General features: G+C 44.1%; 18 protein-coding genes, 3 long non-coding RNA genes, 7 other non-coding genes and 6 pseudogenes across 62 annotated transcripts; 18 read left to right on the top strand and 16 right to left on the bottom strand.

The window, feature by feature from the left end:
- Positions 1-22,808: 22,808 nt before the first annotated feature.
- On the bottom strand, positions 22,809-24,911 carry LOC147830616 (tumor protein D52 pseudogene; annotated as a pseudogene).
- An 18,137-nt stretch (positions 24,912-43,048) lies between these two features.
- Positions 43,049-61,975, top strand: Znf23 (zinc finger protein 23). Its single transcript, XM_013071503.3, is given in 6 exon segments — positions 43,049-43,392; positions 54,194-54,258; positions 56,490-56,616; positions 57,304-57,417; positions 60,228-61,741; positions 61,744-61,975. Coding segments are annotated over 5 exon segments (1,830 nt in total). The 5' UTR covers positions 43,049-43,392; positions 54,194-54,225; the 3' UTR covers positions 61,786-61,975.
- An 11,981-nt stretch (positions 61,976-73,956) lies between these two features.
- On the top strand, positions 73,957-84,698 carry Tle7 (TLE family member 7). Of its 7 annotated transcripts, none has more exons than XM_087204749.1 (11): positions 73,979-74,048; positions 81,279-81,331; positions 81,447-81,676; positions 81,795-81,817; positions 81,951-82,012; positions 82,347-82,559; positions 82,649-82,890; positions 83,045-83,186; positions 83,307-83,460; positions 83,819-83,892; positions 84,339-84,698. In XM_087204749.1, exons 3-11 carry the CDS (start codon positions 81,573-81,575, stop codon positions 84,441-84,443), a joined length of 1,119 nt encoding a protein of 372 aa, XP_087060875.1. In that variant the 5' UTR covers positions 73,979-74,048; positions 81,279-81,331; positions 81,447-81,572; the 3' UTR covers positions 84,444-84,698. The 7 variants fall into 7 exon arrangements, with proteins under 7 accessions (XP_021112138.1, XP_087060875.1, XP_021112137.1 ...); XM_087204742.1 differs by lacking the exon at positions 73,979-74,048 and adding an exon at positions 78,684-78,780; XM_021256482.2 differs by lacking the exon at positions 73,979-74,048 and adding an exon at positions 78,684-78,780 and having other exon boundaries at positions 81,279-81,347.
- A 9,244-nt stretch (positions 84,699-93,942) lies between these two features.
- Positions 93,943-94,705, top strand: LOC101721211 (small COPII coat GTPase SAR1B pseudogene; annotated as a pseudogene).
- A 1,841-nt stretch (positions 94,706-96,546) lies between these two features.
- LOC110348770 (uncharacterized) lies at positions 96,547-103,870 on the top strand. The gene is made up of 3 exons (XR_002394303.2): positions 96,547-96,763; positions 97,371-97,490; positions 102,443-103,870. It is a non-coding gene; the product is annotated as an uncharacterized LOC110348770 (long non-coding RNA).
- Positions 103,871-118,013: 14,143 nt separating this feature from the next.
- Calb2 (calbindin 2) lies at positions 118,014-146,876 on the bottom strand. The gene is made up of 11 exons (XM_004842895.3): positions 146,417-146,876; positions 134,267-134,343; positions 131,377-131,466; positions 130,166-130,246; positions 124,807-124,863; positions 124,214-124,291; positions 123,625-123,680; positions 123,263-123,302; positions 123,026-123,079; positions 122,101-122,172; positions 118,014-118,701 (listed from the first exon to the last, which is right to left on the bottom strand). Exons 1-11 carry the CDS (start codon positions 146,508-146,510, stop codon positions 118,585-118,587), a joined length of 816 nt encoding a protein of 271 aa, XP_004842952.1. The 5' UTR covers positions 146,511-146,876; the 3' UTR covers positions 118,014-118,584.
- Positions 119,681-119,753, bottom strand: LOC147830615 (U4 spliceosomal RNA; annotated as a pseudogene).
- Positions 146,877-186,601: 39,725 nt separating the features above from the next.
- Positions 186,602-195,747, top strand: LOC110348710 (uncharacterized). Its single transcript, XR_002394191.2, has 3 exons — positions 186,602-186,857; positions 194,722-194,843; positions 195,048-195,747. It is a non-coding gene; the product is annotated as an uncharacterized LOC110348710 (long non-coding RNA).
- A 16,489-nt stretch (positions 195,748-212,236) lies between these two features.
- Positions 212,237-217,034, top strand: LOC101720860 (annexin A7 pseudogene; annotated as a pseudogene). Its single transcript, XR_015448754.1, has one exon. The product of XR_015448754.1 is annotated as an annexin A7 pseudogene (transcript).
- Positions 217,035-217,062: 28 nt separating this feature from the next.
- Positions 217,063-323,284, top strand: Cmtr2 (cap methyltransferase 2). Of its 2 annotated transcripts, XR_015448753.1 has the most exons (2): positions 217,063-225,043; positions 323,202-323,284. XR_015448753.1 is itself a non-coding variant. In XM_087204693.1 (1 exon), exon 1 carries the CDS (start codon positions 217,063-217,065, stop codon positions 219,361-219,363), a length of 2,301 nt encoding a protein of 766 aa, XP_087060819.1. In that variant the 3' UTR covers positions 219,364-242,537. The 2 variants fall into 2 exon arrangements, 1 of the variants encoding a protein (XP_087060819.1); XM_087204693.1 differs by lacking the exon at positions 323,202-323,284 and having other exon boundaries at positions 217,063-242,537.
- Positions 268,559-679,453, top strand: Hydin (HYDIN axonemal central pair apparatus protein). Of its 8 annotated transcripts, none has more exons than XM_087204679.1 (87): positions 268,718-268,772; positions 323,202-323,281; positions 324,626-324,783; positions 326,755-326,880; positions 330,514-330,633; positions 339,548-339,682; positions 351,949-352,148; positions 361,696-361,820; positions 376,399-376,600; positions 389,543-389,726; positions 402,095-402,194; positions 431,400-431,518; positions 435,628-435,851; positions 441,129-441,196; positions 451,083-451,318; positions 453,773-453,873; positions 460,389-460,524; positions 462,837-463,001; positions 464,400-464,552; positions 497,410-497,648; positions 500,386-500,659; positions 502,464-502,607; positions 507,199-507,342; positions 515,337-515,650; positions 540,184-540,333; positions 540,992-541,070; positions 543,255-543,362; positions 543,585-543,794; positions 545,990-546,190; positions 551,250-551,427; positions 553,357-553,484; positions 560,102-560,235; positions 560,653-560,789; positions 561,013-561,140; positions 561,289-561,480; positions 561,771-561,920; positions 564,408-564,647; positions 566,418-566,586; positions 568,841-569,014; positions 570,661-570,840; positions 575,008-575,181; positions 577,368-577,582; positions 581,076-581,210; positions 582,012-582,195; positions 585,027-585,168; positions 586,928-587,090; positions 592,760-593,377; positions 595,731-595,943; positions 598,032-598,240; positions 598,419-598,601; positions 599,556-599,675; positions 600,262-600,421; positions 600,525-600,697; positions 606,208-606,406; positions 611,053-611,152; positions 612,357-612,456; positions 614,032-614,200; positions 615,067-615,305; positions 618,957-619,065; positions 620,928-621,132; positions 621,861-622,096; positions 624,022-624,173; positions 625,029-625,218; positions 629,100-629,202; positions 629,398-629,685; positions 631,248-631,390; positions 634,350-634,568; positions 637,256-637,416; positions 640,404-640,501; positions 641,325-641,523; positions 642,672-642,884; positions 643,297-643,435; positions 645,247-645,412; positions 648,402-648,549; positions 648,987-649,194; positions 649,659-649,880; positions 654,880-655,049; positions 657,477-657,675; positions 659,285-659,443; positions 661,361-661,638; positions 662,854-663,073; positions 665,485-665,697; positions 666,663-666,826; positions 667,585-667,735; positions 669,108-669,338; positions 672,260-672,484; positions 674,284-675,871. In XM_087204679.1, exons 3-87 carry the CDS (start codon positions 324,649-324,651, stop codon positions 674,764-674,766), a joined length of 15,390 nt encoding a protein of 5,129 aa, XP_087060805.1. In that variant the 5' UTR covers positions 268,718-268,772; positions 323,202-323,281; positions 324,626-324,648; the 3' UTR covers positions 674,767-675,871. The 8 variants fall into 8 exon arrangements, 6 of the variants coding, with proteins under 6 accessions (XP_087060808.1, XP_087060805.1, XP_021112382.2 ...); XR_015448741.1 differs by lacking the exon at positions 268,718-268,772 and adding an exon at positions 679,361-679,453 and having other exon boundaries at positions 323,198-323,281; positions 674,284-674,858; XM_087204682.1 differs by lacking the exon at positions 323,202-323,281 and having other exon boundaries at positions 268,559-268,772.
- On the top strand, positions 610,049-610,556 carry LOC101726474 (ubiquitin-conjugating enzyme E2 L3 pseudogene; annotated as a pseudogene).
- An 81-nt stretch (positions 679,454-679,534) lies between the features above and the next one.
- LOC101726100 (ubiquitin-conjugating enzyme E2 D1 pseudogene) lies at positions 679,535-680,836 on the top strand (annotated as a pseudogene).
- A 3,281-nt stretch (positions 680,837-684,117) lies between these two features.
- Vac14 (VAC14 component of PIKFYVE complex) lies at positions 684,118-787,487 on the top strand. 2 transcript variants are annotated; one of them, XM_004842891.3, is made up of 19 exons: positions 684,119-684,528; positions 699,934-700,084; positions 700,391-700,558; positions 703,024-703,086; positions 703,570-703,677; positions 704,173-704,282; positions 704,554-704,660; positions 705,850-705,984; positions 706,474-706,626; positions 713,177-713,240; positions 720,698-720,842; positions 721,097-721,162; positions 738,391-738,547; positions 749,097-749,229; positions 777,156-777,330; positions 778,568-778,686; positions 779,798-779,877; positions 782,941-783,091; positions 786,891-787,487. In XM_004842891.3, the coding sequence occupies exons 1-19, from the start codon at positions 684,425-684,427 to the stop codon at positions 787,051-787,053; spliced, it is 2,352 nt and encodes a 783-aa protein (XP_004842948.1). In that variant the 5' UTR covers positions 684,119-684,424; the 3' UTR covers positions 787,054-787,487. The 2 variants fall into 2 exon arrangements, with proteins under 2 accessions (XP_021112380.1, XP_004842948.1); XM_021256721.2 differs by lacking the exons at positions 778,568-778,686; positions 779,798-779,877; positions 782,941-783,091; positions 786,891-787,487 and adding an exon at positions 777,646-778,522 and having other exon boundaries at positions 684,118-684,528.
- Positions 696,355-696,425, bottom strand: Trnag-gcc (transfer RNA glycine (anticodon GCC)). Its single transcript has one exon. It is a non-coding gene; the product is annotated as a tRNA-Gly (tRNA).
- Positions 697,048-697,118, bottom strand: Trnag-gcc (transfer RNA glycine (anticodon GCC)). Its single transcript has one exon. It is a non-coding gene; the product is annotated as a tRNA-Gly (tRNA).
- Positions 707,032-707,102, top strand: Trnag-gcc (transfer RNA glycine (anticodon GCC)). Its single transcript has one exon. It is a non-coding gene; the product is annotated as a tRNA-Gly (tRNA).
- On the bottom strand, positions 753,770-783,103 carry LOC106009244 (uncharacterized). The gene is made up of 3 exons (XR_002394299.2): positions 782,982-783,103; positions 759,735-759,781; positions 753,770-755,195 (listed from the first exon to the last, which is right to left on the bottom strand). It is a non-coding gene; the product is annotated as an uncharacterized LOC106009244 (long non-coding RNA).
- A 1,203-nt stretch (positions 787,488-788,690) lies between the features above and the next one.
- On the top strand, positions 788,691-808,424 carry Mtss2 (MTSS I-BAR domain containing 2). 4 transcript variants are annotated; one of them, XM_004842885.4, is made up of 14 exons: positions 788,696-788,929; positions 793,175-793,236; positions 793,327-793,400; positions 794,065-794,149; positions 794,234-794,325; positions 794,532-794,606; positions 795,793-795,950; positions 796,229-796,336; positions 796,882-796,979; positions 798,420-798,546; positions 804,178-804,252; positions 804,587-804,763; positions 804,937-805,102; positions 805,222-808,424. In XM_004842885.4, exons 1-14 carry the CDS (start codon positions 788,861-788,863, stop codon positions 805,992-805,994), a joined length of 2,139 nt encoding a protein of 712 aa, XP_004842942.1. In that variant the 5' UTR covers positions 788,696-788,860; the 3' UTR covers positions 805,995-808,424. The 4 variants fall into 4 exon arrangements, with proteins under 4 accessions (XP_087060739.1, XP_087060733.1, XP_004842942.1 ...); XM_013071498.3 differs by having other exon boundaries at positions 788,697-788,929; positions 798,324-798,546; XM_087204613.1 differs by lacking the exon at positions 804,178-804,252 and having other exon boundaries at positions 788,691-788,929.
- A 414-nt stretch (positions 808,425-808,838) lies between these two features.
- Positions 808,839-873,311, bottom strand: Il34 (interleukin 34). 5 transcript variants are annotated; one of them, XM_004842886.4, is made up of 7 exons: positions 868,413-873,311; positions 820,007-820,412; positions 814,567-815,566; positions 813,761-813,838; positions 813,416-813,577; positions 809,810-809,945; positions 808,839-809,398 (listed from the first exon to the last, which is right to left on the bottom strand). In XM_004842886.4, the coding sequence occupies exons 3-7, from the start codon at positions 814,810-814,812 to the stop codon at positions 809,286-809,288; spliced, it is 735 nt and encodes a 244-aa protein (XP_004842943.1). In that variant the 5' UTR covers positions 814,813-815,566; positions 820,007-820,412; positions 868,413-873,311; the 3' UTR covers positions 808,839-809,285. The 5 variants fall into 5 exon arrangements, with proteins under 5 accessions (XP_004842943.1, XP_021112378.1, XP_004842945.1 ...); XM_021256719.2 differs by having other exon boundaries at positions 809,874-809,945; XM_004842888.4 differs by having other exon boundaries at positions 814,567-814,700.
- A 153-nt stretch (positions 873,312-873,464) lies between these two features.
- Positions 873,465-919,482, bottom strand: Sf3b3 (splicing factor 3b subunit 3). The gene is made up of 26 exons (XM_004842883.3): positions 919,338-919,482; positions 916,900-917,039; positions 913,439-913,765; positions 912,221-912,393; positions 911,336-911,477; positions 908,038-908,150; positions 907,035-907,172; positions 906,027-906,130; positions 902,012-902,177; positions 900,614-900,709; positions 895,164-895,236; positions 888,386-888,537; positions 887,508-887,663; positions 886,545-886,700; positions 885,477-885,620; positions 882,112-882,234; positions 881,118-881,272; positions 880,297-880,471; positions 879,282-879,487; positions 879,036-879,192; positions 877,932-878,057; positions 876,891-877,103; positions 876,363-876,461; positions 875,654-875,797; positions 874,441-874,545; positions 873,465-874,086 (listed from the first exon to the last, which is right to left on the bottom strand). The coding sequence occupies exons 2-26, from the start codon at positions 916,967-916,969 to the stop codon at positions 873,946-873,948; spliced, it is 3,654 nt and encodes a 1,217-aa protein (XP_004842940.1). The 5' UTR covers positions 916,970-917,039; positions 919,338-919,482; the 3' UTR covers positions 873,465-873,945.
- Positions 907,358-907,444, bottom strand: LOC147830614 (small nucleolar RNA SNORD111). Its single transcript, XR_015449706.1, has one exon. It is a non-coding gene; the product is annotated as a small nucleolar RNA SNORD111 (small nucleolar RNA).
- On the bottom strand, positions 912,943-913,020 carry LOC147830613 (small nucleolar RNA SNORD111). The gene has a single exon (XR_015449712.1). It is a non-coding gene; the product is annotated as a small nucleolar RNA SNORD111 (small nucleolar RNA).
- A 158-nt stretch (positions 919,483-919,640) lies between the features above and the next one.
- On the top strand, positions 919,641-951,494 carry Cog4 (component of oligomeric golgi complex 4). Of its 2 annotated transcripts, XM_004842881.4 has the most exons (19): positions 919,642-919,871; positions 921,699-921,781; positions 922,999-923,113; positions 927,057-927,231; positions 929,921-930,114; positions 932,181-932,286; positions 932,812-932,969; positions 933,803-933,858; positions 936,464-936,597; positions 938,692-938,810; positions 939,684-939,850; positions 941,099-941,264; positions 946,963-947,025; positions 948,365-948,481; positions 949,057-949,149; positions 950,068-950,151; positions 950,318-950,419; positions 950,622-950,750; positions 950,949-951,494. In XM_004842881.4, exons 1-19 carry the CDS (start codon positions 919,713-919,715, stop codon positions 951,081-951,083), a joined length of 2,355 nt encoding a protein of 784 aa, XP_004842938.1. In that variant the 5' UTR covers positions 919,642-919,712; the 3' UTR covers positions 951,084-951,494. The 2 variants fall into 2 exon arrangements, with proteins under 2 accessions (XP_004842939.1, XP_004842938.1); XM_004842882.4 differs by lacking the exon at positions 946,963-947,025 and having other exon boundaries at positions 919,641-919,871.
- On the bottom strand, positions 947,665-947,771 carry LOC147830612 (U6 spliceosomal RNA). The gene has a single exon (XR_015449651.1). It is a non-coding gene; the product is annotated as a U6 spliceosomal RNA (small nuclear RNA).
- A 263-nt stretch (positions 951,495-951,757) lies between the features above and the next one.
- On the bottom strand, positions 951,758-972,159 carry Fcsk (fucose kinase). Of its 2 annotated transcripts, XM_004842879.3 has the most exons (24): positions 971,679-972,159; positions 966,463-966,567; positions 965,813-965,964; positions 964,542-964,592; positions 963,119-963,244; positions 962,769-962,841; positions 962,270-962,367; positions 961,820-961,900; positions 961,145-961,264; positions 960,804-960,975; positions 960,323-960,435; positions 959,719-959,820; positions 959,438-959,608; positions 958,844-958,908; positions 958,106-958,476; positions 957,115-957,325; positions 956,780-956,946; positions 956,475-956,696; positions 955,940-956,083; positions 955,695-955,814; positions 953,481-953,668; positions 953,302-953,401; positions 952,606-952,829; positions 951,758-952,443 (listed from the first exon to the last, which is right to left on the bottom strand). In XM_004842879.3, exons 2-24 carry the CDS (start codon positions 966,542-966,544, stop codon positions 952,357-952,359), a joined length of 3,240 nt encoding a protein of 1,079 aa, XP_004842936.1. In that variant the 5' UTR covers positions 966,545-966,567; positions 971,679-972,159; the 3' UTR covers positions 951,758-952,356. The 2 variants fall into 2 exon arrangements, with proteins under 2 accessions (XP_004842936.1, XP_004842937.1); XM_004842880.3 differs by lacking the exon at positions 964,542-964,592.
- Positions 972,160-986,491: 14,332 nt separating this feature from the next.
- St3gal2 (ST3 beta-galactoside alpha-2,3-sialyltransferase 2) lies at positions 986,492-1,041,567 on the top strand. Of its 2 annotated transcripts, XM_087204573.1 has the most exons (8): positions 986,492-986,756; positions 999,916-1,000,080; positions 1,027,927-1,029,256; positions 1,031,714-1,031,907; positions 1,036,857-1,037,036; positions 1,037,809-1,037,854; positions 1,038,124-1,038,243; positions 1,039,546-1,041,567. In XM_087204573.1, exons 3-8 carry the CDS (start codon positions 1,028,918-1,028,920, stop codon positions 1,039,717-1,039,719), a joined length of 1,053 nt encoding a protein of 350 aa, XP_087060699.1. In that variant the 5' UTR covers positions 986,492-986,756; positions 999,916-1,000,080; positions 1,027,927-1,028,917; the 3' UTR covers positions 1,039,720-1,041,567. The 2 variants fall into 2 exon arrangements, with proteins under 2 accessions (XP_087060699.1, XP_004842935.1); XM_004842878.3 differs by lacking the exon at positions 999,916-1,000,080.
- Positions 1,041,568-1,045,774: 4,207 nt separating this feature from the next.
- Positions 1,045,775-1,070,483, bottom strand: LOC101721083 (ATP-dependent RNA helicase DDX19A). 3 transcript variants are annotated; one of them, XM_004842876.4, is made up of 12 exons: positions 1,070,300-1,070,483; positions 1,064,947-1,064,995; positions 1,062,838-1,062,888; positions 1,061,432-1,061,567; positions 1,056,454-1,056,546; positions 1,054,475-1,054,577; positions 1,054,095-1,054,209; positions 1,050,568-1,050,745; positions 1,050,051-1,050,288; positions 1,049,043-1,049,205; positions 1,048,420-1,048,611; positions 1,045,775-1,048,050 (listed from the first exon to the last, which is right to left on the bottom strand). In XM_004842876.4, exons 1-12 carry the CDS (start codon positions 1,070,354-1,070,356, stop codon positions 1,047,989-1,047,991), a joined length of 1,437 nt encoding a protein of 478 aa, XP_004842933.1. In that variant the 5' UTR covers positions 1,070,357-1,070,483; the 3' UTR covers positions 1,045,775-1,047,988. The 3 variants fall into 3 exon arrangements, with proteins under 3 accessions (XP_004842933.1, XP_087060696.1, XP_087060697.1); XM_087204570.1 differs by lacking the exons at positions 1,061,432-1,061,567; positions 1,062,838-1,062,888; positions 1,064,947-1,064,995; positions 1,070,300-1,070,483 and adding an exon at positions 1,059,911-1,059,985; XM_087204571.1 differs by lacking the exons at positions 1,061,432-1,061,567; positions 1,062,838-1,062,888; positions 1,064,947-1,064,995; positions 1,070,300-1,070,483 and adding an exon at positions 1,058,942-1,059,242.
- Positions 1,070,484-1,073,370: 2,887 nt separating this feature from the next.
- Positions 1,073,371-1,096,221, bottom strand: Ddx19b (DEAD-box helicase 19B). Of its 3 annotated transcripts, XM_021256710.2 has the most exons (13): positions 1,093,021-1,093,227; positions 1,092,542-1,092,621; positions 1,087,627-1,087,675; positions 1,085,643-1,085,696; positions 1,084,867-1,085,002; positions 1,083,572-1,083,664; positions 1,082,611-1,082,713; positions 1,081,946-1,082,060; positions 1,080,895-1,081,072; positions 1,080,378-1,080,615; positions 1,079,370-1,079,532; positions 1,078,747-1,078,938; positions 1,073,371-1,078,377 (listed from the first exon to the last, which is right to left on the bottom strand). In XM_021256710.2, exons 6-13 carry the CDS (start codon positions 1,083,631-1,083,633, stop codon positions 1,078,316-1,078,318), a joined length of 1,113 nt encoding a protein of 370 aa, XP_021112369.1. In that variant the 5' UTR covers positions 1,083,634-1,083,664; positions 1,084,867-1,085,002; positions 1,085,643-1,085,696; positions 1,087,627-1,087,675; positions 1,092,542-1,092,621; positions 1,093,021-1,093,227; the 3' UTR covers positions 1,073,371-1,078,315. The 3 variants fall into 3 exon arrangements, with proteins under 3 accessions (XP_021112369.1, XP_021112368.1, XP_004842930.1); XM_021256709.2 differs by lacking the exons at positions 1,092,542-1,092,621; positions 1,093,021-1,093,227 and adding an exon at positions 1,096,120-1,096,221; XM_004842873.3 differs by lacking the exon at positions 1,092,542-1,092,621 and having other exon boundaries at positions 1,093,021-1,093,230.
- A 2,327-nt stretch (positions 1,096,222-1,098,548) lies between these two features.
- On the top strand, positions 1,098,549-1,124,599 carry Aars1 (alanyl-tRNA synthetase 1). Of its 3 annotated transcripts, XM_004842866.4 has the most exons (22): positions 1,098,572-1,098,647; positions 1,098,982-1,099,121; positions 1,102,292-1,102,456; positions 1,104,497-1,104,685; positions 1,105,524-1,105,669; positions 1,109,169-1,109,360; positions 1,110,477-1,110,621; positions 1,110,974-1,111,119; positions 1,111,904-1,112,012; positions 1,112,138-1,112,288; positions 1,113,202-1,113,326; positions 1,113,743-1,113,887; positions 1,115,534-1,115,712; positions 1,116,357-1,116,470; positions 1,118,300-1,118,506; positions 1,118,988-1,119,172; positions 1,121,635-1,121,743; positions 1,122,366-1,122,479; positions 1,122,899-1,123,018; positions 1,123,114-1,123,200; positions 1,123,589-1,123,702; positions 1,124,064-1,124,599. In XM_004842866.4, the coding sequence occupies exons 3-22, from the start codon at positions 1,102,313-1,102,315 to the stop codon at positions 1,124,247-1,124,249; spliced, it is 2,907 nt and encodes a 968-aa protein (XP_004842923.1). In that variant the 5' UTR covers positions 1,098,572-1,098,647; positions 1,098,982-1,099,121; positions 1,102,292-1,102,312; the 3' UTR covers positions 1,124,250-1,124,599. The 3 variants fall into 3 exon arrangements, with proteins under 3 accessions (XP_012926945.1, XP_004842923.1, XP_021112367.1); XM_013071491.3 differs by lacking the exon at positions 1,098,982-1,099,121 and having other exon boundaries at positions 1,098,549-1,098,647; XM_021256708.2 differs by lacking the exon at positions 1,098,982-1,099,121 and having other exon boundaries at positions 1,098,646-1,098,950.
- A 1,203-nt stretch (positions 1,124,600-1,125,802) lies between these two features.
- Positions 1,125,803-1,127,258, top strand: Exosc6 (exosome component 6). Its single transcript, XM_004842867.3, has one exon. The coding sequence runs from the start codon at positions 1,125,980-1,125,982 to the stop codon at positions 1,126,796-1,126,798; it is 819 nt and encodes a 272-aa protein (XP_004842924.1). The 5' UTR covers positions 1,125,803-1,125,979; the 3' UTR covers positions 1,126,799-1,127,258.
- Positions 1,127,259-1,128,493: 1,235 nt separating this feature from the next.
- LOC101718980 (uncharacterized) lies at positions 1,128,494-1,139,020 on the bottom strand. Its single transcript, XM_087204555.1, has 8 exons — positions 1,138,894-1,139,020; positions 1,138,187-1,138,233; positions 1,133,706-1,133,784; positions 1,130,729-1,130,785; positions 1,130,505-1,130,650; positions 1,130,239-1,130,369; positions 1,129,680-1,129,794; positions 1,128,494-1,128,696 (listed from the first exon to the last, which is right to left on the bottom strand). The coding sequence occupies exons 3-8, from the start codon at positions 1,133,774-1,133,776 to the stop codon at positions 1,128,677-1,128,679; spliced, it is 540 nt and encodes a 179-aa protein (XP_087060681.1). The 5' UTR covers positions 1,133,777-1,133,784; positions 1,138,187-1,138,233; positions 1,138,894-1,139,020; the 3' UTR covers positions 1,128,494-1,128,676.
- Positions 1,131,980-1,132,050, top strand: Trnag-gcc (transfer RNA glycine (anticodon GCC)). Its single transcript has one exon. It is a non-coding gene; the product is annotated as a tRNA-Gly (tRNA).
- A 1,423-nt stretch (positions 1,139,021-1,140,443) lies between the features above and the next one.
- Positions 1,140,444-1,151,523, bottom strand: Clec18c (C-type lectin domain family 18 member C). Of its 3 annotated transcripts, none has more exons than XM_004842863.3 (12): positions 1,151,117-1,151,523; positions 1,150,495-1,150,586; positions 1,148,319-1,148,558; positions 1,145,404-1,145,501; positions 1,144,987-1,145,108; positions 1,144,702-1,144,809; positions 1,144,213-1,144,305; positions 1,143,377-1,143,483; positions 1,142,625-1,142,754; positions 1,142,206-1,142,302; positions 1,141,323-1,141,414; positions 1,140,444-1,140,825 (listed from the first exon to the last, which is right to left on the bottom strand). In XM_004842863.3, the coding sequence occupies exons 1-12, from the start codon at positions 1,151,256-1,151,258 to the stop codon at positions 1,140,788-1,140,790; spliced, it is 1,359 nt and encodes a 452-aa protein (XP_004842920.1). In that variant the 5' UTR covers positions 1,151,259-1,151,523; the 3' UTR covers positions 1,140,444-1,140,787. The 3 variants fall into 3 exon arrangements, with proteins under 3 accessions (XP_004842920.1, XP_004842917.1, XP_021112365.1); XM_004842860.4 differs by having other exon boundaries at positions 1,150,495-1,150,681; positions 1,151,117-1,151,516; XM_021256706.2 differs by having other exon boundaries at positions 1,140,444-1,140,671; positions 1,151,117-1,151,511.
- Between the last annotated feature and the right edge of the window lie 1,910 nt (positions 1,151,524-1,153,433).

Genomic DNA, 1,153,433 nt, shown 5'->3' with positions numbered 1-1,153,433 from the left:
TGAACAGATTTTTAAAGAATCTGTATGTACTATAAATTCAGTTGTACTATATATTACATATAGTACACATATTGGTGTATGTCATACTGTATTTTCTGTTTACTTGCTGATGTTTAATTTAATTGGTGATTTCTTCAGTTCTGCTTTTGTAGTTTTCCTAGTATTTTCCCATGTTGATGCATTTGAAGAAATGGGGTAAACGTAGGTGCTATTTCCAACCAGGTCACTTATTTGTTATGTGATCTTTGTTGCATCTTTCCCTGGGTCTTCATGACTCTTGTCTGTCACACAGGGAGAGTTGGGAGGCTAAAGACCCAGGTAGACAATTTTTTTGGAATGTTAAAAATATTATTCAAAATTGGAGTAGTATTACTATTCCTCATTCTTGATTATCAGAAGGAAACATGAAACCAGACATTGGTGCTACTTTCCAGGTCAGAACAATAAGACTAAAGATGTTCTTAGAATTGCAAAGCAAGTCTGTGGTTGAGCTGGCTGTATTGTATCTGCTTTTTCCTAAGCCAAGGAAAAATCCTCAGAGCTAGTGGTCAGTGATCTTCCAAATAAGAGCAGCAACATGGACAGTTCTAAGGGACTTCAGTTCCAGATCCTCAGTTTGATGTATCGTCTACTAAGAATGGGCCTGATTGTTGCCCATGCTGGTTATTTTTTCTTACTCACCTTAGTCACCTGGTCCTCTCTCACTTTGCAAAAGACTGAATGCTCTTAACCTGCTCCAAATTGTCTCAGCAAGTTACAACTTCTGGGGCACCAAAAAAGGACACTATGAAATATGGATTCCTGAAAAGGTTCCTTCAATAATTATTCAAAGAGGAGGGTTAAAAAAAAAAACACCTTTGCCTGCCAGTTGTCTTCCATTGTCTTGCACATTTTCCTATTTAGAGGAATTGGCCTGAAAACTAATAATCTGAATTGGGTGTTGTGGAGTTGGATAGTGAAATAGAAGTGGCTTTCCCTCTTCTGGCTCTAGTTTGTTGTGGGAAAAAACTTTGCTCCTAGCAAAAGCCTCATTCAAGCACAGAAAACTTTAAATCTAAATAATGCCTTTCCCTTACATATTTGAGGCAAAGCATTCTATCCAGTATATTCTACTCAGTATATCCCAAGACTTGTTTTTGTGAAAAGAAAAGTACCTCTGAAGGGGTCAAAGTTGATGACAATTGTTTTCAAGGAAACTTGAATGTGTTTTGACACTCAGAGATCATTGAAGATATACTGGATAAACTTGATGGTTTTGTATGATTTATTTCAGATTTTCTGTGCATTTATCAATATGATGGTTACTAAGATAGCTTTATCAGATCATATTATAAAATATTTATTCTAATGGTAATCAATCTTTATCTTATTTTTTCTTAATGAAGCAAGTGCTGGGTCAATTAGTGTGATATATACCTTTTACTTTCATAGGAAAAGTTCAATCATGATGTCTAGCAAAATTAGTACAGCTAATTAAGCATAACTCTAATGAGTACAATTAAATATTTAATTATTACTCTTTAATTACTCTCAGAACCTTAGTACTAGATTTTGATATATGTATACACATATTAAAGGAATATTATATCTTCCATCATATTTCTTGCATTGTAAGTTACTTACAATGTTGGCTACACATTAAGTTGGAATATTATAATTAAATGGTGGGAAATTGCATAGTTTTCTTAATACATTATTCTGAATGTGAACAAATTAACTGTGACCATCAATCTTGATTTGCCAAATTCATTGGATTAAGAAACACCTAGTAGATTACTAAATCATGCTCCCAGGTGTGTCTGGATGGGCCAGGGAGGCATGTGCTTGTGTACTATTTATGGTCCCTAATCTATTCCTTTCTGGCACTGTTGCCTGCTCTGCTTCCTAGCTGCAGTGAACTGAGCATCTTTGCTCCACTATGTCCTTCCATCATAATGTTCCTGCCTTGGAGTCTGTCAGCCATGGACTGAACCCCTTGAACTGTGAGCCAAATAAACTTCTCCTCTTTTAAGATGTGGGTGTTGGGTAAGGTGTACAGCAATGGGGAAACTGACTAAGAAAAAAAATTGGTATCAGAGAAATGGACTTGTTGCTGTGACTATACATGACTGTGTGGTTTAGAAGCCTTTGGAACTAGTTTGCAGGTGGAGTTTGGAAAGATTTGGGGATGCAGGCCAGAGAATCCCTGGAGTGCTATAAACTGAGCTTGACAGGTGATTCTAGTCAGATCTCAGACAACTAGAATGCTGATAGGGGTGCAGAGAGTAAAGGTTAGGCTCAGAAGATTTCAGTTGGGAATAAGCATTCCATTAGCGGTTGGACTACATGTAATGTGTGTTACTCTCTGGAAAAAATTTGTTTACATTTTGCCCTTGTCCTAAGAGTTTGCAGGAGACTGAAATTAAAAGTGGTGGGCCAATTAATCTAGAGGAAATTTCTAGACAGTTCAATTTTAAGGTTGTGGCATAGGTATTGCTGGCTGCTTTTAGCCAGATTTAAAGTGAGAATTGGGGGCAAAAGGCAGAGCAGAAAAATTTGAAAAACTTAAATTTTGGTCCAGAAGGAACCAAAAGTAAAGTTGGGCCAAAGAAAATGTGGCTGTGGAAGAGATTAATGCCACTGAAGAGAAACCAAGCACCAAGAAGAAAGATGCCCCAAACACTTCAGGAATCAGCAAGGCCCCACTCATCTTAGGCTCAAAGATACAAAAGTGTCAGCTTTTCATTTAAAACGAGAGTCCTTGGGACTCTAGTTCAAGAAGGGCTTCTTGGGGGATCCTTTCCTTGGGGTACATTTCAGTGTGCTCAGCCATCTGGACACTCGTGGACTGCTACAGTCAGCATAAAGGGACGTGGCTACTGCTTCTGTTGACAGCAGGCCTTGGCATGGTCCATGTGATGCTGACTTTACTGGCATACAGAATGCAAACATTGTGGGGTCAGGTAGGCTTCCCCTCAAATTTCAGAAGAAGGCCAGGCAAGGAGCCCCTAAGAGGACAGTGCACGAAGTTGTGGAAATGAAGCCAAAAGTATAGTGGAGAACTTAGGAAGTCAGAGATGCCAGAAATGTGAAATGTCTGCCAAGGGAATTTGCAGGTCATAAGTGAACCCAGCCCAAAAAAGATTCCTGGTGGGTTGCAACAGGCAAGGCCATAGGGATGGAGCAGACCAAGTCCTTTGAATACACATTTTACCTCCGTATGCACTGGATGCCAGATACAGAGTTATCGTATTTAATGTTTGCCCTGCTGGGGTTTGGTGTTGCTCTGATCCAGTTCCTTTCTATCCCCCTATTGCCTTTAGGAATGGGAATAGTTACCCTGTGCCATTGTACCTTGGGATTGTGGAACTTCTTTCTTTATTTTTATAATAAACACCTAAGAGTTTTTGCCTTGAGTCTCAGAAGAGGCTTGGAGTTGGACTTTCAAAAAATGCCTGAATTGTTGAGACTTTGTAGAAAGGACTATTGCATTTTTGGTTGTATTATGTTAGGCAGAACTATGAACTTACTGTTGTCTTTATTTGGAAATTAAGTATGGTTTAACGTAGTGGACCCAACCTTTCTGGGAACAAGGACCAGTTTCATGGGAGACAATTTTTCCATGGATTGGAGGATTTTGGTTTCAGGATGACTCAAGCACATTATATTTACTGTGCATTTTATTTCTATTATTATATTTTAATAATATATAATGAAATATTTATACAACTCATGAAAACGCAGAATCAGTGGGAGCTCTGAGGTAGTTCTTCTGCAACTAAATGTTCCCATTTGAGGGTGATGGGAGAAAGTGACACAAAAAGTGTGTTGCTTATGACCAAGCTACTCTATAAATCTCATTTTGGATGCTATCACTGCAGAAAACCCTGCTTCACAAAGATAGGATATTGAAAATAGAATCACACTTTTCAGTACTTTTGCAGCAATCTCAGGATATTCTGCCTTGACTTTAATCAAGATCATATGGAGATTTGAAGTTGTCTCAAGCAAACTTGTAAGGCCACTGCCATCTGTGTGTCAAGCAATTGTTTCTCTTCTAGCACAAAGTTGATTTAACCAGAATTCTTCATAAATGAGTTGTGGACTCATTCCTCCCCACAGCTTTCCCAGTGTTTTACGATTGGGAAGTAATACTCATATTGTTTTGAAAGCTGAGCTAGGTGATCATGCACCAGCTTGGAGAAAGAAGGGTCTGGCTCAGTCTGTTTCAAAGTCTCTGCTAATATTTGAAACATGTCAAAAATCCAAATGTTCAGTTGTTGCCCCCATAATTCCAGTTTGACTTTTTCAATGCATCCACTTTACCTGTTCACCCTAAGACAGTTGTTCCTCTCTCCACTGAAGAGACAGACTGAGTCACTTGAAGTAACAGATTGATTTTGTTGAGCAGGTTAAATAGGTCATATTAATAAGCAAGTTTTGCAACTCCTTCTGTCACAGAAATGAACTGCCAGTGGCAACTGTTTTTTTTTTTTTTAAAGGAATCTCTAGAATAGCTCTCATAACTAAAAAACTCTGGCGAGTGATCTAGCTTGAGAAAGCATGGTTTCTCTTATAGGAGAAACACAAAATAAAAATAAATTTTAAAAGAGCAAAGTAAAAGCTTGTAGGAAACGAGGAGATAGGGCTTTTGTGAGTGGGAAGAGGACAAAAAGATGGTGGCAGAGAGAGGGGAGGGGAAAGAAGACAGAAAAAGGATTAAGATGTGTTAGGTATATGCGTCATGCGCGATGAATGTAATTATTATGTACTGCAAACATGTAGTAAGGAAAACAAAAATTTTAAAAAGAAAGCCATATGACTCCCACATATAAGAGAAAATGTGTGTGTTCTTCTCATAGTGCTATGCAAACAAATGTGTTAAGGAAGTATACTTTAATGTGGCTATAGTTTTAATCACATCCTGCAAAATGTTAAATTCAGTTACATTTTCCAGCTAACCAGTGTTTCTCTATGAATGATACAGTGTGTAGACTCATATTCAGAAGCAACCTCTTTGACCTGAGTATGGAAACCAAAGAGCTGTCCAGTCATGACAGCCGCCTTATTTGTGCCTATACTAACAAAAAATGGCCAATTCAGTTTTCCTGTTATGTAATTGTTCAAAGACTTAGATAGTTCTGTAGCTGTGGCATTGGCTGGCAAAAAAAGTGCACATAATATATCCTCATGCTCATCCTCCTGAAAAATATATTGCACAAGAACAAGCATTGTTCCCTTATCATCAGTTGGTAGACTTGTCAGTTTGGATCACTAACAGAGTGACTCATTAATCCTTTCTAAAAATTGTGCTTTATTATCTTCTGCTATTTTATCAATTGATCTAGTTATGGTACCAACTGAAAGAGGAACATGTGCCACCTTTTGAACTGCAGTCTCTCCTAAAAGTTTACAACAAATGTTCTTAGCAGTGGGCAGGATCAACTCTTCACCAACAGTAAAGGGATTCTTAGCTTTAGCAATGTAGTTAGCCACTAAGAGTGATGCTCTCAGTGTAAACTGATTTGATGATGTGGTGGCCTGTAATGTTGCTTCTGTTTTTTATGTTCACATTTTTAAAAAAACTCCAAAAGTTTGTCTTTTAAAGCAAGGTGCTTGGTTTCCATGTAGCAAAGTAGTTTTGAAGGTTTCATGACTTCATTAGATATCTGATTGCTATGTATTATACAAAGTGTACTTGGAGAATGTGAATCACCTGTTGCAATGAACCTGTCATTCACACAGGACCCTTGGTATTTTCTTTGAAATGCAGCTTTTTGGGTTGGTATTCTTAGAGTCTTCTGCTGTCTCATCATTTTCAAAGAAGCTCTCCAGTGACGTGTGTTTATTCATTTTAGCTAGGATTAGCTTGTGGGTTTACCAAAACTGTGACTGAGACAAGTGGGTAGTGCAAGAAAGATATGCAGGTGGGAGTGGTAAATAAAATAGAAAGTGGGTGATGAGTACATTAAAATACATGTTGCATTCTGATTTAACGGCTGCTACCAAGAGTGTGCAATCTAGATCCTTCAAGTACACAGTTCATGGTTGAGTTTATTCTCCTATCAGCATCTAATGTTACTGATCTGACAGGAGGTGGAGTTCAGGCTGTAATGTGAGTGATGGGGAGCAGCTGTATATACAGATGAAGCTTATGAAGCTTTGCCTGCTGCTCCCTTCCTGCTCTGATCTCTAGTTGGGGACCCCTGGTATAAGGAGATATGTTTGGGTGTGAAGTAGACAAGTACAAATTTTGGTCACTAATCCTGACTTGTTAACTTCACTGGATTGAGAAATGCCTAGTAGGTTAGTAAAGCACCCTTCTGGGTGTGTCTGGATGGATTAGGGAGGCATGGCTTTGGGTACTAGTTATGGTCCCTAGCCCATTCCATTCTGGCACTTTCCCCTGCTCTGCTTCTTGGCTGATACAAACTCAGCATCTTTGGCTCACCATATGAAGTTTGTTTGCCATGGACTGAACACCCTGAGCCATGAGCCAAATAAACCTTCTCTTTAAATTGTGGGTACAGGGTATGTTGTGTCCAGCAATGGGAAAGCTGACTAATATATTAACTGTATGAGAACTGCATTATTTGAATCTTGCCTGCTTTTACTAATGTATCTTACAAGATGTGCTTATAATTTATTCCTTAATTTTAATAATATTCCTGAAAAATACTTATTAATACATTTATTTCAATGTAAAGTACAGACAGAAATTAACTCTGATTTACTTTAGTAGTTGGAAAATGAAAGTTAGAATTGCCAGTTAGGTTATACAGTACTTTCCATAAATGAAATGAGATAACTCTCCAAAATTTTTAACAAAAATGCATTTAAATCATGGGTTGAGATTGAAAAAATATTGAATTGGTGATGGTGTCTGGGATTAATATTTTGACTTCCATTATTTTCTAAGTATATCAGGTCGTATGTGTCTCTTAAGTAGAATAATAGCAGTTGTCTCTTGGATCCCGCTTTAAATAATAATAATGAAATAACCTCCTATATGCTTGGTCATTATTCTAGACTGCTCCATCTCCCTCCTTGTTATTTCCATTACATTTGTGCTACTCACAGGCAGGGCCATGTTTGGGGTCTTAGAATCATCTCCAATCCTCTGTGGTAAAGAATCATTTGTGACTGCTGTCTTTTTTGTGAAGCCACACCCTTATCCCAGGCATTCGGTAGGTTTATCTGGAGTTCTTCATTGCCTCTGAGGCTCCCATGTAGAGATTATAAGTCTGCTTGACAGCAAGTTGAAAGCCAGCTGGGAGAATGGATCTGGAGGTTATAGTGAAGATTGTGACATTTTGGGGCTCAGTATGTGAACTTCCACTGGGTCCTTTTTAAAATCCATTGCCTCAGTCTGGCCTTCTGTTATTCCCTCCTCCTCCCCAAGAATAAATCCTGTGTTACAGGGTTTAGGGGGAGAAGAGGTGGGGCTTTGTACACATGGAGGGTGGGATTTGTGAGTCCAGCTGTTCCTTGTGCATCTGCCCTAAGCCTCGCCTCTGCCATGTGAAATATTGACTCTTGATTCTTGAGACTTTCCCGGGGTGATCGGCTGCCCTTGTGATATTATTCCACCATTCTAGCTGCCCTCCTACCCATCCACTCCCACGCAAGGCTTTCTGGTTACCACTTCTTTATTCCTTTCCATCTTCATAAAGTGTGTTGGCATCTTTTATCTATTTTCACCTTCTTTTTCATCCTCTAGTCCTTTTGGATTTTCAACTTTTTTGCATTGTTAGTGTTGTTATGGGATGGAGGAAATGGCTATGTTCAGTCCACTTATTTAATAGTTAACTATTCTTTAATGTCATAATGTAATGTATCCTTTAAGATCTGCAGGTGTTGAATGAAAGGACATCTACGTGTCTGGACATGTGCAGTAGGCAACATAGAAAATTAAGTGAAAAAGCAACTTGCATGTTGGTGTGCACAGTATGACATTGCTTACACTTTTGTTTTTGGTACCGGGGATCGAACTTGGGACCTTGCGCTTTTGAGGCAGGCGGTGGAACCATTGAGCTAAATCCCCAGCCCCATTGCTTACATTAAAAAAATTTAAATATATATACATATACATACCATATATGTAATATAAAATATAACCTCCCCTAGAGTTCTCTGAGATAATATAAATATCATCAGAGTACATGGATAGAGCTAACTATACAATATTTGCATTTGGCAAAAATACTTAAAAGGATCTGATTTGAATCTCTAGGCTTTCTGGTGTATGTAACATTTATTTTACGCATGGTGGAGATATGGAGCACTGATCATATTGTGTCCTTTGTGAATGGTACCCCTGGAGTCGTGCAGCTACAGTGACCCTTCCTGAGAGTCCCCCACAGGAAGAAGTAATGTTTGAGAGAATCAACTGTCACTCTGCAAAGCTGCTTCTCCCATGAGTGACCTGTTCCTCAGGATGGCTTTTCTCGACTGTGGTTGATGATACTCCTGAACCATAGCAGGGAAGCCAACTCACAAAGTGGATAATAAGCAACAAAACATGTATTTGAGAAGATATCTGTTTCAGCACACGTGGAAACCTAGCCTTTCTCACAAAAGCAACTACCTCTTCTTTCTTCCAACCACCCTCAACACCCAAACCAACTCACAGTGGAAAATTTCTAGCTCAAAACTCAATGATACAGAGTTGAAAGGAACTTAACCACATCTTCTCTAGCAACAGGTCTCTAGCCATGGTTCTCAAACTTTGCTGCAAATTAGGGTCACCCAAAGAGGGTTAAAGTCCTCCATGCCCAGGCTGGACCCATACTTAGAGAGTTAAATCTTTGAAATTGAAATTTGGCACAATTCTTTGGTATGTGAGTGCTGTCTTGTGCATTGTGGGATGTTTAGTAGTAACTTTGACCTGACACCATATTTCTAGAAAGCTTCTCAGGTGATTCTAATAGAGCCACCCTGATGTAACCAGTGCTATGCTGATGCTTCCTTTGGGAAGTGTATCCTGGTGGAAAGTCCCGGGAATTTTAGAGTAGCTTTTTATAAACTGTAATTTAATACTGGTTTAGTAAGAGTGGAAATATTCTGAGCCGGATAAGCAGTTCCACTCATTCTGTCTAGTAGGTATCTATTTCTTTCTATCCAGGAGACTTTGGGAAACAGAGGCAGTGCACAACTTGAGAGGCTAACAAAACCAGCTGTAACTGTAGTTTATGGAACATCTTTCCTACAAACAGGGCCTTGAGCTAATGAAAGGTGTAAGCAACACTAGAATAGCACAATTGTTATTGGTACCAAAATAAAATCTACCATTGAATGGAGGTGTCTTGTGCTAGGCAGGGGATCTATTTACAAGTCATCAAATAAGAAGACATTTAAATTAATAAAAGTGATAAATTTAAAACAGGGCTGGCTTTAAAGGAGCATTTCAATGCTTCTGCAACATGTTTTAAAACTAACTGTTGTATATAAGCACTTATGTATTCTGGGTATGGTATGGCTCATACAACAACCTTTCCATTTTTTTGTGGTGAAAGCCACAAAGCAAAAAACTTGTCTTCCAAGTTCCTCTGATGTTGGGAGTACCCATGAAATAATTTTGACTATTAAGAATGTAAACTGGCTAGGGATATAGCTTAGTGGTAGAGCATTTGCCTAGCATAAGTGAATCCCTAGATTTGATCCCCAGCACACAAAAAAGGAAAAGAAAGAAAAAAAGTAAGCTCTACGAGGACAGTTTTTATCTATTTTATTCTCTGCTGGTGAAAACTCAAGTTGCACATGTCAATAATATAAAAAAAGAAATTATTAAGAAAATTAAAAGGTAAATTGAAAAAAATTATTCCTGGCTTCGCAGGAAGTTCAAGGGAGGATTCTGAGTAGAACAGCGGCACTAAAACCTTGTCAATTTCAGGTAAATTGCAGAGCTAGCTGAGATTAATCTAGCTGACGCTAGATGTCCCCATTGTACTGTGTAAATGCAACTGCTGCACAGGTGAGCTACGTAATCAGGATGAGATTAAACTCTTCAAGTGATTAGATTGTTAGTCCCCCCAACCCCCATCCTTTATGCCAAACTACGTACTTATTCAACACTAATAGTTATATATGTTGCACCCAGTGAGAGAGAACCAACCAGAGGCCGATATTAAATCCACACAGGAGTTTATTACCGGCCGGGACCCGAGCTGAGCATCGGACTCAAGCATCAACTGGGGAGAGACAAACATGTTTTATACACCTTTGAGGCCAACAGTTTCTAGGGCCCCCATGGGATAGAACTAGTAAAGCAAGCAAAAGGAACAGAAGCTGAACGTCCTGCTGTTAGAACATTTGTAAAACAATAGTTGATTAATTGTTATTTCTAAAGAGACTTTCTAAGGGGAGAAGGCTTTTAAGCTTCCTCCTTCTGAGTTCATCTAAAGGGCAGACAGGTGGGTCAAGCAGCAATATGGAGTCTGTCTTGCTAACTAGGGTCCTTCATTCCCCACTGGTTCTTGTAACTTAATCAAATCTTTGATTCCTGTATTTACTCTTTGAATTTTTTTTAAAACGTCTTTTAAAATCTCATAATTTTGTCTCAACACCATCAGTTTAACTGCATCAACTCTCTGTCTAACATATTTAGTCAGAGCATTTATAATGCAAGGTCTCATGAGCAAAAGCAGAAGTAAGATAACTAGGGGGCCTGTTACAGCAGAAACTAGGATAGTTAACCATTAGCATAGAAGCAACAGGTTTTTTTTTTTTTTTTTTAGGGCTACGCATAACCCTCCTTGTTTTATGAACAGGAGATCAAGTCCCCTTTGATTTTGCAGGACCATCTCAGCTAGGGAATCAACCTGGTTTTTTTAAATCTGAAGATTGAGTCTTTCAGGTGACCCAAATCTCTGGCTACTTGGTGGCTTAGGGCTTTAAAATTTGTGTCCTGAAGGATCAGGGAGGAAGTTCCAATAGCCACTGACCCAGCTATTCCTAATCCCACCAGAATGGGCACTAAAACGGGGGCAGCCCTTTTATTCCTATAGTGTTCAGTGGTTAATCCCAGATGTTCACGGCCCCCTTTTTTATTATAATACAACACTTGTGGAACAACATACACGGTGACACAAAATAAAGTGGCAGATTGGGTAGCCAAGGCTGATGTGGGAATGTATTTAGTCAAGTCCTTGGTGCAAGCAAACCAAGCATATCAGGATCAGGTCTCCTGGCTTGAAACTGTGGGGCTGGAATGTTGCAAAGGGTTTTTCTCTAGCCTGTTGTACTGTAGCCTGGATCTCACTCTGAAGAATCTGTAAGGCTTGAAGAGACTGAAGTAAAGAGACATAAGAACTCTCTGTTATCTGTTCAAGGTTTAATTTAGGGAGGAGTGGAGGTGGCCTCACATACAAGATTTTAAAAGGGGTAAACTTGTCACATATGGGGTACACCTAACTCTTAACAAGGCTAGAGGAAGCAGATCGGGCCATCTACCACCAGTATCTAGAACATAGTTAGTCAGGGTTTCTTTTAGGGTCCTATTTATCTTTTCCACTTGCCCTGAACTTTGTGGGTGATAGGCACAGTGTAACTTCCAATTGATATGTAAGTGCCTTTGCCAGAAATTTGGATATCTGTGCCGTGAAGGCAGGCCCATTGTCGGACCCCAGGTAATGAGGGATGCCAAATCGGGGAACTATCTCCTTGAGCAAAACCTTAGTTACTATGTTGGCTGATTCTCCATGAGTGGGAAAAGCTTTTATCCAACCTGAGTAGGTGTCAACCAATACCAGTAAATATTTGAACCTGTTGTTGGATTTTATTTCAGTGAAATCAAGTTCCCAGTGTTCCCCTGGCTCTCTTCCCCATAGTCGATTACCTTTGTTCCTTGGTCTTGCCTTGGAGTTTACCTGTGTACACACCTGACACCTGGAACTGATGTTCTGGACCATAAAGGTCAGTCCTGGGATTGAAAACTTAAAGCTCATTAGTCTTTTTAACTTTGATTCTCCCAGGTGAGGTAAGTGATGTAACTGATGAACAAGTTGTTAGCCCAGGGCTCGGGGGAGGCAAATTGGTTCATTTGTCCCTTTTCACCAGACTGAGTCCAGTTTTGTACCCCCTCCCTTTGGCTTTCCTCTTCCTCCTCCGGGGTACATGTGGGTCTTTCCGGCAGGTAGCCAAGGGTCGGATGGGCAGAATGTCTATCTGCCCCACTGGTTCTCTGGCCACTCCTCGGGCCGCATCAGCGGCCTCTCGGTTACCACGGGCCTCGAAGCTGTCTCTTTTTTGGTGGCTTTTGTAATGAATAATGGCCAATGCCCTGGGTTCCCAAATTGCCCCCAATAAAACCAATTTTTTTTTTTTTGATAATTTTCCCTTCTGATGCCAATAGCCCTCTCTGCCTGTAGATGTCGCCATGCACATGGGCAGTGGGAATGCACACCGGCTGTCAGTGGAGATGTTGACAGCCTTGTCTCGACCTAACCTTAGGGCTGGAGTTAAGGCTGTTAGTTCAGCCCTCTGCATTGAAGCCCCCGGCTTAATGCCTGTGCCCAGTGCACCTGTCCTCCTGGACTGACTACGGCCACCCCCGCATACCTGACTCCGTCTTCCACAAAGCTGTTTTCATCGGTGAAGAAGGTCTCATCACTCAGGCCTGGGCGGTTGGTGGTGGAAGTTGTCAGTGTCCAGATGGTCACAGAGGGGCATGTGTATGAGTCAGAGTCTGGAAGTAAGGTGGCCGGATAGAGGGTCATTTCTTGGGTGAATTTGATGTGTGGAGCATCCAGCAACAGGGCCTGGTACTGAGTCAGGCAGGCGTTGGAGAGCCATCATTCTGGGGCTCCTCTCAGCAACGTCTCCACCACATGGGGTGCGGTGATGACCAGGTCCCATCCCAGGCTGAGCTTATCTGCCTCCTGGACCAGGAGGTCGGTGGCTGCAACTGCCCTCAAACAGGTAGGCCATCCACTTGCCACAGGATCAAGTCTTTTAGACAGTAGGCCACAGTTCTGTTCCAAGGCCCTAATCCCTGAGCTAGCACTCCTTTGGCTATGCCCCCTCGTTCAGCCACAAACACCCGAAAGGGCTTGGTGACATCAGGTAGGGCCAGGGCTGGTGCTGACACTAAGGCTTTCTTTAAAGCCAAAAAGGTGCTTTCTCCTTTTCTGTCTGGAGGGACTGTCTCTTGTGCCTAGAGTGCAGCAATAGTGACTTTCCCCAGTTTTTTGGCTAGGACTTCCTCGGGGGCAACATGGTTATCATAAACTTTCTGGGCTATGTTCAGGAGTTTAGTCCTATTCTTTCCCTCAAATCCCTCCAATTTCTGTAAATTTTTTTTCTAATATCTGGGGCTGACTGGGAAACAAAAGTCAAATTTAAAGCTGCTGCATTTTTGTGAGCCTCTGGTTCAATAGGAGTGAAAACTCTATAGGCTTCCAAGAGTCTCTCTAAAAATGCAGCCAGAGACTCCGTTTTTTCTTGGCAAACCTCACTTACCTTACTCAAATTAGTGGGCTTTCTGGCAGCTGCCCAGAGTCCCCCTAATAAGTGCTGGTGGTAGGTCCACAGCCTCCTCTTACCATCATCATCATTGAGGTCCCATTTGGGGTGTTGTGACAGAACTACTGTTTCAGCCTTGGCCAAATGCCCTGGAGTTCCAAGAGTGATGCCAGGGTTTGGCCCCAGGGCCTCTTTGAGTGCCTGTTGATAAATGTGGTCCCATTCCTCAGTGGTGAACAGGATCTGTAAAAGCTGCTGGCAATCATCCCAGGTTGGCTGATGGGTATGAAAAACAGACTCAAGAAGAGATTAATGCCTGAGGTTTTTCAGAGAAGGGGGGATTTTGATGTGTCCAATTATAAAGATCACTAGTTGTAAAAGGGACATAAATCAATCCTCCCCCGGGCTCTGTCTGTTTTAAAGGAAAAAGGGAGGAGGAAGATGGGGCTGATGGACTGTAGTCCTGTCCCAATCGAGTGCCAAAGGTCGATCGGGACCTGTGGGGCCCCGACTCCCGTGACCACATTCCAAACTTTGTGAGCAATGTGCACAGAATAAATTCCCACTGGGGGGCAACTGACTCCAAAACTTGGCCATTCTGATTGACACAGAGTTTGCAATTTGCCTTTAGAAAATTTCATGCCATATTCATCTTCTCTGTCTGTGGAATAAATTTTTTTGAAGTTATTCAAAACACAATCAAGTGGAGTTCCTTCTGTGGACTGTGAGGAACCCATAAATTTAGCCTGTGAAAATGCAAAATGCACACAGAGCAAGCAGACAGACAACAATAAACAGACAAAGACAAACTATGGATTCAGACCCCACCCAGGGAGTCGCTCTTCTGAGGACTCCAACCCAGTGAGTCTGCTTGCCGTTGCGAAGAGACTCTAGGTAGGGGAACCTGTGCCACATCCGGCTTCCTCCTACCTACCTAAAGTGCACTAAGAATCATTCGACTCCTACCTCTAGAGGCTTTCCCGATAAACTCCTGCAGGTTGGTTGATCGGCGATGGGGCCCAACTGGGACTGGCCTACCTGGAGCCCCAGAATACTGTCAAGGCAGCCTAGCCCCGGAATACCATCAGGGCAGCCTCTCCTTCTGCACACCAGTGTCCAGAGGGGCCAAACACCGCCAATGTCTGATCTTGGTCTCTCCTAAAAAGAAACAATGGCTCCAAGATAATAAGCTCCAGAGCAGCTGGCTATCTCACTGGGGCCTCCAAGAATGTTACACCAAGTGAGAGAGAACCAACCAGAGATTGATATTAAATCCACACAGGAGTTTATTACCAGCCAGGACTTGAGCCGAGCATTGGACTTGAGCACCGACTGGGGGTTGACAAACATGTTTTATACACCTTTGAGGCCAACAGTTTCTAGCCCCCCCTATGGGATAGAACTAGTAAAGCAAGCAAAAGGTACAGAAGTGGAATGTCTTGCTGTTAGAACATTTGTAAAACAATAGTTGATTAATTGTCATTTCTAAAGAGACTTTCTAAGGGGAGGAGGTTTTTAAGCTTTCTCCTGAGTTCATCTAAAGGGCAGGCAGGTGGGTCAAGCAGCAATATGGAGTCTGTCTTGCTAACTAGGGTCCTTCAATATACAATAAATATACACTAATAGTTATAACACAAGTGTTCTCAAGAAGCAAGAAACAAGATAATTCTGTCCAATATGAAACTACATCAGCTCACCTAATTAAAGAATTCAAGTATATGCCAAAGAGTTTCAAGCCACATTGGAAAAGACCAGAATCCAAGATGAAATGGGACATAAGATTTAAAATCACAGCTAGTTGCAAATTTTGGATTTTAGAGAAGTTGGAGGGGAAAGACCTCAGGAATAAACAAAGAACCTCAAGTCAAAAGACAAAATTGGAAGAGGCATGGGTACAATTAACACTACTTCAACGGGCTCGGGGAATAGACTAAAAATTGAAATGCCTTATTGAAAACCTGAATCAAGTTGTTAAAAAGCTTCAACAAAGACAGAATAAGTTCATGGAGTTGAAGAGCTTTATGCAGAGTGAAAAAGGGGAAGAAAACTGCTGGACATACTGTCTTTAGCAAACATGCCACAATAACCCAAATCCAATTCATTGGAGTATGATCCAACCCTATGTACTGCCAACATCTACAAGGAGCCAATGTCTCAACTGTGGCTTGTGGTTTTTTTTCCAGCATTCAATCTGCATGAGTTGGGAATCACCCACAGGATGAGGGGAAGAAAAGGAAATGTAATACAAGATGAAAAACTTGAAAATCTGAAAGAAAAAGCTAACATACTTGAAGTTCACAAAAAAGAACTAAAAATGAAGGTGGCTCTGTGGTCTGAAACTTGAAGGACAAAAATATGTAATAAAATATCTATAAATGAATTGACCCAAAGCTTCCTTGTGTTGACAAGACTCTGGAAATGAGGAGGCAGGTGATAATCTGATCATTGCAGAATTCACTATGAGATAGGTCTTAATAGAAATTCATCATTTCACATTCCTTGAAAAACCAGAAACTGTGTAAAATTGTTTCTCCTCCTTATTTAAAACCAAACCATGAGTAGAATTTATCTTAAGGAAGCTTCAACTTTTTAGTGGAAGATGATCTTCCGAATACCCACAAGTTCTTTTTTAAAGAAAAGTATTCAACCCTACTAAATGGGTGGAGAACCTGATATTTTCATATGATGAAAAGATGCTGCTTTAAAACTGGTTTGGAATATTGAATATGAAATATTTTTATGGGCATTAGTAAATACTGGTAGTACATTTTTATTTTGTTTGAGAGCCAGTTTAGTATAGGAAAATGATGTTCTCCATGGGTAAGTGAAGTTGTGAGGATAAACAATCTAAAAGGATCAACCTGTGGTCAGAAGAAAACCATTGGTATTTTTCTGTTCTGCTACGCTTGGGTTTGTTTCCAGTGATGAAGAGACTAATTTGAGATTTTTCAACTCTTTCTTTTAGTAGTTTTAACAATATAAATAAAAGGAAGAGAATAATTCTTCTAGTAATGTCTGATTTAATTTTTTTACATTTAAGCCTCTGACTAACTTGAGAATTTATTTACCTGTTAAGTACTCTCTGACAGCTGGGAATGGTGGCACATGTCTGCAATCCCAGCACTAGAGGAGGGTGAGGCAGAAAGATTGCAAATTCAAGTCCAGCCTGGGCAACTCAGGAACTTAGCAAGATTCTGGCTAAAAAAAAAAAAAAAAATTCTTAAGATTTTAGGCTGGGGATGTAGCTCAGTTGCGGAGTAAATGTTCCTCACATGCATGAGGCCCTGGTTCAATCCCTACCACTGCCTACCCCTCCAAGCCTCTTAGTTTGAAATAAATTTCCATAATTTTATAAAATTTACAGTTATTCCTCAAAGTTAATTGGAAATTAATGTTTGCAACTCAGCATGATATTTTCCACTGAAATAACATTTTAGATGATGGTCAAATTTACTTAGTAAATAAAAATCTGTTTTTTCTATAATGAGCAATTTTGCTGTATTTGTGCAAAAACTCACCATAGTAAACAAAACAGTTAAAATATTGGTAAATGCCAAATAAAAAATCATTTCTTCCATTTCATTCTTATTATTAAGGTACCAGGGGAAGCAAGAGAACAATTAATTATAATTTAACAGAATTTGTATGAAAGTAAATAGTAGGGGCTATTGTATTCAATGCCACATCCTCAAAATAGTAGTAAGCACATAGTACACCCTCAATAAATATTTTTCAAACAAATATTCATTGAAGAATTACACATTTATTGAAGATATTAATGGAGCGAGTCTTTGGAAATTTTTTAGGCCCTTAACATTTGATGTCCTAAACTTTGGTCATTAAAAAGAAAATATCTGGGTTTCCACTCCACAGTGAAGTTTTGTTTTTATTTAGCAGCACTGAGGATGGAACCCAGTGGTCCTCTACCACTGAGCCACATCCCGAGCCCTCTAAATTTTTATTTTGAGACAAAGTCACACTGAATTGGTGAGTTTCTCAGGCTGAGCTCAAACTTGTCTTACCTTCCCGAAATGTTGGGAATGTGCCTGACCACATTCAAGTTTTTACCCCTAATTCTCCCCATAGGATTACCCATTACCAAGATCTGTTTCTTTCTAGTGCATTAAATGAAGAGTTAAGAGGCATCTGAGGTTTCTGAGGATATTGAATAAATGTTGAGAAATTGAAAAAGGAGAATGAAGTTATTAAGGAAGAATGTGTGAAGAGCCCCTGAGAAAAGTCCCCCAAATTGGACTTGAAGGAAACCAAGCTTCTAGTTCAAATTACCAGGTTATGGGGGTGTGGGAACAGGAGGAGATGTCAGATGATACCACAGGCACCCACAGAATGGGAAAGATGCTGCTGAACAGAGAGTCCAGGGCCTTGAAAAAGTAAGTGGCATTAAAAGAAAAGAGAAATTTATATAGAGTCTTATTAGACTCAAGAGACATACCAGCCAAGTTCAGTGTGAGGCTCTTACTTGAGTCAAAATAAGAATACCTGTAAACAGATATTTTTGAGATAACTGGGGAAAATTGAATACGATTTGGTTTTGTGGGATTTCAGAATTGTTGTTAATGGTAATATAATTGCGTTATGTTTGTAAAAGAGTTTATGTTTTACAGAGATGCATTGAAGTGCTGACAGGAGAAATGATCTATCTGTGATGTACTTTAAAATACTCCAGCAAAACAAACACTAAACAAAGTGAGAGAGGAAGGGAGGAGCGCAGATACAGTGTCGTCATTGTTCAAGCTGGTGATTATAAGTGGGTGCAAGGGAATTAATTTAGCACTTTCTCTACTATATGATTCTTGCAAATCTAAAAAAAAGATTTAAGTCAGAAAAATGAAAGAAAACCCCAAGCTACGGTAAAACAATAAGTTTGCACCCAGAAATGTCATCAATATGCACATTTAAATGTGTGTGCATGTATATTTCTGAGAAAGAGTCAGAAATGAGACCACAGAGCTTTCAGCTAGGAAGAGTTAGGAATACAAATGAGAGGGAGCAAAAGTGAAGGCTCATCATTATGCTTCCTAGCACTCTCCACTAGACGGTACTGTTGTAATCCTTATTTTATTATTATCATCGTTTAAAAAAAATTAAAACTGCTGCATTTGCCACAGTTGGACTCTCATTCCATAAAACTACCTCTGCATCCTCCAAGACACTTTCTCCTGATTTCCATGTACCTCTCTGATCTTGAACCTCTTTGTGAGAGGGCTTTCCTTCCTGCTTTCTCTTAAAATGTTTCCTAGGGTGCTTCCCCCACCCCTGGACCATTGGTACTGAGGAGTGAACCCAAGGTTCTAACACTGAGCTGATCGCCAGCCTTTTTTATTTTCTCATTTTGAAACCCGGTGCTGCTAAATTGCTTGGGTTGGGCTTCAGCTTGTGATCCTCCTGCCTCAGCTTCCCAGAGTGCTGGGATTTACAGGTGTACACCACCACCAGGTTACCCTTCATCCACTTCTTTCTTCAACCGCACACAAATACGGATCTGTGTCAAACCACCGAGGGACACGGGAAACATACAGGAGTGTAAGCTCTATCGTATTTAAATAAGACAGAACTCCTGAACTCCTTATTGGGTCTGTGTGATCCTGACTGGTCATAAGTGTTTTTGACTTTTGGATTTGACACACCAGCAGAAGTCTCCTTTCTAGTCAGAGCTTTCTTTTGTGGACCCAGAAAGGCATAGGCATCAACACTTTAGAGCTCCTGCTCATGGGAAAGCACATGTGCCATATTTTTGGCATTTTCTTTATGAAAGCAACCAGTTAAAGGGGAGCAAGGACGAGGCCCTAAGGGGGCCTTGAGTGTCTATTTGGATCCAGGAGTAGTGGCAAACCGCCAGAGTTACAGTGCCAAGAATCAAGACACCTAGAATCAAGAGCAAGCCATTGATCAGAGGGACAAAGGCATTCTTCAAAAGGACAGTAAGTGGCAGAGCTGGTGGAAGCTGAGTCAGTGCAGAGCGGACCAGAGTTCAGAGGCCAGTAAGAAGACTTCCAGGAAAGGATGGTGACCATCTGGGTCTATGGTCATGGAGATTTTTATATGAATTCCATCACGACACTACAGCTGCTCCTGGGCAGAGGCGTTCCATTTCTTGTCTATCCAAGTGGAGAACTATCCAGCTCGTGAGCCCCGATGAGAGAGAAAGGTATGCATGCTGCAAGGAAAGGACAAAGATGCCTCCCGAGGTAGGACAACCTAAAACACTCAGACACTGCCCAACTGCTTCCCAGAGAAGACCAGCTGTAGGTACGACGCACTTCTCACCCTGCCACGACGCGTGTGTGTGACGTACGTACTTCCGTTACGTGCCTCTGCTCGCACACGACGCACTTCCGCCATCTCTTTGTCCTGTGCGAAGAGTGGAGGAGCCCAAGCCTGGGGCGTCCCAGTTGGACCGAGCTCAGAATGAGGTTGTAGTAAGCGCGGCGTCCCCAGGCGGAGCCCTTGTGCCAGCTGCTCCTTGGGGCCAAGCACTGAGAAGGTTGTGCGGGTCCTGCTTACTGCCTTCCCCGCTTCATTTCAAAGGTTTTGTTTTATGAACTTCAGTGGTGATGGTGGTGGGGGCGGCGAGGTTTTGCTTTTCTTGTGTTTCCTTTGCAACTTGAATTGTGAACTTTGGTGTTAGTGGCTTTGGGTCAAGTTTTGTATAATCAAACAAAATTCATTGTTATCTTTTGGGTGAAACTTGGTTAGATTAGAATATTGGCAAACCCGGTCTTTGGATAAATGAGCATTCTTGTGCACTGTTGTGACTGGCGTGACGAAGAGCTTTCTAGGTGGCAGTTTGGTAGTAGTGTATGAATACCCGTTTAAATACGCTGTTCTTCAGACTTAGGAATTCCACACTGAGAAATTTATTCTCAGGTTATACAATTATATTTAGAAATGTACTTATGAGAGTCTTTTTGTAGCTTTATGTACACTTTATACTAGTGATAAATTGGATATGATCTAAATATCCACCAATAGGTGGTTAGATAAATTGTTTAAAATGCTGTGGAATACTGTAGAGCATTTAAAACAATAATAGAAATCTGATTGACATGAAAATAAAGTCCATTTCTTGTTGGTTGAAAAAGTACCTTACACGGCTATACAGAGAACGATGCCTGTTTGGGGTTAGATTCATAGAAGCATAACCTGACATGGGGATTCTTTTCCAAGTGATTGGTTGGAGTGGTCCAAAAAGAAAAGGAGTGAGTAGATAACACAGGACAGGGGGACGGAAGCTAATCAAAGATGTGATCTTATTTGGAGACTAACTTCATATTGATCTCGAGGGAGTTAGGGATCTTGAATACATCTACCATATTATTTTTAAAATGATATTGTATTTACAGTTACTTAATATCTGTATGAGTTTATATATACAGAAAGATTTCTGAAAAATTATTTATCAGGATTTAAGTGTTGTGGGGTTTCCAGTCTTTCTGACGTTTCTTACATGCTTATGTATTCTTTTCGTAAAACTTTATTTCGATATTTATTTTAATTTACACATAGTAAAATTCACCTTTTGGTTGTATAGCTCTGTGTGTGCTACCACATAGTCATGTAACTATCACCACCACAATCAAGATTCAGAAGAATTCTGTCATCTAAATAAAAACTCCTTTGTGCAGTCCCATTGTAGACACTTCTTTGATCCTAATTTTTAAAAACCAAATTAGGAGGCCTTGAGGGTGCAATGTTTTCAGCACTTTAGGTTTGCTATTAAGCAAGCCAGAATTCAACTAGAGATGAAAAGTAAAATGAAATTGGAGTTTAACTAATTAAAAGCCTCTAATGAACTAGGAAATATGTGTGTGTGTTTGTGTGTGTGTGTGTGTGTGTGTGTACTAGGGAGCACTGAGCTACATTTCAGCCCCCCTCACCTCTCTATCTATCTATCTGTCTGTCTATCTATCTATCTATCTATCTTTCTATCTAAATTTTGAGGCAAGCTCTTGCTAAGTTGTCCATGTTGGCCTCAGACTTGTGATCCTCCTGCTTCAGCCTCCTGAGTGCTGGGACTAGTTTTGTGGCACCAAACCTGGCAATGACTTTAACCAATCAAGTATTTTCTTTGTCTTGGCTCCCCACTTTCTCCCTTGGGGTAGTATTGTGAATCAGTTGTGGTCTGGTTCTGCCCAATTCATGAATCACTGAATGCACAAATAAAATTTTACAATTTTAATATGCCTAAGTTTATTAATACCCTTGACTTCTGGCAATCATTGATCTAGAAAAGAACTTTATGAAATTAATGGGGAACACTTCTGATACAATAAAAATATCATCTCCAAAGAATCCACAGAAGGAAAAAAAGAAAACCATTAAGTTGTGACCTATTATAAGCATATAGGAAGCTGTCTTATATTCTAGCACAATTTAGTTGGCTTTGTCTACTCCTTCCTTATTTATCCTAAAGGACCCTAACTGATGTCAGTGGTCCCCTGCAGCTGAGAACATTATTTGGCTCTTTTTTTTTGGTACTAGGGTTCGAACTCGGGTCCTTGTGCTTGTGCAGCAGGCGGCAAACCCATATTTGGCTCTTTTTTAAACAGGAAAAAGCTTTAATTAGGGAGTAAGGAGGCATGGTGATGCACACCTGTAATCCCAGAACTTTGGAAGCTGTTAGAATTGTGATGAGATTAAGACCAGCCTGGGCTACATAGTGACTTCAAGGCCAGTCTGAACTACACAGTGAGACACTATCTCACCCCCCCCCCCCCCCGCAAAAGAAAAGAAAGTAAGATAAAATGGTAGGAGATTTTAGCTTGAAGAGATGACAAAGATTAGCCAGGCCCTTAACAAAGGACAATAAGAAAAATAGAAAAGGACTTGAGCTTGAGCAGCTAGAGTGGGCACACTCTTGAAGGGGATCACACCGGCTCATCCACAAAGGCAGGAGACCAGCTTTTAAGGTTTGATCTGAGCCAGGAGATTAGGACATGGCCAGCTGGCTGGGCAGGAGGGGCTCTCCATGATCCAAGATACCTGTACTCACACCCCCACCCCTGGGGCCAATCAGAAAATGCTATCTTCAGCTCTTCTGCCATGAGATCGATCAAGCAGGTTTTTGATAAGACAGCCTAGATCTGATGTCAGCCAGAGGAATGGGAGATTAAAATGGCTGCTGCTGACCTCATGGTCACTGTTCTGACTTTCTTCAGTGACCTATTCTCACTCTGCACAGCATACAGTGGACCTTTGACTTATGAACATGATCAGTTCCTGAGGGCTGATGGTATCTAAGTCAGTATAGCTGAGATCTGGATGTTTACCGGGGTACACACTATAGATAACAAGAGGCAGATGAATCTTCCATTAACCTAATTAACCCAAGTTGTTTGGATGTCAGGATGGTCATGACTTGAGGGTCCACTGTACTTTTAATTGGCCCACACTTGCTCTGCAGAACACACTTCTTTTCCTACCTTTAATGAATATAAAACCTCACTACCTTTTGCATCTGTCTTATCCAATTCTTTTGGTTTTTTTTTTAATCCCTGGTACCAAAAAAAAAAAAAAAAAAAAAAGAAGCACTAGAGAGAAAGATACTCCAAATGCAAGGAGAATACTGGATGTAGTGGACAAACACGACGATCTGACATGGCATATTCATCTAAGCTTAGGACACTTGTCTCACACAACTGCTAGGCTGCAGTGATGGGTGGAACTCTCCTTACCTAAAGGAATACGAAAAGCCCTGCAATCTGTAAGAAGCCAGAGTAAGCGTTAAAAAGGACAGGAAGCTCTGATAAATTAAAAACAATTAAATAACCTACTTTTTAAAAGTCACATGTTTTACCTGGCTCCTAAAGTGATACACCATTCAGTCAGCAGGAAGAGAAGCAAAAGCACCAAACAGATGTATATGTGTAATGATTGTCAAGAGTTTAAGGAAGCTGTAGTTATTACATTACACTTAGAATGATATTCCAAATATAATAAGCAAGGAATTTAGCTATTGTGATACAAAGTTTGTAACGCTGACCAAACCTAGCCAACTAAAGTTCTGGTTGTAGAATCTACTTTCCCCATGAATGAAAAACACAAAGTCATGCAATCTGAGCTTTTTTTTTTTTTTAACCACAAATTTTGCATGGCAACAAAAGCACAGCTGATTTAAACCACACTCGTCATTTTCAGCACTATTCTAATCCACATGGGTGGAGGGAGGCACAAAAGCACTATGAAGTGGTTTTATCAAAAAGACAAGGAAAAATCTGCAAACTAATCTAAAATACAAATGGAAAATAAAAAGCAATAGCTCAAAATTAAGATTTAGGCCTAAGCATGAATGTTGGTACAGCTTATAGGTTAGTACAAATCAGTGCACAAATAAGCATGTTGTAATCACACCATGGAATAAAGATGTCAGGTACATACAGAAAGTAAAGCCAGGTCTCCATCCAAGCATGCACGTCAATGCCCTTTTACTTATCCCCAGAAAGACACCAGGCAAGGTCCACAATCACAAATTTCCCACCACCAGGGACATGCTTAGCGAATATGATCAGAAGCACTAAAAAGACACAAAAGTTTTGCAACCACAATTTTTCAACAACCTTTATGGATTCAGAAGACGACCATTTTTGATGTTAGAATGCTATGCCTAGAGAGATCTGGGCAAGAATTTCAGATCCTGGATTGAAGGAATATCCTTTAATCCAACAGGGAATCCAGTGTCCCCCTGGCCAACACCAGGAAGCAAAAGCAACCACACCAATGCTTCAATATGCCTCAGCCTCTTAGCAAGCAATGAAAATGCAGACATACTTTACTTCTTCCAGCTTTTTGGTGATGACAGAGCCAGCAGATGAAAAGGCCGCTGAAGCCTTCTGCCCGCCTGAGATAAGGTTTCAGAGGTCTTCCTGTATGCGGATGTGGCTGTCACATCCTGCCACCCTTTGGCAGTGTTCTGCTTTAGCTCCTGTAGTGAACCAATCCCAAGTTTCCGCTTGATCTCTGCTATATGCTGCTCTTTTGCTGCTAACACTTGAGACAGAGTTTGGATTTCTTCTTCCACCTTTGCCAGCTCTCTTCTCAGCTTGTTCTGCTCCTCTTCCGAGAGCGTCTTGGTGACGCTGAGCATGGCTGCAGCATCTTCTCCTTCCTCAGGTACTGGGTCTGTCCTCAGCAAACCAAGTTTCTCAGTAGGTGATCCGGGTGGAGACGAATTCCCACTAGGGGACAGGTAGAGGTAGTTTTTGTTCACTCCTGCATTGAAATCGAACAGGGACTGTTAGTCTTCATATAAGTCTGTGTCTCTGTGATCCATCATCCCAGGCAGAGGCAGAATGCATGGCTTTACGGCCGCCTGAGCTCCCGACTTATCCAATTCTTTGTTCAAGACAAGAACCTGGAGAGAATAGGAGCCCATAGCATCCCAGAACCTTGGTAATAGATCCTTAACTCAGTCCTGGTTTTGTAGCTCTGGAATCCTCATGGGTGGAGGGGTGGCTCTGTTCCCATGAAATGATTGTCTGTTTATGATGTTTCCAGTCATATAGAGCTCTGTATTTCCTGTCGACTGGGGGCAGCATTGTGAGCGCTCAGTCAGTTTGAGGGGTCCAGGTGACTCTTATGGCATGCTGGAACAGCCCCATATTGAGCACCAAAAACTCACTGGCTAGAATGGATCCTTGTTTTTAGTGGTAATGGAGATTAAAGCATGAAATTATAAGAAAAATCTTTAATATGATTTGGGACAAGAGTTTGGTGGCACAAAACTTAAAAAGTAAGAGAAAATGGTAAGCGACTTTAGCTTGAGGAGCTGACAAAGATTAGGCCTGTCTTTCACAAAGGAGAGTAGGAAAGTAGGAAAGGACTCCAGCTTGTGCAGCTGGAAGGGGCACACTCTGATGAAGGGGATCAGACTACCCCACCCCGTTTGGCTCTAGATCATCCATGAACATTAGAGATTTCCCTGCCTGTCCCTGGAAGCCAGCAGCCAGCAATCCCTCCACTGCACTCTGTCCAGCGTAAGGCCCCCAATGATAGACCTCTGGCTGTATGTAAAGCAATAAATTTGGCCAAATTCTGTCTAAAGGGGCCTTTGCATTTCTTCTACCTTGAGGAATTTGAATTGAATTATAGAACTTATAGTCCAGCTTCTTCACTCTTTTATCTATGAAGAAGTGGGAACTTGAAGGATTTTCAGAGCCCCAGGGGAAGTTAAGTCTCTCAGAGACTGAACTGAAGTAATAGGAACAGAGACAGAAGCCAGAGTCCTAGTACAAAGGCGGCCAGGAAGCATCCTATATCGGCGTGAGATCTTAGATATGTGTCACCTTTCTAGGACTCTGTTTTCTCTTTGGAATATTGGAGTGGGCTTCACGTGAAGAAGGTGTATTTCAGAATACTGGCCCAGAATAAACACTGTGGAGAGAATTCCCATGACTGTAATGTGTACAGGAAAACATTTAAGACTTCTTACAGCTGTACAGTCATGATTCTGCTCACCCTAGAGAGAAGCCTGGGCTGGACCTCGGGGTTTTTCTGGTTTGTTTTTTTTTTGCCTTGTATTTTTTACTCTCTTTTCATGGTGATCACTGTCCCACTCTTTTTGGAAACCATCCACATGGTTTAGGTGGGGCTCTGTTCCCCACTGTGAGTGGAAAATGTGACCGAATCTGGCCCATCGACACTGTTCCTTGAGCCTAGCCACGTGATGGGTTCAAGTGACCCACCTTCATCCATTCAGAATGAACTCTGATTGTGTAGCAGATAACTTTCTTTTCTGCTGATTTTGAATGTTAGCTTTGGTCCACATGATGTTTGAGAAGATAGACATCTCTGCAGATGACAAACTGAGATAGAACTAAACCTACCTCTGGATTTTTCGGTGACATGAATCAATAAATTCCAGTATTCTTTGTTTGTTTTGTGTGCTTACGTAGTTTTGAGTTGGGTTTTCTGTCACTTAGAATCCTTACTGATGTATAGCCATTTCAATGTCTCATGTTTCAAAGCATTCAGGGTCAACATAACCTGATTTGCTTCACTGAATCTAACTTACGAAGAAATTTTCATGTGTAATGGGTTGGAAAAACTATAGCTGTGATTCTGATGATTCACATAGAGGCAGACACTCAAGAACTGTGAATGTTGGAAAGCCACTAACTCAGTTAAACCAGCTAAACACTCAGGCATCCCAAGTGAATGGAAGTTATAGCAATTTAAGCACTGTAATGAAAAAATTGCAATTATCATAAAACTAAATTTTTATCAATGGATACCCTGTGGGGAAGATGAATATTAAATAGAAAACTATTAGCTGGTCATAGTGGTGCATGCCTGTAATCCCAGTATTCAGGAGGGTGAAGCAGGAAGACCATGAGTTCCAGGCCAGCCTAGGCTACATAGAGAGTTCAAGGACAGCCTGAGCTATGTACTGAGACCCTGTTTCAAAATGCCCCCCAACTCTTAGAAAGTGTTTAATAACAATAATGTACTGTACATTTTCAAAGGTAGAAGAAAGAATTTTTTGAAAGTTTTCACATAAGGAATTGAAATGTCTGAGGAGATACATTTTCCCTGATTTGACCATTACACAATAGGTATACATGTATTGAAACATCACATAGAACCCCATAAATATGAACAATTTTTATATATCAGCAAAAAATAAATTTAAAAAAACTACAATTTTAAATTAAAAATAACATTTAAAGGATAAATATTAACTATTTATTTTCTACTCAATATCTAATAGAAATGGATGCCAAATTTTATATATTATTTTAGATCTCTCAAGATGATATTTCTTTATTTACTTACTTATATTGTTTCCCTAAAGTTGAGTCATCCTTATATTCTTCTAACCTTAGTTGGATACCAGTGTTCTAAATTTCTTTAAGTCATCCTGGGTTGTATTTGTTAATATGTTTAGGATATTGGCATCTGTATTGGCAAGTGTGATTGCTCTCTAATTTGTTTTTCTTTTTTGTCAAGATTCAGGAACTAGACACCAGGGTACTGGTTCAGAGGGTGTTCTTTTTCTGTGCTCTAGAAGAGTGTAAACAGCCTACTGGTTATCTATTCTTTAGATATCTGGAAAAATTCTACCAATAAAACTGACTGAGCCAGCTATATTGCAGATGGAGGTAGTAAAGAGAACTTTAACTACTTTATTGATTTCTTCTGTGCCATTGATCAATTACAGTGTCTATTTGTTCTTGAGTCACTGTTGACTGATTTATAATGTCCCGCTAACACTTGCAAATCCATTAGTTTGGAAGTGTGCCTGTTATTTTTCCTATTTTAAAAATATTTTCAATATATGCCCTTTGTCATTCCTCATGTTTTAGGCTGATTTATTAAAAAAATTATTTTTTCCTAAATTTATTGATCTAGAAAACCTGTATCTAGTTTTTGTTATTCTTACTTCCATGTTAAAAATGTGGTATTGGGTCGGGGGTTTAGGTCAGTCGTTTCGCCGCCTGATGCGCAAGCGCAAGGTCCTGAGTTTGATCCTTGATACCAAAAATAAAACCAACAACAAAAAAATGTGGTATTGATCATAACATGTAGAATAGCAAGGCAGCCCTGACTTTTGATCTGGTTAGGGCTTTTTTGTAACTAAGGAAATCACCTTGGTTTTCAGTTCACTATTAGCATTTGGAGCCTGATAATATGTGTTTGGAGAAGGTGCTCCTGTGCATTTTAGAAATTTTAGCTGTATCCTTGGCCTGCAGTGGGATATAGCACACCTTCAAGGAATGGCCAGGGCTGCAGTTGACCCACAGCAGGTCATTCTTAGTATCAGCACAGTTAGTGGGAGGGTCAAGGGAAAACACTAGACTTGATGATGTAATCGTTGTTGGTTAGGTGTTATGGCAAGGTAGATGGTAATGGGCTGCAAACACTTATAGGGAGGCATCTCAAGTGTCCCTGGAGGGCAGTGTCTGTCTGTCGGAAGTGAACAAGCTGCCCAGCTCCTTGTGGAGGCGCCCACTGAAGAGATTGGTTGTCAGTTTGGGGCAGGCAATTTGGTGCTGATTTATAGAAATGATACCACCCATACATGCTCACAATTTTAGATTTATTTCATTGAGATTTTTAATCCACCTGGGATTTATTTTCATAATGGTGTGAGGCAAGACTCTAGTTTTATCTTCCCATTGGAATACCCAAATGTCCTAGTATAATTTTAAAAGTATTCCCTCCTTTTCTCTACTGCTTTTTTTCTGGCTTTATCATATGACTAGCATACAACAGAATCTGCTTATTGAGTTCTACAGAAGGACTTGCTAGGATTTTGATTGAGATTATTTTGAATTATAGGTCAATTCTGGAAGAATCAACATATTAAAAATACCAAAAATAGGGGAAAGGAAAGAAGGGAATGGAATTAATATGAGAAAATGAAAAAATGGAAACAAAGTCTTGTAAATAGGGAGGGATGGAGGGGTTGAAGGGAGGGCAGGGGAAGGGGGAAAAATAAGACCCAAGAGAGATTATGTAAAGGTGCAGATTTCCAATGATGAATGTCATTATGTTGTATACCTAAAATGTACCAATAAATTTTTTTTAAAATACCAAAATTTCCAATCAATGAACACAGTACATCTCTCCAGAATTAGGTCGGTCTTTCTTTCTTTCTTTCTCTTTCTTTTCTTTCTTTCTTTCTTTCTTTCTCCTTCTTTCTTTCTTCCTTCCTTCTTTCCTTCCTTCCTTCCTTCCTTCCTTTCTTTCTTCTGTCTTTCTTTTCTTTTTTTTTTGTACTGGGGATCGAACTCAGGACCTTGTGCTTGCGAGGTAGGTGTGGTACCACTGAGCTAAGTCCCTGGCCATCATTTCTTTTGTCATTCTGTAGTTTTCAACAAGCATATTATGTATATGTTTTATTATGTTTGTGTGGGTTTTATAGGGTCTGGGGGCTGCTGTTGAAATGGTATAACCCTTTCCTTCAGTTTCCAAGGAGTTGTACTAAGTTCTTGTGCTCTTCTTGGTTCTCTTTCAGTTCCCTCTTTTACTTTTAAGAACCCACCTGGATAATATAGAATAATTTCCTTAGTCATCTGAGTAGCAACCTTAATTCCACCTGCAACCTCCATTTGTCTTTGTCACATTACTCAACAGACTCACATGTTTTAAAGACCTGAAAACACATTTTTGAAGGGAGCACTATTCTGCCCACCCCAGGAAATGTGGGAAGTGACTGCTGCTGTTTCAGAGATTTCACTCTGTGTTGCTGAAAAGGTGCTAAAATTGTGGTGATACTTGCCCAAGTCTAGGAATATACCAAAAATGATTGAATTCTCTGACCTCCCTGCTCTGAAATAAGCTCCTTTTCCTGAATTCCTGATCTCAACCAATGGCAAATTCTTCTATTAGGTCATCCAAACTTTCTGGCTATCATAGATTGCTTGAGCTTTGTCATATTCAACCATTTTTATGTACACTGTTTTTACTTCCCAGATAGTTCTTTAATATGCAATTCAATCCTGGGTTTTTGTTTGTTTGTTTTATTTTGTTTTGATTTGAGACAGGGTCTCTCTGAGTGGCTAACTTGCCCAAGCCGGGTTGGAACTTTTGATCCTTCTGCCTCAGCTTCTCAGAGTGCTGGGATTAGAGGCATGGGCAACCATGCCCAGCTACTCCTGGTTTTTCTTAGTGTGCCTGGATCTTTACCTCAGAGAGAACAAGCAGCTCCTCCCTTGGCAGTCTGGTAATACCTGTGGCCTCCTTCAGAATCATTAAAATACAGTTAAATGGGCTGGGGATTAGTGGTAAAGTGCTTGCCTAGCATGTGTGAGGCCCTGGGTTCAAGCCTCTGTACCACAAATACATATAATTAAATGGTTATAAGAATTAATTTGTGATAGATAAATACAAGTGGATCTGGTACAGGTAGCACAACTGGGGGCTGGAAGACCACTGCTCTCCAACCACTTGAGTTTTGGCAAAATCCCAGGGTTAGTCCTCCTTCCACTGTTACAGGTAACTTCTTCAGTGAACCTGCATACTTGTTGAAAGCCCCTGACTATGGGTGACAGCATCCTCTCTGTTAATCATTCCTGTCAGTCTTAACTAGAAACCCAATGAGACATACTCTGGGTGGGGGCTCCTCCTTAAAAAATATTCCAAAAGCCTGATCTCCCCCTCCCTCTCTCCCCCCTCCCTCTCCCTCTCTTCCTCTCTCTTTCCCTCTCTCCCTCTCCCTCTCTCTCCCCCTCTCCCTCCCCTCCCCCACCCAGTGTTTTTACTTCCCTGTCATCCCAGCACCATTTTTCTGTTTGAGCCACAATTCTTTCAGCAGGGACCTCCCCTGAGCACTACTTTCCATGATCTTCAGTAAATGTAGCTGCTTTGGATCTAGGCTTGCAATTCTTTGTCTGTCAAGCACAAGAGCCTCAAACAGCCCATGTTTTGAGTATTAACTGTTACATGACATGAAAATCTGTGATTTCTATTGTTGACAAAGTCATGTAGGTACAGCTGATACTACTGTGGTTTGTTGCCAACATAATCAAAGGAAATGCTAAATTTCAGTTAGAGATTGGTGAAAACAATGAATAATATCTCTTCTATTCAAGATCTCAGGATTCTTTGGTAAAGACCACTGAGAGGAATGCACTGACCTCCTAGAGAGGACCTGTCTAAGGCCTCAGTGCCCTCATCCATGTAGTTATGCACTTCTGGTCATTCTGCAATTTCTGTTTGCCCTGAGGTAATTGTTAAGCTTTTGTCACCCAGGAAACCTAATGAGCCTGTCAACTCCTGGAAGCTGATGTGTAGGGGGTCAGGGTAACGTGTCCAGTCCAAGGAGCAAAAGCAGCCTGGGCCAACCCTGCTTTACCTCAGTGCATGTGTTTCCCCCACAGGCCTCTGTGAGTATGGGCGGCTGCATGGAGAGGAGATGCTCCATGTCCTGGAAGTTGCTACAGGCCTCTGCTCATGGGGCAAACAGCTAGTTACTGAGCAGCTGAGCTCCAGTTGCTGTTTTAGGCTACAGGGATGCACCATACCCCTGCCCCCCTGAGCATTTAGCTTAATGGGAAAAATCGCATATTAAAGTAGTCAGCTTACTATACCTGCTTGTAACCCTGTAGCTGTGACCTGTTGCTTGTAAGTCAAAGAACAATTGCTTGACATGCACAAGGGCCTGTGTGACTTGGTCTCACAACACCTTTAGCCTCATCTTGGGCACACTCCCAGGAGGCTGTCTGTAGTCTTCTTGACCCTTCATTTCTAGCACATGGTGTTTGTACATGTTGTTACTCTTGCAAAGATTTTCCTTTTAACCTAGTTAATTCCTACTCTGAAGTCTTCCCATCTAGGGTAGTTCCCCTGGCAATAATTACATTAAGGTTATTTGTGAGAATCTTTGATTAAAGTATGTCTTTAAACCTCTCAGTTTGCCAAGATTAGGAATGAAAGAAAATACTGTGTGGTAAACAGTTGTGCTTTTCAGACTTTTTTGATCATCAATCCCAGTGGGCTTTATACTTTGCAGCAACCCTCGTGGCACCCACATGTACTCTAAAACTAGTACCAGGAAAAACAGTCACCCTTACCATTGTGTGAGAATTTTCTATTCTGTTCTAATGTAGATTAGCATATTTCATATTGTTTGATAGAGGTGCATTATATTGATTCCATGACTAATGTCTGAGTGGTTTGAAAAACAGTATAAGAAAAAGAATTGACTTTGAAAGGTTGAACATTAAACCCAGATGGATTTGGAGATCTAAAGAAAGTGGTTGAAGATGAAGAGATGAAGCTGATAGAGCTTCAGATGATGTATCAGATGAAGTGGGAGGAGATGACATTAGAGCTGATTGGGAAGTTAAACATGAGACTTGGGAGAGAAGTCTGAGGTGGAAAGATATGGAATTGGAAGGAAAGAAATTGAGAGTACTTTACTTGGGTTGCTTGTTGTTTTTCCAGTAGGATGGAGATGCTAGGGCTTGGGGAACTAGGGAGGTGGGCTTCGACTGGGGTGGAGAACATGCTGATTGCTTGAAGGAACTGCAGGGATCCTGATGAGGGTGGGTGGCAGAGTATGGAGCAGCAAGGAAAGAGTTTTGGGGCCCTTGATTGCTCAATCCTGATTTTATGACATCAAATGGTCTAGTAGCAAGAAGGGAGGGAGTGGTATGAGAATAGAATCCAGCCTTCAAGTGCCTTCTTCATTCCTTTGCAGAGTACTGGTCCCCATGCTCACTTCAGTCTCAAATCTCTTCTCTCTCAATCCTTTCCTTCTAAGGCTCCTACTTTATTAACTTATACTTGTGAGAAGAACTTGATTAACTAGCCAAGACAGTCGCAGATAACCTGATTAATACTAAAACTAAGCTAGCCTAACATTTTATATGTAAAAAGGTTGACTTTACACAATAGCATCCAAAAAACTGAAACACCTAGGAATCAACCTAACAAAAGAAATCAAAGACCTCTTCTCTGAAAACTATAGCACTCTGGTAAGAGAGATTGAAGAGGATACCAGAAAATGGAAAGAAATCCCTTGCTCCTGGGCAGGAAGGATCAACATAGTGAAAATGGCCATACTTCCAAAACTGCTATATAGATTCAATGCAATCCCAATTGAAATCCCAGTAGCATACTTCATGGACCTTGAGAAAACAATCCAAAAATTCATTTGGAACAAGAAGAGACTCAGAATAGCAAAAGCAATTCTAGGTAACAGACATGGCAGGGGGTATCACAATCCCCAACTTGAAACTATACTGCAAAGCTACTGTGATAAAAACAGCATGGTACTGGCAAAGAAACAGACCTGAGGACCAGTGGATCAGATTAGAAGATGCAGAAACAACTGCAGACATACTCAGCCACCTCGTCTTTGACAAAGGAGCCAAACACCCTCACTGGAGGAAAGATAGCCTCTTTTTTTTAAAAAAAAATTTTATTGGTACATTTTATTGGTACACTTTAGGTATACAACTTGTTTACATTTATCATTGGGTGCTTGTACCCATATCTTGGTTCTTATTTTTTTTCCCATTACCTGTGTGACCTTCACCCCCTCTGTCCTTCCCTATTTACATAGATTTCATTTCCATTTTTTTTTCTTTTCTCATAGTTTTTCCTTTCCCTCTTTTCCTTTCCCCTTCCCCTCCCGGAAAGATAGCCTCTTTAATAAATGGTACTGGAAAAATAGGGTTTCAAACTTGTCAAAGACTAAAACTAGACCTATATCTCTCACCATGCACTTAACTAAAATCTAAATAGATTAAAGATCTAAATATTAACACAGAAACACTAAACTGTCTGGAAGAGAGTTTAGGAAGAACTCTTGAAGACATTGGTGTAGGAAAAGATTTTGTAAACAAAACCTCAGTTGCCCATGAACTAGCACAAACAATCAACAAGTAGGATCTCTTCTTACTAGAAAGCTTCTGCACAGCAAGAGAAACCACCAGCAGTGTGAAGAGACAACCCACAATGTGAGAAAAAATTTTCACCAGCTGTCCCTCAGACAAAGGTCTACTATCTAGAATCTATAAAGAACTTAAAAAAATCAGACCTCCCAAATTTAAAGACCCAATTCAAAAATGGGCATCTGAAATGAACAGACATTTCTCAGACAAAGAAGTAGAAAAAGCATATAAACATATGAAAAAATGTTCAACATCACTGGTCATTCAAGAAATGCACATGAAAACAATGCTGAGATTCCACCTCACCCCAAAAAGAATGGCTGCTATCAAGAAATCAACCAATAACAAATGCTGGTGGGGCTGTGGGGAAAGAGGAACCCTGCTCCACTGCTGGTGGGAGTGTAGACTGGTGCAAGCACTGTGGAAATCAGTATGGAGATACCTCAAAGAACTAGAACTGGAAGTCCCATTTGACCCCACTATTCTACTGCTGGGTATCTTACCCAACGAATTAAAAGAATCATACCACAGTGATATATGTGTGCCCAGGTTCATAGCAGTGCAGTTTGTAATAGCTAAAACTTGTGAACAGCCCAAATGCCCATCAACTGGAGACTGGATAAAGAAAATTTTTTTTAATAAAATGGAGTACTACTCAGCCATAAAAAACGAGAAATTCAAGACATTTATTGCTAAATGGATGCACATTGAGGCGATACTCTTAAGTGAAATAAATAGAACACACATGTAAATACCGAATAGTTTCTCTAGTGTGAGAAACTAAAAGTATAACTAGGGACTAAAAGTTAGTATAATAGATAATGTGAAATAGGAAGGAAAGGGGCAAAGGGGAAGGGGAAGTGGGAGGGGTAAGGAAAAGGAGAGAAGGGAATGGAATTAATATGAGAAAATGAAAAAATGGAAACAAAGTCTTTGTAAATAGGGAGGGATGGAGGGGTTGAAGGGAGGGCAGGGGAAGGGGGAAAATATAAGAACCAAGAAGGATTATGTAAAGGTGCAAATTTCCGATGGTGAATGTCATTATATTGTATACCTAAAATGTACCAATAAAATAAAATTTTAAAAAAGTTTGACTTTAACTGAGTTAAAATGTCACCCACTCTTTAGGAACACAGTTGACATTCTGTGGGTCATTGTCTCCTTTTTGCTAATGTGGGAAAGCATATTCCATGGTCTCAGTGTGTCTAAGTTCCCTGTGTTTTTCTTTTTACATAGGCAGAGAGTCTAGGACAGTATTTCTCTGCATATTTGAGGTTCAGACTTTGTGAGTCAGGTGAGAAGGCATAGCCATTGATACGGAAATGTTTTAGATAACTTAATAGATTGAGTATTAAGGTAGCTGTAGAAGCAAAATAAGTAATGTGTTCTTTTAAGATTTGCTTTTCCCTTAACTCGTTTAAGGTGAGGATTATCTGACTCTAACCAGTAACTTCATTAACCTAACAAAGTTACCATGCCAGGGTGAATTTACAGTGTATATGGCCTATCTTGTGTCTGTGACTTGTAAATAGGAACTGCAATTGTATTTACATATCAAAGACCACTAGGGATGAGATAATGGCTAAAAAGGATATAAAAAGGAAAATGCTGAACAAAGGGGGCGGATACTGACCAGACTGGTTTCTCGCATTCCTGCCTGCTCACGAGAAGAAATTTTATTATTTTATCCAAATTCTGTGTCTCTGTGTATTTCTTTCTGAGATTTCTGCAACACCATCAGTGCTGTAGTGTTTGCTCATCTCTGGTATTCCATCTCTGGACCTGCAGCTGGCAACCCCTGCACCAGGTTATCATGTGGCATATTGGAGAAGTTGTCCTTTCAGTACCTCTATGGTTTTCTTTCTGTCTTACCACAATCTAGTGCTTTTAATGCACAGTCTCCAATCTCTGGGGGCACCTGCAGTGTGTGAATTTTTTTTTAAAGCAACAGTTCATGTGTTTTCTTTGTTTTCTGACTCTCCTATCTTTACTTTCTGACCCTGAGAAGGGAGAAGTCATTCTAACAGGAAACTCCAAGAGTGAAAAACATTGGAGGGAAGGTCCCAAGCATCCATTATGTGAAGAAGCCCTTCAGGTGTGAAGAGTGTGGCTGTGAGGGGTGTGAGAAATGCATCAGCTACTTTTCTTACTATATTAGACACCACAGAGACTCCACATTGGGGAGAAGCCCTTTGAGTGGAATGAGAGGGGAGAAGCCTTCAATGACAGTTCTTCACTAATCTGACACCAGAGGACCCACTCTGGGCAGGAGTATGGGAGAGCCTTCAGTGTAATGTGAATGTGATCCATCACTAGAGAGCCCACCCAGGGGACAGGCCTTGTCACTGTATGGAGTGTGGAAATGGCTTCACCAACAGTTCTGAGTTGTTTCACACCAGCGAATCCACATTAGGGAGAAAGTATGAACGCAGTGAGTGTGGAAAAACTTCTGTTGAGAACTCCCCACTAATTTGCCATCAGAAAATCCACACTGGAGAGAAACCCTATGAGTGTAATGTGTGTGGCAAAAGCTTCGGAAGGACTTCCCATCTTAGCCAGCATCAGAGTATCCACACAGAGGACAGCTGTATTTGGGTAAAGTATGCGGACAGGCCTTAAAGTTTCCTACAAAACTAACCTGGCACCAGAGAATTCATGGTGAGGAGAAATCTTTTGACTGCATAGATTGTGGAAAAGCCTTCAGTCTTCAGGAACAATTAAAAAGGCATCGAAGAATTCATATTCATAAGTCTTCCTACATACTTGAAGAAATGTGGAAAAATCTCCACTAGCAAAACAAATGTATAGCATTAAAGAGTCTATACTGGAAAGAAACCCTATGATTGTAGCAAGTATGAAAACTCTTTTAGGCATACAGGAGTCAAGTCTCAGGAAATTACCTGTGTCTCTGCAGTATATGTTTTTTTTGTTGTTGTTTTTTTTTGGTTTGTTTGTTTTTTGTACCGGAGATCAAACTTGGGACCTTGTGCTTGCTAGGCAGGCACCAGAACCACTGAGCTAAATCTCCAGCCCCTTGCAGTGTATGTTTTTAGAGCCATCCAACTACTGGGGACTAGCAGGGACAACCAGGAGACTGTGGTGCTGTCCAAGGTGCTACCTTTGCCTCATCTGGGTGATACCAGCTGTGCTGTGTAAAGGATACTCAGGGCTTTTCCTAGGAGCATAGGGAAAGCAAGCCACTAGACAATATGTATGAGGAAGGAGGTACATTGGATTTGTTTGGAGACAGGCTGCTTGATTCTTGTTCATACTGTTTCCTCACTTGGCTAACTTTCAACTTTTAACCTCTTTTTAAAATCACACAGTGGATTGTGTCTGCTCTATGGTAAAAAGCTGTGGAACTTGATCACTGTTAGCAAGTTTCTTTGAAGTTAGGCAAACCAAATTCCTGAAGGAGTTTGGCATTACAGCCTCTTTCCCCTAGATATGATAATGCCATATTTGCACTTATGAATTTGTGCTTTATTGATGAATACAGAAATGTAAGCAGATCCACAAATAAGGCAGATAAGTTAACATTAGTTGAGCAACTACTGAAAACACACACACACACACACACACACACACACACACACAGGAGATCCCTGTAGTTAGGTTCCAGTACCCTACCCAGTATACAACATGGGCCTGAGAAATAAAACTAAAAGACAGAATGAGGAGAGAGAAAGCAGGGTGCCAGGATGACCAATGCCGGTGCAAGTGACAAAGGTGCTGGTCAGTCCCAGGCACGACTTTTATTGGCAATCAGTTAGGGTAAAGGCAAGCTACATGCAGTGTCTATGGAAATTAATGTAAACAAGACTCACAAAGGACAAGACAAAGCATCCTCGAATTAGGAACAGAATAGACAAAATATATGGCTGTGATTAGAACATTGTCCTTCTAGTCAGAAGGTCTTAGTTGTGAGAATGGAATTTAGGTGCCAGTTACTCTGACCTTGGCAAGTAGGCTTTGGCCCGACTCACTTCTATAAACAAGCCAATTGTGGGGTTAACTCTTTACAGCCTGCCTTAGGCATAATCAATATTACAGTCCTCTCTCTGCACATGCACACCCACACCCACACACCCCCCCCCCACACTGATGTATTTACAACTCTGCACATTACCTTATTTCCTAGACAAATGAAGAGGGTTTCAAAAGACCTAAGTGATAACCCAAAGTCTCACAGCTGACAAGTGAAGAAGCTGGGACATTTCAGTCCCATACATTTATTTCCAATTTCCTTTTCTTTGTATTTCTTTCTGGACAGCATCTATTGCCATGCCTTCAAATTAATTAGTCTTTTTTCTGCACTATCTAATCTGCTGCCAGTTGCCTCCAATTTTCTTTATTTCTTTTTCTTTTTTTCTGGAGACAGGATCCTGCTCTGTGACTCAGGCTGACCCTGAACTCATTATGTAGCCTGGCTGGCCTCCAACTCATGGTGATCTTCTGCCTCAGCCTCCTGAGTGCTGGGATTACAGGCATGTATCACCATGTCTGGCTTCTATTCAGTATATTTTCATTGAACATTAAAGCTTTTCATCTCTATACTTTGATTTAGGAATTTTTAAATATCTTCCATGCCTCTACTTAACTTTTGAATGTATTAGATGCAATTACAATGATTTTTAATGCCATCTTCCCCTAATTCTATAGTGAATATTTTAGAAATCTACCAGGAATAATTTTTAACTTAATTTTTGGATTATGAGTTACTGGTCTAAATATATAGTATTTAAACTCTGTGCTCAGTGGTATGGACTGTTATTATAAATGTCCCAGGAGACCTTTCCACTACTACTCCAAAGTTTGGGCAAGGACCACAGGCTTGTTCTCTCTTTGCTTGTGAGGTTAGTTTTTTCTAATTTATTCTTTCATGAGTCCAGGCATCTGCTTGTGTGTATGCATGTGAGGGAAGCACTGATTCCTACTCCTTGCTCCATGCAACCCTTCCAAATGTAATAATTTGGCTTCCTCAGATACCAGGACTTACAGATCTCCACTATACGCATTCATGTTGGTCACAACAGCAGCCCAGCTCCTTAGGCCAAACCAACCCCTCTTGTTTTAGTTTCTGGTCCATTTTTGGTGTGTGGCTACACTTTCCTGTGATCTGAGTGTTCAAAATGATGTTGTTTATTCTAATTTATCCTAAATTTCTAGATGATAATTTATATTACTCATACTAACTGAAACGGGACATGCCTAATAATGTTTTTTATCTTAAAGTCATTGTAACATATTGATATGGTTATGCCATCTTCCTCTAGCTTAATACATGTGTGATGTATCAATTTTTTATTCATTAATTTTCAATCCTCCTGGGCATGGTGGTGCATGCCTGTAATCCCAGCACTGGGGAGACAGGCAGGATGATTGTCATGAGTTTGAGCCCAGCCTGGGCTACATAGTGAGTTCAAGGCCAGCCTGAACTACATAGCAAGACCCTGTCTCAAAAAAGAAAAAAAAAAGAAAAATAACACCAAACAAAATAAAACCTTTCAATCCTTGTGTATTGCTAAGTGTTGGTCACACTTCATAAACATGTGACATATTATTTTCTATATGAACTTTAGAATCATTTTCTAAGTTCCAAAACAAATCCTATTTGGGATTTAGTTGACATTGGACTTATATAACTTACATTGTTATATAATAAATCAAAAACAATATCCTTTCCCTTGAAAAATTACTTATGCCTTTCCATTTATACAAGCTTTTATTCATTTAGTTCTTGAATATTTAAATTTTTTTTCATATATGTCTTAAACATTGGTTTTTAAACTTACTCCTATACTGATTATGTTGTGAATAGGACCTTGCCTTCCCTAGTATACTTCTCAAGATAATAAATTGCTCTGTTACTGTAATTCGTAATACTGATAAATTTAAAAATTTTCATGATATTGAATCATCCTTGAACTGGAATGAATTCCAACAATTTTCAAAGGAAGAAGCATGCAGAACTGTCCTTATTCTGTTTTAATAATACTAGAAACACCAAAAAAGAGCTTTTTAAAAAATTTTTTTTGAAAAAATGTATAACTTTATTATCATTCACTAAACACACATATACAAAAATTAAGATTATTCAAAGGAGAGCAATGCAAGGGAAAAAACTATAATAATATTCAATTATAATAGAACTCAACCAAAGCAAAACTGAAAAGTACTTAAACATTTTTCTATATAATTTAAAAAAAATCTCAAGCATTAACAAGGCATCAAAGGATGTGATTTGTTTTAGAAAGATTTTTCAAAACTAATATTGACTAAATAGTGGTCTGGAAAAAAAATTCTAAAGTACACTCCACATAGGCCAAATTTTTTTAAATTTAAATTGCAATACAGTCATGTGACACGTGATGGAAATACAATCTGTGAAATATATTATTAGGCAATTTCAAAAAGAGGTTGTTTTTTTTTTTTGCTACCAGGGATTGAACTCGGGTCCTTGCACTTGCATAGCAGACGGCAAGACCACTGAGCTAAATCCCCAGCCCCTCAAAAAGAGCTTTTAATGTGAGAAGATTGTCAGTTTTCTATGGAGGTCAGGGATGAAGAGTTTTCAGGGAGTCTTGGGATTGTGAGGACGGAGGGTACAGGAGAAAAAGGCGTAGAGCTGAGCAGCGGAAAATGTAACAATCGGGGCTACAGGCTGAACAGAGATGCGCTTCCACAGCACTCAGGTGTGAAAGCCAGCTTAGATTTTTAACTACAAGATTGTATGCTTTCCAATCATTCCTCATTTCTAGGCCTATTTGTTAGGATGTGGGATTGGGAATTAATTTGAAGACCTCAAATGAATGTGGTTTGAATATGATGAAAGTTTTTTTCTCTCTCATATATTATCTGCAGCCGAGAAGTATAGGGCTGATACAGCAGCTCTGTGACTCCCTCTGGGTGCTGCATCATCTCCAGGGCCACACCCACTTCTGCATGGTTCAAGACATTCACCCTTGACAGCATTTCGCCCAGCCGATGGAGGCACGTGGCCAGGAGGGCATGACTGTTGTCTGTAAGAACACAGCATCACCTTTTCTGACAGCATATTTGATAGATTATTCAGAAGGCCAAACTTTTCTTTAAAGGATGCTGGAGAATATGTTACTATTTTCCTGGATGGTCATGTGCCTTGCTAGAAATTCTTTAGTGATATAAGAAGAAAAGAATAGAGGTGGACAGACAGCAAATGATCTGCGTCTCTCCAGGCCTACCACAGAGATTTGTAACTTGATTTATATCTGTCCTAGCACTCTTAGGAGTAGGAGCCTTGTATTATTTAGAGGCCTTATTTTGTATCTATAAAATTATGCAACTGGTTTATGATCTAACTGTTTGGAGCCAATATTTATGTGATGCTGTGATTTCCTAATTCCTTCTTATTTCTTTAGACAAGCCCTCTCTCCTACCTAATGTTCTGCTTTCTGAGCTGAGCCTGGGAAGAAGTGAAAACCAGCACTTATTGCTAAGAGCAAAGTAATCCCCAGGTATCATTCTGCCCAACTGTGAGGACCGTTCCTTATCTGAATAAGAAACCATATAAGTGCCTGGTTTAGAAACAGCAAAGATCGACATCAGAGCAAGGCAGAGAAGGGTTCCTGGCAATGTTCAGTGTCATGTTCTCAGATATAAGACATATCCTACCCTCAGTGGGACAGAAATAAAAGATGGTTCTACCAGGGAGTTCGGGCTGGAGCCTTTGGATCATATCAATAACAAATGTTTATTGTACCCTTGCTTTGTGCCAGTTTTTTCTCTAGCTGATAATGGTGTTGAACATGAAAAATATAGTTCCTGCTCCATGAAGCTACCAGAGAAGACAGATATTTAAATAAACTATTACTACTAAATCAATAAAATGCCAAGTACTGAGTAATACAAAGTATTGTAATGGCAGAAAATGGGGGTCTGCTTTATTCTGAGTGATCAGAGAAGGCTTGGTTTCCATGGGAAATGGGACATGAACTGACATTTCCAGTAATAGTCAAGATGCAGGGTAAGAACAAATGCTGTGGTTAGAGAGCTGCATGTTTGGCAAGTAGAGCAGAAGTTGAGAGCAGAGAGAATGGAAGGGATGGAAGGCTGGAGAGGTGACTAGGGGCCAGCCACCTCCTTCCATTACTGCAGCTCTAGAGGAGCCAGCTGTAAGGAAGAAAGGCCTGCAACATAAGGGGTTGGGAGGGATATTTTAAGGGTTGTCTAATCAAGTGGCTTTTAGTGCTGTCTCTTCTCCAGCACTTATTTTGGAATTTAGTAGGGTTATTTTTGTTACATTTGGTGATATTGGTGTGGTTGCTACTAACATTGTGAAGGGGAGCCAGGATGCCACAAACCCTGCAATGCACAAGACAGTCTTGCCTGTTGAAAAAGTTTTCAGACTTTCAGATGTCTTGGTGGATGGTCATGTAGGTGAAAATCTTATTTATAGCTTACCTGAATCTAGAACCTAATTCTTTGCTGGATACACACAATGTATTTTTGCAGTTTTAACATATGCTGACATTACTGGAATCAGTAATGTAACTAACCTCTAATCAAGAGAACATTGTCTTGTATTTCACTGAGACCTTTATCAAAAAGTATTCACTATTTTGGATCATGTTTTTAAGATTTTTGAAGCACCGAAAGACAGCTTTGTGGCTGTAGCATTGAGACAAATTCTATGTATGATGGCAAAGATCTGACCCATGTCATTAGGTCTCCTTATTGTAGTCATGACGAAGAATTTGCATATCAAGTGGTATTATTTTATTACAAATTATATTCCTTTATTTCTTTTTTATTACATTTGGGCATAACTAGTTTAAAAATGTAAGTCACTATTAATGATTTTCTAGGCCATTATTTATGAGTTTCATGGCAGGAATAAAGTGGACATTATGAAATATTTACTTAAGAAGGGGGTACTAGGTCTGACAGTGTGAGATGCACTGGTCCAGTTCACCTGGTTGCACCTACAGTTTTACCAAGACACAAGTTCCCAGCACCACTTCCTATATTGCCCCCCCCCCAAGGTATTCATTTCCTAATTCCTTATTTCTTTAGATAAGCCCTCGGCTTCTACCTAAAGGTTAGCTTTCTGAGGCTGGGAAGAAGTGAAAATCAGCAATTATTGTCAAGAGGAATTGTGGGGATTTAAGTATTGAAGGTTGGGTTGTTTGTGGGGTTTTTTTTTGTATTCGGTATTAGGGCTTTTGCATTGAGCTACACCTCCAGACCTTTTTAAAACTGTTTGCTTTGAGACTGGGTCTTGCTAAGTCTCTAATTTGCCCAAATTGGGCTCGAATTTGCGATCTTTCTGCCTCAGCCTTCCAGAGTGCCAGAAATACAAGGTGGAGCCCCCACGCCCGGCTTGGACCCTGCCTCTTGCCCTTCCTGGACCCTCAAGGTGTAACCGTCCCCAGAAGTAACCGCCCCGAGGGAGATAGGCAAAGGGGAGAAGAGCACAAAGTGGGTCGCTAGTACTCCAGCCTCAGGAGGCGGGGCAAGAGCACCACCGAGAAGGAGAGATGCTGCTCCTAGAGAGTCCAGGCGCGCCTGGTGACGCACTTCCGGCCGCGCCGTGGAGCGGCCTGCTGCAGAGGTGAGTTGGTGCAGTGGTGCCTAGCCTCTGGGCCGGTTCAGGATGCTCTTCCACGCTGGGTAGAGCTGCTTCTCTCACAGCCAGCGCTGTCCCTGAGGCTGAGCCTACGAGAGGGAGCAGGGCGGCGCTCCGGGGTCCTCTTCTTCCCTCCTCCACTCCTGCTTTGGACCTGGTGATCAAATATGAACCATGGAAGTCGAAGTCTAGCCGACACGCCCCGAGCATCTGGCCCTTGATCTATTCGGGAAAGATGTGTCGGTACAGCCGGAGGGCGGAATGTTTGCGGGGGCGTAGTGGTCCGAGGTGATATCAAGTCTTTCGACCTGTTGCAGTCATGGGGGCTTACACGCATTCCAAGTTTGGACTGAGTGCGAACCCCTTACCTCCACTCCGCTGCTGACATAGGGTCATGAATCAGGGACGAGAGGGAGCACAGAAAAAGCAGAGCCTCCCCAAGCCATTTAGGAGCAGAATAAGCCTTTTGGAGGGCACACTCTGCTGGAGCAATGGCAGGACCCAAAGGCAACTTGACCCTACTTCTCACCGACTATGTGGTAACAGTGACCTGGGAATGACTTTGTGAAATGAAGCTTCTCTAGGAAGGCTGCGTTTGAGCTTGCAGATTGTTTGAATTTGTTTAAATTTTACTGATTAGAGTGTTGTGACCTTGTGGAGAGACTTTGTTGTAAACTAAGAAGCCTAAGTTTTATTGGGTAATTTTTGGTCCTTTGCTAACCACTTGTTACTGGTCTCTGTCTGGTTTAGGATTTTTTTTTTTTGTATGATGATTGGATACGATCTTAAAAGGTATGTTAGGCTTGATGGACATCTGGCCTGTATTAAATCATAAGGCTGGGAATGAGGCCGAACGGAGTCTTGTAGATTTCCTTGCCTTTTTGTAGTTTCCATACTTGATAACTCTGCCTTTTTTTTTTTTTTTTGGTACCAGGGATCGAACTTGGGACCTTGGGGTTACAAGGCAGGCGCCGGAATCACTGAACTAAATCCCCACCAGCCCCTCTGCCTACTTTCTTTTGGGACCATAAAAGGCTTGTGTAATCTCTTCACAGTAGGACCATGGCTTTCAGTGAATTCTCCTAGGACCATGTCCTTTGGGATTACATGTTGTTAAGCTGAGTTTATGTTCCTGGGGTGTGGTCATTGTGTTGGCCCAGAATAAATCATTTTCTTAGATTTTGTTTTTGTTTTTCTTTTCTGAGACAAGGTCTCACTGAGTAGCCCAGTCTGGCCTTGAACCTCCTCCTGCCTCAGCTTCCTGAGTGCTGGAATTACAGCTGTGTGCTGCCATGCCCAGCTTAGAATTGTTAATTGTTTTTGTGTCAGCACCTTCCACAATATAGTTATGAATTTGCTCGGTTATAGAATAACAAAATAATTACAATATTGCTAAAACAAATTTCCTACCTATAGCACAGTATTTGGATACAAGACATTTTATCTTTAGCCTTACAGTAATTAGTTAAAATACTGTTTTCCAGAATTACTTGGTTCTTGACATTCTCAGTACTTCATTATGGTTTTGTTATTCAATTGTAGTAAGGCTTATTGGTTGTTTCTATTACATTTATTACATTTTAGGTCCTCCCCTCCACCCCGTCCTAGTTGGGGTGTGAGTGTGTGTGTGTGTGTATTTAAGACTGTATAAAGCCAACACAACTGTAATCTCTGTTACTTGGGTATTTTAGGAGGGTGGGCAAAGTAGGAGCACAAATTCAAAGGCACCCTAAACACCTTAGCCAGACCTATCTCCAAAACAAAACCCAGGGCTGGGGTGTGGGGGGGTGTTGCTTATTGCCACAGCTCTTGTCTATCATATGGTAGGCCCTAGCTTCACCCCCTAGTACAGTGGTACCTTAGTACTTCTTGTTAGTTGATCGTGGGAGGCACAAGTACCAAATTTTGGCTGGAGAGGGTAGCAAGTCACAAGGCAGTTGACATAAGTTCTAGATTTTGCACCAAGTACCAAACAGATGAAGAGCACTGGGACAAAATGTGTCAAGTCCCAAATTTGAGGAGATTCAAAGCATTCAAATACTGAGGTGTGACTGTACTGCCAAAAATGAGAGAGAGAGAGAGAGACTGAGAGAGACTGAGTCAGAATGAGTATCTGTGGACACACCACTAAATTAAGAAAGAACATTTCCTATACTGCTTCATCTATGTGTTCCTCATCCAACTCCTAGCCTCCCACCCCTAGAGGTAATAAATATTTGGAATTTATTGTTAATCATAGCCTCTTTAAAAATGTATAACATATGCTTGTCACTGTAAAAAATTTGTTATTTATTTGTAGTACTGAGGCTTGAACCTAAGGCCTTGCCACTGAGTTACATCCCCAACCCTTTATTTATTTATTTTAAAATTTTGAGACAAGGTCTTGCTAAGTTGCCCAGGCTGGGCTCAAACAGTTTTTAGTTTGCTTTTGAACTTTGTAAAAGTGGCATCACAGTGTGTATCATCATCTGGTACTTGCATAATATAATATGTTCCTAAATTTACTCACCTGTAGCTGATGAGTTATAGTCCATTGTAAAAGCAGTACAGTTGGTGTATTCTTATTGGATATGTGGGTTTTCAGTAGGGTATAAGTTTTAAAATTAGGGCGGGAGATTTAGCTCAGTGGTTCCACCACCTGCCTTGCAAGCGTAAGGACATGAGTTCGATCCCCGGTACCCAAAACAAACAAAAAAAATTAGGTATTAATATTGATTTTTTTTCAAACACCTTTGGCATCTATTGAGATGGATAGTATGTTTATCTTTCTTTGGCTTTTTCCCCCCTTTGGCTTATTAATGTACAAAACAATTGGTAGAGTTGATTCATTAGATTCAAATGAGGTCATATATTCTTCTATCACAGAATAAGTTTTCTTTTTAAACATTATAGAATATGTTTTAAAATGACACTAGCCAAAAAAAAAGCCTCAAAAATCTATAACATAGAAGTTAATAGATCAGTTTATTTATTTATTTATTTTATTAAATTCTTTTATTGGTACATTGTAGGTATACAACACAATTACATTTCTCATTGGGAATTGTACTTTTACATAATGCATCTTGGTTCTTATTTTTTCCCCATTCCTAGCCCTCCCTTCACCCCCTCCACTCTTCCCTATTTACAAAGACTTTATTTCCATTTTTTCCATCTCTCAGCATTTTTTCTTTCCCTTCTTTCCTTTCCCCTGCCCCTCCCACTACCCCTACCCCTTTGGACCTGTTCTTCCTATTTTGCATTATCGATTATTCATTCTAATCATTGGTACATTTTAGGTATACAATATAATGACATTCATCATTGGAAATTTGCACCTTTACATAGTCTCTCTTGGTTCTTATTTTTCACCCTTGCCCAGCCCTCCCTTCGACCCCTCCAGTCCTCCCTATTTACAAAGATTTTGTTCCTATTTTTCCATTTTCTCATATTAATCCCATTCCCTTCTATCCTTTCCCCTAGCCCTCCCACTTCCTTCCCCTTTGCCCCTTTTCTTCCTATTTCACATTACCTATTATACATTTTAGTCCTTATTTACACTTTCAGTTTCTCACACCAGAGAAACTAATCGGTATTTATACATGTGTGTCCTATTTATTTCGCTTAAGAGTATCACCTCAATGTGCATCCACTTAGCTATAAATGTCTCTAATTTCTCATTTTTTATGGCTGAGTAGTACTCCATTTTATTTAAAAAAACACATTTTCTTTATCCAGTCTCCAGTTGATGGGCATTTGGGCTGTTTCCAAGTTTTAGCTATCACAAACTGTGCTGCTGTGAACACAGGTGCACATATATGACTGTGGTATGATTCTTTTAATTCTTTGGGGAGGATCCCCAGCAGTGGAATAGCGAGGTCAAATGGGACTTCAAGTCCTAGTTCTTTGAGGTATCTCCATATTGATTTCCACAGTGCTTGCATCAGTCTACACTTCCACCAGCAGTGGAACAGGATTCGTCTTGCCCCACAGACCCGCCAGCATTTGTTATTGGTTGATTTCATGATAGCAGCCATTCTTTCTGGAGTGAAGTGGAATCTCAGTGTTGTTTTCATTTGCATCTCTCGAATGACAGGTGATGTTGAACATGTTTTCATGTATTTATTTGCTATTTCTACTTCTTTGTCTGAGAAATGCCTGTTCATTTCAGATGCCCACTTTCGGATTGGGTCTTTAAATTTGGGAGGTCTGATCTTTTGAAGTTCTTTATAGATTCGAGATAGTAGACCTTTGTCTGAGGAAGAGCAGGTGAAGATTTTTTCCCACGTTGTGGGTTGTCTCTTCACACTGCTGGTGGTTTCTCTTGCTGTGCAGAAGCTTTTTAATAAGAAGAGATCCCACTTGTTGATTGTTTGTGGTAGTTCATGGGCAACTGAGGTTTTGTTCATAAAATCTTTTCCTACACCAGTGTCTTCAAGGGTTCTACCTAACCTCTGTTCCAATTGGTTCAGAATTTCTATTTTAATATTTAGATCTTTAATCCATTTTGATTTTAGTTTAGTGCATGGTGAGAGATATCGGTCTAGTCTTAATCTTTGGCAAGTTGAAGCCCAATTTTTCCAGCACCATTTATTAAAGAGGGTATCTTTCCTCCAGTGAGGATGTTTGGCTCCTTTATCGAAGATGAGATGGCTGAGTGTGTCTGGCATTGTTTCTGCATCTTCTAATCTGTTCCACTGGTCCTCAGGTCGGTTTCTTTGCCAGTACTATGCTGTTTTTATCACAGTAGCTTTGTAGTATAGTTGCAGGTTGGGGATTGTGATACCCCCTGCCATGTCTCTGTTACCTAGAATTGCTTTTGCTATTCTGGGTCTCTTGTTCCAAATAAATTTTTGGATTGTTTTCTCAAGGTTCATGAAATATGCTGCTGGGATCTCAAATGGAATTGCATTGAATCTATATAGCAGTTTTGGAAGTATGGCCATTTTCACTCTATTAATCCTTCCTACCCAGGAGCAGGGAATGTCTGTCCATTTTCTGATATCATCTTCAATCTCTCTTTTCAGAGTGCCATAGTTTTCAGAGAAGAGGTCTTTGATTTCTTTCATTAGCTTAATTCCTAGGTATTTCAGTTTTTTGTGAAATAAAATACTAGCTATTTTGAAAGGAATTATTTGCCCTATTTCTCTCTCAGTGAGTCTGTCATTTGTCTAGAAGAAAGCTATTGATTTTTGTGTGTGGACCTTGTAACCAGCTACTTGACTGAATTTGGTTATTAAGTCTAGAAGACTTTTGGTGGAGTTCTTGGGGTCTTCTATGTAGAGTATCATGTCATCTGCAAATAATGACAATTTGACTTCTTCATTTCCTATCTTTATTCCTTTTATTTCTTTCTCTTGTCTAATTGCCGTGGCTAATGTTTCCAGAACTATATTGAACAAGAGTGATGATAGTGGACATCCTTGTCTTGTTCCTGATTTTAGTGTGAAGGATTTCAGTTTTTGAGCATTTAGTATGATATTGGGTGTTGGATTTTCATAGATGGCTTCCATCAGTTTGAGGTAGAGACCATCTATTCCAATTTTTTGTAGGGTTTTTATCATAAATGCATGTTGGATTTTGTCAAGTGCTTTTTCTGCATCTATGGAGATAATCATATGGTTTTTGTCCTTGGCTCTATTGATATAGTGTATTACGTTGATTGATTTGTGTATGTTGAACCATCCCTGCATCCCTGGGATGAATCCCACTTGATCAGGGTGTATGATCTTCTTGATGATCTTCTGCATTCTGTCTGCCATTATCTTGTTAAGGATTTTTGCATCTGTGTTCATTAGTGAGATTGCCCTATAGTTCTCCTTTTCAGTTGGGTCTTTCTCTGCTTTGGGGATCAAAGTGATGCTTGCTTCCAGGAATGAATTTGGGAGTATTGCTTCCCTTTCAATTTCACTGAAGAGTTTAGACAGTAGTGGCAGCAGTTCCTCTCTAAATGTCTTGTAGAATTCAGCAGTGAAGCCATCAGGGCCTGGGCTTTTCTTAGTTGATAAGTTTTTAAATACATTTTCAATTTCATTCATTGATATTGGGTTGTTCAGAATTTTTAGGTCTTCTTCGTTCAACTTTGGTAATTCATATGTATCTAGGAATCTGTCCATTTCTTCTGTGTTGTCCATCTTATTGGTGTATAGGTTCTGGAAGTAGGTATTGATGATCCTCTGGATTTCTGCTGGGTCTGTTGTGATTTCACCCTTTTCATTCCTAATTGCATGGATTTGGACCTTTTCTTTCCTTTTTCTGACAAGGTTGGCTAAAGGTTTGTCAATTTTGTTGATTCTTTCAAAGAACCAACTCTTGGCTTCATTGATTTTTTGTATTGTTCTGTTAGTCTCCATTGCATTGATTTCTCCTCTGATCTTTATAATTTCCTCCCTTGTATGAGCTCTGGGGTTGTCCTGTTCTTCTTTTTCTAGAAGCTTGAGGTGCAACATCAGGGTGTTTACTTGGGCTCGTTCTGTTTTCCTAATATGCATATTCACTGCTATGAATTTCCCTTGTAAGACTGCTTTCATTGTGTCCCATAGATTCCGATATGTTGTATTGTGATTGTCATTTAATTGAAGGAACTGTCTGATTTCTTCTTTAATTTCTTCTGTGACCCATTGGTTATTGAGAAGTGTGTTGTTCAATTTCCACGTGTTTATGAAATTTTTTGAGTTTCTTTTGTTATGGATCTCCAATTTCATCACACTGTGGTCTGATAATATGCAGAGGATAACTTCAGTTCCTTTGCACTTACTTAAACATGTTGTATGTGTGAGTATGTGGTCTATTTTTGAGAATGACCCATGTGCAGCTGAGAAGAATGTGTATTCTGATTTTGTGGGGTGGAAGACTCTGTAAACATCTGTTAAGTTCATTTGTTCAAGAGTTCGATTGAGTTCTAGTATTTCATTACTTATTTTTTGTCTAGTTGATCTATCTATTTGTGACAGTGGGGTGTTGAGGTCCCCCACTACAATTGTATTAGTGCATATATGACTTTTCATGTCCATTAGTATTTGTTTTATATAGTTGTGTGCACTAGTGTTTGGTGCGTAGATATTTATGATTGTCATCTCTTCCTCTTGGATTGTTCCTTTTGCAAGAATGTAGTGTCCTTCTTCATCTCTCTTAATCAGTGTTGATTTGAAATCTACTTGATCTGCAAAGAGGATAGCTACTTCTGATTTTTTTCGGGTTCCCATCACATGGAGTATTGTTTTCCACCCTTTAACTTTCAGTCTGTGAGTTTCATTTTTAATTGTGTTTCTTGTATGCAGCATATTGTTGGATCTTGCTTCTTGACCCATTCTGCCAGTCTATTTCTTTTGATTGGTGAATTGAGACCGTTAACATTGATGGTTATAACTGAAACATATTGACTTGTCATTGTCATGACTTTTTCTTTCTGTTGGGTTCTCCCCCTTTACATTTAATTTCTTGTCAAGCCAGATGGGTTCATTCCGCTTTGCTTCCTGGAGTTGTGATCCTCAATGTCTGTTCCTAGGATATTGTGTAAAATTCTTTGGAGTGCTGGTTTGGTATTCATGAAGTTCCTAAGGTGCTCTTTGTCATGAAAGTATCTTATTTCTCCATCCATTTTGAAAGATAGTTTTTCAGGGTACATCAATCTGGGTTGGAGGCTGTTTTCTTTTAGGGCTTGGAATATGTCACTCCAAGCTCTTCTTGCCTTGATGGTTTGTGTTGAGAAGTCTGCTGTGATTCTGATGGGCTTTCCTTTGTATGTGATTTGTTTCTTTTCCCTAACTGCTTGTAGAACTTTGTTCTTCTGTTGAGTTTCTGGAATCTTAACAATTATATGCCTATGTGTAGATTTGTTTTGATCAAGGCTATTTGGAGTCCTATATGCCTCACTTATCTGTATGTCAAGCTCTTTTCCCCTGCTTGGGAAGTTTTCTGCCATTATTTCTGTGAAGAGATTTTTTTTATGTCATCTGCACTCTCTCCTGTTTCTTCATTGACTCCAATCAGTCTTATGTTATTCTTCTTTGCATCATCTAGCAGCTGGTGGATTGATTTCTCATGTTCCCTTATAATTTTGAAGCAGCTTTTCTTTTCCTGGTCACTAATTGCAATCTTATCTTCTATGTCTGAAATTCTGTCCTCACATTGGCTCATTCTGCTGTGTAGACTTTTAATGGAGTTTTTCATGTCCTGGAAATCTATTTGCATCTGTTTCATGGATTCCATTTGTTTCTTATGTTGGGATTCCATCATGTTCCTCAGCTCCTCTCTAGATTTATTAATCATGTCTTGCACTAAAGGCACAATGTCTCTTGTTACCTGAGAAATTATTTCTGATTTCATTTTTTCCAGATCCCCTTTTGTAGCCACTTCAGTGGGTCCAGGTGGTTGAGTATCAGAGTGTTCCATCTCATTTCCCTTTGAGGTTGCTGTAGGTGATCTGGAAGTCTGGTTTTGAGACTTATTTATTTGTTTTCTCATTTCTACTGGGGGGGCTGTTGGTGCCTGCACGGATTACCTTCTTTGAGCTGGGACAGGGGCCGGGAGCAGCATTAGGGATGGTAGCCCCAAAGCCCTTTCCTGTGGGCTGTGTGCAGCGGGAGGGATGGTGGCCGGGAAGCCCCTTCCTCTGGGCCAGGAGCAGCGGGACAGAAGGTGGCCCAAAAGCCCTTTCCTCTGGGCTGGGAGCAGTGGGAGGGATAGTGGCCGCAAGCCCCTTCCTCTGGACTGGGAGCAGTGGGATGGCGGCTCAGAAGCCTGTACCTCTGGGCTGGGAGCAGCAGGACTCAGTATCGTCGTCTGGTGGTCCGGTTTCCTCTGCATCTTTGTAGTGTGGAATCAGGTGGCTGTACAGAGGAGTGGGGAGGAGGGGTCCAGTGGATTGTTTCTGGGGTTCCGCGCCACATCAGTTTATTTAAATGTACAGTAAAGCCAGAACTTACAAGCAGAGAAAAAATAAGCAGTACATATTAGTTCAGAGATAAAATTGCAGAGTGGTTATAAAATAGTAATTAAAATGTGAACTCTAAAAACTTCTGGAATGTGGCTAATAGTGTATCCAGAGGAAAATTTATGGGTTATAGGCTTTAGTTGCCAAATGAGAGAGAAGGAAAATAAATGAATAAATCACAATTTCAGCAAGGTAGGAAATGTTTTAAAAGGATAAAAGAAAAAGCCTGTTGTAGTGTAGCTTCTCCTAAAGGCAGAACGTGGAACAAAGATTTATGTGTAGGAATTTATGTAGGAGTGTGGTCACAGGGACAGAGTGAAGGACATAGGGAGGAAAACTGAGAAAGGAAATCCTATTAAAAGAAAAACTTGGGGGCTGGGGATTTAGCTCAGTGGTTCCAGCGCCTGCCTATCAAGCGCAAGGATCTGAGTTCGATCCCCGGTACCAAAAAAAAAAAGAAAAACTTTCTCCGGGGATTTAGCTCAGTGGTTTTGGCACCTGCCTCACAAGCACAAGATCCCGAGTTCAATCCGTGGTACCAAACAAAAAAAAAATAAAATAAAAACTTTAAACAAATTAAATCTAACAATTCAGTTGAGTAAAGAACATTCAGTATTCGGGCAGTCCCTAGAACCAGGATAGGTTCTATAAAACTGGGGCTGCCATGTCCTGCTTGGTTGACACTTATAGACAGAAAAAGGTAAGTGCTGTACAGAAAACGGAAATGAGGTTCAGAGATAGCTCAGTTGATTATTACCTGGTGTTTGCTTTATTTGAACCTGGTTTGGCTGAAGCTCGGCCACTATTGTCAGATGAGACTCAGCTATATGTTAATTTAGGTTTTCTTTATGTACTGAGTCAGATTGCAGGTCATACATGTAAGAACTCAAATATGTTAGTAGGGTGGCTTTCTTAGGCCAAAGTCGTTTGATTTAACAAACCAGTAAAAGGATGCGTTGTCAGGCTGGGCCCTCAATAAGCTGGTCATCTTGTTGGGTTGTTGAGGAGCCTTGGAGTCTCAAGGATGTATCTCTGGGGGACTACAGGGGAAAACATTTTTCCATTCTGTCCCCTTGGTGAAGGGTAGCCCCAAAGACATTACCTACCATGCACTACAGGGTCCTGCAGGTGTCACACACAGGACACCAGGGAAAGCTAAGGAGGTGAACCAGGTATACATGGTATAGGTCCTTGAGGAGGTATTGGTAGGTTGTAGCTTTACAAACCTGGTTGGTGCCTCCATGGAAGTACACAAGGCAGTGATGTGGCACATTCCCAGTCAGAAGGGGGAACAGTATGAGGAGGCAGTTTATACCTCGCTTCCAGCTCTGTTTCCTCAAAGTAAGTGTGGGCTGTGCAGGAGGCTGACCTGCCAAACCTGCACAAAAGCATTGGGCTTCTTGAGGACGCTCAGGAGTTTGAAGGAACAGGCAAGATGTGGGGGAGTGCTGCGTGAATCGGGGAGTACTGCGTGACTCCCAGCCCAGCCAGTCTCATTTCTCTGAAGTCTGTTCGAGGATAATGCTGGTTTGCAGAAAATGAATTCAAAGATTGTGGTAATGTTCTGTTTCTTGAACTGAATTGTTGCTGCGTAAGTCTTTGTTCTTTTATTCTTTAGACTCTATTCTGTATACACTCTTTTGTGTGATTGTTCCAGGTATAAAATCCTGGAGTTCCTGGGAGCTACCAGCAGTGACTTAGCAAGGAGGAGTTCTGGGCACTGAGCTAGTGAGTGGATTGCTCTCTTCTTCCTCGGCAGCTCCTGTCACTCTCCTGACTAGATGCTGCCTGTCTGCACCTCAGATCTTCTGTGAGGGTCTGTGTTGCTCCAATAGGGATGGCTTGTCTCACATTTTCTCTGTTTCTCCTTAGCTCCAGCCCTTCTCTGAGAGGGACACTAGGTGATGGCAGCCAGGCTCCTCACAGCCTGGCCTCAGGTAAGCTCTGGATTCGTCAAATTGAGGTAAACTGTGAAGGGAGTTGATGAGCCTTGGGATGAAAGCCTGGGACTTGTGGGAGTGGTGTCAGGGCGGGGTTGTTGCAGAGGCTGGGACAGTGACCAGCAGAGGCTGCGGGAGAGTGAACCTAGAAGGCAGCGCACAGTCTTCTGCACACCAGGGACTCTGCTTCTCTCTACAGGAGAGCCCTTGGCAGAGGGCTCCAGGTGTGGAGGCTGCCCATAGGGGATGCTCTATGCATAGATGAGAATGAAGGTTTGAGATTCCCAGTGTCAGGGCTGTAGGAAAAGAGGAGGAGCAGATCAGGTCAGTGAGAAGGATGGCTGTGCCTTTAATTAAGGGGGAAGGAGAAGATGATGGAAATTGGTATTAGGAGAGGGGAAAAGCAGGAAGTCCTGTGGGGCAGAGTGTCCTCTTGTGTCCTTATAAAGCTGCTTGGGGTGCAATAGCTCAGACTTCAAATTTCTGGTAAAATCCTTCAGCCCTCTTCAAAAATAAACCAACAAACCAGATTTTGCATACACTTTCAGGAACATCATGGCTCCCCTGAGCCTTATCCATGGACCTCCATGGACTTCAGGTTGGGAATAATAGTCTTGGTAACATGGTTTGAGGTGTACCGTGCTACAGACTCCATACCATGCCCATTGGACAGGTTTTTTAATCCTGACATCCACTTCTGAGAGGTGCTGTATTGTATACTCATTCTGCCAAAAAGTTCATGGAATTATTATGTGATTGTAACTGCTCAGCTATATGATAGCTGTGAAGGGCCCGGGTTTTAGCTCAGTGGTTCCGTTGCCTGCTTTGCAAGTGCAAGGTCCCAAGTTTGATTCCTGGTACCAAAACAAAACAAAACAAAAACTAAATATATGATAGCTGTGAACCAATGATCAGATTTGTGACAGTTGTGTAGAATAATTTTCAAGGGAGATTCAAAAGCAAGAAAGTTAAGAAAGAATCTACTTACTTGTTCAAGTGATGTGGGTTTCATCAAGGAAAGTTGCTGGTGAGGAGGAGGAATCCAATGCAAATAATGCCTCAGACATAAAAATCTTTAGGACACAGAGTCAAAGATTTAGGGGATGAGTAGAGAAGCAGGAGGGTCAAGAATGCCCCCCAGGCTTCTAAATGAGGTTTCCTGTGTGGGTGGTGTGAACACCAGCTGAAGAATGAATTCAGGAGGAGGTGCTGACTTGCTGGGGAAAAGGGTGTTGGGATCATACAGGGAAGGCCATAGATTTTGTGCAGTAAAGTTACATGACTTATCTGAGGTTACACAAAGAGGACTCATAGAAACACCTAGAGGTTGGAATAGAATTGTTGATTGTCAAGAAGTAAATCTAGGCAGAGAGATGAGAGGCAGATCCACCAAGTGAGTCTACAAAGCTGTTACAGAAGGCTGAGATAGGCAGGAGTGTCAGCCAGGTGCTACAGCTACCCAGGAGGGAGCATTTGGGCCTGAAAGTGCCATGCAGCATCAGCCCTGAGGAGCAGAGCTTATGCTGACCACATAGCCTAGTGCCAAAAAAAGGAGAATCCAGAAGGGTGGCAGAGTAGTTGGCCAGCAGGAAAGCTGGTCTCTCTTCTTTCCCAGACCTTCTTGGAGAAAGAGTAAAAATTTGGGAGAAGATGTGGGAGAGGGCCAGAAATGCTGGGTGTTCAGGGAAACCCTGGCCTGGGTAGCTCTGAATTACCTTGGCTGACTGTGCTGGAGCCCTGATTGGGAGTCTGTGATGGGAATTAGGTGGCAGATGAGGTAGAAGCCCGGACTGTCCTTTGGGGTGGCTTCTAGTGTGAGAATGAGGGCAAGATATAGGGAGTCAGGCAGGGCTGAGGTTAGGCACAAGAGAGTTCAGACCTCGTAGAGCTGCCGTGGGAACTCCTGGTGAATTCGTCCTGAGCCTGTCAGTGAGGGAGCTGTCTAACAGAGCAGAGTTGTTTTAGGAGAATTTGCTTATGGAAATTCTTTTATCTTTTAGCCTAACTTATATTATCTTTTATAAGTGTAAAAAATAAGGTTTTTCTGCTGTGAGGGGAGTCAGATATTCCATAATTTACTCTCTTGGTGCTTTTTCGTACTTTTCCCTTGCTATTAATTATGTGATCTTTACAAGGTCCCTCCCCGAGCCCTTATACTGCCCTCTGCCCCTCACTTAGGGCCTGATCCATGGAATTGGCCCTAGGGCAGCAGGAACCTGTTGTTTCAGAAGTTGGTGACCTTTGAGGATGTGGCTGTGTACTTCACTCAGACGGAATGGGATGGCCTGTCCCCTGCACAGAGAGCCCTGTATAAGGATGTGATGCTGGAGAATTATGGACATGTGACTTCCCTAGGCAAGTCTTCTCTCTCCCTGGGATTTACACTCTACCACTGGGGTTTTCTGGGTCCCTTTTCCCTGACAGGATGGAGGTGGAATATCTGATAATCCTTCACTGAGTAGGAACCCCAGGATTGTTCCTGATCTCCTTGACAAATTCACTGGGCCAGTAAAACAAGGCACTGGTATATGCTTCTAATCTACCTTGTGGAAGCTGTGTTTTGTTTGTTTTTTTTGTTTGTTGGTTTTGTTTTGTTTTTTTTTTGTACCGGGGATAGAACTTGGGTCCTTCTGCTTTCGAGGCAGGCGGCAGAACCACCAAGCTAAATCCCCAGGCCAGGAAGCTGTGTTTTGGACACAGTCTGAAAAATAGTAGCTTCCTATTCCATGGTGGCATCTTCAGATCTCCACCTTATTTTGAGTCTTTTTAAGGATTTCAGTGGACTCTGAACATTTTAGATTCCACTTTAGGCAGACTGTCCCAGCTTGCCCTGCCTGAGATCTCCTGGGTTTGCAGTCTATACCTTTCCTAAGCCCTCCCTCCCATATCCCTTCCAAAGCTCTGGCCTTTCTCACTACCACCCTCAGTCTCTTCCAGAGCTCTTAGCTTCCCTCCCCATTGCTGAGGCAATTTGAGAAGAAGCTTAGGAACTCATCTGTGGGAGATTATTCATGTCTCTCCTCTTTCCTTCTCCTGAACCAGGGTTTCCACTTCTGAAACCGGCTGTGATCTCACACCTGGAGAGAGGAGGTGAGCTGGAGGGCCTATCTCCTCTGGCCATTGTGACTGGAACAGGCCCTCAGGGCCTCTGGACTGGTAAGGAAGGGACATAACTGCCCAGCAGCACACTGTATAAACATGCCACATTTATTGACCAGCCATACAGAGTAAAGTTAATACATTTTGATGATTTATAGATGGGTCTATTATGTCTGTTTTCATACACATTTCTGTAATTCCAACAACAGATCTTTTTTTCAAATACCTTATTCTAACTCTTTTCAGTTCTAACTTTGGAATCCTGCCTTTCTTACACAAAACTAATGGATTTAGTAATTTTTGGAGTCCTTGCTATTTTCTAAGCGCTGATCACTTAATTTGGAGGATATAGAACTAACAGCCTTTTCACACACAAAGGTGGGAGTAGTTAAAAGTGTAGTCTTTAGAGCAGGTTTTCCTATGTCCTGTTCCAACTAGATTACTTTCTAGTTATGTTACTTTGAGCCAGCTCAATTATTTGAGACCGCTGAGTTTCAGTGATCTCATCTTTGAAAGTGGGATAATAATAGTAATAATAATAATAATAATAATAATAAGGCAATACTGCTAGTCTTACAAGTTGAGGATTAAATGAGGTATCATGTATCAAATGCCCAGCATATGTGCTCAATTAAATATTTTTATTTTGGGGCATGGGGACAGAGCTGTACATAGCAGAAGTAAAGAGGAAGTAAAGAGGAATTCTGTGCTTCTCCAATGTTGATGTTAAAATGTCTCATTTGAGAGGATCTTAGAAATAAGCAGATTATCAGTGAGTAAGTTTTGGGAAGAGCCAAGAATCTACATTTCTAGTTGTAAAGTCCTTAATGATTGGATCTCATTCTTTTTTTTTTTTTTCAGTGCTAGAAATTGAACCTAGGGCCTTGCACGTGCTAGGCTGGTGCTCTACCACTGAGCTACCTCCAACTCCATTGCAGCAGATGGTCCTGAAATCTTTAAAGTCTCTTTGTAGGTCATTATGATTTTAGCTGAGACTAGAAACATTAATCTCATCCATGAATACAGGTTAATAGGATTGAGGGGTGAGGAATCATACAGGCTCTAGTTCAGGCAGAAGAGGAAGGACAAAGCATGAGGCCCATGACAGCGTAGTTGACTTTCTTTTTTAAAGCTTTCTCCTAAGCCCCATGTGGTGACTTGCATTTAAATCTCATTTGCTGGAACTCTGTCATTCTCACTGCAAGAAAAGATGGAAAATATAGACTTTTTTTTCTTATTCTTCTTAATACTGAGGGTTAAACCCAGGGCCTACACACAGCATTGTTTTGAGACAGGTTCTTGCTAAGTTACTAAGTTGTCCAAGCTGGGCTCAAAATTTCAGATCTCCTGCTTCAGCTTCCCAGAGTGCTGAGATTACAGATGTATACCACCACACTGGGCCAGAAATTTATGTCTTAATAGTTTTGGAGGCTGGAAGTCTGATATCCAAGCACAGGCAGATCTGTGTCTGGTGAGGGCCTGCTTCCTGGTTAATAGGCAGCTATCTTCTGTCTGTGTCTTCACATGGTGGAATGGAAGGGAACTCTCCATGATCTCTTAAAAGCACACTGATCTCATTCATGAGAGTCCTACCAAAGGGCCCACCTTCTAATATATTCACACAAGAGGTTAGGACTTCAACGTATAAATTGGGGGAGTAGGAGACAACAGATATTTACTTTATAGCAGCAGATAAGTATTCTTTTTTTAATTTGGAAAAGATCAATATTATTTTGAAAATGCTTTCTAGGGAAAGCCAGATAAGTTGGGTTTATTGAGGGCAGTTTTAATGAAATACTGAAGCAGGGGCCAATATTATGTATGGTTGAAGAAAAATGAAAGATGAAAAAATAGAGGCAATATTTTGGGGCCAACTTTTCGGTTGGGGACAAATGTAGAGAAAATTTGGGGACAAATATAGAGATCAGTACCTCTAAAGACTATTGAGATTATAAAAAGAATTTTAGGGAATGATCAGTTGTAGCATTAGAGGAAGAGATGGAAGGAAGGGCAAAGTTAATGCAACAGTATTCTAAAGGGGATAGGAAGAGATGGATGAAATTGGCTTTAAGCAGAGCTTTTCTAAAGTAGGGAAAAAAGAAGAATTTTGGAAAGCCTAATATTTAAGTTCTGAGGAACAAAACAAAATTCTTTTTTGCTTCCTGATGCTTCTGACACTTATCTCCAGTGTTGTCACATGTTATTAGGTCCTGTGCCTTTTCTTTCTTAAATATTTTCCACTTTTATTAACAAAGGACTCAATACCATGGGGACGAGAGTATAGAAGAGAATGGTATGATGGCTAAAATGCTGATCTGGTGGACAAGACCTGGAATTTTATGTACTGCTGACACTTTTAACAATCAACATAATGGTTAAGGCCCTGACTTAGGCAGAGTGTGATTGGTATCCTTCTTAATCATTAATTTAAAATTTATAATATTGATAAGTGCTCAAAACAGTACAGAAAGTGTCTTAAGTGGGAGGAGGGGGAGTCTACCATACTTCATATGCCAGTTAACTCAGTTCCTTATGTAATCTTTTAGATTAGAAGTTTTCTAAGCATATGCAAATATATATATGTATATATCTGTCCTTTTTTGAACACAAATGGCATCTTCTCTGTTTCTCAATTTATTTTTCCAGTAAACAGTGTGCCTTAGACAGCTTTTCATTTTGGTATATATAGATGTTATTTTACCAGCCACATATTACACATACTACATCCACTTTAAGGATGAACTTTAAGTTCTTCAACTTAGTCTGGTGATATTAATGAGCCCCTTGATTGTTTTGATCCTTTAGAGTATAGTTCTTTTTTCCTAGCATGTTTCTTATATGATATGTTGTGTTTTCTATTTTTATAGTAGATATTGATATACAGACAAACAATAATTTGACAAAGGAAATGTATGAAGAAAAAGATAGCACATCATTTGAACTTCCGAAGGACTTTTCCCTGGAAACAGACACTTTAGAAGCCTATATGCCACAGCAACAACAGGAAGTCCACTCAGCAGGAACGTTGACAAAGGAAAACAGCAATAGCATGGATGGAACAGTGAAAGATGAAACAAGCTCCATGGAGGAGTGTTCCTTTAATAACAGTACAAACTTGTTTCAGCATCATAGTATCTCCACTGAAGAGCAGCACCCTGGTTGTATAGGACTGATGAAAGCCTTCAGCTTTGACACAGAACTTATTAAGCATGAAATAATTAATACTGTGGAAAGTACTTTGAAATGTGAAAATTTTGTGGAAACCTTCACATTTGACTCTCAACCTAGTCAGCATCTAGAAAACTATACTGTAGAGAAGCCTTACCAGTGTGTGGAATGTGGCAAAGCCTTCAGTGTTAATGCAAAATTAATTTGGCATCAAAGACTTCATAGTGGGGAGAAACCCTTCAAATGTTTGGAGTGTGGGAAATGCTTCAATTACAGTTCCCATTATATCACACATCAGACAATCCACAGTGGGGAGAAGCCCTATCAATGTAAGATTTGTGGGAAAGCCTTTAGTGTTAATGGGAGTCTTAGTAGGCATCAGAGGACCCATACAGGAGAGAAACCCTATCAGTGCCAGGAGTGTGGAACTGGCTTTGGCTGTAGTTCTGCATATATTACACACCGGAGAGTCCACACTGGAGAGAAACCTTATGAGTGCAGTGATTGTGGGAAAGCTTTCAATGTTAATGCAAAATTAATTCAACATCAGAGAATCCACACTGGAGAGAAACCTTACGTGTGCAGTGAGTGTGGGAAAGGCTTCAGGTGCAGCTCCCAGCTTAGGCAGCATCAGAGTATCCATAGTGGAGAGAAACCCTATCCATGTAAAGAGTGTGGAAAAGCCTTCAATAATAATGCAAAACTCATTCAGCATCAAAGAATCCACACAGGTGAGAAACCTTATGGGTGCAATGAATGTGGAAAAGCCTTCAGTGTCAAAGGAAAGTTAATCCAGCATCAGAGAATCCACACTGGTGAGAAACCATATGGATGTAATGAATGTGGAAAAGCCTTTAGGTGTAACTCTCAGCTTCGACAGCATCTGAGGATCCATACTGGGGAGAAGCCCTATAAGTGTGATGAGTGTGGAAAGGCTTTCAGTGTTAATGCAAAACTAATGCAACATCAGAGAATTCACACTGGGGAGAAGCCTTTTGAATGTAATGAATGTGGGAAATGCTTTACTTCTAAAAGAAATCTACTTGATCATCACCGAATCCATACTGGAGAAAAGCCTTATCAGTGCACGGAATGTGGGAAAGCTTTCAGTATCAATGCCAAGTTAACTAGACATCAACGAATACATACTGGAGAAAAACCTTTCAAGTGTATGGAATGTGAGAAAGCATTCAGCTGTAGTTCTGACTATATTGTGCACCAGAGAATTCATACTGGAGAGAAACCCTTTCAGTGTAAGGAGTGTGGAAAAGCCTTCCATGTTAATGCCCATTTAATTCGACATCAGAGAAGCCACACTGGGGAGAAACCTTTCCGATGTGTGGAGTGTGGCAAAGGTTTCAGCTTTAGTTCTGACTGTATTATACACCAGACTGTCCACACTTGGAAGAAACCTTATGTGTGTAATATCTGTGGGAAAGCCTTCAGGTTTACCTTCCAACTCGGTCAGCATCAGAGTGTCCATAATGAAGGGAAATGTTAGTAATGAGAAGGATGAAGAAGCTCTGAAGGTTAATGCTGAAATAGATCATGCATCATCAGATTCACCCTGGAGGAATACTCTAGGAAGGAAATGAATGTGGCAAAGTCTTCACATGGAAACATATTTTCTGTTTTATTCAATTTTTAATGAGGAATGTATCACTAGTTAAAAAGTAATATCTAAAGGACCGGGGATTTAGCTCAGTGGTTCCACCGCCTGCCCCGCAAGCACAAGGACTCAAGTTCAATCCCCTGTACCAAAAAAACCCCAAAAACAAAACAAAAAAATAATATCTAAAAATAAATAACTTTGTTTTATACCAACAACCAGCGAGAAAATACTGAAGAAAATATCTCCTTCCCAGCAGTATCAAGAACAGATTTTCTAGAAACATTTGTTTTGTGGAACCTATATGGTGAAAATTATAATTCTCCACTGAGGGCTACCAGAGGAAGCTTGAATAGAGAGAGAGAAAAAAATTGTGTTCTTATATAGAAAAACCCATATTATAAAGATGTCTGCTCTACCTAAACTAATTTATTTCTGTTTAATTTTTGGCACAAGCATGTATTTTATAAAGAAGAAAAAGATTTCACTTTTATGAAATAGGAAACTTCAAAGTATCAGATGAATGCTAGAAACAAAATGTTGATAAATTGATCATTTGTATGTTTTTGTTTTAAATACTCCCAAATAAAGTTAAAAAGGTAAAGCATAAAAGTTGGAAATTTCTTTGTAAAATTTATGGAATAAAATTGTATCTAATATATACAGAAGTCTTACAGTTAAAGGGAAGATATGTTGCTTAATAAAAACCAGCAAGTGGGGCTGGGTAGCTCAGTGGTGCCGCTGCCTGCCTTGCAAGAGCAAGGTCCTGAGTTCAGTCCCTGGTACCACAAAAAAACACAGCAAGTGACACTAACAGCTTTAAAAAAATGTAAAAATGACTATTAAGGTAAAAAGAAGTGTTCGTCTCAGTAGTACTCCAAGGAATGAAGATTGGAATTTTTTTGACACATTTGTGTGTTATCTGTGCACATAGACTACTGTGCTCTCAAAAATGACATTTACTGTCTGTAAATAGATGCATCACATGTAAATATAAACACCATAATATATTAAAGCATTCCTATTTTGTAGTAAGTGCAACTCCTCTGCAAACGTAATTCTTGAAGTTCTGGGAGAAGGTATCTATCAACCTTGGGTTCCTACTCTTTTTAGTGCTTGTCAGGGTCCCTGGCTCTTGGAAATCTTAAGATACTCTTTAGATGAGAATCTTCCACTTCTTTAAAACAAATAAGTGAAGTTGCTATGAATGACAGTAAGTGATGAAGGTGGAGAATTGAAGAATGCATGCCCTTTCTAAAGAGGGCAGCCTCTGCTCAGCAGCTTCAAGAGACAGTTGGCAGGTATAGGATTAGTTTTCAAAAAGTCAGAAATTGAGTTTAAAAAAATCTGAAATATTTGTCTTTTTTCTTCCTCCCCTCCCCATATTGAGGTTAGGATTTATTGTTCCAGAACCCTTGAACAGTTAGGAGGGGAAAAGTCCATTTTTAGGTAATAAATTTCTGCCTAAGTCATATAAAAATAGGGGAACACTTGGTAGAGACAGATAAAAAAGAAAATGGGTCATCACAGATTTTTCTGCGTCATCACCTGTTAATGGACATAAAGGAAAACAACACTTCTGATGCCCAATGTGTGTTTTCACAACAAGCAATTCATTTGTGAACACTGTGCATCTTAGAATTGAAACCATTTCTAACAACCAAGAGTAAATGCAAAGCCCAGTTTTAAGGGCTCAGTGCCATAAGACTGTCCCCCGACAACAACAGTGGATCTGCAAGTCACCCACACTTCTGACTTGGCTACAAATCAAGGGTTCTGTGGCACTCAGTTTCAATAATTTCCTATAACAGACAAGACTCACAGACTATTACCAGTTATTATGGAAGACATCAAAGGGAACATATGAGCAGATGAGTTACGTAGGGCAAGGCCTGGGGGAGTGTGTGTGTGTGTGTGTGTGTGTGTGAGATGTCCCTAAGGAATTGAGGTGCACTGCCCTACCAGTGCATGAATACATTCACCACTCCAGAACCTCTCTCATCCTAATCGTTTATGATCTTTGCAGAGATCCTATTATGTACCCATGGTGGATTAAATCATTGGCTACCAGTAAATAATTCAGCCTCTCCTTCCTAGAAGTCAGTATGTGGCTGGAATTTCCAGTTGTCTAAGCATGAGGTTGGTTCCTCTGGCAGCCATCCCCCAACCTGAAGCTACATAGAGGCACAGCCGGATACCTCATTAGCAAAATCAGGTATGAAAGGGGCTTCTTATGAATAATAAAAGATCTGCTCAAACCAACTCAGGAAATTCCGTGAGTTTTAGAAGCTTTTTATACCAGAGGGTTTTTTTTTCCTTGTGGTGGAGATTGAAACTGGGACACTCTCCCACTGAGCTCCATTTGCAGCTTTTTATTTTCTCTTCTGAGACAGTCACCCTAAATTGCCCAGGCTGGCCTCAACTTCTGATTTTCCTGCTTCAGCCTAGGATTACAGATGTGTCACCACCTGGTTCCAAATAATATTTCCTATTGTCACTGGCTATCATGAATCCTTACTGTAGTAGTAATGGAAATTTAAACTGCAGCAACAATATGAGTTTACAGAAAAAAAAACTTTAATTAAAAAGTAAGAAAAATAAAGGAGAACACTGCTCTGACAAAGATCAACCTTGTCCCCTAACAAGCAAGTAAGAGGAGCTAAAAAGGCTTCATAGCAACTGATGGGGACACAGGTCTGAAGAGGTGGATCAGACTGCCCTATTCACAAAAGAACAGAATAGTTTTATAGCGTGCTGTGGTGGGCTGGGGCATAGTCACTCTCAGTCCTGAATTCATAGCTCCAGAGGAATCCTCATGACTCCAGGTCTCATGAGATGACTGTTTCTGGAAGACTCTCAGTCATGTGAGGCTCTTCTAAAATCCAGTGTAACTAGGGCCATACATTTCTGGGCATAGCTAAATGTTCCTGTAAATCTTACCCTGGTATACTCAACCTTGAAGAAATGGTAGGGTAGGTAAAGTTAGGGTTAATATACCTTATTTTGCCAGTGTTCAGACAGACTTTCATAGCTATATGCAGACCCGAGAAGGGTATGACCCAGAGTTTTACAAAATGGGGGTCAAGCTTTGTTCTACTGATACTTACCTATTGGGCATCTATCAGCCCAAGCGAAGAATCAGAGTTTTGGGCAAAATCCACTTTTAAATTCCTGACTGCCTCATAAGAAAATACAAATCATGCTTTTAATGAGTAACAGATTAAGGGCCAAGGAGTTTGCCACTATGGTGGTCTTTGATTCATCAGTATGCCTTGGTCAGAAATCCATTTACTTGGTCTTGGTTGGATTGAGTATGTTGCCCCAAAGTTTTATGCACTCAGGGAAGGATTTATGAAGGTGATTGGATCATAGGAGCACTGTACTCATAGTGGATTCACCCACCAGTGAGTTAAGTGGCTGAGTGTTATGAGGTGGGGGCTGGTCAGAAGAGGCAGATCACTGGAGGCATGACCTAAATCTTTTCCCAGTCTTCACTTCTCTCTCTTCTTCTGGGCTGCCATGCTGTAAGTAGTTTTTCCTGCACCATGCCCCTCTCCTATGCTGTTTTCTGCCTTACAGCCACCAAAGCAAATCTCTAAATTTTGGGTGGTGGGTATTGTGTCTCAGTGATGAAAAAATGACTAAGAGAGATTTTGGTACCAGAGAATGGGATTTTGCTGTGACTATGACCATATGGTTTAGAAACTTTTGGAACTTTTTCATGGGAAGAATTTGGAAAAGTTTAGAGACACTGGCTAGAGAAGCCCTAGAATGCTGTAAGCTGAGCTTAATGGGAGATTCTGGTCTGAGCTCAGAAAACCAGAATGCTTATAGAAATACAGACAAAAAGACCAGGCTCAGGAGGTTTCATTTGGGAACAAAGACTCCATTGGCCTTGAGACCATGCTGTGGCAGAATTATGCTGGGGCAGAAATTTTATCTACTTTTTTCTCATGTTCTAGACTTTGTAGGGACTGAAATTAAGGGCAGCAGACTAATTAATCTGATAGAGGTAATTTCAAGGCAGCTGAGTTCAGGCTATGGCATATGGACTGTTGGCAGCTTTTAATCCAGTGTACACTAAAAATCAGTGGCAAAACACCAAAAGTTTTCACTTTTGCCAGAATGAAAAGGCTTGCAATGTTGGAGCAGAAGAGAACTTGGTTACTAAAAAGGTCTTGATTTGGTCCAATTTGTTGCTATTGCCCTACTCCTCATTTTTAGAATGAGAATGTTTACTCTGTGCCATGGTACGTAGGCAATGTTTAACTTTCTTTTTTATTTTTACAGGGGCTCACAGCTAAGAGCTTGCTTTGAGTCTCAGTGGAAACTTTGGACTTAGACTTTCCAGGCAACTTTTAAGGATTGACTAAATGAATTTTGCTTAAAGAGATAGACATAAAAAAAAAGAAATACACATGACTCTTTTGGAAGCCAGGGGTGAAATGTTACGTTTTAGACTGAGAATGTCCCCCTAAAGCCTCATGTACGCAGAGGTGGGTTTATGGAGGTAACTGGTTCATGGGGGCACTGTTCCCATCAGCGGATTCATCCACCAGTGAATTCAGTGGCTGTAGATGCTGTTGGGAAATGGGAGCTGATTGGAAGAGGTGTGTCACTGGGGGTGTGACCTAGAAGGATGTGTCTCTCCAGTTCTCGATTCAGTCTCTGCTTCCTGGCTTCCATGACTTGAGCAGATTTTCCTCTTCTATTCCCCTCTTCCATCCTGTTTTCTGCCTTGGAGCCAGCTGACCATGGACTTACTGTGAGCCAAATTAAATCGCTTCTCTCAAGTTGTGGATGTTGGGTATTGTGTCCCACTGATGAGAAAATGACTAAGATACTTGGTTCATGTTCCCGTGTTTTTTGTTCTGCTTGTTGGCTAAGGTAAAGTCTAGTAAAATAAACACAGACATAAAGATTGAGAGGTAGAAATTGTATCATTTTTTCCTCCTACATAGACGCATCACTTTCTGAATATCTTCATTTAAAAATTATAAAGTTCGGGGCAGAGGATTTAGCTCAGTTGTTCCGCTGCTTGCCTTGCAAGCGCAAGGTCCAGAGTTTGATCCCTGGTACCAAAAAAAAAAAAAAAAAATTATAACGTACACATAAGGCAAAATTGGACACTTTGATCATTTGAAGAGTACAATTTAGTGACATTTAGTACACTTGTTACCAGAGTCCTAAGGTAGAGGGAGGCCTGACTTCAGAGAGTTTTAGTGGACTGGGTCTAGCTAATTGTCCCACAAATTACATGGAAAAGGTAATGGTAAAGTGGGAAAGGAATTTATTCATTATGGCTACATTGAGAAGGACCAGGAAGACCAAGTGTCCTCAGCCTTGTCTTTGAGGAGCTAACAAGATCTTTGGGGTTAAATTGGGGAGAAACAAAAGCAGGGTGCAAGAAGTATCTATAGCTAAGCAGTCTTGCTCAAACAGTAGTCTGGTGGATCATTTTCAGCAATAAGAAAGTTGCTGTTACCTTGTTAGGTGTGGCACCTACCTTGTTAGGTGTAGTTTCAGCTCTAGTCACAGGATATTGATTGATCGGACCTGTTTTTCCTGGAATTCATGGTGACAGCAGGAGAGAATGACTCAGACAAAGGCAATTCAGAAAGACAAAACGGAGTTAGGCCTTCAGCTTTAGGGCAGTGACTAGAACAGAATGTTATAAAAGCTAGCAATTAACAATTTGTTCATTTTGATGTCTTACAACCTCAAAAATATCTTAGTTAACCCTTATCTTGGTGCTTTCAGCCCTGAAGGGGAAGGGTTAGCAGTTTCAGATGAACACTCCTTAAATGATTAACATGAGGCAGAGTTGAACAGCAATCTTTTCCAGTTTTAGGTAGCAAAAGAGACAGATGCAAAAGGAAGGCAGAGATGCCAAGCTCTATCTTATTTCTTGTTACCCATTGGACATAGGCAGTCCATGGGTATGGCGGGGGACACCCAGACACCCAGATCCCAGAGCATGACCAGCAGGGTGGGTGTGTCCCTGAGCACTTCCTTCCTGTCACACCCACAGTCCACATATATTTATATAAATCCTCCGACTCTGTTCTCAGACACCAGCATAAACAACTGTAGATGCACACTCACTCTACAGGCACCATGCAGCTCGTGCACTGCCCCAACTTCAGGGTCTGCAGACACAGGCTGTAAGGACTGAGCAGATACCTTCGGCAGAGGTGGCCTGTTTCCTCCTGTTTCCTGCTCTCTTCTCCTTTCCTCTCCTGTTCCTTCCTAATAAGACACCCAGAGTCTGGAGAGACATGGAGGTGAGTCGGGGCAGAGTCAGGGGGCTGTAGGAGGTGATGTGACTCAGGAGAAGGACAGACCTGCAGGTATGAGTCAGATTCAAGGGAGGACCCCATTTCCCACACAGCTATAGGCCTGCTGGCCCTGTGCCTGAGGCCCGCCAAGATCTCACTAGGGAAAGACTAGGCCAGGTGCCACAGGTCACAAACCTGGCTGACAGCAGCAGGGCCCAGGTGTGGGCAGCTACCACATGGAAGGAAGTGTGGCATCTCAGGGAGAGCCTGCATGAGCAGGTGAGCCCAGGTGTGGGCCCACGGACCCTCTAGGGGCTTTCATGCAGTACTGATCTGAGGTTGCAGCTGGGCCCTCCAGGGAGGAGAGGAGAACCTTTCCCATCCACATTCTAACTGTCGTAGCACCCTATGACATAGGCATGAAAGTGTCGTCACTCTCACTTCACTGAGGAGGACACTGACTCAGAGGTGTGGACTCAAGATATAAACCCAGGTTCTGGGGAGCCAGTGAGTACTTGGGTGGCACCATGCAGGTGCTGTACCCTCTCTGTGCCTCACAGCCTCACCTGTGAGAGCAGAATACATCTGGTTCCCTATGGGGTGTCTGCAAGGGGCCCTTCTAGAAAGAAAACAAATGCTATTTCTAAAGAGCCCAGGTGATGGGAGCTGTCTCTCTCCTAGGGTCCCAGAGAGGTGCCACAGGGGCCTGATGCTGAGTCCACTCCCAGCCACGTCCCCCTTCCCCTCCCATCCCAAGGATTTGTCCTCTCCTTTCTACCCTCTCCCCACTCCCTCTTGCTCACACCTGCTGTCTCCAACTGTCTCACCCCACAGTTCTTGGGCATCTGAGCTGTTTGCAGAGCTGACTGAGAGGGCCTAGGGGCCTGGTACCACCTACTAGGCATTCATCTTCCAGGGTCTTCCAGTGAAGACCTACAGGGAAGATGAGCCATGTCTCTGGTGGCCAGTAGAGTGACCTGTATGCAGTGATGCTATGGTAGGGGTTGGGGAGGAAGCCCCACAGGGGCTCATGGAAACTGTTCAGAGCCCACTCGATCTGGACACTGACCAGGTATTTACAGTCCCGATGTCCAGGCAGGCGTGGCTCTTTACACAAGAAAGTCCTTTTTCCACCAACCCATTCTCTGTTTTGTGACCCCAGGCATTATGTCCTCCCCTTCCTGTTTCCAGAGCTGTAGAGCAGAACATTTGCGCAGGATAGACACCAAGTCCCATCAGCTTGCTTATCCATCCCCACCTACCCCAGGGCCCAAGCTTAGCGGGAGCTGCCCAGCCTCAGCAGCTCAGCCCGTAGGTTAACCCAGTTGCTTTTGCTAATAGAGGAATCAAGCAATGTCCCCTTTGCAGGAGATGTGTGTCATCATTGTCATCACCCCTTACCCCAGGCTCTGGCTATGTACTCACCTGTGTCCCCACTTGAGTGTCCATTCTTTGGGAAGCCACAACACTCCAAGAGGACTCCTGCTGAATCACTCAGGTCTCCCTCATGTTAAGGGAGGCTGGGGAGGCGGAAGGACATGGGCCTAAACAGATCACCTGTCACCAGCATGTGGGCTTTTCCTGGGCTCTGGCACTGTGACTGGCCTGCAGATGCTGCTCCTGGTCACTTGCCTCCTGGGGCCTTCTCTGCATGTGCTCATGCAGGTGAGAGCAGGAAGGGGTGGTCTGATGGGCACCTGTGAATGTGGGACAAGATCACTGGGACCGCAACACTATACAGGCGTGTTTATTCATTCCCACCCATTCCCACTACGAATTTTAATGCAAAGAAAAATAATAAAGATGCCTCCCAGCACAAGCTTGGTGAATTATAAAATGTTCACACATCTCATACTGTGATTGAGCCCTGCCTGATGATGACAAAGATGTTGACTGATTCTGGTTTCACGTTTGTAAGAGAAATGTCCTTAAATCCTTTGTTAGCATCTGATTCAGTTGGTCAAATCAAATTCATCCCCCGGGAGAGGAAGGGAACAGTTGGGGTGGCAGGAGTAGGGGGGGATGCCCAGGAAATGTATGATAAAGCCTAGGAAGAAAAAAAGCCACACTGCCATCAGTTAGCCTATTTCCAAGTTTTTGGAGATCTTTTTCTTTGCACACAAATGAGGATACTGAGGCCTATAGAAGTATCTCCTACCTCTGGTGTAATGAGAACCTACCACAGTCTTGCATGTGCACAGATGCACGGATGCAGAGAAAGCTCCCAAATCTTTCTCCCTCGGCCACAAAGATGTACACACAGCCCCTCCCATAGACCCAGACACATGCAGTGACCTCCACGTACTCAGACTCACAAGAGCCACATATGGTCCACCCCACAGCGGCCCCTCCCCCCCACGCTTCTGCTCTCTCTAGCCCGAAGTACTAGTGTTGGGTGGCAGTGTTGCCCTGAGTGCTTCAAAGGAGCCATTCCTGTCAGAAAGCTAGTGAGATGGCCACGGTGGAGGCTGGGCATGAGTGGAGGGAGACCCTCAGCCCCCAGAACACACCTCAGGGTGGGTGAGAGGAGAGAGCAGTACTTCTTCCCTAGACCAGCGCCCTGCTTGTCTGGGCAGCTTCACACCATGCCCTGGGAGACCCGGCAAGGCCCAAGCCATGAGGTCCAAGTCCTATGGAGAAACCCAGCCCCGCAGTGGGCAGGACAACCCCTGGTCTCATGAACACCTTCTGTAGTCGATGGGAAAAGGCCATCAGGGGAGGGGGACAACCCTGCTATGGAAGGGCAAGGCAGGAACTCTAAGACTGAGAATCGCTGGGGACAGAATCTGACGTCTCAGGTCTGCCTGTGTGAACTTGGGCCTCTCTGGGCCTCAGGCTCGGGGTCAGTGCAGGGTGGGGGCTGTCCCAGGGCTCTAGCGGGCCCTTCCTGGCCTGATGATGCCTGATGTTTTTCTCCCTCCCTGTAGGTTTGTTACTGTCCAGGGCAGAACCATTGGCTCAGAGCCCAAGGATGACAGAGTGAAGAAGGCAGCCGGGTACCTGCGAAGCCCCATGAAGTCACATGAGAAATCCTGGTAGCCTGTCCCCTCGGCCTTCTCTGCCCCACCCAGAACTGCCTGGCTCTGGGGACAAGGAGGAGGCTCCTCACCCGAGTTCCCTGTCCCTGCACACAAGCACTTCTCTTTAGTCTGGATCAGTGTTCTGTCCCACCCCAGCCTGTCACCCAGGCAACATCTGGGCCCACTTTGCCCATTCAGGAGGAACCAGAAGCTCAGAGGAAAACAAGGGGCTGAAGGGTACTGGGCAGGGGGGAGCCTGGCCGAGGCCCAGGGGTGGACAGGGCTGCAGTGCCATGGGCAGCTTCCTGCAGGCTGGTGGGCCTCTGCGGTGGTGGTGGTGGTGGGGGGAGCTCCCCGTCCTCTGGCCCTGAGCTCTCCACCCCCTCCAGAGCACTCCCCCACTTTTGCGTTACTCTTTGGCCTGACCCGGACCGCCGACCGTGCCCTCCCCCCTTCCATGCCAGTGTGTTCACTGCCCTTTCGAAGGCCAGCACTTCACCAAGTCCCAGAGGAGCTGCCTCAGCCTTCTCACCAGGGGGCGCCTAGGCCTAGGGGCAGGGCAGGGTTCTTGCAGCCCCTTCTAGCTCCCAGGTCCCAATCATGCTACAGACCCGAGGTCCTCAGTACCTCTAGCACCTTCCAGGGCTCCCGGGGCTCCCCTCTGGCCCGAACCGGCTGGGCCAGACCCTGCGTCCTCTGCTTGCTCTTCGCCCTCTGCGGCCTAAGCCTCCCTCCTGCCCCAGCTTGAACTCCTACTGCTTAGGTCGGTCCCCAAGTGTGGCCCCCACCCCCTACCAACCACCGAAATCCCACCCACCCTCGGTCCAAGCCCTGCCTCCTGGAAGCCTTCCCGAACTGCAGAGCACGCACAGAGCCTCTCTCCTCTCGCTGCCTCCTGCTCAGGACCTCAGCGCGGCCTGCCACGGTAAGCGGCTGCTCAGAGCCCGGCCCACGTGGTGCCCGCGGGGACTGGGGCGCGGCTGGGCCCACAGACTAACCCCCCCCCCCCCCGCCGGCCCAAGGCTGTTTCGCCGAACCTCGTGCTGGCTTCCGTCCAAGAGGAAGGTGCCCGTGTGGGGCGTCCGTGCCCTGCGCTGGGGCTGGGGCGAGAGGCCCTGAGGAGTTAGCGCCCTTCCACTGCCCCTGCTCCAACATCAATCCAGGCAGGGCGCGACCCCGGGCCACGCTGAGGCCTTTCTGCGGTCTTCCTCCGGAGGCGTAGCCTTCTGTGCTCGCTTCGGCAGCACATAAACTAAAATCGGAGGAGTAGCCTTCAACGGCAGGCCCAGACCCACGGCCCAGGCACTGAGTTCCTCATGGAAAAATGAGTCGCGGGCCTGAGGTGATGGCAGAGACACAGAGGCCCGGAGGGGCCCCCCAGACCTAGCAAAGCCCTGCAGGCCAGAGAGGAAAGGACGCTCAGTGAGTCACTGCAACCTATTCCTACACAAAGCCAGACTAACCTGGCGCCGTGGTGTGTGTCTGAAACCCAGCTACTCGAGAGGCTGAGGCAGGAGGATTGTGAGTTCAAGGCCAGCCTGGGCAACTTAGTGAGACCCTGTTTCAAAAGAAAATAAAAAGGGCTGGGGATGTATTGAGGACCTGAGTTCAGCCCTCATTACTGGAGCAGGCCGGTGAGCAAAGCCCTTCCCCCAGTGAAACCTTAACTTCCAGGAGCACATAAGGACAAGGGCTATTGAGAGGGAAGTTGCTGGAGGGCGCCTGAGAATGCTCGGGCTTTAAAGTCCCCCAGAAGCTAAGCAGTGGATCCTGGACAGAAATCTGAATGCAGAATTAGGAACCGAGAGTTACATAGTGGGCCCGGGGTGTGAGATGGGTGGGAAAAACAAGGTACCATAAAGGAGAAGGGACCGCCACCGTGCCCGCCCTGGGAAAGGGACTTGTGAGGGACCATGCGAGTTAGAGCGCCCCCTGATGGTGAGGCCCGGTGAACAGAGCGGAGGGCTCTGGCCCAGCATTGCTCCTCCGCCCAGAGGAAGCTCCCTTCCCCACACGGAGCTCAGCTCAAACACCACCTACCCCTTGTGGCCTCTCTGGTCTCACGGATCAGCCTGGGCTCCCCGATTCCGATTCCGGGACTTAAGGCTAATCCTTGCTACACTGTGCCCCGACTTGGAGCTGCTGGTGATCCAAGCCAGTTGGGTGAGACAGTCACAGTGCCTTGTTCTCAGTACCTCGTGGAGAGGGTGACGACAGTGTATATCAGTAAGGGGAGAGATGTTTTCTGCTTCTGGCTATATCGTTTATGCATTTCTAACAGCAAACAGTCAATGTCCAGGTGACTCTCCGCGGGTTCTGAGCAGAAAGAGAAATTCCAGGGGTGAAGAGAGTAACAAGAATAACCAAGTGATTGGCTAGGAGGAGCGCCATTTTACGGGTGGAAATTAGAGCTGGGCTGCTCCCCACCAGAGGGCGCACCAGCCCCAAATTAAGGTCTGGAGGCTGATTGATGTTCTGTCCCCATGATCCAAACTGGCTTCCATGTTTGCCCACCAGCTGTCCCATCCCGCTACACTCCAGTTCCACCGCAGCTGCCAAGCCTCTGGGCAGGACCAGCAGCAGCTGCCTGGCTTTCCTAGGGAGAAGAGAAAGGTAAGGGAACCACAGGTGGAGCTGCCTGGAGTTCACTGGGTGGAGGGGAGGAAAGAAAAATGCTGTTGTGACTTGCAGACCTTCTAATTCATGACCTGGCTTTCCTGAAATTTTTTCTTGAGGTAAAATACAAGACACATGAAATTTGCCATTTTAACTAGACTATATGGCTCTGTGACATTAGGTACATTCATGATGTTGATCAACTATCAGCACTATCTAGTTTCAGAACTTTTTCATCACTTCCAAAGGAATGGAGCCACATACTCATTAAACAAATAGTCACTCCCCAGCTCTGCTCTCATTTTCATTCCCTGGCAACCACTAATCTGCTTTCTGTATCTATAAATTGGCCTTTTCTGGGTATTTCTGGTAGAGTCAAATAGTTTGTGTACTTTTATGTGCCTTCTTTCATTCAACCTACTGTTTTCAAAGTTCATTTCTGTTGTAATATGTATCCGAACTCAATTCCTTTTCATGGCTGAGTAATATTCTATTATATGGATATACCACATTTTGTTTATACATTTGCCTATTTATGGATGCTTGGGTTGTTTTCATATTTTGGGTATTGTGAATGAAGCTGCTATGAACATTGATGTACAAGAATCCGGGGCCCTGTTTTCAGTTCTTGTGATATATACTTAAGAGTGGAATTACTGGGTCTAATAGCAACTCTATGATTAATTTTTTCAGGGATATCTAAACTCTCCCATAGTGGCAGCATCATTTTGCATTCTTATCACCAATGTATGAGGGTTCTAATTCCTCCACATTCTCTCCAGTATGTACTATTTTCTGGTATCTCATTGTGGTTTTGATTTGGATTTCCCTTATGACTAGTGATGTTGAGCATTGTTTCTTTTAACTGGTCTCCCAGCCTCCAGTCTTTCCCCTTTCCCCAAGCTACCCACTGAAGAGTAGGGCAAGTCCTCCTTCCAAAACACAAGTCTGATCATGTCTTTGACAGCTCAGATCCCTTGGTGTTCCCAACTGTCCCTAAAAGAACAGAGTTCCTGGCCTACAACACACAGCCTCTGTGCCCTAGGAAGTTCTCCCTTTTGCTAACAGATACTTCCCCAAATCCTTGTATCCTCAGCTCTGTCTGACCAGAGCATTCTCCATTGTTCTCCACACCTATGGACCCCACCCATGCCCCTGTCTCAGACCTCACCTACTCCCTTACCCTCTCTCTGTGTGTCCCCATGTCCCCCTCAGAGTCCCCACCCTATCGTGTCCCTTCTTATTCTGTAAAGGCCAGTGCAAAGGCCTGTTTCCCTCCAGAGGCCAAGATGCACAAAGGTCATGGCCAGGTCCATAGGCTCAGCCTTGAGAGCTTGGTGCCTGGCATAGCCCAGCTCAATACAGCCATGCTGACAACCATCTGGGTGGAAGGGTAGACTCAGGTGGTTGAGGACACACAGATGTGTGTGATATGTATCTTGGGCGGTGATTTCTCTGCCCTGAAGCAGCTGCAACCTGGTACAAACTGTTTTGGTCAAGGGGGTCCCACCAGTTGCCCTTCTGCACCTGAATTTCAACCATGGCACAGCTTGGGCTCCAGTTGGGTTCCTCTATCCACAGATACCCCAAGGGACAACAGGAGGACCCTCTCTTTCCATCCAGCTATTTTGAAACCACCCAGGTGACATTAACTTGCCTCTCAATTTGAGAGTTACCACTCTCCCTGCCTCTGGCATGCCTCAGGCTGCTCCCCTTTTTCTTGTTCTTCAAGTGTCCTGGTTGAGTTCTACCCCCTACCCACCCCATGTCTTCTCAGTCCCTGACAGTCCAAGGTGCCCAGAAACCACCCAGCTCAGGCTGCTGAGGCCAAATCATCCCTTCCTCTTGCTCCCTCCTCCCTCTCCCTGCAGCCGGTGGAGGCCAGGTGGGGCCGAGCAGGCTGACTCTCCTCCAGCTCTTCTAGCTGCGAGACTGTAAGCAAATGATTTCCGTCCTTTTAAAAATGTTTTTCTGGGTTTGTTTTATTGGTACATGTTTGCAGCACATAATGAATACATTCATCATGGGCGTTAGTCCCTGTATGTAACACATCTTAATTCTTTTTAAAATTCCCCCTTTGCCCCTAATCTCTAGGTCCCCTTCCCTTTTGCAAAAGTTCTGTTTCCTGTTATCTTTTATGTTGCTCTTTAATGTATTTATACATTGGGTTTCTTTTAGAAGGGAAACAATGCAATACTTAAGCTTGTGTGTCTGATTTATTTCACTTAACATTATGGCCTCGAAGTGCACCTGTTTTCCTACAGATGACTCCAGTTTATCCTTCTTTATGGTAGAAGACTTCAGCTCTTTGTGCTCCAGTTTCCTTCCCTGGAAACATCCCTCCCGAGGTAGCTCTGAGTGGGCTGTGTCAGTTCAGATGGTGCAGACATTACGAAGGGACTCCTAACCCCTTCTAGGAATCCTGTCCCCAGGGCTGCACTCACTGACCACAGGGTCCTCCCCAGCCTCTCTCCCTCTCCTGAGGGCCCTACGGATGGCTGACCTTTAATGAGCTTGTACTTGAAATCTGGCATCATCAAAGCCTTATGTAACTCTGGCTCTGACTTCAGCTTTAAGGAGGATGTAACATGTTGGCTCCATTTTCAGCTGAGGAAACTGAGGCACAGGCTGGCGCCCTGTCAAAGCTCATGCTGCTTGGAAGTAGAAGGCCTGGGCTCCTCACCACCATACATCCTGCCTCCTGAGACAGGCCCAGGCTTCTGACCTGGGCCCTCTCTTGCCTCTGCAATTCCTTTGGATATTGCCAAGGTCCTAGATCTTTGATTAAAAATTACTTTTATTGGTATGCTTTTGATATACGTCATGATCACATTCCTCATAGGGAATTTGTACCAGTTCATTATATATCTTGATTCTCCTTTTTTACCCATTCCCCTCCCTTCAACCCTCCTTCCCCTTCTTATTTATAAAAACTTTGCATTTTTTCCTTCTATTTTCTTTTCTTTCCTTTTCCCTTTCTTCCCTTGCCCCTTCCTTGCTCCCCTTCCATTTGAATATAAAGAACTCCTATGATTCCACCAACCTCTCCCAAACACATTTTAACAAGTCACACAGGCTTAGATTTGTATTCTAGCTCTTCTGGCCATTAGTAACTTCTTAGATAAGAACCTGTGAGGTTCTCATTCCCCCCCTCCCTCCTCCCATTACAGCTCATATTCCCAAGTTGGGAGTAAAGTCCCAGCTCTGTATGACTCACTGTTGTGTTTCCTGTGAGAATAAAAAAAAGAAAAAGAAATAGTTCTTACCAAGAACGAATCACATATGAGGATATGTATTTAGGTGCACATCAAGGTCCACTTCCTGAACTTTGGGCCTGGAGTTCCTTTCAGGTTGGAGATGCTTCAGGACTTGGGCCTGGCCTTCACCTGATGCTAGTCCCCGGATCCTTGAACAGGTCTGGTTCACGGTGCATCTGTTTGACACACAAGGGCGGCGAGGAACAGCATGGTGCGGGAGTAGGGAGAGCAAAGCCTGAGGGGGGGAATTGCTCAGTTAAATACATGGTGGGTTAGTTGTGCAGAAACAAGGAACAAGCAGGGGAAGAGGGCATGGGGATGGATCTTAAATACCACGCTAAGGAGTCAGGATTATCTCCAAGCTTTGGAGATTGTCAGTGAGGGAGGTGAAAGATTTCTGTCTAAGTAACTCAAAAGAAGGAAGCCAGTGAACCAGAGGAAGTCAGAGAAGAGAGGCTGATGAGGGGAGCAGAGCAAGAGAGGTATCTGGGGCCAAGGATTTAACTCAGTGGCACTGTGCCTGCCTTGAAAGCGCAAGGTCCTGAGTTTGATTCCCAGTATGAGAGAGAGAGAGAGAGAGAGAGAGAGAGAGAGAGAGAGAGAGAGAGAGAGAGAGAGGTGTCCAGCTCCACTGCCCCCTTCCCTTCCTATGGAAAGGGTCCTCCAGCCTGAGGCTTGTGCAGAGTTTCTCAAATGCAGTCCCCAGGCCAGCACCACCATCTCCTCCTCCACCACCACTACTGCCACCACCACCACCATCTCCTCCTCTGCCACCACCACCACTCCCATGCAATTTGTTAAAAATAAAACATCTTGAGGCAACTGTAGACTTCCTGAACCAGAATTCTGGTGGTGGGCCCAGCATTTGGTTTGAACAAGTGCTCTGGGGGATTGGGATGTGTGCTCATTTGAAGAACCACTGGATGATACAGCCATAGGGCTACAAGGCTTCCTGGACTTTCAAAGGTCCTGGTAAAAGATGCCAGGCACAGAGCCAGGCATGTTCAGGCCAGAGCAATGGGAAGAGAAGGAGAGTGCTGGCCCCTCCTCCATCACCCATTATTGGCTTCAGCCCAAGTTCAGCCTTCAGGAGCAAAGGGGATTCACCTGGAGAAGAGACTCTCAGCTTATTTTTGTCCAAACACTGGCTTTTGTAGGGCAGCAGGAGCCCAATCTCCCCAGTTTCTTGCTTCCCCTTGGCCCCTGCCATGAACTTACTTGTCCCTGACTTGTTCCCCACCTAAAGACTCGACACTGATGGAAATGTTGGCCCGATAGGAGCTCAGCAGAGTTGTGACCACGCCCTGGTGATTACCAGTCATTCGTGCCCCACTTACCTGACCCAGGTTCTGCCGTTTATAAACAGTGGCACTGGAGGCGGGAGGGTCCAGGTGGGAGAGGAAGCCCTAGGCCTGGCTGAGTCTTCGCTCTGCTGACTTCCAGTCTGTAGGATCTGACCTTCTCCCTCAGAGGTGCGTTTCCTGCCATGGGGATCTGTGGATGCTTATCTTCCTGGCCAGGCGATAGAGACGGTCTGGTAAGGGGAGGAGTCTGAACTCTCGGTTTTGGGACAAGGGAATTGATGATATTGATTCTACTTTTTCTAGAAAACCTTGTCTTATTAGGGTGAAATTCTGGTTAACATGAAGTCAGAAGTTGTGGTTAAATTGCCCTTCACTGCCTTTATACTTGCCCAATTTCTCAAAGGGAGCATGGGCAGTAGATTCATCATTTGTCTGGGGTCCTCATCGCCCTAAATTGGGAGTGCCGGTGGCCCCGTGCCTCTATCCTCCCAGTTAACAGAGGCCAGGTCCATCTTAGGAAGAGGAAGTTCAATTCATTAAACAACAAAAAATCATGAAGATTCTCATTTGGAGGAAGATGAAACATCACTTGGCCAAGAACGAGGCTTCAGGGTCAACAATTTTTAACTTAGGTTGAAATATCCACAAATGTACAAAAACTATACCAAGTTATAGTGACTAATCTCCCTCCTGTTATTCTTTCCTCTTTGCCAGTTTCAGTCCTTCAAAAGCAACTATTCTTCCCAATTCATTTTGTGTATACAGACATGGATGAAAATAAGTTCTAATTTCCATGTCTCTTTCACACGAAAGTTGTATATTTTGCACATTGTGATGAACTTTGCATTTCCCCCCACTTAATCAATATAGCTTGGGGTTTTCCATGTCTGTGTGTCTTTGGTCCTTTCAACAGCCATGTAGTATTCCCTCTGTGGATATGATGTCGCTGATCCCTCCTGTGGTGTTTTTGGGTTCTCTCTGGTCATCATCTGTCACAAACAATGCTATAATGCTCTAGTGTGTATGTACGTTATTTTGCACATATCCAGTTGCACCTATAGGATAAATTCCTTGAAGTGAAAGTCATAGATCAAAGGGTCACTGCATTGGTAACTCTGATGGATATTGGTTTCCTTCTTCTAATGAGGAGGAAGGCAAAGGAGTCAGACAGGGCAGGGTTTAAGCAGCTTCTCTGTGCTTTGTAGCTGTTTGATCCTGGGCTTGATCCTTACTGGCTCTGAGTTCGTTTGTTTGTTTAGCTCTGTGGTTGAACCCCGGGCCTTCACACTGAGCAAACCTCTCTCCCCTGCCCTTTTATTTCAAGAATGAGTCTTGCTGAGTCACTAAGTTGCCCAGGCTGGGTTGAACTGGCAATCCTCCTGCCTCAGCCTCCCAGAATAGTGGGATTACAGATGTGTCCCACCATGCCTAGCGATAGCTCCAGTTTTAAAAGTCTATAAAATGTGACCCACATAGGTTTAGTGTACAGCTTCAGTGACAGAGCACTTACCTGGCACGCCCAAGGCCCTGGGTTTGATCCCCAGCACCACAAAACAAAGAGCCAATAAAGTGTGCCCCGGAATGGTTGTGAGAATAAAATGAGATCAGCTGTGAAAACATTTAGTTCAAGGTCAAACACATAAGGAGAGCAATACAACTTCCTAAGGGTAAGCGGCCCAGGCTTTCCCTGGTGCCTGCCGGAGACTTTGGTGGGAGCCAAGGATTGAGCCTGGCCATCAAGCTGTGGCTGCTAACCAGAGTCCCTTCCCTGTGCCTGCCTGTTATACTCTGAGGTGCCACATATACTCTGTGACTAGAACCCTGGTGTTGCCAGGATCTTTCCTGGGTGACCTCACGAGCAGACCATGATGGAATCTTCCTGAAGGAAGGCACTTGGTCTGCCTTACATTCTCAGAGCTCCAAAGCCAGCAGAGCCCACAAAGAAGCACACTGTTTGCCACTGGACTCTTCCAGTGCTGCGTATTCTGCACACGTGACTCCATTCTATTAGTCACACCCAAGCCAACCTCCTGGTGCATATGTATACCCTTGTCCCACCCAATAAAATCTTGTTTGCACAGCCCTGAGCTCTTCTACGCTGTCCCTCTAGGGGGTGAGACCCCAAGGCCGTGTCCCAGAGTTTCCATTGCCTCGGGTTTTAGTTACATCTGGATGAGCTCTCACTCGAAACATGTATGTCCAGATTAAAGGGAAAGTTTGGTTTTGTATGATCAGAAATGCAACCCATGTGTGCAAAAGGAAAACATACATCGTACTCAGTCTCAAGATGCAAATCCTTCACTTTTAACTCTGTTTTTCTTTTGTGGTACTGGGGATTGAACATATGGCCTTTGCACTGAGATACATCCCCAGCCCTTGTTTGCTTGCTTGTTTATTTCAGACAGGCCTTGCTGTGTAGTCCAGGCTGGCTTTGAACTCACTATGTAGCCGAGGCTAGCCTCAAACTCTTGGCGATCCTCCTGCCTCAGCCTCACTAGTGCTGGCATTATAGGCATGAACCACCAGGCCTAGCTGCCGCTGACATTTTAGGTCAGTTGGCAGCCAATCTTTTAAGATCTCACAGCAAAGGAGGCATTCTTAGAGCGTTCTAAACGATGCCATGCAGCACATCTGCATTTCTGCCTGTGTTCCCCTTCATGCTACAGGGCATCAGGACAAACTGGGAACCGAGAGTCTGTTTCTGAAGACCTTGAAGCAGGTGGCTTGGCACTTCAGTGAGCAAGGACATGAGTGGAGAGAAGGAGGAGGACTTGTTCAGGATACTCAGGATTTACAGTGAACCAGAGCCAGAAAGCTCTGATATTTTTTCGCAGCACGAGCAACCATTGCAGCACGAGCAACCATTGCAGCACCAACTGGTCAGTCATCATAGACCATCCCAGGTGTCCCCATGTCTCCCAGAATCGCAGCTTCGCCCTGTTTATCAAGAGTTGAGCACTATGACCCAGCTGCAGCGGGATATCTGGGGCCTAGATACCTCTGAGCTCCAGGCCACATGGTTTTCAGAGGGGGAGATAGGTAAAGCAGCCCAGGCTGGCCCAAGGTAGGTCTGTCTTGAACAAGACTGGGTGGGGAAGGTCGCTGCTCTGGGGAGAGGAGATCCCAGCACAGGGCTCTCCGTTTCATGCTCTGCCTCCTTCTCGCCTCTCTATCTGACACAGCCCCCCACCAGGACCTGTGCTTGGTAAGTGCTGGCCGTGACAGTGTGGGCAGGGAGGGGTGGTGGCCTAGACTGGGGAGGGGTGTCAAGTCTCCCTGAAGACTCTTGCTGCCGACACCCTTGCTTTGAATGGGTGGGTGTTGCTGTTTCCCTGCAGACCAGCCCTGCTGTTCTTCATCCTCTGGCAGCAGCATGGTCCGCTCACTCCTCAGAGCAATTGTAAGTATCTTGCTGTTCCATTTTTTGTCAGCACTTGGGAGTCTTCCTTTCCCACCTGCCCCTAATCTAGTGTCTGCATTCATGGCCTCTCTCATAGTGTTGTTCTCGACAGGGTTGCTCTCCTCCCACTGTCCTGATAGGTAGGGCCTGCAGCTCACAGTGTCACTTCCTCAAGAGATGTGACCAAGGGAAGCCAGACCCAGGCCCTGCTGTTGGATGGATGGATGGATGGTTAGGTCCTGGCTGGAGGACAGGCACAGGCTGTGCCCATGCACAGTGATAGGTCAGGACCATGCCACCATGTTCATGGCCACCTGACCTGTCCTCTCCCTAGCCTCCTGTTCCAGATAAACTAGTGGTCAGGCAGAGGACCCCACGGGGTGCCTGGAAGGTTGGCACACTCTGCCATGGAAGGAAAGTCTCTGCTATTGCCGTCAGTGGTTCAACCCACCACGTGTACACATGTGGCACCGGCTACATCCGGGTATGGGATGAGAGTGCTCTGCAGGCCTGGGACAAGTTCCCTCAGGCCCAGCTGGACCTTCAGGTGAGGGGCATTCAAGCATGGCTTGGGAACCAAGATGGGGCCCTGTTGAGAGTGCTATCGGGTGACACAAGGGGGCGCTGTTCCCACAGCACCCATACGACTGTGTCCTCACCTGCAAGCTGTTCCCTGATGAGCGGAGCCTGATCACAGGGGGCAAGGCCCAGACCCTGACTCTCTGGGACTTGGTGCCCACGCCTCGGGTCCGAACGAACCTGGCTTCTACAGGGACCATGTGCCATTCCCTGGCCATCTCCTCAGACGCCCAGATCTGCCTGGCTTGTTTCAAAGGATTTGTGGAGATCTGGGATTTGCAGAACCAAATTTTGATCAGGTGTGACCTCTCTCCAGAGGCCCTCAGGTGACCTGCGGAAGGTTTGACCCTGAGACCTCCGCTTCCCCTCTTGGCAGTTGGGCTTTCTGAGGCACCCTCGATCTTCCAGGAGGTCCCCAGACCTGCCTGTGAATCTGAGTTGTTTTTTCTCCAGGAAACATGAAGTCCCCATCTATGGGTCCCGCTGTGTTGACATCACAGGCAATAAGTTCTGGACAGGAGGTGAAGACACCATCCTATACTCCTGGGACCTGAGGAACTACCAAAGGCTGCACCAGTACAGCTTACAGAATGAGGTGCCTGGTGCATCCCCAGTGGGGTCCAGATACAGGTGGTGGAGGGTCTGAGTTGAGGACACTGGTATGAATAATGGTATTGGCAACTTTGAATGCTGACCGCAAGCCTCTTCCAAACAGATCGTCAGCATCACTCACGACCCCAGTGAGGAATGGCTCTTGGTGGCCATGAGAAACAGTAATATCATGATCCTACACACTCATCGGATGGAGAAGTTCAAGGTCATCATCGAAAGATTCAACTTCTTCCACAACCTCAAGTTTGCGTCCTGTGGTGAGTGAGGAGCCAGGGAACTCCTGCAAGCATCCTGCTTTGAACTCACATTCCTGTCTTCTTTCTCTGCTCGTCTCTTGTTCCTTTCCCGGCTCTCTGTAAGAGGAGCTTCCTGTACAGAGTGACAGAAGCAGCACAGAGCCCCATCCCGTGGCTCTTCTGTCAGTGACACCACGGTCCTGTGTGTGGCAGGAGGGTGGGGATGGGTCAGGGATGCCTTGAGTCGTCTCTCATTTTCATAGGGGAGGAAACTGAGGCAGAGAAAGCGTTACCCTTGCCCTAGTCTGGTTGAGGACAGAGATGGAGCTAGAAGGCAGCTTGGGTCCCTTGCCTCTTCACTCATTCTTTCCTTTGGCAGGGAACTACTTTGTGACCACACTGGACGAGACAATCCGAGGCTTAGCGGCACCTTCTCTGCAAAGGCTGTTCCAGGTATGGGAAGGAGGGATGCACACGGCCAGGCACTCGGAGCTCGGGGGTCCAGATCCAGTTGTTGGATCCCAGAGAGTGCTGGAAAATACCATTTGTTTTTCCTAGTACTGGGGATTAAACCCAGGCCCTTCACACTGAACTATATCCTCAGTCCTTTCAAAAGTTTTTTATTTTGAGGGCTGGATGTGGTGGTGCACACCTGTAATCCCAGCACTTGGGAGGCTGAGGCAGGAGGATCACTGGGAGTTTGAGGCCAGCCTGTCCAGGGGATTTTATAGAGTGTGGGAATTAAGGACTTAAGGTTCCGTGACTTGTGGCTCCACCCTGGGCCCTGGGACTTGGCCTGTTTCCATGCAAAACTTGAACAATCCTAAATGAAATACCCATGTCTGGCTCAGGCATCAGGCATGCATGTCATGCCTCATTCAGTGCCTCTTTCCCTCTAGGTACAGGAGTCTTCAGAGATCTTCTGTTGTGATGTGTCTACTGATAACAAATATCTGGTCACGGGCTCTAAGAACAGTGCCACAGTTTACCAGCTCTTATACTGAAGGTCCCCTGCCATTGCCCTGCCAGTGAAGACCAGAGAAGGCCAATGTGACCTCGGGGTATTGGATAGCTTCAACTCCTGCCACCCCCTCAGCCTCAGCCCAGTGGCTGGTCACCTGTGCCAGGCACTTCCAGCTTGCCCTCTGGGTTTTTATTTTATGGCTTAGAGCTTTTGTTATTTTTCTACAACTGATTTCTAGGAAACTTTGAGATATAGCCTTCATACTTAATAAAATAGCAAAGCTGAAATCAAAACAACTTGGATATATATGTCCATTTCTTTCAAGTTACAAAGCAATTATGATGGATTACTTATGCCTCTAGCATATTCTGGTGGTCATGATTGGGCCATACTCAACATATTTAATGCCACTGAACTGTACACTTAGAATGTTTGGATGTTGAATTTTTAAATGTATTTTAAACAATTTAAAAAAGAAAAATCTTGGGAATTATAAAGATGGAATTCAAAATGATGGCAGTCTCTATGGAGCGAGAAACGGAGAAACGTTGGCTCATAAAGGGATAGAAAAGAGGGCTTTAATTCCATCTGAAATATTTATTTTTTCAAAAATAAATCAAGGTTTATGAAAATAAAAACTGCATGCTTCAAGGACATCACAGGAAAGTGAAAAGAGAACCTATAGAATAGGAAAAAAATATTTGCAAGTTATATTTCTACTAAGGGCCTTGTATTCACAATGTATAAAGGACTCTTACAACTTGGCAATAAAAAATAGAACCCAATTTTTTAAAAAAGGGATTTGAATGAAAGGACATTTTTCCAAAGATATACAAATGGTCAATAAGCACATGAAAAGATAAGATGTTCAACACCATTTGTTATTAGAGAAATGCAAATCAAATACCACTTAGTACCTGCTAGGATGCCTAGAATAAAAAAGACAGGAACAATGTGTTACTGAGGATGTGGAGGAAGTGGAATTCTCCTGCGTTGCTAGTGGCATTCTAAAACCATAGAGTCGGGCCGGGGATTTAGCTCAGTGGTTTCACTGCCTGCTACGCAAGCTCTAGGACCCGAGTTCGATCCCTGGTACCAAATAAATAAATAAATAAAACCATAGAGCCACTTTGAAAAACAGTTTAGCAGTCTTCAAAATGTTAAGCCTAGTGTTACCATGTGACCTACCATGTGACTTCCACTCCTACCTATGAGTCCAAGGGAATTGAAATTGAAAATGAAGCCTCATACCTTGGAAGGGTAATCATTTTCGAACATTTTTGTTATTGTTGTTCTTGAGATAGGGTCTCTGTGTAGTTCAGGCTGGGCTTGAACTCACTGTAGCCCGGGCTGGCCTCCAACTCAGTGTTCTCCTACCTCAGCCTCCCGAGTGCTGGGATTACAAATGTGCACCACCATACTTGACTGGAAGGGTAATAATTTTCAGTGATAGAGTCAAAGGAATTTTAAACTCTCTGTAAAGAAAGCAAAAGTCCCAATTAATAGTAGCAGGAGTCAAGGAGTAACACTGTAATCTCTAAGTTAATTACTAAAACAATATTGAAGTGTACAGCTTACAAACCAATAGAGGAAAAGTATGTATATAATAATAATAATAAATCAATACAAAAGAAGAGAAGAAAGACGATCAAAGAACAGGCAGGACAAAAAGCTTACAAAATGGAAAATATAAATCCAAATGTCAGTAATTATATTAAATGTAAAGGAATTAAATATTCTTATTCTCTACAGATTATATGACTAGATTAAAAACTAGCTATATGTGTTCAAAAGAGACATTAAAACATAAGGGTATGGAAAGTGTGACTATAGAGATAAAAATACTTCATATTTACAATAAAGAAAGCTGATGATGTATTATATTACATAACACATATTATAAAACAATATTTGAGATAAAGGTGAATACCTGATAAATTTAATTCAAATTCGATTCATTTGGAAGATACAAGAATTCTATTTGGGGCTGGGTTAGAGCACTTGCCTAGCACGCCTGAGGTGTAAATTTGATCCTCAGCCCTGAAAAAAGTATTGTTCTTATGCATTTGTTAATCTAGCCTCAAAATGCATAAAGAAAAATTAATAAGATGGACAAATTTACCACTCACAGTAACAAGTAGATAAAACAAAAAACATAAGGATAATGATTCAAATAATGTGATTTGAAAACTTAGAACAATGCACATAAGGTAATCTTTTTACTGATCAAAAGAGCTTTTTTGAATCCCAAAGCTCAGATTGTGGTCTGCGGATACTCTCCTGGGCGGAAGTTCTTATTTAGGAAAGCACAGATTGTATTTTCTCAGGAAGGCTTAAGGGGAGCAGCAGGTGGAAGGAAGAGGAAGTTCAGGTGGTCTTCCTGGTCAGAGCACTGTCTCCCTGGCAGGGGTGGTCATCTTGATCTTGGGGTGATTATAGATATCAGGGAAATGACAGGTAGACCGTGGCGTCTGGCCTTTTAGAGTGGAAGGGTTTCTTGCACCTGTCGGTGAGCCCTCTGCTGTAGCAGACAGGAGGTGTGGGCCTGCTGGAGGCCTCATGTGCTGCCAGTCGTGATGGGGAAGAGGAAGAGGGCTGGGCCGTGGTCCTGGGGGAGACTCCTCTGCTCCGGGGATCAGCTAGAGCTCTCATGGTGGAGGGCGTCTCCAGGAAGTCTCGGATGATTCCTGCTGCTCAGAGCGGCTTTGAGAGGCAATGCTTGTTGAGTTGTCTCTCCCTTGCTGTGTTTGTCTAAAATGTGCTTTGAATTGGAAATTACCAACTTCTGTGCCAGGAAGGACAGTTCCTATGTATTTTTGTTGAGAATGGGAGGACTGTGAATTCTGCAAGATCTTCCTTGTTTTTCTAAATATTTTTTCCAGGTCTTGGATTTTGATTAGTTTCTTTTTTTTCTTGTGGTACCAGGGATCGAACTCAGGACCTTGGGCTTTGATTATTTTCTTTTGGAGAAAAGATTTTGCTACTTTACTTCCTGTTAGTTGTCTTGCCAAATAACTCTGAGGACACCATGTGTGCTGAAAGCCCTCATTAAGACTGTACAGGTTTTTGATATCATTATGGTTTAGATCTAGAATGTCCCCTAAAAGGCTCATGTGTTCAGAGATTGGGTTTTTGAAAGGTGGTTGGATCATGGGGGTGCTATACTCATCAGTGGATTATTCCACTGAAGAGGCCATAGCTAAACGTGCTGTAGGAGGTGGGGTCTGGTGGGAAGAGTCGGTCGCCATGGGACATGGCTTAGAATGAATGATATATTTCCTTCCTTGACTCCTCCCTTCTCTCTCTGCTTCCTGGCCACCATGATATGAGCAGCTTTCATCCACTAGACCCTTCCACCATGCCCTTCCTGTCTTCGAGCCAGCCAGCTCTGAACTGCTGAATCCTTAAAAAGCCATGAGCCAAAATAAATCTCTCCCCATTTAAGTTGTGGGCATCCCATTTTTGTCCCACCAATGAGAAAGTGACTAAGAGTGGTGGCGAACCTATGGCATGGGTGCCGCAGCCAGCTGTTTGTTACTGAAAGCTCTAAAAGGTTCACCATCGCTGGACTAAGATAAACGTTGATTTTTCAGAAAACCATAGACCCTATGAAGTAAATAGTAATCTTTCAATATGCAGTTTTTCTTTTAGCCAGTGCTTCACTGGCACTTTCTCTCAGTGTCATTTGGAAGATTGCATCTTGCTAAGATAGAAAAATGAGGTTCAATCCTTCCCTTTTCCCTTTGACAGTCAAAAAGGGCATGATCTCACTGACAGCCTTTTTGTCCCTCCTTGCAGCCCCAAGAGTGGCCTGGGAGAAATAGCTTCAGTGTCTTCCTGCTGCAGCACCTAGGTTGCTAGGAGCCATGGCTTAGTAGCTTGGTTCAAAACCAGGATATCCCTCCTCCACACTGGGCCTCTCAGGCGCTACCTCTGTCTGAGAAGCAGCTGGAGAAACATTCCCAACAGGACACAGATCTGGGACAGGGAGCCTGCTGCTGTTATCCCCCAAATCTCCAAACCCAACAAGCCATGATCAACAGGACTGTGGATTATGGGGACATTGTGCCCCTTGGCTATGCCTATGTGTGGCATTCTGCATTTCTTTTGTGGGTAGCCAGGAAGATATGGGAATGCTGACTTCCAGGGTTGGTCCTCTGGACCTTGTGAGTTATACCCATAGCCCAAAACAGTTTGGGTGGCCACTGACTGGGAGCTGCCAGGACTGGGGCTACTGGGACCAGGGTCCCTGGGGAAGAAAGGAGGGGATAGCACAGGGGTAGGTGTGGGGTCCCATGCTAGGTGAGGTGGGGGCCACTGATGACTGGGTACAAGATCCCACTGAACCCTTCTCTGGCCTAAGGGAATTGGAGAGAACAGACTAAAGAGAGCAAAGGGCGCCAAGGCACCATCTTCCTAGGAGAGCTCTCCAGGTATGCTCTGGCTGTACCACCTGACCTTGGATCAGACCTTTCAAGCCACCCATTGGCAGGCTGTGCCCCATGCATTTCATGGTGGGTCAGTTGTGCTGCTTTGTGCTGCCTGTAGACCCTCCTGGGTGTAGAGGAGCCCACCCCATGATGGGCAGCCTGCTTCTCTCGGCCTGTCTCTTATAAGACTCCCTCTTTACCCTCACGTCCTTCCTCTGCCTTTCTCACCCAATCCCCAGCCCATCTGAACCCCACAACTCAGCTTACTTCAGAGAGATGCCCATGCTGACCTAGAAAAGTTACTTTTCTGCAGAATGGATGCCTGGAAGATTTGCTTTTGTCTATAGATGTGCTGTAGTTTGCAGTGTATTTTTTTCCCGTTTCCATTCCCTGAGTCTCAAAAGTATTGGTTGTGTTTTTGTATGATCAAAAGCATTGCTTTGGTGCCTTTATTTTTGAGGGTTGACTTGACTGGATATAAAATCCAAGGGTCAGGGTGATTTTTCTTGAGGGGCCTCCTAGTGTTAAATGCTGCTATGGCAAAGTTTGAGCACAGCCTGGTCCTCATTACCTCATTAGGGACTCCACACAGGCTGCTTGGTTTATTCTGTCTCTGTTTCAAAGTGCAGTGTCTATTTTTGGATGTATCTTGGTGTGGAGGCAGTGTAGGTTCTAAAGCCAGGTGGGCTGGGCTTAAAACCTTCTGAATCCATCCCTTATTAAATGTGTGGGATTGAGAATTTGATATCTCTGTGGCTTTACCTTTTCTTCATCCACAAAATGAGAATAATAATAGCAACTGAGCCTATAGGATTCAATAGGATGGGACCTGGGACATAGTAAGTGCTCAGTAACTAATAGATAAGCATTATTATCACCACCATAAAAGCAAATCTCACACAAATAACTTATCAAAAATTATTACATAATCCCAATAGCAAGGGTATCAGCCAAGGAAAAAATCAGGTTTCTTTTAGTCTTGCTAGTAATGACTTGTATGGGAAGAAGAAATCTGGGATAAAGTTGTTTTAGGCCACAATCATCAGTTTTACAGCTGTACAGAGGTGTGGCTTCTTTGTCAGGTACTTGAACGGTGAAACCTGTGTCATAACGACTTGGAGTTAATGTGTAGCAATGCTAGATCTCAGTGATAAACCTAAATGTGCAGGCACAAAGTTCTACATTTTTTCATTTGAGGCATTTTTCTTTTTCACTAATTCATATTCCACGTTAATTCTTCCCAGTGTATACTCTTTTTTTAAAAAGAGGCATAATGGGCCAGGGATTTAGCTCAGTGGTTCTGGTGCCTGCCTCACAAATGCAAGGTCCCGAGTTCGATCCCCGGTACCAAAAATAAATAAATAAATAAAATAAAAAGGGGCATATTGAGACATGTGACAGTTAATTTTGATTGTCGAGTTGACTGGATTGAGACATGTCTCAGAAATTAGTAAGACACTTCTTTTTTTTTTTGGTACCAGGGGATCGGACTTGGGTCCTTGTGCTTCTGAGGCAAGTGGCGGAACCACTGAGCTAAATCCCCAGCTCCAGTAAAAACACTTCTGAGTGTGTCAGCGAAGGTGTTTCTGAGATTGCTAGCATGTAGGCCAGCCAGCAAACCATGAAGAGCCATCCTGATTATGACGGCCGGCCACCATCCAATAGGTTTCCAACCCAGATGGAACAAAAAAGGGAAGAAGGAGGAAGTTGGCCTGCACTCACAAGCTCTGCTTGAGCTGGTGCATTTTTCTGCTGCCCCTGTCTCTGGATATCCACCAGACTCCAGCTTCTTTGGCCTTTTAACACAGATTCACATCAGCAACTCTCTAGACCTTCGGCCTCAGCCTGGCACTGCATCCATAGATCCCCCTGTTCTAAGGCTTCCAGCTTCTTGGGCTGAGCAGCTACTGGGTCCTCTGGCTCTTTCCCATGCAGGCAGCCATTGAGGACTATTCAGCCTCTTCTCCTGTGCTCTGCTTCTACTGTGTCATGAGCTGAGCAGCTTTCCTACACCACACCCTTCTTCCACAATGTCTGCCTTGGAGAAAAGTGACTACAAACTAAAACCTCCTAAACCACAAGTCAAAATAAATCTTTTCTCATTTGAGTTGTGTGCCAGGTATTTTGTTCCAGCAATGGAAATCTGACCAACATAAGACAAATCGAGTACAGTTCAGTAGTTTTAGTATATTCATAGTGTAATGCAATGTCACTGAGACAGAGAAGTGCCTGGCTCTCTCATTTTTCCTTGCCAGCTGGAGGGGGATGCAGCTTAGCCAGTGGCTGTCTGCCCCCCCTCTTGGTCCCTTTTCTCCCCCTTGCACCCCTATGGACTGGAATAGTTTGCTTTAATGTCCTCCTTGGCTATCAAACTACCATTCTCCACTCCAACATGAGTGCAGCTAGGCAGTGTGGTGCCTCTCCTCGGCCTCGGGACACTTTAGCCAATACTGCCGCAGTTTTGAGAACACAGAGGGCACCCTGGAAGATTAGGAAGGAAGACATCTGGGCCCCTTAGTTGCTTACCTAACATTTACAGCAAGCCTTCCAGAAGACTGAATCGGGCCTGCAAGCTGCACTTCCTAGGCACTTGTGGGGTTTTAGTCTAGGAAGGCTCCTCCCTTGTAGTGCAGCACTGGCCCTATTAAAGATTTGCTTTGGTGTTCCTGTGAACTTGCCTGTGATCATTTATTTCTAGGCTAGTGTGGGCTCCGAAAGTCCTATAAATCTACTTAGGATTTTTATCCTGAGCAGTGTGGAGAGAATGAATAAACACTCAGAACTGTTAACGTCAAAGAGCTCCACAGACCAGCAGCCAACAGAGCCAGGGGCAGAGACACAGAGCCAGGGGCAGAGACACAGCACCCAGTAGAGTTGACCTATGGTATACACCACAAGCTGGCACTGGGTGGTGACAGCCAAAGTTGGCAGTGATCAATAGGTGGCTGTGTCAGCTGTTGGCATCCAGCATTATCTGGTGTTATCTGGTGACATCAGGACTGTGAGAAGAGCTGCACTTTGCTGAATTACCACTTCCATTTCCATCTGAGTTGAGCAAAAGAACCCTAGGCTGATTGGCAACATCACCACGATCAATTTTTAAACATTTCGTCATCCCCAGAAGAAATCTCATAGGAATTAGCAGTCACTTCTCATTACAATCCCTCTACTCCTTGGCAACCACAAATGCATAAATCCTGTCTCTATAGGTTTGGCCATTCTAGACATTTAATATAAACTAAATCATACAATATGCAGTCTTCTGTAACTGGCTTCTTTCACTCTACATGATGCTTTCAAGATTTATTCAGATAGTGGTATGTATCATACTTCATTATTTTTAGAGACAAATAATATTCTATGGTATTGTTATACTACTATGAAGTCATTTAAAAATAATCAGATACTAAAATAAAATATTAAAAATTAGAATAAATAAAACAAAACAAAGCCATCAAGAGGCAAGAGATGAGAAAGTATAGACAAAACAAGCCTGGTAATAGTAATAGATTGGTAACAGTTGAAGCTAAGTGACAGGTAATAGAGATTTATTATTCTACCCTTTCTTTGGCATAGGCTCGAAATGTTTTATAATAAACTTTTAAAAAAATTATTTAAAAATTAAAGCACTATCTTTCTTCCTTTTTGTTCTTTGTCGGTTTATGATACTTGTGTAGTTATTACAGAGCATGTGTTCAGGTGAATATAAAAACAAGCCCATTCTATTTTCCTGTGCCCTTGAGTCTGTAGATGTAATGTCATTAAAATTATTATCTTTTTAAAGTATTTACTAAAGTCTTGTGTAATTTAAAAAAATTAAGTTTTGTAAGTACCTGTTTATAGCACATAATGATTACATTTGGAATATGTACATAACATACCTTAATTTTTTTTACTTCCCCTTTCCCTCCTCCTCCCTTCCTTCACTCCATCTTTAGCTCTCTTCCCCATCTGTAAAAGATTTATCTCCCTGCTTCTTATTATCTATCTTATTATTTATTTTTCAACCTTGACATTTTCATAGGAGATTTCTATCAAAACTTCATGGAACAGATAGCTCCAATGATCTATTTATTACTTGTTCTAGATGATTGAAAATAATAAAGATGGAAAAAAAAAATAATAAACTTCCTAACTTTAATGAGGCAAGAATAACATTGTTACCTAAACCTGACAACAATAGTACAACAGGAAAACTAAAAGTCAATGTAAATTATGAGTATCAATGCAAAATACCAATAAAATATTATTAATCCAACACCATATTAAGAAAATAATATACCAGGACTAAGTGGAATATTCCAGGGATGTAATATTGGATCAATGTTAGGAAATATTTTAATAAGGAACTCCATATTTAAAATCAAATTTTCAATAAAATTTAATACCTATTCCTGATTTTTAAAAATTAAAGAAAATTAGAATTGGTCAATACCTTCTTATTGACAGATTATCTATCTATCTATCTATCAATCATCTCTTAAAGATCTCTTCCCTTACTTTATAGGAAAATACTACAGACATAAGAAATTTCCAGTAAGATCAGGAACAAGCAAGCATGTCCATTAAATCCGCTAATATTTATCATTGTACTAGCCATGTTAGCCAATGCAATTAGACTAGAGAAATAAGAATCTTAAGAACTGGTAAAGAAGAAGTAAAACTCTTTCCACTAGCAAATAGCAAATAAATGTAGTTGTATAACTAGAACTCTAGAGATTCAAATGTACTGATACACTAGCAGGGTATAAAATTCACATACAGAAGCCAATATCCTTTATATACACAAAAAATATTTAGAGGACATAAGGAAGAAAACCCTACACATAATAGCAAAAATTTTAAATATTTAGGAATAAACAATAAGAAATGTGCAAAATCTGCTGAATTTGGTGATGCATACTTGTAATCTCAGATGCCGGGAAGGGTGAACTAGGAAGATTGCAAGTTGGATACCAACCTGGGTAACTTAGTGAGACTCTGTCTTAAAAAAAAAAAAAAGAAAAAGGATGCATCCATAACACTTTTCAGTTTGGTCTCAGAGGGTGGGTTTAGGGCTGAATTATGTTTGCTCTAGTTGTAGACCCTATAAGATTTGGATATTCCTTCATGTTTGATTGGATTTACAGTGGCTGTGGCAGTGTGCAACAGTTTTTAGGATTATACAAGAAAACTGGTAAATTGGTATTTTTTGGATTGGATAATGCAGGAAAAATAACATTGCTAAAAGATGACAGACTTGGACAACATGTCCCAACATTACATCCCACTTCAGAATTGACTATTGCATACTTTTTACAACTTTTGATCTGGGTGGATATGTTCAAGCCCGAAGAGTATGGGAAAAACTATCTTTCTGATAGTAATGGCTTTGTATTTCTGGTGGATTATGCAGACTATGAAAGGGTATTAGGATCAATGTGCCTATCCTCATTTGCTCATGTGCCTATACTGGTTTTGGGAATGTGGTGGACAGACCTGAGGTTGACAGATGATTGGTTCATATGGTCAGATGTCAGGAAAGGGCCACCTGTCACTGACAGCCTTAGGTACCTGGGCATTAGAAGTTTTCATGTGCAGTCTGCTCAAAAGACAAGGTTATATCCGGCATGGTGGTACATGTCTATAATCCCAACCCTCTGGGAGGCTGAGGGGAGGATTACAAGTTCAAACCCAGTTTGGGCAACTTAGTGAGTTAGCAAGACCCTAAAGGGGAGGGGAATGCAAAAAAAAAAAAAAAAGAAAGAAAGAAAAGAAAAGAAAAAAAAGATGAGGTTATGGACAGGGCTTCTGCTGGATAGTGTGCAGTACATTAATAACACCAACCTGGGTTGGTTCCAGGTCTCAGCATTCAGGCTTTCTCAGAGGTTGATCATTCTGCAAGCATAGTTTGAATTTAGTAGCCTTTTGTTGGTCTTAAGTAGATTTTTTTTTTTTTTGGTACTGGGGATTGAACTTGGGTCAGTGCGCTTGTGAGGCAGGCAGCAGAACCATTGAGCTAAATCCCCAGCCCCGAAAGTACATAGTTTTAAAGTATTAATGGGATATCAACTTAATTTGAGAATTGAAACTGAATAAATCACAATGTTAGCTTTCTAATTCGATATATTTTTACAGTTTACAATCTGACATTTCCCCCAGCACCATTTATGAAGAACAACTTTCCAGAAGTACATTTGAAACACATTTTAACAACATCAAAGTCCAAATATAAATCATATTTAAGTGCTCATTATGTTAAATTTTCCTGTACTTTTTTTGGAACCAGTTTTCAAATTTTAGATTACATGCCCAGTTATCTTATGTGGGCAATTAATAATTAGATTATCAGTGATTGCATGATGCCTTACAGTTTACAACAATAATTTTCCTTATGCAAATGTCACACAATAAAACAAATTCTAATATTTGTCCAAAAAACTAAAAAAGCACTGAGGATATAGCTCAGTTGTGAAGTGCTTGCCTAGCATTTGTGATGCCTCAGGTTCAATCCCCAGAACTACCCCAAACAAAAAAAACCAACACAACACAAAGCAACAAACAACAACAAAAACCAAATACAATAGAAATGTGCAAAATCTATAAAAGGAAAGTTTATAACACTTCCAGGAGACAGAAAATAGGCAAAGAGGGAAAATATTCCGTGTGGTATCACAGTTCAACATCATGCAGATGGCAATTCTCCCCAACTTAAATTATAAATTTAATACACTATAAAAATACAAACAGCTTTGTTTCAATGGAGATGATCAATGGATATGGGAAATAAACATGGTAAATAGCCAGGGAAAAGCTACAACAAAAGGTGGGGAACCCTAACCCTGCCAGACAAGGTATAAATTTCAACAAGCTATAAATCCAAGTGAGACCCTGGAACATGCAAAGACATTGATGAGCAACTGGATAAATGTGAATAAAGTCTGTAGATTACTGTATCACTGTAAAATTTCTGGTTTTGATCACTGCGTTAATGGTTTTGATCATAGCGTTGGGGAAGTTGGGTGAGAGTATATGGTAACTTTATTATTTTCACAACTATTATGTAAATCTGAAAATTACTTTGAAAGGAAAAATAAAAATTAAATACAAATGAATAAAAATAGAAGCTCTCTGCCCTTTTTCCAGAGATTCTCTTTTGGTAAACCTTGGAAATGGGCTGCAGGACAGTGCTTTTCATAATCTTTCTAGATGTTTCTAGTATTGGAGTTTGAATTTCCCTGACCTTCAACAGCTCTGTCATTCATTTATGCAAGTCAACACATGTTGGTGGACACAAAATTAATAAAAGCATGCCACTGTAATGTGGGATGGGGGCTAGGTTGTGATTGAGCAATTTTATAGTTTCTTTGTCAGGCTGGGTGTGGTGATGCATGCCTGTAATTCAAGTTTGAGCAGTGTGAACAACTTAGTGAATTAATGAGACCATGTCTCAAAAGAATAAAAAAGCTCAGTGCACAGGCCTTGGGTTCAATCCCCAATACTGGAAAAAAAGGTTTCTATGTCATTAAAATGTTTTTAAAAAGCAAATGCTCCCTATGAATCAGACACTGTTTAACTAAATCCCCAAATGTATGAAGTCAGATTTTTTGTGTGTGTGCTAGTTACAGTGGTCAGGGTTGTGGGGATGAAAAGTAAGGACACAGTTCCTGCCCCCAAGGAGTTTATGCTTCACTGGGAAAGATATACACTGGAAACTAACTGTAGGGAGGGACAGAGCACAGTTAAAATTCAAAGGGGGGTTTGACCTGAGCTTACTGGTGGAGGAGGTAAGTGGTTGGTTTTGGAATGTTGGGGAGTGAACAATCTAAGGCAGTTGGGAGTTGGTTGAGCAGAAAGGACTGTGGGGGAAGTGAGGAGACAGTTGGAGAGAGAAGGGTTAGGGATGAGAAAGCATAGTGGAGCTCGGAGGGGGCACTGGCTTCAGAAGGATGTAAGTGCTGTGTCTATAGTGTTTGGGCCTTTGAGGGGCACTGCGGATGGATCTTTGTTCTCCAGGATCCCACAGGCCAGGGTGTGAGCCACAGGGCCACTATGAATTGAACTAGATGTCTGGACAGGATGAATTTAGTCCCCTAATGGAGAGACTAGGGAGGAGCTGCCTGAGGCTCAGGCTGTACTTAAGGGCCAGAAGTTGGGTGTGGTTGAGTTTCAGGGAAAGATAGACATCCATGGGATGTAGCCCACTGGTGTTTGGAAACATGGGTTTGCTGGTCAAAGGAGAAGACGCAAAAGAAAAAATTGAGATTTCCCCCAGAAATGTCTGAGGATGACTTTGGAGGGAGAAAGTGTAGCTGGAGGGTCATGAAATTGCCAGGCAGAGTCCTGGGCAGTGTCGTATTGGAGGTCACCGAAGCAGAGGGGTGCTGGAGCCAGTCATCTGATTCAAATTCCTGTTGTGCTCAAGTGTGAGTTCTATCCTTGTGTTTTCTCTCCTTAAATTGGAGGACAAATAAAACATGTCAAACCATTATTGTAGGATTAGGTGGGGTCGTAATATATGAAAAATAATATGTAATAGCAATACTGTTATTAATTAGGATCAATACGAGATCAAAGGAGCAACTCAAGGGGCTACCAAGAATACCACAGTGGTGCAAAGTCATTGAAACCCTGGCTGACTTGAAAGAGAAGTCACAGTGACATTGAAAACCAGCCAGGTAAGTCACGTGTATCATTGTAGACAATTCTCATTGTAACCTTAGGAGGGAATTTCTATTATCATGTAACAAGATCAAGGTCAAAAAAGTATGACTTGTGTTTTCTGTTCTGATCTGGATCTTGGGTCTAAATGGCCCTTGTTTTAAAGTCTTGTCTTGCTTAGAGATGGTTGTTAGCAGAGCGCTTTCCAAGGGCTAAAGCTCTGCCAATCTGGGCAAAGCTCTGGTGAGTTAAAGATGAACGAGCCCTGAGCCATATCCTCAGCGAGCTCCTGGAGTCGGGGCTCTTGCAGGCTCTTCCTCTGTCGTGCCTTGTCTAATACAGCACAACCTCTGAAGGTCTTTCCGAGGCCCAGATTCCTCTCTAGCTTAAAGACTTTCTGTGAATCCCTGTGGCCTCCAGCCCAGTTATGAATCAGCTCCACCTGGATAAAAGTTCTCTGCCTGATTTTGGAGCCTTGTACGTGCTCTGAACCTCCATCCATCCCAGCTTCCAGCTTTATCTCCCACTGGTGCCCAAGCCTTACAGGGTGACTTGGTCAGGCAGATCCCTTACCTGCTCTATAAATGCCCTTCATTCATCTTGTTCTTTTGGTCCAAAATGTGGCCCCTTCCTCCACCAGCCAGGAAGCTCTACCCCACCCTCTTCCTATACTAGCCCTGCCCACAGGAAGTCTTCCTAGGCTACATATCCATGCTGATCCTCTTCTTCCTCCTGTCTCTATTTTTCAGGATTTAGAGGTGATCCCCAGCATGGCCCCGGGTGAGAAGCTGTGCTAGCTAGTCCCACGTGGGCCTGTCCTGAATTATTCATGGACACAGAAGCTCCTTGAGCTCGGCACAATAGCGCCACCACCCCTCGGAAGTCCCAAGACCCTGCTAAGCTCCTGCTGGCATCCTGTGCCCAGGCCCGGCTCTTGAGTTGGAAGAGCAATGTGCTTCGGGGAAGGAGCGTTGGAGTCAGGGTCTCGAGGTCTATGCTAACCCACTGATGGGACACATGGGGCAATGCCCCTGAGCAATGGATTCTTCTCTCTGGGCTCCCACGTGTCTATAAACTGTAGAAATGCCATTGGGCCAGATTTTCCCAAGTGCCCTTTTGGTACCTAGGACCAAAAGATGTTCAGACCTTAATGGGCACATGAATTCCCTGCAGCTTCTGGTAAATATGGGTTCTGATTTAGAAGGTTTGGGGGTGCTGTTCCTGAGACCTCCCAACTGACTTCCCACGGGTGTCCCTGAACCAGGCATGGCATTACACAGAATCTAGTCTGATGTTTCTGGGCCGAATACTACAAAGGTCTGAGAAGTGCTTCCCTCCTCCAGTTTCTTCTCAGGCCCCTTAAATCCCATCTTATGGGCTCATAATTTAAAACGAATTCGTGGTTTCAGGTGAGGTGGTTGTCTCCACTGCCCCCTTGTGGCCATTTTGTGCTCTCTCCATGGGATTTCAAACAAATTTCTTGCTAGAGACTGCAGAATTAGAACAATAAAGGAAATAATACTGCTGCCTACAGTAAACAGGGCTTCTCAGGGACCCCAGGACCCACCCTTCCATAAGACAGCCCCCCCGGCACTGGTGCTGGGTACAATCCTTTAAACAAAGGTCTCTGTTCCAGGGTCCTAGGGGTAGCCCAAATGAATGGAAAAGCTTTAGGTCTGCCAAGTGCAGGGGCAATCCAGGAAGAGGGACATCGAAGGAGCAGCTGAGACTGCCAAGCCAACCCATTGGTCAGAGCTGGACGGGTGCTCAGAGGGGCCATATATAGGGCTGGACATATCTGTGTTTGGATTTTGAATGACCCCTCATACCAACTCCACAGGAAAGTGGATGGGTTCCTGTTCACTGGCTGGGCTGGGGTGGCTGTTGGAAGCCCTGGACACTAAGTGCTTTTTTGCAGGTGAGTGGGAGATTCAGGGTGGCAGCTCACCCCCTGGGAACCTCCTCATTCTCCATTTCAACTCCTGTTTCCCTGAAGCTGAGAGTGCGTTCATCCTCAGGAAGACCACCCTTGGGAAGCTCCCTGGGGCCTGTTGTTAGCTGGGCACTGCTTGCTCACTCCTCAGGGAGGAGGACTTCCGCTCAGAAGGGGAGAGGCCAGACCTGAGGGCTGGGGAGGCAGCCCGGAGAGCAGGGGTCCTCAGCTCCCAGCAGCCATGGCGGCAGCGCTTCCTATCCCCCAACCTGGTTGACTGCAGACACCACAGTGGGACAGAGACAACTTTTGCCTTGGAAGTCTTCTATAAACACGCATTTTTTTGTTTGTTTGTTTGTTTTTTGAGGCAGGGTCTCCCTTTGTAGTTCAGGCCGGCCCTGAACTCACTATGTAGCCCAGGCTGGCCTCGAACTTGCAGCAATCCTCCTGCCTCAGCCTCCCGAATGCTGGGATTACAGGCGTGTGCCACCACACCCGGCTTAAAAACACACTTTTAATTGTGTCCCCAGCCTGCTCCAACCTCGACCTCATCATGGTCAGAATGTCCAACCTCCCCATCCTGATCATTCCTTCTGTGCACAGTTCCAACTACAGTCCTGAGACACCTGCTCCAAGCATGTGTTCTTTAGTCCTCTTTCCCAACCACTCAAGCAAATCCAAAGCCATTGCCTATGGGGCTCGTCCCTCCACCTCCTCTTGCAGCAATGGCACAGGGTGACATGCTCCTGCCCCTGAACCCACTGTGCATCTTCTCCAGGCACAATCCCTTTGCACTTTTTCTTTTCCCCAAGGACAATTGCTCTGTCCTAGGGGCAAAGGGTGGTTTAGACTTTGCTGAGTCTCCCACAGCTGGTTTGTAAGAGGCATTTTTTTCATGTGTTGAGTTCTCAAGTGTCCCACTGTGGGCAGGCTTGAACATAGAAACCAAATGTTCACCGGCAGGGTCAAGGTGTGAGTGCTGGAGGCACCATAGGAATCTCACCCACCAGATGAGGACATGGCCAGAGGGGGTGGTCTTGTGGGGGGAGATGGGCAAATTCCTGAGGTGAAGAGGGCCTGTGACTCATGTGAGTTAACATGAGGAAGGGAGGAAGAGGACATAGTTGAGTCGGGGGGAAATAAGGAGGCTGCCTTATTGCTTTTTTCTTATTTTCACTGGCTGCCTTTCTTCCCCCCAGAAATGGCTTTTCCCCTCTGCCACATCTGCCTGTTTTCTCTTCACAGTTTGGCTCAAATCTCTTCTCCACTCTTAGGGCCCCTCTGATAGATTTCCTTGGTCTTCGGTCCTGTGTCCCCAGCCCAGCCTGCTGCCCTCATCTTGGTAAAATCTTTGGACCCCCCCAGTTCTTTGGTCATCTGCCTCCCTCAGGAAACCCCACAGGGGCCTGAAAAGTGTCTGGTCATTTCTGGTTCCCAAACTCAGGTCCCAGTGGCCAGCACGCAGACAGCCACGGAGAGCTGAGGCCGAGTGCTCTGTGTACTTCCAGGCTGCAGTAAGAAGGAAAAGTGCTTTGCAAATGGCAGGCATGATTTCTCCATCAGTCGGGATCCTGGGGATTCCCAAGGAGTGGTAGAGAGTGAAGGAGAAACTGCCAAGGAGGCAGCCCCAACCCCAACCCCAAGCAAGCCCTTTAGACACCAACTAGGATTTGTGTTACTCAGGAATTAGCCAGCAGGGGGCACTCTGGCCCCACCTGGCATTCTTGTGTTGGTTTCCAAGTCTCCATTTTGCCCAGAGCCGGGGGCCCTGGTGGTGGACCCCTCCCCTGCCGAATTACAGGGGTGTGGAGACCCCCACTCTCATAACCCATTGTCTGTGGGATGGAGTAGGAAAGTTCTAAAGATTCAAAGTGGCCTGGGCCATGGGCACAGGTCTAGTTCCCGTCTTGCTCCCAACCAGCTGAGTGATCTTTTTGTTTTTGCCAGCACTGGGGATTGAACCCCAAGCCTTCACACTGAGCTACATTCCCAGCCTTTTTTACATTTTTCATTTTGAGACAGAGTCTCACTGAGTTGCTAAGTTGCCCAGGCTGGGCTTAAACTTTCCTCCTGCCTCAGCCTCCCAGTGCGCTGGGGTTACAGGCATGCAGCACCATGCCTGGCCCAGCTGTGTGACATTAATACATTTACCTCCCCCTCTATCCCTTCTTCTCCCTCTCAAATGGTGGAGTTTGGCCCTTGCAGTGTGTTCTGGGATATACAGACCCCAATCACTGTGGTGCTGCTGTCCAGATGACGGGCAGTTGGGCCCATGCTCTGGGGGCTCACATGGCCCTCAGGCCCTAGTCCTAAGCTGGGCACTTCCCATCCCCTTCCAAAAGCCACTGGCACACAATGGGAGGGAAGAGGTATCCAGGCCAGGAAGGATGCCGACCCTCCTAAGGAACACCCAAAGAGGGCCCAGGAATGGGCAGATGATGTCTTTTCTTCTAGTTGCCAAAATGCCCCAGACAGCATGCCCGGTTGGTTCTGGTGACATAACTGTCCCCTAACAGTAAGAAATCCCTAGAGAAAGAATGCACATCAGACACCAGGAGAGGACTTGTCCGGGGAAGGAGGCGATGAGAGGAATAGCAAAGGTGTGCTGGGGGAAGAAGCTTGGCTTTAGAACAAAGTTTTACTCATTGAAATAATTGGCCTGGCAAACGGGTGACACCTATCAAATCCCATTGGCTGTTGTTTTCAGACACAAAAATTGCTACATTTGCACATGTGTATCTGCAAACTGTAAGAAAAATGCACCTCTGAACACAGCAGTTTGGTTGAATGTGGTTCGTTAATTGTCACAGGCCTCCGCAGATGTGATGGTGTCATGCCAGGCTATTTTCCCAAGGCCAGAGGAGGATCAAGTGCTGGCTCCTGCATGGCATGGCTGCTGGCCGGCCTGGCCCACGAGCAGTCACTTGTCATGAAACAAAAGCACAGAGAGGCCAAGGGGAACAAGAAGAGCTCTGAAGGAGGGAAATCACAGAAACCTCGGGGCTTCGCTGTTACTCTTACTTCTTTCATTTTCAGATGATGGCAGACAGCTGTCTTCTCAGGGACACAGAGAGGAGCCTGGCAGGCCCTGAGTGAGCAGGTTGACATGTGATGGTAAACGCACAGGGCGTGGGTCTTGGAGCAGTTCTGCTGGCGCCATGAATCAAGCTTCTGTGTGCTGCTTCCGCTCCTTGGTGTGCATGGCTGGAGAGGACCAGGAGGAGACAGAGGATGAGGTCTCCCACCAGGAGCTGTGAGCCTCCAGGGCTGGGCCTGGGGACACCTGTTCCTGAGAGAGATTGGGGGCAGTGACTGGCTTCTGGGAAGTGCCTGGGATCTGCAGGACACCACCTTGGCCCTGGCCTGGAGGCGTCCACATCCTTGTGCACATCCACATCCGGGTCTGCCTCCAGGGGCAGCAGTGGGGAGCGCTGGCTGGGGTCTCCAGGGACGTCTTTTGGCTCAGCCTCTGTGCTTCCTGTGTGAGCCACGTGGAAAACCACTGGGTCAGAGCATTCCTGGGGTGGCCAGGGTCCCACTGCAGGTTCCTGGAATGGTCTCTGAACCCAGAGAGCCAGGGTGTTCCTGTGGCCTCGACACATGCTAGCTGTGTCACATAGGAAGAGTTGTCTAATCCACCCTGTGGCCCAGTCTGAGATCACAACAGTCCCAACTTGATTGGATGGCTGTGCGATTTAAATGGCGTGATGTGTGTGAACAGTTCTTTTGAACAGGGTTCCTTTTATTTATAAAAATATGGAAAAGCAGTTGGGCTAATCCCTAAAGAGGACACGACCTCAATATCCCTGAGTGTCTTCAGATTGAGAGGTGTTGATGAGTGGACATGAGGGATTCATGAACTCTCTCAAACCCGAAGTCTCCATATTTACAACCATAGTAAATGCATTGCTCCCCCTGCCCCCCGGGATGGGACCTGTAACTTAGCTAGGATGCTAAGAGGGCTGATAACTCCAAGTGGATACCCAGGGATCTCAAATGTCTGTATTCTAGACCACAGTTGCTTAGTCTTGGCAATGTTGAAATTTGGGGCCAAATGATATTTTGTCATGTGTGTGGGGCTTTCCTGTGTCTCGTTGGGTGAGCGGCAGCATCCCTGGGTCTACTCCCTAGATGCCAGCAGCACTTCCCCACCCTACCCCTGCCCTGTGTTTAACAATGAGAATTGTCTCCAGACCTTACTAAATGTCCCCAGAGAGGGAGAGTGGGACAAAAATCATCCCAGACGGAGAACTGCTGGCTCGCCATGTTCCCTGTGGGGTGGGCCTTCTGGAAGTGGTTGTAGCCTGCTGTGGCAAAATGTAACAACCTCTCTTTTTCTGAGCCCTGCTAATCTCTGCCTACTTCTGTCCACTGATCGGAGGACCCAGAGAGAGTCCTGGGAAAGCACTACAGACTTTCCAAACTCCAGCCCTGTTTGAAATAAAGCAGTGGTTTTCACACCTGGCTGGGGAGCCAAGTCACACGGAACAGTTCTTATTACTCAAACTTCAAGTTGTTTTTTTCCCCCACAGCATTAAATGCAACATAGATTTTATACACCTTAAACTGTCAGGTAAAAGATGAGCTGCAGTGAAAATGGAACAAGGAATTCCAATGAAACAAGATCTTGAGGTGACTGTCTTTGTTTCGAGATAGACCCAAGAGTTAGTGAATCCTTGCTCAGGAAGACACCAGAGAAGGCTCCTATGGACAGCGCTTGGCAGGAAACAAAGTGGGGAGAAGAGGTGGAAGCACTTGAGGTGCTCCCTATTTAAGTGGTGGTTTGAGTGCACTCTGAGAAAAGGGCCGGCCAAACTCCTTTTGGGGCCCTTATATTGGTTTTTGATGCTTTTTATTATGTTGAATTATCCTCCCTAGACGAGTCAGGGTCTGCTCTTCTCTTGTGTGGCTTCTTATACATCAGTGCTGTCATCTCCCCAGTAATCCCATCTCTGGGATGTGCTGGTGTTCAGGATCAAAGCGTGCTCCTCCATTCCTGGAAGCTTTTTGCCTAATCTCCTTGGGGAGCTTACTTTAGTGCAGGCCTGCAGTGGTGGGTTTACAGCACAGTAGCTTCTCCCTGCCTCTGATACATGGGGCAGAGCAATGGAATAAAGCCTTGGAAATGTGGTTGGTGCAACAAAAGCTCCTCTGGGTCTTAGCATAAGGGAACCAGGTATGAGCTTTTGCCTTGAGTCGGTCAAAGACCACAGGTGTAAACTAAGAGCATGCAATTGAGTTCTCAGGGGTGTATTTCACTACTGAGTATGGTCATGCGGGCCTCCTTTTTGATTTTGTGGATGTGGGCCATCATTTACACAACTGACCCTGTGATTGACACTGAGGATTCTACCCAGTGTCTTGCAATAGTGTGACCATGTCACAACGAATGTAGCACACATAGATGTATTGGGGTGGGTAAGGCGCATGTACTCCAGCAGTGCTGCTGGCTGCTCTATATGTTGAAGGGGCTGTCTGCAGAGCAAGCGCGGCTGTCACCGTGGAACTCTTTGTACGATGATCACATGCATACTGCAGGTCATCACAGATGTGTGGTATCGGAGTCTGACTTTCTATTTGAATGTGATAATCCGCAGAGCTGAGGTATCGGGCTTGGAAGTCACTGTACATGGCTCTTCTGGGAAAACATTTCTTAAAACTGGGCATACTGCACAGAGCATTGCTGTGGTACAAACCTTCAGTAACAGTGTGCAGCCCTCTCGCACTGTGCTTGAGAACATCCTTCTCTCTTCTGGTGCAGCCCCAAGCCCATGATTCTCTCTTAGAAGAGCCAAGGATGGATGCTGAGGACCAGAGGAAGCTGATGTTTGGACTGACCTGAGATTTTGCCCCCTTCAGGAGCTGCACTGCTTCCTCTTTGACACTCTGGCATAGTGGTTTTTATGCACTTTATCTGCAGAAGCAAAGAGTTTCAGCAAAGCACAGGGAAGAGGTCACGAGAGGCCTCAGGTGAGCCCCAGACAAGGTGTGGCGCTTCCTCAGCAGTGCTGTCCTCTGTCCATGCTCAGCACTCCAGTGAGGGGGACTCATTGCTGTGGTCAGAAGAAACAGCTTGGGCGGGGGGTAGTCTGTATGCTGGTCAAAACACTTTGTTTTTTTAATAACAAACCTCAGGCCATGGTTCGCATGTATCATCTTGGGTAAACAGATGTTCTTATTTAGGAAAGCACAGATTGTGTCTTCTCAGGACAGTTTGAAGGGAGCAGTGGGTGGAAGCAAGGGAGGTGCAGGAAGTCCTCCTGTCGGGGTGATGGTCTTTCTGGTGAGGACAGCCATATGGGTCTTGATCACAAGACTTGCGGAAATGTAGATGGGTAGCCTGTGGCATCTAGCTTTTCGGAGGAGAAGAGTTTCTTGTACCTGTTGGTGGGCTCCCTGCTTGTGGCAGATAGGAAGTGTGTGGGGCTTCCGGTCTTGAAGAGAGAGACTGCAGATTGGTTGGGTGGTGGTCCTGGGGAGACGCCCCACTCTGGGGCTTGGCCAGAACTCTGAGGGGGTGGAGGACACCTTCAGGAAGTCTATAATGACTGCTGGTGCTCAGAGCTGCTCTGGGGCACAATTGTTGAATGGTCCTTTTTGTGTTCTAAGTTGGAAGTTCCCATCTTCCGTGTGGCAAGAGCTCTTCGACCCTCCTGTGCCAGGAAGCAGAGTTCCTGGGTGCTCCCGTCAAGACCGGACCAGTGAATTCTATCAGACCTTTCTTGTTTTCCTAACTTATTCTCCGGGTCTTGGGTCTGATCTTTGTTCATTCTCACTCCCACAAGCAGCTTCTTCTCTTTCTTTTTCCTGGCCAGCTGTCTGCTGCCAACGCCACTTGCTCCCAGTGGCCTCCCCAGGGGTTGGCACAGTTTTGCCTGCACTTTCCAAATGAAAATCGCCACTGCAGAAAAAGCACCAGGCCTCCTTTCTTCCTTTGCTCGATCCTCCAGGTCTTGCTGAGTTGACTGAGCTTCTCATTCTGGGCTGGAAGGCTGAATCTTTTTTGTGGCTGCTTTGTCTCTTTCTGACCTTGTTTTGTGTTGCAGAAGCTTGACTTGCTGCTCATACCCCCTCACAACCTGCCCCGAATGGTATTTTATTTAACAGAGAGCAAGGACTTCGTACATATCCATTATCAGTGCCTTGGAAACAAAACAACTTTAGAAGTTAGCAGCAGTTTCTGCAAATATAAAAATACACATTTATTATATCACATGTGGCAATAAAATTTATCCAGCTCCCGCTTCATCCATACAGCTTGCTGTCCACATCTTAAAGTGATTGTTAATTTGATTTTGACTAATAAGCAGGTCATTGAATAAGGAAAGATGCTACTTCTGCCTTTTTGAGTTCTACCTGACCGTCAGTCAGAGTCTTCCTGTAGCACACAAATGATGACTGAAATGTACAGAGTCCATGCTAGCATAAGGACTTTCTCAAGTGCTCGGCTGTTTTTGGAGGGTATTATCCAAGATAAGAGACAGAGCACACCTCCTTTCTGGTAGTGTTTTCATTTTCTTCTTGTTGCCCGGGCCTCCTGTCAGTGAGGAGGAGTGGGTGCTATCCCCTTAGAATCTCCTGCTGAGGGGACATTACTTCCATGCAGAAAATCTTCAAGTAAGTCCAAGCTCAGGAGGAGGCTACATGGTCACATCCCCTGGAGGGACGAAGACGAGGTAGTTGAGGCATGGCTGCCATGTCAGGAGGGCGACCCGCCTCCCATCAGGGCCCTGCGCTCTGGGCTGGAGGTGAGTGCAGTGCGACTGCCAGTCCTGGATGGACTTCTAAAGGCTTGTGTGAGGTTTCTCTTGGCTATGCTCCTGTCCTGCGGTTCCTGCAATGGCACAGTGATACCTCATCTCTCTGTTGGGAGGGGAACAGGGTGCCTGTTTGGAAAGACAGTGGACAATGTTCGCTTGGGATCATGATCTGACTTGTCAGGTTTCGTATTTTGTCACCCTGAAATTCAACTGTTTTCTGACCATGTTGAATGCCAAGGGAATGTGCATGTACAGAGTGGTGTGAGCAACAACTGGTGGGACTAGAAGGTGGAGGTGTTTAACACTCACTCCAATCTCTTGTTGGTTGGGGGATATCCTGGGGGTGTGTGGGGGGGACGGTGCTGCAGATCTCTGGCTGCTGGCCTGTTTGACCATTTCTCTCTCCGCCTTCATTCTTGCCTTTGGCTCTTTACCTCCTTAACAACAAACCAGGCTGTGGTTCTCACTGCTCTGTCTTCGATGAAACCTCCCATCTTCTTAAGAGTCCTGACTTCAGTGATATTTGTGGCACTCAGTACTGAGAAAAATCATATAGGAGAGGAAGTCTGGAGGAGTCCCTTCCTCAGGCCTTCCAGAGGATCACAAGGTGAGATGGGGAGTCCCTTCCCTAGGCTGCCTCTCTGGGAACAGCTTGTACCCCCTTGGCTTATCCTTTCTGCCTATTGCAGGAAGCCCAGGGTAATGCCCCCCATGTCCCACAGTCACCATGTCAGAAGCAAGATGGGGTTCTCAAGCGTCCCCAGTTGCAGTGAACTCCAGGGGTTTTTCTGATTTAGAGAATGGGTTAGTGACTAGGAAGGACTCTTAACAACTTTCCTTTGGTTTTTAAAATTAGCATTCAGAAACCTTGATTATATTTTCCTCTCTGACAAATCGTAGCAATTGCCTCTGAGGGGAGTTGGTGAGAATTTTAGGTGGCTTTGTAGCATTTACTAAGACAGATCTGTCTGTCCCCTGTTCACATCAGAGGTGTTAGGGCTGTCGGGCTGGCTATCGGGGGCTCATTTCTCTGTCTGCATTCAAGAGGGGCAGGCTGGCCTCAGGAATCTGCACCCTGAAATTGGTGCGGTCACGTACGTCACGGGCTTGGTTTAATTCTCTGCTGTTCCTGACTTGAAATTCTTTTTTTTTGGTACCGGGGATTGAACTCAGGTCCTTGCACTTGCGCAGCAGGCAGTGAAACCACTGAGCTAAATCCCCGGCCCATGACTTGAAATTCTTAATTTCTGAATGGGGTCCCACCTCTTCCTTTAGCGCAGGACCCTACAAATCACTCCCTTGGCTCTGAAGGGGCTGGCTCAGAGCAGAAGTGGGTCCATGCTGGATTACTGAGGGAAGCTGTGAGGAAGGCAGCCCTCAGGAATGGAGGGAGAAGGAGCTGTCAGGGTGAGTTGAGAACAGAGAGGAAGTGGTGGACAATGAGACTAAGGGGCTGTCAGAACAGGATGGGCAGGACGGACGAGAGGCCGCATGGGATTCCAGAAGGCAAGGATTTTGGTGCTGTGATCTGCTGATCAACAGGCGGGGCTCTGTGGGGCCGGATCACTCTGACCCTCAGCGTGTGCGTGCAATGCATGGCCTGTAGCAATGCTCAAAAAAAAAAAGTTCTTAGTGAACAGCTTCATGTCTGAGGTGAATGTGTTTCTCTGACAAGCAGCAAGTGGTACTGACCTTGTGGATGACTTAGTCTTTGGAGGAGTTTTCTTCTCTTGGCTTCTGCTATACCCTCTCTCCCACTCTGCATTCTTTGGGTCCCTTCCAAGTCCAATTTTCGTCCATCCCCGTCACCTTGGGTTTTGTGGCTTTCTCACTCACGTACCTTAAAATGTCCACTGAAAGCACGACACTGTTGTGCTGACCACTTCCGTCACTTCCAGCCTATTTCTGCATTATTTGTGGCGCTCCCCACCCAGCCAACACTCCCACTCTATCTGCACAATGGAACAGATCCTTTGGTCAAGGTAAGTGGTCTATAAATAGCCCATCGGCTTTCATCACCACTCCTACCAGAATATCCTATCCAGCCCAAACCGGCTCCCCTGTCCTGGGTGCTGCTCCTCGGAGCCAACTCTCCTGGCTCTTACTTCCTGCGGGTTTGCTGGGAAAAAAAAAAAAAATCCCAGGATGAGACCTGGGCAGGAAGGCAAGATGCTGGGAGCCCAGGGGAGGGGCTCTGTGGAGTGTCGGCATCAACTTTGTCCTGGGCACTTGGGGCTCGTGGAGCCAGCAGGGTTGGGGAGCTAACAGGATTCTTTTTAGGGGGAAGGCATGGAACTCCAGCGCAGAGGGTTGAATTAAGCACACAGTTCATGCCAGATTGTGATCCATGGTTGGTTTCTCATTCCTGTACCTATCTTGCCATCCACTGTAGGAAACTGATCTGTTATCTCACTGTATATCTTTCTTTACTGCTGTAACAAAGAGCGCTATTTGTGTACGGACACCTTTAATTCACATAGATAGTGTTGTTCTACCACTTCTGATTCTCTTTTCTTTCTCACTCGGCTATGTTTTAAGATAGGCCCTTCCCCTGTATAGGCTTAAAACTTCCTGAAATTACCCAAAGAGCTTTTGTTTATGTGGGTTAAGCCTATTGATATTTGCTGCATTAGAAATTAAAAGGGAGACATTTAAAATATTTATTTGCTGATCCATTTGAAAGTAGCAATGTGGAACACATTGCATGTTAACATAAATAAGGTTTTAGCTAGATTATAAAAATAGTCTTGCCCTTGGAGAATCCCTGTCCTAATTTTCAGTGTGTTCCACAATATAAAAGAGCACCATGAAGGACAAAACCTAGGAAGTAAATTTTATTTTTGTTGCTTTATAATACCTATGTTAAGAAACTGAAATGGGTTAAATTTTAGTCAACTCTGCTCAAGTTTGTGGGCCTTGCCCTCTTAGCTACTGATTGGTACCATTGCCTGTAATAGGAAAGACTGTCTGGATAGCAGAAATTCTATCTTACTAGAATACTTTTTGGTGTTTTATGTTGAATTTGTCATGTCCTAGAATAGATTATTTTAAAACACAAAGAACAAAAATTTTTCGTGTAAGAGGAAACTATATGTATAGTTCTATTTATTTCACTTATTTTGCAAGCCATGCTTATGTAGGCAGCTTTTATTTAAAGGCTGAGATACTGCAGTTTTTGAAGAGTGCAGGTCCATGGTTTTCAGTATATTATTGGGCTATGCAAACATTATCACTTTCTAATTCTAATTGTAAAATATTTTCCAAAATGAAATTTCATATTTTCTTCCTACCCTCAGCCTGTGGCAACCCCAATCTACTTTCTGTCTCTATGCTTTTGCCTATTCTGGACATGTTATACAAATGGGATTATATAATGAAAAGCTTTTATATCTGGTTCCTCTTAATTGGTGTAATGTTTTCAAGGTTCATTCATGACATTGCATGGATCAGTACTTCATTCCATTGATAGCTGAGTAATATTCCACTGTATGGATATACCTCAGTGTATTTCTCCATCACTGGATGGGCACTGGATTGTTTTTATTTTTTGGCCATTATGAATAATGCTAAGAATGTATACAAGTTTTTATATGGATGTGTTTTTGATACTCTTGGATATGTTTATTTTTAAATGTTTCCTTATCAGTTAAATGGATAACCGAGGCTTGTGTCTTCGACACCCATGACCATGTGTTAACCTGGTGTCCAATTCTCCTGACAACTGTTCAGGTCTTGCCTTCCCAAGACAGATATAAAGAAATGAAGGAAATTGCAGGATATTCTCGTACCTATAATGAATGACCTTTGAGATTTCCCAGCAAAGCCCTGGAAAATCACAAAGATTTGTTCTTTCACAAAGAGATATTAGAAGTAATTGTTTGATTTGTCTGTACTATAAGATCTACATGAAGGGGCTGGGGACTTAGTCAGTGGTTCTGCTGTCTGCCTCGCAAGTGCAAGGTCCTGAGTTCAATCCCCGGTACAAAAAAAAAAAAAACAACTCTACGTGAGAAGAGTTGTCAGATCAGAACAGATGTTCAGCCTTGCTCAGGTTAAACTTATGCAGGCCAAATGGTATTAATAAATGATTAAATATTTTAGAAATTGGGCCGGGGGGATGTAGCTCAGTGGTTCTGCCACCTGCCTCGCAAGCACAAGGTCCAGAGTTTGATCCCCATTACCAAAAAAAAAAATTTTAGAAATTGTATGTTCTATGGGAAGTCAAATCCCTCACTGCCCATATTTTTACTCTCAGGAGACACACTGATAGAGAAATTTATTCTCATATTATTAGTCATAGTAATAAATTAACCATGGTCATGAAGTCTCTGTTTACAGGTAGTGCTTTGATTGTTTTCATGTTTACCTGAAGGCTTTTTTCTGAGCTACAGGCTGCAGCTGTGTCTTCAATGGAAAAGGACACAAAGGCTCTTGGTAAATGACTGTGGCAGGGAGCTCAAACTGTCCCCATGTTAAAGAACAGACTCATGTGTATTGGCTTCTGAGCTGACATCACTTAAGCAACTCTCAGATTATCCCCACAGATTGAGTCAGGATTTCCAGAATATTTCCTAATCCAGAAGCAGACTACTTTCCTGAGAGCAGACTGCTAATCCAAGATCCAGTAGAGCTAGAAGTCATTCCACAGAACAGCATGAAGTGATGCAGGAATGTCATTTTGGTTGTTTATTTAAACTGTTGTTAATGTTGCTTTAAAGTGTTCTATTTTGGGGCAGAGGGGGCCTCTTCTCTTTTTAGATCCCTGTAACCCACAACAATTTTGTGGACCATGCTTTTATAAATGAAAATAAAACTTTTGAAAATGAGACTTGATTTTCACTGGTGGATAATGCCAGGGTATGTTGTTATGGTTTTAATTTAGTTTTCCTTCATGGCTAGGTGGCATTTGCCATTCTTGAACCCTCTGCCATGAGGTGTCAGCAGGTAAGGATTTGAAGGGCGCTCACATATCCATCCCTAGCTTCCATTTCTACGGAGGGGAACTTGAGACCCCAAACGGAATGTGTGGTCAAGTCCTGACTGCAGACTGTGGTCTCTGAATGGAAACAAAGGGCAGATGTCATGGGGACACTGGACCAGGCCCTGGGCCTTCAGCTTCTCTCCTGCCCCTGCCGAAACATAGGTGTGTGCAGGTCTACTCCCCGGGCATGACAGGATGTCTGCTGGTTTCAGAGCACTCACATGCCCTGAACAGGGATGCAATGGCTTGGAAACAGTTTGAGTCTGTCCCCCAAAGGTTTGTGGGCAAGAAGCTTGGTCCTCAGTGTGGCGATGTTGAAGTAGTGAGGGCTTTAAGAGGTGGGCCCTACAGTAGGTAACTAGGTCCTGGGGCACTGCTCGCAGAGAGGATTCATGCTGGTCTTCGGAGTCAGCTCATTCTCATGAGAGTGGGTCATTACAAAGCAAGGCCACACCACAAGCTCGGCTCCATTTTCATGCTGCCATCCATTTTTGGCTATGTGGTGACCCAGCAGGGGCATCTTACTGGGATGCTGGCACCAGGTTGAATGGACCCTTGAGCCACCAGAATCATAGGCCAAGTGGACCTCTTTATTTTATACTCACCTCAGGTATTTTGTTATAACACAAAACACAGATTAACATGGAGCCCTGCCTATATGTGTGGCTCCCGAACAAATCCCCTTCAAAAGGTAGCAGCCATTCACTCTCAGAGCTGTTTTCCCCAGTAGGCCTGGTCAGTGCAGTGCCCAGGCCCCAGGCTACTTTAGGAACCTGCCAAAATATTCACATTCCTTTTAAAATTAAAAGAAGTTGAGGTACATAAGTACCTTAACCCAGTGGGCACCTTATCTGAGGGCCAGCAGGGGTGAGTAGGACCTCTGACCTGGTAGGCGACTGGGTCCCTGTGAGTCCTGAGGGAGCCACCGAACACACACCTGGAAGTGGAGGAAGTATCTTCTGACCTGGAAGGCAGAGGTCCGAAAAGGTCTCGCTGGACGGATACCAGGGCATTAGCAGGGTTGTGTTCCCTGCCTTTTCCAGCTTCTAGAGGCCACCCCTTCTGTCTTCACAGTCAGCAATGGCCGGTGAAGTCTTCCTCACACTGGGTTGCTCTGATTCCGGTCCTGACCCTCCTGCCACTCTCTCATGTCAGAACTTTAGATTTAAATTCTCCCCTTTCCATGTGTGTGCTCCTGAGGGCCATAAGAAGAATCCAAGTGACTCCAAAATCCGATTAGCAACCTTCCTTCCCCCTCCAAGCTCAATTCTCCTTTGCCATGTGAGATGACATATCTACTACGTTTGGTGATTAGGGGCACACACCTTTGGGAGGTCATTATTCTGCCCTCCCCAGCCTGCCTGGCACCTAAGACTCAGTTATTCTCGGGAGGGGAAGGGGACCTGGTAAGGGGGATTGCTGGAAGGAACAGGCACACCCAGGTGAGGGACATGATGAGTAGTGTTAGCCGGTGTCCTTGAGCGTTTATGTCTAACTGGGAGAAGAGCTGAAACATACCTTAGAATTACATGGTATTCCATGGAGAAAAATGGCACCAGGTAAGGGCGTGGAGTGGAAGATTCAGTGGCCTCCATCTGATTAGGGTGGGCCTCACTGAGGTGACATTTGAACCAAGATCGGAAGGACAGAGGGAGCCACACTGTGGTTTGTGAAAAGTGGGTAGGTTGAATCCAGTGCTTCAGTGGCCTGCACCCTCACAGAGCTGGCCCTGCCCATGTCTTGAGCGAGGGCTTTCATCCTCCCCATCCTGCTGCCTTAGTTTATGCTAATTTTCTCCTGCCTGAGTTGGCTTTTCTTCTCTCCAGCCCCTCTCCCAGCCAAACTCTACCTCTCTTCCAGGTTTCAGCTGCTCCGTTGCCTCATCCAGGAATTCTCAGCAGCCCCGAGTCTATGTGAGGGGTCTCTTCCTGTGCTTTTCTTAGACCCACCACTACCACCATACCACACTGAGTTGCCAGTTTCCTCATCTCAATGGTAAAGCTCCCAGAAGCCAGGGACTGTCACACTGGCTACTGCTGTGCCCCTCGGATCTAGCAAGAGGCCTGCCTCACAGTAGGTGTTCAGTAAATATCTGTGAGCTGAACACAGGCAGCCTACTTATTATCTTTTCAGCCACTATACTGAAAAGCACAGGTATTGCGTACCCAGGTGGTGGGGTCAAACCACATCTACTTGAATTCTGACTCAGTTTGCTGTGTGGACTTGCTGTGTGACCCTAGGTAAGCTACTTTGCTGTTCTGTCCCATGGTTTCTAGGAAGAGGAGCCAATAGAAATACTTTCCTATAGTGTTGGTGTGGGGATCAAGCTAGCCAGTCCCATAAATATGCTTAGGAGAGAACAGACCCAGGCCATGTGTTTCCCAAACCTGTTAGAATGGTATCTCCTTGGGTTGTTCTTTTAATAACTTGTGTGTGTGCTTTTTACCACACAACTTTCTAATGGGCTTTTAGCCTTCAATCATTCTGAAACAAAAAACAAAACTGGGCATGGAGTCGATGTTCGACAAACTGTCATCACCAAGAGACGAGCTCTCTTGAGGGACTCTGCCATGCCCTGTCCTGGGCCATTTGCTATTTCCTGTGCAGTTTTCCCCATCAGCCACTCAGAGAGACCCTTTAACTCCATACATTCTTCCTGGTTTGGGTTAGAACAACACCTAGGCATCACCTCTTCAGAATGCCAGGAGCCCCACCTACATGGGTGACACCTGCGAGAATCCCCTAGAAAGGTGCAGCTGTCTTCCAGTAGGTCTGGTCAGCACAGTGCCCAGGACCCAGGCCACTTTAGAGACCTGCCAAAATGTTTTCCTTTTCTTTTTAAGTCTAAAGAAAAAAATGACCTTTTAGTTCATAATATTAGTATATATGTCTTTATACCAGTGCAGTATAAAGGTATACTGGGGATTTGGGGGGGGGTGACTACCGTACTTCCCCCCTTTGGGAATGGAATCATCCATCCTTTCTTCAGAATTTCCCTCCCCACCCCACATGTTTAATTCTAATGAAGGTTTTGCCACCTGGTGGCCATGGTTGATTGGTTAGAGGTCATATGACCCAAGAGTCCCTTCTCCTTGGCATTTTGAAATGGAACTAAGGGAAGAGGGGCAGCTCCACTTTCCCTTCTGGAGCCAATTCACTCATTCATAATTGTTTATTGACATATGCTATGTGTTGGTGTACCCAATCCCTGGGGACATAGCCAGGAGTGGACACGTTCTCTGTCTTGTGGAGGACAAAGGTCTGAGAAAATAAAGCCATCACAGAGTAAAGCTGAAATGAGAGACAGGAAGAGTGGCAATATTTCAGTTCAGGTCAGGTTGTCTTGGGGAACCTTCCAGATGCAGGAGATAGCTTAGCTCTGTCCACTGATTCTCCTTTTTGCCTGAGCTAGTTAGAACTGAACTTTCACTTTCTACCCAAAGACCTGAGAGGCTAACATCTCAGGGTTCTTGGAGCTGTTGTTATTATAACCTGAAAGGTTTACAACTTTTAAATTCGGACTAACACCCACCCAGGCCCAGTGGTGGGACTCCTCATTTCCTCTTGCAGCCGTGCCCTGCCTCACCCCACCACATCCACCTCAGGAGCTCCCATTATCCTCTGAAGGCCCTGGACAAGGAAATAGTGGTCCTTACACACTCAGCCCTTGGACATCTCAGCAGTGCCTGATACCTTGGATCACATCTTTCATCTGGAGACATATTTCTCCCCTGGCCTTCCAGAAACCACTCCTTTCTCCTTTCTCTCCCCTTCCCTGGCCATGCCCTGTTCCTTTCCTCTGATACAGCCATGCGCACGCTCATGGATCCTTTCTCAGATCTCCCTTCTGTCACTTCCTGGGTGATTTCACCTCCATGACTCTGTCTTTCCCAAAAGTTTTACAAATTCATATCTCCAGCCCCAACCTCTTCCAGAACTCTGGATTCATACATTCAGTACTATCGACATCTTTGTCTGAGCTGGATGTCTTCCATTGCCTTTTCCCTTACTCGCCACTCTTCCCCGTGACTTGCTTTCTGTCCTGGAGGCTGTCCCATATGGACTACACCAATAAGCTCCTGGTCTCCTGGCTTTAGGTTGGCTCCGGACAACGTGGAACCCTGAAAGGAGATGGGAGGCAAGTAGGGAGGAGGGAGGGCCTGCAGTATTTACTCCATGAGAGTTACCCTGGTGCTGGCTGTGCGCTTGAACCAAACGTGTGACATTTCCTGTATGACTCTTCCCTTCTGGATCCTGACTGCCTCTTCTTTTTCTCATTCCTTTGGGCTTGAGAGGGTGACAGCAACTCCACTGTTTTTAGTCTCTAGTTATTCACTGTCCCTCATGAGTCCCTTGCATTTTTTACTCACATGTTTGTAAAAAGACCTTTGAGAACAAACCCTTCTTGAATGATATAATTTGAAGGTGCCATCTGCTTTTTACTGGGACCTGGACTGAATTAGTGCATAATTGGCACTGGAGTGGGCCCCAGGAAACAGAGCCTGGATTTTCTGGGGTTGGGTTGATCCATTATTCAAGATGGGCAGAGGAAAAATGGAACACAGTTCTCCATAACAGGTGGTGACATAAATCCTTAGAGAACTATCAGTGGTAGTGACAGTGATGATAGGAAAGTAGAGGGTAAAACACTGAGGTCTAAAATGGCCGTGGTATTTAGTTTCTATGGCAACAAAGTGGAATTTAGAGTTGGGAATCACCTGGATTCTTAACGCCCAAGAGAGAACACATAGAGAAAAGGAGAATTTAAAAGCTACAAATATACAATTAAGAGCATATGATGAACAAGAAGAACTCCAGAATGGTCTTGAAGGACACTCTCATCTCAAGTGGGCAGAGATGGATGTGGACCAAGGCCAGGTGAAGTGACAGGGCTGGAAGTTTGCAGTTGAGGACTACATCTGCCTCAAGTGGGCCAGGATCCTTGGTGATCTATTGCTCCAGAGGGGCTTCTGAATATATCAAGTCAAGGCACATTTCTGCATATGACTTTGGAGTCAGACCATCCCATATTTGAGTTCTGGCTCTGATACTTAGGAGATACAGCATCTTGAATGGGTTATTTACTGTCTTTGAGTCTTAGTTTCATCTGAAAACTGGTATCCTTCTCATAGAATTGTTGTGGGATTAAATGAGGTAGTGTCATCAGCATGCATCTCGTGGACAAGAAATGAGTGTTTAAAAATTTTCAGTTATGTCTGTATTCTAGGATCACAAACAGCTCTGTGGATCCAATGGCCAAAGTGGCCCTATATCAACGGACATCTGATTGGGTGTTTCTGGGTAGTTTGGACTCCCAGAAAGGAAAAGTTTTAAGCTAATGGTGGTCTGAAACTCCTAGCTGGGGGGTGTGTCTCTCCTGCTTGGTGGCCACACCCCCTTGGTACCCCTACTACAAAAAGAAGAAGCAGTGGTTCAGAGTGTGAATCCCATCTGCTGGATCCATACCCTGACTCTGTCCCCAACTGGCCATGAGGTGTGGGCCTCAATACTCAGCCCCTGTACAAAATCTTCAGTTTCCTCAACTGTATGGTGGAGACAATCAAAGCGGCCCTCTTCAAGGAGTAAGGGAGCCACAGGTGGGCTGTTCTGCACAATACTGACTTAGTAAGCCTTCACTGAATGGGGCCTGCTTTTATAATCTGTGATGTAGAAACAAAATGGAACAAAGTGACTCCGGTTGGTGAAGAGACAGGTAAGGAATGGTGAGGGAAATCCATAGAGTCTTGGGGTCCTACATTCCATTTAGGTGATCCTGGAGACCACCCTGCACCAGCCCAAGGCCCTCCCTTGGACAAGGAGAGTTAACTGCAGAGGGTGACCACTGAACAAGAACTGGGGGAGCATCCACAGCAGAATGTTTCCACTTTATTGTCTGTAAACTCTTCTTTGGTAAACAAGAAGACAGGAACCCCAGAGAGAAAAGGAGCACACTGAGTACAGAAGGCAAGGAGAGGGCAGATGCCCTGCACAACAGAACTCTGAGAAGACAGCTACACTATTAGTGAGGTGGTGGGTGGGAGCTGGAAGATGGGGTGGGTGGTGGCAGGGGGCGGAGGCAGGGGACAGAGAGAGGGAAGAGTCTACACTGTTGGACATCGAAGCCTAAATTGTACAGCGGATGAGCTCATGCATCGCAGCAAAGAGAACGGGGAAGCTCCGCCCACGCCCCCACCCACCTCCCATGCAGTTGGTGACCCACGGCGGGCAGAGCTGTGTGCCTGGTCAGGGCTGCTCAGAGGCGGGCTAGAAGCAGGCCCCTCAGCCGCCCACCCTCCATCTCTTCTTTCCAGCTCTGCAGGCTGGTGAGCAGGTTGCAGGGGTGGCGGGAGGGGCACCCATGGTCTCTGGATCTGGGGAGAAGTGGCAGGGCTGCGGGGGCAGGGTTTGGGAGAGGTGGAGGAGACCTTGTGCCCCCTTTACATGGGGGGCTCGCTGCACAGCACAATCTCCAGGTCCTTTCGGTAGAGCTTGCCTGCTTCGGCCAAGGACATGACGCTCTTTCTGTAGTTGGTGAGCTGCTGGATGTTCATTTCCTAGGTGACAGAGGGAGAGAGAGCGGGAGAGAGCAGGCTCAGTGGAAGCCCTCACCCAAAGGAGGCATCCTACACAGTCACACCTGACGAGACTTTCTCCCATCTCATCTGAGGGCGGGCGACTCAGAGGGACACAAAGCATGGGCTTTGGAGTCCGACGGAGCTGGGTCCAAATCCTCTTTATTTCACTTATTGGCTGCATTGATTTGGGGAAGGTGGTCTTTCTGAGGCTCAGCTGCCTCACCTGTAGAATGGGTTCACTAAGAGTACAGTACTTAGCTCCCTGAGGTGTTACAATGATTAGGCGAGGGAACTAATGGAAACAACACTTAGCAAAGCACCTGTGCTGAGCACACCAGAAGAGGCCAGCCACTGGGATGCCAGCTGTTATTCTGCACCAGGTCCATTGACTCAGAGCCACTAATGGAGACAGGCCCAGGAAAGCTCCTTGGTCTGGTTTCCAGGCCTCCTGGGCCACACTTTCTTAAGCAGGTCCAACTTAAAGAATTCAGTTTCCTTCCACAAAAAAGCTCACCAGCCTACTATTTATTCACTGGCTTCTTGTTGTCTTCAGAAACCACTAAGATAGGCGGTCCATGAAGATATGCCCAGAGTCTTGTGCAGAATGGAGGCCAAAATTAAACTGAATACCCATATGCCTTATATAATTGCTTTGGATGAAAATAACAATGGTTTGAAATACAGCAAGGTCATTCCTTCATCAATACTGGAACATCACTTAAATGACCGCCTTTTTCTTTCCAGCTTTTCTTCTCTCCTTCCTCCTCCTCCTCCTATTTTTTCTCCTTCTTCTCATTCTTTTGTATTGAAAACACTGGCAGATACTTTTAAAAAAAATCTCCATTCTGCTAGTGAGAAAACTGAGGTATACATACTAAGATATTCACTGAAGGTTGGACGAACTCATAAATATCCTTAGTCCTGTAGCCCTGGAGTCTAATTCTTTACCTGGCTCACCTGTTCTTTTCAATGAGCAATAATCGCACCTTGGATAAACTTCACTGGCTACGATACTGCCACTGTGCAAAGCTTGGCTCACCTGTTCTTAGTTGCCTCTTTTCGGTGCTCCAAGCGGAGTCTTTTTCTTGATATTTAGGGATCTCCCTTATGTGACTGACCTGGTTTGGTGCCAAGGCACTTTCTAAGCATTTCTATCTTGGGGGCATCTTCCCCGAAGCTGTGAAGTCTCTGGAAATGTTGCCTAATTCCTAACACTGGGGTGCACCCGAGCTTTCTGTTACTCAAGTAGGGACCAAGGAAGAGACTCCTACACAGCAGCCCGGAGCTTGAGAAAACTCATGGTGAAGTGTGGCTGCAAGCGATTCAATGTCTTGAGAATTGGGCTGCTTACTTTGTTTCCAAGTTTTCCTTGAGACTCGGAAAGGCTTTTCTGAGTTGCCATGATCTTAGGACTGCTGAGAAATATTCAAGTTCAGTTACATCAGCCAGGCTCTTCCGGAGCTTCCAATATTAATTTGCCCAGGAGCCTTGTCACAGGCCATGCAGGCACTGTCAAAATGGAACTTCATCGTCTGTGTAGGCTCCTCCAAAATGGCCATTCCCTTCCCATCTCAGCTGCTGTTATTAGTCATGCAGCTCCTGCTCTCTGATTCATTTTCCCAATCCCCAGGTGCCAAATTTGGGGCCTGGTCCAGGTGGAAGGCTCTCAGGTAAACAGCTTTATTAATAGTCTGTTCTCTACCCTTCAGGCTTGCTTCCAAATCCCAACACCTGAATCTTTACCTTTGTTTCCACATCTGGAGTGAACCTGTGCAGCTCTACGCATTGCCCTTCTTACTCAAGAAAGAGCCTAGTGAGTTAATGACCAGGAAATGCAGATCACTCTGAGATTCAATAGGTACCTTGAGGGTTCATCAACCTCATGTGTTAGGCAGGGCCTCCCGAAGACTAATCACACCTCATTAATCCAACCGTAGTTAAAGATATAGTCCATTAAGATCCCCGACATTCCTGGATGCATAAATAATTTTCACCTACCTTAGGTGCCAAGAAAAAGTTAGCTGAATTCAGATACCTGGTAAGGATTCTCTTCTCCCTAGGAAGTATTTGAGTCCTTATCATTTATTTTCTACCTCTTTGAAAGAGCAGTTGCAGGTAACATAAAAAGATGTAAGATGAAATATATGAGGGATGATTTCAGGATGAAGATAAAGAGATCAGAAAGCACTTGGAAAGAGAGAAAGAAAGGCTTAGAGGCTGCAGTGAATTTTTTTTCCTAAAATTGAGCATTAAATTTAGCTCTTGTTTGGCAGCCAAAACAGACAACTCAAGGAATTATAGAGATTTCATCATCTAATTAAAGAAAGCATCAAAATCATTTGGTCCGTGAAAGACATTTTTGGGGCTGTGAAGGAAGACAGCCGCAAAGGCCTGGCCTCCTGGTGCTGTGTCACTGGGTCTCTTCTCACCAGGAGACCACACTGACCTCCCTGGGGGTCCCTGCAAGATGCCCGAGAGCCAACCCCAGGCAAAAGCATGGGAGTCACCACTCTCTCTTTTCTTTGAGAGGAACAAACACTTTGGTGGTGCCTTTTGACTCCTTCCCAGCTCCTGAGTCTGCACTTCATCAAATTCAGAATAACCTCCCTCTCCTCCTACCCCTGCCCTCCAAAATCTCGCTTTGTGTTGAAAGCCTTTTTTTTTTTTCTTGTACCCGGGATTGAACTCAGGACCTTGCACTTGAGAGGCAGGCACGGTGAACGAGAGTCTTTTCTCTTGGCAGATCGGCTGACACGTCCATGAGCCCGGGCTGTGTCAAACCTGCCACTGCCTCATCACAGTGTCATTCATCACAGCCCACAGGTGGGAGCAAACCACGTGTCCTCGGACGAAATGCAGTTTATACACTGAAGGCAACATAGCTCAGCTTTGGAAAGGAAGGGAATTCTGACAGTGCTACCAAAGAGCCTTGGGGATATTATGTGGAGTGAAATAAGCCAGTCATGAAGAGATGGTTTGATTCTCCTTCAAGGAGGGTCCTACAGTAGCTCAGTAGTTAAATTTATGAAGGCAGAAAGTAAAATGGTTGCCAGCAGATGGGCGGTGGGGAGTGGAAAGTTATTGTTTAGTGGGTTATTGCGCTTTAGTTTTGCAAAATGGAAAAAGTTCTGGAGATGGGTGGTGGTCACGTGTATATAGCATTATAAATACATGTAATACCACTGAACTGTACACTTAAAATGGTTAAGGTGGTAAACCATGTTATATGTATCTTACACAGTGAAGTACAAAAAATGAGTCGACCAGAAAAAAACCAAAACCTGCCATTGGCCGGTGGTGGCAGATCAGAGGGCAGTGGGATGAAGCCATGGCATTTCTCTACCCCATGCTCTGGGACCTCTGGGCTCACTTGCTCACCTTCTTGTTCTTCTCATAGAGATCCTTCAAAAGGGCATCCAGTTCATTCTCATCTATGTAGCCACTTCCATCCTAGGGGTGCATCAGAGAGTCAGCTTACGGCCCTGAGACCTCAGCCCAAGCCACCCTGACTTTGTGTCTCGTTTCCTCCTACCCATTTCAAGGAGCTCCCTGGGCTTAACCTTCCCACTACACTGTACAGATGGAGGAGTGCAGATCATGTAATGACAAAATAACCGGTTACTTCTGTCTTTACCAGTCAGTGCAGGCACAGGGCAGTTCAGTGCACTCTCGTTAGCCTCATATAAACGAGGTTCCAGGAGCACAGTTAATTCCTGGAGTCTGGGGGCTATTTAAAGACCACCTCCACACTCTCAGAAGCTGAAGCAGGGGGGTCATAAGTTCAAGCCCAGCCTGGGGAACCTAAAAACTTAGTGAGACCTTGTCTCAAAATTAAAGAAAAGAAAAGAATGGGGCTGTAACTTAGTGCAAAGGCCCTAGGTTCAATCCCCAGTACTGGAAAAGAAAAGTCTACCCCCAACACTGGCTATAGAGAAGACCACTGGACTCACACAGACAGGAACAGCTAAGGGAGGGGTAGAGGAGGGCCAAGAGGTCCGCTCACTCCCACCGCCCTGGGAAAATGAATGGCCCCAGTGTACCATTGTGACCCAGAACCATCAAGATCACACCCCAGCTCTGAGCACAACCCTCTTCCGATAACTCTTCTCCACTGGGCTTTCAAGAAACCTCATTCTTGGGCTCTATAGGCCATGGATCGAGAGCAACAGTTTTTCTTCTCACATAACAGAAGATGCTACAAGAAGAAAGCCACATGGCTCAGGGTCCCCTCTGGAAAGCTGGTTTCTTAGCACAGATGGAGTTGAGCCAGGGCTCCCCGGTACCCCACACTGTTCCTTCTCACCTTGTCATAAAATGTGAAGATGGCATTGAACTCTTCTGAGGTCAACTTCATGCCCTGTAAGAACCAAGGCATTAAATGAAAAAGCAAAAGCCCCAGAGTGTGGTGTGTGCCTGTGTGTGTGTGTGCACGTGCGCGTGTGTGTACTCCATTTTAGGGCACATTTTGAGGGTGGAAGGCCAAAGCTTAGAGCGATGAAGGGAAAAGAGGAGGCAAAGGGAAGTAAAGTGGCTCTTTTACCTGAAATTTAAGCAGGAAGTTTTCCTGTACAGGCAAGAGTCTGGAAAGAAAATGTTAGAGCAGAGGTTAGGAGACAGGGACCAGGCAAGAACCAGCAGACAGGTGGTCCAGAGGCAGCGTGTCTAGTTACGCAAACCATTTCTGATTTCTGAGCACTTCCTAGTCGGTAATTGGTAGAAAGTTCAAAAAAGAGGGAGAGGGACAAAGGGAGGTGTTGACATTCCCAATTCCACCCGGCTTAGTCTTGGGCTTCCTGACTCCTGGACCTGCCACTTTTCCTACCAACTGATCTCAGCAATGGAGATGGCAGCACAGGAGTGCAAGTGTCCCAACTGACACCAGGAGTGAGAGCAGGTACTTACCGAGACATCTCTGAGAGGCCCAATTTGCCATCCCCATTTAAGTCAAACATCCGTAGCTGTTGGGAACAGAAAGAGGTTCTGGTTAATTGCTGTGAGCTTGTCTCGCATGTGGCCTTGACCTGCCATCCCTTCCCACTGGAAAGGAGAGGAAGGAGGCAGGTGGAGGGTGCTTGTGCCTCCTCTTAGGTCACCTGGAAGCTGGGGGCCAAAATGTTTTGGGAGAGACAGCAAGGACTTGACTCCTGCTCCTCTTTCCCTTCCTCTTAGAGGGGGTGGCCGAGGCACAGCAGGCCGAAGTACAGCACCAAAAGCCCACTCTGTCCAGGTTTACCCACTCTCAGAGCTACAGAGGTTGCCATGGAAACAAATGCTCTCCTCCCCTCTCAGTCTCACACTGGCCCAAGAGTCAGCTCAGAGGGGACCTCAAATGGTATGTGGGGCCATGAACTCACCTCCCTAATGCCAATAATGAGTCACTTCATGTGGGCCTAAAGAACCATTCAAGAAAAGACTCTGCAAGAAAGAACCCCCCAGTGGCTTGAGGGCCAAGCCCTGCTCCCTGAGGGGAGGGATACTTCTGTCTACTCACTATGGTTTGGGTGTATTCCTGGAGCTTGGGCTCATCATATGGCCGGTTGGCCTTCTTCAGCAGGTCAGACAGGAATCCCTGTAACACAAAAGACCTCTTCAGATCTAGACTCATGTGATCTGTCATTCAGGTGTTCATTCGTTTATTCAACATTGTTTGCTGAGGTCTACCAGTTATATTCACCCCTTAACACTCGTAGAGTGAACTTGGAAGTCTTGGGTGGCTCCTAGGAGGAACCTGCTTCCACAAAATAAGTAGTAGAGGCTGGAGCTGTCTTCTCAGAGCCCAGTATGGAGGACTCAGAAGTGCCCAGGGGAATTTGGAAGCGGACAAGCTAGAAGTCTCCTGGAATGGCCTTGAGGATGCCTGTCCTGGGTGTGCTTTGAACCCCGTGACCCCACAAATTCCATGTTATTAATTTCACAGTAACAAGTCCAGCAATTCAGTGCCAGGCTTCAGTCCTCTTAAGGAGTCAACAAATCCATGCTCCTCACCCAACACCTCCTCCCTCCATGAGTTCCTTACATCCACTGTCATTCTGGCCTCAGTCTTGTTCTCCATGTCCTCCATACCTTTCCCAAGTCCCATCCTACCTTGAGCTCATTGGCTTCAATGTAGCCACTTCTGTCTGTGTCATACTTCCGCCAAGCCTGCAAGGGGAATGTCGATTGATTCACAAAGATATATCAAAATCTACATGTCTCCCATCCATTTCTCTCTGCTGGACCAGTCAGGGTCTTGGTATTCAAGAATATTAGAGTGGGCTGGGGACATGGAGGTGTTCTAGCCCAGTCCCTTCACTGTCACAGAGGAGAAAATGGGGAGGTATCTTGGTCAAGGTTATACAGACAAGGAGGAAAACTGCTTGGACAAGGTCTCCATACTTTGACTTAATCCAGCTGTGGATCCTTTCTTACATCATCTTGTAACGAGGCAGCTTCTACCAAGGGGTAGAACAAGAGCTAGAATAAGATCTGGTGGATCTTATTTTAGCTATGGTATTGCGGGTATCCTATTACTGCTCTGAAAGCTTCTCATATTAGGTGGGGGCTAGGGTCAAGGGGAAGAATCTTCTGGAAAGGGCGGAAACAAACTTTGGTTAGTTTTATTATACTTCCTCCTCTATCTTGATGGATTTGAAAGCCACATCTGATGGTGAAGAATTGGTATTGTAATCAGCTTTTTAAAAATTACTAAAGCCACTCCCCTACCTTTTGATAAAAAGCATCCCCTCCTTTCTAAATAGGAAACCATCCATCCGCCACTCTCAAACCAAGAGAGTCAACCAAGAGAGGTTGACTCCTTCCCAGAGGTAGGCATGTGAACTACTCTTGGCCAATCAGATGCCTTCCACCCTGGTTTTGGGTTCTAATTTGAGTCCCAGTTGTTTGGTTCATGTATCAGATCCCCATGAGGGTCTAGGTCACAGCTTGGTGACCACAGAAAATGCCATTTTCATCTCTTTGATCAAGAAAGGCAGTTTCAGTAGGTACCATAGGTCTGACCACCTCTTTCCTCTCTGCTGTGGCTGTCAGAGCAGGAGCCATCATTACACAAGAGAAGCAAGAAAACATAGTTGTCATGATTTTGAGATGATCACCAATTCTTCCTTTCCCTTCCTTGAATGTGGACTATACTCGGGAACTCACTTCTCATCAACAGAAGATGGCAGATAGGACAGTGTGTGACTTCTGAGACCAGGACATAAAAGGTAGGTATGGTGTCTTCCTTCTTGGTCTCTTCCGGATCTCTCACTCTTGAGAAAGCCAGCTGCCATGTCAGAAGGATCCTCACACAGTACTATCAAGTGATCTCCATGTGAGAAGTAACTGAGCTTTCCCCAGCCAACAATCAGAAAGGAACTGAGGCCTCCTGCCAACAGTCATGTGAATGAGCACTGTGGAGTTGTCCTCTCTCAAATTAGGCCTTCAGAGAACTGAAGCCCTGCTGACATCCTGACCATGAGTTCATGACAGACTCTAGACCAGAGCCCCATCTAAGCTGTCTCCAAATTCCCAACCCAACTATGAGATAATAAGTGCTTGTTGCTTTAGGCTGCTAAACTTGAGGGCTAATTTGTTACACAGCAATAGATAACTAGTACAATGTACTAAGAAGATACAGTCCTGTATATAAGTTCTCTGAAACCCCAGTCCTTTAGCCAAGCCATCTGGTGGAGACAAGGGAATGGCATAGTGGGGGTTGGGGGATAGGAAGGGGCAGGGGGTGGGTCTGTGGCAAAGAGGCCCAGAGAACTGTTTCCCTTGATATGGGGACAATTTTGGTGCCTCACATTGCTTAGATTTTCTTTCAACTTTTGTTTCCTTACTTTGCCCTGTCCCCAGCTCCAAACTGTCCACCTGAACACCAGTTACACTTGGTTATCTGAGAATCAGCAGCACCAATCCTTTCCCTAAACTTCATCTCCAACTTTCCCCACTTCTCCACACAGGCCACAGGAGTGTCAGAGCTTATCGCTCATGTAGGGTCTTCCTTTTACATCAGCAAACAAAGCAGTGATATTCATGGTATATTAGTGCTAGGGCTTAGGACATTTGGTCCTTATTTTTTAAAGTTATGAAACACAAGCAAATCCCAGAAAAAGAGCAGACATTCCTGGAACAGCTTGGGTAGACGCTATCTGATTAGGTGAGTGTCTTTTCTTCTGGAAAAAAAAAATACTCTGGGTTCCATAAAAATTTTTTTGTGTGTGTGTATCTAGGAAAACCACCTTTGAAAAGGTACTAAGAGATATACGCAGGCTTCCAAATATGACTCCACCAACCACCAGCTGTTATTTCCTGCGTCAGAATTTATGTTCTCAGAGTGCAGTCTTGACTGAGAAATGAGGCACGCTCTCCAGTTGCCTGAAAGGGGCATAGCCAGAAGGGACCCCAGTCCCCAAAGAGCAGAGTCCAGAGACTGCCTTTCCGAGTAGTCTGACTTGCAGGTCTGACCTCCTTTCCTCCTACCCTAGATCCACTCCCGCCTGACACTAGCTCAGGACTCTGAGGCTCAACTTCTCTTTCCCTCCAGCACTTTGAGCCTATTGATCAGGGTGTCCTTATTCTCTTCTCATTCAAGAAAAAGAGTTCAAGAGACCTGGGCTTTGTGAAATCTCAAAGAAGTCCTGAGGTGTCCCTAAAATTAGAAGTTAAAATGTTGTGCTGAGCGGTGGGGTGAGAGCTCTCTGAGAGTACAAGGCTTTCAGGGCTCTTGAGGGGCCATTTCATGTTTCTGGTTGATAAAAACAGGATAATGGATAACCCCAGGAAGGGCTGGTACTGCCGGGATGTGGGGTCTCAGAGAAATGAAGTGGTGGTGGGGGCTGCTTGCTCTGAAGTTATGCTGGGGCTTGGAAAGATAAAGGCATATAACAATAAGGAATCATGTCAAATGCAGAAAGAAGCCACTAATGAGATAGAGAGAGGGAGAGAGAGAGAAAGAGGGAGAGAGAGAAACTTTTTGCCCCTCTTGAAGCATTTCTGCCTCATTAAGGCTGCCTTCATCCCCATTCCCAGACCAGAGATGGAGTAGAGACCAATCTTTGGCCACCTCCCTATTGGGAAAGGAGGGGTCTCATGCAGTACCCTCTTTTCTTCAGACAGAAAATGGACACTTGCAAAAGTGGCACCCCGACCAACTGTAAGAATATGTTGGCCAGACAAGCAAGAGAACAACTAAGAACAGAATCCAAAATGTCAATTACCAGCTTACAGAATCTTGCTATCTTGGAAAAGCTGGAGAAAATTCTTTAAAGCATGGCAACATTAAACCCATATTTGAATGCTTAGAAAAAGTACGCTTTGTCACCGCCCCCACCCGACCCCAGTTCTTCTTAACTGACTCTATCCTTGCTTCCTGTCCCACTGCCTTGTGGGAATCTGGGCTGGCTGGGCAGTGGCCCTAGGCAGTGGATCACAGAGAGGGGATTACCAGGGATGGATATGGATTTAACCTGGTGGATGGCAGCTCTGAAAGTCATACTGGAAGCCAATCACTATGTTTCACACCAGGTGGTTGGTGTGATGGGTACAGGTTTAATTTCACTCTGAGGGATGCACGCACTGGCCCAGGTGAGAGTCCCAGAAAAATAGCAAGAAATAATGGTACTTTGTTGGACATCAGGATTAGTAATATAATTGGTTGAGCCATATGGAATTTCCAATTTTTTGCATATAAAAATAGTTCAATATCAGCAATTTTATGTGGTTCAATCCACCAGTTGAATATTACTCAAAAGATATTTGAGTTTAGACGTCAAAGCTGTACATAGCCGGATATGGTGGCATATACTTGCGATGCCAGCACTCTGGGAGGCCGGGACAGGATGATTGCAGATTTGAGACCACTCTGGGGAATTCAGCAAGAGCCTTTTTCAAAATAAAAAAAGGAATGGGGATATAGTTCAGTGTGAAGGCCTGGATTCAACCCTCAATACCCCCCCCCCAAAAGTTAGATGTGATGATATTAAAGTGTTTCTATTGCAAATGCAGCAATCCCCATTTTGGAGGGGAGCAATGAAGCCCAGACCACACTCAAAGTTCTAACCCAGAGGACAATGGGAACTAAAGTTGTCATTGGGTCTTACAGCTTTAGAATGGCACACAAGTCCTTCCATCCTTCCCCAAACTGCCCCTTGGAACTCTGGCTTCAAGGGACAAGAATGTTACTCCTCTGACAGAGAACTAATATATTGAAATTACAAAGAATTTTAAAAAATCACCCCCCCCCAAATCAAAGACCCAAGCAAAAAATGGGCTACTGAAATGAATAGATGCCTCTCAGAAGTACAAATGGCCAATAAATACAAGAAAAAAAGCTCACCATCTCTGCCTATCAGAGAAATTCAACTTAAAACAATATTGAGATTCCATCTTATTCCAGAAAGAATGGCTATCATCATCAAACAAACACAAATGCTGGTGAGGCTGCAGGGGGAAAAGGAACCCTTCTGCACTGTTGGTAGAAATGTAAACTGGTAAATTATAAATGACTATAAAAATCAGAACCAATGAGAAGATTCCTCAAAAAGACAAAAATAGAAATTCCGTTTGACTCACCTATTCCCCTTCTAGCTATCTTCCTGAAATAGTTAAAGGCATCATATTACAGTGATGCATGCCCATATTTATAGCAGCATGACTCATAATAACTAAATCTTGGAAGCAGCCTATATATCTATCAACAGGTGAATAAAGAAAAAGAAGAATTTACCCATAATGGAATACTACTTGGCCATAAAGAGTCATTTGTAGGAAAATGGATATACTTTGAGACCATAATGTTAAGTGAAGTAAGTCAGAAACACAAGCTTAAATATTGCATGCTTTCTCTTATACAAGAAACTCAAAATATAAATAAATTAAAGAGAAAAATAAAAGACAATAGAAAATAGGGAGATCATTTGCAAATGGGAATGGGATCTAAAGATGGATGAAAGTGAGGGGAAGGAATAAAAAGAATTAAGATATGTTAAATATATATACCTACTTCCTACAATGAATGTAAATATCATGTACTGCAAACATAATAAAAAATATAAACAAAAGAATGTTACCAATGTGGTGGGACATCCCGGAGCCAAGTGGTTCCAGGGTTCTTCTCTGCAGGGTTTCCCGCATCACAAGCAAATGTCCACCACAAATCCCCAAAGCCCCTCCCCTCCCCCCCATGTATGTACATGGCATCTCCCAATTGCCCTGACTCAAATTTACTTTTCATCTTGATCCCTACACTTTAATTCACATACACTACCTGAGCTAAAGTGTTGTTAAGGTGTGGGTTCACTGGAGCAGTGAGTTTGACAAGTACCCAGATGATACCACACTGCTGGGCCATGGACCACATTTTGAGTGGCAGAGCTTTCACTGGCTTAGTACCTCCCTGGAACCATCCCCAGGCATCAAGGTGGGCCCAGCACCAAAAGAGAAGGCAATGCCTTGGCCTTACCTCCATGAACTCTGCACTGGAGCCCACATGCTGCCTGAAGCACAGAAGGAAGTTCTCTTCAGTTGGTAGGATCTGCGCCAGCTGGGGGGACACGGAGAAGACACAACATTAAGGAAGGACACAGGGAGCAGAGTGAACTTTCCTGTAGAGAGGATGAAAAGGGCCAGTGGAGCGGTAGTGTGGAAGTCACATTTTGCCATCTTCCTGGAGAACAGAGGCTGGTAGTTGTTTAATGTGGAAAAAAGCTGTTCAGTGTAGTGTTTCTGGGTTCTCCCAATCCATACGGTAAGGGCAGCTGGATGGGCAGGAAGTGATGCTCCTTTAAAACGCAAGCACCCAGATTCAATAGAACACTCAGTAGATGATTCCATGTATCTAAAACTCTAGAATATGCAAACTAATCTAGGTGGATTGGTGGATGCTGGGGTGAGATGGCCTACCTCAGGCAGGAAGAACATTTTGGGGATGACAGTACGGCTGTATCTTGATTGGGACAGTGATTTCATGGTCCAAAGTCTAAGTGCACAGAATTTTGCACTGAAAATGGATACAGTTTATTATATGCAAATTTATACCTCAGCAGTTTGATTCTAAAGAAATGCAAGTACCCTCATGTAGCAAACACTGCTAGCTGCCCACTCAACTGCCAGAGTATTTGGCACATATGTGTAAGCATGGCTACATGTGTAGGCATAGATAGGTGTATATATAACTACGTATAAATTATATGTAATAGATAAATCATGTTTATACTTGTCAATTTCCTATGTCAATTATATATGTAATTTTTATACATTTTCACCTTTGAGACCCAGTCTTGCTATACGGCCTAGGATGGCCTTGAACTCAAGATCTCTGGCTCCTTAGTGCTGGGATTACAAGTATATGCCACCATGCTGGATGTGTAATTTCGTCTTTGGAATCTTTCAGGTGGGGAATGAATTCTCCCGATTCCCTCTCTCTCCTGCCCTAAGCTGGGTTCATCACTTGTGTATAATATGTGTTGGACCTTGGGAGCAGTCTCCACCCCTCTGGCTTCCTCTTTCCTTGGGTGACACAGGGAAAAAGCCCTATGTGTTCTCTTTGGTCGGCCCGAGGTGGGGGGGAATCTTTCAGGCTGCCCCTCCCTGAGGTCCCTGGGAAGACCTGTGTGCCCAGGAGAGGCACGGGGGACAGAGAGCCCTTCCACTTGGCGAGCACCAAGTGCTCACCTCCGCCATCTCAATCTTCCCGTCCGAGTTCTTGTCGTACTTCTGCATGAACTCCTTCATCTTCTCCCCAAGGTTGTCACTCTTCGACAGCTGTAGGAAGAGAAAAGGGGCTGATGGTCCCACCACATCCCACAGACATTACGGGCCTTAGTGCAGCAGTGTCAGAAATAATTTTGTGTCCTCGACATGCGTGTGGCACAGACCCAGGTGGAGCCCATGCTCTGGGGGACCGGAACTGTGTCATTTTTCTCATCAGGACCGCTCCCAGTTGAGTCCTCTCTTCTTCGTGGCTTTTTCTTGTGAGTTTCAAAGGGAGACAGGACACATGAGCATGCTTGGTACTGTGTAATTAAACATGCTTGGCACATGTAATTAAACAAGGCTTCGCTGCCTTCGAGATGGTTTCAACCACAGCTCCATCCAAAGGATTTGCACTTATTCCCATCACATAGGTGTGAGAACTGAGTCCCCAGCATTTTACTGAGACAGCTTGTAACTGAACCCAGCTTACTCCAGTGCCCTCAAACAGGCTCTAAGTACTCCTCCACAGCTATGTGAATTGCTTTGAGATATTAAGATTAACTAGCAATTCCACAATATTTCTTTTTTTTTTTTTAGTTTTTATTTTTTGGTACTGGGGATTGAACTTGGGACCTTGAGCTTGCGAGGCAGGTGGCAGAACCACTGAGCTAATTCCCCAGCCCTTCCACAATATTTCTGACTCTGATTTTTTTGTTTTTGTGGGTCTCACAAGTATACAAGCTATATACTTGTAGCTCAGGCTGGCCTTGAACTTGACATCCTCCTGCCTCAACATCCTGAGTGGTGGGATGACAGACATGTGCTACCACAGCAGGCATTCTTACTCTGTGCCAGAAGGAATGTGAGGATAAAGTCATCACATAGCTGAGAGTTATGAGTTAAAGAGTTCACTCAATTATTCTGACTATAGGAAAACAAAGAATTTAAAATTTCCGTTAACCCATTATTTCCACTCTTAAATGTAAGACTCTCCTGAAGTTCTCAAACTGTCCCTTGGATTGGGGTGCTGCTGACTCATTAGTTGCATTAGGGAGTGTTTCCTCATCCCTAATCAATGATGAATCCACTGTGGGCATCTGATGGGGTTTTATGGGTCCTAGGACTGGGCCAATGAAACTTCTGAGTCCTTTCTGAATCCTTTCTATCACTTTTTCACCTTGGGAACTGGTTTCAATTAGCCAGTCTTCATTTGTAGATCAATATTTATTTATCTTCTCAAATGTGTATAGTATGATGCTAGGTATTTATCACAAATAGGGTCAACCTAGTTGAGTTTTACTATGGCCCCTGTGAGATTAAGGGCCTCCCCATCTTGCAGAGTGCAAAATAAAGTGACTTTTCAGGTCACTCAGTTAAGTGGGGCCTGGATTTAAACTCATAGCTCCTGCTTTCAAGGCCAATATCTTTTTACCCCATAGCAGCTGCTCTAAGACCCAGTCCTGGATGATAGCAGTTGGGATTGTTGTTGACAAACTTCAAAATCACCCTGAAGCCATTTTGAGGAAGTGAATGACCAAGAGAAGAACTTTTCATTTAAAGCACTTCCTCTGCCTAGCCCATGATCCCACACTTAAGTTTGGAAGCCCTGATTTCTGAAATATGGGCTTCATTATCCTAGTAATGAGAGTTGGCGAGGGTACTGTTGATGCACAAAGGCATGAATCACCTTCAGCCCTCCTAAGCCCATGGCTTTGGCCTCTTTCTCACTGGAGCGCTCTGCCAAGAGCTTTGAACCAGGAGCTCACGGTGGACTCGTGACTCATCTCTCAAACTGCCTCCAGAAGAGCCGCTAATAAGCCATGGATCGGCCTGCACACAGCATGCACACATGGATTGGCCTGCAGACACACAGCAGGGCAGAGGGCACGCAGAGCCCCTGAGGGAGCTGCTGTGAGGGAGTAGGCTCCATATATTTCAGAGCCAGTCACGGGAATTACAACAGACCAGTTCCAATTGCCTTAGCTTTTCAATAGTTTACACATCTCCCCCAGAAGGCTTTAGCAAAGTCAGTGGGGCCAGGTTGGCACCAAAGGAAACAGCACTCCCACCACTAAGGGACCAGGATGTGATCTGGAGTCACTCTGGGCTGGCTCAGAAGTGTGAGAATCTCCATGCATGAGGCCTGCCAGGACCATCTCGGGAGCAGATACTGCTCAGCAAAATCCTCACCTTTCTTCCAGTCCTTGCTGGGGATTCCAGCCTTTGTCAGTCTAGAACAGTGACTCTCTACTTAGGACGATTCTGCCTCCATCTCCCACCCAGGGGACATTTGGTAATAGTTAGAGACATTTTCGATTGTCACAACCTGAAGGAGAGTGTGGCTGGTATCTCATGGGTAGATGCAAGGATGCTACTAAACATTCTGCAATGCAAGGATAGCCCCTTACAACAAAAATTTATTTGGCCTCAAACATCAATAGCGTAGAGCCGAGAAACTCTGGTCTAGAATACAGGTTCTTGAGGTCCCCTGTGCATCTGCTCCTGAGTCATAAACCCTCTGAAGCATCTTAGGGAGGCTGTGGACTCTGTCCCTAGGAAAAAATAATTTTTATACTGCACCTGCATACACAGAAATACAGATGTGCAGTTTTTAGGGGGGGTATTAACCCCTGGTGTCTAGGATGGTCATTCTTCAATCCCAGACATCCAGGTATATTGTTAACATGCTCTTGGGGAGTATTCTAAGTTTTATTTTAATCCTTATAGATAAAAGAAAAACTTTAAGTGTCAAGACCCGAGACCTCAGGCCTGTTGGCTGGATGCACAATGGAACAAACCATGCTGACCTATACAACTATTGGTCAGGGTGACAGAAAACCCCACACTATGATAGAGGGGCTGGGCTTACCATGCCAGAGCCTTTTCTTGCCTTCTCCAGTTCTTGGAAAAAATTTTCTAGCTCTTTACCTTCTATATACCCATTTCCTGTGAAAAAAAAAAAAAAAAAAAAAAAAGTTAACCTCAGAGCCAAATAGAAAGACCAGTGGAGGAGAGGGGAGGGAGCTTCATGGAGAATGTCTCTTTGCTGGTCCCTAAGCAGGTGTCTTGGCTGGCAGTGTTAGGGAAATGAGTTGTGCCCTCAAGACTCGAACATGTAGCGATCCAACATGAATGACACCAGCAGCCAGAGGACAGTGGAGGAACAAGCTAGCAGAGCTTGGGAGATCTGGGTGCTGTGGTCTTTGTCCATCACCTTCTGGACCAGCCCTTTTTGCCGGAAGTCTGGCAGGAGACAGTCACTGGTATCAGGGTTTGTCAGCAGGTGGCAGGCTATGGCTAGGGGCAGAAGCTAGGTCCTTGGGATTGGGAAGCTGTAAGACAGGAAATGTGGTCTCCCAGAATCCGTGTGTGCCTGGAATCTCAGAATGTGACCTTATTTGGAAGTAGGGTCTTTGCAGATGTCCTTAGTTACAATGGGGCATTAGGGTGGGGCCTAAATCCAGTGACTGGTATCCTTACAAGAAAGCTATGTGAAGACACACAGACATGAGGAAGAGGGCCATGTGAAGACAGGCAGAGACAGGAGTGAGGCCAACGAGTGGTGTGGATTGCTAGCAACCTCTAGAAACTGGAGAGAGAGATGAATAAAATCTCCCTCAGAGTCACTAGCAGGAGCCAATCCTGCAGACACACACCTTGATTTTAGACTTTGAGCCCCTAGAACTGTGAGAGAACATTTCTGGAGTGTTAAGACATCCAGTTTGGGGTACATTGTAATGATGATCCTAGGAAATCAACACAGAAGAGCACAGTAAAGGAAAATGATTTAATCCACCTCATCCACAGAATGGGGTACTGTAATCAACTGGGATTTTGCATGGAAATCACACAGTCCTTTCTGAGAGCACCATAGATAATGGTATTTCTTAAATTCATTCACCAGAACCTGTGTATAAGATGGGAATGAACTTGAGGAAGAAGAGCAATTATTAGAGCCAGCTTCCAAGGTCAAAGCCTAACTTGCTAGAAGATCACAGGAGTAGTGAGAGGTCCTTTGGGCTCTTGCACCTTGAGCCCAGGTGGCCCAAACACCAGGGCTGAGCTGAATCTACACACTGCACTGTGCTGTGATGGGCAGGGGACTTGGGGGAGGGAAATCTGACTTGCCTAAGGCAGTGCTCCCCAGGCTTAGCGCCTATAGAATCTCCTGGGGAATCTTTAAAAACTATGGACGTCTGGCTCCCACCTCCAGACATTCTGCTGTAATTGGCTTGGAGTGTGAACTAAGGATCATGATTTTTTTTTTTATAGCATCCAAGTGATTTTCATATACAGCAAAGTTAGAAAACCACTGGCCTCAAGTCAAGTTCCCTATCTGATCTAAAGCAAGAGAGCAAGGCTCCCATCAAGGAGGTTCACTGTGAACAGAAAAGGGGTGGATACTTTCTTCAAGGGCAAATGGAATTATAGATTTAATTAAAAAAAAAAACCCAACCAAACAAAGATTGGTTTGGCCTTGGGGTTGGATGGGGTGGGAGGTTCTTCCCCTGAGAATTTAAATTCCAAATAAATAACCTAGGAGGGCCCCTCTAGTGGAGAAGATGCCACAAGAGAATCACATGGCATAAATGGTCCCTTTCTGTCTGCAGGGAAGAGAGGTAATGCTGTAATGCGGGGAGGGAGAGACTGGAGTTCTCTTGTTTCCTAGGATGGCATGGTGGTCACTGCAAAGCTTCTTGGGAGAGTTGGAATTTAACATGGTTCCATAGACTGAGGCCTGCTTGGCGGCATGGAGGAGAGAGGGCCAGGACAGACAGAGGCCAAGAGGCAGTCATCCAGCTGCTGGCTCGCTGTGTCAGGGTGGTTTTCCTCTCTCTCTGGTCACTCCCTGGAGTGACCTGGCTGTTCTCCCGGTGCTGAGGTGCAGTTTCCTCTTGATTGTGAAGGCAAAGTCATGTCCTTCTCCTGGAGGCTTTGTAGAGTCAGACCGGGAGGTGGAAAGCTGAGCTCAGCTCCAGGTCCTTCTGCAGCTTTCAGGAGCCCGAAGCTGGGGAGGAGCTGTGTGCGGGGCTCGGAGCTGGTGCCTTGAACATGTGCCGGGGGTGGACAAGGGAGGCAGAAGCCACAGGGCCTGGGCCCCCAGCCAGGCTGGGCAGACGCGAGTGAGTGTGTGTGCATCTGTTTCCTGAGTGTAATAGGAGATGGGTGAAAGAAAGTGGAAGGACAGCGCCATACAGCAGCAAGGCAGCTTCCAAAGAGCAGACACCACTCAGCTCTGAATAGCGCCCCCTGACTGTTCCTCTGTTGGGCCCTGGCTTTGCCCTACCGCTGGGTGCCTTGATATTTCTTCTCTAGTAGCTTTGCCACTTTAAAGGGCTCAGCAAAATTACTGGCCCTATTTGTCAAGGCACCAAAGCCTGATTCTTTTCCTACCTCCGGAGTACGGGCGTCAATTCTCTGAACCTCAGCTTCTTCACCTATAAAATGGGGACAATGATAGTCTTTCTCCTTTGGCTGCTGTGAAGATTCAATGAGATGATAATAATGTATCTGAAATACTGGCTTGTAGTGGCCTCAAAAATGCCAATGGGCCAGGCATGGTGGCATGTATAATCTCAGCTACTTCAGAGGCTGAGACAGGATGATCACAAGTTGGAGGCCAGCCTAGGCAACTTATTGAGATTCCTTCTCAAAATGAAATTTTAAAAGGGCTGGAGTGCATCTTAGTGATAGAGCACCCCTAGGTTTAATCCCCAGTACCACAGTGAAAAAACAAGAAAGCAAAAAGAAAGAGACAGGAAAAGAAAAGAAAAAAAACAAGCCAAGGTCATAACCATCTCTCCCTGCTGCCAAGTGCAGGGCCACCTTGGCCTTGGGCTGCTTACTTCAGGCTGGGAAGGTTGGTGGAGGGAGGAAAAGGAGAACACAGCAGGTACAGTCAGCACTGAGCCATGCTCCACTGAACAATTTGAACCAAAGAAGAAAAGTAAAAAAATCACAGACCTACACAAGCCACCTTTTCTGGAACTTACAAGGAATAAGTTTTATTTTTACTCTGTCTTGTGTGAAGGTTTGAAGGTGGGTTAGCAACCTCAAGAACTCAAACAGCCAGGACCTCACTGCAGCCCATGGCATTAGGAAACTTCTGAACATCAGTAGCCCCTATGGTTGGAACATCTTTCATTTTTAAATGCACTTTTGATCTCTTTCTTTGCTTAGGCAGATAATTTTTAATTTTATTTTGAGAAAGGATTTCACTAAGTTGCTAAGTTGCCCAGCCTAGGCTCAGACTTTCAGTCCTCCTGCCTCAGCTCCCCAGAGTTCTGGGATTACAGGTGTGCCCAACTAGCAGATAATTTGAGGCCTTACTATGTGTCAGGCGTGTGTGAGTTGCCATGGGGATGACGATGATGGACGAAGTGTAGCCCTGCCTTCTGAGTGGCCACAATCCTTTCCCACCCACAGGATCACCACATGGCAGGGTAGGATCCTTTTCTGGTGACAGAAGAAACTGAGGTTCAGAGAAGGTGAGCAACAGTGAGGCAGGACAGAAGTGGAGGGTCTTAATTCCTGACACAGGCTTCCCTCACTCACTCACACACACGTGTAAATATCGAGCATTCTGTGTGTGCTGCCTTCTAGGCACTAGGGGCACAGAGCAAGCCACACAGAGTCCGGTGACGTCATATCTCCTGACTGGGTGGATTTGGGGGCGGATAACCAGCAAGGAAATGCATTTACACACGGTACTGCCAGTGTCAAGGGAGGAACCATAACGTGATAAGAAGAGAGGTGAGTTCCAGGCTTCCAAGGCTGTCCAGGCAGGGCAGCCCCAGGCACAGGGAAGAGGGAAAGGAAAGGGAGGAGTAGAATTAGAGGCAGGGGGAGAAGGGGTGGAGTTGGGATGGTGGCACTGCAGAAAGAAGCCCTCTCGGAGTGTGGCAGGCAGCAGGAGGTTCCAAGCCATGCTAGGAACCACCCCTCCCTGCCCCCCATCCCCGTGTGCCCCAACGAAAAGAGGGAAATGAGGCCCAGGGCAACAAGCCTTTTTTTTTTTTTTTTTTTTTTGGTACCGGGGATCAAACTTGGGTCTTTCCGCTTGCGAGGCAGGCGGTGGAACCACTGAGCTAGATCCCCGGCCCAAAGCCTTTTTGTTTTTAACTGAGCAACAGACCTCTTGGTGCTGGTGCTCAGGGAGCTAGGACCCAGATTAGCTGAGGGCCTGCCCCTCCAGAGCTTGGGTGGGCTGCTGGGTGGGGCAGCCAGACAAGCAGTGGAAGTCAGGGGGTGAGAAGCAGGGAGGACCGGCGGGGGGCCCATGGTGCATCCCCTCTACTGGGGGCACAAAGTCTGCCCTGCTTTGGCTTCCCTCGGGGCAGCTCTCCTTGATTGCCCAGAAAGCCCTATTATAGGAGGCCGGGGTATGGGAGGGGTTGGCCCACATCCTTCTAGAAAGGGCTTCAGGCCTGAGCCAGGGATTTACTTCTTCTGGGACCCTCTTACAGGGGGGTAGGGTGACTGGCCACCAAGGAAATCACATGCGGATGGGCATCCATAAGGAAGTGGTTACCGTGGTAACCGTCACTCCTACCTCCTTCTCCAGCCACATCCAGTGAGCATGAGGGAGAGGGGGGCTGGATGGGAGCCACAGACCCTGCATCCCTCCTGAGCCTACTCTTCCTTCCATTCAACGCCACATCCTCAGTTCCCCCGAATTTAAAGGGAGACACTTCTTTTAAGATTGAGCAGTCGCTTGGAACGCCTCAACTGAAAGATGCTCTACACAAAGGTCTGTTTGTCTTTCCCAGATGTTTGTATGGATAGATTTCCTAAGAGTTGAGCAGACCTGGGTAGGAGGAGGTGTAATTCTACCAGCACCTCTACCACTGTCCGTGAGCTGTTGAGCAAGTCAATTCCTCCAAGCCTTAGTTTCTTCATCTCTAAAGTGGACAAATCCACTCATGCCCTCTCTACTTCATAGAGATATTGTGAGAGTCATACAAGGTCATGCTGTGAAAGGATTCTGGAAAATGCAAAATCTCACATAAAAGGAAGGTGTCATTTTTATATTCTCTCCTCTTACAGTCCTCTGAATCAATCCATGGCTGAAAGCCCTTTGGCCCTTAGGGTGCCAGCATTACTGCTCTCTCTAGAGCCCCGCTTCTCACCCAGAGTCACTCGGGAGCTTTTACACCACCATTGCCTGCTCCCACCCTTGCTGCTTTTCCTGGCGAGGGGAGTTTGCTGTCCAAGCTCGCCAGGTGACTCTCATATGCACTCAAGGTGATGCACTGCGGTGGAGCAGCAGGACTCAAACTTTAAGGTGTGTAAAAATTACCTGGGAAGCTTGTTAAAATGAGGATTCTAATTTAGTAACTTTAGAGCTTGCTTTTCAAATGTGGTCTGTGGGCTAGTCACATCAGAATTATAGGGAGCTTGTTAGAAAAGCAGAACCCCAGCCCTCTCCCCAGCCTCCCGAATCGGCCTCTGGTGCAGTACCCTGGAATCTGTTTTATTACACAGCCCAGGTGATTCTCCAACCTGCAAATGTCTGAGATCCACTGACTTCGTGGTTTTCATATTGTGGTTGGGAGCCAGCCTCTGGATGCCACTTGGGTGCTTGTTAGAAATGCAAATTCTTAGGCCCTGCCTTGGAACTACTGAATCCCTCTGGGGGTGTGGCCCAGAGACCTGCGTTTTAATAAGCTCTCCAGCAGGCTCTGGTCTGAGAAGCAGTGGCCAGTCCCCTGCAGCTCACCAGTCTTCGAGTCCCCCACAGCTCACCATGATACGTAGGATAGGGTAGAGAGGTGGAAAGAGGAATTCACTAGGTTTCCTTGTTAAACTGCAACAGAAAACACCTGCAAGGCCAGGCCACTTAGCTCTGTCTGGAGCTCACATTTACTGAAAGGCAAAGAGTCCTCTAACCTGTGGCCTGAACACTGTCTGGGACAGTCCGATCCCCAGGCTCTGCCACAATATTAGTACTACTTTTGCATAGGAGATACACTTGCAAAGATCTTTCCTCTTCCCACCTCACCTGATCTGCATGACTGCCAGGTAAACAGACAGGTGTTAGCCCCACTTTAAGGAGACTTGGAGGGGGTAGGAAACTCAGTTACATGGCTAACAGAGGTTCCAGACTAGCCTAGTTTCCTTCTGTTCATCCCAGGGACATTGCCTGGGATTTTTTTCTCTGTCAATCATACGCGTGGACACACACACACACACACACATGCACACACCTCCCAGTAGCTCCTGGAGAAAACAGAATAAGCCCCAGAATAACAGCTACTGGATGAAAGTTTGGGCACTGTAATTGCAATCTGGGCTGTGCTGCTTCGGGAACGTGGCTCTGGCGCCCGGCTGGGTCCTCTCAACCTGTGGACAGCTGGCAGCTGAACGCTGGGCTGAGTCCCAGGAGTGGAGGAGGCCAGAAGGATGGGGCAGATTGGGCCAGAGGGGAGACAGCAGAGAGCCAAAGAAGAGGGGGATGAGGCCAGAGCTGGAGGCCTCAGATGGGGCTGGCTCAGCAGAGGAAGGCATGATGCAATCGGCCCGAGAGATGACAGCCAGGCTACACTGGAGAGCACAGTTCTTGAAGAGCCTGAGCCTTGTGTCTGCTCTATTAATTCTGGCCCCCTAGGGACAGGGAAAAATTTCCCTGAGGGGTCTCCTGAGCCCTGGCAACCTCCCTGGGGAGCTAGTAAAAGTGCTCAAGTGTGGAGGGGGATAAACAAGACAGGCAGGCAGGACACCAGAGCAGGACACCTTGTTTGTGAAAACTGTGCCCTTGGCTGCACCCCTGGGGAGCCCCAGCTCTTCACAGCCCCAGGGCCTCCCTCTGGCTGGTGTAATAATAATCCAAGAGGCCGCCCAGGGCCGAGCAGGCACACTGGTCACAGTAGGAGAAGTGATCAAAATATACGGTGAATACGTACATTTTTGTTGTTGTTGTTGTTGTTGTTTTTTTAAATCGATTACAGTGAAAGACACATTGCCATTAATCCCTCACAGAATACTCCCTCTTACTTCAAACACTCTTAACTCATCGTTTTTGCCCCTTTCCAAAGCAGGCCTGGAAGTCCCCTTTTGGGTCTTTAGCAGGTGTGATCAAAAATATAGTGAATGCTACTGTGTCAAGTGCCATCCAGCAGGAAGGCAGGCTTGTAAAAACATGACAGCGTGTCCTCATCCACCTCACTCACCTGATCTGGCACCGTGCAACTTCAGGCTCTTCCCCAAAGTCAAAATGACCATGAAAGTAAACGTTTTGAATTGATTCATGACACTCACCCAAGAAGACTCCAGAACCACTTCAAAAAGTGGCAGGAAAAAGTGTGTTTGAAGTGAGAGGGATTAATAGCAATCTGTATTTTACTGTAATAAATTTTTAAAAATTTAACAATTCACTGTAGTTTTCATCATACCTCACACACCAAAGGACACTGTCAGTGAAACAACTGCAGAGGGGAAAGGGGGAGAGAGGTTAAGGGAATGTATTTCCAGGGCCCATGGAGGCAGGAGGCAGGCGGCTTTCTCAGAGAGCCTCCAATCCTGGCATCAGGTCCACAGGAGATGTCTACAGATCCCCAGAGATTCATTAGCAGGCTTAGCAGAAAGCTGCGCTCAGGTGGCTTTAACCTTGGTTCCCAGCCCTAGACCCTGCCAACTTCAATAGACTAAGACCCAGGCATTTTTATAAATCCCACAACTACCTTCTGAACAGCATTGTTATATTGCCTTGTAAATGTTGTAGTACTTACGTCAATTCTTGTGTGTGTGTGTGTGTGTGTGTGTCAATTCTTAATATCGCCCACGTATCTTGTAACACTGTTTTGACGAGTCTCCTCTGCTAATAGGTTAATATTCCATGCATCTTGGTCTTTGGTATTCCAACACCAGTTACCCAGGCCTCTCCCCACCTCTGAGAGGTTCCAGCTTTCCTCCCCCAGCCCCAGCAGGGACAAAAAGTTAGCAGTGATCAGCATTCTGGGAGACCCAGCCTGGACACCCACTTCTAGATGGTGTCCCTTGGTGGAGCGTGGGTTTGGGGGACACTTCTTCTGTTAGACCACTGGGTTTAGGAGGAAAAGGAGGGAGAACTGAGCAGAGCTCTCGCCAGTCCTGTGTGGTTCTTCTTGTTACTGACTTTCAGTCTCCGAGTGCAGGGGGCCTCAGAGGCCCACACAGATAGGAGGAACAAGGCTCGGTCCCTGGGGGGGACTTTTAACCCCCTTTGTCTCACCAGGGCCATCTGGAGGTGGGCAAAGCCTGGAAGTGTATGGGCAAATCCCTGCTCCTGGAGATATGTGTGTTTCTTTTGGGGGAGAGGGAAATGCCCATTAAATTATTTTCTTAGGTTTTGACACAAGAAAACATGCTCTTGTAAAATTTTCAAGCACTACAGAAACTAACTTAGAGAATAAGAGGGTTTATTTTTAATTTTACCTCGACTACTCTTCAGAGAGAACCACTATTATTTGGTAGTATTTTTCCAAATGCTCTCCAATGTCCAAATGTCATTAATTATAAAAATGGGCTTATGATAGTGTTCTGCTATAGTTTTAAAAAGTTACACATCTTGAACATTTTTCTATGTCAGCACAAAAGCTCTGCTTAACTCTTATTGGTTGTTTAATACTCCACGGTAGAGGTTATCATAGTTTCTTTTTTGGCTCCCTGATGAAACACATTCCCCCTTCCCCCAATTTTCAGTATGTCAAAGAACCTTTTAATAGGCTCCCTCAGGCATGTACCTTTTTGCATGTATAGAACAGATATTTTAACCATGGAGAATAGATGCTTGGGTGGATTCCCTACTTGGTCCCATGGGTGTCTGCTTGCCTCTGGAAGAGGAATCATTTTCTCCCCATACTGTTATTGCTTCCAGAGGGGTAGCAAAAGATTGAGGCATTTCTTTTGTGAGCCACAACCTGGCTCCTCTCAGGTCATCAGTGGAATTGGAACATGGTGGCATCTGTCAGAACAACCCAGGAAACCACGTAAACTCTGACCCCAACGTCGCTCAGCTGCCTGAGTCTTCTAGAGTAAGAAATCTTGACAAAGGAGTGACCAGGAAGCAGTAGAACAATGGTCTCAAACATGTAACGGTCACTCAGAACATGGGGTGACATATGGAAGAACTCCAGACCCCACGTGAGTCACAAGGTGACTTGGCTGCCATCTTCCTGACGCCTGCTGTTGCCTTTGAGAGGTATCTGACCTGCCCAGTACCTGGCCTTAGTGACCACAGAAGAGGAGTCTGGGGTGATAGAGGGGGGCTAGGAGACCAGAACTCTGGGCCCTCCTGCTTTGCTGTGTGATCTTGTGAAAAGAAATTGCCTCTTTGTGACCCAATCCCCCTCTCTCCAAATACTTTCTGTTTCCTTTCTCCTCTCCAAGGCTAAAGATAATTTTGAAAACAATCTCTCTGGACAAGGGCCCTAGGACGCCACCTCTTTTCCCTATTTGGAATGGGCTGAGCAAGGGTCAGCACCTCCTACCACCATCCTCTCTCTCCCCGGGACCCAGCTTTTTGGTATGGTCTCCCTGTGTCTGTTTAGTATCAGAGTGGGGAGGAGGTGAGCAGGCAGCTCCTTCTCCCCAGTGACTGTGATTAACTTGGCTCTGGGAGCTCACTCCAGGGACCTGGTGAGCTGTGAGGGAGAGTTCTCCCAGGGCTCTTTAAGGTGGCGAGCACCAAGAGTCTTCAGGGAAGAAACCCTAAGTTGCAAACAAAAGCCAGGGTTGGTCAGAGGGAGGCCCAGGCAGGGCTGGGAACACCTCAGGTGGTGGGGTGCTGCAGGGGACGGCAGGGCACAGAGCATGTGAGAACAAAGGTACACAGCGAGGAGGCCCCGAACCTTCTTCTGGATCCTTCAGTGGAATTGCAGTTGGCTGTATGTACATTCCGGGTCATCAGGCTTTCATCTCCAGCCTGGACTCCTCTTTGGCTTCCCTCTCCAATAAGTCCAGGGTCTCACCCTGGGACTTCCCTGAGGCTGTGACCCAAGAGGGCAATGAGAAGTCTAGTGTCGAGGAAGCAAGCATAGCCTGAGCTCCTCCTTCACATAGGAGCAGGGGAGCTAAGGCACATGGGCTCTGGGAGGTCCTTCAAAACTCTTGGGTCTCAAGGACCCCTTGCTGGGATAAAAAGAAATGTTCACTGGCCCCAAGGCTGGGTCTCAGGCTCTTCCGTGGACAAATGAGAGGGAGACTTGTACCTGTCATTACAAAAAAATCCCCTCTTCCAAGCCCAGCAAGTGTTCTGAAATCCGAGTGGGGAAATAAGCACTGGCCAGTAATCAATGCCACCACTAACCAGATAACAACCTCGGACAAGTCATTCCTTGCATATGTTTCCTCATCCGCACAAGGGGAATCTGTCCAGGAGCCTCGCAGCACAGGACGAGAAGGTGTGACTGTTTTGCAAAGTACATCTCAGATTGTAAGGATGTACACAATTATCCAGAGGGTACTGGATGGATACCCTCTTGCCAAAGGGGAAAGCAGAATTGTGGAGTCCTGTTTCTAGCTGACTCATCTTGCAGGAGGCCAGTGGAATAACCTTGGCTGCTTGGTAACTTTCCTTGAATCCTGCAAGTCTCTGGTGCAGATAAACTGGCAGGAACATCCTTAGGGAATGGGCATGTCATGTGGAATACTAAGAGGCTACAATCCTACTAGATCCCATTTCACCAAGGGAGTTTTTCATCAAGTGCTGGGGATTGGAAACAACCTCCTTTTAGTCCCATTTTTCATATTGCACAACCTACCCACCTCCTTCAGTAATTCAGAGGCAGAAGCGTGGTCCTAACCCAGGTAACCAGATGTCCAGTCCTCTGCCCTCCAGCTTTCTCAGATGCCTCCAAGGAAACAAAACTTCACCTGTGAGCATCCCTAGACATTAACCCCCTCTTGTCCACAGCACTCTGAGCAGAGCACCTATTTAGCCACCTCCACACCCTGACAAGTGAGGCTGAGAGGAAGGAGGAACCCAGGAAATCGCCACCCAGCAGCCTCTGCTCCCCATCGCACTTGCTCTCAGTGCCAGGATAAACACCCCGATCCACCATCCTGCCGACGCGTCTGAGATGCCAGGACATTTTGGATGCCCACCTTAGCCAGGACCTTGGAGAGAGAAATTAGATTGTTCTTTTTTTTTTTTTTTTTTTTTTTTTTTAAATGATGGAGCAAAAGTCTGCAGTGATATAAGAAGGCTCTATAGGGGGGCTCCCTTTATTCCCAGGTGCTGGGTGCCACCTCCAAGGGCCATTCAGTCTGGCCGTCATCTTTTGGCTTGGTCAGTATCAAGACCACGCTGAACAAAGTATTGGTCACTGCAGCATTTAAGATTCCATCTCCCCTCTATCCAGAGATAGAGTCGCCCAAAGCACTCAGGATTATCACGGGGAGGGAGCAGGGCCGCGCTGGCGCCCCACCACACCCACTGCGACCATGGTAGAAAACCCACTGCCCATGGGGTCGGGGGATGGACAAAGCAAGCCCAAGGGGTGTCAGCCCCAAATGCCATTCTCCACACCTGCTCCCAGCCAGCCAGCCAGGGGCTTCTCCCTCAGGAGGCCAGGGGTTTCCCCCTCAGGCTGCCCAGCTTGCCCCAAGCTCCAGAATGGTCTTCAAGAAAGAGGACACCAGGGTTGATGCGAGTGGGCTTCTGAGACCTGTGACTGCAGCAGCAGCAGGAGGCTGGAAGTTACCTGAAGGGCAAGGTGGAGACGACGGCAGGGGAGCCGCGAGGACACTTGTCCTGCCCAGGCCTCCTCTCTGGGGACGCTCCCTACTTGCTCAGAATGATAATGCAAATGCTGGTGGGTTCTGTGCGCCCCGGGGCAGGAGAGAAAAGTTACTGACACTTGTCACCAGAGCCGCTGGATGTCTCCCAAACTCGAGATCGCGACCCCAGCAGGATCTGAGACCAGCACGCTCCTCGGGGGCCAATGCACCCCTACCTGCCTGCCTTGAGCCGTCCCCTCTGTCCCTCCAACCCCAGGTCCCCTGGGGGCCCCCGGGCGCAGAAGTTGGGAGCTTTACTGACCGTCTGCATCAAAGTGCTTCCAGATTTCCAGGAACTGGGACGCCGTCAGCTCGGCCAGGTGCAGGTAAGGGGGCTGCTGCTGCGAGCCAGCCATGGCGAGCCTCTTGGAGACCTTAGCCAGCAGAGCGCTGTCTCTCCGCGCCGCTCAGCTGTGGCACTCGCGCTGGGGCCGCGCGCCACGCCGCCCTTATATGCTGTCCCGGGGCTGCGCCGCGCCCGGCTGCCGGCAGAGGGCGCGCGCGCTCAGGGAATCGCGCAGGGGCGCGGCACGTCTGGATCGAAAGCCGGGGCGGGGGGGGGGGGGGGCTCGGGCAAGGGTCCCGGGGTCAGCACGTAAGCGCTGAGGCTCTTCTGCACCCACCAGGGACACCCGCGGGTCTTTCGATGGAAACGAGGAGAGGTTGTCCTTCCTCCCCTTCCCTCTGTCGTTGACCATCTTGAGGACAACCGATCACTGTGTAACAGTGATCACAGTAGTAATGACAGCACGAATGGTAACGCTGATATAAACTGGAGAGGCATTTCAACCCTCAGGCTTCGGAGTTCACTAGGTCTCGCTCATGGCGCCTCTCACTTGCCCTTTCCATGCCAGGGACCATTTTTCTAACGCAGGACTCAAGACTTAAAATGTTTAAATGACTTGCCCACCAGCAAATAAGTGGCAGAGCTGGAATTTGAACCTAGCATCCTTTTCGTGCTCTCGTGGCTCCTTAAGGCAGCGTAGGCTTCCAGAGAAGCCGAGGGGCACAAGGCTTTGCTGGGGGCAGCTGGAGTTAGTGAGGCCCAGAGAGGATTCAGATGCGGTTTGCACTTCCCGCTCTCGGAGTACCCCCCTCCACCCTCTGGTATCTGTCTCAGCCCTGACATTTATCCAGGGGGTGGCACAGCTGGATTTAACCTCGCCCACCTAGGGACACGGTGGAAATTTGCCTACCCCAGGGGGCAGAAAATGTCCAGCTGTGACCTAGGGATCTGCTGAGCCACTCTCAGAAAAATAGAAGCAGGTACAGCCAGCACATCCTAAGGACTGGCAGAGGCTGGGGGTGGGCTGGCTCCTTTCTGTTCTCTGGTGCTCAGAGCCCTGGCAGCCTGTGCTGGCCCGAGGATGCCCCCACCCCAGTGACAGACTGCACTGTCCCTCCTCTCGCCCCTCTCCCCCACCAAGTGACTGCGCTGCCATGCATGCTCATTAACAAGTGCTGATGAGTGTTAGCTGCAGTGCTCTCCCAGGGACAGCGAAAGGGAAGGAGGTAAGTGAGAATCAAAAGCAGGTTGTTAGGTGAGAGGGGTCCAAGGCAGAGGCGGAGGGGGAAGGTTGAGTAAGCCAGAGTGCAGCTTCCAAAGCCACTTGTGTTTTGCTCAGGGCAAATGTGTTCAGAATTATTACTTGCAGGAAGGGACTAGGAGAGAGGAGTCAGAAGAAGCTGGCTTTGGAGGCCTCTGTGCACCCCCCCCCCCCGGCTGCCAAGGGAGGTCCTAGCCTGAGAAACTCACCAAAGCCAACAGAGTCCCTGGCCTGGCTCTCAGGAGGCAGGGTGGCTCAGTGGTCACTCTAGAATGAGGCTGTTTCATCTGAATCGCAGAATAAGCTGTGTGATCTCTGGTGAATTACACAGCTGTCTGTGCCTCGGGCTTTCTCTTCTGCAAAATGAGAGTGTGCATGTCTAGCTCTTAGAATTGTCCTGATGATTAAATGAGTCCATGCTCCTTCGTGGCACTGGTGATCAGTGGTGAAATCCCTGGGTAGCTACTGGCTCCAGGAAAGGCTGAGACAGATACTGTCTCTGAACCCAGGGTCCTGACCACTGTGGGGCACAGCCCCCAAAGGGCCAGGCTCTGACACCTATCTGTCTGGCTCCTCTGTCTCGCCTCCTGTCCCTCCTCTGTACAAGTCTGTGGGTGAGGCTGCTGATCCCTCCAGTACCACCAAAACCCAGTGTCCCACTTCCTGCTTCCCAGACCTTCCCAGACCAGAGAAGATGGTCCTGGGTATGACCACAGGATGCACTGTGACCTGCACACTGCATCATTCATTTTGAATGCATCTCTGGAGTCTGTTTCTGGGGACCCATCCCTGCCTCCCAGGCAGGCCCAAGGAGTGACTGAAGGGCTCACACAAACCCTTGTCCCCATCCCCAAGCTGAGTGCTGTAGAAGCAGTCACTTTGAGGAGTTACAAGTCTCTGCTCTGGAGTCAGACAGTGGTAGCTTTTACCTGGTCGTGAGGCTTGCCAGCTGTAGAACCTCTGTGAACCTCAGTGAAATGGGGACTAAAAATGATGCAGTTAAGGGGCACCTAGCAAGAATCCTGGCTGCCCTTTGTGGTTAATAAAAAGGTGGGACACAGGCCGATGGGAGGAATTTTCCTTGTTGCTCAGAAGGAGTGACACTTGGGCCAAGAGTGGCAACTCCCGAATCAGTCACCTGCTGCCTAGCAGGCTGACTCTGTCCATTGTCCATCTCCACTGAGCCCACGGGCTCTAAAAACAGAAGCCTGAGCACCAAAGCACTTCCTGCCAGGGCCTTGGAAACCAGAGAATGTCTGCAGGGTTTGGGAGTGCTGCAGGAAGGGGGCACTGCAGACCACCTGGTCCCAGGTCATCTGGGAAAAGCAGAAGTCTGGAGTTTAGGTTCATGTGAAGGTGGACTAGTGCTTGTTGCTGGCTGAGAGCTGTCTGAAGGTCTGCAGAAGCTGCCCAGACTGTCCTGTCTTATGTCTGGAAGGAAGCTGGGGTAACTGCATTGTCTGCAGCCCTTAGGGGTGTGGTGGCTCCTGGGAAAGATGTGTGGAGTGCAGATAAGGTCTGGAGATGGCATGCGTGGGTGGTGTTGAGCAGTGAGCTCGCAACTGGTCCATGCAGACCTTTACTCCACTCCGCAGAGGCCCTCTAGTTCCGACTAGGTCCACTTTCTGGTGCTACAACAAAATTCTTAGGTGATTCATAAGGAGTAGAGGTTATTTAGCTTGTGGTTCTGGAGGCCAGGAAGTCCCAGAGCATGGCACTGGCATCTGGTGGGGGCTTCTTGAGGTATCATATCATGGGCAAGGACATCACATGGCCAGATAGGGCATTCATGCTAGCCAGACAGACTTCTGTTTAGGGGTTTTTGGTTTTTTTCCTTAAATTCTTTTATTGGTACATTTTAGGTATACAATACATTTACATTTATCATTGAGTGCTTGTACCTGTACATGATGTATCTTGGTTCTTATTTTTTCCCATTACCTGTGCTCCCTTCACCTCCTCCACACTTCCCTATTTACAAAGACTTTGTTTCCATTGTTTTCCTTTTCTCATAGCTTTCCTTTTTGCTTCTTTCCTTTCCCCTTGTTTTATTTTGTTTGGCAGAATCTTGCTATGTAGCTCAAGGGAATCTTGAATTTGAAATCCTCCTGCCTCAGCTTCTTAAGTGCTGGGATTACAGGTATGCACCACCACATTGGCTTCTTCTTCTTCTTCTTCATAAGCTAACTCCATCCCTGGGTCCCCATCCTCATATGACATCATCTAACCTTAATTACCCCCAAAGGCCCACCCCCAAATGCCATCAACGTGTGAATTCTAATCAGATCTCCCACCCACTAAACTCTCACAGTGGCAATCAAATTTCAGCACACAAATTTGGGGACAGATGCATCCACACCGTAGCACCTCCCTCCTCCCCCCAGACCAGCAGCAGTAGCCAGAACCAATTGTGGTAGAGGTGGGGATCTTGAAGATGCTTTCTATGCCTTTGCAGAGTACTCTTGCAGTTCCTGCTTTGCTTAGTCCTCGTCATAGCCTATCAAGGGTGCAGTGCAAGAATCGGGCCCTTTTTAAAGCTAAGGAAATCCAGGCTCAAGGAGAGTAACATTCAACCAAGACCTGGCAGGGGCGGCATATGGAGATCACTTTGGCTGCTTCAGTTTCCAGAGCAGATGGGCTCCCTGTGAACAGGTGCCAAGCGCCTGGGCAATAGCTATAAAGTTCTTCTCAGACCTTGGCCATTAACACCGCTAAAGCCTCTCAGGTACTTATAAAGATAATCTGCATTTTAACAATGAGGAAATCAAAGCTCAGAGAGGGTGGATGACTTGTTCAGAGTCACACAGCCAACATGGGGCAGGAGTGATGTCATGTCCACTGTTTCCATGATGTCCACTGGTTCTCTGACAGCTGGTTCCTCCCCTCTCTAGAAGGGGTAGATGGGACCACCATCTCCTTGGCGTCTCAGCCCACCGGCTGCTTCCTGGATGCTGCCACCCAACACCAGGGCTTGGTAAGATGACCTGCCCAACTGGCCCTCTTCCCTGGACCCCCAGAATAATTTCCCAGGAAGATAGGAAGGCCTGGGGATGGACTGTGAGATGGCAAGAAACCAAAAAATGGAAGACAAACAACTTTGCAGCCAGTTTCCACAGGGCTGCGGTAATTGGCAGAGCACCTGGTGTTATTTTGGAGCACATCAAAGGAAAAAATCAGAACCCCAACCTGGTTCCTCCTTCTTCCTGCAAATATTTCTTTCAGATATTGCTGCTTTGGTCTTTATAATGGTCAGGCCTGGCTACCGGGGTGCCAGGGAGCTGGCCTTGCTTCCCAGAAAGGAGGATAAAAGGGATGCAGGAGCCCAGCAGTTTCCATGGAAACAGATCGAGAGTCCAGAGGAGCCCAGAGGTAGGAGCAGGACTTTGAGTTACTCAGTCTGAAGCTTGGAATTTGTGGACAAAATACCTCCCTATGGGCAAAAGATTTGGGTCACCAGGATAGCAACAGGAGGTAGAATGGCACCAGTGAGGGGCTACTGAGTGACCTCTCACTCAACAGGCAGGGACATAGGAGCTGAGAGCTCAGGCTGCAGAATCTCACAGGTCCTTTTCAACTCCTAGACCTGCTGCTTCCCAGCAGTTCTTCCACATGTTGGCTGTGTGACTCTGGGCAAGGCTTCCATTCTCTCTGAGCTTTGATTTCTTCATTGCAGATAATGTAGATTATCTCCATAAATACCTCAGAGGCTTCTGTGAGCATTAAAAGAGGTGATGCATAGGAAGTATGTTTCAGGGACCTGGAGCATAAGAAGCAGATATTCTTACAGTTGGGAAAGCTACAAGGAAGTGATAGGGAGTCTGATCTAACCGGTGTGGCCCGTCCCCACCCGCCAAAGCAACTGGTTCAGGGATACAATGAAAGATCATTTCCCAGACTGTGAAGGAGCTGCTAGGTTCCCTCTGTATTTGCAGAGAGTCTAGCATGCAGCTGTGAAGTCTGGAATTGCTGCAGCCATCTTGACACCATGACTGAAGAATCTTGAGTGGGTAGAGATGGGAGAGGGCACAGAGTGGAGACTGAGGATGAAGCCTGTTATGGCTCACGTCTAGATGTCCCCCACAAACCCTCATGTGCTCATAGGTGGAGTTTTTCAGAGGTGGCTGGATCCAGGGTGTATAATTGTGGACTAAGGCTGTGTGAATATGGATTAAGGATGTGATAACTAAATTAACCTACTGATTGGTTTAGCATGATTCTGGGTGTGGATAATAGAAAAGTTCACCCTGAGTGTGGGTGGCTACAAACCTAAAAGGTTTAGCCTGGATAGGATAAAAGGGAAAGGGAGGTTTGCTACTGCTGCTTTCTGCCGGCTCTGCCATGGACTGTTTCTCTTCTGCAATCCCCCTCTGCCATGCCACCCTGCCTTGGATCCAGCCGACTATGGACTGAAGCCTCTACAAACTGTGAGCTGACTATGGACCGAAACCACTACAAACTCTCCTCCTTTAACTTGTGGGTGTTGGGTATTTTGTCTCAGCAATAAGAAAAGTAACTAAGACAAATCCACAAAGGCATGACAGACAGATTGTAAGTCTTGGAGTCAGAAGTGATATCTGATCTGCTCTATCAAGCTGGGCCTGAAGTACTCTAGGACTTTACTGTTATGAATCAGGTAGCTTCCGAGAAGTTAACCTTACCTTGATTCCAACAGCAGACAGACACCACTGAAAAAGAAAACTACAGGCCAATCTCTTTCAAAAATTTTCAACAATATCCAGGCAAACAGAATGCAACAAATCATCAAAAAGATCATACATCAAGACCAACTAGACTTCATCCCAGGGATGCAAGGATGGTTCAACATACACAAGTCAATAAATGTAATACATCACATACAAAGAAGCAAGGACAAAAATCACACAGTCATCTCAATAGATGCATAAAAACCTTTTGGCAAAATTCAACATCCATTTGTGATAAAATCCCTGAAGAATATAGGTATAGGAGGAACTTATCTCAATCTGATCAAGGCCATTCATGACAGACTAATGGCCAATATTATATTAAATTGGGAAAAACTGAAAGCTTTCTCTCTAAAATCAGGAACAGGAAAAAGATGCCCGCTATCACCACTCCTGTTCACTATAGTGCTGGAAACATTACCCAGTGCAATCAGGCAAGAGAAATAAATAAAAGGGATGTGTACAGGAAAAGAAGAACTCAAACTGCTGTTATTTGCAGATGACATGATCCTTTACATAGAAGACCCAAAAACTTCCACCAAAAGACTCCTAGAATTAGTAATAAAATTCAGTGACATAGCAGGATGCAAAAATCAACTCACAAAAATCAATAGTGTTCTTGTATGCCAATAATGAAGCCATCAAGAAAGAAATTAAGAAAACAACATCGTTCACAATAACATTAAGAAAAATACTTATGAATTAACAAAGGAAGTAAAAGACCTCTAAAATGAAAACTACAGTACTCTGACAAAGGAGATAGAAGAGAACATCACAAAAGGGAAAGACATCCCCTGTTCCTGGATAGGCAGAACAAATATTGTCAAAATGGCCACGCTACCAAAAAAGATATACAGATTTAAGTGCAATTGCAATCAAAATACCAATAGCATTCCTCACAAAACTAGAGAAAACAATACTAAAATTCATGTGCAACCAGAAAAGACCCAGAACAGCAAAAGCAATCCTGGGTAACAAGAGAAAAGCAAGAGGTGACACAATCCTGGATTTGAAGTTATATTACAAAGCTACAGTGATTAAAAACAGCACAGTACTGACACAAAAACAGATTTAAGGATAAATGGAGGGTAATGGAGGGTAATAGAAGATGCAGAAACAACTTCAGACACATTCAATATTTTGATTTTCGACAAAGTGTCCAAAAACATACCTTGGAGGAAAGATAGCCTCTTTAGCAAATGATGCTGGGAAAACTGGTTATCCACAATCAGAAGACTGAATCTAGACTCATCTCTTATCATGTACTAAATTAAAGTAAAAATGGATCAAAGATCTAAACAGTAAAACAAAAACACTTAATCTGCTGGAAACTCTTGAAACTCTTGAAGACATAGGCATAGGAAAGGGCTTTCTGAACAGAACCTCAGTTGCTCAAGAACTAGCAGCAAGAATGAACAAATGAGATTGTATCAAATTAGAAAGCTTCTGCACAGCAAAGGAAAAACCAACAGAGTGAAGACGCAACCTATGGAATAGGAAAAACATTTTTTGGCAGCTACACCTCAGAGAGGACTAATCATCTAGAATATAGGACTAATATCTAGAATAGACGAAGAACAAAAAAAAGTTAGACCTCCCCTGAATAAAAGACCCAATTAAAAAAATGGGCAACTGAAAAGAACAGACTCTTCTCAGAAGAAGTGCAAGTGCCCCTCAAAGCACATGAAGAAATGTTCAACATTACTGGCCACTAGAGAAATGCAAATTAAAACAAGAGATCCCATTTTATCCCAGAGAGAATGGGCATTATCAAGAAATCAAACAATAACAAATGACGGTGACGTTACAGGGGGAGAGGGGTGTCTGCCCCCACACTGTTGGTGGGAACATAAACTAGTGCCACCATTATGGAAATCATATTGAGATTCCTCAAAAGAACTAAAACTAGAAATTCCATTTGACCTGGCTATTCCCCTACTAGTTATCTTTCTAAGAGTTAAAGACATCATATTGCAGTGATACATACATATCCATGTTTATAGCAGCACAATACACAATAGATAAATCTTGGAAGTGCCCTATATGTCCATCAATGGAGTTTTTAGAAAATGTGGTACTTATACACAATGGAGTACTACTCTGCTATGAAGAAGGATAAGTTTGAGTCATATATAGGAAAATGGATGCACCTTGAGATCATAATGTTAATAAGTGAAGTAAATCAGACACACAAGTTTAAATATTGTACGGTTTCTCTCTTATGAGAATTCCAAAGTATAAATAAATTAAAGGGCAAAATAAAAGATGGATAATAGGAAGCAGTAAGATCGATCTTTTGCAAATGGGCAGGGGATGGAGAGATGGAGGGAGATGTGTGTGGAGAAGGGACATAAAAAGAAACAAGCTGTGTTATGCACACGTGCCAACGCCCCAGGAGTAATGTAATAATTGCATACTGTGCACATGTACTGATGAAAATAGGTTTTAAAAATATATTTACTCATTAGTGTTTCAGCTTGTTTATGGTAATTTGCTTTCATTTACAAAGAAAAAGTTCTGGCTGATAGTCCGTGAGAAGGACAGATATCCTTAGAGGAGCTGGAACTGGGAAATGTTCAGGAAACAAAGCTTCTCTCTCCTTTGTCTTAGAGCTCCAGGCTGGGCCACTGCATCACAGATCCTGTCTCTCCCCATAGCAGCTCGGTTTTCTTCTCTCCCAATTAATACGCATCCTTACACCCTGGCCTTCCACAGTCACCTGCCCTCAACCTTCCTCAAGACCCCAGAGCTTCCATTTTCCCTACCAGCTCTGGCCTCCCATTCCCTATTCCAAACTCCCAAGGCAAGGACCTGATTGGTCCAGCTCACCTTTTCGTGTCAGGCCTTTCCCCACGGCTGCTGTCCAGCTGTGGATGGCCACCGAGGGTCAGGCACTCGTCTCTTGGTGCAGCCAGCTGTGGCTGGGGGAGGGCAGTGCTGGGCAGAGCAGAGAGGGCTCCGTTCCTTTAGAGCCACTGTGGGCATGGTGGCATCAACGGCACCTTTAGTATTGGGCGCTCAGTACAGATAACTAACACGCAAGGGAATATGTTTACTCCATACTTGGGTAAAAAACACTCTGACCATCGAATCCAAATATAAAGGGAGAATCTGAAACAGGGATTGGCAAAATTTTGTGTAAATGGCCAGAGAGTAGAAAGAAAAAAATATTTTTTTTGGTTTTATAGCCCATATATTCTCTGCCAGTATAACACAAAAGCAGCCACGGACAATAAAAAAGTGAAAGAACGTGGGTCTGTTTTAATAAAGCTTCTCTTGCAAAGTCATGCAGTGGGCTGGGTTTGGCCTTTGGGACATATTTTGCTAATCCCTAATCTAGTAAAGAAATTCTAGGTTCTCTCTGACTTCTCCTAGCTTTCCTTCCTTCTTCCATGAAGTGGAGACACTAACAGAACTTGCGTAGAAGGCGAATGCTACGATGCTTCTGGGATGGGAGGCGTGTAGACTGTTAGCACCATGGCTGTCATGCAGCAGAGAGAGGCCAGCTGCCTCTGTGCTCTTTATTCTTGGAGGGGGATATCTCAGGAAACTAGATTCGAGAAGAGTCCTTCAGTCTTCTCTGAGCTGGGCAGAGAGCTAATAATCTCCCTCCAGAAGGCAGATGGGGTCAGTAAAGGAAGTGGGGATCGTGGTGGGGATGCAGCTCAGTGGTAGAGTGCTTGACTAGCATATATGAAGCCTTAGGCTTCATCTCAAGCACCACTCACGGGAAGGGAGGGAGGGAGGAAAATAGGAAGAAAGGAAAGAAGGAAAAAGAGAAAGGGAGGGAGGGAGGAAGGAAGAAAGGAAGGAAGGAAGTAGAGAAAGACATGGCCCATGGAAGGAGAAAAAAGGAGATATAGCCACAAAGGAATTCTGGTTTGAGGCTGGCTTGGCTCTGCTTAGGAACCTGGCAGGGAGCCTTAGGCCTGATTTGCAAACAAATTTGTTCCACTTCCTGCCAGAACAGTACTTCCTGGTGACCAGGAATTTGGATCCTTATACTCAGGATAGAAAAAGGGTCCCTAGTGAGGCAATGTCCTGCTTCCAGGATTGTCCAGGAGGCAGCAGTAATAGTGGAATGAGACTCTCAAAGATAAGAGCTACATCTCATCAATTTATGAGTTCATTTAAAACTTTATTCATTCTATCCAAAAAATATTTATTCACCATCGACCTTGTTCCAGGCACTGTACTTGGCCCTTGGGATTCAATCGTTAAACAGCAAAAAACAAAACCCAGAAATAATCTCTTCCTTCAGGAGCTTAAAGTCCAGTGAGGGAGACCGACATGGGTCCAATCAGATGATTGAGCACATAAGTGAGAACAGAGTGTATAGCAGGTAACTGACCTTAGGTAGCATTTTGAGTCCACCTTGAGAGTGAATAACCAGAGGGAGGTGGTGAGCACACTGGGGATTTGAACCCACACACAGAGGCTGCATGGATGAGGAACTGTAGGAAAGCCAGAGGGACTGGAAGGCAGAGGGGATGACCCTGGACACATGGCCCAGTTCCTAGGGAATTGGGAGTTGTCGAAGGCTTTTCTGTTGGGAACAAATGTGACCAGAATTGCTTTTCACAGGCTCTCTGGGTGGAGTCGAGAGAAACCTAAGCAGACAGGGGAGATGCATGGAGTGGCGTCCGGAGCTGTCCAAGAGGGATGGGCGTGCTTTGAACTCAGGAAGGGGCAGTAGTTGTGAACAGAAGTGGGCAGAAACTATTCAGGCAGCAAAGAGGGTTTGGTGAAGATTTGAGTGTGGAAAGGGAGGGAGAAGGAGATGAACTTATTGTGTAGATGCCTAGGAAGTGGGTTGCTGGTGAAGGAGCCCATTTGGGAGACAAAACCCCTACTTTTGTTGGATGTGTTGACTTTGAGGTCACTTTGAATCAATCTGATATGGACTACATGTTTGTGTCCTGGCAAAAATTCATAGGTTGAAGCCTAATCCCTAATGTGATGGTATTTGGAGGTGGAGATTTGGGGAGGTAACTAGGTCATGAGGCTGGAGCCTCCGAGAAGGGGACTGGTGTTCTTATTTGCCACATGATGATACAAGGAGATACAAACCAGGAAGAGGATCCTCATCAGGCTTTGGACCTGTTCATACCTTGATCTCAGACTTCCTGGGCTCCAGAATTGGGAGAAATACATTGCTGTTGTTTAAGCTACCCAAATACAACAATGGCACATTTGTTATAGACTAAGATGGAGGGAATATGTGGACCAGGAAGGTATTTTTTAGGCCCAGAGCTGGTGGGAGAGGCAAGTTGGGGAATCCTTGGGTGTTGAGGCCATGGCTCTGCACTGGGGGCCCTCATACCCCTACTGCTCCATGCCTGGCCATTAGGGGAGGGGATCACTCCAAGGTTGAAGGCCTTGACTTCAAGTTGTGCCTCTCTCACCCACCAAAAGAGAGAGGAACTCTCCCTGAGGTGGACAGGTTACCAAGTACCATCATGGGCAAGTTTACAGTGTTTCTCCACCCTCACCTTCCCTGCCCAGCAGCACGTGGGCACTGGACAAAGCTCAGACCAATTATGAGAAAATGAAGGAGCTGTGTTTTCCTTGCACAACTATCTGAGTGATCTGTGACCCTGCTCTGACCAGTTCTTGCTTGTGTACTGCACCTGGCAGAAAGCACGGATCTTGTCTCTTTTGCTTATTACTTTTCCCCAGTTCTCAGCACAGTTTGGGCTGGCTGCCCTCGGGGAATAATTGTGGGATGCATGATAGAATGAATGAAGAAGGAGTAGAAGGGGTGGTTTCAGCATATAGAAAGTCAAGACCCCTCTGGATGCTCTAGAAATGACCCCTGGTGTGGAGCAGGCCAGCTCAGCTCCTGGCAGTCAAATGCCGGGCAGAGAGCCCACGTGGGCTGCCTGCAGGAGCGCAGCTGTTGGCCCTGCTGGAGGCCACAGGCCTGCTGGTGAGGAGGAGCAGCCTGGCTCTGTCCCTGTCCCCATTCATTATCCCCTAGGCTGGCTCAGGGCTGCTGCCCTGCACTGCCTTCCTGGTCACGTCCCTGGGAATCCCCTCACAGGAGGGCTGCAGGAGGGGGCTGGGGGTGAGCTGCCTGGCCAGGAAGAGTCTTCAAATCTGGCTGTGATTGCTGATGGTCAGACACAGGAGCCAGAAACCTGGGCCCTGCTTGGTCCTGCCAGGGCAAGCAGGTGACAAAGAGGAAGGTTCTGAAGGAAGAGAGGAAAAAGGGAGAAGGGAAGGAAAGGGAAGGGTCTGTGATTTTCCAGGACCATCAGAGCCAATTCTTGATATCCTGGCCTGCGGGGTCCCCTGTTCCTAGCAGATGCCAATGGCACCCTGCCCACATCCCCCCGAATACTGTGCACCATTCCCCAGCTCTGGGTCAGGTACTGGGGCTCACAGCTGCCCCATTCTCTAGAGAATTGTCACCTAGCCCAGAGAGGCGCTTCCCACCCCCGCTGTGGGGACGCCCCACAGCCGCTGACTGGCGGACGGAGAAGGCCAGGCCTGGCCCCCACCTCGTGCTGTGGCACATCCCTGGGGATAAGGCCAGGCACCCTTGCTTGGCTTCCCCTAGCTCCCCCCACCCAGGTCCCCTCCATGAAGTCAGCTGTTCAGGAGTCCCTGTCTCGGGCTCTGCTTTCAGAGTGGACCTGACATTCTCTTAGAGTCAGATTCATCTCTCACAACTTGTCGGTGGCCAGCTGTTCAGTGTTGGACCTGGGTTTCAGAAGCATCCAGAACCATGTGCATGTTCACAGGCGGGCAGGAGCTTCCAGCCTCTCTGCCTGTCAGTGGTATGCCAGCGAAGTGTCGCAGCACTGCCATTTATCTGCTGCATGAACACAGGCCAAGACCTTGACTTCTTAGAGTGTCTACTTGTGCACATGAAGAGTTGGGGTCCTAATACAGCCTCTCGGGGTGGCTGTGAGACAGGGAGGGACAGGACAACCCAGCTTTGGAGCCAGACAGACCTGCCCACTCTGGGACCTTGAGTGCTGTTAACTTCTGCAGCCTCTGATTTCCTGTCCCTAAGTTGAAGATGACAAGAGCGCTGCAGATGGCTGGCAGGCTCTTCCCACAGAGCCTGGCCCACTGCGCAAAGGGAGAGTTTCCATAGTGCCTGATGCAGACTAAGAGCTCAGTAAGAACGAAGTATGTGATAAGACTTGAGTGCTGTTTTCATTCCCGGGAATGATTCCTCCAAAGTTAGATGGTACTAATAGCGATGCCATTGGTAATTTGGGAGAGGTACCCAAAGAGTGTCCCAGCATGTGGCACAGGGCCTCATCCACCAGATGTGGGCTGGGGAGGGACAGGCAGAGGGACCCACCAGGTGCCTTCCTTTCTCAGTCAACCAGCATGAACCCATAGGCCAGGGCTCTGCAGCAGCCTGCCGCTGGTGGCTTGCCTGCGTGCCAGCCCATTTGTCACCCTGTCATCGCCTCCACACTTGAAAGCAGATCCCCAGGGATGACGGACAAAGCACACAGAACAAGGAATAGCTTTTTTCCCCTCCACGCCTGGAGAAGGAGGCAGGGATGACACACAGTGAAGAAAGACCAAGGGCTTGGAGAGGGCGTTAGGACAGATTGCAGCTGTCAGCAAAGCCTGACACCCTGTGTTTGTGTGGCCTGCTCATCGAGAATGGTTTTTACATTTGTAAATGGTTGGGGAAAAAAGGAAAAAGAAATATTCTCTCACAATTTAGCTTTTTGGTATGAAATTCAAATTTTATTATGCCTAGGTCAAGTTTTATTAGAACACAGCCACCCTTAGTGTCTGTGGCTGCTTCTATGGTACAGTGGCCGAGTGGAAAGGTGGAAACGTGACTTGATGGCCCCACAAAGCTGGAAAGCTTCACTCTATGGCCCTTTCCGGGTGAAGTCTGCTGACCCGGACTGAGAGCATCAATCAGGTCGGGCAAGATTGGCTTCTCCTCCGCTTCTACCGCCATCCCACTGTCCTGTCTCTTTTCAACAACTTTCCCTTTAAATGCGTGGTATTTTGTTAACGCCTGGCGAAGGCAGGGGGAAGAATCTGATTAGTAAATTCACACTAAGGTGCTGGTGACTTAATGCATTGCACCCTCCTTCTCCCAGGAGGTCGGACTAAAGGAATGAAGCTTTGAATGGTGGAACTTGAGGGACTGTGGAATGTGTGTGTGTGTGTGAGAGAGAGAGAGAGAGAGAGAGAGAGAGAGACCTTGGACACCTCAGGCCCCAGAACATAGAGACAGGATTCTAACAGCCTAACGAAGGTGCTGCTCTTCCTGCCATGGACTCTAGATCCCCATGTACCAGGCGCCTCTGATGAACTGGATGGCACGGGGAGGCCAGGGACTCTCGGAACAAGTCAGAACGATGAGGACACTGCTATCCCCACCAAAACCGTCCTGAGGAGGCCAACCTCCCTTGGTTTGGCCCAGAGGACAGAGGACAGCTGGCTTGGGCATTTGCTGGTCTTGGTGCCTGCTCTACAGGCTGTGGTTCTCTGGGTCCCAGCCACTTGCCTCTGTCTAGCAGTCTTGCTTTTGTCCTCCTCTTTTCTCTGCAGCCTGAGGCTGAGGGTCAGTCACAGTGGACTGCATCGCTGCTCAGCACCTCACACTGCAGCATCAGCCCCCACACCTGGGGCCTGACTGGGTTGGACAGCTGCAGTAGGCTTCTCTCACCTGCCAATCTCTAGTCTCCGTTCTCTGAGTGTTGCTCTGTCCCAAACTAGGGAGAGCTCCCCAAAATGATGGCCCAGCCTGCTGGACCCCTACTGGTCATCTTCAGCAGATCTACTTCATCTGGGCCTATTCTTTACGTGGCTTCCTTCCTCCAGGCTCATCTCCCTCCCATCCTCCCAGCCGTCACTCCACATGGTGGCTGGCTCCCCCCGCAGCTGGGCCACCCTGGGGCTCTGGGGCTCCTCCCGGGACTCCTCCCCCATCTCCTCTGGCCTCTGACAGGAGCACACACTGAGGTGCTGCGGGCCCTGAGGTCAGTGCTGAGCACCTTGTCAGGATGACCTCATTGATCTGGGCTGCAAAGCAGGTATCCTGGACCTCCTACCTCTAGGGGGCAGCAAGGAGGACAGAGACGCTGTAAAGCCCTCAACTCTTGTCTGTAAGGCTTGTAAATAGCAGTGTCTGTGAACAGCCAGGGCAAACTCTGCAGATCCCTGCCCAGATGTTCTTCCAACTTCTGTGGGTTCGGCTCCTGACAGCTCACACCTGCCACTCCTTCAGGAACAGCCTGAGCCGCTTCACCTGCAAGGGACTGGGAAGTAGCCCATGGGACAGCCTGGGGACTTTGCTGCAACCTTGCCCTTGGTTGGCCTCTTTGCCTTCACTGTCCTGCTCCCCCTATTTCCTTGCTGCTCTCTCTTGCCAGCATTTCCTAAATATGTTCTGTGCACCCAAATCCTCATCTCAAGCTCTGCTTCTAGGAGAATCTGACCTAAGGGGAATGTGCGAACTTTCTATGAGAGGCCGATAATCAATGTTTCAGGCTTTATGGCCAGGCTGTGTAGTCCCTCAACTCCTCAGTCCTGCCATCTAGCACAAAAGCAGTCACGGTGACATGCAAAGGAATGTGCATGGCTGTGTTCCAATAAAACTTTGTTGACAAAAACAGGAAGTCAGTTGGATTTAGCCTGAGGACCATAGTTTGCTGACCTTTACTGAAGACAAGAGCCTTCCCTGGAAGCCTGGTGCGCTCATACATCCCAGCATTTACACACGAGGAAGCAGGTACCAAAAGGTAGTATGCTGCTGAGTGGCAGGGCTAGCAGGTTGGGTCTGATGTCACCAGGCTGAATGCTGGGAGCTTAGGCAGCTTTGGCTGTTGAGTGTCTAGGTGTCTCCTAGGGTAAAAGAAAAATGGGGAGAAGGTGTGATAGTTTTGGTTAGCTCAGTCCCACTCCCATCTCCACAAGGAAGCATAGCAAATGTATGGGAGGGGGATGCATTGTCCTCTAAAGTTCTGGGAGATTTCCACTAAATTATTAATTGGTTAATTTGCCAACCTAGCATACTGGGTGGACTGTAAAAGACTCCTGGAATCCTCCATGAGGCCGATGTGTTGGAAAGATTTAAAAAATAGCACCAGGCCCTTTGACGAGTTTAGCATTAATTACCCTGATGCTCTGGCACCTTGGCCGATGTGTGGCGTCGGCTTCATGTCCCCACCACCCCCAGATTGGTACAGTGAAGTGTTTGTTGAGAAGGGAGTATGCCCGCATTTCCCAGCCGGGGGTGGGAGGGCTGGGTCTCTAACCTGAACGTGACTTAGATGTGATTTTAAAAGCAAAACCCCACCCTCTGCACATGTTGGGGAGTGGAGTGGGATGAGAGGAACCAGGGCCCCCATGGCCAGTGGCTGGCAAACCCACTGGATATGTGTGCGAATGATCACACACTTGTAAGCATTTTCTCTGCAAAAACCCTTTACACACACACACACACACGTGCGTGCGCGCACACACACACATATATATACATTCATTGTAGTAAATACTTGAACAAAAAGAAGAAAAACCACCCACAGTCCCAACCTTTGAGTTAGCTGTTGTAAATAATTGGTTTATTTTCTTCTAGTCTTTTGCATATGTATGCATTTACTTATTATGTGTTGATGGCAAAAATGGAATCCTACTGTGCATATTGCTTCATTTCACTGGCATATTTGACCGTCTTTCCATATGGTTGCATATTCTTCTACAGTATCTTTTAAAGAGCCAAACATGGCCAGTGTATTCTAACTTATTTGCCAATTCCCTACCCTTAGGGAGGAGCTATTGTTTCTATTCATTTTTTTTTCTATTCATTTTCTTTTGTAAACAAAGCAGCTAATTCTTTGCTCAGGTCCTTGATGATTCTCTTCCATTTTTCAGTGTGGAATCAGTGGGGCTTGGGGTAAACTTTGAGAAGAGTGGAGATTGTTTTGATTTATTCTATATTATCTACAGTTCCTTGACAAGAGATGCCAGTTAGGCACGTGTTCTAAAGATTCAGGAGTTAGGTTTGAATCCCAGATTAGTCTAGAAAAGGTTTGGGACACTAGTTAACTACTCTGTAATGTGGGAACAATGGTAACCCCCATCATAACAATAGTATGATAATACTCTGACTCCCTGTCACCTCCATGAATTGGTGCCCTCCTTATCTATCTTGTCCTTCTTCCTGCTCCCCAAATGCAGTGGTGGAACACACTCAGAGGCATATTCACCGCAGGACCTTTGCACTTGCTGTTCCCTTGGTAGTATGATGCCTTTACCCTCCAGATTTCCACATGGCTCATTTTTTTCTCTTCCCTCAGGTCTCAGCTCAGACAGTCCCTCCTTGCTAACCATCCCCTCATTTCCATCATTCTCTGTCCGCTTTTTTTTCTCTTTGTACTGAGTATTCAGCCCAGGGCCTTGCACATGCTAGCTAAGTGCTCTACTATTGAACTACATCTCCAGCCTTTTTATTTTTATTTTGAGACAGGGTCTCATTAAGTTTCCCAGGCTGGCCTTGAACTTGCAATCTTTTTGCCTCAGCCTCCTGAGTAGCTGGGATTACAGGTGTGCATCACCAAGCCCCAATATTGGGTTTTATTTTTTTTGGACCACTTATGACCTCCTGCAACATGACAAGACTATCCATCCCCAAGAATATAAGTTCTTTGAGAACAAGGAGATTGTTATTTTGTTCAAGGCCACACCCCCAGTATCTGAATTAAGTTGCTGGTCACATCAAAGGGGTTCAAACACAGTTTTGGAAATGGATGGATTTTGCATGTGGAGTATGGGGTGCAGTGCTCAGCCTTGGCAGGTGTGCACTAAGTTGCTATTTGCCCTCTCCAAGGACTGGGTGGGGTGACAGGGAGGAGCAGGTGCGCACTCCTGTGGGTCTAAGCAGGAGAGATGCTCTGAGGAGATGGCGGGAGGTGGAGATGCCCAATCCAGCTGCTTCTCCAGCTCGCCCTCCAACAGGCCTTGAGGGGTGATCATCACACACCCCTTCTTCACCCTTTCAGCCCCTTCTCCTTGGACACTGACCCTCCTCCCAGTACACAGAACTTCCTGTCAACTCAGATTCTCAGTTCACAGCTAATCTTTTTTTTTTTTGGTACCAGGGTTTGAACTCGGGACCTTGTGCTTGTGAGGCCGGCAGCAGAACCACTGAGCTAAATCCCCGGCCCTCAGCTAATCTTTTGCTAGGCTGCTTCATTTCAAAGAGGAGCCAGGCAGTCGGGACCCCACTGAGAACCAGGGCACTTCTTTCCCTGCACTTGACTCTTGAGATATATGTCTGCTCTCACCCCTTTCCCCACACTGCAGCCAGGGCTCTCAGGCCCCTCAATGTTCTCCCCACTTCTGGGCATTTTCATGTGCCTGCCTGGCTCCTTCCTATCCTTCCTTGCCCACCCTAGAGAACTCCTGCTCATCTGTCAAGATAACTTAGATCTCACCTGGAAAATATCCATGTTCCTCCTCTCCCACTCATGTTTCTCCACAGCCCTCATAGGCCTGCTCTCATCCTGTTATTATATTGCCTTATAATTCTCTGTTTTCTTATCCGTTTCCCTGACTAAATGACTCGGTGGCCATAGGGACTTGGCACTGCTATTTATCCTTAGCACCTTGTTGACACAGAAAGAAAGCGCTTGATATTGCTGGGTGGAGAGTTGATAATGATGAATTAGGCCCTGTAAGTGTCAGTGGAAATGTCTTCCAGTGGGACACCTGCCCAAGGTCACATGGTACCTTGGTGCCAAAGCTTGGCTCTGTCACTCAGGCCAGGTGCTGTCCGTGGTTTCCAGACAGAGCATCCTTTGTGTATGAAGAAATGACATCCTTCCCTTGGCGAGCAGGCCCTATCAGATTCAACTGCATTCAGCCAGTTTCTGTAAATGAGAATATTTCAATTGGGCAGCAGCTGCCATGGTAACTGGCTGAATTCTAGGACTTGGGGATTGAGGACAGGCCAGAGACAAGGTAACTTTTCCAGAGCTCTTTGCAACTTGTACTGGTGTTCGAAGCTCCCTGAGAGCTGAGAGCTGAGAGCTGACTGCCCAAGAGCCCCCTGATGCTATCACTCAGTGCTTCCCTCTCTGGGAAGGGATCTTTAGAGATTTTATGGCTTGAATTTGGGGTATTTCTAGCTTTTCCCCTTGGGCCCAGGTGATTTGGGGCTCAGATGACCAGAGGATTTCTTTTGGCTTACCAAGGTGATGAGATCGGAGAAGGGAAGGTGAAGCAGGCAGTGGAAAGTCATTCTCATTTCAAATATTCTTTTCCAGTCAAACTTGCAAGTCAAACTTGCATCCAGGTTCACCCGCTGGAGCTCTGTTAAATGTAGGACAACGTTTCTGAAGCACTAGCTAATGCTGTTTTCCTCGTGGAGCCCCTCAGTCCTTTAGACTGCAGCTGTTCAGACGGTGCACTGCCTAAGTCCACCCAGGCCACACACACAGTGCTCACTGGGGCTGTGCAGTACGATAGCCATGGTGAGGGATGTAACAGGGAAAGAGTTATGTGTCCAGGAGTTTGCATTCAAAACACTTGGTCTTAGGGAAACAAAGGGAACTTGCAGTGTGGATAAAAGGAGGAGGGAAGGTTGGATAACTAAGAACAAGGATTCTTCAGCCCAGTCTACATAGACTCCTTGGGCTGTTGGAGGGAGAAGCATCTGGTGCATAGAAGTTAGTGGCTCATTGAGAAGCGGACCCTATACTCTGCTCCCTGGGCCAAGTCTGGGCAAAACTCCTTAGGTTTGCAGAATCTAAGAGTCACAGTGACTCACAGGGCAGTGGGATGGTTTCAGTGGTGTGGATCTGGCGTCAGAGCCAGCCAGGGAATGGCTGAGGCTGAGCAACCCTGTGGCCAGGATAAGCCAGGTCTAAGCACCCTCCCGAGAGAACCAGCGATGAAGGCGGCAGGGTGATAGCTGATCCCAGGGGCCCTGAGGGACAAGGGACAGCAAGAATCAGATCTCCCGCGAGCCTCACCCCTGGACACTCCTGAACTCATCTGCATGTGTGTGAGGAAACAGAATCGGTGTCCTCATTTTGGCCAAGATTTAGCATCTGCTCTCTGATGCTAGGCAGGATCAGAATAGAGATTAAGTTGTATTAAAGAAAAATAAGGTCATGTTTCTTGCAGTCCTGAGTCTTGGGTGCATGATTTATTTCCACAACAACAAATTGCTTTGAGATTCTCAAAAAGAAGTCTAATTGGATGTCACTGGCTTAACCCTACCTGCTGCCCAGCCATAACTGAGAGCTTTGCAAAAACATGTGTGCTCGTGCTCCACTTCAGACTCTGGGGCTCAGAGTTCTCAGCATCAGGCTGGCCTGGGCCTCCTGCTGCATGGGCTGGGCCTGCAGAGCACTGCATGGGAACCTGAGCTGTATTTGCTGTGTATTCCAGGGGCAATAATTTCTTCTTCTTTGCCTATTTCTTCACGCATTAAAGGGTAAATTCCTTTTCTTCTTCTTTAAAAAAATTTTTTTCCAATATAGGATTGAACTGAACCCAGGGATGCTCTATGACTGAACTACATCCTCAGACCTCATCATTTTATTTTGAGTAAAGGTCTTGCTAAATTGCCCAGGCTGGCAACTTTCAATCAGCCTCCCTAGTGACTTGGTTTAAAGGCATGCATCACATACCTGGCCCCTCTCTTCTTATAAATGACTCCGAACAGAGGAAATCTTAAAAGAAACATAGAGCAATGCTGTTTATTTAAAAGCACACATACCATGATTATTGTTTTTAAAAGGGTAGTCTTTTTTTAACTACTTATAAATGAACTTTCAAATTTATATTTATGTTTTACTTATATCCATTATATTTTATTTATATGTATATTTATTAACAAATAAAATGATAATAACAACAATAATAATTTTTTAAAAGCTACGTATCTCTAGGGGGCAGGAAGGAACAGCTGGAGGGGTCAGGGACAGAAGCTGGTTTCTTCAGAATGTCTCGATTCTGTATATTTGACTACAGAGTTGTGTAGGCGCCCTACATGATTATAAAGCATAGTTCCCTCAAAAATGAGCGTCTCTGGGGCTGGGGCTTTAGCTCAGTGGTGCCGCTGCCTGCTTCGCAAGCACAATGGTCAGAGTTCAATCCCAGTACCAAAAAAAAAGAGTATCACAATCAATCCCTGAAACCTAAAAGATGTGAAATAAGTGAACCCAACTGTATATCAAGTTGGAGGCACTCAAAGAGAAATTATTTCAAATGACTTTTAGAAAACAGTTATTTTGTGATGTAGATGTAATGAGATCCTGAGGTCAGAAGGGAAAAATATCATTAGAAATAATATTAGTGTTTATATTAGTCTGTTTTCTGCTGTGATAATAAAATAGCTGAACCTGGGTATCATCACCCTTCCACACTGGGGGCCCAGATTCCAGAAAAGGAATCTGTGAAGGACAAACCACTCCCAGACCATACCATTCCACAGTTATCGCACACACACACACACACACACACACACACACACACACACGGTAAAATAAATCACACAGGTATTGATGTCATTAAAAACCAAGATTTTCAGCATAAGAGAAAAGAGACGCAAGCATAAAATTAAAGAGTTCAAGTAAAGGTTCTGTAATTTAAATTGTGAATTGGAAATAGCTGTTTAAACTTAGGATATGTCTTCTCTTCACACACAGAGAGTTTGTATTTCCTTTATTTGTCAAGTCAAAAGGCCTAGAGGTAACGACCACCTCCATGGCAACAAGGAGCCCAGAATTTAATTTATAGTCTCCAGATACCGCTCTCCACCATGGGATGGGTATTTCGGCAAAATGCAGCACACGGAACTCATTCTCATCCTGATTCGAACAGAACAACTGAGAAGGAACATTTATGAAATGAGGGAAAAATGTGAATACCAATTTGATGTTAGGTGAAGTTAAGGAATTAGGATACTTATATTTTGGCTATGTTTTTTGAAAGCTGTCTTATATTTTAAAGATATATATACTGAAATGTCCACTGGGGATAAATCTTGGATTGCTTCAAAATAATCCTCTAGGAACGGGGATAAATTGTGTGGGAGGGCAGAAGAAAAAAGATGGTCATGTGTTGGCCATTGTTGAAGTTAAACGGTGGTGAGTGTTCATAACACCATTCTCTATATTTTAGCATATGTTTGAAAACATGTCAGAAATTTTAAACTGGGGGAGTAGAAGGAGGAGGAAAAGGAGAGAGAGGAGAGGCATCCTTTATATCTTCCAAGATGAAGAAATCTTGGGATCTTCTACAAAGAAGCCCAGGCGTCTCCAAAGAGCACAACCACTTCCCACTCCCCCAAAGGCCACAGCACCACCAGGCAGAGCAACACCTGACTGGTGACCCAGGCAGTGACTCAGAAAACCGTGGTAGCGAACTGGATAATCCACTTAGAGGCAGCTGGCTGAGCTGGCTTGGTGAAAGAGCAGCTGTGAGTCTGGCATGGGTGGGAAGGACAGGGGCAGGGGATCTGCCGTGGGCTCTGACCTCTCTTCTCTGGCCATGGTGTACTTAAAGGGACACAGCCTCCTTTTGGGAAGTGGGTCAGTGGTATTTAGAAGATATCATCCAAGTCAGGCTCTGCAGAGATCTTTCAGATTATTAAAATAACATATTCTTAAACATCCAACTGGGCTGGGGATTTAGCTCAGTAGTGCCAATACCTGCCTCGAAAGCACAAGGTCCCAAGTTTGATCCCTGGTACCAAAAACAAAACAAAACAAAACGAAAATCAACAATGGGTGAAAAGAGTCTGACCCAACAGAAGACAGAATATATATTAGCAAAATATCAGATATATATGATCAGGTGGTGATTTAAAGAAGACAAGGCCGTGACAATGTGACAGTAAGGAAAATTATTATTTTAAGTGGGAAGGAAGGAGGGCGAAACAGTTGAAAGTAGTAGGACTTCTTCCCATCATATAAAAGCTGAACAAAATTGCAGATTTATGTATATATAGGGGATTATCCTCTCAGGCAGAAAGAGTCAAGAAGTTGTTGGAATAGGCCTGGTAATGGAGGCTCCACAGTGACATCAGGTTTGTTACCTCTACTGCATAGCCATTCTTAAACCCCCTCACTGTCTAAAATGGCACAGCGATTAGACCCATTTCAGGCTATAGGCCAGGTCATCGAGCGGCAAAAGGCAGGCATGCTTTTGTTTTTTAAAAGTCCACACAACACTTCCATTTGCTCTTATTGGCCATCCCTCATCACTTGGCCTTACTGACATTCAAGGAAGTCTGAAAAATATTGCTTCCACAATACAGCTGGCATCCTATTATAAGGGAGGAAGGTTATACCTGTTATAAGGGAGGAAGGTTATACCTGTTATAAGGAAGAACTGTTGATGGCTTAAGCAACATGGAGTCCTCGCATAGCCAGAAGGATTTATCAACAGGCAGAGTCACGTGCATGGGTGTCACCTGTAGGGGGAGCTGAGATAGAACAGGCATTTTTGGGGGTGATAGCAGGATGAGATGGGAAAGGTCAGTGTCACAGACACATAAGAAACACCCCAGCACCCTGGGAAGCTACCTGTCCTGCACTGCAGCTGTGTCCTTGGGCCTTCTGCATCTTGACCTTGAGTATTCTTCTCTGTACCCTTCTTGAAGGTGACTTTTCAGGACTCCAGCTCCAAATGCAGCAGTCTGACTTCAAGTAACCCTTAGAATTTTTTCAGTCCTTTGTACTTTGCAAATCACTTTACACACAGGGTTCTGCTGTATTCTGTTTTAAAGCCCCCTTTAGGAGCAATAAGTCATAGCTATTGATGTTGCTACAAGCCATATAGATGCTCAACACTTTGATTTGCATCAACTTGCTTTATTTTCACAATGACCTTGAGAAGCCAGAATTGCTGGAGGCCCATTTTTCAGATGAAATGGATGGTCAGAGTGGTGAAGTGCCTTGCCTAAGGCCACACAAGATGCGACTGGTGTTTGAACCCAGTTCTGATTCATTCTGAAGCCCCTGCTCCTTAGACATAGGGCACAGTGACTTTTTCACCCACTGGATAATTTAGAAAATTCTATTAAGAGAATTTAAGTAGCCTGCAAAAGACTTTAAGCCATCTGGGTGGCGATGCCAACATTAGGACTCAGGCCCAAGCCCCTCTCACCACTGAGCTGCATGGTCCTGTGGCCCAGGAGCTCCGAGCACGTCCTGCTAAGTGTTGTGGCCCAGATAACCCTTGGGTCATCTGCCCACTCCACAGGGTTTCTATCTTAGGGGCATCCAAGCTAAACAAGACCAAAGGAAGATTTGTGGGGTGTCTGGGAGAGGCTGCAGACTTAGTGGGAGGGAAAGAGAAGCATCTTTTGATTTGTGAGCTCAACCTCTTTGATCTAAAAATCAATAGGAGTAAATTGGTTAGACCCAGGGAAGTCTTTCCCTGCCATACCCTGCTGCAGTAGCTCTTGAACTTGCCGCTGTCCTCAGGCACTGACTCCCTCTAGGATGCCCCTGCAGGGACTCCTGTGGAAAAGCAGGCATCAAATGGAGTTATCAGCCTGCCAATGTCAAATAGGCAATTTCCTTTTTCTGGTTCTAGCCCTTAGTGTGATTTCACTATTTCTTCCCTACTGTTTGGCAGAGGCAGCTGTCCTGGAGTTTCAGCTGTAGGGGAAAGGTCTTTAGGAAAATAAGATCTTTATAGCAAATGTCAACTGGACCCTGTTGACGTTGCCTGGAGATCTCTCAGGGAACACCATGGGGCTGTGTCAACACTCCTGAGAACTCATCAAGGACTGAAGGAGGACTGATTGTGGCCACCTAGGCATTTGGGATGCAGGCTCTGGAGCTTCCTGTCTCTCTTTCCTGTCTCTTCTTGTCTCTCTTGCCAAACACTCTGAGCAGAAATTACAAAGGGGGTAGCAGGAAAAATGTTCACTAGCCTCCTGAACAGTGCCAGGAGCATCCAACCCAAAGCTGGAAGGAAACATCACTGTCATCTTGTCCACTCTTGGATCTCCAGGTTGAATCAATGCAAACCAGATTGGCTGGGAATATTTTCCAGTTGTAAATAATTCAGTAGAGGGCTTTGTATTCTGGCATGTCCTAGGCACTCCATGATCAAGCACCAATTGAATGAACACATTGCCTTGGTGACTAATGGCATAAAAAGTTCTGCAGGAAACTCTAAGAACTCATAGTCACCAGCTGCACAGGAGTTGAGACAAGGATTAGCTCAAGAAACTAAGCACTCAGGTGTTCCCAGAACTCTCCTCCTAAGCACTGATCCGGGAGCTTAGCCCCTGCCCCATTGAGGGCAGATTTCCTGGACTTTAGCGACTGCAACCTGATGGCTGAGACTATGAACTTCAGCATCTGGGTTCAGATCCATGCTCTGCCACCTGTTTGATCTCAAGTAAATCATGTTTTTGAGACTCACTTTTCTCCTCAACAGAATGAGGCAATAATTTTATCTAACCCTTGGGTATTTATAGGTCACCTGGGACTATGCATGTGAAATGTGCCTGGCACTTTATTGGACCTGTAACAAGTTACCATAAACTTATGAATTTAAAACAACAACAATTATTATCATACAGTTCTGGAGACTGAAAAACAAATTCACAAATTAGTAAGGAGGTCAATAAATACTAATGGTTACCATGTCATCACCCTCACAGTTCATTTTGGGGTCATTCTTTCCTGTCTACCTTCTCCTTCTAAATCCAAACAAGTTCTCTTGGCCACCGTATAGACTCTACCCTTTCTCATTTTTGAGGACCAGGATATTTCTAGTGGCATTTCAGTATGAAAAGAAGGGTTGAAGAACCCTGGGAATGACTCAACATAAAAAATTAAGAAAATAAATGTTTGTCCACCAAAAGTTGGTTTAGCCGGCTCAACTTACCTGATAAAGAGTTCTAGAATACTCCCCTTTCATCATATTTATCTGAGGACTCTTAACAATACCAATTCATTATTTGTAGATTGATTTATTATTTACTCCTTACATGTCTGTGATCATTCAGGCCTGGGGAATGCAGTGCTGGATTTGACAGACAATAAACTGACAATTAAAGAATATTTGTTTGCGACATCAAATAGTTGTCCATGCCCTACCACCCAAGACTCCCAGGAGTACACCTAGAGTTGAATTAGTTGGATTTATTGGCTAATGGTAGTGAGAGAGAGTATATATTGGGGAATCTCAAGTAGGTAGATGGAACCAGGTATAGGGTTTGGGGTTGTGTTGGGTAATTTGGGGGAGAATTCAAGGAAGTGGAACTTTATTCTAGATTCGATGCTTCCAGGAAACAGGTGTCGTTCTGTACCTCGGTCTCTGTATTAGTTTCTTATTGAGGCTGTAACAAATTATTGTAACCCTAGTGGTTTAAAACAAAAAAAGTTGTAGTTCTTGGGGAAGACATCCAAAATCAGTTTCACTTGGTTAATAGGGTGTCAGGAGGGTTAGTGCCTCTGGAGGGTTAGTGCCTCTGGAGGCTCCAGGAGGAAAATCTGATATTCCTTGGTTTGTGGTCTCTCCCTCAATCTTCAAAGCCAGCTGCATAGTGTTATCCTATCCCCTTCACTGACTGTCTCTTATAAGTTGATGGTATTTATATAGGGCTCACTTGGATAATTCAGAATAATCTCTCCATCCAAGTCTCCAACTTAATTACACCTACAGATTCCCTTCTACCATAAAAGTGACAAAGACACAGGTTCTTAAGATCAGGATGTCGACATCTTTCAGGGGGCATTATTCAGTCTACCACAGTAACTCAGCAATTCTTATCTGAAGGCAAGAAGAACAGAGCGATCTCCAACTTGTAATTTGTAGAACAACAACAATCATTCATGTTAGCCAGAATATGGGGGGTGTTTGACTATTGCTGTGTTTTGGACATTGTTCTTATACTTCTCTGTGTTTAATATGATTATGGAGGTGTCTTGTTTTGTCCTAAACCATCATGGACACAGACTGGTGTCTGATGTTATGTTTTCTGTGAAATTGTTTATGTTCAAGAGGAAAACACGGCAGCCAAGCTGAGGATGACGTGCCAGCTCCTGGCTGTCAGGGGCTCCTTTTTTTTTCTCATGATGATGAATTCTTTGAAATAACTATAAGACAGTTTGAGGGGGTAGGGAAGATTGTTGTGCAGTGTGTTTTACAGATATAGTCAAAGAGGGCATCACTGATGAAGCTGACATGTGAGCAGAGGCTCAAATGGTCTGAAAGCAGAGGCTCTGTGTGTGAGGGGGTAGAGAATTCCAGGCAGAGGGATAATCAGGAAGTGGCCCTGAGATGGGCGTGTGCTCAGATGCTGGATTATGTGTATGAAAAAGAGAACAGAGTCAGTGATGTCTCCAAAAGTTTTTGACTGAGCAACTGGAAGGATGGAGTCTCTGTTTATTGAGATGAGAAAGACTGCATTTCATTGCGAGCAGAGTATAATTTTTAAAATAAGCTTAATTTTAGGCTAGTTTAAGATTTATAAAAATATGAAAATGTTTCCATATATCTCACTCAGTCTCTTCCAGTCGATATGCATTAGTATATATTTGTCACAATAAATGAATGCATCTTGGTGTATTATTATTAATAAAGCCCACACATTATTCATGTTTCCTGAGTTTTTATCTAATGTCCCTTTCCTGCTCTAGGATCTATTCAGGATACCATTTTATATTAGTTATCATGTCTCCTTAGGCGCCTCTTGACCATGACAGCTTCTCAAACTTTCCTTGTTCTTGATGTCCTTGACAGTTTTGAAAAATGCTGATCAAATATTTCAAGAACGATCCTTCAGTTTAGGGTTTGTCCGATGTTTTCCTCGTGATTAGACTGGGGTTATAGGTTTTGGAGAAAGATAAAGTACCTTCTCATCACATCATATCAAGGGTACAAGCTACCAACATGACTTGCCATGCCGGTGTTAACCTTGAGCATTCAGATAAAGTAGTGTTTTTCAGATTTTTTTTTTTTTTTTACTGTAAAGTTATACGTTTTATCCCATTTCCATGTTATACTCTTTGGGAGGAAGTTATTATGGGCAGTGTACAATTAAGGAATGTGCTCCTATATCTCCCTGAATAAAATTATTTGGAATTAGTCTGCATTTATCTAGTACCCTTCATTTACTTATTTATTTGGTTATTTATATCAGTATGGACTCCTGGGTTCTTATTTTATACTTTTTTTTCTTTCTGTACCGGGGATCGAACTCAGGACCTTGTGCTTGTGAGGCAGGCAGCAGAACCACTGAGCTAAATCCCTGGCCCTCTTATTTTATTCTTTGATTATACTTCATTCCTACTTCATTTTATTTTATTTACCAAGTGTTCCAGCCTTGAACAGTGGAAACTCTTTCATTTGGCTCCACTGGCTTTTTGACACACCACCACCATTAGGATTGCTTTTAAGAATTAAAGTTAAACATTGAAAAATTGACATCTACTTCTCTAAAAGTGTGTTTATGCATATATCCTCTAGGCACCACTATGATCAGCATGTGTGCCTGCCTGTGTTATATGCCTAAACATACTTTTAGTGAAGTAGATGTTAATTATTCAATGTTTAACTTTAACTCTCTTCTTCACCTTGTTTATGAAAAAGTATCAGAAAAAAAATGTACTATAGGAAAACTCTGAAGTCTTCTAGAGTCCACTGTGATAGAAATAGTAGGAGCAGAAGGAGAGGACGCACAACTCAGAAACGTGGAACTGGGACACAGACAGTCTCATGTCTAGGTTACTGAATTGAATCCAGCCCAAGGCAAAACTGTCTAGAATGTGTAAGCATCAACAGCTGCTCGGTGGACCATGTGCGATGGGCTTGGGATCTGGTTGCTGTCAGAGTAATGGTTCCTATATGGCTCTGCAGCTGGGCTCTGGTGCCGTCCTTCAAAACCATTCTGTAAATACTACCAGCACTATCGTCCCTTGGCTACTGGATGTAGAAACATAGGTAGAAGGAAAAGAGGGTACTATGGTTAGATGGTCTAAGAAGAAGCCAAGATTCAAGTTTTTGTCTCGAGTTCAGGTTCTTTGCTAACCATGTCTAATACATTGTTTCCTAAATGTTAGGTGTTCCTGTGTTGCTATAAAGATTCTTACTGTATCTTTGTAGCAACTATACTCTTATTTACATACTGTTAAGAAACTGATCCACATTTTTACCAAAATAATAAGGAAAATTTATCTCATTACCATTAATCAAAAGCCAATATTGCTTGCCATAAGTAGAAGGTAACCATATGGTATAAGTTACATGTGTATTATAGTTTTTAATCAATATTTATCCACATATGAATTATACTTGTCATGCATATAATTAGTGGAATATATGAGTCCTATGTCCTTCTGGGAGGAAAAAAAGATTATTTCTAACTGTTTATCCATTGGTGACAGGTCAGATTCACCATTCTATGTATTTTTCTGGGAAGCTGTTAGGTCATTAATTCGTTCATTGACTCCAAATTGATTAAGTCTCTGTTGTGACCCCAGCAAAGGTCTCCATCCCTGTGATTCTTTCTCTTTTGTTCCATTAATTTTTATTTATGATTTTAGTTACACAATATGTTGACATTCATTATTGAGAGTTTGTACCTTTACATAATATATCTTGGTTCTTTTTTTCCCCATTCCCCGGCTCTCCCTTCAACCCCTCCTGTGATTCTTCTAATATTAGCTCAGCGGGTAATGAATGCTGGCATGTTTTGGCCTGTGTTTTTGTTGTGTCTCTTTTGCTGCCAGCTGGCCTGATGCTTAGACAGGATACAACAGAACAGTCATACCAGCTCTGTGGCTGGCACCTGTTCTGATTGCTCAGTGGATTTGATTCAGGTGTGTTGGGTGTTGAATATTTGAATATCACCCTTAGTGGCAGGTAATGGAAAAAGATTCAAATTAATTTGTACAAAGGTGAATGTAATGGAAGGAAATGAGGACTAATGGAGACTGAAGAATTAGACTGGGAATGAGGTACAACCAAGGGCAGCCTGGCATGCAATGACTTAGGAGTCACCAAACATGGTTAGGACCTGGACACTGGTCAGGGCTGGACCCACCAGGGCCAGGTTCTTGGCCCTTCTTCTCATGAATAAAATTCTAGGGAAGTAATACTTGACGGCTATCAGCTTTGGTGACAGGGACATACTTTCAGTGGCAAAGGGAAAGACCTAGATAATTATCCAAAGAGATTAGTTCCCAAAAGGAAGTGGGTGATTTTAGAAGATTGAAGAGAATTCTAGTGGTCAAAAATACTTAGTATTTTTGATCTTTTGGAGTGCTCGATTAAACTTCCCAGAGGTGCAGCTTGCTGGGCCATTGGAGCCTCTTTATTCATTGTGGCTAGGTCAGGAGAAATGGCATATAGAACTTCAACCAGAGGGAGACACCAGAAGTCAGTGAAGCCAGAAATAGTTTGAGAATGAAATTTTCTAGAGAAAAAAATGATCAAATGGGTCAGTGGTTTTCCAACTTTAGCCATTTGAAATATAGCGATATGACAGACACCTCACTACACACACACACACACATGCACACAGAGCAACAAAACAGAACAAAGCATAAAAGTTCATGAAACTATACTTATCCTACTTACAAAAACACTCTGCATTTTTATTCCATTTTTCTCTCTTTTGTTTTATTTTAAAAATGCTGGTCATACTTTCTAGTATTGATCTGTATAGATGAACAGTTTAATTTACTTTTTATGGGTGTATGTTTGCAATACATGAAATTTATACTTGTTTGGGGAGATTAGTACATATGTAATATATCTTTATTAATTAAACAATTTTTTATATATTATTAACATTTTATTGAGAAGCCATTTCAGATCTGGACACATGCAAAATTTTTAATAACAGTAGAAAACTAGAAATTTTGCAGGTTTTCAGCTTGAAAAATATAAGTTGGAATGATGTATTTGATTAAATGGAAGGAAAACTTGAGGATATGTTTTGTCCAAGACTGATGATTACAATATAGTACAATTTATTTCAAAATTAAAATATTGATTGCTTATCTCCATAGGAACCAAATTTATGTATTTTATAAAGAGTAGGGAAATAAATTTATACTTCAGATATTAAGAAATACTTAGTGGGCTGGGGTATGGATCAGTGGTGGAATGATTCTCTGGCATATATGAGGTTGTGGGTTTGATTCCCAGCATCACACACACACACACACACACACACACACACACGTAATAATTAGTAACATTAAAAAAAGTAGTTTTATATTCTTATTAGGTAAAAATTCTTTTAGTTTCTTTTTTTCTTGGAGAGTTTTTAAAAAACATATTTTAATAGGTTCACATGTCACAGTGTGAAAAGGATGGTATTTGGATAGAATTTATAGATATCTTCAGAATCTAGAATTTGGCGGAAATGCCATTCTAAAATTTAAATTATAGTTATCTATTTTTTATTAGTACATCTTTGCTGTACATAATGTTTACATTTTTATGTGGAATTAGTGCATGTACATAACACATCTTAATTCCTTTTTCATCTCCTTTACCTCCCGTCCCTACCCCCTCCATCTCCTGATTCTGCTCCTATTTGAGAAAGATATATCTCCATACTTACTATTATTTATCTTGTATTTTACTCTTTATTTATACTTTGGGTTTGTCATATGAGAGAAACCATGTGATATTTAAGCTTATATGTCTGATTTATTTTACTTAACATTATAGTATCAAGGTACATCTATATTCTTATAATGACTTACAGTAGGATAGTACTCCATTGTGGGTAAATACCACATTTTACTTATCCATTCATCTGTTGATGGACATATAGGATGCTTCCATGATTTAGCCATTGTCAATTGTGCTGCTATAAACATGAATATGCATGTATCACTATAATATGATGTCTTTAACTTTTTCAGGAAAATACCTAAAAGAACAGCTGGGTCAAATGGAATTTCTAGTTTTAATTTTTTGTGGAATCTCCATTCTGATTTCCATATTGGTTGTACTAGTTTTACATTCACACTAACAGTGTAGAAGAGTTTCTTTTTCCCTGCAGCCTCACCAGCATTTGTTGTTATGTATTTGATTTCTTGATACTGGCCATTCTTTCTGGGATATAAAGGAATCTCAGTGTTGTTTTAATTTGCATTTCTCTAATGGCCAGTGATGTTGAGCATTTCTTTATGTATTTATTGGCCATTTTTACTTCTGTGAAGTATCTATTTCTGTTGCCCATTTTTTTTGATTGTGTCTTTTATTTTGAGGGATCTAATTTTTTTTTGAGGTTTTCATTTATTCTAGATGTTAGTCATCTGTCTGAGGAATAACTTGCAAATGTTTCCCCATTCTGTAGGTTTTCTATTCAGTCTACTGGTTGTTTCTTTTTCTGTACAGAAGCTTTTAGGCTTGTACTCCGGTGATCGAACTCAGGACCTTGAGCTTGGGAGGCAGGCACTGGAACCACTGAGCTAAATCCCTGGCTCAACAGAAGCTTTTAAATTTGATATGATCCCATTTATTGATTCTAAGTGCTATTTCCTGTGCAACCAGGATTCTGTTCAGAAAGTCCTTGTTTACGCCTATGACTTCAAGAGTTTTACCTGTATTATCTTCTAGCAGGTTAAGTGTTTCTGTTTTAACATTTAGTTCTTCTTGCTAATGCCTTATTGACTTGTTTTGTTGTTTCCTCTGATATCATTTTGAATAATTTGGGTATGTGGCTTTTTTTTTCTCCATCGATGCCCCATGATCAGCTTTGGGGGAGTTGGGAGTTTTGGATGTGTTTTGTTGGCTTGTTTTCTCATGTTTCTATTTTAGTTTTTCTGTTGAATCTGTGGATTGATTGTAATGAAAAGCTTTGTTTTTGTTATGGAGACTTCTTTAGTTAATGTCTACTTTTCAGTGTTGTCCTTTGGGCATGGCTATTGTCCCTTTGCCTCTGTCCCAAGATCCAACCACCTCCATTTACTTGGAATGGGAGGTTCCAATGTATTTGTCCTAGTAGCCAGTTCTCCAGGAATGGGCCACATTATTAATGATCCCTAAGGAAATCCTGATATTGGCACCCCAAGAAAACCAATAAAAGCAATAGCTATGTCACCGTGGCTATAGTAATAAAATCAGCATCAATTATAGTATCAAATATAAACTGAATATTGACAACCCCTAAGAACCAGTAATGTACCCTTAATTCTAGAAAAGAGATCTATAATTATAATATGAACACTAAGATAAGCCAAATATTGACCTACTATTGACCTATAATAAATATCTACTAAATAGAACAATGTAACCTCTACTAACAGAACAGTATTCAACAGCAATAGTGTAAACTAGCTATCTAGAGATACGTAAAGCTTAGAAGTTTACTAGTAAAGGTAGAGGGGGTGGGGAACTGGAGAATGAGTAAAAGCAAAATTTGAGAAATTAATCAATGGTCTATGAGAAGGAGGAGAAAATTGAGATAGGAGGTCCTATTGAGGAGTAAAAGTAAACCAATAGTGTTAGAGAACCGTAGCCAGAAAGACTTTTAAAAAAGGATTAGAAAAAGAAGGAAAAAGTTTAAAAAAGAATAAAGATAAATGGAGAGCAAATACAGGAAATAAAAGAAAGATAAGAAGGAAGCGGGGAAAATTAAAAAGGTAAAAGAGAAATGGAGAGCAAATAAACTAAAAGAATGGGTAAAAAGGAGAAAAGATTCCAAGTACCCAAATAACCCAAGGAAGAAAATATAAAAATAATAAAAAATAGAAAAATAAGAAAATATTGAGTCAAATAAAAAATTCCTGTATCTTTGAATGAGTGGTTTTTTTTCCTCAGGATCTACAGACTTGGGACCCAGCCAGTTAAGATTTTCTCCACCTGGCTTTAGGGCCTCTGGCTTTTGAGGTACTCTCCCCAAAACAGAGGCCCCTCTGTGCATTCACCCCAGATTGTGGTTACAGTCCAAGCCAGTGTCCTTGTTCCCTTTGGTAGATGGGAAATACAGTTAGCCTCCGGTCTCTGCTGGAGGTAGGCCACGTGGCAGAGGTTCAAGTGGACTGTTGGACTTAATGTTGATGGTCACAGGGCCTGGTTGCTCCTTTCTCTTCCTGGGCATTGTCCTCATTCAGGATAAGGTTGGTTGGTTAGTCCTCACATCTGCTGCCCCATGCCAAAGGAAAGCAAAATATAGAGCTGGCTTGGAGTTGGTGGATGGTCTCACCCTTGGGTTGGGGAGCACCATGTGTCCTGTGTGGGTCTGGTTGATTGTACTGGGGGGAGGGTCACCACTCATTCAGCATTCTCTTATAGTTCCTGAATGGAATATGATCAGGCTTGAAATGTCCAGAGATGATGGGGAGCTTGGGGACCCAAGAAAGTTCTCCACTGCAGGGCAAATCTGTTCTGGAAACACCTTCAGAGTAGACCTTCCTGGTGGCCCTCAGTGCTCCTCACTTCCTTGCTCAGGGATTTAGTGCTGGTTTTCCAGAGACCCTGGGTAGGTGCAAAACTCAAGACAGAGGAACTATACACCCAAAGCACAATACACAGGCTTACAGGAGAAAACTGGCTATCTTAATAATTTTTGGTCCCCTTCTCCTCTTTGCTCCATCCCTTCCCATGATCCCCTCCCCCTTTTTTGAAAGTCTGCCTTTATTTTACTTTTTAATTTATTTATAATTGGGTATCTCATATGAAAGAAACGATGTACGATTTGACGTTCTGTGTCCGACATTTCATTTAACACCATAGTCTCAAGACCCATTTTCCAACAAATGACTCGAATTCATCCTTCTTTACCACCGAACAAAATTCCTTTGTGTACATATGTCACATTTTCTTTATCCATTCATTTACGGATAGACCTACAGTTTTAAAACACCGAAATAGATCATCCAAATTCAAAGCCAGCTCCTTCTGCTATGGTTGCTACCTCTGGGGCTGTCCCCCATGCTGATCTCTGCCCTCAAAATTGACCAGGTATACAAGACAAAGCATCTTGAGGCCTCTTGAGTTTTCTCCCAGAAGATGGACTCTCGTGATGTTTCCCCCTTTTCCCACCTGAAAAAAATATTCCCTGATTGTAATTGCTGGATGTGTTAATGCAGGATTGTGTGCGACTGTGCACTAGTCATTAGCTACTGCCCTGAGCAGTTGGCATAAATTACCTTTTTTAATCCTTATCATAACACTTCATAAGAAATAGCCTACATGCTCATCCCCACTTTCTATATAAATACTTTTCTACATAAATAATAAGGAGATTGTATAACTTATTCATGGTTGCATAGTCATGTAGAGATGGAGTTGAGATTTAAATCCAGACTTCTTCTGACTTCAAATTTTTTAAAATAAAATTTTCTCCTTAAGCTGTGTCAGTCTGGAGGCTGAATAATTTAGGTCAATTCCAGAGCAAAGTATTTACTTTCTCATAGAAATTCTTAGCTTTCTTCCAAATAACAGTACTCGCCCTGGACCCAGAGCTTCTGGTGGATTGTCACAGTGCACAACTGCACGTGAGGCTTGGTGTGGGTGACTGGCCAACACTGATGACTAAGCCTTGCCGACAGCCAAAACCACATTCCTCTGAACTCCAAAGGCCCTGCCATCTGGAGAAATGCTTCTCTTATACTTTGAGGGACTGCTAAACCCAGTGGACCCTCCATAACAGCAAACATACCTTCTGCATGCCTGCCGGTTGGCTTAGAAGAAATTAAGCCAACTCAAGAGAGCAGGAAGAGAACACACATGTTCAAAGAGCATCTATATTTGCAGTCCCCACAAATATCCTTTGTGACTTAAACCAGTGTTTCCTCTCTCTACACATATGGTTGATATTGTACTAGGGTAAGTATCCCCAAGGTGATCTGGACATTGCAATATTTTACAATCCAGACAACTGACAGAAACCAAATTCCCCTCCTCTTCTTTCATAATAACTGTTTACTTCTTCTCACCCTCCACCTGACATTTATGGAGTACCTGGTTATATGAGCAAAGAAAAATAAGCCAAGGCTCATCTGCTATTGAAGCTGATGCAATCTCCTCCCTTCCAGAACTGCCTAGTATAGGGCTTTGTGTCTTGCCTAAGGCTTCACCTTCCTCTTCTGTTCTTCTATTCTCTTTCTGCAAACTCCTCCTTGCTCTCTCCAGGGATAAAGACAAATTAATTTGTGTATTGGAGACCAGCACATGGTGACACCAGGATTTTAAGGAAGTCAGTTTGCTCTATGTAGAAATGATAGGCTTAGCTCCCCGTTGTTCCTCGACTTCTAATCAAACATGCTAATTAGAACCCCACAAACAAGCAAAGGCTCCCAGGAGGGTGGTTTCAAGCAGGATAAGTACAGAACACTATTCTGGACTCCATTTATGTTGTTGCTTGACATTTCTTACCCTCTGCTTCTCATCGATAACTATTGTTGTGCTCTCTCAATCTGCATTCTCTTCCCTGTTAGACAGGATAATAATCTATCCTTTTCCTGAGAATATTTTGCCATCATCTGTATTTCGATTAACAAGTAATGCATCACTTTTGTGTTTGATCCATTTATACTCTATAAGAGTTGGTATCGATCTCTCTTTTGATCATTTTTGACTGCTCATGGTAGGGGCTAAACACATGTTTATGGTATTAATTTTAAAAATGATGCAGGCAAGTACGGAAGTGATAGTTTTAGTGCCACAATGTTGAACAAAGCCCAGGTCCATTTAGAAACCTTTCTGTGTTCCTGGACAGTATCAGATGGATTATTTTCAAAGGTACTTATGAGACCTAGTGTCTCCCTGCCCCTTCCTTCTTTTTTTTCTTCCTTTCCACCACTAGGGATTGAACCCAGGTCCTCGGCACTGAATTACAATCCCCCCCTTTTAAATTTTTTATTTTGAGACAGGGTCTTGCTAAGACACTAAGTTACTCAGGCTGGGATGAAACTTGTAATCCTCCTGCCTCAGCCTCCTGAGTTCCTGGGATTATAGGCATATACCACTGTGCCCAGCCCATTTATTCATCAATCCAATACTTATGTATTGAAGATCTACTAGAAGCCAGGAAGCAAACTCATGGTACTACAAGACCATGACTAGAAGTCCTCCTAACTACTCTTCGGTCTTACGTCATTTGCATTGGTGGGAAGGAAGTCAGTCAATAGAGAAATGACTGAGATAGTTTGAGACAGTGGTAGATACTATGAAAGTGACTGGCAGAGGGGATGGACCCAAGAATAAGGGACCTCTATAAAGAATAATATTTGAGTTGGGCTCTGCCAAAAAGAATCCAGCCTTGTAAAGCTCAAAGTGAAAATGTTTCTGGCTGCTTCTCTCACAAATATCACAAGGTGGGAATAAGTTGTTAAACTCAGGAATGAAAAGAAGGCCAGTGTTATTGGAGCATAATGCAGGAGAGTAAGAGAAAGATTTAAGATGAGAAAACTGGGCAGTGTCATATCAAGTAAGGTTTGTAAGTCATAGCGAGTATTTTAGATTTTATTTTTTGTGCAGTGGGGAGCCATTATGGTTTAAGCGGGAAAATAAAACGATATATTTATTTTTAAAGGACTACTCTGTCTTTAGTTATCTAAGGAAAATTACCCACTGGAGGGTGGCAAACGAGAAGCATGCAGTATAGGTAAGAAAGCGGTTATGAAATGATCCAAAAGAGGCTAACTCTTCAATCATGGAGTGAGACAGTAGAAGAGCCAGGAGCAAAAAATACTGACAGCTAAGGGATTCAGTACAGCTGAAAAAATATAAACAGATTTATCATTTACTAAGTGCTTAGTGTTTGCCAGGATCCTGTGCTATATAGTTTATAGGCATCATTTTATTTCATCACAATTATCTGGGGTGGGTTCTATTATTCTCCTTATTTTACAGATGAGGAAATTGAAGCTCCAGGATTTTAAGTATTTTTGCCCATGTTTACACAGATAGCAAGTGACAGAGTGGCAAAGTGGGGATTAAAACTCAACCAGTCCAATTCCCAGAGCCCATAAACCACAAAATATTGCTTGCAGTGAGGGAGAGTATAGCTCAGTGGTTTTGCAGGTGGGTGTCGAAGCCAGGAAACCTGCATTCAAATCCTTGATTTCTTGCTTATGAAATCTGTGACCTTGGGCAAGTAATTTCATTAACTTCTCACTGCCTCCATTTCCTGATGTATAAATTGAGAATAATACTAATAATAGATTCTAGTTCATGGGGTTTCTGATTTAACATATGCACAGAATTTAGAACAGTGCTTGGCACATAGTAAGCATTCAGTAAATACCATCATTCTTATTAGTCAGAGCAGGTGAATGGAGCCATGTTTGGGCACTACTGCAAAGAGGACAGATTTTTCTCATCTTCTGTACAATGCTTAGCCCAGATTAGTGCTCAAGACAGGTTTACTGGAAGTGACTATTTACTTGAACCCCTATGAGCTTCTTACTGATTCTCATTCCAAGTGAGCTGGAGGAAGTACACAAGTATCTGCCTCAGCCAGAGTTCCCAAAGGCATGGGTGAGTCTCCCAAGGAAGCTCAGGCAAATTAGCATCTGCCCAAGTTTCACCAGAGCAGGTCCTGGGGAAAGGAGCCACCAGGAATGAGTGAGTCCTGGTAAAATGAACTACAAATCCAGTGGTGGCTGGAGGAGTCATTTGAAGAGGTCCCTCCCTCCTCAGGAATAAAACATTAAAGAGGGGAAAACATTAAAGGACATTCATCTTCAGGTAACATTTCAGGGAGAGCCAGATACTATAGACCAAGAACTAAGGACTTGGTGAGATTCTAGAACTTTGTGAAATGGCTGCAATTTTTGTCATATTACAAGCTTCCTCCTTCCCCTATTCTTTATGGTCTTTTTTTTTTAGTACCGGGGATTGAACTGGGGACCTTGTGCTTGCAAGGCAGACAGGGGAACCACTGGGCTAAATCCCTGGTCCTATGGTCATTATTAATAAACATACAGAAATAAGAGCCTTGGGCTTTGTCTTTACAAAGAATAGAGAAGTGGGGAAGCACACATGACATATTACAGCCACAACTTACAGGATAGTAGTAGTGCCTGAGAGAGGAAAAGATGCCAATTCTGTGGATCCCTGGAGAAAACAAAGAAAAAGTGGAGATGGTTGTATTGCCAAACTAGCCCTAATAATTAGTCTTGGGGCTGGGGGTTATCAGAAAGTCCTTATAGGGTCTGTGGAATCCAAGTTCTTTTTGCTAGCTCTTCAGCATTTGTGCTCTTCCACACGATGACCAGCAGGGGGCAGTGTAGCCAACACATTACTTGTGAGTGAGGGGCTGACTGCTTTTCACAGGAGGGTCTGGGGAAGTTTATGCTCCCGAAACTGCTTCTGTCTGCGCGGGTTCTGAGCAGCATACTCCACCTTTTCACTTTTCTCTGGAGGCCAGGTCTCTTTCTGTGCGTCTCCTGTTCTGGTTCCTTGCACCCCTCTGCTCCTCCTCATATCCCCATATCTCGCCTTTTGTCTTTGTAAAGTACATTCACACCCATCGCCCTCTCCATCTTCCCAAATATTCTCTGAGAGAGATGGGATCAGGTTAACTATTGATCATGTTGCAGATGAAGAAATAGAGGTCTGGCGAAGTACTTGGTCTCCCAGCCCATGTTCTTTTCCAATCTACTTACAGGACGTGCAGGCTGACTGTGAGGCTTATATTGTTTATTGCTGTGGAGAAAGCTGCTATTCCATCATGGCCCTGCATACCCTTTGGAATTGCAGCAAAAGCTGCCAAAGCAATAAGCTGAGAAGGGGTTAGTTTGGAGGCATGGACTCTGGGGACCTATCAATTTCATTAAGCCCTCCACTGAAAGGATGGTAAGTCAAAGGGCTAAATCCTTTGAATACCCACTTGGGACCAGTTGGAAATAGATCTTTCTTTATGCTTTGTAAGAAAAGAAGCCACCAACAGGGATCAGGGCTCATTTGGCTGGACTGAGCCATCAAAAACTAAGACTACAACCTTTATTCAAAAGTGTGGAATTGTAAGCCAGTTTCTTTACCTCTTTAAACCTCAGTTTCCTTTCATGCAAGGGATGACTGTGATAGTGTCTCTAACACAGGAGTGAGAGAGTCTGCCACATAATCTCCATCAACCAAAATTGGTATTGGTATCCAAATAGGAGAATTGCTATTTTCATAGCTACACTGTATGAAAGACTGATTTCACTACTGGCCCAAATTAATGACACCTTATGGCCACAGCCTTTGTGATGAGAAGTTCTAATCCCTTTCCATTCTGAATGTAGGCTGGCCTTGGATCTTGCTTTGCCCAATAAAATGTTGCGCAAAGTGGCTCTTTGTTAATTTCAAACCTGGTCTCCAGGCCTTTGAACTCTTTTGCTCGGCCACCACCCTTTGGAATATCCAGGCTAGCCGGCTGGAGGATGAGAATCATGTGGTGCACACACAGCTCGATTTCCTGAGGCCACCAGACCAGGATCAGCCATTGACTCGCAATCACATGGGTGAGCCTGGCCTACAATCAGCAGACAGCCTGCCTGACCCACATCTGACCTCAGGTCCATGAGTAAGTCCATCTGAGTCCAAAAGAGCTATGGAGCTGACTCTTAAAGACCCATGAGCAATTGGAAGTACTTATTGTTTAGGGCTTCGTTTGGGTGGAGTTTATTATGATCAATAGCTAACTGTTACACTAAAAGTTTTACATAGGCTAATCGAAGGAGGGTGGACAAGTTAGGTAGGACTATTTGGAAGTTTACTAACTATATTGCCAAATACTGAAAGCAGTAATGATGTTTTTATAGCCTTAAATTTAGTAATTGGTGTGTGGTAGGTCAGAGGAAACAGTGGAATAAAACACATATGGTTCCACATTCCTGCTTTACCTTTGACCAAATTTCTAAACCTTTCTCTGCTTCCATTTTCTTTGTAAAATAGAGATAATAATAGTTGATGGGAATGTTGTGAGGATAAAATAGGACATACAGAGTCTTTAGTACGGACCTGGAACATAACACTCAATAAATATTACGTTTCCTTCTCAATAGTGATGAATTAAATCTCTAAGGAACATCTCTCCACACCACCCTGAGGTTGCGGCAGGTCCTGTCCAGGACAGGACTTTTGCAAGCAGTTCATCTAAAACTTTGAAAACATAATTATAGTTATATGCATATTTTCTCTTCTTTTTTGAAAAAATTAAAAGTAACATATTTTGCTTTGTAACTCTAAATTTCTCCTAGGATAAAACTCCTGATTCAAAAAAAAACTGGATTGTGAGTAACAACTTAAAATTACAAGTTTTGTACTCTACTGCATTGAGGTTGCCCATTTTCTTACAAAGCAAATATGCACACTGTGCACTATGGTAAGAGAGGAGCGTAAATCTTTTTTGTTGTGAGTTGCAACAATTTACTTTGTATTTTGTTGAACTAGGAAGCAGAGAAATTGTCCAAAATATCTAAAGTGAGAAAACAATTGCCTATGTAGTTTCATGCAAAGGTTGAGCTCGACAGAAGACCTCAAAAGGAAACCAGAATCTGGTTTAATGTTCAGGAAGAGACTTCAGGGATCAGTTCCTTGCTGGTTTTCCACACTCACTGTTGTGTGTTCCTGGTGCAGAAAGAAAACTGGAGGAGGTGGGGAGTCAAGTGAGACTTCTTCCCCATTTAAAGAAGGCTGTGTCAACTTCTTGTTTCCCAGCAGAATTAAGCTATGTGAGCATTCATTCATTTTGTTGACTCTCAGTTGATTTAATTTAAAAAATAATAAAAATAGACTGGACCCTTTCCCCCAGACACTGGCCCTTGGGCTTTTGTTTAATCATGGCCATATTCTTGGAGTATGTGCTACCAGCCATATAGCTGTAAATGCCCATGAAACTCTGCACGTACTATCAAGGGAGTCAGACCCAGAAGACTATCAAGGAGCTCTGTGGGCCCAGATCACAGGTTCTGTTTTAGAGGAAGTAGTAAGTTTCTCAAGTCCCATTACTCACACAGATCAGATGTCAGCTTTTCATTCTTGTCTAGGACACTTATGTGTATTCATCCAGGAATCTCAATAAATGATCCAGAAAAGCACTGGATATTGTCACAAAATCCTCACCAGTGAGTTGTCTGCTTGAGGTGGCGACTCCTAGTGGGCTACAGAGAAACTGCGATCACACAGGTGTCTGGGCTGGGCTGCCTCCCTAATCCATTCAGCGCCCCTGGAGGTTCCTAAGCCCCACCATCCCCAGCCTAACTCCCTGACGACAGCAGTGTGGTCAAGGGCGAGCAGCTGGTGAACACCCCATCCAACAGTGAGTTCCCTCTGGGTTGGCTGATGTTTGGACTTTTCTGGTTGTTAAATAACATGAATTTCACCCCTGGCTGGAAGTGACAGAATACTAACGCTTTTATTGCACCTCTCCAACCCAGAGGAGGATCCACATTGGTCTGTCTCTCTGTCTCTCTCTTGCTCATATCTGGCCATCTCTACTTATCAGAGAACAGCAGAGATAGCTTTCTTTCTTTCTTTCTTTCTTTTTTTGGTACTGGGGATCGAACTCGGGACCTTCCGCTTTCAAGGCAGGTGGTGAAACTACTGAGCTAAATCCCCGGCCAGGATAGCTTTCAATCAATGTCATTTTATTTCAGGCCTATAGTGGAAACCAACCAGTGTCTCTGAACTGCAATTCAGAATTCCCAAGGGAGAGAATTTAGTTGGTCTACAATGGATCAGTGTCCATCTCTGGTTGCATCAGCTGTGGCTAGTGGGTCAGTCACATAATACAAGCATACCACTTAGCTGCCCCTGTGAGTAGGGCCAGGCTCTTGTCTGAGAAGGGCACTGTGGCAGGTGGCTTCTGAAATGGTCCCCAGAGCCCCCTGCTTTCTTGTGTTCACACCTCTGTGTAGTCCCCTCCCCTTCATTAAGCCTAGTGGACCTAGTGACTTGCTTCTAGTGACCAGATGATGGCCAAAGTGGTAAGATCCCACTTCCAAAATTAGGCTACAAGACTGTGACATCCCCCTTACTTAAACTCTTTCTAGTTCTTCTTCTGTGCTCTGATAAAGCAAGCTGCCATATGTGTCCTACGGTGAGGTCCATGTGGCAAAGGGCTGAGGGAGGCCTCAGCTCAAGGGCTGGCAAGGAACTAAATCCTGCGAAGCCCATGGGAGAGAGGATGGAAGTGGACCCCTCCCCAGTGGAGCCTCGAGATGACTTCAGCCTTGGCTGGCACCTTGGCTACAGCCTCATAAATGACTTGGAGGTGGAAGCCCCCTGCTAAGTTGTGCTTGAATTCCTAACCCAAGATAGAAACCGTGGGACAACAAATGTTTCAAGCCACTTTTACTCCATCTTTCCAGAATCCCATTCCCAAGCGACTGAATTTTGGACAGTTAGCAGCAGCTCTGGATAACTAACAGGCAACTCACGATTAGAGAGGCTCGAAGGCAGAGCCTGTGTCTTGTCCTTACTTTGTCATGTGCTAGCTGCGAGGTTTAGTGCAAGCTACATTCTCTTCTGCAAAATAGAAATAACAATAATAATGCAATTGGTGTGAGGACTAAATGAGAGCATACAAGCCCAGGACCTGCACTTAGTTTAGCTATATAAAATTAATAAATGCACCAATTAACCAATATTAATTACGACTAATTAATATTAACAATATCAGTAAAGTTTAGCTATTGTGACTGAGCCTTCATATCTCTGCTAACCCTGTCTACAAGGGTCAGTGGTGCCTCAGTTTCTTCTTCAAAGAAGTCTGGAGAGTTCCATGGCCATTACAGCAATGATATAGAAAGGGACATAAAATATTGAAACATCTCCTTGAAGTAAATGGCTACTTACAAAATGCAGAAAACGTTTCATTTTACTCATTGTGATCATATAGTAAAGAACATTTTCATATCCTGGAGAAGGCCAATAAAAACAGAACCAGTGCTCTCATAAATTCAAATATCAAAAAATATTTGAGTTTATGGAATGGAATTTGTTTTTGAAGTTTCCTTCCACAGAAAGGCATCCGGCAACCTTCTGTAGCCAATTATTTTGTGTATGGAAATGCCAGGGCACGATGCAGGTGGCCATCTATCATGGAGACAGAGCCTGGAGATGCAGCACACAGGAATAATCATTGACACTTAAAAGGTTTCTGCCTTCCAAGGCCAAAGCCCGTGATGTCAAGGGTTTGATGGGTTTTGTGTATTAATTCCAAGCACAACGCTCAGTGACTGTTTTTATTCCTCCTCGGATGCTGTTTTCTCCCACTGGAAGCTGTGGATCTGAGTGGCAGTGGGAGATGTTAGAGATGCAGATCTTCTACCCCACCCTACCTCCATCTTTCCCCCTCTCATCCCAAGGCTACTGCTCAGGCCTGGATTTCCTACCTACCATTGCTGTGCCCTGATTACAGGCCCCAGGGCCTCAGCCTACCTGCCCACTGAGCTGCTTCCTTCCAGTGCCTGGCTGCTGAGTGGGGAACAGCTTCCAGGCTGCCCATGTTTACTCTCCTAAAGGCATGCACAACCAAAGCCCTTTCTGTGTCCAGGGTGATGCTACCCCTTGCTGAGAAAACAAAGGGCAGCAGAAAGAGTAAACGAGAACTATGGTGGCCAGATATGTTTTCCATGAAATCCCAGGCTCACTGAGCAGGGTCACTGTGAAGCTGAGGTCATCTGGAGTCTGCTGAGGTCACCACACTTCATCTTCTCCCTTACCCTGATCTGGTCTTGTCAAAAGCCATCCTACATAAATTTTGGGGGAATAATCATTTCATAATTAAAATATGACTATAGCTGTTTAAGGCACAATGTCACCTTGCCCAAGAGCCAGCCATGGCATGCAGAAACATAACTCTGTTTTCCCTCTGGTCACAAGTTGAAGCCTCAATGGTCCCATGATACTGTGATGCTCAAGAGCAACAGAACATCAGCTGAAGACATCCTGGTTCTTTGAGAACCAAGTAGTAATAAAAAAAGAGAAAGATTTCATCTGGAGGGAGGACAACTTCTTTATTAGCTTGCTATCTGGTTCCACCTACTATTGTAAGAACACTGTCCTTACCACCTTCATCAATATAAGACCCTCATCAACAAAAGGATTATCGCTGCCCCCTAAGTCACTTGATACTCCCTCCAATTATTGTGTGTATCTAATAAATAATGGCAAGCTTGGAGTATCTTTCTCTCTGCCCACTCTGAGGCACTGTTCTCCTGGTCCCCTGTATGCTTTGAAATTACACAAGTCTCCATGTCTTTCTTTCTTTAAGCCTCACTGTGCCTGTTCTAGGCAGTCAGAAGATTGATTGCCCTCACCCTCTGATAGGTCTGAGGAGGCTGGGGAAAAATTGCTAGTTTCCCAGGTTCCTTTCTCTTTTTGTCTGTCTGTCTCTTTTTCTCTCCATATATACATATATATATATATATATTAATATATAAATGTATATGATATATATATTCACATGTCATTTAACAATGATGACATTCTGAGGAATGTCTAGTTAGGCAATTTCATCATTGTGTGAACATTATAGAATGTACTTACACAAAGTAGGCCGGCTATGACATTACCAGGTAATATAATCTACATGACCACCATCAGGTATGCAATCCAGTGTTAACTGAAAGTACTTCATATATTCGCTTCCAGAACTGCCCTCCCCAATCTTCAGTGAAATAAATGAGATGACGAACTTACTGATAACCAAACAAAGAAAGAAGTTGTCCTCATTCTATAAACTGAAAGGTATTCAAGAGGAAAAGCAGAAGATTTTAGTGTGACTTACTGAAGCTCCTTTATCACCTCTTTCCCCAAAAGTGATAGAAGGGAAGGAAATGAGTCACAAAACCCTGAGAATTCTTACAAATGAATACTCCTTGATTTGGATAGAAGAGGACAAAATTGAGAATACAGAATTTAGTGAAAAATCAGGGAAATCTCTCCAAGAACGTGTATGATTTCAATATCACTGTTGAGCCAGGAAAATCTGCCATGTGTCACCATTTATCAGGATCTCATGCTGATTCTTGGGACTGATTTAAAGCCTGAAGAACTCCCCTCCCCACCCACCCATCCATCCCAGAAAAAAGAACATTAGCAAACCCTTAGAAGACAGAGGCTTCAGGGAGTTTGCTAAGATTGGTTCAAGTTTATAGTCTTCAGACAATTAAAAAAAGGGGGGGGGCAAGTTGTAACTCCCAGGCCTCAAAATGTATCTGGAATGGAATAAAAATCCTCAATAAGGTTGGAAAGGTGTCAGTAAGAATTCACCTTCTTTCTGCCACAGCAAAAGGAAGAACTGGGTAGAGCTGTCCAGTTGAAGCATGAGCATGATGAAAAGAAGCAACATGGTAACTAAGCAAGCATCTGCAGGAGAATAAAAAAACGAGAAGATTTAAGCGAACATAGAGGTATAAAAGAAATGAAAGAACACAAGAAAAAAATAACCCAAGGAACCTAGGAAGAGTTCCTCTCAATTGCTTCAAGCTACAGAGGAAATTCACAAGGACATGAATTCAGTGAGTTAGGGACCAAAAGCAAAACAAAACAAAAACAAAATACTTCCATAATGAAATTCAACACACTAAAAGATGAATAAAGAGGTCAAGGAAAGAAGGACTAAAGCAACAATCCTTCCAAGGTGATCATAGAACAACTTCTACAAAATTATGAGGGAAAGACAGCATAAACGTCCTTTGAGAATAAGGAAAATATGTTGCATTTAAAATTTTTTCTATTGATATACATTAATTGTACATGTTAATGAGCCCATATTCTTTGTATCACATGCCCCCACTTGCCCATCTGCTTTCTGCTATGAGCTAAAGGAGTACAAAGCCCTCAACAGAAGCCAAGCCAGTGCCAGTGCCATGTTCTTGGATTTCCCAGCCTCCAGAATCATACTTTAAATTAAACCTCTATTCTTTATAAATTATCTAGTCTCAAGTATTCTGCTCTAGCAGTGCTGAATGTACCAAGACAGCAACCTAGTGAAGATATTGAGTAGGCAGTTGGATATAAGAGACTAGAAGTTAGGTATACATTGGGGGGTCAGAGTTGTATAGATGACATCCAGCTTTCATTCTGGATGGGATCACTCATGGAGTGAGTGTAGAGGACACAGCCAAGGAATGAGCCCTGGTTTACCTTGAGAGTAATAAATCAGGAAGAAAAGAAAAAATGAGGGAAGAAGACTCAGGTAAAAAGTCAGCGAGGAAGGAGGAAAACCAGGAGAAGGTAGTATCTGCGAATCCAGTGAAGGGCTGGTATCTGGAAGGAGTAAAAGATCAGCTGTGTCAAAATGAGATGAATCCTTATGATCTTCCCTACCATTAGCAATAAAGAAGCCATGAGTAACTTTGCCAAGTCCTCTTTCAGTGGAGTCATAGAGTTAAAAGCCTGATTGGAGGGAGTTTATGAGAGACAATTGGAAAGGAATCACAACAGCAAGTGTAGAGAAAATTTCCAGGAAGTTTTATTGCAAGCAGGCGATGAAGTGGGGTGGTAGCTGGCTAGAGTCAAGATAATTTCTCTTTAAAGATTGGACTGCCTATGGTGAGTAAAGGAGAAGAGAGTTAATTTATATCGGCAATTGGCCAGCTGGCTCTAGCTCAGTAGTGAATTCTGGGCTGGAAAAGTAAATTTGGGAATCTAGACTGCCACGAGATTAGATGAACTATCCCAGGAGAGTAGACTAGTAGAGCAGATAGCTTGGCAGAGAACTTGGAGGACACCGATACTTTAATAAATAGGCTGAGGTATTGGAGCCTAAGGAAGAATGACCCCATAGGAGGAAAACCAGATCTCACTGTCACCAAAGCTGCAGGAAGAGAATGTTTCAAGGAGAATGATCAGAGGGTTGAACAGAACCAGAAATTCGGTAAAGAGCAAAGACTTCTAAATCGTATGTAGTAACAGGAGGTTATTCAAAGTCTTCAATGAGACAGTTTCAGGGATACAATGGAAAAGAAACAAGTTTGTCATAAGTTGAGGAATTACTGGGAAATGATGAAGGGGGGATATAAGAACATAACCCTTTCAAGAGCTTTGGCTACAAAAGAGGTAAGGGAAGATAAGTTAACAATTAAAAGGACATCCAGGTTCAACAGAATAGTTTCTAGGATGGTAGAGGCATGCATGTCTGTGAAAAGTTTACAGGAGAGAATGAAGTGGGCAGAAGGAGGGGAAGGAGGAGAAGGAAGAAGAGGAGGAGGAAGGGAGAGAGAGAGAGAGAGAGAGAGTATACAACAATGAGTGATAGTTGATAAATCAGGTTTCCTGCAAAGAGAGAAAAAGCTAGGACCCAGAAAGAACTAGAATCTTTGACCTACTCCATTATGACAGAAAGAATAAGAAAATGAACAGAGATGTAGATAGGTTTGTGGTATGTGGCAGAATTCAGAATTCTCTTGATGGCTTCTGTTTCCTTTTGGAAGTAGGAGGTGAGGTCATCTCCTGACAAGTGAAAGGACGATGGGGCAGGAATATGAGAAGAGTGGAAGAAGTTTGAAATGTTCCCTGTGAAGGAAAAAAGAGTAGTCTTTTGGAGATACAGAAGGAGGTAAGGGGAATGGCAAGGAGATATTTATTCTACTTTCTTCTCTATCCATCACACCGAGGAAATGGACCTGTTTTTTTCTTCTTCATGTTACGAGTGTTCAAAATGAGTGATCAAAGAGGGTGTGGATAAATTGGACTTTGATTTCTCTATGTCTTTTAAGATCTATTGTCAATAAATTTCTTATTCCTTCTCATCTCATTGCAGAAGCCAGTTCTTTTTGAGCCTTCCTAATTTCCTTGGTTTGGTACTATGAAGAGAGGTTTGGTACTTTGAAGAGATTATGGATTTAACTCCAACAGACACTTGTGGAAAGAATGGAATTAGAACCCTGAGATTTGGCTTGAGGCAGAAAGGTTGCTCAATGAAGAAACTGGACATGTAGGGGTGTCTGTTTACCATCTTCTACACCAAAAGCCCACAAACTGCTGCCTAATTTTGTAGTCAAGTTTTACTGTAATATATTTATGTCCTTTTGTTTTCATATCATCTATACCTTCTTTCCAGTAACATCAGAGTTGACTGGCCTGCAAAACTGAAAATGTTTACTATCTGACCTATGTTTGTCTTCTATTATGATGATAATAAAATGCCTAAGTGGGGTACATATAAAGAAAAATGTGTTTAGATCACAGTTTTGGAGGCTGACAATCTAAACAGCACAGCCCTGGTTTTGGCCAGGGGCTCCCCTGGCTGCAGAGTGTCACAGGGAAAGAGCATGTGAGAGGGATCGATCACCTGCAAAGCAGGAAACCGAAGTCAGGGTCCCATGGGAACTATCTAATCCCTTCCCCAGTGGCCTAACAACCTCCTCCTAGCCATCATCTCTTTCAGGTCCCCACCACTTCTAATACCACCACACTGGGGACCAAGATTCCCACATGAACTCTGGGGGGAGGGGGGCAAACCACAGCCAAACTATACTTTGTCCTTTAGAGAAAATATTTTTCAATTTCTGTTCTAGAGGAAAGATAGGAAAGCTCTGGAGAATGGATACCTTTGTGAGAAATCCCAACTTCTGAGTATGTTTCTTTTTCTGCAAAGTAAGGACACCATTCATTAAATCATTCTTTCATTTAGCAAACATTTATTGATTGCTTACTATATGCCAGAATCAGGGTATGCAGTGATCAATAAGATCTAACCTTGTCCTTTCAGAGCTCACAGTCTAATAGCAGAGACAGATGGGTAAACAATAGTTGGAATGCTTAGAGATGAATGTTATGTGTGTGCAGGTGGCATGAAGGGGAGGGGTGGCACTTAGCTGAATGCGTCTGGGAAGGGATCATCAGCAGGGCTGGGGATGAAATCAGTCAGTGACTGTTGTGGCATGAGTACAGACCAAAAGCTAGTGAAGCGGGGGTGGTTCTGGAAAGCATCAAGATAGAAGGGATAAGTGAAGGGTGATGAAAAAGGAGCACTGAGAGAGGCAAAAGGCAAATCAGGGTATCACTCCACAACCCTACCCTTGACACCCCTCTCTAGCCTATTATTACCCTCCCATTGAGTCCAGATGTGGATTCACAATCTGTCTCAACAGAGCTCGGTGGGCAGCCACCATCCATCAGTTGCAATTGGCCCTGAGATGAAACCTATTGGTTATCCTCTATCTTAATATATGTACAGTACCAGCAATTTGTTAACTATAAAGCATCTTCCAAATGTATCATGGCATTAATATCAATCATTGCTAAGATAAGATGAAATTAAAACCTAGTGGGCAGTGAAGCTCAGCCGGTCCCAGCACCTAGAATGAAGCTCCCCCGCCTCCATCCCAGGCTCCTAGGGCAGTGAAGCTGAGCCGGTCCCAGCACCCAGAAGGAAGCTCCCCGCCTCCATCCCAGGCTCCTAGGGCAGAGAAGCTCAGCTGGTCCCAGCACCTGGAAGGAAGCTCCCCGGCTCCATCCCAGGCTCCTAGGGCAGTGGAGCTCAGCTGGTCCCAGCACCTGGAAGGAAGCTCCCCAGCTCCATCCCAAGCTCCTAGGGCTGAGAAGCTGGGCTGCATGGGTGCCAGAAGCACCCCCCGCCCCGTGTAAATGAGAAGACACATAAACAAGCCTCAAAAACAGACTTCCAGATCACCTACAGCAACCCCAAAGGGAAATGAGATGGAACAATCTGATACTCAACCACCTGGACTCTCTGAACTGGCAACAAAAGAGGATCTGGGAAAAATGAAATCAGAAATAATTACTCAGATAACAGCAAAGATTTTGCTCATGGTGCAAGACATGATTAACAAATCTAGAGAGGACACAGATAAAAAAATAGAGGATCTAAGGAACATGATGGAATCTCAACATAGGAAACAAATGGAATCCATAAAACAGATACAAACAGATTTCCAAGAGATTAAAAACTCCATCGAAAGTCTGCACAGCAGAATGAACCAATGTGAGGATAGAATTTCACATATAGAAGATAAGATTGCAATTAGTGACTAGGAAAAGAAAAATTGCTTTAAAATTGTAAGGGAACATGAGAAAACAATCCAGCAGCTGCCAGACGATGCAAAGAAGAATAACATAAGACTGACTGGAGTCAATGAAGAAACAGGAGAGAGTGCAGATGACATAAAAAAAAAGGTTCACAAAAGTGATGGCAGAAAACTTCCCAAGCAGGGGAAAAGAACTTGACATACAGATAAGTGAGGCATATAGGACTCCAGCTAGCCTTGATCAAAAAAAATCTACATATAGGCATATAATAGTTAGGATTCCAGAAATCCAACAGAAGAACAAAATTCTACAAGCAGTGAGAGAAAAGAAAGAAATCACATACAAAGGAAAGCCCATCAGAATCACAGCAGACTTCTCAATGCAAACCCTCAAGACAAGAAGAGCTTGGAGTGATGTATTTCAAACCCTAAAGGAAAGCAGCCTCCAACCCAGATTGATGTACCCTGCAAAACTATCTTTCAAAATTGATGGAGAAATAAGATACTTTCATGACAAAGAGCACCTCAGGAACTTCATGAATACCAAACCGGCACTCCAAAAAATTTTAGACAATACCCTAGGAAAAGACAATGAGGATCACAACCCCAGGAAACCCAGCAGAATGAATCCATTGTCATGACAAATTAAATGCAAAGGGGAAGGATTCAACAAAAAGAAAAAGACATGACAAGGCTTTTAAAACTTTTGACTTCATCTCCCTAATGAGTGTATAATTCAATCTTATTATTGTACTGATTAGTATTTTTCTGATTCTAGAATTGCACACCATTCCTTGTGCTATACTGGCTATTTATCATCTTCTTATGTCTACATTTTAATTGGGTTATCTATTAATGAGTTCTAAGAATTCTTTATATATTCTGGTCATAGGTTATATGCATTGTAAATATGGTCTGTTTAAGGACTACTTTCCCTTTTAACGAAGTCATTTAAAGTTCTAAATTTTGATGGAATCTCATTTATCATTTTTTTTCTTTTATACATCATGTTTTTTGTATCCTAGGTAGTTCTTGCCTACCCTGAATTCATAAATATTTTCCCTTATAATTTCTTCTTAAAGTTTTATACTTTTAGACTTTCTTATTTAGGTTCATAGATCCCTTCAAGTTATTTTCATGTATGGAAAACAAGGGTTGAGGTTAATTTTTTATATTTGGATACCAGGTGTTCTAGTGCCATTTGCTGAAGACACTATCTCTTCCTCGGCTCTTGAATCGAGTTTATATTCTATAAAATACTGATGTTGGATAGTCTTTCAAAACTCAGTGGACCATGTGTGTGTGGTTCTATTTCTAGATTCTCTGTTTTATTTCAATGATCTATATGTCTTTCCTTACACCAACACTGCCTTGATTACTGTAGCTTTAGAAGAAGTCTTAAAATTGGGTGCTAAACGTCTTCCTACACTGTTTTTGGCTTTTCTGGGTCCTTTGTACTCCTGCATGACTTTTAAGTTTCAATGTCCAGTTCTTCATTTATAGCAAGTGTGCACAAACCTGAATTTTTGTATGTGCCTTGTGTTTTCTGGTCCTGCTGGATTCAGGTACAGGTTCTGGGGCCTCCTAGAGATTTCTTGGTGTTTTCTCTGTAGATGACCGTTTCATCTACATGTAAAGATTTTGCTTCTGCCGTGCCAATCCTATCCTAGTTGTGTCATTTTATTGCCAGACTATTTTGGTTTGGACCTATGTTTCAGGGTCTAATGGACAGATAAAGAGTGGACATATATGCCTTTGTTCCCCACTTTAGGGAGAAAGCAGTGTATTGTCTCCATTCACAGAAGGAGTTTTTGTTGGAAGTATGGAGTACATGTCTTTGATCTGTTGAGAGGGTTCTGTTCTACTTCTGGTCTCCTGGTGGCTTTTGCCATGAACAGCTGTAGAATTTAGTCCAGTACTCTTTCTCCAGTTGGTGACAGGATCATGTGGCTTTCTCCTTTCCTCTGTTGAAATGATTACTTTTGGGGGTGGATCTTCCAATGCTGAGCCAACACTGCCATCCCTATAGTGAAACCACTTTCTACATACTGCCAGATCTGACTTCTAAGACTTTGTTTTGTTAAACAAATTTCTATCTATGTTCGTACTTTTTTCTTCTATTATCTTTATCCAGTTTTAGGATTAGCACAATGTTGATTTCCTAAAATGAGGGGAGAAGTGTTCCTTCTTTTTTCTGCTTTAAATATTTGATATAATTTATCAGTTAAAATGTTTATGAGCCTGCTGTTGTCATATAGGTAGGTTTTCAAGCTAGGAATATACTTTCTTTAATAAGTGCTATTCAAATTTTATATTTCCTCCAGAGTTAGTTTCATTAATTTGTCTTCTAAGTTACTTCTTAGAAGTCAAATTTATTTGAAAAAAGATTTTTGTAATATGCTTTGTATATCCTTTTAAATTCTGTAAAATCTGTGGTGATGTCTCCTAGATCTTAATATTGTAATTTAAAAAATGTATAACTGATACTGTGTAACAGGAAGAAAAGGTCTAAAAGAGCAGGGGAATTGGGAGGGGTAGGGGAAGGGAAAAAGGGAAAGAAAAAATATGAGAAGAGGAAAAAAATGGAAACAAGGTCTTTGCAAATAGGGAAGGGTGGAGGGGGTGAAGGGAGGGCAAGGGAAGGGAAAAAAATAAGAACCAAGATACTCATGTAATGGTACAAGATCCCAATGATGAATGTAACTGTATTTTATACCTCAAATGTACCAATAAAGTTAATGGGGAAAAAAAAGAAATTAAAACCTAGTAATTCAGCCCAGATGTTCCAGAATTTGAAATATATTTTGGTAATGTAAATATAACACAAATATAAAAACTGTTTTTAGTAGATTTATGATACTCTTTTCAGATTGAGTCTGAGATGCATGCTCATTCTGAAAAATCACTGTGTGTATGATTTAGCCGAGCAAATAAAGAATTTCTAAAACGTATGAGAGTTTGGATGGATTTAGGAAAGGGATAGATAGTCCTTTATGTATGTTTAAAAAACTGGGAAATATTTCAAGCATTCAGTAGAGAGGAAAATGTAACATCCATGTAGCTACTACCTAGATTTAAAAAGTACTAACATTGTGCCATTGCTTCAGGTTGATACAAAGACTAGAAACACTGGTGTCCCTTTGTACCTCTTTCCCATCCCTAACTCCCTTGACCTTACCAGAAGATACTCACCGACCACTGTAGAGGTTGGTGTGTGTCTTCCTCACCTATGTTTTCATATTTTTTCTATGTTGTATCAATACATGCTAAACAGAATTGTGTCGTGTGTTTTTAAACCTTACATAAATGGTGAGGAAATATAAAACTGTCCAGCAACTTGCTTTTATCTTTTCACTCTGTTTTTGAAACGCAGCCATGTAGATGTGTGTGTTCATTCATCTTGCAGCCTGTGTGTTTCTACTCTTTGAAACCAGCCCAAATTGTTGAAGACAGTGAGCAGGTACTCAGCAGCAGGTTCTCAGCAGCAGATATGAAATCATTTGGCCTCAATTGTCTTCTCTTTTTTCCCTGTCTTCTCTTTTGTCCCCTTTCTCTTTCCTTTCTTGCTCTTTTTAGGATTTTGAATATAAAAAGAAAGAGCACTCTGTTTTTTTAAAAAAACCTAGACATTTTTTTCAGAAGCAGCCGAAGTTTATCAGATATGTGCTAGGTGCAGGAACCTGGGTTAAGCACTTCGCATTCATTCAGTAATGCTCATTGAGACCCTCTAGGTCTTCCTTGCCTAAGGTCACATAGCTAGGAGTGGAGAGCTTAGTCCAGGCACTCAGATACTGGAGCTGGTGTGCTTTGCCATTCAAACAAAGAAGCGATGTTGATCCCAATGGGGCTTAGTATTAAGTGAGCTCTTAACAGTTAAGAGTTCCCAGGGCTAGTGCTTTAACAAATTGAGTATTGACTTCACTTAGAAATTACGTATCATAATGATTGCTCATAATAAATAATAATAAAATATTTAACCTGAAAATTCACAAAGGTTGAGAGTTATTTCTTTTTTTAAGCCGGAATTTCAGCTACCACCACCAATTTCTTAGTCCCTTCTGGATACTTCCCTTCAACTATTTCATTACTGTCCCTCACTCTATAAGAACTAAACTTAATTATTTCTTTCTCCCTTGGCCATTTCCTATTGCAGTAGATCCAGTGCTGAAGTCTGACTTCTATGGTTCTCTATGCTCTGGCTCCTTACTACCTGATAAGCATTACATTTTCTCTCCCCTACTCCCAAATCCATACGCTGAAACCTTAACTCACCATGCCATAGTATTTATAAATAGGTCTTTGGAAAGTAGGCTTAGATGTGTTCAGGATGGTGGGGTCCTCATGATGGGATCAGTGCCCTTATAAGAAGAGACCAGAGAGCTTGCTTTCTCTCTCTGCTAAGTGAGGACACAGCAAGATGATTATCTGTAAGCCAGAAAGAGACCCCAGATCTCAGACTTCCTAGTCTTTGGGACTGTGAGAAAATAAGTTTCTGTTGTGCAAGCCACATTCTCTGGTATTTTGTTATAGCACCTTAGCTAAGATATTTAGCATTTTGATCTTGTTAACTTTTCATCCCTTTTGTGCGATCTATATTACCTTTCCTCTTGATTTTTCACTCAAGTTATTTTCCTGAGCTAGTACGCTGCTTCCTCTCCAGGTAAGATTAATCTTTAAGACAAAAAATAACATCATTTTTTATCCCTAGTTTAACCCTGTTAGTTAACCCAGATAGTTTTAAAACTATTCCAGGGATAGTTTTAATTAAACTAGCCTTAGTTTAATTAGTAGTTTTGCTACTAATTTAATCTCCTTTGGACCCCTACAACAATGTGTAGCACAAACTATAGCACTTAGTTGTATAATATTATTACTTTTTAAACATCTTATGCATATAATGATATGATTAACTCTTCAAAAATAATTCCAAAATATGTATTTAAGAGTTGATACTAAGTGTATTCACCTAACTTCAAGTCTTGTACTCTGTTCCATGTGCTAGTGTTTCCCAAAATTAAAAAACAAAAACACAAAAAACCCCTCAAAATTCCCAAGCCCATCTCACAATAATATACATTCCCTCTTAAACTCTTAAAATTTTTAAAAGTCATTTCTATGTGGAAGAAAATAAAGAAGTGTGTTTTAGTCTGCTTAGGCTGCAACGTACCACAGCCTGGGTGGCTTAAATAACAGAACTAAATTTTCTCACAGTTCTGCAGGCTGGAAGTGCAAGATCACAGCGCTGGCAGGGTTGGTTTCTGGTGAGGCCCATCTTCATGGCTTGTGGATGGCTACCTTCTCACTGTTCCTCATATGGCCTGTCCTCCGTGTGTGCAGAGAGATTTTGATGTCTTTTCATCTTTTTATAACAGCACCTGTTCTATCAGACTAGAGTTCCAATCTTATCACCTCATTTAACCATAATCACTTCCACAAAGGCCCTGTCTCCAAATAATGTCATATTGAGAGGGCTTCGCCATACAGATTTAGGGGGCCACAAGGCAACCTATAACAGTTATTTTAGATAAAATGTATTTTAGGTGAACATACTACTAATAATTATATGATAAATCTTATTTTAAGGTTAATTTAAGATATAATTTTAATGATATTTATAACATATAAAACACACTTTGACTTTTCCCCAAGTAGTGACTCATATTAGTTAAGTTTGTGAGAAAAAAACCATGAAATACTGAGAAATAAATTTTAAGAAAGATTACTTATATTTCTCTCTCTTCCTTTTATTCCATTCAGGCTGCAAGCCTACTGGATGGTGCCACTCCCATTCACACCTATTATCTACACCCGGAACTATGCTAAACCAATCAGCGGGCTAGTTTAACCCACACCCTTAATCCCAGTATCACACACCCCTGATCCAGCCACCTCCCAAAAGGCCCATCTATAAGAGCATGAGGCTTTGGGGGACATCTAGATGCAAGCCATAACAGTATCTATTGAGGATGTAAGTAAAGTCTCAGAAAGTTAATTAATAATTACCACAGAAGCAGTTTAGTTTCTCTTGCTTTGACAGAGAAATAGAATTAAAATAAAAGCTGGGAGTCTAGTTGCTTTAATTATTGTATACTACTTACATTCTCATTGTCATGCCAACTGAGCATAAGGAACTATAGCTGGCATTGTATATGTATTTTGTTAAAATATATCTATTTAAATATTTATTTAAGAGTTGATGCAAAATGATTTTACCAAACTACTTTTTATCCAAATTTGCAAATCTATTAGCATAAGGCTGAGTTATTTTCTTTTGACTTTTAAAAGTGTTAGATACTAATTTCATGGATACATAACATTTCATCCTCACCCAAAATTTTGGAACAATATACCCTCTTGCTTCAATGACAAATTAAAATTCACCTCTTTTAAAAATTATCAGCCTGATTCCACCAGTCCCAGGCCAGGGGAGGTGAGCCAATCCCAACGCCCAGGAGGAGGCTCCCCTGCCACCATTCCACAGCTCCCAGGGCAGAGAAGGTGAGCCAATCCCAGCGCCAAGGAGGAGGCTCCCTGGCTGCCATTGTACCATTCCCAGGGCAGAGGAGGTGAGCCAATCTTGACGCCCAGGAGGAGGCTCCCTGGCTGCTATTCCACCCCTCCCAGGGCAGAGGAGGTGAGCTGTTCGGGCACCAGCAGCAGCCCCCCCCCCACCATGGAAATGAGAACACATGTAAACAAGCCTCAAAAAACGGACTTCCAGATCACCTACAGCAACCCCAATGGGAAATGAGATGGAACACTCTGATACTCAACCACCTGGACTCCCTGAACTGGCAACAAAAGAGGATCTGGGAAAAATGAAATCAGAAATAATTTCTCACATAACAGCAGAGATTGTGCCCATAGTGCAAGACATGATGAATAAATCTAGAGAGGACACAGATAAAAAAATAGAGGAGCTGAGGAACATGATGGAATCTCAACATAGGAAACAAATGGAATCCATAAAACAGATACAAACAGATTTCCAAGAGATTAAAAACTCCATTGAAAGTCTATGCAGCAGAATGAACCAATGTGAGGACAGACTTTCAGATATAGAAGATAAGATTGCAATTAGTGACCAGGAAAAGAAAAATTGCTTTAAAATTGTAAGGGACCATGAGAAATCAATCCAGCAGCTGCTAGACGATGCAAAGAAGAATAACATAAGACTCATTGGAGTCAATGAAGAAACAGGAGAGAGTGCAGATGACATAAAAAAAAAGGTTCACAGAAGTGATGGCAGAAAACTTCCCAAGCAGGGGAAAAGAACTTGACATACAGATAAGTGAGGCATATAAGACTCCAGGTAGCCTTGATCAAAAAAAATCTACATATAGGCATATAATAGTTAGGATTCCAGAAACCCAACAGAAGAACAAAATTCTACAAGCAGTTAGAGAAAAGAAAGAAATCACATACAAAGGAAAGCCCATCAGAATCACAGCAGACTTCTCAATGCAAACCCTCAAGGCAAGAAGAGCTTGGAGTGATGTATTTCAACCCTAAAGGAAAACAGCCTCCAACCCAGATTGATGTACCCTGCAAAACTATCTTTCAGAATCGATGGAGAAATAAGATACTTTCATGATAAAGAGCACCTTAGGAACTTCATGAATACCAAACCAGCACTCCAAAACATTTTAGACAAAATCCCAGGAAAAGACAATGAGGATCACAACCCCAGGAAGCCCAGCAGAATGAATCTGTTGGGCGTGACCAATTAAATGCAAAGGGAGAGAATCCAACAAAAAGAAAAAGTCATGACAAGGCTTTTAAAACTTTTAACTTCATCTCCCTAACGAGTGTATAATTCAATCTTGTTATTGAACTGATTAGTATTTTTCTGATTCTAGTGTTGCACACCTTTCCTTGTGCTGTACTGGCTATTTGTCATCTTCTTGTGTCTACTTTTTAACTGGGTTGTCTATTAATGAGCTGTAAGAGTTCTTTATATATTCTGGTCATAGGTTATATGCATTGTAAATATGGTCTGTTTAAGGACTACTTTTCCTTTTACGAAGTCATTTAAAGTTCTAAATTTTGATGGAATCTCATTTATCAATTTTTTTCTTTTATACATCATGTTTTTTTGTATCCTAGGAAGTTCTTGCCTACCCTAAATTCATAAACATTTTCCCTTATAATTTCTTCTTATAGTTTTATAGTTTTAGTCTTTCATATTTAGGTTCATAGATCCTTTCAAGTTATTTTTATGTATGGAAATAAAGTGTTGAGGTTAATTTCTTATATATGGATACAAGGTGTTCTAGTGCCATTTGCTGAAAACACTATCTTTTCCTCTGCTCTTGAATTGAGTATATATATATATATATATATATAGAGAGAGAGAGAGAGAGAGAGAGAGAGAGAGAGAGAGAGACTATATATGTGTGGTTCTATTTGTACCTTCTCTGTTTTATTCCAATGATCTATATGTCTTTCCTTACACCAACACTGCCTTGATTACCGTAGCTTTAGAGGAAGTCTTAAAATTAGGTACTAAACGTCTTCCAACACTGTTTCTTTTTCTTTTTACTTTTCTAGGTCCTTTGTATTCCTACATAACTTTTAAATTTCAATATCCAATTCTTCATTTATAGCAAGTATACATAGACCTGAATTTTTATATATATCTTGTGTTTTCTCATCCTGCTAAATTCAAATACAAGTTCTAGGGGCTCCTAGAGATTTCTTAGTATTTTCTCTGTAGATGATCATTTCATCTGCATATAAAGATTTTACTTCTACCTTGCCAATCCTATCCTAATTGTGTCATTTTGTTGCCAGACTATTTTGGTTTAGGCCTATGTTTCAAAGTTTAATGGACAGATGAAGAGTAGGTATATCTGCCCTTCTTTGCCACCTTAGGGAGAAAGCATTGTATCGTCTCCATTCATATAAGGCATTTTTGCTGGAAGTATGGAGTACATGTCTTTGATCTGTTGAGAAGGTTCTGTTCTACTTCTAGTCTCCTGGTAGCTTTTACTATGAACAGCTGTAGAATTTAGTCCAATACTTTTTCTCCAACTAGTGACAGGATCATGTGGCTTTTTCCTTTCCTCTGTTAAACTGATGATGTTTGGGGGTGAATCTTCCAATGCTGAACCAACACTGCCATCCATATAATAAAACCACTTTCTACATCCTGCCAGCTCTGACTTCTAATTGTTTTGTTAAACAAATTTCTATCTATGTTTATACTTTTTTTTCCTATTATCTTTATCCAGTTTTAGGATTACCACAATGTTGATTTCCTAAAATGAGAGGAGAAGTGTTCCTTCTTTTTTCTGCTTTAAATATTTGATATAATTTATCAGTTAAAATATATATGAGCCTGTTTTTGTCATATAGGTAGGTTTTCAAGCTAGGAATATACTTTCTTTAATAGGTGTTATTCAAATTTTATATTTCCTCCAGAGTTAGTTTCATTAATTTGTCTTTCAAGGTACTTCTTAGAAGTTGTCAAATTTATTTCAAAACAGATTTTTGTAATATGCTTTCTATATTCTTTTAAATTCTGTAAAATCTGTGGTAATGTCCCCTAGATCTTGATATTGTAATTTTAAAAATGTATAATTGATATTGTGTAATAGGAAGAACAGGTCTAAAGGAGCAGGGGAAGTGGGAGGGGTAGGGAAAAGGAAAGAAGGGAAAAGAAAAAATATGAGAAAAGTAAAAAATTGAAACAAAGTCTTTGCAAATACGTATAGGGGATGAAGGGAGGGCAGGGGAAGGGGAAAAAAATAAGAACCAAGATACTCATGTAATGGTACAAGATCCCAATGATGAATGTAACTGTATTTTATACCTAAAACGTACCAATAAACTTAATGAGGAAAAAATAAATAAAACTTACCGGCCTACTAAACATATTTGTGGCCATGAATATGACCAATAAAGGTATCTTTAAATTATTTGGAAGCAATTTATAGGACTTCTCCAGATAATTGATTTGTGTTCCAGTTAGGGAGATCTAAATCCAAATCCTGACTCTCCTACCTGTTGGCTATAGGACCTTCAGAAAATTGCTTAATCAATTTGATCCCTATTTTTTGTGTTTATATAATGGGGATAATAAATGTACCTACTTCATGGAATTGAGTGGATTAAAAAGTTAAGAAAATATCACATTTCTTAGCATATACTTTATACTCAATAAATTTTAGTTAATGTTTTAATTTTTGTCAGGGTTGGCTTGGTAAAAGCTTTGCTGTTTGGTTCCTAAAAATATTTAGAAACCCCTGGGAACACAGTGATTTTGTTTAAGAAATTACATACTATTCATCTACTTCTTAGTTCCACAAAGAGCAACACTCATATATTCACATTTTTATTAAGAATAACATTTAAAAAGTAATTTATTCCTTCTAGTGGCCAAAATGAAAAAGACTTACAATGTAAGAAGTTGAAAACAATGTGAAACAACTAGAATTCTAATGAACTGTAGATAGTAGGACTGCAAAATGATGCATCAGCTTTGTTTTTTCTTTTATTTCTTATTTAATTGGTATATATTTGCTCTATACAATTATATTCATTTTGGGAAATTGGTACATATATACCATATTTTGATAATTTTTGTTACCTTTTCTTCCTCCTCCCCGCCTTCCCTTTTCCCCCTTCCTTATGTCCACGAAATCTATCTCCATGATTTCTACCTTCTCTTCTTTTTTTATTCTTTAATTTAGCTTTGTTTTGGGTTTCTCATACAAGAGAAACCATGCAATAACCTTATATGTCTGAGTTATTTCAGTTAACATTATGTTCTTAAGTTCCATCCCTTTTCCTACAAATGACATGAATTTATGCTTCTATATAGTCAAATAATATTCAATTGTGTAAATATACTACATTGTCTTTATCCATTCATCTGTTGTTGGACATCTAGGCTGCTTCTGTAGTTTGGCAATTGTGAATTATGCTGATATAAACATGAGTGTACATGTATTTCTACAGTATGATGTCTTTAGCTTTTTCAGGACTTTCTATTTTTAGAAAGAATCTCCGTACTGTTTTCCATAGTGATTGTACTTATTTGCATTTCCACCAACAATGTAGAAAGGTCTCTTTTCCCCACAGCCTCACCAGCATTTGTTGTTCCTTGTGTTCTCCATGAACCATTCTGACTGGTATAAAATGGAACCTCAGTGTTGTTTTTGATTTGGATTTTCCTATTGGCTAAAGATGTTGAACATTTTTTCATGTACTTATTGGCCATTTGTGCTTCTTCTTCTGAGAAGTATCTATTCATCTCATTTGCCCATTTTTTTCGATTGGGTCATTTGTTTTTGTAGGATCTAATTTTTGTAACTATTCTAGATTTTGGACTTTTATCAAAGAGTAGATGACATTTTTTCTGTTATGAAGGTTGTCTCTTCCTTCTGTTGTTTTTTTTAGATCTCAAAAAAAATCCTATATAATTTAATATAATCTCATTTGTTGATTCTTCATTTTATTTCTTGTGCTATTAGAGTTCAGAAAGTCCTTGTCTATACCCATGTCTTCAAGTGTTTTTCCTCTTTTATCTTACAGCAGTCTAAGTGTTTCTGTTTTCATATCTAGGTCTTTGACCCATTTTGATTTTACTTTAGTACAGGGTGAGAGATATGGATTGAGTGTGATGCTTTAGCATGCAGCTAGCCAATTTTCCCAGTACCATCATGCAGACACTTTAGATTTTGTAAAGTTACACATCCAGTCAGGTTGGTGGCACATGTTTGTAAGCCTAGCCCTTGGTATCTTGAGTTTGAGTCCAGCCTGGAGTACCTAGGGAATTTGAGGCCAGCCTGAGCTACATATCAAGACTCTGTCTCAAAACATTAAAAAAAAGAAATTACATATCCATCTGCCTCAGTGATTCTCAAAGTGTGGATAGCAATGAGATTGAGAAACTCTGTTCTATGCAACAATCCAGCCCCTACACACCTAGGTCATTTACCCAAGAGTAACAAGAACATAGGTTTACAAAAATGTCTCATGCTAGCTAGCATGCTCACAGTAGGTTTATTGATAATATTCCTGAATGGAAACAATTCAGATATCCATCAACAGGACAGTGGTAAACAATGTCCACCCGTATAATGGCATACCACTTAGCAATAAAAAGGAACAAACTTTATGTACATAAAACAACATGGATTAATATATTTTAAAAATTACACTGAATGGGAAGGGGCTGGAAACAAAAATATATCCACTGTAATTATTGAATTTATATGAAATTCTAGGATAGGCAGAACTAAATTAGGGTGATAGAAAATAGATCAGTGGTTACTTCTTGAAGGTGGGAGACTGATTGGAAAGCTTGGGGAAATGTCCTAGAATATTCAATAGTCATTTGTTAAGTGATTGAATAGCACACTTACAATCCTAGCATTTTACTGGAAGGACAGGAGGGATGGAGGAAGGAAGGAAAGAAGAAAGGAAGAAAGGGAGGGAGGGAGAGGAAGAGAGGGAAGGCACACAGGCAATCAACTGGTCAGTTTATAAGGTCATTTTCTTTCTAATAGCTATCCATTGATTCATGCTCTCCAATATTTATGTTTTCAATCTTTTCCATTTTAGCCATTCTAGTGGGTGGGTAATGTAATTTTTTGTGGTTTCAGTTTGCATTTCCTCCAAGATTAATGAAGTTGAGCATATTATCATATGTTTTTTGGCCCCTTGGATTTTATCTTTTTGAACTGTCTTTTTTTGTTGGGATATCTCATTTAATTGTGGGAGCTACATATTCTGAAATGCAGAATTGGGAATGCACAATTAACAGATTTGAGAATTACTGCAATTCTCCTTTGTGTTAAATTGGACAGGCAACAACTATTGGTGAGATCTTGTGGGTATATGTATATACAGTATACATATATATATATATATATATATATATATATATGTAAAACATTTCTCCTATTCCTTTTTCACTCTCGGTGTGTTTTGATGAGGACTCTTAATTTTAATATAGTCCAATTACACACTTTTCATTTATGGTTAGTGCTTTCTGTGTCCAGTTACTTAATTTTGGCCTACTCCAAGGTTACAAAGATGTTTTCTTATGGTTATTGAGTTTTTAAACTATAGATTGGCAATCCAAATGAAGTGTATTTTTGTTAATGATGTGAAGAAAGAGTCCAAATAAGGTTTTGATCCATATTAACATTCAAATGACCTAGCACCATTTTTTGAAAGATAATCTTTTCTCCATTGAAGCATGTCCTGAAAAATTTGAAAAAATGCATTTATACTTAAAATATATTGACATAAGTGGTTCAAACTCTACACACAGTTCTATATTCTAGAAACTGTTGGCAAATAAGCCTATTAGTGGCTTCATATATGTTGATAGTTATAGTATTAATAGCTTCAAAAAACTCCATATTATCCACCATAAATTAATGTCCTTAAGTAGAAAGTGTATTTCCCTCTTTTACTGTGGTTGCTATTAAAGTGCTGAAATAAGCCTTCTGTCTAAAGTGAGCAACAGTTATTTATTTCTTAAGGGTAAAATGCCAAGTTTGGAAATTGCTGGGCTAACGTGCATTCCTATTTTAAATTTTGCCTTCTGTAGATTTACACTAATTTTTACTATTTTAGTTCCGTTCCTTGTTTCTGGGACAAAATACCTGACACCCACAATTAAAATGAGGAGAGGTTTATTTTGGTTCATAGTTTTTAGAGGTTTCAGTCCAAGGTCAGCTGGCTCCAAGGCAGGGCAGCATAGCAGAAGGGCATCGCAGAGATGAAACAACTCATGGCATGGCAGACTGGAAGGAAAGAGAGGGAGAGAGGAGAGGAAGAAGTAGAGAGAGGAAAGGAAGGAAGGAGGGAGAGACAGTGAGAGCGATCTCAAGGGAGGAGGGAGGAAGACAGACCCTTCCAGGCCAAACACCCAGGGACCCACCTCCTCCAACCAGGCTTCACTTCCCAAATCATATTTAGCTATAAATTCATCGGTGGACTAATCCACTGATGAGCATCACGCCCCCATGATCTAATCGCTACCCTCAAACCCCACCTATGAGCAAATGAGTCTTTGGGAGAGACATCCAGATACCCTATAAACCATAACACTCCCATTCACAGATACGAACCTGTTTCCCCATAGTCTCAGCAACAGTGGGCATTTTCAATCTTTTTAACCTAAGCAAAATGAAATATTCCCAATTCTCTTTTTAACAATAGATTAAATAACCCTGTATATAACCTTTATTGGCTATATATCTCAGTTTTTTGGACTGTCTAGTCAAATCATCCATTTTTCTTCTGTGGTTAGTCTTCCTCATATGCCCCTATTTATAATAACAATGTAACAATATTATCTCTCAGTTCCCCTAGTTTGGCTTTTAACCGTACGTGTTTTGAGCTCCAGTTTCAAGCCAGTCTCCGCTAGGAACTAACATTCACTCAAGAAGGCTGGAAAGAAAATCTTCGGCTTGTGGCCAGGGGGCGGAGTCAGCACCTTCTGAGCAAATCAGCTCCGCCCCATTCCACTCCCCCACCGCTTAGCCAACGACGCGTGCGCAGCCTCCGTTGCCATAGCACCCGGGCTGCGAGAGGACGGCGTTTCTCAGTCGGAGTAGCTCCCGGAGAAACAAAATCCGCGGAACGAAAGGCTCAATGCCGCGAGAGTCGCCGGCGTGCGTGACGTTAGCGTACGTGACGCACGCCCAGCCAGGGCGCGTGCGCAGTGAGACTGTCGCGGCCGCCGTAGGCAGGCGTTCAGCGGGGGCGAGTCGTGGAGGAGGACTTTGAGTGCAGGTGCCAAGAGGGCGGGTCGGGGCCGTCTTCCTGCCTCCAGCCGCGGTACCTTTCTCCCCTGTGGCTGGGGGTGCTGCATACCAAAGGAACGACCTGCTCAGAAAGCAGACCTTGAAGGGAAGTGGAGAATGGCTCCCTCGAGTGAGGAGAGCGAGTGAAGCACAGTCTCCCCAGCCCGTGGGGCCCAGGTGGGCGTGAGCGAAGGTAATCCAGGCCTGGTTGCGAGTTTGGGTCTGGACTTTCTGATGGGTGAGGCAAGGGCTGGGGCGACTGAGTTTCCTTCAGGTCAGAGGTCGGGTCTCTAGATGGGACTCTCTTTCACTAAGATGAAGTGAGATCTTGGCCCAAAGTAAGCGCTGGATAGAACTTCTCGGTTCCTCGGAGGAGGTGTCAGAAACTCTTGTCTCCTTCGTGTTACTTGGAGAGACACGAACTGTTGCGATCTTGTAGGTTTTTTGTTTGGTTCCTGAATCCCACAAGTATGCCCTTGTGGCTTTAGGCAGGAAGCTGTATAACTTCATATTCAAGTTTACAATATAAGAATGGTAATACTGACCCATCTAGCAGAGTTATGATGCCACAAAGCTCTGTAGAGTGCTTAATGAAAGCGACCAAAGATTACATACTGGAAAAAATTTCCATGCAGTCTAGAAGTTTTTGTTTTGCCTCTTTTTGTCATGCACTGAAGTGCTAGAGTGAAATTTAAATGCATTATTGTGACTCATTCAGTAAATGATCAGAAAAGTACCTTTTGTGCAATGTATTATATCTATTCAGTAAATACAAATTGAGTCCTCTACTTTGTACTAAGTAGGCACTGTTGTAACTTCTTACCATGGTATATAAGTAAGCAAAACAAAGATTCTAGCCCTATTTAGCTAACATTGTAGTTTGTGGATTGCAATGAATTGTAAACATAAATAAGGTTAAAGGAAATGAGTGCTGTGGAAAAAAAGCAAAGTAAGGGGCATTGGGAAAGCAAGATACAGTTTAAGTATGTCAGGGCCTATAGATGTCACAGAGAAAATCACATTTAAGCAAATACTGGAAGAAGGTGAGAAAATTAGCGCTGCAGATACCTGAGGAATTGCATCCCAGGTAGAGGGAAGAGCCAGTGCAAAGATTCTGGGCTGGGAATGTGTGTGGTATCTTCAGTGGAAGATTTGTGTGGCTGGAGTGGAACGAGTAAGGGAGGTTGTAATAAAAATTACCTGGTAGCATAGATGAAGAAGTATAGTTAGGAAGAACAGTAGAGTATTTGAATCTCTTTAGTTGTTCTCTTGTAAAGGTAATTACCTATTTAATTTAGGTAAGATTTTACAGCTTAACTGCAGCCATTAGTTTGTGAAATTAATGACTGAAATCAGACTTGAAAATAGAATATATTTGAGACCTAAACATAGCTGTAGTTTTTAGTGAGCACAGTGTGAATTAAGATAGAAGAGCTTGTTGTAATAAACTTTTACTTACCCTTATTTAGGACTTCAATGAATGCAGCCATTTTTGCCTTCAAATTTGGCTATAGTTTCTAACTTAAAAAAAAAAGGATCTAAGGTAAGAAAAGAATGTCAGTGAATACTTGTGACTGTTAGCTTGTATTTACATATAATTTGTAAATACACTCTGGCAAACAAAAATGACTAAAAAGAAACCTTTTACATCAGAAGCTTATTAGAAAGTCGAACTTGTAAGTCAAACATAAAAAGGTTGAAAAAAGTATTCTAGAAGAACAATACAAAGTAAACACTAATAGAATAAAGTCATCTGGGTATGATTGTACTTCTTGTGGCAATAGCTCACCTATTTCCCATTTCATTTGAACATCTGCTTTTTATGGGATGATGATTTAGTTGTCAATTTTTTTACATCTAACAAATGTAGGTTTTTACAAAATAGTTCTAGAATGCATTGAATATGCTAAATTAAGTATAGACTTCATGAGTGAAAGTATCTATTAGGGCGGCTTCCAGGTCAGAATGTCATACCCAGGCTATCCCCCTACAGGCTACCCGCCTTTTCCTGGATATCCTGCCAAGGATTTGGAGCCCCATCAGGTGGATCAGGTTTTTCTGGCTACCCCCAGCCACCTGCACAGACTTATGGTGGTAGTGGACCAGCTCAGGGCCCAATACCTGGTGGCTTTCCTGGAGGTCAGATGCCCTCTCAGTATCCTGGGGGACAGACTCCTTACCCCAGCCAGGGCACTCAGGGGACAATCCGGCCCGCTGCCAACTTTGATGCTATGAGAGATGCAGAAATCCTCCACAAAGCCATGAAGGGATTTGGGACAGATGAACAGGCAATTGTGGATGTTGTGGCCAACCGTTCCAATGATCAGAGGCAAAAGATTAAAGCAGCTTTTAAGACCATGTATTTAATCAAGGATTTAATCAAAGATCTCAAGTCAGAGTTGAGTGGAAATATGGAAGAACTTATCCTTGCCCTTTTCATGCCTCCTACATATTATGATGCCTGGAGTTTACGGAATGCAGTGCAGGGAGCAGGAACTCAGGAACATGTATTGATTGAGATTTTGTGCACAAGAACAAATCAAGAAATCCGAGAAATTGTCAGATGTTATCAGTCAGAATTTGGACGAGACCTAGAAAAGGACATTTGGTCAGATACATCAGGGCATTTTGAACATTTACTTGTATCCATGTGCCAGGGAAATCATGATGAGAATCAGAGTGTGAACCACCAGATGGCTCAGGAAGATGCCCAGAGCCTCTATCAGGCTGGTGAGGGAAGACTCGGGACAGATGAGTCTTGTTTTAATATGATCCTCTCCACAAGAAGCTTTCCTCAGCTGAAAGCGACCATAGAGGCTTATTCCAGGATGGCTAATTGAGATTTGTTAAGCAGCATCAGTCGTGAGTTTTCCAGCTATATTGAAAGTGGTTTGAAGACCATCGTGCAGTGTGCCCTGAACCATCCTGCCTTCTTTGCTGAGCGGCTCTACCATTCCATGAAAGGTGCCAGCACAGATGACTCCGCCCTGGTCAGAATTGTGGTTTCTCGAAGTGAGATCAACCTTGTACAAATAAAACAGTTATTTACTCACATGTATCAGAAGACCCTGGGCACAATGATTGCAAGTGACACAAGTGGAGATTATCGAAGACTTCTCACTATTGTGGGCCAGTAGGAGGGAATTTTTTTAAATGGATGAAGTCCTTCAAAGCAGACTGACCTGCATGCAGCATCAGCCATCACCGAACCAAAACAACTTAAGGACTGTCAAGGTTAATGTGCTTGGTTTGCACATGTTGTTATTGCCTTAACTCTTTTTTTCTTTTTTTTTTTTGGTACCAGGGATCGAACTCGGGTCCTTGCACTTTGGAGGCAGGCAGCAGAACCACTGAGCTAAATCCCCGGCCTTTTATTGCCTTAATTCTAATGTTATTTTTTCCTATATGTGCAATCAATGTAAAGCCATATCACAATGATGTAGTAATTTTGCAATATTTGTAACGCTTCATTCTCACTGCTTTGGTTCTAATCAGGTTTTCAAATTGAATAAAAATTAGTGATCTAATTCTGTATGAAAAAAAAAAAGAAAGAAAGTATCTATTAAACTACACTAACGGGTGCCTTGTAATACTCATTGCTCTGTTGGAATTTAGAACTTTCCCAACACTGTGCCATTAAGGAATTCATTTTTTCTCTTCTGTCTTTTTTTCTTTCCAGGAGAGATATGTTTTTGATTTCTTGGCCAATGTTAAAACACAAAATACAGTAGAGTAGGTATGTTTGTAATTATATTTGGTAAGGCTTTATTTTTTCATTTTAAAATTCTATCAAAGAGTTTTAAGTTTTAGTGGCAAGCAGAAATAATGAGATGTTATAGTGTAAACATGGAACTGTATGACCAATCATATTAGAGGCAGGAATCTGTAAGTTAGAGACATACCAGGGGGAACTCTGGTCAGTTTCAGCAGCAAGGAGGAGGAGGTTAACCAATGAGGTACAACACAGTTTACAAGGATCATGATGAATTTATTAGCCGGCTTTCCATCATTGTCACAAAATAGCTGAGATAAACAATTTATAAGGAGCAAAGGATTATTTTGGCTCACAGTTTCAGAAGTTTCAGTTCATGGTCATTTGACCAGGCATCATGGTGGCGGGTGAGTGGAGGAGGAGGGCTGTTTACCCAATGGTGATCAGAAAGCAGAGAGAGACAGCTAGAAGGGGCTAAGTCCCAGTATCTTTTTTTGAGGGCATCCCTCATTTTCTTCTACAAGGCCCCACCCTTAAAGCTTCTATCACTTCCCAATAGCACAGGCTGAGGACCAAGGCCTTTTAACACATAGGCCTTTGGGGGAGCATTATAGATCCAAACTGTACCAATGAATGTGAGTTGGTGGCCTGTGTAGATGATTGATACCACCAAAGTGCATGACTTAGTGAAATTTGGACAGAGGATGTGTTTAGCAAGCCTAGTAGGTGGTTAAGTGAGTAATGGCAGAGGGGCTTTATGGTAGGATCAAGTACCAGGTTCAGGTGCAGGATGTCCCCTCTGGAAAGAGGGTGAGGTATGAAGGGAGTTTTTAAAAATGCTAAAGTTGCTTGTTAGTACTGGACAGGGATGAATCCCTAAATGTTTGGTTGTTTGTGGCCATGTAGGTGGTATCACAGCTGTGGACTAGACATGTTACTATGATAAAAGCTACCATTCGCTGATGAATATTCTTTAGTGTATGTTCTTATGTGCCAGTGTGTTTTATCCTTTTTTTTAAAAAAAAAATGACATGCAGTTTTTTTGTTAAACTGAATCTCAAGATGCAATTTTTCCCAAGCCCCTTATTAAGCTGTAAGTAGGAAAACTGGAACCCAGGTCTATTGGATTTTGAAGCCTTTATTCTTTTTTATTTTATATTGCCTTGTTTTTATATCAGACTGTGCTGACTTTAGCTTTCTTATTTTATGGGGTTTGTTATGAATGTTATCGGATTTATTGCCAATGATATTTACTAATAAATTTGATTAATGTTTTTGTCTTCTAGATTTTAATTTGATTTAAAAATGAGCAAGTGCAGAAAGTCACCAGTTCAGCAGTTAGCAAGTCTTGAGACATTCACCCCAAATGTTCTTGATGACATTTTTGAACTCTTTGCCAAGAACTTTTCTTATTGCAAGCCACTTAATAATGAGTGGCAGTTACCAGATCCCAGTGAGATTTTCATCTGTGATCACACAGAACTTAATGCATTTCTTGACTTGAAGAACTCCCTAAATGAAGTAAAAAATCTCCTAAGTGATAAGAAACTGGATGAGTGGCATGAGCACACCGCTTTTACTAATAAAGCAGGAAAAATCATTTCTCATGTGAAAAAATCTGTGAATGCTGAACTTTGTACTCAAGCGTGGTGTAAATTCCATGAGATTTTGTGTAGCTTTCCACTTATTCCACAGGAGGCTTTTCAGAATGGAAAACTGAATTCTCTTCACCTTTGTGAAGCTCCTGGAGCTTTTATAGCTAGTCTCAATCACTACTTAAAATCTCATCAGTTCCCTTGTGAGTGGAGTTGGGTAGCTAATACTCTAAATCCGTACAATGAAGCAAATGATAATCTTATGATGATCATGGATGACCGGCTCATTGCAAATACCTTGCATTGGTGGTACTTCGGTCCAGATAACACTGGTGATATCATGACCCTGGAATATCTGACTGGACTTGAGAATTTCCTAAGTGACATGGCTACCATTCACTTGATCACTGCAGATGGGAGTTTTGATTGCCAAGGAAACCCAGGTGAACAAGAAGCTTTAGTCTCTTCTTTGCATTACTGTGAAGTTGTCACTGCTCTGACTACTCTTGGAAAAGGTGGCTCTTTTGTTCTAAAGATGTTTACTTTGTTTGAACATTGTTCCATAAACCTGATGTACTTGTTAAACTGTTCCTTTGACCAAGTCCATGTTTTCAAACCTGCAACTAGCAAGGCAGGAAACTCAGAAGTCTATGTGGTATGTCTTCGGTATAAGGGAAGAGAAGCCATCCATCCTGTGTTGTCTAAGATGGTGCTGAATTTTGGGACTGAAATGACCAGAAAAGCTCTCTTTCCCCATCATGTGATTCCTGAATCTTTTCTTAAAAGACATGAAGAATGTTGTGCTTTTTTTCATAAGTATCAGTTAGAGACTATTTCTGAGAACATTCGTCTGTTTGAATGCATGGAAAAAGAGGAACAAACAAAGTTGAATAATTTAAGGGATTGTGCAGTACAATATTTTATGCAAAAATTTCAACTGAAGCCTCTTTCCAGAAATAACTGGCTAGTAAAAAAATATAACATTGGTTGTAGTACCAATACAAAGTGGTTTGGACAGAGAAACAGATATTTTAAAACCTATAATGAAAGGAAGATTCTGGAAACCTTATCATGGAAAGATAAAGTAGCTAAAGGGTACTTTAATAGTTGGGCTGAAGAACATTCTGTGCATCATCCTGGACAAAATTCTCTTTTAGAAGGGGCAGCTTCCAATCTTGAATGTGACTTCTGGCGTATTATAGAAGGAAAGAAACTGCCAAAGGTAAAGTGCTCTCCTTTCTGCGATGGTGAAATTTTAAAGGCTCTTAATGAAGCAATTGAGAAGTCCTTAGGAGAAACTTTGAATTTGGATTCCAAGTTTAGGCCACAACAGCAGTATTATTGTTCTTGTCACATTTTTTCAGAAGAACTGTTACTTTCTGAGTTGTTTAGTCTTACCCAGTGCCTTCAGGACAAGCAGATTGTAGAACCCAGCAACCAGATAAAGTGCCTATTTGTGGGTTTACCCACTCTCCATGATGTTAAAGTGCATATGCCATTGGAAGTTCAAATCCTGGAATCTGCTGAACTCATGACTTTTAGCTGTTCATTGCTTCATGATGGAGACCCAAATTACCAGCATTTGTTTTTGGACTGCTTTCTACATTCATTACAGCAGCTTCATACAGGAGATGTTATGATTTTGCCTGTACTTTCTTGTTTAACAAGATTTATGGCTGGCTTGATCTTTATACTCCACAGTTGTTTTAGATTCATCACATTTTCTTGTCCCATGTCTTCTGAGCCCCTGAGGACCTGTGCAGTCCTGCTATGTGTTGGTTATCAGAATCTTCCAAATCCAGTTTTCCAGTATCTGCAGAATATGAATGAATTATTGAGCACTTTGCTTAACTCTGATACACCCCAGCAGGTTTTACAGTTTGTGCCAATGGAGTTGCTCCTTAAAGGGGCACTACTTGATTTTTTGTGGGATTTGAATGCTGCCATTGCTAAAAGGCATTTGCATTTGATTATTCAAGGAGAGAGAGAAGAAATAAGCAACCTAAATTGAACCTGTCCTTTCTGAGATTCAGTATTTGTAACTGATAGTTTTCAATCTTAGTCCATATTTGCTCTTTTAACTTAATACATTTCATTTTGACAAAAGGCTGATTTTTGAATCATTCAAAGTTTTGTTGATTCTGGAAAACTCACCTAGTTTTGATCTCTAAGATACGTACAGCTATGGGCATAGAGGTCATCTATGCAGTAATGGTATTGAGCTGTGTGTGTGTGTGTGTGTGTGTGTGTGTGTGTGTGTGTGTGTGCTTGGAGTACATATACCCATGCTTGCATAAATAGTTTAGTTATCTTATTTATCTGTTTAAGATTTGCATGTATGTGCCTTTATTCAGTTTCTCCAGCTAGTTTCCTCTCAATGGCTAATGCTGTTAATGAATTGATAGGAGGGTTACTCATGAAAGGAAGTGAGTCTGTCCTTAATACATTTTCCTATAGCACTTGATACAGATTTCAGGGGACTCATCATCCCTGAACTCTTGATATATGCCATTCACTGCCTTTAAACCATCGACCCAGTGTTCTCTTATGGTTCAAGTTAAATGTGTGCTATTTTATGAATATTTTACTAACTATAACCATCCAGTTAGAAAAGAGGGCAGCTTCAAACCAAAGATCATTCTTAAAGCAATGAACAGTTGTGTCTAGTACACTCCTGTGTCATGAAAAGCTTCATTTAGTAATGCTGTAGTCATTTTTAACTTCCAGGAAATAATCAGTGAATAAAAAGATTTTATTAACTTTTAAAGTATCACTTATGGGCTCATATTGGGAACATATGAATATGATGAACATAGTGAATATTGAAGAAAAATTTTAATGCATTCAGGATGATGGTTCAACATGCAAAATTTTTAGCCTTTACTAACTTTTCAGTATGAAAATAGCACTTTACCAAAAGATTAGCCATGAAATGGTTATTTTATCAGTTATATTTGATTTCTTTTGAATTGTATGTATTTAATAGTATAATAAACATTTCTAGCAAACTGTATTAAGCAATTCTTTACCTTTATTTCACAAAATAGAGAATATTTATATTCTCAAATGTACATTTTTAGGCATTTTTGTTATATAAAAAATAGAAGTATTCTCTGATATATTTAGTTGGTAAATATTAATCTGAAAATTTTTCATGTTCTTTGCTATTTTGAATTCTATTATAGATTCACAAATAAAGTCTTTAGCAGAAAAATTTTGTTTATCTTTTTTAAAGAGAATCATGGAGGAAGTTAAAAATATGACTTGGAAACAACTTCTTAAAAGGAGATCTGAATGGAAGTTAATATTCCTTCATTTCCTTTGATTTGTATTCATTAAAATTTGTTCTTTAATATTGTAATATTTATGTAAAACTGGAATATTTATGGGAGCTATACTTCACAAGGGAAATTAAGTATTTAATGGGCTGGAAAAGTGAGTGTGTAGGCCTCGAGGTAGATTTTTGAAAAAAAATCTCGTTTTCGGTTAGTGACTATGGAAGTAGTTCTAGTTGTATGAGGGTGGAAGGGTGATAGAAATGGTTACCAAGGAAAAAAACACTCTTAGAAAATAAATTTGCACATGGCAGTCCTCATACCTTGCTAATAATAATGTTTACTTATTTTAACCATTCAGTAAGAATAAAGTTGAAAGCCTGGGTCCAAGTGCTGATAATTAAAACTTTGTTTATGCTCCTTAAATAAATATTGAATGCTTAGGGGTTTTTTTTTAAATTAGCAATCTTCGTTGGAATATGTAACACTGGAATGCATTAGAATATACTTTGGTTTTAAGTACGGCTTTTGAAATCAGTTATTATTCATGGGATGTTTTGGATTCAAATTGCCTTAGAAGTGAGATAAATGATTTGAAGGTTCAGATTAAATGGTTGTGGATGACAGGTACCAATATTTAAAAACATGGGAAGTTTGTATTGCTTATCAAGTTATTCTTTTTAGAAATTTTTTCCATAGGCCTTGAGATTTTTAAGTGTGATGTGATGCAGTTTGAAAATATTTTTAGCAGAAAATTTAAACTTCACAAATGTGTTTCCTAGAAACTTTAATTTCTTCAGTATTATTATTTTTTTCTTTTTTTGGTATGGGGGATGGAACTCAGGACCTTGCACTTGTGAGGCAGGCAGTGGTACCACTGAGGTAAATCCCCGGCCCCCTTCACTATTAATTTTTGTTTCCATTAAGAAAAAAGTTTTGTATGTTGGGCTTTTACTGTAATGTCATTTAAATATTTAGATGCAGTGAAAGTAGCTTTTCTGAAAGAAAATTAAAATAGAAATTTGTGGATTTAACTCATCTTTAAAAAAATTTTTGCTGTTTTTAAAGAGATGTTAAATTTTTTTCTATGCCAACAATCTTGAATGAAATGAAAGAAGCAAAGTTATAATAGTAGAAGAGATGAAAAAAATGTTTATTCATGCTTTTTTTTTTTTTTTGGTACTGGGGATCGAACTCAGGACCTTGCGTTTGCAAGGCAGGTGTCCGGCCCCACTGAGCTAATGCTGTTTTTATTTTACTTATCTTTGGTGAGAATACCAGGTCTTTAAAAATGAAACTATGTGTCACATAAGGATAGAGATACATTTTGATAAATGTGTTGTTAGGCAATTTTGTCATTGTGTGAACATCACAGCAGTATTTGCACAAACATAGATGGTATATGCACACCTAAGTTATATGGTACAGCCACTGTCATACATGTGGCCTCTTGTTGACTGAAACATAGTACATAACTTTTTAAACCTCATCTTTCATGTCCAGATGAAATCATTAGTTGCATAATTTTTTAATGAGTTACAATGCACTGGTATGTTTGAGTATATAAAATCAGCTAATCCCTTAAATTTTTGGAAGTACGTATATTGATTGAAAAGTCCAAACAAAATCTTTTTAAATATCATGTTCATTGACATTAAATACTATGTTCATTGTATCATTTTATCTAGTGTTCATTTTTTAGTTTTTAAGATAAAAGTAAGCTAGGCATAGTTGTGCACAACTATAATCCCAGCTACTCAGGAAGCTGAAGGAGGATTTCAAATTCAAGGACAACCTCCACGCAGACCTGCTCTAAAAAAATTTGCTGGGTATGTAGCTCAGTGGGAAGGCTCTACCAAAATAAATAGTAAAGAACAGTACATTTAAGGAATAAGTAGTATCATTTTTGTGAAAACTACATGGTTATAAAGATTTAAGCAAAACATAAAAATTTTTTTTTTAGTTTTTTGAGACAAGGTTTCGCTCTGTAGTCCAGGCTGATCTTGAACTCACTAGTCCAGGCCAGATTGAAAAATCAGTTTGTATATTAGATTAGCTTAGAAAATCTAAAACAAGCATAAATAATTTCTAGTAGATTTCTTTCTTTTATTAAGGTAAACATCCTTGCAACTAGTAGTATTAACTAATTATATTAACTAGTAATATTAAACTCTTCCTTGAGTTATTGCACTTACTGTTCAAATTATTCACTTGAGCAATACTTAAATGACCTTACACTGTTCTTTTTCTCATTCTAAGATAAACTCATTGAGTGCATGAAAAGTATTTTTTGTGCTTTACCATCTGTATAAATATCTAGAATGCTATTTTATTTTTCTTTTTATTCATAGAAAATTTTTAAATAAAAATTTAAAAATATATAGCAAGCACCCACATATCTTCATGTAGGTTCTGTTAGCCATCAGCATTTTACTGAACTTGTTTTATCTTCCTACACCTTTTTCCATTGGAGTATTTTAAATTCATGAAATATATACCCATGTATCTGTAACAAAAAGCACTTCATCACACCTACCAATTACTCAATATCACCCAATACCCAGTCCTTGTTCAAATTTTCCATGCTGTTTAAAAAATACCCTTCAGAATTGGTCTGTTCAAATAAGGATCCAAATGAATTTTACATATTATGTTTACTTAATATGCCTCAGAATTAAGAGTTCCTCTCACCCCCTCACCCCAACATTTTCTGTGAGATTTTAAGTGCTAAAGAGCTAGTTATTTGTCCTGTGGCCTTTTCCACATTCTGAATGTGGCTGGTTATTTGCCTGTGATTACTTTTTAATTATTCTATGCCATACTTTTCTATAACTTGGTAGATCTTGAGGATTGACTGCATTGGGCAGTAATACTTCCTAAATGATGTATAGTTTTATCAGTTTGTTAAGTGCAAAATGACCAGTTGCCTAGTTTCAGTGACATTAAGGTTGGTCAGAGTTCAAACATCAACCCAATCCATCAATTGTTTTCTTTCACTTTATAAGTTTAGTATTCATTGTGTATTAGCGTTCACTAGAGGAACTGAACCAATATAAAATATAAATAATGATACAAGGTTTATTAAGTAGCTTTACAGGATCAGAAGGGGTAGAGTCCCAAGGCCATCTACGGGAATCAGGCAGATTCCAAAATGGCAGTCTGTTCACCAGAAACCAGATAATCCAGTAGCAGTTGACGGTCAGAGACCTAAGAACTTATTGGAAAGTCGCTGATACGAGTCAATGTCAGAAGACCAAAGAGTGTGTTGTAAGGCTGGAGAGTTGCTGGAAGCTTGAAGGAACTGGAGACCAACAGTTGAAGGCAATGGTGAAGACCAGAGCTCCTCTGAAGAAGAGGGCAGACTTCCGTTTTAATTCTATCCAGGCTACAAGCCTGTTGGTTGATTTGCAGCCTACATGTCAATCATCCACAGAAAAAAACAGAATTTCACTAATGTGGTAGATTGTTCTTACTCAAGTTGTCAAAATTACAATTAATGATCAGATGTTGAATATTGATAACTAGCTCCATTTATTAGCATTTGCAGAGCAGTGTTTTTGCTAACTACATTTTTTCCTATATTTGGTGGACTTTTACAGAGATGTGCTTGAAGTTATCAGCTATTCTGAAACAGTTTGTTCGAGGAAAGTTTTGAGTTAATTTTTTAAAACACTTTTATTGGTTTTCAGAAAAATAACTTGGTGTCTTAGCAACTTCAAAAAGATGACCAATGAGAATTTTTGTTGGGGCTGTTTGTGGGTTATAAATTATCTAGGAAGTTATGAGTTGTTATATATTTTGTGTATTTTGATCATTTACACTACTGTTCTTACTTGATGCTGAAATTACCCAGTTTTGGCTCATGTAAGTAGGGGAAGGGCTTCTTCATGTTGGTGCCTGTGTCATTTTTTAAATGTAGTTTCACAGTCTTTGATAGCTTCCATACATTCTGGCACATTACACATTCTGGCACATTTTATATTACATGGCACATTTTATATTGTATATTTTCTGTACAATTAACATCATTCTAACTTCAGTGGACATGTCAGTAGTGCAGTGTATCTCAAAATTTTTGGTTTTAGGGTAACTTTACTCACAAAATTTATTGATGAACCCAAAGAACTTTTATTTATGAAAGTTATATCTATTGGTATTTTCCGTATTAAAAGTTGAGAACAATGTTAAATTTTATTAATTTAAAGATAATAATAAACCACTCGATGTTATAAATAACATTTTTAGGAAAATAACTTTCAGAATAAATTTAGTGAGAAGTATGGCATTGTTTACATCTTTGCAATCTTTTTTATGTCCTTATAATAGGAAACAGCTGGACTCTCATCTGATTTCACATTCAGTCTGTTGCAGTACTTTGTTTTGGTTGAAGTACTTAAGAAAATCTGTCCTCATATGGTATGTAGTTGAAAAGGGGAGGAGTAACTTTAATTATCTTTTTCGATAATTATGGATATTCTTTGATGCTGCATCAAAACCTGACAGATGGTAGCCTCTTAAAAGTTGGTTGTAATGAGGAATCTTAAGCTATATAAGTGAACTTTTTCTACTGTGCTACATCAAAATCCATTTGTCTGTCTTGCACTTTGGATGGATCATTTACCCATGTCTTTTTTAACACCATGAATTCATCATTTTGCAAATATTGTTTCACTGAGTAATGCAGATCTTGCAAATGTTGATATGTTTGATTATACAATATAAAGAAAATCACCTTTTTAAATATCACCACTGATATCAGAAAAATCTAAGCATTGCCCAGGGTGGTAAATGCAAGTTTTCTAAAATTCTTATTTTTATTTGAATGCTCAAATTTTATCATGGCAACAAATGCTGACAGTTGTTTTCTTTGAAACAACAGTTCACTTTATTCATTTTAAATAAATGTCTGCCAAATGCTCAGGTCTGAATAAATACAGATTGTCTGCCAGTTGTTCTTTTTAGTGGAAATGGTGTTCCATGGAAGTGTACACCTTGAGTTTGCGACCCAGTTGCACAAATGTTTTTTTCTGGAGACAGCTGTTCTTCGGCAGAAGCTTTATGTACTTTGCATTTCCTTACCAAGAATATAAAATACATATCCTTCAAGGTCAAGACTTAATAAAATTGGGCTGGGAATGTACCCCAGTGTAGAGCCCTTGTTTGACATGCCCGAGGCCCTAGATTTGATCTCCAATAGTGGAAATAGACAATAAAATTAATACTTTTTTTTCTTACAGTTTTGTCAAGGACATTTTTAAGTAAAAAGGCTCTTTCCTCCCATTATAAGCATATGTGATAGACACAATGCCTGTTAGGTCAGCACTACTGTTGTGATCTGTGTTAAGGTGTCAGTGTTTTGTCCACTACTGCTTTTGCATCTTCAGTGCACCTATTAACATTATAAAAGGAAAAAATAAGATCTTGATTTTATCTTTAACTTATATAGACCCTTCCAAGAGTCCATGGGCCACACTAAGAGCTGCTGCTCTAGTGTGTCCCCTTTATGTGAGCTACAGGTTTGTTTTTTAGTTTGCTACTGTTACTATATTAAAGAGATATAAATTCTGAATTTTTAGGTTTTAAAAATATATGAGTTTTTAAGTTTTCCCTTTTTAAATCTATAGAGTTGAACTTTTTCTCTTTAGTTCTGTTAATATGATTAATTGATGTCTTGATAGTGAAGTACTCTCATTTCCAGAGTAAATACTACTTGATTATGATGAGTTGTTGGATTCTGTTTGCTAATATTTTGTTTAAAATGTTTGCATCAATATTTGTGAGATCTATAGTTTTGTGTATGTGTTATGTAACCTTTTGTTTTAGAACCAGTGTTAAATTGATCTAATAAAAATAATTGGACTTTTTTCTCCTTTTCTCTGAGATAGTTTAATATTTGCATCATCTGATCCTTAAAGGTTTGGTAGAGTTCTTTGTGAAAACAGCTAAGCCTAGTGTCTTTTTGGTAGGAGATCACTTTTATGACTTCCTATATTTCTTTTTTAAAAATTCATCTGTTTAGAGCTGTTTCTTTTTTAGCATCAGTTTTGGCATATATTCCTAGAATGTTATTTAATCTAGATTTTGTTTTGCTTTTTTCATAGAAAATTTTTTTGTTCTGAGATTTTTAATGTATTTGTGATTTCTTCCATCTTTTAAAAATTAAATATTTGTTCATTTTCAAAGGACCAGCCTTTTGGTTTACTTATAAGTTTTTCTGTTTTCTTTTTAAAATTAATTAATTTTATTGGTACGTTTTAGATATACATCATCATCACATTCATCATGGGGAATTTGTACCTGTACATGATATATCTTGATTCTTCTTTTATTTCCATTCCCCTTCCCTCCCTTGAACCCCTCTTTCCCTCCTTATTTACAAAAATTTTGTTTCTACTTTTTCCTTTTTGCTCTTTCCTTCCTCCCCCTCTCCATAGCTCCCCTTCCCATTTGAACATTTTGTTCCTATTTCACAATACCTATTGTACATTTTGGACCCTATTTACACACACACAGACACACACATATACAATAAGCATTGAAAGGAACATTTTGTAATGTTAGAGACTACAATTCATATTGAAGATGTAACATTACTAGCACCTGTGTATCCAATATCATAACTTTCAAAAGCAAAACTTTAAGGGGAAACAGACCTAAACACATGTAAATGTGAGACTTTAACACATGTCTTTCAGGCCAACATAATCAAGACCTGCCAAGGTGAATCTTACTTAGAAACACCCTGCTTAGAAATATCTAGCTTTAAAGCTTGGAAACAGCCCAAGTGCCCATCAACTGGAAACTGGATAAAGAAGATGTGGTTTTTTAATAAAGTGGAGTACTACTCAGCCATGAAGAATGAGAAACTGGAGACATTTATAGCTAAATGGATGCACATTGAGGCCATACTCTTAAGTAAAATAAGTAGGACACACGTGTAAATACTGAATAGTTTCTCTAGTATGAGAAACTGAAAGTGTAAATAAGGATTAAAATGATTGAAATGAATAATTGATAATGTGAAATAGGAAAAGGTCCAAAGGTGTAGAGGTGGTGGGAGGGGAAGGGGAAAGGGAAGAAGGGAAAGGAAAAATTATGAGAAAAGAAAATTGGGAATGAAATCTATGTAAATAGGGAAGGATGGAGGGGGTGAAGGGTGCACAGGTAATGGGGAAAAAAATAAGAACTAAGATACATCATATACAGGTACAAGCACCTGATGATAAATGTAAATGTATTGTATACATAAAATGTACCAATAAAAGAATGTTTTAAAAAAGAAATATCCAACTTTGAATATTAGCTGAATATTAGAATATTTGAATTTTAGCTTTGAATATTATCCAGCTTTAAATATTGAATAAGCAGCTTTGAATATTAAGAAAGAAGCAACTTTGCCTGCAGATGATCATGGGTGCAGACCCTGAGTGTGAGGATTATTGGGTGTGTGACCTGTGGCAGAGTACCTAACTTCTCCGAATCTACTTCATCTGCAAAATGGGCCAAGTATTGACCTCATAGAGTGGTGCTGAGATTTCCATTAACATGATATTTGATCTATGTTGGGCTGAAAGACATGTGTTAAAGTCTCATATTTACATGTGTTTAAGTCTGTTTCTCCTTAAAGTTTTGCTTTTGAAAGTTACAATATTGGATACACAGATGCTAGTAATGTTACATCTTCAACATGAATTGTAGTCTCTAATATTACAGAATGTTCCTCTTTCAGTGCTTCGTGTGTGTGTGTGTGTGTGTGTGTGTGTGTGTGTGTGTCTGTGCGTGCACATGTGTATATGCATGTGCATCAAGACTTTTGGTGGGGTTCTTTTGCATTTATTTGATATGCCTTTGTCTATTTAAAAATTTTTAGCCTCTATTTTTAAGTACCTTATACATATAACAGAGTTGGATTTTACTTAGAAGTCAGTTTGACAATATATTTTAAATGAATGAAGTCTATTACACTTATTATGTTGTTCTTAATTTTGTCATGATATTCTCTTATGCTACATACTGTTTTTAGTTTGTTTTGTTTTTCTTTTGTTTTTCTGTTTTTTGATTGTTTTTCTTTTTTTACTTCCATTTTCTCCTCATTGCCATTTTCTCATTTATTTCAGTACTTAGAACAAATGTGCAAATTATCCTAACAGTTTACCTTTGTACTAATATCTTTATTTAATACACTTAGACTAAGTGTTTGGATACTGTCTATTACGGAGGCAAGTTTGTCCACTGTGAAGGCTTTTCTCAATGCCCAACCTATCCTTGATTTTATACTTGCCTTTTTGCACTAACTCAGACTTCTCTGCGTGCTCTTGCTTCCATCTGTCCCCTCTCAGTGGCAGTCTCCTGTTGTCATGTGATGCTTCTTACCCTGGTGGTGACAGATAGAGGAGATATTCTATATTGTTCTGACTATGCCTTGAGTGTTTAGCAGGCCAGTGTCTCTGGCTCTCAGGAATGTGATCTTTTTAGTGCTCCTATCCTTCCCCAGTGATAGTTCTGGGCCCATTATGTATCCTGCCCCTTCCTGAGATGTGAATGCTTTGTAGTATTTTCTTCCCAAAGCTGCAGTGGTAGTTCAGCAGTGCCTAGGGATGAGTATGTGTTGCCCTTACTTCCTGAAGCCGAGTTTTATTTTTTTAAAATAGGGGAAATGGGGAGAAGTATCTAAGCAGACAAGGCTCCATGCCCTTTATGCTGCAGCTGCCACTCCCCTCCCGAGGGATTTATCTTAGGACTTCTGCCATGTGGTCTGTGAGAACTCACTAGGGGCTATAGAGAGAAACTCGTGCATAGTATGAACTGCCTGTCCCTCTGCAACCATGTTCTGTCACCAGCCAATACTCAGCCTGTTAGCAGTCCCACGTGAGTCCTTATTGGTATTCCCCTTTCCCAGGAAAACAAGTGCTTACATTCTGTGTCTCCCTGCAGGCACTTGTTTCTCCTCTAATTTTGAGGATAGTTAGTGTTTCCTCAACTTCAACTCTTTGATGGGTCCACCAAAATCATTAACTTACAAGTCAACATTTAAAAAAATCTGTAAGGGTAAGAAGGGCATTCTTTCTAGCTCTCTTCTACCTCTCCAGTTCCCAAGTGGAGTCTAGAAACCTGATCTTTCTTTTTATCCCTGCTATCTTTTGCTGAATGGGTGAGTATTGTCTTGGTTCACACCAGTGTAATTATTAACAATACCTCCTTTCACTCAAGTTTCTCTGTTTTAATGATAAATTGTGTGATCACCCTGTCCATTGGTCATTTGTGTTTAAAAATATTATACAATGAAACTTAGCCTGGAGTAAATGTCAGGTTTTGTCCTGGATAAAAATCAAATATTGAAGAATGTTTCTGTGATATTCAAAAGGACATAGGGAGAAAGGTATACTTGACAGCTATATCAACAAATCTAATGTATAGACTTTGTTTGGATCTTTTTTCAATCCAAAAATATATTTTGTAGAACATCAAGGACATCTGAACATGACCTAGGGATTAGAAGGTATTAAAGAATTATTGTTATTTTGTTAGATATTGCAGTGGTATTATAGTTATAGTATTTGTTTTTAAATTTTTATTTTTTAAAGATAGTACATTCTGGGGCCGGGGATTTAGCTCAGTGGTTCTGCTGCCTGCCTCACAAGTGCAAGGACCTGAGTTTGATCCCCGGTACCAAAAGAAAAAAAAAAAATAGTACATTCTGATGAAGTGATATGATGGCAGGGATTTACTTTAAAATACTTAAAAAGAGAGACAAAGATATTATCAAAGACATCTTTTAGGATGATTATCTTACGTCTTGAGTGGGTAATGTCATATATTCTTGTGGCAGATCAGAAGCCAGGCAGCGATGCACACAAAATTTATTTGAAAACTTCCTGCTTCTGTGATTATTTAATAAACTAGATCATCTGTAAAATGATCAATACAAGGGGGAAGTGAGGTGAAATGCTGTGGTTTCAGTGCAGTTCAGTGCAGTTCAGTCCTTCAGATCCACACTGGGTCAGAATGGGGAAAGGACCTGGAAGATGTCTCATTAAGCCTGTCTCCAGTTAATGTCTATTTCATGCAAACTTATCTGAGAAGGGAGGACTGCGCTTTTTCCTTCATTTGCCCAGCTTCTCATTGTCTCTTTATTTTCCCTCGTCTATAATAAGGAGGGGGGAGACAAATACCTAAAGAAGGGAAGTAACAAGGCTGTAAACCCTATGAGAGCATGAACTGTTCATATTTTGGCCTAGTACCATTACTGGCTCATAGCAGACATTAAGTAAATACTGTATGAAGCAATGAATGAATGTTGCACATTTTCTGCTTGTCAGAGGAACCTAATATTGTCTTTTTTTTTTTTAGTTCTTGTATTGATACATTTTAGGTATACAATTCGTTCACATTTATCACTGGGTGATTGTACCTGTACATGATATATCTTGGTTCTTATTTTTTTCCCCATTACCTGTGCGCCTTTCACCCCCTCCGCCCTTCCCTATTTACATAGATTTCATTTCCATTTTTTTTCTTTTCTCACAGTTTTTCCTTTCCCCTTCCCCTCCCTTCACTCCTTTGTCTTTGGACCTTTTTTCCTATTTCAAATTATTAATTATTCATTTTAATCATTTTAACCCTTGTTTACACTATCAGTTTCTCACACTAGAGAAACTATTCAGTATTTACACATGTGTGTCCTATTTATTTCACTTAAGAGTATGGCCTCAATATGCATCCATTTAGGTATAAATGACTCTAGTTTTTCATTCTTTATGGCTGAGTAGTACTCCATTTTATAAAAAAAACCCCACGTCTTCTTTATCCAGTTTCCAGTTGATGGGCACTTGGGCTGCTTCCAAGCTTTAGCTATTACAAACTGTGCCGCTATGAACATGGGTGCACATATATCTCTGTGGTATGATTCTTTTAGTTCTTTTGGGAAGATACCCAGCAGGGGAATAGCTGGGTCAAATGGAACCTCTAGTCCTAGTTCTTTGAGGCATCTCCATACTGACTTCCACAGTGGCTGCACCAGTCTGCATTCCCACCAGCAATGGAGAAGGGTTCCTTTCTCCCCACAACCCCGCCAGCATTTGTTATTGGTTGATTTCTCAATAGCAGCCATTCTTTCTGGGGTGAGGTGGAATCTTAGGGTTGTTTTCATCTGCATCTCTCGCATGACGAGTGATGTTGAACATTTTTTCATATATTTGTTTGCTGCTTTTACCTCTTTGTCTGGGAAATGTCATTTCAGATGTGCATTTTTGAATTGGGTCTTTGAATTTGGGGGGTGGGATCTGATTTTTTTTAGTTCTTTATATATTCTAGATAGTAGTCCTTTGTCCGAGGTACAGCTGCTAAAATTTTTTTCCCATATTGTAGGTTGTCTGTTAGCTCTGTTGGTGGTTTCTCTTGCAGTGCAGCTTTTTAATAAGATGAGATGCCAGTTGTTGATTCTTTCTGCTAGTTCCTGTGCTGCTGAGGTTTTGTTCATAAAGTCTTTTCCTATGCCATTGTCTTCAAGAGTTCTACCTAACTTATCTTCCAGCAAGTTTAGTGTTTCTGTCTTAATATTTATGTCTTTAATCCACTTCGATCTTAGTTTAGTGCATGGTGATAGTTATGGGTGTAGTTTTAATCTTTGGCAGGTTGAAATCCAGTTTTTCCAACCTCATTTATTAAATAGGCTATCTTTCTTCCAATGAGGGTGGTTGGCTCCTTTGTCAAAGATGAGGTGGCTGAGAATGTCTAGAGTTGTTTCTCCATCTTCTAATCTATTCCACTGATCCTCAGGTCTGTTCCTTTGCCAGTACCATGCTGATTTTATCACAGTATCTTTGTAGTATAGTTTCAAGTTGGGGATTGCCATACCCCCAGCCATGTCTCTGTTGCTTAGAATTGCTTTAGCTATTCTAGGTCTCTTCTGGTTTCCAATGAATTTTTGGATTGTTTACTCTAGTTCTGTGAAGTATATTGTTGGAATTTCAATCGGCATTGCATTGAATCTATATAGTAGTTTTGGAAGTATGGCATTTTCACTGTATTGGTTCTTCCTACCCAGGAGCAAGGGATGTCTTTCCATTTTCTTATATCCTCTTCAATCTCTTTTTTCAGAGTGCTGTAGTTTTCAGTGTAGAGGTCTTTTGCTTCCTTTGTTAGATTGATTCCTAGATATTTCATTTTTTTGGATGCTATTATAAAAGGAATTGTTTCCCTAATTTCTCTCTCAGTGAGTCTGTTATTTGTGTACAAGAAGGCTATTTTTTTTTTTGAGTGTTGACCTTGTATCCAGCTACTCTACTGAATCTGTCAATTAAGTCTAGAAGTCTTCTGGCAGAGTTTTTTGAGTCTTCTATGTAAAGTATCATATTGTCAGCAAATAATGACAGTTTAACTTCTTCCTTTCCTATCTTTATTCCTTTTATTTCTTTCTCTTTTCTAATTGCTGCTAATATTGTCTTTGTTGAATTGAATTGTAACAAAATTGAGAAGATAATTTTACATATTGTGTCCTTGTAATGTTGGACCTCTTCAGTCTTTGGAAGACATCCAAATGAACAGAATCAGCCAACATGATGTCCGTGACCAGGCAAGTGAAGCCAAAATGAAGTGTGACTTTATCTAAAACTAGTGGAACAGTATAGACATATGTGTGCCACCTTTCTCTCAAATATAGCCATAGAAATGATTAATCCTCCAGAAGTCCTCATCCTACACATCTGCAAAGAAATCAGGAGACTGTAATATCTTGTCCACAAAATGTTTGAATGACAAGTACCCTTAGATAAATGGGAGTAATTAATCATTGTGCTACTTGTTTTGATGAACATGAAAGAATGACAAGTTAATAATAAATCTCCAGCTTGTATCAGGAAGGTGGCTAAGGAAGTGCCATAGTTTAATTTACATCTTTGGAAGGCACCGAAGATTTAATAATCTCCCTGCCTCATACATCAAACTAACACCCCTGAGGCTGAAAAGCAAAGCACTTTAAACTGTTAATCTGAGAAGCAATAAAATCCTGTCTCAGGCCACAAATAAATTGAGTTTCTGGTGGTCTCAATAGACCCCTAGTACCTGTGATTTATTCAGATTCTAAAGCTACTCAGGATCACTGGAGCCTTGGCTGCCAAACTGGGCATGCTGGGAATGCCGTGGAAATTGCTAATATAATCAGAAGGTCTAGACCAAGGGCACGGCTGATCTTAGACCCACGCAATAATTTATTTTACCTTCTTGGTCAACTACAAATAATTATGGATCACAAACTTGAATTTGAGATTGAGTTCTAAATGGTTGTTTTGAGATGGGTTTTAGCCATCTTTCTGCTTGTGTTGTACTTGTTTTTAAGAGATCACATACTGTTTTGAAATTTCATAATGTAGATTTTTTAACTGGCTGGAGAAACTGGAATACTGAAAGAAGGTACTTTCAGGGGGCTGGGGATTTAGATCAGTGATTCCACTGCCTGCCTTGCAAGTGCAACGTCCCGAGTTTGATGGCCAGTACCAAAAAAAAAAAAAAAAAATGAAATAACCTTTCAGGGCATAATAAGCCATTTGTGAAACCTAAATCATTTTCAAATTTCCAATTCTTTATTTCTAAAGCGTCTAAACTATGGAGTATATGAACTTTATTAATTTGGAAAACATTCCCTTTATTGATACTGATAAGGAACATATCATCTTCCTTTTTAAAAGGTTTCAGAGAAAAGAGAAGGTACAGTTATATGCATTTGCAGTATGCTTATTTGTTGTTCCAATTTGTCATGACATAGTTTTATAAAGCAATTGGATCATAAAATATGACATCTACTCATGTTTTTACTATAATTTCAGTGAATAATTTGTGATACATAATGCACTGCTGTACAGAATGGACAAAAGATCCTAAGTGGTGGTAAGCCTATGGCATGCATGTTACTGTGTTTTCCTTTTAAGACAAAAGACATTATGAGTTATTTTTTCTAAACTAAAACCTCAGTATTCAGGTTTAATTGTAGTGTTTGTTGGCACTTTGTAATAAATAAATGGGCTCTAGGTTCCAGTTTGGGCTCTCGGTCTCTATAAGGTTGCCATCACTGTTCTAAGTTGTTGATATAAAAATAAGCCAGTTCTTCCCCTCCCTCCCTCCATTCCTCATGACTCAAAATCACAGCTGTAAGTTAGGGTTGCATTTTGTCATACCTTCTAGGGGTGCACTGACTGGCCTAGAATAAGTATCAGACTATAACTAGCTCACCCATCCAATTTAGCAGTATCTCACCCAAGATATTCTTGTGCTGCTCAGGCCTGCTTGTCTTTGAAGTAGGTTAGGTTTTCTTGGTTAAGAGTTCAGGTGGGAAAAGACTTATGGGAGAATCTCGTTCTTCAGTAACTTACTTAGCAAACATCTACCGAGTGCTAAGTGTGTCAGACACTGCCTTAGGTCTAGAGATGTAAAGACCATGGAAAGACAGAGGCAAAGAGCACTGCCTCAGTTTCCTACTGCTGCTGCAATCAATTTCCACAGACTCCATGGCTTATGACAACACAAACTCATTATTGTTATCTTCTGAAGGCCAGAAGTTTAAGATCTAGTGGTTTCCAGAGCTGCCTGTATTTCTTTCTGAAGAATCTGCTTCCTTATCCTTTTCAGGTTTTGTAAACCATCTGTATTTTTTGGCTCATGGTCCTTTCACCATCATTTTAACTCTTCTTTTGTCACATCTTCTATTCAGTCTGATCTCTTGCCTCCCTCTTATGGGGATTCTTATGTCCACTTGGATAATCCAGGATAATCTTCCCACCCAAAACCCTTAATTAATCTGCAGAGACCCACCATCCAGATAAGGTAGCATCCACCACTCCAGGAATGGGGATGTGGGCCTTTTGGGGCAACTATTACTCAGCACAGATTTGGGTGATGGACTGCTCTGTAACTCTCTAACTTAATGTGAGTGTTAAGTAAATGAATTAACTTTCTGAATCTCAATCTCCTCATCTGAAAAATGGAATAAACAATACTTATCTTGTAGGCTTGCATAAAGATAAAGTGCCCAGGGCTGGGGATTTAGTTCAGTGGTTTTGCCGCCTGCTGCCCAAGCGCAAGGACCCGAGTTCGATCCCTGGCACCAAAAAAAAAAAAAAAAGATAAAGTGCCCAAAAGCAATTAGCACTATGTCTGACACTATGACAAGTTTAATGAATGGGAAACTCATGAGTTATTGTTATTATAATTCAGTGATAAAAAGGCACAATCTCATCTCTTTGAGGACTGCTAAATCTAATGGAGAAGATGAACAGGTAAACAAAAAACAGTCAGTGGGAGGCAGTGTGACAAGGGCTCTTTTTGTCTCAGACCGCAGGAATCCTCCTCATATGACTTCAGTCTGTTTTTTATAGAAGATTGCCTAACACTTAAGTGTTAAGTAAAGGAAGGCAAAACACGAAAGCTTGTCTGAAGCTATGGCTGGCATGAAATGCTAGGTATTGGAAGGTTGCATACTGTAATTTTGATGCGGTCATGTCTTCTCCTCTCAAACTATTTCCTGGCTGTCTTTCCTCATTGATGAGACAAAATACCCAACACTCAAAGTTAAAGGAGGGGTTTATTTCAGCTCACAGTTTGTAGAGGTTTCAGTCCATAGGTGGATGGCTCCAAGGCAGGGTGGAATGGCAGAGGGGTATCACAGAGGAGAAAACTGTCCTGGCAAACAGGTAGGAGACAGCAAAACAGCAAGTAGATGCAGCAGCAGGCCCCTTCTTTCTGACTCTTTATATTCCATTCAGTCTACAAACCTATTGATTAGTGCCACCCCCACCCAAGGTGGAGTACCCTTGATCCCAGCATCACACCCTTAATCCACATTCACACACCTTTATCCAGCCACCTTCGAAACTCCCCACCTATGACCATATGAGGTTTTGGGGAGACATCTAGATACAAGCCATAACACTGGTCTTGTATTATGTTAACTCTCTTGGGATTAGGGTATATGACCTCTAATAAATCAGAGCCTTAGAGGGCTAAGATTATTGGGTGGTAAAAGGAAAGACAACAATTTGTGTCTGAAAGAGAGTTGAAAGTTTATCTTGTTTCTCTTTCCTTATCCTTCCTCCCTCTTCCCAACTTTCAGGCCCTCCCTTCTCCAAGGGGAAAGAAGGCCAACTTGATTGAAAACATTCCAGGATGCTAATTGGGTCAAGTTTTCTAGTGACTAGAGTCCTTGTGGGTGAAGAAGTCAGTATTTTATGTGGATAGTATTTAGTGTGTTTCCTAGATCTATGGCTTGAGTGGTGAGGGCTAGGGTCTACTGTCTTCCTTCTGTGAGGCAGTTGGCCTGAAAACAGCTTTCTGTGTTCTGTCTGTCTTGATTCTTAATTTGATCCTCACCCTACTTGACCTTGTAGCAACATGTGACACAGATTCTTCACTTGATGTCTAGAACCCCATTTTCTCCTGCTTTTCTCCTATCACAAGTCTGTTGCTTCTCAGTCATCTCAGCTAGGTCTTCTTTATTTCCCTGACTTAATATTGAAATATCCCAAGGCTCGGTCCCAAGACCTCTTCTCTCTTGAATCATTGCATTTTATGGCTTTAAATATCTTATATATTGATATACCAGCATTCATACTGTGTTGCTGCTGTAACAAGTTATCGTAAGTTCAGTGACTTAAGACAACACTAATTTATGATCTTACAGTTCTGTAGGTTAGAAGTCTGACACAGGTCTCACTGGGCTAAAACCAACTTGTCAGCAGGGCTGCCTTCCTTTTTGTATGCCCTAGGGGAGAATTATTTTCCTTGCTTTTTCCAGCTTCTAGAAGCTGCCCGCATCCCTTAGCTTATAGCCCCTTTCTCTTTTTAATGCCAGAAAAGTCTTATTCCTCTTATCTTATTTGATCACAGCTGAGAAAATTTCTCTACTTTTAAGAAGCCATCTGATCAGGTTAGGTCCATCCAGATAATCGAGGATAATTAAAGTCTATCATTTTGATTTATCCCACTACTGATTAAGGGTACTGATATACCCTTAATCATGTCTGCAAAGTCCTTTTTGCTGTATAAGGTAATTATATTCCCAGGTGCTGAGGATTTGAGCATGGATATCTTTGGAGGAACACTAATCTGCCTGCCACAATGCCTAAATACAGTGTATATCTCCAGCCTATACCATTTTCCTTTTCATTTAAATATTGGCATCTCCATTTGGATGATTAATGGACATCTCCAGCTCTCTTTGTCTAAGGCTGGCTTTCTGAGAAACTTCCCCAAAACCTGCTTTTTTCACATTCTTCACCATGTCAGTTGATGGAACCTCTGCCCTTTAAGTGGCTCAGGCCAAAACTCTAAGTATTACCCTTGACTCCTTTCTTTTATTTCCATCTATATCTAGAGATAACTGTCTCTCTTTTGCACCTTCATTAAATCCTGTTGTCACTACTTTTAAAAGACATCCATAATGTCATGACTTTTCACCTTCTTCATTGCTATCACCCTTAGTGACCCTCTTCTTGCATCTATATTATTACAATAGCTTCTTAACTGGTCTCTGTGTCTGTATTTGCTCTCTTTCATTCTATTTCATTCTATTTTCATTCTATTTCATTTTATTCAACGTGGTAGCCAGAGAAATCCTGTTAAAATGTAAGTTGGATAAAGTGCATTTATCTGTTTGAAAACCAGAGATGATTTCCCATGTCATCCCAGAGTAAAAGCCCACATCCATAACATGACCTGCAAGGTCCTGGATGCTCTATCTCCCAGACTCACATTATGTCTTTGATCTTCTCGCCTCTCTTCATCTTGCTCACTTCACTCTGTCACAGTAGCCACCTTATAGTTTCACAAATACTAAAAGCACATTCATGTCTGTTTGCACTCTGAGGATCCAAAGGATGCAGTCAAAGGCCTGGAGCTCAGTGTAGTGTCCCATGCAAGGAGAAAGGATCTGTGGAGGGGGCTCCCCAGCTGCCATTCCACTGCTCCCAGGGCAGAGGAGGTGAGCCAATCCCAATGCCCAGGAGGAGGCTCCCTGGGCAGCATTCCACCACTCCCAGGGCAGAGGAGGTGAGCTGTGCACGCGCCAGCAGCACCCCCGCCCCCCAACCCACCATGGAAATGAGAAGACATGTAAACAAGCCTGAAAAACAGATTTCCAGATCACCTACAGCATCCCCAAGGGGAAATGAGATGGAACAATCTGATACTCAACCACCTGGACTCCCTGAACTGGCAACAAAAGAGGACCTGGGAAAAATGAAATCAGAAATAATTACTCAGATAACAGCAGAGATTGTGGCCATAGTGCAAGACATGATGAATAAATTTGGAGAGGACATAGATTAAAAAAATAGAGGATCTGAGGAACATGATGGAATCCCAACATAGGAAACAAATGGAATCCATAAAACAGATACAAACAGATTTCCAAGAGATTAAAAACTCCATCGAAAGTTTGTGCAGCAGAATGAACCAATGTGAGGACAGACTTTCAGATATAGAAGTTAAGATTGCAATTAGTGACCAGGAAAAGAAAAATTGCTTTAAAATTGTAAGGGACCATGAGAAATCAATCCAGCAGCTGCTAGACGATACAAAGAAGAATAACATAAGACCAATTGGAGTCAATGAAGAAACAGGAGAGAGTGCAGATGACATAAAAAAAACTGTTCACAGAAGTGATGGCAGAAAACTTCCCAAGCAGGAGAAAAGAACTTGACATACAGATAAGTGAGGCATATAGGACTCCAACTAGCCTTGATCAAAAAAAAATCTACACATAGGCATATAATAGTTAGGATTCCAGAAACCCAACAGAAGAACAGAAGAACAAAATTCTATAAGCAGTGAGAGAAAAGAAAGACATCACATACAAAGGAAAGCCCATCAGAATCACAGCAGACTTCTCAATGCAAACCCTCAAGGCAAGAAGAGCTTGGAGTGATGTATTTCAACCCTAAAGGAAAACAGCCTCCAACCCAGATTGATGTACCCTGCAAAACTATCTTTCAGAATCGATGGAGAAATAAGATACTTTCATGATAAAGAGCACCTTAGGAACTTCATGAATACCAAACCAGCACTCCAAAACATTTTAGACAAAATCCCAGGAAAAGACAATGAGGATCACAACCCCAGGAAGCCCAGCAGAATGAATCTGTTGGGCGTGACCAATTAAATGCAAAGGGAGAGAATCCAACAAAAAGAAAAAGACATGACAAGGCTTTTAAAACTTTTAACTTCATCTCCCTAACGAGTGTATAATTCAATCTTGTTATTGAACTGATTAGTATTTTTCTGATTCTAGTGTTGCACATTTTTCCTTGTGCTGTACTGGCTATTTATCATCTTCTAGTGTCTACTTTTTAATTGGGTTGTCTATTAATGAGCTGTAAGAGTTCTTTGTATATTCTGGTCATAGGTTATATGCATTGTAAATATGGTCTGTTTAAGGACTACTTTTCCTTTTACAAAGTCATTTAATGTTCTAAATTTTGATGGAATCTCATTTATCAATTTTTTTCTTTTATACATCATGTTTTTTGTATCCTAGGAAGTTCTTGCCTACCCTAAATTCATAAACGTTTTCCCTTATAATTTCTTCTTACAGTTTTATAGTTTTAGTCTTTCATATTTAGGTTCATAGATCCTTTCAAGTTATTTTTATGTATTTAAATAAAGGGTTGAGGTTAATTTTTTATATACGGATACCAGTTGTACTAGTGCCATTTGCTGAAAACACTATCTTTTCCTCTGCTCTTGAATTGAGTTTATATGTATGTGTGTATATATATATATATATGGACTATATATGTGTTGTTCTATGTGTGCCTTCTCTGTTTTATTCCAATGATCTATATGTCTTTCCTTACACCAGCACTGCCTTGATTACTGTAGCTTTAGAGGAAGTCTTAAAATTAGATACTAAACATCTTCCAACACTGGTTTTTTTTCTTTTTCTTTTTACTTTTCTAGGTCTTTTTGTACTCCTACATAACTTTTAAATTTCAAAATCCAGTTCTTCATTTATAGCAAGTATACATAGACCTGAATTGTAATATATGCCTGCTAAATTCAAATACAAGTTCTAGGGGCTCCTAGAGATTTCATAGTATTTTCTCTGTAGATGATCATTTTATCTACGTATAAAGATTTTGCTTCTACCTTGCCAATCCTATCCTAATTGTGTCATTTTATTGCCAGACTATTTTGGTTTAAGCCTATGTTTCAAAGTTTAATGGACAGATGAAAAGTAGGTGTATCTGCCCTTCTTTGCCACCTTAGGGAGAAAGCATTGTATCGTCTCCATTCATATAAGGCATTTTTGCTGGAAGTATGGAGTACATGTCTTTGATCTGTTGAGAAGCTTCTGGTCTACTTCTAGTCTCCTGATAGCTTTTACCATGAACAGCTGTAGAATTTAGTCCAATACTTTTTCTCCAACTAGTGACAGGATCATATGGCTTTTTCCTTTTCTTTGTTAAAATGATGACTTTTGGGGATGGATCTTCCAATGCTGAACCAGCACTGCCATCCATATAATAAAACCACTTTCTACATCCTGCCAGATCTGACTTCTAATAGTTTGTTTTGTTAAACAAATTTCTATCTATGTTCATACTTTTTTCTTCTGTTATCTTTATCCAGTTTTAGGATTAGCACAATGTTGATTTCCTAAAATTTGGGGAGAAGTGTTCCTTCTTTTTTCTGCTTTAAATATTTGATATAATTCATCAGTTAAAATGTATATGAGCCTGTTGTTGTCATATAGGTAGGTTTTCAAGCTAGGAATATACTTTCTTTAATAGGTGCTATTCAAATTTGATATTTCCTCCAGAGTTAGTTTCATTAATTTGTCTTCCAAGGTACTTCTTAGAAGTTGTCAAATTTATTTCAAAACAGATTTTTGTAATATGCTTTCTGTATCCTTTTAAATTCTTTAAAATCTGTGGTTATGTCTCCTAGGTCTTGATATTGTAATTTTAAAAATGTATAATTGATATTGTGTAATAGGAGGAAAGGGTCTAAAAGTGTAAGGGAAGTGGGAGGGATAGGGAAAAGGAAAGAAGGGAAAAGAAAACATATGAGAAAAAGAAAAAAATGGAAACAAAGTCTTTGCAAATAGGGAAGGGTGGAGGGGGTGAAGGGAGGGCATGGGAAGGGGAAAAAAATAAGAACCAAGATACTCATGTAATGGTACAAGATCCCAATGATGAATGTAAATGTATTTTACACCTAAAATGTACCAATAAACTTAATTGGGGCGGGGAGAATGGGTCTGGGATGGAAGGCTGAAGGGTTGATGCTGGAGGCTGAACGATCTGCACTGGAAGCCAGGAGACTATGTCCAAGGTGAAAGTGAAGACTGGAGCTCCTCTGAATAAAACGGAAGCAATCTTCCCTTATTCGTTTCCCTTTTACACCATTCTGGTCATGATCCTCCCTCGTTTAGGTCTTCCACACCTAGAACTATGCTGAGCCAGTTTTGTTGTATGTTACTCACATTGACACAATCAATCAACCATGACGGGGGCCCACCCTGAAACCCTATTTAAAGTTTTTCTCCGTCTGCATTGCTCTTTCCTGCTTTATTTTTCTTTTATTTTATAATTAACTTATTTATCTGCTATGGTCAATTCCCATATGGTTAATCTTGTGTTTACTGCTGTATCTTCTGTACCAAGAATAGAATTTGACCCACAGGAGGAAAAAAAAATGAGAACATAAATGAATGCATGAGTTTTCCCTAGCATCCCCGAGTGTTCATCAAATTAGTCCTCCTTACTCAAAAGAATTAAGATCAAACTTGAATGTTGGGAGGCTGGAATGAACAATAAATACGCCATTGGCCAACTTTAGTTTTAAAATCAGAGGACTCTGGAAACTCACTTGTTCACCACTGTAACTGTTTCTACTGAAGAAATAAACAAGTTCACTTGCACACCTGTCTCTTGTTGCCTAGAATGAGAAACGTTGAAATAACATTTAATCATTGCCCATCATTTCTAACTCAAAGGTGTTAATAAAAGGACTAGACATGCCTCCTTAATCACCTTGTCTGCATACTAAGAAGCAGATAGTTGTAATGCCAACAGTATGGCTTAGGGTATGCTGTTTTGGTTTTGCAATTCTTCTTAGGAGTCCATCACTTGGGGATTGGGAAAAAGGACAAAGTTTAACAAAGGAGTTGAGAAAACAAAGCATTCTATGGGCTGGGGATTTAGCTAAGTGGTTCTGCCACCTGCCTCGCAAGCGCAAGGTCCTGAGTTCAATCCCCATACCAAAAAAAAAAAGCATTCTGAATTTTGTTCTCCCTGTTTTTAAAAGTAATAAGTGAGCTTGGAAGGGAGATACTTCTCTGAGTTTTTCAAGGTCCAAAAAGCTGATTCCAGGTTTGGAGCAGGAAATGTAAACAATGAATATGGAAACCTTTGTTGTGGAAAGCAAGAAGGAAGGAAAAAAGGAAGGGACTGTTGACTACCAGCTTTGTGGATATAGATGAACGTAGAAATAGTTTGGAAATTTTTCTTTTTCGGCTAATAAATAATTGATTCAAGTATATAAAATATAAAAATATCTGAGTTCGTACTGATACTTAAAAAATTGTCACTGGAAATTGCTGTAGCACCAACTCATTACTTTGAAAATTAATAAAGTTTCAGAATCAAGCAGTTATTCTCTTTCTTATATGAACTATATGAAGTATGATTTGAATATTTAAATTTTTAAAATTCCAATAAAAAACACATTGCTATTAATTGCCTTTAAAATAATCCCCCTTTCATCAAACACATCCCATCTTTCTTGGCACTTTCAGAAGCAATTCTGGAAGTCCTTTTTGTGAATGTCTCTAGTTGGGCTGTTATGGCTGCCTGGATGTCCTGAATCAATTTAAAACATTCACCTTTCATGGACATTTTGCCTGTGAAGAATCAGAAGCACGTGGTGCCAGATCTGCTGAATAAGGTGGATGGGAACACACTGTAATGTGGCCCTTGGCAGCAGCAGTCACTATTTTTTTTTTTTTTTTTTTGGTACTGGGCATTGAACTTGGGACCTTGTGCTTGTGCAGCAGGTGGCGAAACCACTGAGCTAAATCCCTAGCCCAGCAGTCACTATTTTTTAAGCACACCTCGTAAAGACACTCCTGAAAGGATTTTCAGAAGTGCTTCAAAAAGTGGCAAGAACGATGGATAACTGTGTTTGAAGTGAAAGGGAGTATTCTGAGGGGGATTAATGCCAATGTGTCTTTTACTGTAATAAATTTTAAAAATGTAGACATTGAGCACATATTCTGATCACCCATTGTATTTAGAGAAAAACAGCTGATGAAGACAGTTATTCTTTTTTTAAAGTTATCCTCTTTTATTATGTCCTTTTTCTAGAAACAAACTTACTGACAATGTCAGGTATAGTGCCTGAAACTCCATTTTCCAACCTTGAGCCAGTGAATCTCTGAATCCTTCAGTTTGAATTTCCTACAAATAAGGACAGTCTGTTAGATGACAATAACAGTCATCAAAACTAGGAAATGAATATAGACAAACCAGTTGTACAAATAACATCCTTTATATAAAAGGATCCCATTTAGAATCACATGTTGCATTTAGTTGTTAAGTTTCTCTTAGTCTCTTTCAGTCTTAAATAGTTCCACAACCTTGACTTTCATGACCTTGAAATTTCTGATCATTACAGGTCAGTTATTATGGAGACTGTCCTTCGGTTTGGATTTGTTTGATGTTTCCTTGTGATTAAAATGTTACAGAGTTGAACTGAGTTCTCCTTTCTGCACCTTATTGTCTAGTATATCATTTTGATGTGTCCCATTACTGATGATGTGCACTTTGATCATCTGATGAAGGTGGTGGCATCTGCCAGGCTTCTTCATTGTGAAGTTACTCTCTTCTCTTTGTGATTAATAAGTATTTTATCAGGAGGAGCTTTGAAAATATTTAAATATCTTGTTCTTCATCAAACTTCACTTTATTTATTTATATCAGTCAGACCCATGGGTTCTCTTATTCAATAAATTATATATAATCAATTGCTATCATTATTTATTTTGATGCTCACATTTCTCAGATTAGAAACTTGGGCACCCCATCAATCTGGTGTCTGTTTGGCATACCTGTTTTTCTTTGAGCCCCTCCCAGTTTTCTGGATCAATGTGTTCAAACACGTCTGGTGCTTTTCTTTGTTCCAATCCTTGAATCAGTCATTTTCTCAATGATTTATGGCACCTTTTAGTGGAGAATAGAATTTAGAAACCAAGGTCAGTTGTTATTGCCATTGAGGTATCGCTGCACTCAGAGCCTTTCCACTCTTGTTGTTGTTGTTTTGTTTGAGATAGGATCTTCCTATGTAGCCCAAGCTGGTCTTGAACTTACTATGTGCCCAGTCTGGCCTCAAATATTCATGGTGATCCTCCTGCTCCAGCTGGGATTACAGGCAAGCACCACCCTGCCACCTTTCCACTCTCAGTGGATGAAGAAAATATGTATGTGTCATGCAATATGTGGACTTCATTGATATTCTGGTTCAAATGAACCAGTTGTTAAAAAAAAAAGACACTTTGAGATAATTGGAGAAATTTGATATAAACTGAGAATTAGATGATATCAAGGACTTATTAATTTTGTTATGTGTGACAAAGACATTGTAGTTATGTTTTTAAACAACTTTCTGAGAGAGGAAATTACATGCTTATCAACACATTCAACACATTCAAGGGGTTTAAATGAGATATAACCTAGTTAGAGAGGACTCATTTACTATTCCATAATTATATATCATATATATATTTTATCAATCTGAGATTAAATTCAAGCTTCGTATAAAATATCTGCAATGTCAGTAGTCTTCATCCAAGGTTTAGAGCTCATTTAATGTAAATCTCCACGTTAAAGTAGATTTGTATTCCAACCCCAACTTTATAAGACCCAGAAAGGTTTTGACCATGTCTAGAAAAGACTAGTCTCCTAATCTTCATTTTGATACCTGGTATATATTTTATCCCAAAGATAGAACAGATAAAATATTCTTGGCTTTGGCTCAGTTTATGCAACACTAAAAAGTTACTTATAGAATCAAATGCAAAACCTATCCTCCATACTTCTGTCCACGAACTGTTGCGGGTATCACTGGAGGGATCAATACAGATGTGAGTATGCTGTCCTCCACTGCAGATGGGAGCTGGCCTGCAGCCTCTACAGATGTTCAAGCAGCCATAGTTTCTGAGGTGCTCATTAACATCCTAAGGAGCTGTAACAGTAAGCAATTCAGTGCAAAGCAATCTATAAGTTAATCTCTTTGTTATCAGACATTTCAGATGTTTATTCCTTGGTTAAAGCTAGGAAGGGATTGGGAAATGGCATGACTCTTGATTCTTACAAGCACGCCTTAACATTATGGTTGTCCTGCCTACCCCTGCCAGTGACCCTTGGGAAGCACCAGAGCCCAGAGAAGAGTGACCGTGTTGGGAAGTGGTGAGACAATTATTCTGCTGGTTGTACAGGACTCTTTAAACACTACCTATGACTTAGTCTCCATTCCAGGAAGTATATCCAAATGCTAGTGAGCGAGAAGGCTAACCTCAGGTCTTCTTTAACTATAGTTAACAAAAGCAAAATTATTTGAAAACTTCAGTTTGGTACATTGCTAACAAACTAGTGTCTGGATATCATGATTCAGAGCTGTTGCTCAAGTGGAATACTTTTAATAAAGAAAAGAAATGAAAAACAATGTCTGTGATCTTCCACAGAATTGTCCAGAGGCTTGACTCTTGCCAAAGCTGAAAAATCCCTCAGAAATCTTCAGCTTTGCACTTAATTACCACCTCCTTTGGCTGTTTCTTTTTTGCTGCTTTTCTGTCTTTCCCCTGTGATTCCCTTCTTGTTGCCAAACACACGTTCTCTTCCAGACACCATCTGCTTTCAGAACACATTTACATTTTCTTTTTCTTCCCCAAATGGAAACCTCTGTTGAGGCCTCTTTGGGGCCTCTGTTTTCCCCTCATTGGCCTCCTGCTACTGCGCAGTCCCGTAGATTGGTGGGAAGGCCAGTTTGTGGTGGCTTGCAGAAGAGAAATAGAGTTGGGAGCTCAACATGGACTTTTTCCTGAACTTGAAAGTATTCTTTATGTTCTGGCACACCTATCTCCTTAAGAATCTCAGGGACTAGGGATTGGTATGTGATCCCTCTTTAAAATATTGTTCATTATAAAACCTCAAAGAATTCCAAAGTGTATAAAGGAGAAAGTGAATCTCATTCTCTCTAACAGCAGTCACATTCCCCAGAGGTAAGTGAACACTGCAGTCACACACAGTAGCCCTAGTAACAACTCTCACCCACACTGTCTTCTAGTAGCCTTCTAATAACTTTCTAATCTTTTTGTTATGTGATGACTAAAATATGTAATAGGAACATTTAAAATAGAAGTTGGATCATTCTCTGTATATTGTCTGCAACCTGCTTATTATTTTAAATAAATATCCTGGGCAATAGGATGTCAGTACATATCAATTTTCTCATTACATTTAATAATTGATATCCTATGGTGTGAATGTACCATGATTCATTTACCTAATACCTTATGGATATATATTGTTTTGTATTTCTTTTTATCATTACCAATGCTTAATACATTTATCTTTGAACTTGTGCAACTATATCTGAAGGACAGTTAGAACTGCTATATCAAAGGATATGCCGTGTCATTTTAAGTATTGATAGATATTTATATCTGTATATCTATATCCACCTTATACCCAATTACTAACAGAAGCACCATATTTTCTACTTACAGTTATCAGAGATTATAATGAGATAAATGATAACAACATGTAAGAAGGATTTTACAGTATTTTTACCCAATTTACGTAACAATCATAGATATTCTATAAAGGAGTATTATGGACTTAATGTTTGTAATCCCCACAAATTCCTATATCGCGGTCTTCAGTTTCCCGGGTACTGGTATTAAGAAGTAAGGCTTTGGGGAGGTGATTAGGTTATGAGGGTAAGCTCTCATAAATATGATTAATGCCCTTATAAAAGGGGTTCCAAGCTGAGAATGTTGAGAATGATTACAGAGTCTAGGAGGTTGAGGCAGGAGCATCCCAAGTTCAACCCCAGTCTGGGTAATTTAACAACTCAGTGAAACCCTGTCACAACATTTAAAAAGCTGAGAATAAGGGGCCGGGGATTTAGCCCAGTGGTTCCAGTGCCTGCTGTGCAAGTGCAAGGACCCGAGTTTGATCCCTGGTACAAAAAAAAAAAAATGTAGCTCAATCCAAAGGTCCTGGGTTTAATTCCCAGTACTGGAAAAAAGGAGGACCCCAGAGAGTTCCCTCACCCCTTCAGCTGTGCAAGAACACAGTGAGAAAATAGACAGCTGTGAACCAGAATGTGAGTCTCCACCATACACCGAATGTGCTGGAAGCTTGACCTTGGACTTTCCAACTTCTAGACTATGGGAAATAGACTTTTGCACCCAGCTCATAGTATTTTTATTATAGCAGCTCAATGAACTCAGACAGGTGGGTAATATCATCTCCACTTTACAGATGGAGATACTGAAGCCAACTGAGATTAAGTGATTAGCCCGAAGTAACACAACTCAGAAGTGGCAGAGCCGAACCCCAGCCCCTCTTCTATCTCCAAGCCTGAAATTTTTTGTTTCACACCTGTTGTCTCCTTGCAGGATTGATTGAATATAGGTGAATATTGGAGGAGGGAATATTAGCCAGCCAGCCTCAGCTTAGTAGCAAACCCATGGCCATACAGACATTTCTTTCTCTGCCATCACTCTCTGTTCATCTTATCTGGTCATGGCTTTACATATTGTCCAAAGGTCAGTGACCCCACACTTATATCTCCAGTTGAGAACTCTCTTATTCATATACCCTGTACTGGATTCTTGATTTTTCTCCCTAAACCTGTTCTACCCACAGCACCCATCCCTCCATTCACACAGAGTATACCCAAGGCCATACTGCCAGTTTATTCCAAGTGTGGAATTAAAATCCAAGCATGTCTTACCCTAAAACATAGCTAGATTATACTACCTTAATCAAATCCCATTAACCTGAAAACATAATTCTGACTCTACTCTTGGAATGTATGTAATTTGGAATGTATGCTAATTTGAGTCCATGAACAGAGTGACTGTTTAGAGATGAGATCACATTCTGAATAACTTATTCCTACTGATTTCTAATGCTACAAAAACTTAAGGTCTGAGTTAAATGTATTGAAAATATAATTTAATCTTTTTTGATATCAGTAGATCTAAAGTTATTTTTTTTTGGCAGTTCTAGGGATTTAAGCTTGGGCCTTCACACCGAGCTACATCTCCAGCCCCCTTTTAAGTTCTTTAGTTTTGAAAGAGGGTCTTACTAAGTCACTAAATTCCCCAGGCTTTTCTTGAATTTACAATCCTCCTGCTTCAGCCTCTCAGAGATCTGGAATTAAGTGTGTGCACCATCACAACTTGTAGATCCAGACTCTTAATATACATCTTCCCCAGATTAATGCTCCCACATTACAGGCACAGGGGAGGGGAATGGAGGGATCCCAGAAGGAGTGCTTGATTTGCTGCTTACTGTCTCCCTCTCAAAGATCTGAGATGAGAACACGTCTTCCAATGGAAAGGCTGCTGAATTTGAAGATTTAAGCAGAATCTGGCTAACACCAAAAAAGTCCTTGAAAAATCATGACAAGTTGGTTATCTTGAGCCTGGATTCCAAACAGCTTAATTTTTTTCCCATCCCTTCTTTTGGTGTTCCTTTAGTCAGATTTTCTTAATTCTATCCAAGCCAGACCTGCATGCCAAGCTTAGTTCCTTCAAGGATTTCTGCAAAACATGACCTTGTATTTGCACTGTGCATTTAATGAAGTAAGCAGCTGTCTTGAAGACTTAGGGGGTCACATATTCCAGTGAACAGCCCTTAACCATCTATTCAGCTTTTGCAGCCCTCCTGTTTCTTTCTCCTCCCTTCAATCTCTGTTGCAATCAGCACGTTTGTTCTCTTGTCGTTTTCCAGAGCATTTCTGCTCCTCAAGGGCCCTGGTAACAGAGGTCTCACATTTTAATCCATGTGAATATACCAAGAAATTTTCCCAAAATAGGTAGGCCTCATCTAAGAGAAATTCTTAACCCAGCTACTTAGGGAATGCAATTGTATCTATTACATTCCATAATGAAGGGTATTTTATATAAACAGATAAAAATGCTTGACCTGGTTTGAGACTTAAGTTGCCTTCTTTTTCTCTCTTTCTGAAGAACCTAAAAGATGCAGCTCCACCCCAATTACACAATGCCATTTTTTTCTTTCCTCCTGAAGCTCACTAGTAGGAGCTACACTGGGGTGGGGGTGGGGGGTAGAGCTTAACTGTCTTCTTGTTTTGGGGACATCATGGAATTTTCCTAAGAGGTCTGTGGCATGATGCATTAACAAACCCCTCAGATACTGGCTTTGCAAGGGGAATTGTGTGTGCATCTTAAAACCAAGTAATGCATCTTTCCTAATGGAAGGCATTAAAGATTCAAGTCAGATTTGGACCAGAGGCTGTAATAATGAGAAACTTGTCAAAGCCATTCACCAGGAAGAAGCCAGAGGGAGGTGGGGTCAAATGGATGAGAATCAGGGTAATGTAGAATCTTAGGGTCTAGTGTCCCTCGGAAGTGACACATCTCACCTGGGAAGCAACATCTCTCAGAAATGAGCCAGGGTGGCAACCTGTTTGAGTGAGGAGGTCAGAAGTCTCCCCTGGCTTTCAGTTCCTATTTTTTGGCACGTCTGGACTGTGGGAGAGGGAGGAGCATTATCTATAGGAAATCTGTGGAGATGTGGGCAGGGGGAAAGGCACACTTGGAGGATAAAAAGTGGCCCAAGAGAGGTTAAAAATCTCAAAAGCTTCCAGAAGTCTCTGCCTGTGTCCCTACTTAAAAATTTATATTTCAGTGACCAGAGAACAATAATAGTGGTAATTGCTAACATTTACTGAATGCTTACTACATACCAGACACTGTGTTTAGCACACACATGGAAAGGTGTTCAACTTTACTAACCATGAGGGATGTGGAAATGGAAGAAGCCAAGATGTGATAGCAATACAGATTCACTAAAATGGCTATAATAAAACTTTAGAAAATACCAAGTGCTGGTAAGGATGTAGAGCAAGTGAATTCTCATACACTATTAGCATGGATTCAAATTGAAAACCACCTTGGAAACCTGGTTGGCAGTATCTACTAAAGTTGACACTCTTTGATCCAGAAATTCCACTCGATCCAGAAATTATATACACATAGTCATCAAAAGTTGTAAGACATTCATAGCAGCACTCTGTAATAGTCCCAAGCTGGGAAAAAACCCAAATCTTCAAAAATAGTAGATTAGATGAATAAATCATGGTATATTTGTAACATGGACTATTACACAGGCACACGAATGAACTCCACCTACATGTAACATTATGGATGAATCTCATTTATTCCTTGCAGTAACCCTAGGAGATAGTTTCCATTATTGCTTCCATTTTACAGATGAGGAAATTGAATCCAAAGAGGATGTAACTTGCCTAGATAATTAGAAAACTCTGTAGCTGGGATTCATAACCTGGCAATTGAATTCTAACCCCCACTAGGTGCCCTGTCCTCAGCCTCTAGCCATATGAGTAGCAGGCATTTGGGGTACGTGCTGCTGAGGTGTAACACTCCCAGAGGCGTAGGGCAGAGCTGGTGCAGGATGGCCCTGCAAGAGAGGCCTATAGGTAACTTTGATCACCATGTGCCAGGCGGTGTCATTAACATGACCTAGAGGGTAATAATCCTCACATCAGCTCTTTGCAATAAGTACTGTCCTTATGCCTATTTTTGTAAAGGAGGAAATGGAAATGAAGGCATAGAGTAACTTGGCTAAGGTCATACAACTAGTATGTATGGAGCAAGGATTCAAAGTCAAGTCTGGGTGCTCCAGAGTCTGTGCCCTTCACCTATCTCTTCTTAATGCCAACCAGAGCAGCAAAGTCACAGAAGGAATGTTCCTGGTCACAGACCTTGTGTTCCTCGAGCTGTATGCCTTGTCAAAAACAATTGTGAGACCAAACCCCTGAGGTTTCATGTGGCCACTTGGCTCCTGAGCATACTACGTGCATTAGTTGTCCTTGCCATTGTCAAAGGAGGAGAAATCCTGCATGTCTGTGGCCTTGCCCGTGTCTTCCTGGAAATAAAATGATTGTTAATCAATAGTTTCTGCAGCTTCTCAACTTCAATGTTAGAAGCTATGAGAGGCTGCTTCCAGGCAGACTGTGAACATGGGCCCCTTCTAACAGCTGGAGCTGAGAGAACTTGCACTGAGGAAGGGAGGAAGCTGGGGGCACTAGCGGATGGTGGTTGTGCAAGTGGGATTCCTCAGTGAACTCTGAAATGGGCATGGGCAGGGACCTCAGATCTTTAATAAGAAGGAAATCTGGACGCTGCCACCCTCTGGCTTGTGTTGCTTCCTGCATTGCCCAGGGCAGAGGATTGGGGAATTAAGTGTGTTTAGCTTGAATGTGTTGGTGGAGGAATGGGAAGGCAGGAGAGCTGGGGCATTATTGACTATTCCCTCTTGCCGGCAGAGTCTCATCATCTCCAGCCTGGGCCCCTACCAACTCTAGCTCTTCCTCCCTAATGGACCATTGTCACCACTCCCAGGGAATGAGTCCTTTCCTGATGTTCCAGCGGTCACTTCCCTGACAGCTGCTGAATGTCACTATGTCTTTGCAAATGCTGTCATCTGTCTAGAGAACTTCTTTCTCCCTTAACACAGCAAGAGCCTACTTGTTGTTGCTAGCCCAGTTCAAGAGTGTTCTCCTTGGAATCACCCTATAGTTCATTGTTCCCTGTCTGGCACTCCTGAAACACTTCTATTCATGTTTACACACAATATCTCTGCTCTCACGATGTCCCGTAGTTATTTGCTGTCCTGTCTCCAGAGTAGACTGCGAGCTTCTTATGGTCAGACGCCTAGACATGTTCATCCTCATATTCCTAGGGCCTAACAGTAGCTGGCTTGTGAGGTATTGAGTAAGTGTTTGTGGGATGAAGCCCGAAAGCAGAGGTTCAAGGCATGAGCTTATGGTACAGCTATTGAGAAGCCATGCTCCCCTCATCCATCTTTCTCCTCTGTCATCCCCTTACTGACTCACTCACGTATGCCTTTTCTTGTCATCACCATCAAGACCAGACACTGTAGCTTTTTTTTCTTTTTTGTACCAGGAATTGAACTCAGGGTCTGGAGCTTGCCAGCCAGGTGCTGCATCTCTGAGATACAACCCTGGCCCAGACACTGTATGTAGCTTTTAAGGGTGGGCAACAAGGTGCTTTCCTCCATCTCAGCTTTCTTCTCCAGATAGGTGGCAAAAGATGATAGAGTTATCATATATATCATTGGGGATAATTGAATATATAGTGGAATAATTGTGGGAAGAGAGCAAGAGCTTATTTATCCTTGATGTCTCCCAACTCCCATGATCGGTTTTGGGGAATATCAACAGCTTTAATAAAACAAACTCTTAAAAGTGTCTTTGGTTTTCAGAACTATTTTAGGTTTATAGGGAAATTGAGCAGATAGTATAGACAGTTTCCTCCTCCCGTGACCTCATCCCTCGTTTCTCCTATTATTAACACCCTACTATGGTACATTTATTATAACTAATGAGCCAATATTGATACATTACTATTTATGTATGCTATTTACTACCTATTTAGATTTTCATATTTTTACCTAATGTATGTCCTTCCTTGTAACAGGCCCCCACATGACATTAGTGGTCATATCCCCTTAGGCTCCTCTCTGAGGTGACAGTTTCTCAGACTTTCCTTGTTGGCTTTGACAGTTGTGAGGAGTAAGTTCTAGTCAAATATATCATGGGATGCCCTTATTGGAATTTGTCTGATTTTTTTTCGTGAATCGACCAGAGTTATGGGTTTGTGAAAGGAAGATCTAGAGGTCAAGTGGCATTTTCATCATGTAATACCAAAGCATAGTGAGACTTAACCTCCAAGCCCTAGTCAAGGTAACTCCATGTTGTGGCATCACCACCATCTCCACTGCCAGGTACTGAGGCTGTCTGCACCACAACAGGGCCATTTGTCATTTTGACTGGACAGTGTTTACTGAGACCAGTGGTGTTTCCTGACAAGGATGGGCTGGAAGTGGAGCACACACAACTTTCTCCAAGGATCCTTCTTGCTCTTGATCCTGCTTTTATTGTTTTAATCAGTGCCTTATAAAACCACTAGCCTTGCCCAGAGGGGTTGGTGAGTTTGGTGTTGCTGCTGCCCCTGCAAGTCATCTGCTGCTCTGTTAGGAAGCCCTGAAGAACTCAGTATTCTCCAAGCAGGACTTGTCTGGGTTGTTCTTTGGACTGTCACCCTCCTCCCCTTGTGGTTTAGAGGCAGATGTTTCTTTTCCATCTCTCTGGGAAGTTTACGGTACACAAAAGGATAAGAAAAATTTTAAGATGTGAGCATATGATCACCTTTTCCAATTCCTCAAACCATATTTTATTCTGTATTCCCTAAGATATTTTTGGGTTTTTTTTTTTTTTTTTGGTTTTGTTTATATGCGTTGGGATTGAATTCAAAGCCTTTGGACTGAGCTACATCCCCAGCTCTTAAAAAAATTATTTGAGCCAGGGTTAGGTTGGGCTAAGAGTTATGATCCTCCTGCCCCAGCCTTCCAGAGTGCTGGGATTATAGGCATGTGCCCCCTTTCCTGGTCACTACCACAATTAATGACTAGAAGTTGCATGCACTGTCTTCTCCATTGTCCATTCAACTAGTTACCAATTTCTAAGATGCCACTGCCCCAGGAGCTCTGTTATTTTCCCCCTCACTCCTCTGTACTGCCTGTGGCTAACCTTGTATTAGCCCCCCACATACATGATTTTCATAATCTCCTAACTGGAATCTTTAATTCTACTTCTCTATTTCACCTTTTGATTCTTCCTAGTGCTATCAGTTAACTATTGCTTTAACATCAACTCCATCTTCAGAAATCTCAGAATAGGTCCCAGTCCCCCAGAAAATGTTCAGATTTTTTAGGGCAAAATTCAAGGCTCTTCAGGTGCTAGCTCCAAATGCTTTCATGTACTATGGTCAATATTAGCACTCTCATTCTATATGTAATGACTAATGAGATTTTATTTACCTCAAAAAGTAATTGGCATTTCCTACAAAACTTTTCTCCAAAAAGTCAGTGAAGCTGCATGTGTGTGGGGTGTGCAGACCTCATTGGGGATGCATATCTCTCTGTAGGTCATGGCTTTGGGTGAGAAAAAAAGCTATCCATGACCTAGAACCTGGTGGCCAGACCCTGTCCACATGCCGCATAGATTGTATGGTTAGAAAAGTTGAGAGAAAGAAAGAAGGTAAGGAGAAAATGTACTTGCCCAGAAGTACGTGTGAGTCTTCAACAAAATCTCTATTCAGTTTTCTCTTTTTAGTGGTTTAAAACAAGAGCATCTTTGATCTTGCTGTTTGTGTGGGTCAGAACACCTGCTGCAGCTTACCTGGCTCTTCTGGCTGAAGGTTTCCCACAAGGCTCCTCCACATCAAGGTGTTGAGTTCTCCATTAATTTTTCCACTTTGATCACAAACGCTTTCAAAACTTCTCCAGCCAAACCTCATCTTCTTTAAACTTTTATAACACAGACAGCCCCTGCTCTACTCCTAGGATGGCAATTTAAATGTAAAATTGAATTCTTTCTTGCATGAGATAGCCCATTTTCTTTTTCATTAGATGTGAAAAGTGTTCCTTGGGTTTGATTGTGTAACATGGCTGTCCTAAGTTTTAATGAACAAAATAAATTGGCTTTCAAATTCCATCTGCCACTTGTTCACATAAGTCTGCAGTCTTCATTATTAAAGCTTAAAAGTGCATGATAAATTTGTGAGATCCTCATAGACAGCTGTTAAGGAATTCAAGAACAGTCTAGACCAGTACCCCTTTTATTTATTATCTGCCCCTCAAAGCTAGACAGAAAGAAGGGCTAACAGGTAGGGAAATGAGAAGAGAGAACAGAAGCTGTGGGTCTAAGAGTGCTCACAGGCAAGGGTTTGGATAATTATCACTGGATTAATCAGTCAAGAAGATTAATGCTATCTTTGCATATTTATGAATATTGAACCATTAGCAGCTCAATGTAGCTGTGCTAGCTGTGGGAAAAAGCAGAGACTATGCAGAAATAGTCACCACTGATGTGGAAATTGTTTTATTTCATGGAATCCTAAATAATGAAACTATTTTCTGAGCAGGGAAGAGGAACTGTTATTCCAAGTTGGGAAATATTCACAGATCATCATGTGATAAAAGCAGCAGCTGCGACCAAACCACTGGTGTTTCCACACTCTGGGAATCCCAGTTATTCATGGTAGAGAACATTTTAGTCTTAACCTGACTCTTGATAACTCTAGTGGTTGGGGTTGCCAGCAGCAGAAGTAAAGACTGTTTCTGGAGGGGTTAGCAGCAAGGTCGGACCTTGACAAAGTAAGACAGGAGGTCAGAAATAGGCAGAACACAAGGGCTAAACACATATGCAATTCTACTTTATTCACATGTGCTTAGTTGTGCCCTCTTCTTCATCCTGGCTTCTGAGAAATACACATACACAAATGTGTGCACACTTTATCTGTACATGCATGTATCAGCCACTATGTCTCTCCACTAAGGCTCCTGATTGCCCTCATTAATGGAAAAGCTACAAATTCTTTGAAATGCTCCTCTTTCTTGTCCTCTCCGTGCCATGACAGCCTATATTACTGCAGTAGGCATTATTTGACCTAATAAATAGCAATATTGGTACTACTCTATTTTAATTTTTATTTCTCTCCTTTCCCAACTCCTATAAAGAGGAGTTATTTTTCTTAACTCCTGACATAATTTTAGATTTTACTTTGAGTTCACGTCCCACCAGAAGTCACCCCTTCAGGTTTCAAAGTCATAACCATCTCCAGAGGGTCAGCTGCTAGGGCCTAATCACATCAGGGTCATCACTGGCTGCCATTAACCTCTGTCATTCGCCCATCTGTTTGTCTAATGAAGTCAGGGGCCTGAGAACTCCCCAAAGCCTCAGGCTTGGTCTGATGGTGAGATGAAGGTGATGGGGTGCTTTAAAGTTTAACTTTCTGGTTTCTTCACCCCCTTAGCTTATGGGAGGCCACCAGTACAGTGTCTGTCTCAGTTTCTTGCCCCTTTCCTCTTAAAAACTTGGGTCCCATACAGGTGTCACATATCTGCATAATGAACCTGTGGACAGTCAATGCCCTGGTCAGAGCCAGCATGGGGCAAGAGTGTCAGGCAGGAGCTCTGTAGTTTACAGAGGACATTCATACCACAACCTCCCTTGAACTCATGAACATTTTAGAATAGGAAAGGTAGGTACCATAGTATTAGACCAATTTTATAGACTTCAGAACTCATGGTCAGAGAGGTCAGATCACTTGTCTGGGATGATTGGCTAGTAAGTAGCACAGTGGGGCCTATATCTCATTAGTCTGTGTATACTGCCTGGAGTTCAGAAATGCTCAAAAAGCTGAGTGTGGTGCTGCATACGTTTAAGCCCTGCACTCTGAAAGGCTGAAGCAGGAGGATTACAAACTCCAAGCTCAGCCTGAGCAACTTAGCAAGACTGTCTCAAAATAAAGGGCGGGGGGATGCTGGGGATGTAGCTCAGGGTGAAGGCCTGAGTTCAGTCCCCAGTACTGAGGGAAAAAAAGCTCATCATATTGGTTAAATGAGGGAATGAATGATACCTCTGATAACTCAGGGCTTCCCCATTGTAGTGCCTGCCAAGATCTTAAACTTACCAAAAGTACTTTTGTAAATGGTGAAGCACCTGGAAAGGTAATTATTATGGTTTTCTTGCTTTTGCTCTAGGCTGAAGGGAGACTAGGCCCATGATGTGTCTGTACCAGCAGGCACCTTCACCATTGTTTTACCCCATCAGTGCAGTTTGGGGCCCTTTCATTCAGCTGTGATGACTCAGGCACGAGCCTTTCTCTTGAATGCTTTGTTCATCTTTTCATCTCAGCTTTTTAAAAATAAATTTAAATTTAGAGATAAGATCTCACTAAGTCACGGAATTGCCTAGGCTGGGCTCAAACTTGCAATCCTCCTCCCTCAGTCTCCTATAGCAGTAGTGGCAAACCTATGGCATGGGAGTTATTTGTTTTTCTTCTAAGACAAAAGAGGTTAATGTGTGAGTTGTTTTTTTCTAAACTACAACCTTAGTATTCAGGTGTAATTGCAGTGCTGGCACTTTGGGATAAGTAAATGCATTTGGGGTTACAGTTTGGGCACTCATCTCTAAAAGGTTTGCCATCACTGTCCTATTGTGTTGGGATTACAGATGGGCATCACCATGTCCAGCTCATCATCTCAATTCTTCATGACTCTCTCCCTAACTTCTTTTTTCTACTACAAAGGAAAAACCATAATTCTTGGAACTTCCATTAGGGTCCACTTATAGGGGTGACCTGAAGCCCAATAGCATATGGGACAAAGCTGTGTTTAATAAGTTATAAGCAGCTCCATTTATCAGGCTGTTAGGGTCCTCTTGTGGCCTCCAGGCATTGCTGGACATGAAGTATTATTTAAAGATAACAGAATGTGCAGGAGGCTGACCTCCTGACTGCAGACAGCAAATCCCATTCTGAGCTCCCCTACTAAATAACGCTGGGATTTGGTCAAGTTTTTGATCTCAGTTTCTCCACCTTTAAACTGGAACTAACCTCACTTGCCCTACATTACTTCTCAAGTGTGTTGTAAGGATGACCAACTTTATGATGACAGCTATAAAAGGGATGGAAATAAAGATGAACTTCTTACTAACTGTGGCCATGCCACAGTTACAGGGACATTTACTTTCCTTGGAAAATACACAACTGTGGATCTTCCCCTCTGTCTCTTGTGTCTGACACAGTTGACATAGTCTTGAATGCCTCAGTATCTGAGAGGTGTGTACTCATATGAATGAATGGATGAATTGTTATATATTTTTTCCATCTCTGTAACAGGATATTGTAATTATCAACTTATTGGACTCAAATCAACTATTTCCTTCCCTTTTAGGTTATCTGGTGTGGGCATTTCACACATCTTTTTGTTGTACCTCCTTCCCTCTAAACTCAAAGTTGTAGCTTATCTCCATTTTCTCCTTTATGTAGTTCTTAATTTTGTCACTCTCAGGCCTTTTATTCCCAAGGATCTAAAATTAAATTTTATCTCAGAAATCATCATCTTCATCATGAGTAAACCCAGATGAGCTGTTTTCGGCAATGTCGTGCCCCAAGCCAGAACCCTACCTCTCCTTTTCCTCTGCTCTCTGGACCTCCAGCTTGTTCACAGATGCACAGCCAGAGCCTGCAAGGAGTAAGTACTCACTGAACAGCTGTTAAATATGCTAAATAAATGAAAGAAGGGAACTGAGGGCTTTCAGTTGTCCCACAGTGGCTGGCATAATCTTCTTCTCATGGTTTACACTGAGATATTTCTCAAGAGCCTCATGGCTCATAGGCTGGGCTTTTGGAAGATGACTGGATTATGGGGGTTTATAACTGACTTTTTGTTAGGCAGTGGGGGCTGGTTAGAAGAGGTGAGTCACTGAGACCACGCGTGGAAAGGTTTGTCTCCATCCCTGGCTCCTCTCTTTGCTCTCTGCTTCCTATCTGCCTGTGGCGAGCAGCTCTCTGCTGCTGCCCTGCCTCTCTGCCATTCCATCCCGCCTTGGAGCCAGCCAACTATGAACTGAAACCTCTACAAATTCTGAGCCAAAATAAACCTCTCCTCCTGCTGTATTGTGTCTCAGCAACGCAGAGCAAACATTGAATACAATGTTTAATGAGTCAGTCGGGAGTTTTACTGCTCCTTCAATGACCACTTCAAGTACAACCTCCTCTGAAGCATTCTGGACAACTCCATCTGGCCATGGTCTTTCCCATCTTAACAACCCTTGTATTTATTGAATGTTTTTTAAGTTATCACAGTGTTATTTGTCCTGTGGTGTGTCATGCATCAATATTTGCATGTCTATGTGCCTCACTTTTCTCAATTCTAAGCTCTATCCAGGGACAATTCAGATATCATGGTGTGTGTGTATGTGTGTGTGTGTGTGTTGCATCTATAATTGTATAATTTACATTATAAAGTACTTTCTTAACAAAAGACAACTACTTTACCTGGCTACTGACAAGAATAAAATCCTCTGCCTACAACTGTACATACTTAATGGTTGATCAGCAGGATTTTTCACTGACCTCTGACCCCTTTTAAACCTGAGGCCTTTTCTACTACATTTCCAGTTCTGGAGCTGTCTAGCACCTTCTTATTGTGAATCAGTCCCTGACCCTGGGTATTTATGTCTACCTCATGTGCTCACCAAGTGCCTGGTGTCTCCATTTGACAAGTGTTTCTCTCTGGTGCTTCTCTTGACAGTTCATCACTGGCAGTGTAGTCCTGTTGGCAGTCGCTGGATTTGTGTTTTTTAAGAATCCCGAACCAGAATAAAGTCTGCTTTTAAATTCTCTTCCAACCTAGACATATGTTAAGACATATTGATTGACCCTTGGAACATAAAGGAAGATATATTTTCCTGCTACAAGCAGGACAATGAGTAACTAAACAAGGTGACCACAGCTTTTGTTCCTAGTCTCTGTGAAAGCATTATAATTGAAAGCATTAAAAATCTTCCCATTGTTGAACTGGAGTCTAATGTCCTGCTGAAGTCTGGTTCTACAGACTGAATGAATAGAAATCATTGATAGAGAGGCAGGTGTACAAGATGGAGTGCTGTGCGCACTAGACAATGTTGGCAGGGTGGGAGGGACAAGGGGTTGTGTTATTTTAGTTGGGACCTTAGATGCAGGTCATACAGACTCAAATCCTGCTACTTGCAAATGTGTGATTTGGGGCACATCACTTACACTTTCTGGCCTCTGTTCCTCATTCATGAAAGGAAAAGAGCAGCTCTGCGATGATTCATGTGCGTAAAGCTCTTAGCACAGAAGCATCTAGTAAGCACTTCAGAAATGGTGGGCAACCTGCCTTCCTTCCCTTCCTCCCTCCTTTCTCCCCTTCCTTTCTTTCTCCCTATGCTTCCTTGCATTACTGGGATTGAACCCAGGCCACAGCACTGAGCTATATCCCCAGCCCTTTTTTCTTTTTTAATTTTGAGTCAAGGTCTTGCTGTGTTGCCCAGACTGTGCTTGGAACTTGCTATCTTCTTGCCTCAGCCTCTCAAAGTGCTGGGCTGACCGGTGTGCACTGCCAGGCCTGGCATACATATCGTTTCTTCACTTTTAATGTTTCTCTCTTCTAGGTCTATCTATATATCTAGATATCTGATATCTTTGGTTTTATTTACCTTTTCTCAGAATTCACCATCTTCAGTTGTTTTCCAAAGGTAAAAATTTTTGATACCTGGAGCCAGGGCTTAATTGGCTTCTGCTCCCAGTGCCTAAAAGAAGCATTTTATGCATAATAATCCCACCCAATTATTTAGCAGTCTGCTATTTATAAAGTGTTTTTCTATGCTATTTATTCTTCAAAATGACTCTGACTGCAGCATAACCTTGTGTTTCCTGGGCTCTACTTTTTTGTTTTCTCTCTTAAACTCTTGGCCAACAAATGGCTTCCACTGGTGGCTCCATTGCCAGTGAGGATCCTCCTCCCAGAAGCAGCAGCTGGCCCTGGCTTGTCACTCAGACTTCATCATCGTGACCACTTTGGAGAATCCATGAGTTCATCCTCTTGGCTTTTCTCCATAGTTATGCCCATTTTACTATTTCATGGCATTTTTACTATCTGATATTTTACTTTGTCATGCAGAGTCTCATCCTAGATTATAAGCTTTGTGAGGGCAGAGTGCTGTCCACACTTTTCTTGGGACATGCATTCACAACGAGGGCGATCATACCCCTAAAGTGGTAAAACTTAGTTCTTGAGGATGCAGAGGAAATCTGATTCTTTTTATGTGTAAAGTGCAGATATGCACAAAGTACATGAACAAGGTTAGAGAATATGAATAGTATTAAATAAAACATGGGGAGCATAATGAGAATAAGAATGCCTAAATAAGCTCCTTAGGGGCCTGCTGATGAAAAACACAGAAGTATGAGAACACTGCATCACAGTAAAGAACAGTGCTGAGCACATAGTAGGCTCATAAATAACACATTTTAGAGAATGCAGTGTACCTTTTAATAGCTGTAGAAGCTGAAGTTCAGGGAGGTGAAGCAGCTGGCTGCAGGACATAAAGTTAATAGACAGTAGACCCAAGTCTCCAACCTGTTCTTGGGTCTTGTGTTTTTTATTCTAAGCCACCTATTAAATGCTCAATACATGCTTTTTGAATTGACTTGGACAGATTAGACATTCCCACCAGAGCAAGCAAATTTTTCTATGAGAAACAGCAAATGATCTCAGAAAGTCATTCTGTTTAAAGTAGACCAGCCAATCTTCTTCCCCAGGGCTCATCTTAAAAATGGAAGTCAGTTCCATCCCCTACTTCCAGTGAAATTAGAATGAAAAGGTGAACAACAGTTTTAGTGTCTTAGTAATTGTTTCACACCATCGGAGGGCCAAAAGAAATAACTAACAATTTCACTTATTAAGTAATCAGGTCCAAATGGCTTAATAAGCATTTATGTGCAAACAATTCAGTGAATGTTGGCTGCTGTATCCCTTCTCAAGCCTTGGAATTTTATTATTAGACCCACCATCCTTATTTTTTTCTTCCATATTGATTTTCTGTGGATATTTGCCTTTCATCACAGCAATTGGTAAAAACTCAGCTTTCAACAGAGTTGATATCGTTGGGAAAAGTATAATAACCTAATGTTGAAACTGAACTACCTCATGCTAATGGCTTGCACAGTATCCAACAGATATTACTGTGATTTTCTCAAAAATTTGAAAGATCCCAAGACACTCCTGTGAATTCTTTCTGGTACCCTGGGGTGTCTCATTATACAGTTTGAGAACAGTGGCAGTAGACCAAGGCAAGACAGGATGCTGACTTGAGGTGGAGCTGTGGCAGGGGAGTTGGAAAGAAGTGGTAAATTTTGAAAAAAAATATAGAAGTGAAAAACTGGAGGCAGAGAAAACTGGTCCAAAAGTGTTAAAGAACAGGATATGGAGATGGAGGAAAGAGGCCTTGAAAATGAAGTTTGGATCCTGGATGACTAGAGAACTCCTCTGTAGTCGGTGGCTTTTGGGGTTCCTGTGCAGCACACCTCTACTTTCCAAGTATTCCCCACATAGGAATGTGCCCTGTTAGCACGTTCATCTCAAGTGACTCATCTTTCTGGCGAAGATAAGATTGGGTGAACCAGGGGACATGTTGCACCCGAGTCACCCTAAACCAACCCGGTTCTTTCTCAACTATCGAGGGTTAAGACTTGTATTAGTTTCTATAGCTGCTGAAACAATTGACCACAAACTAGGTGGCTTAAAGCAACAGAGATTTATTCTGTCATGGCTCTGAGCCGGAAATTCAAAATCACAGTGTCAGCAGGGCTGCATTCCCTTTGGAGGCTCTAGGGGAAAGCACTTCCTTGCCTCTTGCAGGTTTGGTGGCTGTTGATGTTCCCTGGCTTCTTTGGCTGTGTCTCTCCAGCTCCTCTTCTTTGTGTATCTGTGACCTCACTCTTGTTCTGTCTCTTACAAGGTCATTGGTTTTAGGGCCTATCTATGGTTAATTCAGGATGAACTTATCTCAAGACCATTAATCTAATTATGCCTGCAAAGGCTCTTTTTCCAAATAAAGTAACATGCACAGAGTCAGGGTATTAAGATAGAGGCATCCTTTTTTTTAAGGGTCACTACTCAATACTCTGTACTCAGAGACAGAGGTGCAAAGTAGGGGGTGGAGATGCAGGGAGCTGGGTTGACTTTCGAACATTTGGATACGGAAGTAGAAAAAGACTGGTCTAAAGTGAAGGTGAAAAGTGAAGTTGACACAGAGGGAGAAGGCATAAATGAAAGGAGTGTGAGCCCCAAGAGAGACAGAGAGATGAGCTCTGCTTTGGTTCTATTTGACTTTCTGGTGCGAATTTTTCAGCAGATTCTCTCATTTGCTAGTTTGAATGGATTTCTCTACTTTACAACAAAGAGCCTTGATTAGGCAAAATAGAACAGTGACTGGGTAAGCAAGTTAGCCTTGATTTTGGCAAACCCCAGCTTTCTTCGACAGTCCTCCATGAGAGTTGTCCCTGTGTTACAGAAGAGGGAACCGCAGGTCAGAGAGGTGAAGTAGCAAACTCTGGACAGCTGGTAAGCGGCAGAGCTTCTCATCCTTAATCATCAGAAAAATCGGTGCTTATGGTCTGAGCATCTACTATATTCTAAGACTTCTACCTGGCTTGATCTCTGAGATGCTTTACAATGACTGGTTTGTGCCTAAGGGTAAATGACCTCCTTAACCATTCTGAGGTTTGAAAGTGGCTCAGTCTTCACACTCATTGCTGCTCTCTGGCTCAATCACCTGCTAACACCTTTGGAAGAATGAGGCCCTGTCCTCAGTCTCTCTCTCTCTTTTTTTTTTTTTTCGGTACCAGGGATCAAACTCGGGTCCTTGTGCTTGCACAGCAGGCAGCAAAACCACTGAGCTAAATCCCCAGCCCTGTCCTCAGTCTCTTATCCAATCTAAGTATGATATTTCTTGGAGTCAGGCCATTCTTGCTAAGAGTGGAGAAGTCTTCATCCTTTTTGGTTAGTCTCTTTAGGGGAAATGTTCAGTTAACACAAATGATTCTCAAAGTTGATCTACTTTTTTTTTTGGTACCAGGGATTGAACTTGGGACCTTGCACTTGCAAGACAGTTGGCAGAACCACTGAGCTATATCCCCAGCCCTGATCTACTTTTTTTTTTTGGTACCAGGGATCGAACTCCGGTCCTTGCGCTTGCACAGCAGACAGCGAAACCACTGAGCTAAATCGCTGGCCCCTCTGATCTACTTTTTAATACTGCAGTTAGCTTTCAGGGAGATGTCCAGTTTTAGTGGAATGGCTTTTTGTTGTGTTTGTTTTAACCTGGGAAGACTTACTTCCCTGCCTGCCTCCAGCCCATCTATCTGGTGCTAAGAACGTCAGTGAATTCAGGCTCCCATCATCGTGTGGTTGCTGATGGACCGTGAGGAGCAGTGGCAACTGTCACCGACTGCTGCTCTCAGCAATCGCAGCAAGGCTTCTGGTGATGGGGATTTTAGGTCTGAGGCCGAGGGGCTGCGAGACTTTAGATAAACCACTTCTCTCCCTACAGTAATGTGCACCTTGATCTTTAACTAATATACCTCTCCTATTCTGTACATTTCAAGATTAAAATATTTCTGTCCATATTTACAGCCTATTTCCTATTTCTTATGTAACACTTAAGTCAAACAAGCATGAGTTGTGGATGGCATTCAGAAAGCAACTTGATTTTTGTCTTCTAGTCTGTCTTTAAATTTTCCCTATGGGGAAATTATTTCTGTTCTCATGGGTAAACTCAGTCAGATGGCAAGACTTCTGAACCCTCCTAGCTATCAAAACAGAGTCTCAATACAGTTACTCAAATGTTCTGTCCACGGTGATGGTCAAGACTTTTCACTTAATTCAAAGTCACAGCTTCTCTCCTCTCTTAGCTTGGGTCTGCTGCAGGGAGGAAACCTACAGGTGAGGAATGGAAGCATAGTCACTTTCTTCTCTCCTTCCTGTTGTCTTTATTTGGATTTGCTGATGTCTCTACATATGTGCCCAAAGCTAGAGGACTGTTTTCTGCCCCTTCTGTAATTGGGGCATAGGAAGCAGCAGACGAAAAGACAGTTAGAAAGTTCTTCCCTGTTTGATCCTTACTTTCATCACTAGGAATCTATACCTCCATTAAGACATGGAGTCAAGTGTGCCTCTCTTTTGGTTTGCTCTTTGCTTTTCCTTGACTCCCAGGTACCTAAGAATATGTTCGATATTGTCTGTGCTGCTAATTAGTCTAATTAGACTAATCAGTTAATTAGCATAATCAGTCTGTACTGCCATAACAAAATATCTGAGACTGAGTCATTTATGAAAGACAGAAATTTATTTCTTAAAATTCTGGAGGCTGCAAAGTCCAACATCAAGGTGCTGCAGGTTCATTGTCTAGTGAGGGCCAGGTCTCTGCTTCCAAGATGGCTCCTCCAGAGGGGAGGAATGCTGCATCCTTAGGGGGTAGAAGGTGAAAACGGTGAGAAGGGCTAATTCCCTTCCTCATTAGCCGTTAAAAAGGGTGCCTAATCACTTGGCGAAGAAAGAGGCCTCTAACCTAATCACATCTTTTTTTTTTTTTTTTTTTTTTTTTTTGGTACCAGGGATCGAACACGGGTCCTTGCGCTTGCACAGCAGGCGGCGAAACCACTGAGCTAAATCCCCCCTGGCCCACCTAATCACATCTTAAAGGGCCCCCATTGGCTCTAAGGTCTCAACACATGAATTGTGGAGTGAACACGTCAAACCACAGCACCCGGCTTCCCTTTACTAAGGTCTCTGTGTCCCCCAGATTTCTCTCTCGAAAAGCACCTAGAACTGACCTGTACAATCTGTCTTGAGTGGCCCACATCTGTGCTCCATAAAACACTCATACATTTTTCACCTGGTAAATCCTGGGAGAGAAAGGGTGGGTTGTTCCTAACCAAGCAGTTCTGCCCTGTAGTTCTTTTCTTGCCTTTTAGCTTTTCCAGGTGGGATTCAGACAAGACTGCACTGCACCTCCTGAACTGTAGGTGCCACATTTAAAACTCACCCGGTGGCCTCCACAAAGCCTCTTTCTTTTGTTTGGAGATTTGGAGGAAGGAGTCACAGCTCTCCTTTAAGAAATCCTTCCTGGGCCAGGGATTTAGCTCAGTGGTTCTGCCGCCTGCCTCAAAAGCACAAGGGCCTGAGTTTGATCCCTGGTACCAAAAAAAGAAAGAAAGAAAAAAAAGAAATCCTCCCTAATCACCTACTATGGACCCTTTCATATGTTCAGTGTGGGGAAGGTGTAAGTTGACTAATTTGTTTCCTTGAAATTCCTGGCATACTTCCTATATTTGAAATTTGCTATTTCAACCAAAATAACTAATTTAACATCTGTAGCAAGATTTCAGTTGTTTATTCAACTAGCATTAAGCTCCCAATAGACCATCACTGTCTAGTAGAAATACAAGGCAAGCCACACGTGTAATTTAACATTTTTTCGAAGCCACATTAAAAAGAAGAAAACAGGTGAAATTATTCTTACTAATTGATCTTATTTAATCTAATAATCTGAAACATTATAATTTCCATATGAGATACAATACTGAGCAATTAGTGATGAGAGTTTTTTCATTCTTGTTTTGCTCTAAGTCTTAAAAATGTAGTTTATGCTTACTCCACATTCCACTTAGGACCAACCACATTATCAAGAACTCAATGGTCACCAGTAAGTGGTAATGTAATGGCAACTGAGTAGACAATCCAACAGTAGTCTGTAATTTCTATGGGCAAAGTTGGTGTCTGTCTTGTTGATTGCTATATACCAAAGTGCTTGGCATATAGTAGGCATTAAATATTTAATTGAACTGAAATACAATTGAAATAATAAAGAAATTATCAAGGGAATCATTGAATGGCTTCCCACAGCACTTCTAGTCTAAATGATTCAATTCTGCACACAATTAGTTTGCCCACATTGTTTGTAATTCATTGATTCCTCAAGCATTTAAGCTTCCTGAAGGAGGTGAAGTCTTCGTCTTGTTCACCACTATATTCTTAAAAGCTTACACAGTTCTTGGTATTGTGATGTGGAGATTCATGCTGCCAACAAATATTTAGTGTCCACCCAGACTCAGTTACTTTTGTAGGTAGTAGGATACAAATACATTGTTTCTGCTCGTGGAGATCACAGATAATAAAAAGTAAAGAGGGCTATGGCAAAAATAAAGAGGCTGACATGATGGGTACGATGGGGGAGTATGGAGGAGAAGGAGCCAGTTCTGTAAAGAGCCAGGGGAAGGACCTGATTGTGTCTTTTTTTTTTTAAACAGGGTGTTGATATGTAATTCAGGCTGACCTACAACTCACAATGTAGCCCAGGCTGGCCTTGAACTCATGGTGATCCTCCTACCTTAGCCTCCCAAGTGCTGGCATTATAGGGATGTCCCACCACACTTGGCTGATTGTGTTTTAACCACAGTTCTGTCTCACAGTTCTCTATTGCAGTCACATTAATCTTTCATTTTCTCAAACAACGCAAACCTGTTTCTGCCTTTACCTTTGTTTCCTTTGCCTATTCTGTCTGTCTCCCTCTCACCTGGTGTCTTCTCATGTTGCAGCTTGTATCCTATCTCTTCAAGAAGGCCATTCCTGACCGCTGTCTCCAGGACTCATCACTCTCAACACTCCATCATATGAGCACTTTTTATTATTACAGTCTGTGAACTTGTGTGTACATCTGTTGTCTCGCACACCAAAAGTAAAGCTCAAAGTCATGAGAAACTGTCTCTGAAAGTTGCAATCTTTCAGTGCCTAGAACAGTGACTCTGTAACATATATACGACTCATAATTGTGGTCAACAGTTTTTTATTAAATGGGTGAATGAATGAAGGTCAAGAGTTTAAAGTCTTTGGAAAATATCTTAAGATATGATTTGGCTTTCTGAGAAGGAAGATTGGGTTAATGTGTATGGCAGTTATTCGCTTGGACTGTCTTAGGCACCTGGTAACCTGTTTTATTTCCAATTCCTTTGAGAATCTTACCGGGTAAATGGACACAAACTTTTGCATATAACTTGGTGGGAGGTGATTCATGGACCTCCAGAAGAAATGAAAGTGCCCAGGTTGAAAATTCCTGTGGAAACGGGGATTCCCCGCACCAAACGAAGAGGCAAGTGTTTGATGAGATAATGCACGAAGCGCCTTTAAAGAACTGGAATAAGTGCCTGTGGCTTTGGGGAGAGAAGTTATCCCATGAATCCCTGGAAAGCAAATTTCTTCCCTGTGTGAGGGCCTTGCTTGGCGGTTGCTAAGGACGCTCGCATTGTCCAATCGTTGCTCGTTTTACTAGGCTGTGCGGCACTCCGTGGTTGCTGTGGCAACGGACAGCAACAGCTCCAGACTCAGGCGGGGTAGAGAGAAAGCTGGCTGCTTGGAGCAGGGTAGGAAGCCCCTTGGCAATGGTGTCTATGAGTCAGACGCGGGGTCCTCGGCAGGGAACTCGGTGTGGAATTGACGTGGGATTCGGGGTGCACCGGGGTCAGAGGTCTTCGCAGTGACCCTGGGGTCCGAGTCCGGGAGTCAAAAGGAGTGCCTGAGTTTCAGTTCGCCTTCCCCAACCCTTCCCTCGGCCCCTTCTCCTCACCCCTGTTAAAGTTACTGGTCCTCCCATTGATTTCCGTTCTTGGGATACCCCAGCCAGGCAGGTAGCAAGGGACAGGGGTCCTGCCAGGACAGCAAGCCTGGGAATTGTCTCTTTTCTCACTTCGAATTACCCCTGAGGGCTCCGGCGAAGTCGCTTTTCGTCTTTCCTTACCAGGAGATGATGGTGAGGAGACCAGCACAGCCTCAGATGTGCTTCATCTGTGTGGTTTCCTTACTGGGCTCTGAAGTGACTTTAATGATGACCAGCCGCCTTTCTAGTTGCTCAGTTTGGGCTCAGAAAAATGTCCCATGGTCGGGGCCAGGGAGTGGTCTTCTGTAGGACGCTACAGGAGGGTCCTGTCCTCCAGATGGGCTCACCTGTTTATCTGAGGTTTCTTGCTCCCCATTTCTCTTGAGGCTTGTCCTTTTCATTTTGGAGCACTACAGCCAGTGTGTATTTCATCTGAAAGTGTGTATTTTCATCTTTCCCATTCTCCCTTACTTCTTAAAACAATTGCAAGATGAGACCCATCTCTTTGATGAATTTATACCGTGATTAATCTTGACTCTGTGATAGATTTAGAAATAACAGCTTAATTAAGGTCGAAGTTGAAGACAGTAAAAAAATATCCAGGAGGATAAACCAACAACAATTCAATTCAGAAACTGAGCAACTGGAAAGCTTTAATTGTGAGAATACTTAAGAAAATTTCATACATTCTAATTTATAGACTTTTCTCATTTGTCTCCATAAGTTAGTAGAAAGATGTATTCATCAGTTCCATTATGTCTTTGTTCTCCTAAATTTTCCTGTGATCCTTATTCATATTTCACTTTCTTCCTTGGGAATGTTGAGATTGTCACCATTTGTGTAGCTACCTGGACACTATACTCTATTTAGCATCATTTATGCCTTCCTCTTGTGGTTTTCTCCAGTTTGCACAGTTGTTACAGCATTGAACTCACCAATATATTCAGGATCACCTCACCTCATTCTAGAACAAAGCCTCCTGACTGGAACAGCAAAAATAATCACCCAACGACTTAAAAGGTTGTTTTTCTGTCTTCTGACTTAGCTAAGTATGAATGGGGTTAAAATTTCACCCTCCCCATTTGTGCAACTCTTTTGGGTCTATTGTAGAGATTGTAATTGCCCAGGAAACTAATCAATGCTTGATAAATTTTTTTATTGGTACATTGTAGGTATACAACACAATTACATTTCTCATTGGGAATTGTACCTTTACATAATGGATCTTGGTTCTTACTTTTCCCCATTCCTAGCCCTCCCTTCATGCCCTCCACCCTTCCCTATTGACAAGACTTTATTTCCATTTTTTCAATTTCTCAGCATTTTTCCTTTCCCTTCTTTCCTTTCCCCTGCCCCTCCCACTACCCCTACCCCTTTGGACCTTTTCTTCCTATTTTGCATTATCGATTATTCATTCTAATCAATGGTACATTTTAGGTATACAATATAATGACATTCATCATTGGAAATTTGCACCTTTACATAATCTCTCTTGGTTCTTATTTTTCACCCTTGCCCAGCCCTCCCTTCAACCTCTCCATTCCTCCCTATTTACAAAGATTTTGTTCCTATTTTTTCATTTTCTCATATTATTCCCATTCCCTTCTATCCTTTCCCCTACCCCTCCCACTTCCTTCCCCTTTGCCCCTTTTCTTCCTATTTCACATTACCTATTATACATTTTAGTCCTTATTTACACTTTCAGTTTCTCACACCAGAGAAACTATTCACTATTTATACATGTGTGTCTTATTTATTTCACTTAAGAGTATCACCTCAATGTGCATCCACTTAGCTATAAATGTCTCTAATTTCTCATTTTTTATGGCTGAGTAGTACTCCATATTATTAAAAAAAAAAACCCACATTTTCTTTATCCAGTCTCCAGTTGATGGACATTTGGGCTGTTTCCAAGTTTTACTTATCACAAACTGTGCTGCTATGAACATGGGCGCACATATATCACTGTGGTATGATTCTTTTAATTCTTTGGGGAAGATCCCCGGCAGGGGATTAACTGAGTCAAATGGGACTTCCAGTCCTAGTTCTTTGAGGCATCTCCATACTGATTTCCACAGTGCTTGCACCAGTCAACACTCCCACCAGCAGTGGAGCAGGGTTCCTCTTTCCCCACAGCCCCACCAGCATTTGTCATTGGTTGATTTCATGATAGCAGCTATTCTTTCTGGAGTGAGGTGGAATCTCAGTGTTGTTTTCATTTGCATCTCTCGAATGACCAGTGATGTTGAACATTTTTTCATGTATTTATTTGCTATTTCTATTTCTTTGTCTGAGAAATGCCTGTTCATTTCAGATGCCCACTTTCGGATTGGGTCTTTAAATTTGGGAGGTCTGATCTTTGTAAGTTCTTGATAGATTCAAGATAGTAGACCTTTGTTTGAGGAAAAGCAGATGAAGATTTTTTTCCCACATTGTGGGTTGTCTCTTCACACTGCTGGTGGTTTCTCTTGCTGTGCAGAAGCTTTCTAGTAAGAAGAGATCCCACTTGTTGATTGTTTGTGCTAGTTCACGGGCAACTGAGGTTTTGTTCATAAAATCTTTTCCTACACCAATGTCTTCAAGGGTTCTACCTAACCTCTGTTCCAACTGGTTCAGAGTTTCTATTTTAATATTTAGATCTTTAATCCATTTCAATTTTAGTTTAGTGCATGGTGAGAGATATAGGTCTAGTTTTAATGTTTGGCAAGTTGAAACCCCATTTTTCCAGCACTATTTATTAAAGAGGCTATCTTTCCTCCAGTGAGGGTGTTTGGCTCCTTTATCGAAGATGAGATGGCTGAGTGTGTCTGGCGTTGTCTCTGCATCTTCTAATCTGTTCCACTGGTCCTCAGGTCTGTTTCTTTGCCAATACCATGCTGTTTTTATCACCATAGCTTTGTAGTGTAGTTGCAGGTTGGGGATTGTGATACCCCCTGCCATGTCTTTGTTACCTAGAATTGCTTTTGCTATTCTGGGTCTCTTCTTGTTCCAAATGAATTTTTGGATTGTTTTCTCAAGGTCTGTGAAGTGTGCTGCTGGGATCTCAATTGGAAATGCATTGAATCTACACAGCAGTTTTGGAAGTATAGCCATTTTCAGTATATTAATCCCTCCTACCCAGGAGCAGGGGCTGTCTGTCCATTTTCTGATATCATCTTCAATCTCTCTTTTCAGACTGCTGTAGTTTTCAGAGAAGAAATCTTTGATTTCTTTTGTTAGGATGATTCCTAGGTATTTCAGTTTTTTGGATGGTATTGTGAAAGGAATTATTTGCCCTATTTCTCTCTCAGTGAGTCTGTCATTCATGTAGAGGGAAGCTATTGATTTTTGTGTGTTGACCTTGTCACCAGCTACTTTACTGAATTTGGTTATTACGTCTAGAAGACTTTTGGTGGTGTTCTTGGGGTCTTCTATATAGAGTATCATGTCATCTGCAAATAATGACAATTTGACTTCTTCATTATCTATCTTTATTCCTTTTATTTCTTTCTCTTGTCTTATTGCCATGGCTAATGTTTCCAGAACTATACTGAACAAGAGTGGTGATAGTGGACATCCTTGTCTTGTTCCTGATTTTAGTGTGAAGCATTTCAGTTTTTGACCATTTAGTATGATATTGGCTGTTGGTTTTTCATATATGGCTTTTATCAGTTTGAGGTAGCTACCATCTATTCCATTTTTTTATAGGATTTTTATCATAAATACATGTTGGATTTTGTCAAATGCTTTTTCTGTGTCTATGGAGATAATCATATGGTTTTTGTCCTTGGCTCTATTGATATAGTGTATTACATTGATTGATTTTCATATATTGAACCATCCCTGCATCCCTGGGATGAATCCCACTTGATCAGGTTGTATGATCTTCTTAATGATCTTCTGCATTCTATTTGCCAGTATCTTATTAAGGATTTTTGCATTTATGTTCATTAGTGAGATTGGCCTATAGTTCTCCTTTTCAGTTGGGTCTTTCTCTGCTTTGGGGATCAAGGTGATGCTTGATTCCAGGAATGAATTTGGGAGTATTGCTTCCTTTTCAATTTCATTGAAGAGTTTAAACAGTAGTGGCAGTAGTTCCTCTCTAAATGTCTTGTAGAATTCAGCAGTGAAGCCATCAGGGCCTGGGGTTTTCTTAGTTGATAAGTTTTTAATTACATTTTCAATTTCATTGGTTGATATTGGGTTGTTTAGAATTTTTAGGTCTTCTTCGTTCAACTTTGGTAATTCATATGCATCTAGGAATCTGTCCATTTCTTCTGTTTTCCATCTTATTGGCTTATAGGTTCTGGAAGTAGGTATTAATGATCCTCTGGATTTCTGCTGGGTCTATTGTAATTTCACCCTTTTCATTCCTAATTGCATGGATTTGGGCCTTTTCTTTCCTTTTTCTGATAAGATTGGCTAAGGGTTTGTCAATTTTGTTGATTCTTTCAAAGAACCAACTCTTGGCTTCACTGATTTTTTGTATCATTCTCTTAGTCTCCATTGCATTGATTTCTCCTTTGATCTTTGTAATTTTCTCCCTGTATGAGCTTTGGGTTTGTCCTGCTCTTCTTTTTCTAGAAGCTTGAGGTTCAGCATCAGGTTGTTTAATTGGGCTTGCTCTGTTTTCCTAATATGCTTATTCACGGCTATGAATTTCCCTCATAAGACTTCTTTCATTGTGTCCCATAGATTCCAATATATTCTATTGTCATTGTCATTTAATTGAAAGAACTGTCTGATTTCTTGTTTAATTTCCTCTGTGACCCATTGGTTATTCAGAAGTGTGTTGTTCAATTTCCATGTGTTTATGAATTTTTTTGAGTTTCTTTTGCTATGGATCTCCAATTTCATCACACTATGGTCTGATAATATACAGGGGATAACTTTAGTTCCTTTGCAATTACTTAAACATGTTCTCTGTGTGAGTATGTGGTCTATTTTGGAGAATGACCCATGTGCAGCTGAGAAGAATGTGTATTCTGATTTTGTGGGGTGGAAGAGTCTGTAAACATCTGTTAAGTTCATTTGTTCAAGAGTTCGATTGAGTTCTAGTATTTCATTACTTATTTTTTGTCTAGTTGATCTATGTATTTGTGACAGTGTGGTGTTGAGGTTCCCCACTACAATTGTATTAGTGCATATATGACTTTTCATGTCCATTAGTATTTGTTTTATATAGTTGGGCGCACTAGTGTTTGGTGCATAGATATTTGTGATTGTCATCTCTTCCTCTTGGATTCTTCCCTTTACAAGGATATAGTGTCCTTCTTCATCTCTCTTAATCAGTGTTGGTTTGAAATCTACTTGATCTGCAAAGAAGATAGCTACTCCTGCTTTTTTTCAAGTTCCCGTCACATGGAGTATTGTTTTCCACCCTTTAACTTTCAGTCTATGAGTTTCCTTTTCAATTGTGTTTCTTGTATGCAGCATATTGTTGGATCTTGCTTCTTGACCCATTCAGCCAGTCTATTTCTTTTGATTGGTGAATTGAGACCATTAACGTTGATGGTTATAACTGAAACGTATTGACTTGTCATTGTCATGACTTTTTCTTTTTGTTGGGTTCTCCCCCTTTACATTTAATTTCTTGTCATGCCAGATGGGTTCATTTTGCTTTGCTTCCTGGGGTTGTGATCCTCAATGTCTGTTCCTAGGATATTGTGTAAAATTCTTTGGAGTGCTGGTTTGGTATTCACGAAGTTCCTAAGGTGCTCTTTGTCATGAAAGTATCTTATTTCTCCATCAATTTTGAAAGATAGTTTTTCAGGGTACATCAATCTGGGTTGGAGACTGTTTTCTTTTAGGGCTTGGAATATGTCACTCCAAGCTCTTCTTGCCTTGATGGTTTGTGTTGAGAAGTCTGCTGTGATTCTGATGGGCTTTCCTTTGTATGTGATTTCTTTCTTTTCTCTAACTGGTTGTAGAACTTTGTTCTTCTGTTGAGTTTCTGGAATCTTAACAATTTTATGCCTATGTGTAGATTTTTTTTGATCAAGGCTATTTGGAGTCCTATATGCCTCACTAATCTGTATGTCAAGTTCTTTTCTCCTGCTTGGGAAGTTTTCTGCCATCATTTCTGTGAACAGGTTTTTTATGTCATCTCCACTCTCTCCTGTTTCCTCATTGAGCCCAATCAGTCTTATGTTATTCTTCTTTGCATCGTCTAGCAGCTTCTGGGTTGATTTCTCATGTTCCCTTATAATTTTGAAGCAATTTTTCTTTTCCTGGCCGTTAATTGCAATCTTATCTTCTATATCTGAAATTCTGACCTCACATTGGCTCATTCTGCTATGTAGACTTTCAATGGAGTTTTTCACCTCCTGGAAATCTATTTGCATCTGTTTTATGGATTCCATTTGTTTCCTATGTTGGGATTCCATCATGTTCCTCAGCACCTCTCTTGATTTATTAATCATGTCTTGCACTAGGAGCACAATTTCTCCTGTTATCTGAGAAATTATTTCTGATTTCATTTTTTCCAGATCCCCTTTTGTTGCCAGTTCAGTGGGTCCAGGTGGTTGAGTATCAGAGTGTTCCATCTCATTTCCCTTTGGGGTTGCTGTAAGTGATCTGGAAGTCGGGTTTTGAGATTTATATATTTTCTCATTTTGACTGTGGGGTGGGGGGTGATGCTGGCACCCACACAGATCACTTCCTCTGATCTGGGAGAGGTGGGACAGGGGCTGGGAGTGGTGGTAGGGATGGTGGCCCAAAAGCCCTTTCCTGTGGGCTGGGAGCAGCGGGAGGGATGGTTGCCCGGAAGCCTCTTCCTCTGGACCAGGTGTGGCAGGACAGAAGGTGGCCCAAAAGTCCTTTGCTCTGGGCTGGGAGCAGCGGGAGGAATGGTGGCCAGGAAGCCCCTTCCTCTGGACCAGGAGCAGTGGGACAGCAGCTCAGAAGCCCCTACCTCTGGGCCGGGAATGGCAGGAGGGATGGTGGCCCAGAAGCCCCTTCCTCTGGACTAGGATCAGTGGGATGGCAGCTCCGAAGCCCCTACCTCTGGGTTGGGAGTGGCAGGACAGATGGCAGCCCCGAAGCCCCTTCCTCTGGGCCGGGAGCGGCAGGAGGGATGGTGACCGGGAAGCCCCTTCCTCTGGACCCTTATCAACACTTGATACTCTCACTTTTAAAAATGTTTTTCTGATGGGAAAATAATGGTTATCAATTTGATACGATTTATATTTCCCTGACTATGAGTTAGATTAAGCAGTTTATGATTGTTGTCTTAGTTACTTTTCTTGTTGCTGGAATAAAATACTCAACACCCACAAGTTAAAGAAGGAAAGATTTATTTCAGCTCACAGTGTGTAGACCTCCACTGTCAACTGGCTCCAAGGCAAGGTGGCATGGCAGTGGGGCATCACAAAAAAGAACAGTTCATGATGTGGCAGACAGGAAGACAGTGAAGCAGCAAGTAGCACCAGCAGGCTGACCTTCTTTCTCTCCCTTTATATTCCAACCAAGCTATAAGCCTATTGATCACACCTAGGGTGGGGCTTCCATTATCCACACCCTCAATCCCAGTATCAGGCCTTTAATCCACATTCACACACCCTAATACAACCACCTTCAAAACTCCCCATGTGTGACCACATGAGGTTTTGGGGGGACATCTAGATACAAGCCATAACAATTGTTGACTATTGATAATTACTGTTGCGTGAATAACCCTTATCTTTACCCAATTTTAAACTTGGCTGCCTTTTTTGTAGGGATACTGTATATATGCAGAGTATTGATACTTTGTATATTATGTTGAGGTATAATTAATGTTAATATTTTCTCTGTGTGTATTCTTAGCTAATTTTTATTTTTTATTTTTTGGTACCAGGGATCAAACCTGGGTCCTTGCACTTGTGCAGCAGGCATCAAAACCACTGAGCTAAATCCCTGGCCCTTCTTAGCTAATTTTTCTTCTTTTTTTATGTTTTTTTGTTTTTTAGTACTGGGGATTGAACTTGGGTCCTTGTGCTTATGCAGCAGGAGGCGAAACCGCTGAGCTAAATCCCTGGCCCTTTTAGCTAATTTTTAAAGGCAGGTTTACTGACATGATTTACATGCATTAAAATTCACCAGTTTTAGTTATATTGTTCCATGTGTTGGTTTTGAAAATATACAGTCGGGTAACCACCTCTATAGAATGATTTCACTAGCTTTAAAAGTCCTCTTGTACCTGGTTGTTGTCAGTCCTCTTTCTCTACCTCCAGCCCATGGCAACAAATGATCTGACTTCTGATTCTATGCTTTCTAGAATTTCATATAAATGGAATCATAAAACACATAAAACTTTTTGTCTGGCATGTTTTACTTAACAAATTCCTTCTGAGATTTATCCTTCTGGCTATATGTAACAATAGTCCATTCCTTTTTTGTTGCCGAATACTATTCCATTGAATGGATGTACCACTAGATGATGGACAATTGGGTTGCTTCAAGTGATGAATTTAGTGGTGATAAATAAATAAATCTGCTACATTCATGTACAGGCCTTTTGTGTTTTATTAATTTTTTGATAAATAACTGTGAGTAGGATTGCTAAATTACTTGGTAAATGTATGTTTAATTTTATAAGAAACTGCCAGACTGATTTCCAAAGTGATCGTACCTTTTGTAGTTTCCACAAGCATAGTATGAAAGTTTCACTTGCTCTACAACCTTGCCAGTGGTTGATAATTTTGTTAATTTTAGCTGTTATTCTAGATGTACAGTGATACCACATTAAAACGCACATTTTAATTTGCATTTCCCCAGTGATTAATGACATTAAACAACATATTCTTGTTTGTTAGTATATCTTTGGTGAATAAGCTTATTGAATTTCTCTTGTGAAGTTTTTGTTCATATCTTTTGCCTATATTTTATTTGCTTATTCAGCTGTGTTCATATTGAGTTGTAAGACTATCACTCTCTCTATATATATCTGCTAATTACATATAATTAGAATATTTGCCTAGAATATATATGTGTCTAGAAATATATATATATTATGTAAATATGTACATATATTTACAGTGAGTTTTGAATTCAGGTAGTTTGAGTCCTACTTTGTTCCTGTTTTTCAAAATTGATTTATCTATTCTGATTCTTTTACCTTTTCATATAAATTTTAGAGTTAAATTGTTGATGCCTATAAAAAGTCTTGCTGGCACTTTCACTGTATTTCATTGATCAGTAGGTTGAGGAGAATTGAAATCTTAGCAATATTGACTCTTCTTACACAGTATATTCCCTTTTATTTATGGCTCTTTAATTTCTCTCAACAATGTCTTATAGTTTATGGCATACTACTTTTGGATATATTTTATTAGCTTATATCTAATTCATGTTTGTTAGTGCTATTGCTTATGGTGGTGTTTTTAAATTTTCAGTTTCTAGTTGTTCATTGCTAGTATATAGAAATGCAGTTGATTTTTGTATATCAACCTTGTGCATTGAAACCTTGTTAATGCATTTTATTTGTTTTAATAGCTTTTGGGGGTAGGTTCTTAAACTTTTAATTTTAATATATGGTAGAGAGTAGTGAGGAAATCTCAATTATTTACATTGGGCACTGAACTGTTCAGCACTTTTTTATTGCAATGTCCATACTTTCTCCAATGCCTTAGGGTTATTACTATCATAAATAAGATGTCCCCAAATTGATGTCCATATTTCATGAATTATAATTTTAATTTTTATAAGTTAAAGTAAGATGATATTCATTGCTTAATCCAGTCAATGTTGGTTTTGGCCTACTCTTATATCTACTGTTTTCTGTGCTCTTCATTCTTTTTTGTATCTCAGTCTTTCCATCTGGAATCATGTTTCTTCTACCTGAAATGCATCTTGGAATTAGTGAAAGTATGCTAATTGCAGTCTCTCTCTCTGAAAATTATTTTTACTTCTTTCCAGGACAATATATTTACTAGTTTAATATTGAGATTACCAGCACACTAACAATTTCTTTTTCTTTCTACTTTATCTTTAGAAAGTCAGTCAACTAAATCTTGCTACTTTGAAAATATTGTCTTCTGGACACACCCAGCTTTCTCTTCTTTTAGGTTTTTTCTTGATCTGTGATGTTCTACAGGCTTACTATGATATATTTGGATGGATATTTATTTTTATATAATTTATGTATTGTCCTCCACCAAATATGGAAAATATGAAGCTATTATCTCTTTATATAAACATTTTAATGCTTTCCCTCTAAGCACTGCTTTAGGTGTATCCTACACATTTAAATATATTGTATTTTTATATTCCTTCAATACAGTATATTTTCTAATTTCTCCTGTAACTTCTTCCTTTCCCAGTGAATTATTTAGTAGTGTGCTTTTAAATTCCAAATGTTGGGGGTTTCCAAGACATCTTTTGTTCTTGATGTCTAGTTTAATTCCATCATGGTCAGCAAAGATACCTTATATGATTTCAGTTCTTTTAAGTTTTGTATTTGATTTATGGTTCAGAATATGGTCATTTTTTAAAGCTTAATGGTCTCCTTCCATATGTCTTGATGTGTGAGTCTGCTGGCAACAGATTCTTTCATCTTTTCTTTATTTGAGAAACACTTTATTTTGTCTTCATTTTTGAAGGATATTTTTACTAGTTAGAGAAATTTAGATGTTTAGATGTTTTCCCCTTTCAGAATTTTAAGGCTTTCATAGTTTATATTGCAAGTCAGCCATCAATCTTATGGAAAGAAATGTTTTTTTCCTGTGGCTGATTTTAGGATTTTATCTTTTCCTTTGCTTTTCAGCAGCTTTACTAGGATTTGACCAAATGTACCCTGATTGGAATTCTTGCAGCTTCTTGGATCTCAAATTATTCTATGAATTTATTTATTTATATTTATTTTGTGTAATTCTTTTAGCTGTTATCCTAACCTTAGTGTAATGTCCCTCATGAGTTTTGGAGAACTCAGTCATTAATTTTCAAATACTACTTCTGTCCCCTTATTTCTGCCTTTCCCTTCTGGAATTACATGTGGGTTAGACCATTTCACCGTGTCTTACATGTCTGCTAAGCATCGTCGCCCTTCGAGAGTGTCGGATCGGGGTGGGGCTGCAAGTCGCCCCTGCGAGCTCACCGTGGCGTCTATTAGTGCCTATTGCTTTTACAAAATAATGGGTTTCAGTATCTATGCTTTGATTATATCCATCTTCCCTGCTACCCTTCATAGTCTTCGTTATAGTTCAACATCCCACTGCTTGCCGCTTCAAAAACCGGCAAATACCTTGAGTTCCAGACTTGTTCTCTCCGTCTAGCTGGACTCTTGTTTCCAAAGTGTGCAAGATCAATGGCGATTTCACCTACTTTCCCAGCCCAGATTCTTCTTTGGGCCTGGCTATTCCAAGGCTTTGGATTGTGAGCTTTCTTTCTCTGTCTCATCAGCATGGAAAGTTTTGCCTCTGAAGATTTTCAGCTTAGGTCTTCCCTTCGCCCATTCAGATGTTGAACCTTTTTCTAAGGTGTACGGAGAGGAGAACTGTGTTTGCTATAGGCCTCTCCCTCTACGGGAACCTTCAGTTCTAAGGACCAGGAGACCAGATTTCACTTTGCTTTTCTTATTCAGCTCCGGAGCCCTCACACTGCCCCACATCTCAGAAAACCGCCCATAGGGAAACCTGGCCGTAGTTCTCTGTATACCTGTGTCATGCCAGTTTCACAACCATTAAGTATTTTGTTGGTTTCCTTCTTACTTTAAGAATCCCTCTGCCTGTACCAAGCTAGATCCTCTATCTGTGCCTAGAGTTAGCAAATATTGTATCCGCGGTGATCTCAACTCACCAAGGATGGGCCATTTCCCTTTCAGAATTGTAGTTCTTTCAGTGCATGCTTGTTCTATGGCACTCTAATGTCTTTAAAAATAGGACCTATGAATTTACCCTTTTTTTTCACAGTTGTTGAAGAAGTGAGTGTAAGGACCTGATACCATCAATATATTCTTCTTAGGAGTAGAAGTTCTACTTACAATATTCAGTTTTAATTTTCATTTCTTGAATTTCCTTTTTTATAATTTTTTTTCAAGGTGCTTTTTCCACTCTCTTAGTTTGACTGTGGGCTGCTTATATTCTTACTTGGAAAATTATTTATGGGGAGTTCTTTGATAACTAAGATGAAGGAGCAGCCCTCCAAAGAGGACTTACATCTGCTAGGTACATGGGGGAACTACCTGTCCAGGGTTCTCTTAAAGCAGAACCACACCTTGAGGCTTTGGAGATCACAGGTGATATGAATTTGGGCCACAAATCTATTAGTTGGTTTGTGATTCCAACTTCTCAAGTACTTTTTTTTTTTAACCTCCCTTCTCTGTTCAATGCCAAGGAAAATTTCCTTGCATTCAGCTGCAGATGATGGAAAGGTTTATCCAATCTTCCCATCTTGGATAGGCCCTGGGCTTTGATACCTTCCTCCCAAGACCTGTAAGGCAGCCACAAGCAGAGGTCAAAATAACTTTGTCTAGTGAATGATCTATTTCAGTTGCCTACCCACCTGTCTTGGTGTCTATTTTCAGCCCGGTGTTGGGCAAGTAGTTCCTTATGGTCTTCTCATTCTTTGATGCTTTTGAGAGGATTAAATAATATTTGAACTAGTATTTCTAGTTGTTTTCAGCAGGAGGGTTTCAATAAACAAGACCTTCCTATATTAGAAAACAATGTGTTACCTAAGTCACTAAATTGCCAAGGCTGGGCTCAAACTTGCATTCCTCCTTTCTCAGCTTCCCAGAGTGCTGGGATTACAGGTATGCACTACCATATGTATCTAACAATGTATTATTTTTTAGTAATTGATTTTTAGCCCAGTAACTTCAGTACTACTTGTAAAAAATACCTTAGAAACTTAAATGTGAAAGGTTCTTTCTTACTCTCCTTGCCTCTCAACCCCATTTCCCCAAAGAAACCACTTGATTTCTGTATTTCATAATTTATTGACAGGATCAGAGTAAATCTTTTATGAAATTTGAATGCATTGATTATTCACTGTGTGACAAAGATGGAAAAATCCAGATTTAGCAAATACCAACTGGAGACTGTATACATTTAGACTAGGGAAATATTTTCTTTTTTGGTAATATGAGTATAATAATTTCCTTCTATATTACACTTAGAGATGTGAAAATAAATGCATGTCTGAAAAGCTCTAAAGGAAATGGTACTTTAGGGTTATTATTTTATTTAACATCTTGTATATGAGGCTAAGTTAGTGTTATTTTGTGGAAGACACAACAATACCTACCTTGGGCTTGTGTGTGAGAATGATTTATGCAGTTCTCATGAGGGGATTCACAGAGGGACATTATTACCTGTTATCAGTTAGTGATATGGTTTCACAGCCTTTAGGAATAGTTTTGAGAATATTTGTCCACTTTAGCAGCAAAAACACTTCTAACATGGAAACTCTACTCAAGTTTAAAAGAAACCACACAGCCTGTTAGTGTGGAAGGATGTTTTGATTAGTACCCCCCTGGGATGGATGTAAAGATTCTTAACCTTGGGTGTGCAACCTTAAAATTTTACCTTTACAAGTACAGTGTCCTTGGCTTTCTTCATTAGATTCCCAGTGAGAGTCAAACCACAGAGGCTAAAGATTACTGGTTTGAAATAAGCACATTTCAGAGCGCAGTTCAGAGTGTGGTGGACCATAATAAGCCCCATCACACTTAACATCATTAAAAGTGAAGAAATGGCAGCCCTTTCCTAAGGGCAAACTTTTCCTCTCAAAAGACTCCTTCCAAGATCTATTTCCTCATTAACACTGCAGAGACACTTAGCATTGTTCTCATACAAGATGTCTTTCAAGGGGGAGGGGACTTGAAATAAGGCAAAAGTAATTGTGGGATCATGGCTGGAAGGATTTCAGCCTGGGCAGAGAAGAATAAGTGAGGAACTGATATGTTGCAGGATGACTCTCATGCAATTTAATTTGAAAAACTGTTCAGTCAGTCCTTTGATTTCTTTGAGAATTTAAAGTGCTTTAGTTCTCTGATTTTTTTAAAGGGTCACATTTATCCCTTGAGGTGGTAGGAAGGAAATGTGGGCATTAAAAAATATGCTTGATGGAAAAGCTTGTTGAAAAGGGTATGGTATTGTTAAAGTGGTGATCATCATCTTAAATTGAATACCAAAAAGCCAACTTGGTTGACTTTATAAAGAAAAATCAGCATGAAATGACTAAAGAAAGCCCTTGTAATTTCACTAGCAGCTTATAAATCCCCTGTATTTTATTTTAGAACATCTCCTTGCTTTAACAAGCAAGGTTTCTCTAACAAGCATCATGATCTGTCTGCATCTCTGTCTCTTTTTATTTGCTTAAATATCTGTATGGTAGCCCAAATTAAATAACTTTGCCTGTTCCATGTTCTGCACAACTATGTTGATACTTATTTTTATTATAAACAATCCACCCAAATTTGCAACAGTGGCTCCAAAAAATCCCTAATTAAAATAAATTTCAAGGTTAAGCTATTTTTATTCATGCCTGAAAACACCAATACTTGTAGCTTTTTAATTAATAACAGTGTAGTAAGCATATTTCAAAACCAGGAAGGCAAAATTTTGTGTTTATGAAAGCCAAAAATTAGTCTTGCAATGCTTTGGAATGTGGCTGGCAATTAATTATAGGTGATGTGTATTATACGAAACCTCAAAGATTTTGGTGGGAGGTGGAACGAAAGGTCCCTTATGCATTTCATTTCTGATATAATCCCTTTCACTCTCAGAGGTACTTGAGGTTTAATGAAAAGGAAAAACAGGAAGATGAAATCTAAGAATACTAATTAATAATTTTAACTCTACCAGGATGAGATTCTATAATAAATGGTAGGTTGTCAATTTCTAAATTGTGAAATATTGCGGAGAAGGAAAAGACAACATACTCTTTCACAATATGGCTCGTTGTGTTAAAACTGTTAGTGGTAGGGGATTCTGTACTTGTTACTCATTTGTGTTTTTACATTGCTGTTTGTAATTACAATTAAACAGATGGTTTTGCAAAAGATAGTGTGTCCTTAGCAATTAAAACCATGGCAAGCAGCTTTTCCTGCTCCTCAACATACAATTAAACTGAATAGAATCGCACAACCCAGGGGGTTCTTCAGAAGAAAGGGTCTGTATAGATTCCAATAGATTAGTATTCTGTTTCCCCAGCCCTATCATCTTGACCCCTTGCCAAACTCCCAGCTTTGCAGCTGGCACAGAGCTTCCAAACAAATGTGTGTTTTATGAAGTAGTTATCTTTTCTCTGCTTTCTCCCCACATCTTATTTTTGCCATGTAGGGATTAATAGAATATGTTTTGAAATGGTGTTTTTGGAAGCATCGTTCACAAGCATTGAGGGTGCTGTATGTAATATAGCTAGCTAAATTTTGGGAGTTCAGCTAGTGTGTGAAATTCCTCAAGGATATATGAAAATTTCTCTTTTTTTTTCTCAGAAAATTGTTGTTGACATGTTTGCTTGAGAAAAAAAATTCTTTCATTTCAGGGTATATTAGTCAAATTTCTATTACTCTAACAAATACCTGAGATAAATCACCTTAAAAAGAGGAAAGATTTATTTCGGCTCACAGTTCTCGAGGTTTCAGTCCATGACTGATTTGGTCCCATTGCTTTTGGCCCATGGTGGCACAGGACATCTTGGTGGGAGCCCATGGTGGAAGAGAGCCAGTTCGCCTCATGGGAGGATGTGAAAGAGGGAAAGGAAAGGAATCAGTGTTTTATATTCCCCTTCAAGCGCCTTCCCCCAATGACCTAAAACCTCACACTAGACTCCACCTCCTAAAAGCTCCACCTCCTCCCAGTCGTGTCATAGGCTGAGGGCTGAGGCTTAACACATAGGCCTTTGGGGGACATTCAAGATCCAAAGTATAGAACAGGGGTTTTATTAAAAGAATATAGAATTTATGTTGGGTTCTAGGGAAATCAATTTCTCACTATTTACTAATTCTTATTACAACAAATTAACTTTAGGGGATTCTTAATAAAGATTCAGCACCCCACAAAGTATCTCACTATTTGAAATGGGATTTTGTGACCAGTGGTTTCTCCCTTGAACAAGACCTTAGGAGTGTGAGTGACTCTCCCCCTGTGTGGGGGCATTGGAGCCTGCTAAGATCTATTCACAGATGAAACCTTGGAAATGTGTTTTGTTTGCATGACCATAAATAGGCTCAAGTATACTTTCAATGATTTTAGGTACAGGCTTTTGTGCCCACAAGCAAGCAGTTACTTGCTCATGCAATTAACCATCTGCACCTTATTATGGGGGTGCAGCTGGCTAATTATGCTCAGTGCCATAGGGCAGGTTCAACTGCTCATCTGCATTGGAAATATATTTGCAGCAAAGGACACTGACCTTTAAAAATGAGTTCTTAAATTTAACCAGTTTACTGTGAGGTCACCACTCACAGGTTTTTGTTTTGTTTTGTTCAGAAGTGAAATTCATATATATGGGTAGTGGTATTTCTATTTGGGTAAAGTAGTTAATACAGGAATGTTGGACAGATATTACCAGTCAGGAACAAATGAGATCCCTACTTAGCTCAAATTATTTTGGTTCCTCATTTTGGAGAGCAATACATCAATATGCATGTACGTGTGTGCATGAACTTGTCTGAAAGAACTTGGAGCATCATTGAGACTTAAAATGAAATAAATGTATTAACAAGTTCAAAATCACTTTCAGCAATTGTGTGTTTCTCTTATTTTTTATTAGCTTGAGAGACTTTTGTTAGATTGAGAGACTAACAGAATGCTAGAGAGGGTAACCTTAAATTGTAGTGTGGGTCAAATTAGTGGTCAATGCTAATTCATTGCATATTAAGCAACATTTAACTGGACTTACAAGAACTTGTCCAACAGGTAGCTACTTGTACCATTTGTATGGCTGCATCTGTAAGCCTGATGACTATAAAAATGTGTAGGACAAAAGAATTGAGACAAAAAGCAAGGGATCCTCAGTGCTAATTGCCGTAGTGGAGAGAACCTTGGGCTGGAGGTTGTAGAAACAATGAGCCAGTTCTGGTCCTACCAAGCACACTCCCATGTCAAAAGCCTTAACTTCCCATGGAGAGTGAATCCAAAGGGCTTTGCAAATCAGTGCGCCTATTTAGAAGTAGTATTGCCTGGGATCTACACTGAACCTACTGAATCAGTACCTCTGAGGTAGTATTGGGCAGCCATGAGGTGAGGCTACTTTAGGAAAAACTAGATTGTATATTTTTAGTATTTTCTGAGTTTTAAGAAATGTTTAATTTTTAAATAAACTCAGAATATTACTTGTGAAATATAGCATACATATATATGTATGGAATATATATGTGCCATCTTACAAAGAATTATAAAAGAAACAGAGGTATAATGTTTGCCCAGGTCAAGATTAGAATGGGAATATCCTGGAAACCTTTTCCCTCCCTCTCTTAGGTCAGAGGTAATTGTTATCTTGTCTTTTGTGGTAGTCATTCTTGGTTTCTAATGTAGCTTTACTAGTTTAAATGCATTTCTAAAAATACAGTCCAGTTTTTCTGTTTGAATTTTATATAAACTGAGTCGCATTTATATATTCGTGTTTGGGGCTATTTCTCTTTCAAATTAATGCAAAATTCATCCGTTGTTGGTCTGCATGTCATCTTAATTGATTTGTGATATTCTATTATAGGGATACAATTTATATATGTTGATGAAAACGGATTGTTCCAGTATTTCACTATTATGAATAACACCACTATGAGCAGATTTGCTCATGTGACTGTAGCACAAATATGCACAGATTTCATTGGACTGTATGCAAGGGCAAAAGATAGGGCATACATATCTTTAAGTTTACTACATAATAAAAAAATTCTTTTTTGAAGTGGTTTTACCCACATGCATCCCATCAGCAAGTGTATAGACTTTCTTATTACAACAAAATTATCAGATTCAAATTTTGCCCATTTGGTAGATGTGTAGTTGTATCTTGTGAATTAATTGTATTGTCCTGGTTTGTGATGAGGTTGATCATGTTTCACATATTTATTTGTTGTTTGGATATTCTCTAGTAAAGTGCCTGTTCTTTTTGTTCTATTGGGTTGTCTCCCTTTTTCATACAATACAGGAATTCTTCAAATATTCTGCTGCTGGATGTTTGTTGGCTCTGTGTTGCAGGTATCTTCTCCCATTTTGAAGCTTGACTTTTGATGTTTTATATAGTGTCTTTTGAGAAAACATAACTATATGTTTTATAAGCTTATGTAAACTTATAAGTGTTATATATGTTTATAACCATAGAGCTTAATGAACACTAATTCCTAATTGAATGTAGTCAGAGCTATCTTTTTCTTTGTGGTTAATACTTCTGTGTTTAAGAGTTCCTCTCTTCTCCTAAATCACCTTCTAAATAGTTTCTGTTTTGCTTTTCACATTTAGATTTTAATTCAACCTGAAATTTTGTGTGTGATGTAACATAGGAGCAAGACTCCCCTTTTCTTATATGGATACTTAGTTGTTCCAGCATCATTTACTGAAAAGGATATTATTTTCTAACTGTTCTGGTTCACCTGAGTCATAAAACAAGTATTAAACAATTTTAGCAGTCATTCTGTTCATGCCTTACATAAACATGTACACACATACATACCTGTAATTAGGAAATTTATATTAACAAAAAAGGAGAAAAATTATATTCCCAAGCACTCTTTATGTGTCTTCAACAATATTGCTCTTGAGATTTCATCTAATCTTGTCTTCATCTTCCACCCCTTTTGAAATTTTGCTAAGGAATTTTATGGAAAGTTCCAGATTGCCTATCTTTTCACAGACAAGGATTTTTTAATAATAAAAATTAGTACCCCTACAAAATTAAAGATAATTTCTTTTTTTTTAGCTTTTAAAATTTCATGTTTATTCATATTTTTCAAAATATATGTACATAAAAAAGGAAGATTTACAACAGGAAAGATTGCCTTACATGCAACACAAATTTCAGTGAGTGCATGATGGGATCACACACGATTATGATCTAATTCAACCCAATCTTCTCAAGTCCATTTCCCAACCACACTCAAGCTGCAGATGGGATCCCAGTTGACGATGCAAGTGGAATGAATATAAAACAAACACTAAAGGTAATTTCTTAAATCATCTAATACAATCATGTTCTATTTTTCCGATCACCTCTGAAATTTTTGTTTTTAAAAAATGTTCCTGGTTTGATCAAATCAGTATCCAAAAAGGTCTAAAAATTTCATTTGGTTTGTATTCCCTAAATTTATCTTTCTCTTTCTTTAGCTTATTTTTTATTAATTTTATTGGTATATTTTAGGTATACAATAAATGACATTCATCATTGGAAATTTGCTTACTGAGTTGGAGTGGTATAATATGTTTCTATCATACAACTTCAATGGTTAAGACAGTAAGGAGCATTTTAAAACAACTACAAGACCATTATCATAACTTGAACAGTAATTCCCTGATACTATAAGATGTCTAGTAACTGTTTACATTTCTCAAATCTTATCTCATAATGTTTTTAAACTATTGGTTCTATACAAAACATGATCTAAGGTAAGGTTCATGTGTTGCAATGAATTTGTGGATCTCTTAGTTTGTAAGTTTCTAATCTCATCGTTTTCATCTTCTTGTAGGTTTTTTTTCCACTTGTAGAAAAAATTAGGTCATTTATCCTGTAGATTTTCCACATTCTGATTATTGTGATTTTGTGGAATTATGGTATAATTTGTAATTTAATATTCCTCTGTATTTCTTATAAGATGGAATTAGATCTAAAACTTTGATGAAATTTGAAATCTGACATTTTCTCAAAAGAATAATTCATGGTGATGCATACCTCCTAGTCTATCACATTTGGAGAGATATAATATCTAGTTGTTTTTCTTTTTCTTTTTTGCTTAAATTCTTTTATTGGTACATTTTAGGTATACAATACTTTTACATTTATCATTAGGATCTTGTACCTGAACATGATGCATCTTGGTTCTTATTTTTTTCCCATTACCTGTGTGCTCTCCACCCCCTCCACCCTTCCTCATTTACAAAGACTTTCTTTCCATTTTTACCTTTTCTCATAATTTTTCCTTTCCCTTCTTTCCCTTCCCCTTCCCCTCCCACTTCCCCTACCCCTTTGGGCCTTTTCTTCCTATTTCAAATGATCAATTATTCATTTTAATCATTTTAATCCTTATTTACACTATCAGTTTCTTACACTAGAGAAACTATTCAGTATTTACACATGTATGTCCTATTTATTTCACTTAAGAGCATGCCCTCAATATGCATCCATTTAGCAATAGATGTCTCTAGTTTCTTGTTCTTTATGGCTGAGTGGTACTCTATCTTATAAAAAAAGCACATCTTCTTTATCCAGTTTCCAATTGACGGGCACTTGGGCTGTTTCCAAGCTTTAGCTATTACAAACTGTGCCGCTATAAACATGGGTTCACATATATTGCTGTGGTATGATTCTTTTTATTTTTTTCTTTTAATGATACTAAGATTGATTATAGAATGGAAAAAAGTCTTTGTAAATAGGGAAGGGTGGAGGGAGTGAAGGGAGGTCAGGGGAATGGGGAAAAAATAAGAACCAAGATACATCATATAAAGGTACAAGATCCCAATGATGAATGTAACTGTATTGTATACCTAAAATGTACCAATAAACTCAATAAAAAAAGATTGAGTATAGAGTTCAGGTGTTGCCAGCCTAATCAATTGATTATAATATCCTCCTTTAAGATTTTACCCAGTAGTTTTGGCATAAAGGCTTAAATCTTTCCTAAGGGTAGCAGTGTGATGAGTTTCCAAATACTGTCATTTCTTGTGTATTCATCAGTTAGAATTTTTCCCTATAGATCAACTTTTCTCTCATTTACTATTTTGCTACCATGAAATACATCTATATATGTTAGGAATGATGGTTTCTTAGCTCTTCCATCTGTGTATCTATCTTCCTTCAGAATAATAAATTGGTGCTCCAGTGCAACCTTCAAAGTAGACTGAGTTTAATTTCATCCTGAATTAATATATACTTCATGGATTCCATCTTTGGCCAATGGAGGAGCCCTTCAGTTTGGCCTTATGCCATTTTTTTTTTTTTTGCATAACCTTTGGTAGATTTCTTACTTTCAGGAATGACTGTGTGTTTCACACTCATTGTTTCATTCAGCTATTTATTTGTCTCTTCTTTGATCACTTCAGTGATTTTCACTCTGTTTTTTGAGTTGTCTGGAAATTCATCCACTTTTTTTGGAGGCATCTTGTTGCCTTGTTGTTATGGTTTAGATCTAAACTGTCTCCCCAAAGTCTCATGTGTTTGGAACATGATCGGACCATGGGGGTGCTGTACTCATCAGTGATGAATTCATAGCTGCCTTGCTCTTAGGAGGTAGGGCCTGGTTAGAGGCAGGTCACTGGGATGTGACCTGGAAGGGTATGTTCTTGTCTCCAGCTTTTCCCTTCTGTCTCTGCTTCCTGGATGCTGTGAGGTGAGCAGCTGTCCTCCGCCATGACCTTCCTCCATGCCATTTCTTCCTTGGAGCCAGCTAGCCATGGACTGAACTCACTAAAAACTGTGAGCCAAATAAACTTCGGCTCCTTTAAGTTGCAACTGTTGGGTATTGTGTTCTGCAATAAGAAAGCTGACTGATACATAATTGTTTTCTCATGATTATTATATTTTTGTGTGGAAGGTTGTAGATATGATGGGATAGAAAGCTCTGCCACCATAGTAGAGATGTCTTTAGTAAGTAGATTTCTTCCTCTGTTACGTCCTTGGCTTTAGGAAGGATTCAATGTGTGGACACCTACTGGGCCTATTCAGAGTACTAGAATCTGTCCCCAGCACTCCATTTTGCTGAGTTCACTTGAAATGTTCCATGATGTGGTAGGCACTAACTCAGCAGTGGCTGGCAACTCTGTTTCTTAGGTAGAATCACCCTGGTTATCTCCACCCCAATTTGCTGAGACTTGAGAGGATGTTACAGCATACAGGTAGCATGGACCGTTTTTTGTTTGTTTTGTTTCACTTTTCACCCAGGTGTTGTGGCACAGGGCCAGATATTTGCCTTGTGTTCTTGTGTTTGCTTACTTCTGACTATATGTTATTCATTGTCCTTGAAATATTATTTGGAGGATTTCTTATTCTTTGAGGTCTGGGATAATGATGCCTTCTTCCATACAAGATTTATGTTTGCTTCTTCCCATCCTCTCTGGATATGTTAATCTAGGACCACCCTAAACCTACCTCATGGTTTGAAGTTCTCTGGGTAATTTAAGTGTCACCAACCTATACTGCAAATTTGAGTCAGAAGTAATTCCAACTGTTGGGCATTTTCCCCCTTGGTTTTCTTTTTACTTTGTCTTTCTGCTCAGCACCATGACAGGTTTTACTGTGGCTTTCTGGGGATGGTGATAGAGTGGCCAACTTAAACTTTCACTCTTAGCCTAAGGTAGAGAAGTTCTCCTATTATGCTTTCTATTTGAGTAGGCATGTAGTAATCAATGACTTCTATCTCATTGCCCAGCAAAGCCACCAAAACTGAAGCCCCATATTTTCTGGATCAGCAGTTGCCTTAAGGGTACAAGTGGCTATGGTGTTACAGTGCTTTGCTTTCTTCTCTGGTGCTTGATTTCCTTTAGGGTTTGGTCTGGTAATTGCTTCCTATCTTGGCAACTCTTTAATACTTTTAAGGAGATTAGATTTTTTTCCACGTAGGGCTTTCAGTTGTTTTTACATGGATGGTTGGTTTAACTGTTATTTGCCATTATTAGGAATAGAAGTCCTCTTTAATTTTCAAAACTTATTATTGTCCTTATTTGAGATATAGTCTAGATACACATATTCTTCATGCTTTTAATCGGAATCAATCTGTCCAAACCCTGTGAAAGCAGAAGGCTAAGAATTTTCTAGTCAGTATTTACCACCTGGTAACTGAACGGAGAAAAATGACTCTGTTATGTGCCAGACAGCTCAAGTACAGTGTCATAGTATGTAACCAATCTCTGTCACGGGTTTTCATTATTGAATTCTGTTGTGACAAGCCATCCGATATGAATTAAAAGAATTGCATTTGACATTTTAATAAAAGGTAGGCATGCAGTATTTAACAAGTAGCTACTAGTGAGGATATACAAGCTAGTGATCAGTGTTGAAAGCACTCAATTGAGAAGGTCAAATGAGCTTGCTGTTCACTTGCTTCTGGGAATTGCCACATCTCTAATGGCTGGCAGAGATTGATGAAAGCACTGGTGCCTTTCTTTACTGATGTCAGTGAGAGCTGTGGCAGGGTCAGTGAGTAAATCTAAATTTGTTCCTGTTTGAATAGCTGTCTCTGTTAAAAGGATTCTAGACATTTTCTGTGAAGGGAAATCTGAATCCCAGCTATTATTTTATGGTTATCAAATAAGATCAGTTTTTACTAATGTTTGAAAATTAAGTTGTTAGTACTTTCAGGAAGTGTATGAAAAACATATCAATTTTCTGATCTTTAGAGTCTGAAAGTGAATTATTCCCTTCTAGACTCACACATTCAATGAGTTTGGACTCACACATCTGGAGCCCAAGAATCTTATCTGCAAAATTTTTCAGAGACTTTCCTATGTGCTAGTTACATTCAAATGTGTGCTTCATAATGATAGAATGATTGGTATATTTCATTATTTTCCTGGGTTACCTAATCCAGATGTGTAGGGATTTTTCATAATTTCCAGATTTCTAGGCATTATGAAATATGCTTGCCATCCTTGACACAAATTAATCAGTCTGTACATTATATATAGGTACAAAAAGTCTAAGCTTATTCTCTACTGAACATCTTGCTTGGAAATAGCAACTCATACCATTGCATAATAAATTTTAGGTAAATGTATAATGCCTATAAATATGGAAATTATCATAGAAGGTGCTAGATTTCAAGTGACAGAAACTTACTTCAATAAAGCTTGATCAAAATAGATTAGTCTATTTAGTTAGGATACTACAATGGCTCATAGTATTAAAAGATGAGACATAGAGACCTACTATGATTCACTTGTAATTATCTTATCTCCTCTCCTCCCATCCACCCATGCATCCATCCATCCTTCTCTCTGCTTTTGCCTGTATAGTTTTGCTCTACAGAAGAACTTCTCCATGTGGTTGGAAAGATGACTGGAAGTAGATTTAAATTCTTTTTTAGCCCAGGAAGTCCAAAGAAAGAATTTCTCTTTCCTGGTGTTTATTGGTCATTCAAAGGAAGGATTCTAACTGCCATTATTAGGGTCACATATTCATTCCCATGATCAATTAGAGGAAAATAGAATACTCTGACTGGTCACGTCTGCCTACTCTTCTGGACAGGGAAGTGGAATCTTACCAGGAGAAGAATGAAGTGGAAGAAATTACACTGGATAGCCGAAAGAAATCCTTCAGAAATATATATTGTTGGAAGGGATTAAAGCTGTTATATAGTATTTCTAACTGAGAACAAAATCCTGAATCCAAATAAATAGAGTTAAATAGAATTGAGAAAATGATCTACTAAACTCATTCTAGGCATAAAAAAAAGATATTTTTCTCATGTTAGAAAATTTCATAGATTAGAAAAACTGTTGCAGCAGCTGGATAAAAAGATAATTCAATGTAGACTTGTTGCAAGTGTTAGGAAAAGAAATGAATATACCCAAGGTTTCCTTTGTTTAGTTTCTTTCACAAGTCACTAAGAAGCGGTAGAGTACAGCTTGTTTATTTATTTATTGCACACTGCAGAAGTTAGTCACTATATCTATTGATTATAGTAAAATATGAATAAACTTTCATTGACTGATGGTTGGATTGAAAGTAAGAAATTTTAGTTAGCAATGAATGGTAATTTCAGAATTTCTTCTTCCTTGTGGATTTCATTTTCAATAAAAATGGTATGAATTGCTCACCATTCATGAAAAGCTTATAAAATAGATTACCTTGCCTGGTGTGTGTGTGTGTGTGTGTGTGTGTGCGTGCACACGCATGTGTGTATGTTTGTACATGTGTATGTGTCGAAGCAAATAAACATTCATAATGCATTGTAGTTGTAGAAACCAAAGCATTCTCACTGTGTTTCTGAAAGCCTACCAGCTTTGCAGAATTTGCTAGTGACAGAATCGATGGCATATAAAATAGAAGTTATTATATTTTTGTAAGGCAAACATGACTTTCAAATAGCTTGTCTGCCCTGTTTAAATGAGCATATTTAACAATTTGAACACGAAGATCAAAAACTGCTTTTGCCAGTTACGGCCTGGATGCCTATTCCAGTTACTCATGCTGTGGTAATACATTGCAAATAATAGATGGATTGCAATTATTTATAAAGAATTCACTTTATCAAGAGACTGTGATCACACACACATCTCAGGTGATACTATGGCAAAGGATGTTAATTGGCACAGCTAACTCAAAAGTTCCTGGCTGGATCTAAGGATTCAAATGGTGCCATCAGAACTCAGTCTGTTGGCACTGCTTTCATTTGTGTGCTTCATACCATTTTCAGACTTTGGTTTAGGGGGAAGATCAGTAGCCTAGGCTTAAACTAGGGAAAGTTCAGAGAGTCTTTATTTTAGTATTCATTTTCAGATTTTTGTTGTTATTTTTGTTTCTTTAGGTGAGAAGAGGCTTGGAGAAATGCCTTTCCTTGCTTGGTAGACAAATAAAATAATGTTTACTTTTGGCGATAGAAGTTTTGCAAGTAGATATTCAGTGTTAATACATGAAGTATCCATCTCAAGGAGTATATCTCAACTTGATAACTAAAATGAAGCAGTTCAAGTGCTCTACTGGTCTTGGATTAGATGTCAGGAATGGATTACCCCGGTTAATTTAGAATATCTGAGTAGTATTTATTTCATTGTATGTACAAATCACATTTTCTTCATTCATCTGTTGATGGACATATAGGCCACTTCCAAGATTTAGCCATTATGAATTGTGCTGCTGTAAACATGGGTATACATGGATCACTATTTCTAGTTTCAGTTTTTTGAGGAATCTCAATACTGATTTCCAAAGTGGTTGTACTACTTTACAGTCCCATCAGCAGAGTAGAAGGATTCCTTTTTTCCCCACATCCTTGCCAGTATTTGTTATTATTTGATTTTTTGATGATGGGCATTCTTTATAAGGTAAAGTGGAATTTCTCTGCACCTTGAGATCATAATGTTAACTGAAATGAATCAGACACACAAGCTTATATCAGAAGCCCAAAATATAAATAAAGAGCAAAATAAAAGATAGAGTGGTACCTTGGTTCATGAAAGCTTTAGTTTGCAAACAATTTGGTTTGCAAACAGAAGCATTTGATAAAATTTTGTTTTGTTTGCAAACTGCATCGGGTGACAGACACGATTGCAGTCATCTCTCCTGCACAAACATAAATATGGCCAAATTGTCCAAAATCATGGAACAAATTAAGTTTGTAAACTGAGGTACCACTGTAGGTGATAGGAAGTTGGGAAGTAAATCTTTCTAAAAGAGGAAAGAGATCAAGAGATGGAGAGGGGGCGAGGGAGAGGAGAAAAACCAGATGAAAAGGGCCAGGGATTTAGCTCAGTGGTTCCGGCGCCTGCCTCGCAAGCGCAAGGTCCTGAGTTCGATCCCCGGTACCAAAACAAAACAAAACAAGACAAAAAAAACCAGATGAAAAAAGGAATTAAGTTGTATTTTGTACATGTACCAACTCCACACAAGGAATGTAAACATTGTGTACTGCAAATGTGTCATTTAAAAAAATCTGAGTAGTTCTTTGAGTGGACTTCTATTAGTCCTGGGCATTATTTGTGTTGTGCTTCATTTTATCTTCAAATTAAAAAACAAAAGGTTCCTTTTCTGTTCTGGGTCATCCTTTAGACATAGATTAGGATTCCTCCTCTCATACCAACTTCACTTCATAAATGGGGGATTTTTGTATCGCACAATAGTGCACTAAGTAATTAGGCCTGTCTTTTACCTGAGGACAATTAGAAAGACTGGACAAATTATAAACAAAATGTACTTCAAAGGGCTAGAAGACTAACAGGATGGTGATTAGTTACCAGAACAAATCTAGGGGAGGACAGAGCCCCAGGGAGGTGAGCCCTAATCTTGGAACCACTTCTTTCCCTGAGAACAAATAGATTCCAGGGCAGGGCTGACATACTAAGGGGACGGGCAGCCTTTGTGGGCTAAGACAAGGATAGATGATCAGGGCCTGCCTGCCAAGGACAGAGGGAGCCCAATGAATCCCTTTTTTGGGGGGTGTGAACTTCAAAGGTATGTTGCAAAGGAGTAGGTCTACAAAGCCATGTGCAGTGCAACAATAAGACATGCACTGAGCAAACATTTTTGCAAAAGCATATAACTAACAGAGTTTCCATCCAGAATACATAAAGGGCTTCCACAAATTAATAAGAAAAAGACAGCTTGATAGTAAAAAGTCAAGAGACTTGAACATTTCATAAAAAAGGAAATCCAAATAGAAATATGAAAAGATATTTAGTCTCAGGACTAATCAGAGAAATGCTATTAAAAACATAATAAGCTAGCAAGAAAATATCTCCCAGATAATTAAAATTAGATTGCTAATGCAGTAGCAAGTGTTTGCAAGATTTGGAAGCAACCAGATCTCTCAAATACTGCTGGTATGAGTATAAATACATACAACCACTTTGGAAAACTGTTAAACATCTTCCACCATAGTTTAAGGTATGCGTACTGTGAAGTAGGTTCACTGTGTCCAGTTACTAACTTAGCAACTTACATGAAATAGTTTTATTGCCTACAGATAGTCATCATGGGACCATGGAACCCTAGGATTCATTCCAAGCCAGTCTCCCAAGGCTCAGGAAAGCTTCCCAGGGCAAATTGAATCTAATTTTGCACTACAGCTGAGGGACCCTGCAAATGAGCCCATCCTTGGTTTTATACACCAGAATCATGTGATTTGCTGGGCTGGAGCATTCCAGTGGAGTATTACTGCAGATCCCAGGCTGTCCCAGCCACCTCCTCCTTATCTCAGGATGTTGCATTTCCAGCACATTCCACAGTAATTCTTCAGAACTACATGTGATAAAGGAGTGAGAACTGAGTCAGTCCAAGGCCACCCAAGGATCTGTCCTGGACGTATATTACAATCTAGCAATTTCCCTCTGCTTGCATTTGTGCATGGAGAGATGTTTACAAAAATGTTTGTGGCATTATTATTCATTGTAGCTTCAAATTGGAAACAACCCAAATGTTAATCAATGGTAGAATGGATAAATAAATTGCAGTATATTCAAACAGTGGCTTATTATACATAACTTAAAATGAATGGACTTCGGCTATACTCAACAAAGTAGACCCATTAATTAGAGTAAAAGAAGCTAGACACAGTAGAGTACATACTGTGAAATTCCATCCTTCTAAGTGTTAAACACCAGATAAAATTATAATATTCAGAGATGCATGTTGAATTATAAAAGAATGAAAGAAATGCTTTTTACAAAAGTAAGGATAGTGATTGTTTTTAGTGGTGACATGTCTTAGTGATGAGGAGGAGGAGTGTGGGGGTCTTTCTGGGGTGCTGGCAGTGTTTGTTTTTTTAACCTGTGTCTTAGTTACTTTTCTCATTGCTGAGACAAAATACCCAACAGTCAAACTTAAAGGAGGAAAGATTTAGTTTGGCTCACAGTTTGTAGAGGTTCAGTTCATAGCTGGCAGGCTCCAAGGCAGGGTGGCATGCATCACAGAAGAGAAACAGTTCATGGTGGGAAGAGGTCAACAAAGCAGAAGGCAGCAAGCAGCAAAGTAGCAACAAGCAAGTAACGTGCAACACCCTTTTTCTTTTCCTTATATCCAGGCTACATGCCCTTAGGGTGGGTAGCACTCACACCTAAGGTGGGCCTTTCCATTACCACCCCCAGAACTATGCCAAATTAATCAGTGGAGTAATTTAGTAATCACATACCCTCTATCCCAGCATCACACACACTAGATCCACCTACCTTTGAAAAGCCCTACCTATGACCCCATGAAGCTTTGGGGGAAAATCTAGACATAAGCCATAACAACCTGGGTGATTTTTTTTTTTTTAGTTTATTTTTTTGAGACAAGGTCTTGCTATGAATTCCATGCTGTCCTTGAATTTACTATATAGCCCAGGCTGGTCTCAAATTTGTGATAATCCTGCCTCAGCCTCCCTAATGCTGGGATTATAGGTGTGCCCCACCACACCTGGCTTTTAACCTGGATGATTATCTCACAGGTGTGCACATTGTCATAATTCATTAAACTATACATTTGTAAGATAGTTTTCTGTATGTGTATTATATTTCCCAAGAAAATCATTTAAAAATGATATCACTTTATATTTTACCTACCTCATTTGAAACTAAAGTCAGAATTTATTACTTAATCAAATTGCACCAATGCTTTTCATTTAGAGGCATGAACCAAACTTGAATGTGGGCAGATATGCAGTCAAGGTCAAAATCCAGTTAGACTTCTGGATGTTTATTACTATATGTTACCATATGCCAATAGTCATATCATTAAGTTTCATCTTCATTTCTCAAAAGCAGTATGATTTATTTATGTATATATTGTTTAACTAATACAGTGCTTTGCATATAGTGGATGTTCTATATGGGCCAAGATTGTCTAAGAAGATGGAAATAATAGCATATCTATCTCTATATTTATAGCTGTATCTAGGATGAGATTTTCTATGAAATATTGACTTTAGGGGATTATAGAAGGTGAGAAGTCCTACAATCTGACATTTGCAAGCTAAAGACCCAGAAAAGTTGGTGGTGTCATTTGAAGGCCTGAGCACTTGAGAGCCAGTGGTGTAGATTCCAGTTGACATCTGAAAGCTAGAAAACTAGAAACACCAAGGGCAGGAAAAGACTGATGTCCTAGTTTGAGTCAGGCAGAGTAAGGGTGAATTCTGTCTTCCTCCACCTTTCTATTCTATTCATGCCCTCAGTGAATTGGATGCTGCCCACTGACATTGGAGAGGGCAGTGCACTTTGTACAGTTCACCATTCAAATGCTAATCTCTTCCAGAAACATCCTCTTAGACACACTTAAAATCCTGTGATCCAGTCAAATTAACATATAAAAATAACTGTCATACCTACGATTTCAAATTAAATTGAAAGATAAGAGCATTGAATTCCCATGTGAGAAAAATAATCTATTTTAGAACTATAATACTTGTGGATTCTTGGTATTAGTCATGAAAATGGTATGAATTGGGGCTCACAAATCACAATAAGCACCTTTTGCATCTAATAGCTCTCTATGTTCCTGTTGTTACCTTCTTTCTTTATGGCTCTTAGTTAACTACTTGGCTTTTCCTCTCCTTGTGTCAGGCTTGCAAGCTTCTACAATTTGAACAAATTTCTAGCACTTTATATTTTCCTACAGGAAAATAGTTCTTTATGTAATTTGAGACCCTGGAAAAGTTACTTTCCCCATCTGAATTTTCCTTTTCTCCAACATGGGTCAAATAAGAGCATTCTTTCTGAAATTTGTCCCTCTTTGGTCTACCTCAGATATAAGAAGTCAGATCGTACAGAGACACATTGTTTTTGAGAAGTATTTCAATGGGAAGAGAGCAGAGGCCAATGTGAAACCTATGAAATCTGAAATAATACAATTTAAAAGAGATCAAACAAATAGAAAACAAAGGAACATAACAGCTTTAGAGATGGTAGAAAATGAGAAAATGAAGCAGGATTATAAAATGAAAATTAATCTTTTTTTTTCTTTCATTATACAGCTTTATTAGCCCTGCTAAAAGCAGGGAAAATTAATCTTTTTATTCAGCTAGTTCCTAGAGAACCCCCTACTGACAACCAAGACATGCTAATTTGACTTGAGTATTTTCCTTTTTAAGAATTTGATGTGTCCCCACTAAAGTGGTTTTCAGTATCCCACAGTACAATAACCCTTGCCCTCTCTATAGTAGTAGCAGACGTTGAAGATGAGTGTACAGGTCTTACACTTACATTTACTTCCAACAAGAAAGGTTAATTGAGTGGAATTTCTTTGTCTTCAGTTTTTATTGCTGTGTTTTGCTTTAACCAATAGAAGTACCAAACATAATTATATTCCATGCACTGTGCAAAGTAAATTTCCTTAATCTTCATAATAAAGGTATGAAGCGACTGTGATAAATGGCTTCCAAGAAGGCTCCTATCTATTCTCACTGCTAGCGCTTCCCACATTGAGTTGGGATAATCTGTGTGACCAGTAGATGTGAGACAGTTATGTGGCTTCTGGGTCACAAAGGACATTGTAGTTTCTCCTATGTTCTCCTGCGTTGCCTATTGTGGCAGTAGCTAGTCTTCATGTTTGGAGGACACTCAGGCAACCCTGTTGAGAGGTTTGTGTGGAAGAATGGAGGCCTCCTACCAACAGCCAGGTCTAACTTGCTAGCCTTGTGAGTGAGCCATTTTGAAAATGGATTTTCTAACCCTTGTCCAGCCTTTAGATGACTACAGCCCTGCCTACCATCTTTGATTACACCCTCATGAGAAATTCCAAGCCAGAATCACCCAGCCAAGCTTCTTCCAAATATTTGAATCATAGAAATGGAAAAATAAGCAATACTCAACATTGTTCATTACAGTTTTAACATTGTTGTTTTCAGCCATTAATTTTGGGGGTAATTTGTCATGTGGAAGTTGGTAATTATTAGAATAGTTTTTCCTATTGTTATTTTCAGCCACTATTTAGATGAGGAAACTGAGCTCTAGGAAGATTATAACCCAGGACTGATGACTCCAAAACTTTTGGTTCTGATAGAAACAAGATATTTTGTTCAGGAGTTTGGCTTATTATTGCTGATAGTTATTTTCTGAAAGGAAATCAATTTTTTTAACATGCGGGAAAACATTTTTATCAGTCAAAGCTCATATTTATTTAAATGTGCTTAAAGTATATGGGCCAGTGAAACGCATGTGTAAATATGAAACCCAGTGTTTGGAGTTAGTTCTTTGAGATTTATTTACATCCTAAAATCTTGTTCACTGGTTGAAAAGGATTTTCACTTTTCTGAGATGTAACTGGGAGCAAATAGGCCATTTTGGCTTGGCTTTTCTGCAAAAAGGGAGGGGATTTGGAATGGAAGATGGTTGAAGAAAAACATAAGGAAGTAAGTTTTTGAGACCTTTAGGATGAAGAGAAAGCATAGAGATGGAGAAGAGGGAATGCTTATGGAGATCAGGATAATTGCTGGGACATGTGTACATCACTGTAGCGGCTGGGGACATTCACTGATTCAATAGCGTACATCTTGCAACTCTGCTCTACCAGGCAGGCATCAATATACTCTAAATTTGAACTTGGTTTAGACTTGGCTCCCTTGTGAGTTCCCAGAGTTGAACAGAACCCAACTTCCTACAGAGAATGAATTTTGCAGTTGAGTACCCACTCCCAAACATTTAAAAAAAGTCCAGGGCAGCAAATCTGCAAAGGCAGAGGTTTAACGGCACATTCCATCCTACCTGTGTCTCCTTCCTAAGAGTTCATTGAGAGTACATTTTCCTCTTTTCAGTATCCTCTGAAAGAAGGTATTAGGTCATAGATAGTGAACACTTAATTAACCTGGACTCTGTTAAATAGAAACACCAGAAGAATTTAAAGGTTGACATTTAAATTAAGAAAAACAACAAAGAGTGAAATAGTTCCTCTGAGAAATGTTTTGGCCTAGAACAAATACTCTTTAAGGAGTGCAATTTAATTAAACAATTAAACAGTTCAATTAAACAATTAATTCAATTAAATTCAATTAAACAATTATTTACCGAGCCCCTTCTATAAGTCAATGACACATGGCCCCTACAGTCAAGAACTTTACATTCTGGAGGTGGAGTTAGGCTCATAAGCACTTACTCTCAGTGCAGTGCACTTGGTACATTCAGTAATAGAGGTATAGGCAAAGGGCTGAGGTACTGGCACTCCTTAGTGCACCAGAGAAAGCCTTGCTTCTGGGGACTCTTGAAATGGGTTTAATAAGATGAATAGAAGTTTTCTAGGCAGATGGGGCCAGATATAGTAAGAGAGGGTGAGCCTATATAAAGATAAAGAGATGTAAAACAGCCTGGCATATTTGGGGACCTTGTAAAGGCATTTTATGGGTTGATTGACTAATTAATTAATAAAGCATATGGAATATGATAAAAAATGCAGTGAATATTTAAATTTTTAAAAAATTCATTACAGTAAAAGACAAATTGCCATTAATCTCCCTCAAAATGCTCCCTCTAGCTTCCTATCATTCTTATCACTTTCTGAAGCAGTTCTGGAAGTCCTCCTTTGGGAGTGTCTTCAGTTTTTGATGTCCTGGAATCACTTCAAGCAGTTTGATGTCATACTGTTTTTGATATTTTGAATCTACTCATAACAGATATCTTTCACAGTCATTTTAACTTTAAGAGCCAGAAGTCAAATGGTATCAGATCCAGTGAATAAGGTGGATGAAGATACACTGTAATGTTTTCATGAGCCCCACTTTCTTTTTGGATGGCTTTCAGCAGCAGCATTTGTCATATATTTTTTAATCACATTTCCTAAAGATATGAAAGACTTCCAGAGCTGTTTCAGAAAGTGGCAAGAATGATGGGTTAAATGTATTTGAAGTGAGGGAGAGTATTCTGAGGGTAATGAGGTAATGTGACTTTTAGTGTAATGAATTTTTAAAATGTAAACATTTGCTGTACTTTTTTTTTTTTTTTGGTACCAGGGATCGAACTTGGGACCTTGTGCTTGCAAGGCAGGCAGTGGAACCATTGAGCTAAATCCCCAGCCCCATTTGCTGTACTTTTGATCACACCTTGTATGTATGAGGTTCTGTAGCAGGTACTAGGAATAGTCATGAAAAAGCAAAGGTTCCTGTCTAGTAGGGGAGGGAGATGAATTAAAAAAAACTGCTAGGGCTGGGCACAAGGGCATGTGATGTCATATAAGGAGCACCCTTGGGGAGTCAGGCTTTCTAAAAGAAGTGGTTTCTGAGTCCAGAAGGGTTATAGCTGATTCCAGAAGAACGAATGGGAGTTAGCTGTGGTGGGCAGAAAGGGGAGGTGTGTGAGCTCACAATACATTCTAATTTCCAAGTGGAGCATAAAGTTCAGGAAGGACAGGGTTCTGGGATGAATATCTTGTTAAGGAGCATGAAGAGTATTTTGGAATACAGGATATTAGGCAAGGAAATGGCATGCCCAAAGTTGTCCTTTAGAAAGGTCACAGTGGCTGCAGTGTTGGGAATGGGGAGGGGATGGGGACGGGGTGGGAGTAGAGGCTATTTCAGTGTCAGGGTGGTCAGTTAAATTGTCACAGTCATCCAGGTAAGATGTAGTAGTGACGTTAAAAAAGACAGGCACGGAAGTAGTGTCACAAGGTAGGGGCAGAATAATGTGATTAAGACTATAGACACTGAGACCAGAGTGACTGGTTCTACAAGTCACTTCCCCTTCCTTTTCCTACTAAGTGAACTGGGGTATATTACTTACCTTCTCTGGGTCTCAGTCCCCTTATCTGTAAAAAGGGGAAGTAACAGTACTTTCATATACATATATATACAGATAGATAGATAGATAGATAGATAGATAGATAGACAGACAGACAGACTGATCACTTGGAACACTGATGGAAACAAAGGAAGTTAACAAATATTAACAAATTATTAACAAATATTTAGTTGATATGATGAGTTGGAGGAGATAGATGGCACTGAACATGCAGTACAGGCAGCTGTACGAATGATGATCCCATTTCCAGAGGGAACACAGAAGAGAGCACCTTTGTGGGGAGCCCTGGGCTTGAGGTGCCTATAGACACTTAGGTGGAGACATCTGGTAGAAAGTTGAGTCAATGGAGCTCAGAAGGGATTTCGGTGGAATGAATCCTTTAGAACTGAAAGAAGAGAAATAAAGGGGAGACCTGAAATAACTGCTGGGAAGAGAGCTGACAAAGGAAAGAGACTGTGGCACAGGGCCCAGTGGAGGCCGGAGACTGAATTTACAATGCGTTGAGTCTTGGCTGTTGTATGGTTCCCTCCAGCAGTTCCGCAAGCCTGGGTAGTGGGAGAGAAGAATTGGAACAGTTGTGCTGACCCAGCACTGGAGTTTTTCAACTCTTATGGCAAGACTGGGAATCAGGACCTTGAAAATATTATTGCAAAGACACTAGGTGACAAAGTTAACTATGTGATCTAGGCTGGGAGGCAGGAGAATGAAGACGTGAGAATGTTGAGAAAGGCAAGAAGGGCATGAGATGAATGGGGAGGAGGAGGAGGAGGCTGAAGCCAGGAGAAATCAGAGTTCCTGAGAGACAGGGTGCTGGAAGGCAGAACCTTGTGATCATGTGGAGAGAGGGGTTATCTTCTTTAGCCCTCACCACAGTGTTTTATTTTAGTGTTTTTAAATTTTAAAAGTAGCACATGCTTTTAGTAAAAGCTCCAAACACTTGGGAAAAATTAAATCCACTTAGGAAGCAGAAGCTCCTTATAATTCTAATAGTTTCCTATAATTTTGGATATTATTTTAAGTGCACTGTTAGTTTGATATATATTCTTAAATATTTTTCTGTGCATTATTTCTTAGTACTTTTTAGAAACGGAATCATATCATGCATTTTGCTCTTCAGCTAGCTTTTCTTCTAATATATCTTGGCTATAATAATTCTTCTAATATATCTTGTTGTTACCTGTAAGCCTTTGAGAGCAGGATATTTGAACTAAAGGTTTTATTTATATCTTGATCAGCATCTGGTGTTGCTGAGTCCTAGTGGGGATCGATGGGTATTCAGACTGAGTATTTTGAATGGGGTTTCAGCCGTGTGGACACTGCAGTCATCCAAGGTAGCCTCAGGAGCTGAGAAGAAAGGAGCACTGTGAGCCAGGTGGCAGTACCACCAGTGAGTGAATGTGAGAACGGGAATAGACAGAATAGTGGAGGTCAGAGAGGCGTGGCAAAGGGGAAGGGTGGGAGCCACCACGGGGCGGCGTGGATGAAGCTGCATCGTAGACAGGAAGGGGATAGAGAGGGCCTGCCATGTCACATTAAGAAGTGTGGACTTCATCCTATAGGGAATGGGGGTTGGGAGGTAAAATAGGAAACTTATGCCTTAAAGATTTTTCTGCTAAGAATGTGAACAAATGGAAGCAGGCAGCCCAGGTGGAGAGTATTGTACTAGTTTGGGGATGTGGATAAGAGAGGTGTTCAAGAGGGTAACTGGACAGCACCTAATGATTGGTGGGATGGGGTGAGGGAGAAGGAGAGATTGATTCTTGGACTACTAGCTTGAGAAAAGATAGTGAGCAAAGCAAGATGATGAGAAACAGAGGAAAAGCAAGGAATACTGTGCATTTGAGTATGCACAAGGAGAAAGCATCAGCAAGGAATCTAATGGCTACTTAATGAAAATATAACTCTAGGAGTTTGTGATGTTAACTTTAAAAACTAAAATATTTATCCTGGAAGGATTTGGAGATATATCTTGCTGGTATAGTAAATGCTCCACGAAAAGTAGGAGCTCTATTACCCAGACCTCTTCAGTTAAAAAATTCTTTGGTTTGTGGCCCATTTTGCCTTGTTTTGTCCCAAACAGAGTCTTTAAAAGCAGTGTGTCAAACTGACTCATGGATTACACGACCAACCAAAGGCCTTCCAGTGACACTAATGCATGCAATCCCCATACATTGTTTCAGTTCTTCATTGAGATGTTTGCACTAGATGATTGTCGCTTGTAAATGACTCCTTCCCTGCTCCTGAATAGTGACTCTAGTTTACTAAGTCTACTGGTAGATAGTTTATTAGAATTCACAAGTAGGGGCCAGGGATTAAACCCAGTGGTTTCACTACCTGCTGCACAAGCGCAGGACTGGAGTTCAATCCCCGGTACCAAAAAAAAAAAAGAATTCACAAGTAGCCATTACATAAAGCCATTATGTATTGCAGTCTACCTTGAGGTGTTTATAATCTATTGAAATTAGAATAAGCTTACACATAACTGCCACATAGAATGTTTTAGGTGCCATAAAAAGGGGAAAAAAGTAAGGTAGTAGAAGGTCAAAGAAGCTGAACAATCACTTCCAGCTGATAGGATCAGAAATTGCTTAGATAAGGAGATGACACTAGAAGCAAGGAAGGATCCAGGCAGAAGTAGAGGAAGGACAGTGGAGTCAGAGCGAGTAATGTGACCAAAATTTTAGGGGAAAATACCATAGTTATTATAGACATAGAGCTACAAAAGCATGATCCTATACTACAGACTATAAAACATATTGTTAGTATTAGGAAAATGGTCAAATATTTTAAAATACTTAATCAGTTATACAGATAAAATGAGTTTTGATTTAAAAAATAGACCTGAAACTTCAAATTTTAATAAGATAACTGTACTTTGGGGGTTTGATAAAAGAAAGATATTCTTTTGAACTAGAACAGTCAGTTTAAATTGCAGCATAGCTTGTGAATTCATCTTTACATACTTGAGATAAATTCTAGCAAATGATATTTATGCATTAAAGGATATGGAGTCTTTTTAAATTCCACATTAAAGCTACTGATTTATATTCTACCTCTTAATGTATGAGAGTGCTCACCTTTACAACATCCTCATCAATAATGAGTTTTGCCAATCTTTCTTTCTTGAAAAATTGAAAACAATTATTTTGAAGCAGCCATACACAGAACGTTGCAAAGAGAGTACACAGAGGTTCCTCATATCCTTGGCTTCACATTTCCTCCAACAATTACATCAAAATCAGAAAACTATCACTGGTACAATATGTGGGTATGGGTCCAAGCCAATTTATCTTGGTGTAGATATGATTGTATAGCCACCACCATAATCACAGTACAGAAAATTCTTGTATCAGGTTAGGTGATATTACCAGCCATGAACTCATAGCTTATAACAAGTGAAAAACTTACTATTAGCAAATTTTTAAAATTTAATTCAACACTGTAAGCCTCAAGATTTTGCCCACCCTTTTAGTCTTTTTTTATGTGTCTATTTCACCACCATAAACATCTCCTTAGTGTTACTCCTTTATAATCAGCCTTCTCCTCCTGCACATCATCATCCCAAAAGCCTGGCAACCATAATTTTGTCATTTTGAAAATATTATATAAATGGAATCACATTTTGTGACTTTTTTTTATTAAATTCTTTTATTGGTACATTTTAGGTATACAACACAATTACATTTCTCATTGGGAACTGTACCTTTACATAATGCATCTTGGTTCTTACTTCTTCCCCATTCCTAGCCCTCCCTTCACCCCTCCACCCTTCCCTATTTACAAAGACTTTATTTCCATTTTTTCAATTTCTCATCATTTTTCCTTTCCCTTCTTTCCTTTCCCCTGCCCCTCCCACTACCCCTACCCCTTTGGACCTTTTCTTCCTATTTTACATTATTGATTATTCATTCTAATCATTGTTACATTTTAGGTATACCATATAATGACATTCATCATTGGAAATTTGCACCTTTACATAGTCTCTCTTGGTTCTTATTTTTCACCCTTGCCCAGCCCTCCTTTCAACCCCTCCAGTCCTCCCTATTTACAAAAATTTTGTTCCTATTTCTCCATTTTCTCATATTAATCCCATTCTCTTCTATCCTTTCCCCTAGCCCTCCCACTTCCTTCCGCTTTGCCCCTTTTCTTCCTATTTCACATTACCTATTATACATTTAGTCCTTATTTACACTTTCAGTTTCTCACACCAGAGAAACTATTCGGTATTTATTCATGTGTGTCCTATTTATTTCACTTAAGAGTATCACCTCAATGTGCATCCACTTAGCTATAAATGTCTCTAATTTCTCATTTTTTATGGCTGAGTAGTACTCCATTTTATTAAAAAACCACATTTTCTTTATCCAGCCTCCAGTTGATGAGCATTTGGGCTCTTTCCAAGTTTTAGCTATTACAAATTGTGCTGCTATGAACATGGGTAAACATATATCACTGTGGTATGATTCTTTTAATTCTTTGGGGAAGATCCCCAGCAGTGGAATAGCTGGGTCAAATGGGACTTCCAGTCCTGGATCTTTGAGGTATCTCCATACTGATTTCCACAGTGCTTGCACCAGTCTACACTCCCACCAGCAGTGGAGCAGGGTTCCTCTTTCCCCACAGACCCACCAGCATTTGTCATTGGTTGATTTCATGATAGCAGCCATTCTTTCTGGAGTGAGGTGAAATCTCAGCATTGTTTTCCTTTGCATCTCTCGAATGACCAGTGAAGTTGAACATGTTTTCATGTATTTATTTGCTATTTCTACTTCTTTGTCTGAGAAATGCCTGTTCATTTCAGATGCCCACTTTCGGATTGGATCTTTAAATTTGGGAGGTCTGGTCTTTTTAAGTTCTTTATAGATTCGAGATAGTAGAGCTTTGTCTGAGGAAAAGCAGGTGAAGATTTTTTTTCCCACATTGTGAGTTGTCTGCTCACACTGCTGGTGGTTTCTCTTGCTGTGCAGAAGCCTTTTAATAAGAAGAGATCCCACTTGTTGATTGTTTGTGCTAGTTCACGGGCAACTGAGGTTTTGTTCATAAAATCTTTTCCTACACCGATGTCTTCAAGAGTTCTACCTAAACTCTGTTCCAACTGGTTCAGAGTTTCTATTTTAATATTTAGATCTTTAATCCATTTTGATTTTAGTTTAGTGCATGGTGAGAGATACAGGTCTAGTTTTAATGTTTGGCAAGTTGAAGCCCAATTTTTCCAGCACCATTTATTAAAGAGGCTATCTTTCCTCCAGTGAGGGTGTTTGGCTCCTTTATTGAAGATGAGATGGCTGTGTGTGTCTGGCGTTGTTTCTGCCTCTTCTAATCTGTTCCACTGGTCCTCAAGTCTGTTTCTTTGCCAGTACCATGCTGTTTTTATCACATTAGCTTTGTAGTATAGTTGCAGGTTGGGGATTGTGATACCCCCTGCCATGTCTCTGTTACCTAGAATTGCTTTTGCTATTCTGGGTCTCTTCTTGTTCCAAATGAATTTTTGGATTGTTTTCTCGAGGTCTATGAAGTATGCTGCTGGGATCTCAATTGGAATTGCATTAAATCTATATAGCAGTTTTGGAAGTATGGCCATTTTCACTATATTAATCCTTCCTACCCAGGAGCAGGGGATGTCTGTCCATTTTCTGATATCATCTTCAATCTCTCTTTTCAGAGTACCATAGTTTTCAGAATTTTGTGACTTTTTGAGGTTGGCCTTTTCACCCTTCCCCCAAATCCATCCAAGTTGTTATGCATATCAATAGGTCTTTGATTTTTGCTTTTATTGCTGACTTATAATCCTTGCTAGAGATGGACCACAGTTTATTTTATCATTCACTTATTGAGAGACCTTTTTATTTTTTTTAGTTTTGCATGATTATAAATGAAAGTGCTATGAATAATCATGCACAGGTTTTTTTGTGGACATAAGTTTTCTGTATGGTAAATGCCCAAGAATGTGACTATTGGGTGATATCTTAAATGTATATTGTTTTCTGAGAAACTGTCCAGCTATTTTCCAGAGTGATTATTCGTTCCACTTCACATTCCCATCAGCAGTGAGAGAACCGGTTTATCTGCATCCTTGTTTGCACTTAATTTTGTCCTTATTTTTATTTTAGCTCTTCCGATAGGTATGTGCTGTTATCACACTGTGGTATTAATTTGTGTTTCCTTGATGGCTAATAATGTTGAACATCTTTTCATATGCATTTTACTTTCTAAAATGGTGAAACATCTTTTCATATCTTTCACCCATTTTTTCAGTGAATTGTGTGTTAGGCAGAACAATATCCTCTCGTGAATATGTCCATATTCAGGTTATGATTGTTTTTCTTTAGATTTATCCTATTTGGGGTTCATTCAGCTTCTTGAATTCATAGGTTCTAGTCCTTTGTCATACTTGGAACATTTCCAGCCATTATTTCTTCAAATAATTCTTTAGCCTCATGCTCTTCCTCCTCTTTATCTGGAACTCTGGTGACATGCTTGCTAGATCTCTTGTTACAGTCCCACAGGTTCTTATATTTACATTTGCTCTCTTCATAGCCTCTATTTTTTGCTGAGACTTTCTATTTCCATTTTATCTTTTATTTCAAATGCATTCATAATTATATGTTGCAGCATTTTGAGGATAACTTCTTTAGAATCCTTGTCAGATGATTCTAAAGTTTATGTCATCTGTGTTGGTATCTATTGTCTTTACTCACTAAAGTTGACATTTTCCTGGTTATTGAAATAATGAGTGATATTCTATTGAATCTTGGTCATTTGGGGTATTAGGTATGAGGCTGTATCTTTCCTGAATCATGTTTTAATGGCAGCTCTTCTCTGACATTGCTCCCAGGGGAAGGATGGTGCTGACTCATCATTGCCAGATGGAGATGGAAGTCTTGTTTCTTCCATTTGACCTCTATTGACACAAGGGTAGAGGGGCTTTTTGTTACTGCTGGATGGGTTTGAGAGCTTGGGCTCCCCACTAGGCTTTTGCTGACTGAGAGGTGTTTGTGCCTCATTAACTGCTTCCCATGTGGCTTCCACTGACACTGCAGGTGGGCTGGTGCTGTGGCTACTTCTCAGTGATGGTGAATATCTGATTCCCAATTAAGGTTCCTACACTGCGTGGGGCAGGGAAGGGTACCCTTATTACCACTGGGTGGAGTAGTGGCTGTCCACTGTTCTCACATGGTCCCCACATGACACCATGGGGGAGGGTGAAGGGATCATGCTCATCAGCCTTTTCAGACACTATGTTGGCAGAATGGCTGATGTACCTGGTTATAGCTGGAGAGGGTGAAAGCCTGTCTCTTTTGCTTTTGTTGCTGGGGCTGGAGATGGACCTGCAGTTTTCCTCTGGTATGTGCCTAAAGAGCAGTTTGTGTCTAAAAATGTTTTTTGCTGGACTGCTCCTTTCCTGTTTTGTCTGATTGGCTAGAGGAAGCATCCTTTTCTGGGATTTTGTTGTGTCACACACGTTAACCTTTTCAGAGTGTTGGCTTGTCCAACACTTGGTCCACAGTACAGGAGGCAAAAGAGCTGAGAGGACTCACCACTCCATGGTTCCCTGGGTCTGAGGTCCCTGCTGGTCTGCTTTCTCCTCTCAACCTTTCGGCCTCCTTTGGTTTATTATACATACAATGTCTAGGATTTTTAGCTCTGTTAGTGGAAGGAATAGGGAAATGTGTATCTACTATATTTCATATGTAATGGAAATCCCTTTCCATTAAAAAATAGATTTAGTATATTATATTTTTAGTTGTGGAAATTTCTTATCATGCAAAAATTAGAAAGTATTTTATAATGTAGCTTGAAGAGCAGTTCTCAATATTCTCCCATTATTGTCTTGTTTCTCCTACACACACACACACACACACACACACACACACACACAATTTTTCCTGGAGGTCTTTGTTTTTGTTTTTTGTTTTATTTTGTTTTTGCAGTCCTAGGGATTGAACCTAGGCCCTTTGCCCTGAGCTACAACCCCAACCCCTAATCTCACTGTCACTAAATTACCCAGATGGGCCTCAAACTGATCTTTCTGCCATACCCATCTCCTGAAGTATTTTAAAGTAAATCTCAGACATGATTTTTTTACCTGTAAATACTACCTTACATGTCTCTAATAGATGAAGAACTTTCTTTAAACAAAACATACTCACCCATTATCCTACACAACAAAATGAACAATTGTTTTAAAAAGTATTTTAAGTTTATTGGCATATCTAGCAAATAACAACAGCACTTCTAACCTTTTGGAACAAATATAGTTTGATGGGAATAGTACTTAATGAATTATAAATAAAAATATTTAGTCCAGTGAACACTAATTATTTTTTATCATTTAGTATTCATTTTTTCAAGTCATAATCCAAACAAGGTCCAACCTTGTTTTTGGTTGGTTAACAAGTCTTTCGATTCACAAATATTCTCTGTCAGGCTACTTACTTGTTTTTTGGTTTTTTTTTGGTACCGGGGATCAAACTCGGGTCCTTGTGCTTGTGCAGCAGGCAGCAAAACCACTGAGCTAAATCCCCGGCCCCGTCAGGCTACTTATTAATTGAATAAACTAGGTTGTTTTCCTGCAACATTCCCATATTCTGATCTAGCTTAGTTGTATTCTTACAGGATATTTGTTCCTCTGTTCCCTCTATCTGCTACAGCACGGCTTAGATTTAGCCCTAGTGTTGGTTAATGGTACCTCATAGGTGGTGTTGTTTAGTGAATCACATCAGGAAGCACATTACACCTGGTATTTGCCTTTTTGAGGGGAGGGATTGTTTCCTGTTTTGTGATACTGGAGATGGAACCCATGGCCTTCAGACTAAGCTACATCAACAGTCCCCCTTTCTTTTAATTTTGAGACAGAGTTTTTTACTCTTTTAATATTGAGATGGATTTAGAAGGCTCAGGTGTTATCAGCCTGATTGAGCCATTATAAAGTTCTTTGGCAACATCTGACCTAATTGTTTTAGCATTGATGAGTCTTCATTTCATTAGGGGCTGCAAAATGATGGTTATTTTTCTGCCATTTTTTTCTGCATTTATTAGTTGGAATTCTTTGATGAAGAGTAATATTCTTTCATCAACTGTTGGGTTAACCTACAATGCAATTTTCACAAAAAATAATAAATAGAATAAATAGCTTATTCTTCTTTTTATTGTTTCCAAAATAATTAGTTTGGTGCCTTAGAAATTCCCAGAGATGACCGATGATATTCTTTAGTATCATTCAAGCTCAAATTTTTACAAACTAATCCATTGCATTTTTTTTAATGTACAAATTGCCATCTTTGGTAAGTGAGGACTCTTTCAAGTTGTTCTAGGTCCTTTACACAAACTGGTAACATTTGATAACTTCTCTATTTTATAGTATAATAGAATGTTCCAAGTTCATATTGTACATTTTATGCCCTTGACTTCATATTACCCATTTTTCCAAGGGCTGAAGTTCCTTTGAACAGAAAATAGCATTCAGACCACAGTCTAAGTCACTGGATTATAATTTCTACTCAGCCGTCATTGCTTCTGGGCTTTTTTGTAGGAAGTTTATTTATAAAGAAAAAAATTATCATGTACTTGTACTCATATATTAGATTTAAATTTAAGATGAGGACTTCCAGGGCAATGGTACTATACCTCAGTAGTAGGGCATGCGGTTAGCATGCCCAACCCCTCAGACTGATCCTCAGCACCCCACAAAAAATTACAAGGTTCTTAATATAAGAAATTCCTTGGTTCTAATTTTTTTTAAATCCTGAAATGCTTGGTTCCTAACCATAATGATAAAACTAGTTATTTTTTAAAAATGTTATTACTAATATTATGACCAATAGTAACATTATTGAATAAATGATAAGATTTCTCTGCTATTGTCTATAGACCACCAAGGATATACGGTCAAAATGCTGTGCTTAGATCAGTTGGAGTAACTGTTTTCTCTTTGTGGTTATAATATCAACTTGATATACAGAAATGTCCATTTGTTTCAGTTTGCTTTCAATTTTTAAGAATTGATTTTTCCTGTCTTGGTTCTTTAGGGTTTTGCTTTGTAAAACATTTTTATGGTTCAAAAGTCAGCACTAGAATGAGGTACTTTCAAATGTTTCTGTCACTCCTACCTCCGCTACCTTGTTTGTTTATTCCCCCTTTAAGTAACCAAGATTATTTGTTTATGTGTCATTTAGTGTTTTAGCCAGTATACCATTTGGATAAATTCCTAGAGTGGGGATTCTGAGCTGAGTATACATGCATATGTAATTTTGCTAGACAGTTTATACCACCATGATTTTAGCTCTTTGTAACAATAATCATATAAAATGAAATTATAATTTAGTTTCTTCATGTTTTAATTCATATTGTTCATTAACAGACGGTTTAAAATTTTTCAAGTGACTAGGCCTTTTCTGGTTCTATGTTGTTTTTAATTTCTATTTTTATTATACTATTATTAAAATATTATTTCTAATGTTTCTATTACAGAACCAACCAATATTTTTTATTCTTTAATATATGACCAAACTTTTGTGACTGTTTCATTTGCTCCTGAAGAGGTATATTTTCTATTAGTATATATTATTTTACATATGTCTTTAAACATACTTAATGCATTATATTGTGGCACAAACCTGTAATCCCACCACTAAGGGAGGTTGAAGCAAGAGGATTACAAGTTCAAGTCCCATATGAGCAACTCAGCAAGACCCTGTCCCAAAATAAAAAATAAAAAGAGCTGGGGATGTAGTTCAGTGGTTGAGTGTGCCCTGGGTTCTATCTCCAGTACTGCAAAGAAAATACATAAATAAAATAAAATAAAATTTCCATTTTTTCTTTTACTCTTTTTTATTGGTCACACAGATTAATGGGTTTCATTTGGTAGATTTGTACCTACATATAATATATTTTGATCATTTTCACTCCCTATTATCCCATTTGTCTCACCCTCCCCCCTAAAATGTATCAGTTTTTTGGGGGGTGGTCAATGAGTATAATATAGGAAGGGTAGTGGGAGTACAGAAATGATTTTAAAAATTCCATTTTTAAGTCAACATCACAAACATTTTTTTTTTATTTTTCTCTGTTGTTAACATTCAAAGATAGAATGAGTTCCCTGACCAAAATTTGGTATGGATGTCAAGACCAGTGATGCCACTCATGCACCTGGAGGACATAAGATAGTTGTTATGTACTGGGCCTTTCTTGAAGAGCAAGACAGGTCCCCAAGTAAGTTCAAAAGTAGCTTGTGAGAGTAGGAAGTGTCTTAGTTACTTTTCTTGATATTGGGACAAAATACCCAGCACCTACAAGTTAAAAGAGGAATGATTTATTTCAGCTCACAATTTATAGAGGTTTCAGTCCATAGTCCACAGGTTCCAAGGCAGGGTGGCATGGCAGAGAGGAATCATAGAAGAGAGACAGTCAATGGCAGGGCAGGCAGAAGTCAGGAGGCAGTGCTGAAGCAGCAGCAGCACCAGCAAGCCTCCCTTTCTCTTTTATCCCATCCAGGCTACAAGCCTTTTGGGTGATCCCACCCACACTCAGGATTGGCCTTTCCATCATACACATCCAGAGTTATGCTAAATCCATCAGTGGACTAATTTAGTATCATACACCCTTAGTCCCAGTATCATGCACCCTATATCCAGCAAGCTCCAAAAAGCCCCACCTAAAAAAACACATGAAGCTTTAGGGGGATATCTAGATAAAAGCCATAAGAGAAAGGATACTGATTTCTCTTTTATCATGGCAAACAGGGCTACAATTAGGGATCTGTGCAATCTGACCCTTGTGTTTTTGAGCTTCCTACTTGCCACCTAGGCCTTCTTACCAACTTGCTCAGATGTAGGGTAGAAGGGGAAGAGTAATGAGGAGGCTTGGAAGCTCTAAATAGTCAAACATCAAAAATGGAATCAGACTCTTGCCTTTTGGATCACTGTATTTTAGGTGTTTCTATTGTATACATCATAAAGATGGTTTCTTCTTCATAACTTCATTTGAAATATTTGTCTTGTAATAGATAAGGTAGGCACATTTGCTTTTCTTGGTATGCCTGGCAAATTTGGTTTCAAATCAGTTGTACAATTTTATATTGTAATCATTTAATCTGTTGTTTTTCCCCATTTGGTGTCTTTCCTTTTTCTAAAATTAAGTTTTGAATTCAGGAATACTCATCTTTATGTTTCAAGAGTTTCCTTTGAAAATATACTATTTATGGTACCTATGTTTACCTATTGCTGTGTAATGATGTTCCAGAAATCTCGGAAAGAAATATATGGAGACACAGAATTTGGGTAAAATAATAAAAGTTCTACTTGCAGCTAGTGGGTGGAACCACCAGAAACCGGTCTGGTTAGTATCCACTCCCCCTTTGTTCAGCGTTTCCCTTTTTATATCCTTTTTAGTCATTATCTCATCCCTAGTGGTCTTTTTTTTTTTCCTTAAATTCTTTTATTGGTGCATTTTAGGTATACAATACATTTACATTTATCATTGGGAACTTGTACCTTTACATGATGTATCCTGGTTTTATTTTTTTTCCCATTCTCTGCCCTCCCTTCCCTATTTATAAAGACTTCGTTGCCTTTTTTACCATTTCTCATAATTTTTCCTTTCCCCTACCCCTCTCACTTCCCCTTCCCCTTTGGACCTTTTCTTCCTATTTTGCATTATCAATTATTCATTTTAATCATTGGTACATTTTAGGTATACAATATAATGACATTCATCATTGGAAATTTGCACCTTTACTTAATCTTTCTTGGTTCTTATTTTTTCCCCTTCCCCTGCCCTCCCTTCAACCCCTCCATCCCACCCTATTTATAAAGACTTTGTTTCCATTTTTCCATTTTCTCATATTAATTCCATTCCCTTCTTTCCTTTCTCCTACCCCTCACACTTCCCCTTCCCTAGTGGTCTTTGAAGTATAAATACAATTCCAGTTCCTATTTACAAGTCACAGACACAAGACAGGCACATATACATTGTAAATTCACCCAGCCACTGCAACTTTGTTAGGTTAATGAAGTTACTGGTTAAAGAGTCAGATTACAGTCACCTTAAACAACTGAGAATTATGGGAAAAGCAAATCTTAAAGGAACATATTACTTATTTTGCTTCTACAAGTACCTTAATATTCAATCTATTAAGTTATCTAAAACTTTTCCCTACCATTCCTCCCTCTGTTTACTTTGGGGTAATAATTCTATCCATTATAAGTTCTATCGAGTTTATCTACATTTCTTAACACTAGCATTTGGTAGTGTTGAGCTGCAGCAATGTGCTGCTGTATAAATTTTGAAATCCATTGGATGACACAAGGACCAAACATTAATATTAATATTATAACAAGAAGGGGACTCAGAAGAGGTCCTATCCAAGTTTTTCCATCCTGCCCAAGTAAAATTAATCCCGTAGGATGGCTCTCCTATACCAAATTCCTCATCAAGAGCCTTGATCCGATCTTTCAGTTCGTCTAGTGGTTCTTGTACTACACCAGATTTATTAGCATAATAACAACACTCTTCACCAAGAAATAAGCAAGTCCCTCCTTTCTGGGCTGTGAGCAAATCGAGAGCACACCTATTCTGTAATATGACATTGGCCAGTGAATCTAGTTGGGCTTCTGAAGCCTGAAGTGTGTCTCAAATTTCCTCAAGATCTTTTCTAATTTCTTATCCTAATGAAATGTATTACTCCTTGTAGCCAAATAGGATCCCATGGGGCTGGCATATACATAGATATAGGATTACATTGGCTTTGTTTACAACTGTTACAATTACCAGTGGCTCGTCCAACAAGGGAGCCATTGATCCAAATTTGTGTTTGCTCTTTGCAATATAATTTCTCATTAGAATAGCCCCCACAGTCAGAAGTTACCCTAGGTCCCCCATAATGTTCTTTTGGGCAGGCATCAAAGAATATTGTAAACAGATAAACTTCCAGTTCCCATTTTACCATTTTAAAAGTCACATATTGTTCATCAAACTTTTCATTACTAGGCCTAAACACCCACAGTTCAAAAACAAAGAAACTTAAAGCAGTGGTGATCTGGCACAATGCAATAATCCATGTTGTCCTTGTTGATGCTTCCATCCTTCAGCTGTGCGTTGACTCACCGGCCTCTGGAGTGGTGAGAGCAGGGCTTTGAGTGTGTTGTCTTTCTTGGCTTTCAGGGTCAGCTTTATCATTACCTTGTGTAACGAAGTCTTTTCCTCTCTGATGTCCTGAACAATGTATTGCTGTGACTTTGCTAGGTTAGCAACTGCATAGTTTCCTATTTATTTATTTATTTATTTAGGTACCCAGGATCAAACTTGGGTCCTTGCGCTTGCACAGCAGGTGGCGAAACCACTGAGCTAAATCCCTGGCCCTACCTGTTTATTTTTAATTAGCTTCCCTTCTGCCATGAGAAGACCTCACTCAGTAAATCATGCCGTGGATGTGCAGTGTAGCAAATGCATAGCGAAAGTCCATATATATATTTATCTTTTTACCCTTTGCCCATCGGAGTGCCTGTATGAGTGCCCAGAGCTCAGAACGCTGTGCCAACTAGGAAGGGGCCCCAGCTAGGATCACCTCATCCTTCGTGGTTACCGCATATCCAGCATGATGAACCCCATCTTCCATGAAGCTGCTCCCATCCATGAACAGAACAAGGTCAGCATCAGACAAGGGTGTCATTTATAGGTCAGGGCAGCTGGAAAAGAGCTCATTGGTGACACTCAAGCAGTCATGATCTGAGGGCCTGTCTCCATGGGCAAGAAGGTAGCAGGATTTAAAGCTTTTACAGGAATAAACCATAAGCGGGGTTTCTCACAGAGAAGGGCTTGGTACTGAGAGCCATTGATGCCCCCTTATGTTCAACAGTTTCAAGACTGCGTGTGGAACTTGCACGGTCAGTTCCTCACCTAAAGTCAGCTTCTCTGACTGAGGCACCAAGGCCCGAAGGCAAGGAAGCCACCCTTTCACTACTGAATCTAAATTCTTAGACAAGTATGCCACTCGTTGGTTCCATGGGCCTACTTCTTGGGTTAATACTCTAAGGGCCACATGGTTCTTTTCAGTCACATATAGAACAAAAGGGTGCTTTACATCCTGTATGCCTAAGCAGGGATGGCTGCTAAGGTCAGTTTTAGTTTTCTTAAAGCTTTTTTTTTCTATAGCCCAAAGTAAATGATTTTTTTCTTTTCCCTTTAGGGCTTCATAAAGAGGTTTAGTGATCTCTGCAAAACCAGGAATCCAAATTCTACAGAAGCCTTTTGCCCTAAGAAACTCCCTCAGCTGTTTCTTATCTCGTTCATCTTCCCTTTTGTTCCTTCTCTCTGGCTGACTCTCGATTCACATACACTTTCGTAGCCAATTGTAGCAACTGTGTTATATTCATACCCTCCCAAGTTTCTTGCTTTTGAATTTTCCTTCTAATATCTTGAGCTGACTGGATCACAAAGTCGTATTGATTAACTGATGGTGATCAGGAACAGCAGGATCAAAAGGTATATACACTCTGTAAACTTTACAGAGCTACTCATAAAATCTCTCAGGGCTCTCATCGGGCTCTGCCATGTTTCTAGCACTTTAATCATATTTGTAGGCCTTTTACTCGCAGCTCAAATCCCTGCCAGAAGGGCCATCTGATAATTGCTTAAGCTGTCCTGGCCTCCTGGGGTGTTGGTGTTCCAATTGGGCCATTCATTCACTGGAAATTGCTGTTCATGTCAAGCATCTGGATTTTGTGTGCCTGCCAGCATTCTAGGAGCATTGATCTTTTTAATTTCTCCTAAAACTCTCTGCATTTCTTTAGAGGTTAACAAAGTTCTACAAAGTTCTTTACAGTCCTCCCAATTAGGATAATGGGTAGCAAAGATGGAATCAAATAATTGAAGCATTTTGGAGGGGTCTTGGCAGAGAATAAATGACTTCCTTTTTCTCTGGACCTAGCCTTCTTTGTCTTTTTTTTTTTAAGTCAAATCTCAAATACCGCACCTTGGTCTGACATATTTGTGCCTTTTCCCAACAGTCTTTTTTCTAACTCACTATTAAAAGAGGAGGTCATATTGTAACCTGTTGGCTCTTAAACCCTTTGAAGATGACCAATGAACACATATTATAGTAACATATTTAGAATTTAACCCTTTGATGACAACCAATGTAAATATATTTAAACTTTTCATAACACACTTGAAACCAACAAACAAACATACATATTTTTTGATAAATCATTTTCGCACATCTTTTGACATACCTAGGCCTTCTGGTCTTGTATTTTTTTAAAAACCTTTCTAACAAGACAAACATACAAAATTTTTCATACCAAAATTTTATCTCTTTTACTTATAGCTTTTTAATATAATTTTTATCTCACTATAGACCTTTTATCACAAACTTGTCTTTAGCTGTTAAAATTTTAAAGTGTCCCTTTTTTGTTCTCAGATTGTTACACTTTAAATTTGGTTGGCTGCCAATAGAACAGTAGCAACCTTGAGGGTTTTTTATCAACAAAGTACAGAAAAGAGCAAGTTAACCCTAAAATTACAACTGAAGAATTTGCAATGTACAAGAAATACTTTAAGCACACCAATTAAACATCAGCTCAAACTGAAACACAGATACATTTATCAATTAGCTAAAATTTGTAACTTGTCAAACAAACACAGATACATTTATCAATTAGCTAAAATTTGTAGCCCTTGTAAAATTTCTTACTTTCTCTGGCTTTGTTTTATGCCCTTTAGAGCTTTTTTAAGCTGTTTTCAATTCATTACTTATTTTCTCTTTTTAATTTTTTTAATTTGAGTGTAAGCCCTATTTGATCCTCTCTGAGTCTGACCACAGCATGGTGCTCTGAAGCCAAGCAGTTCTCATGCTTTTGTCCCCACTTCCTCTGAACCTGTGACTTTAGCAACTCAAAAGGAGGGGGAAAGTCTAAATTCTCTTGGTCTGGATCTGAAAGGACCAGTTTCTTTTTAAACATCATCCCCTTTCTGACGGAGGACCAGGATATTGCTTTTTGCTTCCGGGGCACACATATGAAGCCAAGGAGGCATTCTGTGGCACAATTTGAGCCAAAATCAATATAGGGAAATTGATCTGGATATTCCTGTCCAGGGGTGGTGACTGTTAACTAGACGGATCAGATGAGACCCTCATCTAGGGATCTCTCAGTTGGCCAAGCTAGGCAAAACTTGGGCCATTCTAACTCACAAAAGGCTCTAAGTTTTGGGGTTTCATCTTAATAACATAATTTCCAGCAAAACCTTTCTTAAAATTCTTAAACATGCTTTCCAAAACAGTAGGATGAGATGTTTCTGTCCCCACGATCGGCCGATCAGAGTGTTGGTGTGTGTGTGGGTACCCTTGTATGGAGACACAAGGCAAACAAAGGTGGGAGATCACTTTCTCGCCTGCCTGGCTGCAGGCTTCTCAGCCATTTTAAGGTCCATTCAGGCTAAGGTGGGTTGTCGCCTAAGCTCATCATTGTGCCTTTGTTAAACACGACCACACACAAATTCTGCAACTCAGGGAGGACTCTTTAAGCACAAGTGCTTTGTCCCTCTGTCTTGTTCTGCAGCTCTTTCCACACACTCTCCTATCCAGAACTCTTTCACTCACACATTTATTCAGAAGTTATCACATTCCCTCCCAGTGACCCCCTCACCATAACCAAAACAAATGAAAGAAGCAACCTCCCTAAATGGCAAAGCACAAGGGGTGATCAGGCCCATGTGCTGTATGTGCCCAAAGTTTCAAAATACAGATTCACAAAGCAAAACCAAAAGTTAACGACTAAGGGATTTCCCAGGGTTTCTCACCCAGCAAAGGAAAGAGACAGATGAGACACCAAGAGCAGCAGCCCTCCTTCTGTCATCTTCCATCTCAGGTTCAGGCAATCCTCAGCTGGTGAGCAGGTCTCCGTGTCCTGTTGGGGAGCCTAGGAAATTAGTCCCAGGGGCACGCCTTTCAAGGAGATGGAGAGCCACTCCCTCCAGTGGGGTTTGGGCCAATGCCCAAAAGGGCTATTTCATTCCTGATTCCCGGTCAGGGAACCAAATGTTCCAGAAATCTCAGAAAGAAATGCATGGAGACACAGAATTCAGGTAAAATAATAAAAGTTCTACTTGCTGCAAGCAGCCAGGACCACGAGAAACCAGTCTGGTTAATATCTGTGTGCCTCTTTGTTCAGTGTTTCCCTTTTTATATCCTTTTTAGCCATTATCTCATCCCTAGTGGCCTTTGATGTGTAAATACAATTCCAGTTCCTATTTACAAGTCACAGACACAAGATAGGCACATATACATTGTAAATTCACCCAGGCATTACAACTTTGTTAGGTTAATGAAGTTACTGGTTAAAGAGTCAGATTACAGTCACCTTAAACAACTGAGAGTTACAGGAAAAGCAAATCTTAAAGGAACACATTACTTATTTTGCTTCTACAATTACCTTAATATTCAATCTACTAAGTTATCTAAAACTTTTCTCTATCAATGAAGTACCAAAAACTTAGTAGCCTAAAGGATTAAGGATTAAGAATTTGGATATAATGTACAGTCTCTCATGAAGCTCCAGTCATGCTGTTGGCCAGGTCTGGCATCATCTCAAAGCTTAAATGGGCTGGTAAATCTGCCTACCAGCTCACCCACGTGGCCACTGGCAGCTTCAGAAGCTTAATTTGAAAGCTCACTCACATTTTTGCTGGTGAGCCTTGGTTTGTCACTACATGGTTTCCTGTGTAAACTTATAATGTGGCAGCTGGTGAAACAAGAGAGGAAGAGATGGAAAACAAGAGAGAGGAGAGAGGAAGGCACAGAGAGAGAGAGAGAGAGAGAGAGGAGAAAGAGAGGCTAGAGAATGCCCAAGAAGGAAACCTAGCTTTTTTACAATGTTTTTTAAACCTAATCTCAGAATAATAACTCATTACCTGTTATATTTATTAGAAATGAATATTAAGTATACATAAATACATGAATGCCAGGAAACAGGTATCATTGGCTGCCATTTTAGAGGCTGTCTTCATTAATCCCCTTAATCCTCTCTTATAGTATCTGATCCATTTGACTTCTATTATATATGCAATAATCAGTGATTTTTTTCTACTTTCTGCTTTCTTTCTTTGTTTTTATTCATTTTTAAATTGTATTCTTTTTACTTTCTCAGAAAATGTAATGTTTGAATATTATTCTTATGTCCTTAACTTCATTTTAATCTTAACTGTCCAACTGAACACAAGAAATGTTCATTGTCAGTCCTTTTGCTGAAGTTTTCCAGCCATCTTTTGATGGGATTAAACTAATATTCTAGGAGATTCCCTGGGAAGGGAACATGCTTACAGTATTCCCTGAGGGTTTTTTTGTTTTGTTTTGTTTTTTCATGCTCTGCTTTTTTCTGTAGCCATGACAACTGCAGAAACACTTGTTACAAAAATCCTTGACTTATGCTTCCTGAAATTCTGGAACATGCTGCGCCGCTATTGTCCCACTTAAAAGGTTGCCTTTTCAAACTCCAGTAACATCTAATTCTCTTGTCTTTATAGGCTGTTTTACCTTTTTTGCATGAAAGATATGAGAAATTTAAAATTTAAAGTCTAATAGTTCTGGTGAGATACGACTCAAAATTAATTACTCTGGATCCGTTTTCCTTGGTACTTACTGGACCCTTTTAATTTTCTTTTATTTCTGGAAATTTTTCATGTATTATACATTTAAATATTAATTTCATTCCATTGCTTACTTTTCTTCTTCATAGGCTCCAATTATAGCACGTTGGACCTTCTTTGACTACCATCTCCACCCATGCGTTACTTAACAATGCAGATAAATTTTGAGGTATGCATTAGGCAGTTATGTCAGTATGCAAATGTCATACAATGTATTTACACAAATTAAGATGATTATGATATCACTAGGCATTATAATTTTGTGACACCACCTTTATAAATGTGGCCCATTATTACCGAAACATCATTTATACCACATATATCTATGATGGCATCGGCTGTCTACCATAGTGACCCTTTTTTCTTTTTGAAGGTTTTATATTCATTTTCTTAGATATTTTATTGCTTTAATTTAGTGTGCCTTATTGTATTTTTATTCAAATCCATTTTCCTATATGCATCTCATTCCCCTATGATTTGGTCTCAAAATGCCTTACTGTTTTGTGATCTTTTCAATGGTTTTAATTGATTTTATTTTTATTTTTGTTTGTGTGTTTGTTTTTATAGTATCAGGGACTAAACCCAGGGCCTTTGCTTTGAGCTACAGCTATAGCCCTTTTTATTTTATTAATGTATTTTTATTTTGAGTCAAGGCCTTGCTAAATTTCCCAACCTGGGCTTGAAATTGTAATCCTCCTGCATCATTCTCCCAAAGTGCCTGAATTACAGGCATGTGCCATCATCTGGCTAGTTTTAGGGTTTTTTATTTGACATGTCATCCAGAAGTTTTAGTTTTGCTTTCTTTTAGTATAAAGGTTGAATAATAAACTTTCTATTAATAAATAGTTTTGCTAATAACTCATTAAAACTAGAAACTTGCTAATAATAAATAATTTGCTATTAATAAAAATAGAAATTGTCACTTAGTCATAAATAGACCCCTAAAGTTACAAGTGTCCTGCCAGAGAAGTGTGAGAGGATATAAAAGAGGAAAATGTCACATTTACTTAATTTGGAGAAATTGAGTGACTGCTTTAATGGCTTATTTATGACTATAAATTTCAAAACTTTAAACTTCCTCTTCCCCATCACTCCTCATGCTGCATTTTTGGAAACTCTGTCTGATTGTGAAGGAGGAAGCCTTGTGTTTTTTCTGGTTGAAGGGTTGATGGTCAAGAGAGAGAACTTTTAAGTACATAGATAAAATAGCAAACTATTTAGTTTATTTATCTGGCATGTTTGTTTGTCTCTTTCGGAAGCTAAAAGTGAGAAAATGTGGAGTAGCTTCCTGAGCTCAGTCTAGAGTCCCTTAGTTGGCCTAAAATGGATTTAGATTTTTGGATAAGGATACATCTAGACTAGTTGCATGGAATAAAATCCCTTGGTTAATATATTTGATATATTTCTGCAGATTAATATTTTCTAAACCTTCCTGTATTTGGAAAAGCTTTTAAAAATTGTGACTGATATTCAGAAATTAACTGTACTTTTCTTAAATTTTTTTCACTCTTAGGTAAACAAACAAAATAATTAAAAATGACAAGTAGAAGACTTGAGGAGTCTATGGGGGCTGTTCAGATGGGTTTAATCAAAATGCTCAAAGGATTCCAAAGCAAAGTTTCACCACCCCTGAGTCCAAAGATGGTCACAGAAGAGGAGGTAAACCAAATGGTAATGTGTCAGGAATTTCTATGTAAAATACTTGATGTAGCCTCTTCAGGACAATGTCCATTGCTTATTGGCATTTTAAGAATATTAATCAAAATTACTGACTAATTAAAATCAAGTTAGTTAGAATACTAGTTTACTGCACATCATAAGTATCTTTCAGAGCCTGAAATGTTTTAAAATTGCATATACATTTCAAAGTAAAGGCTTGACTTGCTTAAATTAATTTGTTGGAGTAAGACTGTATGTCTTAGTCCTATAACTAGCCAGCTTGTAAAGAAAAGAGGTTTATTTTAGCTCATGGTTCTGGAGCCTGGGAAATCTAAAGTTGGGTGGCTAAAGTGGTGGGGCCTCATACTACCTCTTTTCTGGCACTCTGAAACCATAGCTCTGTATAAAAAAAAAATTAAGATTTTTCTAAACAGTAGTTAGAACCATGTGAAACTATCCTTCATGTAGTTCAGAAACAGTGAAATGCCAGAATTTCAAAAGATTCAACCTAATTTATTACCTGTACATTAACAATTTATTTTATTTTATACGTTTGTAGAACACAGAGAATTAAAGTAATGGCTAAATAGAACCTAGGAAAAATACATAAGTTTTCTGTGTTTAAAAAATATTTATAGCTTTAATGATTTATAATGATTTGAGAACTGAATTAACTCCATGGTATAGGAAATATTAATAAAAATTATAGTGCTGGGCACAATATTCGCTACATTTTAAAAACTAATTTCATGTTGCATTCCAATTAGGAAAATAAAATCAATCATTCTCTTTTGTGGTGGCTGTTGGTACATTATTTATAGAAACTCCTAACTGTTTGCTTTTAGGACTTCATTATCTTAATTTAAATCACAGTAGAGCTGATACCTCTTAATACTCTATTATTTTAATCTGTGTTCCAATCAAAAAGAATTTAAAAACAAAGTTAAAAGCTATATTAGAAATATGTCTTCATTTAAATGGATTCAATCACAGAAATCAAATTTGTAGAAAAACAAGCATTCTTAAAGAGCATTGACTTTAACCAAAGGCAAAATAAATCAGCTAAATTATATACTTGAACATTTTTAAAAGTCTTGGCATTGCTTAAGCCTTATGTTGCTGCCAGGGATCATATCTCCTTGCATATAAAGTAGGAACACTATGAACATTCTAAAACAACAGCAACTAAATAATAATGATTCTGGCTAATGAATGCCTTGATAGGTTAGTTTCATTTAAATAATAGATTACATTTTCCCCTGTAACATTAGAAATTGTTAAAGCATTTTGTGCTCTTATTTGGGTGTGTGAATGTGCCTGGCTGCTAAAGCTGATGATTAGTTTAAAGCTTTTTCTAAACAATGTCTAAATGTGCTCTTGCAATTTCTAAAACTTCAAACTCATTTCTAAGTAGAAGAATCACATCATACTTCCAAAATCCTTTACATTTTACAAGATTTTCCTTTACCATGATTTAATATGATAGTTAAATACCAAAATAGTTAAATATCATACTTAAATACCAAAATAGTTATATACCATAGTTAAATACCAAAAGCTTTGCTTGCATGTTGCATCTTCAGTTAAGAAACAAAAGTTTTACAAAGAAGTTTTAACTCTCAAGCCCACAAGTGATTTTGAGTCTTATGCTCAGATACTTCTGAGCATAAATGCTAAGCTTTGGATGTGTACCTATGCACTTTCTTGACTTTTTCTCTAGGGTTCCTTTGTGTGTTTCCTTCAAAATTACAAGGGAAGGACAACCACATGCCATTTTAAATTACTGGGCAAAGATCACAAAAGTGCACAAGGACTTCTCTTGTATAATTTAGTTATTTTAAATATTTTATAAAGGAACTTAGTGGCATTCCAGAATTATCCTGAAGGCTGGGATCACAAATTATTCATTACCGGCACTTTTGAATTCATTTTTTTCAGTGTAACCATTTATGAATCTTTGGCTTTTGTTGTTTTGAATTCTAGCTGACACCCTCAGAGTTCCTGAAAGAAATGTCCCTCACTACACAGCAGAGATTAGCAAATACGCATTTCACATGCCGACCACAGATCATCGAACTCTTAGATATGGGGGAAACAACACATCAAAAGGTAAGTAAAGGCCCGGGGATTTAGCTCAGTGGTTCCGGTGCCTGCCTCGCAAGCCCAGGGTCCCAAGTTCAATCCCCGGCACACACACAAAAAAAAGGTAAGTAAAGCCCAGAACACATAACTATTCCAAAATGATAACTAATAATAGGCATTGTTACTTAATCCTTCACTGGGTTTGCTTTACATCCTCCTTTTCTAGCTCTTATCTTGATAGCTATGTTTTGGTGTGGTAAAAATTACACTTAATAAGTGAAAACTATTTGAAACCACTTTTGACACAGTCACACTTTTTTTTTTAACTACTTCTGGATGTGATTTGACACTGTTGCTTATGGGTTAGGGCTAATTCCAAGAATTGTATTAGCCAAGTCCAATTAAGTTATCCTCTTGGCATAATAAGCAATCCTTACTCACCTGACTTGTCCACTAGGAAGGAAGGAAGCAGAGTTGTTTATTGAAGTAGGCATTCGTTGTCTATTTTGGCTCACTTTCAAGAACAAATGTATTCCTTCAGCCTAAGAAAACCAGCTATTTAACATGTTTCTGTATTCAAGTATAAACCATATGTTCTAGGCTTTAGAAGAATATGATTGTAATAGAAAGTCTTGTTTCCTACTCTTTAAATTAATCTCTTAAATTATATGCTTCATTTTCATGCACAAATTATGACATGAATCACCTCCATCAGTTGGACTGCTAGAGATGAGTCCCTTTCCAAAGGGTTCCCCAGCTGTTCCTGAGAGTCTTTTGAGTTGTAGCACAGGAGGCAAATGAGGCCACGAAGTCCCTGTGCTCTCCCTGCTACACCATTGTCTCCCCCTGCCTAGGATCTGCCAAGGATTCTTGGTCCTAAGCATTGCTAGTTTTAATTATTAATTAAACCTTAGCCATCCTGCACATCTAAGGAGGAAGGAGCATAGGCTTTCTTATTGTATAACTGCATAGCAAGTACTGTAAATTCTGCCTCCCCAAATGCATCTTTGATCACACCGCTTCTCACCACTTCCTCCACCACCATGTCAGTTCAAGTCACCATCATGTAGACCACTGGAGAGCCTTCCTGTTTCTATTGCATCCCTCCATTGTCAGTTCTCCACAAAGCACCAAGAGCAATTATAAAAATACAAATTGGTAAAAAAAAAATACAATCGGAACATGTTTCTTCCATGTTTAAAGCTGCCCAATGACTTCCTATTACTCTCATAAGAATTCTAAATTCAGTGCCCTAGATACTGAGGTCCTGTGTCATCTGGTCTTGTCTCCCTCGTGGCTCTTTTCCTTTCTTTAACTGCACTTCACTCTTGCTGCAGTTCCTAAACCATGTGGCCAGATACCCTAAGCTTCACACATGAATTCACAAGGCTTCACGGGATATTTTCAATTTTCAGGGGAAACAGTAGTGCCCCAAACCTATTGGGTACAACACAAACTATTAGCTTGAGGTAATTCATAGTATTGACATTAGATTGTGGTGAATTCCATTGAAGGTATAGTACTTTACAAAGTTGCCTTCCCAGTGGTTGCTGTGCTAAAAAGCAAGCATGGTACTTTATAAAAATCAAAGTAGAACAGGAAATGAAAGAGCTCTGTCCCTCTGCTTCCGTTGTACAGTGCCCAATTGGTGCACACATCCCATTAATAAGTTATTATTATTGTTCTTGTTGCTGCTCCTGTTGTTGTTTTGTATGTAAAAATTCATTTAGGTTAACCACATACATGTTTACCCTTTTATTGCTTTTCTTTTCTTTCTCTGTGAACTCCCAAGATAAATCCCCCTGTCCATAAATGGCACCCTTGGTATTTCCTTTAGAATTTATTGACAATAGCTGGGGATTTAGCTCAGTGGTTCCACTGCCTGCCCTGCAAGCCCAAGGGCCCCAGGTTGAATCCCAGTACAAAAAAAAAAAAAAAGAAAGAAAGAATTTATTGACAATAGTTTGCAAGTTTATCTTTCTGAAACTGTCTCAATTTGGACTTCATTCTTGAAGGGAATTTTCCAGGTAGACAACATAGTGTCTAGAGAGTTTTATTTTTTTCTTTTCTGGATTTAAAAGGTAGTGTTATTCTGCTTCTGTCTTATATTAATTATGCTGAGTAGTCAACAAACTTTTTTTGTCCTTGGAAGTTAAATATTCTCTTTTTTCCTCTTTAGCTTCTTTTGCATATTTTTTTGACCTTTGTTTTCAGTGGTTTTATAATTAGATATCTATGTATGGATCTTTTTTAAAATCCTACTTGAGTTTTTAAGGCTTCCTGTAACTTTGTTCTTGGGACTTCATCAGTTACAGAAAATTCTCTGTTATTATTTTATCAATATAGCTTTTACCTTACTCTCTCTTTCTGGGACTCTAATTACCTAATTTTGGGCTTTTTGCTATATTACCTACATACTTACCTTCTCTTCTGTATTTTCTATCATTTTAATCAGTCTTCCTAGTTCTGAATATTCTTCTAATCTTTATCCCAGTTCAGTAATTCTTGCTTCAGTTGTGGTTAATCTGCTATATAAGCCATGTATGTTGAATTAATTTCAGTTGTATAATTTTGAGATGTAGGATTTACATTCTTTTTATTGTGTCTATTGCTCTGCCAAAATTCTCAATCTTGTTTTTTATTTTCCTGTGTAGAGTAAGCATGAATCATATTGCTGTTACTACTGTCTTGTTTCGCTGGTTTTCATATATGACATCCTATTTCCTTATATTTCTGATCATTTTGTAATTTGCATTTTTTGTGGCTGAGATACATTTTTGAAGGTTGTAAAATGTAATAATTGGAAGACTGTAGAAATGATTTGAATGCTGTAGTCATGTTCTCTTCTTCAGGAGAGGACAAATTGCTTTTGCCAGACCTCTGTGAGACCAGTAATCCGGAATCACCTCCTTCATTCATGTTCAAGGCCTGAGATACCACCCTTACTCTGTATCTTACCCCTTCGTGAGTCAAAGGGGAGAAAGTTTACCGGGGTCTCTAACTTAAGAAGCCTTGAAATTTCAATCTCTGTCTCCCCATCTCTGCTGCATGCTCAAAAGTACTGTAGAGATCTCAGCTGCCCACTGTAATGTATGAAAGAAAAAAAAGCCCAATTTTCACTTTTTCTATTCACTTCACTTTCTACCTCTATTTATCTGTTTTCTCCTGGAGCACGACCGTTAATTTTTTACCATTTTGTTAGCTCGCCAGTGCTGCTAAGGAGGTATTTGTGGGGAGTTTTGATTGTCTGGTTGGCTGGCTTTTGTTTTTGCCTTGCTGGGAATCAAACTTAGGGCCTTGTGCATTTTAGGCAAGTGCCCTACCCTGGAGCCACACCTCTAGGCCCAGATATTGGTTGATAAACTTTCCTGATTATTCTCACAGGGGAGTAGATTCAAATGACTTTCTTCATCAGTAATAGAAGTGGAAGTCTAGGTTTGGTGTTCATATTTGCTTATTTTCCTTTTAACTGAGGACCAAACTTTTTATTTTCTTTGGTATTAAATAAGTTGATCACAATAACCTCACTAATTATAATTACCAATACTTATAGTAGGTACCCCTTTATGAATGTTTCCCATGTTCTAGTACTAATACTCACAGGTATATCTTCCCCAGCCACTGTGTTATTATATGAATAATTTACTCTTTCAATTGCAGTTTTCAGGAGTGGACTTGGATCATGCATTATTCCAGCCCTTTCCATCAGAAATCATATTCCAGAACTATACTCCCTGTGAAGTCTATGAAGTTCCACTGGTTTTGAGGAACAATGACAAAGTAAGTATGTTATCTGGGGGTAGATAAATTTTTCCAGGACATGTGAGAAGAGGTTAAATAAACAGAGGATACTGTAGAATCCTGATAAGTTCTTTAATTTGATAGATTTAGTATGAAAACATGCCCTTTGACTGTAAGCTTTATGAAGACAAGGTTGTTTTTCTGTTATTACTGTATGTTCAGGCCCATTTCAGTGCTTAGCAAATATTGAGCTCCTAACATGTGCACTAACATCTTGTTGATAAGGGATTAATTAGATGAATGGTATAGAGTTTTCATGTCTGACTAGTTGAGCTATGTTGATTCTGTGTTACAGATACCATTTTCCCAACTTGATATAATAAACTCTGCTCACATGAATTGCAAACATTAAGCATTTATATCTGCATCTTGCAATACATTTATGTGCTGTGAATTATACTTCTAAAAATTTTCTTTCTCATCTAAAAAATGAAAATCTCTTCCCTCTTTTCTGTCACGTCCCTCCTTTTAAAAAAATTTTATTTTATTGGTACATTTTAGGTATATAATATGATGACATTCATCATTGGAAATTTGCACCTTTACATAATCCCTCTTGGTTCTTATTTCTTCCCCCTTCCCCTGCCCTCCCTTCAACCCCTCCATCCCTGCCTATTTAAAAAGACTTTGTTTCCATTTTTTCATTTTCTCATATTAATTCCATTCCCTTCTTTCCTTTCCCCTAACCCTCCCACTTCCCCTTCCCCTTTGCTCTTTTCTTCCTATTTCATATTATGTATTATACCTTTTAGTCCTTATTTAAACTTTCAGTTTCTCACACTAGAGAAACTATTCAGTATTTACACTTGTGTCCTATTTATTTCACTTAAGAGTATCACCTCAATGTGCATCCAGTCAGCAATAAATGTCTCTAATTTCTCATTTTTTATGGCTGAGTAGTACTCCATTTTATTTTAAAAACCCACATTTTCTTTATCCAGTCTCCATGATGGGCATTTGGGCTGCTTCCAAGCTTTAGGTATTACAAACTATGCTGCCATGAACATGGCTGCACATATATCACTATGGTATGAATCTTTTTAATTTTTTTTTTTTTTTGGTACCGGGGATTGAACTTGGGTCCTTCTGCTTGCGAGGCAGGTGGCAGAACCACTGAGCTAAATCCTCGGCCTGTGTGGTATGAATCTTTTAATTCTTTTGGGAAGATACCCAGCAGGGGTATAGCTGGGTCAAATGAGACTTCCAGTCCTAGTTCTTTGAGGTATCTCCATACTGATTTCCACAGTGGTTGCACCAGTCTACACTCCCATCAGCAGTGGAGCAGGGTTCCTCTTTCCTCTCAGCTCTGTCTGCATTTGTTATTGGTTAATTTCTTGATAGCATCCATTCTTTCTGGGGTGAGGTGGAATCTCAGCATTGTTTTCATTTGCATCTCTCAAATGACCAGTGAAGTTGAACATTTTTTCATATGTTGATTTGCTATTTCTACTTCTTTGAGAAATGTCTGTTCATTTCAGATGCCCATTTTTGGATTGGGTCTTTAAATTTTGGAGGTCTGATTTTTTTAAGTTCTTTATAGATTCGAGACAGTAGAGCTTTTTCTGAGGAACAGCAGGTGAAAATGTTTTCCCACATTGTGGGTTGTCTCTTCACACTGCTAGTGGTTTCTCTCCCACTTGTTGATTGTTTGTGCTAGTTCATGGGCATCTGAGGTTTTGTTCATAAAATCTTTTCCTACACCAATGTCTTCAAGAGTTCTACCTAATCTATGTTCCAGCCAGTTCAGTGTTTCTGTTTTAATATTTAGATTTTTAATCCATTTTGATTTCAGTTTAGTGCATGGTAAGAGATATAGGTCTAGACTTAATCTTTGGCAATTTTTCCAGCACCATTTATTAAAGAGGCTATCTTTCCTCCAGTGAGGGTGTTTGGCTCCTTTCTCAAAGATGAGGTGGCTGGATCTTCTAATCCGTTCCTCTGGTCCTCAGGTCTATTTCTTTGCCAGTACCATGCTGTTTTTATCACAGTAGCTTTGTAGTATAGATTCAAGTTGGGAGTTGTAATACCTGCTGCCATGTCTCTGTTACCTAGAGTTGCTTTTGCTATTCTGGGTCTCTTCTTGGTCCAAATGAATTTTTGGATTGTTTTCTCAAGGTCCATGACACATGCTGCTGGGATTTCAATTGGGATTGCATTGAATCTATATAGCAGTTTTGGAAGTATGGCCATTTTCACTACGTTGATCCTTCCTACCCAGGAGCAAGGGATGTCTTTCCATTTTCTGATATCCTCTTCAATCTCTCTTTTCAGAGTGCTATAGTTTTCAGAGAAGAGGTCTTTGATTTCTTTTGTTAGGTTGATTCCTAGGTATTTCAGGTTTTGGATGCTATTGTGAAAGGAATTATTTGCCCTATTTCTCTCTCAGTGAGTCTGTTGTTCATGTAAAGAAAAGCTATTGATTTTTGTGTGTTGACCTTGTATCCAGCTACTCTACTGAATTTGGTTATTAAGTCTAGAAGACTTTTGGTGGTGTTCTTGGGGTCTTGTATATAGAGTATCATGTCATCTGCAAGTAATGACAATTTGACTTCTTCATTTCCTATCTTTATTCCTTTTATTTCTTTCTCTTGCCTAATTGCAATGGCTAATGTTTCCAAAACTATATTGAACAGGAGTTGTGATAGTGGGCATCTTTGTCTTGTTCCTGATTTTAGTGTGAAGGATTTCAGTTTTTGACCATTTAGTATGACACTGGCTGTTGGTTTTTCATAGATGGCTTTTATCAGATTGAGTTAGAGACCACCAATTCCAATTTTTTTGTAGGATTTTTATCATAAATGTGTGTAGGATTTTTTTTCAAATGCTTTTTCTGCATCTATTGAGGTGATTATATGGTTTTTGTCCTTGGTTCTATTGATATAGTGCATTACATTGATTGATTTGCATATGTTGAACCATCCCTGGATCTCTGGGATGAATCCCACTTGGTCAGGGTGTATGATCTTCTTGATGATCTTCTGCATTGTTTGCCAGTATCTTAGTAAGGATTTTTGCATCTATGTTCATTAGTGAGACTGGGCTATAGTTCTCTTTTTCAGGTGGGTCTTTCTATGGTTTGGGGATCAAGGTGATGCTTGCTTCCAGGAATGAATTCGGGAATATTTCTTCCCTTTCAATTTCATTGAAGTTTAAACAGCACTGGCAGTAGTTCCTCTCTAAATGTCTTGTAGAATTCAGCAGTGAAGCCATCATAACCTGGGCTTTTCTTAGTTGGGAAGTTTTTAATTACATTTTCAATTTCATTGATTGATAATTAGATTGTTTAGAATTTCTAGGTCTTCTTTGTTCAACTTTGGTCATTCATATGTATCTAGGAATCTGTCCATTTCTTCTGTGTTGTCCATCTTATTGGTGTATAGGTTCTCAAAGTAAGTATTGATGATCCTCTGGATTTCTGCTGGGTCTGTTGTAATTTCACCCTTTTCATTCCTAATTGCATGGATTTGGGCCTTTTCTTTCCTTTTTCTGATAAGGTTGGCTAAGGATTTGTCAATTTTGTTTATTCTTTTGAAGAACCAACTCAGCTTCATTGATTTTTTTGTATCATTCTCTTAGTCTCCATTGCATTAATTTCTGCTCTGATCTTTATAGTTTCCTCCCTTGTATGAGCTTTGGGTTTGTCCTGCTCTCCTTTTTCTAGAAGCTTGAGGTTCAGCATCAGATTGTTTAATTGGGCTCACTCTGTTTTCCTAATATAAGTATTCACTGCTATGAATTTCCCTCGTAAGACTGCTTTCATTGTGTCCCATAGATTCTGATATGTTGTATTGTCATTGTCATTCAATTGAAGGAACTGTCTGATTTCTTCTTTAATTTCCTCTGTGACCCATTGGTTATTCAGAAGTGTGTTGTTCACTTTCCATGTGTCCATGTAATTTTTGCAGTTTCTTTTGCTATTGATCTCCAATTTCATCGCACTATGGTCTTATAATATATGGGGGAAAACTTCAATTCTTTTGCACTTATTTAAACACGTTGTATGAGTGAGTATGTGGTCTGTTTTGGAGAACAACCCATGTGCAGCTGAAAGGAATGTGTATTCTGATTTTGTGGAGTGGAACACTCTGTAAACATCTCTTAAAATCATTTGTTCAAGGGTCTGATTGAGTTCTAGTATTTCATTGCTTGTTTTTTATCTCATTGATCTATTTGTGACAGTGGTGTATTGAGGTCTCCCACTACTATTGTATTAGTGCTTGTATGATTTGTCATGTCCGTTAGTATTTGTTTTTTATAATTGGGTACACTACTGTTTGTTACATAGATATTTATGATTGTCATCTCTTCCTCTTGGATTCTTCCCTTTACAAGGATATAGTGTCCTTCTTTGTCTTTCTTAATCAGTGTTGGTATGAAATCCACTTGATCTGCAAAGAGAATAGCTACTCCTGCTTTTTTTGGCATTCCTGATGCAAGGAGTATTGTTTTCCACCCTTTAACTTTCAGTCTATCAGTTTCTTTTTGAATAAAGTGTGTTTCTTGTATGCAACATATTGTTAAATCTTGCTTCTTGACCCATTCTCCCAGTCTATTTCTTTTGATTGCTGAGTTGAGACCATTAACATTGATGGTTATAACTGATATGTATTAACTTATCATTGTCATGACTTTTTCTTTTTGTTGGATTCTCCCACTTTGGTTTTAATTTCTTGTCATGCCTGGTGAATTCATCCTGCTGTGCTTCCTGGGGCTGTGATCCTCATTGTCTTTTCCTAGGATTTTGTCTAAAATTTTTTGGAGTCCTGTTTTGGTATTCATGAAGTTCCTAAGGTGCTCTTTGTCAGGAAAGTATCTTATTTCATCATCAATTTTGAAAGATAGTTTTGCAGAGTACATCAATCTGGGTTGGAGGTTTTTTTCCTTTAGGGCTTGAAATGCGTCACTCCAACCTCTTCTTGTCTTGAGGGTTTGCATTGAGAAGTCTGCTATGATTCTGATGGGCTTTCCTTTGTATGTGTTTTGTTTCTTTTCTCTAACTGCTTGTAGAACTTTGTTCTTCTGTTTGGTTTCTAGAATCTTAAGAATTATATGCCTTTGTCTAGATTTTTTTTTATCAAAGCTAGTTGGAATTCTATATGCCTCATTTATCTATATGTCAAGTTTTTTTCCCCTGTTTGGGAAGTTTTCTGCCATTACTTCTGTGAACAGTTTTTTTTATGTCATCTGCACTCTCTTGTTTCTTCATCGACTCCAGTCTTATGTTATTCTTCTTTGCATCATTTAGCAGCTGCTGGATTGATTTCTCATGGTCTCTTACTATTTTGAAGAAATTTGTCTTTACCTGGTCACTAATTCCAATCTTATCTTCTATATCTGAACTTCTGTCCTCACATTGGCTCACTCTGCTGTGTAGACTTCCAGCGGAGTTTTTAATATCCTGGAAATCTGTTTGAATCTGTTTTATGGATTCCATTTGTGTCCTATGTTGGGATTCCATCATGTTCCTCAGCTCCTCTATTTTTTTTATCTTTGTCCTCCCTAGATTTATTAATCATGTCTTTCACTATGGGCACAATCTCTGCTGTTATGTGAGAAATTATTTCTGGTTTCATTTTTTCCAGATCATCTTTCATTGCTAGTTCAGGGAGTCCAGGTGGTTGAGTAACAGAGTCTTCCATCTCCTTTCCCTTTGGGGTTGCTGTAGGTGATCTGGAAATCTAGTTTTGAGGCTTGTTTATGTGTCTTCTCATTTCTATGGTGGGGGGGGGATACTGCTGGCGCTTGTGTGGCTCACCTCCTCTGTGCTAGGAGCTGTGGTAGGTTGGCCCAGAAGCCTCCTACTCTGCCTGTCTCCTCCCTTCTATATCAAATAGCTTTCAGATTTTATCTGCAAATAGTTTTGAAAAGTTTCTCTCACTATCTATACTTCCTTTTCTCTGTGATTGCAACTGAGGATTTCTCCTCTGGCCTTATGCCTTTTTCTTCAGAGATAAATTAGAGTTTATTGAAGTAAATTTATTAAAAACCTAGAATTTCCTTGATATCTGACAATAATGAAAGAAGGAATAATGTAGAATTTCAGTGTAAAGCTCTGTTAATGTGAGAAGTAATCAGATGTGGAGGAAGGCACTGGAGAGACACAAAACATTGGGTTTAAAGACAAGTAGGAATACTTATAAGAGTCTAAGAATGTGGAGACCATGCAATTAGAGCTGGTGGAAAAAAGAGAAAATAAATCAAGTCAATGCAGGAATCCAAAGCACGTGGGAAGACTCACAGTTATATTCAGCACAGTAGCTCATTAAAGAAATCAGTGATGCCTTTCAGAGATCAATAGGGTGATTTAGTGACAGCACAGTCAGACTCTGAAGAAAATGATATATTTAGTTCTTTGCTGCAATATTGTTAGCAAGAGAAGCTCAGGGGACAGAGACTAAAAGGGTAGGGAAAGAGATAAAAAAGAATCCATGGTACTCAGGGTTATGTCCCTAGACCTCAAGAAGAGGTCTTCTATTTAGTCATTAAGCCTTTTCATATAGGGCTGGCTGCCAACCAATTCAGTTTCTCACTTCAAATTCTCTTTTCCCTTTTTACTCTTTTATTCTTTCACTGATATTCTTAGGTTATTAAAGACAGAGTAGAGCTAGTTTAAAGGGTCCTTTGGCCAATCCTCCCTGTCCCTTAACAAGAAATGATTATCAGTGAGGGCATATGAGTGAGTTAAGGGTAAGAGCATGTGCAAGTCTTGTCTGACAAAGGGCATTCCAGTCTCATTGATAAACCAACACCACTTGGTAAGATGCAACCAGAGGGAGAGGCTCATGGAAAGAAAGAGGGGCCCCACCCAGGGAATGTCTAGCTACCAAAAAGCAGACAGCTTTCTCCAGGCTAAGCAGGCTTGGTTTCAAGTGAGTTACACCATCATCCTTGTAACAAGTGGCTGTTGGAAACCTGCTTCTCTGTGCCTTAGTTCACAGGCTCACAGGAAGTTTGGAAGGGGGTTGGAGAACAGAGAAAAGTATGCCATTCACCCTTTATGTGCTTCCTCACTGACATGGAATACAAAACAAAACCTGTTTGAACATTATTTCTTTGTCTCATATGCACACACACCAAGTGAGAGTAAGCCATGAACACTCTAAACCACAGTGTGATTCTACCCTGGATACAATTATAAGCTCTCAGACTCTAGAGTCACTTGCTGGAGACCTTGAGCAAGTCATCTCACTTATCTAAGCCTTAGAGACTGTCTTGGTTTTCTCGTTGCTGAGGCAAAATACCTGGCACCCAAAGTTAAAGGAGGAAAGATTTATTTAGCTCACAGATCATATAAGTTTCAGTCCATAATTGGCTGGCTCCAAGGCAGGATGGCATGGCAGAGGGGCATCACAGAGAAACAGTTCATGACAGGCAGAAGGCAGCAAGCAGCAAGCAACAAGGAATAATCAATGAGGGACAGATTCTTTCTGTCCTTTTGTATTGCATCCAGAATACCTGCCCTTAGCCCTCACACCCAAAGTGGTGCACCCTTAATCCTACCCAGAACTATGCCAAACAAATCAATGGACTAATTTAGTAATCACATACCCTTAATCCCAGAGTCATCTCTGAAAAGCCCCACCTATGACCACATGAGGCTTTGGGGAGGCATCTAGACACAAGCCATAACATGGACAATAATAGCACCTATTTCAATGGTGTTTTGAATATTAAATGAGATATTAAATATGTTCAGCTGAGTGCTTGTCACGTAGTAAACAATATACCAATATGATTGTTATTACTGTTGATGTTGCTGTTGATTCCCTTTCTGGTTTATCAGTGGCAATTATGCCCTTACTAAATACCCTCCCAGAAAGCTTACCTTGTAGCATATGGCAAAACATAAATGATACTGCACAACCCCTTACCAGAGAAGCCAGTTCTGGTCCTGTCACATCTGCAGAAATCTCTTCCTTCTCTCCCTACTGCCTGGTCTTAAGCTCTGTCTAAGTTCTTTCTACATTTCTTCTTCTCTTTCTCCCACCTGGATTATAGCTTTGAGAGGTTGTAGGATTCCTTTTCTCATTTTTCACTTGAGCCTTTAGGTCATCTTTTAACTAGTTAACTTAGTCATAGTTAACTTTCTTCTGCCCTTTTGAGTCTTTATTTTTAAAATCCTACCCCATTTTTGTATTTGTGGAACCTTCAGCCCTGACCACCCCTATTCTCCTTATGATTACATTTCTTCTATTGTTCAGGCTGAAATAGGCAGTGATACACAGCCTGGGCAAGGCAGAGGAAAAGAGGATAAGACTTGAAATGAAACTGAAGCTGCCTGAGACTGGGCTAGGGGACACTGTTTTGTGTATATTCTTTCTTCCTTGTGGTGTGTACTTGGGCGGGGCTGGTCCCATAGGGAGCCAGGTAGAGTCAGATGGGGACTTACCTCTCAGCTGTCCTGCTTTCCATGGGAGTCAGAATGAAGCTCCAAGGTTATTGTAAGGGTGGAGTGGCCCACATGTCCCGTGTATGGTCTAGAAGGAGCACAGGAAGCATGATCTCTTCTCCTAGAGCAGTTCTTAAATGTTTGGAAATCCAGCTTAACTCCACTATGTGGGTAAAGTTTCAACTGATTAAGGAGCTAATTTATAGACAGTCACATTTAAATAATAAAATGAGCAAAAGTTTGCAATAATAATAAAATCCACAATATAATAATATTAATAAAAATTAAAGTTAAATATATGGAGGGGTTATTTCATGTGAGGCACTGGGATAAAGGTAGGCACTGTCATCCCTTTACAGTTGAGGAAACTGAAGTTCAGACCTGACCAGGGTCATATGTCTAGGAAGTAGTTAATGAAGGTTTTAGTCTCTATGTTTAACTCTAAAACTTGTGTGTTTTCTTCTGCTTTTTCACATGTCCATCATTCTGTATTTTTTCCTACAGATTCCAAGAATGGTGAAAATTGTTGAGGAAAGTTCACCTTACTTTAAGGTAATCAGCCCCAAAGACATTGGCCACAAAGTAGCTCCAGGAGTGCCATCCATTTTCCGAATCCTCTTCACTCCAGAGGAGAACAAGGTAATAGCAGCCCTGGCAAGAAATTGATTAAATACATGTCACTGGCAGTTCGCAATTTTAAACACTTATTCAGCTGTCAGTGGTGGCATTAGTGCTGGTATTACTGGTGTTATTGGTAGTAGTGGTGTTGTATTGGTTTATATTGGCAGTAATAGTGTTTGGTGTTGGCGGATGATGATGCTGGTGGTGATATTGTTGTTACTGATAGTTATATTCGTATGTTTTTGCTACTGTAATGAAATACCCAAGGGTGGGTAGTTATAAATAAAAGAGGTTTATTTAGCTCACAGTTTTGGAGACTGAAACATCAAACAGCATAGCTTCAACTCCTGCAGCCCTTCTTCCCTCTTAGCTGAGTTACCTCATGGTGGATGGCATTATGGTGAGAGCACATGGGAAAGCTAGAGATGAAATAGTGAGATGGAAATCAGAGCTTGGGAAGGGACCAGGAACAGCCTCTGAAAGGTCCACCACCTCTCAACATCACTATATTTAACACCAAGCTCCAGGACATAAACTCTAGAGGGACAAAAGCATCCCCAAACCATGGCACAAGGATTGGTGTTGGTGGTGTGCATGGTGTCACCGTTGATGGTGGCAATAGTGGGAGGAGGGATAAGGGTGGATGAGAGGAGGTGGTAGACCACTAGGAATGAGAAAAGAATTAATAACAGTGGAGGGCATATATGAGCTGAGAGTAGTTAAGGTGTAAGGAAAGCTAAATGTGCTGGACACATCCCCTGCACCATTGCCTTACCCATCATATTTGTATTTGAGTATATAACTCACAGGACACCAAAAAGGAAAAAGTATAGTCCAGATGCAATGAGCTGAGACAAATGATAAAGATTATGGCTTCTTAGAAGTTTGGGACTCTAGTTGGTTATAGCTTTCCTCCTCAGAATCTCACTTGTTTGGAAAGAGACCCAAAACCCAAATTTTGATCACGGTGTCAGCCTTATTCATTACAAAGATTGTGGCCAGGACCTGGGGCCCAGATAGGGTCTTCTGCTCCCCAGTGTCTGGTGGATAAGTCCTTAATAAGGGGTAACCTACCCTATGGTCTCACCCAACATGACTGGAGAATCTAGAGCTGAGAGCAGAGACCTGCCTGGTTTGCTTACCCCTGTCTGCACACGGGCAGGCTAGAAAGAACCTGCATTCTACAGGAGGAAGCCATTTTCCCTTAGCATCACCCACACCTTCAGGAAGTTGAGCCCATTTTCAGACTTTCCCAGTCATAGAAACTGTACTTTCTCTCAGGAGAGAAGAAGCAAGTAAGCTGGACCTAGGGTGGAGGCTTCCTCCCCAGCCCTTCAAGAGGGCAGAAGAGTTGGCTAAGTCTTTTCTTTGAGCTTAAGTGGGGACTCATGGGGAGGAGAAAAAGGGTTTTATCAGCATGATTGAGTGAACAAGTTGGAAAATAAGACTTAAATAGGGGGAACAAAGTGTCAGGCTATATATAATGTTAACAGCAAGCAAGTTTATCTGTTTGACACCATCTTGGCCAGAATCATTGGAGAACCAGCTCTGAGCCCCAACTTCTCCACCTCCGATACTCACTAGCTCCTGTTAACATCATCACCAACTCCTGTTACTAATAGGATTGTTACTACTTTTCTGGAGAGCAAGGGTAGAACATTTCATGTGGTCTGCCAAGCATGTGCTCACTGTAGTGAGCAGTTAAAAATGCTATTATAATCATCCTGCTGTTATTTTGCCACTTTGTATTGTTACTGTTTATTTCTTGGGTTACATTTATGGACCTGTAATTTTGTTTGGGGTACTGATGAAACAAATGCAGAGATTGATAACTCCAGATGTGGAGTTTTTTGTTATATATTGCTGAATTCCTCCTATTTTTCCTGGAGGCTCCTGTCTGTAAGCTATCTGTGAAAAGAACAGTGCCTTGGTTTCGTTTGGGTGTCAGCTTCCCACCGTCATTTCCTTGTGTGGCTGCTTGAAAGACAAATCATGCTGGATTTGGGGAGTTGGTGTTCCCTAATTTTTTTTCCTGTGCTGGAAAAAATATGTCTTCTTTTGGATAAGCACTGTTCTACCTGCAAGTAGCCTGGCTGGGACTTTCTGAGGAGATGGAGTGTTCTGTGTCGTGATAGGCAAGTGGGTTACATGATGGTTTCATTTGTGCTTCCCAATATAGCTACAACATGTATCTTAAAAGCTGTATAATAATAGAAAAGGGAATGGGTAGAAACCAAAATCGGTGTAACCAAAATAACAGATGTTAATAATTGTTGAATTGGGTGATAGGTACACTGGGGTTTGTTACACTATTTTGTTTTTTTTTAATGTATGTTTTAAAATTTCCATAATCAAAAGCTGAAAAAAGAGAGATTTTTTACTGTTTATAATGCTTATCTATACTCAAATCCTAGTTGGAATGTACTGAAAGTATATTGGCATTTACCATGAAATGCTAATGTTCCCATTGAAGATTAATATACTTGACTATAGTTTGTGGTTGCTGATAGTATTCCTAGCTCTCAAGTTCCCTCTTACCATTCTCCTTATACAACATCACATGTCTATTGGGAAATCCCTAATTTAAAAAATAAAATAAAATAAGTTAAATGTCATTATACTCATTTCTTTTAAATATTTGAAAGTTACCAAAAGTCACATGTGTGCATAAGGAGACACTGTGAGCTTAATAGTTACCTATGAGAAATTTTACTATCCAATTTTGGCTACCTTTAGAGTTTATACAGGACTTGGACTCTACAGTATAATGAACTTTACCAAATTCATCTTTGTAAAGGCGGAGTTGTTTTCTTCTTGTGCTGGCCAGCTCAGGCTGACAGTGTGTGTTCAGTGTCTCCATTTGCCCTTGCCCTTGGAAGCAGCTGGAAGGCTGATAGGGCTGTGCACAGAATGTCCGGCTAGGGTTAGGCGTGCTGTCTTCTGTGCTGTTCCCAGAATGCAGCCGAGGAGGAACCAGAGCCAGATTTATTTTAGGAAAAAGTCAATCATTTTACCAAGTGTCACCGTTTCTTCAGTTGGCCAGACTGAGAGCCGAAGTGTGTGCATGTGTATTTTCCCCTCCTTATCCCCTGCTGATCTGAGCCCTCTCCATTTTCATTTACCCTCCTCACATCTGGAGGGTGAGATATGTAAATTGCAGCATGCCACAGTTAATAAGCCAGGCCCCTTTCAATAGGATTTTCAGCACCCATGTATATTAGCACTTCCAAGATGATAATGCAATTTACATTTTTTCCTCTGTCATCTATTAATCTGGCTTCCTGGGGATGGACATGCTAAGAATGCCAAATATCCAGATAACAGATGCAGCAAATTCACTTTGGCTTTTCTTATCTCTCCTCACCCAGAATTTTTTTAAACCATAGGATATGTTATTAATCTAATAATCCTTGTGTATATATCATGCACTATTGAAATATAATAGTCAGTGTTATCATAAAATAACACTATAAGGTTCTGAACCTGGAATTTTTCTTCACCTCTTAAATTTGAATCTTTAGTATTAAAATGAGCCTAAAAATACTAAGCCTTTGCCAGAAAGCAAAACTGAGTATTTCCTTGCACTTAAAAGAAAGCTTCTGTTTATAGTGGGTTTGTATGGATACAGCAGCAATGCTGGAAGAAAATACTGTATGCAAATTTCTTACTCAGCTGTCTTTTGAGAAAATATCTAATTTGTTGTCAAAATGGTTTTCCTGATCTGTTACTAAGAAATTTTAAAACCATGTTAATATAGTTGATGTTTTCTAGGTGTACAATAATTATAAATTATATTGCCAGCATTTTGAATCAAAGGGTAGATATCACAAAAATTTCTTCTTTTTTTTGGTATTGGGGATCGAACTCGGGACCTTACGCTTGCGAGGCAGACGCTGGAACCACTGAGCTAAATCCCCAGCCCATAAAAATTTCTACAATCAATAATTTTGTTTTGTTTTGTTGAGACAGGATCTAACTATGTAGTTTAGGCTGTCCTTGAACTCACTATGTCCCCCAGGCTGGCCTCAAACTCATGGCGATTTTCCCACCTTGGCCTTCTAAGTGCTGGGATTACAGGTGCGCACCACCACACCTGGCTCACAATCAATAATTTTTATTTGCAAACATAATGATAGGGATTTTACTTTCTTCCTGCCTGGAATGAGCCCTCCCTATTCTGTCTGGTACCCCCTATAATGCTAGGGCCTGGTGCAGTACCTGACACATAGGAAGTGTGCAATAAATATTTGTTGAGTGAGATAAGTAAGCAAAAGTTAATCTCAAAATTTAAAGAACTTCTGTGAACTTTAGGATGGCCTACAGATGATAAAAGCAAAAGCATCTAAAAAGGACTCAAATATCTTTTTGTAGTCTTGAATATATTAGACGTCAACTTGCTTTCTTGTCATTTCAACTAGGAGAAAGATACCTAGGAAGTCTTCACTAAGAAGAATGTTTCTCTCCATTTTTTTCATATTTTCATTGAATCACATCACTATATTTTTAGATTCCTAGACATGATGAATATATATAATAGGCTAATGAGGACCTTAGGAATTCTCTTTATGAAGAACTCTTGATAGCTTATTACCAAATAATGATGTTAAAAGTGAAAAATAGTCTTTGACTCACACTGGGCATTCTGTGAGCCAGGATTCAATTCTTTCAGGCCCAATTCTGTGAGCCAGTATCCAATGGAGAACATAATAAGGTTTGGCCTTCTTGGAACTTATGTTCCAAAATGAATACACAAACAAATATAATTTAATGTCAGGTATCAACATGAATGAGGCTAGACAATCATTAAGACTCTTTCTTCAATAGGTGAGAGAAGACTTTCTGTTTAGGTGACATTTGGGCAGAAAACTAACTTAAGCCATGTGAACATCTGAAAGAAATGCTCTCTGGGAGAGGGTACAACAGTGCAAAGGCCCTGTGGCAGAAACATGCTTGACAGTAGTCTGAGGGAAGTACAAGATGGCACTGGGGCTGGAGCAGAGGAAGCTGCTAGGAAGATGGCAGGAGATGAGGTGGAGATCATGAAAGACCTTAGAAGTCATGCAAAGTGGAGTAGGAAATGTCCATCAAGTATTTAAAATATCTTTATTATGGAAACTTTCACACATACGTAAAAGTTGATTATAATCACCCAGCTTTTCTAATTATTATTGCCTGATCCATCTGGCTCCATCTATCCTGCTCCTTGCCCCAGTGGAGTTTAAATACATGCATCATACTATTTCAACTGTCAATGCTTCGTTATTTGTCTCTCAAGGATAAGGACCTTTTCAAAGGTTAACATAACCACAATACCATTAGCACATCAAGAAATTACCTAAGTTGCCAGGGATTTAGCTCAGTGATTCCACCCCTGCCTCACAAGTGCAAGATCCCAAGTTTGATTCCCGGTACCAAAAAAAAAAAAGAAAGAAATTACCTAAGTTCCTTAATATCACCCAATACCCAGTCACCATTTAGGTTTCACCAGTTGAATCACAGCTCTTTTTTTTTAAGTTGGTTTGCTTAAACTGGGATGCAAGCAAGAGTTGCTGGGTGATCCCCATCGGACTGTTCCAAATGTCTTCATCTACTGTGGCCTGTAACAGGATGGGGAGATCTTGAGCCCAGATTAGATTCATGTTTCCTTTTTTTTTGAGGGGGTGGAATCCTTCCTAGGTGGTGTGGTGCTTCTGATTGCATCACATCAGAAGTTTTGGTTTTTGTAAGGATTCAATGAAAATCATTACCTGGATCACTGGGATTTAAGTTCTTCTACAGTTCTATAGTTGATTTGCAACTACTGGTTCAAAGCCTTCTAAAAACAACAAAACTTTTCCACACCAACTTTTTAGTGAGGTACATTTCATGCAGTACAGATAGTTAAATGCTTGGTCCTTTCCCTTTATCTACCCTGGTGGGTTTAATTAGCAACGGCACAATCTGCCGTACATTTTAGGATCATTCTGGCTGTGGAGTAGAGATTAGACTGATGGACGTGCAAGGCCTAACAACTATTTGCCTACCCTTGACATCTGTTTTTTCTTTCCTCATTGCCAAGACAATCAGAATTCTTAAATTATTTTTAACTGACAAAACTATGTATTTATGGCATATACTATTTTGATATAGGTACAGACATGGAATGACTAAATCAAGCCACTATGTTTATTTTATTTTTGGTGAGGACATTTGAAATCTACATTTTTAGTGATTTCCAAGTACTACATTAGTCAATTTTTTTTGTTGCCAATATCATAAAACCCTAGACCAGGTAAGTTCTGAAGAAAAGAGGTTTATTTTGGCTCACAGTTCCAGTCCAAGGGTGAAGAGTGGGCCTCTTTGCTGGTGAAATCCCCGGGCAGTGCAAGGCATCACACAGCTAGAGACTGGGCATGTATGTGTGTACGTGCATGCACATGGTATCTTCTGGTCTCTCCTTACAAAACACTAGCAATGCAATCCTGGGGCTCTACTCTCATGACCTTATCTATTCCTGGCCATTTCCCCAAGGCTTCACTTCTAAACCCCATAGTAGGATTAAATTTCAACCCTCTTAATACCTCACAATAGGGATTAAATTCCAATACATGAGCCCCTGGAAGAGACACACTCAAACCATATGGAAACCATAGAAAGTACTATACAATACATAGCTATTAACTGTAATCTCCGGCTTGTACAATAGGTCTCCTGAACTTGCGCCTCCTGTCTGAAATTTGACCAACATCTCCCGATCCTACCAACCCCAGCCTCTGATAACCCCATTTTACTCTGCTTCTATGTTTGATTGTTTTTATGTTCCACATATCAGTGAGATCATATGGTATCTGGCTTTCTGGGCTTGGTTTATTTACTTAACATAATTTCCTCCAGATTCATCCATGTTGTCACAAACAGAATCGTCTTCTTTTTAAAGGCTGCATAGTATTCCATTGTGTATCTATCCCATACTGTCTTTAATCATGTATCCATTGTTGTATACTTAGGCTGATTCTATATCTTGGCTATTGTGAATAGTGCTTCAGTGAATGTGGGAGTGCAGATTTCTTAGCAATATATGTTTCATTGCTTGTGCATTTAGACCCAGATGTGGAATCATTGAATCTTATGGTACCTCTGTTTTTAATTTTCAGAGGAACCTCTACACTGTTGTCCATACTGGCTATACTAGTTTAAATTTCTACCAACAGTGTATATGGGAGAACCGCAAATTTTGATTGAGCTCACTGTTACCTAAAATAAGAGATTATTATACTTCTATACCAGCCTTGCAGCTGTGTGTGTCTTACTGTTTGCTGATGAAATGTAAACAGAAGGACTTCCGGGCTTCTACTTAAAGAGAGTTGGCCTGGCAGGAAATGCTCTGCTAACCTCCTCTGGCCTCCAGCATGGCTGTGAGAGAGTGGCATCCTTGGGGTCACCTGCCCCATGAGGTGACGTTGAGGATGCTAGAATGGGAGAGCAGGAAGTTAGGAATTTGGGTCTCTGATGACACTTTTGAGCCAAGCTGGCTTTCCTAAATCTGGACTTTCTTATGTGAAGGAAATAAACGTTTATCTATTCTAAGCTACTCTTATTTTGCTCTTTTTCCTGTTGCATGTAGCTGAACTGCACCCTGCCAAATATAGGGAGAAAAGGCTTGCAACAGCTCAGGAAGAGACAAGGAGGGTGGGACTAGGGTGGTGGCAGCAAAGGAAGAGCTAGGAGCTCTTACTATAGGGCTATCAGAACTGGTGGATGAAGTCTAGATTGACTCCTAAGATTTTGTCCAGCAGCAGGAAAAGCTAGGTAGGGAATTAGAAATAAGATGGGAATGTGGAATTAACCCCTGGATTTGGCAGAGCCATTTAGTGACCTTGGTGTGCAGTGTTTCTATGGAATTCTGAGCACAGAACTCTGATTGGGTGAGTTAAAGAGAAAATGGAAAAATGAAGAAGTGGCAAAATTGAGTATAAATAACATCTGTGAGGAGTTTTGCTATAAAAGGTAGAAAAAAAATGGGAAGAAGCTGAAGGTGGATGTTGAGGTCAAGGTTAGGGTTTTTTTTTAATAATTAAGATGAGATTATTCAGGCATGCTTATTAGCTGATATGTGAATTTTTGGTAAAGAGGGAAAATCAGTGATTCAGGCTTTAATATCTAGCACATTTGAGAGGGGTTAGTCTTAGAAATAGGAGTGAAGGCAGGATTGGTAGATTTAAGGGTACCTTGACAAGCAAAAAAAAAAAAAAAAAAACTGAAGAGGAAATTGCCCTAAGTGGTTGATTTATACATGAAGTAAACATTGTACACATAAATTTGGAAATCCCAGGTCTCTTTTCAAGCCAAAGATCAGAAGTGATTCTCTTTTACCAGATAAAAAAATGTAGCTACCTCTAGGAGGACCCAAGCTAAATCACATGAAGAGCCATAGTGGTAGGGAAAACCCCCAAATACTGGCTCAGTCTTGTTTTAAAACTGGCTGGGATTTCAGAACTTAAAATTCTGATTGAGGAGATACTATATAATAAATGCTTTCAACTGTCTAGGGAATTTAGAACATTTTCCAGGGATACTGAGTATGAAATTCCTAATCAGAATTTCTAGTCCTAATCAGATCTGGTTTTACTTTGTTGCCATTTCTCCATCAACTTTAGGAGTGGAGAAAAAGCAGATAGAAGATGTAAGGGTTTAGCCACACTGGCCTTGGCCTTGATCACACAGAAAGTCATTTACTGCGGTAGAAGACATCGTTTCCCTCTGCTGAGATTTTAAAGGAAAGAATTATTGCCATGTTTGCATTCTACCACAGGACTAATACAAAATCAAGATTCATTCTTTTCACTTCTCAGCAAGTCACGCCTGCCATTTGCACTGTCTGTTGCTGGCTCGCTCTTTCTTTCTTTCTTTCTTTCTTTCTTTCTCTCTTTTTCTTTCTTTCAGCTTGGAGGATGGGCATGTCACAAGGAAGACAAAAAAAACAAAAATAGTTTAAAAGCTTCATCTGGAAAGCATTGTTATGTAGGATCACATTTTAAGAGACAGAGTTGATTCATGGCTAAGACTGTAGTAGTAGAGGGGAAGGATATGGCTTTGAATGGTGACCTGATTGCTCTGGTTCTCGGTGCAGTGAAAGGGATTCCGTCAACTAAAGTAACTGCTTAGCTTGCAGGCAGACAGACCCTCCCAAACCATCACATCTGAATTAATTCTAAGCCAGCAGAGCAATATATAATGGTATATCACATGATCTAAAATAGTCCTATTAAATATATAACTTCAGAGATTGGAATACGTTCTCAAGGAATTGTTTAAAGGACTTTCTTCATATTATTTTATAGATATATAAAATGACCATGAAAACATACATAATTCTGATCAAATTTCAAACTGTTCGCATTTAGGAACTTGAAAAGATTTGAAAATATCCCTCTTAATGTTTCAATCCTCCTCTTAAACCATTTCTAGCTGTCCTAAATTCCTTATAGAACAAAGCAGAGGATATGTGAAGATAGAATAAAATAAGACAAAACACTCTGGGATCTTCTCTAATCCTGGATTCAGCAGCATCGTTTGTTTTTTCCTCTCTCAAAGCCTCAATTAATATTAAGTTTCCACATGTGCCAGCTGCTTTCCCAACAAAACCTTTGCTGGCTAAGTTTGATCACCTAAGAAAAAATGGAAAGAGTTCTTATCACTTTAGGATTTGGTTGTAATCAGATAGACTGATGCATTATTGAATTCTATGGGGTTTGCTAAGATCAAATATCTTAGTGTAATTTATACTTCCTTATGTCTGGGTAAAATAATTTCTGAGCCTGGCATCACCATCTGGAAACCAGAATCAATTGCAAAGTGAAGAGTCTAACACCCCAGTTCTAATAAATTCCATGAGTACCATTCATTAATTTTTATTACTTGCTCCTACCTTAGGATTTTTATGGCAATTCCCCTTACCAGGAACAGCATGTTCATGGAGCTCTCCCAGCTCCTGCTGGCTCCGGGTCTCCATCTAAAGGTCACTCAGGGAAGCCACCTTGGTTGTCCTAACCTAAAGCAGCCCCTTCCCACGTTATCACTTGACCGTGTCTTATTTTTTTCAAACCCCTTTTTCACTTTCTGAACTTATCTTGCCCTATTATTATAATCATTTTTGTATTATTATCCTAACAACAAGAATGAGCACACATTGAGTTTTTCCTATGTGCTGCACACAAAGCACTGTATTTGATACAAAACTTTAAGTATGACAGCTAACATTTACTGAGTATTTGCTACTCTCCAAACCCTAAGAAAAGCACTTCACCACACCTGTCCTGGTCAGTGTTATCTCTTGCCTGGACCCTGCAGTGGCTTTCTAACTGGTCTTCCCCCTTTGGGGTACTAGGAAAAGGGTCTCCCGTTGGGCTTATACAGTTGGGACCAGCAGAGTTGGCTAGATTTCATCCCCCATTCCTACCCCTGGGCACAATTGCAGGCAGTGCCATTAATCAGGAGCTTTGGTTTGAGACATGATATATTTACATTTTATGAGGTGTCATCTGGGTAGCTGGCTATGGGTGTAGTGTTTGGGGGTTGCAGAGAGAACTGCAGATGTAAAGGCCATGTTTCAGAGCCATGCTGGCTATTTCATCTTTACATTTATTTATTTATATATTACATTATATGTCTCTTGTTCATTGTCTTGTCCATTCTCATGTAAGGGGAAGAGGGTTGTGACATGTCTGTTTCCTAATCACTTGTATTCCGGGGCACTGAAAAAACATGGTCGGAAGAATAAACTAATTGGGGATACCACTGCTTCCTACCTGTTCTATGGTTTCCTAAGCTGAGTGCATGGTAGGTCTGTATGTCAAATCTATATGTCAGATGATCCCATTCCTACCCTGTGATCAAAGCCAAAAGAGTTTTAAAAAGAAAACAAAATCTTCTAGGCTAGAAATATAACTTGTCTACACATACCACGTAGGAGGCCCTGGGTTGTGGACTTTATGGTACCAAAACCTGGTACTCAAAACAAAAACAAAACAGAAACCCCTCCACCACTTAATACCATTTACAACATAATTACTGAAAGGAGATTTAAGTTCAAAATGACATTCCATTTACCAAGAATGCCTTGGAGCTAAAACACACCAACACAAAGAGAAAATGGAAAATGAAGAATAATAAACTGGGGTTAGATAATACCTTCCTTTCATGGTGATTTCTGAGCTTTTGGCCATTTCTTGAGGGGACTGTTAGCATTTTCCTCTTACATTAGTCTTGGTCATTGCTGAAGATTCACTTTTGACTTTTGCTTTGCTATGTTACTAGTGAGGACTCTATTTCTATCTCCAATGAGAGGACATAAAGAGTGACTTTATTCAACATTTCTCTTGCATTTAGACTCAAGAATGGGAAAGATAGATGCCAAGGGCCTCAGCATTTTTATTTGGAATGGTCAGTAATGCTTTGCACAAGAGAAGAATTTCAAATAAGACCATGTATCGGTTACCTATTGCTGTATAACAATAAAACACTCCAAAACTTAGTAGCCTAAATAATAAGCTTTTATTATCACTCACGAGGCTATAGTTCAATTGGGTAGTTCTTCTGGTCTTGGCGAGGCCTGCTCCCGTATTAAGGCAATGACTCTGCTTGCTCATTTTGGTTGGGCTCCCTCCCATACCTGGACATCAGCTGGCTGAGGCTAGATTGACATGGCCCTGGCTGGAACATCTGAGCTCTCATCCCACAGTGGGCCACCCACTCATCTTCACATGGCAGTGGCAGTGTTCCAAGAGCAAGGCTGGCAATGCCAAAGCTTCTTGAGGCCTCAGCTTGAAACTGGCATGACATAACTTCAAAGGAAGGGATGGGGACATAGACTCCACTCCTGATGGAGGAACTGCAGAGTCACATTGCAGAGTGTGAGCACAAAGAGACCATTAGAATCATCCATGCAACACATGGGCTGGAAGGGTAAATAGGGATTAGAAGGTTGCCATGAAGGAACTGGTGTGAATCTCCTTTGATCTAAAGCAAAATATCTTTTGCCTGTCACCATTTCCCTTCCCACCTCTCAGGTATATGGGAAACATGTGAAGCCTGAGATTCTCTCCTGGCTTGTAGGTTTTAACACTTGAGCTGTACTCCTTCTCTCAGAAGAGACTCTCATTAAAAGTACATGGACTTGAGAAGTTTCACAGAAATACACTAAATTGTTATGCAAAAATGCCTGGCATAACCACTGTTTTTCTTGCATAATTAATTTGATTCTGTTGGTTTTTTTCACAACTAATGATTGTATCCTTCCCTCGTAGGATTACGCCCATGTGTTGACCTGTGTTACTGAAAGAGAAAAGTTTATTGTACCCATCAAAGCTAGAGGTCCACGAGCCATCCTGGATTTTCCCGACGAGCTGAATTTTTCCACTTGCCCTGTCAAATACAGCACTCAAAAGATTCTGTTGATACAAAACATTGGCAACAAAGACGCTGTGTTTCACATCAAAACTCATAGGTATGCATGCCTTGGCTCTTGTTTTTGATTGTTTACAGCTAAAGCTGGTCAGCATAAGTACTTTGCTAGAATAGCATTCAGGGTGGAATTGTTTGTTACGGTCCTCAGCTGTAAAGCCAGGAGACTTCACTGACATTAGATTAGACTTCCTCTTCATCCTAAGAGGAAGCTAAAAATCAAAGTTTAATATCTTATACCCACTTTTTACCAAAGCTTCCTGTTTGTTTGGTTTTTAAAAGTGTTTAATAAATGTCCTTCTTTTAATATATCATGGGAATTTATAAATAAAAATATTTGTTTTGACTGACAGTTTTTATAACTAGCTGTATTAGTTTGCTCTTGCTGTTATACCAAATTACCACAAGTTTAGTGGCTTAACACAAGATTATTATCTTACATTTCAGGAGTTCAAAAGTCTCACTGGGCTAAAATGCATTATCCACATTTCAGCAGGTCAGAGGTGTCAACTGGGCTGTGATCCTTTGGGAAGCTTGTGGGGAGAATGGATTGTTTTGCCTTTCCCAGCTTCTGGGGCCATCCGTATCCCTTGGCTCATGACTCTCAGTTTCTCATCTGAAAGTGGGGGAAAGTATTGTAGCCACATTATAGAATTGTTATGAGGAAAAGATAAATCAATAAATATAAATTTCTGATGTATAGTAAGTGCTATATAGTAAGTTTTGGCTCGTGTGTGTGTGTGTGTGTGTGTGTGTGTGTGTGTGTGTGTATGTGTGTTTTCAAATGAGCCAATTCCACAGTGGTTGGCAGAATAATAGTTCCCCAAATATGTCCATGCCCTCATCCCCAGAACCTCCAAATAGATAATGTTACATGGCAAAAGAGATCAAAGTTACAGGTGTAAGCAAGGCTGCTAATTAACTAACCTTAAAATGGGAAGATTATCCTGGATCTCCTGGATTGGCCCAATGTAATCACAAGGTTCCTAAATGTAGAACAAGGAAGTAGAAGGAAATTTCAGGATGATGAGATGTGAGAGGGACTCGGCCTACTGTTGCCTGCTTTGATGATGAGAAAACTGTAGGATAAGGAGGTTGTAGCAAGAGCACAGGGATAGAAGGCAGTGGAGTTGGATTTTAACCTGAGTATTTATGGAGTAGCTGTAGTGTAAACACCATGGGACAATATGAGAGATGATGAGACAGTCCCTGCTCTTGAGGAACTCTTACAGGATGGGAAAGAACAACTTGTTATGGGACATGAGAACAGAGGCTGCTTGGTGGGGCCTTAACAACATTGATTAGCTTGAGAAGACAGGCAGAAGGGATCAAGTTCTTTTTTATGACTTTTTCAAAAGTAGTATGTATATGGTTCTGGACTGTGAGCTCAATTTCAGAAGGGCTTTTTCTGTGGAATGTTTTTCTAGTTAAGGACATTTCTCTCCAAAAAAGGATTAGCTTTTGCTTCCACCCTGGTTCTCAAAGGTTAGACTACTATAAAATGATCGGTTGATGATTTCTTGGCTGAGGCATTCTTGGATTGGTGAAATATAATCCAACCCAAATCTGCATAAAATACAAAACCCAAAGCTATGACTTTCCTAGGGATACCTAGTTTCCCTTGCACAGAGACAAGATAGACATTTTCCTTTTTGGTGGTGAAAGAATGTTGTGGTAGTTCTTCAAGTTTCCCAGGTTTATGTTGGGATTTATTACCAGCCTCCTGATCCAAACATCTGAAAGCCTTGTCTCTTATTCTAGTAGAGTATTAGGAACCCAGGCTTCTGATTATTGGGAACTCAGGATAAGACCTAGTATTAGTTCAGTGGCTTACTGCTCTGGCTCCTCTTTCTGCTTTGCTTTGGAATCCAGTGAGTTTTCCTTATTTTGTCCTATACATTTAATAAGTTTTACTTTATCCAGTTCTTCTGGCTATTTTCTGGTAAAAGAATTTTAGGTTATGCAGTCTACTATATTATAGTTAGCAGGGTTGCCATATTTCAGGTTGAAGGCACATCCTCCAAGTATTTCAAGAGTATCACTATCTCTAAACCACTTCATGTAAAGCCACATTTCTGTTTGGTAACATATTTCTCTTGGCTGAAAATTTTGTTTTTAGTATTTCTTGTAGCACAAGTCTACTATAAATTTTCTCCATTTTTGTGTATTTGGAAAAAAGTCTACTTTTCCTTTATTGGTGAAAGATATTTTCTCTTCAGTATAGAATTCTAGGTCCACAATTATGTATATATATTTTCCAATATTTTAAAGATATTACTCAATTGTCCTTTGGCTTACATTTTCCTAATAACAAATTTGCTGTAATTCTTATCTTTGTTCTTCCACATGTACTGTAGTTATATCTTTTGGGGGGGCTATTTTCATAATTTTATTCTTATATTTGGTTTTTAGCAGTTTGAATATGATGTGTCTAGGTATGGGTTTTGTTTTTGTTTTTGTCTGGCATTTTGTTTTAATCTTACTGAGGTTCTCTGAACTTCCTGGATATTTCATTGATTTTGGAAAATCTCAGCTATTATCTCTTCAAATATTTCTCCTCCAAACTTTTCTTCTGCTTGTGGGGAAGTTCCATCTGCCACAAGTGAAAGCCACTGGTGACATGTGTCCCATCTCAGAAGAAAGGGAATTGACTGTCTTTAGATTTCAGGTTGTTTGTCTGTATTTTGTTTGCTTTGTTTTTTAATTGTTACGGTAAGAGAACTTTACAGTTTTCTGCATCCTAGAGGGAAGAAGTAAGACTTTCTTAACAACTTTCAATAAATTGACCATCACAGGCAAAAGCAACATTCTTTTGGTAATCAGAGTCTCCTGACATTGTTCATAAGTGCTTGTACTCCCTCTGTCATCTCATAGTAAGGCTCATATATTTTGACTGAAAAAAGTGAGTTGTTCAGGTTGGCTCCCCGTGGTTTAAAAGAATCCATGTTTTCAATTAAAAAATTGTCTCCCAAAACCACTATCCATAATATACAGTAAAAACTTCCCATTGTATAGATATATTTATATGAAAAAGAAAATCCACCTAATATGAAAAAATGAACACAGGTAGCATATCTTCTTGGACTGTTTGGCTGAATTTTTTAAATTACACATAATACAGAAAGTCCCTGACTGACAAACATTCAAATTGCAAACTTTCACAGATACAAACAAACAGACCTCATATTAAGAACATTCATAGATCCAAACAAATTGTAGAAGTAGCTCACATGTCTGCCAGACATTGTCACAGTTGTGCTGCTGTGCGCTTACTGTACAGTGTGATAGTGTACAGCGGTACAGCACTCAATCAGAGTCCAGGATGTCCAGAAGCAAGAGGAAAAACATAGTGATGTAGGGCCGGGGATTTAGCTCAGTGGTTTTGCTGCCTGCTGCACAAGCACAAGGACCGGAGTTGGATCCCCGGTACCAAAAAAAAAAACAAAAACAAACAAAAAAACCATAGTGATGTGGAGGGTACTGCTAGGAAGCACAAAGCAGTATACAAATTGTATCTTTGTGTCAAAGTTGCATAAGATTGACTTTGTCAGACTTATGAACTAATGCAACTCATGACCATTCTCCCAGAACAGAACTTGTTTGTAAGTCGGGGGCTTACTGTGTAGAAAGGACTAGCCAGGAATCATAAAGACATTAGAGACTCTAATCCAACCATCCCTATTTTACACATGAAGGAAGTAAAGCGTGAAATGGGAAATGGCTTATTCAAGTTTCCCCAATATCAAAACTTGGATTAGAACAAACAAGAGCCAGTTCTGGGCTTGTTTACCCTCAGATCTGTTTCTCACCTTCCTCTGCTTGGCTGGTATTACTGTAGAGACTATTAACTTTCCTAGACTCCTGGATCAGCTAGAGTCCAGCTGAGTTTGAAAGGGATTGGGGGACATGGAGAAGGAAGAAGCCAGAATGTTTATCCTCCTGCCTCTCAGTCTTTAGCAGAGCCCTCAGCAGCAACTGCATCTCCTCTAGGTTCTAGCTGCTTTCAGAATGGCCTGCCATGATTCCACCTTTTGCCAGGTTACCCTAGTCCCCCAGGTCTAATAACACTTTCTCCCTTCCTTTTGCCTCCAGCCCAAGAGTGGAAATGGCTTACTGCTGTTAACAGTTCCAGAGCTATTTCACTATCTTAGATTAGGTTTCGCATCTCTCTCATATTTTATGTAACTAAGACTCTCAATTAAATTCTCTGCTTTCAAATATTTTTGTTTTCCTGTTTAAACCCTTCATGAAGTGATAGTTTTATACTCTTTACACAAAATGCATGTTTTCCAGCCATGTTGTCAATTCTGTAAGCTGCCTCAAATCCTTCCAATTAATTCCTTTCCCGAATTAGCCAGTTAGCTTCTGTTGTTTGCTAGCTGAGAACCCCAATGGCTACAGTGAGAGAGGATGTGGTTGAATTTGTGGTGGTATCATATTGAATCAGGTTCTCTGAGGACATTCCATAGTAAGTAGTATTCTTTCCAAAAACTGCACTGGTGATTCTGCTTCCCAGAAGGGTTCTTAGTACATATGTTGTTAGTCTGCGTGGTAAAGTAGTGGATATAGTTTGAGAATTTAGAGTCAAAAGCCCAGTATCCATTCTTGGTTCATCCACTTTTAGGGTCATTACACAGCTAGATACAACAGCACACAGGAGATTCTTTTAAAAACAGAATATATTTTTCTCATTGAAATAATTACTTAATTGCTACTTTATAAAATGGTTAGATTTATATAAATTACAAACATAAAACTGTATGCAGCAGTTGTCCCCATTTAAATGTGAGCTTCTCAAATAAAAGAATTGTCTCTCTATTCATTTGTATGTCCCCAGCATTTAGTAAGCATCTAGCATAAAGAAAAGCTCAATAAATGTTTATAGGATTCCTAGCCAACAATATATTATAAAAGCAAAGCTACAACTATAAACCTCTACAATAATTTAAAATAAAAAAGCATGCTCCAAGTACTATAAAATGGGCATAATGTTTTTACACTAATAAAGGAGCTGCAATGTGCTATAAAATGTACAGAGAACATAAATCATTACCATTCAGCTTTATTACAATTCTAGCCTAAAACCCTAGAAGCTCCCAGAATGACTTTGACTGTTAAAGTAGGATTAATATTGAAAGGTGAAAGAGAAGGATTAAGAAGCAATTTCAAGTTGGGAATTAAATAAGAAAGATGATCTGAAGAAAAAACACTAACATTATATTAATATTTAATATAATAAGATGAGTATTTAGGCTTCTGAAAAAATAATGAACCATTTGGACAAAATAGTTTTAGTTCTTAAGAGCTCATGAGAGAACAAAAACTCAATCTTTCCCATGATTCATGATTTTTCACAAAACCAAGCTCCTTCCATAATTAAATGTTTGGTATTAATGAGAATATGATATCAAAATCAAACATTCTGATATCCAGAACAAGCTTTATGCCCCTGAGGAATAATACTTTTAACTTCCTTATAACAGCATTTTCTGATACTTGATATTTTCTAGCCTGTTCAGGCTGTCTGCCTTTAGTAAAATGAAATACAAAAATCAAATAATAGACCATGTTTAAGCACTAGAACTTAACACACTCTACCCATTATTGAAACATAGGCAATTCTATATGACAATGGTGATCCCAGGTGATTTTCTGTCTTCTGAAGAAATTAGTGTAATTTGAACCTAAATTAGCACAAAGGGAAAGTATCTGTTACCACCCGATAGAATTTGGATTCCTTCAGGTCCTAGAGACTATACCAGTGTCATCTCTGTAGAAAATTAGCTTAGCTCTTACGATGTAATAATATCCAGTTCATTTTAAATCTGTTCCTTTGCTACTGAGAAATATTTGAAAAGAAAATGAAAGCACAGTGCAGGAAGAAAAATAGTAGGAAGCGGAGAGGCAAAGATAGAAGATATTGCCATGTTGTTATTCTCAAAGCCAGAAAACTGGGCCTCCTTTCCAAGTCTTCAGATTCTCACTGAGGCCAGAAGAACAGAAAGAACTCAGCCTGGAAGACTCATCATCTCCCATGAACAGAGATTCTTGAACTGAAAGTGTACTTCTCTGTTTGACCAAGACATTGATGTTGTAAAAATTAATGGATAATTGCCTATACCTTTTTTTCCTTAAGATTTTATTCTAATTCAGTTCGCCATCCTCTTCTGAGAGGTTTCTGAAGTAAAGAACTATGTGTGGGGTGATGGGAGGCACAGACTGAACCTAACCTATAGCTTCCGCATCCAGGGGAGCACCAGGGTGGGCAGAAGGAACAGGAGCTTGAAGGCTGGCATCCTCCAGCTCTCCCACTACCTAGCTGGGAAACATTAGGCAAGTTGCCTGCCCTTGAGGGAATCTGTTTTTTTCATGTTTGTAATACAAATAACAATACCTACTTTCTCAAGATATTTTGGAGGATTAGATAGACATATGTAAAGTGTAGTACCTCCTAGAATAAAACATCTGCGCATGATGAATCGTGTCTTCTTCCCCTCAGAGACTATGTATGTTTCTTTTCTTTCTTCTTTCTTTTTTGTTTTTATTTTTGATGGTACTGGAGATTGAACCCAGGACCTTTGCACTGAACTACATCTCCAGCCTTTTTTTACTTTTTATTTTGAGACAGGATCTTGTTAAGTTGCTATGTAATTCAGGCTGGATTTGAACTTGTGGTCCTCTTTCCTCGGTCACCCAAATTATTACAGGTGTGCACTATCACAACCGGCTTGCATTTGTTTTTGTTTTTCTCTGTAGTTTTCCTTATACTAGAGATAGCTTTTGCGCATGCCTCTCAATAGTTAGAAACTCCTGAGAGGAAAGAAGAAAAAGGCAAATTTCATGAGCATGTACTCTATTGTCTATACTACACCAGGTGCTTTATATATGCAAGATTCTTTTTCAGAGGTGACTTTGAGTCTGGGCTGTGACTTTGGAAGAAATATGGCATGTGGGAAGTAGTGGGTGTTCTGGTAACGACCCTAGCAGTTCTGGATTGTTGATGTGGAGCGCACAATCTGGTTGGGAGGCACAGCAGGTGCCATGCTGAGAGAGCTTGTGGGTGAACAGACCAAAGTGTCCTACTCATCCCATCCCAGTTGACTGGACATGTGACAGGTGTGTGTGCTTTTTGAACAGATGTATGTGTGTAGTCAGAATGCAAAACCTGGATGGAAACAGATTGTGTGGGACCTTGAATGCTTACAAGTTCAATCCTATTGTGTAGATTATGAGGACTACTGAAGGTGTTTGAGCAGGAGACTGATGTGGTGTGTGTGTGTGTGTGTGTGTGTGTGTGTGTGTGTGTGTGTTTGACAGACACTCTCTAGAGCTAAGTATAGGATGGAGGGGAGAATGACAAAGCTCGAACTTATCTAAACATCCAAACTCATCCTTAGGTCCATCTTTCAGCATCTTGGGGCTGTAGTGAAGGAGATGAAAATAACAATAACAAAAATGGTATAAACACTTGTATACACCTCCCATGTACCAGGCATTATTCTTCACACTCTACCTCTATCAATCCCTTTAGTCTGCACTATAACCCTATGACACAAATGCTGTCATTACCCTCATTTAGGGTTGGGGAGGCTGAATTTTAAGTGATTTGTTCACAGTCATAGCACAGCTGGGTTCTGAACTCTCAGTTGGCTCCACAGCCTGGGGTAATAACCACCACTTCAGGGAGCTTCTATAGCAATGTGTGGGGCTCTCCAGAGGACTGGCACCATGGGTATAGGGAAAGGATTGAAAAAAGGGAAGACCAAGAAGTAGATGGAGGAGTGATCAAAGTAGAGCGCATCTGAGAAGACAGAGAAGTGCCTGGGGGGGGCGGGGGTTCAGAGACTCCAAGGTCCTGCAGTAAGACCTCAGGTACCGCTAATGCTACCCTTGCTATAAGTCTATACCCTCACAGAGGAAAGCTTAGGTTTTCTAAAATTAACTTCATTATCTAAGGGAAGATTTAAGGAATGACGATTCTAAAAACTGTTTTGATATAAGTAAATAATCAGAAACAGCCTAGCCTGCCAGATACAATGTACAACACATTACTTTGAAAAACTAGCAATTTAAAGGAGTGAAATGGACTGTGAAAATAATTAAATGGGCTGAGTTTCCTATTTGGAAGGAAGAGCCCCATGAGTTATTTAAGGTGCTTCTTGAACAGATCCAACTTCTTTCTTTGCAATAGCAAGATTCCTTTCCAGGACAATTCAGTGAAACTATTTTCTGTTCCCCAATCCACCCTCACTCCCACAATGTCTACATTCCAAATTCTATCTTCAAGACACAGAACTTGTCCTGTTTGCCTTTCCAAATGCACCCTGCCTGTCTCCAGTCTGCTTTTTCCCAGGGAGCTGACTTCGGTGGCCCAGGTCAATACGCCCTGTGCCTTCAGGCTTCTGCTCAGGTTCAGCCAATGGGAGTCCCAGGAAGTAACTGGGTAGAAGAAGATATGAGGTCAGAATATTTTTTACCTCATTATCTTCTCTGTGAGGCCACCTGTGCTGGCCATCTCCTTGGACTAAAGCTCCTTCCTCCTATAAGGCAGGCTTCTTTTAGGACTCTTGTTAGTTTCAAAACCCCTTCTCCCTGACGTTCCATGGGCCTAGAGATGGTAGCAGCCCTACTGGTACTAACCCTGGCTGTTGTATCATCTCTATAGTTCTCTACACTCCTCCTGTCCTCTTCAAGTAGGTCTTTGTTAAATTGTCCTGGAATTTCCTAATATCAATGTACCATCCCTTTGCTTTTGAAACTCTCATATCTTTTTCTAGTATGATGCCTTCTCTCTTCTGATCTCTCATAAAACTTGATTTTTACCCTTTGGAAGCCACTGTTCTTTTGCAAGTGACAGTATTTGCATACACATTTTAAGTCTGTCTCTTACTGGCATCTCAGTTTCTTGAGAACAAGGGCTGGATTGTATTCACTTGTGATCACCCTAACCCGAGCTTGAACCCAGCAAGAACACTCAATGAATGGTAGGAAAAAAAGGTTACAAACAAGAATATTATTACATCATTTAAGTCTCTTTTAAACGTGCTAATATATTGCTGTTATTTTAATATTAAAACTAAAGTTCTTATTATAAAACTAAACTCTGAAGGTGTCTACAGAGTTGGCTTCTTTTTAAATTTTTCTCTTTAAATCAGTACTCTAACAAGGATTAGAAAAGACAAAACTGTTCAGTGTTTCTGACAAAGTAGATGAACATGTAATATTTTACCTTATTTTGCTCAATTCAGTTGTTCAGAAGATCAAAGTGGTAAAGACAATGTAAAATTTAACATTTTAATACTTAGGTTGTACACTGTTTTACTTAACACTTCGGGGGCGTAGCTGCCTCTGACATCAACTCAAGACACTTGTTGCTCATGTAATCAGTTTTTGTAATGGCAGTCAGCAAATAAAGGGACCCTTATTATTCAAACTTGAAAAAAAAAACTAAAGTTCTTTCACATTAGGGAGAAAAGTATACTTCACTTCTGAGCCCGCTATCTGCAGAACTGGAGCTCAAGTATCCTCTCCTCCTCGTCTCCCACTAGTTAGAAATGTTCTCGGATGATGTGTGTCCATGTGTGTTGCAGGCCTTTCTCTGTGGAGCCAACTGATGGAACTCTTAATGCGGGAGAATCCATGCAACTGGAAGTGAATTTTGAGCCACAGAGTGTGGGTGATCACAGTGAAAGACTTATAGTGTGTTATGACACAGGTATGAATTACTCTTTGCTTAAAATTCTACATATTAAGAAGTCAAGGAAGGAATATGATGGAGCCAAATAGGAAATGATATTTTGGCTACAGCAGATTAAACGAAGGTCTGCAAGGTAAGGAACCAAAGAATGAATCCCTCCACTGGAAATAGTGTGCCAGATATAAGTCCCATCTACCTGATTAAGAATTCAGGGCTCAGGAAGGAACCAATACCCAGAAGTCACATTGGTGAATTGAGGTTATTTATATGTAAATGAAAACTTGAAGGTAATGAATATCCAATGGGTTTTCCATTTGACTTACTGCTGTATTTGGCTAGTGTTTTAAACATGTAAATCCTAGCTCAGAATGTTCTTATATATACCCACTAGTCTATGTGATAGCTAGAAACTTTAATCCTTAGAACATGCAAATATCTTTCATGAATGTAGGACTGCATCTATCGCCACTGGCATTTTCTTCAGGATCACAGCATATGTAATCATGAAAATTACACATTGCTTTGGCAAATATTTAACTTACAGTCGTGTAGACTGCATGTGCATTATGCCTTTTCCCAAAGCTGGTTTTCAAATTACTATTTTATCATTTCCCTAAGGCCTCACAGGGTAAACATCCCCACAGGGCATCCCAGCCTTGGCTTGGGCAGGTCAGCCCGCATGGAGAAGTTCCCTGGCAGGTGATAAGGGGAGGTTAAGGCCTTGGCCTTGTCCCTATAACAACTTTAGCCTTCCAAGCCCAGGTTGCCAGAGGTTGATGCCTGGAACTAAGGGACTACCCTACCTAAGAGCTAGTGTTTACCTGGAAGGTCCCGATCTGGTTTCAGTTGATAGTTCTCACCTACTGTTCCCCAACACTGAATCCCTCTCAGCCTTGGTGTTCTCTTCTGCAAAAAGACATATAACAGCAATAACCTACTTCACTGGGTTGTTATGAGGATTAGCGAGGCACTGCATATAAACAATTTAGCATAGCACCAGCCTCACAGAAAAGATCCCTTCAAATGTGAGCCATTACTCCACCAAGACTCAAGAAAGATAAGTACCATGTCAAAGATCACGAGGTTAGATAATTGGAGGAGTAGGGATATAAATCCCAGTATAGCATCAGGCCCTATCCCATGCCACAATCACAAAAGAGACCACACCCTGGATGTGATGCCATGGTCCCACTGACACCATAGGTTCTGAGTCTCCCATGCTCTTGAATTCGCCTGTGAACTGGCACTTCCCCTTACAGTTTGCTAACATCAACCCTGTGGCTTAGCAGAGCAGGAATCATGACTTTCTTCCTCCCCCACTTCTTGGACAAGCAAAGTGAACCTTAAGGCACTGTACATCAGGGTGGCTTCCCCCTTTCCCTACTTCTTGGAGGAAAGTAGGGGGCTCTGTCTTCCTCAGGACAGAAGGAACCAGAAGTTAAAGAACTGTGTGTAGTGAGACACAACGCTGAATCTGGGAGGCCAGGAGAAAGGGCCCTGCCACGACTGGGTGCTTTCAGGCAGTTCCAGCCCCTTCTGGGTTTCTGTTCTTCCACAGTTCCCAGAGGTAACAGGATCTCCCAAGGTAGCCCCAGGATTTTTCACTTCTGAGGAAGGTGGTGCGCCTGAAACCCACACCCGCCCACATGGCCACTATCAGAACCTGACTGGAGCCCCAGCCCTGGGAGTATCAGGAAACCCCAAAGGAAGACAGATTGTGGGAGGGACCCAAAGCAGTAGCATCCAATGTCCAGTTTTCACTGAAAGCTCACAGCCTGAGTGGGGAGGCAGTCAGTTCAAGATCAAGCAGCTGCACCCTGCCCTGCACCAAGTCGGAGTCCAACTTGGTCCCTGGAGTGAGGGCTAGGCCCTCGGAGAGGTACTGAGCAGTATATAAGCTGTACCCCAACTGCCTCTGCCTTTGATCTCATGACCAGGGCAGCCTGGAGTACCCATGGCCTGAGTCTGATACTGGCTGCAGCGTGGGCTTTGGCTGAGCTGAGAGCATGGCAGGTGAATGTGGAGTTCCTCCGCTGGAATCAGTGGCTGGACCACCCATTTCCATTAATTATTTCATGATTTTTCTTCATGTCTTTCTCATTTTAACCATTCTTGTGGATAGATGGACCCAGACTGTCCGTGGAAGTGCACTGTAGGGAGAAAACAGAAGTACACAGCCAAGAAAAACACTACAAGGAAATGATATCTAAGTCACAGTCCCAAGTTGCTGGCTTTGTGGATGGATGCACATCTGATCAGGACAATTCAAGCCCCTGCCTATGACCTATAGCTGAGTGGCCCTGGCTCCACACTGCCCCGCATAGCAACACATAAGCAGCCAGTGGCCCAGTCTTACCATTAGTGTTACTTACAATTCACTGCTGAGACAAATCTAATTTGAACTAGCTTCAACAAAAAATGAAACTCATGACACATATAAGTAAATAAAAGTACAACTCATAACACATCTGGAATGTTACTTTCCCAAGGAACTTGTGTTATTTAACACTTTCACCAACAAACTGTGAGAGTTCCAGTTGCTTCAAATTCTTGCTAGTGTACCATGTTGTTCTGTTAATTTTAGATATACTAGGAGGGTAAGGTGATCTCACCGTGGTGTGCCAGTAAATCTTCACTGTCAATTTGACTGGATTAAGAGACCCCTGGAGAAGGGCTAGGATTTAGCACAGTGACGCTGTGTGTGGCTCACAAGTGCCAGGTCCTGAGTTTGATCCTCAGTACTGGAAAAGAAAAAAAAGAAGAGAGTGACTCCTGGAGAGATGATTTGGATCATGGGAGCACTGTACTTATTAGTGGGTTAACCCACTGATGTTCAAGGCTGAGTGTACTGTTAGGAGGTGGGGCCGGGTGGGGATGGATAACTGAGGGCCTGCCTTTGAAGCGTAGATCTCTAGCATTCTTCCCCTAGGCTCTGATTCCCTGCCTCCATCAACTAAACAGCTTTGCTCCAACATCCTTCCCAGTGATGCTCCTGCCTTCCCGCCAGCCATCTATGGACTAAATCCTTTGAAACTGCAGGCCAAATAAGGCTCTCCTCCTTGAAGTTTCAGTGTCAAGGAATTTTGTTCAGCAATGGGAATGCTAATACAAGTGATTTTCATTCTTATTTCTCTAATGATTAATGATGTCAAAAACCTTTTCATGTGCTTACTGGCCATTCCTTATATCTTAACTGTCTAAGCTTTTTGCTTGTTATTTTCTCCTTTTATTATTAATTTGTAAGTGCTCTTTACAACTGGATATTCTAAGTACTAGTTGTCTGATATATATTACTAATATATTACATTAGGTTATTATTAATCTTTTCTCCCAGCCTATAACTTATTTTTGTATTTACTTAATATTTCTTGAGGGTAATTTTTAATTTTGATGAAATCCATGTTATCAATTATTTTTCTTTCAAATTAATGCCTTTTGCCTCCTTTGCCTTTGTATATTCTCCTGCGTTTACCTCTACAAGGGTCATAATTTTATCTTTTATATTTAGGTTAATAGCTCATCTTTGATTTAATTTTGGATAAGTGTGAGGTAGGGCTGTTTATCTCACCCACCATGGGGAGTCATTGGCTCGTCCTCATTCTCAGTATATTTTTTCTGGAACATTGATTAAAGTTAATTCAGCTTGACATTTATAAGAGATATTCAGTGGATACTCTATCAGATTAAGAAAATCCCTTTCATTCCCTAGGTTTTTAAGACATTTAAACTTGGAAATCTTGGGATAGGTGTTTAATTTTATCAAATACTTCTTTATATTTGTGGAAATTATCATACATTATTTCACCTTTATTCTTCTAATGCAGTGATTAATTTTAAAATGCTAAATTCCCACTATATTCTGGGATAAATTCAAGTTTTAAATATTACCATTTTAATAAATCATTAGATTATATTTGCTAACGTTTTGCTTGGGAATTTACAACTCATATTCATGAGAAAATGTGGCTTGTAAATTTCATGTGATGGCCTTGTCAGATTTTGGTTTTTTATTTGTTTTGGTACGGGGGATTGAACTTGGGACCTTGAGCTTGCAAGGTAGGCGACAGAACCACTGAGCTAAATTCCCGGCGCTATTGGGGTTTTGATTTTAAAAAAACAAACTGGTGTTATAAAACAAATTGAAAATTATTCTCTTCTTTTATTCTCTGTTAAGCTTTTTTAAAAAAAGATTAGTGTTACTACTTCCTTAAATGATTAAAAACCTTACTGTTCAAACTATCTTTTAAAATAAGAGGTGCAAATTTTTAATTATTGATTCATTTTCTTAAACTGTTTTTCAAGAAATTTTATATGTGATCTAAAATCTTAAATTAGTCAGCATAACATTATTTGAGATAGCCATTCATATATGTTTGTCATGTTGGTAGGATCTTTTGTGATCTCTCTTCTGTCATTATTGATATCTGGCAATTTTTTCTTCACTCCTATTTGAATTTTCTTGATCTGTATCATTAGGACCTTATCAGCTTTATTAGTTTATTCAGAGAACTAACTTCTAGTTGGTTTTCTTTATCATTCATTTCTTACCAATTTTATTGCTTTCTGCTCTTTATTATTTCATCCCTTCTACTTTCCTTAGGCTTTGTTTCTAGTACTTTTTCTAAATCTTAGGAGAGATGATTTGAGCATTAACATGTTTTCTATTATAATCTACATATTTAAAATAAAAATTTCCCTCTAAAGACGATTTTATATTCAACTAATACACTTTTACATGTTTTGTTTTCCTTAACATTTAATTAAAAGTATTTTAGAATTGCTATGTTTATATTTTCTTTGACCTATCGGCTACTTAGGAATATGTTTAATATTCAAACACTTAGAAATGTTGTAGTTATCTTTTTGTTACTGGTATCTAGTTTAATTCCACTAGTGACAATGAACAAATTCAGTAGGACTTCCATTCCATAAATGTTCTTGTGCACTGAAAAAGATACAGGTTCCATAGCTATAAATTAGGTCATGTTTGCTTAAAAAATCATGTCATTCAATGTATATCTCTATGAATTTTTTTGTCTCTTTGGTTTGTCAGTTGGAAAATGTTATTAAAATCTACAACTATGATTATAGATTTTGCATTTCTCTTTTTCGTGGCATCAATTTTCATTTTATGTATTTTGAGACTATGTACTTAATATGAAACGTTTAGGATTAATATAATTTCATCTTGAATTAACTTTTATTTTCCTGAGATATCTCTTAATGTTTAGCAAGATTTCTGACATTAAAGTCTACTTGATCTGACATTTACAGAGGCTAGAAGCTTTCTTTTGATTAGTGTGGACAGAGTATATTCTGTTCATCTTTTTACTTTCAACTTTTCTATGTCTTCATATTTAAAATTTGACATTTGGAAGTATCACCAGGTGGTTTTTAGAAAAATCCAGTCTGAAAATCTCTATCTTTTAATTGTGCTATTCAGTCCTTTTATGTCGAATGAACTTTCTGATAATGTGGGTTTGAAGTTTCTGACTATTAATTGTTACCTCTATGAAAAAGTTATTAGTTGACTTTCAACCAGAACCTTTGTGTTATTGGTATTGATAATAGATGAAAGTGAAAGATGATATGAGTATTAATAAATTCAGTTAGCATTACATTTTTTCTTCTGATATTCACAGCTTTGTGAGGTATCATTTTTGTTTATGTGAGTCCCTGAAACTGAGTACTAGTGGGAAAATGTGACCTTAGAATTACTTTTGGTTCACTATATCACAAGGTTTTACACCAGGAATTTGAAAAAAGAATAATCATTCCTTTTACTCTTACTAAAATACTTAATTGTTGTTAAATACATTAAGTAAATTACCTTTAAAATATTGTTTATCTCTCTCATCCTCCTTTAATATTTTCAGTGTATTTTTAGTACATTCAACATGAACACTCTAGTATATAAGTGCCCTGTATAGATAAATATGTTTTCATATGATCAAGGTATAAGTTCTTAGAAATTTTTGTTTGGTTAGGTTTTGAGACCAAATAGCTCAGAGTACTGATAGAGCAGTAGAATTAAAACTTGAGCGAAGACTTTAGCGATAAACAAATCCAGTCCTTAAATTTTACAAATGAAATGCTGAAGCCTTAAGAGCCCTAAAAAACAAGGGACTTGCCTATGGTCACATATCTAATCCAAAGCCCACTTAGAACTCAGACTCAACTCCTGAGCATTGTCCTTGGCACCATCTTAGGTGTCTCCCTAAACACTCTTATTACTACTTACACATTTTTACTTCCTTAATCTGTTGACTTTGAAATGCAACTGTATTTTTTGAGAGGTCCTGGATCTCAATTTTACTCTAATATAAGAATTTGGAATGAAACCTACACTTACATTTATAGTTTCATGCTAAAGGAAAGGCAGGTTGAACCACAATGAATATTTGTGTACCCCAAATTTAATTCCTCCTTGGAAAAGTTGGTTTCTACACCCTGAGGTTCTTGTGCTAATTTAAAATAATGAAGAAAGTCATTTTCTGAAGATCACAGAGAGAAGTCAGATGTCTTGTAGCATTTTTCCTTGCATGAAGTGAACATCTGATAAAAAATAAAAAATGCTTTCATCTTTATTGTGGGTTTTCAATGACCAGAACATATAACCTTCCATTAGTGAAAAACAGTAATGACTGTCTAAACACAATTAATCATGGAGATTTTCAAAACAGCCATGATCATTAGCTTTCCATTTTACTAAATAAGCATCTGATTGAACTTTCTGCAGCTGTTTGAAGTATGAATTAGTTTGAGGGGGAAATTTGATATGAGCTATTGCTGAATGTCTTTTCCTCATACTTCCCCAAAGAATGTTCTAGAAGGAAGAGCACTGGTGCTCCACAGGGTGAAGTGCTCAGTCAGACTTCCACCCTTGATCTTAGCCAAAAAGCCAAGAAGAAATTCAATGAGATTTCCAACATTTCTGTTCGTTCCATCAGTCTCTGCTTCTCCACTGGCTATATTCTTAATAAAATGCTGCTAGGAGATTACTTTTTCAGCAAGAGTTTGAACCAGTGGCCTAGAAATTAAAGAAGCCACGTATAATGTGTTGTCAATACCTATTTTATGCATTAATATTTTCCTGAACCACAATTCTCTCCTTCCCTTCTCCCTCTTCCACTCTGTCAGGCCCATGTGTACAGAAGTCAAATTTGTTTAAGAAAATGATTTTATCCCAGAAATTATTTAGTTACCTTTTAATTATATATCAAAACTCAGAACTAAGGTAACCTGATACCATTTACAAATTCAGAAGAGGTTAAGGCAAAACAAAATAACAACAACAACAACAACAAAAAACTCAGAACAACTAGTACACTAGTTCTATTCTTTTATTAAAACTGAGACATGGAAACATTATCTGACTGAGAAAAACAATGGTTAATTTCTTAAGTTTTGCAATTTTCAACTGGGTATTAAGTATATACAATCTCAGGGTTCATGGAGATATTAGTATTCAGAATGGGCTTTTTAAAAAACAATATCTTTACTGAATATTTGTACTGCCCGCCTATATCCTAACAGTCTTCTAAGTAGCTAAGAGGGGGGGACCCTTAAAGTCATCTTCATGTAAGTGGGTTTAATTTGGTTACTGAATTAGTAGTAGAAATAGGATTACAACAGTTTTTCTTCAGTGCCTGGTGAGGTTACTATCACCTTAGAGGTCGCATTAACCATTGGCATAATCAGGAAATAAAGCTGATACACTTATTCAGCACTTTTTGAAGTACACTGTATTATGTCTCTTTCTGAAGAGGAGTTATTTCAGGTTAAGAGTCTGGAGTTGGCAAGTAGGCTTTTTTCCCCAAAGGTGTGATGATGTATTTTTATTAAATATACACACAATTATAATATTTGTACCTCACACAGCTTTACAGTCATTTATGTATCTTATTTTAGTGTGCTTTCTAAAACCATAAAGAATTTACTTTTTCTTCATAATGGCCAATAAAAGTAATGCCAATATATAATATAATAATTGAGTATGATATACTTTGCAAGTTGTAACTGCTAAATAATATCTATCTAAGTATGTCTGTGCAAACTTACCTGCATGAACTTTGTTTCAACTGTGTGGTTATTACAGTTAACTATGAATATGTAATATTATGACTAGAAAACACCAAAACCTAGTTGTAAAAGAAGCAAACATTTTAACATGGCATGAAAATGGAAACCTTCCTTGGCCTAGTTTTTTTTCTTCATTCCTTATTCCATAGTTTAGGACAGGGAATAGCAGATGTTAGGACTATTCCTGACTGGAAGGGATTGTGTAGGGAGGTGGGATGGGGTTTCTGTAAATTACCTGGCAAGAAAAGACTCCAATCCTTGATGTTAGTATCTAAAAGGACATTAGAGAACATTTCTTTAACTCCCTTTGTTTCAGAGATGAGCACACTGAGGCCCGGAGACGTTTAATAACTTTATACCTAAGTAAAGCTTGGACTTAACTCCAAGTCTTTGGGATCGTGCAAAGTTAATATGCTTTCTACAGACCTACACTGCCTTCAGTGCAGACTAAGAATACTGACTTGGGCCTTATCACTGATGTGCTGGGCAAGCTCAATCAAGTTCCTTAATTTCAGTTTCCTGAACAAAGGAAGAGAACTTCCAAAGAACTTTGTTTCAGCAATATCCTAGAGTGATGGATTTGATCCTGCTGTAGCCAAGCAGTAAGAAAGCATCTTTCTATCAACTTGTTCCCTGGAGAATCTATGGCTCCACTCATATATTTTATTTAGTGTCCTCTGTTGTCTCTAAGTCTTGAAACCACAGTAGAAAATGTATTGTGATAGAGATAGCTTCACATTTGTTTTCGTAAAATTAGTTTTGTTCATATTTGTTTTGCTTGATTGATAGTGGCAAAACTGGCAAGAGGTAATGAGACCTTCCACAAAATACATCTTTATGGGGGCATAATAAATGATTGCAGCTAACCTCATTTACAGTGATTGCAGCTTTCAAACCCAGAAACAGAATCAGAGCACTTTAAGGGAACAAAAACACTAATGGGGAGACATAGGAGCCTTGTGCATTCCCACAGGATGCCCCCCTCAATCCTAACAGTCTTCCAAGCAGCTAAGAGTGGGAGACCCTTAAGGTTGTTCTCAGGCAAGTGGGTATAAAAAGTAAGCACTTCAGCAGCTTTGAGGACGAAAGAAGAGTTATTCCTCTCTTCTCTTTCTGGATCTGATGATTTTTGAAAAGAGCAGTAAAAAAAAATTAGATGGTTCTCAAAAAGTATAGTAGCACTTGCCATATTTCTGGGAAGGAACATTTTTCAGTGAGCAGTTCAAGTGGATAACCGTAGCCTCTCTGACCCTTAGGTTTGTAGGGAATAAACCTTTACATCTTTTTTTCCTTGATTAATTTTCTTTAAACAATGAAGCATTTTAAATAACCACAAAATCACAGAGAATAATAAAACCAACATCTGTTTTATTTAACTCTCTCAACATTTTGCCATATACGTTAATTTCAGGGGTTTTATTTTCTGTATCTGATTATACATTGGAAGCCACTTTCCTACCCTTTCCTTACCTAACTCCCATATCCTGGGAAGAGCAATATTGGGTGCATCTTATGTTGTTCCTACAAATTTACTTACCCATAAACAATATATAGTTTTATCTTAAGCAGTTTTAAACTTCACATAGATGGCAGTGTGCTGCATGTACCATTCTCCAACTTCCTCTCTTCATTCAACATTAAGTTTTAAAGACTTGAACATATAGATACAGATCTCTCTGATTTATTTTACCTAATGTGCCAAATCCCAGGATGTGAAAATATTATAATTTATCTATTCTATCAAATATTAAAGCTGTTCCTAAGTCTTATGCTCTCAGAGACAATGCAGCATTGAGCATCTTTGTATATTGTCCTTCTGCAGCTGTGTGAGTTTCCTTTTGGATAAATACCTACAATTTAATTTAAATTTACAATTAAATTTAATGCTGATATTAATTGAATATTAAGTTGGTTTGTCGAATGTACTAACTTGTACTTTCATCAGATGGCTATGTGATGGTATATCTTTTTATAATCCTTTCATTATTAGTGCTGTCTAGCAATTTTATGTTTATTGGTGGCCCTCTTTTACATTAAAGTTTTTGGATAGATGATGTATTCATATGTTAAATAATTAAAGCAATATTTAAAAATATATATTGAAAAGCCTTGCTTTTACACTGCCCCATTTACCTGATCCCATCCATATTTTGATAGGGAAAAGTTTTAGATAACTTAATAGATTGAATATTAAGGTAGTTGTAGAAGCAAAATAAGTAATGTGTTCTTTTAAGATTTTCTTTTTCCATAACTCTCCTTGTTTAAGGCGAAGGTAATCTAACTCTTTAACCAGTAACTTTATTAACCTAACAAAGTTGCTATGCCAGGGTGAATTTACAATGTATATGTGCTTGCTATCTCGTGTCTGTAACTTGTAAATAGGAACTGGAATTGTATTTACACATCAAAGACCACTAGGGATGAGATAATGGCTAAAAAGGATATAAAAAGGGAAACACTGAACAAAGGAGTACAGATACTAACCAGACCAGTTTCTGATGTTCCCACCTGCTCATGAGTAGAAATTTTATTATTTTACCCGAATTCTGTGTCTCCGTGTATTTCTGTCCGAGATTTCCTGAACAATTTGATTAGTTTCTTGGATATCCCTTCAGTAATTTTATGACAGAAGATGCAAGCATGAATAAATAGTCTTACTTTCCTTCTTTGTATAATATACTATACAGAATGCTCCTCTCCTTGCCTTTTCTACTTTATCATGAATCCTTCAATCTTTCCTTCACATTGCTTCACTTTCCTTCACATTTCCTACACATTGCTTTTTTATACCTGCATAGTATTCTACTTGGAGATGTAGCACAAATTATTTAACCAGCTTTCTCTTATGGATACTTTACCTTTTTCAACTCCATCATTATTAAGAATAATATTATAGTAAATACCCATGTGTAATACTCAAGTATAATAAATACTTGCTCTGGATCCTCTCTTGGATAAATTCCTAGAAATGGGCCAGAGGGTAAATAGTTTTGTGATTTCGATAGTTATTTTGATCTGTGCTGCCAAATTCACTCCATGGGGTGGAGAAAAGTGGTACCATTTTGCAGTCCCACAGCAATGTATAAGAGTGCTTTTTCCCACACTTTGCTGACAGTCAATTATTTTCTCAAACATTTATCAATCTGATATGGGGGTTTATAAACACAACATTATTTGCATTACTCTCAATTATGGATAAGGTTGAGCATCCTTTCAAACATATAAGGGTTTTCTATATTTCCTTTTTTGCAACCCTATCCCATTCTTCTACTGAGCTGTCTTACTGATTTCTAAGATTCATTTATATATCTGGGGATTTGATCCCTTTGCAGCAAATATTTTCCCCAGGTTTTTTCTTTTGTTCTTGCTTATAGAGTTTTGTATCATTCTGAATTTCTTTTTTCATTTTCAGGTAATCAAACTTCTTAATCTTTTTAGAGGAATCTTCATTTTGAATCATAATTAGAAACCTTTCTCTGGTCTGAAGTTACAAAGAAATTGTTTTGTGTATTAGTCTACTTTTATGGCTTCATATTGAACATTTATTTTGATTCACTTGACATTTATTCTAATATAAGATATGAAATTTATTCCTCCTATGTCTATAAAGTTGTTCCAAAGATATTTTTCATAATGTTCATGTTTATACCAATGATATGAGATTCTGCCTTTATAATGTACTAAATTCCAATATGTGTTTGGCTCAGTTGTGATGTTTTATTCTATTCCATTGACTATCCATTCATCCACAGGTGCGATGGTGTCCTAATTACTGAGATTTTAGGTTTTAATTTAATTTAATTTTTTTCTAATAAAGGATTTTTTTTGGTACCAGGGATCGAACTCAGGACCTTGCACTTGTGAGGCAGGTGGTGAAACCACTGAGCTAAATCCCCAGCCCAGGTTTTAATTTTATAAGTTCCTAGTTTACAAACTTTTAAAATGCCTTTTTAAATTTTGTCAAATTCTTTTGCAGCATCAATGAAGATATCATTTTTCTCCTTATATTTATTGCTACATTAATAGATTTTCTAATAGTGAGTCATCATTGCATTCCTCAAGTAAATTCCACTAAATATCATTCTTTTATTGTAGTGACAGATTGTCATTGCTAATTTTTTATTTAGGATTTTTACACTCATGTTTAGAAGTGCAGTTGTTCTGTAGATTAGCCTATTTGTTTTAATCTCCTCAGATTTTATTAACAAAGTTATACTGAAAAACACAATGTTGTAAATTAACAATTATATATTTAACAGAAGAAGAGATACAACAGAAGACAGGATTAATGAACCTGAAAACTCTGCTATATAAAATACCCAAACTAAAGCACAGAGAGAAATGAAAATAAATGAACAAAAAGCAAAGTCCACATGAGACATAATCAAAAAGTAAACATAGGTGTAACTGGAATCTCAGACATAGAAGAGTGAATGGGTGGAATAAAACAATATTTTAAGAGATATGGACTAAGAATTTTACCCCCAAAATGAGATTATCTTTATGTTCACAAAGCTCAGCAAACCTATGGTCATGCAAATACAAGGAAAACCAACCATAGGCGCATTGTTAAAATGCTGAAAAATAAAGAAAAGAAAACATCGTAAAAGTACTCAGAGAAAAAAGGCACATTACCTTAAAAGTAATGCTAACAATACTGATAGTGAATTTTTCAGGTGAAATTCTAAGAGATAGAAGAGAGTAAAAGGGCATTATTAAAGTGGTCAAAGAGAGCCAGGCACGGGAGTGCACGCCCATAATTCAAGCACTCTGGGAGGCTGAGGCAGGACAACTGTTAAGTTCAAGCCCAGCCTGGGCAATTTAACAAGACCCTGTTCCAAAAACTAAAAAATAAAAAAGGGTTGGGGTTGTAGTTCAGTGTTGTAGTTCATAGTTCAATCCCCAGTGCGAAAAAGACATGCTCAAAGGAAACAATGCTAATTTAGGATCTTTCACTTTTGAAAGTATCCTTAAAAAATGAAGACAAAACAGACATTCTTAGGTTCAAAAATCTGAAAAACTTCCATAGGATTCTTGTTTGGCATTGTTTTCGCCATCGTAGTGAAAATGACATTCAATTATTTTTTCAATTTCCATTGAAAAGTCAAATGTCAATCCAACTGTGAATCCTTTGAAGATAATTTCTTTCTTTCTTTCTTTTGTTTCCTCACTGCTTTCTGGACTTTATCTTTGGTTTCTGTAGTTTCATTATAATATATTTAGGCATGAATTTCTTTTAATTTGTCCTATTTGACTTTCATCAGGCCTTTTGAATTATGAGCTGATATATATTTATTAATTCTAGAAGACTCTTATCCATCATTTCTTGAAATATCATCTTTGCTTCATTATCTTTCTTCCTGAGTTTCCGATTAAACAGTTTTCAACCTTCTCATGCCACCTACCTTGCCTCTTACCCAATCATGTGTATTTTCTATGTATTTTATTTCTTTTATTTCTTCATGTTGCCTTCCATTTCATCATTTTTTCATAAAATTCTCTTATTCAATTTATTCCTTGGGAGATTTTTTCTTTGAAGTTTTTCTTTATTTAATATAAGCGATTTTTTCCTCTAAATCCTACAGTGCTGCTCTTTTCTAATTTTTTGGATCTTTTTTCAGTTTCCTGTTCTCTTGGTATAGCTTTAAGCTCATCTATTTGTTACTATAAGCACTCTAAGTGTAATTGGTATGTGGCCTGTGTCTTAGTCACCAAGGACCCAATCCCTGAGAATCTTCAACTTAACACATGGAGTTTTATTTCTTTGTGTACCTCATTATGTTGAGCTGTGTGCTTTTTAAAAAAAAGTGTTTAAAAGCTTAAAACTTTTCATGCAGGCCCATTCCTCTGGAGAGAAAGGAGTTGCTTTTTCTGGGTATTCCAGGACATGGTCAATTGCCACCAAACTCAGAGCTTGAAGTTCTCTGTAGTATATAGAAAATTCCAGCATGGTCTTCTACTCTGAACTAGGGCTAATCTATTTCCAGATCACCTTCATCTTGGAGCCATAGTCCTTTTTTGGGGACTATGTGTGGACCTCTATTGTGGGGAAGGTCTTCATTTTAGCTTAAGACAATTAACTTTTGGAAAAGTTGACCACTTTCTTGATTGGATTTAAATCCTCTCATACTGAGCAGCTCTTCTCAGATATATCTGGTAAAATCACATTAGAACCAGAAAGCCAGCTCATGCATGAGCTAAAGACGAGGCATTTGGTTATATTCTAGAACTCAGTTGCCCTCCTGTCAGACTGTAAGATTGAAAACTACTTATGAAGAAAGAATTGTCTTGGAACACCCACCACATTCATATTTTATGTATTTCTTACAATGACCCAGAAAGGTAGCACATTAGTTAAATTTTCCAATTCTGTCTTATCTCTGGATTAATGGAATGGGGAGAATGAGATATCGAACATTTCTGCTATATTCCCTAACTACAGCTGAAAATGAAATAGACTACAAGTAACATTCTAGAATAAACTGAAAGTTGTTTGTACCTTGTTAATTCCTAGGTGAAAAAATTTGTGTATCTCTGTGTGGAGCTGCCACAGACATGAATATCAGACTGGACAAGAATTCCTTGATCATCGAGAAGACCTACATTTCTCTGGCCAGTCAGCGGACGATAGCCATTCACAACCGCAGTAACATTATTGCCCATTTCCAGTGGAAAATATTCGCCACCCAAGAAGAGGAGGACAGAGAAAAGTATAGGTTTGTAATAAAAATCACCTATTTGCGGCAATGAGGGGCTGTAAAACTCAGTTTGCTATGGCTTTGGTCCTAAGTTTCTAACCAACTCAATGTGACAGTTTTATAAATTGATTCCAGTGTCTGAAACCTCATTTAAAGAATCTGAGCTGAGCAATGTGGAAGAGCATGTTGCCCATTCTCAGTCTCAACCTGGTTATAATGTAGCAGTAACAGAACTAGATTTTAAAGACCAAATGTATCATTCTACACTATTCTTTCAAAACCACCCTGAGTGTATATTCCTTTTCATAAATCCCCCGAGGGCCACCCACTTTCATAGTTTCTAGAGATAATCTATTTTTGGTTGGCATCAATGTAAATTTCTTCCAGTGAAAAGATATCTCCAGAAAATAGAATGAGGAAAAAGAAGGGCTTAAATATAACAATGTTTATATTCTTGGCCTTAGTAACATTGCTCTATCCCTGCAAACCATATAATTTAATAATGATCGTTGGTGTGTTTAATGTTCTACTTGTAAAAAATAATACCTCAGCCAGTAGAGAAAATTAATAAAATGTAAAACCAAACTGTTTTAACTAATCTCATCACTGTTCAATTTTTAACCTCTTTCCTTACTAAATCCATCTTTGCCTCTTTTAAACTGTATTTTCATTTTTATCTCCTTCCCTGAGTTAATGCTTTTGCTGCTTTTGCATTGGAATTTATTTCTGCCTTTTTTATTTGCCGCTCCATTTTCATTAAAGAGTAGCCCTGGGAAACTTCAAAGCTTTGTCTAACGCCAAGTTGGTGTGGGATAAAAATAAAAGTCTTAGGGCCATGGGAGCCAGGTAGAAATCCTCCATCGCGCTGTCCCTAATTGAATCAGAATAAGCTATGACAATGGCAGGACACAGTGGTCCAGCAGCTTTTTCATTCAGACAATGAACTTTAATCACAGGATCACCACCGTGCTATCTTTGAAACATGAGAAAAGCAAAACCTTTCCTGCTTACAAACTTCATTTGCCCTCATGGTATACAAATGTCAGTGGTAGAAAACTCCAAAGGAAACTGCTCATGCCCTGATTCCTCAGTTGGCAGGTACTAACTGGCAATCAGAATGGCCCAACCTATTTAAAGATAAAGTGAGAGAGTGGGTACAAATCAAGAAGGTGAAAGAACAGTAGAAGTAATTTTTCAATATCATGAATGTCCTCTGGGGAGAGTGAGTGAACATTACATATGTAGGAGGGAAAGCTGGTTTCATCTCAACCATGTCAGTGTTTGACTGTATTTGTAGTATGTGACTGAGGCCATGGCAGTGTCCAAGAAGTATTTAAGGAAGTTCATTTCAACAGTTAAAATAAAAAGGAAGGAAGGAAGAAAAGAAGAAAGGAGAAAAGGAAAGAATGAAAAAGAAAAGAAGAAAGAAAGAAAAGAAAACCAAGTATTATCAGAGACCCTAGAGAATAAGTCAACCACATGTGAATGGCTCCCCGACCCTGCTTCACCTCCCCTGACACTCACACCCCTCTCTTTACTATCATCTTTTACTCTTTTTTTGGTATGGGGGATCGAACTCGGGTCCTTGCACTTGCGAGGCAGGTGACGGAACCACTGGGCTAAATCCCCAGCCCTCATCTTTTACTCTTATTTGGCTTTTCTCTTATATTGTCTTTCCTTTACTATCTCTCTTGCCCTTACTAGCATTTCTTCTGGCACTTTTTGTAACAAGGGGACAGGATAGTACAACATTTTCATAACCATAATTGGAAGCCTAATTTTATCATCTAGATCATGCCCTGCTCTTATACAATGAACTTGAAAAGTGGTTTTAGATACCCAAGTAAGAACATCTTCACTTTCACTGTGGATAATGTATAGCAACATAACCCATGTTTTCCAAAACCAGATTGGCTTATCTAGTTGACTGTGTTGGCTTCTTTTTCTCCTGCCTGCTCCTGAGTGCCAGATGCCTAGGGCAAAGGAGAAACAGAGGCCATCTATATCTGGTTTCTTATTGGACCAAGAGTGGGCTCTTCTCTCTCTTCTTTCTCTTGTTTGAAACATCCCCAAGTATGCCTCAACTTTCATATTGCTTGCCATGGATTCTTGTCTTTGAAGTAAATGCCATGAAATTCCCATCACTTTAAAAAACAAGGAAGCATGGGGCTGTTTGTTCCTACTGGACACTGAGCTCCTGTCTCAGTACAGCTGCCCCCTCCAGCTGGGGTGCTCTTGGGATGAATGCGGGCTTCTTCCTCTTGCTCCATGACACACAGTCTCAGCTTATGCCCCAAGCCACGCATAAGCAGTTGACAAAGTAGAATGTTCTTTGACAGCTTGCTGATGGGTAGAGGTCTGTTCTTCCCCACAGGAAGATCTTTAGCCAATGGGAAGAATGCTTTCTTGGGCTCACAGCAAGGCCCATACAGGTACCCCTGGAATGATCCTATGTATGTGTTTCTCTCGCTCACCATGGGAACAGCTTCTTCACTTTCTCCCCTTACTTCAGCAGCCTCTGTAGCTAAAATGTAGAGAGAAAAGTGGACTTTGGTCCCGAGCTTGGAACAGAGAGAACCCATATTTCCAGAGACTAAAATTTTCCTTTTCAGTACCCCAAGGACCTAAAGAGTTAACTTTAGTGTTATAACTAAACACTGAAGTTATAACTGAACTCCAGTTATAACATGGCAGAGGCCAAAAGGTTCTCGAAGGTCACTTTGAAAATACTAATAGCTTTTTTTTTTAATTAAATTCTTTCATTGGTACATTGTAGGTATACAACACAATTACATTTCTCATTGGGAATTGTACCTTTACATAATGCATCTTGGTTCTTATTTTTTTCCCATTCCTAGCCCTCCCTTCACCCCCTCCACCCTTCCCTATTTACAAAGACTTTATTTCCATTTTTTCCATTTCTCAGCATTTTTCCTTTCCCTTCTTTCCTTTCCCCTAGCCCTCCCACTTCCTTCCCCTTTGCCCTTTTTCTTCCTATTTCACATTACCTATTATACATTTAGTCCTTATTTACACTTTCAGTTTCTCACACCAGAGAAACTAGTCAGTATTTACACATGTGTGTCCTATTTATTTCACTTAAGAGTATCACCTCAATGTGCATCCACTTAGCTATAAATGTCTCTAATTTCTCATTTTTTATGGTTGAGTAGTACTCCATTTTATAAAAAAACCCACATTTTCTTTATCCAGTCTCCAGTTGATGAGCATTTGGGCTGCTTCCAAGTTTTAGCTATTACAAACTGTGTTGCTATGAACATGGGTGCACATATATCACTGTGGTATGATTCTTTTAATTCTTTGGGGGAAATCCCCAGCAGTGGAATAGCGGGGTCAAATGGGACTTCCAGTCCTGGATCTTTGAGGTATCTCCATACTGATTTCCACAGTGCTTGCACCAGTCCACACTCCCACCAGCAGTGGAGCAGGGTTCCTCTTTCCCCACAGCCCCGCCAGCATTTGATATTGGTTGATTTCATGATAGCAGCCATTCTTTCTGGAGTGAAGTGGAATCTCACTGTTATTTTCATTTGCATCTCTTGAATGACCAGTGATGTTGAACATTTTCTCATGTATTTATTTGCTATTTCTACTTCTTTGTCTGAGAAATGTCTGTTCATTTCAGATGCCCATTTTTGGATTGGGTCTTTAAATTTGGGAGGTCTGATCTTCTTAAGTTCTTTATAGATTCGAGATAGTAGACCTTTGTCTGAGGAAGAGCAGGTGAAGATTTTTTCCCACATTGTGGGTTGTCTCTTCACACTGCTGGTGGTTTCTCTTGCTGTGCATAAGCCTTTTAATAAGAAGAGATCCCACTTATTGATTGTTTGTGCTAGTTCATGGGCAACTGAGGTTTTGTTCATAAAATCTTTTCCTACACCTTTGTCTTCAAAGGTTCTACCTAACCTCTGTTCCAACTGGTTCAGAGTTTCTATTTTAATATTTAGATCTTTAATCCATTTTGATTTTAGTTTAGTGTATGGTGAGAGATACAGGTCTAGTTTTAATCTTTGGCAAGTTGAAGCCCAATTTTTCCAGCACCATTTATTAAAGAGGCTATCTTTCCTCCAGTGAGGGTGTTTGGCTCCTTTGTCAAAGATGAGATGGCTGAGTGTGTCTGGCGTTGTTTCTGCATCTTCTAATCTCTTCCACTGGTCCTCAAGTCTGTTTCTTTGCCAGTACCATGCTGTTTTTATCACATTAGCTTTGTAGTATAGTTGCAGGTTGGGGATTGTGATACCCCCTGCCATGTCTCTGTTACCTAAAATTGCTTTTGCTATTCTGGGTCTCTTCTTGTTCCAAATGAATTTTTGGATTTTTTTCTCAAGGTCCATGAAGTATGTTGCTGGGATCTCAATTGGAATTGCATTAAATCTATATAGAAGTTTTGGAAGTATGGCCATTTTCACTATAGTAATCCTTCCTACCCAGGAGCAGGGGATGTCTGTCCATTTTCTGATATCATCTTCAATCTCTCCTTTCAGAGTGCCATAGTTTTCAGAGAAGAGGTCTTTGATTTCTTTTGTTAGGATGATTCCTAGGTATTTCGGTTTTTGGGATGCTATTATGAAAGGAATTATTTGCCCTGTTTCTCTCTCAGTGAGTCTGTCATTGGTGTAGAGGAAAGCTATTGATTTTTGTGTGTTGACCTTGTAACCAGCTACTTGACTGAATTTGGTTATTAAGTCTAGAAGACTTTGGATGGAGTTCTTGGGGTCTTCTATATAGAGTATCATATCATCTGCAAATAATGACAATTTGACTTCTTCATTATCTATCTTTATTCCTTTTATTTCTTTCTCTTGTCTAATTGCCATGGCTAATGTTTCCAGAACTATATTGAACAAGAGTGGTGATAGTGGACATCCTTGTCTTGTTCCTGATTTTAGTGTGAAGGATTTCAGTTTTTGACCATTTTGTATGATACTGGCTGTTGGTTTTTCATAGATGGTTTTTATCAGATTGAGGTAGAGACCATCTATTCCAATTTTTTGTAGGGTTTTTATCATAAATGCATGTTGGATTTTGTAGAGTGCTTTTTCTGCATCTATGGATATAATCATATGGGTTTTGTCCTTGGCTCTATTGATATAGTGTATTACATTGATTGATTTTCATATATTAAACCATCCCTGCATCCCTGGGATGAATCCCACTTGATCAGGGTGTATGATCTTCTTGATGACCTTCTGCATTCTGTTTGCCGGTACCTTATTAAGGATTTTTGCATCTATGTTCATTAGTGAGATTGGCCTATAGTTCTCCTTTTCAGTTGGATCTTTCTCTGCTTTGGGGATCAAGGTGATGCTTGCTTCCAGGAATGAATTTGGGAGTATTGCTTCCCTTTCAATTTCACTGAAGAGTTTAAACAGTAGTGGCAGCAGTTCCTCTCTAAATGTCTTGTAGAATTCAGCAGTGACGCCATCAGGGCCTGGGCTTTTCTTAGTTGATAAGTTTTTAAATACATTTTCAATTTCATTGGTTGATATTGGGTTGTTCAGAATTTTTAGGTCTTCTTCGTTCAACTTTGGTAATTCATATGTATCTAGGAATCTGTCCATTTCTTCTGTGTTTTCCATCTTATTGGCGTATAGGTTCTGGAAGTAGGTATTAATGATCCTCTGGATTTCTGCTGGGTCTGTTGTAATTTCACCCTTTTCATTCCTAATTGCATGGATTTGGGCCTTTTCTTTCCTTTTTCTGACAAGGTTGGCTAAAAGTTTGTCAATTTTGTTGATTCTTTCAAAGAACCAACTCTTGGCTTCACTGATTTTTTTTGTATCGTTCTCTTAGTCTCCATTGCATTGATTTCTCCTCTGATCTTTATAATTTCCTCCCTTGTATGAGCTTTGGGGTTGTCCTGCTCTTCTTTTTTCTAGAAGCTTGAGGTTCAGCATCAGGTCGTTTAATTGGGCTCCTTCTGTTTTCCTAATATGCGTATTCACTGCTATGAATTTCCCTCATAAGACTGCTTTCATTGTGTCCCATACATTCCGATATGTTATGTTGTCATTGTCATTTAATTGAAGGAACTGTCTGATTTCTTGTTTAATTTCCTCTGTGACCCATTGGTTATTCAGAAGTGTGTTGTTCAATTTCCATGTGTTTATGAAATTTTTTGAGTTTCTTTTGCTATGGATCTCCAATTTCATCACATTATGGTCTGATAATGTACAGGGGATAACTTCAATTCCCTTACAATTACTTAAACATGTTCTCTGTGTGAGTATGTGGTCTATTTTGGAGAATGACCCATGTGCAGCTGAGAAGAATGTGTATTCTGATTTTGTGGGGTGGAAGACTCTGTAAACATCTGTGAAGTTCATTTGTTCAAGAGTTCAATTTAGTTCTAGTATTTCATTACTTATTTTTAGTCTAGTTGATCTATCTATTTGTGACAGTGGGGTGTTGAGGTCCCCCACTACAATTGTATTAGTGCATATATGACTTTTCATGTCCGTTAGTATTTGTTTTATATAGTTGGGTGCACTAGTGTTTGGTGCATAGATATTTATAATTGTCATCTCTTCCTCTTGGATTCTTCCCTTTACAAGGATGTAGTGTCCTTCTTCTTCTCTCTTAATCAGTGTTGGTTTGAAATCTACTTGAGCTGCCAAGAGGATAGCTACTCCTGCTTTTTTTGGGGTTCCTGTCACATGGAGTATTGTTTTCCACCCTTTAACTTTCAGTCTATGAGTTTCCTTTTGAATTAAGTGTGTTTCTTGTATGCAACATATTGTTAGATTTTTCTTCTTGACCCATTCTGCCAGTCTATTTCTTTTGATTGGTGAACTGAGACCATTAACATTGATGGTTATAACTGAAACGTATTGACTTGTCATTGTCATGACTTTTTCTTTTTGTTGGGTTCTCCCCCTTTACATTTAATTTCTTGTCATGCCAGATGGGTTCATTTTGCTTTGCTTCCTGGGGTTGTGATCCTCAATGTCTGTTCCTAGGATATTGTGTAAAATTCTTTGGAGTGCTGGTTTGGTATTCACAAAGTTCCTAAGGTGCTCTTTGTCATGAAAGTATCTTATTTCTCCATCCATTTTGAAAAATAGTTTTGCAGGGTACATCAATCTGGGTTGGAGGCTGTTTTCTTTTAGGGCTTGGAATATGTCACTCCAAGCTCTTCTTGCCTTGATGGTTTGTGTTGAGAAGTCTGCTGTGATTCTGATGGGCTTTCCTTTGTATGTGATTTGTTTCTTTTCTCTGACTGCTTGGAGAACTTTGTTCTTCTGTTGTGTTTCTGGAATCTTAACAATTATATGCCTATGTGTAGATTTTTTTTTTGATCAAGGCTATTTGGAGTCCTATATGCCTCACTTATCTGTATGTGAAGCTCTTTTCCCCTGCTTGGGAAGTTTTCTGCCATTATTTCTGTGAAGAGATTTTTTATGTCATCTGCACTCTCTCCTGTTTCCTCATTGAGCCCAATCAGTCTTATGTTATTCTTCTTTGGATCATCTAGCAGCTTCTGGGTTGATTTCTCATGTTCCCTTATAATTTTGAAGCAATTTTTCTTTTCCTGGTCACTAATTGCAATCTTATCTTCTCTATCTGAAATTCTGTCCTCACACTGGCTCATTCTGCTGTGTAGAGTTTCAATGGAGTTTTTCATGTCCTGGAAATCTATTTGCATCTGTTTTATGGATTCCATTTGTTTCTTATGTTGGGATTCCATCATGTTCCTGAGCTCCTCTCTAGATTTATTAATCATGTCTTGCACTAGGGGCACAATTTCTCCTGTTATCTGAGAAATTATTTCTGATTTCATTTTTTCCAGATCCCCTTTTGTTGCCAGTTCAGTGGGTCCAGGTGGTTGAGTATCAGAGTGTTCCATCTCATTTCCCTTTGGGGTTGCTGTAGGTGATCTGGAAGTCTGGTTTTGAGACTTATTTACGTGTTTTCTCATTTCGACTGGGGCGGGGGGCTGTTAGTGCCTGCACGGATTACCTCCTCTGATCTGGGAGAGGTGGGACAGGGGCTGGGAGCAGCAGTAGGGATGGTTACCCAAAAGCCCTTTCCTATGGGCTGGGAGCAGCCGGAGGGATGGTGGCCGGGAAGCCCCTTCCTCTGGACCAGGAGCAGTGGGATGGCAGCTCAGAAACCCCTCCCTCTGGGCCGGGAGCAGTGGGAGGGATGGTGGCCCGGAAGTCCCTTCCTCTGGGCCAGGAGCAGCTGGACAGAAGGTGGCCCAAAAGCCCTTTTCTCTGGGCTGGGAGCAGCGGGAGGGATGGTGACCGGGAAGCCCCTTCCTCTGGACCAGGAGCAGTGGGACTGCGGCTCAGAAGCCCCTACCTCTGGGCCGGGAGCACCGGGACTCAGTACCTTGGTCTGGTGGTCTGGTGTCCTCTGCGCCTTTGTAGTGTGGAATCAGGTGGCTGCCTGTCTGCAGCGGGGTGATTCAGGGTTTTCCCTGAGACTCAGGACCTTGGTAGGGCATGCATAGACTTGCTTGTCTGCAGCGGGCTGATTTGGCATGTTCCATGTGACTGGGGACCTCTGTAGTGAGTGGGCAGACCTGCCTGTCTGCAGCTGGGTGATTTGGCGTCTTCCGCGTGACTCAGGACCTCGGTAGGGTGTGGGCAGACTTGCCTGTCAGCAGCAGGCTGGTAGTCTAAAACTTAAGTCCTGGATGTTGAGCCTTTTGAAATCACCAAGTATAATCAGTTGCCCAATTGATAGTTTGTAGAGGTTTCAGCCCATAATCCGCTGGCTCCCAGGCAGGGCGGTATGGCAGAGAGGCAACTGTTCATGGTGGACTGAAGATGAAAATACTAATAGCTTTAACAGATGCTCTTGACTCCTGTTCTAGCCATCATGGTTTCTCGTTCACCAGCATAATGATGAATAAAGACTTGGACTTATCTTCTCCTAGTGTATGAATTTGAGCCCTCGGAAGCCCTATTCTTTTCTGGCAGTTTATTATTTCATTCCACTCTAGGAGGAACAACCTTCCTCTTCACCATTATCATTGTTTTGGTACAAACTGCAGGACACATGTCCAGATGTGGGCACATGGGACCATTCCCAGGTTCAACTCTGACAATGAAGATATCTCTTCTCTGGGAAGAAGTTATAGGCCTTAAAATTGTTTATTTGTTTGTTTTCTTTTTCTTTTTTGGTACCAGGGATCAAACTCGGGACCTTGCACTTTCGAGGCAGGCGGTGAAACCACTGAGCTAAATCCCCAGCCCCAGTTGTTTTTATTCTTTAAAAAAAAGTTGACATCAAAAGTAGGGACCTTTAAAAAATTGCCTTTTTGTTCTCTTTCTTCTTGTTTTCCTGGAAGTGACAAAGAAATTAATCTCTTCCATAATGGAGTCTGCATTCATCCTTCTCCTTTCTTTCTTACCTTGTCCCAAGGGATTTTTAAAACACGCTGCAAAAATCCTTCATACTCATTCTCATCACGTTTCCTGTATTCTGAGACTCAGCATGAGCTTTTACAGATTTCAGCTACTCTGTTTCTCCAACAAGGTCACAGCCATTATCTGAAGAGCAGGCGGCTCTGATTCTAGATTTGCTCTCTCTCAGATCTCCAGGCACCCTCAATGGAGCCCCACAAAGTGCTCAGCCTGAGTTTATTCCACAACATTCAGCTGCAGGAAATAGCACATTTCTCTAGGTAAATCAGCTTTAATTGGGCTTTGGGTCTCCTCCCTGAGTCCGAATAAATTTAATCTCAGATGGATTTGGAGGCTCCTTCCCTTCCCTGGGGTCATACAAAAATCTAAGGATTTAAGGGGTACCTGTAAAACAGGGAAGGGACCTCTAGACCTCATTTTATAGTAGCCATCCCAGAGTTGCTTATTGCGCAAGGTCACATGGTCCAGTAGAAGGTAGATGGCTCCATTTGTTCCATACCAAGTGTGGACAGGAGAGTATTTCTCCCAGATCTGAAGGCCACAGATTCTAATCTTCTCACCATTCAGCTAGCATCTCTTGTGGGTGCTGCAAGGGAGGTGAGGAAACATTACTCATTCAACCCCATGTCACCCAAAGCACAAGTCTTGGTAAAATTCAAGGCTTGACTAAAATCCACAGGCTGGCCTGTATATGATGGTGAAAGGTGATGGGTGTTGAAGCCCATCAGACCATTTGGAAAATGTGTGAAGTTTATGGTTTTACTGAAAGACAAGGACTGGACTTTTTAATGCTCTCTGATGACAGATCTCCTCATCTGAAAAGGAGACTCACTCTGAGGCAAGAACACGTTTCTCTCGGCAAGATGAGGTGGTGAAGCCACATACAAGTAGGTGGCCACCCTTGTTGGAGTGTAGCCAGCTAGAGGCTGTTGTTACACATCCCCTCCTTAGACTCTCAGCCCTGGCTCCAGTTCTTCAGCAGAGGACAAAGAGGAAGACCTTTGGCATCCCCTATCCTGCCCTCTACCATATATTGGCTGTTACTGATTCAGAGTCCTAACAGCATAGGAGAAGAGAAGCATTTGGGAATTTTTGCTTTGTGTTCTTTTGTTTTCTAGTGTGAGGGTTGAACTAATCATACTCCTCTATTCACAGAGCACTGCCATTCTTGGTCTACATAAATCAATCCATTTATTCTCTTACATCCCACACCCCATTCCCATTAATTTTTCCAAAGATACCATTCTAATTTGGAAGATAGGTGGATGAATGGATAAATGGATGGATGTCATACTTTGCATTCAGTTTCCTCCTTTCTCACCCGGATCCACATGCTCAGGTCCATTCCTGTTGCTGTGCGTGTATCTAACACACTCCTCTGGCTCAGAAGACCACTCCCTATTGCACCACCCCACACTTCACCTGTGCCTCTTCTGGTCATGGCACCATGGGCCCAGGCCAACATTTATCTTAGGCAACCATGGAAATATCTGTAGAGCTTTAGTCAAAATATGGGTTGGGGCTTAAATTTTTAAATTATTTTTATTTTCTATTTTAAAAAGAAATACATTGTGAACTAATAAAATTTAGAAAATATAAGGTAAGCAGAAAGATAAAGTAAAAATCAGTTCTAATATTACAACCCAGAGAGAACCACTGTGAATATTTTGTTATCTCTAAATTTGTTCTTTTTCACAATGTGATTTTCTTTTTCTTTTTCTTTTGATTACAAAACTGGGATTACTCTAGATACATTATTTTGAACCCTGCTTTTTCATTTTAAAAATGTTTCCAACTTTTGCAAATGCTGTTAAAGTCTTTAATGCCATTTTAACAGCTGCATATTATCCCACTGATACACATGCCTCATAGGAGGTGGTATGAAGTATTGGCTAACACTACAAAAGCCATGCTACAAAAGGCCTAGAGTTTGAATTTCAGGCTCCATTTTTCAGCTGTGTGACCTGGGACAAGGTTCTTAACCTATCAGAGTCCCCAGTTCATCCTCTATAAAATGAAAATGACGATTGTTATAGTAATTACCTCAGATAGTGGTTACAAGCATTAAATTTCCTGATGTCTGTGAAGGGTTCAGCCATTACCCAGTGACTGAATGTTTATGAATCCCATTGTTTGTTTAACCAGCCTTCAATATCTTACTTCAAGTTTTTCTACTTTATTTGGTATCATTCAGCACTTTCATAAGCAACTTTACAGAGCATCTTTATTTACATCCATGATTGTTTCTTTAAGAATTATTACTGCAAGTAGAATTTATTGTTTCAAAGGGTATAGAACTTATGAGTCTTTCAGACAGATACTAAATACCAAGGTGAAAAGAAACGACTGCCTCACTTCTGAGCTCTCTTTAATTGGCACTTTCCTGCCCAGCAGTACAGAAGGACCGCCACTGGTTACCTTGGATGGTGCTTCCTGCCTAGCAATCCGAAGGAAGCACAGGATGCTTTCTTCCTTGAAAGCAGAGCACACTGAATCCATTTCTTTGACTTCTTTATACTATGGGACCAAAGAACTCTGAATGCTGAAGTTAAAAAGAGCTGACCATACTGTGCCTGTGGTTTACATGAAGTCATTTAGAAAATGAGTTGGGGCTGGGGCAGGATTTCAGGGACCTAAGTCTCCCATTCAGCACTCATTTGCTTAGTACTTGTCTCTTACCACTGGCAATAGCAGTGCAGTGCTGGGAATGTGCTCCTATGTCCTGGGAGGTGACAAAATCCAGCCTGCAAATTCAAGTGAAAGGTGAACACAGCTCTGGAGCGCAGTTGGCGAAGGGTGCTTTTCTGATTGATAATGATGGATGGTAAGAGCTAGGAAGAGAAAAGGAGGCCTCTTTAGGTAGCTTGAGCAGTTTATAAGCTTAGCCTTTAGAAATTGCTTACCATTGACACATGGAAAATACCAGTATTGATGGAGCACCTGCTTTGTTCCAAAAACCAAACCAGGTCCTGGATCACATTTAACCTTCATCTCTTTGATAGATGAGCTCTGCTCCTATTACCCCTATTTTATAGGGGCAAGTACTGAGGCTTAAAGAAATTGGGTAACTCTTGAAGTCACAGAGCTAGTAAATAGATCATAAAATCAGCATCCAAACTTAGTCCTTGCTAGCTCCAGACTCTATTCCCTAGGTTACTAACAGAGAAGAAAGAATTAAAGCTAAGCAAGTTTAACAGGAACAAATTCATTCCTGCAACATGGAAGACAGTGTAGATACTAAATATTTTAAAGGCAGCCTGGAAAACATAGTTATCTAAAAAGAAAATATTTGTCCAGATACTTAAGGACCCAGGAGTAAACAAATGGGTATTGGGTAGGAAAGAAATGGAGGAGACTTCATGCAGGATGTGTCTAAAGTGAATAAATGGAGCCTCTGAAAAGTCTGAAGACTCAGCGCAAGATCACCTAGAGTCTGGGCAAGGAGAGGCCAGCCCTGGGTGATGGATAAGGACATTTCCAGGATGTAGGTCTGTAGGGGAGCCCCTATATACAGTTGTTTATAGCAGTACTAAAATAAAGCTTGCATTTCCTACGTTTTCTTTAGGATCTGTGAAGATTTGACTAAGGAAGAAAAGCATGAGACCGATGAGTTTCTTGAAGAGTGCATTATTGATCCTTCACTCCGAGAACATCTTTCCATTCTCTCCCGCACCTTTGAGAATCAGAGGAAGCTGGTGCAGGGAGACAGCATGCTCTTCTTGGGTAGCGTTTTCACCATTGAGCCCCTGGTGAGCACATAAGTAAAATCCAACTACACAGTAAACACAAGTATCATGCAGGGCCCGCTTCAGTGAGAGCACTCACTCTGGGGCTCACACGGTGAATTTTGAGAGAGTGAAGACTTTATCATAAGGGCCTCATCATCATTGTGAGACACTGGGTGCAGGTCAATGGAAGAGTGCTCCTAGGTCACTTTCTATGCACCAGTCACTGTGTTAAAATCTTCATATAGATTACCTAGATCATCTTGCTTGTATACAAGAACTCTGCGGATGTAATTAGAGCCCCAATCTATAGACAAGGAAATTAAGACTTAGAGAAGTTCCATAGCTTGTGTAAGGCTAAGCAGCTAATGTCAGCAGTGAGAAATTCATCCCTGATTAGCCTGATTATAGAACAGGATTTCTCAACATGGCACTATTGACATTTGAGGCTGGATACTTTGTCCTGTACATTGTAGGATGTCTGATAGTATCCCTTACTTTTAGCCACTAAATGTTAATGTGACAACCAAAATTTTCACTAAACCCAAGTCCTCTGATAGGCAAATCACCAGAGTTGAGAACTGCTCTGTCCTTAATTCCTTGTGCGTGTGTGTGTGTGTGTGTGTGTGTGTGCGCGCGCGTGCCAGGTATTAATGAGTAAAACATAGTCCTTGACAGTACATCTTATCCAGTGAGAGCTATACCAGAGTTCAAATGGGTGCTGTCTGATTGACAGACTAAACTTTTAATCTCTCTGTCATACTACATCATGACAGAAATAACTAGCAGTTTGCATATGTGTTGTGTGCTAGGCACCGTGCTGCAAGCTTTCTTGTATTACCTTGCCTTTAGCATAGTGAGGATAACATCAGTAGGAGCTGAGAAAGCCCATAGCTGGTTCAAGCTCCTGAACTGTTATTTTAGTTAGTTGGAAAAAGATAAGGACTCCAGAATACTTTAGAATACAAAGTCACTTGTGGAAAATTCAGATTTTTTCCTTGCTTCTGTACTTACAAATAGTTATTAAAAGACATAACATGGAAAAGAGTGTCCATAGCTAAATAAGTTTGAGAAACACTAGGCTCAATATTATTTGAAAGATTTCTTTGCTGTAAAACTTCAGAAAGTCTTAGATATAATATATGCACTAAATCTCCAAGAGGGAGCTCTTCCGTCGGAGACAACCTCTAGGACTAATGTTTTGTGAGACCCATGATGAGGACTACTGAGAAGACAGTAAGAATAGTATGCTAGTTCAGAGGCTAAGGTCATGATCATAGGTTAAGAAGGCTTCTTGAGAAAAGAACCTTGCACTGAGTCTTGCAAAATAGGACTTTTGGAGAACAAAATTGTGGATGTTCATGGAATGCTTCATCCAGATTTCCAAGAGCAGACCAGTTTGCTCAGAGCAACGGGTGCAGTTCGGGGGGAAAAGGCTGGAGATGTTGATGGAGGCCAAATCTATCATGTCAAACAACTCTAGGGCTCAGCCAAGCAAAGTGGTCTCCAGATTTAATGGGTTGAAGCAGCAAGAGGTTAAATCTAGATGAGGAGAGAAAGAGAAAACAGATTAAATGCAGAGACAGGGAAAGGTCCCAGAATTACTGGATCAAGCAAGCAAGTAGCTGAGCTGCACTAACCCAGAGGAGAGCGACCAGTCACGATCATCTCAAATATACCAAGGTCCACACAATCCAAGATTCTTCTCACCTAGTTAGTGGAGAGGCAGGCTATAATCACTCATCCCGCTTCTTGTTGCTTTCTGGGAGTGGATGGCACTGGAATCACAAATGCTGTGGTCAGAGTGACCAGGGTGGGAGCCCCACAGGTGAAGTTCTGACCATTTCCAAGTTAAAAAGACTAAAATTACCTCAGATTTTCTTCTCATGCTTCTTCCCCAAAGCGTCACAGTAGGTTGAAACATGGCCTTCAATAGGCTTTTGAGTGCTCGCTTCGGCAGCACATATACTAAAATTGGAACAATAGGCTTTTGAATTTCAGGTAGAAACTGAATTAGGCATTCTTATTACAGGGCTTCTTTTTCCAATTAGGGAGAAAAAACATTTTATTTAAATAGTAATCCAGAGCAATGGAAATTTTCAAATAAATGGGATTAGTTTGTTTACATTCTGTAGAAAAAAATTCCCAGAAATAGGAAGAGGGTAGAATTCACTTATAATACAAAGTCTTTATGGAATGTATAATGATTTTATCTTTTCCAAACACTGTTCAGTTTTTCTTCTCATAATAGCATTCATTATCTTGTCCTTGAGAATTTTTGCAAAATGAAAATGAAGATATGAAACTTCTAATTGTCTTCCTTTAGTTGTTCTGGTCAAAACAGCAGATTTCTGTGCAGATAGAGTAACTTATTTATTGGTGTTAAATCTGCTTTCTTCCTCTCACTTAAAGATCCTGATCATTTTATGTAAATACAGTTCTTATTTGTGAGTAATATAATCTTACCTGGTAAATTATTCTCTGTGTGGAAATTCTGTCACTTCTCTGCCTTCTCATACAATGTATTTTTTACTGTTCAGATTTAGTTTTCTGATACAGATAAGTAAGTGCGGCAGAGTCTCAAATGAGAGATTGGGAAAGGATTTATAGGCAAGAGGAGGTTCAGCTGAGTACTGGATGAAGGGAAGGACTTAATTAAGTGGAAAGGGAACAGAATGTTTCCAGTTGGGGAAATTATAAATACAAAGAAAAAAAGCAACTATTAGGTTCATGCCAGGCCAAATAACAAAGAGCAGAACATCGTTTGTTGTTGTTGATGTTGATGTTGTTGATGTTGTTGTTGTTGTTGTTGTTGTTGTTAAGGAAATTAGAGGAAACGTGGCTACCAGACCTACCTTACAGCCTGTTGTCTCCCACCGCAGTTTTCTGGAGACACTGGATCTTAGAGGTGGTAATGTGTGTTCTTTCAAAAACGGAGGTTTTGTAGCCAAATAAAATTTGGAAAAACTGGTTCAAGAGAAAGTGATTCTCCAAGTAGCAGCTTTCTCTATGCCCAAGGACCCCTGCCCCAGAGCACACACTGAAGTTGGGTTTCTGTGGATTCCAGTTTGGTCAGTGGTGTTGAGGGTGTCTGAGACTCACTATAGGGTATAGAGCAAGAACGTGATGTTCAGGGGAGGTTGGAAAGTTGGCCCTGGAACTCATGAGTGGGTTGAATTGGAGGGGGACAGACCAGGCATGAGATGAGCAGTATAGGTCAGGCTGGGTCAGGAAGAGTGAGGAAGAACAAGCATCTCTGAAGCCAAGATGAAGCTGATGCTGATCGGCAATGGTCTGAGATGGTCAAAGAGGAAGGGACATGACAGGTGTAAAGGATGTTTAAAAAAAAAAAAAGACACCAAGTGCTTTTTGATTGACTGGCTGTTGAGGGTGAGGCATCATGAGGGATCAGACATTTCCTCTGATCTAAACTGGAGTGACTGGAAGAATTACAATGCATTTGATAGAAATCAGGAATCCTGGGCTTATTCCCTAGCTTTGCCCAATGCAAATGTGACTTTCCAATAGCCCTTCAAGCTCCCTCACCTTCAGCTGCCTTAATACAAACTCAGAATATTGAGAGATCACTCATCTTTTGTGACTCATAAATTATGCTTCTTTAATTTGAGGTCATATTCTGAGCTTTTTAAAACCAAAGAGTGCTTTATCCTCATCTGTGGTCAGTATGTAGCCCAGTGTTAATAGCTGAATAAATGAATGAATGAATGAATGACCAAATGTCAGTGGATGCTAATAAGTTTGGCTCAGAACATTTTCAATTTGAGATTACTACAGATGTCCGAAATGCTTTGGAAATGCAAGACTAAAATTTGAGGGAGGGGATTCAGGACCAGAGGCAAAATTCTAAAGCCCTGAAAAGCAGATGGAAATTCTGAGTAGAGTGGAAAAGGAAAAGTGCAGAGTGTGGAAGATGGCTTCCAGGCACTTGCTTTAGAGGCCCTGCACAGAGAGGAGATGCTGAGACTTCACAGAGCGAGCCTGGGAGTGCGCACTCCCTGAGGGCTGTGAGGCTTTGCATCTCTCTCTGGCTGTTATGCCTGCTCTGCCCCACTTTCTACTGAAGGTTTCTTCGGAGTGTTGCTCATGTATCAGGTCGTGTATCCCAAATGGACACTACTTAATTTCGGACATTTGAGCCCTCATCAGCGATTAGTTTTTCATAGGATTTGATTCTTTTTAATCAGCTTCTTGCTGTAAGTCAAGTACACAGTAGAAGCAGAGAAGATTGGAAGCATGCAATGTCACCAAATGATTTGATAGTCAATCGCTAATGATAAACTACTCAAAAAAATGGATGCAGAGGTTCAGAGAACATCTTGCTTTCTAAGGGCTCTAGCCTGTGTCTATGAGGAAGGACAATGTCTTCAAATGAGGTAAACTTAAAAATAGAAGCCAAAGTACTTCAGTGCCTGAAAAGAAACTATACATCTATATAGTTTCATTCTTCAAATACACCAGCTAGAACAGAAAGTTAGTTTAACCCCTGTTGTATCCTCTGCATATTGAGTATTTCATGGGAACATTGTTCTTATTTTAGAGGCTCTTTCAATTTAAAGCAAAGAGATTCAAAATCAAGAGATCAATCCCGTTCTTAAATTGCCTGGAGATGGTGATGGGTTTGCATTTCAATCCCATTTTATTGATATTATCATGTGAGAAATAGGTTGGCTCAATGCTATAGGAACAACAGACCCAAAAGTCTAGAAATACAAATTCTTATTCTGTTCTACCACCCATTCATCACTTGGGTGCAGGTTACTTCCACTGGCTTAGCAAACTCTGCCCATCACATTCATGCTTATCATGGAATATGGCCATTCATGGGGCCAATGGATCTGTTGCTCCAATCATAAGGAGTTAGACTTAGGCATCTTGAGTACTGATGTGGCCACAGAGTTCCAGGCCTGCTTGTTTCCTTCACTTTCTTGTGATTTGAACAGAGGGAAGCTGGCAGCTGCTGTACAGACACTGAGGTGGGAGTTCATCTTTTGAGAGCCCCCAGAAGTGTTCATTGGTGAAGAACAGAAGGAGGCAAGAAATCTCAGTGACCATAGGATAGAAGGCTGGAAGGAAATTCTTTTTAGCTTTACTTGGTAATTTATTGGTATTCTAAAAGTAACCAGAATTGTTAATCATTAGCAATCATGAGCATGCGGTGTGTTACTGCTATTTACATCATTTCTCAAATGCCAATACTTTTCATATCTTAGAGTATTATTGTCATTAGCCTAAATTTTTCCATTTATTCCTTACCTAGGAAAAGCACTGAGTTTTGTAGAATACTGATCATTTGTCAAGCCACCTGCTTCCATACACATCTTTTTTCCTCTTTGGAAAGGAATTGCACAATTAAGTCTATTATGCATGTTTTGTGCCTTCCAGAAAAGCAAGTGCAATTGACTACTTTCAGAAATATAATATTGTATTGTACTAGATGGACCCTGGCTGTACAGAATTTTGACAGTCTCATTCTGTTATTTCCTCTGCTCAGATCTCTTGGGTACTCTGAAAGAGAGAGATTCAAAGACAAAAACACAGGTCTGAAAATTGAGAGGCAAAAGAATATCATGGGGCAAAAAGAGAGAATTAAGCTTTTGCCTTCCATGAGCATCTAGGAGTCCTCTGAGAAATCGTAGCACAGATGTGCTGGCCTTGTCTCTGAACTCGTGCTGCTGGCTCGGATCACACTTTGAAGATGCAACAATTTTCCCAATATTGAATACTTGATATTTTCTCAAAAAGAAAGTTCTGAAAATGTAAAGGTATTTGCCCAAATTGGCCCCTAGCTGATTGGCTAACATCAGTGAGCAGGGAAAATATTTCAGCTTCTCTTAGCAAGTGTCTCCTCCATCAAAGACAACTTCATCCAGTTTCCCTAGGAAAGCTGAAGCTTCATTTAGCTATGGATTAAATAGGGAGAGAAATTTGATAATTTCTTTATTACCTTGTAAGTAATAGTAAACCATACTTTGTTGTCATTTAAGACTGCAGGAAACATGCTGGTCTAGCATTTCAGACATTGAAAGCACAGCTCAAATTTAGTTTACTTGATTTTCCCCCGAATTGGCATAGCATATGAGCTCAGCAGAAGCAGGTTGGGTGGAAGCTTAGATAGCTACCATAGAAGAAAGACCAAGCTTTTTACTGCAAAGCCCTTCCCCGAATCGTACCACTAGCCATGGGTCATATTGCAGACATGTGGGCGCTGACTCCTTGGAAATGGACACCAGGTAAGAGAAAGGAGGACAAGGATCTGCCGAGACCAAGCTGTCCTTGACAAGTCGTAGCTTCTCAGTCGGAGCAGTTTTCCCAGCCTTCCGCCTCTGTTCATTAGGATTGTCCTTTCATGTCTTTGTGCTCAGCCACATTTCTGCAGTTATGCTGGAATAGTTACCATTGCATTGGAAGTAGTGTAGGTGAGTGAGGCCTAGAGAAGGCTTAGAAACAGCAAAGCTCCTCAGGGCTCATTAAACAAGTAACACCCTTCCTCACTGGAAAAATACAGTTCTCTTTCCCAGGGCAAAGGGAGAACATCACATGTCTGCCTCTACTCTCTAGAGTCTCACTGGAGCTTTCGCTGAATTTAGGTTGGAGGCAAAATCAAGATAGAATATGCCTTTTGGGAAACCTCCTCTGGCAGATGGCCAAATCTTAAAGCCCTCTCTTAGAAACATTTATGGTCATTATTTTGAGAATCATATCTTTACTTGATCACATTTTCTTGTCCCAACACAAACAATGGAGTAGAAAAATCTCTCTGTGTATCATGTATCAATATGATCTTTCCTCTTATATTTTTAGGCTTTCATTTATTTTCCTATTTCCCTATTAGACAACTGGTATTTGCCCCAAGTGACAGTATATAGAGGCATGGTTTCTCTTACTGATCTGGAGCTATTGTGGACCTGATTATAGCATATCAGTGGTTCTTCTTGTCATTGTCATTCATTGATAAAAATATGACTTTGAGAACATGCTTTTACTTCCCAAGAAAAACTCTATGTGGATATTTCTCCAGTACTTTAAGGGAAATGAGATAACCAAAACTTTGGTTTCTGTAGTCAAGAACATTTCCATTTGGGTGAAACATGGTGGAATTTATCACATAGTAGAGCTATTCTGGACACCATTGTTTCCCTACCCTGTTCTGACTGCTTGGATCCTGACCTTCACCCAACTAGGACAGCTTGATAAAGACCCACTAATGTTTTCTCAGGAGCTATGATATATTTGTGTCAACTGTGTTGTCCAAAAGAAGCTCTTGTGAGAGTCACCTTCCAGAGGTACCAGAACACGAGTACCCAGGGTATCCCACTGTATTCTCTAGCCAGGAATGTCAGGTCGTCCTATTTCATTTAAGCCTGAATATCAGTTGTAGTGATTCTAAATTTCTTCTGGCCTTTTTTTATGAGGTTGTGGAAAAAGAAAGGCCTGATCTATTGTTATAAGTGTAGTGAGGGTAGGGAAAGTTAGCTGGAAAATTATGATAGAATCTTCGTTCTGCCACTAACTATTCATTTGGTTTTGGTAAAAGATTTAACTTTTTGCCTCAATTTTCTCATCTTTAAAATGGAGATACTACTACTTCACAAAGGCTGTGAAGATTGAATTTGATAATGTAAATAAGCACTTACCACCATGATAAGAACATGAGCTCTCAGTAAATGCTTGCAAAATTATGATTTGAAGTCAAACACACTAGTCTCTTGGTAGAGTATGGTTGGAAAGTATAACATTGGGGTGTGAAAAATATTTGGATCACTCTTACAAATGTAGGTTGGAAATTAAAATGAAACTATTTTATCTGATAAATGTAGGAAGTGAGTCATAAACTTTGAGTCATATTGATTTCCAAATAAACCAAGTCAATTAAACAAATATGTAACTCTGTTCTTGCACTTTGGGTTTGGCAAACTTTTTGAGAAAGAATTCTTCAAGGAAGAAAAGAGGAGAGGGGAGGGAGAGAAGAAGGGAGGAAGAGAAGGAAATGAAGGAATTGGGTAAGACAGAGGGGAAAGAAAGGTGATTTTTAAAAAGAATTTCTCTTTTTATTTAAGAAGTTTTGAGGGATTTTTTTAAAGCTCCTGTGACCATTGCCAGTATAGTTTTTTTAAAAGGTAATCACTTTTAAGGGTTACTTTTTCTCATGATTGTATTTTTCATTTATCATAAGCCAATGGATGTATGTTTATAGATGGCTTTCAGAAAGTCTACTGTGGCCATCAAGTTCTTGTTCAGAAGGAAACATGAAGTTCCCAGTGAAGAGATATTTAATATTTGGACAAAAACGTAATATATAGGAACTGGCTTTAAGTCTAAACTTTCAAAGTTGATTGCTTCTAGCAGGTCATTTGATTGATACATGAAATACAATTCCTTTCCTCATTATGGGTCTGAAAGAGAAACAAAACATTAAGGCCAAGAAGGAAGATAATTACACTATAACTGAAGGCCAGTCTGACAATTATTTTTGACATCCAGGTGATAGTGACAGACAAAATCGTATGTCCTCAGGCTCTCGTGTGGAGCAGGAAAATGGCAGCCATGGGAGAGGAGTCCTGTGGGGAAGGAAAGGAGAACATGGGGATTCTGAGAGATTCTGAGAGATGAGGCAGGCTTCACAGGGCGAGGAAGAAGAGATATTGATGTGGAGCCGGTAGGGTAAATGTTGAATGTTCTGATTTTCTGAAACTTTAGAACTGAGTAATAAAAAAGAAAATTTTTCAGAGACATAAATGACATTTCAGCAGGGTTAGAGAAGTAATGTGAAATGTTCCAAAGACATATGAGTGAAAGTGGGGTCATTTTAGGCTTCTTGTCTGTTTCTAACCTTTCCTCTCTCATTTGTCAGAAAATGGTATTTTTTTTTAGTTTTTGATATAAAGAAGTTCTTTAACTTTTATTTGAATCCCAACTGAAAAGCACAAGTATCCTACATGTTCCTGACTCCTTCAAATGACCTAACATTGACATTCTCCTCTCCCCTGAGAGGAGAAACAGTGACCACGCTTCTGTTTTTACAGATACACACAGCCCTCCTGATTCGCTTTACTTGCTCCAAGCCACCGGAGGGCTTTAGAATAACATTTGTCCTTGAATTACCTCCTGTGATCAGAAAATGCTGCAAGTTACTAGTGGATGTCACTGGTACAATGAAACAGCTGCAGCCCTGGATAAGAAAGTACTGACCTGGGTTACACTCATTCAGCCTGAGGCCTGTGGGTTCCAGTTTCGTGGCACTGGCCTTACCATACGAAGTAAGAGGACTTCTTGATTCCCAGGCAGCTCCTGCATCCCATGATCCTTGCAGATCCCAAGTGAACCCCAAAGCTCCTCCTCTAGGGAGAGTCTGGTTTCCTCTCTGGAATAGGTCTTGTTTCCCAACCTCCCAGTTCTTCTGAGCAGACTGCTTTAGTGATGCTGTGTTCGCGAGTGCTTCTCAGATAGAACTGAAGCAAGTGCATAGTCCCTGGATTCCCTTGCTCGGATAATGCATTGAAAGACATCTGGCCCGCCCCAAATCTTAAAACTCTTGACTTGCTTGAACATACTGAGCTTACCTGATTTCTACTGTATCCTTTTGGAGGATGCTTCCTGCTACTCTGATGAGACCTTACTAGCATGGGCTCTCTCAGGATTCAAGATGGCCTTGGTCCTTTGGTCAGTTGCTTTGGGTAGAAGCAGGTTAGCTACATCCACTCTATACCTACAGCGAGCAGTTTAGACTCACCAGGCTTTTCTTTGTCTTGCTGACTACAAAGAAGCCCAGCTCTTCAATGGTTTGGAGATGGAATACCCACTCACATGCCTTGGTTGGCTAAAGATGTGATTGGATGAGCCACCTCATCTTCCTGGCCCCTCTGCCTCTTTTAGCCATAAGTGCTCCTAACACTTCATATCATTAAAACCTCGACAGTCAAAAGGGTCAAGTAGTAGCTATTTATCACAAGGGAGCAGAAATTTGTTCCCAAGTTTGAAAAAGGGCTACATGAAATCCTAAGTACATGAGAGTGCTTAGGACTCCTCTATCCTTACATGATCTCAGAGGTCTCTTTTGGCTGTAAAACTTTATGACTTTGAGGGTTCCAGATGAAAATAAAATGGCAGAACTAGGTTGCAAAGATGAATAGGTATTTAATAATAGCTACATGGTGTATGAAATGAGTAGATACAGCCAACTCAACAAATATTAAAGGGGCACCCACTGAGCACCACCTCGGGTATAAGTGCTAGAGATACAGCAGCACCTACGCTCATGGAGCCTTCATTCTTGGAGACCGATCTTGGGATGTGAGAGCCCACAGGATCTGCATGACCTTCGTAGGCCTTGCTGCTACTTTTGAACCCTCTGTGTCCTCCCTCAATCTGAAGTCAAGAAGGATGCTATCTGAGAAGTACACTGATCAGACTGGTTTTATCATAGATAAACCCAAATTACCTCTAATTTTGTGTTTCCTCCTCTTGTCTGATGTCTGCCTTTAAACCATTCCAGACTGCATAGAGTATGCATTAGAGTCTGTCTAAAACTGAACCTAATTATTTAGCAACTTGTCTTGGTTTTCTTTTGAGTTGTTTGGACTGTTTATGGATTTTTGGATGTGTTTATTGTTTATGCTCTTATGGCCATATTTACAAAACCATAGAAAACACACACACACCCCTTAAATACTGAGTCCTTCTAAGTGACATAAAAACAACATAGATCATAGCAAACAGTTATGTAGGGAGCTTTTACATTGCACCAAACATGAGGCAAAGCATTTGGCTAGATGACTTTATCAGCCCTTGGGAAACCCTTAGAAGTAGGTACCATTAGCGTCTCCTTCTGCAGCTCTGAGAAGTTAATGAAGAGGCCCCAGGTTATGTGGTTAGTACAGAAGTTTTTATCAAACTCTACCTAACAGGAAAATTCTGGTATGTGATCTGTCATGTTACAGTATCAAAACTTGCCTTCTTTATCACTTTTGAGTGGTTTAAATTGAAGTGAAAAATATCACACTGGGTCAGAAGCAGGGTTTGATCTGGCTATTATTCTGCCTTGGCCCATTGCTGCTTTCCATGAATAAGAATGTTTCTTTCCTTTTGCTGTCACCTCAGAAGTTAGAAAGGCAGTACCTCCACCAAGGAAGTGAGATACTTCTCTCCCTGTGGTCCCTGTGGACTTTATTGGCACAGCACCTGTCAGATATATTATAAAATATTTACATTCATATTTATCATCATGGTAATGTATGAGCTCCCTGTAATCTCGGCCCACCTGCTTTTCTTTCTCTGAATTCCTGGGGCTCGGCACATATATAGCAAATGTTTGCTGAATACATTTTTAAAATGCCTTGTTCATCCTAGTTTCCTTTAGTAGCTCATTAAATATTCATAAATTCACTGAAATTATCTTTGAAGCTTATACCAAACTTGTACTACTTTATAAGTTAGCAAGCAGTATAAGTTTACTATCTGCTTGGTAAAATAGTGCTTTTTTGTATTTGTTATAAATATTTTTCCCTCAGATTTCTTGGAATTGAACCCTTGTATGCTGTTGATAGGAATGTAAATTGGTACATCCATTATGAAAAATAGTATAGAGGTTCCTCAAAATATTAAAAACAGAGCTACTCTCTGATCCAGCAATCCGTCTTTTGGGTATATACCCAAAGGAAATAAAATCAGCATTTCAAAGAGATATATTCACTTTCACGTTCATTGTAGTATTATTTAAATAATTAAGCTATGGAACCAGCCTAAATGTCCATGAACAGATGAATGGATGAAGAAATTGTGATATGTACATACAATGGAATATTATTCAGCATTAAAAAAGAAAATGTATGACATTTGTCATAAATTAATAAATGTCATTTGTGACGTTTAATGACATTTACAACAACATGGATGAACCTAAAGGACATTACATAAAACAAGATGCAGACAAATAGCATATTGCATAATCTCACTCATCTATGGAATCCAGAAAACAGAACTGATCAAAACAGGAGTAGAATGGTGGCTAGCAGAAGTCAGGGGATGGGAAGAATGGGAAGATATTGGACATGGGTACAAATCTGGAGTTTTAAGGTTCTACACACCTAATTATTAGCAGTGGGAATTTGGCAAGCAAGTAGACTTGAGTGTTCACCATACACACAGAAAGGTAACTGCGAGGAGATGGATATGTTCATTCGACTATAGTAATCATTTCACTACCCATATGTATATCAAAACATCATGTATGTACTCCTTAAATATAAACAATTTTCAGGAAGATGTTCATGGAATATAGCAATATCATTGAACAACATCATTTTATAACAGCATCATTTAAAAGCAGTGGGTTCCTTTCATCATATTGTTTTTTAATGATTCATGTTTTTCAGGAAGGTGATGTTTGGCCCAACTCATCAGCTGAAATCACTGTGTACTTTAACCCTGTAGAGGCCAGGATCTACCATCAGACCATTTACTGTGACATTTCAGGTACAGACTTCTGTGTGATAAACTCAGGCTGTCAGGCCCAAGAGCATAAAGTGGTGTGTGTGTGTGTGTGTGTGTGTGTGTGTGTGTGTGTGTGTGTGTGTGTGTGTGTTCAATACGTGGCATTGTACAGTCTCAAGAAAGGGATGTAGGATTCAAGCTATGAATATCTCACTTCCTTCTAGACAGATCAAACTTTAAAATACCTTAAAATTGTGGTGGTAGAAGAGGAGAATAGGGAAACTATGGATCTGGATTTCCCCTTGGTGCTTAGAGCAGTAAGATGATTACTGTGACCAAACTCACAATGGTATTTTTTGTTTGTTTCATAGTACCTGGCTACTAATTTTTTTTTAAGATTTTATCAAAATAATGCATGTTAAGTGGGTTGGGAAAGCAGTCTGTCTGATAGAGATTAAAAGTCATAAGGAAGGTATACAAATAGGGTAGCAGTCTAATGGAATCAGAAAATTGGACACATTCAGAAGAATTAAGCAGAAAAGTAAATATATTGAGGATGGTGGAAGATGATATTTTCCACTCCTGAAGGAGGAAGAAACAAATATGGAAAGGAGGATGGCTGAGAATAAAGCTTTAATACTGAGATGGAATTAGAATTATCAATATAAACTCATAGTTGTTAATATGTTTACATAGATACAGAAAAATATATGTGTAAATGCATTCATATGTACATACATAAATTCATTTCTTTGCTATGTCCACCAAAAGGGCTGAAAGATTTGAGACCCTAACATCAAGGAGCAAACCAGCCAGCCAAAGCTTGGTTTCAAACTACTACTCTTCATTAAAAGGAACTGGATGATTCTAGGACTGAGGCAGGGAAAGAACTATGAGTCTTCCTTTTATCCCAGAAAGTAAGGAAGTACTTAAAGAGAAATGGGGACATGTTAAAATGACACAGAAGCCAGCTGAGGGACTCCCACTGACTAAATTCAGAACAAGTTGAGAACCAAAATAAGTTATGCTACTAATAAATTATACTCCATAGGATAAATAGGAATCCATGAACCCACTTAATTAGCATGTATCACTTGACAATCATCACAGTAATAACCAATTCAGGTAAAAAGCATTAGTGGATCATAAAGTAATGAATGAAAGTGGGGTGTGGGAAAGGATATTGTGTTGTCTTAAAATATCTTCCCTCAAAATATTTATCACTTATAAAGTGGAGAAGTCTCACTTTGAAATGAAGAAGCCTAGTGCCTGTTATCTTAGTAAGCAACAGGCCAAATCAACCTCTTGAACCACCTCAGTAGGATACAGTGAGAATACAGCACACTGTCAATCATATTAGGGCCAAACTACCAAACTGGGACTAATCAAAAGGAAACATCAGGCAAACCAAATTAAAGATCAAAATGAAAGGACAGGCCTATAATCGTCACAAATACTGAGATCATGAAAGTCAAAAATGGATGGAAGAACTGTTCCAGACTGAAGGAGGCTCAAGAGAGTAGGAACTGAGTGATCCTGGATTGGATCCTTTTCTACAAAAGACATTTTGGGCAAAACATATAAGGAAGTTCCTTGTCCTTCCTGGAAAATCTTGTGTGTTTTTAAAATGTTCCAGAATTTGGAAAATATTGCTGCCAATTGATAAATAAAATACATAGATAGTAAAATTATAAAGCTAAATAGTAGTCTGTTTCTCCAGTACTACTTCCAAGATGAAACTTTTAGCTATTTAGTAATTTCCCTTGATATCTGTATGCTTATCTTGCTACTCATTGATTTATTAACTTCTCACATTTCCTTTTAACCCCCAATATGAAAGCTGAGGATTTAGTGTGCCTTCTGTCTTCTCTTCCCCTTCCTGGGCTTATTGAGTGATGATTTACATGCAGTGAAATTTGCCCTTTCTTGGGGTACAGTTCTGGTAATTTTGACAAACTTGAATAGTCATGTAACCACCAGCAAAATTAAGATGGATAAAAAAAATCTCCATCACCCCCTAAAGTTCCCTCATGCCTCTGTGCAGGCAACTCTATTCCCCCCATGTTGGCCCATAGTAATTGAATTATTTTATTATATTATTTATGAGTTTTATTTATTGGCTGAAATATTATTTATAGAATGAAACCTAAAATTTTTGTTCCCTCAACGTTACCATGTCTCTTGACTTGTAAGGCTGTTGGCATCCCTAACCTACCCAGCACCAATCCACTACCCTTCTCCTTCAGAGTTCTGTAATTTGTCCCACTTTTGCAATATCTTTATTGATAACCATAGTTAAGTCTTCTATGTATTCTACATAGCTTTCATTCACTAAAGGCCCAAATGTTCTGGGATTACATGTTATCCTCTATTGGTCCATTGTGTTGACCCTTACTCACTCAAAGAATATCTCTAAGGTCCATGTCAAGTGAGTTCTTTCTTTACAACCCATGAGTCACTTTATAATTATGGCTCATGTTATTTGACTCGAGAAACTTCACTAATGGGTGCAACTTTTGGGTTTCTTCCTCTGTGGTTTCTAATTCCTTATTTTTCCTCTCCAACCTAATTTAGAGTTTACTCGCTTCTTCTCTTTGAAGACATTTTTCTTAGATCCTACCAGCTTCTTATTCTAATTCAGATCCATCACCTCCCAAATACTTCTCATTTGAGAATTTTTAAATACATATTTGTGTGTGTATTCCTTCACATCTTTCACTGTCACGCTCCTCAAAAAGCTTCCTCAGAAAGGGTGTGTGGAGGTGGGAACTTTGATCTGGGAATGCCTGAAATGTCTTCATCTGCCCTCATACTTGCTTGGTAGTTCAGCTAAACTATAGGACCCTAGGTACAAAATCATTTCTCCTGAAAACATTGAAGACATGCCCAACATATTATAAGAATTCCAGGGTATGAATATCATCTAATTGTCATTATTTTATAGATGCCCTGCCATTTCTCTCTAGAATGTTATAGTATTTTTGTTGTTGTTGTTGTTTAGGTGCTTGGGTCTGAAATATGATGGAGCTTTGTTCAGGAATGGGCTTTTCTTATTCATTCTCCTCGGTTTCCTATGGGCCATTTGAGTCTGATGAGTCATGTGTCCTTGCAGCTCTGAGAAATTCTATTTTATTACTTCTTTGATGGTCTTTACTCCATTTATTTTTCATTTTATTACTTTGAAAAACTTCTAATTCAGTGTAAAATCTGAAAGATCTAACATCAAAAAAGCAAGATCCTGATCCCAAATGCTACTACTAGCAAATGACGGTAAGTATAATTCAAAATTATTAAATCAGAGAACTACTCCTGGTTAATGGTCAGGATATCCCCCGAGGGCAGAGTGCTCTGTCCAGGCACAACGCTCCTCAGCTTCCAGCAGACTTGTAGCCAGCTCTTGGGAGGAATCCTTGCAGAAGTACAAGGCCACCTCCTAAAGTTTAAATCCATTTGGTACATTACTCCTATTTGCTTACTCATACTGCAAGTTTTTCCTTTTATATAGGCAGCAACAGCTTCTAATTACTCTGCAACCTAATATTTTTCCCTTTGAAGTTGAGAGGCCTGTCTTGCACAGGTTCAAGAAAGTATTTTGCCACAATGGTTTCAGGGCATCTTGCATTTTGGTGGTTTCTTGCAAAGGTACGAGCATTACTCAAAAACAGAGTACTTTTGGTTTATCTTTTTCTCTATTTTGCAATTAGATGAAGTAGGGTGAAATGCTAAACATTAGAATTTGCCTATTGCTTTACAAGAAACTGGGCTCAATTCTTGTTCTGACAATTTTCTAAGACATCCTTTATTTCGGCCATCATACTTTGTTTTCTGTCCCCTTATATAGCTAATTATTCTTTTATAGGTACGATTTCTTTTCATTGATCTGAAGATAATAATTTGCACTCTCCTCTATTTAAAAGAATATCTTAGTAAATTACCTGCAGTATCGGTTATGTTCATCCTCCACGCATTCATGAAGTGCCTTCCAATGTCTTCCAATACATGGTTGTTCATTCAAATGTAAGAATGAGAACGTGTGGAGATTTTTTATCTTTTATTTATTTTTTAAAATTTTTATTTTATTGGTAAATTTTAGGTATACAATATAATGACATTCATCATTGGAAATTTACACCTTTACATAATCTCTCTTGGGTCTTATTTTTCCCCCTTCCCCTGCCCTCCCTTCAACCCCTCCATCCCTCCCTATTTACAAAGACTTTGTTTCCATTTTTTCATTTTCTCATATTAATTCCATTCCCTTCTTTCCTTTCCCCTAAACCCTTCGACTTCCACTTCCTCTTTGACCCTTTTCTTCCTATTTCACATTATCTGTTATACTTTTAGTCCTTATTTACACTTTCAGTTTCTCACACTAGAGAAACTATTCAGTATTTATACATATGTGTCCGGTTTACTTCACTTAAGAGTATCACCTCAATGTGCATCCACTTAGCTATAAATGTCTCTAATTTCTCAATTTTTATGGTGGAGTAGTACTCCATTTTACGAAAAAGCCCACATTTTCTTGATCCAGTCTCCAGTTGATGGGCATTTGGGCTGCTTCCAAGTTTTAGCTAGTACAAATTGTGCTGCTATGAACATAGGTGCACATATATCACTGTGGTATGATTCTTTTAATTCTTTGGGGAAGATCCCCAGCAGGGGAATAGCTGGGTCAAATGGGACTTCCAGTCCTAGTTCTTTGAGGTATCTCCATACTGATTTCCACAGTGCTTGCACCAGTCAACACTCCCACCAGCAGTGGAGCAGGGTTCCTCTTTCCCCACAGCCCCGCCAGCATTTGTTATTGGTTGATTTCATGATAGCAGCCATTCTTTCTGGAGTGAGGTGGAATCTCAGCGTTGTTTTCCTTTGCATCTCTCAAATGACCAGTGATGTTGAACATTTTTTCATATGTTTATTTGCTATTTCTACTTCTTTGACTGAGGAATGTCTGTTCATTTCAGATACCCATTTTTGGATTGGGTCTTTAAATTTGGGAGGTCTGATCTTTTTGAGTTCTTTATAGATTTGAGATAGTAGGCCTTTGTCTGAGGAACAGCAGGTGAAGATTTTCTTCCCACATTGTGGGTTGTCTCTTCACACTGCTGGTGGTTTCACTTGCTGTGCAGAAGCTTTTAAATAAGAAGAGATCCCACTTGTTGATTGTTTGTGCTAGTTCACGGGCAACTGAGATTTTGTTCAAAAAATCTTTTCCTATACCGATGTCTTCAAGAGTTCTACGTCACCCCTGTACCAGCCGATTCAGTGTTTCTATTTTAATATTTAGATCTTTAATCCATTTTGATTTTAGTTTACCACATGGTGAGAGATATAGGTCTAGGTTTAATCTTCGACAAGTTGAAACCCAATTTTTAGAGCACCATTTTTAAAGAGGCTATCTTTCCTCCAGTGAGGGTGTTTGGCTCCTTATCAAAGATGAGATGACTGTGTCTGGAATTGTTTCTGCATCTTCTAATCTGTTCCATTGGTCCTCAGATCTGTTTCTTTGCCAGTACCATGCTGTTTTATCACATTAGCTTTGTAGTATAGTTGCAAGTTGGGGATTGTGATACCCCCTGCCATGTCTCTGTTACCTAGAATTGCTTTTGCTATTCTGGGTCTCTTCTTGTTCCAAATGAATTTTTGGATTGTTTTCCCAAGGACCATGAAGTATGCTGCTGGGATTTCAATTGGGATTGCATTAAATCTATATAGCAGTTTTGGAAGCATGGCCATTTTCCCTACATTGATCCTTCCTACCCAGGAGCAGGGCATGTCTGTCCATTTTCTGATATCATCAATCTCTCTTTTCAGACTGCTATAGTTTTCAGAGAAGAGGTCTTTGATTTCTTTTGTTAGGTTGATTCCTAGGAATTTCAGTATTTTGGATGCTATTGTGAAAGGAATTGTTTGCCCTATTTCTGTCTCAGTCAGTCTGTTGTTCATGTAGAGGGAAGCTGTTGATTTTCGTGTGTTGACCTTGTATCCAGCTGCTCTACTGAATTTGGTTATTAAGTCTAGAAGACTTTTGGTGGTGTTCTTGGGGTCTGCTATATAGAGTATTATGACATCTGCAAGTAATGACAATTTGACTTCTTCATTTTCTATCTTTATTCCTTTTATTTCTTTCTCTTGTCTAATTGTCATGGCTAATGTTTCCAAAACTATATGGAACAGGAGTGGTGATAGTGGACATCCTTGTCTTGTTCCTGATTTTAGTGTGAAGGATTTCAGTTTTTGACCATTTTGTATGATACTGGCTGTTGGTTTTTCATAGATGGCTTTTATCAGATTGAGGTAGAGACCATCTATTCCAATTTTTTGTAGGGTTTTTATCATAAATGCATGTTGGATTTTGTCAAATGCTTTTTCTGCATCCATGGAGATAATCATATGGTTTTTGTCCTTGGCTCTATTGACATAGTGTATTACTTTGATTGATTTGCATATGTTGAACCATCCCTGCATCTCTGGGATGAATCCCACTTGGTCAGGGTGTATGATCTTCTTGGTGATCTTTTGCATTCTATTTGCCAGTATCTTATTAAGGATCTTTGCATCTATGTTCATTAGTGAGATTGGCCTATACTTCTCTTTTTCAGTTGGATCTTTCTCTGCTTTGGGGATCAAGGTGATTCTTTCTTCCAGGAATGAATTCCGGAGTATTTCTTCCCTTTCAATTTCATTGAAGAGTTTAAACAGTAGTGGCAGTAGTTCCTCTCTAAATGTCTTGTAGAATTTAGCAGTGAAGCCATCAGGACCTGGGCTTTTCTTACTTGGTAAGTTTTTAATTACCTTTTCAATTTCATTGGTTGATACTGGGTTGTTTAGAATTTTTAGGTCTTCTTCGTTCAACTTTGGTAATTTGTACCTATCTAGGAATCTGTCCATTTCTCTGTGTTTTCCATCTTATTAGCATATATGTTCTGGACATAGGTATTGATGACCCTCTGGATTTCTTCTGGGTCTGTTGTAATTTCACCCTTTTCATTCCTACACTTGATCTTAGTCAAAAGGCCGAGAAGCGCTCACCCTTTTCATTCCTAATTGCATGGATTTGGGCCTTTTCTTTCCTTTCTCTGATAAGGTTGGCTAAGGGTTTTTCAATTTTGTTTTTTCTTTCAAAAAACCAACTCTTGGCTTCATTAATTTTTTGTATCATTCGCCTCATCTCCATTGCATTGATTTCTGCTCTGATCTTTATAATTTCCTCCCTTGTATGAGCTTTGGGTTTGTCCTGCTCTTCTTTTACTAGAAGCTTGAGGTTCAGCATCAGGTTGTTTAATTGGAGTCTCTCTGTTTTGCCAATATGAATATTCAGTGCTATGAATTTCCCTCATAAGACTGCTTTCATTGTGTCCCATAGATTCTGATATGTTGTATTGTCATTGTCATTTAATTGAAGGAACTGTCTGATTTCTTGTTTAATTTCCTCTGTGACCCATTGGTTATTCAGATATGTGTTGTTCAATTTCCATGTGTTCATATAATTTTTGCAGTTTCTTTGGCTATGGATCACCAATTTCATTACACTATGGCCTGAAAATATACAGGGAATAATTTCAATTCCTTTGCACTTACTTAAACACGTTCTATGAGCGAGTATGTGGTCTATTTTGGAGAACGAACCGTGTGAAGCTGAAAAGAATGTGTATTCTGATTTTGTGGGGTGGAACACTCTATAAACATTTGTTAAGATCATTTCTTCAAGAGTCTGATTGAGTTCTAGTATTTTGTTGCTTATTTTTTGTCTAATTGATCTATTTGTGACAGTGGGGTATTGAGGTCCCCCACTGCTATTGTATTAGTGCTTATATGATTTTTCATATCCATTAATTAGTACTTGTTTTATATAGTTGGGTGCACTAGTGTTTGGTCCATAGATATTTATGATTGTAATCTCCTCTTGGTTTACACTATCAGTTTCTCACACTAGTGAAACTATTCGGTATTTACACATGTGTGTCCTATTTATTTCACTTAAGAGTATAGCCTCAATGTGCATCCATTTAGCTATAAATGATTCTAGTTTTTCGTTCTTTATGGGTGAGTAATACTCCATTTTATTTTTTTAAAAAACACATTTTCTTCATCCAGTTTCCAGTTTTCAGCACTTGGGCTGCTTCCAAGTTTTAGCTATTACAAACTGTGCTGCTATGAACATGGGTGCACATATATCACTGTGGTATGATTCTTTTAATTCTTTTGGGAAGATCCCCAGCAGGGGAATAGCTGGGTCAAATGGGACCCCTAGTCCTAGTTCTTTGAGGTATCTCCATACTGACTTCCACTGTGGTTGCACCAGTCTGCATTCCCACCAACAATGGAAAATGGTTCCTTTCTCCCCACAACACCGCCAACATTTGTTATTTGTTGATTTCTTGATAGCAGCCATTCTTTCTGGGGTGAGGTGGAATCTCAGTGTTGTTTTCATCTGCATCTCTCGAATGACCAGTGATGTTGAACATTCTTTCATATATTTGTTTGCTGCTTTTATTTCTTTGTCTGAGATATGTCTGTTCATTTCAGATGGCCATTTTTGAATTGGGTCTTTGAATTTGGGGGGTCTGATTTTTTTCATTTCTTTATATATTCTAGATAGTAGTCCTTTGTCTGAGGTACAGCTGCTAAAATTTTTTTTCCCACATTGTAGGTTGTCTGTTAGCTCTGTTGGTGGTTTCTCTTGCAGTGCAGAAGCTTTTTAATAAGATGAGATCCCAGTTGTTGATTCTTTCTGCTAGTTCCCATGCTGCTGAGGTTTTGTTCATGAAGTCTTTTCCCATGCCAATGTCAAGAGTTCTACCTAACTTATCTTCCAGCAAGTTTAGTGTTTCTGTCTTAATATTTATATCTTTAATCCACTTCGGTCTTAGTTTAGTGCATGGTGATAGGTATGGGTCTAGTTTTAATCTTTGGCAGGTTGAAATCCAGTTTTTCCAACCCCATTTATTAAATAGGCTATCTTTCCTCCAATGATAGTGGTTGGCTCCTTTGTCAAAGATGAGGTGGCTGAGTATGTCTGCAGTTGTTTCTGCATCTTGTAATCTATTCCACTGATCCTCAGGTCTGTTCCTTTGCCAGTACCATGCTGATTTTATCACAGTAGCTTTGTCGTATAGTTTCAAGTTGGGGATTGTGATACCCCCAGCCATGTCTCTGTTGCTTAGAATTGCTTTAGCTACTCTAGGTCTCTTATGGTTCCCAATGAATTTTTGGATTGTTTTCTCTAGTTCTGTGAAGTATATTGTTGGAATTTCAATTGGCATTGCATTGAATCTATATAGTAGTTTTGGAAGTATGGCATTTTCACTATATTGGTTCTTCCTACCCAGGAGCAAGGGATGTCTTTCCATTTTCTTGTATCCTCTTCAATCTCTTTTTTCAGAGTGCTGTAGTTTTCAGTGTAGAGGTCTTTTGCTTCCTTTGTTAGATTGATTCCTAGATATTTCATTTTGGGGGATGCTACTGTAAAAGGAATTGTTTCCCTAATTTCTCTCTCAGTGAGTCTATTATTTGTGTACAAGAAGGCTATTTTTTTTTGAGTGTTGACCTTGTATCCAGCTACTCTACTGAATCTGTCAATTAAGTCTAGAAGTCTTTTGGTGGAGTTTTTTGGGCCTTCTATGTAAAGTATCATATTGTTAGCAAATAATGACAGTTTTACTTCTTCTTTTCCTACCTTTATTCCTTTTATTTCTTTCTCTTTTCTAATTGCTGTGGCTAATGTTTCCAGAGCTCTACTGAACAGGAGTGGTGATAGTGGGTATCCTCGTCTTGTTCCTGATTTTAGCGTGAAAGTTTTCAGTCTTTGACCATTTTGTATGATGTTAGCTGTTGGTTTTTCATAGATACCCTTAATCAGGTTAAGATAAAGAGCTTCCATTCCAATTTTCTGTAGGGTTTTTATCATGAATGGGTGCTGGATTTTGTCGAATGCTTTTTCTGCATCTATTGAGATGATCATATGGTTTTTGTCCTTGACTCTGTTACTATTGTGTATTACATTTATTGATTTACAAATGTTGAACCATCCTTGCATCCCTGGGATAAATCCAACTTGGTCAGGGTGTATGATATTCTTGATGACCCTCTATATTCTGTTTGCCAGTATCTTCTTGAGGATTTTTGCATCTGTGTTCATTAGGGGATTGGCCTGTAGTTCTCTTTTTGGGTTGGGTCTTTCCCTGCTTTTGGAATCAAAGTAACACTTGCTTCCAGGAATGAATTTGGAAATATTGCTTCCCTTTCAATTTCCTTGATCAGTTTAAAGAGTAATGGCATTAGTTCTTCTTTAAATGTCTTGTAAAATTCAGCAGAGAAGCCATCAGGACCTGGGCTTTTCTTTGTTGTTAAATATTTTATGACATTTTCAATTTCTCTCATTGTAATTGGGGTGTTTAGAATTTCTATATCTTCTTCATTTAACTTTGGCAATTCTTACGTATCTAGGAATCTGCCCATTTCTTCTGTGTTTTCCATTTTATTGGAGTAAGGTTCTCGAAGCAGGTATTGATAATCCTCTGGATTTCTGTTGGATCTCTTGTGACTTCACCTTTTTCATTTTTAATTGCATGGATTTGTGCCTTTTCTTTCCTTTTTTTGATAAGGTTGTCTAAAGGTTTATCGATTTTATTTATTCTTTCAAAAAACCAACTCTTTGAGTCATTGATTTTTTTGTATTGTTCTCTTAGTCTCCATTGCATTGATTTCTGCCCTGATCTTTATAATTTTCTCTCTTGTACAAGCTTTGGACTCATTATGCTCTTCTTTTTCTAGGAACTTGAGATTCTGCATTAGGTTATTTATCTGAGTTTCCTCTGTTTTCCTAATATGGGCATTCACTGCTATGAATTTCCCGCATAGAACTGCTTTCATTGTGTCCCATAGATTCCTGTATGTTGTACTGGCATTTTCATTTACTTGTAGAAACTGTTTAATTTCTTCTTTAATTACTTCTGTGGCCCATTGGTTGTTCAAGAGGGTGTTATTCAGTTTCCATGTGTTTGTTGGGGTTTTGTGGTTTCTTATGTTATTGATCTCCAACTTTATTGCACTATGGTCTAATAATATACAGGGGGGTAACTTCAGTTCTTTTACATTTACTTAGACATGTCCTATGAGCTAGCATGTGGTCTATTCTGGAGAATGACCCATGTGCAGCTGAAAAGAATGTGTATTCCGATTTTGTGGGGTGGAACACTCTGTAAACATCTATTAAGTCCATTTGTTCAATAGCTTGGTTCAGTTATAGAATGTCCTTGTTAACTTTTTGTCTAGATGATCTGTCTATTTGTGATAGTGGGGTATTGAGGTCCCCCACTACAATTGTGTTAGTGTTTATTTGGTTTTTCATGTCTATTAATATTTGTTTTGTATAGTTGGGGGCATTCATATTTGGTGCATATATATTTAGGATTGTCATCTCTTCCTCTTGGATTGTTCCCTTCACAAGGATGTACTGACCATCTTTGTCTCTCTTAATTAGTTTTGGTTTGAAATCTACTTTGTCTTCAAATAAGATTGCTACCCCTCCTTTCTTCTGGGTTCCTATGGCGTGGAGAACTGTTTTCCATCCTTTTACTTTCAGTCTATGAGTTTCTTTTTGAGTTAGGTGTGTTTCTTGTAACAGCATATTGTTGCATTTTCCTTTTTAATCCATTTGCCAGTCTATTTCTTTTGATTGGTGAATTGAGGGCATTAACATTGATGGTTATAATTGTAGATATTGATTTATCCTTGTCATGATGTTTTACTTTTGTTGGCTCTTTTATTTCTTATTTTTTCCCCCTTTCCCTTTAGTGTCTTACCTTGCCTTGTGGCTTCCCTCTCTTGGGCCTCATGGAGTTATGACCTTCATTGCTTTTTTCTAGGATATTGTTTAGAATTGCTTGTAGTGCTGGTTTTGTGTTCGTGAAATTTCTCAGGTGTTCTTTGTTGTGGAAGTATCTAATTTCTCCATCAATTTTGAAAGATAATTTTGCCGGATACAACAGTCTAGGTTGGAAGTTTTTTTCTTTTAGGGCTTGAAAATCTTCACTCCAGGCTCTCCTTGATATGAGGGTTTGTGTTGAGAAATCTGCCATGATTCTGATGGGGTTTCCTTTGAAGGTGATTTGTTTCTTTTCTCTAACTGAGGATTTTGTTTTTCTGTTGGGTTTCTGGGATCTTGACTATTATATATCTAGATGTAGATTTTTTTTGATCATGGCTAGTTGGAGTTCTATATGCCTCACTTATCTGTATGTCCAATTCTCTACCTCTGTCTGGGAAGTTTTCCACTATTACTTCTGTGAAGAGTTTTTTTTTATGTCAGTTGTGCTTTCTCCTGTTTTTTCATGTACTCCTATCAGTCTTATGTTATTCTTCTTCTTTGCATTGTCGCAGTTGTTGGATTGATTTCTCGTGGTCCCTTACTGTTTTTAAGAAATTTCTATTTTCATGGTCTCTAACTGCGATCCTATCTTCTATATCTGATATTCTATCTTCAGATTCCCTTAATCTGCTGTGGATACTTTCAGTGGAGTTTTTGATCTCCTGAATATCTGTTTGAATCTGTTTCATGGATTCCACTTCTTTCTTATGTTGGGTGATCATGGTTTCCATTTCTTTCTTATGCTGGGTATTCATGGCTTCCAGCATGTTTCTGTGCTCATCTATTTTTTTATCTGTTTCTGTTCTAGATCCTCTAATCACATCTTTCACTCTGCTTACCATCTCTGTAGATATCTGGGAGATTATTTCTGCTTTGAATTTTTATAGAGCCTCATTCATCTGTTTTGTTACTTCCTATGCCATCAGTTCAGGGTATCCAGGTGGTTGGTTATGGGACTTTTCCATCTCATTTCACCCAGGATTTACCCTTGGTGGGATGGAAGTCTGAGTTTGTGCCTTGCTTAAATGTCTTCTCAGTTTTGTTTTTGGTACTGTCCTTGCTTTAACTCCTGGGTTGATACTTCGAAGTTGCTTATTGTAGGTATCTTTGTTGCTTGTAATTAGAACCCTTATGGAATGATTGCTTCTCAGAGGTGTCTTCCAGATATAGCTGGTCTTTAAGTTTTGAGTCTCTAATGACTCTAAGGCTATCTCATTTTCCTTATACTAGGAAGGTTCATTGACTAGATCAATAACAACAACTTAGCCCAAGTGATACAATCAGCAACACCACTGCATCAAGTACATCTCTGAAATTTACATTTTGTGGTAGTTATTAATCTATCACCTTTAGCTATGTGAATTAAATCAAGATTGAGGACCAACCCAACATATAGTGAATAAACTCTTCAATATAACAACTTTACCCTTTGGGATGGGGAGTTAGAAGGGGTTGGGGAGGGAGGGATATATGGGAAGAAGGATAGGGGAAGGTTAGCAGTGTGGCCAGAGGACACAGGTGAGAAGGAAAAAGAGAATAATAGGAAAATAAAGAAGAACTCTGAATGAGGACCAAAACATGGACAAAAAAGGAAGATGAACAATGTGGGAGAGCAAGAGAGTGAGTGTAAGAGAGGGAGAAAGGAAAGAGAAAAGAAAAGAAAAAAAGGAGAGAAAAACAAATATTTGCAAAGAGTAGGAAAAAAATTAAAGATGAGAGGAGCAAAAGAAAAGAAAAGAGAAAAAAACAAACTAATAATACTAATTTTGGGAATCAAAAATAACAATGAACCCCTCCATTCCTATTTACAAAGATTTTGTTCCTATTTTTCCATTTTCTCATATTAATCCCATTCCCTTCTATCCTTTCCCCTAGCCCTCCCACTTCCTTCCGCTTTGCCCCTTTTCTTCCTATTTCACATTACCTATTATACAGGGAGGGCTGGGCAAGAGTGAAAAATAAGAACCAAGAGAGACTATGTAAAGGTGCGAATTTTCAATGATGAATGTCATTATATTGTATACCTAAAATGTACCAATGATTAGAATGAATAATCGATAATGTTAAATAGGAAGAAAAGGTCCAAAGGGGTAGGGGTAGTGGGAGGGGCAGGGGAAAGGAAAGAAGGGAAAGGAAAAATGATGAGAAATTGAAAAAATGGAAATAAAGTCTTTGTCAATAGGGAAGGGTGGAGGGCGTGAAGGGAGGGCTAGGAATGGGGAAAAAATAAGAACCAAGATGCATTATGTAAAGGTACAATTCCCAATGAGAAATGTAATTGTGTTGTATACCTACAACGTACCAATAAAATAATTTAAAAAAAAAAAGAAATCTCTAACATAAAAATAACAATGAAGATGAAGGGCCTCTTTCAGGGTATGTCTCTGCTGTCACAATAGACAACATGGGTAGCAGTGTGCAGATATAAGTCAGTGAGTCTCAGCAAGCTAGTCATAGACCCGTGAGATTCAGGCAGATTTCTGGCTTCAAGTCCCAAGTTAAGCTCCCTGTCCTCCTGTGGGGTTGAACTCTGCAGAGTTGTATTGCAGGTTCCAGCTGCCCTTCCCCTGAAGATAGTCCCAGTCCTGATGGGAGGTGAAGATGACTCTAACTTACCCAGTACAGTGGTCTGGTGGCCCGGTGTCCTCTGCATCTTTGTAGTCTGGAACCAGGTGGCTGTACAGAGAAGAGGCTGGAGGAGCGGGGGTGGGGGTGGGGTGGTGTCCAGTAGATTGCTGCTGGGGCACGGACTGATTCGGTGTGTTCCACGCTACTCATGACCCTGGTATAGTGTCTGCAGACCTGCCTGTCTGCAGCTGGCTGATTTGGCATGTTCTGCATGACTCGAAACCCTGGTACAGCATCTGTAGACCTGCCTGTCTCAATCTCCGCCTCTTGGATTGTTCCCTCTAAAAGGATGTAGTGTCCTTCTTTGTCTCTCTTAATCAGTGTTGGTTTGAAATCCACTTGATCTACAAAGAGGATAGCTACTCCTGCTGTTTTTCAGGTTCCTATCACATGGAGTATTGTTTTCCGCCCTTCAACTTTCAGTCTATGAGTTTCTTTTTGAATTAACTGTGTTTCTTGTATGCAGCATATTGTTTGATCTTGCTTCTTGACCCATTCTGCCAGTCTATTTCTTTCGATTGGTGAATTGAGACCATTAACAGTGATGGTTATAACTGATACATATTGACTTATCATTGTCATGACTTTTTCTTTTCGTTGGATTCTCCCCCTTTGTGTTTAATTTCTTGTCCAGCCCAATGGGTTCATTCTGCTGTGCTTCCTGGGGCTGCGATCCTCATTGTCTGTTCCTAGGATATTATCTAAAATTTTTTTGGAGTGTTGGTTTGGTATTCATGAAGTTCCTAAGGTACTCTTTGTCATGAAAGTATCTTATTTCTCCATCAATTTTGAAAGATAGTTTTGTAGGCTACATCAATCTGGGTTGGAGGCTGTTTTCCTTTAGGGCTTGGAATATGTCACTCCAAGCTCCTCTTGCATTGAGGTTTTGTGTTGAGAAGTCTGCTGTGATTCTAATGGGATTTCCTTTGCATGGGATTTGTTTCTTTTCTCTAACTGCTTGTAGAACTTTGTTTTTCTGTTGGGTGTCTGGAATCTTACAATTATGTGCCTATGTGTAGATTTTTTTGATCAAGGCTATTTGGAGTCCTATATGGTTCACTTATCTGTATGTCAAGTTCTTTTCCCATGCTTAGGACATTTTCTGCCATTACTTCTGTGAACAGCTTTTTTTATGTCATCTGCACTCTCTCCTGTCTCTTCATTGACTCCAGTCAGTCTTATGTTATTCTTCTTTGCATTGTCTAGCAGCTGCTGGATTGATTTCTCATGGTCCCTTACAATTTTGAAGCAATTTTTCTTTTCCTGGTCACTAATTGCAATCTTATCTTCTATATCTGAAATTCTGTTCTCACATTGGCTCATTCTGCTGTGTAGACTTTCAGTGGAGTTTTTAATCTCCTGGAAATCTGTTTGTATCAGTTTTATGGATTCCATTTGTTTCCTATGTTGAGATTCCATCATGTTGCTCAGCTCCTCTGTTTTTTTATCTGTGTCCTCTCTAAATTTATTAATCATGTCTTGCACTATGGGCACAATCTCTGCTGTTATCTGAGAAATTATTTCTGATTTCATTTTTTCCAGATCCTCTTTTATTGCCAATTCAGGGAGTGCAGGTGGCTGAGTATCAGAGTGTTCCATCTCCTTTCTCTTTGAGGTTTCTGTAAGTGATCTGGAAGTCTGGTTTTGAGACTTGTTTATGTGTCTTCTCACTTCAATGTGGGGAGTGCTTTTTGTGCCCACACAGCTCACCTCCTCTGTGCTGGGAGTGGTGGAATGGCAGCCCAGAAACCCCTTTCCCTGGGCTGGGAGTGGTGGAATGGTGGCTCAGAAGCTCCTTCCTCTGGGCTGGGAGCAGTGTAATGGTGGCCCGGAAGCCCCTCCCTCTGGGTTGGGAGAGACTGAAGTGAGAACTTGTGTTTAATTTTGAAAGTAGCCTGTGCTACTTGGCTCTTTGGTATTCATCGGTTCCCAAATATGGCTGCTTTGATTACTTTAAACCTAGAGAATGAGTAATAAGAGGGCACAATCACTGAAGTCCTTTCAATTGCAAAACTTCCACTCTCCCACATCCCCTACCCGGTTTTCAGTCCATATCTGTGCAATTGCCTTCATCTATAGAAAGAATCAGGCAGCCTAAGAATGTGCAGAAAAAAGGACTGCCTGACCCATACTGTGTGCCCCCGCCCACTTCCCCAGGTGTATGTCCATTCTGACAATGTTTCTCTCACCTTCCCTGGATATAACCATAACCTTGACTTTCATGAACCCCATTTTCTTACTGTCATATATAATTTTACTACATATGTAGTCATTACTAAGCAAAATAGTATAATTTTGCTTATTTTTGAAATTCTTAATGTTGGAAATCATAATCTGTGTCTTCTGTTGCTAGCATGAAGAAAATGAAGCTATACAATAAATATTGATTAAAATGAGATAACTAAAAAATGAACAAATGGGTGAATGAATCCTAGTTTGTTCTGATCTCTTCCTTGAGCATGAATGTGTGGTTCTCCAGATAACCCAGGAAGAATGCAAAATGGACTAGGAGATTCTGGACTAACATAAATTTATACCCACACTTCAGAACAGCATCTTCTACACCAGACTTCTTAGTGAATGTGAAAGAAATGTTGCTCCATCAGCATTTAGACAGAGGCTGGAAATGCACCAGCAGCTCTCATGCCATAGGTGGTGGGACCTCCCTCCCAACTACAGCTCCCTGGGGACATCATTTGTACTTGGCCATACTCCAAGGGGTTGGCTGCTCTCCAGGAGGTTCCCAAACATTGCAACAACTGGTTGTATTCAGCTATTGTTTTGTTTGCAATTCTGAATGCTGCCACAAAATTCACATCCTGGTTCAACTGAATAGTATAATTTTCCATCTGCATGACATTTTTCTTTATTTTGTTAGTGGTTTATTAAAAGATAGGATTACCAAGGAAAGGGCTTTGTTTACATAGTAATTCCATATTATCTTTTCCGTAAATTCCATGCAATTCTGTGTGTCTTTTCAAGAGCTGGTGATGATTCCTTACTATTATCTTCAGTGAGCTGGTAAAACTTACTGGTCTTAGGTCACTAAGAAATACTTCTTAGGCAGAAAGAAATGTTCTTTCCTTTCTTTTAGTTTGTTTTGTTTCATATATATGTATATATATATATATATATATATATATATATATGGCATAAGAAGTGAAGCAAATATATGTAGGCATACTTCTCCCTCACAGCTTTTTACATTTAAATAATAGAATACTTCACATAATTGTAATATCACTTTTTAAGTATTACTTGGAGCCTGAATCATTATGAAGTAGCACATAAATTCATACATGTACATAATATATATTATGGTTGGCTGGATGTGTAGCACATGCCTGTAATCCCAGCACTTGGGAGGCTGAGGCAGGAGGATCACTGCAAGTTCAAGGCAAGCCTGAGCTACATAGTAAGTTCAAGGGCAGTCTGAACTACAGAGTGAAACCTTGTCTCAACGAAACCATATATATATATAGTGGTGAGACCTCTTAAAGATGTCCAGGGGGTATCACAATCTGCAATGTGAAACTATACTACAAAGCTACTGTGATAAAATTAGCATGGTACTGGCAAAGAAATAGACCTGAGGATCAATGGAACAGATGAGAAGACACAAAACAACTCCAGACATACTCAGCCAGCTCATCTTTGACAAAGGAGCCAACCACCGTCATTGGAGGAAAGATAGCCTGTTTAATAAATGGTGTTGGAAAAACTGGATTTCAATCTGCCAAAGATTAAAACTAGACCCATATATTCAAATAGATGAAAATCAATTGTATTTCTATATTCTAAAATAAACAATGGGAAATTGAAATTTTAAAAAACAGTATCACAACAGCCTTAAGCAATATGAAGTACTTACAGATAATCTGACAAAAGGTGTGCAGAACCTGCATACTGAAAACTATGAAACATTGATGAGAGACATTGAAAACTCAAACAAATGGAAAACTATATGTTGGCATAAGTTGGTAAATTCAATATTGTTAAAATGTCATTTTCCCCTTATTCATCTACAGATTTAATGCAATCAAAATTAAAATCTCAGCTGCTTTTTAAAAATAGAAATTGACAAGCTGCTTCTAAAATTCCTATGGAATTTTTTGGCAGAGAATCCAGATTAGCTAAAACAAGTTTGGAAAAGAAACATAAACTTAGAGAATTACTACCATCTGATTTCAAGACAATGTTTAAACTATAGTAATCAAGACAATCTAGGATAATCTCCCCACCTAAAACTTCCTACCTTAATCACATTTTTTGATATGGTTCACCTTTTGTCATATACAGTAATGTTTATAGATCTAGGAATTAGGGTATGGATACCTTCAGAGGCCGTTATTCAGCCTATCACATCTCTCACACGGATTCCCAGTTGTGTTAATGCTTTATACTCATAGTTCATCTTCCCTGACTGATATTCAACATAATGCTCTGTCATAAATCAAATTTACATAGTAATTTTATGTACATATATATGAAAACAAAGACTTTCACATATTAATCTCATTTGAGCCTCTTGGTAACTAGGTAAGGTAGGCTGGATACTGTATTTATTTTTTAAATGAGGAAGCTTAAGCCTTGAAAATTTAGTTGAGTTGCCTGCAGTGATGCTGCATCCAAGATTTGAGTTCCCTGTTGGGACACATCCTGTCCCCTGTCCTGAACCATCCCTCCCCATAAAGACAAGGTTTCTGTGAAATGGCATAACCTGTATTCCATTATTATAACTGGGAGAAACAGTCATCACGTTCCAGCCCATCCAAAAACTCTACCCCCATTTTCCTAAGACATTTAGAAACATTTATATAAGAACTCATCAAATATTTCTGCAGAAGGCAAAACATTTTAAACACATACATCATGTGTAAGTTTACTAATAGACTAATTTGTAGTAAGTTCAAATGCTAGACAATATTGGATACAAATTACATTTTCTTTCTACACTGCTGTGAATATAATTAATATAAATAAAATACTACTCTAAAAATGCTATTTAAATTGGTCCTTAGTTGGTGGTTGTCCTAGGTACCTGATAGAAGCAAAGTCTGAGACCCATGAAGGACTAAGCTGTCAGGGAAAATGAATTGACAGTGCACACCAGGTTTTAAACAAGGAAAGCAGGAGACAAATCCATCTTCTCAAACAGCCAAAATTGGACTGTAGAACACACTACGTTTTATCATTAAAACTCAAGGAAACATATTTTTGCTCGCTTATATGTACATATGTATTATGAGATTGTTTTCACTTAGACAATGAATTTAGGTCAAACAATTTATGTCATGTTAATATTAAATCTGAAAATTTTGTTAGTGGCAAATGGAGTTCCAAGAAATACGTATTAAACAATTTTGTGCAACACAAACACACAATGAAGTGCTTTAGTTAACATCTGAGCAAATTTTTGTTTCTTAATTTATATTGAAATGACACAAAATAATACAGATATTCCTTGTTTAAAGACCTTCCTGTTTAATGACTATCCGAACTTATGACTCCCTGCTTGGACTTACAACCCATCTTTTCTTTTTTGTACAGATCTGTGCATCTCATTGATAGAGCCTCAATGTCTTTTTTTGTATAGTACATCTTGTTTATACAGTACCATAGTTTTGCTGGCTGTATAATGCAGTACTATAGTTTTATGTTCTGTTACACATTACAGTACTGCATGTAAGAGTTATGAAAATAAAAGCAAAGTCCCCAAATTGGAGTTTCCTTTGACCATTTCTTCGTTCTAAATGTTGTAATGTACATACTGTATACAATTCCTCATTTAGCAATCAATTCATTTAACAACCTAGTAGCAAGAACAGAACTCATCGTTAAAGAGGAATATCTGTATTTATAATGTAGCGTTAGCTAGCTTTTCTTCACTGTGGCAAAATACCTGAGAAAACCAATTTAAAGAAAAAAGTTTTGATTTGACTCTTGATTTCAGAGGTGTCTGTCAGTCCAAGGTAGGCAGGCTCCATTGTTTCTGGGCTTGTGGTAAGTCAGACCATTATGGTGACCTAACATGACACAGGGAAGCTGCTCACCTGAGGGCAGTCAGGAAGCAGAGAGAGCAAGAAGAGAACCAGAGAGGAAGGGGTCAAGGACAAGATATACCCTTCCAAGGCACACCTGTGTGACCTACTTCCTCCAGTTGGGCCCCACCTTCCAGTATCCCATTCAGCTACAAACTCATCAGTGAATAATCCATGACAAGGTTAGCAACCTCATGATCCAGCCACCTTTCTAGGCCCCACCTCTGAACATTGCTGCATTGGGGAATCAAGCCCTCAACCCTACATTAGCCTGTGGGGGTTTACTTCATATTTAAATTATAAATATATAGATAAGATGTAAAGAATAACAGAAATATATGCAAACATAAGCCCACCACCCACCATAAGAAATAGGAATTCCCGGCATTTTTTTTTTTTTTTTTTTTTTTGGTACTGGGGATCAAACTTGGGTCCTTGGGCTTGCAGGGCAGGCAGAGGAACCACTGAGCTAAATCCCCAGCCCTCCCAGCATTTTTAAAGGTTCATCTGTATTCTTCTTTCCTCTGTTTAGAGATGAAAATCCATTTTAAATTTTGTCAGTGAATCGTTTTCTTTATTTTCTTTATATTGTCTTTATAGCCACATGTGTATATGCATCATAACTATAACTTTTATTTTTGCATGTTTAAAACTTTATATAAATATTACACTCATCTTTCTGAGATTTGCTTGTGGCATGTGTGTGGCTATGGTTTTTTTTTTTAAATATTCTATTGCTACAATGTACAAAATTCCACTCCTGATGGAATCGTGCTGCTTCTAGTTTAATGCTGTTATGCTATTAAAAATAATGCTCTTGGGCCGGGGATTTAGCTCAGTGGTTCCACCGCCTGCCTCACAAGTGCAAGGACCCGAGTTCAATCCCTGGTACCAAAAAAAATAATAATAATAATGCTGTTGGGGAGGGGATTTACCTCAGTAGTGCTACCGCCTGCCCCTCAAGTACAAGGTCCCGAGTTTGATCCCCGGTACCAAAATAATAATAATAATAATAATAATAATGCTCTTGTGAACATTCTTGAACACATGTCCTGGTACATAATGCCAAGCTTTTCTAGGATATATCCCTGGGAGAGGCATCTCTAGAACACACAGGATGCACATACTCAGGTTTACTGGACAATCAGACTTCTCCAAAGGGCTTGTACCAATTTGCTTTCCCACCTGCAGGATGTAAGTGTGCATATCTTTATTCAGTAACCTTAACTGCTCTTAGTATTGATCAGTTTTTAAGTTTTTCCCCTCTGGTAGGTGTGAAATGAAATCTCACTGTGGTTTTGATTAGTATTTCTGCAATTATGAATTTCATTATGTTATAGAAAATAGCATCCTATATTGAATGGCCATGTGTGTTTTATTTCCTATGAAATTTCTGTTTGCCCTTTGCCCATTTTTCTATTATGTTGTGTTTGTCTCATTGATTTATAATAGTTTTGATATATTCTAACACTAACTCTTTGCTTTTATATGTATAGCAAATATCTTCTCCCAGTTTGTGTTTTATTTTTTCACTCCTGTTACAGTGATTTTGGTGAACAAAGGTCCTTACTTTAATTGAAATTCAATTTCATACTTACAGTTTGCACACTTTGTATTATTTAAAATCCCTTTCTCTGCACCAAGCTAAAAAAGACTTCTTCTATATTGTCTTCTAAAAAGTCTTTATAGTTAACCATCACATTTAAGAAATCAAGTTGATTTTTTATGGAGCAGCATTCATTTCCTGTGGCGGCACTAACAAGTTACCACAAATTGGTGGCTTAAAACACACATTTACTTTGGACAGTTCTGGGAGTGAAGAGTCTGAAATCAGTTTGACTGAGTTAAAGCAAAGTATCAACAGGGCTGGTTTCTTCTGGAGATTCCTGGGTAAAAATCCATTCTGTGTTTATTGTAGCTATTAAAACTGGCAATATTTCTTGGCCTGTGTCTCCATTACTCCTATCTGCTTGCATCATTACATTGTTTTTCATCTTCTGTATCAAATGTCCCTCAGCCTTCCACTTAAGGACACTCATTATTACATTTAGAGCCTACTAGCAATCTAGGATAATCTTCCCATCCAAAAAGTCTCACCTTAATTACCTGAATCTTTTGACATATAAGGTTATATTTACAGATTCATAAATTAGGCTGTGGATGTCTTTGGGATCATTATTCAGGATATCACAGATACCATGTGGATGTCCAGTTGTTTCAGCTCCTTATACTACATAGTCTGTCTTTCCTCACTCATATTCACTACTAGCTCTGTCATAAATCAGATTCACACACATGTGTGTGTCTGCTTTGACATCTCAGTTTTGTTCCCTCTGTGATTTTGCACCTTCTGCCACACCACCTTATCTTAATTCCAATAGCTTTATAATAAAGGTACAAATCCCCAAAGAATATTTCTCTTAAAATGTCTTTATTATTGTACCTTTGATTCCACATTTATATTTGAGAAGCAACCCATCAAATTATTCTGGGATTTTTATTTAGCAGAGCATTGAATTTACAAATATAGATCAATTGGGGAAAATTGGCATCTTTGTAATATTGAATCTTTCTTTTCAAGAATACTGTGTATCTCCATTTATTTAGGTTTTTGTTAATGTCGTTCTATGAAATTTTATAATTTTCTCCTTTCAGGTCAACAAAATATAGAGTCCACCATAAAAAAATATACACACTTCAGGAAAAGGAAAACTTTTAAAAATATTTTAATACTAAATTTATTGAGACATCATGAGATTAGTACAAGTTACCTTTGGCCTCTACAATTAGAAGAAGTGCTCAAAGTGGTGGCCACTTAGCTTCCAGACATTTATTAGTATAGCAAACTGCTGCTTGGGCAACCTTGGTCACTGAGATTGCTGCACATGCATTTTCAGTTTCTTCTGTAAGGGCCAGCAGTGTAGTGGGTTTCTGCGATATATGACATCCACAAGAGTAACACCATCTGTTGAAAAACTATCATACTATTTTTCTTTTCCTGAAGTGGGTATACATTTTCTGGTGGACTATATTTTGTTGATTCATTTCTAGGTACTTTATATTCTTGTTGCTGTTACAAATAGTATCCTGAGAATTAAATTTTTTTATTCTTTCTGAGTATAGAAAGGCAGTTGACTTTTTGGAATTGATTTGGTAATCCCCAGCGTTACTCCGTCTTACTAATTTTAAAAAACATATTTATAGATTCTTTTGGATTTTCCAGGTAGAGTCCTAAGATATGCAATAATGGCAGCTTGTCTACCTATTTGTACTTTCCCCTTCTTTTTCTTGTCTTGCTGCACAGGAATAAGTATAATATTAAACACCTAAGGTATCTTGGCTGGTATCTTAGTCTGTTTGCATTACTATAACAAAATACCATAGACCAGGTGGTCTATAAGAAACGGAAAATTATCCAACACAGTTCTGGAAGCTAGAAAGCACAATATCCAAGTGCCAGCAGATTTAAGGCCTGTGAAGACCTAATCCTCATAGTTCCAGCTGTAGTTTGGATCTTAAATGTTTCCCAAAGGCCCATGTGTCAAAGGGTTGGTCACCAGCCTGTGGTGTTTGTTGAAGGCCGTGGAACATTTAGGAGCTAGGGTCTAGTTGAAGGACATCAGGTCACTAGGGGCATGCTCTTAAAGGGGATATTGGGCCCCTGACCCTCTTACTTCCTGGCCACCGTGAGGTAAACAATCCTCCTCCCCCACATGCACGTGCTGTGATGTACTGTTCTGCCACAGGCCCAAAGCAACCAGGGACTAAAACTTCTGGAACTGTGAGCCAAAATAAACTCTTCCTTCCTTAAAGGTGATTTAACTAAGGCATTTTTTTTCCAGTTAATATAAAGCCAACTAACAGTGCCTTTTAAGATCTTACCCAGTAGAAGAGGCAGACAAGCTCCTTCAGGCTTCCTTTGTAAGGACACTAATCCCATTACTGAGGCTCCACCCTCAATATCTCATCACCTCCCAAAGGCTCCACTTCTTAAAGCCATCACCTTGGAGATTAGGATTTCAGCATATGAATTTGAGGGCATTGGGGACACATTTAGACCATAACAGATGGCAAGTTTTCAAAAACCCATAGTTTGCATTTTCTGGTATTTAATGCAATGAATCTATAGCAATCAGGGATTTCAGGCTCATTAATGGGGCTCTGTAGTGTATCTCTATTCTTGAATATGAAACCAGTACATTATAATCATAGATGAGAAGTTACTTTATTTAAAAAAATACTTTACTATTTTGCGCCTTTAATAAGGAATCTGTCCTTGAATCTAAGAAATTCCTTTATGCTTGTCCATCTAGCTGCCTTTTGCCAAGATAAGAAAAAATATCTGCTTAGAAAATCTTGTGGAGAAATAACATTTGTAATGTGACCCTAAAATTTAGATCAACTCTGAGAATGCAAGACTAGTTATTACTTGTACTCCCATTCTGTCCTGGCTGGGGGAGGTGACTAGCTATAAATAAGATGCTCTTTTGAAGTAATTAATAATTCCCAAAGAAACATTGGCATGCTGCTTTATTGTAACACATCTCCATTTTTTTATAGGAAGGCAGTCAAGGTAACAGATGGAGAAAGTTTTAGGCCTGACAGTTATAAATAGTACTGCAATTTATTTCATGATATATTTGCAATTCTCTTTTTTTGCCATTCTGAAAGTTGAATCTCAATCAAAATATGTTTTTCTTGACCAATGAGTAAAAAGTTATTGCAATGGATTAAAACTCTAAAATAATGAAATAGAGTGACAATGTTTGGTCCTTCTGGAAGTTTTACTTATGTTCTAGAGTATTTTTGCCCTAACACCTGATCTTAAAAGAACTTCTTTTCTAGGGATCAGATGGAGTAGGGGAATCTTAAATAAATCAGCTATCCCAAGTATGACTATAATTTTTCTTGTTTCTAGTGATCTAAGTAATACTTGCCTGATGACCACTATGTAGCCAAGCACTAAATGGGACAAAAGCACAATATTCTTGTCTTTAAACAGACACTTGTCAGGAGAAAGCATTAAAGATACAGGAGCTAAATAGCAATACAGCACAGTGGAACATGAAATATCACTGGCCTAATGTTTATGATAAATTATAATTATCATTTTATTGTTCCATATTTGCTGTAATACTAATCTAACAGAGCATCAAAAGTATATTGAATGTTCAAAATGTTGCATACAGAACAAATATATTCTTTTTTCCTTAAAGAAATTTAAATTTAAATGATAGAAATATAAGGAAAACCATCAAACTAGCAAGTATTTTCAAGAGTGGTAATATCCCCACTGCTGAGGAAGCTACAGAGAAACAGGAGCCCTTAAATATTATTGATGTTTTTGTGTAATTAACAAAGCCATTTGGGAAGGTGATATGGCTATAGCTATCAAAATGTCAAATGTGCATTTCTTTGTTGTGGAAATTCTACTTCCAATAATGGTGAGCTAGGTTATTTGGATTCTCTGACTCTCCCTTTCCCTTCTATCTCCCCTCCCTCTTTCCCTCTCCTTCTTCTTTTCCACTCTCTTTCTCTCTCTAAGAACAACTAGAAAAGAAAAGCAAAATATTTGTAAAGAAATGTTTTGAAGGCAAAAGAGAAGTACTAGGACGGTGAAGAATTACAGAGCCAAGATCCAGAAGAGGTAAATCAAGACCATCAGACTTTAGGGGCCACTTTATTCTTAAAGACACCACTTTTTTTTTAGTACAACTGCAGAGTTTCAAAATTTGGTAGGGTTAGGGTAAAAAGCATAAGCATTCATTCATGAGCTATCCAAGGAGTAAGTTCCCTGGCAGTCTCCCAAGTTTCAGAGTGGGGCCCAGTGAAGCCCAAAGCTCAGCTTTGAATAATTTTTTTACTTATTGATTTTTTAAAGGCAGTTCTTCTCCACTGGGTTCCAAAAGATAGTTAATCCCTAATCTCCTAAGGTATCTATTATTTATTAAGAATTAGTTCTTGCCTGCTGCGCAAGTGCAAGGGCCCAAGTTCGATCCCCGGTAACCCCCCAAAAAAAGAATTAGTTCCTTTTTAAATCTAAGATAGTACTAAGTACATATCCTTCTTGGCAGAATAAAAAATAGTCATATAGATGAGATATGCTGCTAGCCTTAATTCTCTAGCAAAATCGTAATTGAAAACAGTGAAATTGGATTTTCTGGGGTTGTAAATGCTGCCAAGTTACCAGCCAGAAGCTAGAACTTCAAATCACCTCTATAATTTTTATATACACTGATTAGCATTCAATCAATAAATAACCAAGCGTATAAGGAGGTATCAATCTGATAGAAAACCAAGCACACAGTAGAAACAAACCCATTAAAACAGAGAATAGAATTATTATAAATTTTTAAAATGATTTTTATCAGATCAGACAAAATTAAGCAGACACCTGGAAACTATTTTAAAAATTAATTAATTTGTTATTATAACTGAAAAGTTATAATAACAAATTAAGAACTCAGTGGATGAATTTAACAATCTGTTAGGTATAGCCAGAGGTAGATTTTATAAACTGGAAATTAGATAAATAAAAATAAAATGTGTGAAAATACTGAAGCACCTGGAGACAAAATACAGAAATAGCATAAGAATCTAATGGAATGCAGCAAAAAGTTTGCATATGTGTGTGTGTGAAAGAGAGAGAGAGAGAGAGAGAGAGAGAGAGAGAGAGAGAGAGAAATAGAGAAACACAGAAGCGATATTTGAAGAGATAATACCTGAAAAGTTTTAAAAACTGACAGCAGACACAGATTTACCTACTCAATAAGTGCTACAAATCCCAAAAGGGATAAATACAACCATACCTGAGAACATCATGGTAAAACTTTTGAAAACCAAAGACAAAAAGCAGTGTGAAGACAAGAGCATCACCTCAAATGAGCAATAAGACCATGAGTTGACTTCTTAATAGAAATAGTACAATAATATGGTATCTTCAAAGTACTTGAAGAAAATATAGGAAAATTATTCATGGATAGTAGTTACTCTAAATAGTTGTAGTGAAAAGTTGGAAGCCACTTAAATGTCCAATAGGTAATGTTAAATATATTTTAAGTGGAAAAGCAGGATATAAAATAAAATGTAGCATATACTCATTTACATTAACATTATTTTGATATAATTAAGCATAGAAGAATAGGCACCAAAATGTTAACAGAAGCTATATTTGGATAAAATTATAAGAGAATTTTCATGTACTGTATAACTTAAATAATGGTTATGTATTATATAATGAAGATCTTTCCATCTGAGAATGCAAACCATAAAACTAATTGGTTATGTGCTCTGGGTTTAACCTGAGTCCATTGTGCACATATTGTAGCAGATACTGTTAAGTGCATTCCAACACCTCCATATGGAAGAAACCTGCAAAGTAAAAGTCCAGGTAAGACCCCTAGACTCAGATCACTAATACTTTAGATTGACCTAAATCTAGAGAAGTTCAGTGTGAACTGCATCTTATGGAGCCCCATGGTGGCTCTCATTTTATGAGAACCATTAAGCAATGGTCACCCTTCTCTGATCTAGAGAAATCACCTTCCTCTATAAGAAACTTAAGAGCAGTGTTATAAATTGGGTTAATGTTTTAGTATCTGATTTTTAACTTACATACAATAACTGTATGTATATATTGGATACAGTGTTATATTTTGATGCATGTATAATGTAATGATCGTATCAAGGTAGTATATTAATTACTTCAAATATTTATAATTCTTTTGGTTGGGAACATTCAAAAGCCTCCCTTCTAGCTATTTTGAAATTTGGTGAATTATTGCCAACTCTAGTTTTCCTACTGTGCTATGAAACACTACAATTTAATCCTCTTCTCTAACTGTATTTTTGTACCTATTAACCAACTTTCTTCTTTCACGCTTCACCCTGACCCTTCTCAGCCTCTGATAATCACTGTTTGTCTTAGTTACTTTTCTCATTGCTGGGACAAAGTACCCAACATCCAAAGTTAAAGGAGAAAAGCTTTATTGTAGCTCACAGTTTGTAGAAGTTTCAGTTCATAGTTGGCTGGCTCTAAGCCAGGGTGGCATGGAAGAGGGGTATTGCAGAGGAGAAACAGTTCATGGCAGGTAGAAGGTAGCAAAACAGTGAAGTAGCGAGTAGCAAGCACCAAGCAACAACAGCAGCCCTCTTTCTATCCCTTATATTCTATCCAGGCTACCCACCCTTAGAGCAGGTAGTACTCACACACAGGGTGAGGCACCCTTAGTCCTAGCATCACATCATGAATCAATCTCAGCATCATACCCTCTAGATCCAGCCACCTCTGAAAAGCCTCACCCATGTTCACATAAGGCTTTGGGGGAACATCTAATCACAAGCAATAACACTATTGTACTCTCTACTTCTACGAAATCAACTTTTTAAGCTTCCACATATGAGTTAGAACATAAGGTATTTGCCTTCCTGTACCTGGAGGTTAAACTTTTTAATTGTCTTTTTTCTGCTAAAATGTTAGCCTAAATTGCAATATAGGTTGTTCCCTAAAGGTAAGAAATTAGCTGGGTTTTTTGTTTCCTAAAGATAAAATATATCTTCAATATCAGTTAAATTGCAGTTCCCATTGTGCAGTGCAGGCAGTTGTGTAAGAATCTTGATTGTTTGCCTGGATAACAACTTGTGGTTAATTTGAGGTAATAAAGTGCACCATTTGGGGTAATAAAGTCTGAATTATTTTTAAAGGCCGAGAAATCCGTCTGCCCCTCCGACTCAAAGGGGAAGGAATAGGACCTAAGATTCACTTCAACTTTGAATTGCTGGATATCGGGAAGGTTTTCACTGGATCTGTACATTGTTACGAGGTGAGTGCTAGAATTGTTCATTGAAGCTTCCAGCAGTACTTGGCTTTTAAACTTTTATTTTATGTGTTTTTACTTGGTAGAAAAGTAGTATAATCACAGCCATATGCCATTATTCATTCTTATTCAAACCCCAAAATGCTGATTCCTCTCTCCTCACCTTGCTGAGAGGAACAACTCTCCCATCCTTATCAGGCCCCTTTAACTTGGCTAAAAGCTAAAAAAGCATCAAAGCCATAATCTAATTGGTTTTATTCTCTTCATTTTGTAGGTTTCAAAGGGGGAAACCATAAATACATCTCCCCATCTGTTTAGCACTTGTTCTATAACAACATAAATCTTACAGATCTGAAGAGAGAGAACTCTTTATATTTTCTAGAATATCCTAATGAGGATAGCTGTTTTCACACTTCCAAATTTTCTCCAAATGCTCTCATCTCCAATTCAAGTTTCAAAACCCAGCCATCGTGATTTCTAGAGGAGACCTCCCTGCTTTGACCTCCCAATTAAATAGAAAATGGAATTTTACATGCTGGATTCTTCAGGGTCAAAGTCACTCCAGTGTCATCTCATCAGTATCTATTGGGGCACAGTTTTGCACTATATCAATAATATATTATTGAGCTAGTAGCTTCAGCTACTAGTTGCGCCTTTGCTTGAGGATGTTCCCAAATTGTGTAGGCTTGTTATTTTTATAGACAAAATAAAAACAATTATTTAGTTAATGACAAGTAGCTGTCAGGTTGTATGTAGGTGCATGTCCATGTCTGAGTGTGTGTGTGTAGTTGTTAACCCATACAAAACGATGAAAAATAGGCTTTATTATACCTATTTTAAATGTAATATGTGAGGGCTGTAGATTGAATACCTTCAACAACATTGCCCTTCATGTGTGCTGAGAGAGTGCAACTTCTTTGACATGCATTCATTCATGTAGTCCTCATAAAATCCCTACAAAGTAACTACAATTACTGTTCCGTTTCATAGCTGAGTAAGCTGAGGCTTAGAGAAGTTTACTAGTTACTAGGAATGGTAGATAAATCCAGAGCAAAGGTGCTCTCCTCCAGCAGAGAATCTGAAAGCCAGACCCCTTCCATCTTCTACTCCACCACTCCTTCCAGGTTCCCTGAAGACTGCAGTCTCATCTACAATGATGCTGGCAGAAGAGGAAAGAACATTCAGGAATGTGCATGAGATTTTTTACAGGAGGTGGTGCACTGCACTTTCATTCAAATTGGATTGTCTGTATGTGGCTGCAAAGGAGCCTGGGAATGTAGACTAGCATCATCAGCACAGAAAAGGAGGAAGTGGGTTCAGGCAACAGCAAACCTGACTGCTGGAGGCCTTAAGTAATTTGACCAATCACACAGCTTACAAATGTTGTGAGCCCTGGGTCACTAGCGCCCTCTATCCAGTTCAGGGAGTAGAAGGCCCTTCGCTGGGCTTTGGATCCTTCAGGCTCTTGGTGGCCCACTCTTCCATCCTGGGAACATCTGGCCAACTCAGCTCTCATCCCAGTCCAATCTGGCTGGGAACAATGTCCTTCATCCTCACACTCACTAGGGTTAATTATGGCCTAAAAGGGGTGATGCAAAAGGTAAACAGATGTTAATGTCCCAAGGAGATGGAATACATTTAGGAACAGACTATGAATGAAGAAACTAGTCTCACGACTGTCAAAAAATGAAAAGCGGCACAGGATGCACTGTACTGTTGTTCTATGTTGCATTTGAAAAAAGAGTCCCTGAGGTAGATTTTCTATTTAGAATGCAATACTTATTATTAGTTGGTATTCTTTCTGTAATTTAGCTCATGTGGATTTTCATTACATCTTAGATGATACTTTATGGATACCACATAAAAAAAGGACCCTTCCTTCTGATACAAAATGGATAGGGTTTCCCTGAGTGTAATAATAATTTCTTACAAACCTAACAGACATGAACTTTAAGCCTCGACTTCCAAACCTCCCCGGTTTTAACAGTATCAAACTACAGCCAGCTGCAGTGTTCAGGGAGGTGATGCATCAGACTGGACAGTTTGGAGAGCCGAGCAGCGACAGGGAAGGACATAGTAAGGTGCCTCTTATGGGAATATTTTGCACTCTCTGCGTATTTAACACTGATGCCTCATTGCTTCTCTCTTTCAATTTATTATATTACCTACTTGAAACAAATGTGAATAACTAGCTATTGCCCTTAGTCATTGCTGAGCTTAGCAGATACCTAAAGAATAAACCATAACCCCAAGAGTATATGCATTCCCCAGTGTAATTAAGAAGGAAAACAAATGGAGGTGAAGTTCTACTATCACTGTCCTCCCCTCCAGAAGTTAGACCACCAGAGTAAGAATATTACCAGCAATCAGAAAGCCTCAGAATCATGTCCCAAACATTTGCTGGATTCTGTACTCATAAGTAGGTACTTCTTTGGCAGGGGTAGGAGAATGGCATGCATATTCTTGAAAATGGAGGAACCAACACTCTACAGAAAATCTGGGTAAAATAGTCTTGTTAACCAGCCTCCAAACAGCAAACAAACACAAAGGCAATTTGAAGAACAAGGGTCTTCCAGTTACCACTAATGCCCTTAAGTTGTGTATGAGTCACCACTAGCATTTGTCAGTTGCTTCTTAAGCACAGGTAAATTCCGCTTGGCACTAAGGATATAAGTAATGATCGTCATCATTTATAACCATTATTTACCTAGCACAACTGTAATGTACTGTTAGCACATTTAATCTTGAACCAGTATGAGAAGTTCATGGTACAAATGGGGAAATGGGGACAGAGAAATTAAAGGGGTTGTCCAACGTCCCATAGCTAATAGGTGAATAGCTAGCAAGTCAGCTGGGGTTTGAACCCAGGCAGTTTTGCTCCAGAGTCCCCAGCCATAATCATTTTTCCATGTGGTCTATTTAAAAGAGATGAAGGTAAAGCACAATCCAGACTGCCAGGGAAAACTCTGAGAGAAATGGGAAATAAACATAAAAAGATGCATCAAATAGCAAGCAGCCTTTATTTATGTGCCTGTGCTGATGCACTAGCCATCTTTTCTTGGCGGACACAGCAGTCTTCCTCTGCAGAGGCCTCTGACTCTAGTTTCTCTCCTACCTGTGCTCTCCTTGTGAGGCGGCCTGAGCGCTGAGCTCAGTCTCCTCAGCGTCACCCAGACACCATCCCCTTGGCTGCCTTGCCCTCTTCTCCGCTGACAAGGAGCATCGCTTGGTGGGTGCTTCCTCTAGGTGGGGCCCTGAGCGCACCTCATTGCCTTCAATACAAATGCACTCAGTCTCCTCTAGAGCACCTCCCCACTGCTTTGCAACTCCAACCCTCAAAACAAGAATTTACTCAACCACTATTTTCTCTGCACCCACTCACTCCCTAAACGTTTGTCCTCTGCACCCTGCAGTCATACCCCTTTTCAGTAAGGTCAGGGATGACCTCTAAATGTAAAAGAAAACCCATTACCTTTTCTCAGGGCCTATTCTGCTAACCTCTGTCCACATTGGACCTCTTCTGGGAATTCTCCTCCCTCAGCTTCCACCTTCTGGACATGGTGTGCACCTTCCTGTTAACCCTCTGCATGTCTCCACTGCGTGGGTGAAGGCTGAAGCGAGTCCGTATAAAACAAGAGACCATGCTTTACACCCTTCTAGGTGTGAGGACAGCATTGGCAAGGAGTGGAGATGGTATCTTTGGGAGCCAGGAACAAAACAGTTAACCTGGGTGCACATTCGTGCATATGAATAGTGGAGGTGGGGACAGATGAAGACTAAATGTGGAGGTCCTGAGTGTTAGGCAGGAGCTGCTTATACACGCACACACACACGCGCGCACACACACACACAACTGGTTGTGTAACCAAATATGAACAATATTATGGAACCAGAAAATTAGCAGACTAACTTCATTTTAAAGAGGGCACTAAAAACAGACTTACTTTTTGGCTTGGGAGTCCTAACTTCAAACATTCAAGACATCAGAGTTTTCATTTCCCTCAGAGAATTCTCTTTGGGTTCTAATGATAGTGCTAAGTAATGTAGCCACTTATTTACATGCAGGTTGATCACAGGTACTCTGACCTTTCCCTCCTTGCCTTTTATTGATACAGGCTGTACTGTCCAACAAGAGCAGCATCGACGCCCTCTTCAATGTGATCCCTCCAACTTCGCCTTTGGGGGCCTGCTTTGTTTTCAGCCCCAAAGAAGGCATCATTGAACCAAGTGGAGTCCAAGCTGTCCAGATCACATTCAGTTCTGGCATCCTGGGGCACTTTGAAGAAGAGTTCCTGATCAATGTTAACGGGTCCCCCGAGCATGTGAAATTGACCATTAGGTAAGCTATAGTTACAGCAAATGTGGAAACTGAACTTTTTACCTACAGCTTTCTTGATCATGTCTTAGATGTCTGTAACTATCTTTGTTGATATGAATACTTCAGAATAATGGAGTATGTTAAATTTCTACAGTGCTTCCCTCATGAATACATGTTATTATAGATAGGTAGGTAGGTAGATAGGTAGATAGATAGATAGATAGATAGATAGATAGATAGATAGATAGATAGATAGATAGATAGATACTATTTGAAGGTCTGGTTTCTCTAGGTTTTAATCTCATAAACCAGTCATGGGGAGCCTTTTAGAGGTGAGTGCCCAAACTGCAACCCAAAACCCACTTATTTATCCCAAAGTGCCAACACTACAATTAAACCTGAATACTGAGGTTTTAGTTTAGGAAAAAAACTCAAACATTAACATCTTTTGTCTTAAAAGAAAAACAAATACCATGCATTCCACAGGTTCACCACTACTGTTATAAACTAAAAATTTAAACATGAGTTTCTAGTTATTCTCTGTATTTTAGGATGTTGGAAGAAATAAGCTATTAAAGTAATACCTAATTAAAATCATCTTCTTGTCTAAGCTTTGGCTGTTAGAATTTTTATAAACATTTTTCTTTTGTTATTATTTTAGGGAAATTCTTTAAATTATCTTAGTTGCCTATTTTTTTTTACAAAAAGAGTCCCCTTAGAGTCTTTGTCAACCAAGGTTGGACACTTGCAGCTTTTGTGTCAGAAGTCTTTTCATGGCTTTCCCAGTTGCTTCTGATAAATGAAGGTCATTAATAGCAGAGTTTATCCTTAGATTTTCAAAATAAGTTATCTGTAGCCAACTTGTTGGGCAGATATACAATTTTGATTCCTAGTGCTTAAAAAAAAACCTATATCTTCAGAACAGAAAGATTGTATCTTCAGAACTCATTGCTCTGATGCTGTTGGACTCTACAGCAACTGATTGTTAATTACTATGGCAGTCCTTTTATTTTGTTTATGCAACTAAAGCCCCTTACATCTATAAGCTGAGGTATCTCTTGGGGCTTTGGGTAACATAAAAAAGGATAGACACATATGGTCTGAAAGATCCTAGGAAAATGTACTGATCTTATATCTCCTAGAAATATAGAATCTCATGCTCAACTTAAAAGTGATTGTTACTTATTCTCAAATTCTGTCTAAGTACCCCTGTTAGGGACTGATCGTGTCCCCCTCAAAATTCAAATGTTGAAACCCTAACACCCAGGACCTCAGAATGTGACTGTTGTAAGAGAGCCTTTAAATGGCTAATTAAGTTAAAATTAAGCCATGTATGTGGAATTTAATCCAACATGATTGGTGTCCTTTCAAGAAAAGATTAGGACTCAGACACACACATAGAAAAAGCCTAGGTGAAGACATAAGGAAAAGATGGCCATCTACAAGCTGAGGAGGCGGACTCTCAGGAAAAACAGACAACTCTATCAGCACCCATTCTTCCAACAATGGGCGAAGTAAATTTCTATTGTTAAGCTGCCAAGTCTATGGTACTGTTATGGCAGCCCTAGTAAACTAATAAAACTCCCAACAACTAAGGAGAGTGAAAGGATGTGCCTCAAAGGTTCTGTGGCATGGCTAGGGCAGCCTGTCACAAGCATAATCCTTTTCTCAGGTCTCAAGACTTATCAGAGATACTTACAAGCCATTGACAGTCTCTTCAATAATATATCTGTGTTTGTTATTTTTAAAACTGAGTAGTGTTCCAAATATTTGAATAACTTTGACTCCTCAAAAAGGTGCACCATACTTATCCCAGCCCATGATTGACATCCTTCAGGCATGTATACAGCACAAGAAGGATGGAAGAACACCTTCACATTCCATAAACATCAGCTCACTTACCATAATAATTCACATGTCATGACAAGCAGTTCATCTGATCCCTTGAGCTCTGTATCCATGAGCTCTAAAAGACCAACTCTTAAAACTTTTGAATCAAGCTTCTTGTCTTCTTGGCATCAGGAAATGTTACTCAGAATCATGAGTACCTCCACAATGTCTAGCACATAAACAAGACTCCATACGAAAATGGGGAAGATAAAACTGTAGTTCTGCTCATATGAACATGTAAGATAATTAATGAATAAACTTTATGAATATGGATACAAAAAGTCCTTGACAAAATACTAGCAAACCAAATCTAGCAATATATAAAAAGGATTATATACCATGACCAAATGGAATTTATCCTAAGAATGCAAGGTTTGTTCAACATACAAAAATTAATCAGTGTAATCACCATTAATGTCATATACTATTGATAAAAGAAAACCCCTACATGATTATCTTAGTGAACACAAGAAAAGGCATTCACCAAAATTCAACATTCTTTCATGATTTAAAGAGAAACAAATTCAACAAAGTAAGAAGAGAATTTCCTCAGCATGCATCAAAGACCCACATGTGAAAACTAAAACTATAAAGCAGTTAGAAGAAAATACAGGCACAGATGTGCATAACTGCGGATTAGGCAGAGATTCTCAAATATGACATTTAAGCACAAGCAACCAAAGAAAAATAAGTAAATTAGACTTTACCAAAATGTAAAATGCTTCAAAGGATACTATCAAGAAAGTAAAAAGATTACCTACAGAATAGGAGAAAATATTTGAACCCGTATATCTAATAAGGGACTTACATCTAATTTATATAAAGAATAGTCACAACTCAACAATAAAAAGACAAATAATTCAATTTAAACATTAGACAAAGCTTCTAAGGGGACATTTCTCCAAAACAAATACCCAATGACATGAAAACTCGCAACATCATTACTCATCAAAAATATGAAAATCAAAACCACAATGAGATATCACTTTACACCCACCTGGGTGGCTATAATAAAATGGAAAATAAGGATTGGTGAAAATGTGAAAGAATCATAGCAGTCATACATTGATGATGAAAGTGTAAGGTATTGAAGCCACCTTTGAAAACAATCTGACAACACCTCAAACAGGTAAACAAAAGTTGCCATATAATACAGAAATTTTACTCCCAGACATATATTCAAGACAAATGAGAACATATCCACACAAAATCCTGTACTTTCATGTTTATAGCAGCATTAATCATAGTAGCCAAAGATAAACAAAATGTGGTATAGTCATATAATGGAATTTTATCTGACCATAAAAATGAATAAAAAAGAATGAAGCATGGATACATACTACAACCTAGTACATTGGATGAACATTAAAAATATCTCAGCAAATGAAAGAAGCCAATCACAAGAATCACACATTACCCAATTTTGTTTATGTGAAATGTTCAGAATAGGCAAATCCATGTAAATCAGTAAAGTAGTGGCTGATTAGGTCTGGGGGTGAAGGATACAGTTTGACAGCTAAAGGACATGAAGTTTCTTTTTGAGGTGATGAAAATGTTCAAAAATTATAGTGATGGTCGCACATATCTGTGGCAATACAAAAACCACTGATTTGTACACTTTAAATGAGTGAATTTTATCATGTGTGAATTTTATCTCCGTGAAGCGGTCATTTAAAATTTTCCCAGGAGCCTGTAAGATTGAATAATAATTCTGTCATTTCCTGGATGAATTTTTTAAAATCTCTATTCTCTTCTCTTAAAGATCCCAAAGTAGTAGTGCAGCATTGTCAGATTAGGGTGAGATGTACTCGGGTCTTCCACCATGGTTAATAGGATTTATCAGTCTCTCAGGTGAACTTAGACTAATGAGCACCCCAGTGGCTCTGCGAAGGTTAAGACTCTGATTCCATCTTCTCGATATTAACATTGTCCAAATTCCTATGACACTGTCTTTTTTTAATTTTCATTTCTGTTCTCTTTCAGTGGGAAGGAAAACCAGACTCTGGAAAAAATGTGTATGGGGTTTTATCCCCAAACTAATCACCAATTTCTAAGAGAAATTGACCTGAATTTCCTTGTCCACTTCACTTACTTTAAAGCTCAGTGTTTCAAGTGTCCAAAATAGTCTAAAACTATCAAACTATGAACAGTAATTTGAAAACCTGGTGTATATCATGAGTAAATGTATAATTTTAAAGACTGAAATTCACATATAATATATCACCTGTTCCCGGCCCTCCACATTAACACTGACTTCACTTATTACTTTGTCAGAAAAACTGTCTTGGGCCCAAGAAATGTCTATGAAGTTAATATTGTGGATTCCAGAATTTTGTTTCTTACTCTTTTATTGTCGGGTATTTAAACCTAATAGCACATAATTTTTGCTACTCTGCCTTGAGACATCAGAACAAATGTTATACTTTTGCTATTTCTATTTGCTCCTACAATTACATGGCATAATATTTTAAGTGGTTAGATGAACCACTCTGTAAAATTAATATAATTTTTAGAATTTTTCATGAGCAGTTTTATTCCCTCCTATTTTGGCATATGTAATTTTATAAAGTTTTAACTGTAGCATGGATACATTTTGCATTAACTTGTTTCCTTTAACACATCATAATAATTGGATCAATCTCTTGCTTTGTCATTAAAATTATAATTATAAAACATCCCTGCATTGATCCATGGCAAAATCTTGGCAGAAACTCTCCTAATGCTCAGAAAATATCCCTGTTAGAGTTGTTGTGACCACATCTAAGTCCAGATGGTACCATAATTCAGCCACAGTTTTCTGTTATAAGTACCTTTGAACAAATGTGATTTCTCTCTGCCTCTTTCAACTTCTGCACTGATTAAATGCCTCATTTGTGCAATTTTCTGAACTCCTTTCTTACTTTTCCTTTCTTTTACACTGGAGGAAGAGAAACTGAGGCTAACAGAGGTAAAGCCACTGGCCAAGATCACTTGAGGTGGTGGTAGGAATGGAATTAAAACAGTTTTATGAAAGCATGGGACATCACTGATAGTCTTTGATGTTTATATGATTAGGCCTATAATTTTTATTTCTTGATGAATTAATAACTTTACATGATATATGACTCATCCAAACTACCCATATTTCTGCACCATTGGTTTAGTGATAGTTCTCTTTGGCCTCTGCCCTATTCACTGGGAGAAATGAGATTATAGGTTAATCACAGCATCATTTGCTAATACCCATGGTTTGAGACAAAAAAAATTTTATGAGCTATTGTGATAGACACCTCATAGTTTCCTAGATTCTGTAGTTGATTTGATGCCAAGTTAAGGTTTTTAGTACTGACCCTCTCCCCAGTTGCTGATCATTACCTTGAATTCACTGAATTCTCCCCCTGCTCTCCCAATTTGTATTCCTGCTTTCAGAGGCTGTGTCATTGGACCTACTTTTCATTTTAATGTTCCTGCTCTGCACTTTGGTGATGTTTCCTATGGTGAGTAATTTTCCATTTTAAATTTAGAAATTGGATAGAATTTTTTTGTCTCTACATTGGGAGAAAGAAGGTTTACAAAACATCTCTTAGCATTTCTTTAATAGGTAAAAGTCAGAAGGGTTGAGAATTGTTCCTTTCTTTCTCTATGGCAGGGTATTTGGGTGTTGCTTCCTAGCTCGTATGTGAAAGTAGTAGCTTTGTCCCAGGCACTAAGTGCTGTCAGGCCATGGCTGTCTCCCCTAGTCCAGCAGCAAGACATACATAGCACTTCATGCTTTGCTCTGCTGTCTAAACACTCTACACTGTATTTAAACACAGATTCTAATTTGCCAGTCTGGCTGCACAATGGTTTCTTCATAGAGATGCTCTCAAGTTTAAGGTAAATTGAGTGTGGTTAGATTTAGGTGTTCCATCACTCCAAGTTGAGGACTATTCAATATTTTTTAGTTGTCTTCTCACTCAGTTGCTTCCCTGAGCCATTTCTTTCTGTCTGAGCTTCCCTACTAATAAAAATGATAGCAACATTAGCAGAAGTATTAACAAAAGCTTCACTTACTGGTTTTCTTAGCCACTGCTAAGTGGATTACATGCTGTACTTCATTTAAACCTTTTAGTAATCCTATGTGGAGGTTCTACTTAATATCTTCAATTTAGAGGAAGAAGCCCTGAGCCCTGAGACAGTTAAACAACTTTCTAAGCCCACACAGCAGGAGCAGAATTAGTATTTCATTTGACATCTGTCGAAATTCATGCACAGCAAAAGGGATGATGTTACTCCCAAAGAGACAAAAATTTGTTCTTGGGTAATGAAAAGCACCGTAAGTGTAACAGTGGTTTAGAGTCCTCCACCAAAGTTCAATATTACCCAACAGAATCTTATTCTTTAGTGTTTGTTGGGGAGAATTTAAATCTTACTTATATCACATTTGATTAATTTGTTTCAATTTGAAAGTAATTTACCTTTCTTTTTACAATGCAATAATGAAAAAAAGGTTGAGAAATTCCAGCTTTGATTCCTATTTCATAATCCTTTCTATTTTGTTTTATTGCCTCACGTTTGTCTTCCTTCATGTTGAGTAGGCCCATCTACTTTGGGGAAAAATAGTTCTTTGGGAAATGCTTATTCCTAATGTCTTTGCCAGTTCTATAACATTTGGGAGTTAAGATAGTTTTATTTATTCAGAACACATTAATCTATACAGTGGCCCTCCCTGAATACATTATATGGCAGAAAGTAGATACTGTAGAAAAATCAATATAAACAGAGTAGAATGCCTATTCCTTTAGTATAAGAAAATGGTTGGAAGGGTTTGTGCAAGGTAGTATGATATATTTGAGTGATAGGCTCTTCTGAAGGAAAATAAAAGTGATCTTGGTCATCCAGTGGCCAATTAAGAGAGGCACCCTCTTCTAATTGAAGCTGACTAGTGCACAGTGTGATGCGTATTTGTACCCCAAGACCTCTCCAGTTATCCTCCAAGTAATGGACACCGAGTCCAAGGGGCTGTCTGGACAGCTAATGCATGGCAGCAGCATGCTTTTCCCAGAATTGTGCTACAGAGCCCAGCACCAGAACATTCAGACCATGTGCCCTGTGTCATGCTGCCCCAGAAGTAGGAAACAGAGTTTAAAGACGCGTCCCAAGGCAGTTACTCCAGGAAACCTCATGCTAACTCTTTGTCCGTAATCTACTATACAATTCCTCTCTGAAGTGTTCATATAAGTGCTGTATAGCAATGGTAAACCGATTATTGAGCCCAAAGAATATCCAAAACTCTCTTATATAGAATTTAGACATTTAAATACATCAAGATCCCTAATATAGTGCATCTCAGTGGAGGGTGGCAAAGAGCAAGCAAAGGCCACTGAGTCCTCAAAATGTTGCATTTGTTTTTAAGTATTTGTAGTATCCAGTAAGTATCAATGACCATAATACATCAGCAAAAACAAGGCCTTCAAAGCACAGGTATTAATTTTTAAAAGGACTGTTTCTAACATAAATAGTTAGAATTCATGTTAGTGTGCTCCAAGTTGAGCCCAGGTCACTAGTGATTTCCAGGTACAATTTTAACAGTGGTGGGAGCAGAAGGCAGACTGTCAGGGACAAAGATTCTCAAAGCAAATCTGTGTCTGGCAGGGCAAGCATTCTCTTAAATATACCTATGAAACAGATTTTGTTTATACAAAATTACCATCACCAGCCAAAAGGCTGCTGTGGTGGTTATTTAATTTAAAAATAAATACATTTATTCAAGATATTTAATATGTTCCTTTTGTATGAGTCCTAGGTGCAGTACGACTAGGAGATTCTAGATGTAGCAATTAAAGCCCCTCCAATCACTACCCCCATCCCACACAGTTTGGAAACCAGCACGAGACTAGAAATTCATGTGTGAACTAGATGAACCAAAGGGTCTGTGAGTTGATGTAGCTGAGATTGGAGTATTGTATAGATACAAAGGAATTAAGTTCCACTCAAAACACTGGATTATAAGACTCCTCCATCTTCTTTTCTCTCCACTGAGCTCCCAAAACTCTGGCAGTCAGGCATAAAACTTATCTATTAATAATTCACTAGTATTGAGAAATCCATGCAGAACACAGCACAACAAGAAAAAGAGTTAAATGTATGAAAATGAAATAGGGAGAAATTAAAAAAATAGATTCATTTAAAAGTTCCAATGTTAACCTAATAGAGTAGTGTTAGGAGGAGACAGTGGAAATAGCTAAAAAGTGTTATTTGGAAAGATGGTAGCTGAGAATTTTTTAACTAAAGCAAAATCTTTTTTTAAATTTTTATTTTATTGATACATTTTAGGTATACAATATAGTGACATTCATCATTGGAAATCTGCACCTTTACATAATCTCTCTTGGTTCTTATTTTTCCCCCCTCCCCTGCCCTCCCTTCAACCCATCCATCCCTCCCTATTTACAAAGACTTTGTTTTCCATTTTTTCATTTTCTCATATTAATTCCATTCCCTTCTTTCCTTTCCCTTACCCCTCCCACTCCCCCTTCCCCTTTGCCCCTTTTCTTCCTATTTCACATTATCTATTGTACCTTTTAGTCCTTATTTATACTTTCAGTTAACTAAAGCAAAATCTTTGGCCTTACGGCATATAGGCAAAGTAAATCCAAACATCATAATGAATCTCAAGAACCTTGAAGATAAAAAGAAGACCTTGAAAGCTACTAGAGAGAAAAATTATATACAAAATAACAATTGAATAGCAGATATCTATGGTAGCAATAGTACCAGAAGATAGTGTAATGCACTTTTCAAATTAATTGTGAGAAAATAATTGCTAGCCTAGAATTCTATGCTAAGAATTGAGCTTCTATGAGCTTCTTTTTACTCATAGGTCCACCTCAAAATTTAACTGCAGGGTCAGCTGTTAGAAAGCTCTAAAGACTTTTATTGATGTATTTTTTATAGTAGTCTTTCTTCAGCCTGAAAGAGGGGGGAGATTCTGAGAGTGGGTTTTTAGAGAAGCCTTCTTGAACTTAAAGATGAGTTCGTTTTTGACAATATTTAATTATGTCTGATGAAGCAAGGTTGACTCAGATTGATGAAAGGTTTGTAACCACATGGATCTTTTAGTTATTATTTCATAAAGCAAATAGTCTGAGTTCCAGAGGGAGTTAACCCAATCCAATGGCCATCAGAACTGTAAGCAAAACTACCAAAGAACTCCAACAGCCTCAGAGTTCATGGATAATTTTAAATCCATAATACTACTTTCATGCTCTGCATTACCCAGAGATTGTGGATGGTGAAATTCTTGATCAAAGGATTAACATACTCTGAGATTCTTTGTCTCTTCTAGTTCAAGGTGATATCCCCAAGTAGGAAATTTACAGTCTGTAACTTCCTGGTCAGAGTTGTGGCAGTGATCTTTGTGTACAGGAAGGTTCAAGCCCATCTGAGGAATTTTCAGATAATTATGAGCACATATTCTGAACTATGGGATTTGATCACCATCTATCTACATTCTGGAAACCCATATACCACATGCACAGTTTTCCTAGAATATGATGGCAAGATATGAGGTAGGAGCCAGTCTCTGCGCAGCTACAAAGGAGAAGATTTCCTACTGATTCTTCTTCGGAGATCATCTTATCCCTTCTTTGCTGGCATCTGTGGTATAATATTTTGTCAAATGTCATCTTAGATTTGGGGGCATAATTGAGATGCCTGAGCCCATGGAACTGGACAGAAGATCCCCATTACAGGCAGTGTTTGTTTTCTAAATACCAGTCTGAATTTTATGTCTAAAATGGATTGTATATACTGCATGTGTTTACTCATCACGCATATTCTGAATTATTTTCATAAATAACTACCAAAGAGCCACCTGCTTTGCATAATGATCTGCCAACACAGTTCCCTTTGCTTTATGGAGATTTTCATTTTACTAGAAAAATTAGGAATCCATTATCTAAACTATCCAATGGATTACCCAACAGTGTCTCCATTTTAACTTAATTTAGGGTCTTACATGGTCACTGAATTGACTTAATACTCTCTTTAGATAGGGATTGTTCTTCAATAGAGAGGTCATATTCCAAATGATGTGCCATCTTTTTAGAGAATTATAAATATCTTTGCTTGTAGCCTTAGAATCTTCAGCTGCTAGTCTTCAAGAAGTCTTAGGAGCTTTTTAATCAGGCAAAAATATGCATATTGAAAGAACATTGACTCTTCTGAGAATGTTGTTCATTATGTAAGTACTGGGAGAAGTATGAGTTACCTCTGTGAATCCTTGAACATTTTGCCGAGTCATGTTGTTAATTATTCCAAGAAAAGGCAAGTAAATACAGACCTTTCATCTAATAGATACTAAGTGAAGGGTGCATAGAGATCTGTAACCTAAAACACTTACATTCACGACAGAGCAGTACAACCAGGAATAACATTCACATTAATTGCCATTCAATCTTTAACTAATGTCCCCTTCTTTCAGGCTCTGGACAAGCAAAATGGAGTATACAGATAGTAATATGAGGAACTGTTCTAACTAGATTATAATTGGTTTTGTTCTAATGAAAAAGTTGTGGCTTCAGGGAAGTAGTCTGAGCAATGGTTCTGGACATCTGTCTGACTCTGTGGGATCCACTTTTTTGTAATATACTCTATTTTAGTAGAAAATTTAACCCACAAGTAATCAGGTAAAATAGGGTAAGTCATCTATAGTTTCAAGAGCCATTATCGGGCAAGTTCAGAAGAGTGAAATAGACCAATTACATGATTGAGAAACTAACTTTCTAGCAGTTCTTCTGGAATATCTGAGAATAACCCTTACAGAAAAGGTACTTCAAGAGATCAAGTGTATGTTATCACAGCAGGGTTCAAGATAGAAGAGAGGACTTGCATCCAGCAGAAATAAGCACTTATATTATGGTTATAGATAGTTTTTGTTCTGAAAGTGGCTGCAGATACAGTGGCCACCTAGGAAATTCAAAATCAGCACTCAGTAATATTTCTCTGTTTTTCCCCCATTAAGTTTATTGGTACATTATAGGTATAAAATACATTTACATCCATCATTGGGATCTTGTACCATTGCATGAGTATCTTGGCTCTTATTTTTGGTATAGTTACACTTTTTTTTTTTTTTTTTTGGTACCGGGGATCAAACTCGGGTCCTTACACTTGTGCAGCAGGTGGTGAAACCACTGAGCTAAATCCCCGGCCCCTGGCTCTTATTTTTTTTCCCCTTCCCCTGCCCTCCCTTCACCCCCTCCACCCTTCCCTATTTGCAAAGATTGTGTTTCCATTTTTTTCCTTTTCTCATTTTTTCCCCTTCTTTCCTTTCCCCTACCCCTCCCACTTCCCCTGCTCCTTTAGACTTTTACTTCCTATTACACAATATCAATTATACATTTTTTAAATTAAAATATCAAGACCTAGGAGATATTACCACAGATTTTAAAGAATTTAAAAGGATATAGAAAGCATATTACAAAAATCTGTTTTGAAATAAATTTGACAACTTCTAAGAAGTAACTTGGAAGACAAATTAATGAAACTAACTCTGGAGGAAATATCAAATTTGAATAGAACCAATTAAAGAAAGTATATTCCTAGCTTGAAAACCTACCTATATGACAACAACAGGCTCATATACATTTTACCTGATGAATTATATCAAACATTTAAAGTAGAAAAAAGAAGGAACACTTCTCCCCTCATTTTAGGAAATCAACATTGTGGTAATCCTAAAACTGGATAAAGATAATAGAAGAAAAAAGTATGAACATAGGTAAAAATTTATTTAACAAAGCAAACTATTAGAAGTCAGATCTGGCAGGATGTAGAAAGTGGTTTTATTATAGGCATGGCAGTGTTGGTTCAGCATTGGACGATCCACCCCCAAAAGTCATCATTTTAACAGAGGAAAGGAAAAAGCCATGTGATCCTGTCACTAGTTGGAGAAAGAGTATTGGACTAAATTCTACAGCTGTTCATGGTAAAAGCTATCAGAAGACTAGAAGTAGAACAGAACCTTCTCAACAGATTAAAGACATGTACTCCATACTTCCAATGAGAACGCCTTATATGAATGGAGAAGATACAATGCTTTCTCCTTAAGGTGGGGAACAAGGGCAGATATGCTTACTCTTCATCTGTCCATTAAACTTTGAAACCTAGGCCCAAACCAAAATAGTCTGGCAATAAAATGACATAATTAGGATAGGATTGGCAAGGTAGAAGCAAAATCTTTATATGTAGATGAAATGAACATCTACAGAGAAAATACTAAGAAATCTCTAGGACCCCGTAGAACTTGTATTTGAATTTAGCAGGATTAGAAACAGAAGGTATATATAAAATTCAGGTCTATGTATACTTGCTATAAATGAAGAACTAGATATTAAAATTTCAAAGTTATGTAGAAGTACAAAGGAACTAGAAAAGTTCAAAGAAAATAAAACAGTGTTGGAAGATGTTTAGTACCTAATTTTAAGAATTCTTCTAAAGCTACAGTAATCAAGGCAGTGTTGGTGTAAGGAAAGACATATAGATCATTTGAATAAAACAGAGAATCTAGAAATAGAACCACACATATATGGTCCACTGAGTTTTGAAAGATTATTTAACATTAATATTTTATAGAATATAAACTCGATTCAAGAGCCGAGGAAAAGATAGTGTTTTCAGCAAACGGCACTAGAACACCTGGTATCCGTATATAAAAAATTAACCTCAACCCTTTATTTCCATACATAAAAATAGCTTGAAGGGATCTATGAACCTAAATATGAAAGACTAAAACTATAAAACTTTAAGAAGAAATTGTAAGGGAAAATGTTTATGAATGTAGAGTAGGCAAGAACTACCTAGGATACAAAAAACATGATGTATAAAAGAAAAAATTTGATAAATGAAATTCCATAATAATTTAGAACTTTAAATGACATCATTAAAATGAAAAGTAGTCCTTAAACAGACCATATTTACAATGCATATAACCTATGACCAGAATATATAAAGAACTCTTGCAGCTCATTAATAGATAACCCAATTGAAAAGTAGACACTAGAAGATGATAAATAGCCAGTACAGCACAAGGAGAGGTGTGCAACTCTAGAATCAGAAAAATACTAATCAGTACAATAACAAGATTGAATTATACACTCATTAGGAGATGAAGTTAAAAGTTTTAAAAGCCTTGTCATGACTTTTTCTTTTTGTTGGATTCTCCCCCTTTGCATTTAATTTGTCACGCCCAATGGATTCATTCTGCTGGGCTTCCTGGGATTGTGATCCTCATTGTCTTTTCCTAGGATATTGTCTAAAATTTTTTGGAGTGCTGGTTTGGTATTCATGAAGTTCCTGAGGTGCTCTTTATCATGAAAGTATCTTATTTCTCCATCAACTTTGAAAGATAGTTTTGCAGGGTACATCAATCTGGGTTGGAGGCTGTTTTCCTTTAGGGCTTGAAATACATCACTCCAAGCTCTTCTTGTCTGAGGGTTTGGATTGAGAAGTCTGCTGTGATTCTGATGGGCTTTCCTTTGTATGTGATTTGTTTCTTTTCTCTCACGGCTTGTAGAATTTTGTTCTTCTGTTGGGTTTCTGGAATCTTAACTATTATATGCCTATGTGTAGATTTTTTTTTGATTACGGCTAGCTGGAGTCCTATATGCCTCACTTATCTGTATGTCAAGTTCTTTTCCCCTTCTTGAGAAGTTTTCTGACATCACTTCTGTGAAGAGTTTTTTTATGTCATCTGCACTCTCTCCTCTTTCTTCATTGTCTCCAATCAGTCTTATGTTATTCTTCTTTGCATCGTCTAGCAGCTGCTGGATTGATTTCTCATGTTCCCTTACAATTTTAAAGCAATTTTTCTTTTCCTAGTCACTAATTGCAATCTTATCTTCTATATCTGAAATTCTATCTTCACATTGGTTCATTCTGCTGCACAGACTTTCAATGGAGTTTTTAATCTCCTGGAAATCTGTTTGCATCTGCTTTATGGATTCCATTTGTTTCCTATGTTGGTATTCCAGCATGTTCCTCAGCCCCTCTATTTTTTTATCTGTGTCCTCTCTAGATTTATTAATCATGTCTTGCACTATAAGCACAATCTTTGCTGTTACCTGAGTAATTATTTCTGATTTCATTTTTCCCAGATCCTCTTTTGTTGCCAGTTCAGAGAGTCCAGTATCAGATTGTTCCATCTCGCTTCCCTTTGGGGTTGCTGTAGGTGATCTGGAAGTCTGTTTTTGAGGCTTGCTTATGTGTCTTCTCATTTCCACAGGGTGGGGAGCAGTGCTTCTGGTGCCCACGTGGCTCACCTTCTCTGCCCTAGGAACGTGGAATGGCGGCAGGGGAGCCTCCTTCTGGGTGCTGGGACTGGCTCAGCTTCTCTGCCCTAGGAACATGGAAATGGCAGTGGGGAGCCTCCCTCTGGGTGCTGGGACTGGCTTACCCTCTCTGCCCCAGGAGTGTGGAATCACTCAGTATATTTCTTGCCTGGCAAGAAAGATTCATATCTCTTAAGAAAGGAACACAAGTCTCACCAAACTGAACACAAAAAGGCTGAGTATATTGTGACCAAGCAGCTTTGTCTGAGAGAGGTAGAAGGTTGGTATTGGTATTTGGCCAACTCTAAATCAGTTCACTGAGTTTCTCTTGAGAGAGGCTATTCCTCCATATTGTGTCATCAACCCTGAGCCCTTGCATCTCAGGTCCAGAACTAACTTTATCATGTCTTGGCATTCTCTGGGTCACAGCAGGCAAAACCATACTCTCCTTTCCTACACTGGCAAAAAAAAAAACAAAGAGAGCAGCATGAGATGGGCAGCATGGCACATACCTGTAATTCCAGCACTCTGAGGGGCTGAGGCAGGAGAATTGCAAGACTGAACACAGCTTGGGCAACTTAATGACTTAGTGAGACCCTGTCTCAAAATAAAAAGATAAAAAAGGGCTGGGGACGTAGCTCAGTACAAAGGCCCTCTGGAGTCAATTTCCAGCACTGAAAAAAGGAACAAACGTGGTTCTGTGTTAAAAAAAAAAATCTGTATTTTATTTATTTAAATATATGCAAAATATACTTAAGACAATTTAATAAACCAATAATAAAGACTGCTTTTTTGGAAGGGCCTAGATAACAATCAAGGGGATTGTTTTATATCTACTGTTTATCCTGGTACATGGGAAATGCATTTGAAATAGTCATTGAATGAATGCATGAAATGCACTTATTGTTTGTGCTCTTGAAAACAATATTTAAGACAATTTGGAGTTCAGTAGTGATGAGCTGTATAAAACATTCATTAACAAGGTTTGACAGTTGTTAGGGAAGTTGATGGCCAAGGGAGCCTATGGGGGGCGGGGGGGCTTTGATTTCTCACGTCATATTTTGTTTTCCAGGATTTCCTCATACCCTGATGTGTTCCCTCAATAATACATCTTTGGTCCCTATGACCTTCAAACTGCACATCCCTGGGGATGGCCTTGGCCCAGAAAGCATCCCAAGTGGTGAGCAGGCTTCAACCAACAGAAGACTGTCTGGGACCAGTGAAGAAACACCCACAGTGAAACCTAAAGAATTCACCATAATTCCCAGCTGGGGCACCATTCGCTCGCAGGGATTTGCAGCTATCAAGGTAACACACAGTACACAGCCCAGCAGCCAAACCTCAAGCAGCCATCAGGTCTCACCTGGGGTTCTCTCTCTGCCCAGAGGCAGTCGAAGGGATGCTTGTCAAGTCACACGAGGAAGTAGGTTTCCATTAATCCAGATGCATGGCCTTTGCTAGAACAAAGTGGCCTTTCTGTCATGTCTCACGAAACCACTGCTCTGTACAGGCAGTACACACATCAGCACCAACAGCAGACAGTGGAAGAACTCACTGATAATTAGATTCTCCTTTCCTTCAGACTTGGATCCTTTATAACAAATAAATATCCAGATTTATGCCAAAGGTGACACTCATCTTTTTCAGATTTGCAATACAAATCTGGGCTTGTCAGTGGATGTGGATGCAGTGTTTCTATCTGTGCTCTGTATTTAGATCCAGAGGAACAGCTGTGAGGAGGCTGCTGGTCCACCCCCACCCCCCCACCCCAGTGCTTGGTCTGAAATCAGGACAGTGCAGTGCCTTGGTTAAGGCCTCACAGTGCCACCAGCAGAACTATTTCACAGTTAACTGAAAGGGATTTTAGCTATCTTCCCTCCCTTTGCTTCTCCACACGGTGAGGTCTAGCAGTAGTGAAGGCTATTAAATTGAAATGATATTATGTTTTCTGGGAAAGAGAAAAAGGAAGACTTCACAGCTAAGCTTGGTAACTTCCTCTTTAGTCACTGCCATCAAATATTTAGTCTAGCTATCATGTTATTCCCCAAATTTGCTTTAAATGTTTCTTAATATCTCACCTCAAATCCACTCATCTTGCGTCTTTTCTGAGCATTTTCAGCTCCTCCATGGGTTCTCTACAAGTCCAATGAAGTTTGATGATATCACGAATCATTACATCTCAGGATTGCTAACTGTGATTTTCCTGATGGAAAATGCTGCTGCAATAGAATGTGTTTTTTTTTTTACTTAATAATGCTCAGCCATCATGTGACCTATCTTTCCTTTTGCTTTTCCCAGATAATGCAGGAAGATTTTGAAAGACTTATTACAGAATCTCTCCATCAGCCTTCTGCCAAAACTGCTTACTCTTTTCCTTCTAACCACAGCTCAGCCACATAAACAAAGAGTCATAATCCTGCTAGGGTTCTCTGCTTTTTGCCAAATCCAACAAGTTTTCTTTCCAAGTCACTGACTTCACCTTCATTGTCTTTTTCCTTTATATTTGAAAAAGCTTTTTCCAAGCTTCAGTTTTCCCTCCTGATCTGCACTTCAGCCAGGTCTGTATGGACTCAAATTTGCATCCAGTGATTCCCTCTGTGACCAAAAAAATTTTAATTAGTACTTGATACATAATTTATAGATAGAAAAGGCTTAACCCATGCCAGAAGTTGTTTTCTACTTCCAAGTATCTCTTCCAGTGCAAATCATTTTAAAGCAATTAAAAGTTTTGTAACAAGGCTCTCAAAGCCTAAATATAAAGTTTCCAAGCAGAAAATAAAAACAATGGGTAAAATATTTTGGTCAAATATTGTCCTCAGATGGACCTTTCTTTGGAGCATCCTGTTTTCTACTCTAATAATGGGGGCCAAGATTTTGGTTAAAAGGATTGATTTCTTAAACCATTTTCTGAAACTCACAGGATTATTTTCATTTATTTTGATGTAAGAGAAATATTATTGTAGTGTTTCTCAGTACATTGAATTTTCATAATTTAGATAGTCCAGAAGTATAAGGAACAATTTCAACTGCTATAATTAAAGATTTTTTTAAATCTATTGTTCATCCTTCATTGTCATCCTCACCACCACCACTACTGCCTTGGGTGGTATGTTAGTTACTTTTCTCTCTTTGCTGAGACAAAATACCGAACATCCAAAGTTAAAAGGGACTGGGGTTATTTGACTTACAGTTCGTAGAAGTTTCAGTCCATAATCAGCCACCTCTAAGGCAGGGATGACAAACAGACATGGCAGAGCAGGAACAACATGGCATGCACAAGGCAGCAAAGTAACAATGGAGGGTTACCAGAATCTTCCTGCCCCTTTTATCTTATTCAGCCTACTTAGGCCAGTAGCACTCACACCCTTAATCCTAGTGCCCTTGAGCGTAGCATTGCATCATGAATCAATTCCAGCTTTACACACTCTAGATCAAGCCACATGAGGCTTTGGGGGGACATCTAGACCCAAATCATAACAGGTGGGTATGTAGCTTCTTTAATAAAACCACCTCAGAAATGAGGAAACCTATTGTACAAAAAAGCCACTCAGTTTCTAACCTGGCCTTTGAAACTACTCAGCATGCCCTGACCCCACAGTGTAACTTGTTCAACTCAAGAATGTAAAATGTCATCCATCCACATAGAGAACTTGGAAACCACACTGGTGGGCATGGCACAGTCCTCCTCCTGGCTACTCTCTCCCCTGTGTAGAGAGAGGGATGGCCTTTTAGAACAGCAACTTCTCACCTTTTTCTTTTCAGGTGACTTTATGCTCCAACACTGTGCAGAAATACGAGTTGGCACTGGTTGTGGATGTGGAGGGCGTGGGAGAAGAGGTGCTGGCTCTCTTAGTCACAGCAAGGTATCACTCACCTGCTTCCTCTCTTCCAGGGTTCCCCTGACCCCAGGACTAGGCTGTGGACCAGTGCACACTGGATTCATTCTGCCTTCCTGGGAAGGGAAACAGGGTCTGATAGTCTAAGGACAAAGCTTTAGAACAACAGGAGTTTTCAAAGCACCTTTGGTGGAGATACAAAGGGTTGTGTGTTTTGCAGCAAAAAACAGTGCTCTCTAATGGGTCTGATGTTCAAAATCTGAATCAGAAAAGATGTTAGCAGGAAGAAGGGATGAGTTGCTGTTTTTTTATTTTCATCTTTCAATATAGAACTGCAGAGCCACACAGTAGGAAGGCACTACTCTGTCCTACCATGGAAGATCTATGTAGCCAGCATGTCCCTGCTCCGGGACACACTTACTATGACTTAAACTGTGGGCTCTGAGTGGCCTCCTAAATGAGGCTTATCTCCTACAATATAAACTTCTCAGAATCATCACCAACTTCTCTATTTTAGAGATGCAGCAAGGGGCTCTGGAGTCAGAATAAAATCCTGCCTCTGCCATTGGCTGACTATGTCTCCCTGACCCACTTACCACCTTCCTGGGGGTAGTAGCAGTGAGGGAGGTGATGTCACCTAGTCATGATGACTTGACCCTAAATAAAATCATGGGGCCACTCTCTTCCCAAAGCAAATAGTGTCAAGAACTAGGACTTGAAAGTGTGGGAATGAAAATGCTGGGTAAAGGAAAAAGATAAAATGTTGTAGGAAAATCAATCATGCTAACCCGTCAGTCTCTAGAATTTAAATCTCTCATGAATCTCAGGAAGATAAAAAAGGTGCAGATGGGATGGTCAGTGGGGAGAAGATAACTGGCACCATTTCATATGTCATGTGTGTAACTGACAACAAATAACAACCCTAAAGAACTCACTGTGATGCCTCAATCTACTCAGTATTCCTTCAAAACCTAAATTACTTCTGTTGATTAAAATCATCAAAAATTCTGATCGTGGACTTTCTATATCCAAGTTTGCCTTATAGACTAGTCTTCCAAATCTTTCCTATGAAGCTTTATTCTGATATTTTCCAATCCCTTGGCCCTGCAGCTATCAACAAGAAATAATGAATTAAAAAGTCATGACAATGATAACTCAATACGTATCAGTTATAACCATCAATGTTAATGGTCTCAATTCACCAATCAAAAGAAATAGACTGGCAGAATGGGTCAAGAAGCAAAATCCAACAATATGCTACATACAAGAAACACACTTAATTCAAAAGAAACTCATAGACTGAAAGTTAAAGGGTGGAAAACAATACTCCATGCGATGGGAACCAAAAAAAAAGCAGAAGTAGCTATCCTTTTTGCAGATCAAGTAGATTTCAGACCAACACTGATTAAGAGAGACAAGGACACTATATTCTTGTAGAGGGAACAATCCAACAGGAAGAGATGACAATCATAAATATCTATGCACCAAACACTGGTGCACCCAACTATATAAAACAAATACTAGTGGACATGAAAAGTCATATATGCATTAATACAATAGTAGTGGGGGACCTCAATACCCCACTGTCACAAATAGATAGATCAACTAGACAAAAGTAAGTAATAAAATACTAGAACTCAGACAAACTCTTGAACAAATAAACTTAACAGATGTTTACAGAGTGTTCTACCCCACCAAAATCAGAATATGCATTCTTTTCATCTGAACACAGTTCATTCTCAAAAATAGACCATATACTCATTAATAGAATGTGTTTAAGTAATTGCAAAGGAATTAAAATTATTCCCTGTATATTATCAGACCATAGTCCAATGAAATTCGAGATCAATAGCAAAAAAAACGCAAAAATTTCATAAACACATGGAAAGTGAACAACACACTTCTGAATAACCAATGGGTCACAGAGGAAATTAAAGAAGAAATCAAAGAAGAAATCAGACAGTTCCTTCAATTAAATGATAATGACAGTACAACATATCAGAATCTATGGGACACAATAAAAGCTGTCTTATGAGGGAAATGCATAGCAGTGAATACTCGTATTAGGAAAACAGAGCGAGCCCAATTAAACAACCTGATGCTGAACCTCAGCAAGAAAAAGAAGAGCAGGACAAATCCAAAGCTTATACAAGGGAGGAAATTATAAAGATCAGAGCAGAAATCAATTCAATGGAGACTAAGAGAATGATACAAAAAATCAATGAAGTAAAGATTTGGTTCTTTGAAAGAATAAACAAAATTGACAAACACTTAGCTAAACTTATCAGAGAAAGAAAAGAAAAGGCCCAAATCCAAGCAATTAGGACTGAAAAGGATGAAATTACAATAGACCCAGCAGAAATCCAGAGGATCATCAATACCTACTTCCAGAACCTATATGAGAATAAGATGGAAAACACAGAAGAAATGGACAGATTCCTAGATACCTATGAATTACCAAAGTTGAATGAAGAAGACCTAAAAATTCTAAACAACCCAGTATCAACCAATGAAATTGAAAAGGTAATTAAAAACTTGCCAACTAAGAAAAGCCCACGTTCTGATGGCTTCGCTGCTGAATTCTACAAGACATTTAGAGAGGAATTACTGCCACTACTGTTTAAACTCTTCAATGAAATTGAAAGAGAAGCAATACTCCTGAATTCATTGCTGGAAGCAAGCATCACCTTGATCCCAAAGCAGAGAAAGACCCAACTGAAAAAGAGAGTTATAGCCCAGTCTCACTAATGAACATAGATGCAAAAATTCTTAATAAGATACTGGCAAATAGAATGCAAAAGATCATCAAGAAGATCATACACCCTAACCAAGTGGGATTCATCTCAGGGATGCAGGGATGGTTCAATATATGCAAATCAATCAATGTAATGCACTATATCAATAGAGCCAAGGACAAAAACCATATGATTATCTCAATAGATGCAGAAAAAGCATTTGACAAAATCCTACATGCATTTATAATTTTTAAAAACCCTATAAAAAATTGGAATAGTCTCTACCTCAATCTGATAGAAGCCATCTATGAAAAACCAACAGCCAATATCATACTAAATGGTCAAAAACTGAAATCCTTCACACTAAAATCAGGAACAAGACAAGGATGTCCATTATCACTACTCCTGTTCAATATAGTTTTGGAAACATTAGCCATGACAATTAGACAAGAGAAAGAAATAAAAGGAAGAAAGATAGGAAATGAAGAAGTCAAATTGTCTTTATTTGCAGATGACATGATGCTCTACATAGAAGACCCCAAGAACTCCACCAAAAGTCTTCTAGACTTAACAACCAAATTCAGTAGTGTAACTGGATACAAGGTCAACACACAAAAATCAATAACTTTCCTCTACGCAAACAACAGACTGACTGAGACAGAAATAGGGCAAATAATTCCTTTCACAATAGCATCCAAAATACTGAAATACCTAGGAATCAACCTAACAAAAGAAATCAAAGACCTCTTCTCTGAAAACTATAGCAGCCTGAAAAGAGAGATTGGAGATGATATCAGAAAAGGGAAAGACATCCCCTGCTCCTGGGTAGGAAGGATCAACATAGTGAAAATGGCCATACTTCCAAAACTGTTATATAGATTCAATGCAATCCCAATTGAAATCCCAACAGCATATTTCACAAACCTTTAGAAAACAATCCAAAAATTCGTTTGGAACAAGAAGAGATCCAGAATAGCAAAAGCAATTCTAGGTAACAGAGACATGGCAGAGGGTATCACAATCCCCAACTTAAAACTATACTACAAAACTACTGTGATAAAAACAGCATGGTGCTGGCAAAGAAACAGACCTGAGGACCAGTGGAACAGATTAGAAGATGCAGAAACAACACCAGACACACTCAGCCATCTCATCTTCGACAAAGGAGCCAAACACCCTCATTGGAAGAAAGATAGCCTCTTTAATAAATGGTGCTGGAAAAATGGGGTTTCAACTTGCCAAAGATTAAAACTAGACCTATATCTCTCACCCTACACTAAACTAAAATCAAAATGGATTAAAGATCTAAATGTTAAAATAGAAACACTGAATCAGCTGGAACAGAGGTTAGGTAGAGCTCTTGAAGACATTGGTGTAGGAACAGATTTTATGAACAAAAACTCAATTGAATATGAACTAGCACAAACAATCAACAAGTGGGATCTCTTCTTATTTAAAAAGCTTCTGCACAGCAAGAGAAACCACCAGCAATGTGAAGACACAACCCACAATGTGGGAAAACATTTTCACCTGCTGTTCCTCAGAAAAAGCCCTACTATCTCAAATCTATAAATAACTTTAAAAAATCAGACCTGCCAAATTTAAAGACCCAATCCAAAAATGGGCATCTGAAGTGAACAGGCATTTCTCAGACAAAGAAGTAGAAATAGCAAATAAATACATGAAAAAATGTTCAACATCACTGGTCATTCAAGAGATGCAAATGAAAACAATGCTGAGATTCCACCTCACTCCAGAAAGAATGGCTGCTATCAAGAAATCAACCAATAACAATTGCTGGCGGGGCTGTGGGGAAAGAGGAACCCTGCTCCACTGCTGGTGGGAGTGTTGACTCGTGCAACCACTGTGGAAATCAGTATGGACATACCTCAAAGAACTAGGACTGGAAGTCCCATTTGACCCAAATATTCCCCTGCTGAGTATCTTCCCCAAAGAATTAAAAGAATCATACCACAGTGATATATGTGTACACATGTTCATAGCAGCACAATTTGTAATAGCTAAAACTTGGAAGCAGCCCAATTGCCCATCAACTGTAAACTGGATAAAGAAAATGTGGGTTTTTTTATAAAATGGAGTACTACTCAGCTAGAAAAAATGAGAAATTAGAGACATTTGTAGCTTAAATGGATGCACATGGAGGCAATGCTCTTAAGTGAAATAAATAGGACACACGTGTAAATACTGAATAGTTTCTCTAGTGTGAGAAACTGAAAGTGTAAATAAGGACTAAAAGGTATAATAGATAATGTGAAATAGGAAGAAAAGGGGCAAAGGGAAGGGGAAGTGGAAGGGGTAGGAGAAAGGAAAGAAGAGAGTGGAATTAATATGGGAAAATGAAAAAATGGAAACAAGGTCTTTGTAAATAGGGAGGGATGGAGGGCTTGAAGGGAGGGCAGGGGAAGGGGGAAAAATAAGACCCAAGGGAGATTATGTAAAGGTGCAGATTTCCATTGATGAATGTCATTATATTGTACACCTAAAATGTACCAATAAAATAATTTTTTTAAAAAGAAATACTGAATTTAAAAACTAATATCTAGAGAAGCTATGAGTTTCCTACTAATGAAAGCAAAATAATATAAACCCTTTCAGCTACAGCGTTTTAGGCAGCAAAGGATTAAAAGTCATTGGGTCAACTGACAACTTCCATTCTAGCTAAAAATCAATGCTCATCTCATGCTCGATCACACGCTTTGGGCTTAAAGAAAGGCCCGTTCATGTCCTTCCTTTCAGTGTAATCTGCAGGAGCTACTCCCTGACTCTCAACTGAAGTGTTGCTTTTGCAACTTGCACCCTAAAGGGACTCGGTCAGGAAGCCAGCAGTGACAGCTTGCCACACCACAGGTCACCTCCTCTCACCGAGCACTTACACCTCACATGGCACCAGGCTGTGCCCTCCATTCACATTTATTTCCTCGATTCCCCATGACACCCTAAGAAGCATTGCAATGACAATATCAATCCCTACACCAACCTTCGTTTTACCTGTGAGAGAAGTGGGATGCTGGGAGAGAAAGCAGCTGGCTCAAAGTAACACAGGTGACATTTCATAAGGTCAGGATTGAACTTGGCTCTGTCTAATTCAAAAGCCAGTACTCACTGCCATTACACTGTACGTTGCAATAGTGACATAGGGCAGGTTAGACACTGGGAGCTACAGACACAAAATAAAACCCAGGTCACCTAATAACAGACCATCTGCAAACATGGGACTTCAGCTCCTTGCACACAACCCTCCCCTCCTCTCCCCAGCCCCTCCATATCAGAACCTCTGTCACCATGCCAGTTCTGGGCTGAGCAGCTGCCCAGAGCCCCTCATTCAAGACAGCTGTTCTGCATAGGAATTAGAATTATTACCATTATTTAGATGATGTGAGCTGTTACTAGTCCCGGGGGACTTTCTGCCTTGGCCAAAGTGTCACAGCTAGTAAGGACCCCATGCTGGTGGCATTAGCCCTGTTTGGCATGAAAACAGTCCCACTGCCCTAAGGAACTTGCAGCATGGGGCCCTTTGTCAAAAGAAGGCCCAGCTGAAAAACAATGGAAATGTTAGTCATTACCCACAAAAGACAGCTGTTTAAAGAGTTCTGCTTCTAGTCCTTTTTTTGATTAAAAAATAGTTGACAGGGAGAGGGATGACAGCAGAGAAGATCTGAAAATGATTAATGTAGTTATTAGAAAAAAACTGCTACAAGACAGTGACAAATGTATTAAACTTAAGACTGTGTGTTCTCTATATGTAAACAATCTCTCTATTTTGATTTAATGGACTCCTTTGAGCAGATGTATTGTACCTACCATTCAACTAGTTAAGACAGAGGTGGACTTTGGGCTCTGCTTCCTGAAATACCCATATGAGAAAACTGTCCAGCTTGTCAATCACGCTGACCTCCCAGGATGCTATGAGGTTCTGCCTCCGGTGAGTTACTTTATCCTCCAGTGCTGATTTTTCTTCTGTTAGAGGTCCTTGATGAGCAGGAGACATCCTTCTGAAGAGCCATATTCCTAAACACATGGTCTTATGTAATTCTGATTTTTAACCCTCAAATAAGCCAGGGATAGGATTACAAAGCCCCAGCTGGATCGCCATCTGCATGAGTGAGCAGCTGCAGGTATAAACAGTTGTTCATTTCCCAGGGAAATTGCCCTTGATAAAAAAGAGAAAGTGTCAATTAAGCCAACATACAGCCATGCACCTGCAAATAATTGCCTGGGAATTAACCAAGCCTGGGAAATAAACTATGAGTTTTAATTTTGCCCATGGCTGTGATTTGATCAGCATCACCAATATATAGTAATGCAATATTTATAAATGGACTTGTTGGTCCAGAAGGTGAGAAGTAATACAGGAAGAGAAAGGAAGGATTATGTCTTAATGAAATGTGTCTCTCCCCATGCTACTACATCTGGCTAGGTGGGAGACTAAGTAGTCTACGTATAGATAAAAGATCCCAAGATCTACACACTAGAGTAATGGAAGGTTGCTAATGAAGGTTACTAAGATGCATTTGAGTTTAAATCTCAGTTGTGTAAGTACAGTACTCCAATATAAACTCATATGAAAAGTCAAGTGGGGGTTATTTGGCTTCACAGACAATATCAGTTAAAAGAGCAGCAAGGAGGCCACAAAACGAACGCAGGCTTAGGCTGTATCAGAGAATTAGAGCTCAAGGAAGGAATAGGCAGACGTGGGTAAAAACACAGCTAGAGTTTTATCTTCAGATCCTGTCACTGTACTTTTTAATGGGAACTTGAAAATGCATTGCATTGCGAGTAACAAAAGTGTGATTTGTGTCATCTGCCAATCTAAGTCACAAGAGGAGCCAAATTGGTGTGTAACCTGGAGCAGAGACTTAGGGTAGAAGAACTGCCTCTCTTAGGGTAGAAGAGTCAAAGCACTCTTCTAAAAGAGGAAATTAGAGTCAGATGAAGCAATTTCTGCACATCAGGGCTGAGAACAGGGTAGAACACTTGTTTTGGGAAGAAAACTTAAGGGGGAACCAAACACTCAATTATCAAGATGTAATATTTTCATGTCATATTGTAAGAAATTACAATTAATTTAACAACTTATAATGGGGTAAAACATCAACACTTGGATGAAGATATGATCAGTATTGCTAGTTTTCTTTTGCCTCACTCTCCAGTGGGGCTCTGCACGGCACTCTGCACAGCGAGATGGAGGAGTGTGACTAGGACATGCTAGGCCTGACCAGGTGCAGAAAGAGTGCGGCCGGCTCTAGAAGGGCGACACCTGCACACTCCATCTCCTGAGGAACAAAAGTCCTTAGAAGTATTTTTCAGGAGACTAAAACTTGGCTGGGTGTAGTGGTACATGCCTATAATCCCAGCACCAAGATACTGAGGCAGGAGAACCTCTGTGAGTTCAAGGCCAGCCTGGGATACATAGTGAGCTCAAGATCAGCCTGAACTACATAACAAGATCTACCACCCTAAAAAATGTTACCGAAACTTACTTGACCATAAGATTTTTTGTGTGTGACTGTTGCATAAAAGCTAGTAATGTGGGACAGAACAGGATTGTGAGAATTGCACACGGATGAACACTGGATGACATTCATTCGTTCATGTATTCATTCATTACTCATGTAAAAAACACATATGAAGTACATACTTTAGGCCAGAAAGTGGGTGTGTAGAGAGGAGGGCCTGGGTCATGCCCTAAAAGTTTGCGGCCCATGAAGAAGATGGACATGCAGATGGTTACAGGGCTGCCTGGAGCATGGTGGAGAAAAGGACTTCGCAGGTCCCCAAGCTTTCGGGGGATCTCAGAAAAATGTGCCAGGCAGGTCACAGGGAACAACACTCTAAGAGTTGGAGGTGGAACAGCATCATGTGCTCAGGAAGTGCTGGTGGCCTGGCCTCTCCTAACGGGGTGTTGAGGGGCACGTTGATGGGGCACAAACCCTGAAGGTAAAGAGAGCCAGGCTAGGAGCTTGGCAGTGGAGGGCTGTTGTCCTGAACTCATCTGTGTGTGTCACCCCCGAGTCTTGCAGTGCTGGGAAATATGGAGGAGGAGCCTTATACATACTTCACTTAACCAAACCTCCTTTTTGGCTGAATTGAGGTGCTCATCCCCACTGACTTGCCTGAACAAGGCAACATTTCTAGAGAAGCCCAATGGACTCAGGACAACACTTGTTTCAAAATAATGGGCTCTTTGTCCCACCCACGTGGGGCTGCTCACCCCCCTGGCTTTTCTCTCTCCAGGTGTGTGAGGACCCCCTGGCTGTGCTGCTTTCTGCCCCCTCCCCCTGCGGGCTCATCCCCCCCAACAGCACTGTGCACGTACCACTGGCCCTGGAGACCCAGCTCACCGGAGAGCACAGGGCCACGCTTTACATCTCCGTCTTTGGAAGCCAGGACCCTCCTTTGGTGAGACCTAGTTTTCAGAACCACAACTGAAATTGCTGCGCTCCTTATCAAGCCTTTTGAGCTTCTTCCTTTAATGCACACACCAAATTTACATGCCCTCCAGTTGTCTGTAGTTGCAGAGTTTTACATTTTTACTCTGCAATGGTAAAATACAAATGTGGTGTTACCTACAAAAACTATTTGTGGAAACATCAAAAAGTAGCCTGAGGCTGAGGATTTAGCTCAGTGGTTTCACCTGCTGTGCAAGCGCAAGGACCCAAGTTCGATCCCCGGTACCAAAAAAAAAAAAAAAAAAAAAAAAGTAGCCTCGTTTTATACCAGTTGTTCTTTTTTTTTTATCAGTTGTTCTTAAGCCTAACTTGAGCATCAGAAGTTTCACATGCACACAAACATGCACATGCGCACATACACACACAGATACACCTCTATATGACCCCTCTCCAGGGGCCAACACACCTGTACATTTACCAAGCTTCTCAGTTGTTCCTAGTGCAAAGCTGGGTTTATCACATGTATTGATCACATGTAGGCTATGAGATCAGTTTCATTCACAGCCCCCCTGATCTTTTCTGGAACATTGACCATAGTAACCATAGCCCAGACCAACCTACTGAAGCTGTTCTTCAGTAGAAATATAGTTTCTCTGCAGGTTAGTGAGAGAGACACGGAAAGCTCTCTGCTGCTCAAGCTGAATTGAAAGGTAAATCTTGAATCTTAAAGGAAGTTGCCCAACAGGCTGTGTGTCCCTAGATGTTTGGTTTACTTGGGAAATGGGTGATATCAACTGACATTTGTTTGAAATAACTGATTGCTTAGAGAGTGTAATAAGCTAGGGTTTTACTCTTATCTCTTCTGTATAATACACTATAGAACCTGTCTTACAAAGCAGTATCACAAACCAAAACAACCCAAAAACATGCCACCAGTCCAGATGCTCTGCTGGTAACACCCTCACCCCTGCACAGAAGCAACCTGGAAGAGAGTAACCAGGGTTACAGGAAAGAAAGGGGCCCACCTTCTTAGGCAGACAGAGCACAAAGAGGATCTCAGGTGCCAACCTGCACAGCTTTGTGCAGTGGCCCTGCCTTGTCATGCCACTACTAAAGTGACAAAACTGAGGCTCAAACCCAGACACATCTAACTCTGAAGCAACCTGCCCTTAAGTGCTCTTGAGACTGAAGTACTACATGGGACACAGGGACCCAGGACTGATTTTCCCTCAGTGCACAGCTCTGGCTTGTGTCTCTGACCACAGAGCACAGTGGGAGGGGCTTTCAGTTCCCACAAACACCCTTTGATGCCCCTTTCTTTTAAAGGGGTGGCTAGCAGTTCTGTTTCCACTGATTGTAAAGACTAGCTCTTTTCAGCAGGCCCTGTTCTTTTTCTTGCACAACACAGGTCTGTCGCCTAAAGATCATTGGACAAGGCCCAGTTATCCAAATGCATCCCACTCAAGTTGATTTTGGCAACATCTACGTCCTACAGGACTCTTCCAGGATTCTCAACCTGGCTAACCAGTCTTGCATTCCTGCATTTTTTCGTGCACACATGGTGAGTAAGTTATGGACCATCATCATGTGATGAAAATAAGATTTGCATAGTTAAACTATTAAACCACATCAACCTCACCCCCAGTTCCTCTTTATTATAATTTTTTGTTGATTAAGAAATAAAATATGTGTGTGGTTTGGTAAACAAACACATCTCATATAATCCCAGGGCAGGAAGATGCTTCAAGGGAGACCAACACTCTGGAAAACACTTTTTATGTCTGTCTCTAACTGGAAGCACTTCCTTTAACTTGAATCTGTTAGGCTACAAATTCATTAGTATGTTTATTCTATTTTTATTCTCATTTCCTTCTGAGAGTATTTTAAGGTAAATAAGATAGTATTTGCTAAATTTGGAAATTAAAACAGCAAGGCAAAGATAAACAAGGATAGATACAGTGTTTTAATGAGCCATTTAATGTCTGTGTGTTTCATAAAGACATTTAGACCTGCTGGTCTCCTATAAGCTAATTTTTATTTTATTTTTAAATTTTATTTATTTATTTTTGCAGAAGAACAGAGATAGTAGAATGGGGTGGGTGTTTTTTCTTGTAGAATTTAGGAATTTCTAACCTAGTAATTGGAAGTATCGTTAGTCTTAGAAATAGTTCTTTAAATTTAAATATAAATTGTTTGACTCCCATAGTCCTCCTATTCTCAAATTATTGGCATTTGAATTCATGAGAGCTAACATTTAGTTTTAGCATTTTTCAAATATGTCTGAAGCCTCTACTATTGCTAATTTCGTAAAAGTTAGTGTCAGAAGGAATAGAATTATCATTTTATGCTGACTTGTGACAGCACAGGAGGCACTGATCCCAATTAGCAACTATTTATTGTTATCATCAGTTATTTTATTATCATTTCTCCTTATTGCTTATACAGGAAGCTATTCCTGCATACAATCACTGCTCTTCTCAACAGGAATCTCTGGTACAACCCTTGTATTGCTCTATCCAGCATGTTGTGGATCTTGTGTAAAGAATATCGCTTAATAATGCTTAGAGAAAAGTCTCATAGAGAAGACACTTCCACTAGTCTTCACCCAGTTAGTCAACAGATGCACGTGGTAGAAATCATGAGGTGTTGCTTTGGATCTGTTGCTTCCTGGCCTGGTGCAGAGTTGACAGCAGAAGCGGAAAAGGGTTAGTGCCCTTCCAGACCCATTAGGTGAGCACCACAGACTATGCAGATGGGTACCCCAAGACAGCTTCTGTACACACACAGCACTCCTTCCCTGTCATTGTCAAGTATCTCCAGATCTCACTTTTTATTAGAAACTTTTGGTGCATTTCAAAAAGCATATCAAAGATCTCTCTCTCTCTCTCTCTCTCTCTCTCTCTCTCTCTCTCTCTCTCTCTCTGTCTCTCTCTCTCTCTGTCTCTCTCTCTCTCTCTCTCTCTCTCTCTCTCTCTCTCTCTCTCTCTCTCTGCCAATAATGTATATATTGAATGACCCAGTTGGGTTGTTAAAATGGGACCTTTTCTTTTCCACAAAGATTTCATGATTCCATCTTTCAGTTCCTTAATGTTTCCTTAAATCAGCAAGCTCCAGTTCCAAAGAGCCAAATGCGATATAAATGATCTACTGTAGGATGTGTTTTTCCCTCCATCTGCTCTTGGAAAACAAGTTCTAGCATAAAAAGTAGTTTCAACTGTAGTTCTTGTAGGTGAAAATTAAACTCCTTTCATATTTCAGCTGGGATTTTTGTTATATTTCCTAGCAAATATGTATTAACATTATAGAAATTGAACTGTGCTAACTTAGAAGCAAACTACAGTGGAAAGAAACTGAAATGTCATTTATAAAATTTCAACTCGATGTGCAGTATTACACCCTCATATTAATTCTTATAGAAGTTATCAAACGTTAGGAAAGCATTTCAAGTGGTAGCTGCTTGTTCCCTAACTAAGCCTACTGTGACTTCAGGTGCTACATCTTCTTTTCTTTTCTTGCTGGCTGCCCTGACAGGAGGGGTCAGTCATTCTCCGTCCTCTTTGGCTGTCAGTGAATGTCACTGATGTGGATGTGGCCCCCACTGTCAACCCGTCTGGTGCACTCGGCCCCACGCATGGCCACACATCATGGCCACCGCTGTGATTAAATTCTCCCTTAGCAAGGAACATCTGTTTGATACCAGCTGGGCAGTCAGGAGATGGGAAGCTGGAAACCTTCACAGTGACGTTGGGAGGCTCTGAAACAGCCATTTTGAATTTCTCAGAAATAAATGTTATACCCTCTAAAAAATTTTTTAAACTGAAACCTTTTCTTATAGTGTAAGTTAAGAAACAATGAAGAATATGTAGGAGATAGATGGTTAGATTTCATTAAAGCTTAGCTTATTCTGAGTGTGAAAGAAAACAATGATTAGCACAAGGAAGAACATCGTGGAACAGCAGGTTCTCCCTTGCTTTGGAGCATCTGGAATACCAGCCTGCCTTAAAGGTTCCCAGGGAGCTGACTTATGTGGAGCAACCAAGTAAGTCCCCTCTGGTTTGGAGGAGTAAAAACTATCTGAACCTGAGAACACAGCATGCAAAGCCTCTTTGGGTAGAGAGTGTGGGCTTTGCTTGTAAGAAGGCTCCATCAGGAAGAGGGATTTAATTTCCCTGGATCTGGTGAGCTGCAGAAATGAGAGTGAGGACATAGCAGCATCATGGGGCCTTGAGGACCTCAGTGCTGGGCTGGAGGACAGATGCCGTCTCTTCATGGGACTCCTTGGCTGGGCTGAGCAAGTGAACTTGTTTGAAGCCATCTGGAATCTTTTTACTTTTACCCTTGGCTCTAGATCAGCCTTGGCCACAGTTAGCTTGAAGCCCTGTGTTCAGATGCCAGTGACACCTTGGGAATCAACTGGCACGGAGACATCTTTGCAGTGGCAGGGAGAGGCCACTCTATTTGATATTAGAATTCCTGGACCATGGACACAGGAATTCTTTTTTTTTTTAATTCTTTTATTGGTGCATTTTAGGTATACAATACATTTACATTTATCCTTGGGTGCTTGTACTTGTACGTGATGTATCTTGGTTCTTATTTTTTCCCCATTCCCTGTGCTCCCTTCACCCCCTCCACCCTTCCCTATTTATATAGATTTCATTTCCACTTTTTTTCTTTTCTCATAATTTTTTCTTTCCCTTCTTTCCTTTCCCCTTCCCCTCCCACCGCCCCTACACCTTTGGACCTTTTAATATTTCAAATTATCAATTATTTGTTTCACTCATTTAATCCTTATTTACACTTTCAGTTTCTCACACTAGAGAAACTATTCGGTATTTACACATGTGTGTCCTATTTATTTCACTTAAGAGTATGGCCTCAATATGCATCCATTTAGCTATAAATGTCTCTAGTTTCTGGTTCTTTATGGCTGAGTAGTACTCCATTTTATAAAAAAAAAAAAAAAACACATCTTCTGTATCCAGTTTCCAGTTGATGGACACTTGGCCTATTTCCAAGCTTTAGCTATTACAAACTGGGACACAGGAATTCTGATGTGTCATTCAAGCATGGGTCTTTCAAAACATTTATTTTTGCCCTAACTCACCGTAGCCACTCACAGTGATGTGATGGCAAGGAGAGTACCAGGCTTTCACATTGCCTTCAGACCTTCAGCCCCTGGGTAATTTCCTCACTTGATTAGGGACTCCCTTTGTATACTTATTTGTTTATGTATCTTCTTTGACATGACAACAGTTTCTGCACTGAATTCCCAGCACCCTAGCAGCAAGCTTAACACTTATAATGATGACAGCATAATATTAAATTGTGACTAACATTTATTCAGTTCTATTTGCTGCTTTGTATAGAGTATTGCATTGGTACAATTCTGTGAGAAAAATACTGTTACAATCTATGTTTTAAGAAGGTGGAATCACGTTAAGCAATTTTCGATAACCAGTCATTGGCAGACCTGGTTCTGGTCCCAGGGCTCTGGGCTCCAACCCATGACCCCTCCCTTGCGCTTCTCTGCTCCCTGGCTTCATCATAAAATCATTTAATCACAGGATCATAGTGTGTTTATTGATGATGGGAGATGTACAGAAATTAATAAGAAAATCTTAAATATTGATTCATTTTCTATAATGATTATTCAGATTTAAATTTTTCTAAAATTTTTAAATTTTATCTGAGTTTGTAAATGTGTTGAAATAAAATTATCTCAAATATGTTCTTATGGTTTAAAAATGCTGAAAGACAGATAAAATTTAAATACACATTACTAAGTGAAAGAAAGAAAGCTGAAAAGGTACATATGGCATAATTTCAACTATATTACATCTGGAAAAGGCAAAACGGTCAGTGAAAAAGGTCAGTGGTTCCTAGGGGCATGGGGGAGGAAGGAGTGAATTACATAGAACTCAGAGGATTTTTAAGATAGTGAAATTATTCTGCACAATACTGCCATGATGAATACATGTCATTTTACTTTTATCAAAACCCATAGAACTGTGTAAGACAAAGGCTGAACCCTAATGTAAAATACAGACTTTGCTGTTAATGATGTGTCGATCAATGTAGGTTCATTGACTGTAACAAGAGTATCACTTGTGGTGTAGGATGCCAGCAGTGGGGCAGGTTGAGCTCGTGTGGGAATAGAGTATTATATCAGAAGTCTCTGGACTCTTTCTTCAATTTTCCTGTGAATCTAAAACTACTGTAAAAAAGAAGTGAATTGTTTCAAAAGTTCATATACGAATTTTTACTCTTCATCTTTTTTTTCTTTCTTTACAATTATTTCATTCTTTTTCAGGCACCATCATTTGAACTAACATATATTTTCAATTTTAGCCAAGTAGTACATTCAAAGTTTATAAATATTTCTATATATAAAACACACACATTACGCAATGCAACATCACACATTTTTATTTGTGATATTATCTTTATTGTTGTTATAAATATGAAATCTGTTATAATTTTTCTCTTTAATATATGAATTAAATATTGATATATATTTTAATTCTTAACATTTTCTCTTCTATAGGTTTTAACTACATGACAGTTAGAGCACGTCGTTTGTAAGACATATACTCTGAATTTGGTTTGGGGGAGACATCAAGCATGACTGGTTTTTATAAATATTCTACATGACCCTAAAAAATAGATTCTCTAGTTACTGAATGCAACGTAGTATCCATCTGTATATTTATATTAAATCAAGTTATTAACTATATTTTTCAAATCATCTACAGTCATACTGATCTTTGTCTGATAGATTCTGATAGAATTTTATCAAAATCTCCCACTTTTCCATTTGTTCTTTTAATTATGTTTAGTTTTACTCCATATCTCTCAAAGCTATATTGATGAGTGCATATAAATTCAAGGCTTTTATTACTTCTTGTTATGTTATTTCTCTTTTCATAATATATTGTTCTTTTTTATGAGAGAGAGAGAAAGAGAGGTTCTCGCTTATGTAGTTCAGACTGGCCTTAATCTCATTCTGTAGCCCAGACTGGCCTCAAACTCACAGCAATCCTGCTGCCTCAGCCTTCCAAGTTCTGGGATTACAGGCATGTGCCACCACACCCAGCAATATGTTGTTTATTTTAATCCCTGTTTATGCTTCCTGATAGTAGTGTTGCTACACCAGCTTTCTTTTAGTTGCTATCTCCTTGGTGATCTTTTCATTCTTTTTTTTTCTTCAAATATTTGGACTCTTAAAAGCTAATACTGTAATAAAATCTCCTTTGGCAAGTGTATTAGTTTTTATTGCTGCTGTAGTAATTGTGTTGACTTAACAATTATAGAGGTCAGGAGGCCATAAGGCTGCATGTCTTTTTGAGACTGTGGTGGGATATCTATTTCCTTAGCTTTTCCAGCCTCTGGATGCCACCTTTCTCATAACCCCATCTCTGTCTTCAAATCCAGCAGCATCTAGGGGCCAGAGATGTAGCTCAGCAGCACAGTGCCTCCCTGCAAAGTCCTGGGGAAAAAAATCCAGCAGCATCTTCTCTGCTCTGTGACCTCTACTTTGATCCTTACATATTTTCTCTCTGATTCTGATCCTCCTGCCTCTCTTTTATTAGGACCTTTGTGATTACTTTGGTCCCAGATCAATAACCCAGGATAATGTCTTCATCTTAAGATCGTTAGTCACACCTCCCTTTTGATATGTGAGGCATTGTATTCACAGGTATCAGGGATTAAGAGGACTCCTTGGGAGGGCCATTATTCAACCTACTACATCAAAACTAACCTTTCACTACAATCACTATGGAAATCAGCATAGCGGTTCTTTAAAAAAATAAAAAGAGAAATTCCATTCAATCCAGATATTCCCCTTCTAGGTATCTTCCCGAAAGAGCTGAAGACATCATATTACAATGATACATACATACCCATGGTTATAGCAGCACAACTCATAATAGCTAAATCTTGGAAGCAGCCTATATATCCATCAAAAGATGAATGGATAAAGAAAATGTGGTATTTACACACAGTGGAGTACTACTCTGCCATAAAGAAGGGTAAACCTGAGTCATTTATAGGAAAATGGATCCATCTTTGAGACTATGATGTTAAGTAAAATCAGACACACAAGCTTAAATACCACATGGTTTCTGTTATATGAGAAAATTTAAATGTAAACAAATTAAATATAAACAAATTAAAGAGCAAACTAAAAGATAATAGGGAACAGGGAGATGGATATTTTTGCAAATGCAAAGGGTATCAAGAGATGCAGGGAGATGGGGAGGAGAGGGGAAGGGAACATGAAAAGAAAGGTGCAGATTTCCAATGATGATTGTCGTCATATTGTATACCTTAAAGGTACCAATGCAATTAATTAATACAGAAAAAAGATGAGTTATGTACATATACCAACTTCCCATGATGAATAGACTCATTATCTACTGCAAACATGAACTAATAAAAATAAAATAATGTAACTGAAAACAACTAATCTTTCAAGGCATATTGTGATTATAGTACACTAGACTTACATATAACTTGGCATTTTTATGCTGTTCTATTTTCTACACTGTACTGTTTCCTTCATTTTTCTCCTTTTCTGTTTATGTCGCATTAAGAAGTTTTATCTAAGTACCCCCCCCAACAACCACTATCATTTTACATACAGTTCTCCTATACTTGTTTGGAAGCTATAGATTTTATTTTTTAAGTAACCATCTTCACATCATTAACTAATCGTATATCTTTTTCTAACAATAATGAAAGAATGTACTACATTGGTCTTCTTCTAGAATAATCAAAAAAGCACCCTATCACACGTTTATTCTGTCTTGACCTTTCCTCATCCCACCATTTTTCAAACATTATGTAGAATTTGAATCTTTTCTTTACCAAAAACAATGATCAGTCAGTAATCAATCACTCATTAGTGACTAAAATAGCTTGCTGGTTTTTTCTTCTTTTATTTCTTATATCTCTGTACTTTCTTCTTAGTGTTGGTTGTTGTTTTGAGATGGGATCTCTGTTGTCCAGGTTGGTGTCCAATTCACAGACTCAAGTGAGCCTCCTGCCTGTGCAGCTGGGACTACAGGTACATGTTACCATACCCTCCTAGGTTTATTTTTTTTATTGGTACCGGGTATCAAACTCAGGACCTTCCACTTGCGGGGCAGGCAGTGGAACCACTGAGCTAAAACCCTGCCCTCCCCCACCTCGGTTTATATTTCTTATTGCTAAATTTTATTCCTCTAAATTCTTTGATAGAGTTCTCATAGTTCATGACATGCCACTGTTGCATGATGGTTTAGCTAAGTATAAATTCTGTTTGACACGTTCTCTTTTCCCTTCACTTCTTTTTTTTTTTTTTTTTTTGGTACTGGGGATCAAACTCGGGTCCTTGCGCTTGCACAGCAGGCGGTGAAACCACTGAGCTAAATTCCGGGCTTCCCTTCACTTCTTTAAAGACTAATCTCTCGCATTAATTATTGTTGATAAAAATTCCATTGTTAGTCTGATTATTGTTTCTTTTCTTTTTTTTTTTTTTTACACATAAGTAAAAACTTTATTTGTCCATACCAGGATTAAATTACTTAACAGAAACACAAAGGTAGTGGGAGGCTGATAAACACAACCACTGCATTCACATCACGGCCTTCAGGAAACAGTATCAATCCTACAATTGCATCAGTGTTCCCAGCATACCGTTTTCTCTTCCTCCTGAACACCTGATAGTCATCATGGTACTCTTAACACATGGAGTCTTTGCCCACTCCTATTACATTCAGTGCCTGCACTTCAGTGTCTAACAATGCTTTGCATTCATCTGCTCGTGGGTCCTCACAACACCCCGGAGAGGTAGGTGGGACAATGACTTGGTCCCATGTAGAAGTAACCTGAGCCAGGCACTGGTGAAAAGTCTTGTGTGAGGCTGTCCAGGTAGCAGGGCTGGACTTGGAGCTTAGGTGGGACTCTCTGCTTACTTCCCAGTACATGGTCCCCTCTTACTGCAGTCTTTCTCCCCTTGATATTCTTAGCATATTTTTCTGTTTACTTCATTAGGACCCTTTCTCTTCAAGTTTTATTCCCATACTGTAGCACTTCATCCATTAGATTTTCACAACAGTACCTCCAAACTTTTAACCCCACTTCTGCTCTTCAGCACTTTTCATATTTTAAATAAATCCTTGCCTATGTACTTTCCTACCATTAGATTTACACTGTACAGCTAACTTACCTGTTTTCCCAGAAAATCTATTCAATCTGTATTAGTGATTTCTAGTTATAACTGACCCAAATCCTTCCATATAATGGCCTAAAACAATGTGATTATTGTTTCTTTATGGATAATTTTTATTTTCTCACTAGTTACTTCTTTTTTCCTTAAATTCTTTTATTGGTACATTTTAGGTGTACAGTACATTTACATTTATCATTGGGTGTTTGTACCTGTACATGATGTATCTTGGTTCTTATTTTTTCCCCATTCCCTGTGCACCCTTCACCCCCTCCACCCTTCCCTATTTACATAGACTTTGTTTCCATTGTTTTCTTTTCTCATAATTTTCCTTTCCCTTTAAGACCATGTTTTTATCCTTTTCTTAAATTTCTCTTTAATGTATCAGAGGAGGATTTAAGCTTTAAATTCTAGGAAGTATTTTAGTTTTTCCTTGAAGTGTTTCTTCTCTGCCATTCTTCCCACTTTCCTACTTTTAGGGGGAAAATACACACGTATGTATTTTTTTCTTCTTTATTTCCTTGTCCTACATGTCTATTTTTATTTTATTTCCGAAACACATATTTTTCACCTCTTCGTCTCTCTATTTTGCATCCTCAATGGTCATATTCCAATTTACAAATTCGGTCTTAGATTTTGGCAGTTCTAAAATGTATCGCATCTATTCATATTTTTAGTTTAATTTCTGTGACTATGTCTTTTCATTTGCAAGACTTATAATTGGTTATCTATAGCGTCTTATTCTTTTTTTTTTTTTTGGTACCAGGAATTGAACTCAGGACCTTGCTCTTCCAAGGCAGGCAGCCACATCACTAAGCCAAATCCCCAGCTCCATAGCACCTTATTCTTGATTCAAATCTCACTGTCATTGTTTCACACTCTTTGTTTTATGTATATTATTCTAGTCTGCCTCTCTTTGAGACTCTCAGGTGCACTTTCTAACAAATTTCAGACTGGTCTATTGATTGCTCAAGAATGAATTCATTACCTGATTGTTCTTGCAGCTGTGCTTTCATGTGTTTAGGATTTTAAACGATAAAGCAGTCTGGCACGGAGTATGCTTTCCTCTCATTCTCAGTGCTCACAGCTCCTTTGTTAGCATATTTACGTTTGCCTTCACTAGTCCAGGATCAAGTCTTCAGCCTTCTTTCCCATAGGAATATTGGAAAAGTCAGACTCTGCCATTGTCCACCCCGGGGCTTGACCACCACGTCCATTCCCACTGGCACAGACGTGTGTGCCAGCTCTAGTATCAGGCACATCACAGCTTTGTTCAGTCTTCTTTCCCATGCAGGGAAGCTTCCTTGGCTAGGGACATTGGCCCTCATCACTTTCTACCTGTAGGATCTTCTTAGCTTCCATTTGTCTTCCTGAAGCTACCTCTACTGATTTCAAAACCAATAGGTCTGTGACTTTAGGCCTCTCTTGTCATTTCTGTTCTACTTGTGGTCTGTATGATGTTTATCTTGCTTTTTAATACAGCTATACCTAATTCTTGATTTTTTTTCAATATTTTTGTCTCATTTTTCTGTGTTAGTATGAAAGATGTCAAAAAGCTCAAATTCATTGCTATAGCCAGTCTTTTTAATTCCTTTTTATAGTCCTTTATGTATTAACAAATGAGCACTAATGAAATGTGTCTGCAGTTAGCATAAGAGAGCAGAGTTCTTTTAATTTTGCCTAAACTATGAAAAAATTGTTAAAGAAACTCATTGAAATAGGGGAATGGGAAGACAATACAATTCTGTATCATGATGAGCATCTTTTCTCTTGCCACATAAAATTCGAGACTAATCTGAATGGATTGAGCTTGTCCTGAGCCATCCCAAGTGACCCATTTAGGGATAAGAGGATGCCAATGGCAATAACATCAAGAGACTTCCAGAAACAAAGGTTTGTGCTTGACAGGGTACTATGAGCCTATCACCCCACACCACCCGAGACCTCTGTCACGTTGGCAAAATTAAATGTGCAACCTAGAAGATAGATTCCAGCCAGCCATATTGATTATAAACCACACCGAGAGGAGAACTATTGATTGGATGTTCATTAACATGATGGCTCAGTACCCTCCATGAATTTAAAATGACAGAGTACTGGTTGAACATGATTAGTTTGAGTATAAGCTAAAGCCAAAATAAAAGGAAGAGGTTTGGTTTCCTTGTCACTAGGAAAGTGTAAGAAAAGTATCTTAGCTTCTTGCATGCTTTGCAAGCCTGTCTGTCCCAGCTCTTAATTAGTTTTAGAAATGTGTTTTCTCTAATTAATTATTATTCAAGTATACAGTTAGTGCCTATCATCACAGAAGTAAATAAGGTAAAACTCCCTTCTTATGGGTTATTTTTTTAACCTTCAAATCCCACCTTTCCTCCTCTATGAAAACCTATAACTTCTTTCACATCATCCCAGTTCATGTCATTTTTAAGAGATAGCTATCATTGTCACTGTCAGCTGAAGCATTTACTCTGTTTTGTACACCAACACTAGATAGCTATAATTCAACATTAAACCAGTACAAAATGAAATACAGTTTTACATAATGAACATCAACAAGAAGTATATGAAGTAACTTGGTGTGCAGGTTTACTAACAGTATAAAATCCTGAACAAACATCCATCGAGATCATGTAATGTTCACCAGGGAGAAAATCATATTCCCTCCCATTTCCTCTTCTCTGTCACAGGTAGAAGGACAAAGCCTAGAGAGACATACATGACATGGCAGAACTTTCCATAGGATGGCACTTGGAGTATGTTTTTATTAAAATGTCAAATGCAATTAAATTGTTATATACAATATTGTTTCATTTTTTAGAAGAAAAAATATCTCTCTGGGATGTTGGGACATTAAATTGGGATGCAGCTAGGAGAGAAGGGAGATATTATCTGAGAAAAACATGGTCAAATGCCAAGCACTGCTGCCTTATGTATGACAGTCACTCAACAAAGAGTTGAGGGTAGGAGTGCTGAGGTGGAGACTGTACCATGAAGGATAAGGGTGTAACACTCAGATCTGGAATCCAGTCCTAATTCTGTGTATACTGACTCTGGGCAAGTAGTTTAAATTTTTGAATCTTCAGGTCCCTCTCTTTAAATATAACTAATGGCATCTAGAAAATTAAACATAATATGTGTAGAAAGTGCCATTGAAAAAAATAAGCACTCAGTAAGTGTTAGTTTTGATTATTAATGTTGACCCAAAAAAACAGGTGAAGTAGTTTGTGGGAAGATAAATTTTTAGCACTATATCTGAAGCTTTTTTATTTATCTTTCTTAGATAAGGAAGGAAAGGAAATGAGGTACATTGAGAGAATCCATATGATTTTGAATTAAGTGATCCATGTAGTACAGAGCTCTATAAAACAGAAGCCCTATTGTTTTTTCTCACTCTTCTCTTGTTTCTCTAAATTTTTTACAGAGAAGACATCTTATAGAATATTAAAAAATCTGTGTTGATGCACACATGTGTCCTTTTCTATCAAAGAATATAGGTTTGTTAGTAAACAAATTACTGTTTATAAACTTTACTTTCCCTAGTTTTCTGATTATCTTCTTGGAGCATGCTTATGTATTTTTGTACAGCTACTCCATGGCATTGTGTAAATCATGCCTACATGCTCAGGAGCTGTCCTGTTTCCTTTTATTTCACTATCATTGTGCTTGTATTTAATCTGATACCTTTCACTGGGTCTTGAGAAGGAAATGACTTTCAGAAAGAACATTGCATTCTTTGTTCCAGGGCACTAACCTACTAACCTAAAAAGTTTATTGGTACATGGTACTTGAGAGCAATGTGGATTATGTAGACCTCCTTTCCTAGCAGAATCAAAGTCATCTGGCCTTATAGTTCTTACAGACATTTTCCCCACAAATAGGGAAATTGAGAGGTAGATCAATTGTTTGACCAGCAAGGACTCTCAGCACATCAGTGTTTATACCCTTTCTATTCAGCCCATTATTCCAAACTGTTTTCCTCTACAAATAAGGAAAAAGGCTGGGCAATAAAAGAAAGTCATGAGTCTGAAGGAATCAGGGAACAATCTATTCTGTGACAACCCAAAAGAAAAAGGAAGCTGGGAGATACATAGTCAGCATTGGGGACTACTTTTCCTACATGAGCCTAGAGGTTAAAAAGTTGAAAGTAGCTTTCAAAAGATTTAAAGAGATAAAAATTTGAGTGAGAATGGGCCAAAGGGATAAAAACTAGAAGATGGGTTCTGATCAAACCCTCAGACTTTGACTTTAGACTTGATAAAGCTGCACACCAGGAACAAGGGTAATTGTCAAATCGAGTCAAATCATCTCAATCTCTGCCTGTTTGAAAGAGATCCAGGATTACTAGTTCCCTCACAACTTTCCCAGAAGCAAACATGTAGGATCATCAAAGGAAGAAACCATTATTCTAGGCCTCAAAATACCTCTACGATTTGTATGTACAATGTCCGGCAGTTAATTTTGAAATAGCCAAGTATACAAGACAATTAGTAGAAAACTAAAATATGCTTAATGTGTTCAAGGAAATAGAGGCAAGATTTTAAAATTCAATAGAGATCTAGGGCCAGGGATTTAGCTCAGTGGCACCATGCCTGCCTGGCAAGCTCAAGGTCCTGAGTTTGATCCCTGATACCACCAAAAAAAAAAAATCAATAGAGATCTGAAAAACAAAAATAACAAATGGGAATTGTCAATCCAAAAAACACAACTGAAATTAATGTCTTAATGGAATGGTTTAACTGCATTGTACACACAGACTAATAGAGAACTATGGAAGTCAAAAGCTAGATTAGAAGAAATTATCCAAAATGAAACATGCAAGTTATAAAAGGATGAAAAATACAGAAGAGATGGTTGAAAACAAAACATAGGGGGTATCCTTATTGGAATACCAGAAAAAGAAGAAAGAATGGAGAATAAATAATGGCTGAGACATTTAGCCACATATTCAAAAAGCATTATGAAAACCAAGCAAAATAAATACAAAAAAGCTCACGTAGGCAACTTACAATAAAGCTGCTTAAGACCAAAAGGTGAATATTTAATCATCCAGAGGAAGAAAACAGTTTACCTTAGAAGGAATAATATTGATCTGAAAGCCAACTTTGCAGGCACTACTGAAGGCAGGATACAATTGTGAAAACAAGTGGAACATGAGAAAACCTTCATCCTGGAAGATAAAACTCTAGCCTCCTTCTCCCTCAGTTCCCAAAACATAGACAGAACTTTGGATGATTCTTCTGTGGGCAATTTGGCCAGCTACAAGAACAGGCAAACATTTTTTAAAAGAAAAAAAAACCCTAATAAGTGGACATCTAAATATCTAGCAGTCCTTGGCTGTCTGCTATCCAGACACACAGAGGTTTTAGTGCTTTCCCTTTAAATGCAAATACTTCAACAAGCTCTAGCCAGAATATCTGTAATGCAGAAAAAAGGAACCAAAGAACATAAAAATGAGAACTTGGAAAGAACAAAGAAAATGCAGGAAGAAGAAAGTATAAAATAAAACCAAATGATAATTAATAATCTCAGGAAAATAAAAGATTATTTTGTATCCATAATATTTTTGAAAAAGAACAACAATAAAAATGTGCTCAATGGCCAGGGATTTAGCTCAGTGGTGCCGCACCTGACTCACAAGTGCAAGGTCATGATTTCAATCCCAGATACTGAAAAAATGAAGTACTCAAATAAATTAAAAATGTGACCACAGAAATTTAAAATCTGATGCAATAGTTGGAAAATAAAACTGAAGACTTATCAGAATATAGAAAAACAAGACCAAAAGCTAGAAACTGGGAAAGATGAAAAGTAGATGATTTGTTCAGGGTTTTAAAGATCCTAGTAAGTATTCTAGAAAGAGCAAATTTTAAAGTGGAGTAGAAATTATCCAGAAAAGGACTGAAGGAATGTGTTCAGAACTGAAGACAAGAATTTATGAAGATGACTGTTCAAATATGTTGCATAATAGATGAAAAATCAGCTCATGTCAAAGGACACCATCATTAAATTCTAGAATGCTAAACAAAATAACAACAACAACAATAATAATAATACTGCAGAAACCTCCATATTAAAAGAAAATTTTAATGATCAAAACCAAAGACATAAAGAACCAGAGTAGCATCAGGCTTCTTAACAGAAACACTGGGCAGGGAGCATTCTGCAGGAAAGTAAATCCTACTCTTGAATTCATCATCTAGCAAAAAACCAAGCAAATTGAAAGAATAAAATAAAGGCATTTCAGACATGCACAATTTCAAAAAGTCTACATTACATGTCGCCTTTCTTTGGAAGCAGCTGAAGGAAATATCATCACAGTGAAAAGACATGGGGGCCAGGGATTTAGCTCAGTGTTCTGCCTCCTGCCTTGCAAGTGGAAAGACCCAAGTTGGATCCAAGTTTGATCCCCAGTACCAAAAAAAGAAAGGAAAAGACATGGAATTCACGAAACAGGATCGAGCACAGGATGGACTCAAGGGGTATGTACCATGGGGCATTCCTAGGATACCAGCCTATCACAGGCAGCCTATGTAGATGGGAGTTGGAGAACAGATGGATGCTGGAGAGATCTGCCTCCAAGAAAAAGAACCAATAGAAAATGTAGTGTTCCTGGAGGAGGTGAACCTTCCAGGCTGCCGTATCACTGCCCCCAGTGCAGAGAAGCAGAGCTGCCCCCAGCGCAGAGGAGGTGAGCTGTGCAGGCACCGGCAGCACACATCCCTCCACCACTACCACCCCCATTGAAATGAGAAGACACACGTAAACAAGTCTCAAAACCAGACTTCCAGATCACCTAAAGCAACCACAAAGAGAAAAGAGATGGAACAATATGATACTCAACCACCTGGACTCCGTGAACTGGCAACAAAAGAGGATCTGGAAAAAATGAAATCAGAAATAATTTCTCAGATATCAGCAGAGATTGTGCCCATAGTGCAAGACATAATTAATAAATCTAGAGAGGACAGAGAATTAAAAAGATAGAAGAGTTGAGGAACATGATGGAATCCCAACATAGGAAACAAATCGTATCCATAAAGCAGATGCAAACAGATTGCCAGGAGATTAAAAACTCCACTGAAAGTCTGTGCAGCAGAATGAACCAATGTGAGGATAGAATTTCAGATATAGAAGATAAGATTGCAATTAGTGACCAGGAAAAGAAAAATGTCTTTAAAATACAAAGGGAACATGAGAAACCAGTCCAGCAGCTGCTAGACGATGCAAAGAAGAATAACATAAGACTGATAGGAGTCAATGAAGAAACAGGATAGAGTGCAGATGACATAAAAAACTGTTCACAGAAATGATGGCAGAAAACTTCCCAAGCAGGGAAAAAGAACTTGACAGACAGATAAGTGAGGCATATAGGACTCCAAATAGCCTTGATCAAAAAAAATCTACACATAGGCATATAATAGTTAAGATTCCAGAAACCCAACAGGAGAACAAAATTCTACATGCAGTTAGAGAAAAGAAACAAATCACATACAAAGGAAAGCCCATCACAATCACAGCGGACTTCTCAGTGCAAACCCTCCAGGCAAGAAGATCTTGGAGTGTTGTATTTCAAGCCCTAAAGGAAAACAGCCTCCAACCCAGATTGATGTACCCTGCAAAACTGTCTTTCAAAATTGATGGATAAATAAAGTGCTTTCATGACAAAGAGCACCTTAGGAACTTCATGAATATCACACCAGCACTCCAAAGAATTTTAGATAATATCCTAGGAACAGACAATGAGGATCACAACCCCAGGAAGCACAGCAGAATGAATCCATCAGGTGTGACAAGAAATTAAATGCAAAGGGGGAGAATCCAACGAAAAGAAAAAGTCATGACAATGATAAGTCAATACGAATCAGTTATAACCATCAATGTTAATGGTCTCAATTCACCAATCAAAAGAAATAGACTGGCAGAATGGGTCAAGAAGCAAGATCCAACAATATGCTGCATACAAGAAAAACACTTAATTCAGAAAGAAACTCATAGACTGAAAGTTAAAGGGTGGAAAACAATACTCCATGTAACAGGAACCCCCAAAAAAAGCAAGAGTAGGTATCCTCTTTGCAGATCAAGTGGATTTTAAACCAACACTGATTAAGAGAGACAAAGAAGGACACTACATCCTTGTAAAGGGAACAATCCAAGAGGAAGATATGACAATCATAAATATATATACACCAAAAGCTAGTGCACCCAACTATATAAAACAAATACTAGTGGACATGAAAAATCATATATGCACTAATACGATAGTAGTGGGTGACTTCAATACCTCACTGTCACAAATAGATCAACTAGATAAAAAATAAGCAACAAAATAATAGAACTCAATCAAACTGTTGAACAAATGAGCTTAACAGATGTTTACAGAGTGTTCCACCACACAAAATCAAAATACACATTATTTTCAGGAGCACAAAGCTCATTCTCCAACATAGACCACATACTTACTCATAGAATGTGTTTAAGTAAGTGCAAAGGAATTGAAGTTATCCCCTGTATATAATCAGACCATAATGTGATGAAATTGGAGATCAATAGCAAAAGAAATTGCAAAAATTTCATAAACACATGGAAAGTGAACAACACACTTCTGAATAACCAATGGGTCACAGAGAAAATTAAAGAATAAATCAGTCAGTTCCTTCAATTAAATGACAATAACAGTACAACATATTGGAATCTATGGGACACAATGAAAGCTGTCTTGTGAGGGAAATGCATAACAGTGAATACTCATATTGGGAAAACAGAGCGAGCCCAATTAAGCAATCTGATGCTGAACCTCAAGCTTCTAGAAAAAGAAAAACAGGACAACCCCAAAGCTCATACAAGGAGGAAATTGTAAAGATCAGAGCAGAAATCAATTCAATGGAGACTAAGAGAATGATACAAAAAATCAATGAAGGAAAGATTTGGTTCTTTGAAGGAATAAACAAAATAGACAAACACTTAGCCAACCTTATCAGAAAAAGGAAAGAAAAGTCCCAAATCCATGCAATTAGAAATGAAAATGGTGAAATTACTACAGACCCAGCAGAAATACAGAGGATCATCAATACCTACTTCCAGAACCTATACGCCAATAAGATGGAAAACACAGAAGAAATGGACAGATTCCTAGATACATATGAATTACCAAAGTTGAACGAAGAAGACCTAAAAATTCTGAACAACCTAATATCAATCAATGAAATTGAAAAGGTAATTAAAAACTCACCAACTAAGAAAAGCCCACGTTCTGATGGCTTCACTGCTGAATTCTACAAGACATTTAGAGAGGAATTACTGCCACCATTGTTTAAACTCTTCAATGAAATTGAAATGGAAACAATACTCCCAAAATCATTCCTGGAAGCAAGCATCACCTTGATCCCCGAAGCAGAGAAAGACCCAACCGAAAAGGAGAACTATAGGCCAATCTCACTAATGAACGCAGATGCAAAAATCCTTCATAAGACACTGGCAAATAGAATGCAAAACATCATCAAAAAGATCATATACTCTGACCAAGTGGAATTCATCCCAGGGATGCAGGGATGATTCAACATACACAAATCAATCAATGTAATGCACTATATCAATACAGCCAAGGACAAAAACCACATGATCATCTCAATAGATGCAGAAAAAGCATTTGACAAAATCCAACACGCATTTATGATAAAAACCCTACAAAAAATTGGAATACACAGTCTCTACCTCAATCTGATAAAAACCATCTATGCAAAACCAACAGCCAATATCATACTAAATGATCAAAAACTGAAATCCTTCACACAAAAATCGGGAAGAAGACAAGGATGTCCACTATCACCACTCCTGTTCAATATAGTTTTGGAAACACTAGCCAAGGCAATTAGACAAGAGAAAGAAATAAAAGGAAGAAAGATAGGAAATGAAGAAGTCAAATTGTCTTTATTTGCAGATGACATGATACTCTATACAGAAGACCCCAAGAACTCCACCAAAAGTCCAATAACCAAATTCAGTAGAGTAGCTAGATACAAGGTCAACACACAAAAATCAATAGCTTCCCTCTACCCGAACAATAGACTCACTGAGACAGAAATTGGGCAAACAATTCCTTTCACAATAGCATCCAAAAAACTGAAATACCTAGGAATCAACCTAACAAAAGAAATCAAAGACCTCTTCTCTGAAAACTATAGCACTCTGAAAAGAGAGATTGAAGATGATATCAGAAAATGGACAGACATCCCCTGCTCCTGGGTAGGAAGAATCAACATAGTGACAATGGTCGCACTTCCAAAACTGCTGTACAGATTCAATGCAATCCAAATCGAAATCCCAGCAGCATACTTCATGGAACTTAAGAAAACAATCCAAAAATTAGAAGAGACCCAGAATAGCAAAATCAATTCTAGGTAACAGAGACATGGAAGGGGGTTTCACAACCCCAAACTTGAAACTATATTAAAAAGCTACTGTGATTTTTTAAAAAAAAACAGCATGGTACTGGCAAAGAAACAGACCTTAGGACTAGTAGAACAGATTAGAAGATGCAGAAACAACTCGAGACACACTCAGCCTACTCATCTTTGACAAAGGAGCCAAACACCCTCACTGGAGGAAAGATAGTCTCTTTAATAAATGAGCTGGAAAAATGGGGTTTCAACTTGCCAAAGATTAAAACTAGACCTAAATCTCTCACCATGCACTAAACTAAAATCAAAATGGATTAAAGATCTAAATATTAAAACAGAAACACTGAACCAGCTGGAACAGAGGTTAAGTAGAACTCTTGAAGACATTGGTGTAAGAAAAGATTTTATGAACAAAACCTCAGTTGCCCATGAACTAGCACAACCAACAAGTGGGATCTCTTCTTATTAAAAAACTTCTGCACAGCAAGAGAAACCACCAGCAGTGTGAAGAGTCAACCCACAATGTGGGAAAACATTTTCACCTGCTGTTCCTCAGAAAAAGCTCTACTATCTAGAATCTATAAAAATCTTTTAAAAAATCAGACCTCCCGAATTTAAAGACCCAATCCAAAAATGGGCATCTGAAATGAACAGACATTTCTCAAAGAAGTAGAAATAGCAAATAAATACATGAAAAAATGTTCAACATCGATGCTCATTTGAGAGATGCAAATGAAAACAATGCTGAGATTCCACCTCACTCCAGAAAGAATGGCTGCTATCATGAAATCAACCAATAACAAATGCTGGCGGGGCTGTGGGGAAAGAGGAACCCTGCTTCACTGTTGGTAGGAGTGTAGACTGTGTAAACACTGTGGAAATCAGTATGGAGATACCTCAAAGAACTAGGACTAGAAGTCTCATTTGACCCTGCTATTCCCCTGCTGAGTATCTTCCCCAAAGAATTCAAAGAATCATAACACAGTGATATATGTACACCCGTGTTCATAGCAGCACAATTTTTACTAGCTAAAATTTGGAAGCAGCCCAATTGCCCATCAACTGGAGACTGGATAAAGAAAATGTGGTTTTTTAATAAAATGGAGTACTACTCAGCCATAAAAAATGAGAAATTAGAGACATTTATAGCTAAATGGATGCACACTGAGGCGATACTGAAGTGAAATAAATAGGACATACATGTGTAAATACAAAATAGTTTCTCTAGTGTGAGAAACTGAAAGTGTAAATAAGGGCTAAAAGATATAATGGATAATGTGAAATAGGAAGAAAAGGGGCAAAGGGGAAGGGGAAGTGGGAGGTGTAGGGGAAAGGAAAGAAGGGAATGAAATTAATATGAGAAAATGAAAAAATGGAAACAAAGTGTTTGTAAATAGGGAGGCGTGGAGGGGTTGAAGGGAAGGCAGGGCAAGGGTGAAAAATAAGACCCAAGAGAGATTATGTAAAGGTGCAGATTTCCAATGATGAATGTCATTACATTGTATGCCTAAAACGTTCCAATAAAATTAATTTTTTAAAAAAGAAAATATACTGTTCCTGAAAGTATTGAGAGGCAGTTTCCCCAGCCCTTTCACAAATTTTTATTTTGCAACAGGGTCTTACTAAGTTGCCCCAGCTGACCTCAGACTTGAGGTGCTCTTGCCTCACCTCCCATTAGTAGCTGAGATTCCAAATGTACCCCATAACACTCAGCCCATTTGACTTTTAAAATGGTGTGTATGTATGCATTTGATAAGAGTAAAACAAAAAAAATGATACAGAACAGTCTGTATAGTATGCTACCACATATGTAAGGAAAAAACATATATGCACACATGCTTTTTTCTTTTAGCCATAAAATATATCTGGAAGGATACAGAAAATAGTGCTAGCAATGGTTATCTTTAGGGGTAATAACTAGTGACCATTTGCAGACATGAATGATAGACCTCAACTTTTGAATCCATTTGAATTTTGTACTGTTTACATATATTCTTCTTTTCAAGCTTTTAAAAAAGACAGAACGTGAGAATAAGACTGAGATAAGACAGCAGAGTTAAAAAGAGAGTGAGGGCCAGGAATTTAGCTCAATGGTTTCTTTGCCTGCTGCACAAGCGCAAGGACCCAAGTTCGATCCCCAGTACCAAAAAAAAAGAGAGAGAGTGAGTAACTCTAGTAGGAGTTACTTATTCAATTAATCTAAGTATGTATTTCTTTTTATTAGGCAAATAACATTATCCTTCTAGAACAAACAGGCAAAGATAAGGGGGGAAAAATCACTCAGACTTCCACCATGCCGGTGACCTTTGTTAAATTTCTTGTGTATTGGGTGATCCCCAGCAGTTATCAAGGGATGCCCAATCGCCTGAATGAGAGTATAGCAGAGGATGAAAGAATGATATACAAAGAACATGGAATAATGAAATAAGAACAAACAGTAGTTTATTACTTGGGGGACCAGAATCTCATCTTAGCTGTCTCCTGGCTAAGACCATGATCTCTGAATTTTTCAGTATTTATGATTATACAACACAGCAGGGAGCATAAAGGCAGATGTAGAGAATAGCGGGACTTGAAGCACTAATGAGCCAGTCTTGAAAAGGGGAGGAAGGATGCTTTCTTGTGGAGGACAGGTCATAGCTAACAAGCCGCCTGCACGATCTCTAGCTAGCATTTGATCCTAGAGAATGGCTGCACGGAGTCATACTTCTTCAGCTGTAGTGTTTGCTTGCTATTAGAGACGTCACAGTCTCAGTGATCATTGAAGCCTCAGTTGTGACTGTTGGCATGGGGAAGTCTGTCTCCGTACACCAGCTGCAGGCTCATCTAGCAAGTCACACATGGGCCTTGGATTGACTCATAGTTTTCATCAATAGCTGAATTATAAGCCAATTCAATAATATTTAAAGCCTGCTCAATGCAGTTTCAAGCTGGTCTCCGGCACTTGTGTGCATCTTCTGAATGTTTTCTTCTGTATAAGGTTTGCCAGTGAATTTCTACCCTTCTCATGGGATAATACTATTTTTGTTACCAGCTGTTTTAACACAAGATATAGTGTCATCACTTTTAATGTTATTATTAATTATTAGGGAATATTCCTCTCCAGACAGGGGCTCACTATGTAGTTCAGTCTGGTCTTGAACTCACTGTGTAGTCCAGGTTGATCTCAAACTCATGGCGATCCTCCTGCCTCAGCCTCCCCAGGGACTCCAAATGTGCTCCACCACACCTGGCCCACATCATTCTTAACAAATAATTTTATTCCACCATTTTACTCCACCACAGCTGATTTAACTAACCCTACCAATAGATTGTTTTTCACTGCTGTAAACAATGTATGTGTTTTAATTACAGGTCACATTCTTAACTGTTTCCTTTGACTAAATTCCTACAATTGTTGTGTTAAATGGCATGAATGTGACTAAAAGTCTTAATACATCTTGTGAATTCTCTCCCAGAAATGTTGTACCAATGTATGTGCTGAATTCCCAGCAGTGTTGAAGAATGTCACTCTCTCCCAGACCCTTCCCAATACTTGTTTTTGCCTAGAAGATTTCTAAATTTTTAATTACTATTTAAATTTGTGATTCTTTGGCTTTCTGGTGAGACTGAACTGTTTGCATACATATTTGCCAACAAGTATCATTTTTGAGCCCAATCCCATCCCCAGTATACTACCAATGGGAGGGAGAGTTAAAAGGTAAACTGATTTTTTTTCTTCAGAATCCACACTCTCACAAAATAAATGAGTACACAAGTAATACAGCTAGGTGATAATATATAAGCAAAGAGGAATAAATGATAGAATCTTCTGTCAAATGAAAGTGTGTAATGGATGAGAACATTTGAGGGAGACTTAAAGGCTAAGGAGAAGAAAGACAGAGAAATGGGGATACATTCCCGAGAGCAGTATATTTAGATGCTGTGATGATAGTACATTTGGGAAGGGTGAGTCACCTACTGTCCTCAGAAGTAAGTTTGGAAAAGATATTGGAGCCCTCTTCTGCAAAACTGGGCCTAGATCCTCCAGACTAGAGGTGAGTATATTGTATACCAGTTCTGATTTTGAGCTGCCATGTTTGAAGAGGGCCTGAGTGACTTCTCAAAAGGAAGTAAGATCCTGTCTTTACCAAGATTCATACAAAATAATGGTTCCTCAAACATAAAAACTGAGCTTGTATATTAATCAAAAAGAAAATAACAAACATCCACCACATTTGGGGGTCAGTGAACTCTGGAACTTGTATATAAAGTTATGGGTGAGTGTTCATGAGTGTATTGTGCATGCATTTTTCTAAGGAGGGGTTCCTTGGCTTTCTTGAAGGAAATAAAAGTTACAGCATTACTGATACAGACATTGGAGAGCCATCAAAACTTTTCAGCAGGTGAGTACCAGGGTCAGATCTGTGAAAGATAGCCCTGTCACCACCCTTCCCTATTTACAAACACTTTGTTTCCATTTTTTCCATTTCTCATTTTTCCTTTCCCTTCTTTCCTTCCCCCTGCCCTTCCCACTACCCCTACCCCTTTGGACCTTTTCTTCCTATTTCACATTATCTATTATACCTTTTAGTCCTTATTTATACTCTCAGTTTCTCACGCTAGAGAAACTATTCAGTATTTACACATGTGTCCTATTTATTTCACTTAAGAGCATTGCCTCCATGTGCATCCATTTAAGCTATAAATGTCTCTAATTTCTCATTTTTTCTAGCTGAGTAGTACTCCATTTTATTAAAAAACCCACATTTTCTTTATCCAGTTTACAGTTGATGGGCAATTGGGCTGCTTCCAAGTTTTAGCTATTACAAATTGTGCTGCTATGAACATGTGTACACATATATCACTGTGGTATGATTCTTTTAATTCTTTGGGGAAGATACTCAGCAGGGGAATATTTGGGTCAAATGGGACTTCCAATCCTAGTTCTTTGAGGTATGTCCATACTGATTTCCACAGTGGTTGCACGAGTCAACACTCCCACCAGCAGTGGAGCAGGGTTCCTCTTTCCCCACAGCCCCGCCAGCAATTGTTATTGGTTGATTTCTTGATAGCAGCCATTCTTTCTGGAGTGAGGTGGAATCTCAGCATTGTTTTCATTTGCATCTCTTGAATGACCAGTGATGTTGAACATTTTTTTATATATTTATTTGCTATTTCTACTTCTTTGTCTGAGAAATGCCTGTTCACTTCAGATGCCCATTTTTGGATTGGGTCTTTAAATTTGGCAGGTCTGATTTTTTAAAGTTATTTATAGATTTGAGATAGTAGGGCTTTTTCTGAGGAACAGCAGGTGAAAATGTTTTCCCACATTGTGGGTTGTGTCTTCACATTGCTGGTGGTTTCTCTTGCTGTGCAGAAGCTTTCTAAATAAGAAGAGATCCCACTTGTTGATTGTTTGTGCTAGTTCATATTCAATTGAGTTTTTGTTCATAAAATCTGTTCCTATACCAATGTCTTCAAGAGTTCTACCTAACCTCTGTTCCAGCTGATTCAGTGTTTCTATTTTAACATTTAGATCTTTAATCCATTTTGATTTTAGTTTAGTGTATGGTGAGAGATATAGGTCTAGTTTTAATCTTTGGCAAGTTGAAACCCCATTTTTCCAGCACCATTTATTAAAGAGGCTATCTTTCTTCCAATGAGGGTGTTTGGCTCCTTTGTCGAAGATGAGATGGCTGAGTGTGTCTGGTGTTGTTTCTGCATCTTCTAATCTGTTCCACTGGTCCTCAGGTCTGTTTCTTTGCCAGTACCATGCTGTTTTTATCACAGTAGTTTTGTAGTATAGTTTTAAGTTGGGGATTGTGATACCCTCTGCCATGTCTCTGTTACCTAGAATTGCTTTTGCTATTCTGGATCTCTTCTTGTTCCAAATGAATTTTTGGATTGTTTTCTAAAGTTTCGTGAAATATGCTGTTGGGATTTCAATTGGGATTGCACTGAATCTATATAACAGTTTTGGAAGTATGGCCATTTTCACTATGTTGATCCTTCCTACCCAGGAGCAGGGGATGTCTGTCCATTTTCTGATATCATCTTCAATCTCTCTTTTCAGAGTGCTATAGTTTTCAGAGAAGAGGTCTTTGATTTCTTTCATTAGGTTGATTCCTAGGTATTTCAGTTTTTTGGATGCTATTGTGAAAGGAATTATTTGCCCTATTTTCTCTCAATGAGTCTGTTATTCATGTAGAGGAAAGATATTGATTTTTGTGTGTTTTCCTTGTATTCAGCTACTTGACTGAATTTGGTTATTAAATCTAGAAGACTTTTGGTGGAGTTCTTGGGGTCTTGTATATAGAGTATCATGTCATCTGCAAATAATGACAATTTGACTTCTTCATTTCCTATCTTTATTCCTTTTATTTCTCTTAGTGATACTATTTAGATGATGAAAAGCAGACAGGCCTTGGTGATTCTTCATTGTTCCTGTTTCACAAAGAATTGATCATCTGCTGAGACAATGATATAAACCCAAAGAAATCCTTCACTCTGGATGGTGATTCTTGTAGTTACTTGCTTTCCTTTCTTCCATGGAAAAAAGTTCTTACAGATTTCAAATCGCAAATGAGTTATTTCTTGTAAAAAAAAAAAATAACCACGAAGTGCCATTTTTCTACAAGCTTCATAGTTATTACCACTACACAAAAGAAGTACTTTCTGAGCATATTCACACTTTCAGTTATTGTTGATGTGACATGTGCAAACAATAGCATTTGGTTCTACCTTTTGGGGCAAATATTAAATGCACAATAAAGAAACTTATAAAAAGCTCTGAATGATTCACCCTGGGAGCAGAGTGCTGCATAAGAAGTGCTCTGCTGCCCTATTGTCAAATAAAAAGCAAATGTTACCTTTATGTATGCGAAACCTCAGAGAGAAGAGCTTAATGCTAATCACCGGTGGGCATGGAACTCTACACTGCAGAAGATCACACATTTTCCATCTTTCACAGCCATATGCACCTGTACATGTTCTTTATGGGCCACTGAAATGATTCTTGACTTTCCAGCCCTGATTCACAGAAAAAGTAGGGGCAGTTATTGCTAAAGTTTTATGGAAAGCTTGTTTTTGATGAAATAAATATATGAAACTTTGTATTAGTCCTCTATTTCTGGGTAACAAGTTAACAAAAATTTGGGGACTTAAAACAATACTAATTTACTATGCATTTCCATGGGTTGGGGTCCAGGGATGGCCTGGTTGGAATCTCTCCTTGGGATCACAGAAGTTGGAAAGGTGTATTACTTGAGCCGTATTTCTTACAGAAGACACAGGTACAGAAAGGCCACCTCTAGACTCCCTGGGTTCCTGGCAGAATTTCTTTCCTTCTGGCTGAATGGCAGAGGCCCCCTTTCCTTGCTGGCTATCAGCAGGGACTGCTCCTAGCTGCCCCTGAGCCATCTACAACTCCCTGATGTGCAGCGCCTTCCACGGGTTCTCTCTTGTTTGACATCACCTCACTAGGAAGAGCCCACCCAGCCTGATTACTCATCTCAAAGCCAGCTGATTTGGGACCTTAACTGTACCTACAAAATCCCTCTAGAGCAGCATCTACATTAGCATTTGACTAACTGGGAAAGGTCACCCTACCCCAGGAGATGGATATCCTGGATCCATCTTAAAATTCTGCCCACCACAAACCCGAAGGCCTCAGATACAGCAGACAAGCAGCGTCAGGAGACCCACAAGAGACTCCTGGCAGCCAAGCGGGCAGCTTCTGTGCAGCAGAACTTGGCCACAGAAAGTGCAGACACATGCTTCTCTTCTGCCAAGTTTTGTAATCTATTTTTTAGCAAACACTACTAAACCCATACTTAAATGTCATGTGGGACATTTCAGATCCTACAGTAGCTATCATTTATGAAGACTTATTATATGCCAGGTGCTATTCTGAGTTTTAATGTGCGTGACCTCATTTAACCATCACCACACCTCTCTGCAGAAGATATAATCAGTATCCTGAGCTACAGAGGAGAAAACTGAAATGGGACACAAGTAAGTGATATCCCCACAGTCCAGTCTGGAAAGCAGCAGACCAGGAATCAAATCCACATCTCTTTTCCTTCAGAGCTCTCCTTCCTAAACATTTCCATCCATTGCTATCTTGCCATATTTCGGTTTCAAGAAGTTTACAAAATGCCCTCCAATTCAAGGCTGATTATCATTCATGCATTTCTCCTGTGGTCTAATTTGCCTTCATTACTAATAACAGGAAATGTCACACAGACTCCATCCTTCCCTAAAGCAAAGGACACTCCTAAAATTCAAATTCCAAAGAGATACCGGATGTTATTTCGCTAAGGATGGCCCAGGACTTCAGGATCTGGCATTTTAATGTGCGTTGTTCTTGGACTTTTATGATGTATTTTGCTGTCTGATTTTATGCCACATATTGATGATAAGCTTCATCAAAAAGAAAACTCACCACGTCAGCCCTGGAAAGCAAATTCAGGTCTTCTTTCCAGAGCACCTAACCTATGTCAGCAGGAATCAGAATAGAAATGGTACACATCCATGGAAAACTAATGTCCCCTGACTTGAAATAGCACTTGTGCTGACAACACCCTCACTTTATTGTGAATAGAAGAATGACCTGTGCTCCTGGCCAGAGGAAGAAAACAAAAGGCTGGAATTGGGGAAATGACATTGACAGTACCTGCTCAGAAAGACACCTTGCTTTTTGGTAAAAGGACAAAAATGACATTGATGTATGTTTAATTGTCAGCTGAGTCTCATAAATCAGCAAAACTATGTAGAATGTTCTCTAAGGCCACAAATGTAAGAAGAAAGGACAACAGAGTAAGATATTCTTGCCTAGAACTTTCCTATTTTCTCTCCTAGCTGCCTCTCTATTTGTCCTGATAGCAGGTAGATATGAACTTTGGGCCCAAAATTCCTATAGCATTTCAAATGCCAAGTTATTGTCCTGCAAGAGCCTTCCCACCTTTCAAAGCCTGAGATTTGGCAGAGTTGGAACTGGGAGAAGGGCTGATGATATGCAGTGGTCTCCACCAACACAGTAGTTTTGGCAGAGAGCAGGAAACGGCTCTCCATACCTGTCTCCCTTTGTTCTGGACCCAAAGCTGAACTACACTTTGCAGCATCCTTTGGGGGTAGGTGCAGCTGCCTGGCTGAGTTCTGTCCAAAGAAAGTGAACAGAAGGGGTGTGCATACATAGGCACCACGCTTCCAGGCTTGGTGCATAAATCCTAGCACTTGACCCTCCATTCTGTGTTCTGAGAAGCCACAAGTTAAATATGCCAGAGGCTGTTTAACTGAGGTCTTTGAATGAGAGAAATAGAAGCCCCTCCTCAGCCCTGTCACCAATTGGAATTCATGTGATCCAGAAATAAGCTTCTATTAAACTAAGCCATTGAACATTAGGGCTCTTTCTGTTACAGCAGCTACCATTACTTTATTTAAAATAGGTGCCTAAATCCTAAAAACTGCAAGTAAGAAAGACAAGTATTTCTAAGAAAAGAGAAGGGCTGCTTGTTCAAGCAGGAAAATCTGTTTCCATGCATTGCTTTGATTGTGTAGGTCAGACTGAAAATGGTATAAGTCAAGGACTCCTATCTACTGTAATAAAAACTGTAGATGAAACAAAGCTACCCCAATCTATTTTAAAATATCTATTGAAAATTGAATTTGCATTTATAGCTCTTTTAGAACTCATTCTTGTGTCATCTTCTATGATTAATGTGTTAGAGGATTTTAGTGTTTTCTCTTTGGAACGGGGAAAAAATGTTTTGCTACATTAAGAAAAAATTCATTCCTTTGAAGCTAAATATGAACAGAATATTGTGGCATTTGATACTTGCTGTTTCTTCTTACAATAACAATTTATCTACACTTCTACAAATTAAACTTATGGGGATTATTTTATTTTGCTAATACATTATTAAATTACTAAATATATTTTAAATATGTATTAATGTTATGGAAAAAGAGATTTTGCTTACTGTTTTCTTAGTATGTTAATGCTCTACTAGGGCTAAGTTACTATGAGAAGGAAAATTACAGAGAAAATTTTGAAATACAGATTGAGTCGTGCAAGATCAGGAATTTTTTCCACAAGTGTCCATCAAATACAATTACATTACAAATATCTCCATCCAGATCCTAATTTATCTAGTATAGTATTTAAGGCTTAATTGTTTGCCTCTATTTCTATGTCGCTAAAGATGTTCCACCTTCAAAGATCATGAGTAATACTGAGACTCTTGACTTAAAGTTAAGGCCATAATTTCCATTAATATCAACATTAAAATAAAATTTCCTCATCATCGTTCATCTACATCTCCATTATATATAATTTATAACCTTTAAAATGTTGTTCTTTGCTTTATTTAATTCATTTACATTTTAAAATACAATTTGTTTATTTCCCATGTAGACTTTCAAACTAGGAGGAAATATGGCAAGCTCTCTGGTCTTTCTAACAGGATTTGTCCTCGGTTGCAAATTGGGAAATTGGCATTTTGATTTAAATATTAGATTCTCCTTGTATAAGTACCTATGAACCAGTTCCTAAGAGAAGAACTGTATTGGGCCCCATTGACCAATTGAGTTTCTAAATCTGCTTTGGAGCCAGACCTGGATTTTGGTAAGATTCTGCCTGGTTGTAGTCTCTAACTCTTGCCTATAATCTGCAATGTATAGTACATTCTCCTCATTTTCAAAAATCATCAGTGCCATTCTACCTGGAAGTTTCTTATTCACAGCCTCCACTGAGCCCCCATAGAACTACACTTGCTTTTTTTTTTCTTTTATTAGTACAGTCCATGTTGTCAGTCCATGATCTTTACATTCATCTTAGAGGGTAGGCACATGTACTTTACATATCTTGATTCTTTTTCTTCTCATTCCCCTCCCTACCCATCTTCCTCCCTCCATCTCTAGATCCCTTTTCCCCATTTCCATTATTATTGTTATTGTTTTACTTTAGATTGGTGACATGTAGTATAACGATGACACTCATTGTGGGTAGTTGGCATAGGTATATGATGCTTCTTAAATCTTTTTACTTCCCGTTCCCCCTTCACCTACTCTTGGTCTCTTGGTCCATCCCCATTTCCAAACAGTCTATCTCTCTGTTTCCTTTTATCAGTCTTTTATTTTGCTCTTTATTGGTACTTTGGATTACTCAAATGAGAGAAACCATATGATATTTAAGCTTCTGTTTCTGATTTATTTTCCTTAACATTATGCTACACGTGTTTTTGATATTTCTCCTTTTTTTCCTTTTGCTATAAATATACCACAGAAGTTAATTTAGACTGGAATAGCCTCCAAAGTCCAGTTCAGGGAGTAAATGTTACAGTTGTTTCTAAATACATTGTTTTCTTCCATATGGTTTACTTTGGAGGGCTTCTTCTGATCCATTATACTTGGAAGGGTATGAGGAGCTAAGGAAGATTCCCCAGGGAATCACTGAGCCTTTTTCCACGAACTAGAGTTTGGCTTTTCCTCTCAGTCATTATCCTTGAAGTTTCTAGACGATTTCCACAACTCTTCTTTTTTAGCCCTTTCCCAAAAGGCTAATGTTTAATGATTATCAGTAATTGATTTAAAGTAAATAGCAATCAAAAAGGGGGACAGGATGCTTTTTATTAATTTTGAGATAATTTTTATTTATACAATTAATGTAAAATAAGTTTAAATTTTTAAATCAATAGTGTAATATAATCAGAAAACACCACTTGATAATTATGTCTAATTTCACATTTGGAGGGAAGAGAAAATGTGTGAGTGCATTTGTCACAGCTAAAGGGTTTTAACATCCTCTGCTCCACAAAGCATCTTGTTCTTTAGATTCCCTGGGGCACTTTCACCCCAGCCTCCTTCTGACTTGCATTTTTGTCCTTTGAGTGTTGTTCTCCCTGAATGTCATTACTGTCAGCTCCTTAGGGGAAGAGAATGTGCTTTGAGCATTTTTTGTATTTTCCACAACATCTGGACCTCAGGACCATTGAATAAATGTTTGCTATATTTACTTAAAGATCCTAAAAAACAATTTGCTCATCAAATTTTCAGATGAACAAGGAGGAGCAGCTAATAATTTAAAGGTAAAAGCTTAAGAATTATAAAAGCTCCCAGAAGTCTGAAAACCTTGTAAAAAATAAAATACCAAGACCTGAAAGATAAATGCAATAATAATAATAATAATAATGATGATGATGATGATGATGATAATAAAGCTTAGAACAAAATGTATGTATTTAACAGTATATTAGATACAGCTGAAGACAGAATTAGCGAACTGGAAAATAACTCAGAAGAATCCATCCAAAAGGAAGAACAGGGAGCAAAAGAAAAGAAAAGCACATTAGAGGCCAAGAGACACAGAGGGTGCACCAGGAACTCAGACACACATACAACTGGTGTCCTGCCATGATGGGAAAGAGAAAGTGAGGCAAAAACAATATTTAAACAGAATGGTGGGTAATTTTTCAGAAATAAAAGATATCAAACCAAAGACTCTAGAAATATAGCAGATTCCAAAAAGACTGTGAAAATAAATGCAGACCTGGATATAGTGAACTTGCACTATTGGCATTAAAAGACAAGGACAAACTCTTAAATGCAGCCTGAGGAAATAGATTGCCATCAAAGTAGCAGAAATATTTCAAATTGAATCAAATGTTTATAGCATGAGTCATTTTTTTTATTTTAACCTCACTTTGAAGGCTGATTGTAACATGTGAGGTTTGCTTCTGAGGCTGGGGTGCAGGATATGAAAGATTAAGTAAAAAGGGTAGATTTGATATATCCTATCTCATTCCCCAGAAGTGGACCAAAAGCCAATGTGTAGAAGGTTCAAAGAAAGCATATTTCTGCCTAATACAAGAAGAAATGTCTAATGATTTGAGTTGTTAGAACCTGGGTTACCTTATAGAAGACATAAGTTATCTACCATCAAGGAGTTTAATTAAAAGGAAAGAGTTCAATTAAAAGGTTGATACATTCATTTGTCAAATATTTATTAGGCCCCTACAATTATACCACAGATAACTATAGATGCTCACAGTGTTTAAACAAGTGTAAACAAACAAAGAAAAGACAAAAGTCCCTAGAGCTTACACTATAGTTCAAAGAGACTGGCAATAAGCATGATAAATAAGTAAATTATGAAGGTAAAGGTGAACAGGAATGCCAGAGGGAGGTTTGCAATATAAGACGTTATTCTGCCAAAGACTTGAGAAAGAAAATGAGTGTGCTGTGAAGAGCTAAGCAGTTAAAAGGAATAGATCGGTGGGAGTCATTTCCAACTCTGTAATTTCATCTTACCATGGATTTCAAGGTGACTTTGGAATTTTAGCTAATTAAATATTATTAATTGCTATGAAATAATAGAATTCAGGGTGACTTCCTATATTGTGTTTATTAATAAAAGCTGTTCATCTTCACTATAAAATGCTAGCAGCTTTGCATTTGAAAAGCATTTCTTTTAAAATTCCATATTCCATAAAGAATGTTGTACTTTTTGTTGGTATCTCAGAATTTGGAGATTGGAGCAGATAATTAGTATAAGTGACTTAGAAAACTGGGTTGTCATCATGGGAAAGAGATGTAAAGAATCTTCACAGAGCATTCAAAAGTGGAATCGGAGTCTTGCTCTTCAGAATCAGATTGCTTTTTGAAAAAAAGCAAAGCCAACAAACATTCAGCTGCTTTGATTCTAAAAAATAATGTTTGTCTCTGATGTTGACCTCCGTGGTGCCAACCAGGTGATGTACAGAGGACTTTAACATGTACAGAATGAAAAGCCAAGAATATCTTCCTTCTTAACTTGTAGTCTTGTGTTGCAGGCAAACAAAAAATCCCTTTGGACGATTGAACCCATTGAAGGCATGGTTCCTGGAGAAGCTAATGTTCCCCTGACACTCACTGCCAACCTGAATGACGTTCTGACGTTCAAGGACACGGTCATTTTGGACATTGAAAATAGCAACACCTATCAGATTCCTGTCCAGGCTTCAGGAATTGGTTCTACCATTGTTTCAGATAAGCCCTTTGCTCCAGAACTCAATTTGGGAGCACATTTTAGGTAAGAAAATATCATGGACCAGTTTTTATTGATATTACATATATGTTGCACTTTCACCTATGTTAGAAACTTGTTTTTAAGTAAATAGTTAACAGCCAATTCAGCCCTTCTCCTGTCCCATCGTCACTTTCCCCCTTCTCAGTGGGGACATCAGTCACAAGAAGATATTTCCTAGTTACAGCTTGGCTACATTCTCCAATCTATGTCTGTCGACCCTAGAGAAGGGGATGATTTTAGGAAGTGCACTCTTCTCCCAAACTTGCAGTGACTTCTCTGTGATGAATTTAAGTCTCAACTATGATTTCTTCTCTTTCCAATATACTGCTAATATCACTCTAGGAATATAAAACCTAAGCAGAGTATACCTAGGAAGGCAAAAATTTATCGCAAATATCTTATCAGGTATTACAAAGTCAGTAGCTTTTTTGGTATTGTTTTTTCCTACTTGCCTCCTACCACACCACAATTGAGATGGCTGCAGTTGGCGTCCCCTGATTATCCAGGAAAAAAGAAGGTCTAAATATTTAAATACTAGGAGGCACAGTATAGGTATCACAATATAATATGGATATTAAAAGTATGAGGTTTGAATGGCGAGGGTAGAATATACATGTGGGGATTTATTTCTGATTCCTCAAGACAGTTACTGACCATTGGTGACTGGCTGGATTTGTGCCTGCCTGTAGGAGTATTGTGATCACATCTCACAGGTTGCTCCTCCCACCTTCTGTTCTAACAGCCCCCAAAACCAAGTCATATGGCCTGTGTTCAGAGAAGATATCCTAGGGGTAATCAGGAGCCCTCCCCACAATCCCATCTTTGCTTCCTTTCCTCTGCTCCACCTACGAAATGTGGCACTTGGTTGAAAATACCATAAACCAATAGCAAATTAAGTCACGTGCAAGTCAGAGAGTTGAATTGCATATATTTCTAAAGAGGCATCCAGTTACAAACATCCTACTCTCTGCCTGTCTATTGGCACAAGCTAGAGCATTTTGTCATTTCATAGCAGTGCTTCCATTTTTAAATTCCTTTAAATGTACTCAAATCTAATTATAAAAAATAAGGTACTACAAACTTGATCCAACTGCATATTCTTAATCTTATTCTTAATAGTGTCAGATAGCCCCAAAGGATATTCCAACCCTAGCCTGGAATTGGAAGGTTAACTAACAGTTTTCTTTGAATATATAAACATCTGTAGTTGTTAGCTGCTAATTTCCCCTCTGCGTAAACCCTGTTATTATTCTTTTTGGCATAAACTTGTGTTGCCAGCAGTAGCCAGAAGAATCGTCAAAAGCAGGGATAGGTAAACTACAGCTCACTGCCTGTTTATGTAAATAAAGTTTTATTGGCACACAGCCAATATATCCCTGGCTGCTTTCACGCTACAACAAAGAGGTGAGTAGTTAGGACAGAGACCACATAGCCCAAAAAGCCTAAAATACTATTATTATTATTATTATTATTATTATTATCATCATCATCACTCTCCCCTTTACAGAAAATGTTGATCAATCCCTGGTCTACAGAAATACACCCCACACCTATTGCATGGTGTGGGGCAATGCCCTTAGATTTTCAGAGCTTCTGTTACTTTATAAAATGGGAATTAATAGACTTATGATGACTGTGTTTCAGTGATTTAAAGATACACTGTGAATAAGTAGAAGATGCCCTACCTGGTTTATAAAATAGTACATATTACTTACCTATGTCCCCATTAGCCATAAAGTTAGACTGCCAGGTAAATTTGCTCCATTGAGCATGCCCCGTGGACACATATTTAGAGAGAAATTGTCTTACCTGAGAGTTGGAAAATATTTCTTCTGATTCCTTGATGCTTTAACTTATTTATTAGATATGTCATTTCCTAAGGAAGAGGAGAAAGGATGAAATCTCAGTCTAATAAAATATAAAAATGAAAAGGTCCTAAGATGAGTTTTTCCTTGAGAAAAAAACAAGACAACAAAAAACAAAATAAACTAAGCCTATAAATCAGTTTTCTAGATCCCAAACAAAACACACCTGAACCACCTTTAAAATCTTAGAAATTCCAGTTTATTCACAAAAAGACAGGCAATCAGGAGGTCCTTGGTAAGAATTTATAGAATAGATAATGAATGAACGAATTGCAACATCTATCTGATAAAGTACATTATCCAAGAAAAGTGCCCAGTCTGGATGGTATTCAGGCCTGCTTTGGTCCAGTTCACTGGCCTCAATTAAGACTTAAAGGATATGTGCTGCTTCTTTTCAGAACATCCTTCAAATTGAGCCTATCAAAAGACATTTCACTCAGTCCATAGAAATGTGCTCAACACAACTTCAGATATGCTTTTTCTCCTGTTGGTATTTTGCCTTCCTTTCCCATCTCAGAACCATCTCTCATTAATTAGAGTGCTTTGCACTCAAACTGTATCCCTGTGCCCTGGGCTGTGCTTGGCCTACTGAGTGGGGCTGCCTTCCCATAGCCTCTCCCCTACTGATGGCAACTCTGGGACCAAACTCAGGTCCGTGACCCTGAATTTGGGGGCTCTCAAGTAGAAACTATTTCACCATCACTGTGGTAGTTCCTAGTAGCTTCGTATCTTAGACTTTATACATTTTTTAAAAAAACGAATGTCTTATCTTGTTATTCTTTTTAAGTATTTCCATAAAAGTAAATCCCAAGGGTATGCAGTTGAACAGAACATCCATGAGCTGAGTCCTCTCAGTATCTGCCTTTTCTTTCCAGCCTGGATACCTATTATTACCACTTCAAGCTGACCAACATGGGACGTCGGATCCAACAGTTGTTCTGGATGAATGATAGTTTCTGTCCCCAGAACAAGTTGAGCATGAAGGGTCAGGTTAAAAGGGGACTTGCTTGTGGCCCTTCCCAGCCCCAGAGCTCCCAGGAGCCCAGGGATCCAGAAGGTCCAGTGTTTCAGATTCATCCCATCAGGATGGAGCTCTACCCAGGCCAGACGATCGATGTGATTCTGGAAGGCTATTCTGCAACTCCCAGGGTAAGAGGAAAGCACATTTAAGGCTATTTTTCTCCTAAATAAATCTTTGCTATACTGTATCTATTTCTTAGCAGAGTCCTTTGACATTTATCTGAGAAAGGATGTGGTTTCTCAAGGATTTTGTGCAGCACTGAGTTACCATGGCAGCATCCATTGCTTTCAAGGTTCAGCTCTGCTCCAATTTGTTTGTTTCTATAGCTACAATGAGGCCAACCTTAAAGGACTATTTCAAGCAGATTCTCACTCTCAGGGTTTATTGTAACCAGCCAGCAAGTCTCAGGAGGGGAACATCCAGTTTTTAGTCAAAGCAGATATTCCTGTTAACACGTATCAATATTAATTTAATATTTATTCCAAAAGGTATTTTTATAGATGCTCAGGGTTACCTTGTCTATTCAGATAAGGCAACATATACCTTGTTTATGCCCTCCCCACTGATTACAATAGCATCATGTTTAAAAACATCATCTTTGAATGTGTCAATGAAATAGTCATGTTTATCTGCAGCAACTTTGATTTTCTTCTGTTATTTACATCACTGCACATTCTGCTTAAATCATTTAATTAGATCCAAACTATGTGTCTGTTTATTACATTTCCCTCATGGAGTTTGGAAGCCACAAAAAAAAAAAAAAACTTTAAAAAGACTTTTGAAGTCACTTAAAAGTCTCTCCCATCCCAAAAATGCAGACTTTATGAATGAAAAATGATGCCTACTTAAGCTTCTGCCTATATTACCATGGTAGGAGGTGTGAGTGAATTTTCTCCTCATGAAGCAGGAAGCAATAAGAAATTTATCTCTCAAAGATAAGATGGGAAAGCTGGTCCATTTCTTCACTTCTTTAAGGTCACAGACTTTACTTTCTTTCATTTACATTATTTTTTCACAGAGAATTTTCAGTTAGAATATATCCCCAGTGCAAAAAATAATCTTATCTCTCATTATAGAGTCTGTAATGTGTTCCTTCTCTCTGCTATTCAGGGGATCGGCCAACTCTTTTGACTGTGTACCATGTGACAAACATTGTGCTGGGCACTGAGGATACAGAGATGAATAGAACATAACCCCTTATCTCAAAACACTCACAGCCTGTAGGAGAAGCACATTTATGAAGTGGTTATCAAGAGTTGAGCGTATTTTTAAAAAGCGTTAAATCCAAGCTACTGGGGCACTAAATTCAGTTTAGGCTTTACTAAAAGCTTCCCTGAATGTGCTTCCAAATTGTGCCATGCAGTTGAATTCATTAACATTCCAAACCTGAGCGCTCTTCAGTCCAAGCGACTCATGATATAAATTCACTTTTGATCCTTTCTGCTTTATAAAAAAAATCTGCCCTTCTTGAATGCAAAAAAAAAAAAATAGTTTTCTAATGCATGATTTTTAAATATGTAAGTCACTAATTTCATAAGAAATTATGATGTAATTGCCACTGAACTATAAGCCTCATGAAGGATTTTATCCACCTTGTTCATCACTGCTTTGTACACCCAGCCCCTAACATAGCTACTGTTGCATAATAAATTGCATATGTATATATATACATGTGTGTGTATATATAGCAAGATATGAATGTAAATTGATTGTATCCTCAGAGGAAGTCAGAAATAAACACAGAATTCATCCAAGTCATATTTAACCAACCAGACCATAACTGTACAACAGAGAGCAATCCCTGAAATTCAGGGAAATGTAGTCTTCCTTCACGTCCTCAGACCGATAGTTTGGAATTAGTTTGCTCTTGGTAGGTCATTAAGTTTTCTGAGTTATGGTTATTCCAAAAGTGTTGTCACATGTTCTGTGCAGGTAGTCAAAGAAAAGTTGGTGTGTCACGCTACGGTTGGTACCAAGAGGGGGAAGAGCTTGCTGATGACCGTGAACATCATCTGTGAGTTCGTAGCACCGCTTATCCAGCTGTCCACCAGACAACTCGTATACCGACTGGAGAAGGTGAGTGAGGCTGTGCTCAGGAGGCTAGATGCCCTGATTGGGTCAATACGGTCAGGGTTTATTGGTTTGTTTGTTTGTTTGTTTGTTGTTGTTGTTTGGCAATTTGGGTGACACTGGGGATTGGAACCAGGGCCTTTGCACTGAGCTGCATTCCCGGCCCATTTTTATTTATTATCTTTCATTTTTAGGAAAGGTCTTGCTAAGTTGCTCAGGCTGAGCTTGAATTTGCAATCTTTCTGCCTCAGTCTCCCAGAGTGCTGAGATATCAGGCATCTTCCACCATACCCAGCTATGCTCACCTTTCAATTTTGTAAGCAAAATTAATTGGAATTCTGTTACAACCATTCCCTGCCAATTTTTTTTAATCTTCAGAGAACAGTACACATTCGACTAAAAATTCTGGATCTAAACCTACAATTGTTTGAGATAGAAATTCTGTTTCCATCCTTCCTAATGTATAGAACCAAAAAAGAAGGAATATTCACCAAAAAATGTATTTGAATCAACCATTTTGCTTTAGGTAAAATAAACATCATAGTGCAGGGCTGGAATAGAATTAGCAATGAAAAAAAAAGAATTATCAATGATTTTCATAATCAATAAGAATTGCTACCACTTATTGATTAGTATCACTAGATGTGAGCCATGTCCATTACATACATTTTCCCCACTGTCTCTCACAAAAACCCTACACAGTAGGTTCTGGTATCATTCTCATTATATACATAAGTAAGCTGAGATATAAAATAAGCTGTGTAGATCACTGAGCACTGCTGAATAATACATAGTCAACAACAACTGTCTGATCTACGTTTTTTAAGATGTCCCAGCCTTTGTATGGCTGTTAAGGCCAGGCAATAAATGGGACAATGGGCCGAGGATTTAGCTCAGTGGTTTCACCGCCCGCTGTGCAAGCGCAAGCACCCGAGTTTGATCCCCAGTACCAAAAAAATAAATTTAAAAATGGGAGAATCAAGGGTCAGAGGAAAGATGGAATGGCTCCTGCCCAGGGCAGGGGCTGGGATAGTAAAGAGGTAAGAGAGATATCACAGTAGGATTTGACCTACTCCTAAGCAGTCTTCCAGTCAAAAATTGTTTACCATTCAAAAGCAACATGTATGGAACATCTGCTCTGATTCAGAGAGTGTGCTGGTGCCCGAAGTCTGGAAAACCAGACATAATGAATAAGAGACTGATAGAGGTTATAGACTGTAATAAATAATTCAAATTTTATTTTTTCAATCCCAGTGTAAGCACTGCTTTGAAGAACTGTAAACTGGTATGAAAGCATAGATCAGGAGATGCAGCCTTAGCTATACATGTGGTCATGCGCATCTTCCTTGAGCAGGTGACTCAAGTTAAGATTGAAGTAAAAAATAGAAGTTAGTCTAGTGACAAGGGAGAGGAAAAGAATTGTAGGCAGAAGGAAGCTTGTGCCAAGGGCCTGCATTGGGAAAGGGCCTGGCGAGCCTGAGAAAAGCCTACCTTGGACAGAGAATGTACCATGAATGGCTGGAGATCTCCCTGGAGAAGGGGTAGGGGCCAGATGTGAGTGGATGCATACATACATACAACATGCATACATGTTCAGGACTTGGATTCTGTTCTTGTAACTATTGGAGTGCTTCAACAGGGAATGACATGGTCAGAATTAGTCATCAAGACGGCCATGCCAGCTGCTGAGTGAAATATTTATTCACACTTCTCATGTCCCGGACACTGTGCCAGGTTCTAGGGTTGCAGCAGTGAGAATAGGCCCTCCCTGATGAAGTTCGCAGCCTACAGGGAAGACTAAGCATAAAGAAAGCCATTGTCCCATCATGTGATCTATGTTGTGATATAAAAATGCTAGGTGTGGTAGTGCCTAGCTAGCCATGTGGAGATCAACTGAATTTTCTTTCATTACCTTGAGGTTTACAGGAAAATGTTCAAGACCATTTATTCTAGTAGTGAATTTCATCATATATCATTCATCAAAACAATGAAAAATCTATTGAGCACCACCATGTGTAAGGTGGATGAATAAAAATGAATAAAGCAGTTATGGTCCAGTAGAGGAGGTGAGATATACAAGTTTAATTCAAATCAACAAACCATGTTTAAGCACCTATAGTGTACTGGACAATGTATAGAGCAGAAAAGACATAGTAAAGAACAGACTTGGGGGAAAGTGGGCACTGAAGAAGTAGAATAAAGGTTTCAGTGACAGAAAAGCTAAACATGAAGCTAACAAGCTCCATAAGACATGTAAAAAGGAAACACTATGAGTTTGTATTCGGCTGGGAATGTAGCTCCATGATAGGGCACTGCCTAGCATATATGAGGCCCTGCATGAAGAAAAAAATAGTATTAACCACAGTTAAAAACTTTCATTACTCTGCTTTAAATTCTTTCTTTTTAAGTAATCAGGAAAGGTATTTATTGGCCATAGCTGCACTGAATTAAGTGGCATCATATTTTCTCTAAACACCGCTATTCAGAGAAAATTCAGTGAATATTTATTGTTCTGTGCAAGACATTATAATATATGTTAAATATGCAGCTTCATTTTATTTGATTTTTCTAAGCCCAGAAACACTCATAAAAAGATGTGAATAGTGCTCTTTTTCTTCTCTTTATAGCCTCATGCCTTTTAGGGGGCATAGCATATTTTTGCTTAAATGCCTGTTGTTTGTGTTCATGGCCAGATTAAAATATGCAAATATTCTGAATATGGCAATAACTTCTTGTTGAATTAAAAAGTGAATACAGTGACAACTCCCCACTGTTTGTTTTCATCCTTTTCTCCTTCCTCCACATATTATAAGTTTGAAATCTTTCCTGCTACTCTATTTTTCATTGTTCATTTCCTGCCCACATTTACTCCATACCAGGGATGATGAATAAATGCAGCTTATTACAGCATGTGGAACAGACCCGTTAGGTCTTGGTATTCAGATTTAATTGTCTCACACCCAATTATCCATTCTGCTTCCTTGTTGTCAGCTCAAGGCAGCGTGTCCTATTTGGTCTGTTAGAATATAATGATACGAACCCTGTCTACGGAAAAGGTTCTTCTATAACTATTTCCACAGATTTGATCTACTTTATAATGATTGTACCATTCATAAGCCATGGAAATGAAACTACATCTCTGTGGGATTGAAAAGGTCAATTGAAACTCTCAGCCTGTTTGTTTCATGAAGTTCCAGCAGCAAATTCTGTCTGCTGATATTTGGGGAGACAAACAACTCAGAGCGAAGGGGTCATTTTAAAATAGATCAGCTTCTCTAGGCTTCGACTCCTTCTCATCACTACACTCTGAATGGCCTCTTGCCAAAATCAACCGAGTGTGGCTTCTTCACCTCAAAGCCATCTGCAGTGACACAGCAGCCTCCGGGGAAGGTCAATGGCTGGACAGTTCTCGGTTCAGCCTGCTACTCAGTAGGCCTAAATGTGCTGCTTCATCCCTCCCTAACCTGGGGTACACAACCTGCAGATGCAAGAGGAGTCAGTGTCTGTGCTACATTAGAGGGAGGAAATCAAAGACCAGCATTGCATGGCCGGCACCAGACCCTGAAATGGCCTTGGAGTGCACAAGGAGCTAGCACAGAGCCTGGAGGCTGCAGCCAAGGGACAGTGGCCACCCAAGCTCCCCCAGGGCCAGGGGCCCAGGCACCACGTGGAAGGAAGACTATGCAGGACAAAAACTGAGAGACAGAATCAGTTCTGAATGGGAAGCCAGGAGGACTCAATGGAAATTGAAACCAGAAGAAGGGCCAAACCCAAACACGGAGGCCTGGAAAAAAACAGGCTGGCTGCCTGCCTCACAAGTGCAAGGTCCTGATTTCGATCCCCGGCCCCCCTCCCCCAAAAAAGAAAAAAACAGGCTGTAGTTTTAGAAGAGCCCAGGAATGACTGGAGGGAGAGAGATTAAGGCTTCTGGTCACTTTCTGATGATACTAAAAGACCCCCTTTCCAGAGCACACAAGAAAGAACATGGCCCCAACATCAGAATGAGAAAAACCCAATCCTACCAGAAACTTCCAGTTCACTCTCCATTTCAGATGCTTTCTCTTATTAAAAATTTAAGTACGATTTATCTAACAGAGCGAGGAGATTCTTCTAAATCAACTCTCCTACTGATAACAGGAAAAATCTACAGAAAATGGTTATGAGTATTTGTTTATTTAACAAGATAAGCATGCTGGCAATTTGGGTATTTTAAGCATAGAAAAAGCATTACATAAGAGCAAATATTTATCTCATATAGTGAGGCCTAGATTCTTTCACAAGATATTGCTAATTTATTAGACTCTGTCCTATGGTATTGTAGAAACTCCGGTAGTAATAGTTTTACCGGAAGCATGGCTTCTGGAGGTTTTTATCAACTAGGCAACAAGAGTCAGAAATTTAATCTCTTTCCTTGGTTCTATAGGTTTGCTTTTCAGTAGTCTGCCACACATCATTCCACATGATTTATATAAACCTCTACCAGAGGCCATATATACCTAAAAGGCACTATAGGAGGCACTAAATTCATAGTTCACCATGGATATGAAACTTTTGTTAACCATAGCTTGGTTTGTTTCTTCTTTTTCCTATTTCACAGAAACCTAACACTAAACTGGAACCTGATTACCAGCCCTTGGTCATAAAGAACATCTCCAACCTGCCTGTGAACATGTTGCTCTCAACAACTGAACCCTTCTGTATATGTGAGACTGATAAATCCCTACTGCCTGCAATCCCTGAGGTAACGTGAGGGTGGGCTGTGTGTGTGTGTGAAAAAGATGAGGATAATAATAATATACCACCTGGCTTCAGAAAAATAGAGGAAACCAACAGGAAAGACTACAGAAAATCTAAAATGAGTAATAAATAAACTCCAATATCGATCAGTAGGAGCACTATTTTTAATGGTGTGGGATCTTCCAGCTCACTATGATAACCCCTTTGCTCCTGCACGTTATAATGCAGCCAATACATAGAAACCAGTGGCTTCCTACTAGCTTTTAATTCTCCTCCATCAAAGCCAACCAAAACTCCATACTCAAGGAAAGGAGAGACTAGCCAAGACCAGTCTCCAAACCGGCGAGCCCATTTCCAAGCTCTAGAAGAACTGAACTAGGCTGGGGAGAGACTCTGAGCTCACCCCTGCCACCAGGCTGGGGAAGAATGGAGCAGTTTCTGAACAGCCCTACAAGAGGGGCCCTGACATCCTCTGCTGGGCATGAGGGCACCAGTGAGAATGGCTGACCATGGCCAAGTGACGCTGCAGAACTGTGGGAAAGGATGTTTGAAAGGAATCCAGGCCCCTACACATACATGCGCGTGCATGTGCGTGCACGCACACACACACACATGCACACTGATCCCTGGCTGAGTGGATCTCCTTGAAGCACAAGGAGGGAAAAAGTCAGCTAAGATCTCTGAACAGAGAACGAGAAGGAAGAAATGATCATCAGCAGAAGCAGATGAAAACACACTGCTGCAAGAGGACTTAGCCAAGGAGAAGGACCAAAAGTACAGACAGGTAGTTATCTACAGCCTCGGAGAAAGTACAGATAATATAACTTGTCTTTGAAAAGTACTCAAGAATGAGACACAAGTACTCAAAGAGGAGATGAAATGTAAACTCAGAGCACAGGAAAACAAGTGGGTGAGAGAACAGGATGATTCACACATGAACACTGTTCTCAATCTGGATGAAGCTGACGCTTGTTCCTCCTGAGACCCTGATAGGATGAAAGTAGAAATTTCCAAAAGAGAAGAGCCCAGAGCAAGAAAATAAAGGGAGAGGCAGATAGGCAAAATCAAATAATGAGAGATATAAGAAGATAGAATGATTAGAGTGAGTTGAAAAAAAGCCACAAAAATCTGCATCCAAAAAAATGTTGCAGCAAAGTTGTGAAAAGTAAACTTGTTCCACCCACTGAGCTCTGAATTATCTCTGAGCTCAGAGCAACAAGTTTGAGGAGAGGACTGGAAATGAGAGAGCCTCTGCTCTAGGCCCCACCCAGAAAGTATGGACAGCTGGCTTTGATCCCAAGACAAAAAAACTGTGCTCTTCCCAAAGAAATTACTTTAAATGTTTGGGGAGATTTCATGCTTCTAGTGTTGTCAGTGTTGGTACTGCAGAGTGAGCCCCCCTCCCTCATTCTGGTAGCTGGGGCGCACCCAGGGCTTGATTGCCACTCTCTGCCCAAGGAGACTGTTCAGTGGGCCGACTTGATGGCCAGCATTCAGAAATGGTGGCCTCTCGGTTGTCGGGATGTCAGGTTGGGTCAGGAACTACAGGTTCTTGTAATAACTCTGGTAGGATAGTCTTCACCTTTTATGTATTTGCCCACGTGCACATAGTTTTAAAAATAGTTTCTGTAATCAGCAGGAAAAATAACAACAACCCAACAGAAAAATAGGCAAAAGAAATGAACAGAGGTCACAGGAAAACAAAATGATTTCTCTGTCCCTCTACATGTTTCTCTCTCTCTCTCTCTCTCTCTCTCTCTCTCTCTCTCTCTCCGCCCCCCCCCACCTTCTCTGCAGCCCAGGCTGGCCTCAAACTCATTATTCTCCTGTCTCACCCTCCCAAGTGCTGGGATTACAGGTACACACCATCACAATCTGCTAAAATGACTCTTTTCATATGAAAATATGCTCAACTTTGTTCACATTAGAAGAAATCCAAATTAAAATGACCAGGAAATACATTTTTAACCTATACAATTGGCAAAGAGCAAAAATTAGAGTGTCCAGTGTTGAGGAGGACATGTGGATGCAGATGTTCTCTGGCACTATTGGGCAGGACACACTGGAAGGAAGTGTGGCAATGGCTATCAAGACTTTAAATGTCCATACCCTTGGACCTTACAATCCCACACCTAGGAATTTATTCTACAGATATAGATATAGTATACAAGTTGAGATATATAGATATAGATATCTTGATTAAAACAACAAAAGCTCGAGAACCAATACCCTTCAACAGGGTAAATGAAAGCAGAATTATGCAATGGAATAAGATTCCACTTTTTAAAAGGATGAAGGAAGAGCACACCTGTGGTCTCAGCACTCTGGGAGGCTAAAGCAGGAAGATTGCAAGTTTGAGCCAAGCCTGGGCAGCTTACGGAGACCCTGTCTTAAAATAAAAATTTTTGAAAGGGCTGGGATGTAGCTCAGTGTGAAGGCCCTCAGTTCAATCACCAATACCAGGAGAAAGAAAAAAAAAAAAAAGAATGAGGCTCTTCCATATGCAGTAATACCAAATGATTTCCCAGTGAGAAGAGTGAGATACAGAACATTGTGCACAGCATGCTATCTTGTACATAAAAAATAAAACCAACAGATGTGATTTATAGCCATTGAATGGATCTACAAAGATAGACAAGACACCAGTGACCTTGGTTACCTCACAGGAAGGAAATCAATTGGTTTGGTCAAGAGCTAGGAAGATGGGCACAAGATGATTTGATTTTCATTATCTATTCAAAATACAAACTGAATATTTTTAAAATATTTTTTAAAATAAGGCCACACTCGGTCCAGAACAAAATAATGTAGACTATTCAAAACTGAGATATATCATAGTGAAGTCATTGGACTTACTGATAACCAAGGAACTCTGTGGCATCTAAGAAGAGGTCCATCAGAGATAGATTTCATAGTAACATCAGCTTTCTCTGCAATAACTTCATACCAGATGACAACAAAGCACTCTGAGATAAAGCGTGACCCAAGAATTTTATAACCTGCCAAAGCATCCTTTGAGAATAAAGGTAACAGATAGGGACTCTTAGGAGCAACGACTCATTGAATGAGCATTCATATGCCCTTGTCCAAAAGCAAGCTCAGTTTGCCAATAAAATACAGCTGTCCAGAAGCATCAGATGAAGCACTCAAGGATGAAAACACTGTGAAGACAATGACTAGGGAGCCCTCCACCTATATAGCTGAGATTACACAATTCTGGGGGCTGGGATTTCAGAGCAGAATGTTTTAAACTGCTACTTTTTAAAATTCACTACAGCCAATATTTTGGAGGTAGGCAGAGCATAGAAGTGCTGATTTCATCCCTTTTATAATTGAGTATCCACAAAAACTGCTTAATCTGTAATCATCTTTTTATTTATTGGGAAGGGATAATAGTAACAATTAACATTTATATACCACATACTATCCTGAAACACTATATATATACATATATATGTGTATATATATATATGTGTGTGTGTATATATATATATATATATATATATTCGTTCCATCCACTTAAGAAGAGATGGTACTATTATTAGAGATGGAAAAACTGAAGTCCAATACTTTGTCCAAGGTCATACAAGGAGTGCTCAAAATATATGATAAATGTTTAAATTTTTTAAAAATTATTATAGTAAAAGACATATTGCCACTACTCTTCTTCAAAATAGTCCCTTTTGCTTCAAACACATCCCACTTTCTGAAACAGTTCTGGAAGTCCTCTTTCAGGAGTGTCCTTAAGAGATATGATCAAAAATACAGTGAATTCTGCTGTCAAGTCCCATCTGATGGAAAAGCAGGCTTGAAGGAACATTATAGTATGTTCTTATCCGTCTTACTCACCAGATCTGACACCATGCAGCTTCTGGCTCTTCTCCAAAGTCAAAATGATTATGAAAGTTAAAAGTTTTTAATCAATTCAGGACATTGATTGAGCCATAACAGTTCAACTAAAGAAACTAAAGAGGATTTCCAGAGCTGCTTCAGAAAGTTACAAGAACCATGGGTTAAGTGTGTTTAAATAGAAGGGGAGTATGGGGGAGGAAATTAATGGCACTGTGTCTTTTATTGTAATAAAATTTTAAATTTAGATATTCACCATATTTTTTATCACACCTGATACAACTAGTAACGAGGAGAACCACAATTGAGGTGGAAGCAGACTGGACCCAGAGTTTGTAAACTTGAGATGTAATATCTCTTGATATCAGAAAATGAACAGACATCCCCTGCTCCTAGGTAGGAAGGATTAATAGAGTGAAAATGGCCATACTTCCAAAACTGCTATATAGATTTAATGCAATTCCAATTGAGATCCCAGCACCATACTTCATGGACCTTGAGAAAACAATCAAAAAATTCATTTGGAGGAAGAAGAGACCCAGAATAGCAAAAGCAATTCTAGGTAACAGAGACATGGCAGGGAGTATCACAATCCCCAACCTGCAACTATACTACAAAGCTACTGTGATAAAAACAGCATGGTACTGGCAAAGAAACAGACCTTAGGACTAGTAGAACAGATTAGAAGATGCAGAAACAACTCGAGACACACTCAGCCTACTCATCTTTGACAAAGGAGCCAAACACCCTCACTGGAGGAAAGATAGCCTCTTTAATAAATGGAGCTGGAAAAATGGGGTTTCAACTTGCCAAAGATTAAAACTAGACCTAAATCTCTCACCATGCACTAAACTAAAATCAAAATGGATTAAAGATCTAAATATTAAAACAGAAACGCTGAACCAGCTGGAACAGAGGTTAAGTAGAACTCTTGAAGACATTGGTGTAAGAAAAGATTTTATGAACAAAACCTGAGTTGCCCATGAACTAGCACAACCAACAAGTGGGATCTCTTCTTATTTAAAAGCTTCTGCACAGCAAGAGAAACCACCAGCAGTGTGAAGAAACAACCCACAATGTGGGAAAAAATCTTCACCTGCTGTTCCTCAGAAAAAGGTCTACTATCTTGAATCTATAAAGAACTTAAAAAGATCAGACCCCCCAAATTTAAAGACCCAATCCGAAAATGGGCATCTGAAATAAACAGACATTTCTCAGACAAAGAAGTAGAAATAGCAAATAAATACATGAAAAAATGTTCAACATCACTGGTCATTCAAGAGATGCAAATGAAAACAATGCTGAGATTCCACCTCACTCCAGAAAGAATGGTTGCTATCATGAAATCAACCAATAACAAATGCTGGCGGGGCTGTGGGGAAAGAGGAACCCTGCTCCACTGCTGGTGGGAGTGTAGACTGGTGCAAGCACTGTGGAAATCAGTATGGAGATACCTCAAAGAACTAGGACTGGAAGTCCCATTTGACCCTGCTATTCCCCTGCTGAGGATCTTCCCCAAAGAATTAAAAGAATCATACCACAGTGATATATGTGTGTCCATGTTCATAGTAGCACAGGTTGTGATAGCTAAAACTTGGAAACAGCCCAAATGCCCATCAACTGGAGACTGGATAAAGAAAATGTGGTTTTTTAATAAAATGGAGTACTACTCAGCCATAAAAAATGAGAAATTAGAGACATTTATAGCTAAGTGGATGCACATTGAGGTGATACTCTTAAGTGAAATAACTAGGACACACATGTATAAATACCAAATAGTTTCTCTAGTGTGAGAAACTGAAAGTGTAAATAAGGACTAAAATGTATAATTGGTAATGTGAAATAGGAAGAAAAGGGGCAAAGGGGAAAGAAGTGGGAGGGCTAGGGGAAAGGATAGAAGGGAATGGGATTAATATGAGAAAATGGAAAAATAGGAACAAAATTTTTGTAAATAGGGAGGAATGGAGGGGTTGAAAGGAGGGCTGAGCAAGGGTGAAAAATAAGAACCAAGAGAAACTATGTAAAGGTGCAAATTTCCAATGATGAATGTCATTATATTGTATACCTAAAATGTACCAATGATTAGAATGAATAATCTATAATGCAAAATAGGAAGAAAAGGTCCAAAGGGGTAGGGGTAGTGGGAGGGGCAGTGGAAAGGAAAGAAGGGAAAGGAAAAATGCTGAGAAATTGAAAAAATGGAAATAAAGTCTTTGTAAATAGGGAAGGGTGGAGGGCATGAAGGGAGGGCTAGGAATGGGGAAAAAGTAAGAACCAAGATGCATTATGTAAAGGTACAATTCCCAATGAGAAATGTAATTGTGTTTTATACCTACAATGTACCAATAAAAGAATTTAACAAGAAAAAAGAAGTAATATCTCTTGCACACAAAAAATTTCTTCAGTTTTTTTGAAACTCAAAACCTGTATTTAATAAAATAGTATAGTCTAGTTCCATTTTTATAAATTCTATTATTCCTTCATCATGTCTGGACTAACAGTTACCAAATATCTGAGAAATAATATGTAGGGAAATTTTGGGTAGACGTCTAAATTAATTTTGTATATATATATATATATATATATACATTTTGCAGATGTGTATCATTTCTACCAAACAACAAAGTCATTCCACCAGAGAAAAAAATATTGTAGGCCAATCTTCAAAGATACTTAAACACCAAATATTACAATACCAAGCACATAGATATCACAGTCTACAAGGATGGGGTCCAAATTGTGTTTATCCATGTGAGCCAGTGGTAAGATCAACATACAGGTTGTCAGCATGACTTTCAGATGAGACAAGGTAGACTGAACCCCCCACTGTTAAGTCAGGTGATTGGCTTTATCACCTGAAGCCATCTAATCATGTCACTGAAGTGCACAGGTGACTACCTGAACTGTTTCCGCCCAACGGAGAGGTGGGGCCTCTATAAACACTGATTCCTACATGCATTCTTCCTCATGCTTCTGAGTACTGGCTGCAAAACCAGGAGGTGCCTTTTGTTGCCAGTCAAATGTGGGAACTGAGCAATGCCTAAAAAAGCCAATGCAGGGCCAGCTTTTCTATGGGAAGGTATTATTGCAGGCAGAGACATCAAGGAACATGTAGGGATTTGAATCAAAGAAAAGAGCAAATAAAATCTACAGAAGGAACTCTGCTTCTCTGGAATGTCATTTCAAATCGAATAGAAAACTGTGGAAAATGAACAATGCTGTGCTTAACAGTCAGGATTGCAAACATTGGAAAGAAATTAAATTACCTAATTTGTCCCTTTCTGGGTCACTCTGGACAGTGTCCTCCCCTCCCCCAGTGCTATAGCTTTTTAAATTTTTCTTAAGCAAAGAACATTCCCTCTTGTCTAGCAGGAACATTTCACAACCTAATTTCTTTTCTGTTCGGAATATTTAACACTAGCTATTCATTGTAGGTAGACTTGGCCTCTTACAATTCCCTCAATTCTTATAACCCTACAACTGTTACCAAAATCTTTTCTTTCAAATAATTCCCTCCAGATTTTCCTTGCTTTCATTTTCGACTAACAAAATATATACCTTCATCTATATATGACTATCTACATTCACATGTGCTTGTGGTCTTGGCCTGTTGTCTGTCACTCTAATACCTGAGATTGAGTAATATATAAAGAGAAGAAGTTTATTTGGCTTCACAGTTCTAGAGGCTGGGAAATCTAAGATCATAACACCATAGCAACCTCATACTGCTTCAACTCACAGTGGAAAGCAGGTGGGCAAGTGGGCATGTGTGGGAAAGACAGGACAGGGGCAACCTTGCTTTGTAACAACCACTCTCGTGGTAACTAATCTAGTCCCATGGGAGCAAGAACTCACTCCTCTGAGAAAAGCACTAATCTATTCTCAGGGTTCCATCCCCATGAACTGAACACCTCCCACGAGGCCCCACCTCCCAACACCTCTATGATGACAATCAAATTTCAACTTGAGTTTTGGAGGGGGCAGTCATACCACTAGCTATTTAAGTATGCACAAGCACATGTGTGTGAATATATATGCATTTGTGCATATATGTACATAGATACAAGTAACTTTGGTTGTCTGGTTTCATGTACCAGGTTGAAAATTCATAGTACAAAAATTGGTAATTCCTCACTGTCTTATTTGTAGCCTATTAAACTGGAGATTAATGAAGCAAAAAATCTGCTAGTCAAGTTTGACCCTTCCTACAAAAATGATTTGAACAACTGGGTGGCAGAAGAAGACCTAGAGATTAAGTATGTGGAACACCCGCAAGTGGACAGCCTGAACCTGCACGGGGAAGTATATTACCCCAACCTCAGCTTTGAGACAATGGAGGTGGATTTTGGCTGCATCTTGAATGATACCGAGGTCGTCCGCTACCTTATGATCACCAACTCCAGCCCCCTGCTTGTGAAGTTCCACTGGTTCTTCCTTGTGGATCACGAGGAAATTCAGAGAAGGTACAGAAATCCCATAGACCTCTGCTGTTCATTCATTTTCTCTTTCAGGCTTTGTGCTGCGTTTCCTGTGTTCTTCATATGGTCTTTCATTCATTTTCTTATTTCTGACAACTAAATAATGACAGAAGTAATAAGCATCCTAAGATCCCAAGCTGAAAAAGTAAATATATCTTTGAAGGCCCCAGTCACCTCCAGATTAACAGAGCCATATCCATGGGCCTGCTTTCATTTTGAATCTAGCAGTCAAACAATCACTAGAAATTTTTTACTAAAAGTCTTGTAGAGCTTTTAACTTATTATTTTATTGTGGTAACATAAGATCTACCCTCTTATTAAACTTTAAATGTATAATCCAGTTCCTATCCATTATAGGTACAATGTCATACAGTAAGTCTATAGAACTTATTTTACTTAACTGAAACTTTATGCCCATTTTCGGTACCCATTTTCCTCCACCCCCAGTGACTATGACCATCATTCCAACCTTTGATCTATGAATTTGACTATTTTAGTACTTTAGATAATATTTAGTATTACAGATAACTCGTATGAGTAGAACCAGACAGTACCTGCCTTTAAGTAACTGTCTTATTTCTCTGGGCATAACATCCTCATATTTTACCCATGTTGTCACATATTGCAGAATTTCCTTCTGTTTAAGGCTGAATAATATTCTATCCTGTTGTGTGTAAATGCCACATTTTATTTATCCATTCATATGTTGATGAAAAATTAGGTTGTTTCATGTTCTTGGCCATTGTGGATATTGCTATAATGAACATGGCATTACTAATGTCTCTTTGACATCTTGATTTTAATTCTTTTGGATAAATACCCAGAAGTGGAATTTCAGGATCATACAATAGCTCCGTTTTTAATTTTCGAGGAACCTTTATACTGTTTTCTATAGTGACCGCGCCATTTCACCTTCCCAGCAGCAGTTTTCCCACACCCTCACCAACACTGACTGTCTTATTTTTTATAACAGCCATCCTAACAAGTATGAGATGATACCTCATTGTGGTTTTGATTTGCATTTCCCTGATGATATTGACAATCAACATTTTTAATATACCTGTTAGCTATTTGCGTGTATTCTTTAGAGAAATGTCTATTAGGTCTTTAGCCCTTTTTTGGGGGGGAGGGTACCGGGGATCAAACTCGGGACCTTGCGCTTGTGAGGCAGGTGGTGGAACCATTGAGCTAAATCCCCAGCCCCTTTAGCCCATTTTTAATTGGGTAATGAGTTTCTGACTTTGGGGGAGGCTGCTATTGAGTTGTAGGAGTTCCTTACATATTTTGGAGATAACCCCTTATCAGACACATGGTTTGCAAATTTTTTTTCCCATTCCCATAGGTCACCTTTTCATTCTGCTGATCATTTTCTTTGCTATGCAGAATCTTTTTAGTTTAATGTAATTCCACTTATTTAGTTTTGTTTTTGTTGCCTGTAGAGTTTTCTTAGTAAGCATTTCAAACCCTGATTATGGATTGAGTAGGACTATACATTGAGCGTGTGCCCTACATTGAATATTTATGCTCTGATCTATATTTGTCATATGTATAGCCATACACAGTTACAGAATAGTGGCAGGCAGTAAGCACCACATTGTTTTTTCTCAATTGGCAACCAGGACTGGTAGGATTCTGTATATTTCCTTCGTGGATGTTTTGACAGCTCAGTTTTTAGCATGGGCATGTTGAACGGCCATTCTTAACTGAGGAGACCTCATATTGTTTCCTCAGTGGCTTGTCAGTGCTTCCTGTACAGAATCCTCATCTTGTTTGTGACAGCCACCCTTTTCTTTCTTGTGCTTGTTACCACGGTAACAATGACTTGTTCTGGATGTCATCCGTAGACATCTAATGATGACCCAGCGTAGCATTGAAACTGGCAGCCAGTCCTGGGCCTGAGCATCGGAGCCTGCTCATTAAGTGCCATGGACTGCTTGGGTTTGTAATGAAATTCTGTAGATAGTGAACATTTAAAATAATTATGGAAAAAATTGGCCAACCTGACCTAATGCTCTTTGAATACCAGATTTTGTGAAATTATTCTGTTGTAACATAGCTAAATGAGTTTATTTCGTCTTGGAGCAAGGACATCCTTTTTTATTTCTGAGAGGACATTTCCATAATTAAAATAATGACATTATGAAAATGTACTTGGCCAATGGTGAAGATGATGCGCTCGATTTTTTATTGATTTAAGCATTTATTTGACCATTTTTCTTTTCATCATTATCTTCCTATCATTTGATATTGAGTCTCTGCTTCTAAGTCATTTGTCCATTCATTCAATCAATCAGAGTCATTCAGAAAATATTTGATAAGTGGCTTTTGTGGACCAGATATCATGTGAGAAACAAGGGATGTAGAAGTGAATGGTACGTGATCCCTGTCCTTAGGCCCGTGCGGGAAGCAGATGTGGAAACCAGGGTGGCTATGTTATAATGCCAGGTCCTCAGGAAGGAGATGACTGCCCACAGGAGGAGTCATGGCTACATGTTCCAGATGAGGGGCAGGGAAGCATTCTACATAATGGGAACAGCATGTACATGTTAGATTTCATGAATTTATATTCTTGCAAGTTACAGGAAACCTAAACCTATGCAAAAATTAAAAGGAAAGGAAAGTCATTGGTTCCCACAGCTCAAAAGCCCGGATTCATTCTGGCTTCTGCCCTGGATTAAAGCAGATTCAAACAGTAGTGTCATCAGAACCGGGCTCTCTGTCTTTTGGTTCTTCTTGCCTTTGTGTGTTGACCTTATTCTCAGGCCAGCTTTTTCTAGTCACTGAATAGCCACCAACTCTCCTGGGGCCATGTCCTTCCACACTTTGAACCATTGGGACAGAACATCAGCTCTACATTCCCAAATTTCCAGGAGATTCACTCTTATAGGGCCAATTTACATTTCCTGTCCATACCCCTAGTCAGGAGAGTGATACACTAGTCATTGTTGCCCTGGCCTCATACTAACAGATGGACCTCTGGACCACTGAGACAGAAGGAGGTGGGAGTGGGGTAAATCTCCAAAGAGAAATCTGACATAGGAGAGAAAAATGATGTGTATGTACCCCAGTGTCAGCAGAGAGAACTGGGACTTCCCTAGGCTGGAAGATATTCAGGAGATGAGTCTGGAGAGGTGTGTTGGCAGGAGTGTGAGGGAGCCCTGGTGTCCCACAAGGAACTTAGGCTCTTTGTTGCAGGGAGTGGTGAGACTTGTGATCAAGAGAATGGCAGTGTCAGGGTTCTTCCAGAAGATAACTCTTAGCAGCACTCAGCACGGATGACCATCACATTCCTTTCTTGATTTGGAGGGCACTGCATTCTCCTGCTTTTTCTACTATTCCCCAACTACACTTTCTCTCTGCCAGGAAGAACTGAACTGGAGTATTGGGCTTCACCCCAATACTTCAGCCTTCACCTCAGGCCCTCTTCTCTTTCTAACAATTGACTCCCCATGTTTCAGTCAGCCTCTGTGGCTGAGGCCACCAAATGCACATCTCAACCTAGATCCCACTCTAAGAGTTTGAGACCGTGGAATTCTTGACATCTTCTTTTAGATGTCTTTGGGTGACCCATGTCCAACGTGCCCCACATAAACTCTAGTTCTCCTCCTGCTACTTCCTGCCCATCCCTGCCTCTCCTCCAGGGCACCCTGCCCCAGTAAATAACATTACTATTCTCCTGAGAGGTATCAGACTTCTCCCTTCCCTCACACCACTCACCCCACCAAGTCCATCACCCAGGTCTACCTATTAGAAACCCCATTCCCATTTCCATTGCTCTTACCTTGTTTCAAGCCACCATCATTGTTACCTGGATGATTATGACAGCCCTAACTGGGCTCTCTGCTTCCACACATGCACCCTGATCCCTTCTTCACTCAGGAGCCAAGTGCTGAGCATGTGGCCACCTTTGAATAATTATCCATACTTCTCAGAATCCAGTACAAAATATCACAATATTCTATAAGGTTTAGCATTTGCTGGTGCCCGAATTCCTCTCCAGTTTCTTCCTATTGATTCTCCCCAACCATACACCCAGTGGCCTTCTTTATGTTTATCTAACATGCTGGCTTCTCCCTGTACTCCCCGGTCCAACTGCCCCTCTCTCCTGGAAACTCTTCCCCACTCCTACCCAGCTCCCTCCTGCTCCCCCCTCTAATAGCTCAGCTTCAACATCCTTCCCCCAGAAGCCTTTTCTGAGACCTTGCTCAAGCCAGAGTCTGGCCACAGACATTGGTGTCCCCACCTCCTTGGCGACGCACATGATACCTGTACTTATGTCTCAGTGTCCATTTTCCAAGCAGGCTCTAACTCCTATGAGGCCAGTGGGCAGTCTGCCCTGTCAGCTTTAGAGCCCCCAGGCCTAAAACGATCCTTAGCATAGACAAGAACTTCAAAGGGTGATTTTTAGTTAATCAAATGCTCTCTCCTGGGTGTTTGTAGAGAGATCGAGATGGTTTCATAATTGGTTGAAGATTCTTTCCTGTCAGCTTGCAGGCGCCTGCCAAATGGAAAGGTTCAAGGCATAAATGTCACCTACAATAGACCAAAAAAAATGCCACCTGCCCTCCAAACAGACTGTCTGTGCAGACCATCAGAAAAACATTAAAAACACTGGCTAAATGTCATTTTTATCAGATATATCAACACTAACCTTTCTTTTTCAATTAGAATTCTTAAGTCTCATGGTTAGTACAAGAAACAAAAGCATAAGAGAGAGTTTTATTTTTCTTTTATTAGGCAAGAATGAGGATGCACAGATACTCTCAATATTTCTGCCACAACACCCATTCACCTGCTGGGGTGCGTGCATGCATGCGTATGTGCATGTGTGCATCCGTGCACGTGTGTGCAGGCATGTGTGTGCGATTTTGTAAGCTATTCTCTCTCATTCGATAATACATTTTTTCCAAGTTGGCGCTTATGTCACATATAAAAATAAGGACGTAAAATGGCAAGCATGCTAAATAAGTACTCAAAAGGGGGAAAGCCAGCCATTGCCTTAAGGATAGACTGATCCACTTGGGTTACATCCACCGCAGGACTCTTGATATACGATGGTAGACGACGGTCTGACCTCCGTCACTCATACACGTAATGAGGACACTGGTGTGAAGCATAAGGCTGAATGTGGCTGCTGATGTAGCTGTCACTGCAGAGACTGAGCCTTCCATTTGAGAGGCACTGAGTCATGCCTGCACTCAAACCAGCCCTTAGTGTGAAGAGGCCAGAAGAGAGAAGCAGCCCGGGGAGCCAAGTGGCCCTGGCTGGGCTGCTGTCTCTACCCTAACCCACCTGCAAAACTGAGACAGTGCTAGAGCTCAGAGTGGGCAGCCAAGTGTTCTCCACAGGCCACCTTGGTTTTTCATTTCCAAATGAGTTTATAAAGAACCAAATACAAGGACCTCAGGGATCAAGGGACCATGATGTCCTCATATTAGTTTTCTGTGACAAGCACCAGCCATACAGGGTTGACTGGAAAGGATGAGAAGGGACTGTAAGAGCCAGCAGGAAGCCTCACTGCTGGATGCTTCAGCCTGTGTCTTCATCTTCGCTCCTGTTGCTTCACAAGTTGCAGTTTACTAAGATATAATCTATTTGTGGTGGGTAAGGTCCTGAGCTGTGAAGTCACACATGGCTGATTGGAGTCCAAGCTCTGTCCTCCTGGTCATGTGACCATGAATGCTGATTTTACTCACCTATAAAATGGAGAAACTGTAGGGGCCTTTAAGAATTACTAGGATTAAACCAAGTATGTCTATAAAGAGCACATGCCCCCAAGATACGCCAAGCACTGCCAAATCGGTGTCTGTTTTTTGGTTTTCCGAGGGTCCCTTGATTCTCCCCCAAGTTCTGGCACTGTAGGGCTCATTAACGATACCCTCAAGCTCCCTTTCTTTCCGATAAAGTGTAGCAAATGCTTTTCTTATACTATGCTGTGTTCATCAAAGCCAAAACCAGGCCTTAGCTAATCACAGGCAGGATGTGGCACATGGGCGTCTCGGGAGGGCCAGGGCCAGGGGTCCCTCCACTCCCTCTGCTCCCTCCAGAAGCTCTAGGGAAAATCTCTTTCCTTGCCTTTTCCAACTCCTAGAGCTGCATTCCTTTGCTCGTGAGCCCTTCTCCATCTTCAAAGCCCATGAATAGTGTTCTCCAATCAGCCTCTCCCTACCCACCTTGAGGTCAGCCAGCCCCTCCTCCATTCTCTCTAGTGTTATCCTCTGCTTCTCTCTGATAAGGAAAGCTGTCATTGTATCAGTTGGCTCGAGAAGATGATCCAGGATACATTTCCTTCTGTAGAGGCTTCATTTACTCTCACCTGAAAAGTTCCCTTTGCCATGGAAGGTAATATTCCAGGATCCAGGGATTCAAATGTGGAAATCTTGAGGATGTCCATAATCAACCCCACCCCTAGACTCCTGGCTCCACCAGCACTGAGTTAATTTACCCTCTTTATTCTCTTCCAGTCCGTGACAGCTTTGACACTTGATCTACTATTAATAAAAGTAAAAGCAAAAGGCAGCCTCACTCTAACTAAAATTCGGAATTTGTTGGCTCAGGTAACTGAAAACAATCTAGAAGTAGGCTTCAGGCACAGCTGGCTCCAGGGCTGAGACAATGTCACCTGTCCCTGGTGTCTCCCCTTCCATCTCTTGGCTCTGCTCTCTGCCATGCAGCTCTATTCTCATCCAGGTTCTCCACACATGGCTCAGGATAACTCAGCAGCTCCAGCTCTGTATATGCCAGGCTCAAGTCTAGGAAAGAGATAGAGGCTTTTTCCCTGAAGAAAGTCCTGGAAAATGTTTTGCTCTAACTCACTGGCTCTGGTTGATTCCTGTGTCACTCAACTGTGAGCTGGAGAACTCAATGCCATCCTTGAGTCAGGATGAAAATTAGAGACAGGCTGGTTCCTAAGGGGATCTGGGAGGCACCTGAGCACAGAAAGGGAGGAGGGAGTCCAGGCAGCAAGGAACAAAGATGCCCACCCTAAGGACTGCTGAAGCCCATGGTATTTCCCTTGCTAGTCCTAAGCCAGAGAGATGGGACATCTAGTTATGGAATTAGGTCTTTGAGGGGCAAGATCACCTTAACAGTATCCCAGAGAAATGATAAGCTGCTATCCCCCTCAGACACTGGAAAAGCAGCTCACAATGAGACTTCACTCCCAGCATAGCTCTGTCACCATGGAGCCCAGAGCACCAGCTGTATAGACACCTTCATGTTTTCTGGTTCTGCAGCTTTTGATCCTTTGTATGAAAGATAACACACTTGCTTTCAAGGCCTTAGGGCAAGACCACCAATATAGTGTGAAGAATTCACATCTTTATTATGAGAAAAAGCTCTTTTAACAGCTTTCCAGAGGAGCACAAAGGAAATGTCTCAGGTAGGAAATATTTCCTGTAGACAGCTGTATGAAGTCAAGTCCTCAGCATGGAGATGGTGGGAGCAATGAGAAGGCTCCACAGTTTTGACCAAGAGCAATAACTATAATCAAGTAGTTATCATGTGCCAGGCACCATTCTACCTCCATTACATGTCCCCTGGCAACCTGGAGAGCAATGGTGAAGATTCCCCACCTTGAAACAGAGGCTGGGCACCTGAGCTCACACAGCCAGCCCAAGTCTCCATTTCTGCATTGACCCCAAAGCCCCTCCCTTAACCACTGTCTTCTACCCGCATATTGTATCACACCACATTGTCCTATATATTTTATTACTGTTTGTGCATTTTTCATTTAAATGAATCTTCCATGACTACACTATCCAGACACTGCACCTCGTGCTGTGGGATTTTAAAGATAAATAAGCCCCATCCCAGTCTACGGGAATTGATGAGCCAGCAGGTGCCTGCTCACTTGTGGGGCACAAGGAGATGGATCAGCACTTACTGTGTACCAGGAGTTTCCAAAAATGGCTTTGCTCTGCCTCCCCCGTAGCCTTGTTCCCACAGCACTTATTTAGAAAATTACTGTTGTTATTGTGATTTTACAAAAGGGGGAGGGAGACACAGAGAAGTACCCAGAAAAAGCATGGAAGGAAGGAAGGAAGGAAAAAGAGAAAGGAAAGCGGAAGGGAAAGGAAGGGAAAGAGGGAGAGAGTGAGGGAGGAAAGAAGGGAAAGAGGGGCAGAAGAGTGGGAGAGAAAGAGTAAGAGAGTAGGGGAGAAGGAAAGAGAGAAATTAAGTAGGAAGCAGTGTTTACCCAGCGTGAGTTTATAAACTAGATGAGACAAGAGGCTCATAAAACCCACAGCTAGTTTGTTCCGCCATTTGCAGGCAGCACGTTGCCCTCTACTTCTCCACATTGCAAATATCACACAGTGAAGGAACTGGTGGGACTTTCACAGGGTGTCCTGGGTTGGGACAGGTGGTCAGGTGGCCCAAAGAGTGAGAAGAGTCCCACTGGCCCTGAGGGCTGGGAGAGGAGCTTCTGAGTAGTGGCTCCCAGTCCTGACCATGAGTCCACGGTCCTGCAGCTGTGCTTCCTGGTGGGGACCTCCCATCCTGAGGCTGGGCCTTAAAGGACCTTCTAGCCATAACCATATCCCAGCTACTGTGATGGCCACTGGTTCCTGCTTTGGGCAAGAACTGAGGATTTGCCTTGACCTGGGCTGATGGCACATGCAGTCAGAATCCTCAGATGTCCCTGAGTGTGTGTACCAAGTAGGGCCCACCAGAAGGCACAGTGGCAGCAGAACCTACTTCCTGCTCCTCTTTGCTCACTGACCCTCTCTTTGGGGGCCACAAGTCCATCGCCAGAGAGCCAAAAGTCCTGTAGTTGCAACCATGGACTGAGTACAATGTCACGGTGGAATTGTCACCATGCCTTAGGGTTCCATTCACATGTTTACATCAATCAGCTGCTAACAGATCATCCTTGAAAGAGGGCCAGGAAGAGCCCTGGGAAAAGGCATCCTGCCTCCACTCAGGAAGGCTTGACTGACACCATCCTGCTGGCTGTTGGCAGGTTTGGAAATTCAAGGTTCCCTCCCACCTCCATCTCATAGGAGCTGGATTGTTATTCCTTCAGGGTATCACGGCTGCGGCTTGATTCACTGCTACCAAGAGAACAGCAATTCTTGATGGAAAACAAGATGAGATCCAAGGGGTTATTTTGCTTCTTGAGAAAGAATACCACTTATTTAAGTAGGTTTGAAATATATGTAGAATATAATTGTAATTAAATGTAATATGTTTCCTGTGATATATTGTATAAATTAAGATTTACTACATAGCAAATGTTTTTTAAATAAATGTAATTTAAACGCTCGTGCATATCATTTAACTCGGCATGTTCAGACCATAGCAGAGGCCTTCTTTATGTAAATCACCTCAGCACAGAGATGCTGGGTGAAGGAGGGGGCAGAGGAGTCTTCCTTCCTTCTCTCTCTCTCAGCATTTCCTGGGTTTCTTCCAGGAATCATTGGAGCTGGGGCTCAGTCAATTCCAAATTACTGTTTAAGCTTTACATTAAGTCAAATCACAAAGCAGTGTTGAAATTCCCATTCTTACTTAGGAACTCATTTAGGTATACTGGATGAGTCATTGGGCTGCCATCATAGACTGTATGGCTTAAACAACAGGCATTTATTTTCTCCATTCTGAAAGTAGGAAGGAGAGACCCAGATACCAGCATGGCCAGGTTCTGGTGAAGGCTCCCTTCCCGCCTCATAGACAGCCACCTTGTGCTCACCTGGCAGGAGAGAGAGAGAGCACTCTGGTGTCTTTTTTAGGAGCACTAATCTCATGAGGACCCCACCCTTATTACCTTATCTCAACCTAATCATCTCCAAAGGCTCCATCTCCAAATATATCACACTGAGGATTAGGGTTTCAACATATGAATTAGAAGACCCGGCACAAGTCAGCTCATAGCAACACATTAAATTCTAAAAGAAATCAGTTACCTTGTATCTAACTCTTTCAACTCCCAGGAAAAATCTTGTGTTGTTTCTTCCACCATGCTTCTGGGCACTGACCAGCCCTGGGCTGTTGCAGGCAATGTACTGGACACATAATAAACTCTCAATGCATGTTAGCTGTTCCTTTATTTGTTTTCTGTCATAGAAAATTACCAAAAGTTTAGTAACTTAAAACAACACAAATTGATCACCTTACAGTTGTCAAGGTCAGAAGTCTACCATGAGCCTCCCTGGCCAAGAGTAGGGTATTGGCAGGGTTGCCTTCTTTCGAAGACTGAGAGGATCCATTTCCTTGCTGGCATCTTGGGGCTGTCAGCATTCCTTGACTCGAAACTCCTCCCAGTCATCAAAGGCAGCAACACAGTGTCTCTCTGACCCTGCTTCTGTCGTCATCATCATACCTTTCTCTGATGCTTCCTCTGCTGCCTTTTCCACTTTTAAGGACTCTGTGCATTGGACCCACTTGGGTAATGCAGGACAATCCCCCCCTCTGAATTCTCTTAACTTAATCAGATCTACCAAACCTTTTGCCATGGAAGTTAGCATAGTCACATGTTCCAGGGATTGGGGCATGGGCGTCTTTGGGAACGCCGCCATTCTGCCTACCACAGTTACTGATGCTGGCTGTTGGGGTTGTTGGAAACATAGTGCACCAGCATGTTTGTGCTCTGAATAGAGTTGTAAAAAGTTAATGCCCGTCACATAGTAAATAGTTGAAAATGGTAACGTTTGTGGTAGTGTGGTGGTGGTGGCCTTAGTGTTTCCCCAGTTGCTCTGAAAGAGTGCATATGTGCAAAAAAATAAAAATTAAAAAAATTTGAAAAAAAAAAAAAGAGTGCATATGTGCAAAACACATCCTGGGTGCTGAGGAACAAAGGGGTAGCCTGTGCAGCCCTGATACTTTCCTGCACTTGGAAAGCAAGGGCTTCATGTGCAGTTGGCCCTTCCTTCCAGAATTTCATGTGGGAAACCACAGCACCAGCCAGAGACCACATTTTTAAGCCTTTTGTTTTGAATTTTTAAACATTGGGAGAAAACCATGTTGGCCTCTTTTAAAAATCAAGTAGGCCTAAGTAAAGAACAACAAGTTGAGGAAGTCCTTGGGTTCACTTCAGGAGGACTTGGAAAGAGAAATTGACAAGTAAGGTCCTAAATGTACACAGCTAGATGCGCAAGGCTCTGGACCACCAAGGACCTTTGTAACTTAAGGAAACTGCCTTCTGGGAGGTATTGCAGAGGAAGATGGATGGGACTTCCCAAGGGCCTGGGTGGGTTAGGAAAGGGCACACTAAGGCTGCCACCTGGGTTTTTGGTTGAAGCAACTAGATACAGTAGTTGAAAAGGAGTGGTGGAAGGAGAATGAAGGTCTGTGACTGGAAAAGATCATGATAAGGCTCCATGACTAGCTAACACCCCACCTCCCCATGGTGTAAGAATTAATGTAGAAAATAGAAACTTGAGTTCCTTCAGCATGAGGCATGGTGAGTAGGAAGGTGCTTTGTGGCACCAGATTGACAATAGGAATGGTCCCCGGTAAACAGGACTCCAGGGGTGCGTATGATGATATTTTCACACAAATTCATAAATCTCTGTCATACAGCTTAGCTCCTCATGACACAGTATAGCCATGTGCCCCTATCCCCATCTGTTTGGTTAAGAATTTCTGAAAGAAACCGGAAGGAGGGTGGAAACCTGAGTCCTGCTCGGCCCCATGTGACACGTGAGAAGTTTGGTGGCTCAGTGGTCTTGTCTCCTCAGTCTTGGCCCTTTTCACTTTTCAGAAGAGGAGCTAGGGATGTCAGGAGAATGTGTTTTTGGTGTTAACATTCGGTGGTTCTAAGAAGATCAAGAATGGAGCTTCTATTTAAAGGGTAGGTAAAATTAGAGGGCTCAGCAAGGAGACCAAGAAAAAACATGGTAAGAGAGTCAGAAGAAAGCAGCACATAAACCAAGAAGAAGAAATTTCTTTAAAGGGGAGAGAGAAACCATTCCCAATTCCAATAATGTGGTGAGTCAAAATGCCAATTTAAATATGTATTTTCTTCTTTTGTTTTGTTTTATTTTTAAAGCAGAGACGAGCTGACAAGATTTCTCAAAGAAAATGTTCCTAGGAATCTGAGTGTGAAAGCTTTAAACAACAGAAATTTGTTTTCTCACAGATCTGGAGGCTAGAAGCCTGAGATCAAAGTGTGGGAACAGCTGATTCCTTCTGAGGGCCATGAGGGAAGGACCTGTTCCAGGCCATTCTCTTGACTTGTAAATGGCCATCTTCTGACTGGGTGTTCACGTCATCTCCCTCCATACACTCTCTGACCACATTCCTCCTCTTAGAAGAACACCAGTCATATCGGGTTAGGGTCTACCCAGATGGCCTCTTCTTAACTTAATTACCTCTGAAAAGACTATCTGCAAACACATGCGCTGAGAAACTGAGGGTAAAGGCTTCAACACAGGAATTGTGGAAGACCAATTTAGCCCACAGCAGTGTTTAATTTAAAATTTTTTTAATCATATATTGGAAAAAACACTTGAAAAATAAAAAGGCCATGGTGGCAGAAGCCAATCAGTCAGGGAGAATGGGAACAATGTGGCTGGAAAGTTCTGTGATGCAGCCCAAGTAGGGCACTGTAAGCCATACTGAGGAGCTGGATGTTTTCCAAAATGTGATGCAAAGCCCTGGGAGGGTTTTAAGTAAGAGAGTGATGTGAGCTGCCAGGAACTGCTCAGCAGAAACAAACATCCTTAGACCACACAATTGCTGGAGGTAGTTCTCAACAGACCCTCAGCAAAGGTGACTCCACTGGCTACACTGGAGGAAGAAGGGAAATTATCCCAGATGGAAAGTCTGAGAGGAAACAGAGATTTATGAACCAAGAAAATGGTATGCTTATGCATAAACTTCAGCTACCACAAACTAATAAAATAATAATCCACAAATTTTGAGATTAATGTCAATATAGAATGAAAATGTTATTGAGGGCAGAAGGGGAGGAATTAAAGGTTATATGGAATTACTCAAGAAGAGGAAAAAGATAAATTTTACATAGTAAGTTTAGTTAAAGAAATGAAATAAAAATACATGAAAGAGGAAAGATAAAATGGAGAAAGACCCAAAAGAAATCAACAAGTTGGGGAGAAAGGTGACATGGAAAAGATACATGGAAAGAGTAAAACACATAAAAGTACAAAATAAGATGATATAAACTTAAATGTATTAGCAGTTGAACTCAACATAAATGAAAATGAGTTATGAAAAGACTGTATTTCTGGGCTTTACTCACAATATTCTATTTTTTAAAGACCTCACCTGAAAAATAAAGACAGAATGAAATCTGAAAGTAGAAAATGGAAAGGATATAGCAGGAAGATGCAAAGGGAAATACTAGATAAAATGAAAGAAGAGTTCCATTTCTATTCAGTGATTTATTAAAGATCCTATCTAGCGGAGAAAGATACAAAAATAAATAAAAGGAACTAGATTTGGAAAGGAAGAAATAAAATGATCATTTTATAATTATCTGCATAGAAAACATAAAATAATCTACAGACAAGTTATTAGAACTAGTAGACAATTTAATGAAGATGGATTGATATAAAATTATAATCAGTTGCATATCTGTGTAGCACAAATAGAAAATAGAACACAACAAAAAACTTCTTCATAATGCATCTTCCAAAAAATTCAAAATATGTCTATATAAAATAATTTTACTAAAAGTCACTAAAGGAAACCTTAATAAAGGGTGATACACATTTTTTCATTGATTTAAAAGACTCAATTTAGTAAAGATATCATTTCTTCCCACAATGATCTATAGCTATCATGAAGTTCCAATCAAAATCCTGACAGGTTGATCCTAAAATTTATATGAAAGTGGACGGAGTGAGAGTAGCCAAGCCACTCCAAAATGTAAAAATATAATAATGTTAAAACACATCTGTGTACAGAGAGGCAAACAGAATGAAGGAACAGCACAGAGAGTCCAGAAAACAGACCCACAAATGTATGGGAACATCACAAAATTGAAACTGTTGAATGAAAGAAAAGGATGACCTACCCCGTAAATGACGCAGGAACGATGTTATCTGTATAAAAAATTAAAAATAATCTCTCAACCTCCATTATATAAGAAATTAATTCCATATGGGTTAAAGATGTAAACGTGAAAGTCAAAATTTTTCAAATTGGAAGAAAATATTGGATGAGCCAGGGATTCGGCTCATTGGTTGCCTGCCTGCCTGGCAAGCGCAAGGTCCTAAATTCAATCCCCAGTACCAAAAGAAAAAAAAAAGAAGAAGAAGAAGAAAATATCAGGTAATGTCTTGATGATCTCTGAGTAAGGAAGAATTTCTTAAACAAGATACAAAAAGCACAAAACCATAATGAAACTATTCATATTTTCCGAATTAAACTTGAGAGCTTCTATTCATCAAAAGATACCAGAAAAAGATTGAAAAGACACATCACAAACTGAGAGAAATTTTTAGCCTATAAAGTATCTCCAAATGATTAGTGTACACAATATATAAATAATGACTTTGCAGGAAAAGACATAATTGGATTTTAAAATGAGAGAACATGATGAGCAGCTATTTCACAGAAAAAGAAATATGAGTGACCAATAAAGAAGAAAAAGATGTTCTACTTCATTAGTAATCTTGAAAATGGAAATTAAAACAACAACTAGGCACTATTATGTACCCACCAGATTGGATAAAATTAAATAGGACCATACCAAGTGTTGCTGGAGATGTTAGTTTAGACTGACGCCAGCGTCACTCTGGAAAACAACCAGTGAAGTTGATTGGGAACACGCCCAAGGCCCTGCCCATCCCCCTGGCCTGTCTGGTTTTGCTTCATCTTTCTTCAGCCCTGCCTGTCCCTTCTCGGTACCCTCTCTGTACCTCAGGTTTTGTTCAGCAGGGCTTCCTAGATTGACCCTTCCTCCCAGCTCTCTCCACCCCGCCCTCATCCCACCCAAATTGTCCCTCCAGGATCCTCCCAGCACTGGGCCCGGTGGCTTTCTGCCCTCTGCTCTCCCTTGGCTGCAGCCCATCAGGGATGGCTTTTCTTCAGGCCCAGCTTTCATCAGCTTATTTCCTTCCTTCTGATTCAAGAAGAAGAGGAGCCCTCCACATTTTGTAAAATTTATGAGTGTTTTCAAATATATAGAAAGCAGCCTCTGCTGCTTTTCAAGGCCGAACTTCCTGCCTGCTCCTCTCTATCAATAATTTTCTCTCGCCCTGATCTCATGGAGCTTCCTGTCCCTTTCTCAGCACTGTGTCCCTCTGGGGAGCTTCAGTGTAGATTCTGGTCCTGTCCTCCACTACTCACACACACTGCAGCAAAACCCTTTCTGGGAAACCACTTCCAAGGGCAAGGTCCAGAGTGTCCTGTTTTTCTTATCAAGGCAACAACCAGGATGGGTCCCTCCTCTTCCAACCTTCCTGAGCCTTTCTGTTCCTGTGCCCCACTTTGCTCTCCCAACACCGTGTCTTAGAAAGCCTTTCTCTAAATCTTCTATGTGAATCACCAACTTTGTAACAGGCAACCCCTGCTCTGCCCCCAACTCAATTCAAACTGCCTTTGGGGCCCCTCGCTTAACTGAACCTGCCTCTCCACAAGGTCAGTACTGATCCCATTAGCCAGGGGAGCCCCTTTCTTACTCCATATGTTCCTTGACACCACTCTGGTTTGTGTGTGAAATTACATGATATGTGCAAAAATGTAGATAACATGTCTGCATAATAAATAATAAATATGAGCGTCCACATCTCATTGTCCTGTTACAAATATGCAATTATTAGTAAACTGAAGTCCCCTATGACAGAAAACATAGGCTGCCTTATCCTCCCTTCCCTGATGTCCCAGAGCCCTCTCATGGTCCTTCAGGCTTCCTGTAGCCACGCCACCAAGAATCTCCACTCCTGCTGTGACAGATCAACTACTTCATCTCACCAGGGGGTTAGATTAACCTCAGAAGCTGAGAGGGCTGTAAAGCATCTGTCACATCTGAGTTTCCAAAGAAGTACCCTGCCTTTGGCCTCAAACCTGCACCTCAAACCTTTGACCTCAAACCTGCAAGTGACTCAAGGCCAATCACAGGGAGACCTACAGAGCAGGTAGGCCATTAGCTCCTTTATATTGAACTTAAAACTTATCCCCATGTCAAGCCCCATATCATCTGCTTCTATTTGCAATTCAGTTTAGACCAATTTCCTGAGATATCACATCTGTTGGGCTATAGATAAATTAGTGGGGATGTTTCTCACTTCAGTTTTGAGTGTTATAAAAATTCTGTCCTGCTTTTATGTTACTATAGAGGAAATCTAGTCACCTTATTATAGATTCTTTCTTTTTAAGACATTTTCCCGCTGTCTCTAATATCAGTGGAAAGCATCTGCCTTTTAGAGATTCAGTGCAGACTAAGATGGCTTCTAAAAAAAATCTGAAAATTATCAATGCAGATCTGAACTGAGTCAGGGTTATGTCTGCTCGGTTCATTTAGTGATATGATTCATAAAGAGTTAGTTTGATTTATCTATGCACTGGTATTAATTAAAATTCCCCCAAAGCAAGCTCCATCTATGAGAGGCCAGACAGTCAAGAAATTGACTTTAAAAAACATCCTATTATGAAGGTATTTCTCGAGAGCTTTGAAGCTGATCAGATTGTGAGGGAGATTTCACAGCTTACCTGTTTGGTGGCCTTTCCAAGATCATGTAGCAGTGGGGACACCTTCTGGAGCTTGATAGAAGTGGCCATTTCACACAGAAATCCCTCCAGAGGACTTCAGGGTAGATTCTAATCAAAATCCTCTAGTTCTTGCCTTGCAGCAAAATCTCTCCTGGGAAATCACTTGAAGGGCAAGGTCCATGATGTCTTGTTGGTTTTGTGTCTTTTTTTTCCAGACAACAATCAGGATGGCGTCTTCTTCCAAGAAAAGGTTCTAGATGATATATTGTATGTTCCTTGCGTTGTGGGTTCCGGTCACATTTGACATAAAAAGGCCTACTTTAGATTTGCTGCCATGGGCATGACATGGCATGAAGTAACCCAGGAAAGCCCTCCCCTGTTGATCAGGTAGATTCTCTGGCAAAGTTGTTAAGGGCTTGAGCTTTGACATCAGACTAACTTAGCTCAGCCACTACTTGCTCTCTGAGCCTGGGCTGTCATCTGAAGACTGAGGATAATTATAATATCCCATTGTGAAGGTAAATTAGCAGCGCTTATCAAGTGCCCAGTACATAGTAGAGAATAAGTGGTAAATATGGTTGGCTGCTCTTGCTTCCTTGGGCTTCTACCTGACACTCTTCCTTTAGTGCCTTTTTTTTGGTGGCCTTCTCAGCACCATCTTCCAGTCAGGAGCCCTCAGCCTTCAGTGCACATTAGAATCATGTCGGGAGCTTTGAAGTAGACTGATGCCCAGTAAATCAGAATCTCTGTGGTTGGGCCTCAGGCATCCATCTTCCGCAAGATTCCACAGGTGATCCCAAAGGACAAACAGCAGCAAGAGCCACTATTCTAGAAAATCCAATCGCAGCTCCTTCTGAATATCTTCAATATCCCCTAGGGTCTGATTATTCAAGTTTCAGCTCCTCAATTATCTCTCATCAACTTCACCTTAGCACAAGCAGCCAGTTGGAGCACAGTGATGTCAGAGAGTAGGGGCAGGCTGCTTTCCATAATGGGCTGATGTGTGTCATGTGGCACAGCTAGAATGGAAGGGGAAGGCCTGACCATCCCCCTCTGTTTCCACATGTCATTTGCTTCCCAGTGTGAGGAGGTCAGCAAGTGCAAGATCACAAACCTGAACAATAAGTGTGGAAACATGGGGGGGATTTTGTGTTTGTGCCCAGGGAGCTCAGGAATTTGCTCACGTGTAGTACAGTTTAAAGCAGTGCTTATAGTCTGCTCCATTTATAAACAGGAATTGGGGCCTCCCTATCTGGAGCAGGTTTGTAATCTGCGGATTCAGAAGGAAGAAATGGCTGGTTGGTTTACAAAATGAGAGAATCTGAGAGGAAGAAGAGGAAAGTGCAAAACCACCTAATGGCACCAGATTAAAAAGTTGATGTTTGCATCACATTTTCTAATGCCTCACTGGCTGAAGAAGTCAAGTCAAGCCCAGATTCAGGGTCTGAAGAAAATACTCTACCTGCTGATGGGAGGAAAGGCAAAGTTGCAATGCAAAGGGTCATGATCACAGGAATTGGAAGGTTATTGACACCATCTTAAGATCACATGATATAACCTGTGGACAAAGTAAGATCTTTATAACACTTTTTAATACAGAACATTAACTACAGGAGTTTTGACTAGAATTATTCATTCATTCAACAAATATTGAGCATCAGTTTGAAGCTTGGTATGGTAACAAGTGGTGAGGGGGCATCCATGGCTCCTGCCTCTACTGATGAGCAAATTATAACCTAAGATCGCCCTTCACACAGGTCTGGGGATCAGAGAAAATGTCTCATTGAAGGTAACAACTAAAGCCTGGGCTTAATGTTTAAGTAGATGTTAACTGGACAAAAAGGATGGAGAGGGTATTTTAGACCAAGGGAGGCTGTATTCCAAGGCCTGTGGATGAGAAACAACCTTCTTGGGGTTTCGAGAAGTTTGGTCTAGACTCAGGCAGACAAGGAGCAAGAGTTGAGAACAGAAAGGCTCAGGGACAGTGGGGAAAGAGTGGGAGGTTTGACTATAAAGGACCTTATAAACCTCAGTAAGGAGTTTGGACTCTGTTCTCGGGAAAATATGACAATCTTCCAGAAAGTTGGAAATGGAGGAGTGAAATGATCAGAAATTTCACTTGAGCTGCAGAATGGAGCCTAGTTTAAAAGATGATAACCCTAAAACAACCAGAACTCTGAAGTATGCTATAAACAGTGGTGGAAAACAAGACTCAGTAGGATGTTTTCTATTTCTGCATCGTTGATATAAAAATGAAAATCAGGAAAACCACATAGAAAACTGTGTTAGAAATCCAAGCAAAGGTAGTAGCAGCGTTGGTCAAAGAACGGAAGGCAAATGTGGACAAGAATGGGGAGATCTAAAGGCAGTGGAGCCTGAGAATGGGGAATGGCAGGGCCAGGACACTGGGCTAAGGACCCCACCTGCTACTGCCCAGCCTAAGATGTTTTTCCTACCACTACTCCCACATCCTGTCCATGAACAAGGCTGAGTGGTTTGCTAGAAAGAAAGGACAGAAATAAAAGGATAGAGGAGGCAACAGTGGGAGCCACCATGGTCAGAAACCCTCGGTCACCGATGTTCCTCTGTATTTGCTGTTTGTGCTTCACAACCACATTTTCCAATGCCCAGGAGGGAGGTGTGCAAGAGCATTGAAACTAAACTAGCTGAAAGAGAAACAATCCCTCCTCTGTCTTCGTGGCTATAGCTTCCCCCTTCCTGCCACACCTGCCTCCACTGGCTCCAACTCACAGCTTCTAAGTTCTTCACCATTGCCATCATCTTCTTCTTCTTCTTCTTCTTCTTCTTCTCCTCCTCCTCCTCCTCCTCCTCCTCCTCCTCCTCCTCCTCCTCCTCCTCCTCCTCCTTCTTCTTCTTTCGATTTGGCACCACACGCCCCCTGTTCCTTCAACCAATTCAGTCATCTCTAGGAAAGCCAAGCTCTTTTTGTCCTTTTTCCTTTACAGATACATTTCCCTGAGTTTATACATCTTTTCCACTCTTCCCCCCAAAAGCATTGTTCTTCATTTTAAATACAGTTAGATTCTATCCTCCATCCTGAACTTCTTCATGCATCCAGAAAGAGTCATTCTGGGCCTTGTTTCAGTCCAGACATGGCTGTAATCCCCACCAAGCCCAGCACTAGAACAGCTCCCGTTCATTGAACATGACATGATTGAGACACAGGGCCAAGTTTTTTACATGAACTAAGTTTCACAACAAGCAGATGAGGAGGGTCTGCCACTATCACAGTACCCAGGTCACATAGTGCATAAGTGGGGCAGTCAAAATTCCAATGCGTTAACCATCAACCAACGACCTTTCTCCAACCTACTATGCACTCTGTACATCTCCGTTGGAGCACCTGTACCCTGAATCATGCCCTCTCTTGTGTGTCTGACTGACCCACTGGCCTCTGAGATCCTCAAAGCAAGGGTCTCTCATCTTTGGAACCATACAATGCAGAGCCTAGATGGTGGCTCTTAATCTTCTTTGTTGAGGGAGAGCTCTTAGGAGAAACTGTGAAAGCTAAGGGAAGCTAGAGTGGGCAGGGGGGAAACAGGAAGATGTGATTTCAGAAGAAGTCTGACCTCGGCCTGATCCCAAGGGGAACTCTGGGCAGTGGAGCGCATCGCAGAGTTTGTTCTATCCAGAGCAAAGGAAGCTGGGCCCATTACAGCACCACCCCATCCATCAGGCCTTTCCCTACAAGTTGAGCCCTAGGGGAGGGAAGATGTGATCTCCTGGGCAGCTGAGGGCTGGTGAGGCAGCTCCCACCAGGCAGGGCAATGCTCCAGAGAAGAGTGCAGCGAACATCCACAGTGCCCAGGTGATGAGCCCGTCTCCTAAGGGGATCTAGACCGTGCACAACAGCATCTGTCACAGTCATTAATTTGAAAACAGCATATGCAGCCCCTCTTTATCCAGATAAACAAAGCACATCTGCAGCCCTTTTTATACAGCCAGAGCCAGGGGCTCCTTTTACCTGTGGCAGTGGGCACTCTGAGAATCCAAGTCTAATGAATCAGTGCAGTAGAAGTCACTGTGTCTACTGCAAGGCTGCCTACCCTGCCACCTTTTCTCCCCCAAGACCTGGGCTGTAGGGCACAGACCTCAGCGGGTGTCTCATGTACACTTTTTCGTCTGCAAACATGTGAACTCCACTACAGAATATTAACTGAAATACACGCTTGTTCTCTGGGGTTTTATTTTGGCACAATCTTGCTTCCAGTGAAGGGAGAACAGAAAATGAGCATGGTGGATTTTTTTTTTTTATGCTTTGCAGCATAAAAGAGTGTATTGATCCTTACCCAAGAGTTCAAAATAAAACATGAAGAGGGAAACTGCTGATCCCAAGCCAGTGCTGCTTATCAGCAAGTGTTTGACATTCACATAATTCTGTCCTAGCCAAAGGGGGGGTCCCTTTCCTGGCTTCTCTAGCAATTTGGATATGGGCAGCTCTGGAATTGGAGAAATATTGATTTTCCTTGTTTGCTATGCACTCTTTTCTGAAAATAAGTGAATCTAATCCTGTTTCGGTCAGCAAAGCAGGAAAGTAATCATCTATACCTGAGGATAAAGTGAGGTCTGATCAAAAACAAAACCAAAACTACCAATGTTCTGTTTCCATTTTTTGGAGCAGGTTTTCCTATTTAAATAAGTTAAAGGCTTGATTCTGTCTCCTGGGGTGCAGGCTACCAGCAAGAAGGGCTGCATTCCCATCTCCTCTCTTCGTTTCCAAAGAGACCTCTCACTTCCTAGTTATCCAGGTATCATTGTCAACTGAGGTGTTGTTTCCCCTCAGGTAGGCAGAGGCTCTGTAGCTTTGTATTTTTCCTTTACAGATATTCCCACATACTCTCTATTCATTCAGTACACCATCCCGAGGGGTGCAAATGTTGTATATAAGAGTGCTATTCGTGTATGCAACAATCCGGCAGAGGGTCCCCTCAGGCATCTCTGTTGACCTCGGTGATTTAATAAGTACTCAGAATTGTCCTTTGCTGACATTCACTGCTCTTAACTGGTAAGGCTTCCATACTAACCCCATGTTAATTATCAGCTCTGTCCTGAGCTGTCATGTTTCCATTCCCACCCATGGTGACTCCTCAGTCTGGCTGTCTATTAGAAGCACCTGAGAAGACTAAAAAATCTAACACCTGGGCCCTACTTGAGACCTGCTGAATCAGAATCTTCCCAAGGGATGGGGTTCAAAAATCTTTATTTTTAAAAAGTTTCCCAGGAGATTTTTCTTGCATCCAGCCCAACGTGGATCCTCTGGCCAGAATGATGTGGCTTCAGTCAAAGGTAAAGTCAGCTAGAGACATCTGGTCTGGAACGAGCCAAATGGAAGCTTATGAAAGATGAAAAGAGCTTTTCCCTCACTTCTCCAAGGCCATCTGAGATGGGGCTGTGGATGCAGAATAGCCATATTACCCTGTGCGCTGTTCAATTTGTTCTCATTTAGCCATTCACCCTCCCACCCATCTATCCATCAGCTTCCCATCCATCTGCCTCTCCATTCAATCAAACATCTATTGAGCTCTTGCTCTGTGTATTAGACCCTGTGTTCTGGAGCCATAAAGAGGAAACACCTCGGGTCCTTCACTCCAAAAGCTCACAGTTCTGTAGAACTATAACCCCAGCCATAGATGGTTCTAGCCCTATATGTCAGTGAACTGATAGTCCTTCTTAAATAGACCAAACAAAGTTCAGCTTAGAGCCCTCACCAGTCAAGAAAATAATACTGATTTTTTTCAATTGATTTTTCAATGGTAGATAATATTGGGTTTTCATTTATAATAATGATATAAACTTTTCCTTTAAAATAAGCCTATTGATAAACACAGTGTATTGTCACTATTCAATCATCAAATGGGTAAAATTTAAAAGATTGAATACCACACATAGGTGAAGATGTGACCAACCAGAACTCTCACACACTACAGGTGGTCCTGTAAAATGTTTCATCCATTGTGGAAAATTCTTTAGCAGTTTGCTATATTGCTAAATATACATATACTATATAACCCAGCAATTCCCTTCCTATGAATTTGCCCAGGAAGAATATGTTAGCTTTCCATTAGCATAACAAATATCTAATGTATTCAACTTAGAAAATTTTTTTATTCACTAGGTTTATTGGTACATTTTAGGTATGCATTATGATCACATTCATCATTGGGATTGTGTACCTGTACATGATATACCTTGATTCTTATTTTTCCCATTCCCCTTCCCTCCTTTCAACCCCTCCACTCCTCCCTGTATACATAGCTTTGTTTCCGCTTTTTCCTTTTTTTCTTTTTAATTCTTTTTCCTTTCCCTTCTTAGAAAGAGAAACATTTTATTTGTTCACAATTTTAGAATTTTCAGCCTATGACCAATTAGTTGGTCCTGTTTCTTTGGAGCCTGAGATGGGCAATACAGCATATCATGGTGGGGGCATATGGCAGAGCAAAATCACTCATTTCATCACCTTCGATCACCTCATCGCTAGGGAGCAATGCAAGGAAGAAGATGGGGCCAGAGAGCCCCACTATCCCCTTAGAGAACATTCTTCAGTGATCCTTAGACCTCCCAGTAGGACCCGTCTCCCAAGTTCTGCAACCCACCTCTCAGTTGTATCAAGCTGGAGTCCAAACATTTAACACAGGGCCCTTCACGGACATTCCAGATCCAAACTATAGCAAAGAATGAAAACATATGAACACACAAAGACTTGCACACAAATGTTTATAGCAACTTTATCAATAATATCTAAAAGCTGGCAATGCTCTAGACATCTATCAACAAGATGGATAAACATCCATGCTATAAAATACTGCTCAGTTTAAAAAAAGGCCTGCTTCTCCATGTAACATGATAAATCTCAAAAACATTACACTGAACAAAAGAAGTCAGACACAAAAAAAGTATATTCCATTTTATGAAACTGTAGCAAATCAATAGTGACATAAAGCATATGACACTATTTAGCATAATGTAAGCATTCTTTCTATTAATATAGTGGTACATGAAGGTGTTTAAAGCATCATCAAATTGGATGGTTATGAGGGCATTTTGTATGTAAATTATTCCTCAATAAAATTGTTTTATTAGGGGGCCAGGGATTTAGCTCAGTGGTTTCATCGCCTGCTGCGCAAGCACAAGGACCCGAGTTCAATCCCCAGTACCAAAAAAAGAAAAAAGAAAAAAAAATTGTTTTATTAGGTAATACTTAATATGGCAAAAATCATGAAGGTGGTAGTAGAACACCTGAAGTTTAGGAAATGAAACTCAGGAACATTGTAGGGGGTTGACAATATCCTAAAAGAAGTGCAGATGAACTTCTGTGACAGTTCAGAGAGAAATAATTTCCTGCAAAGGGAAGCTAGATAGCGGTGGGAGCTTCATATGGTAGATATTTGTGCTGGGCCTCTGAGTTCACATGAGGCCAGAATGAATATACAAGTGAAGTTGGGTTGAAACTTATATCAGGACCTTGAGATGAGTGAAGAAGAGGAAGAGAAGAGTCAAAAAAAATGAGGGTGATAGGAAGGATGGGGTGACCCAACCACTTTGGCCTTTGTGACATCCAAAGCCCTTTGTAATCAGGGAAACCTGGACAGACAGACTTCAGCACCACCAACTTGAGTGGCAGCAAGGCTCAGCAGTGGGACCAGGGCTAGGGTCCATGACACATTATAGGAGGCAGGGTCATGTGAAAAGCCTGAGCCTGCACTTTAGGAACAAATGAAACCTTAGCTAAGACTTGAAGGAGGCGAGTCCAAGGGAGGTTACAGGGTGGTCCTTCTAGTTCTGTCTGGTCTAAGATTTGGAATCTGACTTTTGAAAGTGAGAGCCCACTGGACACCAATTTACAACAGCTGATGTGCACCTGTGTCACCCCCTGTCCCCTCAAGGCTCTGTAGGTTTGTGACATGGACAAAGAAGCTCTCCACTACACCCACGACCCAGACAGAGTCTATCCCAGTAACCTCACTGCCTGCCAGCTTGCCATCATTCCCAGCTACACTCAAGTCTGCTGATACAGATTTAAGTGATTCTATTAAGTAAGTGAAAATGAAAACACAGCATGGATTTTTCTTTAATAGCATTATTTTCTTTAATCTGACTTACATCCTCAATACCTATCCTCATGTATTCATTCAACCATTGAACAGTTAACAGTCTGTGAGTGTCTTCTATGTGGCTAAGCCCTGGGTCTCCCCTCTGTGCCCTCAGGAGGATATAGAATTCTGAACCCTGGGGGATGGAGCCCTTCACATTACCCTCTGCATAGGGTCAAGGTCTACAGCTGCAGTCAAACCCATGGGAACAAGCAGATAATCTACAGAACACTGAATCCTCATTATAAAATGCTCCGGTAAATTATGAAATTTAACATAGAGGACCGAGGACCCATCCAGGTCATCTGAAGAATTGGTGGAGCTTCCTAGGACTTTTTTGACATAGCCTTGATCCTCCAGCAAAGAAGGGTGGAGCCTACAGAAAAGTGACCAGTTTAGAGCCCTAGACTTCACATTTGGGGGCAGAGGCAACCAAGCACTGCAAGCTGACCCCTTAAGAAAGGTGTTCTGTGAATGAGACCTTCCCTTCCTCTCAGGGTGTGAGCAGAGGGAAAGAGGAAGACGGGGCAGGGCGAGATAGCTGAGACTGTACAATCACAGCTGCCAAATGAGTGACACTCTATTTCATTAAACTCCTCAGGACTTCCCTGATGGTTGAAGATGCTGGGTCTGAAGAAAAAGAACTGAAAAAAATCAGAGCACCCACCTTGATCTCAGATGTATGGTTCCTTTGCCCTGGGGGAGGGCTGGTGAGGAGAGGGTCTTCCCCAAAGCAAAGGCAGATTCAGGAGCAGAGAGACAAGTGCAGTGCAGAGGCTGAGCTAGAAAGAGGCTGCATAGCTTTATTCAGACCACATCTCCACTAAACCTTCCCAGACTCAATACCCTACTGTGAGCCCAGGACATAGATCTTCTCCATAATGGAAAAGCCAATTACTGTATCTCCAAACCTGGGTCACCTTGTGTTCTTCCCACCCCCTAGATAGAGGCTACTAAAAGAGAAACATTTTTCTCAGTACTTCCATAGTAAAAATGAAATGATCAAGAGAATTTAAAAATGCATACCCTTAAATTCTCCTTCTAGAATGATGCCCTAAGGAAAGCATCACACAAAGATTTGCAAAGATGTTTGTTACAACACTTCAGCAATGACTGTGTGCCCATGATGGCACATAATACTTTAAAATAGCATTCATACCAGTTGTGCCAATGCACAGGCATGAGCAGACATTTTTATACCTGGTAAGGAAGAGCATGAATTGGCATAATTTCTATGACACACAACTTCCCGAGCATATCAAAATCTAAAGCACATAATTCCTCTTCTAGAAAAGCATTTTCCAGATAGGCCTCTGTGTTTACATACTGACATGCGACTATCCTTGTACACTACACTTTCATTTGTGACAGCAAGAAAAAGTGGAAACAACTTAATTCCACCAATAGGAAGCTAACTGAATGAACTGAATTACATCTGCATACTGCAATACGATGAAATCCTTTTTTAAAAATGATACAGTTCTCTATATACTAATTTAGGCAATCTGTGATATATTTAGTTAAAATTCTAGGTGCAAAACAGGATGCATAATGTGCTACCAAGTATATAAAAACAACTAACATTTACTGAGCACTTATGTACTTTGCTCTATTCTAAACATTTTTTACATTAACTCTTTTACTTCTCCCAACAACCCTATGAAGTGGGTACTATTATCTTTTCCCATTTTATCAATGTGAAGGCACATCTATCAACTATGGAAGTGGAATACTTGGCAGTCAGGCCAAGTATATGTATTTTATCTCTCAAATAAGTACATAGGTATATTTGCTTATGCATAGAATGTCTCTAGAAATACAAGCTTCATGAGGACAGGAATTTTACTCCACTTTGTTCACTATCATATCCCTAGTACCTAGAACTGGTACTCAGTAAATACTGGTCAAATAAAGAAAATAACTAAATAGAACATATCAGAAACTGGATGGTGGTTACCTAGAAAGGAATGCTAAAGAACTAGAGTGTAGAGACGGGAGTCTAATTTTTTCATCATATGCTTTTTGAATATTTAAAATTTATATCATATATAAACTATTTTTTAATATTTTAAATAACTCTCATGGAGAATATCCAATCACATGGGAGGGTGCCATGCATAATGTCAACTGAAAAATCAGAATACAAATATAGATGTATGTATACACAGTGTATAGACACATATACATATATTTATAGCATAACCTATTGATTGATTTCTGTTTCTTTAGAGCTTTTTTCAAGTTTTTCAAATATTTTTCAATTTTTTAGAAAAAAATGCGTGAGTATGTAAAATACTTGTTTTTTTAATATTCCCTTTTTTCTGTTTTCAAAGATGTTTGTCATAGAAAATTCAATAATACAGAGAAAATAAAACAAAAATCCTCAAAATCCATCATTCAGTAGAAAAATACTATTGAAACAATTAGCAGACAATCTCCCAGATATCTTGTATGCAAATCTCAGAATGGGTTTGTGTCCACTCACTCCTTCAGTTGCAAGAGGCCTATGTAACTTTATATAAATGGAGTTGCTTCCTTCCTCGATAACATGTGATGTGCATCAGTTACAGTCCATAGTACACACTGTGTGTGTGATGCTCCATGGATACAGGTACCACATACACTTTATTTAAAGAGACCCCCTTTTGATCAGACAGTCTGCTTCCAGACTTTGCTATTATAAATAACACCACAATAAACATCTTTATATGTACATTGGGGGCATTGTCCTATTATCTCCCTAGGGAAAAAAATGTACTATTTCATGGCCATATGCAACATACTTCTTTTTTATATGGGAAAGGTGCACATCAGTGATCTATTATAAATGCTTGCTAGCTTTTCTTCATATCTTTAACTTCTAGGGGGAAAAACATAGCTCTTCTGAAAGAGAAAGTAGCCAGAGCCAGCTGGATTTTGAAGAACCCCTGTGGATCTTTCAAGAGGAGTTGGTTTCCATGGGGATTGAAGAAGTAAGTAATACCTCCTGGGTCCTGAGATAATCAGTACAACTCTTCTAACTGAGCACCTGCCCTATGTTAGAAACTTTCATCTTGCCAGAGCACTGTGAGTGCCGTTCTCATCATATGTGTTCAGGGTGCTGGGCTTGTCTGTCAATGGGCAGGACTTTAATGCACCCTTCGCAGGCACATCCTCCTGGCAGTCGTTCTCACATGGGGTGACTCTCTCTGCAGGTGTTCGACATTTTGCCCCTCTATGGAGTCTTGCAGCCATACAGCAGCCAGCAAATATCTTTCACTTTCTATGGACACTGTGACATCATTGCACAGGCCAAAGCTCTGTGTGAAGTGGAAGGCGGGCCCACCTATGAAATAACACTGAAGGGACAGGCTTCCATGATCAACTATTCCCTCGACACCAAGGATATTAACTGCGGGCTACAGGTACGGCGGGGGGGGGGGGGGGGATTTCTGGTTTTGCCTTAAACATGAATAATAATTCTCGTCCCCAGTCAGCTCAATCTCAGCCTCACCCCTACCCTGGATCCCTAATCTGCTTTCCTGATCCTGATCATCCTCCTGCTGCCAGCCATTTGCCAGATATTTCCGCTTGCTTTTCTCACCAGCTCCTGGAATTCAACATGTTGGATGCTCCAGTTTCCATCCAGAAGCCTCTTCCACCTCTCTGGTTCTTTCATTAGCACTGCTGTTTCCTCACACCCAGTGGGAAGTGTGCAAGCCTTTGCCACTGCACGCTCCCCCACACCCACATCCTTCTAATGTCCAGTGCTTGCTGCCTCCCCTACCAGGTCCCACTCAGTCAGTTTTCTCACCTCCTGGCCCCTGTAACCACACTGCAGAGCCTCACTGAGCCATGCCTGAGACACTGCAGCAGTTCCTCCCGTGCTGTATGTGTACGAATCCATCTGTTCACGTGTAGATTCTGATTCCGTAGGTCTGGGGGGGCCTGTGAATCTGAATTTCTAACAAGCTCCTTCGGACCTACTGCAAGCAAGGGCTGCAACACATTCACAGCTTCTTCCACTAACCTGCCAAACATCATTGTCAAGTCAGTTTTCCCAAAGCTGCTCTTCATCTTGCATCCCATCAGTCCATGACCAATTAATCCCAGAAGTGTTTGGGAAAGCAACGTTGTATTGAGAAAAGAGCAATGGCTTTATATCTTGTTTTGCTTCCTACTGTGTTGCCTTAGGCACACCACCTAACTTCCCCAACCCTAGGTATCCTTCATCTAGAAGAGGAAAACAAGTAGAATACTTGTTCCTCCACCGGGAGGTTGTGGCTGCTTAAGTGTCTGGTCAATGCTGTGCCATGTAGTCCTTCAATCAGCATGAGTTCCTTTCTTTGTCACACTGTGGCGCAGGGTCAGATTCCTCCACCTGGATGAGGATATCCTAAGTCCCTCTATTAACTGGTGCCCCTTATGCAGAAATTTCATTACTAAAAATTCCTCATTATGGCCCGTTCATTTGACTGCAGTCAAGCTGGTTGACCCACTGACCTTAATTCACCCTAGTCCTTCCTGCCTCCATACTTGCTTTTATATTATCCTGCCATCCTCTTCTCTGCCCAAACCCAAACCTTTACATCCTGTAAGACCAGCTCAGCTCCTTTCCACAGTTACTTTCTCTTATTTTATATCCCCTTGGCAATTAGGAATAATCTTTGCCATAATAGAATGTGTTTTCTAATTTTTGTTTTGGGATAACTGTCAGCCCTGTCTATTCACCTTGTCTCTCCAATTAGATTTTGTGTTACATACTCAGAGACCATATGTCCTACAGAATTTAATGAGGATTCGACCTCCCTTAATAGCTACTGCATGTATAATTATTGAATTATGTATGTTTTTACGTTAAAGGTTGTACCTAAAATCCGATTCACCTAACACCGATTAAAACTGTCTCCACTGTGCAAACCAAGTAGAATTCTCTTTCCTTCCTTATCTATGGGGTCCTCTGGGTGCTTGGTTTAGGCTCATCTTTGAGTATATTCTTTGAAGCAGCTAATCATTGCCCTAGCTTATCCTAAAGACTTCTAAAGTGGTATCGGTTACTATTATTAGACCTACTATATTTGCTGGTGAATTATGTTAACAAAATCTCAAAAAAAAAAAAGAAAAGAAAAGAACTAACCTATCACACCCATGGTCTCCATATGAATGAAAAGATTCATTCCAGAACATTCTGCACTCAGATCTTGTGTTTTGGGGCCGGGGATTTAGCTCAGTGGTTCCGTCGCTTGCCTAGCAAGCGCAAGGACCGGAGTTTGATCCCTGATACCAAAAAAAAACCAAACAGATCTTGTGTTTTTCTTGTAAAACAGAATCCAGAAGGCAAGTCTTGTTAGTATTGAAAGCTTATCTTAAGATTCTCTACTACAGGTTCCTGTGGTGAAGAATCTAAGGTGCAAGAATAAGACATCCACCCCCATGGCCATTTGTAAAGTAAACCAGTGATTAGAAGCACCAAGGCAAGAGCAAGGGGTCCAGGGGCCAGTGGTCCTCCTGCCCCAGAAAGCACCTTTTTGGGATGCTGATGTGTGGGCTGGCCGGTGTCTCTCTCACAAAGAGCAGAACCTGTGTCTGTGAGGCATGTGTGTTGATCTCCCTTTGTCAGGGTGACAGCAGCATCCCAGAGGTGAGTGGCGGAAGAGTCACCTTGCCTTCCTCTCTCCTCAAGCTGTTCGACCACATCGCAGAGCGTGAGATCACACTGAAGAACACCGGGAAAGTTGGCTTCGAGTTCAAGGTTCTGACTGACCACCAGTCTTCCCCAGACAGCCTTCTCCCTGGGGTGCCACAGATTGTGCCTCTGTCGGTGAGTGGACAGTGGGAGGGGCTGATTCAAAGGCAGGCCACGCCCCACAGGTAGGTGAGCACCACTCACCACAAGGACTATGGGAGTAACTTTTTAAAAGTTATTATGAAGACAAAGAACTCAGGAGGAAGAAAAATAAATACATCCAGGCCACTTACTTATTAAACAAGAATTAATTAAGTCCTACATTAGCCAGTTTCTAAGTACCAGGGAGACAGCAGTAAACTAGACAGATGCAACCTATGGATTTTTTTTGCATGATAATAAAATTAATTTTATTTCCACTGATATTTTCATACTTCCCTTGTAAATCCCAAAGGCTTCCTCTCCACTAACTACACCCATAAAAGCAATTTTTATTAGCAGATGCGAAAAGAGCAATAGACCGCAGTGTTTGTGTTTCAAAAGCAAATGTGCAGCTGGTCCCTTGTCCCTATCACGTTGACACACCGGTGTTCAGGAACTTCGGGTGAAATTTTCTCATCATGAAAATAGCATATAATTATTACAGAGAAACTGGAAAATTAAAACAAAGAATAAATGTGTACTTATTCATACTATAATCCAAAGATAATGAATGCTGTCATCTTTGATGATAAAGTCTGTTCTTCCCCTAAATTATCACATATATTAGGTTTATTGTTAGTCTCCCTAGTCCTCTTTGACCTGCTTGGCTGGCCCGACATTAATATTATATTATTTTATTGGCTGTGGCTTTAAAATACATCTTAATAACTGTGAGGTCTGCTCCTTCTTCTTCTTTTTCCAATTTGTCTTAGCTATTCTTTTAAATCCTTTTTTTTTTCTTAAATTCTTTTATTGGTACATTTTAGGTATACAATATGCTTACATTTATCATTGGGTGCTTGTACCTCTACATGATATATCTTGGCTCTTATTTTTTTCCCCATTACCTGTGCACCCTTCACCCCTCCACCCTTCCCTATTTACATAGACTTTGATTCCATTTTCTTTTCTTTTCTCATATTTTTTTCCTTTCCCTTCTTTCCTTTCCACTTCCCCCACCACCACCCCTACCCTTTCAGACCTTTTCTTCCTATTTGCAATTATCATTTTAACTGTTATTTACACTTTCAGTTTCTCACACTAGAGAAACTATCCAGTATTTATACATGGTGTCCTATTTATTTCACTTATGAGTATTGCCTCAATACGCATCCATTTAGCTATAAATGACTCTAGTTTCTCATTCTTTATAGCTGAGTAGTACTCCATTTTACTAAAAAACCACATCTTCATTATCCAGTTTCCAGTTGATGGGCACTTGGGCTGTTTCCAAGCTTTAGCTATTACAAACTGTGCTGCTATAAACATGGGTGCACATATATCACTGTGGTATGATTCTTTTAATTCTTTTGGGAAGATACCCAGCAGAGGAATAGCTGGGTCAAATGGGACCTCTACTCCTAGTTCTTTGAGGTATCTCCATACTGATTTCCACAGTGGTTGCACCAGTCTGCACTCCCACCAACAATGGAGAAGGGTTCCTTTCTCTCCACACCCCCGCCAGCATTTGTTATTGGTTGATTTCTTGATAGCTGCCATTCTTTCTGGGTTGAGATGGAATCTCAGTGTTGTTTTCACCTGCATCTCTCGAATGACCAGTGATGTTGAACATTTTTTCATATATTTATTTGCTACTTTTACTTCTTTGTCTGAGAAATGTCTGTTCATTTCAGATGCCCATTTTTGAATTGGGTCTTTGAATTTGGGGGATCCAATTTTTTTCAGTTCTTTATATATTCTAGATAGTAGTCCTTTGTCTGAGGTACAGCTGCTAAAAATTTTTTCCCACATTGTAGGTTGTCTGTTAGCTCTGTTGGTAGTTTCTCTTGCAGTGCAGAAGCTTTTTAATAAGATGAGATCCCAGTTGTTGATTCTTTGTGCTAGTTCCCGGGCTACTGAGGTTTTGTTCATAAAGTCTTTTCCTATGCCAGTGTCTTCAAGAGTTCTACCTAACTTATCTTCCAGCAGGTTTAGTGTTTCTGTCTTAATATTTAGATCTTTAATCCACTTCAATCTTAGTTTAGTGCATGGTGATATATATGGGTCTAGTTTTAATCTTTGGCAGGTTGAAATCCAGTTTTTCCAACCCCATTTATTAAATAGGCTATCTTTCCTCCAATGAGGGTGGTTGGCTCCTTTGTCAAAGATGAGGTGGCTGAGTATGTCTGGAGTTGTTTCTGCATCTTCTAATCTATTCCACCGATCCTCTGGTCTGTTTCTTTGCCAGTACCATGCTGTTTTTATCACAGTAGCTTTGTAGCATAGTTTCAAGTTGGGGATTGCCATACCCCCAGCCATGTCTCTGTTGCTTAGAATTGCTTTTGCTATTCTAGATCTCTTCTGGTTCCCAATGAATTTTTGGATTGTTTTCTCTAGTTCTGTGAAGTACATTGTTGGAATTTCAACCTATATAAATCTAAATAGTAAATCTATATAGTGGTTTTGGAAGTATGGCCATTTTCATTATATTGGTTGCACATCCCAAAATTTCAGACACCCAGAAAGAGAGAGGATGCTCAGTGTAAATCATATTGTGTGCCCAGTTTGGGCACAGCAGGCTGGCTGACTGGTGAGTAGTGAGAACCCTCCCAGCCTCTCGGCCCCCAGGTGCCAGCTGGGCTTTCTAAGAATGGAGGCCCTGTGTCTGCTCTGCTAACCTTTGTGACTGCTTTGGAACCAGCCTTTTTAAGTCCAAATGAGATTTTCCCCCTCTGTATGTTTTTCTTTTTCTGTAAGCCAACTTTCCTGTTATGAAGTCAAAATTCTTATGAATGAAAACACATATTAACATGACTCAACAGTATACAGCATGTTTGAATGTGTAATAGAATAGAGAAAATCTCCCCTCCCCCCCAGAATTCCAAGGGGGAACTGGTTTTGCTGGGAAAATACACCACTCAGAGCCGCGGATTGCCCAAGGAGGGGCGAGGAGAAGAGAGAAGGTGCGAGTGGGTGTGAATCCCAGAGACCGCGAAACAGAGTGCATTTTGCCATTTGATTCCCCAGTGTGGCCCCATACACACCCATGTGTGCACACTCATGCACATGCACACACTCCATAGCACGTGTACAATTTCCTAAAATGTTTGGTGTGACTGATTGTCTTGTGCAATTTGGTGCCATGGGTCAGCTGTGGGCAGTGAAATAGAGATCGCAGACAACATCCCCACAACAGGGAGCAGAGACAGAGGAAAACACTCCCTCTCACAGCAAGCACAGCAATGGCATCTGGCACAGCCAGGGTAATTTTATTTACCCTCCTAGGATTGCTGGGCCCCCAGCTTGTGTGTATGTGTGTCTGCGCAGATGCATGTGGGTCTAAATGAAATGTAGGCAGGTATATACCAACATGTTATCATTACCATCATTTATGCAGAACTTCATTAATGTTTCTCTCATCTTCATTCTCTCGTTTTTCTTCAGTCTCATGCATGTTATGACATCAAAAAATATATTCAAAAATTTAAAGATTCCTATCAAAAATGACTTTTGAAACACTGTCATGTAACTGGAACTTGGTCTCGTATTATTTACCCTAGTTCAGAATTCCGGTCAGATTTGGTCATTTATAATCATGCAATTCTCCTACCTTTTTATTTTCTGATTGCTGACCTAGACCTTATTCTTCATTTTAAAAGTTTTACTGTATAATATTTTATGTACACAAAAAGTAATCTATGTAACATGTTTGACATATAAAGCACAATATCTATGAACCTACTAGCATCTTTAAATCTAGAAGATTACCAGTATATTTGCATCTACTTATGTGTTGGTATGCATATAATCCACTAAATTGAAATCTTCCTGGGCTCATTTCCTATCTCATGCCCCTGCTTCCTTGTAACCAGTAACCACTAATCTGAATTTTGTTTTTATCATTCTCTTCTTAAAATAGTTTTATTACCGACCGGAGATTTAGCTCAGTGGTTCTGCTGCCTCCCTCGCAAGTGCAAGGTCCCGAGTTCAATCCCCAGTACAAAAAAAAAAAAAAAGGTTATTATCTACGTATGTATTCTCAAAGTGATTGACTGTATTGATTATCCAAATTTTTTAAGCACCTAGTAGTTTTCTTTTTTTTTGTGCCGGGGATCGAACTCGGTACCTTGCGCTTGTGAGGCAGGCACCGGAAGCACTGAGCTAAATCCCCGGGCCGCACCTAGTAGTTTTCTCTATCATTTTTCTAGTGCTAGAAATTGGTAAACAAATTTTTAAAATGTATTTGCCCTCATAGAGACATTATTCTATAAGATTTTGCTTTATCTTGAGCTTTATTTTTTTAAAGGCATGATTAAATGTAATCTGATGCAAATTGATTTTTTTCACCCAACATTGTGTTTCTAATACTCACCCCCAGTAGCTCTATTCATCTATTTTCACTACTGAGTAATATTCCTTTGCTAACTATATTGAAAGCAAATTTCCCCTTTCTTATCAAAGCACACTTGGTCCCTCCACCCCCTCACCAACAGTTTGCTAGTAGGAACAATCCTTCTGTGAATTTCCTCCTCTGTGTCTCCTGGACCACAGGCAAAAGTTTTCCTAGGATTTCTCCTAGGAGTAGAATTGCTGGTTCATGGGCTATGTGTGTGTCCAACTTTATAAAATAATGCTAAAATGTTCTTCCCTGTGCTTATTTCAATTAATATTCCCACCAGAGTTGTATCAGAGTTTCCTGTGATGCATATTCTCACCAAAACGGAATACATTTTACCAATGTTATAGTTTTAAAAATCCTTACTATGATCTTCACTTGAGTTTCCTGATGAATTATGAAGATGAGCATATTTTCCTGTTTTTATTTGCTCCTCATGTTTCCTCCTTTATGAGATATCTGTTCATATATATTCCCTATCTTGCTATTGCTTTCTTGTCAGTTCCTTACAGTGTCGTAGGAATAGACCCTGGGGGAGGTGTGCAAGTAGAGAATAACCAGGACAATTGGCCTCTGGGGTTATCTAATCCATCACATTACCAGAAGCAGAAGTCTATTTATGAATCCCATGTTCTCTCTGATCTTTCTACCGCATAGGGTTTTATCAGTTCATATAGGAAGCAAGTGTTGAAGGTTTACTATTTACCTGGAATACCTGAGATCTTTCAAAGGCGCTTCCAAATACAGATTGCCCACCTGGACCCAGAAAATATCACTCTGAGTGGAGAGGGAATCTTTCCCCGGATCAGCCTGGATCTTCCCAGGAACCTCCAAGGTACCACTGCCCTTAGTCTTTCCCCACTGGGGTCTAAGTACATTTTGGCTTTGCTTCTTTGAAGATGTATTTATTTACCTAGCAATGCCCTCTAGTTCCCTTCTGTGTTACTGCTCAATTGCTAGAAAAGAAGGGGGGCAGGGCAAAAGTTGAATTTGACTGAGTGTAATAAGATAAGCTGTGGTAACCTATGGTAGTCCCAAACTAAGATCCCTGGCCAATTTCACCATCACTGAATTACGTATAGCAGCATTAGAAAACTTCACCTCCAAAAGCCTTTCAGTCCCATGGATGTTCCTTTCAGCCACTGTTCTCCTTGAGTCCCCTTTCCTAATGCCACACTCACAATTATCTTCTCTACTGAGGTGAGAGCTGATGTACTGCCAGGTGTCAAATTCTCAAAATATTACTGCACAAAAAGGCACCCACAAACCACTTATTTGGGGTCACATGCTTTGATGTTCAAATGAGACATTATTAGTTGTCTGCCACATACCTAGTGAAGGTTTTTCTAGTCATGTGTGGCCTCCGGAGCCAAACTTCTGTACCATGCTGATATTTCTGCCTTGACAGATCCCCAAACTCAGCTGTAGACTCTCTGGCTTTTGCTTCCTGACATGGGACACAGGACCAAGGGTCAAGAAAAACCTTTCATCATCTCCAAACACCCTTCTTGGAGCTTCTCAGAATCCACTTTCCCTACAAAGCTTTGGCTAGGCCCTCATTCGCCAGCCTTCCACCTGCCCCGTTCCTTCAAGTCACTAATGTATCTGTTCATGATCACTTGTTAAATTCTACATGTTTGCTCCCTGAAGACATAAATATATATGTTAATAAAGCCAAGATCATGTTGCACTCTGGTAACTAGAGTTATAGCCAGAGAAGGATAACTATCATCCCTCAGGATCCAAAGGGAATTGGCTCTAGGACCTCCCTTAATGCCAAAATCCATGGATGCTCGAATTCCTTATATAAAATGGCATCATATTTGCATATAACCTATGCATGTCCTCTTGTGTACTTTAAATCATATCTAGATTTTGTACAATACCTAAAACAGTGGAAGTGCTGTAGTTGTGGTGCTACTGTAGTGTATGTTATGGTACTTTATTGTTTAGGTGATAATGACAAGAAAAAAGTCTGTACATATTCACGACAGATACAATTTTTCTAAATATTTTTGAACCATGGTTGTTTAAGTCTGCAGACACCAAAGCTACAGATACAAAGAACCGACTATAATTGTCAAAAGGAAATCTTTTGCCACATACTTTGAAAACTAGGTGCTCAACTAGTCTGATTAAGGCAGTAGACATAGCTTGACCAATAAGGGCTTTAAAATAATTTAAACTCGAATGTCATTAGTTTGTCTTACTGCTACAGTCTGCCATAGTCTCAGCTGTTTTACAGTAGACATTGTAATCACTTCACCTACCTTTCCCCCAAAGCATTTGAATCTGCTCCAGCTTAATGTGAATTTGAGTATCTGAAATCTCTCCACCAATTGCCTTCCTGGCTTATTTAGATTTAGTTAAAGCAACATGACCCAAATATATTCTCTTGCTAACTGGAACTTTAAAAACTTGAAAACTGACTTAAAGAGTGACCAGGTGCCCCAATTTGACCAACATTGGGATGAGGAGATTCCCAGGGTGTAGAGGTTTCAGTGCTGAAGCTGAAAGAGTCCCAAGTGACTGTTAACTCCCTTCAAGTCTTTGAGAGTCAGCTGGTTCACTCAAGTTCAATCGCGTGAAGCTCAGTGAGGTCTCATACAAATGTCCTCTCTAAGTAGTGGTAGAAAACATGGCAGGTAAAGCATCAAAAAGTTCACTTTCCTTCTCACTTTACCCTGAGCTGAGAGTCTGCATTTGGGGCATAAGTCATAGTTCTTCAAACATCCTGATTCTCTTCTCCTTCCAACCACCACAGGCAATGAAAAATATAAAACCTTCTTGCACCAGGCCAGAAAAGATGCAGAAAAAGAGTACAACAAAAATGAAACTCACAGTCACTCCGAGATGGTAACTGAGGAAATGCCTGAGGATGAATCTTCTGAGGTAAGAGTAGCTTCCCTCTGCATGGAATGTGTGAAGGGAAGGGTGGTGTGTGCCAAAGTCAGGGGCAAGAAGGACACGAGAAGGAAAGGAGAAAGACGTAGCTAAGACAAAGAAGAGGGGATGTAAGGGAGCTCAGGTGAGCCTTAAAAGGTGAGAAGCCACTGGAGAACCTAGTAAGGCTTTCAGAGTTTTTCCAGAGGGCAACAGGAACCCACTGAATGTTACACCCAGAAGGGTGGCGTGATCACATTTGCATCTTTAAAAGATCCCTTTAGCTGCTTTATGGAGTTTTGAGGGGATGGGGCTTGAGGGAATGAGAGTCAGGTTTTTTTCAAAGCTGATGAAATAACTCTAGGAAAGAGATGGAGGTGGTAGAAATAATGGTGATGGCAGTGGGGGTAGGGACAATTGGATGGGCTCTGGAACCACTCCAGAGGTGGAATGGTCAGAGGTTAGGATATGGTGTGAGGCAGGGGTGACCTCCAGATCTCACACTCAGATGACAAGGTGAGGAGATAGGAAACGCAAAAGAAGCACGATTTTATGGAACGGGGAAGAAGGGAAATGAGTTCAAACAGTCTGTTGCTGAATGTGAGATTTCTGTGCATCAGCCAGTAGGGTGTTAGAGACATTCTTAGGGACCTGGGGAAAAGAGGTAGGGTGGAGAAAGTGATTTGAGAATCCCTGATGCTCACTGTAATCACAGGAAATGGTGAGATTTCCTAGGATGTGTATGGAGTGAACAAGGAAGAGGATAAATTTAGAACGGAGCTCTCTTAAAATAGACAAGTGAGACTGCATCAAGAATGGAGCGCTACATAAGTAAGTGCAAAGGAATTGAAGTGATCCCCTGTATATTACAGACCATAATGCCATGAAATTGAAGATCAATAGCAAAAGAAACCGCAAAAATTTCATAAACACATGGAAAGTGAACAACACACGACTGAATAATCAATGGGTCACAGAGGAAATTAAAGAAGAAACAGACAGGGCCTTCAATTAAATGACAATGACAATACAAAATATCAGAATCTATAGGACACAATGAAAGCAGTCTTATGAGGGAAATTCATAGCAGTGAACACTTATATTGGAAAAAAGGAGTGAGCCCAATTAAACAACCTGATGCTGAACCTCAAGCTTCTAGAAAAAGAAGAGCAAGACAAACCCAAAGCTCATACAAGGGAGGAAATTATAAAGATCAGAGCAGAAATCAATTCAATGGAGACTAAGAGAATGATACAAAAAATCAATGAAGCCAAGAGTTGGTTCTTCAAAAGAATAAACAAAATTGACAAACCCTTAGCCAACCTTATCAGAAAAAAGAAAGAAAAGACCCAAATCCATGCAACTAGGAATGAAAAGGATGAAATTACAACAGACCCAGCAGAAATCCAGAGGATCATCAATACCTACTTCCAGAACCTATACACCAATTCCTAGATACATATGAATTACCAAAGTTGAACCAAGAAGACCTAAAAATTCTAAACTATCCAACATCAATCGATGAAATTGAAAACATAATTCAAAACTAACCAACTAAGAAAAGCCCAGGTCCTGATGGCTTCACTGCTGAATTCTACAAGACACTTAGAGAGGAACTACTGCCACTACTGTTTAAACTCTTCAATGAAATTGAAAGAGAAGCAGTACTCCTGAATTCATTCCTGGAAGCAAGCATCACCTTGATCCCCAAAACGGAGAAAGACCCAACCAAAAAAGAGAACTATAGGCCAATCTCACTAATGAACATAGATGCAAAAATCCTTAATAAGATACTGGCAAACAGAATGCAGAAGGTCATCAAGAAGATCATACACCCTGATCAAGTGGGATTCATCCCAGGGATTCAGGGATGGTTCAACATACGCAAATCAATCAATGTACTACACTATATCAATAGAGCCAAGGACAAAAACCATATGATCATCTCAAGAGATGCAGAAAAAGCATTTGACAAAATCCAATATGCATTTATGATAACAACCCTACACAAAATTGGAATAGATGGTCTCTACCTCAATCTGATCAAAGCTTTCTATGAAAAACCAACAGCCAATATCATACTAAATGGTCAAAAACTGAAATCCTTCACACTAAAATCAGGAACAAGACAAGGATGTCCACTATCACCACTCTTGTTCAATATAGTTCTGGAAACATGAGCCTCGGCAATTAGACAAGAGAAAGAAATAAAAGGAATAAAGATAGGAAATGAAGAAGTCAAATTGTCATTATTTGCAGATGACATGATACTCTATATACAAGACCCCAAGAGCTCTACCAAAAGTCTTCCAGATTTAATAACCAAATTCAGTAGTGTAGCTGGATACAAGGTCAACACACAAAAATCAATAACTTTCCTCTACACAAATAACAGACTGACTGAGACAGAAATAGGGCAAACAATTCCTTTCAAAATAGCATCCAAAAAACTGAAATACCTAGGAATCAACCTAACAAAAGAAATCAAAGACTTCTTCTCTGAAAACTATAGCACTCTGAAAAGAGAGATTGGAGATGATATCAGAAAATGGAAAGACATTCCCTGCTCCTGGGTAGGAAGGATCAACATAGTGAAAATGGCCATACTTCCAAAACTGTTATATAGATTCAATGCAATCCCAATTGAAATCCCAGCAGCATATTTCACGAACCTTGAAAAACAATCCAAAAATTCATTTGGAACAAGAAGAGACCTAGAATAGCAAAAGCAATTCTAGGTAACAGAGACATGGCAAGGGGTATCACAATCCCTAACTTGAAACTATACTACAAAGCTACTGTGATAAAAACAGCATGGTACTGGCAAAGAAACAGACCTGAGGACCAGTGGAACAGATTAGAAGATGCAGAAACAACTCCAGACACACTCAGCCATCTCATCTTCGATAAAGGAGCCAAACACCCTCACTGGAGGAAAGATAGCCTCTTTAATAAATAGCACTGGAAAAATTGGCCAAAGATTAAAACTAGACCTATATCTCTCACCATCCACTAAACTAAAATCAAAATGGATTAAAGATCTAAATATTAAAGTGGAAACGTTTACTCGGCTGGAACAGAGGTTAGGTAGGACTCTTGAAGACAGCGGTGTAGGAAAAGATTTTATGAACAAAACCTCAGTTGCCCATGAACTAGCACAATCAAGTGGGATCTCTTCTTATTAAAAAGCTTCTGCACTTCAAGAGAAACCACCAGCAGTGTGAAGAGATAATCCACAATGTGAGAAAAAAGTCTTCACCTGCTGTTCCTAAGACAAAGGTCCACTATCTCGAATCTATAAAGAACTTTTAAAAAATCAGACCTCCCAAATTTAAAGACCCAATCCAAAAATGGGCATCTGAAATAAACAGACATTTCTCAGACAAAGAAGTAGAAATAGCAAATAAACATATGAAAAAATGTTCAATATCACTGGTCATTTGAGAGATGCAAATTAAGACAATGCTGAGATTCTACCTAGCTCCAGAAAGAATGGCTGCTATTATGAAATCAACGAATAACAAATGCTGGTGGCGCTATGGGAAAAAAGGAACCCTGCTCCACTGCTGGTGGGAGTGTAGACTGGTGCAAGCACTGTGGAAATCAGTATGGAGATACCTCAGAGAACTAGGACTGGAAGTCCCATTTGACCCAGCTATTCTCCTGCTGGATATCTTCCCCAAAGAATTAAAAGAATCATACCACAGCAATATATGTGCACCCATGTTTATAGCAGCACAATTTGTAATAGCTAAAACTCAGAAGCAGCCCAAATGCCCATCAACTGGAGACTGGATAAAGAAAATGTGTTCTTTTATAAAATGGAGTACTACTCAACCATAAAAAATGAGAAATTAGAGACATTTATAGCTAAATGGATGCACATTGAGGCGATACTCTTAAGTGAAATAACTAGGACACACATGTGTAAATACTGAATAGTTTCTCTAGTGTGAGAAACTGAAAGTGTAAATAAGAACTAAAAGATATAATAGATAATGTGAAATAAGAAGAAAAGGGGCAAAGGGGAAGGGGAAGGGGGAGGGGAAAGGAAAAAAGGGAATGGAATGAATATGAGAAAAAGAAAAAATGGAAACAAAGTCTTTGTAAATAGGGAGGGATGGAGGGGTTGAAGGGAGGACAGGGGAAGGGGGGAAAATAAAACCCAAGAGAGATTACGTAAAGTGCAGATTTCCAATGATGAATGTCATTATATTAAAATTGAAATGTACCAATAAAATTATATTTTAATAAAAAAGAATGGACCCCTCCAGTACACCAACCCCTGAGTGGGGAAGAAGGGCAGCCAAAAAACTTTGGGAAAAATTGGGATCACATAGTGCCACAGAGTGGGAGCCATGCCAAAATGTGGTCATTGGAGGGAGGACATGGAGCAGCTTGTAAATAAAGGCTGCACTATGAAGTAGCATAGGAAAGCAAAATGTTCTACATCACCATCCTCTGAAATTCTTTTGCAGCAGTCTGTTCCTCATCTGGAAGGCTGCTCACTCCCTGTGCACTGATTTTTAAATGCAAACATATGTGGGACTTATCCATGGAAGAATGATATATGTAGCTAGAGAGCCCTTAGACTGGTCAAGAGGAAGTTCTAAAATGGGGAATGTATTAGTCAGCTTTCCCATCACTGAGATACAATGCCTGACTCCTGCACCTTAAAGGAGGAGAGGTTTATTCTGGCTGTCCCTGAGGAGCAGCACTGTGTCCCCTGCTAATCACCTTCCCAGGGTGCTCCCCACTGGATCTTAAGATAGTTGCCTCTGGCAGTGGCTCTGAACTAGATTTGGATTTCTGTTAATTTGATGGCACCTGAAGAGCCAAGCTAGTCTTCCCGAGGAAGGCCCAGGTCCACCACTCCCGGCTCAGAAGCCAAGCACTGGGCTGGCTTTGCTGTTCTAGCATCTAAACAGCTCTCGCCCTTGCTCCCTGTTGTCTCATTGTGCATCATATCACATGTTACCCTTCCCTGCTGGACCATGGATTAAGGTTTGGTCCTTCTCAGAGTATTTTTCAAGCTTTTTCATTATCAAACCCGATCACGACCTTAAAACCACTTTTAGATATTTTTTTCCTAAAGTCATCCATGAAATATCTTCATTATATACAAAATAAAATACTCTTTCAATACTTTGATATTTTTAAACTTTTAAAATAATTATAAATTCACAGGTAGTTGCAAACAAATGTCTTTCCAGTGGTAATGTCTAGAACATTATCAAAACCAGGAAATTGACATTGGGACAAGACAGAAAACTTACTTAGACTTCATTAGTTATATATGCATGTATGTGTAGTCCTGAGCAATTATATCACCTGTGTAGATTTATTTAACCACCACCATAGTTAAAATACAGAACTATTTCATCACACACAGGCTCCGTGTATTTCTTGGGGAAATAGAATTAAAACCAAAATGTCCTTCCAACTTAAAAAAAAAAATCCCCCCACAAAGATAAAAGGTGAAGAAAACAATTTTATCATTTAATGAGCATTAAACCAGAATGTGATTTGTATGACAGACACCCTACTGAGAGATTGCAAAGATAGAAAGAGGGCTTAGCCTTTTCTATAGCCAGCCAGATTCAACCCATGACAAACCATGTTCTCACAGAAACAATAACTAGTCCTCAAGCAAGGGGACTTGACAGCATCATTTGTCCCACATAGTTTATCCTAAACTCACATGATAATTATGATGACCCCCTGTGTAAGCTAATTGGCTTTATCCTGAGGAAAAAAAGCTTCTTTCACCCAGATCTCATGAAAGTTATGTGCCTGTTCTCCCACAAAAACTGGGAGATAGGACCTCCATCTTCCTTGCTGATTGCATTTCAAGGAGCTGACTCCCAGGTCCTCATGAAAGTCACTGAGAAAGACATTTCAGGGCCTTTAAAAAGATTTATATACATTTCAAAGAGATAGAAATAACTTAAACTACATTTTCTAAAAATTACTTTTCTAAAGTAAATGCCCTAAGAAAAAAAAACAAGAGAAAAGACTCTTCCCTAATTTTCAACAAGAATTGTGCCTCTTAATTTGTGTTTACATTAACATGCTACATCTTTGTAGCTACCTCCACTATTGTCTCTCCACATCCTTTACCCTGGCAACCACTAATCTGTTATTCATCACTATATTTTTGTTATTTCAAAAATGTCATATAGGGGCCAGGGATTTACCTCAGTGGTTCCAGGGCCTGCCTTGAAAGCACAAAATCCGAGTTTGATCCCCAGTGCAAAAGAAAAAAATGTCATATAAATGGAATAATATAACAGGTAACCTTTTGAGCTTGGCTTTTTTTCATTCAGCATAACACTCTTGAGATGGATCCAAGTTGTTTGTACATGATAGTTCCTTCCTTTTTCTTGATGAGTAGTAAGTACTCCGTATTCCCCGTGCTCATGAACATGTTAATACCTTAAATATTCTACATATCTGTTTAGATACTGACACCTTTTGGAGGACTCCAATCCATTGTAAATAGCTAAGATTTTTTTTGTTTTTTACTCCCTACAAGAACCAATTTTGATCACTGAGTAGTAATATTTTCCCATCAGGAATTCATGTTCGAGAACAATTTGCTGAATTGCTCTCCTCTCTCTCTCCAGTTAAGTGCTTATCTCCAGATGAAAGTAGACCAACTTATCATCCAAGCCTATGCACTAGAACATCAGAAAACAGTTATCCCCGATCCCACAGAGAACACCTGTTTCAGCCACTGGAGTCGCCGCAAACTAGCCAAGTGAGCACCCTCCTGTGTTGTGTTTGTTTCAGAGTGTGGCAGAGTATCCCCTGAAATAATGACTGGTCATCTTGGAATGAAATCCACCAGCCTCATGTTATCTGCCATCCCCTAGCATCGAGCCAACCAGGCAGTTGAAGTCAGAAGACTCCAGCTGTATCTAATGGTCAGGCTCTGTTTCAGGTCCATGAGGGCCCACACTGAGTGTGTTCTGAGGTGATGGCGAAGACAGACATGTGAACTTCCAAGGAAAGTTTGTTGTTTCTAATATCTATCCTAGTGGCCTTTGGTTGTTCTGCAGTCTGGAGAACAAAATTGTGCACAGGCGATAGGAAAGAACCTCACACTCTCTCTTCGGGAAAGGTAGCCCTCCAGGCTTGAAAGTGACTACTAAGGAGATCCTGCTCACTGTTTCAGAGTCCAGCTGCCAGAATATATCCTGGACTTTGGCTACATTGTCCTTGGGGACGTGCAAACCCATATCATCAAGATCACCAACACCAGTCACTTCCCAGTGTCCTTCCATGCAGAAAAGCGTGTCCTTCGTGACACAGGTAACCAGGTTGGGGGAACTCTTTCCCGTTGTACTTTGGCATTTCCAACAAGGAAGCCACCCATCTGTCCCATCCTTCTGGAGCAGCAATCAGCTGAAGGACTTGTTTGACTGTTCAGTGAAACACTGACTGATCATCCTGCCCCAGAGCAGAGAGCTATGTAGAGCTGCTCCTGTTTGCTGCTCCCTTTCTCACAGAGAAATGTTTTTTTGCCTCACTCCAGGCTTCAGTACTGAGCTAGATCGTGTAAAGAATCTGCCGTACTATGAAACAGAAACATTTGAAATTAGATTTGACCCACAAGGGGCTAATCTTCCCGTGGGAAGCAAAGAAATCCTGCTGCCCATCAAGGTAAAGTGCACCACTGGGCCCCCCTGGCCCCCGAGGTCTGCAGCTCTCCTGGCCAATCGCCCCTGGGATGATCCTTATATTATATCAGAGCCATGATCTTCCCTCAGCCCTGTGCCACATGATAACAGCAATTTTATGTCCACTCCAGGTGGTTGGAGGGCCAACAGTTCACATCTGTCTCCGAGCTAAGGTGATTGTCCCTGCCATGACGCTGTCTTGTGGAAAAGTGGAATTTGCTGCAATTCAGTGTGGACAGTGCATGGTGGAAACGATTCAGCTCTCCAATCATCTCCAAGTACCTTGTGAATGGTTTGTCCACAGTCCTAAGCCTATTAACAAGGTAAAAGAGTTGTTACCTACCCATCCCCTTCGCAGCCATTCCTGTGATCACCTCAGTCTCCTGTTCAAAGAATTTCTGTGGTATCCATTGCCCAGGCCCTTACCCCAGCATTCAAGACTCTACCAGGCCATGCTGTTAGGTAGAATGTCTTAGTCACCTTTGTATCTCTGGTATCTACACATTCCCTGTCACCTGAAAGATGCTCAAAAAATATAGGTTCTGTGAGTGTAGAATGGGATGAGTCCATTCTCCAACGATGATGATCTAATTGCCTAAAATTTATAAACCAGCTGGAGAAACACATGCCAAAATATTTAAGACGGAAACTACATGCTGAATTAAAGCCAAAGTCTCAGATCTTTGAGATCCAGCCCACGTCTGGAATCTTGGATCCTGATGAGATGGCCAATGTGCAAGTGAAATTCATGCCAAAAGAAGAGGTAAGCTTGAAAGAAATGTGGCTTGGTGGAAATTCTCTGAATCTCTTTAAGCTTTACTCAGTCCATGCTAGCTTGAGTCTCAAGAGAACATTTCTGTGTGCTGTGCCTCACTATTCTGAATATGGCATCTCCAGTGATTCTGCTTCACATAGGCACTGGGCACCTGGTGGGTGAGAATCAGCAGATCTAACTAACACATCAAGTTTTATCAGCAGCGGTGGGTTAGTGGCCTTCTCCCTCTGTGCTTACAGGCTGTGCATCTGAGCAAATTACTTAGCCTCCCCAAGCCTCAGTTTGCTCATAGATAATATAAAAAGTAATAATATTACACATCTAAAATCCCTTATTGCAATTCTGAAATCCAATAAGCCCCTTAAGCTCGGGGGGGGGGGGAGATTTCATAAGTTTTAAATCAAAACTTACTTGGCAGAAAATCTTATCTGAACAGACAGTAGGCTATTTTGCTTTTACTTATCCCACTTAGTTTTCAGAGTCAAATACTGCAACTGCAGAACTATGAATGTGTGTGATTACAGAAGGCTTTCCTGAGACTCTGCAGGGGGCATCAGGCAACATAAAGTATATGCACAGTGTTTGCCTTTTTAAAAATCTGATTTTGGAAACATCTGGCCCCTGTAGTTTCAGACAAATTGTTGTTGACCTGCAATAGCTACCTCTGGATCATTTTGGAGATTAATAGCATTAAATAAAACACACAGCCTGCTGCTCTATGTATAGCAAGTGTCTCAGAAACTATTAATTCTTACCATCAGTAGTCATGCGGGTAAGCACTTCCTAGTGGGCTGTCTCCCTGAGCCTCATAAACATTTCTTTTATAAACACGATGAGCACAAAGCTACTCCTGACCAACAGCACAGCAAAAATTTAAAAACTCCTAGAAACAGAGAGGATCTCAAGAAGTTATATTGTAAAGAATTTTATGCAAAGCCTAGCATTTGAGAGGTGTTTTCCTCTATTCTTTTAAAAGAAAAAACAATGTGAATTTTATAGAGTACACATGATGAACACCCACTTTCCTGGTAATGTCTTTGAGGAAATGCTTCAGAATCTTCAATAAGAAAAAAGGAAAAGTGAATGACTTCTTATCTCATTCTTCAAGAAAGCCCATGTTCCCATCTTTATCAAAATCCCCCAAACCCTTTTAAAAGAAAATCAGTAATACATTTGTCATTCCTAGAGAGTCCTTGAGACTGTAAATGGGTATAATCAAAAGTTTGGATTTTCTTTTCATTACCAAATGAGGGAAATATCAGCAGATATAGACCCCCAAAATTTATTTGTTCAAATAGGTCCACAAATCTTTAAAGTGAATTGGTCAAAGTTAATAAAATACTTCTACCAATCGGGAGAACTTACTGGCTATATACAAGGAATGGGTTAGCCCTGAAACCTGTACATTCTGCACCTGTATCTTCAACATCAGCAGCACGGAGATAGCACTGATGTTCACACTAGCAACTCTTAGACGTAGGGACATGCATGCAGAATACACCAGGCTGGAAAACAAGGAGGTAAATGAAACATTCAAGAAAGATTTTCATAAATAGCAGTCAAAATATAGAAGTTTGAGTCATAAGGTTTCTGAGCCCATAGCTACATTCTCTTAGCCAATAATTCATTCTCTTATTGTCTCCAACATAGATATTTTTCTGTATGTGTAGCCATGTCCATATACATTAGATCCATCTGATTTTTCCCCTAAGCTAAGATAGTTTAGGAGCAATTCAAGTTGGGAAGCCTCTCAAGCCTCCAAACTCAGGCCATGCTATCTCAGAATGACCTGAAAATTTGGTTTAAAATGCAGAACCCCAGCCTTGCTCTGCCCCCTAGGGAGCCAGATTTTCTAGGGATGGGCCTGTGAATCTAGTGGTTTCCCTAGTAAAAGCAGATTAGGAACCACAAAATGGAAAGTAGATTTCTGCTCTGAGAAACCATGTGAGTAACTATGTATCACTATCTCCCAGCATCTGATTATATCAGCTGGACTGAATGTCCCTGCTCTGCATTCTGCCAGATTTGGGGTGGAAATATAAAAGTGCTCACTTCAGAATCATCTCTCCCAGTGAGCAAGGAAACTAAGATATTTATACAGACTCCTGTGAGTCATTGGTAGAGGACCGCTCCCAGAAGCTTTTACTTCCTCGGCACTTCAGTGCCCATCGCAGCATGGCCCATAAGATGAGAGGTACAGATAGTGACAGTCAGAAGTCTGAGCATACAAGCTCAAAGTGCCATGAGGACACACTCAGAGGACCTGCTACAAGTGATGAAGCTCTTGGTACAGTGCTGGATACCCAGCATCTAAATGCCCAGTGGTAGCAATTGCTCCCATGCTCCTTTATAAGAAAAGTTTTCAATCTCTCTCATCTAAATAGGATAAGCTTTTACCCCTTACTGGTTTTTCGGTTTTTCATGGCATGTAACAAGAATGAGTACAGATGCTTGTTCTATTTTCATGTTTTCCAGAAATTCTACAGCCAAACCCTGATGTTCCAGATTGCCCAGAGTGCTCAAAAGCTTACACTGCTGGTACATGGGCAAGGTCTGGAACCACACCTGGAATTCAGCCCTTCAGTTCTGGAACTGGGACCACTGCTGCCTCTCGCCTCTGGAGATGAGGCCGAGGTGACAGTGAAGAATCCCTGCAACTTTCCAGTGGAGTTTTACTCCTTAGAATTTGATCGGCAATATCTCTTAGAAGAGAAGGTGAGCAGAAGTCAAAAACAAGCTCCCTCTCCCACACAGGCTGAGCCCCGCTATGTATTTGTGCTCTTCCATCTGCATGGAATCATTTCCTTCTGGCCCTTTCCATCTCTTTCCCCTTGAGCCTTTCTTTGTCACTTTGCTGATCACGCTTCTGTAGCCTTTCCTGATGTACTTCTCCTTCCCAGAGCGGAATTCATTGCCTTTTTGTGGTTGCAGTATACACTTTAAACAACAAATTGAAAAACGAATGCATATTCATGGTTAAAATTCCAAAAGTAAAGAACTAGGTACCCTGACATGCCTGTATCATGTCTGAAGTGAGTTTCTTGCAGACAGCTTATAATTGGCAAACATTTTTAAAATATATTCTATCCATCTCTGTCCTTAGTTGGTGCATTTAGATCATTCCCATTTAATGTGAGCACTGGGATGTTAGGGTGAAAGTCTCCCATTTTATTGTTTTGTTGTTTGTTCGGTTTACTTTTTCCTGCCTTCCTCTTAGTTGCTTCAACATTATTTGGAATTTCATTTTTATTTACTTAGAATGTTTCTGAGTGTCTATCTTGATATAGCTTTTTAGTTATTATTGTACATATTACATTATACATATGTGTAACTTATAACCAATTAGTGTTGACACCCAGTCTAAATATATACTAGAAACCTTTCCTCCCTTTATTTCCCTTTGCCCTCTTCATTTTTAGTAGAACTGTCTTAATATTTCCTTATATCCGGTACTATAATTTGTTTCAACTGTGAAACATAAATTTCTTTCTCTCTGATATTCCAAGATTTCTTATTATTTCCTTTCTGTTTAGAGAGCCACATTTAGCTATTCTTTCAAGGGAGGTCCATTAGTGAAAATGTATTAGTTTTCTTTCATCTAAGAATGTGTTGATCCCCCACCCCTTATTCTTAAAGATTTTTTTTTTTTTTTTTTTTTTGCTAAATATAGAATTCTGAATTCTGGGGCAATTCTTCCAGCCCTTGAAAAATATGCCACTTTTCCACCTCCATGGTCTATTGAGTAATCCAATGTCATTTGAATTGTCTTTTATTTCTCTCTATAAAGCTTGATTTCTCTCTCGCTGCCTTCAAGATTTTTTCTTTGCCTTAATTTACAGAAGTTTCACTATTTTGTATTGTAGTATATATTACTTATGATTTATTCAGTTTGGGACTTGCTCAGTTTCTTAAATCCATAGAATTTTTTTCTTTTTTCCAAGTTAAAAAGATTTGGCTATTATTTATTTGAGGATTTTTTTTTAGCCCCATCCTATTTCTATTCTCCTTCTAGGACTCCTATGGTAACTTAAGGTTAGAATTTTTGTTATAATCTCACAGTGGAAGATCAGTTTGATTGTACACAGGGTCCTTGGCTCACATTTTCATTGCTTGAGTATCTTAAATGTGCTGTTCCATTGTTTTCTCTTTCCCACATGTGAAATGCCCAGGTGGACATGGAACAAAATAAAGATCTTGAATCCCCATGTGTTCAGGGTCTAGTCCTACTTTTTAGACCTCTCCAAAGACCCAGTGAAACCCAGAAGGTATTTCTAAGAATCTCACCCTCGGACCAGGTATTTAGCTCAGTAGTGCTGCCGCCTGCCTCACAAGCCCAAGGACCGGAGTTCAATCCCCGGTACCCAAAAAAAAAAAAAAAAAAAAAAAATCTCACCCTCAAGTAGGAGCAGGGATTTTACAAGAATAATAAGCAGAAAGGAAACTCCCAATGAGATCAACAGCAGTTCACATTCTCCCCTTGAACAGATCTTGCGCCAGCTGAAGGGCTATGACTCCTACAATACCCTGCTGTTACCACCTCGCACCCCAGGGGAGAATCTGCCCCCAGAATTGTATGAGTACTTTAAAGAGATCAAGAAGCCTAAAGAAGAACAAATGAAGGCAAAAAATCTGGAGAGTCTGGCGCAGGATAATGGTAAGAACTCAACGTGGAGAACCCATGGCTCCAGCCACTGCCCTGCCCCCTCTGAGTTACCCTTGCTGTTAGAACTACCAATTACTGATACCTCCAGGTACCAAGCACCTTATGTATTTTATGTCTAATCCTTACACAGTGGATTCTATCATCCTCATATTATGGATGCAGAGGCTGGAACACATTTTGCTCTCTCTACAGTCCACTGGGCATTGAGACTTAAAAACAACTAACATAGGTAGGAGACTTGCTAGATATGGTTCTGAGGGCTCTGCGCCTACAGAGAGGACAGGACCATAACTTGTTTTATTTATATATTTATTGGTACATTTTAGGTGTACGATACATTTACATTCATCTTTGGGTGCTTGTACCTGAACATGACGTATCTTAGAGGACCATAATTTTAAATGACAAATACAAGATTCCAGCCCAAGTCTTCCTGATTTGAGAATCCATAACTACAGCAACCACTATACTGTACTGCCTCCTAGGGTGTGCCTAGGTCATGCAAAGTAATGCATCATACAAGACAGAAATTGGTTGATTAGAATGAATAATCGATAATGCAAAATAGGAAGAAAAAGTCCAAAAGGGTAGGGGTAGTGGGAGGGGCAGGGGAAAGGAAAGAAGGGAAAGGAAAAATGATGAGGAATGGAAAAAATGGAACTAAAGTCTTTGTAAATAGGGAAGGGTGGAGGGGGTGAAGGGAGGGCTAGGAATGGGGAAAAAATAAGAACCAAGATGCATTATGTAAAGGTACAAATTCCCAATGAGAAATGTAAATGTGTTGTATACCTAAAATGTACCAATAAAAGAATTTAAGGGAAAAAAAAGACAGAAGTTGGTGCTGTAACAGAGGGAAGAGGTGGAAGTTCACATGAGAAAAAAGACAGCCCTTCCTTGGCCCTTAAGTCTGGTGGCAGAGCTGGTCTGCACTCTCCTAATCTTGTGCCTTCTGGACCAGCACCCCGGAGTCATCCAATCATCTGCCCAGGGCCTCTCTTGTGTACTGTTAAGTAGACTTGGCTTGTACACACAGACTTGTAGGACTGTGTCGCTGACGTTGCTGTGCCTCTTTCCTTCCTGCTTCTCTGTCCCTCTGCCTGGAAATGTCCCTATTCTAGTCTGACACACTCTCTTCCATGTAACAATCATCATGCATGTAATTATTTTCCTCATGCCTGTCCCTCCCCACTAAGCAGGAAGCCCTCCTAAAGGCAGCAATCACATATTCTTCCCTTCTAAAGCCAGTGTAGGAAACAACCTTCACCCACACCTGACAGTGCCCAACCAATGGTGCCAGGTGAGAGAATGAACCAGTGGAACCCTTTCCTCCTGCCCCTTGGCTGACTTGTGGCCTTTCAAGGAAAGAGACACTGACAGAGTATTAGTTTGCCAGAGAAGAAGGCTGCCTCCCCACCCAGTCTCCCAGTCACGTTTGTTGAGCATGGTATTAGTTTGCTAGAGCTGCCATGACAAATACCACAGTCCAGGCAGTTCAACCAAGAGAGATTCATTTTCTCATAATTCTAGAGTCTGGAAGTCCAAAATCAAGGTACCCGTGGGCTGATTTCTTCTGAAAGCTTCTTCCTGGGGACGGTTCTTTCCTCCTCTGTCTTTACATCACCCTGTTCACGAGAGGGCTTCAACCTCTCAGGCTCAAATTAAAATTCAAAACAAAGAGATGTCTCCCCTAGGTTGGGGAGTCACCATGTCCCGTCCCAGCCCATTGCCTCTCCCTTCGCCCAGATGCTATGGAAGAGGGGACAAGGAGGAAGTGCTGGGCAGACAATGGCAGGTGTGCCTAAGGGTGACTTGGCAAATGCTGATGAGAAGATAAGGGGAAAGCAGGCTGCAGACTGATGGATACACTGTAATCCTGGGTGTGGTTCTGAAAAATTTAAAAACTAAAAATCTGAGCAGTGTACCTCTCCTGTCCCTGTATAAAACTCATCTGCAATTCCTGTCACTGTTTCTTTTCTATCTCGATTTCTTTATAATTTGGGGGCTGTTCTGAATTTTCTAAATTTCTGAGCCAATATATAATTCGGTTATGTTGACAAATGTTAAAATATAGAGACACTTTCTGAACAGCCAACTGCCTGCAGTTCTTAATTGGTGGGGTCAGATAATCGAGGGTGAGGGCACCCGGCACAGCGATTCCCTTGTTTGTCTTTCCTTCCCGGCCCACTCCTCCCATATTCCCTTCCCACCTCTTCTCTGTATGTTTCCATCTTTCGCTCGCTGGCAGAATTGGAAGAGCTGACTGTGTCAGGAACCTCCGCTAGCACAAAGAGAACATCCGTCAGCCAAGGGATCTCTGTCACATCCTACTTTGAAAACCAGCACAACCTTTTGACAGAGTCCAAAGCCTACACAGATGAAGATGAGGATGAGGACAGCCTGGAAAAATTAATCTTTCAAAGTAAGTGACCACATTAATGTTTGGGAGTCAGTTCTTCTAAGTAGAAATGAAGACTGTTCAGTACCTTGTCACCATTCTCCATAAAACGTCCCCTCTCGATTCCCCAGCACTGGGTCCCTGCCCACCACATGTGCCTTCTAAAGAAGCCCTGATCCACCCTCCCACACTCCACCTTGAGCATGCAGGGCAGCTTAGCATGATATATTCTTCTTGCCACAGTAATTTGCATTTTAACTAGACTAAAGTATTCATTTGAAGGCCTGAATTGTTCATGATAAAATGCCAGCAGACTGAGAAGAATTCTGGGAGAGTAGCGAGCATTCGTCCCAAGTTCCCTCCAATGGGACCCTTGAGGGACCCTCCTCTCCACCTCCAAACCTGTGAGCCCATTTCCTGGCATTTATTTGCTCCCGAGAGATACAAGACGTCGAAACTGTATTTAGAAAATTCGATTCAGCAAAACTGGATTCATGGGGACTACGTGTTTGCCAGTCATTATAAACCATGAAAAAACATAATCCAACTTGCCATGTACCCACCTCAACGAACAGGGTCCATGGGCAAGACTAATAAGATCTTTGAAGAGTTTACTTCAATCAGCATTCTTAGACCTAGTCATATTTACTAGATGAATAAACTGAAGCAGGAGAACGCAATGGTAAAACCAAGACAAAGACAGAAGTTTCTGGCTTGGTGCCTCATGTTCAATCCAACCTAACTCTATTGGCCTGCCTCTAAGTGGCTCTGACCTCCCATGCAGCCTGTCCCCAAGCCACAAATCCTTTCTCTGTCACCTCCACTTCCACATCTGGACTCTCCCCGAGCCATGCCCAGACATCCTCTGGAGACAGAAGCAAGCGCACTACAGTGCTTTGGAGGGAACAACCTGGAAACCGTATAAATGCTTATCAGTAGGGGACTAGTTACATTATAAATCGCACAATGGTGTTTATTTGGCAGCTATTTGCAAAGACAGCAAAATCTGTCTTTAACTCAATGGAAAGATGTTCAATATGTATTATGTGAAAAAGCAAGCTGTGGAACACAATTTACAGTAGGAACCTGGTTTTGTTATCACCTATTTAGTTGCCCAGACTTAAAACAAAAAAAATTTTTAAAGGCTGGGGATATAGCTCAGTGTGAAGGCCCTGGGTTCAATCTCCAATACCAGAAGGAGAAAAAAAACTTTTATTTACAAAAACAAGGAGCAGGATAGATTTGGCCTGGGGCTGTAGTTTACCAGCCTCTGCTACCTACATCATTATTTCATTAACACAATTATACATTCTATACTATAAAATTAATATTTATTATATGTATTTGGCTCTTTCCCTTAATGTTCGAAATTCAGCTAACTATATAAACAGATCTCTTCTTCGTAGGAATGCCCTTTTTATTTTTCAGCAGGAGAGATTCCCAAAAATAGAATTCAAGTCAGAGTATTTGTATCTTTAAACTTTAATGGGTATGGAGAAATTATTAAAAGGACATTGTCATATACTACAAGCGGAGGCTGCTGAACTGTTTGCCATTTGAAAACACCAGTGTTTAAAAAGAAGGATTCATTCCCATTCTCCTCAGTATCCATGTAAATCCTGGGTGCACACGCATGCATGCACAAGTGCATGCACTCACATATTTTTAAGTTACAGCTGACAAGATTCAAAGAAGCCACAGCCATTCTGCAGAGGAAGTTGGAGAGGTGGAAAGCAACCCAGTGAGCAAGGCAATCGCTCGCCACCTAGGCATTGACATCTCTGCCGAGGGCTGCATGGCCAAGAGTCGGAAAGGCATCGCCATTATCATCCATGGGACACCCTTGTCAGGTAGGTGACAATTCTGAGCAGAGGTTAAGACCAAGAATGCCATGTGTCTCTTCCATAAACTCCTTGGCCTCCAGGGTGGTAGTGTGAGCCCCCTGTGGTTAGAGCAGTCACTAACACTTTTATTTGAGGAAGAGCAGAGTGGAGTGACAAAGAGCCTGTACCCCTGAGCCAAACAGTCCTTTGTCAGATCCTCGCACTGCCATTTATAGCTGCGCACCTCTGGGAAAGTTACTGAAGTATTCTTTGCCCAATGTGTTTGTCTGTAATGTGGTATTAACAGTATTATCTCTTTACAGGGTAGCTGTAAGAAGTGAATGGCGATATTTGTATAAAATGTTTATCTCAGTACTTGTCATGTAATAAAAAGCCAAATAGCCATATCTGGACTTTGCATCTTTGTGGACAAAACACTCCAATCACACACTAAATAGTCCCAGAAATATTTTGCCAATCATAAACCATAAACTGTCAAGGGGTGAGCCATTTTTTAACAAAGATCCTTTATTGCCCCCCAAATTACATGTGCCAGTTTCACCATAAGCCCAAAGGAGCAAAGTCACCCACATTGAACAAGATCTCAAACTTCAGTAGTGACTTCCAGTTTACACAGCTCTTTCCCATTCATTCCTTTCTGTGTTTAAACTTCACAACACCCAGAGAAGAGCGTTTGATTGTCTCTACCCTATAATCTGTTAAACTTCAGAGAAACTGTAGGATGCCTGCCCCAGGGCACCCCAATAGTAAATGGCAGAGCAGAGGGACCTTGGAAAGATGTTCTAGAACCTTCTCAGCTTCAGTTTCCTTGAAAAAAGGTGAGGAAACTGTTTCCGGCCCAATTAGTCACTCAGACATTTATGGAACATCTATGTTCTCGTCACTGAGAAGCTCCAAGAATCTTCACAAAAGTAACTGTGCCTTTCCTTGAGAAGTCATAAACCAGAACCTAAAAGTTCTAAGGCTAATACTCTTAAGTGAAATAAATAGGACATACATGTGTAAATACTGAATAATTTCTCTGTTTTGAGAAACTGAAAGGATAAACAAGGATCAAAATGTATAATAGATAACGTGAAATAGGAAGAAAAGGTCCGAAGGGGAAGGGGAAGTGGGAGGAGTAGAGGAAAGGAAAGAAGGGAAAGGAATAAATATGAGAAAAGGAAAAAACGGAAACAAAGTCTTGGTGAAGAGGGAGGGGTGGAGGGGGTGAAGGGAGGGCAGGGGAAGGGGGAAAATAAGAACCCAGATGCATCATGTACAGGTGCAAATTTCCAATGATGAATGTCATCGTATTGTATACCTAAAATGTACCAATTAACTTAATGAATACGTAAATTAAATAAAAAGTTCTAAGGCCAGATTTAGCAGCAACAGGTGCAACAGAGCAATACAGAACATGATCTAACATGTTTTGAAGATCCTCCATTGCCCAAAACACCTTATGGCCATTTCTGGAGAAATGAAAGGAGGGTTGGAGAGCTGGTTCATGGACCAGTAGAAATTTAAGACACCTGGAGAGTTAATCCTGAAAATGCACCATCCTGAAAGGAGCTACTAGCTCCCTTTTCACCTCCATTTTCACCTGGGGAAGACATGCATTATAAAGTGTAATGTCAGCTACAGCAATAACAATCCTGGCATTTTTCTGGAGCATTGGTGTTTTCAAAGAAACAGTTAACAACTAATAGTGTCAGATTGTTCATTGTTGGGGATTTTTCCCTGTTTGAGATTATGGGAAGTTGGCACTGTAATTTTTGAAGACAACAAAAGACCCTTTTGCATACAATTTATATACTGAAGGATTATCCCAAACTGTTAAATTGCTAGCCTCAGAGATATGGGGTTAAGAAGGAGAGGAAAGACACTTCATTTTGAATTGATATATCTCTAAATTATTTGAGCATCTATTCTTTTAATAATTAAAATATTAAAGAAAAACCTAAGACATTAGACTATTGTAAAAGAGAGGGAAGAATATATGCAAACCCTTTGACAATATTCCTCTGTAAAGTTTCTTAGGAAAATGATTAACAATGTGGACAGATTAACTGCATGAATGTTCACTGCAGCACTGTTTATAATAATAAAAAATTGAAACCAATTCAAGCATCCAATATGGGTAAACTGGTTAATAAGTCATAATTCATTCAAGGAGTGAATTAATTGCCATTGAAAACAGGGTTCTTGTGTTCATTGAGAGCAGCATTCTTCACAATAGCCAAAAGGCAGAAAAAGTCTAATAATCCATTGATGGATGAACAGATAAATGAGGAAAATGGGTTATTCAGCCTTAAAAAAGAATGCAGCTCTGACGCATGCTACCCCCTGGATAAATCTTGAAATCATTATGCTAAGTGAAATAAGGCAAACACAGAAAGAAAATGATATGATTCCATTTATATGAAGTACCAAGAGTGGTCATAGCCATGGGAAAGAGGGGTAGAGTGGGAGTTGCCAGGAAAAGGGAAGAGGGGAAATGGAGAGTTAGAAGTTAATTCATACAGAGTTTCAGTGTGGAAATGTGACAAAGTGCTAGAGATGGATGGTAGTGATGGTTGCGATGCACTTAAAATGGTTAAAATAGGGCTGGGGATTTAGCTCAGTGGTTTCATCACCTGCTGCACAAGCGTACGCACCCGAGTTCGATCCCCGGTACCCCCCAAAAAAATGGTTAAAATAATGTTTTATGTTATATATATTTTACCACAATTTTTTAAAGTGTCATACAGGTGTATTGAATGAAAAGAAAGATATTTATAATATAATATATCATTTCATATAAGAAAAAGCCATACATATTATTTGTAATTTTTATTAGTTTGGTATTGCTTCTGTATAAAATATCCACAAACACAGTGGCTTAAAACAAAACAGGGCCAGGGATGTAGCTCAGTGATGCTGCACCTGCATGGCAGACACAAGGTCCTGAGTTCAATTCCTGGTAGCAAAAAAAAGTAAAAACAATAGGAAGAAAAGGTTCAAAGGGAAAGAGGAACTTCGGGGCAGGGGGAGGGGAAGAAGGGAAAGAAAAAAATGAAAAAAGAAAGGAAAACAGAAACAAAGCTTCTCTAAATAGGGAGGGTGGAGGGGTGGAAGGGAGGGAAGGGGAATGGGAAAAAACAAGAACCAAGATACATCGTGTACAGGTACAAATTCCCAATGATGACTGTGATCATAATGTGTACCTAAAATGTACCAATGAACTTAATGAATAAAAAAAAAAAACAAAAAAAAAAAACCAAATTTACACTTTTACAGTGCTAGAGGTCAGAAGTCTAAAGTAGGTCAGCAGAATTGCATTCCTTCCGGAGGCTCCGGGGGACAACCCATTTCCTTGGCTGTTCTGGCTTCCCGAAATGTTGCCCCTAGTTCAGAACCCCTTCCTCCTTCTTCCGAGCCAACAGTGTATCGTACCATTGTCCCATCTCTTTCTCCTTCTGTTGCCAAATCACCTGTTCTGACTCCAACCCTCCTGCTTTCCTCTTATAAAGATGCATGTGATTAGATTGAGCCCACCAAAATAATCCAGGATAATCTATATTAAGATCTGTAAATTGATTGTATCTGCAAAGTCTGTCTTGACCATGCAAGGTAATATATTTATAAGTTCCAGGAATTAGAACACGGACATCTTTGGGGGGCTGTTATTCATAGCAGCCCATTTCTTTTATATGAAATATAAATAATTTAGTAATATATATAAATTTGGCAACCATGAGTTAACTGTGATATCTCCAGATGAGTAGATCATAGATCTATTTTATTTTCTGTGTTAATTTCTGAATTTTTTGCTTTCCTTTTAATAAAGTACTTTGTGATGAGAGTGAAAATCAACATAGGTTATCCTTTAAAGAAGTCTCCCTGTTAGAATTGGAGGCATTAGGACCTCCAAGATACTTTTGAGACTGTCTGGTAAAATCTGTCTTTGAAATTAAAGAGAAAACCCAGCAAGCAGGGGGTGGCAATGCACAAGTGGGTCAGTGATAGCATTAGGACCAGGTCCAGGGCCCTGACGCTAGACTCAGAACTGCCTTCTTTATGCTGCTGCACCTCTGGCCACTGAGGCAGAGCACTCAGATCACTTTATAGGGGCCTCCATTCTAGAGACTTCTGTGTAGGACACTGAGAAAATAAGAACTATGAAATTCAATGCCCTGGTCTTTTCTATAGGAAAGACACCCAACGCTATCAGCATAGCCAAGTACTACAATGCAGCCTGCTTGAGCATTGACTCCATTGTCCTGGAAGCCATATCTGACAGCAGCAGCATCCCTGGGATGCGGGCCCGTGAGCTCTGCATCAGGGCCACCATAGAGCAGTCCATAAAGGAAGAAGACGACTCTAGTAAGTCCCCATTCTCCTTGATTTGTTGTGGTCAAGTGGCCAGCACCTCTGCTGATAATACCCTCCTTCTCTGTGCCCCACTGAGCTTTCCTCCCACAGCTGACTGAAGGTTGCCTGGTAACATGCTGCCAACATGGCCCAGAGAAGGATTCTGTCCACCAAGCATGTACAGGTCTCCTGCCCTGTCTGATACAGGTGTGCTCTTGGCACTTTAGAGTACAGGACAATGAATGAAAGGACACTGAGTGGGCTGACACCTGGAGGGGAGTGAACATGGACTCATTCAGCGTGAAGGATAATGTTGCAGCAGAAGTTCCAACTTCTGTGAAAGAGCAAGTTTGGGATGAGTGGGTTTCAACGGGGCAGCTTGGAGCTTTTATAGAAATGGGCTTTGAAGGAGCAAGAAAATATTAATAGGCAAAAATAAGAAAGGACATTTCAGACCATGAAAGCAAGGAACTTGATAGTACTGTAAATCAGGGATTGGAAGGCAAGTTGAGCCCAATCATAATTGACCTTCATTAGGAATTTGGATATTATTGAAAAGAGGAATGGGGAAGTTTTCACACTATGGTTTCCCAACAGTCAGAAAGTCATCGTAGAAAAGGTGCTCTTGTAATCTCTTGTAAAGGAAGCAACAGTGAAGCTGCAGGTGGCAGGTCTGCACCAGCTGACCGCAGGTATACCTACATGGCAAAGAATTGAAGGAGTGGCAAGTATTCAAGATCAAAGAAAGATTTCCAGCCACAAAAACTAGGAAGAGAATGGAGTCATTTTCCAAGATAGGGAAGGCAAGGAAGAGAAAGTTTGTTGGAGAGGAGATGAGTTGAGTTTTTTGGATACCATTGTAGTGAGGCCTGCTGTGGCTGCCCCTGCAGAAGTCAAGAATCCTGGCTTTGGATTCTGCAGGGCAAGAGAGCATCTGCTCAATGGGAAAACATTGAACACAAAGCAGAGTGCCTGCTCTGAGCTGGATCCTTTTTATATAAACACCCAGAAGAGGGTGCTGTGGACAGGGAAAGGTCAGAGGCATATGAAAATCATAGAAGAGATTCCACGGCAGTGAAGGGCAGGGCTGGACAGGAGGAGCAGGGTCCACAGTGAAGTGGGCAGACACAGGCTGGGCAGGCATTCCAAGGTGAGATCACTGGTAGTAAATGCTTGTGATGGAAGCAGGCAGAGCCTGGAGGGATTTGGTGATGGTGGGGCATGGGTGAGCATGGGGCCAGCCAGGGCTATAATTACAGGCTGAGGGCTTCATCTTTAGTTTCCTACCAGGTGCAGCACCAAATCCTTGTACCTGTAATCAACTCCTGGGGGAGGGGAGGAGGGGGATGCCAGGAAAAGATAAGGCAGAGTAGGTTGTAGTGACAAGTTTCCAGAGGATTCTAAGGGTTTATTTGATGAAATGGTCAACAGAAGCAATGAGTACTCGTGAGTCTCTGTAAAAACTAGAGAAGCATTGATGCTGCCTAGCACACAGCCCCACCACACCATCTTGGAGGACCAAGAGCATCTGCTACACTCCTGTTCTCCTACTGGGCCACACTGGAGCCTCAGGGAACAGAACGAGACAGGGCCAGTGAAAGGGGTCAAGTGCTAGGGCACTCAAAGGCTGGAATGTGGAGGGGTTTATCATAAAGGCCAAAGGCTCTCCAGCAATGATTTTTCCACACAGTTTTTAAACAAATGGAATTTTGGAAAGGAGCTTCTCAGTGACTAGGGGAAGGAAAATCAGAAGAAATTAATCTTGAAGCCATGCTGCCAACAGTGCACTTATTACTTAGCTTGTTTCTTCATTTGGGTGACTCCACTGAGGGTGGAGAAGGCCCTGTCCTAAGCTGTTGGCCACACCATTGCCTAAAACCTCAAAAGTCAGGTGCTGGGTTTCCAAGGCAGGGTCATAGTGTAGCTGCAGTCTCAGAAATCACCCTCAGAGCTGGAAGAGAAAGTGGATTCAGACCAATCTGGTACCCACTGGAAGGATAAGCAGTAAAGATTCCAGGACCCCAGCCTCAGATCTCTACTGACCCATCTTCAACTCTTGGTGGGTGGAGCCTCTTCTCCACCCTAGCTCAGTGAGCTGTATATGGGAATGACACAAGGTTTCAGTGTGCCATACCCACTGTCATTTTCTTCTTACCCTAATGTAACTTTTAATGAAAACATTTGCCCTCTCCTTATAGCCCAGGAGGCTTCTGGAGGCCAGAGTGCCACAGTACCATCACAACCAAGCAGTGAGAACTTGGGCAAATTCACCTCAGAAATCACTCTAGTGACCCCAGAAATTAAACCTGGAAAGAGCATGCATGGGAGTGTGTTGTTACCCAAAAGCAAGCCAGAGAGCCACAGTTCTGGGTCACAGAAGCAGCACCACCAGCACCAATCTGAAACACCACAGGTACCAACTGGGGCTTGCCAGAAGGAAGCTGAGGTCCTTCCTCCTCCTCCTCCTCCTCTTCCTTCTCCTCTTGCTCCTCCTCAGTATCCTGAAGCCAGCCCAGAGCTCTTCATTTCTGGCAAGATGTTCTTGCCAGGCCAGCCTAATCGCTGGCCTGTTCACCCTGCTAGTGCCCAGCAAGTGCCTTTTATGTTACAGGCACTGGGTTGGGGGAAAGTGAAATGTCGATAAAGCGAACTCCCTGATCACAAGCTGAACTGATGATAAATGTGATGAGGCAGAAAATCACACTTACAAATAATTGCAATAAAATGAGATCGATGATAAGGGAGGACTGTAAAAAGAAATAGGTTGAGCCATAGGAAATGGCCAATATTCAACCACTTTAGAACTCCACAGAGCAATTTCCTACAGTTCAACCTAGTACTAAAGGAATATTAAGGATGAAATCATTAATATGGAGGGAGGGCTGCAGAAAGAGTCTTGGAAAGTCATAAAGAAGTCAGAGTTTGCTTGACATGCTGAGAGGCTTAGAGAGCAATCTCAAAAAACTGGCAGGTGCTAAAGCCAGAGACGGTAGGGTAAGATGAATAATGAGTTGTTAAGTAGAAAAGTGAAGTTAAGTAAATGCAGACTTTTAAGATGTTTGAAAGAAAGGGAACAAAAAGATAGGAGTAGTTATTAGAGGGATAAACCAAAGGTCAAGAGAATCCATTCTCAGAAAGAAAGTAGAGGCACAAGCAGTTCTGTAAAGAAAGGGACTGCTGGAGAAGCATAAAGTATGGCCCATCCAAGAGGGAATAAGATCCTAGGAGAAGGTAGGAAGGGTAGCATTAAATATAATTAAAGGAGAAGAGAATTAGTTTCCTCTGGGGTTAATAAAGGTAAAAAGAGATACAGCTAAGGATGAGAGAAGCAAGCTGGACAGTGGAGGTTGGAGATCTTGTTGAATGGCTTTATGAATGTGAGGAGGCATGATGTTTTTAGCAGGAAGCAGTAAAGAGGCTGGGGTTGCACAGCAGCATGCTGAAGGAGAACAGCAAAGCATCAGTGGTCTCACTGTGGATAGAATGGGAAACTGGTGGTGGACAAGGAAAAAATAGTTGAGGATGGTGATAACCTGACCAACACTGAAAACCATAACTTTACAATTATAAGATTTCTCTAAGTGGCCTCCAGCACAGGCAGAAAGAAAAGAAGTTGTTACTAGTTCAGAGAAGGGGGTATGGGTGTGGGGTTGAGAGTGACATCCGCATGGAGAGTCCAGCCTAGGTAGACAAGAAAATTAAGAAGAGAACATACAGTGGGGGCAGCAGGAAGCGTTCAAGGTCTAAGGCCCCTTATAGTCAAAGAATGCTGCAGCAGCGGGAGAGGGAAGTGTTTCAGAGGGTTGCTGTGGTGGACCGCGATCAGTGAAGCTCTTTGTAGGAGAGGAGATCCATGCACTTTGTGGGCCAGATGGATGGATGGAGCAGAGTCATAGGTCTCAACAGGTAGGGAGATCTGAGAATTGGATTGGGAATACGGGTGGTGTAAGGTGTTAGGTCCTAATAGGAAAGGAAGTCTGAATGTTAGATGGGGCAAATGGATGGAGCAGAGATGAAGGTCATAGAAGAAATCTGCAGGCTCAATAAAGCATCTCATGGGGCTGGATTTGTGCCAAATGTTGTCTCTGCTCTTCAGTTTTATTTTACATTCTTTGAATGCCTTCAAAAGTAAAACACCATTGACTTTATTTTTCTTTTGGACCACTATCCTTTTTTTTTTTTTTTTGCAGTGAGACAAAGTTTTTGTTTTGTTTTTTTTAACCACAATCAAGAATATTAAATTCTTTTATTGGTACATTGTAGGTATACAACACAATTACATTTCTCACTGGGAATTGTACCTTTACATAATGCATCTTGGTTCTTATTTTTTCCCCACTCCTAGCCCTCCCCTCACGCCCTCCACCCTTCCCTATTGACAAAGACTTTATTTCCATTTTTTCCATTTCTCATCATTTTTCCTTTCCCTTCTTTCCTTTCCCCTGCCCCTCCCACTACCCCTACCCCTTTGGACCTTTTATTCCTATTTTACATTGTCGATTATTCATTCTAACCATTGGTACATTTTAGGTATACAATATAATGACATTCATCATTGGAAATTTGCACCTTTACATAGTCTCTCTTGGTTCTTATTTTTCACCCTTGCCCAGCCCTCCCTTCAACCCTTCCAGTCCTCCCTATTTACAAAGATTTTGTTCCTATTTTTCCATTTTCTCATATTAATCCCATTCCCTTCTATCCTTTCCCCTAGCCCTCCCACTTCCTTCCCCTTTGCCCCTTTTCTTCCTATTTCACATTACCTATTATACATTTAGTCCTTATTTACACTTTCAGTTTCTCACACCAGAGAAACTATTCGGTATTTACACGTGTGTCGGACCACTATCCTTTTAATCTTCTTTTCCAAGATCTAAAATGATGTTCATGCATAAACTAAAATTCATATTTGCTACAAATAGGGTATTATGGTGAGTCATTTTCTTTGGTTTGTTTCTGTCCACCTTGAAGTGAACTATGTACGGCAAATATTTCAAAGGTAGCAGAATATCCCAATTATGACTACAATTCCCATTCAATAAATAGGAAACTTAACAGTCAAGTGTAGAAATCAGATCTCTCAACCCCCCACAAGTGGCTATGCTCAAGTGCGACAGGATTCAACTGGCAGGATGACAGAGTCCCCACCAGAATGGTTCACTCAGGAACAGGGCTGTTTGGTCTTCTTGAAGCTCTAACGACTGCAATTTTAGTCATGTTGCAAATGGGGAAGAGGTAAAATGTGCTATTTAATGAAGATATGGCCTGTAAGGTAAGGTCTTTCATTTTCATTTCATTTTTCCAGGAAACACATTAGAAATCTTGATCTTCTGAATAACACTTAATCCAACATTCTTGCTTCACAACATTCTTTCTCCAAGGGATTGCTGCATTGATGACCTCCCCATCCTCATGTTCCATCCATTGTCTTCCTCAGCGAATCCAATGAGGCCTTTGTCCCCACCCCCCTACCCCCGCTCCTGACACACCTTCCCCAATGCTCACCAAGTTCCAGCCACACAGGGCTCCCAAGTGCACCCCAAGTTCTGCAAGCACACTCCTGTTGAGGGAGCTTGCTGCTCCCTCCCAGAAAGGCCCTTCTCTTTGATCTTGTCTTTTTCTGCCTGACACATTACCCAGGTAACACAGTGTCAGCCCTAGTCCCTGAGGAGGCATGAGGCTTGATGGGTACTCCATAAATATCTATTGAATGAATGAACAAATGTGTGCAGGACCTCCCACAATATGCGCACTCACAGCTTCCAGCAGTTCTTGCAGTCCCCATTTTACAGATGAGGAGCCTGCAGAGACTATATGATTTTCTCAAGGGCACATAGCTCATAGGTGTAGGAGTTGTGGAGACACAAAGCTGGATTCTGATTCCTGGTTCTTCTCACACTCAACAGATTCCCTCCAGCCCGCTCCTGGGGCCCACCCAGCGCCGGCTCAGTGTCAGCGCCAGTATCGGAGGGGAGACTGGGCTGACAAGCTGCGTGTTCCCCGATGAGCTTCTGACGCAGATCTTGACTGAGCGGATACAGGTGCGTCATGTCTACCTGCACAGAACCTCACAACTCGGCATTCAAACACTGTCACTAGCTCAAGCTGAAAGTCTGGGCCATGGGCCACACACAGCAGCTCAGAACTCAGGGCCCTGGAAGAGGAAAGATGGGGTTTTGGTCTTTGATGAGACAGGGAGCTTGAACTGCTTCCTTCATCAACAAAGTCTGGCTACAAAGTAAAAACAATGCCAGGTGAACTAAAGCTTGATTTACGTTCTGACACAAGTTTCTTGTCTCATCAAAAACCTGAAGATCAGTTCCTGGCCAGTGGTGCCAGAATCTAGAGCACACTTGGAGTAATGCTGCAGTGTAGTGAAGACTGTTCTTCAGGGTTAGCGTCACCAAAATCATTACATTTCAGGGCAGTGAGACCATGAAGAAAACCTCCAACTCTCCACTCCGGCTCTCTGCTGACTGTTAGTCTGTGCATGGAAACAGCTTTTCTTTGCATCTTATTTTCATGCACCTCATGGATCTTCCTAACCCCTTACTTTAACATTTTGTCTGACCCTTTATTCTATAGAGATGGAATAAATCCTGCGGTCTACAGTTATGTGCCATAAAGACCTTATGTGGTCAATTAGATACTTTTATTCTTCTCTTTTGTTTCACAGCAGCACCTTGGATCTAGCAGGCAGAGGGTAATTTCATGATGTTTTCACCTATTGGGGTCCAGTGAATGTGCATACCCCACTGAGGCCCAGTGAAAGCCCCAGCTCTTTGGAGAGCAGCTGGCTTTGAGGCCCTGGTAACCAACTGTCTTGCTCTCTCTGGTTGCAGCTGAGCGACTGCTACCAAGGAGTGGTGTTTGATGGCCTTGACACCCTCTTCTCTTGGAGCACGACTGCTGCCCTCCGGTGCCTGCTGAAGGCCATTGGCAGCCGTGAGCACATCTATGTTCTCAACATGGCCCAGGATTTCATGGACATGAAGGCCCAGGAGAAGGCCAGAAAGGAGCAAGAAGGCAAGGCCCCCCAACCTTCCCGGGCTGTCCCTCCAGGGCTCTCACTGGTCTTTCCTTTCCTTGGGGCCTTGGGCTTTTCAACCTGACTGGATAATCCACTGGGTTTCAATGTAGTTTTTACACTTCCTGTCTGGCTCATTGGCACCGTACCTCCAGCTGAGGAGGCGGCCCCAGGGGTTTGCATGGCTGCTTTGCAATAAGGGGGCTGAGACAGAGCAGCCTATTAGAGGGTATGCAGCAAAAGCCAAACCCCGCTCCCTGGCAGCAGACACGCTCTGTCACCTGCACACCTCTCTCTAACTACAACCAGCCTGAGAACACATGGCAAGCCTTTCCTTACTCAGGCAATCCTTTATTTGTAGGTTTGGTTTAAGCCAACTGTGTATTTCCTGTAGAAGTAGAAGTGTTGGTAAATTCTACAAACAACCTCTCCATTATAGCTGTCTGGGTGCCCGGCACTCTATCAGACATGTGTATACTTTAGGTCACTTACTCTTCACAGTAACCCTGTGAAGATTACTGTGCCCATTTTACAGATGAGGACAGTGAAGGTCAGGGATGCCAGAAGCCCTCCTGGGCGTTGTGGCGAGCACCTGTAATCTCAGTTCTCTAGGAGGTTGACTTGGGAGGATCTCAAGTTTGAGTCCAACCCTGGGCAACTTAGTGAGACTCTGTCTGAAAATTAAAAATTAAAAATGGGCTGGGGATGTAGCTCAGTGTGAAGGTCCTGGGTTCAGCAGAGAAAGAGAGGGGAAGAGAGGGAAAGAGGGAGGGAGGGAGATAAAGGGAGAGGAGAAAGTTTATCAAGATCACATTGCGCATTAGTAAGAGAACCAAGTGTGTGCCACTCTGAAACCTCTGCTTTTTTGGTCACATGCCAATGGCCTGGGAGGAAAAAGAAATCAGTAACTAAAAGATTTGATTGAAAAATAGATATAAATACACAGAGTAAAGTCAGCTTAATTCCCAGTTTAGTCAGAAGACCCAGAAAGCGTGGCCCCTGAGGGAGGGGTTTGGGCACAGCTGCCAGCAGAGCTGCCCCTGGGAGGCAGAACCCTGCCTCTGAGAAGCCCAGCTCCTGTCCCACGTCCTCCTGACCTCTGGCTTATCTCTCTTTGGGCACAGTCTATACAGATCAGAAGGCTTCTTCAGGTAAGGAAATATTTACAGACACTGGGCTGTCTTAGTTCTGGAGCAGAACCGAAGTCTGCTTTCTCCTATTCTCATCAGAAAACCCAGGAGCAAACAGCAGGCGTCCCTTAGCAGTGTTTCATCCTCCAGCTTCCTAGTTCCCTGGAAAGCTACCTTCTCCATAATGATCAACTTGAAAGAGGTTGCCACTTTTCACTTTCGCAGTTACCTTGGGATTAAAGTTTCTCCTGGTTAAACTGTGGTCTCCTCTGCCCTAAATTATCTGCATTTGAAAAGGGTTCTAAGACAGCATACAATAACAGTCTTATTGTATTAAAATCTAACATTTAGTCAACATTTCTGAGTGTGCTAGACACTAGACTAGCTCACTGAATACCCACAACCTTGGGAGAGAGGAATTACTATTCTTGTCTGTTTCTACCCTTTGGTAAGTGGCAGAGGACAGAACTGAAGCAGATGTGAAATGAGACAGGTATGCTAGAGGCGAGTGACAGAGCCGTCAAGTGCCTTTTCTGTCATGCACCGTGCACCTGGACCTAGAATCCACAGGTGTGGAATGGGTGTCCCCTTAGTTTGCAAACATCTCTGTTGCCCTGAGCACTTTGGTGACATATGCTCATAATGGGTAAAGTTGATGGGTGTTGTATTAGTTTCCTGTCACTGCTGTGGCAAATCACTACTGACTTAGTCCATTCAGGCTGCTGTGACAAAATACCATAGACTGAGTAGCTTGTTTCTTATAGTTCTGGAGGCTAGGAAGTCCAAGATCAAGGTGCTGGCCGATGTCTGTGTCTGATAAAGGTCATTTTGGTCCTAGAAGGTGTCTCCTGCTGAACCCTCACCTGGAGGGAAGGGCAAACAAGCTCCCTCGGGCCTCTCTTATAAGGACATGAATCCCATTTATTGGGGCTCTACGCCGATGATCTCATCACTTCCTAAAGACCCCACCTCTTAGTACTGTCCTTTTGGGGATTAGACTTCCACATATGAATTTGAGGACACAGCAAACACAAACTTGGTGACTTAACATAAACTGACTGCCTCACAGTTCTAGGGCCAAAAGTCCTAACCATGGCAGCAGGGTTGTGGTCCTTTGGAGGCTACTGTAAGAAAGGATCTTTTCTAGCTTCTAAAAGCCATCTATGTCCCTTGGCTCATGGTCCCCTCCTTGCAGCCCTCTGCCCTTTGCTTCTGTTGTCATGTCCCCTTCTCTGACCTTGACTCTCCTGCCTCCTTCTTACAAGGACTCCTGTGATTAGATGGGGCACCACCCCCTGCCCGGGTACTCCAGGATAGTTTCCCCATCTCAAGATCCTTAATTCAACCACATCTGCAAAATCCTTTCTGACATGGATGGCAAGTTCCAAGGACTAGGGTGTGGGCATCTTTAGGGGCCACTATTCAGCCAACCACAGATGGAAACCAAATTTGGCACTGCAAGAATGGAGGAGCAGGGCCGAGGATTTAGCTCAGTGGTTCCATGGCCTGCCTCGCAAGTGCAAGGTCCCAAGTTCGATCCCTGGTACCAAAAAAAAAAAAAGAAAATGGAAGAGCACCAGCAGGGATTAGGAATGCCAGCCACCCACCTGCACCTCTCGCTGTCCCAGGCTGTGCCAGCAGAGAGCAGAGTAGCTGCTGGACTTGACCTCCCCCTCCCCGTCCCTACCCCACCCCCACAGAACACAAACACAAGGAAGCACTTGAGAAAGAGAAGAAGCGTCTCCAAAACATGGATGAGGAAGAATATGATGCCTTGACAGAGGAGGAGAAAAGCAGGTTCGACCGGGAGGTTCAGCAGGGGCTCCGGGAGAGGAAGAAGAGGTAGGCACCAAGGGTTGGCCAGACAGAGGCTGCTGTTCTGGGAGAAGCTTATGGGAGGGCAGGGTGGGCAGGGCACGTCCTCAGCTCAGGGTATCTTTGGGGAGGGTAGCAGTAGCAGAAAGCAGACAGCAGGAAGACCCAGCGGGCCATCAGGGCGTTGGTTGCTGCAACCTTTCAGAGTGTTGCTCACTTTCTTCCCCTTCCTCCTTGCTAGGAGCACTGGGAGATAGCAGGAAGTTTCTGTAAGGTCATGGCTGACCCTGGGGAGGGCCTGGTGGCCCTTGTGCTATCCCTGGCCCCCTACTGTCTCTCTTGGCAAGCGTACCCTGGGTAGAGCTTATCAGCCTCTGTGCCTAGGTATCCGCAGCTGGTGACCCAGAACCCATTCTCCTGAAATGAATGTGGGGCTGCTCCCCAGAACTCAGTCATTTCTCCCATTCCCCATGCCATGGTGTTGCCCACACCCTGAGACTAGCTGCCTTTTCCAGGTAAGCACATAGCCAGCAAGCTCAGCCACCCTCTCTGCCCCCACTGGGGATCACATGAGAGCAGCTAGATCTCTCCATACCATGTAGAGCCAAGAGACTTGGGGCTGCAGCTCAGATATCTCAGAGATGTGGGTGGGCAGCAGGACAGAGGTACTTCCTTCCTTAGATCTTCAAACATGGTGGAGCTGGCTGGTTCATCCCACTCCCTGGAACACTGGCATTGGAGGAGACAGAGCTGAAATACTCACCCACAATGTAACCTGCTTCTCTCCTCTCCTCCACTCCAGACTCCTCCCACTGGTCCCAAAGGAGTTCTGTGTTCCCCTTCCCCCTACAGCACACCTCTTCCTTTCTCCTCCATGGCCCATTGTAGAAATGTCCCGTCCTCCAGAGGCATGACAAGCCTAGCTTTGGGCCTCCAGAAGATACTTTGTCACCTAGGCTGCTGCTTCTAGATATTCACTCATTGGTGGACTTAGAATATGCAAATTTGATCCATACAGCTCAAAAATGCATCCTATCTCACACACACACACACACACACACACACACACACACACACACATACATGGAAGTTGGCCTCACTAGGCAGCTCAGAGAATCACAGCTAGGGAGAACTAAAAGTTTCTGGAGACGAAGAGATGGGTTAGATCATCCAGAAGTGCTGTCCCCTCCGTCGTTTGTATTTCATCTCCAACTTTGGTGCCATCTCTGCTATTAGCAGCGGGGGCAGACAAGGCTGAATGCACAGCAGAAAGGGAAAGGAGAAAGGAGAGGAAGGTGGCTTGCAGCCCTAGCATCATGCTTCCAAGCCAGAACAGCAAAGGACTGCTATTAAAACACCACTTCTTATTGTTCCAAGATCAAATGTGACAATGTAGGAGACTGGGCCACATCTGTGCTCATACCAGAACAATTTTCGAAAGCTGTTTATCAAAGATCAAGCTTATTTCCAGCCCTTGCCTTGCTCTCCTATGAGAGGAGATTGGAATAGAAACACGGATTAATTGAAAATTCCTCCTAGTTGTGTTCAATTAGTCCAAGATTTACTGAATGAACATTTAAAGGTAGATGTGGATTTTTCTTCTTTCTTTCTTCTCCTCCCTTCCTTCTTCACTCTGTCCTATTTACCCACCTTTCTTTTGTTCATTCTTTCTTTTCATGCCCAAAAAAGCCCCACTCGGGACACCCTCTTACTGACAATCCCAGCAGATGGGCAGGGCTCGGGCTGCAGGCCTGAACTCTTGTTCCCTCTGCCTGGTTTCATGAAGGGAGCTGGAGCGGTTGACCAGAGAGATGCAAGAAAAGAAGCTACAGCAGGAGCTTCTGCGACAGAAGGAAGAAGATGAGCTGAAACAAAAGATCAAAAAGCCCAAGCAAGGCCCAGTGAAGGGGGAGCCCCCTGTGAAGAAACCGCAAGCAGCAAACAAGCCGGTAACAACCCTCCCTTGCTCCTCTTACTAACACACCCACGAGCCCGGCACGTTTCCCCTCCAGAAAGCTGCATACCCATGTCTGGATCTTGGAGTGGGGCAGGCAGAAGATAGGAAGAGCAGAGACTGTTGAGCACAGACTGGACACCAGGGCTGTGCTTGGAGTGTACCTGACCGTGGCATTCTGGCCCCTACCCACTCTGCAAGGCCCAGAGAGATGGACCCACCCATGGCCCAGGGACGAAGTTGCAGTTGCAGGCCCTCGCCCAATTGTGTCTGCCAGAGCCCCAGCTTTCTCCTCTGCCCCCCACAGGCCCCCGGATGGTGCTAAATAGGCTAGTGTCAAAGGTTTGCCTCTGGGAAGCCACAGAGTCCATGCAGCCCTGATGCTCCTTAACAATCAAGCAAAATGCTGTAGCATAAGCCTCTCCTTGTGGATAAAGGCCACTGGTCCATCAGCCTGACACACTTAGCAGCCACATCCCTGCCCACTGTGACACAGGAAGGACTGAATAGCTAAAGGCCCCCTCAAGGTGGTGCTGTGACCAAGGGGTGTGACCAGCTGAGGTAGGCAGCAACTGCTTCAGCACCATGAGTTCTAAGGGTGAAGCTAAAGCCAGGCTTTCAGACAAGGTGAAAACCAGTGCAAGTCGAGTGACTGCAGCCAAGCAGACACAAGGGCAGCAGAATCACAGTCCCAAACAGAGAGGTATGAGAAAAAGGAGCAGGGTCTGAGTGTATGGAACTGGACACAGGCTGCAGATGCTTGGTGTTGCTGTCCCAAAGGGAGTACATGACCTCTTGGGCTGAGAGCAGAAGGGGTACCCAGGGGAGGATCACAGGGACTGACCCCTGCCTTTCACACCTGCTGTTGCTCACGAAGCCAGGAGGGAGTATTTGAGTGTCTGTGTGAGTCAGCCATCCTTGCAATTAACAAACTCCATCTCTTATTTAGAGAAGGTTCAGAATAATCTATGCAGCAGTTATTTTGCTTTTTAAAATGACAGCATTTCATTCATCATGAAGAGACTTTTGGGCCACAGCTAACCCCAAATTACGCCCCCTGACTTCATCATCTGACTCTCCAGCTGGAATCTGTTGGAACATTGAAGTGAGAGAAAACAGATTTCCCCTCCTTTACTCTCAGCTCAAGGGACCACAACTTGAGTAACCCCCCACCCCACACATCCCACTACCAGATACAGGCCAAGTACCTAAGTGTGTGTGTCGTTGACCTTGGGTCGCGGAGGAGGGGCCACATTTCTGTCACCCATTTGGGAACAAGCTAGTATATCATCCAAGCTCCACACAAAACATAATCACCTTATCCCTGGACTGACTTCTTGAGACCCTCCTGGAATTAAACCGTATCCTGCTCTGACAGCCCTATCTCAGGAAAATCTTCTAAGCCTAGCTACATTCTCCAGAAGTGAGACAAGATCCTCTGTGCCCAGGTGAAGGGAAGGACTGAAGAATTCCCTGCTTTTTCATCAGAAAGCCATCAGCACCATCTACCTCCAACTCTCTGCTTCCCTCTCTCTTCTTGTAGACCTCTTGCTTTTAAGATGTTCTTGTGTTCAAGAATCACCCACCTTTGAAAAGAAGTCTCCTTCCATTCTCATGCCCCTGTCCAGCATCCTGTTTCCCTCCTTCCTTCATAACTAAAGATTTTGAAGAATGATCCTCACTTGTAGCCTCCACCTTCACGCCTCCCATTCATCCTCCCGCCTTCTCTACCTGACTTGAGTCCCCATCACTCCCTTCCATTGAAGGCCTTGGCAGCCCCTCCATTTCCAAATCCAGCATCCACAGTTCAGCCACGCTAGGCTTCCTTCTCTGTGGGATTTATACTGTCAAATAGCATCCTTTGAATGCTTCTTTTTTAGTGATTCATACTGGATATTTTCTTCTAGAATGTTGTCTAGCTCACTCTTTCTTTAGCAACATCTAATCTGTTGTTTAAGCTTCCCTTTAGTTCTTAATTTTGCTATTGCATTAGAAAGCCATTAATTCTTTTCTTATTGCTGTAGTTCTCTTTAAAATTCTCCATCTTCTCTTATAATTCCCTCAACATATTAAGCCTTTTTAAAAAGCCTATTTTTTATTAAAGTCCTTGTCCAATAACACCAATACACAGATCCAGTGTGTTCTCTGGTCTGTCTTTTGTTCTTGGTTTATAGTTACATGGTTGTGTTTCTTTGTTTGCTAGGTTATTTTTTGTTGTTGTTGAACAGGAAAAACTATAGAAATAATTCAAGGCTGTGGATGTGGATGATGTTATCTCCCTCTAGAGAGAATTGCTGTTTGAGTCTCACAGACAGCTAGTGCAGGGATAACAGAGGTCTTAATTCAATCAGTACTGAAGTCATTTAGAACTGAGCTTCAATCCTTGGCAGACCTAGGCTGTTTCTGATTGAGCCTTACTCCTGAGATGGCACCTTTGAGACTCCTAACCCAAAGGCTAGGGGACCTACCAGGACCTCTTCTCCTTGGAAGACCTGAAGGCTAGTCTTTGAGCCCCAGCCCTATGAGTCTGTCAAAAAGCTTTGCCCAACTTCTCAGCCACACTTTCAGCTACAAATACCCTTAAAGGACAAGCAGCCTCCGCCCCGTACTGGGGCACCTCTCTCTCTTTCCTTCCTTTCCCAGACCTTAGTCCACAACTTATTACTGTCTTTATGGTTCTCCAGTACCTTCAAACAAACACATGACTTTAAAAAAATTGTGAAGATTTCTTACTTGTGGGTACTGAATTATATGACCTGATTTTTCTTCTTCAATCAAATTACATGGCAATTTAATATTACATTATTGAATAAATTTAGCTTAGGAGTAAATGTTTATTTGGGCTTTCTTTTACTAACTTTTTTTCTTCTACAGTAAAAAAAAAGAGTAAAGTTGGTTTCTCTACTCTTGGTCATTTATGGTTTTCTGAAAAAGTAGCCATCTTATATTTTCAAATTTATCAGCATAAGGTAATTCAGGGTGCTATTATCTTTTTAACTTCTTCTATATCTATACTTATGGCCTCCTTATCAAACCATATGTTATTTGTACCCTTCTCTCATATTTTTTTAATTTTATTGGTACATTTTAGGTATACAATATGATGGCATTCATCATTGGGGATTTGTACCTTTACATGATACATCTTGATTCTTATTTTTCCCCATTTCCCTCCCCTCCCTTCAACCACCTCACCCCTCCCTATTTATAAAGATTTTGTTTCCATTTTCTCATATTAATTCCATTCCCCTCTTTCCTTTTCCCTACCCCTCCTCTCATATTTTTCTTGATTACTCTCCCCAGAAGTTTGTCATTTTGTTGTCTTTCCAAAGATACAACTTTTGTCTGTCTGAATTACATATCTCCATTGTTTGTTTGTTTTCTATCTAATTCGTTTCTGTGGCTATCTTTTTATAATTTTCTTCGTTCTACTGTATTATTTTCCAGGTCTTATCCTAACTTATTGCACTAGGTGCTTTTCCTATCGTATTCCTATTTATTTTCCTATTTATTAAAAGTTTCAAAACATATAAACTTCCAAACATTACTCTAAATATATCCCTCAATTGTTAATAATGTTTTCTTTGCTGTTCAATTCTAAATACTTTTTACTATCCTTTGTGGCTGCTTCTGTAACCCATGAATTATTTCAAAGTATATTTTCTAATTTGCAAAGGAATGACTTCATTGGCTTTATTCTTTCTGATTTTAGAATATCATCTTTGGAGAGCATGTTCTATGTCATATTGATCCTTTGCATTTGTTGAGCCCTTCTCTGTGGCCTCACATGTGATTAATTTTTGTAAATACTCCACATATTGGAATAATATATGTATTTTCTTTCTCCATCCACATGCTCAAGTTCATTAATCATGTTGTCAAATTCTTCCATATTCTTAGTAACTGATTGCCACCCCCCAGCTTCTCTGTGCTGGGCTCCTACAGTCTTCCAAGTAAAAGGCTTTCCCTCCCTGGGTGCCACCTTCTATGGCCGCCCAGTGTCTGGGCAGTAGATCTCCAGACTGAGACCCATGTAGTAGGAGCCAAGTCCCTCCCTTCCACATGAGAGTTGAAGGAAGTTGTTAGAGCCCCTGCACCTTAAGACAGCCGGGCCAGCACTGTCGCACTACTGCCTCTCCAGGCTGTGCTCCAGGCAGGGAAGGTGCTGCAGGAGGGGGGCAAGGAGGTGAGGGAAAGCCAGCCCCAGACCCTCAGGACTCCAAGCCTACAGCAGGCCTGAACTTATGGGGAGAAGAGCTGCAGCTAGAAGAGAATGCTGGCTGTACTCCAGGTAGTGCTCAGCAGACTTCACTGGACTTGATGTCACCAAAGAATGACCCAGAAAACAATGGTGCCCACTTGAGAAGTTCATGCAGGGGAGGAGAAAAACCATAGCCCAACAAACAAACTGTCTGGAATAACAGTAAGAAAAATAATAAAGTTGATTTCTATATCTCCACTTCATTGAATAAATACAATTTTTTAAAACCTGGGTGCCCAGCTATTCCCTTACTGGGTATCGTCCCAAAAGAATTAAAAGAATCATACCACAGTGATAGCTCACCCATGTTCATAGCAGCACAGTTTGTAATAGGTAAAGCTTGGAAACAGCCCAAGTGCCCATCAACTGGAAACTGGATAAATAAGATGTGGGGTTTTTTTTAATAAAAGGGAGTACTACTCAGCCATAAAGAATGAGATACTAGAGACATTAATAGCTAAATGGTATATTGAGGCCATACTCTTAAGTGAAATAAGTAAAACACACATGGGTAAATACCGAATAGTTTCTCTGTTTTGAGAAACTGAAAGTATAAATAAGGATCAAAATGTATAATAGATAATAGGAAATAGGAATTTAAGGCCCAAAGGGAAAGTGGGAGGGGTAGATGAAGTGAAAGGAATAAATATGAGAAAAGGAAAAAAAATGGAAACAAAGTTTTTGTAAACTTAGGGAGAGGTAGAAGGGAAGGAAGGAGAATGGGGGAAAAAAATAAGAACCAAGATATATCATGTAAAGGTACAAGTTCCCACTGCTGAATGGCATCATACTGTATACTTAAATGTACCAATAAACTTAGTGAATTTAAAAAAAAAAGCCTGGGCTGTGGCCAGATTCTAAAGTCCCATTTGCTTCCAATGGTACCTATTATATATAAAACCAGTGTGATTTTCATAATTTCACACCAATAGAACTCCATGGCAAGCATTATCCTAAGCTTTTTATATGTATTTACACATTTAATCTTCAACAGTCCCCCAGTGACGTTATTAATAATAATGTCATACATATGGGGCTCAACCCTTGCCCTGAGTCACAGCAAGGCAACTGAGATTGACCTGCTTGACCCTGTGGCCTATTCCAGGGCACCAGAAAGCAGGTACAGGAAGCTCGAGTTTGCTGGTCTTTTCTCAGAAATAGCAGCACTTGGCCAGAAGTGCACATGAAGGTCACTATGCACAATGCCAGACCCAGCCAGATCCACAACAGAGAACAACCACAGGATGGACATGAAAGCCCCCAACATGACTCTTAGGCAAATGCTGGTGACCTGGCTCCTACGAGGCCTTCTTAGGAAACAAAATGTCCCTTTGCTGTTTCTTATGGAATTTGCTCACCCTTAATAAACTGTTTTAAGCAGGTTCTGTATTTTTACCTTCCAGGTCCCTGTATCCACCAAACCCGAGGTCAAGACAGACTTGTTAGAAAGGAAAATTTCTGTTAGGAAGCAAGCAATACCTGAGAAGGAAGAAGCAAGCAAGAAAAAAAAAACCATGGCTGATATCAACATACCTGGGTTTCCTCTTGCCCAGGAGCAAGAGGACAGTGAAGGGGAGTTTCTAAAGGACTCTGCTGACAAGCAACTGAAGTTTAAGGCCTATGAGATGACTCTGAAGGATATCCAGAACCTCCTCACATACTGGGACCGGAAGTTGGGCATTCAGCTGCCTCACCCGGGGATGGAGGAGGTGCCCCATGAGACTGATGACCAGCGCCAGGTTCCTTCTGGTGGGCGTCGGGGCCGCAAGGACCGGGAGAGGGAGCGCCTGGAGAAGGAGCGGGCAGAGAAGGAGCGCCTGGAGAGGGAAAAGGCCGACAGGGAACGCCTGGAGAAGCTGCGGGCCATGGAGGAGCCCAGCGATGCCGAGGGGGAAGCAGAAGAGGATCACAAGGGGAAGAAGGATATGGGAGTGCCCTTTATGAGCATCCAGACTCCAGACTTTGAAGGCTCAAGCTGGAAACAGGCCCTGGAGAGTGATAAGCTTCCCAAAGTAGAGCAGGTGCGTGCTCTTCTCCAGGGTGGAGAAGTAACCAGTGAGGCCACGGGTACTGTGCTAATCGTGATAAAAATGCATCTTTCTACCAAAAGTCCGCACGCCCTCCCTTTGGTTAATTTCCAGTATTTCCCTGAATATAAGACAATAATGGCTAAAGGGATCTTTTTTCACTTGGCAAAAGAAAATCCATAGAGAGTTCCACCAACCTCAATTATTCTTGCTAGGGCTGGGGATGTAACTCAGTGGTAGAGTGCTTGCCTAGGGTGCCTACAGCCCTGTGTTTGATCCCCAGCACCAGTCAATCAGTCAACAAGCTAACCTCATAGAAAGCCACCTGTACAATTGATCTTTAATACTGACACCACTGGTGCTATGGGACGGCAAGGCAGGTGAGCTTTGGGATCAAGCAAGAGGCTCATCTGCTCTGAAATCCTTTTCCCACAAGCCTCCCACAGTGACAGAAATTATCATATTAAATAACCTTTCACAGCCAGGGATTTAGCTCAGTGGTTCTGCTGCCTGCTGCGCAAGTGCAAGGACCCAAGTTTGATCCAAAAAAATAAAATAACCTTTCATGCCTATAAATAAACTAGACTGCAGGTCGTACAGTCTTTGTCAACTCAGCCTTGTACTATAGAACCAATGGGGGGCATTGACTGTGTTCCAGGAAAACTATTTATAGAGAGAAGTAGCAAGCCAGGTGGGGGGGGGGGGGCAGTTTACTGACCTCTGGTTTAGTTTATCAGAAACTAAGCACAACCTCTACAAGTAAAGAATAGAGCCTGAGAGAGGTAAATGGTAGGGAAAGGCTGGGGCCAGATAAGCACAATTCCTCAAAAGGGTGGACTTTGAAGTGATGTGGCAGCACAAGACCTCTTGCCTTAATGGGCTGAAGGGGAAGACAGTTGGCGGACACACGGCACCAGCTCCCCTCAGTTCACAGTTTTGCTTCAGGCCAGCCTTAGGTAAAAAACTGTAATTTATTTTTAAGACATATGTTTTTTAAAAAAAGAAAAGAAGGGCCGGGGATTTAGCTCAGTGGTTTCGCCCCCTGATGCACAACCACAAGGACCCGAGTTCAATCCCCAGTACCAAAAAAAAAAAAGAAAAGAACAACAGTCAAGTACAGCTACTTTTCTTATATTATGCTTTCCATGTTCCAAGTCATAGGTCAGAATGTTGCTAGAAGAACTCTTGGCTCTGATAATTTAGTAACTGGTCCCAGTGACTTATCACATTCCTCACGGACATTCTCAATCCTGGGAGGTAACTCCAGTTGCATGTTGCAGTGATCGAGTTCCCTGGCCCACAGAATGAGAAACACAGGAGCACATAAAGGTGGTGACTTGCTAGCCTAGCAGGCCACTTTTTGGTCCACAGAACGGGCACTCGGATGAGCTACAGCATTTATTGGTGTGACAACAACAGTTAATGTAGCAAAGCATGCTTATTTTGAGCATCTTTGCATTCTGGGAAGGAAGTTGCTACTAAATTTTCAATCTATCTATTCTGAAGATTGCTCATGCATTTTGTGTCAGAGTAGAATGGGAGAATGCTGCAAGAATAAATTTTATCTCTCAAGATGCTTTTTTGACTTCTTGCTTCATTCCCATTCTCTCTCCCTATTCCCAGAACCTTTGCTTTATTTTTCATTTGCCGTATTTGACCTGCTCCCGTGCTAACTTTCTTTCACCTTTGAAAGAAAAGAGCACTTAAAGAAAAATTAACATGGAATCTGAGAACCAATGGAACAACTCTGTACTATAGGTATCAGAACCTTAAAATCTGGTCTGTTTAAACAGATTTAAGTCATGCATGCCTGTAATCTCAACACTCTGGAGGTCAAGGCAAGAGGATCACAAGTTCAAGCTCAGTCTGGGCAACTTAGCACCTAGAAAGACCCAGACTCAAAATAAAAAATGAAAAGGGCTTGGGATGTAGCCCAGGTGAAGACTCTGAGTTCACTCCCCACTACTATCAAAAACCTAAAAACTAGTTTATTGAGTACAAGGCCATGTGTCAGGGCAACCTGGTTCCTGTCCTAATTGGAGCCTATGGTCCATTTGCAAAGCGAGACAACTCAATAGTCCCAGTGAAGTGTAGCACTGGCTCTGAGGATTGCAGACAGCATGCAGCCCACAGCAAGATCCTCCAGCCCATCCAGGGTGCAAGGGCCTACAAGGCCCTGCAGAGCTAGGTCAAGGGCCTTCGCTCCCTTCCCCGAAACACGTTCCTGGCAAGAGTTTCCCAAAGAACACTGAAGGAAGGAGGCATGTGAGCCACCTTTGCACACTCAGGGGCAGTGAGGGCTCACCGGATCCTCAGCACAGGAAATTAATTGAGCCTTTGCTTTTAGATCCTGGACATCTTGGGCCTGGGGTCCTCTGGCCCACCCATCCCACCTCCTGCCTTGTTCTCCATCGTCTCATATCCTGTGAAGCGGCTACCCGTGATCCCCTCCGAAGTTCTCAAACATTTTGTGTTTGTGGTCCCACCATCTGACAAGCTGGATGAGAAAAAAGAGGTGGAAACAGAATCAGATCGCTCTGCCATCACCCTGTCAGTGAAGGTAAAGCATGCAAGGCTGCTTCTCCTAGCCTTGGCAGGAGCTCAGAGGACAGGAGAAGAAGGTCCCTCCCAGCACAGCCAAACCTGAGTCAGCTGTGGGGACCTGCATGGGGCGCCACATGCTGTGCCGTCCTCACATCCAACCTTCCTCCCTCCCGAGGGGCTGCTAAACATGAGGGCTTCTCCCCTTCCAACTTTTGCCACCCCCAGGGAAGGGCCTAGGAAACTTGTCACATTGCTCTGAAGTTCCACTATAAGGAGAAAATAAGCAAAACTAGCTCTTTGAATCCTTAGTACTGCAAAAAAAAAAAAAAATGTATATAAAAATACTGTGATGCTAAATGATTCACATAGTACACAGAATAAAAGAATCAAGAGATGTGAGTTAAGGGAACACTTGCCACCAGGGAAAGGATAGATTATTAAAGAAATTAAATGGGAAAATTAGATACTTTGGGTAAAGTCACTTTTTATCTCCTTGCCTGATGATATAATAAAATAAATTCCAGTCAGATTAAAAATATAAGAAATCAAAATAAAATGATGTAAAAGTGAAAGAAAATGTATATACAGTTATAGAATAAATCACAAAGAGGTAGCTTTAGGCAATAATATGCAGATAGTACACATATTAAATTTATCCCAGGGCCTGTTATCCCCTAGGAAGAATGATGGCCATGCACACCCTCCTCCAAACCCTGCCCTTCTGCAAAGGGAACAAATACAATCACCTGTAGACCCTGCCTACCTTGTAGAGAGGTGACAGAGCTGACTCCAGCTTCAATGTACAAGTTACTGGGAAATAAGCTTCAAAGCCAGCAGCAGCCATGGATATCCTCACCCAAGCAGAGCATCCATGGTGAAATTTCAAATCAAAAAGGCAAAGAAAAAAAAAAAGTCACCATCATCAGAGGTGATTATTGTACCAACCCCTTATTCTGAAAATTGGCCATGTCAAGGAAAGAATTAAGCAACTTTTAACATCTCATTCTAGGAGGCACTCTAGTGCTGCAATTGCCAAAGGAAAGTTCTTCATTCTAGTAGAATGCCAGCTTAAATTTATAGAAATAATGGTAGAATTAGAAAATCTCTGTTTTGTTCTCCCCAGAGAAGTAACTGAGTAAGGCTCATCAGTGGGTACAAAGAGCAGAAGGTGAAGGCTGAAGCCAGGTGTGGTGGCACATGCCTATAATCCCAGCACTCAGGAGGCTGAGGCAGGAGGATCACTGTGACTTCAAGGCCAGCCTGGGCTACATAGTGAGTTCAAGGCAGCCTGAACTACATAGTGAGACCTTGTCTCAAAAAAAAGGTGAAAGCTGTTAGAGAACAAGACACTCACACCAGCCAGAGCATCGTCCCCTGGGTGACTGGCAAACTCCAAAGGGAAGAGCGTACTTTACAATGGACAGACCTGGCAGGCACCTCTCTAGCCTGAACATGCTTTGCAGATGTAACCAGGGCTCAACCCGACATCATTTGTCCCTTGTGTTGCAGTATGAAGTACGTGGCATCACTTATGAATCAAATCAACTTTAAGTCTTATTCTCAATTTATAGGAAATTCAGGGAGGAGATGAATAAGTTAACTGGCACTATGGGAAGAGTCAGTACAATTCAGACCGTGGGAAATTCTGTAAGAACGTGGATCTGGTTTCTCAAAAGAAAATCAACATGATTAAGGGGGGTGAGAAGATCTAGGTTAAGACACTAAACCCTGGATTTGAGCTTCAGTATCAGCACTATCCAAAAAGATACTATAGTGTAATGACAAGAAATGGTTCTAGAAAGACATCCCTGGGACAAATAGAAACATTTTAATGTGGACTGTGTGCTAGGATACTGCCAGGAGCTGAGACTCAGTCCGACATACTCCCAGCCAACTTTCAGCCTGCGCTAGGGCTTCAGTCAGTAGGGTGCCAAGGAAACACGGGTCTTGTCACCAGCACATGAGGCTGCATCCTGCTGGGTCCCCGCATCCAGCGCCTGCAGCTCTACCACCCCAGACTGCACGTGAGCTGTGAGCATCTCTGTCTTTGTTGGTGCAGACGTCAGAGGAGTACGTAAGACTCTGTGCTCATTTTTTCATGAAGGGCCAGGAGGAACAGGCTATCTCATCTAAGTCAAGCAGATTGAAACTGAAAGAAAAACCTGAACCACTCCAGGAGACTCAGAAGGAAAAACGTCGCTCAGCCCTTGGCAAGAAGGTCGTTTCGGGGGGATCTGCTGGACCCATTGCTCCCCTGACAGACATAGACCAGAAGAACTTTGGTGGGCAGCCCTCCCAGGAGAAATTTGTCAGGTAGGCCTCTCGGCACCCCAGGGGGGACACTGAAGCCTCCAGTTAAGCGTGCACAGAGGGAACCAGAATGCCCACCATGCCCGAGCCCAGCAGGACGGGACCTCTCCCACACAGGTGTCCTGTCTTCTCTTGTTGGAGGGAAGCGCTCTCACTTTAAAATCCTGCGTGGTCATTTCAGGCTGAATTACTTCCGGTGGATCGTGCCGGCCAATGGAGAAGTGACATTGCGAGTGCACTTCTCTTCTAGTGCTGTCGGGAACTTTGACCAGACATTTAACTTTGAGGTCCTTGGAACTCGTCGCCAATACCAGCTTTATTGCCGAGGTGTCTGCACTTATCCATATATTTGCCAAGACCCAAAGTAAGTGTATTTTATTTTAAAAGAACAGGTCAACAGGTACATTTTGGCTTTCCCCCATGGTACTTTGAACAAAGTCTCTCTTAATAATACCATGGAGCCTGGTGTGGTGACACACACCTGTAATCCCAGCACTCAAGAGGCTGATGCAGGAGGATCACAAATTCAAGACCACCCTAGGCTTCATAGCAAGACCCTGCCTCTAATAACAACAGCAATTACAATAACATGGAACTGAGACAGCAGCCCAGACATTCCTGTTGCATGAGGCTTCACTGTCTTGGACATTGACTAAGAGGTACAGGGAGGGATGACATGATAACAGAAGGTTAGTATAAAAAAGGGAGGAAAAAAGTCTTCCTCTGGCAAGTTAGTTTGCTAATTTAATTATTAAGCAGATTTAAGTCAGCTTTGTATTCACTCTAGGACTTTATCCTTTAACGTGAATATACATGTGAATCTCCATGGCTGGCCTTTTTCTGAGCTCCTGTGCAGTTCATTTCAAGCACCACATAAAGGCACCTAGCTGAGCAAGCCCTGGAGGAAGAGGCCTTTTATAGCTTGTCCACTGAGAGGAACTTTTTTGCCATTCTTACCCAAGGACCTCATTATACCAGAGAACTCAGAAACTAATGAATATCCACCACAACTCATTTCCCAGTGATTCTTGGGAATTTTTCTAGCTGGGTACACTAGAACAGAGCATCCAGCCCTGCCCTTGTTGTGGAGGACACCTCTGGGAGTCTTCTTCTCAAGTTCAGACCATAGTATCTCTTCTTAGATTTGGGGGCAGTTGGAATAAAGCCTCAACAAAGGTCCTCAAATGAAGAGCCGCTCTGTCTTCAGACACCCGGGCCCTTTGCTGAACAGGAAGTGCTGAGTTCGTGTACATACCACATGGGGGCTTGAACTTCCCATCTGTCAGCCTCCCTTTAACTCTTCTTCCTCTCTGTTCAGAGTGGTGTTTCCTCAGTGGAAGCAGGACATGAAAGTAAATGAGGTCATCTTTAAGAAGTATGTTATGAGCACGAAGAGGTTTTACTTCGGCCCACTGCTTTGTGGAAAGTCAAGAGACAAGTAAGCGTTCTGTTCATTCAAAGCAGACTTCAGACTCCTGAGCTGGGTTCATGAGTCACCTGAATAGTTTTTATGGGGACGTAGCTTTTACCGGCACTGCCTCAGCCCAAGGCTACAAACCAGGAGAATGGGTCCTTGAGTCCCAAGTTCATTGCCCAGATGAATCAGATGCCACTTTTCCAAATGGAGAGCTGAGAAAGGACCAGGTTTCAGAAGGGTAGGGAAAAGAGTTCTCTTAGAAATATACCAAGTCTGAAACGCTTGGAAGGTATCTCTAGAAGCCACATAAAGCAGAGAACAGGCTACCTAGTTTGGATTCTCCAAGGAGAGATCTGTCTTCAAGGCAACAAAAGCCATGGGTCATGAGTTGGCCTAACAAGAGTGCACAGGCTTCTTTTTAGGGAAGGACCAGGGGTGGAGCCCTGAAGAACTTCACCAAGTCCCATGCGGTATCCCTAGAGGCAAACCTGCGCAACTACAGGTCTTGTTCTCAACCACCATGCCATTGCCTCGGTGTAGCCACACTATCGCTCTGAATTGCCATTTCAGTCCTCACAACCACATCCCCATTCCCATTCACTTCCAGGTACAAGTCATCCTTATTCCCAGGCAACGTGGAGACACTGACAATCCTGAACAATTCCCCCATGACGGTGGAGGTGTGCTTCTGTTTCCAGAATGATGTCAAAGCAAGCACCTACTTTCTGGAGCCTGTCAACATGACTCTGAAGCCCAATGAGAAGCAGGTAAAATTGCCTGGGAAAGGTCTACCGGGACAAGACTTTCTTGGGAAATCTGAGGCCTTGCCATCATCAGGGTAAATGCACTTTCTGTTGATTCTCCCATCAGATGCTAAGTGTCTGGGCCTACCCTACTGCAGTTGGCATCTTTGAGGATAGCATTGTCTGCTGCACCAAGGAGAACCCGGAACCAGCTATCTTCAAACTAAGCTGCCAGGGGATCCGCCCAGAACTAGAGCTGGAACCCAGGCAACTACATTTTGATCGGCTCTTGCTGCACAGGTCAGAGTTCTAAATGATGCTAGGACTAGATGAAATTTAAAGAACATTTAGTTCCAACTCATTCTGATTTGCTCTCAACAGATGGAGAGTGCTGGAATTCTGCATCTTGGGAAATTCCTTGTTTGAGTACAAACCCTGATGATTAGTGACCCTATTATGTTCACCAGTTGTTGACTTGGGTTCAGGGCATGGACTTTAATAGACTCCCAGTGAGGTGAAATAAACCCCCTAAGATCAACTGCCAAAGAATGTGTATTTTTTATTTTTCTCAGGAATAGCTTTCTTCACATCCTCAAAGTGGTCTATTACCTAAAAGGTTAAGAATCTCTGCTCTAGAAATTAGAGCTCAGAGACTGCTAGACCAAATGTAAAACTTTATTTATTCATTCAGTGGAGTTATAATATCCTAAGTAGAGAATGTTTATTCCTGATGCTGCCGAAAGATAAAATTTTCATGATATGTGCCCTGCATTCCTCAGTCTTCGGCACCAGACCCCTCCCCTAATAAATACTAACTGGTGAACTAAATGATAACTGAAGTAACCAGAGAGCTTTTTCTGACTCCATGGAGAAGTCTGTATTACAGGCAACTGTGACTGTCAAGCAGGTGGACTGAGATATGGCCCAAGTCTTGCCACTCTATGAATTTTGGGTCATTAATTAACCTCTCAGTATCTTCATAGAATATGAGGGATTAATAATACCAATTTTACCTTTGTAGTTTTTAAAAGTAAATCACATTCTGCTAATGTAACTTATTACTGTCAGGTAATCGCAGCTGCCTACCTCACTGGCTCCCTCTTTAGAAGGATGATTATTATATGATATTCACAAACCAAATGACAAACTTAATGATGGCAGTCCTGAGTCCGTGGAGTAGAGTTTTCTTCCGGCAACCTGACCAGCCTAGTTCATTGTCCCATCTGAAACTTCAGTTGGTGATTCTAGGCTTTTACATTGAAAAGCTACTTTTTTAAAAGGCATGTTGCCCTTCTAAAACATAGAGGTTTACATTTAGCAGGAGTGCTTGGCTGCTAACTGAACGAAGCTTTGAGAGAAAGGCAGACAGGACAAATGAGCAAGATAGGACACTTGCTTCACAATGGAAGAGAGAAAGGAGAAGGTTTTTCTGCATAAAATCAAAGATACTTGGCTTTGATTCACCCCTATTCTGTGGGTATTAACTGCACACCTGTCACAGTATTGAGGGAACCATCTCAGCCACTGAGGAGATTCCAGTCTGGTAAGGAAAACAAGCAGGTAAACAACTAAGAACAACTAATTACATAACACAAAGCCATTCATCTTAGGCAAATTGATGTTGAGTGATGAATAGAAAGCGACCCAAAGGTGACCAAGATTTTGGAATTTAGCAGACACTATGACATTAAACCAGCTATTATAACTATATCCAAATTCATAATGAAACATTGGGCCAAGATGAATGTGACTGAATAGACTGAAAATCCTATAAGAGAAATGGAAACTATTTTTTAAACACTAAGTAAATATTTTAGAATGGAAAAGTACAATACCTGAACTGAAAATTTCACAGAGTGAACTAATCAATGGTTTAGAGACAGCAAAAGAATCAGTGAATTTGAAGATAGATTAAATACAATTATTCAATTTAAGAATAGAGAAAAACTAGACCCCAGTAAATGGTAGGGCCACATCAAGAAATATAACTGATATATAACTGAAGTCCAAGAGGAAAAGGAGAGACAGTGGTGCAGAAAAATGTTAGAAGAATGGATGAAACATTCCCATATTTGATGGCACAGCATAAACTCACCATTCTTAGAAGCTTAGCCCACCTCAAGCTGGATAAATGCCAAGTCTTGCCACTAAATCTCTGACTCAGAGGCCATCAGTTAACTTTTCCAGGGTTCAATTTCTTTATGGGTCACCTGGGGTTAACTATATCAACTCCAAGAAAGAAAGCCAAAGTATAGAACACCTACTTAAAACTAGAGGTAGAGAACAAAATCTTGAAAGCCACCAAAGGAAAATGAGATATGTTATGACTTATTTCTTATGGGTTGCAATGGAGGCTGGGAGACAATACAATGTGCTAAAAGAAAATATTATAGAGCCAAGATTCTAGAATAACAAAAATATCCTTCATAACTGGAGAGAGAATATCAGTTAAATAAAACTGAAATCATTTATTGCTAGTACTTCTGCATTATAAGAAATTCTAAAGGAAGTGCTTTAAGCCAAAGGAAAAGGACATCAGATAGAAACTCAGAGTTATAGGAAATAATGAAAAGTATTTACAAATTTAAATATGTGACCAAATATAAAATATTTCATTTTACTTTCTTGATTTAATTAAAAGACAATTATTATAAATAAACATACTAGTACCACATTATGGGACTTGCAAGGCATGTAGATGAATACATGTATATAGATATAATTGTGCATTAACAGTACCACATAAATGAATGGTGGATAATAAAAGAAGTGAATGTTATTGCAAATATATTGCATTTTATATTGTGATAAAATACTAATTCTAACTAACTAGGAAATTAAGGAGATACAGTGGTGCCTTGGTTCATGAACTTAATTTATTCCATAATTCTGGAAAAGATGGCCATGTTCATGTTTATGCGGAAAAGATGGCTGAAGTCGTGTTCATCACCCCATTCAGGGTTTGCAAACAAAAACAAAATTTTGCCAAATGCTTCTGTTTGTGAAATAAATTGTTTGCAAGCAAAAGCATTTGTGAACCGAGGTACCACTGTATATACATAGAGATAACTACATAGCTAGCCAGATAGATAGATAGATAGATAGATAGATACATACATACATACATACATACATAGACAGACAGACAGTAATCCCTAGAACAACTCATAAAAAAATATGCTAGCACAAAGGATTGGATAAGACCCACACAAATAAGAGATCCTAATATTAAGCTTTACTAACAGTTTCAGTGATACAAATGATTAGAAGGCACAGATGAAGAAAGATGTCTGGGCCATACTTTGTGACCACCCAGGTCCTTCTTTTCCACATCAGGCATGTGCTTTCTGGTCCAAATTAGTAGCTCAGCCTCTAAGTGAGGTTTTTGGGTAACTTTACTCAGCAGATAAAATTGAGAATATAATACACAGAGTTCACCAAAAAAATGTATACATCACTAAAAGAAAAACTCATATAAATATTTTAATACTAAATTTATTGAAGACATTGTGAGATTTATACAAGTTACCTTTGGCATCCACAATTACAAGAGGTGCTCAAAGTGATGGCAATTAGCTTCTGTCTAGAAGCTAATAAATGTCTAATAAATGCCTTATTAGTATGGTGAACTGCTAAAGTGTGAATACATTTTTTTGGCAGATTCTGTATGTAATGTTATATACTATGTGGTCCCTTCACTTATATGAAATTTTCCAGGAAGCTCGTTTCCATAAATCCAGAGTCTAAGCTTATTTACATAAGCAATCCTAAATCAGGAACATCTGCTAACATTCCACACAAAAGGGTTATTTTCCTAGAAAATATCACTAGTCTATTGACCATCAGATCCCACTAACATCATGTTTGCAAGGAAATTAGACCCAGTCACCTGCCTTTTTCTATTTTAAGGCTCATCTCCATACCATCAGGAGAGATATGTATTATAAACCAGATTCTTTAAACCACCAACCCCAACAGTTATAACCAAAAAAATCTTTATATCAAAATAATACATTAAAAGTATTTGATTAAACCAGAGAAATACATGAAAAGGGATAGTTTGAAAGTCAAAATAAATAATGATAGTAATGTACCATAACCTATTGAATAAGATAAAAATCATGAACTTACTGATATAATAAGTAAATGAATAAGGAAATACATGAGACAGAATGGAATGCTCTTCTTAACTATAGATTACCAACTAATAAATAGAAAGACTGATAGACTTAGGTCTAATCAATAGATGCTAAAACTAGCAAGTGAAAGTTTGATTGGGAATAGGATATTTACATAGTCCCAAAGTATCTCCTCACGAACTACATATTAATTATAAAGGAAAAAACAGTAAATCCACAGTGGAGAAATCAGGTAGACATTACCTTAACCAAATCATCAAACCTAACATCACTAATATTGGGACAAACTGACATCATGGGACTCTTGATATAAAGCACTGAGAACATACCAGCAACTGCAGCACCCACCAAAAATGCATATACTAGATCTAAACATGAAGACACAGCAGACAAACCCAAATTAAATGCTCTTACTTCCTCACACCTGGAAGCATCATCTCCCAGTAATTCACCAAAATGACAAACAGGGAAAGAGGAAAGTGTATATGTTCTCAAGGCCCTTTAGCAAACATGGGGTTGTTCCTTTGGCCACATAAATACAAATCTTCAGAAAGGGTGACATTGAAGACAGCAAGAGAATGGGTGCTGTTCAAAAAGGAATGTTACCCAAATGTTACCACAGCAAAACAGGAAGAGTCCACAGTGTTACTCAGCATGCTGTTACCATTGTGGTAAAAAAGGAAGTTAAGAGCAAGGTTCTTGCCAAGAGAATTAATGTGGGTATTGAGCATACTGAGTAACTATAAGAGCTGAGATAGCTTCCTGAAACGCATGAAGGGAAAATGATCAGAAAAGAAGGGTTCAAGTAAAGAGCCAGCAAGTTCTGCCCAGAGAAGCGCTTTGTGAGAACCAATGGGAAGGAGCCTGAGATGCTGGAACCTTTTCACTAAAAGGTGTTCTAGGGTCCTAGATGTGAAATGGTCCTGAATTATTAAGTGGTTTTCTTAATTGAGTAGGAGTGTGGTTCTCTTACCCCCAGGAAAATAAATACTTGGAGCAGAAAAAACAAATCAAAACTAACTGGCCTGTGCCCTTCAAAGTATCGAAGTCAAGATTCACAGAGAAAGGCAGAAGAAATTTTCCCAAGAAGACTAAGTTGATATGCAGTTAAATTCAATCTGTAATCCTGGATTGAATCCTTCATTGGGAAAAAATAAGGAGTTATAAAAAATCATTAGAATAAAGATAAAATTTGAGTACCAACTGTGGATTAAGTAACAATCTCATATCAATGTTAAATCCCCTTGACTTAATAAGAATTCTTGTTCTAAGGATATATGCACTGAAATGTTTAAAGCTAGAGGAACATTATTATCTCCAATTTAACTTCAAATGATTCTGAAAAAATAACATGGATATGAGAGGGAGTGTGTGCTCGTGTGACTACAAAGCAAAGAGGGTAAGATGAAAACAATTGGTGGATCTGGATAAAGAATTTAGAGCAATCCTTACAACTTTTCTCTAAGTTTTAAATTGTGTCATGTAATGTGGAATAATTTGGACTAACTTGTACATAAAAAAATTTTAAATCACACAAATTAGCCCAGCCCCACAAGCTAAGAGACTTAAATAAAACATGCAGGAAAGGAAGGTTAAGAAATTTTTTAACACTCTCACACCCAAAAGAGAAACTGATTTTAAGACCGACAAAATTTCTTTTGGTCTCTTCAGAAAAGAATCCAAAGTAGTTCTCCTCCGCAATGTCACACCCCTGCCTGTGGCCTGGCGGGTCACCAGTCTGGAGCACCTGGGAGAAGACTTCACATTGTCCATGATGCAGGGTATCATCCCTCCCTCGGCAGAGTACACCCTGCACGTGCACTTCCAGCCCTCCAAACCCGCGAACGTCAAGAAGCCTATTCGGCTGGAGGTGAGGCATCTGTAGACTTGGTTCTCAAAATGTGTGTACATTGGGTTCATCTGCATATAGACACAGCCAGTGTCCCTGTCACATGCCCCCATCTGGTCCCTGTTTGATCTTGCTGTAAAATCTTGCTCTGCACACAACTGCAATGTTATGATATCTAGGTAAGCATTAGATTCCTGACGTCACACCCCAGTCCTCCTCACCTGACAGATTCCTATCTCAGTAAATATCACCCTCCCCCATTGCTTCCAATAAATCCCAGATAATCATCCTTAATCCCCCCCTCCTGATAGAGTCCCTTCTGACCTCACCCTCCAATAAGCCATGCCAGTTCTGCCTCCCAGTATATCTCCTCCCCATCTGCTGCCTTGTCTACACTGCTGCCACCACCCTCTGCTAGGCCACTTGTTCCCTCTCTCACCTGGACTTCTGCAGAGGCTTCCTAACTGACTTCCATTGTTACATCCCAAGTGTCCAGAAAGATCTTTGCAATGACAGCTCAGGCCACTCCTCCCTTCCTTAAAGCACCTGCTGGCTTCTCACACCAGTAAAAACCATGCCCAGGGTGCTCGCCTGCTTCTGAGCCCCTGCCTGACTTTGTACCTCCATCTTAATCCCCCTTCACCTTTACTCATTGGCCCCCACCATGCTGTCTGAGCTCTTTCCTGTCTGGGCCCTGACATTGCTGCAGCCCTGCTGAGAATCTGTCCCTGTGCTCAGTGGGGAGTTGGCACTGCGTTAAATTTTGCTGAACATCAACTGGGCTTCCCTAAGCATCCTGCTAAGGGAATCCCTGGTGTGTGCAGTCACTTAGCATCTCCCATCCTTCAGAGCACCAGCCTTTCTCACATCATTCTGCTTCTTTCTTTCCCTCTTCATACTCCTTCAGGGCAAGATCTCTGCTGGTTTATTCACCATCTCTGTTTGGGTCCTAGATTGCTATAACAAATTACCACAAACTGGGTGCCTCAAAACAATAGACCTTAGGCTTCCACAGTTCTGAAGACCAGAAGTCAGAGATCAAGGTGTTGGCAGGGTCATACTCCCTCTGAAGGCTTTAAGGAAGAATCTTTCCTTGACCCATCCAGTTTCTGGTGGCCCCGTAGAGTCCTTTGCCTTCTGGTTCCATCACTCTAGTTCAGGGATGGCCAACCTTTTAGGGACAAATGCCCAAACTGCAATCCCAAACCCACGTATTTATTGCAAAGTGCCAACGCTGCAATTAAACCTGAATACTGAGGCTTTAGTTTAGAAAAAACAACTCATACATTAACATCTTTTGTCTTAAAAGAAAAACAACACTCGTGCCATAGGGTCACCACCTATGGTGCTCTAGTTGTTGCCTCCACCATCACGGGCCTTCTCCCGTCTTCTTCAGTTTCTGCCTCTTATGAGGACACAGCTGAACCTCTGTATCTGTGGGCTCTGCATCCACAGATTCAACCAGCTGTGGATTGAAAATATTTGAGGAAAAATTGTGTATGTAATGAGCAAATGTAGACCTTGTGTTCTTGTCATTCCCTAAGCAATGCAGTGGAACAACCGTTTCCATTGCATTTACATTGTATTAGTGTGATCAGTAACCTAGAGATAATTTAAAGTAAGATTGTGTAGATTGTATACAATACTGCCCATTTTATATGAGGGACTGGAGCATCCACAGACTTTGTTAACCATGAGGGTCCTGGAACCTATCCCCTGTGGGTACCAAGGTGATATCGTTGGATTTTAGGCCCACCCAAATGATTCAGGATGACCTCATCTTGTCACCTTTGACTTTAATTACATCTGCAGAAACCCTTTTTTTCCTTAAATAAGGTCATGATCACAAGTTCCAGGACAAGAAGTAGCCATGCCTTTTAGAGAATTATCACCCCACCAACTACACACCATCATACCGCCAGTGTCTACCACAGGCCTGGAAATAGTAGGTGCTCAAGTAGAATATGATGAATGAATGAATGAATGAATGTCATTGGCTTTTAACGCTTGAGTTGATTCTGTACCATTTAAAGCATCATCCAAGCTTCTCTCTGAATATCTCCAGGGATAGAAAACCTATGGCCACTTCATAGCAGGCTGATCTCCCTTTAAATAAGTTCATGAATTCTTCCTTAAGCTGAACTCCAATTTCTCTCCATAACTTGCATGTATTAGTCCTATTGGGAGCCAGTAAAGAGATTTAATCTCTCTTATCCCCTACCTATGACAGCCCTTCAGGTAACTGATAACATACGCCGATAGATTCATTCAATCCACAAATGTATGTGAAATCTAGAGATCATACATGCTTTATAGAATTGGTCTCTGTGAAGGCCATGTGACTGGGATAAGGGCCTGGGGTCCCTTGGGTATCCCAGCCTCATCCTTCAGTTGCTGGATCATGGGGAGTCCAGGGGTTCCCATGGTCAGGAAGTGCAGCAGGCAGGCAATAAGGGGCCCCTTAGAGAGGTCAGCATAATAACTGCTTATCAAATGAAACACATCTATTTAATAACCGTTGTGACCACCCTGGTGTCCCAATCAAACAACAAGCTGATTAGGATTCACACAAGGCAAGATGGATCTCAGACATTTATGAACCCAAAGTAAACTACTGCTCCTCTTCCTCGGATTATCTCCTTCAACATCTATAAATATTTTGCTTTCTCATCCCTTCGGAAAGTATTCTGGTGAATTTATCTGTGTGCTTCTTAAGTTGTCCTTCCCACTGCCCTCAATTACAAAATCTAATCCTACCTCCCCTACTGGAGAAGCAAAGCAAACAGAATAATTCTCTAGCTACTTGATACTTTCAAAAGACAGGTCCTGTACGAATTCATTCAGGGTAAACAGGAAAAGAGAAAATGGAAAACTCAAGTCGGCCCAGTTTGCTCTTTGGAACATTAGCAAAGCTGGGCCGGAGATTTAGCTCAGTGGTTCTGCCGGCTGCCTCGCAAGCGCAAGGACCCGAGTTTGATCCCCCTGTACCCTAAAAAAAAAAAAAAAAATTAGCAAAGCATGTGTTGAAAGAAAATAGAAGCCTGGTGCGGTGGCGCATCCATGAAATCCAGCACTCTGGGAGCCTGAGGTGAGAGGAGCAGTTCAAGGCCAGCCTGGGCAAGTTAGCAACATGCTGTCTCAAAACTTAAAAAAATTAAAATAGTCTGGGGCTGTAGCCCAGTGCAAAAGGCCCTGGATTCAATCTTCAGTAGCAAAAAAGGAAAGGTAGAAATTCTGAATTAAAACTTGGGTTTGATGAGAGCCTCAAATTTCACATTCTTGGGTTCTTGACACTCAAAGAACATGTAATGGCAAACATAATTTAGTATTTCAACTGGTGGCTCCCACTACCCAGCACCTCCCTTCTTGACAATCAGGCCCTTCGTGACCTCCTGATTAGTCTCCAGAGTCAACAGTCAGGTGCAGATGACAGCTGGCAGCAGACCAGCAGCTCCTCAGGACAATGAGGGAGGAATCTCCAACAGGGATCCCTCTAAGGGTCAGTGAGCAACCAGGGCCCCTCCATGGGAGTAATGATAACCATGTTCACATATGAAATTTCCCATAGAGAAATGTTAAACACTATTTTATATGAAAAATCTAGCACTTTTCCCACAGATTGAGTCCCAGAGAACAGAATGATTCAGGTTTCTAAAATGAGAAGAGCAGAGATCCAAGATGGCAGCCAGCAGGAGGCTGATGAAAGACAACCCTCCATGTAAGGGGTCCTTTAGAATCGAAATCAACTTTCCAGCAGAGTACCCATTCAAACCACCAAAGATCACATTTAAAACAAAGATCTATCACCCAAACATAGATGAAAAAAGACAGGTTTGCCTGCCAGTAATTAGTGCTGAGAACTGGAAGCCAGCGACCAAGACCGACCAAGTAATCCAGTCCCTCATAGCACTGGTGAACGACCCCAGCCCGAGCACCCGCTCCGGGCTGACCTAGCTGAAGAATACTCTAAGGACAGTAAAAAATTCTGTAAGAATGCTGAAGAGTTTACAAAGAAATATGGGGAAAAGCGACCTGTGGACTAAAATCTGCCACAAATGATTCCAGCAAGTGTGAGCAGAGACCCCGAGCAGTGCATTCAGACACCCCGCAAAGCAGGACTCTGTGGAAAATTGACAGGTGCCACCACCTGGCTTTCACTTGTGGCAGTTACTAGCTTTCTACAGTTTTCTTAATGAAAAGTGATCTAGTAACCTGTAAAGAAAGGATTAAAAATTTCAGATATTCTAAAAATAAATAAATAAATAAAAAATAAAATGAAAAGAGCAGAATGCCGTGCAAATGTTTTCCACTTCAAGTATCAGAAAAATGCTCTCCAGGTTTACCTGATTTAAGAGTTCCAAAAACACCTTGCTGCAGTGTCTGCTCAGTCCAAACTTCAGGAATGCAGGGATGATCAGATGACTCCTTTAAATTCAGTAAAACGACAGGTGAAAATGTAGCGCCTCCTCATCCCTACCCTGTCTACACCAGCATCTCCAGAGAGTACAGGAGGAGCACGAATCCTACTAAATGCATAATGAGGATAAGAGACCTACAGCTAAACACATCTCCAAAGCATCCTCTCCCATCTCCACTTCGTGTCAGATTTCAGGCTCTGAGTACCTTGTGGGTCTCACTTTGACTGAATAATTCTCTTACCCTGACAGGTTTTAGATGCAGAAAATCTTGTTGGAGTTGTGCAGATTGAAAATATCCTGATCTTTGCAGAATCCTATGACATCGCCCTGGACATCACCTTCCCCAAAGGTCTGTTGAGTCTTCTGGGAATAGTATTTAGAAATTGTGTCTCCTGTGTAGTACAGTTCTATATAGAGAAAGGCTAGGGTGTTGTAGTATAGTGGTGGATGTTGTGAGGGAAGGTCGGTTTTGGTAAATAGTAATGCAAATTCAGAGCAATGTCAGCAACACCACTACCAATTCTAATTTCATCAACTGGAGATAGCAAAAGAGCTCCTCATCTGAGTACTTGATGGTAAACACATCACTTCTGCCTGCATTAATTTTCTATCACTGCCATGTCAGATTGCCCCACATTTTCTGGTTTAAATCAACACAAATTTATTATGGATGATTCTGGTTCCAAAGTTAGAAGTTCAAAATGGGCCTCACTTGGCCATTCAGCTTATTCAAAGCCAGAACTGTTGAGCCAACTCTTCTCACATAGCCATCTCTCTGGTCTCCTACTGCTGCTGTCTTCTGCTTTTAAGGACCCTGTGACTACTTTGGCCACCAGAACCATCCATGTTAATCTCCATATTTTAAGGGCCGTTGATTAGCGACCTTAATTCCCCTATTGTTTTATAAGCCTCCAACTCCAGGGATTAAGATGAGTTACCCTGGTGGAGAAATATCATTCTTCCCAACAGGATGTCCTAATACCTGAATTGTAGCTCTCTCTTGACCACTTAGAGCTACACCTTAGCTTTGATATCATTAGTCTTATAGGCAAAGATCTTTATTGCAGCACTATTTATAATCATGAAAAGTTGGAAATAACCTAAATACCTATCAATAAAGGAATAGTGTTATTGTAGGAGTAATATTGTCAGTTGTGGAATGGCCATATCATGAAATATCATGCAGCCACTAAGATCACATTTAGGAGTTTTAATAATTTGAGAAAATAGTTTTGATGCTAAGTGCAAAATAAAATGACATACATTTGTGTGTAATATCACAACTCTGTAAATTGTACACTTTATACAAAATTCTTTAATACTTGAAGCTTTAGTTATGGTAAGACAAGGTGAGCTGCAGAGAGAGGCTGACCCTAGGACAGGTCGGTGTCTGTTCATTGACAAGGTGCTCTTCCAGCCCCCAAGTTTTCAGAAAACAAATTCTCTGACCTTGTCGCCTTGGTTTTTCCATGTGAGCTTCAGTGGGAAGTTCTCCTGCTCCGGCTCCCACATCCACTCACTCCCACCCCTGGCCCTGGCCCCGGGCTCTGCAGGAGCTGAAGGAACCCTAGACTTTGGGACTGTGAAGGTCATGGAGGATCTGAAGCAGCTCCTTCAACTGAAGAACCGAGGGAAGTACGAGATCATGTTCAGGTAACCTGAACCCCTCGGGCATGTGGCCGTCCACATCCACTCTTGGCCATGAGTGGCCACAACAGTCTGGGAATTTTTTTTAAATGAAGCAAGAAAATCTTAAGAACTCCTTCTGCTTTTGGCCTCCCTTGGTTTTAAATTAACGGAATCCCAATGGCTGAGAGCAGAGATTTTTATGTTGCTCTCAACTCTGCAACTTAACCAGGGACCTTGGAAGGCCTCTGAATGTACCTGGAGGCACAGGAGTCTGTGATGAAGGGAGAAACTGGAGGAGATGAGGCCTGGGAGGTGGCCTGGCTTCAGGCTGTCCTGTCCTACTTCCAGCTCTGATCTGTTCCACAGGAGAGATTTCTACATACATAAGTTACTGTGTGAAGAAAGGGTCTTCCAGTGTGTTTTGTTTGCTTTTAATTTTAAGAATCACTGGGTTATAGAACCCAAGTAGTGACTTGGTAGAATACAGCTGCAGTTTGTGTTCATTCCTTGAGACTAAAAATGAAGCCCTAGGTAGGGGAGGTTCCTCTGAGAGAAAAAGGTGGCTTGGGGTAGGAGAGAGGGAGGAGGTTGTCAGGAAGGTTACACAATCCTTCCTGGTAGACCAGTACTCAGGCCCTGGAAACCTCTATGACAATTCACAGCTGACAGAGGGACTTCCCACTGCAGACTTGAGATAAATTCGATGTGTTCATGATCATTTTACTTCAGCTGAAAGAATATTGACACTAGAAAAGTCCCACCTCCATACCATCATTCATTAGAACCAGTGAGTGACACTGTAAATTGAATTAAATAAAAGTCAGGCAAACCTAGAAGAAAGCCACTGGCACCTTGGAATTAGTGCAGAATGGAGTCTTGCCCGTTTGTGTTTTGTGTCAGACCATGACAGGGGCTTTAGCTCTGCTTTTTTACATTGCCTGGGGTGGAGCCTACCTTGGCTGGAGCAGGCGGTCACTGAGGACTCTGCAGGGACCTAAGGAAGCACAGGGACCACTCCTGCAGCAATGGAGCCATCAGGGCTCCCGGAGCACTGGTGATGGCCAGACTTCAACTCCAACTCCAGCGTCCATTGCCACCTAAGTTCCTCATGCCTACCCCAGCCCCTCCACATTGTCATGAGTCAGCTCACCTCTGGGGTTCTCACTTCACCCTCATTGGGCTAGGGACCCCACATCCTGTGCCTCTGTGGCACAGCCTCTGCCCTGACCATCTTCCCTTCGTCCCCTGGCTTTGTGGTACTCTGCTCTCTCTGTGTGCTGCATTCCATCTCAGAGAAGAAAAGGAAAAACAGAGAGAGTAAATTTGGTTGGTACTTCTCCAGCATTAGGTGTCCCTGTTGAGCAGAGATCTCCCACAAAGGATAGAAGATGTCTCTCTTTACCCCAGCATCAATTCCTGGCCTGGCCAGTCCTGTAAGTCACTGTACAAAGCACACTGGACCCTGCCCAGTGGAGTAGTTAGCAGGACTCTTAGCAGGACCAGAGACACAGCAGGCCTTTATCAGCCTACACTGTCCTGTCTAGGGTCTTAGGTTCCCTAGATAGTAAGTTAAACTGACCTTTTATTCTTGTCTTTCAGCTTTTCTGTGGACTCTGTAGGAATTTTGCCAACCAATGTCAATTCCATGATCTCAGTCCTACCCCAGAGGGGCTCACTGTCAGCAACAGAAAAGCCCACGAATGTCCAGGTGTTCTTTCGTGCAAAAAAGGAAGTGAAGATTGAGCAGCAGCCCATTTTGTGCTGCCAGGTGAGAGAGCTTCAAGGGAGAGGCTGACTTGATGGCAGGTTGTGGGCCTCTTGCTGAAAAGAGGAGTCCGCAGTGCCTTCATCCATGCTGCAGGGGTGAGGAGAGGGAGGCCTGAGTGGCAAGCAGATAAGACCTGCCAGAGTTTGTCCCCAGCTAGCAGGCAGAGGTGGGTCAGGTGGGAAGTGGGCAGAGTCAGAATGAGAGGAAATGTCCCCCAAATCTTTCAGAAGCCACAGAGACAAGGAGACTGTACTCCATCGCCAAATGCAGATGACTGAAAACAAGAGGCAGAGTTGCTCTGTGTTCACCTTTGGTTACTACATAGTAAGGTAGCCAAGAGGTTGAAATGGATCTTTAAAAATTAGGGTTTTTGTTTTAGAGATAAGCTGACCCTCCAGCTTCCTCATGCTGTCTCAGTAGCATAAACTGCTACCTTTCAGCCTTGACACCAAGTAGGATTCCAGCCCCCTGGGGAAAATCTACATACACATATTTCCTACTTTTTGTTCTATTCTTTGTACAAATTGGAGTACCGCTGTGCCCTGGAAGAAGGCAGATTTGCTGCCCTCCCAATTTGGCCAAATTGTGAATAAACTCATTTTTCCATTTTTATGGGCTTTCTCATACTCTTGGTGGCAGGCAGGCAACCAATCCAGGGCTCAAATTCAGCCCTGACCAAGCCCTGCTGGTAACAGTAAGCTCTCTGTTAGCATTTACTTCTATTATAGTTGATGCAATAATATAGCATAAAGCAAATGAAATAAAGAACCTAGCCTAACATCAACAATGAAAGCTGGGAGTGAAGAAGGCAATCACTGTAGCTTTACCAGTGACTTACATCTTCCCAATCCATCTTCCTTTTCTAGATTATTGAGCCCAATCTTGCAGAAGGGGGTGAGATAATTGCCAGCATCCCAATTAAGTTTTCTGTGAATGCAGTGTATTCCAAATTCACCATCAGCCCCTCCTCCATCATCAACTTTGGGGCTTTGATCTGCGGCACTCGCAAGAGCTCTACCATCAGCATAGAAAACCAAGGCGTTACTGACTTCAAGTATGCCCTCTACAGGCTGTCAGGGGACAGCCCCATTCATCAGAAGAAACTGTAAGACAAGTATTCCCTAAACTCATACCATTCTCTGCTCATTTGTGCTTTGTATCTTACAAAGAGAGTCACATATTTCACCTAAATCCATCCCCTCCTCTTTTGTGAGTGAGGCCACTAAAGTTTAGAAATGGCTCATCCAGGATTTTGCAGGAAATCACCAGTAGATCTTGGTCCTGAACTCGTATCTTCTGACTCCAGATTTCATACATTTTCTAGCTGCTGTCAAATATAAGATGCATTCTAGTCGGACAAATGTAAATTCTTCCACATGGGATTCTGTTGTTATCTTGATGCTTCTGATATGCTAAAAGATTTACTAGTAAGTGATTGTCCTACTGTTCCGTAGGAGGTCCAGAGGCTACTATAACAGTAAGCTAAATCAAAAGAAATTATAGTTATTCTTCAAGATGGGGAGTGGAAAGGATACCCTGGAAATCTGGAGGAGAAGTGGGGTGATGCTTTCAGTCTACCAGGGACTGTTACTGTGTTTTCTTCTGGAAGACATTTTATCACAACAGCTACCTTAATAGTTGTTCCAACAGCAAAATTCTGTGTTCTTCAAAGGCTGGTTTTCATTCAATACACCAAAAACAACTTACCTTTTGAGTTATTTTGGTTTCCATTTGATTATCTTAGTCTTTAGGGGAAAATTAAGAATGGATTAACTGGGCAGGGGATTTAGCTCAGTGGTTCCAGTGCCTGCCTCACAAGCGCAAGGTCCAGAGTTTGATCCAGGGTACCAAAAAAAAAAAAATGGATTAATCAATTGCCAAGGTACTTCTGACTTAATTTTAACTTTCCAAACTTATTTTTTTCCTTAAATTCTTTTATTGGTACATTTTAGGTACACAATACATTTACATTTATCATTGGGTGCTTGTACCTGTGCATGATGTATCTTGGTTTTTATTTTTTTCTCCATTACCTGTGCACCCTTCACCCTGTCCACCCTTCCCTATTTATATAGACTTCATTTCTTTATTTTTTCTCTTCTCATAATTTTTCCTTTCCCTTCTTTCCTTTCCCCTTCCCCTCCCACCACCCCACCCCTTTGGACCTTTTCCTATTTCAAAGCATCAATTATTAGTTACTAATCCTTTTAATCCTTATTTACACTTTCAGTTTCTCACACTAGAGGAACTATTCGGTATTTACACATGTGTGTCCTATTTATTTCACTTAAGAGTATGGCCTCAATATGCATCCATTTAGCTATAAATGACTCTAGTTTCTCATTCTTTATGGCTGAGTAGTACTCCATTATACAAAAAAAAAAAAACTACATCTTCGTTATCCAGTTTCCTGTTGATGGGCACTTGGGCTGTTTCCAAGCTTTAACTATTACAAACTGTGCCACTATAAACATGGGTGCACATATATCGCTGTGGTATGATTCTTTTAATTCTTTTGGGAAGATTCCCAGTAGGGGAATAGCTGAGTCAAATGGGACCTCTAGCCCTAGTTCTTTTAGGTCTCCATACAGATTTTCACAGTGGTTGCACCAGTCTGCACTCCCACCAACAATGGAGAAGGGTTCCTTTCTCCCCACACCCCCGCCAGCATTTGTTATTGGTTGATTTCTTGATAGCTGCCATTCTTTCTAAGGTGAGGTCGAATCTCAGTGTTTTCATCTGCATCTCTCGAATGACCAGTGATGTTGAACATTTTTTCATATATTTATTTGCTACTTTTACTTCTTTGTCTGAGAAATGTCTGTTCATTTCAGTTGCCCATTTTTGAATTAGGTCTTTGAATTTGGGGGATCCAATTTTTTTCAGTTCTTTATTCTAGATAGTAGTCCTTTGTCTGAGGTACAGCTGCTAAAAATTTTTTCCCACATTGTAGGTTGTCTCTTAGCTCTGTTGGTGGTTTCTCTTACAGTGCAGAAGCTTTTTAATAAGACGAGATCCCAGTTATTGATTCTTTCTGCTAGTTCCCATGCTACTGAGGTTTTGTTCACAAAGTCTTTTTCTGTGCCAATGTCTTCAAGAGTTCTAACTTATCTTCCAGCAAGTTTAATGTTTCTGTCTTAATATTTAGATCTTTAATTCACTTTGACCTGAGTTTAGTGCATGGTGATAGATATGGGTCTAGTTTTAATCCTTGGCAGGTTGAGATCCAGTTTTTCCAACCCCATTCATTAAATAGGCTATCTTTCCTCCAATGAGGGTGGTTTGCTCCTTTGTCAAAGATGAGGTGGCTGAGTACGTCTGGAGTTGTTTCTGCATCTTCTAATCTATTCCACTGATCCTCAGGTCTGTTTCTTTGCCAGTACCATGCTGTTTTTATCACAGTAGCTTTGTAGTATAGTTTCAAAACTTTCCAAATTTAATTTCAAGCTTTTTATAATTTATTTTATAATAATTTAGTAGTGTTTATAGTGATTATTGTAGCTTATGTTTTGCTTACATTTTTATTTTAGCTTATTTTTCATTTTAGCTTGCAAAATATGTTTCATGCAAAACATATTAGAGGGGGTTGGATTTCAGATGTTCTGGTCATTAGCAAGTGAATATTCAAGTATATAAAATTCTTAAAAATTTAAGGTGTACATCAAATAAATTTAAATAGTTTAGAAAAAGTGGGTCTCGAGGCAAAGCAATTATTGGGTAAACTAGCTTCAAGTGAAGTGAAATTAACAAAACCTATATTTGAGCTATTACTTATATTAAGTATTATGACTGTAAATATGAAAAAAAGACAAAATTTAACCTATTTGCCATTTCATTTTTAAATGAAATCAAGTAAAAGATTTGATATAACTAAATAACTTCCCATGCACTGCTTTCCAGTGAACTTAAAAAAATTACTTCTTTTATAAAGACAAAAGGGTTATTTTGGCTCGCAATTTTGTTTGGGTTTTTTTGGTACTGGGGATCAAACTCAGGACCCTGCGCTTGCAAGGCAGGTGGAGAAACCACTGAGCCAAACCCCCGGCCCTTGGCTGGAAATTTTGGATGTTCCAGTCTGTGACCAGTTGGCTCTGTTCCGTGGGCCTGTGAAGAGGCAGGACTTCAGGGCCAGTACCCATGGCAGAGCAAAGCTGCTCCCCTCACAGCCAGGAAGCAAAAGAGAGAAAAAGGAAAGCTGGGTGCAGTGGTGCACACTTGTAACCCTAGCTACTCAGGAAGCTGAGGCAGGAGGATCAAGAGTTCAAGGCCATGCTGAGCAACATAATAAGACCCCATCTCGAAAAGAAAAGAGAGAAATATATACATAAGATTAGATTTTTTTACAAGAGAGACAGAGCGGGGGATTGAAAGAGAAAGAGGAAGAAGAGGAGCTGGGGTCACACAATCCATTGAAGGCATGCCTCCAATGACTTCAGGACTCCCCAGTACTGCCACCCTGGTGGCCAAGCCCCTATCACATGGACTTTGGGGAACACTTACCAAACCATAGCATATCTTATAGAGTAATTTTCAACATCTTTATGAGTCATATTTACTGCATAGTTTCCTTACAGTTATCCAGTGAGTTTGGTCAGTGATTACTAAGCTAGCTCTGCCACTGTGATACCTTCTTGGGCAAAGAAGGGCCTCCACAGTGCCTAGCAGAAAAGACCTTACAAGCAGACAAACAGGTGGTGTCTAATGTCCCTATCAAATGTCTCTATCAAAACCTGAGGGTATCCTCTTCTTTAATCAGAACTGGCCACTTTAGACATGCAAGAGCCCGGGAAAGTGAAAACTTCCTCAAGACTAAATCAGCCAAGTTCTCAGACTCAATTCAGAAAGAAACAAACATCACAAGCCAGGTGAGTGCTCTTCCTTGCTCAAGACACCCAGTAAGGCCACCTTCCAATTAGCTCTCACCACCAAACACCTCCCAAAGATAACAGGCTTTGAATCTACTGTGGCAAGGATACTAAGTAATTATATTGAAACCTCACTTTTATTTTAATTTAAGGCATTACAACCTTTAATTTGAATATCTTCTTTTGCTATAAAACTTTCATTGGCTCCCCCAGTGCCTTAAAATTGTTCCAACTCTCCATATATATTTTAATCAAGCATCATTTATTTATCAGACAGAACCTTGGAGAGAAGCTCTCCTCTGGATGGCTTATCCAGGAATCCTTAGTGCCTAGGACAACTAGTGCATGTAGCAGGTACTCATGGGACAGTGACCAAGTTAGGTTAGTAGCAGCCTCCATGTATGGCTGTACAGTCACCCTTTACCACACCAGGAGCCTCAACCCCACAGACCTGTGTGTAGGGTGCCTGCTAAAGGAGTGTAGTGTGCTAGCCTGTCCAGCCACCTGTAGCAGCCATGTGACAATTTAGGGAAGTTCCTGCTATCCTGAAGGATCCAAAGTTGGTATCTGAGCATTATCAGAATAAAGCGTTCCCTGATACAGTATTACTAGAGAACACACCTAAGGGGATTGAGTTGGGGTGAGAGCACAGGCCGGTGGTTGAAGAAAGAGGAGCACAATTTGGTTGAAATTCAGTCCATCAGAACTAGATCCCTACCCACCACTGTGCTACATTCCAGGGATGGCACAATACATGCCCTAGAGAAGGACACCCTACGTCACACTGCCACTTGGCAGCATTCTGAAACAGAGCAAGAGGAAGCAAGATCCTTAGAGAAAGGAGTGTGTGCTAGCTGTTCATCTCCGGGAGGGGAGACTGGTTATCAAGCCCAGGGGAGGAAGTTCAGCACCTCACCAATAGCGTGCCCTGGTATCATGCCTGTGGAAGGATTTCACCCACCTCGCCCATTTCTGCTAAGGTTCCTAGACCCATCAGGAAGTCCCACACAAACCCAGCTGCCAGAGTAAGAGTCCAGTAAGAGAGCACTCACACAAGTCATGTAAAATGACTTTACCACTCACATCTAGGCAGCAAGAACCAACAGAACTCTAGGACCTGGTCCCCCAAGACTCAAGAAAGCTTCCTCAGAGTAGGAGTCTCATCTGTATGTGCCCCAATTCATACTGCAGCCAGAGGACCCCCAAAAGCATTCTGCTCTGGGTTTTATACTCCCAAGCAAACTTGGACCTCTGAGCTAAAGCAATGCAAAACATCTTCTGGAAAAGATGAGGGCAAAGCCTGGGCTGGCCAAGACAATTCCTCCTTATCTCAGGGCAGTGCATTCTCACCAGTCCACAGTTATCCTTCAAACTTCGAGTGCAAGGGAGCAGATCTGGGTACTCCAAGGACAGACTTCCAGTCACTCCTTTCTTACTAACGTTCTATTTTCTTAGCCTAATCCTGTACTAGATGCTATGCTCTGCGCTTCACATATATTCTTTCATTTAACCCTCCAGCTCCTCTGAGATTGGGAGCTTTTGTCCCACTTTAAATATAAACAGAGAACCAGAGAAGTCATTTGTCCAAGTTCAGACACTTTATATATCACAGGGCTGAAATTCTAATCCAAGAGTATCTGAATCAGAAATCCATAATCTTAACCACCACTCTACTCTGCACCCCTCTTCTGAAAGATCCTCCCCTTAAACTCTGTTTCCTTAAGCTCTGGGCTCCACCATGAGTTCCTTGAACTCTGGGCTCAGGAGAAATGTGCAGAGAAGGGAGTGCTGAGGGAGCTCCAGGCTCCTCTCCCTGGCTCAGGTGACAGTCTCTGCCTCCATCCCTCCCACCTGTCCTACAGGCCCGCTTCTCCCATGGCATGTTCACTGTGTACCCTGGGTCTGGCTCCATCGCTGCCGGAGGACAGCAAGTCATCACCGTGGATTGTATGGCTGACCCAGTGGGAAAGTGTGAGGAGTTTTTAGCCATCGATATCTCTGACCGAGACCCCAGAGAACATCCTGCTGGCATTCCTTATACCTTGCTTGCTGAAGCCTGCCTACCAGGTACTGCCACCCAGGCTGGAGGACCCCCCTGAAAGACCTGCCTGTGTAACACCTCTCTCTCTCAGCCAAATGCCTCTAAAGATGTCCAGCAGATAAGGCTGGCTGCTTCCTTTGGACCTTAGAACTTCCTCGAGGTCTTAGCCATATTTGTCCTTAAAACCTTATAGGCATGCACACATAGAAGGGGATGTGCCACTGCAAACTCCTAGCCTTCCTGAGTCCAGTCCTGGATTCTCAGATAAAAAGTGTTATTATCTGAGAATCCTGGTGACACAGGATGTGGTGCAGGACCCAGAAACACCAAATCCTGCAAATGCTTAGGTTACTCTGTGGGCAGCTCATGCACAGAGAATACTCAGTAACTGAGAACACTAAAGTTTTAACTCAGCAAGTGTTCAGGTAAGGCACAGAGAGAACTCCACTTCTTTGGAACCTCTAACCAAAGCAGGCCAAGGGCTGCCTTCCTCCTAAACCCACCCTGGATCTTGATCTCACCACTTCTTGCCATTGGCAGGAAGAGACTGATGGTGATATGGCAACCTTTTGCAAGGGCAGTGCAAAAGAGAAAGAAATGACTGAATCCGTCCCAGCCCGGACAGACCCTTGTCTGGATTTCCCTGTCTTTCCTCTGCTATGCTTGTCAGAATCCACATTTCCAGATTGAGAATAACAGAGAGCCAGGCATATGGCAAGCAGCATCACCTCACCATCTTCCCCCCACTTGCCAGCCTTTGTTACCGACAACAAGGCCTCAGTATTTGAGGAGCACCACATCTGCACCAGCCTCAACCTGCACCACATCCTGCAGAGCTCAGAGAATGGGGGGCTGTTTGTGGAGGACGAGAACAAGTTCATCTTCTGCAACATCCTGGTGGGCCATCAGGCCAAGGCTCGGTTCAAGATCAGCAATGTGGGCAAGATTCCCTGTGACGTCAACATTGTCGTTAAGCCCGTCTCCAACAAGGTGAGAGGCTCCAATTGGCCCCCGCCCAGCATGGTCAGAGAGCCCTGGGGAGCCCCTACTTGAGACCTTCTGTGCCTAAAGGATTTATCTGGCTCCCAGGCCCTGCTGAAAGTCCTGAGAGGCCACAGGGCCACAGGCTGTGTGTGTCACAAAGGGTGTCTCCTCTGGGTAACTGAGCTAAGCTGGTCAATACAAAGAAGCAACTCATTCATCCATCACATACTTACAGTGTCTGAACTACACAAAGTGCTGAGAAGTCAGGCTTAACATGAGCCACTTCTTCAAACACACCTGCCTCAATTTTGATATTCTTGTCAGGAAGATTTGAGGGATGCCTGGCTACAAGGATGAGGGAGAATGGTGAACAGTTACTGACCCCACCCAAGAGACAGAGCTATGCTAAGTGTCTTACAGTTACTGCTGCATTTCACCTTCCCAACTCTTTCAGACTTTGTATTATTATACTATTCTATCATTAGGGAAACTGAGGCTCAGAAGAGTGATATTCTTCCCCTAGATCCCAGAGCGTGGAAATATACAGCTAGACTTAAAGCCAAGCTTCATCTATGTTCAAGTAAATAAGTGCACATCTCTGGGGTTGCTAGACTCTAAATTCCTTCTCTCTAGGTTCCTTTCCTCACACTGGGACAGAAAAATCCAGGACAACAGAAGGAAGGACTTAATCAATGGGTTTCTATCCCCCCTAATTTCCAGTTAAATGTGTTGCAGATACTGCCTACTTCAGTTCTCTGCCTGGAAGTGGAATTTGGCCCCAGGTGGTCATCATGTCCCTGAGCAGGCATTGTTTATGGCTGATGGGAGTAGGGAGGTCCCCAGGGAGGGTTGGTTTCAGCCTGAGCTTCAGAGAAAATGTGCATTCTCAGAAGACTGTCAGCACAAGAAGGTAAGGTTAGGGAGACCATCTAATCCTTTTGTAACTTCTCTCAGGCCCTGCAACGGCCGGTCATTGTTCTCTGCCATAAGAAGTGAGCAAGCCTCATTTGCAAAGAAAGACTTTTCAATAGGGTTTGCAGACATCAAATACTCTCCACCTGGCCTGCACACTCATCAACTGGAAAAAGAAAAAGAAACCTTAATACTTTCAGCTAAAGAACAAGATGGAATAGCCTGGAGGAGAGAGAGTTTGCAGTAGGGCAGGAGAATGAGCAGCAAGCCCTGGCATCAGTGCAAAGTCTTGTATCCCACCTGCTTCCCATGAAATGAAAAATCCTTTCTGAGCCATGCCAGGGGTCCCCCTAGTCCCAAACACTGCCACAAGATGGGAATGAAGTACTGTGGGAGATTGTTCTAGCCAAGGCCCTTGGAGTTGCAAGGAGCAGAAAACCGCTCAGGTCAGCCCAATTAATGCAGGGTTTACAGCAATAAGTCGAGACCACAGATACAGGTTAGAATATATCATTAGCTATAGCTTCTTGGGATTGGAACTAGCACTTAAAATCTACTCTTCAGAAGATCAGCAGACGCTCCATTCATCTTTCAGATATTGCATGTCTTTCTCACTCTGATTGTTTCTGTTGCTTCATTTTCTAGTCTGGTTTCCTCATTGTGTGTGTGGTTCAACCAGCTTCCCAGTTCAGCTCCCCGTTGACAACCAATGGCAATCTTTAGGCATCTTAATTGACAGACCATGGCTGGGGTGATGGGGAGAATGTCAGGCTGATTAGCTTGACTCATGTGTTTGGGTCAAAGTTCACAGTCTAGCCAAAGGCAGCCAGATCTTGTTTAGGGATGAGTCCCACGGTATCTAAGCTGCTCCTTCCAGGGCCCGAGACTGCAGGAAATTGAGCTTGTCTACCACAGAGCCTGGAGGAGAGAAAGTTCATGACAGGACAGGTGAGCTTAGTGGCAAGCCCCCACATCAGTGCAAAACAGCTGACTTGCTTTGGTTTGCTCCCTTTCTCCAGGCCTTTGCCCGCATCAATGACATCTTTGAAGTGGAACCTAACAAGATGTGTGTGGCCAGTCGCTCAAATGCCTTTGCCACAGTGTTCTTTACCCCACAGGCCATGCAGACTTACCAGTGTATCTTCGAGGCTACCTTGGATGGCTTGCCCAGGTATGGCTCCTGCTCCCTGCAGAACTGTAGCCCACACTGTCTATAGCAAGAGTTCCCAACCCCACACCATGGACCAGAGTCTGTTTTTAGCCTGCTAGGAACCAGGCCACACAGCATTAGGTGAGCAGCCTTGAGCCAGCAAAGCTTCATCTGTATTTACAGCTGCTTCCCGTTGCTCACATCACTGCCTGTGCTCCACCTCCTATCAGATCAGCAGTGGTATTAGATTTTTTAAATTATTATTATTGGTACCTGTTTGCAGTACATACTGATTACATTCACTGTGGGAAGTTGGAACATGTACATGACATATCTTAATTGTTTTTTTATCCCCTTTCCTTCTTCTCCCTCCCTTCATCTCTTAGCACAGGTACACAACATATCACAATTCCCCTTTCTTTTTTATTTCATTCCCCTCCCTCATCTCTTGATTCCCTTCCCATATGCTAAAGACCTATCTCCCTACTTTCTATTGCCTTTTATTTTGCTCTTTATTTATATTTTGGGTTTCTCATGTAAGAGAAACCATGAGATATTTAAGCTTTAAACTTGTGTGCCTGCTTTATTTCACTTAGCAGTATGGTCTCAAGATGCACCCATTTTCCTACAAATGACTCAAGTTTAGAGTAGCTGGAACTCTATGATGAACTGCATATGCAAGGAATCTAAATTGTACAATCCTTTGAATCATCCTGAAACACACACACACACACACACACACACACACACATTTATCTATGGAAAAATGTTTCACGAAACTGGTCCCTGGTACCCAAAAGACTGGGGACTGCTACCTGTGGGATGCCACTTCTGCCACACCAGCCTCACAGGTCTTGATCTTCCTGTTCCCTACAGCACCCTGGCCAGAAACCGGGGCCTCACGTTTGATATTGTTGGTGAGGGAACCCTCCCTCAAGTGACTATTGTGAGGCCAGTTCTCTATAACCAACATGGAAACCCCTTGCTCCTCTTCAAGAGGCTCTTGCTTGGTCATTCAGAGAAACTGCCTCTCATCCTCAAGAACAATGGCACCATTCCTGCCCAGGTAATGCCTGAGGGTGAAGCATAGGTAGAAAGGGAGAAAAATGGTTTAGAAGTTAGCCTCAGCCACTGGGGTCCCTGCCATCTCCAATGTTGAGGACTTCTTGACAGTCCTCAGACATTAACCTGTGTGTGAGACAGGGCCACATAGAGGGGAATCTGGCACATCCTCTGCCCTCTTGGAAGGCAGGAAATCATGTTACACAGAACACCAGTAACTGTCGTGCAAAGCAGTGCACAATGATGTACCCCAAGCTGGGAGGGGAGGATTATATATATTCTTAGTATCTTCATTATTTTTCCTTTTTTCCCTTTAATGAATATTACATTTGTAATGAGGAAAAATCTAAATGAAACTTCATTAGGATAAGAGATGGAATATCTAAAGGGATTTTGACTCAGTCATTAGATTTATATTTTTGTTTTGTTAAAAATATAATAAATTATGTGTCATACAGTGGACTAGGACTTTTGAGAATGATTTCTTTCACCCAGGGAACAAGGGAAAATTCACTGTCAATGATGTTGGAGTAGAGCAGAAAGGATAGTTGGGTGTCACCAAGTGAGTGTGGAAGTACACATATCCCAGAGAGAGAGAAAACTCCAAAGACACAGAAGCAAAAACCTGAGTCTCAGAAACTAGTCAGTTCCAGCTCTGGGAGAGGGAAGCATGCAGGTGGAAGAACAAGGGGAGATAAAAAATGGAGGTGTAGGGCCAGGGATTTAGCTCAGTGGTTCTGCTGTCTGCCTCACAAGCACAAGGACCCAAGTTTGATCCCCAGTACCAAAAAGAAAAAGAAATATGGAGGTGTAGAGAGTGGGAATAACCTGTGGAAGGCTTTGGAGTCTATGTTTGTTTTGAACCCTACAAGACATTAGTTATGTTGCTTTTCTTACTGTTTTTATAATAACAAGACTCATTTAAAGGTACCCATATATTTGTCATTTTTATTGCTCCCCATTTCTACATCTCCAGTTCTCTTTGAGACTCTTTCCCTGATTAATGAAATATACTCTTTAGTATTTCCTTAATGTGGGGTGCTAGTAGTGAATTCTGTCTATTTTTATTTGAAATCTTTATTTTCATTTTTTCGGTGCAAGGGTTTACTGGGGACTGAATCCAGGGCCTTGCAAATCTTTTATCACTGAGCTCCCTTCTCAGCCCTCCTCCTTCTTTTTTTATGTAATTTTTGCTGGTCATAGAATTCTTATTTGGCAGTTGTTTTCTTTCAGAAAATGGGAGATTGTTTTCTTGGGGTGTTCTGGATTCCGCTGTACCTGCAGAGAGATCAGCTGTAACTTTAAAATAATTATTAAGGCAGTCTTTTTTTTTCTGACTGCCTTTAACATTCTCCCCTTGAGTTTGTTTTCTGGAGTTTTACAATATGTCTAGGCATGGATTTTTTTTAATGTGTCCTTCTTGTAATTCACCAGACTTCTTGATTCAAATTGACTTTGGAAAATTCTTAGACATGTCTTTAAACATGGTTTCTATTCCATTCTCTCTGCTTTCCTTCTCGGATGCCAGTTCGATATATTGAAAACCTCAATGAGTGTGTGTGTGTGTGTGTGTTTGTGTGTGTGTGTGTGTGTGTGATTCTTACTGTATTTTCCATTCATGTTTCTCTGGGCTTTATTCTGTATAGTTTGTTTTGACCTCTTCTGTGGTTTGGGTGAGTGTTCCCCCAAAAATATCCATAAGTAAAGACTTCGTCCCCAGGATGGTGGTAGTAGGAAGTGTTATGGATTCTGAAGATGTGGGACCTGAAGGGAGGTCCTTAGGTCATTGAGGGGGTGCCCTCAAAAGAGATTGTAGAACCTGCCAGTTCTAAGAGAAAGACAGAGGAGGAGGAGGAGGAGAGGGGGAGGGGAGGGAGAGAATATGCATGCATGCCTAATAGAGCCTAGCTTAAGATGTGATCACTCTATCTGACATACACTCCAACCATTAAGTGCTGCCCCCATCAGATGACCAAACCAATAGGACTACCTCATCTTGGACTTGAACCGCCAGAACTGTGAGCTAGAATTAACCTCTCTTTATTTCATAAGTAGCCTGTGTCGGGTATTTTATTATAGTGATGAAAAGCTGCCTAACACACCTGTCTTTGGTTCATTAACTCTCCTTTTTAGCTGCACTGAATCTGCTGTTAAACTTTTCCATTAAGTTCTTAAGTTATTTTGTTCAGTTGTAAAATTTCTATTAGTTTCTTTTTCAAATCTGCATGATCAGTTTTTATGATTTGTAGTTTATGCTGAAATTGACAGACTTGCCCTTTATTTCTTAAACACAGTAACCATTGCTATTTTGTAGTATATACACCTGATAATTCCAAAGTCCCTGTAGATGGTTTTCATAGTTGCTTTTTCAGCTCATTCTTGCCCATGTTGTCCTATCTCCTCATGTGCCTGGTTATCTTTTGTTCCTATGTTGGGTGTTACATTTAGAAAGTTATTTAGATTTAGGATAGTGTTATTTTTCTTCAGAGACAGTTGTTTATTTGTTTCTGCCCAGCACTTGGGGACACTAGAAATTCAGAGTCACCTTACGCCAGTTTTAGGTCTTGAGATTTCCTGGGTTACCATGTTTCAGAGCAGAATTGCTATCCTTGGGAGAGTGAGTCATACCCAGCTCACCTTTCATCTTGTGGTACAGACCTTTGAAGTCTTAGCCCTGAGAAAAGGAAGCATTCCCACCCTTTGCAAGCCTTGAACTTTTGTCCTTTGAGGACCAAGAGCCCAAAAGTATAGATATGCCTCCCATCTACCTCTTCCAGTTCAAAAACACCAAGAAAGTTAAGCATCCCCTTCTGGATTCCCACACTCTCATGGACCTTGGTCTGGTACTCTTCACTGTCCCCTTAGCTCTGTAATACTTTGAAGTTTTTCTGTATTTACTCTAGCATTTTTGATTGTCTTGAGTTCAGTGCTGCTGGCTTACCATTACTTTACATTTTTTCCATTATTGTGACTTTTTAAAATGTTCTAACATCTAGTTCAGTGAGTTCCTGCCTACCTCTTGCTGTTTTTGTAATTTTTCTTAACAATTTTTCTCTATTAATCTCATATATGAACTTTGGAGAGAATTTCTTCTTTGGGAATATTTAAACTCTCTTCCAGGACCACAGTTTAGGATTCCTATCCATTTATTTAAATGTTTTATATCAATAATTTACATATAATTGCTACATATAGTTTCTTATTAATTACTAAATGTATAATCTGTCATCTCAGAAGCTTCCTATGTGATATCACTATTTCTCTTTTCTTCATACCACATTTTTTATAGTATTCAAGCTTCCTCATAATGGTGCCAGTATTACTATCTTCTAAAAATTCTGTTGATTTCTCATACCTAAAATCAAATATCTGACTCTAGTCTTACCTTTCTTCTGATGGACTAGAAAGTACTTTTTTCCTTGAAATAGGTCAGAACCCCCCTGTTTTTCTCGTGTTTTGGCAGAATACTTACTATGACACTAGGCAACAAATCTATAGTGTCTGGGAGATGCTGGCTTTTAGGAATTCCTATTCATGCAAACCCTCGTAGAATAATGAGTGCTCATTTCCATTTCCACTTTATAACTGCTTCCATCTGTCACAGATGTTGCTGGCCCCATTTTGACACTGTCTAGCTGTATGATCTGGAAGGTCACCTATACTCTTTGGACCTCCAGTTCCTCAAATAATAAGGGCTGACCTGAATGAATGAATTTTCTTTTGTCCTCTCCAGATCAAATATTTATTCTATCTCTGGAAACTCAGAAAAGTGAACACTAGGGACAGTGACTTTTTGGGGTCCTTCCCAAAAAGTATCTCACCCCAGACTCAAAACTCATGAGCAACCTATGAGCTCAACACTCAACTCTGCTTTCCTTCTGCCAGCTGCATGTGGACCTGCAGGACCAACAAGGAGTCTTCTCCCTGAAAGGGAGGCCAACCACCTCCTACATCTATATCACTGAGGAAAACAAACCAAATGAAAAAGGTAAGTGGAGGGCAGTGGATCTCAATAGCTAGTTTGTTGGGACTTCTTGGGGCCTAGTCGATGCCCACTCTCATCAGTAGTCGCCTCTAGCTAAAACTCCTTCCCATAAATGGGCTGCTTTCTCTTCAGCCAGGCTCTTTATAGATACACATTTCTTTAAACTGATTCTAAATTATATCTTCTTTCTTCTTGCAGCAGTAAAAGCTCACACAGCTTCCCTGGTTGTTTCTCCTGGAAACACAGCTGAATTTGATGTCTTTTTCCACTCCCAGAAAGTTGGGAGAGTGACAGGCATCATTCGCCTGTCAGTGATCGACAACCGGTATGAGGAGACCCTTATCCACCTGGTGGCAGAGGGCTACAAGGATGACATCACCTTGGACAACATCCACGGGCTGGTGGCTTCCTCCAGCCAAGAGGCCTCAAATATTTCTGATGTCATAGAGGTCACTGAGGAAGACACCATGGATGACTTGCTGGCAGGTGGGAGAAGTAGCAGTGAGGTCTTGACAACCACAGACTGTTGGGCCATTTTAAATGAGGAGGAAATTAAATAACAGCTTTAGCTTCCTGAGAATTCAGGAATGAATCTTCTGTTCCCCACTGTACGCTCCATCATGCCCAGCTTGGTCTCTGCCTCCATCCTCCCATTCATTCATGTTCAACCAGTGAACTTTTCCTGAGCATTAGTGCACATGTGCCAGGCACCACACTGAGCCCTAGAGTTGCAAAGTGTATTAAGAAAGTCTCTGTTTTTAGGGAGCTTCTAGGAGTATACTCATTGCAGTTCAGCTAATAAGTGGATTAATGCTTCCTTATAGTTTTCCCTGCCTGTCTTTGGTTGGCTATGTTAGCATTATCTATTTCATCTGAAACACAGACCCTGGCAGGCTTGTCTCATTAGTGAGGAGTCAGATGTGTGCCACCTCTAGAACATCATTCCCCACAGCTTCACTGCTCAGTGAGCATCTTGAGTGTGTGTACGATATCAGCATCACCTGGGATGTTGGAAATGGGAACTTCAGGCCCTCCCTGACCTACTAGATTAGCATCTGTATTTTAACCAGATCCCTAGGTGATCTGTGTATATGTTAAAGCCTAAGACATGCTGCTCTGCTGTCTCTCAACCATTGAAGCTTTGTTTAGCAACCCTATTCTTTGGAGTAGAAAACAAATTTATTTCATTGTTATTACCAAAAAGCATTTGTTAAGCACTCTAATTGTGTGGTTGGTTTCCATAAAGTGAGCTATGAGCACAGTCTCTAGGTTTTTCCAGGAGCTTAATTATAGTCCTGGAATGTACAATTAGGGTTGAAATCACTACTCCTTATGTATTTGATGTTTCACCTTTGTTTGAAGCTATATAGCAACATCTCTCTTGTATCAGGAATTAAAGAGGAGCCAATAGTGAACCCAAGTTCAGAAATCAAATTTCATACCTTTTATAGAATTGCCAGAATACAAGAGTCCCCAGTAGATTTAAATTTCAGATAAACTATAAATAATTTTTAAGCTAAGTGTGGCCCAAAGTTTGCATGGGACATGTTTATCTTTAAAATTATTCATTGTTTTTCTGTAATTCATATTGAACTGTATTTTATCTGTCAATCTAACCCTAATTATATTGTTCTAACCAAACAAATGAAGTTGGAGACCTATATTTTCTCTTATACAGGTGAAACTGAGGGCCAAGGTAGGTGAAGGGATAAATGGATGCATGGATGGATGGGTACATGGATAGATGGATAGATGGCTGGGTGCGTGGTTGGATGCATGGATAGATGAATGGGTGGATGGATGCGTGGATAGATGGATAGATGGATAGATGCATGCATGCATGGACACATGGACAGATAAGTAAATTTCCCTGAGGGGAAAAAATCTTGCCACCCAGATACTCCAGGGTTTTCAAATAAAACCATGTATGGAAGGAAGAGTTTCATAAGAGTGAGGCACAATGTCTATCAGCTTCTGCCTCCTCAAGAAAGCAGGCCTTCCAAGGCAGCCATGGAGGATTCAACCACCCTTCTGCTTCTAACCCCCAGCTGCTCTCATCAACCACATCCAGTTTGGGGACTGCCACATCGGAAACAGCTATAGTGCAAGCTTCACAATTACAAATCACAGCCAAGTGAACGTGATACGGTTTGAATGGCCCCTTTTAGCTACCATTTATTTCTCCCCACAGGTAAGTGAAACCCTTTCACTATGTTCTGCACTCTCTTAGACCTAAGCCAACACCAGTTTGATTATCAACCCATTACCATGAGTGCTTGGAATGAAATGGCTGCATCTCAAGCTGGGAGACAGCTCAGGAAACATAGGCACTCAGACCTGGTACCAGAGGACACTGTTCATGCCCACCCAGGTCTAAGAGGGGAAGAGCAGTCTGCCAAGATATTTGCTAGGCTGAAGATGAGGAAATTTTGTTTTAGTTTATTTGCTATTTTATTTTAGTTTAGTACATGTGTTTAGTACATAATGTGTACACGCCCTGTGTGGAGTTGGTGCATGTACATAACACATCTCAGCTCCCGTTTTCATTCCTTATCCCTTCCCTCCTCCCCCGCCTCAATCTTTCAGTCCCCTTCCCCTTTGAGGATGATCTATCTTGCTGCTTCCTAGTATCTGTCTTTTATTTTCCTCTTTATTTTTGCTCTGGGTTTCTCATAGAAGAGAAGCTGTGTGATATTTAAGCTTGTGTGAGATGAGAAATTCTGAGGAGGCCTGAGTGGATGAATACAAATCCGGGCTTTGCTGTCCCAAAGCGTGGGCCTGGGTTTCCTGCATGTGTGTTCTTCAGAGCATTTTAGTCCTTCGAAAGTAGTTCACCAAAAGCTATGGTAAGGATGGTGTGTCCTGTGTACAACTGAGATTTAGAAAACGTTGCAAGTTACATCTTTCTTTTAAAGGTTCCCAGTTCTTTTCAACATATTAAAACATAGTTAACTTTGTTTTACTTGGAATTGTCTAACCTCTTCTTTTATCATCTTACCATGCACATTTTATGAATTGCTGACCAAAGCTCAACACTGAACAAGGCTCAGCATGATGTTTGTTTGTTTTTTAATTCTACTCTCTACCTTACTTATTTTTTTTCCTTCTGAATATTTTATTCTTTTTATGAATTTATTAGTTCACGTTTGTAGTACATTATGTTTACATTCCTTGTGAGGGGTTGGTACATGTACAAAACACATCTTAACTCATTTATTATCTATTTTCCCTTCCATCTCTCTCTCCCTTTCTCTCCATCTCCTGATCCCCTTCCCCTTTGAGAAAGATCTATCTCCCTATTTCCTATTATCTTTATTTTATTTTGCTTTTTATTTTTTTATTTTAGTTTTTTTTTGTATTAAATTCTTTTATTGGTACATTGTAACTACCTTACTTTTTTTAAGCAAAACATTTATTGATACATTTTAGATATACATGATGATAACATTCATCATAGGGAATTTGCACCTGTATTTTAAAAGATCTTTGCTTCTAGCCACCAGTTGTTGTTTGTAGACAGTTTATTTACGGTTCCCAGGACACTGGGACATTCAAACATATTTGCTACCTCCTGCTCTATTTACACCCAACCTCAAATAGAACTTTAGGAAGATGGAGCCAGGAAGATTAGCGACCCTACTTTGTCACCTTTAAACTCTTGAGTGCTATCACAAATAAGGTTTGTAGGGCTGGGGATTTAGCTCAGTGGTTCTGCCGCCTGCCTCACAAGCAGAAAGTCCTGAGTTCAATCCCCAATACCAAAAAAAAAAAAAGAAGAAGAAGGTTTGTTTTCCTGGATAGATAAGTTCACCTTAATCTTTCTGACAGATTCCAAGCCCAGCATGGTCCAAATCCAACCCTGAATAGTATTTACTATAAACTGAGTACATACAGTTTCAAGATTAATTCATTTAACCTTCCAAGGTAAATACTATGGTATCTACATTTGACCTGTGAGGAAGGAGACACAGTATGGTCTCAACATGCGGGTGTTGGGAATTACTAAGCTTTCTTCTGCCTTAACTTTCAAGAGGAGGGAGAATGTGGAGAATGTTTAATCTGTCAGAAACGTGATAGGTCTGTCGTGTATATGGACAGACGTGGGCATATGCATGTGTCTTTATTCACAATAAATCATAAATGATTTTATTCTGCAGTCCAAACTGGATTTCCCTTATGTCAGGTATACTTTATCATCCTCAAACTCTTTGGTCTCAGAACTCCTTTGCACACTTAAACATTTTTGAGAACCCCTAAAGAACTTTTATTATGTTGGTTATGTCTGTCAATGTTTGCCATATTAGAAATTAACACTCAGCATATTTTAAAACATGCATTTTTATTTTAAAATACAATAACCCACTACCTTTTAATGTAAATGCCATATTTTATTAAAATAGTGATATTTCAAAAAGTAAAGTGAGAAGGATGGCATTATTTTACATTTTAAATGTCTCTTTAATATCAGCTTAATAGAAGTCATCTGGATTCACACATCTGAGTTTGCATTCAATCTGGTGCAATATCTTAAGTAAACTGTAGAAAGCTCTATTGTACACTCATGAGAAAATGAGAGCGAAAAAGTCAAATAGTGTCTTTGTATTACAATGAAATAATTTTGACCTCATGGACCCTCTGCAAAGGTCTTGGGGACCCCAGAGGTCACTAGATCGTATTCTAGACCTGCTAGTACACTGCATTCATCCATCTATGTGTGTATGGACCACACTGATTAAGTATAAGGTGGTTGCAAGTGGCATTTGGACTCATACTGTCTGGATTTGCAACCAGATCTTCCAATATTAATGACCTCAAGCAGTTCACAAGTTTCATTGTCTGTCAAATGGGAGTCGTAGTTGTACCTCTAATAGGGGTGTTGTAGGGATTAGTAGAATCAGGCAAGTCTTAGAATAATGCCTGAAGCAAGTAACAATTTGATAATTATTGGTTGCACTTGCTCTTATGATTACATTTTTAAGAACCTCTTCTACATATTTAAGTTAATCTATCTATACAGGCTTGGATGATGCTTTTTTTTTTTTTTTTTGCCAAGACTTGTGGGTCTACCCCTTCCCTAGAATGTCACTATCAGGTATCAAGATTCCTTGAGATTGAATTCCCAAAAGTAGTAATAGCAAGCTCTTCCCTAGATGGGCCACCTCCACCCTGGCTGTGCTAAGGACATAGTGGTGACCATGAAGTCAGACACACCCATCAATCTGAAGAAGATGGGGGTCAAGTGTAAGCTCTCCAAGATCATGTTTCAGCTCCCTGCAGATCAGGTCCCTGACTGGGATGACCGCATGCACACAGTCAAGTGGGTGGATGTGCCCAGAAACACACCAGGAACCATCACTACAAAACGAAAGGTAAGTAGGGACATCAAGCACAAATCTGACCCAGCCTGCTATGCTTGGATGCCTCTGCTCTCAAGTTCAGTGTCTTATCATGTCCTTTCATGGGAAACAGAAAATGTCCCCATTCTTTTGACCTTGATTTTGAAAGAGACAGCTGAACTCCCTCACAAGCCCCTCTATCCTTACAACACATAACCACATGGACACTCATTTTTGTGGCTAGAGCTTTAGCTTAAGCTCTGAATAGACCAGAAATGACCTGGGCATATATAACATTTAGATATACACCAGCCTACTTTCTTCTTCTTCAGAAATTCCATCATGACTCTTTTAGTGGTCTTTTCCATCAGGTATCCAGAATTTGATTTGTCATAATCTTTGGTTCATGACAGAATCTCACCTTAGTCCACAAATTCCCCTCTTTTATTTATTCCTTTTGTTAGTTTCTTTTTAATAATATACTAAACGGAGACAAACACACATTTAACAAAGAAAGTACTTGTTAAACTCCACTACCTGTGTGGTTCAACCGAGTCTATCTCTCTTCCTCGTCCCGGAGGTAATGATTACCTTGAATCTTGGGTGGTTCATGCCTTTTGTTTTTTATTTTTGTTTCTTTCTTGATGCATTCTAAAATGCATATTGATTAGTTGTAGCTTTTAACTCAGTTTTTTAAAAAGCTTATTGCATCTGATCATCCATATTATTGCATGTGCTGTACTCTATCCATTTTATCCATTATTATTTATCTATCCCTCTTTGAAAATTATTTGGAGTTTTGCTATGAGGGACAGTTTCAATTAGTGTTAGTGGCATATGCTGTTCATGTCACATGGTGTTAATTTGTAAGAGTTTGTACAGTATTTCTAGAGGTGGAAATGTTCATCATAGGATATGTGAATGTTCAACTTTCCAAAATAATGCCCAGGTCTTTTCCAAAGTAGATGTACCAATTTATACTTTTCTCGTAAAGAGATCTTAGGATCCATATCCTCTCTGACACTTGGCATTGCCAGACATTTTTATTTGTGTCATTGAATGAGTGGGAAATTGTCTCATTATGGGCCTAACTTGCATTTCCCTAAATACTAGTAAGGTTAAGTATTTCTTCATCTAATTACTGGCCATGCAGGTTTCCTCTTACATGAGCACCTTTTCATGTCTTTTGCCTGCTTTTCAATTATGGTACTTACCCTTTAGATGAATTATTTTGTTTTTAATAAACTCTTCTGTTTGTATTATTTTTCTGCAAATATTCTCACCAAATTTATAGCCTAACTTGTGTTCTTTATCTTTTGATGAACAAAAGTGTTCTTAATTTTAATATAGTCAAATTTACCAGTATCATGTTTATTGCTTATTATGTCTTATTTTTAAAACCCTTTATTCCAAGAAAGATATTCACTTCCATTTTTTAAGTTTAAGAACTTTGCTTTTGGTATTTAAGCCCTTAGCCCACCTGGATTATATATATGATGTGAGGCAGGAATCTAATTCTATATTCTTCATCCAGATAACTAGTCTTACCAAATCCCTTATTTATCCTTCCTGTTTCTTCATTATCTTCTACACTCTGGTGGCATATATCCAAATTTTATAGATGCTTAAGTCATCTCTGGTCTCTCTACTCTGTTCCACTGTCAATTTTTCTATCCCTGTGCCCATTTTACACAGTTTAATTTCTGTAGCTTCATAATCAGCCATGACATTTGGAGGGAAACTCCTCCTCCATGAAGTTTTGTTCTGAAATATTTTGGTCATTGTTGGTCCTTTTATATATATCACGTGATTTAGATAGATAGAGATCCCCATATGGAAATTTGGTTGGAATTGGATTAGAGCTATAAATCAGTTTAGGAATAATTGACATTTCATATTAATTTGTCCTGACAATTTTATAATCTTATGTTGTCATTTCAATTAACAAAATATATCTATTTGCTAAGTCTTCTTTATTCAGTTTCTTTAGTAGTAATAGGGCTCTTAAGGTTTCTCTTTTTTTGTTTGTTTGTTTTACTTTAATAGTAATGGGATTTTGGCTTTTTATTTGTTCTTGCATTAATTTTATTATTTTTCTAGAATTTTTCCCTCTAAGTTTTTGTGTGGTTTTTTGTTTTTTGTTTTTTTGGGTTTTTTTGGTACCAGGAATTGAACTCAGGACCTTGCGCTTGCGAGGCAGGCACACCACCACTGAGCTACATCCTTGGCCTTCGCGTGTGTTTTTATGACATTATTTATAGTATTTTCTTATCTTCTTCTTAGATCTGTAGGGCTAGTAGTGATGTCCCTTTTTTATTTCTGATATTGGTTACTTGTATTTTTCTCTTCCACTCTTGATCAATCTTACAGAAGGGGTTTTTTTAATCTTTTCAAATAAATGATTTTATTAGCCCTCTCCATTTTTAGATTTTTTTTTCTTATTTCATTAATATTTGTTCCACTCTTCTCTATCTTCTTTGGAGCCCATCTAATCCCAAAACTCATGCTCATGAAGTCTTAATGCTCTCAGTAATTTCTTCTTACCCGATTTCTTCCTTTCTCATTCTGTGAGTCATTGTAGGTTGGCCTTAATAGTTTATTCTGGAACTTGAGTTTGTGGGTTAATTTGTGTGGGTAGAATAAAGTACTGGGTTATCCCCCATTACCCTAGTAAGGCAGCTGGCATGGCATGATGGGGGACATGGCTGTCTTTGTTACAGGTGATAGAGACAGATCCTGAGCCTGTCCACTCAATACTAGAAGAAAATTACCGAGAACTACGGATTCAGATCAGTGCCAATGTGGATTTTGCTTCATACCAGTGCCAAAAGAGTGACGTGTGCTTTAAGGAAACCCTGGTTTACCAGACTCGAGTGTTTGAGTGAGTTATCAAAAACCTCACAGCCCTAAAGAAGCTCTTTCATTTCCTCAATCACCCATTCATCAAATATTTATTCAGTACCTACAACAGCTTAGAAGCTGGTACAGCAGTCATCATATTTGAGTAGCATGCACTAGAATGTCATTTAAGGTCCAATAAAACATTCAGATCCACAAAGCTATTGAAGTTCACATTTGAAATCAAGATATAGGCCAGGAAGCAGTTAGCCAAGAAGGTGGCATCAGGTGATCTTCCATGGAAATAGTGTTTGCATTTTTCTACACATCCACCCAGGTACTGTTCTTATTAGCTCCCCCATATGACAGCTCAGACATTATCCACCTTAGTGAGGATGGGGTCCGTCCTATCTGAGAAACTCCATACCCAACAGAACCCATCATTTCTCATAACTTCTCCAGAGACCTTCCAAGATCCCTGCAGAGAACATGGCCAGTTCTACACTCAGAGAGCCCCAAAGCAATGACTTTTCTTCAGGTGATCATGGTTCTTTCCAGTCCACACATGACTTACCAATTCAAGGTCATTTTTACTATAAACAATATTGCCTAATAATACAGCTGGTCTTTCTCCTTTATTGAGTTTCCTGGGAAACAGAGCTTGAAAGGTAATTCAGAGTTTGTCCTCAAGAAGGAGAGGAGGCTTATCCATATTCCAGTGCAGGAAACCCAGGATGCCCTGTAAGAGCTCCTAGTCTGGAGGTGAGCTGAGGGAATCAGTAGGAATAGGTGAATTGTTGGTTGTAGCACAGCTCCATGTGCATGAAAAAGAGTTTTTAAAAACTAAAGATGAAGATTTGGGAGAGATAGAGGGCCAGAGAATATGTGCCAGACAAGGTGGTCCCCAGTTGAATGTTGAAGGGCAGATGAAGAAGTGGAAATAAAAGCCCTGCTGGGCAGAGAAGAAAGTCAAAAACCTAAAACAAAGACTCTTCTGCTTTGTAGAAATGAGTTATTGTCTCATTCAACTCACTATGCCCTTGTTGTATTTTAAATGTCCTCTCAAACTGTTATAAGACCAAAAGCTGTGAGGCAGGAAGGGTGATCTTCTGCTAATGGCCATTTCATCTGAAGCAGGGGTTGGCTGAGAGCCAGTTTTTTGTAAATAAAGTTTTGCTGGCACACAACCATGCCCCTTCTTTTATGTATTGTCTATGGTTGCTTTTGCATTGCAAAGCAGAATTGAATAGTTGCTACAGAACTCAAAGCACTTGATTTCAGGCATACCTGCATGGCTTACCTGGATTGGATCATGGAAACCTAAGCTCTATGCTCCACCCTCTACCTACTCCTCATTTGTTGGGGTTTTTTTGTTTGTTTGTTTTTTTGGTACCGGAGATCGAACTTAGGACCTTGCACTTGCCAGGCAGGTGCCAGAACCACTGAGCTAAATCCCCGGCCCCACCTACTCCTCATTTGAATTCCCAATTTTAAGGGTGGGGACTTAGCTCAGTGGTAGAGTACTTGTCTAGCATGAGCAAGACCCTGGATTCCCTCCCCAGCACCACAAATATAAACAAAAAATCAAACTCCCTACTCTTACAACTCCCCTGAAACCAGAAAGGGCATGTGTGTGTGTTATTTCTCTGATATCATCATTTCTTGCATCAAAACCTTATCTTTCTGCTGCTACTGTGATTCAATGTAATAGTAAATCCAGAAAAATCTTTTGTCTCTCTTATTTGTCTTATAGCAGAGAAACTTGAGGCAAGAAAAAACTCTGCTGTTTAAGAATTTGCATTCAAAACAACTGAAATCCTAGTCTCAGGGTCAGGAAAGGTGTGACAAGCAGGGGTCAAATGGCTCCTCCTCATGGGGACATTGTTTCTGGTGGAAGATGACTCAGGAAGGGAGGGGCTATATAATTTATGCTCTTGAGGGAGTTATTATCATGTTAAATAGATTTTGTTTCCTCTCTTCTGAGGATTTTTCAGGATTATTGTGATTTGATACAGGCCAAGAGTTCGTTGCATAAGGTCTTGGTAGTATTCAAAATGATTTTAAGGGCTGAATAGCTTGCATGTTTTTATTTTTATTTTTATTTTATGTGTTTTAGAAAAAGATATAACTGATATATCAAATTCATGAGTTCAGAAAATTTGCTTAAAACTTGCCTGTTAAAAATAGTTTTAATTTTTATCTTTTTCTTTTCAGTTAACAGTACTGTAACTGTAATAATGATAATTATAAGAACAGTACATATTTAGGAGGTTTGATGTGATATTTAATACATGCATGCAATGTATCATGATTGACTTGAGATAACTAGCATTTCCATCCTTTTACCCTTCTTTGTGCATGAAGCCTTCAAACTCCTCTCTTCTAGTTCTTCATAAAGAATATAGATTATTGCAAACTGTGGTCATCCTACTGGGCTGTAGTGCACTAGAACTTACTCTTCCTGTCTGAGTGTATTTTGTTATCCAGCCTCTTTCTATCTGCCTCCCCACGCCACCATTCTCACCCTCTAGTAATCACTGTTCTACTCTGCTCTACTTTGAAATTAATTTTTTAACTTCCACATATGAAAAAGAACACATGGTATTTGTATTTCTGGCTTATATCATTTATGTGCTCTGATTCTGTCCATTTTGTGGCAAATGAAAGGATTATAGAGAATAGCATAGAGGTTCTCCCAAAAAATAAAAATAGTTCTACTGTATTATCCAGCTATCCTACCTCTGATTACATATCCAAAAGGAATTAAATCAGCATATCAAAGAGACATCTGTGTTCCCTTGTTTTTCATGTAGAATTCACAATAGCCAATATATGGAAACAACCTAGGTATTTACTGGCAAATGAATTGATAAAGAAAATGTGGCTTATATTCATAGTGGCATATTAATCAGCAATAAATAAACTAAGAAATCAATTGACTTGACTTTAAGAAACACTATAGATGATATGGAGGCAGGATAAAAATCACCTATGGCACATTCCTGAAATCTTTTCCTGATCAATTTTCAGGTTTGACCTGGTTAATTCTGGACATGTACAGCTAAAATTCAACTGGGTCTCAGATGATGCTACAAAGGCAGTCAGCTTTGCCAAGCCAGAAAACCAAGGTAAATGCAATGCCAGGTAAAACCCAGGGTCTGACCTGACTCATCTGTTAGTAAAAAAAAAAAAAAAAAAGCCTTGGTAATAGGAAGAATGGCACTGCTCAGATGGCCTCCTACATAGCTAAGGAAAAGCATAGCAAAGGTTCCCTGGTGTCTTCAGAGCTAAATGGACCTGAGAAACTGAAGAGTTGGACCTCTGCCTTCCTGAATCCTGGACCCTAACCCCCCACCCCAGTAGGCCAATTTCCCATCTCATCAACCACTAGGGATATTTTTATTTTAGTTCTTAATTTTCTGAGAAATCACAGACCACTTGGAAAAACTGTTGAAAGTTATGAACCATTTTCCCAAGAAAATACACACCTACACCCAAGTTTGTAGCTGATACATGTAACACACTAAAAAAGGGCCCAAACCTTAGGGAGAAAATACAGTATTTATTATTATTGCACTGTTAGAGTTCCACGAACCTTTCTAATGGGCCTATATCTATGGCCACCCAGATTGTAAACTGCTACTTTGGAACAATAATTCTTCAAGAAACTATGTTCACAGCTTATTATTCTAGGGCAGAAGATCCACATATACACCTCCTTGACAGAATTCCTTGAGCTAACAGAAAACAATATGGAATTAATAGAAATATTTTTCACAAGTCACCTGTGAGACTTAAGAGCTGATTCCTTACCTCTAATGCCCAAGGTTAAGTGTATCTGCTACAGAGCTGAGGCCACAGAGGGTACTGAGGGGCTTATAAGTGAGCTGCCTTCCACCTCCCTTCACTGCAACTACAGGCTTTCACGTGCTCTGTCTCCTCCCTTCCTAGGTTTCCCCCAAAAAGAGCAACTTAGTCAGGTCACGATCAGCACCCTGGACAGCGCCGTGGAACACTGGACTGAGGGTTCCTTATCACCCTTCTCTGTGGAGCCCTCTTCCGGCATCGTGCCTGTGGGGAAGACTCAGAAGCTCAAAGTGAAATTCTCCCCACTGGACACTGGAGACTTTGAGAGCAATCTTTTCTGCCAGTAAGGAAATATGCTTTCCAGAACCTCCATCTTTGCAAGCTCTTATCCCCTCTTCCATTCCACCACTGCCACCATTCTTTTCAGCCCTAGACCCCTCCATAGCCCCACACTGCCATTTTTCCTTTTGGAGAGATTGAAAGAGAACTACCTTTGGAGAACAAGAGAATTGGGTCTCGGTTCTCCTCATCAACCCTCTCCAGATGCTCCTCCTGCCCCCTTCCCCTTTTCTAGCTACATACAGGATTCCACTGAGGAACAGAATGGCTGACAGCTAAGTGGCATCCAGTCCTTGGACAAGCATGAGTTTGAGCAAGCTTCCTTGTATCCTTTCTGAGACTCAGTTTCTCCACATGTAAAATGTAAATACCCATCTTGTAGAATTGTCAAAAAGATTAAATGAGTTAATTTAAACAGAGAGCTTAGAACAGTGCCTGGCACAAAATAACCACTAGATGCTGGGAAGGGCTGTAGAGTTGGTGGACCTGGTGATAGTAGGTGAGGAATTCACAGTGCCCAGACCCAGTGAGAGAAAAACTAATTCAACACATCTGACAATGAAGCTCCCTGATGTGCTATCCACTTCCAGGAAAGCTCCAAGGAGAACACCCACCTTACAGAGAAATTCTTGAGCCATAACCTAGGGTAGCAGAGACATATATGAACTCTCAGAGCTTCCCAGACCCCTGCAGTTACACTACAGAGACAGTTACACTATAGAGAGCTTGGTCCTGGGGCTGAGAGTCTGTTCACATCTGTTCACCTTTTTAAGGTGCTCAGAATGCCTTTTAGGATTTCCAGGTCCCTTTGTACCCCCCCTACTAAATGTGTATGAGGGGGCCCAGACGGTAAGACTGCGCATGTTTTACGTCAGGAAGATGGATGTCTCACCACTAATGAAGAAAGTAATTTGCTGCCATACTAAATTCATGCTTCCATACTCAGCCCATTCATCCATTGAACAATTAATAAATGCTTACTGTGTGTCATGTACTGGTTAAGACACTGAGGTGATGATGTTGACCAAGACAATCCAACCCGCTGCACCTGTAGAGCTCACATTCTGATGGATATAAAATTCATTTCCAACCACCCAAGAAAGTAACACTGGTTACAAAATAAAACAAATAATAACCACCTTATCCTCTTAGGATTCCCAACCTACCACCTGGACAGCAAGGTCCTGTCCTGGTAGCAAAAGGGCGGAGCTCCTTGCCCATCTGCCATTTTGACCTGAATGACTCAGACTACATCCGTGAGCATCGGCGCAACCAAGAGCTCCGAGCATCTGGCACAGGGCCTCTGGATCCAAACACCAGGGTGATTGAGTTCAACACTGTGGGCATAGGAGAAAAGAATCTCCAGTGAGTTACATCAGTTTTGCATTAGTTGAATTCATATCAGTCACTCCTTTAGAACTCAGTGGAAGAATTCAGAGAAGCAAGCTAAACTAATTCTCAAAAGCAGACTTGATATCCTGAGAGTTGACCTGAGTGAGAGATGACTATAGAGAACTGTTACATGAATGAAACTGAATTTGGTGATCTTAGTTCTGATAGTGGATAAAATTTGGTATATACAAAAGTTTAATTCCTGACCACCACCTGACTATCACCTCAGCCATACTTTGGACCCCCAAATGAGATGAAGTTTTCATTTTTACAGTAACAAAGTGCTCAGAACAGCTCTGGTTCCCAGTAGGAGACTCTGCTAGGATCGGGTTCTAGGAAAGTTCTCTTATCACATCTCCATTGTCAACTCTTCCCCTTTGTCCAGGACTTTTACAATCCTGAACCCAACCAATAGGAGCTACTCCTTCTGCTGGATCTCTGAAGAAAGTGAAAGTCTCCAGAACCCTCCAGCCTTTGCATGCCTTACAGAGAAGGGCTCCATCCACCCTGAAAAGAAAGCTGAGGTATGTGTGCATGGGGTCTCCTTGAACCAATGCTTGGGTCGTTCTATCCATCTCCGCCTAGCAAGTGCGCACAGAAAGCAGATGGTGTTAGGGAGGGCTGCCTATGGATATATCAGTGAACAAGTATATATTGAGAGGCTGCCATGCATAATGAACAGTACTCATAACTAGACAGACCCAAGCTGTCTTGGCCGGCTATGGAGAAAGAGAGGGCTCTACTATTTGCAGTTTTTTTAAATTGAGACTATTCAACTAGCAAAGGAGAACCAGACAAAAATGCCTGGTGCCTCTGGGGCTGATACAGTAACAGGAAGCAAGGAGTTATCTTTGTCCAAGGGGCTAGCAAAAGAGAAAGGACAATGACGGGTTTTTACTTGGCCAAAACAAAGGGCAAAACAGAAAAATTCAGTCGTGTCCTGTGGCTTATTCCTCAGTGCTTCCTTCCACAGGGATACTGGGCCGGGGGTCAGACTTCAATATGAACTTGGTAGCCAAATTAAATCTGTAGGCTTCATGAACAATAAGTTCTTCAGAGAGCTTTAAGGGCATAAATAAACCCATGAAACAAAAATTGTGAATTCAGAAGCCTTCAGGAAAGTCACCCAAATGAACAAAGCAGGCCAAGAGGACAATGATAGAGAATGTTGGATGCCAAGACTTCTGGCCCCAGCTCCTCTCTGGCAGTGATCACCACACAAACAAGTTAGCCCAGGCTGACCTAGTCTCCCAAACTTTTCTGAAGAGGCCAAAATTCTACAATCCTATGTGAATCTCCCTACTCTACATGTTGGTAGCTAGTTAAATATTTTTCATACTTCCTGAAAGAAATGAAACATATCTATAAACTCTCTCTCGTTTTTATTTCTGCATCTTGTCAGTGCCTTGGCCATATAATTCAGCATGCTGGGATCCAGGAGCTGGGACCACTGTGGTCATGGTCCTACTTGGATGTGGCCCCACTACAGCCCTGAAATGTGTCAAAGACGATGCCCAGGCCCTGGAGAGGCAAATGCAGAATTCCATCATCCAGGATCATGCTGATCCTTGGATGACAGTAGTGTTGTTGAAGTGACACATCTCCAGAATGCTTCCCTACATCATCCTAGAATTGGCATGGACCGTGCATGTCACCCTATCTGGTTGCTTTTTAGACAAATTCAATTGTTCTTACATTCAGTCCTGATTGATCAACTGCAAAGAGACTCAATTTAGCTCAAAGAGAAAAAGGACCTGGGGCAGCTATTGAGACTGGACTCCTTCTAGGTTTTTCTGCATCTATTTATGTTTCATTTCCTTTTAACTTGACTTAGCAAATGGGTTATGGCATGCCATGGCCCAGCTCACCCTCATGGCATCTTTTACGGTCAGCCTCACTTCCAGCTAGCCTACTCACTTGATTTTAATTCTGAACTTCCCAGAAAGAAATCTGGCTACTGAGTTGAGCTGTGTACCAAGCTACAGACAAGCAATTGGATCATCTTTCTTTGGGACCGGTGCCAACTCTCCAGTCCAGTCCAGTCCAGTCTATTGTGGTACAACCACACCATCCAAAAACAGAGCACAGAATATGACAGCTTAACCAACAGAGGCTGTGTGGGGGATAGACTCCCTTAAAAAAAACATGTGGGCAGAGCAAACACATTGACATTGCTGGCACGGTCATACCTACATTCCCTTACAGAGCCTGTGGGAAGGTGGCAACACCCAGGGGGATGTCCACTATTATGACCCTAGTGGTGACAGTCTCCAGGGGCACAAGGATAAGTAAGCAGGAATGTCTCTCACCACTCTGTTCCAAATTGTCTTCTCAGATGGTGTTCCAGTTCTTGCCCTCCCATCTGGACATCACAGAAGCCTTATGGACTTTCTTAATCCCTGAACACAATATCTCAGTCCCCTTCCTGCTGGTGGGTAGAACCACTGACCCTCTCCTCTCTCTGGACAAGTCACACCTCAACTTCAGTTCTCTCCTCATTGGTAAGGCTTCCCTGTTGGTTTATATTTAGAGTTGGCTTGATCTGGGTGAGATCAGCAAAAGCTCTGGGAGCAGACTTGGGTGGAGAACTTTGCCTGGTGCCTTCCAAAAGCATGTCAGAGGGCCTCTATCACTTTTCAGAAAACCATAAAGTATTTACCTCTCAATCTACTTTCCATCAACTATCTTCTAAAGCCATACATTGAAAACCTAAAGAAATTTAGAAGGCCTTTTAAAGAGCCTACAGGAAGTCTCCTTTAGTGCCTGCATTGACTTTCTTGATTTGTAGAGCCTGTCAACACCACCCTTCTTGCACGCCCAAGATCGTGATCTGTATTTGTTTACTTCTCACTGTGTGTCACAGTGGTCAGATTTCTCTACCGTCGTTTTATGGTTTCAACAAATATTATTAAGCTACAGGTCTAGCCCAAGCATTATTCCACGCATTGGGAATGCACTAAGATAAAGCACAAAATCAGCTGGGCCTGATGGCACACACCTGTAACCCCAGCACTTGGGAGACTGAGGCAGGAAGATTGCAAGTTTGAGACCAGCATAAGCTCCATAGCAAGTTCAAGGCCAGCCTGGACTATGTAACTAAACCCTGTCTCAAAACAAACAGAAAACAAACAAAACCACAAAGCCTCATGATGTTTACATTCTAGTAAGAGGAAATAAGCTACCAAAAAGTAAAATATATAGTATGTCAAATGTTGATAAATGCTCTAGAGAAAAATACAGCAGGGTAGGGAGAATAAGGAATGCATTAGGCAGTAGGAAAGTGGCATTTGAACAGCGACCTGGGGCATATAAAGGAAGCGATTTTCAGGTTCCTTATAACCCTATGCATCTTTCACACTGAGAAAGGGTGTGTGTGTGTGTGTGTGTGTGTGTGTGTGTGTGTGTGTAAAATACAAGAAAAGCTAGAGGATTTTCAAATTATTTATTATATTTTTTAATTTATAAAATAACAACTTATAGTCAATCAAGAAACTGATTATAAGAAAAATTTTATCTGTCACTATCCATCCTTTCATCCTTCTCTTTCCATCAAAGAAAACCAAAGTTAAAAGCTGGGTGTGTATTCAGTGTGTATCATTTGAAAATCTTTCTTATACTGATGCACATGGGGAGGTCATTTATTAAGGTTTTGAACAAATAAATGAGATGTATAGCATAAGAATAATAACAGCAAAGCAAAGAGTTTAATACAGGAATGCAAGGGTGTGCATTTCAATATAGTCATTGCATCAAAAGATTAAAGAACAGCCACATGAAAATATTAACATACTAAAAGGGCATTGCTAAAATTCAGCAGATATTCCAAAAAAAACCCCTCTAATAGTAAAACAGGAATTGATGAAAAAATATCTAAGGAAGATTAATCAAAATCAAGGTAAATATCCTATTAAAAAACCACTAAGCTGGACCAGGGATTTAGCTCACTGGTTTCGTCGCCTGCTGCACAAGCGCACGGACCTGGGTTCGATCCCCGGTACCAAAAAAAAAAACCACTAAGCTACCCCAATTAAAATGAGGAATTAGGCAAGGATAGTTTTCATCACCATTATTATTGGACACTTTCTTAAGAGATCACAGAGAATCTGATAACACAAAAAAATTAAGTAACTGGCATAAACATGAGAGAAAGACAAAATTATTTTATTTTGCTGTTGCTGTTGATTTTACATACATAAAAACCTCAAAGGACTCAAGAGAAAAACAAACTCCTGGGATAAAGATAATTTGGTAATGCAAGACAAATATTTTAAAAACAAGAATTTCTTCCCTTTTAATAATAAAAGCACTTAGGGCCGGGGATTTAGCTCAGTGGCACCACGCCCGCCTTGCAAGTGCAAGGTCATGAGTTCAATCCCCAGTACCAAAAAATATATATATATAAAATAATAATAATAAAAGCACTTAGATCTGGGTGTGGTGGCACATGCGTGTAATCCCAGCACTCCCACACAGGAAGATTCCCAAGAGTTTGACGCCAGCCTGGGCTACATAGTGAGAAGCAAGAAGCAAGAAGCAAGACCCTGTCTCAAAAAACAAACAAAAAGCATGTAGAAACAGAAACAAAAAACTTCCAATTTAATTCTGACTAAACATACAGTATCTAAGGATAAATGCAAAAACAAATTCTCTATATAAGGAAAATTATTAAATCATATTAAAATTATCTCCAAACATGCTCTGAACATTTACCAGCTCTCCTAAAATTAAATGCAAAGTTAATCACATACCAATTAGAACCTCAGATAGGGTTGCCAGATAAATATAGGATGCTGAATTAAATTTTAACTTCAGATAACAGTAAGTAATGTTCTACTATAAATATGTTCCATGCAACATTTGGGACATGCTAATACTTAAAAACTTGCTCAATCTAACAGCTCTAATCCCAAAAGGACTGAGGAGAGAAGATAATTGGATAAAAGGATCCTAATATTTATGTGGGAAAATACATATTCTGCAATAGCCACAGGAAACAACTTAACGAAAGGAGATATATTAGTTAATGATCTCAGCAGGAAACTCATGGCATACTCAAAGTCTAATTCAAAAGAATTTAATGCAGGGATTATTTACAGAGATATGGGCAATTAAGGGATAAACCAGGGAAGGTAAAGCCCCTATTAACAGATTCAGGAAATCATTACAACTCCTGGGTCTGAAAGAGCAAGGGAAGAAAACAGTGCCACCAGTATCCCAGGAGAACTGTGACCAGGCCAGAGCAGCCACCCAACAGGAGATGGGAATTGATGAAGTGAAGTTCTAGAAGGAAGAGGAGGACCCTGAATGGAGGAGGGTCATTTAAAGAGCAAAGGGAAAGAGAAAAGTAGACTGAGGTGTTGGGTCAAGGAGGACAAAGAAGTGGGGGATGTCTTTTAAGAAGGCTTCCTCTTGTCTGTAGAGCAGTATCTGCTGAGGGACTTCACCATGCAGGCGGGAGGCTTCCACTGAGACTGGGCATTTCCTCTCCAGGCAGAGAAGCCAGGGAGACTGTGCAGATCATCAACAAGGAGGAGCAGGGCTTCAATTTTGCCTTCCAGGACAACTCTCGTTATTCTGAAGGTTTCAGCAGCAACTTGGTCGTGTGCCCCATGGAAGGCTGTATCCCACCACAGTCCAGGTAAAGAAAAATGAAGACCTCTGGGAGCACCCTCCCAGCATGATGGGACCCAGGCCAGCCATCCAGGAGAAGCTGCCGGGGTGCCCCACTTAGAAAATCTCTTCCAAATCTAAGAATTATATAGTAACCATCCCATGCCTGTCCTACTTACTTCCTGACGTTCATTTTATGAATTATGGTGACCGAGAATTTTAAAGTCCTTGTTCTCAATATTTTCTCTCATGTTTGTAGTCATTTCCTTGCTGTCTGCTATATGTGTGAATTCACCGAGCAGTGCCTATCCTTGTCTGGCAAATCTTAAAAACTGATCATAATTTGGAATGCCTTTTTTGATGCCTTTGGCTCAAAATATACCTGCTAGTCCAGTGGGCTGACATTTTTAGCAGATTTTAAGGGTTGGCTTAGTTACCTAATCTGCTGTCTTATTCCCCAACCAGGTTCCCTATTGATATTTTCTTCACACCAAAGCAGGAAGGAGATGTGAACTTTAATTTGATCTGCAATGTGAAAAGGAAAGCCCACCCCCTGACCCTAAACGTCAAGGCTGAGGGCTATTCCATGAATGCAGAGGTCAAGTGCAAGGACAGGACTGGCTCCATCACTCTCTTGACACCCAACCAGACCAACATCATCAACTTCTATGAGGTAAATGTATAAGAGGACCTTGCTATCTCTCTCGGTCTCCATGCTTAACTGAGGAGGTGGCATAAGTGAATGTGGGCTGAGCTTTCCACCTCACAAACCAGAAAGACCAGAAGAATAGAACCATGCCAGGAATAGTTCCATCCCCCAAAATGTAGATAATTTGCATGCTTTCTCACTTTATGTTCCAGGGGATGGAGATGATGGAGAGAGGCAAAAATTCTTGTACCAAACATACAGAAAGGATACTTGACTACCAATAGGCAATAGAGGTCTAAGAATTCAATTGCCAACTTATACTTGAGATAGAACCCCAACATTTAGTAGCTCTTGCTGGAATATCTGACATTAAGCCAATAACATGCAGTTCACCAACCTCATCTGCCATCTTTATTTCCCAAAGGATTTTTTTTTCCCCCAGAGAAGGGAACTATGTTTTGCATTCATTGCTCTGTTCTCTCTCCCAGGTGGAGTTAAATGAATCTGTCCAGTGTGAATTCAGCTTTATAAACACTGGAAAGTTCAACTTCAATTTCCAGGCAGAACTTTCTGGGCCCAAAGCCCTGTTACAGTACTTGGAATTTTCGCCCATTGACAGCACAGTGGATGCAGGACAGAGTGAACAGGCCACTCTGTCTTTCCAGCCATTTCGGAAGAGCGTCTTGAAAGGCGTGGAACTCAGAATCAAGGTGAGACTGTTTAACATTATCCAAATGCTGAAAGCACTCACAGCAGGCTGCCCTGATGAGTTGATTCTCTAGTGTGTTCTATTTTCACAACCTGTCTAGAACCTCATGCAGGGTGCTTGTGTTGAAGACAGCCCCACAATCTCTAACACAAAGGCCTCATCCATGGTTGAGGTGCCTGGTGAGTAAGTACCAATTGAAAAACAGTTGGCTATCCATGCACCAGAATACTATTGAGATGTTAAAATAAATGGGAGGTGGCAGAGAGAGAACATATATAATTTCCAAGATATGTTCTTGAATGAAAAACTAATAATGAGGACATCTGTAGGAATGGCAAATAAGGAACTCTGAAAAGCTGTTCTTCAGTAGCAGTAAGAACACTGGCAAAAATTATCAAAATCTACTTTTTGCAGAACTCTGAAATTAACCAAACCCTGCAACAATCCAAAGGGCTTTTATTCAAGAAAAATTGCCAAATATCCATAGAGACTGAGTTTTGCAGTATCTTAATTTCTCCTTTTCCCAGCCCATTTCCCCAGGTCTGCAATAGCCTTGAAAACCAACAGCTCTGCAATTCAAGTGCAACAAGCCACCTATCAGTCACCACAGAGAACAAAGCCTGTTTTGAACTCTTCAAAAGCCCCACTATAAAATAACTGACATTGTTTGCCCAGTCTAGAAGTTCAGTGGAAACCTCGACTCCCCGCAGGCTCACTCAACAGGGCTTGCTTTTATTTGACCTGACTTAAGAGCTTGTTCAGTGTGAACAGCCTTTTCCCATGGGGCATTTGTCAGAAACAGTCAATAGCAATTGTTTCAGATGGCAGCTGCCTGAGGTGGCAGTAACCCTTGGAGTACGTAAGAAGCTGACCCCAAAATGCAAAAGAAAAGATGGGAGAATGAGATGATCATTGATCACATGAAAATTTCTAACGTGTTCCCTGGAGTGTAGACAGTCATACATTGCTCGTGTAGCACATGTGTGTATCTTAGGGGTACACAAGGCCTCTTACTGTAAATAAGTGTCTTACTGTAAATAAAGCCTGTAGGTTCTGTGAAAGCAAAGAGTGAAAAATAAAGCAGAGTTGGCAGCTGCCTATCTGGTTATCATGCCCCACCACACACACACAGAGCCCCTTGGTAAAAAATCCTGAGAGACCATTGGTTCCAGACATTTAAGGACATCTCTATTCAACCATTAGTTTATCATTAAACTAACTGAGCAGTGGTCATGTATAAATAAGAATACAGTAGTCCACTTATTTGCAGTTCTGATTTTTATGATTTCTGCTACTCGTAGTATTATGGTTTAGATCAAGAATGTCCCCCAAAGGCCTCATGTGCTCATAGTGAGAAATTTTGGAAGATGAGTGAATAACGGGGATGCTATAGCTGACTTGCTGTTGGGTGGTAGGGCCTGGTCAGAGGAGACAGGTCACTGAGGTCATGACCAGAGAGGGTGTGTCTCCCTCCTCAGCTCCTCCCTTCTCTCTGATCCCTGGCTGCCATGATGTGAGGAGCTTTCCACTGCCCAGGTCCTTCTGTCATGCTGTTTCTGTGTTTCAGCCTGCCAAACATGGACTGAAACTTCTGAACTGTGAGCCAAAATAAACTTCCTTTCCTTTAAGTTGCAGGTGTTGGATTTTTTCTTTTTTTTTTTGGTACTGGGGATCGAACTCGGTACCTTGGGCTTGTGAGGTAGGTGGCGGAACCACTGAGTTAAATCTCCGGCCCTAGGTGCTGGATATTTTGTCTCAGGGACAAGAAAGTGACTAAGACACTTGATCAAGCACAGTTTGAAAATACTAAATGGAAAATTCCAGAAATAATTTATCAGTTTTAAATTATGTACTGTTCTGAGTATTGTGATGAAATCCCATGCTGTCTCACTTCACCTTGCCTCAGACATGAATCATCCCTTTGTCTGGCATGTGCACACTGTGTATACTACTCACCCATTAGTAATTTAGTAGCTGTCTCAGTTATCAGATCAATTGTTGAGATAATGCAGTACTTCTTTTCAAGTATCCCTTATTTTACTTAATAATGACCCCAAAGCACAATAGTTATACTGTCAATTCAGATATGCAAAGGAAAAACTATAAAGTACTTTCTATAAGCATCATCTCACATATATCACAAGAAGATAGAGTGATTACAGTACAAAAAGATATTTTGAAAGAAAGAGCAATCACTTTCAAATAATTTTTATTATAATATATTTTTCTAATCATTCTATTTTATTACTGTTGTTGTATCTTATTTTGCCTGACTTATAAGATAAATATTATTGTAGGTATGTATATATAAGGACAAAACAGCATACATGAGATTCAGTACTGTCTGTGGTTTCGGGCACACCCCACCATTCTGGCAATGTTTCATTTGCAGATAAGGGGAACTACTGTAAAGATTTTGCTGGAAAAGTTACAAAACAAAAAGTAACAACAGCAACAAACCCAGGGTTGGGCTTTGTAAGATCTGATTTCCAAAATTACCACATTATATTTTTTTATGTCTGCAATTTCCAACAAAAAAAAAAATATGAGACACGAAAAAAAAAGAGAGTGTGATTCATAGACAGAAAATAGCAATCAAGAGAAACTTTTCCTAAGAAAGCCCATATGTTGGTGTTATAAGACAAATACCTCAAGTCAGCTATTTAAAATATGTTGGGGGACAGGGAATTTAGCTCAGTGGTTCTGCCACCTGCCTCACAAGCGCAAGGTCCTGAGTTCGATCCCCGGTACCCAAAAACAAAAAAAATATGTTGAGGTTGGGCTACAGCACAGTGGTAGATTGCATGCTTAGCATGCATAAGACCCTGCATTCAAACTTCAGCATCAAAAATAAACAAAGGACTGTAGGAAACCATGTCTGAATAACTAAAGGAGAATATGAGAACAGTGTCTCACCAGGTAGAGAATATCAAAGAGAAATTATAAGACCATACATTCTGCAGTTGAAAAGTACAGAGCAGAAGTTAAAAAATCACAAGGGGGGCTCAACAGCAGATTTAATGTGGCAAAAGGAAGAATAAGCAAATTTGATGTTGAAGCAATGAGATTATCCAGTCTGAATAATAGAAGAAAAATGAATAGAGCCTCATAAACCAACAGGACACCATCAATCATGCCAACAGACATAATGGAAGTCCCAGCAGGAGAGAAAATGATAGAAAGAATGTTTCAAGAAATACCCAAACCTTCCTAGATTTGATGGGGAAAGCAATGAAACATCCAGAAATCTCATTACATTCCAAGTAGGATAAATTCAAAAAGACCCATTCCTAGACACGTGATAAGCTAACTATGGAAGACAAAGGCAGATAATCTTGAAAGCAGCAGGATTAACAGCTGATTCTCATTGTACACCTTGGTGACCTGCAGACAATAGAATGACATATTCAAAATGCAAAAAGACAAAACCTGTCAACAAAAATTTCATATCCAGCAAAACTATCCAACAAAAATGGAGAAACCAAAACATTCTTGGATAAAAGCAGAAGAAGTTATCACTAGAACACTTGGCCACAAAAAAATAATAAAGGAGCCAGACATGGTGATGCAACACCTGTTGTCCCAGAATTCTGGAAAACTGAGGAAGGAAGACCCCAAGTTCAAGCCCTGGATAACTTTGCAACTTAGCAAGACCTTGACTCAAAATAAAAAATTTTAAAAGGGGTATGGATGTATCTCAGTTTAAAGGCTCTGGGTTCAATCCACAGTACTGCAAAAATAAAGAATGATGGAATGAATGAATGAATAAAATAATGAAGGTAATCCTTCAGATTGAAATGAAAGTACACAAGAGAGTAACACAAATACACATGAAGAAATAAAGAGCACCAGTAAAGGTAATTTCACAGGTTATATACAAAACAGCATAAATGAATTTTTTGTTTGTAAATTTTTTTCTATCTGGTTTAAAAGACAACTACATACTCAGTAAATATAATTTGTTTGTGGGCACTAAATAAAGATGCATTTGTATAATAATAATAATAATAATAGCACAAACAAAGGGAAAGGAAAAGAGCTATATAGGAGCCAAGTTTTTCATATATTGAAATTAAGTTTGTATTTATCCATACTAGATTGTTATAAATTTAGATGTTAATAGTCATCCTCAGAGTAGAGAAGAAAACTGCAGAGTGGTGACCATTAGAAAAATTCAGCCTGTCCAAGATCTGGAATCTAAACATTGGAAAATAACATTTGGTGGGGGAACAAAGAGAAATAGGTTTCCAGAAATCAAGAAGGAATGGATGAGAAAATTAGAAGCCACAGAGAAGGTGGAAAGATGGACCACAGCACAGAAAAAAGAACAAAACAATCTGGAAACTTTCCCCAGTTTATAGCTTGCAAGGAGAGATTGTACAGAATAAATATTGGATATTTTATTTTAAATGAATTATCAATATATGAAATTTCACATTATGAAGAGTTTGTAAAGCACAAATTAAGTTCATGTGAAACTGAGTCATGCATTATCTTATATATGAATCCGCAAAGACTCTGGCAGATTATATTGTCATCTCCGGGTTATCAATGACCTTCCTACCTAATTCCTAGGTCTGCATTCCAGAGTGAAAGGAGGGAGAAGAGCCTGATGACCAATAAGACTTTGTCTCTTTAATCAAGATAGGAAACTCTCCTCTTATATTCCAATGACCAGAATTATGCCTAGTGGCCCCTGAGCTGCAAGGGAGGATCAAGTATTTCATCTAGGCACACTGGCAACCAGTCAGAGTACTGCTAGTAAGGAAGCCATAGCGAGTGGACATTGGGTAGTAACTGGCAGTTTCTGCCATACACTTTGGCCTTCAAGCTGAATCAGTGCTGCAGGAGCAAAGCAAGAATGGATGCAGATTTCAGTTGTACTCTGTAGGCCTGTGGTTTTTTAAAGAACCAACTGCTCTCCTCTTTCATCTGAGAATGTAAGTACCCTCTCCTCCCATTTCTCCTCATCACCATTCCCTTACATGCCCTCCCCACAGATCAGCTATGGCCCAACATTTATGTGCAGCATCTCAGGCTGTGCTGTGAGTCCAGCTGTCGATTTCTCCTTCACCAGCTACAACTTTGGGACGTGCTTCATCTACCAAGCCGGAATGCCCTCATACAAACAAACTCTGGTCATCACCAACAAAGAAGATACATCCATGAGGTAGGTAGGCTTCCCAGAGCATCCAAATGATTCTGCAGCTCCTTGTGATCCTATAGACTCCATACAGGTACAGTCTACCTAGACCAAAAAAGAGGAATTACGGGAAAAAGTCAAATACAGTTGGACATGAATCCTGGGTCCCCATCTTCGTCATTAATACTTGGATAGCCATGAGCAATTCATGTAGAGGGCAATACCAAATGACCTCATTGGAAGTTCTGTAGCTTCCATTTATTTTCCACATGTAGTAGATGTGGAAACTGAGGTTTAGAGAATTTAAAATTTCTGTGCAGAAAGTAGCAGATCTGTACTGAGCCTAAATCTTCTGATTCAAATCCAGGTTCCAGTCAAGGTTTCTGGGCTCCATCCCAGACCTAATGAGTCACAGTCTCATAGGTCCACAGACCTGTGTTCGTCCAAAGCTCTCTATACCAGTATATAGAGAACTTTCTGCAATGGCTAATGTTGCTTTTCTGCACTGTCCAATATGATGGCTGATAGCTAGAGGTGGCTATGGAGCACTTGAAATGTGGCCAGTACAACTAAGGAACTGAATTCTTTATTTAACTTATTTTAATTTTAATAGCCACATGTGGCTAGTGGCTATCCTAGCACAGATCTAAGTTCAGATTTCAGCTCGTCCTTAGCTGTGTGATCTTGGGCAATTTTTTCCAGTGCTGGGAATAGAATCCAGGACTTTAAAACTGCTGGGCAAGTGCTGCATCACTGAGCTACACCCCCAGTCACTGGACAGATTTCTCAAATTCTTTGTCTCTGTATCCTTGACCAAAATGGGGGATCAGAATAGTACCTCCTATTAGACCATTAGACCATTAGAAGACTAAATTAGTCTAGTACTTAGTGCCTAAAGCCTAGAAAATGCTCAGTTATTGTTAGCTGCCACCCCATTGTGATTATTATCCTGAGTATTAAATGATGATTATCATATAACTAAATATTAATTAAAATCTTATCTATTTATATGTTTCCTTATATGATTTAGTGTAATCTCACTCTTACTTTGTTGAAGACATTGTGCTTCATACATTGGCCCAGCTAGACACCTCTGAATACCTGTCAGGCAGATGAGCAGAGGTCATAATGGAGAGGTCTATGTGCCTTCCTACCCACAGGTGGAGTGGGCTAAACATGATCTTTCAAGATTCCTTCTAGTTGGATACTATAATTATGAGCCAGGCCTACCATAATTAGAGACTTTAATGTATGTAATATCATATAGATTGCATGCTATTAATAGTCTGTGAGGGTAGTATTTCCTGTTTCATTGTAGGCTTCTCCCATTTATCCTCTTATAAGAAGCTAAAAGATGGTATTAGGAATTTCAGATGAATTCAGATCTTAAATGCTTCAAAGGTGTATTAATACTGTAGCAAAGATGATCTGAGATTAAAATCTGCTGACCATTAAGCCTCCATTTTACCAGGACAGAGGGAATTTAATGAAAGGCTGTTCTTCCTTCTGGAAAAGTTTTTGACTCTGTGGCCACTTCCCCCACCACCACCACCTTAAAAAAAAGTGGAGTGACTATCCCATTTGGATATTAATATTTGAAAGTTTATGGGAATATGAATGGAAAATACACTTTCTTTTTTCTTTTTTTTCCCCATTAACTTTATTGGTACATTTTAGGTATAAAATACAGTTACATTCATCATTGGGATCTTGTGCCATTACATGAGTCTCTTGGCTCTTATTTTTTTGAAAATACACTTTCTTATTGTGTTTGGCCATGGCCAAGGTAATAAATTGGAAATAGAAACAGTGCCAATGTTTCAAAAATCTAGACCTGAGAGATTCAGCATACTGTTTAGAATAAATATGAATCTTTGAAAATGTCAAAAAAAAAAAAAAGATTCCTTCTAGTTGAGCAATTTGTCATACTAAAAATAGCTCTCCTTTATGGAATATTTTCTCCATGCCCTGTTTAGTGACTGCATTAGCCACTTCATTTTATTTAATCTTAACAACCCTGTGAAATATCACTAGCCCCATTTTATAGGTAAGAAAGTAGTCAAGGAACTTTTCCTAGATCATACAGCTAGTTAGTCATAGGACCTGGATCCAAATTCCTGCCCGTATGACTCTCAAACACACTCCTTTCCAACCATGGGATGCATGATCAAGAAATAGAGGTTCAACAGAGTGAAAAGTTCATTAGGCAAAGGGACATGAGCCTTTGGGTTGAGGCCTGGTTCTGCCTGGATCTCAAGATGTAAATAAATCAGTGTGGCTGGGAGTGTGAGCTGATCAGTACTTCAGTCCCTTCCAGCTCTTCACTGATTTCTCTTACTTTAGGACAGATGGGCAGGTACCCATCATACTTAGCCCAGAAAGCAAAGGGGATTTATCAGTCCCTCTAGGTCAGCCTTCTCAGCATTTATGCCCCTTCCTCTTGATTTTCCCCAGCATAGATTGTTTGTACACCAACACCAGCTACCTTGACGTGAGCTTCCATGCCGAAGTGATAAAGCCAGGAAAGACACTGGAGATTCCAATCACCTTTTATCCTCGAGAAAGTATCAACTACCAGGAACTTATCCCCTTTGAAATCAATGGGCTCTCTCAACAAACAGTCAAAATCAAAGGGAAAGGCACTGAAATGAAGGTAAGGGATTACGAGGGAGGCCTTGGGGCTTGGCCCTCCGCCCCACTCTTCTAGCCTCCTTTGTAACTTGAGCCCACACTGCTCTCTTCCGCCTTTGTGTCTTCACCTTTGGGGTTGCCCTATCAGAAGTCAACCAGACCCACTGAGAAGATGTCCCTAGTTACACAAAGAGGGGAATTGTCAGTCAGACTCAAGTGAATCATAGCTCTTAATTCCAAATTTCACTGTATCAAAGATATAGGTAATCACAGGTAGAGAAACGTTCTTTACCTTCTTGGAGAAATTTGAGGTTATCAGATGCAGCATCCCGCACACATCTTCCTCCTCCCACATTAGTGCATGTTTTCTTTTCATGCCTAATAAACATTTTTAGGCAACATGTGCAGACACAGGTTTCAGCTTTGTAGCATGTCAACACCCTCACTGGTTATCATTCTCCAATCAGTGGTGGATCCCAAGATTACATTTGGTCAAAGATCCCTTCTACCCAGGCTCTCCAGATAGAGAGCTCATCTCTTCCTTCCCAGTGTCTAGTCAAGGTTTAAGGTGCTTTTCTGGCAGGAACATTTGTATTGTAATAAAAAGTTTGGGAAGATTGAAAACTTTCCAAGATTCTCGAGAGTGCATGAGGCATTTCAGCATGGAGGGAAATTGGAGTACTATATTTCTGGCAGCCTTCAAGCCATAAGAGCAAAAGGACACTACCACTTGGTGTATCTGGACCCAGGACAGAGACAAAGTCTCCCCCATGCCATTGAGGGGCCGGATCAACATTTCAATCAGGGTCTTAGATGAGGATTTCACGGTGTATCTACTTCTCTCCACCTCTGCTGCCACCATTCCAACCAAACCACCATCTTCTCTACTCCTCACACTTTCTCTCTTTCTGTCCTGTAGCCTTCACAGAGCACTGTGGCAAAAAATATATATATATTAAATTGAGTCACTCTGTATTTTGCTGACTCCTATTTCTCCCAAAGCAAAGCCCACTCTCTCTCTCTCCCCAGCCAACTATGGCACACAAGACCTTGCAAGCCAGGGATTTAGCTCAGTGGTTCCAGTGCCTGCCTTGCAAGCCCAAGGTCCTGAGTTCAATCCCCAGTACCAAAATAAAAAAATGACAAAGACCTTGCAAGGCCTGACTCACTCTCCAAATTCCTCTCAGCACTAGCTCCAAGCCACAGGCTGCTCCCTCTAGCCCAGGACCTCACCCAGGCCATCTCTTCCCCCTGCAGTACTCCCCAGCCCCTGCTCCCATTGGCTCCCACTGACTATAACCTGCCCTTCTTTGGCTCTTGAGATAAGCATCCGGTCTTCAAGAAGGCCTCCCTGAGCCCCTAGTCTGGTTTCAGCCCCCTGCAATATACTGTCTAGGTGCCCTGAGCTTTTCCTCCCTCTCTCTAAACCCAGTTTTAATTATGTAGTTTTGCAATGAATTTAGTGGGCATTTTTAAGTGTATGAATGTTGGGTGAACAAATGCCCATCCAACGTGAAGTTAGATCACTATGAGAGAGGGAGCCACCCTTGCCTCCCTGGGATAAACATATCATTAACATTTATTTTTCTCATTTACTGATGAACCCTCCTTCCTAATCTCTTGTCCCACAGATTTCAGTCCTAGATCCAGCCAGTAAGATTGTGAAGTTAGGAGCTGTCCTGCCAGGACAAGTCGTGAAGAAAACTGTCTGCATCATGAACAACAGCCTTGCGCAGCTCACATTTAACCAGTCTGTGCTGTTCTCTACTCCAGAACTCCAGGAACCCAAGGTTGGGGCTCGGGGACTCCTGGGGGCTCTTCACACTTCCAGTACATAAGGATGACCAGGCTAACAACACCAACAGCTCGCATTTCTTGTGCATCTAGAATGACCCAGACCACACTGACAGCTTTCTATGTGCTATCTCAGATCATTTTTCCCAAAACAGTATAGGGTCAATGCTTTTATTATTCTCATTTTACATTTTCGTTTCACTTTCCAGTGCCTTTTGTTCATTTCCACGTCTACTACATGAATGGACCATTTCTGCTCATTCTAGGTGTTTCTGTTCTTTTTATATTATGAAAAGCATTGTAATAGCCTTGCAGCAATGCCTTTGTATGCATCCATGACTCCCTACTTGAGACAAGTACTTAGAAGTAGGCTCTTGGGTCAAAAGGGAAAATGTATTTCATTTAATATCACCAGTCTGCCCCTGAAAGTCTGTCCTGCTTTGCAGTCTCATCAATGCTGAAAGAAAAACATGTGTGTTGCTAAACCCACTTCCCCAAGGTCCCTGAATCCAAGCTACCTGCTACCCCACTTAACATCATCAATATTTGGTTGGCCCTTCAAAAATGGACCCCAAGTGTTTCATTCTGAGAGTGGACTGTATCTATTCCTTCTTTCAGTTCATTCTTTTGTTTATTCAGTAAATATGTGTGAGGTACAGAGAATATAAAAGCCAATGTGACACAGACTTGGTCTGTGGAATTCACAGTCTTTTGGGGTCACAGATACATAAACACCCCTGGGACAGCAGAAACTGCGGAGATGGTGTGAGTCAGGAGCGGGGCTGCTCAGAGCAGGCAGGGCTCAAGGGCACAGAAGGCGTCAGAGCCCAGAGAGGCCCGTGCTGCATTTTACAGGAGGAACAGATGCCTTCCGGGAAGGCAAGTTAGAGAAGGACACCCCTGGGGCCAAAGGTGTATACAGTATATGCTCCAAGGGTCAGTGTTTCTGGAAAACCAGGTGAGAATCAATGTGGAAAGAGCATTGTGCGCCACCTAGGGCTTGCAAGATACAGAAAACTTGGCCGTGAAAGCATACCTAGAGCAAGAGACCCAGTGGGCATCTCATCCCAGGAGCCTACGTGGTCCATTACACCATCCTCATTAATCCAAATTACAGTCCTTGGTCTCAGTGGGGCCGGGCCCCTAACAGTTTAGCCATACTGATTCTGCCTCTGAGGTGGCCAGCCCAAAGCTGGCAATGTCCTGTGTGAGCCCATCACACTCATGTTTGAGAAATCTCTGGCACGACTTTGCCGATGCAACCCCTCTGTCCCTCACCTCACTCCCTGGGCCACAGCCCACTTGTGGGTAACTGCTTGGCGCTCTGTACCAAAGGAAGCTTAAGGGTCAAAGAGGAATAGGCTTTCTCTGGATTTGCTTTGTACCAGGACTAAGGGGAAAGAGCAAGACATCCAAATGTTTTCAATGGCTCTCAAACTTCAGAATCATGAGTCACCTGAGGGACTTTTGAAAATGTGCGTTCCAAGCCCTCCAAGGGAGAAGGGAGGACTGAGCCCCTCAGCCTGGAGCAGGTCTGTGGACTCTGCCTTTTAACAATCCCAGGGAGTACCCTTGAGAAACACCAGAACCCTGAGAGTTTCCTGTTTCCTCTACAAGGGAGGAGGAAGAATGAAATCCCCAAGAAGATGAGTTGGAAAGGGAAGGAAAGGGAACTGACATTTATTGGATGCCTGTGAGGTGCCATGCATTTAATATACATGAACTTAACCTTTACCATAGAGCCAGCCACAGAAGTTTTAAGTAACTTCCCAACGATTACACAGCTGGTACGAGCAGATGTAGATTTCTCCCCAGGGCTGGCAGCATCAGCAGCAAGACCTCAGGGAACCAAGAGGACCCCCACCTTGGGATCCCCCACTGTCAGCTGCTGAGTCTAGTTGCTCTTTACCCAGGTTCTCACCTTGGTGCCCTTCCAAAACATCACCCTGAAGCCCAAAGAAGTCTGTAAGCTCGAAGTCATCTTCGCCCCAAAGAAGCGCATCCCTCCCTTCTCTGAGGAGGTGTTCATGGAATGCCTGGGCCTCCTGCAGCCCCTCTTCCTCCTCAGTGGCTGCTGCCAGGCTCTGGAGATCTCTTTGGACCAGGATAACCTCCCCTTTGGACCAGTCGTGTTTCAGACACAAGCCACACGCCGCATCCTCATGTTGAACACAGGAGACATGGGGGCAAGGTAGGAAGCCATGCCCTGCCCCAGGCTGCTGGAGACATCTCTGTCCTTGGACTCCCAGACTTCCTTCTGCAAGCACAGCCACTTTTTATTTCCATCTTTTCCCTTCTATACACACACCCTTGCCTCAAGATGTGACAGCAGTGTCCTCGCCAGAGTGATTACTAAAATTAACATGATGGAGAACATTTGCTCAGTCCTGTCACATGCCCTTTACATGGCTCATCATTCCATCCCACCAACAACCCTAGGAGATCTATACTCTACAGATCAATGTTACAGATGAGGAGACTGAGGCACAAAGAGATTGAATCACTTTTCCAAAACCGTGCACGTAGCAAAAACTTACCATGTGCAGGTGCAGTGCTGAGGATCCTTATGTGTACACTCGATTTAATTATCCCAGGCCCTCTCAGGTGGGTACCATAGATCCCCACTGCACAGATGGAGTGAGACCCAAAGAGGTTAGGTGACTTGCCCAGGGAGCATGGCCAGGAACAGAGCCCAAGTGCACTATATCTCCAGCAACTCTCCTTTGCAGGCTCTTTCCCCTTGTCTCTCACAGATGCTGAACAGCAGTGCAGGATGCGCACCACTCACCCTGGGGCCACTCATCATGCAGACTCAGTGTGACAGGCCCCCAGTGAGCTGTGGTGTGGTGGCCCTGACCCTGGAGGCACTGCCCTGTACTGTCCATCCTGTCTCCTGCCTGGACCAAGTCCCCAGCCCCATAGAGGTGACCACACAGGGCCATCAGCTCCCAGTGCCACCAAGAACAGGTGCGGCTCTCACATCAGAGTCACCACCTTCCTGGATCTGAACTGGAAAGCAGTGTAGGGAACAGCTAAGGCCACAGACTCAGGCAGGCGCCAATCCTAGCTCAGCCACTTGCTAGCTGTGTGACCTTGAGGACATATGTTCACATGTGCATGTATATATTGTCCCTGATGTGTCCTGTAGGTACAAACATAAGATGCAGCCACTTCCCACCATTGGCTCAGCTCTGAGAGGGAGCCAGGTCACCTTACCAGGGTGACCTTGGCCCATGCTTCCTGTGCTTCTGCTTTATCTGGCAGCTCTTTCTCCCCCTGAGTCCTAGGGAGCAGGCCAGGGAGGGACACCCAGCAGCTAAAAACCTGAAGTCTGTTGTTCTCTGTAGTCCTGAGGAAACCCTCAGTATTAGTTAACTTTCTTCCTTGTCTTCTTTTGTCTGAAAAGGTTCAAATGGGATGTCAAGAAATTCGAGCCTCATTTCTCCATCAGCCCGGATGAGGGTTACATCACCACTGGCATGGAGGTTTCTTTCGAAGTGACCTACCATCCCACGGAGGTGGGAAAGGAGACTTTCTGTAAAAACATTCCCTGCTTCATCCAGGGGGGCAGTCCTCTGAGCCTCACCCTGTCTGGTGTCTGCGTGGGGCCACCTGCTGTAAAAGAGGTGAGTTGCTGCTGCCCAGGGATGCAGCGGCAGCAGGACTGTGCCATTCCCATTGCTGGATAGATAGGCCGGATGGAGGACGTTCCTTTCCTCTCTCCATTTAGTTTATCCCTGTTCATTCCTCGGCTCTCAGCTCTGGCTTTACATTCTCAAGGAAGCTTACACTGATGTCCTTCTAGATCAAATTCTGTAATAAGACCTGTGAGCAAAGGGTTAGCACCTTTCTCTTCCTCTATGGTTAAAAAGATGGCTTGAATGAACCCTGTCTGGGCCATGTTCCTGGAAACCTAACTGTGCCAATAGCTGCTTCCTAACAGTATTGCTGATGGTAAAAATGACACCCAGTCTCTCTCCCTTTCTTTTTGTTCTTTCAAGAATAATAAATGGATGGACTCAAACAGAATGCTATGAACAGGTACAAACAAGACTCAGCAAGAACACAGGCTTTTATTTCTCTTGGGCAAATACCTAGTTGTGGCTTGTGGGGTACATCTCTGCCTACCTAGCACTTGCTCCACATCTTTGCTTCCACTTGATGTGGTCAATTTTTTAGGTTTTGGCCATTCTGGTTCTCGGTGAGCCTTTTCACTTGCATTTCCCTGATGACTAATGTCGGGAAACATTTTCTCATGTGTTCACTTGCCATCATATGTCTTCTTTGTTGCAATGCCGATTCCAATCTTCTACTTTTAACTTGGTTATTTATTCTCTTCTTAAAGTTTGGTCTTCAATGTGCTTGGAGTTCATTTTTGTATATAATATAAGATATGCCTCAAAACTTTTTGACTATAAATATCCAGTAATCCCAGTACCACTTACTGACAAGACTGCCCTTTCTCCACTGAATTGCCTTTGCACCTGATAAAATAAGTTGATCACATAAGTGTGGTCTACTGCTGAGCTCTATTCTTGTCCACTGATCTATGTGACTAACTTTATGCCAATACCGCACTGTGTATGTTGATAAATCCAGCGACTTGGTCTAGAACTTCATTTCAGAACTGAGCCCTCGGCTGTAAGAGAATCCCCATCAAGCTTTGGCTTCCCTTTGTGTCCTCTAGAAGGTTTTCACCCTTCATCTTGCTCGAGCAGTAGGCAGAGTGTGGTGCTGTAAACCAGGCTGCCTTCTCCAGACATTCCTTCCCTTGCTTCCAGGACACTACTCTGTCCTGGCTTCCTCCTGGCTCATTGACTGCTCCCCTCTCATCCTTCTTCACCCTGCAATCACCTGTCAGAAATAAGTCCTTAGATTCTCTCTTTTTTTTCTAAAGACACTCCCTCCTTGTGGATCTCATCCAGCTTCTTGGCCTTAAAAAAAAAGCACCGCTGTGCTGACAATTCCAAAATATGTATCTCTTATTTGGACTTTTCCCTTAAACTCCGTATTTGTAAGTTCCGCTTCCTGTTCGACTAATAGGCTTCTCAAAGATACACATACAGAACTGAGTACCTGCTCATCCCACAGTCAGTCCTACCCCCATAATTGGCATCCCCATCTTTCTGGCTGCTCAGGCTAAAAACTTAGGTGTCATTCCTGAATCTTGTTCCGCTTACACCCAATATTCGATACATCGTAAAATCCTATTGGCTTTTCAAAGTACAACTGGAATAGTCCCACTTCCCACCATCTGTAGTGTCACCCAAGCCACTGTCATCTCCGACCTGGTCTATTGGAAGTACCTTCTGATTGGTCTCTTCCTCTGTCACCTGTCAGCATCCACTGTGATTCTGTTAAAACTCTCTACTCAAAGCTCCCTCAAAGTCCTCCTATGTCAATAGAAGAAAATAAAACTCTCTACCATGACCCCTAGATGCTGTTCTTCCCTGCTAATTTGTCTCTCACTGCTCCATGTCTGCCAGAATAGCCTCGTGGTCATCAGTCTGAATTCAAGACCTTTGCAGTGAATGTTTCCTCTGCCTGTGAGGCTCTTTTCCCTTGGGTGTCTCCTGATTTGTTCTTCTTGGTCTTTAATAAAATATGTATTCTTGGTATGTGTGAGGCCTTCTCTGATCACCCTAGCTAAAATGTCACACCCACCCCCCAATCTGGCGTTATTTCCCTTTCCCTGCTTTATTTTGCTCCATAGCATTTATTCCTAGCCTACATATTCTGCATTATACTTCCTTGTTTGTTTATTGTCTGTCTCTTGCCACTAGAGCATAATCCTTGAAGGCAGGAATTTTTGTTACTTTGTTCACTGCCTCACCTCCACCACCAAGAACAGTACCTACATGGAAAGTACTCAATTAATATTTGTTGAAAGAATGAAAGAAAAATAAAAGTATCACCTGAAACTCAGGATACAAGTACTGTTAAAATCAGCCTTCCCCTCCACACATGCTCTCCCTTGGGCCCTGGAGACAGACCAGGGGGAAGTGCCATGCAAGGTGAGGTGCCTGCCTTCTTCCAGGTGGTGAATTTCAACTGCCAGGTGCGCTGCAAGAACACGCAGACCATTTTGCTGTCAAACCACACCAACCAGACCTGGAATCTGCGCCCCATCTTTGAGGGTGAGCACTGGGAAGGGCCGGAGTTCATCACACTGGAGCCCCATCAGCAAAATAAGCCTTACGAGATCACCTACAGGCCCCGCACCATGAACTTGGAGAACCGCAAGCACCAGGTAGGCTGAGACCTCCCCATGGGATTCCTGCCATAGGTAAAGGAGGGAGAAAGTTTAAAAGACAGTTTGGGAGCTCAGAGAATATTATAACAAGAACCGGAGTACCCAGATCATGATGGAACAGTGGGGAGTCGTCCAGACCATCAAGCTTTGGCTTCCGTTTTTGTCCTCATTTCCTGTGTACCGGATCCTCGTACAGCCAAGGGCTCATTCTGAAATGAATTCTAGACTAAGCACCAAGCAATTAATATTTAGCTCAATTGCATAAATACCATCATGCTGGCTGCAATAAAAAGCCAAAGCAGGGCCGGGGATTTAGCTTAGTGGTTTTGCTGCCTGCTGCTCAAGCGCAAAGACCCGAGTTCGATCCCCGGTACCAAAAAAAACAAAAACAAAAACAAAAAAGCCAAAACAAAAGTAGCCACAGTTTTCCATCCTATAAAAAAATGAATTTTCTCCTATCTTCACTACCAATCCTTACTCAGATACAGCCATAACTGTCATTATAACATACTCAGTCTTGTATTAGGTTTATTTTTACTTTATATTATGTCATTAATATTTTTTTATTTAACTGTATAGTTTGAGATCATCATTTTAATGACTGCCTAATATTTCATTGATTGAAACTCCCATAATTTAACCTTGCCCTGTTGTTGAATGTTTATCTCCAAATTTCATCAACTTTATAAGTGGTTTGTGTGTGTGTGTGTGTGTGTGTGTGCATAATATGTGTGTAACTTTTTCATTTGGAGGGATTTTTCTTCAGTAATTTCCCTCAGGTTGCATTCCTGGTTCAAATACATAAGAACATTTTTGTGACTTTTTAGATCTATTACCAAGTTGGTTTCCACAAGTGTTATGCTTATTTGCAAAGCCTCCGCTAATCCTGTGTCCCCGCCATGCCTGATGGGTCCCCAATACAGGACCTCTGTGTCATTCTGATCACAGGTCTTCTTCCTTAGGGCACCCTCTTCTTCCCGCTTCCAGATGGAACCGGCTGGCTTTATGCTCTGCATGGGACTGCTGAACTCCCGAAAGCTGTAGCCAATATCTACCGTGAGGTGCCATGTAAGACACCCTACACCGAGCTCCTGTCAATCACCAACTGGCTGAATAAGCCCCAGAGGTGAGGCAGTGGGGCAAGGGGTCCGGGTGGAGAGACAGAGGGACCATTTGCACCATCAAGCTTGGTCCTGCCCCTCCTCAGGGCCTATAGAGAGTATTGTGTTGCTCAAAGGCTCCAAAGTAATGGCCCCTGATGTAGCTGGACATTGCCTGTGCTTAAGCACCTGGAGAGTATCTCCTGCTCAGTGCCATTTCTTACTCATCTCCTAGAACAATGCCTGCCCCAAATAAATGCTCCATAAATATCAGCCATTATTATTATATTGATGATAATCATCTTTGTTATTATTGAGTGGGCTGTCTTATGAACTAAGCCCCCAGCTAGAGAAGGAAGTCCCTTGGATCTTGTGATAGGAGTAGAATGGAGTACAAGGATGAGAGGAGCTCAGAGCCAACCAAAGACCCAAAGAAGAGGCATAACTTACTGAGGGCCACCTGCTCGTAGAGGCCCAGATGGAAGGCTGAGTGCTCCTTTTGCCATTAACTAGTCGTGTAACCTGAGTATGTTATCTTCCTTCTTTTGGCCTCTGTTTTCTCTTCAGTGAAATGGAGATGTTAGTGGCACATACCTCTGTAGACGTCATAAAGATTAACTGCCTGTAATACATGGACAGCACCTACTCAAGTCCTGGCACATAATGGGTAGTCAGCAAATGGCAGCTAGGGTTATTACCGTTATTACCAGCACCCACCCTTCCCTCCCTTGGACAAAGTCTCATTGTCTCTCTCCTTTCTTCACGTGTTCCGGCACTGCCGCAGATTCCGGGTCATCATAGAAATGGTGAAACCAGAGAAGGCAGACCTAAGCATCACTATGAAGGGCCTTGATTACATTGACCTGCTCTCGGGCTCCAAGAAAGACTACAAACTGAACTTCTTTTCCCACAAGGAGGGACTCTACACTGCAAAGGTATCTGCATGTCAAAGGCACCACCTTGAAACCCCGGAGGTTTGACCCTGGGGTTGACAGTCTTTGTGTAAGGGGAAAACAGGTGTCCTTCCCAATCACTATTCCAAGTCACCCGTGGTCTTTCACACATGAGCTGTCTCATCTAATTTATTCCTTTGTTCAGCAAGTGCCTATTGAGCATATATTCTGTGTGCTGTGCTGTTGGCCAGTATCAGAGCAGTGACCAAAATAGGCACCTCTATCCTCCTGGAACAACTAGACTAGTGGAGTAAGAGGGACCTTGCTCACATAACCGCACTGTGATGGCGTAATTACAAGATGAGATTAGTGCTTAGAGGAAAAGGGTAGCTATGGATCTGTCGCTCATGGGCGAGGTCAGAGCTAAAGATAATATTTGGATGTTATTCTTTTACAGATAGCTTTTAAAGCTGTGAGGGGTGATGGAACCACCCAGGGAAAGATTTTAAGAGTGAAAAAACAAACAAGAGTTTAAGAGAATATATATATATATATACACACATATATATATATACATACATATATATATACACACACACACATATACATGCCTCATTATATAAATAACTATGACTACCTAACAAGATAAACAACACAATATATCTAAAAGGATGAAAGACTTGAACAGACTCTACTTCATAAAAATAGCTATGTGAATGACCAACAGTATATAAGATCAACATCTTTATTCAGCAGAGGAAAGAACTTTAGAAGGTGAGCAGTATTGCAACAAGCCAGTTGCAGGGCCTAGAGGACAGGTAATGCAGCCAACAAGCAGGTGCTCTGGAGTCCAACCAACCTGGACTCGGGGCCTGGTAATGACATTTCTTTGCATTTGACCTTGCGTCAGGTACTTAACTTGGCTAAGCTTTAGGTTTTTTTCATCTGTAAAAAAAGGTAAGAGGGAACAGTAACAGTGCCTACAAATTGTGCTTCCAGTGCCTGCCACGCAGTAACAGCTCACTGTTAGATGCTGCTGTTGTCACCTTTTGTCAACAATTCCAGCAGCAAGAGAAGCAGGAGCAAAGCCCACAGCAACTTGAAGCTCTCGAGGTCTCACTTATTCTCCAGGCTGGCTGGCTGTGCCCACTGGGGAGGTGCTAACACCGGACTGAGCTGCTCTAGCTACTTCCAAAGCAAACCCAGGCTGCTTAACTGTCTCTCACCAGGGGCAAGCCAGACCTGAATGCCTGAAGAGAAAGGCAGGCTGCCAGGGTCGTACCCGCTGGTACATATGGGCACTTCTTGTGCCCAGGCAAGGCTAAGAGAACAGGGCCCTTCGTGTGTGCAGAAGATCTTTGGCTAACACCTCCCCCCCCCCGCCCCATTCTTCCCATCTTCCCTGTGAATGCAGGTGATCTTCCGAAATGAGGTGACTAATGAGTTCTTGTTCTACTCGGTGAGTTTCAAGGTCACCCCTTCGGGCACCATCAAAACCATCAAAATGACAAGCCCAGTGCGGCAGAGCGCATCAGCCTCCATCAAGCTGGAGAACCCCCTGCCCTACTCAGCAACCTTCTCCGCGGAATGCAGGGTGTCTGATATCAGCCTGCCCTCCCAGTTTGCTGTGCCTGCCAACTCTGAGGTACGGCCATGCTCGAGGCTGTGACAGAGGGTTCTCTATCCACGAGGCCTCCAGGGTTTGCATTCTGGGTCCGCTGAGTGTGGGCTGGGCCTAGCAGTGATCAGGAAGGCAGGGGAAAATCACCTTCGTGTTCCTTTCCTCTATCGCCAAAGTCCTCCTGTGAACTAGAGGCCCTCCCTCAGCTTTGGTTTGGATGGGTAAAATGGACTTCTTGATTGGGAACATTGCCTCCGTTGTTTCTTTGTTTGGCTTGCCCTGAGAGAAGTACTTGAGGGGAGGGGTGCTAATTATAAAAGGAGCATAGGGCTGGGGGTGTGGCTCAGTGGCAAAGCACTTCCATGGCATGCATGAAACCCTGGGTTCGTTCCCTAGAACCACAAAGGAAAAGAAACATAGAATATATGTGATAAAAAGGAAAGCAATGAGCTGGGTAAGGTGGCGCAGGCCTGTAATCACAGCTACTCAGGAAGCTGAGGCAGGAAGATCACAAGTTAAAGCCCAGCCTGGGCAACCTAGCAAGATGATGTCTCAAAATAAAAAAATAGAAAAGAGGGGCCAGGGCAGGCGCAAGGTCCTGAGTGCGATCCCCAGGACCAAAAAATTCTAAAACTTTAGAAAGAAAAGCAAGATACAAAATAATGTACCAAGTGTACAACACAGACATGCTGATATATATGCTTGTTTAGTCACAGACAACTTCTGGATGGATGCACAAGAAAACTGTAACAGTGATTAGGAAGACATGGCCTCGAGTTATGAACCAGTAGGAAGATGAACTTTCTTTGATTCTTTTTATCAGTTTATCACTCCAAACTCTCACTGTCCGGATTTCAGAAAAATCCCTTCCGCCTCTCCCAACTTCCACCCCTGGCTTGTTCCCTTTACTCCAACTCTAGCTCTTCCATACCCTTCAGAATCTAGAGTCTGGATTTGTTTTCTTTGTACTCTTGCTCATTTTTTAAATCTGAGTTTTATCTTTCCTTTGCCCTTATTGTCTCTGTTATGATCAAATAGATTTATTCTCACAGTTTCCTCTTGGTACCAGGTTTTGTCTTAAAAAGGAGCTCAGGGGCCAAGGATTTAGCTCAGTGGTTCCACCACCTGCCTCAAAATCGCAAGGACCCAAGTTTGATCCCCAGTACCAAGAAAACAAAACAAAACAAAAAGGAGCTTCAGTGGCTTGGCTGTCAGCATTCACGTGGCCTCTACTGTCACACCTGGTTTCAAGTCACAATCAGCTGGAGCCTGGCATCGCCCCACCAGCCCGCCAGCTTCACCTGCCATGGTCAGATGTCCTGTCATATTTTCTGGTTTGAGAGCGAACCTTCAATTCAGGGCTGATTTCCAGGTTCTCTGGCTCTCAGGAATGAGGTTTCTTTGTCTTCCCTCTACTTCTTCAACATAGGGACCAGACCATGACACCAGACCAGTCTCATGGCTATCAGTAGTGTAGCCCTGCTCACTCATATTTAGAAGGACTAGGTATTCATTCCCTATTTGCTTGGTTCTGTTTCAGGTGTCACTTGTGATTTCTTGCTGTTGTTCTTGTTGTTGTTGTTGTTGTCAATCTAATTGATTTGTGTGCTTTGCAGAGGGACTTAAGGAGTTTCTAAGCTTCAGCTGCTGCTTTGATCCTACCCAAAACCTGGGACTGATTTTTAAGGTATAATGTGAGAAGTCCAGTTTCCTCTTTCTCACAAGTCAACATAAACTGTCCCAGACTGACTCGCCTTATATCTTTTCCTCGCCGCCTTGCAGTATCCTAATTAGTAATATGCTTATGTGAAAGGCTGTTATCTGATAAAGGAAACAATCGCTGTAGCTCTACGTTAAGACTTAATAACCTTATATTCTTCTTGTTCTTCAAGAATGTCCTGGTTATTCTTGACTGTTTGCATTTTCTATGTAAATTTTGAAATCAGCTTATCGAGTTCTTCAAAAAAAGTAAAAGTAAAATACCTGTAGAATTTTGAATTGAATTACATTGAATTTATAGATTATTTGAAGAATGTATTTAAAAAATTAAAAATTTAAATTAAAAAAAATTTTTAAATGTATTAGTGCCAGGCATGGTGGCACTTAATCTCAGCACTCTGGAGGCTGAGGCAGAAAGATCACTGCAAATTCAAAGCCAGCCTGGGATACACAGTGGGTTCAAGGCCAGCCTGCCCTACAAAGTGAGACCCTGTCTCAAAAAAAAAATGTATTAGTTATATTAGTAATCTGTCAACCTGTAATAAATTACCCCGAAATTTAACAAGTTAACAGCAAACATTTGCTGCTGCACAGTTCTGAGGATAAAGAATCCAAGAGCAGCCCTTGGCTGGGTGGTTTTTGGCCCTAGATCTCTCAAGAGGAGGAATCAGGAACTCTTTTAGGACTCTCATCATCCCCAGGTGACCAGGGCTCCATACTCTGCTTTTGAAACCATGCATATGGTTACTGGAGAGGCCCCGTTCCTTGCTAGCCCTTGGCTAGAGGCCTCAGATCCTTACCAAGTGGATCTTTCCCTGGAGCTGCTTTCAGCCTGGTAGCTTGCTTCCCCTAGCACAAGAGATCTAGGAGAAAGAGAGACTGTGGGGAAGAAAAGAGTACACAGGACAGAAGTTGTAGTAGTGTCTGTCTGTTTGTTGCAATACTGAGAACTGAACCAGGCAAGGGGCTTTGCGCTGAACTGTATCCCCAGCCTTTTTTATTTTTTGTTTTGAGACAAGGTCTCACTAAATTTCCCAGGCTGGGTGTGAACTTGTGATACTCCTGCCTCAGCCTCCCAGAGTTCTGCAATTACAGGTGTGTGGCACCACACCTGGATGTGAAGCACCATTTCCCCCATTAACCTGCTATGAGGCCTTGGGCAGGTCCCTGGGTGGCAGGGAATGGGACTGATTCCAACATAGAAGAGCCTCTATCTTCTCTTCCAGGGCACATTCTCATTTGAATACCAGCCCCTGAAAGCTGGCGAAACCTTAGGAAGACTAACTTTGTACAACAGTGATTTGGGTTACTACCAGTACGAGCTCAATCTGAAGGCTGTGCCAGCACCTCCTGAAAAGCCCATCCACTTCCAGACTGTTCTTGGCAGCAGCCAAAGCATCTTTGCAAAGTTCATCAATTATACACGGCAGAAGACAGAGTACTCCTCCAGGGTGAGCAGCCCTTTCTTTGGCAGAAGTCTGGGTTCAAAAATAATGGGAGGAAGACACCAAGGCACAGAGAAACCAGGTGCTTCTCTGTCATAGTGAGCCCTGTCTCAGGGGCCTGAATGAAACCTGGAAACTCCCAGCTAGACACAAATAGTACCAGGCCTGAGTTCTTCCATTACAGACTTTATCTTATCTAGCTGGGATAGGATGGGTGTTGCTTCCTGCATCATGTTCAGGGGTCAATAAAGGGAGACAGTGTCAATTGATGGTCACGAGTGGAGGATGTGGAATCATACAGACACAGATTTGAATCCTGGCTTCATCACCAACTTTATGTATGAATAATTTACTTAAGCTCTCTGAGCTATAAATGGAGATAATATTCCTGCCTTAGTACATTTTCCATTGTTATAAATGAATACCGCAGACTGGGTAATTTATAATGAATAAAGATTTATTCCCCTCACAATGCTGGAGGCTGAATAGTCCCAGGTGGGAGGCGCTGCATCTGCTGAGTCCTCTTGCTGGCCAGCAGGTGGTGCGGGGGGGGGGGGGGGGGGGGGGTGAGTCCAGGAGAAACCCAAACTGCCCTTTATAACAGAGGCACTCTCAAGATAACCCTTTGACAGACTAATCCATTAGATTCATTGATGGATCAATCCCTGTGAGGGCTGCCTTCAGACCCCACTTAAATTAGGTCCCACCTGGTCCCACCTCTGATTGCCTCACAGTGGGATTAATTTCAACATAAGTTTTGGTGGGGACATTCAAAACATAGCAGCCAACCCTCAATCCCACCAGACTGCTGGAAGCACTTTCAAATATTATTGATAAAGCCACTTTCTTATCACCTCTCCTAGACTAGGTATCCATTTACATTAGCTATCATATCAGTTGGAATATATGTTGAACTACTAAAACAGGAAGCCAAAGTAATAGCAAAATAAAGCTTATTTTTCTTACAAATGACAGCCCCCAGGCATTCTCAGTATGAGTCAGAATGGCAGCTCTGTGACTCCCTTCTGTCCCGATACTCCATGCTCTGCAGAGAGTTACTTTGGTCCACATCAGCCCAGGGGCTTTATCATGACATCACAGGACCACACTTATCCACAGGGGAGCTGAGAAAAGTAGCTTTTACACTGAGAAGTCGTGAGCCTAGCAAAAGTCAGGGGTGTGTGGCTGCAATCAAGAGGCATGGGCTCTTGTTCACTTGTATTGGTCCAGAGAGGCTTGGTCATGCTATAGCAGCAACCCAAGATCTCAGTAGCTTAAAAGAACAAAGTCCACAGGGAACTCTACTTATGACAGCTCCTTGGAGATCCAGCTGAAGAGCAACCACCATTTCAGATGTGTTCAGTTATAGATTCAGGAGAGTGAAAAGACACGGACAGGACTTAGGCAATTTTATGCTCTAGGATGGAAGTTACACCTATCACTTCTGCTCAGAACTAATTGCCCACAAATAGCCACACCCATCCCCAAGGAGCCAGAATGTCCCATATTCCCTGTGCATGGGAGAAAAGAAGAACCAGATATGGGGGAACAGCCTTACCAACCTGACCTAGCTGCCTGTCTTAGGGCACAGGACTAACATCTCGCCTCCATTTCTTGGTAGCAGAGCAGGGAAAATACTGAGTTATACCTACTCTGCAAGGGACTGAGCTCTAAGGGTAACAGGGACCCTGCTTCATAGCCTGCCCAGCTTGTTGTCCAGGCCTGGAGAGGTCAGGGTGGACTTCGGGCTCCTGGGATGCTCTTTAGAGTCCTCTGTGAGTTGAATTTGTACCTTTCCCTTTCAGACAGACTGTCCAGATTTTCACACAGAAAAAGTCATCAGTGCACCCCCAGGAGCCCAGGGAGGCACTGAAGTCAGCATGGAAGTCTTCTTTGAACCCAGCCACCTGGGTGAGACCAAGGGCATCCTGACCCTGGCATCACTTCTAGGTGGGGAGTACATCATCCCCCTCTTCGGAATGGCTCTACCCCCCAAGCCCCAGGGACCCTTCGTGATCCGAGCTGGGTACAACATAGTCATCCCCTTCAAGAACATCTTCCTTCACACAGCCAGCTTCTCCTGCACTGTGAATAACCCAGCCTTCACTGTCCGTGCTGCAGACTCTGTGCGGCCCAAGAAGGTCAACAACATCACAGTCTCCTTTGAAGGAAACCCATCCGGCACCAAAACCCCCATCACCACCAAGCTGACTGTGACCTGCCCAACCTGTGAAGGCAGTGAAGCAGGAATTAAATGGGTTTATTACCTGAAGGGCATCACCCCTTAGTGGCAAGCAGGGTCACCTGCACCAACCAAAAGCCACCTCCTCGGGCTCAAGAGCCACACATCATCCGAACCTGATAAAGAATACAGAAGAAAGTAAGAATTCTAAAGGGACCATATTACACCCCTCACTTAATGATAGGGGCAGTTATTTCTATATTATATGTTCTTAAAACAGCTATAAAATATTTATTTTATGTGAAGCATTATAGCTACATGCAACAGATCTTTATCTGAGGTAACTCAGTCCTTGAAAGCTCCTGAATTTTATTTCTTGATATTTTCCATAGCTCAAGCACTCTATAATGACCCCCAATTTTAACAAAAAGATGCAGGTATCACACTCATGATCTTCTCCTCACAGCACTTAGCCGCGCCTGACACCAAGGCACTGTAGTTTCATCTTCAAATCTAAAGCACCCTTAGATATGAGACCATTTTGATGTGGTATTTTATTTTCTTTTCATATAAAAGCCAAAGAAATAACTATTTTCAAAGCGATCAGATAACATTAGGGCAACCAAGAGATTTTCTCATCCTCTTTTCTCTTCGATTTTTATACGATTACCCTCCGAATCTCATATCTGTTGCCTACAGAAAGGTCTCCCGCATGGCAGATAGAGATGCAGCCCCCAGTGCCGTCCCTGGCCCTGGGCACCGAAGTTGGCTGGAGATCAGTGATTCCCCTACCCATCTGCACATTGTCTCACTTAATTCTCACCCAGAATCCACCCCTCCCCGAATTCCACTCTAATTAGTCTGGGGAGGGCATAGGCATCTCTGTCTGCAAAACTTGTACTGCTGAGTTGAGAGCCAGGGCTACAGAGAAAACACACACCCAGCCGTTTGTGCCACAACTGAGTCAGGAATCCCATCAGGGGAAGGACCATGTCCCAGTTGGATGTGTTGATATTTTGTGTGCACATAAGGATGACCAGGTAGGCCAGTGCCTTTCCTGAGCACCATTCCAGAAGCTCTGCCCTGGGGTACCTGGTGCAGCCCAGAGGCCTGGCCTCAAGCCTGCCTCTTCCCTTGGGTCTCGAGGTGTGTATTCCAACGACCACTTACCTGTCAGTGCCAAGTGTTGAAATAAAGATGGCTGAAGACTGGCCCTGGAGTGACTTTGCTCCTGCAAGCACACACCTTTCACTGAGGGTCCCCCGCCTCTACTTCCTGCCCCCCCTTCTAATTCCCTACAGCACCCCTGCAAGAGAGGGAGGAGGCATGAAAGCAGATGGCCACTTGGGAACGAATACTCTAGAGTAGATCTCCAAAATCCCCTGGACCACCAGCACCAGCACTAAAGATCTAAATTCTTTACTAGGTGCCCTACCCTGCACCTACTGAGTTAGAAATTGTGGGAGTGCGGCCCAGCAACCTGTCTTTTGATAAACCCTTGTACCTATCAGAGGTGTTCACAAGTGAAGACTCTTCTACTTTTTTTGTATCTCCCACAACCCTTAGGCCAATACACACTCTACATAGCTCATACGAAATTAAGCTTTTTCCAGAGTGCTTGTAAATTCAGACCTACGCTTATAAACAGTTCATTTTTATAACCACTGAAGACACCTAAAGAGGTGTAAAGACAAAGAACAAGATAGATTTTCCCCAGTGGTCAGGTGAGCAAAGACTGCACTAACCAGTAATCTGAGAGGACGCTAAAATCAACAAACTTAAGACTGGCAAATACAGAGCATCTGTATCAATGGTTTCCAGTTTTAGTATGTATCAGAATTTCCTAGAGGACTTGCTAAAACCCAGACACCGAACCCTCCTCTCAGAGGGTCTGATGTAGAAGGTTTGGGTAGGGCTGGCAAATTTGCCTTTGTAACTACTTCCTGGTGCTGCTGTCCCTGCTGCTGCAGAAGCAGGCTGCTACCCAGGGCTCTAAAGCCTGGCCTCCTCACCATCTGAGTGGCCCATGGGCCCCTGTACATCACCAGGGAACTTTAGGAAGGCAGGACCTCAGCCCCCACCCTAGACCTTCTGAGTCAGAATCTGCATCTGAAGGAGGCCTGCAGGTGCTTGGCCTGCACAGAATGGCTCAGAGCCCTGTTTGGAGATCACTTTGCCTACACTTTTCACCAGAACCCTCTAATGGCTGGCTGATGAAAGCAGCCCTCTCCAAAATGGCCCTGCTACCACCCTTCACCAGAGGCAGGGGGAGGCAAGGGGCTATTGGCCATCAGCACATGTTCAAAAGGGGAACCTTCTCAACAATTGCAACCCTAAAATCCTAATGGTTACTGAAACTGAAAAAAAAGGTGGAGGCTAACGTGCGAAGCTGGATTAACACACCAGCTGTCAGGGTGATGTAGAGGAAGAAGTAACTCCCAACCTAGTAGATGTCCGATATGCCGAGCTTGGGTTCCCTGAAATAGAAGAATGATTCTAAGGAACAACAGAGGTTAAGAGTAAGAAGAATTTACAGAGAGAGGGAGGGAGAGAGAGAGGGAGGGCGAGAGAGAGAGAGAGAGAGAGAGAGAGCTCCTGAGAGGAGGGGAACTGAAAGTGGGTTGTCAGACCCCACTTCTCAGAGGGAGTTTTATAGAGCAAAATCACAAGGTAGGTACAATGTGGGTCAAAACTATAATTAACCAATGAGATTACAAGTATAGCTGCTTAGGTAATAATGATCCAATGGGGAAGCAGGTCACGTAGCAAGTGTACATGGAAAGAACAAGACCTTTTCAGGAAGGGGTGGATCAGGAGGTCCGGGTCACCTACCTGGGTGAGTGATGTCTATCTGGACTTTACTGAACTGGGTGAGTATAATCTTCAATTTATTGCTTATTCCTCTGGGAGGCATGTCGGCCTGGTCATTCCATCTTTATCTTGAGGCCTGGCCTTTGACAGATGCGCCTCCAGGCACGGTTGTAATGTGTTCTCATCTTCTGCGCTGACTCTTTTGAGGGCCCAGCCCTGTGACTACCTATAATATTCCAACTAATTTAGCTGGCTATAATAAGGGCGTGATGAGACTCTGCGATTCTTTCAATTTGGAAAGCCACCATTTTGACCTGTTCCCTGGAAGCTGGAGGGCTCCCACCCACCTCCCCAAACTGGTTGCTCCAGAAACTGGCCACTTCCGGTGTCACTGCCACCAAAATGGCACTGTTTGCAAACTGCCTATGGGTTGTAAGGGGCAATTTCCACTCCTCACCTGCTCCAGGTCTCCCCAAACTACTGTGTCTGGAGTCCAAATCCTCCTAGGCCCAAAGAGAGGAAGAAATCCCTTCTCCCTAGGACCAAGAGCCCACTCTCATCCTGCATCACAGGAACCCTTTCCAGGCTCACCTAGGAGCGGGTACATTTCTTCCCTTTAGGTTGTTCTCATATTTCCTCAGCCTCAAAGAAACAAGAACAAAAAGTTTTATATTAGCAAATTTGGAATGGCAAAAATAGCTCAATAGAGGGCCAGGACAGGGGCTTGGAGAAAAGCATCATGACATTGCTTGTAGAAGTTACATTTGAAAGAATATTCATATATTCTCAGCAAAGCAGGCCAGGAGACCCCTAACTAGGAGATGTTAAAAAATGAAGGGGAGGGGGCCGGGGATTTAGCTCAGTGGTTCCACCACCTGCCTTGCAAGCGCAAGGTCCTGAGTTCGATCCCCAGTACCAAAAAAAAAAAAAAATGAAGGGGAGGGACTGTGGTGGTTGAATGCATTGTGAAGGGGGCTCCCTGTCATTGCTCCCTAGAACCTCTGGTGAGTGTGGTGTGCTAAGTCCAGCCTCTTCTCTCTGGGAGACATGCCTCAAGTCAAAGGTGATGATGTTATGACACTGGCAAGGATCCTCGAGATCTCAATAAATCCCATGTGTGACCTCCCCAAGTCTCTTATGCCTTCATCCATGTTGTCCTGAAACTCCAGCTAAAATTGCTTTGTTGTTGGAGAAGCTGATTTGATTGGGGTATATTTGGATGTCACCAACATTCTCTTGCTACAAGTTATATACAGTGATAACTTTTACATAACTTGGTAATAGCTCTTTTAATAGTTGTTATAGTTCTAATACAAGTTTGTAACAACCAGGCATTACACAGATGTAGGTGAAGTATCACTGTGGAATTGAGACCCTTAGGAACCACTGTGGTGGGACAGTGGTTTGACAGAAGGTGGACTAGCAAAATAAACCCACATAGTAAACTGCATTGCACTTTTCAACAGACCAGTCATGAAACCTTAATAAAACCCAGAAGCAGAATGTTTGCATAAAATGAGAAACTGTTGCCAAAGAACAACCTAAATAAGCCTTCTGGCTTCCTTGCTCTTAGTCAACTTAAAAACCACTAATTTTGGCAGCCATATGTTATTAGCATCCCACTAGCTTTGCTGTAAGATGACACCTCTGATGTGTAGGTTATGATAAGAGGTGTGAGGTTACTTCCTAGGGACCTGAAGGCCACTTTTGCTAAAAGCACTGACCCTTTATATGAGCATACAGAGATCCAATGGGTGATTAAAATGGGATAAAAGGCTTAGCATCTCTGTCTTCATATTATGTTTCCCCTTCGCTGTCTTAAACCTTGGGTCATATTCTACTCAGTTCTGCACACACATGTGTTGATCATTTTAAAATGTTTGGTACAGGGCGTCCCCGCCCGCACACCCGCGCACACTCGCGCTCGGGAGCACTCGGAGCAAAGGAACCGGCGAGCTGAGCTGAGCCCGCCGAGCAGCCGGCAAGCCGAGCAGCCCGCAAGCCGAGTCCGCTACGACCCGCGCCCCCGAGCCCTGCAGCCGCGCCCGCGTCCCCGCCGTCCGCCCTGACCCATGGCGCTGAAGCGGATTCAGAAAGAATTAAGTGATCTACAGCGTGATCCACCTGCTCACTGTTCCGCTGGACCCGTGGGAGATGACTTGTTCCACTGGCAAGCAACCATTATGGGGCCTCCTGATAACCCATACCAAGGTGGAGTCTTCTTTCTCACTGTACATTTTCCGACAGACTATCCTTTTAAACCACCAAAGATTGCTTTCACAACAAAAATTTATCATCTAAATATAAACAGTAATGGAAGTATTTGTCTTGATATCCTGAGGTCACAGTGGTCACCAGCTTTGACTGTATCAAAAATTTTATTGTCCATATGTTCTCTACTTTGTGATCCTAATCCAGATGACCCCTTAGTACCAAGTATTGCACAAATCTATAAATCAGACAAAGAAAAATACAACAGACACGCAAGAGAATGGACTCAGAAATATGCAATGTAAAATCAAAAAGAACCTTTTCATATATAACAGTACTGTAAAATCTAGATTTTTTTCAACATTAGCAGTAAATTGAGCACTGTTTACTGTTTCATTGTACCGTGAAACCCTTTGATTTTAACCCATTTTAAATGTGTTTCTGGAGCAAGACAAAAACTTCCAAAAATAGCCTTAAGACTGTGATGAGAGCATTTATCATTTTGTATGCATGGAGAAAGACATTTATCATGGTTTTTAAGAAACTTAGATATCTGCATCTTCAGCTTACAAGATCTACAGTGCAGCTGAAAAGCAACCAAATTATTTTTTGCTGAAACTAAATGTTTTTACCTGAGAAATAATGTATGTGTTGTCTGAGATGTGGTCACTTTTATAAATCTGTATTCAGATTTCATTCTTTGTTAGCTCACTTTATAATTTGTATTTTTTTACTGTATAGACTAAATATATTCTATTTATGTGTATGTCAACTCATTATGTTTTTCCTGTGAACAGTATTGAAAAACCCCAACAGCTGATAATTAAATGAATTAACTGTGTCTTCCTTGTCTTAGGATATTCTGTAGATTGATTGCAGATTTCTTAAACCTGAATGATCTTTACACTGTAATTCTCAGTATACTGATTATGGAGAAACACTTGTTTTGATTTTGTTAGACTTGACTTAACTTTATTGCAATGTGAATTAATTGCACTGCTAAGTAGGAAGATGTGTAACTTTTATTTGTTGCTATTCACATTTGAATTTTTTTCTGTATAGGCAATATTATATTGACACCTTTTACAGATCTTACTGTAGCTTTTTCCATATAAATAAAATACTTTTCCTACTAAAAAAATAAAATAAAATAAAATGTTTGGTACAAGACTATAAAACAAGGTTAACTTAGCCCATTGCCCATTGATGTGTTGTATTTGCTTTCCTGTTCATTCTCCTTTCTCCCCTCTAAAGCCCAAGCACGTACCACGGGTCCAGGATGTATTGTGCAGGATAATGGCACCAGATACACAAAAATTCAACAGCCTCTAGAAAGAGTTGACCATGACCAACCCACCCAGTGGTCCAATCCATCACAAGAAGAAACATCTTTCGGAACCATGTCCTTGGCCAATGGAAATTACCAAACTTCAGCCCACCCCAGTACTCTTTTTTTTTTTTCTGGTACCAGGGATTGAACTCAGGATCTTGCACTTGCCAGGCAGTCACAGCACCACTGAGCTACATTCTCAGCCCTCTGGGTTACTCTCTTGACCGAATGCTGAATCCCCAGTTCAACCGAAACCCCTTCTCCCCTGCAGGAGTATGTGTGCTTACACTGTTTGGCTCAGTCTCATTTCTATCACCTCTGGGTGAAAGATCACATAATACAATGCCAAAGTGATATTCAGCATGCAGCCAGATGTATTCATGATCCACTACTCTAGAAGAGTCTGAGCACAGCAGGGCAAGCCAGAGCTGGCCAACAGGTCAGAGAAGAGGAGAGCATGCAGAGTAGGCACAGGTGGCCCCTAGGCTTCCTTCGCAGCGTCACTAGCAGTCCAATCATGCCTGGACTTTATACTCCGCTGCAAGTCCCGTCGTGAATACGTAACCTTAATTAGTTGACATTCTCCAAGATATCAGAGAAAAGAAGCCACTTCTTTCTAAGAACTTCTGACCTAAAGGTAGGACAAAGCATTGGTTGGGGGCTTTGAATAAGAAACTAGTTTCTTAGCAACCTGATCCAGAATGTAATTTCAGGAGAAAAAAATTTCTTTATTTAAAAATTTTTTCTGTACCACTTCAATTATTAAAAGCCATAGCACATTGAGATCATGGGAAATTCAATTCACCTTTAAGAAAACACCGAACCAAAACACAAAGAAACAGAGGATATAATGCATTAGATATAGGTCAAGTAGAAATGACTGCATATTGGAGAAATGGGCCCAAATCACCAACATTGATTTGATTTTTTCATTGTTTTTCATCAACCATCATTATATCCTAAAGACAAACTTTGTAAGACATGTGGAAATGTCCTTGGCAGTACTACTCAGTAACAAGGTAAGAGGAAAAAACTTCTAAGCGGTACATTTTTTCTGGACATAAAACCATATTGGAGGCAGTTTTCAAATTGCTGGTGCATCTACCTCCATTCATCAGACAGTGTAGGAAAAGGTTTTGACACCCATGAAAACCCTTCAGTAAGAGACATCACATTTTCAAGGATTATTTTTAGACAATTTCCCCACCACTTGAGTTTTAGATTAGCCCCTGTAGTCATTTTCTGTGGCTGCATAACAAACCACTACCAACCTAGCCACGTAACACAGGTCTCTTACCCCCATAGTTTCCATGGGATTAAGGAGTCCACAATGGACCAAACTGGATTCTCAGTTCAGGGACCCAAAAGGCTAAAATCAAGGATTAGCTACATCTTCATCTAGAGGCTCAACTAGATCTGTTTTCAGACTCCCTCAGTGTGTTGCCAGACTGCATTTCTTTGCTGTCATATGACTAGAGTTCCCATTTTCCTGGCAAATGGTGATAGAGGACTGCTCTCAGCAAGAGACCACTGTCCATACCAGCATAGGTGATTCACAATATGATAGGTTTGATCTTCAAAGGCAGCAGGAGAATCTCTCCCATGGCAGATCTCTTCTAATTCCTTTAAGGACTCATCTGATTAGGTCAGGCCCACCCAAATAATCTCCCCCTTTAACTAAACATCAACTGAGTAGAGACCTTAATTACTCACTGTGTCTCTGTTTCAGATCTATGAGTTGAAGATGATGTTCCATGTTCAAGATTGTTGCAAGCTTTATGTGTGCGTTTCACTCATTAGAAGACTAGCACATCCATCTAAAACTATTTATTAAGCCCCATTGTGGTTTAAACCTGTCCTAAATCCTGTTAAAATAAGGAATTCTGCTGGGTGTGGTGCTGCAGGCCTGTAATTCCGGCACTTGGGAGACTGAGGTAGGAAGACTGCCATGAGTTCGAGCCCAGCCTGAACTACATAGCAAGATGTCTCAAAATAATAATAATAATAATTAAAATAAGGAATTCTGTTGCATCTCCCTGTTACTGCATCTTTAACCACATTGTTGCCACAAATCTCTCTCTCTTTTATTTTTTTAATTTTACTACACAGTTGAAACTTCTGTTCCATTATTTAGTTTGACTCTTAAAGTACCTGAAGGGACAGGAACATTCAGCAGGTTTGGGGATGCTCAGTATAAGCCATCCTTTCTGGCTATCAGAGCACAGCTCATACATCCCCACTGCCAAGTGGCAGGGTGACAGCCACCCGTCTTATCTGAGATTTTATGTGATAGGTACCATTTTTAAGTGGGAAATTAATGTCTTAGGAAAAATATAAATTTCAAACCCATGATTAAAGTAGTGGAAATTTAAGATTTTTTCTAAGTGACTTGATTTGAGAAAAGTAGTAACAGCAGTGGCTAGGATATGGCGAAAACGGTAGTGTAGTGGTTTAGTTATTACGAGTAGGCAGGCAGTCAGAGCAGCCAAACCATAGGGTCAGACAAAAGAAAATAATATATTCCACTGTTAAAATATCTCTAAGTAGCTGATAAAGCTTAGAAATGGAAGAGGATACATCTAATCTAGGAAGGGAGATAAGGACCTTTCCTAAAGTGAGAAAAGAAGCTAAATTAGTTGACAGTTTCTACCTGGGGCGGGGACTTCAACCGCACTTAAGAGCCCTATGTAAGACCAAAACAAAGTAGACACAGTGGACTTCTATAAGCACTCCTAAATGCTTCCGTTTCTTCTCAAATTTATTCTTCAATTATAAGAACTTGGGTTTATACAAAATTAACTGTTTTTTCAATTGTGGGAAACATTAGCGTATGGGAAATTGGTAAGTGACCAAGTACTGTACGAACTAGTTCATTCAGCAGAAATTATCTAGACTCAGGCTACAGAACCAGATAGGTCTCACGAGTCTACAGAGGCTCGCTATGTGAGGCAAATGAGCCTTAGAAAGCTCTCTTCAAGCCACCTAATGGGTCGCCCAGCAGGACAGTAGATGGGGAGGGGGGTGGAGCTTTTGTTGGGCACCGCCAACCACGTGCGGCCTGCGTGCGGAGGCGTGTCTGGAGAGAGGCGTGTCTTCGTGGCGGAAGGCGGAAGTTGCTGCGGAGTCACGTGACCCGAGTAACATGGCCGCTACCCACTGAACGCTACCGGTGCCTGGCGGGAGCTGGTCTCGTGAGCAGTTAGGCGGTCTGGGTCGGGTGTGGGAAAGGAGGGTCTGGGCCCAGGTTCTGGGGCATCACGCGACGGTAAAGCGAGACAAGCAGACTCGGGTGGCGTGGTCCATGAACCGGCGCCGGTGGCAGCGCGGAGCCGCAGATTCCCCTGGCCCTGGTGCGGTCCTGGCAGCCGCGGGTTGAGTCGCGAGGCTCCAGGACCCATCCTGAGCTGCAGCTATGAACCCCGAGAAGGACTTCGCGCCGCTCACGCCCAACATCGTGCGTGCCCTTAATGACAAGCTATACGAAAAGCGGAAGGTGGCAGCGCTGGAGATCGAGAAGTAAGAGTCACTGAGACACCCCACCCCACCCCCACCCCCCCGGGTTTGCATCCCCTTGCTGTCGACTCCCTGGGGTAGGAGTAGGGGTAGAGGGACTTTTCGTGCCTTCCCAGCCAGTGGTGCTTTCCCAAGTTTCAGGCCCTTATCCCGGTGTTTGAAAGCAGGATATTTGGAGCCCTATCTGGGAGTCTCAGCTTCCCTCTTCACTGGCTGTGATTTGAGCCAAATTCTTTAACCTCCTGATATCCCAAAGGGCTACAGTTTAAATGAGCATCGTAGATGTGTGGTGCCTGCCACAGTGCATAACACTGGGTGAGTCCTCACTGGTCTCCATCAAAACCAGGAGACAGGAGCGTGGCCTCTGTGATGGGAGAGAATCAGAAGCTGAGAATTTGCTAGTGATATTGTCTTCTTACCCAACTTCTGATAAGTAAGAGACTGTTAAGTGACCAGGTGGAGAAATCGAGTGAAAACCTCATGATCTCAAGGCGGATTGTTTGTTTTCTGACATGCAACCCTTCCCTGAAAGTAGAAGTAGGAATAACTTTGTTTCTGCAGTTTTATTACATGTATGTGTAATCACGATCTAATATTTGGTTTTTTTTTCCAATGTTCAAAATGTTTAAATGATGATGTTTTATTATTTTTTTCCTTTTGTATTTTCCTCTCAGCCCAACCTTAGTGGTAAAGTTGGGTGGGTGGATGATTTCAGAAGAGTGGAAGGAAACAGGCTGTGAAACTGAAAGATCATCGGTCTGGGAGTCAGAAAGGGTGGATAGCCATTCTGCCCTGTCCAGTAGAGTAGCCACTGACCGTGTGTGGCTATTTAAATTTAAATTATTAATGATAAAATTTTAAAATTCAGTTCCTCGGTCACACCTGTATTTCTCGCATTTGATAGGCACACATGGCTGTTGGCTGCCATACTGGACAGTGTAGATTAGGAAACATTACCATCATTGCACAAGGCTCTGTTGGACAGCCCCAGTCTAATCCATGGTGTGGCACTCATCCTTTGACCTAGTTCAGAATCCTCAACTTGTGGTTTCTTAACCTCAGCACTACAGACATTTGGGGACAGATAATTCTTACAATGGTTATAGTGGGCTGACCTGTGCCTCTGGCCTTTACCCACTACATGCCAGTAGTACTCCAGTTGTAACAACTAAAATTGTCTTCAGACATTACCAAATAGCCCCTGAAGGTGCAAAATCGCCCAAATTGAGAATTGCTTCCTTAACTGAATGAGATTTTATTTTTCGCCTTAAAATTAAAGGTTTTGGACTTTGATCAGAAGACCTTCCCATTTGACTATAATATTTAGTATGTCCATTCTAGCTGTCTTCTCATCAAGCACCACTTTCTTGACTGCTCTTTTTTTCATGAAGCTTTCTATCTGTATCCTGGCTCTCCAGTGCTAGAAAGTCTTAATGAGAATTGTCATACTGTATAGGGGGACCCAACAATGATGTATAGACATGGGTTTTGTTGCTTTGACATTGTATTCTGTGTTAGTCAGCTTTCTGTTACTGTATCAAATACCTGAAATAATCATCTTATAAAGAGATAAAGTTCATTCTGTCTCACAGTTTTGGAGGCTTCAGTCCATGGTCAGTTGACCCCATTGCTTTTGAGCATATATATGGTGAGGCAGCACATCATGGCAGAGAGCATGTGGTGGAATAAAGCCATTCATCTCATGGTTAGGTCTTGAAGGAAGAAGAGCAACTGGGGTCCTACTGTACCCTTCAAGGGCATGACCCCAGTGACTAGACAGCCTCCCAGTAGCCCTTACCTCTCAATGGTTCCACCACCTTCCAAAAGGACCAAGCTAGAAACTAGACCTTCTAACACATGAGCCTTTGGAGGACACTTCAGATCCAAACTATAGCACACTTGATAGGTAGTGGTGTAGTGGTGTGTGCCTATAATCCCAGCACTCAGGAAACTGAGAGTCTTAGTTACTTTTCTCATTGGTAAGACAAAATACCCAACACTACAAGTTAGAGGAGAAAAGGTTTATTTAGCTCACCACTTATAGAAGTTTCAGTCCATAGTCAGCTAGCTCTAAGGCAGGGTGGCATGGTAGAAGGGCATCACAGAGGAGAAACAGCTCATTGCAGGGCAGGCAGAAGGCAGGAACCAGCAGAAGCAGTAACAGGCTGCCTTCTTTCTGTCCATTTTATATTCCATGCTGCAAGTTTATTGAGTGGTACCATCCACACCCAGAATGGGGCACTCATAATCCCGGCATCACACCCTTAATCCACATTTACACACTTAATTCAGCCACCTTCGAAACTCCCCACCTGTGCATCGGAGGGTGACCAGTCCTCTGACTGCCTAGAAAGGAGATGGTGAGGGCTAAAGAAGAAAAGACAGTAGAGACTTGCATAATTTCAAAGTATATGTGGGCCCATGAGGTCAGTGCCTCAGAGTGGGAAGATAAAGACTCTCTGAACTAGCCATTATTTATTGGATACACACAATAATTGGAGGGAGTATTAGTGACTTAGGGGGCAGTGGTAATCCACAAGGATCTTTTGCTGATGAGGATCTTATGTTGATGAAAGCGGTAAGGAAAGTATTCTTAAAATAGTAGGTGGGACAAGATAGCAGGCTAATAAAGAAGTTGTCCTTTCCCCAGGTGAACCCTTTCTCTTTTTTTTAATTACTACTTGGTTCTGGAAGAACCAGGATATCGTCAGCTGATGTACCCTTGCCCATGAGCATCACAGTATCACAGGACCATTGAGGCCTCAACTTGTGACCCGGAGGCAAATGGAGTCATGTTTCCACATGCCATAGCCATCTCGTGGGCAAGGTGACATTGGGCCTTAGACAGCTATAGTCATACTTTAATTATGAAGTGATTTTTCCCCCAATTTTATGTAGAATGGCTCTCGATACCTATGACCACATGAGGCTCTTTGGGAGGACATCTAGATCCAAGCCATACCACTGCGGCAGGAAGATTGTTGTGAGTTCAACACCAGCCTAGACTACACAGCAAGACCTTGCCTTACCAAAAAAAAAAAAAAACTATGACACAGTTATGCCCACTTTGTCCGTCACCCATTTGGCTTCTCAGGAATGTCTGGTTTTATCCTAGCTGAGTCACCTGTTAGGTCCTTGAATAGAGGTATTCATTCAGCATTATTGCTATTTCCAGCATAACCAGCATTAAGTGCTCTTACTCTGCAGGCAGTTTTGTGAGGGTTTTGTTCTTACTGGGGTTCATTTTATATTAGACATTGTCCTTGAATTTGGAATTCAGAGAAACTTCCTAGGCCCTTCACTGGACTGTAAACTCCTTAAGAGCAGAGACTCTGTTGTATTTCTCCTCAGCACTTAGCACAGTGCCTGGTGGCATGTGACATTTGGAGTCTGCATGAATGACTAGACAAACATTTTTGGTGGAGGAATGACATTGCAGCCTGAGGACCTTGCCTCTCAGAAGTCTGGCCTACAAATAGCAGCATGGGGAGCTTGTTAGAAAGAGACTCTCCCACTTCGTTCACCCCAGCCAGGCCTACAGAATGAGAATCTGCACTTTAACAAGACCTCTGGATGATGACTGTACATACTAAAGTTTGAGAAGCACAGGCCTCAAAGATGATCTGTTCTACACTTAGAATATTGTAGTGCGTGCAGTGTACTCTGTTTGCCCTGGTCAGGGTGACCATCAACCAAACACAATCCCTGCAGATACCCCATAAAAGAAAAGTCAGAATATTGGCATTTGCCTGTGTAGTGTAGATGAATCAGTTCACATGCTTCAGAAATGAAAATGTTTGCCAGATGTAGTGGCTCATACCTGTAATCCCAGTGCTTGGGAGGCTGAAGCCTGAGGATCACAAGTTCAAGGGCAGCCTGGGCTGCATAGTTAGTTCAAGCCCAGCTTGAACTACATAGCTAGACTCTGTCTCAGAAATGAAAATGTTTAGTCCTCTTATTAGATAAATGGCCCCTCTAAGACACTCTTACAAGCCTGCCTGATTTGGAGCCTGCTTGGTTTGTTCTATAAAGAGCAGGCTCAGGAGCCCAACCCCTTGGGTTCAAGTTCCTGCTCCCTAGCTGGGTGACCTTGAACAAGCAATTACCCTCTGCCTCAATGTCCTTATCTGTAAAATGAGAATAATAATAGTATTAGTAGGGTTGTTTGATTGCTTACACTAATGTTGTAAAGTGCTTAGTGAAGTGCTGGACATATTGTACTTGTCATATATAACTGTTTTGATTACAACATATATTATGTAATTCTTTCAGGACTGCTTTTAGTACTTCGGTTGGCAGAATAATGGCCTCCCAGAACTGCCCTAATCCCTGCAGTCTGTGAATATGTGATTTAAGATAACAGATGGAATTAAGACTATGAGTTAGATGACCTTAAAACGGAGAGAGTATTCTGGATTACCCAGGTGGTCCCAGTGTAACCCCGAGTATCCTTCAGTGTGGAGGGAGGAAGCAGAACAGTGAGTATCAGAGTGATGTGACAAAGACTCATCCAGCCATCCCTAGCTTTGAAGATAGAAGGTCCCAGCAGCCTCTGGAAGCTGTCAAGAAAGTGAGTTCTCTTCTAGAGCCTCCAGAAGATACAACATCCCTACCCACACCTTGATTTTAGCTCAATAATAAATTTGTGTTCTAAGCCACCAAGTTTGTGGTAATTTATTATGGTAGCAAATAGAAAGCTGTTACAAGTCTGTTGTTATTTCTAAAACTTCTACCTCTTCTAGACTTTGATCTCTGTTCACATCATCTCAGTGCCTGCCAACGCTCAGCAGAAGTTAGCCGGAGGCTAGAGGCCTGGCTGCCCTTCGTGTTTGCTCCCGGCTTTTCCAGACCAAGCAGCAAGCCCACAGCCTCTTTGTCACCCTGAGCCCAGCAGTCATAGTATTGGTGATTAGGGATCCCCTTCAAGAAAAACCCCAGAGATTAAGATGTATTTATGGCTTACGAGGAGGTAGAGGACTCAGGCTTCCCTGGTACAGTCAGAGTCTAGCTGGGATTGCCTGCTTAAGTGGTGTGTAAGGTGGGGGAATAATGAAAGTTGAGAGATGTTGAGAGATGTTAAGTATGCTTTGAGCTTTTCTTAAAAAGCCCCAGTTCAGTGCACAAATGTGTGAGTGTATTAGTCTGCCCCAGCTGCCATAACAAAATACCACAGACTGGCTTCCACAACAGCAGTTTATTTCTCACAGTTCTGGAACCTGGGAAAGCCAAGATCAGAGTCCTGCAAGGCAGTTCTCAGGCCGAGGCCCTGACCTAGAGGCAGTTGGCGTCTTATGTGTGCTCGCATGACTGCTGCTTTTTTTCCGGCACGGGGAGAGGGAGGGGGAGGACTGGCTCTCGTGTCTCTTCTCTAAGGACACTAATCTTATGAGATCAGAGCCCCTACCCTTATGACCTCATTTAATCTTAGTTAATTAAGAGACCCTCTCTCCAAATGCAGTCACATTGGGGTTAGAGCTGCAGCATACAAATTTGGGGTGATAGGACAGTTCGGTCCATAACCGCGATCATAGTTCAACCTGGGACCACAAGTGAAGTGTAGTCTGGCTCATCTGGAGTGGTGGGGACAGAGGAGCGTAGAGACACTTTCCTTTGGCCATTGTATAGCCTCATCCCACCTCTCATGGAGGCCCTATACGCTAGGTAACGTTACCCCATTTCATAGGTGAGAAGACAGAAGCCCCCTGAGGTTAAGTCATCTTCCCAACTTTCACAGCTAGAACCTGGGTAAAAATCCTAGGCTTATTTGTCCCAAGCCTTCCCCATCACCATGAATGGTTTCCCTGCCAACAAAAGAAGCATGCATACAATAAAAAATTTCATGTTTGGACATGGCTATGTTGGTCCAGAGCCTGATGCTCAGGTGACAGAGCCAGTTCCATATACAGTGTTCCCAGGAGGTGTTAAGAGGGTGTTTGATCATGAGGACACGCCTCTTGGCCACTAAAAATAAAGAGATGGATGCTTGGCTCCACTGCGCTAGGGTTGTGTTGCGACTAGTATCTGATGGCAGATGGGCGCTTCTTGTGCACAAGACCTGGAGAGCTTTCCCTTCATCACCTCACTCCAGCGTGACCACACAGTTTCCTAAAGGCTAAGACAGTCAGGGTAAGGCTTCAAGTGGCCAGTTCAGGCTTTGCAGCCTCTTGATTTTAAGGGACATAGTCATTGATCAGCATTGATGAGAAAGTTGATAAAACCCTGGGCTGTCCTCTCTTGAGGGTTCGGGTGTAGGTGACAGATGCCAAGGGACAGTCTGCTCAGTGTGGCCGCTCACTCTGCTGGGTGCTCTGCAGGGCACTGCAGCCAGGGCCCCATCTGTCCTGCTGCTGACTCGGGGGAGGTGGCATCTTTCATAGTTAAGTCTAGCATGCCTGAGATTTGAGTTACTTCTCCAGCCATACCACTCTAAATGCACATGACCTTGTCTGAACTTTGAATTCCCAAAGCCAGCAAATGTAGGTGCCCTTTGAGAAGCCCTCCGTTTGGGGGCCGGAGCTCTTGACCATGCCTCTGGGCCTCCTGGGATTTGGTGCAAGGGGACTCTCCAGAGCCCTGGGATCAGACAAGGTTGAACTGTCTGGTTCGACCTACCTCTTTGGAAGCAGCCAACTCTGTGAGGAAAAACACTATTATTGAGTGGCTTGAGGCAATTTTTGGAGTCTGGGCCAGAATTCCACTCAGTGGAACCCTTAGCAAATTGCTTAATCCAGGGGTCAGAGGCTGATCCTCCAACACTGTTTGGTTTGGCCTGGATCTTAGAGTACTTTAAATTGAGAAAATTCACAGTGCAATTCAGGTTTCTGGCTTCCCTTAAGGAACTAGGAGTTGTGGCTCTGGGGCCCACTTTCCCACTCAGCAAATTGGGGGGAACCAGCCACTCCTGTTGGCCAGTTCTCCACAGTGGGCAGTGGCTCCCTTGGCCTCATTTGAATCTCCTCCCTGGCCCCTGGGAGCATTTGAGTTTGTGACCTTTTGTTTAACCTCTTTGTGCCTCAGTTTCTTCATCTTAAAAAAGAAAGTGCACTGTGAAAACATGCTGGGTGGAAGAAGCCAGTTCATGTTACATGATTCCATCTACAAGATATCCAGAAAGGGCAAATCTATAGAGACAGACGACAGATTAGCGGTTGCTAGGGCTACAGGGAAGAGTTTGGGGAAGTGAGGAGTGACAGATAAGGGGTGCAGAGTTTTTCTAGAGGGTGGTTAAAAAGCCCTTAAATTGATTGTGGTGATATTGCAGAACTTTGTAAATATACTAAAAACCATTGACTTGTAAACTTTAGAAGAATGAATTTATGGGTTGTGAATTATAGCTCAGCTTTTAAAAATAAGAATGTCAGTGGAGTATTGTTACAGTGTGAGGAAAGCACTCATTAAGTGTTCACTGTTACTGTCACCCAATATCAGAACAGGCCTCCTGCTCTGTCTCTGACTCTTGTACCTCCGCCTGTCATGTCGCATGCATGCTTGGTGTGTGTTTTGTCAGTTAAGCCTCAGACCTTTTCAGCAGGCCTCTGGTCTGATCTCACTATTCCCATTCTGTTATTCAGAGACGTGGGAGCGAATAGAAACCAAATTAGTGCAGGACTCATCACAGCAGATGGAGGAGATATGTACTTATAGTCTCTGTGGGGAATCACTGCCTGGACATGCCATCTGAATGCATATGTCACATGGGAAGTATGTCACATGGAGAGCTGAGACAGATCATTGGACTTGCCAGGAAATCAAAAAAGCAACTCCGAGTCCATGCTGCAAGTTTCACAACACAGGAATAAATGTCAGCTCTGAGTTTATCTTTCTATCCTCCCAGGAGCCAGAAGAAGAGCAGCAGGTGTTCAGTCAACATTTGTTGAATGAACACAGTCCTAGGTGGTATATAGATCAGTCTGTCTCCCTGATTCTAACTGTGCTCTGGCACTGTTATTTGAGCATGTGTGATGCAAGCTTGTGATGTGCATTGTCTAATTTAATTCTCACAAAACAGTGTGAAGTCCTTGGGATTATTAATCCTTCCCTATGGCTGAGAATGTCTCCTCTGAATCCATGGCAATCTGAGTGTGGTGGCCCATACCTCTGCCACCCAGGACAGAAACTGGAATGTTTGAGCAACACCGAAAGAAATGGGATTGGAGTTCAGTAAAATAATGAATATAAAGTGCCAGGCCCTCGGTGGGCATCCGGCAGGTGGTAGTGCTGATATCTGGGAGAGAGGTGGTATAACGTAACCGGTAAGATTTCAGACACTGGGGTCAGGAAAACCTAGAGCTGTTTTGTAGTGATCGCTCAGAGCCTCCATTCACACCTGATCAGAAGTATTGCAGAATGATTGATTTTAAGACCTACCATCCACAAGTTTTGTGACCTTGTGTATGTTTCTCTGGGCCTCCATTTCCCCCAGTTCTAAGCTAGCTAGAATAGCACCTAAGTGGGTGGCTTACTTTAAGGTTTAAGATAATGCATGGAAAGCATCCAGCACATTGCCTGGCGTACAGCAAAGGCTTAACTATGGCTGCTCATTGCCTGCCGTCACAGTAGGCCAGCTCTAGAGATTCATTCCAAAACCTGTCAAGTACACACCTCATCTGTACTCCCTGTGTGTATTGAGGAATGCTTTGGGGAAGGCTGAGCACTGAACAGCAGGGCAAAATGTAGGGAGAAAGCAATGTGTCGCCTGAGACTTTGGTTCTGCACGGGAGAACTGCCGTTGTAACTGGGTGTGTTCACTGAGCAGCTACAGTGGCTTCAGAAGATGTCAGGGAGAAACTGATGCAGTTAAAAGGACACGGACTTTGTAGATGTCAGGGGTTCGGACCTCTGTGGCCCTAGGAAGGGGACTTGGTCTCTCTAGACTGTTTCAGATCTGGAAGATGAAATTAATGACAGCTGCACAAAGAGGCGGAGGAGTAACCAACTAGAAAGTGGTCAGCCACTGCAGCCTGTGACTGTCGCTGAGCTGTCACAGAGGCCAAGAGACCCAGTGCAGGTTCTGGCTGTATAGTTCAGAGTGTGGCCTGGTTTTCTCTTGGTGGGCAGCAGTCCACACCTGTCCGTGTGTCCTACCCTTCCTGTGGCTCCTTCTCTCAAGCAAGGTTAGTCAGTGAGGCGGTCTTGTGACTTGCAGGTGGTGTCAGGAGCTTGGTGCCAGCCTGCATTGGGGCTCGTGGCTTCTGGGGAACCCGTGTTCCTGCCATTCTGCCATACCTCGGACTAGTCACAAACAGGCTCCCAGCAACCCTGGGTGCATTTTGGAATTCCAAGAATGGTAGAAGAACATCTCGTTGAAAAAGACTTTTCAGCTTTTTTATGGGAAAAGCAGACACAGGCAGATTTGCCTCTTTGGTGAAGAGAACAGTAAAGCCCGAGACCTTTGTGTCAGAGAAGGGCCCTGGGGATTCATGGTCTTGAGAGTTTCTAGGCCAGACATTAACTGCAAAATGAGTTCAGCCCCAGGCCCCCCACCTCTAGCTCCCAAGCTATGGATGAAAGGAGAGTCAGTGCAGCCTTTGGAAGAGAGACTAGGCCTGGAACTGGGGGTGCCTGAGGTTGAACTTCACTTACTCTGCTCCCCTTGTAGTTGCTTTTCTTCTCTCTGCACTTTCCCTGTGAAGTAGCAAGGCCATGCTGTAGTCTGGCTCTCGGGGCACTTTCAGAGCACCCTGAGAGGAGTCAGAGCACACCTCTCCCCTCCTCGGCTCACATCCCAGCATGTGCATGCTTCCCCAGCCACCAGCTGCAGCTGCAGTGAGCCAGGCTCTGCTCTGTGTGCACTTTGGAATCCCAAAAATGATGCCCTTTGCCCCTACTAACTTGAATGATAAGACTAGTCCTTAGGGCCTTAGTCCTGTCCACATTCCATGCCAATTAGCCGAGCAGGCTGTTTAGATTTGCAGCCCCTCCCCATACCACCAGTGTGGCAGCACGGACCTTTCCCCATGTTTGCCCTACACTTTGTGCCATCCGCCAGCTGCACCAGCCTCCCAGATTCAATCCACTGGCAGCTATTATTGATCCCCACCTACTGTGCACAGCACTAGACCAGGAGGCAGGGATGGTGCTAGGGACACAGCGAAGTCTGGCACTGTCCTCAAGGACTTCTTCGAGGAGTTGTGGAGATAGAAGGAATTTAGCTGGTGACATGGGCCAGCACATTGGTCAGCACAGGATCAGGGATCACTGAGTGCTTCTGGGTTCAGAGGAGACGTGCTCACTTCGTGGGAGAGTTGAGAAGAGCAGAGGGCAGCCCTTGCTGGACTTTGCAGGCTGAAAGGAGCGTGGGAGGGAGTTGTGGGTTTCCGGAAGGTTCGGACAGGAAGTGCAGACAGGGCAAGGCAAGCAAGGGCTCATGAGAAGGCAGGTGTGGCTGGGAGGAAGAGGATGCTGGGGACCCAGGCATGCAGACTGGAGTGGTCTCCTGGCCCTGGTTAGGTTGCCCAGCATTTCAGCTGAGAAGGGTGGGCCTGACTAATGGGACAGATTCTTCCTGCTTGTGACCCAGGGATTGACCCCAGGCCTGGGCCCAGTGCTCTCTGTGCTGGTGATGTCAGTGAGAACGAACATGTTCACGTGGTTTCCCCTCCAGAGGAACCATTATTCGTCTCTCTGATGCTTGTTGTCCCGGAGATAAAGAATATTCTACCCTCGATCCAAGGGTACAGACAGTAGATACCTGGGGTGCCTGTCCCTGCAGACCTGGGCTGTCATCTGTGTAGTTGCCTGGGGAATGGAATCAAGCCCAGTGATTTGGGTGGGGATCTCCCAGTCAGTGTCCAGCAAAGGAAGCTCCCCCCCACCCTGGATTCCCGTCTTCTCTCTTCAAGGCCCCACACACTTGTCACTCTGACATCAGGGCCACGTACCTTCCACCCTGTGTTGCCTTCAGGGCTCCTTGAGAGCCATTCAGGCTCGCATCACGCCCACTGCAGATCACACCTTCCAGTGTGTACGCGGTTACCCTGCTAACCGCCTTCTGTAGCTCCTCACTCCCACCAGCATGCGAGGCCAGTTCTTTAACCAAGCACTCAGGGTCTCCTCCACCCTTGGCCTTGGCTCCTGGCAAACGACATGCTGCCCCTCATGCCTCTGAGCCTTTGCAGGCTCATCTTGAACAGCCCCAGAACGAACACCTACTCATCCTTCAGAACCCTTTCCAGTACTCACCCTCATGAGGCCACACTAAATTCCCTCCCTCCTGGCCACACTGTCTCCTCCTGGTCTGGCCTCACCTTGCACTCTTCTCGCTGCGTTTGCCCCATAGTCCTGGAGGGCTGTCCTGTTTCCCTTGAGAGCCCAAGCCCAGGAGTGCATCAAGTAGGTAGCTGTCAGTGTCGCCTCAGAGGAATGTGCTTCCCTGTTGCACAGTGAATGGTTGTGACCTGAAACCAGAGACAGAAGAGGAGCTGGTGCCAGGGACGCTAGTGCTGTGGGGAGCCTGGCAGTCCTTTGGGATCCTGGCTGTTGGCTGTCGGGTGTCCCTACTTCCTCTCTGGGTAGTGCTGTGACTGGTACTGTGCAGAAGCAGGGCTTGGCTTCCTAGGAAGGCTGTCTGGGCGGTAGTGGAGAGGCAGAGCTGCTCACAGTGGGCTGTCATTTGTCCCCACGTCCTAGATTCTTCGAGAACAAGGGCACTCACCTTCTAGATCCTTGTGGAATTTAGGAAACTGTTTTTCATCAAAGGTTTTTCATTAAAGGCATTTAAAACTTTAGCTCAAGAAACCAGGCATTCCAGTTCTCAGACTGGATTCACAAATTTGTTAGGCAATGTGAAATCCCAAGTTCACTCTCTTAGGATTAAAAAAAATTTACTGCTGCATTGGCCGGGAATCGAACCCGGGCCTCCCGCGTGGCAGGCGAGAATTCTACCACTGAACCACCAATGCTTGGCATGTTGGTAGTTGTGTGCACCTCCCTTTATCCCCATTCCTGGGCCTCCTCGAATATATGCGGAGTCAAATTATGAGGCCAGTCTCTGACGCTGCCACATCAGCACAGCCGCCAAAACAGGAAGTGGAGCTCCAGAGCAGGAGGAGGGAGCAGGCGAGAAGCCAAAGAGGGGCGGGTGTGTGTGTGTGTGGGTGTGTGTGGGTGTGGGTGTGTGTGTGTGTGGGTGTGTGTGTGAGGTTAATTTGCCTTCAGGCCTCAGAAATTATACCTCAAGTCTTCCTTCTCATTATGTAGCTAGAATGCTGAAACTTGGGGTGACTCTCCCTCTGATGTTTGGTCCTCCCATCTCATTCTGCCTTCTGTGGAGCTGCTGCACTGTTCCACTGTTCTCAGGTTTCACACCAACGTCTTACTGGCCACAGGCCAAGGCTGTGAAGTGAAGCAGGAGTCCCTTCCAGGTAGAGATGGGAAGGCCAGGCTCCCACAGCTTCTCTGGAGACCCCAGTGGCAGGAAAGTGTGATCCCAGATTTGCAGACTCCCCATGCTTGAGGAGACTGGCTCCTCCTTCAGGATCTCTGTGAGGGGACTGACCAGGAAGAGACAAAAAAACACTGTACTGCATTGGCCGGGAATCGAACCCGGGCCTCCCGCGTGGCAGGCGAGAATTCTACCACTGAACCACCAATGCTCCAGCTGTTTTCTGCCACATCTGCAAGGTTCTCCTCACAAGGCTGTCCCTGTAACCACCCAGACAGAGTCACTGGGCTTCACCTGGCTGATCTGTCCAGTTTGGGAACCAGACAATTTTATGTAGATGCATCCTCCCCTTACATTGCTTCTTCAAGAGCTGGGGCCTGTAAATGGTGTTCAGCTTCCAGCTGCAGGCCCTTGGGTCATAGATAACTCTCAGCCCCTAAGATCAGAGCAAGAGGCGCCTCACAGGCCACCTGTGCAGCCCCTTCCTGAAATACTATCCTTACTCCAACATCGCCAGCTCGGGACCCAGGCCTGCTTTGTCCCTTCCTCTGTGAACAGTGCCTGGCATGTCACAGGCCCATACATTTGCTGGATTAAATCCTTCAGCCATTGTCCACTCTGTCTTTGAATAAACTCTTTGCAGGAGTGATCTCTGTCTCACAAGACAGTTTTCGAACAGCTCTCTTTATTAGAAGTGCCTGACACTGGGGGGCTGTAGCTCAGTGGTAGAGCACTTGCCTAGCACCCACAAGACCCTGGGTTCAGTCCCCAGCGTCACAAAAAAAGAAAATTCCTGACATGAATATGGGACCACACAAGCACTTTTTGGACATGACCTTCCTTAAAATTCTTCAATATAAGAGAGGAAAAAAGCTCCCATTTATGCAACAGATCAGCAATGTACCTCCCCTGACTAGATGCAGAGGATAAGAGAGTCCAGGCAGTTACCTGGAAAAGTCCCTGATCTCTAGGTGGCCCTGCCTCTCCCATCTCACAAACACCTCCAGGCCTCCCACCCCTCACTCCCTGTACTGGAGATTGAACCCAGGACCTTTCACACTGAGCTACATCCACAATACTTTTTTATTTTGAGACAGGGTTTCACTAAGTTGTAAGTTGTTAGACTTTAACTTGCAGTCCTCCTGCCTCAGCCTCCCAGAGTGCTGGGATTACAGGTGTACACCACCACACCTGGCACAAGCATCCTCAGGCTTCTTAAGTTATTCTTTCATGTACTGCTCAAAATCCATCAGAGGCTTCCCCGTTACTGTGATGGGAAATCCATTTTCCCTAATTGAACGTGGCAGACTTAACCCAGCCAGCCCATCCTAGTCTATTTCCCAGCGCTCTTCTATCCTCTGGATGCCAGACAGGGTTGGCTTGCCTTTGCTCACACAGTGCCTTTGTCCCCACCTCCGAGATCCACTCAAGTCCCACTTCTAGGAAGACTTCCCAGACCACCCCAGCTGCAGCTCCCCAGCCAGGGATCTGGTGGGTTGTGCACCATTGTCCCACACGAAGCTTCTCACTGCAGCTTGGCCTTGTTCATGTGTCAGAACAGCCAGGACTTCCCTCAGCCCCTCCATTGCCTGCCCTGGGAGGCGGCCCCATAGTGGATGCACACATCCGCCTGCTCCTCCCTGCCTGTCACTGCCTCCAAGGCGCCATCCTTCCTTCCCCTCATATTCCGTGAGCTACTAATGCTTTTCCATTTCATTCTAGAAATGATCTTCCAGCTTTTGCCATGGCCCTGACTGTATTTCCAGCCCTCTTTATCATGATAGCTGCAGTATACTGAGAGTTTTCTTCCTTGGCTCCAGTTTCCTGCTGTCAAACCAGCTCCCCATCCGGCCCTCCAGGCTGCTGCCAGCAATAGCACAGGTCCGAGCTTGTCACTTCATTGCTGGGAAACTGCCACTGGATCTTCTTTGTCTTGTCTGTCTCCTTCCACACACCAGACTCCTCGTGCTTCTCTAAATGGGCCCGCCCTTCCCTGAGCTTGAGCTCCCCTCCACTAGGGTGTGGGTGTTGTGTGTCCTCCCAGAGGCTCATGTGTGAGGAATGTGGTGACATTGGGAAGTGGGACATATACGAGGTGGGGACCTAGTGAGAGGTCTTTAGGTCGTCTGGGGTTGCTTGGGTCCCTGCCCTCTGAGGGGTTCAGGTAATCTCCTGTGCCCCCTTCGGAGTTCTTGCTGGAGGATTGTTATTCAAGCCTGAGCCTGGCCCTGGCCCTATATGGAGATGTGACTGCTTCTTCCCATACATCTTCCCTCCCACCTTTGCCACAGCCATGAGGTAGCACACCCATAAAAGGCCTTCACCAGAACTGAGTCAGTGCAGACTCAGTGCCCTTGAGCCTCTGGAATATTAGACAAATGAACCTCTTTTCTTCATAAGTAGCTTGCAGGTATTTCGTGATAGAAACAAAAAACTGACTTGTATACCTGGCAAATGCCTGTTAATGTTTTTAAGATCTGACTCAAGTGAGGTCTTCCCATTGGCTGTCCTGGACACAGGAAGAGCATCTGATGCACATCCCTGCCTCTCTGGCAGCATACATGCATGCCACTTTGCCGCAATTACTCGTTTGTGTGTGGCTCTTGCCCGTTAGAATGATGTGTCCCCCACACTGTCCCTGAAATAATGGTGCAGATGCAGAGGACTCCTCAGATTCATGCATACTTGAGTAAGTGTCCACGAAAGACATTTGATTGACTGACAGATGACACATCCTAAGGTTGGTCCCCGTGAGACACTGCTTTCCATTCTCAGAATCCTATCAGAGATAATACACTGTTCTTCATTCTGTTGCACACAAAGGGAAACTGAGACCCAGAATAAGGAAGCAGCCATGACCCAGCTAGCAGCAGAACTGAGAGGACCTGCCCAGAGAGGCCCAACTCCCTGATTCCTCTTTCTGAATTGGTCGTTGTCCTTCCCCGTGCCCGCCCCACCTCCCCTCTCGGGAGCAGAGGTCACCTGGCTGCACCCATCCCACAGCTCCCTCTCTCCTTTCTCTCCAGGCTGGTGCGGGAGTTTGTGGCCCAGAACAACACCGTGCAAATCAAGCATGTGATCCAGACCCTGTCTCAGGAGTTTGCCCTGTCCCAGCACCCCCACAGCCGGAAAGGGGGCCTCATCGGCCTGGCCGCCTGCTCCATCGCACTGGGCAAGGTGGGCCTTCTGAGGAGGACATGCCAGTGACGCCCTTCACTCTGACCGAGACCCCGCAGAGCTGGGGTTGCAGACCTGTATTTCATCACCACTCTTATCACGCTTAAGACCAGCAGGGCTGGCTTTGTGGCCTTGCAGCCGTGTACCCAGTCATGGCCCCTCTGCTGACTTGGGCAGAGTCTTGAGCCCACCCCGCCCTCAGAGGTCCAAGCATCTCCAGGGCAGCCAAGATGCTGCTGGTACTGCAGGCTGAGAGGTCTGGGTCGGCCTGATTCTGACCTGCTTTCTCGTCCTGCCCCATCACAGGACTCAGGGCTTTACCTGAAGGAGCTGATCGAGCCGGTGCTGACGTGCTTCAATGATGCGGACAGCAGGCTGCGCTACTATGCCTGCGAGGCCCTCTACAACATCGTCAAGGTGGCTCGGGGTGCCGTGCTGCCCCACTTCAACGTTCTCTTTGATGGACTGAGTAAGGTGACTGTCCTCCTCCTAGCTGAGCTGAGCTCAGCTTACTCACCTCCCTTGACCTCTTGGGACCTTATGTGCTTGAGGCCCTCTGCCCAGATTTAAGCAGAACAGATAAGCATGTGGCTGCTTAAGGAATACATGTTGTTTGTTGAATCTAATACTTTTTTTTTATAGAATTTTTAATGATATGTGTGGGTACAATATTTATTGCCTTCATCCCTTAAACATCATTAGTAAAAAAATAAAAAGCCATACGTCGTATTAAATTTTCTGTAAACCAAACCATCTTTTCAAAGTAGAAGTACAAGGTATGTTTCAGAATTCCGGGTTGACTGCTATTTTCACAAAAAAGAGAATCATCTGCATTGTTTTCTTGTTGACCTGTGGTACTAAAAATTTTTTTTTAAATAATTTTATTATCAAACACACACACACATACAGAAATTAAAACCATTCAAAGAAGAACAATGCAAGGGGAAAAAAACTACAATAATATTCAAATACAGTAGAACTCAACCAAAACAAAACTGAAAAGCACTTAAACATTTTTCCATATAACTTAAAAAAGCATCTCAAGCACCAACAAGACACCAGAGGATGTGATTTGTTTCAGAAAGATCCCCAAAACCAACATTGAACAAATAGTGGTCTGGAAAAAAAAAAACTCCAGTTAGCTAGCAGACTCCACATAAGCCATACTTCTCCCTAATTTAAATTTCGATACAGTCTTATGACACGCGATGGAAACACAATCCGAGAAATATGTTATTAGACCATTTCATCCGCGTGTATCCTTATTTACACTTTCAGTTTCTCACACTCGAGAAACTATTTGGTATTTACACGTGTGTCCTATTTATTTCACTTAAGAGGATGGCCTCAATATGCATCCATTTAGCTATAAATGTCTCTAGTTTCTCATTCTTTATGGCTGAGTAGTACTCCATGTTATTAAAAAACCAGACCTTCTTTATCCAATCTCCAGTTGGTGGGCACTTGGGCTGTTTCCAAGCTTTAGCTATTACAAACTGTGGCGCTGTGAACATGGGTGCACATATATCACTGTGGTGTGATTCTTTTAATTCTTTTGGGAAGATACCCAGCAGGGGGATAGCTGGGTCAAATGGGACCTCTAAGCCTAGTTCTTTGAGGTATCTCCATACTGACTTCCACAGTGGTTGCACCAGTCTGCACTCCCACCAACAATGAAGAAGGGTTCCTTTCTTCCCACACCCCCGCCTGCATTTGTTATTGGTTGATTTCTTGATAGCAGCCATTCTTTGTGGGGTGAGGTGAAATCTCAGTGTTGTTTTCATCTGCATTTCTCGAGTGACCAGTGATGTTGAACATTTTTTCATTTATTTATTTGCTGCTTTTACTTCTTTGTCTGAGAAATGTCTGTTCATTTCAGATGCCCATTTCTGAATTGGGTCTTTGAATTTGGGGGAATCTGATTTTTTCCAGTTCTTTATATATTCTAGATAGTAGTCCTTTGTCTAAGGTACAGTTGCTGAAAATTTTTTCCCACATTGTAGGTTGTCTCTTAGCTCTGTTGGTGGTTTCTCTTGCAGTGCAGAAGCTTTTTAATAAGATGAGATCCCAGTTGTTGATTCTTTGTGCAAGTTCCCTTGCCACTGAGGTTTTGCTCATAAAGTCTTTCCCTATACCAGTGTCTTCAAGAGTTCTACCTAACTTATATTCCAGAAAATTTAGTGTTTCTGTCTTGATATTTAAATCTTTAATCCACTTTGACCTTAGTTTAGTGCATGGTGATATATATGGGTCTAGTTTTAATCTTTGGCAGGTTGAAATCCAGTTTTTCCAACCCCATTTATTAAATAGGCTATCTTTCCTCCAATGAGGGTGGTTGGCTCCTTTGTGAATCTAATAGTTTTTAAGATGAGTTTGTTTTGATATATGTTTTCATTTCTCAGTTAATTCATTTTTATTGCACTTTACAAAAGTATCAATCTGCCACACATTGGAAGGAAAAAACTGAGTCTGAGAAGCGCTAACCCTCTGACAGATGGTGTCCACTGTCCAAACTGTATTTCCCCTGTGAGGAGGGGATGATTCTAGCTCCCTGCTGCTCTAGAAAAAGTGTCGCCTGTAAGGGCTTTGGAGTCCTCCCTTCTTCGCAGCCCGCTGGAGAGCCTTCCCCCAGCAGTGAGGGGGACCCAGTGTTTCAAGGAGGCAACACCAAGGGGAAGGAGCCACCTGACCCCGTCACAGCAGGGCACAGAAATGCCCCCGGCCTCCCTGAACAGAATGGGGAGCCCCACTGACCTGGTTCCTAAGCCTGGTTCCGTTTTGCTCACCCTTTTCCCTTCCTTTCTCAGCGTCACTCACTGAGAGGGGCCCGTGGTGTTCTGAGCCACACTGGCCTTGGCCGTTGGTTTGCAGTAAGTTCCTTGGTTACATGTGACAATGACCATTGCCTTGTTGTTTCTTTTTATTTCTGGGCCTCGTAGTTGGCTGCTGACCCAGACCCCAATGTGAAAAGCGGATCTGAGCTCCTAGACCGCCTTTTAAAGGTATTTATACTCTCTCCCCACTTTTATTTTTAGAATCTCTTCCTTCGGTCTGTACATCTTAGAGATTCTGTCCTTGGGGGTATTCTTCCTAATTTAATTTTTTTAATTTTCATATAGTAAGGTGTACTGTCTGGTGTGCATTTCTGTGACACATGTATGGAGCTATGTTATCCCCTCAGATGCCCCCAACCAGAGCGAAGAAGTTCACCTTGCACATCACCCTTCCCGTGACAGTTCCTTCCAGAATACAGGAGGAGGGTTTTGCCATCCAACTAGTTCTCTTGGCTTTGACTCCTGCTCTCAGTCCATGCCTTCTGCTTATCCTTTGGCTTGTGACAGGATGGATTTTCCAGGGACCCGTCCTGCTCTGCCATTTCCCTCCCTGGTTTCCTGGCCCCTTGAGCCATCCCTGGGCCCCGTAATCAGTAGGTCCAGCAGTCCTGCTCTCTGGTTGCCAGCAGCTCACATTCCTTTGATCCACAGGACATTGTGACTGAGAGCAACAAGTTCGACTTGGTGGGCTTCATCCCCTTGTTGCGGGAGAGAATTTACTCCAACAACCAGTACGCCCGGCAATTCATCATCTCCTGGGTAAGCTCCTGCCCCTGCCTGGCTCCTCCAGCCACAGAGAAGCTCTGGCAGAGTCACATTGCTACCAGGCACATCCTTGGCAGTTCTTCCCTCTCCATGAAGCCTCTCTGTTACCCTCTAATGGCCACTGGCTCCTGACAGTCCTGAAACTCTATCCAGCTTTGCCCCTAAAGCCCTTCCTGTTCGTTCCTGAAGAATACAGTTCTCTCCTTGTCATAGAAAACACCCAGCCTGCCCTGTGAAGCCGCCAGCAGTCACACCTTTTCTAGCCCTGACTGCCCTTCCCCACACACCGGAATCCCTCTGGAGCCAAACTACCATTCCCCTGCACATGGAACAAAAATGATCACTTCCAGCACCCTCCCCAAGAACACCAGCAGTGCTGTGACACACCACCTGCACAAGGATCCGTCCTTGCCCCGGTCCCAGGGGAGTGGCGAGGAGGAGCCCCTAGGCCCGGGCTAACACTCCTTCCTGCTGCTTTCCCTGGATCAGATCCTAGTTCTGGAGTCCGTGCCAGACATTAACCTGCTGGATTACCTGCCGGAGATCCTGGATGGACTCTTCCAGATCCTGGGTGACAATGGCAAAGAGATTCGGAAAATGTGAGTGGGGGAAAGATAGGCCGCTGCCCCCTGCCGGGAGTCCTGAGGGTGCACATGAACCCAGAGCCCCACCGACAGCAGCAGAAAAGCACAACACTCACTTTTTCTGCTCCCATGCTTCCTGCTCGAAGAGTTGAGAGCTCATCAGCCCCAGCCCTGCATAATGTCCACACCCCAGGTGGCTGACCTAGAGCAGCAACGGGCACTGGCTGGGGCCAGAAACAGCCCTGTCTGACACAGGCTGTTTCCCTCCTCCTTTTCTCACTGGTAGGTGCGAGGTGGTTCTTGGAGAATTCTTGAAAGAAATTAAGAAGAACCCTTCCAGTGTTAAGTTTGCTGAGATGGCAAACATCCTGGTGATCCACTGCCAGACCACAGGTGAGTGCGGAAGGCCCCACGGCCGTTGCCTCCTCTGTCACATCTCGGCTTCAGTGAAGGGGCAGGAGGGAGCCCTGGTGGGAGAGGTAACTGGTGTGTCACTGGAGCCCAGAAGCAGTAAAGTGGTGGGCCTCTGGGAGAGATGTGGCGCTCTGTTGACATGGAGGCCCTTTCCCTTGTTCTGGAAACTTCCTCACTACAACTTAAACATTGAGAATTGGAATGAGGCCTGGAGGAAAGTGTATCCATTAGCTTTTCTCAGTATCAAGCCACAGTGAAATAAAGTTACTTAAAAAACAGCCACTTGAGGGCTGGGGATTTAGCTCAGTGGTTCCGCTGCCTGCCTCAAAAGCGCAAGATCCCGAGTTTGATCCGGGGTACCAAAAAAAAAAGAACAGCCACTTGAACCGGGTGTGGTGGCACATGCCTGTAATCCCAGCACTCGGGAGGTTGAAGCAGGAGGATGGCTGTGAGTTTGAGGCCAGCCTGGCCTCCATAGTGAGTTCGAGGCTAGGCTGAACTACATAGCACGACCCTGTCTCAAAAAAATAAATTAAAAAAAAAACAGCCACTTGTCATTGGCCGTGGGTCTGTAACTCAGCTGGGTGGTTTTGCTTTCCTAGGCCAGGCTGGGCCTGGACCTGCAAGTCAGCTGCAAGGTATGGAGTTGGGTGAACTGGAGCAGCCTCACATCTAGCAGTTGGCTGCCTATCAGTTGAGTAGTAGGGGGAGCTGGTCCAGGTCTCATCAACTAGGTGACTTAAGCAGGGTTCCAAGAGGGACAGGAGAAGTGGGCAAGGTCTCTTGAGACTTGAGTGGGAACCAGCACACCATCACTGTCACTGCCAGCTACTGGCCAGAGTACAAAGGCCAGTCCTGATTCAAGGGCAGGAAAAGACCCCACTTCTTGGTGAAAGGAGACATAAAATCGCATTCCAGAGGGGCCCAGATCCAGGGAGGGTAGAGATGGGGTTCCTTTCACACAGCAGCACAGGATTCTTGCTGCCTTCTAACCTGCTATCCCGACAGAAGGCAGAGCACCCCAGTAAGGGCTAATTGGTGAGGCCAGAAGCAATGAAACCCCTGCATTCCCTTGGTTCCCCAGTCCCATCCTGCGTGTGCAGTCGGTGGGAGGGAGTTCTCCCAATGTGCGTGCCGACCCCTCTGGGGCCCACTGATTCCCTTCCAGATGACCTGATCCAACTGACAGCCATGTGCTGGATGCGGGAGTTCATCCAGCTGGCTGGCCGGGTGATGCTGCCCTATTCCTCTGGGATCCTGACTGCTGTCTTGCCCTGCTTGGCCTATGACGACCGCAAGAAAAGTATCCTTCACTCAGAAGAGAAGAAGCAGGGCAGCCCCGAGGAGGGCATGAAATGGAGGGACTCTGAGTGGGAAGGGGGCCTCCCTTAGGATCCATCACTCCAATCGCTTCTTGGCCTTTTGGCTAAGGTCAAGTGTAGGATCCATCACTCCAGATAGTCCTCCAGGGGACAAGTGAGGCTAAACATGGACACAGAGTCAGGGATGCAGAGCCCATGCTGGCTGACCTCAGTCCTCATCTATTCCTTGCAAATGGGGAACAACTCTCCTGGGTGCCAGGTTCCACCCCTCTGAGCTCACACTGCTGCACCTTAGGTGGGGGGATCCTGCTGGGGGGAAGGCCACAAGGAGGGGACCCTAGAAAAGAAAGAGTGGCAAGGAGACCAAGGACTCCAGCTAGACTGACAGCTCCCGGGGAAGACTGAACCCCTGCCCAGGAAGTGGCCTCCGGTTTAGGGAAGACTCCTGCTCCTTACATCAGTGGACACAGGCATCAAGGAGGTGGCCAATGTGTGCAACCAGAGCCTAATGAAGCTGGTCACCCCTGAGGATGACGAGCCAGATGAGCTGAAGCCAGCACTACAGCGGCAGACAGAACCCAACTCCGAGGACTCTGTGGCAAAGCAGGAGGGGACAGCGAGTGGTGAGTAGACTGCTCCCCCCCGCTTCCCCGCCCTCGCCTCCATCGGGGACCCTGTTTTGTGAATGAGAGGTCACTGATCAGCTTTAGACTGATGTCCGCCTGTGCAGGACCAGTCAGACTAGATTGAAGCACACCCTACTCCAGTCCTGAAGGATAACAGAGTAAGGTCTAGAACCCGAACCAGGAGCCAAAGAACGGCTGGAGCCTTGTCTCCCTTGCTCTTCACGGATCTTTTGAATATCTGAGCAGAATGTCAGTCCGTGGCCAATTCCTGTGGGTTTGGCTGGTGGAACTGAGCAACGTTCCTTATTGGACCTGTCTTGAGTGTCAAGTTACAGCTGTGACATCACCACAGTGAGCCAGAGCTGCAAAACAGCTGGAGGCAGATATCAGTACACAGCTGGAGCATTGGTGGTTCAGTGGTAGAATTCTCGCCTGCCACGAGGGAGGCCCGGGTTCAATTCCCAGCCAATGCAACTTCTTTTCCCTTTTAAGTAGTTTTTGTAAGCATTCTTCAGGCACCTGCCTACTCAGAAGAATCTTAACCTAAACCGAGATATGTTCAGGCAGCTTGGCTCTGGATTTTACTGCCTCATAAACAGCATTTCAGCAGATGAAAAGCACACTTTATAGTAGTTCCCAGAGATGGCAACAGCTAATTTGACAACCTCACATCAGCTCTCAGCCCTGCTCAGCTTGTAACTAGTCAGCAGGCTTTCCCCAAGATGAGAGTCCCAGCAGGCCAGGAGACAGAGATGATCTAGCTAGTCAGTGGGCAAGCTCATCCCAGCGTCCCTCTGTGCCCCTGCTGGTCCACCTGGCTGCAACAGGAACTTCCTACTTGTTGAGTGTCTTCGGAGCGCAAGTCTATTCTACACCCACACATGCACACACACACACAGACCCCAACCTCCAGTGTCTCCTTCCTTCCTAACCCCAGGGCCTGCAGTCAGGGCAGCCCCTCTCCACGTGCTGCAGCCCCATCTTGGCCTTGCCATTTGAGAGGATCCAGAGTGCAGACCCTTTCCCTGATTCTGAGTTCTTCCAGCACTTAAGGTGTCCACCTTACCCACCCACCCCCATCACATTCCTTGAGTGTTGCAGGAGAAATTCTGGGGTTCAAACGACATGCCTGTGAGTCCTGGCTCTGCTCACTTCATATCTGCTGCCTTTGGACAGCTGCTTAGCCTTTCCAGGGCTCAGCTTCCTTATTTGTTAAGTAAGATAACAATAGTAATACCTAGCCTTTAGTGTGATTGAGAATTTCAAACCAGATTTTTGCATGTGTGGCATGTGGCACTCAATAATAGGTCCATTAGTGTTGTTTTAATATGGGGATCCTGTGTAGGGTTGTGTCCTGAAAAAATACATCATGACTTGAAAATATTGTAAGTCAAAAATGCATTTAATAGCCCTAATTTACCAAACATTGTGGCTTGGCCTGGTCTGAGCTCTGCCTCTCATCAGATCAGCTGGGGCATTGGATTCTCATAGGAACTAGAACCCTACTGTGAACTGGACATGGGAGAGATCTAGGCTGCAAACTCCTTATGAGAATCTAATGCAAAAACTAAAAAATTTAAATTAAAAAAAAATCCTCTCTCCTCCCAGTTCATGGAAAAAATTGTCTTCCGTGAAATCAGACCCTAGTGTCAAGAAGGTTGGGAACTCTGACCTAACACAGAGCCTGTTTTATAGTAGTGTTGACCATCTCATATAATTTATTAAATACTGTTCAGAAAGTAAAAAAACAGAATAATTGGGTGGGTTTGCTTTTGCACCATCATAAAGTTGAAAAGTGATTAAATTGAAGCATCTGTAGGTATTTATATAGTAAGGCATGCGTCCAGGGCTTTTCCTCTTGTGTCTAATCATCAGCACAGTCCAGGTGCTAATGGGCCCACAGTGGGTTCCAAATGAGGGTTCATAGAGGGCTGGGGACAGAAGTTCACATGGCAGGTGAGGAGCAGGGCTATAATAGGACTTCCCCCGGTGGAAGGATGTGACCTCCATGGTGTGCATGTAATGAAACCCACCCATTTGCAAAGCTGAGAGTGAACAGGGTTTATCAGCAACTTCCATGGACACTGTGGTATGGGTCAGTCAGACCCATGCAGGCCAGCTGCAAACCCTGAAGGAGCTCAGGCAGATGCACACACGAGGTTGCCATCAGCTGATAGACACTGGGTTATTTCCACCACTTTTTTCAAACCACATGCAATGTGTATTGACTTTTAGCCAATACTGTGTCATTAGACGTATTAATAAAATTGGTCTCTGGAACAGGAAGTTCAAATTTTTCTTTTGCATTTGGGATACACTTTATAATTGGATTATTTATTCCAGATTGGCCTTCCTATTAATGTAAAACACTTATCTTGTATCATTACATTAGGTAGATAATGCCATAATTCATTTAGCCAACCTCCCATTATAAATCATTTAACTGCTTCTAGCTTTATCCTAACCTCATAATCCCTGCTAAAAAGAACCTTCTCATAGAAAAATCTTATGTTCATAATTACTTCCCATGGGTAAATTCTTAAATTTTTAAGGCTTTTGACATATTTTGTCAAGTGCCTTCCAACTCATTCAAACCAGCTTCAACCCGACCAGCTGGAAGTGGGTCTCCAAGGGTAAACAGGCTGTAGAGAAGACAAACCAGGTAGAGGAGCCCTGTGCCCCGGGACACGGGCTCACACTGGAACCCTGGGACCAGGAGAAGGGTGAAGATACAGCAGACAGACATGGCTCCCCTCGGAGTCAGCATTTCTGCTGGGCAAGGCAGGCAATAAACAAGTTAAACAGCCTGGCGGATACATTTCTCAGCATATATCAAGAGCCTTAAATGTTTAAGAAAATCTTTCCTTAGGAAATAATTAGGTAAGGTTTTTTTTCCTCTCTGAAAGGTCTTCTTAGCTGATAAATGCTGTGTTCCCTTTGGATCCCTTTGGAAAGGACCCATTTCCCTGTCCTTGCCAATTTCTAAAGGGTGCCTGGCCCTCTCCTCCACTGGCATAGCCGTCGTCATAGGCTGTACTGAGTTTGATCCCTGGTACTGAAAAAAAAACAAAACCCAGTATAACCAAAAGAAGCTGTGAGAAAATGTTTATGGGATATTTCCCTGTCAGAGATAACGTCCAGCACAAGAAATAGCCCCTTTAAATGAAGTGGAAAAAACCCAATGGGAGAAAATGTGAAAGTCCGAGACAAGTCACCTGCTCTTTATCTAACAAATGTTTATATCACTTTTAGGATGTGCCAGGAATCAAGTTAAACACCTCACAGGTGTCAGCTCACCTGCTATCGTGACGTGTCCACGGTGCAGGCACTGTCCTTACCCCTTCATGCAGGTGAAGAACGGGAGACAAAGTGACATGACTTCCCCAGGGTCACACAGCTAATCAGCAGGGGAGTCAGGGTCCAAACCCAGGCCAAAGGGCTGGAGAGTCCCTGCTCACAGTGCTATGTCATTCTCCTGCTCTACAAGGAGGAAGTTAATACAGAAGGACAGAATACGATGCTCAGTGGGACAGGGGAGCAGAGGAGTACAAAGTAAAGTTTCCTTTTTACCTATCAAGTTGGCCAATATTTGAGAGATTACTGATATCCCTGTGTGACTGCTCTGTCATTCTGGAAGTACATATACATTGGCAGAAGCTTCCTGAAGGGCAGCTTGGCAGGATCCGTGAAAATGCAGCATGTCTAATCCCTGCCCTTGGCAGCCCCAGTCTGCAGGGAACCCTTGTGCAGAAGGAAGCACGGGAGCGATGAGAACTGAGAGTGTCTGAGTGCAGGCACTTTCCTGGTGTCCTGTTTTGTCATCTGTGAATATGTGGGTTTCTGTGAGATGAGAGGAGGGAAGCCTCCAGGAGCATGGATCCCCGCTGCTGCATCAGTCTGTCCTGCCCGGGATCCCCAGCACTTCCGTCCTCCTTCCCTGGGCCCTGGCCTAGCAGAGGGACACCAGGCTGCAGGCACCAGCGCCTCCACAGACCCAGCCCCTTGCCGTAGTGCCACACCCTTTCTACCTGTCCTCCATCCCCCTCTGGGTCCGGAGCGACAGGCGGCAGTGTGGATCTCTTCTATTTAATATAGAAGTCGGGAAAAAGGACCGTGGTTCACTCCTGGAATGACACTGTTCAAAGACTTGATTTGTTTGGAATTTTTAGAATACGTTTTATCTGTATAATTTAAAACTTTGAGGAGGCCAAGACTCGCATTATTTGAATAACAATATAAATGTAATCATACTTTTCATTTATAACTCACAGAATAAATATCCATGCGTCCATGATGCTATAACTGATTGAATCGGTGAATGACAGGGAAGGGACAGTTCTTCCTTACAGAAGAACTCCAGTTAATAAAAATAGAAGTAGAAACTAGAAACTCACCATTAGGCAAATGCCACCACTTGTTGTAGGCAAGTTCCACTGGTAGCTGCTACAGTCAGTAAGGGGATGTTTAGAACAAGCAGGATTGCTTGTCTAATCTCAAGTATCTTTCCCAAGATAAAGAGAAGTATCTCCCAGGGAAGAAACTCCAAGACGGTACATCAGTAAGTGATACAGTCAGCATCACTAGGATAAGATGCCTCGCTGCATCTGCTCACAAGAAAACATGAGACAAACCCGAGCAGAGAGACATTCTGCAAAGTAACTGACCAGTCCTTCAGAAGTGTCCAGGTCATGAGAGACATGAAAGTCTAAGCAACTACCATAGGTTGGAGGAGACTCGGGAGATGTGACTGCTAAATGCAGTGTGGGGTCTTGGAATCAAAAGGACAGGAGTGAAAAGCTTTGTGACATTCAAGTTAGGCATTTAGTGGTGTTAGTGATACTATGCCGAAGTTCCGCTCTTGCTTTGACAATTGAACTATGGGAAAATACAGTGTTAACATTAGGAGCAGCTAATGTTTCATTTGTTTTTGTTTTGGTAGCGGGGATTGAACTTGGGACCTTGTGCTTTTGAGGCAGGCGGTGAGGAGCAGGTAATGTTAAGGGGAAGGGTCTACAGAGAATTCTTTATTATTTTTTCAGTTTTTCTATATGTCTAAAATTTTAAAATTAAAAGGAGGTTTTTTTATTAGGAAAATATCCAAGAATCTGGATCAAGCAATGTAGATAGTATTAGTCTCACTGTATATTTGAGAAAATTGACCCAAAAGGGCTACATGGCATGCTGTAAATCACACAGTTAATATCAGGAGTCTGGCATTTTTTCCTGAGTGCCACCTGCCCTGAGCTCTGCTCCATCACCAGGGCTGGGGCTGATGCTGGAACAAGGTCCTTCTGGCAGCCTTCCAGATCCAGAATGTCTCGGATCTTTAGGAAACTTAATTAGATGGCAAAAAAGAAAAGTTGGAATTTTAAGGTTATTCCTTGAGTGGGAAAAATACATTGTTGATGCCAGGTAGATCCTGTGCTGTCCAGGAGCAGTAAATTAAATACTAGAGATGGATACTGAGTTGGCCACATGGAGAAAGACTTGGGCAGACTGCAGTTCACAGTCCTTTCCTAAAGTCATATTTTACCCCCTTTGTTGAGATAGCTAATTCATACACCATCCAATTCACCCAATTTAAATTGTACAATTCATTGACGTTGGTATATTCGCAGAGTTGTATAATCATCACCACAATCAACTTTTGAATATTTTCAGTGCCCTGAAAAGAATCCCCTTCCCCCATCTTCTCCAGCCCTGGGCAACCTCTAATCCACTTTCTGTCTCTACACGTTTGCCTATTCTGGACATTTCCCAGAAATGGAATCATATAATATGTTTATCTTTTGTGATTGGCTTCTTTCACTTAGCACAGTATTTTCAAAGGTCATGTTTTAGCATGTGTGAATACTTCATTCCTTTTTATTTCTGAATAATACTTCATTTATCCATTCAACAACAGGTAGATATTTGGGTTGTTCCACAATTTGACAGTTGTAGGTAACACTGCAGCCTTCTGTGTGGATGTTCTCATTTCTCTTCAGTGTATATCTAGGAGTGGAATTGTTAGTCCTGTGATGCCTCTTGTGTTTAGCCTTTTGAGGATCTCCCAAGACTGTTTCCCAAGTATTCTGTACTCCCGCCGGCAATATAAAAGGGTTCCTATTTCTCCACATTCTCACCAACGCTTGTTGTTATTCTTTTTTTTTAAGCCATCTTACTGGTATAAAGTGGTATCATTCATTGGGAATTGTAAATTGATTTCCATTTCCTGATGACTGAGGATGTTAGGTATTTAAAAGCCATTTAACATCTATTGCCCTTTAGACCAGTAGTCCCTTCTGAAATTTCCCAGCTGTGCTCAGCCTGGGATCCCCTCCCTCGAGGTTGCTATGCCTAGACGCTTACAAGCTGTACTATTCCAAAAGCTTTGGGGAAGAATAAGCAGGCATTGGGTCCTCAGGGCTCCAGAGCCCTGTTGCTTTGCAAGAGCCTGGATTAAGGTATTGGGAACTGGAGAGGAGAGCCTTAAGGGTTTTTATAACTGGGATCTTGTTTATTCAAAAAACCAAACAGCCTTTCATGTCACCTGTTCCTCTCCCAGGAGGCCCAGATGGCTCATGTGACTCCAGCTTCGGTAGTGGCATCAGTGTCTTCACTCTAGTCAGGTAAGTGGTTTGTTCCAGCAGGAAGTGTTGATGCAAAATAATCTTACCCAGGTGCGGGAGACTACTGCAAAGAGTCAGGGCAGATTGCCAAGGCCACTGTTTGGGGGGGTGCCCTCATACACACACAGGGTGCTTTGGGAAGAGGATCTGAAAGACACTGAGCCATCCCACCCCACCCAGTTGCTGTCGACAGATAAGCCATTGGGCAGTAAATGCAGGCTTGAAAAGCCCAGTGTGCTCATAGTGATGACAGTAGGATTCTCGCATATGCCTTTGTCCAACACCTTTTGTTTGTCTGGTATGATGCAGGGCTGACAAGGAGCAGGCTGTTAGAGGACAGTCTGAGCAGAGGTGGTCATTGAGTCTAAGGCTGCATGCAGACTGTCCTCAGCTGCTCCCTGGGCCGCTGCTGTAACTGCCTTCCACCAGGGGGCAGTGCAGGCCAAGCACCACAGTGAGTCCCTTCCTTTCCTCTCCCTCCAAGCTTCCTACAGGGTGATAGGCTCTCCCAGAGAGAACTCAGGGTCCAGCCTAGGTCTGTCCCCAGCCCGGCACAGGACTCAGCGTTACAAAGGGAAACTGCAAAATCAGATCTAGGGTTTTGCAGCTCCTTCTGGTAGCCTGTTGTACATTTGTCACTGTAATCTGGGCTGTGGAAATTGTCACACTTCAAGGGAGCAATGGTGGGACATAGCAGGTGATGGAGGAGGAGACAGGATGCGACCAATGGACGGACCCCACCTGCCATCTGCTGGGGTAGGCCAACCACCGGCCCTGTGCTCAGACAGGGAACCACCCAACAGGAACCAGGTTTGAGTTCATACCTATCATTCAGGAGCCAGTGCCAAATTGGCCCCTTTTACATTAAAAAAGAAGAAAGAAAGAAGGAAGGAAGGAAGGAAATCATCTCTCACGTGATCTAAGTCCCTGGCCATGCCAGAGAGAACAGCCAGGGAGCCTGAGGCCACCACCTGCTTCCTCTAGTGCTGCTGAAGGGAGACTGAGCTTGGACAAGATGACATCATCCAGGGGAAACAAAACCCACCTGCAATGTTCCAGGGGCATTGGTGCCCCAGAGATGCCAGTTTGACTCAGTTCCAGCCAGCCAGGGGCAGCAGCCACAGGGGAGACCAATCTGGGAGCAGAAGACTTTTTTTTTCCCCCTTTGGTTTTTTGAAGACAGGATCTTGCTATGTAGTCCAAGCGCCCTTGAACTCACTGTGTAGCCCAGGCTGGCCCCGAATTTATAGCAGTCCTCCCACCTCAACCTCCCAAAGGCTGGGATTACAGTCATGCACCACCACACTTGACTCAGAAGACATGCTTTTTTTTTTTTTTTTTTTTAATTTTACCTTATTGGTACATTTTAGGTATACAATATAATGGCATTCATCATTGGAAATTTGCACCTTTACATAATCTCTCTTGGTTCTTATATTTCCCCCTTCCCCTGCCCTCCCTTCAGCCTCTCCATCCCTCCCTATTTACAAAGACTTTGTTTCCATTTTTCCATTTTCTCATATTAATTCCATTCCCTTCTTTCTTTTCCCCTACCCCTCCCACTTCCCCTTCCCCTTTGCCCCTTTTCTTCCTATTTCACATTATCTATTATACCTTTAAGTCCTTATTTACACTTTCAGTGTCTCACACGAGAGAAACTATTCGGTATTTACACACGTGTGTCCTGTTTATTTCACTTATGAGTATCGCCCCAGTATGCATCCATTTAGCTATAAATGTCTCTAATTTCTCGTTTTTTATGGCTGAGTAGTACTCCATTTTATTTAAAAAGACACATTTTCTTTATCCAGTCTCCAGTTGATGGGCATTTGGGCTGCTTCCAAGTTTTAGCTATTACAAACTGTGCTGCTATGAACATGGGTGCACATATATCACTGTGGTATGATTCTTTTAATTCTTTGGGGAAGATACCCAGCAGGGGAATAGCTGGGTCAAATGGGACTTCCAGTCCTAGTTCTTTGAGGTATCTCCATACTGATTTCCACAGTGGTTGCACCAGTCTACACTCCCACTAGCAGTGGAGCAGGGTTCCTCTTTCCCCACAGCCCCGCCAGCATTTGTTATTGGTTGATTTCTTGATAGCAGCCATTCTTTCTGGAGTGAGGTGGAATCTCAGCATTGTTTTCATTTGCATCTCTCAAATGACTGGTGATGTTGAACATTTTTTCATGTGTTTATTTGTTATTTCTACTTCTTTGTCTGAGAAATGTCTGTTCATTTCAGATGCCCATTTTTGGATTGGGTCTTTAAATTTGGGAGGTCTGATCTTTTTAAGTTCTTTATAGATTCAAGATAGTAGACCTTTGTCTGAGGGACAGCTGGTGAAAATTTATTCCCACATTGTGGGTTGTCTCTTCACACTGCTGGTGGTTTCTCTTGCTGTGCAGAAGCTTTTTAATAAGAAGAGATCCCACTTGTTGATTGTGCTAGTTCACGGGCAACTGAGGTTTTGTTCATAAAATCTTCAGAAGACATTCTTGCCTAGCAGTAAACTGCCAGAGATGGTGACGGTCCTGAGCTTCTTAACGGTCACTGGCCGTGGAGAGTGTGCTGAAAGCTTCAAAAAGATTCCTTACTTGGACTGCACCACAAGGAGAAATCACTGACTGAACTAAAGAGCATTAGGTCCCTCTCCTCCCTCTGCCCACTCTCCAGGAGTACAGGGAAAGAAAGCACCAGGCCCAGGCTGAGCCACCAGGTGAGGCACTGGAGAAGCAGGGGACAGTGGGGTCGGCCTGGTGAACAGCAGAGGTGCCTCAGATTAGAGGAGTGAGGCAAGGGCGGGGAGAGGACTTGCCACTCCACATGTCTGCTTACTAGGTGCCTTTCCTTCCTCTGGGGGTGCTGGGAGATGAAGCCGAGAGCCGGTTCATCTCCTGACTGCTGTGCCTGTAAACTGGGTGTCATGGCGACACCGACCTCATCAGGCTAAGAAGCGTAGATGAGTTAAAATGTGTGAAGAGCATGGAACAGTGCCTGGCACCCACAAAGCACTTTACCCAGCTTAAAGTTGCACTAATGATACAAGAACCTCCTGATCACCCCCATGGTACCAATGAGGAGACAGACCAGAGAGGCCAGCTTACTGCTCAGAGCCACTCAGCTAATCAGTGACCAAGTTGGAATTCGGGCTGGGTCTGTCTGGCTCCAGATTCCCTGCCTTTAGTCCAATTAGTCACAGTTGGAGACTTCTAGAAGTGTTGCGTGTTGGCCTCCCTGACTCATTTGATAGGTGTTGCCCTACGAACGGTCTTCCCTCTGGCGCCCAGGCCTCGAGTGGGGTCATCGGTGACACACAGCACAGGTCTGGCGTAGCTGGCTGCCCTAAACAGAAAAGATCTAGAAATCATTGCCTCCCAAACCTCAGCAACTGCTGATTTAAAAAAATGCATATAATGATCTTGTATAAAAAAAGGGCAACTTGGAATTCTCTATTTTTAGATTTACCTTTCTTCTAATTTGATTTAGAGATGAAATATGAATACCACAAAAGTTAGATATTACAGAAATAAAGTGCTGTCTCCCAATGAGAACCACTGGAATGTATTATTTATTGGTAGTATCAGAAGCATTATTCAGTAAGTCTGTATTTTAATAGCCACGACAGCACCATGCACTTGGAAATTGTAGTACATATATATGTGTAAGACATTCGTTATGAGATGCTTTATGAGAAAATGCTCAGTGAAAATGGAGTTTTGCAGACACCTTGAAATAACTCAGAAGCCCCCAAGAGTGACTCGTCTAGACTTTTTGGAACCAGTTTAGAAATGTATTATAAACTGCGTGAGCTCCCTTCTGTGCTTGGTGAGTAAAGTTAGCCTGGGGAGAGGGTGCCACATCTCAGGCCCCAGCCCGGCAGAAGGGAGCTGAGCTCATCATGCCAGCTGCCCCCTCTGTGAAGGGCCAGAGTCCTAGAGCCCCATTTCCCCCTGAGCGTGCGTAGGATTCAGCAGCCAGCCCCACCCAGCAGGACAGCTGGGATCCCAGGCAGCTCTGATCCAGCCTTTCCCAGGCACTGAGATCAGTCTCCTTGGTGCCCGGGTGCACGCCTGCTTCCATGACCTTCATCTTCTGCTAGCCGAGGGAAGAGACTCAGGAGGCTGTCTCCAGCCAAGGGAATGCGCTCTCAGCACTTGGCCCCGTGGCCTCAGATGGGCTATACTCTCTCTGGACCCTGGTTTGCTCAGCTGTTCACAGGAGGATCAGGTTACATGAGCTGTGAGATCCCTTCTACTTAGGAAGTTTTTGGTGGCTGAGGCTGACACCTGCCTCACCAGCAGTTGGGAGACACTCGTTGTATCTGGGGAGGTTTGCTCTCACCAGCATTTGCTGCAGGGAAAGTCAGAGAATGTCATTGCACACAATGCTGCCAGTTCACATGCTGGCCCCATGAAATCCATCCTTTCTCAGTGGCTCGGACACAGTACCCGAAGGAGATCCCTCCATGACTGGCCAGAAACATCTCCGGACTAGTGTGAGTGTGAGCTCAGCCTTCAGAAGGACCATCCAGCCTGGTGTCATGGGATGCCGAGAGTGTTCCCCATGGGTCAGCATCAGGGCTTCTCAGGTGGCGTCTTTCTCCACACACAGAAATGTGGCTGCACCTCTGACAAGAAAATACATTGTAGGGCCAGGCATAGTGGTGCACACCTGTAATCCTAGTACTCTGGGAGGCTGAGACAGAAAGATCACAAGTTCAAGTCCAGCCCAAGCAACTTAGCAACATGGTAAGACTCATCTCAAAATTTAAAAAGCGGGGGATATAGCTCAGTGTGAAGGCCCTAGTCCCTAGTACCAAGGAAGGAAGGAAAGTACACCGGAAAGTGTGCAGAAGCATCCTTCCACCGACACCTGGGGCTGCCACTTCTGCTGCCTGTGCCAGAAGATGGTTGGAGATGATGCCACCATGGACTGTCCTGAGCCCCCAGCACTGCTAGAAGGTGGCTGTGCCGGAGTCGGACTGTTCAGAGTCAGCTTGCAGGCACCAGTGCTTTGTGGCTGTGTAACCTTGGCCAGGTCACTTAATGTCTCTGTGCTTCAGTGCCCACATCTCCAAAATGGAAATAACATGACCCTCATAGGGCTGCTGAGAGAATGACGTGAAGTTGATAGGTAAAGCACTCAGCAGGGGCCTCGTTGTGATCCTGAGCACTCTCACTGTCCCGTTGTCAGAGCCATTTCTCCCCTTGCCAAGGTTTATACGCCACTGGGCTTCCAGCTGGGGACAGCGGGGGCTCGGGCTTGGCACTGCCTTCCTCCCCTCCAGCAGCTGCAGGGCAAGGCCATGACCAGGCCCTTGCACATCTAGACTCTTGGGGGCTGGATCGGCTGAGCCATGGCAGTGACCTGTCAGGCTCAGGCTACTCATGACACCCTGAGCCCATGCGGTGGCCTGAGTGCCCTGCGGCTCCTGCTGCAGACCTCGGGGTGCAGGGTTAAGAAGGGACGGGCCAGGGTGGGGCAGTCTCCCCTCACCATCCACCCTTGTCATATAAGGCCCTGGGCTGCAGTGGGCATCTCCTCTGCCACTGAGACGGAGCTGCTCCAGGTTCTGTGGCCCACAAAGAGCCGAGCCATAGTGAACACACTAGAAGACCTCTGCAGGAGGCCCACCAAGATGGGGAAAAGAGAGACCTGGAGATAAGACAGGAAGTGCTGGCCATCAGCAGAAGGAGAGGGAGTGTATAGGAGACTGAGAGCCAATGGCCGATAGGGAAATGCTGAGAAAGTCCGGGCATGGACTGCTGCAACAGCCACACAGCTGCTAAGCCCCTGAAGCGTAGCTGGTCTGAGCTGGAGCCTGCTGCAAGCAGACAGTGCACACTGGATTTGGAAGGTCAGGGTACAGGAATGTGAAGTATCTCATCAGTCATCTTTATGTTCATTATATTGATTGCATGTCGAAATGCTAATGATATTTTGGATATATTGGCACAATTAAAACATTGAAACTAATTCCGTTTGTTTCTTTTTCCTTTCCAATTTAAAACTGGAGGATGTGGAATCCCATCTGTGGCTCGCTCAATGCTTTTTTGGGCAGTGAGCGCGAAAGCGGGCGAAGGCTTGTCGGGGCCACGTTGGCCGCCTGGACCTGTCCGCGCTTTGCTTTCTGAGTGTTGTGGGCCGCCAAAGCACTCAGACATTTTGATGTCCTCAGAATCCACCAGGCTTTTCCAGCCATGTGACTCCGGAGGAAAGCGCGGTACCCCCCCCCCACTTCCTCTCTGGGCCTGGATCTTCTGGCCCCCTGAGTACGGACGTGCCCACTCTCTCCCCTAAACAGACACCAGGGGATCATCAACCCATATTAAATAGCAATTCCGCCTATCAGTTACAGAGCTCAGAATCATGCCCTGTAGGAATTCACATCACACGCGCTTCAGAGAGGCTGCGGGCAAATGAGGGCAGCACAGCCATCGAATTGCTGATGCAAATGAATAATTGAGCAGCCTGGAAATGCCACCAGGGACCATTTTATACTGGCGGGCAGTGGAACCAGCTGGCCTGTCCTCAGAGAACACAGCCTGCCCCCTCACCATCGTGTCACACACTGCCCATGCTGTCGCCACCCAGAAAACCATCTCAGCCAGAGGGCCATGATTTGGGCAGAGAGCTGACTCACTGTCCGGGCGGCACCCAGCCTCCTCTGGGCTGCTTCATGTGACTTTTCTCTGAGAGACCAGCAAGGCCCAAGCCCACAGGAGCCAGGACTTCCTGCGCCTCATAGGGGCATCCACACATTTTCAACAGTCTCCCTTTCTCATAGGCAGAGGCTCTGTGGCCTCTTCTCTGACTCACAAGAAAGCATTTCCATTTTGGAGGCAACCCAAGGGTTCTCTTGTAGGCTAACCCTCTGCCAAGTACACATGTGGCAAGATGACAAGCCACAGTACCTATCCTCACTTGAGAAATGTTCTGTATTGGCTTGGAGTGGCCTGTTCGATGTCCTGGGTGTTTGTAGGGTCCTCCTGCATACTGTCTAGACATGGTGGTTTTCTGTCATCGGTAGAGGGTCTGACTTAATTCCCCAAAGATGCTGAACAGCCTTTTAGCCCAGACATCCGGCTGGTCAGTTCCAAGGCACTGTACAAGCCAGGCTGGTGCTGGAAAAGGAGGAGGAGTGAGTAGGAGCCCAGCAGGCTGGTCTCCCCTGCCACTGGAGGGTAGCATAACTGCTACCAAGCCACAGGGTCTGAACTTCTTTGGAGAGGGTGGGTGGAAGCAGGGAGAAAGAAGTGAGGCTTCTTTCAAGCTACCAGGCTGGGCTGGCAGAGATAGGATCTTGAGAGAGCTGAGGGTGTCTGCTGCTGTCTGCTCCAGCTGCACCCCAGAGCAGTGGGGCGGGGCCATGTGGTTCTGAGCTCAGGCCCCAGGAGGTGCTGTGGGTGTCATGGGGCTTCATCCAGCTGTCTCTCTGCTGCTCTTGCCCACAGCACTGACAGGGCCCCAGTGACCCTGAACCTGGATGGGATTGTGCAGGTCCTCAACTGCCATCTCAGTGACGTGGCGATCGGGATGATGAGCCGGATTGCAGTTCTGAAGTGGCTTTACCACCTCTACATCAAGACTCCCCGCAAGGTGAGGCCCGGGCCTGGCTCCTGAGGAGACCCCTCCATGCCAGGCAGCTTCTTCCAGGACCACCTTGGCCTGTCCATGCTTGTGGGGGCTCAAGTCATTACCATTCTGAAGGAACTTGGCGAGCAGAGGAGCAACAGATGCTGTGGGGTCTGTGGTGTCTTGCAGGGAGGGAGGGGTCCAAGCAGAACCCCAGGATGCTTTCCTAAAAGGGAGGATCTCTCACCACTTAGCACGCCCCCTTCTCTGCTCTCCAGATGTTCCGGCACACAGACAGCCTCCTGCCCATCCTGCTTCAGACTCTATCGGATGAATCTGATGAGGTAGGTCACCGGCACCACCCTGCCTTACGGAACACTGGCTACCAGCCTCCCTGTTCCCCACCTTGTAATGTCTCATAGCAGAGATGTGCTTGCTTGGTTCCTGTTGTATTCTTTTTCGACACCAGACAGTTGCCCTGGAGGTGAAGTTGTATTTAGTGCTGTGGGCTTTGGGAGTCAGGACACTGCAGGCTCTTCTGCAGCATCTGGGACAGGCTGTCAGTGAGGACAGGAGTCTGCAGACCCTGCAGGAGTGTATCCATCCTCCCTGGAAGGTGTTGAGAGTGGGGGAGCATGGCTTTGGGGTCAGGCTTCATGAGGGCAAGGTCTGGCCCTGCCTTGCTGCCCAGATTGAGCCAGATGCTCGAATCTCGCCTATATTTCTTTGTCTGTCCCATGGGGGTAGCAGCAGAACCTGGCGCACAAGAACCACATGACCCGTATGTACTGTAGAGTGTGCCACACGCATGCTGAGTGCTTGTTTGTATTAGTTATGTTATTTGTATCAGTTAAAATCCACTTTAGCCTCCAGTTTGAAATTGGTCCTTTAAGCCTTCTGTGTTGGGGTCACCAGGAGCTGCTGGTGTGAAAGAAAGTGGCTGACCTTGGTCAGAGGAGTAACCCCAAGAAAGCCAGCAAGCAGAGGCTGGCCTGGGGTCGAAGATGGGGCATCCCAGGGCCTCCTGTCATCTGGGAGGGGCTCTCCTCCAGCCACTCACCATTTCCCCGCTCTGTTCTCAGCAGCACCTGCCCTGGAGCTGGGGCAGCGTAGTTCTTTTGGGGTTCCCCTGCCTCTCACCATGGGGCAGGTGTTGTGGCTAGGCACACCCATTTGCAAACATGGCAGCCCTCCCTCCATCCACGGCTACAACTCAGGCTGGGTGTCAGTTCTGGTAGTCCAGATGCTGGTGGTCTGAGCCATGACTCACCCTCTTCCCACTTCCAAGCTCTGAGGCACTGTGGGGGATGGGCAGAGCCCCTGGTCCATGTGGCAGTGGGCATGAATCGACAGACCTGCTCACACTGCCTCGTAAGACCACGAGAGTGGACAGGGCTTGCGGGGAGAAGGCACTGCTCTCAGCTTCATAGGAATGAGGCACCTGGGTCTTCCCTGGGCTGGTTCCCAGCCTGTCCTACGGAACTTGGGCTGAAGAGAGAAGCGGACAGGCAGGTATCAGCTATAGGTCCTCTGAGGTTCTCTGCATTTCCAGAAAATTCCCAAAGAGATGGTGTGTGAGTGCCCCAGCCCCTCCTACCTGTCCCCTTCTCTCCCCCTGTGTACCAGGCTCAGGTGGATTCAGCCCAATTCTGCCTGCGAGCTGGGAGTGACTCACCGCTTAGCCAGCCCTCTCTTCAGTACAGAAAGGAAGAGGAGAGCTCTGCTGATTGATGCCTTCCTAGGGCGTCACTGGAAGCAGCTGAGTCTTCAGTCCTTTAAATTGACTTGTTTAATCCCATCCAGTCTTCTTTGCTCGGAATTGGCTTTTGTGTACGTGTGCATTTACAGGGAGCTCGAGGAGATGCAGCCCATTAAACTGCTCTCTTCAGGCTGCGGCTGTGGAAACTCGATTTGCTGAAGTGCCAAATGTTGTCAGAGCTGTGGGGCACATCTTGTGGGCCTTGTGGGGGAGGATCGAAGCTGCTCTTGGGGACCGTGGGGTAGTGCTGTGACAGGAGGGAAGAGTCCCTCTTTCCCATCTTTCGAGGAGGGACTGGGGGACCTTGATGATCATTAGGAGTCAGGATTCTGCCACATCCTGGTTCTCCACCAGAGTCCCGTTTCCGAATGTCCCTTTCCCAGTGTCTTGAACCCTGAGGAGGCACTGTGTACTTGGCAGTGAGAGAACAGCCACACACAAGGCAAAGTCCTCTTCTGCTAGAACTTCCTTTGTAGAAAGCGGTTTTTGTTGGGTTTTTCCAGGTGTTTCCAAACACAACTCTGATCTCAAATCAGAGCTCACTGGAGTTCAGGGACCGCATTAGTCCTTCTGTTGTAGTGGCTAGAGAGCTGTCAGGCCAGTTGTATGGAAGAGTTCTGTCATTTCCATTTCGAAGTTCAGAAAACTACAGCCTAGCAAGGGTAGGTAACTTGCTAGAAACACAGCTAGAAAGTATTGGAGCCCCCACTCAAAGCCAGACCTGTTGACTTCAAAGGTGTTTGTTTCATTGTTTAACTACCAGGCCTGTGAGCCAGGGCAGAACAGGCTGGGGTGGGGAGCTGGAGTTTAGTTCTTAACATCCCCGACTCCTCCTGATTGCTCCAGAATGTTCTCTGACCTGTTTTTCATGCTCCGTAAGTTCTTGAGGAAAATTCTCAACTTGGTGTGGTGATGTGTGTGTATTCAGCACTCAAATCCTTTGTCCACTTTTCTTACTGATTTGTAGACACTCTATATATTTGGGACATTCAGCCTGTCATCTCTGTTGCAAACGTCCTTCCTCCCAGTACAGTTGTGTTAAACCCACATACTCCTCCCTGGCGCTGAGAGCCATGGGCCTCAGGGGGCAGTGTGCACCCAGGCTTTAATGACATGAGAGCTGGGTACAGGGAAGGCAGACTGGGAGACCTTACTCTGCCCCGCCACTGTGTTCCGCAGTCCCGCTGGCATGTGGCCTCGCTGCCGGGCCTTGTCTTCTATTGTTCCCCAGTTCCGCCCCAGTGACAGCTCAGTGGGCCACACCTTTCTGGCATCCTCCATTGTCTCTGCCTTTCCATTATTCAGGCTAAGTGGCTGTTTCCTCTGTATCGCCTGCTCCTTGTAGACATTATCTGAAAATCCCTTTTATCAAAGAATTTGCAGGTGTCAAATTAATATTCTTGGCACTGAAATAGAAATCCTTCCATTAGCTAGAGATCCAGTTGCTTGTTGTTTAAGAGAAAATGTGACCCTGATTTCCCTAGCATGGAGTGCAGAGCACATGCTCAGTGCTTCCTGCTGGGCCCATTCATGAAAGGAGGAACCTGCCCCATCCCCTGCCCAGAAGATGCCACTTGTGAGCTGCCTCTAAACCAGGCAGCTGCCAGCTGCCTAAGAGCACAACTTGAAGGTGTCTGTGCCCAAGCAGAGAGCACTGCACGATGGGGGTCTTCTCCACATTCCTTCCTGATGATGGATTGGCCTGGGAGGGGCTGGACATGATCCCTTATTCCTAAGCACAACTGCCTTCCGGCCTGCATTTAAAACACTCACAGGGATCCATCTCCAAAAAGATCCAGAAGGACTTCTGTCCCTGAAGAGCAAATACAGGTGCCAGAAACAACGGCTGCCAAACCGAGGCCTGAATCCTGGCCCTGGCCCTTCCTGGCCGGGTTTCTCAGTGAGGAGTTAACTTCCCTGGACCGGTGAAATGGGACTAATGTGGTCTACATATGCCTTCTGGACTGTGTTCACAGAGAAAGTGTACAGCACCCTCCAGACCCTGCCCACCACAGCTGCCTGTCTGTCCTCACAGTTTACCTAGGGGGATATCGGCCCTTTTATGAGGTTGAACTATCCTTCTCAGGAGTAAAGCTTGTCCCCAATAAGTCATCTTGTCCTTCAGTAAAGCCTCAGGGTCTTTTTTTTCTGTCTTATCCACTCATTGTGAAGGTAACTCCTGGCAGTTTGTTTTTTTGTGGTTTTTTTTTTTTTTTGGCAGTTTGTATTTTTATGACAACTTATAGTAGCATCCCTTTCTGGTAATGTTCTCTCCCCAGGTGGCCCTGTGGGCTGATGGCTAAGAGCATGCATGGGCTTTGGTGTTGTATAGGCCAGGCCTGGCTGTGCCGCTTAATGGTTGGCTCCCTCAAGCAAATGACCTAGCCTTCCTGAGCCTCAGTTTCCTTGTCCATAAAGAGAGAGCAAGGGCCAGGGATTTAGCTCAGTCGTTTCGCCACCTGCTGCACAAGCACAAGGACCCAACTTTGATCCCCAGTACCAAAAAAAAAAGAGAGAACAAAAAAGGAGCCTCTCCCCCAGGTCTCTTAGACTCTGGATCAGATGAGATGCTGAACATCAGGCACTTAGCACAGGACCCAGCCCCAGTGAGCCTGTGGTGGGCAGGAGCTCCTCCGTTGCTGGTAATCATTCCTGTAGTGTGATCAGCAGGATGGGACCTGTGTCTGCCCGAAGCCCTCCTGCCTCGGCTTCAGTAGCACAGATCAGAACAGAGGATGCTCCCTGTCCTCTGTTTCCAGCCTGTCTCAAGAGGCCTGAGGAATGGGGGGAGAAGGCGGTGGTTTGCATTCTTTGTCATAGAAAGTCAGGCACAGAGTGGACATCTGGACCAGTGTCCCTCTGTGTCCCCCCAGGAGCCCTAGGTTGAAGGTGCCTGGAGCAGGAGTGAGGCGGCCTCTGCCAGCCTCGCTCACCAGAGCAGGAGCCTCGCCTTTAGCATGTTCCCCAGTGTCTTTCCAGTGCTCCCCGGCTCACAGCAGGGAGGGCTCCAGCTGGTCACCCTGGGTCCAGGGAGAGGAGGAGAAAGGGCATCTAGGCAGAGACTGCAGCAAGGCCTCCCTCCACAGCCTCTCACTGAGAAGCAAGACCTCTGAGATCAGGGGGCAGGCCTGCTGGGCCATCGTCACTGTGAACGTCTTCACAGTGGGGCCCCCGGAGGCAGCCCCAGGATCCCCTCTGGATCTCCGAGCCGGGTGTCTTAATGCTCTAGAGAAGAGATTCTCAACCCAGGAGGGGCCCTTCTTCCCCCTGCCCTTAGCTTCAAAGTCACCATGAAAAGAAACTGCTGATGGGGGTTTATGGCTGATGTGACTGGTGCAGAAGCAGCAAAAAGAACTCCCTTTCCAGAAAATGTGGAAGGCAGGATTCTGGCAGCATTATTCACAGCTGTGGACCTTTGTAGCACAAAAACCTACTAGCTGTGTGAAGAACGAGGCCCAGCTGCATACGTAGTGTGGCACGGCCATGACGTAGGGGGAAAGGGATAGTGGGCTGGAAGTCTAAGGAGACTTGAGGGCTTTTTAAGAAGGTGCTTCAAGTACCCCCATGGGTTCACTGATAGACCCCAGTCCCAGTCAGATGCTGCCTCCCCTGTCCTCAGCCAAGTGGGACATTTCAGAAGCACCCAGGCCCACGGGAGGAGCCCCAGGCTGCTCCAGCCTTGGCCGAGTTCTGAGGGAAGTAGAATTGGACATCTAGGGGCATGGCAGTTCTCTTGGGCGCAAGCCTCAGCCTGTCCTCCAGTCTCCCTCTCCTGGCCTTTGGGCCCTCACCAGCAGGATGGTCACGAGGGAACGCCCCTCCTGCGCCCTGGACTGTATGTGAGGGGTGCTTTGCCCGGGGGGACGGGAGAGGATTTCATCTGTTTTCATGGCCCACAGCCCAGGAGAAATGGAACGGAAAAACTGAAGGTCTTCAGCTCTCTGGGGAGAGGCTTACCAGGCCAAGGCCAGTTGCCAGGAAGAGAAGCCAGTCAAGGCTCACTGGAGAGATGGGAGGAGTAGCTGGGTGGTGCCGTGGCAGCCTCGTTGGCGCAGACCCCAGGGCCCCGAGCAGGTATGAGGTGAGGCTGCCTGAGGCCCCCTCTGTCTGAGGGCAGGAGCGGCCCTGCTGTCCCATCGTGTCCCTTTTCCTTCTCACCCTCCTCTACCCGTCCACCTCTCAACTTCCCCTTTCCCAAAAAGTCCGCGGGACTTTGGTCCGCTGAGTCAGTGCCCTGGGCTCCAGGGCTCGACTTCCTGCTCTAAAGGACTTATTTAGTGACTAGACTTTGGCATGAAGTCTCCCCCAGGGGAAAGCCCCCGCCCCAAGAGCATGATGTGAGGAAAGGTAACAGAAGGCTCTGGTCCCCATCGTTTCCAAGGTAACCAGGGCTGCTTACTCCTGTCCCCAGGGGGAAGGCCCTCTATTGGAAGTTGGCCACCCCTCACTGTCTGCCCCAGAAATGAGGGCTTGAGCTTATTAGAGACCCCTTCAGCTGAAGGGGTTTGGAGAGCTGATGATAGCCCTGCTGATGTTCCCAATGGCAGCTTCCAGTGTCTGTGGCACATACTAAACTTTACGGATACGTACACTGTTCACATTGTGCCTGTCATCTGAACAGACCTGCCAGGTGGTCCTAGAATGATTTCATTTGTCCCAGTTTGACTTACAATGAGGTTTAAGTGTGAGGAAGATAACTTTCCCAGGGTCACACTGCCAAGAGCCAGAATTAGCCATGGGTTATATCTGACTCCAAAGCATCTAAAACCCTATGGAGCTGGCCCTCTTCTGTAGAGCAGGGCTCCAGCCCAGATGTGACGCTGTGTCACCCACACCCAGGCCCTCACTGCACTCACGGTGTTTTGTCCGGGGCTGCCCTTCAGTTCCGGGTGTACCTTCTCTGAGCACTGACTTTGACCTTGTTCCCCTGTCCCTTCCCAGGCCCCTCTGAGTTGCCCCTGGCTCTGATGGGGCAGGGAGGTGGCAGCTCCCCTCCAGGGCTCAGGCCACAAGCCTTCTCCGTCTCCTCCAGAAGGTCTGGGGCCATTGGCTGGACCACGGAAGGGTGGCAAGAGATAGGAGGGAGGCCTCTTGTCCTGTGCCTCGTACTTGTCCACGGAGCCAGGCAAGTTGTGCGGTGTCTCCCCTCCATTATTTTCCCTAAGATGCTGGGCTTGGACTGGATTGTCTTTGGTCCCTTCCAGCTCTGAGTTTGTGTGGTCCTGACTCCACTCCCTGGAATACTAATGCTGCCTGCTCAAAAGTGGACAGTCTTCCCTAAGAATGGGACTTGTTTTTCCTTCTCAGTTCCTTTTCTCCGTTTTTTATTTTGCTCCAATTTTCATTCCATCCACTCTCCAAAACAAACAAAAACACCCCCTCCATGCCTGCCTCAATTCCGCAGATTTCTTTAAAATCATATCCCAGTAAGGTAAAATCTTCACCCAGAAGACTGAGGGATAACATGTCAGCAGCCAAGATCTTGATTCTTTTGCCCAGGGACTGCCCAGCATGGGGAGATGAGCAGGGCCTGCCCAGATAGCCCAAGCCCTCCTGCTGCAGCCGCAGGGCACTGGACACCGCTCGTCCTCAGCTCTCCCGAAGCTGGCCGTGCAGCCTCACACTGGGGCTTCCGAGATACAGTGCAGGGGAGACGCCACCACCTCGCAAGATAAAAATGCTGGACACTGTTCACAGTCCCGCCTTCTCAGGCCAGCTAAGCCCCCAAGCCCACGCTCTCAGCGGCTGCACCCCACGGCTGGGCAGAGGTACTGGTGGCCCTGCTAAGGACCCAGGTAGGCCTCGGCTTCGGAAATGTCTTCTTGTCAGGAAATCATTGCCTAGGGAGGAGAGGGGAAGGGCACAGTAGCACACCCAGAACTGTGCCTGCCAAGAGGCCCTCTGTCCTTGTCATTCTTCCAGCTTTCACTTTTCTCTCAGTCTCCGCATCAGCCGCCCTAAAGTAGAGAAGGAGCCATAACCACTGTAGTCAGCCTTTTGGCGCCCAGCTCCAGAAAGACAGGTCTGTGTGCCAGGATAGTTTTTATATTTCTGTCTCCCTCATCCTTCCACGGAGCAGAGGGGCAAGTGAGGACCAGAGCTGGACACAGTAACGAGCATGCAGGGTGGGGCCCGGGCTGCTGCCTGCCTCCTGACGAAGGAAGAGAATGGGCTGAGAAGGGCGAGGAAAGGGAAGCTTGCTTTCCCAGAGGTAGGGCCAGGGCAGCAGCAGGAACTCCACCGCAGGGAGCCCATCAGGCCGGCCTTCCCCTGGGACAGGGACAGGGGCTCCCAGAGCCAAGCTCTGGGGGCAAGTTGCATGCAGGGCTGGATGCACTACCTGGCCCCCACAGCCCATCCTTCCTTGGACTCAGGAAGTGATTTCATTCAGAGAGACTGAAGGCCAACAGCCTAGCTCTGCAGACCCAGCCATCCAAACCAGGGCTTCTTCAAGGACCCTCAGGAGCTTTGAAAAGCCTACAGCTTGGGCCTCACCCCAGACCTCAGCTGTACCTCAAGCCGGGCCTGGTTACCTAGGCACTGGCATTTTACACAAACACCCAGGAGATCTTGCTGCACGTCTCTGGTTGAGAGCCGTGGCTAAGGCCTGGCACGAGACTAGTTTGGAGACTACAGGCTGGACTCCGGCCCTCAGCCCTGGTGTCCTCTCATAGCCTGAAGCATAGTGACCAAGCTGTGGCCACTCTCCACCCCACACCCTAGGCGTCTGGCTTCTTCAGAAGTCACAATTTTTTCCAAGTTGTATGTTGGTTTTTCCTCTGGCCCTCGAGACAAGCAAAGCTGAAGCAACTGAATTTTCATGGCAGCTCCCTGTTGGCATCTCACTGGGCATAAAGGCCAAGCAGGGTGAGGTGAGGGACCTATATGAGTGAGGACAGGGACCAACCCCTGCTACCAACAAAAGGTAGCTACCATTACACACTTCATCTGTCCCAAGCCCTGAGCTTGGCACCCTAGGAGTGTGAACTTCCTCCATCTTCATAGCATTGCTCACAGAGGTGCCCTGTGCCTCTCCCCATTTTACCCAAGAGCTAACTGAGGCCCGGAGAAGTTAAGGAACTTGGTCAAGATCTCCACTTAGATGTTCTCTGGAGTCTTATTCTCTTTTGTCTCTCCCTCTCCCCCCCCCCCACACACACACCCTGTTCCTCCTGCATATCAGGGCTGGGTCAGGACTCCCCTGTCCTTATACAGTGTCTAAGAGGTTGACTGGATAGTAATCTGAGCCTACTTAGGGCTGCCCCACGTCTCCTGGGCCCTCCCCTGCCACAGCAGACAGGCAGCTAGGCCGAGTGAAGAGCCTACTTCCTTGGAGTGGCTGGTGTGAAGCTTGGAGGTCCACTGGGATTCGGCAGCACCCTGAAGGTTGGAGGGAGCCCTCTCTCCTGGTTGTCTGGCCACAGGGCTTACCACCCAGTAACTAAACTCCAAGGCATGAATGTGCACTGCTCTCCAGCAACAGTGTTCCCTGCCTGGCTGGAGGGAGGATTTACAACCCAGAGTGTACCCTTGTAGCCAGGAGCACAGAATGCTACAGATGAGCAATAGCTGGGACCAGAACCAAAGAGACCCTAGGGGGTAAGCAAGAAGAGGGTCAGAGATCTGCTCTCCAAGTCACCGTACTCCAGGCTGACCTTTATTTTCTTCTGTACCCCAAGAAGGGGTACAGAACCCACACTGTGCTACGCTGTTCATCAGTGAGACTGAAATGTAAGCATTAGGTTCTGGTCCTTTGCTTGGAAAACACAACACTAGGCACTTAGAGAGAGTTGCAAGGTCTACTTGGAAAGAAAGCTTCCCTGATCCCAAGAGCTTGTGTTCAAAGTCAGGCAATGCTGTGAAAAAGAAAAGGAAAAATAATAATAATAAAACAAACATATATTGATTTTAAAAATATAGTGAATGTTTTAATTTTTTTTAATGTATCACAGTAGAAGACATGTTGCCCACATTCCCATGAATTCCCCCCTCAGCATACTTGAACATGCTTATCCCTTCATTCTTGCTACTTTCTAGAGTGTCTTTAGTACTCCAGTCATGGCTGCCTCAGTGTCCTGAATAGACTCAAAGCCTTTACTTTTCACAGTCATTTTGACTTCAGGATGGTGCCAAATCTGGCCTTTCTGTTGGATGCCACTCAGCAGCAGCATTCACTGTATTTTTTAATCACACCTCATAAAGACACTCAGGAAAGAGGACTTCCAGAACTGCTTCAGAAAGTGGCAAGAACAATGGGATGAGTGTTCAAAGCAAAGGTATTGTTTTGAAGAGGAGTCATGGCAGTATGTCTTTTACTATAATAAATATTTTTGTTTAGACATTTTGATACCCTTAAAAAATTATGTATGTATGTATGTATGTATGTATGTATGTATGTATGTATGTATGTAGAGAGAAGAAAGAGAGAGCTATTTTGTATTTATCATGACACCAAAAGTTTGCAATCCGAGTGGTTTTCTGAACGGGAAATAAAAATAGGGCTAGGTCTAAGCAGTCATCCTCTCCCACCCCCAAATCTGGATGTTCTTTTGGGCAGTGCTCACCTTCCTTGTTTCAGAAGGCACAGGGTAGACCAGAGCTTTTCTCAGAATGCTGCCCCTTTCCCAGGGTGGACCTGGCCCAGTGGCTGCTTTCTCCGGCTCGTGTTTATTCTCAGAGCAGAGGCCTCTGGCCTCAGTCCCAGCTGGTATATGTGCCTTTTCTACTACTCTTGGCCTTTGGATGCCCCTGTGACCTTCAGCCTGGCTTCCTAGGGTGAGTTTTCTGGCTGGTTCTTCCCAGCCCCGAGGCAGCAGGAGCCACTTGCCTGTAGTTAGGGACTGGGGAGGCCTGGTCACTGGGCTATACCCTCATGAAGGAAGGAGTCAGGCTGCTGTGTAGGAGGAAGCAGAAGGCCCCAGCTGTTCCTTGGTACCTGGCCTTGGTGCCCTGTGACCAGACCTCTCCCCAGAGGTGTCACATAGCCCCTGGCAGTGCCTGTGCAGGCCAGACTGCATCTTCCTGGGCCTGAGGCTGGAATCCATCTCTCCAGCCTTGTGTCTCTCAGGAACATTCTTGTAGGCTCTTCCTAGCCAGGACTGGAGAGGGCCCAGCTTGGGCATTTCCTGTCAGCATAGGAAGAGCTCCCTCTACGGGAGAGAGCTCGTGGACATCTAGGGCCTCATCAGCCAACAGAGACCCAAGGCTTCCTGAATGTTCCCTAAAGCCATGTGGGTTTCTAGAAGTAGGAGGCTTCTCCATCCATTTCCTGCCTGGCACTGCAGGCCAACATCTGAAGAATGCTTCTCCAGGAACTTTGGGGTCCAAGAGTCTTGGAGAACGAGGAGGATGGGCTTCCCAACGTAGAGATAGGGCAAAGTTGTTCTCTCGTCTCCACCTGTGTGCAGAGAGAGGACAGGGACCTTCCAGCCCCAAGTGGTTTTCCAGGGCTGGACTGCCAAGAGGTGTTGCACAAGTGAAGGCCAGTGGACCAGTGAAATAGCACTGTCCCAGAGAGCTGTCCCTGACTAGTGCAGTATGGGAGGGTGATGGCCAGCGGTGGCCCCACCCAGATGTTGACAGCCTTCCACATAGAAAAGTGCTCTTTGCTGACACAAAGCTATCCTCAAGAAGGGAGACCTTCTCAGGATCCCCCTGTCTTGCTCCTCTTAGCTGCCCACACTGCAGAGGGTAAAAGTCCCCTTCCCTTGCCCCTGAGGCCTCCCATCAGAGCTGCTTTGTCAGAGGCTTCCTATACCCAGTTGCCCCTGACGTTGACCCTTGCACTCTAATGAGGAATCAAGGCCAGCCCATTCCATTCCAGAACCAGAGACCAGCTGATGCTCCCTCCCTACTGCCATGGTAACAGCAGGCACTCCTGCTCCTGCAGAATATTGCTTTCTTATAACCTCCCTCCCTCCCTTCCCCCCTTCTTTCTCTCACACAAAAAGAAAGCACAAGTGTTTTATATTCATTTTGCAAAAACGCTGTGTAGTGCATACTAATTGGTGTGGCTTCCTCCTGCTTTCTTTGAGCCGTTCCCCATCCTCAGAGCCAAGACACCAGGCCAGCCCCGGGCATGGGCCCAGCCAGCCTGCTCACTGGAAGAACTGGATCTGTTTTTCTGCTAGCCAAAGCGGGACTGGCTGCAACTTGTCTGTAGCTCTGGGGCCTTTTCTCCAGGCCTTGAGCAGAGTGTCCAGTGAGCATGGCCACTGTGATCACCTGATCCTCATCCCAGAGCTTCCTACTCGTACTCCAGGGACTGCAGGGTCTCCAGGTAGGCGGAGCACCAAAGACCTGGCCTGGGCAGAGACTCAAGGCCTGGGCCAACCAGAAGGGTGGCTCCCCTCGTCTCCTGCTCATTGATGAGTGCTTCCTTTCACCCGGCCTCTCCTCCTGCCCCAGGGCTAGGTCTGCATTTCAGCTGTTGCTTCAAAGCCTCAAGGTCTGAGTGGGGTTTATGGGTCAAAAGGAGATAGTCACCTCATACCCGCAAAGTGGCTGCACACTCACTCCCCACTGCCCACCTTAGCCCACTGTTTTCCCTCCATTCAGGCAGCACCTTCCATTCCTTGCCTCTAATTGATTGGAAGAGATGGTGACACTGTTCCAACTCCCACTTTACATAAGGGACAGGAAAGGTGCCATGTGTGCACATGTGCATGCACACACAAGTACATGTGGTGTTGCCCCAGGCAGGGCTGTGAACTTTTTGCCGACTCCAGGGACCAGAGACAAATCCTTTGATATGTAAGCACAAGAGGCCTGGCTGGGATTACCGAAGGAACCTATAGACAACATTTCCGGCTTTAATTGTGCACTTGAAGTTTAATTTGCATTCATTTGTGTTAAACTTTCTAAAATAAGAGAATTCCAGATGTAAAATATGCAGCTTTGCTGGCTGCCCTCTCCAGTGGGATGGGAGGCGGTAGAAAAGAAGAGGCTGTGCACATCGTCTCCGGAAGCCCTTGATGTGGGCACTGTCGTCGCTGTCTCTTCGCCAAGCTGAGACCACTGAACAGCTTGGCTGTGGGACCAGAAGTCTTGTAATAGAAGTGCTAAACCAGCCTTTCTTTGTACCTGCTTTTTTGCTTGTACGTAAAGTACAGTCATCCCTCAGTACCCACAGGGAATTGGCCCCACCACCCCCATGGGCTGAGCAGTCTGAATATGCTCAAATCCTTTATATAAAATGGCGTAGTATTTGCATATAACCTGCACACATCATCCTGTGTGCTTCAGACTATCTCTGGATTTCTTATCACAGCTAATATAATGTAAGTGTTATGTAAATAGTTATTGTACTGTATTGTTTAGGGAGTAATGACAAGATAAAGACCCACTTTTTTACCCCTCTCATAGTCCCAATCCAGAGTTGGTTGAATCCTCAGACACGGAGGGCCATCTGTGTCTCCTGTCATCTTCAAGACAGCCTTGCAAGGTCAGATCTCCATTTGCACATCTGCAGAAACAGGCTCCCTTAGCTACTAAACAGAAGTCCAGTCTGCTTTGTCTGGGTCATAAGCTCATGATGGCTTGTCCACCCCAGCTTCCGCTCCAGCCCCACGCCCCACTCTGGAGCTTGTCCACAAGGCCAGTTTCCTGGAAGCCACACAGTTCCTCCGTCCACGAGAGGCTTATGCTAGCTAAGGGAGCCATTCGGTGCCTTTTCCCCCACCCTTGGCAACCTCGTGCTCAGGTGCTTCCAACGGCTCCTGGCTCGGGAGGCCCATAGGCTGTCCTGTCAGTCGTTGCTTCCCCTGTCTCCCCAGGAGCCTGTGACTCATTAAAGGCAGAGCCTGTCCTTTCAGCCTCACATCTCCAGTGGTGCATCTCCACAGTAGCTGCTTAGTGGATGTTGGGAGGAGGCCTGTGTGGATAAACTTGACTGGCCTGGGGTCAGACAGCTGAATGGCAGGGTCAGAATTGGAAGTCAAGACTGGCCACAAATGCAGGAGTAGCATGATTAACAGGTTAAGGTTTGGAGACCAGAGCTGGATTTGAAGTGGGTTCACTCTTGAGCCAGTGATTCTTTTGAGCTAGTAACTGTCCAAGCCCCACATTCCTTGTGTATCATGTGTAAGGGGACACATGACGAGTGAGGGTGTCCATTCAGGCTGAGAGCAAGGAGAGCTTCCTCCTCTGACCTCCCTGTCCCTCGTAGCCTGGCTCTGGAGCCACTCAGGCTGGACAGTCTTATATAAGCCAGGCCTCTTGGGCCCCCTGGTTATTCCCCGGCATCTCTCCCAGTGGGAATAAGCCCTTGCCGGACACACAGTGTGGATCAGTGTGCCCGTCCTTGTACCAAGGATCTAGCCAGGGTCTAGTCAGCTTTTCCATGGACAGACCTGACAGAGGCAGGTAGTCCAGGAGATACAACGGCGCTCACAGATGCAAGGTGCTGGAAAGAGGCAGGGTGCCCTCTTCAAGCCCTCTTGTCTGTCCTGAGTCTGAATCAGGTATGAGATGAGGCAGTGGAAACAAGACCCACTACCTTGTGCTCTGTGCAGAGCAAGAGCAAACTGCTCTATGCATACCACTCAATTGGGAATTACCATAGGATGCTGATTTGGGGCTTTGGCTTAGTTTTTATTTTTTCATACATTTCACATAACCAAAATTCAGTGATTTTTCTTTTTTTTTTTTTTTTTTTTTTTTTTTTTTTTTTTAGGATTTTCACAAGGTTGCACAACCATCACTACTAACTCCAGAACATTTTAATTTCTTCAACCATTAACAGAAACTCCCCAGGCGTCCCTCCCACCAGCCACTGGCAACCACTAATCCACCCTCTGTCTTTCGGGATTTGCCTATTCTGGACATCCATATAAGTGGAATCAACCTACAGTTTGGGGCCTTTTGTGTTTGGCTTTCACTTAGCAAATGTTGGCACGTTCCTCCATGTGGAAGCCTGTGTCAGTCCCCCCACTCCTTTTTATGGCCACATAGTGTTCCTTGGGTTAGACACATCGCATTTCATTTGTCCCTTTACCAACTGATGGACCTGTCAGTTGTGCACTGTCTGTCCCTGAGCAGTAGTTACTGTGAACATTTATATAGAAGTTTCTGTGTGAACGTATGTTTGCATTCTCTCGGTAACTACCTCGGAGTGGGAGTACACCTACAACCACTCTGTTTAACTTTTTGAGGAACTCCTGGCTTGATTCTTGCCTCACTGTTTAATTTTGCCTGAGTCATCGCCCCCACTCTCCTCTTACCCTGACTCCCTGATCTCCTGCCCCCTCCCTGACCTTTGGGAAGTGACTCGCTGGGGACCTTGAGCATCGGGGCACATGGCCTGTGCCCAGCCTGCTGAGGCAGGTGCTCAGGGTCTGCCCATCTCGCAGGGCTCCCCATCATTGCCTTGCTGTCTGCTTGCCCACCTCACCCGCTTCCCTCCCTCTTCCATTCCAGGAGCATAGACCCTCCAGGGGCTCCTCCCTCTGTGGAAAGGGAGACCAAAGCCCAAGGCCTGGTCTCAACCAGGGTCCCCTGGCTCTTGGCCTAGGCCCAAGGGCAGCCCCTCCTCTGCCACCTGACTGGGGCATATAGCCGCCATGTTTTTGAGCCATCACAGAACCATTTCCCACAGACCCAGCAAACACTAATGTCCTGAGAGCAACCAGCATCCCGTATTCCAGCACACGGAAGGGTAGGCAGGTGTCCATTCAGCCCCTTATGAGGGTTGTGTCTGTGAGTACTGAGTTATCACTCCGATGCCCACCACGCTGTGGGCAGGGGCAGCTCTGACTCACTGCTTCAGCACCAGGATTTGGAGCAGCATGGCACAGAGCAGGGTCTCTCAATGAGGGAAGGGCAGTGGGAGGTGGCCTTTGAGTACGGGCTGTGGCCAACCTGGAACAGACCAGATGCAGCCAGAAGGAATTAACAGACAAAGCGGACCTCAGCAGGATATGCCAGGCTGGCCTCAAGGACACCAGGAAAAGTGACAACCGAGAAGTGTAGGCTGAGGCACTGGCATGTTTCCTGCATTGAGGGAGCCACTTTTCAGACTTCAAAGAGGAAATAGACCCTACTTTTCCCCCTTTTTTGAGATAAAATTAGCCCTTTTGAGGTCTGTAATTCAGGGTTTTTGGTATACACATGGTCCCCACCTGATGATGGTTCAACTTCAGGTTTTTTTTTTTTATTATAATGGTAAAAGTAAAGTGGACTCAGTAGAAACCATATGTCAGATTTTGAATTTTGATCCTTTCCTGAGCTACTGGTGTGTAGTACAGTACTTTTGATACTGGGCCGCTCCCAGTCACCCCTGCAGTCACAATCATGGAGGAAAACACCAATACAGTTGCTATGTTGTTATATGTTGTTACAGTTACTGTGATGTTCAGCCGGATGTAGTGGCATACACCTGTAATCCCAGCACTCGGGAGGCTGAGTCAGGAGAATCACTGCCAATTTGAGGCTAGCCTGGGCTTATGTAGTAAGTTCAAGGCTGGCCTGAACTACATAGCGAGACCCACCCTGTTTAAAAGGTAAACAAATAAATAAGCTGTGATGTTCAGTGAACTAAGTGTATTAAATGCATTTTCAACTAGGTTTTCAAATTACAGTGGCTTTATTTGGGATGTAACTCCATCATAAATTGAGAAGCATCTGTATTTACAAGGTTTCACAGCCATCACCATCATCTAATTTCAGCACATTTTCATCAGCCCACAGATAACCCCGTAGTAGTTTTTACCTTGATCTCATATTCACCATATTCCACCAGCTAACCTGTCAGGGCTCCACCCACCAAGCTCTGCAGCACTTCCTCTGGTCCAGGGCTAAAGCCCTCCATCACCATGGAAACTCTTGGCCTGGGCTTGGTGTAGCCCAGGAAGAGACACAGTTACCCACCCAGTCGGCTGATGTTCAGTGGGCATCTTCTGGGTCCTTAGGGTGCATTTGTGGGTAGGCCAAGCAGAGTCCCCCTTCAGAGATGAGTGGAGAGCAGAAAGGGTGGGAAGAGCACGGTCATCACTAGGTAGCAGGAAGGCTCAGCAGTCCTGGTACAGGTTACAGCAGTCCATATCCCTGGCCTTTCCCTGCCGCCTATTGTACCAGTGTTCTGCCAGCACTTGCTAGCAGGTGAAGAACATGCAGCTTCTAGGGGTACAGAGGTTCTCTGGATCGTAGGGCAGCCCTGGGGGCCCTTGAAACACTGAACACCTTTCGCTCGCATGCTGGACTGTCCCCATGCTCCACTCTGCCTCACGGGAGCTCAGTGATCAGACTGTGGAGGCTTCACCCCACCCAAACCCTGGTGCGAACACTTTGGAGGCAGCCTTGTCTGCATTTGCCAAGTCACAGCCCCTATGTGGTCAGCACTGTGGAGTCTGTGTGATCCAGGGTCATCTCTGCAGTGTCATCTGGTCTATGGCCAGGGGTGGGCAGGGCCAAGGCCACCGCACACAGCAGAGCGTGGCCTGGAGAGCACCGTCAGACACTGGTACCACCCAAGGGCCCTGAGACACACCTGGTGTGTCGTGCACCCTGATGCCTGAGAGCCACATCTCCTGGGGACCCCTCAGATCCCTGCCTGGGCCAGAGAGGAGGCTCACGGGAGAGGCACTCGCCAGCCTCAGGCTGCAGCTTCCTTCCTGTATAGGCCCCCATCCACTGCCATCTGTGGTCACCCTGAGCCATACCTTCATTACACTTTTCTGGACACTTCCACAGCTGTGATCTTTGCTCTCACAACTGGCAGGCAGCCCAGCTGTAATCTGCAGATCCCCCACACACACTGCAGGTGGCTGTCTCTGACCTCACCTCAGCTCATCCCTCACCCTCGCCTTGTCTCCCCAGGTCGTCCTGAAGGATCTGGAGGTATTGGCGGAAATTGCTTCCTCCCCCGCAGGCCAGACGGATGAGCCAAGCCCAGCTGATGGCCCTGACCTCCGAGTCGGCCACTCAGAGCTTCAGGTGCCCACCCCCAGCAGAGCCAGCCTGCTGAACACTCCCAGTAAGTAAGGGCTCCGGTCTCAGGGACCCCAAAAATGCTGGTTCTGGGTTTTGTCTAGGCCAGGGGAGCTTTTGAGCTTTCATTTGTGAGCCCCCAGGCTCTGCCAGTGTAAAAGCCCAGAGGAGGCCAGACTTTCCCCTCCAGAAGCCCCCCAAAGAGAACCTGAAGGTTCCTTTTCCTTATCTTCCTGCACCTTTGATGCTGTTGAACCACTGGCAAAGCACAAAAGCATCATCGGAGGCAGCTGACTGTCTCTTTACTTAGTATCTCCCCAGGCAGGAGTCCAGGGCCTTTAGTCTTAAGTATCACAGGTGGAAGAAGACTAAGCAGCCATTTCCTCCTCACTGAGTGGCTTAGAATAGCTCGACATGGCAAGCAGCCAGACAAGAGACCGGCTAATTCAGACAGGCTGTTTCTGGCCCGCCCTTGGAAGTAAAGGTGGCCAGGACGTTGCTCCTAATGCTCACCCCCCAGGTTCCATCCAGATCCCAGGCTGACCCTCTCCCTGGATAGCAGGCTACCCAGCTCCTCCTCTCCCAGGCAGTTGCCACTTGCCCACAACCACATGATGCTAGAAAAACTACAGGGACACAGGTAGGTGGGGAAATTACCCAGTGTGTCTTGGGTGTCTGCTTGGGTCTGTCTTTGTCTGCTGAGCCCCTCTTGACATCTGGACACCAGATGCTGGTTAGCATTACATAGGTTTGGTGGCCTTCAGTAGCAGTGTCCCTCCGACAGCTCCATGGAACTATCCCAGCCCCAGAGAATACCTGCCCCATCTCACTGAGAGCCACCTCGGCCCCTTTGGCTCTGAGACCAGGCTGAGTACCTGGGAAGTTCAGGGTGTCACGAGAGCCTCATGGGCCTCAGTGCGCCCCAGTTCAGGTCACAGCAGCCCCCTGTGTTGAGATCACTCCCATGACCTGGTAAACCATGGGCTCCCCAAGGCCTTCAGTGAGAGGCAAAGAGGAGCCCAGGCCTCAGGCTGTCTCCCATGTGCGCGCGGCTGTGTCTGAGGGCGTGGGAGCGAGTGAGGGCTCCAGCACCCGCCCAGCTTCCTCTCCTGTTTCCCCAGGATGCCGTCGTTTCCTCTTTCACAAGCCCAGTTTCCTCTGGGCCATGAGTGGCCATGTCAGGGAAGCTGCTCCCACATCCTGACCCCCGGATCCCTACTGAGTCTTCCACCCTTGTCCCTCAGCCCAGAAGTTCATTCCCCATCCTGTGTCCCCAAGTCAGTACATGGGGGCCAACCCAAAGTCCCTGGGACAGCAGGGCTGCCAGAGTTGGAATGTGAGGCACAGAGCAGGGAATAGGAGACGTGCTGAGACCGGGCGAAGAACAGAAGCTCTTCCTCAGACGCAGATGGTGGCAAGGGGAGAGCAGGGCAGGAGGAAACTGAGGGAGAGAAGCTCTGTGTTGGCCCCTAGTCCTCCCTCCCAGGAGACATGTGCCCTGCCATCTTCCCCCTTGTCACATGGCAAAGAGCTCTGAGCCCTAGCTCCTGGCCCTGCCAAGCTGGGTAGACCATTCAGGCTGAGGCAGTAGACTCTCACCTTGACCTCTGGGCTGCAGAGAACACCAAGGAAGTGCCTGCAGCCAGCAGTGCTTGTGTCTTCAAGAATGAACAGCACCGTGAGGCACGAGCTCTTAACCTGAGGCCCATGTGACAACCTCCAGGCTGGTGCACATGTGTTCACACGTGTGGGTTCACGGCCAGCATCAGTCTCCAAGCGGGTCTGTGATTTTAAAGGTCAAGTTCAAACCAATAATGAAAGAATGCGGGAAGCCAGGGTGCCCTTGCCCCTCTCTGGCCCCAGCTGCCTTGGGAGGTACACACCAGGCACCACGGATGTGGGGGTTGCTCTTTAGGTTCCAGAGCATGCAGGAAATGTTCACTCCTCCTGCTGCCTGCCCTTCCCCAGCGTGTTTTTCCAGCACCCACGGGGTCATTCTGTTTGTTTCTGCGTGGCCATGCGTGTGGACAGAGGCCGCAGGGCCTGTCCCTCTTCTTGTCTGGATCCTGCTTCCCTCCAGCTCGACAGGGCACAGTTCAAGAAGCTGTGCGCAGTGTCTCATAAAGGGAGATCATCCCACCCTCCGTGTGGGGACTTTCTGGAAGGCAAAGGAGGCAGGGAGCCTAGCAAAGATGAAGTTAGGTATCTGCAGGGAGCCAAATGGCCCTGCCTGCGCCCTGGGTCTGTAAACTCAAATGGTGCAGATCAAACACAGCAGTGGGGAAACAAGACCCATCACACGCCTGGGTGGCTGCTCTGCTGGCCTAAATGCACCACAGCAGTGGTCCCCAGGGCCCTGGAGGCAGATTTGCCCACATGGGATTTTCTTCTCCCCTGGCCTAGCATAAACATTCCTCCCTGCAGCACAGAGGCCCCAGTCTGGGTTCTCCCGCCCCGCCTCCCACCCCAGTCTCCCATGGCTCAGCCCCGTCTGTATTTCTCTGCCTGTCTCTGAGATTGAAGAAGAGTCTGCAGGGGTCCCAGCAAGCTCTGGGAAGAGGGGACAGTGGCCAGACCACAGGCCCACCCTAACCCTGAGCCTGCATAGAAAGATTGGCAGGATCAAAGAGGCCCCTCGGATGGGTCCCTCTATTGTCCTGGGGCCTGGATGGCTCTGCTTGCACAGAGCAAGTAGCTGGGACTGGGGAGACACAGACAGCCTAAGGATCTGTGACCGAGCACACCAGCAGGGGACATCTAGAGCTGAAGGTCTCCCCAGGACTGACGTTGGTTCTCCCTGACTCTCCTGCCTGCCATGGGGCCATTCTTGGTGGACAGAAACCACCATAGGGCTGGGGATTTAGCTCAGTGGTGCCACTCCCTGCCTCCCAAGCACAAGGTCCCAAGTTCGATCCCCGGTACCAAAAAAAAAAGAAAGAAAGAAACCACTCATGGCCATGTAACCGTGTAGGGTTACCAGCCCAAGGTATTTCCACCTCTGTCTCTGAAAGTGAGCGAAAATGAAATGTTCTCTTTCAGTTTCATCCCTTGCAGCCCAGGCCATTGTGGCATCTTCATGTCCCTACACAGAAATGAGTTCTAGAGGAAACCCAGAAAGCCATCAGTAAGCATTTCCCCTGCGGTAACAGTAGCAGTGACAACAGTGACTGCCCACATGAGTGGCAAATTCATTGAGACCCGCCCTGTGCTAAGCACTGCACGCAGGGTAGCTTACATTCATTCCCTCAGCTGGCCATTGCAACAGGCGTTGGAGATGGCCAAAGAGCCTGGCCTCCTAACTGCACGCTCAGGAATCCCACCCTTGTTGGCCCTGGAAGCTTCCACTACTTGAGGAAAGGGCCAGTCGGGGCTGGGCCTGTAGTCCTGCCCTGGCAGTACCTGGGGAAGTCACTTGTCTCTCCACAGTGACTTCAGGGCCCCCCATCTGGCCTCAGGCCGTACATTTCTTCCTTCATTCCTTCATTTCTGTCCTTCTGCTGTCCCTCCACTTCCTGTAGCCTTTGCTCTTTAAGCCTCAAGGCCTCATCCACACCCCTTTAGCCCCCAGGAGGCCCCAGAAGGGATGATGGTGCGGGTTTGTGGAAGTGCCCTGCCTCGGCACTACCTCTTCATCTTCTATAAAATGGGTGCTGAGTGCTTGGTGAGCTTCCTTCCTGGGAATGACAGGGCCTCCCCAGAGCTAGAGCCAACTTCAGGCCCCGTCCTCCACCAGGCTGCCCCCGCTCAGGCCTCCCTCATGCTTGCTCAGGTTGGGTTGGTGGTAGAACTGACATTGTCCTTCCTTTCTGTGACTTCTTAGAACCCTCTTGTTCAAGATGCAGCTTGTAACTTCCTAGTGGCTTAGAACTGTCAGAAATGCAAACGTTCATCCCACTCCCAGGCACATTTTAGCAGGATCGCTGGGTGGTTTGTGTGCCCATCTCAGGCCACAGGGGCCATGTTTTACTCATCTCTGAATCCCCAGCATCATAAAGTACCAGACCTTCTTTTAAGTTTATTAAAATGAGGGAAGGCATGGGACTAGTCACCAACCCTGAGCTGAGGCTCCCCAGCACCACTGCCCAGGAAGGTGTCCCCTGGCTGCCAGGCCTGTCGGCTGGCCTGAGGCCACTGTAGCTCCTCCCTCAGGCAGTGCCCTGGGCCAGCCCTTGCTCTGCACCAGCACCATCTCTTTCCTGGTGGCAGATAGTTGGGAAGCCTTTCTACTGCCCTGTCAGCTAGAAATCCCTCCCGGGCCGTGCTCCGACTCATTAGCTTCCCTCTTGCTCTGAGCCAAGCAGCTGAACAGTCTCTGGATGTGGGTGAGGCCCTCCACTCCTGTTCTCGGGGACCTCAACTCCTGTTCTCGGGGACCTCAACTGGTCCACAGAGAAGAAAATGATCCCCTCCAGGACTGGTCCCCCGGGGAGCCATGCTGCTGCATCTTTTGTCCATGCAGCCAAGGGGCTGCCCGCCCTTCCACAAATGCCACACCCCAGGACCCTGCTAGGCCTCCCTTTCTCCCAGCCATTTGATTCTGTGGGGAAGCTGCCCCTCTGCGGCCTGTCCTCCTTAGTCCCCTACCACCCTGCCACTCACGCTGTCCCTTCCATGGAGCACTTCCTGTGCCAGATGCTCACTATACCCTTTCTACTGTGATGGCTCACAAGTGAGTGACTGGCCTCGGGGAAGTCTCACTCCCTTCACTACCCTGCTAGGCAGCAGCAGGACCTGGATCTGAACTGGCCCCTCGGGCTCCTGAGTGCTCCGACCAGCCGCTGGCCTTTCCCCAGCACTTCCAGGGTGGCAGACCCTCATGCCCACTCATGAGGGGTTGTCCTGACACACAGCCCGATCCCAGCAGAAAGGGTGGGGAGCAGAGCAGGGACCTTGCTGTGCCTGAGCTGAGCGGCTAATGTTTTCTCATCTGGTTCTGTTGAACTGTAACTCGCATTGTGTATTGAGGCCAGAGCTATTTTTATCCTGACATGTGAGGTTCCTTCACGTCATAGCCACAAAACTCAATCCAAAACATCCCAGGGAAGGTTGTTTGTGAGACATTCTGCAGATTCTCATGTCGCCACATCAGGTTTCACTTAGCACCATCTGCGGGGCTGGCTCCCCAGCCACCCACCTCCCCACCGGCCTGCTTTTGGTTTTGTATACAGAGGGCTCCCCACAGCATCTGTCTCTGCCCCCCTCCCCCCGCAGTCGGCCGGTCACGTGAACTTCCTGTCAGGGCCCGGCAGGCTCCTCACTTGCCCAAACCAGAAACACGAGGCAGATCTGTTTGGCTGAGGGCCTGTACTCTTCCTCACATCCCATCCTCTGTAGGACCTGGATGGAAGTCCACCCCTCAGAGAGACCCCCCTGAGACACATAGCCAGGTCGTTCTCCCCTCCCCTGCCCCCTGTTCACCACCAGAGCTGGCTGTCCACCCTCCCAAGTGGGCCTGCAAGACTGCACTGTCAGTGGTGTTGCAAGCACAGCCTCTTAGCAGGCGCCCCCTGAGGAACAGAATGCTGCCGTCGCAGCAGGGTGAGCAAGAGCCGCAGGTGAATGGACGAGGCAGAGGCGCTTAAGGTCCTCCCCCAGGAGGAGCGGGCTGTGGGGAAGCGGAATCCAGCACTGTTCTGAGGCTTTTGTTGCTGGAGTCACCCTCCGGGGACCAGTTCTGTCTCCACTTCATCTGCTCCTCCTATGCCCGAAGCCCTGGCAGAGAACCTCTTTTCTCAGGTTCCATCTCAACCCAGCTAGGCCTAAAGGCTGCCAAGATCTGAGAAGTAGTTGAGCACAGGGGAAACTGAGGCTGGGAGAGGTTCCACAGGGCCTCACTCTGTCCCTGACAAGCACTGTGACAGCCCTCCTCCTCATCCTGCCCCCCACCTTCTCCTGCTGCTAAAGGACCCCCAACCCTGTCCTTAGTTACTTTTCTCATTGCTGAGACAAAATACTCAGCACCCACAAGTTAAAGAAGGAAAGGTTTATTTCAGTTCAATTTGTAGAGGTTTCACTCCATAGTTGGTTGGCTCCAAGCAGGGTAGCATGGCAGAGGGACATCAAAACAGCAAGCAGCAACAGCAAGCCTCCCTTTTCCCTTTTTTTTTTTTTTTTTTTTTTGGTACTGGGGATCAAACGTGGGACCTTGCGCCTTCGAGGCAGGCAGCAGAACCACTGAGCTAAATCCCCTGCCCCTCCCTTTCCCTTTTATCCCATCCAGGCTACAAGCCCTTTGGGTGGTGCCCCCCACACTCAGAGTGGGGCTTCCTATTATCCACACCCAGGACTACGCTAAAGCCATCCATGAGTTAATCCAATGCCACATGCCCTTAATCCCAGTATCACATGATCCAGCCATCTCTGAAAAGCCACACCTGTAAGTGCCTGAGGCTGTGGGAGGACATCTGCATATAAGCCATACAGGCAGCATCTCCTCTTCAGGCTCTGGTCTGTCTAGCAGGTGGGATCCTGCAGGATGGTAGGTCCTGCTTTTGGTCACTACTCCCCTGGAGCTCCCATCACACCCTGGCTTTCTGTCAGCCTCAGGTCAGGGAAGGCACGTGCCATAGTCAGGGAGTGGCCAGCTGCTTACTGTTTGTTGTCTTTAGACAGCAGGAGCATTGCAGGGCTGACTACACAAGCTTTCCCCATGGCCATTGTACTGTGAGGATGTGAATCACTTAACAGGGCTTCTCCACAGGTGATTCTGCCTTCTCCTCCTTCCCCTAAGGGCCACCGTACAGCCTGGACTTGAGAGGCCATAATTTTTGGCCCAGAGTGGGAGCTGAGGAAACTGGAGATGTGTGCAGAGCATCCCCCAGGCCTTCCCTCCTGCCATCCTCAGCCAGTGTGTCAGCTGAAGGGGGTTCTGGTCTCCCTCCTAGGTGTATGATTGGGGGCCGGGGGGTACAGGGACACCTCATCCCAGTAGAACATTCTGAATTTGTCCAAGATCTCAAGTCTCCCCACTCACACATTTCCAGACAATCCCTCAGCCCAAGCCTCAAATGAGAGCAGTCTTCCCCTTGCAGGAGAAGCAGCCCCCATTTTTCACAGGCTGTGTGGCAGCCCCCAGGCCCAATACATTGCACATTTTGTCTCATTCATGAGGAGCTCTTAGTTCCCCCACTTACAGGTAAGGAAATGGGCCACACTCAAAGCTTCCTACTGCCCTATTAGGCTAGAACCCCACTGCCTGCTTGAGCACCGGATCCTTAGAAATAGATGGTCCCAGCCAAGGAGGATTTTTTTCATTATTACTCCCCGTATTGCTCGCTTTGTTCTTTTTCTCTTTCTTTAGGTTTTATTTTTATTAGTACAGGTTTGCAGTACATCTGATTACATTGATCATGGGGAGTTGGTACATGTACATAGACACACCTTCATTCTTTTTGTATCTCCTTCCCTCCCCCCCGCCTTGTCCTTTGAAACACTTTGGAGCCCAAATATCCTAGATTTGAAAATGGGATGGGCAAGGGGTGCACACAGAAAAGCAGGAAGGGGTCAGGGACACAAGGAACCTTTACAAGTGTGCTCCTAGGAGGACCCTGAAGTTAACTGGGCCACAGTCCTCATGTATCTGCAGGGGGCAAGGGGAGCCTGTGTCCCCCAGCCAGGCCAGCACTAGGCCTCCGAATTTATCTCTGAAGATGAGGATGCAGTGGGGCTGCCTCGACATTTGTACCTGCAGCCACCTCTTCAGAGATCCGCCCCAGCTGGGCCTTTGAGACTGTGACACTTGATTGTGCAAACAGCCATTTCAGAGTCAGTCAGACTCCGCAGCCACACCACCCTGGGCAGTCCCAGGATAGAGTCCAAACAGGAGGAAGCTAAATGAGGCCTGTCCCTGACTGGGCTCCTCACTTCAGATTCACCGGGCTGCCTAGGAGGGTCTCAGGGATGAGGACAGCAGGGTTCGGACATGTGGCACCTGGTGAGGAATCCTCATAGAGTAACCCGCAGCTGAGAGAAACCAGTCAGAGAAACACTTCCTCTAGTTTCCAGCCACTTCCCTACAAGGACCAGAAGCGAATTTGAGGGACATCTGAGTCCAGCTCAAAAGCCAGAACTCCTAGGAGGAACATCTCGCTGCCATTGTCTGGCCACTGGTGTCTGACAGTCAACCCCAGGGGCACCTCTGTGAGACTCGCTTACAAGGCTCTGGACCGTCCCTCACATTGTTCTGTCAGACACTAGGCCAGGGCTTCTGGCACCTGAGATGACCTCTCACAGCCTCACTTGACCCTCAGAGAGCTCACATCCTGCTTACCTTGCGTTGGTGCCTGTTCCCCCTTCCCCAGTGCAGGGAGGGCTACATGACTCCCACAAGGCACTGGAACCATAGAGAGGCTGGCAGAAGTGAGCAGCCCAAGAAAAAAAAGATACACTGGTATCTTTTTTTAAAAAAGTTATTTTAGTTAAAATTTAAAATTTTGTGAGACTGCATGGGTAGCTCCTTGGTATAGCATTTGCCTAGCATGCATGAATCCCTGAGTTCAATCCCCAGCACCACAAAAAACAAAACAAAATAAAATAATTAAATTTTGTGCTTCAGAAAGCACCATCAAGAAAGCAAAAAGACACCCCTACAGAATGGGAGAAAATATTTACAAATTACATACCTGATAAGAGACTTGTAACCAATACATGAGGAATCCTTAGGACTCAATAAGACAAATAGCCCAATTTAAAAATGAGGAAAGGAATTGAGTAGGCTTCTCTCCAGAGAGGATATGCGTATGGCTAGTAAACATACCAACATCATTAGTCATTAGAGAAATGCAAATCAAAACCACAATGAGATACCACTTCCCATCCACTAGGACAGCTATAATCAAAAAGGCAGATAATAAATGCTGGCAAGGATTTGGAGAAATTGGAATCCTCCTGCATTGCTAGTGGGAATGTAAAATGGTACAGCTATTATGGAAAAGGGCCTGACAATTCCTCAAAAGTGAAATACAGAGTAGCCATATAACCCAGCAATCTTATTCGTAGGCAGATACCCAAGAGAAATGAAAACATGCCTACAGAAAACTTGCAAGTGAATGTTCCCAACTGCATTATTCATATATTGACCAAAAAGTAGAAACAACCAAATATCTACCAACTGATGAATGGACAAAACATGGTATATCCATACAGTGGAATATTATTCACCCTTAAGAATGAAGAACTGATGCACATTATGAGAATGAACCTTGAAAATACACTGCATGAAAGAAGCCACATACTCTAAGGTTCCATTTATATGTGTGAAATGTCCAGAAGGGGCAAGTCCATAGAAACAAACTAGATCAGTGGTCTCCAGGGCCTGGGGCAAAGGAGAATGGGAGGGGAGGGCACTGCTAATGTGTACAGGATTTTCCTTTTTTTTGTACCAGGGATTGAACTCAGGACCTTGAGCTTGAGAGGCAGGAGTGACGCCGCTGAGCTAAATCCCTGGCCCTTTTTTTAAAAATTTTTTTACAGGATTTCTTTTGAGGGGGATTAAAATATTCCAAAATTAGTGGTGATTGCTATACAGCTTTATGACTATTCTGAAAAACCTCTGAATTATACACTTTGGTAGGGCGAACTTTATGGTATATGGATAAAAATCTCGATAAAGCTGCTGGTTTACCAAAGATTTCCTGTTAGTGTGTTGGACAGACTGGCCTTGCTGTCTTGACCACCTCGTTGCAGCATTGTCTTTGAGGTTAGCATGCATATTAGGAAGGAAGGGATGAGTGGGATGTATGAATACACCATGCCAGGACCATCCAAGCATCCCGTCAGCCCTTTCCTTCCACTCACAGTGCTGGGCACATGGTATGGGAGTGAGTTGAAGGAATGGCAGTAATGGTCATCAGCATGATTTCAACTGAGACACGTATCAGAGGAGGCATTGCATTTCCTGTTACAAAGCCACCCCAGGGCTTTGAAGGTATTCAGAGTGCCATGCTAAAAGAGCATCTTTTCCTGAAGATGAGGAAGAAAGGATGTTTGATTTCCAAGTGTTAAGTGAAGATTGAAACACTTTGCACTATTTGGTGTTTGCTGTCTTTAACTCAGTGGGTGTACACACCATGTATTTTTTCTCACATAAAACTGGAGAAGGAATTTGGCTTCTGCCTCTCGTGGGTTTGCTGATTTTGTTAACCACTGAGAATGTGCCTGCCTTACCCTTGTGTTCTCTTCGACTTGTCATTGTCCTTACCTGGGCAGAGGACCCCCACGTATCTCATTTACTGGGCTAATGAGTAGAAGTTTGTTTTTGTTCTAAATATTATAGCATCTAGCAGGGTCTTACACATAAGAGATGTTCCCTGTGTGGTTTGGAGTTGGATGGAGGAGTGGGTAGCTAAATAGGAATTTTTGCAGGAAGCAAAATGTGCGTCCTGTATGTGCTTTACACACTGGTATGGCCCTTGCCTTTTTTTCTGTCAGTCTGTGGCCCTTGATTGAAGATTTTCTAACTTTGTTACACAAACACACACACACACACACACACACAGACTTTTTAGGTGTTTACAATTGTTTATATTCTGTATGGGTTTCATCAGCTTATAGACACATAATCAGAATGAATTCTGGCTCTGTCCCTTTCTCTGCAGGTACCAAAGGCTTAGAATGTTCTCCTTCTACTCCTACCATGAACTCCTACTTTTATAAGTTCATGATCAACCTTCTGCAGAGGTTCAGCAGTGAACGGAAACTCCTAGAGGTCAGAGGCCCCTTCATCATCAGGTTAGCTCCGCGCGCGCCTCCTCTTCCCCACAGAGCCAGGGCTTTGCATTTTGCACCATACATGGTGTCAAAGCAACCATCTGCTCTTTCCCTTCTCTTGCCTCCTTTTTCTGACCTTGTCTGTTCGTATAAGAAATGAAGAAGGTTCCAGCTGCTTACCAGGTTGCTGATGCTACCTGCGTGAGGCAGGACATTGGAAACATTTCCGCAAAACAACTGAATTATCGTTTTGCTTGTTGAGATACGGTTTCTCCCTTCAGGTGAAATGTCTCTTACCTAAATGCCGCCGTCAGTCTCTGGCCTCAAGAACTGTCATCAGCAGCAGCCTGGCTCCCTTTGTCTCATATTCAGCTCCAAGGAGCAGGGTCATCAGAAGAGTGAGCCAGTGTCACCTTCAGATTAATGACAGCTAGATCAGGGGCAAGATTTCTCCAACCTCCCCAGTAAAGCAGGTGGTGATTTCCAGAATCATCCACATGGCCCCACATGCTTGCCAGCACTCATTCTCAGCCCTGTGTGTTAGATTACCAGACAGGCGTACAAAACAAGATGGCTGGGCCTCCCTCCTGGCCAGTGAAATCAGCCCCTCAGGGTGGTGGCCTGAAGTGGTCCAGGGTTCTTGGGGAGCAGACGACTCAAGTAAGGTCCCAAAGACTGGAGAGTTGTGGAGCTTCAAGACAGGAAAGCGTGTGGAGAGCTCATTTTGCTGTAAACCAGAGAGCAAGGGAATCTGGCCCGGCCTGGTGGGTTGTACCAAGGACTGGGGTCACTAGCCCAGAGGGCAGTGGGGAGCACCGGCCGGGCATGGGCAGAGAGGGACACAACTTGGCTGATCTGAAAGATTGCTGTGTTGCTGGAGAGAATGGGTTTGGGAGGCTGAGACTGACAAAAACAGTTCAAGGCTGTTGTCTAAGTGAGACTGGCAGCTTGTGAGGAGTGGGAAGCAGTGAAGGAACTCCGTATTTGTAGGAAATCTAGTTGACTGGGACTGGTTGCTGGAGGCAGAGAGGCGGAAGCGAGTCGGGAGCAACATGCAAGTCCCTGGTTGGAATGGCTGGGTGGATGGTGGCACTGGTCCCTGTAGTAGGAGCCCTGAGAGAGTAACAGGACATGAGGGTGGTCACATGTTTGAGTTTGAATTGCTTTGGGGACATCAAAAAAGAAGATGATGAAGAAGCAGTTTGGTGCACCTGGCTCTTCAAAGGGAAGATCCAAGTTGCAAATCTGGAAATTGATGTTGTAGTCATTCAGTCAACAGATATTTACCGACACCAGCCCTGGTGTTCCAGATGGTTCTGCCCTGTGGAGCTTTCATTTTTAGGGAGTACGAGGAGGCCAACTGAGAAGGGAAGTGGTCTGAGGCCAAGCCTTCAGGAGCTGCAGTATGTGAAGGTTGGGAAAGGAAGGAGGAGCCAGAAGAGGAGGGAGGTAGAATGAAGGGGAAGAAATAGGGAGCTGGCAGGAGGCAGTGAGGGAAGATGAGCCCCACCAGGGACTGCTGTGCTTCAAGAGGAGCTGAAGGAGTGGGGGACCAGAAATGGAGGGGTGGCTAGAGACTTGATCCAGAATCTGGTCTCCAAAGGAGAGGAGAGCCACAGGCTAGCTCGAGGGCCGAGTAGAAAATTGAGGGCGCCCTGTGAATTGTGCCAGAAGACTGCAATGGGAGGGGCTAGAGAGAAGAAGCTAGGCATGAGATACACATCTGGAATTTCAGCTCTTGGGAGGCCAAGACAAGAGGATTCCCTTGAGTTCGAGGCCAGGCTGGGCTATGTAGTGAGTTCAAGACCAGCCTGAACTACATAGTGAGACCCTGTTTCAAAACACAAGGGAGGAAAAAAAAAAAAAGAATAGGACCACAGCAAGAAGGAGCTTCTGATGGACTGGACCCCCAAAAGGATGTCCCGGGGGTGTGGGGAGGCATCACCACCCTCTTCCTTCTCTGAGCTCTTCTCCAGCAGTTCCTGACCTCAGGGTACACATCCCAGCATCCGGCAGAGAGGAGGCCCGTTTGCGGCGGGGTTTACGTGGGGAGACCTCTGGGTTGTCCCGCTTCTCTGTTCCATGTTCTTCTTTCCTGCTAATGGCTTTAAAGAGGGGCCTGCTGGTGGTACATGCAGGCTGCCTCCATGAAGGCACAGGCCTGAGCGAGAAGGCACCCAACGGTTTCACAACCCTTCCACTGCTCCTCTCACCCTCTAATGGTGAGCCCTGAGAAGAAAGGGAGAGAATCTTCTTCGACCGATGAATTAGGAGCCATTGTCTGCAGTCGTGTTTAGCACAGGGCCAGGAGGCGCTGCAGTCTGTGGGAGGACAGAGGCATCCAGAAGTCTTGGAGACAGACATCTGGTGGGGTTCTTGGCACTGAGGGGGATGTGTGATTTCCCCCAGGACCCAGGATCCTCTCCCCTCCCCACACAGCTTCCTCGGGGCTGCACCTTGATGTGGAGTACAGGAGTAGGAACCGGACTCCTGAGCCACAGCCAGGCTAGGGCGGGCTGGACCTCAGTGCCCATATGGTGGACATACGTTTAGGTATGTGTTGAGGTTGGGGAAGCCAATGGCTCCAGAATCCTCGCCTCTCAGCCAGCCTTGCAGAGACCTGCTATGCTTCCGGGCCCTTCTCGGGGTTGCAGGGAGTGGAGGCCCAGCCCACACACGGCAGGAAGATGCTATGTGTGCAGCAGGGTGCAGTGAGTGGGCAGACGAGGCACCTCAGTCCTGCCCACACCCCAGAGCCTGAGGAAGGAAGAACATGACCTCTGGAGTCAGGCTTGGGTTCAGACCCCAGTTCCTCCCATTTGGAAGCATGTCGCCTGTTTCCAAGCCCTTCCTGCTTTGTCCGTGAAATGGAGCTGCTCACAGTGTCGTTCTGTGTTGTGTTAAGCACGATCGTGCGGGCTCCGGCCCCAGTGCTGATGAAGGGGAGCTGTTGTCCAGCCTCCTGACTCGGCCCTGGCCTTCACCTCCCCCGGTGGTCTGTGGGGAGGGGAAACCAGTCCCTCATGAGAGATAAGTGAACCTTCTGTGCCGAGAGCCAGTTCTGCTCTCCTGGTGCCCAGAGCACCCACCAGCACCCTTCCCAGCCCCGCTAAACCAACTCTGCCCGGAGTAGGTGTTGGTGTGCTTTGCTACCCTCCGGCCTCTTCCCACCATCCATGCTAATGCTGGCAGAACAAGCCCAGGCCTTGTCTGCCCGTGAACCACCCCACTTATACGCAGGAGAAAAGGAGAGGAGGGAAAAAGCCAGCCTCTTTGATAAGCTGTGATATGAACTCCGGCATAACCCAACAGCTGTGATCTTTACAAGCCTGCTTCTGTGCTGGGAAGTAGCAAGTCTGAAGACTCTCCACGCTGCCTGCCAACGCGGCCCTCTGGCCAGCGTCCTTTGGCTCCATCAACTGTGCATTTTTTCCCCTCCTCTTCCTCCCTGCTGCCTTGCAAAGAGCACTTGCCAGCTAATGCTTTCATTTTTAATGAGCCACTGTGTACTGTGAATGCACGGGCTTCGACCCGACCGCCCAGCTGATGGTGGATGAGTCCCCGGCACCCTCCCAGGGAAAGGGGGCACCCCTAAGATGAAGCAGGCATCCGGAGAGGATGAACCAGGGCCCAAGTGGGAAAGGAAGAAGCGATCATGGGACTTCCTTCCTGAGACCCCAACCCAGAGAAGCCCAGCACAAGGCTTTTGGTTCATTCTGGTCCTGCTGTCCCTCTCCTGATGGAGACAGACATGGTAGCCTGTCCCATTCACTCCCCAAATGTGGCCCCACTCTTACTGCCCTTCACTGTCCTCCAGCATCCTGGGTTTACATAAGAGCCCTTATGTGGAAAGAGGGGTAATAGGTGGAGTGGGGAGTCGTTTGGTCGTTAAGGTGGGTGGTGGGGGGGCAGGGCAGCCACTAGAAACTGGAGTTGTTTGTAATTTTGGGACTAGAGAGGGGGATGTCGGGAGACAGGAGAAGTAGCTCTTTCATGCTGTAATTGGGAAATTCCACTTTGCTGGCCTTGGCCATTCTGCAGCCCACTTGGACTGACCGTTCCTGAGGCCAGCTCCTCCTCACACCCCAGAATCTCCCAGCTTCCTAGTCTCCGGTGTCCCTTTGCCTGGGGACACGGCCACCGCTTGTGAGCCCAAGCCAGTGGCCAGCCCCCCAAAGCCCACTGTGCTGAGGCTAATAGAAGCCAAAGCAGAGAATAGTGTGAAGTCCAGCCACCCTCATTCAGTGGGCATCTCAGAAAAGCACACATTGCCCCAGGCCCCAGCTTACAAGAGAGCATCTGAGAGACCTACTCAGTTCGCCTCCTCTCATCCTTTTAATGGATCGCATACTTTAGCTCAGAATAAAAATAAACTATGGCAAATGCTCCCCAACCTGAGTCTGTCTGCTTATAGAGGCCCTGGTCCTCCTGATACAGGAAGTGATATTAGGACCTCCAAATGTGATATAAGGGAAATACTATAACTCCCAACCTGTTAGATGTCTGATGCACCGAGTTTGCGTTCTCTAAAATCAAAGAATGAATCTAGGAACAACAGAGATTCAGAGCAGGAAATATTTATTTCGGGGGAAAGATACAGCTCCTGAGAGGCAGGAAGGGGCCCAAAAATGGGTTGCTGAGAACCCCACTTCTCAGGGGAAGTATTACAGAACACAACCACATGGGTACAACGTAGGTTACAGCTGTGATCAATCAGTAAGATTGTTAGTATAGTCGCTTAGGTAATAGTGACCCAGTGGGGAAACAAGTCACATAGCAAGTGAACATGGAAGAAGAAAGAACTTTTCAGGAAGGGGTGAGTCTGGGGGTCTTGGTTTCCCACCAAGGTGACTGATGTCTAGCTAGACTTCATTAGACTGGGTGTTACCACTTATCTTAGGTCTGGCCATTCCATCTTTATGCTGAGGCCTGGCCTCCAGCAGGTGTACCTCTAGACACCCTTGTAATGTGTTTTCGTCCTCTGCACTGACTCTCTCGAGGGCCTGACTGCCTATATAATATTCCCACCTAACTTAGCTATGTACAATACTCCTCCCCAGAGTGCCGACAGGTTTTGACCTCTTGTTATTTTGCAGCCATATCGATTGGGTTCGCCGCTGAGGGAAGGAGACAGGACATTGAACAGGGCTGGAGGAATTCTTCTGAGGAATGTCTTCCTTTCTTCTCAGAGGAAGCTCCTCTTCTGGCTGACTTAATTAAGGTCTGCCCAGCTCCTTGTGTGAATCTCTTGGGTTCCCCCCACGCTGGGGCCCAGCGCAGGGCACTTCTGTTTCAGTGCAAGGCAGCAAAGAGGAGGGTGTGGCAGAAGCCATCTTGCACAACCAGCCCTTGGCTTCCAGTCCACTAATTGGAGCCAACACTGCGGGACTGTGAGTGACAGGGAGGCCTGATCTGACACAAAGGACTGCCTGGAAGAAAAGTCCTACCCTCCAAGGGGAACACATGTCCTTGCAAGGGGCAGTATTCAGAGACCCTGACCCATTCTGCATGTCCGTTATCCCCTAATCCAGGGCAGTGACCAGCATCCCAGCACATCACAGAACCATCTGAGATGGAGCCCTTCTGCCCCTCGCTGACCCAGGAGTAGAAAGAGGGTCGAGCGACCTGGGGCCAGCTCTGGCTTTGCTCTGCCCACTCCAAGCAGTCCCGGCACCGTCCTGCACACTGGCACCCACGGCGAGAGGGCCATCTTTTCCTCTGGCAAATGGAAACCACATGCAATGGGCTGGCATTAATTAGACTCTCCCAGGGCCAGGAGGAGGAGGGGTCTGGGGGGGGCGGGTCGCTGCATAGTGTATTCTGGGAGCCTGGGCTTCAAAGGGCAGCACCCCCATGTTTCAGGGATCCAAGCACTTTGAGCACGGCTGTAGAAGGTTAGAGGCCACAGGTGAACTTGACATGGGGAGAGCACTTGTCCTCCAAGGTGACCCGAGCAGCCGGCTGTTTGCCACTGTGTCCAGGAGCCCCTGTGGAAAGGACAAGGCACAGGGTTGATAGGAAAGCCGCTCACCCCGCACATGGCACGTGGCCTTGGACTTGTCACGTGGCCTTGGACTTGTCACCTCTCCTCCCCTTGCCTCCTTCCAGCCTCCCACTCAGGCACACACTCTATAGTCTACACACCTGAGAGGTACTGACCTGCCCCAGCCCATAGCTCAGGCAGCCAGCAGGGCTGAGGAGCAATTGTCACAAACTGTTTTAGGGGACTGAGAACTTGGTAACAAATGCCTACCTAAGCTTCAGACCTGGTTTCCAGATGGAACTGGCAATACTCTCTGGATCTGACTGTTTATACATTACCTAAGGATGCCAGGAAACTTGGAAAGCTTTGACACTGGTAACTCAGGCAGCTTGGTGAATTAGCGAGTAGCTAAGCTGTATCATAATGCAGCATCTTTTTAACAAGTAGCAGCAGCTTTGGAATTGGCCCCTAGAAGTCACTTTCCATCCTCTTGCCACTTTGGGATAGGCCTGCACCTGAGCCAGGACAGACAAATGTGTACCCTTAGATAGTTTCCAAGTGCTCACCAACTCCTGAAAAGACAACTACAGCATGTGTGTGTCCTGTCCATCTGTTGTACAGTGTGTTTCTTAGGACAAGCTTCCTTTTATCCTGGTATGGTTTCAACACCCTTCTTAGGGCTGCCCTCAAGTGATTGCTTTCAACAGATAGGCACTGAGATCACAGAAACCCCATGCCCAAGCCCCATTCAGAACGATACCCAGAAAGGTTTCTGTCTGGGCATTTGTAAACTGGGCGGGGTCTCACACACCTGTGATCCCAACTCAGGAGGCTGAGGCAGGAGGATCACCACAAGTTCAAGGCCAACTAGGGCCACATAATGAGTTCATGGCCAGCCTGAACTACATAACAAGACCCTGTTTCCAAACAAATAATCACAATACATGGGCATTTGTGAAAGACCCCAGACCAGCTGCCCCTTCCACATAGGAGAGGCCCCGTCGTGGAGCATGGGAAATGGTGGCTCTTGGAGGGACCTGGCCTGGGGGAACCGTGATACCACAGGGAAGGATGCTGTACAGGCCAAATGCCTCTTGCCACCCAGGCTTGGCCAGCCCACAAGGAGGCCCTTGGAATCTGAAGTGGACAGTGGAACTTTCCATAAAAGTTTACTGCTTTTCCAGTCACGAGGATAGAGGCTTTGGGTCTGTTCCTGTTGTCATTGTTGTTGTCTCAACTCTGGATGTCTCTATAACAGCACAGCATTTGCCCCAGCTCAACAGCCACCCGATACCCCCGAGCTGTGCCCCCCCCCCCCCGCCCAGGTCTTGTGTGAGGAAGGGAAAGTGATGGCCAGGGCAGCGAGACTGGCCCCAGGGCCTTACCCAGCCCCCTGCAGAGCAGTCAGCCTGGCCTGGTTCCTCCCGGCAGTGTGGAACACTGAGGAGATCCGTGTGTCCTTCCCTTCCTCCTCCTTGGCCTGTCACTGTCGAAGCCCACTTCTGGTCTCCATCTTGCTTGCACCACTATCTCCTCAGGCCTCGCTGGCGCTTTGACAGTAAATGCCTCTCTCGGTCAGAGCCTCCCTCTGACTCTTGTGCAAGAGGACATGCTCACCCCCGCCTTCCGGCTGATCTGATTCCCTCCTGGCTGAGCACACTCGCACGTCTCCTCCATGTTGGCTCTGCTTGTTCTGAAGCCAAGCTGAGACAGATTCAAGTAACTCAGGGCAGCTGTTGTTTTTTCCTAGCCCTCCACAGGTGTGGTTGAGCCTGGGTGCTCACTCCTGCCTTCTGGAAGCTTCTTCCTCAAGGGCTAAGATGCCATCTCTCTGGCTACTCCCTGAGGAGGAGCGATTCGACCCAGCACTGGTCATGGGCTGCAGTCGCCCACCCCAGCTCCGGCTGGCCTTGTGTCTGCTCTTCACCTCTGGCCATCCGTAAACTTATGGCCTTGGGTAATCCCTTCTGACCCCAGACTGCTGCTCCCATATCCAGTCCTTCCCAGGCAAAGAAAGGACACCTGGCCCTTCTGACTGCTTCAGAGAACCTGCTTTGCAGGCTCCATTGTGTGCCCAGGAGTTCTGACTTGAGACTTGACTTGATTTCAACTTGGTTTTGTCATCTCTTTGGTAAAGCCACCTCCATTTTTTTTTTTCTCCTTCTGGTAGTGGTACTAGAAATTGAAACCAAGGCCTTTGCACTGAGCTACATCCTCAACCCTTTTTTTTAATTTTTATTTTGAGATAGGATCTACTAAGCTGCCCAAGCAGATTTGAACTTGCAGCCCTCCCGCCTCACCCTCCCAGAGTGCTGGAATTACAGGCATGCACCACCATGCCCAACCCACCTCCCTGTCTTAACCACAGTGTGCTTTCTGTTTTAGTGCCACAGATGAGGGAGGCATGGCAGCCTTTCCTCCCTCTGTGCCACTGTGCCTCTTGTGAGTATAAATTTAATGAGTAGTGTACACAAATCATGAGTGGCTCAGCTAATTTTCACTAATTGTCACACCCATAGAATGAGTGCTCAAATCTAAAAATAAAACATTTCTGGCCCCAGGAGGCCCCTTCTGTCTCCTCCAGCTGTCTACCCCCAATCCTCTCCCAGGTCACCCTGTCCTGACTTCTAGTGCTCCTCCTAGGTTCCTTGTACCTGGTTTTGAACTTTCCATACATGCAATCATACAGTTTGTGCTCTTTCACAAATCTGGCTTCTTTTGGTCCACGTTGTGTTTGTGAGATTCCTCTGTTAGTTGTAGCCCTAGTTCACATTTCCGTGGAAGAATCTACTTTATGAAGATGCAATGATTTATTTATCCATTCAGGCATAGGTGGCTATGTGAGTTGTTTTCAGGCTGGTTGTATTATGAATAATGCTGCTATGAACGTTCTCTTGCATTTTTACACATAGACACATTTCTGTATGGTACATGCTAGGAATTGTGGGACTGGCAAGTGGATATTACAGCCATAAGTCTGGGAGATGCTGTCCAAGTTGCTTGTACCAACTTCCACTCCCATTAGGAAGGCAAGAGCGTTCCAGGTGCTCCACATCCACCTCAACACTTGGTATTGTCAGTCTTCAATTTCAGCCATACTCGTAGGTGTGTAGTTTTAATTCACATTTCCCTGAAGACTTAATGAAGTTGGACGGCTTTTCATAGCTTCTTTGCCTTTTGGATATCCTTTGTGACAAGCCTGTTTTTGTTATTTTCTCATTGGAGTTTCAGTATTTTTCTTACTGATTTGTGGAAGTTTTTTGTATATGTTGGATTCAGGTCTTCCTCACTGAATATATTGTAATAATCTTCTCTGTGGTTTGCCTTATTATCACTCTTCGTGGTGTCCATTGATTTTTTTTTTTTTTTTTTTTTTTTTTTTGTACTAGGGATCAAACTCAGGTCCTTGTGCTTGCAAAGCAGGTGGTGGAACCACTGAGCTAAATCCCCGGCCCTCCATTGGTTTTTAATGTAGTCCAGGTGGTCACTTTTTCTTTGCAGTTGTTTGTGTGTGTGTGTGCGTGCGCGTGCACGCTTTTTCAGGGACTTAGAAGCTCCTGGGGCCATGTCCTGGAATTGCCTGTTCCCAGTTGATGTTTGTTAAGCATTCCCAGTGAGCTGGGCACTGAGCACAATTCCTGAAACCCAGAATTGTTATTTCTTAGCTCTGGACAGAGTCTTGAGGACCATGCAGAGAAATACCTCGATTTGCAAACTCTGCAGTGGGTGACAGACATGACCGTGGCCATCTTCCCCACACAAACACAAACACGGCCATCTTCCCCCAAATTGTAAAACGAGTTAAGTTCACAAACTGAGGTGCCACTGTAATTTGTCAGCCTTGTTGTTTTGGTCTCTTCTAAATCAGAGACATGGCCACCACCTCAGGTGACTCACATCTCTGTAGGTTGTGGTCCACAGGGAAGCTCTGACTGTCCCAGAGAGGTCACACATCCCTGGTGGGGGTGGCAGTGGCAGGGTTGGGACTGTGGGTCCTGTGAGTGGCTGACAGCCCTAACAGATCCCACATAGAGTAGGGAAAGGGACTGCTCTTCCCATGACACCAGGCAGTCCAGACAGGGCTACCCCATGGCTGCCTTCCTGAGCAGTTTCCTTTCTTTATTTCTTTCTGTACTTTTTGCAGGGAAGGGGATTCTGGGGGTTGAACTTAGGGCCTTGAAGGCATTATATGTTTCATTTTTGCCAGTGCCGGAGATGGAACCCAGGGCCTTGTGCATGCTAGGCAAATGCCCTGCCACTGAGCCACACCCTCAGCCTTGAGCACTGTTTTCTTAAATGAAAAATGAAGGCAAGGGCCATCACTGTGTCCTCCTGCTGTTTGTGAGGAATAAACAACAAAACATACAGAAAGAGCCTGGTACATAGCTACTGTGCATCATCAGGAGCAGCCAAGAGGGGAGCTGCCCAGGGAGCAGGGCCCTCTCTCCTCTCATTTTGAGCATAGGGAGGCCCAGGAGGCGTGAGGGTTGTCACACAGCTGGGCCTGGCCTCCCTGGCCACCTCTGCTGCTCCCTCTACTCACCTCTTGGAAAGCAGATGTTCTGGGGTTGATTCAGCTTCTCTTGTTTTCTAGAGGAGGGTGAGGGAGAAAGCCGTAGAGTCTGCATTAAACATAGACTGGAATCCCAGCATCCTTCCTTCCACTGCATCCCCCTCCCCACCTGCTGACCCTGCACTTGTTCAGGCCTGCCCATTCCACACACCAGATGGCACAGGACAGAAAACTAATTCTCAACCTCATGTTTTTTTAAAAAAGGTGAGCCAGGTGTGGTGGCGCATGCCTGTAATCCCAGAAGTTGGGAGGCTGAGGCAGGAGGATCACCTCAAGTTCGAGGCCAGCCTGGGCTACGGAGTATGAAATGGATGGATGGATGGATGGATGGATGGATGGATGGATAGATAAATAGATCAGGCCCCCGCTCTCATCAGGACTTGGCCTCCCTCTCCCCTCCTGCACAGTTCTCTCCCTTTGCTCCTGTCAGCCCCATTCTTGCACGGCCCACTTGCGAAGTGGCACGGAGGCTCACTCCTCTCAGCACCCCACCCTTCAGCAACTGTCCTGGGCTTGAGTCTCATCACAGCCTTCAGGGTGGTCAGAAAAGGCCTGGCTGTGTGATGCCCGACTGTAATAGACCCAACTGTGCCCACTTTTGGTGCAGGAGGTCCTGTGCCCACCTTCAGGTACAGGCAGAGAAGCAGTTGCTTGCAGAATTAGAATCCAAGGTAGCGGACACTGGGGGGGAGACTGAATGAGCGTGCCCTTGTGCTCTGGGTTCTAACGCTGACTGCCGGAAAGTGGGAAGTAGGCCCCACAAGGGCCATTTCGGCGCTGGCAGAAGGAGTGTCTCCCTCACCTCCCAGCAGCTACATCCTCCATCCCTCCAGGGGCAGGGGAGGGTGAAGGGAGGTCTGTGACTCAGCACCCTTCTCAGAGACCGGCTGGGAGCAGGCAGTGAGGACCAGGCCGATGGAGTGTGGGCGGCACACGAGGAATCCCACAGGCCTCCCAGCTAATCGCTCCTGTGTGGCTTCCCTCCATCAGCAGCACTGTGCTTGCCTGAGACTAGAGGTGTCAGCGTTGGCAGAACAGGGCTTCTTCCCTTGTGCTATGTGGCACTAGGGGTGGACATAGCCCAGCACCTCCCAGCAGGGTCCACTCAATCCCATCTTCACACATGGGTCCCCAGGTGGTTGCCACGGGGCCATGATTGAAGAGAGATGAGGACAGTCTCAGGCAGATGGCAGCCAGGAGGGGCCTTAAGGATCTCCTGAGTTCTTAAATGCAAGAGGAAACTGAGCCCTCGTTTTCCCCAACTGCCCACTGTGCACTGAGCCAGCAGCCTCCATCATCCCGAGAGGAGGCATTTCCGGTGTGACAGGAGCATTTTAGGTGGCTGAATGCTGGGGAGTTTATAAAAAGAGAGATCACCTAGCTGGGGCGGGGATCCAGGGTTCCCTTACGTCCATTCTGAGGTGTGCCAGGCGCCATGCCAGCCCTGGGCACATAGGGACAGATGGCTGTGGTTCCTGCCTGCACCAAGGTTGCAGTCTAGAGAGACAGGAAGACAGGTGACAAGAAAGAAGTGTGTGACCCAGCCTCACAGTTCCTGCTTGGAAGGAAATGCGGGGCTGGGGGTGCTCAGGTTCAGGCCCAGAGGAGGGGTGCCCCACCGCTTCTGGGCAGCCAGGAAGCTGTGACCTGGATCCGATGTTTTCTCAGAGCATAAAAGTGCCCTAGTTTTCCCTCTCCTCGGGCTCTGCTGAAGCTATGCCAAGAATTGGCTTTTAAAGGCTGCCTGAAATGTGGTCTAGAGCCAACAATCTATAGAGCCAGTGCATTTGTGACCTTGTCAAAAATGCTTACTGAGGAAAATCAAGAAGTGGGATTTGGGATTTTTTTTTCCCCCTTGGATCCATCTCTGTTCCCACCCCTACCCCCATCCCTTTCCAGCCTGGCTTGTCCCTCCCCCAGCACCCTGACAGCGGCCCCATAGCATTTGTGTCTTCCATTTGTCCACACCCTCCCCCATCTCCAGTCCCTCGCCGCCCCCCACATCAGTAATGAAAAATACCAAGTGGGTAAAAATAAGGAGTCCGGTGATAGCCCTGGAAATTAGGCCACAGCTGTCAGGCTGGGCAAGAGCCTTGCGTCTGAGAATGGAACTGCTGGAGGCGAGTGCTCACCATCCTCCCTGCAAGGACAGAGAAGAGCCTCCGCCTGGCACCCAGAAGGGCACTGCCGCTGTGCTAGCCCGGGGAGCACCGAGCAGCCATTTGTCACTGAGCAGACCTGACGTGCGTCCACCAGTGTTGGACCCAGTGCCCACCAGTGGGGACACCACCGTGGGCAGAGCTCGGGTTTGTCAAGATCCCAGTGGCAGCATCGCGGCATGGTGAAGCTCTGTGGGAGCAGATGGGGTGGGGGCAGGGTGCCCAGCCCAGTGGAAGGGTCCAGGAAAGCTTCTGGAGAGAGATGATGTCTAAGCTGCCACAAAAGATCAGTGGAAATGAGCTGGGGGCAGGGAAGGGACAGCGTCTCTGGCACTGCAGGCCATCTTCCCAGGAGTCCAGAGGTGGATCTCAAGCCCTCTGTGAGGCTTGCTGCGTGGCTGTAAGGTGGCAGGGGGACCTGGCCCTGGTTGCCTCACAAGTAGCCCTGTGGTAGGTTCAGAAAGCACTGTCCACCTGGGTAGGGTGCACAGTCCCTGAGAGGTGAAGCTACTGACGGGTGGCCACCTGGAGCCTTTGCACAGGCTGTAGGTGTACGGAGGCTGTGCCAGAGGGACTAGCTTCCCAGCAGCCCCCAGAGCTTCCAGTGAGCTGGAAAGGAAGTGCAGTCCAGAGCCCACCAAGGGAGGATTGAAGTAAATTGGGGTGAGACCCTCACTCAGTCGCTGGCACAGCTGTGGCCTTTAACCCCTCCCCTGCCCATAGCCTCTTAAGACCCCAAAGGCTACTTAGATCTCTTAAGACCCCTTAAGGAGCTGACTCAGACAGCTTGCTTGGCAAGGGATCTTGCTGCTGCATCATTCTGCAAGATTCTGTGCTGCTGGGAGTAAGTTTAAATCCACTCCACTCGTCACTTCCCTTTGCTTGTTTGGCTCTTCAAGGGATGCTGGCTTCCGCAGTTCATTCCAGGCCCTGAGCACTCAGCTGACTTGAATCTCCTGTCTCTCCTGAGTAGAGTAAAGCCAGCTTTTGCTTCTTCCCACCTGGGCTGAGCCCCTCTCTCCATGATGGATGAAGTCTTGCCTCCCCTGTCCAGAAGGAGACCCCCGTCCACCTCTGTTGGGAGCCCCGGCTCTAACAGTTGGCAGAGTCCTGGAATTCCCTTCCTTCCTGCCTTCCTTCCTGCCCTTGAAGCCTGAGCAACTGCCCAATCTGGCTCCTTCTGCTTCTCCCAGGCCCCCCAGTAGCATGGTAATTGCTTTCTGAGGTCTTCAGCTGTGTTTCCCATCTGCAAGCATTTCCATCCCCTGACCCTCTGCTGCAAAACCTATCTGTGCTCTTTCCCCTGGGGGGAACCCCAAGGGTGAGAGGTGATGGAGAAATGCCTGGGCCTGGAGTCTTCTCATTCTGCTGGTGATGCCTAAAATAGATGGCACACCCACTGCCACTTTCTGCTCCCCACCCCCACAGCCCCAGGTCTCCCTCCCATCCAGATGGGGCCCTGGGCCTGGTGTGACAGCCAGAGGCCTGGAGCAGCTGCCAGGTGTTATCTGTCTTCAGTGCTGCCCCAGAGATGCATATCTGTAGTGACCGCTCTCGCTCTGGAAGGTCACAGCCTTGCTTGTGGTGTTAGGAGAGCCCCAGGCTGTCTTCACACGCACACGATCCAGGGTCCTCTTCCAGAGCCAGGGATGGGTTTCTGTCCAGGCAGGAAAAGAGCCATTGAGGGTGCAGGCCAAGCACACAGCTGGGAGAAGAGAGGCCAGGCGGGTGGGAGTGGCCAGGGGCACTGCCATCCAATGGGCAGCAGTGTGGCCTTGGAGGGGGACATCGTCACCACCTGAGACCTTGTGCTATGATTGTCCCCACCTGCCCTCCATCCCTCTTGTTCACCTTGACTGGCTTTGCCCTGCCCCTCAGAAAAGACATGTATGTAGACAACCCCAAAACCCTTTGTACTTAAAATTGGAAGAAGACAATTACATGAAGCACAAGTGATATTTAAAGAGCACCCACAAGGGCAGAGCCCTGGTTTTGTTTACACTCCCAGATCTCACTCTGCTAGTGGCAACATCGCACCCATAATAGCCAGGCCATTAGTGCAAGGCAGCACTTCTGCTCCAAGTGAACGGGGGCTTCGTCACCATTGATAAGACTTCTCTCATCTGGCACTTCTATTTCAGGAGAAAGCCTCCCCCTGTAGTAGGCACTCCTGCCTCAGAGTGGAGCCAGGCCTTTTTTTCCTACTCGTGTTATGCTAATCACTCCTTGCAAACAGGCAGACTTTGTAGGAGGTTTGCCTGGTTTTAGATGAAACATACGCCTTTGAAGCAAAGAGCCACAGTAGCTAAAAATACCATTTCCCGGCTGTTGATCCTCTCATTTGTAAAATGCATGTTTCCATTGTTAAATCTGCAGCAGCCCCTCTCTCGGGAGAGGGGAGCTGTGCCACCACACCACTGGCAGAGCCCCACCTCCTGCTGGGGAGGCGCCACCTCCCCCCAGCCCTGCTCCGGGCTGTGCCACTGTCAGTGCCCGTGAGGGCGTCCAGATGACCTCGGATGTATAGGATTCTGCATACTTTCGTGGCATGGTTTAAAAATACTGAAACCATATAAAACAGAAATAACCATGTAAAATGGGAATAATGCAGAGTATAGTGTAGTGTGCAGAAGACTACCACCACTTCCTCCTCCAGAACGAGCCTCCTCAGCTTCATGAATTTCCCTCCAGAACCTTTTCTGCACATCTGTAAACACAGGGCCTGGTGTGGCTGTGTCCCTAGCAGTGACCCAGACTCGGATCGGCCCGCAGCCTGCCTTGGCTCCCCCTCACCCTCCCTGGACAAGACACATCTCCAAGTCAGACACTGCCCTCTACTTTCCGGGCCAGAGTATGGTAGCTCAGGCGCACAGGCCCCCTCCCCATCCTTCTCTATATGTGGCCACCTGGTTTCTGTGCTCCAGGGGCCAATGGCATGGTCCTGGGGTGCAGGGAAGCGGTCTCTCCTGCCAAGGACAAGCCCTGCCGGGGGTTAGGGGGGTGGCGATCCTGGTCTGGGACTGAGTCCTGGGACTCATCCCCCAGGGTGATTTCCAAGGATGCCTCACATCTGGGGTTCATTCTCATTCTCACACATTTAATCCGGTGAAGATTTCCTGGGCTGCCAAGGAACATTTGGATGAAAAGCCTGTTTCATGCATCTTAAAATTCCCTGAAAATGACTGATCACAAAAGGAATTTTTCTAGCCCCCTGGCAGGCAGTGGGGGAGGGTGAAAATAAGAGACCTCCCTATTTGGCTGTGAATACCTGAAGCTGTTCCCTTCATGCTGCCTTTGTGCCCCCACACCTGCTGTGGCTCTGCCCCACACCTCCCAGCCCTGTGTTGCAGAAGGCTGTGCAGTGCGGCCGCTCTGATGTCTGCTCTTTTGTCGCCAGTAGTGAGGATTAGTGTCTAACTTCCCCTTCTGTTTTCAGCCGTGTATCTCGGTGCCCTTTAAGTGGGCACTTGTGAAGAGCTACCGAAAACCAGCTCAGTTCATAAAATATCACAAAACCCTCAGACTAAAGATGTGAGGACCAGAAAGGCCCTGGTCACTTTAGCTGCTAATTGGGGGGGCTGTCATCATCTATAGATGTCACACACAGCTAGAAAGGCAGGACTGGCAGATGCCAAACAGCAGCTGGAGAGCTGAGCCTCCTCCCCAGGGAGGCTGAGGCCGCAGGGAGGTGAGACCAGTCACGAGGCTGCCAGAGGAAGCTGGCGCCAAAGGTCAGGGCGCCAGGGAGGGTCCCGGGCAGGCACAGGTCTCATCTAAGAGTGGGTCTCTTTTTCCTTTGGTGTGTGAGGAGGAGGAGGTGAGGGGTGTGCGTGGTGGGCAGAGACCAGCAGGGGAGTGGAGGGTGAAACGCCGGGCAGAACCTGGGTGCAGGGTCTGAGGAGGTGAAAGCAGAGCGGTGAGAAGACAGTCACCTGGGGCCTCTGCCTGGATCCCCAAGCTTGGCTGAGCCCCAGCTCTGTGGCTACGTATCTCTGAAACTGCTGGTAAACCCCTTCCGTTTCCACTCAGCCTGGCATCACCGCCACCCACACCCCTCGCCCCTGGTGAGGCAGTTTGGGGCAGCAGGCCTGAGGCCGCCTCGGGAAGCTGAAAAATGCATAGCGCTCACCTCTGAAGGAGGAGGTTTCTCCATGTAGTCCTTAGGTGACTAGCATACAGTTGGGCTTGGGCGCCGTTTGTGGCTTGGGGATCCCCTAGTTCAAGAAGGTTAGTGTGCAGTCCTGGTGGCTGAGGACACTGATGCAACCAGAGGTACCAACAGAAATCAAAATGGCAGCCCCTGGTTGGAACACCCTCCGAGCACACTAAGTCCTCTGGAGGAAGATTGTCTCAGGAATGTGAGCTCTCAGTGGATACCCGACATTACCGGGTCCCACAGCCACAAGGACAGCCCACTTCAGGAAATAGTTTGGGAGAGGGAAGCATTCTCACTTCAGGGCGTGACTCACTGCATGTTGGGGCTGCTCACCCAAGTTAGGCTCACGCTGTCAGGACAGAGGGGCAGGGGCGTCCCACATCGCCATGCTGACTAAGGTAGAAGGAGCGCTGGCCATCTGTAAATGTTTGTAGTTGTGTAAACAGTGGAGGAGTGCACCCTCGGACTGGAACAAAGTGACAAATTTGGGAATAATTGGATGAAGTAGAGGAAAATATGAACAGCGGTAGTAACAAGAAGACATTTGGGTCTGGGGGGTACTCCAGTGGGTAGAAACAGCAGCCCCACCAGGCGACTCTAGGCAGGGCTATTACTCACCCACCCTGTTTCCCAAAAGGCCATGCCATAGTGTAAAGGGAAGTGGCAGAGACACAGGGGTGCCTCTCCCTTCCCTGGCCCAAGATAGACTCCACCTCAGAGGAGCCAGAATGAGGTCACATGCCAGGACGCAGGGGATCTCTGCCCTGGGCCTTCGCACACCATGGTGGGTAGCCCCTGGATGGGTGGGAAGAGAGACTGGGCCTGGGTGTGGAGCTCTGTGTCCTTCTGCAGGTGCCACACCATGTGAGACCGTCTGGCCTAAAGGGGACATGAACTCTGGGTCAGCACCTGAGCTCTGACCCATTGTGTCCCTGGCAGTGTGGCCTTAGACCTGGGCTTCAGTTTCTTCCTGTCTGTGAGGAGGTGTGAAGCACATAGGCCTGGCTAGAAGATGGCAGGGACTCGGAGGGTAGGCAGGTCTGGGGGCAAGAAGCAGCGTGGCAGGCTGTGCCAAGCTCTTCACAGGCTCAGCACGGCCTCCAGAGGAAAGCCTGCTTCGAGCCATAGCCCAAAGGGCTTCAAAGGGAGGGAGAGGTTACATCAGTGGTTCTCTCATGGTCACCAAGGAGACTCCAGGGCAGTCAGGGCTCAGGGGTGCAGTTTCCCTGGCAGTATCGGCCCTGGAGTCAGAGCATCAGCTTTGACCACGTCCCCCTGGGCACCAGAAATCATTATATTAAAATGCCCCACCCTGGACCTCAGGCAGCCGCTGGCCTGAGACCCACACTTGGGAGCTACTGCCCCTGAGAGGTTTCTGGGAACCTGCTGTTGGGAGCCACCCCTGTGACCCTCTCCCCGTGTCTGTTTGGGTCCTGGCTGTGAGCTGAGGATGCAGTTTCCAAACCCTGCTTCCCTTCTGTCCCTGTGGAGTGTGGACCACAGGCCAGCATTGTCCTGGCCAGAGATGGTCAATGTCTGCCACCCACAGAAGTGGCCTCAGCTGGAGAGTGGGGTGGAAGGAGCTAGTTTGTAAATATGCTGCCTTGGAGCCACAGGGAGCTTCTGGAGAAACTCAGGCTCGGCGGGGGGGGGGGTCAGAAGGCCCTTGTGCAAGGGCTGGGGGTAGTGCAGTGGTAGAGCATTTGCACAAGGTCCTAGGTCCAATCCCCAGCCCTGCAAAAAAAGACAGCTCCAATGATGTCTTCGTAGAAAAGTATGCCCAAGTCATGAGGTGAGTCCAGCAGAGGGGCCCTAGAGCCTGCGAGTAGGTATATGGCCAGGCAGCTGCTGAGAAGTCGGCTGCTGGGGCAGCGTGACAGGGACCTAAACAAGGCCTCTGATGTGGGCTGCTTTTGCATTGTCTTAGAAAGGGCCTGGGCTTCAGCACCACCTGTTCTGTGTTGCAAGGATTCTACGTACAGGACATGCCTGATGGTCTGTTATCTATGGCCGCTATTAGGAAGGAAGCGGTGATTCAGGGCTTGGGTGGATCCTAGCACTTCTTGGAGTCGATTGTCATAGAGACAACAGGATTTCCTTTAGCAACCTGTCCCTTTGTTTTCGTTTGCTCTGAGGATTCAGAAGATGAAACTGAAGCACTCAGGCAGTGGGCCTCCATTCCAAGGGCTTCAGTCTGGACTGTGATGGCCTCCAGTCCGGGGCCAGACCCACCCTGCTCCTGCCACATGCACTGTTTGTTCACCACCCTTGTCCTGCCTCTGCTGTCCCTTCCTCCAGTGCCAGAACCCATCTCAACTGAGTCCCCAGTCTTCCCAGTTCAGCCAGTCCAAGAGCCTCCAGCACAAGGGTTGAACCCCGGCCACATTCTGGGGTATCTCCATATGCAGCCTCTTTTCTGAGACACAAACCCAGACCTCATTGTGTCAGACACCTTCTGATTTCCTTTCACACTTCTGAAAGTGTACCAGCCCAAACCAGACAGCTCACAAGAGGCCCAGTAACCCATTCAAAATTCACTTGCCTCCCTTGGCCCCTTAGTGTGCAGCTCCATGTGCCGCCAAACTCCACAACTAAGGTGACCAAGCAACTGTGGCCCTTCCTGGCCACTGACGTTTGGTTCCATGCGTGTCCATCTCCCCACTCCCACAGGGCCCCAGGCTTGGGCCATGGGAAGATCAAGGTCTAGGCCAGTGGTGGTGAACCTATAGCATGTGTGATTTGTTTTTCTTGTAATACAAAAGATGTTAATGTGTGAGTTGTTCCTTCTAAAATCTCAGTATTCAGGTGTAATTGCAGTGTTGACACTTCGCAGGAAATAAGTGGGTTTTGGGTGCAGTTTGGGCACATATTTCTCAGAAGTTTGCCATCACTGCTGTAGGCCCAGAAGGGGCAGGTCTGGAACTTGAGGGGCCAGGCACAGCTTTAGGAAGGCACAGTGGGAACTAGCCACCTGGGAGCAGGAGGGGCTGGGGCTCCCCAAGAAGGAGGGGGTGCTAGAGTGGATGGGCAGTGGGTTACAGGCCAGGCCTGGTGATGAGAGCACATGGAACATAAAGCCCAGCAAGACCCAGGCCAGGCACAAGATGATTTCCGTCCTGGGGAAAAGGTGGAGCCCTGGCCATGCAGGGCTGGCTGGGGAGGAGAGGAAGCAAAAATCGCCTCTCCTGTTCTCCCTTGCTCTCGGCTCAATCCCTAGAGCAAACCCTAAACCTGGAGTGAGGCCTGGCTGCCTCAGGGAGCCCACCTGATTCTCTGCCCCGATGAGTCTTTCCCTGGAAGCCTCTAGATGAGCCCACCAAGCATCTCAGCCTGGCAGGAGCTTCTCCTGGACAGGGGCACAGACATCTTAGAGGACAAAAGGCCCCTTTCTTCCTCACCTTGTCCCCATCGTTTGTCGTTCCCTTTCCACTAACTCCCCGCAAGACTCAGAAAAGCAAACCCTCATGTGGCCTCCTGTTCTTCCTCCTCCTCCCACCCCCACACCCCTAAGAAACTTATAAGTGTATCAGACGCATCAACTGCATTAAACACAATGAATTTTTAAGGCATGAGTTGGCAGGGTTACCATGGCTGCCTTTGCCCTGAGGGGCACACTAGCAAGGATTGATTGAAATAAATAAAACAGATTTACAGTTTTCGTACTGGGGAAGCAGAGAGTTGGAAGGGGAGGGAGTATGGGGGAGGGGCCGGACGCTGTGAAACTGGGCCTTTCTGAACCTCAGATGGAAGGTTGCTCCTTCTGCCACCCAAGGGTTCTGATGACCCAAAAGCTGCTTCCTCTCTTGAAATTCCCACAGGAGCTCAGCTGTCAGTCAGGGACACAGCAGGGAGCAGCCCTCATTTCTAGCCTTGATAGTAGGTCATACTCTGGGGCTGTTGGCTAAGAGACACCAGGCATCTCCTAGGAAAGCACCCTCAACTTCAGATCACTGACGGAGACATACACATCAACTAGTAGCCAGTACAGAGGAAATGAGAGCTCGCCTCTGCATGTGTTGGACTGGCTGGGAATGGAAACAGAGGAAGGAGACCTATGGGCCAGAGGGAGAAGGGAAGGAGACTGAGCCAGGAAGCCAGGGTGGAAGGGGAGACGGAATGACCCAGCCCTGTCCTCAGGACTGATGGCCACCAGGCACCTGCAGCTTGTTGCTTTCCTGCCCACTTGCCCAGCCTGAGGCCTTGCACAGGTAGAGGAGTCTACACCAACCTCTGGGAGAATCCTTGAGCCAGGAGTACCTGCCCCATCACCCGCTAGAGCCCCGGCCCCCAGCATGAAATCACACCCTTCACCCTCCAAAGAGCCAGGCTTGCAGATGGAACCCAGCCCACACCATGAGGCAGAATTGAGTCAGCCTGGGTGGGAGACAGGGCGCCCGGTCATCCTGACGATGCCAGAAAGCAGAGAAGCAGAGCATAAAGAATTAGCCGGATCTGTGTTTAGGGACTGGAGGCTTCTGCTGAGCTTGGGCAACTTGAGGAGATGCCAGACAGACCTTCCGGTATGAACTGGAGCTGTCCACATGCCCCAGCCCAACAGGAGGTACCCAAGAAATCATCCAACCCCCCACCCCGAAAGTGGCCCTAGCGAGGCACAGCTCACAAGAACCAGGCCTGGTGATTGCGCTGAGGATGGCAGGACAGGATCAAGGGGAGAATTTCAGAGCTGGGAGCCCGCCTGGGACTTGCCAGCTGAGGCTCGCTCTGAGTTTTCTGCCTGTTGTGGGCCAGTCAGCACCGAGGGCCACATGAGGGCTGCTGCAGGAACAGGTGGTATTAATAGCACCTAGGAGAGGCTGCAGGCAACAGGTGGGTGTGCCCAGCTCAGCACTGCCAGCTTTTTCTGCCCAGGGAGTGTGGACTCAAGTCTCTCCCCACCTGCCAAGCCAGCTCTTCTGCATTTAGCTGCTGGCCTTTGTGGTGTGGTGACTTTGTTGATCATGACAGTCAGGAATGTCAGAGACTCCTGGGAGGAAATGACCGCACATCCCCACTTTTCCTTAATGTTCCCTGAGTCCTTCTGGTGCCCTTCCAGCACCCTGCAGGCATTCGGGGATTTTCACCGCTCTCTTCCTCCCTACACATCCCCGCCGGAGTCAGGGGTCTCACTGCTTCTGTCTTTTGTCACTCCCTAAAAAAGGCTAAGGAGGAGGGCACCAGTAGGCACTGCTCCCTCCCCAGCCACCCATGCCTCCACACTCAGAGTTGTGACAGTCACAGGCAGCCAGGGACCAAGAGATGTCAGTGTGCCCTTACTGGGTGACACAGCATGAGTGTCCCAAGCACGTGGCCAGGGGACCTGGGAGGAATGAGCTGACAGTCTGAACACCATGTTTGGCCTTAGCAGCTTTGCTGGTCCTGCTCTCAGAGTGTACAAGGAAGTGGGATCATGGGGAAAAGTCTTCCATGAAGCTGTGTGGCACAAATTCAGAATTCTCGTCCCTTGAGAAGGGTACCATGCAGTTGGGCCCCTGCCCTCTAGGACCCACTCTTCTGCCTATCCCCAGCTTCTTGACCTGTGGTGTCCTGTGAGGCACTGCCTGCACTCCTTCCGCTCCAACACAGGCTCCTCATGCTCCGCTCCAGGGCCCCAGCAGAAGCCTCACAACCCCAGGAGCCAGTGAAGTGAGGCGAGCCATGGCTGTGCAATGGCCCTTCTGCTCTGCATACAGCCCCAGTAAGAGCCACAGGGAGGTCTCGTCCTCCAAACCAAAGCTTGGCTTTGCCTGGGTTATCTGTCCAGTCCCTGGAGGAAAAGCAGCATGCGGTCCCCTTCCCACGACCCAGGGTAGGGTGGAAAACTCTGCCCACCCTGCCCATTGGCCATAGGGGTGACTGGTTGATTAGAGTCACCCAGAGCCCAAGGCACCCACATGGCCTGAGGTGCCTTCATCCTCCCACCTGCCCTTGAGCAGGGGGCCCTAAGGGGATGCCTAGCAGGGCTCAGAAGAGCACCTTCCACTCTGGCCCCCTCTGAGGCTATCAGCCATCCAGGGCTGGAGCCTGGCACCTGGTGATACTTGGCCACTGTTGGTGGTTGAAGGAACAGTGACACGAACCCTCTCAGTAGCCTAGCGAGTGTCATGCAGTCAAGACCAGGCAGATGCTACCCAGAGCACTGCCCCTGGCACCAGCAAGGGACTCAGCCTTGGTCTCTGAGGCTGCCCCAAAGAGGCAAATTTCGGTGGCAAGACAGCATTAAGGGGAAGTGGCGGAAGCTGTTCCTGCCCCAGCATGGAACCAAGACCTGGAAGTAGGGGGAGCAGCTGAAGGCCCCAGAGGGTGAGGCTCTGTAGCCCCAGTTGAGACCAGTAACTTCACTGCCACTGAGTAAGGAGCCCTTCCTGAAGTCCTGGCCACTTCCCTCCTGCTCTTCCCTAGGTTATGGCAGCACAAGAGAACCCACTTCATCTGCACAAGTAAGGAGGCCCCCCATTAACCCTGAACCCTCCTAGACCCCCTGCAGGTTCCCGCCCACCCCTCCTCTCCTTGTCCGCAAGCACTTTCCAGGCCATTGTCCCATGATGAACCGCACTTTAATATAGGTATTCAGAACACGGGCAAATGTGTAATGCTTGCAAGCTGTGCTCCATTATTGACTTGGTACTTGGGAGCCAGGCAGGCAGCTCAAGCCGGGCTGGGGCTCAGCAGAGAAGCGATGACGCAGCAGCCCTGTAAGGCAGCCATCTGCCAGGCCTCCCCTGGGCAGGGACGGGCACCAGCAGGCAGAGTGGTGAGGGGAATCTCAGGCTGTGGAAGCTGATGCTTCTGGATGGAAAGCCCCCATTCCTCCTTCCTGGTCAGCTGTGTGATTGCTTGGCACTGTGGGTCCTCTCTGAACCGCAGACTCCTCTTCTCTACAAGGGGCTAATAGTCTTCTACCCCACCCAGGCCGTGTGAGGACCCAGCAGGAAGCCTCACGTGGAAACCAGCTGCCCGTGCAGATCCTGCCATGGATTTGGGGTTGCAGTGAAAACCGGGCCCTCTTTTCTCCCTCCCCACTTTCTTGACTCAGGAGATACTGGCATCCTGTTTGGCTTCACAGCTCTGCAAGGCAGGCCTGCTGCACTACCCAGACTTGCCCCCTTGGATGCCCAGGATAATGCATTGAACCTGGTGAGCACCCAAGACGCACAGAAGCTGCTATTCGTGTCCTCCAGTCCAAGCAGGTTCACGCAGTGCCTGGCACCTATGAAGGGGTGCCCTAGCCTAGTAATACAGTGGCTATTATTCCTCTCTTCCTGGGGCTTTGTGACAAGGTATGTCCTCCCTAGATGACCATGGAGTGAAGCAGGTGTGGCCCCCACCTCTGCTCCCTTCCCCTTGCCACAGCCACAGGCTGGGAGCCACCTGGGGGAGCTGTGGGAGGAGCTGGCCCCAGAACAGCCTCCTGGGGCAAGGTAGGCCATACAGGTCTGGAGATGGTGGGCTCCCCAAGCCAAGCTTTGAGGGGTGCGCCCACTGCTGCATCCTCTGGGTCTTTTCAGAGGGAGGCTCCTAGTGAGGAGATGAGATAGTTGAGATATGGACAGTGTCCCCCGAAATCCATGTGGAATAGACTTGGTCCCCGGGTGGTGTTATTGGGCGCTGCTTGGGATCTGGAGGAGATGAGGCCCTATGGGAGGACATACGTGTGAATGGGATTTGGGGACCTCGGTCTTTCAGTCTTTGCTTCCCGGCTTATAATATGAGCGTCTCGCTCCTCCGTACACTCCCATCATAGTGTACCATTGTCACCAGGGGCCCAGAGCAATAAGGCCTGCAGCTTGGACTTGAACCTCCAGAACCGTGACCTAAGAAAATCTTCTGCTTGTTAATTGCCTCTGGCATTTCACTGTAGTTAGGCAGAGCTGACTACTGCAGGAGGCTCAGGGCTCCAGTCCCTCAGTCTGTCATGGAAGCAAGTGCACCAGATTCTTCTGGGATAAGATGGGCAGGGCAGGGCAGCCCTGGGCTCGGCCTGGCAGGGGTGAGGTGGGAGAGTGCAATGCCTGTGGCTGAGCAGGCCGGATGTGCTGGAGGTGGGTAGGAATGTCTTGAGGCCTCAGTGAAGCCTTTGAGCAGGATGAGCGAGGTCCTTTCACACAGTGATGGAACAGCTCCCAAGTGCCAGGCCCTGCCTTTGCAGTTCACATCCTAGAGGAAGAGTCAGACAGGAACCCACCACACAAGCACACCAGCAAGGCGGAGTGGCAGATGCTCTGAAAGAACCAGCGCCCCCTCTTAGAAGGGGCAGCGGGAGGAGAGGGCACATTTGACCAAGGCCTCCCAGGACCCAGGGAGCTGAGACCTCTGTGGCCGGAAGGAGCCAGCAGCCAGGTGCCAGTCCCTCTGCAGAGCATGCCAGCCCCAGCCGGAGCAGCAGAGCCCAGGCAGTTAGATATGCGAGAGAAGGGTAGTGAGAGCTGAGGCTGGAGAGGAAGCGCAAGGGGTGAGGCCTTGGTGGCAACGGCAGGAGCTTGACTCCGTTAGAACCTGGGGGAGGCCACTGACACAGGCAGAGCAGGGCATCTGGGAAGGAAGGCATGGGTCAGCACATTTTAGGGCTGTCCCAGTTGGTACTGGCAGGCGCCCTGTGGGATTGAGGGAAGTGGCTTCATCCCGAGACAGACCCCGCAAGAGATGGCTGGCACTTGGCCCTGGGCGATGGTGGCTGGGCTGAGACAAGGAAGCTGAGCAGGAGATGCTCAGATGGCAAAGCCCCTGGGCCTGTGGCTAGACCAGGTGGAGGGGCAGGGTGACCGAGGACCTGTTGGTGTGGGCTTGAGTAGCTGGGTGGGCCGTGATTACTGACATGGGAAGGCAAGTCTGTGGGACACAAGAGTTGGTCAGGGCCCTGTGAAGTCTGAAATGCCTGTTGGGTGGCCGGGCAGGGACATCCACCTGGCAGGTGCTGTTCAAGGGTAGCGTCTCCGGAGGCAAGAGAGGAGTGTTACCAGAAAACGCTGACACCCTGACCTAGCACCGTCGGTGCGCCCCTCTTTTGTCCCTCCGTACCCACCCCAGCCTGTCCTCTCCTCACGTGGGCGGCCATCCCACCCTCCAGCTCTGAGGTTCCAGGCTGAGCCGCACTGGCCCGGGGTCCCTGGAGAGTGCTGCCTGGCAGCAGCTCAGCTGTTGGCCTCTGTCATGGAGACGGCAGCAGCTGCAGGCGACGGGCATTTGTGACCATTTGTCAGAAGGCTCCGCTTCTTCCCCAGCCTGCCCTTCTGGAACATTTCTGTCCCACGGCCTTGGAGACAGGGCTCATCTAGGGGTGGGAGGACCAGGAGAGGACAGGAAGCACTGTCTGAGCTTTGCAGAATTTCTCCCACCCCTCTCCAGCAGACTGGCTGTTGTCTCCACTGGGGGGGGGGGGGGGCTCTGGCCTCTGTGCATCCTCCCGGCTGCCCTCCCAGTATCTCCCCATTTAGACAAGGGTTGCCCCCACTTAGGAGATGAGAAAACTGCAGCACAAAAGCATTGAGATCATACAGCTGGTGGTAGGGACCACCAGGCCCTGATGCCTCTGCCCACCCACCCAGCACTAGAACACTGCGTGCAACAGAGAAGAGGCAGCTGGGGTCCCGGCACTGCGCAAGGCCCATGTGCCCCGGTGCCCCAGCCCGGGTGGGATTTCTCTCACGGTCTCTTGCCCAGGCCCGCTGGTTCTATCTGGGGCTAGGCTGGAGACAGCTGCCCCACTGTTTGAGCTTCGTGGTTTGGCCTCTGCATTACCAAATGCGCTGGGATTTTTCCAGGACTGGGGGTGGGGCAGAATCTTCTCCAGCCTGGTTGCAAAGCCATGGCCGGTATTCAGAGGGAAGCAGGAAACTGGTCCTTGATAATGCTGAGGTCCATGTGAGTTTGGAGAAGAGGACAGTTCAGGTTCGTTGCCTCGAAGCGTGGCTTGTGTCATTCAGCATAGGAGACCTTGTCTAGTCTGTGGTGACACTTCCCTGGGACAGGAAGTCAGGCAGGGCGACATCAGCCTCAGACAAGGACCATGCAGGCCACCAGACCCTACTCAACAGGAACCACTGTGTCTCATGCCTACCTTCTCACCTGCCCTTTGCCCACTCCCGCCCCACCCCAGCTGGGAAACCATGGACCCAGGTGGCTTTAGGGTACTCCTCCTCTCAGAGCCAGGCCCCTGAGAGCACATGGCTCAGGCTTCTGTCCTCAAGACCTGCTTGTCACTGTTGATGTCACCTTGCCCCAGGGACCCTGGAAAACCCACTTTTCACCCCCTGGGTTCCTTTTTATAACACAGAGCCTCTTTTCCACAAAGCCCAGTCCTTACCCCCAAGGCACTCTCTAAGGAGAGATACAGCCAAGGGGTCAGTGGAGCCAGGCACCGGCACACCTGGCCCTGCACCTCCCTGCACCAGCTTCCTTTTTTTTTTTTTTTTTTTTGTACCGGGGATCCAACTCGGGATGTTGCACTTGCGAGGCGGGCAACGGAACCACTGAGCTAAATCCCCAGCCCTGTTTTGCACCAGCTTCCTTGTCTGCACACAAAGATGAATCTCAGGGTGACCATCAGGGTCCCCTTTGCCCAACTGTCCTCTGATCCCCTGCCACCTGCAAGCATTGCTCCAGGCTGGGGATCTCCCTGACCTCAGGGCCCCCCACAGGGAGAGGGGGACAGTGACACATGACTCGTATATGGAGAATTTCTCAGATGAAGATGAGCTCTGCCAAGAGAAAGTCCAGAGGGGACAGGAACGTGTTGGCATGGGGGCCACTGGTGATGTGTGTGGGAGCCCATGAAGGTAACCTGGCCGGGGGCCCAAGTGCTTCTCTGGGAGTTGGACATAAATGTAGCCTCTCAGACTGGGGTTCTGGGCCAGGGCTCAGCCAGGTTCAGGGCTATGTAGGGGCCATGGGGCCAGGCCACCTGTGAGCAGCTCCCTGACTCTCCCAATCCACCACCACACAGGCCTCAGCAGCACAGCCCCACCCCAGGATCCTGAAAGGGCAGGTTTCCCGGGACCCTGAAAGCCCTGGGGGAGGCTTCCCAAGTCAAGGCCCAGAGGTACCCAGAGTTGCCCGAGCGTAACCATCAGTGTTTTCCAGGCAGCTGTGTCTCCTGCTGAACGCAGAGAACATCTTTCACTCAATGGCTGACATCCTGCTCCGGGAGGAGGACCTCAAGTTTGCCTCCACCATGGTGCACACCCTCAACACCATCCTGCTCACCTCCACTGAACTCTTCCAGCTGAGAAACCAGCTCAAGGACCTGAAGACTCTGGTACTTGAGTCCCTGGGCTCTGACCCCAGGCACCTAGCCCACCCCTCGGCTGCCCCCAGGAGGCTCATGGGAGGAGACAAGGATAACATGGAGAGCTTCCCTGGTCGAGGGTAAAATACAGAGCCTCTGGGTTGAAGGGCTACATGTAAGCACCAGCCCCGGAGTGAGTTGCCCACTGCCTGGCAAGGTCTCTGCCTGCAGAAGGCTACTTGCCCGGTACAGGGTCCGCATGCCCACCCCAACCCGCCCACATTGCCCCATCCAGACCTTTGCAGGGTGGGGCCTCTGGTTCATAATCCTGCCCCTCTCCCACAGCTGGACACATCTCATAAGCCAGGGTGTCACATTGCTGCCTGCGAGGACCCCCAAAGCCTGGTCAGAGAGAACAGGGAGACAGTCACGGTAGGACAAGGAGACACACAGGTCATAGGTGTCACACAGCCCAGCTGAGGGCTGCAGAGGCCTCCAGCTTCCATCCTGGGTGCTGCAGCCGGGGTTTCTTCCCCAGCCTGGGCTTCTGTCACTTCGCCTCTGTCTCCTCCAGGTCAGACCCTGCAGCCCCTGCCTCCACTCCCCTCCCCAGGACTTTCACGGACACCCAAGCACACGTGTGAGGGCATCTGGGGCCAAGCGGCTCCCAGTGATCCAGGCCACAGCCCTTCCTCCTGTGGTTCCTTCCAGACATTCGCAGAGGCCTTAAGAATTTTCCTCAGCGGCAGAGGCTCCCCAAGCATGGGCTCGGCCACTGGGCTGGTTCCCGAGCACCCTAAGTGGAGGAGCTGGGCTGCCCAGCAGGGAGGAGGTGGTGCCTGGGGATAGAGGAGGACCTGGCCCAGAGAGCCCAGCCCTGTGAGAGCTTCTTCCCTGTCCACACCCCTTCTCCTTCCAGCCCCATGGGCTGTGGGACCACAGAGTTCTGGGAGGACAGCTACTGTCATTTTGCCACAGGCAGAGTTGCCAGCACAAAGGGTAGGCTCACTCCCGACCAGGCCCCCGCCACCACCACCACCACGCTCCTCTGTGGGACTGGGAGGTAATGACAGGGTCTGAGGAAATGTCAGCATTTCCTTTGTGACAGCTCGTTCCCAGCTGGGCTGCCAGACACAACCAGGGTGCTGAGCTGGCGCCCTGACTGCTCCCAAGGGGCCCTGGTTCTCAGCCCCTCCACTCCTTTAACTCCGAGGGTCCTCCGATGGGGAGGAGCAGGGCCTCCTAACTGCTGCCCCTCTTCCCCCAGGAGAGCCAGAACCTGTTCTGCTGCCTCTACCGCTCCTGGTGCCACAACCCCGTCACCACGGTGTCCCTCTGCTTCCTCACCCAGAACTACCGCCACGCCTATGACCTCATCCAGAAGTTGTATCCTTCCTCTTGCTGCTCTTCCACCCCACGCTGAGGGGCAGGAGGTGCCCACCGGCTGTCGTCCTGCCCCTGTCCCTCTGCTCAGTCTCCAGGGTTTGTCACATCGGAGCCACCCCAGGGGCACCGTGAAGGATACATTTGGGACAGCGCTGTTGGCAGTAGACAGGGCCCATCTCAGAACTTCTGGTGGGGATCTGGGCCTGGAAAAGCCTCGGGACCTGGCTGGGGCCAAGTGGGCACAGCCCAGCAGGTGCTGACAGGTGGTACCTGCCCCCTGCCCTGGGGAGGTCACAGCCAGAGCCTGGCAAGCTCTGTAGACGACACAGTGAGCAGCAGGTGGGACAGGAGGGGACACACACACACACACCCCCCTCACCCCCTGGCTCACCAAAAGCAATCCACAGTCAGATTTTTTTTAAACACTAAAAAGCAAACCAGCCTCGTCTGTGAAGCCTGATGGTGCCGCCACCCAGGTCAGAGCACTGTTTTAGGGGCCAGAACTGCCTGGTGCTGATGGCCAGGAGCAGGGCCTGAGGGAGGAGGGCCTGTGAAGTGTCACCATGGAGGATCCGCAGGGACTTGCCCAGCTCCCCTCAGTGTGCCTGCTCTCCTTCTACAACCTAAATTTGCTCTTTTCGGCCACTTCTGTGACCCAGAGACCTGCAGGCCACCACCCAGCTCCACATGGGTGCCACAACCCTGACGGGGGCTGGATGTGGGATGAGCGGGCGTGGGGCCTGCCCTGCCCTGCCCTCCCTGCCTGCCAGGCTTCGGGTCCTTGATAAGAGCCCTCCCAGGCTCAGAAGGACACACAGGACAGAGCTGCGGGAGCGGAACCTGAGCACCCGCACAGGAGGGAACAGCCGTGTCCTGTTCCATTTAGAGGGACAGAAAGGCAAAGAGAATAGACATAGACCCTTTGTAGGCCAGAATCTGCTTAGGGAGAGGCAGGCTCTGCACAGGAAACCAGGACCAGGCAGGAGGCTGTGTGCAGCTCTGAGCTGCTGGGTCGAGCCCCTGGAGTCCAGCCTGGCCCAGCTATCCAGCTCCCTATCACAGACAGGCTGTGCTAGCCCAGGGGAGAGACTTTCCTTGACTGTCCACCCAGCGGGGACCTGGAGGTCACCGTGGACTTCCTCACGGAGGTGGACAAACTGGTACAGCTGATCGAGTGCCCCATCTTTACATGTAAGACCCAGGGTGGGGATGGCTGTGTCTAGAACAGCCCTCGCTGGCCTGGAGTGAGGTGGGGTGGAGCCAAGCCCAGCACCGACCCTGGCTGGGGACAGAGGGAGAGCAGTCAGCCCCCCCCCCCATGCTTCTGGAATGCCAAGAATGTAGGAGAGGGATGACAGGGCTGAGAGGCCAGCTTGAGGGGGTGGGCACATGGCATCAGAACCTGGCCCTTCCTGTGCCCTCGTGGGCACATGGTAACAAGCCAGAGCTGTTGCAGAACCCACCAGAAGGTCACTTTCAGGCCTGCCCCAGGCTCTCCCCAGCACCCTGCCCCCTGCCCTCGTTCTCTGCACTCGTGGGCACCCTTCAGGTGCTCCTGTTTGCCCAGGAGCTGTACCCTCTCCTCTCTGAAAGAAGAGATGGCATGTGCTGAGCAGGAGCTGCCTGATGAGTAACACCCAGGCTGAACGTGCAAAAAAAGTGGCAGCTGGCTGGGGGAGCAGCTCTTGGCGCCTCGACACATAACACCGCCTGCTCCCCAAAGTGGATGACACGCATGTGTTTACAGAGTGGTAGAGAAGCAGGAGGCAGCCTTGCCGGTGGCCACTTTCCTTCCCAAGCCAGTCCCCCAGGCCTCCAGCTCTCTGGCAGACCCCTGACCCACCCAACAGGAGCCATAAGCCTCCTTTCTCCTTAGAGCCCAAAAGCAAATGCAGCAACTCAGGTAATCCTTTCCCCAGTTTCCATTCAAAGGGCCAAGTCTGGGAGCAGCAGGTGCCGTAGTGACTCATGAGAGACGGAAGGGCAGGAAGGAGACCCTGTCCCAAGCAGGCTGACCCTGGAGACACCACACGCATCTGCCTCCAGGGCCTTCCTGGGAAGGGCAGTGACAGCAGAGATGCACCCTGTCTCTGCGCAGCGTCCTTCCCAGTTGTGTTGCCCAGATCCCACAGGTGGTGGCCAGCTGGTGACCAGCTCAGACACAGGGCAGTCCTAGCTTCCCAAGGCCCAAAGGGAAGAAAGACCTCAAAACAGGCCCATGCTTATCCAGTGCTGTGTCAGCAGTCTACACAGAAGACCTCTGTGACCCCAACAGGCATGGGGATTTCTCCCCACCAGCAAGCTAGCAGTCTGCAGGCTCTCGCTAGGTGTCCTCTAATTTGATTCATTCTTGACACAGTCTACCCAGACATAGCAGCAGTTCCCATAGCTTAGGACTGGGTCCCCAAAACTGCTCCCTTTTGCTTCAGATGCCAGTCACAAGCCTGAGATCGTAGTCACTGTGCTTCTGACCAGCTATCAGTCACTGTTCCAACAACACCCAGCTCGGGTTCGTTTATGTCCTGGGGCGGCTCAAAGAACTCAGGGAAACACGTTTACCCATTTCTTACAGAGGATACTACGAAGGATATGGATGCAGAGGCACATAGGTGTGGGCAGGGGCACACACCCGCCAGAACACCTTCGAGCTCTATAGAAGCTGTATAGAAGTTCTCACTGTGTAGCCCATGCTGGCCTTGAACTCATCATCCTCCTGCCTCGGTCTCCCGAGTGCTGGGATTATAGGCATCCCCAGCTAGCCTTTGGATTTTGATAGAGTCTTCATTACTTAGGCATTCTTTTTTCTCCTCTCTCTCTCTCTCTCTCTCTCTCTCTCTCTCTCTCTCTCTCTCTCTCTCTTTAAATTTCTGTTTCTGGGTCCTCACAGTGAGCTACATCCCCAGCCCTTTTTATTTTCTATTGTAAACTGCCCAACCTGCATTCAAACCTGCTTCACCCTCTGGAGTAGCTGGGATTACAGGCATGCACCACCATGCCCACCTCTTTAGGCATTCTTGGTTAAATCGTTGGCTGTTGGTGATCAGCCCAACCTTCGGTCCCTCCTGGAGGTTGTGGGTGGGGCTGAATGTCCCAGCCCTCTAATCCTGGCTGTCAATCCTGATCTGCCCCTTTGCCAAAGCTACTAGGGGCAGGCACCCCTTAGTTGACTCATTAGCTAAAAAGACTTGTTTTGGAGATTCCAAGGATCTTTGGAGTTGTGTGTCAGGAAACAAGAATGAATACCAAATACATAGTTCACAGTATCACAGGTGGCCAGGCCTAGGGACAACTGCAGGTCCCCATTCAAAGCTCCAGCCTGCTGGAGTAAAAGGAGGGGCCATGGAACATCCCAGGCTCAGAAAGGCGCCTTGTTCCCTGCTCCCTGGCTCAACCTCACTCTGGCCCCAAGGCCTGGCTTTCCAGGCTCCCACCATCCTCCCGGACCCCCTGTGCAGCCTCCGCTAAGGGAGCTTTGCCCTCCCCAGGAGACAGTGGCTTATCCTCCCTAAAGGATGCCTGTGACACAGCCCAGAGGCAGGAGAGAGGAGCCAGCAATCTTGGCGCACAGAGAAGAGAGCAGTGAGAACCTATCTCCAGTCCAGTGTCCCCCTGGGGCCTTGGGGAAGCTGCCTGGGGACACAACTGGCCACCAGTGGGGTCCAGGCACCCTGGGTTGGAATAGGCACTGGGCGGAGACCAGGGTGCATTTCCTGCCTCTGTATCCAAGGTGGAGATCCAGAAGCACCTGCCAGACACTGGGCTTTGGCTGTGCCTCACTACACACAAAAGCATTTTCTCTTCCTGCCCTCCCTCAAAGCCATCCTAATCCACTGTCTTTCTCTCTGCTCACCCTATTTATAGCTCTCGTGCTGGCACGTGCACACCCAACTGGGGAATCTGTTACTCTACAAGCCCCCAGCCCTGATTACCAGGGGGGCAGCTGAGCATGGGGGAGGTGGGCCCAGCCTTACAGCAGGTTGGGGGTCATCAGGCTGAGGCACCTTACGGAAAGGTCAGACAGATGGGCAAGTGAGGAGAGATCACGGAAAGGGCTGAGGCCCTCCTGGAGGAGGCCACTGGCCTGGCCGGCCTGGCCCAGCCCGGGTCCTCAGGCTACAGGTGCCACAGTGCAGGGGTCCTGGGTGGCCCTGCACCCCACCACCACCGGGCCGAGGTGTGGGGTCTGGGCTGGGTGTGTTCTGGAACAGTGCGAAAATCCCTGACCCCTGGCCTCTGCCCTGTGCCCTGCTGCAGATCTGCGCCTGCAGCTGCTGGACGTGAAGAACAACCCCTACCTGATCAAGGCGCTGTACGGCCTGCTCATGCTGCTGCCCCAGAGCAGCGCCTTTCAGCTGCTCTCGCACCGGCTCCAGTGCGTGCCCAACCCCGAGCTGCTGCAGACCGAGTGAGTGCCTCTGTGCCCGCCCAGGGAGGGGTGCGGGCAGCCTGCCGAAGCCTCCCCGTTGGTACTGCTGCCCTGTCCATCCCACCGCCCCCTGCCCTTTGGCCTTTTGACACAGCAGTTCTGAAGTGCTTACAAAGTGACCTGAGCAGCAGGGGCTTCCCCAGGCCACCAGGAAGCTCAGTACAACCAGAACTCCGTGGTATTCAGGCATCCCAGCGTCACCCAGCAGAGGCCCGAGAGCTGCAGCACTGGGGAATGAGCTAGGGTCCAGGTGGCATTCAGACCAGAGAGCCAGATACGGCCCCATCCCGGGCTGCAGAGAGGCCCCCGTGCCACTGAGGCACTCCCAGCGCCGCCCGAGGTGGGGTTGGAGGCAGGGATGTGTCCGCAGCTCCCTGCTGAGGTCCTGTCCTCCGGAAAAGCAGATCTCCAGGAGCCCCAGCATGGCATCCTCTGGGCAGGGGGTTGCAGGCTCCCACCCTGAACCCACTGCTGGCCCCAGCCCCAGAGCCTGTTGGGCTGTGTCTATATTTGGTAACCCTTGGAGGCTTTGCCTCATCCACAGGCATTTGGCATCCGAGATGGAAAATTTCACTTGTCAGGTCACCATGGAAACCAGCAGAGCCACTGAGAAGATTTACGCTGAATGGAGTGCACCCAGCTTGCATCAGATGCCCTGTGTGTCTAGAATTCCCTCCTAGGCTGTTGGGGCCACGCAGCAGGACTGGTGCCCTGCTCCAGCGGAGGGCCCCAGTGCTCGGCCTTGGGGTGGATTCAGCTACCTCAGGTGGGCCTGCCTGGCACACGAGCCTCTAGACCGCCGGACTTGGGCACCTACCAGCCCTTCTCCAGAGGTGGGGCAGGGACACCTGATAGGCTGTCCCAGGCTGAGGCCCGGCCCTTCTTTCCTGCCCTGGTCCCAGCCAGCAGCGCTCCGCTGGCAGGACTAGGCCCTTGCCACCTGCATCTCCCCCACTGTGGGTGCCACCCAGATGACCCCAGGGGACAGCACTCAGCACAGTGAGTGTCCCAGAGGAGCAGCAAGGCAGCCGAGGGTTGGGTTTAAATTTGGACCCCTCCATGTGGAGCACTTCCAGCTCCGGAGACCCTGTGGAAAGGTCCTGTAGCCACACCAGGATTGCCACCCTGGCCTTGGCAGCAGCCCTGCTGCCACCCAGTTGGTGTTAGGGGCTCCTGGCAGATGCTGAGGAGGGAGTAGGAGACAAGGCAGGCGGCTTCCCCATGGGGAAGGCTCCCCAAGCTCCGCATGCTGCCTTGTGTCTTGGGAGAGGCAGGAAGGCTCCGAGTTAGACACCTCCCCGAGCCAGGGTAGGACACCTTTGCAGGGGAAGCTGGGAAAAGGAGGATTTCCTCAGCCTCTCCCATGGTCAGAGTCCAGGAAGTCTTTTTTTTTTTGGTACTGGGGATCAAACTCAGGACCTTGTGCTTGCAAAGGAGTCAGCAGAACCACTGACCTAAATCCCCGGCAAGTCCACAAGTCTTAAGCCAAAGGTTTAGCTTACGGTAGAGAATTCTGTCAGTCCATGGGCAGTTCCTAGACCTGGACTAGGATCTGGTTCAGGCTCTGCTGTAGATTGGCTATGTGGCCTCAGGCAAACCCCACACCCTCTCTGGGCTCCTGGGGTCTTCATCAGTAAATGAACATTTGGAGTCCATGGTGTAGGGGCTCTTCCCAACCATAGGTTCCCAGCCTTTTCTCACAAGGGCCTGGGAAGAAACAGCCCCTCCGATGGAGGCATGGGGGCTGTGAGGGAGCAGCAGGCCTCAGCTGAGGGACAGCTTGGGGAGGGGTCCAGTTGCAGGGTTGGGCACAGAGGGACAGTTCACACTTTGGGAAGAAGGCTGACCACCAGTCCAGCCCAGGCAGGGCAGGCAGCTGACAGCTTGGAGCTTCCTGACATCTGGAGGAGCTGCACCTATGGGGGTCTGCATCCTCACAGCACACCAGAGCCCCGAGGACAGTGGCTCTCCCCACAAAGCATCTCCTCAGTGAGGCAAGAGGGGCATGGAGGGCTGGCAGGAGAGGGGCCGGCTCTGTGCGGCTGGCCAGCATCCCTGTCACCCATAGCCCGATTGTGGCTGGAACAGAGAACATGAGAGGTTGAGCAGTAGCCATGCCTGCTGCTACAGCAGGGAGAGGAGGTCTGACCTCCATCCTCCAAAGACCAGGCAACGTCTCCCCTCCCACAGGGACACCCCCTCTGCCACCCTCAGAACCTCGTCCCATCGCTGGGGCAGGATTTGTTTTGTTTTGTTTTTTGGTGGTACCAGGGATTGAACCCAGGACCTTTACACTGAGCTACATCCTCAGCCTTTTATTATTCTTCATTTTGAGACATTCTCACTAAGTCACTAAATTGCCCAAGTTGGGCCCAAACTGGAGCCCTTCCTGCCTCAGCCCCCCAGAGGCCAGGGATTACAGGTGTGAGCTTCTACACCTGATTGAGGGGCAGGACTTTTGCCACTTTGAGGTCCCAGAGAAAGGATGCAGCCCACTCCCAACCCTGCCTCATCCTCCTTAGCACCCCTCATCTTCGAACTCACCCTCGAGTTTGCTAGGAGCGTGGCACCCTGGCCACAGGGCTGCTGTGCAGGGAGGGTCTTCCCCATGGCCGGGGGGGGGGGGGTGAGAGCAGCAACAGCAGGAGCCCAGGGTACCACAGGGCACCACCCAGCGGATACCTCATCTTTGATGAACCAGCCATGACCAGGCCCAGCTCGAGAACGCGGCAGCCACTGTCCAGGCTGTTTTCAGAAAGCAGGGAGTACAAACCAACCAGCCCAGGGCACTAGAGGCTGTGGGGAGCAACCCCTGCCCTGGTCCTGCCCACAGTCTGGCGGGCCTCAGGAGACGCCTTCCAGGCTGTGGTCGTGGTTTTCTGCACTGGGCCAGGCTCCTTGGTGAGGTTGCGTTGCAGGGGGTGGCATCATATTTCCCCCTGTTGAGGACTCCGTGAACTCAAAGGCCCGAGGACTCTGCCTAATGAATAGCCTGCTGTCGCCTGAGACCCCTGTATCAGGGCCACCAGGCTACCAGCTGGCAGCAGACCCTTCCCCTCCACACAGATACTTCTCCAAGCCAGTGAGGCCACAGAGAAAAGGAAGCTCTGCTGGAGGGATGGTTAGGGATGGGACAGAGACCCAAGGGAATCTGGTCCCCCAGGCAGGCCACGCTCCAGCCTGGAGGCAGCATCATGCACACTAGTTCTGCAGTGCACAGCCTGTGCTGCTGTACAGAATACCTGAGGAGGATGGTAGCAATAGTGTAGGAGCCATTGGCATATCCAGTGGTAAGACCAGCTTTCCTTCCTCAGGGACAGGGAGAAACTGTAGGCCCCAGGGCCCCAACGCTCAAAAACAAAGGCCCTGCCAAGTTGAGGGCCGGTGTCCCTAGCCCTCACACTGCCCGGGAGAAAAGGCCAGGCTGCCTCCTCTCCTTTTCTCCAGACCCTGTTCCAGGCTCCAGCTGGCTTCCTGGCTGGCTGCTCTCCCTGGCTTTCACCCCAAAGGGAGCCACTGGTAAACAGGAAATGCTTCCCCATCTGATGCCTGCTCTGGGCGCCGTTGCCAGCCCACAGGCCATGATTTCCAAGCAGCAGTGCTGGCCGTTGCTGTTCCCACTGGCTGTGAGAGAGGGGGTGTGCCTGGGGCTCCCATCTCTTTGGGGCTGGCTGCTGGGGAGGGGTTCCCAGGCATGGCAGACAGGCTCCCGGGGCTGGGCCCCTCCGGCGACCCCATGCACACAGACACTGACTCAGCCCTCTGCTCATCTCCCCAGAGACAGTCTGAAGGCCACCCCCAAGTCCCAGAAAGGCGACTCCACCAGCATTGACTATGAAGAGCTGCTGCAGCACTTTGAGAAAGTCCAGAACCAGCACCTGGAAGTGCGGCACCAGCGGAGCGGGCGCGGGGATCACCTGGACCGGAGGGTCGTCCTCTGATGCGCTGCCCGGCACAGCACAGCATGGCATGGTGAAGGACCCAGCAAAGGGCCTGGGAAGCACTCAAGGGCTCTAGGCCGCCTCCTCGGGAGCTTGAGGACCAGCCCAGGGGAGGGGAGAGACATGGAGACTGCTCTGCCGCCCCGCTCCTCTGGATTCCCATTCCCAGCGCTGTCTGCTGCACCCTGGCTACAGACTGCTGGCTTCCCACCAGGTGGGGCCGAGGCCTCAGCCAACACCCAGCCCCTGGAATCAGTCTTTCTCATGCGCCTCTGTGAAATGAGGTGGAGCCCCTCAGCCTGGGCCCTGGCCTTGTGCAGCTCTGTGTATACATATGTGACATGTGCACGTACCTAGGCGTGTATGTAGCCTGTACGCACACGGGACCAGTGCAGAAATCTCCCGCCCCAATAAAGAAATGACAGAAACGCTAACCTGCACCTGCCTGCTCCTTTCCCACGGCACCTGGGCCTCGAGTGTCCTGCAGGCCTGGTTTCACACTGGCTGCACCACCAGGGCCTGCTCTCCACCTCTATGACCTACTCTCCTCCAGGCCTGCCCTGGCATTCTGGACCCCGCCCTCCAGCCCCAAATCAGACTTCCATCCTGATTCCCCGGGGGTACTGGGACTCATCCCCATTGGGCAGGTGCGAGCTGAGCCTCCAGCTTTTATGGATGGAAAGGAATTGCATGCTGCAGAGCACTCTGCAGATCGCTGGGCAAAGAGAAGAAAGGCCAGTCCAGGGAGGGAGCGAGGGTCGGGTGCTCCAAACCTCGGGTTGGCTCCAAGAGCCTCTCCACACGAACTCCTGGGCCAGGGGTCACCTGTCCCCAGGCCCCTGCAGGCACTGGAGTCGGGGAGGAAGGAGAGTGCCTGCTTTTCCCCAGAGCCCAGCAACGTGCAGCCCCATGAGTGGGTTTTACCTGCCTGGAGCCTCCAGGACGACGGGCTGTACTTGCTGTCACCCACGTGCACATGTGTGCGTCCCCACGCACTGCCCAAGCATCAGGGGTTGCTCTGCTGGTGGGCACGGACCCCCACTGACTAAGAAGAAGGTTGCCCCAGGGCCAGGAGACCACTATCCCCCAAAGCCCGTCACCGGACTCGCCATCCGGGTGACATCGCCGCTCAGAAAAGAACCAGAGAACTTAGCGAGGAGGGTGCCAAGTACCCGCTCCCGAAGCCCCTCGTCACCCCGCCACCGCGCTCGTCTTTGAAAACGCGGGAAGTGCCCCAACCGAGACCCAAGGCTAGGAGGCGTCTCCGCAGACCCGGACCCCGCCGCCCCTCCACTCTCGCCTGAGGACTGGGCGAGCCCCGCCCCCGCCTCCGCCACTGCCACCGCCCCCGCGCCACCGCGACCCGCAGTGGCGCCCGCGCCCGCCGGCCCGCTCGCCGGACCAGTCTGGCAGCGCCCGGGCTCGGATTTCAAAGCCCTGGTTGCTGGCCGTGAATGGGCCTGCGCCCGCCCGGCCTTTCCCACAGCCCCCGCCCGCGCCCCCCCCCCGCGCGCCCACGTGACGCCGGAGCTCGGCGGCTCCGATTACCGCCGCTGCCGCCGCTCAGAGCCCGCGCCCAGGCTGCGCTGCTCGCCGCCCGCTCGCGCCCCCCGGCCCCGCCGCGCCCGCCGCGCCATGGCCCGCGCCGCCCGCCCTCGGCCCGCGACCCCGCAGCGCCGCACGGCAGGACGCTGAGCAGGGCTGCTGGCGGAGGCCCAGAGCGAGCGCCCCGCGGCCCGGCCCCGGTCCCTGCCCTGCGCCGCCCGCGCCCCTGCGCGCCCCGCGCTGCGGCCCGCCCGGCCCGAGCATGGAGACGGCGGAGAAGGAGTGCGGCGCCCTGGGCGGGCTCTTCCAGGCCATCGTCAATGACATGAAGGTAACCGGGGCGCGGCGGGGTCGGGCGCGGGGGTGCGGGGACGGCGGTGTCCTCAGGGGACGCGTGGCGGCGGGTGGCCGTGCCCTGCGGTGGCGGCGAGTCCTTGTCTCGGCGCGCCCTGCTTGCGTCCCCCATGAGCCCAGGTCTTGGGGTGCCTGTCTGGGGGGTGTGGGTGCTCGCGGATTGGGGTATCGGTGCGGTGCCCAGGGTCGCCGCGCGCAGTGCCGCCACGAGCCTGCGCACACTCGGGCGCTCTGCGGCCCAGACCCTCCAACCATGAATGGGATTTGGCTCCAGGGCCGAGTCTCTGTGGCCCTTGAACGCGTCTGGGGTCTCTCCGGCCTCTGCCCTCCTTCCACCACAATCCCCCCCAATCCTCGATGACCCTGGAGCCCAGACAAAGCTATCCCCACAGAAGCAGGAACAGCTAATAAAGCAGAGACGGTTAACTCCTTCCCCCACGGGCTGCGGCCGGACCCTGCGACAGCTGCCCCGCCCCGCCCCCCCCCTCGGCAGCCACCCCGGACTCCGGAGTCTCGGGGCTGGGTGTCCCTGCATCCCGACAATGGGCCTTATCATCACCTGGGAATGCAGGCGGTGAGAAGGTTGGGATTGGAGGCGCAACCCCATGGGAGCGCTTTTCCTGCCCCCACCAACACCCGGGGCTCTGGCACCAAGCCTCCCTCCCCTACGGTGACTACCCAAGGTCAGGTAGGAACAGGCCACCAATTTCTGCGCACCTGCCAGGTGGGGAAACTGAGGCCTTGGAACAGCTCAAGGTCATTAAGGAGAATGTTGGACCCTGCCCTGACTTCAGCTGTCACTGTTCATCTGAGGGTGTTGGGTGGGGGAATGCTCTCCCACAGAGACCAGGGTTTGACAAGACTGCCTACCCCGAGCGAGCAGAGGCCCAGCTCCAGGGACAGGGTGGGGGCAGGAACCAGCGCTCCTACCCTTCTCCTCCGTCCAAGATCACAGGCTGGGTGAAGAATCTGGGTTCCCACAGGCACCCCAAGGGCCCCCTCCCAGCCCCCACCCAGTATACAGCACAGTCCTGCCTGTATACACCACACACTCCAGTGCGACCCACCAAGAGTTCCACACGGGCGCTTTGGGAGGTGGACAGCTGCAGGCAGGCAGGAGCTTGGGGCTCCCTCCCGGTACTGCCAGGGTGGGGGGACAGCCCCAGGGACAGCTGCCAGATCTCTGTCCCACAGGAAGAGGAGGTCTGAACTGGGACTGCCCAGTGAGCAGCATGTGAGGGCGCCCCACCGTGGTGCACTCCCCTGAGACCTCCATCCCTGGCACCTCCACCTGCGGGCCCCTTCTGCCGGCTCTCAGCAGCCTCCGTCCATCCTGTGGCCCACACAGGCCGGGCATCGGGGTCCTTTTCTGGCACTGGCAACCCGGACCACCTCGCCTGGCCATTGCCCTGCTGGCTGAGGGTGGGAGCTCCCCACATGTCCTCCCGCTGGCAGCTGCACAGCATACACTGCAGCAGCAGCCGCATCTGCCCGGAGGGATCCTCGCTGGGTCCCCTCCCTCCCTGCCAATTGCAAGGAACCTGAGGGAGAAGCCAGTAGGGCCCAGGCCAATGGCTCAGACTGGACTGGGAGGCCCTGACTAGGTGATGGGCAGGACTTGCAGTGGGAGGCAAATGGGAGCGCTTCAGGTATGGAGACACCACAAACAGATTTGCCCCTACTGATGACACCCATGTGTTCAGGGACAGAAGACGGGCCTGGGCCACCTGAAGGCCAGTTGGCTGGATTTGAGGGGCAGCTTCCAGCCGCCAGCTGGCCAGCCAGGTCATGAGACTGAGTGTGCCCATGGGAGCCACCAGACCCTGCAGCAGCTCTCCCTGGGCCCCAGCCCTGGGCTGAGGATGGCAGAGGGGAGGAGGGGGCTCCCTAGTTACACCTGAGCCTGGGCACCCAGAGGAGGGGAGGAGCCTGGGGGTTGACCACTGACTACTCAACCCAGAGTGGGCAGGGACTGGCCAGGCCCACAGGCGTGGGCACAGTGTCCCAGCAGAGACCTGCATGGGTCCATCCAGAAAACAGGCTCATAGTCCTTGCCTCCCCTCCAGAGCGACAGTGTCACCCAGACACAGCAGCTCCCCAAAGAGGCAGGCCTGTGGCTCTCAGCTATACTGACCAAGCCCGTGCCACCTGCCAGGCCCTGTGCTGGGTGCTTTCCTGCACCAAATGCCCACGGAGTCCACACTCGACCCGGGTCGGTAGGTGAGGTCCCTCTCCTGACTGTACAGGTGAGGACAGTTAGTTAGGCTCGGGTTGCCTGGCAGGCCCTCTCTCTGGGGCTGGAGCCTGGGCTGCTCCTCTGTACACCACATCTGGGCCACAGCAGCCCCTGTCAGTCCCATCCACCCACTTGGGGACCTTGCCTCCTGGTATCCTGGAAATGGGATCCCTCTAACCCTGACCCTCAGACACCCCACCTCACCACCCCATGGCCTTAGCAAGTCCCTTAGCATCATCACCAAGACTCCATGTCCTCCTCAGTGAAAGGGGGCAGTGCTAGGGTTCATCGTACAGCCTGTGGTGTCAGTGCTGTGGGACCAGCCATTCACTGTAAGCCACAGAGCTGGGCTCCTGCTCAACCCGACAGCCAGGGCCCAGGCCCGGTGAAGGCCAGGATACCCTCCCTGGGGCACCGGCCATTCCAGCCCTTTCTCTTCCCGGTCTCTGGATCCTTTATGAGCTGTGGAGAACAAGGAAAGTATCCCTGGGCCTGCCACCCCCCAGAAGTCCCCTCTCCTTCAGAGGGAGACAGCTCTCTATGAAACCACCCTGAGGCTGCTGCCCCTTGGGTGTCCTGTGCCAGTGTCCTGTCCCAGAACATTTTCTTGGTACCCTGGGGGCGGTCTTAGCAGCTTCCAGGCTGGGTGGGGTCTAGGTGGTGGGAGGGCGCCCCCTTTCAGAAGACCCTGGTGGCCAAAACCTGGGTCAGCTTCCCAGGACCACCAGGGCCAACCCCGAAGGCCCGTTTACGCTCTGCCCGTATGGGGACAGCCCACCCACAGCCACCTCCTCTTGTTCCAGCCTCGGTGCACTTCTCAAATATTTGTTTTCCCTGGACACTGGCTGAGCTAGGCTGGGAGGGGAGGGCGTTTGTGAGGTTCCTGAACCTGGCTGAGTCCTTTCTGCCCCTGGACTCGGCCTGGAGTGGCCAGCTCCCCCCAACCCGCCATGGGGCTGCAGCCAAGTGAGTCTCCTCTGAGGTCTTGGGGGCACAGTCTGTCTTCCCTCCCTTGCCCATGCCCTCCCCATGCCCATCCTCCAAGCAGGGGAAAAGACCCCTTTCCGCCAGGGCTGCCCTTCAAAGGCAAGGCCTCCCCAGTACCCTGAGCCCAAGGGCCAAGCTTCCTCCAGGCCCCGAGTCAGCGGAAGAGGCATTAGCCAGAAAAGCCCCTTAATCAGACTGGACCACTTGGTCGCCAGGATCCCGACTTCCCTACTGGGAAACCCCCTCCCCTCGAGGAGCCCTGGGCCAGGATAAAGGCCACACTGTTTCCCCTGGAGGGGAGGGGAGCAGGGGGGTGGAGAGAGGTGGCTCTGTTGCCCACACAAGGCCCCATTCAGCCCCAGGGCTGGTTGTCCGGGGCAGGCTGGCCAGGCCCTGCAGCAGCCCCGGCCTCCCCTGGCCTGGGAGCCACTGCCACTGGCCTGGGATGGTTGCCGGCCAGCAGCAGCTTCCGGGGCCCCTACCAGCCTGGCTGCTGTGAGCCCTGCCAGCCTCCATGGGAGCTTCTGCCTCCAAGGTGGGCAGGGGACATGGTGCTCAGATCCCTGCCAGACCCCCAGAGGGCCCAGGACACAGGACCTGCCATCTGCTGCTTCCATGTCCCGAGGGAGGACGGGGGCGTGCGGTCGCTGACTGACTTCCTGAGCACCACAACGGGAGGGATGAGCAAAGGCCAAGCCTCCCTCATAGCTGGTGCCCTGTCCTCAAACCTCTGTCCTACCTGACAGCACAGGAGCCTCCTGTCCCCTAGGCCACGACCACTCTTGGAAACTGCCCCAAAGCCTGGCAGTGCAGCCTGTAATCCCAGCACTCAGGAGACTGAAGCAGGAGGGTCACCATAAGTTTGAGACCAGCCTGACATAGCAAGATCCTGTCTCAAAAAACAAAAAAGCTGCCCCAAGTCTGGACAACATGTGGGGAGCCCAGCACCCTGCAGCACCCCTCAAAAACACCTCACTTCCTCTCCCCCTTCCCCGGCAGAGCTCCTACCCCATCTGGGAGGACTTCAACTCCAAGGCCACGAAGCTACATTCTCAGTTGAGGTGAGGCTGCGCAGGGCCCCCCACTGGGGAGGGGCGGGCAAGAAAGGATCCCTCACCCTCTGACCAGCCCCCAACTGTGCGTCTCCCCAGGACCACTGTGCTGGCTGCTGTGGCCTTCCTGGATGCCTTCCAGAAAGTGGCTGACATGGCCACCAACACCCGAGGTGGGCAGGGTCACGGCTGGCCGGGATGCCCAGGGCGGGCTGGCGGTGGGCAGACTGAGTGGAGCGTGGGCCAGGGAAAGGGTGCCAGGCCCCGAGTGGAGACCTCGGGCTCCGCCCCCGATGGAGTGGGCTGTGGGGACAGTGAGCCCCGGTCACAGGAGGCATGCAGGCAGGAGTGGGAGCGGTGGCAGGAATGTTGGACTGTGGGGCTTGCTTCAGTGCTGTGGGCAGCTCAGGTGACCCCTCAGCACGGTCCTTCGCCCTTCTGTATGGTAAGTCTCGGCCTTTTCTCACTCATCCCCTGAGGACCTGGGCTCCTGGTCCTTGGGGTGTTGAGAACGCCTGGCAGGCGCGTGCAGGCCCCCTTATGCCCGCATCTGGGCGCGCCTGGAGGGGCTCCCGCGGGACTGGCCGGGAATTTTCCTGACTGTTCCTTGGGCAACCCTCGGTGCAGGCCTCTCCCAGCTGGGGCAGATGGGAGGCTCCATCCTGACCAGCGGGGCACGCGGCTGGTTCTCGTGTCCCGGGTCAGGGCCCTGCAGGTTTGCCAGGTGGTGGCGCTGATTATGGGCTGAGGTCTTTGCGGGCCAGGGTGCCCCCTCGTGGCCACAGAGGGGACTGCGGAGGCCGCGGGCCCAAGCCCAAACTGCGCTTGCCTCACCAGGGGCCACGCGGGACATCGGCTCGGCGCTCACGCGCATGTGCATGCGCCACCGCAGCATCGAGACCAAGCTGCGGCAGTTCACCAAGTGAGTAGGCGTGGCGAGCGAGTGGGGGGCGTCCTGTGCCCCTGAGATCTCCTCTCCGCAGCCTGACCCCAGTCCCGCCCACAGCGCGCTGCTGGAGAGCCTCATCAACCCGCTGCAGGAGCGCATCGAGGACTGGAAAAAGTCGGCCAACCAGCTGGACAAGGACCACGCGAAAGGTAGGACAAGCCCTCACCCGGGTTCCCCACCCCACGGGGACTCCTATTACAGCCTCTTTTCTTGTTTGTCATTTTTGTCTTTTGAGATAGTTTCTCTCTGTGTAGCTCAGGCTGGCCTCCAACTATCAGTGATCCGAGTGCTGGGATTACAAGTGTGCACCACCACACCCAAATTTATACTTCTTCTCTACCCCCTCCCTGCACAGAGTACAAACGAGCCCGGCACGAGATCAAGAAGAAGTCCTCAGACACGCTGAAGCTGCAGAAGAAAGCACGCAAAGGTAGAGCCCAGAGCGCCCCACTGAGGCCCCGCCCTGCGGGCCCCACTCCAGAGCCCCGGCTGCCTGGTGGGCACCTCCAGGGTGTCATCGCGGCCGGAGGAGCCCCCATCCCCAACACGAAAACCTCCAGCCTGAAGGGTGGGACAGAGGGAGCCACCCTGCGCCCCAGCCCAGCCCAGGCCCTCCCTCGGGGAGGCAGCAGGAGGCCCCCAGGCCCCACCCCACCCCAGGAGTGGCACTGTCCATCTGGCTGTCTTTCACACATTCTTTCTTTCTCTGTCTCTCCTCCTCTCCTCCTCCCACATCCTTCCTGTAGAGCTACTTGGTAAGTCAAATGTCCGTCCCTCCAGCTGCTCCTCCTCTCCTTGTCGCATTTGTCTGTCTCCCCTCAGCTCAGGGCCCTTGGAAGGAACCCCTCCAGGCCAAGGAGGAGCAAGGAAGGCAGTCCGTGCACCGAGGGAGGGGCCTGGGGCACCATCCCCCCCTGGCCAGGGATGAGTCCCAGGCCACTGCTGGGTCAGTCTGCCAGGCCAGGAGGGGTTGGCTGGCTGGGCTGGGCAGGGTGGGAGGCCCCTGTCCCTGCCAGGCCAGCCAGCTCCTTACCTATTACTTCCTGCTTCCCTCACCATCTCTCCACATCATCCTCTTGCCTTTCTCTGTCTCTCTCGCTGCCTCTTTGTGTCGCTGTTGTGTCCTTGTGCGTTGCTCCCTGAGCTCGGTGGGGGCCCACGCTGAAACTGCCTCATACCCACTCCCTGGGCCCAGCTCCGAGCCCTCCTGACCCCCACACGTCTTGTGGGGTCTGGCCTGTAGCTGAGCCACTATCCTGCTCTACTTGCCCCTGCTTCCAAGCCACTTCCTTGTGCCCCATGAGGCGAGGGGCCCCATCCCAGGGCAGCAAGGGCAGCAAGGGTGGCCTGGGCAGGGGAGGCCTCCATGGCCCTGCCCACCCCAGATCCTGTGGCTTCGCAGCGTTGGTGTCTTTCCTGTGCGTGCTTGTCTGTCTTCTCTGCCTGCTCTGGTGGGACCAGCCCTTCCACTAGCCCCACGGCCCACCTTCCCCAGTCCCCTGGTTCCCATGGTAGTGCCCAGCCCCATGGCCAGGGACGCCATCATGGGGGCCAGTGCCATGGGTGCAGCAGACAAGGCTGGCATCCCCAGCACAGCATCCCTCCACACCCCCCAGGGAAAGGAGACCTGCAGCCCCAGCTGGACAGTGCCCTGCAGGACGTCAACGACATGTACCTGCTGCTGGAGGAGACGGAGAAACAGGCAGTGCGCCGGGCCCTCATCGAGGAGCGAGGCCGCTTCTGCACCTTCATCACCTTCCTGCAGCCTGTGGTGGTGGGTCCCCAGGGGACTCAGCAGGGTGGTGCAGGTCCAGGGGAGACCTCTTGACCTCTGGGGACATGGTCTGTGATCCCTGACTAGTTGTATCCAGGGCCACATGCTCCTGGCCCCGAATCAGGCCTCCTAGCTCATCGTGCACCTCTTTGATATGGACGAGTGGTCTTGCCAGCCCCGGAAACACTGTTAGCAGGGTAGGGTAAGGGGAGAAACCTGAGCAGGTCAGGCAGCAGGTAGGCAACAGAATCATCAGGTCTTCCTGGCCGCTTCCTCAGAACGGTGAGCTGACCATGCTGGGAGAGATCACCCACCTGCAGGGCATCATTGACGACCTGGTGGTGCTGACCGCGGAACCCCACAAGCTGCCTCCCGCCAGCGAGCAGGTGCGGTGAGCCCTGGGGCCAAGGGCCAGGGAGCGGGCGGTCCTACCCTCAGCTGGGGTCCATAGAGGAGAGAAGGGGGGCAGATGGGAGAAGAGACCAGATACCATCCAGCAGCCACTGTGGTGCATCCAGGAGCACCTGCCCAGGTGAGGGGTAACTGCCCAGGGCCCCACAGAGGTCCCGGATGGAGAGCAGATGGGTGGAAATCCCAGATCAGATTCCTGGGGCCTGGCCTTTCCAAACCTGGTCATGCCTGGCTGCCGCCCACACCCAGAAACGCTGTCGCCTACCTACCCTAGACCCAAGCACACCTATCTACTTCACCATCCACTGCTCCCACTGCACAGCCCACATGGCATTGTGCTTGTAGGCACTTCCTGTGTGTCCAGCACCTTGCTGAGCCCTTTCCACAGGGCACCACATTGAAGCTTCCTGATGGTGCCTGAGACGCAGGAGGAAACGGAGACTCTGAGAGTAATGAGAAGGCTGTGTGCAGGTTAGAGACTGCCACTAGCCTAGTGACCCCCATCCATGTCCCTGTGCAGGTGATCAAAGACCTGAAGGGCTCAGACTACAGCTGGTCCTACCAGACCCCACCCTCTTCACCTAGCAGCTCCAGCTCCCGGAAGTCCAGCATGTGCAGGTTGGTGAGGGGAGGTCTCAAGAGGAGGAGGTGTAACCCCAGGAAGAAACAGGCCAGCACCCAGCAAAGCTGCATGGCGACTGCTTCCGGTCCCAGAGTTCACACAACTTCACAGCACCCAAGGAATTGTCAAGTAGACAGGGAAACCTTGCCCTGTCATTTGTCCCAAGAGTGCTGCTGGAGCACGCATTTGTTGGCAGGAAGGAGGGGACAGTAGCTTCAGTTACAGAACATTAACTGTGTGCCAAGTGCCATGCATTTTCTTCATTGAATCCTAACAACACTGTGTCAGGCGTAGTGTTGTCTCCATGTCACAGAATGGGAAACTGAGGCACAAGGTCCCAGCATGTAACTGCTGGACTCTACCAGGCCCAGGACAATGTAGGGTCATAGTAAGAAACTGAGATCAGGGAAGGTTTCCAAGGTTTCTGGGAACTAAAGGTGAGGTCACAAGGTGAAGGCTCCTCCAGTCCAGCTGCTTCCTGGAGCTGGAGCCCAAGCAGCCACCACAAGCTCCAGCCCTGGCGTAGGCTGGCCCTGAGGTCTCCCAGAGCCAGGGAAAGGCCCAGGAGCCCACCAACCACCCGGCTGCCTCAGGATGGGGCACCCTTCCTCAGGCTGGCACTGCAGCCAGATCTGGAGGAGACATTTACAAAATGGCCCAGCAGTCACTTCCTTCCTGGGGCTGCTGGAGCCTCTTGCGACCCTGATGGGTGGCCATCCCAGGAAGGAGTGTTGATTTCAGGGTGACCCATGCATGCCAAAGGACAGGCAGGGGTCAGGAGTCTCCAGGGTCACAGTCAGGAGGAAGGCAGCCTGCACTGCCAGGAGACCACCCAGGGCCGAAATGGCTGTGCAGAGGGTATGAGCCATAGAGCACTGGGCAGTCTGCAGGGGAAGGTGACGAAGGAGGTGCCAGAGAGTCACTGCATGCCCAGAGCTAGATGCCCATCTCAGACTGGCAGACTCTGAGACGGCAGTTTAGCAGTGGACACACTAGGGGCATTTGATGCTTGGTGACCCCATTTCCCCATTGTTAACCTGAGGACAAATGTTCTAGTGGCAAAGGAGGAGGCAGAGATTGCCTCGCCCTGGGCATGCCCTGCCAGTGGCTCCCCAGCCCTGAGGCTCTGAAAGGGCACGGCTGGCTGTCCCCTGCTCCACACCATCCCAGAGCCCAGCTCCTCTGCAGTACCCGGGTCTCAGGACCTCATAGTCTGACATTCTCTTTTCCTTCCTCTGCCCCACACCTCTGTCTCCCACCCTCGTCTGTCATCCTCCCCACCACACACACCCCTGTGTTTCCCTGTCTGGCCACTGTGCCCTCCTCCTTCACTCCCTCAGTGCCCCCAGCAGCAGTAGCAGTGCCAAGGGTGGCGGAGCCCCGTGGCCTGGGGGTGCCCAAACATACTCACCCAGTTCCACCTGTCGCTACCGCAGCCTGGCGCAGCCAGCCACCGCCACCACCCGCCTCTCCAGCGTGTCCTCCCACGACTCTGGCTTCGTCTCCCAGGATGCCACCTACTCCAAGCCCCCCTCGCCCATGCCTTCAGACATCACCAGCCAGGTGAGGGGACACCAGGAGGACCCCCTGGGGTGGAGTGCAGCAGCCTCGGGTGCTTCACATGCCGGGCCACAAAGGGCTGTTGAGATGTCCCGGGGCTGCTGTTCCTTCCCATACTGACATTATCGATTTCCATCTCTACCTTTTTTTTGAGACAGGATCTTGATCTATAGTTCAGGCTGGCCTTGAACTCACTATGTAGCCCAGACTGTCCTACAGTTTACAGCAATCCTCCTGCCTCAGCTTCCTGAATGCTGGGATTACAGGCGTGCGCCACCACTCCCAGCAGTCTCTTTGCTTTTAGACTCCCTATGTTATGCTTTAAATGAGTCTTGTAAACAACATATGCCTGTATTTTCTTGTTTCATCCAAGCTAATGATATCATGTCGTGCGTGCGTGCATGTGTGTGTGTGTGTGCTTGTTACTGGGGATGGAACCCAAAGCCTCACACATGCTAGGCAGACATCCCGAGCTATGTCCCCGGTCCAAGCTATGGTCCCTGTATCCCCACTTTCATTCTGTTGCTAGGATTCCAGTTAAGTGTCCGTCACACCGTCTCGTTCTTTCTCTCTAGTTCATATTCTTAACCTCCTTGTTTCTCTGCACTACATTCTGGCTAAATGGTCTTCCAGTCTACTTGTTCTCTAGCTTGCTATTTGACCTGCCCACAGAGGGTTTTTTCTTTTAAGCTTTTATTCTGAGGTGATTTTTTTCCCAGTACCGGGAATCAAACTCAGGACCTCGCACTTGCCCTGAGGTCATTTTAGACTTATGGAAAAGTCGTCAAAAGAGTCCTGAGAGCTCAGATACCCTCCCTATAGTCTTCTGCAGTGTTGACAACTTAGGTAACAATTTTCAAAACCAGGAAATTAGCCCTGGCACAGCACGAGTGCCTGATCCGCAGACTTGTTCCACATTGTGCGAGTTTCCTCTCTGCTGTCCTTTTCTGGCCCAGGAGCCTGTACAGAATCCTGTGTAGCACTGAGTTTCTGTGTCACCTGAGCTCCTCCCGCCTGTGAGTTCCTCAGTCCCATCCTCCTTCCTTTCATAACTTGGACGCTTTGAGGAGCGCTGGTCAGGCATTTTGTAGGATGTCTCTCAGTTGGGGTTGGTCAGATTCTTCCCATTTAGAAGGAGAGGTCAGTCATTGTGCAGTACCACAGAAGTAGCACTGTGCCCTCCCTGGGACATCCAGTCAGCCACGTGCTAGATCTCATCCCTGGTGGCACCATGATCCTTGGCCATGCGGTGTCTGCCAGGCTTCCCCTCTGTAGGGCCCTAAGTTTCTGCTTTGTCATAAATCACGTATCTTGAGGGCGAAGCTTTGAGACTCCCAATATCCTATTCTTCATCAGACTCACTCTCTGACTTCAGCATCCATTAATGATCCTTGCCTGTGACAACAGTGATGTGCCTACTTGCATCATTCCTCCTGCATTTATTAAGTGGAATTCTGCTGTAAAAATATCTCCTCCCTCATTTATTTATGTAGTCCATTACTTATTTATACCAGTATGGACTCAAATATTTCCTTTATTCTATGGGCTATAATCCATTACCACTGAGTCTCTTTAGATCTTTATTGATGTATCCTGTTCGTGCCCCGAGGTAAATATGTCCTACGGGTACAGCTCCATGACTCCACACGCTGACCACACCTGTGTAACCAGCACAAGACCACAGTCTCGTTCAGCCTGACCCCCTTTAGTCTCCTAGCCACTGCTCTACCCAAGGACCACCACTGTGCTGACGACTGGTTCTGCCTTCCTTCCTTTTATCTTTTAAAAAATCTTGTATATATGTATGTATTCACTGTTGCCTCTGTACACATATGGAATCATATAGTAGGTATCCTTTATGCCTGGCTTTTCTTCGGCATTGTGTTGTGAGTCATCTTTTATGTGGTGATGTGTGTCACTCTCACACTGCATAGCCATCTGTCGTATGAATGTATAACTTACCCAGCTCTTCTGCATTTGATGGCCACTTGATAATTTCTAGTTTGGGGGCTTGTGAACGTTCTAGCATTTCTGCACACCCACAGCAGGGTTGGGATTAGGTACTACCAGGCAGTATTCCAGAGTGACTGCACCACTTCAGTCTGATCACAGCATTACCAGTCTATTGCGATGCCACGTCCTCAGCAGCCCTCGGTATTTCATACCTTTTTCATATCGGGCATCCTGATAGGTGTCCAGTAGCCGCCCCTCTGCGGTTTGAATTTGCATGACCCTAATAACAATCAGATGGAATGCCTTTTCATACTTGTAAAGTCCATTTGAATAGCTTTCACAAAGGTCCTGTTCCATCTTTTGTTCATTATTTTCTCTGAAATTGTGTTCTTAGTGATTTGTAGTAAGTACTCTTGACAGACTGTGGATCCAAATCCTTCATCAGATACCTTCTCGAATTCTGCAGGGATTTTTTATCCTTTTAATGGGATCTTTTCATGACTAGACGTTCTCACATCTGTAGTCCAGTTTATCTGTTACAGTATTAAATTGTTTATACTTTTGGTGTCCTGCTTGAAACGTTTTTTCATACTCCCAGGTCAGAAAGATGTTTTCCTCCAGAAAGCCATTTTTTTTTTTTGGTACCTTTTTTACATTTTTCATTTAGATCTGCAGCTTATCTGGAATTGATTGATTGATGATTGACTGAATATGTGTGAATTAGGCTAGGTAGGTCCATGTGGGCCTCTGATTAACCCAGAACAATCTACTGAAAAGGCCATCTGTCATAGCCTCTCTGTTCTGCCGTAACAAAATACTATGAACAACAGAAATGTGTTTCTCACAGTTCTGAAGACTCAGAAGGCCAGGATCAGGGCTCCAGCAGATTTGGAATCTGGTAAGGGACTGTTTGGGGCTTCCCAGAGGAAGAGTCCTCCCGTGGTGGAAGGGGCAGACTAGCTCTGTCCAGCCTTACTTCTGAGGACACCAATCCCATTTGTGATGACTCTAGCCTCGTGATCTCATTACCTCCCAAAGACCCGACCTCCTAATGCCATTGTCTTGAGCGTCAGGGTGTCAGCACGTGAATTTGGAGGGACTCAAGCATCCAGACCGTAGCATCAGTGATTCCTTGTGCGCTGGGTGCATGGCCTTCCTGTCCAGCTGGCTGACAGGTCTGTCCTCGTGCCAGCCGCACCTCTCAATGATTGTGACTGCAGGAAATCTTGACATCTGCTAGTGAAAGTCCTCCAGCCTTATCATTCTACAGAATCACCTTTTCTATATGTGGCCCTTTCTATTTCCTTACGAATTTTAAGATTACCTTGTCAGTATCCACCAAAAACAACAAAACAAAAAATTTCTGGGATTTGGACTGGGAGTGTACATTTTTCTTTTGTTTAGGTCTTCAGTAATCTCAATTATGTTTTGTAGTTTTTATGTAAAGTCCTTAAACATCACTATTTTTTCCAGGTATTTAGTATTTGTTGTTATTATAAATTATATGTTTGTTAGCTGCTGGTTTTTAGAAATACAAATGATTTGGGGGGAGTTGTTTTTTTTATAGTCCAGGCTGGCCTTGAATCACTGTGTATCCCAGGCTGGCCTTGAACTCATGGCAATCCACCTGCCTCAGCCTCCTGAGTGCTGGGATTACAAGCATGCACCATCGCCCCCATCTTACAATTGATTTTTTTTTAAACTAGGGATCAAACTCAGGACCTTTTGCTTGCAAGGTAGGCGGCAGCACCACTAAGCTAAATCCCTGGCCCTACAATTGATTTTTTTTCTGGCCTTGTATCCAATAATTTTCTTAAAATTCACTTACTAATTCTGATAATTTATAGTTTGTTTTGAATTTTTGTGTAATCGCAAGTAGTGGTTGTCTTATTTCTTCCTTTCCAGTCCTTTAGTGTTTTACTTTCTTTTCTTGCTTTATTGCACTGGCTAAGACTTCCAATGCTGAATAGAAGTGCTGATAGTGGGTGTCTGTCTTTTTCCCGACCTGAGAGGGAAAAATATCAATATTTGTTCAGATAGTCTCCATCAGATTAAGGATATTCCTTTCTATTCCTGGTGCTTCAGAGTTTTTTGGGGTTTTGGTTTTCATGAATGGATTTTAAACTTTTCCATTGACTTTTCCAATTTTTTTCCCATTAAGTTTTTTTTTAATTTTAACAATCATACTACTAGAATACTGAGAGTTATTTCCTTTGGAGCCTCACCTTGGTGCTTTGTTCCCTTTTATTTTGGTGATCTTGTTACTGACTCTGAGGATTCTTGTGCTACCAGAAGAATCAAACAGAAGCACTTTGGCGCAGGAACAAGCCTTTGATTCTGTACTCAAGCACAAGGGGGAAAGCTGTGGGGAACAGGAACCCAGCTGACCCAGAGGACAAAGGTGCACAGCTTTTGTAGCCTCCATGGGGTAGGCAGGGACTGGTCTCTTGATGTTGTCGCATGTAGAGGTAACCACTTCATGTGACATGTGTCTCATTACCATGTATGTCTCCACCTCGAGGTGTGATTGTTACTGTGCTAATATGGTGAAGGTAACTGTAAGTTACTTCAGGGGGTATTCTATGCATGCATTTGTCCCTTGCCTTGTGGAATTTGCCCTTATCATCTGGAAAGGTTCCTAATTGGGTTTTGGGGTGAGGCAGATCACCTGCCTCTGTGACTTTGATTTTACTGATCTTGGCTCTGGCTTCTTGGTATCTCTACTAAGCACATAGTCTGAAGGCTGAGCCGAGTCCCCATCCTAGTGTGTTACCCTAATCTCATAACCTTGAAGGCTGGTCCATTGTTTGTGTCTGTTAACCCCAAAAGCGCGAGGGCTGGCCTCACTGCCTCAGTCTTGGCTCATTATAATCTGTGGGAAACCTGCAGATCGAAATCGGGGGTGATATGAGAGCTGGGTCAGAGCTGGGGTGCTGCTGGTCCCCTCCCCACTGCCCTGGCTTAGATTGCTCATCCAGGAGAGCACTTCACTTGGCTCCATCTCTGAGCACAGACCGGAGTCAGCATCTGCCCTGGAAACCCAGCCATGTGCTCTGAGTCCGCCTGTATTTCTCCTTCCTTCATTCACTGTGTGGAGTGGGAGGACCTGCAGGACACCTACCCCCTACTGGGGAGTCCCCCATTCACACTCGGGCCACTCCTAAATGGGGTCCCTCACCCCATTCTCCTTTGAGTCCACAGCTGTCCCAGCTCTCTGGCAGCTCTTTGCTGCTCTCCTTTGCTGGACTCTCTTCCTCAACCACCGAGTGCTCGCTGCCTGGTTGGCTCCTCCTGCCCCTTGGCTGTCCATGTGTGGCTCCAGCCCTGACTGCACTCAGCTCCAGCCTTGTAAATACAGTGCTCAACCACATGGCACCCTCGAGTCACGGGCAGCTCCATTTAGTGTGCACAGGACAGTGCTCGGGACTCCTTGTGCCTCACCTACCACATGCAGGCCATCGGCAGCGAGTACTTAGAATGTGCAGTTCCTGGGCTGGGCCATTTGGCTGGGCAGTGCCCACTATGGCACTCTGGGCCACAGCATCTGCCACACTGCTGTTGGTGGCCATGGCCCATGGCAGGTGCATGCATGCCAGCACTGTGACCACATCTGTTCTCTCCTCTCCTCCCTGCCATCCGCCGGCCCCTGTCTGTAACCACCTGCTCACCTCTGCATGGCAGAAGTCCTCCAGCTCTGCATCCTCTGAGGCTTCGGAAACCTGCCAGTCTGTTAGCGAGTGCAGCTCCCCCACCTCGGTCAGTGCTCCCCGCCCCAAGACTGTCACCAGCTGTCTGCCCTGTGCCCTCCCAACCTGAGGCTGTCACCGCGGGAGGGCCCAGGTTCAGCCAGAGAGCTGTGGGGACATGGCACCCGTCTCCACCAGAGGAGCTGCCTGCCACCACCCGCTGCTGCTGCCTCCCTGCTGGGACACCCTGTTCTGGACCTGGTGGGATGGAGTGGGTCACACCTGCCCTTCTGGGCTCTGGCCTTGCCCATGATTGCAAGCCAGAGGCCCCCTGCAGACCTGGACACCCTTGGCCACGGGCAGCAAGGCCAAGGGGCCCCTGACCTGCCTGCCACACCTCACAGGACTGGACCAAGGCCGGCCCCCATGAGCAGCCCACAGGCACCACCCTGCAGCGGAGGAAGGACCGAGTGGAGCTCCTCCGAGACACAGAGCCAGGATCTGCTAGCACAGGCCCCCTGGGCCCCACTGGGGAGGAGGCACCTCGACCCCGGATGTCCCCTGCCACCATTGCAGCCAAGGTGGGCAGCTAGCTCCCCGGGCAGCCTCTCCAGGGCCCCCCTTTGCTCCAGGCTCAGTACCGGGAGACCCAGCAAGTGGTCCCCAGGGCCATCCCCAGCCACCTTGGCGGTGACCCGGGAGTATGACTGAGGATGTGTGGCATGAGGCTTCAGTCTGCATTTTCTCACCCCAGCATGGCGAGGAGGTGTCGCCCGCCGCCAGCGACCTGGCCATGGTGCTGACCCGAGGCCTGAGCCTGGAGCACCAGAAGAGCAGCCGGGACTCACTGCAGTACTCCAGTGGCTATAGCACACAGACCACCACGCCCTCCTGCTCTGAGGACACCATCCCCTCCCAAGGTGGGCCCTGCAGCCCTGCCCTGCTAGTCGGGCCCTGTTCTGCCCTCTCTGTGTCCCCCCGGGTGGGAGGGATGCAGGCAGCACCCGGACCCCAGGCCTACCACATCCTGTGTCCCTAGGCTCTGACTACGACTGCTACTCTGTGAACGGTGATGCAGACAGCGAGGGGCCCCAGGAGTTTGACAAGTCGTCCACCATCCCGCGCAACAGCAACATCGCCCAGAACTACCGCCGCCTCCTCCAGACCAAGCGCCCGGCCTCCACTGCTGGGCTGCCCACAGCCACAGGCCTGCCCTCGGGTGCACCCCCTGGTGTGGCCACCATCCGCCGCACGCCCTCCACCAAGCCCACCGTGCGCCGCGCCCTGTCCAGCGCTGGCCCCATCCCCATCCGGCCACCCATTGTCCCCGTGAAGACGCCCACGGTGCCCGATTCCCCCGGCTACATGGGGCCCACGAGGGTGGGCAGCGAGGAGTGTGTCTTCTACACAGATGAGGCCGCCTCACCCCTGGCCCCGGACCTCGCCAAGGCCTCCCCGAAAAGGCTGAGCCTGCCCAACACCGCCTGGGGCAGCCCATCCCCCGAGGCAGCCAGCTACCCTGGGCCAGGGACCAGGCTGGCAGCGGAGGACGAGGAGGAGCAGCAGCTGGCCGCCAACAGGCACAGCCTGGTGGAGAAGCTTGGGGAGCTGGTGGCCGGGGCCCACGCCCTGGGCGAGGGCCAGTTCCCCTTCCCCACCGCCCTGTCGGCCACCCCCACCGAGGAGACGCCCACCCCACCCCCTGCTGCCACCAGTGACCCCCCAGCAGAAGACATGCTGGTAGCCATCCGGCGCGGGGTCCGGCTCCGCAGGACCGTCACCAACGACAGGTCGGCACCCCGCATCTTATGATAGTGCCACCCTCCCCACCCTGCATGGCCCTGCTGCAAGCAGGTGGCCCTGGTCTGTGAGCAGTGGCCACGCGGAGAGAAGGTACAGCCAGAGCGAGAACAGCGCAAGGGATGAGGCAAAGCCACTTGACAGAAAAAGACACCCGGGCTGGGTCTCAGGCTCAGCGTTTACCGGGAATTAACTCACAGACCTTGCCAGGACGGAGCCTGCAGGCCTGGAGCTGGTTTCGAAGCCAGTTTTATACTTTTCTTGCCTACTCTGTTCCTCTCTTCCTCCCTGCAGGCCCTGCCTTTTCCAAACTCCAGTGAGTCCACAGGGCCTGGCCAGCCTCCCTCTCGCCATCCTGGCCCCACCTGGCCCAGGGTCCACAGCTCAGCCCCCCTGGCCACTGCTCCCTGGGGTCCTGGGGTCCCAGCTCTCCCTTGAACGCTGAGCCTCTCCTCTCCCTACCTGCATACCCTGCTCTCCCTTACCTTCTCTCTGCCTCTCCCAGGCCCCTCTCCACCTGGGGGATAGGGTGGCTGTGGGGCCCGGAGTTCAGGCAGCTGAGGTAGCTAATTGGGGTCGGGGTGAGGGGAGTGAGGAGGAGCTGGGACGCCAGGCCTTCCCCTGGGGAAGTAGCCCAGGGTCCAGGCGGAGTCTTGGGGAAGAAATGCGTCAAGGGACCTTGTAGGGGAGGCTGGGGGACTTCCTGGCCCCTCACCCAGGAGGAATGGCTGCGGGGGGCTGCCGAGCAGCAGGGCAAGGAGTCCGGAGGCCCCTGGGGTCACCTGGCCAGCGCATAGGAGCCGTTTCAGATGCCACATTCTCATCTGAGCACACTGGGACTTTAACTCTGGCGGCACTTTGGAGCCACAGTTTCAGCAACCTTTAGGGTGGGGCTGGAGCCATAGAGGATGAGAGGCGGGTATTTGATGAGTCTCATAAAGTGGAGCTGACCCCAGACAAGGGCTCTGTGTGGGGCAAGCTGGTGGTACAGGGTGTGTGTCTTGAGTGCCTGAGAGATGGGGCTCCCACAGTGGCCTGGTGGGCCTGTGGCAGGAGGGCAGGATCGGCTCCCCCAAAGCCAGGGGGAAGGTGGGTAGCCACACTAAGGATGGAGAGGGCAGGACCAGGGCCACCTCTGGGCTGGGCTGCTGTGGCATCAGCAAGCTGCAGGCCTGCAGTGGGGAGCGAGTCTGGGGAGGTCAGCTTTGACTCTCTGTCGCCAGAGGAGATGCTCTCCTGGGACAGTCCTCCCAGTGGGGGCTGGGTCAAGGAGTGGGCCACTCTCCTACTCCACAGCCCAGGTCCGGCCAGGTCTGAGCAGGTAAAAGCATGTACGGCTAGGGCACGTGGAGGGATTCCAGGTGGTCCTCGGGTCAGTGGGGAAAGCTGCAGGGCCCCAAGGGTAGTGTCTCCCTGGGGGCCAGGAGAGCAGCGGGCCTCAGTCTGGACGGAGTAGAGTCAGGGCTGCCCAGGCTCCTGGGGACCCAGGATGCCCCTGTGCACATGGGGTCCCCATGGGGTCCCCCGAGGACTGCTGGAGTCCAGTCCGTGCAGATCTGGGAACTGCCCAGCTGAGCACCTTGCCTTCCAAGCTGGACGGATACCAGGGCCCCAGGGGTGGGGGCCAGGAGAGTGGGTGACCAGTCTGGGGCTCCCTGGGGTGGAATTTGCGCTGCACTTACCCCCAGGGACTTTCCTGGGCAGCTGATGGAGCGAGATTCGGGATGTGTGAGGGCACAGCGTGAGGCGCAGCAGCAGGATGGGCAGGCGTGGCCTCTATCGGGAGCGCAGGGGTGGGGGGGGTCTGGGGTTCCCCTCGAGGAGCGATCGCTGCCTCCTGGGGGCTTCACAGGGTGAGCACCGCGGCTCCAGGCTGGGTGGGAAGGGAGGCTGAGGGCTTCCCAGGGAGGGGGCGGGACGGAGCCCCCTCCGCTGTCCCCTCCCCTCAGAGCCCCTAGCTGTACATACTCCATCCTTGTGTGTTCCATGACTGTCCCCACCACCTTCCTGTCACTTATGACCACCTCGTAGGCTACCCCCTCGGGATCCGAGCCCAGCGCCCCACATCACAAACTTTGGTTTGGGGGGCTTCTTTACATTCATTTTATTTTTCATTTTGTACAGAGAAATATTCTTTTCAAAAGCGTCTTTCGACTGAAGTAACTTTTCTGGTGCTGTTGTTAACTTGTTCCTTTTTTTAATTTATTTTCCTACCCCAGGCTGCCCCTCCTGGTTCCAACTCACCCCTTTCCTCCCCTTACCCCACTCCCTCACTCCCCTCCATCTGGACCATTTTGTTTCTTTTCTTTCTGTCGGATTTTGAATACATTCTCCTCCCTGCCCTCTTCATTCCATCCTCCCCTTGATTTAAATAGTCACCGCTACAAGTAACAAATGCACTGTGAAGATTCCAGTATTAATAAAGTCGTACTGTAATTAACACTGCTGCCTCTGCCTGACTTCCCTGCCCCCTTCTTACCCCTGCACCCTGGCCTTGGCCACCCTGGACCCTGGGGACTCTGAGCCAAGCAGGTCCCCTGGCCCAGGGCCAGGAGTGGCCAGGGCTTCGGCCTGGACCTGAGACTTTGAGGTGGTCCCGCTCTGCCCCTGCTGGGGGCTATCTGGGCAGCCAGGGTGCGAGAGAAGATGGCCAACATCCCTGTCATCACTCTGACCCCCCAAGATGCCCCTCAGGCCTGCTGAGGTGCCACGGGCTAGGGTAGGGCTGGGAGAAACTTGATCCTCGAATGTCTGTGAATCATGCTCCATCCACTCCCAAGTCCAGATGCCTATCCCACCACTTGCCCTTGGCCAGCCAAGTTCACCATCACAGATGCAAAGCAAGCCAAACCAAACCAAACCAAAAACAGCGGGTGTTTAATAGAAAAAAAATGAGAATAGCATCCACTGTGGCAAGATGTGGCATTTTGGCTTGGCCCTCAGTGCCACCTGGCTGGAAAGCCACGGTGAGTCCTGGAGTCCTACGTGGTCCCTGCATCTCTGCTGCCGCCTCGAAGCACAGCTCCGGCTCCAGCGACCACAGGAGACTTCAGCACCACCTGCAGCCCAGCCGGGGGCCCCAGCCCCTGCCATTCCACGGGAGATGGAGTCAGGTCAGAAGGCAGAAACCGCTGAGCCCACCTCCAGCTCAGGGGGCTTCTCCGAAGTCTCAGGCCTGGCCCAGCTCCTGGGACTCAAGTCTCCCCACACACGACCAACATACAGGAGCCTCAGGCCCAGAGACCTCAGCCCCGGGGCCCAGCAGCACTTAGGCCCAGGGAGCCGGGCGGGCAGGGGCCAGGCCTAGGTTGGAGGGTACAAGTGGGTGGCTGCACATTGCAACAAGGGCTCTGGACTGTGAGCCTGAGGACTTGGCACCTCACAGTCCTGCCAGTTTAGGACGGGGCTTTGTTTACCTGTAAGGGGCAGAGAGAGAAAAAGACTGCAGGAGACATGAAGCACCACCCCGCCAAGCCACCTTTTTTTTTTTTTTTTTTTGCATTACTGGGGATTGAACCTAGCAAGTGCTGCATTACTACCCCTCCAGTCCTTTTTCAATTTTTATTTTGAGACAGGGTCTTTCTAAATTGCCCTGGCTTGTGAGCTTGTGAGCCTCCTGCTTCAGCCTACCAAATAGCTGGGATTTTAGGCATGCACCATGGCACTCACAAGCCACGCATTCTTTCTTGTCTATACTCAGGGCCCATCTTGGCTTCCAGAAGTGGGCTGTCACTCTGGACAAAAAGTGTGTACCCAGGAGGGTGCCGCCCTGGGCCCAGACACTGGCCTCCTGCCCCTCCCAGCCCCACCCACTGGGAGCTCCTTACAGCAAGAGCAGTACAACAGCTCCATGACCCGGAAGCAGTTGTCCATCAGGGCTTTGGGCCTCACCAGCTTCAGGCTCAGGCCTGGGGTGCTGAGGACCGACAACACGGCTTCCACCTTGGGGCCGATCTCCACATCCTGCAAAGGAGCAAACTGAGCCACACTGCACAAGAACTGTGGGGCCGTCTGGCCTGGTGTTGCCCCAGACTTCCTGTGACCAGGAGCCTATGAACTGTGTCTCAGGTCTCTGGCATATGGGGGCATTCAGTTGTTTTTTTATTTTTGGAGGGTTTTTTTTTTTAGAAATAGGGTCTCTAAACTCTCACAGCAATCCTCCTGCTTCAGCCTCCTGAGTGCTAGAATTATAGGTGTGTACCACCACACCTAGCTCTCCTTTATTTTATTTTATTATTTTGTGATTGGGTCTTACTAAATTGTCCAGGTGGAACTCCAACTTGCTACTCTCCTGCTTCAGCCTCCCAATTGCTGGGATTATAGACATGTGCCACTGCACCTGGCCAATTTGTGCTTTAAGCCTCCAAGTTTGGCCTCATTTGTTAGAGCACCCTAGGAAAAGCCACACAGAATTACCTTGTGACCAAAATCCCACTCCTCAGTGGATGTACCCAAAGAATTGAAAACAGGGACTTAAACACATACTTGTAAATCCATGTTCACAGCAGCATTTTTCCCAACAGCCAAAAGCTAGACACAACCCAAGGCAAACAGATAAACCAGATGTGGCATCTACACGAATGGAATATTATTTGGCCATAAAAAGGAAAGAATTTCTAAGACATGCTATGACATGGAGGAATGTTTTTTAGTGCTGGGATCAAACTCAGGGCCTCACATATGTGAGGCAAGCCTAATGGATTAAAAAAATTTTTTTCTCCATACTGGGGATTTAATCCAGGGCCTTTGTCCTTAGCTCTTTTTTTTTTTTTTTCTTTTGAGTCAGGGTCTCATTAAGTCACTAAGTTGCCCAGACTGAAATCCTCCTCTCTTTCCTCCTGCCTCAGCCTCCCAGAGATCTGGGACTGATGGGTGAATCTGGAAAATATGGGAAGTGCAAGCCACCAGACTTGAAAGGTCAATACTGCATGATTCCCCCTGTATGCAGTACCGAAAAGAGGCAAAAATACGGTGACAAAAAGCAGATGACAGGGGGCTGGGGGTTTAGCTCAGTGGTTCCACCGCCTGCCTCGCAAGCACAAGGTCCCCAAGTTTGATCCCCGGTACCATAAAAAAAAAAAAAAAGCAGATGACAGGTCACCAGGGTTGCAGAGAGGCAGAAAATGGGAAGTGAGTGCTTCATGGATAGTTTCTGTTCAGGGTAATAGAAGGTTCTAGAAATGGGCAAACATGATGGTTGCCTGACACTGTAAATAGAATTAATGTCACTAAGGTGTACAACTTAAAAACGGTCAAATGAAAAAAGAAAGGTCAGATGGCAGATTTTATATTAGAAACATGCTCCCTCGAAGCCCATTCCCCATGGTCCCTATCTAGAATCTGCTTCTTCTTTTTTGTTTTTTTCTTTTTTTTATGAGGAAACTTAACAAAAGCAAGAGGGGGAAATGCAGGACCAGAACAATGTGGACCTGGAATCCCGGCATCTCCAAATAGATGAGGACATTAAATTAAGTTGTAGAATCAATTCTACAGCTACCATAGGTACCATTTCAGACTTCATTTCAACCACTTTTGCTCACAAATGACAGATCTGCCAGGGCATGGAGGCACACCCTGTGACCCCAGCACTCCTGGAGGATGAGGCAGGAGGATTGCAAGTTTAAGCCCAGCCTGGGAAACAGGGACTTAGTGAGACTCTAGCTCAAAATTTTAAAAAGATGAGGATGTGGCCCAATGTGAAGACCCCAGTTGGAATATATATATATATTTATTTTTTTTTTTTCACCCCTGAAGCCCAGAGGTGAAACAACTTGTTCAAAGCTACGTAACTGGAAACAGGTTGGTTTTTCTTTTTATGGTACCAGGGATCAAACTCGGGACCTTCTGCTTGTGAGGCAGGTGGTGTGGAAACAGCTTTATCCAATTCCCAGGCCAGACCTCCTACATTATATGACCACTGGGTGATTAACAAACAAAGAAAATCTGAATGGTAGTTTTTCTCTAAGTGCAATCCATCTTAAAAACTAGGTCGTGGCTACTAACAGTGTCAGAAGAGAGGTGTGAACCAAGAATAGTGGTACACATCTGTAATCCCAGGAGGCTGAGGCAGGAGCATCGCTGTGAATTTGAGGCCAACCTAGGCTACATAGTGAGTGAGTTCAAGGCCAGCTTGGACAACATAGCAAGATGCTAACAAGAAAAACAAGGAAGAACAGAGATGTAAAAGCTGGCTATAGGGCTGGGGTGTAGCTCAGGGGTTCAGTCTCCAGCACCAAAAAATAAAATAACAATAATAAAAGAATCCCTATGTGCACTACTTTAACCAAGAGAGGCCAGCCTGGTGGAGGGGGGGGGGCTCATATCCTGCTTTTCAACTCCCACGTCTTTGTTTTCAGCCAGAAATGCCCTGGAGGGAAAGCAAGGGTGGAAATGTCCCCTCCACACCCCAAGCAGCCCCTCCCCCTCCCCGGGGGCTCCTTTTGCCTGGGCACCTACTTGCCCAGGGGCACGAGCCCCCAAAGAGTCAGCTGGGCACCCCGACTCTGTAGGGATGGGAGGGGCCCCTTCCGGGCCATTGGGCTGGTCGTAGGCAGCTGCAAAAATAGCCACTGCTGCCCAAGCCCTTGCCTCCCGGATGCTCACAGTTGGTGCTGGAAGCTCTGGGCCTGGTGGGCAGATGAGCCCAGGCAGCTGGCCGAGGTGGTGGCAGGTGGGACCCAGGACAGGTGTGCACCAAGGGCCTGAGCAGGGCTGTTGAGGACAGGTGGTCTTCCTGGGGACACGATGATTCCGTCGCCTTACTTTTTTAGTATGACTTGGGCTTTGTGGAGGGTTCAGATCAACCTTGTTGTGTAGGAAGGAGCCTCTTTTTCTTTTTAGTTAACTCAAGCCTTAGTCATCAAGGGTCACACCCTGTGTTGGAGTGCTCTGGGTTTTGACAAATGCACACTGTCATGTGCCCCTATTAATGTGTGATATAGAATAGTTCCACTGTCCTAGAAAATCCCATGCTCCACCTAGTTGTTCTTCCTCCCCACAAAGGAGCCTTGTTTCTTAGACATAGAAAAATTCCTCCAGGCTGGATGGCACGCACTGGGAGGCTGAGGCAGGAGGATTGTGAGTCCCAGCCCAGCCTGAGCGACTCAATCACTTAGAAATAAATACCGTTTCAAAAAAAAGAAAGAAAGGTCTGGGGATATAGTTCAGTACAAAGCCCCTGGGTTCAATCCAAAAGAGAAAGAGAAAAGAAAATTCAGAGGCTCCCATGACTTGCTCAGCAGGCCCCAGAGCCTAGAACAGTCTCAGGCACCCTGCCTGCCCCACCAGGCTCTTCTTCTCCAGGCTCCTTTGCCCGCCCCCTTCCCATTCCTGCACCCTCGGGACACCCCAGAGCTCTCCTGGGCTTCCCTCTTCCCTCTGCAGCTGTGCCCACCCTCTAGCCCCCCAAGCCCACACACTCGAGCCCAGCTCACCCTGAGGTCCCGATACACGTTCATCAGCAGCGTCTGCACCTCCTCCAGGTACTTCCAGGACGGGTGGCCCTCTAGCAGCACGTCCTGCACTGACTCGGTGGTGCTGAGACTCACCAAGACCCACAGGTACCGCAGCTCCTGCTCACTCACCCGGGCCCTCCTCTGCAGAGACAGGAGAGTCCCTGGAACCCCCAGATGAGGCCCATGGGCTGTGACCTCTCATCCCCTGCAAGGGAGCCACCACGGGTACCCACTGGGGCAACCTTGGGCCGGGTCAAGGGCAGAGACAGGGCCCAGAGGGATCGAGGGAGGCAGGGGTCACCCCAGCTGGCAGGGGGTCCTCACCAGCCTGCTGACGTTAGCGATTCTGAGCACCCCCTCATAAGGCACGCTGATCTTGTAGTTGATGGGGAAGTAGTGTTTCTAGGAGGCACAGCAACAAACCATGAGGTCAGAGGCAGGCACGGCTTGGACAGGTAGCCCCAGGCAGGATGAATGGTGAGGTCAGAGGGGGGCCCAGGCTGATCCCCATGACAGCAGAGGGGTCCTCTAGGGAGAAGGCAGGCCTGGCTCCCAACTGGGCTGAAGACAGACTCAGGCAAAGTGAAACCAAAGACCACGACCTCCCTGGTGAGGCTGAGGTTTCAGGTCCAAGATGCGGCCCTGCTATGTCAAGGACCGGGCATCCTGAGCAAGGGACATGCTGTAAAGCTTACTGTGGCAGTGGCTGCACAACTCTGTGGACCCCCAAAACCAAGCAGCTGTACAATTCAAATGGGTGGATTCCGTGGAATTTGATTTATATCTCAATAAAACCATTTTTAGAAGCAGACATATAGAGCCAACTCTTGAAAAAGAACGATACATTTCAATTTGTCAGTCTTTGTCTCTCCCGATAATGATCCTGGGGTTTGAGTCCCTGAGGTCCACTCCAGCAATCAAAGGTCTGGGAGAGGGACAAGGGTTCTGGGAGCTGGCAGGAGGGAGCAGAGGACAGGCTAGACATGGGCTAGGGGTTGGGGAATGGTAGACAGAGAGCTGTGGTGACTCGGGGCTGACACAGGCCAAGGAGGCCCTCCATGTCCAGAGCCCTGCGCCAGGTGAGCTGCTGGGCTTGGGAATGGGGACTTGGCAGGTGTATGTGTGGTTACCATGTACTGAAGCCGGTTCTTGTACTGCAGCTTGTCCCGAAGGTAGCCAGTGGCAGTGCACCCCTTATTCTGAGTCAAAGGCCACACCTTCAGGCCCTCGGTCCCCAAGGCCACACCAAGGAGGATCCCAAGATCTGCAGACCACACCCAACAAGAGCACATGAGCACCAGGCACCGTGTTCCCACCGCCCCAGGGTGCAAAGCTGTACCCACTGTCACCCATTTTCTTGGGTTGCAAGTACTCATGGGAAAGGGGCAGCAGGTGCAGAGCCCCAGGGAGCCTTCCCACCACCCATAGTCCCAGTGCCTTCCTAGGCCTGGGCCCCAGATCAGCAAGGACAGGCAACTGTGAGCTGTCCCGTGGTGACCAGTGTCTACCCCACAGGCCCAAGGCTGGCCTCCAGTCTCCCCCAGCTCCTGGCCCGTGAGACAGGCACGTCCTTCTTCTCCAGCTCAGCCTCTCCTCCAGGGTGACGTGTTCAAAGCCTGTTGCTGGATTTTCCATCCAGAGATCCAGATGTGGATTCTACTTCTAACTCTAAAAGTGACTCTAACGACCTAAAGGACTCTCTTCCCTGCTCTGCCTGACATCCGCCATTAAATGCCCCAGTGGTCTGCAGCACTTTTCCCTTCCGTGGCTGTGGGATGCGAAGCTGATCTCACAAGGACTGTACCTGTGACCAATAAGCGGCCATCCTTTGAAACATTACCTGCCTTTACCACTGGGGGCCACTGTGACCTCAAAAACAGCCCCGGCCGCTCTGGACAGAAAACAACTGACTGCAATTTGAGTAGGGGTTCAGTGGATCAGAGAAGAAAGAACAAAACATAAAAGGCCAAGATGTATGAAAATATCAAACTCACTAATGAAAGAAATAAATTCACATTAAAACAATTAGATAGCTGGACACGGTGGCACCTGCTTGCAGTCTCAGCTTCTCAAGAGGTGAAGGAAGGAAGATCAAAAGTTTGAGGCCAGCCTGGGCAACTCAGTGAGATCCTGTCACAAAATAAAAAATAAAAAGGTCTGGGGGTGTAGCTAACTGCTGGAGAACTTCCCTAACTCACTCAAGGCCCTGGGTTCAATCCCCAATACCATTAAAAAAAATTAGATGCCACTTTTTATCTATTGAAATGGAAAGGTTTTTCATCTATCAAAATGGGACTGTTTGTTTTGTTTTATTAATATCTCATGCTGGGCAAGTAGTGAAGCAGGTGTTGTCATCCTGGAAAGCAATTTGGCAAGTTTTGTTATTAATGGATTTAATCACGTCCACACCCTTTGGCCCACTAAACTCATGAATTGGAAGGAAAACAAGAAAGAGAGTAATAACCAAAATATTTATGGATAAAGACTTACTACTGCCGCATTATTTTATAATAGTGAAAATCTGTAAATGGCCAAGACATTACGTATGAATGAATGTAGCCAGTAAAAATCACATTTCCAAGGAATGACATGTTTACATAATGAGAAAAATATGTAAGATATGCTCAATGACATTTTTTTTTTGGTACCCGGGATGGAACTCAGGACCTTGCACTTGCGAGGCAGGCAGTGGAGCCACTGAGCTAAATCCCCAGCCCCTTTAGTGACATTTTTATAAAGCATGATCCAGCTGTGCGGAATCGCACACTCCTGTAACCTCAGCACTCTGAAAGGCTGAGGCAGGAGCACTGCAAGTTCAACCCCAGTCTACACAACTTAGTGATTTAGCAAGACCTTGCCTCAAAATAAAAAATTTATAAAAGGGGGAGTGGGAGTGCCGAGGCCCTGGGTTCAGCCTCCAGTATTAGAAAATAAAATTTAAAAAGATAAATAAAAGCATGACCTGATACTACCCACATACATAGCAGGACTTGAATTTTGTTCCTTGTTTCCGTGAGTATGTGTGGAAAGAGTTGTAGAAGGAAATACACCAAATCTATGGGAGTTTTTTTTTATGTTCTTTATATTTTGCAGGATATTTTTTATTCTCTACAGTCAATATACATACTTATTCTCAGAAGTAGTAAATAGCCTCATTTTTAAATTTTGTTTTGTTTTTCTAAAAGTAGCCAGGCAGGCTGAGGCACCTCCCTGACCCATCCCTGCCCTGAGTGCTCACTTCCTGGCACCTTGGAAGCTTTTGTCCGTCACCCTGCTGGCCTGGCCACTTTACCTCTTGGTCACCTCCTTTCCTCCCCTAATTTCACCTTACTCAGATCCTGCTAGCCCTGGGCCTTTGCACCTGCCAGGACCCCTCACAGAGCGCCCTTCCTCAACCCTGTCTTCAGGTCTACTGAGCCTTGTGTGGGCTGCAGCCACCTGCCCTTCCCTTCCACAGAACCCTAACAATCACACTTTTTTGCAAGGTTTCAAGTTGGCGATAATCTGTCTTGAACTTCTCCTCTCCCATGTACCTGAGACAGTAGTGGGCCCAAGAAACAGACAAGCACAAACCAAACCTGTGTTTCCCTCTTTGGCATCAATCAGCTTGCCTTCTGTCCCTAACTCATAAAGCCTCTCTGCCTGGCACCCACCCCTGGAGGTCAAGATTGTTCATCCGGGGCTTTTGCTCCTGCTCCACCGAGCCCTGCTATCGCCTCACACTGCAGACCTCTTCCAAAGTCTCACTGGGACTCTTTCCCCCCAGCCCAGGGTCTCCCCTGCTTCTACCAGCACCCCCGACCCCTCTCTCAGGACCACGTCCAGTTCACTCATTACCTGACCAGGCCACTTAACCCTGGCATGAATCCCTAATGCCAGTGTCCACAGCAGGGTCTGCCTCGCTGAACACAGCACGCCTGAATTTTGGGGTTCACCTCCAGCTGTGGAAATGGGAGCTGGCATATGAATGCCCTGGGGAGCTGCTTGAGGCCCTGATAGCCCAGCCCTGCTGCACTCTGACCTAGCAGGTCTAGGGTGAGGCCAGGGCATGTCCCCTTGGGACAAGTTCCCAGGTAAAGTTGTGGCCACTGGTCCGGGGACACACTTTAGGGACCACAGACCAGGGCTCGGGAGGTAGCTCAGTGATACAGTGCTTGCCCAGCAGGCACATGGCCCTGGATCCAATCCTCAGTATTGCAAACAAAACAAAACAAACAAACAAAAGCACAGCCCTAGAGTTACTGGTATCCCGAGGGCCATACCTGACCTACCAGGATTGCACAGAGAAATTCAAATTTCCATGGGAATAAAAAGAGTATTTCTAAAGTGGGTGTGGCAATGCATGGCTATAATCCTAGTTCTCAGGAAGCTGAGCTGGGAGGATTTCAAGTTTGAGGCCAGCCTGGGCTACAGTGAGACTTTTAACTCTCCCCCTACACACACACACACACACACACACACACACACACACACACACAATTAAATAAAATAAATAAAATTAAAGGAGTGTTCCTGTCTACACTGAGTGCAACAGTCACCCCAGGCTGTCCACTCCATCCCCAAGTCCTACTCCAGAAACTGGTTTCTCTGCAGCCTTCAGGACCTGCCAACTGCATGGCCTCAAGACAGGTACTGGGTCTTCAAGAGCCACAGCACCTCAGCCTGGCCCAGCTGAGCACATTGTTGTCCCAGGAAAGCCTGGGGCGAGGCCCCTTGACGTCTGCAGCTGGGCCACCATTTCCATTTTCAGCTTCTTCTCTGCTGCCTCCACCAGGAGAAACGGGGACCAGGCAGAAACAGCACAGTCAAAACCTTGAGTGGGTGACACCTGTCACCCCAGGGCCCGTACAGGCAGGTGCACTGTTGACCCTGGTAAGGAGCCCCCTCCACCCTCCCTGCAGAGATGAGAGCCCGAAGGACAGACTCGAAGGCTGAAGAAAGACTGATGCAGGGCGCTCCCTTCCTGGTGCCCCGGCCCTGGTGGTGGCAGGTAGAAGGGGGCAACCGTGCCCTCCCCAAGTTGACCCTCTGTGCAGTGACAAATGAGGCTTGTCACCCCCACCCTCATGCATCCCCCCAGTTCGTACTCACTGGAAACCCAGAGTGTGACCTTATTTGGGAGTAGGGCCTTTGCAGATGTCACTGAGCGAAGGATCTACAGATGGAAACATCCTCGGCCCTAACTCCAGTGCCTGGTGTCCTGGTGAGAAGAGGAGAGGACACAGAGGCACACAGAGGGAAAGGCAGGCAAAGACCGAGCCAAGGAACATCGGGAGCCACCATTAGCTGCAGACGACAGAAGGAGCCTCCCCAGAGCCGTGGGTTGCGGCATGCCTAGCCCGCACCCCGATTTCACACCTCTAGTCCCAGGTCGGTGAAACAGTACATTCTGTTGTCCTGAGCCACCCAACTTGCACTGCATTCCCCAGCCAGTCCTTGCCCAGCCCTGAGAGCTGCCTCCTGGAGCTTTCGGCCCACTCATTCCCCCTCCACCTTGGGAACCGACCCTCATTCCCTCAGCCCGGATGGCTGCAGGCGACTCCTACCAGTACCACCGGAAGGAGACCTCCAGCCATGCTCCCACCCAGCCCCAGGGCTCGCCGGTATCTCAGGCAGTCTCTGCTCAGCCTTCAAGGCCTCAGCCAGCCGGCCCACTAAGGCTCTGCAGCCTGGCTCCTCCCAGCGCCCCACTGAGCCTCTGCCCACACTGTGCCCTCTGCCTGGACCCTGTCCCCCAGCCCTTCGTCTGCCTGAATGGACACAGCCCTGCCTGTACCGCCTCGCCCACACTGCTTCCCCTGCTCCTCAACACCCGGAAATCCAGAACACTGGGTCACTCCTGGGCACCTAGCTCCGAGCCAGCCGCAGAGCCGAGAGGCGAGGTCCTCACTGCACAGCTGTCACTCTCAGTGGGCCATGGGCGGCCCAGAGAAATGTGTTCAGTCGGAGGAGTTGGTGACACTGAGTCTGGGGCCTGCGGGGCACGTGGTCTGCCCTCCCACCCGCCAGGCACAACAGCTCTCCAGTTCCTCCCTGTTTTTATTCCTGTGCTCATGTGAACTTATTTTTCTTTTTATATACAGCACTGTTAGCTTCCTGCTTTTTGGTTCTGTTTTGTCGTGAAGGGAGGGCCTGAGGGGAGCGGGCTGTCTCTCCGGGCTCCTGGACGCACGTGTCCCACCTGTCTCGGATCCCTGATCCCCACCCCACCGCCAGCCACACCCAGGAGGACAAAAATCTCTCTGCCACCTCCGCCCCACCGTGCTCCCCAGTGCCACTGAGTCCACAGGGGTGAAACGCTGCCACCCACCACAGTGGCTCCCCATTCTGTAGCCACCGACTGCACCCTCCCAGCCAGGGCTCATGCCCAGCTTGCCCTTCTGAGCCTGGGGCCAGGGGCAGGCAGGGCAAAGGGCAGCCGTGGGGTCCCTGTCCCCAAGGCTGCCTACAGTGAGACTGGAAGCATCTCGACTTCTTGCCATCAAGAACACCCTGGTTACCATGGCTACAGCAGAGCCCACTCTGGCCTGAGGCCTCCCAGGGAGGGTCTCCAGGGACCCCAGTACTCACAGTGCAGCCAGGCGAGTCCCCGGGGCATGGTGGTACACTGGGTCCCCCGAGAGCAGTGGAGCTGTCCCCAGCGGTGTGTGCAAAGGCCTGAGCGGTGCCTACATGGCCTTCTATTAGTAGAGGTGGCCACCAAGTCCAGGAAAGGCGGACCAGGAGGTGCTGCCGGACAGCAGGCAGAGGGGGGATGCTCCTGGGCACAGCGGCCCTATCTGCCTGGCAGGGCAGAGGACAGCGTGGGGGCAACGGCTGCCAGTCCCATACAGCCCAGGAGCTGGTGCCAGCCAGCAGCCTCGGGGTCTTCCCTCCAGAGGAAGAGGAGAGTCCCCAGCAGGCCCCTCGGAATCTGGGGCTGGATGGCGCTTTCTCTGATTTCCCCGACTGCAGCTGCTCAGTGTGAAGTCTGGCTCTGGAAAAAGAAGGAGGAGAGAAACTGATTATGTAAGAGCCGTGCTGCCACTCAGCCATCAGCGAGGCACGGAGGACCCGCGGCACTCGCAGTGCCTGCTGCCTGCACCAGGTCACCCTGCCCCTGCTGCTGCCACCTGGGGGACACAGGCTCACACTCAGGACACCGGAACGGCTGCCCCAGCTGGAGTAAGCTGTGGTGACACTGGCTGGCTGGCAGCCTCAGGCGGGGACAAAAGCAAACCAAGAATGCACAGCAGTGGGCGCGCACTCCGGAGGCTGCCTGGACGAGGTGACATCAGATGACTCGGGCTGCAGGTAAGACGGAGAAGCCATAGATGATCCGCCCTCCACTCACCTCCAGACAAAGCCTCCTCCTCAAATCACTCCCAAGGCGCCTCCCCTGCCGGGTGAAGCTCTGACTGTCCAGTTACCTTTGACTTCCAGACAAGCAAAGACGTTTTCTAGTATAATTGTGTCATGAATATTGTCCCAAATATTGCATAGGGTATACTTATGCTAAAAAAAATTATTCATTGATGCCAGGCATGGTGGTGCACACCTGTAATCCCAACACGAGGGAGGCTGAAGCAGGAGGATTGTTGATAGTTTGAGGCCAGCCTGGGTTACATAGAGAGACCCTGTCTCACAAACAAAACAAATTACTCATTGTTTATCTGCTACTCCACATCATAATATATGATATCAAATTTATGTAATATATATTTCATATGTATCTTTTAACTAGATTTGGCAACCTTATGATAATAGGGGAGCCCTTGGGGCTCTCTTTCTGACAGCTCACTAAATTATAGACCCAGGGCCAAGGCCTTTCTGTTCATTAAATCCTCAAAACTATTTAATGAGACCAAAAAAAACCATTTATCAGTGAGGAAACTGAGGCCCAGAAAGGTTAAGATCACGAAGTTTGTAAGAAATATGACAGGATTTTAGACTGGTTGTCCTTCTGGAAAGCCAATGCTCCTGGGGGCCCAGGCTTCTCGTGGTCATCCCATCTGTTGCTTGCTGGACTCTGTGAGGTGCAAAATTCTGTCTCCATTTTGTAGATAAGGCTGAGCTGGCCAGCAGCAGAGCCTGCTCTAGGCCTCAGTTTCTGACTGGCTTCTTGTCCGTCCCGTTAAGCCCTCCTGCCTCCCCTGTGGCCTGGGGAACATTGAGGGTGTGAAGGGCACCAGGTAGGATTTAGGGGTGCTCTCCTTTGTGGCATCCACTGCGCTCCCACAGAATGAACAGGAAGTGCTGGCCCTTGGTCAGAGCACTTCCTGGACACACGAGGCCCTGGGTTCTTTCCCCAGCACCCCAGCCGCCCTGCCCTTACAGTATCCACTCTCTAACTTTCACTACACTAACTTTCAGCTGTTTTTTTTTTTTCCAGGTTTATCAAGGTATAATTTACAGACAGAAAATTCACCTCTTTTCCCATGTATGATTTTAAGAATTTTGACAACTACATAAAGCCATGTAACCATGATAGTAATCACGGCATAAACCATTTCCATGCACCCAAGAAATTCCCCCTGCCACTGCGGCGTGAACACCTCCTCCCACTCAGCGCTAGACACAGCCCGTCTGGTTTCCAGCCAGTGCATTTCCCAGACTACCCCACACTGTCCCACACGATCCTGGGACACAGCCTTTCACCCCTCACTTCTTCCCCTTGGTGTGTGCGCTTGGGTCTCTGCCATGTCATCCCACGTGTCAGTGGTCCGCTCCTGTCCCTTGCTGAGCAGTAGTCCATTGTGTAAATGGACCATTGTGTGTCCACCCACCTGGCTGGCATTTGGGTTGCAGCCAGCCCTTGATGATAATAAACAAAGCCACCACAAGCCTCGGCACATAGGTTTTGGTATGGATGGAAGTTTCCATCCCTCTCAGGTCCCTCTGTAACTTTGTAACCATCTGAGCTCTGCGGCCTGGGCCACCACCACTGCTGCCCTGTCCCTCGGCTCAGACTTCCCCACGCAGGCACACCTCGCCCCAGACACCTCACCCTGCCTCGCCCCACAGCCCCTCCGGCAGACTCCCCACCAGAACAGCCCCGTCGCTGAACCCCAGTGCATGTCCTGACTGCTGGCCTCTGATAAAACCATGCAGGTGAGAGATAGGGTCACCTTTGTGTCGCCTGTATCAAGTCCTGAACCTGGGCACATGTGTGGCCCCACCTCAAGCCCTTCAGAAATGGGGCCACCAAGGTTACCTGGTGACAGAAGCCAAAGCTGGGGTGGGGACAAAAGAAACCAGGTCCCTGGCAGAGGCCTGTGACAGATACAGCCCAAAGGATCCAGGGCCCCTCACAGGCAAGTGAGGCCTAACTCGGAGCCTGTGAATTCCTGGTCATTTTTTTAAATGAAAAAAATAAAACAAAATTTCATAACAAAATGATTATAAAATAACAACAGTTAATACACTGTGTATCATAATCTTAAGAGAATGGCCAAAATGTTACTCAGAGTAGAAGTCATAGGCAAAAAAGACTTTCTTTTCATTTGTTTGTTTTTTGAGACAAAGTCTCGCTATGTAGTCCAGGCTAGCCTTAAACTCACAGTGTGTGCCACCACACCCCACAAAAAAGACTCTTACAGAGAAGAAACAACATAAAAGCACAAAACTTTCCCTCCAATGAACTAAGAGAAACTAGTAATATAAATGAAACAAATTATGATATATTAAAATATTTTGAAACAACGCAATAGATAATTTGTGCAGTTATTTGCCCTTCTCCCTACGTCCTATTTATCTTCTATGTTGCTCTCCATATAGCTGCAAAATATATATAGTATATATAGCCAGGCGTGGTGGCACACGCCTGAGGTCCCAGGACTCGGGAAGCTGAGGCAGAGGATAGCCATGAGGACAAGACCAGCCTGGGTTACACAGTGAGTTAAAGCCAGCCTGAACTACAACCGGAAATATATATTTCTCATATAAGATATATATTCTCGGGGCTGGGTATTTAGCTCAGTGGTGCCATGTCTGCCTCAAAAGCACAAGGTCCTGTGTTTGATCTCCAGTACCGAAAAAAGAAAAAAAGAAGAAGAAGAAGATATATATTCTCATATAAGAGAAACTCTGTGAGCCTCTGCCCCCAAGATAGTGGCCTTCTTGGGCCAGGGATTTAGCTCAGTGGTTCCGCCACCTGCTTTGAAAGCGGAAAGTCTCGAGTTCGTTCCCTGGTACCAAAAAAAAAAAAAGACAGTGGCCTTCCCTAATCCATGGAGGGCCCAGACCCTGCCTCTGTGTCTCTCTCTCTCTCTCTGTCTCATTCTGTCTTTCTCTCTTCTAGCTCTCTCCCAGACGGGGTGAGTGAAGACTAGAAATACCAGGCCTCTCCCATCCCACCCCTGGGCTTCTTACATCATTGAGAAGCTCATGAGGGAACACTTGTGTGGAAAACTTGGTGTGGGCAAAGTGATCTTCATAGTTCAGCGGTGACGAGGCCTTCAAAGTCATAGAAACAACTTTAAAATGAATATTAATTTCCACCGAGTTATGACTTCAGGATACTGGGAGGACCAGGGTCAAGGAGAGGGCAGGTGCATGGGAAGGGGTGGGGTGACAAAGAGCTAAGTCTTCCCTGGTGGGGAGTTAACAGATAAGGGCTTGAATGAAGTTGTGGTAAGAGATGTCACTGAGAAGATGATGGATGGATGGATAGATAGATAGATAGATAGCTTTTTAACATTGAGTCCTGTGTGTGGAAAGCAGAAAGTGGATGAAGGAAACAGGCAGGGCCCTGCTGTTGTTATGTTTGTTACATGGTTGGATGTGGTGGCAGATGCCTGTAATCTCAGCACTCTGGGAGGCTAAGGCAGGAGGGTCACAAATTCAAGTCCAGCCTGGGCAACTTAGCAAGACTATGTCTCAAAATAAAAGATAGTAAAGGTCTCAGGAAACCCTGGGTTCAATTCCCAGTATCCCTGGAAGGAGGAGAAGAAGGAGGAGGGAGAGGAGGAGAAAAAAATTAAAAATAAATCCAGGCATAGTAGTGCATACCTGTAATCCCAGCACTCAGAAGGCTGAGGCAGGAGGATTGACGTAAGTTCAAGGCCAGCCTGGGCTGCATAGTGAGTGTGTGAAGACCTGGCGTCATGTTTTATTACACCTACCATCTATTACACCTACCCTGAGCATTCTTCTCCCCAGAGAGGCCAGGCCTACGTCCAAGGGACAGATTATTCTGTCACCTGCCAGCCTGGCCACCTTCCTGTAACTGGGACAGGGCCATACAGGCCTCAGAGTTGTGCACACAACCCTGCACCCTAGAGGCAGGGAATGAGGACCTGTGGGAGCGGAAGCCGGCTGAGGCTGCAAGGCCGCCTGTGCCCAGCCCAACCTCCTCCTGCGAACCCAACCACATTCCCTTAAGGCTGTGGGAGACACAAAGAGCTGTCACAAGGAATGAGTCACAGACGTCAGGGAGGAGGTGGGAGAAAAACAGGACTGAGTTTAGGCCACAGATAAAGGGAGAGAAACAAAAGCAGATACAGGAACTATTCATTCTGGTCAGTTCCATAGGCTCAGGATTGATATTTCTGAGTAATATTGCCCCTGCCACCCCCATTCTACCAATGGAAATAAGATTTCAATTCTGGGGCATGTGCATGTAGCATGGGACTTACTCTGGCCCACACATAAAATGTCAGCCTCATTCTGAGGGCTGGCTTGGGTCAGACCCTGGCTAGACAAGTCCGTTCTGCAAACAAGTCTATCCCTCCGCCTTGAATCCGGGCTGGGCCATGTGACTTGTTCTGACCAAAGGGACAGGCATTTGTGCATCCTCTTGCTTCTGGGAGGCTTTGCATTATGTAAATAACCCAGGTAGCCTCTTATAGAAGGTACTGCTGAGGCTCCAGACATTTGACTGAGGCCATCCTAGACCAGCTGGCCCAAGCCAAGTCAGCCCTGGGTCTCAGTCAACTCACAGAATTGTGAGAACTAATCTTCTTTTTTTGTTTGTTTGTTTTTTGTTTTTGGTACCGGGGATCGAACTCGGGTCCTTGCACCTGCACAGCAGGCGGTGAAACCACTGAGCTAAATCCCCAGCCCTAATCTTCTTATTTACTTTAAGCCACTAAGTTTTGAGCTTGTTTGTTACACAGCAAAAGCTAACTGATACAACATAAAGGTGTGTCAACTCTGTAGAATGCTCTGTAAAAAGCAAGATGAATTGCAATCCAAGTAAATTTTGGGAGTGGTTCAGGAATATTCTTTTCTCAGAATGCAGCTCAGTCCTGGGCCAGGAGGCCTTCAAGGACAAAGGTCTGCTGTCATTTCCCTAGGGCCTAGCTCAGATTCTTCAGTTGCAGATGAACTTTCTAGAATTTAGGACTTTTTTATTTGCTCTGCCATACTTGATTTTTTTGCAGCATTTTATTATGGAAATTGCCAAACACAAACAAAATGGAATAGCACAACAGACCACCCCATAGCCATTTTTCAGCTTCAAAAATTGTAAATATTCTGTCATTCTAGTTTCACCCTTCCCCCACTTTTTCTCCCTGGGGTATTTTAAAAATATAAGTATAAAATAATATAAGTATTTAAAAATACAAAATCAGAATATAATTATTGCACCTCACCAAATTAATAACTCCTTAATATAATTCAATACAGAATCCATGTTGTTTTCCCTCTTTTTCTAATAACATTTTTTAAAAATTGTTTGTTTAAATCAAGAACCAACTAAGTCATCCCATACAGTACATTTGATTGATGTCTCTTAAGTCTTTTTTCTTTCTTTTGTTTAAAGATATAATTCTAAAAAAAGAAAGAAAGAAATCATTCTCATGCCATAAAACTCACCATTTTAAAGTGTACAATTTGGTGTTTGGGGATGTTTTTATTGTTTGTTTTGTTTTTAGTGCACTCACAAAATTGTGCAACAATCACAACTATCTAACTCCAGAACATTTTCATTGCCCCTAAAATAAAGAATCCATTAGGAGTTGCTCTCTGTTCTCTCTTCCCCCAGCCCCTGGCAATCACTAATATCTTTTCTGTCTGTATGGACGTGCTTGTCCTGGACATTTCATATACAGTGAATCATACAGCGTGTGGTTCTTTCACTAGCAAATGTGTAAGGGTTCACTCACCTGTACCATGCTGTGAATTGAAAGTTTGAGTCTCTCCAAATGTATATGTTGAAGCTCTAGCCCCTACTGCGATGGGATTTGCAGAGGGATCTTTGGGAGGTGACTAGGGTTAGATGAGGTCACAAAGATGGGGCCCTCATGGTGTGATCAGTGCCCTTATAAGAGGAGACATTAGAGCATGTTCCTCCCTGTCCCTCTTTGTCCTCACACAAGGGGGTCACATAGTCACGGGGTGATAGAACGTGCAAGCGGCCATCTGTAATCCAAAGAGACAGTCTTCACCAGAAATCACCCATACTAGCATCCTGATCTCAGACTTCCAGCCCCCAGAACTGTGGGAAAACTCCTTCCTGCTGTTTAAGCCACCTAGTTTTCAGTATCTTGTTATGGTAGCCCCAGCAGACTAAGACAGCACACAGTGGAGCAGGCTATCAGAATATACTTGAGCCCAGAATTGTTTCCAATTTCAGACTGCTTTTTTTTTTTTACTTTGGAATGTTTGCATGTACGTAATCGATAAGCCGGGGTGGGCCCCAAGTCCCAACATGAAATTCATTTATGTTTCACGTACACCTCACACACGCACCCTGGAGGTGACTTTATACAGTATTTCTAGATGCACTTGTGTTCTCACTGAGACTTGTCACAGGCGGCCAGGTGTGGGATTTCGACTTGTGGCATCATGTCAGCATTCAAAACGTTTCAGATTTTGGAACATTTTGGATTTAAGATTTTCAGACTAAAGGATGCTCCACCTGTACTCCATTCCTACTTATGGCCGAATAATACTTCATTGTGTAAATCTGCCACATTTTCTTTTCCATTCATCAGCTGGAGAACATTTGGGTTGTTTCTACTTTTTGGAAATTATGAATGATACTGCAGCAAACACTCAGGCAAGCTTTTGGGTGAAAATGTTTTCAATTCTCAGCCAGGCATGGCAGCACACCCCTGTGATCCCAGCACTAAGGAGGCCGAAGCAGGAGCATTGCTGAGAGTTCAAGGCCAGCCTGGGCTACATTGCAAAATTCTGTCTCAAGAAAACCAAGCCAAAACAAACAAACAATAAAAAAATTTAAAAAAGAAAGAGGGGCCGGGGATTTAGCTCAGCGATTCCACCGCCTGCCTCATAAGCACAAGGTCCTGAGTTCAAACCCCAGTACCAAAAAAAAAAAAAAAAAAGAGAGAGAAAATGTTTTCAACTCTCTTGGGTAGAGTGGTCCCCTTGGGGGATACTACATTCCAGCACCCCTCTGGATATCTGAAACTGCAGATAATCCCAAACCTTATACATACTATGCCCCTCAACCCATTTGTACATAGCTATGATAAAGTTTCATGTATAAATTAGTAAGCAATTAGCAACAATTAGCAGCATTTTACCATAAATCTTAGGAACCTCAGCATATGATATTTTTTTCCTCATTAAGTAGAGAACTTTCACCTTTCCACTTAAAGGAAACATTTCATGGTTTCTCTTCGGCATATCTGAATTCCCAGTTCCACTACCTTTGTGGTCTGGAGCCATTTGTAAGTGGGATAAGGGTTACTTGGACACAAGCATTGTTATACTGAAAGAGTCGATTTGATCATCTAGCAGCTACATACTAAGTGCTAATGGGCAGGTAGTGTATACAGTGTGGATACACTGGGCAAAGGGATGCTGTATATCCCAGGTGGGATGGAGCAGGATGGCAAAAGATGTCATCACACTACACAGGACAGCATGCAATTTAAATCTTATAAACCAGGCATGATAGTGCATGCCTGTAATCTCAGGACTTGGGAGGTGGAGGCAGGAGGATTGCCATGAGCTCTAGGCCAACCTGAGCTACACAGTGAATTCAAACCCCATCTGAACTACATAGTGAGACCCTGTCTCAAAAAATAATTATAATAAATAAAACTTATGAATCATTTATTCCTGGAATTTTCCATCTAATATTTTTGGACCAAAGTTGACCACAAGCAACTAAAACCACAGAAAGCAAAATGGCAGGTAAGGAGGGACTACTGTATACACTTAGGAATGGAATGGCTGGGTCACATGCTAATTTTGTTTAGCTTTTTGAGAAGATGCCAGGCTACATTCCCACAAGCTGTGTAGGAGGATTCAATGTCTTCACAACCTTGTAAACACTTATTATTTGTGGTTTTTTGTTGTGGCCATTATAACTGATATTTCACTATGGTTTTAATTTGTATCTCCTTGACAGCTAATGATGTCAAGCATCTTTTCATATGTTCATTGCCATTTGTATACTTTCTTTTCACTTGTATACTTTCTGTTCAAATTATTTGCCCATTTTTAATTGCATTGTCTTTATATTTTAGTTACAGGTGTTCTTTATACATTCTGGGTACTAGACCTTTATTAGATATATGACTGGCAAGTATTTTCTTCTTTTTTGAGGTACTGGGGATTGAACTCAGGGCCTTTGCACTCAGTGACATCCCCAGCCCTTTTTGTATTTTTTATTTTGAGACAGTATCTCACTAAGTCACTAAGTTGCCCAGGCTGGGCTCAAACTTGCAATCCTCTTGCAAGACTATTATTTCTCTGTTGAAAGTTGTTGGCACTGTTGTCAAAATCAGTTGACTATAAACACAAGGATTTATCATTTCTGTATTCTCAATTCCATTTTTCAAAATTTTTCAGTTTGAGACAGAATCTTGCTAAGTCACTAAGTTGCCTTTGAACTTGTGGTCCTCCTGCCTCAGGCTTCCAGGGGGCTGGGACTGTAAGTCTGGCTCTATTCCATTCCTAAACCTGTTTGTCTACTCCCTGGCCCCCTGTGTGTCTATTCTTATGCCAATAGTACCACACTGTCCTAATTTCTGGAAGTTTTGAGATCTTAGGACTTTAAAAATTCATAATAATTAACTTTCCTTTTTGTTTGCTTATTTATACATTGCCAAGACTACCCTTGACCTTGTGATCCTCCTGCCTCAGCTTCCCAAGTGCTGGGATTACAAGCATGTGCTACCATACCCAGTGACTTTCCCATTCTCCCCCTATGTTTGTTGGAGACATGAAGTGACTTGTTCTGTAGATTTCCCATGTTCTGGATTTGGCTGATCACATCCTTGGATGTCATTTAACTTTTTTTTTTTTTTTTTTTTGGTACCAGGGATCAAACTCGGGACCTTGCGCTTGCAAGGCAGGCACTGAAACCACTGAGCTAAATCCCCGGCCCTAACTTTTTTTTTTAATTTCTGTATTTCTAGTATTTAGATTAAGAGGCTTCATTGGGTTTTTTTTTTTCCAGTACTAGGGATTGAATCAGGGGTGCTCTACCACTGATTTACATCCACAGACACCCCCTCTGCCTTTTTTAAAATTTTATGTTGAGGGCCGAGGATTTGGCTCAGTGGCACCCCGCCTGCCTCACAAGTCAAAGGTCCTGAGTTTGATCCCTGATATGGGGAGGCGGGGGGCGGATTTTATTTTGAGACAATCTCGCAAAGTTGCCCAGGCTGACTTCAAACTTTCGATCCTCCTGCCTCAGCATCTGAGTAGCTGGGATTATAGGCGTATGTGACTGCACCTGGCTGGGCTCAAACAGAATTTTTTTTTTTTTTTTTGGTACCGGGGATTGAACTCAGAACCTTCCACTTGCAAAGAAGGCAGTAACACCACTGAGCTAAATCCCCAGCCCTCAGAATTTTTACAGAAGTTTAATACTTCCTGTGTCATCACAGTAGCAGGTATATAATGTCATGTTCTTTTTGTCTGATTCATCCATTATGAATTTCCCACAAGTTTTATCTTTCACGGGGCACCATAGCCTTGATCCAGGATTTCATCAGAGGCTGACTTCCTGATTCTGTCTTTCCACCTACATTTATTGTTGGTATTCTTCTCTAAAGTAGAACATTCCCTCCTCATCTATTTTCTTATCATCAAATTTGGTCTGAATATAAATAGCAGGATAAAAGCCAGATTCATTCCCTTTCCCAGTTTTCAGAATGAGTTATTCCCTGGTATCCTCTAGACATAAATAATTAGCATTTTAGTATCATTTTGAATTTTTTTTTTTTTGGACCAAGGATCAAACTCAGGACCTTGTGCTTGGGAGGCAGGCGGTGGCACCACTGAGCTAAATCCCCTGCCCTGAAATTACTTTGTTGAAAGTTTTTATGTTTTATTATCTCGTGAAAAATACATACAATCACCATAGATAAAGTAGCTGCAGAGTTTTACTTTTTTAAAAATTTTTTTGTTTTTTAAAGACAGGGTCTCACTATGTGGCTTTGAACTCACTATGGCCTCCAACTCATAGCCGTTCTCCAGCTTCAGCCTCCTCAGTGCTGGCATTACAGGTGTGTGCTACCACACCTGGCAAGTAGCTGCAGAATATTTACTTCTTTCTGCCAACACCAGATTGGCCTTTACAGTCTCCTTGACTGTCCATTCCATGCATTTCTTTCACTTGTTTGTTTGTTTGTTTCTTGAGACAGAATCTCACTATGTGAGTTCAGGCTGTCCCTGAACTCACTATGTAGTCCAAGCTGCCCTGGAACTCAGACCAATCCTCCTGCCTCAGCCTCCCAAGTGCCAGGATTGTAGGCATGCACCACCACATCCGGTTGTTTAATTCACTTTTTTTCCTGGAGTCATCTTTTCCCCCTACCTACCCACCTGTTTTGTTTTTTTTTTTTGCTTGTTTGGTTTTTTTTTTTTGGTTTTTTTTTTTGGTACCGGGGATGGAACTCGGGTCCTTACGCTTATGAGGCAGGCGGTGGAACCACTGAGCTAAATCCCTGCCTCCCCAACCTGTTTTTGAGACAAGTTCTCACTATACAGTCCAGGCTGGGCTTGAATTTGCAACCCTCCTCCCTCTCTTCCTCTTCTTATATATATAGGCCACATCTTTCAAGTCTATTTGAGGGGTTTGGGGTTTTTTTTACATAATCCAAGGAATCATAAATCATCCTAAAGCCAATTATCGTGCCACACACACATGGGTTCTGATTCCAAATACTGAGATGACAGCCAGTGTGATCTTGTGCATTTTGGCTGGTTCTCCCCAACTGCTATCTTAGGTAAAGTTACCTTCCCGGGGCAAAGAACATCAATGACCATTTGCTTCCTTTGAAACAGTTGCTGATCATGAACTTCATGTTCTGGATAGTTACATGACGGTTGGTCCCTAATTAGTTGTTTATTATATCAATCCACTTTAGTTATTCCTAAGCCATGCTGTTGAGGTACAACATGAAGTGAACTTTACAGTCCACCCACTAAGCGTTCCCAGCTTGAGAAGTTTCAACAAACAATACCTTAACACTCCATTCAAGGTACAGAGCATCTCTAGCACCCCCAAATTCCCTTGTACCCCTTTGACGACTATCCTTTTCGCCACATCCCACTGACCCAACTTCTGTCCCTGGAGTTTGACTTTTTTCCAGAATGTTTTATAAATGGAATTATACAGTAACAGCCATTCTTGTCCTGTTTTCTTTCACTTGGCAAATGCTGCAGGGATTCCCCCGTGTGGCTGAGGGGGCTGGAAGTGAGTTCTGTTTCCGGCTGAGTGGTAAGTTTCCCACAGTACCTGCGTGTACTCATCCATGCAGTAGCAGAGGGGTGCTGAGCTGCTTTCAGGCTTCAGCAATGGACAACGAAGCTGCTCTCCACACCTGCATACAGGCTGCGGTGGCTTGGATAGGGTCTGAGTCTGTCCCCCAGGGTTTCCCGTTTCCAAAGCCAGGTCCTGGGCATGGCAGTGCTGAGGGAAGGGTCAGCCTGGGAGAAGTGGAGCCTAGTGCAAGGCAATTAGGTCATGGGGGCTCTGCCCTTGGAAGGCATTTATTTAGTTCTCTTGGGAGAGAGTTTGCAGGAGTGATGACTGCAATGAACCATGAAGCCTGACTGCCTGTTCTCTGGTGTCCTTCTGTGATCGCTCCCTCCCCATACTGTCCTGCCATTGTGATGCCGTTCATCAGGAGGTCCTCACTAGAAGCCAGCCAATGCTGGCAGTACAACCTTGAACCTTCAGAACTGTGAGCAAAATAAACCTGTTTCCTTTACACATGACCCACCCTCGGGTATTTTGCTGTAATGATGGAAGATGGACTAATACACAGTATGAATGTATGTAGTGATTTGTCTTGGATAAGCACCTAGGAGTGAGTTACTGATTATATGATAGCTGGAGAGTTAACAGTAAGAAATTGCTGAGCTGTTTTCCAAAGTGGGTATTCATTACTCTCTTTGATGTTCAAGTCATTTCCTCACTCGGCTACTGAGAGCTCCTTCTAGCTGGTTCCTGTCTTACTGTCAGGGCTTCTGTGATCTTCAGTAGTTTCCTTGCTGTCGGGCATCTTAGGAGGTTCCAGACTTAGCTTGTGCAATTTCTGCCTCAGACTTGAAGTCAGATCCTGCCCCAACCCAGGACCCCTTTCAGTGATAAAAGGCACGAACACCCCACAGCCTGGGCACTGGGTTCATTACTACAGCACTGTCGTTGGTCAAGGCCTTTTCAGGTGGACAGATCTAGAAATTCAACTTTTCTAAGAAAGATGCAGGTAGGGCCGGGGATTTAGCTCAGTGGTTCTACCGCCTGCCTCGCAAGCTAAGGACCCGAGTTCAATCCCCAGTACCAAAAAAAAAAAAAAAAAGAAAGAAAGAAAGAAAAATACAGGTGGATCATTAATTCCTAGATAAATCATTTAGAGTCATCAAGGTTTTAACTTCAATTTAATATTTGGCTCTCTCTCTTTCTCCATCAGTTCTGGGGACTGAACCCAGGGATCACACCAAGCTAAAGTCCCAGCCCTTTTTAAAATATTTTTATTTAGTCATAAGTTCTCACTAAGTCATTATGTTGCCTAGGCTGGGCTCAAATTTACAATCTTCCTACCTCAGCCTCTTAGAGTGCTGGGATTGCAGGTAGGCACCATCATGCCTGGCTTTGTGTCTCTTTTCTTGTAAAGGAAATCTTGTTTCTCAATGACACAAGAGAACTGTCTTTATCTATCTATCTACTTAATAGTTTCAAAATAGTAACACTAATATGTAGAAAAAAAGTCTTTTGTAATTCTTTTTATTTTAGCATTATATTCTGACTGGGTATGTATAGTCAAAAGACCATGGGTTTTGATTTGGGGGGATTTTTTTTTTTGAGACAGGATCTTGCTATGTAGTTCAGCTGGCCTTGAACTCACTGTGTAGCCCATTCTGGCCTTGAACTTGTAGCAGTCCTCCTGCCTCAGCCTCCTGAGTGCTGGAATTACAGGTGTGCGCCACCACACCCAGCTGATATTTAGGGATTTTTAAAATATTTTTCAGTTTTCATTAATCAGTCCTATCCAACCCACAGCTTTTGGCCCTGCACAGCTAGTAATGTGGCTCCACAAGATCACAAACTTCAAACGTGACATGAATGTTACCTGTATTTTTTGTAACTCAACTGAGCAGCACTCAGATGTGGACTCGGTCAAGGTCGAGGGCAGGCAGTGAAGAGAAGGGCAAGGCAAGCCTAGCTCTGCCTCCTGCGCCACTGCACACAGTCAGTGTAAGTCACCAGTGAATCACCACAGCTGTATGACAGCATTCACCCTACCTGCACGTGCACCTAAGACAGGCATTTATCGCTGTTAAGCAAACGTGTACTTTCTCATTTAATTATCAAACTTGGGTATGTGTTATTTCATAAGTTAAAACAGTTTGGGGCCGGGGATTTAGCTCAGTGGTTTCGATGCCTGCTGCGCAAGCGCAAGGACCAGAGTTCAATCCCTGGTACCAAAAAAAAAAAAAAACAGTTTGTTAGCAGCTGTGGCACAGAAATTACAAAAATGTATCAAAGAGTTCTCTGCTCTTGCCTTTTTTTTTTTTTTTTGGTACTGGGGATTGAACTCGGGTCCTTGAGCTTATGCACCAGGCAGCAAAACCACTGAGCTAAATCCCCAGCCCCTGCTCAAGCTATTTTTACAATTACCTACACAACGTTGCTAACGTTAGAAAAATGGTTGGGCCAGGGATTTAGCTCAGTGGTTTTGACGCCTGCTGCACCGATGTAAGCATAAGCAAGGACCTGAGTTCGATCCCCAGTACCAAAAAAAATTTTTTTTTAATTAAAAAAAAGAAAGAAAAAGAAATCGTTGCTGATTAAGTTGTGGAATGTATAGAGTTGCAATCAGGCATTCAACTCAAAGAAAAATTTGCAGCTGGTCATGGTGGAGCTCTTCTGTAACCCCAGCACTCGGGCAGGCCGTGGCAGGAGGATAGCAAGTTGGAGCCCAGCCTGGGAAACTTAGCAATTTAGCGAGACCCTTACTCAAAATAAAGAATACAAAAATAAAAAGGGCTGGGGCTATAGCTCAGTGTGAAGTTCCTGAGTTTGAACCCCAGGAGGGGGAGGGGGACAAAGGAAATTTTGATCACGTCTCTGCTAGACTGTTACAACACCTTCCTTCCCAGCAAAAAATAGCACTTGCTTCACAATCCCACCTTACTCGTGTTGTGGCTTTTCAGCAGTACACACATTTTTTCCCCTTATTTTATTTGATTTTTGAGCAGTATGTACATTTTTGAACAACTATTTTCAATGAAAAAGCACACAAAATTAGATTAAAAATTTGTGACAAGCACTTAGAGAACTCACTAGGAATTTCAATCCCTGCCACCAAACCAGAAATTTGTGGCTACATTTCATAAAAACAAGGTCAAATATCCCACTTGCTTAATCTGTGTTGCCCTCTTTTATGAATGTTATAATAAAAAATATTTTAGAAAAGGAAGTTTTGTTACTCACATACATGGAACTATGGTATATATATATATATATATATATATATTTGTGTGTGTGTGTGTGTGTGTGTGTGTACCTGGGATCAAACTCGTGACCTTCCACTTGCAAGGCAGGCGGCAGAACCACTGAGCTAAATCCCTGGCCCTATGGTATATATTTTACATGCACCCCAAGACAATTCCCCTGCATTGAACATGGCCCAGGAAAGCCAAACCATTGGCCTCCGTGATTTAGGGCATCCCAAAAGAAAAACAGCAACAGGTCTATTCAGAAGTCTGGTTTCCAGTCTCTGGCTTTCCCTGCCATATTTATCCCCTTTCCAGACAGAAAAACATTTTGATTAGTTTTTTGTTTATCCCTCCATTGTTTATATTTTAAAATGAAAACATTTTTTCTTTTTGGTACCAGGGATCGAACTCGGGTTTTTGCTCTTGCGAGGCAGGCGGTGGAACCACTGAGCTAAATCCCCTGCCCAAAAAACATAATTTTCTTATTTCCTTTTTGCCCACTACACATGTTCTTCTGTGCCTTTGTGTGTGTGTGTGTGTGGTACTAGGGATCAAACCTCAGTGCACTCTAGCCCTGAGCTACATCCCCAAACCTTTACATCTTTTATTATAGGACTGGTTCTAGCTAAATTACCCAGCTGGGCTCCAATTTGCAGTCCTTTCGCTTCAGCCTCCTGGGATTATAGATATGTGCTATCATATCCATCTACACCTTAATTTTAAGAAAATTTATTTTAAAATAGCTGGGCATGGTGGCACACACATATAAACACACCAGCACTTAGGAAGCTAAGGCAGGAGGATCACTGTGAGTTTGAGGTCAGCCTGGGCTACATAATGAGTTCAAGGCCAGCCTGAACTACTACATAGCAAGACCCTGTCTCAAAAAAACAATAACAATAAAATAAAACACAGATACAAAGGACATGAAGCAAGCAAATGTACAGTTTAATGAATTATGACGAGGCAATCACATCTTATGACTACCACTATTATGGTTCGTGTCTAGATATCTCCCCAAAGCCTCATGCAATGGGGCTTTTTCAGAGGTGGCTGGGATTAAGTGTGTGTGGTTACTAAATTAGTCCTCTGATTGGTTTGGCATAGTTCTGGGTGTGAGGGCTGGTAGCCTAGATGAAATATAAGGGACACGAAGAGGGTCCTTGCTTGTTGTTTGCTGCTTGCTGCCTTCTGTCTGCCTGCCATGGACTGTTTCTCTTTGATGACCCTCTGCCATGCAGCCCCAGCTTGGACCCAGCTGACTATGAATTGAAACCTCTGCCAACTGTGAGCCAAAATAAACCTTTCCCCTTTTAACTTTGGGTGTTGGGTATTTTGTCTCTGCAACAAGAAAAAGTAACTAAGACAACCACTCATTCAAGAAGTAGAATCTGTCCAGCCTGCTCAGGTGCCCTTCTTGTGCTCCAGCCCAAGCCCAGCTCCCTGTAAACATAACCACCATCCTGACAACTATCACAAACACCTTCTTGGATTTCTTTGTGGTTTTATCAACCAACTGTGCTGCCCTGAACATTATAGTTAGCCATATCCATTTAAAAATGTTGATACCAGGATGAAGGGAGAGGAGGGGAAGGAAGAATGAAGATGTGCCACTCACAGGAACCTACTAACGCCAATGAATGTAAACATTATAGGCTATAACATGAGCTAAGATAAATAATATTAACAGGAACAAAAAATGGATAGGGGAACTGAAGGAGGAGAAAGAGGAGGGGGAGAGGAGGGGATATTTTAAAAAAAAGAAACAAACTATAAACTGTGCATGTAACCATTCTGCAAGAGGATTGTAAACTAGATAAACTACAGACATGTACAAATAAAATTAAAAAATAAATGTCACTGGGGATTTAGCTCAGTGGTTCTTTTTTTTTTTTTTTTTTTTTTTGGTACCGGGGATTGAACTCGGGTCCTTGCGCTTGTGCAGCAGGTGGCGAAATTAGCTCCGTGGTTCTGGTGTCTGCCTCAAAAGCACAAGGTCCCTAGTTCGATTCCCAGTACTAAAAAGAAAAAGAAAAAAGAAAGTGTTGACACCTTTTTTAATCTACTGATTTTCTTCTCTATCTCATCCCATTCTATCCTTTTTTTTTTTTTTTTTTTCCAATACTGGGGATTGAACCCAGGACCTCTACACTTGCTAGACAAGTGCTCTTCCACTGAGCTGCTAGACAAGTGCTCTATTACTGAGCTACATCCCAGGTCCTCCCTTACAACATTTCTGTTTAATAATTAGAATGACTTCGTGTGTCAAATGTGTTAAAAATGTTTTAATTGGGAGGCCATTGGGCAGGGCAGATTTAAGTGTCTACAAAACAAACCCAAGTTCAATGTCAACAGCAAAACACAAGACTTTACCACTCAGAAACCACTGGTTCACCTATTCCTAGAGACTGCACCACTCAGAAACTGCCAACTAACCTCTGACTAAAGATTTCACCGATCAGACACCACCGACTAACCTCTTAACTATAGTCTTTCTACCCCAACCCACCCAAAACATTTTCCTCGGCTTCCTCTTGTGGTCAGTCTATAAAAGCTCCTGCCTGAGCTGCTACAAGGAGCTCTCTGCCTCTTCCGGTTCTGAGTGCTCCCTGAATCAAGAACCATAATTTGTTCAAATAAACTCTATTAAATCTTTTTCTCCCAGGACTGGAGTTTGAACGCAGGGCCTCAAACTTGCCACTGAGCTACATACCCTGCCCTTTTTAAAATGTTTATTCTGAGGCTGGGTGTGGTGGTGCATACCTGTGATTACACTCAAAGGCTGAGACAGGAGGCTCACCAAGAGTTCAAGGCCAGCCTGGGGTACTTAGTAAATTCAAAGGGCTGGGGATTTAGCTCAGTGGTTCCGAGCACCTGCCTGGCAAGCACAAGGTCTCAAGTTTGATCTCCAGTAGCAAAAAAAAAAAAAAAAAGAGAGAGTTCCTTTCCTGAGCAACTACAGAGTCTAGGATCCACTTATTCACAGCACAGCCGCAGTTTCTCTCTCTCATTGTGTGCATTGTAAGTTCAAAGCCAGCCTGAACTACGAAATGAGACTCTGCCTCAAAAAAACAAAAAATAAATAAACAGTGAAATAAAACTTTTACTTTGAGGCAGAGTCTTGCTAAGTCCCCCAAACTGGCATTGAACATGTGATCCTCCTGCCTCAGTGGAGTAGCTAGTATTACAAGTGTGTCCCACCATGCCCAGCTATTATTATTTTGTCTAGTTTTTCTTTTAACAAGTGTCCCCAGGTAGGCTTTGTGGACTGCAGGCTCCTGCTGCAGTTCTGCTGCTCCTCTGTCCTCTTTGCTTCTGCCTCTGGTACCTGGGTCAGACTCAAGTTCAAACCCTTGTCATGACCACAGATGCTGTTGTGTTTAATTCATTGAGACTTGCTAAAGGTGATATTCTAATTTTCTTGCTTTCTGACTGAGTCTTGCCCCATGAGGCAAGCAGTGGCAGTAGCAGAGCAACAGCTTTGCCAAGATGTCTCACAAATAGAACATTGTGCTTTCTTCTTACATCTGGCCTTTCTCTGAAATCAGATAGGATCCAGGCCTGCATGTTTTGCTTTCAATGCCTGCTTCTCAAACCAAGATTCACTGAGTTCTAGACAGGCACTGCCTCTACCCACATGGCCCAGAGCCATCCGATTGACTTTTATCAAGTACACCCTTGGATCCATGGGCCAAGAGAAGTCGCTTAAAATATGTTAGCATCAGCTGATTTTCCTAGAGCAGCGGTTCTCATCTTGGGATGATTTTGTCCCCTGGGGGACATCTGGCAATGTCTGTAGATATTTTTGGTGATCACAACATGGAGGGGGCTACTAGCATCTGCAGGAGGAGGCTAAGGAAACTGCTAAACATCTTACAATGCTCAGGATGACCCCCCCCCACCAAAGAATTTTCTATCCCCAAATGCCACTCATGCCAAAGTTGAGTAACTACATCCCACAGAAATAAGAGTCGAAAAAGACCTCACTCTGAGAATCAGTGTTCTTAACTGCAGGATCCAGTCAGCATATGACATCACCCAACACTGACCATGGTACATGGCCCACATGTAGAGAACACTGTCTAAATAATGACATGATGTAGAACCCAAAGGTGACACAAGCCGTGGCTGCTAAGACACAGCTCTCTGCAGGCCCATCACGGAGTCACCAGGCCCAGTGACGGTGCTGATGAAACTGAACTGGGCACCATCTTTATGCTTAATACTCATTCGGCACCTACTACGATGGTTCCTGTAAGAGGCACACAGGCCAGTGGAGAAGCTAAGCAGGCAATAAAGAAGTGGAAAAGAGCATCATGGGAAAGCGTGTGCAGCTATGGGCTGGGTGAGAAACCACCGATCACACAACCATGGGATGAGCTGGGATGGGGAGACAGGAAAGCCTTCCTAACAACAGCAGTGATTCTAGTTCTCCGGGGGTCTCCACTGGTGGGAGGCAGGAGTAATTCACAGCAGCACACTGCTTCTGGTGGAGTGCATTGATGAAACACTTTTCTTTATCCATGTGCAGTACAGATATTCCTGGTATAGCCACCTTCCCTGTTTAACGACTGCACTTACGACCAAGGTGTGCTGTTTGGAATTATGACCGTCTTTTTTATATATATACAGCTCTATACATCTTGTTTATAGACCCTCAATGTCTTTTTTTTTCACAGTACACCTTGTTTCTATAGTACTATAATTTTTTTTTTTTTTGGTACCAGGGATTGAACTCGGGTCCTTGCGCTTTCAAGCCAGGCGGCGTAACCACTGAGCTAAATCCCTGGCCCTGTACTATAATTTTTAATGTAGTACTATAATTTTTGCTGATTGTACGGTACAGCACGGAACTGTAATTTTCTGTTCTATCATACAATACAGTACTGCATGTAAGAGTTATGCAAATAAAAATAAAGTCATCAAGTTGGAATTTCCTTTCATCATTTCCTTGCTCTGAGTATTGCAATGTTTATACTATATACAATTTCTCATTTAGCAACCAATTCATTTAACAACCTGTTATGAGAGGAGTGGATCACTGGGGATTGAACCCAAGCCCTCACACATACTATGCAAGCATTCTACCACTGAGCTACGTCCCCAGCCCTTTTGCACCTTTTATTTTGAGACAGCGTCATGCTAAGTTGCCCAGGCTTGCCTCAAATTTTCAATCCTCTTGCCTTGGCCTCCCAAATAGCTAGGATTCTAGGTGTGTGCCACTGCACCCAGCTGGATCAAACACTTTTAACTGCAATTTGTAGTGTGGATAAAGAGCTAGATATATACCCTAAAATAATTTTAAAGGAAAAAATACCATATAGCTGAAATATTTATTTCATCGCTGTTTATATTTGAAGAGAAAATAAAAATATGGAACCAACCTAAATTCCAAACCACAGGAAAGTTGTTAACATAATCTGAGAATGAACTGGTATATTACTGAGTGCTGAACCCTTGCCAACTCCTCCACAAACAACATAGCAAAATGATTACATATTATAACTTCCTTAATCTTGTAGGAAGTGTGAAAATTAATCCTCTTGGTCTTTTTGAAAGAATCAAACTGAGAGGACAGAGGGAAGGGGAGGAGAGCTTTCAGTCAATTCTGCTGTGTAAACCAGTGCACTTTTTTCATGTAAGTGCTGGGGATGGGCTTGAGCGTCTGCAGCAAGCGTTCTTCCCTGGAGCCGCATCCCCAGCTGCAGTGGACATCCTTACACCAAAACTAAACAAAATCAAATTCAGGGCAACTCTTACCTCACACTATGTACAAAAATTAACTTGACATGACCGTGGCCTTACTTGTGAAACCTAAAACTATAAAATTTCTAGAAGAAAAGCTAGGATTAAATCTTGCTGGCATTGAGTTGGGCAAAATTTTCTTCGATGTAATACCTGCAAAACAAAGCAAGAAGTGGGCATGGTAGAGCACAGCTGTAGTCCCAGCGTTCGGGAGGCCGAGGTAGGAGGATTGCTGTGAGTTCAAGTCCAGCTTGGGCTACATAGTGAGTTCAAGGCCAGCCTGTACTGCATAGCAAGATCCAATCTCAAAAAAAAAAAAAAATTAAAAAGGCCAAGGAAGGGTCCAGGGGTTTAGCTCAATGGTTCTGCCGCCTGCCTCAAAAGCACAAGGTCATGAGTTCAATCCCCGGTACCAAAACAAAAAGCTTCTCTTTGGGCCGGAGATTTAGCTCAGTGGTATTGCCTCCTGCTGCGCAGGCGCAAGGACCCGAGTTCAATCCCCAGTACCAAAAAAAAAAAAACGGGGGGCCAAGGATTTAGCTCAGTGGTTCTGCCGACTGCCTCACAGGTGCAAGGTCCTGAGTTCGATCCCTGGTACCAAAAAAAAAAAATTTTAAAGGTGGGGATTATAGCACTATTTAGAATAAAATAATGGTATGTGATATGATATAAAAGAGAAAAAAGAATAATGGTATGTGTTTATCAAAGTATGTACTTTTATAGCTATTATCTATTTACAGTAAGAAATGTGGATCTTTCATTTATGGTAGTTAGATAAAGTTTCCTTTTTCCTTTTCTTCTTTTTTTGCCATATGGGGAATTGAACCTAGGAGCACTGAGCTACATCCCCAGATTTTTAATTTTACTTTTGAGATAGGGTCTCGCTAAATTCCCCAGGCTAGGTTCATACTTGCAATCTTCCTGCCTCAGCCTCCCAAGTAGCTGGGATTATAGGCATGTGCCACCACACCCCACTATAACGTTTCCTTTTAACATAAAGTGATTCTGTTTCTAAAATATGAATGACCCTAAGGAAAAACATGCAAGTAAGATACAGTCTCTGAAGGTGCCCTGCCTGGTCTTGAATCCTGGCTCCACCTCGCTTCAGGCTCCTCATCTGTAAAATGGGCTTGATGCAAAATTCTGACCTCAAAGGACTGTGTAAGGGTTCACTGGGTTTCCATGTATAAAAAGCTTAAAACATGAGCTGGCAGAGCTCACACTACCTCAGTATTTACTATTCTTAGTATTATTCACTATTAATAACAGTAAAGATGGGTCTTGGGGAACTTAAGATTTTTCTTTTATTTCTGAATTATTTCCTTTATTGCTGTTGCTTTTGCACTATCAATAGAGATCTGTGAAAAAAAATAGTTACTTGATTGTAAGAGAAAGAAAGAGAGAAAGAGCAGGCCATTGTGGGAATAATCAATGCGGCCCTTGAATGCTCTGAACAGCTCCCGCTTCCAGGAAACTGCTGTTGTCCTTCTAAAAGGACCCCAGTTCTGACCTCTGACCTCTGACCTCCAACATGTGACCTGTGACAAGCAAGAGGACTCAAAGTGGAAAAGCAGAATGTGGTGAATGCGCTCTGGGGCTGGTCTCTGAAAAGAGGACTCTACAGGCCTTTGTGTCCCACAGCAAGACGAAAGGGAGAACAAAACTAAGGAAAAAGGAATGAGTCAGAGTCAGTAGCTGGGGGGAGTCTTTAGCTCTGTCGATGAAACTTCTGCCAAGGGGTTATCCTCCCCTCCCACCATAAAGCAGCTATCACCAAGTAAATAATTATCCGAGCTCACAGAATGTGGAGCAACTGGAACTCTCAGACATTTCCCTGAGAGTAGACATTGGTAAAATGGTATAATCATTTTGGAAGACTGTTTGGCAAATCCAGTACAGTTAGACATTCACCTACCCAATGACCCAGAAATTGCACTCCTCGTATATAGCCTAGAAATGGAAAAGTACATACCCCATAAAGAATAAACATGAATAGCTGGTGCACACCTATAATTCCAGCACTAGGTAGGCTGAGGCAGGAGGATCATCATCAGTTTGAGGCCAGCCAGAGCTGTGTAGTGAGTTAAAGTCCAGTCTGAGCTATATGGTAAGACCCTGTCTCAAAAAAACAACCAAACAAAAGAGTAAATGTGAATATGCATTGCTGCTATATTCATATTATGAACAATATGCAGTTCCCAAAATAGAAAACAACCCCCAGATATCCATCCATAGAAGACATAGAAACCTTAGTATAATCATACCATGGAATACTACTCAGCAATGAAGAGGAACAAATCACTGACCCATGCAGTGGTACAGATGCAATTCAAAGCCATTATTTTGAGGAAAATAGGCCAGACACAAAAGATCACACACTATATAAGTCCACTGATTTGAATGTAAGCATGGGTTGGTTTGTTTTTTAAAGACTAATCTATCCTGATCAAAATCAACTGTGGTTGGGCCAGGGGTTTAGCTCAGTGGTTTTGCTGCCTGCTGTGCAAGTGCAAGGACCCGAGTTCAATCCTTGGTACCAAAAAAAAAAAAATCAACTGTGGTTATCTAGGGCAGGGAGTAGTGGTAGGACGTGGCTGGGAGGGAACATGAGAGAACTTTCTGGGGCATTGGAAATGTTCACTCTCTTGCTTGGAGTGGGTGTCACATGGGTTTACACAATTGACAAAACCCATCTGTCTTAGTCACTTTCCTTGTCACTGGGACATAATACCCAACACCCACAATGTGAAGGAGGAGAGGTTTATTTGGCCTCACAGTTACAATTCATGGTTGGCTGGCTCCAAGGCAGGAAGAGGGTGGTGGAAGGGCCTAGGCAGAGGAAAGCTGCTCATGTCATAGCGGCCAGAAAGCAGAGTGCAGCAAGGAGCTGGGAAGGAAGATAAACCCTTCCGGGTCACGCCTGTAGTCACCCGCCTCTTCCAACCCCACCCCACCTCCCACAAGCAAGTCAGCCATAAGTCTCATAATCCAATCACCTTCCAAAAGCCCAGCCTATGAGCACAAGAGGGCCTTGGGGAACATTCATGATCTACCATAATGTCACCTATGTGGGTTAAACAGTGCTTTCCCCCAAAATTCACATCTACTTGGAATCTCAGAAGGGGCCTTATTGGGAAAGATGGTCTCTATAGGTGTAATTGAATTACAACAAGGTCAGACTGGATTGGGAGAGGCCCTAATCAAAAAAGAGAGAGAAAAAATAGAGACAGCCCAAAGAATACCACATGATGATCAGGACAGAGATTAGAGTGATATATGTACGAGTCAGGAGTGCCAGGAGTTGCCATCACTAGAAGCTGGGAAGAGACAGGCAAAGAGGCTCCCCTGGTGCCTTCCAAGAGATCCTGGCCCTGTGGCCTGTTCGTTCTGGATTCCCTCCCTCCAGTCCTGTGCAGACACAGTTCTACTGTTATAATGAACCACCAGGTTTGAGGTACTTTGCTACGGCAGCTCTACTGACATACTACCAAATTGAATGTTTTGAGATCTATGTTTTATTTTAAGTAAAATATCCTCTGAATTTAAAAACAAAAAGGAGCTCTTCGGAAACAGCAGGCTGGTGACGAAGGCTCCAACCCCACTCAGGCATCACAAATCAGGCAGAAGCCCCGATGAAGCTGGTCTGGCGCTGTCGGAGTTCTCAGGGCTGGCCGAACCCCTCCCTGTGGTGCCCCTTCCTGCTCACTGGCCACGGGAAGCTGTGCCCCTGCCCACAGCACATGCACCCCGCACCCTCTCAACTGCAAACACACGAGGTCCATGGGGCAGCGAGATCTAGAGAGACACTGTGGATGGCTGCTTCATTCCCACGAAAACCAGCCCCTTGGGAGGGAGTCCAGTCCCAAATTATAGACCACAGAAGAGCCTGGCTAGAAGCCAAGGGTGTTGACCTGACCCTCCTTCCAAATTTTCACAATTTTATTATCTGAAGCACCTACCTGCAGGAATCTTTGGCTCTGTTCCTTTGCTTTCTGCAGCCCAGGTACTTACAAAAGGTTTTGTTTTGTTTTGCTCTGTTCTGGTGCAGGGCTTCATGCATGCTAGGCAAGCACTCTACAACAGAGGTACATCCCCAGCTGAGGAATTTTTTTTTCAAATGTCTTTCTTTTGCTTCACAGTAGAAGCCCCACCTGTCTAAGCACACCCTGCAGACATCTGTCACAAGATCAGCATCAGCCAAGCCAGGAAAAGATCCTGGATGCACAGCCCACCTGGCCCAGTCCTTGCTGGAAGCTCCAATTCCCATGAATGCTCCCGCCCCCACATCTGTCGGATGTCCGCCACAGGCCAAGGAATATTTTGTATATTAACTCACTGAATCCCAACATGGCAGAAGGTAGGAAATATTGTTATCATCTCTTTCCTATGAGGAAACTGAGGACAAGAAGGGGAGGTGACCTGCCCAAGGTCACACAAGTCAGGAGCAGAGCAAGGATTTCAGCCCGCTCCGGCCCAGAGGCCACTGTCCTAACCACTGGACTGCCCTGCCAAGTGGATGCCACAAAGGCTTTGCTCTGTTTCTAACCCAGACCCTTTTAACTTATTTTTTTTCACCCTTCCTGAGAAACAGCAGGGCAATGAGTCCCAAGTTTAGTTTTAGAATACCACAGATAGCCTAAGCCCCCTGGGACATTCTCCAAATCCTTACATAAACAAAACTAAGTGTAACAGGATGAAAGTTATTCGGTTGTGCTTTTTCTGAGGGGGTTAGTATATTTTGTTTTGAAATAAACATTTACAAAAACCACAGAGAACTAACTGGAAAAGACTAAGATCAGAATCAGGCAGTTTTTCCCAATTCAATGGGAAACCCCAGTTACGATGGCCCATTACGCCGGGAAGGAATGGAAGCTGGCATTCCTGGGAGAGAATCAAACCAACGGTTCCTTCATTCAGGAAAAGAGGCGTACATAAGACTGTGGGGACCACAGACAGCCCAGAGGAGTCCGTGCCAGCGCTTGGCTCGGTCAAAGGAGCTCCTCCACTTGGACTTGGGAGCCTCCTGAGTAGCTGGGATCACAGGTGTGCGCCATGCTACCTGCCTTCAGGTTACTGATAAGCAGAATTACTGTTTTCCAAATAGATGTGCAGCGCTTGAATTTGTTGATCTTTTAAATATCCAGGAATAAACTTATCAAGAAATGTGCAAGGTATATATTAAAAAACTGTAGCCAGGCATGGCACACATGCTTCTAATCTCAGCTACTTGGGGGGATGAGGCAGGAGGATCACAAATTCAAGGCCAGCCTGGGAAATTTATTGAGAGTCTGTCTCAAAATAAAGACAGGGCTAGGGGTGTAGCTCAGCTCTCCCTGGTACTGGAAAAAAAAAAAAAAAACCCTGTAGACAATACTAAGAAGACATAAACAAACGAAAAAACATACCATGTTCTTGGGTAGGAAAATGTAACCTCATAAATATGTCATCCTCTGAATTTAATGTGCAAATTTAAAGGAATCCTATATATTTTATAAAAGAGGATTTTTAAATTTTTAAAAGAATTTTTAAAAGAGGATGTTTAAATGGCCAATGCACATATAAAAATGTTCTCAACCTTATTATTCATTAAAGAAGTGAAATTAAAAAACTACAAATACCACTAAACACACACCAGAATGACCAAAACTAAAAAGATCAACAAATCCAAGTGTAGCAGATCTATTTGGGTTTTTTTTCTTTGTTTGTTTTTTCAGAACCAGGAATCGAACTCAGGACCTTGTGATTGCCAGGCAGGCGCAGTGCCACTGAACCACATCCCCGCCCCTTGCAAATCTAAAGAAAAGAGTTTGGCAATATTTTCTAAGTTGAACTTGTGCATCTCCCACAGCCCAGTAATTCTGTTCATAAACAAATATCTAACAGGGCCAGGGATTTAGCTCAGTGGTTTCGACACCTGCTGCGGAAGCACAAGGACCTGAGTTCGATTGCCGATACCAAAAAAAAAAAAAAGAGAGAAAACAAATATCTAACAGAAATGTATATACCTGAACCCAAGCACCAAGGTGCACACCTGGAATCCTAGCTACTCAGAAGGCTGAGCCAAGAGAATCACAAGTTCAAGGCCAGGCTGGGCAACTTAGCAAGTACCCTATCTCAAAACAAAAAGGGCTGCATATATTGCTCAGTGGTGAAGCTCTTGCCTAGTGTGCATGAAGCCCTGGGTTCAATCTGCAGTACTACAAAAGAAGGAAGAGGATGAGGAGGAAGGAAAAAAAGAAAGAAAGAAAAAATATGTGTAGACCTGGTACCAAAAGCCATGTGTTACAGTGTTCACAGCAGCACAACTCATGAGACCCTGAAACTGGGAACAACTTAAATGTTCATCAACAGCAGAATGGATAAATAAACCCTCGAACATTATGGTGAGCAAAAGAAGCCAGATACAAAAAGATACATATATTTGACATATATGTATATAAAGGCTCTTTTAAGCACAGCAAAACCAATCTATGGCATAGAAAATGAGGACGATGATTACCTCTCAGGTGAGTGAGAATAGTGACTGGGGCCTGCAGGGTGGTGGGGTCCACATGCTGCTAAGTTCAGGCAAAAAAAAACTATAGTGAGATGTTTTCTTTTCATGCATGTCACATAACTACAGATATTTCCAGATCTGGGCAACAGTTTCAAGGGTATGTTCACTTCGTGATAACTCATCAAGTTATATACTTACAGTTTATTCTCTTTTCTGCATGTGTGTAATACCTGAGTTTTCATTAAAGCAATTCCAATCAAAACACCAGCACATGTGTGTGTGATTAGACATTATAGTTTAGTGCTGAAATGGAAAAATAAATAAACAAAGAATATCCTGAAAGAGTTCAAAACTTAGGGGGAACATCCCTTCCATATAGTAAGCTGTTCTTTGTTTTTTGCTTTTTTCCAGTACCAGGGATCAAACTCAGGACCTTGAGCTTGCAAGGCAGGTGTGGCACCACTGAGCTAAATCTTCGGCCCAGTAAGATGTATTATGAAACTTAATAGACAAAACAGTGGGAATCAAGAGGGAAAGGCAGCAAGTTCTGAACTGGATCCAAAGTCTATGAGAAAAAGCTTAAGATAAAATAGTTTCTCAGTTTAGCAGGGAAACGAGAGCCATCTGGGGAAAGAAATATAAAGGTGGATCTATTCCTCCCACATACACCAGGATAAATTCCAAATGGATAAAAATCTGAATGTAAAATTAGAAAACACAGGCCACATCCTGTTACCTTAAGGTGAGGAAGGTCTGTCCCTATGACTGTACCTTCTGAAGCCATTAACGCTGAGAGTGATTTGACTGTGTAAAAATAAAACCTTTTGCATACTCTCGCCCCAAAACACAAAACAACAAAACAAAGCACTGGATGCAATCGAATCAAAGACAGAAGGCTAATCCCTAATATATCAACAGTTCCTAGAATGAAACAGAAAAAGCCAACAAAACTCCAAAGTTTTAAAATAAGCAAACGATATGAGTAAGACCAGCCTAGAGAAAGAAATAGAAATGGTCTTTAACCATGCTATAAATTTAAAACTTTTCATAACACATTTAAATTAAGATGACATTGAGTCACTGCTTTTCACCTATCAGATTGGTGGAAATCCAACAATCTGACAATTTAATTCGTTGGCAATGATGTAGGAAAATAGCAATTTCTCATCCAAAGCTGATGCAGGTGCAATTTGGTATTGACTTTATGGTGGGAAAATTGGTACTATCTCTCAAATTACCAATGCAGATACCTGCAATCCCATCCCTGGGAATTTATCCTGCATATACATAGTGTGCACCTGCAAAAAGCCACAGGGGTGGGGTTGTTCATCTCAGAGGTGTCTGTGATAACAGAAGGAAAACAACCTGAATGTGCACCACACATAATATATTATAACCACAATGTGTTATATCCAGTGAAACAAGGAAGGCTCAGAACAGTGTATATGCTATTTTGTAAACTGTGTTCGGCAGAGGTGGCAAAGCATTATACTGCATGTATATATATATTTTAATATATACAGAGTCTACCAAAAATGTATACATCAGGAAAAGAAAAATTTGTATATATTTTAATATTAAATTTATTGAGACATCACAAGATTAATACAAGTTACCTGTGGCCTCTACAATTACAAGAGATGTTCAAACTGGTGGCCATTATCTTCCAGACATTTATTAGTACGGTGAAGTGCTGAAGTGTGTATACATTTTCTGGTGGACTCTGTATATTGCTTGTGTTTGCATAAAGAGATTCTGTGTTTGAATAATCCACACTAAATTGTAAAAGACTGGTACCTCAGAACTGTCTCAGAGATAGAGCATTTTTAAAAGAAGATGGCCCAGGGCCGGGGATTTAGCTCAGTGGTTTCACTGCCTGCTGCACAAGCGCAAGGACCCAAGTTCAATCCCCAGTACAAAACAAAAAAAAAGATGACCCAGGGCCAGGGATTTAGCTCAGTGGTTCTGGCACCTGCCTCACAAGTGCAAGGTCCCAAGTTCGATCCCTGGTACCAAAAAAAAAGAAGATGACCCAAATAAGGCCGTAATTTGCAGGACTTTTTGTCAAGGAATAATTCTGTGATCTAATGAAATTTTATTCCAGGGTGATAAAATGATTTGGAAAAAAAGGTATATATCAGAGATTTTGAGAGGCATAAGGGATTCATAAAAGAGGAGATTGGGCCGGGGATTTAGCTCAGTGGTTCTGGCACCTGCCTCGAAATCACAAGGTCCCGAGTTCAATCCCCAGTATCAAAAAAACAAAACAAACAAACATAAAAGAGGAGATTCCTCAACTTTCCCAAGTATTAGCTTTAATTAGACTAGACACAATAAATGATAAACAGTTATCTGGCAAGGACAAGCACTGGGTAGTTATGTGACATGCATGGGAAGAAAACATCTCACTATAGCTTTCATTACATGATGTTTAAACCACATTAGCCAAGTGTGGTAGTGCATGCCTCTAATTCCAGCACTTGGGAGGCTGAAGCAGGAGGATCACCACAAGTTCAGGGCCTACCTGGGCTACATAATGAGTTCAAGGCCAGCCTGAAGTACATAGTGAGATTCTGTCTCAAAAAAACAAAACAAAACAAACAAAAACTAAACCAAATGAATGTATTACCTATTAAAATATTAAATGGTAGAAGAAGCTGAATGTAGTGGCACACTCCTGTGATCTCAGCTCTTTGGGAGGCTGAGACAGAAGGATGCCAAGTTCCAGCCCAGTCTGAGTCACTTAGCAACTTAGGGAGACCCTGTCTCAAATAAAAAGGGCTGGAAATGTGGCTCAATTCAAAGACTGTGGGTCAGCTCCCCAGTACCACAATAAATAAATCAGTAAATAAGATAGAAGAGAGGAGCTGCAGTTCATGAGCTCCAAAACCTTGATCAAAACCCAAGATAGCTACCACAGCTCCTGTCCCAACAGAGCCTCTGTTTGCCCACAGGGGACAGGAAATTAACAAGCAGTTTATAATTTATAAGCAGTTTTATTACGTGTAACAGCTCAGTGACACTTGCCAGAAACATCTTCACACTAATATCCCTACTACAAGATGTGGAGAGATGAGAAGAGATAGACGGGCCTCTCAACCTCCCCTGAGCCTCCATCTTCTCCTGGTCAGAGCTAAAGTGAGGAAGAGAATGACATCGCAGAACCGCAAGCACTCTGGAAAGCAGCAGAAAACACACTTTGCATTGAAACCCTCCTCCCAAAAAGCCCATGTGTAACTAAGGGGAGGGTGGGACCGGGGGGCAGATGGGGGGTGATTAAAGTACAAGTCTAAAAATAAACCCCTTCATCTGTACATCCAAATGCACTGATAAAAAGTGTAGAAAAAAAAAAAGAAAGCATGGTGTGCCCCCAGCGAATGCTGTAGCCTCCGAACTCCCTGGGGAAGCTGCAAGGACCCAAGTCCCCAGGCTCCACCCCCAGAGATGTGCATCAGTGGATCTGGATTCCGTGCCCTTGCATTTCTCTTCTTTCTTTCTAGGGTCTCACCATGTAGCTCAGGCCAGCCTTGAACTCACTATGTATCCCAGGCTGGCCTTGAACTCATGGTGGTCCTCCCACCTCAGCCTCCTGAGTGCTTGGGTTACAGGCCTGGGCACCAGGCCAGGCTCCATGAATTTGCCTTTCTAACAAGTCTCCCCAGGGAAGCTGCACAGCTGGTTTACCTTTGAGCAGTCTGGCAGAGATCAGGGTTCCTCAAACTGCAGCGACTCATGCTTGAATCCCCTAGATTAGAATCTTGTTAGAATACAGAAGGTCCAACCTCCATGCCCAAGTCCTGGACAACTCAACTCCATCCGTTTTACAGATGAGGAAACCGGGCTGCGGAGAAGGCGAATGACTTGCCCAAGGCAACTCAGATAGAAAGGCAGAAACCAGGCCAGGACTGTGCTGTGAAGCCTCTGCCACTCAGGAGCACCTGCCCCGCCTCCCCTATAGCCCAGATCTGCGCTCCAAACCTGCCCAAGCCAGCAATGGGGCCCAGCCTGTCCTGCACCCAAAGTAAGCCACTTACCAGAGAGCCCAGTTCACACCACCAGGCTGTTCTTTTAAAAATGCACTTTTGGCCAAATGATTCCTTTAGCCCAGTCACCTTCCCTTCCAGGGACTCATGCATTTGACAGCCCATGCTGTAGGGACTCGAGGAAAGCAGTGAACATTTCTCAAAGTGTGTGGTCTGATTATGCAGTAGGACAGGGCTGATCTGGGAAAGCTGGGGAACCTCCTCATACATGACTCCCTCATGACCTGGAAAATCCCCAGATCTGCACTGTATGCATTTTTTCCAACCTCCTTTATCACCTTGACAAAAAGTCCATTGGATCACAGACTTACTTAGGTTAATAAGCATTTTCTTGTGGGGGTGCATTGTCTCTGGGAGGGTTCTGAGCTGTCTGTCCTTCACACTTTAGTGTGAATTATTCTAATACAGAGGGAAGGGGTAGAATTCAGGAGCTTAAGACCTCTAGAGTAATTAAGGCAAAGGGGATTCGAACAGGGAGCACAGCTGGGGCCTCTGTGCCACGGTCTCTAGAAGGGCCCCAAGCCCCAACCCTCAAACCCTGAGGTCTTCAGGTTGCAAATGATTTGTGGCCCCAACTCTGCTGTGAACTTGCTATGTGACCTGTGGAAATCACAAAGTTGTGGAGACTCTCAGACCTGGAAGGAAGAACCCTCCTGGTGCAGTTTCCAGGCCGAAAAACGAAAGTCTCTCATGGTTTCTCTGAGGCCTGCTTTCCCAAAGCACAGCCTGAGGCAATGGTTTGGGTCCACAGGATTTGTGGAGCCAGGCAAGCAGGCAGGAAGGGCTACTTTCAAACACCACACAGTTGTCCCACATTGAGGCAGATGGGGGATCTGCCCCCCTGATTCAGCCAGTGACCCCCTGGGGGTGTGCAGTGGTGAGACCACCAGGCAGATGGCAGATCCTTGCACCCCTTCTGCCCCAACTGTTCCTTCCAATCCTGAGAGCCTCCCAGACACATTTCTACACAAGAGGCCTCAACAATCACACAGGAACCCGGGAGTGGTGGCACAAGCCTGTAATCCCAGCACTCGGGGGGCTGGGCAGGAGGATCGCTGCAAATTCAAGGCCAGCCTGGACTACATAGGGAGACTGTCTCTAAATAAATAAATAAATAAATAAATAAATAAATAAATAAATAAAAGCAATCACACAGGAAACAGGAGGGAAGGCTACGAGCATGCTTCCATTTCCAGAAACTCTTCCAATCCCAGCCCCCATGGCTTCCCAGCAGGCTGTCCTGGATCCTCCATCCCCTCCCCAGCTCCACCCTGCTGTCTCCAGGCTTCCTGGCTCCTCCTCAAGGACTTTGCCTTCTCTCTCCCTAAAATGTTGCACGCAGAGTTTTGCCTAGTTGGCTCCTTCCTGTCGGCTCAAACATCCCCCTTACACACATGTACACACACACACACACACACACAGACACCTCCTCTGGCCACCAGTGCTGTTCCCTATGGCCCCATGCATGCTGAGCCCCTGCACACAGATGTTACCCTGACATTGTGCCTCCGAGACACAGCCTGGTTCTCATCTCATCATCATGACTCTAGAGCCTGGCTCTGGCTCAGCACAAACATCCATGACACCTGGGAAACGATATTTGAATGAATTGGACATCAAAGCCACCAGAGGAGACTCAGGCCAGCTAAACCACTGGCACCTGCAGGAGCCAGAGGAGACAGCACAGGCTGAGGGAGGAAGGAGGGACCCCAGGAGTCCCCTTAGCTCTTAGATTCCCCTCTCCCAGTCCCTCTCAGCTCCCACCTCTCAGTTTGGAAGTAGGCTTGGAATCAGCCGGGGATAAGCTCGGCTCTTGGAGGGTGCAGACCTCTCACAAGGTCCAGGAGCTCCTGGGTCCCCACCCCAGCTCCCGGTCTGAGGTGCTCTCCCTGTCCCTGAGAAAGCCATGGGGCTCATGTTAGCCCCACAGTGTAGGCAAAGGGAATGGTAGCCAGGGAAAGAATAAAATAAGGGCCTCTTAAACTTTATTAAAGACATTAATAGAAAATCTTACTAAAAGCAGCTTTTGCCTCTGCAGTTAGAATCGAGCAATTAGAAAGACAAAGGTAGAGAAAGAGAGAGAGAAATCAGACCTGGAAAGGTGCCAGGTAATGCAATTAACATAAGACTATCAGAGTAGACAGACAGAGCATAGATGAAGCTAGAAACATGAAAGACCAGGTAACCAGCCCCTTTACCCACCTCTGATAAAATGCGAAGGAGACAAGGAGTGGTCACCTAAAAGCAACTTATTTAGTATCTAAAAAGACACACACTTATGCATATATATACATATACATATACATATTATATATATATTCTCGCTCAAGAGTCACTATGTTACTGCATCAGATACACGCTTTACTACTAACTCTAAGCTGTCCTATGAGGCTTCTCCCCCCGCACCCACACACACGCTTATCCATCACAAAAGTGCAGAAAGGAACCAAATGACCAGAACGAATGCAGGTAGAGGTGCCCTGACTAGGGTTGAAGACAGCCAGAAAGCCAACCAGATTGTAACAAGTTCTAGGTGCCTACATGGGGTCAAAGGGTCAGTAGCCTTAATAAAAAGAACTAGGGACAAGGGCTCTTTGGGGTAGCTGTCTATCTTCTCTTTTTGCCTCCCTTTTCCAAATAAATCATCTTCCTTTATTTTAAACTTTGTCCCTTTAATTCCTTACTGGTACTGAGCTTACAATCGTGGTTAGCTGGGTGTTCCACCAAAGGAGCGATGTATACCGCTCTATGCAATGTATTTTGGTTCCCTGAGCAGGAAATCAAAGTAAGACTACAGGATGTGGCCAGGACCCAGCTCTGGAGTCTTTGGCCACAGATTAGGGCTCCTGGAAGCACTAGCCTTAGGGCAGCGGGGTCAGTCTCACCCTACTGCAAGCTGAAGCAGGACAAGAAAAGCTTCCCCCCTCCAGCACCTGTTCCCTCCCCTTATACTGCCCCAGCTGGGCAGCTCCCTGAGTGCCTGACAGCCTCTACCAGAGCTACAAGGTCCCTGACATCACCCAGCATTTCCCATGTGCCAAACTCGCTAGTTTGACCTGTGCAGTGACATCAAATGTTTGTCACGCCCCACCCCTCCAGGGACCCTCATTGCTATTTACAAAGGAGGAGGCTAAGGGTGAGAGATTAGGTGATGCCCAAGGCTGTACAACTAGTGAGCATTGGCCACAGATTCCAAGGCTGCTTCTGACATTTTTGTCCCATTTCTAAGTGGTTTGTCATCCTTGCATCATTTCCTACAGCAGCCCTGGGAGGACAGTGCCATCCCTCTCAGTCCGAAAGGAAGCCCACTCCAAATCAGGTAGGCTGGGCACCCTCAGCCTTGTGGGAAGCCCCCTCTGCACTTGGTACCCTTCATGTGACACACAGCTGCTCAGTGGCAGCAACATCAGCTTCTTTCCTGGTACAAAGGTGGAGGCTCCAGCAGAAGCAAGGCCTGTGTGATCCAGCCCATGGCGAGCCCCAGGTGCCTTCCCACCTAACAGAGTCTGTGACAGCACGAGCCACCCCTAGGGGCACACACCATGGGGAGTGGCTGCCTGCACACCCAAGCTGGCAGAGTGGCTCACCCGGGGCCTGGTAGGAATAGGTTGTGAGTCTGGTTGTCCCTGCTCTACCCACCCTTGACCTTTGCTCCCTCCCTCCCTCCAGTCTCTCTGGGAACCAGAGGAAGGAGGCACCTGGATCCTATCTGCTAAACTCCAAAGGGCATGTAATCCTAGACAAGAAGGGTTTAATGTTTAAAAAGCCCTGTAGGGCCAAGGATTTAGCTCAGTGGTTTAGACACTTGCTGCACAAGCGCAAGGACCCAAGTTCGATCCCCGGTACCAAAAAAGAAAAAAGAAAAATCCCTGTAATTTACCATGTTCACAAGTGAGAAAAGAAAAACCATCTCAGTAGATTCAGAAAAAGTTAAAAGTTTCAGCCAATTATGAATAGAAGAGACCTTCCTCAATCTAAAAAAAAGGTGCTCAGGAAAAAGCCACAGCTACATGGGGAAAGGCTGCTCTTATCACTTCACTCTGCATTGTTCTGAGGACTCCAGCCAAGAAATAATACAGATGTGCATGTCGGAAAGGAAGAAGACAAAACTGCCTTTATTACAGATGATAAAATCGGCTATGTAGAAAATCCCAAGGAATACATAAAACTATGAACCTAATAAATGCATTCAGCAAGGTTTCAGGACAGAAAATCAACATACAAAAATCAATGGTAGGGGCCAGGGATTTAGCTCAGTGGTTCCGTCACCTGCCTTGCAAGTGCAAGGTCCCAAGTTCAATCCCCGGTACCAAAAAAAAAAAAAAAATCAATGGTAGTCTGCTGGACGTCGTGATACATGCCTATAATCCCAGTACTTGGGAGGCTGAGGCAAGAGGATTGCTGTGAGTTTGAAGCCAGCCTGGACTACAGAGTGAGTTCAAGGCCAGCCTGAACTACATAGTGAGACCATGTCTCAAAGAAATCAAACAACAACAATAAAAACCCAATTGTATTTCTATGTACTAGCACCAAAAGCTAAAAACAACCTAAATGTCCATCAACAAATAGATTAGTGGTTGGAACCAGGGATGTAGCTCAGTGGCACAGTGCCTGCCTGGTAAGCACAAGGTCCTGAGTTCGATCCCTGGTACCAAAAACAAAGACAGATCAGTGGGTAAAAGAAATCCATACTGGGCCAGGGATTTAGCTCCGTGGTTCTGGTGCCTGCCTTGAAAGCACAAGGTCCCAAGTTTGGTCCTCGGTACCGGAAAAAAAAAAAAAAAGAAAAAAGAAATCCATACGGTGGAATATTATTTAGCAACAGAGGATCAGTTATCTATATATACAACAACACAGGCTAATCTCAAATTAATTATGCTCACTGAAAGAAACTAGATCTTTCAAAAGAAAGAGTACATCCTGTATAATACTACTTAAAATTCTAGAAAATCCAAATTAATTGATAGTAACAAAAAGTAGGCCTGTGGTTGTTTAGGGATGGAGGGGGAGGAGGAAGGATTACACAGAAGACTGAGAAAATTTTTGGCAATGATTGACATATTTGGTTTTCTTTTCTTTTTTTTTTCTTTTTTCAGTACAAGGGAGTAAACCCAAGGCCTTCACACTGCACTCTATTCCTAGAATTTTTTTTTTTTTTTGAGACAGGGTCCCATTAAGTTCCCCAGGCTGAGCTAGAAGTTATGATCCTCCTGCCTCAGCTTCCCAGAGTGCTGGAATCACAGGCATGCACCATCACATCCAACTCAGATCCATATAATTCTGTAACCTGTTTCTCCTTTCCTCTTCACAGTCAGCTGTGGGCTTATCTGTATGTCAGCATTCTCATTTTTATCCTATAGATGTACATAGGCAGAGAAACACACCTTCCATAAATGGGCCGAGAGTATGCATGCTGTGCTGTGGTTCTGTCTTCTCCTCCATGTAGGTTCAAAACTGTCCCTTGTCCCTGTGGCCATTAGAAACTAAATCTCTGTGTTACCCAGACCAGCAAAGGGCTTTCAAGGCCGGCAAAGCAGAATGGGCCCTCATTGCTCTGGTTCCCAACTTCCCTTAAGCTTCTGGCCCTGAGGCATCTCTTATTTTCCTGCAGTTCAACTACGCATAAAAAATATACCTATTATTATGTTTAAATAAAATGCTCCTCACAAGTGAGGGAAAATAGCCTCTAAATTTCTGGATGATTTGTAGGGTTTCACCCCTAAACTACCTCATCTTTCATCTTGCTGAATAGAAGCAATCCTCGCTTTGCTTCTTCCTAGCACTGGATTTTTGCCTTTATTTTTCGCACATCCTTGTTTCTGTCATGGAACTAGAGCTCTGAGGCTGCCCACCAGGCACAATCCCATAGGGTACACATAAGAGAGATGGTCACTGGAAACCAGGAGAATGAGGGTCAAAGAGACCAAGCTCCCAGCCAGGCATGGGGATGGCCACACCGATGGTGCCGCCTCATTTCAGGAATGTTTGAGGCCTATAAAACCTGGATTGTTATCCCTGAGCATGGTGGCACACATCTGTAATCCTAGGACTCTGGGAGGCTGAGGCAGGAGGATTACAAGTTCAAGCCCAACCTGGGCAACTTAGTAATTTAGCAAGACCTTGTCTCAAAATTTAAAAAGGGGCAGAGATGTAGCTCAGTGTGAAGGCCCTGTGTTCAATCCCCAGTATCAAAAAAAAAAAAAAAGCCTGGATTATTTTAGATTGTTAATGCAATATATGGTTCATGAGTTGAAGCCACGAATATTTTAGCTGAAATAAAAGGACTATAGGGACAAATGGTGCTAATAAGAATAGTAATAGCAGCTAATGTTAGAGACTTTATGTCATTTAACCACCCCCCGCCACACACACACACCTACGTCATTAGATGTTAGGAATTCACATCCCCATTTGAAGATGAGGAAATCAAGGCTCAGAGAGTCTGGCATCTTGCCTGAAGTCACACAGCCCACAAGCAGGAGAGCATGTATTAAATCCAAGTATATCTAACTACAAGGCTCTTGCTGTTAACCCTACATTAGCGTATCCGTCCGAAGGCAAAAGAAAAAGACTACATTCCCCCAACCCAACAGTTACTTAAGCAGTGTTGTGGCTCAGTGGTGGGGTACTCACCTAGCAAGTGACAGGTCCTGAGTTTGATTCCCAGCACTGCCAAGAGAAAGAAAGAAAGAAAGAAAGAAAGAAAGAAAGAAAGAAAGAAAGAAAGAAAGAAAGAAAGAAAGAAAGAAAGGAAGGAAGGAAGGAAGAAAAAAAGAAAGAAAGAAAGAAAGAAAGAAAGAAAGAAAGAAAGAAAGAAAGAAAGAAAGAAAGAGAGAGAAAGAAAGAGAAAGAGACCAAGAGGAGCCCATGAGGACCTGGCACTAGTGGGGAAACTTTGGCATCCTTCAGGTTCAGAGCCTGAATGCAGAGTCTCCATGTCTAACCTTGAGCTGGAGCCACTGGGCCTAGAGAAGAGCCTCACTGTGGGTGAGCTGATCTTCCTTACTTCCTTAGGGGTCAGAGAGGCTGTGGTCCTTATTTTCTGGTCTTCCCCAGCCCTCCTATTTGGGCTCCAATTGCAGCTGGGAGCTCAGTTTCCTCATCCAGGCAACCAGTTGGTCAGAGGCATCCTCGGCTCTTGTAGGCCATGAGATGGCTGTCCTTTCCAGCATTCCCTAATTCCTCCAGCTTTCCTCCTCTCTCCCAGCATCCTCCACTTCTCCCAGCATTCCTTGTCTCTCCTAGTAGCCTCCCTTTCTGCCACCATCCTCCACTTCCTGCAGCATTCCTCATCTTTCTCATTTTTCTTTCATCTTTTTCAGCATCCCTTCATTTCTCCCAAATGCTTTTTCCTCTAGTCCAAACCAGAAGCAGTTATCAACAGATTCTTTTGTTTGGTTGTTTGTTTTACCAACAGATTCTTACACCAACCAGTCACACCTCATTTTGTCAAGCCTAATCCATGATTGATTGTAAGATGCACCATTATTTTATGCACTACTGAGAAAGAGAAAGTAAAGTACCAATTATGATGTCATCCACCCTGATTTCAGAGGAGGTCTTAAAATATGTGAGAGAGGAGACAGGATGTGGTAACACTAAGAGCCTGTTGTATTTTGTGTCTTGCCTGAGGGTTACAGAATATTTCTGTGTGCAGTGCCTTGCTCTGTTAATGGCTAGTTGGCAAGCACTATGTGCCCAGTGCCAGCTCACCCTCTGGGGGCTCCATTCTTTGTCTTGATGGAATCACAGGATAGTTGGTAATATTGTACACAGAGCCATGGAGTATCTATAGAGAAGTCCAAGACTACTCTTGAATGTGTGGGTGATAAGGGTAATGGGTGTTCAGAGAAGGGATGGATTGGGGTTGGCCAAAGTGGGCAAAGGGGGCTTTTCAGCAAAGAAGCGTAGAGACCTATGCTAGGGGATGAAGAATAAAAAGTGAGATAAGAGAAGACAGTAGGGAGGGAGCAGTGGGAATAAAGTGAATAAGGAACGAGGATGAAACCATAGGGCAGATACTTGGGACATCAAGGAGAAGGTCTGGTTTGTTTGAAACAAAGAAGCTATGTTGGGTATCAGGATTCTGCAATGGACAAGGAGGGCAAGGCCAGAATACAGAAGTTCTTAAAAGCCAGGCAGTTCTTGATGTGACAGACATCAGGGAGCCAGCACAGGTTCTTGAGCAGGGGCATGACCTGATGCACATGTAAGTTCAGGGAACACTGATGTGCAAGAGGAGCTGTTGCTGGGGATAGAACCCATGGAGCACATGATAGGCAGGGCTCCACCATGTGCCTCTCTAACCCTGACTCAGCCTTGGCTTCCTCTTCCAGGGCAGCAGCCACACCTTACAGGGCTGGGTAAAGGTTCTAGAACTCTGTTGCCATAGCCTGGAAAATTTCCACGGACAGCGAGAAGAGTGGCCTTCTCTGTCCCTCGGGGAGGGGAGGGGCAGTTAGTGAGAAGCCACTAATGAATAGGGAAGCTTCCCTGCCCGGGGGAAGACACTGGAAAGCACCTGGCCCCGGTCCAGTCTCAGCCGGTCCAGCTGGTCTGCCGGTCTCTACTTCACTGTGTCACCAGGGTCTGGGACAGCCCCTCCAAAGAGGCTGGGGGAGGGCTGTGGAGCCCGCAGCCCAGTGAGCGGAGGTGGGAAGCTGCCAAGCAAGGGCCTGAAGGGCCTGGGGGAGCCCCTCAGAGGTCTCTCTGTCCATAACATAGCACAACCAACCCCATCTCCCCCCTGGACGGTGGGAAGAGAAATCAGAATCTGCTATTCCAGAAAGCCACAAGGGCGCTGATATCTCCACCACTGGACCCAGCACCCACACAGAGCCCCAAGAGGTACAGCAGGAAAGGAAAAACTCCAGGCTCCCAAGCACAACTTACCCTCTCTGGGCCTCAGTTTGCTCGTCTGAAATATGGGTATAACAACAGCACTTCAGTGGTTGGGCTCGGTGAGGCTCCATGAGATAGTGCCTGTCCAAGGCCTAGCACCCTGCTGGACACAGCTTCCCCTGTGTCTTCAACCATGTGAATTCTACCAAGCTAACTGTGTCGTTCTAGTTAAACCACTGCCCCTGCCAGGGCTTCCCCCTCTCCTGCAGCCACGAGTGTGGCAGGAATTCTGTCTCAGATCAGAGGCCAGAGGAGGCCGCCATATCATCCCTACTAGGGGAGGCATTTATTGCCTGTCAGGTGCTAAGCTGGAGCTGGATCGATTGAGTCACCTGGACAAGGTCTTGCCTCCCAGGTCTGGGTTGGAAAACACAGTTTCCAAAAAGGCCAAAGGAACTGAGCTCTATGGGAAAGACTTTGAGCTGGAAGAGAGTTATTCAGAAGGGTTCCACTTATGAGAGGAGAAGGAAGGTGTCGAGTGACAGAAGCTGACTCCCAGTTAGGGTCGATGCTGTCCTTAGACCCTGGAGAACCACGCAGGTCAAAGAAGCCAGCGCTGAGGGTGTGAAGCCAAAGCGAGAGTTGGGGGTGGGTGGTAGCACTGACTCACTGTCATGGGGAGGCAGTGGCAGCATCTGGCCTGAAACAAGCTGCTGGTGCCAGGGGTCAGAGAGCAGCCTGGGGGAGCTGGACTGAGGAGACTTCCTCTCAGCACAGACTGCCTGGGCTCAAATCCCACCCAGTACACAGTGGCTGACCCAGGGTGGTGCGTCACCCCTTTATTCCCAGGTGGCAACAGTACCACAGCACAGAGTTGAGGGGAGGAGTTGAGATCCAGCCTGTGCAGGCCCAGTGCCAACGGTGGTGGCCATTGTGCTATTACTAAGGGGAGGGGTTGGGAGTTCTGTCTGGCCCCACCCTGGGACCTGGGTCCTATCTTTACTCACGCCTGTTACACATAACTGAGCACATCAGACAGACACAGAGCCTCAGAAGCCCCCAGCTCCCCTCACACCTTACGTGGGAGTCTCCCCTGCAGATCATCCAGCCTCTCTGCCATGCCTCCATGGACCGGAACTCACCCGTCTGCTGAGCAGGCTGCTCCACATTCACACAGCCCTAGGCTGAGCCACCGTCTCCACCCTGCAAACTGCCCCTAAGTGGAAACCAGTTTCCTGCCAGGGACTTTCCTCTGCTTGGAATCCACTCATCCCACAAATATTAATTACCATAGGACTCTCTTGAGCAGGGGCCCAGTCACCCTTCAGGAAGTCTCCCCGAACCCCAGCCTCTCATCCTGTCCAGCTCCTGCAGCTCCTATGTGGCACCAGTCATAGCGACTCACATGCATGGCCTTGCCTGATCCCCACAGAAGCCATGTGAGGAATTTTTTTTTTTGGTACTGGGGATCGAACTCTGGTCCTTGCGCTTGCGAGGCAGGCAGCAGAACCACTGAGCTAAATCCCTGGCCCTTGTGAGGAATGTTTTTATTGTGGTGAAAAAATTGCATGAAAGTTATCATTTTTCTGTGTACGGTGCGGTGGCACTGAGCGCATTCGTACTGTGCAACTGTTACCTCCGCCTTTCTCCAGAACTTTCTCATCCCCTTCGTCATCGCATCTCACTCTTCCCCCACCCAGCTCCCGATGCCATTCTACTTTCTGTTTCTGTGACTAAGTACCTCATGTAAATGAAATCCTGTAGCGTTTGTCTTTTTATTTCTGGCTTATGTCACTTAGTATCGTGTCCCCAAGGGTCACCTGCTTTTGCAAGTGATGGGATTTGTTCCTTTCTAAGGTGGAATTACATTTCATTGGTGGGTCCCCCCTTGGCTCTTCCATCCCTCTGCTCACGATGGACCTCTTCCACCTCTTGGCTGTGGAGAGCAATGCCGCTATGCACATGGGAGTACAGATCTCTCTTAATTCTTAAGTCTTTTCCTTACATACCAGAAGTGGATCATATGGTAATCCTCCTTTTAATTTTTTGAGGAAACTGCCACATTGTTTTCCTGCACCAATTTACATTCTCACCAAACAGGCACAAGTTCCCATTCTCTCTAACGCCTTTGCCAACACTCACTTTCTGGTTTTTTGAGAGGAGTCACCCTGACCTGTGTGAGGTGGTAGGGAGGTATCATTTGCACAGTGGGACCAACCAGGCTCAGTGACTTGCCAGAGGTCCCACGGGCAGTGGAGGCAGGGCTGGGATTCACAGCCAGGGCTGGCAGCAGCTGCCCTGTGCTCTCAATGGCCCCCCACCCCAAGGACCCACCAAACCTTGCTGTGCAACTGCTCCACGTCCGCGTGGGGCCTCCAGCACTGTTGAGGTGCAGTCAGCTCCTGGCCAGGGAGGAGCTGCTGACTCCGAAGGAGACTCCCCTGGGAGCTGCAAGGCCAGCCCTACCTCTGTGTCCACTCCACCTGGGTAGCCCTGGAACTAGCACTTCAGGCCAAGCCTCCTTCTCAGACAGGTGGAGGCTGGCTCAGCCACCCAGTGAGCAAGAACCAGATGAGCCAGCAGATCCAAATAATCTTGGATTGTCTGGCGAAAGAGAAAGGGTGCCCTGTGGATTCTAGAATCTGGTGAGGCCATCAAGGTGACCTGAGGAATGAGACAGCTGGAGGCACACCTGGTCCATCCTACAGCCCTATATCCTATAGGTCCAACCCATATCCCAGCACTGTCCCCTCCCACCTGCATGACCTTCGGCAAGCCAGGAGACTTCCTGGACATTAGTTTCTTCACCTATAAAATGAAGGAAGCAGCCAGGCATGGTGATGCACACCTGTAATCCCAGCACTCTGAGAGGGGGAGGCAGGAGGATCACAAGTTCAAGCACAGCCTCAGCAGCGATTTAGTGACTTAGCAAAGTCTTTTTTTTTGGTACCAGGGATAGAACTGGGGACTTTGTGCTTATGAGGCAGGGGCCACAACCACTGTGCTAAATCCTTGGCCCTTAGCAAAGCCTTATATCAAAATTAAAATTTTTGCCGGGCATGGTAGTGCACACCTGCGATCCCAGTATTTGGGAAGCTGAGGCAGGAGAATTGCCTCGAGTTCAAGGCCCACCTGAACTATACAGCAAGACCCTGTCTCAAAAAAAAAAAAAAATTAAAGGCCAGAGATTTAGCTCAGTGGTTCCACCACCTGCCTCAAAAGCAAAAGGTCCCAAGTTTGATCTCCGGAACCAAAAAAAAAATTTAAAAATTTTAAAAGGACTAGATTATAGTTTAGTGTGAAAGCCTTGAGTTTAATCCTCAGTACCATAAAAAATACTCCTATAGGTCCAGGGATTTAGCTCAGTGGTTCCGTCACCTGCCTTGCAAGAGCAAGGACCCGAGTTCGATCCCCGGTACCAAAAAAAAAATACTCCTATATCTAAATAACAAAAAGTCAAATAACTCAAAACATGGAAAAGGACTTCAATAGACATTTTGCCAAAGATTATATATAAATGGGCAACAAGTGTATGAAGAGATCATTGGTCATTATGAAAACATAAATCAAAGCCCCAAGGAGATACCATTCCGCAGTAATTAGGATGACTATTATTAAAAAACAACTACCATCAGAAGCTTTGATGAGGATGTAGAGACACTGGCACTGTACGCATTTTATGGCAATTCCTCAGAAAATTAAAAATAGAATTTCCATATGTTGTAGCGATTCCACTTCTGGGTACATACCAAAAAGAATTGAAAGCAAGGGCCCAGGGATTTAGCTCAGTGGTTCTGCCACCTGCCTTGCAAGCACAAGGACCCGAGTTCAATCCCTGGGACCAAAAACAAAACAAAAACAAGAATTGAAAGCAGAGTTTGGGGGGGGGATAGTTGTATACTCACAATAGCCAGAGATGGAACCCAACCGAAGTGCTGACAGATGAATGAGTAAACAAAATATGGTGTGTATATATACAATGGAATGTTATTTAGCCTTAAAAAGGAAGAAAATCCTGTCACATGCTATCATATGGATAAGCCTTGAGTGTATCATGGTAAGTGAAATAAGCCAGTCACAAAAGACTGTATGATGCCGGTTATACAAGGAATGAAGAATGGTCAAAATCAGAGAGCGAGCCAGGCACGGTGGTGCACACCTGTAATCTCAGGACTTGAGAGGCTGAGGAATAAGGGTCACTACAAGTTTCAGGCCAGCCTGGACTACATAGTGAGTTTGAGGCCAGCCTGAACTACATAGTGAGACCTTGTCTCAAAAAACCAAAAAAGCAAAAAAAAAAATCAGACAGAAAGTAGAAAGGTAGTTACGAGGGGCTGGGAAGGAGGAATGGAGAAGTTGTTTAATGGGTACAGAGTTTCATTTTTACAAGATCTGTTGTGTGACCATTTGTATATAATTAAAACTACTGAATTCTACACTTAAAAATGATTAAGATGGTTTTAAAAATGTTTGCAAAGGGCTGGGGAGGTAGCTCAGTGGCACTGCACATGCCTGGCAAGCACAAGGTCCTGAGTTCGATTCCCATACCAAAAAAAATGTTTGCAAAGAGATTTTAATGAGATCAGGAAATGGATGGAAGACAAAGGGCAGGAGAGCACTGGCTCCTGGGAAAGAGCTGGTATGCTGGAAGGAAGGGACCACTGAGAAGGCAGATGGGGAATGGAGACAGGAGGGGGCTGGGTCCTGATGGTAGAGTCCTGGGCCACAGTATGGGCTTTCTCATGCCTCTCAGAAACTCTTGGAAGAGGGCTTCATCTTTCCTAGTAGCTGCCAGGAAGTCCACATCTCTTTAGCTTTCCAAACTCATCAACTTGAACCTTCCTAACTGTAGCTGAGTCCCACCCCATCCACAACGCCTGACCGGGAGAAGCCCAAAGGCAGCCCGACTGGCTCTCACTTGGCTCTTTCAAGCTGCAATAGACACTGCTCTCCCTGCAGCCCCTGGGAAGCCTGGGAGGTAAGTTCCTGGGCTGACGCCAGACCAGGTCCCAGGGGACAGCACCCCATAGTTGTGGGACATGGCTCTCACACATAAGTGTGCAGGACAGCCGGGGTAGGGGGTCAGAACTTCCCTGGAGGCCATGGTTCTCAGGCTTCCATGGAGTCTCCCTCAGGCCCAAGGGGCCAGACTGCCCTTTCCTGACAAGATGTCTCTTCCGCCCAAGGCTGGGTCAGGGAAGGCAATGGGACAATATTGTCTCAAGGACAGAAGCTGAGGTGGGGGGCGGGCAGTTTCAGCCACAACCCCCAGGTGGAAAGATCTACCTCAAACCTAATCGCCCTAAGCCCTCATCAGGCCGCAGAAGAGATCCCTGCCCTCTGGTGGCTGGGCTGAGAGGCAGTAGCCAGGGCCCTACCCTGAGGATCCCACTCTCTGCTGTTATTTTGGGTGCCACCAGAGTCCCTGAGATAGGAGGCCCTAAGCAGGAGGCTGGGGGTTGGGGTTACAGGCCCCCAACTTTATCTCCCCAACCAAAGCTGCCAGCACAGGATCTCAAAGCCTGCTTAAACCCGACATCATTGAGAGCAAGTCCCAAGTCCCACTTGAGCCTCAAGGTTCTTCACAGACTGGGCGCAGTTAGCCCTCTCATGTCATCCCACGCTCCCTTTCCCTTCCCTCTGTCCTGCAGCCCTCCAGAACTCCTCCCCCTCCCCCAGCACAGAGCCATCTCCCGAGACCCCAGCCAATGTGGTCACTGTCCCCCACCTTCTCGGTATGGGGCGCATGCCTATTCCAAGAGTCCTCCCCAGCTGTCCTCCCCAGCTCTCTCCCTGCTTTCCAGCACCATGGCCAGCTAGCCTGATAAATATTTGTTGACCAAGAAAAATGGATAGATGACTCTTCTTGCCTTTATGGTTAATTCTGCTGCCCTCCCAAAGGCTCCTAATAGCCACAGTCTCTCGTGGTAACAGGCCCCTAAGTGCCAGATGTGTACCTGTGTCATCAGGTTATTCTATGGCACAAGTATTCACATGTCCCTTTCACAGATGAAGAAATGGAGGCTCGGAGAGGGCTAGTGATTGCCCACAGGTGGGAAGCAGCCCCACTGGCTCCAGGACCTGAGCACATCTTGCTATGCTTGTGTGTGGCACCCACAACTCTACCCTGGGGGCAGCAGGGCTGGAGAATGAAAGGTCTGAGAATTCTCACTCCACCCGGGGCACCATTAAACCTGTGCCGAGAGGAAGGTGAGGAGCCTGAAAGATGGGAAGGCTGGCATCGCAATCTGATGGCCGGGTCCTGCTGAGAGCCTGGGGTCCTTCGGAGGAGGTGTGATTCTGAGGGTCAGTCCTCCACTCCAGCCCCAAGACAGTAGGGACCTAATCAACAGCTCTTCTAGTGACAAAGGCTTTCACTCCAGGTACAGCAGGCCCAGGGAAGGTGCCCCTGACTGTCTCATTCTGCTCAGCTTGTACATTGGCCAGGGAAAGCCCCAGGCTGGCACCTGGGGGACCTCTTCCCAGACCGGGGCTTTCCTGGGCCACTTTATAAGCTTTGTTAAGCACCAGACCCAGAGGCATAGACACACTATCTCCTTCTTCCGACATTCCTGAGATGTTTTTATATTCTTTACACATGAACTAACTGAGGCACAGGAAGTTACTGAGAGTTCAAGGTCAGACAACTACTACATGCAAGCTCCTAACCAATATGGTAGATTGGGGCCGGGGATTTAGCTCAGTGGTTTCGCCGCCTGCCGCACAAGGACCCGAGTTCGATCCCCATTACCAAAAAAACACAAAACTAAATGCCGATATTTTTTAAAAAAGAATCAATATGGTAGATTGCCTCTCTCCCCCTTCCTGAAAGACTCCAGAGAACACCCTCGCCCATCATCCCCTGGTCTCAGAAACTAGTAAATTAGTCCCATAATTCTTATGAGTGAGCTGAGCCCATATGTAACAAGGGAGTAGGTATAAAAACACTCTTGCCCTTTGCCCCAAGTATTCTTTCTGGATAGGGAATAAACTCCAGGGAGAGGGGAAAAAACTCGGCAAAACTAAAAGGACAAAAAAAAAAAGTTGCTTTCACAGACTTGTCCATAGAAATTGAATTATTAATTGCAAAACACCTGGAAACAATCCAATTTCACAATCAAGGGACCCATCTTAGGATGGGTTTGTTAATATGGTTAGTACGACGTACATGGACCTTAAACATAGAGTCAATTGGTTTATGTACATTTACAATTAACAGTTCAAAAGTAAATACTTCATTTTATTTTGATTTCAAAAATATTACATGAACAAGGAAAGCTTATACCATCTTCCCCTAGATTTTTTTAAGCAGGGTCTCACTATGTAGCCCAGGCTGGCCTCAAACTCACAGCCATCCTCCTGCCTCTGTCTCCTGAGTGTTGGGATTATAGGCATCCATCACCATGCCAGGCACCCTTTTTCTTTTGAAGAATTTAATAGCACCTTTAAAAAATTATTTTTGGGAAGGGTAGGGGAAAGGAAAGAAGGGAATGGAATGAGAAAATGAAAATAAGGAAACAAAGTCTTTGTAAATAGGGAGGGGCAGGGGAAGGGGAAAAGATAAGAACCAAGAGAGAGTATGTAAAGGTGCATATCTCCAATGATGAATGCCAGTATATTGCACAACTAAAATGTACCAATAAAAGGATATACAAAACAAAATATTTTTGGTGGTAATGCAGTACTGGGGATTGAACTCTGAGCCTCACACTGACTTACAACCCCAGCTGTTTTTATTCATTCCTTTTGTTTTGAAACAAGGTCTTGCTAAGTTGCCCAGGCTGAGCAAAAGCTGTAAAGGCAAAGGTTAAAAAATGAAACCCGGAGCAGATAATTCACAGCGTTTCTGAGACGTACTTCAGTTTCTTGGCTGTGTCTGTTGTCAAGTCTAGCTTAGGTCTTTCTTGCTGTGACAGGTGAAGTGACAGCTCCACTGGTGAGGGGAAGCTAGCCGCCAGAGTGAAGGGACAGCCCCCGTGTGAGAACCAGTGCTTCTTACCTGTTCACAGGCCAGGACACAGTCTTCTAAGCCTTGCTGGTGGCTTTAAGAGGCTTCAGGGCCCCGAAGCACATGCCTAGGGGCTTCAGGCAGTGGATGCCAGGTAGAAGAGGCTGTGGCTGCCCCAGCCCACAGTGCAGACTTCCTAACTGATGAGGGTGGCCGGGAACACAAGCTACTGCAGCTCCGACTTGACTAGAACTGGAGCCAGCAAGGATGGGGCGGGGCCATGTGGGCCCAGCCTGCCTCAGAGTAGAAAGGATCAAACTGAGATCACCCAGAGGACAGTTCTAACTCGGCTAGGGGTGTGTGTGTGGGAAGGGGGGTGGGGGGTCCCTACGACACAAACCCTGGCTTCCAGGCAGGCTGTGTACTGCTTCAAAGGCCTGCCCAGCCCGTCCCCAGCACACATGGCCCCTGACCAAACCCTTATCACAGAGCAGCATACAGCTGTGGTAATGACTAGAGGGCATATGGGGGCATGAGGTACCTTCCTCTGACACCTCCCATCACAGCTGAGGACAGAGAAATGACCCTGACTACAGTCCACAGGCTGACATCTTACTCAAGATTCCATAGTCGGTTTCTGAGGTCTAACCCGAAAGACTCAGACACATCCCTGTGGGGACTCCTGTGGGTGCCATCCCTCAGCCACTCCTGACATGGGCACACTCACCTTACCTGGGTCACAGCACCTGGGTTCTGTGGGACCCACAGGCATAGCACCATAAGCTCTACTGAATTTTCATAGCAAGCTCCTCAATTTTCCTAGACCATATTTGGAGTATTTAGGGACACTCAACCCCCTTCCCCAGGAATATTTCAGGTCTTCCACCACTGGACACGACAGAGGTTGGGGGGCTGTGTTCAAACTATCCAAGAACTTCCCTGCATGTGGCACAGAGCCCTCCATTAAGGGCCCTCAGCACTTTGTGCAGGAATGCTGGTCTGGACCTAGACACTAAACGTCAATGAATGTAAGTTGGGTTTTTTTTTTTGGAGCGGGGTAAGAAATGCCCTGAACATGCAACTGAACAATCTGCCCACACTGGAATGTGCCCAGCTAAGTCCCCACCCCTCCCCCCAGCAGTGGCCACCCTGGCCACAGCCTCTATGCAGCCCTGAGGAGCTTTGCCAAGGCTGATTCAGTCAGGCAGCTCGTGGGAGGGCAGAGGGGGCAGAGATGGGGACACAGCCAAGGGCTTCACAGAAGCTTGGGTCTAATGCCACTGTGCCCCCAGGGCCTCCTGGCTTGGGATGTGCCTTTCTTCCAAAGCATCCCATACAGGACAGTAGCTCAGGATGGGGGTGGCTTGTGTCCCCTCAGACCCTCCCATTCTTTTTTTTTTTTTTGGTACTGGGGATCGAACTGGGGTCCTTGTGCAGGCAGTGAAACCACTGAGCTAAATCCCCGGCCCTAGACCCTCCCACTCTGACACTCAGCAGTCTCCTGTTACCATGGCCCCAGGTCAGTCTTCTTTTCTACATTTTAGAAATTCAGACCAAGCTTAGGAGATGGGTGCCCAGTGTGTGGCAGATGGATGTTTCTGATGACTTTACCCAGTAAAGCAAGCACCTTCCTCAGGTTATAGCACCAGCTCCTTAAAGGCAAGAGTATCTTCCTAAAAGCAATAAATGCTAATAACCATCGGTAAGTATCATGACTGTCACATTACTAGCTTACATATATCCATGGACTACAAGTAGCTTGTGAGAATCCCCTAACAACCTCATCAAAAGCAACTCTCATTCCAAGATTTTCTTTGTGGTCAGAGAAAGGGGTGAGTTCTCCTGGGTGGGTCTATGGATTGCAAATGTGAGGACCAGGCTCTGGCGGGCAGGCAGAGGCGGAGACCTGAGACTCACTTGCCTCTGGCTTCCAGAACCTGAAGGTGTGGACAGAGCACTGACTATGGGGAGGGCTGGGTACAGTGGGACTGAACCCGGCCTTTCAGCTACTTTCAGGTGCGCTTTCTCATCCCTTTCCAAAACCAGAAGTTTCAAGCTTGGCTTTCTTTGATAACATCATTTCCTTCCCTCTCCATCAGAACTTGTGATTCCTTCTGACCACTGACACCTGATTGAGAAATGCTCAGAAGCCCTGGCATGGTGAAATTGTTTTGGTTTTTTGAGGTAAGATCTCGTTATGTAGTTTAGGCTGGCCTCAAACTCACTGTGATCCTCCTGCCTCAGCCTCCAAGTGCTGGGGATTACAGGTATGCACATCTGAAATCACAAAATTTTTCAGAAGAGACCAGGAGTCTGATACACACAGATGATTCTAATGTCCAGCAGGGTAAGGGCCACTGCTGTTTCCTACCAATTCCTGACCTAAAACCCCATCCTCTCTTCATATCTTAAGAATCAGGACCTTCTGATTTTCCTAAGTCTAGGGCTGTGCCTATTTGATCTCAGTTAACCAGATATGGGCCTTAGGTTCTTCTGGAACTCACTGCTGTGTGCTCTGGCTCTAAGCTCCCTCACCTCAGAGGGATAGTGACTGGCAGGTTATCAGTTTCCTCCAACCTCTGGAACAGAGCAGACCAGAGAAGGGCAGAACAGGTGCTCAGTAAACTCTTCCAGTGGCTGGTATGTCTCCTGATGGCTTTTTCAAGCTTCTCAAAAACAGCTCTTGCTTGTACTGGTTCAGACCAATGACAGGGATGCTTCAGATGCTGTGTCTGTACCTGCTGATTTCAGTTCTCTCAAATGTCACATGAGCCCTCCATGTTGGACTCACAGGTCTCCAAATATAAACCACCCACAGCCAAGCAGTGTTTACTGGGTTCCTATCAGAGAGCCATCTGTTCCCCCTACATTACTTTTTTGGACAAGCCTTGATTTCAGCGAGATGTTTCTTCTGAATTCTGGATATAGCCAGCCCTTGGAAATTAATTCTAAGGATGCAATAAACTTAAAATACGCCCATACAATAACATTTCACATGCAAATGGCAAGGACAGTGACTCATGGAAACACAAGGCACTTCCACTTTGAATAAAATTTAGGAATTGAAAGATATTTGAAAGCCAAGTTGATACCATCGGAAGAATGCCTCAGCATTTCTGGCTGTGGTCATAAAAGCGGCCCCATCCTGGAACCCAGCACTCTACTCTCTCTGTGACAGCAAGCTCTGAGCGTCTTTCCCAGTCCCAGCAGCTGTCTCGCCAGCAATACATTTACACAAACCAACAAAAGCAACATTCCAGCCACAGTTCAACTTGAACCCTTTCCCCTCAAGGAATGCTGTTCTTGGCAAGAGATCTTCCAAAGGAAAGAACATCTGCAGAACCTCTGGCCCTGAGGTCTGGGGAAAGCTGAGACAGCTGAAAAGTTTGTGGTCCTCTCTTAGATCCAAGTCACGGGGGCTGAACAGAGGAGCAGGGTAGGAGCAAACCCAAAAAAGGGCAGAGACCTTGGGGTTACGAGATTTTCTTCCCTCTGAGCTCGAGAGCAGCCTGAGTTTTGGAAGGCTGGAGACAGTGTTCTATTTACCTGGTCCTTCAATCTAGCCGAAGGAGCCAACTAGATCCTCTTACCAACTACACAGATGGGACTTATAATACAGCCTCATCCCATGGCTGTTAAACACCTTTTGTAGGTCCTGAGGCAGCAGCAACAAACAAGATTCTTCTCAACATACCATTCCTGGTGCTGGGACTAGAAATTCCACTTGCCAGAGCCCTTCCTCTGTCAGAGAACAAGCAAATTGTAGAGTGCAAAAAATGCTCAATGGGGACAATTCTTAGATAAACTCTGTTTTTTTGAAACAGGCTCTTGCTCTGTAATTCAGGCTGGTCTCACACTCACAACAATCCTCCTGCTTCAGTTTCCCGAGTGCTGGAATTACAGGCATGTACCACCACGATGGGCTCTATAAACTCTTCCTGTCAAACCTGAGTTAGGAAGGAGGCTAGGGACAAGGAGACACTGTTCAACCATCTCTGCTGAGTGCCTCAGACAATGGCACATCTGCATCAATTTGGCAGAATGGATTTAGGGCCATAGGGAAAAATGAGCTCTGAAATTAGGCTTCCCAAATGCGTTTCAGAAGTACTATCTCCCATGCAAATCCATGAGCTAAGTGAGAGGGAAAAAAACCCAAGCTCGTTATTTAGGGATTCAATTCCTAGCCAAACCTATGTCTCTGACTACTCTAAAACCAAATCGTGATTAAAAAGCTACTTGCTTCCAGAGGACGGCATCAGGAAACCTCTGCACTGGACTGTTGGCTGTGCAGAGGTTGTGTCTAACACTTCTGTTCCTGATTCCTACCAAGTGCCAGCTGCAGAGAATCTGCCCGTTTAGGTGGCTGAGAAGCAGATGAAAGAATATTTTACTTTGTGAAGTGCTGAGAATAGCAGTGAGCTCAGGTTTCTCTGGGTTCAACACACCGAAAGACTGTTGAAAAGATTAGAGCTTCCCACATAGCTAGGCAAGAGGAATTTCCAGGCGTGGGCTGGAACATATCTGAAAGTGGGTCACTTCCGGACAGCAAGCTCTCAGTGCTCCCTCCTTACACACATTCCCAATGCCCTCTAGAACTGGGCTAAAATGAATGCTGTACACAACCCCCACCCCACCTAGTCACCCATGTGCCTCTCAACAGGGCCCACATACACTCACTGCTCCCAGGCTAGTACCAGGGTCTGTCTGTATTTATACTAGAGTCTGTCTGAATTTACTGACCTGTCCTAGAAGTCATAGGGGCAAGGAGCCATGGAAGTAAATCGAACATCTTTAAGTGACATTGCCCAGCTGGGAAGCATCCCAAACTCATTATTCTAGGACCTCAAGAGTAAAAGGGAGCTGAGATAGAGGGAGAAACATCAAAAACTGCTCATAAATGGGAACAGCGGGAGATGTCTGCATGGTTAGTGCACATCATCTGCACCACGAGGGACCAGAAGCCAAAGCAACCATTATGGAGCCAACAATAGTAGGCCACAGGGTTGTCAGAAGTCCAAACAGGTACCTGGAAGGACGGAATAAGCTCAGGTCTTTTTGCTCCAACCTGAATTCTCATACCCAGAAAAAGATACAGATATCAGCCACCTTGAAAACCAGGTTTGTATTTCCGGTTAAGTTCCAGAGCAGCAGAACTCAGGAACTATACTGCATCCAGCCTGGTCCCACCTTAGCTTGTCTCCCTCCTGCAAAATAACATCATACAAAACTGTATTTACAGGAAAAGTTAAAAATTAAGGATGTGTACAAAAGTAGACAAGAAATATCAATGCAGGTCAGCTTTGGGAATAGGAAGCATCATGCTCCATACTGGAGCCTGGGGTGATGTCTCATGTACTAGGCAGGAAGAAGACAGTGAATCTCAGTGCCAGTTTTAGGGAGAACCATTTGTTCATTCATTCATTCCAAGGGAAGAGGTGTGGGGGAAAGGACTACTGGCATTGATACTGCAGTCTTAACTATCCAGTCATTTTTGTCTTGCCACATGACAGAAGCCTGGCTGGGGTGGGGGGAGGTGGTGCAACAAAACCCAGAGTCTCTTGCAAGCCCCACAGAAGTACAGGGCTCAGAAGGCATAACGAGTCCGGATATCCTCAAGCTTCTTGGACACCTCAGGAGGAGTTCGGTCCAGTTCTTCAGAGACATTCTTTTGCTTGTTGGGCTCCATAGAGTTGAACTGTTCACAGAGGTCTCCATCAATCACATTCTAGGAGGAGTAAGAGGGAGAAAAAGATCAGACACCCAAAGAAAAGGGTACACACAAAATCAACAGCTGGGGAAAAGTTTTTCACTCTCTTCCAAGCAGCCAAACCCCATTCATTGAGCCAAAGACATATTCTAAGTTGACCCTGAGTAACCAGAGTTTAGGTTGCCAAAATCTGGTGCAGCCTTTTCCCTCATCTGCCCTGCAGGGAGAGGTCCTACAGTATCACTAACCACATGTGCCCATCGCTGCCTCCATCCACCCTCTGCCTCGCTGCTCCTCCTCCACTCAAGGCCATTCTGACCTTTACGAAACACAGCCCCACAGAAAAAGACCACCAAGACTCCCCTGACCTACCTTAACTGGGAAGTAATAAGAGCGAAAGCTGAGGTGGTCCCGCCCACAGAGAGGGGGATGTTCAGACCTCAGGTGCATTTCCACGTGTTGGAAAAAGTCGTGATCCTGGTGGAAGAAAAAAATGCATCACTGATTTCTTTTATAAAAAGTGTTTTCAGGGCTAGGAATGTAGCTCAGTGGTTCCACTGCCTGCCTCGCAAGTACAAGGTCCTGAGTTCAATCCCCGGCACCAAAAAAAAAAAAAGTATTTCCAGATGGATGTGGTGGTACACACCCATAATCCCAGCACTCGGGATGCTGAGGCAGGAGGGTCATGCCACCCTGGGTTACACAATAAGTTTAAGACCAACATGGATTACATAGCAAGATCCTGCCTCAAAAACATAACCAAAAGGGCCAGGGATGTACCTCAGTGGCACCGTGACTGCCTGGCGAGTGCAAGGTCCTGAATTCAATTTCCAGTACCAGAAAAAACAACAACAAAAAAAGGCCAGGTGTGGTGGCACGCACCTATAATCCTAGCACTTAGGATGCTGAGGCAGGAGGATCACTGGACTACATTGTGAGTTCAAGACCAGCCTGAACTACACAGCAAGACTTTGTCTCAAAAAAACAAAAAAAGAGGGGCTGGGGAGGAAAAGAAAGTGATTTCAAGTGCTACTCTATAGTTTCCAGAAACAATGAACAGACAAATCATTGATTTTTACCACACAAACAGATAATAAATATCTAACTACTCTTCTGATGGTCACAGGTATTTCTGCTAAGCAGGACAGCTAAAACTCAAAAGAAACCTCATTGTATTTACAGTATAATGGAGACTGTCATCTGCAAATGAGCTCTGAGATCAGATTCCTGATCCAGACTTGGCACAAAACAAATTTAGCTGATCCTAGAATTGATTCCGTGAGGCAAAGGTCACTCCAGGGTTCATCATCCCATCCTTCCAAGTCAGTGGTGCTCTGCTCAGGGGCTCTGAGCTCAGAGCCCTGCACCTACATCAGAACTATCACAGTTTAAGATGAATGACAGTGCTCCAGGGGAAATACACGCAGGATTCCTATCTCCTCAGAGCTTTTTAACAGTCACTTTATAAAATGTCTAGAACACTCTTAATTACAAGTAAGGACAAACAGATTTGACTTCTTAGGTGGATTCAGCAACAAGAAACAACCTTAGGAATGCAAGGCCAGAGTGATGTGGGGGCTCTCACCTCGTGGGATGTGAATGGGACAAGGATGCCAATTCCTCCTGACAAGGTGGTGTAGACGAGCGACTCAGAGCCTCCAGGGATCAGCGTGGTCTTCTGTAAGGACAGCACCGTCTCCCCAACATGGTAGTTCATGATCACTTCTGCCTGCACGTGGAAAACAGTCTGGTGACTACGAGTACCCTAGGAAGCTACTCTGGTTTCCAAGAGCAAGCAGTGCTTCCAGGTACACTGCACTATCTTTTATTTTTATCTTTATCTTTTAAAACCCCAAAATTACTGCACTTGAAAATATTTTTTTAATTCTTTCATTGTCTACTTACAGCTTAATGTGTAAGAAAATATCTTACAAAACAAGCACCTGCCTACAGGAGCAAAGCCAGGAACCCAGAAAATAAATAGCTGGTTGGTATTGGCAGTGAACCTTATGACCCTCCTCCGAGGATGGCACTACTCTCAAAAGACTTTTACACTGATTCACAGAACAACTTTGAAAATGTACTATTTTAAATCATAAATGGGATAATGACATGGGCACCTTATGATAAATCCAATATTCATCCATTACAGGCCTTCTTATCAGCTTAGGGATTTGGGAAGGCAGCATTTGGTAGTCTTGTGCACTGTGGATAATTCACTTAAAACCTTCTCCAGTGAAGGCACCAGGGAATGTACTGGGAGACTTTCCCTTGTGCCCTTTCTGCAATCTTACCTTCTGGGAGGCCCCATTCAGCAAGCCCCGGTCCCACAGTGCTTTGTTTCCTGTGGGATCTTCATCTACCTCATCGTTGGTATTAGGTGGAAGCCTTACCTACAAAAGTGACACAATCAGAGGGATGTCTGAGCCAGGTGAGCTGGGTCATCAAGCAACATCTGCCCCAGTCTTTGCAAGCAAGCCCAGGGGCACTACCTAGACAGAGGCCTAAGCCCAAGTCTCCTACACCTGCTCCAGGAGCTGTGAGTGGCAAGAGACTCTAGAGAGCCAAGCCACAAGCAAGGATTCAGCACAACCAAGGGCAAAAACAGATCAAAGAACATAGACAAGAGAAATCAGGCTAGACTTAATAAAAAGACAAGCCAAAATTTGCTAAAGCTAAACACATCATTATTGAATTTTATTCCCTTAATTTTAACATCCCATATTAGAGATCATCATCCTGGCTCACTGGCTTTACCAACAGCACAAAGTGAGCCAGCTTTCCTACACCTAACTAATCCCAAGGAAACAACATTAACTCACCACACAAATGTTGCCAAACTTATCTGCCCCAGCTACAGTGTCATAGTCAAGAAGACTAGCTGTAGTGACCCATCGGGGATAGGTGTCGTCGGCAAAGATGATGAGCTGGTTCTCATTACGCTTGTAGCGAACCCAGATGAAACTTTCTTGGACATCAGACACAATCACCCTGTGTCCAATAGTCTGGATCCCAGATATATAATTGGCAATGTGCTGGAGAAAAACAAGGACAGCAATGAGTATAATCCTGGAATTCAGAACCCACAGAAGGACCAGCTTTCTCTGACTACAACATACATAAGGTCTGTTAAACAGCACGAGAAGCAAATACCAGTAAACGATAATTTGCCGGGCGTGGTGACACATTCTGTAGTCCCAGACCAGTCTGAACTACATAGCGACTCTGTCTCAAAAAACCAAATAACTGGGGCCAGGGATTTCGCTCACTGGTTTCGCAACCTGCTGTGCAAGTACAAGGACCCAAGTTAGATCCCCGGTACCAAAAAAAAACCAAAAAAAAAAAAAACCAAATAATAAAAATAAATGCAGGGTGGGCCAGGGATTTAGCTCAGTGGTTCTGCCGCCTGCCTCGCAAGCACAAGGTCCCGAGTTTGATCCCCAGTACCAAAACAAAACAAAACAAAAACACAAAACGCAGGAATGTGGGAAAAAGAGCTATTTTTCAAATATAGTGGAAATATATGCTCAACTCGCACAGTTAAATTTTTTATAAAAACAAGCAGGTTCTTGATTCAAAAAAGCTAAGAAATATGATGTACTCGTGCCCTCTCAAGCAAAGCTCAAAGGCCTAATTCTGTGGTTGGAATTGGGGGAATATAACATGGTCCTAATAAAATCACATGACTTTTTTGGTACCAGAGATTGAACTCAGGACCTTGCACTTGCCAGGCAGACACTGTGCCTCTGAGCTAAATCCCCAGCCCCAAATCACATGATTTTTAAGAATCAGTGCCCACTACCTTGCTAATGCCCACTCCTGCCTTATTAGCTAGATCTTTGCCCCATCACCAGCACATTTACCTTATTCTCACACTTTCGGAGTAACTTCTTCTTCCCCAAATCATAGACTCGCAAAAGCTTCCCCACTCCAATCAAAACCCTCCCTTGGAATGGAGCGATGGCAGCAGGGACCTCTTCCACTGGAGTCTGTAAGTGGAAAAACAGGTCATACAACTACATAGCTACAGGCTAATCCCACCCCCAGGACCCAGAAGCACCTGCTTCTACAGGAACCTATCAGAAAAAAAGATAGGAAGCGACCCTATTTTGCTCATTAGAGAAATAAATCATCCATCCAACAGTCCCAGTGAGACAGCATACCCAGGTAAACAGGTCCCACACAAGGCCTTTCACCCAGCAAGTGTATCAAGGCCACAAGTGAGAAAGAAGTCCTGATAAATGCTGCTCAGAGCCTGTGCTAGGTTTAACTGGCACCATGAAGCAACATTTAAGCACCATGAGCCTCAACATCTAAGTAACAGCTTCTTAGTGAAAAATGACATCTTAGTCAGAAACAGTTAAGTTTAACACAAAGAATGGTCTGTGAGGGCCAGGGATTTAGCTCAGTGGTTCCAGTGCCTGCCTCACAAGTGCAAGGTCCCAAGTGTGATCCCCGATATCTTCTCCCCCCACTCTCCCCACCATGGAATGGTCTGTGAAATAATTCCTCGAGGACACTCCCCTGATGGTTAGGCTGAGGGAGCCATGTGCTTGCCAGGTTTTAAGTATACAGTTCAGTGGCAGGAAATACATTGGTACTGCTATGCAACCATCACCATCATCTCCAAAACTACTTTCATCTTCCCAAACTAAGCCCTGTTCCTATGAAATAATTACTTCTCAGAGAGTATTAAAACTGCTGAGTTTTGGTCATGAATTGGTGCCTGCTTAGCAAGATAGCGTGCATCTATCTCCTCACAGTGGGTGGTTAGCACCCAGGCTTCCTGTAGCAGTCAGGCACTGGAGCACCACTGAAGCATGAAGACGCTAGCATTTTCCATCTGCTGCCAAGAAATGGATTAGAATTAATGAGCTGGTTCCCAAAAGATGTGACCCTCAAGTTCAGTAAAAGTCAGAGAATTCAACAGGACTAAGGATACAAGACAATCCATGCCTGGTTCCTACCTTGTGCAAAAACTCCAGTTTTTCCCCATTGTTCACCAGCTTATAAGTATACACAAAGCCCCCTGCCACAGATCGGGGGTTCAGGATCAGGTCCTTGGCCACACCCACCAGCACATACCAGTCTTCACCAGTGTTAGAGAACCTACACACAGCCACACTGCAGAGAACAAGCGCCAAACATCAGTCAAAAGCCGAAGAACTCCTGGATCCTGCCTAGCCAACTCTGGACTATCTTGGGCTTCTTACCTAAAAGCTGCCTCATTCTGTTCTAGCTGGACAAGGTCCAGCGTGTTCCCTTGAATAGGATTCATCACCCGGATCACAGACGCCCACTGCCCATTGCCAGCCTTGGGAGCACCAAAAATAGATTCAGGGAGGTTTTCATTGAGGAATGCTGCTGCCATCTCTGCAGCCAGCTCTCGTTCATCTTCCCCTGCTGCTTCCACCATTTCCTAAATCCAAAAAGCAATAACAATTGGTATGTTGTTGAGAGGTGAGAAGATGGCAAGTAGCAAGAACACTGCAGGGGGAGCTCAATATATAAAGAAGCAAACAGTCCTCCAAAACCAGGATTTCCCAAAGTAAAAATTCAAGGGAGAGGTGCAAGACAAGGGGAAGGAAGATCACTAATCGGAAAACCAGATACTGAAACTTCCATTTGAGAAGAAAATGCCAAAAAGAATAACAGCTATGGCAAATAATGGACTATTGGTCTGAGAAATGTGAAAATGAAAACCCCATTTTTTAAAACCTAGCCCATTTGATTTCCCTTGCTGGATTCAGTTCAATACAGTTGTGGCTATTTAGTTCCTTCTGGGAAGAAACAGCTTCTGGAAAGAACTGGTATTGTGGGGACCCTGACAGTTGTCCGCTCTGGGCGCAAATCCAGGAAACACCTAATGCAACCTATTTGGAAGTTCAAGAACTAAAGAACTCTGTTTCAGAGAAGAAACTGAATTCTGAGTAACACAAGTGAGTGCATTAGTCCTGAGTCACAAGAAAACCTCTAAAACCAGGGACTTGGGAAAGGATTCTGCTCAAAGGATCTGAAAGAGCCTGGGAACCTCCCCACCCCCTTGCTGGGAATGAACCCCAGGCCCTTGTGCATGCTAGGCAAATGCTCTACCACTGAACTACATCTTCAGCCCTGGATCTTGAAAAAAAAACAATGATAATCATAACCAATGATTATGGGGGTTTAAGCTCTTCTATACAAGTTCACATTCATGCCTTTTAAGTGAACCCCTGGGTCACTCCTTACCTCTGCCATCTGTTGCTTTCTCTGAGCTTTTGTAGCCTCAGTGTAAGCATTATGGTCTGTCTCGATAATGATAAGGTTATTACTCTCAGGGTGGATGACAAATTTCCTGGGTGTGTACTGCAGTGGAAAGGCTACTTGATTGAAGACAGCACCTAGCTTCTCCAATGCCAAAATCCTACAAGGAGAGATAGAGGAGTTAACAGGTTACTTACTCAGAACTTAGAAACTGGTGTTGAAAGTTGGAGACAGAGATGACAATAGCTGCAAAAAGGTCCTGAAACCTGTTTTGCAGAAACAAGCTCACCAGTTGGTGAATGACTTATCAAGAAGCTGTTATAGTTTCATTGTGAACAACCAACAGTTACAACCATAGTATGAACAACTTCAAACATAAGTCTACTGTCAGTTATTAACACTGCCAATCTGTAAAAGGCCTAAATAACATACTCAGGTTAAAAGATCCAATACTGTAAATAACATGAGTAAGAAAATGTTATCAGTAATCCAACACTTGTTCTAAAACTAATTCAGTGGCACTCGTCTTTCACTGGAAGATAAAAATCTTAAATCTCAAGACTAGACTGTACTGATAAGTATTAAAACTTGGCCCTGAAATTCCTAACAGAAGCTAAAACTCTAAACATCGAAACTTGGCTCCCAGTTACTTAAATCCTGAGTCAAATGAAGCTTCAATTGCAACACACTCTTCTCATGGTAAAGACCTAGCTTTCTGACATCTCTCCAAAACCTCTTCCAACACTGGCAGAACTGCAGGCTGAGCCTTTGGCAAAGGCTGGGTTCTAAAACCAGGACTTACTCACCTCAGGGTGTTGGTGGAGATGGCCACAATGCCTTCAGGACACTGTTCAGAGGCGAAGCCAGATGCAAACTCCAGGGTCTCATAAGACAGGGGTGTGAGATGAAAACGGGATTGGTAAGAATAGCTCAACCATGAGCGGCTAGACATGGCCAATACCTAGAGAGAAAAATATGCCCAATAAATTTGGGAAAAGTGCAAACATAACACACTGACCAAACACCTAACTGCAGATTTCAGTCCACAGAATACTCCAGACTGAGAAACCTAAAAGGCTACCATAAGACAAGGAGCCCTAGAGAAAAGGCAGTATGCTACAAGTATGTGCTCCTAACCACACACCATAGGCTGCCTCCACCTCTCTGAGCTTGTTTCCACTTGTGTGAAACAAGAACACCACCTCAAGACCGGACAGCTGCAACAATGAAGAACTACCACAAGCAGCCAGCAATGCTAATATTAATTACAAAAGATAGGCTGCTTTTTCCTGCCTACCTTGCCACAGACTGTTTCTCCTCTGCTACACCACCCTGCCTTGGAGCCAGTGACTATGGACTGAAACCTCTACAAACTGTGAACTGAAATCAACCTCTCCTGCTTTAAAAAATAAAAAAGCAATGCTTCCATCTTCTTCACAGTAAGTAGTAAATCATGACCCTGCTGCATGCCTGGAATAAACATGACAAGATTATTCATAGTTAGTGGTGCCCTGGACAAGAGGTTTCTAGCTATCCCCAGCCCTTTATCTAGCCTAAAGAATAAAGTGATCAATATCCAAATTTTTCTGTATCCAAATCATGGCACAGAGCCGTGAAACTTGTGTCAGGAAGCTCTAAGTTATAAAATCGAGGTCTTCTCACATGAAAGAAACTTAAGATCATTAATATCAAACCAACCACATACTGGTGAACTAAAGTAAAGCTTACATAACAAAGTGATTTTTCTCAGATGGTATCAGTAACACCTGAATGTACGGCCTGCCTTGTTCTATTACTTACTGCCTCCTGGCCTTGCATCCGAACTCGGAAAAGCTTCACAGGACGGGATCCCAGGTACCTGGTGCGGGTGTCAGACAGGTCTCCAGTGACAGGGTCTAGGACAGTTCTCAGCAGCACACCATTCTAATCAAAGAGAAAAGTGGTGAAGACTACTCAATAATAAGCTTATCAGTTATGGTGAGGAAACTTCTGTGATTACTTTTAGAGCACAGAGAAGGAAATTACTTCATGGTTTAAAAGAAATCATAATATTCAGTCATTTATTTACTCCCTCACTATATTCAAATGGTTACTAATCATCTACTAAGTGAAAAACTTTTATTTCTTACTATTATGTCCTATAAATTTTTTTAAACCATGTGTGTTACACTTTTCTCTATAATTTAAAAACAGATCCACACCTTTCAAAACCAGGTCCAAGACAGGCCGGGTATTTAGCTCAGGGGTTATACCACCTGCCTTGCAAGTGCAAGGACCCGAGTTCGATTCCCAGTAAAAAAAAAAAAAAACAGGTCTAGGGGCTGGGGATTTAGCTCAGTGGTTCTGCCACCTCCCTCGAAGGCACAAGGTCCCAAGTTCGATCCCCGTTACCAAAAACAAACCAGGTCTTTTGACTGTGCTCTCTGAACAAGGTTCCAAAGAGGAACAACAGATTCAAGGCTGGGGTAAGAATGTGGGATATATTATTGTGAAAGAAGGAAAGACAGCAAGTCATGTTAAAAGACAACCTCAAACGGGGAACTTCCATTGTCCAAAAAGAGAATTTAACAACTGAAGAAAAACAAAAAGCAAACAAAAAAATGGCATTGGCTTGAAAAACAAATATTTTAAAACCCCACAAATTCATAACCTCACTTTTAAAAACAGACAGGTATAGTGGCACACACCTGTAATCTCAGCACTCAGGAGACTGAGGCAGAAGGATTACCCTGAGTTCAAGGCCAACCTCAGACACATAGTAAACTTAAGGTCAGCATTATGAATTGCATTGTGAGACTCTGTCTCAATAAAAAACAAACAAACACAGCCAACCATGGTTGCACAGGTCTGTAATCCTGGCACTCTGAGAGGCTGAGGCAGGAGGATAACAAGTTTGAGGGCAGCCTGGGTAACTTAACAACTCATGGAGACCCTATCTCAAAAAATAAAACGGGCTAGGCTCAGTGCAAAGGCTCTCTGCTCAATATCCAGTACCACAAAACTTACTTCAACAGGCCCCAGTGGAGGGACACTGTTATGATCCTAGCACCTTAACTATGGAAAAGGGAAAAAACAAAAGAGAAAAAAGAAACATCCTTTTCCTATAGGAACTATAGCCAGGGAAAGCAAAGAAATGACATGCATTTTGTCTTCAGAGGAGTGTTCCAGCTAATTAAATTCAGAAGGAAATAGAAAACTATCATTTTCCAGATCCTAATGACATGATCAATCTAGGGAATATGTACTAATAGCTATTAAAAAAAAAGGCTGATGGGGCCGGGTATTTAGCTCAGTGGTGCCACCACCTGCATAGCAAGCACAAGGTCCTGAGTTCAATCCCAGGTACCACAAAAAAAAAAAAAACCCAACAACAAAAAGTTGGAGAATTTTAAAACAGAAAATTAACAAAAACAATTCAACATCACTAAAAAAGGGGGACAACCATTCCATACCTTCTGATGTGATGCAACAAGGAGTAAACGCAACCCCCCAAATAATTAATCTGACCTAATAAACTTCCTGTTCTGCACTAGCCAATCTTACCAGCACCAAGCCATGTGAGGCTGATTAGAAGTGAGATGGGCTGGTTAGTTTCAAGTACTAAACACCTGATTTGAAAAACCTGGCACCAACAGAGAGGGAGAGGGAGAGGGAGAGGGAGAGGGGGAGGGGGGAGGGGGGAGAGGGAGGGGAGAGAGGGGAGGGGAGGGAGAGAGAGGGGGAGGGGGAGGGGAGGGAGAGAGGGAGAGAGGGAGAGAGGGAGAGAGGGAGAGAGGGGGAAGGGGAGGGAGAGGGGGAGGGAGAGAGGGAGGGAGGGAGAGAGGGAGGGGGGGAGGGAGGGAGGGAGGGGGGGGGAGAGGGGGGGGAGGGAGGGAGGGAGGGAGGGAGAGAGGGAGGGAGGGAGGGAGGGAGGGAGAGAGGGAGGGAGGGAGGGAGGGAGGGAGAGAGGGAGGGAGAGAGGGAGGGAGGGAGGGAGGGAGGGAGAAAGGAAGAGTATTTCAAGTAACTTCTATATTGATTACATGTGGAAATGATCTTAAACATACTGGATTACATAAAACATTAAAACTTATCATCTGTTCCTTTTTGTGGCTACTAGCAAATTAAATTACACATGGTTCACCTTGTATTTTGAATGGACAGCATCATCTAGATCCACCTTCCAGTTTAAGAAACAGAGGACACACAAGGAATGACTCTGCCAAGTCTAGAAGGTGAGAAATTCTACCAAACAAACGATTCTGTCCCTTAAAAAGAAAAATTTAGTAATGGGGATGGGTCAGTTTAAAAAACATAAAAAGACACATGAACCAAATGCAAAGTGTGGACTGCTTTGTTGAGATCTTGAGTAAATCTAGCTGCAAAAATATTTTTTGGAAGGGAAAACTAAGATGGACAAAGTAGCAGATGATATTCAGAAATCATATTTTGATGGGTGTGATAATATTAGTGCCTTAAGCGACTTCCTGTTAAAGGAATATTATCAAGCATTTATAGAGGAAAGAAAGGTGTGCTGTCTTAGTCTCTAACTTCTCTATGTGCTTGAGAATTTCTAAATGAGAAAGTATAATTAAAAACCAAAAGTACCTCACTAGCTTATTTGTATGAATCATCATTAAGGAAAATAAAAAGTACATAATCAAGAATACTGACACTGTGTTTCTGCTTGCTGCTTTAACAACAGGAAGCATCCACAGGTTCTTTACCCTAAAGGAGCCAATTATGAACTGTGAAGCATTCATTTCAAAAAGCTGAATACTGTGGAAACTGCAGGTGACTCCTAAAGACCTCATCTAGTTCTGACCCAGAACAGCAATCACAAAGCATTTTTATCAAATGTGATGATTCTATAGCCAGGTGTGGTGGTGCACACTGCAATCCCAGCTGAAGCAGGAGGATCAATAAGTTCAGGGACAGCCTGAGCCTACACAGTGAGACCCTATCTTAAAAAAAAAAAAAAAAAAAAGACAGACTCTGAAAATACCTTTTTTCCAGGCCTCATATATTTTAAAGTGTTGAGAAAAGTGGAACCCAAAGCATCACTGCTCACTTTTATAAAGTGCCCACTGAAAACCATGGGTGCAAAGAGACACCTATACTCAGCAAAGAAATGGGTGAAACCTACAGAAGGTCTGATACCAACAATGTGCCTCTGAATCTCTTACCTGGAGCCCGATGTTCAGGTACAGGAAGCCAATAGAGCCTCTCTCACCCAGCTCATCCTGCTTCTCTGTCCCACCCATTTCCACGATACATAAGGACTCAGGCTGGGCCGGGAGAGCTTGCATGCTCAGAGGCTGCAAACAGTCCTAGGGAAGAGAAAACAGGAAATAATCAATTTCTTAAAAAACATACCAAGAGAGATCTAATGCTTAGGTTAAAGGAAGAACTTTCTTGGGGCAGGGGAAACCGCAGGAGTGAGTTCTCAGAGGCAAGTGTGTTATAAAACTAAATCTCAGAGTAAGTACTGGGAGGATCTTGCTTTCCTTTTTGTCAAAGTGAATTGTGGTAAAAGTAAGTAAAGGGCTCTTTTCTGAAAGTCATCTAATGCCCTGAACAAGTGAAATTCCTTTTATACAAACTGTCTTGGGGATACTGTTTTTGGTTTTCTTTTTTAAAGAGCAGAAAAAATTTATTGAAAGATACCTTTTGTCTAAGAGAGACAGAAGAGGGATTGCAAAGTGGGTTACCCCACTGGTTTTCTTTTTTTTTTTTTCGGTACTGGGGATCAAACTTGGGTCCTTGCGCTTTTGAGGCAGTTGGCAGAACCACTGAGCTAAATCCCCGGCCTCACTATAAAAAAATTTTTAACTGCCAGGGATTTAGCTCAGTGGTTTTGTTGCCCACTGTACAAGCGCAAGGACCCAAGTTCAATCCCCGGTACCAAAAAAAAAGAATAAAAAAAAAATTTTTTAACTATGCCAAATAAACATTTAGTAATCTCAAATTAATATCCTAAAACCACAGCACAAGTGTCCTGGGGAATGCTACTATGATAACTAAGGGATAACAGCAGATACTGGGCTGGGAGTGTAGCTCAGTGGTAGAGCATTTGCCTAACATGCATGAAGCCCTAAGTCTGACCCCAGCACCACAAAATGAGAAAGACATAGAGAGAGGGAAAGAAAAAGAGAGACAGACCAACAGAAAAGAGACAGAAGCAGATAAAAATCTCGGGGTCCAGATGCTAAGGTTCCAACCAGATGATCTTTGAAGCAGAGGGTCTCACTCACTGAGGGGTCCAAGGAGATGATTCTGACAGTGTTGTCCACCAGCCCTACAGCCAGGAAGCGAGACCGCTGCTCTCCAGGGGGAACGTTGGCCAGACTCATGCACACTACATCTGCTGACATCTCCTTCCTCTCTGTGTATTCGTTCAGCTGTCCTGACTATAGAAGGGAAGACAGAGTGAGGTCTAGATGCTCCAATTCACTGAAAAACCCTGGGCCCAGGGACAGAAGACAGACTGTGAGGTTTCTTTCTGTCTCTTCTCACTCCTATATAATCAATGACTAAGAATTTCTCCAAGACTGAATTTAACAAGCTAATGGTGAACAAAATTAATCATTGAGACAAGATATTAACAGACCTTTGAAAAAGCTCAATGTGCTGCCAATTTTCTAAGCCAATCTAGTTCTCAAGAAATGGATATATGTACAGACAAGTTTATCTGTTCATGGGCCAGGGATTTAGCTCAGTGGCACCGCACCTGCATTGCAAGCACAAGGTCCTGAGTTTGATCCCCGGTACCAAAAAAACAAAAAACAAAACAAAAAAACAATTAACACTATCTGTTCATGAGATTTTTGAGTGACTCTGGGTAAAAAGGAATTCAAATATGACAGTTAAAATCCTGAGAGCGTAATTTAGTGTATTCAACATCCTTCCACACAGAACATTTCTAAAATGGGATTCAGAAGGCAGAAAATATATCTATACCAAATACTTGTCAGCCAAGTGTAAATAAAGTGCAAAAGAATTAAGTGATCCACTGCTAAGAGAGGATTTCACAACTCCAATCAGAATGAGGCATCAACTACTCCTTTTTCCACTTCTGTAAAGACATATATGGCTTCTAGACACTTTCATTCCTGATTCTCTTTTTTGTGAATATAACCTAGAGGTAGAGAAGACAACTCCTCTCTTCGTCACTGGACTCTACACTAAGTAATATAGTGAATGATAAAGTAACATACGGGATCCATTTCAAAATACACCAGCTCTCCTCCTGTCAGGGCAATCACCACTTGTCGCTGGTTCACCGCACACTTCACAATTGTTTTTTTCCCAGGAGTCTTCCACTCATTAACTCTCTTGTCTGCTCGTATGTGTCGAATGCCATCTGGATACACCTAGAGTCAGTAAAAGAAGGAAAACCAACTTTAGCAGTTTGACTAACCACTCAACGTGATCTTCACAACTGTCAGATCTGTCATCTTCATGAGATCAAGAGCTGGAGTTAGCAGGTCCCAGACAAGGTCAGTTGTTAAAAAGTCCATGTTCTGCAGTGTTCACTTAAAGTTCAAAACCCGTATGGCCGGGAATGGTGGTACATGACTGTAATCCCCACACTCAGGAGGAAGATTACCACAAGTTCGAATCCAGCCTGGCTACTAGTGAGTTTGAGGCCAGCCTGAATTACAAAGCCAGACCCTGTCTCAAAAAACAAAACAAAACAACCTACCCACATATAAATATCTAACAGAGATGAGGACAAGGCTGAAGCAGGAGACCACAGGTCCAGCCCAGTCTGGGCAGCTTAGCAAGGGCCTGGGTTCAATCCCCAGAACCAGAAAAGAAAGACAGCGAAGTGTAACACTGATAGACTCTGTAATGATCACAGAAATGGCAAACTGAGGCAATGTTTCAAAATTCTCCAAGTGAACAGAAGTGTCTTCTGTAGATGTCAAGAAAAAATCTGAAAGACTTCAGTCTTAACACAGTTCTTTATGTTGATAAAATAGGATGTCTCCTCCCTCAGGCTTTCTAGCAAGGGAGGGTAAAGAGAAATGAACACAGCTCAATGATGGCAAAGAGAGGACAAAGCAGGTAAGCAAGACCCAAGAATCCTCACCTGCACCAAGGCATCATCTCCTAACAAGGAGCAGGACAGGGTCGGGGTGGTGCCCAGGAATCCTGAGTCAGTCACTTCTTCCACAGTCTCTCCGATAGACAGCACAAGGGTGGCATTCACGAAAGACACAATGATGTAGGCATCAAACTCATCTGGAAAAGAAAAGAAAGGAGTTGGTTAGCTAAGAACTCATCAGAATTACAAAGCCAAATGAGATACTAAGAGTTTTCAGAAATCTTCCAAGGCACTTCTGTACACACACACACACACACACACACACACACACACACACACTCACACATGGAGATGATCCAAAAGATAATTAGGGTGACAGAGCTTAAAGATAAATGCTTATATAAACTGAGTACAAAGGTCTTCCCCTAGCACCTTTCAAAACTAGTATTTTACTGAAACATCTGTGGAGAAATGAGCAAGGACAACACAAAGGAAATCAGAAGCATGAAGAAATTTTGAATATTTACTTATTTAGCTACATCACATTTGTACTACTTGCCAACCACAACTCCTTCTTAAGATACTCCTTATCAACCAAGAAAGATCCCTTAACTTCTTCCAAAACAGACTAATGTAGGAATACAAACTAAGAAATAAAAGACTACTCAGCCTCCATGAGATTAGATCATTCCTGGACTGGAAACTGGGACCGCTAGTTGCTTTGGGAACAATGTAAGAACATCAACCAAGAAATAAGGGCAACGGTGATGTTTATTGTCAGCCCTTGACCTCTGGTTTTTTAGGTTTTGCTTTTCATAATGAAATATAGTCAGATAAACACTAAGAGGACATGAGGTATAAAGCCAAACGAGAAGTTTCTCCTATAAAAGGCATCCATTTCCAGTATCTCCAATTCCACAACATAAGACAAGTTCTGTGTCCCTCACACCCACAATGTTTGGCATAAAACTGATAAATATTCAGTGCACATTAACTTTTTTTTTTTTTTTTCCGGTACTGGGGATTGAACTCAGGACCTTGGGCTCATGAGGCAGGCACCGCCTCATGTTAACTTTTTAAATAAGAGATTTTCCTACCTTACATTTGAATTTTTCTATCAACTCCCCACTTTTTGTCCCCTTTAAATAGACATCAGGAAAACAAAGGAAAAAAATAACAAGACAAAGCATTAAATTGGAGGCTGTCTCACTCATAACAATAGCAGCTATTATCAGAGCTGCTGTTATCAGAGCTCAGTGCCACACAGCTGGTTAACCCCACTCACATCAAGAACACAATTTTTCAGAGTTCCAAAGGTATAAGTCTGGTTTGAGAAGAGAGCCCCACGGCACCATGTTCCATAATGGTGGCAGCCTAGGGAAGTTGTTCCTCGGAATTTGGTTCATAGGGACTCAACTCCTACAACTAAGAGAAAACAAAGCCTGGCTACTGCTCCAGTTGGCAGCAGACCTTGGCATCATCCAAGGACCGCTGGTTTTGGTGCTGCAGAAAGCAAGAGTTGTGGAGTCAGGAAAGCTTCCACCCAGATTTCAGAAGGCGGCCTGGGAGGCCAGGCAGTGTGCCCCTCAGAGGGCAATGTGTGAAGCTATGAGTGTGAAGCTGAAGGTACAGTGGAGAGCCCAGAAGTTTGGAGAAGCCAGGATCATGGATTGCCTGAGGAAAGCTGTAAGGAGGATGCAGAGTCCGGCCCTGAGAGAAGCTATGGGAACTACAACCACCAGAAGTGCTATAGAGGTGGAGCTACCCAAACAAGCCCTTTGGAGTTCACAACTTGCCACAGATTGCTGGGGATGCTGGAAATGGAACTGTGGGATTTAATGTTTGCCCTGCTGGATTTTGGACTTGCTTTGGTCCTATTCCTTTGCATCCCTGTTTGTAACTCTTGGAATGGAAATGTCTGTCTTGTGCCACTGAATATTGGAAGTGTTTGCGTACAGGAGTTGCAGCTAAGAGTTTGCCTTAAACCTCAGAGGAGACTTTGGACTTGGTCTTTTCAGTAATGCTGAAACTGTTAGGGTCTTTGGCAACTTTTAAGAGATGGACTAGGCTGGGGATTTAGCTCAGTGGTTTCGCCGCCTGCTGCGAAAGCACAAGGACCCGAGTTTGATTTCCGGTATGGGAAAAAAAAAAAAAGAGAGAGATGGACTAGATACTTTTTTGCATAAAGGGATATGCAAGAGTCTTTACGGGGTCAGGGCAGAATGTTATGGCTTGTGTTTAGATGCCCCCCAAAGCCTGTGGTCATAGGTGGGGCTTTTTCAGAGGTGGCCAAATCTAGAGTGTGCGACTGATTCATGGTGCTAGGGATCAAAGGCCCTAGGAATAAGGATGTGAGTGCTACTTGCCCTGAGTAGTCTGGATAAAAGGGGCAGAAAGCCGCTGTTAAGGTCCCTTGTTGCTTTTGCTGTCTTCTGTGAGCAATGAACTGTTCTCCTGCAATGTCCCTCTGCCATATGCCACTCGAGCCAGCCAATTATGGACTAAAACCTCTACAAACTGAGCTTTCCTCTCTTAGAAGGTACAGCTGAACTAAAATTACTAGATGAGTTCAGGAAAATCAGCATTCTTTATAATATAAAAGTATGGGTCAAGTGAAAGTATACACTGGTATAGCTTACAGTAGCATTCTGACCTATTAACAGGACATAAGAACAATTTGATGAGTAGCAATCAGCTCTTCAAGATACAACTAAATATAATTTATGAGGCTGCTTTACATAATAAGTCTAAGCACTGTTTGGAAAAACCATTTCAGGGCAGGGGATGTAGCTCAGTGGCACCATAGCTGTCTAGCAAGTGCAAGGTCCTGAGTTTGATTCCCGGCACACACACACACACACACACACAAAAATCCAATAAAAACAAAAACCACATTTCAGCTAATTATGCACGTGTGCATACAATCGCTGAAGAGCAAGGATCAAAGATCGTTCCCAGTAGGTGTACAGTACTCTAAAGGCTGGGCCAGGAATCCAGAGTGGATTAATTTTCTAAATCATAAGGAGTAAAACTGGACAAGAAGGTATTTAATTATTGTTATTACTGTCACATATACCAAATGCTCTGTGGAAATCATAAAATGGCTCTATAAGACTGACCATTGTTTACTATAATAATATGAATATAGCTTACAACAAAACAAAAATCCATGTCCCCATAACACCAAGTTTGGAGCTTTATTGCTCTGTTTGTGAAAGAGAAATCTCTGGTGTACAGTAATAGAAATTACTTAATTTTATTTGAAAACTGCATCATTTTCATGTTCCCCTTACTAAAACTATGTCAGAGCAAAATAAAGCTAAACAATAAAAGGCAACAATTCCCAGTCTCTTCCTTCAGACGAGGGAAAAAGAGTTTCCAGAAGACAGCTCTTATAAACTTCTGACTTACATGCACGAGAATGGGGAAGAAAAGAAAGGAGGGTTCCTGAGTTCCTCCTTTCCCTCTGACCAAGATCCCAGAGTGTTCAGAAATAAAAGAGAAGCTCAGTCAACTTAACAGGATCATATTTTGGCTAGACAATTCAACAAGCTGGAGGGCAAGGATTTATGTTTAAAAGCTGCTGTGCATCACAGCTTTCCTCCTAGGATCTGTTACTCTGTGAAGACTAAGAACAACGTAACTTCTATCCCATTCTCCACTGGGAAGATTTGCACCAGAGCAGTTATTCTTATATCTTAGGGATAGTAAGTTCAAAGTTGGCCCTCAGAGCAAAGCTAGGCTTCAGGCAAGGTAAATGACTAAGAACTATAAACATCCATGTTGCCTTTTTCTAGGAGTTCTAAGTGTCAAAGGAACATTAGAACTGGGTGTGGTGGCACGCACCTGTAATACCAGTAGTTTAGGAGGCTAGGGCAAAAGAATAACAAGTCCAAGGCTGGCCTTTGTAACTTATGGTGAGACCTTGTCTCAAAATTTTAAAAAAGGGGGCCGGGGATTTAGCTCAGTGATTTCGACCCCTGCTGCGCAAGCCCAAGGACCCGAGTTCAATCCCCAGTACCCAAAAAAAAAATTTTAAAAGGGGTGGGGATGTATGTTTAGGTCTCAAACACATAAGGGACTCTATCTGAGTGCTGCTGTGGCACCTAGAGAAAGAATGCTTTATTGTTTCCCTTGCTTTAGGAGCGAAGGCTCAACAAGCAGCTCACAGCTCACTCCAAAGGGTAAAATGAGCCACTATCCAGACTATTCAAGTCTCCTATACAGTATCTCATTCTCACTTTGTATTCAGACCACTGGTGCTCATCTTGGCTCAGCAGTCTTGAATATACTCAAAAGCCCTCTCTAGATCCTGATCTTCAATCAGTACACCTGGAGTAGGGAACTCCAAGAGAATGTAAGCTGCTACAGTTGAGGACAAAGTAGAGGCTGATTCTTGCCTCATAACCAACTGTATGCCAGCTAAAACACAAGCACATTGACTTCCAACTGCAGTTACCCTGACAGATGCCATCAGGGTAGTCTTAGTATTTTGTGAAGGTCCCTCTCCCTGGGTGAACAACTGTAAGAACCCATAGTAGACCCTAGCAGTAGGTACACACCTGTGGTGATCAGCACCTTCACCAGCCACCTGTGGAAGAGAAAAAAAGGCTTGGTATTGGTAGTAGGCATCACCAAGTACCAGCCAAAGTTAGTATTTGCCTGAAGACTGCAGCACATGTAGACAGAGGACTGCTCAACAGTAACTTGAAGTATCTGCAAGGAAAATGAACAGAAGAGAACCTGACCTGTATTTGTGGGCGACGAACCAAATATAGTAAAGTGAAATGTGTCAGGTACAGTTCTTTCACAGGTTTTGATATTTAAGAGGAGAAAAATTTTCAACTACAAGTTCCATCACACAATATACTATCACTAAGCAAAACATTTTCTTTCCAGAGCCTTCCCTGATCCTCAAGCATAAGCCCACTGCCTTCCTCTTAACCTGATAGCATGCCTTTCGTTGCACAAGAGCACACAACAGTTTTGCACACTTGTCCTCTTTCCTATTTAATTCTGTTGCAGTTCTGGGGACTGAGGCCTTGTGTGCACTTAGGCAAGTGTTCCACCACCACACTACCTCCACTCCTCCATCTTCTTTGTTAGATGGCAAGTCCGCTGAGGTAGGGATTCTTCTCATTAGTCTGAATATATAGTGGGCACTCAAATGACTACAGAGCACAAGAACAGAATTTATACAAAAAGAAACCAGCAAGACCCACAGACTTCTACTGTCAGGTCAAATGGGTATTGGACTAGGACTTAGGACTTTCCAGCCGTATTATCTAGATGTGTTGTGCTAAGTAAGAGTCAACCCTTTAGGACTTTCTGCCTTCTTCATGAAAATGAGGAACATTTTGTAAATCAAAATTTGGCTGGGCTAGGGATTTAGCTCAGTGGTTCCACTGCCTGCCTCGAAAGCACAAGGTCCCGAGTTCAATCCCCTGTACCAAAAAAAAAAAAAAAATCTGGCTTAAAATTAAAAACCTGTCTAAAATTTTAAAAGAAAAAAAGGGAGAGGGTCACACTAAGTTACCTTAAAGGTTCTTTCTAAAAGAGTACGGTGGTGCAGGCCTATAATCCTAGCCACCTGAGAGGCTGAAGCAAGAGTATATTACAAGCTTGAGGCCAGCATAGGTAACTCAATGCAACTCTGTCTCAAAAAAATTTTAAAGGGGCTGGAGATTTAGGTCAGTGGCAGAGTACTCGCCAAGTATGTTTAAGGCCTAGGGCTCAATTCTTAGCTCTGTTACCAAAAGGAAACAAAAGCATCTAATACCAACGGTCCAGAGAATGTTTTCAAGGGCCAAAACACCAGAAAGCCACCAAGCTAAAGGTGAACATCAACACTGCTTCTTCATGTAGACATCACACACCAGGTGGAAATCACTTAAAAATCAATTGTCTAATACAGTCTCAACTTAAACAAGCCTACCAACTTCCTGTTCACTTTTTCCTCTTTCAACCCCATTGATTTGATTCCAACAGCTACAATGAAAACAAAATCCACAAAACTGTGCAGTATTCTAATAGAAAGAGGTTCTCCTATACAATTCCCAGCTCCCTTAAATTTCTTCCACTCAACTAGAAGATCTGAACAGCAGGCAGAAGTACAGAATTCTAGAAAAAGCTTTGTCTGCTGGCCAGGGAGATCTTACTCACCAGTCCCATATTCATGAGGGGAAAGAGGTAAATGAAGTTCTTGGGACAAAATGACCTATACCTCCAGTGAACCAAAGGAAAAATGAGAGGCCAGTTTTATTTCTATGAGACTGAAATTCAACTATCAAGCCTCCCTTGATATTACAATACTGTGCATTTTCACATTACTTTCAAAGTTTTAGGATGAGGTAACTATTTGTTTGCAGAAACTCGGAATTCTCCTCCGCTCACTCCAAAATTCTGATTCCACTCAACCATCTCTGCTTTCCTTAAACATAAGCAGACATGACCAATTAACAAGCTTTACCAAGTCTCTTAATTCCTAGAATACCACCTAGAATTTCACTGATTTCAGCACATAAGAACACACTGAAGAAAAATGAAAAATCAATTTTCCCTCATATACCTTTATAAAGTTGAAAACACAACAGTTCTATCACACTGAAATGTTTACACAATAGCTGTCCTACAGCACCCCCCCTTAATGACTTGCACAGAAAGAGCAAAAGCTGAAGTTATCTTGATTGAAAGAGCCTCAGTACTATGGTGATGGGCCAGGAGTTTCTGATATGTGGCTAGATGATGTGGTACAGAAATATAATGAATGCAGCCTCTGAAGTGCATGTCAATGGCTCCCAGGCTCCAGGAAAGGAACGCTTACCTTCAATGTGCCGACGTACTGTCCAGACAGCATTAGGGTTACCAGGCAGCTCAGAAACAGCCATTTCTGACACCTGAGAGGAAAGGAGGGAAAGGACAAAACCTGTAAATACAGAACTCAGCCATTTGCTTTACTCTGCTAGATATTAAGGTCCCAATAAGCAAAGGAAGTCCTCACACTGTAAGCTCCATTAAAAAGATGGGATCATCTGTGAAAAAAGAACCTTAGAACCAAAAAGGCTATAGAGGTAATGACAATGCCCCTGACAAACTTCAGCCAAAAGTCAGAATGTCTGGGGGAATAGTTATTACACTCAAAAGCATGTGCTTATTTGGGGCATGGCATGCCTACATCCTCCTTAGAAAGGGCCATAACCACTAGAAATAAAAGAGGCCATCTAAATTAGTTCCCCATTTCTTTCCCTAGCTCCCATAAGGCCAAATCCCATCTCTCTTCATTGAATAATTCAAATGTTACATTCTTTGGAAAAAATATTCTTTTACCCTGTTGGCTGCCCATCATCTCTACCTCATATAAGCACTCCTAAAAACCACTCTCCACTTTACAGAGGGTACTGTTTTGCCTTTTCTATTAGATCGTTATGCTCTTTAAGGACAGTTAATAATCATCAAATATCCTATACATTTGCAAAAATGAGAGTAGATGGAATAACTAAGAAAAAGTCAAAATGATCTAGTGGAGAAACTTGGGAGTAGATTATATATGAATTTTATGTCTTTGTAAATACAAATCACTCTAACGTAAGTTTCTGTTATGGTTTACAGCTAGGTGTCCCCAAAGCCTCCTGTGCTCATAGGTGGGGCTTTTGAAAGGTGATTGGATTACTGGTGTGATAGTTAACATGCTGTTAGGTGGGGTCTCACTGGAAGACAGGGGTCACTGGGGGGTGTGACTCCATTCCTAGCTCCTCCCTTCACTCTCTGCTTCCTACTGACATAAAATGAACAACAGTATCTTCCTGCCTTGGAGTCAGTCAACTATGGACTAAAATAAGCCTGTCCTTAGGAAAAAGTGATTAAGACAGTTTCTTAAATATTTTTAAACGATCTAAAGAAAATAAATTAAATAGCTTAATATTGTGTAACCAAGCCAAGTATGGGAACAAATGCCTGTAATCCCAGAACTGTGGGAGGCTAAGAGGAATGCTTTGTTGGACCATGGATGTAGCTCAGTGGCACTATGCCTAAGAATCACAAGGTCCCAAGTTCAGTCCCACCCCATACCTAAAAAAAAAAAAAAAAAAAAAGGAATGCTTTTTTTTAAGGGAGTGGGTACTAGGGATTGAACTCTGAACCTTGTGCTTTTGAGGCAGGCAGCAGAACCACTGAGCTACATCCCCGGCCTCATTAGGAATGCTTTGGTCCTACATTTTTTTTTGCTCTACCTTGCTCTGACTAGATCATAATCTCAGTTGAACAAGGCAACTATCAGTTTTACACATACAGTATGGAGTACAGCAAACATCACAAATTTTACTGATGGAGTTCTTAAGTCTTCCTACCACTGTTACATCAATGAACCTAAAAAAGATAATGCCTTCTGTTCTTCCTATAAATAACATACCACTGTGGTTACACTGGGGGGGGGGGGTACTGAGGATTAAACCTAGAGCCTTCTGACCTGTATCTCTGGCCCTCTATTTATTTTGGGGGTTTTTCTGTGTGTTTTTTTGGTACCGGGGATCAAACTCAGATCCTTGCACTTGCGCAGCAGGCGGCGAAACCACTGGGCTAAATCCCCAGCCCTACCAGCCCTCTATTTATTGTTATTTTCTGACAAAGTCTCATTAAGTCTCTAAATTGGCCAGGCTGGGTTTAAACCTCAGATCCTCCTGTCTCAGTTCCCAGAACACTGGGATTAGAAACATTAGTCACCATGTCCAACCTTAAAATATTTCTATAAACAACAAAGATCTGTAGTTTATAAAGTTGTAGAGATTAAAAAATGAGTCATTTAGCTGTTACATACTATAAAAAGCTTTGTTAATGTATTTTTGTGCAGAGTGCTTGTTTCATCAGATGCTCGTCCAATGAACAGTTAAGTAATCAAGAACTATGGCTCTAAATTGGGTCCAGTTCATTTTAAAATTTTGTTGAACTATGAATATTTTGGCAATCAAAAAATTTACAAATTCTCAGAAGTCTCAGTCAGGAGGATTGGTCCTGCTGAGCCAGGTGGCGGGAAAGACTGCAGAGCTGTGCCTGAGGGCTGCTGGCTTCGTGGGGCTCCAGAGGACCCTTGGGGAGTAGGGGGTCTCACTAAATTGCTAAACTGCCAGAACTTGTAATCCTCCTGCCTCAGCCTCCCAGAATGTTAGAACTGTAAGTGAGTACCACCACACTCAGCTATATTCTACAGTTTTTAAGTGTCTCCCATATGAAAGTTTCTGAATTCAGTCTGTTCAAAAATGTGTAAGAGTGGTGAACAGCATAGAAACAGCCTCTCCAAGATTTGGTGTCCAGACTCTGGTACATAGCAATGTGAGGAAGAGAAGGATGGAAGTGGGTCCCAGGGACCCAGCAAGGATCTGAAGCAAGAACTGAAGCCCAATGGGAGAGCGAAGAGAATTCAATGTAGAAGGAGGTGACAAGCGGCGCTTTCTCCCTAAGCCCTGACTCACTATTTGGGAGAAGTGGCTCAATCCTGCAGATGTACAGTGACAACTGGTGACCCCAGAGGCCTCTACAGAGAAACACACCAGAGGAACAGAGAAATGGATGCGGAGGACTGCAGTGGCTGGTGAGTTTTCAGTTCGGACTTCCCCAAGAGAGGGTAATTGGCCAGTAGCCATCTTGGAGAGGGGCCAACTGAGCTCCAAACTCAGAGCAGCTGCGGGCTCCACCTAGCAGTTCCTAGTGAATTGAGTTCAAGTAACAGGAAGCACACAAAGTTGTTCCAGGCTGAACAAGTTGGGTTCCAGCCTCACAGCTAAAAACCAGCCTGAACTTCAGTGGAACTACAGGTGCAGGCTTGCTGGGATTATCCACTACCTCACCATAAACCTACAGCTGGCTTTCGGAGATTAATCAACACACATCTGGGCTGTCTGCCCACTGTCTACCCATAACAGCAGAGACACACCTTTAAGTGGACAATTTTTTTCCTATTTTCTTTTAACTTCTCATTCCCAATAAACTGAAGAGGCAGGATTTTGCAACAGACTCAAAACCCAAAAGCCAGCTGTAGCTGAGACAGGAGGATTGCCTCCAGTGCAAGGCCAGGTTGGGCTACACAATGAGTTCAAGGCCAAGCCTAAATTACATAGCAAAACCTTTAAAAGAAAGAGTCAGGTCAACCTACAATGTGGGAAGAAATTTTTACCAGCTGATCCTCAAATAAAGGTCTATCTAAATATATAAAGAACTCAAAAAAATGAAACCCCCCAAATATAAAGACCTAATCCAAAAATGGGCATCTGAAATGAACAGACATTTCTCAGACAAAGAAGTAAAAGCAGCAAATAAACATATGAAAAAATGTTCAACATCACTGGTTATTTGAGAGATGCAGATGAAAACAACACTGAGATTCCACCTCACCCCAGAAAGAATGGCTGCTATCAAGAAATCAACCAACAACAAATGCCGGCAGGGGTGTGGGGAGAAAGGAACCTTTCTCCATTGTTGGTGGGAGTGCAGACTGGTGCAACCACTGTGGAAATCAATATGGAGATACCTCAAAAAACTAGGATTAGAGGTCCCATTTGACCCAGCTATTCCCCTGCTGGGTATCTTTCCAAAAGAATTAAAAGGATCATACTACAGTGATATAGGCGCACCCATGTTTACAGCGACACAGTTTGTAATAGCTAAAACTTGGAAACAGCCCAATTGCCCATCAACTGGAGACTGGATAAAGAAGATGTAGTTTTTTTATAAAATGGAGTACTACTCAGGCATAAAGAACAAGAAACTAGAGACATTTATAGCTAAATGGATGCACACTGAGGCCATACTCTTAAGTGAAATAAATAGGACAAATGTGTAAATACCGAACTTTCTCTGGTGCGAAAAACTAAAAGTGTAAATAAGTATCGAAATGTGTAACTGATAATTGAAACAGGAAGAAAAGGTCTAAAGGGAGTGGGGGGGGGGGCATGAGAAAAGGAAAAAATGGAAACAAAGTCTTTGTAAATAGGGAAGGGTGGAGGGGATGAAGGGAGGGCAGGGGAATAGGGGAAAAAATAAAAACCAAGATACATCATGTAAAGGTACAAGATCCCAATGACGAATGTAACTGTATTGTATACCTAAAATGTACCAATAAACTTAATAAAAAAATAAATAAAAAATAAGAGAGTCAGGTGTGGTGGCGTAGGCCTATAATCCTAGCACTTGGAAGCTGAGGCAGGAGGATCCCTCATGAGTTTGAGGCCCAGCCTAAGGTGCATAGTGAGTTCAAAGCCAGCCCTAAACTACATAGCAAGATGCCATCTCAAAGCAAAAACAAAAAACACATTCCTGAAGCAGCAATATTAATAGCTAACATTTAACACATACTGCATCTCAAGCTAAATGCTTCGCATGCATCATCCCATTTAACTCAAACAATAATCATCTAATGCAAGTACCATTAGCAAGCACATTTTACAGAAAAAAACCACAGCAGCTGGCACAGTGGCACATGTCTGTAATACTAGCAAAAAAAAAAAAAAGAAACAAAAGCTTAGTAATACCTATTAAGTGGTAGAGCTGGAATTTAAAACCAACTTGTGGCCTTGAATCTTGGCTTTATTCCAATAAAAATTTATAAAAATCAGGGAGCAACCCTCAAACCGTTTGTTCAGCTATCAAATTGTCACAGGAAGCCTTTCACTTCTAAAAAGATCAACCCAAGATGGATGTAAGGGCACATGCCTGTAATCACAGCACATGGGAGACTGAGGCATGAGGGCTGCTGTGAGTTCAAGGCCAGACTGAACTACACAGTGGGAGCCTGTCTCACAAAAAAATCAAAAAAGATCAACCCCAGGGCCCTTGGGAGAAACATTAACACTAAAACCATCACGAGGGCTGGGGATTTAGCTCAGTGGTTCCGCCACCTGCCCTGCAAGCTCAAGGACCAGAGTTTGATCCCCGGTACCAAAAAACAAAAAACAAAACAAAAAAACCCCAAAAAACCCCATCATGATAAGAGGTGGGATTTGAGAAGAAAGCAAGCAAGCAAGCAACCAGCCAGCCTACCTTAAAAAAGACTCAAGACTAGCAATAAAACGTTCCATTGAGATTTTCTAGCCTCTGAGCATAGAATTACTATACTAACAAGTTACAGAATACACAAATCTAAACTTTAGGGAAATAGGGAAGAACATACTTTTTCACAGGAACATTAAATGTACCTTTCATTTCATCAAAGTAAAGCCATTCACTGCTGTGTGTCCATACTTCCCACCAAACCCTACAGAAAAATCTAGAAAATTCCCATCTTACCTCCAGCCCATGCCGTAAGACTCTCAAAGATGATCTGGGTCCCCGACCGCAGGCTACGTACAGCTGTGGAGTGTCTTCATTAGCCAGATCAGCTATCTGCACAAAGAAAAAGTAAAGGGGAGAGCTGGGGATTTAGCTCAGTGGTTCCGGCACCTGCCTCACAAGTGCAAGGTCCTGAGTTCGATCCCTGGTACCAAAAAAATTTTTTTTAATTAAAAAGTAAAGGGGAAAACGTCTACTTTGGCTAAAGCTTTGAAATACAGTTCTGTTTCTCAGGGGACAAACTATTCTATGGTTTATTAGGTTTATTTTATATACTGACTCATGACCCTGGGAAATGAAGAGAAAAAGCTCCAGTATTCCACAAAGTAAACCAGCTTGAAGCAACAAGTTTTTCCAAGGGCTTAAATCAGTTTAGTTAGAAAAACAACTCCGGCATTTAGTGAAGTGTTGTACAACCTCCACCTGAAATTGAGTACTTCCTTCAGATTAAAAATATAAGTAATGTGGGCCGGGGATTTGGCTCAGTGGTTTCACCACCTGCTGCACAAGCAGAAGGATCTGAGTTCGATCCCCAGCAACAACAACAAAAAAAAGTAACACAGAGTTCCTGAATGCTGACTGGTTTCCCCAATATACAGTAAGCAAGCTGACTCCCAACAGAAGTGTAATTAACTGGATCAGGTAGTCCCTAGTGGTTACCAAAACCCCATCGATGTAGGACACAGCACCATGGTAACATTTCTAGCTGCTACACTTGAGTTCTGGTGACAGGAGGCACAGTATTCATCCTGAGCCACTTCAGCTTCCTCCCTGAATATGTGATTTATAATTTCCTATTGCTGACTGATTCCACTGTCTCTGAAGTATTTTAGATAAGAAACTATATTAAAATGAGAGAAATACAGCTACACAAACACACACACACACATAATTAAATGATAAAAGGTCAAGGTAGAAATATTGTGTAGTGTAGGAACCCATTCACTTTAAAAGAAAAAGATACACCACACATAACTGCAGATCCAAAGAAAACTACCTTAAAGTAACCACAAGAAGTTATTAATGGTAATGGTCTCCAAGGAGGTGAGGTCCTAGAAGGCTGGGCAAAGAACATACTTTTTCACCTTTTGTATAGTTTGAATTTTTACACTAAACTTGAGTTGTATAGTTAGAAAAAAAACTTCAAAAAAAAAAAACCTTCAAAGATCTATTAATGGTTTTCAATTCTCATACCTCTCTCTGCTTCACCTTTGCACAGTAGCAATTCCATAAACATGTAGTTCTTAGATCACACCTTAATTTAATTTTAGGAAAACTGAAAACCTATTATTCCATTTGAGATTCGAAACCAGTTGACTGGCACTGATCACTGGAGGGAAATGAAAAGGCCCATACCTGGCAAAACAGAATGGGTGACAGGCTGTCCAACTCATCAACCAGCACAAGGTTTTTGAGTGGTCTCGGCTGAAAGAAGAATGTGTCTCCTTCTTCCAGAGGCATGGCAGATGAAAACTCAGGTTCTTCATCATCGTCTCCAAGATGTGCAATTTGGTATAAGTAACTGCAGAGATGCAAAGAACAGAGATTTTAGTTAAAAAATTCTCCAAAGACGATGCCTATTTATCAAAATAATGCTAGATCTGTTTGGTTTTAATAAAAAATTGCTGCTATTCTTTTTAGATGTAATGATGAAGTATGATACCAGGATTTGTTTGAAAGCAAGTGTGATGTGTGGATTTATTATTCTATTCTCTCTTATTTGAGAAAATTTCCACCATAAACAAAAATAAAAATTTTAAGTGAAAAATGTAACTTATAAAATGACTCATAGTTCTATAAAAAGTAACTGTTCTGGAATAAAATCATGGATAATCTGTTCTTTTCCAAAATTTTCTACATTACTAGAATATAGTAAGAATGACAGTAATCAATATTTACAAAGTGCTTAAAACACAAAAGTAATTAGTGCTTAAGTATTTTTATTAAATATCTACAGAATACAATAAGGTATGCACTATTGAAGCACAGCGCTAGAAAATGTAAAGTCAAGATTATAATGCAGAGCCAGATGTAGTGGCACAAGCCTGTAATCCCAGCACTCGGGAGGCTGAGGCAAGAGGACTGCTCCAAATTCAAGGCCAGTTTGAGCTACACAGTGAATACAAGGCCAATCTGAATGACACAGCAAGACCCTGTCTCAAAAATAAATAACATAAATATATATACACATGCATATATATAAAAATACCCACCACTGTTAATATTGTGGCAAAATAGACACCAACTATTGCTCAAGTATAAATTAGGACAAACTTTTAGCAGACTACAGTAATTCAGCAACATGTCAGAACATATATTTAAGAAAGTCTATTCCAACAGTAAATAAGAACTTAAGATTAGAAAAAAAAAGAAAATTAGAGCAGAGTATGGTGGTACATGCCTATTATCCCAGTCAGTACTCAGGAGGCTGAGGCAGGAGGACTGTTAAATTAGATGCTAGACTGGGCTACATAGCAAGACTATCTCAAAAAAAAAAAAAAAAAAAAAAAAAAAGCTGGGGATTTAGCTCAGTGGCACAACACCTGCCTCACAAGCACAAGGTCCTGAGTTCAATCCCCAGTACCAAGAAAAAAAAGAAAAAGAAAAAAGAAAATTTGAAGCTGGGCACATTAGCACATGCCTGTAATCCCAGCATTGAAGAGGCTGAGGCAGGAAGATCACAAGTTCAAGGCCACCTGAACTACACAGCAAGGCCATCTCACAAACCAAGACAAAAACATTACCCCATTATCCACATAATGAAATATTGTCCAGCATTAAAATACTGCAATGCTATATCCAAAAAATGGTGCCAGAATAACAGTATTTCCAAATGTAAGAAAAGACCTCTATCTCACACCAAAAACTTACCTCAAAATGGAGCAAACTAAATACAAAAACTAAAACAATAACACTTTTAGAAGAAAACAGCAACAACAAAAAATGGATAACCTGGACTTTATCAAAACTTCAAAAGTTTTAGGGGACTGGAGCATGCAATTCAGTGGCAGAATGCATCCTCAGCATGTTCGAGGCTCTGGGCTCAATACCTAGGCACCACTCCCAAAATTACAACTTTTGGGCATCAAAGGACAATACCAAGAAAGTAAAAAGACAACCCACAAAATAGGGAGAAAACATTTATAGATCACACATCTATAAGGGTCTAGCATTGAGAATAAAGAACTTTTATAACCTGAAAAGTCAATTAAAAAATAGGCAAAGTGCCTCATAAGCGCAAGGTCCCGAGTTCAATCCCTGGTACCAAAAAAAAAAAAAAAGGCAAAGGATTTTAATAGAATTCATCAAATATAAACAAATGGCCAATTAGCAAATGAAGACACTCAATATCAATGATAAGGAAAATGTAAATCAAACTGCAATGAGATACACTGCTACTTCATACCTACAATGACTATAATTTTTTTTTGAGGCAGGCCCTCATTACGTAGTTCAGGTTGGTCTCCCAAGTGCTGGGATTACAGGCATGTGCCTGAAAATAATTTTATTTCATTTTCTAATAATTTTTAAAAGTGGAAAATAAGTGTTGCCAAGGATATGGAGAAACAGGAAGCCTCATACATTGCTCCTGGGAATGTAAAATGATAAAGCTGGTAAGGAAGTTTGATGGTTCCTCAAAGTTACATGCAGAATTACCACTTGATCCAGCAATTCCACTCCTAGGAATATACATCAAAGAATGCTCCAAAAAAGGGGCTATGGATGTAGCTCAGTGGGGGAGTGCTTGCCCAGCATCAACAAGGTCCCTGACCTCCATCCGCAGCACCACATAAATAAGTAAATGAATGCATGTACCTCTACTGAGCATTTACAAACTTTTGTCATCATTCTTTTTTTTTGGACCGGGGATCGAACTCTGGACCTTCTTGCACTTTAGAGGCAGGCGCCAAAACCACTGAGCTAAATCCCTGGCCCTGTCATTATTCTTTTTTTTTTTTTCTTTTGGTACCGGGGATCGAACTCAGGTCCTTGCGCTTGTAGGGCAGGCGGCGGAACCACTGAGCTAAATCCCCAGCCCTTATTATTCTTTAAGTATCAGAGTATGACAACTATTTACACAGCGTTTACATTCTACTAAGTATTACAAGTAGCCCAGAGATGATTTAAAGGACACAGGAGGATTGCACAGGTTATGTGTAAGGGACCTGCGCAGCCTCAGATTCTAGCATCCTTGAGGGGAGGGATGTCCTGGAACCAACTCCCCATGGACACCAAGGGACACTTAGACAAACCAGAAAAAGAAGATATACAACAAAGTGCACACTAGGCAAAGGAGAAATAAAGAAACAGTAAGAAGACACTGTGTGAGAGTAAAAGGCATAGCAAGAATGAGAAAACTGGAGAAAAGGCAGAAATAGCATAGAATCTTAGACATCTTAACTACAAGGAAATGGAATGTAAGACTGGTAAAATGGTTTGCATATACTCTGGCAGATACACACAAGACTACGTTATTTTACTTCATGTAATTTGGAGCCTTGGACATCGGCTTTAAATTGAGGCTAGAATTCAGATTCTCCCGTCTTGCAATTAAAAGTCATTAAAGATTCTAACAGGGATAGAAGACATCATTTCATCAGCTTTGTGTCTTGTCTGATGAGATAATTCTAAAGGCCAAATTTTGCAGGAAAGGTTAATGAAATAAGGAAACGAATTACTATAACACCACTAAAACAGAGAAGTCAAAGTAGAACTCAGCATTTAACTGAAGGTGTTAAAGGACAAAAAAATTGAGATTTTACATTTCAGCTGCCAGAATTGACCCTGCTGGTCATTAACAGAAATACTGAGGTTGGGAGGACTGGTGATATGGGTGGGCGGGTAATAATCTTCAGCTTTAGCTCTATACAAGGGTTTGTGGAAATCTCTTTGGTAGTATGTACTTCAATAATACTGAATGAAATGGCCAGGTAAGATTTAAATTCAAATGGCGTTTTTTGCAAACATCAACAGAGGTTACTGACTGAAGCCACTCAAGTAAAGGAAGCTAACAACGAGAAGAATGTGAAGAAGAAAGAAGAGCAAAACTTGTTTTGAGAAACTCAGGATAGTCATGTGAAAACCTTCCCAGCCTTGAAACCATACCTTCCTCCTGCCAACTTTAAAAGTAACCAGAGTGGGGGCCGGGGATTTAGCTCAGTGGTTTCACCGCCTGCTGCACAAGCGCAAGGACCCGAGTTCGATCCCCGGGACCAAAAAAAAAAAAAAAAAGTAACCAGAGTTGGGGCTGGGGATTTAGCTCAGTGTTTCTGCCGCCTGCCTAGCAAGTGCAAGGTGCAGAGTTCGATCCCCGGTACCAAAAAAAAAAAAAGTAACCAGAGTGAATTAGGGTAATAAAAGGAGTACTCACTGGTTTCCAAATTCTGATGCTACAAAAAGGAAGCCTGTCTTAAGTACACACATGGCAGCAGCAACAGGCACAGTATCAAAATACTTCAGGCGAATCTCAGTTACCTGTAGGGAAAAGAAGATTCTAGTGTACAGGCAAGCGAGGCCTGGCCAGGGAAGCCCAATATTACATGAAATAGCATAAGCCCAGTAGTAAATAAAGTACAGAACTCATTATCTAAACCAGGAGTGAACAAACTGCAGCTCACAGGCCAGACATGCCCATCTGTTTACACTATTGGTGGCTAGTTTTTGCGGAAATGGCAGAGTCTACAAGTTGAATCAGACTATATGGCCCACAAAAGCTGGAAATATTTACAAAACAAGTTTGCCAATTCTTGATCTAAACAACTCTCTAAGAAACTGCCCAATTATTCAGAATTCCTGCATAGGATAAAAGAAGTAACAAACCACTCATATTACCAGTTTTCAGCAGACACGAAACTCTTATTCATACCAACTGTAGCCAACTGAAAATAATGGCTTCGGTGACACAGTCCAGTGTCACTGTATACAAGATTACTAGACTAAGTCTCTGTTAACCAGAGTAGGAAAACCTGTATTTATATACAAGCCCAGGTAACCACTTTTTTTGGCATTCTACATTTCCAATTTTTAATTTGTAAACCTAAAGTATATATAAACACATTTGTAAAAAGGTTGTTTAATTATACATAAACGTAGAAATTATATACAAATTTCTTGGGTGTTATATTAGCAGTGTGACTATGTAAAAAAAAAATTCTTGTTTTGAGGAGGCACATCGTAAATGTCATGACACCTGCAACTTATGTTCAAATGATTTAGCCCAGAAAAAAGTGCAGCTATGGTGGTTACAAGTCTAACTCAGTGGTACTACACTTGCCAAATAACAGGCAAGGTCCTGGGTAGAAACTTTTATCAAACTAGGTAACAACAAATGGTTGGTTTTTCCCTTTTCATTTTCCTCTTCCATCCATGGTCCACTTACCATATCTTCATCTGTCTCTAAAGTGATCTTAAAGATATCTCCCTGCTCAGTTTGAGCCAAAAAGAAGAACATCGACTTGGTTTTATGGGTGGCAGAGCAGACAAAAATCATTCCTCTTTCAGGGTCATCCAGGTCATTCTAGCAAAGTCAAATACAATCAACATCTTAGAAATAGGTGTTTATTTTTGAAATTCAATACTTCATCAATAAACTGTACAGGCCACCTGAGGCCCAAGACAGACTAGCCTGCTAACCAAAAACACTTGTCTACTATAAATATAATAACTCTTGGGTAACTAAGAAATGGCCATAATTCCACTCTACAGCCTGATCAGATCGATAAGGCAAAAACCATCTCCAGACAAAACTGTCAGAGAAGAGACATGAAATTTAGTCATCATTTCAGGCTATGAATAAAACACTCACATCTATGACACGACCATCCATCAATGGATGTCCAAACCATTCATCACTAGGGCTATTCTACACCAACTTCCTTGATTCTTAGAAGGCATTCTCTAGCTAAGATTTTGGGTTCAACGTGGACATGGTGGTGCACACCTATTAGCCCAGCACTCAGCAGGCTGAGGCAGGAGGATCACCATGAGTTCAAGGCCAGCCTGGGGTACAGAGTGAGTTCAAGACCAGTCTGAAGGAATGAGGGAGACCCTGTCTCAAAAAAACCAAAAAAAAGGGCCAGGGATTTAGCTCAGTGGCGCCACACTTGCCTGGCAAGCACAGGGCCCTGAGTTTGATCCCTGGTACCAAAAAAAAGCCAGTCTGAACTACACAGAGATCTCATCTCAAAAAAACTAAAACTTAGTAAGAGACTGCATTGCAATTACAAAAGTTCAAATCATTTCACAAATACAAGTATCTCTCTTCTGGGCCAGGGATTTAGCTCCGCTGCCTGCCCTGCAAGCACCAAGGACCCAAGTTCGATACCTGGTACCAAAAAAACAAAACAAAACAAATATCTCTCTTCTTACGGCAAAGACCTTACCCGCCTTCTAGGAATTGGACACCGGATATCTGGCTGGTCACCAAAGTTCTTATAGGTGATATAGTTTTCAGAGCAGATCAGCACTCCACTTGGACCATCTGACCCTCCTGGAACTGTCAGAGAAAACAAAATTCAGCAGTGACTTGACACACTAATGAATTACTTTCACTCTCTGGTCCTTCTCTTTCAACACTTGAAGGCAGTTGTCTGCAGCTGAGAAATATTCCAGTGTTTCTTATCCATGCTAAATATGGAATATAGTTTGTATTTATATGGAAGATATTTAGCATCAATAATACATCTTAATTTTTATATCCAAACCAGAACTCAGTGCTCATACCTATAATCTAATCATCTACCAGACAAGGACATCCCATATGTACTTTAAAAATATAGTAGATTAGGGCCGGGGATTTAGCTCAGTGGTTTCAGCGCCTGCCTCGCAAGCACAAGGTCCTGAGTTCAATCCCCGGCACCGCCCCCCCCAAAAAATAGTGGATTCATAAGCAAACTTAAGTGGCCTCCTAAACCTATTCGACCTCCTGGATACTCCACCTGAGAATGGCATCAATGAACCGATCATATCAGAAATATGAGTATCATCCTTGAATTCTCTTCTTTCCCACAGCCCCACTAATTCCTTCTTGTGTTTGGCTCTCATGGTGCCAAAAATTTTAGTGACAGAGCCTCTGCATCAGGCTCCTAGCTTATGGTCTTTTTTTTTTCTAGCTTATAGTCTAAATGCCATCACTCCACTCATCAAATGTGAGCAGTAACCTTTATGAATGAAGTGTCCACCTCTATCAGGTAATTATTACTCTGCTTAAAGTCTTTCAGCAACCAACCAGGTATGGTGGTGCATGCTTGTAATCCCAGAATTCAGGAGACTGAAGCAGGAGGACTGCTGAGAGTTTAAGGCCACCCTGAGTACATCGTGAGTTCAAGGCCAACCTGAACTACATCAGGAGACCTTGTCTCAAAAAACTGAAAAAAGGGCTGGGGATTTAGCTCAGTCATTTCGCCGCCTGCTGTGCAGATGCAAGGACCGGAGTTTGATCCCCGGTACCAAAAACAAAACAAACAAACAAAAAACTAAAAAAAGAGTCAGGAACTACCATTTACCACTATTCTTCTTCCAGCCCTTTAATAATACAACTGCAATGAACTTTCCATTCTTTGAAGGACTCAAACTTTCTTTACTTCGGCCTTTGCATAGGCTGCAACAAATATTCCCTCACATAGCACTTCTTCAGAAAGCTTTCTCTAACATATTCCTTCCTATGCTATCCACTCTATGTTATCAAGGCATCTGGCACAGTACCTGGCAATTTTTTTGAATTACTTCTCGGTATTGACCACTGGACTCAACCTGCACAAAGGGAGGTATCGCATTTAATTTTTCATCACTGTAGTCCCAGGACCTAGTAGGCTGACCTGGCATGTACTGATTACAGAAATTCAATAAAAAGTTGTTGAACGGAACTGGGAGTATAACTCATTGGTACAGTACTTGTCTGGTGTGCCTGAGGCTCTAGATTCAATACCCAGCATAGGCCAGGTGGATTGGTGCATGCCCGTTATCCCAGCACTTGGGAGCCTGAGGCACAAGGATCGCCTCAGACCAGCCTGAACTACATAGTGAGACCCTCTCTCAAAATGCACCCCCATTACTGAATGAACAAAGTCCTTGTAAGTGAAAGGTGTGGTAGTATGTTACAGCAAGTGATAAGATGTATAATCTATTTTCCAATATTCATCTGCTTAACAGTCTCTAAGAGTTAATGCTTAACACAAGTGCTGTCTCAGCAGGCGCACTGGCACAACTCTGTCATCAGTTACTTGGGTGGCTGAGACAGCAGGATTCAAGTTTGGGGCCGGCCTGGACAACTTATCAACACTCTATCTCAAAATAAAATAAAAAGGGCTAGTGGTAGGGCTGGGGATTTTGCTCAGTTCCGCTGTCTGCCTCGCAAGCACAAGGTCCCGAGTTCGATCCTTGGTACCAAAAAAAAAAAAAAAGGCTAGTGATATGGGGCATGGGAACGGACACCTGCAATCCCAGCACTCAGGAGGCTGAGGCAAGGAGGATCACCATGAGTTTGAGGCCAGCCTGAATAACATAGCGAGACCTTATCTCCAAAAAAAAAAAAAAAGCTGGGAGTATAACTCAGTAAAGTACTTGCCCAGGAGGTATGAGGCTTCTGGGCTCAATCCTCAGTACTGGGGGGTAAAAAGTCCTCTTATTTTCCAAAATCCTGTCTCAACAATAGACATACTTCACTTTGGACAACTCAAGTGCAATTAATCCAAATCAGAAAGTACTAGATCACTATCTTCCCCAAGCCTGTTGAAATAGAAGATCTTTAGCCTTTTAATATGACGAATTAAGACTTGTAAAGTGGTAGTTTTATTCTTTAGTTTTTATTATTTTTCTATCCTTAAGAGAAATTTATTTTTTAAAGGAATATATAACCTTAACAAGATACTAAAAGTTCCCTAAATATCACGGACCTTAAATCTTTTGGACAGAACTTTGACTACTGCTCCAATTTCTTTAATAGATTTTGGTCTAGAGCCAGGGATTTTAGCTCAGTGGCACCCCACCTGCCTGGTAAGTGCAAGGTCCTGAGTTCGATTCTCAGTGCCAAAAATATATATATATATTTTGGTCTACTCAGGATTTTTTTTTTTCTGGTACCGGGATTGAACTTGGGACCTTGCACTTTCGAGACAGGTGCTGGAACCACTGAGCTAAATCCCCAGCCTCTTAATTTATTTTTGGATCAATTTTGTTAGTGGTTTTCAAAATACTATTTCCCCTAAGTTTTCTGATTCACAGTCAAATTAATAGAACTAACAAGAATCTATATTCTAAGCTAACTGCTCTCTGTATCCTCTTTCCTATTCTGTTTTTTTTGGTACCGGGGATCAAACTTGGGACCTTGCGCTTTCAAGGCACGCAGTGGAACCACTGAGCTAAATCCCTGGCCCCTCTTTCCCATTCTTATTAGGATGTGAGTTACTGGGCCACGGATTTAACTCAGTGGTTCTACCGCCTGTCTTGAAAGCGTAAGGCCCCGAGTTCGATCCCTGGTACCAAAAAAAAAAAAATGTGTTACTAAGAAACTATATACTCTGTCCATATAACACTATCATTCTACCACATGAACTCTTAAAACATAGACAAAGTACTCAGGTTTACTATAAAGAGGTTAATTTCCAAACCCTATTAAATAAAACCTATTAAATTTGGACATAATGAACCAGGTAAAAGAGAAGAATTCTGCAATAAGAGTACCTGTAATTAGGAAGTTGCCATGTTCCTCCAAAGGTTCACTGTATTTTCGGACCACATGATTTAAACCAAGGTCTAGCTCATAGAAAGTAAGTGTCTGCTGGGTATTAGCTGCTGCTTCCCCTGTTGGATCATTGTCTGCTTCCTATAGGGTCGGGTAGTACAGTGGCACAAAGACTAATCAGTACCATTAAAAAAAAAGAACTTTTAGATCTAAAGGACATAAGGAATCCTCCATTTTACAATGAGTAAACAAAGGCCCATAGATGCCAAATGGTTTAACAAAGTTCACACTACTATATAATGCCAGAGCTAGAAAAGGGATACAAATCTCCAAATCATGGACCCAGAGAGCTGCTACTAGATGATACTGTCTTCTATTCAAGGCAAAGAACGCTCTGTTTTTCACTGCCTCTCTCAGAAAAAATTCCTAAACATAGCTGTACCTTTTCTATACAACCATTCCCAACAAATACTTTGGTCAATATGTGGAGTGATTAAAACAAAAGGGTACTAAATGGTCCAGTGATGGCAAACCTAGGTCAGCACCACGCCTGCCTTGTAAGCACAAAGTCCCGAGTTCGATCCCCAGTACAAAAAAAAAGGATGTTAATGTATTAGTTGTTTTTTCTAAATTAAAACCTCAGTATTCAGGTTTAATTTCAGTGCTGGCACTTTGCGATAAGTAAGTGGGTTTTGGGTTGGAGTTTAGGCACTCATCTCTAAAAGGTTTGCCGTCACTGACATAGTCAATCAGTTCAGTTCTGAGACATTCCAAAGGATTTCAGGAAGGCATTTGGAATATGGAAGGTATCTGTGCACAGAACAGATAAAAGATCCTCATAGTGGAACAATTTTAGGGAAACATAGAGATGATTGGTCCATTACCTCATAATCCATTTCCAGACAAGCAAACATTGGATTTTCAAATCCCACATCTACTCCAACCACATGATATACTAAAGTGTTCGCTTTGTGGGCTTCCAAGGGAGATGAAATGGTAAGTCGGGCTGCAGCATCTCTGTTCAAGATATACACCAATTTCTGTTTCTCAATAGCACCTAGATTAAAAGAGACAAGACACACCAGATTTCCAAATGAGAAGATAGACATACAGAACAGCTAGACTCAAATCATGACTTTTTTTTTTTGGTATCAGGGATCAAACTCAGGTCCTTGCGCTTGTGAGGCTCATGGCAGAACCACTGAGCTAAATCCCTGGCCCTATGACTATTTTTAAAAGATTATTATTAGAATAAAGAGCCAGCACTAACTCTACAGATTTAACAACTGAGGATTCTGCACCCTATTGTTAGTAAACAATACCATCATTTCAGACCCATCCTTCCCAATAGGAATCTTTTCATAACACACTAACTCCCCCAAAATTTTTACTGTGCTCTCGGATTTAAGGACGTTGGAAAAAAACATAATAAAACTGTTAGCTTTAGCATCAGGCATGGTGGTACCGGTCTCTAATCCCAGCACTCTGGAGGCTGAGACAGGAGGATTGCCACAAGTTAGAGGTCAGTCTAGGCTATATGGTGAATTACTCATTGAATTAAGAGCTAAGAGTTAGTATTTTATGACTACTCAGAGTTGCCCTCTAGAGGCCTGATCAGATACACAGAATTTTCTTCAAAATTTATCAGAGAAGAGACATGAATGTGAATCATCACTTCAGGCTAATGAAAGCAACTATATTCACTGTCCAGTAACATAAAATCTTTTCATTACAGTCTTTGACACAGATAAAGACACTGAAAAACAACTATTGCCAACAAGGTGAGAAGTGAAATAGGTACCTTAAGATCTTCCCTACTGTTTTAAAAGGAATTACAACTTTTAAAAATGGAAATTTATTGATTATCTTTTTGGTACGGGGAATAGAACTCAGGACCTTGTGCTTGCCAGGCAGGTGCTATGCTGCTGAGCTATATCCCTGGCCAAAAATGGCAACTTTAAACCAGAGTAAATCTAAATATAAATCCCAAACTTTACTGATGTAAGTGATACACTGGTGCACTGCCAAGATCACAGAATTGTTATCCCCACTTAAAATAACCAGAGATTCATTCAATAGAACTGGAAAAGAAAGTCACTTACTAATCATAACAGCTCGTCCTTTGGGATCCACAGCTAAGAACTGGCCAGGAACAATGCGGCGGCATCCACTTTTGCCAAAAGTTTCTTGATGAATTTTCTCAAACATATTCTTAGATGGCTGGTATTCCAAGATAACAATCCGACCTGAGTCACTGCCGACTACAATGTAGTCTTTGGTGCCACCTGTCAGCCTAAAGGCCATGAGTGACCGGATAACACCAAATACTTCCACAGTAAGGAGGGTATGTACTTTGCCAGTGTTAGGGTCTGGACGAAGTAGCTCCAAGATCTTTCCACGGGAAACAACAATTTCTTGTTGTTTGGTTCCTACATAAACAAAAAATAAAGATCACAAACAACCACAACCCATCCAAAAAATAACAGATCAAATGCCACTGAATGGATGTATAATTACATAAGTTGGGGGCTCAGTATTTAATTTTATTCTTTTTGAAAAAGTACTTTTCCCAGAATTGAAGTTATCTAACAAAAAGTGGTATTAAAGAACACTTTTTAAAAAGGGTCACAAGCTGGGCATGGTGACACATGCCTGCAATCCCAGCACTTGGGAGGCTGAGGCAGGAGGATCTCAACAAGTTCAATACCAGCATAGGTTACCTAGTGAATTCAAGAGCAGCCTGAGAAACACATCAAAATCCTGGCTCAAAAAAACCAAAAAAAAAAGAGGAGGTCACAAAGTTATTTTTTTCCCACAAAGTTATTTTTAATTTTTATTTTTCTAAGATTTGTCATCAATCTGTACAATTAACTGTCTATAAATGGTATTAACGTACAGCCACCCTTCAGTATCCATGAGAAATAGTTCCAGGACACTCTCAGATACCAAATTTCTGTAGATGATCAGGTCCCTTATATAAAATGCATAGTATTTCCTTCCATATAACTTATACACATTCTCCTGTATTTTTTTTTCAGTACTGGGGATCAAAACCCTGGACCTTACATTTGCAAGTCTCCTGTATACTTTAAATCACCTTAAATCACCAGAGCCAGGAAGGGTGGCTTGCCCCCATAGTCCCAGCTACTTAGAAGGCTAAGGCAAGAGCCCAGGAGTTCCCATAAACCTGAGGAACATAGTAAGACCCTGTCTCTTGATTTTGTTGCTGTTGGTTATTTTTACAGTGATGGGGATCAAACCTAAGGCTTCACCCATTATCAGGCAAGCATTTTACCACTGAGCCACATCCCCAGCCTCAGACCCTGTCTCTTAAAACAATCTTTCCAAATATCATCTCTAGATTATTTATGATACCTAACAATGTAAATGCTCTGGATGTAGTTGTCACACTGTATTACTTAGGGAATAATGACAAGAAGCTTGTAGAAATTCAGTGCAATTTTTTTCCTGAATATTTTTGCTCTGTGGTTGGTTGAATTCACAAATCTGGAACCCCTGGGCCCAGAATTTATGGACACAAAGGCCAACAGAATAATACTTAACAATTTCATAATTAAAACCTTCCAGGGGCTGGGGATTTAGCTCAGTGGTTCCGCTGCCTGCCTCGAAACCATAAGATCCCAAGTTCGATCCCAGGTATCAAAAAAAAAAAAAAAAAACAACCTTCCACAGGCACTCTCTCTAGTCCATCTTGAAGGGCACTAAGAAATCATTATAATGTATTAACTTTCTATGTAATTCCATATAGTGTCTCAAAAAGCTTTTAAAGCTGTCAATTAATATATACTTGGTTGCCGGGTGTGGTGGCACATGCCTGTAATCCCAGCACTCGGGAGGTTGAGGCAGGAGGATCTCTGCAAGTTCAAGGCCAGCCTGGTCAACATAGTGAGTTCATGGCCAGCCTGAACTACAAAGGGAGACCCTGCCTCAAAAAACAAAAACAAAAACAAAAACAAACAAATATATATAAATATATACTGTTATTTCTAAACCCACTATAGTTCACTTTTATAAATCAAATCAACACCTCCAAACACATAATAGCCAACTTTGTCCCCAACTCTCCATGCCTGTTATAATTCTACCAGGATGAGTTGACATTAACTGTTCAAAATAAGTCTGTCCTTCCACAAACTCCCTCTCCAGGCTCAAATAACCTGTTGTCAAATACAGTTACTTTCTCTGCCACCCAGGCTAGAAAACTATACACTTCACTTTCTTATTCATGCATATAAATAATTTCTTTTAAAAAGGGTAACAAAGAGCTGGGGTTATAGCTCAGTGGTAGAGCACTTGCCTAGCAGGCATGAGGGCCTGGGTTCAATCCTCCATACTACAAATAAATAAATAAATAGATAGAATAACAAAAAACATCCAAGTGAACCCCTCAGAAGCACAGTAAGAGCTATTAACAAGATCAGAGAAAATAATGCTAACATGAAAGGTGAATTCTGTAGATTGGCTTCTGCTCAAGAACCATACAAGATCGCTTCTCGGCCTTTTGGCTAAGATCAAGTGAAGAACTATACAAGAGGTGTTACAACTGGAACGTCAACAAAACTGTCATGAATTGCCTAATTACTGGGGAGATTAACTTAACTCACAAATGTTCGATCTACAATGGAAAGAAAAGATTTTATTTTACACACAGTAGTACCTCTTCTTTTGTAAAGCTCTACTGCTTAATATTTCTTAATCTGATAAGCAAAATTTCACAAATCTGGCTTTAATTCTTCTTTCCAAAAGTAGCCCCCACCACTGCAATATGAGAATGTACCAATTCCCCAATGACTCTAATTACCATACATCCAAACATATACTAGCAAAAAAAGAAAAAATTACCCGCCCACCTCGCTCATTTTTCGTGGCATAATGTAGCTAGTGACAAACAGCAGCAAATGGCATTTCTATACAAGCAGCAACCCCTATCTAAATTTTATCTTTCTTTCTTACAGAGAAGTCCTATTACCTTTTCAAGCACCAACCCAAGGTCCAACTTTCCTTTTGAAAAAAATAACTACTCTCCCTGATAACCTGACAAATACGTTCATACATTCTTCTTTCCAGACTTAAAAGTCAAATTCAGCATCAAGGGTTGCGATTTTACACATCTTGTTATGCAACACAGCAATATACAGACAACCTGGCACCAACAAAAGAGCCAAGAAATATACATATATATACCTCTGATAAGAATCATTACACACTATGGAGGGCAGGGAGGGGAAGCGAAAAAAATTAAGATGTGTTATGTACACACATCATCTCCCCACAATGAATAGTCATTATGCACTGCAAACATGTAATAAAATTTTTTTTTTAATTTTTAAGTTACAATTAAAAAAAAATCATTACACACTGCAAGCTAAGAAATGCATCTGTAATTAGGTAACTGAAAATACAGCTCAATTTAACAATTCAAAGGTTACAAGCCAGATTTAAGTTGTTTTCTTATACATGGAAAATATTTCCTCCACAAGAGATAAGCAACAGTATATATTCATTTATTTTGATTTAAAAAGACAGTAGCTAGAGAACTCACCAGAGAAGTTGCCATGAATGGCAAAGCTGATACCAGTGGCTCGCTGCAAGGTCAAGTTGTACAGGAACATGACGACAGCAAAACTGAGTCCCTCAGTATTCCAGGTCTTGGTTATACCAACAAGATCAAATCAAAGCAAGCTAAGGACACAAAAAAGTGAAAATTAGCTGAGCAATTGTCATTTTTACAGAAATTTTTATATAGGGAAGCCTGGTTAAAGGAAGCAGACCCAATACAGTAAGGGCTATTGAAGATTACCACACATATACTTACTGGTAAGAATACTTTCTATATACAGTACCAGGAACCACACTATCTGCTTTTTCTGTTTGGTTGGGGTTTTTTTTTTTGGTATCAGGGATCAAGAACTCAGGTCCCTGCACTTGCGAGGCAGGCAGAGGAACCTCTGAGCTAAATCCCCGGCCCATGTTTTTTCTTTTTTGAGTCGATCTCATCAAGTAGTTCAGGTTGGCCTTGAACTCACAGTAATCCTCCTGCCCCAGCCTCACGAGTGCTGTGATTACAGGCTGTGCTACCATGCCCAGCTTCTGCTTTGCTTCTAATTTCACAAAAATCTTATGTGTGTAGTTTTATACTCATTTTATAGATAAGAAAACTGAAGCCTGGAAATTAATTAAATCACTTAGTTGGGTAGGGTGGTGTACATCTGTAATCCCACCACTCTAAGAGGCTGAGGTAGGAAGAAATCAAGTTTGAGACCAGCCTGGGCAATAGCAAGACCCTGTCTCAAAAACTTTTTTAAAAGGACTGGGGACGTATGTAGTTTAGTGTGAAGGCCCTGGGTTTGATCTTCAGTACCACCTTCCAGAAAAAGGTCACTTGCCTAATATCTTACAGCAAATGGTGATATTTATATTTTTTTAAATCAAAAAAACTATGTAGGTCTATGTTTATACATCTACATGGTTCAGAATTCAAAACCACAGCAAAAACTGCAAACCATTCCTTAGCCACCCAATTCCTCCTGGGGGCATCAATTTTGCCAAATTACATTGTATCTATCCATGCTTTGTAATATATATGTACATATAAAAACATTTTATCTTTCTTTAACCAAATGTTAGGTACCATAATTTATACACTCACACTATACTGCAACTTATTTTTAATTTACCTTCAGATAGCAATTAAACAAAAGGCTTTCTTGCTTTTATAGCTGCAGAGTATTCCAATTTATGGGTATATTATAATTCAGTTAGCCAATACTCTACTAATGAATATTCAGTTTGTTTCCAATCTCTTGCTATTATAAACAATGCTGCAAAGAAAATACCTTACATGTAGGTCACTTATATATGTATGAGTTTATCTCTAAGATTAATTCCTATAAATAGAATTGGTGGATTGAGGTAGTCATACATATGAAATGTGTTCTGGTTTTTTGAGACAGTGTCTCACTAGGTAGTTCAGGACAACCTTGAACTCAATGAACTTGCTATGTAGCCCATGCTGGCCTTGAATTTTGCTTCTCCCACCTCAACCTCTTTGAGTGCTAGGATTATAGGTATGTACCTCAATGCCCTGTGATGTGAGTTCCTGTTCCCTCATAACCCAACTTTAGTATTGGGGATTGAACTCAGGTGTTTTTCTTTCACTGTAATTGAAGGGAAGAACTTGGGCTATTTTTCCATGTTTTAACTAACGGTTTCCACTACAAACCTAGGGATTCATTTTCCACAAACCTAAGTGGATCCAGGTTCTCCACCCACACTTTTATCATGAGTAATGGAGGAAGGTGCACTCTGGAGGAAGATCAGTCCGTAATAAAGAACTGTGTACTGGGAAACATTAACAGTTAAAACTTGGTAGGCTTGTAATACAACTTCCCCCCACCTCTACGACAGTAACGATACTATCAGGAGTTTGTGCGACTGCTCACTCCCCCCTTCTCCCTGTTCCAAGGTAGCATCATCGCATTCTGACTCCGAAGCTTTCTAGATAGGTATCATGCTCATTTTGTACAAGGGAAAACTGACATTCAGAAAATGAAACAAGTTAATTACCAAACCACAAACTGAAACCAGAGTTCTGGCTCCAACGACTGTTTCTGTTATTTATACTTTTTAAGTCTTTCCACCTTCCCGTTAGGTATCATTTACTGTTTTCTCCGGCAGATGTCGTTCCCGCTCGTTTTCATATCTACCTCCTGGGTCCCACAGGCCCTAGGGCCTAAAAAATAAGGCACTTTTTATAAGCCTTATTTTGAGCCAAGACTCCTTCCCACTCTGTGGACAGACCAGGAAAAGTCACCAAAAGCCGTTTTCGCTCCCATGCATTCCCCCAAACGTCCTTGTGCTCTATCCGAAACACTGAGGCCTAAAGTGCCGCGGAGACTCCCGCCAAAGTGTCGGAGACCCTCGTACGTGGCCACTCTCAACTTTCCCAAGGCCAGAGAAGTCGTAACGCTACTTGCTTACCTTACAGCGGGAAGGATGCCGTAGATATCCGATGGATCCTCAATACTTCGAAACCTAAACCACCACCAACGCTAATCGGCCGGCATCCGCCATTAGCCCTCTAGACAGGGGCCTTCCGATACCGCGCGACCGGAAAAAGGTACCCAACCCGCGCCTGAAGAATATATGTATAAAATTTTGAATGCTTCCGTCAGCATTTAAAATTATTTTAAAATACTACATTATCCTAACTTTACAGAATGATAGAAATTAATATTTTTTTTAAAGTAGTTTTAAAAACGAGTTAGTTGGGCGCTACAGTGGACAGCCCCAAAGTCCGGGAGCGCCAACGGGGACGAAATGCCACAGACCGGGAAGTGACGAACGGAGACCAAGATGGGGGACCTCGAGTCATCTCAGAAGTTATCGGGGGTCTCTCGCCCAGCAGAGGGGGTGGGAGGAGGCAGCTGCACCGAAATCTCTACCGAGCTCATTCGTTCCCTGACAGAGCTGCAGGAGCTGGAAGCTGTGTACGAACGGCTCTGCGGCGAGGAGGTGGGGGACTGAGCCTCTTTTTTCCAAGAAGATGCAGGGTCATTGGGCATAGGAGCTGTCCCTCTTGGGAAATCCAGGCTGTGGGAAACTCTCTCCTTACTGGGGGAAATAAAGCAGCATCTACCAAAGAAGCTTCAGCGTAGACAGCTATTTGGGGAGGCCTGTCTACTCTGTTCTGTCAGATGCCCTCAAGCTTGTATTCCCTGAGCGATCCGCACCCTCTTTCCCCCAAACCCCACACTGATTTCCCTGGTTCATAGTCACTGTAGTGTTTACCCGCTCGAGTAAAATTAGACTGAGAATATGTGGCAACCGCTTGGTTCTCAAAATAAGTGCACTGGCCTAGAAATTGAAAATTATGAAACACCGATATCTCATTTAGGCGAGAAATCATTGCAAATGAACTGGAATTTTAAGACTTCCTCTTGTAGGAAATGATTTGGGAGTGTAACTTTACCGTTTCGGTTAAATTTCAGTGTGTAGCTTTGTAGACAGTTGATTGTGAGTGAGTGTGGCTGTGGGTGTGGGTGTTGGGGTCGCCTTGGGGAAATTTGGGTCCTAGTGCTCAGCCTTTCAAGTAACTGGGGTTGCAGCCTCATCATTTCTGGCTAGGAATTTTAAGATTCAGGAATAACTGTCTAGTCTTGGAAAAGTCACCTCATCTCTTGTACCTCTGATGTTCTGTGAAATGAGGGGCAGGACCTAACCTAAGATTTCTTTCAATTGATGATGTCCTACCTTCTATTTCTTCACTTTTCTGTGGCAACCTGATGTTGTCAATTCACTTTCAAATGTCTTTTGGGTTCCTTGCCGGTCAGAAGAAAAAGACCTAAGCTCTAATCTAAAAGTTTAGCATCTGTTTTTTCCAAACCAAACTTTTAAGTAAGGTTGAGCACAAATCCGCCTCGAGGAGGGGTCTTTTGTATTTTTAAATATTTTCAAATATTAAATTCTATCAATTCTAGCAGTTTCTGATGCTTTTTTCAACAACATGTGTTTGAAAATTTAGTGTTCCTGACATAACATTCTTAGCCTTGCACTCAATGTGTCAATCAGTACTTTGGAGGCAAGACATGTTGGCACAGGGTCCTATAATCCCAGCCCTCAGGAGGATCATCGGGAGTTTGAGGCTAGCCTAGACTACATAGTGAGACCCTATCTCAAACACATACACACACACACACACACACACACACACACACACACCCCTTTGGAGGAAAAATTAAGAAAATCTCATAGATGCAACAGTGTTGTTTCTGTGTTTTTAGTTGATGACTGCCAAGGAAACTTTCCCTCTGGGTACTGTTTTCATAAAAATGTATAGTTAAACTTATATTCTGTTAAGCACTTTGTATATTGTCTGATTCCCTCAGTCCTATAGAGTATGTTTTGTTATCCTTATTTTACAGAGAAACTGAAGCGTAAGAGTACATAAACTAAGTTAGCACAGTAAGTAGCTTAACTGATATAGAATTGTATTTATTCCCTGACTATGAACCAAGAAAAGTTTTTGTTGTTGTGACTGCCACTTTGTAAATTTCATTTATTTACTCACTGTATTTAAATCTTATCTGTATGAGATACTGTGCTACTGATAGTGAATAGAAGTTTATTTCCTCCTATTATAGTGCTCATCTGCTAGATAGAATAAGGTATACACAAGGTAATGATCATTATGCAATGTATAAGTGAACCATTTAAGTCTAAGGGGAGCATAGTGGAAGAAAAGGAATTTGAAATATTGCCTTTCAACTAAGTGGTTGTGTTAGATAACTTTCAAGTTTCCTTCTTACCGTTCTGATGACAAGATGTTTCCCTGTGTTTCAGAAAGTGGTGGAAAGAGAGCTAGATGCTCTTTTGGAACAACAAAACACCATTGAAAGTAAGATGGTCACTCTCCACCGAATGGGGTGAGTCTGTGCATCACAGCACAAGCTGTTGTAAATTCCAAAAGCATCCATTGGATAAGTTATTATTTTTCTTTTCTGTTATAAAATGCCAGTTAGCTTTGAAATAAAGAGGCATATTTCCTCAAGGTAAAGTGAACACCTAATGGTGTGTAGTTCAGTGATTATCGAAGAGTCTTTGAAACTTATTAGAAATGCAATTCTGGGGTCCCAGCCTAAATGTACTGAATCAGAAACCCTAGGAATGGAGCCCAGGAATATGTATTTTAACAAACCACCCTGTTGGTTGATACTGATGCATAGCTCAAATTTGAAAACCACTGCTTTTATTGATTTTGTATATTTGCTAATCATACAAGTGGCTCTTTGCCAGGTGTGGTGGCATGCACCATAATCCTAGCTACTCTGGAGGCTGAGGCAGAAGAGGACCACAAGATTAAGGCCAGCCTGAGAAACTTAATGAGATCTTGCCTCAAAAGAGAAAAGGCAAAGGAGCTGGAGATTTTAGCTCATTGGTACCGCCGCCTACCTCACAAGTGGCGCAAGGTCCTGAGTTCAATCCCCTGTACCAAAAAAAAAGCGGGGGGGGGGGGGAGGGCGGAGAAAAGGCAAAAAAGAAAGGCTGGGCATGTAACAGAGTGGTAAAGTGCTTGCCCAGCATCCACAAGGTCTTGGGTTCAATCCCTAGTGCACCCCTCAAAGTTTCTCAGCATCCTCTTAGGTGGTTGATTAGTAGTTTTTAGGCTCACTTAGCAATTGGAAGAATCTATTTTCTAGTTCTTCGGCTATCTATTTAGAGTGACTAATAGTTTCAGAACTTAATCTTTTAGCCAAGTATCTTAAAATATAAATTAAAAGGGTCAGGGATATAGCTTAGCATTCCCTAAGTTTCATCTCTTGTTATGTAAAAAAAAGAGAGAGAGAGAAAGACATTTTTTTTTTTTGGTACCAGGGATCGAACTTGGGTCCTTGTGCTTTCGAGGCAGGTGGCAGAACCACTGAGCTAAATTCCTGGCCCTTAATTTTTTTCATTAAGTATGTCTTGAGCTCACAATAAAAAACTCCCTAGAGAAGGCTGTGTGTAGAGTGAACTGAGCTGAGTTGAGAAGAAGTACAAAAGAAGTGTAAGATACAGTCTGCATCTACAAAAAATGTTTCCATTTTTTACTCCTACCTTCTGGCCCCATGGATATATATGTGCTAACAATGTATGTCTCCAGGCCCAATCTGCAGTTGATTGAGGGAGATGCAAAGCAGCTGGCTGGAATGATCACCTTCACCTGCAACCTAGCTGAGAATGTGTCCAGCAAAGTCCGTCAGCTTGACTTGGCCAAGGTAATCCCATTGTGCTTTTGATGTCTGATTTAATAGAGCTCAGGAAAGCTGCCATCTGGAGGTTAGAGAAGGACCATCCAATAGAAATCTAATGAAATACCAGAATCAAATAAAGATATCACATGAAAAATTCAGACCAATTGCTCTTCTGCATGTAGATATAAAAATTCTCAACAAAATAAAGGAGCAAATCCAGCAACATATAAAAAGGATTCTAGGGCTGGGGATTTAGCTCAGTGGTTCCAGCGTCTGCCTCAAAAGCACAAGGTCCCGAGTTCGATCCCTAGTACCAAAAAGAAAAAAAAAAAGGATTCTAGAGCTGGGTGTGATAATGCACACCTGTAATCTCAGCACCCAGGAGGCTAAGACAGGAGGATCACTGCAAGTTTGAGGCCAGCCTCAGCTACATAGTGAGTTGAAGGCCAGCCTGAACTACCTAGCGAGGCCTTCTCTCAAAAAAAAGAGAGGATTCTGATGCTAGTACTCCAAAATATAAAAAAGAATTATAAAGTTGGGTACAGTACCACATCCATGTAATCCCAGCTACTTGGGCAGTTGAAGCAGAATGATTAAAAGTTTAAGATCAGCCTAAGCAAGTCAGCAAGACCCTGTCTCAAAATAAAAAACAGCTGGGCATGATAGCACATGTCTATAATCCAAGCACTCTGGGAGGTTGAGGCAGAATAATAACAAGTTTGAGCCCAGCTTCAACAATGTAGTGACTTAGCAAGACCCTGTCTCAAAATTTAGAAAAAGGAGGACAGGGGTTGGTCGGTATCTGCAAAGGCCCTGAGTTCACTTGCCAGTACCACTAAGTAAATAAATACAACATACATACGTCAAACAGAAAAAAAGACTGGAGATGTAGTTCAGTGGTAGAGTGTTTGACCTGTGTGCATATAGCCTCGGGTTCAGTCCCTAGGACTGAAGAAGAGCAAAAGAAGATTATGGGACCAAATGGGATTTATCCTAGAAATGCAAGGTTAAATATCTGAAAATGAATTATTGTAACACTATCAATAAAGTACAAAAGCCACAGGATCCTTTTATAGATTTAAAGTATTTGTCAGAATTCAGTGGGCCAGGGATGTAGCTCAGTGGCACAGTGCGTTCCTGGCAAGCATGAGTTTAATCCCCGGTACAAAAAAACCAAAACAATGGGAGGCTGAGGCAGGAAGATCATTGCCAGTGCAAGGCCAGCCTGAACTACATAATGAGACCTTGTCTCCAAACAAAAAAAAAAAATTGCTGGGGATGGTGGCACAGGCCTGTAATCCCAGTACTTGGGAGACTGAGGCAGGAGGATCACCATGAGTTTGAGGCCACCCTAGGCTACATAGTGAGTTCAAGGTCAGTCTGAACTACATAGGGAGACCCTGTCTCAAAAACCAAAACAAAAGGGCCGGGGATTTAGCTCAGTGGTTCCAGTGCCTACCTCAAAAACACAAGGTCCTGAGTTCGATCCCCAGTACCAAAAAAACCCAAAACAAACAAAAAAAACCCAAAACAAAAAACTTAACAAATTTGTAACAGAAGGGAACATTCTCAGCCTGATGAATCCCAACCATGAAAATCCCATCACTAACAATATCCTGGTGATAGAAAGAATTCCCCCCCTTTCCCCCATGAAAAGGAACAAGCCAAAGACTGCTATATCCCTTCTAGCTAAGGCAATTAGATAAGAAAATGAATGAGTGATCCATATTGGAAAAGAGGAAATTTAATATGAACCTACATAATTATAAATTTTCTTGTAACCATTCTTTTTTTTTTTTTTGGTACCAGGGATCGAACTCGGAACCTTGTGCTTGTGAGCCAGGCAGCAGAACCACTGAGTGAAATCCCCGGCCCTATCTTCTTTTTTTTTTCTGTTTTTGAGACAGGGTCTTGCTTTGTAGTTCAGGCTATCCTGGAGCTCACTATGTAGCCCAAGCTGGCCTCGAAGGCATAGCGTTCCTCCTGCCTCAGCCTCCCAAGTGCTGTGATTACAAGCATGCGCCACCATGCCCAGCTACCTTCTTTATTTTTGTACTTAGTCTTTTATTTTGTTGTATATTTTACACATACACATCTTAATTGGACTAACCACATTTCAAGTGTCCATAAGGTTAGTGGCTATCACAGTAGATAGAACAGGGCTGGGGATTTACCTCAGTAGTTCTGCTGCCTGCCTTGCAAGCACAAGGTCCTGAGTTCAATCCCCAGTACAAAAAAAAAAAAAAAAACAGATAGAACAGGGTCTGAGTTCTTCTAGTCTAGTGGTGGTGAACCTGTGGCACAGGTGCCACAGCTGGCTGCTTGTTATCACTGAAAACTCTAAGAGGTTTGCCATCACTGTCCTAGTCCATCACAGCCTCAGTTAGCCCCTCCCTGTGAAATAGATAACTTTCTGATCTATTAGTTCAGAAACTGCAAAAAATAGCTTTACCACAAAACACTATTTTAGGGAATGGGAAAGGAAATGTTACCAGGACCTCTGTCGTGGGTCCTGGCCTCCTGTGAGCCACCACAGCACAAGGCCGAATTCAAGAACAGGTAGAAACCAGACTTAGCATGGAGAAGCTGAGTCTTGGGTCCTGAGCAGTGCTGCTGATGTCAGCAAAGACAAAGGCCCCCAAGCACATCCAGTATTTATTGAATACAATCATGGGAAGGAATAGGGAGCAGGGTGTGCTTTGAAGGCATCTAGCAAAATACTGCCGAACACCAGCATGATGGCGCCAGGCAGGGCTGTTAGGGAGGAAGCACTGTTTATCTAGCTTGGATGGAACAAACTGGTACTGAGACCTGGTGCAATTATTATGCAACCCACCGGGTCAGTGAGAAGCCATGATTCGGGGGAAAGGGTTTTAATTGGGGTCACGCTGACCTCAGCTGCATGTAACTCAGCAGAGCCCTGCCACTTCATAGACCAGGGCCTAGGTTTCTGTGGCAGCCATTGAGGGAGGGGCTATGCTTGCCCAGTCCACCATCTGACACGCCCATTTGAGTCACATAGGGCTTCGGTCTGACACCTGAAATAAAACAATTGCCAAATTATGGAAAGCAAAAAGCATATGCCACTCATAGCCTGCTAGTACTGGGCAGGGATGTTTGCTACACATTGTGGTCCCCAACTCACATATGAAAGGGTTGGTTTGTTTTTTTAGTGCTTATTCTAAAAGAAAAATACCTTCCGGACTTTTTTTTGTTTGGTTTGGGCTCACTATGGGTCTCACTATGTAGTTCAGGCTGGCCTCAAACTCACTGTGTATCTTAGGCTGTCTCAAACTCACAGCAATCCTCCTGCCTCAGCCTCCAGAGTACTGGGGGTTACAGGTGTGTACCATCACGCCCAACTTCACACTTTATTACAGTACTTGATTTACAATGTCATGTTCCCAGAGTATCAGATACATTCTGATTCAACTATAAATTTTAACAAAATAAGCCAGCTATAAATATGGATTATCTCCATACCTCCTTCCATTAAAATGAATTATTTCACTACATTAATAAAATCATGTAGCCAGGTGTGGTAACACCTGTAATCCCCAGCACTCTAGAAGGCTGAGGCAGGAGGATCACAAAGGACTGTGGATGCAGCTCAGAAGTTTATGGGTTCAATCCCCAGTACCACAAAATAAAATCCATATGATACCTTTTAATAGTCTTGATATCATCAGTAAGAGTTCTGTGAGTGGTAATAATGGTTCATGAGTTTGCCAGTTAAAGCTGAAAAGGACTTGTGGTTAACCAGATTCAGCTCTTGACTCACCCTACCTTCTGGAGAGGTTTCAATTTTTTTGTTGTTTTTTTAGTTTTTTGCTTTCCAGTACCAGGGATTGAACTCAGGACCTTATGCTTTTGAGGCAGGCGCAGTGCCACTGAGCTAAATCCCCAGCCCTAGAGAGGTGTTTTTGAAAGAAAGGACATTGTTTCTAAGCACAAAATCTTTTTGCAGAACCGTCTCTATCAGGCCATCCAAAGGGCTGATGACATCTTGGACCTGAAGTTCTGCATGGATGGGGTTCGGAGTGCGCTGAGGAGTGAAGATTATGAGCAGGCCGCAGCCCACATTCATCGCTACCTGTGCCTAGACAAGTCAGTCATCGAGCTCAGCCGACAGGGCCAGGAAGGTTGGCATGCGAGACTGTCAGTTTCTAGTTGAGAGACAAGCATCTGTAATCTAAAAGAGGAAAACTAAACCCAGGGAACAGCATGTGTTGTTGGAAGTTTCTTATCTGCTAGTAGGCTCTATATCAGTCCCCTACCATCCCAGGGAAGATGTTGTTATTTCCATTTTATGGAAAAGGAAACTGAATCTGTATCAGTTACTGCTTCTTGGACCAGTAGATTCTTTGCAATTCAACATGTTCCTACTTTTGAAGTGAAATTCTTGGCCTGATATTCTGGGCCTCTCATAATTGATTCACCCTGTCTTTCTTTTGGTACCAGGGATTGAACTCAGGTGCTTCTGCTTTCGAGGCAGGCGGCAGAACCACTGAGCTAAATCCGAAGGCTCTACTCACCCTGTCTTTCTAGAAGCAGTCACTCATACACCCACTCATTGCACAAATACTTGTTGTGTTCTTTATATCAGAACACATACTACTTGCAATATTCTGCAAATACTTTTTTCATATTTCTGCTTTTGTTCCTTTCCTTATGTCATTCTCTTCTCTTGGAATGTGTGTTCCTCCTACTCAGGTATCAAACTCCTGCCCATCTTTGAGAGATGGGATGTCATTTTCCCTAGCAAGCTTTTTTTTTTTTTTTGGTACCGGGGATCAAACTCAGGTGCTTGCGCTTGCACAGCAGGTAACAAAACCACTGAGCTAAATCCCCAGCCCCCCCCCCTTTTTAATGTACAACTTTATTACCAGTCACTGAACACACACATACACAAAAATTAAAATTATTCAAAGAAAAGCAATGCAAGGGAAAAAACTATAGTAGTATTCAAATACAATAGAACTCAACCAAAGCAAAACTGAAAAGTACTTAAACATTTTTCCATATAATTTAAAAAAATATCTCAAGCATTACCAAGACATCAAAGGATGTGATTCGTTTTAGAAAGATTTTCAAAACTAATATTGAACAAATAGTGGTCTGGAAAAAAATTCTAATTAGCTAGTAGACTCCACATAGGCCAAATTTTTTTAAATTTAAATTTCAATATAGTCATGTGACATGTGATGGAAATACAATCTAAAAAATATGTTATTAGGCAGTTTCATCCGTGTGTATCGTAACATACCACACAGAGTGCCAGCTTCTAAGTGCAAACTGAGAAGGTATACATCCATCATCTGTGATGGCCCCTTGATATTATTCAAATATGCAGTTAAACACAGGATACATGAGGCTACCACTGACATAGCAGCACACTGTTTTACAGTAAACTCTTTTATAAAAGTAGTATTATGCTCTAAAGGATGAAAAGCACAGCATGTTATGATAAGTACCTAAAACAGTAACAGTCATTTATCACACTGTCGAGTACTGTGTACTGTACATTGTTGTATGTGCTTCTTCTGGAAACACACCCTTCTCTCCTTTGATCTCAGTGACTCTTCCTTCCCAACCCACGAATGAGCTCCAGCCTAGTCTCTATCTACATCTCTTACTATAGTTTTAAACACAATCTATATATGGATTTTTTCCAGATTCCAGCCTGTAACTCTGATCTCTCCCCTTCCCCTCCTGCCACCCCTACCCCTTTGAACCTTTTCTTACTATTTTAAATTATCAGTTATTCATTTTAATCATTTTAATCCTTAATTACACTTTCAGTTTCTCACACTAGAGAAACTATTCGGTATTTACACATGTGTGTTCTATTTATTTCACTTAAGAGGATGACCTCAATATGCATCCATTTAGCTATAAATGTCTCTAGTTTCTCGTTCTTTATGGCTGAGTAGTACTCCATTTTATTAAAAAAACACATCTTCTTTATCCAGTTTCCAGTTGATGGGCACTTGGGCTGTTTCCAAGTTTTAGCTATTACAAACTGTGCCACTATAAACATGGGTGCACATATATCACTGTAGTATGATTCTTTTTAATTCTTTTGCGAAGATACCAAGCAGAAGGATAGATGGATCAAATGGGACCTCTAAGCCTAGTTGTTTGAGATATCTCCATACTGATTTCCACAGTGGTTGCACCAGTCTGCACTCCCACCAACAATGGAGAAGGGATCTTTTCTCCCCACACCCCTGCCAGCATGTTATTGGTTGATTTCTTGATAACAGCCATTCTTTCTGGGGTGAGGTGAATCTCAGTGTTGTTTACATCTGCATCTCTCGAATAACCAATGATGTTGAACATTTTTTCATTTATTTATTTGCTGCTTTTACTTCTTTGAGAAATGTCTGTTCATTTCAGATGCCCATTTTTGAATTGGGTCTTTGAATTTGGGGGCTCTGATTTTTTTCAATTCTTTATATATTCTAGATAGTAGTCCTTTGTCTAAGGTACAGCTGCTGAAAATTTTTTCCACATTGTAGGTTGTCTCTTAGCTCTGTTGCCTAGCAAGCTTTTTTGATTGCCTCAACCAGAAATAAAGACTTTTGGCCTTCTTTTCTGTGACTTAACGTACATTGCATTTTACTATAGCTATCTGTGCTTGAAACTTATCTCTTACTTGATTGGAACTTGTGTAACAGTAGAATCATGGCTGATTCATCCTTATTGCTATCATAGTACCTTGTGCATAATACATGCTCATTTGTAAAAAGAATAGTGATGCTCAGAGTGGCGTGAACCTGACATAATAACATTCTTTCCATTAATTCTCATTTTCTCCCCATTGAGCAGGGAGCATGATTGATGCCAACCTAAAATTGCTGCAAGAAGCTGAGCAGCGTCTCAAAGCCATTGTAGCAGAGAAGTTTGCCATCGCCACCAAGGAAGGAGATTTGCCCCAGGTGGAGCGCTTCTTCAAGATCTTCCCATTGCTGGGTTTACATGAAGAGGGATTAAGCAAGTTCTCTGAATACCTTTGTAAGCAGGTATGGGCCCTGATTGCTTGGCAGGTAATGGTTCTCTGCAGACTGGTGTGCAGGATGGCTACAGTTTTCTCTTTCTTTCCTTCTTTCTTCTCTCTCTCTCTCTCTCTCTCTCTCTCTCTCTCTCTCTCTCTCTCTCTCTCTCTCTCTCTCTCTTTCTTTTTCTCTCCTTTGGTTTTTTGAGACAGGGTCTCTCCATGTAGTTCAGGCTGGTCCTAAACTCACTATGTATGATCCAGGCTGGCCTGGAACTCAAGGCAATCCTCCTGCCTCACCCTCCCAAGTGCTGGGATCATAGGCATGCACCAGCACACCTGGCTGATGAGCGTCTAGTTTCTATGGCTACCTTCTGTCTTTTCAATATGACTTCTTTTTTCTCTTACTATATAGTCTGATAGGACTGGATGCATGCATTTATTCTACACATTTTTGACAGCCTTCTGTGTACCAGGCATGGCCTAGACGTTTGCTGATGCACATTTATTTCCAAGTGAAAGTACTGTATAGGAAAATTTAAATGCAAGTTCTCTGACAAATAGTATTTATTTTTTATTTAAAAATTTAATTTTCTTAGGTGGAAAGAAGCTACTTCATCTGGGATGTGTGCAGAGTTGTGTGGGATTTGGGGATTTTTTTGGGGGGGTGGGGGTTAAGACAGCGTCTTGCTATGTAGTTTAAGCTGGTCTTGAACTCACTGTGTAGCCCAGGCTGGCCTCAAATTTGCAGTGATCTTCCTGCCTCAGCCTCCTGAGTCCCAAGATTACAGGTGGGCATCACTATGCCCAGAAATTGTTGGGATTTTAACTATTTGTTGGTGCATTTCCCTCTACTGAAGAATTCTCTACAATTTTATGGTATTCTCTCATTAAAAAGAAAATGAGACAGTTGCATATGTGCTGACCTATTTTACTGCCTAACATATGATTTATTAAATAAACGGTACAAAAGAGCAAACTGTCATTCTTAGAGTAAGAGGGTGGCAGTAAAGATATACACTTGAATAAGCACAGTATACTTTGGAAGGGGGAATTAAAAGATCAAGAGACATAGGTAAGAGGAAGGACCATTTTTGCTGAACACACTTTTGTTGCTTTTGAACGTTTAAGGATATCTTTTACCCATTCTAAAACATTAATTAAAAGGTGAATACACCTGTTCTCTGGTACTTTTTTTTTTTTGAGACAGAGTCTCACTATGTAGTCAAGGCTGACTTTGAACTCACAGTGATCCTCCTGTCTCAGCCTCCTGAGTGCTAGGATTTCAGGTATGTACCACCAGGCCCACCTCTCTCACACTTTATTAAATCAGTACTTTCCAGGGCCGGGGATTTAGCTCAGTGGTGCTGCCGCCTTCCTAGCAAGCACAAGGTCTTGAGTTCAAACTCCAGTACAAAAAAAAAAAAATCAGTACTTTCCATCCTCTAGAAATGGCTTCTATTTTTAATCCTTTAAAAGATCCTTCCAGCTGGGGATTTAGCTCAGTGGTGCCATTCCCTGCCTCGGAAGCGCAAGGTGCCGAGTTCGATGCCCAGTACCAAACAAAAATTCCTTGTCTTCCTAGCTTGACAAAGCACTATTAATGATAACAAAAGATGCTTTGAAGCTGAGAACATCTCTCCCTTTGCTAAAGCAGTCCATGTTTTCAAAGAGAAGAAAAGCAGCACTTGGGAGGTTGAGGCAGAACGATCACTGCAAGTTCAGCCTGAACCACATAGCAAGACCTTGTCTCAAAAAAAGAAAGAGCCAGGAATGTAGCTCAGGGGCATGGCACCTGCCTGGCAAGCATGAGGCCATGAGTTCAATTCCTGGCACAAAAAAACAGAGAGAAAAAGAAAAAAGGCATTATTTATCCCTCTGAATGGAAGAAGATCTACTACCATACTCAAACTTCTTGTCTTGCCTGAGCTGAGATCAGTGCCCCTCAAGGAAGGTCCCTCTGGGCTGCCCGGGTCTCTGTACATCAAGACAAACATAGGGGGACAAGGCCAATGGAAGCCCTTTTCTGAAAGCAGACTGTTAGGCTGGCCTTAAGTCTAAGACATATATGTGGATTTGTGCTTTTTTTTTCAGGTGGCCAGTAAAGCTGAGGAGAACCTCCTCCTGGTGCTGAGGTCAGACATGAGTGACAGACGAGCTGCAGTCATCTTCGCAGACACACTCACTCTCCTGTTTGAAGGTGAGCCTCTTTTGGCACCATAGAGAAGCCAGAGACATTTCTGACACCTGCGTCATAACCTTTCATTTCTCCCCTCTAGCCTGATGCCTTTAACCTAATTCAGTAACTTACTGTATATTGATTTATTGGAGAATTAACTTGCAGATGAGTTATCTGATTAGCAAGATTAGTTACAGTTTCTCTGGTGTTTTGATCCTCCCTGTTCTTCAAGAACCAGATTCTGTAAGAGTAAGTTTAACTCTAAAATACATTTCTGGAGAGAAATCATGATTTCCAGAGTTGCTGTGATGCTGCTAGAGAAAACAGTATCAGTACACCTTCTCAGATTCCTGTCGGTATACCAATCACTGTGCATATTTAACAAATTCACTTAGCCCCCAGCATCAACTAGAACTATGTTTCTTTTTTTTGAAAAAAACAATGAAGCAGCCAAAAAGAGTAAGTTATACCTGGGTTATTCCTGGATGTGAGAAAGATGTTTATTTTGTGGGAAGACACTTTGGAATCCAACCCTCTCGCTTTTAGGGATTGCCCGCATCGTGGAGACCCACCAACCCATTGTGGAGACTTACTATGGACTGGGAAGGCTTTATACCCTGATCAAATATCTTCAGGTGGAGTGTGACAGACAGGTGGAGAAGGTGGTGGACAAGTTCACCAAGCAGAGGGACTACCAGCAGCAGGTGAGCAGGGAAAGCTACTAGTGGTTTGGAGCCAGCATTAGGCAGGGACGATGAATAGGATAAATTGGAGGAGAAAAAATGAAAAAAGGTATAGAGAGAAGAAATGGTGAATTCAGACTAACCTGAATCTTGCCCATTACCACCTTAAAAGAGGTACTGTCAAGATAATGATGGCCTCAGTCAAGACTGGAAAGAGAAATGACTTCCTGAAAGAACACATCAGAAACACTATTATAGAGACCTCTGGCGCAACAGTAGCCTGTGGTGATATAAAGAGGATTTTTTTTCCTAAGGCCTTACTGAATGTCAAGTAATTCACCTTGAATTTCCTCTTAGCTCCTTAATTGCTGAAGATAACGTTTGCTTTTTCAGAACTTTTATTTTTCTGCTCTTCTCCTTTGAGCAGAAAAAGTAAAAGTACATGGAAATAGGAGTGCCCTCATACAATTGTATTTTCACAACTCTAGAGTAGGAAACTAGACTGCAGTCTTCTGGACCTTTAAACATAGTAATAGAGGTGACCTTTATCATCTAAACCGAAAGCAAGTCTTTGGCCACTCATCTTGAAAGCCCATTTCTGGCTTGAAGGAAGGGTATACCTAGTGAGCAAACCAAATCTAAACGTTTTGTTTTGTTTTGTTTTGTTTTGTTTTGTTTTTGTGGTACCGGGGATGGAACTCAGGACCTTGTGCTTGTGAAACAGGCATAGCGCCACTGAGCTAAATCCCCAGCCCTAAACATTGTCGTATGCCAGAAGTTTGGAGTGACCGGCAGGAAACAAATAGTTGGAGGGGGGTAAGGAAAAGTATTCTTATTTCTGTGGTATATTGCAGTTCCGGCTTGTCCAGAATAACTTGAGAAATTCTGCACCAGAAAAAATCGAACCAAGGTAATAATCATGTTTTATTCAACCCATAACAGTTTGAATTGGTAGTCATATGTAATTAAGAGACTACTTTTTACAATGTGGTATGTGTTTTTAAAATATTGTATCAACTACACTTACTTATTTTATAACAGAAAAATATAAACAAGTGCCTCTATAATGTGTGTTTCATAAATATCATTACCAGTACTTTGAAGCCTCCAGAATAACTCTCTTCTTCCCCCTCTCCCAAAGGTAACAATTATCCTAAAATTTTAAGCTTTTACTTTTTTATAATGAAAGTAAAATACTCTTATTAAAAGAAAATTTAGGCTAGGGGTGTACCTCAGTAGTAAGTCATGTGCTTATCCCTAGTGTACATGAGACTTTGTGTTCAATCCCCAGCACAAAAAAAAGAAGAGTAGGGCATGGTGGCACATCCCTATAATCCTAGCACTTGGGAGGCTGAGCCAGGAGGATCGCTGCAAGTTTGAGGCCAGCCTGGGCTACATAGTGAGTTCAAGGATAGCCTGAACTACAGAGCAAGACCCTGTCTCAAAAGAAAGGAAAATTCAAACATTATAAACATTTATTCATTCTATCAAATTTTTCCTGAGTACACATTATGTGCCACAAAGAGAGCAAAATAGATATACTTTTTTTTCTTTTGAGATTAGGTCTCCTTATGTAGTTCAAGCTGGTCTTGAACTCATTATGTAGCCCAGGCTGGCCTCAAACTCTCAGCAGTCCTCCTGTCTCAGCCTCCCAAGTGTTATGATAAGTGTGTGCCACCATGCCTAGCTTAGAGTTGTTTTCTTCTTGGCACCTATGGTCTATCAAGTAGATAGTAATAATATTTAACACAGTGTTTATTATATGCCGGATACTGTTTTAGGCACTTAACAAATACTATATTAAAGCCCATTTAATCTGCTGGATGTGGTGGCATCTGTAGTCCTAGCTGCCCAGGAGACTGAGGCAGGAGGATTCCTTAAACTCAGGAGTTTGAGGGCTGGGGATTTAGCTCAGTGGCACTGTGCCTACCTTGAAAGTGCAAGGTCCTGAATTTGATCCCTGGTACTAGAGGGGAAAAAAAAAAACGAGTTTGAGACCATCTGGACAACAGCAAAAAAGAAATTTTTTTTTTTTTTTTAATCCAAGATTTCTTTACCTCTGCTATTGGCAGACGTTGATTGGCTAGGTAATTCTTTGTCTGGGGGAACTGTCCTATCCCTTGTAGGAGAGTTAGCAGTATCCACTATGTCTACTCACTGCATTAGATGCTGGTAGTCCCCTGGGCCAAAATCACTCTTAGTTGTACATCACTAATCTAACCTATAAACATTTTTTCAGATGATGAAACTAACATCTAGAGAGGCAAAATGATTTACTTAAGGTCTTACAGCTAGAAGGTGACAGAACCAGAAACAGAATCCAAGCAGTTTGGCTCTACAGTTCATACTGTTAACCACTGTGATGTACTAATAGGGTACAGGAGATTGTGTTATAAGGAAAAATGTATAATAAGGAAGAGTGTTCCAAGTAGAGGGGAAAGCATGGGCAGAGGTCCTGTATATTTAAAAAGCTGATGGGGCCGGGGATTTAGCTCAGTGGTTTCGCCGCCTGCTGCGCAAGCACAAGGACCCGAGTTCTATCTCCGGTACCAAAAAAAAAAAAATTTTTAAAATTAAAAGCTGAAAGGTCATTATAGCTGAGGTGCAGAGAATTGGGAAGAGCGTAAAATGAGATGAATTTGGAAAGATCATTAGTGTCAAACCATTCTGGGTCATGTACCTGAGATTAATGATAGGACCAGATTTGTGTTTTGAGAAGTTCTCTACAGGGTGTAAAGGGAGTTAATTTTTGTAAATAATGTGAGGTAGGGGTTCGATTTCATTGTTTTTCATGTGGATCTCAGTTGTCCCAACAGTTTTTGGGGTTTGTTTGGGGTTTTTTAGTACTGGGTACTGAATTCTGGACCTTGTGCTTGCAAGGCAGGCACCGGAACCACTGAGGTAAATCCCCGGCCCTCCCAATGGTTTTTTTAAAAGGCCATTCTTTCCTATTGAATTGTCTCAGCATTTTGCTGAAAATCAATCAACCATCCAAGCTCTCAACTTTATTCCATTTATACATCATTATGTCAGTACCTCATGGCCTTGATTGCTATAGGTTTGTAGTAAATTTTAAAATCAAGAAGTGCAAGTTCTCTGGTTTTTTTCAGGGTTGTTTTGGCTATTCTTTGGGTTAGATGAATGAGGGTGAAACACAGCGTAATGGTGTATCCTAAAATCCCACCATGGCTAAATTAGAGATTGGGAAGTATGTTTCCTTTCACATAAGGTATAAATAATTATTATTCAAACCACAGAAGAAAATACCTTCCCAACCTCATATTTAGCCACGGCAGAATTTTCGGAGGTGAATGACTCGGGTGAGACAAATAGTGGAAAATGTGGTTGACAGCTGTCTCTGATTATAACTGGGCCGGCAGAACCGGGTAACCATCTGGCAGAGCTGACCCTTCTGTCACTGGTTGGGAGGGGAGTTGGGGCTGAGTCTGGCCTGTAGCTCTTCTATTTGAAGGAATGGAGTGTCTTCTTTATTCCCGTTTCTCTGTGTGTCTCAGGGAGCTGGACCCCATCCTGACTGAGGTCACCCTGATGAATGCCCGTAGTGAGCTGTACTTACGCTTCCTCAGGAAAAGGATCAGCTCAGATTTTGAGGTGGGAGACTCCATGGCCTCAGAAGAAGTAAAGCAAGGTGAACATGTTTCCTATATTCTGTGGGAGGGCTGGCATATATAGTCGGGACTGTCTCGTCATAGTTAAGCCACACACCTTTTACTGAAGAAACAACTGGGGCTCATTAGTCTCTATGGGTCTCCAGCCAAATTGACTCTCTGGAGGAAGTCTTAGTGGTACCATGTTTTAGAATTGGAATGAGCCTTTGAGGCTAATTGTTTCATAGGCAAGGAAAACTGCTGCCAAGTTTTAAATGCTTTTCCCTGCACCTTACTTTGTGCCAGCTCTGCTTTACATTTTTGTAATTAGGTATTTAGGAGGTACGCATGTGACAGGTAGTTTAAATAATACAAAATACATATATAAAATATGAGGGAATTTTTAGGAATGATTGAAAGTTTCTAATTTTTTTTTCTTTTTTTGCACAAGTGGGCCTTAAACTTGAGATCCTCCTGCCTAAGGCTCCCAGGGTGCTGGAATTACAGGCCTATGCCACCTGCACCAGGCAATAACACTTTAAAATATATATATATATATACATATATATGTATGTATATATATATATATGTATGTATGTATATATATGTATATATATATCAAAAATGTCTTCCACCTCTTCCCAGTCTTCCAGTTCCACCAATGACAATTTTTGAAGAGAAAAATTACGGTGAAAAAAAGATGAGCCACAATCCAATTTCACTTATAAATTGACTCTCTAGGTTTTTGTTGTTGATTTGAGAAAGTCACTGTTGCCCAGGCTGGCCTGAGCTCAAGCAATCTTTCTGCCTTAGACTCCTGAGTAGCTGAGACTACAAGCATACACCACTGTGCCAGGCTGACTTTTCAGGTATTTAAAATGACCATTTGCTAGATCCAGTGGTGCACACCTGCATTTCCAGCTACTCGTGATACTGAGGTTTCAGGATTGCTTTAGCAGAGGAGTTTAAGATAAGCCTATGCTACATAACAGGCCCTGACTCAAAAAAGGTGACCATGAAATTCTTGGTCAGGTATGTACTGGGAACTCAAGCCCCAACCAGCATCTGTGGCATTCTGTATGCCAATAATACATGGCAGGGCCAGGGATTTAGCTCAGTTGGTTCCGCCACCTGCCTCACAAGTGCAAGGTCCCGAGTTCGATCCCCGGTACAAAAAAAAAATTCTAAATAATACATGGCAAGAAGGAGGATGTATGTTCATTTTTGAGTTTGGTGTTCATTTATATCAGTTACGGGCATCACTGTTCAGAGCTGTGTTGTTCAATACATTAGCCACATACAACTATTGAAATTCAAATTTAATTAAAATTATATTTTAAAATTCGGCTCCTCGGTCCCATTAACCACATGTGAAGTGCTCAATAGCTGCCCTGGCTATTGGCTACCATATTGGACAATATAGATATACAACATTTCTGTCATCACAGAAGCTCTTACCAAACAATTCTGATGTAGAGAATGAAATGTTTTGTATCTAATATATGTCAGTCTTTCCCCTAGAAACTTACATCTTTGAGTCCTATTAATCCTAGGCAGATAATGAAAAAAGGAGTAAAGTTATTTGTACAAAAGGAGTCATGTAATCTCTAATTATTATGATCTCCAATTAACTCCAATAATAGCAAGACATCTGGAAATAACCCAGATGTCCAAAAGTAGAAGAGCAGTTAAAACAGTATGGATTATCTATCTGATAAAATGTCACATAACCAGTAAAAGTAAGTGAGCCACCTGGACTGGTGGTGCACGCCTGTAATCCCAGCCCTCTGGGAGGTTAAACCAGGAAGATGGCAAGTTACAGCTGAGCCTGGGCAATTTAGCAACTTAGCAAGACCCCATCTCAAAATAAAAAATAAAAAAAGTAGCTCAGTGCAGAGGTACTGCGTTCAATCCCTAGTACCATCAAAAGAAAAAATAAGTGAGATATACAGAAACATGGGAATACATATAATTTTTTAATGCAAAATATAAAATGGTATGTGTACTACGATTATAACCATGTAAAGTGGGTACCTATTTGGAACAAAAACCAGAAAGGAACCTAAGTAAATGAAAAATGTTGCTTCATCCCCCTTGTTGAAAAAAGTGATACTCCTGTCTTGGTTGTCCCGTAGAGCACCAGAAGTGCCTGGACAAACTCCTCAATAACTGCCTGTTGAGCTGTACCATGCAGGAGCTAATTGGCTACTATATTACCATGGAGGAGTACTTCATGAGGGAGACTGTCAATAAGGTAGGACATAGGACACATCTCTTGCAAGGGAGGCTATTTATCCAAGAACCAGGCTGAAGGAGATGGCTGAAGTCTGTCATATTTCTTGGTTCTGCTTTGAGAACACTGGCATACAGACTGAGTGTCACTTCTTTGTGTGGTGAGAGGGTATCTATGAGCTTGTCATGCTCTTCATATCCCCAGCTGGGGTTTCTTTCCCAAGAATTATAAAAGAACAGCTCAGCTCCCCAGAGAGCCTACTTGTCCCCTGTCTCCCCAGAGGTATGTGGGTAAGGCACCTTGGTAAAGTAGGGCCTCTCCTGTGTCTAACATGCCAGATAATGGATGTCACCAAGACAAAGGCCCTTAGAGCCAGACATGGTGGTGCACACCTATAATCCCAGCACTTGGGAGGCTGAAGCAAGAGGATTGCAGGAGTTCAAGACCAGCTTGGACTACATAGTGAGTTCAAGGCCAGCCTGAACTACATAGCAAGACTATCTAAAAAAACCTAAATACATAAATGAGCTAAGCATAGTGATGCATGCCTGTATGCCTAGTACTTGGGAGGCTGAGGCAGGAGGATCACTGTGAGTTTGAGACCAGCCTGGGCCACATAGTTCAAGGCCAGCCTGAACTACAATAGCAACCCTGTCCCCAAAAAACAAACAAAAGAAAGAATAAATGAAGGAAGATATGACAAAGCAAAGGCCCTAAATACTAAATTTCCTAATGTAGTGATCAGTAGAGAAGTGAGCTATTTTAGCAAGCTGTAACTAGAATAGTTGTGGTGGGGAAACAAGACAAAGTGTAGAAAAGGGACCAGAGCCACGACCAGTATAACCAGAGTGACACAGCACTGGGATGCTTACTGGGAGCTTTGCTTTTGCACAGGCTGTGGCTCTGGACACCTATGAGAAGGGCCAGTTGACGTCTAGCATGGTGGATGATGTCTTCTACATTGTGAAGAAGTGCATCGGGCGGGCTCTGTCCAGCTCCAACATTGACTGTCTCTGCGCCATGATCAACCTCGCCACCAGAGAGCTGGAGGCTGATTTCAGGTACAGTTGACCCCCTTTCTCCTTTCTAGGCACAAAGGTCCTGGTCGTGGTTAATTGCTGAAGCTCATTTGTTTCTTCCCTTTTTTCTCTATGATTCTAGTTCGGTTCTATTCTAGACACAAGCTCCTATCCTTATCACAACATCTTGGGCTCCAGGTAGCTGTCAGCCAGATTTTAAGTGCCAAATTTCTGTTCCCTTGGAAGGGCCGTTGGCCCCTAGACCTAGGAAAGAGAGCAAGTGGTTCAATGAAAGCAGTAGTTGTAGCAAGAAACAGTCTATTCCCAGAGGCCAAGTGCTATGCTAATTCCCTGCTCATTTCTAGTTCTGACAACAACCCTGTGAACTAGTAAAAGTTTTGTAGATGTGGAAACTGGGACATCAAGACAGTCCATCTTTTGTCAAAGATCACACACCATGAGTGGTGAAATAGAGTCCAGAACTGATCAACTCAAAACCTTTCTTTCAACTCCTGCACAGTACTGCCTTTCACTAAGCATACGGCCTCCTCTTTGTTGGAGCCCAGTGGTGGTAACTGAAAGCCTCACAAGAAGTGCAGAGTTGGGGCCGGGGATGTAGCTCAGTGGTTCCGCCTTCTGCCTCGAAAGCGCAAGGACCCAAGTTCAATCCCCGGTACCAAAAAAAAGTGCAGAGTTGGCTAAAGGGACAACTACAGTGACATCATCACTGCCGTCATGGAACCCATGCTGTACCTATGGACCAAAAGCTGAGTCCAGCCTACCCTTCCCCCTAGCTCTGTTGCTCAATAAATCTGTGTCCCATCATTTAAAAAAAAAAAGTGGGCCAGGATGTAGCTCAGTGGTGCTGGGCCTGCCTGGCAAGTGCAAGGTCCTGAGTTCAATTGCCGGTACCAAAAAAAAAAATTCCTAGGCACAGTGGCACACACCTGTAATCCCAGCACTCAGGAAGCAAGAGGATTGTCATGAGTTCAAGTCCAGCCTGGGCTACATAGTACATTCAAGGCCAACCTGAACTACAGAGTGAGGCCCTGTCTCAAAAAGAAAAAGAATTGGCCAATTTCCTCTGTATATTCCTGCCTCATTGGTGTCCCCGAAGGGGTCTGGGTGCTGCCATACCCTGGCTTCTGAGGTCTCCTACAGTGGTCTCAAGGATTGGTTTTCTCCTCAAAAGCAACTGGTGCTACTGGGTCAGGGTAATGGGCACTTGGTCCCACTGTCCTGGAGGCCAGTCTAAGCACTGTCACTCCCCTATGTCATTCTGCCACTTAGGGGCGTTCTGTCCAACAAGCTGAGGATGGGCTTCCCGGCCACCACCTTACAGGACATCCAGCGCGGGGTGACCAGTGCTGTGAACATCATGCACAGCAGCCTCCAGCAGGGCAAATTTGACACAAAAGGCATTGAGAGCACTGATGAGGCCAAGCTGTCCTTCCTGGTAAGTGGTCCACAGGTTGTGACACTGGGTCAGCTTTTCCTAAGAGATTAAACTGCAGCCTCTGAGGCATAGTCTAAAAGCCTTAAGTTGAAGACTTTTCCTCCCATGTCTGTGTAAAGAGAAACTCCTTTAAGGAAAGCTCCTCCTAAAAGGCTCTAAAACCACTGCTTCCCCAGAGACATATTCTGAGCAGCCCACACCGGGATACACAACTCTCCTGCCAGAGGCTGGGCTGCCCAGCTCTCCTGAGTACTCATTCCCAAGAGCTCTGTCCAGCTGTTCAGGGGCCCTGCCAGGTGTCCAGCTTGGCACACATCTGCCACAAAACCAACTGTAACATCTGTGCCAGGCCTCCCAACTGCACATCTGAGGAGAGGCCTACAGCACAGGTGGGTTTAGTCCTTTAGGCCTCCCAAGACTGCTTTTCTAGCAGCTTCCTCTGGGAAGATGGCCCTATTAAAGCTCTTATTAAAGCACAGTGAATGACAGATGTGATGCAGCAGTGATTTCTACCAGTTGTCTGACAGCTGGGGAAGGAAAAGCATAGAAGGATGAAAGGATTTGTACAGGGTAAAAGCCAGTTTGTGATAAGCCAAAGACAACACAGGAGTCTGAAGCTCATAGGCCTCTCTGGAACATGCTGTTGTTTTGGTTTGTTTTCTGAGACAGGGTTTCACTGGTAGCCTAGGTTAGCCTCAAACCCATGATCTTCCTACCTCAACCTCCTGAGTTGAGTGCCAGGATTGTTGCCAGGCACCGCCACACCCAGCTGCACATGCTGGCATGAGCAGAACAACAGTGTCACAGGTCCACTTCTGCTCTGTTCTCCACACTGGCTAAACTATGAGTCTTTGCTCAAAGGCTGAAGGAAACATCTAATAGCAGAGTTCCCAGCAGAGCAGTCCACAGATGGGTTGGATGCAAAAATGTGTACATGTACTTTTCTAGAAACAAGGCCTTGGGCCAGGGATTTAGCTCAGTGGTTTCGCCGCCTGCTGTGCAAGCACAAGGAACCGGGTTTGATCCCCGGTACCAAAAAAAAAGAAACAAGGCCTTTAGCATCTATGGCCTCAAATTTATGTCAGTTCTCCTCTTGGGTGCTGAGATTATAGTTATGCCCCACAATGCCCAGCTTCTGGCAGATTCTTTTTTCTTTTTTTTTTTGTCAGATTCTGAAAGCGATCTGTGTCCTCAAAAGAGTTTAGAGGGGGCCCAGAGATTTAGCTCTGTGGCACTGTGCCTGCCTTGCAAGTACAAGGTCATGAGTTTGATCCCTGGTTCCAGAAGAAAAAAAAAAGAGTTTAGAGGGCCAGGGATGTAGCTCAATGGCATCGTGCCTGCCTGGCAAGCACAAGGTCCTGAGTTCGATTCCTAGTACCAGGGGAAAAAAAGTATAGAGCTGTTGCTTTCAGAGATAGAAGCCTAAACTTGCTAATACAGTGGACCCTTGAGTTATGACCAGCCTGACATACAAACCACTTGGGTTAACTGAGTTAATGGAAGATTCATTTGCCTCTTGTTATCTGTAGTATGTACCCAGGTAAACATCCAGTTCCCAGCTGTATTGACTTACAACCAACTTGAGTTACAACCAACCCTCGGGAACCAATCGAGTTTGTAAGTCAAGGGTCCACTGTATTTATCTTGCCCTTTTACAGGTGACCCTCACTCACTAGTCGTCAGATCCAATATGAAGGCTGTTGAGGCAGCCCCACCCTTTTCCTATCATTGGAAATATTTTCCCTGGACATGAATTCTGTTGCTAAAAGAGTGTCAGCCCAAACCAGTTGAAAAGGCATGTGCTGAAATCCTAGCAACTCAGGAGCCAAAGGTGGGAGGATCATGAGCTCTAGGCCTGGCTGGGCAGCCTTTACCAAATGTCCAGCAGCCAGCAACATATGATCATGAACTGTCTTCCTTTTTCTTCCCCACAGAACTTGCTTTCTTTTTTTTTGAGACAGGGCCTCACTATGTAGGTCAGGCTGGCCTCAAACTCACAGTGATCCTGCCTCAGCCTCCCAAGTGCTGGGATTGCAGGTGTCCGCCACCATACACAGCATCATTCTTTCATTTCTGTCCTCAGGAGCATTCATTGGCTTCTTGCTACCCACCACATCAACTCTAGATGTCTTTGCCTGGTTGGCTGTTTAAAGCCTCTGAAATCCAACCCATCTCCCTTTCCAGCCCTGTGTTCCACCACTCGACTACACATCCCCAAGGCTAGCCAGTGCCCTTCATGCATTTGTGCTCTGTGAGGACTTCCCGTTGAGCCAGTTTCATTGTCAGACAGCCCAGAAGATAAGGCCAGAAAGAAAGGTGAAGCTAACAGCTTAATGACAGATTTCTAGTTTTCCTGATGCCAAATACTTAAATGTCACTGCTTCCACCACAGGGCCTATTTTTTATGTCATTTTGATTCATTTGGCTGCCAAGATGAATTCCCTAACTGTACTGACAGCATTTGCCATGAGCAAGGGATAAGCCCAGTGAGTCCATGATTACAAGGTACAGGGGAAACTGTAAAATCAATACCATTTGAACCCAAACCCATTTTCCTGTCATGACAGTAATTCTTGATGCCCTCAAATGCCTTGCAAAAACATTTATGTTGTGGTCTTTGTCCTTCAGCCATCATGACAGTGCAGTTACTCCTCAGGAAACTTGAAGTGTGAGCAGGCTCATGCTGAAGCATTGTTAGCCTTTCTTATCCACACCCCCAATGGCCTAAGCAATGCTGTCCGCAGCAGGATTCTTCAGTAGTGGCTGAGCGCACACTGGCAAGGGAACCACACTGAGGTTCTGAGAGACACTCCTTGGAGTCTTGGGATTCTCTTTCTCTTTTTTTTTCATTCATTCATTAATTTAATCATTTAGAGAGTCCCGTTATGTAGTTCAGGTTGTCCTTGAACTTACATGTAGCCCAGGCTGGCCCAGGCTGGCCCAGGCTGGCCTCAAACTCACAACAGTCCTCTTGCCTTGGCCTCCTGAATGCTGGGATTAGAGGCAGGTGCCACCACGACCAGCTAGGAGTCTCCTTTTATCCTAAAATCTTGTAGTTACTGGCTCATTGTTCCTCCCTACCTGGGCTCCTGGACATGCCACCAGCATGCCAGTCCAGAGGGGGTGGATGGATCCCTCTCAACCACTCTAATTCCTGCCACTTACAGCCTCTGGACTAATATCCCCCAGACTACAGCTGGGCTCGTGTGGCATTTACCTGCCCTAAAGAATCCTCAGTGCCATCCCATCATGCACAGGACAAAGCGCCAACTATAGCACCCAAGTCCTAGCTGGACCTCATACTCCTTTCCAGCTCTGCATCATCCACTCCTGCATGTCTGTGCTCCAGATACCTTGTGGGGGTTTCTGCAACTGCATTTGCTTATATTATCTCCTTTTCCAGAGTATTCACTCAGCCACTCATTGATTTAAGAGATTTCAAAAGCTGGGCATAGCAATGCACACCTGTAATCCCAGCACTTGGGAAGTTGAGGTGAGAAGATTTCTAGTTCCAGAGCTACATAGTGAGTTCAAGGCCAACTTAGATCACATAACAAGACTCTGTCTAAAAGAAAGAAAAAGAAACTTCTATACATCATGTGCTATTATGGATTCTAGAACTAAGCTGCCCAACATGTGACCATTAACCACAAGTAACTATTTAAATTTACATTCAAATTAAAAATCCAGTAGCTTTTCTTCCTTTCTTCCTTCCTTTTCTGCTTTCTTCTTTCCATCTTCTTCCCTTCCTTTCTCCCTTCCTCTTGCACCCTTTCTCCCTCCCTCCCTCTCTTTTCTTTTTCTTTTTTTCCTTCCTTCCTTCCTTCTTTCCTTCCTTCCTTCTTTCTTTCCTTTTACACTGAGCTTCATCCCAGCTATTTTTATTTATTTTTTATATTGAGACAGGGTCTCACTAAATTGTCCAAGCTGGGCTACATAGTGAGATTCTCAAAAAACCAAACCAGCTTGGCATGGTGGTGCACGCCTGTAATCTCAGCACTTGGAAGGCAGGAGGATCGCTGCAAGTTTGAGGCCAGGCTGGACTACATAGTGAGTTCAAGGCCAGCCTGAACTGCATAGCAAAACCTCATCTCAAAGAAAAACCAAACAAACAAAAATTCCAGTCCCTGAGTCATACAGACCACATTTGACATGCTCAGTAACTTCACATGGCTAGGGGCTAGTGTAATGGACAGTGCAGATTTAGAATATTTCCATCAAGAAGACATGGTGCTGTACTAGAGACACAGGAATGGTAAAGACAGGCCAGATCCTTGCCTTCGTGGGATCAAATTCTAGTGGAAAAGGCAGACAAGAAACAAATTAGAGCTGGGCATGGTGGCACACATCTGTAGCCCCGGCACTCAGGAGGAGGACAACCATGAGTTTGAAGCCAGTCGGGGCTACATAGTGAGTTCAAGACCAGCCTGAACTGTATAGCGAGACCCTGTCTCAAAAAAAAAGAGACTGCCCTGAACTACCTAGGGAGACTCTGTCTCAGATAGATAGTCAGAAAACTGGGTACTAAGAAGATATCCATGGGCTAAGGCTGTATCTCAGGGTAGAGCACTTGCATAGCATGCATAAGATCTTGGGTTCCATCCCCTGCACTGAAAAAAGAAAAGAAAAGGAACAGTGACCTGATAAGAGTCTTGTAAGTTCAGCTCAGCCACCAATTCTGCCACAGAGTTTTCCTTGAATGCCTCAGACCAAAGTTGCTCTTTTCCTCTAAATAGACATAGCAGTCTGTACCTTGATTATCACTTTTGTCAAGTCCTGCTTTTTATGACTGGTATTTCTATACCTAGTGTCTAGGGTAGGTGAGTAATGAAAGGAGGAGCCCCTTGGCCAGGAGTAGGGACTCTAGAATTGTAATCCTGGCTCCACTTTTGTGGCTCTGTCACTCTGAATTTCTGTCCCCATACCTATTTTATTTTTCTTCCAGGCATTTGCTACCTGAATCATATATTTGTTTACCTTCCGATTTCCCTTCTGGAAGATCAACTCTATGAGGAAATGGACTTTTTGTTGTTGTTTTGTTTTGAGCTGCAGATGGAATCCAGGGCCTCATGCATACTAAGCATGTGCAGTTCCACAAAACCAAGACCTCTGCCCCAAGGGAGTGAATTTTGTCTATTTTCTTTGCATCTCCCCAGTGTCTAGAACAGTGCCTGGCCCCTAGGAAGCGCTCAGACATACTTGTTGAATCAGTTGTTGGCCGACCTTGGTGAACCATTTCACCTTGAGGAATCTCATTTCCACCTATGAACTGGGGTTGATAATATATGACGGGGTAGGGATTTCTGTTGGGTCAGTGAGAGAGTAGGTCAGGAAATGCCTACTAGGTGTTAAGACTCTACATCCCTGACCCGAGCCTGCCAATTTGAAGCCCCAAAACTTACCCCAGACCAGTGTACCTAAGTCGTTTTTGGTCTGGAAGTGATCTGGAGCACAAAGACTAGAGCCTGGGTTCAGTGTATGTGTAGTCTGATAGGCACGGAAGGAAGGATGAGCTAGCCCCCTGTCCTGCCCCATCTGAGACCTGAGCTGACAGTGGTGCGGCTTTCCTCAGCCTGAGTCTAAACCCCAGCCACCCCTTCCTGAGGCTCCTCAGGTCCAGCTGTCAGCCAGTCTGGCATCAGAGTGGCCAGAAAGCCCAGTGGGAAAAAAGCCACATTCTTCTTTCTTCTTCTCTCAGGTGACTCTGAACAATGTGGAAGTCTGTAGTGAAAACATCTCCACTCTGAAGAAGACTCTGGAGGTACAAGGGAAATTGCTATGAGCCTTCTGCAGCTATGACTGCCTCATTTTGAGAGAGCCCTGTACATTCATCTTGATGGGGACCAGACCATTCCCTGCCATTGGGCCACATGTCTAGGGATTCACTGGCGATTGACATGGTAGCAAACCATGTATGGACTATTGGGGAAAGGTGTGGCCCAAGAGTTGGAAGATCAGAATTCAAGTTAGAGCCAGGAGGCCCAGGGATTTAGCTCAGTGGTTTTGCCACCTGTTGTGCAAGTGCAAGGACCCGAGTTCAATCCCCAGTACCAAAAAAAAAAAAATCAAATTAGATCCAGGTGTGATGGCGCACACCTATAGTCCTGGCACTCTGGGAGGCTGAGGTGGGAGGATTACAAATCCCAAGGCAGCCTGGGCATTTTAGTTACTTAGCAAGACCTTGTCTCAAAACAAAAAATTAGGGCCGGGGATTTAGCTCAGTGGCACCACACCTGCCTCACAAGTCCAAGTTCATGAGTTCAATCCCCAGTACCCCCCCACACACAAATTTTTTTTGTACCGGGGATTGAACTTGGGACCTTGTGCTTTCAAGACAGGTGGCAGAACCACTGAGCTAAATCCCCGGCCAACTTTTTTTTTTTTTTTTTTTGGTTCTTGGAAAAATATGGAACCCTTCACGAATTTGCGTATCATCCTTGCACAGGGACCGTGCTAATCTTCTCTGTATCATTCCAATTTTAGTATATGTGCTGCCGAAGCAAGTACTGGACTTGAACTTTTGATCCTCCTGCCTCAGCCTCCCAGTGCTAGAATTATGGGTGTGCACCACCATACCTGGCTAAGCTGTGGTCCTTTAGATTGTATTCCTAGCTTCATCCATAACACCAATCTGTAAGATTTTGAAGTAAAATACTGGAAAATGTGAAAAATTCATAACTGAGTCAGGTGTGGTGGTACACAGGCATTGGGCTAAGCGCTTGCAGCATCTCATAAAACTGTCACAATCAACAAGGGAGCAGGAGTCTGGTTCCCATTTTATAGATGGAGAAATTAAAGCTTGTAAACTTTAAATCATTTGCCCATGTTCACTTGACAAATAATCACTGAGCCAGGAATTGAACCTAGAAATGTGTGGCTCTAAAGGTATAAATTTTTTGGTTTTGTTTTCCCCTCACTTACCCTGACACTGCTACCCCCAGATTCCAAAGGAGAGTGGGAGCCAAGTGGAAAGCCACTCGGACAGAACCCAGGTTTCTTGCCTAAGTTAGGCCGTAGCAGTCTGGTTGTGAGGTACCCCTCACATTCTCTTGTCTTTGGCATGCCCAGTGGTCTGACACCATGTGCCGTGTCTCCCGTAGAGTGACTGCACCAAACTATTCAGCCAGGGCATTGGAGGGGAGCAGGCCCAAGCCAAGTTTGATAGCTGCCTTTCTGATTTGGCTGCTGTGTCCAACAAATTCCGAGACCTCCTGCAGGTAAGGCCCAGGTTTAGCTGCTGCCCAGGTCCGGTGTCCATGCACTGCTCTGAGAAAACTTGTTAACTGGCTTACTGTGGGTGCCACTGTTTACAAGGAGTGGGGTGGGGGGTAGCATGCAGGCTGCTGAAGTTATGCAGATCCCTTGAGACTAAAGGCTCCACTGGTTTCTCAGCAGTTCAGCTGTCACACTGACAAGCAATTGTCTGGTCCTCTAGTGTCCACTTAGCCTCACAATGACAAGAGCCCTCAGAAAGATCCTCAGAGGAAATGAACCACATGGTTACTCTCTCTGTTCTGATGCTTGGCCCTAGTAGCACCAGGCACTCTGGAGATCTCCTCTAGAGTTTACTAGATCAGCCTCTGGGCCTGGTCTCTAGACCTGAATCTGTACAGATCTGGATGTGTTGTTCCTGACTCCTTTTATTAGCATGATCTCCACTATGCTTCCCCGGAGGTGTGCAGAGAGACTCAGAGCTAGAAGACAGCCCAGCAGTCAGAGAAGGGGTAGAGGAGAAGAGAGGGCAGGGGTGGGGCGTGTGTGTCAGATGTGTCTCTGCCCTGTCCCTGTGCAGGAAGGGCTGGCGGAGCTCAGCAGCACAGCAGTGAAGCCGCAGGTGCAGCCATGGATCAACACCTTTCTCTCCGTCTCGCACAACATAGAGGAGGTGAGCCTGACCACAGCAGGCATCTAGTCTGGGCTTCCTTCTTGCCCTCTTCCCCCAGCCGGAGGACAGTGCAGCTGTCTGCACAGACTGGACCTTACCTGCTATCCAGCCCACTGAGACAGGAAAGAGCTTGTTCCTGCAGTCGGAAGGCTCAGAAATATGTGAAGGAAGTTTGTCTTGACCTGACAAATCCCTGTTTGCTTGGTTTATTTGTGTGGTGCCAGAGATTGAACCCATAACCTTCACATTTGAGATATATCCCCAGCCCATGTTCTTTGATGTTTTGAGACAGGGTCTTGCAAGTCTGCTAAATTGACCAGGCTAGACTTGAACTCACAGTTCTCCACAATCCTTCTGCCTTAACCTTCCTGCTGGAACTGCAGGTGTATGCCACCATGCCCGGCTTATTGGGGCTATTTTTTGCCACACCTATCATAGACTAAGTAGCTTTTGTCTCCTAGCTGAGTGCTTTTACTACTCCAGAACATGAGCTACAGGAGAAAACAATGGCCTTACCCCAAACTGGGGGCTACTGCTACAGCCCAGGACTGTTTGCTGGCTGGAGGTGCAGTGATGCAGCAGCAGGTTCTGCCAGCCTGGGGATCAAACTGATTTTAAACTGGAGGTATCAGAGCTGGGCGTAGTGGCACACGTCTATAATCCCAGCACTCAGGAGGCTGAGGCAAGAAGATCACTGCCATTTCAAGGCCAGGCTGGGCTATATATTGAGATGAAGGCCAGACTAAACTACATAGCAAGACGATGTCTCTAAATTAATAAACTAGAGGCATCAAGCTACAGGGAGGCAGGACCTGTCACATTTTTTTTCTTAGAGGGGTAGAAGTGGAGTGGGGGTCAGTGGTAATTTTGAGAAATAGGTCCATGGTGACACTGCCCCTCTTTGCTTCCTGACAATAGGAAGAATTCAATGACTATGAGGCCAATGACCCTTGGGTACAACAGTTCATCCTTAACCTGGAGCAGCAAATGTCAGAGTTCAAGGTGAGTCAGGGCTTAGGGAATTACCTATCACACTAGAACCTGTGGTTGGTTACTCCTGTGGCAGACTTTGCAAGCCTTTCCGTGCCCCGTAACTGTCCCCTCCCCTGGAGACTCCAGTGGGAAACGGGCCAGGGGGAGCTCCCATGGATGTCACACCTCTCCGCAGGCCAGCCTGTCCCCAGTCATCTATGACAGCCTGACCAGCCTCCTGACCAGCCTTGTTGCTGTCGAATTAGAGAAAGTGGTGCTGAAATCCTCCTTCAACCGGGTAAGATCAGGGGCTTCTCATCTTCCCTGAGGGAAATGTCACACCACCTTTTTGCCACCTGTAGATCCTGTGCATCTTCACCCAGTCCTGCCCTGGCCCAAAATACAGTGTAGCCACAGCACCTGCCTGAGGGGCAGCTGGGGCTGGTTCTGCTTGGCCATAGGGCCAGGCTTACAGAGACACTAAGGGTTCTCTTTTGCAGCTGGGCGGGCTGCAGTTTGACAAGGAGCTGAGGTCGCTCATTGCCTACCTTACCACGGTGACCACCTGGACCATCCGAGACAAGTTTGCCCGGCTTTCCCAGATGGCCACAATCCTGAATCTGGAGCGGGTATGTGGGGCTCCCTCAGTCTAGCCAGGGAAAGGCAACTAGAAAGAGGCAAAGTTTGGATCCTGTCGCTCCTTTATGTCTGCCAGCATCCTACCCCACCCCCAACCCCAGGCACCCCTGCTTTTGCCCTTGGAGGACCCTAGGGCCTCCCCACAGGGTAGCCCTACCTTGCCGACTGGTTTCCATTCTTTCCCACAGGTGACTGAGATCCTAGATTACTGGGGTGCCAACTCCGGTCCACTGACCTGGCGCCTCACCCCTGCTGAAGTACGCCAGGTGCTGGCTCTGCGCATAGATTTCCGGCATGAGGACATCAAGCGGCTGCGCCTATAGAGGCCATGGTGAGCCCACTGGCCCATCACACTTCTGCACCTGTTCCCTCAGCGCCCAAAGCCAAGGACCTGTGTGGCTATTCAGCTTCCAGGAGCTCTTCACAGTCCAGACCATTCCACCACTGACAGGAAACAGGCTGGACTCATTCCGAGTTTGCCCTGAGACCTAGCTGGTATGCTCTGGGGGCAGCCTTTGCCCACCAGGAGCTGGAGAAAACAAAGGCAGGCGGTGTGTAGGCCAGGCCAGCCTTCTGTGTGGGTGGTCATTCTCTGGCCCCAAACTGCGGCAAACATGCTGCCCCGCTAGCCTCCAAGGACCTGGGTGCATGTGGGGACTTGGGAATTGGGGTTGACATCAAGGAGAGACTGTGATGTTTAGGAATAAACATCAAAATAAAGACACTTCTGGGAAGATGCCAGTGTGCTGGTTCCAGGGAGGGCTGGCTGCTCTGGGGCAGAACAGGTCCACAGTCACACTGAGATGTGAAATCAGATGCCCAAGGCCTCAGCCTCCCACACCTCCCCGCCACTCTGGGACCCTCATCCAACCCTGGCCCCTCACCTTCCCTCGTGGGCCCACAACACCAGCTGGGTCATCCCAGGGACAGTGTCTCACAGTGCCGGGGAAGTGGGAATTGCTCCTAGCAAAAACAAGAAAGCTTTCTGAGGACAACCTTGCAGAGCAAAGTGAATTTATTCCAAGAATGTCAGTCTTGAGAGCCCTTTGCCCACAAGCACTGCTCACTTGGCACTGTCTGTATTGTTGCTAAGGCCTGGGTTGGCAGGGACTTGTAGGACCACACCTGCTCAGTGCCACAGACCTCACCCCACTTCTCCAGGAGGGCGGTGGAGTCTTGAACATAGTCTACAACCTTAACCAGGCCACAGGAAATGCTTCAAAGGCCCTCTAGGGTAGCCTTACCAAGGGACCCCAGACATCTGCTATGCCTGGTTGTCATCCCCTCCTCCCAGGACCCTGGTGGACAGAGAAGGCCAAGGCTGTACTGGGCCACACAATGTGTAAAGGACACGGGGGACAATGAGCTTTGAGTCCTAGTCCAGATGTAACAAAGGCCAAGCCTCAGCCGTTGTCACCAGGAGGTACAGTCCTGTCCCCAAACTGCCTCCCTTGCCTAAGTCTTGCTTTCTGTGGGGCAGATTCAAAGAGATGAGTGGGGAGTTCAGGCTGAGAGCTCCCACAAGGGAACAAAAGGCATGGTAGCTGTAGACCTGGTGTTGCCTACTCAGAGGGCCCGGCCCCATGGCGCTGGGCATCAGGTGGAGCTCTCACTCCCCACCAGCCGCAGGCTCAGGCCCTGAATGTCCACTTCCACCAGATGGATGCTGTAGTTGCCAAGGCCCTGGAGAGAAGAGAAGGTGGTTAGAGGCCTCTGGGAAACTCTCTGGCCTTCTGGAGGCTCAAGAGATGGCCAGGAGTCTTGCATATACAGCCCCTGGTGAGCTGGCAGGCCACAGTGAGGTCTCTTTCCCTACCAACTACCAACCCCAACACCATCCTGTACCTCAGTCTTGGCCAGCACAGCCTCCACAACTTCCTTTTGCCGTGGTTCCTTAGTCAACAGATAGAGAAAGCCCCCGCCACCTGCTCCTGCCAGGCTCTGGCCATGCACATAGGGAGCCAGGACATCCATCATCCGCCGCACAGCCAGGGGCTCACAACCTGGAGCCATGAGCTTCTTCTGCTCCCAGTACGAGGTCAGGTACAGGCCCAGGAGAGGCAGGCTTCCTGTGGGCGGGCCAGAGTCAGGAGGTGTGTTCCCCAGGTCTAGGCACTCAATGCTCCTTTATGGAGTGAATGAAGTGCAGGTGTCCGGGGTACCCCAGCTTCAGAGCTGGCTGGAAACAGGAGCAGTAAAGCCTCCTGCATAGGGCTGCAGACTAAAGTGCACAAACCAACATGGTACCCATGTAGCACACACATGGAGCCGTTCTCTGAATTCCCTGCTCTCAGTGCCAAGCCTCTTCCCCATCTGCCTCCTGGCAGGTGGGGCTGGAGGACCCTTCCCATGAAGCAGGTTTGGTCCTTAGATTCAGCTTCTGTGTATGTGAATGCCAGGATTAGAAAAGGAGACTTCTGTTCCCCGGACCTAATATCAGATGGCAGTGCTGAGCCTTGCCAAGGCCCCTTGCCTCTGGGATCCATAAGTGACGAAGCACTTGCTCCTGACGCACTGACCTCCCACCAAAGAGCACCTCACCTTGGCGGAAGGCTTCAGTGCACTCCTCAGTCTGCCGCACCAGGCTATGAGCACTGTGCACCACGACAGGCAGCCGGGCATACCAGCTCCTTAGCACATCCTGTAGAGGCACAAGGGGGTGCCATGAGAGTCCCAGCCCAGCTGAGCCATCTGCCTCCCTCACCCTGGGCTACGCTTACCTGCAGCAAATTCCGTGCCAGACGGGTCTTGCCAGTGTACACCAGGAGCAGGTGCTCATTGAGCTTCTGGACAAAGCCTTCAGGCACAGTGATCTCTTCCACCTCCACCTTCAGTGGAAGCTGGGCCCGGGAGCGCCCCACCTTGATGCCAGGCATCAGGCCACCCACCTGGTCCTGCCAGCCACCTCCTGCAACCCCAGGGCCCTGTCACTGTTGAAGCCTATTTGGCTCAGCCCAGGCTCCTGGCCCTCCATACTTGGGACCAGCTGGGACAGGTGAGCTGTGTGGCTCAGGGCAGGAACAAGCCACCTCCAGCAAGGGAGGGGGCTGCATTCCAGAGCAAAGCTTGGAACTCACAAGGCTTGCCTTTCAACAAAGACCTAATATGTCAATGGAACTGGGACAAACCACATCCAAGGGTTGTACATTAACCTCTCCCCTCAAGGGAGTTGAGCCAGAGAGGAAAGGGAACACGACTTCCCTGTGACCTAGTGATCCCCCTGTATTTTGTCCTCTCAGTGTGTACGTTAGAAATAGGCTTTTCAGTACCTCTCATTTTTCTCTTATTTAACTTGAAAGAGTTATATACATTTTGCTTTAGTAATGAAAAATATGGTATCTTCCCCTTGCAGCTATGTAAAAATGACAAAGCTAGGTGAAGTGGGGCAGGCCTGTAATCTTAGACACTCAAGAGGATGAGGCAGGAGGATCACAAGTTCAAGGCTAGCCTGGGCAACTCAGACCCTATCTCAAAAAATTATTAAAAGGGCTAGGGATGTAACTCAGTGATAAAGCACTTGCCTAGCATATGCAAGGCATTCAAAGAATGAAAGGGAGACAGGCAGACAAAACAAGAACTACTTCTGGGACAGGCTCTCAATGTGTGTGGGGGGGGGGGACTGGGAATTGAACCTAGAGGCACTCTACTACTGAGCTCCATCTCCAGTCCTTTCAGACAGGATCTCACTAAATCACCCAGGCAGGACTCAAACTTGTGATCTTCCTGCCTCAGCCTCTCTCAGTGCTGGGACACAGATGTATGTACCACTGTAGCTAGGCCCTCAATTTTTTTTTTTTTGGTACCTGGGATCAAACTCGGGAGCTTGCACTTTCGAGGCAGGTGGCAGAACCACTGAGCTAAACCCCCGGCCCAAGCCCTCAATATTTGAGGGAGCACTTGCAAGTACAGAATACAAATTGCAGGGTGCAGCTGAGACTTTTTTTTTTTGGTACCGGGACTCGAACTCCGGTCCTTGCGCCTGCACAGCAGGTGGCGAAACCACTGAGCTAAATCCCCAGGCCTGCAGCTGAGACTTTTAACAGCCAGAACACAGTAGTAGGACAGAACTGGAAATGTCGAACTCCTAAGTGTGCCCCTCTCCTCAGGGCACTTAGCACAGTCTGGCAAGATACATTCTCTTGAGTGGTTATTAATACGCATCTCCCTTCTACCTCATGACTGTTCAGGGCAAGGACCTTGTTTTTGCTCATTTTATCCCCAAGACTCAACAGTGGGTCCTCAATAAATAGATATCAATTGACCAAATGAAGAACTCAAACCAAAACTTCCTCAAAAGGAAATGGAACCATGGAACCCTTTCCCTAGTGACTGATTATGGGATGTGAATCATAAGAATGAAAGGAGTGGGTGGGCCACACAGGGCTGGGAGAAGACACCATAATCAGGCATCTGCATGTCTCTGGCAACTTCTTTCCAGGATCCTGCTGAGAGGAGGCCTGGCTGAACAGAACCCTAGGATCTGGAGGCAGTCAAATCTCTGGCCACTCCGTACTGTGCACAGATTCCAAGGTGCCATCACGGCCAGAAGGAGAGAAGCCTGGCACCAGGAACATCCTGTTAGATCATAGCCTTGGCTGGGCCCTTGCTGTCCCACCATATGGCTATGGCCGGGGAGCAGTGTGGGTACAGATGATCACTGCCCAAGGGAGAGGCAAGTTGCCAGGACAGGCCGAGGGTCCATCCTCTACTCCAAACCCAGCTCTGGCCCGCAGGGCCTGAAGGACAGCCTGGATAGAGGCAGAGTCACAAAGACTAGCACTTGCACTGGGTGTAGTGGTACACACCTGTAATCCCCAAACTTTAAGGAGCAGCAGCTATGAGGCTACTGGAACATCCCACGCCAATAGAGAGGAGCCCCCCAAGATGCTTGGGAAGGTATCAGAGACCTCCCTCTGCCCTGAGCCATCACATACCTGTGGTGAGCACCTGTTCCAGGTGCAGCACTGCATGGATCAGGGCCTCTGTGCTCATAGCCCAGCCTGCAGCCCGCTGCACAGCAGCCAGGGCAGCACCAGCCAGGATGCTGCTAGTCCCTGCAGGGTGCAAAGGAAAGGTCGGGCATGAACTGCCTCACTGCCAGCTCAGTCCCATCCCACTCTCCTTGCACAGGCCAGGGAGGGGGATCACAAGTAAGGCTGGAGAGCTGTGACCCACTCACCAAGACCGGAGCCATGGGGGAGCTCAGACCACGTGTGCAGCTCAAAGCCACCCCCAAAGGTCTGCAGCAGCTGTTGGCGCAGCGGGAGCTCAGAACGGACGTCTACAATCCCCGAACAGATAAAGGCCGCCTTCAGCAGGGCCCCTGCAGAGGGAAGGGCACAAAGCAAGGAATTTGTTCTCCTCAGACACCAATCCAACAGCCCACTTCCCCCTGCAACTTCCCAGCCCAGAATGGGGCACATCTGGTGGGACAAAAGCCTAGTGGCAGCGCCATCCCCATCCTCAAGCCACAAAAGGGCCCATGGGCTCCCTAACATGGGCGAATGTGTCATCTCTTTTGCCTGTGCCTGGATGTGGCCAGGCAGGATGACTTCCAGCCCTTTCCTCTCCTTCAGGACTCCCCAACCACACTGGCTAGCCCTCAGGCCAGGCCCCAGTGGCCTGCAATCCCCACAGAGGGACCTCCAGGTTCTGCACACTCCCAGCTGGCTGAGTATGCCACCCCACCTGCAGCTGTGCTGGGGTGCCCTGACCTGATGCATGGGGCTGGCAGTAATCCTGCAGGTCCTCCAGACTCCGGCACACTATCTTCAGGGCCTTCTCATCCTGCCGAGACCCCACCGCCAGCCACAGCTCAGGCTCCAGGATACAGCGTGCCCTGGCCCCGATGGGCCGGCGGCCATCCACTCGCACAGCCAGGCCCAGCACTGCCCCACCAAGCTCATAGGCAAGAGGTGGTGTGTCACTCCAGCCCCCTGAGGCAGTATGGCAAGCTGGTCAGTCTGCCAGAGTGGCCCTGGGGCAGTTACCCTCATCCCCATTCCCACAAGGGGCTCACCAGAGAAATCCACACGGGCTGGACACTCGGCCACCACCCACTGCCCAGGTGCCGGAAACTGTACCGGCTCCGTGGAAACAAAGTGCTGGGCTGTCATCACAGCCTGGCGGATCAGGATCTGCCCAGCTCCCTCATAGTGGCGAGCAGCTCGCACCAGCAAGGCTGGCCTGCCAGGAGGGAAGGGAGATAACTACATGGAGCCCCAAGCTGGGGAAAGATAACCTGGTTTGAGGGATCTGACTGTTCTGAGTATCCGAGGGTGCCCCACCTCTCTCTGAAATTCCACCATCATGAGCTACCTCCTTAGAGGGCCAGGGGCTTCTCAAAACACCCACCTGCTCAGCCACTTGTCCCTCTCCTGGGCAAGTGCCTTCACGCCCCCTGCTAGGTCTCCACACTCCAGGAATGAGAAGGGCCGCACCCACTCAGGGTTGGCAGCTGGCCCGCTCCGTAAGCCTCCCTGGCCCTCTGCCATGCAGCCCAGTACGTCTGCCACACAGGCCAGAGCCCGAGCTGCCACACCAGGGTCTCTGGCCCCCGCTGCAACTGAAGGACCAGAAGTTAGAAGTGCAGGGGAGGGGGCTGGCCTCCAACACCCCTGGCCAGAAAGGCTACTCGACAGGTACTCCACACCCCTCACCCTCCCAGGTTTTGCTCAAGATGTGTCCTGCCTGTGAATACCCCACTCCCTGCCCACCAGGGTTTTGTCACCCTGCCAGCCGAGCCCAGATGTACCCCTTCACCCCCACCCAGAGCACCCATACAAATTAAGAACTCAGACATCAAACCACTTAGGTTCTAGTCTCTGTGTCTCCACCAACTAGCCTTAAGGCTGTGGGTATGGCCGGGGATTTAGCTCAGTGGTTCCACTGCCTGCTGCACAAGCTCAAGGACCCAAGTTCGATCCCCCATACCAAAACAAACAAACAAACAAAAAAAGGTGTGGGTGAGGGACTTAAACAGAGATGACGTTCCAGTGCCATTATTCTCAGGGACCATTAATGAGGTAGGTGCTATCTCCAAGGTTGGGGCTCTGAGCCTCCAGGCAATGTGTCTGGGACCCCAGGTAGAGTTACCCACATCCCTCAGAGCTTTGGGGAGCTCAGCACCCATGTCCTGGACCCCCAGCACAGAATATGAAGTACTCCCAACACTGACCACCCAGAGGCCCAGCTCCTCACTGAGGGAGATGAAGCCTAAAGTAAACTCAATCTCTCCACTGCTATAGAGTTGCTTGGCTCCCCAGATGCCTCAGTTGACGGTCCAGAGGTCCAGAAAAAAGGTGACCCTGGCCTGACCCCCAGTATCAACACCCAGCACACTCACCCTGGTCCAGCATGGCCAGCAGGGGCCCAGGACAGCCCTCGTGGACAGCAGCCCAGATCAAGGGGCGCAGGCTAAGGTCCTGCCGGGTTTCCAACACATGCCTCGCCTTCTGCACGGCCTGCAGGAAGAACAGGCCCCGGCGGGAGGCCAGTGTGGCAGCCCGGTCCAGGTGGGGCTGCAGCTGCTCCCAGGATAGGCGCCAGGAGGCTCGCCAGGCCCGCAAAGCCCTGCCTCCATCCTCCCGGGGGTCCAGCATCCACAGCATGTCCTGGGGCCCTGGGGCCCTCGACGGGTGGAGCACAGGAAAGAGGCGGGCGTTGAGAAGGTGACGCTCTGTGGGGGACGTGTCTGGGTCCCACAGGTCCCAGTCTCTGAGGTGGGGAGAGGTACATTGGTGAGAAGGAAACCACAGCTCCTGCCTCCTCCCCAAGACTTGACCTGCCTGTCTATTCACGGACAGCACAAACTCCTCCAGGGGCAGCACAAGTGGGCAATTCCAGGAGAAGCCACACTGCCTTGACACCTTTCCCAGGCCACTGAACAGAAGTCCGAGGTCTGAGAACCGCCAGGCATTTGGAACTGCCCAGGGGGAAGAGACCCTAGCTGCCCCAAACTTCCCAGGATCAGTGGGATGACACAAGTCAGGGCTACTCTGGGGCAGGGGATGAGACAAGCCTCAAAGAAGCAGCCACGCTGGCTGCCCAGGCCCACAGAGACCCTCCAGGGCATCTACCTTACCGGATGCCAGTCTTCTTGAAGAATTCACTCCAGGACATGTTGAGATATGTGCCTGCCCCCTGTCTCTAGGGGGAAGAGGAAAAGCCATTACCGGTCTGGGGCCCTTAAAGGGAAGGCATTAGGGACACTAGGCCAGAGGACCGAGAACTGCTCGGGTGGGGACTGAGACACATGTTCTGAAACAACCTCAGTGCTCTTCCCCAGCTGCCTGGAACTTGGACAGAATTCAGGATCCTAGACTTGATCCTCCATAACTGGCTCTGGAACCCAAGTTGGGTCACCTCCCCTTCCAACCTGAGTCTCCAGCCTGTAAGATGGGGATAAAAATCCCACTTAGGGCTGGGGATTTAGCTCAGTGGTTACACCGCCTGTCTCGAAAGCCCAAGGACCCGAGTTTGATCTCCGGTACCAAAAAAAAAAAAAAAATCCCACTTAGCCCACCTAGGAGAGCCTGCTGAGACTCCCAGCCACACCTTCCCACACCCTGTCCCTCAGGCTGGTGTTCAGACGGCCCTGCAGTGGGATAAGGATCAGATTCTGGGGGTTCCCCAAAGCCTGAAGATGGGGGTGAGAGCACGTAAGGCAGGCACCTACTTCCCAGGTGTCCAGACGACCAACGAGGGTGAAGGCACGGCCCAGAGAGCCAGGCAGCTGCACATGGTGTCCCTGCAGGACAAGATCTTGCAGCTCCAGGCCACGCAGCGCCTCAGACTGAGCTGTGTCTAGGTTACTCACGAAGCAGCCAGAGCCGATATGAATGGGGCCCTGCAAGGAAGAGAACAGGCATCCTGGGCAGGCAGCACATGGGCCCCCAACAAATGCAGAACCCTGGACCCTTCGCCATCCCTCCCTCTGCCTGTGCCCTCAGCCCTCACCTGCAGGTGGCAGTGTTGTATGACACTCCCTGGCCCCAGGTGGACGGCACCCTCCAGCAGGCAACCGACCACAGAGCTCCCAGTCTCCAGGAGCTGCTGCTCCTATGAAGCCAAGGAGGAAGATCATGAGGGCCGAAGACCAGGGGCCGCCTCAATTTTCCCACAGCTGTGGGGCAGCTAGGCCCACTGTTTTCTCGACCCTCCAGCTGGCCAGGTCCCTTCCTGGCCCAGCCTGAGGCCTCTTCCCATCACACCTCCCCAGCTACTCCCACCCCACCACCCTAGGGCCACCTCTGATCCACCTGTCCCCTTCCTCAGCATCATGGCACCAACCCAGGCCTGTCACTTTACATGTGCCTGTGTCCCCGAGGAGAGAGGTACTCAGCTTCTCCCACATGCACCCCTTGAGATAAAACCCTGACTTGGCCAACCACTGCCTCTGTGCTCTTGGCACTTAGCCTCTATCAGCCTCCAGTGTCTCATGCATGAAATGGAGACTCACAGGTAAGGTGTTCTCAGCATGGGCTACTCCCTTCCCAGGAGCTCACAGACCACCTGACCCCAGGCACCCAGCAGGCACTTCTGAGGAGAAGGCAAGTCTCACCTCCACCTGGGAGTGGATGATCTGCACCCTGGGGACCCCTGGCAGCGTGAAGTTGTGCAGGAACTCACTGGCTGAGGAGGTCATGTAGCTGTAGCTGCCGTCAGGGACATACGCTGTAAAGACACAAGTACCAACCCTAACCTCATCCCTGCTGCAGCTGTGGTGCCAGGTTGGGCCTCCTGCCAGTGGATACATCCTCCTCAGACACTAGGAGGGAAGGCATGGTGATGAGCCTGCTAGGCCAAAGTGGAAGCTGAGGTCCAGAGATGCCACAAGCTGCTTAAAGCCCCTCAAGTGGACAGACTACAACTGGAGCCCAGAAAAGAGACAGGAAGGGAGATGTCTCAGTGGAAGGGCTCTGAGAGGGTCATTATCCAGTCCATGAGCAGCTTCTTAGGCCCACATGCAGGGGCAGCCTCATTCTGGGGGTCCTCATGCCCAAGGTCTTCCCAGCCCAGAGAGGCGACAGAGAGGTACACACCCATGGTGAGCGGCTGATCTCGAAGCTCCCTCCACAACTGGGCCCGGGCACCCTGCAAATAACCTGCTACATCCATGTCACCTTGCCCCATCTCTGGGGGCCGCCCAGCCAGGAAGACCTCTCTGCTTGTGTTCCGCGCCATGCAGAGCAGGATGTCGAAAAACAGAGACAGCTGGAGTGATGGTAAGGAGCATAGCTACTGTTGGAGCATGACTGCACAATCCGAAGGCTGAGCTGGGACAGTCCCATCTGCAGAGATGCTGACCCAGAGAAGGAGCTGGCCTGAGGTCACACAGCACCTCACCCTCACCCAGGGGCCCTCAGCTGCCCTCCCCCATCACCTGGACAGGCCGGGCTCCAGAGTCCAGGCCCATATAGGTGCAGGCATCCAGAGGTGGGCTCACATGGGTGGCCAGGAGGTGCTCGGCAGTCTCCACAGAGAAGAAGACAACCCCGGAGACCTGGAGAGACCCATAGCAAGGGTCAGCTGGAAAACCTGGGGCCAGGCTCACCATAACCAGGAAGGGCACATGCAGATGGGTCACACAAGGCCAGGTGCTATGCTAACCAGGGACCACGGTCTTCTGAGCAACCCAGCACCTGGCCCCCAGGTTTACCTGGGGCAGCTCCCACCCAGGCACCTTCTAGGACTGCCTTTGATTCTCAAGCCTCCTCTAAAACCCAGTTTTCCATCTCCCCTGAGCAAGTCCAAGACTGTTCCCCCAATTCCTTCATTCTGGAAGCATGAGTCTGGGTCTCTGCCTCTTCCCAACTGCACTCCCTGACTCAAAGCTTTCTAATTCAGAGCAAGACCCTGAACTCCAAAGCTACCCCTTCCTCAGATTCTGGCTCCAGCTGCTCAACTGAATGCGAATTCCAGAAACTTCTTCAGATTCTGGTTCTAGCCTGCCCTGGAATCTTCTAGAAGGAATAGAGCTCTTCCCCCAAGAAGGAGACCAGACTCTCTCTCTTCTACCCCAAAAGGTGCCCAAAAGTCCCCAACCCAGCAGCCATACCAGTGGCACCTGCCCATCAGGTCCGACACACCGCTGTATCTCTGCTTCAGTGCCTTGGTAGTAAATGTCCAAAACGAAGCCCTATGTCAGGGGAGGAACAGAGTTAGGGAAGGGAGCAGAGAGGACCAGGAAGGCAGCACAGCCATAGGTGTCACCAAGTGAAAACTTAGGAAGCAAGTCTGGCAGGTACGAGTGTACTCATGAGGACACCAGAGCCTGAGACTTCTACCCACAGAGGGCTGAGGACAGGCTTTCATCGTCTTCAAAGCCCCAGAGCCCAAGCACAGAGCCTAGCATGCGGTCAGTGTGAAATGCATTTTGGGGAACGGAGTAAGTGAGCACCAGAGTTGTTGCCGGGCTCCAGCTGTGCTGGAAGATCCAGGTGAGAGGTGGCCCCAAGCAGAGCCTGGAAGGCCGTGGCAGGCTGGCTCCACTGGCCCAAGGCAGTACCTGGGAGTCTGTGAGGTAGATGCCATGATTCAGTGCGTAGGCTGGGCTCCCAGGAAGGGCAATCACTCTGGCTCCCCGGAAGCCGTTCCAGTTGATCCCTGTGAGGAGTGTCACAGTTAAGAGGCTCCCAGGGTCTCCAACACAAACAGGGAGTTCCCCAGCCAGGAGGAAGCAGAAGCCCAGGAGCGGGGCATCCGGGCACCTCTAAAGGGAAAATATGGCGGCCAAAGCCAAAGGGACATTCCTCTGGGAGAATGACAACCCCTCCTCTCCCAGAGTTCTTCCACAAGCCCTGTAGGGCACAAGGGGCAGGACTGTTATGTCCATTCCACAGATAGGCAGACTAAGGTTCAGCAGGGGAAAGCCTGCCTCTTGGTCTGGCCTTCATTCTCCACATCATAGGCCTCCCTTCTGAACAGAACAGTGAGGCAGGCCCAGAGACACAGAGCCAGCCCCAGCTGTGGCAAGAGAAGGTGGACCCGGGCGCTCGGGGGCTCACCAGGGTTTGCAGGAACAGACAGCAGCATGTCGGTGCTGCAGACCCACATGCCTGGAGGGGAGCCTGGGCCCAGCTGCAGGAGATGTCGGCAAAAAGAGGGTGCCATTAGTGGCCTGCCCTGCAGGCTCCAGCAGCCACCTCATCCAAAGTGCCAGGGCTCCCTCAATGCTGATGCATCCCCCTACTCCAACTGACACCACATCTCCCCCTCAAGGAGACCAAGACTGACTTCTCCAGACTCTGAGTGACTCTGGACACCCTGAAATCCATTCTTCCTTGTGTCTCCCATCTGAGCAGGCACAGCCACTGAGTGGCTGGGACAGTACCCCCTCGGCCACTACTCAGCTTACCCGGTGGGTCATCACATCCAGTAAGCAGTCCAGGTTGCAGACCAAGGCCTCCACAGGGGCCTGGGGGTTCTCTACAGGGAGGCAGGTAAAGGCCCGGCCACAGTCATCAAAGGGAAAGTCTCGGCCCTGGGTGGGAACAGGGCTGGTGAGGGGCCCTGGGAACAGAGAAACTGGGATACCTCATCAGCTGGGCAAGGGTGGCAGGCATCAAGCAGAGGATGTATAAAAAATATCATCTGGTTATTGTCTCTTATAATTTCCTAAATTACCACAATCATGGTGAAAAATTAGAAAGTACAAATATCTAAAAAGAAAAACTATCCCTAAGGGATACTAACTACTGCCCTCATTTTGAGGTACTATATTCTGTCTTTTTTTTTTTTTAACTAGAGATTGAACCCAGAGCCTTGTGCTTGCTCAGTGAGCTACATCCCCACCCCTTTTTAAATATTTTTTTATCTGGAGACACAGTCTTGGTAAGTTGTCCAGGCTGGCCATGAACCTGTAATGCTCCTGCCTCATCCTCCACAGTAGCTGGGATCTCAGGTAAGCGCCACTGTGCTCAGCCTTTTATGCATATTTCCTTTAAAAAAATTTTTTAGGGCCAGTGATTTAGCTCAATGGTTTCACCTCCTGCTGTGCAAGCTCAAGGACCAGAGTTCGATCCCCAGTACCAAAAAAAAAAAAAAAAATTTTTTTTAAACAAAAATAAGACCATTCCAAAAAGGCAGGGGTGGGAGAATTTACACATAGGCAGGTGTGCACAAGTACAAGTAAAACTGGGGAAGGAAGACTGGCAACTGTGTCAATATCATTATCTTGGCTGGAATATTTAATCGTAATTCTGCAAAATATTACCTATGGGGATATCTGGGCAAAGTCTACAAAGATTTTTCTCTGTATTATTTCTTGCACGTGGATCTACAATTATCTCAATCAAAATTCCAATTAAACTGAGCTCATTCCATACAAATTTCTATCATCTTGCTATTTCCACTTAACAATGAAAATCCATTTCGCTGAGCACTTAGAGTGGCCCAGGCCTGTTGTGAGCATTTATGTGGATCAGCACGTCTGTATCCACGTCCATGTCCACACAAAGAGGGAACTGTTGCTGTCTTCAATGTACAGATGAGGAACCTGAGGCCTATAAAGGGTCGAGTGACACCAACGTCACAGCACTGACGTTTCTCATTCCATGTCAATGCACAGAGACAGATGGGCCTTTCGATAAAATTTCACCAGGAGGCTATACTGTGTGTATTTAGCCAGTTCCCAATTTTTGGACATTTAGATACATTCCGACTCTTCCAGATTTGCAGGATGAACACTTTACACATGGTAAAACACCTCTGAAGTCCTACTTGACCCTGAGAATCAGGGTTCCAACCTCTGCATAGCCCATGCCTCGAATTCCACTCACCATGTGCAGGATAAGGATCCAGGCAGAGTGCAGGACATCAGATGTGACCACCTGTTAGGGGCAGGAGGGCCCTATTGGCAGCAGCCTTGGGCAGATGGCAGCTGAAGGACAGCACCCTCTTGTCCAGGGAAGGATCCACTTAACCAAGCCCACTCGAGTACAGAAATGACAAAAGGCAAAGACAAAACCAATGGCCACGGGCAGGCTCAGGGCAGCCCTGGCCCCTCCTGGATACCGCAATCCAATAGCTCTCCATCTGAGCCACCTCCCTGCCCTCTGCTTGGAGGGAGGCTGCAGGGTGACCCAGCAGTGTCAGCTCCATGGCAACCACACAGCGTCCCATCCCTGCTGCGTAACCTCCACTGCCAGGGCACACCGGTGCCTGCGCCGCCCACACTCACCCTCCACGTCAAGGGGCTCTGCAGGCAGGGTGCCTAAGCGAAGGGGCCAGGTGTGTGGGACTCAGCCACAGACTCACATGTCCTGCCCTAGGGGAGCCGCATCAGTTCCAGCACCCAGAGGCCGGGTGGGAAAGAGAGTCCAGGCTAGTGAGACCTTGGAACTTCACAGGAAAAGACAGAAGGCCTCAGAGTGAGAGCTGGCTCCAGCTACCTTCCTTCCTTGTTTGTTTTCTCCTACATCTTTTTGTATTAATGCACGTGGGTTTCATTTTGGCAGATTCATATGTAACACGTGACGTTATTTTGATCATTTTCACTGCCTTAAACAACCCCTCCCCTCGTTTCACATTTTTGGGGGATTTCAATATATATGATGCATTTTGATCATATCTATTGCCCTCATTACTTCCCTCCCCCTCCCCTTTATTCCCTTCTTTTTGTCTCCCTTCTATTTTCTTGTCACTTTTTTCAGATGGGGTTTCACTATGCAGTTCAGGCTGGCCTTGAACTCACTACATATCCCAGGCTGGCCATAGCAACTCCTGGCTCAGCCTCCCGAGTGCTGGGATTATAGGCTCTTGTCATCTTTTAGACTCCATGTATTACTGGCCCTGCCTCCTGCCCTCATCTGGATAGCATGAGAGCCATGAGTACCCCTAACTTTCAGATTCAAAAACAAGCCAAATCCATGCCTGCCTTGCAAGCGCAATGTCCTGAGTTCAACCCCTAGTACCAAAAAATAAATAAAAACAAGCCAAGTGCTGAACTGGCCGGGATGCTAGAGCCAGAGAAGCTGGGGATCCTGGAAAATACATCATGTGGTTCCAACAGTGACAGAGGCCTGAGTTATGGCTGCGCAGGGCCACTCACAGTGAAGCCTGCACGGGCACTCAGGTGTTCAGCAGCCACCAGCAGCGCGTTGAGGGTGGCTCCTCCACTGCCCACACGCACTTCAGGGTCCTCAACAGCCAGTAAGAGTGTCCCGGTGGGGATCTGCTCCCGCTTCTGCCGCACCTCGAGCTCTGTGAACAGAAGGTGTGTGGCACTCACACCGGGCCTCCCTCCCTTGCTCTGCAGCACCTGGGCCAGCCTAGGAACAGTCGTTATTTGTTTTCTTTGGGTTTGTTTGTTTGACATAGAGTGTCACTATATAGTTCAGGCCGGTACCCACTGTGTAACCCAGGATGGCCTTGAACTCAGGACAATCCTCCTGCCTCAGTCTCCCAAGTGCTGGGATTACAGGTGTGTGTCACTATACCCAGTTCATTATGATTTATTTGATTCAGTATCATGCCACAAAATAACTCAATTACATGAGCTAAGTACTATTACTATCATCCTATAAATGAGAAAACTAAGGCACAACAAGGTGACATGCCATGTATGAGGTCCCAAGGAGAGGAAGAAGTGGAGTTGGTTTCAAGTAAAGTGTGCCAGGTTCCTGGGGCTGTAGGGCTTGGGAGAGAGTGGGGTTGGGAAGTTCTAGGTTAAGGACAAAGTGGGGAAGGGGAGTGACTTACCTCTCTGAAAGGCCTGGACACTGTCCTTATACTGGCAAGTCAGGATGATAACTGTCCAATCGACCCCCTCCAGCTGCCCCATTCTGCCCAGAAGGATGGGGTTTCCTGAGGAACCAACATATGGGTATATGTGAATATTTTTAAATTACCATATCTCTGATACACAGTTTTATAAATTCTAATACAAATATAGATTCTTGTATCTGCCACCACCTTCACGCAAAAAACTCTCTCACAGTCAGGCGCGGTGGCTCACACTTGTAATCCTGGCACTCTGGGAGACTGAGGCAGGGGGATTTCAAGCTTCAACACAGCCTGGGCAATATACTGACTTAGCAAGACCCTGTCTCAAAATAAAGGGGTAGGGATGTAGTTCAGTGCAAAGCCCTGGGGTTCAATTCCAGTACTGCAACATAGACAGACAGAATTTTAAAACTCCCTCATGCTATCTCTTTTCAGTCCTATCCCCCTCCATCCCTGACCCCAAAACCATTTATTTATGCTCCGTAGCTAGTCTTTTCAAAACTGTCAGACAGATTATCAACTTTGGAGATTAGTGTCTTTCTTCCAACATGACACCTCTGAGATGCATCCAAGTTCTTGCACGTATCAGTAACAGTCCAGTCCTTTTTCTAAGTATTCCCCGGCAAGGGGGTACCTCAGTCTGTTTCTTCATTCACCCCTTGAAGGCTAACTGGGCCATCTCCATCCAGGTTGGCTGTCATGAATACAGTTTTTATAAAGATTCAGGCACAGGTGTGTACAAACACAAGACTTCATGTCCTCATGTCCCTAGGTGGACACAGGGAGTAAGAAGGGTTGCTGGGTCACATGGTGAGTGTGTGCTTTTTTTTTCTTTTTTTTTTTAGACCAAGCCTTGCTACATAGTTCAGGTTGGCTTCGAATTCATGGTGATCCTCCTGCCTCAGTCTACCAAGTGCAGGGATTACAGGCATGGGCCATAACACTCAGCTTTTTTGTTTTGAAACAGGGATTCATTATGAAGTTCAGCCTGGCTTGAACTCACTATGTAGCCCAGGCTCACCTTGAATTCACTGCAATCCTCCTGCCTCAGCCTCAAGTGCTGGGATTACAGGTGAGTGCCGACAGGCCTGGTTTATGCATTTTCTAATAGGTGGGTCCATGTGATTTCCTGGGACAGCGCCCTCTCGGGAGAGAGAAGTGAAGTGTATAGAACAGGGTTAACTGTTGGTCCCAGTTTAAGCAAGGAACTGCACCTTCTGTACCAGCAGCCCTACGTCACTCGGTCACTGGATGTGAGCTGGGGGATAGGACAAAAAAGTCTACACTCTTGAGCTCCTTGGGCTGAGACTGATTCCCTGGAGCAGGTGGCAGCTGTGGGGAGCTTGCACAGGGGGATGGGGACACTCAGGAACCTCCCCTCCAGACAGCCATCTTCCTCCAGGGCACTCTCACCTATGAGGACAGTGAAGATAAAGATCCTTCCAATGGTGCCACCAGATGGGGAACCATTCTGATGCCAGAGCCCTTGGCCTTCAAGGCCACCCTAGGACGAGCCCTTAGGAGCATCTGTGTCTGGCAGGGCTGCACTGCTGCTCAACCAACACCCCTTCCCTTTAGTGCCCAAGCTCAGGGTGGAAGGACAGTCAAGGCAGAGCACATGCCACATCCAAGACGTGCCCTGAGTATGCATTCAGTGGTCAGCCCAGGCCCACCCAAAGACCAATAGAACACCTGAACCCCAATGACAGTTTCTTCTTATGCCAGACTCAGCTGCCACCAAACCTATGGTTACTACCGATACAACACCAGCACCTAGCAACTCCCATACTCCTCCGAGCTTTCAGGGAAAGCCTTCTGCAGTAACAGAAACTGCTCTGTTCAGCCAGACATCATGGCTCATGCCTGAAATCCCAGCACTCTAGGAGTCTGAGGCAGGAGGATCATGAGTTTGAAACTCAGCCTGGCAGACTTATTGAGAGCCTATCTCAAAAAAGTAGGGGGCTGGGCTGGGGATTTAATTCAGTGGTTCTGGTGTCTGCCTTGCAAGTGCAAGATCCCGAGTTCGATCCCCAGTACCAACAAAACAAAACAAAACAAAACCAAAAAAGTGGGAGCCTAAGGATGTAGCACAGTGTGAAGACCTTAGGTTCAAAATAAAAAATAAACAATACATGTTATGCCAATAAAAAAAAAGACAAGGAAATATAAAAAGGGTTGGGGATGTGAACGCTCTAAATTCAATTCCTAGTACTGTGAAGGAGGAAGAGGAGGAAAAAGAGAAGGATGACGAGGAGGAAAGAAAGAAAGGGAGGGGGGAAGGGGAGGGAGAGGGGGGAAATTAATTGCCTGTTCCCTGCTCAGCCCAGAAGGGGAACCCAGAGGGGAAATCAGACCTATAGAACCCGGCCAGGCCTTGGAGGGCAAAGGCTTTCCCAGGGTACTCACCTGCCCTCCCCAGTAAGGTGGCTGACAGTGCCTGAGTGCTTGTCTGAATCACCACTAGTTTCCAGGGAGCCTCTGCTTCCCACCTCCTGCAAGGACCCAGTGATGACTCCTACCACCTTCCGACTTCTGGTAAGACTTCAGGCTCCCCTGGCTGAGGCTCAGGCTCCAGGGCTCCTGGCTCAGACTGCACTGCAGACTGAGACGTTAACCCCGCCACCTCCTCCCAGAGATCAGACACTAGCAGCTCTTCTGCCCCAATAAACTCTTGTAAACCTAATGCCATCGTGGTGTCTGCTTCTCCAGGACCTGAACTAACACAGAGAGCAAATGCCATCCCCCTCTGGGCAACTACAGAGGAATATTCATGGTAAGAATCCCTCACTTGGGCTAAGCGTGGTGGCACAGGCCTGTAATCATAGCCCTCAGGAAGGTGAGGCCGGGGGATCACCCCAAGGTCAGCCTGGACTATATAGTGAGGTAAGTTCAAGGCCAGCCTGAACTAAAGGGCGAGACCCTGTCGCAAAAAAAAAAAAAAAAAGAAAGAAAGAAAAAAAAGAATCTCTCACTTGGGCCTGGGAGTATAGCTTAGTGGTAGACTGCATGCTTAGCATGTGCAAGGTTCTAGGTTCAGTCACCAACACCAAAAAAAAAAAAGGAACGGGACACTTATAATTTAACATCTAATTAACATTTTTAACCTTACAGATGAAACCGAGGCACAGAGAGATTTAGTAACTTGACCAAGGTCACACAGCTAGCAAGCAAGCAACAGACCCAGTGTGAACCTAACCCTTTTTCTCCAGTCTATTTTTACCTATTACATTGTTCAGTACTTTGTAGGGCTGAAGAAAAAGCAAAGAGCCATTACAGGTGTAGCTTAGTGAAAGTGTTCTTGCCTAGCATGCACAAGGCCCTGGGTTTGATACCTAAATAAAAAAAAGAATACATATACTTAAATTGCTCAATATGTATTAACTACTGTAATGTGATACGGTTTAAACAAATACCAAGTGACAGCTGGGCATGCTGGCACACACCTATAATCCCAGTACTCAGGAGCCTGAGGCAGGAGGATCTCTATGAGTTCAAAACCAGCCTGGGCTACATCATGGGTTCAAGGGCAGCCTGAACTACATAGGAAGACACTGTCTCAAAAAAAAAAAAAAAAAAGACCCTGTGATTTTATTTTACCCTCACCATACCTCTATGAGGGTAAATATTATCTCCATTTACAGAAGCAAGTAGATACTGCACCACGGGGACACATGGGTCACTCAGTCTCATTCAGACAATGGTGATCATGAAGTCTGGCCCCAAGCAAAGGCACTAGAAAGGGGCAAAGCAACACCCCAAGGAGAACACAATGGCCCAGAAGGCCTCAGCCCAGCCAGTCTCAGCGCGAAGTCTAAGAGACACATACATACAGGGCACAAATCACAGCCAGAAGAGGTGGACTGAACTCACAGGGACAATATGGGCTGGTGATTCGCCTCCCAGTGCCTTCTCCCCATTTCTGCTTCTTCCTGTGTGATTCTGGGCAAGTCACCTAACCTGAGCCTCTGCTTCCTAATCTGAAAACTGGGGCCAATTACATCAACCTCCTATGGCTATCATTCGGCATTAAATGTAAACTATGTGGCACACCATAGTAGCTCATGAATGGCAGGTCTTTCCAGCAAGACAAGGAAGCTGCAGAGTTTAACTGCTGAAGCAGGAGGGAGCAAAGGTTCTGAAGTATTCTCTGGGTCAAACATACCCCTAAAGAAGGAAAAATCAAGCCAAGTATGATGGCACATGTCTGTAATCCCAGTACTTGGGAGGCTGAGGCAGGAAGATCCAGGAGTTCAAGGCCAGTTTGGACTACATACGATATAGCAAGACCTTGTCTCAAAAAAAAAAAAAAAAGGAGCCCTGGGGGAATCAAGCAAAGCTTAAAGGCATTCCATGATCAATTGGTCAAAAAAGCAGTTTAACAGTACAAAATGCTACCAGTAACTAATACTCACAGAGGGGTTTTCCAGACACAAAGCCCACCCAACAGCCCTGTGTCCCACGACAGCTCAAGTTGGGTCTCATCACACCAGCCACAGATAGAGATGGAGGCCTGGGGCAAACAGCTCACCTAAAGTCACACAGAGAGAGTACAGACAGGTGTGGCCAGCTCCAATGTTTGTGTTCTTAACCACACTGGAGAAACAACACACCTCTCTGAGTCTGCTCCATCATACGTGGCATTTGCACAGAAACCTTACAATACAGGTCCCTAATTATCCCCAAGTCCTGCCCACTTCAATACTTTATCTTCTGCTGTGCCCAAGTTGAAGTACTTTTTAACGTCTTCAACAAGCTGAGGGTCTAGTAGGCAAACCAGAAACAGACTAAAATAACAAAACCTCATTTTTATTGAGTGTGGGAGGTGCAAGAGGGTCTCATTGTGTAGTCTAAGGCCTCGAACTTGCAGTAATCCTTCTGCCTTAGCCTCCAGAATGCTGGGATCCCAGGTTTGAGCCACCACACCTTGTTGCCCTTCATTTTTGATGAGGTGGGCCAGGCAGGGACTTTGCACATTTTAACACTTTAAGGGGGTGGGGAGGGACAGGTTGAAGGACGACCCTAATTTGATTTCCTTGAAAACAGAAAGAAGTTGGTCAGGAGTAAAATCATGTTGGAAATTACACAAGACACCACTGAAATTCGTGCATAATGATGAACCCTCATTGGGGTAAACCGAGGCAAGAGGTAACCTTATGGTAATACCAGAGGAGCAATGGCACCCAGCGCCCCACCTGTCTCATGAATCAGGGCGGGGTCCCTCCGCGCCCCAGGTGTCCCCAAGGACCTCAGTACCGGCCAGGTCCCCGGGGCTCCCGCGGAAAGACCTGGTCCAAGGGAAATTGGGACGGCAGAAGAACCCGGCGGCAGGTGGGCGCGGCCAGAGCTCTCGGAGACGCTGTCCTGCTGTCCTGCGTGAACGCAGACCTCGGGCGGGACAGGACAGTGGCGGAAGCCGGCCTTGATCTCCGCGGGTCCTCGCGCCGACGCAGACGTGCCTGCGGCCGGGGCACTGGAGGAACGGGGTCTTTAACGCGGCCGCGCGTTGCCGCGCGGGTCACCCTGGGATATGTAGTCAGCTCGTTCCTGGCCGTGCTGGTTCGCGTCCCCGGAACCCGTCGGGACCCCGAGTCACAGCCGAAACACGGAAAGGGCGAGCGGACGCTCACCGCCGAGCTGCGCTGAAGGCGAGAGTCTCCACATGCAGAGGAGCCGAGGCCGGAGGGCTGCGCCGCAGATCACTGAACTACAACTCCCAGCGACGCCGGTGCGTCTTAAAGACACAGGCCCGTTTTTCTGGAACTTGAGGTTCTAGGTTTGGGTGTGTTGGATTGCCCTTTGGTCTTTTGTTTTAACTTTCCTGAGCTAGGAGTGGTGGCACATCTGTAATCCCAGCATTCTGAGAAATTGGAACCAAGCGAATCGAAAGTTCGAGCCCAGCCTGGGAAATTTAGCAACTGAGCTAGACCTGAGTTCGATCCCCAGGTACCGAAAAAAAAAAAAAAAGGTTTTATAAATTCACTGGGCATGATGGCGCACGCCTGTAGACCCAGCACGGGGGAGGCTGAGGCAGGAGGGTCGCCACAAAAAACAACTACATAGCAAGACGCCGTCCGTCCCCCCTCCCCAAAAAAGAGAAATTAAAAAAATTTTTAAAGTGCAAAAAAAAACTTATGGAGGAGCCTCTCCCGCCTCTTCTCTTGGGAGAAAAATACATTTGAGAAAGTTTTTTTTTTTCCTGGTACCGGGAATCAAACTCGGGATGTTGCACTTGCGAGGCAGGGGATGGAACCACTGAGCTAAATCCCCGGCCCAAGAAAGATTTTTTTTTTAAATCGCAGCTCTTGCTGTAGTGTCAAAAGCTGCGTCGGGTGTAGTGCTTGTCCTGGTCCTTCCGGAAGAAACTTTCCAACTCTGCTGTGAGAAGAGAATTTGTGGAGCTTTTCCAAAATTCTGAATAATATCATTGTTTGTCACTAACACCTGACGTGTCACTCTCTAGGGTCCGGGAAGCTAAACTGTGTCCATGCAATGAAAAAGGAAAAAGAAACAAATTGCAGAACAGTATGTATGGGAAGCCACTTGTGTTAAAAGTAATATGTATGGGCCATGGATGTAGCTCTGTGGCACCAGACCTGCCTGGCACAAGTGCAGTCCTGAGTTTGATCCCCAGTACCAAAAAAATAATAATAATATGTATCGCTGGTCACAGTGGCACATGCCTGGAGTCCCCGCTACTCAGGAGGCTGAGGCAGGAGTTCAAAGCCAACTTGGGAATTTAGGAAAACATTGTCTCAAAATTTAAAAAAAATTTTTTTTTGAGATAAGGTCTCACTATGTATTCCAGGCTGGCCTCAAACTTGCAGTGATCTTCCCGCCTCCGCTTCCTTGAGTGCAGAGATTACAGGCGCACCACCACACCCAGCTTCAGAGTAAATATTTAAAAAGAGCTGAGGATACATAGCTCAAGTGAAGTGGGGGTTGTCGCTAGGAGGAGCTGAGCAGAGGACTGCTCTTCATCCATCCATTCATCTCTAGAACTGGAAAAAGTGTGCAGACAGAGTCTGTATATGTAAAGGAACAGGACCAGAAGGGGACATGCCCTGGGGCAGACACAGGTGGTGTTGGGCAAGGGAGCTGGAGCTTTGTCAGTATCGTTTGAATCTTTCTTACAGGAATGTACTTTCCAATTTGAATCCCCTTAATAAATAGCCAGGACTATCATGGCTTTCCTCACATAGCCACCCTGTATCCTCCAGAGTATAGATTTTTCTTGCTTTTTCCTCTTTTATTCAGCCCAAGCTCACTCTGCAGAGCCAGTTTCTCTACTTTTTCAAATAAACTTTGCCACAAAAAAGAAAAGAAAAGAAAGTAGCCAAGGCCAAGCGTGGTAGAACACACCTGTAATCCCAGCACTGGGGAGGCTGAGGCAAGAGGATTGCCCTGAGTTCAAACCAGCCTAGGCTGCATAGTGAGTTCAAGGCCAGCCTGAACTACATAGTGAGACCCTGTTCAAAACAAAACAAAGCAAAAAAAGTACTCTGTGGGCTGGGTTGGAGCTTAGTGCCAAGGCCCTGGGTAGAGGACTTACTTGCCTAACATGAGACCCTGATTTCCAGCAGCAGCACACAAAAGGGGGGTGGGGGCTAAGAGGCCTGACTGAGGTCGGTTCAGTGTTCAACAGAGGTGGGGGACCCCACTCTAGTTGTGTGAATTTAGGTAGTCATTTACCTACTGTGTGTCGCCTGTCTCCATCTGGAAAATGTATCAAATGCCTTTTTTGTATATGGTTGACTCCATAGTAGATACTGAAAGAAATGTTAAAAGGGCTGGGGATTTAGCCCAGTGGTTCTGCTGCCTGCCCCGAAAGCACAAGGACCTGAGTTCTATCCCCAATACCAAAAAAAAAAAGTTTAAAAAAAAAAACTTGTAGCCATTAATATGATTTTTTGTTGGTGTTTTACATGTCCTGTCCCATGAAAGCAGAATTTGGGGGTTTGTTCTCTGTTGTATCCTCAGGCCCTGGACAGTGCTTAGGACATTATAGAGGGTTAGAAACAATTTGTTCAATGAATGAATGAGTCCAGAACAATCCTTCCTCGGCTCTTCCCCACCACTGCACCTGCTCCTTCTGTGAACCCAAGAGGCCTGAGGCAGAGGAGCTGCCCCTCTCCTGCCTTTCTCAGCAATGCAGATCTCCAGCTCTGCAGTGGAGTGGGAGGCAGAGATTCCTGCCACTGCAGCTTTGGCGGGGCCTCAAGAAAACTAGAGAGTGTTCCCAAGAGCTCAGAGGCAAAGGGCTTCTCGACACCTCCTTGGGCAGGCCGGGGAGTGGAGGAGGGACAGCTCCAGGGCTGGCTTGCGGCCTAAGAAGCAGAGATTGGAAAAGAAGGTTTTATTAAAGGAAGCCCATGGCGCTGTGGTGAGCTTGGTGCCAGAGCACTTGCTCCATGTGCCCAAGTCCCTGGGCCCTATTTCCAGCACTTCAAAAGAAAAAAAAAAAGAAGAAGCAATAAAGTTCAATCCCCAGCACCAATAAAATAGGAAAGAAGAAAGCCCTCTCTGCAATCCGTCAGCAGCAGACAGAAAAACATGTAATTCCCTGCATGTGGGTCCACTGTGGGGTGTACAAAGCCCAAAACAGATGCTCTTATAGGGTAGAATCTGGTGATAAAATCCAAGGGTCTGAAGTCAGATGAATCCTCCTAGCTTGCACACTGTGTGAGAAAACCATTCAACCTCTCAGAGATTCGTCTTCTTTATCTGTTAAGAGTCCAATAATACTTCCTTAATCTGATTGTTGGGAGGATTCAATGAGCTAATGTGCCACACTGTCTGGCACACAGTAGGCGTCCGTCCAACCTCCTTATCACACCCACACCCCACTGAACCCAGGGCTTCTGCACTGAGGTGCATCACCAGCTCTCCTTTCCTTTTCTTTTTTTGGTACCGGGGATCGAACTCGGGTCCTTGGACCTGAGGGGCAGGCGGCAGAATCACTAAACTAAATCCCTGGTCGGTCCTCCTTTTCTTTTTTTAAAATGGAGATCAAAGTCAGAAATGCTGTACTATTGGGCTACATCCCCAGGCCTTTCTAATTTTTTTTTTTTTTTTTTGAGACAGGGTCTTGCTAAGTCACTAAGTTACCCAGGCTGGGCTTGAACTTGCCATCCTCCTGCCTCGGCCTCCCAAGGGCTGGGATTACAAGTATGTGCCACCACACCTGGTTCTCCTTATTCTTCACCTGCTGCCCAGGTGAAAGGGTCCAAATCTGGGAAAGCTTCTTAGAGCTGAAATATTCAGGACCCTGATGAGTGGCTGCTATTGATAGCAGGAAATCCCTTGGGGAGCCAAGACTGCCCACAAGGTGATCTTAGGTTGAGTTCGTTAGATGCAGAGCCTGAGACAGGGATTCTTGTCCAAGGGAGTAAGAAAGGAGGACACGGCACAGGAAGAAGCCAGCAAAGATGTGGGTTCACCTAAGTCTAGCCTCCGTCTGATTTTCTTGATCCCTCTTACAAGCAAAGTCCCTCTTAGGTGCTGGACTTTGTACCCCACATCCATTATTCATGAGCGATGGGCCCCTGGGGAGTGGGAGAGGGGAGCATAACTTCCCAGGCATCTCCAGGAAAAGCAGCTCATAGGGCTGAGGAAAATTCCCCACAACGGGGTGACAGCTGTGAGCCATGGGTAGCCAACACTCCCAGAGCTACAGGTCGGGGACAGGTCACCATCGCTGTAAATGGCTGCCTTTGGAGGGGCGCCAACCGCGCATCCTCACGACAGGGGCACTGGAAACCGAGTGAGAGAATGAAGAGAGGATATTAAACTCTCCTGGGTCTTTCAAGGAGAAAATGATGTTACATTTTTGTGTCTGTGTCTGACACAAAATCTCCCATCATCACAGGTTTTTAGGTGTACAATACAGCTTTGCTGACTACAGGTACCATAGTGTACACGGTGCTCTGGTTGCAAATAATAAAAACAGACTTGCTATAATAATAACCACACAGTCAACCCTTTCTGAAAGTCATTAAGTGGTCCCTTTCCTGAATGTCCAACCATTGCCATACCAAATATCCCAGGCAGTATTTTCCAAAGAGTGATTCTGTAGGATGTTAATAAGTGTTGCTGCAGAGATGGTAGAGATCCATTAGACACAAGTAGGTGTGTTTATTGTTCTCCCAACTTTTAGAAACCAATACTTTATTATTTATTTATTGAGGGTTTTGTTTGTTTGTTTGTTTTATTTTTTGAGATAGAGTTTTGCTATGTAGTTCAGGCTGGCCTTGAATTCACTGTGTAGCCCAGGCTGGCCTCAAACTCATGGCAATCCTTCTGTCTCAGCTTCCCCAGTGCACCACCACACCTAACACCAATATTTTAGATAAACAAAATATGATAGATCCATACTATGGAATGTTAGCCATAAAAAAAGAAATAAAATACTATTGTATGCTACAACATGGGAAACCTCAAAAACATGCTCTGGCTGGGCATGTAGCTCAGTGGGAAAGCACTTACCTAGCTTGTCTGAGGCCTTGGATTTGACCCCCAATACTGAAAAAAAAAGTCAGACACAAATGACCATGTGTTAAGTGACCCCATTTATATGAAAAACCTCAAATGGATAAATCCATAAAGACAGAAAATTTGCAAATTAAAGAAAGCAAATTTGTGGTTGCCTCTAGCTGGAGGTGGGGAGAATGGGAAGTAACTGCTTAATGGGTACAAGCCCTTCTTTTAGGAGTCATAAAAATGTTTGGGAATTAGATAGAGGTATTGGTTATAAAACATTGTGTATGTACTAAGGCCACTTAATTATATGCTTTAACATGGTTAGTCTTAGACTGTGAGAGTTTCATCTCGATTTTTTTTTCCTGAGACAGGATCTCACTATATAGTTTAGGCTGGCCTTGAACTCACTATGTAGCCCAGGATGGCCTTGAACTTGCAATCCCTCTACCTTAGACTCCTAAGTTTGTTTGTTTATTTATTGGTACGGGGGATCGAACTCAGGACCTTGCGCTTGCAAAGCAGGTGGCAGAACCACTGAGCTAAATCCCTGGCTCCCTAAGTATATTTATTTATTGATGAAGGGAATCAAACCCAGGGCTTCAAACAAGCTAGGCAAGTGTCATACCACTGAGCTATATACCCTTTGCTCTATTTTTAAATTTTTAATTAACACACACAGACACACACAATAATGGGATAAATGTATAGAATGACAGCACAATAATGAGATAAATGTATAGAATGTGTTATAATCAAATCAAGGTAGGGAGAGGGGATATAGCTCAGTGGTAGAGCTCATGCTTAGCGTACAAGGCCCTGGTTTGATCCCTAGCACCAAAAATTAAAACTAAAGAAAAACCAAATGAGCCATGGTAGTGTATGCTTATGATCCCAGCAACTCCTGAGGCTGAGGGAGCAGGATTGAGAGTTTCAGGCCAGTGTAGGTAATTTAGTGAGACTCTGTCTCAAAATTCAATTAAATTAAATCCGCTTGTGATTTAGCTCAGTGGAGTATTTGCCTAGCATGTGCAAGGTCCTGAGTTCAATTCTCAATACTAGAGGAAAAAAAAAAGGAAAAACCACTTGGGTGTGGTGGCACATGCTTGTAATCCCAGCTACTCCAGATGCTGAGGCCGGAGAATGGTGAGTTCAAAGCCACCTTGGGCAACATAGCAAGACCTTGTCAAAAGAAAAAAAAATTCAGGGTAATTACCATTTCCATCTCTCAAATATTTATCATTTCTATGTGTTGACAGCCTTCAGATTCTTCTTTTCTAATTATTTTGAAATGTATCATACATCAATGTACATGTAGATTATAATTACCCTACTGTGCTATAGAACACACAAACTAACTCCTCCTATTTAACTATAATTTTCAACCAATTTTTTTTTCTATAGTCCTGGGGATCGGACCCAGGGACTCAGACATGCTAGGCAAACTCTACCACTGAGCTATATCCCCCCAACCGCTCCAATAGTTTGATGATTACAAAAGACATCATCAATCAAAGCTTCCTCAATTCCATTTATTTCACATTTATTTTGTTTTGGTTTTTGGTTTTTTGAGACAGGGTCTCACTATGTAGTTCAGGCTGACCTTGAACTCACTATGTAGCCTAAGTTGGCCTTGAATTTGCAGCAATTTTCCTGCCTCATCATCCCAAGTGCTGGGAGTATAGGCATGTACCACCATGCCTGGCCCAAATTCATATTTATTTTGGATCATCAACATTTAGCTTTTTTGAAATCAACAAATAACAAATGCTGGCAGGGTTGTGGGGAGAAAGGAACCCTTCTCCATTGTTGGTGGGAGTGCAGACTGGTGCAACCACTGTGAAAATCAGTATGGAGATACCTCAAAGAACTAGGCTTAGAGGTCCCATTTGACCCAGCTATCCCCCTGCTTGGTATCTTCCCAAAAGAATTAAAAGAATCACACCACAGTGATATATGTGCACCCATGTTCATAGCGGCACAGTTTGTAATAGCGAAAGCTTGGAAACAGCCCAAGTGCCCACCAACTGGAGACTGGATAAAGAAAATGTGGGTTTTTTTATAAAATGGAGTACTACTCAGCCATAAAGAATGAAAAACTAGAGTCATTTATAGCTAAATGGATGCAAATCGAGGCCATACTCTTAAGTGAAATAAATAGGACACACATGTGTAAATACCAAATAGTTTCTCTAGTGTGAGAAACTGATAGTGTAAACAAGAGTTAAAATGATTAAAATGAATAATTGATAATTTGAAATAGGAAAAAAGGTCCAAAGATGAAGGAGTGAAGGGAAGGGAAGGGGAAAGGAAAAGAGGGAAAGGAAAAACTATGAGAAAAGAAAAAAAAATGGAAATGAAATCTATGTAAATAGGGAAAGGTGGAGGGGGTGAAGGGTGCACAGGTAATGGGGAAAAAAAATAAGAACCAAGATACATCATGTACAGGTACAAACACCCAATGATAAATGTAATCGAATTGTATACCTAAAATGTACCAATAAAATGTACCAATAAAATTTAAAAACAACAACAACAACAAAAAACCATTTAGCTTTTTTTTGAGGTGGGGCAGTGCCACTGAGCTAAATTCCCTCCCCTCATTTTTTAATCTTACAATGTTGCTTACAATGGTGCAACAAATATCTTCCTCTGTATGTAACATTGAACATGTGCAAATAGGATACTTTATTAGAAGACAAACTGCTAGGTCAAATGGTTTGCATATTTATGATTTTTTTTTTTTGGTACCGGGGATCTAACTCAGGATCTTACGCTTGCAAGGCAGGCGCTAGAACCACTGAGCTAAATCCCCAGCCCCATATTTATGATTTTGAAGATATTAATTATCAAGTTGTTCTTCATAGAGGCTATACAGATTTCCTATTACACTAGCAGAGTATGAGAATGTCTGTTCACACTATTGCCAAGATAGTTATCAAGTATTTGATCTTTGGCAATCTGATATCTCAGTGTGGTTTTAATCGCCTTTTCTTTTGTTAAGAGGGAAGCTCTGAGCTGGGCGAAGTGGTACATGGCTGTGATCCCAGCTACTGGGGAAGTTGAGACGGGACCATCACAATTTGAGGCCAGCCTCAGCAATTAAGCAAATCCTGTCTCAAAAAAAAATTAGCCAGGAGGATCACTGTGGGTTCGAGGCCAGCCTGGGGTACACAGTGAGTTCAAAGCCAGCCTGGACTGCATAGCAAGACCCTGTCTCAAAATAAATTAAATTAAAAGGGGCTGGGGGGTATAGCTTAGCCGTATAGTGCTTGCCCACCATGCTCAAGGCTTGGCCCTAGGTTTAATCTTCAGTGTTACCAGAAAATAAAAATAAAAATAGAATTACCATATGATCCAGCAATTCCACTTCTGGGCATATACCCAAGAGAATTGAAACCAGGATCTTAAAGAGATGTTTGTACATCCATGGCAGGATTCCTCACAACAGCTAAAGATGGAAACAACCCATCACTGACAAATGAATGGATAAAGAAAATGTATTCTATCCATACAATGGGATATTGTTCAGCCTTTAAAAGGAAGGAAATTGTGACATATGCTTTCACATAGACAAACCTTGAGGTCATCATGCCAAGTAAAATAGGCCAGTCACAAAAGAGCAAATACCATATGATCCCACTTAAATGTACCCAAAGCGGTCAAATTCATTGAAACAGGAAGCAGAATGGTGGTTATCAGGGCTCAGGGAGAAGAAATAACAGAAGTAGTATTTAATAGATACAGAGTTTCAATTTTACAAGATGGTAAGATTTTGAAGATAGTAGTAACAGTTTTTCTGGGGCGACATTAACAATATAAAAGTACTTAGTATCATTGAACTGCACACTGAAAAATGGTTACCATGGTGGAGTGTGGTGACACACACCTGTAATCCCAGCATTTGAGAAGATGAGCCAGGAAGATCATAGCAAATTCGAGGCCAGCCTGGGCTACCCAGTGAGTTCAAGGCTAGCTTGAATTACATAGTGAGACCCTGTCTCAAAAATCCACAAAGAAAAATAAAAAGTTGGTAAGATGGTAAATGATGTTATGTATGTTTTACCACGACTAAAAAGGGAAAAGTGACCAAGAAACCAATAGGAAATGTGCAAAGGCTGTGAACAGGTGGCTTACAAAAAAGGAAGTATTTTACAAAATGCTCTGATATGAAAAGATGCAGAACTTCACTTTTCTATTTTTAGTTTTTGCCGGTACTGGGGATTGAACCTAAGGCCTTCACACTGAGCTACATCCCCAATAATTTCTCCTCTCTTTCTCATTCTTTCCTTGATACAGGGTCTTACAGAGTAGCCACTGAGCAAGAGAATACTATAGTGATAGGAGGTAAGGAAAATATTCACTGATTGGGGCTGGCTTTTGTTTGTTTTTCTTTTTCTTTTTCTTTTTCTTTTTTTTTTTTTGATACCTGGGATCGAACTCAGGTCCTTGCACTGGCACAGCAGGTGGCGAAACCACTGAGCTAAATCCCTGGCCCTGTTTTTCTTTTTTTGAGACAAGATCTCACTATACAGTCCAGCCTGGCCTTGAATTCATTATGTAGCCTAGGCTGGCCTCAAACCTGCAGCGATCTTCCTGCCTCAGCTTCCAGAGTGCTGGGATTACAAGTATGTGCCACCATGCCTGGCAACCTGATTTGGTTTTTACAATCTTCCTAACCAAGGTCATGCTAATTCTCTTATTTAATCTTTACAACACTAGAATGTAGGATCTATTATTTTTATTCTAATTTTACAGAAGAAAGGACTGTGTAAGTCAGTGTGGTAGCACTGGCAGGCAGGAGGATGGTAAATTTCAGCTCAGCCTGGTCAATTCAGAGATTTAGAACCTGTCTCAAAAAAAAAAAAAGGAGGCTCAGGCTGTAGCTCAGTGCAAAGGCCCTGGGTTCAATTCCCAATATGGCAAAAAAAAAAAAAAAAATCCCTAAAAACCAGGGCCAGGGATTTAGCTCAGTGGTGCTGCCGCCTGCCTTGCGAGTGCAAGGTCCTGAGTTCAATCCCCAGTACCAAAAACCCCCAAATAAACCAAAACCCTCCCAAAAAACCAAAAAAGCCCCACAAAACTGTGTAACCTGCTCTAGAGCACACAGAGGCCTGGGAGATGCTGAGTTAGTCTGACTTTGAGCATCTGATCTGTGCCCCAAACAGAAGCCCAGGAGAGAGTCTGCTTCTCTGCACCTTGCTACTTAGTGGCTCTGCCTCCTAAGTTCTGTGCTCTCAGCCATGTGGGGCTGCCTCACCTGCACTGGACGGTTCACCAGCAAAGGTAACCTATAAATGAATGACTCTAATAGGAGTGCTTCACAAGGTAACGTTCAAATGAATGAGCTAGAGCTTTCTCAAGGGAAACTCAAGATGGACTTGGGGTGGCCTGGTATATTTAGATGGGCAGAAAGCACATTGGGAGAGGGGAAATGGGGGAACCAATCCTACAATTAGGGTTCAATTAGGGTAATGATAGGGGGCTCTTGTTGAAGCTGAAGAGAGATCCTCTCTCACTTGCTGAAGGAAGAGCATGCAAATCCTTCCTGAGTAATCTACCAACAGAAATTTGAGAGACGGATGCAAACTTGGAAAGGCCTATAAGGGAATGTTGCCATTGCACTTGACATAGGTACAGGGGCAAAGCCTTTGCAACAAGAGCCAGGGTATAACATGGGGTGCTATGGGGATTTCTTAGTCCCTGACACAAATCTAAAGGAAACAGAAAAGCATTCCCAAGTCAAACTTAGAGTGGATCTAATGCCTCTGGTAGCCACCTGGCTACTTGCCCAAGGACCTAGGGATAACTAGCTCTTTTGACCCTGGGTGAATGGGCCCGGTGGGGTGGGGAGGTTACATCCTGTACCTCTTGGACTCAAAGTAGGTACTCTGTCAAAGATAAATCAAGCCAGATACTAATGAAATAAGGGTGGATTTTAATCTGCGATACATTATTGCCATACAGAAGCGTCCAGCGTGGCACTCAGCATGCGTGTGTACAGAGATGACTGGTGCATTAAAGGAAGGAAGGGGCAGGGAAGGTGGCCAGCAGGGGCTCAGCTGTGAGCGTCAGCAGGCAATTAATGAAGTCAGGATTATTTCCCCCTATAGAGGCTGGGAATTAGAGGCTGTATCCTTGATGATCAGATTTTAAAGGAATGGCTTTCAGGTCGTTGAGAAATTTGAGTTGTATGAGATTTATTTTTTATTTTATTTTATTATTTAAAAAATGTTTTTTGTTGTTCCAGGAATCAAACTTGGGATCTTGCCTTTGCGAGGCAGGCATGGTGCCACTGAGCTAAATCCCCAGCCCTATTTTTTATTTTTAAGAGCAGGAAAAATTTATTGAGAGAAAGATAGCTTCTGTCTAGGAGAGACAGAAGGGAGACTAGAAAATGGGTACCTTGCCCATCCTGGTTCTCAAAGGTGTTTTATGGGGCAAAGCTGAGAGCTGAGGTCTGTTCAAGGTGGGACAAAACTATAGTCAACTAGTAAGATTGCAAGTACAGTCGCTTACATAATACTGATCCAGTGAGAAATCACAAGGAGGACAAAACTATGATCAACCAATAAGATCATGACAGGTATAGTCACTTAGGTAATATTAATTATATGGGGATCAAATGGGGAAGCCAGTCACGCAGCAAGTGTACAAAGAACAAGCAAAGGGGCTGGGGATTTAGCTCAGTGGTTCTGCCACCTGACTCAAAAGCGCAGGGACCCAAGTTTGATCCCCAGTACCAAAAAAAAAAAAAAGAACAAGCAAAGATTTTTGGTAAGGGATAGGTCAGGGACTTTCCTGGAGGATTTTGGTTCCCCCCCAGGTGACTGATACCTAAGAGTTGTAGGAGATTTAAATATCATAAACGTCTCAAAAAGAGGAAGAATTCACAATCACAAGCAAGAATTCACAACTGTTGGCCTGGGGATTTAGCTCAGTGGTTTCACCGCCTGCTGCACAAGTGCAAGCACAAGGACCCGACTTTGATCCCCGGCACCCCCCCCAAAAAAGAAAAAGAATTCACAACTGCAATTTTAGTGAATGGTTAGGTAGGTGTTGGCTAGAACAAAAAAATTCCTTTGGCAGCCTTGAATTTTCTCAGGAATTCACTTAAAGCACGGCTAGGGTCATCCTACGGATATGGGGCCTGAGCTCTTTTTTGCTGGTTTTTTTTGTGGTTTTTTTTGGGTACTGGGGATCGAAGTCGGGTCCTTGTGCTTGCGGGGCAGGTGGCAGAACCACTGAGCTAAATCCCTGGCCCCTTTTTTGCTGTTTTTTAAGACAGGGTCTCACTATGTGGTTCAGGTTTGAACTTATTTTGATCCTCCTGCCTCAGCCTCCCCAAGTGCTGGGACTATAGATGTACATCACCCAGGTCTGAGGCCTTGGGCTCTTAGAAACTGTTAGTGTTTAAAGTTTTTAGCCAGCCTGATGGCGCATGCCTGTAACCCCAGCACTCGGGAGGCTGAGGCAGGTGAGTCACTGTGAGTTCAAGGGCAGCCTAGGCTACATAGTGAGTTGAAGGCCAGCCTGAACTACATAGTGAGACCCTGTCTAACAACTACAACAACAACAAAACCGAAAACCCAAAACAAACAGAAACCCCAAAAATAAAAAACAAAAAAGGGCTGGGGTTGTAGCTCAGTGTTCAATACCCAGTCAGTACCCCACCTCACCCCCTACACAAAATTGAGGTCTGGTTGAGAAGAGGGCTTAATAGAAACTTCTTAAGAGTTTGGTCAAGGAGAGGATCTTGTTCACCTTACAACTGAAAAGTCTAAGACTGGGCTAGGGGTGTAGCTCAATAGTAGAGCCTTTGTCTAGTATGCTTGGGGCTCTAGCATGCTTAACTCCCGACAACACACACACACACACACACACACACACAGAGACACACACACACAGTCTAGCATCATACCTGGGGGTGGTGCTCACCAAGCTTTGATGCAGTGGTTTGCAGCTCTAAGCACATCAGGGTAATAGCCTGGGATTGGATGGATCTAGTTCTCAGATATCTGACAAGACAGTGATTTATTCCTACCTCTCATTCCCCTCAGCTTGTTTTACACCATTCCCCACCCAAATGTTGCAGATTCCACTGAGCTGAACCTGACCTTGTTCTAGAGGTATTTTTGTTTGAATCCACAGCCTCACCCATGCTGGGCAAGTGCTCTACTACTGAGCTATATCCCCAGCTCACCACTTCTTTTTCTGTTAAAAGACATTCCTTGGGCTGGGGATTTAGCTCAGTGGTTTTTGCGGCCTGCTACGAAAGCCCAAAGACCAGAGTTCGATCCCCGGTACCAAAAAAAAAAAAAAAAAAAAGTCATTCCGGGGCCGGGGATTTAGCTTAGTGGTTCTGCCGCCTGCCTCGAAAGCCCAAGGTCCCTAGTACGATCCTCGGCACCAAAAAAAAGTCATTTCTGTGCTAAACTGTGCTAAGACCCTACCTGCCACAGCCTAGCTCTTCAGATAATATTATTGTCCCACGACAGGGCCATTCCTGAAGGACAATGACAGAACTGCAGCTAAGGAGCATCAAGGGCAGTGGTGCTCAAAGCGGTTTGCCTGGCCAGGAAGATCAGCATCTCCGGGGAACTTGTTAGAAACGCACGTGCTAAGGCCCACCTCGGACCTAATGAAGCAGAAACTGCGGGTAGGGATCAGCAATCCGTTTCAGAGGCTCTCCAGGGGGAGCCACTACACAGCAAGGTTTGAGAAGCACTGACCTACAGACTTCCCCTTCGCCAGTGGGGAAAAAACCTGGAGGGCGAAACTGTGGCTGACTGGGAGCTTTATAAAGGTTTCAAAGTTCGGGAAAAGACTTGCTAAGAAGGGATATGGAAAAATAATTAAAACGCGTGTGCACTTACACTTTACCCTAAACAGTGTGTGTCGGGGGGGGGGGGGGCCTGGAATAGCGAGATGAGATGCCCTCCGGTGGGCGGGTACGCGAGGGATCTAGGGAACACACAAACACTATTCACAGGTGGGAAACACAAAGTCTGGCGAGGCCAAACCCCACGCTCCCACGTATTGGGAGGGCTCTTTTTACAGCCGGGGCGCAGCGGCCCCGGCTTAGGTCCAGCTTGCAAGGCCGGGGCGTGAACCCATCTGGCTCGGGGTCGTGGCTCTTAGCCAGAGCGAGTAGGAACGGTTCCTTCCTGGCTGGACTCGGCCGCAGCTGCCCACGATTGGATCTGAGAAGCATCCTCTGCTAGTTTGCACCGCTCTGAGAATTCAGGTATCCGGCCCAAAACCGAGGCACCACGGACTCCACAGCCTCTGCCTCAGCAGCCCGGGGCGGTTCGTTCCTGAAACGTAGATTTTTTTCCACCCTTTGCCTCTTGCGCCCCTTGAGCACCGACAGAACTACAAAGGCCACAATTCCTTGGGCTGAAGTGCAGTGCTCTCTGGGAGTGGTAGTCCTTGAGGAGGGCGCCCCTGGCAGCCCAACGCTCGCTGGACTCCATATCCCAGAATACTTCGCGCGTGCGGGAGGGGTGGGAGGGACGAGACAGAGAGGATGTGAATGGGGAGGGGGCACCCGTCCCCTTCCCCCACCCTTCCCTTCAGCCGGGCTGGGGTGGGGGGAGGGGCCGGGCTGAGGCGAGGCGGCGGTGCTTCGGGAGGGCAGGGCCAGGCAAGGGCGCTACTGGCCCGCTGCTGGCAGACCGAGAGCCGCGGACCTAACGGGTCTGGACGCAGGAGGCGGCGGCGGCGGCTTTCTGCACGGGCGGAGGAGGCGGCAGGAGCGGCAAGCATGGCCCGCGCGGCGCCCGGCGCTGACTGAGGTGCGCGGGCGGGATGAGGGCGGGCGGGATGCGGAGCGCCCCGGGCCCCTCGCTGCCCCAAACCTCCTGTGCGCGGACAGCGGGCTCGGCCCAGCGGTGCAGACTGGCCGGGTCCAGACCCGAAACTTCCCCGGGGTCGGGGCGCCTTGTGGGCGGGGGTCCGCTCGCCTTGGCCTCGATCCGGATCCCCGCCTTCTGCTTCTTCGTGTCAAGCCTCTCCCAGCCTTCCCGGAGCTCCTTCCAGGAGCACCCCTTGCCGGCAGCCCCCCGCCCCAGCCCTGGAAGCGCTCCCTGCCCCAGTCTCCACTTTCAGTCCACTGCCTTGCAGTTCGCACCCCCAGCCCCTGGTGCTCTGGCCTCGCCTCCAGTTGGAGACCCCTGCTCCACTCCTCTTGGTCAGAAGCTGTCTGCACTGTTAGCACCTCCCTCATCTTTCTCCAACAGTCCTTCTCCTACCTACTGCTGCTCCCTAGTCACCCTCTGTGGCCCGGTTCTATCTAATAAGACCTGTCACTTTGATCTCCTTCTTACTTTGGAGAAACTGAGGCATGGTGCAAGCCAGAAACTTGGCCAGTATGCCAGTCCTGTGGACGCTGGCTTGAGCCCGGCCCTTGTCTCTTGTTCTTCCCATGCCTTGGGATGGAAGACTCATTTCTTCCCTACAGTCTTTCCCCTGTTACTGGTCCAAACTTCCCAGCCCCTGGTGTAGCTCTGGACTGAGCTCACTCTAGTCTCCCCTGTATCTTTGCTACCACATCTGTTGCCCTCTCCTTTGCATAACGGCTCTGGTCCTCTGTGCCGGGGAAGGAGGCACCCACCCATTGCTGCTTGCTCGACTTAGCCTTTTGTTTTCTATCCCTTGCCAACTGCATCCATCTCCCATCTTGGCTCTTGCCTCCCAGCTTTGCAAAGGACTGGAGAAAGAGTCTAAGGTGGGACTGGGGGAGAGAGAGGTACTGGTGGTCAAAGGGACCTGCAGCTTCTTTCAGCCAAAGCTGCTGAGTGAGGGATGTTCAGGGCACCCTTGTGCCCCTGGGAAACAGTGATTGCTAGGCTGTAACTCACAGTCATGCTATGTCTTTGGGACAGATGTCTGGAACCTGGGTGGCCATCCCTTCCTCTTATGTCTGGTGGGCTTGGAAGTCCCTCAGAGACGGAAAGGATTGGCTCTCTTTATGGACACAGTGTGGCATAAGGGGACCACACCCCTAAGCCTCATGTGGCTTCTGCTGCTAACTTTGGAGGGGTGCCCTTTTCGAAGAGGGCTACCTGCTAGGTGCTCTGAGCACTTTATGGAGGAAGCCGAAGTATCTGTAGGCGGTAATCTCAAGTTTAGTTCTGGTGCTGAGAATTTGAAGGGAAAGATAACAAGGATTCAGAGAGAGGGAGCAGACTTGCCTTTATAGTTAATTTTTTGTTTTGTCATCTTCGACGCTTTTACCCCAACCCCTGGTCTGCCGGCAGGAAGGGGAGAAGGGAGGGAGGGAAATCTGGAGTCCTTGGGAAGGGAGGATGCACTCGTTGAGTTTGGAGGGGTCCTGAGTGAGCAGTCTTGATCTGAACCAGATGGTTCTTCGCTTCAGCACCCTGGTCCCAGCCCTCCCCCTTGGCTGTGAATAGGATGCTTTTAACCTTGTAACTTGAGAGCAGAGGAAGGGAGGCCAGGGGGCCAACAGTCTGTGTGTGTTTATGTCTGCATCTGCACACTGCAAGCTTGCCAGGGGCGGTGGGAATGACCCTGCCCTGAGTGCACTGTTGTGAGGTGCTACGGTGCTGATGTGCTGTGGTGCTGACCAGCCCCTGGGCACTTTCAGAGCCCAAACTCCGGAGAGAACCAATCTGAAGCACCCTAAGAACCACCAGGTGTGGTCTAGTGGAAACACACACTCACACATACACACACACACCCGCCAAGGCTTGGTAAGGACCCTAAGAGTGCCACCTGGGATTGAGAAATCTGAACCATTAGGATTGGAGTTTCTGGGCAGGGGAGGTGAGCAGTTTGGCTTTACTAAACCTGGTATTCTCTTCTCATGGCATGAGATCTGGAGGGTACGGTTGGGGGAGAAGGGTGGGAAGCAGATTCCTTTGTGTTGCTCTGTACCACATTCTGCCTTGTTCTCCTGTTATTTGTGTACTTGATATTGGCCCTTGTTAGACTGGAAGCTCTTCAAATATGTCCTCATTTCTGAAATACCCTCATTTGCTCAGTCCTCTGCACATAGTAGGTGTTCAGTGCTTAAATTAAAGCAGAGTATCCCATAATTGAAAGTTCAAGGCAGAGGTACTTGACCAGGCATTAGAATTACCTAGACAGCTGGTTAAGGCACAGATTGCTGGCCCACACTACCAGTTTTCTGATTCAGTTAGTCTGGTTGGCACCTAGGTAGAATTTACATTTCTACCCAGCTCCTTGGGGCACTTTGAAAACTACTAGTTTGGGACCATTACAGTGAGTGACAAATTAATCTGGGCAGATGTAAAGTTTTAAGAGACTTCTTTCTACCTTACTTCCTCACCCAGGCTTGTTTTGGCAGCTGCACTAATTTGGCCCTTTTCTTTCATTCTAATGCTGCCCAAGCAGGGTTGGCTAGGTTAAAGAGAGGGTTGACTTGTGGTGCCTGAGCCGCCAGCCCCACTGTGACCTCTGTCATTTTCCAGTCCTACATAACCCATTGTTTTTTGAAGGAAGGTCTCATGGCCAAGCAGGACTCTTAGGAAGCAAGGGTTTGGGAAAGGGTGGTTTCTAGACATAGTGAAGCAGAGGCTGTGCCAGGCCCTGCTATCCCCTGTGTCTCCCAGACCTAGTGGGTTGGGGTGCCTGCCAGGTAAAGTCCCGCCATGACCACGCACTAGACAGGGTGCTTGGGAATCTGGAATCTAGACAAGCAGAGGAATCCTATTATGCTTTGTAAAACATTTTCTGTTCACAAGCCATGACAGGTAGATTGATGACTGATTTATATCTTTTGAGACAGGGTCTTAATACACATTCCAGGCTGGTCTTGAACTCACTATGTAGCCCAGGCTGATCTCTTATGCCACCACGCCTGTAATAAGGGGTACTTTTAGACCTAGAAGTAGATACAGATAGGAGGCAGATAAAGACTCAGGTAGGGTTAGTGAGGGACAGAGAGATGCACTGTGGGTCACACAGCAGTCCTAGGACTCCTGATTCCAACCCTCTTGCTGAGCATTTGCTGAGCCAGTTGCTACTAATAGGGTAGCTCCAATAATGACTGCTGTTGATTGGGCACTTACTGCTAGCTGGGCACAGGGCTAGATGTTCTCACTTGTTAGTGAATCCTCGCAGCAATGCTGTGAGGTTGGCATCCTTGTTGACATTTCACAGGTGAAGAACTGAGACTTAGAGGATTTATAAAACATGTCTAAATTCAGAAAGCTAGTAGCACGATCTGGGATTGGAACCCAGATCTTTCTGACATTACACCCCATGCTTTTAGTCACTTGCTGTCTTGTCCAGCAAACCTGTAATTGTCCTTTGGCGTAATTTGTCCCAAGAACTCTGATGCAAGCCAGGTGTGGTAGCAGATGCCTGTGATCCCACCATTCGAGAAGAGTTGAGGCAGGACGATCACGATCATGATGAGTTCAAGGCCAGCCTAAGCTACATAGCAAGACCTTGCCTTTAGGGGAAAAAAAGTTTTTAAAAAGTCTGTTTTTTTTTTTGAATCAGGAATTATGTTGGGGGTTGTGGAGTAGACAACAATGAGCAAGTTCCTGCACTCTGGGAGGCAGATAAGACACGTACACCAGTCTGTCTGCAGTGTAAGGCCAGATGGTCGAGCTGGTAGTTGTAGGTTTAAAGGAGGTAGAAGTCATAATCTGTGCAGAGGGCTCACAACAGGGATTGGCCTCAGCAGAGGTATGGGACCGGAGAATTCCAGCAGGCCCTGTGGGCTGGTGAGCTGAAAGGGTCACGAGATGGAAAGAGATCATCAGGGCCCATTTAGGGAGTTGTCCCTTTCTACTAGAGCTTAGAGGATATATTTAAAAACTAATAAGATCTTGTTTGTTGACTGAAGATGTAGGGTCAAAAGGGGCTGATCCCTTTCTAGCCCATTGTAAAGGGTCATGGCACCCTTTACCAAAAAGTTGTATGCCTATACCAAAAAGGTAATAAGAGAAAAAGCATAATAAGTTATTTGATCATAATTTATGTGACATGGAGGCCTTCAGATTGAAGCTGCAAAGACCCTAGGGTGAACTATCCATTTTTATGTTTGGGTTGGATGAAGCATAGACAACCAAGTAACAATATGATGGGACAGAGCTGGGTGTGGTGGCACACACCTGTAATCCCAGCACTTGGGAATCTGAGGCAGGGGGATCACCTTGAGTTCCAGGCCAGCCAAACAAAGTGTGATTGGACAAAAGGATATGATCCAGTGCCTAGATTGGAGAAACCCAGCAAGGCTTGTCTATTCAGATTCTACTTGACCTCTTTATGACTCTTTCCTTTCTCTTGAGTGTGGTACAGGACCCTTCTGAAATGAGAGTGTGATCTATCAGACAAGGTAGGTCAGAGAATTTCTTTATGGTCAGGCAGGCAAAAATTAGAGTAACATTTTTAGGCTTTATGGCTTGCTTTGTGGAAAGGAGTTCTAGTTTCTATGACTTGCCTTGGGGAATAGAAATTCTGGTTCTATGGGTTTCCTGGGGTGAGAGGAGTGGGGGGAGCAGGAGACAGGAGAACAGGAAAAGGTCAGATAGAAACTGGGCTTTTGAGGCTTTCACTTTGGGGTATTGTTTTTTTTTGGGGGGGGGGTATTGTTTTCTGAGTGCCATCTGACCAAAGTGCTGGGGCTCAGACTTTGGCAGGGAAGGGCTTCCTTAGAAGGCCAGAATAACTATCAGAATCAGAGGGATGACTCAGGACCCATATCCTCTCCAGGATCTTGGAGTGGGTATGGTAGGGCCCAAAGGCTAGCCTCAATGAGGGTACCACTGTTGCCAGGGCAGATCTACTCTGGCTGGGTTCAGTAATATATTTTTTTTTTTTTGGTGAGTTTAAAACCTCTTTATTATAGTATATTTTATATGCACAGTAGTTTTGTCTTCCTGTGTTTAGTAATTGTGTCACCACAGCTTGAGATTCACAACTCAGAGAGGAAATAACTGGTTGGCCCAACCTGGGCCGGTTGTCCTGCACCGGTGAGGGAAGGACTAGTGGCATTGTAGGTGATTCCTCCAGACTGTTTCCAAAGCAGAAGTACCCAAAACAGGAAATGGGCACTTCCAGACTCTGGAAAAAGATCAGTCCAGAAAGGTGTTAGACAGGGATTTGAGTTGGCAGGTTGCAAAGGGGTTACTTAGTGTAACAAGGTTCTGAGTAGGCTGAGAGCCCACTGGTGTGCAGCAAGGTATGGCTGGGTCATCAGGGGACAAGGAGAGAAGGGAGGGAGTATATGGAAAGCTAGATAGGGTCCAGATGAAATGTTATTAAGGCTGGGACTTGGCAGTAGAAATGGAAAAGAGGAGACTGGTTCAAGAGAGGTTGTGAAAGTCAGTATCATCTTCTGAAACCAACACTTGATTGTTTGGAATTTGGCATTTCAGTGGCTAGGTGATGAGGGTTAGTTTCTTCAGCCTAAATGAGGCAGTCAGGAGGAGGAAAGATTTGCAGGAGATGACATGCTCTTGCTTTGGGGGAGTGGCACATGGATGTTGATAGCATACCTGGAATCCTGATAAGCTCAATACTTCTGTCCCTGAGAGGCCTGAGGTTTGGGGCCTCGGCCCTGAGGAGGCCCAGAGGCCCTCTGCATCCTGAAAGCACCTGAGGCTTTGTGGGCAGCTTAGGACTGTCACATCCTTCCCTCCTCACCTCAGCCCAGGGTGGGCTCCTCTTTCCTTCCCCTTTTCTTCTTTCAGTTCCTGTGTTCCGGCCTCCCCTCCTCCCCATGTTCCCTTGTACCTGAGCCCTTACTAGGTTTCTAGGTAAGCTCTGGCCCAACTCTCTGGGGACCTGCATTTTCCTCCCTCTGTGCTCAGAATGGTCACTAACAATATATCTTTGTTAACCATCAGGACAGACATTTCCAAGTGACATTTTGCAAGAAGAGGATCTGAACTTTCCCCACATCTGAGGAAAGCAGCCTTTTCTTCCAGTTATGCTGGATTCGCCAGGGACTGCTGCTGTGTCCCCAGCCAGCCGTTCTCAAGTACTTCTTGTTGCTTCTTTATAAATCATTATTGTAATTACAACATCCTGTCACTCACACGTTCATGTTGCCTTTGCAGATCTAACCTAGTACTCCAGCCCCACCCCCTTTGCTTTCTAGCTGAGCCCTGGATAAATTTCCTCCTGGATCAGGGCCCACTCTGGCAAAGGCAGGAGGAGCTATGCCAAAGGGTACTTTATCTCCAGATTCTCAGAGCAGAGCATTCCCACTTCTTGAACTGAAGAGGGCTGTTTACCTCAATTCAGGTCTCTGTGATATTTTCCCATCTCTGAATGGAAGGGACTATTATATTTACAATAAGGAAGAGAAGAGACAAGAGGGATCCAGAGGAGGAAAATATAACTTGTTTTTGTTTCCATATGGATGCTACCTTTTTTTTTTCCACAGATGTGGATGGAACCCAGGGCCTTTTCCATGCTAGACAGGTGATCTACCACTGAACTACATCCCCAGCCTCTGAATGCTAAATTTTTACTTGTACAGTAGTAATACTAACGCAACACACGTAGTTCTGGTATTAGATATTTAAAAAAACTTAAGCCCAGGCACTTCCTACAAATAGGTAAGACCCTTTGTGCAAACTGTGAGGCCCAGAAAGGGTAAACTGTTGCTGCTGAGGTGGGAAAGGAGCCAGCAGAAACTGGGTCTCTTGCCTCAGATGCCTTGTTCAGGGCTTGTTCTGCACCCAGCAGGTCTCAGTTTCTCACCTCTGCCTGGGTTAGGCTCATTACTGTCCTTTTTCGTTTTCTAATACAGGATCGGAGCAGGGATATTGAGAGGCACTCAGATGTAGCACCACTGCTGTGTGGTTAGGGCTTGAAGCCATGCTCAGTGCGCAGAAAAGGCCTCTCTTCCTGGAAGGGCAGCATTGCAGGGTGAAGACCCTGGAGGTATTAGTGTGACACCCTCTTTCCCAGCAATCCCCACCCTGCTGTTTCTTCTCTAGGAATCTTTTAGATGTCAGGTGTGGAGTCCTAGCCCTATGGACAGGTACCAGCCTCCCAGCCTTAGCAGATCAGCAGCCTTCAGAGGAAGAGAATCAGCAACAAATGCAAGTAGCTGATTGGTCTAGTGGGAACTGCTCTGGTGAGGAAAAATCAACAAGTTATTTATTTTGTGGTTAAAGAGGATTTGGAGAGGATGAGGCTGGTAATGAAGAGAGGAAGGTGAGAAGTAGAAGGAGGGAAGAGAACAGATAAGGAAATTGTAGGGGTGAGGCGAGAATCTCCTTGCTATGTCACCACACCACTCCACCCCCTCCTCTGTGTTGTCTTTTCTACTCCACTCCCTCTTGCTTCCTTTGAGTTTGAAAGAGATGTTGAGTCTCCCTTATTCCATAAGTGGGGTTTTCCCCAACCCACGTCCCCATCTAAATCCAATTAAAGATAAAATACGGGTCATTTGCTGCAGATGGTGACTGGAACCAGTTTCAGGAGGAATTGAAGGTTTCAGTGGGCCTGTGTGGTATCCTTGAGCTGTGCAGAAAAACAGCAACCTGAAGGGGATGAGGCTGGCTGGGAAAGGCTTGGGAGGAGGAGAGCCTCTGACCCCTCTGCTCCAGAGCATGAGGCCTGGGCCAGGTCGGGTGGCCACCCACAAGGGAGTTTCCAGGGGTTAGCTTCTCTGTGGCTTCCTGTCCCAGAGGGCTTGGTATTTCCCCTGGCTGTTTGGTCTCGGCATGACTCCTGTGGCGTCCAGGAGAGCTCAAGGGAAGCCCCTAGGTGCCTGGGTAGTTCCAGAGACAAAACATGAAGAGTGAGGAGAAGAATGAGGAGCCTGTTCAGGCTCTTCCTACACTTGATCTTAGCCAAAAGGCCGAGAAGTGATCAGGCTCTTCCTGTGGAGGAGGATTTCCTTAGGAAGATGCTGTGAAATAGGGAGCAGGTAAATAGTTTCTGTCAGGGAGGTCTCCCCAATGCCGAAGTGACAGCTGTTGGAGAAGGAATTTCCTCAGCACCTGCAAAGCAATCCCTACTTAACCTTTAAGCAACAGTGGGGAAACTTCTAAGATAAAATGTGAGTTTTAGTCTCTCAAGTTGCATTTCCTTGGTGGAAACCCAGCTGTCTTCGTTCTTCACTTCCTTCAGAGCTGGGTGAAGTACTATGCAGGACATCTTCTACGCATGCTACCAGTCCTAGCAGTTCCTGCCCATCCTGGGTAGTGGGCCCACCCTGCCACTCATCTAGTGCAGAACATGAGGGACCAGCAGGCTCTCTGTTGGCCCCCAAGCAGTGCTGTGTGACCCAGGGATGAGTTGTTGCCCATCTCTGGGCCTCAGTGTCCTCTGTGAATAAAAAGTGCAGAGGACTGCTGAGGGATTTACTCAAACCACATGGTCAACATGACAGAGGAGTCGGGAGGCAGAGTTGGGGACTAGGCTGCCACTGAGCGATCTAGATGCCTGGAAATTGGTTTGCCCTTTCTCCTAATCTGCTTGGATGCATTAAGCTACAGCAGCGAACTCTGATATCTCTGGAGCATGTAGGCTCCTGCAGCCAAGGGAGCTGGCCCTCTTGTCAGTAGTTCCTCACCCCCTTCCGACTCTTGCCCCAGCTGGGGCTGGGTTCAGGCAGGTATCTCATCACATTCCTCCCCTCCTATGCTGGCCACAGGTCAGGCCCTGGGGAGGCTATTAACACAGTTCCTGTTCTCTCTGTTCCAAATCCCTCCACCCTTTTCCCCTGGAGTTCTGATCTAGCCAGGATTTCAAGCAAGACCTGGGTTCACAGGCAGATCCCATCGAGAGACGGAAGATGGTGAGGAATAGGTCACATGTGACAAGATGCAAAGGCTGAAACAGAAAAAGCAGGGTCCATTTGGGGACCCCAAGGAGACTAGTTTGAGTAGAGCCTAGGTTCCTTGGCTCTTTGCCCAAGGGGGAGGGGGGTTGGGACAGACTGGTCTGGGCAGAGATGGGCCCTAAACCCCACTGAGACAAGGAGGAAGGGTAGGCTTTTCTGCCAGGGCTCATGCTGGGCTGGCCAGAGAAGATTGTGCCTGCAGGAAGTGTGGGAGGTGTTAATGTCAGTTTGTTTCGCATGAAAGGCAAGGAGGCCAGGGATCAGTATAAGACGGGAGAGATAGATTCCTTGGGTTTTATCCTCAGATAGCTGCTTGCTCTGGGTGGCCCTGCAGGTCCTGACAGTCTGTTGTGTGGCTCTTGCTCCATTGTCTCTTCTTCCTGAAATACACAGCCCCTGGCTTCAGCCCAGTTGGGTTTCCCCTGCCTGGCGCCGGCTCCAGTTCCCATCCGAGGTCAGATGAGTTCTGCACTGGGGTGGGGTGGTGAGTGGAGGGAAGTCCTGGTGAGCCTGAGCCAATTGTGAGCCAGACCCAGGAGTTTAAAGCCACCCAGGACATGGACCAGGGTGCTGAGCTGACCAGCAACTCCCAGACTCATCTGTTCCGTTCTGGTTTCAAGATGTCCCTGCCACTCAGCAGGCAGACCTGGGACCACGTTGGCATTTGTGGAGTCCCTCTGCTACAGAACATTGGGAGATCTGATTGTTTTGCTGGGAGGAGTTGGAAGTAGTGGGGGAGTCTTTCCAAAACTGTTTGGAATCTGAAGGGATTTGCATTAGTGAGGACTGTTTTTGTTTCTGTGTGGAAAAAGAATTGTAGACAGTTTCTTTGGTAGATCTGGAGTTCAGTAGTTAGGAAGCTACTATAGGTAAATGATGTCAGACTGGATGGTTGTAGATGTAGAGAGAAATTGGAAGATTAGAGCAATCCAAGTGGTAAAAATTAGTTGGGCTTTATAATAGATTTGCTGTGGGAGGTAACAGGGAGGAGGGTCACAGATGACTCTTGATGTTTCATAGTTAGATGGATAGTGTGGTCCCTTTCTCAGAAACTGAATATATATGAAGAGGGCCAGGTTTCAGGGGCTTAGACTGTGTTTGGGGCAGGTTGATTTGAGGTCCTTTGGGGTAGTGTAAGATATATTATCTAAGGGATAGTGTCCAGGAAGTTAGTGGGATAGGTATGTCTGCTGTCATTTGAAAAGCCAGAGGTGATTTTTAGAGGTTGAGAGTTTTGGAAAGACTCTTCAACTTCCACCCACGCAAAAATCTGTTGTAAGATGAGGAATGGAACCTGATTTTTATTGCATTCAAAGCTCGGGGTCATGTTCTATTTACTTAGAGTACTTCAACTGGTTTAGGGCATAGCTAGATAGCAAAAGGAATAATAGCAGCTTTCCCTGCTGAGTCTTTGTGGCTGGAGGGCTTTGGCAGTGGTCAGTGCTGTCCCCAGGTCATCCGTGCATATCAGAGCCTCTGTTACTGACCATGTGACTCTGCAGTGTCACTGGTGGGAGGACTTCGGTCACAGTAAGAGTTGAGCTACTACTGGGAATCCCAGAGCATTGGCTCCCAAGCCACTTCTGCTCTAGTGGGTCTGTGAGCTTCCTTGACCTATCAAGGAAAGGTCTTAAAGTACAAGTCCAGGGCAGTTTTTTTCTGTCAACGACAAGTGACACGGGCTTTTTAAAGTTCTTTTAAATGAAATGGAAAATGGTTGTGGAGGGAATTGTATCAGTTTGGTTTTTTCAATTACAAAGGTCAGAAATCCGACTCACAGTGTCCTTTGATTAAAGGGAATGTGTGCCCACACCTATGTGAGGATATGGCCGGCTGAGTGTAGGGGGAATGCTCTCCCCTCAGATTCCCCATGGTAGGAGGAGGTAGGAGGCTCCTCGCCCTGGAGCAGGCCTCAGTCCTCCCAGGACCCCTTCCTGGGATTCCTACAGGGACTCCCTCATTGGACCCATGCTCAGCCCTGGCTTAAGCACTGGACTGGGTGCCCCTTTGCTTTCACTGGGCAGACCTGGATGACATGACACAGAGACAGCAATTTGGGAAGCAATGGTTCCATAAAGGAAAATTGGCTGTTGTTTCATGACATCATGTTGTGAGGCAGTGTTTGGTGTGCTTTTGGAGACTGCCATAGCTCCAACTTATATGTCAGAAACACCACTGTGGACTAATGAGTTTGCTGCCATTTATTGATTTACCTTGTTAAAAACTGAATGCTAGAATGTACATGGAACTTAGAATCAGTGAGTCATTCCAATCACAGATCTGGAACTGGAGGTTGAAGAATGCATTTGAGATGCACAAATTGAGACAAGTACCTAGGTTGGTGGTGGTGAACCTGTGGCACACATGCCACAGCCCTGGCTCTTTGTTATTATTGAAAACCAAAATGTTCACAATTGCTGACCTAGGTGGTCTGCCTTGCAGATTGGGGGCTGTGTTAATCAGCTTTCCCTTTGTCAAGACAGTACCCAATACCCACAATTTAAAGGAAGTGAGGTTTAATTTAGCTCATGGTTTCAAGAGGTCCAGTACATGGTCAGCTGGCTCCAAGGTAGACACTGCATGATGGAAGAGCCTGTAGAGTAAAGCTGCTTATTTTGTGGTGGCTGGGAACTAGAGGAACGAAACAATTCCAGGAAGGAAAGGACAAGGACCATATATAGTACTCAAGCTTCCAAGATCCACTCAGATACACTGAGGAGCATTAATTTGCTAGGCATTCCTTCACCCAATGTAGTTGACAGATCAGGATTAATGGTCACAGGACCCTTGAGTATAAACCACTTCCTCGCTTCAGCTGCCCATCCATAAGGAGTGATTCACTCCCTGCATTACCAGATAAAGAGCTGGCACAGGCCTTCCTCTGTGGCACAAGGCAGTTGTAGTGGTGGCAGTTGTAGTGGTGCTGTCTGAGCAGGGAGACCCTCCCTCATGGTGGCTTAGTCAGACTCCAGTAACATGATTTAGTGTAGCTCTACCTGGATTCTACCCTGGGGCTGTCTCCAGGTAATTTTGGCTTATAGGTGTTTACCCTGCTCCTGTGGTGTTTCTTGAGAGGCTGGATCAGAATATAGCTTTAGGGCTGCTGTGTTTTCTGGATTATGTTGGGGATTTCCTGCTGGGGAGCACTGTGCCCTTCTGACTTCTTTGGAAGAGAATATCCAGTACTGTGGTGTTAGTTTCAGGTCTAGAAAGACAAAATTAGCTCTCTTTGGGCCTCAGTTCCCTGTCATCTCCAATTTGTGAGGATACAGATGTTTGACCCAGCTTGGCTGAGCCAGAAATGTGGAGTCATAAGATCTCAGTAGTGTATCCTGCACTTTAAGCCTGTGCCTTGGCAAGAGGAGACTTCAAGTTTAGTCTTGCATAGGCCTCTTGCCTTGGATGGGGGCTTGTGATTTAGAAAGGTACAGGTATCGCCGTGAGGGGATTGAGCCTATTTGAGAGTGTGGAGTGTTTCATTTTTGTTTTTTGGTAGTCAGGATCTTGCTATGTAGTAGAGGCTGGGCTTGAACTCACCATGTACCCCAGGCTGGCCTGAAACTCTTGCCTGAGCCTCCTGAGTGTGGGAATTATAGGTGTATACTCCCGCACTCAGCAAGAGTGTAGAGTTTTATATTAACAAAATTCTGGAGGTACTGGCAGCTTTGGGGCAGTTCTTTCCAGCTCCTTGATTCTCAGGCAGTAATGGGCTCTTCTGAGTTTGGCATCAAATTCTCTCATTCTGCCTATCCCCTTCGTGCATCTTTCCTCCGTTTTTTTTTTTTTTTTGATACCAGGGATCACACTCAGGACCTTGTGCTTTTGAGGTAGGCGCAGTGCCACTGAGCTAAATCCCTGGCCCTCCTCCTTCTTTTCAGATACTTGCTGACTGCCAATCCTTCCCTTTTGCACGTCTGCCAGCCCAGACTGACAGGTGTGCTCTGCTTGCCCCTCCCACTTGGTATCCAGATGCCCCTGGTCTGCCTATTTCTTTTCTCTTTTTTTGGTACCGGGGATTGAACTCAGGACCTTGCACTTATGAGGCAGGCAGTGGAACCACTGAGCTAAATCCCTGGCCCTGGTCTGCCTATTTTTGCCTGTTTTGTTTTTATTTTTGTTTTTTTGAGACAGCATCTTGTTATGTATTCCAGGCTGGCCTCAAACTTGAGGTGATCTTCTTGCCCCAGCTTCCCAAGTGCTGGCACCATCACTCCTGGTCTGGATTGGCCTTGAAGTGGTCTCCCAACCTGGCTCAAATGCCCCATCTCCTTAGGCTGAGCTGCAGGGTCTCCTGTAGTCCCACTTCCTTCCTCAAGGTGAGGCTGAAACTTGATGATATTTAATATCTAGCACTTCATAGCCAACAGTCATTTCATCAGGGAGTATGTTTGGTAATCATGATCATTTTAAGATTGAGGACCTGAGGCCCAAAGAGATATGATTTGCCCAAAGACATAGACCCTTCGAGTAGCAGAGCCAATCCCAAACTGAGACTCTGGCTACCTCAGCCTTTCGAGGGAAGGCAAGAACTTGAAAGGAGGGGCGCAGCCCCAGCCCCACTCCTTGAAGCCCCCAGATCACCCCTGCACAGACGACAAAGCCTGCTCCCTGGGGCCATTGTAATAAATCAAGATCTCCACACACACACACCCCCATTCCCGCAAAGCTGGTCACATTGGTGCATGTCATGATGGATGTCATCTTGGCAGGGAGCTTAAAACTCAAGCTGGATCTAGGAGGATGAATCATCCTTGAAGATGGGGACTGGGGACAGGGAAGGTCCTGGCTCCCCCACCCTGACACTCCACCTCAGGTGAGGGTCAGAGGCAGCCTGCGCTAAGAGAAGCCCCCCTTCGCACCTACATAGCAGCTGATGTTGCCACTTTCCAGAGGTGGTAAATTGATTACCTAGCAACCAGAGCCCTGAGTGGGTCACAGGGTATTATCAGCTCCTCGGTGAAGAGGAAAGTTGCTCAACCAGAGAGAAGTGAAAGCAAGTGTGTACTGGGCTCTCAAGTTCACGCCCTGTCCCCTACCCCCGCCTCCTGGGGCTGAACCTAATGACAGGGAAAAGTCAGGGTACAAGACAGGGTTGCTTCCCAAAGCCACCTGTGGGATTGGTGTTGGAAGTTACCAGATGGCACCAGGCTGTCCTTGAAAGATATCTAGGAGACACAATGACTGAGCAAGGGACCCAACCCCAGTCTTCTCTGTTCTTTTACCCTGCTTCTCTCTACCTCCATTCCCAGGGACATGACTGAGGGGTGGGGTGGGGTTGCCCCTCTTTGCTCTTCTAGTCCAAGCCTAGATGCAGACATCTTTGGGTTTCCATTAGCATAGCTGCCATAGGCTGACCTTTCCGAAAGACATTACTAAATATAAAAGGAGAACAAAAGAAAGCTAAAGATAGGGTGTACAAAGAATAAAAACAGCCTGGCTCGAAAAATACAGGTTATTGGTTTGTTTCCAGGGCTTTTGGACCCTGTTGTGCTAGACCATTCCTTGGAGAGGGCCTCTAGGGCCTTTTTGTTGTTGTTTTGTTGTTGTTTTTTGGTACTGGGGATTGAACTCTGGACCTTGCGCTTGCGAGGCAGGCGGCAGAACCACTGAGCTAAATCTCCAGCATTAGGGCCTTTCTATTGTTATTGCTCTGGGGATTGAACCCAAGGCCTCATGGATTTTATTTTATTTTATTTTATTTATTTATTTATTTAGGTACCAGGGATTGAACTCGGGTCCTTGCGCTTGCACAGCAGGCAGCGAAACCACTGAGCTAAATCCCTGGCCTGGCCTCATGGATTTTAAACAAGCATTACTAAGCTACATCCTTAGCCCTTTTAAAAAATTTTGAGATTGGGTCTTGCCAAGTTGTTCAGCCTGGCATCACACTTCATAATCCTCCTGCCCCAGCCATCCAGTAGGGTCACCATAATTCAGCATGCTCTTTTGCCACAACCTCTGGCCTTGTAGCATTGACCTGTGTCTCTGTCTAAGCACACCACCATGAGTCCTTGCTTATGGTTTATATCTTCCACTCAACCCAGGGGTCTTTGACTCTGTGTGTGGATCCTGCCTCCTTCCTTGGTCCCTCAGGGGATTGGCATCTACATGACTGCCTTTTAGGAGTGTGGCCTTATTCTCAGTAAGCCTTGTGATATATTCACTCTTAACACACTGCTTAGGCCCAGTGTAGCCTACAAGCTGCCATACAGAATGCTGGTTGTTCTCCAGCATCTGATTTTGGCAGGAACTGTAGAACTCTCCCCACCTAGTTCCTTCCTCCCACTGGGCCACAAGAATAGAAACTGATAAGAAGTTGGCTTGGTTGATGGAAGTTTTTTTGGTAGGTTGGGGAAAAGATTGTTCTAGATTTGGAGGAAAAAACCCCAAAACACACTTAGAAGTCATGTGATCTTGATGAAGGAAGTAGATAACAGCCTGGCTATAAAGTTAAGTTTCCAGCCTGCAGCACCAGCTCTGTCCTGCCTGGCATTGGCAGAGCCCTAGAGCCAGACAGGTCTCCAGACTCTCAAACTGCTCCTACCCTGCACACTCAGTGCCTGCATTGCATGCCAGACATACAGATGAAGTCACAAGAAATCCAGAGAACCACTGCCTTAGGGAAACATGGGGATAGGATGGATTAAAAAAGTTAGGTCAAGCCATCAGTTACAGCCTGCTGTCCCTACCATGATGCTAATGTTGGAGCCTTTTAGAGGAATTTGCCCTTCTACGTGTGGGCCTCTACGTATGCAGTCTGAACTGTCACCTTACAATGATGCTTGGTCTCAGAGGTAATACGTTCTACCTGGGCACCATAAGTGGGGCATGAGGATTGAAAGTTGACAGCTGAAGGCCTTACCAGCCCAACAGAGGAGGTTTGGCACCTTATGGGGCCTAATGACAGAGAACCTTGTTGTCATCTGCACCCGCATGTGTAACTCTGAGTGAGCAAGCTGCTCTTGAACTCCAACCACTGGCCTGAGGAGGGGCGCACTCTAAAGGAAAATGGCTTCTGGGACCTCAAGTCCCAGAAGTCTCCCAGCATTCTCAGAGGCTGTAGCTTGTTCTGTGTGTCAGAGCTTCAGAGAAAGCCCATCCTAGTGTGCTAGCCACTCTGCCACTGCCCTCAGATGTATGGAAGCCCTGGAATCCTGTTGGGTTGTGTCTGCAGAAATCCACAGACACTGCTTGCAGCTTTCCTTTCTAGGGAAGCAGTTCACCATCTGGCTTCCTTGGGCTTGTCTTGCAGGCTTACAGTGCTGGCCATTGGGTTGATTCTCTTCTCTGTTCTGTCATTAGATGATGTGAGGATAAATGTTGGATTTTTTTTTTTTTTTTGGCACAAGCGATCGAAAATGGATCCTTGCGCTTGTGAGGCAGGCATCGGAACCACTGAGCTAAATCCTTGGCCCAAATGTTGTATTTTTAAGTCAAGTCATGGTTTTTTTTGTTTTGTTTTGGTACTGGGGATTGAACTTGGGACCTTGTGCTTTCAAGGCAGGCGGCGAAACCACTGAGCTAATAGTTTGGTAGTTTAGTACCAGGGCTGGGCCAGTTACTGGCTGGAGTTCTGAGCTGCAGAAATTGTTCTGGAGGCTTCCAGAAGGATAGCTTCTCCTGAGGTATGCATTGAAAGGATTTGGATGTACTCAAGTTTAGCCCTTCTCCATCAGCCCCTGCAGGCCTGAGCCTTTTCGCAGGTGGCCAGGCCAAGGGAAGAATAGAACACAGACCAGGCAAGATATATCATGTGCAGGTACAAATTCCCAATGATGAATGTTATCATTATGTATATCTAAAATGTACCAATAAAATTTAAAAACACACTCACACATACACACACCCCACACACCCTCGCCAGGGTCCAGGTTTGGGAAGAGAAGAAAGAGCAATGGTGGAAAGCAGAGGCACCACACCCATTCCTTTCTCCTAGGTGATTCAGGAATTTTTGTTGATTGCCAAGGTTTGCTAACTTGGGAAGGAATGCCCTGCTCCATCTCCACAGTTCTGTGCAAATCACCCCGACTCCCTCCTTCTCAGGATGGGTGTCCTAGCCCAGGATTGTTCCAGGAAGCCTCCCTGCTGTGGTGAGCCCTTTTATCCTGCCCTGGGGGTACAAGAAGGAAGGGTTGAAGGTTATCTGGGGAAACTACTTCCTGCACTCTCCTCCACTCCCTTGTTTTGTTTGTTTGTTTGTTTATTTGTTTAGACTGGGGATTGAACCAGGGCTATAAATGCTAGGTGTGTTAACTTTTCTCTTGTTGCTAAGACAACCATACCCAACACTCAGTTAAAGGGGAAAGCTCACAGTTTGTAGAGGTTTCAGACCATAATTGGCTGGCTCCAAGGCAGGGTGACACATGGCAGAGGGGCACCAGTTCATGGTGGATGGTGGCAGAACACAGCAAAGATAACAAGGGAAATTTTTTTTTTTTGGTACGGGGACTGAACTCGACCTTGGGCTTTCGAGGCAGGCACCAGAACCACTGAACTAAATCCCCGGCCCTAACAAGGGAATTTAACAGTCTTTCTGCCCCTTTTATCTTGTCCAGACTACTTAGGGCAGGTAGCACTCACACCCTTGATCCTAGTGCCCTTGAGCGTAGCATTACAAATTTTGAGTCAATTCCAGCATCACATACTCTAAATCAAGCCACCTTTGAAAAAGCCTGTGACCACATGAGGCTTTAGGGGGATATCTAGACACAAACCATAGCACTAGGCAAGTGCTCTAGTGCTAAGCTACATCCATAGCCCTTTTAAAAATTCATTTTGAGACAGGGTCTTTCTGGGTCCCCTGGATGGCCTTGAACTTGCACTCCTCTTGCCTCAGCCTCTAGAGGAGCTGGGATTATAGGTGTGTGCACCATACCTGACTTGACTTTCCTTTCACCCCTCTCCTGGAGTGTAAAAAGGTAGGTGAGACTTTTTTTTTCGGTACTGGGATCAACTCAGGACTTTGTGCTTGTGAGGCAGGCGTGGTGCCACTAAATCCCCGGCAGAGGTGAGACTCTTTTAAACCTGCCAAGAGGGTGTATGTGGTTTGGTGGAAGCGGGGTTAGGGAGGATGGGACCGACCAGTGTTTTTGAGAAGAGCCAGGAGGGCTGCCTAGATTGGGATGAGGTTGATGGGAATGTGACCCTTTCCTCAGGGGAGCTTGTAAGTTGAGAGTTGCCCTCATTTCTCCTTGAAATCCTGGCTCTGCCGTCCGCATCCGTGCTCTATTAGTGAGTATTTTCCTGGTGTAGACTATGGGAGCAGGTCACCAGCTCCACTTCTTTAAAGAGAACAAGACCTGGGGTGCCAGTCTCGTAGGTCAGCTTGCCCTGTGATATGCCTGAGGAAGGGCTGCCCTTCTGGAGAGCTGTCGTAGCCAAGATGTCTGGATGGTGGGAAGGCTGGCTGGACTCTCTGAAGTCCTCAAAACCCAGCAACTGAAAGCCAAGGGCAATGGGATATACCTATAACCCCAGCCACTTGGGAGGGTGAGGCCGGAGGATTGCAAGTTTGAGCCCAGCCTGGGCAAGTTAGCAAGACTCTGTCTCAAAACAAAGGCTCGGGATACAGCTCAGTGGTACAGTGGTTGTTTTGCATGCCTAAGTCCCTGGGTTCCATCCCCAATACTCCAAAATCAAAGGAACCAGAAAACAAATCAGAGCAAAACAAAGCCCCATGGCTCTGTTGTTGGACACTAAGAAGTGGGGCTGATGGTTACCAGAGAGGAGCTATAGGCTCTCCAGAGGGGTTAGTGACGTGGCCCAGTGGGGAGGGGGCCTCCGCCCATGCTAGCTGCCACTCCCTGGTGTGGACCAACAACTGTCCCATGAGCACATCCTCTGCTTTTTTTCTTTTCTTTTTTCTTTTTTTTGGTATCAGGGATTGAACTTGGGACCTTGTGCTTGCGAGGCAGGCAGCAGAACCACTGAGCTGAATCCTCGGCTTCTGCTTTTCTCTTATCATTCAAAGTATTTTCTAGACAGTAGACAAGTGCAGAAGGAAAGGAAGACCCCGAAGGTTCTCAGTGACTCTTTATTAAACTCTTCGTCGTCATCATCATCATCATCATCATCATCACAGTCATAAGCAGTGATGAAGCAGCCAATGCACTTGGCTCTTTGAACCTTGTCTTTTTTTTTTTTTTTTTTTTTTGGTACCAGGGATCAAACTCAGATCCTTGCGCTTTCCAAGCAGGCGGCGGCTCCACTGAGCTAAATCCCTGGCCCTGAACCCTGTCTTTATGAAGGGCATGGTGGCATGGCTAATTCTAGCACTCTGGGAGGGTGATGCAGGAAGATCACAAGTTCAAGCCAAGCCTGGACAACTTACACCCTGTCTGAGAATAAAAAATAAAAAGAGCTGAAGATGAAAGAAAGGGGGGCTGTAGCTCAGTGAAGGCCTTAAGTTCTGTCCCCAGTCTCTCTCTCTCTCTCTCACACACACACACACACACACACACACACACACACACACAGGTGCCTGTCTTTAAAGGAAATCAGAGAGACTGTTCGTACCTTAGTCTCTTCACCCTGGGCAGGGTCCTATCAGGTCCTATTGGCCCTTGGAGGTGGGCAGGTGGCAGGGGACAGGGGGCAGGGGGCGGAGGGCAGAGGGAGGTTAAGGTCTGAACCTGGCTCTGCAGACTCCTGTTACTTTCCTTGGCCATTATTTATCCATCCCTTTCCGCTTCCTCCAAGTCTCCAGAGGACTTTAGATTTCTCCCCTTCTCTTCTGCCTTCAGAGTTTAGCACCCATCTTCTTCCTCTCCTCTCCCTGAGGTTTCAGTCCTGGGCAGAAATTCCTCCCTTGTTTTCCCTAGATCTTGCTGATCTGTGGGTATCGAGCCACAGGTATGGATAGGGGACAGGCCTCGGGGAGCTGTTTGAAGTGGGCTCAGGTCAGGGCTCTGTTCCTTGGGATCTGGTGAAGCAGGGCCTGAGGAAGTGACAGCAGAGCCTGTCCTACAAGCTTCGCCTCAGGGTGGACACAGTCCCTTCTCTGCTCAGCTGAGGAGCAGAGGTCAACCGAAGAAGAGCTCGGAGACCTTGCCTTCCTGGAAGCTGTGCCTGCCTCTGGGCTTAGCCAGGAAGGAATCTCTGAAGGTGGCTAGGGCTGTACAGGAAGGGCTTATGCTGTAAGACCGAGGGCCTTACCAAACCTCCGAGGAGCTGAAGTGGAGCACACCCGGGCATCCCAGCGGTGCCTCCAGAATGTAAGATCAAAGGCCTTACCAAACGCTCCAAGGAGCTGGAGTGGAGCACACCCGCGAAGGAACACACCAGCCATGTTGGGAAACAGATCTTTATTAGTCTGGCCAGACGGCACTCCCGAAGCAAAATAGCTCAGAGAGGCACCTGGCTCAGAGTCCGAGGTTGTTTTATAGGGGGTTAAGGGGGGGGGGGTTAACATGTGGATTCACAGAAAAAAAAAAGAACAAAGGTTAGTGGCTCATTGTCACATGCTGATGTTCAGCAGACATCCTGACTGACAGTTACGACCACCCTGTTTACAGATTGTCCTATAGATGCTGGGCCCCAGGACATTTGGATTTAGGGCAAACAGATGGCTGAGTAACCTCGCCCTATTACTAATTGTCCATTGTCCCGAGGCAAACACACTCCAACCATCAAATTTACAACAGAATCTAGGGGAGTAATTAACTTTTGAATCACACAGTCCCACAATGCATCTCCAGGAAGGGGGGCACCAGCCTAGGAGTGATCCACGCTGGGGCGGGGTCAGCAGAAATGTGGTCCTCAACCTACCCAACCCCGGATGACAGCCACCAAGCTGGAGCTTTTTGCCTCTAATCCTTATAGAACCCCTTGGAGAAGGGTGATGGCTCCATTTAACAGATAAGGACACAGATCAGAGAAGCTGAATGGTTAGTAGCTGATAAGTGGTAAAGCCAGAGTGTGAATTCAACTTTTTCTAGGTACTTTCTTTCTTTTGAGAGACTTTGAGCTCAGGCAAAACAGATGAGTGATCTGAGAGCAGTAGCTGGACAGGTGGACGCTAGTAATCTGCAGAGTTTGTTTTTGCAGTACAGGGAATTGAAATAGAGCCTTGTTTGTTCGTGATAGCCAAGTAGCCAGTTGCCACGCTGCCCTGCCAGCCCAGTGTGTGTTTCTTAGGGAAGTGACCAGAAAGTTCCATCTTCGCAAACCCAATGACAGAAACTTAAGTCTTGCCCTCCACGCTTCTCAGGTTTTCCCACTGCCTCAGACTTGTTAAATCTGCTTTGTACCTGAGGGTTCATGTTCTTGGGGATCCAGAGAAGTTAGAGAAATCTCTCACTTACAGGTGTCAGAGACAGAAGAGTAGGGCAGAATTACTGCTATCATCTGCATACTTACCTAATTTATAAAAGTGCTATCAAGGCTTTTTTTTTTTTTTGAACCCCAGGCTTTCACACTGAGCTACATTTACAAGCTCTTGTTTTGTTTTGTTTTTTTCTTTTTGAGATATGGTCTTGCTAAGTCACTAATTTGCCCAGGCTGGTCTTGAACTTGCAGTCCACCTGCCTTACCTTCCCAATGTTAGGATTAGAGGCCTATGCCACTGCCACAAGCTCAAAGCATTTTTCCAGAACTAGTATTCGATTCTTTTTTCTGAGTACTGGGATTGAGCACAGGGCCTTCACCCTCTGCAACATCCCCAGCCCTTTTGTTTTGTTAGTTTTGTTTTAAATTTTTAACTTATTTTAGCTTTTTTTGAGACAGGGTCTTAGTATGTAGTTCAGGCTGGCCTTGACCTCACCATGTAGCCCAGGGCAGCCTCAAATTTGTGGTGATCTTCCTGCCTCAGCTTCCTGAATGCTAGGATTACAGGCATGCACCACCATGCCTGATTTTCTTTTTTTTGTTTTTTTTTGGTATGGGGGATCAAACTCCAGTCCTTGTGCCTTCGGGGCAGGCAGCGAAACCACTAAGCTAAATCCCCAGCCCTTCTTTTTTATTTTGAGATAGGGTCTTGCTGAGTTGCCCAGGTTGGGCTTGAATTTATGATCCTCCTGCTTCCTCCTCCCAGGGTGCTAGGATTACAGGTTTATTACTGTATTCTGATTCTTATAACCCCGGGGTTATATATAGAGATGATACTCAGTTTGGTGACTTTTATTGATGTGTACTACACATAGGACAGTGCTGGGTCCTGTAGTGGGATAGAGGTGCTAAATTAAATAGTCTGCTCTCTGTACTTTACAGTGCATATATTAAATGAGGGAGGTAGAAGCATACAAGTTTTCTAGTTTCAGTTAAGGAACTTTAATAAATATGGGCCAGAATTTGCTTGGATCCAAATTAGTTCATCAACCCTAGAGAATAGGGTATGATAAGAGATGAGGGTTGGGAGGAGAGCCTCATTTGCTATTTATTGTCTGGGATCTGACCTTGGGCCCATGAGTAAGGACACCTAATCTCATATGCTCCCCCCCACCCGGGTACTGGGAATCAACTCAGGGCCTTGTGCTTTCCAGGCAGGCACAGCACCACTGAGCTACACCCCCAGCCCAGCATGTTGTTGTTGTTGTTGTTGTTGTTTTGGTACCAGGGATCGAACTTGGGACCTTGTGCTTGCGAGGCAGGCAGTGGATGTTGTTGTTTTTTTATTGATACTGGGGATTGAACTCAGAGGACACTAAGCACATCCCAAGCCCTTTTTATTTTTTAAGTTATCCAGAACTCAAACTTAGGATTCTTTTGCCTGAGCCTGCTAAATAGCTAGGATTACCGGTGTGCACCACTGTGCCAGGCCTCATATGCTTTGGAATGCTGGAAGATGATGAGCTAAGTGTGAAGTGCCATGTAGACTTGCCAAGGAGGCAATTGAGAGTGCAGAGCAGGTCTAGAGCCCAGGGTAGGAGAGCAGGCCCTTAGATTTAGAAGGGGATGGTGCACAGTAGAGCCACAAAGAAGCAAAAGAGGCTGAAGGCAGAACCTTCAGGATACATTAGCAGCTGAAGGAAACACAGTGGACCCTCAAGTTATGACCAGCCTGACATACAAACAACATGGGTTGCGACTAGAATTTTAGTTTTAACTTACAAAGTCTTGTGTTACGACACAAATGCCGGCCACTTATATTTCCAGATGGTCTCAGATACAGATTTAACCCTTAAAGAGTTCTGGAAGGAACATTACAACATCCTTTCCTGTGTGGGGTTAATTGAGAAATCCTGGGCCAGTGTCTCTCTAAGGACACTTGAGAACTGCCTGTACATGGGAGAGAGACTTTGAAGGCTGGGTAGAGGAGCCTGAGCCTTCAATTGACCACCTTAAGTTAAAACCAGCCCTCATGAACCAATTGAGTTTGTAAGCGGAGGGTCCACTGTAGGTGGAAAGGTAAGGCTTAGAGAGTCAAGGAAAGAGATTGGAAGTTAGAGTGGTGGTCAGCAGTAACAGAGAGGTAATGAGGCCCCGGGGAAAGAGGATGGAGGTAGGGTTGCCTTCTTTCAACTGATATTTTGGTCCCTCAAGCACTAGCCCTGCCAGCCCTGGGGGCACAGCTGTAATGCCAGCTACTTGAGAGGTAGAGGTAGGCTAATTGTGTGAACCCAGGAGGTAAAGGCCAACGTGGGCAACACAGAAAGATCCCTACTTGGAAAAAAATTTTTTTTTGGCCTGGAATTTTTGCCCTTTGTCAATTTTTTATTTTGAGACTGGATCTGAGTTGCTCAGTTGCCCACTTTGGGCTTAAACTCACGATCCTTCTGTCTCAGTCTCCCAGAGTATGGAGATTAAAGTGTGTGCCACCATGCCCACCTTTGGCCTGAAATTTAAAAATGACAGACATGGTGCCACATAGCTATAATCCCAGCACTTTGGAAGGTTGTGGCAAGAAGATCAAAAGTTCAAGCCCAGCCTGGGCAACGTAGTGACTTTAATGAGACTATCTCAGAATAAAAAGTGGGTTAGGGTTGTAACTAAGTGCAGAGGCCCCTAGGTTCAGTCCCCAGTACTGCATGAATAAGTAAGCAAATCAGGCAAGTGAGGGAGCATCTTGCTGCTTGGTGATGTCCTGGAATGTGGCTCCAGAATCCACTGATCTTCTGAGTCGTATGGAAGTGTCAGGCTGGTTCTGCCGCAGACGTACTAGGATTTGGAGAGAGCCAGGTGGGCCTTTCATGAAAGGTGTCTGTGTAGCCTGTATACGTATTTCCCTAGGCAGGGAAAGACTGACATGGCCAAGGGTTGTGGGAGCTGTCCTCGTCAGTGAAGCCTGCTCAGCCCACATCTGAAAGTCCCTGTTGTGCTGGTTGTACATCCTGTTCCCACCCCACTGCAGAGGGGAATGAAGCTAGGGGGTAGAATGTGTTAATTGGGACTTTTGATCATCATTCCCCAGGGTGTCTCCGTCTGCGTCCTTCAGTGTGCTGGCTGGAGTTCTATCACTCTTGTTAGAGATGGTCTGATATTCCTTCCCAAGAGACAGGTATTGGCAGGGATCCCCAGTTCCCTGGTGTGAATAGTTTAATCCAACCCATTCCATCAAGATGGCACTGTAAATTTATACGCTAAACACATATCAGTCCAACATAAAAAGATAAAATTCTAAAAGCAGTCCCGCTTTCCCTCTCTTCCCAACCCCCACCACACATGGAATGGGTGAACATCCCCATGGATAAGAGCAGGAACAGGAACACAAAGAAGAAAGCTGGCCTGAAGCTGTAGGCCCGCTGGCCTCTGAGTCCAGAGGCAGAAATTCGGGTAACAGAATGCTAATGTGCACCGCATTTGGTGTGGCATTAAAGTCAGCATGCTGCTAGAAGCCAGGGGCTGGGAAAGTAAGCTGAGGAAAATTGCTGCCCACCAAACCCTCAGGCTGTGGCTTATTTTCATGATACTCAGAGACTTAACCTAATACCCTGGACCTAGACTCAGCTGAGGCTACTAGATTTGACTCTAGACTGAGAATCCACAGGGATCTGGGGAAGCAAATGTGAAACCCCCTAGACAGAGAGGGAAAAGTAAAATATAAAAGATAAGATGAACTTATTTACAAGTTCTGAAACACAGGAGGAAAAGCATGAAAAAGAAGAAACAAAATGAAAGAAAAATTTACCCTAGAAGCAAAAATAACAGTAATTAGAAAATGTCTTCAGTACAAATAGGTTTAGGACCTTCTAAGAGATAAAACAGTAAATCCATTAAAAAAAAAAGAGGCCAGGGATTTAGCTTAGTGGTGTCACCACCTGCCTCGCAAGCACAAGGTCCTGAGTTCAATCCCCAGTACTAAAAAAAAAAAAAAAAAAAGGAGAGAAACTAGGAAAGAAAAAAGTACATATAAATATGAAAATGTAGCATATTAATAATTTTAGGAAAGGCCAGGCATGGTGGTGAGTGCCTGTAGTTTCAGCTAATTGGGAGGCTGAGGTAGAGGAATTCAGAGCTCAAGGCCAGCCTGGGCTACACAGACACCACAGCAGACCCTGTCTCAAAAGAAAAAAAAAAATCTAGAAATGAAAAATGGCATTATTAGAATTGGAAACAGTAGGGGCCGGGGATTTAGCTCAGTGGTTCTATCACCTCCCTCACAAGCACAAGGTCCTGAGTTCGATCCTTGGTACCAAAAAAAAAAAATTGGAAGCAGTACATAAGTCTAGCCTGAACACAAGATCATGGAGTTGAGAGATAATACTGAGGAATTCACCTAGGATGCAGCACACATGGTAGATAGGTAGAGAACTGTAGCATGTCTAGTAGGAATCCCAGATATGAATAAAGGAAATGACAAATAATATATATATATATTCTTTTTGGTACCAGGGATTGAACTTGTGTCCTTAGCTTGTGAGGCAGGTGGTGGAACCACTGAACTAAATCCCAGGCCCTGACAAATAATATTTGAAGGAATAATGGATTAGAATTCTAGATTTGAAGATGGGCATGGTGGTGCATGCCTGTAATCCCAGGCCTTGGGAGGCTGAGGCAGGAGGATCACCAGAAGTTTGAGGGGGAGGGGGAGGGGGAGGGGGAGGGGGGGAGGGGTGAGAAGAAATTGATACATCATGTTGGTAAATTTATTGACAGTATATCAGGATACTTTCAGCTACAAGTAACAGCATAATCCAGTGACTTAAACTACAAAAAACTGTTGAAGCTGTCTGTGGGTGTTCCTCAGTGGTAGGGAGCCTGCTTAGTATGGGTGGAGCCTTGGATTCAATCCCCAGACCCTTCCTCACCCCCCCAAAATTAGCTGAGAAGTATGGAGGTGTAGGGAGTGCCAGGGTTGGAGCAGTCCTGCAGTGTCAACATGAAGGACCCTGGATCTGTCTTCTCTGCCATTCACAGGTATAAGACGTCTCTGCGGTTTCCAGAGGGCCGCTATAGCTCTAGACATTGCATCACCACCCTTTGACATCTCAAGCAGGAAGACAGGGCGATTCCAAGAGTAAGGAAGCTTTCTCTTTACATGCCTTCTTTTTGGAGGGGGAGAATTTTTCCAAGACAGCCCTAGCAGATATTTTCTTAGGTCTCCTGGGCCTAAGCAGCTGTGTCCTTAGACCTATTCCAGGCAGGCTGTGGTTGGCTTTGACCAGTCTCATCTCATCTCCTGGGACTGGATCTTTAGCTGCCTGAGCAAGTCGAGGATCTTGGCAGGAAAAGAAGAGTGAGTGACTGCTTGTGGGCAACCAACAGTGTCAGCCACAGATGGCAGGATGCACAGCAAAAACCCAGCATCGATTGGCTTTTTTAATTTATAAAAGGAAAACTAGAACTGTTAACTACATCATCAAGGAAGAATAAACTAGAGGATTTCATTGCTAAATCACAACAAGTTTCTGCCTTGCTGAGGGAATGGCACTATAGAAAATGTGTCTGTGTTGCGCCGGGGATTTAGCTCAGTGGTACCGAGCCTGCCTTACAAGCATAAGGTCCAGAGTTCAATCCCTGGTTCCAAAGAAAGAAAATGTATCTATGCTAACAATTCAGTTCTACACTTTTTTTTTTTTTGGTACTGTGGATCGAACTCAGGACCTTGTTAGGCTGGTGCTGGCACCACTGAGCTAAATCCCCGGCCCTCTATGTTAACAATTGACAATAATTACTAAAGAAAAATATGAGGCAAGAAGATTGCAAGTTCCAGGCCAGCCTGGGCTATATAGTGAGATCCTGTCTCAAAAAACAAAACAATAAGTAAATGAATAAGTAAATGAAAGAAATAACTTTTTCTTTTTTTTTCCCCAGTACTGGAGATTTAAGCCAGAGGTTTCACACTGAGCTACATTCTCACCCTATTCATTTATTTATTTATTTGTTTAGGTTTTTTGAGGCAGAGTCTCACTATGTATTCCAGGCTGGCCTCGAACTCTCAGTGACCCTCCTGCCTCAGCCTCCCAAGTGCTGGGATTACAAGTGTGCGCCACCATGTCCAGCTACCCTTTTTATTATTTTGAGACAGGGTTTTGCTAAATCATTAAATTGCCCAGGCTGGATTAGAACCTGTGATTCACCTGCCTCAGCCTCCCAAATCCTGGGATTACTGTGTGTACCACCAGGCCCAGCAAGGAATATTTCTAAACCAGGAGGAAAAAAAGTAGTGTGGGTGGGCATAATGTATCAATCCACTGAAAGAAAAAGAAAAAAAAATAGAGAAAATGCAGACAGTAATAAATGCAAATATATGTGTAATTGATTAAGCTCATGTATTTTTTTTTAAGTTCATGTATTTTTAAAAACCAGACTATCAGAGAAAAAAAACACCAGACTATCAGATTAGCTAAAAAGTAAATAGGAAATGGTCTGGCTTCTGAGGAGCAGAAAACAGATGCCACAGAAGTCACGTTGCCTTTCATACCTACCTACCTACCCACCTTCCATTTCTCTCTCTGTCTCTCTCTCTCTCTCTCTCTCTCTCTCTCTCTCTCTCACTTTCTGAGACAGGGTCTTTGTAGTCCAGGCTGGCCTTGAACTCACTATGTAGTTTTGTTTTTTGTTTTTTGAGAAAGGGTCACACTATGTAGTTCAGGCTGACCTTGAATTCATCATGTAGGCCTTGCTGGCCTTGAACTATCACGGAGGTCCTACCTCAGCCTCCTAAGTGCTGGAATTATAGGTGTGTGCCACCATGCCTGGCAGGTTTTCTTGAGACAGGGTCTTTCTATGCAGTTTAGGCTGGCCTTGAACTCACTAGCCTAGGCTGGCCCTGAACACAGCAGTCCTCCTGCCTCAGCCTTCCAAGTGCTAGGATTACTGGTGGGTGCCACCACCTGGGACCTTCACCACAGTTCTAACCCGTCTTTTCCTTGCCCAATTTTTTCCCTCCCCAACCCTTTCTGTCTGGCCTGTCTGCCTAGCTTTTTTTTTTTTGGTACCGGGAATCGAACTGGGGTCCTTGTGCTTGTGGGGCAGGCAGCGGAACTACTGAGCTAAATCCCTGGCCTGCTATTTTTTTTTTTGGTACCAGGGATCGAACTCAGGACCTTGCACTTTCAAGGCAGGCACCAGAACCATTGAGCTAAATCCTGGCAGTAGGGAGTTTTTTTTGTTTTTTGGGATTTTGGGGGGGTTCCGGGGATCAAACTCAGGACCTTGCGCTTGTGAGGCAGGTGTTGGAGCCACTGAGCTAAATCCCTGGCCCCTGGCTAGCTATTGAGATAACTTTGTTCTTCAAGAATCTAGAATCTAGACTTCACTTCCTGGATTATTATAGACATGTATAGCAAATTAGTGAACCCTCTTCCCCCAGTCAAATTGGGGTTTTCTCCTGAAGGAGCAGGGCTCACAGGTAGTGATCTAAAGGGACCTTTCACCTTAGTTTCTCCCCCTTCCTGCATCTCAGGGCCAGTGTTCCTTTGTTAGAGGCTCCCGCCCCAGAGCCACGAGCCTGCTAGGTGGGCCTAGAGGCTGTGTCTTCAGGTGCAGCATTGGAAAGACTGAAGCTTAGCCAGAGTCCCTGTGTTAGGTTTGAAGAGACAGCTTGGCTCTTGGTTTCTGACTTCCTGGCTATTGGCTCTCGGCATCACCCAAGATAGCACAGCTGAGTTCATACGGGACTCAAGTCTAGGCTAGATGTCCTGCCGGAAGACTGCCTGGACTTCCCCTGTAGCAGGGGAGCCGAAGGGCCTGAGTCACTTGGTGAGCTGGGAGGGATTTGTGCCAAGGGCTGGGGCCAGGATGTTGCAACGTGATGACTTCAGTTAACCAAGCACACAGAGATGAAGCAACCACTTCTCGGACACATCAGGGATGTGACAGGCTGAGTTTGAGCTGTGTGTAAGGGCCGGGAATTCTGCCTCTTCCTCAAGGTAGTGCCAGGCACAGTGGGATATACCTGTAATCCTGATAAAATATAACTCCTGACCTGCTGGGTTCATGGCCTCACAACACCCAGGAATGACAGTCCAGAACCAAAGGAGGAAGTTAGGAGAGTTTTATTGGAAATAAAGACAAGAATAGCTCCTGGATTTCCAGGAGGGTCTTGAATGAATGGTCACTCAGGCGTTTTGTCATGGGTAATTTATACAGCAAAGTCACAACATGGGTACAGCAAGGGTCAAAGCACAATAGACCTATAGGATTACAAGTATAGCTGCTTAGCTGATATTGATGCAATAGAGAAATGAGTCCGTAGGAAAGGTACAGGAAAGAACCATGGCATTTTGGGGAAGTGATGGGTCAGGATGTTCTGGTAACTCACCTGGTCATCTGATGCCTAGCTGGACTTACTGGACCAGGTGATGCTAAGTAAAGTATAATCCCAAATCATTGTTTATCCCTTAGGGAGGCGTTTAGGCCTGGCCACTACAGCTCTGTCTTGAGGCCTGGCCTTTAGCTGCTCTTCCAGCCACAATTCTGATGTTTTTCTTTTTTTGTGCTGACTTCCTTGAGGGCCCAGTTTTTCAGACTGTAGGTTATTTTCCATCTAATTTAGCTGTCTGTAATAATCCCAGCCCTGAGGGAGCCTGAAGCAAGAGGATTAAAGTTCGAATCTCCCCTGGGGAATTTAGCAAGGCCCTGTCTCAAAAAAAGCAGAAGGGCTGAGGATGTAGCTCAGTGGTAGGGTACCCCTGGGTTCCATCCTTAGTACCTCCCAATAAATAGTAATAATGACTGATTTCCCAGAGCACCTTCAGGATTGGCAGCTGCCTCACCCAGGAAGCAAGGAGTTTGCAAGGGTGCTAGGTTGGCAGGGATCTGGGGAACAGGGAGGCTTTGGGTAGTTGTACCCAGTTGGTGGAGAAAGCCTGTTTGGAAGGCAGTGGGCACTTGTGGAAGCACTGGTCTTGGAGTCTTCACTTTCACCTGGCTGACCTTGTTCAGCTGTTCTGGGACTCCTAAGAATATTAAATGAGAGGCTAGCCCTGAAAATGCCTGCAAACTCAGAAAGCATCGCGCCCTTTGAGTAACAGTGTGGTTTGCTGCCGTTGGAGTGAAGCTCAGGACATACCCCAGGCAGATGGAAAGAGGTCCTTTGTCTGTCAGTCTAGGGCTCAGCTTTCTCCCCTCTCTCCAGCCCTCCCCGAGCAAACAGTCCCCATCCCCCTATCCTTGTGTCTTATTTTGACGTTTCTTTTCTCTGCCTGCCAAGAAAGTTGTGTTCAGCTGTGCTGATCTGAAGCTGTGCTATCCTGTGCTTCATTAGGTTAATTTGATGGCAGGTCTCCTGCTCCTGGGATCTGACAGAATGGTTCTGAAGTTATCACAGTCTCCCAGGTCTCCACTGTTCTTTGTTCCTCACTCCTCTGCTCTCATTTTTCCTTCTCTTTACCTGTGGGCTAGGGAGGGCCTCTTTGAGCTCCCGTTGTGTCCTTGTTCCATGGGAATCACCCAAGCATGTATCCCCCATTGGTGGAAGGCTGGGCAAAGGTGACAGCCCCCCCCCCCATCCTGGCTGTCTCTTTCTCTTTCAGCCTCAGCAGTTTGAGATTGACCAGCTTTTCAGGGTATGATTATTGTAACCATGGTCTCTCAAAATTTGTCAAATTTGTGACCACAAACCTCTTATAAAACCATAACAGGGGCCGAGGATTCAGCTCAGTGGTTCCTGCATCTGCCTCGAAAGTGCAAGGTCCCAAGTTCGATCCCAGTAGCAAAAACAAAATACAAAAACCAAAACAGATTGGGTGTGATGGTGCACATCTGTAATCCTAGCACTCGAGAGGTGGAAGCGGGAGGATCACCACAAGTTGAAGACAGCTTGGGCTACATAGTGAGATCCTGTCTCAAAACAAAACAAAAACAAAAACCCCTTAGATTTGGGCTGAGTGTACCTCAGTAGTATAGAGCTTGCCTAGCATCCTTGAGCCTTTGGGTTTGATCCCCATTACTGCAAAAACAAAAACAAAAACAAAAAAATATATATATACACACACACACACACATACATATATGTTAAATAGGGAAGAGATTGGGTCTGTCACTCTGTTGCCCAGGCTGACCTTAAACTCCTGGGCCCAAGTGATCCTCCTGCCTCAGTCTCCCAAGCAGCTGGAACTACAGGTGTGTGCCACTGTGCCTGGCTTGGAGGAATGAATATACATATACAGACCAGTAGGGCATGGTGCACACCTGTAGCACTCAGAAGGCTAAGGCAGAAAGGTCAAAATTTGAAGCCAGCCCGGGCAACTTAGCAAGTTCCTGTCAGAAGGGGATTTGAGGCCCTGGGTTCAATTCCCAGTGCATGAGTGCACACACACACACACACACACACACACACACACAGTCATAGGATTGCCTTGCCACCTACTAAATTGCCCTTGTTACTTCTGTTCTCTTACAGCAGTCTATTTCACATCCCATCTCTATAAAAATCGTCAACCCCAAATGTCCTTGTTGCCCATACCCCTCAGCTCTGCTTTGGCTCTAGTTCCTAGGTAACCCTTCCCCAGTTGAGCTCTTTATTCCATCCCCTCTTGCTGTTCAAGGATTTTGCTTCTCAGCCTCCATCTTTTTAATTCTCATCAGCATACACACCCTGTAGTATCTCCCAGCTTAACCCCTGTGCTGCCATGCCACTTTCTTACATCCCAGTCCCTCTCTCTCTTTTTTTTTTTTCCTGGGTTAAGGACAATTTATTATTTATGTACAGAAAACTCAAGAGTACACTTAGCCCACTTTTCTTTTTTTTAAGTGCAGGAAGTTGAACCCAGAGCATGTGCACTGAGCTACATCCTCAGATCTTTTATTTAAGTTGTCTGGGCTGGGTTCAAACTTTCAATCTTCTTGCCTCAGTCTTCGTTGGTGCTGAAATTGCAAGCATGCAGCACTGCATCTAGCTCCTTTTTTCTTCTTTTTTTTTAGTAGCACTTTTTATTAGGGTATAATTCACATACTATACAGTTCACCCACTTGAAGTATAAAAGGCAGTGGAGGGGCCAGGGATTTAGCTCAGTGGTTCCGCCACCTGCCTCACAAGTGCAAGGACCGGAGTTTGATCCCTGGTACCAAAAAAAAAAAAAAAAAAAAAGGCAGTGGAGTTTGTTTTAGTACTAGGGATTGAACCCAGGGAGCACTGAGCTATATCCCCAGCCCTTTTTATTTATTTTTTAAGACAGAGTCGTGATAAATTGCCCAAGCCAGGCTTGAACTTTCCATCCTCCTGCCTTAGCCTGTTAAGTAGGATTACAGGAATGTGTCATCAAACCCTGATAACTCAGTGATTTTTAATCTGTCCACATGGTTGCGCAACTGTCACCACAAACCAGTTTATTTCATCATCCCAAAAGGGAAACTCCATCCCACCAGCAGTCATTCCCTATTCTTTTCTAACCCCAGCCCTTGGCAACCAATAGTGTATATTTCTATAGATTTTCCTATTCTGGACTTTTTTTTTTAGAAATATCTTTTGCTATGCATTCCAAGCTGGCCTTGGACTCACTTGTAGCCCAGCCTGGCTTTGAACTCACGGTGACCTTCTAACCTCCAGCCTCAGCCACCTAGTGCTGAGGTAACAGGCGTGCATCACCACACCTGACCATTCTGGACATTTCATATAAATCATCCACTATGGGGCCTTTTCACACTGGTTTCTTTCACTTACCACAGTGTTTTCAAGGTATATGCATACACTAAGATTTATCAGAACTCTGTTCTTTTTTATTTTTATAGCTGAATAATAGTCTGTTGCATAGATACACTACATTTTGTTTATTAATTTATCAGTTGATGAATTTTGTATTGTTTCCATTCTAGAGCTGTTATGAATAATGCTGGTATAAATCATTTGTGTATGTGTGTGTGAGAGATATTGGTGATAAAATTTAGGGATACTCTATCACTGAACTACATTGCCTGGTTTTATGATTTTGAGACAGGATCTTGCTAAGTTGCCTAGACTGACCTTGAATTTCCTATTGTCGTGCCTCATTTCATGTAGCTGATATTACAAATGATACCACCATGCCCAGCATGTACAAGTTTTTATGTGGGTGTATGCTTTCATTTCTTGTAGGTATATAACTAGGAGCAGAATTACTGAGTCATAAGATAATTCTGTGTTTAACCTTTTTGGGGAACTACCAGACTATTTTTGTTTGTTGTTGTTGTTGTTGTTGTTTTGTTTTCTGAGGCAGGGTTTCCCTTTGTAGTTCAAGCTGGCCTTGAACTACAGTGATCTTCCTGCCTCAGTCTCGAGTGCTGGGATTATAGGCTTGCACCACCGCGCCCGGCTGCCAGACTATTTTTTATTTTTATTTATTTATTTTTTTGGTACCAGGGATGGAACTGGGACCTTGTGCTTGGAATGCAAGCAGCAGAACCACTGAGCTAAATCCCCAGCCCTGCCAGACTATTTTTTGAAAGCAGCTGCACCATTCACCATTCCCATCAGCAATGTATTATGGTTACTGTAAGGTTAGACCGAGGTGATTGAGACCACCAAGGCAGGCAAAGCCCAAGCAACATGCAATGAGTTTATTTTGGACTGGATGCAGATGGGCCAAGGGCGAGAAGGCTGTTGGCACTGAGAGGAGGGTGCACACGGTTGATATGGGGGAGGTTAGGTAGGGAAGGGGGCACTGGTCGAGAGAGTGGAAAATTTTAGAGTCCCATGGGTGATGGGCCTGGGGCTGGCTGATAAAAAGGGTGTTGGTGAGAGCAGCAGGCCGGCTGCTGGCTTCTTGTTATCCCTGTGCTCCTGTGGATGTGAGTAGCCAGTCTGCTTGGATGGGGTGGGAGGTGTCCCGTTTAGGGGACCTGTCAGTTACAATTTCTTTCTTTCTTTCTTTCTTTTTTTTTCTTTTGAGACAGGATCTCACTTTGTAGTTCAGGCTGGTTTTGAACTCACTGTGTAGCCCAAGCTGGCCTCAAACTCACAGCGATCCTCCTGCCTCAGCCTCCCCAGTGCTGGGATTACAGGCATGTTCCACCACTCCTGCCTACAATTTCTTATTTATTACAGCCATCCTAGTAGATAGGAAGTAGTATTTTGATTGTGTGTGTGTGTTTTTCTAGTTTTGGGGATTTGCACAGAGCTACAGTTCCAGTCCCCCTCTCCCTTTTTATCTTTCATTTTGAGGCAGGGTTTCCCTGAGTCATCCAGGCTGGGTTTAAATTTTGATCCTCCTGCCTCAGCCTCCAGGAGCTTGGGGTTACAGAAGCTGGAAGCCACACCTAGCCTGTTTGCAGTTTTGCTTTGCATTTCCCTGGGGAAATGAGTGGCTCTTCCTGTGCTTGTTGGGATCAGTAGTTGTGAAGGTTGTACTGGGTTGTGCTCTGGGGTACCTTCTCTCCTCTAAGTCAGCCCCTCTCTAGATCATTTCTTGTAGTTCTATAGATTTATTTATTTATTTTTGGAACCAGAAATTGAACTTGGGCCCTTGCACTTGCCAGGCAGGTGCTGTGCCACTGAGCTACATCCCCAGTTCCTCTAGTTCTATAGTTTTAAAATGAACTGTACTCTCTGATATATCCCTCTGCCTCTGACCACACCCATGAGTTTAAGATTTGTATGTCCAACTGCCTGTTGCCATTTGCACATGGGAGTCTAAAAGATATCTTTAAATTTAACCTGTCACAAGCAGAAATCTTATCTTTTCCCACCCACATCCATAAATTTCCGGTCTTCTCTGTATCATTGAATGGTACCCACATCTACCAGGTTTCTCAGGCCACAGCTTCGGTGTCTCCCCGATTCCCATTTCTCTCTTGCCCCTTGCCCTTCATGCTCCGGTAATCTACATCACCAAGTCCTTCTTCCTGCTCCACCACCTGCAGCAATGTCAGCACTCCTGTCTGGTCTCCTGCTCAGCCAGAATAGTTCTTTATTTTAAGCCAGAATAGTTCTTTATTTTAAGGCCAAGCAGTGGCGTATATCCATGATCCCAGCTATTTGAGAGACTAAGACAGGAAGATTGCAGGTTTGAGGCCAGTCTGGGCTACAGAGTGAGACTTTGGGTCAAATGAAAACAAAACAAACAAACATTTTAACAAAAAAAAAATTTTTTAAGAAGCTGAAGGCTCAATGGTAGGGCATGTAGTTAGCATGTGTGAGGCCCTGGGTCTGATCCCCAGCATCCCCCTAAATTCAGATTTTATTATGAAAGGCATCAAGCATTTAAAATAGTTTTATCATATGTGTTGATTTTTTTCCTTTGCAATAGTAGGGCTTGAATCTAGGGCCAACACAATGAGCCATATCCTCAACTCTTTTTTTGTTTGTTTGTTTGTTTTTTGTTTTTTGAAACAGGGTCTCGCTGTGTAGTTCAGGCTGGCCTTGACTCACTGTGTAATCTAGGCTGGCTTGAAAGTCACTGTGATCTTTTGGCCTCAGCCTCCCAAGCTCTGGGATTATAGGTGTGTACTACCATGCCCAACCTCAACCCATAGTAACATATATTTTCCCCTTTTCATTTTTTTATTTTGAGACAGGATCTTGGGTCTTCTTAGTTGCCCAAGGTGGGCTTGAACTTGCCATTGTCTTGCTTCAGCCTCCCAGAGTGCTGGGATTATAGGCACACTTAGTATATATGTATACTCTTTAAAGAGAAAACATAAAAATTACTCTTGTGACCCCACCAGGATTAAGAGGTAATGTATTACCCACTGGTCCCAAAGCCTTTGTGGGCCCCTCCTTGATTTTATTTACCTTCCTTCCCCTTACAGAGAAAGCTCCTGAATTCCGAGTAGCTCCTTGGATTTCCCTACTGTTTTGTTATTTATACATAGAGCATAAACAATGTCTTTCTTATCTTGACATATATTTTTGAATTTGAAAAACTGATTCAGATTTATTAAAACACCTTGACATATTTTTTAACTTTTCACAGATTCATGCTGTGGGCAGTCATCCATGATTTAATCTTTTTTTGCCTCACTTTTTTTTGTTTGGTCATATTCATCCCTGTTGATATCTAAAATTGGAGTTCAGGGCTGGGGATTTAGCTCAGTGGTTCCGGCACCTGTCGTGCAAGTGCAAGGTCCCGAGTTCTATCCCTGGTACCAAAAAAAAAAATTGGAATTCATTAATTTTTTTAACATATATCATGAATGTACCATGATTTATCCATTCTGTTTTGATGGACATTTGGATTGATTTTACTTTTCAACTATTATACAGTGTGGTTGAGAACATTCTTACACATATCTCTTGCTGCACGTATACACCTGGTAGTAGAAAGCCAGAGAAATTCACACCCACCAGAACGCCTACAATTAAAAGATTGAAAATGTCAAGGTCGTGGAACAAATGAAACACTCACACATTACTGGTGAAAATGTAAAACACTACAACCACTTTGGCAAATCATCTGATCATTTCTAGTAAAGTTAAACATAGACCTACCCTAGGGCTCCAGCAATTCCATTCCCAGATGCTTACCCGAGAGAAGTGAGAGTGTGTGTCCACCAAAAGACTGGTATAAGAAATTCATGGCAGTTTTATTAATAACAACCAAAAACTAGAAACAACTCAATGTCCAAACATGGAAAAGAACAAATAATTGGTGCGGCAACATAAGCAAATCTCCAAAACATTATGGTGAGCAGAAGGAGCCAGGTACACGTGAGAACAGCACACATATTCACAGGAAGTGCAGGAGCAGGGACATTGCACCTCTGGAGCCACAAGTCAGAGAAGTAGAGGAGTGGCTAAAACACAGAGCTAAGGAACTCCTGGGATGATGGAAGAGTCCTGTGTTCTAAACTGGGAGGTCACATCGATGAGCACATAGGAAAAAGTCATCAGACATTGTATTGAAAGATCTCTGCATTTTATTATATGTGACTTAAACTGCAAAAAAGAGGGCCCTTTAAGCTACTTGGGAGTCTGAGATAGGATGACTACAAGTCTGAGCCCAGTCTGGGCCATCTATTTATATATTTATTGGTTTTTATTTTTATTTTTTGAGATGGTCTCACTGTGCATTTCAGGCTGACTTTTTTTTTTTGGTACTGGGGATTAAACTCAGGACTTTCTGCTTGCATGGCAGGCAGGCAGTGGAACCACTGAGCTAAATCCCTGGCCTTCAGGCTGACTTTAAACTCACCATCCAGCTCAGGCTGGCCTTGAGCTTGCAATGAGCCTCCAGTTTTGGCCTCTAGAGTGCTGGGATTACAAGCATGTGCAAGTCTGGGCCACTTAGCAAGATCCTATCTCAAAATAAATAATTAAAAAGGCTAGGGATGTAGTTCAGTGGTAGAGTGCCCCTGTATTCAAGCCCCAGTACCACAAAAAAATGGAGGTGGGGGGTTGTCCCAAGTGGGGAACAAAAGTCACCTGAGTGAGTTTTAGGGAGAAAATGAAGTGGTACATTCAATCCTGTTGTTGGGGTTTGGCTTAAGTTTTAAATCTGCTTAGTATGACAAGTAGACAGAACTACTTTGGGTGAGAAACCATTCCTTTCTACCCAATCCTAAGAGGGGAAACAACTTGAGAATGTGTAGGAAGAACCTGGGAAATCATGAAATAAACCCAGAACTGGGGAAACTTTCTGGTCTCCCATTCTTTTAAGACACCATATTTTCTGTGAGGAAAGTGTTTTTAATTTGTCTTAAAGCCACACACACACATATGCACACACCTACAGGGGATATACTCGTGTCCATTTTAAGTAATGTCAAGTTATCTTCCAAAGCATTATACCAGTTTCCATTGCTACCCATGAGTCACACTGTTCCGTGTGTGTGTGTGTGTGTGTGTGTGTGTGTGTGTGTGTGTGTTTATTTTACTGGGGGGGTTGAACCCAAGGCCTTTGCACTGAGCAGTAGCTATCTTACTTTTCTTGTTGCTGAGACAAAATAACCGAACACCCAAAGTTAAAAGGGGAAACCGCCGCCTGCCTTGCAAGTGCAAGGACCCAAGTTCAATCACCAGTACAAAAAAAAACAAAACCAAAAAGGGGAAAGGTTTATTTCGGTAATCACCTGGCTCTAAGGCATGTGGTACATAGTAGAGGGGCAGCAGTTCATGGTAGACCACAACAGTGTCTTTCTGTCCCTTTTATCTTATCTAGACTGCTGAGGATTAGTGCAGTGTCAAACCAGTCAGTGGACTGATTTAGTAATCACACATCCTTAATCCCAGCCTTACACACTCTAGATTCAGCCACCTCTGAAACAACCGTATGACTACGTGAGGCTTTGTGTGTGGGGGGGACATCTAGACACAAACCATATGAGCTAGTAAATTGCAATCCCCCTGCTTCAGCCTCCCAGAGTGCTGGGATTATAGGGATATACCACCACACCCAGCAGCGCCTCACTGTTCTTAATGCTCCACATTTTCTCCAAAGTCTTGGCCCTGTGAGTGTTTTAAACAGTTTACTCCGAAGATCCATTTTAAAGTTGAAATCAGGTCATGACACATTGTTTCTCAGAACCCTCCCATCAGATTTGTAATAAATCCTAATCAAGCCTCCCAGCTTCCCCTCCCAAACTGACCTTAATGCTGTGCTTTTTCTTTCTTTTTTACATTTTCTTTACATTGCTGGGGATGGAACACAGGGCCTCGGCCACACCCCTGCTCCATACTATGCTTTTAATAAGCCAGTCTAGTTTCTTCCTAAAGCTCTTTGCATTCCTTTTCTCCTCTCCTTGGTCCCTGTCATTTCACTGTACAGCACATGTTAATGGCCTTTGTCATTGTGTTTGTCCAAGACTGTAAGCTCCATGTGGCCTGGACTGGGTTTACCCTGTGTCCCTGGGTATCTTGGGCAGCAGAGGCGGGGGCTGATGCCAAAGTGTGCACCCTGTCCTCAGCATTTTACACTGGGGTGTGCATGGGCTTGTCGTGAATAACTAGAGTAAAAGGGAGAGACCTGGGTAGGCAGTGGGCCACAGGTGGACATGAGACATGAGGGCCCGCTCCGGTGACTGCTGGGATTTTTAATGCACGTCCAAAGGCCTCTCATGCTTTTTCCCCCTCCCTGTGCCTCCATTTCACCCTTAACACAAGTTGAGCAGCTTAAGCTCCCAGTAACATCCTAGATATGGGGTTCCCAGAGCAAGGGCTTTTGCCAGTGACTCACCTCCTCTGCTCATCCTGAACATACTGAACTACGGATTTTCCTCTCTCCAGTAAAGCAGTCCAGTTATCTGGGATGCCCCTGTGCTGATTTAGAATCCCCTGGAGCTAGTGACGTCCCTGCCTGAGATGTTTCCTCTGGAAGCCTCTTGTGTCAGCTTCTACCCAGCCCTGCCTTCAGTGTCACAGTGGAGCTGCTACCCATCAACCAGATCTGTCCAACTGCGGCCCCTCTGTCACTTGTCTGGTCTGCAAAATCCCTGCCTCCCAGGGATACCTGTGCCATAGATGGCTCTCCTCCAGTCCAGGAGGCTGGGAGCAGGACCCTGCAACATCAAGTGCTTTTCCTTAGCATGGAAATAGGCAAAGGAACTGGCCCTGGCTTCCTCTTTACACTATTCAACCAAAGGCCACTTGTCCATCATAATCTGCTAAAAGGCTACAGAGAACACTGGAATAAGCACACTGAAGTCAGTGCTGCTGGGGCCTGGGGGAGGCATGTGGTGCAGCTTCATGTGTGACCCTGGGAAGCCAGTCTGTGTCTGTCTTCCCTCTCCCCTCTGAGCCCTGTGTAGCTCTAGGAGCACCAGGTTGCTTTCTGTGTGCTGGCCCATCCCAGGCTCTGGAGTTAGATGGTTCCATGCTCACAGCTCACCACCACTCCTGAGAGCTTGACTTTGAGGGAAGCCAGCTCCTTCTCTTCTGTATGCATCGTCTCCCCCCAGAGCGATCTCCTCCTCACTACAGCTTGATGGTTCTGTTCTTCGATGGCTTTGTGGTTTGGCTTGGCTGCAGGTATCTGAGCTACCACAAGTAGAGGAGGCAGCTGAGTTTCTTGAACATACAGCCTCAGAGACCTGTGCATCGGCCAGCAGCAGCTGGTGAACCCCAGCAAAGCCTGCTTTAGCTTTCAGCCAGGAGAGGGAGCGGGCGCAGAGCTTTGAGGCCTAAGGGCTGGGTGAGAACTAGGGCAGGCCAGTTTAAGAGATTTTCAGGGCATGGATTCAGGCACCTTTCCTTAAGGCCAAAACCCAAACTACTATGAAAACGGCCTCTTCTCCTTGTTCTTGTCTGCCTGGGCAGTTTGGGGTCTCAGTCCCACCCGGGACCCTGGTATTCATTTCATCCATGAGATACAATTGAAGGCGACTGCCCAGAGGGTTGATTAATGGGCCTGGAGTCTGGCATTTGCGCCTCCCGACACAGTTAGCTCCCCACACACCCAGAGCAGGAAGGATTGTTCATGGTTCACTTGCGTTTGGGCCAACCCGAAAGTGTCTCCTGTGTAATCCACACCCGGGAGAGAAGAGGGGCAAGTCGCAGGACCTGGGCCCAGCTCTCCCTTCTTGCTGGGAGGCCCCTGAACAGGTGTTGGGGAGTCACATTCAGACCCCCAGGTTCTTCTCTGGGCCGTTTTCTTTTTAAGTTTCACCTGAAAGTAACTAACAAACCTGTGCTGAACCTAGTGCTTAAGCACGACTCTGGGGAAATCAATTTACTGTAGTCCTTGTTTACCTTCTGGCTAATAAGTGAAGATGCTGGGCTAATGTAGCCCTCTGAGGCCCGGGAGTCACACCAAGCATTCTATCTTTGGATGGTTAGAGGGGAGAGCCCTTTCTTTTGCCCACACTCTGATTAAGTGGGCCTTCTCTCCTCTACTGCTAGCTCTGTCCTCTCTGGGACTTGGGGCCGGGTTGGGGGAGAGCCTGTGTGTATGTGTGATTTATCTGCACATTCTTTTTCCTCTCTGCAATTCCAGGGTCATGCTGCGGCAGCCTGGCGCCTGACAAGTGAGTGGGAACCTGCCAGGAGATTACTGCTAGTGCAAGCTCCAGCAGGACAGACTGGCCTTGGGGAGTGGGGATGGGCAGAACAGCCACCGAGCCCAGGCCAGCAGCTCCAGGCAGGAGGCCTGGGCCCTAGTGGGGAGCTCTACACATGCTGTGATGCCCCAGAGGGCTTAGATGCAGTCCTCCACAAGCAGCAGCAGTTCCCCACCCCAGAAGACCCCACAGCAGAAGTAGGTGCTTCGTGACCCCCTGTACCACGGCAGCTGGGAGTGTGAGCACCAGGAGAAGAGAGCAGAACTCGGATGTGACGAAGTGGGGTGGAAGCCAGCACCAGGAGCTCTTGGTCTCTGCAGCAGTTCCTGAACGCCTGCAGAGCTTCACGTGTCCTTCTGTCATTGTTGGAGCCTGGCTCCCCTCCTCTGATACCCGGGGTGGGAAGGGCTCTTTCGTGGAATGTGGCTCCCTGAAGCTGTGTATGCTCTGTTGTGATGAGAGTTCCAGGGCTTTCCCACTGTGGGGCACGCTGAGGGGCTGCCTCGGCATCTGCTCATGAGCCACAAGGACCCCGACTGCTCCAGACTGGGCCTTTTCAAGCCACCAAAGAGGGGAACCTGTGGACCTGGCAGCCAGAAATCCCAAGGGACTAGAGGGCTGGCATGGACTGAACTCCCCCTCACTGGGGTGGCCGGAGAGGCAGAGCCTTTGTGGCCCAGCTAGTGACAGAGAAACCTGATGAAGCCCTAAGAGGGTCTGAAGTGGCTCAGGGACAGGGGAGCCACTCCTGCCAATGAGCTTTCTCCTTACGTAGAGGGAGGAGGGCTTGCTGAGGGTCCCCTGTGGCAGCACGTGCCCCTATGCCCTTTGCATGTACTGCCAGAACAGGCAGGCTGCGCCGTGGCCAGCCCCTCGGTGGACTGGGAAAGGAGTGGCCACGGTGACAGCCACCTGCCTGCCAGCACCATGAAGTGCTCCCTGCGGGTGTGGTTCCTCTCGGTGGCCTTCCTGCTGGTGTTCATCATGTCCCTGCTCTTCACCTACTCGCACCATAGCATGACCACCTTGCCCTACCTGGACTCTGGGGCTTTGGGCGGGACACATCGGGTGAAGCTGGTGCCTGGCTATGCCGGCCTCCAGCGCCTGAGCAAGGAGGGTCTCTCGGGCAAGAGCTGCACCTGCCGCCGCTGCATGGGCGATGCTGGTGGCTCCAATTGGTTCGACAGCCACTTTGACAACAACATCTCCCCCGTCTGGACACGAGAAAACATGGATCTCCCTCCAGATGTCCAGAGGTGGTGGATGGTGAGACTGGTGGCACTCCTGCCTCCCCTTTGTTGCCCTCTCCAGAAGCCCATCCCCTTGTTTTGGAGTCACTTCTAGAGCCCCTCTGTGGTTTGGTCTTTCTGTCTTTGGATCCCAGCGTCTTGACAAAGCAGGAGGCCTGCTTGACCAGAGCCATGTTATGGGATCACAGATTATTTAAAGGCAAAACAAGCTTTGATCTGAAAGTAGAGAGAGAACTAATATTTTTCGATGCCTGTAGGAGCCCAGCATAGATGAAAAATGCCTGTTGCCCCAGGCAGGTAGCACAGACAAAGGAGCAGCCCAGGTGTGAATGTGGGACAAATGAGGGCCATGCCAGGGGCAGGAGGTAGCCACCCCTCAGCCCCAGCTGGTGCCGCTGTGCCAGGGTGTAGCTCATGCCACTGCCTCTTTGGACCTCTTAGGAGACCTCAGAAACTAAATTTTGAAACTAATATTCTACTGGGGATGTGTTGGCTCAGAGTAATTATAAATACCTCAGGAGCCCCTCTTGGTTCTTTACAGTTGCCAGAAAAGACTGCTCTGGGCTGGAATGAGAACGCATTGCCAGCCAGGTGTGGTGGAGCACGCCTGTAATTCCAGCACTCAGGAGACTGAGGCAGGAGGATTGCCAAGAGTTTGAGGCCACCCTGAGCTACATAGTGAGACCCTATCTCAAAAAACGTCCCCCCTAAAAAAAAGAAAAAAGAGCATTGCCAACTACCCTCAGGGGCTAAGGGAAAGGAAGGTCCCCCAGTCTTCAGGTCGTCCTGGCACCTTTTTGCTTCTCTTACTGCCCTCGGCCTAGAACCTATCATTTCTGGAGCATCCTCTCTGGCCTGCCGTGCCACCTGGCTGCTGTCTGAGCTCAGGGTGGAACAGTGTCCTTGGGCCCACAGGCTGCCCACTTTCTCACTTGGAGGGTGGCTCCTGGTCCCTGGTTTCCCCTGTCAGAAAATGGGAACGGGGCAACTCCCTTTTCTCTTGCTTTCAGGAACATTGTGAGGATGAGCTTGTGTGACCAGGTTTATCAGAAAACCCCAGACTCAGAGGCCTCCAGGACCTACATCTGCAAATCAAGGCCTCCTAGGTGTCCCACAGACCCTTATCATTGCAGCCCAGAGCCCTCGAAGGTTCCTGCCTGGTGCTTGTAGTCACAGCCTTCATTTTACGGGAAATTCATGGCTCTGAGATGTACAAAGTCTGTCCATGGTGACAATCTTGGCAGTGGCCACATACAGCCAGAACAGCACTCTGGGCAGCAGTGAATGCTCGGGAACAGGACAGGCCTCCTGCCCACGGGGATAACCCAGACTTAGTTGAGATGCTTCCCTGCTTCCCACAGCCAGGCTCCCTCTCCAGCGAGATCTCTGGTCCTCTGAGAAGCTCCTGCCTGTCCACAGATTCATGGAGTTAGGGTTCAACCTACAGTATTTTAAAGTCCTAGCTTCTGCATTTACCAGTTGGTGGCCCGTGTCGTGGGCCAAGTGAAGTTTACTAAGTGCTTTTAAAATATTTGCATTAGAAACAGCTGAGCAGGGTCAGGTGGTGGTGGCCCACACCTGTAATCCCAGCACTCAGGAAGCTGAGGCAGGAGGACCACTGCCAATTTGAGGCCAACCTGGACTACATAGTGAGACCCTGTCTCAAAAAATAAATCAAATTCCATTAGTTACCAACATTAGAATCAAGATATTTCACATAATGTTCTATTTAGCTTCTCTTGTATAGATTGCAACAATTCGCTGAATTTGTCTCTCACGCTGTCTATGGCTGTCTGTCTGTGCCTCTGTCTGTCTGTCTGTCTTCAGTGCTAGGGAGCAAACTCAGGGCCTCACACAAGCTAGACAAATGCTCACTGAGCCGCCTCTGAATTTGCTCTTTTTGATAGGCCACGTGGCCTCCTTTACTGTGGGGCCCTCTTCTGTACCATACCTGTCACCTGCCTGGGCCTCATAACCACTGAACTCCTGCCCTACCTCATTTTATGTTCTTTGACTCTCAGTAGTTTGGATTCCAGCAGGTGGTGGGAGGTGTAGGGGACCAATTTTATTCCCACTGTATGGGTTTGAAAGGGTTCATGTGCCTCTCTGCCTTTCAGGAACTGAGGGAGTGGTCCCAGTATCCGGTGAATATTTCCCTGGACCGGGCCTCCGTGATCCCAGCTGTGGGGCTGAGTCTCAGGGGTGCTCCCTCAGGCTGACTGGGAAGGAGCGGAGGGAAGTTGCTTCATGGCACAGACCTGGAGGGGCACTTAACGTGTTCAATAGCACCTCGACCCTGAGCGGGTCAGAGTAGCCTATGCCTGTCAGGGTGCCTGTCTCTAAAAAGTGAGGCCCACTAGGAACCAAGTGGGAGGGGGTGTCCTCACTGTTCAGGGAGCCTCTGCACCCCAACACCCAAGGCAGGGAGGGTGGCTGGGGCCCCTCCCTCCTCACAGCTCTCTCCCGACCACAGATGTTGCAGCCCCAGTTCAAGTCACACAACACCAATGAAGTGCTGGAGAAGCTGTTCCAGATTGTGCCCGGCGAGAACCCCTACCGCTCCCGTGACCCCCAGCAGTGCCGGCGCTGTGCTGTGGTGGGGAACTCAGGCAACCTTCGGGGCTCTGGCTATGGGCAGGATGTGGACGGGCACAACTTCATCATGAGGTGAGCCCTGCTGGGTGGGGGCAGCCAGGACAGACCTCTGGGAGGGATTTGACTCCTTAGCCTTGTCTACTCAGTCCAGGTTGCCAGCTGCCAGAGTCACTAAAGAAGTGTGGCCCCCGAGCTTTCAGTAATAGCTGTGCAGGGTGGGCAGGTGGCAGTGTTTCAAATCTGAACTTTGCTGGAGGCCTGCATCAGCTTCCAGGGGTCTGAAAAAGCCCTTCTCCTTTGGAAAGAGCCAAACCTAGAGCCTTGGCTGATGTTTGGTAAAAACTCCCACCAGAGGCCCTTCCTCCCTGCCTGGTCCTCTCAGCAGTTAGGCCAGATGTGAGGACTCCAACCCAAACTAACATCATGCGTTATAGCAACAGGTGACTCTTCTTGGCAGACTTGTGGAAGATCGATGTCCTGAGTGGGGAGAAAAAGGAGCTGCCCCTTCCCTTCATCCTCATAAAGCTTTTAGATACACCTGTGCCCAGCCCCAAGCAAAGAAAAGCTGGGAGGGGAGCTGGGTGCAGGGGCCCATCCTTGTAATCCCAGCTACTCAGGAGGATCGAAAATTTGAGGGCAGGGCTGGGAATTTACCTCAGTGGTTCTGCCGCCTGCCTTGCAAGCGAAAGTTCCCTAGTTTGATCCCCGGTACGAAGAAAAAAGTTTGAGGGCAGCCTGGACAATTTAGGGAAACTTTTATCTCCAAATAAAAAATAAAAGGGCAAGACATATAGCTCAGTAGCAAAGCACTTGCCTAGCATGTCTGAAGCCTGGGTTCAATCCCCAGTACCACAAAAAGAGAATGGGGGATGGGGTTTGAAAGGGAAGGGGAGGGGAGGGGAAGGGGAAGGAAAGAAAGGAAAGGAAAGTTAAGTTGGGAGAGCATTCTGTACAAAGACACCAAACAAGGGAGGCCTGGGCCTGAACAGAGATCACAGGGGACTGAGGGGCCCCCCACGGCTCTTGTTTGGTTCAGACCCTGTGTCTTCTTTCTCTCCTGACTTGGCTGGGGACAGGGCATGCCACAGTGGAGATCCTTTACCATTACTCCAAGGTAGAAGAACCTTAAGAATAAAAATAATGCCAGTCATGGTGGTGCATGCCTGGAATCCCAGCACCCTGAGAGGCTGAAGCAGAGGGATGGTTCAAGCCCAGTCTGAGCAATTTAGTGATTTAGTGAGACTGTTTCAAAATAAAAGGGCTGGTTGCAGCTCAGTGCAAAGGCCCTTGGTTCAATCTCCAGTACTGGGGGAAAATATGAAAAAGATAGTGCCAGGTGCAGAGGCATACATGTGTAATCCTGGCTACTCAGGAGGCTGAGACAAGAGGATTATAAGTTCAAGGCCAGCTAGACCTTGTCTCAAAAACCAAAGAAAGCAAAAAAGGACTGGGATGTAGCTCAAGGGTTGAGTGCTTGCCTAACTTGTTCAAGGGCCTGGGTTCAATCCCCAGTCCCATAAAAATTAAAAAAAAAGAATAAAGATACTGAAAACACCTGGTTTTTACTAAGCACCTCTTAGGATGAGCATCGCAGAAAGACCAGGTTTCCCAGGAGGTGGAAGGAAGGGCTTTGTCTTAGAAACTGTTGCTGTCTCCATAGCAACACGGAGGCAGCACTATGTCTCTGAGGCTCTCCACATTCCTTGCAAGACCTTCTTCATGTTGGGAGACGGTGCTGGGTGGGGGAGAGAGGAGGATACTGGATCTCACCCAGCACCCGAAGCCACCTGGGATCATCCCCATCCTCCAGTCACTGACGCTTCAAATGGGAGGGGGACATGATGGGAGCTGGGAGGGGCCTCTCTCTCCCCACAGAGGTTGCTGAGATTGGGGAATCAAGCCTCCCTTCCTCCAGGGTAGTCCCAGGGCGCCAGGGAACCCAGGGGAGCACTGTCAGATGCCTGAGCACTTTCACTGAGTGGGTGCTTTGATTAGGCACCTCAGTGGTGCTTGGGAAGTGCCAGGGCCAAGTTTCTCTAGCCTCAAAAGTCTTAGACACTTAGGACACATAGATGGAACCTGCTCAGGAGCCAGCTTGAGATGTAGCTTTTTTGAGTGAACTCCAGTATCACCTGTTGGTGGAGTAACCCAGGTGGTGGCTGGTTGGCTGTCGGTCTGTGGAAGCAGTCAGGTGGCAGTGGGGGTGACTCTGTCCACATCTTTGACTGATACTAGACTCCAAGGTGAGAGCCATACTGAGTTATAATGAGATGGTGGCGCTGCCTCCTGAACACCACCTCTTCCTCCTTTTTGGGGGGTGGGGGTGGGGCAGGGTCTCACTATGTAATTCAGGCTGGCCTTGACCTCACTTTGTAGCCCAGGTTGGCCACACACTTTCAGCGATCCCTCTGCCTCACCCTCCCAAATTCTGGGACTATAGGCGTGTGGCACCATGCCCATCTTGCCTCCTTCTCTAAGTCCCTAAGCCCTGGCGACTACTCCAGAGTAGGTGGGCTGTTCCTGCCTCAGCTGGCCAGCCAATACATCTGCAACTCCTACCTCAGTGCCTGGTGGGTAGAAGGCTATAAATATATGAATGAATGAAAGGAGGAGCAGCCAGATGTTGCTCCCTGAGTAAGAGTGTGTATCCACCCACCCTGCCTGTGTCCCTCCTCAGTGCTTTGGCTGCTGGAGGCACTCAGGACAGATGAGTTTCTGGAATATTGCCTCCAACTCCCAGAGATCCAGCTTATCCTCTGGCCTCTTTTCAGGACTTGACTTCTCCAGAATGAATCAGAGCCTCAAAACAAAATCCTGTCAAAAAGAATGCACATTCCATCCAGGTGTGGCATTGAACACCTGTAATCCCAGCCCTCTGGGAGGCTGGGGCAGGAGGATCACGACTTCAAGCCCGGCTTGTCAGCGACATTCCTTCCCTTTCCCGTGGAGACTATGAAACATCTTCTGGGGTCTCTTGTGTATTCATCTCACCCTTGTCTGCTGGTGCCTGGGCAGTGGGTGCGAGGGGAGTAGGGAAGAATAGGGTGTTGCCACAAGGTCTAGGAGAGATTGGAGAGTGCACTGACTCCACAGGATGGTGGAGAAGGCAGACAGTGGGGACCTTGGGCAGAGCCCAAGGTGCCTGGGCAGGAGGCAGATACAGACTGCAGTTCCCAACCTGTGCAGCAGTGCTCACAGGAAGGGGAGATAGCAGGAGGCAGTGTCTCTGCACCCTAAAGTCCAGGAGACTGAAGGACATTTTGTCTCAGGTCTTGGATCTGGGACAGGGAAGTAGGACATAGATCCCTGTTCTGGGCAGGAAGCCTTGCAAGATTCTGTAGGGAAGATTCTAGGCATCTGCTTGAACCAGACTAAAATTGAGTGGTTAGGAACAGACTTGGCTAGGTGTGGTGGTGCACACTTGTAATCACAGCACTCTGGGAGGCTGACAGGATTGCAAATTCAAGTCCAGCCTGGGCAATGACTTAGCATGACCCTGTCTCTAAAAAAAAAGAAAAGAAAAAATGAAAACCTAGGGATATAGCTTAGTGCAAAGGCCCTGGGTTCAGTCCCACCTAGTGCTGGGGCGGTGGGGGTGGAGAACAGATGAAGGCCAGGGATTTAGCTCAGTGGTGCCACTGCCTGCCTTGCAAGTGCAAGGTCCTGAGTTCGATCCCTGGTACAAAAAAAAAAAAAGAACAGGGCCAGCAATTTAGCTCAGTGGTTCCGCTGCCTGCCTTGCAAGCACAAGGTCCCAAGTTTGATCTCTGGTACAAAAAAAAAAGAACAGAGACTCACTTTCTGGATTCTGTGACCTCCACCCTAAGACTCCCTCCAGTGCTCCAGAGGGAAGGGAGAGAGGCAGGACACATGGAGATGTGACTGGAGGGCAGAGCATCCTGATAGCACACCTTGGACTCCGTGGCTCCATCTTTGGGTGAGGAGCAGGAAGACAGCGTGGACACCCACAGCACTTGAGTCTTCAGTGCAGCTGATGGGCCAGCCACTTTCAGGACCGAAAATGTTTGTACCAGTTTTACAGAGCTGGCACATACAGCTGGGGGAGACACCAGGGACTCGGCTCCTGAGGAGGACTGGGGTCTGGTCACCCCGTCTGGGTAGTCCTGATTCCACAGCTGGTGCTCAGGAGACAGGAAGGCCCTTCTACACAGTCATGGCAGAAGATAAGACCAAGAACTTTGTGTTTAGAGCAGGTTCACCTTCGATGTAGGTGCTCCCCAGAAATGACAGCCTGGATTGTATTTACCCAGTATTTTGTACAGATTGAAAGAATGAGATGCTTCTTGGCTTTTTGGTTTGTTTTTGGTTTTTTAAGACAGGGTCTCACTCTAGTTAGGGCGGGCTTTGAATTTCCTATGTAGCCCAGGTGGGCTTTAAACTTGTGATCCTGCTGCCTCAGCCTCCTGGATGCTGGGATTACAGACATGCGCTTTCAGGCCTGGCAACTTGAACCAGTTGTTTATTGTTTAATTGATTGAATACCCTTATTTATTAATATTACTATTATTATTTTTTTTTTGGTAACGGGGATCAAAATTGAGACCTTGTGCTTGTGAGGCAGGTGGCAGAACCACTGAGCTAAATCCCCAGCCCCTCTGCAACCATTTTTATAACCTAAATGTATAGAAATGGAATTGCTGAGTGAAAGTGTACATTCATTTGTATTTTTGATAGACAGCACCAAATTGTCCTCTAAGAATCTTTGATTGTTTGTTTTTGGTACCAGAGATCAAACTCAGGACCTTGTGCTTTCGAGGCAGGCAGCGCAACCACTGAGCTAAATCCCTGGCCCTTTCATTTACTTTGAGACAGAGTCTTGCTATGTAGTTCAGGTTGGCCTTGAACTCACTGTAGTGAGGTTGGGCTCAAATTCGTGGTGATCCTCCTCCCTCAGCCTCCTGAGTGCTAGGATCACAGGCATGCAACACCACTCCTGGCCTCTTGATCTGGTGTCAGTTTCCATGGCAGTTTCTTCTCATGTCACCCTCTCTTTCCTGCAGAATGAATCAGGCACCAACTGTGGGCTTTGAGCAGGATGTTGGCAGCCGGACCACCCACCATTTCATGTACCCCGAGAGTGCCAAGAACCTGCCTGCCAACGTCAGCTTCGTGTTGGTGCCCTTCAAGGCCCTGGACCTGCTGTGGATTGCTAGTGCCCTGTCCACCGGGCAGATCCGATTGTGAGCCTCTGCTGACTGGGAGTGGGATGTGGGTGACAGGGGCGCTGGGGGGAGTCTCCAGAAAGTGGTGAGGAGGGCACAGCTGTTCTGTGCCACTGCCTGCAGGGTGCCATCTGAGGTCAAGGGTAAAGCAGCGAGGAACCACAGGCCGGTGTTCGTGTTCTCTCCAGGAGGAGCTCCCGGCCGCAGCGCTGTGTGTTCTGAGAACTTTGTCCCCTCAGGTGTCCCAGCACAGCGGGAATCGTGGGAAATCCAGTTCACTGTTCTAAAATTTATTTTACTTCACTTTCATTGATTGATTGCGATAGTCTTGCTATGGAATCCAAGATGGCCTTGAACTTACTATGTAGCCCAGGCTGGCCTGGCACTTGTAACAATCCTCCTGCCTCTGCCTCTCAAATTCTGGGGTTACAGGCACGCATGCACCCGGCACCAAGTATTTTCTTTTCAAGAGCTTTATGAAGATACCTACTGTAGGGCCAGGGATGTACCTCAGTGGAGCCACGCCTGCCTTGCAAGTGCAAGGTCCTGAGTTCAATCCCTGGTACACACACACAAAAAAGATACTTACTGTAGCCACCTTTGTCTCACTACTGCTGTACAACTCACCCATTGAAAGTGTACAATCCAGTGACTTTACTACATTGCTAGAGTGGTGTAACCATCACAATTAATTTTAGAACATTTTTATATTCTGAAGATTTTCAGGTTGAGCGTGTAATCAGTGCCAAGGGATAGTGGCGTCTCAAATGTTCTTTCTCTCTGCCTGCAGCACCTATGCTCCAGTGAAGTCCTTCCTTCGAGTGGACAAAGAGAAGGTCAGCTCTGCACCTTTGCCCTCCTTTTCCGCCTCTCCTCTGGAGAACAGTGCTGGCTTAATCCCTGTGTGCCTGGTCCTGTGGCCCCGGGTGCCCCAATGCCCTTCCAGAACCTTCAGGATCCCCCCTGCTGCTATGCCTGACCCAGCAGAGGCCACAGGACCAAGGAGTGCTCACCCCCGGGCCCTAACCAGGGCCAGAGGCACTGGTAGAAGCTGCTAGAGCCTGGCCCCAGCCCTAATGTGCCTGTTAACGTTTTTTCCTCCCAGGTCCAGATCTACAACCCAGCCTTCTTCAAGTACATCCACGACAGGTGGACGGAGCACCACGGGCGGTACCCTTCCACAGGGATGCTGGTGCTCTTCTTTGCCCTGCATGTGTGTGATGAGGTGAGTGGGCCCATCTGCAGCAGAAATGGCAGGACCCGGGCAACAGGGGAGTGAAGCCGCACTTCTCGGGTCTTAGCAGAGGAATGTGGGTTTTTATAGGCAAAAACCATGTGGCTTAGATCTCCCCCATTTCTAAGCTGTAAAGAATTTAGCTTTGTACTTCTCAAACTATGACTTTCATGATTTTACTAAATCTGAAACCACTTCATTAAAAAGATAAATTTAGGGGCCGGGGATTTAGCTCAGCGGTTTCACCACCTGCTGCGTAAGCTCAAGGACCGGAGTTCGATCCCCGGTACCAAAAAAAAAGATAAATTTAGCCAGGTGTGGTTGCACAGCTCACCTATAATTCCGCACACACTAGGGAGGTTGAGTCAGGAGGATCCCAGCAAGTTTGAGGCCAGCCTGGGGTACACAGTGAGGTCAAGGCCAGCCTGAACTACACAGCAAGACCCTGTCTCAAAAAAAATTAAATTTACTGAATGATGAAATAGAATACTACTATCATAATTGATATTATTCCCCCAAAGAAAAAATAATCATAAATAGGATAGCAACTGAGTAGTAATTTGAGCTGGTTGACTATTTGCCACAACCGTTAGCCCTAGGCTTATTCTTTTTTATTTATTTTGGTTTTTTGAGACAGGGTCTCACTTTGTAGTTCAGGCTGGCCTTGGGCTCACAATGTAGCCCAGGCTGGCCTCGAACTTGGAGTCATCCTCCTGCCTCGGCCTCCAGAGTGCTGGGGTTACAGGTGTGTGCCACCACGCCCTGCTGTCCAGGGCTTATTGTGTTCAAAATGCAGGTTAGGGCCAGGGGTTTGGCTCAGTGGTTCTGCCACCTGCCTTGCAAGCTCAGGGTCCTGAGTTCGATCCCCGGTACCAAGCAAACAAACAATGCAGGTTAGTCATAAGAAGCACGGTTCACTAGTGGCGAGAGCTCCTGTGGCATGGGGATAGCGCTCATGCTTGGCAAACCCATTTCTGTAAGTACTTGACCAGATTTCAAATACTGAATGTACTCCATTTCACAAAAAGAAGTTACAGAACTGGGCATGGCGGTGCAGTCCTGTAATCCCATCTACTGGGGGGGCTGAGGCAGGAGGATCACAAGCTGAAGGCCAGCCGGACCGCCCATGTAGTAAGACCCTTTCTCAAAACCAACGAGACGAGGAAGTTGACAAGGGCTGGAGAGGAAGAACTGAGGGACCCGGGCTGGGCCTGACTGTGCCCTGCGTCTCAGAGGTGCCCCCGCCCTGGGCACTGTATCCGCTCGTGATAACCCTGTCGCCCTTCCCCTCAGGTGAACGTGTACGGCTTCGGGGCTGACAGCCGCGGCAACTGGCACCACTACTGGGAGAATAACCGGTACGCGGGCGAGTTCCGGAAGACGGGCGTGCACGACGCAGACTTCGAGGCCCACATCATCGACCTGCTGGCCAAGGCTAGCAAGATCGAGGTCTACCGAGGTAACTGAGCTGGGCTCTCCACGACCCTTCCCGCCCAGCCTCTTGGCCTTGGGGCCAGATCGCCCTGGGCGTTGCCAGGCAATCAGGAACCGTGCGGCCTGGCCTGGACCAATCATGCTGCAGTTCAGGGAACGCCCTGCGCCAATCACAAGTCCCTGGGGGCCGGCCCGGGCCTGGCACCAATCAGCGCTGCAGTCGGGCGGAGCTTCTGTTTCTCCTAGCCAATCATGCGACTCAAGGAAAACTTCCTGCTCTGGAGCCATCTCCTCCAATCAATGGGCTTCGGAGGCGGGCTAGTGACCGGCCAATCCCCATCCTTTCTGCTTTTGATAGGATTTCGTTTTCCGCCTTTTGAAAGGTAGAGGCTGCTTGGTCCTCGATTGAGAACTTTTCTCGGGCTCCGGAAGACAAGCGTCTCGATCGCTTCCCAGCTGGTTCCACGGGGGCGAGGAGGAGGTGGAGGGGCGGCGTCGGGCGGGGTTGGTCTGGTGGAGAGAGTCGGTGTCCCCAGAGCCGGGAGCAGCGGCAGCTGCGCGTTTCCTGCGTCCGCCGGCCCGCTGGGCGAGAGCACAGCCACCAAAGAAACGCGGTCTCGGTGAAGCCGCCGCCCGCTCGCCCCGCAGAGCCTCTGACCAGGGCATTTCGTGTCGCGCCGGAAACCGGGGCATCGCCCCTGCCATGGGTTAAGCCTTGCCCAGCGCCCACTCCGTACGGGTGTCAGGAGCGGGGCGGGGGACCAGGAAACCTTGTCAGTCACACGTAAGGTGCTTCTCACGCGTGCTCTCTCCCCAACAGTTAACCCCAGCAGCTCTCCCTCCTCAGCCCGAGGACGCCTCACCAACCTACTTGTTGCTTTGGGGAAAAAAATCAGAAAGCTGCCTAGGATTGGGCCCCTGCTTCTCTGCCTGCCTGCCTGTCTGTCTTCCTGTCTCTCTCTGTCTCTCTCTGTGTGTCACACACACTGCACACATGTCTGGCTGGCCCCAGGGAGAGCAGCACGTTGGAAAGGAGGCTAGAGAAGAGCCCAGCTGGCCATGCATGCACCTTCACCCGTCACCCCAAAGAACAGGAAGCCTCTTGCTTGAGGGTGCGATTTGCTTTGGTCTCCTACTCTGGTTCCCCCGCTCCGGCTGCCCGCTCAGAAGAGGCCGTGCAGACCCTCTCGTGCCCTGCCCACCTCCCAGCTCACGGTTTCCAGGCCGTAGGGCTGGGAAGCGACCACCAGGGGTTCCGACTGGAAGCTGCTTGCCTGAGCAGACCCAGCCCAAGGCCCCAGAACTGCTGATGGTACTCTCACCTTCAAGGTTGGAAAATGTAGTCGGGAAAAGGCTTCTGTGAAGCTCCCAAATCAAGGAAAGGATCCCCCGTCTCGACAGCGTCGACACCAGTACTGCCCTTTTCAGAGCTGGTGCCACCACGCAGTCTCCCGGCTGAGGACAGTCACCCACGGGACAGTGCTAGGGAGCAGTGGTGTAAGGAAAACTGGGTATGAGTCTTTGTCTTCTCAGTTTCCGAAGCAGGAGGGTGGGCATGATGGGGCCCCACAGACCCTTTCTCAGGTCCCCGCCAGCGGGGAGCGGGAGGCACCAGCCCTTCTTGCCCGACTCATCTCAGTGCTTCCACAAGAGGCTGTTTGGAGTGTGAAGATGATAAACAATGCAATGATGCCAAACAGTATTGAGCAGAATAATTTATTTCTTTTTTGTTTCTTTTTCTTCTGTTTAAACCATTAATCCCCATTCTGGAAGAAGTAGGTCCCAGCACTCAGCCCAGGTCACCTTTTCTGCAATAGTTATTTAAACATTTTTTATTCCTTCCCCTTTCTCTTTCTGAATTAAAAAAAGAAAAAAACCCCAGAGTTCTTTGTTGTGAAATGTGTCCGATCGCTAAAGGCATATCTGAGCATCCCAGGTGCTGTGACCCGAAATGGCTAAGAATGCCGGAGGGGTTGGGAGGGGAGCAGAACAACTCCCAGATCCTTTCCCCTTAAACATGAGGAGCCTGGCTTCATGGACTCCACTCTCTGAAGTCCCCAGCCCACTAAATCTTTGGGACTGTGAGGATTTGGGTTAAAATCAACTCATTGGCTAGGTATGGTTGCTCACACCTGCAGTCCCCAGCATTCTGGAAGGCTGAGACAGGAGCAGTACAAGTTCCAGTCCAGCCTGAGCAATGTAGTGGCTTAGTGAGACCCTGTCTTAAAAAAATAAAAATGTTGGGCCAGGGATTTAGTTCAGTGGTTTCACCGCCTGCTGCGCAAGCGCAAGGACCTGAGTTTGATCCCCGTTACCAAAAAAAAATTGTGAATTTAGAAACCATTCACCAAAGTAAATGCCAAATAGATCACAGAACTGAATGTAAAAACAATCTAAAAGTAGTACCTTTTTATATTTATATATATTTTCCCCCCATACAGATTTATAGTTGGTTTTTAGGGGGGGGGTTGTTTGTTTTGTTTTGATTTTGAGACAGTGTCTTGCTCTGTATTCCAGGCTGGCCTTGAACTCAGCAATCCTCCTACCTCTGCCTCCAGAGTGTTGGGATTATACTCGTGTACCACCACACCCAGCTTGTAGTTGGTTTTTAGATTGAGTTTTGTGTTTTGTGTTTTTTTGAGAGGCTCTTGCTATGTAGTGGAGGCTCGCCTGAAATGGTGATACTCTTGCCTCAACCTCCCGAATCCTGGGATTACAGGGGTGCATGACCACACCTGGCTAAAACACTACTTTGTCTCTGTGGTCTGCCTCCCAGTAACCCACAACCAGTCTAACCTTGAGAAAAACACTGAATAAATTCCAATAGTGGATCATCCTAGAAAATCCCTGCCAATACACTACAAAACTGTCAGAGTCATCAATGACAAATGTGATAAATTGTCACAGCCAAGAAGAGCCAGCCTGGGCAACATGGTGACTTAGCAAGAGCCTATCTCAAAACAAAAATAAAAAAATTTTAAAGGACTGGAGATATAGTTTGGTATGAAAGCCCTGAGTTCAATCCCCAGTACCACAAAAAAATTAAAATGGCAAAATGTAATGTGAGATCCTGTAGCAGAAAAAGGAAAGTAGGAGAAAACTTCTGAATAAAGTGTGGAATTCAGTGAATAACAACCTATCAGTATTGGTTCCTAGTTGGAACACTAGGGAGTCTGAGGCAGGAGAACAGCTGTGTTCAAAGCCAGCCATGCCTGACCCAAAAAAAGTACATTTAAAAAATTTAAAACAATAATAATGACACTAACAAATAATAAAAGCAAGGAGTCAAAGTATCCAGTAGAGTCAACCAAAGAGGAACATCAACTTTAAACTTTATGGGAGCAATCACATGTGACACTTCAGGAGGCTGAGACAGGAGGATCGCAGCACGTTTAAGGCCAGCCTGAAAAGAGACTATGGGAGCAAGAAATAAAGTTTTATTGTGTCTTTCTACAGAAATTTGCATTTTTATTTACGGAGTTCAATAAAGAAGAGTTGGGCATTACAGGGTTGTCCGTAAGGTCAGGATTGGTGTGAGACACCGGGGAACCCAGGGAACCTCTGTCTTCAGAGGCCTGGTGCATGCGCACCAGCAGGTCCCCCTCCTGTTTTTCACCTGTTTTCCGAGCTGTCCTCTTGGCTCCTTGCCCTCTTTGCCTCCCTGGCCAGCCTGTCTGCCCTCAGGGCCTCGGCCAGTCTCCCTGGCTTTCTTCACTCCGTCTTTGGATATCTGCAGAAGTGACCCTATGGCCATGGAAGGATGGTCCAAGGAGAACAGCTCCTAGAGGCTGTCTTCGAGGAGCCGGGCCAAGGGCCAAGGGCAGACTCTGGACTGCTCCAGCCCTACCCTGGCTTCCCAGAGCCATCTTCCCTAAGGCAGTTGCAGAACCCAAGCCTTCCCTGCCCCGAGGCCTCCAGTTTGTGCCAAGTTGCCTGTGCTTCTCCAGGGGCTCCTCCATGGCCCACGCCTGACATTGCCAGGGTGGGCAGTGACCCTGGTCACCGGCCTTGAGAAGATGCAGCTGGTCAGCCTCACGGGGAGTACGGGGCCCACACCCACTCTCCACTTGGCCTGGGTGCAGACTCACGGCATCCTTTGGAGACTCCAGAACAGCGAACTCTTAAGCTTTGCTGCAGAAGGCTGGCTTCCAAATTTGGAGTGTGACTGGCCCACCATGGCCACTGAGTTCATCTTGCTGACTCCACTCCTGAGATGCAGCCAGACTGTGGCTTGTTAGGAAATTTGCATTGTTCTTAATACGAGTATAATTAAGCCAGGAGTGGTGACACATGCCTTAATCCCAGCACCTATGAGGCTGGGGCAGGAAGATTGACAGGAGTTCAAGGTCAACCTGGGCTACATACACGTATTTAGGTTTAAACATTTAGGATTGCTGGGTGTAGTGGTACATGCCTAGAGTCCTAGCACGCAGGAGGCTGAAGCAGGAGGCTTGACACAAGTTCAAAGCCAGCCTGGGCTAAATAGTTCCAGGCCAGCCTGTACTACATAGTGAGACCTTGTCTCAAAAAATAACAAAAACCCCATAAAAATCTCAGATTGGGGCTGGGTGTGTAGCTCAGTGGTACAGGACTTGTCTAGTTTATAGGAGGCCCTGAGTTCAATCCCCAGCTCTGCAAAGAAAGCAAAAAATCCCTAGGATTGCCATTTATTCTTTGATTCCTAAAATTTCTAATTTTGTCTGCCCATGGGTATCCTGACTGAAAATAAAGCCTTGCTTGGCCCCATTTGCTTATTCCTGTAGTATAAATACCTCCACCCTGGCCAGGGTTAAACTATCAATGGTTTAACAAGTGGCTCTTGTATGTGGGTACGATTACTGCTTTTGCCCAATGTACTTAGTAATTTCTTTGCCCTTTTTTGTTTTGTTGGGGTTTTTTTTGGTACCGGGGATCAAACTTGGGTTCTTGTGTTTGCAAGGCAGGTGGCGGAACCACTGAGCTAAATCCCTGGCCCCATTCTTTGCTCTTTTTAAAAAGTGAAATGTGCCAGGCAGGATGGCGCATGTCTGTAATCCCAGCACTCACTCAGCAAGCTGAGGCAGGAGAATCACAAGTTCAAGCCAGGCTGGGCAACTTGGGGAGACCAAATCTCAAAAAAGGGGGGTGGGAATGGGGATGTAGCTCAGTGCAAAAGCCCTGAGTTCAGGCCTAGTACTGGGGGGAAAAAGTGAGGCTCAGGTGTAGCTCAGTTGTAGAGCACATGCAGTCCCAGTGAAGGGAAAAATAAACTTCCTTTTGCTGAGTATCCAAACATGCTTAGCCTTTTATCAGGCCATCCATAAACATAGTTCTATTTGGGGTGGATTTCTTTTCATCTATTCCTCAGTCTTTCTTACCATCAGGCCTCTTCATGGCTTTTGGGATTTTGGTTTTCAGGTTCACTTTCAAGGTTTTCCTCTTCCCGATTTTCTCTGCCCACAGTGGTTGCCCCTCCAGGTGTCCTCCATCCCCTCCAGCTGCTACCTACAGGCAGGTCTGTTGGCCTCAGTAGCTTCTGTCCAAGGATTTGAGGGTATCAGAGCCAGGGCAAGCCCACAGCGGCCGTGCCACTCACCTTCGGCAAGGTGAGGTCCGTGCTGCCCTCTGTGGGGCCTGTCGAGTTTCCCCTCAGGCTGCAGCGCAGGACATGTCAAGGTGCAGGTCGCTTTAGGCAGGGGCTGCAGTGCAGGGATCCCACACCCTGGGCCAGTACACTCCTGGCTGGAGCACAGCAAGCTCTCAGCTTCGCCTTTGAGACACTGCTGGGATGACAGGTGTGCACCCACCAGGCCCACTTGCATTGCATTGTTGTTCCATTGCTAGTTCACAGAAAAGATCGCCCGAGTTTTGAGTCAGAGGGGCCTTAACTTGTGCCACTGTCTGGCCTCCCGTCTCCCTTTTCCACACTGCCTCCTCCGTCTTGCTGTAAGCTGCTCCCTCTCTGAGGCCCAACCCTCCAGCCACCCTGGGCACATACCTCCCTCAGGGACCCTGTCTTCACTGGACGCCACAAATATCTGCTCCAACACACAAGGCCACACAGCTCTGCCATGGGCTCACCCTCTGTGGAACCAAAATCTCAGCCAAACACGCACAAAATGATTTTTATTCTTTTCCGATGAGGGCCTCATGTTGCCCCGGCTGGCCACAAACTCCTGGACTCAAGTGACTCTCTTGCCATATCCTCCCATGTAGCTAGGACTATGGGCATATGCCACCATGGCCAGTTAATATTGTAAGAGCTATAAGAACTTAGAACATTTACTACCCAGGAGTCCCCTCTGCAGGAAATACGGGTTCATTTCTTAGAGTTCTGGGATTAAGAAACTTTTTCTAGTCATGACATAAAGTTTAGACTTTTTAAAATAAAATAGAATCTGGCTGGGTATGGCAGCGCATGCCTGTAATCCCAGCACTTAGGAGGCTGACGCAGGAGGATCCATCACTATGAGTTCAAGTACAGCCTGGGGTACATAGTAAGTTCAAGCCCAGCTGGAACTAGAGAGGCACTGTCTCAAAGAAAAAAAAATTTAAATTTAAAATATTGCTACTATAGAGTTGACAAGCTGGTAACAGTAATGGGTATTTTTGTTATCACTGCAATGAACATAAATTGCTAAAAACTTCTGGTATGGTTGACTGGCAATGTATTATGATTTTAAGTGTTTCCTCCTATTTGACCTAACTATTCTGCTTCCAGGAATTTATTATTTACTCTAGGATTCTCACCCAGTGCTCTGGGACAAGGACAGAGACATTCACCGTGGCACTGTGGGTGATAGCACAAGCTGGAATACCCCACCCCAAATGCCCGCCGGGACAGGTGCACGGTGGAGGGACACCCCCTCCCCGAGGGCAGTAGACCTGCGTGCTCCCTGTGTCAGCACAGCTGCGCTATGCTGACAAGTGGAGCAGCAGGCTGCACATAGCGTCAAGAGAACACTCACACTTGGTTTGTTGCTACAGTCCGGGGACTAAACCCCGAGTCTTTGCACCTGATAGGCAAGTGCTCTACCACCGAGCTACATCCGCAGCTCTTTTTAGTCATTTAAACAGCTCTAAGTTGTCTAGGCTGGGCTTGAACTTGCAATCCTCCTGAGTGGGCCACCAGAGTAGTCAGGATTACAGGTGTGTACCACCTCCCCTGACTGAGAAGTCACACTTTTCTTGTACAGAGGGCAATATGACAGAATGTCCAGCAAACTGGTAGCAATGGTGACCCTGGAGAAGAGTCAGAGAGCACTTTCAGGTTATATACACACAGAGTATTTTTAATGAGCATAAATTAGTCTAATAAGCAGAAAAATACAAATAAGTCATGATTAGTAAAGTGTTTCTCGTAACTATTAAAATTTCTTTTTTCTTTTTTGGTACTGGGGATTGAACTCGGGACCTTGCCACTGAGCTAAATCCCCAGCCCCAAATTTCTTATAATGAAAGATGCATGTAGCTAACTTCTGTCCCTATTCGTACAATGTATGAACTACATAAGCCATGAAAACCACCTCTGTGGGTAAGAGCCTACCCTGAGCCTCCACAGGCGGTCACTTCCTCTCCAAACTTACTCAGCTCTGCCACGGCAGGACAGCCTGTGGATCAGAACCATGGAAGTGGGCCAGGCGTGGCTTCACAGTCTCCGGAGTCTCCTGGGTGCCACTTGATGGGCCAAAGGAAAGGAAAGGCAGGCAGGCCCTGAGCCTCGAGGACTCACCCACCCCGGCCTGGCCAATCTCTCCAGAGGCTGGGATTCCCCCCAGATCGGAGGTTACCACAGATGCTCCTGAGACAGCAAGAGGGACACCGTCTGCCCAAGAGAGCCAAGGTAAAAGGGGTGGTGGGGACATCTCTTGTTTCAGGAGAATAACCCCCGAGGCAGGAAATTGTTCCCCACAGGTCCAGCGATGAGGAGTAAGTCAAGGCCTCTGCGCTCAACTCTTCACGCCATCCAGACAGCTGCACCCTGTCCTGCCAGCCCTCATGGAAAGTGTGGCGCATGTCACTTTAGGGGTGGAGGCTGGTCCTAACATCCTGGCCAGAGAGCAGCCAGAGGTCCTGGAGCCAGTCACACCAACTGCAAGCAGATTCAAAGGTACGCAACAGAATATTTTCAAAATGTAGTTTCCTGCTTTTGTCCTGTACTGTTACCACAAATTTTGGTCAAGTCCAAACATAATTTAATGAGGTAGGCAGTGTCTTCCTCGTGTCTTCGTCTGTGGTAACCGTCGAGGCTCGGGCAGAGCAGCCCTGGACTCCGTGAAGGGCGGTGACGGGACGAGGGCGGCACCAGGGACTGGGGAGCTTCTCAGTTGGCTATTTTCTCAATCTCATCCAAATCATCTGTGTCCAATCTTTCTATCTTCTTATCTGGGGGAAAGAGACCAGCACGGGCTTGCCGTGAAAACGCAGCTCCAGTCGCCCCGAAAGGGACAGCGGCAGGGAGACAGGAGACAGAAGGCCCCACCTAGCCTTGGGACACCACTCCCTGGGTCACAGGGATCCTTCGTCTAACCACAAAGGCCTGGAGGGGAGGTCACTGGCACTGACACTCAGCGCCCCAGGCCCCCCAGCCAGGCCACCAGGTGAAGGCCCCACAGGTGCTCCCCAGAAGGTGGGGGGGACGAGAGGAAGGGGCAGGCACAAAGACGGTGGTCCCTCTCGGGGCCACAGGAAAACCCTCCTTTCCCCACCTGTTCCTCTGAAAAGGGCAGCAGGCAGAGGTGGCCCGGGACTCACTAAAATGCTCCTGGATCCTGTTGAGGATGTTCATGCTGTGCTTGCTGTCCACCATGTTCACGGCCAGGCCCCTCTTGCCAAAGCGGCCGGTGCGCCCGATCCGGTGCAGGTAGGTCTCGTTGTCCGGGTTCCTGTCCTTGTCCACAGGGAGATCAAAGTTGATGACCACAGACACTTGCTCAACATCAATACCTGCAGAAAGGGTCGGGTGCGGAACCGAGTCAGGGCGAGAGGCGACGTCCCCATCACCCACACCCCCACTCTGGGTGGAAGAGGAGGCTGGGACCTCTGGGTTGTGGGCACAGGACGGCACACACAGGCCTGTGGCACAGCTGGAGGAAGAGAGCAGACTCTGGCAGGTGCAACAAGCGCGCAAAACCAGAAAGCATCTCTGCAGACAGCGGAACCCATGATGCTGCCCGGAGCGGGGAGCAGGGCCTTTCTCAGGCAGGCAGAGCCTCAGCACCGCCTTTCACCAGGACAGGGCTCCTGGCTTCCGTTACACGGGATGGGGAGCCACTGCAGCCGACCCAGAGGGCACCGAGTGTCCTGGATATGAGGATTCCTCTCGCCACTGGGGCCTGGGACCCCGAGCCAGGCAGACCAGGGTTGTCTCTGCTCACCTCGGGCGCACACATTGGTGGTCACCAGAACCTTCTCTTTGCCCTCGCGGAAGCGCTCAATCACTGCAGCCCTCTGCTCCACCATCATCTCGCCACTCAGCAGAGCCACCTGGTGGCCTTCTTTCGAGAGCTCTGCCGCCAGCCAACTAGCTGTTTTGCGGGTCTGAAGCCAAGAGAATTCTTTTCAATGAAGATCTATACCAAAGCCAAGCGCAGATCCCACCAAAACATGGCTTTTCACGGTTAAAACACAAGCCCCCGATTCATTCAGTGAGCAGTTAGCATTCAAATTTCACACAGAATTTCAGCCACATGATTTGTTTGGATGAATTAACTCCTCTTACTTTTTCCTCTAGAAAGATTGTGCATTGAGCCAAAGATCTGCGTGTCTCAATAGTCCATATCCTTAATGTTTAACAATTATTTCACTACACACGTGTGTAAATACCAAAGAGTTTCTCTGGTGTGAAAAACTAAAAGTGTAAATAAGGTTCAAATGGTATAACTGATGATGTGAAATAGGAAGAAAAGGTCTAAAGGAGTAGGGGAAGTGGGAAGAGTAGGGGAAAGGAGAGAGGGAAAAGAAAATAATATGAGAAAAGGAAAAAATGGAAACAAAGTCTCTGTAAATAGGGAAGGGTGGAGGGGGTGAAGGGAGGGCAGGGAAATGGGGAAAAAATAAGAATGAAGATACATCATAAAGGTACAAGATCCCAATGATGAATGTAACCATTTTATACCTACAATGTACCAATAAACTTCATGGAAAAAAAAAATTATTTCACTGGGTGTTATTTAGGGTTTTTTTCCAAGCAACTTCTAAGAAGAGGGATCACAGAAGGCCTGGCTCATCACAAAGTCGTCCCCTTAAAACTCAAGAACCTGAGACCATGTGGGGGAGGTGGACGTGATTCTCATTTTCACACAGTGGAATCTGGTCCTCCTAAGCAGGCGGTGGGGCTGGCTGGGAGGGGATGGGCAGCCGCTGCAGGCCCCGCTGCTACTCACATGGCAGAAAATCATGGCCTGAGCGATGGTGATGGCCCCATAGAGGTTGCACAGAGCCTGGAACTTCTCATCTCTGTTGCTGCACAGGACGTAATACTGCTTGATGGTGTCCAGGGTCTCCTCCTCGCGCTTCAGTTTGATGATGTTGGGGTCTGGGACCACTTTCTGGGCAAACTGCCACACAGAGTCTTCGAAGGTAGCAGAGAAAAGCAGCATCTGGCAGTTCCTGGGCAGCATCCTGTAAGGCCCCGGGTGTCAGCAGAAGATCTGAAGCACGGTCTCCCCGGCTCAGATGGGCTCTAACCACAGCAGGCTGCCACGGGGCCAGAGACTCCGGGGAGGGGGAGGAGGCACAGGGGCGGCACAGGCTCCCAGGTCTCCGTTCACAGCCCAGGCTGGCAGTATGCTCAGAGCCGATGTGCAAATGACCCGCAGGGCAACGCTGCTGCACAGACCAGAGGAAAGAACCCCACAGAAGTAGGAGGCCTTGGCAGCTCCTCCCGGCCTGAGCTCCTACCTCTGAATGCGGATGCTCTGATCCTGGTGGCCCTGAGTAGCTATCATCACGTCGGCTTCATCCAGCACAAACACCTTGATCTTCTTGGGGTCAACGAACTTGAGCTTGGAGCACCAGTCCAGGACGGTCCCGGGGGTGCCGATGACAATCTGCTCACTGATCTTCTGACCTCTTTCCACTGTGGAGATGAGATGTTTGCTGGTGGTGTTTCTAAGGCAAGCCAGCTCTGGAAATCAAAGCCAGGCCTGTACTTCTAGGACTAGCAGAACAGAGTAATTCTAGATTTCAAAATATAAAAGTTCTACCCTTAAGCCCTCCCTGCTTTCTTCTACTGTGATGAGGATAGAATGACACCTGTCTCAGTGACCTATGGTCAGCATCAAGTTCTACACAGAGGACCCTCAGCAAGTGTCACTTCCTTTCTACTTTCTCCTATAATTTCACCTCACAGAAGTGTTTTTCCCAGGATCTTGGCACAGTGATTTTTTGTTCTGGTCTCTAGTGATTCCACTTGTGTAGCTAGTTTTCATAAATAGAAACTCTTTGATTTAAAAAACACTACAGTATTCTCAACTTGTTTCAACCAGTTTGCTGGGCTATATGGTGAGACCGCACCTCAAAAAAGAAAAAGAAAAAGAAAAACAAAAAACAGGTAGGGGAAAAGGAAGTAAAAGATCTATTATGTACGTGTACCAACTCCCCACGATGAATGTCGTCATTATATACTGCCAACATACACCATTAAAAATTAAAAATTTTAAAAATCAAGTATTAGTATTTCCATCAATCTCATTAGAGATGTTTATACACATGGGGAAACTCTCACTTAGTAGTAGCACTTACAAGTCTGACTTATGCACTACATTACTCTCAAACTCTCAAGCTGGTTTAAGTTGAAACTGGTACAACCATTTATCAAAATCACTAATACACATAACCTCTGACCAAGACTTCCACTATTAGACATTTTGCAATGTACACAAAATATGCACACAACACATATCTGATTAGTAAAATATGATGCATGCAATGGGTGACTCCGATAAAGCCTGAAAATGTTTAGGAAGTGAGGTGAAATAATCTCAAAAAATATATATATCACAGCAGTATATAAATGGCATGCACACATACTTATATACATATAATTAGCAGAATGGCAGAGCACAAGTATAACAACAACAATAATAACAACAAAAAGGTAGTTTCTCATGCCCACTGCCTGTCAGTAAAACAGAACATCTCACAATTGCCAAGTTAAATGCAGTGGCTATGTCAGCCCCTCGTGACGGCCATGGCAGAAAACACTCCAAGGCAGGCATATGCCTCACTTGGGCTGAGCCTGCTGTTTTGAGAATGCCCAATCTCATAATTACTGAATTAAGTGCTTTTGCTACTTCTGCCAAAATCCAGTGACTTTCTTCAGGAAAAGGTCATTTTTATTATTTGTATAGTGAAACTACCCTCTGGGGGGGGGGGTTGTGGTTTTTTTTTGTTTGTTTGAGACAGGGTCTCGCTATGTAGTTCAGGCTGGCCTTGAACTGTCTATGTAGTATAGGCTTGAACTTGCTACAGTCCTCCTGTCTCAGCCTCCCAAGTGCTGGGATTACATGTGTGCACCATCATGCCCATTTTATTAACATGAGCTACACATACTAGGCAAAGACTACCACTGAGCTACACTAGTCTTAAACTAATAAATATGTACTTCTAAAGTTTTCAGGTTCTACTATAACAGCAACAGGCACAGCCTGCATAACAGAAACACCATGAGAGTGAGAGAATGCCAGGGCTCTAAAGTGAGAAGTGCACTCTGGACCATCAGGGCTGTGTCCCCCATGAGGGTGCCCCTCTTGGGTTCCTCTAGGCAGCATACAACTGTTGCCAATGTGCGTGCACCCACGCCCCCATCTGCCAGGAGTGCACACTGCAGTTCTGTCTTCACCGGAACTAGACACAGTCAGACAGATTTCTGCCTAGCCCAGAGGAGCTGGGTTTCCACTTCTCTACTTCCTCATGGACCAGTGAGTTTTGGCATCCTTTCCAGTTACTATGCTGGCCATCTGAATTCCTTCTGTGAAGAGCCAGTTCAACTGGACCTCCTTTGTTCATTTTCCTAGTAAACTGCTTGCTTTTTCTTTTGGCTTGCTTTTTCTTGTTGATGTATGGAAAATTTTTTACATACTGATAATCTTCTAATGAATTTCAAAACCTATTTCCCCTTCATTTTAACCCATACTTTCTCCATGACATTCTGCAGACCACATGGAAGAAAGAATTGGAGGGATTTTTGATTTTGATAAGAGCCAGTGAACTGTACATTCTCCTAGTGTTTTCTTTACTAAAGCTGGTGCTTACTGCTAAAGGAATCTAACCCCAACCTGCCACCCCTAGCCCTGCTAATCTAACCAGGTTCCAGAACTCGAAACCCTCTCTTCTTCATGAAGAACTCCAGATTTTAAGAATTCCAGGGACCAGGCATGGCGATGCAGACTTGTAATTAATTCTAGCACTATGGGAGGCTGAGGCAGAAGGATTACAAGTTCAAGCCTAACCTGGATAGCTTAGTAAGAACTTGTCTAAAAAAAAAAGGGCTGGGGAATGTAGCTCAGTGTGAAACCCTTGAGTTCAATTCCCAGTACAGGAGAAACAAACTCCAGGAGCACTGCAGAGTTTTCGTGGTTGAACAACTTAAAATCTTCAGACTGAAGAGAAGAGGGGGGCTAGGGAGTAGCTCAGTGGCACAGCGTCTGCTTGGCATGTGTAAGGTGGGTTTGATCCCCAGGACTGGGGGGTACTGGAGAGAACTGTAAACACATCAGCAAGTACAGATTATCCTTGTTTAATAACTGTTTGGAATTACGACCAGGCATGCCACTTGGACTTACGACTTGTCTTTTTTCGTATAGTTCTGTACAGCTTGTACCTTCAATGTCTTTTTTTTTTGGTACCGGGGATCGAACTTGGGACCTTGTGCTTGCGAGGCAGGCTGTGGAACCACGGAGCTAAATCCCCAGCCCCAGCCTCAGTGTCTTTTTTTGTACAATACACCTTGTTTAGGGCTGGGGATTTAGCTCAGTGGTTCCAGCACCTGCTTCAAAAGCACAAGGTCCCAAGTTCGATTCCCGGTACCAAAAAAAACCAAAAAACACCTTGTTTATACAGTACTTTAATTTTTGCTGACTGTACTGTACAGTCCTGTAGTTTTATGTTCTGTTATACATTACAGTACTGCATGAAGAGCTATGCAAATAAGAGCAAAGTCATCAAGTTGAAGTTTCCTCTGACCATTTCTTTATTCTAAATATTGTAATGTACACACTATATGCAATTCCTTATTTAGCAACCAAGTTGCAGGAATGGAACTTGGCTATTAAATGAGGAATGTCTGTATTTAAATAGATTCACTGAGAGCAATGTAATAGGGCTGGAGTGTCTGACTGAACTAAAAAGCTGAATATATCATCACATCTTCAAAATCAAACACCTAGCACCCTCCACCCCACTTAGATTGCAGCCCTTGGACTCACATTTATTGCCTCGAACAGCATAAGCGAGCTTGAGCTCTGGATAAAATCTGCCCATCTGCTCAATCACTTTTCCCGTCTGAAGCGCCAGCTCATATGTCGGGGAGAGGCACAGACACTGACGGAAAAATCAGGAAGAATGAATGGAGTAAGACTATAGGCCTGACCAGTGCAGCGAACCCAAACTACATCTTCTTCAACCAGGCCCACCTTTCTGTATGGGCCAAGCCTCGGGAGAGAGCCCTGCCTTGCTTAGGGCTGCTGCCGCCACATGAGCTCTACCTGGCAGGGCCAGGTGCAGGAGCCTGCTCTAAGGCTTGGTTTAAGAGCAGCTGTCAGAGGTCCCCTCCCAGGAGGGCAAGCCAGGTCCCCACATCACCTACCTGAGGGTGTCTGTCTGCTGGTTCCACTCGGCTGAGCATGGCCAGGACGAAGGCAGCTGTTTTTCCAGTGCCCGACTGAGACTGGGCGATTAGGTTCTGTGGGCTGGATGGAGGAAGGACAGAAAGGAAATGAAGACTGGCAAAGCAATAAAGCACGGAAACATTCATTCTGGGCGAGGGGACATTTTCCCTCTTTAAGCTTCTCTCTATCATCCCGTTTTTTGGCACTGAGCACAAATTACAAGAAAACTTTTATATGTCATTAAAAAAACAGCTTTAATATAAAAGAAATAATGACTGTTGTAGATGGCTTCACACACAACAATCCTCCTTCTGGACTCTAGCGCAGAGTGTCCTAGTTTTGTACCCGAGGGCCCCAGGGAAATCAGGAGTGCTGAGTACAGACTGAGACCGGTGCCACACAAGTCCCAAGTGCCACCTTCTCCTAGGTCATGTGGATACCCAGGACTCAGCTCCCTTTTCATGTTTACTTTCCCTATCTCTATGGAAATGTAAGTAACCAACCCACATTCAACTTCAGGTGATCCAGTGTCATGGGGATTGGTGGCCTTTTAGACATTAAAAAAAAAAATTCCAAAGAAACCCGAGGGAACGACAGCCCACCCAGGATGGAGCTCTCTTTGCAGCAGGAGAGAGAAGGATGGGAATGGAAAGGAAGAGTTTATGGCGTTCTGACTGTCAGTTGGGCCTTTGTTTTGTTTTTGTTTTTCAATTTGTTGGGAAGATGAGGAAAAAAGTAAGGAAAGAAAAGGGAAACAAGGAGAGTGGAAGAAAGAAGGGAGGGAGGCAGAGTGGGAGAGGGAGAAGGAGGAAAAGGGACTTAGGTTTTACTTGTTAATAAACAAGGGGTCTTCTTGGTATTGTTCTTCACATCCTTTCTGTAGGGCACAAAAATGTCAAAATAATTTTTTTTGGTGGTATTGGGATTGAACCCAGGGTGTTTGCACTAAGCTGCATCCACCCCCCTCCCTTTTTGAGACAGGGTCTCTCTGTGTAGTTCAGGCTGGTCTGAACTAAGAGGCCCAGGCTGGCCTTAAACCAGTGGCGATCCTTCAGCCTCTTGCTAGGTTTACAGGGCTATGATGCCACGCCTGGCCCCCAGCCCTTTCATCTTTTAAATAAAAAATAGTGTTATTAATTCTGATGTCTCCGGAGCACCAAAAAAAAAAAGGAAGGGACAAGATAGGACAGGACAAGACCCTTGCCACATTTCAAGGCCCAGGTTGAGGGCTGGTAGACCGGCTCATCAGGCAGTACAGACCCAGAGGCTGAGTCCGTCCTGGCTACAGGCTCAAAGAGGGACCAGCCCATGAGTTTGGCTGTTAGGCCTCGCTGGGAGGCTGCCTGCCTCACTTTGGGGCACAAAGGCCATGTATTGGAGGTGAGAGATCAGGGGTCAAGATCAGAGGTCTGGGCCATTTGGTTCTGGTTCTGTGGCAGAGGCAGCCAGAGGTCAGGGTTCCAATAAGGAAGCCAAAGCCACTCAGGTACATGGTCCAACAGAGGCCCAGGTGCAGCTGAGGGGATCGAGTTACTGATTCCAGAATGGAGTCCAATGGGCGCTGGGCCGCTCAGTCTTGGTGCTCGAACAACCCAGCCCTTTTATGAGACAGGGTCTTGCTAAGTTGCCCAGGTTGGGCTCAGACTTGCCATCCTCCTGCCTCAGCCCCTAAGAGTGCTGGGATTACAGGAATATACTACCATGCCCAGCTTCGAATCATTTCTAAAAAGCCAATTTTTAATATTACATAAGATAAAGCACTATCATCATCAGTTTTTTGTGTGAAGTGGGAAAAGTAAAAACTATACCCAAATCCATGATTCTCTCTGCAGTTGCCAAGCTATTTTCCGGAGACACGTCCCCCAAACAGTCCACCCTACACTGAGAAACAGTAACAACTGTTTGTGGTGACATTAGTAAGCCACCTTTGAAAGAGGTCACTTGGGTGTGCACTCACGGTTCAGCGAGCATCATGGGTAATGCATTCTCTTGTATCTTGGATGGTCGATTAAAGCCCATGGCATAGACTCCCTGGAGAAGTTGTGGCTTCCTAGGAGGAAAAGCAGACACAGGGTGGATTTTAGTAGCTGAAATTGTTTTAAGGCCTATAATCTTTTTTTTTTTTGGTTCTAGGGATCAAACTCGGGTCCTTGTGCTTGTGCAGCAGGCAGCAAAACCACTGAGCTAAATCCCCGGCCCTATCAGACATTTTCTAATGCCTTAAAAATGTTATCTAGGGCTGGAGATTTAGCTCAGTGGTTCTACCATCTGCCTCGAAAGCACAAGGTCCTGAGTTCAATCCCTGGTACCAAAAGAAAAAAAAAAAGCTATCTAAAACCAACTCAAGCTAAGTGTGGCAGCACATGCCTATAATCATAGCACTCTGGGCGACTGTGGCAAGGGACAGCAAGTTTGAGTGCAACCTGAGCAACTTAGTAACAGAGCAAGACTGTGTCTCAAAATAAAGGGGTGGGGGATGTAGCTCAATGTGAACGCTTCAGGTGCAAGCTCCAGTATCACAAAAAAATAAACTAAACCCAACCACCTTTTTAGGTTTTTGGTTTCCTGAGACAGGGTCTCACTATGAAGCTGAGGCTGGCCTTGAAGCCCTGACCCCGCGCCTCAGCCTCTCGTGTGGCATCACAGAGGTGTGTGGCACAACTGACACGTTCCTGCTGATCTCACTCTGCGGTGACTACACTTCACCCAGTACAGCGTTTCCCTTCCCATTTCCTGGAGAAATTCATGCTCCCAATCCCACAAATCTGGTTGGTCTTTGATGCCAAGTGTCCCCTGGATATAGCAAGAGTAGTTTTTATTAATTAATAGCACGAAACAAATTAGGAAGTGGGACTTCGAGGTGTATCTGTTCTGCAGTGCTGAGGACTGAACGAAGGGCCCAGCGCATGCCAGCCAAGGGCTCTCCCACTGAGCTACAGCCCCAGCCCAGAAGCACAGTTTTTATCTCTTGGTATAGATGTTAAAGTCGAACCAGTCTTTCTTTATTCTATCATCCTTCCAAGCCAGCTGTGCAAATATGCAGGACAACCAAGAGGAAACAATACTGATCAAGCCAATTTCTAGAAGCAGCTATAGACTAAATGGGTTAGGGAGGTTTCATATCAGAATGAACTTTACAAATGCTCAGACTGCTACTACATTTAGTGAAAATCAACAATAGAGACAAATTTGCCAAGTGTGGGAGTGCCCCACCTGTAACCCCAGTTACTCAGGAGAATTACATATTCAAGGTGAGGCTAGGCAACTTAGCGAGACTCTGTCTCAGAAAGATTTTTTTTTAAATGGCTAGAGATGTAGCTCAGTGGTAGATCACTCGTCTAACATGTGCAAAGCTCCAGGTTCAATTCCCAGCACCACAAAAGATAAAAAACAGAGCCAGGCATGGTGGCACAACCCTATAATCCCAGCATTTGGGAGGCTGAGGCAGGAGGATCACCACAAATTCAAGGCCAGCCTGCAAGGCTAGCCTGTACTACAAAGGAAGACCTTGCCTCAAAAATAAATGAATAAAATAAAAAACAATAAGAAAAAGTAAAGCACTAACTTTTTTTTTTTTTTTGGTACAGGGGATTGAACTCTGGTTCTTGGACTTGTGAAGCAGGTGGCGAAACCACTGAGCTAAATCAAACTCCAGCCAATCCTCCTGCCTCAGCCTCCCAAAGTGCTGGGATTACAGGCATGTGCTACCACTTCCAGCCACCAACTTCTTAAATAAGCAGCTACACAATAAATATCAATTGAACTCCTTTTACACTGCATTTACAATGTGCTCTCTGCTACCTCTAAATGGACAAGGTGTTTAACAAAAACCACAGCATGGGCCAGGGATTTAGCTCAGTGGTTCCAGCACCTGCCTCGAAAACGCAAGGTCCCAAGTTCGATCTCCTGTACAAAAAAAACCACAACAACTACCCCCCCCCCCCCCCCCCCCGCACAGCATATTGTTCTAAGAAAAAGCCAAACTGGTAGGCTGGTGGCACATCCTTATAATCTCAGCACCTGGAAAGGTGAGGCAGGAGGATCGCTGCCACAAGTTCAAGGCCAGCCTGGGCTACATAGTGAGACCCTGTCTCAGAAAAAAAAAAAAAAAGAGAAAAACATCAACTTTAAGTTTGAAAAAAATCAATACTCTGTTCTCTAAGCTTTTCCTAGAGACTTGTGTGTGACAGGGTCTCGCTATGTAGTTCAGCCTGGCCTCGAACTCACTATGCATCCCATGCTGGCCTCAAACTCACATCAATCCTCCTGCCTCAGCCTCCCAAGTTCTGGGATTATCTAGAGATTAACAGCATCTCTCTAGAAGGTAAATTTTTCTGTTATATATTGGTTCTGAGATACAAATTGAAAAAAGAAAAAATTTGGTGTCTATTTGTGAAAAATAAAAAAGGCAGTTTCTGATTTGGTTAAGGAAACAAAGCCATTACCTAATCAGGACTCGTGCAATCTAATGGTTCCCACTGGCTCATTTATTTTGCAGATTTCAAATCTTTTTGTTGTTGTTGTTGTTTCTTGAGATAGGGTCTCAATTATGTAGTTCAGGCTGACCTCAAAACCACCATGTAGGGCTGGGGATTTAGCTCAGTGGTTTCACCGCCTGCTGCGCAAGCACAAGGACCGAAGTTCGATTACCGGTACCAAAAAAACAAAAAAACCCACCATGTAGCCCAGGCTGGTTTCAAACTCAAGGTGATCCTCCTGCCTCAGCCTCCTCAATACTGGGATGACAGGCATGGGCCACCACACCCGGCCTAGATTTCAAATCTTTTAAGGATAAATATTCCAAGTATATTAGGTGACTGAGATTCTATTCTTTGTTTCCTTTGGCTTCCAACAAGTAACTCAGAGAGGCTCTACCTTTTATGAGAAGGTGCTCATTTTTTTTTTTGGTACCGGGAATCAAACTCGGGACCTTGTGCTTTTGAGGCAGGCAGTGGAACCACTGAGCTAAATCCTCAGCCTTGAGAATCTACCTTTTAAAGAGAACAATTCATCAGTGGTTGAATTGAGAGTGCAAGTCTTTTAAATGAAAAGAACCTGAAAATACCCAGTGATCTTGGAAAGACAAACTCTCAGTCTCAGGAAACAACAGAGTGCTTCAAGTTGCCCTGTTAAGTTTAAGAACACAAGCAGGGATGACAGATTTGGTGAATAAAGTCCTGAGTAGGGGAAACACATATAGAAAAGTCTAATTTCCTGGAAACCTTAAAGCTCACACTTTTAAAAACTTGTTCTGCACAATTACTTCATTAACAGCTAGTTAGTTTTCTTATTTTCAATGTCTCTTACTCAGTAACAGAGGAATGTAGCCTCTGTATGCCCACAGGGCACACCATACTACAAATTTTATTGAACAAAGGCAAATAATCCACCCATTCTACCACATTCTTACTCACCAGCTATTTTCTGTCTATGATTTGGATCCTGGCAGGCAGCAAGAATGGTAGGTGTGTGTTGTGTTCCTCTGGACAGCCCTGCAGTGGCACACATGTTAACCCAACCACCCGGAATCATCCCTTTATAACTTACTGAAGAGATCAAAACACACGGTACAGACCTTCCTAATTCTCTGCCTTTTAAAATAATGACATTAAAAGTCATTTTCAGCACAATGTCATAAATATGCCCCCTGTAAAGCTTACTTCTGGGTTCTGGTTACTTTTTTAAAAATAGAACTGTCAAAAGTTGCTTTCCATTCTTGGTAACAGGAATGTAGATGCTTTTAATAGACTTTCTAAAAGTAGATAAACTCTTAAGAGTGTAAACCCTATTAGCCAGAGGTGATGGTACATGCCTGTAATCCCAGCATTCTGGATGCTGAGGCAGGAAGATAACCATGAGTTCTAGGCCGGCCTGGGGTACATAGTGAGACCCTGTCTCAAAAAACAAAAACAGGGCTGGGGATTTAGCTCAATGGTTCCACCACCTGCCTTGCAAGCGTAAGGACCCGAGTTTGATCCCCTGTACCAAAAAACCCACAAAAAAACAACAAAAATGTAAACCCTAGAGCAGTAATGGCAAAACTTTTAGAGCTTTTAATGACAACAAACAGCCCAATGAGGCATGTGTGCCATAGGTTCACCACCACTTCTGGCCTAAGATCTAACAAAAGGGCTTACCTAATAAGCAATGTTCCTGACATCCAGAAATTACCTGCCAGCCAATACTTTATTCAAAGTTCTAAGAGCATAAAAGAAAAAAGACTTTCAGCTATGAAGAATAAATTTGTGCCATTTAAAAATTTCTATCAAGAAGCTAGGTGTGGTGGCACACATCTGTAATCCCAGCACTAAGCAGGCTGAGGCAGGAGGATTGCTGTGAGTTCAAGGCCAGCCTGGACTACATAGTGAGAGCTGTCTCAAAAAACAAACAAACCAGGGGCCGGGGATTTAGCTCAGTGGTTCCAGCTCCTGTCTCAAAAGCACAAGGTCCTAAGTTCAATTCCTGGTACCAAAACACAAAAACAAAAACAAACAAACAAACAAACCAAAGAAAAGGAGGAGGAAAACTCGGTTGCCAAGAGAGAGGCAGAAGACCATCACTGTGAGATCACTCACATTTCTTCACTGTGTGCGTGTGTGTGTGTGTGTGTGTGTGTGTGTGTGTGTGTGTGTGTTGCTGGAGATAGTCAGGCCTTCTACCATTGATCTACACTCATGCTCAGCCCACTTATCCACTTCCAGATCAGGGGAGTTATTACTTACTCAGAGTAAGTACACTAAACTTTTTTAGGCCACTGTACATGCTTTCAGTGGTTGTTCTCACCCTTCAGTGTGTACTTCTTTCCCTACCTTAATAAATGTAAAACCTCACTACCTTTAAAATAAATAAATAAAAATTTAAAAAGCAAAAGAAATAAAAGTCCTACCAGAATGTCTGAGATGCTGAGCTTTATGATCAGAGTGATGAATACTCACAGGTGGAGCTCTTCAAAAGACTTCACCGAGTAGAGAGGGGAGCTGGGGTCCCGCTGCAGCACTTCCACTTGGTTCGTGTTATCCACAAGGTTGCTTCTGATCAGCTTGTTGAGTAAAGACTGGGCAGCTCTGTCCTCTGTCCAAGAAACCAGTAGATTTTGTAGCTACATGAAATCAAACCCCAACTTGTAAAAGTGCTCTATCTCCCTCTCAGCCCCAGCACCAGGCAGCCATGTGTGGCTAGAGGAAACAAATCACGTTGGCAGCTCTCCCTTTAAATTCTTTTTAAAACTTTTGGTACTAGGATTGAACCCAGGGCCTCTGCACAGAGCTATAACCCCAGCCTAGTTTATTTTTATTTCCAGACAGGGTCTTGCTAAATTTCGAGATGCCTCAGCCTCTCAGAGTGGCAGGGGTTTCGGCAGTGCCCAAGTCCAGCTCCTTTCACATTCTTGACTATAAGACTCAAGTGGGCTGATCAACTCAACAACTTTTCTTGTTTCCATAGTCTACTAATTCATTTTTCACCCATAATACTTTCTCCTCTCTTCTCAAACCCTGAAGTTCTCCACATTCTCAGTCTGGACCTTAGCTGCACATCTATCTGCCCACACATGGGCCCACCCCTTCCTGTGCACAGGACAGTTCTCTCTGCACAGCCTCCTGGCATTATCTCCATCCCCTCCTGAGCCACTCCCACAGCACCTGAACCTGTTTTAACATCTCTCTTTATAAACCTGCTTCCTCCTTTAACCCATATTCCCACCCAGCCACTGTCCCATTTGATTACCCTCCTTTCTGGAACATTCCCTAAAAGGGCTTATACTCATCTCATTTCCCCTGCTTCCCTTCTCTGTTCAATGTACACGCTCAAGAGACCTTGCCAAGGTCCCCAGTGATTTCCACATGCCAACCTAATCCAATGGTCAATTTGTAGTTTATTTTTTTTTATTTTGAGGTGGGATCCTGCTATGTTGCCCAAGCTGGCCTTGAAATTGCAATCCTCCTGCCTAACTCTCAAGCAGCTGAGACTACAGGAACACTCAACATTGCCTGGCTCTAGTTGTTCTCTTTTTTTTTTTGGTTTTGTTTTTGGTACCGGGGATCGAACTCGGGTTCTTGCGCTTGCGCACCAGGCGGCGAAACCACTGAGCTAAATCCCTGGCCCTCTAGTTGTTCTCTTAATTAGCCTGTTACCTCTTGCTAACACCCTACTTTGGACATACTTCCTCTGGCTTCCAGGACACTGGCGCTCTTGACCAGCACTCTGTCTCCCCAGGGCTCTTCCCCAGTCTCCATGGTGGGGCCCCTTATCTCCTGATCGTAGCTCAGTGCTTCCACCTCCTAGAAGGCAAGGCCGGGATCCTCCTCCCTCTCTTGCCACAGGGCTCTGAACAGATAGTTACCTTTCTCTTCCTCATCTGTCTTCTCTGCAGTGGGACTGGTTTTGACAACACCTAAAGAAGAAAATAGTTGTCATGGGAAAGGCAGTTTTTAAGCTCACCTAAAAAGTGGGACAATCAAAACACTAAAACTTGCTTTAGTGACCCAATATAAAAACTGGCATTTCTTTATGTTTAATGGATTGTATTTCTAGGAAGTTTTTAAGTATGTAAGAAAAATTTGTCACCTGACTTAAGTTAAAATACAGCCTTATAAGGCCAGGGATTTAGTTCAGTGGCACCACGCCTGCCTCACAAGCACAAAGTCCTGAGTTCAATCCCTGGTACTGCAAAAAAAAAAAAAAAACCCCAAAAACGCCCCACAAAACCCAGCCATATATATATATATACATTTGTTTGTTTGTTTGTTTTGGTTTTTTGGTACTGGGAATTGAACTTGGGTCCTTGCACTTGCAGAGCAGGCAGTGGAGCCACTGAGCTAAATCCCCAGCCCAAAACAGCCTTATATATATATATATTTTTGGTACCGAGGATCAAACTCGGGACCTTGCTCTTGCAAGGCAGGCGCCAGAACCACTGAGCTAAATTCCTGGCCCTAACCTATCATTTTTTACCTATCAGGTTGGCCAAATTCTAAATGTTTGATTAAAAATAAGCAAGTCTGATTAAACACTTGTGATGAGGCCACAGGGAAACAGAGTTACATGCGGTGCTACTAGAAGTATAAATTGTTGGGCTGGGGATTTAGCTCAGTGGTTTCACTGCCTGCTGCACAAGCGCAAGGACCCAAGTTCAATCCCCGGTATCAAAAAAAAAAAAAGTATAAATTGATATGACACATATGGATGGCGAGTATTTTGAATACACTTATAAAAATTGCAAATGCATATGCCTTTGTCCTATAGTCTTTTGGGAATTTATCCCACAAAAACACTGTACACATATAAAAAAATTTAAGTTCATGGTTATTCCACAAAGCACTGTTTATAAGAGCAAAAGAATGAGACAAACCTAAACATCTAACAATAGATGACCAGTTAAATAAATTACAGTGTATTACATAATACAATGCCTTGTAGTTATAAAACAGTGAGGAAATACCATGTCCTGACATATAAATGTTTTCTTATTTTGAAGACAGGGTCTTGCTATGTAGTACAGGCCAGCCTCCTCAAACTCCTGGGGATCCTCTTGCCTCAGCCTCCCGAGGGCTGGGATTATAGGTGTGTACCACCATGCCCAGCAAGTACTGACATTTTAAAGTAAAAAAACAAAAACAAAAAAAACAACAAAAATCCAATATGACTAGGTCCTTATAAAAAGGTAAAACTGAGGGCTGGAGATGTATCTCAGTAGACCACTTACCTCATGTACTTGAGGCTCTGGATTCAATCCCCAGCACCACAAAAAGGGGTAGCACTATGGGTACCAGACCCAGGGGGTTGCTATGTGAAGATGAAGCCACAGACAGCAGAGATCTTGTTACAGACCATGCAACCCCCGACTGCAGGAATCCAGAGAAATGAGGGAGAGACCTGGGGTAGGGTCCTCCTCCCAGCCTGAGGCAGCCAACCTTGCCAACACTCTGGCTTTCCAAACCCTGAGCCAATGCACTGCTACTGTTCACACCCCCAGCTTCGCGGTGCTTCACTGAGACAACCCCAGCAAATGATGCCACCACACGTGCGACTGGGGATGAGACCTAGTACCTTTTTATATTTTCTGAGTGTGGAACCCAGATTCGATTTTTTAAAAGTTTAAAAATATTTCAAAATATAGCAGTAAGTGAGCAGGTACAACAGTGATTCTTTTTTTTTGGTACCAGGGGTCGAACTCCAGTCCTTGTGCTTGCGAGGCTGGAGGCAGAACCACTAAGCTAAATCCCCACCCCCAACAGTGATTCTTAATGTTAAAGAGTCAGAGGTTAGAAAAACCTGGAAAATGGACATAATGCCCCTTCGGTCATAAAATCTAATTTCAGGGTCTCAGTTCCAGCGCTGTTGTTTGCCAAACATACCCCTAAAAGAAAGCTCCACTGCTCACTACAGCTGGGAGCACAAAACAGAAGCATGTGACTGGTACCTGGCCTGTAGGCACTAGTGAGTGACTCACCATTGGTATCTGGTTTGACCTTCTCTTCCTTGATCTGCAAACTGCTCATCTGAATAGGAATAAAAGGAAACAGAATAAGCAAAGGCCCCAGTCAAAGAAGGCCCGGGACAGGAGGAGCTCCCCTGTGACAATCTAGCAAGAACAACTGCACAGCTCTAGTCAGGGAGCTGGCCTGTCCTCACAATGCAGAACTGCTAAAAGCCTAGGTGAAAACATTACACGAATCTTCAGTAGCCTTAAGGGGGTGGGTGCTAAATGTAATGGTAGGGAGAAAGAGTATAAAAGAGTCCTAAACCTCTGCCTTTCCCCTAAGTACACAACTAGAACATCTACTCTTTACTAAATAGTATGTCTTTTCAGTGGTACGAACACTTAAAGTTCCTTTCTTTTTTTTTTTCTCCGTACTTGGGATTGAACTCAGGACCTTGCACTAGAGAGGTAGGCACAGTGAGGTGACACTGAGCTATATCCCCAGCCCTTAAAGTTCCTTTCTGAAAATGATACCACTTAAACACTTCAAATAAGCTCCCCACCCTGCCCTCAACCCTGGGGATTGTTTCCAGGGCCTCAAGAATACCAGGCAAGGGCTGGGGATTTAGCTCAGTGGTTCTGCTGCCTGCCTTGAAAGCGCAAGGTCCCGAGTTCAATCCCCAGTACCAAAAAAAAAAAAGAATACCAGGCAAGAGTTCTACCCTGAGTTACACCTCCAGCCCTGCTTCTCCTTTTTAACCCTGAAACCTGTGCTGTATTAAAGTAACAGAAAATACAGAACTATCTTTAATCGTCTGTGATCCCAGCACTCTGGGAGGCAGAGGTAAAAGGACTGCAAGTTTGAGCCCAGCAAGGGCATCTTAATGAGACAGTCTCAAAATTAAAAAATAAAGCCAAGCATGATGATGGTGCATGCCTGTAATCCCAGCACTTAGGAGGCTGAGGCAGGAGGATTGCCATGAATTCCAGGCCAACCTGGGCTACACAGTGAGTTCAAGGCCAGCCTGAACTACATAGCAAGATCCTACCTCAAAAAAAACAAAAACACAGGGTCCCGAGTTCAATCCCTGGTACCAAAAAACAAAGACAAAATAAATAAAATAATTAATTAATTTAAAGTAAATAAAAAGGGCTGGAGATCCAGCTCAGTGTGAAGGCCCTGGGTTCTACCTCTAATACTGCAAACTTATTTCAGTGAAATAATTGACAAACCCAAGTCCCTGATATGAAAATGTTTCAAAATTTAAAATACAAACTTGCTTGGTAAGTTGCCAAGGAAAGTGCAAGTAGAGCAATAATTAATAAACTTGCAATCAAGTGTCTACTTTCATAAAAACTAATTTTCTATGTTCTAAGAGTTGGTAAGAGGAAGAAGTGCACTATAAAGATGGTATTAGAAAGGTATGTTGTTAGGTTCTGAGAATTTCTAAATCAACTCCTAGGCCGATAGCCTGCCCCGAAGGCCCCTGAGCTGACCTGGTAACCACTGGTTCCTGAGGCTTATTACATACTTCATTAAATAATCATGCTCCTATGCTGGGGATTTAGCTCAGTGGTTTGGCTGCCTGCTGTGCAAGCGCAAGGACCCAAGTTCAATCCCCGGTACCAAAAAAAAAAAAATCATGCTCCCTCCAATTCGACCTTTTTCCAACTGACCCTATTCTGGGCCTTTGGGAGATGGCAGTCCCACAGTAAGAGTATTCATCTGAGCTCTCTAGAAACCAGATTTTCCGGAGAAAAAGGAGAGCCACACACTTTCTCCTTAGGGGTAGACGACCTTTCTCTGATGGCAAATGGGAAGCTGACACAGATCTAGGAAGGAATCTTACCAGGTCTTATCAAGGGGCTGATTACTCTTCATTTTCAGAATGTATACAGCAGAATCAAAATAACTACAATTGAGATCATCTGAAAATGTGATTGAGACCATACTGATTAGTGTGATCTCCAGAAAGCCTGACTGATGCCCAGAGTGGTGGCACCCACTTGTAATCTCAGCGACTCAGGAAGTTGAGGCAGGAGGATCCCAAATTCAAATTTAGGCTGGGCAACTGAGCAACACCCTGTCTCAAAATAAAAAATTAAAACAGGCTAGGGATATAGCTTAGTGCTCCTTGAGTTTAATCCCCAGAACTAGAAAAAAAAAAAAAAGTCAGCCAATCAATTCCCCATTGTCCATGATTCTGGATTCACTCTCAGCAAGGAGCCTGCTGATGATTAATCCTGCCTTTCCCAAAAGCAGAAAGGCAGGGTCCTTGACACGGGACACAGCGAATGTGCACAGGGCTATGCAATTAAAAAGAGGGGTGAGTGGGTGTGGTGGCACACACCTGTAATCCCAGCACTCAGGAGCCTGAGACAGGAGGATCGCCACAAATTTGAGGCAAGCCTGGGCTACATAGTGAGTTCAAGGCCAGTCTGAACTACACAGGGAGACCTTATCTCAAAAAACAAAACAAATTTTTAAATTAAAAAAGGGGAATCTTCTCGAACCATTAGGAAGCACTGTTTTAAAACATTTATACCGAGGTGTTCAAGATTGGCCTGAGCAAGATACCAAGGCCCTGTTTAAATCAAACAAAAAAAATTTATAACCAGGATGGTTAGAACCAAATACTAAGTATGTTTAGGAATATATTGGTGACATTCATATCATAGTAAGATTAGCCGGGGATTTAGCTCAGTGGTTTCACCGCCTGCTGTGCAAGCGCAAGGACCCAAGTTCGATCCCGGTACCAAAAAAAAAAAATCATAGTAAGATTAGGGTCACACTGTGCATGTGTGGTACCGCCCAGGGCCTCATGTATACACAAGTGCTCTACCACTGAGCTACATCCCCAGCCCTAGGTCATACATTTAAAAAGCCTTAGATTTGAAGCTGGTCACAGTGGTACACACTTGTAATTCTAGCACTCAGGAGGCTGAGGCAGGAGGAGTGCTGCTAGTCTGAGGCCAGCCTGGGCTACATAGTGAATTAAAGGCCAGCCTGAATTACAGAGTGAGACCTTGTCTCAAGAAAGAAGAGAGAGAGAGAGAGAGAGAGAGAGAGAGAGAGAGAGAGAGAGAGAGAGAGAGAGAAATCATACCTGTGAACATAACTACATCGTAGGTCTTCAAGGCAAATCATCAAACCAACTGAAAACTTGTGGGAACTCCCAATACAAATACTCTCCAGATACAGACTTTCCTTGAACTCAGAACATTTAGACCTGCACTCATTGTCTACACCAAATGTGCCCTCCTGCCCACTTCTCTATTCCTGTTATTAGCACTTTATTAACAATGTCTAAAGAATAAAGGTTGAAAATATTAACTTGCCTTTATCTCCTTCTCTTCTTTTTGTATTATGTTAGCAAATCCTCATATGTAGTTTTTTTAGAGGTACCAGGGACTGAACCTAGGGCCTTCACACTGAAATACATTCCTAGCTCTTTTTGAGACAGGATATCACTAAATTGCTAAACTGACCAGGCTGGGTTGGGACTTGTGACCCTTCTACCTCAGCCTCCCAGAGTGCTAGGATTAGAGGCATGTGCCACCATGGCCAGCTTCATTCCATTCCTTCATCTTCACTTCCACTGCCCAAAATATGCCCTCACTCTCTGGGCAATCAGTAACCTGCACACTGATCTCCTTGCAGTCCAATATCTGTTAGTATTTCTCTTAAAAACTGCAAGCCTACTAAATACAGCCTTTACTCTTTAGTTCTTAGCTAAGGTTCACAGTAAATTCTCTGCAATCTTTTCTATACTGTCCCTACCCCAACGTGCTAACCTAAACTGGAGCAAAACTGAGTTCTGACTCCTGTCCAACACTTTGGTGCATTCTGTCCTCCTAAAGTGCCTTTTACCTTCACCTCTCTTAAATATGATTCACTTTCTAATATCCAGCTCACAAGAAACTACCTGGTTTTTCTACTTATAAATGTTCTCTTATTGCTCAGGAGCTCATTTATCACATTACCCGTACCACTTTCATAGCATTTCCCCCATTCTTGCCTTTCCATCTAGACTGTAAATCTGCTTCTCATATTCCCATGGGCTTAGATCATGTCAAATACCTGCTGACAAACTGAAAATACTCCTGAAGCAATAAACACGGCTGGAGGGCCAGACCTGCTGGTGCACAACTGTAATCCCAGCACTGAGGCAGGAGGATCCCTGCGATTTCAAGGCCAGCCTGGGATACATTTTGAGTCCAAAGCCAGCCTAAACTACATAGCGAGACCCTGTCTCAAAAAACCCAAAGAAAGAAAGAAAGACAGACCATGGCTGGAGAAGAAATGTAATTCAAGCCTTAAAAAGTTCTGTAAAGCTCAAGGCCACCATAAAACAAAACCCTATATCCTTTTTGCTGTTTTTTGAGATAGGGTCTTGCTATGTATTCCAGGTTACCCTCGAACTCCTGGCCATCCCAGACAATCCCCCTGCCTCAACCTCCCAAGTATTGGGTTTACATAGTGTGGGGGGGCAGTTACTGGAAATCGAACTCAGGACCCTGCCTTGTGTTTGCTGGGCAAGCACCCTACTGCTGAGCTAAATCTTCAGTCCCTAAGCTTACATTCTTTTCTGTTTTGGTACCGGGATCGAACTCCGGACCTTGCGCCTGCAAGGCAGGCGGCGGAACCATTGAGCTAAATCCCCGGCCCCCAATCTCACTTTAAATGTCAATTAAACAATTCGTGTTTCTCTCCAACATTTGCAGTTCACTGAAACATTAAATCTAAATCTGAGCAGGGTATGGGGGTGGCCCCTGCCCGTAACCCCAGCACTCGGGAAGCTGAAGTATGACTGCGAGTTCGAGGTCAGCCTACGTTACACAGCAAGACTCTAGTCTTAAAAAAAAAAAGGGTAAACCTGACTCTTTTTTCTACAAAGAGCTATAAACCCAGCCACGTTAAGAATGGATCTAAGAATTGTTAGATATAAAGTAGTCCAAGAACACGGGCCGGGGATTTAGCTCAGTGGTTTCGCCGCCTGCTGCGCAAGCGCAAGGACCCAAGTTCAATCCTCGGTACCAAGAATAAAATAAAATTTAAAAATAAAGTAGTTCAAGAACGCTCAAAACAATGAAAAAGAATCTGTGTCTAAATACGCCTTCCCTTTGAATCGTCATGAGAAAGAGACGCACTATAGAGAAGGGCGGACAGATTTATCACAGGAGCAATTCTTTATCACAGATGAAGATAAAAAGCTAGATATTGGTTTCTTTAGCTCCAGGATCAAACGAGGGCTAAGTGACCGCCCCCCGGCAAACCGTAGGAGCATGCGAGCCTCAGGCCTGCCCAACTCGGAAAGCTCGGTGCTGCAAACAGGTCCGCTTGGGCCAGCCCGTTACATTCTTCCCGCCGGAAGCCACTCACTGACTTGACAGCTGCCTCCTGCTCGTCCACCGCCAGGGCCCAAGAGTCTGTGGCCATGGTCCCGGAGGAGAAATAGCAACTTGAGAAAACCTGCACCACTCAGCCTTTTGACGCTAGCCTACAGCCAGCAGCCGGCGCGAAACCCCGCTCACGTGGACCGGAAGCGCCCTGCGCGAAGGTGACGTCTGTTCCTACCCGGCGGGCGACGTCACTTCTCTGCGACCCGCTGTCCTGGGGCCGTGCCCCTTCCCGTAGAGAGCAAACCCAGTTTGTTTGTTTTCCAGTAACAGGGATTGAACCCAGGACTTTCTCCCTGAGCTACATCCCCGTACCTTTTAAAAAAATGATGAGACAGGGTCTCTGTAGTTGAACAACTTGGCGATCTCTGCGTTCTCCTCTTGGAATCAAGAAATCACCATCCATGACATGAAGTTAAAAGAAGACTCGGAGGGGTTTGGCTTACCCCGCCAAGTCCAGACACCAGCTAGGGGAAGGCAGCTGCATGAGTGAGCCTGGGGGACACCAGTAGAATCGTTCAGACAATCATCAGAATCACGACAAAAGCTGTCATCTTAAGTCACCGTTTTGGGCTGACTCAAGATCTAGCAATGGTAACTGCTACACAGTTACTTCATGACTGTTAGCTTCAGGAGAGGAAGATTCATAATGAACCCCAGGTTTCTGGCGTGAGCAACAGGCAACTATTAACTTGGTGGAAGAACCGAGAGCAGAATCCGGGTTTGTGGAGTGGTAGTGTTTGGTAATGGTATGAGATGGTGATGGGTTCCATGCTGCTTATATTACCATGTGGGCAATTGTTACTGTTCTCTGAGTCTAGGCTGTAGCATTTAGCCAAGAACAGGTTTTTGTTTGGCTTTGTTTTTGGTACCGGGGATCGAACTCAGGACCTTGTGCTTGCGAGGCAGATGGCAGCACCACTGAGCTAAATCCCCAGCCCATGTGGGCAATTGTTTCTGTCACCTTGGAGTTCAGCATCCAGTCTTGGTATAGATTTGGGAGTTGACGACAAAGCCACAGGAATTAACAAAATTACCTGTACCAGAGAGAGGAAGAAATGGTCCAGCACAGAGCTGTGGAGAACAGTTACATTTAAGAGGTGAATAAAGGAATCTGCCAAGGTGCTAAGAAATGGTCAGAGAAAAGGAAGACCAGGAAGTGGTGTGTGTCTTCACTCACTAGAAAAGTGGCTCGAAGAAGGGATTGTCCAGTGTTAAGTACTGTTGAGAAGTCAAATATGACCAAAATGTGTTTTTTGGATTAGGAATATGTAAGTCATCAGTGTCCTTGCTGGAGGCTATTGCAAGGGCGCCATGGGGCAGAAGTCGGGTTAAAGACTTTGAGGAGGACTCAGTGCATAGAAACAACTCTTACAAGACCTTTGGCCATCAAGAAATATGAGGATAGAAGGTGAATAGAGGGACAGTAGAATTTTAGTCATCAGATATGAAAATGTTAAAATATTGATGAAGAGGTAATAGAGTGGACAAGGTTGAAAATATGAAGGGACAATGAATGGAGCCTTTAAAAGCCAGGGGAGGGGCTAGGGTTTTAGCTCAGTGTTTTCGCTGCCTGCTGCACAAGCGCAAGGACCCGAGTTCAATCCCCGGTACCAAAAATAAAAAATAAAAGCCAGGGGAGGGAATTTGGTGGACTGGTAGAGAAAGTCAGATTATAGAGCTACATCTCCCATTGGAATAGGAGGAAAAGCTAAGGATGGTTGCCTAATGGAGGGAAGTCTGGTAGTAGACACTTGAGGGAATTTCCTTATGTTGACTGATTTCTTGGAACAGGGAGATTATTTGCTGACACCTGAGGGATACTGGGTTGGAAGATTGAGGTGAGTATGGAAATGGTCATTTGGAGTGTGGGCAGTTAACCAGAAAGATCCACGGGCCTGGGTGTAATCCCAGGTACTGGGGAGGAGAAGCAGGGGGTGTCACAAGGTGAAGTCCAGGCTGGGCAATTTAGTAAACTCCTATCTTCAAAAAATTTAGAAAAAGCTGAGCATGTAGCTCAGTGGTTGATAACACCTGGGTTCAATCCCCACTACCAGGAGAGGAGAGGAAGGGGAGTTGGGGGGAGGGATCATCCATGGGGCTAGAGGCATTGGAGGTTTTTCTGAAGTTGTCTCCATTGATGTTAAACGTTATGAAATCAGATTATAGAACATGTCTCTGTGGCCTAATCTTTTAGAAATTACAAAACAATCCTCAACATTGGGACTTTGTTGTTAAACCTGGAATCAAAAGTAGCTACTTATGTCTGAGAGGAAATTAAATAGACCAGAGCATAATAAACCTGGCACACTTGGCCATACAACCTGACCAAGGGCTGAGCTGTCCTTTGGTGTACGCAGTGAGAGTTTACTCTTGGGGTCGGGGATTTAGCTCAGTGGTTCCGGCACCTGCCTTGCAAGCACAAGGTCCGGAGTTTGATCTCTGATACCAAAAAAAGAGAGAAGTTTACTCTTAGGGACAAGGTAAGAACCCACAACCATTTGGCTGTTCTCCAACTGGGAATTCCAAGGATCCTGGAGTCATATGGATGAGGATGTGACAACAGTTAGAAAATGTGTAGTCTTCCAGGGAAGTTCTGTCTAGACACCCCTCTCCGACTTTGGCAAAAGGTGGCATAGGTGTGGGTTAAAGGGCTGCATAACAAAAAGGTCTGATCCCTCACCCCTACCCTTCCTCTGACCAGGAGATAGGGCTAGGGCAGAAGGGATATCTCACCTGACAGCTGACAGGCCAGCCAGCTACCACTGTCAGGCTTCACACCCTTTTCCCCATCTCCTGCTCCTATTTCATGTCTGGCCCAACTATGGAGCAGGCCCCAGTCCTGCTGAATATTAATGCCAGAGCAGTTGCTAAGGGAAGGAGAAGCATCCACCACCTCACCCGGCCTCTGACTTCACACTAGATGTTCGAACCTGCTCTGACGAAGCCTAGTCTCTCATTCAAATAAGCAAGGCCGGGAAGTCTTTTAGCAGTTTCTCAAGAGGCCCTCACCTCCAGTGTTATTTTTAGGAGATGATGCAATAGGAGTCAGGCAACAAAATAAGGAACATTTATTCTCAAACAGAAAAGCAAATTCATGTAAAAATGCAACAAGTTTCCAAGAATCTATTGTCTATTCCAAGCCCACAGGAGACCTGGAGGGTCCCTGAAATCTATACCTTGGGGTTGTTACTAAAGGAGGGGTCAGTCCCTTTTTGTTTGAGACAGGGTCTCACTATGTAGTTGACTGGCCTTGAATTCACAGTGTAGCCCAGGCTGGCCTGGAACTCATGGCAATCCTGCCTCAGCCTCCCAAGTGCTGGGATTATAGGTATGCATCACCACACCCAGAGAGTACTTTTATAAAAGTCACAGGCCTGACATTTTACACACTAAGTGTATGAGATTCAACCCTAATGCCATCTGTTCTTTCCACACCTTCCTTGTGTGGGGTTCTCAGAATTATTATGTACAGTGAAAATAATTTCTTTGGGGGGCGTTGCTGGAGAGAAAAGGTAATTTTTAAGAGCCACAAATCCTTTTGGGAATAACATGAAGGTGTAAAAGCCTACTACTCTTCAATTCCTTAAGTGCATTCCCTTTTCTATGTTCTCAGTACAACCATCAACATTTCAGCACTGGCTGTGTGATAGGACTGATGCAAGGAAATCTGATTTCCCAGCTGCAGCCTTTCCTACTGCCACTGTATCCAATATCCTGGCTATATGCTACACCATTTTTCCCCCCAAACTAATTTTATCACTTCCTTTTTGTGTAAAAACCTATGAAAGATTACTGATTCCAAGTACCACTTGGTATGATTTGGATGATGATGCCCCCTCTAAAATTCATGTTGAAATTTAATCTCCAGTACTACAGTATTAAGGAATATGGTCTTGCCAGGGATTTAGCTCAGTGGTTCCAGCCCCTGCCTCGAAACTGCAAGGTCCCAAGTTCAATCCCTGGTACCAAAAAAAGAAATATGGTCTTCGGGAAGGGCTAAAAGGAACTAGCATCTTTTCTTTTCTTTTTTTTTTTTTTTTTGAGACAGGTCTCATTATATAGCCCAGGCTGGCCTGGACTCACTACGTAGCCCAGGTTGACCTTGAACTCATGAGGATCCTACTGCCTCAGCCTCCTGAGAGCTAGGAGCACAGGCATGCGCCACCACACTCGGCCCCTGAATTACATCCTTATAAAAGGGCTCAAGGCTGAGGGAGGGCTCACTTGCCCTTCCATCCCTTCTGCACAGGAGGACACAGTAGTGCTCCCCTATGGAGAATGTAACAGCAAGGTGCCATATCGGGTTCAGAGAACAGCTCTTCCCAGACATCAGCCTTGCAGCTGCTTGGATTTCCCAGCCTCTAGAACTGTGAGAAATTTGTTCTTTATAAATTACCCAGTCACAGGTACTTTGTTATAGGAGCACAAAGAGACTGAGATACCATTTAAACATTCTAATAGGTAATCAAAATATAATTTGGTTTTTTTTTGGTACCGGGGATGGAACTTGGGACCTTGTACTTGCAAGGCAGGCAACAGAACCACTGAGCTAAATCCCCAGCCCAATCAAAATATAATTTGAATAGAAGTAAAAAATGGAAACAAAGCTTTTGTACATACGGATGGGAGGGGGCTTGAAGCAGGAATGGGATTAAATAAAATTTATCAAAAAATAATTTAACTGTGATCATTAATCATCATTTTCTTTCCTTTCTGAGCCTCTGCCCACAAGGCCAGGCTACCCTCCTTAGTACCCCTCCAGTGTACTTCCTTTATCCTAGTGAACTTCCTTTCCTCTTACGATTCTTTTCTCCTGCCTGGGGCACTCTTTGTCACTGAGAATCCTTCTTTTTTGTTATTTGCAAACTGCATTCCTTCATAAAACCTCCTCTAACCTCAGAAATACTTATCTTCTAAAAGAAAAAAAAGAAATACTTATCTTCTGATATCAATGGTGCTTTATATGAAATAGCCTACAGGTAAAATAAGAAACAAGAGATGTAAACAACATAGGAAGAAGACTTAAGTCCAAGCCCCGTTTCTACTCTTTTCCTATGACTCAACAGAATACAGGACTTTGTATTACTGGCATCAGCTTCCTGAATAGTTATCTCACATCCTCTCATTTACCAGCAGAAAAAGGGAATGTAAATAGCCCTCTGGCAACTGACCAGGGCCCTTGGCCTATGGAGATTTCATAGCTACTCAAATTGAAGCAACAACTGAAACAAAGGAATAACATGTTTACTCTTCACTTATTACTAATACTGGAAACAAAAAACATACTGCCACTTCCTTATACTCAGAAATGACGTCTTAGTAACATGAATCCTTCATAGTTAAAATCAATAAAAAATACATCAACAATTAGTTCTTATGCATACTGCCAATGAATGATACTTAAAAAAACCCAATAAAATCCAAAAGTTTGTGGATAATAAACATATCCAAAGTTTTCCACTGGACCAAAAATTTCCTGAGTTTCTCTGTTCTAGAGTGCAATTTATCAGTTTGCAGATGTATATAAATGAATGAATGACTAAAATCCCTGGGGACCAAAGCTCACCAAACAGCATATTTTTACATCACTGATGTCTCTAGGCTGCACGAGGTCACAGAAGCAACTAGACCATTGAGCCCTAGGAGACAGGCACTGGAATGAATATGGACTGTGAGGGAATATTGTTCACAGTGACATTGGAGAGACTTTCCAGAGGCGTCCACACCATTAGGCCTTCATGTTTTTAAAAGATGGATAACCCTTTGGGAGTCTCATCTAGAAAATACCTTTAAATTTAAACACATGCATATACCTTGTACTACACCAAGTTTTTTGGGGTTTTTTTGGTACCGGGGATTAAACTCAGGACCTTTTGCTTGCGAGGCAGGTGTGGCATCCCTGAGCTGAATCCCTGGCCCACTATACCTTGTAGATGAAGCCTATCCAGTGACTTTCTAGAGGTTCAAGATCCTAGATTAAGAGCTGCTGATACACACTTCTACTTCTATTGAAGAGTTGGCTGCACATCCCTTACCATTTTCCTTCTGACTTAGGGCCACAACAGTAGATGAGTTATGTTTGCTGGGAGGAGTGTAGTCAGACTGCAGTCTAGTGGGCCATCTATATGCTTCTTTAAACACTGGCCATGTTTTTAGTTATTTCACAGTTGCTTCACAGGACTTCAGGAGAGCACTAAATTTCTTCTCTTCTTACAAGACTCCCAAGATGGGTCAAAGTTGACCAGAAACACTGAGAAAACACTATCTATAGTCCAATACCCACTGGGGGAAAGTGGCAGAATTGACAGTCTCCTTCTTCATAATGTCAGATTGAGGAAACCACCTGGAAGTTGACATTGGCCACTTCCCTTCCCAGGTGACAGATCTGATCTTAAAACACAAAAATGTCTAAGAGAAAAATCTGGAATTTGAGTAGTTCTCATCACATAAAACCTCTTCCATGGCTGGAGATAGAGCTCAGTGGTAGAGTACTCTCCTAGCACGTGCAAGGCCCTGGATTCGATCCTAGCACTGCAAAAAAAAAAAAACACACACAAAAAGTAAAATTCCTCTTCCAGGTCTACTGTATCAAGGCCAAAGAGGTGAGAACTCCTTTGGGGTGGGATTTTAGACTACTCATTTTTTTTTTTTTGGTACCGGGGATTGAACTTGGGTCCTTGGGCTTGCACAGCAGGCAGCAAAACCACTGAGCTAAATCCCCAGCCCTTTCAGACTACTCTTGCAAATGAGTTTCATCTCATCTTTGATCTGTCCCTCTGGGGATACCAACAGCCTTGACCACGTATGGAAAAGTGTCCACTTCTAACGTTTGCTCTGGTATATTTCATACATGAAGGCCAAGTAAGGATGGACCGAGGGCCTTGGTGATGCCTCTTGTCTTGGACAGATAAGTGGCTGTAGTCCCTAATCGCACCTGCTTATATTCCAGGCACTGTAAACACAGATTTTCAGAATCCTTTTACAATCAAGATGCCAAATATCTGTAATCATCCCCCAGCTGTGACAAAAACTGCCTTGTGTGTGATCTGGAAGCAAAGCAAAAACTTATGCCTACTGTTGGCCACATGTGGAGTTGCCTTGAGACTAGCCACTAGAAATGAACCTTCAATTTTCACTGAGAATTCAAACCTCAGATCACTGTCTAGTTGCTTGAGGATACTATAGGTCAAGGTGATCTGAGAAATATGAAAAGGACACTCCAAGTGCCTGTGAAACCAGGTTTTGGTGCAGTCCTGGGCTACTACTCATTCTCAAGATGCCTACTCCATAGAACTTACTTAAGCAAAAGGCAAAGACCCATCAATAATAAAATGTACACTGAACAGATTGTATCTGCTGAAAAGAACGAGTCACAGTCCGGAGACACAAACCTGCATACAAAGTTTCCAAAGTTGGCATTTTGGTCCATCACAGCAAATCCCTTCCTGGTATGGGCTATGAACAGAGGGCTGGCAATACTCTGTTCCATATCAAGTCCAAAGCAGAAGTTCACAGGGCTGCTCTGTTGCCTCCTGCCATCCTCCAGACAAAATGACTCTGCTTCCAAACATATCCTACTTGGAGCTTCTCCCTGTGTTCTTTTCACCTCTACTCTGTCACTTCCACATGTGCTGAAGGCTGCCTTGCACACTCTCAGCCAGAGAAGCAGGGATTGTTACAAGGGATGTTGGACAGGTAATCAGCTACAGCATCTAGATTAGCATATTGTGGAGAAAATGCTGGCCAAAGACAGACAAAATGTCCAAAAAGTAAATTTTGTGTATTCACACCTAATCCTCTAGTGGTATAAACAATTAACCTACCATTCCCCATCATTTTCACAAATTTTGGTCAAGTCCAAACATAATTTAATGAGGTAGGCAGTGTCTTCCTCGTGTCTTCGTCTGTGGTAACCGTCGAGGCTCGGGCAGAGCAGCCCTGGACTCCGTGAAGGGCGGTGACGGGACGAGGGCGGCACCAGGGACTGGGGAGCTTCTCAGTTGGCTATTTTCTCAATCTCATCCAAATCATCTGTGTCCAATCTTTCTATCTTCTTATCTGGGGGAAAGAGACCAGCACGGGCTTGCCGTGAAAACGCAGCTCCAGTCGCCCCGAAAGGGACAGCGGCAGGGAGACAGGAGACAGAAGGCCCCACCTAGCCTTGGGACACCACTCCCTGGGTCACAGGGATCCTTCGTCTAACCACAAAGGCCTGGAGGGGAGGTCACTGGCACTGACACTCAGCGCCCCAGGCCCCCCAGCCAGGCCACCAGGTGAAGGCCCCACAGGTGCTCCCCAGAAGGTGGGGGGGACGAGAGGAAGGGGCAGGCACAAAGACGGTGGTCCCTCTCGGGGCCACAGGAAAACCCTCCTTTCCCCACCTGTTCCTCTGAAAAGGGCAGCAGGCAGAGGTGGCCCGGGACTCACTAAAATGCTCCTGGATCCTGTTGAGGATGTTCATGCTGTGCTTGCTGTCCACCATGTTCACGGCCAGGCCCCTCTTGCCAAAGCGGCCGGTGCGCCCGATCCGGTGCAGGTAGGTCTCGTTGTCCGGGTTCCTGTCCTTGTCCACAGGGAGATCAAAGTTGATGACCACAGACACTTGCTCAACATCAATACCTGCAGAAAGGGTCGGGTGCGGAACCGAGTCAGGGCGAGAGGCGACGTCCCCATCACCCACACCCCCACTCTGGGTGGAAGAGGAGGCTGGGACCTCTGGGTTGTGGGCACAGGACGGCACACACAGGCCTGTGGCACAGCTGGAGGAAGAGAGCAGACTCTGGCAGGTGCAACAAGCGCGCAAAACCAGAAAGCATCTCTGCAGACAGCGGAACCCATGATGCTGCCCGGAGCGGGGAGCAGGGCCTTTCTCAGGCAGGCAGAGCCTCAGCACCGCCTTTCACCAGGACAGGGCTCCTGGCTTCCGTTACACGGGATGGGGAGCCACTGCAGCCGACCCAGAGGGCACCGAGTGTCCTGGATATGAGGATTCCTCTCGCCACTGGGGCCTGGGACCCCGAGCCAGGCAGACCAGGGTTGTCTCTGCTCACCTCGGGCGCACACATTGGTGGTCACCAGAACCTTCTCTTTGCCCTCGCGGAAGCGCTCAATCACTGCAGCCCTCTGCTCCACCATCATCTCGCCACTCAGCAGAGCCACCTGGTGGCCTTCTTTCGAGAGCTCTGCCGCCAGCCAACTAGCTGTTTTGCGGGTCTGAAGCCAAGAGAATTCTTTTCAATGAAGATCTATACCAAAGCCAAGCGCAGATCCCACCAAAACATGGCTTTTCACGGTTAAAACACAAGCCCCCGATTCATTCAGTGAGCAGTTAGCATTCAAATTTCACACAGAATTTCAGCCACATGATTTGTTTGGATGAATTAACTCCTCCTACTTTTTCCTCTAGAAAGATTGTGCATTGAGCCAAAGATCTGCGTGTCTCAATAGTCCATATCCTTAATGTTTAAAAATTATTTCACTACACACGTGTGTAAATACCAAAGAGTTTCTCTGGTGTGAAAAACTAAAAGTGTAAATAAGGTTCAAATGGTATAACTGATGATGTGAAATAGGAAGAAAAGGTCTAAAGGAGTAGGGGAAGTGGGAAGAGTAGGGGAAAGGAGAGAGGGAAAAGAAAATAATATGAGAAAAGGAAAAAATGGAAACAAAGTCTCTGTAAATAGGAAAGGGTGGAGGGGGTGAAGGGAGGGCAAGGAAATGGGGAAAAAATAAGAATGAAGATACATCATAAAGGTACAAGATCCCAATGATGAATGTAACCATTTTATACCTACAACGTACCAATAAACTTCATGGAAAAAAAAAATTATTTCACTGGGTGTTATTTAGGGGTTTTTTCCAAGCAACTTCTAAGAAGAGGGATCACAGAAGGCCTGGCTCATCACAAAGTCGTCCCCTTAAAACTCAAGAACCTGAGACCATGTGGGGGAGGTGGACGTGATTCTCATTTTCACACAGTGGAATCTGGTCCTCCTAAGCAGGCGGTGGGGCTGGCTGGGAGGGGATGGGCAGCCGCTGCAGGCCCCGCTGCTACTCACATGGCAGAAAATCATGGCCTGAGCGATGGTGATGGCCCCATAGAGGTTGCACAGAGCCTGGAACTTCTCATCTCTGTTGCTGCACAGGACGTAATACTGCTTGATGGTGTCCAGGGTCTCCTCCTCGCGCTTCAGTTTGATGATGTTGGGGTCTGGGACCACTTTCTGGGCAAACTGCCACACAGAGTCTTCGAAGGTAGCAGAGAAAAGCAGCATCTGGCAGTTCCTGGGCAGCATCCTGTAAGGCCCCGGGTGTCAGCAGAAGATCTGAAGCACGGTCTCCCCGGCTCAGATGGGCTCTAACCACAGCAGGCTGCCACGGGGCCAGAGACTCCGGGGAGGGGGAGGAGGCACAGGGGCGGCACAGGCTCCCAGGTCTCCGTTCACAGCCCAGGCTGGCAGTATGCTCAGAGCCGATGTGCAAATGACCCGCAGGGCAACGCTGCTGCACAGACCAGAGGAAAGAACCCCACAGAAGTAGGAGGCCTTGGCAGCTCCTCCCGGCCTGAGCTCCTACCTCTGAATGCGGATGCTCTGATCCTGGTGGCCCTGAGTAGCTATCATCACGTCGGCTTCATCCAGCACAAACACCTTGATCTTCTTGGGGTCAACGAACTTGAGCTTGGAGCACCAGTCCAGGACGGTCCCGGGGGTGCCGATGACAATCTGCTCACTGATCTTCTGACCTCTTTCCACTGTGGAGATGAGATGTTTGCTGGCGGTGTTTCCAAGGCAAAGCCAGCATTCTCCTCTGAGGTACTATGTATTTAATGCTAATTTTTTTTTCTTTTTGAAAACTGAGGATGGAACCTACAGCCTTTGCACTGAGCTATATCCCTAACCTTTTTTAATTTTTTATTTTGAGACAGGGTCTAAGTCACTAAGTTGCCAGTGTTGGCTCAAAGTCACTCTCTTCTGGCTCTACCTCCGAGTCCTGAGATTACAGGTGTGCAACATCACACCCGTCTTAAGCTAATGTTTTTGTTTGGATTACTATTTTGGAGGAAGATAAGAGAGCGCTTAGGATAAAAATGATGAAAATATATAGTAAAGACATAAACAATAAAAACATGAAAAAAATTTTTTTGGTGTGCGTATGTGGCACTTAGCTACATGACTAGCCATATTTTTTAGGGTTTGAGATGAGGATTCAGTAAGCTGCTAAATTGCCCAGGCTGGACTTATACTTGTGATCCTCTTGCCTCACGCTCCCAGAGAGGTTATACAGGTGTGCTCCACCACACCTGGCTTGCTTGTATGTATGCATGTGTATGTATGTATTTGTGGTAACTGAACTCAACAGTGTTCAGTTTAAGCCAAGCGCATCCACCACCAAGCTACATCCCCAGCTCTTTTTTTATTTTCAAAAGGGCCTTGGTAAGTTCCTCAGGTTGGCTTCAAAATTATGATCCTCCTCCCTCCACCTTCCAGAGTGCTGGGATTATAGATTGTGCCACTATGTGGCTTCATTGTACTATTTTAAATAATGGGTATGCTTTGAAATTTTTCATCCCAAGAAGAAATGATACCGATGGGTTTGTGATTCAGTATCACATAGTCATACTCACATTTATTGCCTCGAACAGCATAAGCCAGCTTCAATTCAGGGTAAAATTTACCCATCTGTTCAATCACTTTTCCTGTTTGCAGAGCGAGCTCATACGTCGGGGAGAGGCACAGACACTGGTAGGGAAAGAGTGCAGAACAAGAGTTCAAGACAAAAATCTCTCACCAAGGTTCATTCCCATTAGAACCCAGTCACTTTTCCATCTGAGGCTGAAGGAAAGAATATGTAATTGAAGTTATAACATTTGATCCTAGCAGCTGCAGAACTGTAAACTAGAATCCTTAGGGTTCAGAACTCTGGAAGGGTGAAAACCTTTGAAAACAACTACGGGCCACTGAAGCACAAAAACCCACCCACAAGCATGGATCTGAAATTCCAAATGGAGATGGTGTTCCTTTTCAGGTACTCGGAAAGTTCTGACAACTTTCTCATGGATGACAGCTGCAGATGGAGGCTTTTCCTGCAAGTGAAAAAGTTGTGCCTGTGAGCAGTATCCCAGAACTGGCAAACCATGGAAAAGTGGAGTAAGATTTTTATTACCACCATACCATCGGTGCTTCAGCTCTAGCAAATGAAAAACCAGTAAAAGCTTGAATTTTAAGCCATCAATGGAATTCTTTGTCTAGGTATTTGTTAACAAGAAACCCAAATTCACCAAGTCCTTACCTGGGGGTATCTGTTTGCAGGTTCTACTTGGCTTAGCATGGCCAACACAAAGGCAGCTGTTTTGCCAGTACCAGATTGAGACTGGGCAATTAAATTCTGTGAACTGCGCAGGAAAATAAACTGTTTAGAAGCTTAAATGTCAGTGAGTTTTCAGTTGATACAAATGAAGAACAGACAGCTATGGTGGCATAGTCCCATAATCTAGCTACTCAGGAGGATGAAGCAGGATTAAAAAAAAAAGTTAATCTAGCTACTCAGGAGGATGAGACAGGATTAAAAAAAGTTTGCAACTGGGGATGCAGCTCAGCAATAGAGTACTTGCCTAGCATGTGCAAGGCTCTGGATTTAGTCTCAAGTATCACACACAAAAAAGGAAGTTTAAAATAAAAGCTTTGGGCCAGGGATTTAGCTCAGTGGTTTCACCGCCTACTGTACAAGCACAAGGACCCAAGTTCAATCCCCGGTACCAAAAAAAAAAAAGAAAAAAAATTAAAATAAAATGAAAGCTTTTAGGGCTGGGGATTTAGCTCAGTGGTACAGTCACCTGCCTCGCAAATCCAAGGTCCCGAGTTTGATCCCTGGTACCAAAAAAATAAATTAAAGAGAATAAAATCTTTTAAAAATGGAAAAATGCTGGGCATGGTGGCACATGCCTGTAATCCCAGCACTCAGGCAGCTGAGGCAGGAGGATCACCTTGAGTTCAAGGCCAGTCTGGGCTACATAGTTCAAGGCTGGCCTGCACTACAAAGTGAGACCCTGTCTCAAAAAATAAAGAAAGGAGGAAAGAGGGCCTGGGGATTTAGCTCAGTAGTTTCACCACCTGTCTTGCAAGTGTAAGGTCCTGAGTTCCATCCCCGGTACCAAAAAAAAATTAAAAAAAAAAAGAAAGGAAGAAAGAAAGAAGGAAAGAAAGAAAAAGAAAAACAGAACAATGGAATAGAGTTGTATCAGGATACATACGGTTCAGCAAGCATCAAAGGCAATGCGTTCTCTTGTATTTTGGATGGACGGTTGAAACCCATGGCATAGACTCCCTGGAGAAGCTGTGGTTTTCTAGAAAAACCATTAATGAAAGTCAGTCTCTTTGATTAATGAATGTCAAAATCATCTGGGAGATTTTTTTTTTTTTGGTACCAGGGATCGAACTCAGGACCTTGTGCTTGCAAGGCAGGCTTGGTGGCACTGAGCTAAATCCCCAGCCCATCTGGGAGATTTTTTTTTCTCTTTTTCAGTGTTAGACAGTTTGTAAATAACAATAACTGAGTTGAACATAATGTGTGAATACAGCAAAAGCCTTTACAGATTACCTAATTTTTCCTTAAATTCTTTTATTGGTACATTTTAGGTAAACAATACATTTATATTTATCATTGGGTGTTTGTACCTGTACATGATGTATCTTGGTTCTTATTTTTTCCCCATTACCTGTGCGCCCTTCACCACCTCGATCCTTTCCTATTTACATAGACTTTGTTTCCATTTTTTTCCTTTCTTATAGTTTTTCCTTTCCCTCCTTTCCTTCCCCCTTCCCCTCAAACCACCCCTACCGCTTTGGACCTTTTCTTCCTATTTCAAATTATCAATTATTTGTTTTAATCATTTTAATTCTTATTTACACTTTCAGTTTCTCACACTAGAGAAACTATTCAGTATTTACATGTGTGTCCTATTTATTCCACTTATGAGTATGGCCTCAATATGCAACCATTTAGCTATAAATGTCACTAGTTTCTCATTCTTTATGGCTGAGTAGTACTCCATTTATATAAAAAAAACTTCTTTATCCAGTTTCCAGTTGATGGGTACTTGGGCTCTTTCCAACCTTTAGCTATTACAAACTGTGCCGCTATAAACATAGGTGCACATATATCACTGTGGTATGATTCTTTTAATTCTTTGGGGAAGATACCCAGCAGGGGAATAGCTGGGTCAAATGGGACCTCTAGTCCTAGTTGTTTGAGGTATTTCCATACTGATGTCCATAGTGGTTGCACCGGTCTGCACTCCCACCAACAATGGAGAAGGGTTCCTTTCTCCCCACACCCCCACCAGCATTTGTTATTGGTTGATTTCTTGATAGCAGCCATTCTTTCTGGGGTGAGGTAGATTACCTAAAATTTTACTGGAAAGCCCAAAGCAGCTAAATCCATTTATTAACCTCATGTTAGCTAAAAATGTTCTGCTGTATGAAAAAATATGACAGGTCGAGCATCTCTATCTAATGCAAAAGGGAGAATCAGAAAGTAAATACTCACAGGTGGAGCTCTTCAAAAGACTTCACGGAGTAGAGAGGGGAGCTGGGGTCCCGCTGCAACACTTCCACTTGGTTTGTGTTATCCACAAGGTTGCTTCTGATCAGCTTGTTGAGTAAAGACTGGGCAGCTCTGTCCTCTGTTGGGAAAAATAGAGCAAAGACTTTTAAACTTCCATAAAATCCACCATGCAGTCTTTTTTGTACCGGGGATCAAACTCAGGACCTTGCGCTTGAGAGGCAGGCAGAAGAACCACTGAGCTAAATCCCCGGCCCCCACCATGCGGTCTTTTGAATTTAGCTACCATTGATAGTTCAAGTAATAACATGTACTTTAATAGGCTTTCTTTTTTCTTTTTTTCATTTTTTGGTACCAAGGATCGATATCGAAAAGTCCTTGGAACACAGGGTGTGCACCCCCACACCCAGTTAAAAATTCTTTTATAATGCCTGTACAAGATAATCAGCCAGGGAATATTTCATGCTACTGCTGAAGTTCATCAGTGGTTCTACATAAAATTTCTCTAAAATGTAAACCACTAGAATCCCCTCTATTGATTTTTTTTTTTGGTACCGGGGATTGAACTCAGGACCTTGTGCTTTCAAGGCAGGTGAGGTGCCACTGAGCTAAATCCCTGGCCCCTATTGATTATTTAAGTTGAAAAATCTAATGCTGGAACTCAAACTAAAGAGGAGCCAAATTTGGTAAAAAAATGAAGCCTATAATAACCAAGCTTCTTAGAAGGTAGAACCTCATTTATATAGCTTTAAGGCTGTTACCTTTCTCTTCTTCATCTGTCTTCTCTTCATTAGCATTGGTCTTGACAACAGCACCTTGATCAGATACAAACCAGTCATTAGTCAAGATCACATTCCCCACACAATAATGGAGACAATTCAAATTCTAGGACTGTAGAAACATAAAGCCCTGAAGGGCAAAAAAATAAAGGAGGAGGGCCGGGGATTTAGCTCAGTGGTTCCACCACCTGCCTCGAAAGCAGAAGGACCCGAGTTCGATCCCTGGTACCAAAAAAATAAATAAATAAATAAAGGAGGAAACCAAGCCACTGATAAAGGGTTTTGCTGTTGTTGATTGTTTGTTTGTTTGGTACTGGGGATCAAACTTGGGTCCTTCTGCTTTTGAGGCAGTGTTGTTGTTGTTTTTTTGTTGTTTTTTTTTGGTACCAGAGATCGAACTCGGGACCTTGCACTTGCAAGGCAGGCGCCCGAGTGTTGTTGATTTTTTAAGACAGGGTCTTGTTAGGGCCGGGGATTTAGCTCAGTGGTTTTGCTGACTGCTGCACTAGGGCAAGGACCAGAGTTCGATCCCCGGTACCAAAAAAAACCCAAAAAAAGACAGGGTCTTGCTATGCCGTTCAGGCTGGCCTGGAATTTGTGTAGATCCTTCTGAGCGCTGGGATTACAGGCATGCACCACCATGCCCAGCTGTCCTTAAATGAAGTTTTAAAACATGGTTGCTTATATTCAATTCCAGGTCCCCTTATCCTGTCTCAAAAACTAACGATTGTTTCCCTCATAGCATCAATATTTCTGCAATAGTATAGACACATAATTACAATAGCCATGAAACCACCTTCATGCTTAATAGAAGGATATCTGTGCAAACCATGTTCTCTCAATATGGAACATAATAATGTCATTAAAATCTGTGCTTTAGGGCCGGGGATTTAGCTCAGTGGTTTCACTGCCTGCTGCGGAAGCACAAGGACCCAAGTTCGATCCCCAGTACCAAAAAAAAAAAAAAAAAAATCTGTGCTTTACACAGTTGGTTAACAAATATAGAGTCATATAAGGTAGTCATACAAAAGTGTTCAGAAAAAGATTAAGTGAATTCAGAGTAATATAAATGTTACATTGCCCATTTATTGAGATTTTTTTTTTTTGAGCTGCTAGGGATTGGACCAAGGGTCTTGCACACGCTAGGCATGTGCTCCACCACTGGGTCTCTGCCCCCAACCCATTATTTATTATTTATTATTTATATGAGGGTTTTTTTGGTACTGAGGATTGAACTCAGGACCCTGCGCTTGCAGGGAAGGCGCAATGCCACTGCCCATTATATTTTGGACAGAGGAGTTCAGAATGATTAGAACAGGTAAATAATTAGGTTGTTCACACTTTATCTACTTAATCCCAAACTGAAAAACAGGTTTTTGTTTGGGGGTTTTTTGGTACCAGGGATCGAACTTGGGACCTTGTGCTTATGAGGTAGGCAACAGAACCACTGAGCTAAATCCCCAGCCCGTGAAGAGCAGTTTTTATTTATTTTTTGGTACCGGTGATAGAACTCGGGTCCTTGCGCTTGCGCAGCAGGCAGCAAAACCACTGAGCTAAATCCCAGGCCCTGAAGAGCAGTTTTTAAAAGAGCAACAAGTTAGAGGCTGGAGATTTAGCTCAGTGGTTCTGCCGTCTGGCTCGCAAGCCCAAGGTTCTGAGTTCAATCCCCAGTACCAAAAAGAAAAAAAAATAAAAAAATAAAAGACCAACAAGTAATCCTTGGCAGTACACCTATGATAAGTAATAAACTTATAATAACTGATATGCCTTTTGGTATCTTCATACTTATACAGAACATACTTGGTCAAACATCGAGTTGACTGATTCCCAAGTCAAACAAATGTCAGTATCTGCTAGACCTGCCTAGTAAAAATACAATTTTCCCCCCAGGTAATTGATATGCTAAAACAAAAATACAGTACTAAAAGGAAATCACATTTGTTACCACACTAACTTAGTTACTCACCATTGGCATCTGGTTTGATTTTCTCTTCCTTTAGATGCAAGTTGCTCAACTAAATGGAGAATATGGTAAAGGGAGGGGTTAAGTATCAGGAAAATCACTTAAAATATTTTCAATCAACACAGCCACCCTAACGAAAGTAGGCAAGAAAAGAGCCATTCTTTTTTTTTTCCCCGGTACTGGGAATCAAACTCAGGACCTGATACTTGCAAGGCAGGGGCGGTGCCACTGAGCTAAATCCACAGCCTGAAGAAAGCCATTCTTAAAATCTACTCATTAGGTATATTCATTAGCAATGCCTCACTCAATAGGTGGTTCTACTGGGTTCCTTTTGCTTAATATTTTTTTCTTCTTTTTTTTTGGTACTGGGGATCCAACTCGGGACCTTGCGCTTGTGAGGCAGGCGCTGGAACCACTGAGCTAAATCCTGGGTCCTTTTTTTCTTCTTGAGGCAGGATCTCATTATATAACTCAGGCTGGTCTTGAGCTCACTATGTACACCAGGCTGCCCTTGAATTTGAAGTAATCCTCCTGCCTCAACTTCCCAAGTACTGGGATACAGGCATATGCCACCATATCCAGCTGCTTATTGCGTATCTGAATGAGAATAAAAATTTCCTATAAATGCAGCAGTAGGGGAAAGATGATTACAAGGAGCTCAAAATCTATACTTCCTAATTATAATTTGTAGAATTATAATTTGTGACTCTGCATAACACCCCAATTACAAAGATTCACTGGCATATCCTTGCAGGTCCAAACAAGAGGAAATCTAAAGAGACACTGGCCAGTGCAGTCTCATTTTAGACGGAGACCCAAGTAGGAAAGCCTACAACTCAAAGCATGTGTGGGTTGGTCTCAGTTATGCTGCAGGATATGTTCGAGCCAAAGCACTGCGGGATGCTGACAGGCCTGGCAGATTCAAGTAGCCTACTACTGGTTGTCCAACATTTTAACTAAAATCTTAAAAGCATAAGGCACACTGTATAATCAAAATACCCACCAGTCTGAGGTGGGACTAGAAAGGAAGAGGCAAATCAAAGAACATTTCAATGAAAAAATCATTAGGACTTTGTCAAACACTGTAAATTCAGGTATATCCTAGCCAGACTTATCTCTCCATTTAGAATGTAAATACCTTAAGGATAGGGGATAGTTCTACTTGGATCTAGTACAAACAAGTGTACTAATTCTGTAATATGAAGTGGGGCCTACATCATCATCTGGGAAAGAGTACAAGAAACACCACCACAATGAAGTGGTTATTTCTTTTCTTTCCTTTTTTTTTGGAGACAGGTTCTCCAATTCAGGCTGGCCTCAAACTCATGGTGATCCTCCTGCCTTAGCCTCCTGAGTTCTGGGATTACAGGCATGCATCACCATACACAGAGAAATGGTTATTTTATTTTATTTTATTTGACAAGGTCGCACTATGTAGTTCAGGCTGGTCTTGAACTCACTGTGTACCCCAAGTTGGCCTCAAACTTGCAAAGATCCTCCTGCCTCAGCTTTCCGAGTGCTAGGATTACAGAGAAATGGTTATTTCTTAAACTATCACCAAATTCTTTATGGTCTTTAGGCTCAAATCTGTTTCCTCCAAGTCCAAGAGTGAAAGAGGAAAGATGGAGAGACAAAAATTAAAAAAAAATTTTAATTTTTATTTGCCTATTTTTGTCACAGTGGGGATTGATCCCAGAGCCTTCACACTGAGCTACATCTCTAGCCACCTCACCCCCCCCCACACTTCTTTATTTTGACACAGGATCTTGCTAAGTCATCCAGGCTGGGCTTGAAGTTGTGATACTCCTGCCTCAGCCTCTCCGAGTGCAGGGCCTGGATTACTGCTGTGCACTGCCATGTCCATCCTGACTGGGTTAAGAGACTCCTGGAGAGGTTCGCGGGATCATGGAGGCACTGTCCTCATGGGTGGAAAACACAGGGATGCTCACGGCGGAATGTGCTGTTAGGGAGACAGAGTGGGAGGTGGGTCTCGGGCAGGGCTGCCTTTGGAGGGTGCATTTCCAGCTGGTGCTCTTCTTCCCCGAAGCCAGGAAGTGAGCAATGTTGCTCCCTCCCTCTTCTGCCATGATTTCCTGCCTTGGATCCTGGCAATCATGGGCTGAAACCTCTCGTGTGAGCCAGATTAAACCTCTCCCATTCTATGCTGTGGGTGTCAGGTACTTTGTCCCAGCAACAGGAAAGCTGGCCGCCACAGGTGGTTAGTTGGGAATGAAGGAGCCCCACTTGTACTCGTGGACACTGGAACAAAGTTTCTTGTTCTGGCCTGTACTGATTTGGGTAGAGGGAAACAGAGGGAGGACATACTGGAACGACAACCAGAAAGGAAAATGGCAAAAAGGAAATCATAAAGACATAAAAATCCTTCATTTGATCGGGGATTTAGCTCAGTGGTTTCGCCGCCTGCTGCGCAAGCGCAAGGACCTGAGTTCGATCCCCGGTACCAAAAAAAAAAATCCTTGATTAATTCTGAAGGGTACAAAACTGTTTTGTTTTGTTTTCTGTACTGGGGACCAAACTCAGGACCTTCCCCTTTCGAGTCAGGTGCAGCGCCAGTGAGCTAAATCCCCAGCCCTGTTTTGTTTTGTTTTTTGAGACAGGGTCTTGCTATGTAGTTCAGGCTGGCCTCAAACTGAAAGCTATCCTCCAGCCTCAGCCTCCAGAGTACAGATGTGTGCCACCACACCTAGCAAGAAGTCTTGTTAACTATGAAGCCATCAGCACAGTGCATGAGATATAACAGATGCTCAATACATGCATTTAATTATTTGTACTGGGGATTGAACCCAGGGCTTCTGCAGTGACCTACATCTTCTTTTTATTATTTTACTTATTTATTTTGCAGTATTGGGGATTAAACCCAGGGTCTCATGCATATTAAGCAAGCGCTCTAACACTGAGCTGCACCCCTATCCCTTTACTTTTCATTTTGGGACAGGTCTTGCTAAGCAGGTAGGGCTCCGACTTGTAACCCTCTAGCCTCAGCTTCTCAGAGTGCATGTGCCACCACATCTGGCTTCAATGCATTTTAGTCATTGCTAAACCAGCTCCCCCACATCCTGCCAAGGAACCTAGTTTAAGTCTAGAATTTTTAGAAGACAGGCCTGGGGATGTAGCTCAGTGACACAGTAGTTGCCTAACTGTGTGGGGCCCTGGGTTTCTGGGTTCAATCCCCAGGGCTGGAGAGAGAGAGGGAGGAGGACAGGGAGAGAGACAGGGCAATTTAAAGAAATGTTAGGTTACCAAAATACATTTTGTTCTTACCAACTGAACTTCCAAGTAACAGATTTTATAAGGAAGAGAAGGAGAGACAGAGACAGGAAAGGAAGGAGGAGAAATAGAGATATGCAGACCGACTGATTTATTGGCAGTATTTACAGGAGAGAAGCTAGTTCTTATTTCTATGGTAATAATTAATACCTAAAATATATAACAGGGCTGAGGGGTATAAATTGAGGTATAAATGAAGTATAAAGCATTTTAATATTTAACCATAAAAAGACATTCAATAATAAGATTTTTTGTTTTGTTTTGTAGTGCTGGGGATCAAACTCCGGGGTGTCTATCAGTGAGCGATATCCCCAGCTCTTTTTTATTTTTGAGACAGGGCCTCACTAAACTGCCTAAGGTGGCTTATGATCTTCCTGCCCCAGTCTCCCAAGTACTACCTAGTATCACACACACATCTAATACATCCAACAATGCAGTTGAACTTCAAATGTGTTATACTAGTGAAAGAAGCTAGACTTTTCAAAATACTACATATTGTATGATCCTATTTTGTGATTCCCAAGGGCTGTGATTACAGGAAGTTCTGCACCACCACACCTAGCTTCATAACTTTCATTCATAACTATCAACTATTAAAAAAATAAGAAAGTTGGGAGGGTGGGGATTTAGCTCAGTGGTACCATGCCTGCCTGGCAAGTACAAGTTTCTGAGTTCGATCTCCCCCGCAAAAAAGTTGTGGGCCAGAATAAACTTTTCTCTTTGTCAGTATTTTTTTTTTGGTACTGGGGATCAAACTCAGGACCTTGCACTTGCCAGGCAGGCACAGTGACACCGAGCTAAATCCCTGGCTCTCCTCAGTTTTTTTGTTAAAAAGCATATTCTTCTTTTTGGTACCAGGGATCGAACTCGGGTCCTTGTGCTTGCACAGTAGGCGGCGAAACCACCGAGCTAAATCCCCGGCCCATGGCCACTCTTAACTAACGCCAAGTTTGTTGCATCTGGGTGATGTTTTAGATTTGCCTTAATTCAGTATCTTCAGTAGATTAGTTAATTGTTAGACCCCACAAGAAGCAGAAAGCATTTTACAAAATAGACAACTAAAAGTCCTCAGAGGAAGGAAATCTGTTCCTTGCCTTCAGTGCCATGTGTAAGTATCACGGGAACTTGATGTTACCAATATTTTATTTTGGTAGGTTTGGTAAGAAAAAACTTTTTTGTAATGAGATTATAATTCAGCTTAGACATTTAAATAGGTGAAACATGAATGCTTAACTAGTATTAATCCAGTGGTATGTATACTGCCCTTAAAATCATAGCTCTGTAAGTTTTAGAATTTAACAATTTAAAGTTATAATGCAAGAACTTCATATTTTTATACTGTAATTAATTAATATTGAAGTACCAATTTCAGAGCATCAAATGTTTTGGATTTTCCTTTAACAGATTTACCTGAAGGGATATTTAAACATATTTAGATCATTAACTTGTTTCTGTGTTAAAAATGAAATTTAAACTTTTTTAAATTACTTAAAACTTTACTTTATTTCTTTTCAGGTACATATCCCCCCACTTTTTTTCTAATAAAGAAAAATCTTGTAAAAAAAAAAAAAAAAAAGATAATTGTATGAGTTCTGGAGAAGTATTAACTGAAATAGGTCCAAAGCCTTACCAGAATTTAGAATGTTGAGGTGGAGGAAATTTATTCTGCATACTAATATTTAATTCACATCTTCTTTACAATGTATCAGGCTTAGAAAAAAAGAACAAAGTTATGCGGGGCTAAGAGCAAGCTGGAGAAAGTACAGAAATATGAATAAGACAAGGTTCCCTGAGCCCAAGAAGCCCTGCATCTGAGGGTGGATAATGACACCTAAAAAGGGAATTACTGTACAATCCAGGGTCCTGAGTGTAAGCTATGCTCAATTCTGAAAACAGGAAAACAGGCAGGCGGCTGGGTGCTTTAACCAAGGGAGCATCCACCCACATTTATATAACTTGGGAGGTGGCCGGATAAATACAGCCAGCTTAAGGTCCAGATTCCATTCCTCCCCCGCCCCACAATCCCTGAGCCAAAACGTCCTTTTGCAGGGACCAGACCCAGGCCAGAACGAGTCCCCCACAGCCCTTCTACAGGTGAAGCCAACTCACCGACTCAGCCGCCGCTTCTTGCTCGTCCACCGCTAGAGCCCATGAGTCAGTGGCCATGGTCCCGGGCGCGGGTGGGACGCTGGCGCTGGTGGACTCCCTGCTGATGCGGGGCGATCGTGGGCTCTAGGGGATCACGGCAAGCCCCGTCCGTTCCCACCCACCGAGAGAGAACTCATTTACTACCGCGCGGGAGACCGGAAGCGGCGCGCCTCAGTGACGTCAGACTTGGCACTCACCCCCCCCCTCTTTGGGCTGTCACTTCGGGTCGCCTTCAGAACCCCTCCCCACACTCCTGTGCCCATACCCTATACTCTTATCCGACTGAGGTAGTTATCTGACATTGCCTAAACTCGGATCAACTGATCCTCCAACCAAAGAACAAGATCACGTTCCCACCCAGCACGGTGGCATAGAAGACGCTCATACAGACTGATTATCAAACAGCAAACCATTACAGACGGTCAAAATGTATAAAGAGTTATTTCGCTTTCCAGATTGAGAAAGTCCGGATGTTGGCCATCAGCCCTGTGAAACAGCCCCTTTAGTTAAGGATTTGTCCCACCTTAGGTGGGCATGGTGGCACACACCTGTAAACCCCAGCACCCTGGGAGGCAAAGGCAGAAGGACTCCAAGTTCAAGTTCATCCTGGGCAACTTGGAACCTTGTTTTAAAATTTAAGGGGAAAAAAGGAAGAGGATAGCTAGGGATGTAGCTCAGCGAGAAGGCCCTGAGTTCCATCCTTAGTACTACAGGCAATGTGACATGCAAGTTCCAGAAATTTAGCTTTGAAAATACTTAGAAATGTGCTAGGCGAACGTGCTGCAGGTAGAGCATCAGAGACATGAAAGAGTAAGGCAGTTTCAGGAGCTGAATAGGTAAGGTTGCTGGGGGAACTGTCAAGAGTAGCTTAATTATCGAACACAAGACTTTTGTTGGAATTCACCCTCCTGGGTTAGAAGCCCAGCTCTCCTCTGTAAAGGTTGTGTAACTAACTGGGAGAAATTTTTTAATGGAAATATTTCGGGCTTTTAGAAGATGTAAAATAAGGACTGAGACACTTGCTTTCCCTCTAACCTAACTGAATTACTTCCCTAGAAAGAAGGCAGGCAATTTCCTGCAACCTGACATCCTTATTTTGCCAATTTTCCATTACAACAATTTAATCTCAAGTGATGGTGGGCAGATGTGCATATGCAAAAAAGAAAAAGGCAAACACAGCTTGGGAGCATCACTCAAGTCAGAGGCAACCGTAAGAAAAATTTCCCGGAGAACTTACGTTGTTTCACATGGTTAAAGGAGGTTAAAGATTTCTTTTTTCAAAACAAGTTTAACAAAGAATTAAATCATAGGAGGTGCAGGATTATACACAATTATACACAACTTGTACAAAGAACAAAACAAAAAAATCCAATTGGGGATTTAGCTCAGTGGTTCCGCCGCGCAAAGTCCCGAGTTCGATCCCTGGTACAAAAAAAGAAAGAAAAGAAAAAAGAAAATGCATGGAAGGAGGAATAAAGGAGGGAAAATGCATATGTACCAATTCCCCAACATGAGTGTAATTATTATTACAAACAGAGATACTACTAAGAATAAAAGAAACTGATATTAGAGGATGCTTCTGGGGTGACAGGCTCTAGGCTAGGATAGAAAACTTCCTTATTGATGTGTACGTTCTATCCTCTGAAATTATTTTCCATGTGTTCATTTGCCTTTTAAAATTGAATTTCAATAGAAGGAAAAATGGAAACAAAGCTTTTGTACATAGGAAGGGGAGGGGACTTGAGAGGGGCTAGGAAAAAATAAAATGTATTAATAAAAAAATAAAAAATAAAACTGGGTTTCAGGCAAAAAAGAATGGAGATATAACAAATACCTAGGGGTTTTGTTTTTTGGTACTGAGGATCAAACTTAGGACCTTACACTTGCAAGCCAGGTGGTGGAACCACTGAGCTAAATCCCTGGCCCCAACAAATATCTAGGTTTAAGAAATAAAACATGATTGAAAGGAGGGCTGGGGAGCTAGGCATGGTAACTCATGTCTGTAAATCCCAGCATTCTGGAGGCTGAGGCAGGAGGATCACTGAGAGTTTGAGGCCAGCCTGGGCTACATGGTGAGTTCAAGGGCACTCTGAACTACACAGCAAAATCCTATCTAGGGGGAAAAAAAAAAAAAAAGGAGGGTTGGGGATGTAGCTAAATGGTAGCCACTACTTGCTTAGCACGCGCCAGGTCCTGGTTTAGATCCCTAGCACCAAAAGCACTTCAGTTGAAGCCTTCTCTATACTTACTTGTCTCTCAAGAGACAAGAACTGTCCAGAATTTGGTGCTTATTCCTCCTGTACAAACTATTAGCTTGTGTTGCTTTTCCTATTAAAGAAGCCTGGTGTTGGTGGCACATGCCTGTAATCCTAGCACTCTGGAAGACTGAGATAGAAGGACTGCAAATTCAAGCCCAGCAATTAAAAAAAGGTAGGGATGGGGCTCAAATGTAGCTCTGTGCAAAAGCCCTAGGTTCTATCCCCAGTACTGCCAAATAACGAGTAAAATAAAACCACTTAAAAATAAGCACCAAGCTTGGGCGTGAAGACAAGTGCCTATAATCTCAGTACATGCTGTGGGAAGCTGAAGCAGAGGGATTACAAATTCGAGCCCAGGATTTGGCAAGATCCTGTCTCAAAAAAAAGCTGGGGATGTAACTCTGGCATGCAAGAAGAGTCCCTGGGTTCCATCCCCAGCGTTGTAAAAACCAAAACAAAAGTAAGTACTAAGATTCTACACTCTCCTATATCCACTCCAACAGCTACCATGAGCGATGTGAGACTCCAGATAAGAACGAACCTGGTGTCCAACGTGGGGCATGGTGAGGGGAGGGTTAGGGACCGCTGACAAAAACTGGAATCTGGCCTGCAGTACTCACTCCCACCTGGCCTTAACGCTGGAGGACCACAAGGCTCTGGCCTGAGGCCCGGGCCCAACTTATGCCGAAGGCTTGATGAACACTACGTATCATTATTCCCTTCCCCTTCTCCTAGAGGCAGAGGTGGGGAAAATGTCTAAATGTGAAAAACTGGGTCTGTTTCTACTCCGACATATACTCACACTGCCCACCGCCAGGGCGAGTGGAAATTGTCCCCAGGGTCGGCCTCGGAAACTCCCGGCAGCCCCAGCCATCGCTGCTCAGCATGGCGGTTACACTACCTCAACCGCCTCTTTTTGTCTAAGCCAAGCCCAAGCGTCATTGGCTAAAGCCTGGAAGCCGGTTCCTGCCAGCCAATCAACTGAGGCGTTGAAACAGGGCTTTGCGCATGCGTTCAGACCTGGGTTGCAGCAACGACTAGCGCTAGCCTCCAGCAGAGGGCCCCCTTGTGTATGTAGCTTTGTCACTTGCTGCAGAATGTGTTTCTGTAATTGGAAACTCCATGAGGGCAGGGTAGTATCTGCTCTTTAAAATGTTGATCCTGGGCCGGGGATTTAGCTCAGTGGTGCCGCAGCCTGCTTCATAAGCGCAATGGTCCAGAGTTCAACCTCCGGTACCCCACCCCCTCAAAAAAAGAAAATGTCGACCCTCAGGGACTAAGACATAGTCATCACATATTTGGTTAATAAAAATAGATGAGGAATACACATCCCTAAGATAAGTCAAGCTTTTTAAATCCTTGTTTTGGGGGCCTGGGAATGTAGCTAGGCTCTGGAGTACTTACCTAGCATGCATGTAAACACTAGGTTTGATCCTTAGTATTGCAGAAGGGTTTTTTTTTAAAGACAATAACAATAACTCATAAAGTTTTTGTGGTAATGAAAAGCTTAGGTCATTACCCACTATATATTAAGTGCACAACAAATATTTAGATTACTGCTAGTGACCTGCTGGAACTGGATAGTTAAATCAAGTAATTTTTTTTTTTTACTGGCTTTTGAACTTGATCTTGATCTTTTATTTGTATGGGATGCTTTTGCTCTTTGTGTAGGATCCTTTTTTACATATAAAAATAATTTTTTTGTTTGTTTTTGGTACTGGGGATCGAACTCGGGACCTTGTACTTGCGAGGCAGGTGGCAGAACCACTGAGCTAAATCCCAGGCTAAAAGTAATTTTTTGCAAGATTTATAACCAAGTTATATCACCAGCACAGTAAAGAAGTGGTTAAAAGCTTTGGAGTTCAACAAAAATTTGTACTCTGGCTCTGCAACTCACTGTTCTGTGTGCACTTGGGCAAGACAGTTTTCTCATCTGCAAAAGGGGGTGCCAGTATTATAGACAGCTAAGTTAGAAATTAAAAGACAGAGAGGGATTGAGTCCTTGAGGAAGTCAGCACAGAAGATGAGACACACAAAGATTGTAGCTGGAGAGGAATCTAAAGAGCCAGGCCTGCAGACCTCCCTAGAGAGAAACAGCAGCTTCAGACTATACTGTAATCACACACCACCAGGTCCAGTGAGCTGGGAAAGGCATCAGATGTGTAGGTGAGTGACCAAAACATTTGGATGCATCCCTTTCCAAGAAAGCTTTTGTTCTTTCCCTATACCTTTGTTATGTGACTCATTTTCCTATTAGGTCAATATTAGCTAGGTGACTACATTTGGGTTTTTTTTTTAAGAGTAGGAAAAATTTACTGAAAGCTTGTCTAAGAGAGACAGAAGGGGGACCAGAAAGTGGGTTGCCACTTGACTTGTAATCCTATACATTGATTGTAGCTTGACCCACATCTTACCCACGCTGTGATTTTGCTGTATAAATTATCCCTGTCAAAGAGCCTCATGGTAACCCACTCAGGACCCCTCCTGGAAATCCTGGAGCTTTCTAAACTTCTAAATAAAACTTTCTAAACTTTCTTTGGTTCACGACTTCCTTCCTTGTTGCTGTGAGGCCACAAGCTCAGCAGATGTGACATCTGATAGGTTATTTTTATATCACCAGCATATCTAATATGCAACTTGAAAATTAAATGAAACAGCCTGTGTGAAATGTCTGATGCGATGCCTCAATTATAATATTAACTATTACCTTTCGGGTAATGTAGGCCCTGATGTGCTTTAACTACTATTACATCATTTCTTCAAATTCAAGAAGGTCTGACAAGGACAAGTGTATCCATGAAAACATGAGAATTTGACCTATAATTCCAGCACTCTGGGAGGCTAAGGCAAGAGGATCACATATTTGAGCCCACCCCCTGGGCAACTTAGTGAGATCCCGGCAACTGGAGGCTTTATCTTTGAGGTCTGCATATCATCCCTCAAAATATAGAGAACTACACCAAGATCTGTCACCTCAACCAAACCCAGTTACGATGTCTCTTGTTACTATGTCAACTATTAGGACTTTGCCTGTGGAAACCAAAATGTTGGCCTTCACAAGCTAGCTTCCAACTTAGTCACAAAACACACCGCGCGACCCATCTTTCTCAGCCATTGCATCAGCCGAGTTAGAGCCGCCTTCTCAGAAAACTAATAAGTTCATTGGTGCTTAGTTTGATTGGCATCTTCCTTGACCACATAGATCTTGTATGTGTAAGGCGTCTGGGGCACTTTCCATTGGCGCGTTCTGATTGGATACCGTGATGCGGGGTTACAGCAGGCTGCGTCTAGGGCGGGTACAGCTTGGCATTTGCTCGTCTGCGTGAACAGGTAACTGCGGCCACCGGGCGGTGGGCACTGAGGGAGGGGCAAGGGCCGGCCACCCCGGGCGAAACAGACGCTCCTTGGAGATCCCTGAGCGTGCCTGAGAACGGCTGGGGCCTGGGGAAGAGCAGCAGCTGCAGCTGGTCCCCGAGCCGGTCCCCGCGTGGCCTTAGGTAGCCGGGCCAGGGCCGGGGAGTGGCTTTTGGCGGCCCCTGGGAGCGCCGGAGGTGGAGTGGCCTGGCCCGCGCTTGCCGAGCAGCAGGACCTCGGAGGAGCACGGTTGCGGCCGAGGACCCTCTCAGAGCTGAGGTCTTCTCGTTTTATGGTTTTAATCCCCTAGGGGCGGTTGGGGCCGGAGAGAGGGACAGCCCAGATGAGTGGAGCCCGCTGGGAGCCTCCATTCCAAGAATTAACGGAATGGTTGATACCGGTCCAGTCGCGTTCAGCTATTAGGCTGCATTGCCGTCTGCTTTGAACTACGTGAGTTAATTTAAAACTGGACTAGATACTTAATGGTGAGCCGCACCGGCGCGATTCCCACTGAGATGGGACTCAGCTGACAGGGAGGTGTGCACTGAACAGCCATCTTATGCTTGTAGCAACTGTGAGGGGGCATTTGGGGCGATGAGACAATAAAAAAGAAGGGGATGGCGCACCTGCCTCACAAGCGCAAGGTCCTGAGTTCGATCCCTAGTACCAGAAAAAAAAAAAGAAGGGGAATCTGCTGAAGCACTGGAGGTTTCCTTAAGTAAGTTTTTTGGAATTGAGATATCAAAATTGAGAAATTAGCCAGGTGTGCTGTAATCCCACCACTATGGGAAGCAGAGACAGGAGGACCATAATTTAGTGAGTCCATTTAAAATAGTTTTTAAAGGAGGGGAGGTAGCCGGGGGTGTAGCTCAGTTCTAAGGACGTGGGCTCAAACCCCTTCCCCCCAAAAAAGGAATTAACTAGGGAAAGGGAAAGGAGTGGTGTGGGGCAGAGAGCTTACCTGGGACATGGAGAGCATGTTCCAAGGTCCTGTGGCTGGTGCTACAGTGTGATGTAAGGTACTCAAGGACCTTTATGGCTCCTACTAGAAAACGAAATCTGTAGTTTTTACCTTTGTGCTACCTCTGTATCTGATACAGCCTTTCAGCATGTTAATAATGAATAATGAACGAGTGGCGATGGGGGGACACAGATTTTAATAGTCTCAGGCTTGGTTGGGTTTGTAGTCAAGGTATCAGATCCTTCTAAACAACACTGCAGTTATTTCTGTATGTTACAGTCTCTGGAAGGCATATGCTTTTAGTTTTGTTTGTTTTTTGATGTTTTGAGACAGGGTCTCACTGTCTAGTTTAGGCTGGCCTTGAACTCACTATGTATCCCATGCTGGCCTTGAACTCCCAGCAATCCTCCTGCCTCAGCCTCCCAAGTCCTGGGATATTGGGCATCCATTACCATATGCAGCCAACATAGGCTTTTGTTCACATTGGTTTCCGGCATATAGCATGCATTCATTGTGTTGAATGACTAAGCAACAATGAGAAATTCATGTGTCAAATTCCCTTTTTGTCATCATTGTTAAGATTCTTTGAGAGCTAGAGAGGAATGAGGAAGAGTGTGATGTGACAGTTTCTAAAATCCTGAACTGTGACTCCTTATCATGGACAGCAGCCCTGTCTGTAAAATTCTAGTCTGCTTGTTTGCTCTTAGCCTCTTTCACTAGCTTTTTGCCCAAAGGGCTTTTTTTGAGTAATTCTTTGAGTTTGAATAAATCAGTTGAATTGTGGTTGAAGATAAAGTAACTCTGTGTACATCTTTCTGTATTGTCTCTTCTTCATAAGAAAAAGATTTTAGCCTAACTTTACCCTAAGTGGCTTAAAGTAATAGCTTCCAAATACAGGATTGCTTTGCTTTGGTTTTCCTTTCCTTTCCTTTCTTTCTTTCTTTATACCACTGGGATTTGAAGCCAGGCCCTTTGAACTGAGCTCTTTTTTAATTAACTAGTTAATTATTTTTGTGGTACTGGGGATTAACCCAGGGCCTTCACACTGAGCTATATTCTTAGCTCTTTTTTTTCTCAGCTCTATTTTTATATTATATACATATATATATAATTTTTTTTTTTTTTTGAGACAAGGTCTTGCTAAGTTGCCCAGGCTGGGCTCAAACACCTTATCTGCCTGCTTCAGCCTCCCAGAGTGCTGGTATTACAGATCCTCACAACAACCTGGTTGAACATACTGTAGGTACCTTTTTTTTTTTTTCTTTTCTTGCAGAAAAGGGATCGGTCTCAAAACTTGGGTATGCATCCCTGTAATATCAGCACTCAGGAGGCTGAGGCAAGAGGTTCTCAAGTTTGAGGGCAGCCTGAACTACATAGCAAGACCCTGAAACAGTGTTTCAGCCCCCCTTCTCCCCTCAAAATGAACCAAACTGAGGCCCAAGTGATTTAGTTAAGGTTAGAGTTGGGTCTCAAGTTCTAGAGACTTTTTCCTGGGCTGGGGCTTGAACCCACAGCCTCCTCTCATGCACACTAGTCAGGCATTCTGCCACTGAGCTGCAGCCCCAGCCCCTGGAGACTTTTAGATGATGCAGTGAGATGGTTTCCATTTTTTCTAGACATTCGTCCTACATGGCAGTTTAGTGGGAAGCCAGTAATTGTATCCTGACCAAATCCTGTCATTTCTCCCCAACCTGCCTCCCAGGGATATTGTAAAGCTTAGAACTTGTAGAGTTATTTTATTTCCCAATCTCCCTCTCTTCTGATTTCCTTGCTCTTCCACACTCAGTGAGCCCCACTGCACCATCCTCACTCCTGAGTGATCAGATGGCTGGGGATGGAGCAGATTTCCATTTGTGGTTCTGGCTTGCCTAGGCTTTGCAGAGGCAGGTGCATTCTGCTTTTTCCAGGCTGTCCTTTACACACATGGTCCTACCCTTGGGTCAGCTGTGGACAGCAGCTTCACTAAGATGTCAGCCAAACCTAGAAGCCCTGGCTTTGGGGACATGGGACCTTGCATAACAAAGAGCTGGAAGGATCTTTAGAGGTTATCTGGTATGGGCCTTTCTTTTAAATTTTGTATTTATTTTTGAGACAAGTTCTCAGTATGAGTTTAGGCTGGCCTTAAAGTCACTGTGTAGCCCAGGCTGGCCTAGAACTTGAAGTAACTCTCCTGCCTCGGCCTCCCCTCTCTTTGCCTATACCGTGTGCCACCGTACCCAGCCTTTCCTTGTATTGAAGGAAGTGATTCCCCTCCAGCATTTGGAACTGGGACTGACACCCAGGTCCTCTGAGCTTCTCCCTCTTCGTCAGTTGGACTGTAAAGATTATGAGGGTCTTTATCCCTCTTTCTTAACTCCTGGTGGTGGATGCCTAGTGCATATTTTTTGTATGAATGACTATAGGAATAAACCACCTCCCGCTCTACTTGTGTGTTAGTCCATCGAGCCTCTTGAGGTTGGCATGGGAAGGAAGCGTGGTTGGGGCTGCCATCTGCAGGTGCAAGGTTTCACTTTGATTTTAGCTTTGGTCTTACAGCATAGAGGTTTTAGGATCAAACAGCTTACTCATGTCTGCTTTGACTTGGCTCAAGAAGCTGGAGTCTTACGTAATGCCTACTTTGAGTTTCAGTTTTGCTAATTTTCCTTTGTTTTTTGCTTAGTTCTTGGGGGTGACTTTCAAGATGAATTCAACCCTAACAGCAAGTGAAATCCGGGAGCGATTTATAGATTTCTTCAAAAGAAATGAGCACACCTATGTTCACTCATCTGCCACCATCCCATTGGATGACCCAACTTTACTCTTTGCCAATGCAGGCATGAACCAGGTAAGGAGTTGTTCTTTTCCTCTTGGCTGTTTGTCCACAAAGGAGGCAGCAGAGCAGTGATAAGAGCACAGAACCTGCAATCAGGCAGAATGCTTGTTTTGTTACTTACTGTATGATCTTGTAGAACTTTACATCATGAATCTATTTCTTTATTTGTGAAATGAGGAATAATAATGATGTCTGCTTGTTCATTGCAGTAAGAAGTGATGAGGTAATGCATACAAAAGGTTTACCACAGTATTTGGCACATAAGTATTCAGTGAACCCCCACCCTTGCCTTTGGTGGTGGGAATCCAACCCCGGGCCTTGTGCTACCACTGAGCTTTATTTTGAGACAGGCTCTTGCTAAGTTTCTCAAGCTGTCCTTGAATTTGGACTGCTCTTGCCTCATCCTCCTGAGTAGCGGGGATTATAGGGGTGTGGGAACATTTTCTATCTTGTATAACATTAACTGTAAAATCCTGAAAAGTGTTTTCAATTATATGGGAGTCCTAGGCCTGTATCTAGAAACAAAAACAGTAATTTTAAGTAAACTGTTTCAAGGAGATGGGTTTTCTGGAACATTGGAAGGGGTTCTATTGTACTAAGGACATGTTCCTGGACATGAACATTGCCTTTTCTCACATGAATTATGCTATAGGAACTACAGGTTTTGTGTTTGCAGTGTTTGTAAGCATTCTTTTTTTTTTTTGTACCGGGGGATTGAACTCGGGACCTTGCGCTTGCAAGGCAGGCAGTGGCACCACTGAGCTAAATCCCCGGCTCTGTAAGCATTCTTTTAATAATGTTAACTTAGCCTACAGGTAGCACCAGCCACTGCTCTATGCCTTTCACATCCATTAACTCATTTAAGTTCCACTCCGTTACCAACCCTTGCAAGGCGCTGAAAGCTCAAGTCAGCAGCCTGCACTTCTGTGGCTGGCCAGTGCAAGAAGGTGGATTTGAACCCTCTCCTTTTTAAAAATTTTTATTTATTTAATTATTTGAACCTGTGAGTTCATCTCCGTAACTTTTGTGCTGTACTGCCTCTCGATAGATAGTAATAAAAATAGCTTTATTATTTTTCTTTTTTAGCAAATAAAAATGGCATGCATTAGGCATCTGTTCTTTTTTAGGTACTGTGGAAGGTACTAGACATAAAAAAGATAAGTGAGAAAGTTTATACTTTTAAGGAGTTTATGATGATTTTACACATAGACTGTCTGGTAAAACTTTTTGCAGTGGTGGAAGTATTGCTGTCTTTGCTATCCAGTGTGGTAGCCACCAGCCACATGTGATTATTGAGTTAGTGAGACCAAGGAACATAACTTAATTTTTAAACAGTATTCCCCATTGAGGAGGGGAATGGAATAAAATAAAATTTATTTAAAATAAATAAATAAATAAAAAGTATCCCCCAACAATGCAAATAAAAACAAAAAAACCCAAACAATAATTCATCCAAGTTTGACTTGACAAATCCTCAGAGCAAGAAAGTACTGTCTCCAAACCTGTCTAATCATTGTGCTGATTTTACTCCCTTTCTATGTCTCAATTTTTTTTTTCCTCATCACCTTTACTCACAAGTGAACAAAGCAGTTTTTAAAGTATGTTCCAAGGGGCCGGGGATTTAGCTCAGTGGTGCCACTGCCTGCCTTGCAAGCACAAGGTCCTGAGTTTGATCCCCGGTACCCAAAAAATAAATAAATGAATAAATATTCTTCCAGAAAGGTGATACAGGCCTTAAACATTGAAGACTTGTGAAGCAGCAGCATGGGTTTCATACGACAACCTTTGGCTGCTCAGATCTGGCAGGGCTTCCCCTGTACAGGGGTTTCCTGGCAGTGATGGAGGCTCTAAAGGAATGAGGTCCACAAAGAAACTGCTGCCAAAAACACTGCTTCTGCTGTGGCTCCATTTAGGCTACCTGCTTCTAAATGTCTATTCTAGGCTCACTAAATCCAAAGCACACTTTGTGTGTGGTCTTTCCTGCCAGCTGTGACATAACCTGCAGCTCTCTAAAAGTCAAACTGTCCCCCCCCATCCCATCTTATTTTTTAGTTCAAACCCATCTTCCTGAACACAATTGACCCATCCCACCCTTTGGCAAAGCTGAGCAGAGCTGCCAACACACAGAAATGCATCCGGGCTGGGGGCAAGCACAATGACCTGGACGACGTGGGCAAAGATGTTTACCACCACACCTTTTTTGAGATGCTGGGCTCCTGGTCCTTTGGAGATTACTTCAAGGTGAGCTCAACACAGGAGAACTTTGGAGTTTTGAGTGAATGGATCATTTCCGTTAAGGGAACTGGATTCTAAATTTGCCTGTTTAAAAATATGAAATATTCTCTAGAAGAGTGAAGGACATTTATGAATTCCAAGGCTTCCAGAAAGTAGTACCAATAACTTTTGTGTATATATGTCATGCTGGGGATTGGATCTCAGTAGCCCTGATCTGTATCCCTGTATCCTTCTTTAATTATTTTATTTTGAGATAAGTCACCCAGGCTGGCTTTGAACTTGCCATTCTCCTGGATCAGCTTCCCTAGTACCTAGGTCTGCAGGCATGTACCACCAGGCCTGCAGTACCTGCAGTTTAGTAATTTCATCAGTTTAGGTTTCTTATGTAAATTGATCCTGCATTTGGTTGAATTTATAGTAAAGATACTATCCTTTTTGTTTGGTTTGGTTTTTTTGGTACCGGGGATCGAACTTGGGACCTTGCGCTTGCAAGGCAGGCGCTGGAACCACTGAGCTAAATCCCTGGCCCAAGATACTATCGTTTTAAATTTGTGTTCCCTGGATCTGATCTTTTTCCTTTCCTTTCCTCCTCCTTTCTTCTTCCTTTCTCTGTCTCTGTCTCTCTCTGTCTCTCTCTGTTTCTCTCTCTCTCTCTCTCTCTCTCTCTCTCTCTCTCTCTCTCTCTCTCTGTCTCTCTCTCTCTCTACTTGCAGTCCTTCTGCCTCCACCTCTGGAATAGCAGGGATTACAGGCATATGCACTAGGCCTGGCTGATGTGGTCTTTTAGTCATACTAAATTGATTTTGGTCTGGCCATATGCTGTATCTTTTTGTTCTTTTTGTAGGAATCAGCATGTAAGATGGCTCTGGAACTCCTCACCCAAGAGTTTGGCATTCCAGTTGACAGACTCTATGTTACTTACTTTGGAGGGGATGAAGCAGCTGGCTTAGAACCAGATCTGGAATGTAAACAGATCTGGCAGACTTTGGGGTAAGAATGAAACTGACTTGTTTAAATTATACAGGAAGAAAGTGATGCTAAGCCTGTGCTAGAGTCTTCTGATAAGTTGGAATACATTTCCATTTCTCACTTTGGGGTGTCCATTTTGAGATGTAGTTGAGGGTGACTGGGAATAATTCTTTTTAAATTTTTTATTTGGTGGTGCTCAGAATTGAACTCAGGGCCTCACACATGCTAGGCATGTGCTCTTCCACTCATCTATATGCCCAGTCCAAGGAATAATTATCTCTTCATATACTCATTGTTTTTAGTATGTTTGATCATGTTGAAAGCTGATACAGTGTACTCTTTCTCTCACTCTCTGCTTTTACATGTATATTTTTATTGGGTATACATTTGCAGTACATAATAATTACATTCATTTTGGGGAATTGGTATGCATATATACTGTATTTTGATCATTTTCAATATACTATCCCCCCCTTTCTTCTTTCTTCCCTTACTCCCTTTCTCCATCTCGAAAAGTCTGCCTCCCTGTTTCTTACCATCTCTCCTTTATTTTATTTTTTAATTATATTTTGGTTTTCTCATATAAGAAACCACATGATATTTTACTTCCTGTTTCTGGCTTAGTTCACTTAACATTAAAGTCTCAAGAACTATCCATTTTCCTACAAATGACTCAAATTCATCCTTCTTTATGGGTAAATAATACTCCATTGTGTGTATATACCCCATTTTCTTTTCTTTCTTTTTTTTTTTTTTTTTGGTACCAGGGATCGAACTCAGGACCTTTTGCTTTCGAGGCAGGTGCCAGAACCACTGAGCTAAATCCCTGGCCTCTTTTCTTTTTTTTTGAGATAAGGTCTGGCTATGTTATGTTGATCTCATGGCGATCCTCTTGCCTTACCTTCCTGCGTGCTGGGATTATAGGTGTGCACCACCATGCCTGGCTTACTCCATTTTCTTCATTCATCTGTTGACAGACATCTAGACTTTTTGCATAGTGTAGCTATTGTTAATTGCACTGCTATAAATGGGGGAATACATGTATACTGTATTATGAGGTCTTTTTTTTTTTTTTTTTTGTATTATGATATCTTTAACTCCTTCAAGAAAATAACCCAGGAGAGGGATAGCTGGGTCAAATGGAATTTCTATTTTTGTTTTCTTGAGGAATCTCCATGATGATTTCCATAGTGGTTATAATAGTTTACATTCCTGCCAAAGATATAGAGTATTCCTTTGTTTCCCAGTCCTTGCCAGCACTTGGTTTTTATGTTCTTGATGATAGCTATTTTCACTGGAGTAAAATAGAATCTCAAAATTAACCTCTCATTCAGTTGAGGCTCCTCAGGGGTTACTTTTGGAACCGTGTGAGCAGCCTCTTAGCTCCTCTGTCAGTGTCATCTGCCAGGATGGGTCTCGGTCTCACTTGACTTCCCTTAGGAGATATTTCCCTCTTTGGCAACCCTCCTTAAACAATGTACATTGGTGGACTCCTGTCCTAAATGTGCCACCATGCCTGGCCTGATGTTTATGTATTTTTGAAAGTTGTGTATCTAGGGCCACCGAATGTAACTTGGTGGTACAGTGCTTGCCTAGCATGCTTGAGGCCCTGGGTTGAATCCCCAGCACCAGGAAAAAATAACATTGTTTAGCTAAAGCACCTGTTATAAAAATTAAAAATGTAAAATATTTTAAATTGTGCAGAAATGTAGAAAATAGGAAGTGGACACTCCCTAAGATTAATTGTTGTTAGTAGTATGGTACTCCATATATAGTCTTCTAGGTCTTTTTCCTACTTTTATGTCCTTCTGTGTATGTGTTTGTCTTTGTCAACAGACTAGTAATGTAATGACATCAAACAGGAGAGGAAAAAGGAAGTTTTACTTTAATATAATTCTGAGGAATAATTATAAAAGCTGGGTGTGATGGTACATGCCTGTAATCCTAGTACTCGGGAGGCTGAGGCAGGAGGATTGTCACAAGTTTGAGGCCATCCTAGGCTACATAGTGAGTTCAAGACCACCCTGAACTGCATAGTGAGACCCTGTCTCAAAAAAATAAAAATAAAAAATAATAATAATTATAGGCAACCTATTTTTTTTCCCGTTCTCTCCCCTGCAAACCTGGTTTTCTAAATCTTGTTTTATTGGCTTCATGTATATCTGAGCTTTGTTTATCAAGCAAGTACAGTCTTTTTGTTAATTTTGCTAATTTGTTAATTTTGCAACTTTTTAGCAAAGTTCAATTTTTGGAAATGTTTTAATCTTAGTAAATTCTTTCTGTGGAGCTGCAGTTGTAGCTCAGTGAGAGGACATGTGCTTAGGGTGCACAAGAGCCTGGGGTTTGATCCCCAGAACCACACATAAAAGAAAAAAACCTTGCTTACATCCTTGGGGGAACTACATTAATCCATTCTTGAGGGATTATGGCTAATGTCAACCTGCCTCCTTTCACTACATCCCTAGCCCTTTTTATTTTACTTTATTTTTTGTTTGTTTGTTTTGTGTTTTGAGACAGGGTCTCACTCTGTAGTTCAGGCTGCCTTTGAAATCACTATGTATCCCGGGCTGGGCTTAAACTCGAAGCAATCCTCTTGATTTATCCTCCTGAGTGATGGGATTACAAACGTGCGCCACCATGCCCAGCCAGCTCTTTTTAATTTTGAGACAGAGTCTCGCAAAATTGCTAAGTTGCCCAGGCTCAAACTTGCTGTTTTCCTGTCTTAGTCTCCCAGGTGATGGGATTACACGTGCATGCCACATAGCCTGGCCAGTAATTAAATTTTAGTGGGGGGGTCTGGGGATTTAGCTCAGTGGTTCTGCTGCCTGCCTTGCAAGCTCAAGGTCCTGAGTTCGATCCCTCGTACCAAAAAAAAAATTTTTAGTGTGGGTTTTGGTGGAAACACACTACGTCTAAACCTAACAGTCTTTTTTATTTTTCTGGTACCAGGGATGGAACTTAGGTCTTTCTGCTTGCGAGGCAGGTGGTGGAACCACTGAGCTAAATCTCCAGCCCTATCTAACAGTCATTTTGAAAAATGAGTATTTGTAGAGAAAATACTTGCTTAAATTCTGGTTATATTTTGTTTTTCCAGTACTAGGATTCAACTCAGGGAGTACTAAGCTATATCCTCAGCCCTTTTCATTTGAGACATGGCTTGCTAAATTGCCCAGGCTGGCCTCCAACATGCTGTTCTCCTCTCTCAGCCTCTCAAGTAGCTGGGATTACATCAGTGTGCTACCACATTGCCTTTTTTGTATATTTTTATTGAGTTAGATCATGGCATACACACACACATATATATATATATATATATTTTTTTTCCTATTATAGTGTAATAACACTTGAGAAGAGGTATGCGCTGCTTTTTAGTAGGGTTTGTATACAGGCTCAGTGTTAGGAATCGGCAGAGTGGGCCTTCTTTACCGGAAATACAAGATCTCCTTTTGTGGCAGAAGCAAGGCTGGGCAGAGTCCTGATGAGTGGCTCTAACTGGGTTTACCTCTTCTGCTCCATGCAGGCTGGATGACAGCAGAATCCTCCCTGGCAACATGAAGGATAACTTCTGGGAGATGGGTGACACAGGCCCATGTGGTCCCTGCAGTGAGATTCACTATGACCGGATTGGTGGCCGGGATGCCTCATACCTCGTCAACCAGGACGATCCCAACGTACTCGAGATCTGGAACCTTGTGTTCATCCAGTATAACAGGTAGCCGGGCCTGCTCCGTTCCTGTGAAGAGCAGCGCCTTTCTCTGAGCCAGGCTCCTGTTTGGTGGCTGAAGGTTCTTTTTTTTTTGGTACCAGGGATCAAACTCCGGTCCTTGCACTTGTGCAGCAGGTGGTGAAACCACTGAGCTAAATCCCTGGCCCCAGCTGAAGGTTCTTTTTGGAGCCTCGTCCTTGGGGATGTGGAGCAGTGGCAATTCAGGCTCCAGAGGCATCCTGGGATCTTGTGGCAGTTTTTAAGATTTTATTCTTAAGTTTCCCTGCTGATCTTTGGGACAGGGAAAGACCTTTTTTTTTTTTGTATTAGGGATCAAACTTGGGTCCTTGTACCTGCGCAGCAGGTGGCGAAACCACTGAGCTAAATCCCCAGCCCAAAAGATCTATTTTATAAACTAGTTATTCCACATAATACCTTATAATACTTTTTGTATTTTTTGGTACCAGAGATTGAACTCAGGACCTTGTACTTGTGAGGCAGGAGCGGTGCCACTGAGCTAAATCCCCGGCCCAGTTATTTGTTTTTTATTCTTGTACTGGAGATCGAACTCAGGACCTTGCACTTGCCAGTCAGGTCCTGACGAAATTTGGGTTGCTGGGGTGTTTTTTGGTACCGGGGATCAAACTTGTGACCTTGTACTTATGAGGTAGGTGTGGTGCCACTGAGCTAAATCCCTGGCCCTGGGTTGCTGTTTTATAGCTCATTTCTTTGAAGCTTGCCTTTCTTTCTCTCTTTTGTGTGGAGGTGGTAGTGGTGTTGGGTTTGAGAGAAGGTCTCACTATGTGGTCCAGGCTGGCCCTAAATTCATTATGTAGGCCATTTGTAGTCTGGCTTCAAACTTGTAATCCTCCTGCCGCAGCGTCCTGATTGCTGGGATCACAGGCATGCTCCACCACATCTACCTTTGCCTCACTTAAATGGCCCCTAAAGTATTTCACTCTCCTTTGTCTCTGCCCTCCATTCTTATGAAACCAGACACAGGTATATGGTAAACAGTCACAGCCTGCAAACTATGCTGTGTGAGTTCTGTTCTAACCAGCAAGTCTGGAGAGGTGGTACCTTGATCCCTGCTTCAGCTTCCTCTTCCTCTTCATCACACAGGGAGACTGATGGCACTTTGAAACCTCTTCCCAAGAAAAGCATCGACACGGGGATGGGCCTGGAGCGACTGGTGTCCGTGCTGCAGAATAAGATGTCCAACTACGACACGGACCTTTTTGTTCCCTACTTCGAAGCCATTCAGAAGGTACTGGTCCTACTGCAAACACTGAAACTTCTGTGAGGTTTCCAGGCTGGACTTATAGCAGTGCTTGCAAAGATAAATGCCCATTCGCTTTGCCAGCCCAAGGTACCTGTTAGCATCTGCCAGCTGCCTTGCCAGTAGCATGAGGCTCCAGGCACGAGGCAGTGCAGTTTGTTCTGTATAGGGGGCTACCTGGAAGCTCTTTGCTCCCCTGCTGTCACCTATTTGGGGTTACAGGATCTGGCAAGATGGGCATCCTTTCTGCTTAGTGGTCCTCAGTCTTGTGGGAACCTCTTGTCAAGTGAGCAACGGAAGGCTGTCTGCTCATGGGCCACCTTATGGGTTTCGCCTGTAGGGCACAGGTGCCCGTCCCTATACTGGGAAAGTCGGTGCTGAGGATGCCGATGGGATTGACATGGCCTACAGAGTACTGGCTGACCATGCTCGGACCATCACCGTGGCACTGGCCGATGGCGGCCGGCCGGACAACACAGGGCGGGGGTGAGTATATCACACACTGGGCAGTGTTGTGACAGACACCATGAATAGGGCTTGAACCAGGGCTTTTGGACTGACCTACAACCCCAGCCCTTTTAATTTCTTTTTTTTTTTTTTTTTTTTTTTTTTGAGACAGGGTCTCAGTGAGTTGTCCAGGCTGGAAAATCCTCCTGCCTCAGCCTCCCACCATATGGGATTAGAGGCTTGTGCTACCATGCTTGGCTTTATGACTTTATGGAATTTAAAGTCATATTTTTATTATTGTTTCCTTTGTCTTCTGTGTAGGAGGGGCAAGGGAATCTTTTTTTAAGGGGTAAGAGGGTTTCTGCTCATGTTAGAAAGATGCCATTTAAGAGATTAAGTCTTCTCTGCTAAGCAAAGATAATAAGGATTATATTTCAGTTTATCTGATAGGATTGTAGCAGGGGCAGGGTGGGGGTGAGTATTGACCAGCCCTAGGAACCTCCATTACTGACAGGAGGGCCTGGGATTACATGCATCGAGTCTACATCTGCTCTGTCCTTGCCTCTCTCTGTGGGTAGCTAAACAGAAGGACAATAGACGAGGTTACTCTAGGTAATCCTTGACATGTAGTTTTGGGGATGTTACTTTATGTTGGAATTAACCTTATGACTTTGGGGAATACAAAAAGAAGCAGGCAGAGGTTGTGAGAAAGTCTCTGCGAGAGCATGACAAAAAGTTGGTCATGTTGTTTTGGGTAGAAGTTAGGACACAACCCTCAGCCTGGCATGTTGTTTAGCTGGGCGCTAAGTTCTGCCTCTTACAGGTATGTGCTGCGACGGATTCTCCGCCGGGCGGTCCGGTACTCCCACGAGAAGCTCAATGCCAGTAGGGGTTTCTTCGCCACATTAGTGGACGTTGTTGTCCAGTCCCTGGTGGGTCTATTTCCTGCTCACCTCCTCTGGCTGAAGCCCCACTGGGGAGGGAGGGTACTGTTAACAGGCTTTCTAAAGAGGGGTCAGGTTATAGTCTCTGGAGTCATTGAGTCCCCTTTTGTCAGGGAGATGCATTTCCTGAGCTAAAGAAGGATCCAGACATGGTGAAGGACATTATTAATGAAGAAGAAGTGCAGTTCCTCAAGACTCTCAGCAGAGGACGTCGCATCCTGGACCGGAAAATTCAGAGCCTGGGAGACTGCAAGACCATTCCAGGTGAGGCCCAGTTTGTGTCTTCCTCCACCCAGACTGAGGCATCTTTCTGGGAATGGCAGAGACTGTAGTGGGCGCCCATGTCTGCAGAGGCGGACTGGAGTGTGGTTAGATGGCTCTGCGTGGTGTAAAATGAAATCTAGAGTAGAATGATGAAAGTAATATGTTATTGTGGTAAGGTATTCAATATATAAGTAAAAAGTGAAAATCCTTTTCCACACTCATTCTGGGGTAACAACTTTTTATTCATTAACTAATTTTTCCTGAGGTAACAACTCTTGAAGAAGTTGGTGTATAAGTAGGCAGGATTTTTTCTCTGTATGCATGTAAATATGTATACTTTTGTGTGTTTGTATGTATGCTTTTTAAGCAAAAATGGAAACATTGGAGCTGGGTGTAGTGGTGCATGCCTGTAATCTGAGCACATGGAAGGCTGAGGCAGGAGGATTGCCTGGAATTCAAGGCCACCCTGGACTACATAGTGAGTTCAAGGCAAGCCTGAACTACATAGCAAGACTGTCTCCAAAAAAAAAGAAAGAAAAAAGAAAAAAAAGGGAACATTGGATATATACTATTTTGTAACTTGCTTTATTTTTTTACCAGATGGGAAAATAAATTCCAAAGATTTTGTTTCTTTGTATTGAAGTATAACATATAAAGGGAAAGTCTAATTGAATTTGCTCAAACTGAATGCTAGTTTAGTGTTCAGATCAAGCAGTGGAACTTTACCAGAAGACCTCTTGTGCTTTCTGTAGCTCAATTCTAGATTTGGTGGATGTTCTGGCAGACCCACAGGGCCAGTCCTGACTTGCCTTGACTAATCCCTTCTGTCACTCTCAGCATCCTCCTTGGAGGGCTGGGCACCGAAGGGAAAGGGACGGTTCATGTTACCCTGACACTCCTTTGTGCTGTGTAGGTGACACTGCTTGGCTACTCTATGACACCTACGGGTTCCCAGTGGATCTCACTGGACTGATTGCTGAAGAGAAGGGCCTGGTGGTCGATATGGATGGCTTCGAAGAAGAGCGGAAACTGGCCCAGGTAGGGTGAGCCAGAAGCTCAACAACTACCCAAGCATGACTTGGCCACAAAGCAAGCACAACCTCCCTTCCATTAAAGTCCTAAAAATTCTTTTTTCCCTAGATGAGTGGATCTCAAATGGGATGATTCTCTCCCCAGGGTGCATTAGGCAATATTGTCCAGAGACATTTTTGGTTTTTGTGAGTAGGGGCAGGATACTCCTGTCATCTTGTCCGTGGAGTCTGGGGTGCTATTCAACACCCCATAATGCAGACAGACAGCAGACAACAAAGAATGCTGTGGCCCAATCTCAATGGTGCCCAGGTTGAAAAATGCCATTCTAGAGCTTTACCTTGGGGGTAGTTTAGCAATTTTAAATTCTTTCAAGTTCTTGTTCTCCTGGTTTAAGGTAACTAATGCTCATTTCTCTGTGGCAGCTGAAGTCACAGGGCAAGGGGGCTGGCGGAGAAGACCTCATTATGCTGGACATCTATGCTATTGAAGAGCTGCGGGCAAGGGGCCTGGAGGCCACAGATGACTCTCCAAAGTACAACTACCACTCGGACTCCAGCGGCGGCTACCGTATGTTGCTGGGCTCCATTCACTTTTGAGCTGTCTGTCCCTTGTCTGGGGGGCTTTTGAGAGACTAGTCTGAAGGTTAGGGGCCCTGCAGGTTTCTCAGCCTCTCCTGTAGTGCAGCCATGCTGAGCACTTTTATTCTCACAGTACTCTGAGCTGGTAGTTTTCCTCTTCATTTTAAAATAATTATAGGGAGCTGTAAAAAAAAAAAAAAAAGGAAGATATTGTAAGGAGGTTCCATGTACCCTTCACCAGTTTTCTGTAATTGTAACACCTTAGAGACCAGGTAGTTGACCTTGAAACAATACACAATCACCGGAGTTCAATCCCTGGTACCAAAAAAAAAAAAAAAAAAGAAAAGAAACAATACACAATGGCTACTGTTTTGTTGAGACGGGGTTTTCCTAGAAGTTTGGGTCATCCTACCTCAGCCTCCCAAGTAGGGAGTTAAGCTGGGATTATGGGTGTGTGCCACCATGCCTGGTCCACAGTGGCTATTAAATTTTGCATCAGTATAATGGCATTCTAAAGTTAAGATTAAAAAAAAAGAACTTCCATTAGGGGCCAGGGATTTAGCTCAGTGGTTTCGCCGTCTGCTTCCCAAGCGTGAGGACCCAAGTTCAATCCCCGGTACCAAAAAAATAAAATAAAATAAATAAAGTTAAGAAACTGCTGGGGCCAGGGATTTAGCTCAGTGGTTCCGGTGCCTGCTGCGCAAGCGCAACATCCCGAGTTCAATTCCTGGTACCAAAAAAAGAGAAAGAAACTGCTGGATGTAGTGGCGCACACCTGTAATACTAGCACTTTGGGAGGCTGAGGCAGAAGGATCACCATGAGTTGGAGGCCACCCTGGGATACATAATGAGACTGTCTCAACTCTCCCTCCACAAATAAGTAAAGTTAAGAAACCAAAGAAATTAGTAAACAATCCACAGTTTTGCTTTTTTGCTCTGGTAGGGAGCAATCTTTCTTATACCAAAATCTGTCAAAGCAAGCACACAAATTGAATACATCCTTTGTGAACTGACCTTGGATTAAGGGATTTATTACTACTCTTAAAGAGCTAATCAGACTTACCAAGTTTTTATTCAGTGTCTGAGAGTTAACTGTGGTGTTTGTTCAGAGCTGTCCCAGTGTTAACACAGGAAGCTTGCACCCCAGGAAACCCCCCAGTCTTAGGAATAGGACAGTTATTCACCTCACTGAGAGTTGCATTCTCTAGTGGAAAACCAGTGTGCTAGTTCTTTCTTGGAATCTAATAGGCTTGCTTGCAAAATAAAATTAGAAGCTGACCGTGGTGATGCATGCCTGTAATCCTAGCCCTTGGGAGGTGGGGACTGGCCTCAAGTTCAGGCCCAGCCTAGGATACATAGTGAGTTCAAGGCCATACTGAACCACATATTGAGACCCTGTCTCAAACACACAAACAAAACCAAAAGAAAATTAGATAATTAGGACCTAAAAAGGACTTGAGAAATGGAATCCAGGAAAAGAATTGGAGCTGGGGGTGTAGCTCAGTGGTAGGCTGATTGATCGGCATGTGCAAAGGCCTGGGGTTTGATCCCCTGCACCCCAAAAGAAGAAAAGATAAGAAGTGGTAAGCAAAGTCATTGACCCTGCCTTTCCCCACCCACCTCTCCTTGGGGCAGTGTTTGAGAGTGCAGTGGCCACGGTGCTGGCTCTGCGGAGGGAGAAGATGTTCGTGGAAGAGGTGTCCACGGGCCAGGAGTGTGGAGTGCTGCTGGACAAGACTTGTTTCTATGCCGAGCAAGGGGGACAGATCTACGACGAAGGCTACCTGGTGAAGGTGGACGACAGCAGCGAGGACGTAAGCCAGCAGCTCTCCCTTGTTAACCAGGAGGGGCGGGTGTGGAGCGGCTGTCAGCATTCTGGGCCTTGGGAGCAGACCCCATGTACCACTGTCACTCTCTGCAGCTCAGAGCTGCTTCTTGAACCTGTTGCTTTCTCACCCACTGGTTCCTGGTAGGAAGCCCTTGCAGCCAGGTGCAAGGGTTGATCTTCAGTTTGTGTTTTATAAATAGAAGCAGCTCTCCAAAGGGCGGCCCTCTTTGTAGGACACAGCCTCTGGCTCTGCCTCTGCTAAGTTTGGTCTAGAGTCACCTGGTGTCCTTCGGGGTCTGGTTCCTTACAGTGGCTTTCAGATTCCCTAAGATGTGTGTGTGTTGAATTTATATATAAAACACTATTAGTGGCATGTGTGTATATATACATATCATTAAAGATATCTTAGAGAATATACATGTGTATGTCATTATATATGTGGAGGGATAATCTTTCTTTACTTTTTCTGTGTTGGAGATGGAAGCTAGGGCTTTGTGTGTGCTAGGCAAGTGCTGTAGCACTGAGATGCACCCCTTAGATAATAAAGAGAGAATTTTTTGCATGTGAATCTATATAGAGAGAATTGATATTTTTTGGAAAATTAATTAATATCCTTCTGCTTGACTCTAGAAAACTGAGTTCACAGTGAAGAATGCCCAGGTGCGAGGCGGGTACGTACTGCACATAGGAACCATCTATGGCAACCTGAAAGTGGGTGATCAGGTCCGGCTGTTTATTGATGAGGTGAGTCGGGTAGTAATCACCACCTGTATTAGTCAGCCCTTCACCTCTGGAACCAGATACCTGACATGAGCAACGTCAAGGAGAAAAGCTCATTGGGCCCCAAGGCAGAAATGGTACGGCAGAAGGGTGGTGTACCACAGCTGCTCAACCCACGGCAGCCAGGAAACACAAAGGGGAAGGGGCTGGGGACGGGACACACCCTTGGAAGGATCTCCCCCAGTGACCTCCTTCCTCCAGGAAGGCCTCACCCCAACAGCACCTCCATCTGTGGGCTCAGCAGTGGGTTACATTGATGAGGTTAGCAGCCCTGATCTGGTCCCATCTCAGCCTTTTGAGGAGGACACTTTTCTTTACTTTTTTTCTTTTCTTTTTTTTTTTTTTGAGACAGGGTCTTGCTGTATAATTCCGGCTGGCCTTGAACTCTTATGTAGCCCAAGCTAGTCTTGAACTGGCAATCCTCATGCCTCAGCCTCCCAAGTGCTGGGAATTATGGGCATGTGCCACCATGCCCCACCTTTTGGGGGGCATTTTTGGTCCAAATCCTAACACCTCCTCCTTTGCCTTTAAATTGGTCCATCATTGTCCTTCTTAAGTGAAATTGTAAGTAGAGTGCAAGAAGAAATTTTGGTGCTTTTTCTAGATTGTGAAGGATTTGATTAAGAGTAAGACCTGAATGTTCCCAATTCAATGATTTCCCCAGTGATTTTATTTTTTTTTATTTTTTATTTTTTTGGTCCCGGGGATCGAACTCGGGTCCTTGTGCTTGTGAGGCAGGTGATGGAACCACTGGGCTAAATCCCCGGCCCTCCCCAGTGATTTTAGTTGAGATTCTGTAGACTTGTTTCATAGATTGTTTTTCTAACCTCAAGTTCTTCAGGAGCCAAGGAGCCAATGTTAATTAATGACTAGGCTCTGTTACATGTGACAACACTCCAAAATAGCCAAAGCTGGGCTGGGGATTTAGCTCAGTGGTTTCGCTGCCTGTTGCGCAAGCACAAGGACCGAGTTCGATCCCGGCACCAAATGAAAAAACAACAACAACAAAAAAAACCCAAAATAGCCATAGCTTTAAATGAGATCACACTGTTTATTTCGTACCTCAAAGTCCAAGCTGATACCAAGCTCTACCCCACAGTCTCAGGGCTCCAGCATCATTCTGGGGGTTTACCAGGGGTTTCAAGGTCCAAGAAGGTAACGAACAGATCCATTGTCTAGGTGAGAAGTTGGCAATTGTGTGTGTGTGTGTTCCTCAGGACTGAGCCAGGGCCTTCACACTGAGAGTGCTGGGAATATAGCGTGATATGGCTAACTGTAAAGGGCCAGCCAGGTAGTAAATATTTGTGGCTTTGCAGACCATATGCTTTTTTTTTTTTTTGGTACCGGGGATTGAACTTGGGTCCTTGAGTTTACACAGCAGGCGGCAAAACCACTGAGCTAAATCTCCAGCCCCTAGACCATATGCTTTTGATCCCAGTTGCTGAGCTGTGCTGTGGTTGTGCATGGGCAAGCCACAGATAGTGTAAGCGAATGAGTTCTGCGGGGTGGTCCAGTAAAGCTATTTGTAAAAACGTGGAACAGGGCCAGTTTGGCCCATAAGGCCATGGTTGGCTGATTCCTGCCCCAGGCAGTGGAGAGGAAGGGGGAGAGCATACCTCACTCTGCACACTCTTTCTCTAGAACTTAGTCTAACATGTGGCCAGATTAACCTTCGGGAAAGCTGGGAAATGACACTTTTCTCTCAGCACCCGTGCCCAACTAAAAACTCTAGTACTTGAGGACAAGCAGCCTTCTGTTACAGACCTCTCCACTGCCACCTCTGCCCTTTACAGCCCCGGCGCAGACCCATCATGAGCAACCACACAGCCACCCACATTCTGAACTTCGCCCTGCGCTCGGTGCTTGGGGAAGCAGATCAGAAAGGCTCACTGGTTGCTCCCGACCGCCTTCGGTTTGACTTCACTGCCAAGGGAGCCATGTCCACCCAACAGATCAAGAAAGCTGAAGAGACAGGAAACGAGATGATCAAGGCAGCCAAGGTAGGTTAGGCTCTGAGTTCACTCCTTCCCACCCCATCACATTCTGTCATGGAGGCTCCTGGCTCATGTGCTCCTGTTCTGTTGTACCATATTCTGTCCTGTGAATTGATTTGCTGAAGCCAGCGATTCTCAAACTGCTTTTGTAGAGGGCAGCGGTGGTGTTGGGGGTGGGGGGGCACAGGGAGCCAGGACCATGTCCTACCCCTCCTTACGACAGCCAAAGCTCTTTTACTCCTGCTCACACACAGTGCATCCACGTGAGATTTGGCTCACAGGTTAACAAAAGAGGTAGAAAATCCCCTCTGGTTCCCAAGCCTTGTACGTCGTGGTGTGCTGTTTTAGAAGGCTGAGGGCGTACGCTAGGCAGAGCCGCAGTTAGGACTCAGGAGTCCTGCTGCAGGGCTATACTCTCCCTGCCACTTCTTTCTGCACCCTCAGAGATTTATGCCCAGCTTTGCTTCCTGTCTTCTTTCTACGGCAGCCTGTCTACACCCAGGACTGTCCCCTGGCAGCAGCCAAAGCCATCCAGGGCCTGAGGGCTGTGTTTGACGAGACCTACCCTGACCCTGTGCGAGTCGTCTCCATCGGGGTCCCAGTGTCCGAGCTGTTGGATGACCCCTCAGGGCCTGCTGGCTCCCTCACTTCCGTGGAGTTCTGTGGGGGAACGTGAGTACTGTACGGGAGCAGCAAGAGGTGGGGTCACCTGCCTTGTTAATTTGGCATCCCCCTTTGGCTAGACCAACTCTCCTCTCTCTCTCTCTTTCTTTCTGTCTCTCTGTCTCTCTGTCTCTCTCTCTCTCTTTTTGCGGTGCTAGGAATGGAATTCAGGGCCCTGTACATGTTAGGCAAGTGCTCTGCCACCCCCAGACTCCAACTCTCATTTTTCTAAGATTGACATGAAATCCTTAGAAAGTTACCTGTCAAATACCATTCCCAAGACTCCCAGCATCCCAGTGCTCCAGTCAAACCCCTCAGTGTCTGGTGGTAACTTTTCCTGGGCTTGTGATGAAATGGCCTTAGGAGGAAGAGGAGAAAAACATCCTAAGCACACTTCCCACAAAAATTGCTTGTTGTTCTCCTCTGGACTGATCCTAACAGGAAGGCTTGCTTGAATGCAGGATTCATCAAGGCTCTTGGAGTTCCTGATGTGGTCCTAGCCCCCATCCATTCCTGGTGCCCAGTTCTCTTTGCCAGCTTGAACAGCACCTGAGGAAGTGAGCCTGTCATCTCAGGCCCCTGAGCAGACCACATGGTAGACCCGGCTCAGCTAGCTTGGGACAGTCACTTGTTTCTGCCAGCTTGGATCCCTCTATGGCTCATGGGATCTTTCTGGTTTCCTCTTTTGGGTGCGGGAGATTTAACCTAGGGAAAACCTTTAGTACCGAGCTAAATCCCCAGCCCCTTATGGGTTCTTTTTGGGGAGGTCATGGTGGCCTGGAAAGTCCCTTGTTCCAAAAGAAGCCTGGTGGGAAGAACATGCGTAAGGCCATGGTCAAGCTTGTCAGGGCTTCTTGCATCCTTGAGGCAGGTAGGGAACAGGTAGGGTGTGTGGAGAGCAGGCTAGGGTCTGGGGGATCGAGTTCCAGGCCTCTGCCCAGCTGAATTGGGTCTTCAGGTGAGTGTCAGGTATCCTGCCCAAATACCTATTTGGTGACACTATGTATGTCGTTATTTTCCCCAGTGCTGGGTATTGGACCCAGATACTCACACATTAGGCAAGGCCTTTACCACCAAGCCACTTTCCCAGCCCCTTGCTGACACTCTTTAGCCCACAGCACACAACTTTCAGAGATTTCATACCACACAGAATAACTGGGGGTTACTGAACATTTAGGGTCTTCAAGCAACTGGGGAATATGACCTACATAAAGAGTTGGAGTAAGATTTTTGCATGTATGATATCACAGTAAATAGAAAATTAATGAAGTTCATTCTTCTTTTTTTTTTTTTGGTACCGGGGATCGAACTCGGGACCTTGTGCTTGCGAGGCAGGCGCCGGAACCACTGAGCTAAATCTCCGGCCCAGTGAAGTTCATTCTTGTTACTTATAATGAGATTTTTAAAGTAATCCTTTTCAGTTTTATTTTTTTTTATTGAGACAGGATCTTGCCAGATTACCTGAGCTGGCCTCCAACTTGAGCTCATCCTACTTTAGCCTCCAAGAATGCTGGGATTAGAGGCATATGCCATCACACCTGGCTAAAATTTTGTGATTTTGTTTCATTTTTTGGTACTGGGGATTGAACCTAGGACCTCACACATGCTAGGCAAGTGGTCTGCCACTGGGGTACATCCCCAGCCTTTATATTCTTACCTAGAGAGCAGAGATAACAGTTAAGTCCCCAACTCAGGAACAAGTTCTGTTCCGGGAGAATGCTCATAAGTCGTATTCATTCATAAGTCAAACAGAGTGAGTCTTTTACACCTTTGACACAAATGTACAGTGTATACGCTTTGTGCTTCCTAGCAGTCCCCTCCACATCACCATGCTTCCGGACATCCTGGGCTCTGATTGAGCACTGTACAGTAAGCACACAGCAGCACAACTGTGACAGTGTCAGGCAGATACGTGAGCTGCTTCCGTGATTTGTTTGGATCTGTGAATGTTTGTAATGTGAGGTCTGCTTATGTCTGAAAGTTCACAACTCAAATGTTTGTTAAGTCGGGGACTTACTGTATAAAAATAAAGCTTATGCAAGGTCCTGAGTTCGATCCCCAGTACCAACAAAATAAATAAATAAATACATAAAAAATAAAGCTTATGTTCCATCAAAGGGCTAAAACTGTCATACGGAGCCTACCAGCAGTAATACTGGATGGATGTTAGAGCACTGCCATGTTTCTTTCATTTGGTTTTCTCAACAGCTATGTAAGGGAGAATTGTCCCCATTTTTACATGAGAAAGCTGAAGCTCAGAGCCCAGGTTCTCTGACATTCTTCCCTTCGCACTGCTCCCCTTTCCCTTGCTTAACCAGTGAAATTCCCTTGGCCTGAGAGGCTTTTCCCATTCTTCGCTGGGCAGCTGCCTCAGGGCTCAGCTGTCCTGGCCACTGAGAGCTCTGGGGAGGCAGAGCAACCCAGGGTGCCTGGACTTCCTCTTCTCTGAGGACTCATGTTCCGTCCTTCAGGCACCTTCGAAACTCAAGTCACGCAGGAGCTTTTGTGATTGTAACGGAAGAAGCTATTGCCAAGGGTATCAGGAGGATTGTTGCTGTCACAGGTGCTGAAGCCCAGAAGGTGAGAGGGAGGCTGCTGTGTGGTTATTGGAAGAGGCTGGGGGGCCCAATCTGCGAACCCATACAGCGCACAGTTCTGTGGTCTGTGCAGTCAGAATGAAAGTGCAGACTGTGCTACCCCTGATGTCCTCCAGTTACCTTGCCTGGCAGAGGAAAGGCAGCACTGTACAAGGTTTCCTGGCTGGCATGTTTAATCTTTGGAAGTACATGAGTTCTGGCTCCTACTCTGGGTGAGCCAGAGTTTTGCTGTGGCTTCTGGTGCTCCGTTGCATCTCTACACATCCTGAGTGGTGTGTGCCTTGTACAAGATGCATGGCATAGAGGGACAGTTGCTCTGGATGTGCCACGTCCTAAGGGGCAGTCATTTTGTGGGGTGAAAGAGCTCTTAAGTCATCACTCCCTAAGCCTGAGTTAGGGTGCAGCCCTTGCTGCCCCAGCATTTGAGGAAGTTACTCCTTTCTGCAGCCACAGCTGCCAGCGCTTGCTCCCTGAAGGAAAGAAACTTGTGGTGTCTTGGGGTTTGCTGCTGCACAGCCTGTCATCAGCGCTTCCAAAGCTGTTTACAGACAGTGTAGCAAGGCTGAAAGTTACTGCTCAGAGTTTACAGGTCTGACTCCTTTCAGGCCCTCAGGAAGGCAGAGAGCTTGAAGAAATCTTTCTCCACCATGGAATCCAAAGTGAAGGCCCAGACCGCACCAAACAAGGACGTGCAGAGGGAGATCGTGGACCTTGGTGAGGTAGGGGCTCCCCCCACCCCCGCTCGTTCCTTAGGCTTGAGGATGGAGATCCCCTCGTTCCTAAAGAACTGTCACTGCAGCCAGTCAGGTCCTGGTCCTCAGGGGAATGGTCTTTCTGTCATCCTGTGTCCTTGCAAAGGGGACCCCTTAGATCCATGAACACAGCTGGAAAGGACCAGGTCTTATGTGAGAGCTGAGCTCTCTATGCAGTTCCTTTCTCTCTAGCTCTGCTTGGGACAGCTGCTGTGGTCGCTACAAAGCAGCTGGGGTCAGGGGCGGCAATTACATTTTTGTTCTTTCCTTTCCCGAACCTTTGGCAGGGAGGATCTTGGTTCAAATGCACAAGGGGGAGGTGGGCTGGAGCCTCAAGTCCTAGCTCCTGTGGCCCGGACCCACATGTCTTTCTGTTCTGGTTCTAGGCCCTGGCCACCGCAGTTATTCCCCAGTGGCAGAAGGACGAACTTCGGGAGACTCTGAAATCCCTGAAGAAGGTCATGGACGACCTAGACCGCGCCAGCAAAGCCGACGTCCAGAAGCGAGTGCGTCCAGCAGTGCTGAGGCTGGGAGGGTTTCCTCTGCAGCTTTCCGGCTCTGGGCCTCTGCCTGAGCCTCTCTTCCGGACTCCTCCTTGCAGGTGCTGGAGAGGACAAAGCAGCTCATCGACAGCAACCCCAACCAGCCCCTGGTCATCCTGGAGATGGAGAGCGGTGCCTCGGCCAAGGCAACCAGGGGCTGGGGTCCAGGCACCACCCTGCCTGTCACTGATGTCCCCTTCCCTCCTAGCCTCAGCCCTCTGGTGGCTGATGGGTGGGTGTTGTGGCTTTGACCTCTGAGGTCACCCGAGGGCCCACTATCTAGGGTTGAGGTTAGGCTGAGCCACAGAGAGATGTGGTGGCTGGAGGAAGGAGCAGCTCCTGAGGTGGAGGCAGATCTCAGAGCCAGCGTGTGGCAGGGTCTTGGCTTGCGTCCTTCTCTACTTGGGCTCCCAGGGACAGCACCTGCTCTTGTAATGGGTGCAGCGGTGCTCTGCAGGCTGAGCTATGCAAACTCCCTGTTCAGAGCAGTGCCCTTGCCGCAGGGCCATGGCCTGATACCAAGTTTCCCCGTAGGCCTTGAATGAAGCCCTGAAGCTTTTCAAGACCCATTCCCCTGAGACATCTGCCATGCTCTTCACAGTGGACAACGAGGCTGGCAAGATCACCTGCTTGTGTCAAGTGCCCCAGGTCAGGACTGCCTGTAGCCTTGCTCCAAAGCCTGCAAACTCCCAGGCCAATGGGAAGCAAAATCTGTTAGAGTTTGGTCCTTCTTTCTGCTGTTTGCTGAGGCTGGCTGATGTATGCAGCCTCCATGAGAAACAGCTGATCTCCTCCCCACCTATTTGTCATTTTCTCCATCACTCTTTACCCTCAGGCCTTTTCTTTGGTGAATATGTTTAACAGTACTGGCTCATACCTGGCTTTGCCACTTTTCCTGGTCATAGCAGTGGCCACTGGCTACTTCCTTTACCAGCTGTAGGGTCTGTCTGTCCCCCCCTCCCAGTCCCACCTACTGTCCTGATTCTCACTTCTCTTTCCTGTCTTCCAGAATGCAGCCAACCGGGGCCTAAAAGCCAGCGAGTGGGTGCAGCAGGTGTCAGGCCTGATGGACGGCAAAGGTGGTGGCAAGGATGTGTCTGCCCAGGCCACAGGCAAAAACGTGGGCTGCCTGCAGGAGGCGCTGCAGCTGGCGACTTCTTTTGCCCAGCTGCACCTGGGAGATGTGAAGAACTGAGGGGAGGGTGGTTCTCCCTGGGAAACGTCTCTCCCTCACCCGGATACATCAGTCCAGCCTGGAGCTCTCCATATGGCACAAGGGCATTCGAGTTCGGGGACCTCAAACAGCTCCATCTGTCCTCTAACCCACTAGTAACTGGAACATGCCTGGGAGCCATTCTGTGACTCTGTCCCTTTACATTACTGCTCTGAGCCCAATATGTCAGCACCACCTGTCTAAAACCACTACCCCAGGATTGCTGTTTAACATCCCCGTGCTCGTGTCTGTAGAAAACATCTCTGACCTGAAACTTCTGAGTCTGCAGAAGGAGGCCTTTTTGCCTCAGAATAAAAGGACCATGTGCAATACATGAGGACACTGTGTTATCCCTGTCCCCTTTCCTCTGGGATGTCACCTGACAGGCCACATGGTCTGGGTCCCTGCAGAACATATGCTGCGCTCCAGCTGGCTCCTCCTTGAGGTCCTCACCAAGTCCAGCCCCAGACCCCCAAGCTTTGAGAATGGCCCCCAGGGTTGCCTTCAGACATTTGTGGAGTTGGAGGCAGACTAAGTGGGGTGAGATGGAGAAAGGCATTCATAATTCATTAGAAATGATTCATTGAGTTACTCAAAGCAAAGAAGCACCTTTCTTAGAGCCCCTGGGAGAACTCCATGTCTTAGGCCTGTGTCCCCCTCCTCTGAAGCTGCTGATGAGAGATCAGGTGGTCTCATATAGAAGGTTCTCAGGTTATAGGTATTGCCTCCCTCACCCCAGTGCCTGCCCCCTCCTGTTTCCTTCATGGTCGGTAAGGATCAAGACGAGTCCAGTCTGTCCAAGTCTAAAGTCAGGGTTTGAAATCAGTGTGCAAGAGGGAAGGAAGTTCCTCTGAATACATGGCTGGCCCTGGAACCCAGGATAACTCTCAGCCTTGGGAGGAGCATGTCTATGCTGGGGTGAAGGGACCCCTCACTTGGGGTATGAGAGAAGGAGCGGGTTCAAGAAGTATATGCCAGGTGAGGAGAGTTGGGTGGAGGTAGAAAGATGATTATAGAGCAGTGTGGTAGCACACGCCTGTATTCCTAGCAGTTGGGAGGCTGAGGCAGAAGGACTACAAGAAGTTTGAGGCCAAGCCTGGGCTATACAATAAGTTTAAGGCCAGCCTGAACTCTGTCTCATGAAAAGAAAAAATAAAGATAACTTCACAATCCAGTGACCTGTGTAGGAAGGAATAGGAAGACATTCCATCCATTCATCCAAGTGTTTATGCCAGCCGGAGCACTGGGTAAAGAGGGCTGAAAGACCTCCTTTGATAAGTCAGTCAAGTGTAAGATAGTCACACGAGTACAAAAAAATAATTACAACCAGGCTGGGGATTTAGCTCAGTGGTTCCGGCGCCTGCCTCGAAAGCGCAAGGTCTCAAGTTCAATCCCCGGTACAAAAAGAAAAAAAAAATGCAACCTTCACAGGTGAAAGGAAGAAGATGTACGTCCTGAGATAGGCCTAACCTGGAGGATAGAGGTCGGCTGGCCCGTCCAGGTCACGGGCCAGCCCTCCTCAGCGTCCAGACTGTAGCCCCAGGGCTCAGAGATGCTCACTGTTCTCCCTCCGGGCCGACAGGGGGAGGTGTGGCCCCGTCTTCCCGCCCCTATCCCGACAGCCCTCGCGCAGGCGCGCGTCTTTAAGCGGGCGGAAGCGTTCGCACGAGGTAGGGCAACGAGCGGAAGCGGCTCCCGTGCTGGTCGCTGCCATGCCCGGGGATCACCGCCGCATCCGCGGGCCAGAGGAGTCGCAGCCCCCGCAGTTGTACGCAACTGACGAGGACGAGGCGCCCGCCGCCCGCGATCCGGTTCGGTTGCGGCCCGTGTACGCGCGCGCCGGGCTGCTGACCCAGGCTAAGGGTTCGGCCTACCTGGAGGCCGGAGACACCAAGGTGCTGTGCGCCGTATCAGGCCCGCGCCAGGCGGAGGGCGGCGAGCGCGGCAGCGGCCCTGCGGGAGCGGGTGGCGAGGCTCCCGCCGCACTGCGCGGCCGCCTGGTCTGCGAGTTCCGCCGCGCGCCCTTCTCGGGCCGCCGGCGCCGCGCTCCCCAGGGTGGCAGCGAGGAACGCGAGCTGGCGCTAGCGCTGCAGGAGGCGCTGGAGCCGGCCGTGCGCCTGGGCCGCTACCCGCGCGCGCAGCTCGAGGTGTCGGCGCTGCTGCTGGAAGACGGCGGCTCGGCTCTGGCTGCCGCGCTCACTGCCGCCGCCCTCGCCCTGGCCGACGCGGGAGTTGAGATGTATGACCTGGTGGTGGGCTGCGGCCTGGGTCTCACACCAGGGCCGGCGCCCATCTGGCTGCTGGACCCCACCCGGCTCGAGGAGGAGCGCGCCGCTGCAGGCCTCACGGTGGCGCTCATGCCCGTGCTCAATCAGGTCGCCGGGCTGCTGGGCAGCGGCGAGGGGGGCCAGATCGAGAGCTGGGCGGAGGCCGTGCGCCTGGGCCTCGAGGGCTGCCAGCGCCTCTACCCGGTGCTGCAGCAGTGCCTGGTGCGCGCAGCTCGTCGAAGGGGCGCCGCCGCCCCGCCCTGAAGCCGAAGCCTGAGCAACGATATACGCCGAGGACCGAGGCGAGGACCGGGCTGCCTCAGCCCTAAAAGGATCTGCGCCGCCGGCCTCCTAACTGCGCCGACCTCAGAAGTTGGAGCACAGGAGAGGGTGTGGAGAGATAGAGCGGATGTGCTGGCAGCTGCATAGATACAGCTTTTTACAAACTATTCCTTATTAAAGGAGCTTTGCTACTCGAGCTGGCTCCCAGCCACAACCCCGTTGAGGAAACCTGTGAGACCAGCCGACTCCCATGTTGGAATGGACTTCAGTTGGACTCACTTGAAAGATGAGACCTGGAGCCGTGGTCTTGTAAAAGGTGGCCCCCTTCAGGCTCCCACTGACTCCCTCGCATGTAAACTGGGCTAGTTTTGAGAGGATGGGCAAGGGTCTGTGCCTTCTTAATATTTAATATCTGAGCTAAAACCTTTTTATACCTGAAAAATGTCTTTTGTTATTTTTGGTGTTAAGATTTAAGAGTAAGGCTCTTCTGAGCTGGGTCATGTGTTCTTGGATCACATTTCAAGGGCTTGGAACGGAGCTGCCTTAAATATTCCTGCCACTTAGCCAGTGGGCAAAGATAGGCCGAACTACTGAAGCAGCTCCAGGGGTTAATGTGGGAAATTGCTTTGGAGGAGAAGCTGCTGAGACAGAGTAGGGAGAGTTGCGTGGCCCAGAAAACAATCTGTGTTTACCCCAATCCCCTGGTTTAGTGTCGGCCAAGAGCACAGCTCGGGGTTGGGTAGCTGGAAAGGGTTGTGCTCTGGGTGGAAGCCAGATCCCATCCTTTTCTGCCCACCAAAGCAGTCCAGGAGGCTTTAACCGCAGCTGGTGAAAAGTGAGGCTCCAGGCTGACTTCATCATCTGGTTCCTCTGTCCACCCTCAGCTCCTGGGAGGCCCTGAGTGGCATGGGCTGGGGAGAGGGCAGGTGACCTGTCCACACTGAGTTCCCGGATATTGGGATGCTAGACACAGCTCTGTTCCTAGGATAGAAAGGTGGAGTCTTCCCTAGGTGGCTGAGTTCTGCTGGTGAGTCCTCAGGGCTGGATTAGAGAGAGCCGGTAAACTGCTTTTGAAAAAACAGCAGCCTGGGCTTCTGCATCCCAGTTTGGTATGAGCTTCAAAATCTGAGTGTCTCAAGGGCTCACCTTAGCTTCTACAGGAAGTGCCGGCTCAGGGCAGCCCAAGGGCCAGAATGTTCTGGGACCACAAATAGGAACTCTTGACCAGGAAGAAGTGCACATTGTATTTTTTTCCTTTCTGACACAATACATTTTCCTAGAGCAGGTCTGGAATGCATAGTATCATACTAATGAAAAACAAGGTCAAAACAGGACATAAAGAATAGTACTGCTGTTCTGAAGAATGGCTGTGTAGGCTGGAGTCTGGAAGCAAAGTGAGTTGCAGGGGGCATGCACTGTGGACCTTAAACAGCTCAGTGTTAGAATGGAGGATCACAAAGGTTTCAACACCGGGTAGAGAAAGCTGGGCCAGCTGGTGTGCCTGGAGATGCGTGGAGGGGAGCAGCTAAGGCAGTGTCTGCATTCAGGAAGGGCCGGTGATGCTCCCTGTGCTCAGGCTGCCTTGGCTTTATGAGGATGGGGAGCTGCTGCTGGGCCATACAGAGCCTCCCCCATCCCGCCAGCCCTAGGATTCTGGAAACAGCCAACAAAGCTAGACCCAACACCATGGGGAGGCTTTCCGGCTAGTGCGGCTGAACCATGCCTCTGCTTCCATTGCCCCGGTGCTGGAGTGGGTACTCAGGTTGCATGGGTTCTACCAGGAGGCAGGGGCCAACCAGGAAGAGGCGCGGAGCTGATGAGCCCAGAAGGGTTCCCACCTGCTACTGGCCGCCCTCCTGGTCAGATGCTTGGTTCTGCACCTGTAGAAGAAAACAAGCAGGGGGCCCAGGGAGGCATAGTACAGCTGGAAAGAGGGCCACCTGCTAATATCTAGTTCCACCCCCGTGTCTTGGGAGCTTTGGCAGCTCCGGGGCCACTCCAGATTCTTTTCTTGGAGGTTAGAGGTATGAGGAATGAACTGGGGCCTGGTGCACCCTAAGAGCATCCTCTACCACTGAGCTGCATGCCCATCCCCTCTAGTCTTCCTGACTCTTGGGCACCTGCATTTCCATTTAGCCCATTTTCCCAGAGCAGTTGTGGCTCAGGCCCTGGGCAGCAGTGAGGGCCCTCTGAGCCCAGCAGGCCAAGGATACAGATGGGCAGGGGAAAGAGGGGACTTCACCACTGCCAACCCCCATGCCCTAGCCTTGCTGGGAGAGCCCAGCGGGCAGTGTGATGGTGGCCCACCTTACAGACCACAGATAGTGGAGGTTGGAAAATACAGAACTCTGGCCCTTTGTGGTCCCAGGGTTGGACTTTCTCCATCCAGGAATCCCTGTGTGCCACAGCCTGGGGAGCAGGGTGCCATGCAGACAGCTGAAGGACCGGACCGTGGGGCAGTAAGTGGGGGTGGGGCTGGGGAGAGGGGAGAAATGGAGGTTTACCAAACTTAACAGGTGGTTCTTATGCAAGGGATCTAGGGCCATGGAACACACCTGTGAGATTCCCTCTACAGTGGTTAAACTTCCCGTCCCCTGCCTTCCAGGAGATACTTCAGCCCAGAACTGACCAAAGTGCCCAGCTGCCTGGTAGTAGGCCCTAGTACTGCTGGGCCAACCAAGCCCAAGGTTGAGTTAAAGAGCAAGGCAGGGTCCATCCTTCATGTGAGCACTGCTCTGGGTTAGAAGTCCCATGGTTTCCCCACACAAACCTGCACAAACTTAAGTCCCTCCTTTGCTCACCAGGAGGCCATAAGGATCCAGCATGAGAAGGGTGGGAAAGGAGGCGGGACCAGACTACTCACCGCCTGCTCTGTGGCTATCCTTCCCGCTGGCCCCTGGGCTCCTGTTGGGCCTCAGTAGTTTGGCGTGAGCAGCCCTCACTACCAGGGACCCTGTTCTTGTCACTGTCCTTTGTCCCTGTGCAGAAAATCAGTTAGCCAGGCATGGTGGTGCACACCTGTAACCCCAGCACTCAGGAGGCTGAAGCAGGAGTATCACTGAGAGTTCAAGGCCAGCATGGGGTACACAGTGAGAGCCTATCTCGTAAAAAACAAAGAAAATCACGTCAATGGCCAAGTTTGGAGGGCCCAGAGGACCCCCTCAGGGACCCAGAAGTGATCTAGACGTTGAGAGGACAAGAGGCAGATGGGCTGGGACTCAGGTGTGACTCCTGACAGCTACTGAGTGTGACAGGACAACCCAGAACCATGAGAGCCCCCAGCCACAGGAACAGGCAGAAGGAGCCCAAGGTACGCTGAGGAGGGGAGGCCTGCAGACAAAGCTCCAGCAGTCCCTTGGGCAACCGCACATCTTCAGAGGTAGGAAAATCTGGGGCCCACTGAGAACATGGCCTGGGCCCACCTTTGGTGCCTGACCTGCAGCCTGGGCTCTGCGCTGGTCCATGTGCTCCAGACTCTCCAACAGCCTGTCCACCTGGGCTTTGATCTCGCTCAGCTTCCCCCGGATGGAGCGCAGCTCCTCGGTCCTCACAGCTGGGGAGGGGCCAGGGTTGGTGCCCGCAGAGGCCACAAGGGCCAAGAGCATGGCTCCCAGGGCTCCTAGGCCTGCTGTCACTGCGCTTGAGCCACCCAGCCTCTCCCCAGCACTGCAGCTGTGGCCGAACTCACGCTTGGCCTGCTCGGGGTGCAGGTATCTGCTCCTAGAGGCCTTGTAGGGGCTGCAGCTCCTTCTGACCCCCAGGCCCATGAAAGTCCTTTGGAGCTTGCCAGGCACCTGGTTGATGAGTGGGGAGATCCTCTGGTGTCCATACCCCCTACAGGGACAGGACAGAGGAGGAGTCAGGCCACCAGCCCCACGGGCTGCCCCAGGGACACGGGGCAGGTGCACCCACCTACAGGGGGCATCTCCTCCGTGCAGCTCATAGTTCAAGTGGTAGTTGCTGCTGCCTCTGTGGAGATACAGTAAATAGGAAAGGGGTGTGTGTCATTGTCCAGGGCCAGAGTCTTCTTGGTCCCCAACTGAATTTGGGGAAACTGAGTATGCAGCTTTTCCTTAGGGCGCCAAGATTCTCCACCGGAAGACCCCAGCGACTTGCCCAGAGTTACTCTTTAGTTTTTTGGGGGAGGTTTTGGTACCGGGGATCAAACTCGGGACCTTGTGCTTGCGAGGCAGGCAGCGGAACCACTGAGCTAAATCCCCGGCCCACCCAGAGTTGCTCTTGAGACCACAGCCAAGCACCTTCTCCCTGGTTGGATTCTGATAAGGGACCCCTCCCTGTGGTTCCTCCCTGTGGTTCCAGGGAGCAGGAGAGGGGGACAGTTGCCTCCAAAAGCTCCTCTGCCTAAGCCAGGACTGCAAATGTTCTGGATCCAAGTCTGGCAAAGGATGAAAGGGGAGAGTTAAGTTAGAGCCCAGAGCCAAGGTGAGTGTGAGAGCCACTAATCTGGGTGTGGGAACTGCCAGGGTGCAGGGCCAGCAGACAGGGTTAGGACTGTGGCTGGGCCACCTGCCCCTCTGCTGCAGGCCCTGGAAAATGGTGACCTGGCCCTCAAAAGGTCCCAGGCTCACATGTGCCAGCCTCACCCCTTTTCACAGCTCCGAGCCTCCAGGGCACTGGTCCAGGAGGGGCTCGAGATCAGTGCTTTCGGAGAGACCACTGGGTCCCTTGGCTTGGCAGGAATGGGCGGGTCCCAGGCGCTGGGGCTGGGGAGGAGGCAGTGAGTTGGGGGAAGGGGAAGGGATCCCTGCGGGAAGGTAAACTTCTGGAACGACTTTCTGGGGCTGTGACCCCTGTGGCCAGCTCAGGGCCAGCCCAAGAGGGGGGCCTGACGGAGGCCACCCGGAACGCTGACCCCTCCCATTCATCCCACAGGGTCCCCAGAATTCAGCTGAGGTTTCTGGCCACCCCTGATTTCTGGCCCCAGGAGATCTGGGTGGGTGGAGGGAAGCACAGGGCTGCTGGTGATTCCGGTCTCAGGAGGAGGAGAAAAGAGCCTGGCAAGGTGGGGTCCGGGTTTCGGGGAGGGCTGAGGCCAGACAGAGCTCCAAGAGACTACTCCAGGCGTGGCTGGGCAGAAACCAGACCCGAACAGTGCCTCCCGCCGACCACCTGAGCCACCGGGTGAGAGAGCCTCTTATCCAGGCATTGGTGGTTCAGTGGTAGAATTCTCGCCTGCCACGCGGGAGGCCCGGGTTCGATTCCCGGCCAATGCACGAAGTGTTTTTTCTTCTTTGCTTCCCCAATTGATTTGTTTTAAGTGTACTTTTAAGAGTAAGCAGGAATGAGCACTTTAAAGGAACACGATTTTGCCAACTGTTGCCCACAGTGAGACAGGATGGATGGAATGGAGCCAGGACGTTTTCGTCCATGCTGTTGCAGGCAGAGGTGCCCCTCACCCTGTTTGGGGGCCTCCCTACCCTGCTCTGCTTTGCCAGCAGTGAGGCCTGTGTCCCTAACAGGTCCCAAGGGGGCGGCCTGCTTGCACCAGGGCAAGCAGCAGCTGCCTCCTGGTCAGGGCTAATGGTCACAGTCTGCAAGCCCAGGACTTGCACCAAAAGAGAAACAAAAGGCCCCCGTTGGAATGGCTCTGGGGGCCAGAGTCCAGACACCTCCTCAAGTGTCCTAAAGCCAGGCTGTGGGGCAGGAGGAGGAGGCTGGTGTGGGCTAAATTCTCCACCACAACACGCCCTCCATACTCATACAATTCCATTTGGGGCCCAAATCCCATGGCCTAGATTTGACTACTTCTCACAGAGAAGCCATCCAGGAGCCTAGTGCTGGACAGAGCCCCATCCCCACATTTCCCTCCCTGGGGACCATCCCAAGAGGCCCAGCCACACCACCACAGCCTCCCGCCATGCCACCCAGCATCTGAGGAAGCACTTAGTTGTCCTCACTGGAGTCCTAGGGGCACAGTGAGGCCTGAGGGAGGCCACCTCTGCCCCAGAGCTTGAATGCCAGGGCCCCCTCTGAAAGAAGTCGGAGTCCCTGCCCTACAGGCCTGCTCCCTCCCTATTGCTAACTGCACCCCACCATGGACAACCCCACCCCAGGGAGAGTAGACAGGATTGAACTGAAACCTGCTGGGAGAAGGGGTGAGATGAAAATATGAAATCTGATGAAGGCAACTAAAAGTGAAGAACTGTGGAACTTCATCTAATCTCAGAAATGGCCCTTTTTTCAGGCCATGGTGGGATTACCCCTGTAATCCCAGCACTTGGGAGGCTGAGGCAGGAGGATCTAAATTCAAGTCCTGCCTGAGCAATTTAGTGAGACCCTGTCTCAAAATAAAAAATAAAAAAATCATTGGAGATATAGCTCAGTGGTAGAACACCTGCACTCACAGATAAATGGGAGGTGGTTCTGGATTTCATCCCTCCCTGGCATCCAAAAAAAAAGTTTTCCTTTACATTTTCTGAGCAAGATGTCATCGAGAAAGGTTCTCATTTACTGCCTCCCAAATATCTATACCTGGGGAAAGCCCCCAACATCCATAGGTGAGGCTCCCAGAGAGAGAGAGAGAGAGAGAGAGAGAGAGAGAGAGAGAGAGGGAGGGAGGGAGGGAGAGAGAGAGAGAGAGGGAGGGAGAAAGCGCTGGCCCCAGGCAGTCAGAGGCACACCCCTCCCCGATCAGCAGGATGGCTTTGGTTATGTCAGCTGGGGGGGCACCAGAATATGCTGGGTCCACTCCCCCAGTTTACAGACAAAACCTTTGCCCAAGGGACTAGGGACCTCCTCACAGGACTGACAACCTGAGCCATGTGTAGCCAGTGTACTTAGGGAGCCTGTGGGGTCTTTGTCCTGTCTCAGGAAACCCACACAAGCCAGCAGCCAGCCTCCCTCCCAGTGGGGGCCTGGACAAACTCACCGGAAGCCGGCTGTGTCCTGCTGCCTCTTCTGTCCTGGCTGGCCAGGGCCCGGCCTGGGCTCCCCAGCCATGTCCAAATCTAAAGAGAGAAAGAGATGGTGCAGGGGACAAAGAAAGGGGTGCAGGGGAAGTGACAAGTGCACACGGGGCCCTGCCCTGCTCCTGAGCTCTGGTGGGAGACAGAGCTCCTGTCCCTCAAATGGACACCCTTGCCTGGCCTCTGATGGAACTCTCCCCCTACCTAGGGCTGGGCTAGGGCTCCCAGGGTCATCTACATAAGGAGACAAATGAGCCTTTGGCACGTCTCAAAACAAACATACCTCATGGCTATTCCTTCAGCCCCAAACCCACAGTCAGAATCACTGCCTTGCCCAGCCCTGGATTTTGGGTGATACCATCAGTGGGGAGGAGAGGGACTACCTGGGTGGACCCTCTTGTTCGATGAGCAGACACCAGGCCTGGTCCAGGTTAATTCTCAAGTGTCCTCCTGCTGCCCGCCTGGGATGGACTGAGAGTGTGTGCCCGGCCGCCCTCGCTGGCCTCCCTGTTGCCAGGCCCACAGCTCACACCTGGCCCTGTGCTAATCCTGTGCTGGCTGCTGCCACTGCTGAAAGAGCCAGGGTGGCTCGGAGGACGAGCAAAGCGAGCACTTTCTACAAAAGAGCCTCAAGTTCACAACACTGTGGCCCTCAGATGAACAGTTTCCCTGATTCCAAACCTGTGTTATTGATCATGAACATACAGAAAGGGGAGGGACCTGGTACAAGATAGGACAGCCTCATTGGCTCCCTCTCTAGGCTCAAGTATTCAAAGGTCTCCCCTCATGCCCCAATTCTTGAGCAATTAGAAGAGAGGACAGTAATGTTTTTTAAATCCTATTAAAGTGAGTTTGACACATCTGAAATTCAAATTAAAACTTAAAATTCAAATTAGAAGGTTTATGGTAGAATTTATGGTTACCAATTAGGCATACTGCTAAGTGTTAGCAGGAGATGTTGTTTTAAAAGAAAATACAGCCAGGCATGGTGGTGCATGCCTATAATCCCAGCACTCTGGGAGGCTGAGGCAAGAGAATTGCAAAAAAATTTTTTTTTTGAGAATTGCAAATTTGAGCCCAGTCTAGGCAACTTAGTAAGATCTTGACTCAAAATATAATTAAAAATTCTAAAGAGCTGGGGATGTAGATCAGTGCAAAGGCCCTGGGTTCAATCTCCTGTACTGGGAAGGAGGAGGAGGAGGAAGAGATAGAAGAGGAGGAAAAAGAGGAGGAAGAGGAAGAGGAGGAAAAGGAGGAGAAGATACAAAGAGGTCCTAATTTCAGCAGGCCAGTTTACAATGATATCCTGAGTTCAAGGAAGCAGAGTAGTTTTGGTTACACTGGAGTTAGGTGCTGCTGGCAGAAGGGCCACGTCTCCACTTAGGGTGGGTGGAGGGTCCCCGGAACATGGGGCTGGCTGCATGGAATGAACTGAGAGAAGTGAAGGACTTCAGCAAACTTGGGAGGAGGGAACCCTGGGTTCCCCCTTAACATCTGGGCAGAGATGAGGGAGGTGCTTAGCTTCAGACCAGCCCCAGATTCGCTTGTGACCTGGGGAAAGTAGCCAGCTGGTGGTTACACTGCTTGGGGTTGGGGTCTCTGCGGCAATGTTTGAGATCAGACCTGGGGTGGGGAGAGGAACCGCCTGGTTGCTAGTGGAACCAGGGGCTGACCCTGAGGGCCCTGAGAGTCAGGCCCCTTGGGCACCCAGGCCCAAACTGGTGGTCCTCTGTTCCAGGACCCCCTGGTATTTAATGATGCAAGAACAGGTAGGACCCCATTCCTATATCCCCAAATGCAGGGCAGGCTTTGTATGTGCGCACAAACTGTGATCTGGAAACTGAGACATTTGCAACTCTGCTAGGAACAGAAGAAATGCAAGAAGCACTGCACTTTCAGGTTTCAGGAACCCAAAACATATATGAGTAGTGTATGTAGGGGCCCAAGAATTCTTTTTCAGGAGGTGCTAGGTCCTGTGCATTGAGCTACTTCCCCAACCTCTCTCAAAAGGTATTTTATTTTGTTTTAAATTGGGCAGTGACACACACCTGTAATCCCAGCACTAAGGTGGTTGAGGCAGGAAGATTGAAGCAAGTTCAAGGCCAGTCTAGGCTACATAGTGACTTCAAGGCCAGCCTGGAATACATTGGTGAGATCCTGTCTCAAAAATCCAATAAATAAATAAATAAATAAATAAATACGTTTTCATTTTGAGAGAGGGTCTTGCTTAGTTTCCCAGATGGGCCTCAAACTTGTGAACCTCCTGCCTCAGCCTCCCAGAGTGCTGAGATTCCAGGCATGAACCACCAGCCCTGGCTCACCAAATAATTCTTGTTTCATGTCCTTTTTTCACCTACTTCTTAGAGCACAACAGCATTCTGCTCCAAACAGGGGATAGGGTGCAGAATCTGCCACTGTTCTATCCCCTCCACTGGCTCAAGGCAGGGCAGGGAGTAGCAGCTCGATGGATGTCTGCTGCAGAAGTAGATTAACCATCCCAGAGGCTATGGGTTGGAAGTGGGCTGGGGCTTTGCTCCACATTCATAGCTCACAATGCCCCAGACGGACTTCCTAGAGACACACCCTCCTTCCCATGGGCTGTGATGCTGGACTTCCGGAGAACGTGAGTAGGACTGTGAGAGAATGGGAGTCACAATGTATGACAGCAAACGACAGGAGGTAAGCATTCAGGTGTCGGGAAAGCAGAATGAAACAGAGAGACCAAGCTGACGTAAGAACAAGAATCAGGAAAGAAGTGGAAAGAGGTGGACACATCCAAAAACTGGTCCCCAGAGTTCATCAAGCGGACTCCCAGGAACATTTCTCTGAATTTATCAGACCAATGCAAAGTAGTTAACTTATTTCCCCAGTGCTCCCTGGAAAAAAAGGAAAGGGTAGATCATCTCTAATATTAAAGGCTGCAAGCAGCAGTTAACAGTGAGTGACTGGCTCTTCTGATCAGACCCACAGGGCCATGCTGATGATGGGAAGAGGCAGCAACTGTCTTTGGTGGCAGTGGCAGCAGCTACATCGAGCTTTCAAAGATGGTGGCATCTCTGTCCCACTTCAGTGGTGCCTCTTCTGTGTTTCACAGCTCTGTTGTGTGATCTCTTCCAGATCTGATTCTCCAACCCTTTCAGAGCTTCTGAGAGCTAACAAGTATCTTCCACAAACTTACTTCTACTTGGAGTCGCCAGAGTTAGTTTCTGTGGCTTAAAGCTAAGAATTTAGATTAATACAAAAATAGGGCCAGGAGCCCTGAACAAGAAGCCCTGAAGGAAACAGGGGCAACCTAAGGCTTGTAAGTAAGTGGCCAGAGGACATTGAAAATCTAGCTAGTACTAAGGGATCGGAGTGTAGCAGCCCAGGACCTGCCACGGCGAGACAGTTAATCCTGTAGTCCCCTAGAACAAAGCACCATCAAAGGCAAGGCTTTGAGGGACTTAATGGATCCTGCCATAGAAAAGCACAAAGAGTATACTGAAGTTGCGCGGGGGGGGGCACCGGGCATGGCAGCACATGCCTGTAATCCGGGCATTCTGGGAGGCTGAGGCAGAAGGATTACAAGTTTGATCTCAGCCTGGGTAACATAGCCACTTATTAAGATCCTGTTTCAAAATAAAAATACATTTGATGGCAGAGTGGGTTAATTATGGCCATAGGAAGGCAATGCCCAAAGGATGCCTTCCTCTTTAGGTACCCTAGGCTGTGAAGCTAGGATTTTCTCTATGCCCGGCCTGCAGGGAGCACTTCCCAAGTACACCACAAGCCATTGCCCTCGGGGGCGTGATGAAAACATGTTTATATTTACCCTTTAAAGTTTTTGTCAAAAAAAGTTTTCATCTTCATAATATGCATAATATTTTGGTGTACTACATGGAGACAGTTCAGAAGTTATACATAAAAACATTGGAGGCACAAGCTCAAGTTTTTATAGATATATGTTTGCAACCAAAATATACAAAAAGTGTAACAAGTCGCCAGGTTTATGTCCAAGAAAGTGCTGGAAATGCCAGCCCCATCCCTGTAATCTCAACAGCATTCGGAAGGTGAGGCGGGAGGACTGCAGGAAGTTGGAGGCCAGCATCAGCTACATATACTCCTTTTTTTTCTTTTTCTTCCCATACCGGGGTTCAAACTCAAGACCTTGCACTTGCGAGGCAGGCGGGGCGTCATTGAGCTAAATCCCTGGCAAGCTACAGAGAGAGTTCAAGGCCAGCCTGAACTACAGAGCAAAACTGTCTTTAAAAAAAAAGAAAGAAAAAGCAGAAGAAAGAAAAGCTTTGTCTTCTAGAACCACATTTAGAACACTGGCTTGAGCTGGAAGGCATCCAAAGGGGTCCTCTGCCCAGCTCTGGAAAAACTTCACAGAGTTCCTTCCTCCAGGGAAGCCCAAATGACTTGTAGCACATTCCTCTCTCCTCCCCAAGGACAGAGGCCGTACCTACGCTTGGTTTGGCTTCGCTCAGCTGGCTCCCTTGTACAGGTTCCCTGGAAGATAAACACGGAAAGCTATGGGCATAAGAAAGCCTCTCCAGCGCTGGAAGTGCCAGGGATTGAACCCGGGGCCTCGTGCATGCTAAGCATGCGCTGTACCACTGAGCTACACCCTCGTTAGAGACTTTTAGGAATCCTAGATCCATACACATTTTCTCTCACCACTTCTCTAATACATGAAGGAAGCAGCACGAACGTTTATAGATCTTGGGGAAAATACCCTAGCCAAGAAGAGTTTACCAGATAAAGAAAAATAAATTCCCCAGATAAAACTCCACAGAGACAGACACCATGGGTCAGAGCTTGTAAAATTTCCAGAACTTATTACGGGGATCCACCATGAGGTGCAGGATCTTTCTTTACCATAAATAATAACTTAGTTAACACGTGCTGATGGCCTAGACTGTATTATATATTCTCCTCCGAAGTGCCAGAGGGAGGGAGCGCCTAAAGCTGAGCACTGCCCTTCCCGATTCTGCTTTCGTGTGCCAGGTCTCGGGCCGTGGGAACCGCCGAGGCGACCCCTTGGTGCAGGCCCAGGTGGTTCTCCCGAACCCGGCATCCACACCTGTGCGGACCGGGGAGGGAGCGACCCCGCCCCACCGACTCCCGATGGCACCTGAGGGAGGGTCCGGGGTCCGCGGCCCGTCTCACCGGGCCTCCGCGGGCGGCCAAGCAGCATCACCGCCACCCTCGGGGAGCCCACCCAGCGATGTGCCGCCTTCCCCGGGCGGCCCGCGGAAGGAGTTCACCAGGTGACAAACGCGCTGCGCAATGAGAGAAGCCGGGGCCCCGAAGCAGGGCAGGCTCGCGGGGGCGGGGCCTCCTGTTAATGGGGCGGGGATTGCATGGTGGGGCGGGGCCGGGGCCGGGGCCGGGGCCGAGGAAGAGGCTTCGTGGACCCCTCCGTTGCGCTTGCGTAGTTCTGGCTCCCAGAGGGCGCACGCATGCGCGTGTGGTTCCGAGTCTGCGTCTCAGAAGTTGAGGCTCAGGTTCTTCGCCAGGTGTTGCGGCTGCTGTTGCTTACTGGGCAGGATTGCGGCGGGAGCGTAGGGACGCCTTAGTAGGCGACCTTGGGACAGATATATGGGCGGGGCTCCGGGGTCCGGCCCTTGGCCCTATCGCGACTTTCTGTCTTCTTCCGCTGGGAGTGGTTGCTGATATTGGAAACGTCAGTGTGAACGGGGCCTGTGCACCCGCTCTGAACCTGGGCACCACGTAGCTTGCCACGTGCCCCCAGTTAAACTACCGAACCAGAGAAAGAAAATGGAAAGGTTAAATGAGAGCCAGACTGCCTAGCTTTGCTTGCTGTGTTACCTTGGGCAAGTTACTCAACCTCTCTGTGCCTCCATTTCGTCAACCGTAAAACAGGGGTAGTAATACTCCTTTCTCAATGAGAGTATGAGTGTTTAACCACTTACCAGTCCAATTATTTAAATACAAGACGAAAAATCGCATATTTTTCATTAATTTTTATAAGATACAGCGAAATATAAAAACGACAATGTTGCCGGGGATTTAGCTCAGTGGTTCTGCCGCCTACCTCACAAGCGCAAGGTCCCGAGTTCGATCCCCGGAACCAAAAAAAGAGAAACTATAAAAACGACAGTGTTGTCAAATGTATTCAATACAATAATCGACTGGTTGAAGTGACACCTGCCTGAGCAACGCTTGAGATAGTACTTCAAGAAACACGCTGCCCAATTGATGCTCGGGGTAAACTGTTATGTGGTTAAATGAATTAATAGATATCAAGTGTTGATTACACTGCCTGACAGTGTTTATCAAATGTCAGCTATGATGTCTGAGGCGCTGGTTGAAGCATTGGGACTCGACAAATTCTGATTGTACTGTTGGCCCTGATAGGCAAAAATGCTCCAGTGGAGACAGTCTGGTCTTCTAGGTTACTGGGGGGCATCGATTGAGCAGGAAAGAGGAGGGACAAAACGAGTAGCAGACACAAGACCATTCTGGTCATCTGAATTCTCTTTCCAAAGACCAGTTGCAGATGGTGTGGTAGTACACACTTGTAATTCCAGCATTGAGGAGGCTGAGGCAGGAGGATTGAGAGTTCAACTCCAGTTTGGGGAAGTTAGTGAGACTCTGTCTTAAAAAGTTAAAAAAGGGCTGGGGTTGGACCTCTGCAAAGGCCCTTGGTTCGATCCCAGGATCAGGGGGGAAAAAAGAGCAATTGGAAGTCTGGCTGGTTTACAACTTAGTTTAATCTCTGTGGGTGTATTTGGTGAGGGAAACCAGCGGTCCCACTGTGGCCCTCTTCCAACCGCAGGCTCTGACTTCTGCTTTAGCACACAGAAGCCCATCTTCCCAGTCAAAAAAGCAAGCTGAGGGTTCCAGGTTCTCCGCTTCCCCAGTGAGGCTCCTCTCCTTCCTGCACTAGCTTCACTGCCACTCTGCCCAACTTCCTGTATGGTCTGAGATCTCTGGTATTAGGCATGCAATCCCAGCCCACCCGGTTTCGCCCAGGGGAGCAGACAGGCAAGCAGGGCTGGTGCACCCAGGGGCTGGTGGGAGAGCTGCCTAGCTAGGCTCAGGGCCTTGGGTCCCACCGGGAAATGTGCTCTTGAGCTGGAAAGGAAGCAGAACAGGGTGGGGCTTGGTGGCAGCCCAGGCAGTCCTGGGATGGGAACTCTGCTGTGCTCCCATGTGGAGCCCAGGCCCTGCTAGCAGGTGCTGCTGGTAACTGGTGCCAGGCCAGGTGTACCCTGTGGGCTCCCCCATAGCTCACTGGGCTCTAGAGAATCACAGAACATCAGGGGACCAGACAGGTCTCCAGGTGGCGGCTTTCATGATAGAAGAGAGGGATCTTGAAGAAATCCCCAGCAAGATGTGGTTGCAGTCCTGCTTCTCTGTGCACTTACTACATATGTGATGCTGAGCCCACTGTCCGCCCACTGGGCCTCAGACACCTACAGGTACAAGGTCCTGAGCGGGACATCGTCTGTGGCCCTGTGTATTCAGACACACTTGGTGCCTGTGACTTGGATATCCCAGTGGCCTGGAGCAGGCTGATAGTACCCCAGGGGATAGGAACCAGAGGAGGGGAGCCGTGGGAGGGCCCTCACCAAACTGGCAGATGTAACGGTTTCGGGTTTTACAGCGTTGGTCATTCCAGTTGAAGGCAGATGATGCCTGCAGTTCCACACAGTTGCCAAACCTGGGCGGCCAGGATATGGGTGCACAGGATGGAGGAATGAAATTAGGAGTGCAGGTGAGTCTTAAACTGTCCACCCCGTTAGGCCATCCCCATCTACCACCCCCATGCTTCCATCTTGCTTCTAGGGCACTGCAGCTCTTCTCAGGGAAACCAGGAGGTGTCACAACATCTCCCACCATGGCGGTACTCAGCCACACCAGCCAGTGGGCAGGGCCTGGGACAGAGAGGGACCTCCTTCCTTCCATCCCAGCAGGAGAAGAGGTGGCAGGAGCTGGATCAGGCCTGGCTGCCAGTGGGGAGGGCTGGGGAGATATTTGGAGCCCTTGGCGACCATGCAGCCTCTGCTCCTCTCGCTTGCCACCCCTGCCCTGAGCATTCCTTCGCTTTAAAAATCAGGACAAGGCCACATAACTGGAAGTTCCTTAGTACAGGAGAGCTGATGGGTGGATGTGTACATGAAGGATGCGGGTAGTGGGCAGCTACAGAGTGCTGGAATCAGTGTGGTGCCAGGCAGAGGCCAGGTGGGTTGGCGGAGGGAGGGGCCAGTGGATGACGGAGGGACAGCAGAGGGGATGAGGGGCAGGTAGATGGATGAGGCCTTGGGAGGTTCCCTCTCATGATATATCTTCTCCCTCACTCAGCCCAGGGCCTGCACCAGGTGCACCCCAACTTCCCTAGCACTGGCAGGTAAGGCCCAGGCCTTTAGAGGGTTTTTCAGTGGAATCCAAAGGCTCAGCCAAGCCAGCCCAGGGGAGAGAGAGGCCCAGGGAAGGTGGCCACCCCAGACTCACCCCTGATTGTCAGGCTGACCGAAGGCAAAACTGGTGAAGGACTGGTGCTCCCCAGTGGTCCAGCGGAAGGAGTCCTTTGCCATCTTGTAGGTGAGCCCTGGGCCAGTAGCCAAGGTTGCTCACCACCTGAGAGCCCTGGGCTCCACTCAGACTCTGAGCCGAGGAGCCTACTGCCTAATCCCTTTTGTTCCAGTCCTTAAGCCCCTCGACCCAGTCTTCCAGCCCCCGCCCCCTACCTATAGCCCTCTCCTGGCAAGGGAATGGCAGCCTGACTCGTGGCTCCCCTCCAGGCTCCAAGCTCTCTCCATACTGCTGTGAGCTACTAGTGGATGTGCTGTTTGCTACAGCCCAGGTCTCTGGGAGCTGTCTGGGGCATCAAGCCCCACATTCACTGTGCCCCAACCAGCCAAGACACTCACCAATCCAGAAGTTCCTGGTCTCAAAGTCGCTGTCAGTCACCTCGTTGGTAGTCTCCAGGCGGCCCAGATAGAAGGCGAGGATGTCCTGCACTTTCTGGCTCTCAATCTGGGCTAGCACCCCGCCCTTTCCCTGTAACCCCAACCCAGGTCATGCTGGCAGGGCCCTCAGAGCTTAGCCAGCCCTTCCTGCCCATCAGGCCACCCCACCCCACCATGGCAGTGGACCCCACATGTGTGTATGTATGTGCTGGCCTGGCTGTCTTTACACCTAACTCTGATAACCTCCAGCCTCAGGGACAGGGGTTCCCATTCCCTCCCCTGCTTCTCCCCTCTCTGTGAACAGGGGCCCAACTGACAGCCCACAGGCTCAGGCAGGGCCTCGGCTCTTGAGGGTTTTGTCTCAACTACACAGTGTCTAAAATATACACTAATTGAATTGATTGCCAACATGGATACATCCACAGGTGCAATGAAAGTCTGGGTTTCTGGTTTTGAGAACCCTGAGTTCTGGCCACCCTGACCTGACATTCCTGCAGGGCAATCAGCAGCTGGAGCTGAGTCGGGACAGCTCCTTAGATTTGACCCTGGATCCCTCATGTCCTTAAGTGACTTCCTGACCTTGAGCCTCTGAGTCTGTGACCTCTGCTTTATACTAACAAAAAGAGAGAATTTGGGAGATGTTGAAGGGTCACTCCATGACCACCCTAGTGTGAGATCCTGGGGTACCTGGGAAGGCAGGGCTCAGCCGTCACCTGGCATTTCATCTTGGCTCCGTAATAGGTGTCTGCCTCCGAAGACACGGTGAAACAGTCCCCATCGATCCTCAGGTCACAGGTGTGGAAAGGAAAGCGCACCTTGGCTGGGGGTGGTGGCAGGGAGCCTGAGCATGTGTGTGCCACCCTCAGAATCGTCCCCTTCTCCCACCCTGCCAGGGAGCTAAGCTCAAAGTGCACTTTCCTCTGGCCACCTGCTCCCAGCTGGAGAAGGGTGGGAGTGAGTGGTGTGCTGGTAAATGTGTAGCAGTGAGCTTTCTCACTGGAAAACAAGATCCACAGCTGGTAGCACCTGCAATTTCAGTGGAGTAAATGCCCCCACCATGGCCAGTGTTTAGATGTCCCCCCAAAGCCTCATGTAGTCATAGGTAGAGGTTTTTCAGAGGTGGCTGGATCTAGAGTGTGTGATGCTGAGATTGATTCATGGTGGATTAAGGGTGAGTGCTACCTGCCCTAAGTAGTCTGGATAAGATAAAAGGGGCGGAAAGACATGTTAAAGTCTCTTGTTCCTTTTGCTACCTTCTGCCCGCCATGAACTGTTTCTCCTCTGCATTGCCCCTCTGCCACCCTGCCTTGGAGCTGCTGAAACCTCTATGAACTGTGAGCTAAATAAACCCTTCCCCTTTTAACTTTGGGTGTCAAGTGTTTTGGCTCAGCAATGAGAGAAAAGTAACTAAGCCAGTTTTAAGCTACCAATGTGATGTCTCTGAATGGAAATGGGGGAGAGATCCACACAGTGGGCTCCTGTGGGCTGGTAGAGTGGGATCCAGTACCCCAAGGAAGGGGTTCCTAGCAGGAGCCTTGGGCGGACTCACTGGCACACTGGGCTCCCCCGTAGCCGACATTGCAGACACAAGAGCACTCCTCTTCCCGGAAGTGGCCATGTACACACTCCACGCTGCACCGGACTGCCATGATGGAGAGGGGGTAAAAGGGCTCAGCCTTGAACACTCTGGGGTGCCAACCCCAGCAAGAGCAGGACTTCCAACTGCTGCCACACTTGGCTTGCTTGGTCTGAATCTCATTGTGGAAAGAAGCAACTTGGGGTTTGGGAAGTAACTAACCTATGGCCATAAAGTTGGGAGCAGGAAAGTGGAACAAGAATCCACTCCTGTTTCCTGATTCTATTCTCCTCCCATTGTTCCATAGCCGAAGAGGCCAAATCTGATTCCATTTTGAGTCTCTTGAAGAGCTCAGGGTATGGTAGACAGCTGGTGCTCAATGAATGGTTGTTGAATGAAAGCAGGGAATGTACAAACCCAGCAAGTGTATGTACACAGCTAGGCTCACCTTCACACCCTCACCTTGGCAGTATCTGCCTGTGTAGCCAGGTGGACAGTGGCAGTGGCAGGTGCTAATGTTGAGATGTCCATGGTTCCGGCAGCTGATGCGACATGGGTTCCTGGGGACCTCTGGTCAGAGGAGGAGGGAACTCTGAGAAGAAGCCTCCTCCCAACAGGCCAGGCAGGAGCCTCTCTGAGGGCTGAGGGCCAAGGCTTCCAGGAGAGCCTCTCAGGCTGCTGCCACCCACCCCGGGGTCACCAGGCCAAGCCCTGATGTGCCTGCTGCAGGCAGAGTGTGGCACTCACCACAGAGCCCCCCTGCGTGGTCCCAGGCCTTGAAGCAGCCCGAGACACTGGCTGTGCAGAGTGAACACCAGGCACCCTTCTTATAAGGGACAATTGTCTTCCTGTTTACCTCCCAGTTGCCTCTGTGAGAACAAATGCCAGCAGGGAGTCAGGGAGCTGGGTGAGAAGGGAAGATTTGCTAGGAGAGAAAGATGGTCTCCAAACAAACCCTGCGAAAGTCCTTGAAGCATAGTTATGCTTCCAGGAAGGGGCGTCCAGGGACAAGCTCTGTTCTGTGTGGCCAGAATCTTCTGCACCCTCTCTCTTTCCTCGTTTTCCCTCTCCCAGCAAGTGTGCAGACCAAAGAGTGGGTGGGCGTCTCACCTGGGTGACAGTATCCTGCCCTCCCCTCCTGGAGCCCACATCTCGGGGGCTTACCCTGGGGAGTAGGCACAGGCAAAGGCTTCCATCGCTGCCTGGCCCACGGAGCACAGATGCCGCCCACAGCCCAGCTGGCTCGAAGTGGCCCACACAAGCTGCAGGAGACACAGTGTCTCAGAAACCCTGTCATAGACTACTCCCATTTCCACCTAGGGGCACAGGCAATGTGTGCCTCAGGGTGGGGGGCACACAGCTTTGGCCATGATCCAGGTAGACAGCCAGCTCCCCCACTCCCTGGGGGCCTTAGAAGCAGCAGCCGTGCTGGAGCAGTCTGTAAAGATGGTGAGCAGAGGAATCCAGTCAAGTCTTTCTGAGCAGAGAGGGGAGTGGAAGGTGGGGATTAGCAGATCCTTGAGGAAAGGGGAGATTATGGGTAGATGGAGGAGAACGATAAAAGAAAGACTTGAAAATCAAGGGCCTGTGATAGATTGCAAAAATGGCCACAGCCTTTTACTTCTTGCCCCAGTCCACTCTTGTAAAGAGGGTTTTGCAGCCACTTACAGGAACTAATGAGGTCTTTTTTCCCCTATCTGATTTTGTTTTTTTTTTAAGCACTGGGGATCAAACTCAGGTCCTTGCACTTGTGAGGCAGGTGGCAGAACCACTAAATTAAATCCCTGGTCCCCCCCTCTCTGAGTTTGGTTGGCCCTGTGACTTATGTTGGCTTAAAATGCAGCAGAAATAATACTGAGCCAATTTTTTTTGTACCAGTGTTTTTTTTCGGAACAGGGATTGAATTCAGGACCTTGTGCTTGAGAGGCAGACCCAGTGCCACTGAGCTAAATCCCAGGCACTGAGCCAGTTTTGAGCCTGGGCCTCAAGAGACTTTGCAATTTCCAATCATGCTCATAGAACCATGCTTGACTACTCCATGAACAAGCTTAGGATAGCACATTAGAGGTTGAAAGGATTCATAGGGCAGAGATGAGCCATTTGAGGCCATGCTAGACAGCCAACTCCAAGTGTCTGGGTCCGGTAAAGACCAGAGAACCTCCCAGCTGAGCCCAACTCAAAAGATCAAGCTGCAGAGTCATGGGCTGCTTAAAAAAAAAAAAAAAAATCATAGGCTGCTAAATTTTGGTCTGGTGTGCCATCCAGCAAAACTAAAAAGGTGTAGGTCTTTAAACTTAGATTTAAAGTCTTAGAATCAGTGACAACTTGGAAAAAGCACGAATGATCAATACACAGGAACAACTAAGCAAACTCTCTAGTAGCCACTAAAAATGACAAATACCAGACTGGATTTTGGCAGGAAGATGTGAACATGTAGTCATATGCATGTGTCCAACAATTAGAGAATATGCTCTTTTTAGGAATCTATGGAACTTTGCAAGCATTGAGCTCTCACTAAATGACAAAGCAAGTTTCAACTAAGATCAAAGAATCATTATCCTACAGGCCACATTGTATTAATTCAATGGAATAAAATTTAACATGGATAATTTAGAAGTAAGTAAAGAAAATATATTTTGGAAATTAAAATATATACTTCAAATTCAAAAAACATCATGAGGCTGAGGCAGGAAGATCACAATTTTTTTTTTTGGTACTGGGGCTCGAACTCGGGACTTTATGCTTGTGAAGTAGGCTGTGGAACCACTGAGCTAAATCCCCGGGCCTGGGGGAATCACAGTTTTGAGCCCAGCCTGCGCAATTTAGTGAGACTCTGTCTCAAAATTTTAAAAAGGTAAGGGGGGCCGGGGATTTAGCTCAGTGGTTCTGCCGCCTGCCTCGCAAGCAGAAGGACCCGAGTTCGATCACCGGTACCAAAAATAAATAAATAAATACATACATACATAAAAAGGTAAGGAGGTCTGAGGTAGTAGATCAGTGCAAAGGCCCTGAGTTCAATCCTTCCGGAAAACAAAAAACCACAAAAAAACCCAAACCGCACCAAAAAAACACATGATTGGAAATGGAAAACAGCCCTAATAACAATGAAAACACTAAATATGGAAATTTATAGGATACAGCTGGGCGTGGAGCGCATCCCTCTAATCCCAGCACACATACACATACACAAAAAACAAAATACAGTGTCACTTTCTGGGAGGGTGATAGCAACATCATAGAGATTATTCCAGTGAATAGAAAAATGAAGCAAAGATTCCAACTCACTTACTGAGGTCAACATAGCCTTGCTATAACCCATGTAAGGGCTGTATGAGAAAACAAATTCAAGGTCAGTTTTACTAGTATTATATGCATAATAATGGTATTAAAGCATACTTGGGTGCTGGGCATTTAGCTCAGTGGTTTTGCTGCCTGCTACACCAGCGCAAGGACCCGAGTTCAATCCCTAGTACAAAAAAAACCAAAAAACAAAAAACTTGGGACTTTGCTTGTATTTTTCAGTGTTGTACGTTAGTGCCTAAACAGTGTCAGGTATGTAGAGGGCACTCAATAAATTCTTGGTGAATGAGAGAGGAAAAAAAAGGAAATGTACTTAGGAATGAAATACCCTCTGCGGAGGGACAGAGGGAAAAGGGGAGGAACAGGGCTTAATATAGTAACATCTTCTAAATCCAGGGAGTAAGAGAGGACCCATTTTGACATTTATGTTTAAAACGATTCCCATTTAAAGGTGCTAATAGCCAAATGTGGTGGCACACTCCTGTAATCCCAGCACTCTGGGAAGCTGAGGCAGGAGGTTTGAACGTTCAAGCCCAGCCTGGACAATTTAGTGACTTAGACCCTGTCTCAAAATTTAAAACAAGAGGGCATCTGGAGATATATTCCAATATAAAGGTCCTCGGTTCAGCCCCTGGTACCACTACATAGACAAACAGTTACAAAAAGTAAAGCTAAAACTGGAGGAGAAGGAACCCCAATATTTAGGACAAAGTGTAGCATCTTCTGAGATGCCCCACCCAGCCCCACGGAAGCCTTGGTCTTACCTGCGACTCACTCACCTGAGTGTAGTGGATGCAGGTGGCATTATGGGCACACTCAGCTGCCTCGTGGCTGTACCACTGCCCCTCTGCGAACCAGAGGTTGACCACTCCAGCAAAGGACGCCGAGCCTATGGGCAGCAGCTGTATGTTCCAGCCCATTTGCGGGGTGCGCCGTGGGGCAGGGACCAGGTCTGGGGCTGGCATGCCACAGAGGGCTGCCCTGGCTTGAGCCAGCTGAGCCAGGCTCTCATTCCAGTCCTGGGGGTGGCACAAACAGACATCCACAGAAGGATTTGGGGGGAAGGAGGAGACCACTGGGTAATGGTTCAACTCCCCCACCGTCTCTGAGCACTTGTGGGGTACTGGGTCATGGTGAGAGGAGAGCACTGGAGGAGGAGTCCTGCTGGTTGCCCAATGCTCTGCGCTGGTTTCCCTCACTGCGCAGGGCAAGGGGGTGGGGGGTGTCAGGCAGCAACCCAGGAGCTCGCTCTCCAAAGTGTGTTGGGAAAGCACAGGTGGTGTCTGGTACCTGACACCTACCCTGGAGCCCTGCTCTGCCCAGGATGAGCCACCATCTTCCTGAGTCCCACATGGGCATCCCGAGGCCCTGCCCAGAGAACAGTGCCAGTCCAGGTGACAAGGTGGGCTTCTGCTGTCATTTTCCCTGTGTGCTAATGTAAGCCTTGGTTAGTGCTCAAGCCTTGCAGATGTGTGGTACTGGAGATCAAACCAAGGGGTGCCCTACCACTGAGCTACATCCCCAGCCCCTTTCATTGTTTGAGACAGGATCTTGCTAAATTGCCCAGGCAGGATTTGAACTTGAGATTCTCCTGCCTCAGCCTCCCAGAGTGCTGGGATTACAGGCATGTACCACCATGCCTGGTTTGTTTCGCGTTTAGGTGAAGCTGGCCCTGGCCATTTCAGAAGCACTCTGCTGCTCCCACCTGGCCAAGCTTCCCTCATGCAATGCAAACAGCCCCAGCAGTCCACCCCTCTGTTCCGCTTCTCCTAGGCCCTCCACCCACCAAAGCACCTAGGAATATTGGTTCAGAGGAGAGCTGTGAGCAGTCTCCCAGGCCTAGCACTTTGGTCCACTGTGCAGAGTGCTCTGGGGTAGGTGCTGCTCCCCGCCCGCCAAGCACCACCTGACCTTCCCCACCACTCGCAACCCTGTGAAACGAGGGATTTTCTGCTATCTTTATGCCATGGCCACTCCCTCTGCGGCCCAGCCACCTCATTCAGGCTGTCACTTACTCTCCATGAGACATCATCTCTATAAAGTGGAGATAGGGATAGGACTGGGGCAAGGACTAAATGAATGCAGGGAGAAAGGTGCCAGCTTGGGCTGGGCCCCTAGAAGGCTGCCTGGGCAGATGCCCATTGTGATTTTACCTCTGGTGAGAACGGGAGGGGGCAGAGACAGAGCAGCAGGGCAGGGAAAAGGGGAGAAGTGACACCCCAGCGCCCCACCCCCACCTCATGGGAAACTGACCTCGGGCTCTCAAGGTCACCCCCCACTGTGGCTGCCAGCCTCTGAGGAGTTTATGGGAAGCAGCCATGGGGAACCCTGCCTCCCTTTTTTCTCCCCCGCCCCCACTTCCTGGCCTGTTCACAGGGGCTGGGGCTGCAGGAGTCCCATACTATGGGGCAGCGTTTCTGAGCCCCAGGATGACAGATCCAGTGCTCAGCCCCCAGCAGGGTGCTGGAGAACCCTGTGCCCCTTCCCCTGGTTCCTGCCACAGAATGTGAATAAGGGAATGAGCAGGATCTGGCTCGCTCAAAGCCCCTCCGTAGCCCTGCAGGACGCATCTCCCTCCAGCTCCCCGCCCCTCCCTTCCTGCTGGACTCTCTTGTACAGCTTCTCTTCTCTGAAGAAAGGGATTCCTCACCCTTCCATGGTGTCTGGTTTCCATGGCAACGGGATGCCAGGGAAGCCCCAAGGTCTGCTCTTCACACAAGCATGAGGCAAGGGGCCTGGCTTCCTATGCTGAAGCACCTCCTGGGGAGAAGAAAGCTACAGAGCCCCCCAGCAACCAGAGCTTCAGCCCCCCAGTGACTAGGATGACTGGCTGTCTATGCCCACCCTACCCAAGTGGAAGCATGCCTGGCACTGGCATGGCCCCTGACTGCCCAGGGTCTCTGTCCCTCCCTCTAGCAGGCTGTCATCTCCATAGAGCAGGGCCAGAGCACTCACCATTCTCCGCATGTTGGCCGCAGGAGGCTGCACCTGGCTTCGCAGGCGGTTGTGCAGGGACAGAAGAGAGAAACTCTCCTTTCTGCTCAGGGCTGGGGGCCGGGAGAGGAGGTCAGGCCACCCAGCAGCTGGACCTGCACCCATCCCCACGGCAAGGCGAGTCACCCTTACCTACAGGACACCAGACCTAAGAGGGATGGGACATGGGTGTGTGGGAGGGTGCAGGCACAGAGATGGAGACCCAAAGGTGGAGACAGGCACGGGGTGGGAAGAGAGAGACCAGAGCCGGGACAGTGCTGAGTAGGGGTCCGTGGAGAGAACGAGAGGCCAGGGGAGAGTGTGGGGAGGGCCCAGGCCTGCACTCCTCACAGCCCACTGGCTGCCATTCCATTGTGTCTCTGCTAGGGCCCCCCCTTGGTCCCAACCCTGGACCCATCGCTTTCATCCCGCTTCCTCCCCAGCCCCAGGATCACACCCTGAGCGGTCCTACCAGGTCTCTCATCAACTGACACCAGCACAGCCCGGGCCTTGGGCCTGAGACCCGGCCTCCAGCAGTCCTGGCACCCCCTTCGAAGACCTCTCAGTGGCTCCTCCACCTCTGTCCTTACCAGGTAGTCCTTACCTACTGGTACTGGAGCCAGCTCTGGCAGCTGGGGTGGCCACACGTCCGCCCAGGTGATGCCAAGGAGAGTCAGGAGCACAGACAGGAGGCCTGGCCAGTGGCCTTGGCCTCCCAGTCCCGGGGAGGACTCCAGCTGTAGCATGGGCCTGTCAGGCGCTGCGGGCACAGCCTGGCTCAGCCGTCCAGCTCCTCCCTGGGGTGGATGGAGCTGTTCGAAGCTTGAGGAGTCGGGCTGGGCTGGCAGACAGAAGGGGGAGGCCAGAGAGTAATCAGTGTGTCCAAACAGCCGCCAGCATCAGTGCTGGACTGAAAAGAGGCAGACAGCTCCCCAGGATGCCTCCATTGTCGGGCTCCTCCCGGCCTGGCCAGCCTGCCCCACCGACTGCAGGCAGAGCAGTGTGCACTGACCTCGTGGCCCCTGCTAATCATTGCAGGATTATTGGCACCCTCAGGGAGCCCTCAGAGGCCCTGCTGATTGGCTCGCAGACATTCCAGGGCTGGGGATTAGAGGCCGATGGCTGTACCCAGGCGGAGACAGTGTCCTTCAGGCCCATCAGCAGCTTCCATTCCCCAGCCCCAGGCCCAAATGAGAAGGCTGGGGCTTTAGCTGTGTCCTGTGGGGTGGACAGGAACTGGGCGAAACCCCAGGGGAGTTCTTTCCTTTCTCTGGAAGCTCATCCCAACCCCCAGCCATGAATTAAACATAGGCAGGAGGTAACTGCACACCAGTCAGGTGTCGCCGGGGGGCTCTTAGGAGAGCGGGCTGGGGCTGCACTTTTGGGAGGAAAAGTGTGCTTTACAGAAGTCTTTCTGGGCAGCATGGGGGGCCGAGCCTAGCCCCAGTGCCCACCACCCTCAGCCATGTGACTGTGGGCAGGAGAGGGCAAGGCAGACGGACAGAAGAGCACGTGATGGATGGGCTTGGCTGACTTGGGTCTTGCAGGGAACAAGTCTGCCTCTGGACAAATAGGCCATGGGCCAGCAGGAGGGCAGCGAATTGCCACGCTACCCCTGGGGGCTGGCTGAGGCCTGCAGAATTCCACCATAACCAGAGAAGCAGCTCTGCTCCACCGCCCACATTCCTTAGAAAATTAAACGCTGTCGTGCAGGCTGCAGCCATCCCAAGGCACAGCCTTGCGAGCCAGCCACTTCCTTCTGGCATTTGTGTGGCCTCTGAGCTCGCACCCTGTCAGGGCTGAGGGCCAACTCCATGGAAACTCTGCTGAGATGGGGGATGCTTTTTGGGGGATGCTGGTGGGATCATTGTGCGTGTCAGGCAGTGAGAACAAGGTCAAGCACAGGGACCCCAAAGCTGACCCAGGAACCTCAAACTCACTACATCCAGGTCCCAGGAGTGCTTAAGAGCCACTTTCTTAGTAGAGCTTACACGACAAGTTCGTATGTGTAGGTTCATTCATTTTTACAACAACCTGTACAGCAGCAGATGTGACACATGATGCCCACTTTGTAGATGAGGAAACTTGGGCTCATTATGTCTCGAGGACTTGTCCAAGGTCACCCAGTGAGGACATGGTGCACCCCAGCTAGTTCAGGGTCTCTGCCTTCACTTTCCTAATGCTTTAATTCACATTGTGGATTTTCCTGAGTTCAGTTTTTCTAGCCATGCTCCATGTTGACTAGTAAATGACCCAATTCCTGGTCCTGGAATTGTGTGATAAATGTGATTCTTTTTCTCTTAAAGGGCAATGACAGGCCCTTGGGACAGCTAGGAGGAAAATATATTCCGGGAGTTGGGATAGAATAACTTTTGAGGCTCACTGTAAGAGGCAACCAGAGTGAACCCGGCTTAGGAGCTAGAAGAGGAAATGCTGTGGATAAAATACTATACAGGTGCCTGAAGGCCCAGGGTCTAACTAAGATGCTCCTTGTGACTCTGTGACCTCTGTGTGGCCTCCTGGGCCTCAGTGTCCAATGGCATAAGCAGGGACGCAAAGCTCTGCTGGACTCCCTGAGGGCCTTGCATCGTGGTTTACCTGGCAGTTCCTCCTGGGTCCACATTTTTTCCTGGAGCTTGCTTGGTGGTTGGGTTGAATTTTGAGAATGGCCCTGTAAGCTTGCAAGGCAGCTTTCCCCAGGTGAGGTTTTATGAGGTTTATACCTGACACCCAGGTGTTAGAACTCACATTCCATTAATATGTTTTATCACATGTCTCTAACTATTCACCTGCTATAGTTTGAATTTTTTTTCATTTTTTTGAGACTCACTATGTAGTTCAGGCTTCCCTTGAACTCACTATGTACCCCAGGGTGACCTCAAACACTCAGCAATCTTCCTGTCTCAGCTTCCCTAGTGCTG

The sequence above is a fragment of the Heterocephalus glaber genome, unplaced genomic scaffold, assembly GCF_053883595.1.
Source record: "Heterocephalus glaber isolate CG9 unplaced genomic scaffold, H.glaber_assembly_v1.0 deba00000071, whole genome shotgun sequence".
NCBI lineage: Eukaryota > Metazoa > Chordata > Mammalia > Rodentia > Bathyergidae > Heterocephalus > Heterocephalus glaber.
This window is presented reverse-complemented; position numbering and strand designations above follow the sequence as displayed.

Bases quoted from the DNA above. Each gene is read 5' to 3' on its own strand.
- Tle7 (XM_021256479.2), top strand. From the start codon at position 81,360: ATGAGTGGAGAGAAGGAGGAGGACTTGTTCAGGATACTCAGGATTTAC. The intron at 81,677-81,794 runs GTAGGTCTGTCT...TATCTGACACAG, and splicing joins GCAGCCCAGGCTGGCCCAAG to CCCCCCACCAGGACCTGTGC. The intron at 82,891-83,044 runs GTGTGACCTCTC...TTTTTTCTCCAG, and splicing joins CAGAACCAAATTTTGATCAG to GAAACATGAAGTCCCCATCT.
- Calb2 (XM_004842895.3), bottom strand. From the start codon at position 146,510: ATGGCTGGCTCGCAGCAGCAGCCCCCTTACCTGCACCTGGCCGAGCTG. The intron at 131,467-134,266 runs GTAAGCCCAGCC...CTCTTCCTACAG, and splicing joins CAAGAAAAGGCTCTGGCATG to CTGTCGAAGAGTGACAACCT. The intron at 123,681-124,213 runs GTGAGTAGACAG...TGTTCCCAACAG, and splicing joins AGGAATACACCCAAACCATA to CTACGGATGTTTGACTTAAA.
- Cmtr2 (XM_087204693.1), top strand. From the start codon at position 217,063: ATGAGCAAGTGCAGAAAGTCACCAGTTCAGCAGTTAGCAAGTCTTGAG.
- Hydin (XM_087204682.1), top strand. From the start codon at position 324,649: ATGACAAGTAGAAGACTTGAGGAGTCTATGGGGGCTGTTCAGATGGGT. The intron at 497,649-500,385 runs GTAAGAAAATAT...TTTTCTTTCCAG, and splicing joins AATTTGGGAGCACATTTTAG to CCTGGATACCTATTATTACC. The intron at 564,648-566,417 runs GTGAGCAGAAGT...CCCCTTGAACAG, and splicing joins AATATCTCTTAGAAGAGAAG to ATCTTGCGCCAGCTGAAGGG.
- Vac14 (XM_004842891.3), top strand. From the start codon at position 684,425: ATGAACCCCGAGAAGGACTTCGCGCCGCTCACGCCCAACATCGTGCGT. The intron at 720,843-721,096 runs GTGAGGCCCGGG...TCTGCTCTCCAG, and splicing joins ACATCAAGACTCCCCGCAAG to ATGTTCCGGCACACAGACAG. The intron at 749,230-777,155 runs GTTAGCTCCGCG...AGTGTTTTCCAG, and splicing joins AGAGGCCCCTTCATCATCAG to GCAGCTGTGTCTCCTGCTGA.
- Mtss2 (XM_013071498.3), top strand. From the start codon at position 788,861: ATGGAGACGGCGGAGAAGGAGTGCGGCGCCCTGGGCGGGCTCTTCCAG. The intron at 793,401-794,064 runs GTGGGCAGGGTC...TTGCCTCACCAG, and splicing joins CATGGCCACCAACACCCGAG to GGGCCACGCGGGACATCGGC. The intron at 794,607-795,792 runs GTAGAGCCCAGA...CACACCCCCCAG, and splicing joins GCAGAAGAAAGCACGCAAAG to GGAAAGGAGACCTGCAGCCC.
- Il34 (XM_004842886.4), bottom strand. From the start codon at position 814,812: ATGAGTACTTGCAACCCAAGAAAATGGGTGACAGTGGGTACAGCTTTG. The intron at 813,839-814,566 runs GTAACCACACAT...TGTGCCTCCTAG, and splicing joins AGAACCGGCTTCAGTACATG to AAACACTACTTCCCCATCAA. The intron at 809,399-809,809 runs GTAAGGAGCTCC...TGCCCCTTACAG, and splicing joins GCTGTTGTACTGCTCTTGCT to GTAAACAAAGCCCCGTCCTA.
- Sf3b3 (XM_004842883.3), bottom strand. From the start codon at position 916,969: ATGTTCCTGTACAACTTGACCTTGCAGCGAGCCACTGGTATCAGCTTT. The intron at 912,394-913,438 runs GTAAGTGACTTT...CTTTTAATCTAG, and splicing joins AGGACGAGCTGTTATGATTA to GTGCTATTGAGAAACAGAAA. The intron at 907,173-908,037 runs GTAAGGTCTTTG...TGACTTTGCTAG, and splicing joins GTCCAATTCCTAGAAGGCGG to AATGACCTGGATGACCCTGA.
- Cog4 (XM_004842881.4), top strand. From the start codon at position 919,713: ATGGGGGACCTCGAGTCATCTCAGAAGTTATCGGGGGTCTCTCGCCCA. The intron at 933,859-936,463 runs GTAATAATCATG...TGTGTGTCTCAG, and splicing joins CCAGAAAAAATCGAACCAAG to GGAGCTGGACCCCATCCTGA. The intron at 939,851-941,098 runs GTACAGTTGACC...TCTGCCACTTAG, and splicing joins GAGCTGGAGGCTGATTTCAG to GGGCGTTCTGTCCAACAAGC.
- Fcsk (XM_004842879.3), bottom strand. From the start codon at position 966,544: ATGGGGCAGCTGGAGGGGGTCGATTGGACAGTTATCATCCTGACTTGC. The intron at 964,593-965,812 runs GTGAGTGGCCCT...TGCCCCTAACAG, and splicing joins GTGCCCGTGCAGGCTTCACT to GTGGTCACATCTGATGTCCT. The intron at 958,909-959,437 runs GTAGGTGCCTGC...TCTTCCCCCTAG, and splicing joins GTCGTCTGGACACCTGGGAA to AGACAGGGGGCAGGCACATA.
- St3gal2 (XM_004842878.3), top strand. From the start codon at position 1,028,918: ATGAAGTGCTCCCTGCGGGTGTGGTTCCTCTCGGTGGCCTTCCTGCTG. The intron at 1,029,257-1,031,713 runs GTGAGACTGGTG...TCCCGACCACAG, and splicing joins ATGTCCAGAGGTGGTGGATG to ATGTTGCAGCCCCAGTTCAA. The intron at 1,038,244-1,039,545 runs GTGAGTGGGCCC...CCTTCCCCTCAG, and splicing joins CCCTGCATGTGTGTGATGAG to GTGAACGTGTACGGCTTCGG.
- LOC101721083 (XM_004842876.4), bottom strand. From the start codon at position 1,070,356: ATGGCCACAGACTCTTGGGCCCTGGCGGTGGACGAGCAGGAGGCAGCT. The intron at 1,056,547-1,061,431 runs GTGAGTATTCAT...TTTTCCTCCTAG, and splicing joins TCTTTTGAAGAGCTCCACCT to GAAGCCACAACTTCTCCAGG. The intron at 1,054,578-1,056,453 runs GTGAGTGCACAC...TCCTCCATCCAG, and splicing joins CCCATGATGCTCGCTGAACC to CCCACAGAACCTAATCGCCC.
- Ddx19b (XM_021256709.2), bottom strand. From the start codon at position 1,096,191: ATGGCTGGGGCTGCCGGGAGTTTCCGAGGCCGACCCTGGGGACAATTT. The intron at 1,082,714-1,083,571 runs GTATGTATCCTG...TTTCCTGCGCAG, and splicing joins CCTTTGATGCTTGCTGAACC to TTCACAGAATTTAATTGCCC. The intron at 1,079,533-1,080,377 runs GTGAGTAGCAGC...TCTTGGCTTCAG, and splicing joins AGGCCATGATTTTCTGCCAT to ACCCGCAAAACAGCTAGTTG.
- Aars1 (XM_013071491.3), top strand. From the start codon at position 1,102,313: ATGAATTCAACCCTAACAGCAAGTGAAATCCGGGAGCGATTTATAGAT. The intron at 1,105,670-1,109,168 runs GTAAGAATGAAA...TGCTCCATGCAG, and splicing joins CAGATCTGGCAGACTTTGGG to GCTGGATGACAGCAGAATCC. The intron at 1,111,120-1,111,903 runs GTGAGTATATCA...TGCCTCTTACAG, and splicing joins CCGGACAACACAGGGCGGGG to GTATGTGCTGCGACGGATTC.
- Exosc6 (XM_004842867.3), top strand. From the start codon at position 1,125,980: ATGCCCGGGGATCACCGCCGCATCCGCGGGCCAGAGGAGTCGCAGCCC.
- LOC101718980 (XM_087204555.1), bottom strand. From the start codon at position 1,133,776: ATGGCTGGGGAGCCCAGGCCGGGCCCTGGCCAGCCAGGACAGAAGAGG. The intron at 1,130,786-1,133,705 runs GTGAGTTTGTCC...GTATCTCCACAG, and splicing joins CAGGACACAGCCGGCTTCCG to AGGCAGCAGCAACTACCACT. The intron at 1,129,795-1,130,238 runs GTGGGCCCAGGC...TTTTCTGCACAG, and splicing joins CTGCAGGTCAGGCACCAAAG to GGACAAAGGACAGTGACAAG.
- Clec18c (XM_004842863.3), bottom strand. From the start codon at position 1,151,258: ATGCTACAGCTGGAGTCCTCCCCGGGACTGGGAGGCCAAGGCCACTGG. The intron at 1,150,587-1,151,116 runs GTAAGGACTACC...CCCGGCCCCCAG, and splicing joins GCTGGCTCCAGTACCAGTAG to CCCTGAGCAGAAAGGAGAGT. The intron at 1,141,415-1,142,205 runs GTGAGTCTGGGG...CTGGCCGCCCAG, and splicing joins GGTCAGCCTGACAATCAGGG to GTTTGGCAACTGTGTGGAAC.